General features: G+C 47.3%; 2 protein-coding genes across 4 annotated transcripts; both read left to right on the top strand.

The window, feature by feature from the left end:
* Positions 1–210,872: 210,872 nt before the first annotated feature.
* On the top strand, positions 210,873–805,650 carry PRPF6 (pre-mRNA processing factor 6). Its single transcript, XM_069243240.1, has 21 exons — positions 210,873–211,115; positions 263,806–263,971; positions 264,401–264,519; positions 265,833–265,911; positions 301,361–301,537; positions 301,626–301,781; positions 309,307–309,401; positions 437,226–437,382; positions 437,930–438,092; positions 542,440–542,558; positions 548,068–548,286; positions 548,726–548,848; positions 578,317–578,438; positions 659,002–659,140; positions 707,081–707,200; positions 716,513–716,689; positions 725,496–725,629; positions 742,732–742,823; positions 769,142–769,256; positions 800,055–800,181; positions 805,391–805,650. The coding sequence occupies exons 1-21, from the start codon at positions 210,937–210,939 to the stop codon at positions 805,541–805,543; spliced, it is 2,931 nt and encodes a 976-aa protein (XP_069099341.1). The 5' UTR covers positions 210,873–210,936; the 3' UTR covers positions 805,544–805,650.
* Positions 805,651–952,216: 146,566 nt separating this feature from the next.
* Positions 952,217–1,095,182, top strand: C7H20orf204 (chromosome 7 C20orf204 homolog). 3 transcript variants are annotated; one of them, XM_069243239.1, is made up of 5 exons: positions 952,217–952,996; positions 991,255–991,395; positions 1,057,683–1,057,760; positions 1,084,987–1,085,139; positions 1,093,747–1,095,182. In XM_069243239.1, exons 1-5 carry the CDS (start codon positions 952,994–952,996, stop codon positions 1,093,942–1,093,944), a joined length of 573 nt encoding a protein of 190 aa, XP_069099340.1. In that variant the 5' UTR covers positions 952,217–952,993; the 3' UTR covers positions 1,093,945–1,095,182. The 3 variants fall into 3 exon arrangements, with proteins under 3 accessions (XP_069099340.1, XP_069099339.1, XP_069099338.1); XM_069243238.1 differs by lacking the exon at positions 952,217–952,996 and adding an exon at positions 984,358–984,399; XM_069243237.1 differs by lacking the exon at positions 952,217–952,996 and adding an exon at positions 984,418–984,627.
* Positions 1,095,183–1,117,541: the final 22,359 nt, after the last annotated feature.

The raw sequence follows: 1,117,541 nt of genomic DNA, 5'->3' as shown, positions 1-1,117,541 counted from the left end.
CCGCCATTTTTCACACTTGGATTACATCTAGAATCCAGTCGGTAGGCGACTTGAGTCATAGAACGACAAATCCATATATGGACGGTAGGAAGAACAATAAGTAAACAAGCGCCTTGTTCAATCAATAGAAAACTCGAGCCACACATGGACGATTCAATCAAAGGAGCAATAAATTGATCTGTAGACGGATGGCTCCATCTGTTCATGGACAATTCCATAAACAAACCAGCATTGAAGCAATTTAAACTAAAAGATGAACAACTTGATGCAAAGATAGCTCAAACTGTTGAAAAACAAGCAAAACGCTTCCTAGCAAGTCGTCATACTTGGAAGAATTTTGCGTGTTCATGGGAATTTCGGTACCACGACAAGGCACCATATGTAGATGAAGCATTTGATCAACAAGCAGAAAGTTTGATGCATAGATGAATGATGACGCGATCCACAGATGGGTGTCTCAATCCACTGACTGATGTCTTGGTCCGTAGACGGGAGGATTTGAACCATGGATGGATAATTCCATAGACTGGAGGCACACTTCAAAAACAGAGGGTTTCATTTAAAGATGGATAGCTCAACTGGATGAAGTACTTCATCAATAGCCAGAAAACTTGATCACTGGAGGGAAGACGACTTGGTCCACAGAGAGGCAAGTTGATGCATAGAGAGATGATTAGACCCATAGAGGAACACTTTGCTCCATGGATAGGCAGCTCGGTCTATAAAAGAAGAACTTGGTCCATAGGCACAAAAAAAAATATCCAGAGAGACATGACTTGATCCATAGATGAGTGACTCATTCTATGTGCATGGATGTACAACTCATTAGACAGAAGACCCGATTCAAAAGCAAAAAACATCTTGATACAAAGTTGGATGGCTCGATCTATAAATGACACGCGATCCTTAGACTGAAATTTTATCCATTGAGTTATGATGCCAATACATAGAGCAGTGCTTAATTTGTAAATAAAAATGTGCCGGTGTCCAAAGCTCTCTTTTGAAACACGCGGCTGCTGCAAATAAATGTGCAAGCTCAGAATACTGAGGCAGCATAATCCTGAAGCCATCTCGGGACTTTTAGTCCATTTACAGCCACTCCCTGCCCCTTCAGCTCACTCTTGGAGGTTTCAGCTTTCTCGCTTTGTGTCGCTTTTTCGTTTTTCTCTGCCTCTGACTTTCCCATATGCACATTTTGCTAGCAGTAAATGCCTATTGCAGAAAAATAAGTGCCGGCCCCCAAAAATTAGTGATGCGCCGGCCACCGGAAACCACTGGCTCCAATTAAGCTCTGACATAGAGGCATGATGATACAGTTCATAAATAGGGTACTTAATTCATAGAGAACTTGCTCCATAGACAGGGATTCGGTCCATGGATGAGCAGCTGCATACATAGGCAACTCAACCCAAAATCAGACCTTTTGCCTCAAAGATGGGTAGCACAGCCTATAGGTGAACAACATAACCAATAGCTAGTGCTTAATTTGTGATTGTTGTTTCCGGTGTGGAACACCAGCACTTACTTTTCTGCCTCACGCATTTACTGCGAGCAAAAGACATATATGGGAAAGACAGAGGAAGATAAACGAAAAAACGCCACAGTGGAAGAAAGCAGAAAGCTGCAAGAGTGAGCTGAAGGGGTAGGGAGTGGCTTTAAATGGATTGAAGAGGCCGAGATGGCTTCAGGATTACGCTATCTCAGTATTCCGTGTTCGCACATTTAATTGCAGCAGCTGCATGTTTAAGAGGAGGGCTTTGGGCACCGGTACGTTTTTATTTACAAATTAAGCACTGCCGATAGCCAAATAAAGTTGGTTGATAGTGGGGCGATTCAACCCACAGATGGGTGACTAGATCAACAGATGGTGTTAATACAAACAAATGGGTACGTAGGTGGACAACTAAGTCCACATGTAACTCAATCCAAAAACAAAGATGGCTGCCACCATCAATAGAAGGATAACTTGAAGTGTGGACAAATAAACTTCACACTTGTATAGCGCACTACTCACCCGTTAGGGTCTCAAGGCACTGTATGCATACCACTGTGGAACACCTCCTGGCTTTTCCCTGTGAGGCGCCCACTCCTGTACAGCCCTAGGGTGAAGCCAGGCATCCAACCACTGTGAGGGTTGTTGGGGAGATTAAGCAAGCTATTGCCCAGAGTTAGGCCCATTAATTAGATTAGGCACCAAGGCGAGAATTATCTGGTCCAAGGGAATTGAGCCCAAGACCCACCAAGCTGGAATTGAACCCTGGTCACGGACCAGATCTTTACATCAGGGTCTGCTGCTCTAACCACTGTGCCACACTTCTCCACCATAGATGGATACTTTGCTCCTTAGATGGATTACTTGATATGTAGACACACAGCTTCACCTGTAGAGAAAATAGACTATTTATAGGCGGAATACATATGTAGTTTGATTCATTTTGCCATAAAGATAAGTTATTTTCAATAGCACTTATGTAGCGCAGATCTGTCATTTGTGTGCCATCGCAGTGCCGTACAATATAGCTCCAGGTCATCCAGATCCATGACAGTTTTTAGCCTGTTGACCTTATCTAAAGAGGGCCAACGTTGCCTATTAATGAGTGACAACGCAATTCAGAAAATAATGACCAAATGCATAGCCAGACAGATTAGTCTATAGATGGATGATTCACAGCCTAGCCGTGCAGTCTGATTCATAAGAACATGAGGAATGATCAGCCCGTGACTCAGTTCATGGAATGACAATGCCATACACAGACAGCAGAGATAGCAATCAATGGGTGTTAGACCTGGCAGCCTTAGGGTGGTCACCCCTAACTTTTAGCCTGCCTCCCTCCACTTTCTGGACACTGTTTTTGCTGGTTTTAAGACTCTGCGCACTTTACCACTGCTAACCAGTGCTAAAGTGCATATGCTCTCGCCCTTTAAACATGGTAACACTGGATCATACCCAATTGGACTATTTAATGTACTTATATGTCCCTAGTAGAGTGCACTATGTGTGCCCAGGGCCTGTAGATTAAATGCTACTAGTGGGCCTGCAGCACTGATTGTGCCACCCACCTAAGTAGCCCATGAACCTTGTCCCAGGCCTGCCATTGGAAGGCCTGTGTGTGCAGTTTCACTGCCAATTCGACTTGCCATTTAGAAGTACTTGCCAAGCCTAAAACTCCCCTTTTTCTACATACAAGACACCCCTAAGGTATGCCCTAGGTAACCCATAGGGCAGGGTGCTGTGTAGGCAAATGGCAAGACATGTACCTGTGTAGTTTACGTGTCCTGGTAGTGTAAAACTCCTAAATTTGTTTTTACACTGCTGTGAGGCCTGCTCCCTTCATAGGCTAACATTGGGGCTACCCACATACATTGTTTGAGAGGTAGCTGCTGATCTGAAAGAAGTAGGAAGGTCATATTTAGTATGGCCAGAATGGTGATATAAATCCTGCTGGCTGGTGAAGTTGGATTTAATATTACTATTTTAGAAATGACACTTTTAGAAAGTGAGCATTTCTCTGCACTTAAATCTTTCTGGGCCTTACAATCCATGTCTGGATGGGTTTAGTTGACAGCTCCTTGTGCATTCACTTAGACACACCCCAAACACAGGATACTCAACCTCACTTGCATACATCTGCATTTTCATGTCTTCCTGGGCTGGGAGGGTGGAACGCCTGCCCTTACACAAAGGACTGCCACACCACCCACTGGGACCCTGGAAGACAGGATTGAACTGAAAGGGGACCTGGTGCACTTCTAAGCCACTCTGTGGAGTCTCCCCCACTTCAAAGGCACATTTGGGTATATAAACAGGGCCTCTGCCCCTACCAACTCAGACACTTCCTGGAGAAAAAACTTGTAACCAGAACCTGCATCCTGCCAAGAAGAACTGCCTGGCTGCCCAAAGGACTCACCTGGCTGCTTTCTGTGAAGGACTGCTGCCTTGCTGTTGCCCTGCTGCCTTACTGCTCACTGGCTGTGGTGAAGAAGTGCTCTCCAAGGGCTTGGATAGAGCTTGCCTCCTGTTCCCTGAAGTCTCAGGACCAAAAAGACTTCATCTCTTCAAGAAGGACTCCTTGTGCGGCGAAATTAGATGCACAGCCTGCCAGAAACGACGCACAGCCTGCACTGCGGTGAAAATGTAACCGCACGCCGAACCGGAACGATGCAGCCCGACTTCGCAACAAGAAGATTGACACAGCACCAGCGTAGCGACCGGAAATTCGCCACACTGCCCATTGGATCGACGCACAGCCAACCTGGAACGACACAGCCCGACTTCCAGAGGGGAATCGACGCAGCGACTGCTGTGCAATAGAAGATTCGATGCAACGCCCATCGGATCGACGCAGCTCCTGTGACTTTGTCCTGCCAGCGCACGAAATCCACGCACCGTCCCCGGGGCGTCTGAAAACCCCGCAACTCAAAGAGGATCCACGACTGAGTGCCGGAAATTGACGCACAGCCGTCCCTGTGTGAAAACTAAACGACGCATAGCCCCTTTGTTTCCACGCATCACCTCCTCTGTGGTTCTTTGCGGAGATTTTTCACACGAACCAGGTTCTTTGTGCTTGAAACAGACTTTGTTTGCTTTTAAAGACTTAAGACACTTTATATCACTTTTCAGTGATATCTCAACATATACTTATTGCATTTTAATCGTTTTGACCTGCATCTTATCAGATTAATATTATATATTTTTCTAAACACTGTGTGGTGTATTTTTGTGGTGCTATATGGTGTTATTGCATGATTTATTGCACAAATACTTTACACATTGCCTTCTAAGTTAAGCCTGACTGCTCTGTACCAAGCTACCAGAGGGTGGGCACAGGATAATTTGTATTGTGTTTGACATACCCTGACTAGAGTGAGGGCCCTTGCTTGGACAGGGGGTAACCTGACTGCCAACCAAAGACCCCATTTCTAACAATAGGTAAATAACTAAAACCACAGAATGATCACTCACGCCAGAGATCGTCATCTCCAGTCACCAACAAATGGCTGCCCATAAACGACTGCTGATAGACGACTCTGTCTCTAGAAGAACGTCTCAAATCCTTCAGGTATGATTCCTACTATAAACATGACTTAATAGATGAACAACTTGATTTAAAGACTCCGACCCTCATCATCATTGGACATCGTTTTTTAGCCACAAGGAGTTGACTCTATCCTTTATCTACGGTTGGATGACTTGGTTTTTAGGAAGACAATTTGATTCATAGCTGGTCATATTGATCTACTAATGAACGACTTGATCTACAGACAAAGTACACAATTTATAGAGAGACGGCCTCATGACAGATGAGGAAGTGAGCCAAAGATGGCTGACCCAAGCCCTAGTTTGGGTGAGTTGGCAACAGACAGGAATGCATTCCAAAGATAGGTGACCTGATCTACACATGAATAATTCAATCTTTAGCTGAATGACAATCAACAGAAAAACTACATGCCTTAACAGCCGAATCTCTCAATATGTAAATAGTAATGTGAATAATGTAAAGATGATAACTCAATTTATAGATGGAATGCTCAATGCATTGACAGACAATTCAATCTTTGGATAGAATGACTAGATACATAGATTGTCTACTGAAGCCAAAGATGAGAGGGCCCATCGATAGCTTGATCCACAGAAGATATACCTGATCCGTAAACAGACAACTCAATTAATGGATGGTAGACTCAACTCGTAAGACAAATCAATAGATATGGAGAGGCTACTCAATACAGAGATGAAGGACTAAACTCGTTCTTTATATGGGAGGCTCAATTCATAGACATTTATCCCAATAATTACATGTTTAGATCATTTAATGGACGACTCAATCCCCAGATAATTCAATCTGGAGATAAAAGACATGATCCAAGGGCTGTCCACGCTGTCCATAGACAGACAACGTAATCTACAGGGGATAGATTCGCCCACCTGGGAGAAGTAATTCGTCAAAAGATGGATAATTCAATGGAAGATAAATGACGATGCACGGACAGAGATGGCTCATTATGTAGATAGACAACTCGATCTAAAATAAAACCAATTAGATCAAGTGAGAGCCAGGGGAGGATCTGCACAGCTCAGCTCTGTGCAGTCGGAGCTCTCACTGCTGCTCCAATTAGCATGAAATCCACATGATGGATGTGCACTATGTTTCTGTATAGGAAACAGGTGGCGGCCTTTATTTTGCGGTTGGTTCTCGTTTACCTTGTGCACGCCCCTCTCTCTGCACTCCTTTGGAGCTCTATCACACCGTTCCCAAAATCCACTATGCATGCCCCCAAGGAAGCTGAAGTCCCTTCTACCTCCCACAAGAACACTACTACGCTCATATCCGCTCCTGGTCTCCATCCAAAAGCTGCAGAGGGCCATCTCCAAGCCTGCTGCTTCCCGTCGTGCCCCCGAACCGACAAGTACCTAGATAGAGAGCCCTATGCCTCTCCCCACAAGCTGCAGCGGCTCTGTCCTGGGGCTCCTATCTGCATCCACAATCGGTCTGTGCTTCTCAGGCCAGCTTCTCCTCACCCCAAAGAGAAGCTACAAGTACCTAGAGACACAGCCCTAAATCTGCAGCCCCTCCTCGGCACTACTCGCCACACAAGCTGTGGGGATCCTGCCCCAGGGCTACGTATTTTTCCCAGACTCCTTCCTCGTGCACACAAACAACACACTCACAGGATGGAGGATGCTAACACCCAAAGCCACATTCACTGCAGAGTCCCCAACCTGCAGTGACGTAACAGACGTCTACGGCTCCTGACGACCTTGGGGAGCCGTCGCGCACGTGCCCATTTTAAGGGCATGCTTTATTCTTAGGACATTTTGCAATTTTGTTTTACACGCCTACGCAGGCACGCGCGCACTAGTCCACGCACACAATTGGGCCCTACCATCGAGGGTGCAGTTCAGTGCTTGAAAAATAGAAGTGCAGGTACTCTGTATTGGAGTACCAGCTTGCTTCTGAGAGGTGCCGGTACTCTTAAATTAAAAATATTACATTTTTCTTGAGATATACACGTACTCTCCCTCTCAAAATAAAAAAGTGCCGGTACTCAGTACCGGACAGTACCGGCCCATTTAAAGCACTGTCAGGACTGTGGCGCACTGGCAGAAGTCTGCTTTGGTCTCATTATTGGAACAGCCAGGGATGCTGCAGTTCAATATTGAGGTGCATTAGTAGAGATGTGCATGTGAGCACTCACTGGTACAGCATCCATTTTAGGACATCCTCATTCCTCACTCCTCCTCCCTACTTCTCATCCCTGCTTCTCATCCATCATCCCTACTTCTCATCCATCATCCCTACTTCTCTTCCATCATCCCTACTTCTCATCCATCACCCCTGCTTCTCATCCATCATCCCTACTCCTCATCCCTCATCCCTGCTTCTCATCCATCATACATCATCCCTACTTCTCATTCATCATCCCTGCTTCTCATCCATCATACATCATCCCTACTTCTCATTCATCATCCCTGCTTCTCATCCATCATCCATCATCCTTACTCCTCATCCCTCATCCCCGCTTCTCATCCATCATACATCATCCCTACTTCTCACTTCTCATCCATCATCCCTACTTCTCATCCATCATACATCATCCCTACTTCTCATCCATCATCCCTTCTTCTCATCCATCATCCATCATCCCTACTTCTCATTCATCATCCCTACTTCTCATCCATTTTGCATCCTCCCTACTTCTCATCCATCATCCCCGCTTCTTTTCCATCATCCATCATCCCTACTCCTCATTCATCATCCCTGCTTCTCATCCATCATCCCTGCTTCTCTTCCATCATCCCTACTCCTCATCCCTGCTTCTCATCCCTACTTCTCTTCCATCATCCCTACTTCTCATTCCTCATCCCTGCTTCTCATCCCTACTTCTCATCCATCATTCCTACTTCTTATGCCTCAGCTATCATCCCTACTCCTCATCCATCATCCCTACTCCTCATGCCTCATCCCTCAGTCATACCGACACATTTTCAGTTTTGTGAAACACAACTTCACACTGATTGGTTAGGAACTGCCAATCAGAGTTGTGAGAGAGAGCTGTATTCTTACAGCTCTGCTGGTTTGGGAAATACAAGGGGCCCACAGCTAGGGCCATAAATCAGCTCTTGGAGAAAGGGTTATACAGTTCATGGAACATCTTTCTGGTTTCAGAAAAGAAACAAAACAGCTCTCAGAGATAAAAGCAGCCTCAGATGTAAGCATATTATTTGTTACAAATAAAAAGCAGGCTCAGATTTAAACATTTTATTTGTTACAAATAAAAATGAAACCAGAAAAGGTGTGGATGAATTGGATTGCACTTTCACCAGAGTTGATTTTAAACATTTTCTTTCTACATATGAAACTGAAACCAGAAAGGTTTTCGGTTGAACTGTAGATGACCTGTATAACCCTTTCTCCAAGAGCTGATTTATGGCCCAAGCTGGGGCTCCTTGTATTTCCCAAACCAACAGAGCTTTCTGCAGAGGCCTGTGTAAACAGAAAAACACTTAGTTAAATAAAATGAAATGTTGTACAGCCTTGAATTCACTGGAAACAAACACACAGTTACATTTCTTCTCCTCCTTCTTTCACCCACCATGTGCAATGAGAAGGCTGTTTTTCATTGAAATAGAATGCAGCTTTCTATCATAACTCTGATTGGCTGTTCCCAACCAATAAGTGTAAAGGTGTGTTTCACAAAACTGAAAATGTGTTGGTATGACTGAGGGATGAGGAATGAGGAGTAGGGATGATGGATGAGGAGTAGGGATGAGAAGCAGGGATGAGGGATGAGAAGTAGGGATGATGGAAGAGAAGTAGGGATGAGAAGCAGGGATAATGAGTAGGGATGATGGAAGAGAAGCAGGGATGATGGATGAGAAGTAGGGATGATGGATGAGAAGTAGGGATGATGTATGATGGATAAGAAGCAGGGATGATGGATGAGAAGTAGGGATGATGGATGAGAAGTGAGAAGTAGGGATGATGGATGATGGATGAGAACCAGGGATGAGGGATGAGAAGCAGGAATGATGGATGAGAAGTAGGGATGATGGATGAGAAGTAGGGATGATGTATGATGGATGAGAAGTAGGGATGATGGATGAGAAGTAGGGATGATGTATGATGGATAAGAAGCAGGGATGAGGGATGAGGAGTAGGGATGATGGATGAAAAGCAGGGATGATGGATGAGAAGTAGGGATGATGTAAGAGAAGCAGGGATGATGGATGAGAAGTAGGGGTGATGGATGAGAAGTAGGGATGATGAATGGTGGGTGAGAAGTAGGGATGATGGATGAGAAGTAGGGATGCTATATGATGGATGAGAAGTAGGGATGATGGATGAGAAGTAGGGATGATGCAAGAGCAATATGGATGATGGATGAGAAATAGGGATGATGGATGAGAAGCAGGGATGAGGGATGAGAAGCAGGGATGAGGGATGAGAAGTAGGGATGATGGAAGAGAAGTAGGGATGAGAAGCAGGGATGAGGAGTAGTGGTGATGGAAGAGACGCAGGGACGATGGATGAGAAGTAGGGATGATAGATGAGAAGTAGGGATGATGGATGATGGATGAGAAGTAGGGATGATGGATGAGAAGTAGGGATGATGTATGATGGATGAGAAGTAGGGATGATGGATGAGAAGTGAGAAGTAGGGATGATGTATGATGGATGAGAAGCAGGGATGAGGAGTAGGGATGATGGATGAAAAGCAGGGATGATGGATGAGAAGTAGGGATGATGGCATAGAAGCAGGGATGATGGATGAGAAGTAGGGGTGATGGATGAGAAGTAGGGATGATGTATGGTGGATGAGAAGTAGGGATGATGCAAGAGCAATATGGATGATGTATGAGAAGTAGGGATGATGGATGAGAAGTAGGGATGATGGAAGAGAAGAAGGGATGATGCATGAGAAGTAGGGATGATGGATGAGAAGCAGGGATGAGAAGTAGGGATGAGGAGAGAGGAATGAGGATGTCCTAAAATGGATGCTGTACACTGGAACTGCATGGGCTGCTGTAACAAAACGGGATCCGCGTGCACCCAGTGACGTGAAGTATACTGGGATGCTGCTGGTGATCAATACTGAGGGGCATTGGCAGAGCAGTCACCAGACCCCATCTCTGAAATGGCACTAGGAGCTGCTGGGCAGCCTAGATGCGCAACAATAGTAAAATGATCTGCATTAATGAAGCGTCTGACTGGAATCACATGAGGTGTCCGCGCCCCTCCCCACCACTCTCTTACTAGCCCTACAAATAAACCGCTGTCGAGAAAAGCCTTACTTTCCTGTTCATCTCTAAAAGTTAGAAATCCTTCCGAATAAATCAAGGGGCGGAAGCTGGCGACCAGTGAGTGAGTACGCAATGGTGGCATGGAAGCAGTGCTAAGGATGGCGTAGGTAGACGTGAACTATCCTATAGGTAAGAAGGGCAAATTGATGACATGCCTGGGCTCTGGGCTGCTTCTAGTGGTAGGATAAGACATGTCGTGTAAGTGACCCTGCCAAGTTCTACTGTTCTTTCATGAGCACGTGCAAAAGGCTTCTCTAATGTTCCATATGCAGAACCTGGAGACGTGTAAGAATCACATTAAGGCTGGTTAGAGCACGAGTGTTGCTATCATTAGTCCAGCAGGTTCAGTGGCACCTGGGACAACAGGTGTGAAGGACCCACTGCACGCCAATTGTAACCACCGTTTACTATCCAACTGGTGCAGCATCAAAATTCACATTATTCCTCATCATCAGAGCGAAACTCATAATTGGGTGTGGTTTATCGAACCAATGAATTGTACCGGAGGTGTCGGATTTAATCGGGTGTGACAAATATTGGCCTAACCAATGGGCCATTTGTAATGAGGGCCTATGTCTATTACTAGTAACCAGTAATGCACACCTGTTGCATTAGTAACAATTTATAGTGATCTTGGGAAAATTACGCCTCTTCTGTTTTATTACTTCTAGTCTGTACAGTCCATTCCATCTAAACACAAAGTTTCAGTTCAATATGCTGATATTTGCAAGGTAGTCATCCTCAGTGCAAAGGTGTCGGGTTGTACCCATCTAAGATGGCTTATCAGTAGATCACAAAGAGAGTGACCAAATTACTGAATTTCTAGCTTACAAATACAGTATTCACATGAACCTGAAGCCATTCCAAACATATGATGCTTAGATTATGGTATTTTGATTGGGACTGTGCACTAAGTTTCCTAGACGGTTGCAAGTGGAAATCAGCCACGTGATATACAAGACCCTTAAGTGTTCAATTTCTACACAATTCTGTTACAAAGAGCTCCAAACAGTATGATTTATTTTGAAAATGTTGAGGCAAAGGTTTTTATCATTCATGTAATAAGGTAAGCCGTATAGGATGTAGCAAGCAGTGAACCTGAAAACAAACGAATCGTTTATTGGACAGTTATTGAAAAACACAGCATATTCGGTATCTATGTAAATGTAGTTTCATGCATGCCTGGGATCCCTGCTCAACAGGAAGGATGCCTGGGACTGTCACACTCAGGCCCACATCTTTCCTTAGAGGGTTTTGCCACTGTGTAATGGCTGGATTACTGTGGTTCACCAAGAATCACTCATTTGTCTCCTGCCCTAGCACCTGTCCCTCCATCCTGCCCAAAGAAGACATTGTTTGTAGCTGGCTTGAAGACGCAGTCTACAACCAGCCCCATATCAATGTAATTCTAGTACCGCTGCTCAGGAAAATAGACTTGCAAATTCATCTCTGTCCTAGTAGGGCTGACTGGCCAGCCTATATCCAATGCCTTGCATAGGATTGGGACTGGAATCCTGTCCAGCTCCCTAGAGCTGGATTTATATTGGGCCCCGTGGTCCAGTGAGTTAGATATATTTCATGTCAAACGTGGCCTGCTAGATTTATTGGAGTACTTTCAGTACACAGTGCTGTTTGTGGTCCATCTATTGGAGTACTTTCAGTACGCAGTACTGTTTGTGGTCCATCTCCGTCAAGCTGGTAACAAGCTGAGAAGATGTTTTGCACAAGGGGATTCTTCTGAAATGCTAACTGGATGATCAGGAGCACTTTCACCCAAAGCAGCGAATGCATTTTCCAGGATTGTCTGCACACTCTGCCCCAGAAGCCGTGGATACGGCGTGAGAGATAGAAATGCCATGTCACGACTGTCCTGTTTCAGGCTACTAGCCCTGTTATCTCCATTGTAGCCTCATTTGTTAATAGAGAGCCAAGTGAGACTTTGTGACTCCTTTCCCTGTACACGCAGTCCAAAAAGCCACAATCGACTCTCTAACTGTGCTGTCCCGAGGTGGTGAACTCCCTAGGATCTTCGGCCTCAACACACCCCTGAGCTGTCCTGGAAAGTGTAAGACTCTTGTGATAGACCTGGCAGACTTTGTATCACCCCATAGCTGCACCCCACAGAACGTGGAGCAATCTGGAGGCCTGAGCCTTTCCTAGGCACTTGAAGTTAACTTCCATAAACTCAACTTGTAGCGTTTTGGGGCAGTACCGCAGCAAGGATGCCATTGTCCCTGGTGCAAGCAAGGAAATGGCACCTTTGGCCGCCGTTGGGGTAGTAAAATTCAGCAGTTCCAGTGTTCAAAAAGTCCATCCGGGCTCAGGGCCCCAGTGCCGCTGCACCTGCTGCACCAAGCCTCGGTTTTTTGGGGCGGGCGGGTCATACCTCAGCAACTACGTGTGTTTCTTCTGCCTTTCACTATGGTGCTCTGTTTTTGCTGATTAACTTTTCTAGTAGCGTCTTAAAGAAATATGCATTTTCAAAGTAGTTCCTCCGGTTTAGTAAAGATCTGTATTATAAAAAAAGGTATGGGTATAACTGACCCCCTGCGTGAGGACAAATATATACTTCTTGAAAATGTATTCAGAAGGACGTCAGGCCCAATAAAATGCTTTGGACTTTGTTATGCTGACAGAATAGAAAAACTTTAGTAAAATAATATCCCGGCAAACTTGAAGAACCCTTTAAAGTTCTCTGTAGGTGGAGCAAATTGGCGATATAGCGGCTAAGGAAATTGATTAGCATTATAATGAACTTATTGCCTATTTTATTATATGTTGCCTAGACACTATTATTAAAATTACCTAAAATAAAAATCAGGATACAAAAAACTGGTGACATCTGTATGGAGCAACACATTCCACAGAATATAGAAACCTACCTTTTTAAAATCAATAAATGAAGGAGGTTAAGTTTTGCCTGACCTTGGCCAATACTGACTTCACTCATGGCGTAAGACATCAATAGAGCATGATCCTGGATTGAAACCAGACATATATGACCGAGGGTTCAACTGCTGGAACTAAAGCAAACCACCTAGAAGTGGGGGACTCTTTGAGAGTGCTGAATTACTAAGTAAAGAAACGAGTATTGAAAAATGTCATAACACAATAGAAGACAGTTATAAATAGACCCAATGATCACCTTGGTTAAAGACAAGTGAGATACGAGCAGCTTCAAATAAGCACATGACTCCAATAGAACAAATATTCTATCACGAACAATAGAAAAATCAGACTGTGAGCCTTTACCAGTCATAGCAGACTCTAAGATCCATCCATAAGCACATGCTTATGGAGGTGTGGCGAAGAAAATCAGTTAAGAACATACCAGAAGGCATTTGGTATAACATGGTTAAGGGCAGTAAAATCGTCCATTTGTACACAGCAGAAGGAAAATGGCAATAAAATCTTGACCCGGTGATACCTCACTCCCGTGAGGTTGAATACCATCTTTGGTAGCTCAGACCAGTGCTTGCATGGTTGTTATAACACACAGACTATGGTGGTTGTGTAATGGACATGTGATCACATTTGAATTTACTAGAAGAAAATACTAACTAGAATAAAAAAAGATAACACTGTCAAAAGATCCTACCATTGTTTTATTTGAGACATCAGACGAAGACCATCCGTAAGCTATGACTACTGTTTTGGGCAAACTAATAACCCATCTAGCAGCTGATTTAATATAACCCAATTTTGGAAACATCACAATGTACCACCACACGCCCAATGGTGGGTGAAAATATGGATCATGTGCCCATGCAGAAGCTCACAGCTATAGTACATGACAGATCTCACAAATTTGAATGAGTATGGCAACTTTTTAGTATTTGTATGAAACAAGAAGAAGCACACAAAGATGGTGTCAATTATATGCCAAAACTAGTGAATCTCTTCTACCAGGATGACACATCATTTACAGAAGCTCAACTAATGCAAGATGTGGGAACATGATTAGGCAATGGGCCAGTAAATCTACACACATGGTTATATGATATAGGTTGGCTTTTTATTAGAACAATGCACTTCTCGTTTGCTTGTAATTCTTGATAAAATATTTCTGTAAAGTATTAGGTCTCTAGAAGCAAATAATTAAAGAAAGATTGTATTAAGTTTACTTTAAACTAAAGTCTTAACTATATTTGAGTAAGGCTTCCCCGCTTGAACACAGCTACCACTAGAGAGTAAAGAGAGCTGTGAGTCACGAGTAAGCTTTACACGCAGCAGTGTCCATGGCCATGGCACACTGGGGGAGACAACTATATCAAGTGGCACTGCCCTATAGTCTCCTTGTGGTACACAGTAGGGGAAAAGGCCAGCCATATCAAAATAAAAACATAGGCAGAAAAGCATACACAGTCTCATGTACACTGCGATTTCTCTCCATTCTTGCGCAGCTTTTGCCACACAATTATGGGAGGATCAATAAAGAGGGGCTTTGGCTCCGCCCGCACATTGAGCAAGGAGTACTTGTTTTGATTGGTCAGAGGTTGCGTGCTTCCACAAAAAAGTGCTTGCTCTCCACAGTACTGTGATCATTTAGCTTATTTATCCAGCCGCCTCAGCTTAAACTTCAAGGGCACTCACACCACTTTGTAAAGCTAGTAAAGTGTCTTAGATATACAGATAATTTATGTTTCTTTTGTCTGGCAGCAGCACAGATGAGAGGAGGGAAGTAATTAACCTACATGGACGTGTAGGTCTAGCTTGAAAGTGCAACTGTCCCCTGACCTTTTAACCTTACCAATATTATTCTACAGTGCTTCGTTTCCACATAAATGCAAATCTGTTCCCAGGGTATTTACTTTTAATGATTCACATTGCCATGCAGCATTCCTTTAAAGTCAGACCTACTGTCTTTGAATCTGCTTGTTCTCTAAACTGTTCTCTTGCTGAGTGTTACATGAAGAATAAAGGATGTAGCTTATGAGAGTTAACAGAGCCATCGATTCATGATAGTGCAGACATAAGAGGAAACCTGTGGATGGTTGTGACCAGTGCACTGTGTGATCATGATGGGCCGAAAGTGAAGTAGACCCTGGGCCGTCCTATGGTGAGAAAATGGCATTGGAAAAGCTATCTAATCATGCTTCCAATAATAAAAAGCCAAAACTGCTGCAGGTGTTACGCATCACAAGGGGCCAGTTGGTAGTTATGCAGATTGGCACGCAAAGGAATCTTGGGTACAGCTTCCCCCTGGAAGAGCAGATAGTACTGCTGGTGCTGAGCCTGGGATGGGGAGGTTATCTGCCTTCAAATCCTTTGTACCCTTCGGCAATCCTAAAACCCAGATTTACAGCTGTTTCCTTAATCCTCAGGCCTGGATTATGGCACCCAGGTGTGCGTGTCTACCCACCACCTCTTTATCAAAGGTTTTTATCCTTCAGTCTCCCTTTGGTTAACAAAGTCTTGCTTTAAATTACATAGTTTTGTAAAGAGCCTTAGTATGGAATTTTTCTAGGCGCTGCAGACATAGGAGGGACTCGGCAGAGGGTTCTCAGCAGAGGGTTCTCAGGGGGAGGGAAGATGCATAAAAATAGGGACACTGTTCTTAAGTTATTAGGTCCTATGATTTAAGTGCACTAAATCCATCCCCTATGCAGTGTATTAATGATCAATATTGTGGCCCATGTGTGAGTGTTGCCCTGGGATCACTGCACACACGTGACAGGGTTCAGTGCACGTATAATCAAAATCTTAGCAGGCCCGCAGTCAAGTGTTTGCTTGTCGCATGCAGCCAGTCCTTGCTTTTTTTTAGCTAACAGCCCACTGCATTGTGGGACTTGTAGTCTCACAATGCAGGTTGTAAATGAGTGAATGGGGTCTATGGGTAGAGGCGAGTCTCTTCGTGGAAGCCCTCGGTGGTAAATGAGGGAATCGTGCACATGGCTTCAGCGAGGGTGTCGATGTGTGGCAGGTTGGAGCCTCCAATGCCGAATGATCGAATAGAGGAGAGTTATAGTCAGTGCATGGAAGTGAGCACAAGAGTCTCAGCCTCCTCTGGCAAATCAACAAATGATGCCTAAGTATGGAGATGACGTCATGTTTGGGAACCCCCAGTGGTGAAGGAGGGAATAGTGGTGAGTAGTTGGGCCGTTCCACTGAAGACTGTCACGAAATTCTGTGTTCTCCCAAATTTGAAGAGGCTCAGCTAGCAGAATGTCTTCAAAAAAGTGTCTGCAATGGAGGCCAAGACAACATTAATGCAAAAAGAACAGATGATGGACGGAATGCTGAACAATGCAAACGTTCACCCGAGTCACAAATATCTGGCCCTAAATCCAACGTTTTTTTGCCACCCATGCCATTCCAGTTTGGACCCAGCCACATGCAAATCAGTCTTGACCCTGTTCCTCATGGGAACAGTCCAGCCAGAACTGCCAAGCCAGGTCCTCTCTGGACCTGAAACAAGCATCCTAGGACCGGATTCCGGGTACCACCCTTCATCAGCCAGGCTAGCTTGAATCCAGTGGCGCAGTGAGCATGGGACGCACATCTGGGAATACTCTTCCCACTTGGGGGGACAAATGCAAAAAGAACAGATGATGGACTGAATGCTGAACAATGCAAACATTCACCCCCAGTCACAAGGGTCTGGGTTTAATCCATCATTTTTTTGCTCACCACGCCACCCCAGTTTGGACCCAGCCACATGCAAATCAGTCTTGACCCTGTTCCTCATGGGGACAGTCCAGTCCGAACTGCCAAACGAGGTCCTCCCTGGACCAGAAACAGGCATCCTGGGACCGGTTTCAGGGTATCACCCTTCATCAGCCAGGTTAGCTTGAATCCAGTGGCGCAGTGACCACAGGACAACATAAAAGCCCAAATTTAAGAGGGCCTCGTGCCATTTAACGACACATTAGCGTTTTTTTTTTTACGCTATTGTGGCGTTAGATGGCCAAAAACACCGATCCATATTTACAAAGTGGCGCAGTGCATGCATTGTGCCACTTTGCAACCCCTTGCACTACATTATGCATGCACCAGGCAGAATGTATGCAAGGGAGGCTTTGGGGGCAGAAAAATGGCACAAAGAAATCAATTTCTTTGCGTCATATTTCGAGCCATTTTTAACGCCTGCTCAGATTTCAAGATTGGCGGCAACATTTAGCTGCTATCCCGAAATAGTACATCAATAGCATCATCAATACAGACGCTATTCGCCCCTACCCTGCGTCATGGTGCACTGTATTTTAAATATAGCGCCACATGGAGGTAGGGGGTGCTAAGGGGCGCAAGGAGAGAGGCACTGCACCCAGTGCAACGCCACTTTTCTTAAATATGCCCCTTAGTCTGAAGCAGGAGTTTGTCTCTGGTTGAGGTGTAGATCACATTTTGTCTACATGGAGGCTCACGTAGAATTGTGTCGCGATGGAGGGCCCTAATGCATTTTTTGTGCAAGGAAGGACTTAGCAAGAATGTGTCTGAACACAAGTCGAGATATGGCTGCGCGTGCTGGTGGTCCAGAAAGCATGTTGGCTTCAGAGAAGACAAAGTCAAGACCCTGACTTGAGTTGAGGCCCAGAGTGTGCCTTCATGTGGTAGCAGATTCCTGTGTTTGCAGGCTAGGCTCAGCTCAGGTACGATAATACAGAGATCTCAAGTGTTGCGTGCTCTCTGATTTTCTTTGCCTTTGGGATTTGTAACCCGTGATTTAAAATAAAAAAGCGCCCAATGTGAGGCCCCAGCACAGGGGGGTCTCTGCAGGGATGGGCACTTAAGACCGTGTTTGCAGCGGACGATGTCCTGTTAGGGGTCTCTCTGAAGTTAAAGTCTTCAGATAGCCGCCACGCGGTCCCTTCTCACGTCGGACACCTTCAGCCAGTCCTGGCCGTTTATCCGGAGGAAGTTTGCATGCTGCGGTTTGCAAATCTCTACTTGGAATGGCAAAAACAACACTACAGTTCCCAGAGTGCAGCGGGCTGCTTAGCTAAAAAGCCAGGACTGGCTGAATGCGATATGCGAGCACCTGGCAGCGACCCCGATGAGATAGTGATAAATTGTGCATTGAGCCCTGACACACCTGTGTGCAGTGATCCCAAGCCAACACTCACATCATGCACGTGGCCGATAATATTGATCATTTATACGCTGCTCACGTGATAGCTTCAAGTGCACGTAAGTATTAGGATCTATTAACCTGAGAACACTGCCCCTATTTGTATGCATCTTCTCTCCCCCTGGGAACCCTCTGCCGAGACCCTCCTCCGGCTACAGCGCCTAAAAAAACACAGATTAAGGCACTTTACAAATCTATGTAATTTAAAGCAAGACTTTGTTAACCAAAGACGGTCTGAGGCTTAAGAACCTTTGATAAAGAGATGGTGGGAGGGAGGGAGACACGCACATTTGGATGCCATAATCCATGTTTGAGGATTAAGGAAACAGTTTTAAATCCTGGTTTTAAGATTGCCGAAGGGTACGAAGGATTTGAAGGCAGATAACCTTCTCGTCCGAGGCTCAGCACCGTCACTGCTATCTGCCCTTCCAGGGGCAGCTGTACCCAAGTTTCCTTTGTGTGCCCAATCTGCACAACTTCCAACTGGGCCCGTGTGATGTGTGACACCTGCCGCAATTTTGGCTTTTTATCATTGGAAGCATGAGCTCCAAAGATGCAAACAAACAAAGCGTTTTGTGCTAAAAAAAGACAGAACTGGTTGAAGGCGTCACGCATGAAACGGGCCTACTGGGTTTAAACAGTGATGTCACAAAGTATAAACACGGACTCTGCTGCATTCTGGGATGGAGCAGGCCAGTGGTATTCAGAGGGAACATTTTAAATAAACATTAGCAAAAATCAATGCAATGTAAATTGAGTATTGCCCTGGGTACCTACCGGTAATCTTCATTATTAGTAAGTAACTGAGCTATTTTCTCCAAGTCCCTCTCCTCGTCTGAGTTATTCATTTTGAGGAAACTTAAACTGGCATTCAAGCAAGAAATAAATACAAAAATGACAAAAGCAAACACGAAGCAAATACCGACCATGCGGCTCAGAATTTAATTAGTGTACTCAAAAAGTCTGTATAGCTAAAAGAGAAGACAAAACACCGTGCTCGAAAGAAACTCCTTGTAAACCAGCCCCTTTTATTGGTAGTGCTGAAAGAATGTGTGGGGTAGCCCAGGAATCTCCTCTACAAATCTGTCAATGAAACTCCCTGCATTTCATCCCCAAATACTTGGCAAATGACGTGCCATGGCAATAGTTGAAAGAATCATTTTACTGATAGAAACATTAGATGTTTTACCCCTTGACTAGAACATCTGAAAGTTATAAACAAATGGTCTGAGTTCTTAAAAGATCTAGATCGACCTAAGTAGACTGAGACTGTCCTTTTTAGGTCTCGCCTGAGAAAGTGCATGTGCTGTCTCTTGCAAGATGTATTGTTTTTTTAACAGTGTCTTGAAGGCCGCCCATTGCTTGGCTTCTGTGTCGCAGTCATTTGCTTGTTTCTGATTGGTCCGCTGCCATAGGCTTTCTTCCTTTTTATGTATATTTGTTCATCCTCTAGAACACGGACGCATTACTTGTATCCTTTCACTGCTCATTTTTTTAGGACCTACTGTTTCTTTGTGTTTAAGCGCTTTACGAAAGTGCATGTTTCTCAGATATTTCCCTTCTGTGTTTCTCCTGCTCTCCCTCCTTCGGTTGTCCGTGTTGCTTGCCTCCACCAGCCATCTTTTCTTCCATTGTCTATTTTGCTTTGCCTGACCAGCCTTCCCTTTATGCATTATCCAAGTTGCTTGCTAGCACCCGCCCTTCCTTCTTTCATTGTCCATGTCACACCTTCGGTTGTCCGTGTTGTTGCCCCACCCGTTCCTCATCCCTCCTTTGTACGTGTTACCCCTCACTTCCTCTGTTATCCATATTGCCAACAAATAAAAACGTTTTGATGCGGCTCGCGCTATGATGCAGCCAGTATTATAGCCTTTTATTTCCCACACCCCCCATCTTCAGTGTTGTCAATGCTTTTTTCATCAAGCAAATGCCACAAGTCGTCTTCACCAGATACAGGAGTAGCCAAGAATACAGGAAAAATAATCTCCGGATCTCTTTGATACTTGTCAGTCACTTTAAGAATGAAAGGAGGATTAAATTTCAACATAATTCCATTATCTAAAACTCTAAAGAAAATCGAGTTTATAGAAGTGTTCCAAGTTTTCCAGTCCTCCTAGCCAACATGATTGCCACTAAAAAGGCCACATTCATAGTCATGTACTGAAACCGTGCAGAGTTCGGAGGTTCATAAGGAACCCCTAGAAGAGCTTTCAAGACTAAAGGAAACTCCCAAGGAGGTAAATAAAGATGGCCACACCACAGGTCTTGATTCTGAAAATCCTTTCAAAAGTTAAAAGACAAGATCTCTCCATCCTGCTTGTAGCAACCCAGTGCTCCAGAAAAGCTCTGATAACTAAATACAGTGCCTTAAGAGTAGCCATGGACAAATTCTTCTCAAAGCCTTCATGCGGAAAATGCAGAATGGAAAAGCTACCGCAGTGAATTGCACAGAAAGATTTAATTGCAAACCAGTGCTTAACATTCCTACAGTGTTTATACTAAGTTTGCAAAGGTAAGTTTAGCTCTCTGGATAGCTTCTGATAAGTGGGCAGGATTCCCTTTGATATGAAGCCTGAACCTGCAGACCGACAGAAATAGCCATGATAGTGGAAGACACCCAAGTGCTTGTTAAGAAAAACGTGACAGGGAACCCTCCAAGGGAGGAAATGAACCATGGAGTTCTGGGGTGGAAACCATGTTCTACAAGGCCATAAAAGATGAACCATTACCACCTATGTTGCGTCCTCCTGAATCTTTAAAGACCATCAAGGAATACGTGGAATTGGTGTAAGGCTGATGAGGCTCTGATGTAGATGGTGCATTCATTCCCGAAGTTCCCGGACCAGGAAACCATGATCAAGTCTGGAAAGGCGAGTGTTCGCAGGAGAAGTAACAAGGTCTAGAAAGTGTGTAGTGAATCCTAGTTTGTTTTAATGGGATGCAGGAGTTAGCTTAGCCTTTGGCTTGCAGACTCATGCCCTCGTCACCTAGTGACTTTTACCCTACTTAGCTTGCTCTGTTTTAGTTCATTTATTTAGTTAAATCTTTTAAGATGGCTGCCTTGTTTTTAGTTAGGCCCATGTTTTAGTTTGCGTTATCAGTGCCACTGTGCTAAGGCGTCAATATCAAGCGACAGAAAGATGAACAAACTGTAGGTGTTCACTTTAGGTACTTTCCCTCTTCATGCTTTCGAGAGAATTGTCTATATTAATTACCATCCCAAGCACACCTTGTTATCTATTGTTTGGGAACAAATCTACATCAGGGGTCCAAGTAGATCTGTATAAATATTCCTCACTTAAACAGATAGTCAGAGGGATTCTGACCAGATGCCATCGCTGCTATCAATGCTGCACGCCGCCTTGACGCAGACCCAGTCTTTGTGCTCCTACGGAGTCTGAGCTAGAGACCTCATTCCAAAGTAAGGAGGGTTGGGGGCTCTTCTCATGGACATGGCATTGGCAGATTAGGTTTAACACGCCTAGCTCTCTTTTAGGTCAGAGATTAGGTACATGACATTAGGGTATTAGGACATATTTCACACTTCATGTAATCTCATGTGATTGCAAGATGGTGGGGGTCTTTGTATTAATGACTCTTGTCTTTACCATTCTGTTTCTTGCACTGTTCATTATCCTAATCATTGCAGCCCATGCAACTTATCGGAGAATGCAGTTTTGCTAAATAAAACCTATTGAAACTTTACTGCATCTTCTTTATTGCCTGTGTTTGAATAAGACATGTTGTTAATATGAGAAAGGGGTAATCTCCATTTAACCACGACACTCCCTGAGATGTCACACTCTTGAGTCCATGCGTAAAAGCTGCCACAAATCACTGTTCACTGTTTCGGGTTTTGGTGAGGTGCTGCTTGTGAGCCGGATGGTTTGGGACGTCAGTTGCGACTTGTTGTAGGATTGGCATAGTCGCCTACACACTAAGTACTGTCATCCTGAAACCAGCAGTCTTGCATAGAGCAAGGGTCCATCTACGACAAGTCTTTCCTAGATTTCCGATTTGTGATAGATAACACCCTTGGAGAAAAGGTCAGATCTTATGGGGATAAAAAACACCGCTCAGACTGTCTGCTCCTACATTGTCATTCCCACAATGCAGACTGCTTTCAGAGATAGGTCATGTCCTGCCCAAGTTCCAATCCTTAAGACCACTGCATTGAGCGACATCAATCTGGACCATATTTGTCTGATTATGTAAGAGATTGCTACCATGGTGCCTATTCGTACTGCTACATGTTGACATAATAGCAAATATTAACAAGCATTTGCAATGGGTCTTGCATTTGCTCAAGTTAGAGCTGATAGCATTGTAAACTCCTCACTGGACTTTTCCTTCCACATACACTGATAGGACTCGGAGGCCGCCATAGGGCCTTACCCCAACACCGGTCATACACCAACCGACAAGACAGTTTTGTTTGATGGAAGAAGTATTTATTTTTAAATATACTTTCATAAAAATTCATAAACACAATTTATGCAAGTCATCATATGCACATTACTCAACTAAAACATTTCACTGCAAACTTTAATATATATATACTGTTATAGACGCTACTTTGTAACCATAGATTATTTTGACAGGATCCCTTCCTGTCCTGAACCTCCTTTGGACCACACTGGGACTGGTCGTCACCTGTATCCCGTGGGGGGGCGGTATCCCTGCTTCCTCTGTTCCTTGCCCCCATGTTCAGGGTTCCGCCCCCTCTCCAAACACCAATCAACCAAGGGGTGTACCAGGGCGGCCCAGGGCATGAGCCCTGTGACCACCCCAGTGATCTGGGCTCCCTACCCCCAAACAGGTGTGTCCATCCGCAGGTTGGTCCATGACTTCAGGATCCTATCTCTGTTGTTATACCGGGGCCCCACCCTTAGGGTCCCCTCTGTTGCTTCCGGTTACTTTATTCTCTCTTTCTGCGCCCTTCCTCCAAGCCTAACAATAAGGAGAGGGTGGGTGGGAATCGCCGACAGGTCTGTCCGCCCAGGGCCGCCGCGCACGAAGTAAGAAGGCCGAGCCTTCTGGGGGGGGCGCTTTTATGCCCCCCCACCAGTGCGCGGCGGCCCAAACCGGCCTAGCACTGCCCCCGTCCACCGACGTTCTCCAAGCGTTGGACTTCCGCTCGCGCGTCTCGCGAGACGCGCGAGCGGAAGCCCATGGCCAGCCTGCGCACAACTAGTGCGAGGTTCGGCCCCAGCGTCCCCGATCCCTAAGGGTCCGCGCTCCCCCCATGTTGGGGGGCGCTCTTACATAGGACTCGGAGGCCGCCATAGGGACCTTACCCCAACACCGGTCATACACCAACCGACAAGACAGTTTTGTTTGATGGAAGAAGTATTTATTTTTAAATATACTTTCATAAAAATTCATAAACACAATTTATGCAAGTCATCATATGCACATTACTCAACTAAAACATTTCACTGCAAACTTTAATATATATATACTGTTATAGACGCTACTTTGTAACCATAGATTATTTTGACAGGATCCCTTCCTGTCCTGAACCTCCTTTGGACCACACAGGGACTGGTCGTCACCTGTATCCTTAGGGGGGCCGGTATCCCTGCTTCCTCTGTACATTGCCCCCATGTTCAGGGTTCCGCCCCCTCTCCAAACACCAATCAACCAAGGGGTGTACCAGGGCGGCCCAGGGCATGAGCCCCGTGACCACCCCAGTGATCTGGGCTCCCTACCCCCAAACAGGTGTGTCCATCCGCAGGTTGGTCCAGGACTTCAGGATCCTATCTCTGTTGTTATACCGGGGCCCCACCCTTGGGGTCCCCTCTGTTGCTTCCGGTTACTTTATTCTCTCTTCCTGCGCCACGAGGGCGACCAGGGCCCCAGGGTCCTACGCCCTCCCCACCAGAAAATAAACACTTCGCGAAAAACCACATGTCTGCCATGAATTGGTCAGTACCTGCATCGGATAAATGAACCAAATCCCTATGAAACATTTCAGGTCCTTTCAATTGTCTATGTGGGATGTTCCACAAACGGCCTGGACCAGGGCAAAGCTTTGACATCTCCGCGTTAAGCCGCCTAACTGACACATTGATTGTTCTTGGTTTGATTCCTGGGCCCCATCTTTTCTGTGGCACCATGTGAGACCAGGCGATGGCCGCATTAGGAAATTGCTTAGCAAGCTTTGTTATTTCTAAGAATATTGCCTCTCTGAGGGCTTTACGACCCAGATGTACCAGGTCATTGCCCCCAAGGTGAATGATGATGAGGTCCGGGGATTGGAGCCCTGCACATCCGCGAGCCAAATCAACCAGCTGCTGTAGCTGTTTAATTCCTTTGCCGCCAACCCCGAACCACCTGAAGGCCACGTCTAAGCTTGTCGCCGGATTCGGTTTACGGAGCTGCTGCAACCGGTACGCCGCCCGACGAACGAATGAATGCCCCAGTACCCAAACCACACGCGGAGCCATCTACTGCAATAAAGGGAAAATTGTGTGAGGAATGATACAGAATGTTAAGATACACACAAAATCCAAATTAGACCAGCTCTGGCCTAACGTAACGCTTATAACAGTTAGACGACCATCTGCCAATGGCCTTAACTTCAGAGATGGGCAAGCCTGCCCCCGCAGCTAACGTAGCCGCGCCAATCCTGAACGAGTGAGGGGAGTAACCTAGAGGCTCTATGCCTGCTGCCTTTAATGATATTTTCATTACCTCTGTAAATTGGTAGCGCGACAGACAGTCCCCATTTGAGTGTATGAATAACGCCGTTGATTTTTCTAAAGGGCGCACCTTTAGGTAAGCATCTAGGTTGGCAACCGGACAGATAAGAGACCCCTGCGCTGCCCGAAGAGCAATCCTCGCCCCTTTTCCTAACTGATCAGTCTTTGATTTGCGCAGCAGTATGGTGGCGGAGTTATTATTGATTATTACATCTGGCCACTGGAGACCCCCTGCATGGTCGTTCTTGGAAGTACCTATCATTTCCCCAATACGGAAGGCCCCATAGAAGGCCACCGAAAAAGCTGATGTGAATAAGGCAGTCTCAAACGGGGAGGAAGAAACTACAGCAACTGAACCCAGCAATTTCTCTAATACCTGGGGGGTTATAGGCCGCCTGGAGTCTACTTTGGGGCCCTCCGCTCTTGACCACCCCACCAGTGCCTGTTTAATAATAAAGGCATTGAGTTTAGAGTCTTGCCCTCTTAGCTTGGCGAAAAAACGGATGGCTGCCAAGTTGGCCTTGGCGCACGAGACAGGTTTACCATTGCTTTTTAAATGTTGCAAAAAGGCACAGATTGCTTCGGATGAAAACCAATCTGAGGAGTTCACTGATTTCAAAAACAGTCTGTAATGCAAGAAGGCCCTTTCGTATGCCCCCTTTGTTCGTGTCGCCAAAGAAGCCCCTACTAGGGCTGACAGCGCGGGACACCAATCTTCCACAGTGATGTTGGAAAGTCTGTCATCCTCTCCGACGCCTGTGGGTGGAACCTCTGAAAATCCTGCATTAATGATCGAGACAAGGCATCAGCTGCATTGTTATTTACCCCAGGAACATGTTTCGCCCGGAATGTGATGTTGAGTTTCAAACATTGCAGCACCAGATACTTAAGTAGTCTCAGCACCCATCTGCAGTTAGCTTTTTGTCTATTGATTGACTCCAAGACTGCCATGTTGTCTGACCAAAATACTACTGTCTTGTTTCTCAATGTGTCCTCCCAAACAGAAACCGCTACGATGATGGGAAATAATTCCAAGAATGCTATATTTTTGGTGAGCCCCAACTCTACCCAACCAGTTGGCCAATCTGCCCGGCACCATGCAGAACCAAGTATAGCCCCAAAGCCCACACTGCCTGCAGCGTCCGTAAATAGGCCAAGAGAAGGGCTGTCGGCAGGGGGATAAGGCCAGATCACCGCCCCGTTAAAGTCTTGTAGGAATGCTTCCCACACTCTCAAATCATCCCTTACTTCAGCAGACAGCCTGGTGTGATGGTGTTTCTCGGTCAACCCTGCCATAGACCTAGCTATGGATCTGGAAAAGGGGCGGGCCATGGGAATGATCCTCAGGGCGAAATTCAATTGACCCACCAGGACTTGCAATTGGTGCAGGGTGACCTTGGTATGGGATAAGACAGTTCTGATGGACCCCTTAAAAACTTGAAGCTTGTCCAGAGGAAGGCGACACTCCCCCGCTATGGTGTCAATTTCTATGCCCAGGAAAGTGATGCATGTGGAGGGGCCTTCTGTTTTTTCTTGGGCTATTGGGACCCCGAATTCCCCGAACATGGTTGTCAGAGACTGCAGGGCCCAAAGGCATTTGTTTGACTCAGGAGGGCCCAACACTAGGAAATCATCCAAATAATGTATTACATTCGCATGACTTGTACGCCTGGTGAAAATCCATTGCAAAGCAGAACTGAACTGTTCGAAATAACTGCAGGACACACTGCATCCCATGGGCATACATTTGTCATAAAAATACTCCCCATTAAATTGGAATCCCAAAAAATGGTAATCTTCAGGGTGAACTGGCAAAAGCCGGAAAGCTGCTTCGATATCTGTTTTTGCTAAGAGCGCACCCCGCCCCAGACTCCTCAGCAACACTAGTGCCTGGTCTACGGTAGCATAACGCACTGAACATAAAGTCGGGTCTATCGCCTCATTCACTGAGGCGCCGCGTGGGGCTGATAGATTATGGATCAATCTGAACTGCCCCGGCTCTTTTTTGGGTACTACTCCTAATGGGGAACAGACAAAATTAGCTGTGGGTGGGGAAGTGAAGGGGCCAGCCAGTCTCCCTAGAGCGCATTCTTTTGCAATTTTCCTAGCCACCACGCCGGGGTTTTTCACGGCAGACATAAGATTTCTGCAGTGACCTAAGGGGGGGATCTGGGATGCTGGAATTCTAAAACCCTGTGAAAAACCTTTAATCAGTAGTTCAGCTGAAGCCTTGACTGGGTAAACCTTCAGCCAAGGCAACAAAACCTCTAAGTGAATGGGAGAAGGCAAGGAAGAACTAGGTACTGGATTTACTCCCTTCCTTAGCTCTGTCCTTTGCTTTTTTAAGGCATTTAAATTCGGGGTGAGAGGGGTGCCCACAAAATGCACAGGAGTGCCTGAATTTGCACGTCCCAGGGGGGCGTGAACATACTTTTTTGTTAAACGCCCAGCAAGACCCTTTTTTGTCGCTTGTATACTGTGCTTGAAAGGGCTGCTTGCTGGGTCATTTGTTGTTCACGCACTCCAGCCAAACATTTACTTCAGTTTGGTCCCAACCAATTGCTGGATCCTCTACCTTTGCCCACCTGAAATCACGGTCATACTCCAGCCAAGCGTTCCCACCGTACATATGGTGAGCTTTTAAAATTTTGTTTGCATAAAATATCATTGACAGACCAATTTCAGGCTTCTTTTCCAGCATGACCGACATAAACACATTAAAACCGAATAACCAATTTGTAATATTCTCTTCTATCTTTGGTTTTTTATCTGTATATGATGAAGCTTTAGTATCTTTATCCTTTGATTCTATTTCCCTTCTCTTAGCCCTTACCAGGCTAAAAATGTCCACAAAATCCCCTTTCCATATTTTCTCTTTGATTTCAGAAGCCACATGTGCAGCTAACTTCCCTGGCCTAGATAGCAATGTGTCTGCACCCGTGACTTCAGCTGGAGCCGGTGTTACTATGGTGTTAACACCCTGTTCTATGACCTTACCATGTTCTTTTCCACCTGGAGGAGTCTGAGACAGCGGGCCCGGTGCCTGGCTGACACATGGGCCTGAGGTCGCCACCTGCAATGAAGGAACATTACGCTCTGCTACCTATGCCTCCACCTGGCGCTTAAGTTCAAGTACCGTGTTCTGCAATGGGTCACTAGCCCATGGGGTGGTGGGGGGTGGTGTTGGCACTGGCACAGTGAGATTGGCCAACATCTGTGATACTGACACCAATGTTTGAGTTGTCAGGTCCTGGGATGCCCCTGGATGGGCCCTAGCCGCCTGCCCCTGCTCTGTGACTGCGCTAGCTCCTGGTGCCACTCCCTGCGCAATGGGTAATGCTTGTGTGGGTACATCATTGGCTGGTGCTGCTAATGCTGCTACAGAACGCCGTATGTCCGCCAGCATAGCTTCCACACCTCCCGCCGGACCCGTGCTAGGCGACCCTACCCCTGCGTGATGCCCAGCAATTTCTTCAGAAGGCGCAGCCGCTGCAATACTGGGGGCCACCACTGTGACTAACTCAATCACAGGGGGAGGGGGGGCCAGAACTGCATGAGGCGTAGGTTGTTGGACTACCGTCCCCCCAGTCTGTTTTTTATTCCTACGCTTAACTGGAGGAAAAGCTGCAGGTGGTGCTACGTTCGCACGGCGCGGGCGGGAAGCGCCTACCTCACCGTCATCTCCATCTGAAGGAGCAGCCTCCCCTTCTGAATCCACGCCCCCTAACTTAGCTAGGACCAATTTTAATAGTTGGGCAAGATCAGGATCTGTGCCCTTCCTCTTACCTCCTCTCACCCTATTAGCTGCCATAATGCCAATATTAGGTAAACAAGTTGTAAGCAGTGGTAAGAAAACTTTCTAAATTAATTAACCTAAAAGGAATAATCTGTTAGCCCAATGCCAACAGCACTTTTTGCAAAATACAGTGGATAACAGTCCTCAGACACTGTCACGCAATGCACAATTAAACACGTTCAAATTAGTGACAAAATTACCAACCTACCAATACCACAATTATACCTGCAAATAAGCACCTTCAACAATTGATATATGACACCCTTTCGCTTTACCACAAAGTTGAAGAGAATTGGGAGGAGAACAAATATCTGTTGTCACAAACACTTTAGCCCTAGCGCCACAGCCCTCTCCCACGTGGCACCCAAAATTTTAAACCATTAAAAACAGGGAGAAACCCTTTAACTAATTGACCTGGGGTGAAACCCCTAGCAGGTGAGAGCGCGCACAGAACAACCTCCTAACAACGGAGTTAGCCTCCGTGCGCTCACTCACTCACCTCGCTTTCCTTTAATTGCCCACACGAATGATTGACGAGGTCGCTCCCCTGCGCCTGTAACTACGCGTCCGTGGTAATGCTGCTTCCCTTCTCACAAGGTCGCTCCCCTGCTTCTCATCCAAGACGCTCTAATCGCCGACAGGTCCGTCCTCAGGCACCTCCGGGCATGGGCTGGATTCGAACCCCTGAACAAGGATAGCCTGCTGCCTCAAAGGCACTTGACCTCGCCACCGCGCTACAACTCCCTGATCCTCTGAAAATCGCTGACAGGACTGTCCGCCCAGGGCCGCCGCGCACGAAGTAAGAAGGCCGAGCCTTCTGGGGGGGCCAAACCGGCCCAGCACTGCCACCGACGCTCTCCAAGCGTCGGACTTCCGCTCGCGCGTCTCGTGAGACGCGCGAGCGGAAGCCCATGGCCAGCCTGCGCACAACTAGTGCGAGGTTCGGCCCCAGCGTCCCCGATCCCTAAGGGTCCGCGCTCCCCCCATGTTGGGGGGGCGCTCTTCCAAAATGAAAAGTAAAACAGTTTCACATAAGCGAGCGGGCGGCTGCCATGAGTGTGAAGAAGGCACACAAAAGGAAACAGAAGTTCACTCGCAGTCAAACGTATAGGCAAAGGTGCAATTATCCATGTAACCGGCAAAAGTGCAATTATCCATGTAACAGGGTCGATGTCATGCAAGGCGCTCGACTACTGACCAGCGAGATCGCGATGCGTAGGAAATAAAAATAAAAAGTAGTCCAGAACCCAGGCAGAAAACATGGAGCCTTGTATGTTTTCAGTAATTGGCCTGTGCGCTGGAAGAAGGCTAAACACAGGAAAAGGCATGACGTATGTTTGCCTTTCACAAATGAAATGAAGCGATTTTAAAGGCATGGGTGTGGTAAAAGCCCACAGAGACATTACAACATGGGCCAGAGCGCTTGCACGTTCGACCCTACAAAATAAATCAATGCTCGTTGTACTGCTGACAATTCTCTCTAACTCAAGAAATTCTCCTTTTTCTTGTTCAATCATCTCTTCTGAATTGATATATTCATCAATGTTACTCACCATGCCTGCACAGGCATCCATCACTTTTACTCATGGTGGCCCAGGATGTAGAGTAAATTCTCTATTCAGATTTAAAACTCAAACACTACTGAAGGGACTTCGAGTTTTGAGATGTCACCAAAATTACTTTCTTGAGACTCACAGAAGCTGGTTTCCAATACTTCAATAGACGTATTAGAAGAAGTCAGAGATGAAGAATTGCACTGGGCTCTAGGAACACACAATGTCAAGTGCAGTGTACCTTTACCCGATAATTGCACCTTGTTGGTCATCATGTACAACATGGAAAACCTTCCACATAGAATCAAAACAAAGAAAGCATACCTCTAACCACACACCCTATACAGTTTAGCACGCTACCATGTAGGCAAGCACTTCAGTACCCACATAGGATAAGTAAGGTGCGTCAGATGTCTCATGCCGGCGGTCATTTTACGAAGAAACTGATTTGATATACAAGTCTCATAATAGCTCCTGGGATCTATGTGCATTTACCATGTATTATACAGATTACGTAAAAGCCCTGATCACAAATGGCCCGTGGACAGTGTGATATATATTGCACTCTTTAAAATCTGATGCCACCGGATTCAGAAAGTAATGTGTGCTATAAATGTTATATAGTAAGAGTTTTGACATTCAGAGGCCCTAATTCCAAGATGGCTAGCTAATTCTGACCTCAGCACGAACCGGTTACTCAGGGGTCGAAATTATGCATTGGATGGAGTTTATTCCAGATGCAACAAAATCTACTTCTATGCAATCAGAAAGTAATGGGTGCTATAAATCTAACATACTAAGAGTTTTGCCCTTCAGAAGCCCTAATTACAATATGGCGGTCTAAATCTGTCCAATAGAGCGCTGTGTTTGTCTGCTCCAGCCAATCCTAGCACTGCTCTTATGCTGTTTACCATTGTAACCAGCAAGAGACCAGTGCTTAGATTGGCTTGGATGACACGGTCAGGAAAGCAGCCCGAGGCAGGAGAAACGTCAGGTGTACATGTGCCAAACAAGGTAAGTGTACTTTTATGCTTAATGTCATTTTTTATGTGTCCCGCCACTTTTAAAACGTAGCAGCCGCCACTTTGCACAATTTTACCAAGATAGACACTGGCAGGTTAAACCTGCCTATGTGTGGGGGGGATACCACCTAAATAAATTGGGTTATGCCGATTTTAGTGCTTTCTGCACCAAATGCGGGTTTTGGTGCTGTCTGTGCCAACATTCCATGCACCAGTATTTACAGGGCTTTTTCCCCTGGTATATTTTGGCAGGCCTGACCTGCCAATATTCACCTGGGAAAAATTGCAGAGGTGCAGATTTTATCACTTCTTGGTAATTACCAGGCGTGGTAATCTCCACACCTCTCATATTTCCAACTGCTGCACATTCAGGAGTTTGAACAGGAGTCAGGGTTGGAGTCACGCTGTCAATCAAGATGACCGAGCGGCAGTAAAGCTGTGGAGCCGCCTCCCTAGCAAACATGGTGCCTCTATCTAAAATGAGCTTCAGCACTCCCCCAATATGATAGGGTGACCAGATTTTGAAAGGAAAAACAACGGGACAGGTTAGACATAAAAGTAGGACTAAAGCCTTTAGTTTCACATTTATATCTGAGAGAGAGAGAGATTACTTCTTCAATTATTTAAGACTTAAGAGGTAATGTGAAAGGAGAGCATACTTTTCACTTCTGATTTTCAGGTTGCCCTGACCATTTTCCCAAAAATCTTGATTGTACCCCCTCGGGCCCTGTGCGTGCACAAATGTAAAGGCTTTTGTTGTTCATATGCAATAAAATAGCAAATAAAGTTTTAAAAAAAGTGTTACCTTCACGGACGTCCTTTAGGGGTTGACCCCTGGGTTGCCCTTTGCTACCCTTGGCACTGCCTTTGCGACCCCTGGCCTCAGAAGTGGCAAACTCAGTGCCAGGACCACAGTGGCAGCTCCTCCTTCAGTTGGGGGTCCACACTATTTGTTTCCTGACATTTTTTATTACACTAAGAGTGAATAATAGCATATTATTCACTCTTAGTGTAATAAAAAATGGACTACAATTAGCTGGAACATGCCCTTCCATGGCAGCTGACGTAACTAAAAAAATGCTTTTAAATGTATGTTGTGCGCGTGCTTGAGGGTGAGTGTGCCTTTATGTGAGAGAGAGTGCATGTAATTGTGAATTTGTGTGTATGTGTAAGTATGTGTGTGTGTGTGAGTGAAAGTTGAGGTCAAAGGGCATGTGATGTCACTTCCGCTAGCATTTCGGTGATTGACATCCATGGGTAGCACAGGAGTCGGGTTTTTCCTGCCCACCTGTAATCAGGGCCTGGGACGCAGTTCAGCTGCAGTGTGCTTAATACTCGTAGCACAACTTACACGTGAGCTGTCACCGAGGCCAGAGTCCTGGGCGTGAATCGTGTCAGCACAGCTCCAACCCGCGCCCTTAAAGCTGGGCTGCGAAAAAGAGCAGTTTGGGGCGACCTGGACATTGGAGTCAGGCCTTTATATTGAAGGGTTTCTGTAATCACTGACAGCAGCTTGTTGTGCCGCTGATTAATATTCATGAATATGAAAGTGAAAACATCATTCACAATGCACTGTATCTGACAGCTGTTGGCGCCATGCCAGGGAAATGTGTAGCGGGTCTGTAGGGGATGCCAGCTTACAAAATCAAAGGACCACGAACCAATGCTACACACTCCCACAGGATACCTCCCAGCACCAACACCCCAAACAAACGCACTAGGCACTGCACTGGAGACAAAAGACTCAAAGCACCAGGCCCTAATTATACAGACTAACAAAGGAAACCTTCCGGCACTAACAGCGAAGACTGAAAAAAACAAAAAAAATGCACCAGGAACAAATCCTACCGACAGCCAGGAAACCACAAGGAACTAACACAGCAGACTGAAAAACAAAGCGCCAAGTGCTAATATTACAGACCATGAAAAGAAACCACCAGGTGCTAATGCCGAAGACTGAAAAACTAAAGCACCAGGTGCTAATAATACAGACTATGAAAAGAAACCACTAGGCGCTAATGCAGGAGACTGAAAAACGAAAGCACCAGGTGCTAACACTACAGACTAACAAAGAAAACCACCAGGCACTTCTGAAGACTGATAACCAAAGCACCAAGTGCTAATATTACAGACCATGAAAAGAAACCACCAGGTGCTAATGCCGAAGACTGAAAAACTAAAGCACCAGGTGCTAAGACTACAGACTACCAAAGGAAACCTCCAGGCATTAACACCGAAGACTAAAAAAAACAAAGGCCGAAGCAACAAATAGTACAGACTGCTAGTAAAAACCATCAAGTACTAACAGCGAAGGCTGAAAAACAAAAGCACCAGGTTCTAATACTACAGACTGTGAAAGCAAACCACTAGGCGCTAATGCAGGAGACTGAAAAACAAAAGCACCAGGTGCTAACACTACAGACTAACAAAGGAAACCACCAGACACTAGTACTGAAGACTGAAAAACAAAAACACCAGGCGCTAATACTGAAGACTAAATAACAAAAGCACCGGGTACAAATACTATAGACTACCGGGAAAACACCAGGCACTAACAGCGAAGACTGAAAAACAATACAAAAGCACCAGGAACAAATACTACCGACTGCCAGGAAACCACCAGGCACTAACACAGCATAATGAAAAACAAGAGCACCAAGTGCTAACATTACAGACTATGAAAGGAAACCGCCAAGTGCTAAGGCCGAAGACTGAAAAACTAAAGCACCAGGTGCTAATACTGCAGACTACCAAAGGAAACCTCCAGGCACTAACAGTGACGACAAAAAAAAAAAAAAAGAGACACAGGAACAAATACTACAGACTGCCAGGAAACCACTGGGTACTAACAGCGAAAGCTGAAAAACAAAAGCACCAGGTGTTAATACTACAGACTATGAAAGGAGACCACTAGGCGCTAAAGCAGGAGACTGAAAAACAAAAGCAACAGGTGCTAACACTACAGACTAACAAAGGAAACCACCAGGCACTAGTATTGAAGACTGACAAACAAAAACACCAGGTGCTAATACCGAAGACTAAAAAACAAAAGCACTAGGTATATATACTATAGACTACCAGAAAACCACCAGGCACTAACAGCGAAAGCTGAAAAACAAAAACACCAGGTGCTAATACTACAGACCATGAAAGGAAACCCCTAGGCGCTAATGCAGCAGACTGAAAAACAAAAACACAAAAGCACAAAATACTACAGACTACCAAAGGAAACACCAGGCGATAGTTTTGGAGTCTGAAAAACATAAGCACTACATGCTAATACTACACACTAACAGAGGAAATCCCCAGGCACTGATACTGAATACTAAAAAAGAGAAGCACCAGGCATTAATACTGAAGATTGAAAAACAAAAGCAACAGTAACAAATACTACAGACTACCAAGAAATCACAAGGCACTAACACAGAAGACTGAAAAAACAAAACCACCAGGCACTAAAACTGAAGACTGAAAGACAAAAGCAAGAGTTGCTAAAACTACAGACTACCAAAGGAAACCACCAGGCGCTAATACTGAAAACTAAAAAAACATAAGCACTAGGTGCTAACATTACACACTATGAAAGGAAATCCCCAGGTACTGATACTGAAGACAAAAAAAATAAGCACTAATTATTACTTTGGAGACTGAAAACAAAAAGCTCCAGTCACTAATACTACAATACTAGTACTAATAAACACTGGGCATTTATATGGCAGGCTGAAAAACCAAAGCACCAAGCACTAACACGGAAGACTGAAAAACAAACCTCTAAGCATTTATACAGCATGCTAAAACCCAAAGCCCCTGGCACTAATATTACAGCTTACCAATGGAAACGACCCGGCATTGGTGCTGCCAACTGAAAACCCACAGGACCAGACGACAATACTACAGATTGCCAACGGAAACCAGGACTGGAGAAATTCCAGTTCAGGGTGAAAACGTATTTATGAAATGAGATGTGAATCACAGAAAAATGGAGCAGCAGGATCTCCAGTATCTGCTGAGGTGCTTCCTTCCCTCCAACGAGATGAAGAACGCAAACCCTATTTGCATAGGTTTCTAGAATTGTTTAACTATCTAAGTGGTTTCCCCACTATAGCAAGAGGAGCAGAGATGAGCTTATGAGAATAGAGTAAATGCGTTTTAAAAGTATCAACACGTGCTTTCTACAGAAGCAGCTCTGTGTGAACAAGCACTGGCAAAGCCGGTAGGTTCAGCCTAAGCAAGAGCTATTGGCTTTGTCATGTTTTTGTAACCATGTTGTACAGCAGCACAGCTGAAAGCAGAAGAAAAAGTACTATATTGCGGTCAGTGCTGGCTGAGTCATAGGGGCACATGTACGAAGATCCGGTTTTGCAACTCGCAAACTACGAGCCACAAAACCGGATATACAACAATGTCAAGGACACTGTCTGCGATTCGCAATGGGGTCGCAAATTACCTACCACATGAATACTCATGACGTAGGTTGCAATTTGCGACCCCATTGGGAATGGCGGCACTCACAGGGATTGGTGGTGTGCTGGGGTCAGCAGACCACCATGTCTGTGACTGCTTTTAAATAAAGCAGTATTTTTTTTAAAAATGCAGCCCGTTTTCCTTAGAGGAAAACGGTATGCATTTCGAAAAGAAAAATGAAAAGTTTTCTTTTCATTTTTTAGAGCAGGCAGTGGTCCGTGGGACCACTGTATGCTCTGAAAAAATGTTTTCGCTACCATTCACAATGTGGAAGAGGTCCCAGGGAGACCCGTCCCTTTTGCGAATGGGTTAGCACCAATTAGAAATTGGTGCTAACTGTGATTGTTTTGCGACTGCATTCGCGGTCACAAAACAATCATACATTCAATTTAGATTCGGTATTAGGAAGGGACGGCCTTGACACGCCCCTTCCTAATACCAAATCGCAAAACCCAACTGCGATTCGGTAACAAGTTACTGAATCGCAGTTTGGGCTTTGTACATCCCAAAAAGCATTTTTCTAGTCACAGACGGGCCGATTTTGTGAATAGCCCCTTTGCGACTAGAAAAATGCTTCGTGCATCTGGCCCCTAGTGACTTTTTTGAAAAAAACTTTCCACAATGCTACACAGTACATGCTGCTGTATAAAATGGCTTAAAAACACATTTACAAAAAATAGCTCTCGCATAGGCAAGACCTATCAGCTTTGCCAATGCTTTTGTGGAGTGGAGGAAGGGGGATCAAGCAATAACCATGGTAAGGGTAAGGCGGGGGCAAGCAACAATGCAGAAGTGGGATTGGACAAGCAAGAACAATAGGGCAAGCAACAACGAGGGTGGGACGCAACAAACGATGGGGCAAGCAACAAACAAACATATGAAGGGGCAAGCAACAAATGACAGGGCATTCGCAAAATAATAGGTCAAACAACAAATTACAGGGCAAGTAACCATGTGGAGCAGGATGGGTGGGGAGACTGCATGTTAATACATGCATTGGTGCAACAAAAAAAGCACTTTGAAAGTCTGACGAGCAGTGGAAGCACACACACTGGGCAAGGAAGTAGTACTTGGGCCATGATCCAGGGAGGGAGTAAACACAGGGAGAAGAAGTGAAGCCCTCACGCACTGACCAAAGAGAAGTATAGAAATGAGAGTGATGATAAAGCCAATACTGGAAGGCAATGGGTGGGTTCTAGGCCCCCAGTAAGTAAACGAAATGCCTCAAAAGCAACAACACATGAGCTGTTTCAGATAAGACCTAAAAATGCACCTTTGATGCCAGGGCCACCCAGTGTTTCAGCCTGGAGATGGGAAATTGCCCTTAACAGGGCTTAGAGTGAGGAGGAAAGCATGGCTGTTAAGGGTTACAGTAATCACATGTTCACATAAGACAATTGATCTTCATTGGACATCCAGTGGAAACCTCCAGGCACTTATACGGCAGACTGGTACAGCATTAATACTACAGACTACCAGTGGAAATCACAAATAACATACTGCAGACTGAAAAACCGAAGCACCAGGCACTAGTATTAGAGACTACCAAAGGAAACCGCCAGGAGCTAAAACTGCAGGCTGAAAAACTAAAGCACCAGGCATTAACACTGCAGGCTATAAACACCAGGCACAACCACTGCAGACAGATAAATAAAGCACCAGTCACTAATACTACAAACTACAAAAGGAAACCACCAGCCACTAATACTGTGGGCAGAAGTCCCCAAAGCATAAGGCATTGATGTGGTAGACTGAATACCAAAGCACCAGATGCTAATTTTGCAGAGTAGCAATGGAAATCAGCAGTCATTAATACTGCAGACTCAAAAAACAAAGGCCCAGGCACTAATTATGGGAGAAAGCTCAGGCTTCAAGTTGCAGTTCAGTCTTGAAATGTAGCCTTAAAATCAGTAAAAGAGATGTGAATCAAAGAAAAATTGAGCAATGGGCTGCCTACCATCTGCTAAGGAGACAAAGTCCCCAGGGAAGGGCAGCACACCTATATATCCTAATACACACGTTTGTACAATCAGTAAATAATTGAGAGGTTTGGATAGTAAAGCAAACAAGTGCATAGATTGCCTCATGAGACGAGGAGAAGGCAACCTTTGAAAGCATCAGCCTACAATCAGAACTTCTACAGAAGCAGCACGTCATGAAAATCACCACATGGATACCAGGCAGTAGCGGCTGCTGCCAGGAAGGGGTCGGGGGCCAGGGAGCAACACGCGGAGTGGGGGGTGATGAAGGGGACCAATAATAACAAAAAAAAATACCTGACGCCTCGGTGTTCTGCTGCTCCCGCCGTCTTGATTCTTCTTGTGTTCTTCTTCCGCTCCCCACCGTTCCACTCAGGTAGGGAGTGGGAGCCTGCGCTTGGTCTCCACCAGGCTGTGCAACACATCCGAGTGGAGAGTTATAGGTGCGCATGTCAGTTTGGCCGGCCTCTGACTTAGAAGCGCACATACCATTCCTCCTCCCTGGTGACACGGGGTGGCTGGCCCCGCCCTCACTAAGCGGAAAAATAAAGTGATTATAAAATACTTTTATTATCACTGCGTTCAGCAGTGGGGCAACGCTCCTTCGCCATAGAGCAGGGGCCGCCCCTGATGCCAGGGCCACTCTGTGAATGGGAGAGGGCTGGTACGTCTGTTACGGGTTATAATAAAGAAGTGTTCTACAGACTATGAAAATAAACCACCAGGCACTAATAATGCAGGCTGAGAAAACAAAGTAATGTACACCTAAACTTCAGACTTAAAAATCAAAACACCGGGTACTAATATTACACACTTCGATTGGAAACTACCAGGTTCAAACATTGCACACTTAAAAGCCAAAGAACCACGTATTAATATTACACACTACTAGTGGAAACCACCAGAAACAAACTACTAATGCAGCCTGGAAAACGAAAGCACTAGACACTAATACTACAGACTACAAAAATAAATCACCAGTCACTCATACTGCAGGCTGAAAGACTAAAGCTCTGTGCACTTGTGCTGCAGACTGAGAACCAAGCACTCGGCACTAAAATAGCACAACCTAGCACAGTAAACCGCCAGACACTAGTACTGTAGGATGAAAACCCAAAATGACCTGGCACAAATACTACAAACTATGAAAGGAAACCGCCGAGCACTAATAGGGCAATGTGAAGAACCATGCACCAGGTGCTAATAAAATATACAGACAATGGAAACCTCAAAGCACGAACGTGGCAGAGTGAAATAACCAGGCGTTAATACAGCAAACTACAGTTGGAAACCACCGGACACTAATACAGCAGACTATAGACTACCAATGGAAATCACCGGGCACTAATGTGGCAGACTATGGACTACCAATGGAAACCACCAGGCACTAGTACAGCAGACTATAGATTACCAATGGAAACCATTGGACACTAATACAGCAGGCTATAGACTACCAATGGAAATCACTGGACACTAATGTGGCAGACTATGCACTACCAATGGAAACCACCAGGCCCTAATACAGCAGGCTACAGACAACTGATCGAAACCACTGGGCACTAATACAGCAGGCTACGGACTACTGATGGAAACCACTGGACACTAATACAGCAGGCTACAGACTACCAATGGAAACCACAAGGCACTAATACAGCAGACTATAGATTACCAATGGAAACCATTGGACACTAATACAGCAGGCTATAGACTACCAATGGAAATCACTGGACACTAATGTGGCAGACTATGCACTACCAATGGAAACCACCAGGCCCTAATACAGCAGGCTACAGACAACTGATCGAAACCACCAGGCCCTAATACAGCAGGCTACAGACAACTGATCGAAACCACTGGGCACTAATACAGCAGGCTACGGACTACTGATGGAAACCACTGGACACTAATACAGCAGGCTACAGACTACCAATGGAAACCACAAGGCACTAATACAGCAGGCTACAGACCACCGATGGAAACCACTGGGCACTAATACAGCAGGCTACAGACTACTGATGAAAACCACTGGGCACTAATACAGCAGGCTACAGACTACCGATGGAAACCACTGGGCACTAATACAACAGGCTACAGACTACCGATGGAAACCACAAGGCTCTAATACAGCAGGCTATAGACCACCGATGGAAACCACTGGGCACTAATACAGCAGGCTACAGACTACTGATGAAAACCACTGGGCACTAATACAGCAGGCTACAGACTACCGATGGAAACCACTGGGCACTAATACAACAGGCTACAGACTACCGATGGAAACCACAAGGCTCTAATACAGCAGGCTATAGACTACCGATGGAAACCACTGGGCACTAATACAGCAGGCTACAGACTACCGATGGAAACCACAAGGCACTAATACAGCAGGTTGTAGACTACTGTTGGAAAGCACCGGGCACTAATACAGCACACTACAGGCTATTGAAGGAAACCACTGGGCACTAATACAGTAGACTATGGACTGCCAATTGAAACCACCAGGCACTAATGCAGCAAACTATAGCCTACTAATGAAAACCAAGGGGCGCTAATACAGCAGGCTATTAACCATCATGAGAAATCAGTGGGCACTAATTCAGGAGGCTATAGACTACCAATGGAAACCACCAGCATTAATACAGAAGGCTATAGACTGCCAATGGAAACCACCAGCACTAATACAGAAGACAACAGACTACCATTGGAAACCACGAGGCACTAATTCAGAAAACTATAGACCACCAATGGAAACCACTGGGCACTAATACAGCAGGCTATGGACTGCCATTGAAAACCACCAGGCACTAATACAGCAGGCTATGGACTACCAATAGAAACCAGAAAGCACTAATACAGGAGGCTATAGACTGCCAATAGAAACCAGAGGGCACAAATACATCAGGCTATAAGCTGCCAATGGAAACTACTGGGCACTAATACATCAGGGTATAGCCTGCCATTTGAAACCACTGGGCACTAACACAGCAGAAAACAGACTACCAATTGTAACCACAAGGCATTAATACAGCAGGCTATAGACTACCAGTAGAAATCAGAGGAAACTAATACAGCAGGCCATGGACTACAAACAGATACCAGAGGGCACTAATACAGCATGCTATGAACTACAAATAGAAACCAGAGGGCACTAAACAAACAGGCTATAGACTACTAGTAGAAACCAGAGGGCACTAATACTGCAGGCTATGGACTACAAATAGAAACCAGAGGGAACTAATGCAGCAGGCTATAGACTACCAATAGAAACCAGAGGGCACTAATACAGCAAACTATAGACTACCAATGGAAACCACTGGATGCTAATACAGCAAACTGTAGATTGCTTGGAAACCACCAGTACCAATACAGCATGCTACAGACTACCACTGGATACCACCAGACACTAATACAGCAGGCTGTAGACTACCAATGGAAAACACCAGACACTAATACAGCAGGCTAAATACTACCTATGGAAACCACTGGGTAATAATACACAAGGCTGTAGACTACCATGGAAACCACAAGGCACTAATACAGCAGGCTATAGACTACCAAATGGAAACCACCAGGCAATAATACAGCAGGCTACAGACTACCAATGGAAACCACTTGGCAATAATACATCAGGCTATAGACCACAAATAGAAAGCAGAGGGCACTAATACAACAGGCAATGGACTACTGATAGAAACCAGAGGGCACTAATACAGCAGGCTATAGACTACAAATGTAAATCACTGTGCATTAATACATCAGATTGAAAAACCAAAGCACCCTGCTTTAATACTAGAGAATGCTAGAGGAAATTTGCCAGGGAATGACATTGCCCATGTCCAAAAATAAAGCTCCAGGCACCAACACTTCATACCACGGAGGGAGATTGCCACGCACCAGTACTGCAGTCTCTCAAATCAAAACTCCAGCCACTAATACTGCAGGCTACCAAATTAAATAGTAGATTACGTTACAAATGTGGAAAATCTATATTTATGTGAAAAACGCTGTAACCGCACAACCGCATAATTCCAATGCCCTGCTAATACTACAGACAGCAAAAGTCTGCAGCTTGACGAACAAGAGAATACCTTAAGATGCATTAGTCAAAGCAAAACTCCAGGGCCTACTACTCAAACAGAAACTCTTTCTCTTCTTTTAATCGGTGACTGAGGGCAAAGTGTCTCTCCTGGAGTTGTGAGGGGAGGCACAGCTAAATAGGGTGAGCGGGCAACCACTACAAGGAAGCAACAAGCAAGATCTGGACTGACCACTTCAATAATACCACATATGTCTTGTGAAATATAAAGCCCAAGAATAAATAATACCCAAAATGCAGCACACGGGCGTCATACTAAAGTCCAGTAATGTATACTGGAAGGTTAGTTCAAGTGGGAATTGTGAAAATCAGGAAAAAGCTCAAAAAGTAAAACAAAAAACAAAAAAAAACATTTCACTCTAAGTATCCTTAGGAACATGTACTAAATATGTGCTTGTGAAATAACCTATCAGAGGCTTTTAGAAGTTCAGTGGAAAACCTGTAGTCAGGTGATATGAAAGAGGATTTCATAGCCAGACCGAAAGTCTGTCATTCAGTTATTTAGGACAATACAATACCGCTAAGGTGAATAAGCTAATCTGAAAGAGAAATGGGCCCAATAGTTGGGTCAAGAACTAGGTCAAGACCCTACAGACAAGGAATGATGAGTGGTGTATAGTAGCCAAGGGTCAGGAAATGTAAGATATAAGATGCAGCAGTATTGTTACCTGCAAAGAGTATCCCTGATGCCTGGAAGAGTTACAAAAATACACCCAAATGTAGGGTACAACTATAATGGATGGAAATACTGACAATACAGGTTTCGGGGAGCATTGCCAAACTAAGATGGCGCTGGACATGAGCCTCTGAAGCTCTGCGATCTGGGCTCCCCTGGTGGCAATAATCCTGCAGAGAGGGGGCTCCCGGAAACTGAACACTGGTCTCCGGAGTGTCCCGTGGACCCACAGAGCTGAGCAGGACTAAGCGGGCACGATGACAAATGCCACCTTATATCGCCATGGGCTGCATGTGAAACGCAGCCCGACCGTGGGGTGACAACTGCCAGCGGTGGACACCGGGGGTAAGAACGCTCCCACCCTGACAAGGCTTGAAGAAAAGAAGCAGAGTATCATGCTGAGGTACATGCTATGGGGGGCAACCCCCTTTATGCTGCTTCCATAGCCCAAGAATCAAACCTACACCAATGCCTGATCTCAAAATGGCGGCGATCCATGTAGGCTGATGGAGGAGCTGCACTAAAAGCCTGGGGGCGGAGAAACCGAATATGAGGAGGTAGGCAGCCTGGTTAACCGCCCAGGGGACTACAATCTTGGCGAGCATTGAGAGGATGGGGGACCAGATCTGATAGAAAGAAGTACCTCGTCTGGTGAAACCAAGGGAACTTGCACAGGGGCCTGAGGCCTGAGGGACCCACCGAGCTGCTAGACACATGACCACTGAGGAGCCTGCAGGTTGTCTGAGGACCAGACAGTCCTGTGCAATCTGGAGTCCATACCTGGCCCTACTCACCCCCCCCCCCCATCGCTTTGCCCTGAGTGCTGGGAGAGATAACTCTATGACCAGCACCCGAGGACTGGAGCAATAATAGGTTTATAGGTAAAAGAGAAACAACTCCAGCAAATGGCAGAACACTGACCGCTTGACAGCGGGTGTGGACGAGATCTAAGGTGAGCCAAGGGCTCTCGTGCCAGCTGAGGGTTGAGGTGGGGCCCTCTGCAGGGTGTCAGGTTGGAACTGTGGTTGGGCAATTTTTTTGTTTTTCCCCCCTACTTCAGGCTGGGGAGCTGGCCTGTTGATGTGGGACCCTCAGACCCTGGTGCAAGGTGGTGCCTGTACCCTTCGCGCTCAAAAGTGACGACCTGAGGTGGGACACACCCTGACCCAGTGGTGCGCACCAAGCATATACGCCCAGATCCGCTGCCAGATGAGCGAAAAGACGACTGCACCAAGCATTATCGGATCGTCTGGGACCAGCCAATGATCTGGAAGCCCACACTGCAGCTATAGGAGACACTAAGGCAGCACTGGAAGGGAAGATAGATGCAGTGGCAGTGGGCCTCATCCTCTTGAGAGCGGATCTTCCTAACCTGGCTAATAAGGTGAAGGAAACTGATTGTCAGGCCTACCTTTTCACAGAAGTGAAATGGACACGCTGTAGTCTCCTACTTTCCCATGAATCAAGCAGACCACTAAGATGGTCAAGCCTGACCCACCGGGACAAAGGGACAAGGCATGCTCAGGAAGTCTCCAGCCTCCCCCTGGTGATAGCTCAGCTGTATCCAGCGTCTAGAAAAACAAATAACATAACCTTAATGGATAGAATGCTGTAAATACCACTGACCCCTTTACCAAGGGATTAGATTAAGAACTAGCAACTCCTACACCCAAGAATGCTTGCAACTCTATTCGTCTGCTAGGATATAACTATTCATCAGTTTAATGCATTGTGCATTTATATACGTGTCATTTGTAGTGCATGCCCCTGTTCATTAGTCCTTCAATTAATTATATGCATGCACATCGTTAACAGAGAATATCATTGTTCCTCAATTTATTGTGTTATATTATATATATATATTTCATGGAAAAAATAATGATGTCACTTGTAGTATCACAGGTCATCAAAATAAAGTTTCTTTCTTTCCTTAGATCAGGGATCCGAGAAATGGTTACTTCACCAGTTACTCAACAAATAATAAGATAAGTCTCTTCATTAGCATTTCTTTATTGCGTTAATGTTAGCACATTGAAGAGACTGACACTTGAACTGCTGTCTGTTTCTTTTGCAGGTCACTGAGACATGAAACAAGAAAAACAGGAGCAGAAATTGAGTCAGCTGAGCCAGGCGCCCAAGGAGTGCTCCATCCTTTATAGGGACTGTTCTGCTGGGTGGCCACATTGGCAGTAACCTGACACTGATATGGAGATGCAACGGATGCAACCCATAGTGACAGACCACAATCAACAACTGTGAAAAGTATGGAAAGCGGTTGAGTTGCTGCAGGACAAGGCAGAAGATGCGGAGGGCTGCTCCTGCTGCAAGAACCTGCAGCTAGTGGGTCTCATACAGCAAGATACAAAGCATGGAACTCTACATGGAACAATGGCTCCTTCAAGAGTTCATGGGTGGTAAGGCATCTAAATTCTTCACAATAAAAAGAGCCTACACGGTGCAGGACGGTCCACCAAAACCGGGTGCGCCTCCCTGTTCTCTCGTTGTCCACCTCCTGAACTACCAAGACCAAGATGATATCCTACAACGTGCTTGTGCACACATCCTTGGACGATTGAAGGAAGTCTGGTGAATATATATCCAGACTACACCCAAGCAGTCCATCGCCACAGAGAATCTTTTTTGGCCGTGAAACAGCAGTTGCGAACCCTAGGCTTAAAATATGTGCTCTTATTCTCGTCCAGGCTTAGAGTGGTGGACCAGGAGTGCACCCTCTTCTTCATGACTGCAGGGGGGTCGTGGAAGTGGCTAGAGAGTAAAGGCTACACCTACACTTCTAAACATGAATTACTGTTTATTTACCCTAATGGGGCGACAGGCATCTCGAGCATCGGGGTGGTGGGTAGTTCTAAACCCACAGCATGAGGTAATTGGGAGGGGTAGTTGGGGGCGAGGGCTTTTAGTCATCAAGAGCATGGGCAAAAACACAAGAAACCAAGGAGACTTGGGCACAGCGATGCTGCGGGATATTTAAGATCCAATGGGGGATGAGATCAATAGAGACCAAGGCCGAACTCTGACTCTGAAAATCCTTTCATGGAACGTTAAGGGTCTGGGGGACAAACTCAAACGAGGAGTGGTGACGAAATATCTACTGAGGCAGGATCCAGCTATTGTCTTACTACAAGAGACACACCCCTTACACAATAATTGTGGCTTCCTGGGGAGAGACAAATGCAAGCTACTAAAATTCTCAGGCTTTACAAGAGGGTCCAGAGGGGTGGGACTCTTGATCCGACGTAACTTACCTCTCGAGGTAATCCACACTTGGGCAGATGATAGTGGTTGTCAGGCAGCGATCCATGGCAGATGCTATGGTAAGGATGCAGTTATAGGGTCATGGTACTTTCCCCTGGGCTTACAGGCCAAGGAACTAGAACTTATGGGTAAGTTGCTGACACAGTCCCTGGAGGCACTGACAGTTGTCGGAGCGGACCTCACCCCAACATTACAGGGAGACATTGACGGGATATCAAAATCAGGAGACCGAGTCTGATTAGACACTAGACTGGTCACATTTGCAGAAAATATGGGATTAACAGATTTGTGGAGGGCACACAACCCAGGAGCATGTCAATGCTCATACGCTGCCACAATACAAGGTGCCATGTCCTGACTGGATTATTTCCTGATACCAACGCATCAGCTAGGTAGCTATACAGGCACCATCTTCTGTCCCCGAGTTATCTCGGATCATTAGCCGTTGCTGAGGTTCATATGGGCATACAGGGCAAGATAACCCCATGGAGGCTAGACGCCTGGGAACTCCAAGATAGGGAAACAAAAAAGCTGGTGGCTACAGCCGCAGTCAATTACTTTACTGAGAATGAGGGGTTCAATCCAAGGTCACCATGTGGGATGCGGGGACAATTGATAGGATGACAGGTGGGCCTCAGGAGAAACAGGGAACAGGAATGTTAGTTGATCGCAGTACCTCTGATGCAACTGGAGGTGGAATATGTAGCTGCCCGACTAAACAGTGGGACCTTCAACTGGAAGAGGTCAGATGAGAATATAACACACTGGCAAGACAAGAGGCAAGAGCACAGTTTTGGATCACCCAGAGTAAACTCTATGAAGTGGGAAACAAGGCTGGCAAGCTTCTTGCCTTGCTGGCTAAAAAGTAAGAGGGACAGCAATGGGTCAGTGGGATCCTCTCAGAGGACCTACAATGGAAAGAGACACCCCAAGCTATTACATGGGAATTTGAACAATACCTGGACCAGCTGTACCAAAGCACCACTAACCGGGCAGACATAGAGGCCTTCATGGGTGATCTTCTGATCCCCCACCTAGATCTGGACGGATTGAGACACTAGAGGACAAATTTACAGAAGCGGAAGTGACCACTGTAATCTCCCAGTTGAACAGTGAGAAAACCATGGGCCCCAATGGGTTCCTGGAATAATTTTTTTAAAGTATAACATCAAAAGTTGCAAGTGAATGCTTGCAATGTTTAACACAGCCATAGAAAAGAGGGTGATACGGCCGAATCTCTGGGATGCAACAATTGTCCTAATCCATAAAGAGGGTAAACCGGCAGAAGACTGCGCCTCATATAGGCCAACATCCTTGATTAACACTGAAATGAAGATCCTAGCCAAGATCCTAGCCAACTGCCTAACACAAGTACTTTACACTTTGATTAATCCTGATCAATCTGGCTTCATGCCCTATGGAGCAACACAGCATAATCTAAAGGAGGTTGATGGGCACCTTGGCACGTAGTGAAAAATTACAAGAATCCAGGGTCCTTCTGGCATTAGATGCCAAGAAGGCCTTTGACTCCCTGGAATGGCCTTACATGATGGCGGGCCTCCAAAAAAATGGGCTTTAGTCCATATTTCGTGTCCCATATTAGATTTCTCTATAGAGAACTGATAGCAAGAGTCCAGGTTAATGGAACTCTGCTAGGTTTGGTTTGGCTCAAGGCACTAGGCAGGGTTGGCCACTCACGCCTTTGCTCCTTGCCATTGCTCTCGAGCCACTGGCATCCTGGATTAGGGTAGACACACAGGTCAGGGGCCTTCACTGGCACATAGACTGTGATAATGTAATTTCACTATATGCAGATGAAATCCTCCTCTATCTGGCAGACCTCCCTTGCTTGATGCAGAGAATATTAGAGATCTTATCAGAGTTTCGCTCATACATAGGGTTTTGCATAAACTGGAATAAGTCAGTGGCCTTCCGGCTGGGAATGCTTACTCAGCCACCATCAGGGGATAGTCCCTTCCGATCGGTGTCTATTTCTGAGATCTACTATTTATACAAGAAAATCTAGAAAAGGTCCTGAAAACTTACTGTGATGCTGTCAACAGATGGAGAAAGCTTCCACTCTCCCTTCTAGGTCGAGCAGTGCTATATACAATTATTTATCTACCTAAATTCTTATATGTACTACAGAACACTCCATACCCAATTCCAGATGCATTCTTCTGCAAGGTGGATAGTATGACACGACTACTGATCTGGGTCAGGGAGAGTCCCAGAATCGCCCTTTCCTTGCTGGCAAGACGACAAACGGATGGAGGCATTGCTCTCCCAAATCTCCGACTCTACTACCATGCCTCAGAGCTATTGACAGGCAATGAGGGCCATTTTGCCACAGCGGGAACCCACACTAAATGCGAATCGCTTTGCCATGACCCCAGAGGGATACCAATGCCAACTCTATGGGGAAAAGGACTCACCACCCCGTCCCCCCACTCCCGACAAAAACAGTAATCACAATATGGAACAGAGTGACACAAGTGCTGGGTTGTTGGGTTAGAATGACACTACGGACCTTCCCAACTTGAGGGGTATTGAAGGTCATCGGAAGTGGGAACTTTTGGGAATCTCCCAATTAGAGGATGTCTGGAGTGAGGGATAGAAATAATGTATTTCACAGACATGCAACTGGAATATGACCTGTCCGGGAGCCCATTGCTCCGATATGAAAAACTGTGTTATTTACTCACGGAAAGCTGAGTTATTCAGGGTGAGATTAAGGATGAGTCTCCACTGGAGTATAGAGTGTTGGATTCCCCCCTGACGAGTCACGCAATATCCCACATATGATCCACACCATTGCAAAATAGTCTCCTCTAGATGGACCTGTTGCGGGAATAATGAGAGGGGGACTTGGGCAGAATGGAGGATGATGACTGGTCCCAGGCATGCGGGTACCCTAGAGACGTTGCGATTCGAGCAGTGCATGGGTGCGGAAAAACTGGTGTATCAGGCAAGGAGCTGCCTGCGTAAATTCCAAAAAATATGGGGCCCATGGAAAGAGTGGAGGGTAGAAGCGGAGGGATGAAGGACTAAATAGCCCTATTGGACAGAACAGGGACCAGATGACCGCGCTCTGTGAAAGAGACAGACTCTTGGGCCTCCGGGTCTGATAACAGGGGCATAACAATGTCTGAACAGCTGATGCTCAGCCTGGACGGGGTCCATATGATGGGAATAATGTTAATAAATGTGTGTTTGGCCTACATGCCCTTGAATAATGGGGGGGTTCTATAATGTTTTAACTGTTTCAAAATCAAGAAAGAGAATTTAAAAAAATGCTGATTTCTTTAACATGATGTGGGCCTGCTCGGTAGTAGCAGACCATTGTGAACATGTAGGCACAGCACTTGAGCGGGACACAGGGTGATTAAATTTACTGAACCCTAGAAGTTGCCTACTGGATTTCAGATTCCGATGACCTTGAAAGAAAAGACTGCGGAGCACATTGTTGAATCTCAAACTGCTTTCATCTACAAGATGTATAGCACTAAAGTGGAGCTCGATGTCTGGGTCCTGGGATAAGCAATGGAGTAAAATTGTGCTATCTTGAGGGAGAGAACTGTAGGGACCAAGGTAAGATGGAGTTTACCCAAGGGTCCTAAGAGGTGATGCAATGCTTCAAGGAGGAAACACACCCTATAAGCAACCCTGACCCAGGAACGGAGGCCCTAAGTTAGATATGAAAATCAAAAAGGGTTTTCCCTAGGGTTAAACTTCACACAAACATTCCTATTGGAATTTGTGGGTATCAAAGTTAATGAAATAATTGACAACACTGAACTTCTTGCAGACTGGGTTAGGTTCTAGCCACCCACATTTGTCTAGAGCCCTGATCTCACATAGATGAGGGGCTGGATCTACTGACCCAGGACACTCTATCGGCTTCTGATGTACCAATGGGCTTTCTGTCTCCCAAGGTCACTCACAGACCTTTTTGTGCATTGAACCATGTTTTTCAATGGTTAGAGACAAAAAAACAAGTCATCAGAGTTGAAAACAGCCTGCAAAGTGCTATAAAGTGATACTAAGTGTAGGGTGATGAACGAAAGAGGCATTAGGTACCAGGAATCATCACTATGAAATGTTGGTGTTCGGCTATTCCTGCATTCAACAGCACTGGTGGTGAGCTACTAAGAAAACATTTCGGCCCTTGTGCTCAATTTTTTTAAACAAATTAAGCATTAGTTAATGGATGTTTCTTAGGCACTCATCAACTCAACCTGATACACATTTTTCTACACCAGGGTCCTACCCAGTGTTTATCCATCTCTGGTCTACAAGACAGTGTCTGTGAAAAGGTACAAACAAATAACACAATTCGAAAAATAAATGCATATTAGAACCTAAGTCCTTATTTTGCTAATGTAGTGAATTCTTGGAGCTACTTACCAACCTACAGAGGACTGGGCCGGAGAAAATATGTGCCATGTAAAAAGCCACAAAAGTATTAACTCTAAATAAAAACAAAATATGTATTATGTTCAACAATATGCATGTTTTTTTTAAAAAATTATGTGGGCAAACAAATTAATATTTAACAAGTGAAAAGAGTAAGGAAAAATAATTCTAGTTTATATCAAGAAAGAAACACTCCCCTTGAGTCATCAGAAATGTTCAGTTTAGAGTCAAAGTCAGGCGCAGTGGGTGTGAATATATAGAAATCCTCTGCAGAACATCCGCTTTGTACTTCAGTTACCCAGAGAAGGATAATGCGTCGAGAACATCTTCCTTTCTCCGGCAAGAACATGTTGGACGTGGCACCTCTATGCATTGTTCTTGGCCCCGCCTCTTAGCTGCGGAAGTAAAAGAGTGGGCGTGTCTCTGAGGGTTTACATACCCACAACTTCTGCTGCCTCACAGATTCTGAGAAGGGAACTTCTAATAAAAGACCCCGGGTGGGGCATTTAGGAGATTACTATGTAGGTTATGTCACGAACAGACAAAAAGAGTCAGAGATATAAGTAACCTTCTTGTTCATTAAAGGCGATGTTAGAAGAGAAAAGGTTCTATAAAAACATGTATGTGAAGATGAGTAATAATTATAACATGCCTTTACCAAGCTAACTCTGGGATGTCCCTGAAAGGGTTCGGAAGCCTAGATGTGGCTTTCTGCTTTCATGAGAAGCGGAATTTGTTGGTCTAACAGTATCCAAATCAGGTTCTGTAAACTCTCCCACCCTTCGTTTTTTTGTTCTTTTCAGTCGTTTTTCATGTTTGTGCCTTTTTCCTTACATTTGATCCTGTTATGTGTCCTTTAGAGCAATACCTAGTAAGTGTACGATGTCCTATTATAGAAGAATGCAGCTGTAATATACCATATGTGACAGAGTCTTTCTCACTCTGGGACTATTCTTAAATGTTCCACACCATGGAAAACTAAACACACCTCAACCGCTTTCTTAGGGGTGGGTGTGATTCAGTGTAGCGTAATCACGCAGAATCATCCGAAAACTCATCAAGATTACGTGGAATTCCATGAGAAGAGCAAATGTGCATTTCATGCTATTTTCTTAGAGCAAAACTGGCCTCTCATCAAAAATAGATGCAAGGATGTATTTTGCACTAAAAAATAGTGCTAAGTGCAGCAGAACATAAACAGCAGTGGGAGCAGCTGCTCACACTTGCAAAATGTGCACTTGGGGTAGGATTTTCCCCCAAATTACTTCCACCACTTAGCACTAGTTTCTTCGAGCAAAATGCACACTTGCGTCCAAAATGGACTTGAGGATGTATTTTGCTCCAAGATAATAGAGCTAAATGCAGTAGAAAATAAACAGCTCGCTAAAGGTACTCTTGCAATAGGATTTTTGAACTACACAAGCAGGTGTAACTGTGTTATTATCAGTAGTTCTGCATCAAAGAGTAACGCGGAATTACTAAAATTACTCTTATTACTCCAGTGTAATTGAAATTCCAGCCTGCCTACTTACCCGTTCTCATGAGTGTCTTCAGGGTGTCACTGAGATGCTGCAGATAGAGTTGTCTTCTGCAGGCAGGCTAGTAGCGTACATCCGAAGGATAAGAAGCCAACTACCCCTTGCCACATATCTCTACCCCCACCCAAGTATCCTGGGGGTCCCACACTCTAATTCCCTATCCAAAATAACATCAAGGACAGCAGCACAAGAAGAGAGGGGTCAATATATAAGGGAGAAGGCGTCAAAAGGAAGGTGGAAGTAAACTTGTCCATTAGGGGTTCATATAGGAAAGAAAACACCAATGATATAACACAGTAGGAGGATGAGTTAGGGCATGACTCCACCCTAAGCTCAGGCTATATAAAGGAAGGGTGTGCAAAACTTGTATAATTTGTTATAGCTTAATTATGCATAATAAATCTTGCAGTAAAAAAATGACCTGAGTAGTCCATTGGGTAAAAATGTAACTTGAAAAAGTAGTTTTGTGTTGATTTCCGGTCTCTTGCATTACAAATATTGCAGCTCGTGTTGGAATTTGTAGTTTTACACTCAACAAAATTACCTGGACTACCTGAAATTCTGCTTGTGTTAAAAAAAGTACCCAAGTGGTAAGTCTTGATTTAAAAATTACTCCTCAAAATGACATAATGAGGGTAATGGTGGAATCTTGGTAACTTTGCCTAAGTTTTGATTACCAACGTTGCTTCAATTACGCCAGCGTAATTAAAATTTCCCACAGGAATAATATAAAGGACAGGAAGTTGAGGGAATGCAATGTGGTCCTGGATGGAGAGTTGAATGCTTCCATCTCTCTTCTTCATGCAGTTGAAGAAAACCCATAAATAGACTCAGAATATTGTAGACTTTGACTATTCGGACCTTCCAAACAGAGGGATGTTTTCAGAATTGATGTAAGATCTCTTATCTTTTTTCATAAGATGTGAAGGAATATTTTATGGGAAATTTGCATCTGGCATATTTGACCCACAGTCGGTAAAAATATATAAGCTCACCGCTAATCTCCTTCTAGACAGTGACGAGCGTCTGACTGTATTGTTTATACGTTCAGGAATCTACAGATGGTGGAAAAACCAATGAAATGCCACAGGAAGATTTTGTTTACACCCAGGATAGACAAACACGAAACAAAGTGTGTCCACGGCAACGAAAATCTGTGCTACAAATACCCACTCATTGTGTGCCTTGAGATGTGTTGCTTTACTCTCTAAGTAAGGGATCATGGTCTCAACTTCTTGACAGGGAAATCCAAAGCATTTCACAAAGGTGGACATGAGAAGCATAAAGATTTTATACCAGGTCAAAGTGAGACTCTCTTGTTAGGAAGGAAGTTCTGGCGTGCCTCTCATTCATAGAGCTGAAATGGTCTTCATTGATGGTACATCCTCATTTTGCCCTCACATTCACTTAACAAGCATTGGCAATGCTAGTAGATCATGCTTATGAATATACTGCCAAGCCAGACCTAAAAATCCATGTATGTTAATGGCTGCCTCCTCCCATCCATCCTGCTGCCAAGAAAATAGGGCCATACATTGTGTAGTTATCTAAGACACTTTTTAACGTATTACAGTGGCAAGTGTGTGCCCTTGAAAGTCCATGCTGAGGCAGCTGGATTAAATAAACAATATGATTACAGCTGTGTGGAGGTTAAGCACTTTTTTGTGGAAGCACACAACTTCTGCCCAATCAAACATGTACTCTCAGCTCTGAACATACGGACGGAGCCAAAACGCCTCTCCTGGTGGTTCTCAGCTGCACTGTCAAGCCAGACCATAGAAGTGACAGCTTCTTTTTCAACATTTAACCTTCTAGGTCAGTCGTTCCCAACCTTTTGACTTCTGTGGACCCCCACTTTATCAGTACTGGAACCCAGGGACCCCACTGAATCATTAATGGAATATCGGGACTCCCAAATAAGTAATTACTGATAACTGGGTACCTAATCTGTTAATATTCTAAAATGTTCTAAGCAGTCATGGACCCCACCTGAGAAGGATAGCTGGAACCTCATGGGTCCCCAGACCACAGGCTGGAACCACTGTTCTAGGTCATCGCTTTTTAATGGAAATTGCGAGTTTAGATGTCATTTCAGTTTGAGCACTCACAAAATTGACAGGAGTACTAATGCTGCAAACAACTCTGCTACTGACTGTAGTTTTGTGGTGAAGCACCCTGGACACCAGCACTGAGCTGCCCCCACCTTCATCCCGCAGCCTGACATCACTGCTATACTGTGTCACCTCTGTGGCTATGCCCTTCAGGGGCCCACTGGGAACAGTTCTGTGCTGTCAGACAGTGGACCATGGTCAGCTGCCAAGATCTCAAGTCTGCCTTGATGCACGCACACTGCATGCAATCATGCACCTTCGTTCTGCACCTGCCTGCTTGTCTGTCTGACCTAACACCTGCCTGCTTGTCTGACCTAAAACCTGCCTGCTTGTCTCTCTGACCTAATACCTGCCCGCTAGACAGTGCAAGCCCAACACTCTACACATGCACCATCGGCCACTGCTAAGAGGGTACTCAGGGCCCTTATCCGTACCTGCCAGGGGTCCTGCATGCTGGTCGCCATGGAACCCAGCGCCCCCCTCAGCAACCACGGAGACACTACTCGGCACCACACATTTTTCATATTTCTTTTGTGCAAATTAGTTACCATTGCGTTTACATCGGTAAAGGTAATGATTTAAAAGAAAAGTTAGAAAGCAGCATGTTCAATATCAAAGTAGGTGTATTTAACAACCTCACAAGCAGTAAACTGGTAGAAAATAAAGGAAGTGTGGGGGGGCACAGTGGTCACCAATGAAGAGGTGTCAACGGGATAACAATGGCACAAAGAACATCTACTTGATCTTGTAATCCAAAAATCATCCATCAACCAGTATAAGTACATGAAATATTTTTTATTAACCTGAAGTTATCAGCTGTTGACGTGTCATCCAGTGTTCACCACTAGGATGTGGTCATTATCAGGACAGGATATATGCCATGGTTGGTATCCACCAATCGTTATGATCCTAGCAAGTGGTATCAATGACGAGAGAGAGAGAGGGAGAGAGGAGAGAGAGAGAGATGGAGAGAGAGAGAGAGACTGGTTTGCATAATAACACAACAAAGTGTACCACCTACATCGGATGAGTGCGCCAACATGATCCGCGCTAACTGAATAGTGTTTCAGCTTCATTCCGGCCGGTTTATCCCTTAGTGTCATTGTTGCATTGCTTTCCTTCCCTTGTAGATAATAGCACTTGCTACAATCTTGACAATTCATAGCATCCAACTGTGAAATAAGTCACAACCATGAACAGTCTCCTTTTTTCATTAATTACCTTTAGTGATATATGCACCTGTATAACTATTTCAGAATGGAAAGTTGCCTATTATTGTGTATACCAGGTTACTACGGAATACAGAATTGTCCTGTCTATATAAAGAGCCTGCCCTACTTGGCACTGGATGCTTATGGCCGTAGTGGACCTGCCAGAAGTGACATTCAACGCAATCGTCAATGGCTGAAATCTAGCAAGCTACTTTCCACCTCAAACAAATCCAGAATAGGAACATTTCATGTTCATCAACACTCAATGAAGCCCAACAGATTGAATGAGCAACTTTCTTGTGTGGCTGCCCAACCTTGCATCATCATTTCAAAACCTTCCTCTGGGGATTCGAGAGCAAATCACCCAAGGATGCCACCTCCTCCACCAGAATGGAAACATGCTTGGCTGCTCAAAACTGCCCTATATGCCCATGATAAAGTCTCCACCGGGAACAGGCAGAAATTCAAGCAACAAGCCGCGTAACAAGATTCAATTACCTTACGATGAAGCCCAAATCACGGATCCAAGGCACCTTGACACAGAAGTGTATCCATGTGCTTTCCCAGCCAGAGGATTGTCGGACTGTGGATTTTCTGCTGATATAAGGTGAGACCACGCATGGGGTTCTGATCCATAATTAGGGAAACGGTCAACACACAAACTATGTGAAAAGGATCCATTTTGAAATGATTTGGTTATCTTGGCATAATTTCAAAACCGCCAACCACAAAACAACTGCAATGTGGAATAAAATGATCTTAGATGACGTGCCCCACAGACAGAAACCAATTCTTGGAGAATGGTGATACCAGGACTTTTTTTAACCTCTCTCAATGCAGCAGCTGCACACAAACACTCACATCGATGGACAACACTTCGAAGTGCTTATCGACAAGAGGCTCACGCCTGGTATTGTCCCTTTGTACTCTACGTGACCAGGCCTCACCCTTACACCATGGACCGTCCTCTACAGGTAAGCAAGGAAGGCTGAACTTTCTATGCACAGATTATTAACAGCCAAAAGCTCCATTGCCACCAGATTGGCAGCTTTCACCTTTTACATTTTAGGGGATGTCATCATAAGGTAGTCACAGAGTGGACCTGAGTCCTGCACCGATTTATAGCCCCAAGTCCTATGACCTTATAGCAGCAGTGATTGCATGGTTCCCAAACATCTTGAAGGGATTGTGAAATCCTAATTCTAACAAATGAATCTGTATTTTGATGAAATAGGCTACATTCGACATTGGTTGACATTAATGCCACACAGACAAATTACCTTTCTAAAGTAAGAGGAGAAACTCAAAAAACCAAATGATGGACCTATTCAAGGAAGTTTCAAGGCAGATGTTGTGGATGTCCCTGATCCTTGTCACCATCTAACCCAAGAGATGGGAAGAAATTAGGCTGTTCAGCGGCATGCATCAGCCAAAAAAATAATCAAACAGGAGAGGCACATTGTATCAGTGGTTAATTACATTCCAACAGTTATCAATAGAGCACAAGTTTTCTTGAGAAAAGCACTGATTGTCAAGCAACAACTCAACTTCTTCACACAGCACATGCACCATGCTCCCTGAAGCTTGTGACTCTTCTTCAAATTCTACAAGAATACGCTTGAGATTATTGCAATCAGATAGCCAAATACAATGATCCTCCAAGGTCTGTCACTAATCAGTCACATGTTCAAGGACACACTGGAGGGCATTCTGTTCAAAGGGACAAAGATTGGCACAGACACCTGAATCAATTTGGTGGCATTTGGTGGGCACGGCACAAGAAAGGCATGACCAGTAGGTGAAAGCAAATGCACTACTGAGACAGGCCACTGGGTTACTAAAACTAAAGAATTAGGTGGAACAAGTTTTCAGCCAGTGTATACTATGCCAAAGCGCTATGTGTCACCTTACGCCTGCCATCACAACTGTGACATGTGCAGCTCCCTTACAAAGCATGAGCATCAACGTCTGTGGACCCAGAGAAGGTGAACAGATCATCATTATAATGGAGGCACTCTCGAATTAACCATCTGCAGAAGTTCTGCCCTCATCCCCCACTAAACCGATGAAACCTACGCCTGACATGTTATTTCTGTAGTGGACAAACTGATGATGCTCATATCTGATACTTGACATCCATTTCAAGCCTAATCGCTTCCCCTCCATACAGAACCACGAAGTTTTGACACCAGTGCATTACACCATACTGGTGTCAGGCCAATGGATAGGCTGCATGATTTATGAAAACATTAAAGAAGATGAATCACTAAATAACTCTTTCCACTTACAACTAGAAAAAAAGGACTGTGGTGCATGCATGAAAAGAACAAATAAACATGCCGAGATGCTGCAAGATTAGAAGCCTCTCATATGTGGTATAATCTATGACTTCATACGCACAGGCGTGCGCAGATAAATGAAGTTAGATACATGCGGTGGACAGTGCCCTCAACTTTTGAGAATCTGTAGGTATCAGAACTTATTACAATGTCTGATGGCATCGTAGGAAGTTGTGTCCTACACACTTTCTTATGGAAAAGACAAAATAACACAAATAATAAAAACAAATGAATACAACGACAGCAAAGCTTCACTAACATATATTCATTGCTTCCTAAAGTAGTGGAGCAGCCCTCTGATGTGCCCAAAGATGCTTCGAGGAGCTGCTCTGTATTCAGAGTTCCACTTCCAGGTCTGCATGCCAGTTGTGACATTTTGCTCGTTGTGAAAGAGGGCACCACAACCTCTAAATGAGTGAGACTCACTCGAAATGTGTGAGACTTAAGGTCTCTCAAACGGCCAGCTGGAGGTCTTTTTCTTTCACCATTATGTGGCGGATGTGTCCTGTACTGAACTGCTAAGCACACGTAACAGCCTCCATTGTGTTGCTTCTGCATCCAGGAGTTACTCTGCCACGTTACTGAACTTTCCTAAGATAACGCAGTAAATATAAATTGTGACTGAAAGGGTGTAGCTAGCACTTTTACGCCATTGCTTCTTACCCAGACACCCCATTCCTGTTTGACCCCTTTGTCTCTTTAATACTCCCACCCACTGGCCATCCCTACCCACCTCCTGACTACTTGGCCCTGCTGTCTTCTCCATAGGGCATGAGTAAAACCCCTTCGCTAGTTATCACTGTGTCACGCAGTGATTTCCCGCCCATCACACACCTATCAATTGCCATGCGAGTGCCTCCCTTCTCAAGGGCGTCCTCAATTAAAGCTCCCAGAAGGCTGGAACGACACAAGTATAATTCTAAATTGAGTGCTAAAGAGGTAAATTTACACCCTGGTCACGGTCCTGTCTGAGCCAGGAGGTCAGAAGCACACGCGCCTTCTGCACAGGCCATTTTTGACATCTCCCAAAGTTAAGGCCCCGGTATTTGCATAATAGGAGATAAAATGGGGCATTTCACACCGCCCGGTTCAGTCTGCCAGTAATAGCAATATGAATGGCACATCCTGCCCGCTATGCCCAGCTGCATTCGCCCTGCGCGGAGGCGCACACAGAATGCAGCATTGTGCGGCGGTAAATGAATTAATGACATTCCCAAAATAAGAAATAAGAAACAAAGCAGCAGCCCCTATACCCCTCCCTTCTCCTCAACTCTCTTCTAGACATAAAAGTGAATGGCGCTTCAGTCTCCAGTGTAGGCCCTTCCTCGGGCTCTACTGGCAGTAAAGAAGCAGCCGCCCCGGGCTTGTGTTTGTTACATTTTTAATGCTAGGAACGGAAGAGGAATCAAAACACATCTGTTGTGCTGGCTGCAAACCGGAACATAATGAGGGGGAAAAAACCTGCTGCGTCACGTGCTCAGGTGCGGTAGGTACAGGGAAAGAGACAATATGGCGCCTGCCCCTACGCACCATAGGCGGGCTGTAGAGTGAGCAGATATAAAAAAACAAAAACTGGGACTTTTCACTAAAATAGAAGGGCTACAGTTTTTAATCAGCCAAGGGGCACAGAACGGCAACGCGCGTCAGCCTAGAAAAACAGACTGGGCACAGAGGAAATAAATAAAGTGCAATTTTAAAACCCACTATCACACCTGTTAATTAAATTGCTTTCTGGGACCAGCTGCTAACTAGTCCTCCTTTGTAACATATAAAAACGTGCTTCCCTCGGGTTTCAGTCAGCCCTCACTGAAACTGAGAGAAGCCACATTTGCAGAAATCTGCTGGGACAGCTGCTGAAAAAACGGGATTGTCCCAGCAAATCCGGGAGGCTTGGTTAACCTAGTTGGCTGGCACTTATGCACAAGAAGAGACATAAACCCCACTCACTAAAAGACTTGTGCCCAGGATCTGGTATCCTCCCAACTAAAGTTGCCACCTTGCCAGTTTTATAACTGCATGGCCGATATTTTAATGTCCCTGCTGGTACAACAATTAGGTAAATGACGTCAGGGCCTTTGCAGAAACTTAAAACGTGAACAGATGGTCTTATTTTGCTCAGTGAAAAGGGGCAATCATAAACCCAACCAATCATGTATTCCAACATGGAAGTGATTTGGCTAACAGATGCTCTTTTAACTGTGGCGCACAAACCCCTTTATACCTAACACTCCTTGCAGCGGAGAATGGAGATATGTAATAAACAATAAAATACATATTTTCCAATTAGCCACTCCCCCCCTGACTGCAAGTGGGAAACAGCCATTCACCTTAACCCCGGCCAGCTGGAGGATCCTCAGCGGTGAGACACGGTCAGGACTCAGGCACGAGATATGTTTTATGAGCCTCACCCACACAGGATGGTGGTGTTGGGTAGAACACTCATTTCAGGCAAATTAAGTTAAATATTAAATAAATGAAATATGTTGTGTTATTCTTTTAGAAGAAGATATACAATGTTTATTTACACGAGTATGCTCATTAACATTGATACGTTTTATTTCATTTACAATTCTCCTGCATAATGTTGTGAGTTACCCTGTGATTCGCCTGTGCCAAGCAGATGGGGCAAGCACCCATGAAATCAGGAATACAGTCACGGTTGTAGTTATTGCCAAGCACAGGCTCGGCTTGTGTACCCGGCTGCATTGCTTCGGTCTGACTCAGTACTGCTAAGAGAACCCCTGGCAGTACATGTCACACCTGTAGTTCAGATTCTGTCAGTGCAAGGCAGATTCTCAGCACTACACGAAGTCTGCCCCCTTCTTTAGCATGCCTAAACAACATAGGTGTTGCCCTCAGAGCTCTGGGTGAGGCTTTATTAGTTAGAAGTTTGCATCCGCAATTTCTTCAAATAAAAGTGGCCAGCGTATCACAGGCCCTGGGACAATCAAAGTTAGCGCTAAACTTTACAGTGGAGCCAATCTGGAAAAGGTACTTTCTTCAGGTATACCAACCCTCGATGACAATGGTGCAAAGGGGAGTTGGCACTGTCAGATTGTAGGTTCCTACCAGGCAACATCTACGGCCAGCCAGGTGGTACGGCATGGAGCATCACCCTGAGCACAGGACGTAGGGGGTTTGTCAGGTAGCCCATGTCTTTTTTTTAATAAAATATACAGCCTTACACCAATAACCAGTGATAGGAAAGAGCAGCCATTCACAACCACAGGCAACCATGGACAGCTAGAGACAGTAATAGACAGTCATAGGCCTTCATGGATACTCACAGAGAGCTACAAACACTCATATGCAACCAAAGACACACTTGCAAGCATTCACCAACACACAAAGACACCTCTAGATTCCCAGAGAGTCTAGTAAAACCACAGAACCCTCTGACATCAATAAACAACAGCAGAAACCTGTAGCCACCCATAGGCACCAAAGACACTTTTTTACCAACAAACATTTGCGTACAGCCTCATATCTACATCGATTACACAGGCATTCAAAGACAGTAACATACACCAACAATAACAGACGTCCACGGAGACCCATAGACATCAAAACCCCTGTTATACACTTAGACACTGTTAGAAATGGGGTCTCTAGTTGGCAGTCGGTTTGCACCCTGTCCAAGTAGGGACCCTCACTCTAGTCAGGGTAAGGGAGATACCCGCTCAGATAACCCCTGCTCACCCCCTTGGTAGCTTGGCACGAGCAGTCAGACTTATCTCAGAAGCAATGTGTAAAGCATTTGCACATAACACACAGTAGTACAGTGAAAACACTACAAAAGGACACCACACCCGTTTTAGAAAAATAGCCAATATTTATCTATTTAAAACAAGACCAAATACAATAAAAATCCAACACACAGTTATAAAAATATGAATTCTGCAAGATTTACTCAAAAACACAGTTCCTTGAAGTCAATAGCTCTGCCTGGGGCTATCACGGCGGCTTGATCAACAAAACCAGCAGTTCCGGCCGGCTGCGGCGTCGCGGGCCAGCTACGGTGTTCGGAAGAACCTCAAAGAGTACCTTGGATTTGTAGGGCATCTTGATCCTCGCAGTGAGATCCGGAGAGCGGCGTCACTGATGTTGTGGTGTCGGTTCCAGAGTCGGTGCAGGAGTCGTCGGGCACTTGAAGTCACACGCGTTGCAGATCGAACTCCGGGATGAGGAAGTTAAGAGCGCTGGTATTGATGGCGTCGGGGCTGCGGTGCGATGCGGGACGATGCGACGTGTGGTGCCCACAGGTCACGGTGCAGGCAGCGGCTTGGTCACAGCATCCAGCGGCACAGTGAAAACTGAATTTGGCAGTCCTGGTCTCACTAATGCATGTGACCATGGCTGAGGTGTGAAGCGGGGCGGTGGAACGTGCGGTGTCCACAGGTCATGGCGCAGGCAGCGCTGTCATCGGTAGGCCTAAGCCAGCAGTGCAGGATGGGACGGTGCTTCCTGACCCTCACTAGCGGTGTCCACAGGCCACGGTGCAGGCAGGGATACCTGGTGACGACACTGGAGTTGATGGTGCTGGAGTCGGTGAACCAGGGCTGCGGTGCGGGACGGGACGGTGCTTCGTGCTCCCCATGAGCGGTGTCCACAGGCCACGGTGCAAGCGGCGGCGCCGGTGTCAGCAGCAGCTGCCTCATCGAGGAGGCCCAGGCTGCAGTGTGAGCAGGCGATGCCGGAGTGTGGAGCCCACAGGTCGCGGTGCTAGCAGCGGCTCTGTGAAGCTGTCTGATGACGGTATCGGTGAGACCAGGGTTGTGGTGTGAAGCGGGGCAATGTGCCTCCGTGTGGTGTCAGCAGGTCATGGTGCAGGGCAGCAGCTTCGTTGGCGGCGTCGCAGTGGTTTTTCCTCTTGAACAGCACAAAACACACAGTTCCCAGTGCTGCAGGTCGAGAAAACTGAAGTGTTTGGTGTCCCTGCGACTTCCAACAGGAGGCAAGCTCTACTCCAAGCCCTTGGAGAACTTTCTCAAGCAGGATACACAGCAAAGTTCACCTTTTGCACTCTTTTCTGGCAGAAGCAGCAACTGCAGGCCAGTCCAGCAAAGCAACACAGCAAAGGGACAGTACTCATCCTACAGCTCTTCAGCTCTGTTCCTCTCGATTCCAGAAAGATTCTAAAAGTCTGGGGTTTTGGGTCTTCCTCTTATACCCCTTTCTGTCTTTGAAGTTGGCAAACTTCAAAGCAAAGTCTCAAGCGTTTGCCAGATCCTTCCTTTCCAGGCCAGGCCCCAGACACACATCACAGGTTGGAGACTGCATTGTGTGAGGGCAGGCACAGTCCTTTCAGGTGTGAACGACCAATCCTCCCTCCCATCTAGCTCAGATGGCTCATCAGGATATGCAGGCTACACCCCTTCCCCCTTTTGTGTCACTGTCTAGAGAGGTGCAAAACAGCCCAACTGTCAAACTGACCCAGACAAACAATCCACAAACAGGCAGAGTCACAGAATAGTTTAAGCAAGAAAATGCCTACTTTCTAAAAGTGGCATTTTCAAACAGACAATTTAAAAAACAACTTCACTAAAAATGTATTTTTAAATTGTGAGTTTAGAGACCCCAAACTCCACATTTTCAGCTGCTTTCAAAAGGAATCTGTGCTTTAAGGATATTTAACGGCAGCCCCCATGTTAACCTATGAGAGAGATAGGCCTTGCACAGTGAAAACCGAATTTGGCAGTATTTCACTGTTAGGATATATGAAACACACTAGTATATGCCCTACCATATACATACACTGCACCCTGCTCATGGGGCTACCTAGGGCCTACTTTAGGAGTGCCTGACATGTAGGAAAAGGGGATGGTTTAGGCCTGGCAAGTGGGTACACTTGCCAAGTCGAATTGGCAGTTTAAAACTGCACACAGACAGTGTAGTGGCAGGTCTGAGCCATGGTTATAGGGTTACTAATGTGGGTGGCACAACCAGTGCTGCAGGACCACTAGCAGCATTTGATTTACAGGCCCTAGCACCTCTAGGGCACTTTACTAGGGACTTACCAGTACATCAGATATGCCAATCATGGATAAACCAATCAACAGTACAACTTCAATAGGGAGCACTTGCACTTTAGCACTGATTAGCAGTGGTAAAGTGCGCAGAGACAATAAACCAGCAAAAACAGAGTCCAGTACACCAAAAAACCAGGTGGTCAGAAGCCAAAAAGACAGGGAAGACATGCCAAAAATCTACCAGGTCTAACAGACACCTACAAACAATTGCATAAACCTAAATATACACAAGGATCACATTAGATACTCAAAGAGACTTGTATACACTCACAAACACCTACAGACGCACACACCTAAATATACTTATGGATTTTCACAGACTCTCAAAGACAGTAAAATACACCAACAGGCAGACTTAGACTCCCACAGACATCCATATACACCAAATACACTCTTATATACTTACAGACACGTACAGACATTTGCAAACACCTATATGCACGTTTAAATTACCACAGACTCTTAAAGACAGTAACATACACTAACAGGAACAAATTGAGTCACACAGACGCCAGAGACCCCAAATAGACTAATATACAGTCACAAACACCTATAGACACTTGCATACACCAATATACTCATAGATTGCCACAGACTCTCAAAGACAGCAACATACACAAGAGGGCACACAGGCTTCCACAGACACTAGAGACACATGTATGCACTCACAGACACCTATAGACACTTTCATACACCCACATGCACTTAGAAATTACCACAGACTCTTAAAGACAGTAACATACACTAACAGGAACAAACAGAGTCCTACAGATGCCCAGAGACACCAAATAGACTTATATACAGTCACAAACACCTATAGACACTTGCATACACCCATATACTCATAGATTGCCACAGACTCTCAAGACAGTAACATACACTAGAGGGCACACATAGACTTCCACAGACACCATAGACACTAGAGACACATGTATGCACTCACAGACACCTGCCGACACCTGCATACACCCACATATACTCATAGATTGCCACAGACTCTTAAAGACAGTAACATACACAAGATGGCACACATAGACTTCCACAGACACCCACAGACACTAGAGACACGTGCATGCACTCAAAGACACACAGAGACACTTGCATACACCCACATGTGTACGTAGAAATTGACACAGACTCTTAAAGACAGTAACATAGCTAACAGGAACAACTAGACTCCTATAGACAACCATATCTGACACCAACTAGACCTCTATACACTAACAAACACCCACCAACACTTACATACAGCCATATAGTCATAGATTGCCACGGTCTCTCAGAGACAGTAACACACACCGACAGACACACACATATTCCTAAAGGCATCCACAGGCATGCTGATACACTCACAGCCACCTATAGACACTTGCATACACTCACACATGCTTACAGATTGTCACTGATACTCAAAGACAGTCACACACACTGGCAGACACAAAAGAGTCCTAGGGTCACCCAGAGACATGCTGGTAAACTCACAGACACCTACTGACTGGCCCACATATACCCACAGATTGCCACTGTCTCTCAGAGACAGTAACACACACCGACAGACACACACAGAGTCCTAAAGGCATCCACAGGCATGCTGGTACACTCAGCCACCTATAGACACTTGCATACACTCACACATGCTTACAGATTGTCACTGATACTCAAAGACAGTCACACACACTGGCAGACACAAAAGAGTCCTAGGGTCACCCAGAGACATGCTGGTAAACTCACAGACACCCACGAACACTTGCATACACCCATATATAGTCATAGAGTGCCACGGAGTCTCAAAGACAGTAACATACACCAGAGGACACACATAGACTTCCACAGACACCAAAGACGCGAGTATGCACTCACAGACACCTACACACACTTGCATACACCAACATGTGTACGTATAAATTGCCGCAGACTCTTAAAAACAGTAATAATCACACTACCAAGAACAACTAGACCCCCATAGACGCCCATATCTGACACCAACTAGACCTCTATACACTAACACCCGCAGACACTTACATACAGCCATATACTCATAGATTACCACAGACTCTCAAAGACAGTTACATACACCAGAGGGCACACATAGACTTCCACAGACACCCATAGACAATAGAGACACGTGTATGCACTCACAGACACCTACTGACTGGCCCACATATACCCACAGATTGCCACTGTCTCTCAGAGACAGTAACACACACCGACAGACACACACACATAGGGCCTCATTATGACCCTGGCGGGCGGCGGAGGCCGCCCGCCAGGATCGCGCCCTCCAAATTACCGCGCCGCGGTCAAAAGACCGCGGCGGGTATTACGAGTTTTCCCCTGGGCTGGCGGGCGGTTCCAGTTAAACCGCCCGCCAGCCCAGGGGAAAACGACCTTCCCACGAGGATGCCGGCTCGTAATCGAGCCGGCGGAGTGGGAAGGTGCGACGGGTGCTACTGCACCCGTCGCGTATTTCACTGTCTGCAAGGCAGACAGTGAAATACATTTTGGGGCCCTCTTACGGGGGCCCCTGCCGTGCTCATGCCATTGGCATGGGCACGGCAGGGGCCCCCAGGGGCCCCGCGACCCCCCCTACCGCCATCCTGTTCATGGCGGCTTTCCCGCCATGAACTGGATGGCGGTAGGGGGGGTCAGAATCCTCATGGCTGCGGAGCGCGCTCCGCAGCCATGGAGGATTCCAATGAGCAGCGGAAAGTCAGCGGGAGACCGCTGACTTTCCGCTTCTGACCGCGGCTGAACCGCCGCGGTCAGAATGCTCATTGGAGCACCGCCAGCCTGTCGGCGGTGCTCCCGTGGTCGGTGGCCCTGGCGGCCACCGGCCGCCAGGGTCAGAATGACCCTCATAGTCCTAAAGGCATCCACAGACATGCTGGTACACTCAGCCACCTATAGACACTTGCATACACTCACACATGCTTACAGATTGTCACTGATACTCAAAGACAGTCACACACACTGGCAGACACAAAAGAAACCTACGGGCACCCACAGACACGCTGGTAAACTCACAGACACCCACAGACACTTGCATACAGCCATATCTAGCCATAGACTGTCACTGACTCTCAGAGACAGTAACACACACCGACAGACACACACAGAGTCCCAAGGACACCCACAGCCAGCAAGGGCAGAGTTCAGGTACCGAGACGAAGAGGGCGGAGACTCATCATTAATGCACGGAGCCAGACGTGCAGTGAAACAAGGAACAGGATTTAACGCTGCAATAAACCCGGAATCAATATGCAGCCGATCCAAAGCGCGCCTGTTTATCATTCCTAGAGCACGCGTGCTGACTTCCAGGAAAGACACGTCTGGCTTCGCGTTGGGAAAATGCCAAACTGAAGGTCTCGGAGTCCTCACCCTTCAGTAATGCCCACCTCACATTTCAATTAGGGCCCCGACGCCTGGAGAGGCAGCCTAGCCGTGCGGGGGGCGGGCAATGATTCAACCTTTCAAAGTACTGCTGCATTACTCGATTACCACATCCTGCGTAACCGTGCCCCTTACCTGCGCCATTCCCGCCCGCATCCCATACATACTCACGACATACTCCAGTATGCCCTCACTGTGCAGGGCTGCCCCTGTACCAAGTCACTGCCTCACCTCCAGTAACTCACCTCCGACATTTTAATGGTTATCACTGTTTACTCCAGTACCCGATCACCGGCGTACACCCGCGCCATCACCCCGAGTTCTCCATCAACGTTACACCGGTCCCACAACACTGTGTTATTCCAATACTCCATCTCTCGAATACTCTAGTATCGAATCAGTGCATTGCAGTAATACCCTAACACTACACTAACCAAGTACCTAATCACTGCATTGCTCATGTACCCAGTCACTGCACTATTCCTGTCCCTAATCACTGCACTGCTCATGTACCCCATCGCTGCGCAATTCCTGTACCTAATGACTGCACTGATCATGTACCCCGTCAATGCACTATTCCTGTACCTAATCATTGCACTGCTCATGTACCCCATCGCTGCGTAATTCATGTACCTAATCACTGCACTGCTCATGTACCCCGTCACTGCACTATTCCTGTACCTAATCACTCCATTGCACATGTACCCCATCACTGCGCTATTCATGTACCTAGTCACTGCACTGCTCATGTACCCCATCGCTGCGCAATTCCTGTACCTAATGACTGCACTGATCATGTACCCCATCAATGCACTATTCCTGTACCTAATCACTGCACTGCTCATGTATCTCATCGCAGAGCAATTCATGTCCCTAATCACTGCACTGATCATGTACCCTGTCGCTGCACTATTCCTGTACCTAATCACTCCATTACACATGTACCCCGTCACTGCGCTATTCATGTACCTAGTCACTGCACTGCTCATGTACCCGTCACTGCACTATTCCTGTACCTAATCACTCCATTACACATATACCAATCACTGCGCTATTCATGTACCTAATCACTGCACTGCTCATGTACCCCGTCTCTGCGCTATTCCTGCACCTAATCACTGCACTGCTCATGTACCCCATCACTGCGCAATTCATGTACCTAATCACTGCACTGCTCATGTACCCAGTCACTGCACTGTTCCTGTACCTAATCACTCCATTACACATGTACCCCAACACTGCGCTATTCATGTACCTAGTCACTGCACTGCTCATGTACCCCGTCGCTGCGCTATTCCTGCACCTAATCACTGCACTGCTCATGTACCCAGTCACTGCACTGTTCCTGTACCTAATCACTGCACTGATCATGTACCCCATCGCTGAGCAATTCATGTCCCTAATCACTGCACTGATCATGTACCCCGTCACAGCACTATTCCTGTACCTAATCTCTCCATTACACATGTACCCCAACACTGCGCTATTCATGTACCTAGTCACTGCACTGCTGATGTACCCCGTCACTGCACTATTCCTGTACCTAATCATTCCATTACACATATACCAATCATTGCGCTATTCATGTACCTAGTCACTGCACTGCTCATGTACCCCGTCTCTGCGCTATTCCTGCACCTAATCACTGCACTGCTCATGTACCTTATCACTGCGCAATTCATGTACCTAATCACTGCACTGCTCATGTACCCCATAGCTGTGCAATTCATGTACCTAATCACTGCACTGCTCATGTACCCAGTCACTGCGCTATTCATGTACCTAGTCACTGCACTGCTCATGTACCCCGTCACTGCACTATTCCTGTACCTAATCATTCCATTACACATATACCAATCACTGTGCAATTCATGTACCTAATCACTGCACTGCTCATGTACCTCATCACTGCGCTATTGCTGTACCTAATCACTGCACTGCTCATGTACTCCGTCACTGCACTATTCCTGTACGTAATCACTCCATTACACATGTACTCCATCTCTGCGCTATTCATGTACCTAGTCACTGCACTGCTCATGTACCCCGTCACTGCGCTATTCCTGTACCTAATCACTGCACTGCTCATGTACCCCGTCACTGCACTATTCCTGTACCTAATCACTGCACTGCTCATGTACCTCATCGCAGTGCAATTCCTGTACCTAATCACTGCACTGATCATGTACTCCATCGCTGCACAATTCATGTCCCTAATCACTCCATTACACATGCACCTCATTGCTGCTCAATTTCTGTACCTAATCACTCCATTACACATGTACCTTATCACTGCGCTATTCCTGTACCTAATCACTCCATTACACATGTAACCCCGTCACTGCGCTATTCATGTACCTAATCACTGCACTGCTTATGTACCCCGTCACTGCACTATTCCTGTACCTAATCACTGCACTGCGTCACTGCACTATTCCTGTACCAAATCACTCCATTACACATGTACCCCATCACTACGCTATTCATGTACCTAATCACTGCACTGCTCATGTACCCCATCACGGCACTATTCCTGTACCTAATCACTCCATTACGCATGCACCTCATCACTGCGCTATTCCTGTACCTAATCACTCCATTACACATGCACCCCCGTCACTGCGCTATTCATGTACCTAATCACTGCACTGCTCATGTACCCCGTCACTGCACTATTCCTGTACCTAATCACTACACTGATCATGTGCACTATCTCTACGCTATTCCTGTACCTAATCACTCTATTACACATGTACCTCATTGCTGCGCAATTCATGTACCTAATCACTGCACTGCTCATGTACCCCATCGTTGCGCAATTCCTGTACCTAATCACTCCATTACACATGTACCCCATCACTGCGCTATTCATGTACCTAATCACTCCATTACACATGTACCCCATCACTGCGCTATTCCTGTACCTAATCACTCCATTACACATGTACCTCATCGCTGCGCAATTCCTGTACCTAATCACTGCACTGATCATGTACCTCATTACTGCCTAATTCCTGTACCTAATCACTCCATTACTCATGAACCCCATCACTGCGCTATTCATGTTTTAATCACTGCACTGATCATGTACCCTATCACTGCGCTATTCCTGCACCTATACACTCCATTACTCATGTACCCCATCTCTGCGCTATTCATGTACCTATTCACTGCACTGATCAAGTACCCTATCACTGCGCTATTCATGTACCTAATCACTGCACTGCTCATGTACCCCATCACTCCACAATCACCAGTGAGGGCCAGTCAGGGAATGTATACTAATTTGGAACCAATTGCAGAGGGCACAGGTTACAACCTAGGTAGTGTTTCTTGTCAATTTTGAGTATTATCTTTATGTTACTTTTATAACATCACCAAAAGTATTATGTCCAGAGCCGCAACCTTTGCGTGTGCATCCTATGGGCAGGTATCTGCAGTCATATCAGTAATAGCGATTGTGGGAAAGGCGCGTACTGAGCTTCAGCCTTACAGTGTAGAGTACCCGTGTGCTTCACCCCGCATTCCCCTTATTGTTAATGTTGTTATATACATGTTGTGCACCACCAAGGAGTTAGTCATTCTGAATTCTAATGGCCTCTTGAGCGCCTACTCTTTCTGAGCTTTGACTGCTTGCTAACTTATTTAGAGCGTTCTCATCAGATCCCTACTACTACTGACTGACTCCCTGTGTGATTTTGGGCAGCTCTGTACTCAATATTCTGTTTACTTTCCCCGCCACCTGTCCAGCCAGAGGTCCTGACAATGACCCCATAGAGAGGACTGCAAGGAATGCCCTAGACACCGTTGTCTTTGGCTGGTGGCATCCTTTGAGGGTTCTCCAGTTCCCTCAATTGCTTCTGGAGGCTTCCTGTGCTCAGTGTGCAGAGCTTAACTGGATTCCAGCCTCCAGCAAGGAATCCATGCTGAATGCTTCCTCTAGTCCCACCAGGGCTTGCATATTTTTGCCATCTCTCCATAGCTCAATATTGGTGACTGAACACCTAAAACCCTTACCAGTTGTGGTTACCTGGTGGCTCTAGGAGTTATGTTAGATACATCTATTGATCATGAGACAAGCTCCAGTGTGTCACATGCTGGTCAGCATAGTGCCATCTACCAAAATGGCCTTCAGGTAATCCTGGGTGTTGGGAGGGGTTTGAGGTTTGATATCCTGCCTCCCCTCCTAGCCATCCACAGATATTGAGACGTTCACCGGGGCCCCTGGGGTATCCTTTACCCAAACTGAGAGTCGATTAGTGCCCCATCATTGTAAATTCCTGCTCTAAATATGATCTGGGTGCCTTTTAGCTACTTCCACCATTTCCATTTGTGCGACCTTTCCAGAAGGATGGATCAATTTTCCTTGGACTTTTGTCATCATGGAGGCACTTGAGAAATAACGTGACCATTTTCAACGTTTGGGCCTACTATAAGGTATTCTTGTATTTTGCCAGTAAACTGTCCAATGTCAGCACACACCTAAGGCTCCATGAGCAATCTCCAAGTCAGCCAAGTACTCGCGAAGCTCCGCTAAGCAAGAATTCAACATTGCTCCAGCAACAGAAGATTAAATAGACCATCAAGGTTGCTAATTTCTTCCCCTTCTTTTACATGCTCAGACCTTTATGAATGCTAAATACAGATATCTCCCAATTCGCAATGCACACTTTCTCCACATTCTTAAAGTGTTTGTGGAAACTAGGCAAGGGCCAATCCAACATAAACCACCCTTCATCTTTCTGTCATTACGATTCAACTCCATAGTGGGTGGGCCATTGGAATTATGTGATCCTGCGGCTGTGACGTTTTCTGCATAATTGTGGATTAGCCGCATTTGCCACAAAATCCATCACCCGCTGTACAATCAGCGGATTTTTTTGGAGCCAAGATGGATCAAAAGTTACTAAACAAGTAAACACACATTTTACCGCACATGAAGGCCCTTTGCAAAGGTTGATTGGTCATCTCTCAATTGCTTACAGCTATATTTGGGTGTTAAACTGGTAGTAGCAATGTTAGATCGGTGCCCTGACTGTGTTACTATGTGTAAAAATGTCAAAACAATGAAGTCATATTTCCATGACTTATAACACATTATGCTGCATAATTTGCCTTTTCTTGCAGCATAATTTAGTCATCCATGCCATCTCCTCCCCGGCTCTATAATTTCAGTGACCCTGTCCATAGTAGCTTTATTACTGGCCAGGGAATGTGTGCCCAGCAAAGCAGCTGGCATCTCTTCCTCACATGCCAGTTCAAAGCCATTAACCTATTAAATCACATCAGTTCCAAGAGTGCAGTGGAGATTCAATCTTGTGGAATAAGAGGGAGCGGGGGAATACAGCTCTGGGGCGCAGTGCCTGATACTAATGCAATCCCTGCTTTTGCAGTCTCTGGCTCAAGCTTTCACAGCCCCTGATGTTAGCAGATTTCTTCACTTTTAAGTCCCTTTCTCTTCCTGCCTTAATTCTTACACTCATCTCCCTCTCTGACTTGTTCCATTCTGACAAGTCTGAGCTCTTAAAGCTTGGGTTTGTCTGCGAAGCACTCTATCCTCCAAAGCCTTCTGCCCCTCCATTTCTTGTTTGCCTTCTAAAAGCCAGAGTAATGCTGCCTATAGACACAGCGTTCAATGCAGGATCAGAGATGTGGCTTGTGTAGGAAAAACAGGACTCGAAGAGTAGAAGCCGGGACAACAAGGCACAATCATAGAATTTGTTTCTGAAGGGACTTCACTCACTTCAGTCTCCGCAAGGTGGCACAGCCAGTGTGTTATGGGTCCTAGTGCAAGGAAAGAAATGGGCCCCTTGGCTGCTGCTTGAATTGTAAAATGGGTCAAGGGGCCCCTCAGGACCTCAGTGCCACTGCACCTGCTGCACTAATGGAAGCAATGCCCCTGTTTCTGCACTGGTCACAGGGTGGGCTTCTCACCATCCAGTCAGGCCTGCCTTTAACTCTGCTTTATGTATTCTTGCATATGTGGCATGGATGACTCTGCACACGGCTCCTGTCTCATCAGTGGTCTGAGCTTCCCACTCAGTTTCCTCATAGCTCAGACTATTCTCCATTTTATTGAACATTTGGCACTTAGAAATGAATATACAGAACATTATCATTTGTCACCTAAATTCCACCTAGATCTAGACTCTTCATCGGCCATCCCTACCAGGCCAATCCTCCAGGGTCTTTGCAACATGGGGCAACTAGGCAATCTTTGTTACAAATGTTGTCTGTTGTCCTTGGAACCCCAAGAACCAGATACTACTGTGATCTCACTTAAGCTCCACACACCTCCTCAATGGGTTTGACTTTCAAGGACTAATAAGGTGGAAGAGCCAAGACTTATCCTTGGATGGTGATCTGGGCAGTAGCGTTAGACACATTTTACCACAAGGATAATGCAGAATACTTTGCCTGATAAACCGTACATTTTTTATGGAAAGAAATAGGAATTTTGGAATTTTAACCGAGTTAAGTTCAATTGCTCAGTAATGCTTTCTAAAAGCCAGACAGCATCATTACATCTTTTTTGTAACTGAATAAGGTACAGGGAGCAATTTGAAAAGCCTTTCTTTGCATTGAATCAGTTACACTGGTTGATGGGGTTAACATGAACTGAATCTTAGATAAGAAGCAGCAACAATCAGATACATGGATAGATAGATAGATAGATAGATAGATAGATAGATAGATAGATAGATAGATAGATAGATAGATAGATAGAAGAGCAACAATCAGATAGCTCAGTTTGATAGTTTTGCTCAGTTCTTTTGCGCTTGCTGGTGCCCTAGTGGCGTTGAGCAATGGACTCCACATCACCACCACGCGCGAAGTCAAAAGCAGTGGAAATTGCATGCAGCACTTTGCAGCGAAGGTTTGGGCTGTGAATAGATGGGTTGCACCTAACTTGAACTCTCATGGTTGGCAATGGGTAGTACACAAGGTGCCCACAGTAGCACAAAGGGGGAGTTGTGGTTTGGCCATGAGAGGAGAATGCAAAAAGCTGGCTTAGCAGTTCGGGCTGGACTGTTCCCATAAGGAACAGGGTCAAGACTGATTTGCATATGGCTGGGTCCAAACTGGGGTGGCATGGTGAGCAGAAGAACGATGGATTAAACCCAGATCTGTGACTGGGGGTGAGTGTTTGCATTCTCCAGCAGTCTGTCCATCATCCTTTTGTTTTGCATGAGAGGAGAATAGCCATTGATGTTGGTGGTAGGGGGAAAGAAATGCAGGTGGACCACACCATGGGGCACACACCGTACTGGGAAATAGCAGCTGGAGGAAGGAGGGGAAACAGTCTTGGGGATTCTGCATCCCGGCAGTTGTTGAATTCTTTGACTTCTTGACCTTTCCCTTTTTTTCTGCTGGTGACAACACTGGGTTCGGGGACATCTTAAGGATTTCGAAGTCCCTAGGCCAAAAGTATTATGGGGTCCCCATTTTGGAGCAGCTTTGAATTTATGATCCAGTTTCAGCTCTTTCATGTCGTTTTCGACCGGGACACTGACAGTGCACAGGCACACTAGTCCCAATTTAAAATGTTTTTACATCTAATATTCAGGGACAGTGACGTGTGTTTTCAATATTATAACACAGCAGCAGCTCACTAATATCACTGCAAATAATCTCTGTGACATCCTCCTGTTTCTCATGTGCAAGGCCATGTTTTGATCTGAAAGATTTTTTTGGGGGGGGGGATTTTACATGAAACATAAACGCAACATTACATTGCAAAATGTCTTTAACAGGAAAACGGTATTTAAAACAATCCCTTTAAGAAGTGTTCAGGGTCATCAGGGCAAGACTCTGTAGAACAGAACAGTCTCTATCAGGAGCCCTCTGAAAGGCTGGGGCCTTGGGCCAGAGCCCACTTTACCCCTGCCTTACTACATCTCTGACTGGGTTCAGCCATCTTCTGGTGAGACATCAAAATGATACAGAGAGATCTGATCTTGGTAACAGTGAAGTTGAGTTTGACTGTATATGTGCAACAGGTCTCAGATTTCTTCCAAGCTTTGCAAACAAAGGTTATCAGAGCAGCCTGTGGTTCTGAACTGAATAAGGTGGGCTCTCACTAGGTAGTCTGACCTTTCTGGAAGGTGCTTTGTAGGAGTCTGACATATATGTGGTGGCCTTATTTTGGATGCCTTGGACTCCTGTTAGATGGCCATCAGGAAGGCCATATGGAAGGGGCGCTTGCTCCGCTATCCACATGACCCTGCCGATTGATGTAGTTCTTCACTGTAAAAGCAGGAACGGGCAAGAGTTCACGGCTTACTCCGGTGGGGGGATGTGGAGTAAGAGACTCAGAACTCAACAAATAGTAACATTACAAGTCAATAACATAATTTCCAACAAGTGCTTAGTCTTTGAAAAAGAAAAAGTAATTTACTCAATCACACACAATGTAATGCTATACATAGTATCTCCGAAAGCATAAAATTATGCTGGGTATTATTAATAAACGTCAGTGGCTTCTGAGGGGGAAGACTAGGCTGTTTCTGTGGGACAACCTCTCAGGATACTCCTCGGGCAATAGTTCTGGGTTTCCTGCTGCATGGGACATAGAATACTGTAAGCCTGTGAAGGAGGCAGACTCAGTTGTGGCCCAGCTCTTGCTGCTAAGTCCTCAATGTTAATATGACTTTGTACTCTTCGTTTCACGGTTACCTGGTTGCACCCTTTTGTTGTCTGTTCGTGAGCAGCATCTACAGCACTGACGAGGTGCTACAGGTAAGTTAAAACAGCTCCAGCTCCAGTCAGGGAGGCTGCTATAGAGTCGTCTTACTCATGGCTTGGTGGATCTTGCAGCATTGGGCACAGGGTCTGATCCTACGGCTGACTACTGCTGGGCATTACCAAATGTAGAGTATCGATACCCCTGAATCTTGTCATCACTGATATCAACAGTTATGTCATGATGTTATTTTAGATGTCATCAGTGTTGCCATCAATAATGTCATTTAACATGTCATGAGTGATACCATATGTAAGGTAATAAGCCGTGCATCTGTTAAGGTTAAATTTACCTAACCATACCGCACATTTCATAACTGCACCTTACCTTTTTGCAGTGAAAAACACACAGTTTATTTTTAGTTATGAAGAAAGCTCTGATATTCGCCAGTGATGCCCATTAGGGATATTTCCATTATTTTGTACGTACGAGGGAGTGGGGGTATGTCCATTCTGACCCTAATGACACCTGCCAGGGCCATGGTGTGCTTTGGAGTATTCCATGCGAAATATCTCCCGTAAACTGCTCCTGTGATGTTTGCAATTCTTATATTCAATAGAGTGATGAACCGATATAGGGCAGGGTCCAATTGTCTGGATTTGTGCCAGAATTTAACCAACAAATTAACGCTCTCACTTAGGACCCTGGAGTGTGGCGAAATAGTATGATAATTGATTTAATAGACATTTCCTCCTTCTTCACATTTATATGTTGCCATTAATTACTGTGAAATCACAGGACAAATGTCAGCAATGTTTCCTGTCAGCTAAATTCTGATTCAAAACATCCTTGGGGATGGTGTAATGAACTGTGGTGATCATATTACCACAAGTTATTCCCCCATCTACAAGGAACACATTTTGAGCATGGCAGTGACGCTCTGCGGAAAAAGTATTACCGTCCCCGCTCACTACTGCAGTATTTATAAGCATGCTGCCTGTAAGGCAAGGGTTCTTAACATTTTGGCTTCTGTGAACCTCGTCGAAACACTACTGGAAGCTGGGGACCCCCATCTAAGTAATCTCTTTGACCTGATCCTCAAAACCATACCTAAACACCCAGAAACAAGAATACATCAAACAAATACACAAATTGTGAGAATTATTTTATTTAATTCACAAATAAAAAATATGCAAAAAATCCAAAGCTGAATTTTACTGAGGCTGGAGCTTTTCAAAATTTAAATTTCATTTTTAAAAGATAAAGCATATTACTTTATTCTTTTTGTTCCTAATGCATGCCCTTTTTCGGTGTACACCAGCACTTCAGTTGAGGCCGCCAGTCGTCCATACTACAGTCTATTTGCTGTACTCATGCTGCCTCCACAATTCAAGATAAAGATAAAAAGGTCCACATTTATGGGACTGTGGCTCAGCAAGTCTCCTTGCTGCGCTGCGCCACAGGAAAAGGGCAGAAATGCACCGTATTCTTACCTTTGTCCCTGCGCTGGTGCCATTTTAGCAGCCTAGTGCCAACACAGCAGTGCTTAATTTGTGCTTGTTGTTTCCGGTGCGGCGCACCAGTACTTATTTTTGAGGGCCGGAGCTTAGTTTTCGGCATCAGGCATTTACTGCAAGCAAAAGACACGTATGGGAAAGGCCGAGGAAGAGAAAATTCGAAAAAGTGTTCATAGGGAGATAGCAGAAGGCTGCAAGAGTGAGCTGAAGAGGCAGGGAGTGGCTGTGAATGGATTAAAGAGGCCAGAGAAGGCTTTATGATTACTCTGCCTGGTTGTTCTGTGTGTGCATATTTAATTGCAGCAGCCGTGTGTTTCACAGGAGAGCTTCGGGCACCGGCATGTTTTTATTTACAAATTAAGCACTGCAACACAGGCAGGTGCCTGCGTTGTGACGAGGATTGCTTTTTGCAGCATGAAGGGCACTTTCCTGCACAAAAACAATCCCCTGAGACATATTCTCTTTCTATGTGTGCAGCAGGATGCAGCACATATAGAAAGAGGAAGTAACGTGGAGAAATAAAGGTATTTCTCCTCGTTCTGCCTCGCCTGGGAAGGCATAGCATTTTGGGACACTTGTAGGTCTACCACTTCTGGTATATCTGGGAATGCACCAAAAACCATGGATGTTGCTTGGAACACCCATGGAACGCCTGCCGACGACAGAGTAACACAATGAAGCGAATTGCGCTGTGTTGCTTCTCTCCAGATTTATGAAGGCACTCACAGCCATGCAAGCTGGCCTTGCGTGGCTTCATAAATCTCATTCTTGAGTTGTGTCGCGCATGCACCACGTTGCGTAGTGCAAGTGTGATGCAACTGGGGTCATAAGTATGGCCCCAAATGTTTAGCCTTCACTTTCAAATTCCTTCACATTTAAAGAAATTTTTAAATGTTAAATGTAACATTTTTCTTTTTATGTATACACACAATATTAATGTGCCAGTGTTAATAAATGTTCTAGAGATGTGAATGCCCACTAACTAGGCATCATGGCCCACCAGGTGTCAGCAGACCCCCAGGTTAAGAATACCTGCTTAAGTCATCATCAGCAATTTATTTAGCGCTTCAAACTCAACCAGCAATCCAGCTGATTAATGGAGAGAACCAAGGATGCGACAATCAAACCAGACGAGTTTCAGCATGTCTCTGAACAGCATCATCCTCTTGTGCGCTGAAGCAATTTGCTAAATAGTTCTTGTACTTTGATGACTTGAGTGAAAAAATCACTCCTTCCATCAGCATCCCTCTTAACTTTAGACAGCCCAAGAAAACACTTTTTGGTTTGACGTATATAGTAATTGCGTCATTCAAGGCGACCTTGTTGTATTTTATGCTTATCTTAACAGGCTTTGAATCAATTTCCTTCTGAAATTCCTTCTTTTCTATGAAACTTCAGCCACTGGCTTGGGACAGAGCCAATCACATCTTGAATCAACCCACAGAAAATACTTTTGCCTTAACTTTTTTACATTGTTTTTTGGGTGCTTCTTTCCACCTCAATGCATACGGGACTATTTTACATCAGCATTCGGTCAGCGAGCTGCCTAGCTAGTAAGTGAGTTCTGAGAAAAGCACATGAAAAATAGATTAACACGTATCCAGTTGAATGTTGCTGCTATTATGTTTTGCTGCTAGTCTAAATTTTAGTTTCTTTATGGGTCATACCTTTTTATTAGCAAGCATTGGCAAAACCAATAGGTCTCGCCTTTGAAATCTAGAGGCTTTCACAGCCCTTTTTGAGGATGCTGAACTACATCAGCAAAAAGCAATTTTTTTGTTAGAGCTGTTCAGTATGGCAAAAACAAAAAGCACTATAATGCAGTTGTTGTTGGCGTCTTTCCGTAGGCCCATGAATGCACCATTTGATGTGTGTGTTGTGTATACTGAATGGCACAGGCACGATTTTTTTTGTGACCGATTTAAGACGATGGGTGCCACTTAGATAAAAAAAAAAAAAGAAATTGCATACGCGCAAAAGTGCTTTAGTGGGGGCCCAGCAGCATTTTGTTACCTGGCCCTCCAAAAAATATATCTTTTAAAATACAACATAAGAAGGAGTGGGGAGTGGGCAGGGAGCATAAAGGGAAGAGCAACGCGGGGGATTGTGGGAGAAGAACATTAAGGAGACAGCAACATGCCGGGCATAGGGAAAACCACACAAGGGAGGAAGCAACACGAAACGCAGAGAGGCACAGGGGAGAAGTACACAGGAGAGAGAGCAAGCAGCCATAAGAGAGTGACAGCACACACAGAGAATGTCTATGTGAACATTTTGTAACCTGCTGCAGTGTCATACATCGCTGGAAAATTGTTTTCCATGCCAAGCTGACTTGCCACCCCGGTCGCTTTGCGGTAGTGATCAAAGCCATGACATTTGGCTGTGGCACTCTTTCAAACATGTTCCCAGTATCAACAACTTGGTAGGAAAAAGTGTCAAATTAGACGTGCTCTCACACACTTCATATAATAAAAATAAAAAACACATAGGCCCTCATTACAACCCTGGCGGTAAATCCCACTTACCGCCGTGCTGAAGGCCGCCAACATACCGTGGCAGCAGCAGAAAGACCCACATCTCGTAATCCGCCACAATACAGACACCCACATAAGTACGCCACACCAAAGGTCAGTGATAAACTGGCGATACCAAAACCCACTCAGTCAAGCCAACAAGAATACGCCCACACTATCACGACCCACAAATCAAAGCGGCGGTCTTTCAACTGCGGTAATCCATTGGCGGTACACACCGCCGCGCTCAAACTACACACACCTGATCCACAACCCCTTACAACAACATTTTTGGAAGAAGCAGAGAGAGAGAATAGCAAACACAACACTAGCATCCACAGGCACACAACACCATCACTCATACAACATCCACGCACCTCAAACAACACACACCAACATAACACATCACACAGCACAACAAACATAGCCTCACACAGTACCCACACCACATCATGGCACCTCAAAGACACCCCAGGTTTTCTGAGGAGGAGCTCAGGGTCATGGTGGAGGAAATCATCATGGTAGAGCCACAGCTATTCGGATCACAGGTGCAGCACACCTCCATTGCTAGGAAGATGGAGCTATGGCAGAGAATTGTTGACAGGGTCAACGCATTGGGACAGCATCCAAGAACACGGGATGACATCAGGAAGAGGTGGAACGACCTACGGGGGAAGGTGCGTTCAGTGGTATCCAGACACCAGATAGCAGTTCAGAGGACTGGCGGTGGACCCCCACCTCCTCCGCACAACTAACAACATAGGAGGAGCAAGTCTTGGCAATTCTGCATCCTGAGGGCCTCGCATGAGTAGCAGGAGGACTAGGCTCTGGTAATTCATATCTTTACTACTATATCCCCACCCCACCTGCATGCCATCACATACCCCCACCCTCACCCCCATCACTCTAACACCTCACATATGCCCCACCATCACAACCCACCCATCCCAATCCCAAGCCCTCCATGCAACACCCCTGCGTAGACACCCATCACAAAAGCATGTCCAGTACAGATACTTACCCAGGCCCCAAAATCAGTAATCACACAAGGGCCAACACAACAATGCAAGCACAGGAGTAGAGGGTAACTCACCCATTGCACAAGATGGCACACACAGATACAATAACTATGCATTTACACCCCAACAGGACCCATTCCCAACATCACCCGATGGGAGGTGCCAGACATATCCAGTCCCCCCACAGAAGAGACCCACAGTGACGACAGCAGCTCTGCACGCCTGGATCAAGAGGTCGAGCCCGGCCCATCAGGGACCTCTGGACAGTCGGTTCCCCTGCCACTGTCATAAACCACCACAGACCCTCCCCCCTCAGGGAACACCAGCACAGCACCCACCCAGCGGGCCCATCCCTCTGTCCCCAGGACACGTCAATCAGCAGTGTGTCCACCACTACAGGGACCCCAGGCAAACCCACCAACCCAAGACAATCAGGGACCTGGGGTCAGTGGCAGTGGGCACACAGTTCAGGGGACAGAGGCACAGGATGACAGGGAAACTAGGAGGACTGCTGTGCGACAGGGGGAGGACAGGCCCAGGGAACCCACTCTCTACAAGGCACTCTCCAACATCATGGGAGCATACCATCATTCCCAGGAGACCATGGGCACGGTACTGGCCAAGTTTCAGGAGACCCAGCGGATGCAGGAGGAACACTACCTAGGGATCAGGGAGGACTTGAAGTCCATCAACACCACCCTGGTCACCATTGCAGGGGTGCTGGTAGACCTGGCCAACACCATGAAGGACACAGTGGCACACAAACGGGCCCCTGACATTAGCCTGGATGATGAACAGCCCTCCACCTCCGCCGGCGCTAGTAAACAGGAGGTCCTGCCACAGGAACAACAGGCCACCAGCACCCCACCCCCTGCAGAAGGAGAACCACCCGGCAAACGGTACCTGAGATCCAGGAACAAGACAGAGAACATTGCCAAGACCCCCGCCACGAAATAACACTCTCCTGATTGTCACCCTTTTGTCCCACTTTGTCAACCTGACAACTTTGAACTGCCATTACTCCACTTACTTTGCCCCCTTGGACAATGCACCTGTGAGACCAATAGACTGGACTCTACCATGGACATTCCTCCACCATCACCCCAGCCCATTGAACAGCCCCCTCCACTTATTTGCTCAGAAATAAACACCTTTGAATCACAAATCAATCTGGAGTCAGTCTGTACTTTAACAAATGTGTAATTGCAACCTCTCAGAAATATAGCAATGTCAATGTTCATGTTCGCATACCAATGTTAGACATTTGTTGGGCAGCAGTAAACATAGCAGAAGGCAGAAAGTGGGACCCAGATCTGTGAAATGGAAAGCCAAAGTGACATGTCAGGGTCCATACACAGAGGTAAAAAAGCAGATTGATGCTAGGTCCTACAGTAGTATGATATGAGAGAAGCAGTGCCATCCTCTTACCTGTGTCTCACTGGAAGTATTGCATGATGATGTTGTTTCGGTTGTCTATATCTTCTTCTTCTGCCTCGTCTTCTTCACTGTCCACAGGCTACACAGCTGCCACAAGACCATCATCAGGCCCATCCTTCTGCAGAAAAGGCACCTGGCGTCGTAAAGCCAGGTTGTGCAACATACAGCATGCCACGATGATCTGGCACACCTTCTTCGGTGAGTAGTATAGGGAGCCACCTGTCAGATGGAGGCACCGGAATCTGGCCTTCAGGAGGCCGAAAGTGTGCTCTATTATCCTCCTAGTTCGCCCATGTGCCTCATTATAGCATTCCTCTGCCCTTGTCCTGGGATTCCTCACTGGGGTCAGTAGCCATGACAGGTTGGGGTAACCAGAGTCACCTGCAAATATCGAGGGACAACTGTTAGACATCCTCCAACCCTTAGGGACTCTCCATACCCAGACACCTATATCAACTGTGTTGGGACCTTGGGCCCACCTACTAGCCACACAGGGTGCCTCTGGAGTTGGCCCATCATATAAGGGATGCTGCTATTCCTCAAAATGTAAGCGTCATGCACTGAGCCAGGACACTTGGCATTCACATGGGAGATGTACTGGTCTGCCAAACACACCATCTGCACATTCATAGAATGGTAGCTTTTGCAGTTTCTGTACACCTGTTCATTCCTGCGGGGGGGACAAATGCCACATGTGTACCATCAATGACACCAATGATGTTGGGGATATGTGACCGCCATTTTCTATCTGTTCACTCACTTGATACCTGACCGTCAACAGGAGAGAACCTACACTGCAAGTGCTGCTGTGACCTGAGTCTGGAAGCGACAATGGCTACAGTGTCGGGGGTAAGGTCCCCTGCCTTCACTGCGGAGGAGTTGGAGAAACTGGTGGATGGGGTCCTCCCCCAGTACACGCTACTCTACGGTCCTCCAGACAAACAGGTGAGTACACTGTGAGCACGATGCATGGCACATGACTGTATGGAGTGTTGTGGATGGAAGAGACAGGGGGGCAGAGGCCAGCATGTGAGGATGGTGAGTGTATGTTTTTCTGGGCCAGGGTGGGAGGTTTGGGGCCAATGAGTAAGAAGAACCGGACGGGGGAGTAACATCCATTCTTACTTCACTATTCCTCTAGGTCAGCACCCACCAGAAGAAGGGTATTTGGTGTGCCATCACCAAGGAAGTGTGGACCCTGGGGTTCTACCATAGACGGAGCACCCACTGCCGCAAAAGATGGGAGGAAGAAGGCGGCGGAGGCCCAGCTGGGGATGGGCTCCCAACGTGGAAGGGGTGCCTGTCGTACCATGACCCCCCTGATGTACCCGATCCTGGCGGTGCCATTTTAGAGTTGGATGGGCGCTTGAGGGCATCACAGCAGCCACAAGGGGGTGAGTACAGTCTCATTCAGCTGACTCTGCACGCTGTATGAGGTTTCTCAGTGGGGGAAGTGGGCTGTGGGTTCCCCTAGGCCAGGGCAGATGCGCCTAGGTAGATCCATTGTTTTGCAGGCTCAGTGCGAATCCAACCCCAAAGGTGGTAGTGGCCCTCTACACCTAGTCTGGCTCTGGTGGGTTCCAGGTGTGCATCAAATGGGTCTAGGCAGAGTCCCCCATGGGCATGTGCTTTCCCCCTGAACTGTTAGTGCATGGGCTAGTGCATAGGGCTGCTCCCTGTGTGTTGTGTCCGCCAACGGTAGTGGTGTTGCTTGTATTGACCATGTGTCTCTTCTGTCTCACCCCCCTTTTTGTTCTGTCACCCTGTTCTTGTGTGCATTAGCATCATCTGGCGGAGGAGCATTGGCACCGGAGCAGAAGGGAGCTGCAACCCACATGGTCCTGGAGGGTGAATTAACGGAGTCTGAAGGCACCAGTGGGACAGATGGTGAGGGGAGCTCCACGGTGGGGACAGGAGGAGACACCAGCGACAGCGACTCCTCCTCTGATGGAAGCTCCCTTGCGGTGGCGGGCACCTCTGTACCCACCGCATCAACAGGTACAGCCGCCACCCCCCCCCCCACCAGCACCGCCCTCCCAGCAGCCCCTCAGCGTGTTTCCCGTGCCCGCTCACCCAGGAGGGTGGGCATCTCCTTCGCCCCAGGCACCTCAGGCCCTGCCCCAGTCAGCCCTGCTGCCCTCAGTGAGGAGGCTATTGACCTCCTGAGATCCCTCACTGTTGGGCAATCAACCATTTTGAATGCCATCCAGGGTGTCGAGAGGCATTTGCAACAAACAAATGCATACCTGGAGGGCATTCATTCTCGCGTGGCAGCCCAACAGAGACCATTTCAGGCTCTGGCCTCAGCACTGATGGCAGCCATTGTCCCTGTGTCCAGCCTCCCCCCTCCAACTTCCACTCCCCAGACCCAATCCCCTGTACCTCAGCCTATCCCAAGCACACCATCAGACCAGCATGCACACTCATCAACACATCAAGAGTGGACATGTCAAACATAAGCACCACACATCCCACAGGCACTCACACAAGCACCATCCCCACGCAGACACAGCAACATCCACTGCCTCCACTGTGTCCCCCTCCTCCACGTCCTCCTCCTCCATCCCAGTCTCGTCTCCACTCACATCTGCATGCACTACATCCTCAGCCACTACCTCCATCACCAGCACGCCCATCACCACACACCGCTCACGTGCAATCACCACCCCCACTACCATTCACACATCCCCTGTGTCCTCTCCCAGTGTGTCAGTGAGCCCTCCTCCTAAAGTACACAAACGCAGGCACACACCCACTCAACAGCCATCCACCTCACAACAGCTTCCAGCCCATGCCCTTCGGCCCAAACTCAGCAGACGTACACCTCCTACAACCACTACCTTTTCCTCCACTCCCAAATCCCCTCCATCTTCCCGTCCCAGTGTGTCTAAAAACGTTTCCTGGCTAACATTGACCTCTTCCCTATACCTCTCCCCTGCGTCCTTCCCCTAGGGCCAGGATGTCCAGAACCCAGCCCAGCACCTCAGCCACTAAATCCTCCAGCACTGTGGTCCTTGCAAGTGCAGGAACATCGAAGGCGGCACCCATCAGGGCTGCCAGTGTGCCACCTAGCGAGGCCAAGGATCAGCCCATTCCGCCACCTGCCAAGGTGAAGAAGGTGCCCACATGCTGTAGGGAAAAGCCGCACCAACCACCCAGCAAGCCCTCCTCCAAGCCAAAAGGGGACAGTGCCAAGGTCCCAGCAGCCACTTCCAAGGTGGGGAAGGGACACAAAGCTAAGGGGAAGTCAGCACAGGGCACTGAGCCTCCGGCTGAGGGACTGGTGTCACCCCTTCTGGCAAACAGAGCAGCAACCTGTACGACGGTGGACACCGCCACCTGCACCACCACCTGCACCACCACCTGCACGTCTGCTTCCTCAGCAACAGTCCCAAGCATCATCCCCAGTGGGCAGCCATCCGAGGCTGCAGGAGACGTCCTGCTGTCTCCCTCCACAGGTGCTGACACATGCACCACCGGCAGCAACTCCGCCACAGACACCGCCGCTGCCACCGCCACCAGCCCTGCGACGTGCATAGACAGTGCCACCACAGCCGACATGGACAACATTCCCAGTGGACAGCCATCCGAGGCTGCAGGAGACATCCTGGACCCTGCACAGCGTACGTGAGGCACCATAATCAGCACTGCTAGTACCAGAAGTTGGCAGGGAAAGTCGCAGCAGGGTGGAGTGTGTCTCTGACTCCATGGAGTATCATGCTACCTGTTCCCAGGCAATCTCGTGGTATACACACCCAGGTGAGGGAATGGGACTTGCCACACAGCATGTGCAGCACTCTGGGCACAAAGCCCCCTCCAGAACCAGCGGAGAGATACATCCACTACCCCAGTCCTTGGCAGGATTAGGCACTCTGGGCACTAAGCCCCCTCCAGAACCAGTGGAGAGATACATCTACTACCCCAGTCCTTGGCAGGATGAAGCACTCTGGGCACTAAGCCTCCTCCAGAACCAGTGGAATATGTCACACACTTGAGAGACTGTGGCTTTGCACTCCCCAGTACCAATCAGTAGGAAAACCACCCACTTGAGAGACTTGAGAGACTGTGGCTTTGCACTCCCCAGGACCTAGCAGTCGGCAAACCACCCACTTGAGAGACTTGAGAGACAGTGGCTTTGCACTCCCCAGGATAAAGAGGTGGGCAAACCACCTACTTGAGAGACTTGAGAGACTGTGGCTTTGCACTCCCCAGGACCTAGCAGTCGGCAAACCACCTACTTGAGAGACTTGAGAGACTGTGGCTTTGCACTCCCCGGGACCTAGCAGTGGGCAAACCACCCGCTTGAGAGACTTGAGAGACTGTGGCTTTGCACTCCCTAGGATAAAGCAGTAGGCAAACCACCCACTTGAGAGACTTTAGAGACTGTGGCCTTGCACTCCCCAGGACGTAGCAGTGGGCAAACCACCCACTTGAGAGACTTTAGAGACTCTGGCTTTGCACTCACCAGGGCTTAGCAGTGGGCAAACCACCCACTTGAAAGACTTGAGAGACTGTGGCTTTGGACTCCCCAGGATAAAGCAGTGGGCATGGAGCCCCCTCATGGAGCAGTGGCGTCGCCCCTTCATCTGACTGAGGTGCCCCACCTCCCCTTACCCCTGAGGTGCCTGTTTATTTTCAACCTGATGCCCCAGCAGTGTTCTCTCCGTTTACAGTCAGGTATCATGTGTGGGCTTCGCCCATGGATTTTGGGACCACTGGTCCACGGACGATGATTGGAACACTATCCGGACTTGTGTAGTTGCTGTACATATTTTTATATACTGATCTGTTGCAGACCTGTTTCCATATCTGAATTATTGATGATTACACTCGTTACAATCATTTCCTTTTGTCCTTGCATTCTTCCAGGGGGTTACGGGGTCTATATGTAATGTTGCGGCATGTATTTGTGTGTATGGTGTTGTCGGTGAGGGTGGGGGTGGGGGTGTTGCGTGTGTGTGTCACTCTCTTTTTCCTCCCCCCTCCCCTGTGTGCTAGGTGCAGTACTCACTGTGGTCGTCACCGCTGTTGTAGCTGCTCCTGGTAGAAGAGAAGGTAAACCAACATTGGTAGCACCTGAAGTTCCGGCTCCATGGCGTCCTGGTTCCTCGTAGGGTGTCGAGAGGTGAGTGGTTTCCGTTCCTAAGACTGTTTCTGCTGTGCTTTTGATGGTTTTGGTACCGCCCCGGAAAAGGTGGCGGATTGGTGTCTTGTAATACAGTGGGCGGTACATTGTGTTCCGCCTGTCTGTTGGTGGTTACCACCGCGGTGTTTGTTTCTACCGCCATGGCGGTCGGAGTGTTAAAGTGGCTGTCTATGCTGGCAGTTTCCGCCATGGTCGTGTTTCCATTTGTTTTACCGGCGCTTTAACACTGACCACTAGGGTTGTAATGAGGGCCATAATGTCCTTTTTATGCAATGTTAAAACCTTTCTGTAAAGGGTTGTATTGAGAGTGCAACGATACTCATTTCATCATCTTCAGTATGATGAAACGCCGAGTCAGCCCAGCCACGGCTCAAACATGTCAACAATCTTACTAGATGTAATGTGACATAAATAAAAGCGGTTTTTATCACCCAGGGCAATGGGACTCAAATGAAATGACTTTAAACGAATGAAAGGTTGAAGCAGCCCTGTTGGGATTTGAACCTGTCATCTGATCGTTGACAAAAAAGATCCTATCAGTGGCCGCTTAAATAACAAATCTGGGTACCCAGTAGATCAACATGAAGGTAAGGTATCGCTGTAGCAGTTGTATTCACCCACTATTTCATCAAGTTAACCCAACAATGCAAACAATTGTATATCATTAGACGATGTGCGAAAGCTTCAAATTTGTGCAAAATACTTGATCACAATCTGCCATTAAAGCACACCATGGTATAGTAACATCTGCCAGATGCTCACCCTATTCTCGTTGTAGCTGAAGAGGTTGTTGCCTGACACACAGGCGATCAGTGAGCTGAAGCTATAGTTAAAAGTTTCTGAAATGCATCCTCAGTAGCCTATGACTAACAGAACGATCCACAGAGAGCGGCAAGTTCAGAGGTGCAGGAGCAGCGCTTTCTGCAGTGTGAGCTTATAAAGGAGGCAATCTGACCCCTCCCAAAAACAGACACCTAAATGAGCAAACAAAAAAATCTAGCAGCAATTTTGGCATACAGTTGATATTAAAACAAGTTTGGGTTTAAAACGCAAAGTAGCATCGTTTTAAAAAAAACACGCTTGGCTCATTGAGCCGCTGCTCTGGTCTGTTTCAACCACTGGAAGCTGGAAGATTAAGATACTCCTATCAGTGAGGGGGGCTTGGAAAGATTTTTGCAGACATAGTAGTACTGAGGTTGGCATTGCCGATAGTGAGAAAGGAAGCCTAAAAATAGCCGAAGGGCAGAGGTTTAACAAACCTGACAGGATACCAAATATTACACAACACCTCCACTTCATGTCACTGGCGTAACTGCAGCTGAACCACAAAACGAAATGTTGCTCCGTTAGTGAAGTGCTATGTGTTTCAAACACAACACACATTCCAAGGTCCTGAAAATTACAGCACCACACCCTGACGTTTGTGGAACAGGGCAATGGTAAGATCATCTGGTTGTTTTAAAAAGAGGGTCTATGGTGATTCCTCCTTCAGTGTTTTAATGTCTAGGCAGAAATAAAAGCATGCACCAAGTGGATAAAAATTAGGGTTGTGGTCGCCATGATGAAACATGGAGCACAGTATGCAATTCGATCACACATACACACTCTGCCTTCTCTTTATTAAAAACGTAATTTTAAAAAGGGCTCAGAAGCACACGCTCACATTAGAACTTTGCCTTTAGGCTGCCACAAGCAGGAAACAAAGAAAACAAGTAGCTAGTGCTGTATCTGTACTGCCAGCCGTACTTTCAAATAGGAGGTCTTTGTGCAGACTAACCCAGAAGATATGAAGCGACGGGGCAGGTGGGGGAGTGAGATGAAGCCAGGCGAGATAATGCTGGGGGATTTAAAATCGGCAACATGGAAGGCTGCTAACGAGCTAGTCAGCACATTTGCCAGCAGATCTACATGAATAAGCAGGATGGGGGAGAAAACAAGCACTCCTCTGAAATGCATTTTCACAGTAAAAAAAGTCCCTGAAGCAGAGACTAAAACAGGACAAGTGGAAGACGAAGAGTACTGGGGCGCTGCTCTGAAGGCATTTACGAACAACAAAAGGGAGGGACAAAAAACAAACATTAACCACTTGGAAGCAAGGATTTTTAAAGGACACATGAACAAACAAATAAAAAACGAGAGGCGGGCTATAAGCCCACAAAGCACATACAACATGTTTCAAAGAGAGGCTTGACCTAACAATTAGTTACACAAACAGAGGGGGTGGGGTTTAAAAGGTCTTAACTGTGTGTAATGTGTATTTTTCTGTACAGTTCTTTGTTGGTGCTTATGCTTTTTGTTTGTTTAATTTATTACTGTACTTTGGGTTTTTAGTATGCTAAACCATATCCACAGCGAGCACAACAGTTTATTTTTTAGTTTTACAATCACAGCTTTCTTGACTGAAGTTGCTTGCACTTTGTGGTCAGCAAACCAGTTCTCATATGTTGGGCAGAAGTGGCATTTAAAGTGGGCTGGTGCACATTCCTGCAGTGAGCGGCCACTGCCACTTCAAAGGCAAGCCCATAACCTGACCGTGCACGAATGCTACCCGCTGCATGCCAAGCTGCCTATCGGATCCAACCTCTTTTTCGAAGACTCGAGTAAGACAATCATGCAATATACAAGTCTCAAGCTTCGCTCTATGTGGCCTAAAGATTCTGTTCTAAGTCAGAGCATTTTAACTGTTCTTAAACATAATTCCAGCTTTCCAAACCAGGGTTTTGAAGTACCCAAACCATGTATTTCTCTACTAATGATTGTGAGTAAACGTCCTCATTCTCAGATTAAATAACAAAATATCACCTTTAAAGTAATGATGTGCTTTGTCCACTCTGCCAATTCCCACCATACTTAAACATATTCTCTCTTTGAGCAAATGAGGTTAGATTTATTGTTATTGTTTTAAAGGGCACCTAGCTCCACAAACTAACTTCATACTGGACAAATTAGTACCACTGAGATATAAAATTCTTCACATGGATCGCAGACTAAAGAGAGGTGGTGACTGAAGCGTCCTCCACAGTCCTGAAGCATGCACAGAGCACGCTACACATGGAACTCTTGATTAGACATCTTTATTCCCCAGCATACAATCACACACTAAATAACTGATTATGTCATAACTATTAATAACCACACCTTCACACCTCCCAACAGACTACGCTGTGTCCTAGCCTACCTAGTCTCACAACACTACATCTCCCCCCTTGTTAAACAAAAAGTACGAACAATAGTTATATCAGATCTCTTTGATAAGGCATCGAGGCACTCCGACACTAATCGGCCAGATCGAGTGGTATGAGGTAATTAAGACACACTCTGGTCGTGCACCGATGGCATGGGTTCTGATGCTTGATCCGGACTGTCAGGCAGAATCCCCTCATCAAAGATTGAAGGGTCTAACAAACTTCAAGGTAGGTGCTTGAAATGTGAAGAGTCCCATCTGATGGACTTTCCGGGATGATAAGCTGTCACCATGTGTCCTTTGCACATCACCACTCTCAGAGGTTCGACATCAAATGATCCGCTTTTGTTTCTGTTTGACCAGGACCCAGTCACCTTAATCGAAGACTGTTTCCTGAGCTCGCCAACGCCAATTGGCATATGTCTTCATCTTGAATTTTCGAGAAGTGTCCAGGGCATGAACCTTATCAGCATTCAATGTTCAATCTACTGTGGAAATTTGGTTCGAATAGCTCTCCCAAACAGCAAGTTGGCAGGAGTTGTGGAGTGAGCTGAGCGATAAGCACGGAGGGTTTGGCACAGGGCTTGCTTCAGTTTGATTCCCTCCATCAATGCCCGCTGAATTACTTTCTTGAGGGTGGACATGAATCGTTCAACAACACCAGTGACTTGAGGCCACAGCGGTGTGCTCTTTTGATGCTTGACATTCAGTTTGACTAGAAACTCCTTTAACTCCTGACTGTTAAATGGCAGGCCATTGTCAGATTTGAGAATGACCGGGATACCCCATGCTGCAAAGATGACGTCCAGCCACTAAATGACCTTGTCATGGGTATCTGATGACATTTCCTCGACTAGAGGAAAGCATGAGTATTCCTCAATGAGAATATCCTATATCCTGTGGAACTTTTAACACAGTGGACGGGATATCCATCATATTTGGGATGGAATAATCCCCTCCGCCAAGGTCGTAATCAGACCCAGAGTTTGGACCAAAGTGGATGGTCCACACATCCAGCGGTTGGTGGGGGGAGGGTCCAGCACCTACAAGGTAAGCCTGCCTACAGTCTCAAAACCCACAATCCTTCACAAAGCCTGAAGGGCCTTGCCTCATGGGTGCTATCTCTGATCCAGGAGCTCCACATTTGTCTCCAGTGTAGAGTAGATAGGCTTTCCGCAGATATCCTCTCAAACTCTGCAGAGCCTTTACTGCTGGGAGTGTTTTCCACAGTTCCTCCGAAGTTAAGGATCCTAACTGAAGAGTGACAATTGGCACCCATGAAGTAAATTGCTCAGGAACCGTTCGGGTGCCAGGGGCTCTAGGCTTCCCCAGCTCACATTTGTCTCCCGGGAGCCAGGTTCAGCAGCGGTATCACAGATGGGAAGCTGCCTCCCAGCTCACGCCAACTTTGAGTTTCTGTACATGAGCTGCAACGTAGGCAATCATGCAGCTGATTAGCACTCCACTGCTTTCTTCTCTATGCCTGGTTTATGATCCTTGACACCCTTTGGCTAGTTTTACTTGAGGTGTATTCAGATGACAGCGGTTTCTCTGTGAATTATACAGGATTGTTGTCTGGACAGGAAGAGCAATACCTTTATGCGACTACTTAACCATGTTTTTGGCTACACCTTCTTAATCATCACAGGTACTCTCATATTATGGTATAAGAATGAAAGAATCTGACATAAGATTTAAGTTGAAAGAAAAAAGTGGAGGTGTTTGTGACTTTGGTGCCTATGTCAAGATAAGATTCATAATAGATTCTCAGATAACGCATAGTATGGACTCGCAGGGGGTTGACAAATACCTGGATGCCAGAGTAGATCAATTACGTTGATTTCAGAGGAAGTTAGCTTCCAAACTATGCCAAACTATGCCAGATAGGAAAGAGGAAGCGTCAACTTTGAACCCCTGATTGGGAGACACACCAAAAATATACATGGACAATTTTGTTCCTTGTAGATATAATAAAAGCACAAGATGAAAAATATAAATATTAAATAGGACCACAGAGAGAACAGATCCCTGTGGTACACCAGAAAGTAAATCCCTGGAAAAAAGGGGTTGGAGACACTTCATGTTTTATGTCGGCTAAGAAGTATTCCACCCAGACCAGAGCAGAACCCTTAATGCCTTTATCATTCAATCTTGTTAGTAGGATAGCAGGATGTATAGTATTAAAACCTGCAGAGTGGTCCAGGAGCACCTAGGCTCCTGGCCCTCTGGCATCAATCATCCTCCAGAGGTCACCCAGGACTGAAACAACATCAAATTGTATGCTTCGTCCTGGGCAAAACCTGAGTTGTTGGCAGTCTAGGAAAGTGTTGGCCTCCACATAGTGCTGAATAAAAAACTGCCTGTCAAAACCCCAAACTCTTTTTTGAAGACTCGACCACATTGAACTGCCTCCATATGGATCGGAATATGTCGATTTTGGCAAATATTTTGGACATGTGACGTTTTTGCCAGATACTGTCTAGAAGTTCCAAATTTAACTCCCATTACAACTAGAGAAAACTTGATGAGTGCGGACTGTTGTCCGATAGGGCTTTTTGTTCTCCCCCATAACAATAAAGCGACTGCTAGATTTCTGAATCTAGCATTACTAGCGTCAAATGAATGATAACCATGGTGTGAAATTCCACAGCATAGTCCCATTAATTAGAAAATGGCAACGGGAACTAAAAAAATGGTCAGAAGCAGATTCATTATTGCTCCACAGGGAGGAGGTGAAACGCGTGAGGGAAGCGCCACTCTCAATGCGATGGGATGCAAAGCCTGAGCAGGATACTTATCTCATCGAATGATGACAACCCCCCCACCCCAGCAACTCTCACCAGGTTTAGAATCTTAGGGGCATATTTACAAGCAGCTAGTGCCACCTTGCACCACCATAGTGTAATTTATTTTACACTAAGGCGGCGTTAAGGAGGCCGTTTTCCTGCTCCATATTTACAAAGTGGCGCAATGCTTGCATTGCGCCACTTTGTAATCCTTTGCACCACATTATGCCTGCACAAGGCATAATATGCACGGGGAGCGTTCTGATGCAGGGAGGCCCAAAAAAACGGAGCAGTGAAATTTACATTTCACTGAGCCATTTGCACCTATTTTAATCAATGGGCCTCCCTGTGCTTTGCTGCACTGGTGTCAAAATGGTTGACGCTAGTGCAGCAAAGTGCAACAGAAGCATCAAATGATTTGACGCTATTGCCCTAATGACCGCCATTGTGCGCCATATTGTAAATACAGCGCAACCATGGTGTTGATAGGTGGGGCAGGGGCGACGCAAGAAAAGTGGCGCATTGGGACCAATACGTCACTTTTTTGTATTTATGCCCATCAATATCATGGTTACAATTATATGGATCACATACCCAACTAGACACTAGGACGAGAGTAGCAAAGTGAACACATAGTGGACATAGGATGTTGATATACTAGTTTGGCTTTGCGGTATTACTAGTGATACAGTACATGAAGTTATGGCACAAGGCATCTCCTATTTTTATTCAGAGCACGTGAAGCTAGGCTAAAGTTGGATCATGATTTTGATTTGCTCTAATATTCTTTTGAATATGCATTAACTAATCATATATAGCAGAATATTATCCTTTTGCAGTGTGATACACAATTGTGGTGGTTATCACTGATCTAAGAATGGTACTTATATAGACTGTGTGTTAATGTATGCAAACATATTAATATATGCACAATACAATATTAGACAGATCAATTACTTACGGTTTATCAAGTGCAACACATATTTTGCTTACCTAATTATATTTGTAAAAAAAATCAGAGTACCCTTAGTTAACACTATTATATAATTGAAAGTTGACTGTGGGAATCCTAGACTTTTGACTGCCCCAAAAATCACTTTGCCTATCTTCAAATGGTTTAGACCACAGCCGCCCACCTGCTTTGTGGCTTAAAAAAATCAGACCTATTCACAGGAGCAAAAACGAGGCTCCTTTGGATTCCAGTACGTGGTTGAGTTCTGTTGGTAACAATAGTACATAAAGTGATCAATTTTCAAGCTTTAGACTTCACAGCAAATACATTTCACTAGAGTAACTCAGGCTTAAATCTTAGATCTGATCATCTATTGCTACTTCAGACTCCCAGTACCCACATCTGCCTATGGTGACAAGGCTTTCTTGGTGGCCGCTGCAAAAGCTTGGAAGGCATTCCCTGTAATCCTTTGCAAACAAGCTTTCCTTACTGGTTTTAGAGAGGCCTCAAAAACCTGTGGAGTGGAATCTCCACCCCTAGTGCGGACGTAAAGACACTACTTGCAAATGCCCTTTGTGAATATTGAAAGTGGTACACTTAGAATTTTGGTCTAAGTTTAGACCAATGTCTAAGCTTACTATTGTAAATCGGTCCAATATTTTTAGCTTCAATATGGTATCAAACAATCAGATCAGATAATTCTTTATTTAGGCAGCACAAAACAGCCATAGAAGCCCAATACAGACATTAAAACAAGGTTTGTCTTTCTATTCCGACTCGTGCTGAAAAACAAGTCAAACACAAGACATAGGTTTCGCCTTTGTGTTTTTTCTTCTGCATTCTATTTTACAATCTAACTGGATTATAAATATTACAAAAATGTTATAATAATTTTGTTTTAAATTTTATAATTTGTTAATAGTTGTTTATGTTGTGAGGTATGTAGAATTAATAAACAACATAAACAACTATTAAAAGTTTATCAAATTTAAAACAAATATTATTATAACATTTTTCAAATATTTATAATCCACTTAGATTGTAAAATAGAATGCAAAAGAAAAAACAAAGTCGAAAGATTTTGGCTTTGCCAATGCTTGTTTCTGAACGGAGTTGCATGAAATCCCATATGTGTCAAGAGGAGTGCTCTTTCACTGTGCACTAACCACTAGTCTTATTACCCACAATACTGCACCAGGTGACACTGTGGTGCTGTTCTCCTTGTGCAATAGATCCTCTTCTCAGTCACAGAATGGGGCTTTTTACAACCTGGACCTATGGGTAATATAGTTATGATATATGAAGCAACATTATTGTTTATTAAAGCACATATAATTGAGCTTTCTACAAAGAGTGCAGCCTAACCTGAATTACTTTAAAGTGCTGTCAAATCTGACGTTCATGGAAAATGGGGCATTGTGAAGTAAACTGCTTTGGCTAGGGTCACACAATTTGATCTAGTGGGGAAGCTGGGATAGCAGCCCAAATCTCTTGGTGACAGGTGCATTTCAGCAACTGGGTGAATAATATCTTCTCTATGCAGCTTAAACTAAGGTTCATGCATTAAATAAGTACACCCAGCTGGTGACCCCTCTCTGCTCCAGTTTGTCTCAACACATGTTAAACTATGTCCGTGCGGCTGATACTTTTACTACAGCTCGCAGGAGGTGCCTTCTAGGGTACCCGCTGACCCTGCCTTGGTGCAGGTGCCTCACCACCCTATGTGTAATATCCTTCCTTCCACTCACGGAGATCTGTACAGATAGCACCTCCTGCCCGAAGAAGCACCTACCAGTCCATCGGCCAGACATTGTATATACTCCAAAAATGTCATAGGAAAAAATACCCACCACCAAGATATTTCTGTGGTAAGTCTATATAAGTAAGTGTAGCTTTATTGTCCCTAGCACTTCCTGCCTGAAGAAGCGCCTACCAGATCATGGGATAGCAGACATTGACCATCTGTAGTGCTTTCCTCTTATCTAGTTTCTAAGCACTAACATAACACAACAGAAATGCACTTCTGAGGTCAAAGAAGACTTTTATTGTTGTTAATTCTTCCCCAACCACAATATTTATGAATGACGAATTAGTAGCTTTCAAGTCCGCGTTAATCAAACAAAATATATCAGTTTGCAATATACACAGCAGGTTATATTTATAAGATATTGAATGCAAAGCAAAACAAATACTTCACCGTGTGGGAACTATTCACAGCTTCATCTTTCTAAGGTCTGCAAGCTGATGACCCCTGTCAGCCGCGAGAAAGAGATTCATCTACCCACACGGGATTGCTGGCAGCTGGCGCCAAGCTCCAGCACGAGGTCCGGCAGATTCGAATTTGACCCTCTGCAGCCTGTTACATTCGTTACAAAGGTGTGCCCCCTCCTCTCAGACCTGGGAAACTGAGCAAGCCTTTTGGAGACTGGCCAGGTCTCCAAGACTACTCCTGTTCCCAAGCTCAAGCGAAGAAAAAACAACACCCATGTACTCTCTCTTATCATGTCTAGTCTACTGTGAGAACAAAACATCTTGGTTCTCTGGTGCAAAAACACAGCTTGGAAAAATACAGCTTGGATTCTCAACTGCAATGTCTAACTCCACGTTAAAGGCAATAGGCAGCTAACCTAGATATCAAATGCAATGTCATGTTCAAGGCAATAGGCAGCTAACCTAAATATCAAATGCAATGTCTAGTGTCATGTCAAAGCCAATAGGCAGAATACAGAATGTAATGACTAATGCAATGTCAAAGCCCATAGGCGGCTTAACTGAATACAGAAAGCAATGGCTAATGCCATGTCAATGCCCATAGGCGGCTAAACTGAATACAGAAAGTAATGGCTAATGCCATGTCAAAGCCCATAGGCGGCTAAACTGAATACAGAAAGTAATGGCTAATGCCATGTCAAAGCCAATAGGCAGAATACAGAATGTAATGACTAATGCAATGTCAAAGCCCATAGGCGGCTAAACTGAACAAAACATACCATGTGCTACTGGTGAACATTGAGCAACTAATATGCGCAGTGGTGAAACACAAAGTCATTGGTCAAAACAAAATTTAACAAATGGCAGTACACCATCTCAGTATAGTGCTTCCTGACGGGTGTTGATGCCGGAAACCTGCCTTTCCGTATGCGAAGGGGTGGAAACATGTTGATGGCTTCCGTGGGTTGGGTCACTGTCAGGTCTTCAGGAAATGAATGATAACAATAGCTTACAAATGTATATTCTACTCCAGGACGCTAGCTTAGTGAGTTAAGCGCTTGCCACTGGCACCAGCACATTCATTCGATCCCAAGAACAAGCCAACTCACTCTGCATCCTTCTGAGGAAAGTAAATTGGATTCTGTAAATATAACAGCCATTTTTATGGCACTTGGACGTGGCAGACGTGCAATAGGAAACTCAATATACAAAACCTATTCTTAGCCTTTCATTGTCTGCCTCCTGTCCAGTGCCCAGAAGTCCTTCTCTTTCTCTGCAGCGCTTGGAACGGGGGAGCTCTGCGGTTCACCCAGGTAACCATTCCCCATCACTACAGTGCTTACCCTGTCCAAGTTAGATATTGACACAGACAGTGGGCAGGCCACGAAGTGAACATCTTCAGCAGGGTCACTGAACCCCGGGCCTCTCTAAAAGAATCCCCTGACCAGTAGTCCTTTAGGTGTCAGTGCTGACCTGTGATCTCTCAGCTACGTCCAGTTGCCCAAGCCTCAGCAATACAGCAGCACCAACACGGTCACGCACAGAACAAATGGCCGCAAATGTTAGAAGCCGCCGGGAGACCTATTCTCTGGGCGTGTTCTGACTTCCTCATAACTCTGTAGGCACGAAGAATCAAGCTTCTACAGTTCTGGTTTGTGTTCTTAAGGACAGCAGAGCAGCGAAGAAAGAAGAAGGTGAAGAAAGAAGATGGTGAAGAAAGAAAGACAGCGAAGAAAGAAGAGGGCATGCCGAAAGGAAAAAGAAGTACCTTCAGTGTCGCAGCCAGAGGAAGGACACTGGCCAGTGTCCAATGGCAAGTGACTGGAAGGAGTACTTGGTCCAGAGGCAACCCGATGGCATGAACAGTGAAAAAGACAACAGCAAGTAAAGCAGGACGACGTGCAGACAGCGTGCTGATCAATCAGAAGCATGTAAATCAGAGCAACATTGGACTAAGCCAATGGTAAGTTCAAGTAAGTAAGGGGCTGGTTCTAAGCCCCGTTTAAGTTTTTTTAAATTCACAATAAGATTTTGCAAGCAGCACACAAGCACATGTGCAGGCGAAACCTAAAATAAAGGCACTTGGCGCTACATTGAGCCTGCAAACCTGTTCCTGATAGGGCCGCAAGGAGCCCAATCTTTGCCGTGTGCATTTCTTTTTTCCAGCTAAAGCGCTTCCATTACGGGTCTGATTACAAGAAGGCAGAAAATTATGGAATTTGATAAAAGTCTGACACTGAGGTATTACGAATTTATAAGGTGCAAAAATGACTGTTTTTTATTACTTTTGGGGAGGATAATATGCAGATTTTGTCACCTACTTCACCACATTACCTCATGTGTTGATAAATACCAGGCCTTTTCCACTTGTTAAATTCCTGCAGATTTCACCTACCGAAATTTAAGTTGCGATCTACGACAGCCGGTAATTACTAGGTGATAAACACTGCACCACTTGCAATTGCAATCAGGATCGCACTTTAACCGCCCAAACACCAAGAAGCAATTTCCACTAAATTGTTCACAAAAAAGTTGGTGCTTGGTTTGCTATTTTGTGTTCACCTTTACAAAAGGCCCTTGTGTTGTTGGTGGCAATAGCGTAGCAAGGATGCCATGGGCCCTGGTGCAAGCACATTTAAAAAAAAGGCCCATATGGGTGCTGTTCGGGTAGAAAAAGACAGGAACTATCAAGCTTCACTAGACACCTCAGGGCTCCGGGCCCCGGTGCACTGCACCTGCTGCACCAATGGTAGTACTCCCCTGGTCGGTAGCCGTCAACGGTGAGGGGATGTTGTACTGCGCCTGCTGACGGCCCCGTTCTTCCTCCTGCCTCAGTTATTTTAAGCTCTCCTCACGAGTCAGTCCATCCTCCTGTTGCTGCCAGTACAATCTACAGAAGGTCCATTATCACTTCGCCGACCGTCCCTGGCTGGCAGATCGAGGTTACGCTGAGACTTTCCGAAGGCAGCGCTCCGGGGACCGAGCTGTGAGGGGAGGAAATGGATGCGCTGCAGAGACGCATACGTAATACCTGCCTGACCCCGGGCTCCCCCATCCATCCTCTCACAGCCCGGGCTCTTCCCAGAATCCATCAGCCCTGCAGCGGCCCCGGCTCGACATACAGACGGCGAAGAAAGTGTGAGCACTTCTCTCCCTCACGGTCGAGTTTTCTTTCTCTCACTCTCTTTCATCCACTCCCCTTCTTCCCTCTCGTTTAACTGTTTCCATTTTCTCTCAGTTTTAGCGCTCTTTCCATTTGTCTTTCACTCTCACACTCTTCCTTCTAACTCCCCGTTTCACTATGTTGTTGTCTCTTTTTTCCTACTTGTATCTCTCTTTTACTGTTTCATTTCTCTTAGTCGATGCTTTTCTGGCACGCTCTCTCGTTTAGAAGTCTTTTTATCTCTCTTGAATCTTCATTTCTCTCTCGTAGTCTTTTCCTATTTCACTCTTTTATTTCACTTTCTTTTTGTTTCTGTCACTTATTTTATTTATGTTGTCTTTCAATATCTCGCTCACTCTCTCCTTTTCTCTTTCGTTCTCTCTGTTTTCTGTTTCATTCTCTGTCTCTCATTCTTTATTTATTTTCTGTATTTTTTTTTCTATATCTCTATGACAAACAATTTCGACTTATTGACCTCTTTAGAGTCCTGTCCTGTGGAAAACACAGAAGCAATGCCCAAGTATGGTGAAATGTTATCACACAGACAAAGTGTAATAAGGCCGGACACAGCAGGCTTCTTGAACAAGTTTATTTATTCCATCAGGAGAAAACCCCTTTACACCATTCCAAGCCAGGAAAGGCCAACAACTGTCTTGGCCTTCTTCAAAACTGACACAAAACCCAATGATGTTATAAAGGCTCAACAGAGAAAACATTCTAACAGCCCAGGGTTGAGCTGCAGAGCTCAGAACATTATATGAGCAATGCAGAGCTCACATCATAACACATCCCCTTCCCTTCACCGAACAACAATATAACACATCCAAAAAATAACCACAAGACACAATACAATTCACACTCCCAAAAATAGCAAACCAGAGACTACAAACACCAACAAAGAAACCAGACAACACTCACAGACACAAGACATAAGAACTAACCCCCAACACAAAATCTCAAGAACCAACACTACGACCCTTAAGGTAAAGTTCATCCACAGAGATGATTGCCCAGTTAACCAGGTGGTCTCGATGACCGCATCATCCTAACAACTGACATCCCCAACATCCACTCCCACATGAATCAGTTCACTGTTATCCTCACCTCTCTCAAACTCTCAATCCCTCTTAAGTAACCATCCAGAACATTGGTCCTCTACTCCAGGGGGTACCTTCAGAGTACCACCCTTCTGATACAATGCAGCCCTTCTCAAGTTCCAGGCTTGACCACGCTCCAACCTGACCCAATTACTTCCCACCCCCACCACCTTAAACGTGCCACGAAATCGGGACAGACCTCCGCTGACACTTTCAGGTTTTGACTGCTGGGTTTGACCTGTGACACCCACGCAGCCAACTTGTTGTTACTGACCACCTGCATCCAAGGGGGAACCAACTTTGTACCAGGCTGTCTTCCTCCTTCATTTTAAAAGGAGTTCTGTCCGTGCTAGCATTGGCCGAGGTGCAATAAGCCCACAGCATATCTTTAATGGCATTCTAAATTGGCAATCTTGCACTGCAAGCCATTTCCATAGTTCCCTTCACCAATCTGTTGATCCTTTCCATCAAACCATTCCTTTAGGGATTGTACAAGGACATACACACAAGCTTAACACCTAGTTTGTCAAGGAATAACCTCATCTTCAAGGAGGTGAGCTGGGCACCATTGTCTGTAAGTAAGTCTGAAGGGATGCCTTACCTTCTGAAGACTTCACTTAAGACAGCTATTGTGGATCTAGTGCTGATGGACTTCATGAAGACTACCTTAACCCATCTGGGTTTGTCCTCCACCATGACTGCAGCAAACTTTTCCTGATCAGGTAAGAAAACAGACTAATGAAATCCAACCAGACTTTCTCCCAGGCCTCACTCGCTTCAGTTAGATGCTGTTCCTCAGCTGAGACTGTAGTCGAATTTTCAGGACTAATGAAGTGACACAACTCTGGTAGTAATGTAGTATATGTTTATCAAAGAGTAATACCGCCGGGAGCACAGCTCAGTTCTGTAACTGAACCCACACTCAACTCAGCTTTTACAAACAGCGTCTTTTATAGGCTTAATTCGTATATGCTGTCTTATCATATTTCCGATTAACACAGTAGCTCAATATAATGTTATCTACCTTCATTCTTGGCACAAGCAATAATTCTCCAAAAACGCATCTGACTACTTGTCACTAAAAGTGCAGCTGTAGCGCATATAATATATGTATGCATCCTCTAACGAGCACGGTTTCTTTTGATCTCACCCTTGGAATTCTATCTGTGTTTCCTCCCTACACTGCTCTCATACTCTGAAGTTTTATGGCCTGTCCTCCTCCCTCTACCAACCTTGACGCTCACAAGAATCCTGTGTCTTCCTTTCAGGTCAGCCATGATGTACCCCTCCTCCTAACACTGGTATCAGGAAGTGGCTCAGGCTCTCGTTTGTGCGGCCTTCTAAATTATCTGTGGTATGCGAGAACGGCTGCAACTGCTTTGCCCTGCACCTGGCCTGTTCCTCCATTTTCCTTTCTGCCCCTGTACTCCATTTTAACATGGTACCCTGGTTTGGGCCTGTATTTGTCCCGCATTGTGTGTGCTTCTGCACGTTTCCCTCTTACGCCATGTGTTGACCGGAGTGGGCCTTCTTTCTTTCTCTTGAGGCCTATTACAAGACTTCTAAACCCACTCTCAAACATTCTCTTCTTCCTTACACACTCCACAGTCCTGCACCCACCCTTTCACTTCAGCATCCATTAGCAGCCACCAAATGTGCATTCATTCCATCAGGAGAAAATCCCTTTGCACCACCCCAAGCCAGGCACAGCCACCAACTGCCTTGGCTCATTTCAAAACCTACAAAGAAGACCATGATGTCATAATGGCTCCACAGAGAAAACATTTTAACAGCACAGGGTGGAGCTATGCGCAGCTCAGAACATTATATGAGCTACACAGAGCTCAGAACATGATAACACAAAGCTTAATAAACCTATCCCCTGTGTGAGCAAGCGATAGGTTTGTGAAATTTGCGCTCTTTGCTTCATGTAATTATGTGAAATTGCTGCAAAATTATTTGAAATTACACCTAGTTATGCAGAATGCAAATCCAGAATTCTGCATTATATTTTTGTGTAAAATGTGTCTTGCGCAATTTTTGTTTAAGGGTGCATTTAAACAAAAACACCACAAGCAACAGCATTTCGCGTTCTGTTGTTCCCCTACGTTTGTGGTACATTTTTAAAGCAAATGGCACGTAACTGTAATTGGCATAATTTGGGGTATTTTGTGTAACAAATGCAACGCAAAATTCCCGACATAGCACAAATTTCTCCAGCGTGGAATTCACCCAGGCCTACCAAGTATGTATCCTGTCAGGTCCACACCTGCACACCACCCAATCACACAACGAAACACAGCTCTTAAGTGGAAAGACATTCCCCAACTCAGACACACAACCCTCTGCAAACAAATCCATTATATAACTTTACATTGTGATAGAGCTTTTGCATAGCACTTCATATCCCTGTAGAATTTCATAGCGCCTAGTACTCCTGCCAAGGCATAGACGCCCTTCTGTGATATCAAGTAAGAAAGTACAGTGCTCGTTGTGGTCGGTTGAAAGAGTGTGCGAGGGTTTTTAATGTGGCCTGTGTCCAAAAAGTGTTGGTACCTTGCGTGAAGGCCAGAGGGGTCCAGGCTGTTAGAAGTGCAGGTGCGCTCCCTTACAAATGAAAAAAGTGCAGGCACTGAATACCTGTGAGCACCCGCCCATTCAAAGCGCTGCAGGTTATTCATTCATGGTTTGAGTTTTCCCAGCAGCCTGTGGAGCGAAAGTGGTGATGTGCGTGAGGCCTGGAAAGGCGCGCAACACGTGCGTCGGCGAACAAACATCTCTGCCATTCCTCCCTTGCATTGACACACAACATACACAACACAAAGACGTGCAAGCACACACAACACACATTGCTGCATATAAGCGGTGTGTTCTGACACACCTAACCTTCGTCTTTGTACAAGTACCTGCAGACATAGCAAACACACAGATGCACTGTGCCCTGGATGCACGCACACACAGATCCATGGATCCGAGACAGTGTCTGGGGACAGCGCTTTGAGCCCGTGTTATTTTTAGGCTCCTAGAGACAGTCCGTGGCCTGGTGCTCCGTGCAACAGATCAATCTCAGCTCTCCAGACGGACGTGCGTAGTCTGCTGTGACCTGGAAGAGGGTGGGGAGGGGCAAGAATAGGGGAGATGGATGGAAGGAGAAGGGGAGGATCGTCAGAGGAGAGGCGGGGGAGGAGTAGAGGGAGGGGGAGTGACAAGAGAGGTGGCGGGTGAGCGTGAGGGAGACGAAAAGGACGAGAGAGAGAGAGACTCGTAAGGGCTAGAGAGGTAAACAAGCGCTAGGAAGGACCCAGAGAGATACAACAAGGATGAGCATGGACAAGGAATAGAGAAGCCTTGAGAGGGAGAGAGAATAAAGGGAAAGTGAGATCGAGGAGCAAAGGCAGAGAAGGAAAAAGAATGGGAAACATGGGAGTAGGAGGGACGAGAAAGAAGATAAAGTGGGAAACAAAGCATGAGAGGAGAGAGAGAGGCCAGCAGAAGTGGAAAATGGATAAGTTGTGAAAATGTGTGAGGGTGAGAGTGGGAGTCCAAGCATGAGAGTGGGGGAGGGATCAGTGCCATCTCAAGGATCTGTGGGGCCCTGACCAAGACATAGTTGGTGACTATTCAGAACAACTACATGTATTACTAATTTTCAGCTAATCTTTTTCTCTTGGTCCGCCTGGTCCCTCTCGTCCTGTTTTATATCTAAACTGTACTGGATGGACATTAAGAGGCCGGGGGGGGGGGGGGGGGCAGAAGCACGGGGAGGTAAAGGAAATGGGATGGCAAGAGAGGAGAAGCAAAGGCACAAGGCATTTAGAGGCAGAGGTGAGACAGAGAGCGAAAGGTGAGTTAAAGAGAGATTCAAGGTAAACAGTGAAAAGTGAGGTAGTCAGAAGAAAGACACTGAGAGGTTGGAGAGAAAGAGAGACAGAACAGTAAGGGTTTACCAAGAGATAGAGGTAGTGAGAAGGAAAGAGGCGTAAAGAGAGAGGTGAGGTAAAAAGAGATGTGAGTTAGGGAGAGGTAAGAGTAATGCAAAGTAGAGAACTCTAAAACTTAGAGAGACAGGGTGGAGAGAACAACAAATTGAGAAGTGAAGTACAGCAAGAAAGGGCATACAAAGGGAGTAATGAGGGACAGAGAATGGAGGCGAGGGGCGAAGGATGGCAAGAGAAATAAGACACAGCAAGAAACCACAATAGGTCTTTGACAACAGACAGCTAAAGATATCTGTAGGTTGAGACCTAAAATATCTGCTAACCTGAGAAAGAACATTGCAAAATTGCTTGTTGTTTCTTTTTTTTTTAAAGCATGGGTACAATCAGGTAAAGCTGTAATCATCAATACATTCAGTCACACAGTACAAGCCAAACCGTCACAAACTCCACTAAAATCATACAAGGGAGACATATTTCACACTGAAAAAAAGGGGTGGAAGATGATCACACAGGGCTTGATTACGACCTTGGCGGATGGGATACTCTGTCACAAACATGAAGGATATCCCGCCCGCCGTTTTACAAGTTCCATAGGATATAATGTAACTTGTAATACGGCGGGCGGGATATCCGTCACGTTTGTGACAGAGTCTCTCATCCGTTAAGGTTGTAATCAGGCCCACAGTCTTCATCAACACACCTGGGAGCCTAGGACCTGTGAAGATAAGCACCTTTGTCTCAATATACCTACTTAGGACATCAAAAACTATAATTCAGAAACCAAAAATCATACAAGTAAACCTTCTCACAACCACAGTCAGATCCTCAAAGATGAAAAATTGTTAACCACACAAAATACACATTTAAGAACACACCTACTAAAAAATAAACACACGCAATTACATTGAAAGAACAGTCACTAAAGCATGTGCAAATTAAAGCTTTTATTCACAGCAAGGCAAGTGAAAAATGTAACATAAGGCAGAAATGTGCATTGCAAAAGGTGCCAAACACTTACCAACGGAACAGTATGTGGATACACCTGCAACATCACACCAGTCGCCAAGGAAGCCACTGATCCATGCACACTTCCACAGGCACCTGCAGACACCATTGAAGCACAGACCTCAGCATTACCCTCCTGTGCCAATGCTTACATGAATGGCAACCTTATTGATGCGACTCATGATGACAACCTGAAAGAAGGGCACACCTATCCAACATGCAACTCCTAAAAGGCACACATCCTCTTGGAAGACATCAGAAAAAGAATAGCAGAAAAAGACATTTCATGCAAAGGGCAAAACTCTGTGATTCCACCAACCAGAAATGTCTAAAGTGGTTCAGACTAACCATGAACATCATCTATGACTCGCAAACCTGGTTACTCTCCACACCAAAACTACACACCACATGCCACAACAGCCAAGCTTAAGTTCACAACCTAGAGCTGTCCCACCCATTCATTCGGGAGAGTCATCGGAGACAACATAGGCAAACCAGAGCACATCACATTCGTCTGTTTGCAAGGCATGGCAGCAAAACCTGGATCTCCTTGCAGTCCCTGTGGTGCAGCCTATCACCTTAGCTCTGGAGCAACTGTAGATATAACACATACAGCGTGGATTCTATGACATCTGTGGCTTCCAAAATGCTGCGGTGTCATCAACTGAACACCAGCGGCTTCAAAAAGCCTCATACATAAACCTTTGTCTACTACATCTTTAAAGTATACAACAACCCAGCATGCAGTGTGTATGTGATGCTTGACTGGATACTCCAGATGCTTTGAGGGCTCTTGACATGACAGTGATCCTGGGCACATATGATCTAAATTTACTAATTTTCTCTCAAACCTGGTGACAATCCAACCAGGAATTCCCCGAGGCTCTATTCTCTCCCATATCCATTTCATTACCAGTAGGTTTCATTTCTATCTGAAACTCTCCTCTCTGAAACAGGTCTGAACACATGGCCAAATCTCAAAGGACATCCAAACCTGGATGTTACATCCAGACCTACAGGCAACCTGACGAAAACAGAAGCCATGCAGGTATTCCCGTCTAGTTGCATAAACTGGATCGTGACATGGCTTAACTCACTTACAGTGTTAAATGGTTTCTTTGTATTGTGGAGTTGTCTGACAAAACTCACAGCTTTCACTAAAATAAAAAATACAACCTCCAAACACATATCAACAGTACGGCTAAGGCTGCACAATTTCAACTCAGACTATCCAGAAGAGGCACATCCTTCATATTGTATACAGAATTTAAGATGGTCGCTTAATCCCTAGTCTTAGCATGACTGGACTTTGGAGACACCCTACTCAAAGGAGTCCCCAGAGTTCATCTAGCTACCCTAAAGCAGCTCTTTAGGCAGGCAGCAAACTGGCTAATGGAGCAAAAATGTTTGCCCACATCTCCCCAATTTTGGTCTCTCTGAAATGGCTCTACATTGATGCAAGGATCCCATCTAGTCTAGCCTGCATAACATATATATATATATATATATATATATATATATATATATATATATATATATATATATATTGCCTTTAGGAACTGCCAGCTATCTTGACCAGAAAATAAACCATCTCAGGAGGACAATGCAGAGTGGGAAGCAAGGACAATATATTATTTGAACTTTTGGCATTTAAGAAGAAAAACTTCCAAATGATCAATCTCTAGAAGTTCTCCTAGTGTGTGTAACTCTGTTCCACTGGCCATTAGGACAATGGCATGCTGCACCTTTAAGAACTATCTGAAAAACTTACTCTGTCACTTCCAAATATAAAGGCCCTCCTTCTCTCCGATGCTCAATTAGGAAAGTGTACTCAATCTGTAATGTGTTCTTTTAAACTCATTCTACTGTGACTATTCCATTCACTCATAGTAATAGCCTATACCAACAGTTCTTAATCTTTTCACTTCTGTAGACCCTCACTTCATCATTACTGGAACCTGGGGACCCAGAGTGAATGGTTAACTGAATCTGAGGAACCCCGGTGAGTCATTACTGGAAGCCGGGGAACCTGGCCCTAGCATTCTCAATGGCTTGAACCACAAAACAAAACACAATAAGTACAGAAACAAGCATCCATCAGACAAGTGCAAAAATTATGTTTTTTTAATTTAATCCACAATTAAAAAAAAAAATCTAAACTTTAATGGGAAGGTTGGAGCTTTTCTAAATTCACTTAAGGCCACTCTTGTGCCATACTGTATTCTGTTTGATGAACTTGCCCTTCCCCCATGAATCTATTTGAGGATACTAAATTAATTTTTAGCCTCCAATTTCAAATTCCTTTACATATACAGAACGTCTTAAAATGTTCAATCTTATATGTGCTTCTTTATTTATATACACTTTATTAATCTGTTAATATTATTTAGTTTTCTGGGAAGGCTTTGAGGACCACCTGGGGTTAAGAATCACTGGCCTATAGCATTATATGACATACTTTGTGTTTTTTATTTAATTATCCTACACTGTTTTACTTCATGTCACTATTTAAGCTGTTTGTACGAAACTGCTCCTGTGTAAAGTACCCTGCCACTCATTGGGCCTTGTCTTTGCTATTAAAAATGCCAAGGACTGGAAGGATGAAAGCTCTCTCTTGTCTTTATGAGTGCCTGAAAAAGTGACTCCTTAGCCTCGGGTTCACCCTGCAGTTTGTCAGTAGCCACAGGTTCACTCTGCATTTAATATAACCATGAAAGGTGTCACGTGTCTCTTGAAGACGGTGGCATTTTGGAGGAAAAAGTCACAAAGTGCAGAAAATAACTCCTAGGCAAGATGATTAATTCTTGAAGATGAAGGACTTCCCTGGAGTTTGGAAGCCAGGCACCAAAACTACCCTGAGACACAGCGGAGAAAGAGTCTGGCACAAGAAACTGAAGAGGAAAAACAGCTGCAGAAAAAAACCCCAAACCAGGGACAAAAAGTGGACAATAAACGCAATAACAAACAGGGGAATTGAAAGTATTGAGCCTCATCAGATCCGAGCTCCCTTGTATATTAGCAGAACAGGAAATGACTTGTCAGGAAAATGGCAAAAAAAATCTGGAACAGCAAGTTCTGGGAGCACTAAGGGCGGAAGACAACTGTCTTGGGAGGGAATTAATATAGTCCTAATAACACCGACTATCACCAGAAAATGGCATTGCGTTGTATGGTAGGCTCAACAAGAGATATTAAATGCTTGGTTTCCTGGCCTTCATCCACCTGCATCTCTAATCTTAGGTACCCTCATGCTTCTTCCTACAAACTGTCAGCCGAAAACCTCGGACCATGAGCTTAGCAGCTTACTGCTAGTGGAAACCCTTCAGCACTACAGCTGCCGTGGGTGCAGCACAGGGTCCAGGCTGAAGGAGACAGGGAACCTTTACTGCACTCCAAGCATGCCATCTCTGCTGATGCTGGCCCAGATGAGCATGCCACCTCTGCTGACCCAGATGAACATGCCACCTCTGCTGATGCTGGCCCAGATGAGCATGCCACCTCTGCTGACCCAGATGAGCATGCCACCTCTGCTGATGCTGGCCCAGATGAGCATGCCACCTCTGCTGACCCAGATGCACATGCCACCTCTGCTGATGCTGGCCCAGATGAGCATGCCAACTCTGCTGACCCAGATGAACATGCCACCTCTCCTGTCGCTGATCCAGATGAACATGCCACCTCTGCTGTCGCTGATCCAGATGAACATGCCACCTCTGCTGACCCAGATGCACATGCCACCTCTGCTGATGCTGGCCCAGATGAACATGCCACCTCTGCTGATCCTGGCCCAGATGAACATGCCACCTCTGCTGATCCTGGCCCAGATGAGCATGCCACCTCTGCTGATGCTGGCCCAGATGAGCATGCCACCTCTGCTGATCCAGATGAACATGCCACCTCTGCTGACCCAGATGCACATGCCACCTCTGCTGATGCTGGCCCAGATGAGCATGCCAACTCTGCTGATCCTGGCCCAGATGAACATGCCACCTCTGCTGATCCTGGCCCAGATGAACATGCCACCTCTGCTGATCCTGGCCCAGATGAACATGCCACCTCTGCTGACCCTGGCCCAGATGAGCATGCCACCTCTGCTGACTGATCCAGATGAACATGCCACCTCTGCTGTCGCTGATCCAGATGAACATGCCACCACTGCTGACCCAGATGAACATGCCACAGTTGCTGATGCTGACCCAGATGAACATGCCACCTCTGCTGACCCTGATCCAGAGGAACATGCCACCTCTGCTGTCGCTGATCCAGATGAACATGCCACCACTGCTGACCCAGATGAACATGCCACAGTTGCTGATGCTGACCCAGATGAACATGCCACCTCTGCTGACCCTGATCCAGAGGAACATGCCACCTCTGCTGATCCAGAAGGAGGTGCCACTTCTGATGACCCAGATGTACATGCCACCTCTGCTGATGCTGACCCAGGTGAGCATGCCACCTCTGCTGATCCTGGCCCAGATGAACATGCCACCTCTGCTGATCCTGGCCCAGATGAACATGCCACCTCTGCTGATCCTGGCCCAGATGAACATGCCACCTCTGCTGACCCTGGCCCAGATGAGCATGCCACCTCTGCTGACTGATCCAGATGAACATGCCACCTCTGCTGTCGCTGATCCAGATGAACATGCCACCACTGCTGACCCAGATGAACATGCCACAGTTGCTGATGCTGACCCAGATGAACATGCCACCTCTGCTGACCCTGATCCAGAGGAACATGCCACCTCTGCTGATCCAGAAGGAGATGCCACTTCTGATGACCCAGATGTACATGCCACCTCTGCTGATGCTGACCCAGGTGAACATGCCACCTCTGCTGATGCTGACCCAGGTGAACATAAAACCTTTGCTGACCCAGATGCACATGCCACATCTGCGGAGGCTGACCCAGATGAACATGCCACCTTCCTCTGCTGATGCTGATCCAGATGAACATGCCACCTCTGCTGATGCTGACCCAGGTGAACATGCCACCTTCCTCTGCTGATGCTGATCCAGATGAACATGCCACCTCTGCTGATGCTAACCCAGGTGAACATGCCACCTCTGCTGATGCTGACCCAGGTGAACATGCCACCTCTGCTGATGCTGACCCAGGTGAACATGCCACCCCCTTTGCAGAACCAGGGCCAGTCTCCAGGGAGTTGGGCCTGCAGATGTAAGACTGAGTTACACGCGGCACTGCCTTCCTGCACTTACCTCCACCACACATAAATATACACCATCCCCCACACGTGACAGCATCTACCTCTGGAAGGCATGTAGTGAGAAGACAGCAACATGTAGGTAGAGAGACCAGCAGTATGCAAATATTCCAGCAGCAGTCATATGCAGGCAGCCTGAAAACAGCTACACACAGGGAGCCAGAATCAGGGGCGGACGTTTACCCGGTGGGCTAGCAGGGTGGGGGCCGGTTTCAATCCTGTGGAGGACGGTCTTGTTAGTGGAGTTGGCCGGCCCCGTTTCAGCATAGTTTTACCTGTAGGGTCCCCGCCAGCACTGAACTTCAGGGCTTGGGAGCGAGGTGAGGGGCCTGCTGTTGCTTGGCTGAGAGAGTCAAGTACATACTTAATAAAGGCTCTTCAAAATATAAAGCAATGTTTGTCTTTTCAAAGTGATCTTTGCAATGCATTTTAGCTTAGTATATCAAATGTACCATTGCAACGTGAATGACCAATTCTAATCTTGAACGTAGAATTATTCATGCCCTCACCACCACCCTGACCACAATGCTACTAGTGAACCAAGAGGAAGTCTGTCTTTTGTCTTCTATACAAGGCCTAGGGTGGTACTACAGATGTAGTAACATTGTAGTATTTTGCTTTTGTGCATGGCCCACTCCGAACTGGTGTTTTTTAAGGCGCTCTCGTGTGACGATGAAGGAAAAGGAGGCAGAGAGAAAAAAGTAATTGCTTAGGATGACACAATGTGGCCAAGTGGAAGCTGGGATTGATGCAAGGTTTTTGTGCAATTTAGCCATCTCATTATCTCTCACATTTTTGATGAAAGCTTAATTGTTGTGTTCAATCCTTTGAGGCGCTAAATTAGTGCACTGAGCTAAATATATCAGGGCTATACATGTTTCTTAAGGATTCATTGTAGTAGTGTTTGGGGAGGGTGATGTTATAACGCAGAAGCTAGAACGAAAACCAGTGCACCTACCCTTGGTCAAGTCATTGAGACCATTTGTTCCACATAGCTAAAAGTCTTTACTCACTGTCATCCATTCTTGAATTAATTCATCCACACACTATTCACCATCCAGCTATTCATTCACTGAGCCATGCATCCCTGTCTCCAGTTTCTATCCATCCATTCAATGATTGGACAAGGTTCAATAATGAGAAATGTTTTGTAAAATGCTCTGTATTTGCATTTTTTTAATAAAAAAACAATTCTAGGGGGTGAGAAACTTCCCAAACCGATCTTGCAGTAGCCGGGTGCTCTGGCTGAGCTTGTGTGCTACATGCAGTGAGGGGCTGCTCTGAAAATATTTGTCAGGGATGGTTTTGGTTCCGAGTCCGGCCCTGGTCCGAATGCATCTAAACACAGGCAGAGGGAGAAGGCAAGCACAGCCAATCAGAGAGCTGTACACAAGTGGTGAAGCCAGTGTATCACGGGCCCACTACAAGGAAACAGAGGGGTGCCATGGCTCCTGTCTGAAATACAAAGTACAACAGTCGGGGGCCACTGGGCCCCTGGGCCTCGGTGCCACTGCACCTGTTGCACCGATGCACACTTGCAGTCACAGAGCAAATGCACACAGCCAAAGTGGAGATTTTCAGGCACTTGGGGAGCTGTCCCGCAGGGGTGCTCAGACAGAAGCACACAGAGCAGCTGCCCCACAGTCCCAGGGCAGACACACAGGCCGTCGGAGACAGGGAGCACACACAACAGTCAGTCCTCACAGACACCCAGCGAGCAGCTGGACACTGGCAGTCACGGTGCACACAGGCAGCCCGTGGCGGACCCCAGTGCGCACAGACAGCGGTGAAGCGGCTTTGCTTTAATAATGAACTCAAAGTGAGGCATCAATTTTCCAAAACGACTTTCCCAGTGTGAGTCTCAAGGACATCTCTGCAGTGAACGTGACGTTTTTGCTCTGCCAATTTTCAATCCCGCAGTGAGCAGGATTAAGCGTTTTTAACCACCAGTGTTTCAGCGGAACAACGTTCTTCAATTCTCAGCCTTCTGGCACCAATTCGGAGCACTAATCTGGCGTCTGGGAGCTGGTGCCGGCAGCCCCCACCGCCTCCCTCGGGCTGCTGCAGCTGTTGGGTCTTGATAAACATACAATGCTCCTCTGGGCTGTAAGTGGCGGTGCTTTCATCGGGACTTCTGCTTCTTTCAGCAGCACATCGTCTGTTATTGATTGGGCGTCGCTGTGACCAAGTGCTTCTCCCTGCCTCTCACCAAGGGGAGGCTGCTGGGGCTTTAATTACACTTTAACCTGCTCCCACACGCTACTAAGCTAACATCCACCTACTAACCCCTGCCACCATCCAACTCTGGGGTCACTCACTGGCCCTGCTCCAGCCATCTCACCCTACAGCCAATACTGACCACAATTCACTCGCTACCGCTGCTCCCCAATGATTGATGGGCTTCTACCCCCAAACCCTGCTCTCGCATGGTACCCTGCTAGCACCCTCGTGCCCTGCCCCACACAGTAGTACCCCACATTCACCCTGTAACTCCTTCCACCCATCCAACTCTGGGGTCACTCACTAGCCCTGCTCCAGCTATCTCACTCTCCAGCCAAATACTGACCACAATTCACTCGCTACCGCTGCTCCCCAATGATTGATGGGCTTCTACCCCAATCCCTGCACCCACATGGTACACTGCTTGCAGCCTCGTGCCCTGCCCCACACAGTAGTACCCCACATTCACCCTGTAACTCCTTCCACCCATCCAACTCTGGGGTCATTCAAGAGCCCTGCTCCAGCCATATCACCCTCCAGCCAAATACTGACCACAGTTCACTCGCTGCCGCTGCTCACCAATGATTGATGAGCTTCTACCCCCAAATCCTGCTCCTACATGCTACCCTCCTACACCCTTGTGCCATGCCCCACATACTGACCTCAAGTCCACACGTAGATCTTCTCCCACCCTCCAACCCATCGGCTCTTCCTCTGCAGTCGCACTCCTACAAACAACCCTGCTCCAACCATCTGACCCGCTCCACATACCAGCGCCGCTATCACTACTGACCCAGCATACACCCTAGACTCCTGCCCCTACATATCCGCTGCCCAGTATTGACATCTTAGTGCCCCCTTTCTACCCTCTACACCTTGTCCCCCTCAAACCATGCTATCGAAAACAGGGCTGCTTCAGCCACAAATCGTTCTTCAGCATGAACACCCAATTCTAGCATCTAGTATGCTCCTACAGTCTACCAGCCTTGTGACTCTCCTTAGCCTCTTTTTGGGGGTAATCTTGCACCCACCCAACCATGTGTTTAAAAAAAATGAAAACAGCCACCTGGGAGATTTTGAATGTGATAGTAGAATTTTCTGTAATCTCCAAATGATGGACTATGTCCCATTCTTAGGACCCTTTCCAAAATCGAGGCCTTTTAGGCTTCTGCCTTGCTCAGTCTGCCCTGGGCTGGTCTGAGGTGTTTTGAAAAAAGGCCTCATTCACTCACAGGTACTGGCAGATTAGTGATGGACCGCACCACTGGATGCCTCCCCAGGATGTGACTCCATTAAGTGTGCACCCCCAAGAGTTACCTATAGTATGGCTAATAGTAACTCTAGATTGGTGGATTTAATGGGGGCTCCAAGGTAGACGTGAGGTTCCCCCAAGAAATGAAGACGTACAGAGGAAATCATTAAATCTGGGTCCAATCCATTCCTTACTTTCCAATTCTCCACTTGATGAGAAATGTACTGGGTTCACATATTTTCCTGTTGCGTACCCCGTGATATTGGCACCGATCCTGCTATCTTTGCATTGATTAAATCCCTTGCTTTGGTCTTAAAGTATAGGGCACGCAGGGTCTGAATATACTTCCCTGGGAATCTAAGGGCCAGATGTATCAAAGCTTTTTGCATTCGCTAACGGTGCGTACGGCCGTCTGCGAATGCAAAAATTCCTTTCAGTATGTAGGAAAGGCATTCGCTATACAATTTTAAGAAATCGCTAAAATAGCGATTCCTTAAAATTGCGACCCCGTTTAGAGAATTGCAAATTGCGATTTTCTAAATAAGAAATACGCAAATAAGGAATCCTTATTTGCGATTTCTTAAGCACATGTATCAAGCTTTTCCTTAATGCGAATTGGGCATTAAGGAATCTCAATTACCACCAAATACAATTTGGTGGTAACCATGTGCAAATTTAAAAAATGCATTTTTAAAATTGACATGTAACGCACACATGCCCCTTTGGCATGTGTGCGCCTTACATGTCCTAAAATAAATTTTGGGGGTGCAGCAGAGGGGGCCTTAGGCCCCCAGAACCCTGGGGTTTGCATTTCCCAAATTGCGAATTCCAGTTAGGAATTCGCAATTTGGGAAATGCAAAAAATTTGCAAATATGGGCCTACAGGCCCACAGGTGCGAATGGGGTCAGAATCGCTATTTGCGATTCAGTAATAGCATTTGCGATTTTTAAGAAATTGCTATTACCGAATCGCAAATATGTGATACATACCATTTTGCGACTCTGAAATAGCGATTTATTAAAAACCGCTATTTGAGAATCGCAAAATGGATTCTTGATACATCTGGCCCTAAATCTTTCCAAAATCGTAAACAGGACCGCCCATTGGACCAAGTCAAATGCCTTCTCTGTGTCAAGCATTATAATTGCTGAAAGATATTTATTGAGTGAAAGATCGATTATCTAAACCAAACAATTAGTATTTGTAGAAAACAACCTGCCAGGAAGAAAACCACACTGGTCCTTGTGAATACGTTCGTGAACTGCCTGTGTTGTTCGGACTTCAAAGATTTTAGTAAATAGTTTATAATCCTGATTCAAAAGACTGATCGGGCGATACGAGCCTGGATTCTCAGGTGGCTTATCCTTTTTCAAAAAACTAACAACTGTGGCCTTTGTGAAAAAGGGTGGGACTTCCACTCCTTCAAGTATTTCATGAAATAGATTGACCAAGGTTTTGGCTACTTGGCTCAGCAATATTTTATATATTTCAGCTGGAAGACCATCTTCTCTGGAGGCGTTTCTGCTCTTTGCTTCTTTTATTGCCTCTGTAACTTCTGAGTAAGTACTAGGAGCAGATAACAGAGCTTGCACCACTCTATCTAGCCCTAGTAGCTCCAGTGAATTTAGATAATACATAGGCCCTCATTCTGACCCTGGCGGTCAAAGACCGCCAGGGCGGAGGACCGCGGGAGCACCGCCGACAGGCCAGCGGTGCTCCAATGGGGATTCCGACCGCGGCGGTAAAGCCGCGGTCGGACCGGCACCACTGGCGGGCTCCCGCCAGTGTACCGCCGCCCCATTGAATCCTCCACGGCGGCGCAGCTTGCTGCACCGCCGCGGGGATTCCGACCCCCCCTACCGCCATCCAGATCCCGGCGGTCCGACCGCCGGGATCCGGATTGCGGTAGGGGGGGTCGCGGGGCCCCTGGGGAGACAGTGAAATACGCGACGGGTGCAACTGCACCCGTCGCACAGCTTCCACTCCGCCGGCTCGATTCCGAGCCGGCTTCATCGTGGAAGCCTCTTTCCCGCTGGGCTGGCGGGCGGTCTGAAGGCGACCGCCCGCCAGCCCAGCGGGAAAGTCAGAATTACCGCCGCGGTCTTTCGACCGCGGAACGGTAACCTGACGGCGGGACTTTGGCGGGCGGCCTCCGCCGCCCGCCAAGGTCAGAATGAGGGCCATAGTCTGAGATGAATTAACTTGCGCTGTGGCAGTATAGAGATTTGTGTAATGGGAGAGGAAAACCTTCTCTATGTCTTTAGGCTGGTGCATGATTACTCCTTGATCACCGTCAAATAGAGCATTAATCAAATTAGAATTAGACTCTCTTTGCAGACCAGGCCAAAAATTTCCCTATATGCTCATTCTTCTCGTACTGCCTCTGTATGAAGATTAAGGGCCTGATTCTAACTTTGGAGGACAGTGTTAAACCGTCCCAAAAGTGGCGGATATACCACCTACCGTATTACGAGTTCCATAGGATATAATGGACTCGTAATACGGTAGGTGGTATATCCGCCACTTTTGGGACGGTTTAACACCGTCCTCCAAAGTTAGAATCAGGCCCTAAGTATTTTCTGCGATATAAAAAAGTTTCTCAGAATGTTCTGCACCCTTTTAAGTTTTGGAGCTGGCTCTTGACTGTGTTGTGTTTGATAACTTCAAGATGCTTGATCCAATTTGTGTTGTAATTTAAGCTTTTTTTCTCTAGCTGCTTTATCCCTATGAGCTTTGTAAGAGATCGCTTCACCTCGTATGTGGACTTTGGTGGCTGCCCAGATGTTAAAAAGAGTAGCTGAGCTTTTGTTAATATTCAAAAATATTCAAAAATTTGGTAACTGATTCTTTTAAGGTTGCAACCCAGCCTTCGTCTACTAAAAGGGACTTATCAAAACTCCAACGTGGCCGACTCGTCTGATTATCGCTCATGATAAAACTAGCCCAGGGGACAGAGTGATCCGAAAACAGATTAGCAAGAATACCTGACCCCTGTCTTACCAAACCAAATAAGACTAAAATAAAATCAACCCTTGAAGCTGTATTAAACCTTTTGGAAAAGCAGGTAAACTCTCTTGTCTGGGGATGGTCAGCCCTCCACACATCTACCAGTGCTAGGTCCGACACTATCTTAGCAAGCAACCGAGATGCTCTTGATTTATTTTGCTTTTGATTCCTGCGTGATGTATCGATCTGCATGTTAGGTATAATATTAAATTCCCCTCCTATAATATAAAAACCAGAGAGTGCAGACAGTTGATCGTACAAAGCTTTTAAAGAAGTTGTATAGTCTTCAATAGGGCCGTAAAAGCCGACAAAATGAGTGTCCTTGTCTGCTACTGATGAGCTAATTGTAAGGTAATTGTAATCTATCTTGCCTGTGGCCCTAGATACCTGATTGGCTTCCCCAGGAAAGTCCTGTGTGATTAAAATGGCTACTCCCCGAACTGCTGCTTTAGCTGATGCAAATAATTATTGGGTAATGAAATTGGGGAGTTTGGGCAGCTTCCCTTGGAGTTTTAGATGAGTTTCCTGAAAGAAAACTACCTGAGCTTGCGATACCTTTAACCAATTGAGTATTGTTTGAAATTTCACATTATCATTGGCCCCATTCACATTACATGGTACTATTTTTAGATTATTCACTATCATTCCTTTTGTTTAAGCCTAAGGGGAGTGAATCCAGACTAATATAGGCCTGCAACCTTGCTTCTAGAGCCCTTTTTTGTCTCACCTCCATAGCTCTAGACCAGTTCTTATATGAAGCTACACGAATATCACCTGCTTTTTTCCCCTACCCAGTGAAGAAAGACCCTCACCACACAGTGCTCTCCCACACCAGCCCAATGAGGCCAAACCCGTCATGACCTTGCATCCTCGTGACCCCCCTCTCGTCCCTGTGACCCACCTTCCCCCCACCTCATCCCGCCTATGTAGGAGTGCTCTCACATGGCACTCGAGAGTCGCTATTCGGATGGAGTAAGATGCAACCAGACTGCTCGCGCTCTACTTATATCTCCTGGGGATCACATACGTCACACCAATACACATTAAAAAAAACATATCTTTCACAAGAGCTTATTTTCTAAGTATCTCCAAGTAGTCCCTTGCCTGCTAGACATTCTGAAAAATATGAGCACGACCGTTGTGAAAAATCTTTAGTTTGGCGAGCTGCACAATGCCTTCTGGAGCCCCATATTTCTTGAACTCATCAATGAGACTAATGAATTCGCGCCGTCGACATACTGCCGTGGCGGACATATCGGAGAAGGCACGGAAACTAAAATTGTCGGTAGTATTGAACACTTTGGCTCTGATTGCTTGCAATAAGACCTGGTCTTTAATCCTGTAGTCCCCGGAGTTAACCAGAATAGTTTGCGGATATTTTGCCGATGGAATTCTCGTCACGGAAACCCTGTGTGCCCGCATGATGGATAAAACCACATTAGCTGTAATACCTGTAGCTTTCTCAGGGAGAACACATTTATAAATAAGGTCTGATATCACTTTGGTTACAGAAGAAGTTGCTTCTAACTCTTCGGGGATCCCGATGAATCTGAGATTCGAGCGTCTTGACCTGTTTTCATAATCACCAAGCTTTCGCTGTAGCTCTTGAAGTTCAGCCTGCATTTTGTCCATTGTTGTGCTATAGAGAGTCTGAACATCCTCCAGATCAGAAACCCTCTGCTCCACCTGAGCAACACATGCAGAAAGAAGGGTCAAGTTAGAATTTAGCTGGCCCAGTTGTTGATTAGTTTCCTAATGGGCCTCCTCTTGTGAGACTTTCATAGCACGTAGTTCTCTGAGGATCTGGTCAAGCATTGTTTCCACTGATGACTGTCCCAAAGGGGCTACAAGGCTGATATTAACTGGATTACTAAGCCCAGGCGGAATTCTGCAAGCTCTGCTACTGGATATTGTCTCGGTAGTCTCCCCCAAGACTGCTCCCACACCTATTTTGTCTAAAATCAGGGCTGATTGGCAGTTTGAAAGCGCAATGAGCACTGTCTTAGCTTTTTCTTTCACCTTATCACCCTCTTTGGTATTGCTTGATAATAACAGGGGATATGCAGGTTTCTCTAGGGAATTTTTAACTGAGTCCGTAATATCCATGGAGCCGAGGACGGCAGGGAGAGTAGTAACTGTTAAGAAAGAGATTTTCGCTACAAGATATTGAGGGTCTTGGCAAGTTGGCTGGAGGGCTATGGGACGAGGGATGAGAGAAACATGTACTGCTGCAGGAATTTGACAGTAATTGATCAGAGTGCCAAGTAAAGAGACGGGCAAACAGAATTTAATAGAGGCCTAATAGTGGAAGGAGACCAAGGCAAAGCAAACAAGTGTCAGCAAGTAATTAAGGGCAAACCACCATAAAAGGGGGACTTTTGTTAGTTTTTTGCCGAATTTGAAACTGCCCTGATAATAACAATCAGCACTACGTACAAAGGCGGGGTTTATGTAATGGTAGAAGCAGTTTGGGAGCTGCAGGTGCGGTTCTTCTTCGTTCTTCCTCATAGCTGTAAGCATCATGAAACGCATGGCTCGAGATACTATTTCAAAGACACGCTTCGTTAATAGAGCTCCCAAAGTCAACAAGACACAATTTACACCCCCGGGGATGCGGAAACAAAGATGAAGGACAGGGTCTAGGAGACAGGACCATCTAGAGCTCCCTCTAGGAGACTCCTTGGAGGAGCGTGAATCTATTAATGCCCCTAGGCTCTCTTACTCCCCAACATCCGCCACAGCCAGGTCCACAAATACAACACCTAAATCACAGTTATGGCAAGATGTGGACCAGGGTAATATGACCCTACAGCAGAGCTTGGAGACTGCATTATTATCTTCCACGTCAGGGGAGATTCACTCTAGTCCAGTCGAAGTCACAAGTCCTTCTTCAGGTCTCAACACTGACATCTCTCCACCTCCTTGTCCTCCACTCTCTTCTGGGTTCACATATTTACTGTGGACTTTCTAACTCCGATGGGGCTGTTATCTGGAATTATCAGCGCCAAAGGAATTAAAAGGAGACTCATGATCAAGGCCTAAATATGCATAAGTGATAACTATGGTAAATGTCCCAAATGTTGCATCACCGTATCAAACGGGATCCATTGAATGGGTACCATTGTTCAATTTATAAGCATTAGCTATTCAGTGAGAACCAATGTTTTGATTTAATCTTCCTTTCAATATCTTTAGAAAGCTGGCCCTTTATGTGGTGTGTGAATACAGTCTAAAAGGTCCAGTGATTACCCAGTGAATGGACAGAGCTTGCTATGCAATCCCAAAGTGCTCTATTAAGGAGTAGTGTGATCAGGCTTAACACAGAAGAGTGCAAGATATCTACTAATACACACAATAGTTAATAAATGAGACACACAACTCAAGAATGAGGTCCACACCAATTTATAAAAATAGCATGCATCTTTATATATGTTTAGGCATCGGGGAAAAATCGTTCAGGTAAGTACATTTTAAATAGGAATTCTTTTCACTTCAAACAGTGGACACTGCAATTTCTGAGCTCTGTAATGTTATCATATGGGAGGAAAAACAAGTTCTGCAAACGAGCACAGCCACTTACAAGACCAATCTCCTAAAGTTAAGGTGAGTAGTAGGTCCAAGGCAGCACCCACAGTACACCCTCAGTGGCATGGGGCGGCTGGGTGCAGAGTGCAAAACAGCGTCGGGTGCCCAAAGCGTTCCTATGGAGATCAGTTATTGCGGAAAGAGACTGCAGGCTCTGCCAGGAGGCCAGTCAGACTGAACCAACAACGGGGCTCAGGCCTCACATATGGTCTTCTCCATGGCTCAAGGGCGACGGTTGCAGAGGTGTCCTTAGGTGTTGAGTTTTCTTTCCCAGAGCAGTTGCGGTGGAGGGGATTGCATGCCGAGGATGCAGGCATCGTCGGGGAGTCCAGGTGGGGCGAAACCGTGATGGACTTGGACTCTGGAGGGATGGGGAATCTTGCTGGCATCAGAGGTCCACTTCAACTCGGGTCTGAGATGGCGGGTGCAATGGTGACTTCAGGTGTTGGGTTTTGGTGGTTCCAGAAGGTTCAGAGTCCTTCTTTTGGAGTTTGCTGGAGAACAGGTCCGCTGTTCACGGAAGGTCTTGAGTCTTTATTGAAGGCAGGCAGTCCTCCCAGGTTTCTGGACTCACAGCTGCCGGATGAGCCAACTTCGGTGCAGATTTCGACGAGGGATGCAAACAGGCTGATGGAGTTGGTACCAGTCAACAGCTTATTTTCTCCTCTTCTGCATTTGCAGCTCTTCGGCGTCCCTGGTCTTTTTAGGTCGCCAGTCTCTGTTTCTCTGGTGCCAGTGGTTCCCCTAAATATTGAATTTAAGGGCATTAGAGGTGTGTGGGGTAGTAGCCAACGGGCTACTGATCCTTGGGGTGGCTACACCACCTATATGACCACTTCCTTTGGGAAGTGGGCATAACCCCATCCCTGAATTCATAGGTATGCCACCTCAAAGATGGCTACCTCTGAAAAATTATGTCCACCTAGCAGTAGCCCATCCTAGGGGTGGTACTAGCCCTGGAGAAGACACACCTACCTTTCTTTCCTGTCCAGGTGCCAAGTGGACTATGGACAGGAGGTGTGGCTTCCTCTCCTGTGAAGGGAGCCAGATTCACATTTCAAAGGCGGCAGCCCTTTGAGATTGAGACTTGCTGCCTTAGGAACACTGATCAGCAGGTCATCCTGTGGGAGGGGGTGTTACACCCTCTTCCCAGACAGGCGTTTGTTCTGCACCTCCTGATCTAGGGGTCCAGAATGGTGTCTCAGGTGGCAGGCTGGTAGAAACCAGTCAGTGAGTACACTAGAGGCTGGTAGGGTTTCAGGGGGCCTGGGTGCATGTATTGGTACATCCAACACTGGCATCAGTGTGGATGCACCAATACGAGATGTTTGATACCAAGCATCCATATCTTCAGTGAACCCATCATGTAGTTCGAGAACCCGTATTAACCAGTGGCCAGCATATGCATTTAAAATGGTTTCTCTGATCACTTACTATGTCTGAGAATTGACAAAGTATAGCAGGGGCATATCTGCTTGTGCTGATATGCCCGCACATGTCATATAATGCACCCTGCCTTAGGACTGTAAGGGGTGACTTACATATATTGCATGCAGTGTTAGGGGACAATGCACACACTCTGTGTGCCATCCGGTGTTTTTACTTTTGTCTGCTCCAAGCCATGCAGCCTGCAATGGCAGCCTGTCATGTGCTTGGTGAGGGGCCCTTTAGAAAAGTACCCCAGGCTGTATGTACCAGGGGTGCCATTTACTTGGGACTTATAGAGGGTGCTAAAGGTTTTGCCAATTGGATAATCAACTGTGCAGTTTTGGGAAAGAGCTCTGGCACTGGAGACCTGGTTAGCAGGAGCCCAGTTCACTTTCCGTCGAAATCACATCATGTACAAGGCAAAAAGTGGGGGTAACCATGTCAAAAAGAGGCACTTTCCTACACTATCAATTTGACACAATGTACAATGCGTTTCTGAAATAAGTCTGGGTAAGACATAAGTGGAGGTGATTTCTTCCCTGTGAGGAAAAAGGCTTTACTCCCTAGTGGTAATAAGTAAAATTAGTGTAGACAGTTCATGGGTGAGTGTCAACTATATCTTAGTATCATATCTGGTTGTGGAGAAGTCTTTATGTAAAAGAGTCAATGGGGGCCAAAACCATGTTTATGTTCAGTGTTTGATGTAACCAGTTAAAAATGCTCCAGAGATACAGCAGATGGCTGAAACAATGCATTCCCACATACAGCTATTAATGATATAACAAGGGCATACCAGCAGCTCTAACCACTAAGGTATATGTGCATCGTAGTGACAAAAAAGAACTCAATTCAAAACATCACACATGCTTTCAACACAGCTCAAACAAACCTTACACATGGCAATATAATGCTCACACCATCACTAACTGCTTGACATCTCATCTGTTACTAAGCTAAGAGCTAAAGGGAGCAATCAATAGAACCCCTCAAGTGTGACCTTTCTGATATTGATTTCATACATCTGCTTCTCCTAAAATGTTACTCAGCCATTCAGAAGGAATGCAAATAGTCATTTTGCATATGACTCCAATGTCCAGTAAAACCCCAGACAGACTACACTATGTGGCCCTAGATTGAGCAGATAGTAGGTCTGAAACATAAAAGTACCAATCTATGCAGGCTTCGATCAGCAAAGGAAACTGAAGAGTTGTGTGGAGGGATACTCCTGAACCACCGACAGTGCTCATCTAACGGCAGGCTGTGCGCTATAAAGTATCCTCTTTTTAGGTTGAACATAGCAGCGCACAAGCGCTGCTTTTCCGATGTGTTGATATGCATCTGGGCTTTCAATCATGCCCTCCGCACGCCCATCACTATCACTCGTTCATGGGCTTGCCCTTAAAAAATCCTTTATTTTCGTTGGTAAATGCTTTATGCTTGTCCCTCCTTGGGGCGTATTAGTTACCGCCTTGGCCATCGCCCCTGTTACATGGCTAATTGCACTTTTGCCGATGCATTTGACTGTGAGCAAACTTATTTTTCCTTTTGTGTGCTGCTTCACGCTGATGCCGCAGTGCTTTGAATCGGCTCCCTTATGTGAAACTGTATTACTTTTCATTTTCAATTTATGTGGCAAGAAAAGTCCGGTTAGGAGTTTACAACGCTAACAGCTCTAACTCGAGCAAATGCGAGACCCATTGCATTGCAAATGCTTGTTTACTAATAAGATCTGACATGGGTAGGCCATTCAGTTGACCCATTCTGTCCAAGCTTTCTGAGGGTGTACATGTGGTTTGGCAGAAATGGAATTTCATATCTTTATCATTCGGCAGCACAGGGAAGCTTTGTATTTATATTTCTAACTTATTGTTTTCTGGCTTTCTGTGCCTTATTGTTGTAATATCCTGTTTGTTGGTGATATTTCTGGTATAAACTCTGATATACATTTTACCGCAAAGTGGAGTAACAAATATACTACTCATGTGTATATCCTGAAGCAAATGTCTAATTTACGCGCTGAGTATCAGTCGTCACCATGCTTTACATGCGCACATATATACAGATACACACACACACACACATTTATATATGTATATATACATAAATACATATATAAATCCATATTTACACCAGCTAAAAGTGACACACACACACACACACACATAGTTTTAGTGTCATGCTTCATCAATGGCCCGCCACATTCGTCAGAAATGCTTCTAATGAGGTATGCGCTCCTTGTGTTTTACAGGAGTACTTTGTTTAAGGAAAGGTGGTCGGGACACACAGAGTAGGTTTGAAGAATCTTGCCTTTCCCGAGCTTTCTCCTTTTATTGTTTGAGGACCAGCAAGATTATTAAAAATACAAGATGATGCCTGGGAGAGAGTATTACTCCCGCAAGTCAACCGCTCCCAGGCACCATTTTGCTGGCCCTCCCTTCAATAAAAGGAGAAGCCTATAGAACTTGAACACAACATTTGGGTAAACACAACGAGCTTCTTAATGAGCCTTTCTAGGAAAAACAAACTACAACAAATAGGAAGAGAGCTAGAAAGGACACATATAGCCTGACCTCGGGTCGGTCCCCACGCAGCACGGCTCCTCCTGGGTGCCCGTGTCTCACTCCCGCTGCTGCCGAGTGTTCGCCGCCCCTGGTGACTGTTGGTTGTACTGCTAATCTTTTTTTTCTCCCCAATTGTCTTGTAACTTGTTGTTTATATTTTGGCATTCTACTTTTTGCTTTTTGTCTCTCATTTTTGTCTCTCTGCTAGGCGCTCCCTTTTGCGCCACTGCCCTCTGTGCCCCCCGACTTCCCACTTCCCGCCGCTGCTCCCCTGCGGCCCCCCCTTTTACCTTCTGTCTCCCGTGCCCCATTGGCCGCCCCGCTCCCACCTCCCAGCTGCTCCTCCCTCCCACTTCGCCTCTTATGGAGGTCGCCGCGCGGCAGTGAGTGTGACCTGACCTCGGGTCGCTCCCCACGCCGCACGGCTCCTCCTGGGTGCCCGTGTCTCACTCCCGCTGCTGCTGAGGGTTCGCCGCCCCTGGTGACTGTTGGTTGTACTGCTAATCTTTTTTTTCTCCCAAATTGTCTTGTAACTTGTTGTTTATATTTTGGCATTCTGCTTTTTGCTTTTTGTCTCTCATTTTTGTCTCTCTGCTAGGCGCTCCCTTTTGCGCCACTGCCCTCTGTGCCCCCCACTTCCCGCCGCTGCTCCCCAGCTGCCCCGCCCCCTTTTACCTTCTGTCTCCCGTGCCCTCGCCCGTTGTCCACCCCGCTCCCGCCTACCAGCTGCTCCTCCCTCCCACTTTGCCTCTTATGGAGGTCGCCGCGCGGAAGCGCCACTGGCGCACCGAAGGCAAGCCAAAGGCAAGCCCGACTGCGCCCGTCCGTGCCTGGACCGCGCTCAGTGCCAGGACCCCTGGACCCCGCACCCCCTGCACCCCCCACAACACCAGACTGCACTACGACGCCAGCACCCTCCACGCACTGAACACTGGACGAGACCACCCCTGCTACCGGGCCACCCCGAAGCTCACCCAAGGGCCCTTCGCCTGCCGGAACTGCAGATTCACCAGCATCCAGCCCACCAAACCACCAACCAGAGAACCCAACCACCTCCACTGCATCCTCCTCAACACCTGCTCCGCTCGTAAGCACGCCATCGAACTCTGGGACCTCCTAGACACAACCACCCCGACGTCGCCTTCCTGACGGAGACCTGGCTAAACGCCACCTCAGCACCAGACATCGCCATAGCCGTCCCACAGGGCTACAAGATCTCCCGCAGAGACCGCACCAACGGAGTGGGAGGGGGAATCGCCATCATCCACATGGACACCCTCCGAATCTCGACCAACACCGACGACACCCTCACCACCGCCGAGCACATGCACTTCCAGATCCACACCAACCCCAACACCACCCTCAGAGGAACACTTGTCTACAGACCACCCGGACCACGACCACAGTTCAGCGACACCATCGCCGACCTCATCAGCACCCACGCCTCCACGGACTACATCCTCCTCGGGGACCTGAACTTCCACCTCAAGAACAACAACGATGCCAACTCCACCGCCCTGATCGCCAACCTCGCCAGCCTCAGACTCAAACAGCTTGTGACAACACCCACCCACGCCGCTGGACACACGCTGGACCCCATCTTCTCCACAAGCCCCCATGTGTCCTTCAGCCACACCACCGAACCCCACTGGACCGACCACAGATGCGTCCACTTCTCCTTCAGGAAACCCACCACACACCACCGCACCCAACAGCTACCACGCCGCTGCTGGGGCAAGGTCGCCAAAGACCAACTGACTACCACCCTCGCCCTGAGACCACCCGCCGACCCCACCGACCCAGACACCGCCGCGACTAACCTCAAACAGTGAATCAACGACTGCACCAACACCCTCGCCCCTCTCAAGACCTCCACAACCAACCACACCAACAAGAAAGCTGCCTGGTTCACCGAAGACCTCCGGATCTCCAAGGGCACCTGTCGGAAACTGGAGAAGAAATGGCTCCACGACCGAACACCAGACAGCCACACAGCCCACAAGAGCGCCACCCGCAGACATCACCAACTCATCAGGACCGCCAAGGGGGCCGCCTTCAAGGACCGCTTAGACAACAACGCACACAACACCAAAGAGCTCTTCAGCATTGTGAAAGAAATCTCCAACCCCAGCTCCAGCACCAACGACATCCCACCATCACAAGACATGTGCGACTCCCTGGCCACCTTCTTTCACCGCAAGATCACCAACATCCACGACAGCTTCAACTCCGACACCCCCGCACCCACCACCGAGACCACCACCCCTGCGACCACCACCCGCACCAGCCGCCTGACCGCCTGGTACTACGTCAGCGATGAAGACAACATCAAAACCATGAACTCCATCCACTCCGGATCCCCATCCGACCCCTGCCCTCACCACGTCTTCAACAAAGCCAGCACAACCATTGCGCCCCACCTCCGGAAAACAATCAACAGTTCCTTCGAGACAGCAACCTTCCCGGAAAGCTGGAAGCACGCCGAGATCAACACCCTTCTGAAGAAGCCCAAGGCGGACCCCAAAGACCTCAAGAACTTCCGGCCCATCTCCCTGCTCCCGTTCCCGGCAAAAGTGACAGAGAAGATTGTCAACAAATAGCTAACCCGCTACCTCGAAGACAACAACATCCTGGACCCTTCCCAATCCGGCTTTCGCAGCAACCACAGCACCGAGACCGCCCTCAACGCCGCCACTGACGACATCAGGATCCTGATGGACAAAGGAGTAACAGCCGCCCTCATCCTCCTGGACCTATCAGCAGCCTTTGACACAGTCTGCCACCGCACCCTATCAGCACGCGTCCATGACGCCGGAATTCAAGAGAAGGCCCTGGCCTGGACCACATCCTTCCTCTCTGGCAGAACCCAGAGCGTCCGCCTCCCACCCTTCCGCTCAAAAACCACCAAGATCATCTGCGGTGTCCCACAGGGATCCTCCCTCAGCCCGACGCTGTTCAATATCTACATGGCACCGCTCGCCCACGTCGCACGACAACATAACCTCAACATCATCTCCTATGCCGACGACACCCAACTGATCATATTCCTCACCGAAGACCCCACACCGCCAAAGCCAACCTCCACAGAGGAATGAAGGCCGTAGCCGACTGGATGAAGGACAGCAGACTGAAGCTGAACTCAGACAAAACGGAGGTCTCATTCTCGGACCCACCCCATCAGCCTGGGACGACTCTTGGTGGCCCACATCGCTAGGCACAGCCCTGGAACCCACAGACCACGCTCACAACCTGGGGGTCATCCTCGACTCCACCCTCTCCATGACCAGGCAAGTCAACGCCGTCTCCACGTCCTGCTTCAACACCCTGCGGATGCTCAGCAGGATCTTCAAATGGATTCCCCCTGACACGAGGAAAACGTCACCCAGGCCCTCATCACCAGCAGACTCGACTACGGGAACGCCCTCTACTCAGGAACAACAAACAGGCTCCTGAGACGACTACAACGAATCCAGAACGCCTCGGCACGACTAATCCTCGACGTCCCCCGACGCAGCCACATCACACCCCACCTAAGAGGCCTGCACTGGCTCCCTGTCGACAAGAGGATCACCTTCAAACTCCTCACCCACGCACACAAAGCACTACACAACACTGGACCTACATACCTCAACAACCGACTCAGCTTCCACACCCCCACCCGAAGCCTCCACTCAGCCAACCTCGCCCTCGCCACAATTCCCCGTATCCGGAAAACCACCACCGGCGGCAGATCCTTCTCCTACCTCGCCGCCAAGACCTGGAACACTCTCCCTACCAACCTATGACAGACTCAGGACCTGCTGGCCTTCAGAAGACTTCTCAAGACCTGGCTCTTCGATCAGTAGCGCCCCCCCCCCCAGCGCCTTGAGACCCTCACAGGTATGTAGCGCGCTTTAGAAATGCAGTGATTGATTGATTGATTGATATAACGCAAACCCTTGTGGGAAGAGGCAAGAAGGGCCAACGAGAAGATCAATAATGGATAACAAAACAGTGAATGAAACAGTACTTTAACTTTTTGAGAGAATTTTGAGAGAGGATGAACTAACTGCCCTTAGTTGTGGTCTTTCATTTTGCCCTACATTCAGATTTGACTTTGTTGAGATGTATATTGATATCTTTCAGCTTGTCAGGAAATTCAAACTTGAAAAATGGAATTGGTTAACACCTGTGGTACACAATACCAGACCGGAAAGAGCAGGCTTGATGGGCTCCAACAATCTCACTCTTGGGGATGTTGGTCATGTTACATGAACTGGAACAGGAAGCCCCACAAGGTAACTCCATTACTTATATTGGAGGGTTTCTGAACAGTCTTGCTTATGATTGTGCTGCCCCGAGTAACTTCCAACATAAATCAAACTTTATGCCTCAAATGACTTTTAATTGATGTTTTCTATGATAGTGTGACATGTGATCTTAAGAAGCTTAGGAATTCTAATTCTAACAAGTTTCGTAGTTTGTCTAGAGATTAAATGAAAGTGGTGTATGACCTTGCCGGAGACTCTAGAATAGTTATCCATCCTGCTGACAAGGGAGGTAATGTTGTTATTATGTCACAGGAGATATACATTGATGAAGCCAATAGGCAATTAATTATACCAACTACTATGAAAAGATTGATAGAGAACCTACACACAAACAGTTATTGACTATTGGGCACGGTTAGAAAAATGGAGAGACTCTGGGGTCCTAGAACTGGAAGAGTATCTCTAACTTACCAGTGCATAGCCATGATTACCGGTGTCTTATCTCCTGCCCAAGAATCATAAAAATAAGAACAATGCCCCTTGGAGGCCTATTGTCTCATCCAGGGCTAGTGTGTTAGAGAATACATCTAACTAAATTGATTTTTTTCTTGCGAGATCTTGTCACTAGCCTGCCTTCTTACCTACATGGAACCAAAATATGTTTTGGGTAAACATGAGGGGAAAGAATACACCAGTGATTACCTTTTGATGACCCTCGACGTCTGCTTCCTATATAATCAGCATTGACCTTGATCAGGGTATTGAAGCCTGCAGATATTTTCTGAGGGCTAGACCAATATATCCTCTTTCACACACCAGTATCCTTGCTGACATGATTATAATGTGCCTTCAGAATAACATTTTCTTTTTTAATGGGGAGCTATTCAGACAGAAGTCTGGGCCTGTGATGGGAACCGGCTTTGCCCCCAGCTTTGCAAATCTTTTTATGGCCTGCTGGGAAGAGCAGGTGTCCACCGCACCCAGCACTGATGAGGGCATACAGTAAGCCATTTTGCGGCTGTACTAGATTGCTAACTTGTTCATAGTTTGGAAATGCACTGAGAGACCTGCCAGAGTGGTTGTTTGCAAACCTAAGAATAGTATACTTAATCCTGACATCACCTATAGCATCAGCAATAACAAACTGGAATATTTAGATACTTTAGTTGAGATTAAAGAGAGTATGCTTCAAACCCACGACTGGAGACAGCATTCTCCATGCCCTCAGCAGCACCCTGAGACCGTGAAGTGGAATATACCCTATGGGCCATTGCTGACGGGCAAAAGAAATTGCAGCAGTGATGGTGCCTACCCGAAAGAAAAGAACATCTTGATAAGGAGATTCAAGGAAAGAGGGTACGTGGAAGGGGTCCTTGATGAAGCTAAATTAGAACATTGGAATGTTGGCATGTCCATTGAAGACAATGGACTGCTGCGGGCTTTTACTGGCCGGTAAAAGCCCGCAGCGCCAACATTCCAATGTTCGCTTTGTTCACAGCAACAGCTGTGAACAAAGCGTCACGGAGCCCGAGGGGATTTAAATCCCCTCGGGCTCCGTGAACATTTTTTTTTTTTGATAGAACATTCTGCCCTGAGTGGCAGAATGTTCTAATAGCCTTAGAACCCGCCGTAGCGGGCTCTACCGGCTATTAAAGTCCCTCTCCCTTGTTAAATGCCCTCGCCTTCGGCTCGGGCATTTAACGCGGGGAGCGGGCCTTTAATAGCCGGTAGAGCCCGCTACGGCGGGTTCTAAGGCTATAATATGGACTTGAAGGATTTCCAGGGATACTATTGTCTTCCTGATTACTCCCAGCTCCACTCCTCAGAAGAATGTTACCTTGAGACTCCTTACTACTTTTAATAATAAAACCAAAGATGTTGCCAGGACAATGAAAAGAAATTGGGGCATTCTTAGGAGTGATCATACTATTGGTCCCCTTTTGAATGACAAGCCCAGTTTCTCCTACAGAAAATGCAAGGACCTCTGATACCTACTAGTTAGTAGTGACATTATGGTGACTAATATCTCCAATAGTAACCTTAAGGGATTTCATCCATGTAAGAACTGAAAGGCATGCACATAAAGTACTACTAGGAAGACCTTTACTGTACCATATGGTATCAAATCAATCAACAAATTCTTAACGTGTAACTCCCCTTATGTAGTTTACGTCCTTGAATGTCAATGGGGCAAGAGATATGTGGGAAGTACGATACATCCAGTCAAAAGGAGAACCTTTGAACATATGGGAGTGATTGATAATTGTGACACACAGTACCCCATGGCCAAGCACTTTCAGGATAGCCACAATAGTGAGAGAAGCAAACTGTCATATTTTGCCATAGAGCAAATCCCACACCAATATACAAGGTGGGAATAGGGAATTGATGTTGAGACAAAAAGAATCTAGATACATAATTGAGCTAGATACAAATATTCCAGGTGGGTGGAACACTGAAGAGGAACTCAAAGCACACCTAGGGAGGGGAGGGCTAAAAAATCAGACATACTTTTGATGAGTGTGCTCCTAGTTAGCATTTGGTCTTAGAAGCTTTTTGATGTTTTCTCACATGGTTTTAATTCCCAGTTTTAACTTGTTTTCTTCTTCTTTTTCTTATTTCACAGGAGAAAAGGTAGGGAATCTCTTCTGAGATGTGGTGTTGCCCACTGGGAAGAAGCCCCGTATTCGTTCTTCACTCTGGTGGAGCACTTTCCTACAGATAAGATGCTTTTGCTGTTGGGTTTGACATGAATATATTGTTTTTATAATCTGATGCAATTGATCTTGGTAGGGAGGAATTTGTCACCCCCTTTTTGATTTTCCTATGTTAGGGTACTGGAGTGCGGAACCTGATTATGCAGTCCTTTGGTATTAGAGGCTGGACCTTTCTGTATTAGGCATATGTGTATGTTGTATACCTGCCATGTGATTTGTGTTTGCAGTCCAGGCAGGAGTACTTTTCTCCTCTTTCTCTGTAACTATATGTACCTTTTTTCATTATTTGCACTTTGTTCGCTACACCATTTGTCTCAATGTTTAGCCAACTTGGGCGTTATGGTAAGATGAGGAGACTGTGTGTATTTTATATGTAATGACACATGGATACGTTCCAACTGGGACTATATCACATAACTTATTGTATTTGTGTGTCCATAATTTATGCTACTGTCTGCTCCTTGATGGGTCATGTTCATGAGATATTTATATAACTGTTGCCCTTAGGATGCTCAAGTCCTTGCTATCTCAATAATGTATGCCTTTTGTCTCCCCATATTTATTATTTGGACCCCACTTGTTGGTTGATTTGTCTTTATTACTTGCTTTGGTGCTCGATATATGATCATACATGTTTTGTTTATTTACCTTTTTCCTCTTCAAGATGGTGCCCATTGATTCCATTTGCTCATGTCTTTTGACTATATTTAGCACGTTTGGGAGGTTAGGTGGCAGGGATGTGGTACTGCGGGTCATGTGATGAAGGCCGCGAGGCTGAAACACATCATGAGTTGTGTGCTGGAATAAACTTGTGTTTTTTGCACCCACCTACCTTGTGTGAATGGCATTTATTTCCATTCTGGCGACTGAGCCTGTTTGCCGAGTTGGTCCTTTGGCTGATGTCTCACCTCACACGGGACTGGGGTTTCCTACTTTGGAGCAATGGACTATGTTCAGGGCCACTGGAATTATGCAACAGGGGAGGGCCAATTTATGCAGTAGGGGTGAGTAAATTATGCAAAAAGAAAAGGCAAATAATGTGGCATGATGCAGCACATTTGGTGAAAGTATTACTTCACTATTTTGACATTTTTCCACTTGTTAACACTGTCAAGGCAATAGTTGCACCATGTTGGTATGACTGTAATACCAAAATATCGAAATAAGCAACAGAAAGATGACCAGTCAAGCTTTGCAAAGGGGCTTCCACTGCACAGCAACATGTGTCACTGTGTTTTTAGTAACATTTGAACCATTTGAGCTAGAAATTTTTTTTTGTTAAAATCTGCATATTATGCAGCAGATGATGGATTATGTGGGAAAATGTGGCGAATCTAAAAATATGTGAAAAATGCCACAGCTGCACATTTGCATAATTCCAGTGGCCCTGACTATATATATATATATATATATATATATATATATATATATATATATACATTTATTCACTTAAAAAACTAAGGTTGTAGGGGCGTTATGGTTAGGCTCACATTTTAAATGTACAAAACCATAGCAATCACCTGTTATAGTTAGAGTTATCTCAAGTAACTATAACTCTTGCCCTAACGTAAGTATAACTCGCGCCCCACCATGCACTGCTAATTACCCCACAAATTACGGCACTCAGGACATCTTTGATAACATCATCAATAATGTCACTATAACATCTGCAGTAAAATTATTGATCATATAACTGTGCATGGCGGGGAGTGCGAGTTATAATTACCTTATGGCATGAATTATAGTTACTTGAGATAACTATGACTATAACAGGTGAATCTATAATGTCCCTGTAACTTTTGTTTTTTTCAGTGAATTTCTATGTTTTTTTAAAACCTAAAGTAATTTTCATTGCTACACATTAATCCAGCACTGCTGGGCCCGGCTGGCAATGGTTGGCGGCAGGGCCTAGCCTGTGGCCAGGCCTGGCTCCCAACTCCTATAACAACCCAACCCCACGCTGCGCACGAACTTAAGCGGTGCACAACAGGAATTGGCTGCAGGACCTCTCCTGTGGCCAGGCCAGTGCGGCCAACCTCTATAACCACCCACCCCCGCCCTGTGCACGGCCTTTGGTCATGCGCAGCGAGATTGGCTGCCAGGTCTGGCCTATAGCCAGGGATGGTGGCTAATGCTCCTGCATGCCCCCAAACCTAAGCTGCGCACTGCCTTCAGCCATGCACAGCATTACCTTGGATGCATTAGGTGTTTTTTTACATTTTTTTTCTTGATCTGCAGATCTACCCATGGATTCGTGGATGCACGTATCCAGCAGTTGATCCGTCGATTGGGTGAAAAAAAATAGTTTGGCAAATTTTTGCCCACGATGGGTCCCCAAAGAACCCCCCTCTATGTGTCCTATGGGGTCAGGATACCTGTATCCCAACCCCTATGTGTTTTTTCACTGGTCATTTCTCACCCCCAAGCTAATGTGACAAAAGAAAATGGTGGCCGCAACTTTTCTGTCAGGTTGCGGCAAGCCAATCAGGGCCTTGCTTTTACCCTAATCCGCAAATCCAAATCCGTGGCCCTATATATCTATATCTTTTAAACGATAATATCTCAGAAACTACTAAACTTATTTACACCGACTCACAAACAGTGTGCTTTTGAGACCCAGATCCAGCTTTCTGCCAAATTTGGTGTAATTCCGTTCAGCGGTTCGGGCTGTATTTGTGTTCAAAAGTTTGAAAAGTCCTATTGACATAGAATGGGGAAAAAGTGTCTTGGGTCTGCCCCTTTTTCTCAGCCTCTGCTTGACAGATCACCCCAAAACTTCTTAGAAAGCAGTGGAACAGACCAAAGTATATGTTTTGAAAATGTTGTGACGATTCAACAAAAAAACGATCCATCTATGGTAAAAAATGGTCCTAACTACAACTACATAGTGGCAATCCCCACTAGGTAATATCTATCTATCTATCTATCTATCTATCTATCTATCTATCTATCTATCTATCTATCTATCTATCTATCTATCTATCTATCTATCTATCTATCTATCTATCTATCCATCTATCCTCATACCTGACAGCCGCAAGGAACAAAGGAGCACTCTGCTGGTTCACACAAATCCAATTTATTCATAGCAGATGCGTTTCGACACACCAGTGTCTTTCTCAATACCATTGTATACAAGTGGGCTGTGATTTTATATGTCCATTCCCACTCCCTTTGGGTAATTTAGATGTTACAATTACCAACAGGTTCCCGTTCTTCCACCAGCAATTATGATGTCAGTGAGCTCCATGAGTCTTGAGTATATGATCAAGTCTCAATAGGCAGAAGTCCCACAAAGCACTATTCCTGCTCTTGTACTAGTTTCAATGTAATTTAACTGCCTCTGTTTAACACTGCATTGAAACCAGCATTTACAAGAGCAGGAATAGTGTATTGTCTGACTTGTGCCTATTGAGGAATTTGCTACTGCCAAGGCTTGTTGGTGGCCAGTTGGGCTACCACTGTCTTTGTTCGATGCTCTGCTGTGCGGGAATCCTGCAGCACCTCCAACCCGCCACCTCAATGGCCCAGTTGTCGAGATCAGCAGCTCAGCCCAAACCAGCAAAACCAGCACCCGCGACTCCTGCGTTCAGCACCAAGGCCAGCCAGGACAACACTGCACACAGCCCTATGAGCCTGGAAAAGTCCAACTGACTGTTGGATCTAGGTCCTAGGAGCTGCATCACCTTGCAACCCAGTGGTTTCCACTGAACTCAACCTGAAAGTGTCTGAGTGTCCACTAGTGTGTTTTTCCATTAACTGCAATGATGTTGTTTTGTAAGAGTGAAATGCACTGATTTATTTTTCCTTTAAAAAATCCCTAACTCCAGTCATACTCATTTGATTGTTTTTGTTTTGATGTTTAAAATTATATAAAAATATGCTTTATTTTTATAAATTGGAGTTGGGCTTCTTTTGAGTCATGCCATTTACTTATTGTCCTTGCTGTCACTCTGAAATGCATGACATACGTTCCTCTAGTAAAGCCTGACTGCTCTGTGCCACACTACCAGGACTGATCTAGGGATTTACTAGTGTGAATCCAAAGAACCTATTTGGGGTAACATGAAGGTATTACACAGTGAAGCCTAACCAGCCTCACTACTTATTACCCCACTTCTCTACAGCATTGTTATGGGAACAGGAGTCACACAGGTTAAAAAAGTTTTCTTTGGGTGAACCCCCCCATCTATAGCATAGGTAAATATTCTGTTGCCAAGCAACTTTGAAAAAAACATGTAGAGCATCAGGTACATGTGCAATCAGCCTCCTGATGCAAGGAATGATGCTGGGGCCAAGGGAGGACAGTGTACCTTCAAGATACGACAACAGTGTGCCGGCAGTGCCTTTATTACAAGTGTACAGTTTAGGAGTGAGGTACACAGGCAGAGCTGAGTGCATACAGGTTATGGTGTGAGGTCAACACAGTTGCCAGGCTGGAGGGAGCCTGCACAGGCTCCCACTCTGCCTGGGAGCGCCTTGGCTGGGCGCTCCCAACCAACCTTGACGCTGCTTTGAGCAACGTCAGGATTGGCGCAGTGCAGGCTGGAAGCCTGTGCCTGCAGGCAATCGGAAGAGGAGAGGAGAAATGTGGTTGTGAAGGCAGCAGTGGCACAGGTAATTGTTTTTTTTTTATTATTATTTTGAATTTAATCCTCCCCCTCCCTCCCCTTGCGCACCACCCCCACTTCAGCGTCGCGTGAGCCACAACAGCATATGGAAACACAGAGGAAGAGACAAACGAAAAAAGCGTCACAAAGGGAGAAAGCAGAAAGCTGCGAAAGTGAGCTGAAGGGGCAGGGAGTGGCAGTAATGGATTAAAGAGGCCCGAGATGGCTTCAAGATTAGGTTGCCTCAGTATTCTGTGCTTGTACACTTAAATACAGCAGCCGCGTGTTTCAGAGGAGAGCTTTGGGCACCAGCACGTGTTTATTTACAAATTAAACACTGATTATGATTGAAATCCAGGGATAAAGAAAACACAAACCCAGCTTTCCACCCTTTGAGATGGCCCTCTCTGCAAATTCAGGGCTCGGATGGAGTTCATCTCTTGGTCATTCCGTGGGCCTCTTGACCTAAGGGGGTCTAAAAACTTCATGTGCCACACCACATGCCCCCCGCTCCGACTGTACTAGGGAATATCGAGGCTAGGAATATTGAGGTACAATAATATCGTGAATAGAATATTGAGTGCTAAAGTATTGAAAGGTAAGTGTATATAGAGGAAGTAAAGTATATATTTATTATTGTTAAGTCTAAATCTATGCAGCTTGAAAAATAAATAAATAAATATATATCTATATATATATCTTCAATATACATATTTGGGGACTTATGTAAAGAATATATATGCTTATATTTTGCTCTTTTGTCTTTCAATACTGCATCCACGACATTTAGTGTAATGGAGATTCATGCGCATAGGGCAACTTTAGCCATCTAAAATGTGCCCCAACATAGTGGTTAATTAGAGCCGGTGGTTGCAGGGGTGGCCCATGCAGACGCAGTTTTGGTGAACAGCATTTTTTTTTTCTCAGCCCACTTTGACCCAAAGCAGGAGAGAGAAAAGTACTTGGTTGGGGGGATGCAGGGGGCGAATGATGGGAAAAAAACAGTGACAAAGAGGGTAAGATGGATTAGAAAGGAACCTGCAATGGTGAGATAATGAAGCATGGAGTATCTGGGGATAGATTAAAGAGGCCTGTGGTGGAATCAGGACTACGCAGCCTTGGTATTTGGCACCGATTTTTCATAGCACCAGCTGTGGGCTTCTTGGCAACAATTTGGACACTGGAACTTAATCCTTTTACAAATTGAGTGCTGGGCTCACCTGCTAGACAAAGCCACAGGCACATCAGCCAATGACACATGGCCGGCTTTAGGGTGGTGTGAGCGGTGCGGCCGCACCGGGTGCTGACCTGGATTGAGGGACATTGACCTCGGGGGGCTGTGTTAAACAATGACTTTCGAAATTTGCGATTTAAAAGCACTGCTTAAAAGTTCTTTGTGTGTCCAGCTTTCAGGAAACAATTAAAATGTCAGGATACCTCTTGTAATTAGGTTCCTGCTAGGGAGAGAGACTGGAGTTTTGTCTAGCGGCATCTTTGACTCGTCATAAAGTAGCAGAGAGGGTTAATATGCCTGCTGCAAAGAACGTAACTATATTTTATGAGTATAGTTGAGTGGATTAGTAAAGCCAGCCTTTACAAGCGCTTTGTAACAAATAAATGTATGTGTAAGGGGGCTATGGAGAGATGAGGGGCACATTTTCCAGGTGGTAATGAGTGAATCCGAGGAGGTGGTCATGGGATGGGGGTGCCAAAATAAGACTGCCGCACAGGGTGCCATCAGCGCTAAAGCCGGCCCTGCGATGACGATTCCCTACCTCGCCTATCTCAACTCGGTAATAGACCTAGGGCCTAATTTAGATCTCGGCGGATGGACTATTCCATCACATAGGTGAAGGATATCCTGTCTGCCGTATTATTATGTTCTCCATGGGATATAATAGGATCGTAGTATGGCAGACGGGATATCCATTATATCTGTGACACTCAGGCCCAAAGTCTCAAACCAGTGGCTAAAAGAGACTGATGTAAAGCTGGGGGTGGGGGGTAATCCAAAGGCCACTCGCTTCAGGTATTAAAGGTAAAAATAGAAATACAGACAAAAAAAAACACATTTGGGGCCTTATGCTGTAAATTTGATCTGCCGCTGGGTGGCAGCACAAGTCTGCTGGGTTACCTCACTTAATATCTACGCAGACTGTCGCGGTTACATTGGTTACCTTGTATAATGCAACACACAGGTCATAGTATGAGTTTGCAGAATCTCTATTCGGCACAGTAGACATATACCATGCCGCTGTCGACGCAGGTTTGGAAGGAAAGAGATTTGTTCATTGTTGCAGGTGGAAATAACATTTTGAGAAAACAACGCTGCAGCGTGAAGAAGGCTCTCACCAGCGACGCTAGTTGGAGTATCTTTTAATATTTTTATAACCAGGTTGAAAGATCATATTTGTTGACAGGGACTTTATATCCGTTTCAATTTTTCGGAACAAATTCGGCAGAAATTGGAATTGGATTTTCCTTTCCTTACAATGGGTAGATTTGACAGTAAGCGTCAAACGACTGACAATTGGCGGTAACTTTCCCTCCGACATAGTAACAGGGACGGGCCAGGCAGCCTCAAACTATTTCCGACATTCGCAATCAGTGCTGCTCCCAGCGCCTGACCCCTCGGATGCACTTAATGTTCAGAGCCCGTTCCAGAGACTGCGGCTTCCATTTATCCAAATCTCTCCCAAGGCCGAGCACAAATTGGCTTCTGGACAGCTCTGAGGGGCTCTGGCAGGGACCGGCTTCTTGGAGGGCAAACACAGATCAGACAACACATCCTCCTCCCCTACAGGCGCGCGCAGCCCGCAAAAACCGGGGAGATTAGGAATGATCCACATTCTGCAAAATATGTTAGAGCAGAAACCGTTCCTCCGGAGGGAATATGGTACAGTCCAGTCTCTGCAAGGGTGGGGCAGAACAAACCGCACACAGTGTGTATATGAATTTACACCTTAGGTAAAAATAAACTTGCCTGGCAGGGCGCTGTTGGTAAGTGTTTGAGAGGGGAGGAGGTAGGGTGGCCAGTTTCCCATTATCACTTCCCAGGAAACTTTGCATCTGTGTTTACACTTCGGGGCATATTTACAAGCCCCTGCGCCTCCTTGCGCAGCCCTTACGCTAAGGAGGTGTTATGGAGGCCCCCACGTGCACCATATTTACAAAGAGGCGCAATGCATGCACTGCACCACCTTGTAATCCCTTGCGCCGCATTATACTTGCGCCATGTAAAATGTATGCGAGGTGGGCGTTCTCACGCAGGGAGGCCCAAAAAAAATGGTGCAGTGAAATTTGCAAGATTTCACTACACCATTTTTTTAAATATTTTTTTTTCTTAATTGACGCTGCTATTATACTCTAGGGGCCTCCCTGACCTTTGCTGGGCTAGTGTCAACATTTTTTACTCTAGTCCAGCAAAGAGGCACAATAGCATAAAAAATGTTGATGCTATTGTCCTAACGTGCGCCATGGTCCACTGTATAGTAAATACAGTGCTACCATGGTGACATTAGGGGGCGCAGTGCTACGCAAGAAAAGTGGTGCATCAAAGCTGATGTTCCACTTTTTTTAAATATGCCCCTTTGTATGCACGTGGGAGACATTTTTGTATGCATGTGGGGGACATTTTGCACACAGGGACACCTCAAACGATGTGTTGGGCAGCGGGATTATGAGACGCAGATTTAATTCCCTACCTCTAAATAAGACTCTTTGAGAAGATATCACTCAGCCGCCATTGAGCTTTACAAGGCTGATTACTGTGTCATATTGTGTGCCAGTCTCAACCCGACTTCCACCATCAGGAGTGAGCCTTGGCTGCTCACTTTTGGTCCTGCTCGAAGCACAAGTTTACTAAAGTAAGAACTCAGTAACCCTAATGGAATAAAATAGTCTTTAGACTTGAAACAGCAATTATAAACAACAATATTCACTATGGGTATTACCCATTAACCACTTCCTGCCACAGGACCGGAAGAAGAGGTCTTGAAATTGACTTCTGCTTTTGTGCCATTATATGTAGATGTTGATTGGCAGTGGGTTTTAGAAATAGGCATGTTACAGGTAGCATGTGATATAACAAAGACATTTTACAGGACCCCACACATGGTGGGCAGTTCATGGGGTGGATAGGCACAACCACTAGATTTAACATCTAATCCTGACTTTACCACTTTACCTAAAGATGTTAGAAATAATTACTGAATTATAGGGAGGGCCCACAACACCATGACAATTCCCTGGGATGGTAACCCCTTGAGCTTTCCATTTTTTTGGGAATATAAAGGAGACAGTAGGGTTTTGAAATATCTAAATCGCTTACGTGACACAATCACTTTAAAAGTACAGGATGTAGCACTTTGCCTGTATATCACTTAGTTTGGACACATTCAGGAAATTGCATGTATTACTATATATCATCAGTATACTTTGATTGATTAAAACCCTAATCTCCCGGTTTCGTTACATCATGGTTACCTATCTTGCTGGAGACATCGTAACCTTACGAATTTGGGGCATATAATGGGGAGGCGGCGTATCCATCCATTTGAACATCTGTGTTGTGAGAAAGGGCTACTCAGCAAGCTTTCCTTCAATATCTTAAACATAGTAATTTTCTTACTACTATTAGCTGAGACGAAATAGATCTAGAGAGGAGCACATTTCTTGACTTTTTTATGAAGATGCCTAGGCTTGGATTCATAAGGGCTGCGTACGGCATCTTAATTCTGCAGCGGGTGACTCGTTTTGATATATTAGCTGAGAAATGGAGCAGCTATCCATCCCAGCATTGTGACACCCAAGACATAGCTAAATGCAACAGGCTGATTCAGACAGTTTTTTACGTCTCATGTGTAAAGGTGCACTGGTTCAAGGTCCTTAATGATCTTTATCATACACGCCTCTGATCATATAAGTGGCTGTAAGAGAGGATTCCTTGTGTTTTCGGTGTGTGGATGCAGGTACATATACCATTCATATCTTTATAACTTGTTCTGTTATCAAAAGCTATTGGAATTGTGTAATTGTGAAGATTAATCGATTAACCGCAAACTAGGTGGAATAGGATCCTATGTTGATAATCTTAGGCCACTCCAGAAATATTCCCACACGGCTGGTTGGTATTTATTTTATGGCAATTTCACTGGCCAGATTGGGGCTGGTGTAACATTGGTTACAGAAAGAACCACCCCACCCTTTATCTTGGTGGTCAGAGTTTATTACTGTGCGTAGTACGGTAAGCTCAGTATTACAAAACTATAATTGTAGGTCAAGATTCTTCACATTTGGGATCCCATAAAAGCTTAACTCAACAAATTATCCTCTGGATACGATCCAATTAACAGAGTGAAGCTGATTCAGCTTTGTACTATACAGCTTTATATTATTATATTATATTATTATGCTCTTGGATACCAGTTGTAATATATGCTTATCTTTCTTAGGGGATGATCATTTGCCGCATGTAAATTCTTTGATCTGACAGTTGAAGTATTTCTGTATACAAATTCACTAATCAATTGTTTATTTACCGTGCATTTATATGTGCTTGATTTTATTTTAAAAATAAAAAAGACATTTCTATCTGAATCACTCGCACCTAAGTTGTGGTCTGGTGGAATAGTTGCAAACTATGGTACCAGGAGTCAGGAATCAGACTTCTACTTGCGGGTCTCTGATTGTGGGTTGATGGAGAACTTCGGGTATTGGCTGCTCTGGTCTGCCAAAGGTAAGGTCAACCCTTCCAGTAGCCACGTTGCTGCTGATGCTGGGTAGTAAAGTGCCTCAGAGAAGGAATCCCAACGGAGAAAGCAAAAGGGGACAGAAACCTCCAAAAGGCAGTTGGAGTGCAAATAGGAAAAGTCAGGAAAAAAACAACTGGGAGGAACTAAACTGAAAGCAGGGCTGGAACACGGCAGGGCAACAAGAAAGAGGACAAAAATGCTGACTGGGCAAATCCAATCGAACCAGGAGTGATGAACGCTAAGGCAGGAGCACGAAGTGATGCGACTCAAGAACAAAGCTGGACTGACCTCCTTATATTGGGCAGGAAACTCGGGAAGTTGTTAGCCAGCCATCTTAGATTGGAATAAGATAATGGAGGATTAGTCTGAGGCGGCCATTTAGGTGTGGGCTGTATTAGATTCCAGGATCCTACTCATGGAATTCCAGGAAGAAGAAAGCATGAATGACTGGAGGTGCAGATGACGTCCTTCATCAGTAATTTGGGCCATGGAGACAGGGGCACAACAGCGGCAGAGGGTCAGCCGCTGCAAGGTAAGTGTTGGCACGTGGTGCGCGACCCGCATGTGAGCCGCTTGGGCTACCAACCAGCCTCCAGCAGAGTGTCTCGCCCACCGAACAAGATTTTGGCATTCGGCGGGATGCCAGTGGCAATGCCACACGAGGAGACATTGGGGCATATTTATACTCTGTTTGCACCGCATTTGCGTCAGCAAATGCGGTGCAAACCTAACACCATATTTATATTTTGACGGCCGACCCCGCAAACTTAAAAATTCAGCAGTGTACGTAATTTTTTGGATGCGTGAAACCGCTCTGCGTTAATGACATGCAAGGTAGCCATTCCCGTCCAAAAAATGACTTTAAGGCATGTGCGCCTTATTTATACTCCTGCGTCATTTTGACGCACAGGAGGGGGCGGGCCTTAAAAAATGGCCAGAAGTCCCCTGGGCATGGCCATTGGGCAGGGGGGCATGACTCCTGTCTTTCCTAAGACAGAAGTCATTTCAATGGGGGTTGTGCGTCAAAAAATGGCACAAGTCCGGTTAGAGCCATGATTTTGTACTCTAACCTGACTTGCACCATTTTTTGACGCACAACCCCCATTCTTCCCTACGCCTGCGCTGCCCGGTTAGAGTCATTTTTTTTACTCTAACCAGCCCGCAGCGCCGGCTAATGTTGATCCATAAATAAGGCACCCACCTGGCGCGTTGCAATGGCATTAGCTGGCGGTAAATTCTTTGACACAAACCAGCGCCGGCACTGGTTTGTGTCAAAAAGTATAAATATGGGCATTCTTTTTAATCCTGGCCTTCAAACTGGAAAACATTGTGTGCTCCTCAGCCTTCACCTTTGGATCCTATTTCTTTGTTCCATTTTCTGTCCAAGATTGGGAGTATTTAGAATCAACCTAAAAGCTGTTAGTAAATTTGTGGCACTAAAAACTCAGGATTGGATATTGCGTTGGGGGAGGGTGGGTAGACAGTGTTCACTGTCATGGACTCACCAAAATGTAATATGTTGGTAAGGTTATAGCCTTTAGAGCAAGCACTACTGCATTACAATCTAAGGCGGATAGGCGTCTTGACTAGTGGAGAAATGAATTTAAAGAGTAGTACTTCCAGGAAAGTGTTCTCTGGGTTTGTGCAGGGTCCCCAACTTAGTCTTGGATGTGTGAGGAGAGAGAGCTTCACCACTAAAGATAATATTCTTAAGGGTAGAGGGAATAGCTGCAACAAGATGAATAAGCAGATAACTCACTGGAAACGCAAGAAATCACAACACACTGGTACCACAAACCCACAGACCAAGGCATATGAGACAAACCAATTAGAGAAAGCATTCAAGTAAGAGGGAACCAGGATTCCTTGTCTCCAGCTGTGGGGTGTGAGTGGTGCAAAAGTGCCGTGAACTATATAAAATGTCACCACAGGACCCCCAGTATTCAGTTCCTTCCTAGGTTTCAGCACGTTGGTACTCACAGTTGGATCCTTTATAAAAAAAAATGTCCAGAGTCTCTGAGGTACCAGGTATGTCTGAGGCAGGATGGGGTGTGTGGGGCCACCAGCAATGATGAGTCTACAGAAAGCTCCAGGGTGAAATTGGTGTGGCCTGGCCCCCCACACAGCAAGGAGGAAGTAGCCAGTGGGGCAAACGTGTTGCAGCAAGAGCAGGGAAGCCCCCACAAAGAAATGGTTCCCCCCAGGAGCTGGCGAAGGTCCAGGGAAGTGGCAGGGGGAGACATAGAACAGCTTTAGCAGTCCAGTGGGAACACAGTGTGGTAGGGAGTCACTGGTTCCCATCACTGATAGGCAAAGTTTTACAGGGAAATGCACTGCCCTGAGAGGGTCCGCCCTGCTGGGTGTACCTCTTAATTGCCTATTGGTTGCTGGAGGTGGTTAGGGGAGGCCATGGATGTCAAACAGGGTGGCCAAGGATAGCATCTGCTCCTCTTTGCTTGCCCCGTGGGGCCCCTGTCGCTGCCCCAGAGCAGAAAGTAAACAGGGCTCTTTGTTTTCAGTAGGTTGTACACTTAGTCCTTCCCCGCCTACATCACAGCAAAGCAAATGGAAGGCCATTGAGGTGAAAAGGGTCTATCGGGAGGTCAAACCTTTAATGTCAATGAGTATGTCAAAGGTACATGATACCACTTCCGCTGCTGCTGGTATTAGAGTGGATTGGTGCACATTGGGCTAGAATTAACTCAATGTGAAGCAGCTTCTTTTCATTCTTCACTATAAAGGTAAAATAGGGTGGGGGGGGGCCTGTCCCCAAGGATAAAGGTCAGCAGAAGCACCTATTGCCGGTTAATATAGCCTTCTCAGTCCAGTGTGAGGCTGAGCACTGCACTCAGCGCACTGCTCCTTCCAGTAGATCACCTCACCCCTCCATGTCCCGGAGGTATGCTGAGGGCCAGGGTCCCACACCACCCCAGACAGTGATCCAGATCAAGCAGCCAATCCTTCTCCTCCTTGCACAGAGGCCTCGTCCAGCATCAATGAAAAGGTGGGGGAAGGAGGGCGCACACACATTCATAAATCGTGCATCGATTCACCAGTCCCTTCCTGGGAAGTTGTTTATTTTTGTAAAATGCCCACTATAAGACGTGGTGAACCCTCTCTGTAGCAGCTCCAGCTAGGGGGTCATTCTTCATGGGCTTCTTCTGTGTGCAACACCAAAGGCTCAAATAACGAGAAATGTAAGTGAGTGAAAGGATGGATGGCTGGGTGGATGAATGGATGGATGGATGTGGATGGATGGGCGAGTGAAAGGGTACATGGGTAGATTGATGGATGAATGGGTAGAATGATGGTTGTTAGGATGGATGATTGAAAGAATGGATGATTGAGTGAAAGAGAGGGTGGATGAGTGAATTGATAAAAGAGTGGATGGATGGATAAGTGAAAGAATGGATTGATGGATGGATGGATGGCTGGATGGAAGGAAGGGGGGATGGATGAATGAGTGAATGGGTGAAAGGTTGATAAGAGAAAGTATGGATGTCTGAATAAATGAAAGTATGGAAGGCTTAAGTGAAAGGTTGGATGAACGAATGGGTGAAATTAAAGGGCGAATGGATAGATGAAGTGAAAGACTGGATAGATGGATGCGTGAATGGGTGGATGTTGGGGCATCATGAACCCTAACTTTAGCAGCTTTAGTGGGGTGAGGTTTTTGATTGTCCCTTGCGTCTGCAACTTGGCAGACAAAGGCGAGTGAATGAAAGGATGGGTGAATGGGTATGATTGAAAGGGTAGACGGTTGGATGGAATTGTGGATGATGATGATGGATGAGTGCAGGGACGGGTGGATGATGATGATGATAGAAAGGATAGATGACCGATAGATGAGTGAGTGAAATGATGGATGGATAAGATGAATGAAGGGCAGTATGGACAGATGGATGGAGTGAAAGGTTGGATGGATGGAGTGAAAGCTGGATGGATGAGTGTAAAGAAATGGCTCCCTGTTGCAGTTACCCCCCACTTTTTGCCTGATACTGATGCTGACTTGACTGAGAAGTGTGCTGGGACCCTGCTAACCAGGCCCCAGCACCAGTGTTCCTTCACCTAAAATGTACCATTGTATCCACAATTGGCACACCCTGGCATTCAGATAAGTCCCTTGTAACTGGTACTTCTAGTACCAAGGGCCCTGATGCCAAGGAAGGTCTCTAAGGGCTGCAGCATGTCTTGTGCCACCCTGGAGACCTCTCACTCAGCACAGACACACTGCTTGCCAGCTTGTGTGTGCTAGTGAGGACAAAACGAGTAAGTCGACATGGCACTCCCCTCAGGGTGCCATGCCAGCCTCTCACTGCCTATGCAGTATAGGTAAGACACCCCTCTAGCAGGCCTTACAGCCCTAAGGCAGGGTGCACTATACCATAGGTGAGGGTACCAGTGCATGAGCATGGTACCCCTACAGTGTCTAAATAAAACCTTAGACATTGTAAGTGCAGGGTAGCCATAAGAGTATATGGTCTGGGAGTCTGTCAAACACGAACTCCACAGCACCATAAAGGCTACACTAAAAACTGGGAAGTTTGGTATCAAACTTCTCAGCACAATAAATGCACACTGATGCCAGTGTACATTTTATTGTAAAATACCCCACAGAGGGCACCTTAGAGGTGCCCCCTGAAACTTAACCGACTATCTGTGTAGGCTGACTAGTTTTAGCAGCCTGCCACACCAGAGACATGTTGCTGGCCCCATGGGGAGAGTGCCTTTGTCACTCTGAGGCCAGTAACAAAGCCTGCACTGGGTGGAGATGCTAACACCTCCCCCAGGCAGGAGCTGTAACACCTGGCGGTGAGCCTCAAAGGCTCACCCCTTTGTCACAGCACCGCAGGACACTCCAGCTAGTGGAGTTGCCCGCCCCCTCCGGCCAGGCCCCACTTTTGGCGGCAAGGCCGGAGAAAATAATGAGAAAAACAAGGAGGAGTCCCTGACCAGTCAGGACAGCCCCTAAGGTGTCCTGAGCTGAAGTGACTCTAACTTTTAGAAATCCCCCATCTTGCAGATGGAGGATTCCCCCAATAGGGTTAGGATTGTGACCCCCTCCCCTTGGGAGGAGGCACAAAGAGGGTGTACCCACCCTCAGGGCTAGTAGCCATTGGCTACTAACCCCCCAGACCTAAACACGCCCTTAAATTTAGTATTTAAGGGCTACCCTGAACCCTAGAAAATTAGATTCCTGCAACTACAAGAAGAAGGACTGCCTAGCTGAAAAACCCCTGCAGAGGAAGACCAGAAGACGACAACTGCCTTGGCTCCAGAAACTCACCGGCCTGTCTCCTGCCTTCCAAAGATCCTGCTCCAGCGACGCCTTCCAAAGGGACCAGCGACCTCGACATCCTCTGAGGACTGCCCCTGCTTCGAAAAGACAAGAAACTCCCGAGGACAGCGGACCTGCTCCAAAGAAAAGCTGCAACTTTGTTTCCAGCAGCTTTAAAGAACCCTGCAAGCTCCCCGCAAAAGGCGTGAGACTTGCAACACTGCACCCGGCGACCCCGACTCGGTTGGTGGCGATCCAACCCCTCAGGAGGGACCCCCGGACTACTCTAAGACTGTGAGTACAAAAACCTGTCCCCCCTGAGTCCCCACAGCGCCGCCTGCAGAGGGAATCCCGAGGCTTCCCCTGACCGCGACTCTTTGAAACCAAAGTCCCGACACCTGGGAGAGACCCTGCACCCGCAGCCCCCAGGACCTGAAGGACCGGACTTTCACTGGAGGAGTGACCCCCAGGAGTCCCTCTCCCTTGCCCAAGTGGAGGTTTCCCCGAGGAACCCCCCCCTTGCCTGCCTGCAGCGCTGAAGAGATCCCTAGATCTCGCATTGACTTCCATTACAAACCCGACGCTTGTTTCTACACTGCACCCGGCCGCCCCCGCGCTGCTGAGGGTGAAATTTCTGTGTGGGCTTGTGTCCCCCCCGGTGCCCTACAAAACCCCCCTGGTCTGCCCTCCGAAGACGCGGGTACTTACCTGCAAGCAGACCGGAACCGGGGCACCCCCTTCTCTCCATTCTAGCCTATGTGTTTTGGGCACCACTTTGAACTCTGCACCTGACCGGCCCTGAGCTGCTGGTGTGGTGACTTTGGGGTTGCTCTGAACCCCCAACGGTGGGCTACCTTGGACCAAGAACTGAACCCTGTAAGTGTCTTACTTACCTGGTAAAACTAACAAATACTTACCTCCCCTAGGAACTGTGAAAATTGCACTAAGTGTCCACTTTTAAAACAGCTATTTGTGAATAACTTGAAAAGTATACATGCAATTTTGATGATTTGAAGTTCCTAAAGTACTTACCTGCAATACCTTTCGAATGAGATATTACATGTAGAATTTGAACCTGTGGTTCTTAAAATAAACTAAGAAAAGATATTTTTCTATATAAAAACCTATTGGCTGGATTTGTCTCTGAGTGTGTGTACCTCATTTATTGTCTATGTGTATGTACAACAAATGCTTAACACTACTCCTTGGATAAGCCTACTGCTCGACCACACTACCACAAAATAGAGCATTAGTATTATCTATTTTTACCACTATTTTACCTCTAAGGGGAACCCTTGGACTCTGTGCATGCTATTCCTTACTTTGAAATAGCACATACAGAGCCAACTTCCTACATTGGTGGATCAGCGGTGGGGTACAAGACTTTGCATTTGCTGGACTACTCAGCCAATACCTGATCACACGACAAATTCCAAAATTGTCATTAGAAATTGATTTTTGCAATTGGAAAAGTTTTCTAAATTCTTAAAAGACCTGCTAGGGCCTTGTGTTAGATCCTGTTTAGCATTTCTTTTAGAGTTTAAAAGTTTGTAAAAGTTTGAATTAGATTCTAGAACCAGTTTTAGTTTCTTAAAAAGTATTCCAACTTTTAGAAGCATAATGTCTAGCACAGATGTGAATGTGGTGGAACTCGACACCACACCTTACCTCCATCTTAAGATGAGAGAGCTAAGGTCACTCTGTAAAATAAAGAAAATAACAATGGGCCCCAAACCTACCAAAATACAGCTCCAGGAGCTTTTGGCAGAGTTTGAAAAGGCCAACCCCTCTGAGGGTGGCAACTCAGAGGAAGAGGATAGTGACTTGGAGGACAATTCCCCCCTACCAGTCCTATCTAGGGAGAACAGGGTCCCTCAAACCCTGACTCCAAAAATAATAGTCAGAGATGCTGGTTCCCTCACAGGAGAGACCAACACCTCTGAAATCACTGAGGATAACCCCAGTGAAGAGGACATCCAGTTAGCCAGGATGGCCAAAAGATTGGCTTTGGAAAAGCAGCTCCTAGCCATAGAAAGGGAAAGAAAAGAGATGGGCCTAGGTCCCATCAATGGTGGCAGCAACTTAAATAGGGTCAGAGATTCTCCTGACATCCTAAAAATCCCCAAAGGGATTGTAACAAAATATGAAGATGGTGATGACATCACCAAATGGTTCACAGCTTTTGAGAGGGCTTGTGTAACCAGAAAAGTAAACAGATCTCACTGGGGTGCTCTCCTTTGGGAAATGTTCACTGGAAAGTGTAGGGATAGACTCCTCACACTCTCTGGAAAAGATGCAGAATCTTATGACCTCATGAAGGGTACCCTGATTGAGGGCTTTGGATTCTCCACTGAGGAGTATAGAATTAGATTCAGGGGGGCTCAAAAATCCTCGAGCCAGACCTGGGTTGATTTTGTAGACTACTCAGTCAAAACACTGGATGGTTGGTTAACTGGAAATGAAGTGTGTAACTATGTTGGGCTTTATAATTTGTTTATGAAAGAACACATTTTAAGTAACTGCTTCAATGAAAAGTTGCATCAGTATCTGGTAGACCTAGGTCCAATTTCTCCCCAAGAATTGGGAAAGAAGGCAGACCACTGGGTCAAGACTAGGGTAACCAAAACTTCCACTGGGGGTGACCAAAAGAAAGGGGTTACAAAAACTCCCCAGGAGAAAGTGGGTGACACTAGAAACAAAGAAAAAGAGTCCTCTGTAGGCCCCCAAAAACCAGAACAGGTGGGTGGGCCCCAAGACACAACCCAAAACAAAGGTGGGTACCAGGGTAAGAACTGGGATGCCACTAAGGCATGGTGCCACAACTGTAAACAGTCTGGGCACCACACCAAGGACGCTTCTTGTCCCAAAAACAAACCCCAGAACAAGATTCCAGGGGTAACCAGTGTAGCCATGGGAGACGACTCCTCAGATGAGGAGGTCTTCATAGCCTTCAACTGGAAACAGGGCCCAACAGGTGAGTTGGAGATTCCAGAGGGAAGTAGACACTTCCACCACCTACTGGTGAATGGAATCCCAACCACTGCCCTGAGAGACACTTGTGCCAGTCACACTATTGTGCATGACAGGCTGGTGCTCTCAAACCAGTACATCCCAGGTGAGACTGCCAGGGTAAGAGTTAGCCTAGACAGGGTCACTAAGAGACCTGTGGCTTTAGTGCCCATAGAAGTGGGTGGCACTCTTAGCTGGAGAAGGGTAGTAGTCAGTACAGACCTCCCCCTTGATTGTCTCCTTGGAAATGACTACCCAGAGGTTAGTCAGAGCCCAAGAGAGGAACTGGTCCAGTGCCAGTCCTCTCCCAAGGATTCTGGAAGTCCTGCCTCTGCAGTAAATGCAAGCAGACCCCAGAAGAAGAAGAAAAGAAAACAGAGTAGGAAGGGTGGACAACCTTTAGCCAAGGTTACAGCAAGCCAAGGAGATTCTGCTCCAGTAGGGGAGAACTCCAAAAATGGCCCTGATAAAGTCCAACCTGACCCACAAGAAGTCCTGGCTAGTCAGGCAACTGTTAAACCTGAGTGGGTGGCTCCTCAGCTAACAGAAGAAAGAGTGGAAGAAGGGTGTTTACTACAAGATGTGGTAACCCCCCACTCTAATACAGCAGACAGGCAACCTGAACCCAAAGAAGCCTGTAACTTAGCCCCTTCCCTTTTAGGTGAAGAGCTAAAGGTGTGGTTCTGGGCACTGACAGCTGTCAGTGGCCTCTGCTGGGTGTTAGCCTTTATGGCTGCACTATCCTTGGCATGGTGGTCTGACCCCATGCCAAATAACAAGTTAGGCCCCCTGACCCTGTTGGTCATGGTGGGGTTACTCCAGCTCTGGGTAACCTCTTTGGGTAAGCTAGGGGTGACCCTGGCTAAGATAAGATTAGCAGAGGTGGATACCTCTGACCTCAAAATAGAGAGAATGGGTGAAGACATAAAAAGCACAGACAAGAGGCAGTTCAGACTAGGTCCTATCACTGTGGAAGTGGGTCAGTTCCCCAGAGGGAATGACCTGAACAGGAGGATGTAAGGCAGAGTAGGCCCTGCAACAAACCAGCCATTTCCTCTACTCTTCCTCGCCTGACAGACTAGGAAGACTCTTCCAGCGTTGGCTGAGTCTCCTGGCCTGTGGGCTGGGGGGGGCTTGTGTAAAGAAATGGCTCCCTGTTGCAGTTACCCCCCACTTTTTGCCTGATACTGATGCTGACTTGACTGAGAAGTGTGCTGGGACCCTGCTAACCAGGCCCCAGCACCAGTGTTCCTTCACCTAAAATGTACCATTGTATCCACAATTGGCACACCCTGGCATTCAGATAAGTCCCTTGTAACTGGTACTTCTAGTACCAAGGGCCCTGATGCCAAGGAAGGTCTCTAAGGGCTGCAGCATGTCTTGTGCCACCCTGGAGACCTCTCACTCAGCACAGACACACTGCTTGCCAGCTTGTGTGTGCTAGTGAGGACAAAACGAGTAAGTCGACATGGCACTCCCCTCAGGGTGCCATGCCAGCCTCTCACTGCCTATGCAGTATAGGTAAGACACCCCTCTAGCAGGCCTTACAGCCCTAAGGCAGGGTGCACTATACCATAGGTGAGGGTACCAGTGCATGAGCATGGTACCCCTACAGTGTCTAAATAAAACCTTAGACATTGTAAGTGCAGGGTAGCCATAAGAGTATATGGTCTGGGAGTCTGTCAAACACGAACTCCACAGCACCATAAAGGCTACACTAAAAACTGGGAAGTTTGGTATCAAACTTCTCAGCACAATAAATGCACACTGATGCCAGTGTACATTTTATTGTAAAATACCCCACAGAGGGCACCTTAGAGGTGCCCCCTGAAACTTAACCGACTATCTGTGTAGGCTGACTAGTTTTAGCAGCCTGCCACACCAGAGACATGTTGCTGGCCCCATGGGGAGAGTGCCTTTGTCACTCTGAGGCCAGTAACAAAGCCTGCACTGGGTGGAGATGCTAACACCTCCCCCAGGCAGGAGCTGTAACACCTGGCGGTGAGCCTCAAAGGCTCACCCCTTTGTCACAGCACCGCAGGACACTCCAGCTAGTGGAGTTGCCCGCCCCCTCCGGCCAGGCCCCACTTTTGGCGGCAAGGCCGGAGAAAATAATGAGAAAAACAAGGAGGAGTCCCTGACCAGTCGGGACAGCCCCTAAGGTGTCCTGAGCTGAAGTGACTCTAACTTTTAGAAATCCCCCATCTTGCAGATGGAGGATTCCCCCAATAGGGTTAGGATTGTGACCCCCTCCCCTTGGGAGGAGGCACAAAGAGGGTGTACCCACCCTCAGGGCTAGTAGCCATTGGCTACTAACCCCCCAGACCTAAACACGCCCTTAAATTTAGTATTTAAGGGCTACCCTGAACCCTAGAAAATTAGATTCCTGCAACTACAAGAAGAAGGACTGCCTAGCTGAAAAACCCCTGCAGAGGAAGACCAGAAGACGACAACTGCCTTGGCTCCAGAAACTCACCGGCCTGTCTCCTGCCTTCCAAAGATCCTGCTCCAGCGACGCCTTCCAAAGGGACCAGCGACCTCGACATCCTCTGAGGACTGCCCCTGCTTCGAAAAGACAAGAAACTCCCGAGGACAGCGGACCTGCTCCAAAGAAAAGCTGCAACTTTGTTTCCAGCAGCTTTAAAGAACCCTGCAAGCTCCCCGCAAAAGGCGTGAGACTTGCAACACTGCACCCGGCGACCCCGACTCGGTTGGTGGCGATCCAACCCCTCAGGAGGGACCCCCGGACTACTCTAAGACTGTGAGTACAAAAACCTGTCCCCCCTGAGTCCCCACAGCGCCGCCTGCAGAGGGAATCCCGAGGCTTCCCCTGACCGCGACTCTTTGAAACCAAAGTCCCGACACCTGGGAGAGACCCTGCACCCGCAGCCCCCAGGACCTGAAGGACCGGACTTTCACTGGAGGAGTGACCCCCAGGAGTCCCTCTCCCTTGCCCAAGTGGAGGTTTCCCCGAGGAACCCCCCCCTTGCCTGCCTGCAGCGCTGAAGAGATCCCTAGATCTCGCATTGACTTCCATTACAAACCCGACGCTTGTTTCTACACTGCACCCGGCCGCCCCCGCGCTGCTGAGGGTGAAATTTCTGTGTGGGCTTGTGTCCCCCCCGGTGCCCTACAAAACCCCCCTGGTCTGCCCTCCGAAGACGCGGGTACTTACCTGCAAGCAGACCGGAACCGGGGCACCCCCTTCTCTCCATTCTAGCCTATGTGTTTTGGGCACCACTTTGAACTCTGCACCTGACCGGCCCTGAGCTGCTGGTGTGGTGACTTTGGGGTTGCTCTGAACCCCCAACGGTGGGCTACCTTGGACCAAGAACTGAACCCTGTAAGTGTCTTACTTACCTGGTAAAACTAACAAATACTTACCTCCCCTAGGAACTGTGAAAATTGCACTGTGTCCACTTTTAAAACAGCTATTTGTGAATAACTTGAAAAGTATACATGCAATTTTGATGATTTGAAGTTCCTAAAGTACTTACCTGCAATACCTTTCGAATGAGATATTACATGTAGAATTTGAACCTGTGGTTCTTAAAATAAACTAAGAAAAGATATTTTTCTATATAAAAACCTATTGGCTGGATTTGTCTCTGAGTGTGTGTACCTCATTTATTGTCTATGTGTATGTACAACAAATGCTTAACACTACTCCTTGGATAAGCCTACTGCTCGACCACACTACCACAAAATAGAGCATTAGTATTATCTATTTTTACCACTATTTTACCTCTAAGGGGAACCCTTGGACTCTGTGCATGCTATTCCTTACTTTGAAATAGCACATACAGAGCCAACTTCCTACAATGAGTGAAAGGATGGATGGATGAGAGAAAGAATGGATTAGTGAAAGAATTGATGGATAAGTGAGAGGGAGGGTGGGTGGAAGGATAGAGATAAGGGTAGATGGGTGAGAGAATGAACGGATGAGTACAAGGGTGGATGGAAGGATGAGTGAAAGAATGGATGGATGGATGAATGAATGAAAGGTAGGGTGAATAGATGGATAGATGAGTGTAAGCGTGGATGGCTGAGTGAGTGAAAGGATGAGTGAAAAGGCAAATGGATGGATGGATTGATAAGTGGGTGAATTAGTGTAAGGGTGGATGACCGAGTGAAACAGTGGATGGATGAATGAGTGAAAGGGAGGATGGATGGATGGAGTGAGATGATGTACAGATGGATCAGCATAGGGATGGTTGGATGAATGACTGAAAGGATGAATGAGTGAAAGGGTGAATAGCGAAATGGTTGAGTGAAAGAGTGGATGGATAGATAGGTTTAATGGACCAGTTTGGAGATGGATCTACAGGCTTGGATATGGATCAGCGGATGAATGGAATGGTGAATTACTGATCAAAGAAAGAATTAATAAATGACAGAATATAAATGTTAAATGGTAGATAGCAGTAGGATGGAAGGATGAAAGGATGAATGGATAGATGCTTGGAAGGAAGAGACATAAGAGCTCTTCTGGGGAGGGTTGTGAGGGTTTGAAGCGTGTGCTTGGTGCCTTAGGACCATATGAGCTTTGGTTCGAAGTGTGGGTATTTTAATTTTCTGCCTACGTCCTTGATTAAGCTCAGTGTTCAAATCTAATTAATGTATTTGCCTCAAGCGTTTGATGTACAATGTAGGAATGAAAGAGCCCCCAGCCTCCTTTGTTGATCTTAGACGCTGATGAAGCAATAGTTTCATGAAACACTTGTTGGCTGGTGCAGATATCTAAAACATATGATGAGATATAGTTTAAAGTCGATGATTTGCCAAATAATTTGATAAGAAAATTAAGCGGTGCCTTTACAGTGTGTTGGACATAAATGTTATGGTATGCAGTTCTTGTGGCTGGGTTGGCAAGTATCCTTCTTTGCTGTAGAATTTTGTACCATGGAATTTTTCTCTAGTTTCACAGAAGCATCATTGTTTTTTTATCACATTCTACAGGCACTAGTGCACACCCGGTTCACGAAATAACAAGCATCCTTAAGGAGAACTCTGGCCTATCAGAAGCCATTGCTCCTGAGAATACAGTCTTCAAACTTAGGGTCCAAGATACAATTGCAAGATTCAGAAAATACGGATGCATAAAGTAACATAATGTACCAGCAGAGTTTGAAAACTGATAAGAACACCTTACTAGGTAACTCTGAGATTAAACCGACGGGTCAAAAACTTTGATTTAGCACTTTTTCTCCCAAGCCCACAGGGAGCTCAAATGTATCCTTAACCACAATTGGCATTTTCGCAGCTCTGATACCACACTGCACAATGGCCTTGATGACATTTTCCATGACCTTTCACCAAGCTTACCAGAAGCTTTTGTGGGGCCTTGGCCTCTAAAGTCATGTGAGGACATTACTGGGTCCAACTCTGGTGCATGAGGGCCTCATTCAAAGGGAAACAATACCTTGGACGTATGGTGCCATCTAGTGGCAGCTGGCATTACATGCCTCATCATGAATATATCACAAAAGCCTGTTTTGAAAAAAATTAAATTGTAGGGGGCTTGAGAAATAGTGGGCCTTTGGCAAACAGCCATGGCGGCTACCCCTTAGTGATGGCCTTGCCTTTCCTAAATCAAGGAATTTGAAAGAAGAACTGAACTCAAACCCTTGAGACATGAAGAACTGAGGCCAACAACATTTAACGTAACTACAGCAACATGTTTCTTGTTAGGGTCGAGCCTGCGAGTGCATGTGCTAGCGCATGCGTCTCACTAGCGAGACTCTGCTGTGTTCAGTACAGGGCTTGGAGCCCGTCTGTTGCTCACCATTTGTTGGTTTGGGTGGCGCTCTTCTTTATAGCCTCGTAATTCGTCAAGGCACGCCTGACATCACTTCCGTTTCTCTGTGTGGAGCAGGGATCAAGCACTAATTGATGCAACTTAATTAGTGTCCCTCCACTGCTCCCAGTGTGATCAAAGGTACTATTTGTTGTTGTTAACTTTGAGTGCCCTGCAAACAGAAGGCTTGCGACTGACAAAAATCTGCTCAGCAGGCACAAAATTGCAAAGTTTTATTTTTTAAATCTAACTTTATTTCGTCTTTTCTCAGTTTATTCTCATGTTTTCTTTTGTTTTTGCTCGTGGGCGTCGTTGTCAATTTCAAAAGAAAGGGGAGTGAGAGGGAGAGAGAGAGAGACTGTAAACCTAGGAGTATCCTAAGCCTGTAAATTTAGGGAGGAACGATTCAGTCAAGATGGAGAATTACATAATTTCATTGGTTGTTCATGACGTGGGAGAAAAAATAATTTAAGAGCAGTTGTACTGGAGAAACTTTCACTGAAAGGAAGAAATCCCCAGGATGTTGAATACATCTTGGTGAACACCCTTCATGTTAAAATAAAATTCCTATCCCTTCCTCTTATGCCTGATTCTTCCTCAACTGTTTATTCTTTCTCCCAGTCCTCCACTCCGGCCTATGCTCCTGAAACATGAGTACTAAATATACTCAGCTCTAGGTTTTCTATTGCCTGCTTATACCATTGAGCCTCCATCACTAGTTCACCCACCTGTCTTAACCCTACCATACTGTATCCTACTATAGCAAAGAACATAGTGCCTTATATATATGGCATATAACCCTACCTATCGTTCTACTGCTGCAATTACCGGTACCATAGACCTCAACTCCTACCCTATTCATTCTTTAGTACCTCTTGCTGCACCTATACCCTAGTTTATCTTCCCCTCCACTTCCCCTTATAACTATAACTTATTGCCCCTACCTATGCTCCTGTATCTCCACAATTACCCATGCCCAAGATTGTCTACACTGACCATACCCTTCTACCTCTATGCCCTTCATGGCACCCCTAATACTAACCTTACCATAGTACCACTACCACAGATGTACCCTAGTTCATGTGTCACTACCTCTAAACTAATACTCTTAGTACTACCTGCACTCTTTTCCTGATACTCCTTCCTACACTCCTACAGCACTACCCCGACTAGCCCCTGGGAACTCTACTACTATCCATAACCTATAACCCAGTACCTTGCATTAACCTATACCCTAATGCCCTCATACTTTGCCTTCTACATTTTTCCATGGGATATTTACCCTTGCCCATTGATTACTGGAATTCTCCAAAAAAAAGGAGTTACACCAGCTCGGGTTAGCCGGATTAATATTCTTCAATTTGGATTTTCTCTGAAATGAGGTAGAGCCACAGGACAAAATCTGATTAACCAAAGTACAGAATATCAACCAGAGAGAGAAATGGATGTCTTACACTTCAATATGTATATGCTGTCCTTTCACTGTATCATTTTCTAATTTTATTATGCTTTGAAGTGACCTTTAAATTAATTAAACTTTACCAGACATTGTCTCTGCACTCAGCATTCAATCACTATCAAGTTTCCTGACGTAAATTTAGTGAGATGTGCTAACAAAAGAAATATACTCCTAGCATGACAAATATACCCCTTCTACTGTCTGAGGGATTCAATCGTAACTATACATTTCATAATTCTAACCATAACTTTTCTTATTTAAGGATTTCCTCGGCAACCTCTCTGACTCTTGAAAGATTCCATTGTGGTGTATAAGGCACAGTATCACTTTGAGAACAAGCCCTGTGAAGAGTTACCACAATCTGGAATATGCCACAACCATTCTATTCCAAGGATAATTAACTTCATTTTCTGATGCTACGTCCAATATGGCTTCCCTAATTGCCCTACATAACAACACATTTGTGCCACTCATATCGCTCCTCCCTTCGACACTCATGTCCTTTTTGTAGGCCTCTTCTAAGATGGCGGACGTCTGCATATAACTTGTGTGATCAAGATCATGCTTGCAATATACTGAAACCACTCCTAACAAGTTGATGCCAACAAACTGGCTAATTAGTACAAATATTTAAAAGCAGCACAGACCCTTTGATGATCTGAAGGCAGAGATTAGATTCCTTTCTTTGCTTTTATACAGAAATGATTGGCTCTTTCCTGCTATGAATGTGAAAGCATATTTAATCAATTTCACTTTCTTGCATTAGCATTAAAAGCTTTCTTGAGCCCAATGTATATTTTCTTTGACTGTTGTTATATTTTACCCTGGACGCATTATCGAGACACGATTGACAGGAATCCAGAATTTTTATTCCTTTGATTTCTTCCTTTATAGAAGGTATTCCAATCACTACAATCAACATTCATCTACAACATTATACCTCCCATGACAGTGCTTACCAGCATAATTCTGTGTTACCAATAATATACCACTGGACTGCTTTCATATTCATTAAAATGCTGTCCTTTAACATTGAAAGTGCAGAAGAGTATGCCAAATGCAAACACTCTCACCGACTCACTCCCTTTCAGCCATATAACTTTTTTTGCCAATCAGATGTATTTCAGATTATTCAGAGAACCAACTAGCTTAACATTTCCACTTAAACATTTATTTTTTTGTGCCATAGTTTTAGCCACACGTGTCACGAGTATATTCGCCAAAGAACTATAGTAGTGTTCCCTGAAAGAGGTAGTCACATGTGTATGTGATTTTATGTTTTGCTTGTCCTTTTGTTAGTTTTGTTTTCTGTCAACAGCCTTGAAAAAGTTCAAATGGCAAGTGGAGGCAGATCGAAACACGTGTCAGAAGATTACATCCATGTTCATCTTTTTGCGTAGGGCACAGGTTAGTTCACATTAAAACAAAAAAAAAAAATCTTTCTCACTAAATACCTGAATCTGGATTCTTACCTTTGAGATAGAATTGGGATGTACTAAGTGTATGTCCTAGTCTACTACAGCACATAATCTGCCAAGGAAGGGCAGTCACCCCCACACGTCAATAACATCACCTGAGCATTCAGTTCCACACTAAACACATTGGCAGCTGTGGCTGAGGCTGTCCAGACGGGATTAGCAAGAAATTATAAATACCCGCCACTAGGACCTATATCCAGCCTGACTCTGTAAAGGCTAATCTCCCCCTCCCATTTTCTGTTTTCTCTCCCATCTTGTACCTCTCCTTCACTCTAATCCCTCTTTTATCTATTCTCCTCTTTTCTGTGTCTCTCTTCTCCTTTTGTCTCTCTCCTCTTGTCACACTCCTTCCTGTTTTTGTCTTTTTCTAATCTTTTTTCCTTTTTTGTCTCCTTCCTCCTATTGTCCCATTAGCTACCTTCCCCTCTTCCTTGTCCCCCCCTGACTCATTGTCCCATCCTCTCTTCTCCAGTCGCACTGTTCATCTGTGCCTAGCTCTGCACCCTCATTTCTCTCCATATTTCATTTGTCTCTCCTTCTCTTTTCTTCCCTCGAGCTCCTATGCCTACTTGTCTCTTTCTCTCCCTCGTATCCCTCCTGTTGTCCCCGTTGTTCCCTCCCACTCCTCTCCATTTTTAGGGGCGAGTGCAAAGCGCTCCCTCCCCTGTAGTAATCTCTCTTTGGGCTTCCAACCACGCTCATGTCACGTCAGTCACTTTCATTGGTTCGTGGGTTTGCCTTTTAAAATCCGCTTATTTTCATTTGTGAAAAGCATGCATACGTCATGCTTTTTCCGGTGTTTAGCCCACCTACACAGCACCGGTAAGGTACAAGGCTCGATGTTTTCAGCATGGTTTCTGGACTACTTTATCTGTTTATTTTCCACGCAGCGCGATTGCGCTGGGGTTTACATAGCGCGATCGCGCTCGGTTTTTCAGTTTTTAATTTCAGCACGATCGCACTGCATTTTACATAGTGCGATCGTGCTGCGTTTTTTTTTCTTTTAATTTGTGTAGCAAGAAAAGTCCGGTTAGGAGTTTACAACGCTAATAGCTCTAACTCGAGCAAATGCGAGACCGTTGCATTGAAAATGCTTGTTTCTTTTGTTCTCTCCCTGTTTCACCCCCTCTCACACCTCCTTTCTCTCTCCTGGACGTTGACACACCAAGAGGAATTATTTTTCGGTCAGAATGTTACAAGGTTAGACAAACACAATAATTTGTGTCACTATTATTACAAAAAGGGGACAAACATTAATGCATTTAATAAAATAAAGCTATCAGTTAGACAAACGGCTCCACACTTGAAAAGTTTTCTATCTTCATTGTACACGGATGTTTGGTGTTTTTTTCTTTCATAAAGGCCAGGACGAGTATGAAAATGATATGATTGAAAAATTAGATTTGGCAGATAGAAATGCTGTTTCAACGCTTCCTACAAAATACATTCTGGTTTGTAAAAAAAAGATTATTTTCCGCAGTCTTTAGCCTCTGAAAAGGAAACAGTTTTCGTTTTCTCATTTTCATCACTTACTTTTCATTTACAGTAGGACACTGTTAATTTGGGACATAGGTTTTGCCAAGATGTAGGGAAGGCAGGTTTGGCCGCCTCCCAAGACAGATGAGGCATCATATTGAAGAAGTGTGGGGAGAGAAAGGCATTCGAGGGCTTGCTCTCCTAAACCAACTTTTGTCCAGACAGAAAACGGACATCTTACCAGCCATGGAAGCAGAGCCGGCCTTTGCTAAGATAGCGCCTTGGGCCTGGGCGGAAAGAAATGTGGCGCCCTTGCTGATGGTAGTCAATTAAAGAAGGCAGCGGGGGTTCCTTTGGTGTTCACTGGTCAGTACCTGGATGAGCAGATCTGGCCCCTGAACACAAACATCCCTGGACCTCCCCCAGCTCACCTAGATCACCCATAGCTCAGCTGCCTCACGCAGATGACGTTTTGTTGATGTGTGTCAGCAGGGGTCAGAGGGTGAAGGGAGGCCAAGGAGTGGGGTCTAAAGGGGTGTTAAAAACATCACCTGCGGTATGAGAGTGAAGGACTAAAACCACTTTAAACTTGCAAATCAGACAGAAAAGACCAGGCAGCGACGAGAACAAAGCTGGAGCAAGATGGGCGAAGCTGTTGGCAGAACCTTAATGCACACAGCTCCATGCGCCCCTCAGAATATTGGTGCCCTGGGTCTTGGCCGGCCCATCCATGCTAAAGGCCAGCCCTGCCTGGAAGCTAAGAAGTGGCTCCGAAGGCACGACTCAGATTCCCAGTCACTGTCTCGCGCAGGACTTGAAAAAGTCAGTGGAGGCCTTCTGGGAGTTGTAGTTCTACATAGGCAGGCCATCAGCAAGAGAAATAGGCCTGTGGACTACAACCCCTATGAAGATCTGTCACTTTAACAAGCGAACCGAGCTGGTGTGGTTTTACACAGCGATAAGCTTCAGTTAGTTCCTCACACAGTGTTCTGGGACCTAGTAACACCTTCACGTCCCTCCAGCCGCCGCTTAAGCTTCCTGAGTGTGGGGTTCGCAATGGCACTGACCACAGATGCTAGAAGATCTCAACCTACAACAGAGTTGAGTTTTGGCTCAACCTCCACATTCCCCCAATCATCATGCAATGAGCACACATAACTGGCGCTGGCCTCCAGCCTTCGCTACATCAAGCCGAGCTAATGAATGAACCTGAGAAATTAACTCCATTATGAGGCCCCACCCATCACCTCAGTGACCTTCACCGCATGTGCAAATTTGACATAATTGAGGGATCAGACTTAATACAACATCCAGATGCTGACTGGTCTTAGTTAGGCAGTGCCCCAATGCACTCATCAATCCACAGCCCCACCACTTCATCAGCATGCCACAGACTGGACTAGGAAACACAGCCTTCCACTGCACTACTAGAAATGACTGCTATGGTACTTTTCTTATTGATTTGAGCTGAATGCAACACATTGCCCCTGCTATCTCCATATTTTCCTGCAAAGACTAATAGTAAGGAGAGGTTCACTGCATAGATGATCACTGTGAACCCACTACCCCAAATAGACCATCTTACTAAGTGCCTTACAATGAGGATGGACCCAAATTTTGGTTACGGGGGATGGAGATGGCTGTGCCATGGGTAGGGACACAGGATGGAGGAAATAGAGTGATCAGTGACGTAATGCATAATGATGGAGGCCCTATGCAGAATGTGATAAGGGGCCTCTGAGTCACCAATATTTCAAAATATTCATAGGCTTTGGGCTGAATGGACCCCCCCCAGAAGAGTTGGGCCCCCCTGAATTGTTGGGGGCTGATCTGCATCGCAGGGGCTGCAGGTGGTTGTGTTACTCCCCTAAAAGCGGTCCTTTGGTAGACTGTTCATTGTGATACAGCTCTCTGGGGTTGCAGTTATGTCCTCTGTGCTGAAGACTCTGGGCCAAATTTACAAGTCCCTAGTACCACCGGAGCGTCACTTTCAGTGACTCTCTGGTGGCACTTTTCACTACACCGTATTTACAAGGAGACGTTAAGCCACTTTTAGTTGCTTAATGCCTCCTTTAACTCTGCGTCAGAGGGGCGTGCAATGGGTGTTGCAGTGGGCATTCCACTGTAATACCCATTGCTTTTGACACTGCCCCAGATTAACAAGAAGGCATAAATCTGAGGAGTCACCAAAAAATAACGGCACCCAAGGGGTGGCATTAGCATGCCACAACGAGGAGGAATACTATTATTCCTCCTTGTTTTTTGCTCTTTCTATGTGTGCTGCATTCTGCTGCACACATAGAAAGAGCAAAAGGCCATGAATGATTATTTATGTGCAGGAAGGTGTACCTTCCTGCACATAAACAATAATTTCTAAATTACGCTTTGGTACTTCTATGTGTGCTGCATTTTGCAGCTCATAGAAGTGCGAAATCACTGTTGTAGATTGTTTATGTGCAGGAAGGGATACCCTCCTGCACATAAACATTGTGTCCCCTCAATGCAGACACCCTTGCACTATGGTGCAAGGATGCCTGCGTTGGCGCAATCATCTTAATTTAGTGCTGGCACGGGGGAAACACAGGGGTGCGCCGTATTCCTGTAAATACGGCATATCACTGTGTTTCAAAATGGCACAACTCTGCTATTTTTTGCGCAGCATTGCGCTGCGCCACTTTTTCATAAATCTGGGCCTCTGTGCCTGGAGAGGCTGCAACATGTCCTATCCAACATGGCAGGATGGACTTCAACTGACCAAAATGCCAGGAACATGTGGAACGTTTATGAGGGTTAAAGGTCAAAATTCCCCTTTCCCTCTTTCTTTTCCTGGTTGAGTGAGGGAACATTATTTCCTTGGTCACTCCCTTTATTTTTAATCTTGACCTAGACCCTTCAGGGACAATACACTCATTTTAGGGCCAAGACTCAAGTTGAACACACTACCTCCAGTTCTTCACGTCCCTATGTAGGTTTGAATCTACTCCTACTATTGACAACGGCACCTATCAAAAGATTTCTGGACAAGAGCCCCCTTGCGGGGCCCGTCGTGCACTGCAGCACCAGCCCGATGCGGAGCAGGCCCAATGATGAAGCATGACACTCATTGGGGTATGTGAGGGCTCATACTTCTATTTACAGAAGTGCTTAGTTGACCTGTGGTAATTACCAGGGCACTATTGAGTTCCCTCAGAACAGTGTACCTATTTGTTTTGTATTTGTGTGTGTGTGTGCATACTTAAAGCCACCCTAAAAAATAAAATGTTATAAGAGGCACTGGTAGCTGTCCACAGCTAGAGAAATACGACCTTTAATGGTATATCATCGGGGTGACAAACATACTAGAAGGCCATGTGACACTAAATTGTTGAATGTAGCGCATCGAGAAATAAGCTCTAATCTCTATATGACCACATTCTGCGGCTCTAGGCAAATGACTTTATCTCCCTGTGCCTTGTTCCATTACCTGCGAACAACTGTGCAGGGGAGGCTCCTTCGCAACGGCGAAGGAGCATCGCCCCACTGGCTGAGCCAGCAGCTGAAAAATAAAACAATATTTTTCTATTGTTTTATTTTTCAGGTGCTGGCTCAGCCAGCAGGTGCAAGTAGGGAGGGGCAGGGCTGGGCCATGGGAGGGTGCAGAGGGGAGGGAGAGTGGAGTGCACCTCCGGCCAAACTGACATGCGCACTTAGGTTTCTCCATCCTGGCTGTGTTGCACAACTGGGTTGGAGAAGCCGCACAGACTTCCATTCATTATCTGAGTGGCAGACCAAGCCACTGAGACCAATCCTGATGCATCTCTCATGCTAGGTATAGCAAGAGAGCAGCACCAGGATTGTGTGGGAGAGCCTTTGCTGGTGTCCCAGGGACTACTGAGACACCATCATCATCGAAGGAAGAGGAGCAAGGCGGCAGCAGCATCAAAGGTACTTTTAAAAAATATTATTTTATTCCACCCCCGTTCCCACCCGCCTCTCCCCTTGAGATTTACAGTGGCCGCCGCTGCAACTGTGAACCCCTGGAAAAGAGTTATATGCTGGTCTGAAGCACGAGCCAGGGGTGTAGCTCAGCAGCGGTGTTTGGGATGTTACACCCCCCAATAAATGTCTTTTCTTGTAAATAGTTGGGTACAGGTGCTTTCAGTCGGGTATTGTGAGATATCAGTTAAGTTTCAGAAGGTATTTTTGCATACACACAGACACAAAACGCACTCACACTCTGTATGAAAAGGCAAAAAATGATTGGTTATTTTACAGAATATTGAGTTTTCCCTCCTAGTACTCTACCAAACCGCATTCCTCTCCCTTTCCACAGCCCCTTAGACCCTACTCATGCACCTTGCTTGTACTATAATGTATTTAAAATTATATGCCAGCCTGATCGTCCGTAAATCCGAAGCTCCCCCCGCACCCCCCTCAGTCTTATTGACCAAGCTACGCCCCTGGCACGAGCCTTAAATTAACACTTGCCATTCCATTGCATTTCCACAACTCACACCCTGGCTAGGGACCTCTAGGTAAACAAGGTGGTATGATCTGCTGGGAACCGAAGAAACCTACTGGAAGGAGATCGTCCTTGGCATTAAAATCGTTATAAAACCCCTTTCTACCCAAGGTACAGCTTGACAGATCAGGGGGCGTTAATGATGATGAGTCCTCCTGACACAATTCCCATATAAACCTGGTATTGATCTCTGCGAGAACAACTACGGCATCCTCATGGGGACAAAAGTCATAAGCTCCATATCTGCCTATGGTATCAGGATGTCAATAGTGGAGCAACTGACAGCGCTTAGACAAAAGATGCCTAAATAGATGTGTGCTGGAAATAGATGTGTGCTGGAAATAGATGTGTGCTGGAAATAGATGTGTGCTGGAAATAGATGTGTGCTGGAAATAGATGTGTGCTGGCGCAGTGGTAAACAGCAATAAGACAAATTGAAACTGCTTCACACCCCAATTCTCTCTGCAAAAGGCACCTCATTTCCAATATTCACACCCCAATTCCCTCTGCAAAAGGCACCTCATTTCCAATATTCACACCCCAATTCCCTCCGCAAAAGGCACCTCATTTCCAATATTTCGAAGTGCCTTTGGGGCAGCGTAGGTAACATATTAAACCATAAAACAAGTGTAGAGCAGCAATGTTTATATCACGTTGGAGAGCAAAATAAAAATATACTCGGACCATTGTATTCCACATCGTAATATGTTCAACATGAGGAGACTTGGATGGGAAGTTTTGGGATTTTGAGCACACGCGAAGGCAGTGTGACTGCTGCTCCTGATTGGAAATGCGATTTCAGGCTATTGTGTTTTTTCCCAATAAAGTGCTCTGCCAGCTACTTCCAAAGCTCTTGTTTTTAGTTTTCATGGTGGAGGTGCTATATTGTTTATGGACCTCGCAGATGACTTTCAAGGGCTATTTAACTTGGCTTTGGACATCTGGTATGCGCTGTGAGTAGTGTCATCTCTTGGCTTCCTTGATGGTTGTTCTATATATTCTGCACTGTCTCTGTAATTTTCTCCACAATTGCTTCTTGTAGTATTTTTGTGTGTTTCTCCTTTGTCTATCCGAGGTCTTTTTATTTTCTTAGCAACTTTAAATTTGCATTGAGCCACCTCCTCTTCTGAAACTGGGGAACCACTCTGTCAAAGGTGTAGAGAGCCATTAGTGAAATTGATTTACAGCCATTACAGGGTCCAATGGTTGTTTAGTTATGTTGAAAATGTGGCCAAGCTCAGTTTTTTCCTAGATCTGACAAGTGTAATCATGGAGAAAGTTGGTGGGGATGAGAATACGATAGTAAGGTCAAGTTCGCAGTTGATGATGTGATGAGGTCTCCAGATGGTGGGGTATTTCCTATTCCTGAGATCAGTCTTTTAGGGACTAAGATTGCACCAACCATGTGGTCTCCAGTTTGAATTGTTCCAGAGGGTATTTGGTGGAGGCCATCAGCTTCAAGGTTAGAGATGGGCAATTAGTTATTATGCAGTTCTCGTTTGTCAGACCAGGATATGAGGGGACCCAAGATGCGTAGGTTTTGGCCGTCACTTATAATGTCTGAGACAGAGTGTTTGAGGGCATCATTCAAAGACATTGTGAGGAGTAGTTGGTTAATGAGCAGTAAGAAGCCAGTAAAAGCTGGATTGGTTGCACCAATATAAGCTCACACTTATGTGTGGTCTTTGATGATGAAGGCTAATTAAATGTTTTATGAATCACAGCTATTCCTTTATACATTTTCTTGTTTTTTCTATTTTTGTACACGGTTAGTTATCCCTTAGAGATGGCCTCATGTTAGGGCATCGTCACCCAGTCAATTTTCTGTGATGAGGAATAGTTGGATTTGGAGTCTGCAAGCAAGCCATAGATTTAGGCGCCGTTTTCTAGTGCCTTCAGACGTAGCAGAACAGTGCTTTGCAGGGATTGATAACCCCCAGACATGATCTGCTTCTTGGTCAAATGCTGTAGGGACTTAAATTGGAGCATTTTTTGCATCTGACAGTGAGTTTAGTGCTGCATTTGGTATCTAAGTGAAGCCATCATTGGGCATTGAGAACTTGTGGTTTAAATAACACATACCTGAAGGCAAACCTGCCGCTGCATGTAATGGGAAATGAAAATGAAGAATGTGAGGATCAAACAATAAAGTCAGTATTGCTGCAAAACAAAATTAATGTATTTGCATAACAACCTATGTTTAAAACCTAGTTTAAATTACCAATCACCCCACATCTAAGTTTGAACATTTGTATGTGTTTACTAGAAACTGTACATATTAAAGAGTGCATCTATCACATTTTGTGCATCATTGTATGATTCATCAAAAAAGATAACAAGAAACTACTACATTCACAAAGTACAGACAAAAAATATAAACATAAACACATTAAAAAATCAGACATCAACAAATGTGCAAAATATACTAATATACGGTCATTTATTGCCTAGACTGACCATTCTTGATTACATGACAGGTGATGTATATATCTCTTTTCAGTCCATCATTCACCTTGTGATAGCCAAAGGAGGGATAGGTCTGAGACAATTTGTTCGATCTTTCCGACATATTCCACACAAATATTTTGGATAAAGTCCATCTTTTATTGGCTCCCCTAATGAAACACAAGTCAACACGTTTCGGCGTATTTCCCTTTTCAGGCCTCTCCAGGACCAGAAGTAGACAAGCAACTCCTTTACCACTTTGTGCAAACCCAGAGGACATCCAAACAGTAAATCACGGAGGAAATCAGGTGAAACACTGGAAATGCCCTAGTTACATTTTGTTGTGTGGGAATGTAAACCTCTTGCCTGAAAGCCATCCACTCTGGAACCCAAAAAATATTCAAAAGCGCTTTGTCACAATCCTTTGTGCTGCATGCGCCAAAAACATCCCAGCAACTCACCAGTGACTCCAGATCTCTCCATGCATCCATGATGCTGCATGTAAGGGAGGCGTGATGGGGGTTAGTTGAATGAGAAGGCACAGTCGAGATTAAACATCACTGGTGAGTTTAGAGGGTTAATGTAGTAGTAATCAAATGAGTTGGACAATGAAACACAACCTCAGCCTGGAGGTTAGTAAGGCTTAATTCCCTGGATGCCTTTGAGTCAGATATCAGCACAACAAACTCTCAGGTAGGATGATACTGCTGGCATACAGACAGGTGTCTGACTCATCATCATAAGGGTGGTGGGCCTGTCCCCAATCCTTGCTGATATTTTTGGAATTTATATTTATTAAAAGTCAAAAGTATTTCTAGCATAAATGCTGAACACCAAAGTGGAAACAGCTGAAAATGAGAACACTGTGTTTGACTGGAAACATTCAAGGTGTAAATAGAAAGCATGGGAGCGCGGTTATAGGAAGAAACAGTGAGATTATAGCATAGAATACATACATATGTTACACTATGCATTATGGCACTGATCAGTGCAGGTAAAAGAGGTGGCTATACCCGGATGCAGCAGCTATTATTTTAACCAGATCAGGGACAGCCCCAGTGAATCATATGCTGAATTTGTTCCACTGTAATTTGCTGACACCAGGACACATTCAGAAGTGCCTGCATGTTGTCTGCTTTCAGTTCACAGCAGCAACCTGCAGAGGGTGAGGGGGTTTTCATTTTCACTTCTAGCTGTGCCCAACACAAAGGCCTCTTTTGTTGGAGTTTCATCTTTGCTGATAGTTAAGTCGAGCCGAACTCACACAGGAGCAATGGGTAAAACAAAGGCAGTCTGCTTGTTACCACTTCACAGGTGCGTAAGAGAACCTATGGTTTGGAAGCAGGTGTTTAGCTTTATTTAACCCCTGCATGTAGGAGATATGCATGCAGTGTAAGAAGGTCAGATGTACCTGTCTAGGTGAATATTCACACTGACAACGATTAGAATAGCACTTTTTGCCTTTGTAACACTACCCTTCCCAATGAAGGCGTCAGAGGGCTTTGCTTTACACATAGATTGTCCAGAGACTATGACTCATACAAGTGTGTGCATCTATGTATAGGAAATAGTATGTTACATAAGACAATGACAATTACCAGATGTGGGAGTCAAAAATCCTCATAGCATTACTCACCCCAATGTAGGGAGCTATGAGTACTTTGCCTGACACACACATATTATACAGAGACAATGAATCATACAAGTGTGTGCATCTATGTACAGGAAATAGTATGTTACATAAGACAATGACAATTACCAGATGTGGGAGTCAAAAATCCTCATAGCATTACTAACCCCAATGTAGGGAACTATGAGTACCTTGCCTGACACACACATATTATACAGAGACAATGAATCATACAAGTGTGTACATGGATGTACAGAAAATGTTACACAATACAATGAGATTTACAAGCAGATATTCATACTGGTAAGCATTAGATGTTAAGAGTGCTTGGTGTGGTGAAACAGTTTAGAAGTCACTGCGCTGTATCAGGATTGAAAGTTATGAACTGCAACTAAATGATCTCTGTGACAAAAGCAGTAATCTACTGAGCTATCCGCCTAAACCACTGTTATGTTATTTGCAAGATACATGATATTTACAGCCGGCACATTCACCCTCTGCGCTACCTTATGATGTTAAAACTGCCACTAGACAAAACTCTGATCTCTCTCCAGCAGGAACATTAATCATCTGAGTTATCTAGACATTTTATTATTGCTTGAAAACTGCTGGACACAGAAGGAACTCTGCAGCAGGTGATTTTCAAACCCATAGGTTATTTATGTTACTTCTAAAAAGTACCCCTCTTCCCCCCGGTGCTCAGCACCCACTGTGACTGCACCAGTCAGACCACCCTGACGCTGGTCCTGACTATACAAAACACAGATATTTCCATTAAAATGTTCAAGAACCACAAGAGTTAGCTTGCCCTGATTATTATCACTTGAAAATTGCAGAGCACACAAAAATTGCAAGGTACTTTAGAATATATCCTGTTTATGATCAATTAAGCAAGCCAAAACAGATGTATTGCCACATTTGCCCCTGTGGCTTATTTCACTGTAGGATACTTTGTATTTTAATTTTTAAAAAATTTATAAGTTGACTGTCAGAACCTACTTTTCATGACTCCGCCCCCGTGACCACCCACTTTTGGCCTCCCAAGCTTGACATCCAATTTATGGGTACCCAGAGTATTTTGCCACATTTCCAGCTCTCTCTCTGATCTGTAAGTGAAAAAGGCAGGGCAGATATGGGTATGGGGGTGTCAATAGTTTTGAGGGTGGAACATAAAAGGTCAGCTGCTCCTCTGTTTGAAGTTGGAAGTGGTGGATTATAAAGCTGTGGTCTTGAACACTGGGAGCGGGGTGAGTGTTCATGCGCCATTGAGGACTGATTTTCAGAGTTCCTGAAGCTCAAAGGAGTTCGCAGAGTTTTGCCCACTCCGAGCACCATTTGGAGCTCGGAGTTATGGAAAAACTCTGCCAACCACCGCATGGCAGAGTTTTTGCTTGCATGTGGATCGCCAACGTTAAGTTGGCCATCATGTAGGAAAAAATGTACCACTAGATTGCCTCCTGGTGAGATTTCTCAACGCAGACGGTTGCAGCAGGTCACTACCGCTTGCGTTGTGAAAGCTGTGCTCAAGTCTACTCGAGCGGCGGAAGTAGTGCCATCTGGGGCGTTGCGTGGTGCCGTTTGCGGTGATTTTACAGGATGGAACAAGCTCCTGGTGGTAAAAATCAGCGCGATCAGAGCAACGTACTGGAATTCCACCGCTCTTGGAATTCCACGGAATCTCGCAGAGTTTTATGTAACTTTGCGGAATTCCACAGGGTGAAACTTTGTGAGTTCCACCCAGGCTTGATCTCGATGTGGCACAGAGTGCTTTAGTGGATGTGGCCAAGGCGGAAGGTGAGTCTCAAAAGAGCCTGGGGTGTCAGACAGGTGGCTGGCCTTAGCGGGGTTCTCCAGTTCAGTGAATGGCTCCGAGGCAGGGGTGGACTACGGTTTAAAAACAGGCCTGGGAGCAATAGTTAAATCAGGCCTGCTCCCTTCCTCTCTTTCTATTCGCTCGTTCCCTCTCATTCTCTTCTCCCACCTTATCTCTTTCGCATCGCCCCTGTCTTCAAGCCCCCTGTGCTTGCTGCAGTTAATCTCGGTGAGCTGTGGAAGTGACCGGCCTTGAGCTTTCCAAACCAGCATTTTATGGCTCCACCCCACTGGGGAAATGCCCGGTGGAATAAAAAGTCGGACCAACCCTGTGGCTACAGATTAGACGTCTGGCTCGAAACCCCTGCGTCAAATAGAGCTGGTGTGCTTGCCCGAAGCAGCGTGGTGATGCCGGGACCCGCGCTCGGGTGCAATATTTACGAGCAGGTACATCAGTTTATATGCTGGCTGTATTTTTTTTATTTGTTCAGGAAATATTTTTCATACACATATTTGACGCACACAGGCCCTTTATTTCAACAATGAAACACCAAGGAATAGCCTATAAAATCTGTAAAATCGACGGTGCAACAGTAAACCACAAGAGAATCACATTTTGACCTTGAGGCGAGGACATCGAAAACTGCATTTAATGACCGAAGCAGCAGAAATGACGCTTTGCTGCCCTCTACTGATAAACGTGAGTATCACTATGGCAGTGTACAAGATAGCAAATTGCCTCTTGACAATAGTCTGTGAGCGATATTTCCGTTTTATGTGACAGCGTTTTCAGTGGATCAATAGTTAGTGCTATACTGGGAACCAGAAGAAGCCCTGGCCAAAAATGTTTAAACCAGCCACGCTTAGCGCCAAACCAATGAGCGGAGGAAGAGAATTCCAGTGTTTCTCTTCCAGTAGCATGGCTTCCTATTCTCTCCTCCACTTCGGTCCCTCTCTCTTCCCATCCTTCCTCTGTATCTCTCCTTCTCTCTACACACTCTTTTCTTCCTATTAGATTTCTTTCCATCTCCCCCCCCATGTTGCTCTCTTCCTAAAATCTACCTTTCTTTTCCTCCTCTCCAGTGCTTAAGTAGAGCCAGTGGTTACCAGTGCGAGGCACCAGCACTTATTTCTGTGGACTGGCACTTATTTTTCTGCCTCAAGCATTTACTGTGAGAAAAAGACACATATAAGAAAGACATAGAAAGAGAAAAAAATGAAAAAGTGTCTCAAAGGGAGAAAGAAGAAAGCTGCAAGAGTGAGCTGAAGGGGCAGGGAGTGGCTGTAAATGGATTAAAGAGGCCCGAGAAGGCTTCAGGTTTTCGCTGCCTCAGTATTCACACATATAATTGCAGCAGCCACGTGTTTTAGAGGAGAGGTTTGGTCACCAGCACGTTTTTATTTACAAATTAAGCACTGCTTCTCTCTTTCCATGGACCCTGCCCTGCCCCCCCCCCCCCCAGCCCATTGTCTTCTTCAATAATCCTAGTAGCCAGGTGGAGAGCATAAACATAGCCCAAAAATAGCCCAGTTACAAAAATGAGGTTTAACAACATGTAATTTCTATTGGCACACCCTAAATCCTTGCTTCCGTTCTTGTTCCATTGTCAGGCATGCCTCTTCAGCGAGAGGGTAAAAGGGAGCATTATAGCAACCAGGAAACAAGCATTTGCAATGCAATAGGTCTCACATTTTCTTGTATTAGAGCTATTTGCATTGTACATTCATAACTGGGCTTTTCTTGCCACATAAATTGGTCAGCCCTGCCTCATAATGTTGTCTTTTCCTGCCATATAATTCCAGTCACCCAGCATTTAACTAAAGCACTTCCATTTCCCTTCTTCCTCTACCTTAAAACATAAACAATTATCATATAAACCTTTATCAGAAATAAACTTTTGGCATTAGAGTGTAATGCTCAAAACCCTATAACAAAAATATCATTTGGGACGGATTGGAGGGTGAAAGGAAAGAGGGAGTCAGGAATAAAGATGGAGAGGACAAGTGGCGTAGTAAAGGTTCCATGGGCCCTGGATTAAGAAAGGAAAATGGTTGACTGGAATTTTGGTAGAAAAATACAGCAGTAATTTGAATTGAGTGAGGTCCGTAGGTCTCTGGGCCCAAGTGCCACTGCACCTGTTGCTTTATTGATAACTAGGCCTCAGGAGAGAAAGTGTATGGGGCAGAAAAAGAGGGGCAAAAGGAATACAACACTCAAACGGAAGAAAGAAAAGGGGTCGCAAAGAAATAAAAGAAAGGAGGGAAAGAAAGAACGAGAAAATTAAAACACAACTAAGAGAAGAAATAAAGCAAACATGTGAGACAAATGAAAAAAGTTAAGGTAGCTAGAGTCCGAAAGATAAAGAGGAAAAAAATATTGAAAGAAGTGTGAAGAGAAAAATTAACATTAAAGAAAAAAGAGAGATGGAGAGAGAAACAAGTAGCAAATGATCCAGGGCATGTATGTACTAACACATTTCCCACAGAATGGGAAAACCACTTTGACATTTTGGGTCCCGATAAGTAACACAAACAGACGGGAAAAAGAGGAATTTATAGTAAAACGTGAATTGACAAATAAAGATAAGAGAAACACCAGAGAAAGGAGGGAAGAAAGATCTTTAAAAAAGTGAAAGGACGCATACCAAGTCAAAGGAAAGAGCAAATAAGAAAGACAAAAAAAGAATGAAGGGAAGAGAAAATTGTAGTGAAAGAATGAACGCCGGATGAAGAAAAAAGAGAGGGAAAGAAATAACAAAGTTTTTGCAAGTTTGAAGAGGAGGCAGCAAGAGGAAGAGGGAAATAAAACAAAAAGAGCAAAGAGTAGAAATAAACAGTTGAAAGAAAGAGCAAATGTTACTTTTAAGAGCTGGAAACAGGAAAGTGGGGGAGAAAGAAAACATTGAGAGTAAACAGAGTAAAGGCAAAAACTGAGTGAGATAGGTAAAACAGACCCTCACAAATAAAGATGGCAGCTAAGAATAGATTAAATTGTCTCCCCGTCCTCAAACAGAAGTCAGACTGTGGAACAGCAGGGTGCACTGCAGAACAGCAGGAGTTTCATTAGCAGTGTTGTATGTGAACCCCAATACAGCAATATTGGGGTGCCACAGATCAGGATTGGGGGTATAGACAGAGCTGTGTCCCGGCCCAGTGCTGGACTATCAGAAAGGCAGCAGGTGAGGAATGAGAAATTGAGAGCATGTAATTCCTGGTACTAGAATAATGGGGCGCTGCACTTTAGGGTTGAGGTGCGCTCACAGGGTTGTATGTGGGCTGCAGTACTGGAACAGTAAAGGGAACACAAGGTCAGAAATGAGATATGGTAATGGAGCTATGTATGGAACCTAGCATTGGCGTGCCAGTGTTGCCGAGTGTAAGCCTGGAGGTGTCCTGGTTAAGTTCTTAGTGGGGCCCAGCATGAGCGTGGCATTGCCTTTGAACCACAGAAGGGAGGAGTCCTGAAGGGCTTGTGTGAGAGCCTTAGTACTGAGAAAAATGTGCCTTGAATGTTAAAATTGATGTATTCTGGCGGAGCTGTGATGGGTCCCATCAAAAGTGGCGTTGGATGTTAGACTTGAGGTGCACTATCTGAGCTGTGTTTTGCTCTTTTTGGTCCAGTATTGGCTTGGCAGTGGGACTGAATATTAGAATTGAGCTGCTGTAATGGAACTGTATGTAAGTGGGCATCCCCAGTATACAGTGGCGGCCGGCAGCTTTAGGAGGGAGGGGGGCAGGTGGGACACACACACACACTCATTCTTTCACACACAGACACGCACGCACGCACATCCATTAACAACACTCATACCATTCAAACATGCACGCACGCACCAAACATTCATTTTAAAAGATCGCACAAACTCATTCTTTCACACACACGCACACACACGCACGCACATCCATTAACAACACTCATAACACTCAAACATGCACACGCGCACCAAACATTCAATTTAAAACATCACAAACATACACACACACACACACACACACACTTACTTTCAGCTTCCAGGTCTCAGGAGGGTTGGGACTGCTGCCTTCCCTCATTGGCTGACCTTAGGTCCCAGCCTCGTCACAGAGTGGGATGGGTTCAGTGAGACTGCTGACCCCACCCCACTCTAGGACGAAGAGTCACTGATTGACACTCACCCTGGGCACTTCAGGGCTTAAACTGAAGCACCCAGGGAGAGTGTCAATTGGTGTTGCTTTCCTCTTCACCCAGGGGAGGGCCTCGAGGCACCTTTGCTGAGCCATGGAGGTCAGGCCCATAGGAGCTGTGACCTCCTTAGCCCAGCAAAGTTCAGCTCAGGCAGTCAGGAGTGTGCGCAAATCGTGCATGTCTGCTCCTGGCTGCCTGAGCTGAACATGGAGAGTGTCTGTCAGGCTGACCTTTGTTCAGCCTGACAGACACACTTCATGAGGGGCAAAAGGTGGGGGGTGTGGCCCCTCCGCCCTAAAGGATGGGCCGCCACTGCCAGTATAGGAAAGAAAGTGACATTGCCAGGGTAGAACTGAGGTGCACTGATGGAGCTAGTCCCAGTGCTGGAACAGCAGAGTGTACTGACTGTAAGAACTGAGGTGCTCTGGCAGACATCGTGTGTGGGGTTCTGGCACGGACATGGCTGAGGGGCTTGGAGTGTGTGAACTGGGGTGCACTGATGGAGCTGCACCCAGGGTCCCTGTACTGGAACAGCAGTGTGTACTGACTGTAAGACCTGAGGTGCTCTGGCAGACAGCATGTGTGGGGTTCTGGCACCGGAACGGGTGAGGTGCTTGGAGTGTGTGAACTGAGGGGCACTGATAGAGCGGCACCTGAGGTCCCAGTACTGGAGCAGCAGAGTGTACTGACTAGGACTGAGGTCCTCTGGCAGACAGCATGTGTGGGGTTCCTGGCACTGCTGAGGGCTCGGAGTGTGTGAACTGACATGCACTGATGGAGCTGCGCCCGAGGTCTAAGTCGTGGAGCAGCAGAGTGTACTGACTGCAAGAACTGAGGTGCTCTGACAGACAACATGTGTAGGGTTCTGGCACGGCTGAGGGGCTTAGACGATGTGAACTGGGGTGCACTGATGGAGCTGCACCCTAGCTCCCAGTACTGGAACAGCAGTGTGTACTGACTGTAAGAACTGAGGTGCTCTGGCAGACACTGTGTGTGAGGTTCTGGCACTGGAACGGCTGAGGTGCTTGGAGTGTGTGAACTGAGATGCACTGATGGTGCGGCGTCCGAGGTCCCAGTATTGTAGCAGCAGAGTGTACTGACTGGAAGAACTGAGGTGCTCTGGCAGGCAGCACATATGGGGTTACTGGCACTGGCACAGCTGAAGGCCCGGACTGTGTGAACTGAGGTGCACTGATGGAGCTGCTCCCGATGTCCCAGTACTGGAGCGACAGAGAGTAATGACTGGAAGAACTGAGGCGCTCTGGCAGACAGCACATGTGGGGTTCCTGGCACTGGCACGGCTGTGGGCTTGCAGTGTGTGAACTGAGGTGCACTGATGGAGCTGCGATTGGGATCCCAGTAGGGAGGAGAAATGGGCACTGTCATAAGGATTGCAGAGCCCTGGTAGAGCTGGGGTCCTAGGCTATAAGCAACAGGCAGGCACACTTGGTAAAGAAAATCCAAGCCAAGGAAGGGTGTGAGCCAGGCAGCTGAGAGAGGGAGCAGACAGACCACAAAGATTAAATGTGACCAAGATAACAGCCTGATTTATAGCCTTGTTTACAGCTAAGCTCAGAGCAAGAATGCTTTGCAAATGAAAGGGGAAGCTTCCCTGGACAGGAGCAGGAAACAAAGTGAAATAAAATGTCCCCTACATACCAGATAAACAGGACAAATTGTAATTATACAGTGTTTGATCCCTGCTCCCATACAGAGGAGGGAGGGGCAAAGAGGCCTGACTAACCACTAACAAGCAAGGATTTTTAAATGACACTGAATTTAACAAATGAAATAGCTGGAAGCCCACAGAAGAAGTATACTTAAAAGTATACAAGAGGTCGTACCCTTAAACTCGACCTAAACAGGGCAATGTCTTCTTATAGACAAGGAACGTGATGTAAAAAAATTGCAAGCCTTCCACAAGACCAGTGGTTGAAGTGCATTAAAATAAAAGTATGGGATCTGTGATGCGGCATGCAGTAGGGGCAGGGGCAGTGAGTGGTGGGGGGCGGGGTTAGAGGTGTGGCTAAAAAAAGAAAATATTCTATATTTTTTTTGGTCTTTAACTGTCAGGTAGCAAATATAAAATAACATGCAGCTTAAATGAAAAATGAATAAAAAAGTTGTTACACCATTGGGAAGTGCACTATAGTACATAATACACAGTATAAGATAGACTGCTACAAAATGTGCAAAATGTTTAAGATAGAATAGTGCTTCCAAAATATAGATTTTAGTAATACTCAGATTGTATGAAATGCACATTTTTTACATTAATGTTCCTACAACACCTCCACGTGTAATAAGCATGATATATCTACGCCTGTTCAGGGGTAGTAAGCACTATATAAAAATACAATTACAAATAAAAGCGCATACTTCACAGCCCAGTTGTTAACTCTTTGTATCAACACTCCAAAAAAATAAATCTTTGTCAACGCAAGGCTTCGAGTGATTAGGTCAATTAAAGCGAGTACTGGCTCTAAAGCATCCTTTACATTTGCAGATTAACTCGTAGCGCACATTTGCATTTCTTTCAGGCAAGTAGGCACCCTGGCAAGAAGGCTTCTTTACCATCTGCCTGGCTTCAGTTTCATTGCACAGGAGACTCACTTAATGACACTTCAGCTGATGCATTTAAATGGTCGGAAATAACCATCCTGTCACAGTTGTGTTTCATAGATCATAAAAGTATGGGCACTTGGTGCCCCTCTGATCCTTCTCGCTTCGACCACTGCACAAGAATAGGGAAATCTGGAAAGATCAGCCTGGAGAGGCTCTTCACCTGAATGTGACGTGGATAGTGCACGCGGTTCACCCATTCCCACATGATGTAACTCCTCAGAGATAGTACCCTGTCCCTATTCAAGGGAAGAAGAATCGGGTTAATGGCTGGACAAGGTGAATTCTTCTGGGGCTGGTCCTCGGCTTGCCCTAGGAAAGAGCAGCTCCTTCTGGTAGTCACTGTATGTGTCTATAAAGAAGCTCTACTTAAAAAGTAGGAAAAATCTCTGTGGTATAAAAAACATCCAAAAAGGGCTTGAATTCTAGCATGAGCATAAAACACAGACAGAGCTGACGGTCACCCTCTGGGGCAACAAGAAAGAGCATCCAAAGCTTACTCCAAGAGAACAAGCACTGGCAAGCCAGTGCCTTTGGGAGCTATTAGCTTTGCCAGTGATTTTGGGCGATGCTGTGCAGCATGGCTAAAGAGGAAACCCCAAAAAAGGTGCAAAAACAGAGCTGCAGTGACTGTGTCATTTCGCAGGTGAGTAACCACACATGCATGTGCCTACAAGATGCATGTGCTTTTTCATTTACTATATACTGATCCAAGTTGGATTGGTAAATAGAAAAAAGGGAGTGCCAAAGGGAGTGGGAGCGGGGAAGCAACAAGGATAGCGGGTGTAGAAGCAACAGAAACAGAGTGAGTGAGGGGCGTGGTATGAGTACACAACACAGGCAAGAGAGGGAGAAATGGTGTATTGGGAAACAGAAACATATGGGTAAGAGCGAGTACAGCATAAAATGCGGAGAAGCACACAGGTGAGGAAGCAATGCAGGGGAGAAGAACACAAAGGCAAGCATAACATGGAGAGGCAAGAGAGAGGAGCACACAGGCGAGAGCAACATGATGCGTAGTGGGCAGGCAAAGAGAAGTACAAAAGGGAGACAGCTGGAACGCACATGCACTCTTTTAGAGTGCTTAACCAAAAAGAAAAAAAGGAGTGTCTGAAAAGTAAGCAGTGGAAGGACACAATATTGAAGCCAAGTTCCAGAAAAGGGACAAAAAGAAGAGGAAGGCAAGCCCACACAACCAGTCTTCCAAGCATGATTGACCACATTTGTAGGTTGCTGGATTAAAAGCATGCCACGTAATGCAATGAATACTACATTTTCTTATTCCCACTGCACAGCAATTAAAATGTACAAGGCAATCAAATAAGCAGTTTATGCAAACATGTTTCTTAATCTTTGATATGACTTACCTTTACTAGATACCTAGATGCTTAGATTTAGGTGAGAACAAGTTACTCGGCAGTAAACAACGTGAAAGTAGGCCCCATTAGTCCATGAGAACAACAATTAAGTAATGAGTTGAAAATGATTGTTAAACTGAAGTGCTTCTACAGGAATTGCCAGCAATATTAAGTGAAAGGGGTGGTGGTTAGGGTAGGGAGGTTAGGGTGGTGGTGGTGAGAGTGGTGATGAGGGTGAGAGTGATGGTGGTGGTGAGGTGGTCGTGATAAGGATGGTGATGATGGTGGTTGTACCAGTGGTTGTGGTGAGGTGATGGCAAGATTAGTGGTAGGATGGTGGTGGTTTTTAGGGAGACAGTGATTAGGGTGGTAAGGTAGAGGGTGGTAGGAGGGTGAGGGGGTGTTTGTGAGGGTGATGGTGGTTGGGGTGGTGCTGGTGAAGGTGGTCGTGGGTGGTGGTAGTGTGGTGATTAAAAGGTGGTGGTAGTGAGGGTGGTGGTGATGGTGGTTGTGGTCATGCTGGTGGTGGTGGAAGGGTAGAGGTTGTGGTGTGTGATAAAGTTGGTGATGTTTATGGTGGGTGGTGAGGATGGCAGTGGTGGTAGTAGGGTAGAGTGGTGCTGATTAGGGTGGTGGTGGTTATGGTAGGGTGGTAGTGATGGTGGTGGTTAGGGTAGGATGGTGGTGGTTAGAGTGGTGGTGCTGTTGGCAAGGGTGGTAGTGGTGATTGTTAGGCAGGTGGTTAGGATTTTGGTGGTGTTGAAGGGTGAGGGGAAGTGGTGTGGTCAAGGGATTGAGGTGGTGATGGTAACGTGGTTGTGGTGGTAGGGTTGTATTGGAGGAAGGGTGGTGGCAGTAGAGTAGTGGTGGTAGGGTGGAGTTCTGGTGTTGGTGTTGTGATGGTGGTGGTGGTAGGTTGGTGGTAGTTTTTTTTTGGGTGGTGGTAGGGTGGTAATGGTAGGTTGTTGGTACACATACTGATGCACGAGGGCAGCATAGGTAAACAAGCAACACCAAGGATGATGGGGAAGAAGAAGGAAACAAGTACCCCATGAGACTGCGAGCAGTGGGAGGACATTAATGAAGAGGTGGCATTCAGTACTTTGTCCATGCTCCACAGAAGGGAGAAATTAACAAAGAGAAAGTAAAACTAGCACACGTTGACTAATCAAAAGCCAGAAACTAAGAGTGACAATGAAGCCAATGAATGGTAAGTAATGGGCAGGCTCCAATCCTGTTTTTTTTCTTACAAAATATTTTCCAGCAACAGCACATTTGCTGTCTCAGGTGAGATGTAAAAATGGGATGTGACAAAGGCCCTCAGGTCTCTGACCGCCTGGGCGGAGGGCAGCGGAAGCACCGCCAACAGGCTGGCGGTGCTTCCATGGCTATTCTGACGCCGCGGTCAGAAAAGGGGAACCGGCGGTTTCCCGCCGGTTTTCAGCAGCGCCGCCATGGGGATTCCGACCCCAGGATGGCGGGAACGGGTGTCGTGGGGCCCCTGGGGGCCCCAGCACTGCCCATGCCACTGGCATGGGCAGTGCAGGGGCCCCCTAACAGGGCCCCATAAAGATTTTCACTGTCTGCTTTGCAGACAGTGAAAATCGCGACGGGTGCCACTGCACCCGTCGCACCCCTGCAACTCCGCCGGCTCCATTCGGAGCCGGCTTCCTTGTTGCAGGGTCTTTCCCGCTGGGCCGGCGGGCGCCCTTTTGGTGGTCGCCCGCCGGCCCAGCGGGAAAGTCGAAATGACCCCCGCGGTCTTTCGACGGGGGAACTTTGGCAGGCGGCCTCTGCCGCCCGCCAAAGTTGGAATGACCCCCAAAATATGGGAACTGAGGGCAATGAAATTGTCAAAAAACTACTGAGTTTGAATGCAGTACAGCGTAGTGGAGCTGGACTGGTCTCCTTGTGTAGGTCCATACACAGAATAGGAGGAGAAAGCTTCCATCCTGAATCTTTCTCTTACTTTCTGAAATAACAGGAACTACCCATGATAGAATATTCTCTTGAAAAAGAGGAAAAATTGAAATGATACAAAATTCCGATATAATTCTATCTTGGCAAAGAGTTTTTACAGATGAAGGAGATCATTCACATTTTCCCAGATGTCACATGCACACATCGAGGAATCATCATTAAAAGCCACACACCAGCAGTGAGAGCAAACCTGCTTCAACGGCAGGGAAAGAGCAAAGATGTTGCATACTCAAGGCAACATCTGCCACTTGTTCTTTACCATGAAACACAGTGTGTCTTCTACCAGTACAGCCAGTAAATTAGCAGGAACTGCAAGTCCCTGCCATCCATGCAACCAGCATAAAGGCATAATACATAGAACCCCTTTCCAGGGGGGAAGCCACACATGAGCAGCCTATTATGGGTCATTAGATATAGACCTAGCATTGACACTAGATGAATGCACCATAGGAACAGTGGAAATGGAAAAAACTCATTAGCCTGCCTACTGAAGGACCTCTACCAGGTAACTAACAGAACAGACATAATATAGGTGAGAAACTTGTGCTTAAGCTATATTTCAGGCACAGCCCCCACAAAACGTCATAAGGCAAAGATCTCATATTATAGCAAAAAACTTTAAGTAAACCTTGCACACCTGTAGGGGTTCTTTGGCCTTATCATCTCATTGAAAAGATATCAGGGACTCAAGACATGGGAATCATATAAGGGCTAGCAAAACGGGCAGAGTGTAGCGTGCAAGCCCTTATCCATTAAGAGAAAAACTTGAGGAGTTATGCTTGAGGAGGACATTCAATTAAGATTTTGTATAATAAATACATATATCAATAGACTGCTTAGATTCCAGCACAATATTGTTTGATTAATGATAGCCTAGCTCTAAATTATAGCTTCTTGAGCCGATAAACAGATATCAAATAGGATGGTCGATATTAACTTAACATACGTTTCAATCTGTGCACTATTCGTAGAACGGCAAACAACCTGACCAAGTGAATCAAAAAAGGATCAGCTCCTTCTGTGATATGGAAAGGGAAGGGAAAATATCAGAACTGGATGAATTTAGGCCCTCTTGGCTCTTGCAGCCCCGCACTGGAAAAAAAGTACGTTGAACCATCTGCTCTAAATAGTCCCGACTGTCTAAGGTACTTAGAACAATGGCGCGGACTCCTTCAGGATGACGGCTGAAGGTTTCTGCCATCGAGAGGGATGGTCTGCTTAACTTTAAATTGAGTGGGCGGACTGTCAGTTTCGTGGACAGGGTACTGCATCACTTTCATCTTTGTTTTGCCTTTCAAACTCTAAATAAGCCCCTGAGTATCGCATGTTGATATTGTCTGTAATTACAGTAATTTTTTTAATCTCTTGCCTATCACCCTCTAATCCTGTCATCCATATCAGAAATATTCTCTATTTCAGAATCCGAAGTTTATGATTTAATTACCACAGTGCAAGAGGGGTACACATGCATGCTAGTCTTTTTTTCATCAAGCTAAAATGGATGACAAAAGAAATATGTAGAAACTTTCCACAAAAACATACATAAGTAACAAGACATGATTGATTGAAAGTAAACAAAAGAAACAAGTAAAACATTGGTGAGAAAACACTCTGGCCCTCATTTGGACCTCAGCGGTCTTTTTTCAAGACTGCCGAGGTTCCGCCGGGCTGAAGACCGCCAGTGCTTGCGGTCTCCCGCCCAGCGTATTATGACTGCAAGCAGCCCTCTCCCCTTTTTCGGACAGAGAGGCTGCTCCACCTCCACTGCCACGTCATCAGAACACTGTCCACCAAATCACAACCCAAGATTCGGCGTGGCGGTTTTCTGGTGACGGGGTTCTGTCGGCGGAGTAGCCCCCATGGATCCCGTTCCCTCCCTGAGGATCACCGGACCCGGTAAGGTGTTCGTCTGTTGGGGAGGTGGGGGGTGTTGTGTGCGTGCATGGGGGTGTGCATGTGAGTGTGTAGAGGGGTTGTGTGAGTGCGTGTATGCATGCGGTGGGTGTATGGGAAATATGACGAATGTCTGTGTGCATGTATGTGTGCTTTCATGTGTGCATGTATGTGTATGAGTAGTGTGAGCGTGCCCGTGGGGGGGGGTGTGTGTGTGTGTATCTGGGGGGTGTGGGAGGGTCCTACCACCTTTGCGGGGTGGTAGGGTGGTCGTGGGTGTTGGGGGAGGGCTCTGGGGAAGGGGAGGGGGAGACCCCAATCAGTGCCTACCACCATGGATTTCGTGGTGGTACAATACCCCACGAAATCCATGGCGGTATGCGGGGTCCTGATACCGCCGGTATAGTGACGGCCACTGGGCTGGAGACCGAAGTCTCCAGCCCAGAAGTCGTTACCACCCTGGCAGTTGGAGTGTAGAAGTGGCGGTTTGCCATGGCACTAACCGCCATGGCCGTAATTCCATTTTTCTTTTGCCAGCCTGTTGGCGGTATTACCACCACTTTTACTCCGACCGCCAGGGTTGTAATGAGGGCCTCTGTCATAGTAAATTCAAGTTAATTGTGTAGAGGAATACGAATTTCTGAATGACATTAACGATCGAAGGACACGTTTACATAGAGTTTTTGCTTTAGTAAAAGACAGTATTATGCCCTCCAAGATAGAAAGTAAAATAGGTTAGCACTGACTAAAAGTTTGAGTAACTGACACAAATTTATTTTTAACAGTTTTAAGATACTTTGTGACAATGGTGTGCATTTTCTTATTGGAACCCATCACTAAGTACTCAAGGACACCACTCGTGGTATATCTTACAGGCAACAAAATGCAGTACCAGAGAGGACGCCTTTGGCTCGTGTTCTTGAGAGGAAGGGCAAAAGTTCTGGTGCCAGCATGACCAATTGCCCCTTTGACAGATCTAGGGGTAATAATATACAGCATTAGCCAGGGTTCAATGGGCACTTCAGGGACGTTGGGCCCCTGTGCCCCTGTGCTTGTTACACCAAGTGTAACTAATATCCTCCTCTCGCTAGCCTTTGTCAACAGCTTGTTGCTCGTCATCTCTCCAGTGCAGCCAGCAAAGGCTGTGGCTGGTGGTGTAGAAGGGCAGCGCTGGTGCTTTCAATTGAGAGCGCCAGGATCACAGGGCCAGGGGGCCTACAACTCGCAGGTGACAGTGTGGCAGGAGGGCCGCCCACGACCAGCGACTGCTCCCGGGAGGCGCATACATCTACTCTTCTGGTCCCGCTGCACGGGACGCGCAATCACAGGGCCGGAGGGGCTGGGGGCCTACAACTCCCAGGTGACTGTGTGGCAGGAGGGCTGCCCACAACGAGCGTCTATGCCTGGAGGCGCATAAATCGACTCTTCTGGTCCTGCTGCGCGGGACACACCCGGGCGAAGACCAGGCCAAGAGCGGCCCCGTCCACACCCATCCGCGGCCCGCACTTTTGGCACGCAGTTAATTTTACCATAGAGGTTTAGTCAGCAGGCTCACCGGCACTCTGTAAGGTTGTTGGTTGGTAAACTAAAAATCAACTAATATGGGCAAACGTAAGACTACAGTGGTGACTAAAGATGCTAGTACTGCCAACAGAATGCTGGATTGCTTTTTTACAAAGAGCCGTCGGCGTCCTTACTAAGGAAAATTAATTGGCTGAGAGGAGATTATCTTTATCCTCATCCCTGCCTTCTGTATCATCCCTAGCCCTGTCTTTGTTGCAGGGGTTGGGGACGGAGAGTTTGGAGAGAGGCATCTCTCAAGTAGCTCAGTCTACTCAGTCCCTAGTCCCACTTTCCCCCATTGTGGTATGTGAGGATCATTCTACAGACTGCACTACCCCTGTGTTAACATCTTCTCTCCTTAGAAGAGAGGGAGTGACCTCCAAATCTCATACTGGGAAAAGAAAAAGGGGTGACATCATCACAAGATCTAAGAGACAAAGGTACTCCTCTTCTATGAATAATGCTCCCAGCCAAAACAAGGAGGTAGCTGTAGAAGAGACGGAGTCGGACGGGGCCCGGTATTCCCCCAAGCAAGGGGATTTCTTATCAATTATTGGGAAACTTATTACTGATGCCTTAGACCCTATATTGAATCCCTTGAGGAAGATTGATCATCTTGAGTTGCTAGTAAATTCCCCCAACAGAGGATATTTCCCAGGATTAACTAAGGGATGTGCCCAGGCCTCTAATCAACCTCAGGTTCCATTAGCTGCTGGATGTGACAATATGGCTCTACTGCTAGCTTATCTATCATCACTGAATGAATTGTGTATAGTAAGGAAGAATAATTCCCAGAAGGATTGTAGTGAACTATACAGGGCAGCATTTTTATTATTGTGGGCCCATCTTAATCGTTTTGAGACTTTCAGGTTTATCTGATAATGACTGACAATCTGCCCAGCCGCTGTCACAGGAGAGGGGGTTCTGGTAGCTCAGGTGGAAAATCCTCCCATTGACCCCTCCCATCAAGTTTCCTGCAGCGCGCCCCCCATGGCACTCAAGATGTGAAGGATGCAGATTGTGGGCAGTGTCTACAAGTTCTATCATGAAACATTTGTGGGATTTGTGATAAATTGCTCAATGAGGATTGGCTGAACTACATCCTTAAATACAATATAAGTTGTTGTCAAGAAACATGGGCTCTAAATTATGTTTTTTTAAATGAGTATATGGCCTATTGCTCAGCCGCCATACCATCTGTAGCTTGGAAAGGGAAGGGGGTTGGCAGTTTTTGTCACTTGTTCATGGAGTAATTATAAGGTGGAGGTTGTAGCAGCCACCCCCTATTACCAAATCTTCTATTTACGAATCGATAATGAGTTGAATCTGATCTTAATTAATTTTGACTTTATCATTTTGCAACACACACAGCTGAGGTAGTCGTGGATCTGGGGAAGTCGCTTATTGCATTTCATAAAAGGCTGAAGAATGTCTTGCCTTCCATTAGCTGGGCAGGCGATTTTAATATCACTAAATGCCAGTTCAGTGCTGAACTTATATGTGGGTTCTCGGACGGGGAGAGGCCTATTAGAGGACACTTCTCATACACTCGTCACGGGTAAGCTGTAAATAAACTAATTCTGTCTTGTGACCTGGTTAATGGAGCAGACATTTTGGGGAAAAATAATATTGCTCCCCCTAAATTTGTAGGAAGGGAAAAGGGCAGTACTATTGATTGCTTGCTTTTAGCTTCTGATCTGCCAAACTGTCTGGGTTCCATTAGAGTAGATCCCCTACCTTTCATTGATCACAATCCTTTTCATGCTTCTTTTATCATCCACCACTACGAGGAAAACAAGGTGGCAAATAACTTTCCTATAGAGCATAGGGTTAATGGTAGCGTCTGAGTTAAATTAATCCTCAAGATTTTACTAACAACTTAATTAACACAATATCTGATGATTTCATTTGCTGCTTGTCAACGGATAGGACGCCCCGGAGAGATCCTGGAAAGTTTTAATAATATTTGCTCTACTGTTGCATGTAATTTAACCTCAAATAAACCGGTAATGAAGCGTCCAATGAAATCTTGGTGTAGCCATGAGTGCACAACAGCGCTTAAGGCATTAAAAAAGACCACTTCCTATACTCCACGCAACTCTGCAGCTATAAGAAGGGCTAGAGAAGTTTACAAGCAAGCCCTATTAAAAAAGAAACAAGAATTGTGGATTAAAGCCTAGGAAGACTTAGAAAAACCGGCAGCCTTAAGGGATAGTAAATCCTTTGGGAGGTTGTTAATCAAACCCTTTTTACCAATGATTTCTTCTCTGGAATTGAGTGTCACATTAGTGCCCAGGACTGGATGGATCATTTGACAGCTATTTTTACCTCTGAGGAAGTTTTAGTAACTCAAAGAGATGTTTCAGGTTCTGCCTCTCCTGTGGATAGGGAAGATTGGCTAGCTGACCTTGTGGACTACGCAGCAGTTGTTAAAGCAATTCAGGCACAGCCAATGACAAAGCCCCAGGTCCAGATGGGGTACCCATTTACCTGTTTAAACACAATATTGATTTCTGGACCCCGATGCTAAAAGAAAATCTAAAGGATTCATGGAAAGAGGCCATCGTAGTCCAAATCTTTTAAAAAGGAGACCGAAGTATGCCCTACGGTTATCGCTCAATTTCTCCTTTGGACTCTACAGTAACATTTCTGGGAAGGGCTATTTTAGACAAACTAGAGTCCTGAGCTGAGTCATCATTCTTTTTTCCCCACTACAATATGGGTTTTGACCCAGTTTGGGGACGGTCAAGCAGGCCTTAAACCTGACTCTTATTTGGGGTAAATATGTCAAGACCGGGACAGGTGCCCTTCACATGGCTTTTATGGAGCTCTCCTGTGCTTTTGACTTAGTGGACTTTGGAATATAGTGGGACTTAATGGGCCAGGCAGGAATTGATCCCACACTGGTGATGTTGGTACAGCGCCTGTAGGAGGCTGGCCTGGTTTGTCGTGGGTACCTAAGGTACTTACACCTTATTCCAGGTCCACTTATTCCTTATAAGTGGAATGTAGGCAGTGTTCTAGCAGTCTAGGCTGTCTAGAGGTAGCTGTAGCAGAGCAACTTAGGCTGAACTAGGAGGCATGCAAAGCTCCTGCAATACCACTATAGTTACACAGTACTTATAAACAATAAAAGACAATATTCAGTGTTACCAAAAATAAAGGTACTTTATTTCAGTGACATGAGGCCAAAAATAGCTTAGAGGCAATACTCCTTCTGGAGGTAAGTATTATACACAATATATACACTAGTAACCAAAATCAGGTACGTAAACAGTCATAGAATAGTGCAAACAGTAGAAAACACAATAGATTGCAATGGGCCCAGGGGCAAAACAAACCATATACTAAAATAGTGGAATGCAAATGTCGAATTCCCCCCTAGGCAAGTGTAGTGTGTAGAGGGGTGCTGGGAGTGTAGGAAAACACCAAAGGTGAGTAAAGTACCCCAACCCAGAGCCCAGGAAAACAGGAGTAGAGTACAGCAAGTTTCCTCAGGACACACTACAAGTCGTGATAAAGGATTTTGCAAGAACCAAGCAAGACTGCAAGCAAAAAAACGATGGATTTCTGGACCTGAAGATTTGTGGAGAGAGGAAACCAAGTCCAGAAGTCGAAGAAGAGTCCAGGAAGGACAGGAGCCCCTGCCAACCTAGAAGAAGGTGCAAAAGTGGAATCTTCGGTCAGAAGAAAAGTACAGAAGAGCACCAAAGAAATTGGCTGCGGGTTCCTGCTTGGTGCAGGAGATGTCCCACGTCGAGTTGTTGGATGCAGGCTGTTTGTGTCGCTGGATTCCACCAACATGCCTTGGTTCAAGGAAGTATGCGGTTTGGGTCAAAAAGGAGCTGCCTGGACCCAGGAGGGACCTGGGAGTCTCAACTCGGACTGAGGAGACAGAGGGGGCTCTCAGCACTTCAGAGAGCCCTCAGAAGACCAGGCAGCCCCCACGGGAGTCTCAGAACACAGGGACAAAGAAGATGCAAAGTGCAGTCGTCGTAGCACAACACTGGAAGGTCCCACGCTGCCGGAGAACGACTCAGGGAGCTGTGCGTCGCAGGATGGAATGCTGGGTACCTGGGCTAGGCTGTGCATGAAGGATTCTTGGAAGAAGTGCATAGAAGCCCAAGGAGCTGCAGAAGACAAGGTGCACATGGGTACTGTCACAGCATGGGGAGGCAAGCTTTTACCTCCACCAAATTTGGACAGCTGGACCTTTGGACAGTCTGGGTCACTTTGGTCCAACACCTGAGCTCCAGGGCGCATGCTCGTCATCAGGAGAGGAGTCCCAGAGTACCGGCTGTCGTCGCAAAAGGGTGCCTGCAGAAGCAGGTAAGTGACTCCGTCACTACACAGAAGATTCTTTCGGTTCTTCTGGTGCAGGGTGAAGACAGACAGTCCTCAGAGTGTGCACACCTTGGAAACTGCTGCAAATGCTGGCTGGAGCTGAAGTTGCAGGTCACAGGAGTCGTCCCAGATACTTCGTTGCAGTTACAGTGGTTCCTGGAGCAGTCTGCAGTTGATCCGATGGCCAGAAGCTGAAGCAGAGGATGCAGAGGAATCCTGGAGGAACCTTGCGAACCGAATCTGAGTAAACACCCAGAGGAGAGACCTAAATAGCCCTGAGAGGGGGATTGGCTTCCTACCCAGGTATGCACCTATCAGGAGGGGTCTCTGACGTCACCTGCTGGCACTGGCCACTCAGAGGTCTCCAGAGGATCCCTACACCTTGGAATCCAAGATGGCTAACGCCAGGGACACTCTGGAGGAGCTCTGGGCACCACCCCTGGGGTGGTGATGGACAGGGGAGTTGCCACTCCACTTCCCTTTGTCCAGTTTTGTGCCAGAGCAGGGACTAGGAGTCCCTGAACCAGTGTAGACTGGATTATGCAAGGAGGGCACCGTTTGTGCCCTTCAAAGCATTTCCAGAGGCTCTGGGAGGCTACCCCTTCCAGGCCTGTAACACCTATTTTCAAAGGGAGAGGGTGCAACATCCTCCTCCCAAAGGAAATGGATTGTTTTGCCTTCCTGGGATTGGGCTGCTCAGTCTCAAGGAGGGCAGAAACCTGTCTGTGAGGTGGCAGCAGCTGGGGCTGCAGTGGAAACCTCAGAGAGCTGGTTTGGCAGTACTGTGGGACCATGGTGGAGACCCAAGGTGCATGGGATTGGCCCCCCAATACCAGATTTGGATTGGGGGGACAATTCCATGATCTTAGACACCTCACATGGCCATATTCGGAGTTACCATTGTGAAGCTACATGTATGTATTGACATACATGTAGTGCATGCTTATAATGGTATCCCCGCACTCACGAAGTCCGTGGTATTGGCCCTGGACAACATGGGGGCACCTTTGCTAGTGCAAGGGTGCCCTCACACACAGTAGCTTTGGACCTAGCTTTCAGTAAATGAAGGTTAGACATATAGGTGACTTCTAAGTTACTTAGTGTGGTGTAAAATGGCTGTGAAATAGTGTGTGAACTATTTCACTCAGGCTGCAGTGGAAGTCCTGAAGAAAGGTTTGTATGAGCTCCTTGTGGGTGGCAAAAGAAATGCTGCAGCCCATAAGGATCTCCTGACAACACACACAGGCCACAAACTATGAGCACTGGGGTCTTGGCTTGCAGGATCACAGCGAAACAGGCAAAACACACTGACAAATAGGGTTTTAAACTATGAGCACTGGGGTCCTGGCTAGCAGGATCCCAGTGAGACAGTAAAAACACACTGACAAACACTCACAAACAGTCCAAAAATAGGGGTAACCATGCTATTAAGAGGCTACTTTCTCACAGCGCCTACATAAAAATACATCTACCAAGGTGCGTTACACTCTTGCTGGAGAGTGTACTAAACCTATTGGGGTATTAAGAGGCATCAGACGAGGGGTGTATCTTAGCTCCGTTCCTGTTTTATTATATATCAACTCTTCAGGTACCTTTCTAGAATCCTATAGTAAAGAGTTTCTACAAGCTGGTGCGCATGCAGTACCAGTCCTTCTCTATGCAGATGACACCGTCCTGCTGGCACTAACGGCTAAAGGTCTTCAAAATCTTTTAACCAGTTTTAATGATTTTAGGAGTAAATTTAACCTTAAGGTTAATCATCAGAAATCATTTGTTCTAACCTGTGGCCCTAAATCAACTGAGACCAAAAATTTTCACGTAGGAGGAATCCGTGTTTTGAAAGTTCCCTTTTTTTTTAGCTATTTAGGTATTCTATTTGATGCATGTGGTTCATGGGAGAGGGTAATTGCTCAAAGAGCACTAAAAATGGGGGCAGCCTGTGATGCGCTGTTTGCAAATCGGCTGGGCTGTAAACCGATTAAGGAATTGATCCAGTTGTATAAAAGCAAATGCTTTTCATTGGGTGTATGGAGCAGGTGTATGAGGCTGTGTTATGCTAGGTAAACTGCAAGTAATTGAGTAGTCACCTTTTAGCAATACCACAAAGTACGGTGAGCTTTATTTCTCACTTGGAACTCAGTTTGGATTATTTGGAAGATTTTGTGGGTATGGTACCTCTATTGCTCTTGGCCAAAATTTGGAGTACTCCTAAGGCTGCATTCTCTCAGAAGGTAATCGCGGATTGCCTGAATTTGGACAATTGGCACACTATCCTGTAGCTAGCCTACGTTAAAAGCAATTTGTGCGCCCTTGGGATGAAGCAACTTTTTTAGCTCCCCTAAGGGACACGGCCTCAAATTAAGGGAATTGTTTAAAAAATGTATCTGTCCCACAAAGATGAGTACTTCAGATTTGTCATCATTAAATTTGAGTTTGGATTGAATCATCCAGTCGCTGATGTCCCTCATACAGCTGGCTAGGTTGACGGAGGGAGAGTTCCCAGTACTAGAAAGGGAGACCACTAATTGAGTATCATCAGCGTAGGTGACCAATAAAAGATTGTAGGGAGTGACTACTTTAGCCAAGGAGGATAAATAAATATTAAAGAGAGTTGGACTTAAGGAGGAACCCTGAGGGACTCCACAAGTTAGGGGAACGATATCCGAGAGAAAAGAACAGTCCAGAACTTGGAAGGTTCTTCCTATGAGAAAGGAAGATAGCCAGGGGAGTGCAAGGCCTCCCACGCCTGCCTTGGAGAGTCTGTCGCAAATAAGAGAGTGGTTAACCGTATCAAAGGCTGTGCTAAGATCAAGAAGAATGATGGCTGCATGTCCTCCCTGGTCTAATAGTTGACGGGCAGACTCAGTCACCGTTAGGAGCGCAGACTCAGTGCTGTGTTGTGCTCTAAAGCCCATTTGAGTGGGGTGAAGGAGCGCATTACTCTCAAGATAGCTCATCAGTTGCAAATCTACATGTTTCTCCAATATCTTAGCTAAGATGGGCAGAAGAGCAATGGGTCTATAGTTATCCATGACGGCGGGGTCAAGTTTTGGATTTTTAAGAAGGGGTTTTACGATGGCATGTTTAAGAGATTGGGGGAGAATGCCAGAGGTAAGAGAGCTGTTAAGTATTCTTGTCAATGGAGAAATAATAATGTATGCAGCCTTTGCCAGAATAGCCGGAGGGGCAGGATCCAAAGGGGAACCTGATTTAATATTAGCGAGTAATTTAAGAGTTTGCACATCTGCGAGCGGTAGAAACATAGTTAGTGAGGACCCAGCCGGTAGGGAGTTCACCACCTGCTTATCAGATGACTTCTGGGGAGGGGCCAAAGAAAATCCAGTATATATCTTCATAACCTTGTCCTGAAAATGAGCTGCTAGAGAGTTACTATATATAGTGGAAGCTTCTATCGGAGAAGCCAGCATATGAATAATAGTAAGCTCTTTGAAAATCTGAAATATTTCCTTCTGGGAATTGGAGGGGATCTCTATTCTCTTGCTATAGTAGATGGTTTGAGCTGCCTTGATGTTCTGATGATAAGTTCTGATGGCTTGCTTGTAATTTTCTTTAGCTAAAGAGCTATAGTCCTTTCTCCAAGTCCTTTCTAGTTTTTTGCAGTTTTTCCTGAGTTCTAATAATGAGGACGAATACCACGGCTTAGATTTGTGGTAGGGTTTTTTTATTCTTAGTTTGGTGGGCTTACTAGATCTAAAGTTGTAGAGATCTAGCTAACGAACCGATCCGGAGTGTTCGAGGGGGGATCGTCATTAATCATGGTAGAAGCACAAAGTGCAGTATGCCAAAGACTTGGTAGCAACTTTGACCAGATGTGACCCGCGGTGGTTAGCCTGGGTTGAGGGTCTCTGGGGACATCATAGGGGAAATTAAATGAAAGTAGGGAACGATCTGTCCATAATAAAGGTAGTGAGGATGAGATAAGATCAGGGATATTGCTGAATAACAGATCTAGGGTGTGGCCTTTCACATGAGTAGGGCCCATGACAGATTGGGTCATATCTAGCGCAGTAAAGGAGGCTAACAGGGATTTTGCCGAAGGGCAGTCTGGATTGTCAAGATGGATATTAAAATCCCTGAGGACGGTTAGATTCGGAGCCTTACCTATAAGACTAGCCACAGCCTCGGGTAGGGCTTCTAAAAAGCAGGCACAAGGGCCAGGTGGGTGATAGAGAAGAATTCCCGAGAAGGTAAAAGTGGCTGATAGATATAGGGAAAAGTTGATTCCTTCACAATCTGGAATCCTAAGTGTCAGTGTCAGACACTTAATGGTGTTTTTGTAGATAATTGCTATACCCCCACCTCTATTCTGCGGTCTGTCTATATGGGTTATAGAGTAGGAGGGGGTAGGGACTTACATATATCGACTGAAGAATCTTCATTGAGCCAGGTTTCTGTCAGGAACAGGGCATCAGGCGCCAATTCTTCCAGAAGTGTATAAATATATAGAGAATGTGCTGATAAGGAGCGACAGTTGAGCAGCAGCATGCTGCCCAACTGTTGGGGAGGAGAATTAGTCAGAGGGGCAGTAGAAGGTGTCCAGGAACAATTAGGACAAGAAAAGCAGGTAAAGGGATGATGCATGCTTGCCCTGACAGGACATGACAGGTTACCTCTAAGGGCATGCAATTGAGAAGAAGAGTTAACTAACAGCATGGGCATTCATGGGTACCTGACATAGTTTACTAACCCTCAACATAGATTTTACCTCACAAGGCTAAGGTTGGACTTAATACATAATTTAGTTGCCTTCCTGTGAGTGGGCACGAGAGTAGCCTTTTTTCACGCTATCCATGTGATGGGGGAGCAACAGAGTCAAATTTATGCTTTTTTGTAAACTGAATTCAATGTCCTGGGCTGATTTTCTTTGCCCTATATTTAAGCACACACACTTTAAACTTCACAAAGATTATTTAAGGTATTTGCAATCTGCTGCTGTTCCAGAAATCTGTTTTTCCGTTGTGAGTTACATTAGGGCTGCCATTAAACATAGGAAAACATATGGGACCTAGATCTGTATTTTTAAGGATGTTTTGCTTGAAATGATTTTTACATGTCATATTTTTAAAAGGTTTATTCATTGGTGTTTAATGTTAGTGCAGTAAGGATTGTTGTATTTTATGTGTTTTATGGCCACATGATTTTTATGGCCACATGATGGACCAAATAAAGTTTTATGAACTGAACTGAACCGATTTCGTCTGAATTTGGTCATTAATTACAGCCGCTCCTTCAAAAGACTATTAGAAAATCGTAAACTCCTTTTCCCATTCACCAAACATATCTGAGACTTGCCCTGTCTTCCTATTTTATTGCTTATTGCGACCTTGCATAGAAATGTTACCTGCTTCCCACCAGCTTCACCAGGAGCCTGAAAATCCCCTTGTACAACAACAACTGTTTTGCTTGCCCTTGACCTTCCTCTCCAAAATATCATAATTGCCTGCAGCTTTTGGAAATCCCAAGATCTATAGCTATACAACATCGTTGATATATGTCTTAAAGGCATCCAGCAGTATTAAAACCATGACATGCTCAATGCTACTATCAGAGGCTTCAGTTATTCTTTGCAATTTCTCTAATGAACATTAACTCATATATAGGTTTATCTTCTAAAGATCAATGCTAAATTGTTTCACTTATCTGTGTGGGACTGTTCTGGCAAAGTACCTGAAAACAAGTTACATTCATCAATCCAGATGTTTGCCTCTGCAGATAGTATAGCATAATCACTCTTAGCTTTCTAGTTAATTCACAGAGGAAAGAATTAACATTCTCGCCTACTTCCTCATATGCCACAGCAGGAAAGTAATGAGGTGCCACTCCTGTCTGAGGGTCTGTGGGAAGAACCCCCCACTCCAACTCCTTTTGGAAAATACTCTTGCTACTATATGTATGTGGTATTTCTGTTATGTAAAGCTAATCAAAAAAGCTGTGGAGACCAGCACAGGATGAAAGTCAAGTATAACTCCAACAAATGCTAGGAGAGGTGGCTGTATAATGAAGCATAATTGTACTGATACTGCACTGTGATGTGGTGCTCTTTATAGAACTGAATCTTCAATGTTTTCCTAAACTGGAACAGGGGAGTGGTGGTCTGGATGGATAAGGGGATGTTATTCCAGATACATGGTTCACAGATGGAAAAGACCTGCTGCCTTGGATTTCCTTTTTCTCAGTCTCACTCTGACGGTGTCCTAGCTGCGGGTGTGGCAAGTCACCGGAGGTAGTGAGCTTACCTGCGAGATAAGCAGGGGAGCTGGCTGTGGTGGCTTTGTAAATGATACAGCTAGTTTTGAAGATGTACAGGCCAACAAGGGGAGCCATTGGCGTTCCCTTAGGATGGAAGTAATGGAATCATATTTCTTCTGGCCTTAGATGAGGCATGCTGCGGTGTGTAGGATGCTTTTATAGGGGCCAGCAGGGAGTCTGAGAGATCATGGAGCAGGACCTTTCCAGCATCAAACTACACAAGTATGAAGAGCTTTGAACAGCAGCTTTCAAGTTGTTTTCTGCAAGAAACTGTTTTACTTTCTTTAGAAGAGAGAGAGCTAATACTAGGCAGGATTTGTTTTTTTGCCAATGTGTTTAGTTAGTGTAAGTAGATATAAAGGGTGAATCTAAGTGACATTATTTGCCAGTAAAAGTTGGGGCTCAAATTTGCCAAGGCCCATGTGATTGAGTCAGGTGTGTAGTATTTGTTACTTGTAGTTCTGGGCAAACAACAAGATTTTTGCTTTGATGCAGTTTATCTTCAGGTAGGTGCTTGACATCCAGGTCTGCATGCGGTGCAGGCAGTGTTTGAGGCATTGATTGCTGGAGCAGAAGAGACTTTCAAATAGAGTTGTGTATAGTTAGCATATTGGTGGGTTTTGGTGCTGTAGAGTTCCATAGACTCCTTATAGAGCAGAGGCCCTCAAACTGTTTTGTTGGAGCACCCGTGAGAAAAATATTTTCAAGTCGGGCCCACCTCCAAAACTTTATGGCATTACTTGGGGCAGCAGAAGGGTCAGGGCAGAATGCAGGGGTGGGCTTATCATTTTGGGGTATGTTTTCCTGTAGTTCTTAATCCACACTAAATATGAGACTTAAAAGAGCAGTTATATCAGCTGCTTCACATAATTGGGGTGTTGTGAGCCCCTCACACTCCTAGCACCCAATACAACTGCACTTGTTGCACTAATGATAGCTGCATCTCTGAGTAGCAGACTGTGATCACTGCTGCTTTCATCCCTTCCCCACCAGGCATGGCCTCACTCTAATCTTCGATAAGATTTTCTGTCAAACTCAGAATAAACTGAGCTTCTGCATGTTGCCCACCTCTTTGCAGCAATGGCAGCCTCCGCCTTAATGCTAGCAAGAAAAATTAGGCTCCAATCCTCTTTTATAGAATAAGGCAGTGATAATTGTGATGCAGTGGGCTTCTTACCCCTGAGCCCCAGTGCCATTGCACCCACTTCAATAATGAGATTGACTGCCTTGTGAAGCAGCAGTCTTCTCTGCTCCTTGTTGAAAAGATAGGCCTTCATCTTGCCCCACTGCCCACTCTTTCATCTCTCAGACGCCTAAGCTAAGTGTCTCCCTTGCTTCAATATTCCCCTCTATTGGGCAAGTGGTCCGGGGCCAAAAGCAACACTAGCACAACAATGGTGCACAAGGCCATAATGCTAGCTGAGCCCCTGTGCCACTGCCTTTGTGGCACAAATTACACCTACTACTCTACCCACTTCAGTGGCCCAATACTCCTAGATCTGAGGCCCAAAACAGGATGCCTGCCCCTTTGTGTAAAAAACAAAGGGAGAAAAACCCACATCTTACCACCTGATGCTTTGGACCTGTTCCCTGCGTAGTAAGGGTGACCTGGGCCCTAATGCTAACAAGGACAAAAAGGTCGCCACCCACTTTTTGCTAGTAACACAGACATATTTGGGATGCAATGGTCCTTCATGACATTACTCCAGTGCCACTGCTCCTGTAGCATTAATTGTAATGACGGTCATTTATAAACAAATCTCCCCCTTGCCATCTGAAAGAAATGTAAATGTGTGCCATTGGTTGATCGCCAAATGCAAATGATGTGTTTGGAACAGAGTATAGGCTTTTATTTATGGAGTCACTAAAGCTTCAGAGTAACAATGATGTATTCTTTTTGAGAGGTGATCTAAGGATGTTAGGTTTTGGAAAGAGACTTTTAATGGACTTATAAAAATGTTTGCACTAGGTACAGTGTAATCACCAATTAGAAAATGTATTCTTTGAAAGCACTTGTTTTATCTTAATCACTAAACCATTTTGTGGCACCCTATTTTATACTCACAACCCTTGAAACTATGCAATTTTGCAGCTGCATCATTTTTCACATAATTATGGATTTGTTGCATTTGCCACATAATCCACCATCTGCTGCGTGATCTGTAGATTTTAACCAATAAAATGTATTGCTTATACCGTGTGCAACACAATTTTTTTATAAATAGTTGCATAGTCTCATTGATTTGAATTGCAGGCAGGGGCTTCATAGCATTATAAATACACAAGTCACTATTGCGCACTGCGCCAATCACAATTTAATTGTGTGACTGTCTGGTCTCACAAACAGACATCTGCAGTGATCTCATTAACAAATTGATGTTTCATGACATAAAAGAAAGCGCTACCAATGATCAGTGTAATTTGCATTTATTTTTCATTTACGATGTGCATCATTTTATATACAGTTGGCTAAAGGTGAAAAAAACAACAGCATACCTACAATTCTTTTTTTTTTTGCCACTTAGTCATGTTTTTGATTCCGCCACCATGGCACCAAAATCACAGTGGCCATAATTTTTATGCACTTTAACTGCTGGATGTAAATAAAGACAGCCTGGAAATGCAATAAATAAAGAAAGTCGTGCTTCCAGGCCATCTTCATTTACAAGTATTTACAAAGGCATTTGCGCCCCTTTGGACCATGGCCACAGACCCCCAGGTAGGCACGTCCCACTGTTAGAAGACCTCTGGTGTAGAGGCTGAAGATGACAGGAGGCAATATGGAGCCCTGAGTTGATAAGGAACTTTTGGGACCTGGAGAAGCCCATGTGAATGAAGTGGTGTCAGCTGGAAAGGCAGGAATAGAACCAGTGAAGACAATTGTCACTTAATCCCATTCAAGACTCCAATGTATGGATGAAAGTTGGATGGTTGACTGTGTCAAAGGCAGCTAAGAGGTGCAGCAGTATCAGGAGGCCAGCTGCATCTTCATCTGTGGGGAGGAAGGTGTTGTCTACGATGTGTAAGGAAGAGGTGTCAGTACCGTAGTTTTATCTTAAGCCATACAGTGGCCCTATAACACATACGGCTCATTTTCCTTGTTTGCTCCTGGCGCAATGTTTAAAAGGTTGGATGTATGTGTTGTAAGGCTGTTATGTATTCGTGTTGTCAAGGGTGTGATTGTGTGGATGACAGTATGAGGTGCTGCATGAGGCACATTACTATCGTACCTTGTAGGTTTTACTGAAACAGGGTGTTAGACCTGGCAGCTTTTTGGCGTGTCTCCTCTGTCTTTTTGCCTTCTGACCTCCTGGTTTTTGCTGGTTTACTCTCTCTGTACACTTCACCACTGCAATTCAGTGCTAAAGTGCAAGTGCTCCCCATGTAAATTGTACTGTGGACTGGTTTATCCATAATTGGCATATTTGATTTACTAGTAAGTCCCTAGTAAAGTGCACTAGAGGTGCCCAGGGCCTATAAATCAAATGCTACTAGTGGGCCTGCAGCACTGGTTGTGCCATCCACATAAGTAGCTCTATAATCATGTCTCAGACCTGCCACTGCAGTGTCTGTGTGTGCAGTTTTGACTGTAACTTCGACTTGGCAAGTGTACCCACTTGCCAGGCCTAAACCTTCCCTTTTCTTACATGTAAGACACCCCTAAGGTAGGTCCTAGGTAGCCCCCAGGGCAGGGTGCAGTGTATGGTTAAGGTAGGACATTTAGGGGATCATTACTACCCTGGTGGTCTGAGACCGCCAGGGCTAAAGTGGCACCCGTACCGCCAACGGGCTGGCGGTACGGAGACCCGTGTTTCGACCGCGGCGGTAGCGCCGAGGTCGCACCGCCGGGGCCGGCGGTTTCCCGCCGTTTTAGCTCTGGCGGTTTCCCGCCGTTTTAGCTCCGGCGGTGATAATCCGCCAGGGCAGCGCTGCAAGCAGCGCTGCCCTGGGGATTATGACTTCCGTACCGCCAGCCTGTTTCTGGCGGTTTGCACCGCCAGGAAGAGGCTGGCGGTAAGGGGAGTCCTGGGGCCCCCTAACAGCTTTTGCCAGGCCTAAACCTTCTGCATAGCAGACAGTGAAAAGCACGACGGGTGCAACGGCACCCGTCGCACGGCCACAACACCGCCGGCTCCATTAGGAGCCGGCTCCTATGTTGTGGCCGCATCCCCGCTGGGCCGGCGGGCGTAAACTAGGTGTGCGCCGGCCGGCCCAGCGGGGATGTTGTGATGGGCACTGCGGGAGTGCGGCCGCATTGGCGGCCGCATGGCGATTACAGCTTGGCGGGCGGCGGAAGCCGGCCACCAATGTTGTAATGACCCCCATAGTAATGTGTTTTATATGTCCTAACAGTGAAATATTGCTAAATTCGTTTTTCACTGTTGCAAGGCCTGTCCCTCTCATAGGTTAACATGGGGGCTACCTTTAAATCTGATTAAAGTGTAGATTCCCTTTGGGAGCGGATGGACATGTGGAGTTTGGGGTCTCTGAGCTCACAATTTAAAAATACATCTTTCAGTAAAGTTGATTTTAAGATTGTGCTTTTGAAAATGCTGCTTTTAGAAAGTAGGCATTTTCTTGCTTAATCCATTCTGTGACTCTGCATGTTTGTGTATTCCCTGTCTGGGTCAGTTTTACAGTTGGGCTGTTCACACCTCTCCTCTAGACAGTGACACAAAGGGGGCTGGGGTGTAGCCTGCATATCTTGATTAGCCATCTGTGCTGGAGGGGAGGGGAGGAGTGGTCACTCACACCTGAAAGGACTAGGCCTGCCCTCACACAATGCCGTCTCCGACCCCCTGGTGAGTGTCAGGGGCCTGGCCTGGACAAGGAAGGATCTTGCAAACACTTGAGACTTTGCTTTGAAGTTTGCAAACTTCAAAGGCAGAACTGGGTATAAGAAGCAGACCCAAAACCCCAGACTTTTAGAATCTTTCTGGATTCAAGAGGAACCTCTGCCAAGGAGAAGAGCTGAAGAGCTGGAGGAGGAGTACTGTCCCTTTGCTGTGTTGCTTTGCTGGACTGGCCTGCAGTTGCTGCTTCTGCCTTAAAAGAGTGCAAAGGGTGAACTTTGCTGTGTGTCCTGCTTGAGAGAGTTCTCCAAGGGCTTGGAGTAGAGCTTGCCTCCTGTTGGAAGTCTCAGTGACACCAAAGACTTCTGCTTCCTCGACCTGCAGCACTGGGAACTGTGCGTTTTGTGCTGTTCATGAGGAGAAACCACTACAGCGCCCCCAACGACGCCGCTGGTCTGCACCGTGACCTGCCGACGCTGCACGGATTCGCATTGCCCCCTTTGCACTGCGACCCTGGTCTCACCGACGCCGTCATCGGACGACTTCACCGAGCCGCTGCTCGCACCGGGACCTGTGGGCCCCGCATTCCGGTGTCACCTGCTCACACCGCAGCCTGGGCATCCCCGACGACGTCGCTCTTGCTGTCACCGGCGCCGCAGCCTGCACCGTGGCCTGTGGACACCGCTCGTGAGGTACACGAAGCACCGTCCCATCCCGCACCGCAGCCCCGGTCCATCGACGCCAGCACCATCGACTCCTGTGTTGTCCCCAGGCATCCTGCCTGCACCGTGGCCTGTGGACACAGCTCGTGAAGGTCACGAAGCACCGTCCCGTCCTGCACCGCTGGCTTGGGCCTACCGACGACAGCGCTTCAGCAACAATGACGCCACTGCCTGCACCGTGACCTGTGGACACCGCACGTCGCATCGCCTCGCTTCACACCGCAGCCCCGGTCTCACCGACGCCGCTGGACGCGTCACTGAGCCGCTGCCTGCACCGTGACCTGTGGGCACCGCATGTCCCATTGTCCCACTTTACATCGCGGCCCCGACGCCATCCACGCTGGCGCACCTGACTTCATCAGCCTGGAGTTCGATCTGCAACTCGTGTGACCTCAAGGGCCCGACGACTCCTGCACTGACTCCGGACCCGACACCGCAACGTCAGTGATGCTGCCTTCCGGAGCTCACCGCGAGGATCACAACGCCCTGTAAATCCAAGGTACTGTTTGCGGGTCTTCCCGACACCGTAGCTGGCCAGCAACGCCGCGGCTGACCTGAACTGTTGGTTTTGTTGATCACGACGCCATGAAAGCCCCAAGTGGAGCTATTGACTTCAAGGAACTGTAGTTTTGAGTAAATCTTGCATAATTCATATTTGTCTTACTGTATGTTGGATTCTTATCGTATTTGCCCTTGTTTTATATAGATAAATATTGGCTATTTTTCTAAAACTGGTGTGGTGTCCTTTTGTAGTGTTTTCACTTATTACTGTGTGTTATGTGCAAATGCTTTACACATTGCTTCTGAGATAAGCCTGACTGCTCGTGCCAAGCTACCAAGGGGGTGAGCAGGGGTTATCTGAGCAGGTATCTCCCTTATCCTGACTAGAGGGAGGGTCCCTACTTGGACAGGGTGCAAACCAACTGCCATCTAGAGACCCCATTTCTAACACAGGGGTTCTAGCCTGAGGCCCTTCCAGGCCTTATCAAGCCTGAAAAGGTTGTAAGACGAATGCCCCAGCAAAGTGCAGGCAGCAACCACCATCCCACTGATGGTTGGAAACAGCCTAAATTAACTGCACATATGCATTATCCTGCTCTTGTGAGTTCCCATCAAGGCTTTTAGGAAATAGAAGGGATTTTTCAAGGCTCTGACAAAAAATAAAGCATTGCATTGTGACAGTCAAGTATCTGGGTATCTCTGTACCTGCGGCCACATACCATCAGCAAAACACAAGTCTTCCCAACAGTATCATAATCTGCCTACTTTCAGTCATCCTGTGTTCTCACTTATAAGTACAGTCAGACTAAGATTGTGGGGCCACAACACACTCCAATCACTGCATTGTTAATGTAACTATGGTTGTTAGAGTAAGAAGAATGACGAATGACTAATCGAGTGAGGCTAAGTACGGTACCACAATAGAGACAGCTGCCATGGAGAGCTATGTTTCTTGTCCTATCATCTTCATTGTCCTTATCCTCCTACTTTCTGAGCAAAAACACCTCTGGGGGCTTTCTGAGGGCCTTGGCACCCCCGCTTCTTGTGCTGAACACATCCTGTTCTAAAGGCGAGGGATACTTGAGCTACTGCTGCCTACGATACATCTGTTTTGACCATGAGTAGTGCCTGCAATACTACTGTCTGCTTTAATGCTATTCTGAGTCAGGGACACTGGGTTTCATGCTTCTGGTACTGAACTTCTTGTAAGGTGAGGGACACCTGGACCACAGCTACCTGTGCTTATGGTGAAGAAGGGGCCTTGCCCTAATACTATCAATGCTCTTCTGTTCTACGGGTCTGTGATAAGCCCACTCTGAGGGACCCTTGCACTACAGCCGCCTCTGCTGAACACGTTCAAAGAATGGTGGACACCTGCACTTCTTCTCTGTTTGCTAAATCTTTTCTGATGGTGAAAGGCATTTGCACTACAGCTACCTGTGCTTAACTTGTTCGAAGGGCGGGGAACGCTTGCACCACTCTTCTATGCAGGGAACAGTTCTAATATGAGGAAGCACATGCACTACTGATCCTGCCTGTGCCAAACCTATTCTGAAGTTGCAAGATTCCTGCACTACTATTGTCCATACTAAATCTATTCTGAGGTTGAAACACACTTCTACTGCTTCCTTTTATTAGCCTGAAAATGTGACACTAGCACTTCTGCAGGGTGTGCTGAATCTATTGTGAAGCTGATGAGCACATGCACTAGTACAGTCTGTGCTGAAGCTGGTGTGTGATGGGCATCTTTGTCAAATAGTAGTTGCTCTTCAAATTAGGTGGCCACAGTTCACCTTTGGTAGCTATCCCTGACACACAGTGGCCATTGTAGGCACACAGGGAGCATCCCTGGATTCTTGTAGCTAAACCTGGTGGCCAATTCTGGATGGTGGTTTGTCATCCAGGTTTCAGGTTAGCACTATGGCATATAGTAGGCACTTCTGATATCAGGAGGCCTGTCCTGGCATAGGGACAACAACTATGGGTGCCATGCCTTGGTGCCTGGTGTCTTAAGGGCCAGGGAGTAGTGTTGCACCAGCACTGGATGTGCATCAAATTGCTTAAGGTGGGCATCCATACCACAGGTTGCCATTTGTGGCATAAAATGGGTCAACTGTGATATCTAAGAGATATCTGATGCTGGCATCATGTAGGCATTCCTGCCACGTGATGGTGCCTTAAGGGGCCTTTGCCCATACAGGGAAGTAGTAAATGTGAAAATTGACGAAAAAGGCAAGCTGGAATTTTGGGGGCAATCTACTGCACTTACTAAAAATTAAACGCTGATATTTAGAGAAAAGCAAATGTACTTGCAGGCAGAATTTTCTTTTTTTGGGGGGGAGGGGAGGAATACATTTATTCACCAGAAATAAAGGAAAGCACTGAAGCTGAAAATTAGCTCATTTTCAAGAAATTACAAGTTTATGTTAAGTTAAATTGGAAAATTGCTTTATTTAACAAAATAATAAGTTTAGTATTCAATAACAAAATCTATTTTCAGAAAGGCACGCTGAGATTAGAAGGTTTGAGGAAAAAGTAGTAGTTGCAAAAATTGGAATCGAATATCTTTCAAAGAGGCACAAAACAAGAGGAGTAGCCTTTGCTTCTGTCTCAGAATTATTTACTTATTTAATGGTGTTTGCAACATGTCGCAGTGAAGCCACTTTAGAGCGCTAGATGATGCTATAGGAACAATGAGGCAGCTCGATACAGGAGATCCAAGCGGACAGGATACTCCTTACCCATCCTGCAAGGTGTCTCTGTGATGATAGGTCCTGTAAGATTTCTCTAGGTTTGTGAAGCACCATCCCGGGGTGGGGGAGTTGGTGGTCCCGTCCCGGTCAGGCATGAAAAGTGCTAATGTGTGTATAGAGGAGAAGGTTTTCAAGACTTTTCTTAATTTAAAGTTCTTAAGCTGAGTTTGCAAAGCTCCATCTCATTCCCAAGGTGTGCTCCATGACCTTGAAAGAATGTCCTTCATGTTTCAATACTCTTGGGTAGTTAAGGTAAATACAGGCTGCATTCTTCGACCTCCAGTCTCTCGTGGGCTGGCAGTGTATGATCAGCTTTTGCGGATAGAGGGGCTTCTGCCACGGAATGCTGTATGCATGAGACTCACTTTGTGAATTGCATTGTTTTTTGCACAGAGAGCCGGTGGAGGGGCATCATTTCTGTGGTAATGGAGACCTGTGTGTTTTATATTCGTGATTTATCTGGCTACTTGGTTCTTTATCCTTTGTAATTTACAAATGTGTGATTTTTGTTAGGGACATATAGACAGAAGGATGGGATTGGAGCCTGGATAGCCCAAAAGCCCTTTTGATCTGGTAAAATGGCTAGACTGCAAGAGCAGATGGACATTGCCTTGATGTGGCTAGTTGAAAGTTAGTACTCTTTACCACATCATTAAGCTGAGAGGGGATTGACATTTCTTGATAACCATGATAACGAAGGGCCAAATGTACGAAAGTCCTTAGTACTGAATCTCAATTTCCGATCGTTTCCGATTCGCAATTTCGGATTCAGAATTTGGCATGCATCATACATGGACCTCAGCGATTTGCGATTTAGTAATAGTTGCATTCGCAATTTTGAAATTCTCTAATACTGAATCGTTAAATTGTGAATGCTATTTCAGAATCACAAATTGTGTAAATCGCATTTTAGAGTGGATTCATGACATCACAATGAGAAAGTGAATGAAATAACGCTCAGTGCAGGCCTCAGTAACACTGAGGACGTCACGCATAGTTTTCAGAACTTACTTTGCTTGAGTGATTTTAGTGTTTGAAGCCTTCTAGTACCAATGGTACAGGAAGAAATCTGATCAAAATGGGACAGAGTGCACATGAAACCTCAGATTTTACGAGCAGGAGATTGAGGTGCTTACTAATGAATGTGAGGAATGTAATGAATACTGGTGAGCTATTTGGGAAAAGCTAATTCGATGTCCCTGACACCTAGAAAACAAATCAGGAGAGGTATTCAGCAAAATGAATGATGAATGAGTGAATGGGATTTATAAAGCGCACTAGTTACTTCAAAGAAGTGTCCCGGTGCTACAAAGTCAGAAACTCTCAAGAAGAGCACAGAAAACAAGATGACAGCCTATGTAAAAAGCCATGCTTCAGATGTTTCTGGAACACAGCCTCTGTCTCAAATGCCTAAAAATAATCAACTAGGTTAGAGTCACCCAGGGTCCATAGAGGACATCCACAAAAGGTGGTGCAACCTGAGATCCCGGACCAAGCACAAGGTTGCCTCCTGACCCTGAAGCACGTAGAACAGATGGCGGATCATTCACGCAGCTACCTCCACCTCCTATGGAACGTCTTATCGAGTCCACCCTCCATCCGGAGACCATTATAAAAGTTACCGACATGTTTTACTACAAACCCACTCAGTACATCTAAAAGTAAGTCTGAATGTTGTACTCTGAAGTTTGCATGTATAAGGGATAATTGCAGAAATGACAAAAAAATGAATATACTGATTGTACTTCCTGGTGCATTATGGGAGATGTAGTACTAAAACTTTACTGTCCTAGAACCAATAAATTATCTTTCATATTAGGAAGTAAAAGACATTTGAACGTACAAATAATCAATTTCAAAGCTTTTACATTCAGAACAGAAACATCTATTTGATATGTTGTAATTTAAATAAAAAGAGGCTTGCCAGTTCATCATAGTAACATAGGTATTTGTAAATCACAGATGTATCATCACAGATAAAGCTGTAAACAGACCAAGGGCGCCCCACGATACTCCCTCTGACTTTGAAGCTACTGATCACCAGCCACACCAACTGTACCAGCACGGTACCCATGTAGACCTGCTGTTTCACTGCTTGATTTCCCTGATGTCTCTGGGGAGACAAGCACAGCCATTGACACACAACAGTCAGCTGTCAGGAACCACCAGATGCACAGGAGACTTCAGCAACATCGACACAGTTCCACAACGGCAAGAAATGAAGGACTTGTAACACCTGAAGATGACGGTGAAACATCCTCCGTGTTTGGTGGCTTAGAGTCCTCTATATTGATGGTGAGGCATCTGCAGGATAAAAATGTCAATAGACAGTGACAATTAATGCAAACATGGCACATATGATTGATGGGCAGGACATGTTGAGAAACTTCAAGGAGGGACAAAGATTTCTAGGTGAGAATGTGATAATCTCACAGATGCAGTAAAAATCATTGTGCACTGTCTTACAGAAAGACAATATTAACCAGAGGAGCGGACATCACCAGCATATTTCTTGAATGCATGGCTTTGGCAGGTAATTAAGCTCTCTGGCCTATTCTACTACAGCATTATCTTGATGAACAGTAAATATTCAGGTGGAGATGGGGAACTATAGCAGGGATGTGGTACATGAGCTTGCGTAAGCCACAAGTGCCTTGAAGATACAAACTATCCAAATCTCCAGAAATGGTGATGTAAGTGTGTGTGGTAGGGGGAGGGGTAAGGAAGGTTCAAGCCTCAGTAATTTCTCTGTCACTGATGCCATTAATGTGCGGCACACACTCAGTAAACAAGTTTATTTGCATAGTTAATTAAAACCATTGCAATAAAATTACTCTTAGTACGATAACATTCATCATATACAGCACTAAAAATATGATTTCCAAACATTTGTCCATTCCCAGTTGAAACTTCCATTAGCAAGCAACATGCCAATCTACAGATAGGAGTTCGAGAATTATACAGAAAATGGCCCGAATCGCTGCACACACCAGTCTGATTGTCTGTCTATAGCTTGAGTGCGGGGAGGAGTGAAGGGGGACTACTAAATATATACAAATGTGGTCTTTGACATAATGGGCAAAACAGCTGACATTGTCTCCTAATAAAAAGACATACTGTGCAATATCTACCAATAAAAAAGACATAGGGGGTTATTACAACTTTGGAGGAGGTGTTAATCCGTCCCAAAAGTGACGGTAAAGTGACGGATATACCACCATCCGTATTACGAGTTCCATAGGATATAATGGACTCGTAATACGGCTGGTGGTATATCCGTCACTTTACCGTCACGTTTGGGACGGATTAACACCTCTTCCAAAGTTGTAATAACCCCCATACTGTGCAAAAAGATCTATATAAGGTACCTTGGTGTCGATCAGCTAAAGGAGTTTCCGTTCTTATGCCTTAGATTCTATCGATCTCTTAGCTGCTGAGATGTCAATTAGCAATCTCAGTGCCATGGCGCCGATGTGCCTGAGCTTTGTAAAGGTCCTGCATATCATCCCTTTAGCTGAAACAGTAATGCCCCCTGTCAAGACCACACCCAGGACCTTTTTCTCCAGTATCCTCAGGAATTTTACTAGTGCACAATCTGGTCTTAGATTCATAGGATGATTCAAACATGAAACAACTGCCTGTCTGGGGGATCTGGTCCATCTCTTAATGAATTCTTTGTGTAAAATATTTTGGCCCTCTTTCAGTGTAGCTTCCAAAGACACAGTACGTGAATGATATCCTCTGGAGTTTGTCCACAGTGCCTAAAGAGTTCCCCACTATCCTTTCTTCTCCAAGGCGGATGAAGTTTTAGTACTGGCAGTATCCTCAATTTTAAAAATTGCTCCTTGTAATAGTTGCTATAAGATGCTGCTAAATACTCCTGAGGAGACTCACACTCAAACATCAGGGACTAGTGTGCCTGCTACTTCTACAGCCCCTAGCACTGAAGAAGGAAGAGCCAGTGGAGGCCGAAGGCAAAATGAAGGAATTATTTCGTCATTTTGCATTGTTTTGTCGTCAAACTTTCAAAAGAAGATTTTGTTGTTTTCAAAAAGTTTTTCTCGTGTTTGTTGAGGTAAAGAAACATACTACACTTAATGTAAATCTTATTAAAAGGTACATTTTGTTTCATGGCATGGCAACACTGTTGTCTTGTGTTTCATTAGAAATGTTTGATCTTTGCTTGCTTAAATGTAAAGTGTAGTTATGTCTGAATGACGTGCTCTGCCTTCATCAGCATGAAAGGCGTTTTTGGGTAGCTGGATTATAAATTCCACTGTGGTGGAACATGTAAGAGTTGTGTGTCCTTTCTGGACAATGTGCTACAAAGTCTGTTATAACACAGGAGACATCACACAAACCCTGTATATTAAGGGAGTGTGTATTTTTATGATTGTGGTATAACAACTCATTTGTAGATGGTAGAACATTACAATATGAGTACCATCAAGACAATCTATAGCATGGGGGAATTGTGCAACATGTTAAGAAAAGTTTACTTTAATGTACGACCTCTTGTGAGCTCAAATATATAATTATTGTTTTTAACATAACATTAAAACAATCCATAAAAAAGTAATAAGGCAAGTTGTGAAAGTCCCTGTGCTGCCGCATTACTCCCTGGTAAATTTCGGATTCCAGGAATGGTAGGTAACAGCTGTTAAAGGATGGGAGGCTCAAAGGCAAATGGAGCCGGATGAGGTGGGTGTAGCTTTTATTCAGAGATGCACCAAAGATATCAGCGGGTCTCGTGAGAGGAGCGGTCTTGCTGTATTTGGGATTGGTACTCCTATGGCTTCTATCCGCTGCAGTAACACCCAATGCCACCTCTTCAGATGCTGAAGTAGGGATACAAGGAAGAGTGGAGTTGGCACCTTGGGCATGGATTTAGGAGCATGACAGCGGGTTGGACACAGCAATGCTGACAAGTGACACAAGCATTTACAATGCATCGGGTCTCGCGTTTGCTCGTGTTAGAGCCGATCGCGTTGTAAACTCCTAACCCGACTTTTCACCTATCGGGCAAAAGTGCATTTATGCACGTAACCCGAAAAAGTGAAATCAAGTAGGTAAAGCGCTCGACTTCTGCCAAGCGAGATCGGGCTCGTAAATTAGTTGAAAAAAAAGTCCACGAGCCGGATGGAAAACAGTGAGCCTCGCATGTTTTCTGTACTTGGTCGCTGCGCTCGAGGAGGGCTAGCCACCGGAAAAGGCATGACATATGCGTGCCTTCGACTAATGAAAGCAAGCCGATTTAATTAGGGAAGCCCACGAACCAATAAAAAGCACTGACGTGAAGTTGAAAGGGCTCGGAGCCCTTTTATAAATACATAAGAGTCTCCCTGCTATACGCATGCGCGAGCGCGAGCGCATGCAAAGCAGGCTCGACCCTAAAAAGGAACAGGAGTATGGCCAGTTCTGATGGCAAAATGTGCATGTTTTCAGAAAAAAATGAAAAACTAGTATTGTAACACAATATGTGGCTGTCCTCAGAAAATGGCAAGCTGGTGATTGAGAAAAAACACAAAACCCAATATTTGAGCGCAAAGTGTGAGCATTTTCATAAAATAGTTACATGGTATTTTGGGAAAAAATATCTTTACAAAAAAGAATGCCTAGTGCCTGATCTAAAATCCTCCTTTCCCTCACGATCTTCAACTGTCTTTAAAATCCTCTTTCTTTCTCACGTGCTCTTCAATTCTCTCTCCTGCTCTAGATCGTTCGGATACGCATTTCAGGGATAGCTGTGCTCCCAAAGCTTCCAAGTAACAGTATTGCATTACATTGTAGCATTTGTGTATCGCAAAAAACACCCCTGGATTTCCTAATATCTCCAGTTAGCATAAGACTGTGCTAATGCAACAAAAAGAGGGGAGTGGGATGGAGGGCTGCTAGGGGATTGAAGTTACCACTGCTGTCATCTGCGTGTAATAAGCATGTGGTAAACTTTAATGTCAACATGGCTTACTCAGCTTCTCATCCTTCTGGAATCAAAACACTGTGAACATTATCTATAGTAGTAGCCTCTAGTAACAGTTAATATTTCAACCGTTTTTAAAGGTTCACACACGTCACTTTATATGTGAACGTTATTTTCATATTTACACTGGTTAAAAAAAATGCACTTCACAATGAAACAATATCGACCACAGGCTCTTCCGAGGAAGTCTGTAGTGTAAATCATGTACAAGACTGTACACTCCAAACAATGCAATGATTATTTCAAGATGAAACACGATCGTTGCATTGTTAACAAGTGCGTATAAACATCTGAGTCAATTAAAAAAACTCACAGACTTTCTGTTGATTCTTTAGTTTTCCACACATTAAAGTCGTTGCTTTAAATGGGCAGTCATTGATTGGCAGAGTCCCCAGGCTTGCAGCAGCGTTCAGCAAAGTGCAATGCTTTTAATGGGATATTATAACTGTAAACAGGAGCTATGGGATACAGAGTACCAAAAATTCTAAATTTCCATTTAAAACACCGTGAAGAGCGTTGCTTATTTAGCTGTAAACCGATCATATAGCAAAATCTTCGAAAATGCTTTCCTCACATTTTCATTCACGCTGTGGAATTCCAGACTTGGTGCTGTAGCCTTTTAAAGGGTTTAAAGCTGCCACTCACTGTGTGGCCACTTCATAAAGTGGCAGCTTCCACTTGACTCCTTTTGATATACTCAGTCTTTTACTTACTGTAAATTCTGGGGTTTTGATTGGCAGTTCCCATGGAAACAGACACGCTTCATTTTTCCTGTACAGCCAGTCACCGGAAATACGTCACAGATGTTGACCCAGACAGTTCCGCTCGCAAAGCATGCCTATGTGAAAACAATCGCGCAGTTCCGGAGTTCGGCAGAATGGCCTCTATGTCTTCCTCTAGCGGTGGCCCGGTGGCCCCGGGCCCCGGGAATCCGGGCGTGGCCGCCGGGGGAGCCTCCGGGTTGACTGCCTCCCTTACCGGCACCATGAACAAAAAGAAGAAGCCCTTTCTCGGCATGGCAGCGCCGCTCGGATACGTGCCTGGCCTGGGGAGAGGGTAAGAGGGGGCGGGGCATATGCATGGAGTAATTATCTGGAGGGTAAGCATGGCACCCCAGTTTAGGTGGTGGGCCAGTGCAGATGGGTAACGGGAAGGGGTGCCTGATACTGAGCACATGATCGCGATTCTTAAGTTAGTATCGTGCCACTGAGGGCAATGCCCAGGGATTCGATAGCATGCAACACTGTCCCAGTGAGGATAAGCTATGATTTCAGGGCTGGCCCTTAGCATGTGCGAGCTGGGCCCACGCCCAGAAGGGCGCTGGAACTTCCTGCACCAGTCTCTTTACAACGTTTGTACAAAATAAAATGCCTTTAAACACTTTTTCTGACAGCTGCTGGCACCCTTGCCCACCTCGCATTCCTCCTACTCATCCCAGATGTTCAGTACGCATAAGGGGGCGCCATATTTGGTTTCGCCTAGGGCACTTTCTTGGCACGGACCAGACTGTATAACTTTGTTTTTCCCGGTCTCAAGCTGTCCTTTAATAAACCATAATAATATGTGTTGGTTCAACAACCAAACCAAGATCGCACGCTCAGAATGCAGTAGCTTGTTAAATGAAATCTCAGACCTGGTGACATAGTTGTCTGACCATTTTGTAAACAGGTGATTATTGTTAGCTCACCCGATGGTACTCAATTTACTGACCTCGTAAGGATGGAACTCTTATTGGGCATGCCATGATTTGCACCTCTGTTCATGAGATCAAACACATAATTCTGGAGTGCATGCTTTTGCCCACAGTCCGGGCTACCCCGACTCAGCGATATGCAAGCGAATCTCATTTGTGGTTTGTTGTTCCTGTGGGAGCCAAACCTCAATATTCCAATGCACCCGAGAATTTACCTCTGGGGGTCTGCACAAACACCATTGATCTTGTGATAAGTCACTACCATCCTCGACATCCAACCTAGCAAAATTAGCAGAGTAAATAGTTACAGGGACCACTTAATAACTGAGTTCTAGATCAGGGAAAAGTTAAAGAGTTTTATTATAAAATATCAAAATAAAAAAACACAGAAATATTTTGAAAGGCCATGAAGGCATATATACAGGTAACATTATCAGAAACCAAAATTATTCTACGCTCCACGTCAACAGCAAAATCCAAAGCGAAACATCATGTCTAGAGGAAAATCTAAAATCTATTTGTCTGATTTATAAGTAACACTGACAGTATTTCTAGTAGAGAAAGTAAAGTCTCTGAACAAATGAGCAGAGTCTTGGGAGGAAAAGGAAATGTCTCTAGTAAATCACAATCCCTGAAGGAACTCTGAAAGTCACTGGCTGTCATTTAAAACCAGGGTTTTTTCTAACATTTCTAGCATTAATAATGAGCAAAAACTGTAAATTCACGGTGGCATGACTAGTAGATTCTAAACAAATCAGAAAATCACATGTCAATATAATGCACATTATAACAAACCCACCTTTATAGAAGTCTCTAGCAGCTTCTACACCGTTGCCAGAGTTTCACAACATGTATTACATTGGTTAGACAATAGCTTATACACCATTATTTTCAACCAGGCCCTAATGAAGAAGCTATATTGGAAGGACCTTGAAGTTGTTACCTACAAAATATGCAAAGAAAGTTGTATTTACAATATGTGCGCTCTAAGTAAAATAACTAGTTATGTCACAGCGTTCTGCACTCTGCAAAGATTGCATAATTTATAATTGGAGAAATCATGCAGGGGGGCAGTGATTGGGCGGGGGAATGATCAGGGCCAATTTGAATAGTTCATCAGAAACATCATCCAGTTTAATAAAAAAGGTGTCTCAATAAAATTGTGACGTAACTAAAAACACATTAATAAACACACTTGTAAATGTCTGAGTAAAATTCTTTAAAGTACAATATTAGTTCACTGGTTACCACTAGAAATCATCATAATAATTTGCCATCCAAAATTACACATTTAAGAAACACTTCAACTTTTCAGTCCTCTTACAGAACAGTAGCTTTCTTGTTTACATCCTAGTGCATACTGCATAGAAAGTCTGTGAAAGTACTGGTGAGGGATTACATCAGGTTTGAAAAGAATATGGCTAAATCCATGTTTATCATCAAAGCAAGTAGTTTCTGTTGATTAGGTGGTGGAAGGTTGGTAGCCTTAGTAATAACGTATTGGCTTTTGGGAAAAGCTTACCATGTTTAAGTCCAACATTTATTTATGTAGTAGTTTCGTTTAGTGCGGGTTCATCTTATTTTATACAATGGCAAAAACGTACAGACTTATTCTTCAGTTTGCAGTCAGGTCTTCACTCCAGAGTTAAAGCATGTAAATTTGAAACCATTTTTTACGCACACAAACTATATTTTCTTTTGGCTGGTTACCACAGAAAGAGATAAGCACCCTTATCAGTGCCAGCTATGCATACTTAAGAGTTACTGTTGTTTAAAACTAAAACTCCTCTTTATGACTCCATGAGAATTCCAAAAGACTGCACTTCATTGTTAATGAAAGGTTCTCCTCCAGGGTTTGCAGGAATGCACCTAGGTCACCTTGCTGTCTTATATATATTTTTTATGTTGCTGCAGTACAGAGTGAACTATGCTCAAACTGGTCATAAGTATTTTTTTCCTTTAATTATTTGCTCCTCTTCCAACAATTAACAGTGTCTGCTTTTCACCAGTGCACGTTTTGTACTGGTGCTTTCTCAAGTCTAGAAAGTGAATTCTTCAAAACACGCACCTTTGCACTGCTTGGGCAATCTCTAAATCAGTGGTCTTAAAACTTTCTGTTGTCATACCCGCTAAGTCAAATAAAATTGGCAGCCACCGCACTCTTCTGCCCCCTCCCAAAATAGCTTAAACTTAATGTTTGCTGTTGAATGCTGAATACTTCCTGCCTAGCATTAGAAGTTAAATTAAATACTAAGAAATCTAAATATATGAAGGTGCTGCATGCCCTCACTTATTCCTCTAAATATTCCATGTAAAGTGTGCCCAGCATGGTAGCAATTAAAGCTTCTCACATACATACTAACTGACAAGGTACAGCACAGACTGTGCAAACTTCTCGTGCACACACTGAACTGAGATTACTGTAACAGTGCTCAGATGCACTCTGTCAAAGCCCATTCTGTTATACCTCCTATACTCAGGGGTGTGGAATTTATTAAAATATCTACTTGTCCAGGGGACAGGTTGCTTCTCAAATCTACTTGTCCTGTTAAAAGATCTACTTGTCCCTTTGGTGCCATGTAGTGTGGCGCCAAATTATGGCAGCAATCTCATTATGTAAGAGCTCTGATAATAGCCTCTCTGATTATGCCAGGGCTACTACCACAGTAGGGCTTGAATACTTGCAGTTTCAATCCCTACTGTAGCAATTTCCTTATTTTGCCACCTTTCTGCAGATCTGCATACTGGGGCTGGAGGAAGCAGTAAGCAATAGTTCCAGGGCTGGAATGCCTTTGAGTCTGCAAACCTACTAACCTGCATGTTTTAAAGATTTTCACCAGCTTCTCTCTAATATTTTCCCATAATAAGAAAGGTTGGACATTTACTCCTGACAATGGCAGAATTAGAACTTCTTCCAGGGTTGGGAAGAAAGTGGCTGTAGGGAAAATGAACTTGCAAATGCTCATTAGATTTTCACATGAGCAAATCTACACATGCGTATTTACCCATGCTAAAATACAGTTCACAAATATTTTATAGGGGTACGACATATACCATGAGTGCACTTGTGTGACTTTCTTTAAGAATTTGGGGCCACATGTAGGTAGGTTCAGATTTGCGACCCGCAAAGTCAGAGCGACTCACAATTTGCGAGTCGCAAATCCGAATGTAGGATGGTGTCCCTGACACCATCTGTGATTCGCAAGGGCTTCGCAAATGCCCACCTCATGAATAATCATGAGGTGGGTCGCAATTTGCGACCCCCTTGTGAATGGCAGTCCTCACAGGGATGGTGGCCCGCTGGAGACAGCAGACCACCATGTCTGTGACTGCTTTTCAATGAAGCAGTTTTTTAGTTTTTTTTGGTAATGCAGCCCGTTTTCCTTAAAGGAAAACGAGATGCATTACAAAAACGAAAAATTAAACGTTTTTGTTTCATTTTTTCAGAGCAGGCAGTGGTCCGTAGGACCACTGCCTGCTCTGAATTTTTTTTTACAGTGACATTCACAGTGGGGAAGGGGTCCCATGGGGAACCCTTCCCTTTTGCGAAAGTGTTAGCACCCATTTGAAATGGGTGGAAACTGCGATTGGTTTGCGCCCGCGTTCGCAAAACAATCCTACATTGCACTGTGAGTCGCAATTAGGAAGGGAACACCCCTTCCTAATTGCGAGTCGCAAACCCGTTTTGCGATTCGGTAACTGGGTTTGTGCATCGCAATGTGCTTTTTGCACGTCGCAAACAGCGAAAGACGGCTTTACTGTGAGTGATCGCATTCTGCTCTTCCACAAGGAGCATATTTGCACACAAAGTAGTTTTGTTCAGTGTCAGGAACTACAGTGGCAATCAGTGACGTAACGAAACTGGAGGGTGCCCCTTTGCAAAGAACATGGATGAGCCCCCTCTCCAGACTCACTCAGGGCAGGTGCTGTGCTGAAGGGGCCCCCTGGAGGGCGGCTGCGGGGCCTTTGTTATGCCACTGGTGGCAACATGTGCTTTTAGAGTTCAAAAACGTTTTGGGGGTGTTTTGCCAGTGTTTGTTACAATGTTGAGGGCCTGCTAGCTCCCACAACAATAAATTATTACAAAAGCCATGTCAAAACAAGACACGCATTGATGAAACTAAAAGACTTATAAAAATATGTCAGATCAGTTGGCTTTGTCAGTGTTTTGTTTATTTTCATGCTTCCCATAATCGTGTTGAAAATGGTTACACTGATTTTCCATTAGAAATATTTTTGGGAAATACTAGCATGCATCAAAACATTTGACTAAATTACACTTCATTTGCATCTAATCAGAGAGCATTCTGGGAGCATTATACTTAGCCTCATAGCCTAAACTTTTCAAACGTGTAGACACGTTTTTGTTTTTTGTACTGAAACCAACGTCAGTAGTGAAGTGTGACCTTTAAAACATTTATTTACAGCACTCACCCTAATAATGAAGGCTTTCAAATAATGAACCATAAATACAAGTTCGAACAGCATTCTCTTTTGGAAACACATTACCTCAACTGCAGAGAGTTCCACTCTCTGTAAACAGGCAGCCAAAGGGTTTGTGCTGCAGAGGGTTGGGCCTACTTGTCCCAAGGACAAAGTAAACATAAAAACTTGTTGCCCTTGACCCCAAACTAGATGTCCCGGGCGTTGGGCGATAGGAATTCCACATCCCTGTATACTGGTTACCTCGCCTTTCCGTAGATAACCACAACCTACTTTCAGTTTACCACTAGGATCTGGCTAAGGGCATAGAAGCAGAACTTTACAAGAGCAGGCAGCTAGGCCTCCACTACACAGGCCTTGAGAAATCTACTTGCCCACTCGCTATGGTGAGTCACATTTTATGGGGGGTAAGCTATTTTGCGGGCCTACTGACTCGGTCTGAAGCTGACAAAGAACAGGTGTTTGGTTCATTCAGAAAGTGAATGAACAATAAAGCTGCATTTAAATCTGGCACATTTGCTGTGCGTTCAAAGACAGAGGTCAAATGTCCGTTTATGTCTTCAAACAAACTGCAGCTTACTTTATCCTTGAGATTGCAGTCAGCTAAAGAAAAGTAAACACCAAAGTTAGAGGATTTTGTAAACTGACAACTGCTAGGCACACAATTTTTAAATAGCTTGTAAATGAACAGTACTAATATTTCAAAATCTATTTCAGTAGTTAGAAAAACACTTTATTGTAATTCTGACGCGAGATGGAAACAAAGATTTTAATAGGATCAAAACAAATCTTTACTTGGTGATACTTTACTTGATGATGTGCAAATGAGAAATATTTGCTGACACCCTAATTCCTCACATTTGAACACTATATAGCTTTATCAGTAAAACTGCATGACAATGGGAAAGTTTGTCACCATTTCAATGGAAAATATCTGTCTGTAAATGACAGTGCCCTACCACCTCATGCTTTTGTAATAGATTTATTAAAAGTGAGAGATTTTGATTATGAAGTAAAACACGTTCCTGCTCTGACAGCAATGCTCCTAGTGAACTAGGAAAGTGGTTCCCAACCTTTTGACTTCTCTAGACCCCCACTTTATCATTATTGGAACCCGGGGACCCCCCCACTAAATAATTATTGAAATCTGGTGACCCCCTTCTGAGTCATTACTGAAAACCAGTGACCTAATTTGTTAATACTATTTAATTTTCTGAGCAGTCACAGATCCCCAGGGGTCCCCGGACCACAGGTTAGGAACCACTGAACTAGGAGACAAGTCAGGGTTCATGTGTTCCCCTCATGTGGGCTAACATTTTTGTATTATAATTGGAGCAAAAGTTTAGTCTGTTTAATTAAACAAGTTTTACGTACAACAGACTCGATGAAATGCTGGAATGACCTATTTAAAGTTGCTCTCATATGTAATAATGAAAAAAAAAAGGCGACTGGGTGAAATAAAACATTTGCCTAGGATCACTCAGTTTGAGATGAGTTTATGGGTCAAGCACATTACAGTTAGGTCGATTAGATTATTCAAGTCACTAGTTCTACAGGTCCAGTAAAGTGTTTAAAAAAAAAAAAAATTATACTCTTTCACAGTACATACAGAAATGGTTTTCTACCCAGTTTATTTACTTTTGTATAAGCAGTTGAATCTTATTGGATGAACAATGACATAAAGGCTTACCCTCTTGTTCTGTGTAAATCACTTCTTGATGTGACATTTTTATGATATTTAATTATTTATAAAGCCTCAAAACTAATATTTCTTGGTCAACTAAAGATAAATCTTTGTTTCCCTATAACTATTAACTCAGTCTTTTGGACAGTTGAAAAGGAACATTTCATACTAAAGGAAAGTACAGTCACTGGTTAACTCTGTTGTGTTACATCACGGACCACAGCCCTTTAAAGCAGCAGGGAGCTGCTTGAAGCAAAATGTTTAGGTCTTACATGCAACAGCGAATACGCTTCATGCGCTCTCACAAGTAATATTGTTTAGACCAAGGGGCTTGCAGCCTACCCATTACTTAACATTTGTTGGGTTCACTGACACTCTTACTTGCTGCCTTCTAATTGGCCAGCACATGCTGGCTTCACTTCCTCTTCCTTCGGCTGGAGCATGGACCAAGTACTGTTTGCTTCAGCTTGATTGCTGTTCCTCCGTTAATCGATGTGTGATTGAGGTACTACTTTTATTTTTCCTTCTTCCCTGTCGACCTTGTTGAACCTTTTTCCTCTTTTAGATATGTTTTACTGTTGGAAATTGCCCTTTCTCCAGGGTTATCCCTACAATTTTTGCCTTTCTATTCCATTTTTTCTGGCCCTCTTTTTTTGGCTTTAGAACTCTCGGCACTTCACCACTGTTGTTCAGTGGTAGAGTGCATGTGCTGTCTCCCCTACAACTTAGTATAAGTGGCTTGCACCTGTTTGGCTTATTTAGTTTACTTGAAAGTCCCTTGTAAAGTGATATACATATACCCTGGGCCTGTAAATTAAATGCTACTGGTGGGCCTGCAGTGCAGATTGCGCCACCCACAGAAGTAGCCTTTCAAATTTGCCCCTGGCCTGCCACTGCAGGGCCTGTGTGCACAGTTTTCTGCCACATTGATTTGGCAAGTCAAGCTACTTGCCAAGGCCTAAACTCATTTTTTTCCTTACACCTAATTCACCCCTAGGGTTGGCCCTAGATAGCCCTCTGGGCAGGGTGCTGTGTATAGAAACTGTAGGACATATGTCCCTATGTACTACATGTCCTAGTAGTGACAAACAGCCTATTTAGTTTCTCACTACTGTGAGTGCTGGTCCTCTCATAGGATTGCATTGGAAATACCCTGACATATGTCTAAGTGGTATCTTCTGATCTATGAGGAATAGCGTGGGCATGTTTAGTATGTTTGGAATGGTAGTGAGAATTCCTGCTTGTTGGTGTAGGTGGATTTTGTATTACCATTGTAGAGATGCCACTTTTAGAAAGTGGGCATTTCTCTGTGCTTAAAACTCTACTGCTTTTGCAGCCTGACTCCAATCCACGTCCGGGGCAGAGGGACAGCTCCACTTGGTGCATACTTTCCAGAAAGCCATAACACAGAAGGGGTTGTGTGATAGAAGAGGCATCTGCATTCTGATAATCTTCCTGGGCTGGGGAGAGGGAGGGTCGTTCATACCTTACATGCAAATAAATGCGTCCTGGCCTCACACAATGGACTGATTAACCTTGACTGATGTCTGGAGACAGGGCTGGGTTGAAAGGATGTTGTCCTTGACTTTAAAGTACTCCTTTGAAGTTACCCCCTGAACAAAGGCATTTTTGAGTATAAGTAGAAGGGCTCTGGCCCCCTGATAGGAGAACACTTGTGGAACGGATGTAGGAGGAATACTGGGGACGCTCAGGGCTTGGTTCTGTGGTTGGGGATCATGGCTGATAGAAGTGCTGGTAATAGGGATAGTGGCACTCATAGCTCTGTGTGCTGATAAGAGTTTGTTTCTCCTTCATGTCAGTCCTAATAAAGAATTCCTGCAGCAAGGCTACTGCACATCACTGCCAACTAGAAAGAGAAGACAACGCCAGGAGTGGCGACACCACAGAAATGGCACCCCTTCATCACAATCAAATCAGTCCACTCTACTCAATCCACCCCACTCCAATTCCCCAACCAATTCACCCCACTCTAGTTCAATCCAGTCCAATCCTCTCCAATCCACCTCACCACAACCCACTCCAGTCCACCCTACTCCACCCCAATTCAGTCCACCCCACTCAGTCCAATACAACCCACTACCTCATTCCCCTCAAACCCTCTCCACTCTATTCCACCCCACTCCTGTCTGCGCCACTCCACAACACTGCAGTCTACGACACTCTCTGCTACTAAACCACTGAGCTTTACTTCCCTCTACTCAGTTCTGACACTCTACGCCCCCCCTACCCCCCCACCCCACTCCATCCTATGACTCTACACCAGGAGTCTTCAAACGAAGGGGCGCCAGGCCCCAGCCAAGAAAAGCAACGGGGCTTTGTTGTAAGCTGAAAAAAGTGAGCAGCAGTGAACCGCTCTGTGATGGGCCCTCACTAACACGTTTTGTCATTTATATCCAAGCTAGGAGTATGTGTCGAGAGGGAAGAGAGTGCAAAATACTGTTCAAAACTCCCACTCCATCCCACTTTTAATAATCACACTGTGGATACTTTCAGACATTAGTCCTTTAGGCCTTCCTGACCAGAATAGTCTGTTTGGCATCATGTATTTAATTGCCGTTTTAAAACGGTAACAGAAATTAACTGTAATGTTTCAGTAAGTGTAGACCTATTTAAATACTGCCTGTGTAATAGAATAATTATGAAAAATTCAGAGGGGGCCCGATCATTTTTAAGTTTCCCGAAGTCATTACAGGACATGGTATGGGCAGTTTTGCTTTTGCTTCCCACATCTTCAGTCGGTCTGATGGACATTCTATCCTATTCCCTCTTTAGAAGAAGGGGGCGCTTATTGTTTTTAGCTGTGGCTGCACCTGCTGCTGTACTGTGTTGCCAGCGACCTCTTAAAACCCAAGTTGCAGCATGTATGAAATATATTTTTCATACACCTTTTCCTCTCTTCTAATGGTAGTATCTCCAGTGATTGCCATGACTGTGGAATTGGATGAGTAATAAAAAGAAAGCTGGAGGTGTCAGGGCCTCAGACTCTACAGAGAATCAGCAGCGCATCTTATTTTTACATTCAATCCTAATGTGATTCTGATTTCTGATCACCACTTTCAAATAAGAAATGCAGAAACTTCACCCCTCTGACGCAGTGGATCATGAAAAAACCCTAGTGTGAAGCATTGTACACAGAACTAGATAGGAGGAAGAGAGAGGGCTTCCCATGGCAAGGCAAGTACAGTGTTGTTATTGCTGCCCGGGCATGCTTGTAAGTCTGGCTGACCGGGCATGTTATGGAAGGCAGTTTTGGAACCAGTATGTAAGGACTCCCAGGAAGTGAATAACGCTTTTCTCCATCAACATGCTTTGCTGTCTGCACACTGATGTCATTAAATTGAGGAACGTTCAGTGATGTAGAGTGGCAACTGAGCACAAGAATATTTATTTATGGCCGAATAACCCTTTAGCTACACTATACATATAAAAAAGGGTTTTTAGAGATGAATTAATTCTAAAGTACATGGTATCAACAGTATAGACAATAGTAATTACAAGAGTGCTTTAATGTTCACAGCTATTTTCCGTCCAAGACTGACTATCATATCTCAGCCTATGTTCACAGCTTTAACTAAGTTCCAAAATGTTTACCAGCTTCACATTTTTTTTCTGGGGGTGGATGTCACAGCTTTTTTAAAATACAAAATATACACAATATAGGTTTATAACAGCAGGGTTGCTAGTAGTAGGCAGCAAACACACAGCCAAGATGTGTTTCGCTCTATGAGGGCCGAAAAACCTATGTCTTTCTCAGGCTACTTAGTACATATAGGTTTCATCACACTGAAATCATTGGAAAATTGGGTACCAGAGAAAGATCAGTCCTCCGCCTTAAAGAAATACACAGTTTTCCTAAAGATGGTAAAACCACACACCTCATGGGACTAAACTTATTCTTTGCCAATACTTTGTAGATACGCTTCGCACCTGGTTGGTACTTACAGTGATGGTGTCATGATAGTTTCAGTGTGATAGAATCTGACCATATTAAGTGGCTGTGAGCGGACTTCACAGTCCCTGTATCCTGTTACCGAAGAGAACTACGTGGAAAAGATTAGACATTCAGCAGCAGCTGCTGCAGGCAGAGGAAACATTTGCGCCACTGCAGAGGCAGAGCTGGTCTTCCTGTGAAGGATGCATCTCCGAGGCACACACTCTTTCTGATCAAGTGTCCCATCGGGGGTGCAGATGCCTTTCTGTCGGACCCGTCTTTATTCAGCCAGTGGAGGGCTGCAACCACTGAAGCCTCTATGGCTGCTCCAACAGGATCCGCATGGCTACATTCACCTGGCAAGTCTGTTCTAAAGGGAGGGTGTTGCACCTAATGAAGATGCAGGCAGTGCCCTTCTTTTCCTTCACAGCTGCAGCAGAAACAACAAGCAAATAATATGGGCTGAAAACATGAGCACAAGATATTGACAGTTTTCTGCCTGCATCAACAAGAAGGGTAAGAAGTCACAAGCAAATGTGATTGTGTTCCTGAACCTTGGAGGAGGTTCACCATAGAGTAATCTGTCCCTGTGCCTAATTCATGACTCTGCCACAGAACACTGGGAGCTGTAATTGATGGGCTTCCCGGGCAGGAGAGTGTACTTGACAGGGAAAAGGGGAGGGTGCCTCCCACAGGAGATTGTAACTAGGGTTACCACTCTGTATTCACTTATTGGAATCTGCTGTGTAGTATTTAGTTAAAGACAAGCACTGAGCAGGACATTACTATATTGTCTGTTGGTTGGACGTTGAGTTTCAAGCTCTTGTCCCCTGCATTGCCTTTCTGGAAAAAACAGTGACTGCTTGTCCTTGCCAAGGTGGAAGCAGTTGTACTTGACCTAGTTTTCAGTGCTGTGCCATGGTATAATGGGCCCAAGGACTGTGGCAAATGACATCAACCACCAAATTGATTTTGGATACGCCAATTCACTTCTCTGAAAGAGAATCTTGTAAACATTTTCGTGTAGCAATTATTTTATTGGCATAAACTACGTACCAAAAAATAACAGTGAATACAATGACATGCAAATCCAGAATAACCCCATTTTAAGATACAAATGCTGTTTGCAATACATGCACCAATATCAGGCAATACTAAAATATAAAAAGCACTGGCAAAGCTAATTGGTCTCTGCAGTCCGAGATGTTGGCTACTGAAAATCGTAAAATGGGTTTGGACCAGGGTGGATCACCAATTCTAATTCTTCTTGATTTAAGTGCGGCTTCCAATATGGTTTCTTATTATATTCTTGTCTGCTGTTTGGAAGAAGCAGGCATAACAGTAAGTGCCCTAAATTGGCTTAGGTAATTTCTGGAGAACCAGGGCTTTCAGGTCGTGGAGGAACCTTGCCTCTCTGCAAGTCATTCTTGGAAATACTAGGTTCCTCAGGACTCTTCCTTGTGCCCTTTGTTCAATTTGTACATCCACCCTTTAGCTGATATTATCTTCTCATTTGGTTTACCATGGTCTCTTATTCAGACGATACTCAGATCATTATCTCTCTATCCGCAGATGTAGGATCCACCTCTCTAAAACTAAAAAATTGTCTTGACAAGGTGTCCAATTGGATGGCAGCCAGTTATTAAACTAAATGGGAATAAAACAAAGGTCCTGGTAGTTGGTAATAACCCAACACTTTGGGAGCAAATCAGTTGGCCTCCGTCTCTAGAGGGGCGTCCTTCCCCTAATTAGGAAGTTAAGAGCCTGGGGATAATGTTGGGTAGCCATCTTTCTGTGACATCCCAGGTGAAGAAGGTAGCTGATAGTTGCTTCGGCCTCCTCAGAGTTTTAAGGAAGATTCTGAACTGACTGATTATGGAGGTCCACAGTTCAGTGATTCAAGAGCTCATTCTGCCTCACCTTGATTACGGCAACTCACTTTACCTAGGTAGCCCAACATTAGTCGTTAAAATACTTCAGATCATCAAGAATGCTGCGGCTCGATTACTGGTGGATATTTCGAAAACACCATCAGCTAGTGCTTTGCTTCAAACTCTTCACAGGTTGCCAATTAATTGCACAATACAATTCAAGGCCCTGTGTACGAAAACATTGTGCAAAAATGGTGAGAAAGAATAGGAAAGCAACAATAGAGCCAGCAAGAGGGAAGCCTATGGGTTGGCTGAAGCCTACAAAGTATATACAACATGTCTCGAAGAGCCTGCACTAGTGCTGTCTAGCCAAGACCTAAAATGGAGAAAAAAGATGGAGAGGCATGAGAAGATAAGTTATAGCTGGAGTAAAGGAGTACATCTCTACAAGCCATTCATCATGTGACTGCAGTTGTGGAGAACCCAAGTGTTGTAGAATATAGATCTTAGCAACTGCAAGGGAAGTGACGAGCAGGCGATGAGCGTAGCGGGTCAGGTCTGAAAGGTCCAATAAGTCATGGAGGAGTATTAGGAGATCCAGAAGTGGTGAGGGCAACTCCATGGATTCTCAGAGTGTAGACCCCACTGCTGTCCAGAAGGGATGAATGACAGTACAATCCAGTAATATATGAACTATGTCACATGTGCATGATTGAATTGCCAGCAGGCAGAGTGAGGGAGCAACCCTCAACCTGAAGTTGTGCCAATGTCCAGTGCCAGCCCTGAAGAATCTCAAATAGACTGAGCTTCATCTGGGCTTCTCCGACTCCCCAATCCAGAGCTTCCAAGAGTTTTACCCAATCCTCCTCCTCATATTTCACCTGCAGGCGAGCCTGTCAGGTTGTCCCGAGGCTAGCCGATTCAGGGGTGTGGAATTTATTAAAATATCTACTTGTCCAGGGGACAGGTTGCTTCTCAAATCTACTTGTCCTGTAAAAAGATCTACTTGTCCCGTAAAAAGATCTACTTGTCCCTTTGGTGCCATGTAGTGTGGCGACAAATTATGGCAGCAATCCCATTATGTAAGAGCTCTGATAATAGCCTCTCTGATTATGCCAGGGCTATTACCATAGTAGGGCTTGAATACTTGCAGTTTCAATCCCTACTGTAGCAATTTTCTTATTTTGCCACCTTTCTGCAGATCTGCATACTGGGGCTGGAGGAAGCAGTAAGCAATAGTTCCAGGGCTGGAATGCCTTTGAGTCTGCAAACCTACTAACCTGCATGTTTTAAAGATTTTCACCAGCTTCTCTCTAATATTTCCCCGTAATAAAAAAGGTTGGACATTTACTCCTGACAATGGCAGAATTAGAACTTCTTCCTGGGTTGGGAAGAAAGTGGCCGAAGGGAAAATTAACTTGCAAATGCTCAATAGATTTTCACATGAGCAAAGCTACACATGAGTATTTACCCATGCTAAAATACAGTTCACAAATATTTTATAGGGGTATGATATATACCATGGGTGCACTTTTGGGACTTTCTTTAAGAATTTGGGGCCACATGTAGGTAGGTTCAGATTTGCGACCCGCAAATTGCGAGTCAGAGCGACTCGCAATTTGCGAGTCGCAAATCCGAATGTAGGATGGTGTCCCTGACACCATCTGTGATTCGCAAGGGCTTCGCAAATGCCCACCTAGTGAATAATCATGAGGTGGGTGGCAATTTGCGAGCCCCTTGCGAATAGCGGCCCTCACAGGGATGGTGGCCTACTGGAGACAGCAGACCACCATGTCTGTGACTGCTTCCTTAAAGGAGAACGAGATGCATTACAAAAACGAAAAATTAAACTTTTTCGTTTCATTTTTTCAGAGCAGGCAGTGGTCCACAGGACCACTGCCTGCTCTGAAAAAATGTTTACAGTGACATTCACAATGGGGAAGGGGTCCCCTGGGGACCCCTTCCCTTTTGCGAAAGTGTTAGCACCCATTTGAAATGGGTGCAAACTGCGATTGGTTTGCGCCCGCGTTCGCGGTCACAAAACAATCCTACATTGCACTGCGAGTCGCAATTAGGAAGGGAACACCCCTTCGTAATTGCGAGTCGGCGTCCCGTTTTGCGATTCGGTAACCAGGTTACTGAATCGCAAAACTGGGTTTGTGAATCGCAATGTGCTTTTTTGCGACATGCAAAAAGCTACCTACATGTGGGTCTTAGTCCCTAATTAGGTTTGGTGTTAACAAAGACACTTTGTTTTTATTAAACTTCTATTTCTCTCTCTTTCGACTGGCTTTACTGTGAGTGATCGCATTCTGCTCTTCCACAAGGAGCATATTGGCACACAAAGTAGTTTTGTTCAGTATCAGGAACTACAGTGGCAATCAGTGACGTAACGAAACTGGAGGGTGCCCCTTTGCAAAGAACATGGAGGAGCCCCCTCCCCAGACTCCCTCAGTGCAGGTGCTGTGCTGAAGGAGCCCCCTGGAGGGCGGCTGCGGGGCCTTTGTTATGCCACTGGTGGCAACGTGTGCTTTTAGAGTTCAAAAACTTTTTGGGTTTTTTTTGCCAGTGTTTGTTACAATGTTGAGGGCCTGGTAGCTCCCACAACAATAAAGTGTTACAAAAGCCATGTCAAAACAAGACACACATTGATGAAACTAAAAGACTGATAAAAATATGTCAGACCAGTTGGCTTTGTCAGTGTTTGTTTATTTTCATGCTTCCCATATTCGTTTTGAAAATGGTTACACTGATTTTCCATTATAAATATTTTTGGGAAATACTAGCATGCATCAACACATTTTACTAAATTACACTTCATTTGCATCTAATCAGAGAGCATTCTGGGAGCATTATACTTAGCCTCATAGCCTAAACTTTTCAAACATGTGTATACACGTTTTTTTTTTTTTTGTACTGGAACCAACGTCATTAGTGAAGTGTGACCATAAAACATTTATTTACAGCACTCACCCTAATAATGAAGGCTTTCAAATAATGAACCATAAATACAAGTTCGAACAGCATTATCTTTCGGAAACACATTACCTCAACTGCAGAGAGTTCCACTCTCTGTAAACAGGCAGCCAAAGGATTTGTGCTGCAGAGGGTTGGACCTACAACAAACATAAAAAACTTGTTGCCCTTGACCCCAAACAAGATGTCCCGGATCGGGCGATAGGAATTCCACATCCCTGCGATTGCGGCTGAGAGTAGAGGTGGCGAATCAGAAGACTGTAGAACTCGCACTTCACACCTTTTAAACTGACCCGAAGTGTTAAGGTAAGAGAGCACCAGTAAACAGGGGATGGTCCAGAGTTGAGGGCCCAGTTTGCTCAGGAGACAATGATGTAGTTGTATGTAGCACCATTGTTTGGTATTCAGCAGGCCAAATTCACCCTGTAGCATCTCAGAGGACTTGAGTTTGCTGCCAGAAATCTGGTGTGTGAGGGTTAAAATCCTAGCTCTGCGCCAGGGGCCGCAGTCAAGCATGTCCCCCTCAATGCAAATACCAGTATTATTCCAGAGGGGAGCTTTGTTATGGAAAAGCGTATCAACAGAAAAGAGCTTGTGAGCCTATATCTAGGTGGCATATGTGGCTTCCAGCATAGGGTTAGTGGACCTGGATGTGGCGGGGACAGTCAGATAGGCCAGTAGTCCCAACGAGGCCTTCTGGAATCTGTTTGATTGTGACCCATAACAGGGGGTCTTGGACCCGGGGGTGCCTGAATGCCATTTGTGCCAAATGCTAGACTAGACAATAGTGCTCCATATAGGACAGACCAGTTCCCCTGCTGATCTATGGGCAGTAAGCTTCCGAATTGCCAGATGAGGTCTCACCGAACTCAAGATGAAGGCCTTAATGGTCTTGTCTGTCTCACGAAGGGTTGAGTGGGGTATTAATCGGGGAAGCATGCCCAACACTTATGTGATTCGGGGAGGGTAACCAATTTTTACTGCTTGAGTCCGTCCCCAGAGAGAGAGAGAGATTCAGGTGGGACCACTTCATGAAGTCCAGTCGCATTTGCTTCATAAGCAGGTTGTTAACTAACATGCCTAAATATCTGAGGCAGGAATTCTTCTACTGGAATGGATAACCAGCTATGGCAGCACATGTGGTCATTTGCGACAGTGGCAAAGCATTGCTCTTTCCCCAGTTTACCTTGTAGCTGGATACTGCAGCAAAAGCGCCAATGATCTCTAGCACTACGTGGATGGAGGAGGGTGTGGCCGACAGGGTGAGTAAGATGTCTGCGTATAAATACAGTATAGAGGAGCCTCCGGGCGCAGGGATACCTATGATCTGGTCTGATTGGTGCAGGTACGCCTCTAACAGCTCTATTGCAAGGAGAAATAGTAGGAGGGAGAGTGGGCAACCATGAAGGATACGCCTATAGATTGGGAAGGGGTCAGAAAGATAACCCCCGCAATTGACCTGTGCGAGGAGGAGCTGTCAAGCTATCTTACTCTGGAGATGACATCACCAAAGCCAAACTTCCAAAGCGTGGCAAACAGTGATTCCTATTCTGTTCTATCAAAGGCCTTCTCGGCGTCCAGTAACAGTGCTTAGGCCTCATCGGGAAAGACTGGTGCTAACCAAACTGCATAAGCTAACGTGCAGAGATAGTTGCAAGATGAGAAGCCTGGGACATACCCTAGTTGCACATGGTGAATAAGAGAAGGTAGGACTCACTTGAGGTGGGCAGCTAAAATACTGGCAGTATATTGACATCCTCATTAAGCAGGGATATGAAGCGATAACTGCAGCAGAGGAGAGGATCCTTTCCTGGTTTGGGAAGGACCGAAATCAGTGCTCTTTGATAGTAAACCCTAGAAGCCTGAGCGATCTTCCTCAGCGAAGGACTTGTGAAGAAGATCCACCACCTCTGATGTGGTCCACTTGTAGAACTCTGCCGGGAATCCCTCCGCACCCAGGGCTTTGTGATAGGGTAAATCAAAAATGGCATGCTCAGTTTCTTCCTTAGTGATCTGGCCCTGAAGCAGCTGCCTGCTGTCCTGTGATAGGTATGGTACGTTAATACCATCCAAGAAGGCATTCACCTCTATTGATCCCCTGACAGTTTCCGGGGAGCAGAGGGCCCTATAGTAGGATGCAAAGCCATCTGCAATTTCCTGTACCTTGGTGGGGCCAGTTCCCCTGACTCAGTGATGCTAGCAGGAATGACCATGCCCGCCTCCCTCTGCCTCAACTGCGCCACCAGTAGCTCTCCTGCTTTCTCTCCCTTTTCATGGTGCCGGTATTTCAACCTCTGTAGAGCATACTCGGCTTTGGAGATAAAGAGTATTGAAGTCCATGAATGCCTTCTCAAGGCTGTGCCTGGTAATAGCAGAAGGACGGTCTATGTAAGTATGCATGCGGTGGATATATCGGCTTCCAGTGCCTTCTGACACGCCTCCCTCTGCTTGTTGGAGAGGCTGCATCCCTCATCAGCAGACCCCTGATGGTCGCCATCGTCCATATTGTCAGGGCAGAGTCAATCGAACCATCATTGTTCTCCCAGTAAGTATGCGCATGGGGTTTGAGCTGGTTCTTGCCCACCGGGTGGTTGTAGCGAGACAAGTTCAGATGGCAGAGCTTAGGAATTGGCTGTGAGAAGCCCAGATCAGCCTGCAGGGCAATAGGGGAGTGGCCCGAAAGTGTGACCTCTAATATTAAAGTCTTGCAGAGAACATTAAGCAAGGTGTGAGCCAGCATGAAAAAAATCTAACTGTGACTGCGCGCCATGAACTGGGGAAAAGTATGTGTATTTCCATTCCGTCGGATGCAAGAGATGCCATACATCGCAAAGGCCATTTTCAAACCTTTTCTTGCCCAAATGCCAGTTTTTCATTTGGAGTAAATCCCTAAGTTTGGTACCTAGATACAGCAGAGGTGTGGAATTCTTATAGCCTGACACACATAACATATTGTTTGCGGTCAGTGGTTGCAAGATTTTATTTACATTTTGTCCATTGGACAAGTGTGCCCAACTCCTTGCTACACACACTGTTTGACTGCTAGTTTACAGTACCACAGTATGAATTTGTGAAGGAGGATTGTCTGCCACTAAAGTAATGTTTTAATACTTATATATAAGCTGTTCAGTTGCGAATACATAATTCTATACTTCAGAGCCTTTACTATTAGGGCAAACTCTTTAAGGATATGCAGTAGCTGTTGAACCCACCTCGCATTACTGATGTTTTTTTCAGTTGAAAAAAATGTGTTAATAGGTTCTTTACAGTGCTCCAAGATTGTGTGCAAATGCGCACACGCATGATAGCAGCATTGCAAGTAAAAAAAAAAAAAAAAAAATGTTTTTGCATACATACCCTTTCTCTGTGGTTTCATTACTAAAAGTTTTGCTGGATGCCCATACTGAAGAAAAAAAATGTAGAGACCATGCAAGATGATCATCAGAAACATGAAAATAAATTAGGACACTTAGGTTTATGAAAGGCACAACAGTGTGCCTGCAGTTGTTTTTACTTTCGTACAGTTTTATGATTTTCAGGAACTGACAAGATTTTCCAGCAGTAGAAGAAAAGACTTTGTTGTGGCCTTTTTCAAGAGAAACTGCTGTCCTTTTTCAGCTCCTGTACATAGATTTGCACGAAGGTGTTTGTAGGAAGTTGGCTCTGTATGTACTATTTTAAAGTAGGAAATAGCATGCAGAGTCCAAGGGTTACCCTTAGAGGTAAGATAGTGGCAAGAAGAGATAATTCTAATGCTCTATTTTGTGGTAGTGTGGTCGAGCAATATGCTTATCAGAGGGTAGTGTTAAGCATTTGTTGTACACACACAGGCAATAAATGAGGTACACACACTCAAAGACAATTCCAGGCCAATGGGTTTTTATATAGAAAAATATATTTTCTTAGTTTATTTTAAGAACCACAGGTTCAAGATTTACAAAGAATACTTTAAATGAAAGGTATTTCACTCAGGTATCTTAGGAACTTTGAGTAATCACAATAGCATGTACAGTTTTGGCAAAAATGGCTATAAGCTATTTTAAAAGTGGACCCTTAGTGCAAAAATCAACAGTTCCTGGGGGAGGTAAGTAAATGATAAGTTCACAGGTAAGTAAAACACTTACAGGGTTCAAAGTTGGGTCCAAGGTAGCCCACAGTTTGGGTTCAAGGCAACCCCAAAGTTACCACACCAGCAGCTCAGGGCCGGTCAGGTGCAGAGGTCAAAGTGGTGGCCAAAACACATGGGCTTCAATGGAAATAGGGCTGCCCCGGTTCCAGTCTGCCAGCAGGTAAGTACCCGTGACTGCGGATGGCAGACCAGGGGGGTTTTGTAGGGCACCGGGGGGGGGGGGGGGGTGGCGACACAAGCAGGCACAGAAAGTACACCCTCAGCCGCACAGGGGCGGCCGGTTGCTGAGTGCAAACAGACATCAGGTTTTCAATAGAGATCAATGGGGAGACTCAGGGGGCTCGGGGGGCTCCTCGGGGTAGCCACCACCTGGGCTAGGCAGAGGGTCACCTGGGGGTCGCTTCTGCACTGGAGTTCGGTTCCTTCAGGTCCTGGGGGCTTCGGGTACAGTGGGGTTTCCATGCATTGGGTTCCTTGAAGCAGGCAGTCGCGGTCAGGGGGAGCCATCTCGTTTTCCTCTGCAGGCGTCGCTGTGGGGGCTCGGGGGGGTCATCTCTGGCTACTCACGGGCTCGCAGTCGCCGGGGGAGTCCTTCCTGTAGTGTTGGTTTTCCGCAGGTTGAGCCGGGGGCGTCGGGTGCAGAGTGGAAAGTCTCACACTTCCGGCGGGAAACGTGTGGTCTTTAAAAGTTGCTTCTTTGTTGCAAAGTTGCAGTTTTGTTGAACAGGGCCGCTGTTCTCGGGAGCTTCTTGGTCCTTTTAGATGCAGGGCAGTCCTCTGAGGCTTCAGAGGTCACTGGTCCCTGTTGGATGCGTCGCTGTTGCAGTTTTTCTTGAAGTGGGGAGACAGGCCGGTAGGGCTGGGGCCAAAGGAGTCGTCGTCTCAGTCTTCTCTGCAGGGCTTTAGGTCAGCAGTCCTTCTTCGTCTTCAGGTTGCAGGAATCTATCTTCCTTGGTTCTGGGAGCCCCTAAATACTCAATTTAGGGGTGTGTTTAGGTCTGGGAGGGCAGTAGCCAATGGCTACTGGCCCTGAGGGTGGCGACACCCTCTTTGTGCCTCCTCCTTGTGGGGGGGGGGGCAATCCCTAATCCTATTGGGGGAATCCTCCATCTGCAAGATGGAGGATTTCTAAAAGTAAGAGTCACCTCAGCTCAGGACACCTTAGGGGCAGTACTGACTGGGGAGTGACTCCTCCTTGTTTTTCTCATCATCTCCTCCAGCCTTGCCACCAAAAGCCTTAGAGACCTTCCCTGGCATCAGCCCCTTGGTACCAGGGGTACCAGCTACAAGGGACTTACCTGGGTGCCAGGGTTGTGCCAGTTGTGGAGACAAAGGTACAGTTTAGGGAAAGAACACTGGTGCTGGGGCCTGGTTAGCAGGGTCCCAGCACACTTTAAAATCATAACTTGGCTTTAGCAAAGGCAAAATGTCAGGGGGGAAACATGCCAAGGAGGCATTTCCTTACAGTGTTAATATAAAAGCCTTGCTTAATTCCAATCCCAGATACCATCTAAGCCCCAACATTATCAGAGAGCTAATATCCGAGCTATGATATAATTACAGTGCAACCATAGTGTGTCACCTCACTCCATTGCATCTAAATGGATAATTGGATTCTTAATATATATTTTTTAAGAGTTCATACTCCATGACATTAAATGATATACAACCAACATGAAACAATATTACACATAGTCCACAATCTGAAATAACATTCCTGTCGCCACTATGCAACACCCCCTTCCCTGCCCCCTCCCCCACCCCCCATTCATGCATGCACACACCACACACACTCAGACATCCACGCACATGTACATGCGTCCACGACACTCCCCCGCCGACACGCATTCACACAAACACCCTCCCTCCCATTCTCACACACACCCCCATTCACGCACACAACACTCAACCCCCCGCCCCCCCATCGGATGATCACCTTACCTACTCACATTGGTCATCCAGGAGGGAACAGGGTCCATGAGGCCTGCTCCGCTGGCACCGCCCCATCACCACAACACTGCCATGCCAATTACAAAGTTGTTATACGGCGGGCAGTGTTGTGATGATGTGGCGGTGCCAGCGGAGCAACCTCTACTAGACCGCCGACCGCCAGTATGGCTGCTGGTGACTCTCCGCCCAATTTGTGGTGGATAGCTGCCATGAGTCATAATAGACCGCCAACACTGGCAATCATATGGTGGGCGTGATTTCGCCGAAATCATAATAAGGCCTATATATTGCTTAAAAAATTTCATTAATCTGAGCAGGCTCTACAATACAAGTTTTAGTTTTATCATCAGAAAGAGAAGTGACCCTATTTTGAATTTGGCGTTCTCGCATCTGCCATGCCAAAAAAATTACCTGCATACTCACTCTCCTCATAAACCCTTTGGAGCTAGATAATATTAACAATATACCCATGTGCATAGCAGTAGTCTTGCATACTCTTTCTCGCCTGATTGAGCGCCAATTTACTATGAGTAGTCTTGTTGCGAGAATATGCCAAACTTGCTTAGTAAAGAGCAGATTCCAGACCTGCCTGGCGAGTGGAGAGCTCCTTTCTATGCTCATATCTGCAAGAGGTTATTCAACCTCGAATGGTTCCTTTAAATGCGTCCCAGATACAGTTTACGCTGGAGAGCTCCTTTCTGTGCTCAATGCTGCAAGAGGTTTTTCGACCTCAAATTTTTGCTTTAAATGCATCCCAGATACAGTCTACGCTAGCTATTTAATGCTTTACACCATTCTTCATTTTCGAGGTTTACCTTATCAAAGCACCACCTCAGAGCTGGTCTCTGTACCTTGTTCTCACCAATGTCCATCTCCAATAAAGAGTAATCTGAAAATGTACTTGGAATATGCGTATAACTGCTTAATTTCAACTCACGGAAAGATAGGAAATAATCCAGTCTAGCGGCTGAGTTGTATTAACCCGAGGCACACGAATACTCCTATTTAGTAGCATACTTTTCTCACCACAAATCAACTAGGCCTAAGGTTTCCATACAATCAGACATGACTTTTGCTACCTGTGGTTTATTCTGTTTGCATGTCTAAGAGGTAGAATCTAAATCTAAAGCTGGATTTAAAAGAAAATGACCCCTCCCCCCTCAAATGGTCAACTGGTCCAGGGACGGTTGAAGAGTCTGTGTTATTCTGGGGACTAGGCGTAGGATCATCAGGGATGAGGGCATAAAGTGTGGCTATGGCCACTCTACAATTATTAAGCAATCCACTAATAAGAGTCAATCTGCCATCCTTGTCTATTTGGGAAAAATTGACCTGTAGCAGAAAATGCCAGTTCACATATATTGCCACTCCCCATGCACAGCATACGCGGACAATACACATTGATAGGCTGCCCAGTGTTTCAACATTTTATATTGTGACTCCTTTTTTATCTTGAAAATGCGTCTCCTGAATGAGGACTAGATTCGGCAAATGCCTTTTATCCAATCTTCAATTGCTCGGGCTTTACGCTTATTGTTTAAGCCTTTAGCATTTACCATAACGATACAGATCCTTTGTTTTTACAAAATTGTCACAGTGCTTTCTGCTGTGCCGTACAAGAGAGGCAGATGGACAATTAGTGATTGCCGGGGTAGAGCGGAAAGAAGTACATGTGCACAAATACTATACTTTGTAGTAAGAAGCATCATAGACGAACGTCAATGTTCTGCTTGACCCATTAAAATAGAGCATAACTTGTGTGTACAGCTAACTAAGCAAAAACAGTGCTTTCCAAGCATCTAAAAAGCTTCCTCATTCTACCTTTTGACAAGGAAGTGCATTGTGCTGTGGTTGTGCAATGTAATGTACTGTCTACTGTTTCCCCCCCGAAGGTATCCTTGAAAATGAGAAATGCAGCACAAGCAAAAACACCCTAAAGCTAAAGAGCTACATACTATCCCACCTTTTGTTGACCGCAAATGGGCTCACGTTAAATCCTAACTGGGTCATCACCCTTCTACCCCATTGACACTGATGCATCCCTACCTCTGAAGCAATTCCAAATGCTCCAAGCTCTCCCATCTCTGTTGCCCCCACCTCCATAGGCCACATCCTGCTCAAATTCAATGGTGTAGGAAGTTGGCTCTGTATGTGCTATTTCAAAGTAAGGAATAGCATGCACAGAGTCCAAGGGTTCCCCTTAGAGGTAAAATAGTGGTAAAAATAGATAATACTAATGCTCTATTTTGTGGTAGTGTGGTCGAGCAGTAGGCTTATCCAAGGAGTAGTGTTAAGCATTTGTTGTACATACACATAGACAATAAATGAGGTACACACACTCAGAGACAAATCCAGCCAATAGGTTTTGTTATAGAAAAATATCTTTTCTTAGTTTATTTTAAGAACCACAGGTTCAAATTTAACATGTAATATCTTGTTTGAAAGGTATTGCAGGTAAGTACATTAGGAACTTTGAATCATTTCAATTGCAGGTATACTTTTCAAGTTATTGACAAATAGCTACTTTAAAAGTGGACACTTAGTGCAATTTTCACAGTTCCTGGGGGAGGTAAGTTTTTGTTAGTTTTACCAGGTAAGTAAGACACTTACAGAGTTCAGTTCTTGGTCCAAGGTAGCCCACCGTTGGGGGTTCAGAGCAACCCCAAAGTCACCACACCAGCAGCTCAGGGCCGGTCAGGTGCAGAGTTCAAAGTGGTGCCCAAAACGCATAGGCTAGAATGGAGAGAAGGGGGTGCCCCGGTTCCGGTCTGCTTGCAGGTAAGTACCCGCGTCTTCGGAGGGTAGACCAGGGGGGTTTTGTAGGGCACCGGGGGGGACACAAGCCCACACAGAAATTTCACCCTCAGCAGCGCGGGGGCGGCCGGGTGCAGTGTAGAAACAAGCGTTGGGTTTGCAATGTTAGTCTATGAGAGATCAACGGATCTCTTCAGCGCTGCAGGCAGGCAAGGGGGGGCTTCCTCGGGGAAACCTCCACTTGGACAAGGGAGAGGGACTCCTGGGGGTCACTTCTGCAGTGAAAGTCCGGTCCTTCAGGTCCTGGGGGCTGCGGGTGCAGAGTCTTTTCCAGGCGTCGGGACTTAGGTTTCAGAGAGTCGCGGTCAGGGGAAGCCTCGGGATTCCCTCTGCAGGCGGCGCTGTGGGGGCTCAGGGGGGACAGGTTTTGGTACTCACAGTCGTAGAGTAGTCCGGGGGTCCTCCCTGAGGTGTTGGTTCTCCACCAGCCGAGTCGGGGTCGCCGGGTGCAGTGTTGCAAGTCTCACGCTTATTGCGGGGAGTTGTAGGGGTCTTTAAAGCTGCTCCTTGAAACAAAGTTGCAGTCTTTTTGGAGCAGGTCCGCTGTCCTCGGGAGTTTCTTGTCTTTTTCGAAGCAGGGCAGTCCTCAGAGGATTCAGAGGTCGCTGGTCCCTGGGAAGGCGTCGCTGGAGCAGAGTTCTTTGGAAGGCAGGAGACAGGCCGGTGAGTTTCTGGAGCCAAGGCAGTTGTCGTCTTCTGGTCTTCCTCTGCAGGGGTTTTCAGCTAGGCAGTCCTTCTTCTTGTAGTTTGCAGGAATCTAATTTTCTAGGGTTCAGGGTAGCCCTTAAATACTAAATTTAAGGGCGTGTTTAGGTCTGGGGGGTTAGTAGCCAATGGCTACTAGCCCTGAGGGTGGGTACACCCTCTTTGTGCCTCCTCCCAAGGGGAGGGGGTCACAATCCTAACCCTATTGGGGGAATCCTCCATCTGCAAGATGGAGGATTTCTAAAAGTTAGAGTCACCTCAGCTCAGGACACCTTAGGGGCTGTCCTGACTGGCCAGTGCCTCCTCCTTGTTGCTTTCTTTGTTCCCTCCAGCCTTGCCGCCAAAAGTGGGGGCCGTGGCCGGAGGGGGCGGGCAACTCCACTAAGCTGGAGTGCCCTGCTGGGCTGTGACAAAGGGGTGAGCCTTTGAGGCTCACCGCCAGGTGTTACAGCTCCTGCCTGGGGGAGGTGTTAGCATCTCCACCCAGTGCAGGCTTTGTTACTGGCCTCAGAGTGACAAAGGCACTCTCCCCATGGGGCCAGCAACATGTCTCTAGTGTGGCAGGCTGCTGGAACTAGTCAGCCTACACAGACAGTCGGTTAAATTTCAGGGGGCACCTCTAAGGTGCCCTCTGGGGTGTATTTTGCAATAAAATGTACACTGGCATCAGTGTGCATTTATTGTGCTGAGAAGTTTGATACCAAACTTCCCAGTTTTCAGTGTAGCCATTATGGTGCTGTGGAGTTCGTGTTTGACAGACTCCCAGACCATATACTCTTATGGCTACCCTGCACTTACAATGTCTAAGGTTTTGTTTAGACACTGTAGGGGTACCATGCTCATGCACTGGTACCCTCACCTATGGTATAGTGCACCCTGCCTTAGGGCTGTAAGGCCTGCTAGAGGGGTGTCTTACCTATACTGCATAGGCAGTGAGAGGCTGGCATGGCACCCTGAGGGGAGTGCCATGTCGACTTACTCGTTTTGTCCTCACTAGCACACACAAGCTGGCAAGCAGAGTGTCTGTGCTGAGTGAGAGGTCTCCAGGGTGGCATAAGACATGCTGCAGCCCTTAGAGACCTTCCTTGGCATCAGGGCCCTTGGTACTAGAAGTACTAGTTACAAGGGACTTATCTGGATGCCAGGGTCTGCCAATTGTGGGTACAAAAGTACAGGTTAGGGAAAGAAAACTGGTGCTGGGGCCTGGTTAGCAGGCCTCAGCACACTTTCAATTGTAAACATAGCATCAGCAAAGGCAAAAAGTCAGGGGGCAACCATGCTGTAAGGAAATGCCTCCTTGGCATGGTTGCCCCCTGACTTTTTGCCTTTGCTGATGCTATGTTTACAATTGAAAGTGTGCTGAGGCCTGCTAACCAGGCCCCAGCACCAGTGTTCTTTCCCTAACCTGTACTTTTGTATCCACAATTGGCAGACCCTGGCATCCAGATAAGTCCCTTGTAACTGGTACTTCTAGTACCAAGGGCCCTGATGCCAAGGAAGGTCTCTAAGGGCTGCAGCATGTCTTATGCCACCCTGGAGACCTCTCACTCAGCACAGACACACTGCTTGCCAGCTTGTGTGTGCTAGTGAGGACAAAACGAGTAAGTCGACATGGCACTCCCCTCAGGGTGCCATGCCAGCCGCTCACTGCCTATGCAGTATAGGTAAGACACCCCTCTAGCAGGCCTTACAGCCCTAAGGCAGGGTGCACTATACCATAGGTGAGGGTACCAGTGCATGAGCATGGTACCCCTACAGTGTCTAAACAAAACCTTAGACATTGTAAGTGCAGGGTAGCCATAAGAGTATATGGTCTGGGAGTTTGTCAAACACGAACTCCACAGCACCATAATGGCTACACTGAAAACTGGGAAGTTTGGTATCAAACTTCTCAGCACAATAAATGCACACTGATGCCAGTGTACATTTTATTGCAAAATACACCCCAGAGGGCACCTTAGAGGTGCCCCCTGAAACTTAACCGACTATCTGTGTAGGCTGACTAGTTCCAGCAGCCTGCCACACTAGAGACATGTTGCTGGCCCCATGGGGAGAGTGCCTTTGTCACTCTGAGGCCAGTAACAAAGCCTGCACTGGGTGGAGATGCTAACACCTCCCCCAGGCAGGAGCTGTAACACCTGGCAGTGAGCCTCAAAGGCTCACCCCTTTGTCACAGCACCGCAGGACACTCCAGCTAGTGGAGTTGCCCGCCCCCTCCGGCCCGGCCCCCACTTTTGGCGGCAAGGCCGGAGAAAATAATGAGAATAACAAGGAGGAGTCACTGGCCAGTCAGGACAGCCCCTAAGGTGTCCTGAGCTGAGGTGACTCTAACTTTTAGAAATCCTCCATCTTGCAGATGGAGGATTCCCCCAATAGGGTTAGGATTGTGACCCCCTCCCCTTGGGAGGAGGCACAAAGAGGGTGTACCCATCCTCAGGGCTAGTAGCCATTGGCTACTAACCCCCCAGACCTAAACACGCCCTTAAATTTAGTATTTAAGGGCTACCCTGAACCCTAGAAAATTAGATTCCTGCGACAACAAGAAGAAGGACTGCCCAGCTGAAAACCCCTGCAGAGGAAGACCAGAAGACGACAACTGCCTTGGCTCCAGAAACTCACCGGCCTGTCTCCTGCCTTCCAAAGAACTCTGCTCCAGCGACGCCTTCCAAAGGGACCAGCGACCTCTGAATCCTCTGAGGACTGCCCTGCTTCGACGATGACCAGAAACTCCCGAGGACAGCGGACCTGCTCCAAAAAGACTGCAACTTTGTTTCAAGGAGCAGCTTTAAAGACCCTGCAATCTCCCCGCAAGAAGCGTGAGACTTGCAACACTGCACCCGGCGACCCCGACTCGGCTGGTGGAGAACCAACACCTCAGGGAGGACCCCCGGACTACTCTACGACTGTGAGTACCAAAACCTGTCCCCCCTGAGCCCCCACAGCGCCGCCTGCAGAGGGAATCCCGAGGCTTCCCCTGACCGCGACTCTCTGAAACCTAAGTCCCGACGCCTGGAAAAGACCCTGCACCCGCAGCCCCCAGGACCTGAAGGACCGGACTTTCACTGGAGAAGTGACCCCCAGGAGTCCCTCTCCCTTGCCCAAGTGGAGGTTTCCCCGAGGAAGCCCCCCCTTGCCTGCCTGCAGCGCTGAAGAGATCCGTTGATCTCTCATAGACTAACATTGCGAACCCGACGCTTGTTTCTACACTGCACCCGGCCGCCCCCGCGCTGCTGAGGGTGAAATTTCTGTGTGGGCTTGTGTCCCCCCCCGGTGCCCTACAAAACCCCCCTGGTCTGCCCTCCGAAGACGCGGGTACTTACCTGCAAGCAGACCGGAACCGGGGCACCCCCTTCTCTCCATTCTAGCCTATGCGTTTTGGGCACCACTTTGAACTCTGCACCTGACCGGCCCTGAGCTGCTGGTGTGGTGACTTTGGGGTTGCTCTGAACCCCCAACGGTGGGCTACCTTGGACCAAGAACTGAACCCTGTAAGTGTCTTACTTACCTGGTAAAACTAACAAAAACTTACCTCCCCCAGGAACTGTGAAAATTGCACTGTGTCCACTTTTAAAGTAGCTATTTGTCAATAACTTGAAAAGTATACATGCAATTGAAATGATTCAAAGTTCCTAATGTACTTACCTGCAATACCTTTCCAACAAGATATTACATATTAAATTTGAACCTGTGGTTCTTAAAATAAACTAAGAAAATATATTTTTCTATAACAAAACCTATTGGCTGGATTTGTCTCTGAGTGTGTGTACCTCATTTATTGTCTGTGTGTATGTACAACAAATGCTTAACACTACTCCTTGGATAAGCCTACTGCTCGACCACACTACCACAAAATAGAGCATTAGTATTATCTATTTTTACCACTATTTTACCTCTAAGGGGAACCCTTGGACTCTGTGCATGCTATTCCTTACTTTGAAATAGCACATACAGAGCCAACTTCCTACATTGGTGGATCAGCGGTGGGATACAAGACTTTGCATTTGCTGGACTACTCAGCCAATACCTGATCACACGACAAATTCCAAAATTGTCATTAGAAATTGATTTTTGCAATTTGAAAAGTTTTCTAAATTCTTAAAAGACCTGCTAGGGCCTTGTGTTAGATCCTGTTTAGCATTTCTTTTAGAGTTTAAAAGTTTGTAAAAGTTTGAATTAGATTCTAGAACCAGTTGTAGATTCTTAAAAAGTATTCCAACTTTTAGAAGCAAAATGTCTAGCACAGATGTGACTGTGGTGGAACTCGACACCACACCTTACCTCCATCTTAAGATGAGGGAGCTAAGGTCACTCTGTAAAATAAAGAAAATAACAATGGGCCCCAAACCTACCAAAATACAGCTCCAGGAGCTTCTGGCAGAGTTTGAAAAGGCCAACCCCTCTGAGGATGGCAACTCAGAGGAAGAGGATAGTGACTTGGAGGAAAATTCCCCCCTACCAGTCCTATCTAGGGAGAACAGGGTCTCTCAAACCCTGACTCCAAAAATAATAGTCAGAGATGCTGGTTCCCTCACAGGAGAGACCAACACCTCTGAAATCACTGAGGATAACTCCAGTGAAGAGGACATCCAGTTAGCCAGGATGGCCAAAAGATTGGCTTTGGAAAGACAGATCCTAGCCATAGAGAGGGAAAGACAAGAGATGGGCCTAGGACCCATCAATGGTGGCAGCAACATAAATAGGGTCAGAGATTCTCCTGACATGTTGAAAATCCCTAAAGGGATTGTAACTAAATATGAAGATGGTGATGACATCACCAAATGGTTCACAGCTTTTGAGAGGGCTTGTGTAACCAGAAAAGTGAACAGATCTCACTGGGGTGCTCTCCTTTGGGAAATGTTCACAGGAAAGTGTAGGGATAGACTCCTCACACTCTCTGGACAAGATGCAGAATCTTATGACCTCATGAAGGGTACCCTGATTGAGGGCTTTGGATTCTCCACTGAGGAGTATAGGATTAGATTCAGGGGGGCTCAAAAATCCTCGAGCCAGACCTGGGTTGACTTTGTAGACTACTCAGTAAAAACACTAGATGGTTGGATTCAAGGCAGTGGTGTAAGTAATTATGATGGGCTGTACAATTTATTTGTGAAAGAACACCTGTTAAGTAATTGTTTCAATGATAAACTGCATCAGCATCTGGTAGACCTAGGACCAATTTCTCCCCAAGAATTGGGAAAGAAGGCGGACCATTGGGTCAAGACTAGGGTGTCCAAAACTTCCACAGGGGGTGACCAAAAGAAAGGGGTCACAAAACCTCCCCAGGGGAAAGGTGGTGAGACAGCCAAAAATAAAAATAGTCAAGAGTCTTCTAAAGGCCCCCAAAAACCTGCACAGGAGGGTGGGCCCAGAGCCTCTTCACAAAACAATCCTGGGTACAAGGGTAAAAACTTTGATCCCAAAAAGGCCTGGTGTCGAAACTGTAGTCAGTCTGGACACCAAACTGGAGACAAGGCCTGTCCCAAGAAAGGTTCCACTCCAAACTCCAATCCAGGTAACACTGGAATGGCTAGTCTCCAAGTGGGATCAACAGTGTGCCCAGAGCAAATCAGGGTCCACACTGAAGCTACTCTAGTCTCTGAGGGTGGGGTGGATTTAGCCACACTAGCTGCCTGGCCCCCTAACATGCAAAAATACAGGCAGCAGCTCTTTATTAATGGGACAAGTGTCGAGGGCCTGAGGGATACAGGTGCCAGTGTCACCATGGTGACAGAGAAACTGGTTTCCCCTGGCCAATACCTGACTGGAAAAACTTATACAGTCACCACTGCTGACAATCAAACTAAAGCACATCCCATGGCAATGGTAACTTTAGAATGGGGAGGGGTCAATGGCCTGAAACAGGTGGTGGTCTCCTCAAACATCCCAGTAGACTGTCTGCTTGGAAATGACCTGGAGTCCTCAGCATGGGCTGAGGTAGAACTAAAAACCCATGCAGCCATGCTGGGTATCCCTGAACTGGTGTGTGTAAAAACAAGAGCACAATGCAAGGCACAGGGTGAAAAAGTAGAGCTGGAGTCTGGAAAAATGGCCCAGCCTACCAAGAGAAAAGGAAAGTCAGTTGGGAAACCAACTGCAACACAGTCAGAAAAAGAGAACCTCTCTTCTCAGGAAGAAGTTCTGCCCTCTGAGGGAACTGAGCCTTTGGAGCTTGAACCTTATCAGGTTGAGCTCTTAGGCCCAGGGGGACCCTCAAGGGAGGAGCTGTGTAAGGGACAAGAAACCTGTCCCTCTCTTGAAGGCCTTAGGCAGCAAGCTGCTGAAGAGTCCAAGGGCAAGAAAAATGGAACACATAGGGTCTATTGGGAAGATGGACTCCTGTACACTGAGGCCAGAGACCCCAAACCTGGTGCCACTAGGAGAGTGGTAGTGCCTCAGTCGTTCAGAGAGTTTATTCTGACCTTAGCCCATGATATTCCCCTTGCTGGGCATTTGGGACAAACCAAGACGTGGGAGAGGTTAGTCAACCACTTCTACTGGCCCAATATGTCCCAGAAGGTTAAGGAGTTTTGCCTCTCCTGCCCCACCTGTCAATCCAGTGGTAAGACAGGTGGGCACCCAAAGGCCCCCCTCATTCCACTTCCAGTGGTGGGGGTCCCCTTTGAAAGAGTGGGTGTGGACATAGTTGGTCCACTGGAACCTCCCACAGCCTCTGGAAATATGTACATCCTAGTAGTAGTGGATCATGCTACTAGGTATCCTGAAGCTATTCCCCTTAGGTCGACTACTGCCCCTGCAGTAGCCAAGGCCCTCATTGGTATCTTTACCAGAGTGGGTTTCCCTAAGGAGGTGGTGTCTGACAGAGGTACCAACTTCATGTCAGCATACCTAAAACACATGTGGAATGAGTGTGGAGTGACTTACAAATTCACTACACCATACCATCCACAAACTAATGGCTTAGTTGAGAGATTCAACAAGACATTAAAAGGCATGATCATGGGGCTCCCAGAAAAACTCAAAAGGAGATGGGATGTCCTCTTGCCATGTCTGCTTTTCGCTTACAGAGAGGTGCCACAGAAGGGAGTAGGATTCTCACCCTTTGAACTTCTGTTTGGTCACCCTGTAAGGGGACCACTTGCTCTTGTTAAAGAAGGCTGGGAGAGACCTCTTCATGAGCCTAAACAAGACATAGTGGACTATGTACTTGGCCTTCGCTCTAGAATGGCAGAGTACATGGAAAAGGCAACCAAAAACCTTGAGGCCAGCCAACAGCTCCAGAAGTTTTGGTATGACCAAAAGGCTGCACTGGTTGAGTTCCAACCAGGACAGAAAGTCTGGGTTCTGGAGCCTGTGGCTCCCAGGGCACTCCAGGACAAATGGAGTGGCCCTTACCCAGTGCTAGAAAGGAAGAGTCAGGTCACCTACCTGGTGGACCTGGGCACAAGCAGGAGCCCCAAGAGGGTGATCCATGTGAACCGCCTTAAGCTCTTCCATGACAGGGCTGATGTGAATCTGTTGATGGTAACAGATGAGGATCAGGAGGCAGAGAGTGAACCTCCCTGATCTTCTGTCATCAGACCCAAAAGATGGCTCAGTAGATGGAGTGATCTACTCAGACACCCTCTCTGGCCAACAGCAAGCTGATTGTAGGAGAGTCCTACAACAGTTTCCTGAACTCTTCTCCTTAACCCCTGGTCAGACACCCCTGTGTACCCATGATGTGGACACAGGAGACAGCATGCCTGTCAAAAACAAAATCTTTAGACAGTCTGACCATGTTAAGGAAAGCATCAAGGTGGAAGTCCACAAGATGCTGGAATTGGGAGTAATTGAGCGCTCTGACAGCCCCTGGGCTAGCCCAGTGGTCTTAGTCCCCAAACCTCACACCAAAGATGGAAAGAAAGAGATGAGGTTTTGTGTGGATTACAGAGGGCTCAATTCTGTCACCAAGACAGATGCTCATCCAATTCCTAGAGCTGACGAGCTCATAGATAAATTAGGTGCTGCCAAATTCTTAAGTACCTTTGACTTGACAGCAGGGTACTGGCAAATAAAAATGGCACCTGGAGCAAAAGAGAAAACAGCATTCTCCACACCTGATGGGCATTATCAGTTTACTGTTATGCCCTTTGGTTTAAAGAATGCCCCTGCCACCTTCCAAAGGTTGGTGAATCAAGTCCTTGCTGGCTTGGAGTCCTTTAGCACAGCTTATCTTGATGATATTGCTGTCTTTAGCTCCACCTGGCAGGATCACCTGGTCCACCTGAAGAAGGTTTTGAAGGCTCTGCAATCTGCAGGCCTCTCTATCAAGGCATCCAAATGCCAGATAGGGCAGGGAACTGTGGTTTACTTGGGACACCTTGTAGGTGGAGGCCAAGTTCAGCCACTCCAACCCAAGATCCAGACTATTCTGGACTGGGTAGCTCCAAAAACCCAGACTCAAGTCAGGGCATTCCTTGGCTTGACTGGGTATTACAGGAGGTTTGTGAAGGGATATGGATCCATTGTGACAGCCCTCACTGAACTCACCTCCAAGAAAATGCCCAAGAAAGTGAACTGGACTGCGGAATGCCAACAGGCCTTTGACACCCTGAAACAAGCAATGTGCTCAGCACCAGTTCTAAAAGCTCCAGATTATTCTAAGCAGTTCATTGTGCAGACAGATGCCTCTGAACATGGGATAGGGGCAGTTTTGTCCCAAACAAATGATGATGGCCTTGACCAGCCTGTTGCTTTCATTAGCAGGAGGTTACTCCCCAGGGAGCAGCGTTGGAGTGCCATTGAGAGGGAGGCCTTTGCTGTGGTTTGGTCCCTGAAGAAGCTGAGACCATACCTCTTTGGGACTCACTTCCTAGTTCAAACTGACCACAGACCTCTCAAATGGCTGATGCAAATGAAAGGTGAAAATCCTAAACTGTTGAGGTGGTCCATCTCCCTACAGGGAATAGACTTTATAGTGGAACACAGACCTGGGACTGCCCATGCCAATGCAGATGGCCTTTCCAGGTTCTTCCACTTAGAAAATGAAGACTCTCTTGGGAAAGGTTAGTCTCATCCTCTTTCGTTTGGGGGGGGTTGTGTAAGGAAATGCCTCCTTGGCATGGTTGCCCCCTGACTTTTTGCCTTTGCTGATGCTATGTTTACAATTGAAAGTGTGCTGAGGCCTGCTAACCAGGCCCCAGCACCAGTGTTCTTTCCCTAACCTGTACTTTTGTATCCACAATTGGCAGACCCTGGCATCCAGATAAGTCCCTTGTAACTGGTACTTCTAGTACCAAGGGCCCTGATGCCAAGGAAGGTCTCTAAGGGCTGCAGCATGTCTTATGCCACCCTGGAGACCTCTCACTCAGCACAGACACACTGCTTGCCAGCTTGTGTGTGCTAGTGAGGACAAAACGAGTAAGTCGACATGGCACTCCCCTCAGGGTGCCATGCCAGCCTCTCACTGCCTATGCAGTATAGGTAAGACACCCCTCTAGCAGGCCTTACAGCCCTAAGGCAGGGTGCACTATACCATAGGTGAGGGTACCAGTGCATGAGCATGGTACCCCTACAGTGTCTAAACAAAACCTTAGACATTGTAAGTGCAGGGTAGCCATAAGAGTATATGGTCTGGGAGTTTGTCAAACACGAACTCCACAGCACCATAATGGCTACACTGAAAACTGGGAAGTTTGGTATCAAACTTCTCAGCACAATAAATGCACACTGATGCCAGTGTACATTTTATTGCAAAATACACCCCAGAGGGCACCTTAGAGGTGCCCCCTGAAACTTAACCGACTATCTGTGTAGGCTGACTAGTTCCAGCAGCCTGCCACACTAGAGACATGTTGCTGGCCCCATGGGGAGAGTGCCTTTGTCACTCTGAGGCCAGTAACAAATCCTGCACTGGGTGGAGATGCTAACACCTCCCCCAGGCAGGAGCTGTAACACCTGGCGGTGAGCCTCAAAGGCTCACCCCTTTGTCACAGCACCGCAGGACACTCCAGCTAGTGGAGTTGCCCGCCCCCTCCGGCCCGGCCCCCACTTTTGGCGGCAAGGCCGGAGAAAATAATGAGAATAACAAGGAGGAGTCACTGGCCAGTCAGGACAGCCCCTAAGGTGTCCTGAGCTGAGGTGACTCTAACTTTTAGAAATCCTCCATCTTGCAGATGGAGGATTCCCCCAATAGGGTTAGGATTGTGACCCCCTCCCCTTGGGAGGAGGCACAAAGAGGGTGTACCCACCCTCAGGGCTAGTAGCCATTGGCTACTAACCCCCCAGACCTAAACACGCCCTTAAATTTAGTATTTAAGGGCTACCCTGAACCCTAGAAAATTAGATTCCTGCGACAACAAGAAGAAGGACTGCCCAGCTGAAAACCCCTGCAGAGGAAGACCAGAAGACGACAACTGCCTTGGCTCTAGAAACTCACCGGCCTGTCTCCTGCCTTCCAAAGAACTCTGCTCCAGCGACGCCTTCCAAAGGGACCAGCGACCTCTGAATCCTCTGAGGACTGCCCTGCTTCGACGACGACCAGAAACTCCCGAGGACAGCGGACCTGCTCCAAAAAGACTGCAACTTTGTTTCAAGGAGCAGCTTTAAAGACCCTGCAATCTCCCCGCAAGAAGCGTGAGACTTGCAACACTGCACCCGGCGACCCCGACTCGGCTGGTGGAGAACCAACACCTCAGGGAGGACCCCCGGACTACTCTACGACTGTGAGTACCAAAACCTGTCCCCCCTGAGCCCCCACAGCGCCGCCTGCAGAGGGAATCCCGAGGCTTCCCCTGACGGCGACTCTCTGAAACCTAAGTCCCGACGCCTGGAAAAGACCCTGCACCCGCAGCCCCCAGGACCTGAAGGACCGGACTTTCACTGGAGAAGTGACCCCCAGGAGTCCCTCTCCCTTGCCCAAGTGGAGGTTTCCCCGAGGAAGCCCCCCCTTGCCTGCCTGCAGCGCTGAAGAGATCCGTTGATCTCTCATAGACTAACATTGCGAACCCGACGCTTGTTTCTACACTGCACCCGGCCGCCCCCGCGCTGCTGAGGGTGAAATTTCTGTGTGGGCTTGTGTCCCCCCCCGGTGCCCTACAAAACCCCCCTGGTCTGCCCTCCGAAGACGCGGGTACTTACCTGCAAGCAGACCGGAACCGGGGCACCCCCTTCTCTCCATTCTAGCCTATGCGTTTTGGGCACCACTTTGAACTCTGCACCTGACCGGCCCTGAGCTGCTGGTGTGGTGACTTTGGGGTTGCTCTGAACCCCCAACGGTGGGCTACCTTGGACCAAGAACTGAACCCTGTAAGTGTCTTACTTACCTGGTAAAACTAACAAAAACTTACCTCCCCCAGGAAGTGTGAAAATTGCACTAAGTGTCCACTTTTAAAGTAGCTATTTGTCAATAACTTGAAAAGTATACATGCAATTGAAATGATTCAAAGTTCCTAATGTACTTACCTGCAATACCTTTCCAACAAGATATTACATGTTAAATTTGAACCTGTGGTTCTTAAAATAAACTAAGAAAAGATATTTTTCTATAACAAAACTTATTGGCTGGATTTGTCTCTGAGTGTGTGTACCTCATTTATTGTCTGTGTGTATGTACAACAAATGCTTAACACTACTCCTTGGATAAGCCTACTGCTCGACCACACTACCACAAAATAGAGCATTAGTATTATCTATTTTTACCACTATTTTACCTCTAAGGGGAACCCTTGGACTCTGTGCATGCTATTCCTTACTTTGAAATAGCACATACAGAGCCAACTTCCTACACATGCCAAGGAGGCATTTCCTTACAAATGGCGATATCAGATACTGCGTTAGCAACTCAGAAACTCTTCCTTTTTTCCCCATTGCAAAAAGCCCAAAACACCACCTTCTGCACCCAGACCACCAACCCTCACACCCACCCATGCACCCTTAGGGAAGAGTGTAATAACCTACACCTCTTCCCTCTCCTTCCAAATTACTCTGGGTGCCAAGACGCTGCACCCCAGTGCACTCAAAAAGACCCCAGCGTTCGCGTGGGGCCCCCATCCCCACCACCTGAACTGTGGATGTAGGCAGGTCTCCGCCAATGTGCACATTTCAATCCCTTTTCCAGCTCTGCTCTCTATATCTTGCACAAATACCATTCCTGCAGTTAAAACAGAGACGTCACAGATTTTGATATAAAACCGCTAACCCCACAAAAGAAGCAAATTCCGATTAACTGACTAAAGAGCAGCCTAACTAGATAGATTCTGCAGAAGGGCCTGGGCCTCTCCAGTGTCTGAGAAATGATAGAACTGGCCCTTCACCAGGACTTTGAGCTTAGCCTGCTGGAAGATTGATGCTTGAGCGCCTTTGGCTTTAAACGAGTCAGTCATTTTGCCAAAATGTCTCTCTCCGTCTCTGTGCTGCAAGTGCTGAAATGTCAGAGAAAATCTTGAACTGGGATGCCTCAGGGGTAGAGAGTGTTCTCTTTTCTATAGCATGGAGCAGGATGCGCTCTTTGACTCGAACGTTGGCAACGTTTACCAAAATTGTCTGCGGGTACTTAGCATTTGAAAGTCATTGAATGACTGTCCATTTCACTACTAGCTCTGGTATAGCCTTTTTCAATTTAGTGTCCACCCATTCAGGCACCAGCATTTGAAAGTCATTGAATGACTGTCCAATCCACTACTAGCTCTGGTATAGCCTTTTTCAATTTAGTGTCCACCCATTCAGGCACCTGTTGACCTTCAACTCCTTCCGGCCCACCTATAATTATGAGATGTGATCATCTGTTATAATTCTCTAAACCCTGCAACTTGTCCTCCAATAGACATCCACTCTTTCTCAGCTGGGTAACTTTTTGTTGCATAGACACCACCTTATCCTCCACGTCTGGGATTTGGACTTCTGTTTCCTTCAACCTGTCTGGAACCTGGACCATAATTTCCTCGATCTTTGCCAAATGCTCATGGAGAGCTGCAATTTCCTGCTCTTGTGTGGCTTTCAGCACTCTACTTTCAGCTAAGATAGATTCAAACATTTTTCTTTTGGACCGTTCCACATCATCCCTGGAATCCCCGATACTTGCTGCAGATGACAAATTGTTTAACGGAGTCCCCAATCCTGGTCCTGGTTGTGTTCTTGCAGCGTTAGAGTTCATGCTTTGAAATGGTGTCTGAAATGTTGTTGCCACCAGGGAAACACTCTAAGGAGGAGGAGGAGTTGGTTGACTATTACTCCCCACAGCTACAAGGAAGGTGGGGTTTCCCACCTGTGTAGGCCCCTTTATTTGTTTGGAGATTAGAGGGTATTGCTTAGATTGAGCTGCTATGATTGAACCACCCCCTGCTGTTGTAGCAGCGGGCCCATCTCCCGCTGCTTCAACAACTGTAGTGTCTAAACCTGTGAGTGAGTTGTCTGTTAATCTGAAGTCCGAGATATCCTACCCACATTCACTATACAACCCCCTCTCATTCCCCACTTGGTTGCTGACTACTCCATTCTTCTCCCCTTCAAGGAGCTCTATGACTCCAAACTCCATCATGTGTTGTGTGTTGCGACTCATCTGAGTGTTAGCTGTTTTTAATTGACCCCCTTTGTGTTTTAGTTTCTGGGATGGAGTGGGTTGATTTCCCCACTGCAGCATTGGAACTCGCTACTTTCCGCTGAAATGTTCACATGATCAATGAGCTGATTCACCCAGCTAAGTTTAGCTGGGTCAAAGCCCGAAGTGATTTCCTCAGTTCTCCTAGTCTTGTTCGAATGTAGGTAGAATTTACCCGAAAATGGGGTAACTTGACAAGAAAGAAAGAAGCCCCCCAAAGCTAATCATGGCCTTGTGGAGACACTCGGGGCTACTGCCTGGTTATCCCTCTTAAAGCGCTGCTTATACATGGGATAACCAGGAAGTAGCCCTAAGTCGGATGTGGTGGTTGTTGTTGTTGGAAATTGGCGCAGCCGCCAAAAATGGCAAAAGTGCTGTTTCTTCCAATTGCTGCTTGTTTTGCAGTCCAGAAGATAAATCCTTAGTGAATTGCAATCCACCCCGACCCCTCGCTGCGACCCATACTCACCTCAGTTCAGTCCTGGGCCTAGCGAAATTACTACCACTTCTGTGTCTGATCTCCTAGAGAGCTGTTCAGCATGTGGGAGAGGCTGCCAAGATCCGTCCCTCCAAGTCTTCTTCATCTACAGCTGCTTCCTGGCTGGGTAAAGCAGAGCTCTGCGGCATCCTCTGCGGTTTCCATTAGCGTGCACAGTTACACCACTTGTACTTCCGGGGGAAGGGCTGAGTAAGCACGCTAGCGACAGAACGCACAGGTTGCATCTGACGCTATCCCTTGCACTGCCGGAAGAGATTCCTGGATACAAACTTGTAATTTTCTGCAAGTACTTGTGTTTTACTGACCCACAAGGAGAGATTCCACCTCAGATGCTCATGTATCACAGTCCAGGATGATCAAAAGAAGTTGTGAGTGTTCAAAGATGTTTACCACTATCTTTGGGATGGGCACCATACGATTAAGGATGCTGATACTATGTTGAAATAGCCAGCTTTATGACAAAGGTGTTTACCTCGATGCCTCGGATGCTCACAATAGGGAAATGAGGGTCTCTATAATGCCCAGAAAGGGCGTAATATACCAAGGTGGGTAGCATTATGTCAGTGAATTAACATCTTTTCCCATAATTCTTTATCTTTATTTATTTCCCCTTTTGCCAGCTCTTCATTTTTGTGTTTTTTTCTGTTTTGTTTTATTCTTTGTTACCATCTTCTTATTCTTTTTTGCTTTATCTTAGTTTTTCTAGTTTTATCTTAAGTTCGCTTTCTGTTTTCTTTCACTCTCCCAAAACTTTATTTCTAGCTTGCTGTTTTTTCTTGCTTGCATTTTCCTTTTTCTTTTGTTCTACCTCATAATGTTTCTAGTTGCTTCCTTTTTTTTTTGCTGGGAACCAGGTACCCAATTGTAGCACTTGACTTTCTCAGAGTTGGGAAGCACAGTAGTCCAAGGCCAACTGGAGGGAAGTGGTGTGGGCTAGTAACTATTTCACTGGTACGCAAAAACAACACTTGATAAATTAATGTTGAGTCACTGACTTTTCCTTTAAAAAGGAAAAGTACTTTATTAAACCCACTAAATACTATACATTGAATTTCAAATATGTACAGTCTGTTAGATGAATGCAGCTTTAGTGACACACTCATAGCAGGTAACACCCCTCGTGTCCTGCATCCTATAATCACAATACTCTCTACTTATACTAGACACAATATAATATGTGGGGATGTTTTTATCAATAAGGCAGACCTATTGGCTTTTCACAATGTCACCACATTAGTAAAAGTAGAAAACTGGTAATAATCCATCACTGCAACTCTATGGAAATTGCCTTAGAGTTTTAAGTCTAATAACAAAATATGTTCAGACTAGATGATGCGTGATATATGCATGAGTTTTGTGATTGAAGGATTTGGAGAAATCAGATGCAGATTGGCTAAATGGTGGTGGTCTCAGGTTTGGAGAGACATGTGCTTTGGAGTGGCCAATGATAGTGGGTTCCTAGATAATAGTATATGGGCTGAACGAGTTGTGTTTGACCAAAAGGTCATAAAGACATGTTGTTTCTAGTGCTATTTACCTCTAAATCATTGGGGAGACCCCAAAATATGTCTATGGTTAGAGTCCAAAAATCCTTAAGATGGTTCTGCCATGTGCACTGTCCAGGTTCAAGTGTTTTGACAAACTCAGTAGTAGGCTGAGTGCTTTCCTAAAAAATATTGGTATAGAAGGACTTGGACTTGCCATCTTCATCTCCAACAAATACATATATAGTGCAACAAACCCCATATTTGAATACTTCAAAAGCTGCTGAGTGGTATTCGATTGGGGGTCAACAGAGTTTGAAGGCCTTTATACACAAGGTGTATGGCTATCTGATGAAAACCCTCCCTAAAGTGGATAGGTGATTTGAAAATATGTTGTCACAGTTTATAGGGATCCTAGCAATGTGGGAATATTATCGCCATGGGAATTTTTTAGATATTCAGAAAGGGTAAAACTTGTGTGTGTGTGCCGCGCGCGCGCCTTGAAAAATCATAAAAGTGTTACTAGACCTGCAGGTCGAGTAGCTTGAATAATCTACTTGCCCTAACTGTAATGAACTTGACCTGGAAACGGGTCTCAAATTGTGTGATCCTAGGCAAATATTGTATTTTACAGTCAGCTTTTTCTTCATCATTACATGTGAGTGTACCTTCAAATATATGAATTCAGCATTTCTGCTGTAAAAATAACCTCTTTTGTGTGATTAAATACACTAAACGTTTGCTCCATGTATAATAAATCTAGCCCACATATAGGGTACACATGATCCATTCATGACTTGCCTCTTAGTTTACTAATAGCTATGCCATCAAGCAGGATTGTTTCTCAATGTGTTTAAACATTCACTTTTAATCAATATATTACTAAAGCATGATGTTTTAGCGCACCGTCATTTACAGACAGTAAATTTCCAAGAAATATCCAAAAACCTTCCCACTAACATGCAGCTTTACTGATAAACTATATAGTGTATTTACAATAATCTGTGAACATTGGGTTTCAGAAAACATTTATAATTTGCACATCACCAAGTAAAGTGTTCTGACTTTTTTTTCATCCTATTAAAATATTTTATATCACACAGAAGTACAAAAAATGGTCTTTCACAACTACTGAAATATATTTTGAAATGTTTGTAAAGTTGACTTAGTTATATAAACCAAGGAAAAACCTGATACCAACAGCCTTTCATTTCACATAGGTCAGACAGTTCACCTTACAAAATCTCGGACCTCTGCAGTCACAAGGAAAATTATTTGCACTGCAAGAGAACAAACTGAGTTTTGACCTCTGTCTCTGAACACAGAGCATATGTGACAAGAATAATATTTAAATGCAGCTTAATTGCTAATCCAGTTTCTGACTGAACAGAACACCTATTCTTTTTCCACAAGCCAGAAGGGTCAAGTGGAGTCTAAAAATAGCTTGACCTCCTAAAATAAAACTTGCCATATTAGGGAGTGGTCCAGTAGATTTTTCGAGCCCTGTGTGGTGGGTGGTCCGTCTGATATCTTCTGTTGGGTGTTAGTGCAAGATGTATAATGGCAACACACGTTTCTACCTAGTATGTAAATTAATTAACTATTTAGTTGTGTGGGAGTGAGATTTCAGGCACACCCCAGCCAAATGTTTTTCCAGAAAAACATGCTTAATTAGGCAAAATGTACTTATAATAAAAAATATTGCAATAGTTTGATACAAAATCACATTTGGCTTAAATAGTACATACTATTACACAGTAAAAAACAAAAAGCAGGAAATGGTGTCGTAATGATTAACTAAGCAGGGCTGCCCTAGCTCATCATGGGGAAACAGGGAGACAGGCAGTTATTGTTTTTTCAGCCCTGTGATAAAAATCATAAATACTTTCTATCTTTTTTCACTGTTATTTTTGGCCAGGAACACCAGTTATGGTTGGAGTGGGTCTCGGCTATCATTCGACGACTTTAACCGTTGCTTTCCTTTTGTTTCCATTTTCATCCGGAATCCTAGCAGTTTTTGCTGCTTTTCCCATAAATTATCCCCCCTTCATGTCTTTCGACTGCTGTGCTTGCGATTATCCATAAAGGTCCAGCTTGCCGTTTGAATTGTCTGCAAAAACAACTTAGATTTGTGTGTGGTATGTCTTCCTGACACTAGTTCCAACAAAGGGTGCAACATTTGATGAAAACTAATACAGGTGGTTGCAGCACAGCGGGTTGGGTTCAGTTTTGGGCAAGAAGAGGCATAATTGGGAAGAGGACTTCTGTAGCATCCCCATCTGCATTTGAGGTGACAAAAACTGTACCCCCCCCCCCCCCCCCCCCCCCATCAATATCTTGTGACACCTCTGCTAAGATGCTTGATGTCAAGGCAGCCTAAGGTTTCAATGTTGAGAACTTCTGAATATTCTGTTTTTATAAAGTATTTCCCATTGTCGAGAGATGGACCAACAATGGAAGGTTTTCTGTAAGAGGTTTGCACCTTCTATGAAAGCTGGATTGATATTAGCTCATAACACAGGGAATAATTCTGCTACCTCCAGATTATCCACAACCTGAGAGGGATAGGGCAGTTGATACCAAATCTGACCTTAAGGAAAGTGCAGTGCAACCTCCTGCAGCAGTTGCAGCGATGCAAAGGGCTCATTCTTGCCATTCACCTGCTGTACCAAACCTAAACATACTTCTTCCTTTGGCTCCTAGAGCACCTAAAACAGTACAATACAAGCTCTAACTATGATCACAAAGTCCAAAGATATTTTTAATATAACTCATGTTTCAGTCTGCTTTCCAAGCAGAGGTGAGTTGCCTGTAAGGTTGCACAAAAGACACAGATGAGGACTCTGATCTCTTTGTGGATCCTTCCAACACCACAAGTGAGTCTCCTTATCCAAAAAAAGAGTCCGAAGGCACAGGCATAACAATACTGACTTAGTTTCTGGCTCTATCTCCCCTGCAGATTGTAATGCTTTTTTCTTTTTACCAATGTCTGAATCTGCTCCATTGAATATTCACCCATAGACAATCTCATCTCTTCGTAACCCGTCCAATAGAGCAGCAAGGAAGTTTAAGATTGAATCTTTTAACAGCCGAGATGCAAATCTCAGCTGTTTTTGAAACTATTCAAAAAAGTGGTAAGCTTGCTCTATAGTTCCTCTACTACCTGCACTTATGGAACCGATGGTGGACACCTTTGTTAACACCTGCTCACTTCGTCCAGTAAAAGATGGTTGAAAATGAAAATTTGCCCATAGACATTGATCAAATATTCTACTATACTGTGGCACACTCTTTGGTGATTGCAGCTGTGAATAAAATATTGAATATGTTGGCCAGTCCCCCAGAGAAAAAAAAGAGTAGGGAATTTGTATTGGGCAGAGGGAGTTGCAGACATCTACTGCGATTGTCAGGGATACAGGTTCTTCTGCCCTCATTGGTCTGTATGATCGATCCTTGTGAGGTTTGTTCGACCAGTTCATGGTGCATCTTCCAGGATACAAAAGAGAAGACTTTCAGGAAATTATTAAATATGGCATGCCCTTTTCTGACAGACTTATCGATGTGGTGAAGGATATATCCAACCTTGCCACCGCTGACATCAACCATGAAAAATCCATCAGACACCTTTGATGTCTGACGCAATCCTCTGACACCTCAAGCAAAGCAGAAGATGTTGGAGGTTTCATTTAATAGATCTTCATTGTTTGGGCCACAAGCTGATGAAGAAATTTAAAAAATGAAAACTGAAGCACAAACCCTAAGTGCAGTTTGGTTGGAAAAGAAGGAAGAGTTTTCTGAATGTTCAGCTTTCAGGCTATGGCATGACCAAGTAATGTTTAATATATCCTGTTATAGAAATGACAGCTACAGGAGCAGAAACAACAGCAAACTCAGTCGGTTCCACATCAGAAGTCTTCCTGAGGCAGAAGGAATGATCAGAAGCCTTTATCTGCCACAGTGAAAACATCCATGAAACAGTGACTCCATTTGTTACCCCACCGTTTCAGACCTCAGTGGGTGGGGGTAACCTACTGTCACACTGCATGGTAAAAGGTTATAAAGGATGCACAGCTGCTAGATGGCGGCAGAGAGTGTGTATTGTGTCTTTATTTCCTACCGCTCTGTTTGGGTGCTAAAAAGTAGCCCGTTCTGTTTCTCACATTGGCCTAATCCAGTGGCATGTAAAGTTACTCTGTGTATGGAAACCAAAGTAAAAAGAACAGATGATGGACTTAATGCGGAACAAATCAAACATTTACCCCCAGTCACAGATCTGGGTTTACTCCATCTGTGATTCTGCTCACCATGCCACCCAAGTTTGGACCCAGCCCATATGCAAATCAGTCTTGACCCTGCTCCCCCTGGGAGCAGTCCAGCCCGCACTGCAAAGCCATGTCCTCCCTGGCCGGAAACAAGCATCCTAGGACCGGTTTCACGGTATCAACCCTCCTCAGGCAGGCTAGCTTGAATCTAGTGGCACAGTGAGCACAGGACCCATGTCTGGGCATACCCTTCCCTCTTAGGGAAACAAGAGCAAAAAGAACAGATGATGGATGGAATGCAGAACAAATCAAACATTCACCCCTAGTCACAGATCTAAGTTTGAGCCATCAGTTGTTTTGCTCACAACATCACCCAAGTTTAGACCCAGCCATATGCAAATCATTCTTGACACTGTGACCCATGGGAACAGTCCAGCCCGAACTGCCAGGCCAGGTCCTCCCTGGACTGGAAACACGAATCATGGGACTGGGTTCCAGGTATTGCCCCTCCTCAGCTAGGCTAACTTGAATCCAGTGGCGCAGTAAGCACAGGACTCACTTCTTTGCATACCCTTCCCACTTAGGGTGACAAAAGCCAATAAAAAAAAAAAAAACAGATGATAGATGGATGTGGAACAAATCAAACATTCACCCCCAGTCACAGATCATTGTTTAATCCATTATTTTTTTGTTGCTCACCACACCACCCCAATTTGCGCACAGCCATGTGCAAATCAGTCATGACCCATCTCTCTATGGGAACAGTCCAGCCCGAACTGTCAGGCCAGGCCCTCCCTGGACCAGAAACAAGCATCCTGGGACTAGTTTCGGGGTATCCTCCCCTCATCAGCCAGGCTAGCTTGAATCCAGTGGCACGGTGAGCATAGGACCCACATTTGGGCACACCCTTCCCACTTAGGTCGACAAAAGCAAAAAGAACAGATGGTGTGATTGTCCGATTCAGGCACATCAACTCCAAGATGATTTTGATTGTTCTAGTTTGACTGCGGCAGTGATGGTATCCAGCCTTTTTCCCATTGCTTCTGCTTCCACATAAGAACTTTCTGATCAAACTAGATCTGCTCTCCAGGGGGAAACTGCCATAACCACACGTCTGTAACTACGCAGAGCCTGAACCACGCATGTGTTACAATGCATACACCTTTACCACGCATAGCCTTAACCACGTATTTATTTTCGAATGATATGCCTTAACCAAGCATGCCTTTACAATGAATTAAGTTGTAAAGGCACGCATGGTAAGGGCATATGCGTGGTTGTGGTGATTAGGACAAATGTGTGGTAAAGGCACGGAAAAGGATGTCAGCGTTGTTAGAGGAAACAGAACAACCTCTCCGTGTCCTCTTTATAACCTGCCTGGAGAGCTGCCTCGTGGTGGGGAGAATGAGATAAGGGGATTGGGGGGTTTAGGTTTAAGGGGGGGTTAGGCTTTAGTATAGGGCACGGGGAGTCATGGGGCGAAGGTGTTTGGGCTGGGGTCCTGTTTTAGGGCTTGGGGGTTATAGGTTTAGTGTCGGGGTGGGCGATGTTAGGACTTGGGGGCGAGTATTTGTTTTTTTAAAAAGGGTTGGGGTCGGGGGCTTTGGGGGGTGGCTTTAGGGACTGGTAGGTGTATGGCTTTAAGGTTGGGGAAGGGGGTCGCTCTGGGGTCAGGTTTTAGGGCTTGGGGGTTCAACTTTAGGATTTAGGGGGGGCAGCTTTAGGGTCCAGGGCAGGGGTTGCTATTTTTTTTTTTAAAGGGCTGTGGGTGGGGGAGGGGGCATTGAGGTCCATTTTTAGTGTCCAGAGCATGAGCCAGGGAAATCGTTAACCACGTATATGCATTTACCATACATTCTTTTACAACGAAATGCTTTGTAAAAGCGTGTGAGGTAAATGCATATTCATTGTTAGATATGCTTGGTTAAGGTAATGCAGGGTAATGGCATTCGCGGTGTAACACGTGTGGTAAAAGTATGTGTTGCAACAGAATTTATTGTTCTGTCATACAGCCCTCTTCCGGATGTTAACAAGATTCTTCACCCCAGCCTTCAGTCACTGAACTTTGCAGCTTGGCTCCAGAGGTCTTGCAATATAGACACATGAAGCTACACAATGATTTCATGGTTATCCTAAAGGTAGCAAAACGCCCTCCGATGATGTCTTCATACACATTCAAGGCTCTGCTTATTGTGCATCAGAAGAAAGGTAGACCTGAGAATACACCAGAATGAAAAAGTATTACATTCATTTCCTAGATAAATTTTCTGTATCTGAGGTCATTTGGCTGCCTTCACTCCTTACCATACGTCTCTATCTGGGACCTCATTCTTCACAATCCAAGTGATTAAGGATTTCTTAGAAGGCTTGAGGAAAGTATTTCCCTCAGTTAGGAAACAATCTCCTCCTTAGAGTTCAATATGCTTTCAAATTAAGAGGGGCCACTGCACAGGGCTCAGTTGTATTATTATTTTCTTTGCACGTTTGTTTACTTATAGCCACTACTTTCTCAAGAAGCATGAGCGAGCTTTAAGCTCTCCATACTGAAGAGCCTTGCATGGTTGTCAGTCAAAATAAAGTTTTGTTACATACTCTCCCGTCTTGTCTTTCTAAAGTAGTTTCAGATTTTCTTATAAACTAAGCCTTTCTTTTGCGGCCTTTTGTCATAAATCGCTCAGCTCTGTCAGAGTTCATTGCACAGTCTTTATGGTCTGAGGGTTTTACATAATTTTTTAGAAAGAACTAAATATATTCCTGAAGCTAAAATGTTTTTTTGTAAATTATGGGGCTGTGCGGAGCAGACTACTGCTAGATGGATTGTCTCCTGTATAGTTACTTGTAAGAGGAAAGCTTATAGACCACTACCTGGTACACCTAACACACGTTCTTCAGGGGAAAAGGCAGCCACTGATGTTAAAATGCCCCATTCCTGACATTTTTAGGGCTGCTAGTAGAAGGCCAGCTGTTTGCAAAGTCAGGTTTTGGACTCTCACTCAAAGCCAGGCACTCTATTATGTCTGGTTTCTCTTCGTAGCTTGTTTCATTAGGTGTTAAATCCTGATTCTGCTTGGTGTTGGGTTAATTATGAACATTGAGGAAAATCCCATGGTCAAGAAGGAAAGTAGTTTAGTCCTTTACCACAAGTATTCTCTTTATTAATTATTAAAAGCATCACCTTTGTCACCACTTTCCGGAGCCACAGGTTTGAATTTGGGCACCCTGTTGCAGTTTTCTCTGCGCTTCAGAAATGGACTGCCTCTCTCTGGGCATGATGGGATAGTGTGGCCTTCTGGAATTCTTAAAGTGGCAGGGACACATTTTTCCAGCACTACTAAGTATTAGGACTTCATTTCTTGCATTTTGTTTTTTAGTATGTAATGCTGTTTTTATCAAAATGTGATTCTGTTTCAGTTTGGTAAATTGTATATTGAAAAACGGTAAACGTTGTCTTAACTGGACATGTTTTTCTGGAAAACATTGTTTGTTGAAATGCGTAATGGGATCTCATTGTAGTGTGGATATAATTCTACCTTTATGAATTCAGAGGGAACAGCCATGGAGAAAAAGTAGTTCTATAAGTAAAAACCTTTACCCTTTAAGCCTGGTGATGTCATGAATTATCCACAAAGCCTGGTTGTAAACAGCAGAGTTGATTAGGTGGGGCATCATGAGGGAGTAAACATTTGCGGTTTATGGATATGGTATCACATTCGTGTAACTTTTGTTTTTGACACCTCTTCTATTTTGTGTCCATTTGGTGTGAAGTGGTGGTCCTCCAGATGTTACTGTCTGTGTGTTGATATTATCTGTGTTCTAATTTTTTTCATGTAGTTCTAGAATTATTGCATCCCATTGCATGTCCCTTAGATGGCTACTGTCCAGTTTTGTGGGTTATGGACATTATCCATTTCCATTTGCAAATTTATTTGTTAATCTGTGATGTTCAGTCACATGGAGAAATAAACTTGTTGTCTCTGAGGAACAGACAAACCTAAGAGGAGTGTGGGTTTTATTACCCTCTATAGTGAATTTTCAAAGCTACCCCATCATAATGTTCATGTAAACAGTGCGGTTGCCAGAGAATATTAGGAGGTATTGGTAACACCTTATGCTATAATAACATCTAGGGATACCCTAGTTGCTAATGCATTCCACTTGGCAATTTATTTACCTTGTATGTGTATTTGTGTTAATGAAGTCAGATTCCTCATCACTAGTATGTTTCTTGGACATCTTAGACCACGAGAGTCAATCCCACAACACCATACTGAACCAAAGATTTTTTTTCTTCAATTGTTTTGTGTATGTGCATGGCCATGTATGCCTACATGTGTCTTTCCTTCCATGTATTAATTTGTTTTTCTTAGACACAAGTCAGTTTTGTTACAGCGTTACTTTAGACCAGCATCTCCCAAACTGTGGGTCATGAGCTGGTTTTTGCTGGGTCACAAAAGTCTAAATGTTAGTAATATTTTAAATGATTAGTCCTGCTTGTATACTAGTGCAAATATGGTGAAGAATGCCCCTAAGTACAGTTTTTTTAACAAACGCTTGCACGTATTCCCAAGCAAGACTCTAAGTGAACCTTCCAGTATTTGTTACTGCTGTTTTTGTAGTTCACAAAGCTATTACAACAAAGAATGCGCTCATTGTACATGATCACACACACAACCATACCACTTGTGATTGACTTTAACACTTAAATTCTGAAATATGGATGTGGTTTGTTCAAGAGCTGCTGAATTTAGATTTGGGGAACCGGGTTCGAGGGCTGCCGTTGCACACCGTTCTATGATTATGGGCTAATCACTTATATTCTTGTGCTGAGAATAAAAAGAACCTGACCCTGTGGAATGTAATCTGGTGCTCATGTAAAGTGCTCCAGTGCCCTCGGGCTGTGCTTGTACTAATACACACATGGGTTATCATTTTAACGCAAAAATGTATATGGGCCATTAGCCCATACTCTGCTACTGAATGGGTTTATCAAATTAGCTAAAATCACTGGTACCAACACCAAGGCTTTTTAGAAGCCTTGTGATTTTAGTGACCAGATGCCACATGCCAGCGCCCCACTCTGAAATGTATTCCAGTTCCAGACTTCAGCGCAGCCACTTTTATTTGCAGATCAATATCTTGGTCACAGTCCAATATCGACAGTATGGTCAAGTTTGTGACACTTACAAACAATTGCTGTTTGCCTCATGTCTATTAAATCTAAGTGGGGTGCGAATGTTTGTTACTTCAAAAATTGGGTATTGGTTCGAAAATGTTTAGGAATCGCTAATGCACACTACAGTTCCTCTCGTACGAATGCACTTCTAAGCATATTTGTCTGCATCTGTTCTTTTCTTAAATATAAACTTATTTTGTCTGCATGAATATAGTGTCCTCCAATTGGATTTAAGCTGTTTGTTCATTGAGATTCGAGCTAGTCTGTCTGAATTTGAAATCTTATTAACTCAACCAGTCACATTTTCAAATAAACTAAAGAGCCACCATGCCCTTTTCCTGCAAAGTATCAACAACCCACCTTCACTTTCCTGAACTATGATTTCATTTAAACGTTCTGTGTACTAGGAGTAAAGAGATATTTGGGAAGGACTTCGCCTGTTTTTCTGTTGAACACAAGAATATGTGTTCTGCGCTAAGGCTTCGGCTCTAAGACCTGTTATGAGGCAATTTACTGATTCTTTCTAATTTCAGCTCGATTTAGGGCCACAAAATGCAGCTCAATTAAAAAATATATATATATATATATTTTTTTAACAATTACATTTGAACCTTTTACATCCTTGGATCTTTCCTTTCATCATTGTAATGTAAGTTGCTTTGATGTAAATCTGCTTTGTGGGTTATGGATCTGAGTAAGGTGAGGATAACATGCATGTTTCAGAATGTTTTTCAGCTTTTGGGTGTTTTTTCAGTGGAGGAATAAACAACTGCTTTAGATTTACTACAAGGAGGCAAGGCTGGCAATTGCGGTTTTTGTTGTAACAGTAATTGAGCGGCCAACCTTGGAGTCAATTTATAGGAGAGATTAGTCAGAAAATGTAAATGTGAAGTTTAAAAAGAAATATTGTACTTGACTTGGCCTGCCTGGGGGCAAATTGCTGCATAGCAGAAAAGAGATAAGAGTTGCTCTGTGGACAGAAAGCTAAATATGGATGCCAACTGTGAATATGGTAGAGTGGGGAAGCAACAGGAATCATAGACATTGAACACAAAAAAAATCCTTTTTGTTCATTGAATTTTGGAAAACGAAAGGTCAGTACAGTCGGTGTTGTAACACAAGGGGAATGGCTGGATTTTGAGGAAGTAAACAAGGTTGAAAAACACAACATTTTTGCCTACAAGGTGCGGCATAGATAGGATAATCCACTCCACTAGGAGGACCTCTCCAGAAAAGCACCTGGCAGTGGTTAGGTGCAGATTGCAGTTGGTTTGAGTGTGATGTTAAAGCAACACAGGTACCAATAGTAAGCCGTTTCTAATATGCAGAGTTTAGAACACGTTACCAGGATCTCAAGATGATTTTCGATAGCAGACTGATGAGGATTGTTTTTTAAAGTTAGTGACAGTTGATTTTCCAATGTTATTTATTTTAATATTTGTACATTATAGTAGCAGAGTTTGATTTTTTTTTTCTGGATGCTTGGTCTTCTTTTGTGTTTGATTATTTTAGAAATGGGTGCTGTTGTGTTTTTTGTTAGTTAGACCTATTAGACAGCGCACGTGCTACCTGGTGCGAGATGTATTAGTAGTTTACAGTGAGTTTAGAGCTTTCCCATTGCTTGCTTTTTTTGGCTCCATTATCAGCCTCATTTGCTTGCTTCTTATTTGTTGGCGTGTGTGGGTTTTCTATCCTCTTTTTGAGTTGGTCTTTCCCCTTGAACATAGATGCATTACTTGTGTCCTTCCATGGCTTCTCTTGCACACTCTCACTTTCTCTTTTTGTTTAAGCATGCAGCAAAAGCGCCTGTGTTTCCCACCTATTGCCCTTATCTTCTTCTCCTCCGCTGAGCTTGCTTGTGCTCCTGATTTCCCGCTCATGTGTTTCTCCCCCACCCTCCTCCGTATTGCCCTTGTGTAGTTTTCCCAGTGCATCATCCATTTGAGAGAGAGAGAGAAAGAGACACATACACCCCCACACACACACACACACACACTCTGTTAGAATCTCCCACTTGTGTCCTATGTTTTGGTTCCCTAACCTTCCTTGATTCTGCATACCCCCACACTGCTTTTTTTCCTTTTTGTGTATCGATCCAATGCAAATCAACAAAAAACATTAAAAAAGTACTTGTGTCTTTTGTAGGCATGTCCAAGTGCCTACAATATGATGCAGCTGGCCACATAGGCTTTTTTTTCTTTTCATTTTTAAAGACATTGCTGCACAGCATCAGGGATGCTTCCTGGCATAGTTAAAACCATTGCTGAATCCAGTAGATCCCAAAAGTGAGACCTCTTGGCTTTACCAATGCATCGTATGACTCTGAAACCAGTTAATGCATGTAAGAGTTTATGAAGTGGGGAGAAGGGTCACCAAAGGCACATCTGATCTACAAAAAAAATTCCATTGTGCAGGAGTGCTCCAGAAGTGGTTCCACAGGCACGCCGTACGGAAGCAGTCTGCTCTGAGTCTGAAGCATCTGTGCCATAAAATGCCTCCTTTCTTTGTAAGTCCTCAAAGGAACTATATCCCTGCAACACAAATAGTAATCCTTCTTTCCATCTTGACTTTCAGTGCGACTGGCTTTACCACACGGTCTGATATTGGTCCTGCTCGAGATGCTAATGACCCTGTGGATGATCGCCATGCTCCACCCGGGAAGAGGACTGTTGGTGACCAGATGAAGAAAAACCAGGCAGACGATGATGATGAAGATCTCAATGACACTAATTATGATGAGGTAACTCTGAAACGATGTGTAATGTAACTGGCACTTAAAAGCTTCTTTGGGAGGAAAATGCTTGAAGTTCCTCCTTTCCCTGATTTATGTCCCTTTCTGATAGGGAAAACTCTTCAATAGTTTGCTTAATACCGCTAGCCGTACACAAAGTGATGTAGCTTCTTTTACGTTTCTTTTACATGTGAAATAGGAAATATTGACAAGGTATTAGGCTTCTGGCTACAGGGTGGTTCTTACAGTGTGAACGCTTATCACTCAGTGTTTCCTTAGAGAAGTAAGAAGAGCAAAGCTCACCAATGACTATAGGTGTGCATAAATAACTGTTTTCCATGGTTAGTGGTCAGAGTGGTTTCGACATTTTATAAAGACTTGAGGACTATTTGTGACTGTGGGACCTAAGCTCAATTCATGGTTATGGTTTCTTCTCAGTTTAATGGCTATGCCGGCAGTCTGTTCTCGAGTGGACCGTATGAAAAGGATGACGAAGAAGCAGATGCGATATACGCAGCCCTGGACAAGCGAATGGATGAAAGAAGAAAGGAGCGAAGGTTTGATAATTTACAAATCCTGTTCCAAGGTTTCCATCAACATTCATTTCAGCTACATCTTAGATCACTCTGAGATTGTAACAGGTGGTTAGATTGTTTGTGGTAACAGAATATAGCTTCCTTAAGTTGGTGAACTGAAAAGCTAACATAATGATGCAGCTAAACTAAGCTGTGTTTGAGAACGACACACGTTTTAAATGTGCCTCCATTTGTAACTTTATGGCTTAGAAACACCATTGCTTTCCTGTTAAATGTCATAAACTTAACATTGCTTAAAGTGCTCTGGTAGTTGTTGGGTTACAGGAAGGTTTGGGAACTTGAGTTCTCTTATATTACTGCCTTGTTGCTTTCTGCAGCGTCCAGTTGTCTTTCAGTGGAATGTAATAGCTTGTCACAGAAGCATGCAAGTGAAACTGTGGAGAGAGCCAGTGACGCCTTGGCTAGTATGGGTCAGTGTCTAACAAATAAATCTCACCTACTTGGGAACTAAAACTCACTGGAAAGTAAAGAATAGATGTTCTGCTTACCCATGTTGAAAGATATATATTTAGTCAAATACAAACCATTTCAGTTAATTCAAAAGAATTTGATGGGGGAAATATCGAATCACAGAAAGCGTGGTGAAACGGCATCCTCACTTTCAATGCCTTGTCTTCCAAAGGAGTTGCAAAGTCCTGCGGAATAACCTACATCAGTGATTCTAAACCTTTTGACTTGTGTGGACCTCCACTTAATCATTACTAGAATCCGGGAACTCTCACTGAGTCATTATTGGAATCCAGGAACCTTCAATGATTTGAACCGTGAAACAATTCACAAAATCATGGAAACAAGCATTCATCAAACAAATACACAAATTATGAAATATTTTATTTAAAAACACACACACACACCTCCCCCCACAATAATAATGGAAAAGTTGGAACTTTTCTAAATTCAATTGAGGTCACCCATCATCTATATTATATTCTGTTTGAAGCACTTGGACTGGCCCCGTCAATCAATCTTAGGATACCAACATTCATTTTTAGCCCCCAGTTCCAATTTTGTTCACATTAAAAAAAAATATATATGATTTTACTTATTGAGGCTTTATTTATATGCACTTGAGTCATTTGTTAATTTAATTTAATTTTCTAAGAAGTCGCGGGCCGTCTCATATGTGTTGCAGACCACAAGGGTCCTGGTACATAGTTTAAGAAGCTGTGCTAGGTGCAAATTACAAAAGTGTGCAGTGTTCTTTCTGTCCAGGTGGTTCCCTTGTGCAGATCACATTCTGCTTTGAGAAACATGACCATTCCATTTTCTTTTAGAGAGCAGAGGGAGAAAGAGGAGATTGAGAAATACCGTATGGAACGACCGAAAATCCAGCAGCAGTTTTCGGATTTAAAGGTAAGGAGTGAGTGATTGTGCACAACCCGTGCCTTCAGTACTGCACACTTCAATCTTCAGAACTCTGTCTATCTGATCAACAATCGTTTAGTCATGTCCACTCCCTGCAGCCTCCACTGGCTTGACATGATCTCTTGCAATTTCTCTACATCATATTCTAGGTTAACTCTTGCCAGACATTTTTCTGACCAGTTCATCTGGGCAGGTTTGCTTTTGCCCTCTACTATTGTGATTTCCTATGTAGGAGTTATATCTGAGAAGCTGGAATGCTAGGTAAGGTACCTTCCCCACAGACTTAATGCAAGGTGTGAATATTTAGCATGCAGTTTGTCTCAAAGCTTCCTTTTTGAATTATCATGAAGCATGTGCCAGAGTACAAGACTGGCAGGGAATGGCTCTGGTCATGGTGACTTTTGCATGCAAATATCTCCGCTCTGGAGCCAAAGTAATACCTACCAATAGGTTGAGAGAACAGAGCATCTCCAGCCAAAAAAAATGACCATTTCCATTAACAGGTGCCCCCATTGCCTTGATCCTCTCTCTGCTTCTCTCTCATGCTACCCTTTTAATTTTTGCTCACATCTCTACTTCCTTGTTCTTCTTTATCTATCTGCTTCCTTCAGATGATTGCCCCTATATTCAAATAACTTTTCTCTTAGTATTTACCGTACCTCTCCTCTTTCTCTCTCATGCTGAAATCTAAACTTTTAAACTTAAATATGTGGCTTTTCCTTAAACATCTAGCCACTCTCTATTTTTATGGATTTTTCTTATGGTTACACATAAGTATTTCTGGTAAAAAAAATAAAAAAAGCTGCAAATTATCAAAATGTGCCTTGCTCACAAAATTAAGCATAATCAATACATTCCTTAACCTCTTTCTTGTCTTGGATTGTTTGTGTGAATGTTCTATTTTGTCAATTTACTGAACTATACAATTTCCAAATTTGCATTGTCACAAGTAAAACAAATACATCTAGACACCTAGCTTTACATTATAGAACCCTGTATAAAAGTGGAATTCCTTGCTTTGTGTCCTTTAGAAAGGGTAATATAAAGGGAAAGAAAGGTGATTATGAGCAGTACATTATTATAGTATTATAACAAATTCCTTCAAAGATAATTCCCACAGGTCTTCCCGGGAGCAAGCCTGGTTCAAAGTATGTGACCTTAACACCCTCCATAGCCCACTACCATTTGAATTATGGTGTGATGAGGGAGTTGCAACTATAGCTTTTACTATCATCTATAGCAGAGGTCTTCAAACGTTTTGATGCCGGGACCCGCTCTCAAAACATTTTAGGTATAAGGACCCCCCTCCTGACAAAAAGTTTTAGAACCTGGTACTCCTCATCATCGACAATCATAAACATCCCGAATTCCCCCTGCAAATCATTTTTACGTTGAGGAAATAATATGAAACCGTGTTTAGCAAACCAGAGGTCAGTGAGTGTTGGGACGTGGTCAAGGGTGTGGCTAAAAACAAAGGTCCTCATTTATGAGGAATTAGCGTGGGGTAGTGCCACAAGTCTTCTTGCTACACTGCCCTATCCAAATGTAAAAGGGTAAGAATGCACTGTGTTTAGGAAATACAGTGCAATCCTGTCCGTACCCCCTGCGCTGGCGCACAAATTGCGACCTTGCGCTAACGTGGTCAGGATTGTTTTTGTGCAGGAAGGGGCATCCTGAGAGGTGTTTTCCTCTTCCCATGTGTGCTCGAGAGTGCAACACCCATGGAAAGAGGAAAAAAGTAGGAGAAAGAAAGACATTTCTCCTCATTATGTCTGTGTAAGGTTTTGGCACTGCTCCAGTTTACGTTGTTTTGTAAAACCTGGACAGCGGCAAAATCCATGGGTGTTGCATAGGAACTCCCACAGCAACACCCATGGAACGCCTCCTTGACACAGAGTAAGGCAACACAGCGGCTTGCGCTGCTGTGACTTACTCCAAATCTATGAGGCCATGCAAAGCCACTTAGGGTGGCTGTGCGTCACCTCATAGGTATGACTGAGAGGCTTGTTGTGACGGAGCGCCAATAAAAGTGATTTTAGTGCCACAAGGTCACAGCCTGTGACAGAAAGCACTGTGAAAATGTAAGTCATTATTTTATATTTGCATTACACACTGTATAAGATAGGCCACTACAAAATGCACAACAAAGGTTTAAGATAAATATGTGTTTCCAAAATGTAGATTTTTTTAATAGCTGTCCCGTCAGCACCCCCTCAGGGGAATTAAGAACTATGTATATACAATTACAATTAAAAGCACACACTTCACAGCCCAGTTGTTAACTCTTTGCCCTTTGCACTCAAAAAGAACAAATCTTTGTTTTGTCATCACAAAGTTTTGAGTGATAGAATCATTTTGTATATTTTAACATTTGCTCACATTTGCATCTCATTCAGGAAGCAGGCGCCCTGGCAGAAAGGATTCTTTAGCTATCTGTCCAGCTTCATGTCACAGCACAGGAGACTCAATCAATAAAAGTTTAGCTGAAGCATTTTACGATTGGCTGGGGGAAGGCGCGACCCCCTTTCCGGGAGTCCACGGCCCCTCTGGGGGTCGTGACCCACAGATTGAAGATCTCTGATCTATAGAAACCTGGGCATCCTTGTCACTCATTGTTAATGGGGCCTATATGTCTTTGGGTCTGAACATGTGCAGTTGTATGGAGAAATATTTCTCCATCTTGTCACTAAATGTAAAGAAATGGCTCCCTGTTGCAATTACCCCCCATTTTTTGCCTGATACTGATGTTGACTTGACTGAGAAGTGCGTTGGGACCCTGCTAACCAGGCCCCAGCACCACTGTTCTTTCACCTAAAATGTACCATTGTCTCCACAATTGGCACAACCCTGGCATCCAGGTAAGTCCCTTGTAACTGGTACCCCTGGTACTAAGGGCCCTGATGCCAAGGAAGGTCTCTAAGGGCTGCAGCATGTCTTATGCCACCCTAGGGACCCCTCACTCAGCACAGACACACTGCTTGCCAGCTTGTGTGTGCTGGTGGGGAGAAAAGGACTAAGTCGACATGGCACTCCCCTCAGGGTGCCATGCCAACCTCACACTGCCTATGGCATAGGTAAGTCTGACTGGTCTGTGCCAGCCTGCTGCTGAGAGACGAGTTTCTGACCCCATGTGGTGAGGGCCTTTGTGCTCTCGGAGGACAGAAACAAAAGCCTGCTCTCGGTGGAGTTGCTTCACACCTCCCCCCTGCAGGAACTGTAACACTTAGCATTGAGCCTCAAAGGCTCAGGCTTAGTGTTACAATGCCCCAGGGCACTCCAACTAGTGGAGCTGCCCGCCCCTGGACAAAGCCCCCACTTTTGGCAGCAAGTCCAGGAGAGATAATGAGAAAAACAAGGAGGAGTCACTGGCCAGTCAGAACAGCCCCTAAGGTGCCCTGAGCTGAAGTGATTCTGACTTTTAGAAATCCTCCATCTTGCAGATGGAGGATTCCCCCAATATGGATAGGAATGTGCCCCCCTCCCCTCAGGGAGGAGGCACAAAGAGGGTGTAGCCACCCTCAAGGACAGTAGCCATTGGCTACTGCCCTCCCAAACCTAAACACACCCCTAAATTCAGTATTTAGGGGCTTCCCAGAACCTAGGAAACTAGATTCCTGCAACCTAAGAAGAAGAGGACTGCTAAGCTGAAAAACCCTGCAGAGAAGACGGAGACACCAACTGCTTTGGCCCCAGCTCTACCCGCCTGTCTCCCCACCCCCCCTTCTAAAGACACTGCTCCAGCGACGCTATCCCCAGGGACCAGCGACCTCTGAATCCTCAGAGGACTGCCCTGCTCTAGAAGGACCAAGAACTCCCGAGGACAGCGGCCCTGTTCACCAAAGACTGCAACTTTGAAACAAAGAAGCAACTTTGAAACAACTTGCGTTTCCCGCCGGAAGCGTGAGACTTGACACTCTGCACCCGACGCCCCCGGCTCGACTTGTGGAGAACAATCACTTCAGGGAGGACTCCCCAGCGACTGTGAGACCGTGAGTAGCCAGAGTTGCCCCCCTGAGCCCCCACAGCGACGCCTGCAGAGGGAATCCCGAGGCTCCCCCTGATCGTGACTGCCTGCTCCTCAGATCCCGACGCCTGGTAAAGACTCTGCACCCGCAGCTCCCAGGACCTGAAGGATCCAAACTCCAGTGCAGGAGTGACCCCCAGGAGGCCCCCTCTCTTGCCCAGGTGGTGGCTACTCCAAGGAGCCCCCCCCCCTTGCCTGCCTGCATCGCTGAAGAGAACCCTTGGTCTCCCATTGAAACCTATTGAAAACCCGACGCGTGTATGCACACTGCACCCGGCCGCCCCCGTGCTGCGGAGGGTGTACTTTCTGTGTGGACTTGTGTCCCCCCCCCCCCCCCCCCCCCCCTCCCCTCCCCTAGTGCCCTACAAAACCCCCCTGGTCTGCCCTCCGAAGACGCAGGTACTTACCTGCTGGCAGACTGAAACCGGGGCACCCCCTTCTCCATTGAAGCCTATGTGTTTTGGGCACCACTTTGAACTCTGCACCTGACCGGCCCTGAGCTGCTGGTGTGGTAACTTTGGGGTTGCTTTGAACCCCCAACGGTGGGCTACCTTGGACCCAAACTTGAACCCCGTAGGTGGTTTACTTACCTGCAAAAACTAACAAACTCTTACTCCCCCCAGGAACTGTTGAAAATTGCACTGTCTAGTTTTAAAATAGCTATATGTGATTTATGTGAAAAGTGTATATGCTATTTTGCTAATTCAAAGTTCCTAAAGCACCTACCTGCAATACCTTTTACGTGTAAATCTTGAACCTGTGGTTCTTAAAATAAACTAAGAAAATATATTTTTCTATACAAAAACCTATTGGCCTGGAATTGTCTTTGAGTGGGTGTTCCTCATTTATTGCTGGTGTATGTACAACAAATGCTTAACACTACTCCTTTGATAAGCCTACTGCTCGACCACACTACCACAAAATAGAGCATTAGTATTATCTCTTTTTGCCACTATCTTACCTCTAAGGGGAACCCTTGGACTCTCTGCATACTATTCCTTACTTTGAAATAATGCATACAGAGCCAACTTCCTACACTTAACATGATCATTTTCTTAACTCTGTCCTCTTGGGTGTAGTGCCTCTGCACCAACCCATGGCGATTCTGTGGTTTGCAAATAATAACATCTTTGCTACAAATCTTGTGACCCCATTCGGGATCTATTTAACATACCCCAGTGGGGTGCAACAATGATAATTTTGCTGCACGGAGGGACTGTCGTTCCAAGCAGCATCGAGGCAGGAGGAGGACCTGTGCATCGTAGTCAGTCTGCAACCTTGGGTCCCTTAAGCACCATAAAGGCGCTGTTCACGTCCCACAGCGTGGGATCAGCAGTGGTAATTTTGCCGCACGGAGGGACTACCAGTCTCAAGCAACATCAGGGCAGGAGGAGGAGCCCTGCATTGTGATCAACCCCCACCTAGGGGCCCTTTAGCACCATAAAGGTGCCCTTCATGTCCTGCGGTGCAGGACATGTGTGGGCCGTGCCCAGGCAAAACCCAGGCAAAGGGCGGGCCCATCTGCAGCTGTTCAAACAACAGCGTGAGCGAGCATCACTTTTCATTATTTTCTCGCTGATCAGTTGCTTATATCAGTGACGGGTGGCTTATGCAGCATGCTGACTGAAGTAACTTTGTAGCATTACAGCATATTTCCTCTGGTACTCCTCAGAGGACTGCCTCTAACTCTGAAAATTGAACACAAACAGCCAAGTTTGCAACCTCGGTGCAAGACAAGGGAGTCTTGTGCCAGGTGGCCAAGCCCGAGTCACAAGCCTGACCATCAACCTACCACCTGTGTTCTGCCCATATGTAACAATTATATCAGGAGTTTCAGAACTGCAGGAGGGTCAGAGAGAAATGCACAATGAATTGGTTAACAAATGCTTGAACTGGCTAGTGAGAAACAAGAACTTTCCGATTTCTCTGGCACACAACATTCTTTTCACCCTTTCAGTTGGGTGGATTGGGCAAGGCCGGGTGGGGACCGTCCAGGGGATTATGTAATTATTAATTTTAGAGACCCAACCTAGTGCGAAGATTGTTATTTGAGGATGCCTACAGACAGGACGGGGTGTTGGACATTGTTCTTTTGCCACTGGGGTACTTTTACAAACCTAGATCCCCTAACAGCAGTGAAAAATTACCATCCACCACGCCATCATGAGCCCTGTAAAAATACAGTCACCAATGCAGGGGTGTGGAATTTATTAAAATATCTACTTGTCCACGGGACAGGTTGCTTCTCAAATCTACTTGTCCTGTAAAAAGATCTACTTGTCCCTTTGGTGCCATGTAGTGTGGCGCCAAATTATGGCAGCAATCTCATTATGTAAGAGCTCTGATAATAGCCTCTCTGATTATGCCAGGGCTACTACCATAGTAGGGCTTGAATACTTGCAGTTTCAATCCCTATTGTAGCAATTTCCTTATTTTTCCACCTTTCTGCAGATCTGCATACTGGGGCTGGAGGAAGCAGTAAGCAATAGTTCCAGGGCTGGAATGCCTTTGAGTCTGCAAACCTACTAACCTGCATGTTTTAAAGATTTTCACCAGCTTCTCTCTAATATTTTCCCATAATAAGAAAGGTTGGACATTTACTCCTGACAATGGCAGAATTAGAACTTCTTCCAGGGTTGGGAAGAAAGTGGCTGGAGGGAAAATGAACTTGCAAATGCTCAATAGATTTTCATATGAGCAAATCTACACATGCGTATTTACCCATGCTAAAATACAGTTCACAAATATTTTATAGGGGTACGACATATACCATGGGTGCACTTTTGTGACTTTCTTTAAGAATTTGGGGCCACATGTAGGTAGGTTCAGATTTGCGACCCGCAAATTGCGAGTCGCAAATCCGAATGTAGGATGGTGTCCCTGACACCATCTGTGATTCGCAAGGGCTTCGCAAATGCACACCTCATGAATAATCATGAGGTGGGTCACAATTTGCGACCCCCTTGCGAATGGCGGCCTCACAGGGATGGTGGCCTGCTGGAGACAGCAGACCACCATGTCTGTGACTGCTTTTCAATAAAGCAATTTTTTTTTTTTTTTTTGTAATGCAGCCCGTTTTCCTTAAAGGAAAACGAGATGCATTACAAAAACAAAAAATGAAACGTTTTTGTTTCATTTTTTCAGAGCAGGCAGTAGTCCGCAGGACCACTGCCTGCTCTGAAAAAATGTTTACAGTGTCATTCACAATGGGGAAAGGGTCCCAGGGGGACCCCTTCCCTTTTGTGAAAGTGTTAGCACCCATTTGAAATGGGTGCAAACTGCGATTGGTTTGCGCCCGCGTTCGCAAAACAATCCTACATTGCACTGCGAGTCGCAATTAGGAAGGGAACACCCCTTCCTAATTGCGAGTCGCAAACCCGTTTTGCGATTCGGTAACCAGGTTACCGAATCGCAAAACTGGGTTTGTGCATCGCAATGTGCTTTTTGCACGTCGCAAACAGCGAAAGTCGCTGTTTGCGACATGCAACAAGCTTACCTACATGTGGGTCTTGGTCCCTAATTAGGTCTGGTGTTAACAAAGACATTTTGTTTTTATTAAGCTTCTATTTCTCTCTCTTTCGGCTGGCTTTACTGTGAGTGATCGCATTCTTCTCTTCCACAAGGAGCATATTGGCACACAAAGTTTTGTTCAGTGTCAGGAACTACAGTGGCAATCAGTGACGTAACGAAACTGGAGGGTGCCCCTTTGCAAAGAACATGGAGGAGCCCCCTCTCCAGACTCACTCAGGGCAGGTGCTGTGCTGAAGGGGCCCCCTGGAGGACGGCTGCGGGGCCTTTGTTATGCCACTGGTGGCAACGTGTGCTTTTAGAGTTCAAAAAAGTTTGGTTTTTTTTTTGCCAGTGTTTGTTACAATGTTGAGGGCCTGGTAGCTCCCACAACAATAAAGTGTTACAAAAGCCATGTCAAAACAAGACACGCATTGATGAAACTAAAAGACTTATACAAATTTGTCAGATCAGTTGGCTTTGTCAGTGTTTATTTATTTTCATGCTTCCCATAATCGTGTTGAAAATGGTTACACTGATTTTCCATTAGAAATATTTTTGGGAAATACTAGCATGCATCAAAACATTTTACTAAATGACACTTCATTTGCATCTAATCAGAGAGCATTCTGGGAGCATTATACTTAGCCTCATAGCCTAAACTTTTCAAACATGTGTATACACGTTTTGTTTTTTTTGTACTGGAACCAACGTCAGTCGTGAAGTGTGACCTTAAAACATTTATTTACAGCACTCACCCTAATAATGAAGATTTTCAAATAATGAACCATAAATACAAGTTCGAACAGCATTATCTTAATGGAAACACATTACCTCAACTGCAGAGGGTTTGTGCTGCAGAGGGTTGGGCCTACTTGTCCCAAGGACAAAGTAAACATAAAAACTTGTTGTCCTTGACCCCAAACAAGATGTCCCGGGCGTCGGGCGATAGGAATTCCACATCCCTGCAATGGTAAGTGTCATGATAGGATGTATGGTATCCCTATCACTAATCGATTTGATGCACTGGAGAGCATTGATTGACTTACTGATGAAGAGGGCCCCCCATAAGGGAGTTGGGAGGAGGGTGCCTTTCAGCCACCAACTGGCTGAAGAACGGCCCCCAAATCAACCAACACTGTGTGCCACCTGGTTTTCTCTCTGATGGCCTAAACCCAACAACGCAGGTAGGCTCTTTCGCTCAGACTTTGCACTACCTACAAGCTACCCATCTAATCCCTTGGCAAGTGGTCTTGATCCCATAGTTGATGATCCCCCTCCTTCCCCACCCCCCAGCAACCAGGGAACCTATAGTTTTAGTAGAGAAAACAGCACTGGTTTGTCCAATGTCAGGGCCTCCCACTTAGACCCAATCAATCCAGGAGAGCTGCAAATACCAGGAGCGACTAAGGAGACCTCACTAGCTGTACAATTTGGTCACTCAGTAAGGGTACTTTAGTGGAACGTTGCTGGGCTAGGCACTATAATTGATTGGACTAGTGGCTGCTTCATCGATCAATTTGATGTCTGCCTCTTCCAAGAAACTTGGCTAACAGTGAAAGCCCAATGATCAGGTTTTGTCTTCTTTAGCAAAAATGCGATAGCACGTAGGAGGGGCAGCGGCAGACCTTCAGGGAGGACTATCCACCTTGGTAGCCACACATCTAGGGTGCTCGTTGGAGGTGGTAGAAACAGCTTCAGATGACATCCTCTGCATTAATCTCTCTTTTCCATCCAAAGTTGAAGTTTTCATTTATAATATCTACTCAAGACCCACGGTAAATGGTAAGGAATCCCAAACCCTGGGAATGCTTGCAGCACATTAGGTTGCCTTTCTGGGGAAAGTTTTTTAAATAATTGGAGGTGACTTCAGTTGTCAATTTGAGCCCCTGGATGTTAGTATCAATGACTTATCACAGGTGGAGGATACTGCTTGGGCTGACCCAGATTTAGTGTTACCATCCATCAAGCAATGATCTCCCTTAGCCGGCCAAATAAGTGCCCTAACCTTAAATCTGTTTGTCCATGCTTGCAACGGAAGAATCTTGTCTGAACGAGAAGGGAGGCACACATTTAATCGAATCAGGTGCACTAGCCTAATAGACTATATATTAGTCGATGTTAGACTCTGGCCCTATGTCATTGATATGAAAATAGTTCAGAGACATGACAGTGATCATTAAGCTCAGGCACTTCACATAAATCTCCCAGTAATCCAAGGTAACAGCTACCCAGGCACATTGCTTTGATGGAATGCATCAATTCACAAGAAACAGACACAGAATTAAATGGAGTGTATTACTGCGAACTCAGGAAACAGAAAACGTTGTCCACCATATGCTTGAAGGGAGCCTAGTAGATCTATGTAATTTAGTTACCTTTTTGGGCAACTCAGATACAATTTCGAGGATTGGTGAGATCCATTCCTAACTATTTGAGGGCCTAAAATACTTCTTTTATGTGGAAGCCAAACATGTGGGAGCTAGAAGAATCCCTCCAACATAGTTCAACAACCATTGCAGATTGGTCAAAGGTGCACTAATAAATGCAATCAAGTCTCGGGGTAGAAGGCAAATTCAAGCCACTAGAGCCACTTATAAAACAACTATTAAAAATGCAAGAAGGAGTGGGATCAAGGCAGATGGGGGTCCTTAATCACTGCCGTCAAAGGTAATGACTATACCACCTTATTATATATAGTAGCCACAGGGAAAAGCGAAGGCATTAGTACCATAGAAAGCAACATAGCTGCACATATCTCTAAAGCACACTATTTGAGCCTGTGCTCGGAATGCCCAGAAGGTTTATTGTTGCTCCCATGGCTGAAAGACAACCAAAGGCAGGCACAGGGGTGGTGTGTGCTAACGAGGGGTACCCACTTATTACGAACAACAAAGTCATCTTGGCTATTAACAAGATTGTTCCCCACAAACTCCTGGCATCAATAAAATACCTGATGTTCTATTCCTGACAGATTGATATGTGGGGACCTAATGTCGAGCTACTCTTAATGCCATTCTAGATGGATTGGCCATTCCTCATTCCTGGGCTCGGACTGAAATAATACCATATATACAGAAGGCTTCCCCCGTTGCCAACTAATTATAGACCCATTAGTCTTATTGACTCTGTGCAAAAACTATTCTGTAGAGTGATCTTGGCTAGATTACAAGAGTGGATGGAAGCCAATAAGAACTTAAGCCCCCTACAAGCAGGTTTTCGTAATTGCACCTCCACTGTAGATCCAGTTGTTAAGTTGCATTTACTCTACTGGAAAACAGTAATCTTTGAGGGGGTTAGCTCCATATGTTATTTGTAGACCTGTGATCGTCCTTTGATTTGGTCCCCAGACAACCTATATGGCACATTTTGGCTGAGTGTTCCACCTATCTTTCCCTCATTATTGAAAGACTAAAAGATCGGAACTACATTCAGGCTGGCTGTGGTAGATTGGGGGACGTAACTGAGCCATTCCCGGTGAACAGAGGAGTAAGATATGGATGTGTGCTTGTACCAACACTCTTCACTCTTGTTTGTAAACCACCTGAATCTGTGCGATAATGATGCCTCAAGATTAGATAACATGAAGGTGCCAGCTCTAACGTTTGCGGACGACACTCCACTTCTTTCTAAGTCGCCCATGGTCATTCAGAAGATCTTAAATGTATTTAGTAGCTTTTGTGCAAAGACAGGTTTTGGAAATTAATGTGGCCAAAATGAAATCTATGTTATTTAACAAATGCCGCTCAACATGACCCAATCCAATCATAAAGGAAACCCCGCTTCAGCGGGTTCACACCTTTGTGTACCTGGGGTTTACCAAAACTGAACATATGGAAAGGATAGCCCATATTTCCAAACAAAGACTTAAACTAGAACAAAACAGTGATGGGCTGCTGATGGTCTTTCGGGGGGTCCCTTCGCAAACCTGGGGGTTTCTCTTGTTATGCAGATTTACAGACTTAAAGCGTTGGGTTCCACAATTTATGGCGCTGATCTCTGGGGCCACAAGGCCGTCAATGTCTTGGTACTTGTAGAGAATAGATTTCCGAGGCAGCTCCTGTACCTCCCAATTAGTACTCCACTGATTCCATTAAGATTGGGCTTGGGGGTCAGACTAATTTCTGAAGGGATTGCCATTAGGCCCATATTGTATTGGAGAATCCCACTATTGGCAGGGGATCTCCCTTGGATCAAAAATGTTAGGGATACTTTGCGAAATATGGGGAAAGACCGACTTTGGGACAATCCTGGGGATGCCTGTAGCCAAATGTCTATATTAGAACTCAAAGCGAGCTACAGGAATTATAAACTAGGTAATCTCTTAACGAGTCCAACTCTGGGTGAAGTGGCCAACAACTTTATACAACTTAAGGATTGTTTTGTAGCTGAAGAGTTTCTTGACGAAGTCGGACCAAGCCTGGCCAGAAAACTCTATGTCCAGTTTAGACAAGGGCAATCCCCCTGCGCACATCTACCCACAGATAGGCTCATACTGATAATACATATGAGAAGGTTTGCGACTGACTGATGAAACTATGGGGCATGCCATTTTTTCTGCCCAGAGTGTAGGTTGGTAAGTGCAAAATGGCTAATCCCCCATCTGTACCGACCATCATGTCTAGGCGTACAGGATTCTCAAAACAGACACCAGACAAAATATTCTATTTACAATTTCAAAGTGTTTATGTGCCGTGTGGCGCATTGGGCATACACACATCTCGCTGCCAGCTACAGATGACATCCTATAGTTCTGTGTACTGCACTATGGCAATGAAATATAATGTTCGATGGCATCTGTCGCTGTAGATACGCATGTTTTGCATAGCTCGCCATCTGGTGTTGGGTCGGAGTGTTACAAGTTGTTTTTCTTCGAAGAAGTCTTTCGAGTCACGGGACCGAGTGACTCCTCCTTTTGTCTCCATTGCGCATGGGCGTCGACTCCATCTTCGATTGTTTTTTTTCCGCCATCGGGTTCGGACGTGTTCCTGCCGCTCTGAGTTTCGGAACGGAAAGATAGCTAATTTCGGAAGATTTTCGTCGGTATTGTTGCGTTCGGGATCGGCGTAGTTAGATTCAACACCGCATCGAAGATCGAAGAGCTCCGGTGCCCTTCGGGGTAGTTTTTCAATCCCCCGTCGGGGCCTGGTCGGCCCGACCGCGTGCAGAAGAACGCCGATGGAACGGACCCCATTCCGTTTCTGTCCCAAATGCCACAACAAATACCCCTATACAGACCAACACTTGGTCTGTAACCTGTGCCTGTCACCTGAGCACAGTGAAGACACTTGCGAGGCCTGTCGTGCGTTCCGGTCCCGAAAAACACTCCGAGACCGTCGAGCCAGAAGACTTCAAATGGCGTCCGCGCCGACAGCCCACCGAGAGTTCGAGGAACAAGAAGAGGAAGAAACCTTTTCGATCCACGAATCGGACTCCGAGGAATTCGATAATCCACGAACCGTGAGTAAGACGTCGAAAACCACTCATAAGAAGATTGACAAGGCCCAGGGGACGCCACTGCCACCAGGCCATGGCTCGACCCATAAATTCGGTGACCGACCGTCGGCACCGAAAAAGGCCCAAACAGTGCCGAGACCGTCCGACTCCGGTCGAGACACCGGCACGCAGCCTTCTCGGGACCGAGAATGTGCTGGAGACAAGCATCGACACCGAGATAGCGGTGTAGACATGGCTCGACGCCGAGACAGCGGCACCGACGAGGATCGACGCCGAGAGGTTTCGGCCCCGAAAGAGAAAAAAGTCACCTCGGAGCCGAAAAAAGATGCAGACAGGGTTTCGGTGCCAAAACAACCTGCAACCGACCCAGTTTCAGGCTCTTATACAGAGGAGCAATCACTGACCTCCCAAATGCGAAAGCATAGGTTTGAGGAAGAGCTGCAATCAACCGATGTAGACCATACGCAAAAGCGTATTTTTATACAGCAGGGGACAGGAAAAATAAGCACCCTTCCCCCTATTAGGAGAAAGAGAAGACTGGAGTTCCAAACTGAACAAACACCACAAACAAAAGTGGTGAAAAAGGTTACTCCACCACCCTCTCCTCCACCTGTAATTAACGTCTCACCAGCACAAACTCCATCACATTCCCCGGCTCACACCACCATGAGCCAAGGTGACCAGGATCAGGACGCGTGGGACTTATACGACGCCCCAGTGTCAGATAACAGTCCGGAGGCATACCCTACGAAGCCATCTCCACCAGAAGACAGCACTGCGTATTCTCAAGTGGTGGCTAGAGCAGCACAATTCCACAATGTAAGCCTCCACTCAGAACAAGTCGAGGATGACTTTTTATTCAACACCCTCTCCTCCACCCACAGCTCCTACCAAAGCCTGCCTATGCTCCCCGGTATGCTCCGGCACGCAAAAGAAATCTTTAAGGAGCCGGTCAAAAGTAGGGCAATCACACCAAGAGTGGAAAAGAAGTATAAAGCGCCTCCTACAGACCCTGTTTTCATCACTACACAGCTGCCACCAGATTCCGTCGTTGTAGGAGCAGCTAGGAAAAGGGCCAACTAAGGAAAGCCGCAAGTTCGATGCAGCTGGAAAGAGAGTCGCAGCACAGGCTGCAAACCAGTGGCACATCGCTAACTCTCAAGCACTACTTGCGCGCTATGACAGAGCCCATTGGGATGAGATGCAACACCTCATTGAACATCTACCCAAAGACCTACAAAAGAGGGCAAAGCAAGTGGTTGAGGAAGGTCAGAACATTTCAAACAACCAGATACGCTCCTCCATGGACGCAGCAGACACAGCTGCAAGAACAATTAATACATCTGTGACCATCAGAAGGCATGCATGGCTACGAACGTCTGGGTTTAAACCAGAGATACAGCAGGCAGTTCTCAATATGCCATTCAATGAAAAAGAACTGTTCGGTCCAGAAGTGGACACGGCGATAGAAAAACTTAAAAAGGACATGGACACTGCTAAAGCCATGGGCGCACTCTACTCCCCGCAGAGCAGAGGAAATTACAGCACCTTCCGCAAACACCCTTTAGAGGGGGGTTTCGGGGTCAGGCCACACAAGCCAGCACCTCACAGGCAACACCGTCCAGTTACCAGGGACAGTACAGGGGAGGCTTTCGGGGCCAATACAGAGGAGGGCAATTCCCTAGGAATAGGGGAAAATTTCAAAGCCCCAAAACCCCTACAACTAAGCAGTGACTCACATGTCACTCATCCCCTCCACACAACACCAGTGGGGGGAAGAATAGGTCATTATTACAAAGCATGGCAGGAAATCACTACAGACACTTGGGTTCTAGCAATTATCCAACATGGTTATTGCATAGAATTTCTACAATTCCCTCCAAACATACCACCAAGAGCACAAAATTTATCAAAACATCATTCCGAGCTCCTGGAGACAGAAGTTCAAGCACTATTGCAAAAGAATGCAATATAATTAGTACCAAACACACAAATAAACACAGGAGTTTATTCACTGTACTTCTTAATACCAAAGAAGGACAAAACGCTAAGACCAATCCTAGACCTCAGAATAGTAAACACATACATCAAATCAGACCACTTTCACATGGTCACACTACAAGAAGTGTTACCATTGCTGAAACTACACGACTACATGACAACCTTAGACCTCAAAGACGCGTATTTCCATATACCAATACATCCATCGCACAGGAAATACCTAAGGTTTGTATTCAAGGGAATACATTACCAATTCAAAGTATTGCCTTTCGGTTTAACAACAGCACCAAGAGTCTTTACAAAATGTCTAGCAGTAGTCGCTGCACACATCAGAAGACAGCAAATACATGTATTCCCGTATCTAGACGACTGGCTAATCAAGACCCATTCGTTAGCAAAGTGCTCACACCACACAAATCAAATCATACAAACCCTCTACAAACTAGGGTTCACCGTCAACTTCGCAAAATCCAACATTCTGCCGTGCAAGGTACAACAGTACCTAGGAGCCATAATAAACACAACAAAAGGAGTAGCCACTCCAAGTCCACAAAGAATTCAAAATTTCAACAACATCATGCAACGCATGTATCCAACACAAAAGATACAAGCAAAGATGATATTACAACTCCTAGGCATGATGTCTTCATGCATAGCCATTGTCCCGAACGCAAGACTGCGCATGAGGCCCTTACAACAGTGCCTAGCATCACAGTGGTCACAAGCACAGGGTCACTGTAAAGAAATGGCTCCCTGTTGCAGTTACCCCCCCACTTTTTGCCTGATAGTGATGCTGACTTGACTGAGAAGTGTGCTGGGACCCTGCTAACCAGGCCCCAGCACCAGTGTTCTTTCACCTAAAATGTACCATTGTTTCCACAATTGGCACACCCTGGCATCCAGATAAGTCCCTTGTAACTGGTACCTCTGGTACCAAGGGCCCTGATGCCAGGGAAGGTCTCTAAGGGCTGCAGCATGTATTATGCCACCCTAGAGACCCCTCACTCAGCACAGACACCCTGCTTACAAGCCTGTGTGTGCTAGTGAGAACAAAATGAGTAAGTCGACATGGCACTCCCCTCAGGGTGCCCTGCCAGCCTCTCACTGCCTATGCAGTATAGGTAAGACACCCCTCTAGCAGGCCTTACAGCCCCAAGGCAGGGTGCACTATACCATAGGTGAGGGTACCAGTGCATGAGCACTGTACCCCTACAGTGTCTAAGCAAAACCTTAGACATTGTAAGTGCAGGGTAGCCATAAGAGTATATGGTCTGGGAGTCTGTTTTACACAAACTCCACAGCACCATAATGGCTACACTGAAAACTGGGAAGTTTGGTATCAAACTTCTCAGCACAATAAATGCACACTGATGCCAGTGCACATTTTATTGTAAAATACACCACAGAGGGCACCTTAGAGGTGCCCCCTGAAACTTAACCGACTATCTGTGTAGGCTGACTGGTTCCAGCAGCCTGCCACACTAGAGACATGTTGCTGGCCCCATGGGGAGAGTGCCTTTGTAACTCTGAGGCCAGTAACAAAGCCTGCACTGGGTGGAGATGCTAACACCTCCTCCAGGCAGGAGCTGTAACACCTGGCGGTGAGCCTCAAAGGCTCACCCCTTTGTCACAGCCCAGCAGGGCACTCCAGCTTAGTGGAGTTGCCCGCCCCCTCCGGCCACGGCCCCCACTTTTGGCGGCAAGGCTGGAGGGAACAAAGAAAGCAACAAGGAGGAGTCACTGGCCAGTCAGGACAGCCCCTAAGGTGTCCTGAGCTGAGGTGACTTCAACTTTTAGAAATCCTCCATCTTGCAGATGGAGGATTCCCCCAATAGGGTTAGGATTGTGACCCCCTCCCCTTGGGAGGAGGCACAAAGAGGGTGTACCCACCCTCAGGGCTAGTAGCCATTGGCTACTAACCCCCCAGACCTAAACACGCCCTTAAATTTAGTATTTAAGGGCTACCCTGAACCCTAGAAGATTAGATTCCTGCAACAAGAAGAAGAAGGACTGCCTAGCTGAAAACCCCTGCAGAGGAAGACCAGAAGACAACAACTGCCTTGGCTCCAGAAACTCACCGGCCTGTCTCCTGCCTTCCAAAGAACTCTGCTCCAGCGACGCCTTCCAAAGGGACCAGCGACCTCTGAATCCTCTGAGGACTGCCCTGCTTCGACGACGACAAGAAACTCCCGAGGACAGCGGACCTGCTCCAAAAAGACTGCAGCTTTATCCAAAGGAGCAGCTTTAAAGACCCTGCAATCTCCCCGCAAGAAGCGTGAGACTTGCAACACTGCACCCGGCGACCCCGACTCGGCTGGTGGAGAACCAACACCTCGGGAGGACCCCCGGACTACTCTACGACTGTGAGTACCAAAACCTGTCCCCTCTGAGCCCCCACAGCGCCGCCTGCAGAGGGAATCCCGAGGCTTCCCCTGACCGCGACTCTCTGAAACCTAAGTCCCGACGCCTGGAAAAGACCCTGCACCCGCAGCCCCCAGGACCTGAAGGACCGGACTTTCACTGCAGAAGTGACCCCCAGGAGTCCCTCTCCCTTGCCCAAGTGGAGGTTTCCCCGAGGAAGCCCCCCCCGTGCCTGCCTGCAGCGCTGAAGAGATCCCTTGATCTCTCATTGACTTACATTGCGAACCCGACGCTTGTTCTAACACTGCACCCGGCCGCCCCCGCGCCGCTGAGGGTGAAATTTCTGTGTGGGATTGTGTCCCCCCCGGTGCCCTACAAAACCCTCCTGGTCTGCCCTCCGAAGACGCGGGTACTTACCTGCTGGCAGACTGGAACCGGGGCACCCCCTTCTCTCCATTGAAGCCTATGCGTTTTGGGCACCACTTTGAACTCTGCACCTGACCGGCCCTGAGCTGCTGGTGTGGTAACTTTGGGGTTGCTCTGAACCCCCAACGGTGGGCTACCTTGGACCAAGAACTGAACCCTGTAAGTGTCTTACTTACCTGGTAAAACTAACAAAAACTTACCTCCCCCAGGAACTGTGAAAATTGCACTGTGTCCACTTTTGAAATAGCTATTTGTGAATAACTTGAAAAGTATACATGCAATTGAAATGATTCCAAGTTCCTAATGTACTTACCTGCAATACCTTTCAAACAAGATATTACATGTTAAATTTGAACCTGTGGTTCTTAAAATAAAGTAAGAAAAGATATTTTTCTATACAAAACCTATTGGCTGGATTTGTCTCTGAGTGTGTGTACCTCATTTATTGTCTATGTGTATGTACAACAAATGCTTAACACTACTCCTTGGATAAGCCTACTGCTCGACCACACTACCACAAAATAGAGCATTAGTATTATCTATTTTTACCACTATTTTACCTCTAAGGGGAACCCTTGGACTCTGTGCATGCTATTCCTTACTTTGAAATAGCACATACAGAGCCAACTTCCTACAGTCACCTTCTAGATCTGGTGTTAATAGACCGCCAAACTTACCTCTCGCTTCTATGGTGGGACAATATAAATTTAAACAAGGGGCGGCCTTTCCAAGACCCAGTGCCACAATACGTAATAACAACAGATGCTTCCATGACAGGGTGGGGAGCACACCTCGATCAACACAGCATACAAGGACAATGGAACGTACATCAAACAAAACTGCATATAAATCACCTAGAACTGCTAGCACTTTTTCAAGCACTAAAGGCTTTCTAACCAATAATAGTTCACAAATACATTCTCGTCAAAACAGACAACATGACAACAATGTATTATCTAAACAAGCAAGGGGGGACACACTCAACGCAGTTGAGCCTGCTGGCACAAAAAATATGGCGTTGGGCAATTCACAACCAAATTCGCCTAATAGCACAGTTTATCCCAGGGATTCAGAATCAACTCGCAGACAATCTCTCTCGAGATCACCAAAAGGTCCACGAATGGGAAATTCACCCCCAAACTCTGAACACTTACTTCAAGCTCTGGGGAACACCTCAAATAGACTTGTTTGCAACAAAAGAGAACGCAAAATGCCAAAACTTCGCATCCAGATACCCACACAGGCAGTCCCAGGGCAATGCCCTATGGATGAACTGGTCAGGGATATTTGCCTACGCTTTTCCTCCTCTCCCTCTCCTTCCTTATCTGGTAAACAAACTCAGTCAAAACAAACTCAAACTCATATTAATAGCACCAACTTGGGCAAGGCAACCCTGGTACACAATGCTGCTAGACCTATCAGTAGTACCCCACATCAAACTGCCCAACAGGCCGGATTTGCTAACACAACACAACCAACCGATCAGGCACCCAGATTCAGCATCGCTGAATCTAGCAATCTGGCTCCTGAAATCCTAGAATTCGGACACTTACAACTTACCCAAGAATGTATGGAAGTCATAAAGCAAGCTAGAAGGCCATCCACCAGGCACTGCTATGCAAGTAAATGGAAGAGGTTTGTTTGCTACTGCCATATTAATCAAATCCAACCATTACACGCAACTCCAAAAGATGTAGTGGGTTACTTGCTTCACTTACAAAAATCTAACCTAGCTTTCTCTTCCATTAAAATACACCTTGCAGCAATATCTGCATACCTGCAGACTACCTATTCAACTTCCCTATATAGGATACCAGTCATTAAAGCATTCATGGAGGGCCTTAAAAGAATTATTCCACCAAGAACACCACCTGTTCCTTCATGGAACCTAAATGTTGTCTTAACTAGACTTATGGGTCCACCTTTTGAACCCATGCACTCCTGCGAAATACAGTTCCTAACCTGGAAGGTTGCATTTCTCATCGCCATTACTTCTCTAAGAAGAGTGAGCGAAATTCAGGCGTTTACAATACAAAAACCTTTTATACAACTACACAAAAATAAGGTCGTCCTAAGGACTAATCCTAAATTTTTACCAAAGGTTATTTCACCGTTCCATCTAAATCAAACAGTGGAACTCCCAGTGTTCTTCCCACAGCCAGATTCCGTAGCTGAGAGGGCACTACATACATTAGATGTCAAAAGAGCATTAATGTATTACATTGACAGAACAAAGAACATCAGGAAAACTAAACAGCTATTTATTGCATTCCAAAAACCTCATGCAGGAAACCCAATATCAAAACAAGGTATAGCCAGATGGATAGTTAAATGCATCCAAATCTGCTACCTTAAAGCTAAACGACAGCTGCCCATTACACCAAGGGCACACTCAACCAGAAAGAAAGGTGCTACCATGGCCTTTCTAGGAAACATCCCAATGCAAGAAATATGTAAGGCAGCCACATGGTCTACGCCTCACTCATTTACCAAGCCCTACTGTGTAGACGTGTTATCCGCACAACAAGCCACAGTAGGTCAAGCCGTATTAAGAACATTGTTTCAGACTACTCCCACTCCTACAGGCTGAGCCACCGCTTTTGGGGAGATAACTGCTTACTAGTCTATGCAAAACATGCGTATCTACAGCGACAGATGCCATCGAACTGAAAATGTCACTTACCCAGTGTACATCTGTTCGTGGCATCAGTTGCTGTAGATTCGCATGTGCCCACCCGCCTCCCCGGGAGCCTGTAGCAGTTCGGAAGTTACCTTCAACTATTTGTATATATATTATTTTAACCTTAAATAGGTACACACTTAGTCACTCCATTGCATGGGCACTATTACTACAATACAACTCCTACCTCACCCTCTGCGGGGAAAAACAATCGAAGATGGAGTCGACGCCCATGCGCAATGGAGACAAAAGGAGGAGTCACTCGGTCCCGTGACTCGAAAGACTTCTTCGAAGAAAAACAACTTGTAACACTCCGACCCAACACCAGATGGCGAGCTATGCAAAACATGCGAATCTACAGCGACTGATGCCACGAACAGATGTACACTGGGTAAGTGACATTTTCAATATTGATGTATGTATGCACTGAGACATACTTTCTTTTTTTTTTTAATAGACCATCTTTTATTAATTGGTGTAAAGCCATTATTAACTCCCACCTTTCATGATTTTAAACTAATTAACATACTCTTATTATTATTTGTATTGTTTTTTGTTTTAAGCGTGCATTAAAATGTTTTTTATGGTGAAATGCCGAAATAAAGAACTTAAATACAATACATACCCCAGTAGTGTTGTAAGGAGCTTCAATTCAGCATCCTAACATGATTAAAATAGTGTGAGCACACCAAGTCCAGTATGTTAATTTAGGGGACAGTACCTTGCACGGTTCAAACCCCCTTATGGGCTGCTCCACAAAGTGGGCTGGTATGAGATCTGGTGGTATCTATTCTGTGTTACTTCTCTAGGATAAAATATGCTCTGTGCAACAGCTGAAAGTGGAGCAGTTTATGTCTAAGATTGATGGAGACACTCCTTATTCGTTTACAGCAAAGTTGCTATTTTGTCTCAGTCAAGGCCTCGCCGATCTCAGATTTCCACTCTGTCTTTGTTTATCTTTGAAGCAGAGATGAGTTTGTAAAATACAGCGTGGATAGCCATCTCGTTACGTGAACCGATCTAATCAGCTTGGTTAACAGCTCAAATCCAGGTGGTTCCACTGGGAACGTGGGTATTTTCTCCCACACCATATTTCTCAGGTATAAATATGTCTAATGGGGTTTGGGTCCACCCACTTTTAAATTGCTCCATTGTGAGAAATGACCCTCCAGGGTCGAGGTGTCCCAGGTATGCCAATCCTGCCCTCTCTAGTGTCTGTGTTTACTTGTGTGGTGTGGGACGTTGCAGTAGTAGATTGTGGGCCAAAGGGATCACCAGCTAGTTTAACAAGCATTTACAATGCAACTGGTCTCGCGTTTGCTCATGTTAGAGCTGATCGCGTTGTAAACTCCTAACCCGACTTTTCACCTATCGGGCAAAAGTGCATTTATGTACATAACCCGAAAAAGTGAAATCAAGTATGTAAAGCGCTCGACTTCTGCCAAGCGAGATCGCGCTCGTAAATTAGAGAAAAAGTAGTCCACGAGCCCGATGGAAAACCGCGAGCCTCGCATGTTTTCTGTACTTGGTCGCTGCGCTCGAAGAGGGCTAGCCACCGGAAAAGGCATGACCTATGCTTGCCTTCCACTGATGAAAGCAAGCAGATTTTAATAGGCAAGCCCACTAACCAATAAAAAACACTGACGTGACGTTGACAGGGCTTCGAGCCCTTTTCTAAATACAAAAGAGTCTTGCTGCGATACGCGTGCGCGAGCGCATGCAACGCAGGCTCAACCCTAAAAAGCAGGATTCCTGATAGTAAAGCAAAGGTTTTCCAAGCCCAGCATGTAGCAGACACCATTGTAACCTCCCTCTGGGCCAAAGTTACATGGTGTGGCCACTTGAAAAGACCATTTCTGGGAGTCAAATGCCCTTTTTACATTAGTAAAAATTGCTGCTGCCTTTAGCTTAGGTTTTAGTTGTTTCAGGATCAAAATACTTTACACAAATAACTAATGTAAACCTATGTGGCACAACGCCTGATTGGACCAAGGAGTCCGTGTGTTAGTAGTGAGCTGAGAGGGATGTTATTGATCTGCACTCTCTCCAAAATAGAATATGGGAGATGTCTATCTGGGTATTCGCAATATCTATAACAGTGACTCTGAGTTATCAAGTTAGTAACATTCCAAATCAGGCTCCTCAAACTCCCCGATGCCCCATATGGCGTTGTTTGATAAGTTCCCATCTTATCTCTGGCTTCTTATCTGCCCCCCTAGTTTCACCAACGAAGTGTAACCCTCCCAGACAGTTTCAGCTAGATCCTAATATGGCTTTTATGCCATTCAACTTTGGGGTCGTAATTTAGTGATACAAGGGTTCTGTACCTCTGCAGTAGTGGTGAGATGTTAATCCATGGTTTACTCACAATGCACAGTGATCCCACAGATAGAGCTGCTCTTTTTCGAAAAATTAAATTAAGAACAACTGTGGAAGAAAATCAAGGATTCCAAATCCCACTGTATCACTGCACCCAAGAATATGACTAAATTTTCAACCCATTTAACCAAGTACTCCAGTGTAGTTTGTTTTGTTGATTCTGTCCGAGGACACAGCTCGGTTTTGCTCCAGTTAATCGAGATTTTTAAAAAGCCAGTGAATTTGATCACGTCTCTTATCAAGGAGGAGAAGATAATCTGTTGGTTTTTGGACAAACACAAATTATTGTCAGCACCCAATGGAAACATGGAGACTAGGGGCACTTGGAAAGAAACAGCTTGCAGGAAGGTACACACAACTTCAGGGCACAGACCTGAGGGGTTTAGATCAGCACTGGGGGACCACAGGTCAGCACCACACACACACTCTCAGCGGCATGGGAGGGTGGATGTAGGGTGCAAACATAGCTTTGGGTGCCCAATGCTTTTCAATGGAGGAACCCAGGGGGATGGAGGGGAAGAGGTTGGGGGGGGGGGCGGGGTTTTGATCCCTCCTGACCGACACAATGATGCCTTCAGCCTAAATCGAGAGGACCCCCTCTGACCGCAACCGGCTCCGGTGAAGATTTCCAGATACCTAAGGGTACCCCTGCACCCACAGCCCCCTGGCCTTGGGGAACTCAATCGATGGTCCAACAATGTCCAGTGGGCTCGCTACTTACCTGTCCAGCCATTGGTCCTCTTCAGCCGAATTCCTGGACCGGGGGTGGGGTCACAAAGAGGCTGAAGGCTTGGTCTAGGAAGTCGACTGGAAAAAGACCAATGGCTGAACAGGTAAGTAGAGAGCCCACTGGACATTGCTGTACCGTTGGTTGGGTTCCCCAAGGCCAGGTGGCTGCGGATGCAGGGGTACCTTTAGGCCTCTGGAAATCTTCACTGGAGCCGGTCGCGGTCAGAGGGGGTCCTCTGGATTTAGGCTGCAGGCATTGTCGTGTTGGTCAGGAGGGATCAACCCAGGGTGGACTCAAGGTTGAAATTGGCTGCTGACCTTCTCTAGACTGGTGGGCCACCAGGACTCTGGCCATGGGTGTCTGGTGCAAAGTTGGCAGGACTCATAGATCTAGGAGGGTCTGGAGTCCTTCTTGGAGGGTTCTTTGTGGACAGGGCCGCTGTCCTCAGGAGATCTTGGTCGTTGGGTAGGCAGGCAGTCTTCTGGGGGTTTGTAGAGGTCGCTGGTCCTGCAGGATGAGTCGTCTTCTTATAGCAGGAATCTTGAAGCTGCAGACAGGCCAGTAAGACTGCGGCCAAGTCAGTTGTCGTCTGAAGTCTTCTATACTGGTGCAGCTCTTCAGTCCTTCTTCTTCTTCTTCTTCTTGTTAGGTCCCCAGGAATCTGGTGAACTAGGTTCAGGGATGCCCTTAAATCCTAGATTTAGGGGTGTTACAGGGGTCAGAGGGCAATAGCCAATGGCGACTGATCCTGAGGGTGGCTACACCCTTCCTGTGCCCACTCCCTTTGGAGAGGGGGACACACTCCTAACCCTATTGGCTAACACCCTCTAAAACAAGATGGAGGATTCTGTCAGGAGGGGTTCACCTCAGCTCTGGGCACCCTAGGAGTGGCCCCAGCTGGGGTGGACACTCCTCCTGGTGTTTACTAATTTTCCCGTTGTATCTGCTGCCAAAAGTAGGGTCTGGTCCAGGGGGCAGCCACTAGCTGGAGTGCCCTGAGGCAGCAAAACAAAACAAAACGCAGGAGCCTTTGAGGTTCACAACCAAGTGGGGTAAGAAACTCTTCTGGTAGTGGCAGGCTGGCTTATACCGGTCAGCCACACACTAAGGATTTGGGTGAGTTTCAGTGGGCATCTCCAAGATGCCATCTGTGTGCATTTTACAATAAATCCAACACTGGCACGAGTGTGGATTTATTGAGCTGGGAAGTTTTATACCAAAATTTCCAGCATTCAGTGAAGCGATCATGGAGTGATCAGGTTCATAATGACAGACTTCCAGCCCATGTACTTAATATGGCCACACTGCACTTACAGGGTCTAAGAATGGACTTAGACACTGCAGGGGCATATTGCTCATGCAACTATGCCCTCACTTGGGGTATAGGGCACTCTGCCCTAGGGCTGTAAAGCCTTCTAGAGGGGTGACTTACCTATGTCACAGGCAGACGTTTGTGGGCATGGCACCCGGAGTGGGATGCCATGTCAACCTTTTTCTTCCCACCAACACACACAATCTGCAATGGCAGTGTGCATGTGTTTGGTGAGGGGTCCCTTAGGGTGGCACAATACATGCTGCAGCCCTTAGAGACCCTTCCTGGCCACAGGGCCCTTAGTACCACTGGTACCTTTTACAAGGAACTTAGCTGTGTGCCAATTGTGGAAGCAATGGCACATTTTTGGGAAAGAACACAGATGCTGAGGCCTGGTTAGCAGGATCCCAGAACACACTGAGTCAAGTTAGCATCGCATATCAGGCAAAAAGTGTGTGTGTGTGTGTGTGTGTGTGTGTGTGTGTGTGTGTGGTGGGGGGGTAACCATGCTAAAAGGGGCACTTTCCTACACTCTTCACTAGTTATTAAGTGTTCCACATCCCTCTCTCAACCTTCATTTCATGGTTATGACACCCATCCCTCTTCAACAACCAGGCCATTGTTTTGGCAGGAGGTTTGCCCTCTCCGTATTGTCAAGCTCATGCACATCTTCCCTTGTAGGCAGCTTCTCTATCAGCCTGTGCCCTGCATATATGTAGAAGTGTGTTTGTCTTTCAAAACGATGGATTTAGGCTCAGATCGCTCTACTGGGGGTGAATGTTTGACGTTGTTCAGCATTCCGTCCATCACTTGTTCTTTTTGCATTTGTTGCCCCAAGTGGGAAGGGTATGCCCAGACGTGGATCCCTTGCTCCCCATGCCACTGGAGTCGAGCTAGCATGGCTGATAAAGGGTGATACCCTGAAACGGGTCCTAGGATGCTTGTTTCCAGGACAGGGAGGACCTGGCTTGGCAGTTTGGGCTGGACTGTTCCCATGGGTAACAGGGTCAAGACTGATTTGCATATGGCTGAGTCCAAACTGGGTGGCAAAAAAACGATGGATTTAGGCCCAGATCTCTGTACTGGGGGTGAATGTTTGACATTGTTCAGCATTCCTTCCATCACTTGTTCTTTTTGTATCTTCCCTTGTAGACAGCTTCTCTATCAGCCTGTGCCCTGCATATATGTAGAATGGTGTTTGTCTTTCAGGTATGTGGTGTGACTCATCACTCAGACCTTGTCTTCCAGCTCTTGTATTTCATGTTCCGTCATGACTAGTTATGTATGTATAGCCTCAAAATGCCAGTATGCTTAGTAATTACTACCATCTTACGTAGGTTTTGAAAGTCTCTCATTGTGGCATATTTTACCACAGATCCTAGGTTCTGTTGAATGTGTTCTGTAATCGCATCGCATAACTCACCACAAAACAAAGTCTAGCTGTGAATCCACAGGGAATCTCCAGCTTGGATGAGTCAATCCAGAACAAAGCATTTTCACAATGCAGTGGCTCTCACCCAGCAGCGATCGGAAAGGTTGCAGGGCATGTAAGTGATTTGTGAAACCCAAGGGACTATCTCTTGTTGTCATGATAGTATATTTGTGACGATGTATAGTGAGGAGAGGAATAAAAAGAATAACCCCGCTCATCTCCATGGTGCTGCTTCCACACATCGATCAAGCCATATGGATTCATAATGTCTTGAACCGCATCTACTGCTCGGGTGTTGTATGAGCTTCTGTAATGGGATCTGTCTAAATCCAGGTTCAGTACCTGATTAAAGTCTGCACCCCATATTACTGTCTTGATTTCAGTATATAATCAGTGTCAGTATGTTATTGAAGAACATGTTCAGATGTTCATCTGTTTCGAGGCACATATATTAACTACACTACGGTTCGTCTGTTCAGTGAGCTTATGAGTACAGTGTACCAGCTGTTCAGGTCTTCTATCTTCTGGCTAAGTGTGAGGTCCAGTTAGCTAGGCATTAAAATGCACATCTCTCTCAAGTAAGTACCATAAAAAGAGAAGAATTGGTGTTGGCCCTATTGCTTTGAGTAAACTGCAGGGTTTCTAAGGTTTAATTGTTTTTCTTAGAATCATGGTAATGTCCACCTTGTGCCTATCCAAGTATGCCAGTACTCCCTTTTTGATGAGTATTTTAGCCAGATAAATTCTGGGATCGGAAAGTTAGTGTTACATGGTAAGAATTTTAATTTGCCATATCTGTGAAGTTCGGTCATAGTTTTAGCCATGTAATCAGCTGTTTGACAATATGTTCGTTCGCGAGTATCAAATATCACAGCTACCCTCTCCCCCCCCACCCACCCACCCACCCACCCACCCACCCACAGTAATCTCTCCTGCTGTCAGCATCATCAATCCCATCACAAAATCATAACCCATCATAAAAAAAGAGTTCGATGGCATCTGTCGCTGTAGATACACATGGTCTGCATAGCTCGCCATCTGGTGTTGGGTCGGAGTGTTACAAGTGGTTTTTCTTCGAAGAAGTGTTTTCGAGTCACTGGACCGAGTGACTCCTCCTTCTGTGCTCATTGCGCATGGGCGTCGACTCCATCTTCGATTGTTTTCTTTCCGCCATCGGGTTCGGACGTGTTCCTGTCGCTCCGAGTTTCGGAACGGAAAGATAGCTGAAAACTGAAGATTTTCGACGGTATCGTTGCGATCCGGTTCGAGATAAACACATACGACAACGCATTGAACATCGAAGCGCTTCGGTGCCCTTCGGGGTAGATTTCGGCACACCGTCGGGGCCTAGTCGGCCCGACCGCGTGGAGAACAACGCCGATGGAACGGACCCCGTTTCGATTCTGCCCTGAATGCCACAACAAATATCCCTATACGGACCAACACTCGGTCTGTAACCTGTGCCTGTCACCCGAGCACAGCGAAGAATCCTGTGAGGCCTGTCGGGCGTTCCGGTCCCGAAAAACTCTGCGCGACCGTCGAGCGAGAAGACTGCAGATGGCGTCCACGCCAAAGGAGCATCGACAGTTCGAGACAGAAGAGGAACAGGAGGAATCCTTTTCCATCCAGGATTCAGACTCCGACGAACTCGACAATACAAAAACTGTGAGTAAGACGTCGAGATCAGAAATTAAAAAAGGCAAAAAGGCCCAGGGGACGCCACTGCCAACCGGCCATGGCTCAACCCAAATTCACGGTGACCAACAATCGGCACCGAAAAAGGCCCATTCAGTGTCGAGATCGTCCGACTCCGGTCGAGACACCGGCACGCAGCCTCCTCGGGACCGAGAGAGTGCTAAAGAGAAGCATCGACACCGAGAGTTCGGTGTCGACACGGATCGACGCCGAGACAGTGGCGCCGAAGACCATAGAGGCCAAGATTTTTCGGCACAAAAGAAGAGGAAGGTTACCTCGGAGCCGAAAAAACAAACAACAGGGTTTTCGGAGCCGAAAAAAGCACCAACAGACCCAGTTTCAGGCTCCTATACTGAAGAACTTTCTATGTCTTCACAAATGAAAAGACACAGATTCGAACAGGAACTGCAATCCACTGAAGTGGATCACACGCAAAAGCGTATCTTTATTCAGCAGGGGACAGGGAAGATCAGTACCCTTCCACCTGTCAAAAGAAAGAGAACACTTCAGTTTGTAGCACGAGAGGCTCCTCAGCAACAAACAGCAAAGACGGTAACACCTCCTCCCTCGCCTCCACCTGTAACTCCGGCTTCGCCAACTTACACCCCTTCACATTCGCCAGCTCACACCGCCATGAGCCACGACGACCAAGATCAAGACGCGTGGGACTTGTACGATGCACCAGTGTCTGATAACAGCCCAGACACATACCCAACTAGGCCATCACCACCTGAGGACAGCACAGCCTATTCACAAGTGGTGGCTAGAGCAGCTCAGTTCCATAATGTGGAACTACACTCTGAACCAGTAGAGGATGACTTTTTATTTAACACCCTCTCCTCCACCCACAGCTCCTACCAAAGCCTGCCTATGCTCCCAGGCATGCTACGCCATGCAAAGGAGATCTTCAAGGAGCCAGTTAAAAGTAGGGCAGTAACGCCTAGAGTGGACAAAAAGTATAAGGCGCCTCCTACGGACCCTGTATTCATCACCTCTCAGCTGCCACCAGATTCTGTGGTGGTAGGGGCTGCCAGAAAACGGGCAAATTCACACACTTCTGGGGATGCACCTCCCCCAGATAAAGAAAGCAGAAAGTTCGATGCAGCCGGGAAGAGGGTCGCTGTCCAGGCAGCAAACCAGTGGCGCATCGCAAACTCACAAGCGCTGCTAGCGCGATACGACAGAGCCCACTGGGATGAGATGCAGCATCTCATTGAACATCTCCCAAAAGATTTACAAAAAAGAGCAAAACAGGTTGTTGAAGAGGGTCAAAACATTTCCAACAATCAAATACGCTCCTCTATGGATGCAGCAGACACAGCCGCAAGGACCATTAATACGTCGGTTACCATCCGTAGGCACGCATGGCTCAGAACGTCTGGATTCAAGCCAGAAATTCAGCAGGCAGTACTTAACATGCCAGTAAACGAAAAACTTCTGTTCGGTCCGGAGGTCGACACAGCCATAGAAAAGCTCAAAAAGGACACTGACACTGCCAAGGCCATGGGCGCACTCTACTCCCCGCAGAGCAGAGGATCTTATACCACTTTCCGCAAAACACCTTTTAGAGGAGGGTTTCGGGGTCAGGCCACACAAGCCAGTACCTCACAGTCCGCACCGTCCACCTACCAGGGACAGTACAGGGGAGGCATTCGGGGCCAGTATAGAGGAGGGCAATTCCCTAGGAATAGAGGAAGATTTCAAAGCCCCAAAACCACTACCAACAAGCAGTGACTCACACGTCACTCACCCCTCCCACACAACACCAGTGGGGGGAAGGATAGGTCAATATTACGAAGCATGGGAGGAAATAACTACAGACACATGGGTCCTAGCAATTATCCAACATGGTTATTGCATAGAATTCCTGCAATTCCCTCCAGACATACCACCAAAATCACAAAATTTATCAAAACACCATTCACAGCTTCTAGAGATAGAAGTTCAAGCACTACTGCAAAAAAATGCAATAGAATTAGTACCAAGCACACAAATAAACACAGGAGTTTATTCACTGTACTTCTTGATACCAAAAAAGGACAAAACACTGAGACAAATTCTAGACCTCAGAGTAGTAAACACATTCATCAAATCAGACCACTTTCACATGGTCACACTACAAGAAGTGTTACCATTGCTCAAAAAACACAACTACATGACAACCCTAGACCTCAAAGACGCATATTTCCATATACCAATACATCAATCACACAGAAAATATCTAAGGTTTGTATTCAAAGGAATACATTACCAATTCAAAGTATTGCCTTTCGGTTTAACAACCGCTCCAAGGGTATTCACAAAATGCCTAGCAGTAGTCGCTGCACACATCAGAAGGCAGCAAATACATGTATTCCCGTATCTAGACGACTGGCTAATCAAAACCAGTTCGCTCACACAATGCTCAAACCACACAAATCAAGTCATACAAACCCTCTACAAACTAGGGTTCACCGTCAACTTTGCAAAATCCAACATTCAGCCAAGCAAAGTACAGCAATATCTAGGAGCCATAATAGACACGACAAAAGGAGTAGCAACACCAACTCCACAAAGAATTCACAATTTCAACAGAGTCATTCAACACATGTCTCCAAATCAAACAATACAAGCAAGAACAATACTACAGCTCCTAGGCATGATGTCCTCATGCATAGCCATTGTCCCAAACGCAAGACTGCACATGAGGCCCTTACAACAGTGCCTAGCCTCACAGTGGTCTCAAGCACAGGGTCACCTTCTAGATCTGGTGTTAATAGACCGCCAAACTTACCTCTCGCTTCTATGGTGGAACAGTATAAATTTAAACAAAGGGCGGCCTTTCCAAGACCCAGTGCCACAGTACGTAATAACAACAGATGCTTCCATGACAGGGTGGGGAGCACATCTCAATCAACACAACATAAGAGGACAATGGAACATACATCAAACAAAACTGCATATAAATCATCTAGAATTATTAGCAGTTTTTCAAGCACTAAAAGCTTTCCAACCAATCATAACCCACAAATACATCCTTGTCAAAACAGACAACATGACAACGATGTATTATCTAAACAAACAAGGAGGAACACATTCAACGCAGTTAAGCTTATTAGCTCAAAACATATGGAAGTGGGCAATCCACCATCAAATTCGCCTCATAGCACAGTTTATTCCAGGGATCCAGAATCAACTGGCAGACAATCTCTCTCGAGATCACCAGCAAGTCCACGAATGGGAAATCCACCCACAAATTCTGAACACCTACTTCACGCTCTGGGGAACACCTCAAATAGACTTATTTGCAACAAAAGAGAACGCAAAATGCCAAAACTTCGCGTCCAGATACCCACTCAAGCAATCCCAAGGCAATGCCCTATGGATGAACTGGTCAGGAATATTTGCTTACGCTTTTCCTCCTCTCCCTCTCCTCCCTTATCTAGTAAACAAATTGAGTCAAAACAAACTCAAACTCATTTTAATAGCACCAACGTGGGCAAGACAACCCTGGTACACAACACTGCTAGATCTTTCTGTAGTACCCCACATCAAACTGCCGAACAAACCAGATCTGTTAACGCAACACAACCAACAGATCAGACACCCAGATCCAGCATCGCTGAATCTAGCAATCTGGCTCCTGAAATCCTAGAATTCGGACACTTACAACTTAGCCACGAGTGTATGGAGGTCATAAAGCAGGCCAGAAGGCCATCCACTAGACACTGCTACGCAAGTAAGTGGAAAAGATTTGTTTGTTACTGCCATCATAATCAGATACAACCACTAGACGCAACTCCAAAACATATAGTAAATTACTTGCTCCATTTACAAAAAGCAAAGCTAGCCTTCTCTTCTATTAAAATACACCTTGCAGCAATATCTGCATACCTGCAGACTACCTATTCAACTTCCTTGTATAGGATACCAGTCATCAAAGCATTCATAGAAGGTCTTAAAAGAATTATACCACCAAGAACACCACCTGTTCCTTCATGGAACCTAAACGTGGTCCTAACAAGACTCATGGGCCCACCTTTCGAACCCATGCACTCTTGCGGAATACAATTCCTAACCTGGAAAGTTGCCTTTCTCATCGCCATTACATCTCTGAGAAGAGTAAGTGAAATTCAAGCGTTCACAACACAGGAACCTTTTATACAAATACATAAAAATAAGGTCGTCCTACGACCTAATCCAAAATTTTTACCAAAAGTTATTTCACCGTTCCATCTAAATCAAACAGTAGAACTACCAGTTTTTTTCCCACAGCCAGATTCTGTGGCTGAAAGAGCACTACATACATTAGATGTCAAAAGAGCATTAATGTACTACATTGACAGAACAAAGAACATCAGAAAGACTAAACAGCTATTTATTGCATTCCAAAAACCTCATGCAGGTAACCCAATATCAAAACAAGGTATAGCCAGATGGATTGTTAAATGCATCCAAATCTGCTACCTTAAAGCAAAAAGACAACTGCCCATTACTCCCAGGGCACATTCAACAAGGAAAAAAGGTGCTTCAATGGCCTTTTTAGGAAACATCCCAATGCATGAAATATGTAAGGCAGCCACATGGTCTACGCCTCACACATTCACCAAACACTACTGTATAGATGTGCTATCCGCACAACAAGCTGCAGTAGGTCAAGCTGTATTAAGAACTCTATTTCAGACAACTTCTACTCCTACAGGCTAAACCACCGCTTATGGGGAAATAACTGCTTACTAGTCTATGCAGACCATGTGTATCTACAGCGACAGATGCCATCGAACTGAAAATGTCACTTACCCAGTGTACATCTGTTCGTGGCATCAGTCGCTGAGATTCACATGGGCCCACCCACCTCCCCGGAAGCCTGTAGCAGTTCAGAAGTTACCTTCAATTTTGTACATTTGTATATATATTATTTAAACCTTTAATAGGTACATACTTACACATTTCATTGCGCGGGCACTATTACTATAGTACAACTCCTACCTCACCCTCTGCGGGGAAAACAATCGAAGATGGAGTCGACGCCCATGCGCAATGAGCACAGAAGGAGGAGTCACTCGGTCCAGTGACTCGAAAACACTTCTTCGAAGAAAAACAACTTGTAACACTCCGACCCAACACCAGATGGCGAGCTATGCAGACCATGTGAATCTCAGCGACTGATGCCACGAACAGATGTACACTGGGTAAGTGACATTTTCATTAAAAGTCATACATGCCAGAGGGGGTGGTATGTCAGCAAAGACCTGCACTTTCTGAAAAGGATGCCTGAAGAATCTCTGATCAGAGTGGCAAGTATCACAACAATGTGTTTGAATTATGGAAACATCCTGTGATACCTGTCAGTTGAAAGATTTCCCAGTGCTGCATTGGTACCCGGCATTATTCAAGTTAGTCCTACTGACTGCAAGAGAACATTGTTAGTAAAAGGGCTTCATGTGGCGTGGACAGTGTACGCTGTCTGGCCTCCTCTTCTTTCTGTATTGTGGGGGGGAAGAGGGGGGAGTCACTTGTTTCTCCAGTGGTGACTGCGGTCTGTATGCTAGTTGTCGGCTCTGTGTAGTGATCGATTTATTTCAGAATGTATGAGCAGTTGTGATATCTGCAAAGCCTTGAGTTTTTCCTTCAAGAGCTGCCTTTAGACTGGCTGGGTATAGCGTTACATGTGTGATGCCTTTTGATTGTAATATGCACACTTCATCACCTGGAATTCCCGCCTGGCTTCCTGTATAGCCAAAGTGAAATCTGGATATATAGACAAAGTGGCGCCCTGGTACTGAAATGGGCAGCTCTTTCACCAGTCAGAACTGCATCAGGGTGTCTGAAATTAAGTAATTTTGTTACAAGTGTTCAAGGGGGGTGTTTTAGGCAGTCACCTAAAGCACAGTGATTGGTGCATCTGTTCCACCATGAGAGTTTTTGAGAAACTGGACCTACAGAGCAATTCCGTTAATAAGTTTTCTACAAAGGTATCTTTTTCACTCATGTTTGTCTACTCCGCAATCCTTATGAGTCGTATATTATTCTGCTATGATCATGTTTCCAGATCTTCCTTTTAGGCTGCGATTTAAGTAATCTATTCTAGGTCATCATTTCATTAGCTACAATGTGTTGAATCTTACGCTCAGCCCAATCCAGCCTGATGTTTTGGTGATCCAGCATTGCGATGGGGTGATCACATCCTGATGTCATTACGTCTTTCTTGCTCTCTGTAGAGCAAAGGCTGGCTTTGAGGTCCACGAGCGGTGTTCTTGTGCATTCATGGGTGTCCAGCCGACTCAAGCCCTCCACTTCAGCCATAGGTTCAGATACTGTTGTTGCATGTTTTCAAGTTTTCTCTTGTTCAAGAACCCGCTTACTGTTTCTGGTTGTTTAACCCCATGCCGATCTCTCTGTTGAGGTTTGTGTGGTATAAAAGTGTGTGCATATTCAGTTTTCCTGTCTGCACCCCACACCTATTTGGCGGTAATCAGGGCACTTTCCAAAAGGTAAGTTACGAGTAGTATCTTTACGTCTGCACTCAGGGCTGAATCTTCACACTCAGGGTGGAATCTCCGCCCGAGTGCAGAGATTCCACTCTGCACCTGGAATGTACTCTCTGCACCCGGAGTGGAACATCCGCACTCGGGCAGATCTCCGTCCCGAGTGCGGAGATTCCGCCCCAGGTCCTGACGCAAAGATACTAATCATAACTTACCTTTGTGACTCCCAAAAAGTTGTAACCTTAGACTTTTGGTCTAAACTTAGACAAGAAGTGTATGTTTACCTCTGTGAATCAGGCCCAATATTTGTAGTGAGTAAGTATGAAACCAGAGGGAGTGGGTGACACTCCACAAGATCCAAACAGCAGTGAGAAGTGTGACGGTCCAAGGCCACAATCTCCCAGCCAGTGCCAGCCCATCTTTTCGTGCTGTTTACTGGTGTACACCCAGGGTTGCCACACAGTGGTGACAAATATCTGCTTGCAGGCAATTCAGGAGGGGTAGGCGCAATGTCCTGGGTGGAGACAGTGCAAAGCTCTCTTGACAAGACGATCATAGGCATGGTGGCCTCAGGCTCACCAGCTACCCCTCTTGCAGACCGGTCTCCAAGGCTTCCAGTGCTGACAGGCCTCTGGGCAGTTATCCTCATCCTCGCCCCTAATGTTAAGTTATGAGCCCCCCGCCCCCAGGCTGTCGGTACTCTGCGCCCCCTTTACCTCCTTCTGTGTGCAGAAATCATCGCATCAGTGCCGAGCCTCTCCGGGCGGAAGTGTGAGGAGCTCGAATGTGGAGCTTTTCTGTTATGCTTCCATGTTAGAGGTCCCATTGCCATTGTAAATGTTGTGTAATTTTACAATTTAACTTTTTTAATCTGGTTCTGAACCTTTTGGCATTGGGGGACTAGGAGGTCATTAATGTGCTTGGATATTCACTTTTCTATTTTTCTGGTTCTACTGTCCTTTTTAGAGGAAGCTGGCTGAGGTGACTGAAGAAGAGTGGATGAGTATCCCAGAGGTCGGTGATGCCAGGAATAAGCGACAGCGAAACCCACGATATGAAAAACTGACGCCCATCCCTGACAGCTTCTTTGCAAAGGCCTTACAGACTGGAGAGAACCACACGTCTGTGGACCCCCGACAGTCGGTTAGTTTTAAAGGGCTGTGGTCCAAGGTGTGGGTTTCAGGTGGCAGTGCGTGGTTGCCTACTCTCTTTTTGTCATTATTTGTTCCAGCAATTCAGTGGGCTGAACAGTCCATTTCCAGGGGGCCTGAACTCACCGTATCCTGGGGGTATGACTCCAGGGCTGATGACGCCGGGCTCAGGCGAGCTTGACATGAGGAAGATTGGGCAAGCCAGGAACACCCTAATGGATATGAGGCTGAGTCAGGTAAGGCAGTGCCTCTTCCTTATGGCAGGCCTGGTATCCAGTATATTAGAGCCATTGTATTTTTGAGATCGAGTCAGAGTACAAAATGCTTTACAGATGGCATACGTCTAAATCCAGGAAGTGTCTTAATCTCTACTGCTGTCCAGTTGTTTAAGAAGTGGTGGCTCACGAGCTAATCTAATGATGAGTGAATTACTGGGCTCATCAATCACTTTAAAGTGGGATGAGGTAAGCCTCCTTTAAGACTGACTGTTCTCACTTAGGCAAACATCAATGATCGAACGAGGCATGTATTACTCCAGGACTGTGAGCATTCATACTGACGGAAAGTGTCCTTAATAGGATGCACGTGTCCAGACAGAAGTAAGCATAGGGCCAGCAGAACTCAATAGCTGAGAGCTTTACATCTGTGACAAGAAGGTCTTGTAGGCTGCAAGCACCAAGAGATACGCAGGCTTTATGTTGGGGCTTTGAATGTCCAGACTGAGTGAAGCATCACTACAAGGGTGTCCCTTCCACACTCAAGCAATGATCCACCAAGACTGTGAGTTCTCAGAGTATATATGTTCAGTCCTTAGACAGAGAGCTTTTAAATTCAGACCGTAAGCCACTTTGAAGCTGACGTTGAAAACAGCGACTGATCAGTTACTTATGCAAGCTTCCAGTGAGTTCTCCTTACCCTAGGTTATGACTCTAAATTGAAAGAGTGATGAAAATTCAGATTAAAGATATGATTTTCCAAGCTGAAACTAAGCTGTCCTAGGAATGCACCTTAAAGGTGTGATTTTTTTAAATTTATTTTGGACTGAATCTGAGATAGTTTCCACTAAGAAACTGGTCAGTTTGTGGACTTCCTCATTGAGGTGTCTGCCTTTCAAAATGAGCGACTAATTTGAGCTCACCTTATTGTAGGACCTTTCATGTTTAAGGAGTCATGGCCCAACATCCAGAGGTTCCAGAAGGAAATACTGTGTTCGATGGCATCTGTCGCTGTAGATACACATGGTATGCATGAGCTCGCCATCTGGTGTTGGGTCGGAGTGTTACAAGTTGTTTTTCTTCGAAGAAGTGTTTTCGAGTCACGGGACCGAGTGACTCCACCTTCTGTGCTCATTGCGCATGGGCGTCGACTCCATCTTCGATTGTTTTCTTTCCGCCATCGGGTTCGGACGTGTTCATGTCGCTCCGAGTTTCGGAACGGAAAGATAGCTGAAGACGGAAGATTTTCGACGGTATCGTTGCGATCCGGTTACAGATAGACACATACGACGACGCGTTGAACATCGAAGCGCTTCGGTGCCCTTCGGGGTAGATTTCGGCACCCCGTCGGGGCCTAGTCGGCCCGACCGCGTGGAGGACAACGCCGATGGATCGGACCCCGTTTCGATTCTGCCCCGAATGCCACAACAAATATCCTTATACGGACCTGCACTCGGTCTGTAATCTGTGCCTGTCACCCGAGCACAGTGAAGAATCCTGCGAGGCCTGTCGGGCGTTCCGGTCCCGAAAAACTCTGCGCGACCGTCGAGCGAGAAGACTGCAGATGGCGTCCACGCCAAAAGAGCGTCGACAGTTCGAGACAGAAGAAGAACAGGAGGAATCCTTTTCCATCCAGGATTCAGACTCCGACGAGCTACACTCTACAAGAACTGTGAGTAAGACGTCGAGATCAAACCCTAAAAAAGGAAAGAAGGCCCAGGGGACGCCACTGCCAACCGGCCATGGCTCCACCCAAATTCTCGGTGACCAACAATCGGCACCGAAAAAGGCCCATTCAGTGTCGAGATCGTCCGACTTCGGTCGAGACACCGGCACGCAGCCTCCTCGGGACCGAGAGAGTGCTAAACAGAAGCATCGACACCGAGAGTTCGGTGTCGACACCGATCGACGCCGAGACAGTGGCGCCGAAGACCATAGAGGCCAAGAATTTTCGGCACAGAAAAAGAGGAAGGTTACCTCGGAGCCGAAAAAACAATCGACAGGGCTTTCGGAGCCGAAAAAAGCGACATCAGACCCTGTTTCTGGCTCCTATACCGAAGAGCATTCTATGTCTTCTCAAATGAAGAAACATAGATTTGAACAAGAACTGCAATCCACTGACGTGGACCACACGCAAAAGCGTATCTTTATTCAGCAGGGGACTGGGAAGATCAGTACCCTTCCACCTGTCAAACGAAAGAGAACGCTTCAGTTTACTCCTCAGCAACAAACAACACAAAAGGTAACACCTCCTCCCTCGCCTCCACCTGTAACTCCGGCTTCGCCAACTTACACCCCGTCACATTCGCCAGCTCACACCGCCATGAGCCACGACGACCAAGATCAGGATGCGTGGGACTTGTACGACGCACCAGTGTCTGATAACAGCCCAGACACATACCCAACTAGGCCATCACCACCGGAAGACAGCACAGCCTACTCACAAGTGGTGGCTAGAGCAGCTCTATTCCATAATGTGGAACTACACTCGGAACAAGTAGAGGATGATTTTTTATTTAACACCCTCTCCTCAACCCACAGCTCCTACCAAAGCCTGCCGATGCTCCCAGGCATGCTACGCCATGCAAAGGACATTTTCAAGGAGCCAGTTAAAAGTAGGGCAGTGACGCCTAGGGTGGACAAAAAGTATAAGGCGCCTCCTACGGACCCTGTCTTCATCACCTCTCAGCTGCCACCAGACTCTGTGGTGGTAGGGGCTGCCAGAAAACGGGCAAACTCACACACTTCTGGGGATGCACCTCCCCCAGATAAAGAAAGTAGGAAGTTCGATGCAGCCGGGAAGAGGGTTGCTGTCCAAGCAGCAAACCAGTGGTGCATCGCAAATTCACAAGCGCTGCTAGCGCGATACGACAGAGCCCACTGGGATGAGATGCAGCATCTCATTGAACATCTCCCAAAAGATCTGCAAAAAAGAGCAAAACAGGTTGTTGAGGAGGGTCAAAACATTTCCAACAATCAAATACGCTCCTCCATGGATGCAGCAGACACGGCCGCAAGAACCATTAATACGTCGGTTACCATCCGTAGGCACGCATGGCTCAGAACGTCTGGATTCAAGCCAGAAATTCAGCAGGCAGTGCTTAACATGCCAGTAAACGAGAAACTTCTGTTCGGTCCGGAGGTCGACACAGCTATAGAAAAGCTCAAGAAGGACACTGACACTGCCAAGGCCATGGGCGCACTCTACTCCCCGCAGAGCAGAGGATCTTATAACACCTTCCGCAAAACACCTTTTAGAGGAGGGTTTCGGGGTCAGGCCACACAAGCTAGCACCTCACAGTCCGCACCGCCCACCTACCAGGGACAGTACAGAGGAGGTTTTCGGGGCCAGTATAGAGGGGGGCAATTTCCTAGGAATAGAGGAAGATTTCAAAGCCCCAAAACCACTACCAACAAGCAGTGACTCACACGTCACTCACCCCTCCCACACAACACCAGTGGGGGGGAGGATACATCAATATTACGAAGCATGGGACAAAATAACTACAGATACATGGGTCCTAGCAATTATCCAACATGGTTATTGCATAGAATTCATGCAATTCCCTCCAGACATACCACCAAAATCACAAAATTTATCAAAATACCATTCACAACTTCTAGAGATAGAAGTTCAAGCACTACTGCAAAAAAATGCAATAGAATTAGTACCAAGCACACAAATAAACACAGGAGTTTATTCACTGTACTTCTTGATACCAAAAAAGGACGAAACACTGAGACCAATTCTAGACCTCAGGGTAGTAAACACATTCATCAAATCAGACCACTTTCACATGGTCACACTACAAGAAGTGTTACCATTGCTCAGAAAACACGACTACATGACAACCCTAGACCTCAAGGACGCATATTTCCATATACCAATCCATCAATCACACAGGAAATATCTAAGGTTTGTATTCAAAGGAATACATTACCAATTCAAAGTATTGCCTTTTGGTTTAACAACCGCTCCAAGAGTATTCACAAAGTGCCTAGCAGTAGTCGCTGCACACATCAGAAGGCAGCAAATACATGTGTTCCCGTATCTAGACGACTGGCTAATCAAAACCAGTTCGCTCACACAATGCTCACACCACACAAATCAAGTCATACAAACCCTCTACAATTTAGGGTTCACCGTCAACTTTGCAAAATCAAACATTCTGCCAAGCAAAGTACAGCAATATCTAGGAGCCATAATAAACACGACAAAAGGAGTAGCAACGCCAACTCCACAAAGGATCCACAATTTCAACAGGGTCATTCAACACATGTCTCCAAACCAAACAATACAAGCAAGAACAATACTACAGCTCCTAGGCATGATGTCCTCATGCATAGCCATTGTCCCAAACGCAAGACTGCACATGAGGCCCTTACAACAGTGCCTAGCCTCACAGTGGTCTCAAGCACAGGGTCACCTTCTAGATCTGGTGTTGCTAGACCGCCAAACTTACCTATCGCTTCTATGGTGGAACAGTATAAATTTAAACATAGGGCGGCCTTTCCAAGACCCAGTGCCACAGTACGTAATAACAACAGATGCTTCCATGACAGGGTGGGGAGCACATCTCAATCAACACAACATAAGAGGACAATGGAACATACATCAAACAAAACTGCATATAAATCATCTAGAATTATTAGCAGTTTTTCAAGCACTAAAAGCTTTCCAACCAATCATAACCCACAAATACATCCTTGTCAAAACAGACAACATGACAACGATGTATTATCTAAACAAACAAGGAGGAACACATTCAACGCAGTTAAGCTTGTTAGCTCAAAAAATATGGAAGTGGGCAATCCACCATCAAATTGGTCTAATAGCACAGTTTATTCCGGGGATCCAGAATCAGCTGGCAGACAATCTCTCTCGAGATCACCAGCAAGTCCACGAATGGGAAATCCACCCACAAATTCTGAACACCTACTTCACACTCTGGGGAACACCACAAATAGACTTATTTGCAACAAAAGAGAACGCAAAATGCCAAAACTTCGCGTCCAGATACCCACACAAGCAATCCCAAGGCAATGCCCTATGGATGAACTGGTCAGGAATATTTGCTTACGCTTTTCCTCCTCTCCCTCTCCTTCCTTACCTAGTAAACAAATTGAGTCAAAACAAACTCAAACTCATTTTAATAGCACCAACGTGGGCAAGACAACCCTGGTACACAACACTGCTAGATCTGTCTGTAGTACCACACATCAAACTGCCCAACAAACCAGATCTGTTAACGCAACACAACCAACAGATCAGACACCCGGACCCAGCATCGCTGAATCTAGCAATCTGGCTCCTGAAATCCTAGAATTCGGACACTTACAACTTAGCCAAGAGTGTATGGAAGTCATAAAGCAGGCCAGAAGGCCATCCACTAGACACTGCTACGCAAGTAAGTGGAAAAGATTTGTTTGTTACTGCCATCATAATCAGATACAACCACTAGAGGCAACTCCAAAACATATAGTAGATTACTTGCTCCATTTACAAAAAGCAAAGCTAGCCTTCTCTTCTATTAAAATACACCTTGCAGCAATATCTGCATACCTGCAAACTACATATTCAACTTCCTTGTATAGGATACCAGTTATCAAAGCATTCATAGAAGGGCTTAAAAGAATTATACCACCAAGAACACCACCTGTTCCTTCATGGAACCTAAACGTGGTTCTAACAAGACTCATGGGCCCACCCTTCGAACCCATGCACTCTTGCGGAATACAATTCCTCACCTGGAAAGTTGCCTTTCTCATCGCCATTACATCTCTAAGAAGAGTAAGTGAAATTCAAGCGTTCACAACACAAGAGCCTTTTATACAAATACATAAAAATAAGGTCGTCCTACGACCTAATCCAAAATTTTTACCAAAAGTTATTTCTCCATTCCATCTAAATCAAACGGTAGAATTACCAGTATTCTTCCCACAGCCAGATTCTGTGGCTGAAAGAGCACTACATACATTAGATGTCAAAAGAGCATTAATGTACTACATTGACAGAACGAAGAACATCAGAAAAACTAAACAGCTATTTATTGCATTCCAAAAACCTCATGCAGGTAACCCAATATCAAAACAAGGTATAGCCAGATGGATAGTTAAATGCATCCAAATCTGCTACCTTAAAGCAAAAAGACAACTGCCCATTACTCCCAGGGCACATTCAACAAGGAAAAAAGGTGCTTCAATGGCCTTTTTAGGAAACATCCCAATGCAAGAAATATGTAAGGCAGCCACTTGGTCTACGCCTCACACATTCACCAAACACTACTGTATAGATGTGCTATCCGCACAACAAGCTACAGTAGGTCAAGCTGTATTAAGAACTCTATTTCAGACAACTTCTACTCCTACAGGCTAAACCACCGCTTATGGGGAACTAACTGCTTACTAGTCTATGCATACCATGTGTATCTACAGCGACAGATGCCATCGAACTGAAAATGTCACTTACCCAGTGTACATCTGTTCGTGGCATCAGTCGCTGAGATTCACATGGACCCACCCACCTCCCCGGAAGCCTGTAGCAGTTCAGAAGTTACCTTCAATTTTGTACATTTGTATATATATTACTTAATCCTTTAATAGGTACATACTTACATTTTTCATTGCGCGGGCACTATTACTATAGTACAACTCCTACCTCACCCTCTGCGGGGAAAACAATCGAAGATGGAGTCGACGCCCATGCGCAATGAGCACAGAAGGTGGAGTCACTCGGTCCCGTGACTCGAAAACACTTCTTCGAAGAAAAACAACTTGTAACACTCCGACCCAACACCAGATGGCGAGCTCATGCATACCATGTGAATCTCAGCGACTGATGCCACGAACAGATGTACACTGGGTAAGTGACATTTTCATTCTCTCTGGGTGTGTCTTGCATCTTGAGGGGATATGAGGGTGAGGAGCCATGTGAGTCATTACTACTGGCATTGGGAATGAGGAGTGCCTGGGATCTTGGTAGCTTCAAGGAGAGAGGAGGACACACGTTGGTTTTTAGGTGTAGGCTGAGAGTGCCCTCCCCAATGAAGAATTACTGTGGGGGGAAATCAGTAACCTCTCACCTGATTTCTCTCGTTATTCCCCCATTTTCTCATTATTATCACCTGGAGATCACAGCTGCATTCAGCTAACGGAGTCCCTGAATGAAAGACTCTCAGTTCCCTGTAAATCCAAATATTTAGTCATTTCAGTGGGCCCGGAAACACATATAACTTGTCCCATGGGATTTACAGGGCACTGTTAACAAGACCCTTGGTCCTTAACATACACCTGAAGCATTGTCAAAGATACAAGTGTTTCTCGTCATAAAAACAGAGCTGGTAACGTTCAATATGTGACTTAAGGTTTCTCCCACAGTTTAATTTTCATTGGGGAAGTCATTGTGTTTTTCTGAGGATCGGGATGCAGCCTTCATTGATATCAAGATTATTGGTTCCTGTCTGTGGCCAGCTGCTAATGAAATGTAAATGCTTCTAACGATTTGGTGAGTGGCTTCCCACCCTTTTCACACATTGCTTTATCACAGGTTTCTGATTCTGTGAGCGGCCAGACCGTGGTGGACCCCAAAGGGTATCTTACCGACTTAAATTCAATGATCCCCACACATGGAGGAGACATCAAGTAAGTGAAGCAATTGTGGGTTGATTAATAAATCACCTCAGAACAGGGGTGTGCTTTTACTTAACCTCTGTTGATCTTAAGTGATTAGGCTATTTAATTCATGCTTGTTGGTTCTACAAGGCCGGTGTCAAGGGAAAGGTCATTGAGGAGTCGTAAGCTAAGCTTGCTTCAAAGGGTAAATAAGAATGTCATTATAATACACATTTTTATGTAGCCCTTCTAAAATTCTCAAGAGCTTGTAATGGATTTTACCATTACCCAGTTTATGGTATTCATTTTACACACCTAAGGAGGGTGGAAAGCAGAGTCTACATAGCGCAGTGGTACAAAGATTCAGGTTTGAGGTTGTGGGAAAGGAATTACAATTGGAAATTTGACCTACATCTGTGAGTAAATCCCATGGCATTTCACAAACTTTCCAGTGTTATAAACTTAATAGCCTGACTTGTGATAACATGGACTTGCCTCTTTGGAGTTCAGTTGTTTTACAAGGGGAAAACTGTTGTTGGTAACATGCATGTGTTATGCTGAACTAATGTTCTGGGTGTGGTGTTCTTCTTGACAGTACTTGAGCTACACAGTGCTAGCAAAATCCATGCTTTTGGGTGTAAATCATTCTCAAATTGTTGTCCTGAAAAATTGACATAGCTACAGCCCATGGGGATTAACGATGGACACACTTGTTTAAACTTCTGTTTTGAAATTAGGTGGGATGGCAGGGCAATTGGTATATTTTGGACTGGAGGTGCATGGTACCAGGTATGTTTTGAAAGGTGGAAGGAATGGAACAGCAGAAATATTATCTATTGGTGGTGAAAGGTATGGGACGGGACACCAAATGCAAGTTCTGGACATGTGAAGCACATGAAACCACAGTTAAACTGAGTGGGAGTAGGAACGAGTAAAAGGGGGTCGTAGAAGGTGCCAAGAGCCTAGAGGATTGCTCTAAGTTGCTGTCCTGGCATATATGTTGAACAGGGAGCAAAGAATATATGTGATTGTTTCTGAATTGTGATACATAACCATTCTTTTTCATGACCCCTTATCTGAAATGTGCCCCTAAAATTTGTAATTGATGCTACCTGTAGGAAGTTGGCTCTGTATATACTATTTCAAAGTAAGAAGTAGTGTGCACAGAGACCAAGGGATCCCCTTAGAGGTAACATAGTGGCAAAAGTAGATAATTTGAATGCTCTATTTTGTGGTAGTGTGGTCGAGCGGTAGGCTTATCAGAGGGTAGTGTTAAGCATTTGTTGTACACACATGGGCAATAAATGAGGAACACGCATTCAAAGACTTACTCCAGGCCAATAGGTTTTTATATAGAAAAATATATTTTCTTAGTTTATTTTAAGAACCACAGGTTCAAGATTTGCATTAAACACTTTAAATGCAAGGTACTTCACTTAGATACTTTAGGAACTTTGAATAAAAGCAATATCATATACAGTCTTTGTAAAAAATGGCAATAAGCTATTTTCAAAGTGGACACTTAGTGCAAAAATCAACAGTTCCTGGAGGAACTAAGTAAAGGTTAGATTAGGAGGCAAGTAAAACACTTACAAGTCTCAGTTCTGGGGCACAGGCAGCCGGGTGCAGTGTGCAAAGCAGGCGTCGGATTTTAGATAGGAAACAGTGGAGGGACCCGGGGGTCACTCTAGCGGTGCAGGCAGGCACAGGGGGGGCTTCTCGGGACAGCCACCACCTGGGCTAGGCAGAGGGTCGCCTGGGGGGGCACTCCTGCGCTGAGGTTCGGTTCTTTCAGGTCCTGGGGGCTGTGGGTGCAGTGCTGGTTCCAGGCGTCGAGTCCTTTGTTACAGGCAGTCGCGGTCAGGGGGAGCCTCTGGATTCTCTCTGCAGGCGTCGCTGTGGGGGCTCGGGGGGGGGGGGGTCGTCTCTTGTTACTCACGGGCTCGCAGTCCCAGGGGAGTCCTCCCTGAGGTGTTGGTTCTCTGAATCTCGAGACGGGGGCGTCGGGTGCAGAGTGAGAAGTCTCGCTCTTCCGGCAAGAAACATGCAGTCTTTGGAAGTTGCTTCTTTGTTGCAAAGAAGTAGCTGGTTTTGAGCAGGGCCGCTGTTCACTGGAGTTTCTTGGTCCTTTAGTCCAGGGCAGTCCTCTGAGGCTTCAGAGGTCGCTGGTCCCTGTCGGATGCGTCGCTGTGCAGGTTTTCGAAGTTGGAGACAGGCCGGTAGGGCTGGGGCCAAAGCAGTTGTCGTCTTCCTCCTTCTCTGCAGGCTTGTAGGCCAGTAGCCCTTCATGTTTCTTCAGGTTGCAGGAATCTAGTTTCCTAGGTTCTGGGGAGCCCCTAAATACTGAATTTAGAGGTGTGTTTAGGTCTGGGAGGGCAGTAGCCAATGGCTACTGTCCTTGAGGGTGGCTACACCCTCTTTGTGCCTCCTCCCTCTGTGGAGGGGGGCACATCCCTAATCCTATTCGGGGGAATCCTCCAAACTCAAGATGGAGGATTTCTCAAGGCAGGGGTCACCTCAGCTCAGGACACCTTAGGGGCTGTCCTGACCGGTGGGTGACTCCTCCTTGTTTTTCTCATGATCTCTTCCAGCCTTGCCGCCAAAAGTGGAGGCAGTGGCTGGAGGGGCGGGCATCTCCACTAGCTGGGATGCCCTGCGGCGCTGTAACAAAAGGGGTGAGCCTTTGAGGCTCACCGTCGGTGTTACAGTTCCTGCAGGTGGAGGTGAGAAGCACCTCCCGTTCCTGGCCACAGAGTGACAAAGGCACACTCCTCATGTGGCCAGCAACATGTTTGGTGTGTGGCAGGCTGGCAGAAACTGGACAGCCTACACTAAAAGTCGAATTGGTATTCATGGGGCATCTCTAAGATGCCCTCTGGGTGTATGTTACAATAAATTGCACACTGGCATCAGTGTGCATTTATTGTGCTGAGAAGTTTGATACCAAACTTCCCAGTTTTCAGTGTAGCCATTATGGAACTGTGGAGTTTGTGTTTGACAAACTCCCAGACCATATACTCTTACGGCTACCGTGCACTTACAATGTCTAAGGTTTTACTTAGACACTGTAGCGGCATATTGCTCATGCAGCTATGCCCTCACCTGTGGTATAGTGCACTCTGCCTTAGGGCTGTAAGGCCTGCTAGAGGAGTGACTTACCTATGCCACAGGCAGTGTGAGGTTGGCATGCCACTCTGAGGGGAGTGCCATGTCGACTTAGTGATTTTCTCCCCACCAGCACACACAACCTGTGAGGCAGTGTGCATGTGCTGAGTGAGGGGTCCCCAGGGTGGCATAAGACATGATTCAGCCCTTAGAGACCTTCCCTGGCATCAGGGCCCTTGGTACCAGGGGTATCAGTTACAAGGAACTTACCTGAGTGCCAGGGTTGTGCCAATTGTGGAGACAAAGGTACAGTTTAGGGTAAAAACACTGGGGCTGGGGCCTGGTTAGCAGGGTCCCAGCACACTTTCAAATCAAAACTTAGTATCAGCGATGGCAAAAAGTTAGGGGGTAACCATGCCAAGGAGGCATTTCCATACACTACCTTTCTTGGCTTCTGGGTCCCTTGCTTTCCTTTATTTTAGGGGCATGTGGATGGCATTTGCATTCATGTTTTGCAGTAACATTATTTGGACATCCAGGGACCTCTGAGCAACAGCCCAGGGCAAGTGTAATACCAGGACCTGAACATATTGTGTGTTGCAGCTCTGCTCGGGTAGGGAGTAAAGTCTGGATTCTCAAAAAAAATCGTGCACCGTTTATCTGTGCACAGAAGCAGAACTGAACTACCTCTATGGAGAAAAACGTAATCCTGGTAAAATCTTCACAAGACCCTGCTGACTGGAGAATCGGGCTTCAGGACCAGTTGAGGAGCCGTTTGAATCCTGGAGTCCAGCTGGCCTAGTGACACAGGCAAATAATCAACAGGTCATGGAGTGTACAAAGATACGTTTTACAAGTGAAATAATTAACCTGCACTATCTTTGGTGCCCTCCATATCTGCAAGTAAACTGTATCACTCTTTTCCCTAGTCCCAGATTGACTAGGACGTCTTTACACACCATACATTGTGCCCAGTATCTCGCTGGAGGATGTAATGCTAATTAGGAACATCTTGAAATCTTTCTCTAGCCGTTCATTTTCAAGGCATCGTTTCTAGTCACGTGGATCCTTATCCACAGAGTCCATTTGACAGTTGGAACTGGTGAATTAAGTTTTTGGGGCCACTAGGGGCCCACAACTGCATGATTATTTCAGTTACAACTTCTAAAATCTGAGCTTCAGGCCGTTAAAGATGGGTAACCTTCCCAGGGACTTCACAGTTGGTACTGAAACACTTTTACATTTGTCCCTTTAAAGACTGAAAACCAGTAAGGATCTGAACGGTTTTAGAAGATCTTGTACTGTGTCCTGATTTGACACCTGTAACTAGTCTTGTGTTCACCATTGACTTGGGCCCCAAGACACTGAAGGAACCCAGAACTACGCCACTAACTGCAATGAGGAATTATGTTTGGGTGGTGGGTTTTGAGTTTAGGGACGTTTTCTGTCTTGTCTAGAGACACCTGTAGGACGTTGGCTCTGTATGTGCTATTTCAAAGTAAGGAATAGCATGCACAGAGTCCAAGGGTTCCCCTTAGAGGTAAAATAGTGGTAAAAATAGATAATACTAATGCTCTATTTTGTGGTAGTGTGGTCGAGCAGTAGGCTTATCCAAGGAGTAGTGTTAAGCATTTGTTGTACATACACATAGACAATAAATGAGGTACACACACTCAGAGACAAATCCAGCCAATAGGTTTTTATATAGAAAAATATCTTTTCTTAGTTTATTTTAAGAACCACAGGTTCAAATTCTACATGTAATATCTCATTCGAAAGGTATTGCAGGTAAGTACTTTAGGAACTTCAAATCATCAAAATTGCATGTATACTTTTCAAGTTGTTGACAAATAGCTGTTTTAAAAGTGGACACTTAGTGCAATTTTCACAGTTCCTAGGGGAGGTAAGTTTTGATTAGTTTTACCAGGTAAGTAAGACACTTACAGGGTTCAGTTCTTGGTCCAAGGTAGCCCACCGTTGGGGGTTCAGAGCAACCCCAAAGTCACCACACCAGCAGCTCAGGGCCGGTCAGGTGCAGAGTTCAAAGTGGTGCCCAAAACACATAGGCTAGAATGGAGAGAAGGGGGTGCCCCGGTTCCGGTCTGCTTGCAGGTAAGTACCCGCGTCTTCGGAGGGCAGACCAGGGGGGTTTTGTAGGGCACCGGGGGGGACACAAGCCCACACAGAAATTTCACCCTCAGCGGCGCGGGGGCGGCCGGGTGCAGTGTAGAAACAAGCGTCGGGTTCGCAATGTTAGTCTATGAGAGATCTCGGGATCTCTTCAGCGCCGCAGGCAGGCAAGGGGGGGATTCCTCGGGGAAACCTCCTCTTGGGCAAGGGAGAGGGACTCCTGGGGGTCACTTCTCCAGTGAAAGTCCGGTCCTTCAGGTCCTGGGGGCTGCGGGTGCAGGGTCTCTCCCAGGCGTCGGGACTTTAGGTTCAAAGAGTCGCGGTCAGGGGAAGCCTCGGGATTCCCTCTGCAGGCGGCGCTGTGGGGGCTCAGGGGGGACAGGTTTTGGTACTCACAGTATCAGAGTAGTCCTGGGGTCCCTCCTGAGGTGTCGGGTCTCCACCAGCCGAGTCGGGGTCGCCGGGTGCAGTGTTGCAAGTCTCACGCTTCTTGCGGGGAGCTGGCAGGGTTCTTTAAAGCTGCTGGAAACAAAGTTGCAGCTTTTCTTGGAGCAGGTCCGCTGTCCTCGGGAGTTTCTTGTCTTTTCGAAGCAGGGGCAGTCCTCAGAGGATGTCGAGGTCGCTGGTCCCTTCGGAAGGCGTCGCTGGAGCAGGATCTTTGGAAGGCAGGAGACAGGCCGGTGAGTTTCTGGAGCCAAGGCAGTTGTCGTCTTCTGGTCTTCCGCTGCAGGGGTTTTCAGCTGGGCAGTCCTTCTTCTTGTTGCAGGAATCTAAAATCTTAGGTTCAGGGAAGCCCTTAAATACTACATTTAAGGGCGTGTTTAGGTCTGGGGGGTTAGTAGCCAATGGCTACTAGCCCTGAGGGTGGGTACACCCTCTTTGTGCCCCCTCCCAAGGGGAGGGGGTCACATCCCTAATCCTATTGGGGGAATCCTCCATCTGCAAGATGGAGGATTTCTAAAAGTTAGAGTCACCTCAGCTCAGGACACCTTAGGGGCTGTCCTGACTGGCCAGTGACTCCTCCTTGTTATTCTCATTATTTTCTCCGGCCTTGCCGCCAAAAGTGGGGCCTGGCCGGAGGGGGCGGGCAACTCCACTAGCTGGAGTGTCCTGCTGGGTTGGCACAAAGGAGGTGAGCCTTTGAGGCTCACCGCCAGGTGTGACAATTCCTGCCTGGGGGAGGTGTTAGCATCTCCACCCAGTGCAGGCTTTGTTACTGGCCTCAGAGTGACAAAGGCACTCTCCCCATGGGGCCAGCAACATGTCTCGGTTTGTGGCAGGCTGCTAAAACTAGTCAGCCTACACAGATAGTCGGTTAAGTTTCAGGGGGCACCTCTAAGGTGCCCTCTGGGGTGTATTTTACAATAAAATGTACACTGGCATCAGTGTGCATTTATTGTGCTGAGAAGTTTGATACCAAACTTCCCAGTTTTCAGTGTAGCCATTATGGTGCTGTGGAGTTCGTGTTTGACAGACTCCCAGACCATATACTCTTATGGCTACCCTGCACTTACAATGCCTAAGGTTTTGTTTAGACACTGTAGGGGTACCATGCTCATGCACTGGTACCCTCACCTATGGTATAGTGCACCCTGCCTTAGGGCTGTAAGGCCTGCTAGAGGGGTGTCTTATCTATACTGCATAGGCAGTGAGGGGCTGGCATGGCACCCTGAGGGGAGTGCCATGTCGACTTACTCGTTTTGTCCTCACTAGCACACACAAGCTGGTAGGCAGTGTGTCTGTGCTGAGTGAGAGGTCTCCAGGGTGGCATAAGACATGCTGCAGCCCTTAGAGACCTTCCTTGGCATCAGGGCCCTTGGTACTAGAAGTACCAGTTACAAGGGACTTATCTGGATGCCAGGGTCTGCCAATTGTGGATACAAAAGTACAGGTTAGGGAAAGAACACTGGTGCTGGGGCCTGGTTAGCAGGCCTCAGCACACTTTCAATTGTAAACATAGCATCAGCAAAGGCAAAAAGTCAGGGGGCAACCATGCCAAGGAGGCATTTCCTTACACAACCCCCCCCCAAACGAAAGAGGATGAGACTAACCTTTCCCAAGAGAGTCTTCATTTTCTAAGTGGAAGAACCTGGAAAGGCCATCTGCATTGGCATGGGCAGTCCCAGGTCTGTGTTCCACTATAAAGTCCATTCCCTGTAGGGAGATGGACCACCTCAACAGTTTAGGATTTTCACCTTTCATTTGCATCAGCCATTTGAGAGGTCTGTGGTCAGTTTGAACTAGGAAGTGAGTCCCAAAGAGGTATGGTCTCAGCTTCTTCAGGGACCAAACCACAGCAAAGGCCTCCCTCTCAATGGCACTCCAACGCTGCTCCCTGGGGAGTAACCTCCTGCTAATGAAAGCAACAGGCTGGTCAAGGCCATCATCATTTGTTTGGGACAAAACTGCCCCTATCCCATGTTCAGAGGCATCAGTCTGCACAATGAACTGCTTAGAATAATCTGGAGCTTTGAGAACTGGTGCTGAGCACATTGCCTGTTTCAGGGTGTCAAAGGCCTGTTGGCAGTCCACAGTCCAGTTCACTTTCTTGGGCATTTTCTTGGAGGTGAGCTCAGTGAGGGCTGTCACAATGGATCCATATCCCTTCACAAACCTCCTGTAGTACCCAGTCAAGCCAAGGAATGCCCTGACTTGAGTCTGGGTTTTTGGAGCTACCCAGTCCAGAATAGTCTGGATCTTGGGTTGGAGTGGCTGAACTTGGCCTCCACCTACAAGGTGTCCCAAGTAAACCACAGTTCCCTGCCCTATCTGGCATTTGGATGCCTTGATAGAGAGGCCTGCAGATTGCAGAGCCTTCAAAACCTTCCTCAGGTGGACCAGGTGATCCTGCCAGGTGGAGCTAAAGACAGCAATATCATCAAGATAAGCTGTGCTAAAGGACTCCAAGCCAGCAAGGACTTGATTCACCAACCTTTGGAAGGTGGCAGGGGCATTCTTTAAACCAAAGGGCATAACAGTAAACTGATAATGCCCATCAGGTGTGGAGAATGCTGTCTTTTCTTTTGCTCCAGGTGCCATTTTTATTTGCCAGTACCCTGCTGTCAAGTCAAAGGTACTTAGAAATTTGGCAGCACCTAATTTATCAATGAGCTCATCAGCTCTTGGAATTGGATGAGCATCTGTCTTGGTGACAGAATTGAGCCCTCTGTAGTCCACACAAAACCTCATCTCTTTCTTTCCATCTGTGGTGTGAGGTTTGGGGACTAAGACCACTGGGCTAGCCCAGGGGCTGTCAGAGCGCTCAATGACTCCCAATTCCAGCATCTTGTGGACTTCCACCTTGATGCTTTCCTTAACATGGTCAGACTGTCTAAAGATTTTGTTCTTGACAGGCATGCTGTCTCCTGTGTCCACATCATGGGTACACAGGTGTGTCTGACCAGGGGTTAAGGAGAAGAGTTCAGGAAACTGTTGTAGGACTCTCCTACAATCAGCTTGCTGTTGGTCAGAGAGGGTGTCTGAGTAGATCACTCCATCTACTGTACCATCTTTTGGGTCTGATGACAGAAGATCAGGGAGAGGTTCACTCTCTGCCTCCTGATCCTCATCTGTTACCATCAACAGATTGACATCAGCCCTGTCGTGGAAGAGCTTAAGGCGGTTTACATGGATCACCCTTTTGGGGCTCCTGCTTGTGCCCAGGTCCACCAAGTAGGTGACCTGACTCTTCCTCTCTAGTACTGGGTAAGGGCCACTCCACTTGTCCTGGAGTGCCCTGGGAGCCACAGGCTCCAGAACCCAGACTTTCTGCCCTGGTTGGAACTCAACCAGTGCAGCCTTTTGGTCATACCAAAACTTCTGGAGTTGTTGGCTGGCCTCAAGGTTTTTGGTTGCCTTTTCCATGTACTCTGCCATTCTAGAGCGAAGGCCAAGTACATAGTCCACTATGTCCTGTTTAGGCTCATGGAGAGGTCTCTCCCAGCCTTCTTTAACAAGGGCAAGTGGTCCCCTTACAGGATGACCAAACAGAAGTTCAAAGGGTGAGAACCCTACTCCCTTCTGTGGTACCTCCCTGTAAGCGAAAAGCAGACATGGCAGGAGGACATCCCATCTCCTTTTGAGTTTTTCTGGGAGCCCCATGATCATGCCCTTTAATGTCTTGTTGAATCTCTCAACCAAGCCATTAGTTTGTGGATGGTATGGTGTAGTGAATTTATAAGTCACTCCACACTCATTCCACATGTGCTTTAGGTATGCTGACATGAAGTTGGTACCTCTGTCAGACACCACCTCCTTAGGGAAACCCACTCTGGTAAAGATACCAATGAGGGCCTTGGCTACTGCAGGGGCAGTAGTCGACCTAAGGGGAATAGCTTCAGGATACCTGGTAGCATGATCCACTACTACCAGGATATACATATTTCCTGAGGCTGTGGGAGGTTCCAGTGGACCAACTATGTCCACACCCACTCTTTCAAAGGGCACCCCCACCACTGGAAGTGGAATGAGGGGGGCCTTTGGATGCCCACCTGTCTTACCACTGGCTTGACAGGTGGGGCAGGAGAGGCAAAACTCCTTAACCATGTTGGACATATTGGGCCAGTAGAAGTGGTTGACTAACCTCTCCCACGTCTTGGTTTGTCCCAAATGTCCAGCAAGGGGAATGTCATGGGCCAATGTTAGGATGAACTCTCTGAACAGCTGAGGCACTACCACTCTCCTAGTGGCACCAGGTTTGGGGTCTCTGGCCTCAGTGTACAGGAGCCCATCTTCCCAATAGACCCTATGCGTTCCATTTTTCTTGCCTTTGGACTCTTCAGCAGCTTGCTGCCTAAGGCCTTCAAGAGAGGGACAGGTTTCTTGTCCCTTACACAGCTCTTCCCTTGAGGGTCCCCCTGGGCCTAAGAGCTCAACCTGATAAGGTTCAAGCTCCAAAGGCTCAGTTCCCTCAGAGGGCAGAACTTCTTCCTGAGAAGAGAGGTTCCCTTTCTTTTGCTGAGTTGCAGTTGGTTTCCCAACTGACTTTCCTGTTCTCTTGGTAGGCTGGGCCATTTTTCCAGACTCCAGCTCTACTTGTTCACCCTGTGCCTTGCACTGTGCTCTTGTTTTCACACACACCAGTTCAGGGATACCCAGCATTGCTGCATGGGTTTTTAGCTCTACCTCAGCCCATGCTGAGGACTCCAGGTCATTTCCAAGCAGACAGTCCACTGGGATATTTGAGGAGACCACCACCTGTTTCAGGCCATTGACCCCTCCCCATTCTAAAGTAACCATTGCCATGGGATGTACTTTTCTCTGATTGTCAGCGTTGGTGACTGTGTAAGTTTTTCCAGTCAGGTATTGGCCAGGGGAAACCAGTTTCTCTGTCACCATGGTGACACTGGCACCTGTATCCCTCAGGCCCTCTATTCTAGTCCCATTAATTAAGAGTTGCTGTCTGTATTTTTGCATGTTAGGCGGCCAGACAGCTAGTGTGGCTAAATCCCCCCCACCCTCAGAAACTAGAGTAGCTTCAGTGTGGACCCTGATTTGCTCTGGGCACACTGTTGATCCCACTTGGAGACTAGCCATACCAGTGTTACCTGGATGGGAGTTTGGAGTGGAACCTTTCTTGGGACAGGCCTTGTCTCCAGTTTGGTGTCCATGCTGTTTACAGCTATGACACCAGGCCTTTTTGGGATCAAAGTTTTTACCCTTGTACCCATTGTTTTGTGAAGAGGCTCTGGGCCCACCCTCCTGTGCAGGTTTTTGGGGGCCTGTAGAAGACTCTTTACTATTTTTAGTTTTGGTTGTCTCATCACCCTTCTGCTGGGGAGTCTTTGTGACCCCTTTCTTTTGGTCACCCCCTGTTGAAGTCTTGGACACCCTTGTCTTGACCCAATGGTCCGCCTTCTTTCCCAATTCTTGGGGAGAAATTGGTCCTAGGTCTACCAGATGCTGATGCAGTTTATCATTGAAACAATTACTTAACAGGTGTTCTTTCACAAATAAATTGTACAGCCCATCATAATTACTTACACCACTGCCTTGAATCCAACCATCTAGTGTTTTCACTGAGTAGTCAACAAAGTCAACCCAGGTCTGGCTCGAGGATTTTTGAGCCCCCCTGAACCTAATCCTGTACTCCTCAGTGGAGAATCCAAAGCCCTCAATCAGGGTACCCTTCATGAGGTCATAAGATTCTGCATCTTGTCCAGAGAGTGTGAGGAGTCTATCCCTACACTTTCCTGTGAACATTTCCCAAAGGAGAGCACCCCAGTGAGATCTGTTCACTTTTCTGGTTACACAAGCCCTCTCAAAAGCTGTGAACCATTTGGTGATGTCATCACCATCTTCATATTTAGTTACAATCCCTTTGGGGATTTTCAACATGTCAGGAGAATCTCTGACCCTATTTATGTTGCTGCCACCATTGATGGGTCCTAGGCCCATCTCTTGTCTTTCCCTCTCTATGGCTAGGATCTGTCTTTCCAAAGCCAATCTTTTGGCCATCCTGGCTAACTGGATGTCCTCTTCACTGGAGTTATCCTCAGTGATTTCAGAGTTGTTGGTCCCTCCTGTGAGGGAACCAGCATCTCTGACTATTATTTGTGGAGTCAGGGCTTGAGAAGCCCTGCTCTCCCTAAGTAGGACTGGAGGGGGGGAATTTCCCTCCAAGTCACTATCTTCATCCTCTGAGTTGCCATCCTCAGAGGGGTTGGCTTTTTCAAACTCTGCCAAAAGCTCCTGGAGCTGTACTTTGGTAGGTTTGGGGCCCATTGCTATTTTCTTTAGTTTACAGAGTGACCTTAGCTCTCTCATCTGTAGATGGAGGTAAGGTGTGGTGTCGAGTTCCACCACATTCACATCTGTGCTAGACATTATGCTTCTAAAAGTTGGAATACTTTTTAAGAAACTAAAACTGGTTCTAGAATCTAGTTCAAACTTTTACAAACTTTTAAACTCTAAAAGAAATGCTAAACAGGATCTAACACAAGGCCCTAGCAGGTCTTTTAAGAATTTAGAAAACTTTTCAAATTTCAAAAATCAATTTCTAATGACAATTTTGGAATTTGTCGTGTGATCAGGTATTGGCTGAGTAGTCCAGCAAATGCAAAGTCTTGTACCCCACCGCTGATCCACCAATGTAGGACGTTGGCTCTGTATGTGCTATTTCAAAGTAAGGAATAGCATGCACAGAGTCCAAGGGTTCCCCTTAGAGGTAAAATAGTGGTAAAAATAGATAATACTAATGCTCTATTTTGTGGTAGTGTGGTCGAGCAGTAGGCTTATCCAAGGAGTAGTGTTAAGCATTTGTTGTACATACACATAGACAATAAATGAGGTACACACACTCAGAGACAAATCCAGCCAATAGGTTTTTATATAGAAAAATATCTTTTCTTAGTTTATTTTAAGAACCACAGGTTCAAATTCTACATGTAATATCTCATTCGAAAGGTATTGCAGGTAAGTACTTTAGGAACTTCAAATCATCAAAATTGCATGTATACTTTTCAAGTTGTTGACAAATAGCTGTTTTAAAAGTGGACACTTAGTGCAATTTTCACAGTTCCTAGGGGAGGTAAGTTTTGATTAGTTTTACCAGGTAAGTAAGACACTTACAGGGTTCAGTTCTTGGTCCAAGGTAGCCCACCGTTGGGGGTTCAGAGCAACCCCAAAGTCACCACACCAGCAGCTCAGGGCCGGTCAGGTGCAGAGTTCAAAGTGGTGCCCAAAACACATAGGCTAGAATGGAGAGAAGGGGGTGCCCCGGTTCCGGTCTGCTTGCAGGTAAGTACCCGCGTCTTCGGAGGGCAGACCAGGGGGGTTTTGTAGGGCACCGGGGGGGACACAAGCCCACACAGAAATTTCACCCTCAGCGGCGCGGGGGCGGCCGGGTGCAGTGTAGAAACAAGCGTCGGGTTCGCAATGTTAGTCTATGAGAGATCTCGGGATCTCTTCAGCGCCGCAGGCAGGCAAGGGGGGGATTCCTCGGGGAAACCTCCTCTTGGGCAAGGGAGAGGGACTCCTGGGGGTCACTTCTCCAGTGAAAGTCCGGTCCTTCAGGTCCTGGGGGCTGCGGGTGCAGGGTCTCTCCCAGGCGTCGGGACTTTAGGTTCAAAGAGTCGCGGTCAGGGGAAGCCTCGGGATTCCCTCTGCAGGCGGCGCTGTGGGGGCTCAGGGGGGACAGGTTTTGGTACTCACAGTATCAGAGTAGTCCTGGGGTCCCTCCTGAGGTGTCGGGTCTCCACCAGCCGAGTCGGGGTCGCCGGGTGCAGTGTTGCAAGTCTCACGCTTCTTGCGGGGAGCTGGCAGGGTTCTTTAAAGCTGCTGGAAACAAAGTTGCAGCTTTTCTTGGAGCAGGTCCGCTGTCCTCGGGAGTTTCTTGTCTTTTCGAAGCAGGGGCAGTCCTCAGAGGATGTCGAGGTCGCTGGTCCCTTCGGAAGGCGTCGCTGGAGCAGGATCTTTGGAAGGCAGGAGACAGGCCGGTGAGTTTCTGGAGCCAAGGCAGTTGTCGTCTTCTGGTCTTCCGCTGCAGGGGTTTTCAGCTGGGCAGTCCTTCTTCTTGTTGCAGGAATCTAAAATCTTAGGTTCAGGGAAGCCCTTAAATACTACATTTAAGGGCGTGTTTAGGTCTGGGGGGTTAGTAGCCAATGGCTACTAGCCCTGAGGGTGGGTACACCCTCTTTGTGCCCCCTCCCAAGGGGAGGGGGTCACATCCCTAATCCTATTGGGGGAATCCTCCATCTGCAAGATGGAGGATTTCTAAAAGTTAGAGTCACCTCAGCTCAGGACACCTTAGGGGCTGTCCTGACTGGCCAGTGACTCCTCCTTGTTATTCTCATTATTTTCTCCGGCCTTGCCGCCAAAAGTGGGGCCTGGCCGGAGGGGGCGGGCAACTCCACTAGCTGGAGTGTCCTGCTGGGTTGGCACAAAGGAGGTGAGCCTTTGAGGCTCACCGCCAGGTGTGACAATTCCTGCCTGGGGGAGGTGTTAGCATCTCCACCCAGTGCAGGCTTTGTTACTGGCCTCAGAGTGACAAAGGCACTCTCCCCATGGGGCCAGCAACATGTCTCGGTTTGTGGCAGGCTGCTAAAACTAGTCAGCCTACACAGATAGTCGGTTAAGTTTCAGGGGGCACCTCTAAGGTGCCCTCTGGGGTGTATTTTACAATAAAATGTACACTGGCATCAGTGTGCATTTATTGTGCTGAGAAGTTTGATACCAAACTTCCCAGTTTTCAGTGTAGCCATTATGGTGCTGTGGAGTTCGTGTTTGACAGACTCCCAGACCATATACTCTTATGACTACCCTGCACTTACAATGCCTAAGGTTTTGTTTAGACACTGTAGGGGTACCATGCTCATGCACTGGTACCCTCACCTATGGTATAGTGCACCCTGCCTTAGGGCTGTAAGGCCTGCTAGAGGGGTGTCTTATCTATACTGCATAGGCAGTGAGGGGCTGGCATGGCACCCTGAGGGGAGTGCCATGTCGACTTACTCGTTTTGTCCTCACTAGCACACACAAGCTGGTAGGCAGTGTGTCTGTGCTGAGTGAGAGGTCTCCAGGGTGGCATAAGACATGCTGCAGCCCTTAGAGACCTTCCTTGGCATCAGGGCCCTTGGTACTAGAAGTACCAGTTACAAGGGACTTATCTGGATGCCAGGGTCTGCCAATTGTGGATACAAAAGTACAGGTTAGGGAAAGAACACTGGTGCTGGGGCCTGGTTAGCAGGCCTCAGCACACTTTCAATTGTAAACATAGCATCAGCAAAGGCAAAAAGTCAGGGGGCAACCATGCCAAGGAGGCATTTCCTTACAACACCCTTCAGCTGTCTGTTTTTGAAAGATCCCATGCTGACCATACCGTAATTTTCAGTGGGCTTATTGCCAGTCCGTTGCTTATTATTGGTTGGCTTTTTGTCATTCTGATTTGCTTACCTCTTACTGGATGGCGTCCTCTCCTTCCTCTTCTTGTATTTATCCCTCTCAAGGAGCGCAGCTCCCTGACCATCTTTTAGTTTGAATAGCATATCCTTCCACTTCTCACATTCAGGGAACTATGTATTTCTTTTTAGTGCAGCACTCCGTCAGAACGCTTGTGTTTTATTGCTCTGTCTCCTGTGTGCTGGTTTTCCCTATCAAATACCGTATCCGCCCAGTGCTCTCTATTTTACTCTCTCCGGCCCTCACTGAAGTACCCCGTCCCCACCACATCCAGTGGTTCCCCTTCCCCTGCCTTTTTTCCTTTTTTTTGTTTTGTTGTTTTGTTTTTGTTTCATGCGTCCCCCAAACCAAACCGCGGCTCCTTAGTTGCTCTCCAATGGTACCTTCTCCCCAGCACCGACTCCTCTATTGAACTCCCCACTCCTCCCTTAAGGGTCTGTGCTAGTGTCACATGCGGGGCTCTGACTATATATACACAACTTGACCTGAAAAAAAGTATGTTTTGTATGGATGTGGGAACACAGTGCACCAGATATGTTTTCTTTTGATGCATCTTATTTATCAGATGGGGTAGAGCACAAGGTTTATTTTGGATGTGGGTGAAATGGCCACGACAATGTGTATATTTTGGATGGGGTCGTAGGACACTAATTGTAAAGTACTCAGTACCCTGGACTCCTCTATCTAATACGGATATGCAGTTCTCCTTATATGTCTACGACATCAGACTCTCCGTCTTCAGCTTGCACATAGTAGAAAAATATCCTAATGTTTGACCTTAAAAATGAAGATTAGAATTCACTTTTTAAATATAGTTCAAGCTACCGCCTACTAATGCCATCTAGTGTTGAGTCCTGGCATTGCAAGTTGTTCTTTGAAGAATAATTTGCATTTTAAATATATTTCAAGCTTTTACGATCTTCATACCTAGTGAGAATTGTTTTGTTTGATTGAAACTTTAAGTCACCCATATGGCATGATTTCTCTTAGTCCACAATGTGCAGGGGTACAGACTTCACCATTGTTGTATTTTTTTTTCTACTTTACTTTTTGACACCGTTGTTCATAGCGCCTTTGGGCCCTGTTTCAGTTTCTCAATTCCGGCAAAAGACAACGATCACTTTTGCTATCTAAACTTCGATTTCATACTTTGGAATCGATTACTGGTTACAGGGTGCCAAGGCCTACATTCTTACGATTTCTGAAGACTTAGCCTTAGAGAATGTGTGCAGATAGAGTGGACTACTTTTCCATTCTGCTTGCACTGTAATGCAAAATACCCTTGGACCTACTTCCACAGGGTCTGTAACTTCTGTCTTTCGCCTAGCACGAGGAGTCAATGTGCAATTTCTTTCTCGCCTTCTGGTTCAAGAAGACATTGTGCTACTGGAGATAAAGACACGGGGCACACCTGAAAATGTAGCCTGGGTCGTTGTCAGACTGTCAAGCAGTCCTTGGGGGAAGATGACTGTAAGGAAATGCCTCCTTGGCATGGTTACCCCCTGACTTTTTGCCTTTGCTGATGCTATGTTTTGAATTGAAAGTGTGCTGAGGCCTGCTAACCAGGCCCCAGCACCAGTGTTCTTTCCCTAACCTGTACTTTTGTATCCACAATTGGCACACCCTGACATCCAGATAAGTCCCTTGTAACTGGTACCCCTGGTACCAAGGGCCCTGATGCCAGGGAAGGTCTCTAAGGGCTGCAGCATGTCTTATGCCACCCTAGAGACCCCTCACTCAGCACAGACACACTGCTTACCAGCTTGTGTGTGCTAGTGAGAACAAAATGAGTAAGTCGACATGGCACTCCCCTAAGGGTGCCATGCCAGCCTCTCACTGCCTATGCAGTATAGGTAAGACACCCCTCTAGCAGGCCTTACAGCCCTAAGGCAGGGTGCACTATACCATAGTTGAGGGCACCAGTGCATGAGCACTGTGCCCCTACAGTGTCTAAGCCAAACCTCAGACATTGTATGTGCAGGGTAGCCATAAGAGTATATGGTCAGGGAGTCTGTCAAACACGAACTCCACAGCACCATAATGGCTACACTGAAAACTGGGAAGTTTGGTATCAAACTTCTCAGCACAATAAATGCACACTAATGCCAGTCTACATTTTATTGTAAAACACACCCCAGAGGGCACCTTAGAGGTGCCCCCTGAAACTTAACCGACTATCTGTGTAGGCTGACTGGTTCCAGCAGCCTGCCACACTAGAGACATGTTGCTGGCCCCATGGGGAGAGTTCCTTTGTCACTCTGAGGCCAGTAACAAAGCCTGCACTGGGTGGAGATGCTAACACCTCCCCCAGGCAGGAGCTGTAACACCTGGCGGTGAGCCTCAAAGGCTCACCCCTTTGTCACAGCACCGCAGGACACTCCAGCTAGTGGAGTTGCCCGCCCCCTCCGGCCACGGCCCCCACTTTTGGTGGCAAGGCCGGAGGAAACAAAGAAAACAACAAGGAGGAGTCACTGGCCAGTCAGGACAGCCCCAAAGGTGTCCTGAGCTGAAGTGACTCTAACTTTTAGAAATCCTCCATCTTGCAGATGGAGGATTGGATTCCCCCAATAGGATTAGGGATGTGACCCCCTCCCCTTGGGAGGAGGCACAAAGAGGGTGTACTCACCCTCAGGGCTAGTAGCCATTGGCTACTAACCCCCCAGACCTAAACACGCCCTTAAATTTAGTATTTAAGGGCTCCCCTGAACCTAAGAATTTAGATTCCTGCAACTTACCTGAAGAAGAAGACTGCTGAGCTGAAAAACCCCTGCAGAGGAAGAACAGAAGACACCAACTGCCTTGGCCCCAGACTTACCGGCCTGTCTCCTGTCTTCCAAAAGAAACCTGCTCCAGAGACGCTTTCCAAGGGACCAGCGACCTCTGAATCCTCTGAGGACTGCCCTGCTTCCAGAAAGACAAGAAACTCCCGAGGACAGCGGCACTGCTCCAAAAGAACTGCAACTTTGTTACAGAGGAGCAGATTTAAAGACCCCTGCAAATCCCCGCAAGAAGCGTGAGACTTGCAACACTGCACCCAGCGACCCCGACTCGACTGGTGGAGAAACAACAACTCAGGGAGGACCCTCCGGCGACTCCGAGACCGTGAGTAACCAAAGTTGTCCCCCCTGAGCCCCCACAGCGACGCCTGCAGAGGGAATCCCGAGGCTCCCCCTGACCGTGACTGCCTGAAACTCCATTTCCCGACGGCTGGAAAAGACCCTGCACCCGCAGCCCCCAGCACCTCAAGGAACGGAACTCCTGTGCAGGAGTGACCCCCAGGACGCCCTCTCCCTTGCCCAGGTGGTGGCTACCCCGAGGAGCCCCCCCCTTGCCTGCCTGCATCGCTGAAGAGACCTCTTGGTCTCCCATTGAAATCTACAGAAAACCCGACGCTTGTTTGCACACTGCACCCGGCCGCCCCCGCGCTGCTGAGGGTGTACTTTTTGTGTGGACTTGTGTCCCCCACGGTGCCCTACAAAACCCCCCTGGTCTGCCCTCCGAAGACGCGGGTACTTACCTGCTGGCAGACTGGAACCGGGGCACCCCCTTCTCTCCATTGAAGCCTATGTGTTTTGGGCACCTCTTTGACCTCTGCACCTGACCGGCCCTGAGCTGCTGGTGTGGTGACTTTGGGGTTGCTCTGAACCCCCAACGGTGGGCTACCTTGGACCAAAAACCGAAACCTGTAAGTGACTTACTTACCTGTGAAAACTAACAATACTTTACCTCCCCCAGGAACTGTGAAAATTGCACTGTGTCCACTTTTAAAACAGCTATTTGTGTTTTATGTAAAAAGTATACATGCTAAAGTAATGATTCAAAGTTCCTAGAGTACTTACCTGCAATACCTTTCAAATGAGATATTACATGTAAAATCTGGACCTGTGGTTCTTAAAATAAACTAAGAAAATATATTTTTCTATAACAAAACCTATTGGCTGGATTTGTCTCTGAGTGTGTGTTCCTCATTTATTGCCTGTGTGTATGTACAACAAATGCTTAACACTACTCCTTTGATAAGCTGTAAGGAAATGCCTCCTTGGCATGGTTGCCCCCTGACTTTTTGCCTTTGCTGATGCTATGTTTACAATTGAAAGTGTGCTGAGGCCTGCTAACCAGGCCCCAGCCCCAGTGTTCTTTCCCTAACCTGTACTTTTGTATCCACAATTGGCAGACCCTGGCATCCAGATAAGTCCCTTGTAACTGGTACTTCTAGTACCAAGGGCCCTGATGCCAAGGAAGGTCTCTAAGGGCTGCAGCATGTCTTATGCCACCCTGGAGACCTCTCACTCAGCACAGACACACTGCTTACCAGCTTGTGTGTGCTAGTGAGGACAAAACGAGTAAGTCGACATGGCACTCCCCTCAGGGTGCCATGCCAGCCTCTCACTGCCTATGCAGTATAGGTAAGACACCCCTCTAGCAGGCCTTACAGCCCTAAGGCAGGGTGCACTATACCATAGGTGAGGGTACCAGTGCATGAGCATGGTACCCCTACAGTGTCTAAACAAAACCTTAGACATTGTAAGTGCAGGGTAGCCATAAGAGTATATGGTCTGGGAGTCTGTCAAACACGAACTCCACAGCACCATAATGGCTACACTGAAAACTGGGAAGTTTGGTATCAAACTTCTCAGCACAATAAATGCACACTGATGCCAGTGTACATTTTATTGTAAAATACACCCCAGAGGGCACCTTAGAGGTGCCCCCTGAAACTTAACCGACTATCTGTGTAGGCTGACTAGTTTTAGCAGCCTGCCACAAACCGAGACATGTTGCTGGCCCCATGGGGAGAGTGCCTTTGTCACTCTGAGGCCAGTAACAAAGCCTGCACTGGGTGGAGATGCTAACACCTCTCCCAGGCAGGAATTGTCACACCTGGCGGTGAGCCTCAAAGGCTCACCTCCTTTGTGCCAACCCAGCAGGACACTCCAGCTAGTGGAGTTGCCCGCCCCCTCCGGCCAGGCCCCACTTTTGGCGGCAAGGCCGGAGAAAATAATGAGAATAACAAGGAGGAGTCACTGGCCAGTCAGGACAACCCCTAAGGTGTCCTGAGCTGAGGTGACTCTAACTTTTAGAAATCCTCCATCTTGCAGATGGAGGATTCCCCCAATAGGGTTAGGATTGTGACCCCCTCCCCTTGGGAGGAGGCACAAAGAGGGTGTACCCACCCTCAGGGCTAGTAGCCATTGGCTACTAACCCCCCAGACCTAAACACGCCCTTAAATTTAGTATTTAAGGGCTACCCTGAACCCTAGAAAATTAGATTCCTGCAACAAGAAGAAGGACTGCCCAGCTGAAAACCCCTGCAGCGGAAGACCAGAAGACGACAACTGCCTTGGCTCCAGAAACTCACCGGCCTGTCTCCTGCCTTCCAAAGATCCTGCTCCAGCGACGCCTTCCGAAGGGACCAGCGACCTCGACATCCTCTGAGGACTGCCCCTGCTTCGAAAAGACAAGAAACTCCCGAGGACAGCGGACCTGCTCCAAGAAAAGCTGCAACTTTGTTTCCAGCAGCTTTAAAGAACCCTGCAAGCTCCCCGCAAGAAGCGTGAGACTTGCAACACTGCACCCGGCGACCCCGACTCGGCTGGTGGCGATCCAACACCTCAGGAGGGACCCCAGGACTACTCTGATACTGTGAGTACCAAAACCTGTCCCCCCTGAGCCCCCACAGCGCCGCCTGCAGAGGGAATCCCGAGGCTTCCCCTGACCGCGACTCTTTGAACCTAAAGTCCCGACGCCTGGGAGAGACCCTGCACCCGCAGCCCCCAGGACCTGAAGGACCGGACTTTCACTGGAGAAGTGACCCCCAGGAGTCCCTCTCCCTTGCCCAAGTGGAGGTTTCCCCGAGGAATCCCCCCCTTGCCTGCCTGCAGCGCTGAAGAGATCCCGAGATCTCTCATAGACTAACATTGCGAACCCGACGCCTGTTCCTACACTGCACCCGGCCGCCCCCGCGCTGCTGAGGGTGAAATTTCTGTGTGGACTTGTGTCCCCCCCGGTGCCCTACAAAACCCCCCTGGTCTGCCCTCCGAAGACGCGGGTACTTACCTGCAAGCAGACCGGAACCAGGGCACCCCCTTCTCTCCATTCTAGCCTATGTGTTTTGGGCACCACTTTGAACTCTGCACCTGACCGGCCCTGAGCTGCTGGTGTGGTGACTTTGGGGTTGCTCTGAACCCCCAACGGTGGGCTACCTTGGACCAAGAACTGAACCCTGTAAGTGTCTTACTTACCTGGTAAAACTAACAAATACTTACCTCCCCTAGGAACTGTGAAAATTGCACTAAGTGTCCACTTTTAAAACAGCTATTTGTCAATAACTTGAAAAGTATACATGCAATTTTGATGATTTGAAGTTCCTAAAGTACTTACCTGCAATACCTCTCGAATGAGATATTACATGTAGAATTTGAACCTGTGGTTCTTAAAATAAACTAAGAAAAGATATTTTTCTATATAAAAACCTATTGGCTGGATTTGTCTCTGAGTGTGTGTACCTCATTTATTGTCTATGTGTATGTACAACAAATGCTTAACACTACTCCTTGGATAAGCCTACTGCTCGACCACACTACCACAAAATAGAGCATTAGTATTATCTATTTTTACCACTATTTTACCTCTAAGGGGAACCCTTGGATTCTGTGCATGCTATTCCTTACTTTGAAATAGCACATACAGAGCCAACTTCCTACATTGGTGGATCAGCGGTGGGGTACAAGACTTTGCATTTGCTGGACTACTCAGCCAATACCTGATCACACGACAAATTCCAAAATTGTCATTAGAAATTGATTTTTGCAATTTGAAAAGTTTTCTAAATTCTTAAAAGACCTGCTAGGGCCTTGTGTTAGATCCTGTTTAGCATTTCTTTTAGAGTTTAAAAGTTTGTAAAAGTTTGAATTAGATTCTAGAACCAGTTTTAGTTTCTTAAAAAGTATTCCAACTTTTAGAAGCATAATGTCTAGCACAGATGTGAATGTGGTGGAACTCGACACCACACCTTACCTCCATCTACAGATGAGAGAGCTAAGATCACTCTGTAAACTAAAGAAAATAGCAATGGGCCCCAAACCTACCAAAGTACAGCTCCAGGAGCTTTTGGCAGAGTTTGAAAAGGCCAACCCCTCTGAGGATGGCAACTCAGAGGATGAAGATAGTGACTTGGAGGGAAATTCCCCCCCTCCAGTCCTACTTAGGGAGAGCAGGGCTTCTCAAGCCCTGACTCCACAAATAATAGCCAGAGATGCTGGTTCCCTCACAGGAGGGACCAACAACTCTGAAATCACTGAGGATAACTCCAGTGAAGAGGACATCCAGTTAGCCAGGATGGCCAAAAGATTGGCTTTGGAAAGACAGATCCTAGCCATAGAGAGGGAAAGACAAGAGATGGGCCTAGGACCCATCAATGGTGGCAGCAACATAAATAGGGTCAGAGATTCTCCTGACATGTTGAAAATCCCCAAAGGGATTGTAACTAAATATGAAGATGGTGATGACATCACCAAATGGTTCACAGCTTTTGAGAGGGCTTGTGTAACCAGAAAAGTGAACAGATCTCACTGGGGTGCTCTCCTTTGGGAAATGTTCACAGGAAAGTGTAGGGATAGACTCCTCACACTCTCTGGACAAGATGCAGAATCTTATGACCTCATGAAGGGTACCCTGATTGAGGGCTTTGGATTCTCCACTGAGGAGTACAGGATTAGGTTCGGGGGGGCTCAAAAATCCTCGAGCCAGACCTGGGTTGACTTTGTTGACTACTCAGTGAAAACACTAGATGGTTGGATTCAAGGCAGTGGTGTAAGTAATTATGATGGGCTGTACAATTTATTTGTGAAAGAACACCTGTTAAGTAATTGTTTCAATGATAAACTGCATCAGCATCTGGTAGACCTAGGACCAATTTCTCCCCAAGAATTGGGAAAGAAGGCGGACCATTGGGTCAAGACAAGGGTGTCCAAGACTTCAACAGGGGGTGACCAAAAGAAAGGGGTCACAAAGACTCCCCAGCAGAAGGGTGATGAGACAACCAAAACTAAAAATAGTAAAGAGTCTTCTACAGGCCCCCAAAAACCTGCACAGGAGGGTGGGCCCAGAGCCTCTTCACAAAACAATGGGTACAAGGGTAAAAACTTTGATCCCAAAAAGGCCTGGTGTCATAGCTGTAAACAGCATGGACACCAAACTGGAGACAAGGCCTGTCCCAAGAAAGGTTCCACTCCAAACTCCCATCCAGGTAACACTGGTATGGCTAGTCTCCAAGTGGGATCAACAGTGTGCCCAGAGCAAATCAGGGTCCACACTGAAGCTACTCTAGTTTCTGAGGGTGGGGTGGATTTAGCCACACTAGCTGTCTGGCCGCCTAACATGCAAAAATACAGACAGCAACTCTTAATTAATGGGACTAGAATAGAGGGCCTGAGGGATACAGGTGCCAGTGTCACCATGGTGACAGAGAAACTGGTTTCCCCTGGCCAATACCTGACTGGAAAAACTTACACAGTCACCAACGCTGACAATCAGAGAAAAGTACATCCCATGGCAATGGTTACTTTAGAATGGGGAGGGGTCAATGGCCTGAAACAGGTGGTGGTCTCCTCAAATATCCCAGTGGACTGTCTGCTTGGAAATGACCTGGAGTCCTCAGCATGGGCTGAGGTAGAGCTAAAAACCCATGCAGCAATGCTGGGTATCCCTGAACTGGTGTGTGTGAAAACAAGAGCACAATGCAAGGCACAGGGTGAAAAAGTAGAGCTGGAGTCTGGAAAAAAGGCCCAGCCTACCAAGAGAACAGGAAAGTCAGTTGGGAAACCAACTGCAACACAGCAAAAGAAAGGGAACCTCTCTTCTCAGGAAGAAGTTCTGCCCTCTGAGGGAACTGAGCCTTTGGAGCTTGAACCTTACCAGGTTGAGCTCTTAGGCCCAGGGGGACCCTCCAGGGAGGAGCTGTGTAAGGGACAAGAAACCTGTCCCTCTCTTGAAGGCCTTAGGCAGCAAGCTGCTGAAGAGTCCAAAGGCAAGAAAAATGGAACCCATAGGGTCTATTGGGAGGATGGACTCCTGTACACTGAGGCCAGAGACCCCAAACCTGGTGCCACTAGGAGAGTGGTAGTGCCTCAGCTGTTCAGAGAGTTCATCCTAACATTGGCCCATGACATTCCCCTTGCTGGACATTTGGGACAAACCAAGACGTGGGAGAGGTTAGTCAACCACTTCTACTGGCCCAATATGTCCAACATGGTTAAGGAGTTTTGCCTCTCCTGCCCCACCTGTCAAGCCAGTGGTAAGACAGGTGGGCATCCAAAGGCCCCCCTCATTCCACTTCCAGTGGTGGGGGTTCCCTTTGAAAGAGTGGGTGTGGACATAGTTGGTCCACTGGAACCTCCCACAGCCTCAGGAAATATGTATATCCTGGTAGTAGTGGATCATGCTACCAGGTATCCTGAAGCTATTCCCCTTAGGTCGACTACTGCCCCTGCAGTAGCCAAGGCCCTCATTGGTATCTTTACCAGAGTGGGTTTCCCTAAGGAGGTGGTGTCTGACAGAGGTACCAACTTCATGTCAGCATACCTAAAGCACATGTGGAATGAGTGTGGAGTGACTTATAAATTCACTACACCATACCATCCACAAACTAATGGCTTGGTTGAGAGATTCAACAAGACATTAAAAGGCATGATCATGGGGCTCCCAGAAAAGCTCAAAAGGAGATGGGATGTCCTCTTGCCATGTCTGCTTTTTGCTTACAGAGAGGTGCCACAGAAGGGAGTAGGATTCTCACCCTTTGAACTTCTGTTTGGTCATCCTGTAAGGGGACCACTTGCCCTTGTTAAAGAAGGCTGGGAGAGACCTCTCCACGAGCCTAAACAGGACATAGTGGACTATGTACTTGGCCTTCGCTCTAGAATGGCAGAGTACATGGAAAAGGCAACCAAAAACCTTGAGGCCAGCCAACAGCTCCAGAAGTTTTGGTATGACCAAAAGGCTGCACTGGTTGAGTTCCAACCAGGGCAGAAAGTCTGGGTTCTGGAGCCTGTGGCTCCCAGGGCACTCCAGGACAAATGGAGTGGCCCTTACCCAGTACTAGAAAGGAAGAGTCAGGTCACCTACCTGGTGGACCTGGGCACAAGCAGGAGCCCCAAGAGGGTGATCCATGTGAACCGCCTTAAGCTCTTCCATGACAGGGCTGATGTGAATCTGTTGATGGTAACAGATGAGGATCAGGAGGCAGAGAGTGAACCTCTCCCTGATCTTTTGTCATCAGACCCAAAAGATGGTACAGTAGATGGAGTGATCTACTCAGACACCCTCTCTGGCCAACAGCAAGCTGATTGTAGGAGAGTCCTACAACAGTTTCCTGAACTCTTCTCCTTAACCCCTGGTCAGACACACCTGTGTACCCATGATGTGGACACAGGAGACAGCATGCCTGTCAAGAACAAAATCTTTAGACAATCTGACCATGTTAAAGAAAGCATCAAGGTGGAAGTCCACAAGATGCTGGAATTGGGAGTAATTGAGCGCTCTGACAGCCCCTGGGCTAGCCCAGTGGTCTTAGTCCCCAAACCTCACACCAAAGATGGAAAGAAAGAGATGAGGTTTTGTGTGGACTACAGAGGGCTCAATTCTGTCACCAAAACAGATGCCCATCCAATTCCAAGAGCTGATGAGCTCATTGATAAATTAGGTGCTGCCAAATTTCTAAGTACCTTTGACTTGACAGCAGGGTACTGGCAAATAAAAATGGCACCTGGAGCAAAAGAAAAGACAGCATTCTCCACACCTGATGGGCATTATCAGTTTACTGTTATGCCCTTTGGTTTAAAGAATGCCCCTGCCACCTTCCAAAGGTTGGTGAATCAAGTCCTTGCTGGCTTGGAGTCCTTTAGCACAGCTTATCTTGATGATATTGCTGTCTTTAGCTCCACCTGGCAGGATCACCTGGTCCACCTGAGGAAGGTTTTGAAGGCTCTGCAATCTGCAGGCCTCTCTATCAAGGCATCCAAATGCCAGATAGGGCAGGGAACTGTGGTTTACTTGGGACACCTTGTAGGTGGAGGCCAAGTTCAGCCACTCCAACCCAAGATCCAGACTATTCTGGACTGGGTAGCTCCAAAAACCCAGACTCAAGTCAGGGCATTCCTTGGCTTGACTGGGTACTACAGGAGGTTTGTGAAGGGATATGGATCCATTGTGACAGCCCTCACTGAGCTCACCTCCAAGAAAATGCCCAAGAAAGTGAACTGGACTGTGGACTGCCAACAGGCCTTTGACACCCTGAAACAAGCAATGTGCTCAGCACCAGTTCTCAAAGCTCCAGATTATTCTAAGCAGTTCATTGTGCAGACTGATGCCTCTGAACATGGGATAGGGGCAGTTTTGTCCCAAACAAATGATGATGGCCTTGACCAGCCTGTTGCTTTCATTAGCAGGAGGTTACTCCCCAGGGAGCAGCGTTGGAGTGCCATTGAGAGGGAGGCCTTTGCTGTGGTTTGGTCCCTGAAGAAGCTGAGACCATACCTCTTTGGGACTCACTTCCTAGTTCAAACTGACCACAGACCTCTCAAATGGCTGATGCAAATGAAAGGTGAAAATCCTAAACTGTTGAGGTGGTCCATCTCCCTACAGGGAATGGACTTTATAGTGGAACACAGACCTGGGACTGCCCATGCCAATGCAGATGGCCTTTCCAGGTTCTTCCACTTAGAAAATGAAGACTCTCTTGGGAAAGGTTAGTCTCATCCTCTTTCGTTTGGGGGGGGGTTGTGTAAGGAAATGCCTCCTTGGCATGGTTGCCCCCTGACTTTTTGCCTTTGCTGATGCTATGTTTACAATTGAAAGTGTGCTGAGGCCTGCTAACCAGGCCCCAGCCCCAGTGTTCTTTCCCTAACCTGTACTTTTGTATCCACAATTGGCAGACCCTGGCATCCAGATAAGTCCCTTGTAACTGGTACTTCTAGTACCAAGGGCCCTGATGCCAAGGAAGGTCTCTAAGGGCTGCAGCATGTCTTATGCCACCCTGGAGACCTCTCACTCAGCACAGACACACTGCTTACCAGCTTGTGTGTGCTAGTGAGGACAAAACGAGTAAGTCGACATGGCACTCCCCTCAGGGTGCCATGCCAGCCTCTCACTGCCTATGCAGTATAGGTAAGACACCCCTCTAGCAGGCCTTACAGCCCTAAGGCAGGGTGCACTATACCATAGGTGAGGGTACCAGTGCATGAGCATGGTACCCCTACAGTGTCTAAACAAAACCTTAGACATTGTAAGTGCAGGGTAGCCATAAGAGTATATGGTCTGGGAGTCTGTCAAACACGAACTCCACAGCACCATAATGGCTACACTGAAAACTGGGAAGTTTGGTATCAAACTTCTCAGCACAATAAATGCACACTGATGCCAGTGTACATTTTATTGTAAAATACACCCCAGAGGGCACCTTAGAGGTGCCCCCTGAAACTTAACCGACTATCTGTGTAGGCTGACTAGTTTTAGCAGCCTGCCACAAACCGAGACATGTTGCTGGCCCCATGGGGAGAGTGCCTTTGTCACTCTGAGGCCAGTAACAAAGCCTGCACTGGGTGGAGATGCTAACACCTCTCCCAGGCAGGAATTGTCACACCTGGCGGTGAGCCTCAAAGGCTCACCTCCTTTGTGCCAACCCAGCAGGACACTCCAGCTAGTGGAGTTGCCCGCCCCCTCCGGCCAGGCCCCACTTTTGGCGGCAAGGCCGGAGAAAATAATGAGAATAACAAGGAGGAGTCACTGGCCAGTCAGGACAACCCCTAAGGTGTCCTGAGCTGAGGTGACTCTAACTTTTAGAAATCCTCCATCTTGCAGATGGAGGATTCCCCCAATAGGGTTAGGATTGTGACCCCCTCCCCTTGGGAGGAGGCACAAAGAGGGTGTACCCACCCTCAGGGCTAGTAGCCATTGGCTACTAACCCCCCAGACCTAAACACGCCCTTAAATTTAGTATTTAAGGGCTACCCTGAACCCTAGAAAATTAGATTCCTGCAACAAGAAGAAGGACTGCCCAGCTGAAAACCCCTGCAGCGGAAGACCAGAAGACGACAACTGCCTTGGCTCCAGAAACTCACCGGCCTGTCTCCTGCCTTCCAAAGATCCTGCTCCAGCGACGCCTTCCGAAGGGACCAGCGACCTCGACATCCTCTGAGGACTGCCCCTGCTTCGAAAAGACAAGAAACTCCCGAGGACAGCGGACCTGCTCCAAGAAAAGCTGCAACTTTGTTTCCAGCAGCTTTAAAGAACCCTGCAAGCTCCCCGCAAGAAGCGTGAGACTTGCAACACTGCACCCGGCGACCCCGACTCGGCTGGTGGCGATCCAACACCTCAGGAGGGACCCCAGGACTACTCTGATACTGTGAGTACCAAAACCTGTCCCCCCTGAGCCCCCACAGCGCCGCCTGCAGAGGGAATCCCGAGGCTTCCCCTGACCGCGACTCTTTGAACCTAAAGTCCCGACGCCTGGGAGAGACCCTGCACCCGCAGCCCCCAGGACCTGAAGGACCGGACTTTCACTGGAGAAGTGACCCCCAGGAGTCCCTCTCCCTTGCCCAAGTGGAGGTTTCCCCGAGGAATCCCCCCCTTGCCTGCCTGCAGCGCTGAAGAGATCCCGAGATCTCTCATAGACTAACATTGCGAACCCGACGCCTGTTCCTACACTGCACCCGGCCGCCCCCGCGCTGCTGAGGGTGAAATTTCTGTGTGGACTTGTGTCCCCCCCGGTGCCCTACAAAACCCCCCTGGTCTGCCCTCCGAAGACGCGGGTACTTACCTGCAAGCAGACCGGAACCAGGGCACCCCCTTCTCTCCATTCTAGCCTATGTGTTTTGGGCACCACTTTGAACTCTGCACCTGACCGGCCCTGAGCTGCTGGTGTGGTGACTTTGGGGTTGCTCTGAACCCCCAACGGTGGGCTACCTTGGACCAAGAACTGAACCCTGTAAGTGTCTTACTTACCTGGTAAAACTAACAAATACTTACCTCCCCTAGGAACTGTGAAAATTGCACTAAGTGTCCACTTTTAAAACAGCTATTTGTCAATAACTTGAAAAGTATACATGCAATTTTGATGATTTGAAGTTCCTAAAGTACTTACCTGCAATACCTCTCGAATGAGATATTACATGTAGAATTTGAACCTGTGGTTCTTAAAATAAACTAAGAAAATATATTTTTCTATATAAAAACCTATTGGCTGGATTTGTCTCTGAGTGTGTGTACCTCATTTATTGTCTATGTGTATGTACAACAAATGCTTAACACTACTCCTTGGATAAGCCTACTGCTCGACCACACTACCACAAAATAGAGCATTAGTATTATCTATTTTTACCACTATTTTACCTCTAAGGGGAACCCTTGGATTCTGTGCATGCTATTCCTTACTTTGAAATAGCACATACAGAGCCAACTTCCTACATAAGCCTACTGCTCGACCACACTACCACAAAATAGAGCATTAGTATTATCTCTTTTGCCACTATCTTATCTCTAAGGGGAACCCTTGGACTCTGTGCATACTATTCCTTACTTTGAATTAGTGCATACAGAGCCAACTTCCTACAATGACCCACTAAATGTTGAGGAAAAGGAGGCAGGACTGTATGTTGCACTAGCAGCTAAACACACACTTAGGCCCTCATTATGTCCCTGGCGGACGGCGGTATTTTGGAGAAAGGTACTGCCAACAGGCTGGCGGTACCTTTTCCCAGAATATGACATTGGCGGTTTGTCTCAAGCCAAACCGCCAATGTACCACCCCGCAACAGCTGCCGGGGTGGAGACTTCTGTCTCCAGCCATGCGGCCATCACTGTCCCACCCGCGGGATTATGACCCCACCTACCGCCATGGTTTTCATGGCAATCTTACTGCCACGAAAACCATGGCGGTAGGCACCATCAGTGCCAGGGAATTCCTTCCCTGACACTGATAGGGGTTTCCCCCACCCCCTTCCCAGATCCCTCCCCCACCCTCCCCTCCTTACTCCCCGACATACACGCACATTCACGCACCAATACACACACTCATACCCACTTTCCCCCACTCTTGCACACATTTATTCACAGACAGCAACACACACTGACATACATTCTGGCACACACGCATTCACGCCACACAACATACACGTAACACTCACACCCATTCATGCACACACGCATACCACACGCCACATGTAGGAAGTTGGCTCTGTATGTGCTATTTCAAAGTAAGGAATAGCATGTACAGAGTCCAAGGGTTCCCCTTAGAGGTAAAATAGTGGTAAAAAGAGATAATACTAATGCTCTATTTTGTGGTAGTGTGGTCGAGCAGTAGGCTTATCCAAGGATTAGTGTTAAGCATTTGTTGTACATACACATAGACAATAAATGAGGTACACACACTCAGAGACAAATCCAGTCAATAGGTTTTGTTATAGAAAAATATCTTTTCTTAGTTTATTTTAAGAACCACAGGTTCAAATTTTACATGTAATATCTCATTTGAAAGGTATTGCAGGTAAGTACTCTAGGAACTTTGAATCATTACTTTAGCATGTATACTTTTTACATAAAACACAATAAGCTGTTTTAAAAGTGGACACAGTGCAATTTTCACAGTTCCTGGGGGAGGTAAGATATTGTTAGTTTTAACAGGTAAGTAAGTTACTTACAGGTTTCAGTTTTTGGTCCAAGGTAGCCCACCGTTGGGGGTTCAGAGCAACCCCAAAGTTATCACACCAGCAGCTCAGGGCCGGTCAGGTGCAAAGGTCAAAGAGGTGCCCAAAACACATAGGCTTCAATGGAGAGAAGGGGGTGCCCCGGTTCCAGTCTGCCTGCAGGTAAGTACCCGCGTCTTCGGAGGGCAGACCAGGGGGGTTTTGTAGGGCACCGGGGGGGACACAAGTTAGCACAGAAAGTACACCCTCAGCAGCGCGGGGGCAGCCGGGTGCAGTGTGGGAACAAGCGTCGGGTTTCCTTCAGTTTTCAATGGGAGACCAAGAGGTCTCTTCAGCGATGCAGGCAGGCAAGGGGGGGGCTCCTCGGGGTAGCCACCACCTGGGCAAGGGAGAGGGCCTCCTGGGGGTCACTCCTGCACAGAAGTTCCGGTCCTTTAGGCGCTGGGGGCTGCGGGTGCAGGGTCTTTTCCAGCCGTCGGGAAATGGAGTTAAGACAGTCGCGGTCAGGGGGAGCCTGGGGATTCCCTCTGCAGGCGTCGCTGTGGGGGCTCAGGGGGGACAACTTTGGTTACTCACAGTCGTAGAGTCGCCGGAGGGTCCTCCCTGAGCTGTTTGTTCTCCACCAGTCGAGTCGGGGTCGCCGGGTGCAGTGTTGCAAGTCTCCCGCTTCTTGCGGGGAGTTGCAGGGGTCTTTAAATCTGCTCCTTGTAACAAAGTTGCAGTTCTTTTGGAGCAGTGCCGCTGTCCTCGGGAGTTTCTTGTCTTCTTCGAAGTGGGGCAGTCCTCAGAGGATTCAGAGGTCGCTGGTCCCTTGGAAAGCGTCGCTGGAGCAGGGTTCTTTGGAAGGCAGGAGACAGGCCGGTGAGTCTGGGGCCAAGGCAGTTGGTGTCTTCTGGTCTTCCTCTGCAGGGGTTTTCAGCTTTGCAGTCCTTCTTCTTGTAGTTGCAGGAATCTGATTTCTAGGTTCAGGGAAAGCCCTTAAATACTAAATTTAAGGGCGTGTTTAGGTCTGGGGGGTTTAGTAGCCAATGGCTACTAGCCCTGAGGGTGAGTACACCCTCTTTGTGCCTCCTCCCAAGGGGAGGGGGTCACATCCCTAATCCTATTGGGGGAATCCTCCATCTGCAAGATGGAGGATTTCTAAAAGTTAGAGTCACTTCAGCTCAGGACACCTTAGGGGCTGTCCTGACTGGCCAGTGACTCCTCCTTGTTGTTTTCTTTGTTTCCTCCGGCCTTGCCGCCAAAAGTGGGGGCCGTGGCCGGAGGGGGCGGGCAACTCCACTTGCTGGAGTGTCCTGCTGGGCTGTGACAAAGGGGTGAGCCTTTGAGGCTCACCGCCAGGTGTTACAGCTCCTGCCTTGGGGAGGTGTTAGCATCTCCACCCAGTGCAGGCTTTGTTACTGGCCTCAGAGTGACAAAGGCACTCTCCTCATGGGGCCGGCAACATGTCTCTAGTGTGGCAGGCTGCTGGAACCAGTCAGCCTACACAGATAGTCGGTTAAGTTTCAGGGGGCACCTCTAAGGTGCCCTCTGGGGTGTATTTTACAATAAAATGTACACTGGCATCAGTGTGCATTTATTGTGCTGAGAAGTTTGATACCAAACTTCCCAGTTTTCAGTGTAGCCATTATGGTGCTGTGGAGTTCGTGTAAAACAGACTCCCAGACCATATACTCTTATGGCTACCCTGCACTTACAATGCCTAAGGTTTTGCTTAGACACTGTAGGGGTATAGTGCTCATGCACTGGTACCCTCACCTATGGTATAGTGCACCCTGCCTTAGGGCTGTAAGGCCTGCTAGAGGGGTGTCTTACCTATACTGCATAGGCAGTGAGAGGCTGGCATGGCACCCTGAGGGGAGTGCCATGTCGACTTACTCATTTTGTTCTCACTAGCACACACAAGCTTGTAAGCAGTTTGTCTGTGCTGAGTGAGGGGTCTCCAGGGTGGCATAATACATGCTGCAGCCCTTAGAGACCTTCCCTGGCATCAGGGCCCTTGGTACCAGAGGTACCAGTTACAAGGGACTTATCTGGATGCCAGGGTGTGCCAATTGTGGAATCAAAAGTACAGGTTAGGGAAAGAACACTGGTGCTGGGGCCTGGTTAGCAGGCCTCAGCACACTTTCAATTCAAAAACATAGCATCAGCATAGGCAAAAAGTCAGGGGGTAACCATGCCAAGGAGGCATTTCCTTACACCACACACCCGCATGCACGCACACAGTCACACACACACACACACACACACACACACACACACACACACACACAACAACCCCCACCCTCCTCCCCTGTCATAGTACCTGGGTGCTCCGGCAGGAGACGGGACGCAGCGCTGCTGCCAGCAGAACACCACCAGGCCGTGTCATAATACGGTCTGCGGCGGTCTACTGCTGTGGCGCTTCTGCTGGCAGCAGCGCCCCCTTACCACCGTCCGCTGCCATGACCGTAGCGGGAATTCCGCCAGCCTTCTGGTGGAATTCTGGCTACGGTCACAATATGGCGGACGGTAGGTAGCCGCCGCGGCGGTGTTTTGGCAGCTGTCGCCACGTGGTAGGTGGTCATTACCGCCAATGTCAAAATGAGGGCCTTAGTCCCGAGACGTGCCTTTGAACATTTCCATGGAAGATGCGGTTCACTGTTTGGTGTCACGCTGGTGGAACCACACACAAAGAAACTCCTGGGTCCGCCCTCAGTAAGTAGTTAAAAACGCTATCTCAAATAAAGCCATACATCGGGACAAAGCACTGCTTCCAAAGGAGTCTGACTTTGAGCCCTGAACCGGCTAACAAGGTCTCCAGTCTGCCTTGTGACTCCTGTCAGGTCTAAGACAAAGCTTCAGAGTGAAGCCACCATCTACACCCTACCTCAGCGCCTTCTCTTGCGAAGGCACTGAGCCTCTGCCTTAGGAGCAGAGAGTAAGTCATCCAAGGTTGGAGCCAACTGCAGCCCCTCCGTGGTCCCATCCTCGAAAGACTGTCAGAGGAACGCAACACCAGATAGAAGAGTCTGTTTATTCTTCCTGAAATGGACAGGATTTCGGCGAAGCCTCCTCTGCCAAGGCTAGTTTCCATGCTGGCTATCACCTCAAAGAAGAGGAGGATAACTTTTGAAGAGCTATTTGGTTATGAAACACGCATTAGCCGTTACTGAAGAAACTCGGATAACACTTATCAAGTCTTCCACTACCACCCATGTAGGCACCATCTGGTCCGTAGCTACCAAACACACCCATACCCTCTGCCAGTCCCACCGCTACCTCCACCACCAAGGCCAGTCTCGCCAACATCCCCACCTCGACCTCAGAAAGGGTCTTTCCCTATTTATCGTATCCAGGCAGAAGGTGATACCTATGGTCAGCCCGCGGGTGCAGAGTGTAGGGATGATCGATGGGATGGCTTTAATGTCAGAATCCCCCTCTCCATCACACGCTCCCTACCCCCGGAATCAAGATCTGAAGCCATACCCTGTTAAACCCTCTCCGCTGGATGATACTGGGGCATAGCATGCTGTTATACAAAGAACGACTCAACACTATAAGGTCCCCATGCACGTCGTAGAGGACGACAACTTAAAAGTGGAGACCCTCTTCAAAACAGAACATAGTGTCCACATTCTACCAATGCTAACAGGTTTGCTGATTTCTGCCCCTAAAGCTTTTAAAGACCCAATTGGGGTCAAGGTGGTCAGGAAAGGTATCGAGAAGAAATATAAATCTTTCCCCAAAGGCCCACTCAATATCAGAGGCCAAGTGGCCGCTTACTCTCAGTCTCGGGTACTTCACACTGCCATGAAGAGAGCATCAGCCCAGCTCACAAGAGATGCAAGCAAGCTCAGCAATGCTGCTGGTCAGCGTGTAGCAGTAGGTACTACTGTGCAATTGCATGTTCTGTTTCATTACTGTCCGATTACAACAGGTTTCATTGGGAGTAGATTGAGACACGTATGCAGCACCCCCTGGTGTCTGTAGGAATAGGGGTGAGGATTTGGTTGCAGAGGAGACCATCTTCGACTTAAATATACTCTGTGCCTTAGATGCCACAGACACTTCCTACCACAGCGTTAACACAAATGTCTTACTTCTCAGACACGCTGGACCTCGCATCTGAAGATTTAAACAGGAGGTTCAACAACACCTCCTCAACATCCCTTTAGATGGGCAACATCTAGGTGGATGAAGTGTTGGAGAAGATGTCAGGGTGTTTGTGAAGGTCCTTAAAAGGGTGATACCCCCAAGAACACCTATAGAACCTTTATGAAATCATAAACCAGAGAAGAACAATGTATAACGACCTTTTAAATTTCTCCATGCTTGTGAATTTCACTTCCCTTCGTGGAAGATGGCTTTTCTTATAGCTGTTACTTCACTCGGGTGCATTAGTGAGTTGCAAGCATTAACTGTTCAGGAAACAATCATTCATGTACTTAGAGACAGGGTAGTCCTTCGTACCAGTCAAAATCTTTATCTTGAAACTTTGCACATAGAAAGGGTACGCAAAACATGAGAAACTACAGGCTACACTTTACAACTAGAAGCTCTGCGATCGGTGTAAATGTGGAGTTGTTGTGAGTGACAGCATTACCATGCTCCCAGTGCAAGTATGAGTGCATCTTGTTGGCACTCTTTCCTTTCATTGCCACTTGCACATGTCCCATTCTTCCCCTTGTGTCCTCCCTCTGATACTCTTTGCCAGTCCGGATCCCTGCCCCAGACATGAACTCTGCCCTTCCTTACTTACCCCTGTTTCCTGCCCTAGGCTGCTCCTTTCTTTCTTCAGCCCCACCAGGCTTTTCACAGTCTCCTACTGCATTGTTGGTCCATGTACTCTGTTTCACTTCCCCTTTGAACCTTGCACTGCAAACATGACTGTTTTTGTTTCCTACTGTTCCTCTCGGATCCCAAGCAGTCCTGTTCTTAGTCCCCACTCTGGGCTTCCACCCGCAATGGTGGCAGTCATTCTGGCCTATGTGTGATATAAAATGTTCACAAGTTTCACTACCATGCAGTACCGTTGCCAAATTGGGTGCAGCCGTACAAGCTTCTACTGCTACTCATGTTGTAGCTCTTCTCTGGATTAGTCAAGCTCACGAACATCTTGTTAACGCTGTGAAAGCCAAAACAATTGGCTTTATCAGTTTTGTTAACGAAAGGGCTTTCCTAATGCTTGCTGGGCTGTTGCCTGCTCGCTAGACCCGAGTTCTGTTATTGCATTTGCACGTTAACTGGGAGGATGCTGTTAGTATTATACAGGGAGTGCAGAATTATTAGGCAAATGAGTATTTTGACCACATCATCCTCTTTATGCATGTTGTCTTACTCCAAGCTGTATAGGCTCGAAAGCCTACTACCAATTAAGCATATTAGGTGATGTGCATCTCTGTAATGAGAAGGGGTGTGGTCTAATGACATCAACACCCTATATCAGGTGTGCATAATTATTAGGCAACTTCCTTTCCTTTGGCAAAATGGGTCAAAAGAACGACTTGACAGGCTCAGAAAAGTCAAAAATAGTGAGATATCTTGCAGAGGGATGCAGCACTCTTAAAATTGCAAAGCTTCTGAAGCGTGATCATCGAACAATCAAGCGTTTCATTCAAAATAGTCAACAGGGTCGCAAGAAGCGTGTGGAAAAACCAAGGCGCAAAATAACTGCCCATGAACTGAGAAAAGTCAAGCGTGCAGCTGCCACGATGCCACTTGCCACCAGTTTGGCCATATGTCAGAGCTGCAACATCACTGGAGTGCCCAAAAGCACAAGGTGTGCAATACTCAGAGACATGGCCAAGGTAAGAAAGGCTGAAAGACGACCACCACTGAACAAGACACACAAGCTGAAACGTCAAGACTGGGCCAAGAAATATCTCAAGACTGATTTTTATAAGGTTTTATGGACTGATGAAATGAGAGTGAGTCTTGATGGGCCAGATGGATGGGCCCGTGGCTGGATTGGTAATGGGCAGAGAGCTCCAGTCCGACTCAGACGCCAGCAAGGTGGAGGTGGAGTACTGGTTTGGGCTGGTATCATCAAAGATGAGCTTGTGGGGCCTTTTCGGGTTGAGGATGGAGTCAAGCTCAACTCCCAGTCCTACTGCCAGTTCCTGGAAGACACCTTCTTCAAGCAGTAGTACAGGAAGAAGTCTGCATCCTTCAAGAAAAACATGATTTTCATGCAGGACAATGCTCCATCACACGCGTCCAAGTACTCCACAGCGTGGCTGGCAAGAAAGGGTATAAAAGAAGGAAATCTAATGACATGGCCTCCTTGTTCACCTGATCTGAACCCCGTTGAGAACCTGTGGTCCATCATCAAATGTGAGATTTACAAGGAGGGAAAACAGTACACCTCTCTGAACAGTGTCTGGGAGGCTGTGGTTGCTGCTGCACGCAATGTTGATGGTGAACAGATCAAAACACTGACAGAATCCATGGATGGCAGGCTTTTGAGTGTCCTTGCAAAGAAAGGTGGCTATATTGGTCACTGATTTGTTCTTGTTTTGTTTTTGAATGTCAGAAATTTATATTTGTGAATGTTGAGATGTTATATTGGTTTCACTGGTAATAATAAATAATTGAAATGGGTATATATATTTTTTTGTTAAGTTGCCTAATAATTATGCACAGTAATAGTCACCTGCACACACAGATATCCCCCTAACATAGCTAAAACTAAAAACAAACTAAAAACTACTTCCAAAAATATTCAGCTTTGATATTAATGAGTTTTTTGGGTTCATTGAGAACATGGTTGTTGTTCAATAATAAAATTAATCCTCAAAAATACAACTTGCCTAATAATTCTGCACTCCCTGTAGTTTCTGCTTCAAGGCACGGGGCCTGCCAGCATAACTTGTGCTGATAGAGGAACAAATGTTTTTCATATTCAGAGAGATGTGATGGCCGAACGTCTGAGGGTCGTCCGACAGATGGTTCCTGGAAACAAATAGAGAGTGGGCAGAATACTTGTCTGCAGATTTTTCTGCTTTGGGACTGCAGCCTACATTTATCCCTTTTAATTCCAAGGTGTTTGTGGATTCTGTTAACAGTGTATTAAGCCTGTTTCCTTTTATTGCCTTGTCAGTAGTCTGACTTTTTGTGCCAAGATGCCATCTGAGGTGCACACCCACGCTCTGTAAATGTATTCTGTTTTATTCTCATATTCTAGGCACTGCTTTTGTGTTTTTATATTCGCCCTGTTCAACCAGTTTAGTTAATTTATCTTGTAATGCCCAGAGGCAAATTACCATTTATCTAGCAAGGCTGTTTTTCCAAGAATGACCAGTGTAACTAGGCAAACAAATGATATGTGAAGATATTTTTAACCACGTTACACAAAGTACGTTGTTTTTCAAGGAAGACAAAATGAATCATGGAAATCATGGTAGAGCTATGCAGGAAGTATTCCTCCAGAGTTGCAAAATAATAAATAAAAAATGGCTGCTGTGAACATTTCGCCTCGAGGCTGCAAGGAAACCCAATTTAACACTCAAGTGAGAGTCTCTTGTTCTGAAGTGCAGGTTAGCTAAAGCCCTACCCACTTTCTGGGGCACCGCCGAATCGCTAGAGTTGTCCTCACGCTTCTCCAGACCACCCTAATCCTCTTCATGGTTGTATTAAACTCCCTGTTTTCATTTTGGGGGAAAGGAGTAGCTTACACCGCACACTCTTACTTTTGCTCTCCACTCACCCGCTTTGCGAAAACCAAGGGTGGTGTCAGTGTCCATGCGCCTTGTGGACTAAGGGAGAAATCACCCTATATCCCATGACCCACTGCTTCTTCATAAAAAAACAACTTGTAACGCCTGAGCCCACCACAAAATGGTAGGAGTATGCGAAATGTGAATCTAGAGCACTACACCTTTCGAACAGATGCTTTCAGGGTACGTAACATTTTCTTTTTTATTTATTTGTTTTTACTTTTATAATTTGCGGGAGTAGCAAGCTGTTGGAGGTGTATTGTTCCAAGAAGTGGACCACCTTCAGGAAGTATCTGGTGTATTGCCTGCCTGTATTCCTTAGAACCCACTGCATATCTCTCGCTGGCCGAGAGTGCCAATGGGAACCGGAATGCCCACAGACTTCAGTGGAGGCATATCAGACCCAGTTCGAGGGGACACAGGGCAAGCAGGGGCTACTGAAACTCAACCATGGTGTTTAAGATCGTTTGTCTGTAACTGACTGCGGTCCGTCATATCATGGCGCTGCATACTGGACAAAGTAAAAACCCAACATCCATGTTTCTCGGATAGTGTTGGCAGGGGTGTGGAATTTATTAAAATATCTACTTGTCCAGGGGACAGGTTGCTTCTCAAATCTACTTGTCCTGTAAAAAGATCTACTTGTCCCTTTGGTGCCATGTAGTGTGGCGCCAAATTATGGCAGCAATCTCATTATGTAAGAGCTCTGATAATAGCCTCTCTGATTATGCCAGGGCTATTCCCCTAGTAGGGCTTGAATACTTGCAGTTTCAATCCCTACTGTAGCAATTTCCTTATTTTGCCACCTTTCTGCAGATTTGCATACTGGGGCTGGAGGAAGCAGTAAGCAATAGTTCCAGGGCTGGAATGCCTATGAGCCTGATTTCACCAGCTTCTCTCTAATATTTTCCCATAATAAGAAAGGTTGGACATTTACTCCTGACAATGGCAGAATTAGAACTTCTTCCAGGGTTGGGAAGAAAGTGGCTGGAGGGAAAATGAACTTGCAAATGGTCAATAGATTTTCACATGAGCAAATCTACACATGCGTATTTACCCATGCTAAAATACAGTTCACAAATATTTTATAGGGGTACGACATGTTCGATGGCATGTGTAGCTGCAGATACACATGCTTTGCACATCCCGCCATCTAGTGTTGGGCTCGGAGTGTTACAAGTTGTTTTTCTTCGAAGAAGTCTTTTCGAGTCACGAGATCGAGGGACTACTCCCCTTTCGGCTCCATTGCGCATGGGCGTCGACTCCATCTTAGATTGTTTTTTTTCCGCCATCGGGTTCGGACGTGTTCCTTTTTTTCACTCCGTGTTTCAGAACGGAAAGTTAGTTAGAATCTCGGAATAAACGACGGTATTGTTTGCGTTCGGTATCGGGTTAGTTACTACAGATCGACACTGACTTTTGAAGAGCTCCGGTGGCCCTTCAGGGTTTTTTAGATCCCTCGTCGGGACCTGGTCGGCCCGGCCACGTGTCTCTTCAAGGCTGATGGAACGGACCCCATTCCGCTTCTGCCCAAAATGTCATAACAAGTATCCATATACAGATCAGCACCTGGTCTGTAACTTGTGTTTGTCTCCAGAACACAGAGAAGATACTTGTGAAGCCTGTCGAGCGTTTCGGTCGAGGAAGACATTAAGAGACCGAAGAGCGAGAAGACTGCAAATGGCGTCGGCGCCGACAGGACAAAGACATTTGGAGGAGGAAGAAGAAACCTTCTCCATCCAGGAGTCGGACTCTGACGAGCTCGATCCCGAAGAAACGCCTAAAACCGTGAGTAAGACGTCGAAACACAAAACTCACGAGAAGACCACAAAAGCTCAGGGGACGCCACCGCCAACAGGCCATGGCTTAACCCGAAAAATAGGTGACCGATCATCGGCACCGAAAAAGGGCACGCTTGTGTCGAAGTCATCCGACTCCGGTCGAGATACCGGCACAGCGGCTCCGAGCAAGTTCGGCACCGAGACAGCGGTACCGAAATGAGTCGACACCGAGAGACCACGACGCCGAAAATAAAGAAAGTGTCGCCTGAGCCGAAAAAGGCTACCGAAAAGGTTTCCATTCCGAAACATCCAGCCTCGGAACCGAAATCAGGTTCCTACACAGAGGAACAAGGATTGTCCTCCCAAATGCAAGGACATAAGTTCGGACAAGAACTAGAATTAATGGAGCCAGACTACACTCAAAGGAGGCTCACAGGGAAGATAAGAACTCTTCCCCCAATTAAAATGAAAAGAAGACTTGCCTTTCAAGAAAAGGACAAGCAGCCACAGGCAAAGGTGGCAAGACAAACAACTCTGCCACCATCTCCACCACCATCAATGCACACATCACCGGTAGTCACTCCACCACTGATGCAATCCCAACTCATACTGCAATGAGTCAGGATGATCCCGACGCATGGGACCTTTATGATGCGCCGGTATCGAATAACAGCCCAGACTGTTACCCAGCGAGACCGTCGCCACCTGAGGACAGTACATCCTACACGCAGGTGGTCTCAAGAGCAGCAGCATTTCATAATGTCACCTTGCATGCAGAACCGGTTGAGGATGACTTTTTGTTTAATACATTATCCTCCACTCATAGCCAATACCAGAGCTTACCTATGCTACCTGGAATGCTAAAACACTCCAAACAAGTGTTTCAGGAGCCTGTGAAGGGCAGGGCCATAACTCCAAGGGTGGAGAAAAAGTACAAGCCACCGCCTACAGACCTTGTCTATATCACGCAGCAATTAACACCAGACTCTGTGGTAGTAGGGGTAGCTTGCAAGAGAGCAAACTCTCACACCTCGGGAGACGCACCACCCCCAGACAAGGAGAGTCGCAAATTTGACGCTGCAAGGAAAAGGGTTGCAGCACAAGCAGCAAACCAATGGCGCATTGCCGACTCACAAGCACTTCTGGCAAGATATGATAGGGCTCATTGGGAAGAAATGCAGCATTTCATAGAACACTTACCCAAAGAGTTCCAAAAAAGGGCACAATAGGTGGTGGAGGAAGGACAAAGTAGCTCAAATAATCAGATGCGGTCAGCAATGGATGCAGCAGATACAGCTGCAGGGACAGTAAATACTGCGGTAACAATAAGGAGACACGCATGGTGTCGGAAATACAACAAGCCGTGCTGAATATGCCTTTTAATGGACAGCAGTTGTTTGGGCCGGAGGTGGACACTGCTATCGAAAAACTTAAAAAAGACACTGATACGGCCAAAGCCATGGGCACACTCTACTCCCCACAGAGCAGAGGCACATTTCGCAAGACACAGTTTAGAGGGGGGTTTCGAGGACAAGCTACAGAACCCTCAACCTCACAAACAAGGCCCACTTATCAAAGCCAATATCAGCGGGGACGTTTTCGGGGGCAATATAGAGGGGGACAATTCCAAAAGAATAGAGGGAAGTTCCAAAGCCCCAAAACTCCTCAAAACAAGCAGTGACTTCCAAGTCACAAATCCCCAACACATAACACCTGTGGAGGGGAGACTAAGCAATTTTTACAAACATTGGGAGGATATAACAACAGACACTTGGGTACTGGCAATTATCCAGCATGGTTATTGCATAGAATTTCTCAAATTCCCTCCAAACGTCCCACCGAAAACACACAATATGTCAAAACAACACATGGATCTTCTAGGACTAGAGGTCCGGGCATTGCTACACAAAGGAGCAATATAATTAGTACCAATTCAACAGAAAGGAAAAGGAGTTTACTCTCTGTACTTTCTCATACCCAAAAAGGACAAAACACTGAGACCTATATTAGATCTCAGAACATTAAACACCTACATCAAATCAGACCACTTTCACATGGTGACATTACAGGACGTAATCCCACTGCTCAAACAACAAGACTACATGACAACACTAGACCTAAAGGATGCATATTTCCATATATCAATACATCCATCACACAGAAAGTACCTAAGATTTGTTTTCCAGGGGGTACATTACCAATTCAAGGTGTTGCCATTCGGAATAACAACTGCGCCAAGAGTTTTTACAAAATGCCTGGCAGTAGTAGCAGCACATATCAGAAGGCAGCAAATAAATGTGTTCCCGTCCCTGGACGATTGGTTAATCAAAACCAACACACTAGAACGGTGTTCACAACACACAAAGTACGTCATAGAAACCCTACACAAACTAGGTTTCTCAATCAACTACACAAAGTCACACCTTCAGCTGTGTCAGACACAGCAATACTTGGGGGCAACAATCGACACAGCAAGAGCGATTGCCACTCCAAGTCCACAAAGAGTACTAGCATTTCACAATGTAATACAGGTCATGTATCCAAACCAAAGAATACAAGTCAAAATAGTTATGAAACTCCTAGGCATGATGTCCTCATGCATAGCCATTGTCCCAAACGCAAGATTGCACATGCGGCCCTTACAACAGTGCCTAGCATCACAATGGTCACAGGCACAGGGTCAACTTCTAGATCTAGTGTTGATAGACCGCCAAACATACACCTCGCTTCAATGGTGGAACAATATAAATTTAAACCAAGGGCGGCCTTTTCAAGACCCAGTGCCTCAATACGTGATAACTACAGATGCCTCCATGATAGAGTGAGGAGCACACCTCAATCAACACAGCATTCAGGGACAATGGGACTCTCGGCAAAAACAGTTCCACATAAATCACTTGGAACTATTGGCAGTATTTCTAGCGTTAAAAGCATTTCAACCAATAATAAGCCACAAACACATTCTTGTCAAAACAGACAACATAACAACTATGTATTACCTAAACAAACAGGGAGGGACACACTCCACACAGTTGTGTCTCCTGACACAGAAAATATGGCATTGGGCGATACACAACCACATTCGCCTAATAGCACAGTTCATTCCAGGGATTCAGAATCAGTTAGCAGACAATCTCTCTCGGGATCACCAACAGATCCACGAATGGGAGATTCGCCCCCAAGTACTACACACTTACTTCCAAAATTGGGGAACACCACAAATAGACCTGTTTGCAACAAAGGAAAAAGCAAAATGCCAAAGCTTCGCATCCAGGTACCCACAAGATCAATCTCTGGGCAATGCGTTATGGATGAGTTGGTCAGGGATATTTGCATACGCTTTTCCCCCTCTCCCACTCCTTCCATATCTAGTAAACAAGTTGAGTCAAAACAAACTCAAACTGATACTCATAGCACCAACTTGGGCAAGACAACCTTGGTACGCAACACTACTAGACCTCTCAGTAGTGCCTCATATCAAACTACCAAACAGACCAGATCTGTTAACTCAACACAATCAACAGATCAGACACCCCAATCCAGCATCGCTGAATCTAGCAATTTGGCTCCTGAAGTCTTAGAGTTCCGACACTTAGACCTTACACAGGAATGTATGGAAGTCATAAAACAAGCTAGAAAACCAACCACTAGACATTGCTGTAGGAAGTTGGCTCTGTATGTGCTATTTCAAAGTAAGGAATAGCATGCACAGAGTCCAAGGGTTCCCCTTAGAGGTAAAATAGTGGTAAAAATAGATAATACTAATGCTCTATTTTGTGGTAGTGTGGTCGAGCAGTAGGCTTATCCAAGGAGTAGTGTTAAGCATTTGTTGTACATACACATAGACAATAAATGAGGTACACACACTCAGAGACAAATCCAGCCAATAGGTTTTTGTATAGAAAAATATCTTTTCTTAGTTTATTTTAAGAACCACAGGTTCAAATTCTACATGTAATAGCTCATTCGAAAGGTATTGCAGGTAAGTACTTTAGGAACTTCAAATCATCAAAATTGCATGTATACTTTTCAAGTTATTGACAAATAGCTGTTTTAAAAGTGGACACTTAGTGCAATTTTCACAGTTCCTGGGGGAGGTAAGTTTTTGTTAGTTTTACCGGGTAAGTAGGACACTTACAGGGTTCAGTTCTTGGTCCAAGGTAGCCCACCGTTGGGGGTTCAGAGCAACCCCAAAGTCACCACACCAGCAGCTCAGGGCCGGTCAGGTGCAGAGTTCAAAGTGGTGCCCAAAACACATAGGCTAGAATGGAGAGAAGGGGGTGCCCCGGTTCCGGTCTGCTTGCAGGTAAGTACCCGCGTCTTCGGAGGGCAGACCAGGGGGGTTTTGTAGGACACCGGGGGGGACACAAGTCCACACAGAAATTCCACCCTCAGCAGCGCGGGGGCGGCCGGGTGCAGTGTAGAAACAAGCGTCGGGTTTGTAATGGAAGTCAATGGGAGATCTCGGGATCTCTTCAGCGCTGCAGGCAGGCAAGGGGGGAATTCCTCGGGGAAACCTCCACTTGGGCAAGGGAGAGGGACTCCTGGGGGTCACTTCTCCAGTGAAAGTCCGGTCCTTCAGGTCCTGGGGGCTGCGGGTGCAGGGTCTCTCCCAGGCGTCGGGACTTTAGGTTCAAAGGGTCGCGGTCAGGGGAAGCCTCGGGATTCCCTCTGCAGGCGGCGCTGTGGGGGCTCAGGGGGGACAGGTTTTGGTACTCACAGTATCAGAGTAGTCCTGGGGTCCCTCCTGAGGCGTCGGATCTCCACCAGTCGAGTCGGGGTCGCCGGGTGCAGTGTTGCAAGTCTCACGCTTCTTGCGGGGAGCTTGCAGGGTTCTTTAAAGCTGCTGGAAACAAAGTTGCAGCTTTTCTTGGAGCAGGTCCGCTGTCCTCGGGAGTTTCTTGTCTTTTCGAAGTAGGGGCAGTCCTCAGAGGATGTCGAGGTCGCTGGTCCCTTCGGAAGGCGTCGCTGGAGCAGGATCTTTGGAAGGCAGGAGACAGGCCGGTGAGTTTCTGGAGCCAAGGCAGTTGTCGTCTTCTGGTCTTCCTCTGCAGGGGTTTTCAGCTAGGCAGTCCTTCTTCTTGTAGTTGCAGGAATCTAATTTTCTAGGGTTCAGGGTAGCCCTTAAATACTAAATTTAAGGGCGTGTTTAGGTCTGGGGGGTTAGTAGCCAATGGCTACTAGCCCTGAGGGTGGGTACACCCTCTTTGTGCCTCCTCCCAAGGGGAGGGGGTCACAATCCTAACCCTATTGGGGGAATCCTCCATCTGCAAGATGGAGGATTTCTAAAAGTTAGAGTCACCTCAGCTCAGGACACCTTAGGGGCTGTCCTGACTGGCCAGTGACTCCTCCTTGTTATTCTCATTATTTTCTCCGGCCTTGCCGCCAAAAGTGGGGCCGGGCCGGAGGGGGCGGGCAACTCCACTAGCTGGAGTGTCCTGCTGGGTTGGCACAAAGGAGGTGAGCCTTTGAGGCTCACCGCCAGGTGTGACAATTCCTGCCTGGGAGAGGTGTTAGCATCTCCACCCAGTGCAGGCTTTGTTACTGGCCTCAGAGTGACAAAGGCACTCTCCCCATGGGGCCAGCAACATGTCTCGGTTTGTGGCAGGCTGCTAAAACTAGTCAGCCTACACAGATAGTCGGTTAAGTTTCAGGGGGCACCTCTAAGGTGCCCTCTGTGGTGTATTTTACAATAAAATGTACACTGGCATCAGTGTGCATTTATTGTGCTGAGAAGTTTGATACCAAACTTCCCAGTTTTCAGTGTAGCCATTATGGTGCTGTGGAGTTCGTGTTTGACAGACTCCCAGACCATATACTCTTATGGCTACCCTGCACTTACAATGTCTAAGGTTTTATTTAGACACTGTAGGGGTACCATGCTCATGCACTGGTACCCTCACCTATGGTATAGTGCACCCTGCCTTAGGGCTGTAAGGCCTGCTAGAGGGGTGTCTTACCTATACTGCATAGGCAGTGAGAGGCTGGCATGGCACCCTGAGGGGAGTGCCATGTCGACTTGCTCGTTTTGTCCTCACTAGCACACACAAGCTGGCAAGCAGTGTGTCTGTGCTGAGTGAGAGGTCTCCAGGGTGGCATAAGACATGCTGCAGCCCTTAGAGACCTTCCTTGGCATCAGGGCCCTTGGTACTAGAAGTACCAGTTACAAGGGACTTATCTGGATGCCAGGGTCTGCCAATTGTGGATACAAAAGTACAGGTTAGGGAAAGAACACTGGTGCTGGGGCCTGGTTAGCAGGCCTCAGCACACTTTCAATTGTAAACATAGCATCAGCAAAGGCAAAAAGTCAGGGGGCAACCATGCCAAGGAGGCATTTCCTTACACAACCCCCCCCCAAACGAAAGAGGATGAGACTAACCTTTCCCAAGAGAGTCTTCATTTTCTAAGTGGAAGAACCTGGAAAGGCCATCTGCATTGGCATGGGCAGTCCCAGGTCTGTGTTCCACTATAAAGTCCATTCCCTGTAGGGAGATGGACCACCTCAACAGTTTAGGATTTTCACCTTTCATTTGCATCAGCCATTTGAGAGGTCTGTGGTCAGTTTGAACTAGGAAGTGAGTCCCAAAGAGGTATGGTCTCAGCTTCTTCAGGGACCAGACCACAGCAAAGGCCTCCCTCTCAATGGCACTCCAACGCTGCTCCCTGGGGAGTAACCTCCTGCTAATGAAAGCAACAGGCTGGTCAAGGCCATCATCATTTGTTTGGGACAAAACTGCCCCTATCCCATGTTCAGAGGCATCAGTCTGCACAATGAACTGCTTAGAATAATCTGGAGCTTTGAGAACTGGTGCTGAGCACATTGCTTGTTTCAGGGTGTCAAAGGCCTGTTGGCAGTCCACAGTCCAGTTCACTTTCTTGGGCATTTTCTTGGAGGTGAGCTCAGTGAGGGCTGTCACAATGGATCCATATCCCTTCACAAACCTCCTGTAGTACCCAGTCAAGCCAAGGAATGCCCTGACTTGAGTCTGGGTTTTTGGAGCTACCCAGTCCAGAATAGTCTGGATCTTGGGTTGGAGTGGCTGAACTTGGCCTCCACCTACAAGGTGTCCCAAGTAAACCACAGTTCCCTGCCCTATCTGGCATTTGGATGCCTTGATAGAGAGGCCTGCAGATTGCAGAGCCTTCAAAACCTTCCTCAGGTGGACCAGGTGATCCTGCCAGGTGGAGCTAAAGACAGCAATATCATCAAGATAAGCTGTGCTAAAGGACTCCAAGCCAGCAAGGACTTGATTCACCAACCTTTGGAAGGTGGCAGGGGCATTCTTTAAACCAAAGGGCATAACAGTAAACTGATAATGCCCATCAGGTGTGGAGAATGCTGTCTTTTCTTTTGCTCCAGGTGCCATTTTTATTTGCCAGTACCCTGCTGTCAAGTCAAAGGTACTTAGAAATTTGGCAGCACCTAATTTATCAATGAGCTCATCAGCTCTTGGAATTGGATGAGCATCTGTCTTGGTGACAGAATTGAGCCCTCTGTAGTCCACACAAAACCTCATCTCTTTCTTTCCATCTGTGGTGTGAGGTTTGGGGACCAAGACCACTGGGCTAGCCCAGGGGCTGTCAGAGCGCTCAATGACTCCCAATTCCAGCATCTTGTGGACTTCCACCTTGATGCTTTCCTTAACATGGTCAGACTGTCTAAAGATTTTGTTCTTGACAGGCATGCTGTCTCCTGTGTCCACATCATGGGTACACAGGTGTGTCTGACCAGGGGTTAAGGAGAAGAGTTCAGGAAACTGTTGTAGGACTCTCCTACAATCAGCTTGCTGTTGGCCAGAGAGGGTGTCTGAGTAGATCACTCCATCTACTGTACCATCTTTTGGGTCTGATGACAGAAGATCAGGGAGAGGTTCACTCTCTGCCTCCTGATCCTCATCTGTTACCATCAACAGATTGACATCAGCCCTGTCGTGGAAGAGCTTAAGGCGGTTTACATGGATCACCCTCTTGGGGCTCCTGCTTGTGCCCAGGTCCACCAGGTAGGTGACCTGACTCTTCCTCTCTAGCACTGGGTAAGGGCCACTCCATTTGTCCTGGAGTGCCCTGGGAGCCACAGGCTCCAGAACCCAGACTTTCTGCCCTGGTTGGAACTCAACCAGTGCAGCCTTTTGGTCATACCAAAACTTCTGGAGTTGTTGGCTTGCCTCAAGGTTTTTGGTTGCCTTTTCCATGTACTCTGCCATTCTAGAGCGAAGGCCAAGTACATAGTCCACTATGTCCTGTTTAGGCTCATGGAGAGGTCTCTCCCAGCCTTCTTTAACAAGGGCAAGTGGTCCCCTTACAGGATGACCAAACAGAAGTTCAAAGGGTGAGAACCCTACTCCCTTCTGTGGTACCTCCCTGTAAGCGAAAAGCAGACATGGCAGGAGGACATCCCATCTCCTTTTGAGTTTTTCTGGGAGCCCCATGATCATGCCCTTTAATGTCTTGTTGAATCTCTCAACTAAGCCATTAGTTTGTGGATGGTAAGGTGTAGTGAATTTATAAGTCACTCCACACTCATTCCACATGTGCTTTAGGTATGCTGACATGAAGTTGGTACCTCTGTCAGACACCACCTCCTTAGGGAAACCCACTCTGGTAAAGATACCAATGAGGGCCTTGGCTACTGCAGGGGCAGTAGTCGACCTAAGGGGAATAGCTTCAGGATACCTGGTAGCATGATCCACTACTACCAGGATATACATATTTCCTGAGGCTGTGGGAGGTTCTAGTGGACCAACTATGTCCACACCCACTCTTTCAAAGGGCACCCCCACCACTGGAAGTGGAATGAGGGGGGCCTTTGGGTGCCCACCTGTCTTACCACTGGCTTGACAGGTGGGGCAGGAGAGGCAAAACTCCTTAACCATGGTGGACATATTGGGCCAGTAGAAGTGGTTGACTAACCTCTCCCACGTCTTGGTTTGTCCCAAATGTCCAGCAAGGGGAATGTCATGGGCCAATGTTAGGATGAACTCTCTGAACAGCTGAGGCACTACCACTCTCCTAGTGGCACCAGGTTTGGGGTCTCTGGCCTCAGTGTACAGGAGCCCATCTTCCCAATAGACCCTATGTGTTCCATTTTTCTTGCCTTTGGACTCTTCAGCAGCTTGCTGCCTAAGGCCTTCAAGAGAGGGACAGGTTTCTTGTCCCTTACACAGCTCTTCCCTTGAGGGTCCCCCTGGGCCTAAGAGCTCAACCTGATAAGGTTCAAGCTCCAAAGGCTCAGTTCCCTCAGAGGGCAGAACTTCTTCCTGAGAAGAGAGGTTCCCTTTCTTTTGCTGTGTTGCAGTTGGTTTCCCAACTGACTTTCCTGTTCTCTTGGTAGGCTGGGGCATTTTTCCAGACTCCAGCTCTACTTTTTCACCCTGTGCCTTGCATTGTGCTCTTGTTTTCACACACACCAGTTCAGGGATACCCAGCATTGCTGCATGGGTTTTTAGCTCTACCTCAGCCCATGCTGAGGACTCCAGGTCATTTCCAAGCAGACAGTCCACTGGGATATTTGAGGAGACCACCACCTGCTTCAGGCCATTGACCCCTCCCCATTCTAAAGTAACCATTGCCATGGGATGTACTTTTCTCTGATTGTCAGCGTTGGTGACTGTGTAAGTTTTTCCAGTCAGGTATTGGCCAGGGGAAACCAGTTTCTCTGTCACCATGGTGACACTGGCACCTGTATCCCTCAGGCCCTCTACACTTGTCCCATTAATAAAGAGCTGCTGCCTGTATTTTTGCATGTTAGGCGGCCAGGCAGCTAGTGTGGCTAAATCCACCCCACCCTCAGAGACTAGAGTAGCTTCAGTGTGGACCCTGATTTGCTCTGGGCACACTGTTGATCCCACTTGGAGACTAGCCATTCCAGTGTTACCTGGATGGGAGTTTGGAGTGGAACTTTTCTTGGGACAGGCCTTGTCTCCAGTTTGGTGTCCATGCTGTTTACAGCTATGACACCAGGCCTTTTTGGGATCAAAGTTTTTACCCTTGTACCCATTGTTTTGTGAAGAGGCTCTGGGCCCACCCTCCTGTGCAGGTTTTTGGGGGCCTGTAGAAGACTCTTTACTATTTTTAGTTTTGGTTGTCTCATCACCCTTCTGCTGGGGAGTCTTTGTGACCCCTTTCTTTTGGTCACCCCCTGTTGAAGTCTTGGACACCCTTGTCTTGACCCAATGGTCCGCCTTCTTTCCCAATTCTTGGGGAGAAATTGGTCCTAGGTCTACCAGATGCTGATGCAGTTTATCATTGAAACAATTACTTAACAGGTGTTCTTTCACAAATAAATTGTACAGCCCATCATAATTATTTACACCACTGCCTTGAATCCAACCATCTAGTGTTTTCACTGAGTAGTCAACAAAGTCAACCCAGGTCTGGCTCGAGGATTTTTGAGCCCCCCTGAACCTAATCCTGTACTCCTCAGTGGAGAATCCAAAGCCCTCAATCAGGGTACCCTTCATAAGGTCATAAGATTCTGCATCTTGTCCAGAGAGTGTGAGGAGTCTATCCCTACACTTTCCTGTGAACATTTCCCAAAGGAGAGCACCCCAGTGAGATCTGTTCACTTTTCTGGTTACACAAGCCCTCTCAAAAGCTGTGAACCATTTGGTGATGTCATCACCATCTTCATATTTAGTTACAATCCCTTTGGGGATTTTCAACATGTCAGGAGAATCTCTGACCCTATTTATGTTGCTGCCACCATTGATGGGTCCTAGGCCCATCTCTTGTCTTTCCCTCTCTATGGCTAGGATCTGTCTTTCCAAAGCCAATCTTTTGGCCATCCTGGCTAACTGGATGTCCTCTTCACTGGAGTTATCCTCAGTGATTTCAGAGTTGTTGGTCCCTCCTGTGAGGGAACCAGCATCTCTGACTATTATTTGTGGAGTCAGGGCTTGAGAAGCCCTGCTCTCCCTAAGTAGGACTGGAGGGGGGGAATTTCCCTCCAAGTCACTATCTTCATCCTCTGAGTTGCCATCCTCAGAGGGGTTGGCCTTTTCAAACTCTGCCAAAAGCTCCTGGAGCTGTACTTTGGTAGGTTTGGGGCCCATTGCTATTTTCTTTAGTTTACAGAGTGACCTTAGCTCTCTCATCTGTAGATGGAGGTAAGGTGTGGTGTCGAGTTCCACCACATTCACATCTGTGCTAGACATTATGCTTCTAAAAGTTGGAATACTTTTTAAGAATCTACAACTGGTTCTAGAATCTAATTCAAACTTTTACAAACTTTTAAACTCTAAAAGAAATGCTAAACAGGATCTAACACAAGGCCCTAGCAGGTCTTTTAAGAATTTAGAAAACTTTTCAAATTGCAAAAATCAATTTCTAATGACAATTTTGGAATTTGTCGTGTGATCAGGTATTGGCTGAGTAGTCCAGCAAATGCAAAGTCTTGTACCCCACCGCTGATCCACCAATGTAGGAAGTTGGCTCTGTATGTGCTATTTCAAAGTAAGGAATAGCATGCACAGAGTCCAAGGGTTCCCCTTAGAGGTAAAATAGTGGTAAAAATAGATAATACTAATGCTCTATTTTGTGGTAGTGTGGTCGAGCAGTAGGCTTATCCAAGGAGTAGTGTTAAGCATTTGTTGTACATACACATAGACAATAAATGAGGTACACACACTCAGAGACAAATCCAGCCAATAGGTTTTTGTATAGAAAAATATCTTTTCTTAGTTTATTTTAAGAACCACAGGTTCAAATTCTACATGTAATAGCTCATTCGAAAGGTATTGCAGGTAAGTACTTTAGGAACTTCAAATCATCAAAATTGCATGTATACTTTTCAAGTTATTGACAAATAGCTGTTTTAAAAGTGGACACTTAGTGCAATTTTCACAGTTCCTGGGGGAGGTAAGTTTTTGTTAGTTTTACCGGGTAAGTAGGACACTTACAGGGTTCAGTTCTTGGTCCAAGGTAGCCCACCGTTGGGGGTTCAGAGCAACCCCAAAGTCACCACACCAGCAGCTCAGGGCCGGTCAGGTGCAGAGTTCAAAGTGGTGCCCAAAACACATAGGCTAGAATGGAGAGAAGGGGGTGCCCCGGTTCCGGTCTGCTTGCAGGTAAGTACCCGCGTCTTCGGAGGGCAGACCAGGGGGGTTTTGTAGGACACCGGGGGGGACACAAGTCCACACAGAAATTCCACCCTCAGCAGCGCGGGGGCGGCCGGGTGCAGTGTAGAAACAAGCGTCGGGTTTGTAATGGAAGTCAATGGGAGATCTCGGGATCTCTTCAGCGCTGCAGGCAGGCAAGGGGGGAATTCCTCGGGGAAACCTCCACTTGGGCAAGGGAGAGGGACTCCTGGGGGTCACTTCTCCAGTGAAAGTCCGGTCCTTCAGGTCCTGGGGGCTGCGGGTGCAGGGTCTCTCCCAGGCGTCGGGACTTTAGGTTCAAAGGGTCGCGGTCAGGGGAAGCCTCGGGATTCCCTCTGCAGGCGGCGCTGTGGGGGCTCAGGGGGGACAGGTTTTGGTACTCACAGTATCAGAGTAGTCCTGGGGTCCCTCCTGAGGCGTCGGATCTCCACCAGTCGAGTCGGGGTCGCCGGGTGCAGTGTTGCAAGTCTCACGCTTCTTGCGGGGAGCTTGCAGGGTTCTTTAAAGCTGCTGGAAACAAAGTTGCAGCTTTTCTTGGAGCAGGTCCGCTGTCCTCGGGAGTTTCTTGTCTTTTCGAAGTAGGGGCAGTCCTCAGAGGATGTCGAGGTCGCTGGTCCCTTCGGAAGGCGTCGCTGGAGCAGGATCTTTGGAAGGCAGGAGACAGGCCGGTGAGTTTCTGGAGCCAAGGCAGTTGTCGTCTTCTGGTCTTCCTCTGCAGGGGTTTTCAGCTAGGCAGTCCTTCTTCTTGTAGTTGCAGGAATCTAATTTTCTAGGGTTCAGGGTAGCCCTTAAATACTAAATTTAAGGGCGTGTTTAGGTCTGGGGGGTTAGTAGCCAATGGCTACTAGCCCTGAGGGTGGGTACACCCTCTTTGTGCCTCCTCCCAAGGGGAGGGGGTCACAATCCTAACCCTATTGGGGGAATCCTCCATCTGCAAGATGGAGGATTTCTAAAAGTTAGAGTCACCTCAGCTCAGGACACCTTAGGGGCTGTCCTGACTGGCCAGTGACTCCTCCTTGTTATTCTCATTATTTTCTCCGGCCTTGCCGCCAAAAGTGGGGCCGGGCCGGAGGGGGCGGGCAACTCCACTAGCTGGAGTGTCCTGCTGGGTTGGCACAAAGGAGGTGAGCCTTTGAGGCTCACCGCCAGGTGTGACAATTCCTGCCTGGGAGAGGTGTTAGCATCTCCACCCAGTGCAGGCTTTGTTACTGGCCTCAGAGTGACAAAGGCACTCTCCCCATGGGGCCAGCAACATGTCTCGGTTTGTGGCAGGCTGCTAAAACTAGTCAGCCTACACAGATAGTCGGTTAAGTTTCAGGGGGCACCTCTAAGGTGCCCTCTGTGGTGTATTTTACAATAAAATGTACACTGGCATCAGTGTGCATTTATTGTGCTGAGAAGTTTGATACCAAACTTCCCAGTTTTCAGTGTAGCCATTATGGTGCTGTGGAGTTCGTGTTTGACAGACTCCCAGACCATATACTCTTATGGCTACCCTGCACTTACAATGTCTAAGGTTTTATTTAGACACTGTAGGGGTACCATGCTCATGCACTGGTACCCTCACCTATGGTATAGTGCACCCTGCCTTAGGGCTGTAAGGCCTGCTAGAGGGGTGTCTTACCTATACTGCATAGGCAGTGAGAGGCTGGCATGGCACCCTGAGGGGAGTGCCATGTCGACTTGCTCGTTTTGTCCTCACTAGCACACACAAGCTGGCAAGCAGTGTGTCTGTGCTGAGTGAGAGGTCTCCAGGGTGGCATAAGACATGCTGCAGCCCTTAGAGACCTTCCTTGGCATCAGGGCCCTTGGTACTAGAAGTACCAGTTACAAGGGACTTATCTGGATGCCAGGGTCTGCCAATTGTGGATACAAAAGTACAGGTTAGGGAAAGAACACTGGTGCTGGGGCCTGGTTAGCAGGCCTCAGCACACTTTCAATTGTAAACATAGCATCAGCAAAGGCAAAAAGTCAGGGGGCAACCATGCCAAGGAGGCATTTCCTTACAATTGCTATGCAAATAAGTGGAAAAGGTTTGTTTATTATTGCCATAATAATCAAATTCAACCCTTACACACATCTGCTAAAGACGTCGTAAGCTACTTGCTACTTTTGCAAAAGTCAAAACTAGCTTTTTCATCCATTAAGATACATCTTACCGCAATTTCAGCTTACCTGCAAATTACCCACTCATCTTCACTATTTAGGATACCAGTCATAAAAGCCTTTCTGGAAGGCCTAAAAAGAATTATTCCACCAAGAACACCACCAGTTCCTGCATGGAAACTCAACATTGTCTTAACACGACTCATGGGGCCACCTTTTGACCCCATGCACTCATGTGAAATGCAATATTTAACATGGAAAGTTGCATTTCTAATTGCCATCACATCTCTAAGAAGAGTAAGTGAAATCCAAGCATTTACATACAAGAACCATTTATTCAAATACACAAGCATAAAGTAGTTCTACGGACAAATCCAAATTTTTTACCTAAAGTCAAATCACCGTTCCACTTGAATCAAACAGTAGAACTACCAGTGTTCTTCCCACAACCATATTCTGTAGCTGAGAGAGCACTACATACATTAGACATCAAAAGAGCGTTAATGTACTAAATTGACAGAACCAAACAAATTCGGGAAAAAAACAATTATTTGTTGCTTTCCAAAAACCTCATTCAGGAAATCCAATTTCAAAACAAGGCATTGCTAGATGGATAGTTAAATGCATTCAAACCCGTTATCTTAAAGCAAAGAGACAACTGCCTATTACACCAAAGGTACACTCAACTAGAAAGAAGGGTGCTACTATGGCCTTTCTAGGAAACATTCCAATGACTGAGATATGAAAGGCAGCCACATGGTCTACGCCTCATATGTTTACCAAGCACTATTGCGTGGATGTGTTAACAGCACAACAAGCCACAATAGGACAAGCAGTACTACGAACTTTGTTTCAAACAACTTCAACTCCTACAGGCTGAACCACCGCTTTTGGGGAGATAACTGCTTACTAGTCTATGCAAAGCATGTGTATCTGCAGCTACACATGCCATCGAACGGAAAATGTCACTTACCCAGTGTTCATCTGTTCGTGGCATGAGACGCTGCAGATTCACATGCGCCCTCCCACCTCCCCGGGTGCCTGTAGCCGTTTCGAAGTTGATCATAAACATTTGTAAATTTGTAAATATATCACTTTAAACTACATTATGTACATACTCATTTACTCCATTGCATGGGCACTATTACTGTAATACACAACTCCTACCTCACCCTCTGCGGGGAAAACAATCTAAGATGGAGTCGACGCCCATGCGCAATGGAGCCGAAAGGGGAGGAGTCCCTCGATCTCGTGACTCGAATAGACTTCTTAGAAGAAAAACAACTTGTAACACTCCGAGCCCAACACTAGATGGCGGGATGTGCAAAGCATGTGAATCTGCAGCGTCTCATGCCACGAACAGATGTACACTGTAAGTGACATTTTCCATACCATGGGTGCACTTTTGTGACTTTCTTTAAGAATTTGGGGCCACATGTAGGTAGGTTCAGATTTGCGACCCGCAAATTGCGAGTCGCAAATCCGAATGTAGGATGGTGTCCCTGACACCATCTGTGATTTGCAAGGGCTTCGCAAATGCCCACCTCATGAATAATCATGAGGTGGGTCGCAATTTGCAACCCCCTTGCGAATGGCGGCCCTCACAGGGATGGTGGCCTGCTGGAGACAGCAGACCACCATGTCTGTGACTGCTTTTCAATAAAGCAGTTTTTTTTTTTTGTAATGCACCCGGTTTTCCTTAAAGGAAAACGAGATGCATTACAAAAATGAAAAATGAAACGTTTTCGTTTTTAATTTTTTCAGAGCAGGCAGTGGTCCGCAGGACCACTGCATGCTCTGAAAAATGTTTACAGTGACATTCACAATGGGGAAGGGGTGCCATGGGGACCCATTCCCTTTTGCGAAAGTGTTAGCACCCATTTTAAATGGGTGCAAACTGCGATTGGTTTGCGCCCGCGTTCACAAAACAATCTTACATTGCACTGCGAGACGCAATTAGGAAGGGAACACCCCTTCCTAATTGCAAGTCGCAAACCTGTTTTGCGATTCGGTAACCAGGTTACCGAATCGCAAAACTGGGTTTGTGCATCGCAATGTGCCTTTTGCACGTCGCAAACAGCGAAAGTCGCTGTTTGCGACATGCAAAAAGCTACCTACATGTGGGTCTTGGTCCCTAATTAGGTCTGGTGTTAACAAAGACATTTTGTTTTTATTAAACTTCTATTTCTCTCTCTTTAGGCTGGCTTTACTGCGAGTGATCGCATTCTGCTCTTCCACAAGGAGCATATTGGCACACAAAGTACTTTTGTTCAGTGTCAGGAACTGCAACTGGCAATCAGTGACGTAACGAAACTGGAGGGTCCCCCTTTGCAAAGAACATGGCGGAGCCCCCTCTCCAGACTCACTCAGGGAAAGTGCTGTGCTGAAGGGCGGCTGCAGGGCCTTTGTTATGCCACTGGTGGCAACGTGTGTTTTTAGAGTTCAAAAACGTGTTTTTTTTTTTTTTTTTGCCAGTGTTTGTTACAATGTTGAGGGCCTGGTAGCTCCCACAACAATAAAGTGTTACAAAAGCCATGTCAAAACAAGACACACATTGATGAAACTAAAAGACTTATACAAATATGTCAGATCAGTTGGCTTTGTCAGTGTTTGTTTATTTTCATGCTTCCCATAATCGTGTTGAAAATGGTTACACTGATTTTCCATTAGAAATACTTTTGGGAAATACTAGCATGCATCAAAACATTTTACTAAATGACACTTCATTTGCATCTAATCAGAAAGCGTTCTGGGAGCATTATACTTAGCCTCAAAGCCTAAACTTTTCAAACATGTGAATACACGTTTTTTTTTTTTTTTTTTGTACTGGAACCAACGTCAGTAGTGAAGTGTGACCTTAAAACATTTATTTACAGCACTCACCCTAATAATGAAGGCTTTCAAATAATGAACCATAAATACAAGTTTGAACAGCATTATCTTTTGGAAACACATTACCTCAACTGCAGAGAGTTCCACTCTCTGTAAACAGGCAGCCAAAGGGTTTGTGCTGCAGAGGGTTGGGCCTACTTGTCCCAAGGACAAACTAAACATAAAAACTTGTTGCCCTTGACCCCAAACAAGATGTCCCCGGCGTCGGGAGATAGGAATTCCACATCCCTGTGTTGGGGTGCTCAGCCGACTTCAGCATACACATGTAAGGATAATAAATGAATGCCCAAACCCACTGATCGAGTTTCAGGAAGAAAAGTACTTTAATGCATTCTCAAACTAAATACTACACACTGGTGTGCATAAAAGGCAAGCTCAGTATCGCAGCGCTAGAGTACACTGGTACCTCTCCTCTCAGTGGCTCTATTTTCCCCTATATGACGGAGGTGAGTACCTGTCTTGGGCAGTGCACAGCCTTTAAGGTCCGAGGCAGATTACTCTTAACACTCTTGCAACAGCACTTGGACTAGTTTTCAAGTCTGTGGATCGGACTGGCATCTCAGTGGCCACCCTGCTCTTCTCTGCTTTGGTGGCCAGTTCTTCTCGGTCTCCTTCGCTGTCACGTCAACAGCTGCTTGGTGGAGTAATGGTTTATGGCTGTTTTTTTGGTACATGGTTTCAGCCCTGTCCGGGCTGTTCACGGCTGGATCTGCACAACGACACACAGGCCAGGTTCTTGCAGCACGAAAGGCAACAGGCACACATTACAAGGCGGGTGAGAGACAGCTCCTCAGGTCACGCTGCGGTCTTAGGTTGAGCAATGGTTTTGGTAATGTCACTGCTTCAGTAAACTGGCCCAGCAGCTCCGGAAAATCCACAGCGGTACACTTCCGGTGCAGCAGCTCAGGCCAAGCCATCTCGTCACGTTTCGAACACAGTGCCTCGGGTCCTGCCTCAGCGCGTGCTCCAGGGACAACAGCTTAGGAAACACTGTAGTCTCATGTTTTGGCAAAGTGGCTCATGAACCCCGACAGGGGAAGCAGTCTGGGGCCTGCGACACCAGGGTGCACACATTGTCATCTGTAGTCCTCAGTTTCTACAGACTCACCACACAGGTGCCACTCTGCTCCTTCTGAATAGTAACTGCCGGCTAGGTTGTCAGGCTTCTTCCCTCTCTCATTAGGCAGACTCATTCCCTCTCTCATCAGGCAGGCTGGCCTCTGTGCACTTCTGTGTGCTGCAGGACACGTTTTTATCTTGTGCAGCAAGGGATAGACTCAGACAGGGCTTCAGGATGACTAATCAGTCGCTCCATTGCACAGCAAAAGTCTAATTGAATTTCAAAAGGAGCATTGTCTACTCTTCCCCTCACTTCAGTGTCTAGGCTTTCCACACTCCACCTGTAGGAATGTCAACTATAAACTTCCTCTGTCTGTGAAATCAGTGTCCCCTCCATCCTGTGTAGTACGTCAGGCTTGGTTTAGGAAGCTGGCCTGATGTAAGGTGGGGACCTATGGTACCTATACCTTATACCAGGTCCAGGTATCCCCTCTTAGTGAAGTGTACGCAGTGTCTAGAAGCCAGGCTCTCTAGAGGTAGCTGTGGATGAGCAGCCAAGGCTTATCTAGGAGACCTGCAAAGCTCATGCAATACCACTACAATCACACAGCACTCACACACAAAAAAGAAAACACTTGGTTGTACAAAAATAAAGGTACTTTATTTTTGGCACAGTATCAGAAAATACTAGAGGCATCCCTCCAATAGGAGGTAAGTGAATACACTATATATATAGTGTAAAGAAATGCCTCCTTGGCATGGTTACCCCCTAACATTTTGCCTTTGATGATGCCAAGTTTTGATTGAAAGTGTGCTGGGACCCTGCTAACCGGCCCCCAGCACCAGTGTTCTTTCCCTAAACTGTACCTTTGCTTCCACAATTGGCACAGCCCGGGCACTCGGATAAGTCCCTTGTAACTGGTACCCCTGGTACCAAGGGCCCTGATACCAGGGAAGGTCTCTAAGGGCTGCAGCATGTCTTATGCCACCCTGGAGATCCCTCACCCAGCACATGCACACTGTCTCACAGCTTGTGTGTTCTGGTGGGGAGAAAAAGACTAAGTCGACATGGCACTACCTTCAGAGAGCCATGCCAACCTCTCACTGCCTGTGGCATAGGTAAGCCACCCCTCTAGCAGGCCTTACAGCCCTAAGGCAGGGTGCACTATACCACAGGTGAGGGCATATGTGCAAGAGCACTATGCCCCTACAGTGTCTAAGCAAAACCTTAGACATTGTAAGTGCATGGTAGCCATAAGAGTATATGGTCTGGGAGTTTGTCAAACACGAAATCCACGGTTCCATAATGGCTACACTGAAAACTATGAAGTTTGGTATCAAACTTCTCAGCACAATAAATGCACACTGATGCCAGTGTGCAATTGATTGTAACATACACCCAGAGGGCATCTTAGAGATGCCCCCTGAATACCAATCCGACTTCTAGTGTAGGCTGACCAGTTTCTGACAGCCTGCCACACACCAGACATGTTGCTGGCCACAATGGGAGAGTGCCTTTGTCACTCTGTGGCCAGGAACAAAGCCTGTACTGGGTGGAGGTGCTTCACACCTCCCCCTGCAGGAACTGTAACACCTGGCGGTTAGCCTCAAAGGCTCACCCCTTTTGTTACAGCGCCCCAGGTCATCCCAGCTAGTGGAGATCCCCACCACTCCGGCCACTGCCCCCACTTTTGGCGGCAAGGCTGGAGAAGATAATGAGAAAAACAAGGAGGAGTCACCCACCAGTCAGGACAGCCCCTAAGGTGACCTGAGATGAGATGACCCCTGCCTTTAGAAATCCTCTGTAGGAAGTTGGCTCTGTATGTGCTATTTCAAAGTAAGGAATAGCATGCACAGAGTCCAAGGGTTCCCCTTAGAGGTAAAATAGTGGTAAAAATAGATAATACTAATGCTCTATTTTGTGGTAGTGTGGTCGAGCAGTAGGCTTATCCAAGGAGTAGTGTTAAGCATTTGTTGTACATACACATAGACAATAAATGAGGTACACACACTCAGAGACAAATCCAGCCAATAGGTTTTTATATAGAAAAATATCTTTTCTTAGTTTATTTTAGGAACCACAGGTTCAAATTCTACATGTAATATCTCATTCGAAAGGTATTGCAGGTAAGTACTTTAGGAACTTCAAATCATCAAAATTGCATGTATACTTTTCAAGTTATTCGCAAATAGCTGTTTTAAAAGTGGACACTTAGTGCAATTTTCACAGTTCCTAGGGGAGGTAAGTATTTGTTAGATTAACCAGGTAAGTAAGACACTTACAGGGCTTAGTTCTTGGTCCAAGGTAGCCCACCGTTGGGGGTTCAGAGCAGCCCCAAAGTCACCACACCAGCAGCTCAGGGCCGGTCGGGTGCAGAGTTCAAAGTGGTGCCCAAAACACATAGGCTAGAATGGAGAGAAGGGGGTGCCCCGGTTCCGGTCTGCTTGCAGGTAAGTACCCGCGTCTTCGGAGGGCAGACCAGGGGGGTTTTGTAGGGCACCGGGGGGGACACAAGCCCACACAGAAATTTCACCCTCAGCAGCGCGGGGGCGGCCGGGTGCAGTGTAGAAACAAGCGTCGGGTTTGTAATGGAAGTCAATGGGAGATCTAGGGATCTCTTCAGCGCTGCAGGCAGGCAAGGGGGGGGTTCCTCGGGGAAACCTCCACTTGGTCAAGGGAGAGGGACTCCTGGGGGTCACTTCTCCAGTGAAAGTCCGGTCCTTCAGGTCCTGGGGGCTGCGGGTGCAGGGTCTCTCCCAGGTGTCGGGACTTAGGATTCAAAGAGTCGCGGTCAGGGGAAGCCTCGGGATTCCCTCTGCAGGCGGCGCTGTGGGGGCTCAGGGGGGACAGGTTTTGGTACTCACAGTATCAGAGTAGTCCTGGGGTCCCTCCTGAGGTGTCGGTTCTCCACCAGCCGAGTCGGGGTCGCCGGGTGCAGTGTTGCAAGTCTCACGCTTCTTGCGGGGAGCTTGCAGGGTTCTTTAAAGCTGCTGGAAACAAAGTTGCAGCTTTTCTTGGAGCAGGTCCGCTGTCCTCGGGAGTTTCTTGTCTTTTCGAAGCAGGGGCAGTCCTCGGAGGATGTCGAGGTCGCTGGTCCCTTTGGAAGGCGTCGCTGGAGCAGGATCTTTGGAAGGCAGGAGACAGGCCGGTGAGTTTCTGGAGCCAAGGCAGTTGTCGTCTTCTGGTCTTCCGCTGCAGGGGTTTTCAGCTAGGCAGTCCTTCTTCTTGTAGTTGCAGGAATCTAATCTTCTAGGGTTCAGGGTAGCCCTTAAATACTAAATTTAAGGGCGTGTTTAGGTCTGGGGGGTTAGTAGCCAATGGCTACTAGCCCTGAGGGTGGGTACACCCTCTTTGTGCCTCCTCCCAAGGGGAGGGGGTCACAATCCTAACCCTATTGGGGGAATCCTCCATCTGCAAGATGGAGGATTTCTAAAAGTTAGAGTCACTTCAGCTCAGGACACCTTAGGGGCTGTCCTGACTGGCCAGTGACTCCTCCTTGTTGCTTTCTTTGTTCCCTCCAGCCTTGCCGCCAAAAGTGGGGGCCGTGGCCGGAGGGGGCGGGCAACTCCACTAAGCTGGAGTGCCCTGCTGGGCTGTGACAAAGGGGTGAGCCTTTGAGGCTCACCGCCAGGTGTCACAGCTCCTGCCTGGGGGAGGTGTTAGCATCTCCACCCAGTGCAGGCTTTGTTACTGGCCTCAGAGTGACAAAGGCACTCTCCCCATGGGGCCAGCAACATGTCTCTAGTGTGGCAGGCTGCTGGAACCAGTCAGCCTACACAGCTAGTTGGTTAAGTTTCAGGGGGCACCTCTAAGGTGCCCTCTGGGGTGTATTTTGCAATAAAATGTACACTGGCATCAGTGTGCATTTATTGTGCTGAGAAGTTTGATACCAAACTTCCCAGTTTTCAGTGTAGCCATTATGGTGCTGTGGAGTTCGTGTAAAACAGACTCCCAGACCATATACTCTTATGGCTACCCTGCACTTACAATGTCTAAGGTTTTGCTTAGACACTGTAGGGGCACAGTGCTCATGCACTGGTACCCTCACCTATGGTATAGTGCACCCTGCCTTAGGGCTGTAAGGCCTGCTAGAGGGGTGTCTTACCTATACTGCATAGGCAGTGAGAGGCTGGCATGGCACCCTGAGGGGAGTGCCATGTCGACTTACTCATTTTGTTCTCACCAGCACACACAGGCTTGTAAGCAGTGTGTCTGTGCTGAGTGAGGGGTCTCTAGGGTGGCATAAGACATGCTGCAGCCCTTAGAGACCTTTCTTGGCATCAGGGCCCTTGGTACTAGAAGTACCAGTTACAAGGGACTTATCTGAATGCCAGGGTGTGCCAATTGTGGATACAATGGTACATTTTAGGTGAAGGAACACTGGTGCTGGGGCCTGGTTAGCAGGGTCCCAGCACACTTCTCAGTCATGTCAGCATCAGTATCAGGCAAAAAGTGGGGGGTAACTGCAACAGGGAGCCATTTCTTTACACAAGCCCCCCCCAGCCCACAGGCCAGGAGACTCAGCCAACGCTGGAAGAGTCTTCCTAGTCTGTCAGGCGAGGAAGAGTAGAGGAAATGGCTGGTTTGTTGCAGGGCCTACTCTGCCTTACATCCTCCTGTTCAGGTCATTCCCTCTGGGGAACTGACCCACTTCCACAGTGATAGGACCTAGTCTGAACTGCCTCTTGTCTGTGCTTTTTATGTCTTCACCCATTCTCTCTATTTTGAGGTCAGAGGTATCCACCTCTGCTAATCTTATCTTAGCCAAGGTCACCCCTAGCTTACCCAAAGAGGTTACCCAGAGCTGGAGTAACCCCACCATGACCAACAGGGTCAGGGGGCCTAACTTGTTATTTGGCATGGGGTCAGACCACCATGCCAAGGATAGTGCAGCCATAAAGGCTAACACCCAGCAGAGGCCACTGACAGCTGTCAGTGCCCAGAACCACACCTTTAGCTCTTCACCTAAAAGGGAAGGGGCTAAGTTACAGGCTTCTTTGGGTTCAGGTTGCCTGTCTGCTGTATTGGAGTGGGGGGTTACCACATCTTGTAGTGAACACCCTTCTTCCACTCTTTCTTCTGTTAGCTGAGGAGCCACCCACTCAGGTTTAACAGTTGCCTGACTAGCCAGGACTTCTTGTGGGTCAGGTTGGACTTTATCAGGGCCATTTTTGGAGTTCTCCCCTACTGGAGCAGAATCTCCCTGGCTTGCTGTAACCTTGGCTAAAGGTTGTCCACCCTTCCTACTCTGTTTTCTTTTCTTCTTCTTCTGGGGCCTGCTTGCATTTACTGCAGAGGCAGGACTTCCAGAAACCTTGGGAGAGGACTGGCACTGGACCAGTTCCTCTCTTGAGCTCTGACTAACCTCTGGGTAGTCATTTCCAAGGAGACAATCAAGGGGGAGGTCTGTACTGACTACTACCCTTCTCCAGCTAAGAGTGCCACCCACTTCTATGGGTACTAAAGCCACAGGCCTCTTAGTGACCCTGTCTAGGCTAACTCTTACCCTGGCAGTCTCACCTGGGATGTACTGGTTTGAGAGCACCAGCCTGTCATGCACAATAGTGTGACTGGCACAAGTGTCTCTCAGGGCAGTGGTTGGGATTCCATTCACCAGTAGGTGGTGGAAGTGTCTACTTCCCTCTGGAATCTCCAACTCACCTGTTGGGCCCTGTTTCCAGTTGAAGGCTATGAAGACCTCCTCATCTGAGGAGTCATCTCCCATGGCTACACTGGTTACCCCTGGAATTTTGTTCTGGGGTTTGTTTTTGGGACAAGAAGTGTCCTTGGTGTGGTGCCCAGACTGTTTACAGTTGTGGCACCATGCCTTAGTGGCATCCCAGTTCTTACCCTGGTACCCACCTTTGTTTTGGGTTGTGTCTTGGGGCCCACCCACCTGTTCTGGTTTTTGGGGGCCTACAGAGGACTCTTTTTCTTTGTTTCTAGTGTCACCCACTTTCTCCTGGGGAGTTTTTGTAACCCCTTTCTTTTGGTCACCCCCAGTGGAAGTTTTGGTTACCCTAGTCTTGACCCAGTGGTCTGCCTTCTTTCCCAATTCTTGGGGAGAAATTGGACCTAGGTCTACCAGATACTGATGCAACTTTTCATTGAAGCAGTTACTTAAAATGTGTTCTTTCATAAACAAATTATAAAGCCCAACATAGTCACACACTTCATTTCCAGTTAACCAACCATCTAGTGTTTTTACTGAGTAGTCTACAAAATCAACCCAGGTCTGGCTCGAGGATTTTTGAGCCCCCCTGAATCTAATTCTATACTCCTCAGTGGAGAATCCAAAGCCCTCAATCAGGGTACCCTTCATGAGGTCATAAGATTCTGCATCTTTTCCAGAGAGTGTGAGGAGTCTATCCCTACACTTTCCAGTGAACATTTCCCAAAGGAGAGCACCCCAGTGAGATCTGTTTACTTTTCTGGTTACACAAGCCCTCTCAAAAGCTGTGAACCATTTGGTGATGTCATCACCATCTTCATATTTTGTTACAATCCCTTTGGGGATTTTTAGGATGTCAGGAGAATCTCTGACCCTATTTAAGTTGCTGCCACCATCGATGGGACCTAGGCCCATCTCTTTTCTTTCCCTTTCTATGGCTAGGAGCTGCTTTTCCAAAGCCAATCTTTTGACCATCGTGGCTAACAGGGGGTCATCTTCACTGGAGTTATCCTCAGTGATTTCAGAGGTGTTGGTCTCTCCTGTGAGGGAACCAGCATCTCTGACTATTATTTTTGGAGTCAGGGTTTGAGGGACCCTGTTCTCCCTAGATAGGACTGGTAGGGGGGAATTTTCCTCCAAGTCACTATCCTCTTCCTCTGAGTTGCCACCCTCAGAGGGGTTGGCCTTTTCAAACTCTGCCAAAAGCTCCTGGAGCTGTATTTTGGTAGGTTTGGGGCCCATTGTTATTTTCTTTATTTTACAGAGTGACCTTAGCTCCCTCATCTTAAGATGGAGGTAAGGTGTGGTGTCGAGTTCCACCACAGTCACATCTGTGCTAGACATTTTGCTTCTAAAAGTTGGAATACTTTTTAAGAATCTACAACTGGTTCTAGAATCTAATTCAAACTTTTACAAACTTTTAAACTCTAAAAGAAATGCTAAACAGGATCTAACACAAGGCCCTAGCAGGTCTTTTAAGAATTTAGAAAACTTTTCAAATTGCAAAAATGAATTTCTAATGACAATTTTGGAATTTGTCGTGTGATCAGGTATTGGCTGAGTAGTCCAGCAAATGCAAAGTCTTGTACCCCACCGCTGATCCACCAATGTAGGAAGTTGGCTCTGTATGTGCTATTTCAAAGTAAGGAATAGCATGCACAGAGTCCAAGGGTTCCCCTTAGAGGTAAAATAGTGGTAAAAATAGATAATACTAATGCTCTATTTTGTGGTAGTGTGGTCGAGCAGTAGGCTTATCCAAGGAGTAGTGTTAAGCATTTGTTGTACATACACATAGACAATAAATGAGGTACACACACTCAGAGACAAATCCAGCCAATAGGTTTTTATATAGAAAAATATCTTTTCTTAGTTTATTTTAGGAACCACAGGTTCAAATTCTACATGTAATATCTCATTCGAAAGGTATTGCAGGTAAGTACTTTAGGAACTTCAAATCATCAAAATTGCATGTATACTTTTCAAGTTATTCGCAAATAGCTGTTTTAAAAGTGGACACTTAGTGCAATTTTCACAGTTCCTAGGGGAGGTAAGTATTTGTTAGATTAACCAGGTAAGTAAGACACTTACAGGGCTTAGTTCTTGGTCCAAGGTAGCCCACCGTTGGGGGTTCAGAGCAGCCCCAAAGTCACCACACCAGCAGCTCAGGGCCGGTCGGGTGCAGAGTTCAAAGTGGTGCCCAAAACACATAGGCTAGAATGGAGAGAAGGGGGTGCCCCGGTTCCGGTCTGCTTGCAGGTAAGTACCCGCGTCTTCGGAGGGCAGACCAGGGGGGTTTTGTAGGGCACCGGGGGGGACACAAGCCCACACAGAAATTTCACCCTCAGCAGCGCGGGGGCGGCCGGGTGCAGTGTAGAAACAAGCGTCGGGTTTGTAATGGAAGTCAATGGGAGATCTAGGGATCTCTTCAGCGCTGCAGGCAGGCAAGGGGGGGGTTCCTCGGGGAAACCTCCACTTGGTCAAGGGAGAGGGACTCCTGGGGGTCACTTCTCCAGTGAAAGTCCGGTCCTTCAGGTCCTGGGGGCTGCGGGTGCAGGGTCTCTCCCAGGTGTCGGGACTTAGGATTCAAAGAGTCGCGGTCAGGGGAAGCCTCGGGATTCCCTCTGCAGGCGGCGCTGTGGGGGCTCAGGGGGGACAGGTTTTGGTACTCACAGTATCAGAGTAGTCCTGGGGTCCCTCCTGAGGTGTCGGTTCTCCACCAGCCGAGTCGGGGTCGCCGGGTGCAGTGTTGCAAGTCTCACGCTTCTTGCGGGGAGCTTGCAGGGTTCTTTAAAGCTGCTGGAAACAAAGTTGCAGCTTTTCTTGGAGCAGGTCCGCTGTCCTCGGGAGTTTCTTGTCTTTTCGAAGCAGGGGCAGTCCTCAGAGGATGTCGAGGTCGCTGGTCCCTTTGGAAGGCGTCGCTGGAGCAGGATCTTTGGAAGGCAGGAGACAGGCCGGTGAGTTTCTGGAGCCAAGGCAGTTGTCGTCTTCTGGTCTTCCGCTGCAGGGGTTTTCAGCTAGGCAGTCCTTCTTCTTGTAGTTGCAGGAATCTAATCTTCTAGGGTTCAGGGTAGCCCTTAAATACTAAATTTAAGGGCGTGTTTAGGTCTGGGGGGTTAGTAGCCAATGGCTACTAGCCCTGAGGGTGGGTACACCCTCTTTGTGCCTCCTCCCAAGGGGAGGGGGTCACAATCCTAACCCTATTGGGGGAATCCTCCATCTGCAAGATGGAGGATTTCTAAAAGTTAGAGTCACTTCAGCTCAGGACACCTTAGGGGCTGTCCTGACTGGCCAGTGACTCCTCCTTGTTGCTTTCTTTGTTCCCTCCAGCCTTGCCGCCAAAAGTGGGGGCCGTGGCCGGAGGGGGCGGGCAACTCCACTAAGCTGGAGTGCCCTGCTGGGCTGTGACAAAGGGGTGAGCCTTTGAGGCTCACCGCCAGGTGTCACAGCTCCTGCCTGGGGGAGGTGTTAGCATCTCCACCCAGTGCAGGCTTTGTTACTGGCCTCAGAGTGACAAAGGCACTCTCCCCATGGGGCCAGCAACATGTCTCTAGTGTGGCAGGCTGCTGGAACCAGTCAGCCTACACAGCTAGTTGGTTAAGTTTCAGGGGGCACCTCTAAGGTGCCCTCTGGGGTGTATTTTGCAATAAAATGTACACTGGCATCAGTGTGCATTTATTGTGCTGAGAAGTTTGATACCAAACTTCCCAGTTTTCAGTGTAGCCATTATGGTGCTGTGGAGTTCGTGTAAAACAGACTCCCAGACCATATACTCTTATGGCTACCCTGCACTTACAATGTCTAAGGTTTTGCTTAGACACTGTAGGGGCACAGTGCTCATGCACTGGTACCCTCACCTATGGTATAGTGCACCCTGCCTTAGGGCTGTAAGGCCTGCTAGAGGGGTGTCTTACCTATACTGCATAGGCAGTGAGAGGCTGGCATGGCACCCTGAGGGGAGTGCCATGTCGACTTACTCATTTTGTTCTCACCAGCACACACAGGCTTGTAAGCAGTGTGTCTGTGCTGAGTGAGGGGTCTCTAGGGTGGCATAAGACATGCTGCAGCCCTTAGAGACCTTTCTTGGCATCAGGGCCCTTGGTACTAGAAGTACCAGTTACAAGGGACTTATCTGAATGCCAGGGTGTGCCAATTGTGGATACAATGGTACATTTTAGGTGAAGGAACACTGGTGCTGGGGCCTGGTTAGCAGGGTCCCAGCACACTTCTCAGTCAAGTCAGCATCAGTATCAGGCAAAAAGTGGGGGGTAACTGCAACAGGGAGCCATTTCTTTACATCCTCCTTCTGAGTTTTGGAGGATTCCCCCAATAGGTCTAGGGATGTTCTTCCCACTGGGAGGAGGCACAAAGAGGATGTAGCCAACCTCAAGGACAGTAGCCATTGGCTACTCCCCTCCCAGACCTAAACACACCCCATAATTCAGTATTTAGGAGCAGCCCAGATCCCAGTAAATCAGATTCCTGCAACCTGAAGAAACAAGGACTGCTGACCTAGAAGCTTGCAGAGAAGAAGGAATACGACAGCAGCTTTGGCCCCAGCCCTACCGGCCTGTCTCCAACTTCGAAAACCTGCAACCAGCAACGCATCCGACAAGGACCAGTGACCTCTAAAGCCTCAGAGGAGGTGGCTGTCCCGAGAAGCCCCCGTGCCTACCTGCACCGCTAGAGTGACCCCCGGGTCCCTCCATTGAAACCAATACAAAACCCGACGCCTGCTCTGCACACTGCACCCGGCCGCACCCTGTGCCGCTGAGTGTGTGTTTTGTGTGCCTGCTTGTGTCCCCTTCCCCGCCCCTCCGTGCTCTACAAAACCACCCTGGTCTGCCCCTCGAGGACGCAGGTACTTACCTGCTACCAGACTGGAACCGGAGTACCCCTGTATTCCATAGGCGCCTATGTTTTGGGCACCTCTTTGACCTCTGTACCTGACCGGCCCTGAGCTGCTGGTGTGGGAATTTTGGGGTTGCCTTGAACCCCCAACGGTGGGCTGCCTATGCCCCAGAACTGACACTTGTAAGTGTTTTACTTACCTCACAAACTAACCTTTACTTACCTCCCCGAGGACCTGTTGATTTTTGCACTGTGTTCACTTTGAAAATAGCTTATTGGCATTTTTACAAAGACTGTATATGATATTGCTTTTATTCAAAGTTCCTAAGGTACCTAAGTGAAGTACCTTGCATTTTATGTGTTTACTTCAAATCTTGAACCTGTGGTTCTTAAAATAAATTAAGAAAATATATTTTCTATAGAAAAACTATTTGCCTGGAGTTAAGTCTTTGAGTGTCTGTTCCTCATTTATTGCCTGTGTTTGTACAACAAATGCTTAACACTACCCTCTGAAAAGTCTATTGCTCGACCACACTACCATAAAATAGACCATTGGAATTATCTAATTTTGCCACTATCTTACCTCTAAGGGGAACCCTTGAACTCTGTGCACACTATCTCTCACTTTGAGATAGTATATACAGACCCAACTTCCTACATATAGATATACACAAATAAACAGTAAAACCCATAAAAAGGTTAGAAAACAGTGTAAAATAGCAAAAAACAATAGTGGCCCTAGGGAGAGCCCAAACCATATACTAAGAAAGTGAAATGAGAACAGAGGGCCCCCACCTAGGTAAGCAAATTTTGTAGAGGGGAGCTTGGAGTACTAGGAAACCACACAGGTAAGTAATGCAGTACACCCCAGCTACCAGGAATGCAGGAGTAAAACACTGGATTTCTCCAAAACTACACCAAAGGATGGAAAGAAGAAAAAGACCCCCAGAACAGACTGCAAGAAACCAGCAATGGATTACCGAAGAGGCAGACCTGTGGGGAGAGGGGGATCAAGTCCAGAAGTGTCTGTGGAGTACTACCAAACCCAGAGGTACTTATTGGAGTTGGTCGACGAAGAAGGAAGACAGGCCAGCACTGTGGACCAGAAGCCGAAGAAGAGTTCCTGATGAGTGCAAAAGGTGCCCCATGCTGGAAGCCGGATTGCAGATGGGTGTCAGTGAAGGATTTCCACCAACAAGCCTTGGCAAAGGCAAACTCTCGGTTGGAGGAAAAGAGGTGCTTCCGGGGACCAGTGAGGTCCAGTATGACTCTACCCAGGAGGGGTAGTCACAGGGGACCCTCCGTGTCACAGAAGGCCCACAGAAGAAGAGGCAGCACCCACAGGTCTCCCGCAGGACAGGGACACAGAAGTCGCTGAAGCAGCCCACGGACCACCACAGAAGTGTCTCCCACGTTGCCGGAGGACCACGTAGAAGCCCAGGAGTTGCAGGAGGGAGTGCTAGGGTCTGAAGCTACACGTTCCCTGAAGTTCCCCTTGGAGGTGAAGCAAACAAGCATTGGCAGCTGCATAGGACGCGGTGCACAGGGTGTACTGTCTTAAGTGGAGTGGAAAGGACTTAACACCACCAGAGTGCGACAGCTGGTAGGGAGGACCAAGGGACCACCTCAAACCACCACCTGTGATGCAGGATCCACTCCATTCAGGGTGAGGCGAGACCCATGCAGCCAGTCATCGTTGCAGCCAGGTGCCTGCGGATGCAGGGGAGTGATGCCTTCACCCCATGGAAGATTCCTTCTTCTTGTGCAGGCTGAAGAGTTGCAGTCTTTTGAGGATGCAAGGCCAGGTAAATGTTGCAAAGCTGGCAGGAACTCTGGATACAATGTTGCAGAAGAGTCTTGCTCGTGAATCTGCAGCTTGGTGGTTCATCGAGTGTCCAGTTGTGGTTTCAGAGGCCAGAAGCAGAGGTTGCAGAGGAGTCTTGCTGGAATCTTGCAAGCAGAATCTGAGGACCCACCCCAGTGGAAGACCCACCCCAGTGGAAGAGGGGGCTTGGTCACATAAACAGGTAACTACCTATCAGAGGGTGCCTCTGACGTCACCTGCCTGCCTGGCCACTCAGATGCTCCTAGAGTTCCCTGCCACCCTTCGAAACAAGATGGCAGAACCCAGGGACCCTCCGGAGGAGCTCTGGGCACTACCCCTGTGGTGGTGATGGACAGGGGAGTGGTCACTCCCCTTTCCATTGTCCAGTTTGGCACCACAGCAGGGGGTGGGGTGGGGTCCCCTGAATCAGTGTGGACTGGTTTATCCACGGAGGGCACCAAATGTGCCATTCAAAGCAAACCAGTGGCTTGGGGAGGCTATCCCTCCCAAGCCAGTCAACCTATTTCCAAAAGGAGAGGGTGTTACCTCCCTCTCCTAAAGGAAATCATTTGTTCTGCCTTCCTGGACTTGATCAGATCAACCACCAGGGAGGCAGAAATCTGTCTGAGGGCTGGCAGCAGCTGGGCTGCCCACAAAACCCTGTAAGACTGGTGGTAGCAATGCTGGGGGTCCCCTAAGGAGTCCCCCGAGTGCATGGAATCATACGTTTAATACTTGTAACAGTGTTAGGGTATGATTCCAACATGTTTGATACCAAACATGCCCAGGTTCGGTGTTACTATTATGTAGCTGGACATAGGTAGTTACCTATGTCCAGTACACATATAACATGGTGTAAGGAAATGCCTCCTTGGCATGGTTGCCCCCTGACTTTTTGCCTTTGCTGATGCTATGTTTACAATTGAAAGTGTGCTGAGGCCTGCTAACCAGGCCCCAGCACCAGTGTTCTTTCCCTAACCTGTACTTTTGTATCCACAATTGGCAGACCCTGGCATCCAGATAAGTCCCTTGTAACTGGTACTTCTAGTACCAAGGGCCCTGATGCCAAGGAAGGTCTCTAAGGGATGCAGCATGTCTTATGCCACCCTGGAGACCTCTCACTCAGCACAGACACACTGCTTGCCAGCTTGTGTGTGCTAGTGAGGACCAAACGAGTAAGTCGACATGGCACTCCCCTCAGGGTGCCATGCCAGCCTCTCACTGCCTATGCAGTATAGGTAAGACACCCCTCTAGCAGGCCTTACAGCCCTAAGGCAGGGTGCACTATACCATAGGTGAGGGTACCAGTGCATGAGCACGGTACCCCTACAGTGTCTAAACAAAACCTTAGACATTGTAAGTGCAGGGTAGCCATAAGAGTATATGGTCTGGGAGTCTGTCAAACACGAACTCCACAGCACCATAATGGCTACACTGAAAACTGGGAAGTTTGGTATCAAACTTCTCAGCACAATAAATGCACACTGATGCCAGTGTACATTTTATTGTAAAATCCACCACAGAGGGCACCTTAGAGGTGCCCCCTGAAACTTAACCGACTGTCTGTGTAGGCTGACTAGTTCCAGCAGCCTGCCACACCAGAGACATGTTGCTGGCCCCATGGGGAGAGTGCCTTTGTCACTCTGAGGCCAGTAACAAAGCCTGCACTGGGTGGAGATGCTAACACCTCCCCCAGACAGGAGCTGTGACACCTGGCGGTGAGCCTCAAAGGCTCACCCCTTTGTCACAGCCCAGCAGGGCACTCCAGCTTAGTGGAGTTGCCCGCCCCCTCCGGCCACGGCCCCCACTTTTGGCGGCAAGGCTGGAGGGAACAAAGAAAGCAACAAGGAGGAGTCACTGGCCAGTCAGGACAGCCCCTAAGGTGTCCTGAGCTGAGGTGACTCTGACTTTTAGAAATCCTCCATCTTGCAGATGGAGGATTCCCCCAATAGGGTTAGGATTGTGACCCCCTCCCCTTGGGAGGAGGCACAAAGAGGGTGTACCCACCCTCAGGGCTAGTAGCCATTGGCTACTAACCCCCCAGACCTAAACACGCCCTTAAATTTAGTATTTAAGGGCTACCCTGAACCCTAGAAGATTAGATTCCTGCAACTACAAGAAGAAGGACTGCCTAGCTGAAAAACCCCTGCAGAGGAAGACCAGAAGACGACAACTGCCTTGGCTCCAGAAACTCACCGGCCTGTCTCCTGCCTTCCAAAGATCCTGCTCCAGCGACGCCTTCCAAAGGGACCAGCGACCTCGACATCCTCTGAGGACTGCCCCTGCTTCGAAAAGACAAGAAACTCCCGAGGACAGCGGACCTGCTCCAAGAAAGGCTGCAACTTTGTTTCCAGCAGCTTTAAAGAACCCTGCAAGCTCCCCGCAAAAGGCGTGAGACTTGCAACACTGCACCCGGCGACCCCGACTCGGCTGGTGGCGATCCAACACCTCAGGAGGGACCCCAGGACTACTCTAAGACTGTGAGTACAAAAACCTGTCCCCCCTGAGCCCCCACAGCGCCGCCTGCAGAGGGAATCCCGAGGCTTCCCCTGACCGCGACTCTTTGAATCCTAAGTCCCGACACCTGGGAGAGACCCTGCACCCGCAGCCCCCAGGACCTGAAGGACCGGACTTTCACTGGAGGAGTGACCCCCAGGAGTCCCTCTCCCTTGCCCAAGTGGAGGTTTCCCCGAGGAACCCCCCCCTTGCCTGCCTGCAGCGCTGAAGAGATCCCTAGATCTCCCATTGACTTCCATTACAAACCCGACGCTTGTTTCTACACTGCACCCGGCCGCCCCCGCGCTGCTGAGGGTGAAATTTCTGTGTGGACTTGTGTCCCCCCCGGTGCCCTACAAAACCCCCCTGGTCTGCCCTCCGAAGACGCGGGTACTTACCTGCAAGCAGACCGGAATCGGGGCACCCCCTTCTCTCCATTCTAGCCTATGCGTTTTGGGCACCACTTTGAACTCTGCACCTGACCGGCCCTGAGCTGCTGGTGTGGTGACTTTGGGGTTGCTCTGAACCCCCAACGGTGGGCTACCTTGGACCAAGAACTGAACCCTGTAAGTGTCCTACTTACCTGGTAAAACTAACAAAAACTTACCTCCCCCAGGAACTGTGAAAATTGCACTAAGTGTCCACTTTTAAAACAGCTATTTGTGAATAACTTGAAAAGTATACATGCAATTTTGATGATTTGAAGTTCCTAAAGTACTTACCTGCAATACCTTTCGAATGAGCTATTACATGTAGAATTTGAACCTGTGGTTCTTAAAATAAACTAAGAAAAGATATTTTTCTATATAAAAACCTATTGGCTGGATTTGTCTCTGAGTGTGTGTACCTCAATTATTGTCTATGTGTGTGTACAACAAATGCTTAACACTACTCCTTGGATAAGCCTACTGCTCGACCACACTACCACAAAATAGAGCATTAGTATTATCTATTTTTACCACTATTTTACCTCTAAGGGGAACCCTTGGACTCTGTGCATGCTATTCCTTACTTTGAAATAGCACATACAGAGCCAACTTCCTACATTGGTGGATCAGCGGTGGGGTACAAGACTTTGCATTTGCTGGACTACTCAGCCAATACCTGATCACACGACAAATTCCAAAATTGTCATTAGAAATTGATTTTTGCAATTTGAAAAGTTTTCTAAATTCTTAAAAGACCTGCTAGGGCCTTGTGTTAGATCCTGTTTAGCATTTCTTTTAGAGTTTAAAAGTTTGTAAAAGTTTGAATTAGATTCTAGAACCAGTTTTAGTTTCTTAAAAAGTATTCCAACTTTTAGAAGCATAATGTCTAGCACAGATGTGAATGTGGTGGAACTCGACACCACACCTTACCTCCATCTACAGATGAGAGAGCTAAGGTCACTCTGTAAACTAAAGAAAATAGCAATGGGCCCCAAACCTACCAAAGTACAGCTCCAGGAGCTTTTGGCAGAGTTTGAAAAGGCCAACCCCTCTGAGGATGGCAACTCAGAGGATGAAGATAGTGACTTGGAGGGAAATTCCCCCCCTCCAGTCCTACTTAGGGAGAGCAGGGCTTCTCAAGCCCTGACTCCACAAATAATAGTCAGAGATGCTGGTTCCCTCACAGGAGGGACCAACAACTCTGAAATCACTGAGGATAACTCCAGTGAAGAGGACATCCAGTTAGCCAGGATGGCCAAAAGATTGGCTTTGGAAAGACAGATCCTAGCCATAGAGAGGGAAAGACAAGAGATGGGCCTAGGACCCATCAATGGTGGCAGCAACATAAATAGGGTCAGAGATTCTCCTGACATGTTGAAAATCCCCAAAGGGATTGTAACTAAATATGAAGATGGTGATGACATCACCAAATGGTTCACAGCTTTTGAGAGGGCTTGTGTAACCAGAAAAGTGAACAGATCTCACTGGGGTGCTCTCCTTTGGGAAATGTTCACAGGAAAGTGTAGGGATAGACTCCTCACACTCTCTGGACAAGATGCAGAATCTTATGACCTCATGAAGGGTACCCTGATTGAGGGCTTTGGATTCTCCACTGAGGAGTACAGGATTAGGTTCAGGGGGGCTCAAAAATCCTCGAGCCAGACCTGGGTTGACTTTGTTGACTACTCAGTGAAAACACTAGATGGTTGGATTCAAGGCAGTGGTGTAAGTAATTATGATGGGCTGTACAATTTATTTGTGAAGGAACACCTGTTAAGTAATTGTTTCAATGATAAACTGCATCAGCATCTGGTAGACCTAGGACCAATTTCTCCCCAAGAATTGGGAAAGAAGGCGGACCATTGGGTCAAGACAAGGGTGTCCAAGACTTCAACAGGGGGTGACCAAAAGAAAGGGGTCACAAAGACTCCCCAGCAGAAGGGTGATGAGACAACCAAAACTAAAAATAGTAAAGAGTCTTCTACAGGCCCCCAAAAACCTGCACAGGAGGGTGGGCCCAGAGCCTCTTCACAAAACAATGGGTACAAGGGTAAAAACTTTGATCCCAAAAAGGCCTGGTGTCATAGCTGTAAACAGCATGGACACCAAACTGGAGACAAGGCCTGTCCCAAGAAAGGTTCCACTCCAAACTCCCATCCAGGTAACACTGGTATGGCTAGTCTCCAAGTGGGATCAACAGTGTGCCCAGAGCAAATCAGGGTCCACACTGAAGCTACTCTAGTTTCTGAGGGTGGGGTGGATTTAGCCACACTAGCTGTCTGGCCGCCTAACATGCAAAAATACAGACAGCAACTCTTAATTAATGGGACTAGAATAGAGGGCCTGAGGGATACAGGTGCCAGTGTCACCATGGTGACAGAGAAACTGGTTTCCCCTGGCCAATACCTGACTGGAAAAACTTACACAGTCACCAACGCTGACAATCAGAGAAAAGTACATCCCATGGCAATGGTTACTTTAGAATGGGGAGGGGTCAATGGCCTGAAACAGGTGGTGGTCTCCTCAAATATCCCGGTGGACTGTCTGCTTGGAAATGACCTGGAGTCCTCAGCATGGGCTGAGGTAGAGCTAAAAACCCATGCAGCAATGCTGGGTATCCCTGAACTGGTATGTGTGAAAACGAGAGCACAATGCAAGGCACAGGGTGAAAAAGTAGAGCTGGAGTCTGGAAAAATGGCCCAGCCTACCAAGAGAACAGGAAAGTCAGTTGGGAAACCAACTGCAACACAGCAAAAGAAAGGGAACCTCTCTTCTCAGGAAGAAGTTCTGCCCTCTGAGGGAACTGAGCCTTTGGAACTTGAACCTTATCAGGTTGAGCTCTTAGGCCCAGGGGGACCCTCAAGGGAAGAGCTGTGTAAGGGACAAGAAACCTGTCCCTCTCTTGAAGGCCTTAGGCAGCAAGCTGCTGAAGAGTCCAAAGGCAAGAAAAATGGAACACATAGGGTCTATTGGGAAGATGGGCTCCTGTACACTGAGGCCAGAGACCCCAAACCTGGTGCCACTAGGAGAGTGGTAGTGCCTCAGCTGTTCAGAGAGTTCATCCTAACATTGGCCCATGACATTCCCCTTGCTGGACATTTGGGACAAACCAAGACGTGGGAGAGGTTAGTCAACCACTTCTACTGGCCCAATATGTCCAACATGGTTAAGGAGTTTTGCCTCTCCTGCCCCACCTGTCAAGCCAGTGGTAAGACAGGTGGGCACCCAAAGGCCCCCCTCATTCCACTTCCAGTGGTGGGGGTGCCCTTTGAAAGAGTGGGTGTGGACATAGTTGGTCCACTGGAACCTCCCACAGCCTCAGGAAATATGTATATCCTGGTAGTAGTGGATCATGCTACCAGGTATCCTGAAGCTATTCCCCTTAGGTCGACTACTGCCCCTGCAGTAGCCAAGGCCCTCATTGGTATCTTTACCAGAGTGGGTTTCCCTAAGGAGGTGGTGTCTGACAGAGGTACCAACTTCATGTCAGCATACCTAAAGCACATGTGGAATGAGTGTGGAGTGACTTATAAATTCACTACACCTTACCATCCACAAACTAATGGCTTAGTTGAGAGATTCAACAAGACATTAAAAGGCATGATCATGGGGCTCCCAGAAAAACTCAAAAGGAGATGGGATGTCCTCCTGCCATGTCTGCTTTTCGCTTACAGGGAGGTACCACAGAAGGGAGTAGGGTTCTCACCCTTTGAACTTCTGTTTGGTCATCCTGTAAGGGGACCACTTGCCCTTGTTAAAGAAGGCTGGGAGAGACCTCTCCATGAGCCTAAACAGGACATAGTGGACTATGTACTTGGCCTTCGCTCTAGAATGGCAGAGTACATGGAAAAGGCAACCAAAAACCTTGAGGCCAGCCAACAGCTCCAGAAGTTTTGGTATGACCAAAAGGCTGCACTGGTTGAGTTCCAACCAGGGCAGAAAGTCTGGGTTCTGGAGCCTGTGGCTCCCAGGGCACTCCAGGACAAATGGAGTGGCCCTTACCCAGTACTAGAGAGGAAGAGTCAGGTCACCTACTTGGTGGACCTGGGCACAAGCAGGAGCCCCAAAAGGGTGATCCATGTAAACCGCCTTAAGCTCTTCCACGACAGGGCTGATGTCAATCTGTTGATGGTAACAGATGAGGATCAGGAGGCAGAGAGTGAACCTCTCCCTGATCTTCTGTCATCAGACCCAAGAGATGGCACAGTAGATGGAGTGATCTACTCAGACACCCTCTCTGGCCAACAGCAGGCTGATTGTAGGAGAGTCCTACAACAGTTCCCTGAGCTTTTCTCCCTAACCCCTGGTCAGACACCCCTGTGTACCCATGATGTGGACACAGGAGACAGCATGCCTGTCAAAAACAAAATCTTCAGACAGTCTGACCATGTTAAGGAAAGCATCAAGGTGGAAGTCCACAAGATGCTGGAATTGGGAGTAATTGAGCGCTCTGACAGCCCCTGGGCTAGCCCAGTGGTCTTAGTCCCCAAACCTCACACCAAAGATGGAAAGAAAGAGATGAGGTTTTGTGTGGACTACAGAGGGCTCAATTCTGTCACCAAGACAGATGCTCATCCAATTCCAAGAGCTGATGAGCTCATTGATAAGTTAGGTGCTGCCAAATTTCTAAGTACCTTTGACTTGACAGCAGGGTACTGGCAAATAAAAATGGCGCCTGGAGCAAAAGAAAAGACAGCATTCTCCACACCTGATGGGCATTATCAGTTTACTGTTATGCCCTTTGGTTTAAAGAATGCCCCTGCCACCTTCCAAAGGTTGGTGAATCAAGTCCTTGCTGGCTTGGAGTCCTTTAGCACAGCTTATCTTGATGATATTGCTGTCTTTAGCTCCACCTGGCAGGATCACCTGGTCCACCTGAAGAAGGTTTTGAAGGCTCTGCAATCTGCAGGCCTCTCTATCAAGGCATCCAAATGCCAGATAGGGCAGGGAACTGTGGTTTACTTGGGCCACCTTGTAGGTGGAGGCCAAGTTCAGCCACTCCAACCCAAGATCCAGACCATTCTGGACTGGGTAGCTCCAAAAACCCAGACTCAAGTCAGGGCATTCCTTGGCTTGACTGGGTACTACAGGAGGTTTGTGAAGGGATATGGATCCATTGTGACAGCCCTCACTGAGCTCACCTCCAAGAAAATGCCCAAGAAAGTGAACTGGACTGTGGACTGCCAACAGGCCTTTGACACCCTGAAACAAGCAATGTGCTCAGCACCAGTTCTCAAAGCTCCAGATTATTCTAAGCAGTTCATTGTGCAGACTGATGCCTCTGAACATGGGATAGGGGCAGTTTTGTCCCAAACAAATGATGATGGCCTTGACCAGCCTGTTGCTTTCATTAGCAGGAGGTTACTCCCCAGGGAGCAGCGTTGGAGTGCCATTGAGAGGGAGGCCTTTGCTGTGGTTTGGTCCCTGAAGAAGCTGAGACCATACCTCTTTGGGACTCACTTCCTAGTTCAAACTGACCACAGACCTCTCAAATGGCTGATGCAAATGAAAGGTGAAAATCCTAAACTGTTGAGGTGGTCCATCTCCCTACAGGGAATGGACTTTATAGTGGAACACAGACCTGGGACTGCCCATGCCAATGCAGATGGCCTTTCCAGGTTCTTCCACTTAGAAAATGAAGACTCTCTTGGGAAAGGTTAGTCTCATCCTCTTTCGTTTGGGGGGGGGTTGTGTAAGGAAATGCCTCCTTGGCATGGTTGCCCCCTGACTTTTTGCCTTTGCTGATGCTATGTTTACAATTGAAAGTGTGCTGAGGCCTGCTAACCAGGCCCCAGCACCAGTGTTCTTTCCCTAACCTGTACTTTTGTATCCACAATTGGCAGACCCTGGCATCCAGATAAGTCCCTTGTAACTGGTACTTCTAGTACCAAGGGCCCTGATGCCAAGGAAGGTCTCTAAGGGATGCAGCATGTCTTATGCCACCCTGGAGACCTCTCACTCAGCACAGACACACTGCTTGCCAGCTTGTGTGTGCTAGTGAGGACCAAACGAGTAAGTCGACATGGCACTCCCCTCAGGGTGCCATGCCAGCCTCTCACTGCCTATGCAGTATAGGTAAGACACCCCTCTAGCAGGCCTTACAGCCCTAAGGCAGGGTGCACTATACCATAGGTGAGGGTACCAGTGCATGAGCACGGTACCCCTACAGTGTCTAAACAAAACCTTAGACATTGTAAGTGCAGGGTAGCCATAAGAGTATATGGTCTGGGAGTCTGTCAAACACGAACTCCACAGCACCATAATGGCTACACTGAAAACTGGGAAGTTTGGTATCAAACTTCTCAGCACAATAAATGCACACTGATGCCAGTGTACATTTTATTGTAAAATCCACCACAGAGGGCACCTTAGAGGTGCCCCCTGAAACTTAACCGACTGTCTGTGTAGGCTGACTAGTTCCAGCAGCCTGCCACACCAGAGACATGTTGCTGGCCCCATGGGGAGAGTGCCTTTGTCACTCTGAGGCCAGTAACAAAGCCTGCACTGGGTGGAGATGCTAACACCTCCCCCAGACAGGAGCTGTGACACCTGGCGGTGAGCCTCAAAGGCTCACCCCTTTGTCACAGCCCAGCAGGGCACTCCAGCTTAGTGGAGTTGCCCGCCCCCTCCGGCCACGGCCCCCACTTTTGGCGGCAAGGCTGGAGGGAACAAAGAAAGCAACAAGGAGGAGTCACTGGCCAGTCAGGACAGCCCCTAAGGTGTCCTGAGCTGAGGTGACTCTGACTTTTAGAAATCCTCCATCTTGCAGATGGAGGATTCCCCCAATAGGGTTAGGATTGTGACCCCCTCCCCTTGGGAGGAGGCACAAAGAGGGTGTACCCACCCTCAGGGCTAGTAGCCATTGGCTACTAACCCCCCAGACCTAAACACGCCCTTAAATTTAGTATTTAAGGGCTACCCTGAACCCTAGAAGATTAGATTCCTGCAACTACAAGAAGAAGGACTGCCTAGCTGAAAAACCCCTGCAGAGGAAGACCAGAAGACGACAACTGCCTTGGCTCCAGAAACTCACCGGCCTGTCTCCTGCCTTCCAAAGATCCTGCTCCAGCGACGCCTTCCAAAGGGACCAGCGACCTCGACATCCTCTGAGGACTGCCCCTGCTTCGAAAAGACAAGAAACTCCCGAGGACAGCGGACCTGCTCCAAGAAAGGCTGCAACTTTGTTTCCAGCAGCTTTAAAGAACCCTGCAAGCTCCCCGCAAAAGGCGTGAGACTTGCAACACTGCACCCGGCGACCCCGACTCGGCTGGTGGCGATCCAACACCTCAGGAGGGACCCCAGGACTACTCTAAGACTGTGAGTACAAAAACCTGTCCCCCCTGAGCCCCCACAGCGCCGCCTGCAGAGGGAATCCCGAGGCTTCCCCTGACCGCGACTCTTTGAATCCTAAGTCCCGACACCTGGGAGAGACCCTGCACCCGCAGCCCCCAGGACCTGAAGGACCGGACTTTCACTGGAGGAGTGACCCCCAGGAGTCCCTCTCCCTTGCCCAAGTGGAGGTTTCCCCGAGGAACCCCCCCCTTGCCTGCCTGCAGCGCTGAAGAGATCCCTAGATCTCCCATTGACTTCCATTACAAACCCGACGCTTGTTTCTACACTGCACCCGGCCGCCCCCGCGCTGCTGAGGGTGAAATTTCTGTGTGGACTTGTGTCCCCCCCGGTGCCCTACAAAACCCCCCTGGTCTGCCCTCCGAAGACGCGGGTACTTACCTGCAAGCAGACCGGAATCGGGGCACCCCCTTCTCTCCATTCTAGCCTATGCGTTTTGGGCACCACTTTGAACTCTGCACCTGACCGGCCCTGAGCTGCTGGTGTGGTGACTTTGGGGTTGCTCTGAACCCCCAACGGTGGGCTACCTTGGACCAAGAACTGAACCCTGTAAGTGTCCTACTTACCTGGTAAAACTAACAAAAACTTACCTCCCCCAGGAACTGTGAAAATTGCACTAAGTGTCCACTTTTAAAACAGCTATTTGTGAATAACTTGAAAAGTATACATGCAATTTTGATGATTTGAAGTTCCTAAAGTACTTACCTGCAATACCTTTCGAATGAGCTATTACATGTAGAATTTGAACCTGTGGTTCTTAAAATAAACTAAGAAAAGATATTTTTCTATATAAAAACCTATTGGCTGGATTTGTCTCTGAGTGTGTGTACCTCAATTATTGTCTATGTGTGTGTACAACAAATGCTTAACACTACTCCTTGGATAAGCCTACTGCTCGACCACACTACCACAAAATAGAGCATTAGTATTATCTATTTTTACCACTATTTTACCTCTAAGGGGAACCCTTGGACTCTGTGCATGCTATTCCTTACTTTGAAATAGCACATACAGAGCCAACTTCCTACACATGGCGTCCCCACACTCACAAAGTCCAGTAAAATGGGGCTGGAGTTTGAAAGGGGCACCCCTTCACTAGCACACACAGGTACCTGCACCCTGCCCTCTGGGTTGAGAGGGCCTACCATAGGGGTGACTTACAGTGACCTGGTGCAGTGACCTGTAGTGAAAACCAGTGCGTGCACCCGGTTCATGCAGACTGCAATGGCAGGCCTGCAGAACCCTTTGCATGGGCTGCCGATGGGTGGCAGAATAACTGCTGCAGCCCATGGGGATCCCCTGGAATCCCAATGCCCTGGGTACCTAGGTACCATGTAGTAGGGACATACAACCAAATTTCGAGGAGCTAGCATAATCACTGGGGTCTTGATTACCAGGATCCCAGTGAACACAGTCAAACACACTGTCAAACAGGCCAAAAGTGGGGGTAACCAAGCTAGAAAGAGGCTACTTTCCTACATTTGGGGCATCCAAAATGCAACCCATTGGCCTTCATTACTCTGGCTCTTTAATGCACACCATGCATGTACCATGCACAACATACGCTTGGGATGGTGATGTTAGAATCTAGGATATGGCACAGAGGTGGAACTGTATGTGTGCCCGCTCCAGTGGCACAGGTTAAAAGGTTTGGTCGTAACTATGGAGTCACAAAGCACAGCACACTGCATCCACAGCTTCATGTGCTAAACCCATGACAATCCATTGTAGGTTCAATGACAGGATGCTTGGTGGGTCAATGCACGTCAGAGTATAAGGTCTGAACCTCATTCATTACAAGAGACAGGCCTAGGTCTCTCTTATTACTCACTAGGTTTGTTTGAGGGTAGGGCCAAGATCAACCCCCAGGATATCAGATGCATGCTGTTGGACCCCATGCAGAGGAACATTCTCATCACAATAAGGTACATAGTTAACTTTCCTGCAGATTACTTTCTGTGTTTTGTAGTAGTCCTGGACCCTTTGCAAACGGTGTAAATGTGGAGTTACTGTGACTGGAATCTATGTTGTGAATGGCAGCATTATCATGCTCACAGTGCAAGTATGGATGACTCTTGCTGGCACACTTTTCTCTTTCACTACCAGTTGCCTGTGTGCCGTTCTTCCCCATGTGTCCTCCCTCTGATACTCTGCCTGTCCAGTTCCCTGTCACAAGCATGAACTCTGTCCCTCCTTGCCCCTATTGTCTGACCTCTGCTGCTCGTTGCTTTCTTCAACCCCTCCTCCCTCGTTCCTCCTAAAACGAATCTTCTGGTACCTTTTTCCCACTCCCTCACATAGGGGTGTATCCTTTGCTCCAGTGTCCGAGGGTGGGCTGGAATTCCTTGAGTGACCTGGAAGTGATGCCTTTGGTGGCTGGTCGGATGTCCAACATAGAGCTCTGCAAACGTTGACCATGAGCTTAGAATAACTGTCAGTGAGAGGGCAGCACTGGTTGACACTTGAGAACGAGTCTCTGTGGCACTTATCCACCATCCCTCTTTCCACTGCTTGGGTAATGTTATTATAAGGCCCCTCACTGCATTCTCCATACACAAGACAGTTGTGCTCCCTCTCTGCACTGTGCGTGTTGCTCCCTACACTCTCTTTTTGCTCATTCTGTTTTTGTTCTACCCCAGACAAGGACCTTTGCTGTCACCCCCACCGAACCCAACCCCACAAATTGACCTTTCGTGGCTAAGGACCATGCTCTCCACCCACTGGACTGTGGTCTGCTTCCTCTGGGTCATTTGCTCGTCCACCCAGCTCATCCAACTTCTGCCTTCCCCTTTTTTCCCTGTTTTCACAGGCCTCTACCGTATTATTGGTCAATGTACACCTTTTCCTTTTGTTTTTGAACCCTGCACTGCAAACCTGACTGTTTTTGTCACCTGCTGCCTTTGGATTCTAAGCAAGACCCCCTCTTGGACCACACTGTTCTTGCTGACAACAATCGCCCCTCATTGGTGACAGCCATTTTGGCCTACTTATGGTGAAAAGATGTTGGCCGGTTTCATTACCAAACACTACCGGTACCGAATTGGATACTTTTGTGTAAGCTTCACTGTGTGGGGAGCTACCGCCGGCAACCCGTGTTGTAGCTCTTCTCTGGATTACTCAAGCTCACGAACATCTTTTTAACGAGTAAAAGCCAAAACAATTGGCTTTATCATTTTTGTTTATGCTTGCTGGGCTGTTGCCTGCTCGCTAGACCCGAGTTCTGTTATTGCATTTGCACGTTAACAGGGATGAATACAGTGAGTATTGTAGTTTCTGCTTCAAGGCAAAGGGCCTGCCAGCATAACTGGTGCTGATAGAGGAACAATAGTGTTTCATATTCAGGGAGATGTGATGGCCGAATGGCTGAGGGTAATCGGACATATGTGTCCTGGAAACAGATGGAGAGTGGGCAGAATACTTGTCTGCAGATTAGTCTGCTTTGGGATTGCAATCTACATTTGCCCCTTTTAATGCCAAGGTGTTTGGATAGTCTGTTAACAGTGGTTTAAACCTTTTTTTTTCTTCTGTTGCCTTGTCAGTAGTTCGGCTTTTTTGTGCCAAGATGCCATCTGAGGTGAACGCTCACACTTCGCCTTTGTAAATGTCTTCCTTTCTATTCACACATTCTACGCAATGCTATTTCTGGTTTTTATATTCACCTTAGTGCATCTGTTTTTCCAAGCATGACAGGTGTAACCAGGCAAACATGAAATTATATGTGAAAATATTTGTGCCTACGTTGCACAAAGTATGAATCATGGAAATCGTGCCAGATCTATGCTAGGATATATTTCTCCAGAGTTGCACAATGGTAAATAGAAACTGGCTGTTGTCAACATTTCGCCTCAAGACTGTTAGGAAACCTAGTTAAACACTTAAGTGAGAGGATCTGGTGATTGTAACAGGAGTGCAAAGTCGCTAAGCCCTACTGACTTTTTGGGGGCACCGCCCAATAGGCAAACTCCTTGTAAGGAAATGCCTCCTTGGCATGGTTACCCCCTGACTTTTTGCCTTTGCTGATGCTATGTTTTGAATTGAAAGTGTGCTGAGGCCTGCTAACCAGGCCCCAGCACCAGTGTTCTTTCCCTAACCTGTACTTTTGATTCCACAATTGGAACACCCTGGCATCCAGATAAGTCCCTTGTAATTGGTACCTCTGGTACCAAGGGCCCTGATGCCAAGGAAGGTCTCTAAGGGCTGCAGCATGTCTTATGCCACCCTGGAGACCCCTCACTCAGCACAGAACCCTGGAGACCCCTCACTCAGCACAGACACACTGCTTGCCAGCTTGTGTGTGCTGGTGAGAACAAAACGAGTAAGTCGACATGGCACTCCCCTCAGGGTGCCATGCCAGCCTCTCACTGCCTATGCAGGTATAGATAAGTCACCCCTCTAGTAGGCCTTACAGCCCTAAGGCAGGGTGCACTATACCATAGGTGAGGGCACCAGTGCATGAGCACTGTGCCCCTACAGTGTCTAAGCAATACCTTAGACATTGTAAGTGCAGGGTAGCCATAAGAGTATATAGCCTGGGAGTCTGTTTTACACGAACTCCACAGCACCATAATGGCTACACTGAAAACTGGGAAGTTTGGTATCAAACTTCTCAGCACAATAAATGCACACTGATGCCAGTGTACATTTTATTGTAAAATACACCACAGAGGGCACCTTAGAGGTGCCCCCTGAAACCTTAACTATCTGTGTAGGCTGACTGGTTCCAGCAGCCTGCCACACTAGAGACATGTTGCTGGCCCTATGGGGAGAGTGCCTTTGTCACTCTGAGGCCAGTAACAAAGCCTGCACTGGGTGGAGATGCTAACACCTCCCCCAGGCAGGAGCTGTAACACCTGGCGGTGAGCCTCAAAGGCTCACCCCTTTGTTCCAGCACCGCAGGACACTCCAGCTAGTGGAGTTGCCAGCCCCCTCCGGCCACGGCCCCCACTTTTGGCGGCAAGGCCGGAGGAAATAATGAGAACAACAAGGAGGAGTCACTGGCCAGTCAGGACAGCCCCTAAGGTGTCCTGAGCTGAAGTGACTCTAACTTTTAGAAATCCTCCATCTTGCAGATGGAGGATTCCCCCAATAGGATTAAGGATGTGACCCCCTCCCCTTGGGAGGAGGCACAAAGAGGGTGTACTCACCCTCAGGGCTAGTAGCCATTGGCTACTAACCCCCCAGACCTAAACACGCCCTTAAATTTAGTATTTAAGGGCTTCCCTGGACCTAAAGATTTAGATTCCTGCAACTTACCTGAAGAAGAGGACTGCTGAGCTGAAAACCCTTGCAGAAGAAGAAAGAAGACACCAACTGCTTTGGCCCCAGTCCTACCGGCCTGTCTCCTGCCTTCCAAAGAAACCTGCTCCAGCGACGCTTTCCCAAGGACCAGCGACCCCTAAATCCTCAGAGGACTGCCCTGCTTCAAGAAAGACAAAAAACTCCTGAGGACAGCGGCACTGCTCCAAAAGAACTGCAACTTTGTTTCAAGAAGCAGATTTAAAGACCCCTGCAAATCCTCGCCAGAAGCGTGAGACTTGCAACACTGCACCCGGCGACCCCGACTCGACTGGTGGAGAACAAACAACTCAGGGAGGACCCTCCGGCGACTCCGAGACCGTGAGTAACCAAAGTTGTCCCCCCTTTGCCCCCACAGCGACGCCTGCAGAGGGAATCCCGAGGCTCCCCCTGACCGCAACTGCCTGATCCTAAAGTCCCGACGGCTGGAAAAGACCCTGCACCCGCAGCCCCCAGCACCTCAAGGAACGGAACTTCTGTGCAGGAGTGACCCCCAGGAGGCCCTCTCCCTTGCCCAGGTGGTGGCTACCCCGAGGAGCCCCCCCCCTTGCCTGCACCGCTGAAGAGACCCCTTGGTCTCCCATTGAAATCTACAGAGAACCCGACGCTTGTTTACACACTGCACCCGGCCGCCCCCGCGCTGCTGAGGGTGTACTTTTTGTGTGGACTTGTGTCCCCCACGGTGCCCTACAAAACCCCCCTGGTCTGCCCTCCGAAGACGCGGGTACTTACCTGCTGGCAGACTGGAACCGGGGCACCCCCTTCTCTCCATTGAAGCCTATGCGTTTTGGGCACCTCTTTAACCTTTGCACCTGACCGGCCCTGAGCTGCTGGTGTGATAACTTTGGGGTTGCTCTGAACCCCCAACGGTGTGCTACCTTGGACCCAAATCTCAAACCTGTAGGTGATTTACTTACCTGTTAAAAATAACAATACTTTACCTCCCCCAGGAACTGTGAAAATTGCACTGTGTCCACTTTTAAAACAGCTATTTGTGTTTTATGTAAAAAGTATAAGTGCTACTGTAATTATTCAAAGTTCCTAAAGTACTTACCTGCAATACCTTTCAAATGAGATATTACATGTAGAATTTGAACCTGTGGTTCTTAAAATAAACTAAGAAAATATATTTTTCTATAAGAAAGCCTATTGGCTGGATTTGTCCCTGAGTGTGTGTTCCTCATTTATTGCCTGTGTGTATGTACAACAAATGCTTAACACTACTCCTTGGATAAGCCTACTGCTCGATCACACTACCACAAAATAGAGCATTAGTATTATCTCTTTTTGCCACTATCTTACCTCTAAGGGGAACCCTTGGACTCTGTGCATGCTATTCCTTACTTCGAAATAGCTCATACAGAGCCAACTTCCTACATTGGTGGATCAGCGGTGGGGTACAAGACTTTCCATTTGCTGGACTACTAAGCCAATACCTGATCACACGACAAATTCCAAAAATTGTCATTAGAAATTGATTTTTGCAATTTGAAATTTTTCTAAATTCTTTAAAGTCCTGCTAGGGCCTTGTGTTAGCCCCTGTTAGCATTTCTTTTAGAGTTTAAAAGTTTTGTAAAAGTTTGAATTAGAACCTAGAACTAGTTTTAGATTCTAAAAAGTATTCCAACTTTTAGAAGCATAATGTCTAGTACAGATGTGAATGTGGTGGAACTCGACACCACACCTTACCTCCATCTTCAGATGAGGGAGCTAAGGTCACTCTGTAAACTAAAGAAAATAGCAATGGGCTCCAGACCTTCCAAACTACAGCTCCAGGAGCTGTTGGCAGAGTTTGAAAGAGCCAACCCCTCTGAGGATGGCAACACAGAGGATGATGATAGTGACTTGGAGGGTGATTCCCCCCCACCAGTCCTATCTAGGGAGAACAGGGCCCCTCAAGCCCTGACTCCAAGCATAATAGTCAGAGATGCTGGCTCCCTCACAGGAGGGACCAACCTCTCTGAAATCACTGAGGATAACCCCAGTGAAGAGGACATCCAGTTAGCCAGGATGACCAAAAGATTGGCTTTGGAAAGACAGATCCTAGCCATAGAAAGGGAAAGACAAGAGATGGGCCTAGGACCCATCAATGGTGGCAGCAACATAAATAGGGTCAGAGATTATCCTGACATGTTGAAAATCCCCAAAGGGATTGTAACTAAATATGAAGATGGTGATGACATCACCAAATGGTTCACAGCTTTTGAGAGGGCTTGTGTAACCAGAAAAGTGAACACATCTCACTGGGGTGCTCTCCTTTGGGAAATGTTCACAGGAAAGTGTAGGGATAGACTCCTCACACTCTCTGGAAAAGATGCAGAATCTTATGACCTCATGAAGGGAACCCTGATTGAGGGCTTTGGATTCTCCACTGAGGAGTATAGGATTAGATTCAGGGGGGGCTCAAAAATCCTCGAGCCAGACCTGGGTTGACTTTGTAGACTACTCAGTAAAAACACTAGATGGTTGGATTCAAGGCAGTGGTGTAAGTGATTATGATGGGCTGTACAATTTATTTGTGAAAGAACACCTGTTAAGTAATTGTTTCAATGATAAACTGCATCAGCATCTGGTGGACCTAGGACCAATTTCTCCCCAAGAATTGGGAAAGAAGGCGGACCATTGGGTCAAGACTAGGGTGTCCAAAACTTCCACAGGGGGTGACCAAAAGAAAGGGGTCACAAAACCTCCCCAGGGGAAGGGTGGTGAGACAGCCAAAAACAAAAATAGTAAAGAGTCTTTGTAAGGAAATGCCTCCTTGGCATGGTTGCCCCCTGACTTTTTGCCTTTGCTGATGCTATGTTTACAATTGAAAGTGTGCTGAGGCCTGCTAACCAGGCCCCAGCACCAGTGTTCTTTCCCTAACCTGTACTTTTGTATCCACAATTGGCAGACCCTGGCATCCAGATAAGTCCCTTGTAACTGGTACTTCTAGTACCAAGGGCCCTGATGCCAAGGAAGGTCTCTAAGGGCTGCAGCATGTCTTATGCCACCCTGGAGACCTCTCACTCAGCACAGACACACTGCTTGCCAGCTTGTGTGTGCTAGTGAGGACAAAACGAGTAAGTCGACATGGCACTCCCCTCAGGGTGCCATGCCAGCCTCTCACTGCCTATGCAGTATAGGTAAGACACCCCTCTAGCAGGCCTTACAGCCCTAAGGCAGGGTGCACTATACCATAGGTGAGGGTACCAGTGCATGAGCATGGTACCCCTACAGTGTCTAAACAAAACCTTAGACATTGTAAGTGCAGGGTAGCCATAAGAGTATATGGTCTGGGAGTTTGTCAAACACGAACTCCACAGCACCATAATGGCTACACTGAAAACTGGGAAGTTTGGTATCAAACTTCTCAGCACAATAAATGCACACTGATGCCAGTGTACATTTTATTGCAAAATACACCCCAGAGGGCACCTTAGAGGTGCCCCCTGAAACTTAACCGACTGTCTGTGTAGGCTGACTAGTTCCAGCAGCCTGCCACACTAGAGACATGTTGCTGGCCCCATGGGGAGAGTGCCTTTGTCACTCTGAGGCCAGTAACAAAGCCTGCACTGGGTGGAGATGCTAACACCTCCCCCAGGCAGGAGCTGTAACACCTGGCGGTGAGCCTCAAAGGCTCACCCCTTTGTCACAGCCCAGCAGGGCACTCCAGCTTAGTGGAGTTCCCCGCCCCCTCCGGCCACGGCCCCCACTTTTGGCGGCAAGGCTGGAGGGAACAAAGAAAGCAACAAGGAGGAGTCACTGACCAGTCAGGACAGCCCCTAAGGTGTCCTGAGCTGAGGTGACTCTGACTTTTAGAAATCCTCCATCTTGCAGATGGAGGATTCCCCCAATAGGGTTAGGATTGTGACCCCCTCCCCTTGGGAGGAGGCACAAAGAGGGTGTACCCACCCTCAGGGCTAGTAGCCATTGGCTACTAACCCCCCAGACCTAAACACGCCCTTAAATCTAGTATTTAAGGGCTACCCTGAACCCTAGAAAATTAGATTCCTGCAACTACAAGAAGAAGGACTGCCCAGCTGAAAACCCCTGCAGCGGAAGACCAGAAGACGACAACTGCCTTGGCTCCAGAAACTCACCGGCCTGTCTCCTGCCTTCCAAAGATCCTGCTCCAGCGACGCCTTCCAAAGGGACCAGCGACCTCGACATCCTCTGAGGACTGCCCCTGCTTCGAAAAGACAAGAAACTCCCGAGGACAGCGGACCTGCTCCAAGAAAAGCTGCAACTTTGTTTCCAGCAGCTTTAAAGAACCCTGCAAGCTCCCCGCAAGAAGCGTGAGACTTGCCACACTGCACCCGGCGACCCCGACTCGGCTGGTGGCGATCCAACACCTCAGGAGGGACCCCAGGACTACTCTGATACTGTGAGTACCAAAACCTGTCCCCCCTGAGCCCCCACAGCGCCGCCTGCAGAGGGAATCCCGAGGCTTCCCCTGACCGCGACTCTTTGAACCTAAAGTCCCGACGCCTGGGAGAGACCCTGCACCCGCAGCCCCCAGGACCTGAAGGACCGGACTTTCACTGGAGGAGTGACCCCCAGGAGTCCCTCGCCCAAGTGGAGGTTTCCCCGAGGAATCCCCCCCTTGCCTGCCTGCAGCGCTGAAGAGATCCCGAGATCTCTCATAGACTAACATTGAAAACCCGACGCTTGTTTCTACACTGCACCCGGCCGCCCCCGCGCTGCTGAGGGTGAAATCTCTGTGTGGACTTGTGTCCCCCCCGGTGCCCTACAAAACCCCCCTGGTCTGCCCTCCGAAGACGCGGGTACTTACCTGCAAGCAGACCGGAACCGGGGCACCCCCTTCTCTCCATTCTAGCCTATGTGTTTTGGGCACCACTTTGAACTCTGCACCTGACCGGCCCTGAGCCGCTGGTGTGGTGACTTTGGGGTTGCTCTGAACCCCCAACGGTGGGCTACCTTGGACCAAGAACTAAGCCCTGTAAGTGTCTTACTTACCTGGTTAACCTAACAAATACTTACCTCCCCTAGGAACTGTGAAAATTGCACTAAGTGTCCACTTTTAAAACAGCTATTTGTCAATAACTTGAAAAGTATACATGCAATTTTGATGATTTGAAGTTCCTAAAGTACTTACCTGCAATACCTTTCGAATGAGATATTACATGTAGAATTTGAACCTGTGGTTCTTAAAATAAACTAAGAAAAGATATTTTTCTATATAAAAACCTATTGGCTGGATTTGTCTCTGAGTGTGTGTACCTCATTTATTGTCTATGTGTATGTACAACAAATGCTTAACACTACTCCTTGGATAAGTCTACTGCTCGACCACACTACCACAAAATAGAGCATTAGTATTATCTATTTTCACCACTATTTTACCTCTAAGGGGAACCCTTGGACTCTGTGCATGCTATTCCTTACTTTGAAATAGCACATACAGAGCCAACTTCCTACATTGGTGGATCAGCGGTGGGGTACAAGACTTTGCATTTGCTGGACTACTCAGCCAATACCTGATCACACGACAAATTCCAAAATTGTCATTAGAAATTGATTTTTGCAATTTGAAAAGTTTTCTAAATTCTTAAAAGACCTGCTAGGGCCTTGTGTTAGATCCTGTTTAGCATTTCTTTTAGAGTTTAAAAGTTTGTAAAAGTTTGAATTAGATTCTAGAACCAGTTGTAGATTCTTAAAAAGTATTCCAACTTTTAGAAGCAAAATGTCTAGCACAGATGTGACTGTGGTGGAACTCGACACCACACCTTACCTCCATCTTAAGATGAGGGAGCTAAGGTCACTCTGTAAAATAAAGAAAATAACAATGGGCCCCAAACCTACCAAAATACAGCTCCAGGAGCTTTTGGCAGAGTTTGAAAAGGCCAACCCCTCTGAGGGTGGCAACTCAGAGGAAGAGGATAGTGACTTGGAGGAAAATTCCCCCCTACCAGTCCTATCTAGGGAGAACAGGGTCCCTCAAACCCTGACTCCAAAAATAATAGTCAGAGATGCTGGTTCCCTCACAGGAGAGACCAACACCTCTGAAATCACTGAGGATAGCCCCAGTGAAGAGGACATCCAGTTAGCCAGGATGGCCAAAAGATTGGCTTTGGAAAGACAGATCCTAGCCATAGAGAGGGAAAGACAAGAGATGGGCCTAGGACCCATCAATGGTGGCAGCAACATAAATAGGGTCAGAGATTCTCCTGACATGTTGAAAATCCCCAAAGGGATTGTAACTAAATATGAAGATGGTGATGACATCACCAAATGGTTCACAGCTTTTGAGAGGGCTTGTGTAACCAGAAAAGTGAACAGATCTTACTGGGGTGCTCTCCTTTGGGAAATGTTCACAGGAAAGTGTAGGGATAGACTCCTCACACTCTCTGGACAAGATGCAGAATCTTATGACCTCATGAAGGGTACCCTGATTGAGGGCTTTGGATTCTCCACTGAGGAGTACAGGATTAGGTTCAGGGGGGCTCAAAAATCCTCGAGCCAGACCTGGGTTGACTTTGTTGACTACTCAGTGAAAACACTAGATGGTTGGATTCAAGGCAGTGGTGTAAGTAATTATGATGGGCTGTACAATTTATTTGTGAAAGAACACCTGTTAAGTAATTGTTTCAATGATAAACTGCATCAGCATCTGGTAGACCTAGGACCAATTTCTCCCCAAGAATTGGGAAAGAAGGCGGACCATTGGGTCAAGACAAGGGTGTCCAAGACTTCAACAGGGGGTGACCAAAAGAAAGGGGTCACAAAGACTCCCCAGGGGAAGGATGATGAGACAACCAAAACTAAAAATAGTAAAGAGTCTTCTACAGGCCCCCAAAAACCTGCACAGGAGGGTGGGCCCAGAGCCTCTTCACAAAACAATGGGTACAAGGGTAAAAACTTTGATCCCAAAAAGGCCTGGTGTCATAGCTGTAAACAGCATGGACACCAAACTGGAGACAAGGCCTGTCCCAAGAAAGGTTCCACTCCAAACTCCCATCCAGGTAACACTGGTATGGCTAGTCTCCAAGTGGGATCAACAGTGTGCCCAGAGCAAATCAGGGTCCACACTGAAGCTACTCTAGTTTCTGAGGGTGGGGTGGATTTAGCCACACTAGCTGTCTGGCCGCCTAACATGCAAAAATACAGACAGCAACTCTTAATTAATGGGACTAGAATAGAGGGCCTGAGGGATACAGGTGCCAGTGTCACCATGGTGACAGAGAAACTGGTTTCCCCTGGCCAATACCTGACTGGAAAAACTTACACAGTCACCAACGCTGACAATCAGAGAAAAGTACATCCCATGGCAATGGTTACTTTAGAATGGGGAGGGGTCAATGGCCTGAAACAGGTGGTGGTCTCCTCAAATATCCCAGTGGACTGTCTGCTTGGAAATGACCTGGAGTCCTCAGCATGGGCTGAGGTAGAACTAAAAACCCATGCAGCAATGCTGGGTATCCCTGAACTGGTGTGTGTGAAAACAAGAGCACAGTGCAAGGCACAGGGTGAACAAGTAGAGCTGGAGTCTGGAAGAAGGGCCCAGCCTACCAAGAGAACAGGAAAGTCAGTTGGGAAACCAACTACAACACAGCAAAAGAAAGGGAACCTCTCTTCTCAGGAAGAAGTTCTGCCCTCTGAGGGAACTGAGCCTTTGGAGCTTGAACCTTATCAGGTTGAGCTCTTAGGCCCAGGGGGACCCTCAAGGGAGGAGCTGTGTAAGGGACAAGAAACCTGTCCCTCTCTTGAAGGCCTTAGGCAGCAAGCTGCTGAAGAGTCCAAAGGCAAGAAAAATGGAACGCATAGGGTCTATTGGGAAGATGGACTCCTGTACACTGAGGCCAGAGACCCCAAACCTGGTGCCACTAGGAGAGTGGTAGTGCCTCAGCTGTTCAGGAAGTTCATCCTAACATTGGCCCATGACATTCCCCTTGCTGGACATTTGGGACAAACCAAGACGTGGGAGAGGTTAGTCAACCACTTCTACTGGCCCAATATGTCCAACATGGTTAAGGAGTTTTGCCTCTCCTGCCCCACCTGTCAAGCCAGTGGTAAGACAGGTGGGCATCCAAAGGCCCCCCTCATTCCACTTCCAGTGGTGGGGGTTCCCTTTGAAAGAGTGGGTGTGGACATAGTTGGTCCACTAGAACCTCCCACAGCCTCAGGAAATATGTATATCCTGGTAGTAGTGGATCATGCTACCAGGTATCCTGAAGCTATTCCCCTTAGGTCGACTACTGCCCCTGCAGTAGCCAAGGCCCTCATTGGTATCTTTACCAGAGTGGGTTTCCCTAAGGAGGTGGTGTCTGACAGAGGTACCAACTTCATGTCAGCATACCTAAAACACATGTGGAATGAGTGTGGAGTGACTTATAAATTCACTACACCATACCATCCACAAACTAATGGCTTGGTTGAGAGATTCAACAAGACATTAAAAGGCATGATCATGGGGCTCCCAGAAAAACTCAAAAGGAGATGGGATGTCCTCTTGCCATGTCTGCTTTTCGCTTACAGAGAGGTGCCACAGAAGGGAGTAGGATTCTCACCCTTTGAACTTCTGTTTGGTCATCCTGTAAGGGGACCACTTGCCCTTGTTAAAGAAGGCTGGGAGAGACCTCTCCATGAGCCTAAACAGGACATAGTGGACTATGTACTTGGCCTTCGCTCTAGAATGGCAGAGTACATGGAAAAGGCAACCAAAAACCTTGAGGCCAGCCAACAGCTCCAGAAGTTTTGGTATGACCAAAAGGCTGCACTGGTTGAGTTCCAACCAGAGCAGAAAGTCTGGGTTCTGGAGCCTGTGGCTCCCAGGGCACTCCAGGACAAATGGAGTGGCCCTTACCCAGTGCTAGAAAGGAAGAGTCAGGTCACCTACCTGGTGGACCTGGGCACAAGCAGGAGCCCCAAGAGGGTGATCCATGTGAACCGCCTTAAGCTCTTCCATGACAGGGCTGATGTGAATCTGTTGATGGTAACAGATGAGGATCAGGAGGCAGAGAGTGAACCTCTCCCTGATCTTCTGTCATCAGACCCAAAAGATGGCACAGTAGATGGAGTGATCTACTCAGACACCCTCTCTGGCCAACAGCAAGCTGATTGTAGGAGAGTCCTACAACAGTTTCCTGAACTCTTCTCCTTAACCCCTGGTCAGACACACCTGTGTACCCATGATGTGGACACAGGAGACAGCATGCCTGTCAAAAACAAAATCTTTAGACAGTCTGACCATGTTAAGGAAAGCATCAAGGTGGAAGTCCACAAGATGCTGGAGTTGGGAGTAATTGAGCGCTCTGACAGCCCCTGGGCTAGCCCAGTGGTCTTAGTCCCCAAACCTCAGACCAAAGATGGAAAGAAAGAGATGAGGTTTTGTGTGGACTACAGAGGGCTCAATTCTGTCACCAAGACAGATGCTCATCCAATTCCAAGAGCTGATGAGCTCATAGATAAATTAGGTGCTGCCAAATTCTTAAGTACCTTTGACTTGACAGCAGGGTACTGGCAAATAAAAATGGCACCTGGAGCAAAAGAGAAAACAGCATTCTCCACACCTGATGGGCATTATCAGTTTACTGTTATGCCCTTTGGTTTAAAGAATGCCCCTGCCACCTTCCAAAGGTTGGTGAATCAAGTCCTTGCTGGCTTGGAGTCCTTTAGCACAGCTTATCTTGATGATATTGCTGTCTTTAGCTCCACCTGGCAGGATCACCTGGTCCACCTGAAGAAGGTTTTGAAGGCTCTGCAATCTGCAGGCCTCTCTATCAAGGCATCCAAATGCCAGATAGGGCAGGGAACTGTGGTTTACTTGGGCCACCTTGTAGGTGGAGGCCAAGTTCAGCCACTCCAACCCAAGATCCAGACTATTCTGGACTGGGTAGCTCCAAAAACCCAGACTCAAGTCAGGGCATTCCTTGGCTTGACTGGGTATTACAGGAGGTTTGTGAAGGGATATGGATCCATTGTGACAGCCCTCACTGAACTCACCTCCAAGAAAATGCCCAAGAAAGTAAACTGGACTGTGGAATGCCAACAGGCCTTTGACACCCTGAAACAGGCAATGTGCTCAGCACCAGTTCTAAAAGCTCCAGATTATTCTAAGCAGTTCATTGTGCAGACTGATGCCTCTGAACATGGGATAGGGGCAGTTTTGTCCCAAACAAATGATGATGGCCTTGACCAGCCTGTTGCTTTCATTAGCAGGAGGTTACTCCCCAGGGAGCAGCGTTGGAGTGCCATTGAGAGGGAGGCCTTTGCTGTGGTTTGGTCCCTGAAGAAGCTGAGACCATACCTCTTTGGGACTCACTTCCTAGTTCAAACTGACCACAGACCTCTCAAATGGCTGATGCAAATGAAAGGTGAAAATCCTAAACTGTTGAGGTGGTCCATCTCCCTACAGGGAATGGACTTTATAGTGGAACACAGACCTGGGACTGCCCATGCCAATGCAGATGGCCTTTCCAGGTTCTTCCACTTAGAAAATGAAGACTCTCTTGGGAAAGGTTAGTCTCATCCTCTTTCGTTTGGGGGGGGGTTGTGTAAGGAAATGCCTCCTTGGCATGGTTGCCCCCTGACTTTTTGCCTTTGCTGATGCTATGTTTACAATTGAAAGTGTGCTGAGGCCTGCTAACCAGGCCCCAGCACCAGTGTTCTTTCCCTAACCTGTACTTTTGTATCCACAATTGGCAGACCCTGGCATCCAGATAAGTCCCTTGTAACTGGTACTTCTAGTACCAAGGGCCCTGATGCCAAGGAAGGTCTCTAAGGGCTGCAGCATGTCTTATGCCACCCTGGAGACCTCTCACTCAGCACAGACACACTGCTTGCCAGCTTGTGTGTGCTAGTGAGGACAAAACGAGTAAGTCGACATGGCACTCCCCTCAGGGTGCCATGCCAGCCTCTCACTGCCTATGCAGTATAGGTAAGACACCCCTCTAGCAGGCCTTACAGCCCTAAGGCAGGGTGCACTATACCATAGGTGAGGGTACCAGTGCATGAGCATGGTACCCCTACAGTGTCTAAACAAAACCTTAGACATTGTAAGTGCAGGGTAGCCATAAGAGTATATGGTCTGGGAGTTTGTCAAACACGAACTCCACAGCACCATAATGGCTACACTGAAAACTGGGAAGTTTGGTATCAAACTTCTCAGCACAATAAATGCACACTGATGCCAGTGTACATTTTATTGCAAAATACACCCCAGAGGGCACCTTAGAGGTGCCCCCTGAAACTTAACCGACTGTCTGTGTAGGCTGACTAGTTCCAGCAGCCTGCCACACTAGAGACATGTTGCTGGCCCCATGGGGAGAGTGCCTTTGTCACTCTGAGGCCAGTAACAAAGCCTGCACTGGGTGGAGATGCTAACACCTCCCCCAGGCAGGAGCTGTAACACCTGGCGGTGAGCCTCAAAGGCTCACCCCTTTGTCACAGCCCAGCAGGGCACTCCAGCTTAGTGGAGTTGCCCGCCCCCTCCGGCCACGGCCCCCACTTTTGGCGGCAAGGCTGGAGGGAACAAAGAAAGCAACAAGGAGGAGTCACTGACCAGTCAGGACAGCCCCTAAGGTGTCCTGAGCTGAGGTGACTCTGACTTTTAGAAATCCTCCATCTTGCAGATGGAGGATTCCCCCAATAGGGTTAGGATTGTGACCCCCTCCCCTTGGGAGGAGGCACAAAGAGGGTGTACCCACCCTCAGGGCTAGTAGCCATTGGCTACTAACCCCCCAGACCTAAACACGCCCTTAAATCTAGTATTTAAGGGCTACCCTGAACCCTAGAAAATTAGATTCCTGCAACTACAAGAAGAAGGACTGCCCAGCTGAAAACCCCTGCAGCGGAAGACCAGAAGACGACAACTGCCTTGGCTCCAGAAACTCACCGGCCTGTCTCCTGCCTTCCAAAGATCCTGCTCCAGCGACGCCTTCCAAAGGGACCAGCGACCTCGACATCCTCTGAGGACTGCCCCTGCTTCGAAAAGACAAGAAACTCCCGAGGACAGCGGACCTGCTCCAAGAAAAGCTGCAACTTTATTTCCAGCAGCTTTAAAGAACCCTGCAAGCTCCCCGCAAGAAGCGTGAGACTTGCCACACTGCACCCGGCGACCCCGACTCGGCTGGTGGCGATCCAACACCTCAGGAGGGACCCCAGGACTACTCTGATACTGTGAGTACCAAAACCTGTCCCCCCTGAGCCCCCACAGCGCCGCCTGCAGAGGGAATCCCGAGGCTTCCCCTGACCGCGACTCTTTGAACCTAAAGTCCCGACGCCTGGGAGAGACCCTGCACCCGCAGCCCCCAGGACCTGAAGGACCGGACTTTCACTGGAGGAGTGACCCCCAGGAGTCCCTCTCCCTCGCCCAAGTGGAGGTTTCCCAGAGGAATCCCCCCCTTGCCTGCCTGCAGCGCTGAAGAGATCCCGAGATCTCTCATAGACTAACATTGAAAACCCGACGCTTGTTTCTACACTGCACCCGGCCGCCCCCGCGCTGCTGAGGGTGAAATCTCTGTGTGGACTTGTGTCCCCCCCGGTGCCCTACAAAACCCCCCTGGTCTGCCCTCCGAAGACGCGGGTACTTACCTGCAAGCAGACCGGAACCGGGGCACCCCCTTCTCTCCATTCTAGCCTATGTGTTTTGGGCACCACTTTGAACTCTGCACCTGACCGGCCCTGAGCTGCTGGTGTGGTGACTTTGGGGTTGCTCTGAACCCCCAACGGTGGGCTACCTTGGACCAAGAACTAAGCCCTGTAAGTGTCTTACTTACCTGGTTAACCTAACAAATACTTACCTCCCCTAGGAACTGTGAAAATTGCACTAAGTGTCCACTTTTAAAACAGCTATTTGTCAATAACTTGAAAAGTATACATGCAATTTTGATGATTTGAAGTTCCTAAAGTACTTACCTGCAATACCTTTCGAATGAGATATTACATGTAGAATTTGAACCTGTGGTTCTTAAAATAAACTAAGAAAAGATATTTTTCTATATAAAAACCTATTGGCTGGATTTGTCTCTGAGTGTGTGTACCTCATTTATTGTCTATGTGTATGTACAACAAATGCTTAACACTACTCCTTGGATAAGTCTACTGCTCGACCACACTACCACAAAATAGAGCATTAGTATTATCTATTTTCACCACTATTTTACCTCTAAGGGGAACCCTTGGACTCTGTGCATGCTATTCCTTATTTTGAAATAGCACATACAGAGCCAACTTCCTACAGTCTTCTACAGGCCCCCAAAAACCTGCACAGGAGGGTGGGCCCAGAGCCTCTTCACAAAACAATTCTGGGTACAAGGGTAAAAACTTTGATCCCAAAAGGGCCTGGTTTCGTAGCTGTAGTCAGTCTGGACACCAAACTGGAGACAAGGCTTGTCCCAAGAAAAATACCACTTCAAACTCCACTCCAGCTAACACTGGAATGGCTAGTCTCCAAGTGGGATCAACAGTGTGCCCAGAGCAAATCAGGTGTCACACTAAAGCTACATTAGTCTCTGAGGGTGGGGTGGATTTAGCCACACTGGCTGCCTGGCCCCCTAATATGCAAAAATACAGGCAGCAGCTCTTAATTAATGGGACAAGTGTAGAAGGCCTGAGGGATACAGGTGCCAGTGTCACTATGGTGACAGAGAAACTGGTTTCCCCTGCTCAATACCTGACTGGACAAACTTATCCAATCACCAATGCTGACAATCAAACTAAAGTACATCCCATGGCAATGGTAACTTTAGAGTGGGGAGGGGTCAATGGCCTGAAACAGGTGGTGGTCTCCTCGAATATCCCAGTAGACTGTTTGCTTGGAAATGACCTGGAGTCCTCAGCGTGGGCTGAGGTAGAACTGAAAACCCATGCAGCCATGCTGGGTATCCCTGAACTGGTGTGTGTCAAGACAAGGGCACAGTGCAAGGCACAGGGTGAACAAGTAGAGCTGGAGTCTGGAAGAAAGGCCCAGCCTACCAAGAGAAAAGGAAAGTCATCTGGGAAACCAGCTGCAACACAACACCAAAAAGAGAACCTCTCTTCTCAGGAAGAAGGTCTGCCCTCTGAGGGAACTGAGCCTATGGAGCTGGAACCTTATCAGGTTGAGCTCTTGGGCCCAGGGGGACCCTCAAGGGAAGAGGTGTGTAAGGGGCAAGAAACCTGTCCCTCTCTTGAAGGCCTTAGGCAGCAAGCTGCTGAAGAGTCCAAAGGCAAGAAAAATGGAACACATAGGGTCTATTGGGAAGATGGACTCCTGTACACTGAGGCAAGAGATCCCAAACCTGGTGCCACTAGAAGAGTGGTAGTGCCTCAGAGTTTCAGAGAGTTTATTCTGACCTTAGCCCATGATATTCCCCTTGCTGGGCATTTGGGACAAACCAAGACATGGGAGAGGTTAGTCATCCACTTCTACTGGCCTAATATGTCCCAGAAGGTCAAGGAGTTTTGCCTCTCCTGTCCCACCTGTCAAGCCAGTGGTAAGACAGGTGGACATCCAAAGGCCCCCCTCATTCCACTTCCAGTGGTGGGGGTCCCCTTTGAAAGAGTGGGTGTGGACATAGTGGGTCCACTAGAACCTCCCACAGCCTCAGGAAATATGTACATCCTAGTAGTAGTGGATCATGCTACTAGGTATCCTGAAGCTATTCCCCTTAGGTCGACTACTGCCCCTGCAGTAGCCAAGGCCCTCATTGGTATCTTTACCAGAGTGGGCTTCCCTACGGTGCCAACTTCATGTCAGCATACCTAAAACACATGTGGAATGAGTGTGGAGTGACTTATAAATTCACTACACCATATCATCCACAAACTAATGGCCTTGTTGAGAGATTCAACAAGACATTAAAGGGCATGATCATGGGGCTCCCAGAAAAACTCAAAAGGAGATGGGATGTCCTCCTGCCATGTCTGCTTTTCGCTTACAGAGAGGTGCCTCAGAAGGGAGTAGGGTTCTCACCCTTTGAACTTCTGTTTGGTCACCCTGTAAGGGGACCACTTGCTCTTGTTAAAGAAGGCTGGGAGAGACCTCTTCATGAGCCTAAACAAGACATAGTAGACTATGTACTTGGCCTTCGCTCAATAATGGCAGAGTACATGGAAAAGGCAAGCAAAAACCTTGAGGCCTGCCAACAGCTCCAGAAGTTTTGGTATGACCAAAAGGCTGCAATGGTTGAGTTCCAACCAGGGCAGAAAGTTTGGGTTTTGGAGCCTGTGGCTCCCAAGGCACTTCAGGACAGATGGAGTGGCCCTTACCCAATCCTGGAAAAGAAGAGTCAGGTCACCTACCTGGTGGACCTAGGCACAAGCAGGAGCCCCAAGAGGGTGATCCATGTAAACCGCCTAAAACTCTTCCATGATAGGGCTGATGTAAATCTGTTGATGGTAACAGATGAGGACCAGGAAGCTGAGAATGAACCTCTCCCTGATCTCCTCTCATCAAACCCTAAAGATGGCTCAGTAGATGGAGTGATCTATTCAGACACCCTCTCTGACCAACAGCAATCTGATTGTAGGAAGGTCCTGCAACAGTTTGCTGAGCTCTTCTCCTTAACCCCAGGTCAGACACACCTGTGTACCCATGATGTGGACACAGGAGACAGCATGCCTGTCAAAAACAAAATCTTCAGACAGTCTGATCAAGTTAAGGAAAGCATCAAGGTGGAAGTCCACAAGATGCTGGAGTTGGGAGTAATTGAGCACCCTGACAGCCCCTGGGCTAGCCCCGTGGTCTTAGTCCCCAAACCTCACACCAAAGATGGAAAGAGAGAGATGAGGTTTTGTGTGGACTACAGAGATCTCAATTCTGTCACCAAGACAGATGCCCATCCCATACCTAGAGCTGACGAGCTGATTGACAAATTAGGTGCTGCCAAATTCTTAAGTACCTTTGACTTAACAGCAGGGTACTGGCAAATCAAAATGGCACCTGGAGCAAAAGAGAAAACAGCATTCTCCACACCTGATGGGCATTATCAGTTCACTGTTATGCCCTTTGGTTTAAAGAATGCCCCTGCCACCTTCCAAAGGTTGGTGAATCAAGTCCTTGCTGGGTTGGAATCCTTTAGTGCAGCTTATCTTGATGATATTGCTGTCTTTAGCTCCACCTGGCAGGATCACCTGGTCCACCTGAAGAAGGTTTTGAAGGCTCTGCAATCTGCAGGCCTCTCTATCAAGGCATCCAAATGCCAGATAGGGCAGGGAACTGTGGTTTACTTGGGACACCTTGTAGGTGGAGGCCAAGTTCAGCCACTCCAGCCTAAGATCCAGACTATTCTGGACTGGGTAGCTCCAAAAACCCAGACTCAAGTCAGGGCATTCCTTGGCTTGACTGGGTACTATAGGAGGTTTGTGAAGGGATATGGATCAATAGTGACAGCCCTCACAGAATTGACCTCCAAGAAAATGCCCAAGAAAGTAAAATGGACTGTAGAATGCCAACAGGCCTTTGACACCCTGAAACAAGCTATGTGCACAGCACCAGTTCTAAAAGCTCCAGATTACTCCAAGCAATTCATTGTGCAAACAGATGCCTCTGAACATGGGATAGGGGCAGTTTTGTCCCCAACAAATGATGATGGCCTTGACCAGCCTGTTGCTTTCATTAGCAGGAGGTTACTCCCCAGGGAGCAGCGTTGGAGTGCCATTGAGAGGGAGGCCTTTGCTGTGGTTTGGTCCCTGAAAAAGCTGAGACCATACCTCTTTGGTACTCACTTTGTAGTTCAAACTGACCACAGACCTCTCAGATGGCTGATGCAAATGAAAGGTGAAAATCCAAAACTGTTGAGGTGGTCCATCTCCCTTCAGGGAATGGACTTTATAGTGGAACACAGACCTGGGACTGCCCATGCCAATGCAGATGGCCTTTCCAGGTTCTTCCACTTAGAAAATGAAGACTCTCTTGGGAAAGGTTAGTCTCATCCTCTTTCGTTTGGGGGGGGGTGTGTGTGTAAGGAAATGCCTCCTTGGCATGGTTACCCCCTGACTTTTTGCCTTTGCTGATGCTATGTTTTGAATTGAAAGTGTGCTGAGGCCTGCTAACCAGGCCCCAGCACCAGTGTTCTTTCCCTAACCTGTACTTTTGTATCCACAATTGGCACACCCTGGCATCCAGATAAGTCCCTTGTAACTGGTACCCCTGGTACCAAGGGCCCTGATGCCAGGGAAGGTCTCTAAGGGCTGCAGCATGTCTTATGCCACCCTGGAGACCCCTCACTCAGCACAGACACACTGCTTGCCAGCTTGTGTGTGCTGGTGAGAACAAAACGAGTAAGTCGACATGGCACTCCCCTCAGGGTGCCATGCCATGCCAGCCTCTCACTGCCTATGCAGTATAGGTAAGACACCCCTCTAGCAGGCCTTACAGCCCTAAGGCAGGGTGCACTATACCATAGGTGAGGGCACCAGTGCATGAGCACTGTGCCCCTACAGGGTCTAAGCCAAACCTTAGACATTGTAAGTGCAGGGTAGCCATAAGAGTATATGGTCTGGGAGTCTGTCAAACACGAACTCCACAGCACCATAATGGCTACACTGAAAACTGGGAAGTTTGGTATCAAACTTCTCAGCACAATAAATGCACACTGATGCCAGTGTACATTTTATTGTAAAACACACCCCAGAGGGCACCTTAGAGGTGCCCCCTGAAATTGTATCCAACTATCTGTGTAGGCTGACTGGTTCCAGCAGCCTGCCACACTAGAGACATGTTGCTGGCCCCATGGGGGAGAGTGCCTTTGTCACTCTGAGGCCAGTAACAAAGCCTGCACTGGGTGGAGATGCTGAGCTGTAACACCTGGCGGTGAGCCTCGAAGGCTCACCCCTTTGTTCCAGCACCGCAGGACACTCCAGCTAGTGGAGTTGCCCGCCCCCTCCGGCCACGGCCCCCACTTTTGGCGGCAAGGCCGGAGGAAATAATGAGAACAACAAGGAGTAGTCACTGGCCAGTCAGGACAGCCCCTAAGGTGTTCTGAGCTGAAGTGACTCTAACTTTTAGAAATCCTCCATCTTGCAGATGGAGGATTCCCCCAATAGGGATAGGATTGTGACCCCCCTTGGGAGGAAGCACAAAGAGGGTGTACTCACCCTCAGGGCTAGTAGCCATTGGCTACTAACCCCCCAGACCTAAACACGCCCTTAAATTTAGTATTTAAGGGCTTCCCTGAACCTAAAGATTTAGATTCCTGCAACTTACCTGAAGAAGAGGACTGCTGAGCTGAAAACCCCTGCAGAAGAAGAAAGAAGACACCAACTGCTTTGGCCCCAGTCCTACCGGCCTGTCTCCTGCCTTCCAAAGAAACCTGCTCCAGCGACGCTTTCCCAAGGACCAGCGACCCCTGAATCCTCAGAGGACTGCCCTGCTTCAAGAAAGACAAGAACCTCCCGAGGACAGCGGCACTGCTCCAAAAGAACTGCAACTTTGTTTCAAGAAGCAGATTTAAAGACCCCTGCAAATCCCCGCCAGAAGCGTGAGACTTGCAACACTGCACCCGGCGACCCCGACTCGACTGGTGGAGAACAAACAACTCAGGGAGGACCCTCCGGCGACTCCGAGACCGTGAGTAACCAAAGTGTTCCCCCCTGAGCCCCCACAGCGACGCCTGCAGAGGGAATCCCGAGGCTCCCCCTGACCGCGACTGCCTGATCCTAAAGTCCCGACGGCTGGAAAAGACCCTGCACCCGCAGCCCCCAGCACCTGAAGGAACGGAACTTCTGTGCAGGAGTGACCCCCAGGAGGCCCTCTCCCTTGCCCAGGTGGTGGCTACCCCGAAGAGCCCCCCCTTGCCTGCCTGCAGCGCTGAAGAGACCCCTTGGTCTCCCATTGAAATCTACAGAGAACCCGACGCTTGTTTACACACTGCACCCGGCCGCCCCCGCGCTGCTGAGGGTGTACTTTTTGTGTGGACTTGTGTCCCCCACGGTGCCCTACAAAACCCCCCTGGTCTGCCCTCCGAAGACGCGGGTACTTACCTGCTGGCAGACTGGAACCGGGGCACCCCCTTCTCTCCATTGAAGCCTATGCGTTTTGGGCACCTCTTTAACCTTTGCACCTGACCGGCCCTGAGCTGCTGGTGTGATAACTTTGGGGTTGCTCTGAACCCCCAACGGTGGGCTACCTTGGACCCAAATCTCAAACCTGAAGGTGATTTACTTACCTGTTAAAAATAACAATACTTTACCTCCCCCAGGAACTGTGAAAATTGCACTGTGTCCACTTTTAAAACAGCTATTTGTGTTTTATGTAAAAAGTATAAGTGCTACTGTAATTATTCAAAGTTCCTAAAGTACTTACCTGCAATACCTTTCAAATGAGATATTACATGTAGAATTTGAACCTGTGGTTCTTAAAATAAACTAAGAAAATATATTTTTCTATAACAAAACCTATTGGCTGGATTTGTCTCTGAGTGTGTGTTCCTCATTTATTGTCTGTGTGTATGTACAACAAATGCTTAACACTACTCCTTGGATAAACCTACTGCTCGACTACACTACCACAAAATAGAGCATTAGTATTATCTCTTTTTGCCACTATCTTACCTCTAAGGGGAACCCTTGGACTCTGTGCATGCTATTCCTTACTTTGAAATAGCACATACAGAGCCAACTTCCTACACTCCTCCTCAGGCTTCAGACCACCCTTACCCTCCTCAAAGTTGTATTAAAGTTCCCTGCGTTCCTTTTGAGGGAAAGGGGTAGTTTTACACCACAGTGCTCAAATACTTACTTTTACTCTTCACTCCGCTCTCACCTTTCACTCTCTGTGTGAAAAACAGTCTAAGGGTGTAGTTCGTGCCTGTGCGCATTGTGGACTAAGGGAGGAATCACTCCATATGCCTTGACTTACCTCTTTTTTCATACAAAAACAACTTGTTATTGTCAGAGCCAACACAAAATTGCAGGAGTATGAAAAACATAAGAATCTATAGCACTGCACTTCACATACAGATGCTTTCAGGGCAAGTAACATTTTCCCTTTCATTCTTTTGTTTTTACATTTATGATTTGTTAGAATAGCAAGCAACAGTCACCAGCAAACTGTTGCAGCTGTATTGTTTCAAGAAGTGGTTCAGTGGCAGGAAGTAACTGGTGGACTGCTCACCTGTATTCCTTACAGCCAACTGCATTTCCCATGATGTCCAAAGATAAATAGATTAATTGCATTGCTGGTAGATGGAGTGCCTACATACTTCAATGAAGGTTATCATACACAGGGCCTGATTACAACTTTGGAGGAGGTGTTAATCCGTCCCAAAAGTGACGGTAAAGTGACGTATATACCACCAGCCGTATTACGAGTTCCAAAGGATATAATGGACTCGTAATATGGCTGGTGTTATATCCGTCACTTTACCGTCACTTTTGGGACGAATTAACACCTCCTCCAAAGTTGTAATCAGGCCCACAGTTTGTGGGGCCACCAGTCAAGTACTGGCTACTGGACCTCCACTGTGGTGTTTGAGGTCATTTGTCTGTAACACTCTATGGCCCGTCCAGTTATGGTGCCGCATACTGGGCAAATTTCAACCCCATCAGTACTTGCAACGGCACTCAGTCTTTGGCCTAGCTACTGTTTCTCACTGAAGAAGTCTTAAAGTCGGTGGATCGGACTAGAATCTCTGTGGCTGCCCTGCTCTTGCCTTTTTGGGGGCTGAGTATGATCTGGCAGGTTCTCTCAGCCTCCTTCACTGGCATGTCAGCAGCTGCTTGGTGGAGTAATGGTTTGTGGCTGTTTCTTTACTTCACGGTGCAGGCCTGCGCGGGCTGTTCATGCATGAATCAGTGCGACCACACAAAGGACAGGTACTTGCGACATGTAAGGAATCAGGCACACCTTACAAGAAGAGTGGGAGGCAGTGGCTCAGGTCACGCTACAGTCTCAGGTTGGGCGATGTTTCTGGTAATTCTGCTGTTTCACTAATTTGGCACGGCGGCTTAGGGAATGCCACCGTTAAACACTTCAGATGCAGCAGCTCAGGCCATGCCGTCTTGTCTTAACTCGGACACAGTTGTGCTGCAGTTACACTATTAAGACGCAGCAGGTTCAGACCGAGCCTTGACTTCACAACTCTAGAGCTCAGGTTCAGGCCCATCACACCTTTACAACTCTGGCACAGCGACTCAGGTCCTGACACAAATTCACACTCCAGGTACAACGGCTTAGGACACGCTGGGGTCTCATTTTGACAAAGTGGCCCACAGTTCCTGACAGGGGCAAGAGAGTAGAACCTGCTGACACCAGGGCATGCATATCGTCGTCTGTAGTCCATAGTTTCCACTGACCCTCCAAACAGGTAGCTTATTTATCTTGGAATGCATAGAGGCAAAATGCCATGTGGTGCAGCTGCTTTTCCAAGCATGACAGGTGTAACCAAGCAAACAAGAAACAATATGTGAAAATATTTTGTACCCACATTGCATAAAGTATGTTGTTTTTCAAACAGACAAAGTAAATCGTGCTAGATCTATTGTATGATAGATTTCTCTCGAGTTACACAATGGTAAATAGCAACTGGCTGCGGTCAACTTCTTACCTCAAAACTGATGGAAGCCTAGTTAAACACTTAAGTGAGAGGGGCTGAACCTTGTGACTCTAACAGGAGTGCAGAATAGCTAAACCCTACTCACTTTCTGGGGCACCAACCAATAGGCAAACCTTTTCATACCACCCTTATCCTCCTCAAAGTTGTATTAAACCTCAATGCTTTCCTTTTGAGGGGAAAGCATTAGTTTACACAACATGAAGTAATTTCCATTTTCAAATAACTCAGCTTTAGGGGAAACAATTGAGAGTAGATTTTAAGAGGATAATTTACCACACCAGGATAATGTTCATCCTTACTCTATCGTAGGAGATTTCTACAAGTGGCAGTAGTACTAGAGCTGTCCTGATCTGACCAATATTCTGGCAAATTGTGCAAAACCTCTTAATGTCAGTGTCATGGTTTAGGAAGCTTGGTTCTGCTTGCAGTACCCCCCACCTTTTGCCTGGTTTTTGATGCAACTTTGACTGACGTGCACTGGGTTGCTGCTAACCAGGTCCAGGTGCCGGTGTTCCATCCCCAGAACAAGACACATGGTCACTTGATCCCCAACAGGCCCTTTCACACCTCTGTAAGTCACTATTAAATGGTACCCCTGGTACCTAGGGCATTATGTCTGAAGAGTGGCCATAAGAACTGTAGCACAACTTGTGCCGCTCTAAGGGACCCAGCATCAACCTCATGCAGACTGCCATTGCAGGCTGCGTGACAAGGTGTTCCCTAAAAGTGACATGGCGCACAGCCTGTGTGCCATTTCCACTAAACACAGCATGTAATGCTTTTAAGTCACTGTAGGAAGTTGGCTCTGTATGCACTATTTCAAAGTAAGGAATAGTATGCACAGAGTCCAAGGGTTCCCCTTAGAGGGAAGATAGTGGCAAAAAGAGATAATTCTAATGCTCTATTTTGCGGTAGTGTGGTCGAGCAGTAGGCTTATCAGAGGAGTAGTGTTAAGCATTTGTTGTACACACAGGCAATAAAAGAGGAACACACACTCGGAGACAATTCCAGGCCAATAGGTTTTTGTATAGAAAAATATATTTTCTTAGTTTATTTTAAGAACCACAGGTTCAAGATTTACAAGTAATACTTCAAATGAAAGGTATTTCATGTAGGAACTTTAGGAACTTTGAATTAGCAAAATAGCATATACAGTTTTCACAAAAATGGCAATAAGCTATTTTAAAACTAGACACAGTGCAATTTTCAACAGTTCCTGGGGGAGGTAAGTGTTTGTTAGTTTTTGCAGGTAAGTAAACCACCTACAAGGTTCAAGTTTGGGTCCAAGGTAGCCCACCGTTGGGGGTTCAGAGCAACCACAGTTACCACACCAGCAGCTCAGGGCCGGTCAGGTGCAGAGGTCAAAGTGGTGCCCAAAACGCATAGGCTTCAATGGAGAAGGGGGTGCCCCGGTTCCGGTCTGCCAGCAGGTAAGTACCCGCGTCTTCGGAGGGCAGACCAGGGGGGGTTTTGTAGGGCACTGGGGGGGACACTAGTCCACACAGAAAGTACACCCTCAGCAGCGCGGGGGCGGCCGGGTGCAGTGTGCAAACATGCGTCGGGTTTGTAATTGAAATCAATGGGAGACCAAGGGGTCCCTAGGGTGGCATAAGACATGCTGCAGCCCTTAGAGACCTTCCCTGGCATCAGGGCCCTTGGTACCAGGGGTACCAGTTACAAGGGACTTACCTGGGTGCCAGGGTTGTGCCAATTGTGGAAACAATGGTACATTTTAGGTGAGACAACACTGGTGCTGGGGCCTGGTTAGCAGGATCCCAGCACACTTCTCAGTCAAGTCAGCATCAGTATCAGGCAAAAAGTGGGGGGTAACTGCAACAGGGAGCCATTTCTTTACACAAGCCCCCCCCCCCCCAGCCCACAGGCCAGGAGACTCAGCCAAAGCTGGGAGAGTCTTCCTAGTCTGTCAGGCGAGGAAGAGTAGAGGAAATAGGCTGGTTTGTTGCAGGGCCTACTCTGCCTTGCATCCTCCTGTTCAGGTCATTCCCTCTTGGGAACTGACCCACTTCCACAGTGATAGGACCTAGTCTGAATTGCCTCTTGTCTGTGTCTTTAATGTCTCCACCCATTCTCTCTATTTTGGGGTTAGAGGTATCCACCTCTGCTAATCTTATCTTAGCCAGGGTCACCCCTAGCTTACCCAAAGAGGTTACCCAGAGCTGGAGTAACCCCACCATGACCAACAGGGTCAGGGGGCCTAACTTGCTATTTGACATGGGGTCAGACCACCATGCCAAGGATAGTGCAGCCATAAAGGCTAACACCCAGCAGAGGCCACTGACAGCTGTCAGTGCCCAGAACCACACCTTTAGCTCTTCACCTACAAGGGAAGGGGCTAAGTTACAGGCTTCTTTGGGTTCAGGGTGCCTGTCTGCTGTAACAGAGTGGGGGGTTACCACATCTTGTAGTAAACACCCTTCTTCCACTCTTTCTTCTGTTAGCTGAGGAGCCACCCACTCAGGCTTAACAGTTGCCTGACTAGCCAGGACGTCTTGTGGGTCAGGTTGGACGTTACCAATGCCACTTGTGGAGTTCTCCCCTACTGGAGCAGAATCTCCTTGGCTTGCTGGAACCTTGGCTAAAGGTTGTCCACCCTTCCTACACTGTTTTCTTTTCTTTTTCTTCTGGGGCCTACTTGCAGTTACTGCAGAGGTAGCACCTCCAGAATCCTTGGGAGAGGACTGGCACTGGACCAGTTCCTCTCTTGGGCTCTGACTAACCTCTGGGTAGTCATTTCCAAGGAGACAATCAAGGGGGAGGTCTGTACTGACTACCACCCTTCTCCAGCTAAAAGTCCCACCCACTTCTATGGGCACAAAAGCCACAGGCCTATCAGTGACCCTGTCTGGGCTAACTCTTACTCTGGCAGTCTCACCTGGGATGTACTGGTTTGAGAACACCAGCCTGTCATGCACAATAGTGTGACTGGCACAAGTGTCTCTCAGGGCAGTGGCTGGGATTCCATTCACCAATAGGTGGTGGAAGTGTCTACTTCCCTCTGGAATCTCCAACTCACCTGTTGGGCCCTTCTTCCAGTTGAAGGCTATGAAGAGAGGAGTCATCCCCAATGGCTACACTGGTCACCCCTGGGATTTTGCCCACCGTTGGGGGTTCAGAGCAACCCCAAAGTTACCACACCAGCAGTACAGGGGCGGTCAGGTGCAGAGGTCAAAGTGGTGCCCAAAACGCATAGGCTTCAATGGAGAAGGGGGTGCCCCGGTTCCAGTCTGCCAGCAGGTAAGTACCCGCGTCTTCAAAGGGCAGACCAGGGGGGTTTTGTAGGGCACCGGGGGGGGACACAAGTCCACACAAAGTACACCCTCAGCGGCACGGGGGCGGCCGGGTGCAGTGTGCAAACAAGCGTCGGGTTCGCAATAGGAATCAATGGGAGACCAAGGGGTCTCCTCAGCGATGCAGGCAAGGGGGGGCTCCTCGGGGTAGCCACCACCTGGGCAAGGGAGAGGGCCACCTGGGGGTCGCTCCTGCACTGGAGGTCGGATCCTTTAGGTCCTTGGGGCTGCAGATGCAGTGCCTTTACCAGGTGTCGGGTCTTTGAAGCAGGCAGTCGCGGTCAGGGGGAGCCTCGGGATTCCCTCTGCAGGCGTCGCTGTGCGGGCTCAGGGGGGTCAACTCTGGCTACTCACGGTCTCGTAGTCGCCTGTGAGTCCTCCCTGTGGTGTTTGTTCTCCACAAGTCGAGCCGGGGGCGTCGGGTGCAGAGTGCAAAGTCTCACACTTCCTGCGGGAAACGTGTGTTGTTTCAAAGTTGCTTCTTTGTTGCAAAGTTGCAGTCTTTAGGGAACAGAGCCGCTGTCCTCAGGCTGCAGATGCAGTGCCTTTACCAGGTATCGGGTCTTTGAAGCAGGCAGTCGCGGTCAGGGGGAGCCTCGGGATTCCCTCTGCAGGCGTCGCTGTGCGGGCTCAGGGGGGTCAACTCTGGCTACTCACGGTCTCGTAGTCGCCGGGGAGTCCTCCCTGTGGTGTTTGTTCTCCACAAGTCGAGCCGGGGGCGTCGGGTGCAGAGTGTCAAGTCTCACGCTTCCGGCGGGAAACACAAGTTGTTTCAAAGTTGCTTCTTTGTTTCAAAGTTCCAGTCTTTGATGAACAGGGCCGCTGTCCTCAGGAGTTCTTGGTCCTTCTAGATGCAGGGTAGTCCTCTGAGGCTTCAGAGGTTGCTGGACCCTGGGAACGCGTCGCTGGAGCAGTGTCTTTAGAAGTGGGGAGACAGGCCGGTAGAGCTGGGGCCAAAGCAGTTGGTGTCTCCGTCTTCTCTGCAGGTTTTTCAGTTCAGCAGTCCTCTTCTTCTTAGGTTGCAGGAATCTAGTTTCCTAGGTTCTGGGCAGCCCCTAAATACTGAATTTAGGGTTGTGTTTAGGTCTGGGAGGGCAGTAGCCAATGGCTACTGTCCTTGAGGGTGGCTACACCCTCTTTCTGCCTCCTCCCTGAGGGGAGGGGGGCACATCCCTAATCCTATTAGGATCTGCAAGATGGAGGATTTCTAAAAGTCAGAGTCACCTCAGCTCAGGACACCTTAGGGGTTGTCCTGACTGGCCAGTGACTCCTCCTTGTTTTTCTCATTATCTCCCCTGGACTTGCCGCCAAAAGTGGGGGCTGTGTCCAGGGGGCGGGCATCTCCACTAGCTGGAGTGCCCTGGGGCATTGTAACACGAAGCCTGAGCCTTTGAGGCTCACTGCTAGGTGTTACAGTTCCTGCAGGGGGAGGTGTTAAGCACCTCCACCCAGAGCAGGCTTTTGTTTCTGTCCTCAGAGAGCACAAAGGCCCTCACCACATGGGGTCAGAAACTCGTCTCTCAGCAGCAGGCTGGCACAGACCAGTCAGTCCTGCACTGAACAATTGGGTAAAATACAGGGGGTATCTCTAAGATGTCCTCTGTGTGCATTTTTAAATAAATCCAACACTGGCATCAGTGTGGGTTTATTATTCTGAGAAGTTTGATACCAAACTTCCCAGTATTCAGTGTAGCCATTATGGAGCTGTGGAGTTCGTTTTTGCCAGACTCCCAGACCATATACTCTTATGGCTACCCTGCACTTACAATGTCTAAGGTTTTGCTTAGACACTGTAGGGGCATAGTGCTCATGCACCTATGCCCTCACCTGTGGTATAGTGCACCCTGCCTTAGGGCTGTAAGGCCTGCTAGAGGGGTGACTTACCTATGCCATAGGCAGTGGGAGGTTGCCATGGCACCCTGAGGGGCGTGCCATGTCGACTTAGTCGTTTTCTCCCCACCAGCACACACAAGCTGGCAAGCAGTGTGTCTGTGCTGAGTGAGGGGTCCCTAGGGTGGCATAAGACATGCTGCAGCCCTTAGAGACCTTCCCTGGCATCAGGGCCCTTGGTACCAGTTACAAGGGTCTTACCTGGGTGCCAGGGTTGTGCCAATTGTGGAGACAATGGTACATTTTAGGTGAAAGAACAGTGGTGCTGGGGCCTGGTTAGCAGGGTCCCAGCACACTTCTCAGTCATGTCAGCATCAGTATCAGGCAAAAAGTGGGGGGTAACTGCAACAGGGAGCCACTTCTTTACAGTCACCCTTGCAGAAGGCCTTACAGCCCTAAGGCTGGGTGCATTATATTACATGTGTGGACATATGGGTAAGAGCAGATATGCTCCCGCTATGTCGTTGTCGATTCTCAGACATTGTGAGTGAACAGGGAAGCCATTTTAAGCATGTGTTAAACATTGGTCAGTATGAGTTTTCCAGCTACATGATGGCTTCACTGAAAATAGGTATGTTTGGTATTGAACATCTCATATTAACAAACCCTTACTGATTCCAGTGATGGATTTATCAATACATGCACCCAGAGAACACCTTGGAAGTGCCCTCTGAAAAGCTACCAGCTGCTGGTGAGCTCACGGACTAGTTCAAGCCAGTGTGCCACCAGAAGATGAGAATACGACCCCCAAGCGTGTGAGAGGCTTTGCTCTCTAGAGGTCAGAAACAAAGTCTGCTTGGCATGGGTGTTACACACCCCTCCCCACAGGATGACCTGCATTCCCAGGCAGGAGGCTAAAAAAAAGCCACCGCCTTTGGTATGTAGATCTGGCCTTCCTCAGAGTGAGATGTCGACCCCCTGCCCCAGTGCCCACCTGGAACCTGGACAGGTGGGAAAATTAGCTATGCAAGAGGCGAGTTGCCTTTTAAGGCTGGACACAGCCACCCTGAAATGCACACAGCCTTAAAAATTCTGCTGTCTTGTGTGTAGTGGAATTTAGGAACTCTGGAGAGTGTGATGCCCACACTCCAGAGGAAGTGGTCATCTAAGGGGTGTAGTGACCCCAAGGGCAAGTAGCCCATAGGCTACTACCCTTCACTCCCCTTAACGTCTCCTAAATTGAGTATTTAGGGGACCCCCTAATACCAGGACTTCAGATCTTCGCTGGACTCAAAAGGAGCAGTGGACAAGAAGCCTGCTGAACCCCACAACCGAGGAGCACAACAAACTTGATGCCAACCCTGCTAGCCTGCCTGCTGCACCTGACCCTCGAGGAGCAATTGACCTGCCCTGCTGCTGCAACCTTCAAGAAACGTTGATAGCTGCCAGTGCTTCGCCAAGAAGAACTCCCTTGAAGCAGAGGAGCTGTTTCCCTGCGTCTGCAGGCAACCCAAGAAAGAACTGCGAGGACCGGACCCACCAAAACCCGATGCCGGATAATACCACTGCACCTGAGCCACCTAGCTCGAGAGGGCAACAGGTGTCAATGTGGTCCCCAGACCCTCCAGAGACAAAGCCCACCTTGAGGTCGCCCACAGTGGACTTCACAACTGCGTCTGCAGCCTGTTTCTGCAGACCCCCCTGTAACCACAAGTGACCAGGAGACAGAAACCCGACGCCTCAAAACACATCTGCACCCGCCCGCCCCTGATCGAGGAGAAAAGAACCAAGGGTGTCCCCACGTCTCCCAGCCTCGTGAGACCTGAGCCCAATTGTTAACTTGGTTGGACTGGGCCCCCAGTCCACACCTGCAGACTGTTTCTGCAGACCCCCCCCTGCAACCGCGAGTAACTCCAGCATGGGCCAGAAGAAACCACTGCACCTGAGCCCCACAGCCTGAGTAGAAGTAGACCTACATTGTCCCCACATGCCGAGGACCTCGAGGGTCGAGCCCCCCCAGTGGGTTCCCCCTGACTGACCTTCCAGACCCCGCTTGCAGCAACTTCCCGACCGGACGGTTTCCCGTAGAAGGGAATGGGACATCCGACCCCTTAACCCACACCTGCACCTGGATTGCCCAAAGCCTCCTGAGGTGACCTGTTGGTCTGGCCTTGGACCCTGCCCCATACTCAACATTCCTGTAACTCGCTGTGCAATGTCCGAATGCAGTACATGTTTTTCCCCGATAGGATAACATTGCTGTACCCAAAAATCCCACTGTGTCCACTTTTAAAAACTGTAAAAAAAAAAAAAAAAATCCTATCTCAACAAGTACCCACCTCTTTCTGGTGATCTTGGTATCAAAGTTTATATCAAAGTACATGTTATTTTTAATAAATTGGTGTTGGATTTTTTTTTATAGAGCGTGTATATCACTTACTGTATGAGTTTTGCCTTGCATGCTTAGCACCACTGTAGGCAGCTGGCTCTTTGTGGTATATCAAATAACTAGATACACTGTGTAAAGAGTTATGGGGTTCCCCAATGAGTGGACGGGGCTTACTATGCAATCCCAAAGTGCTCTGTTTAGGTGTAGTGTGGTCGAGCAGCCTTAGGCTTAACACAGAGGAGTGCAAGACATCTACAAATACACACAATATTCAATAAATATGACGCACAACTCAAAAAGGAGTTCCACACTAATTCATAAGTAGTAAGTATCTTTATTTATGTTTAGGCATTAGAAAAAAATTGTTCAGGTAAGTATGTTTTAAATGGGAATTCTTTTCACTTTAAAAAGTGGGCAATTTCTGAGTTCTCTGATGTTATCCTAGAGGAGAAAAAACAAGTTCTGCAAACAGGTAGAGTACAGCCAATTACAAGACCAATCTCCAGGAGTTAAGGTGAGTGGTGGGCAAGGTCCAAGCCAGCACCAGCAGTACACCACCAGCAGCACAGGGACTGCCGAGTGCAGGGTGCAAAACAGCGTTGGGTGCCCAATGCGTTTCAATGAAGATCAGTCACTGTGAAAAGAGGCTGCAGGCTCTGGCCAGCAGGCCAATCTGGCTGAACCAACAGCAGGGCTCAGGCCTAGGTAGGCAGCTTTGTCCTCTTCTCCATTGCTCAGAGGCGACGGGTGCAGGGGTGTCTTCAGGTGGTGGATTTGTTTCTGACCGGAGTTGTCAATTTAGAGGGGGCTGCGTGCAGAGGCTGCAGGCATCGTCAGGGAGTCCAGGAGGGGTGAAACCATGATAGATTCGGACTCTGGAGGGCTAGGGAACCTTGTTGGCACGGGTGGTCCACTTCATCTCTGGTCGGTGACAGCGGGTACAGTGGTGACTTCAGGTGTGGGGTTTTGGCAGTCCTGGAGGCTTCTGAGTCCCTTCTTTGGGGTTTGCTGGAGAACAGGCTGCTGTTCACGGGAGGTCTTGCATCTTTTTCTAAGGCAGGCAGTCCTCCGAGGTTTCTGGAATTCAAGCTGCAGGATGAATCGGCTTTAGTGCAGATTTCAACGAGGAATGCAGATAGGCCGGCAGGGTTGGTATCAGGTCAGCTTCTTTTTTTCTCCTCTTCTGCTATCACAACTCTGTGATGTTTTTAGGCTTCTTAGGTCGTCAGGATCCGCTTCTCTGCTGCCAGGGACTCCCCTAAATACTGAATTTAGGAGAGTAATGGGGAGTGTAGGGTAGTAGCCAATGGGTTACTTACCCTTGGGGTCACTAAACCCCCCCCGTATGACCACTTCTCTGGGAAGTGGGCTTAACCCTGTCTGGGAATTCCTAAATCTGCCAACACCAATATGGCAGATTCTGAAATGTAGTGTCCACATCAGCTCACCTTAGGGGTGGGACTGACCGGAGGGTTGGGCAGAAGCAAGATCTGCATACCAAGGGTGGTGGGCTTCTTTGAAGCTTCCCGACCTTGGAATGTAGATTTGCAGCTCATCCTATTAGGTATGGGTACGGAGCTGACTTTGTAGCTGACCGCCAGACAGCAGAGGCTCTTACCCTAGGACGTCAGACTCGTGTGGTGGTGACAGGTTGGTTCAAATTAGTTAGCAAGCACTCCAGACGCCTGGAGGTTTTCAGGGGGCACCTCTAAGGTTCCTCTCTGGGTGTATGTATTGATAAATCCATCACCGGAATGAGCGTGGGCTTATCAATACGAGTTTGATACCAAACATCCCTATCTTCAGAGAAGCCATCATGTAGTTGGGGAACTCGTATTGTCCAGTGTCTAGCACATATATATTCAAAATGGCTTCTCTGTCCTCTTACCCTGACTATGTCTAAGAATCAACAAAGATATAACAAAGACATGTGTGCTCTTGCTGATATGCCCTCACATATAAAATAATGCACCCTGCCTTAAGGCTGTCAGGCCTGCTGTATGGGTGACTTACATATATTGCATGCAGTGTTAGGGGACATGGCACACATGCTGTGTGCTATATTGTGTTTGCACTTTTGTCTGCATCAAGACATGCAGTCTGCAGTGGCATCCTGTCATGTACTTGGTGAAGGGTCCTTTAGTGTGACACAATTCATGCTACAGCCCTTAGGGACCCTCTTTACTACCTCAGTTGGCCCTAGGTACCAGGGGTACCATTCACTAGGGACTTACAGAGGGACTTACAGAGGGTGCAAAAGGGTTTGCCAATTAAGGAAATGTAAGGAAATGCCTCCTTGGCATGGTTACCCCCTGGCTTTTTGCCTTTGCTGATGCTATGTTTTGAATTGAAAGTGTGCTGAGGCCTGCTAACCAGGCCCCAGCACCAGTGTTCTTTCCCTAACCTGTACTTTTGTATCCACAATTGGCACTCCCTGGCATCCAGATAAGTCCCTTGTAACTGGTACCCCTGGTACCAAGGGCCCTGATGCCAGGGAAGGTCTCTAAGGGCCGCAGCATGTCTTATGCCACCCTAGAGACCCCTCAGTCAGCACAGACACACTGCTTGCCAGCTTGTGTGTGCTAGTGAGAACAAAATGAGTAAGTCGACATGGCACTCCCCTAAGGGTGCCATGCCAGCCTCTCCCTGCCTATGCAGTATAGGTAAGACACCCCTCTAGCAGGCCTTACAGCCCTAAGGCAGGGTGCACTATACCATAGGTGAGGGCACCAGTGCATGAGCACTGTGCCCCTACAGTGTCTAAGCCAAACCTTAGACATTGTTAGTGCAGGGTAGCCATAAGAGTATATGGTCTGGGAGTCTGTCAAACACGAACTCCACAGCACCATAATGGCTACACTGAAAACTGGGAAGTTTGGTATCAAACTTCTCAGCACAATAAATGCACACTGATGCCATTGTACATTTTATTGTAAAATACACCCCAGAGGGCACCTTAGAGGTGCCCCCTGAAACTTAACCGACTATCTGTGTAGGCTGACTGGTTCCAGCAGCCTGCCACACTAGAGACATGTTGCTGGCCCCATGGGGAGAGTGCCTTTGTCACTCTGAGGCCAGTAACAAAGCCTGCACTGGTTGGAGATGCTAACACCTCCCCCAGGCAGGAGCTGTAACACCTGGCGGTGAGCCTCAAAGGCTCACCCCTTTGTCACAGCACCGCAGGACACTCCAGCTAGTGGAGTTGCCCGCCCCCTCCGGCCACGGCCCCCACTTTTGGCGGCAAGGCTGGAGGAAACAAAGAAAACAACAAGGAGGAGTCACTGGCCAGTCAGGACAGCCTCTAAGGTGTCCTGAGCTGAAGTGACTCTAACTTTTAGAAATCCTCCATCTTGCAGATGGAGGATTCCCCCAATAGGATTAGGGATGTGACCCCCTCCCCTTGGGAGGAGGCACAAAGAGGGTGTACTCACCCTCAGGGCTAGTAGCCATTGGCTACTAACCCCCCAGACCTAAAAACACGCCCTTAAATTTAGTATTTAAGGGCTCCCCTGAACCTAAGATTTAGATTCCTGCAACTACAAGAAGAAGGACTGCTAAGCTGAAAAACCCCTGCAGAGGAAGAACAGAAGACACCAACTGCCTTGGCCCCAGACTTACCGGCCTGTCTCCTGCCTTCCAAAGAAACCTGCTCCAGCGACGCTTTCCAAGGGACCAGCGACCTCTGAATCCTCTGAGGACTGCCCTGCTTCGAAAAAGACAAGAAACTCCCGAGGACAGCGGCACTGCTCCAAAAGAACTGCAACTTTGTTACAAGGAGCAGATTTAAAGACCCCTGCAACTCCCCGCAAGAAGTGTGAGACTTGCAACACTGCACCCGGCAACCCCGACTCGACTGGTGGAGAACCAACAACTCAGGGAGGACCCTCCGGCGACTCTACGACTGTGAGTAACCAAAGTTGTCCCCCCTGAGCCCCCACAGCGACGCCTGCAGAGGGAATCCCCAGGCTCCCCCTGACCGCGACTGTCTTAACTCCATTTCCCGACGGCTGGAAAAGACCCTGCACCCGCAGCCCCCAGCGCCTAAAGGAACTGAACTTCTGTGCAGGAGTGACCCCCAGGAGGCCCTCTCCCTTGCCCAGGTGGTGGCCACCCCGAGGAGCCCCCCCCTTGCCTGCCTGCATCGCTGAAGAGACCTCTTGGTCTCCCATTGAAAACTAAAGGAAACCCAACGCTTGTTTGCACACTGCACCCGGCCGCCCCCGCGCTGCTGAGGGTGTACTTTTTGTGTGGACTTGTGTCCCCCACGGTGCCCTACAAAACCCCCCTGGTCTGCCCTCCGAAGACGCGGATACTTACCTGCAGGCAGACTGGAACCGGGACACCCCCTTCTCTCCATTGAAGCCTATGTGTTTTGGGCACCTCTTTGACCTTTGCACCTGACCGGCCCTGAGCTGCTGGTGTGATAACTTTGGGGTTGCTCTGAACCCCCAACGGTGGGCTACCTTGGACCAAAAACTGAAACCTGTAAGTGACTTACTTACCTGTTAAAACTAACAATATCTTACCTCCCCCAGGAACTGTGAAAATTGCACCAAGTGTCCACTTTTAAAACAGCTTATTGTGTTTTATGTAAAAAGTATACATGCTAAAGTAATGATTCAAAGTTCCTAGAGTACTTACCTACAATACCTTTCAAATGAGATATTACATGTAAAATCTGAACCTGTGGTTCTTAAAATAAACTAAGAAAATATATTTTTCTATAACAAAACCTATTGGCTGGATTTGTCTCTGAGTGTGTGTACCTCATTTATTGTCTATGTGTATGTACAACAAATGCTTAACACTACTCCTTGGATAAGCCTACTGCTCGACCACACTACCACAAAATAGAGCATTAGTATTATCTCTTTTTACCACTATTTTACCTCTAAGGGGAACCCTTGGACTCTGTGCATGCTATTCCTTACTTTGAAATAGCACATACAGAGCCAACTTCCTACAGGAAACAACTGTGTAGTTTTGGGAAAGAGATCTGGCACTGGGGACCTGGTTAGCAGGAAAAAAAGTAGGGATAACCGTGTCAGAAGGAGGCACTTTCCTGCAGCTATCCTCTGATATGCCTAACTGCTCAACCACACTACCCAAACAGAGTATTTTGGGTGTCATTCGTACTGCTGTGATACCTCTGGGGTTTGTCTGGACTCTTCACACAGTGTACCTCATTTTGGTCCACTATATAAAGAGCATGCTTCCTACACTTGGCAATAGAACAAGGGGGCTACCTTGCCTTTTTTTTTTTTTTTGAAAGCCCTGGGGACCTGCCAAGGGTACCTACTGGACTAACTGCTTAAGGAAGTTCCTGCGCACCTGAAAGTGGGGGCAAAGAAAGTGTGTTGCTAGTTTCAAGCTTAAGACCAGACGGTTTACTGTACTGTAGATCATCATTTTAAACCGCTTTGAAGAGGTTTCCCAGCTTCTATCTGTTTGAGTCTGATTTGATGGCCTTAATCCTGAATGGGCAAAAACAGCCGCCAGAAATTCTTCGAAGTCTGTGAAGGTTCCACATGGAAAATGCTCTGACATATCTTGTCCGAATTAGACATTGCTAGCTAGGGGCTGGATCACTAAATGAGTCTTCATGGTTCTGGGGTTTTTGATTAGATAGCTCCTCTTCATAAGGCACATCCTTAGTGATTCCTTCCAGGTGGGCAGTCTGGGAATGATTCAAAACTGCATCCGCAATCGGCAACCTAATGAGGTTGTTTCCCTACAAACTATGTCAATGTTCCTTATGCCAACCAGCATCCTCTCTCATCATCCACCTGGAGCTGTACTTCTACCATGGGAGAACTTCCCTCGTTCATCTAATGCATCTTTGGCCATGCTTGCACAGGGTGTAGACTCTCGGAGAGCAGTGTTACCCTCTGTAGAGAGTGGTCAGATTCACCTTTCAACACATCCACAGGTTCACAAGGCTAGCTTTGCTAAGGTCTTAGGTGTGAAAGATTAGACTTGTAATCTGAGCAACTGGATTGACTTCCTTGATGGGGCAGTCTCTGTAGACATTTCTGTTAATTCCATACCTAAAGCAACCATCGTCCTTAGAAGGAGTCGTAGTGTGGTTGCCACCATTCCCCAGTGTCCCTGCTGAAGACCCATGCCACTTATTTTTCCTGTATGGCTGAGTGCCCTGGGAAATGAAAGTACAATTTCCTTAGGTTTTTGGCCATGCTTCTGAGAGTCTTTTCCCCAGTGGGCCTTTTTGATGCAAACTTTTGACGGTCCACTTGTCAGTAGCTATTGCTAGCTTCTTGGAATCCAGCTCCATGAAGGCAATGAAGTACTGCTTGAGTTTTGCTGAACCCTTGTCTCTAAGCCCTTCAGGTAACAATATGTTCTGTTGGATAGACAAGTTAATGTCTACATTCTATGTATCTGTTATTGAGGGAACTGTGTGTATGTAGGGGTTTCTTGGGGGTGTATGCGGCGGTTAAACCTGCTCGTGCTTTGGTCAGTTAAAGCTATCCATCTTGTCCATTTTTGGTTTTGCTTTTCTTTAATCTTTGATATAACTTTGATGTTATTTTGAAAAATAATGTTCGATGGCATCTGTCGCTGTAGATACGCATGTTTTGCATAGCTCGCCATCTGGTGTTGGGTCGGAGTGTTACAAGTTGTTTTTCTTCGAAGAAGTCTTTCGAGTCACGGGACCGAGTGACTCCTCCTTTTGTCTCCATTGCGCATGGGCGTCGACTCCATCTTCGATTGTTTTTTTTCCGCCATCGGGTTCGGACGTGCTCCTGTCGCTCCGAGTTTCGGAATGGAAAGATAGCTAAATTTCGGAAGATTTTCGTCGGTATTGTTGCGTTCGGGATCGGCGTAGTTAGATTCAACACCGCATCGAAGATCGAAGAGCTCCGGTGCCCTTCGGGGTAGTTTTCGATCCCCCATCGGGCCTGGTCGGCCCGACCGCGTGTAGAAGAACGCCGATGGAACGGACCCCGTTCCGTTTCTGTCCCAAATGCCACAACAAATACCCCTATACAGACCAACACTTGGTCTGTAACCTGTGCCTGTCACCTGAGCACAGTGAAGACACTTGCGAGGCCTGTCGTGCGTTCCGGTCCCGAAAAACACTCCGAGACCGTCGAGCCAGAAGACTTCAAATGGCGTCAACGCCGACAGCCCACCGAGAGTTCGAGGAACAAGAAGAGGAAGAAACCTTTTCGATCCATGAATTGGACTCCGAGGAATTCGACGATCCACGAACCGTGAGTAAGACGTCGAAAACCACTCATAAGAAGATTGACAAGGCCCAGGGGACGCCACTGCCACCAGGCCATGGCTCGACCCATAAATTCGGTGACCGACCGTCGGCACCGAAAAAGGCCCAAACAGTGCCGAGACCGTCCGACTCCGGTCGAGACACTGCCACGCAGCCTTCTCGGGACCGAGAAAGTGCTGGAGACAAGCATCGACACCGAGATATCGGTGTAGACACGGCTCAACGCCGAGACAGCGGCACTGACGAAGATCGACGCCGAGAGGTTTCTACTCCGAAAAAGAAAAAAGTCACCTCGGAGCCGAAAAAAGATGCAGACAGGGTTTCGGTGCCAAAACAACCTGCAACCGACCCAGTTTCAGGCTCTTATACAGAAGAGCAATCACTGACCTCCCAAATGCGAAAGCATAGGTTTGAGGAAGAGCTGCAATCCACCGATGTAGACCATACGCAGAAACGTATTTTTATACAGCAGGGGACAGGAAAGATAAGCACCCTTCCCCCTATTAGGAGAAAGAGAAGACTGGAATTTCAAACTGACCAAACACCACAAACAAAAATGGTGAAAAAGGTTACTCCGCCACCCTCTCCTCCACCTGTAATTAACGTCTCACCAGCACAAACTCCATCACATTCCCCGGCTCACACCACCATGAGCCAAGGTGACCAGGATCAGGACGCATGGGACTTATACGACGCCCCTGTGTCAGATAACAGTCCGGAGGCATACCCTACAAAGCCATCACCACCAGAAGACAGCACTGCATATTCTCAGGTGGTGGCTAGAGCAGCACAATTCCACAATGTAAGCCTCCACTCAGAACAAGTCGAGGATGACTTTCTATTCAACACCCTCTCCTCCACCCACAGCTCCTACCAAAGCCTGCCTATGCTCCCTGGTATGCTTCGGCACGCAAAAGAAATCTTTAAGGAGCCGGTCAAAAGTAGGGCAATCACACCAAGGGTGGAAAAAAAGTATAAGGAGCCTCCTACAGACCCTGTTTTCATCACTACACAGCTGCCACCAGATTCTGTCGTTGTAGGAGCAGCTAGGAAAAGGGCCAACTCCCACACATCAGGGGATGCACCACCCCCAGATAAGGAAAGCCGCAAGTTCGATGCAGCTGGAAAGAGAGTCGCAGCACAAGCTGCAAACCAGTGGCGCATCGCTAACTCTCAGGCACTACTTGCGCGCTATGACAGAGCCCATTGGGATGAGATGCAACACCTCATTGAACATCTACCCAAAGAACTACAAAAGAGGGCAAAGCAAGTGGTTGAGGAAGGACAGAACATTTCAAACAACCAGATACGCTCCTCCATGGACACAGCAGACACAGCTGCAAGGACAATTAATACATCTGTGACCATCAGAAGGCACGCATGGCTACGAACGTCTGGGTTTAAGCCAGAGATACAGCAGGCAGTTCTCAATATGCCATTCAACGAAAAAGAACTGTTCGGTCCAGAAGTGGACACGGCGATTGAGAAACTTAAAAAAGACACGGACACTGCTAAAGCCATGGGCGCACTCTACTCCCCGCAGAGCAGAGGAAATTACAGCACCTTCCGCAAAACACCCTTTAGAGGGGGGTTTCGGGGTCAGGCCACTCAAGCCAGCACCTCACAGGCAACACCGTCCAGTTACCAGGGACAGTACAGGGGAGGCTTTCGGGGCCAATACAGAGGAGGGCAATTCCCTAGGAATAGGGGAAAATTTCAAAGCCCCAAAACCCCTACAACTAAGCAGTGACTCACATGTCACTCATCCCCTCCACACAACACCAGTGGGGGGAAGAATAGGTCATTATTACAAAGCATGGGAGGAAATCACTACAGACACTTGGGTTCTAGCAATTATCCAACATGGTTATTGCATAGAATTTCTACAATTCCCTCCAAACATACCACCAAGAGCACAACATTTATCAAAACATCACTCCGAGCTCCTGGAGATAGAAGTTCAAGCCCTATTGCAAAAGAATGCAATCGAATTAGTACCAAACACACAAATAAACACAGGAGTTTATTCACTGTACTTCTTAATACCAAAGAAGGACAAAACGCTGAGACCAATCCTAGACCTCAGAATACTAAACACATACATCAAATCAGACCACTTTCACATGGTCACACTACAAGAAGTGTTACCATTGCTGAAACTACACGACTACATGACAACCTTAGACCTCAAAGACGCGTATTTCCATATACCAATACATCCATCGCACAGGAAATACCTAAGGTTTGTATTCAAAGGAATACATTACCAATTCAAAGTATTGCCTTTCGGTTTAACAACAGCACCAAGAGTCTTTACAAAATGTCTAGCAGTAGTCGCTGCACACATCAGAAGGCAGCAAATACATGTATTCCCGTATCTAGACGACTGGCTAATCAAGACCCATTCGTTAACAAAGTGCTCACACCACACAAATCAAATCATACAAACCCTCTACAAACTAGGGTTCACCGTCAACTTCGCAAAATCCAACATTCTGCCGTGCAAGGTACAACAATACCTAGGAGGCATAATAAACACAACAAAAGGAGTAGCCACTCCAAGACCACAAAGAATTCAAAATTTGAACAACATCATACAACGCATGTATCCAACACAAAAAATACAAGCAAAGATGATATTACAACTCCTAGGCATGATGTCTTCATGCATAGCCATTGTCCCGAACGCAAGACTGCACATGAGGCCCTTACAACAGTGCCTAGCATCACAGTGGTCACAAGCACGGGGTCACCTTCTAGATCCTGTGTTAATAGACCGCCAAACTTACCTCTCGCTTCTATGGTGGAACAATATAAATTTAAACAAAGGGCGGCCTTTCCAAGACCCAGTGCCACAATACGTAATAACAACAGATGCTTCCATGACAGGGTGGGGAGCACACCTCGATCAACACAGCATACAAGGACAATGGAACGTACATCAAACAAAACTGCATATAAATCACCTAGAACTGCTAGCAGTTTTTCAAGCACTATAGGCTTTCCAACCAATAATAGTTCACAAATACATTCTCGTCAAAACAGACAACATGACAACAATGTATTATCTAAACAAGCACGGGGGGACACACTCAACGCAGTTGAGCCTGCTGGCACAAGAGATATGGCGTTGGGCAATTCACAACCAAATTCGCCTAAAAGCACAGTTTATCCCAGGGATTCAGAATCAACTCGCAGACAATCTCTCTCGAGATCACCAACAGGTTCACGAATGGGAAATTCACCCCCAAACTCTGAACACTTACTTCAAGATCTGGGGAACACCTCAAATAGACTTGTTTGCGACAAAAGAGAACGCAAAATGCCAAAACTTCGCATCCAGATACCCACACAGGCAGTCCCAGGGCAATGCCCTATGGATGAACTGGTCAGGGATATTTGCCTACGCTTTTCCTCCTCTCCCTCTCCTTCCTTATCTGGTAAACAAACTCAGTCAAAACAAACTCAAACTCATATTAATAGCACCAACTTGGGCAAGGCAACCCTGGTACACAACGCTGCTAGACCTATCAGTAGTACCCCACATCAAATTGCCCAACAGGCCGGATCTGTTAACACAACACAACCAACAGATCAGACACCCAGATCCAGCATCGCTGAATCTAGCAATCTGGCTCCTGAAATCCTAGAATTCGGACACTTACAACTTACCCAAGAGTGTATGGAAGTCATAAAGCAAGCCAGAAGGCCATCCACCAGGCACTGCTATGCAAGTAAATGGAAGAGGTTTGTTTGCTACTGCCATATTAATCAAATCCAACCACTACAAGCAACTCCAAAGGATGTAGTGGGTTACTTGCTTCACTTACAAATATCTAACCTAGCTTTCTCTTCCATTAAAATACACCTTGCAGCAATATCTGCATACCTGCAGACTACCTATTCAACTTCCCTATATAGGATACCAGTCATTAAAGCATTCATGGAGGGCCTTAAAAGAATTATACCACCAAGAACACCACCTGTTCCTTCATGGAACCTAAATGTTGTCTTAACTAGACTTATGGGTCCACCTTTTGAACCCATGCACTCCTGCGAAATACAGTTCCTAACCTGGAAGGTTGCATTTCTCATCGCCATTACTTCTCTAAGAAGAGTAAGCGAGATTCAGGCGTTTACAATACAAGAACCTTTTATACAACTACACAAAAATAAGGTCGTCCTAAGGACTAATCCTAAATTTTTACCAAAGGTTATTTCACCGTTCCATCTAAATCAAACAGTGGAACTTCCAGTGTTCTTCCCACAGCCAGATTCCGTAGCTGAGAGGGCACTACATACATTAGATGTCAAAAGAGCATTAATGTATTACATTGACAGAACAAAGAACATCAGAAAGACTAAACAACTATTTATTGCATTCCAAAAACCTCATGCAGGAAACCCAATATCAAAACAAGGTATAGCCAGATGGATAGTTAAATGCATCCAAATCTGCTACCTTAAAGCTAAACGACAGCTGACCATTACACCAAGGGCACACTCAACCAGAAAGAAAGGTGCTACCATGGCCTTTCTAGGAAACATCCCAATGCAAAAAATATGTAAGGCAGCCACATGGTCTACGCCTCACACATTCACCAAGCACTACTGTGTAGACGTGTTATCCGCACAACAAGCCACAGTAGGTCAAGCCGTATTAAGAACATTGTTTCAGACTACTTCCACTCCTACAGGCTGAGCCACCGCTTTTGGGGAGATAACTGCTTACTAGTCTACGCAAAACATGCGTATCTACAGCGACAGATGCCATCGAACTGAAAATGTCACTTACCCAGTGTACATCTGTTCGTGGCATCAGTCGCTGTAGATTCGCATGTGCCCACCCGCCTCCCCGGGAGCCTGTAGCAGTTCGGAAGTTACCTTCAACTATTTGTATATATATCATTTTTAACCTTAAATAGGTACATACTTAGTCACTCCATTGCATGGGCACTATTACTACAATACAACTCCTACCTCACCCTCTGCGGGGAAAAACAATCGAAGATGGAGTCGACGCCCATGCGCAGTGGAGGCAAAAGGAGGAGTCACTCGGTCCCGTGACTCAAAAGACTTCTTCAAAGAAAAACAACTTGTAACACTCCGACCCAACACCAGATGGCGAGCTATGCAAAACATGCGAATCTACAGCGACTGATGCCACGAACAGATGTACACTGGGTAAGTGACATTTTCATTATCTTTTCCTTTACCTCCGACAGTGACATTAAAAAAGCCCGCTTGCTGCTCAAGTCAGTACGTGAAACAAACCCTCATCATCCTCCAGCTTGGATTGCCTCCGCTCGTTTAGAGGAAGTCACTGGAAAACTTCAAGTAGCCAGAAACCTAATCATGAAGGGAACAGAGATGTGTCCCAAGGTATGTCTCCTTCCCATGTCGGCCCTCTGTTATGAGGGAGAGAACAGTATCTCTCTCCACTGTTGGTGTTTGATTAATCAGTCGGTGGTTAGTCCTTAAAGGATTCTGCAAACCACAGTTGGCAAGCGTGTGCTGGGTAAGTCTCTGCCAGACTGACATCCTAGTGTCTGATGACTTGGTGCCTACTGATCTCAGAGGATAGGGCATTGGAAGACTGTATTCGATCTTCAAACAATCCTTAGGGTTAAATATATCCTCGAATGAATGTTTCATCGTTCACTAGGCTCAACCATTTCACTCTTTTTGGGGAGAAACCTTCTACTATAATGTTGAATAGAAAATAATTATCTCGGACCCAGTTCACAGAACGCATGGCCCAAGAATTTCACCCTGGATTTAAGGCACAAGTAAAAGGCATATACTACTTCTAGCTCTGGTGGTTCATGGGATAGTTAAGAATAAAATACTGAACCACTGAGGGCTGAATGATGGCGGTAGCACACTAATCTTGCCTTAACATGGTTGATGGTTATTGTTTGCGGTGCAGAGTGAAGATGTGTGGCTTGAAGCTGCCCGACTGCAACCCGGTGACACAGCGAAAGCGGTGGTGGCTCAAGCGGTCCGTCACTTACCACAGTCTGTCCGGATCTACATTCGAGCAGCAGAGCTGGAGACTGACATCAGGGCCAAAAAGCGGGTGCTCCGGAAAGGTAAGCACCTCTTTGGAGGCTAGTATTTGTGATTGTACCTGAAAGCAATATGTTACCCATTTGTGAGGAGAAATAACACCTGCAAGTGTGTAATCAATTTAGAGCTCTTAGTATGTGTTTGTTATTGCAGAGTAGGAAGTTTGAGCAAATATCCTACATGTTGAACAAACATAGCGCCTAGATGCTTTTAATACCACAAGAGAGGGGATTCCAGGAAACAATATGTATATTTTTGAGTGTAGCGAGTCCAGTGTTTTGAGACTGTTAGTTTCATATAAAAATGTAATGTTAAATGAAATGAAAAGGCTTGTGTGTATTTTTGGTATGCTTGATTGCAATCTGTATTCTTCTGAAGGCAGTGCTGGATTCTCAGTTCTGCCTGCATGTCCGTCCATCCTACTCTGTACGTAATACACGATTTCCTGCACTACCCGGCTGTATGCATTATTCCTGGCCTGCCTCTGCATTAATGTGACTCTAGAGGTATTGCAGTCTTCCTCACAATAAGTTATACAACATGTAAAGAAATGGCTCCCTGTTGCAGTTACCCCCCACTTTTTGCCTGATACTGACGCTGACTTGACTGAGAAGTGTGCTGGGACCCTGCTAACCAGGCCCCAGCACCAGTGTTCTTTCACCTAAAATGTTCCATTGTCTCCACAATTGGCACAACCCTGGCACTCAGGTAAGTCCCTTGTAACTGGTACCCCTGGTACCAAGGGCCCCGATGCCAGGGAAGGTCTCTAAGGGCTGCAGCATGTCTTATGCCACCCTAGAGACCCCTCACTCAGCACAGACACACTGCTTGCCAGCTTGTGTGTGCTGGTGGGGAGAAAATGACTAAGTCGACATGGCACTCCCCTCAGGGTGCCATGCCAACCTCACACTGCCTGTGGCATAGGTAAGTCACCCCTCTAGCAGGCCTTCCAGCCCTAAGGCAGGGTGCACTATACCACAGGTGAGGGCCTAGGTGCATGAGCACTATGCCCCTACTGTGTCTAAACAAAACCTTAGACATTGTAAGTGCAGGGTAGCCATAAGAGTATATGGTCTGGGAGTCTGTCAAAAACGAACTCCACAGCTCCATAATGGCTACACTGAATACTGGGAAGTTTGGTATCAAACTTCTCAGAATAATAAACCCACACTGATGCCAGTGTTGGATTTATTAAAAAATGCACACAGAGTGCATCTTAGAGATGCCCCCTGTATTTTACCCATTGGTTCAGTGCAGGACTGACTGGTCTGTGCTAGCCTGCTGCTGAGAGACGAGTTTCTGACCCCATGTGGTGAGGGCCTTTGTGCTCTCTGAGGACAGAAACAAAAGCCTGCTCTGGGTGGAGGTGCTTCATACCTCCCCCCTGCAGGAACTGTAGCACCTAGCAGTGAGCCTCAAAGGCTCAGGCTTCGTGTTACAATGCCCCAGGGCACCCCAGCTAGTGGAGATGCCCGCCCCCCTGGACACAGCCCCCACTTTTGGCGGCAAATCCAGGAGAGATAATGAGAAAAACAAGGAGTCGTCACTGGCCAGTCAGGACAGCCCATAACGTGTCCTGAGCTGAGGTGACTCTGACTTTTAGAAATCCTTCATCTTGCAGATGGAGGATTCCCCCAATAGGATTAGGGATGTGCCCCCCTCCCCTCAGGGAGGAGGCACAAAGAGGGTGTAGCCACCCTCAGGGATAGTTGCAATTGGCTACTGTAGGAAGTTGGCTCTGTATGTGCTATTTCAAAGTAAGGAATAGTATGCACAGAGTCCAAGGGTTCCCCTTAGAGGTAAAATAGTGGTAAAAAGAGATAATACTAATGCTCTATTTTGTGGTAGTGTGGTCGAGCAGTAGGCTTATCCAAGGAGTAGTGTTAAGCATTTGTTGTACATGCACATAGACAATAAATGAGGTACACACACTCAGAGACAAATCCAGCCAATAGGTTTTGTATAGAAAAATATCTTTTCTTAGTTTATTTTAAGAACCACAGGTTCAAATTTAACATGTAATATCTTGTTTGAAAGGTATTGCAGGTAAGTACATTAAGAACTTTGAATCATTTCAATTGCATGTATACTTTTCAAGTTATTCACAAATAGCTACTTTAAAAGTGGACACAGTGCAATTTTCACAGTTCCTGGGGGAGGTACGTTTTTGTTAGTTTTACCAGGTAAGTAAGACACTTACAGGGTTCAGTTCTTGGTCCAAGGTAGCCCACCGTTGGGGGTTCAGAACAACCCCAAAGTTACCACACCAGCAGCTCAGGGCCGGTCAGGTGCAGAGTTCAAAGTGGCGCCCAAAACGCATAGGCTTCAATGGAGAGAAGGGGGTGCCCCGGTTCCAGTCTGCCAGCAGGTAAGTACCCGCGTCTTCGGAGGGCAGACCAGGGGGGTTTTGTAGGGCACCGGGGGGGACACAAGCCCACACAGAAATTTCACCCTCAGCGGCGCGGGGGCGGCCGGGTGCAGTGTTAGAACAAGCGTCGGGTTCGCAATGGGAGTCGATGAGAGATCAAGGGATCTCTTCAGCGCTGCAGGCAGGCAAGGGGGGGCTTCCTCGGGGAAACCTCCACTTGGGCAAGGGAGAGGGACTCCTGGGGGTCACTTCTGCAGTGAAAGTCCGGTCCTTCAGGTCCTGGGGGCTGCGGGTGCAGGGTCTTTTCCAGGCGTCGGGACTTAGGTTTCAGAGAGTCGCGGTCAGGGGAAGCCTCGGGATTCCCTCTGCAGGCGGCGCTGTGGGGGCTCAGGGGGGACAGGTTTTGGTACTCACAGTCGTAGAGTAGTCCGGGGGTCCTCCCTGAGGTGTTGGTTCTCCACCAGCCGAGTCGGGGTCGCCGGGTGCAGTGTTGCAAGTCTCACGCTTCTTGCGGGGAGATTGCAGGGTTCTTTAAAGCTGCTCCTTTGGATAAGGTTGCAGTCTTTTTGGAGCAGGTCCGCTGTCCTCGGGAGTTCCTTGTCGTCGTCGAAGCAGGGCAGTCCTCAGAGGATTCAGAGGTCGCTGGAGCAGAGATCTTTGGAAGGCAGGAGACAGGCCGGTGAGTTTCTGGAGCCAAGGCAGTTGTTGTCTTCTGGTCTTCCTCTGCAGGGGTTTTCAGCTAGGCAGTCCTTCTTCTTGTTGTTGCAGGAATCTAATTTTCTAGGGTTCAGGGTAGCCCTTAAATACTAAATTTAAGGGCGTGTTTAGGTCTGGGGGGTTAGTAGCCAATGGCTACTAGCCCTGAGGGTGGGTACACCCTCTTTGTGCCTCCTCCCAAGGGGAGGGGGTCACAATCCTAACCCTATTGGGGGAATCCTCCATCTGCAAGATGGAGGATTTCTAAAAGTTAGAGTCACCTCAGCTCAGGACACCTTAGGGGTTGTCCTGACTGGCCAGTGACTCCTCCTTGTTGCTTTCTTTGTTCCCTCCAGCCTTGCCGCCAAAAGTGGGGGCCGTGGCCGGAGGGGGCGGGCAACTCCACTAAGCTGGAGTGCCCTGCTGGGCTGTGACAAAGGGGTGAGCCTTTGAGGCTCACCGCCAGGTGTTACAGCTCCTGCCTGGGGGAGGTGTTAGCATCTCCACCCAGTGCAGGCTTTGTTACTGGCCTCAGAGTGACAAAGGCACTCTCCCCATGGGGCCAGCAACATGTCTCTAGTGTGGCAGGCTGCTGGAACTAGTCAGCCTACACAGACAGTCGGTTAAGTTTCAGGGGGCACCTCTAAGGTGCCCTCTGGGGTGTATTTTACAATAAAATGTACACTGGCATCAGTGTGCATTTATTGTGCTGAGAAGTTTGATACCAAACTTCCCAGTTTTCAGTGTAGCCATTATGGTGCTGTGGAGTTCGTGTAAAACAGACTCCCAGACCATATACTCTTATGGCTACCCTGCACTTACAATGTCTAAGGTTTTGGTTAGACACTGTAGGGGTACCAGGCTCATACACTGGTACCCTCACCTATGGTATAGTGCACCCTGCCTTAGGGCTGTAAGGCCTGCTAGAGGGGTGACTGACCTATACTTGCATAGGCAGTGAGAGGCTGGCATGGCACCCTGAGGGGAGTGCCATGTCGACTTACTCGTTTTGTTCTCACTAGCACACACAAGCTGGCAAGCAGTGTGTCTGTGCTGAGTGAGGGGTCTCCAGGGTGGCATAAGACATGCTGCAGCCCTTAGAGACCTTCCTTGGCATCAGGGCCCTTGGTACTAGAAGTACCAGTTACAAGGGACTTATCTGGATGCCAGGGTCTGCCAATTGTGGATACAAAAGTACAGGTTAGGGAAAGAACACTGGTGCTGGGGCCTGGTTAGCAGGCCTCAGCACACTTTCAATTGTAAACATAGCATCAGCAAAGGCAAAAAGTCAGGGGGCAACCATGCCAAGGAGGCATTTCCTTACACAACCCCCCCCCCCCAAACGAAAGAGGATGAGACTAACCTTTCCCAAGAGAGTCTTCATTTTCTAAGTGGAAGAACCTGGAAAGGCCATCTGCATTGGCATGGGCAGTCCCAGGTCTGTGTTCCACTATAAAGTCCATTCCCTGTAGGGAGATGGACCACCTCAACAGTTTAGGATTTTCACCTTTCATTTGCATCAGCCATTTGAGAGGTCTGTGGTCAGTTTGAACTAGGAAGTGAGTCCCAAAGAGGTATGGTCTCAGCTTCTTCAGGGACCAAACCACAGCAAAGGCCTCCCTCTCAATGGCACTCCAACGCTGCTCCCTGGGGAGTAACCTCCTGCTAATGAAAGCAACAGGCTGGTCAAGGCCATCATCATTTGTTTGGGACAAAACTGCCCCTATCCCATGTTCAGAGGCATCTGTCTGCACAATGAACTGCTTAGAATAATCTGGAGCTTTAAGAACTGGTGCTGAGCACATTGCTTGTTTCAGGGTGTCAAAGGCCTGTTGGCATTCTACAGTCCAGTTCACTTTCTTGGGCATTTTCTTGGAGGTGAGTTCAGTGAGGGCTGTCACAATGGATCCATATCCCTTCACAAACCTCCTGTAGTACCCAGTCAAGCCAAGGAATGCCCTGACTTGAGTCTGGGTTTTTGGAGCTACCCAGTCCAGAATAGTCTGGATCTTGGGTTGGAGTGGCTGAACTTGGCCTCCACCTACAAGGTGGCCCAAGTAAACCACAGTTCCCTGCCCTATCTGGCATTTGGATGCCTTGATAGAGAGGCCTGCAGATTGCAGAGCCTTCAAAACCTTCTTCAGGTGGACCAGGTGATCCTGCCAGGTGGAGCTAAAGACAGCAATATCATCAAGATAAGCTGTGCTAAAGGACTCCAAACCAGCAAGGACTTGATTCACCAACCTTTGGAAGGTGGCAGGGGCATTCTTTAAACCAAAGGGCATAACAGTAAACTGATAATGCCCATCAGGTGTGGAGAATGCTGTTTTCTCTTTTGCTCCAGGTGCCATTTTTATTTGCCAGTACCCTGCTGTCAAGTCAAAGGTACTTAAGAATTTGGCAGCACCTAATTTGTCTATGAGCTCATCAGCTCTAGGAATTGGGTGGGCGTCTGTCTTGGTGACAGAGTTGAGCCCTCTGTAGTCCACACAAAACCATCTCTTTCTTTCCATGTTTGGTGTGAGGTTTGGGGACTAAGACCACTGGGCTAGCCCAGGGGCTGTCAGAGCGCTCAATTACTCCCAATTCCAGCATCTTGTGGACTTCCACCTTGATGCTTTCCTTAACATGGTCAGTGTAAAGAAATGGCTCCCTGTTGCAGTTACCCCCCACTTTTTGCCTGATACTGATGCTGACTTGACTGAGAAGTGTGCTGGGACCCTGCTAACCAGGCCCCAGCACCAGTGTTCCTTCACCTAAAATGTACCATTGTATCCACAATTGGCACACCCTGGCATTCAGATAAGTCCCTTGTAACTGGTACTTCTAGTACCAAGGGCCCTGATGCCAAGAAAGGTCTCTAAGGGCTGCAGCATGTCTTATGCCACCCTAGAGACCCCTCACTCAGCACAGACACACTGCTTACAAGCCTGTGTGTGCTGGTGAGAACAAAATGAGTAAGTCGACATGGCACTCCCCTCAGGGTGCCATGCCAGCCTCTCACTGCCTATGCAGTATAGGTAAGACACCCCTCTAGCAGGCCTTACAGCCCTAAGGCAGGGTGCACTATACCATAGGTGAGGGTACCAGTGCATGAGCACTGTGCCCCTACAGTGTCTAAGCAAAACCTTAGACATTGTAAGTGCAGGGTAGCCATAAGAGTATATGGTCTGGGAGTCTGTTTTACACGAACTCCACAGCACCATAATGGCTACACTGAAAACTGGGAAGTTTGGTATCAAACTTCTCAGCACAATAAATGCACACTGATGCCAGTGTACATTTTATTGCAAAATACACCCCAGAGGGCACCTTAGAGGTGCCCCCTGAAACTTAACCAACTAGCTGTGTAGGCTGACTGGTTCCAGCAGCCTGCCACACTAGAGACATGTTGCTGGCCCCATGGGGAGAGTGCCTTTGTCACTCTGAGGCCAGTAACAAAGCCTGCACTGGGTGGAGATGCTAACACCTCCCCCAGGCAGGAGCTGTGACACCTGGCGGTGAGCCTCAAAGGCTCACCCCTTTGTCACAGCCCAGCAGGGCACTCCAGCTTAGTGGAGTTGCCCGCCCCCTCCGGCCACGGCCCCCACTTTTGGCGGCAAGGCTGGAGGGAACAAAGAAAGCAACAAGGAGGAGTCACTGGCCAGTCAGGACAGCCCCTAAGGTGTCCTGAGCTGAAGTGACTCTAACTTTTAGAAATCCTCCATCTTGCAGATGGAGGATTCCCCCAATAGGGTTAGGATTGTGACCCCCTCCCCTTGGGAGGAGGCACAAAGAGGGTGTACCCACCCTCAGGGCTAGTAGCCATTGGCTACTAACCCCCCAGACCTAAACACGCCCTTAAATTTAGTATTTAAGGGCTACCCTGAACCCTAGAAGATTAGATTCCTGCAACTACAAGAAGAAGGACTGCCTAGCTGAAAAACCCCTGCAGAGGAAGACCAGAAGACGACAACTGCCTTGGCTCCAGAAACTCACCGGCCTGTCTCCTGCCTTCCAAAGATCCTGCTCCAGCGACGCCTTCCAAAGGGACCAGCGACCTCGACATCCTCTGAGGACTGCCCCTACTTCGAAAAGACAAGAAACTCCCGAGGACAGCGGACCTGCTCCAAGAAAGGCTGCAACTTTGTTTCCAGCAGCTTTAAAGAACCCTGCAAGCTCCCCGCAAGAAGCGTGAGACTTGCAACACTGCACCCGGCGACCCCGACTCGACTGGTGGAGATCCGACGCCTCAGGAGGGACCCCAGGACTACTCTGATACTGTGAGTACCAAAACCTGTCCCCCCTGAGCCCCCACAGCGCCGCCTGCAGAGGGAATCCCGAGGCTTCCCCTGACCGCGACTCTTTGAACCTAAAGTCCCGACGCCTGGGAGAGACCCTGCACCCGCAGCCCCCAGGACCTGAAGGACCGGACTTTCACTGGAGAAGTGACCCCCAGGAGTCCCTCTCCCTTGCCCAAGTGGAGGTTTCCCCGAGGAATTCCCCCCTTGCCTGCCTGCAGCGCTGAAGAGATCCCGAGATCTCCCATTGACTTCCATTACAAACCCGACGCTTGTTTCTACACTGCACCCGGCCGCCCCCGCGCTGCTGAGGGTGAAATTTCTGTGTGGACTTGTGTCCCCCCCGGTGCCCTACAAAACCCCCCTGGTCTGCCCTCCGAAGACGCGGGTACTTACCTGCAAGCAGACCGGAACCGGGGCACCCCCTTCTCTCCATTCTAGCCTATGTGTTTTGGGCACCACTTTGAACTCTGCACCTGACCGGCCCTGAGCTGCTGGTGTGGTGACTTTGGGGTTGCTCTGAACCCCCAACGGTGGGCTACCTTGGACCAAGAACTGAACCCTGTAAGTGTCTTACTTACCTGGTAAAACTAACAAATACTTACCTCTCCTAGGAACTGTGAAAATTGCACTAAGTGTCCACTTTTAAAACAGCTATTTGTCAATAACTTGAAAAGTATACATGCAATTTTGATGATTTGAAGTTCCTAAAGTACTTACCTGCAATACCTTTCGAATGAGCTATTACATGTAGAATTTGAACCTGTGGTTCTTAAAATAAACTAAGAAAAGATATTTTTCTATACAAAAACCTATTGGCTGGATTTGTCTCTGAGTGTGTGTACCTCATTTATTGTCTATGTGTATGTACAACAAATGCTTAACACTACTCCTTGGATAAGCCTACTGCTCGACCACACTACCACAAAATAGAGCATTAGTATTATCTATTTTTACCACTATTTTACCTCTAAGGGGAACCCTTGGACTCTGTGCATGCTATTCCTTACTTTGAAATAGCACATACAGAGCCAACTTCCTACATTGGTGGATCAGCGGTGGGGTACAAGACTTTGCATTTGCTGGACTACTCAGCCAATACCTGATCACACGACAAATTCCAAAATTGTCATTAGAAATTGATTTTTGCAATTTGAAAAGTTTTCTAAATTCTTAAAAGTCCTGCTAGGGCCTTGTGTGTTAAGTCCCTGTTTAGCATTTCTTTTAGAGTTTAAAAGTTTGTAAAAGTTTGAATTAGATTCTAGAACCAGTTGTAGATTCTTAAAAAGTATTCCAACTTTTAGAAACAAAATGTCTAGCACAGATGTGACTGTGGTGGAACTCGACACCACACCTTACCTCCATCTTAAGATGAGGGAGCTAAGGTCACTCTGTAAAATAAAGAAAATAACAATGGGCCCCAAACCTACCAAAATACAGCTCCAGGAGCTTTTGGCAGAGTTTGAAAAGGCCAACCCCTCTGAGGGTGGCAACTCAGAGGAAGAGGATAGTGACTTGGAGGACAATTCCCCCCTACCAGTCCTATCTAGGGAGAACAGGGTCCCTCAAACCCTGACTCCAAAAATAATAGTCAGAGATGCTGGTTCCCTCACAGGAGAGACCAACACCTCTGAAATCACTGAGGATAGCCCCAGTGAAGAGGACATCCAGTTAGCCAGGATGGCCAAAAGATTGGCTTTGGAAAGACAGATCCTAGCCATAGAGAGGGAAAGAAAAGAGATGGGCCTAGGTCCCATCGATGGTGGCAGCAACTTAAATAGGGTCAGAGATTCTCCTGACATCCTAAAAATCCCCAAAGGGATTGTAACAAAATATGAAGATGGTGATGACATCACCAAATGGTTCACAGCTTTTGAGAGGGCTTGTGTAACCAGAAAAGTAAACAGATCTCACTGGGGTGCTCTCCTTTGGGAAATGTTCACTGGAAAGTGTAGGGATAGACTCCTCACACTCTCTGGAAAAGATGCAGAATCTTATGACCTCATGAAGGGTACCCTGATTGAGGGCTTTGGATTCTCCACTGAGGAGTATAGAATTAGATTCAGGGGGGCTCAAAAATCCTCGAGTCAGACCTGGGTTGATTTTGTAGACTACTCAGTAAAAACACTAGATGGTTGGTTAACTGGAAATGAAGTGTGTAACTATGTTGGGCTTTATAATTTGTTTATGAAAGAACACATTCTAAGTAACTGCTTCAATGAAAAGTTGCATCAGTATCTGGTAGACCTAGGTCCAATTTCTCCCCAAGAATTGGGAAAGAAGGCAGACCACTGGGTCAAGACTAGGGTAACCAAAACTTCCACTGGGGGTGACCAAAAGAAAGGGGTTACAAAAACTCCCCAGGAGAAAGTGGGTGACACTAGAAACAAAGAAAAAGAGTCCTCTGTAGGCCCCCAAAAACCAGAACAGGTGGGTGGGCCCCAAGACACAACCCAAAACAAAGGTGGGTACCAGGGTAAGAACTGGGATGCCACTAAGGCATGGTGCCACAACTGTAAACAGTCTGGGCACCACACCAAGGACACTTCTTGTCCCAAAAACAAACCTCAGAACAAAATTCCAGGGGTAACCAGTATAGCCATGGGAGATGACTCTTCAGATGAGGAGGTCTTCATAGCCTTCAACTGGAAACAGGGCCCAACAGGTGAGTTGGAGATTCCAGAGGGAAGTAGACACTTCCACCACCTACTGGTGAATGGAATCCCAACCACTGCCCTGAGAGACACTTGTGCCAGTCACACTATTGTGCATGACAGGCTGGTGCTCTCAAACCAGTACATCCCAGGTGAGACTGCCAGGGTAAGAGTTAGCCTAGACAGGGTCACTAAGAGGCCTGTGGCTTTAGTACCCCTAGAAGTGGGTGGCACTCTTAGCTGGAGAAGGGTAGTAGTCAGTACAGACCTCCCCCTTGATTGTCTCCTTGGAAATGACTACCCAGAGGTTAGTCAGAGCTCAAGAGAGGAACTGGTCCAGTGCCAGTCCTCTCCCAAGGTTTCTGGAAGTCCTGCCTCTGCAGTAAATGCAAGCAGGCCCCAGAAGAAGAAGAAAAGAAAACAGAGTAGGAAGGGTGGACAACCTTTAGCCAAGGTTACAGCAAGCCAGGGAGATTCTGCTCCAGTAGGGGAGAACTCCAAAAATGGCCCTGATAAAGTCCAACCTGACCCACAAGAAGTCCTGGCTAGTCAGGCAACTGTTAAACCTGAGTGGGTGGCTCCTCAGCTAACAGAAGAAAGAGTGGAAGAAGGGTGTTCACTACAAGATGTGGTAACCCCCCACTCCAATACAGCAGACAGGCAACCTGAACCCAAAGAAGCCTGTAACTTAGCCCCTTCCCTTTTAGGTGAAGAGCTAAAGGTGTGGTTCTGGGCACTGACAGCTGTCAGTGGCCTCTGCTGGGTGTTAGCCTTTATGGCTGCACTATCCTTGGCATGGTGGTCTGACCCCATGCCAAATAACAAGTTAGGCCCCCTGACCCTGTTGGTCATGGTGGGGTTACTCCAGCTCTGGGTAACCTCTTTGGGTAAGCTAGGGGTGACCTTGGCTAAGATAAGATTAGCAGAGGTGGATACCTCTGACCTCAAAATAGAGAGAATGGGTGAAGACATAAAAAGCACAGACAAGAGGCAGTTCAGACTAGGTCCTATCACTGTGGAAGTGGGTCAGTTCCCCAGAGGGAATGACCTGAACAGGAGGATGTAAGGCAGAGTAGGCCCTGCAACAAACCAGCCATTTCCTCTACTCTTCCTCGCCTGACAGACTAGGAAGACTCTTCCAGCGTTGGCTGAGTCTCCTGGCCTGTGGGCTGGGGGGGGCTTGTGTAAAGAAATGGCTCCCTGTTGCAGTTACCCCCCACTTTTTGCCTGATACTGATGCTGACTTGACTGAGAAGTGTGCTGGGACCCTGCTAACCAGGCCCCAGCACCAGTGTTCCTTCACCTAAAATGTACCATTGTATCCACAATTGGCACACCCTGGCATTCAGATAAGTCCCTTGTAACTGGTACTTCTAGTACCAAGGGCCCTGATGCCAAGAAAGGTCTCTAAGGGCTGCAGCATGTCTTATGCCACCCTAGAGACCCCTCACTCAGCACAGACACACTGCTTACAAGCCTGTGTGTGCTGGTGAGAACAAAATGAGTAAGTCGACATGGCACTCCCCTCAGGGTGCCATGCCAGCCTCTCACTGCCTATGCAGTATAGGTAAGACACCCCTCTAGCAGGCCTTACAGCCCTAAGGCAGGGTGCACTATACCATAGGTGAGGGTACCAGTGCATGAGCACTGTGCCCCTACAGTGTCTAAGCAAAACCTTAGACATTGTAAGTGCAGGGTAGCCATAAGAGTATATGGTCTGGGAGTCTGTTTTACACGAACTCCACAGCACCATAATGGCTACACTGAAAACTGGGAAGTTTGGTATCAAACTTCTCAGCACAATAAATGCACACTGATGCCAGTGTACATTTTATTGCAAAATACACCCCAGAGGGCACCTTAGAGGTGCCCCCTGAAACTTAACCAACTAGCTGTGTAGGCTGACTGGTTCCAGCAGCCTGCCACACTAGAGACATGTTGCTGGCCCCATGGGGAGAGTGCCTTTGTCACTCTGAGGCCAGTAACAAAGCCTGCACTGGGTGGAGATGCTAACACCTCCCCCAGGCAGGAGCTGTGACACCTGGCGGTGAGCCTCAAAGGCTCACCCCTTTGTCACAGCCCAGCAGGGCACTCCAGCTTAGTGGAGTTGCCCGCCCCCTCCGGCCACGGCCCCCACTTTTGGCGGCAAGGCTGGAGGGAACAAAGAAAGCAACAAGGAGGAGTCACTGGCCAGTCAGGACAGCCCCTAAGGTGTCCTGAGCTGAAGTGACTCTAACTTTTAGAAATCCTCCATCTTGCAGATGGAGGATTCCCCCAATAGGGTTAGGATTGTGACCCCCTCCCCTTGGGAGGAGGCACAAAGAGGGTGTACCCACCCTCAGGGCTAGTAGCCATTGGCTACTAACCCCCCAGACCTAAACACGCCCTTAAATTTAGTATTTAAGGGCTACCCTGAACCCTAGAAGATTAGATTCCTGCAACTACAAGAAGAAGGACTGCCTAGCTGAAAAACCCCTGCAGAGGAAGACCAGAAGACGACAACTGCCTTGGCTCCAGAAACTCACCGGCCTGTCTCCTGCCTTCCAAAGATCCTGCTCCAGCGACGCCTTCCAAAGGGACCAGCGACCTCGACATCCTCTGAGGACTGCCCCTACTTCGAAAAGACAAGAAACTCCCGAGGACAGCGGACCTGCTCCAAGAAAGGCTGCAACTTTGTTTCCAGCAGCTTTAAAGAACCCTGCAAGCTCCCCGCAAGAAGCGTGAGACTTGCAACACTGCACCCGGCGACCCCGACTCGACTGGTGGAGATCCGACGCCTCAGGAGGGACCCCAGGACTACTCTGATACTGTGAGTACCAAAACCTGTCCCCCCTGAGCCCCCACAGCGCCGCCTGCAGAGGGAATCCCGAGGCTTCCCCTGACCGCGACTCTTTGAACCTAAAGTCCCGACGCCTGGGAGAGACCCTGCACCCGCAGCCCCCAGGACCTGAAGGACCGGACTTTCACTGGAGAAGTGACCCCCAGGAGTCCCTCTCCCTTGCCCAAGTGGAGGTTTCCCCGAGGAATTCCCCCCTTGCCTGCCTGCAGCGCTGAAGAGATCCCGAGATCTCCCATTGACTTCCATTACAAACCCGACGCTTGTTTCTACACTGCACCCGGCCGCCCCCGCGCTGCTGAGGGTGAAATTTCTGTGTGGACTTGTGTCCCCCCCGGTGCCCTACAAAACCCCCCTGGTCTGCCCTCCGAAGACGCGGGTACTTACCTGCAAGCAGACCGGAACCGGGGCACCCCCTTCTCTCCATTCTAGCCTATGTGTTTTGGGCACCACTTTGAACTCTGCACCTGACCGGCCCTGAGCTGCTGGTGTGGTGACTTTGGGGTTGCTCTGAACCCCCAACGGTGGGCTACCTTGGACCAAGAACTGAACCCTGTAAGTGTCTTACTTACCTGGTAAAACTAACAAATACTTACCTCTCCTAGGAACTGTGAAAATTGCACTAAGTGTCCACTTTTAAAACAGCTATTTGTCAATAACTTGAAAAGTATACATGCAATTTTGATGATTTGAAGTTCCTAAAGTACTTACCTGCAATACCTTTCGAATGAGCTATTACATGTAGAATTTGAACCTGTGGTTCTTAAAATAAACTAAGAAAAGATATTTTTCTATACAAAAACCTATTGGCTGGATTTGTCTCTGAGTGTGTGTACCTCATTTATTGTCTATGTGTATGTACAACAAATGCTTAACACTACTCCTTGGATAAGCCTACTGCTCGACCACACTACCACAAAATAGAGCATTAGTATTATCTATTTTTACCACTATTTTACCTCTAAGGGGAACCCTTGGACTCTGTGCATGCTATTCCTTACTTTGAAATAGCACATACAGAGCCAACTTCCTACAGTCAGACTGTCTAAAGATTTTGTTTTTGACAGGCATGCTGTCTCCTGTGTCCACATCATGGGTACACAGGTGTGTCTGACCAGGGGTTAGGGAGAAGAGTTCAGGAAACTGTTGTAGGACTCTCCTACAATCAGCTTGCTGTTGGCCAGAGAGGGTGTCTGAGTAGATCACTCCATCTACTGAGCCATCTTTTGGGTCTGCTGACAGAAGATCAGGGAGAGGTTCACTCTCTGCCTCCTGATCCTCATCTGTTACCATCAACAGATTTACATCAGCCCTGTCATGGAAGAGCTTAAGGCGGTTCACATGGATCACCCTCTTGGGGCTCCTGCTTGTGCCCAGGTCCACCAGGTAGGTGACCTGACTCTTCCTTTCTAGCACTGGGTAAGGGCCACTCCATTTGTCCTGAAGTGCCCTGGGAGCCACAGGCTCCAGAACCCAGACTTTCTGCCCTGGTTGGAACTCAACCATTGCAGCCTTTTGGTCATACCAAAACTTCTGGAGCTGTTGGCTGGCCTCAAGGTTTTTGCTTGCCTTTTCCATGTACTCTGCCATTCTAGAGCGAAGGCCAAGTACATGGTCCACTATGTCTTGTTTAGGCTCATGAAGAGGTCTCTCCCAGCCTTCTTTAACAAGAGCAAGTGGTCCCCTTACAGGGTGACCAAACAGAAGTTCAAAGGGTGAGAATCCTACTCCCTTCTGTGGCACCTCTCTGTAAGCGAAAAGCAGACATGGCAAGAGGACATCCCATCTCCTTTTGAGCTTTTCTGGGAGCCCCATGATCATGCCTTTTAATGTCTTGTTGAATCTCTCAACTAAGCCATTAGTTTGTGGATGGTATGGTGTAGTGAATTTGTAAGTCACCCCACACTCATTCCACATGTGTTTTAGGTATGCTGACATGAAGTTGGTACCTCTGTCAGACACCACCTCCTTAGGGAAACCCACTCTGGTAAAGATACCAATGAGGGCCTTGGCTACTGCAGGGGCAGTAGTTGACCTAAGGGGAATAGCTTCAGGATACCTAGTAGCATGATCCACTACTACTAGGATGTACATATTTCCTGAGGCTGTGGGAGGTTCTAGTGGACCAACTATGTCCACACCCACTCTTTCAAAGGGGACCCCCACCACTGGAAGTGGAATGAGGGGGGCCTTTGGGTGCCCACCTGTCTTACCACTGGATTGACAGGTGGGGCAGGAGAGGCAAAACTCCTTAACCTTGTGGGACATATTGGGCCAGTAGAAGTGGTTGACTAACCTCTCCCACGTCTTGGTTTGTCCCAAATGCCCAGCAAGGGGAATATCATGGGCTAAGGTCAGAATAAACTCTCTGAACGACTGAGGCACTACCACTCTCCTAGTGGCACCAGGTTTGGGGTCTCTGGCCTCAGTGTACAGGAGTCCATCTTCCCAATAGACCCTATGTGTTCCATTTTTCTTGCCCTTGGACTCTTCAGCAGCTTGCTGCCTAAGGCCTTCAAGAGAGGGACAGGTTTCTTGTCCCTTACACAGCTCCTCCCTTGAGGGTCCCCCTGGGCCTAAGAGCTCAACCTGATAAGGTTCAAGCTCCAAAGGCTCAGTTCCCTCAGAGGGCAGAACTTCTTCCTGAGAAGAGAGGTTCTCTTTTTCTGACTGTGTTGCAGTTGGTTTCCCAACTGACTTTCCTTTTCTCTTGGTAGGCTGGGCCATTTTTCCAGACTCCAGCTCTACTTTTTCACCCTGTGCCTTGCATTGTGCTCTTGTTTTTACACATACCAGTTCAGGGATACCCAGCATGGCTGCATGGGTTTTTAGTTCTACCTCAGCCCATGCTGAGGACTCCAGGTCATTTCCAAGCAGACAGTCTACTGGGATGTTTGAGGAGACCACCACCTGTTTCAGGCCATTGACCCCTCCCCATTCTAAAGTTACCATTGCCATGGGATGTGCTTTAGTCTGATTGTCAGCGTTGGTGACTGTATAGGTTTTTCCAGTCAGGTATTGGCCAGGGGAAACCAGTTTCTCTGTCACCATGGTGACACTGGCACCTGTATCCCTCAGGCCCTCTACACTTGTCCCATTAACAAAGAGCTGCTGCCTGTATTTTTGCATGTTAGGCGGCCAGGCAGCTAGTGTGGCTAAATCCACCCTACCCTCAGAGACTAGAGTAGCTTCAGTGTGGACCCTGATTTGCTCTGGGCACACTGTTGATCCCACTTGGAGACTAGCCATTCCAGTGTTACCTGGATTGGAGTTTGGAGTGGAACTTTTCTTGGGACAGGCCTTGTCTCCAGTTTGGTGTCCAGACTGACTACAGGTTCGACACCAGGCCTTTTTGGGATCAAAGTTTTTACCCTTGTACCCAGGATTGTTTTGTGAAGAGGCTCTGGGCCCACCCTCCTGTGCAGGTTTTTGGGGGCCTGTAGAAGACTCTTTACTATTTTTATTTTTGGCTGTCTCACCACCTTTCCCCTGGGGAGGTTTTGTGACCCCTTTCTTTTGGTCACCCCCTGTGGAAGTTTTGGACACCCTAGTCTTGACCCAATGGTCCGCCTTCTTTCCCAATTCTTGGGGAGAAATTGGTCCTAGGTCTACCAGATGCTGATGCAGTTTATCATTGAAACAATTACTTAACAGGTGTTCTTTCACAAATAAATTGTACAGCCCATCATAATTACTTACACCACTGCCTTGAATCCAACCATCTAGTGTTTTTACTGAGTAGTCTACAAAGTCAACCCAGGTCTGGCTCGAGGATTTTTGAGCCCCCCTGAATCTAATCCTATACTCCTCAGTGGAGAATCCAAAGCCCTCAATCAGGGTACCCTTCATGAGGTCATAAGATTCTGCATCTTTTCCAGAGAGTGTGAGGAGTCTATCCCTACACTTTCCTGTGAACATTTCCCAAAGGAGAGCACCCCAGTGAGATCTGTTCACTTTTCTGGTTACACAAGCCCTCTCAAAAGCTGTGAACCATTTGGTGATGTCATCACCATCTTCATATTTAGTTACAATCCCTTTAGGGATTTTCAACATGTCAGGAGAATCTCTGACCCTATTTATGTTGCTGCCACCATTGATGGGTCCTAGGCCCATCTCTTGTCTTTCCCTCTCTATGGCTAGGATCTGTCTTTCCAAAGCCAATCTTTTGGCCATCCTGGCTAACTGGATGTCCTCTTCACTGGAGTTATCCTCAGTGATTTCAGAGTTGTTGGTCCTCCTGTGAGGGAACCAGCATCTCTGACTATTATTTGTGGAGTCAGGGCTTGAGAAGCCCTGCTCTCCCTGAGTAGGACTGGAGGGGGGGAATTTCCCTCCAAGTCACTATCTTCATCCTCTGTGTTGCCATCCTCAGAGGGGTTGGCCTTTTCAAACTCTGCCAAAAGCTCCTGGAGCTGTACTTTGGTAGGTTTGGGGCCTATTGCTATTTTCTTTAGTTTACAGAGTGACCTTAGCTCTCTCATCTGTAGATGGAGGTAAGGTGTGGTGTCGATTTCCACCACATGCACATCTGTGCTAGACATTTTGCTTCTAAAAGTTGGAATACTTTTTAAGAATCTAAAACTGGTTCTAGAATCTAATTCAAACTTTTACAAACTTTTTAACTCTAAAAGCAATGCTAATAGGGACTAACACAAGGCCCTAGCAGGACTTTAAAGAATTTAGAAAACTTTTCAAATTGCAAAAATCAATTTCTAATGACAATTTTGGAATTTGTCGTGTGATCAGGTATTGGCTGAGTAGTCCAGCAAATGCAAAGTCTTGTACCCCACCGCTGATCCACCAATGTAGGAAGTTGGCTCTGTATGTGCTATTTCAAAGTAAGGAATAGCATGCACAGAGTCCAAGGGTTCCCCTTAGAGGTAAAATAGTGGTAAAAAGAGATAATACTAATGCTCTATTTTGTGGTAGTGTGGTCGAGCAGTAGGCTTATCCAAGGAGGAGTGTTAAGCATTTGTTGTACATACACATAGACAATAAATGAGGTACACACACTCAGAGACAAATCCAGCCAATAGGTTTTGTATAGAAAAATATCTTTTCTTAGTTAATTTTAAGAACCACAGGTTCAAATTTAACATGTAATATCTTGTTTGAAAGGTATTGCAGGTAAGTACATTAGGAACTTTGAATCATTTCAATTGCATGTATACTTTTCAAGTTATTCACAAATAGCTACTTTAAAAGTGGACACATTGCAATTTTCACAGTTCCTGGGGGAGGTAAGTTTTTGTTAGTTTTACCAGGTAAGTAAGACACTTACAGGGTTCAGTTCTTGGTCCAAGGTAGCCCACCGTTGGGGGTTCAGAACAACCCCAAAGTTACCACACCAGCAGCTCAGGGCCGGTCAGGTGCAGAGTTCAAAGTGGTGCCCAAAACGCATAGGCTTCAATGGAGAGAAGGGGGTGCCCCGGTTCCAGTCTGCCAGCAGGTAAGTACCCGCGTCTTCGGAGGGCAGACCAGGGGTGTTTTGTAGGGCACCGGGGGACACACAAGCCCACACAGAAATTTCACCCTCAGCGGCGCGGGGGCGGCCGGGTGCAGTGTTAGAACAAGCGTCGGGTTCGCAATGGGAGTCAATGAGAGATCAAGGGATCTCTTCAGCGCTGCAGGCAGGCAAGGGGGGGCTTCCTCGGGGAAACCTCCACTTGGGCAAGGGAGAGGGACTCCTGGGGGTCACTTCTGCAGTGAAAGTCCGGTCCTTCAGGTCCTGGGGGCTGCGGGTGCAGGGTCTTTTCCAGGCGTCTGGACTTAGGTTTCAGAGAGTCGCGGTCAGGGGAAGCCTCGGGATTCCCTCTGCAGGCGGCGCTGTGGGGGCTCAGGGGGGACAGGTTTTGGTACTCACAGTCGTAGAGTAGTCCGGGGGTCCTCCCTGAGGTGTTGGTCCTCCACCAGCCGAGTCGGGGTCGCCGGGCGCAGTGTTGCAAGTCTCACGCTTCTTGCGGGGAGATTGCAGGGTTCTTTAAAGCTGCTCCTTTGGATAAAGTTGCAGTCTTTTTGGAGCAGGTCCGCTGTCCTCGGGAGTTCCTTGTCGTCGTCGAAGCAGGGCAGTCCTCAGAGGATTCAGAGGTCGCTGGTCCCTTTGGAAGGCGTCGCTGGAGCAGAGTTCTTTGGAAGGCAGGAGACAGGCCGGTGAGTTTCTGGAGCCAAGGCAGTTGTTGTCTTCTGGTCTTTCTCTGCAGGGGTTTTCAGCTAGGCAGTCCTTCTTGTTGTTGTTGCAGGAATCTAATTTTCTAGGGTTCAGGGTAGCCCTTAAATACTAAATTTAAGGGCGTGTTTAGGTCTGGGGGGTTAGTAGCCAATGGCTACTAGCCCTGAGGGTGGGTACACCCTCTTTGTGCCTCCTCCCAAGGGGAGGGGGTCACAATCCTAACCCTATTGGGGGAATCCTCCATCTGCAAGATGGAGGATTTCTAAAAGTTAGAGTCACCTCAGCTCAGGACACCTTAGGGGTTGTCCTGACTGGCCAGTGACTCCTCCTTGTTGCTTTCTTTGTTCCCTCCAGCCTTGCCGCCAAAAGTGGGGGCCGTGGCCGGAGGGGGCGGGCAACTCCACTAAGCTGGAGTGCCCTGCTGGGCTGTGACAAAGGGGTGAGCCTTTGAGGCTCACCGCCAGGTGTTACAGCTCCTGCCTGGGGGAGGTGTTAGCATCTCCACCCAGTGCAGGCTTTGTTACTGGCCTCAGAGTGACAAAGGCACTCTCCCCATGGGGCCAGCAACATGTCTCTAGTGTGGCAGGCTGCTGGAACTAGTCAGCCTACACAGACAGTCGGTTAAGTTTCAGGGGGCACCTCTAAGGTGCCCTCTGGGGTGTATTTTACAATAAAATGTACACTGGCATCAGTGTGCATTTATTGTGCTGAGAAGTTTGATACCAAACTTCCCAGTTTTCAGTGTAGCCATGATGGTGCTGTGGAGTTCGTGCATGACAGACTCCCAGATCATATACTCTTATGGCTACCCTGCACTTACAATGTCTAAGGTTTTGGTTAGACACTGTAGGGGTACCAGGCTCATGCACTGGTACCCTCACCTATGGTATAGTGCACCCTGCCTTAGGGCTGTAAGGCCTGCTAGAGGGGTGACTGACCTATACTTGCATAGGCAGTGAGAGGCTGGCATGGCACCCTGAGGGGAGTGCCATGTCGACTTACTCGTTTTGTTCTCACTAGCACACACAAGCTGGCAAGCAGTGTGTCTGTGCTGAGTGAGGGGTCTCCAGGGTGGCATAAGACATGCTGCAGCCCTTAGAGACCTTCCTTGGCATCAGGGCCCTTGGTACTAGAAGTACCAGTTACAAGGGACTTATCTGGATGCCAGGGTCTGCCAATTGTGGATACAAAAGTACAGGTTAGGGAAAGAACACTGGTGCTGGGGCCTGGTTAGCAGGCCTCAGCACACTTTCAATTGTAAACATAGCATCAGCAAAGGCAAAAAGTCAGGGGGCAACCATGCCAAGGAGGCATTTCCTTACAGCTACTAACCCCCAGACCTAAACACACCCCTAAATTCAGTATTTAGGGGCTCCCCAGAACCTAGGAAACTAGATTCCTGCAACCTAAGAAGAAGAGGACTGCTAAGCTGAAAAACCCTGCAGAGAAGACGGAGACACCAACTGCTTTGGCCCCAGCTCTACCGGCCTGTCTCCCCACTTCTAAAGACACTGCTCCAGCGATGCTTTCCACAGGGACCAGCGACCTCTGAAGCCTCAGAGGACTGCCCTGCATCTAGAAGGACCAAGAACTCCTGAGGACAGCGGCTCTGTTCACCAAAGACTGCAACTTTGCAACAAAGAAGCAACTTTGAAACAACTTGTCTCACGCTTCCGGCGGGAAACACTTGACACTCTGCAGCCGACGCCCCCGGCTCGACTTGTGGAGAACAATCACTTCCGGGAGGACTCCCCGGCGACTGCGAGCCCGTGAGTAGCCAGAGTTGACCCCCCTGAGCCCCCACAGAGGGAATCCCGAGGCTCCCCCTGACCGCGACTGCCTGCTTCTAAGAACCCGACGCCTGGTAAAGACACTGCACCTGCAGCCCTCTGGACCTGAAGGATTCGACCTCCAGTGCAGGAGCGACCCCCAGGTGGCCCTCTCCCTTGCCCAGGTGGTGGCTACCCCGAGGAGCCCCCCCCTATGCCTGCCTGCATCGCTGAAGAGACCCCTTGGTCTCCCATTGCTTTCTATTGAAAACCCGACGCTTGTTTGCACACTGCATCCGGCCGCCCCCGTACCGCTGAGGGTGTACTTTCTGTGTGGACTTGTGTCCCCCCCCGGTGCCCTACAAAACCCCCCTGGTCTGCCCTCCGAAGACGCGGGTACTTACCTCCTGGCAGACTGGAACCGGGGCACCCCCTTCTCCATTGAAGCCTATGCGTATTTGGCACCACTTTGACCTCTGCACCTGACCGGCCCTGAGCTGCTGGTGTGGTAACTTTGGGGTTGCTCTGAACCCCCAACGGTGGGCTACCTTGGACCCAAACTTGAACCCCGTAGGTGGTTTACTTACCTGCAAAAACTAACAAACTCTTTCTCCCCCCAGGAACTGTTGAAAATTGCACTGTCTAGTTTTAAAATAGCTATATGTGATTTATGTGAAAACTGTATATGCTATTTTGCTAATTCAAAGTTCCTAAAGTACCTACCTGGAATACCTTTCATTTGAAGTATTACATGTAAATCTTGAACCTGTGGTTCTTAAAATAAACTAAGAAAATATATTTTTCTATACAAAAACCTATTGGCCTGGAATTGTCTCTGAGTGTGTGTTCCTCATTTATTGCCTGTGTGTGTACAACAAATGCTTAACACTACTCCTTTGATAAGCCTACTGCTCGACCACACTACCACAAAATAGAGCATTAGAATTATCTCTTTTTGCCACTATCTTACCTCTAAGGGGAACCCTTGGAATCTGTGCATACTATTCCTTACTTTGAAATAGTGCATACAGAGCCAACTTCCTACACAACAAAAAAGAGAGACATTTTTCAATTAAGTGCAAAAAAAATTTTGTTTAGATTTTGGTAGGCTACAAAAGCTTCCTCGTGCAGCTGGTAACTAAGGGGGTTATTACAACTTTGGAGGAGGTGTTAATCCGTCCCAAAAGTGACAGTAAAGTGACGGATATACCACTAGCCGTATTACGAGTTCCATAGGATATAATGGACTCGTAATACGGCTGGTGGTATATCCGTCACTTTACCGTCACTTTTGGGACGGATTAACACCTCCTCCAAAGTTGTAATAACCCCCTAAATCTTGATGTATAGGCAGTGCAAGGTTTCACCAAAATAAGTCTGCCTGGGTGTTAATCCTGCTCTGGAGACCCTACTCACATCCTGCTCTGGGGTTGCTGCAGCCTTCCCACAATGCCTTTGTGTATTATTTTGCCTATGTGTAAAGCTTATCACTGCCTGTATACATCAGTTGTGCTGCTTAGTAACTTTGTCTTGGCTCATTGCATACTTGTTGAAACTCTCTGCCAGGCCGTGGGCAACGCCATTCACCCTGCTCTGATTTCAGTATATGCCAGCGAATCTTAATCCTTCTCTTCAGGCAGTGCACGCTTTATCACACTGCTTGTGGGTATTAATCCTTACATGGGGGCACCTCCAGCTTACCCACACTGCCGGTGAGTATTAATCCTTCCACGCAGGTAACACAAGCTTGCCCACGCTGCCTGAGAGTATTAATCCTTCAGTGGAGGCCTCACAAGCTTTCCGATGCGGTGTATGAGTATTAATCCTTCCACGCAGGTAACAAAAGCTTCCCCACGCTGCTTGTGAGTATTAATCCTTCAATGGAGGCAGCACAAGCTTTCCGATGCGGTCTGTGAGTATTATTCCTTCCATGGAAGTAGCACAAGCTTCCCCACGCCACATGTATTAATCCTTCCATGGAGGCAGCACATGCTTCCCCATGCTGCTTGTGAGTATGAATACTTCTCTGGGGGCAGTGCAAGGTTCCCTGTTCTACCTGTGAGTATTAATCCTCTGGAGGCAGCACAAGCTTCCCAACACTGCCTGTGAGGTGTGTTAATCCTTCAATGGAGGCAGCACAAGTTTCTCCACACTGTCTGAGTATTAATCCTTCAATGGAGGAAGCACAAGCTTCTCTATGCTGCCTGTGAATATTAATCCTTCAATGGAGGCATCACAAGCTTTCCGACTCTGCCTGTGAGTACTAATACTTTCATGGAAGTAGCACAAGCTTCCCCACGCTGTGTGTGAGTACTAATCCTTCCATGGAGGTAGTACAAGCTTCCCCACACAGTGGGTATTATTCCTTCTCTGGGGGCAGCGCAAGGTTCCCCATGTTACCTGTGAGTATTAATCCTCTGGAGGCAGCACAAGCTTGCCCACGCTCTTTGTGAGTATTAATCCTTCCATAGAGGCAGCAGAAGCTCCCCCACGCGGCCTATGAGTATTAATCCTTCAACGGAGGCAGCACAAGCATGCCCACGCTGTCTGAGAGTATTAATCCTTCCATAGAGGCAGCAGAAACTCCCCCACGCTGCTTGTGAGTATTAATCCTTCCATAGAGGCAGCCCAAGCTTATCCACATTGCCTGTGAGTTTTAATCTTTCCATGGACACAGCACAAGCTGACCCACGCTGCCTGTGAGGGGTGAGTATTAATCCTTCCATGGTGGTAGCACGTGTCTGCACGCTGTCTGTGTATTAATCCTTCAGTGGAGGCAGCACAAGCTTTCTAACATTTCCTGTGCGTATTAATCATTCCATGGAAGGAGCACAAGCTTCCCCACTTTGCCTGTGTGTATTCATCCTTCCATGGAAGTAGTACAAGCTTCCCCATGCTGGCTGTGAGTATTAATTCTTCTGTGGAGGCAGTACAAGCTTCCATACGCTGCCTGTGAGTATTAATACTTACATGTACACAGTGAAAGGTTCCCTGCGCTACCTGTGAGGTTTAATCCTCTGGAGGCAGCACTAGGTTCCCAACGCTACCTGTGTGGTGTGAGTATTAATCCTTCATTGGAGCCAGGGCAAGCTTCTCCACACTGCCTTTAAGTACTACTTCTTCAGTGGAAGCAGCACAAGCTTCCCCACGCTGCCTGTGAGTATTAGTCCTTCTCAAGAGGCAGCACTAGCTTATCCATGCTGTCTGTGAGTATCAATCCTTCCTTGGAGGTAGCACAAGCTTCCCCACACTGCCTATGAGTATCAATCCTTTTCTAGGGACAGTGCTAGATTCCACGCACTACTTGTGAGTATTAATCTTTCTCTGGAAGCAGTGCAAAGTTGCCCAAATTGCTTGTGAGTATTAATTCTTCTGTGCAGGCAGCACACGCTTCCCGGGACTGCCTGTATTAATCAGTTTCTGGGGGCAGCGCAGGGTTCCCCTGCCTACCTGTGAGTATTGATCCATCTCTGGATGTAGCTCAAGCTTTCCCACGCTGCCTGTGAGTATTAATCTTTCTCTGGAGTACGCATTAGCTTCCTCTGTCTGAGAGTAGTAACCCTTTCCTGGAGGAAGTGCAAGGTTACCCACGCTGGTTGTGACTGTTAATCCGTCCCTGGGGGTAGCACACGTTTCCCCACGGTGACTGTGAGTATTAATCCGTCGCTGCAGGCAACGTACATTTATTTGCACTGCCAGTGAGTATTAATCTATTTCGAGGTCGCACACGCTTCCCCACGCTGGCTGTGAGTATTAATCCTTCTCTGGAGGCAGCACAAGCTTCCCCTCTCTGCAGGGCGTATTAACTCTTCTCTGGAGGCAGTACAGGGTTCCCCACGCTGGCTGAGAGTATTAATCATTCTCTGGAGGCAGCACAAGCTTCCACACTCTAGATCAGGACTGGTGTGCAGGTAGAGTCACTGCAGGGTTCCGCATGCTGCCTGTGAGCATTATTCCTTCCCTGGAGGGCAACACAGGCTTCCCCGCTCTGCAGGGAGTATTAACCCTTCTGTGGAGGCACTGCAAGTTTCCCCACGCTGGCTGTGACTATTAATCCTTCTCTGCAGATAGCACAAGCTTCCCCACGCTGGCTGTGAGTATTAATCCTTCTGTGGCCATGGCACAAGCTTCCCCATGCTGGCTGTGAGTATTAATCCTTCTGTGGAGGTAGCACAAGCGTCCCCATGCTGCCTGTGAGTATTAATCCTTCTGTGGAGGTAGCACAAGCTTCCACACTCTGCCTTCCCATCAGTCCTGCTCTAGAGTCACTTCAGGGTTCCGCACACTGCCTGTGAGTATTAATCCTTCTCTGGAGGCTGCACAAGCTTCCACACTCTGCCTTCCCATCAGTCCTGCTCTAGAGTCACTTCAGGGTTCCGCACGCTGCCTGGGAGTATTAATCCTTCTGTGGAGGTAGCACAAGCCTCCACACTCTGCCTGCACACCAGTCCTGCTCTAGAGTCACTTCAGGGTCCCGCATGCTGCTTGTGAGTATTAATCCTTCTGTGGAGGTAGTGCAAGCTTCTACACTCTGCCTGCACACCAGTCCTGCTCTAGAGTCACTGCAGAGTTCCGCACGCTGCCTGTGAGTATTAATCCTTCTCTGGAGGGCAACACAGGCTTCCCCGCTCTGCAGGGAGTATTAACCCTTCTGTGGAGGCACTGCAAGTTTCCCCACGCTGGCTGTGAGTATTAATCCTTCTGTGCAGATAGCACAAGCTTCCCCACGCTGGCTGTGAGTATTAATCCTTCTGTGGCCATGGCACAAGCTTCCCCATGCTGGCTGTGAGTATTAATCCTTCTGTGGAGGTAGCACAAGCGTCCCCATGCTGCCTGTGAGTATTAATCCTTCTGTGGAGGTAGCACAAGCTTCCACACTCTGCCTTCCCATCAGTCCTGCTCTAGAGTCACTTCAGGGTTCCGCACACTGCCTGTGAGTATTAATCCTTCTCTGGAGGCTGCACAAGCTTCCACACTCTGCCTTCCCATCAGTCCTGCTCTAGAGTCACTTCAGGGTTCCGCACGCTGCCTGGGAGTATTAATCCTTCTGTGGAGGTAGCACAAGCTTCCACACTCTGCCTGCACACCAGTCCTGCTCTAGAGTCACTGCAGAGTTCCGCACGCTGCCTGTGAGTATTAATCCTTCTCTGGAGGGCAACACAGGCTTCCCCACTTTGCAGGATTAACCGTTCTGTGGAGGCAGTGCAAGCTTCCTAATGCTGGCTGTGAGTATTAATACTTCTGTGGAGGTCAACACAGGCTTCCTCACTCTGCAGGGAGTATTACCCCTTCTGTGGCGGCAGTGTAAGCTTCCCCATGTTGGCTGTGAGTATTAATCCTTCTATGGAGGTAGCAGAAGCTTCCACACTCTGCCTGCACACCAGTCCTGCCCTAGAGTATTAATCCTTCTGTGGAGGGCATCACAGGCTTCCCCGCTCTGCAGGGAGTATTAACCCTTCTGTGGAGAGAGCGCAAGCTTCCCCACGCTGGGCTGTGAGTACTAATCCTTCCATGGAAGTAGCACAAGCTTCCCCATGCTGGCTGTGAGTATTACTCCTTCTGTGGAGGCAGCACAAGCTTCCCCACGCTGCCTGTGAGTATTAATCCTTCTATGGAAGTAGCATAAGCTTCCCCATGCTGGCTGTGAGTATCAATCCTTCTGTGGAGGTACACAAGCTTCCACACGCTGCCTGCACACCAGTCCTGCTCTAGAGTCACTGCAGGGTTCCGCACTCTGCCTGCAAATATTAATCCTTCTGTGGAGGTAGCACAAGCTTCCACACTCTGCCTGCACACCAGTCCTGTTCTAGAGTCACTGCAGGGTTCCGCATGCTGCCTGTGAGTATTAATCCTTCTGTGGAGGGCAACACAGGCTTCCCCACTCTGCAGGGAGTATTAACCATTCTGTGGAGGCAGTGCAAGCTTCCCCACTCTGGCTGTGAGAATTAATCCTTCTGTGGAGGTAGCACAAGCTTCCCCATGCTGGCTGTGAGTGTTAATCCTTCTGTGGAGGTAGCACAAGCTTCCCCACGCTGCCTGTGAGTATTAATCCTTCCATGGAAGTAGCATAAGCTTCCCCATGGTGGCTGTGAGTATAAATCCTTTTGTGGAGGTAGCACAAGCTTCCCCACTCTGGCTGTGAGGATTAATCCTTCTGTGGAGGTAGCACAAGCTTCCCCATGCTGGCTGTGAGTATTAATCCTTCTGTGGAGGTAGCACAAGCTTCCCCACGCTGCATGTGAGTATTAATCCTACCATGCAAGTAGCACAAGCTTCCTCATGCTGGCTGTGAGTATTAATACTTCTGTGGAGGTAGCACAAGCTTCCACACGCTGCCTGCACACCAGTCCTGCTCTAGAGTCACTGGAGGGTTCCCCACACTGGCTGTGGGTATTCATCCTTCTCTGGAGGCAACACAAGCTTCCACACTCTGCCTGCACATCAGTCTTGCTCTAGAGTCACTGCAGAGTTCCCCATGCTGGCTGTGAGTATTAATCCTTCCGTGGAGGTAGCACAAGCTTCCACACTCTGCCTGCACACCAGTCCTGCCCTAGAATCACTGCAGGGTTCCGCACACTGTCTGTGAGTATTAATCCTTCTGTGGAGGTAGCACAAGCTTCCCCACGCTGCATGTGAGTATTAATCCTACCATGGAAGTAGCACAAGCTTCCTCATGCTGGCTGTGAGTATTAATACTTCTGTGGAGGTAGCACAAGCTTCCACACGCTGCCTGCACACCAGTCCTGCTCTAGAGTCACTGGAGGGTTCCCCACACTGGCTGTGGGTATTAATCCTTCTCTGGAGGCAACACAAGCTTCCACACTCTGCCTGCACATCAGTCTTGCTCTAGAGTCACTGCAGAGTTCCCCATGCTGGCTGTGAGTATTAATCCTTCCGTGGAGGTAGCACAAGCTTCCACACTCTGCCTGCACACCAGTCCTGCCCTAGAATCACTGCAGGGTGTTCCGCACACTGTCTGTGAGTATTTATCCTTCTCTGGAGGCAGTGCAAGCTCCCCCATGCTGGCTGTGAGTATTAATACTTCTGTGGAGGTAGCACAAGCTTCCTGCCCTAGAGTCGCTGCAAGGTTCTGCACGCTACCTGTGAGTATTAATCCTTCTGTGGAGGTAGCACAAGCTTCCACACGCTGCCTGCACCCCAGTCCTGCCCTAGAGTCACTGCAGGGTTCCGCACGCTGCATGTGAGTATTAATCCTTCTGTGGAGGTAGCACAAGCTTCCACACTCTGCCTGCACATCAGTCCTCCTCTAGTGACACTGCAGGGTCCCGCCCGCTGCTTCTGAGTATTAATCCTTCTCTGGAATCAGCACAAGCGTCCACACTCTGCCTGCACCCCAGTCCTGCCCTAGAGTCACTGCAGGGTTCCGCACGCTGGCTGTGAGTATTTATCCTTCTCTGGAGGCAGTGCAAGCTCCCCCACGCTGGCTGTGAGTATTAATGCTTCTGTGGAGGTAGCACAAGCTTCCCCACACTGGCTGTGAGTATTAATGCTTCTGTGGAGGTAGCACAAGCATCTCCACACTGGCCGTGAGTATTAATCCTTCTCTGGAGGCTGCACAAGCCTCCACGCTCTGCCTGCACCCCAGTCCTGCCCTAGAGTCGCTGCAAGGTTCCGCACGCTACCTGTGAGTATTAATCCTTCTGTGGAGGTAGCACAAGCTTCCACACGCTGCCTGCACCCCAGTCCTGCCCTAGAGTCACTGCAGGGTTGCGCACGCTGCATGTGAGTATTAATCCTTCTGTGGAGGTAGCACAAGCTTCCACACTCTGCCTGCACATCAGTCCTGCTCTAGAGTCACTGCAGGGTTCCGACCGCTGGCTGTGAGTATTAATCCTTCTGTGGAGGTAGCACCAGCTTCCACACTCTGCCTGCACCCCAGTCCTGCTCCAGAGACACTGCAGGGTCCCGCACGCTGCCTCTGAGTATTAATCTTTCTCTGGAAGCAGCACAAGCCTCCACGCTCTGCCTGCACCCCAGTCCTGCCCTAGAGTCACTGCAAGGTTTCGCACTCTCGTGCGCATCATTCTGTTCTAGAGACAGACCACGCTGGCATTAATGCAGCCCTGTAGGGTCATTGGATCTATGGCTTGCCTGCTGGCACTGGCAGTAGTGATGGCTGGAACTGGGAGTACTTACGATGGGCACCTGTTTTCTGAAAGCAGCACCCACCGGCTCATCCTCACAACCCCCAGAGAGATCTGTGGCGTTGGGAACGCAATCCTCAAACAAACCAGTCAGATCGAAACTGCGGTTGGGTTACAGCGGTGGTCATGGTCTGCGCACAGTCAATGCGGCTCTGTTAGTCTTGGCACCGGGGCTTGTTTCCAAAGCTGCGGCCTCCATCCTGGCGTGACGCTGAGTGATTAAGATTCACACTGAGGTGTCCGCTCCCTGCGAGGCCCTGATGGGCGCACTGCAGGTTGGAGGGCAGTCTTGCCTCGTCTGCACTTTTCCACAGAGGCCATTGCCATGGTGGAGATGGAGGGGGGCAAAGTGCGCTGTCCCATTGAATTTAAAAAAGTAATAAACTGGTTGGAAAAACGCGGGTCTGACTGCACGTTTCATATTTTGCGGATGTCATTGAGTGCTTTTTTCCAGTTTAAGAGGTGTGTGAGGATTCTCAGATGGTAATCCTTAACGCGCCTCCCTGCTTGAATCAAGGATGACAAGTGCGCCTCGCGGCTCTATTTTACACCAGTGCCAGGCCTGCAAATTGGTTAAATCTCCGTGATAGCATTTCCCTTGGCCCCACCGTGTCAGACTAAAGTCCCAAAGTGACAAAAGGGCTGGGCACTATTGGGACTGATAATCTGCCGGTACTCGCTGCACTGCATGTGATCACTCCAAGGCCTAACTTCACTGAGGTTAAATCCTTCCTCCGCCTAAGGACTGAAAATCACTCCACATGCCGGCAGCTATCCTGGATCCTGCCTGGCTTGAATTAAGAAGAGAACATTCAGATTCCATTATAAAAGAGAATTATCTGTCGTGACCACATGCAATGAAATTATGTCACCTGTTGGACTAAATCAGCGTTGAGGTCTGCAGCACTACTTCTGAATGCAACAGCTTCACTAGAGATATAAAATGCCTTTTGCGAAATACTTTTATAAGTCAAGAATAATACTGCTTTCCATTGAGGTCAGCAGATTGGCAAAATCCACCAATTAATGCTTCCTCCCAAAGATCTCCTAGATCTGTTGTTGTCTGAAAGCAGCCAGTGATGACTGCAAGGCTGTAGGCTTGTCATGTACTTCCCTCTGTAACTCGCGTGCAGTGGTGCCAAAGCGTCCCGGATTCCCTGTGTCCATGTATGACCTGTGCATCGGTGCTGTGCACGGATTCTTGTGGATCGGTTCTTGGGGAAACCGCCAATGAACAACAAATAACCCTTGAATACCAGCAATATACTGAATTAAAAAAAGAAAACAACAAAAGGGAGCAGTGGTGGAAAGGAGGCACGTGCATTTTATAGCTCAGCATTATAATCTGCCATAATAAGTTGGAATCTAATTTTAATAAAAAGAAAACTAATGACTAATAAAGATCGTTATTGGTTGAATGTAAGGTGACCAGGATAGCTGACTGGCAATGCAAGGCGTGATCACAGTGACTCAAGGAACTACATAAATTGATGAAAAATAACAAAGAATGAACTGGTGACAGTGATGCTAAAATAAATAAACTATCTCCTGTGTCGTTGGCAGGGAATTATCTTAGTGTAAGCATTACAAGTAATAACTGCCGAACCCCGGTAAATAAAATTTTTGCTTAGTCCCAAAAAACTACATTTCGCCTAGTTGCGTGTTGTTTGGCTGTGCCTTCCTCCTCAGAGGGATGTACCGCACCGACGTCTTAATTTGTGCATTCATTGTGTATTTTGGTGCTAAGACACCAAGCATCTGTGAGGCACAGTTGCTTAGTGTTTTAGCACTACATCATCGGTGACAGTGTAAACCAGAATAACTTGTTTGCCATTACTTTGGTAGTCCCTCCAGGTGAAAGTTTTTTGAGCCAAAATATTCTCTCTCTGCATCAGGCACACCCAGTAGCGAAATGTCTGAGTTTCACCACATAGGCCCTTCATTATGAGATTGGCGGCAAATGCCGCCTACGCCATGGACCGCCAACATCCCGTCGCTGTGGCTGCCTACCGTCCATGCCATTATGACCGTAGCCCGAATTCTGCCAGAAGGCTGGCGGAATTCCAGCGGTGGGCATGGCGGCGGACGGTGGTACGCCAGCAAAACACTGCCTACCGTATCATGTTCCATGATACGGCCTGGCGCTGTTTTGCTGGCGGACGCTGCTGCTGGCAGCAGCGCCGCATCCCATCTCCTGCCGGAGGACCTCCTGCAAGCAGGTAAGTCGGGTTCTCCGAAAGGAGAGGGGGGTGGGGGGTGTTTGACTGTGTTTGAATGCGTGCATGTGTGTGTATGTGTGAACATGCATGTTGTATTGTGTGCTTGCGTGTGTGCCTGGATATATGTTTGTGAGTTTTGCAGTAAGTATGTATGTATGTATGTATGCATGCATGGGTGAATGTGTGTATGCGTGTGTTTTCCCGTGTGTGTATGTGTGTTTATGTTGGGGGGGTGGGAGGGGGAGGGTGGGGGAGGACTCTCGGGAGGGGTGCGGGGGAGACCCCTATCAGTGCCAGGGAAGGAATTCCCTGGCACTGATAGTGCCTACCTCCATAGTTTCCGTGGCAGTACAGAAACCATGGAAACCATGGCGGTGGGCGGGGTCAAAATGCCATGGGCGGCATAGTGACTGAAGTCTCCAGCCCGGCCATCATTACCGCCATGGCGGTCGGTGTGTTGACTTGGCGGTTTGGCTTTGGCCAAACCACCAATGTCATAATAGTGGAGGTAGGTACCGCCAGCCTGTTGATGGTAATACCTTGTTAGAAATGGGGTTTTTGGTTGGCAGTCAGGTTACCCCCTGTCCAAGCAAAAGCCCTCACTCTAGTCAGGGTAAGTCACACACAATCCAAGATTATCCTGTGCCCACCCTCTGGTAGCTTGGCATGAGCAGTCAGGCTTAACTTAGAAGGCAATGTGTAAAGTATTTGTGCAATAAATCATACAATACCACCATATAGCACCACAAAAATACACCACACAGTGTTTAGAAAAATATATAGTTCGATGGCATCTGTCGCTGTAGATACACATGGTATGCATGAGCTCGCCATCTGGTGTTGGGTCGGAGTGTTACAAGTTGTTTTTCTTCGAAGAAGTGTTTTCGAGTCACGGGACCGAGTGACTCCACCTTCTGTGCTCATTGCGCATGGGCGTCGACTCCATCTTCGATTGTTTTCTTTCCGCCATCGGGTTCGGACGTGTTCATGTCGCTCCGAGTTTCGGAACGGAAAGATAGCTGAAGACGGAAGATTTTCGACGGTATCGTTGCGATCCGGTTAGAGATAGACACATACGACGACGCGTTGAACATCGAAGCGCTTCGGTGCCCTTCGGGGTAGATTTCGGCACCCCGTCGGGGCCTAGTCGGCCCGACCGCGTGGAGGACAACGCCGATGGATCGGACCCCGTTTCGATTCTGCCCCGAATGCCACAACAAATATCCTTATACGGACCTGCACTCGGTCTGTAATCTGTGCCTGTCACCCGAGCACAGTGAAGAATCCTGCGAGGCCTGTCGGGCGTTCCGGTCCCGAAAAACTCTGCGCGACCGTCGAGCGAGAAGACTGCAGATGGCGTCCACGCCAAAAGAGCGTCGACAGTTCGAGACAGAAGAAGAACAGGAGGAATCCTTTTCCATCCAGGATTCAGACTCCGACGAGCTACACTCTACAAGAACTGTGAGTAAGACGTCGAGATCAAACCTTAAAAAAGGAAAGAAGGCCCAGGGGACGCCACTGCCAACCGGCCATGGCTCCACCCAAATTCTCGGTGACCAACAATCGGCACCGAAAAAGGCCCATTCAGTGTCGAGATCGTCCGACTTCGGTCGAGACACCGGCACGCAGCCTCCTCGGGACCGAGAGAGTGCTAAACAGAAGCATCGACACCGAGAGTTCGGTGTCGACACCGATCGACGCCGAGACAGTGGCGCCGAAGACCATAGAGGCCAAGAATTTTCGGCACAGAAAAAGAGGAAGGTTACCTCGGAGCCGAAAAAACAATCGACAGGGCTTTCGGAGCCGAAAAAAGCGACATCAGACCCTGTTTCTGGCTCCTATACCGAAGAGCATTCTATGTCTTCTCAACTGAAGAAACATAGATTTGAACAAGAACTGCAATCCACTGACGTGGATCACACGCAAAAGCGTATCTTTATTCAGCAGGGGACTGGGAAGATCAGTACCCTTCCACCTGTCAAACGAAAGAGAACGCTTCAGTTTACTCCTCAGCAAGAAACAACACAAAAGGTAACACCTCCTCCCTCGCCTCCACCTGTAACTCCGGCTTCGCCAACTTACACCCCGTCACATTCGCCAGCTCACACCGCCATGAGCCACGACGACCAACATCAGGATGCGTGGGACTTGTACGACGCACCAGTGTCTGATAACAGCCCAGACACATACCCAACTAGGCCATCACCACCGGAAGACAGCACAGCCTACTCACAAGTGGTGGCTAGAGCAGCTCTATTCCATAATGTGGAACTACACTCGGAACAAGTAGAGGATGATTTTTTATTTAACACCCTCTCCTCAACCCACAGCTCCTACCAAAGCCTGCCGATGCTCCCAGGCATGCTACGCCATGCAAAGGACATTTTCAAGGAGCCAGTTAAAAGTAGGGCAGTGACGCCTAGGGTGGACAAAAAGTATAAGGCGCCTCCTACGGACCCTGTCTTCATCACCTCTCAGCTGCCACCAGACTCTGTGGTGGTAGGGGCTGCCAGAAAACGGGCAAACTCACACACTTCTGGGGATGCACCTCCCCCAGATAAAGAAAGTAGGAAGTTCGATGCAGCCGGGAAGAGGGTTGCTGTCCAAGCAGCAAACCAGTGGCGCATCGCAAATTCACAAGCGCTGCTAGCGCGATACGACAGAGCCCACTGGGATGAGATGCAGCATCTCATTGAACATCTCCCAAAAGATCTGCAAAAAAGAGCAAAACAGGTTGTTGAGGAGGGTCAAAACATTTCCAACAATCAAATACGCTCCTCCATGGATGCAGCAGACACGGCCGCAAGAACCATTAATACGTCGGTTACCATCCGTAGGCACGCATGGCTCAGAACGTCTGGATTCAAGCCAGAAATTCAGCAGGCAGTGCTTAACATGCCAGTAAACGAGAAACTTCTGTTCGGTCCGGAGGTCGACACAGCTATAGAAAAGCTCAAGAAGGACACTGACACTGCCAAGGCCATGGGCGCACTCTACTCCCCGCAGAGCAGAGGATCTTATAACACCTCCCGCAAAACACCTTTTAGAGGAGGGTTTCGGGGTCAGGCCACACAAGCTAGCACCTCACAGTCCGCACCGCCCACCTACCAGGGACAGTACAGGGGAGGTTTTCGGGGCCAGTATAGAGGGGGGCAATTTCCTAGGAATAGAGGAAGATTTCAAAGCCCCAAAAACACTACCAACAAGCAGTGACTCACACGTCACTCACCCCTCCCACACAACACCAGTGGGGGGGAGGATACATCAATATTACGAAGCATGGGACAAAATAACTACAGATACATGGGTCCTAGCAATTATCCAACATGGTTATTGCATAGAATTCATGCAATTCCCTCCAGACATACCACCAAAATCACAAAATTTATCAAAATACCATTCACAACTTCTAGAGATAGAAGTTCAAGCACTACTGCAGAAAAATGCAATAGAATTAGTACCAAGCACACAAATAAACACAGGAGTTTATTCACTGTACTTCTTGATACCAAAAAAGGACGAAACACTGAGACCAATTCTAGACCTCAGGGTAGTAAACACATTCATCAAATCAGACCACTTTCACATGGTCACACTACAAGAAGTGTTACCATTGCTCAGAAAACACGACTACATGACAACCCTAGACCTCAAGGACGCATATTTCCATATACCAATCCATCAATCACACAGGAAATATCTAAGGTTTGTATTCAAAGGAATACATTACCAATTCAAAGTATTGCCTTTTGGTTTAACAACCGCTCCAAGAGTATTCACAAAGTGCCTAGCAGTAGTCGCTGCACACATCAGAAGGCAGCAAATACATGTGTTCCCGTATCTAGACGACTGGCTAATCAAAACCAGTTCGCTCACACAATGCTCAAACCACACAAATCAAGTCATACAAACCCTCTACAATTTAGGGTTCACCGTCAACTTTGCAAAATCAAACATTCTGCCAAGCAAAGTACAGCAATATCTAGGAGCCATAATAGACACAACAAAAGGAGTAGCAACGCCAACTCCACAAAGGATCCACAATTTCAACAGGGTCATTCAACACATGTCTCCAAACCAAACAATACAAGCAAGAACAATACTACAGCTCCTAGGCATGATGTCCTCATGCATAGCCATTGTCCCAAACGCAAGACTGCACATGAGGCCCTTACAACAGTGCCTAGCCTCACAGTGGTCTCAAGCACAGGGTCACCTTCTAGATCTGGTGTTGCTAGACCGCCAAACTTACCTATCGCTTCTATGGTGGAACAGTATAAATTTAAACATAGGGCGGCCTTTCCAAGACCCAGTGCCACAGTACGTAATAACAACAGATGCTTCCATGACAGGGTGGGGAGCACATCTCAATCAACACAACATAAGAGGACAATGGAACATACATCAAACAAAACTGCATATAAATCATCTAGAATTATTAGCAGTTTTTCAAGCACTAAAAGCTTTCCAACCAATCATAACCCACAAATACATCCTTGTCAAAACAGACAACATGACAACGATGTATTATCTAAACAAACAAGGAGGAACACATTCAACGCAGTTAAGCTTGTTAGCTCAAAAAATATGGAAGTGGGCAATCCAACATCAAATTGGTCTAATAGCACAGTTTATTCCGGGGATCCAGAATCAGCTGGCAGACAATCTCTCTCGAGATCACCAGCAAGTCCACGAATGGGAAATCCACCCACAAATTCTGAACACCTACTTCACACTCTGGGGAACACCACAAATAGACTTATTTGCAACAAAAGAGAACGCAAAATGCCAAAACTTCGCGTCCAGATACCCACACAAGCAATCCCAAGGCAATGCCCTATGGATGAACTGGTCAGGAATATTTGCTTACGCTTTTCCTCCTCTCCCTCTCCTTCCTTACCTAGTAAACAAATTGAGTCAAAACAAACTCAAACTCATTTTAATAGCACCAACGTGGGCAAGACAACCCTGGTACACAACACTGCTAGATCTGTCTGTAGTACCACACATCAAACTGCCCAACAAACCAGATCTGTTAACGCAACACAACCAACAGATCAGACACCCGGACCCAGCATCGCTGAATCTAGCAATCTGGCTCCTGAAATCCTAGAATTCGGACACTTACAACTTAGCCAAGAGTGTATGGAAGTCATAAAGCAGGCCAGAAGGCCATCCACTAGACACTGCTACGCAAGTAAGTGGAAAAGATTTGTTTGGTACTGCCATCATAATCAGATACAACCACTAAAGGCAACTCCAAAACATATAGTAAATTACTTGCTCCATTTACAAAAAGCAAAGCTAGCCTTCTCTTCTATTAAAATACACCTTGCAGCAATATCTGCATACCTGCAAACTACATATTCAACTTCCTTGTATAGGATACCAGTTATCAAAGCATTCATAGAAGGGCTTAAAAGAATTATACCACCAAGAACACCACCTGTTCCTTCATGGAACCTAAACGTGGTTCTAACAAGACTCATGGGCCCACCCTTCGAACCCATGCACTCTTGCGGAATACAATTCCTCACCTGGAAAGTTGCCTTTCTCATCGCCATTACATCTCTAAGAAGAGTAAGTGAAATTCAAGCGTTCACAACACAAGAGCCTTTTATACAAATACATAAAAATAAGGTCGTCCTACGACCTAATCCAAAATTTTTACCAAAAGTTATTTCTCCATTCCATCTAAATCAAACGGTAGAATTACCAGTATTCTTCCCACAGCCAGATTCTGTGGCTGAAAGAGCACTACATACATTAGATGTCAAAAGAGCATTAATGTACTACATTGACAGAACGAAGAACATCAGAAAAACTAAACAGCTATTTATTGCATTCCAAAAGCCTCATGCAGGTAACCCAATATCAAAACAAGGTATAGCCAGATGGATAGTTAAATGCATCCAAATCTGCTACCTTAAAGCAAAAAGACAACTGCCCATTACTCCCAGGGCACATTCAACAAGGAAAAAAGGTGCTTCAATGGCCTTTTTAGGAAACATCCCAATGCAAGAAATATGTAAGGCAGCCACTTGGTCTACGCCTCACACATTCACCAAACACTACTGTATAGATGTGCTATCCGCACAACAAGCTACAGTAGGTCAAGCTGTATTAAGAACTCTATTTCAGACAACTTCTACTCCTACAGGCTAAACCACCGCTTATGGGGAACTAACTGCTTACTAGTCTATGCATACCATGTGTATCTACAGCGACAGATGCCATCGAACTGAAAATGTCACTTACCCAGTGTACATCTGTTCGTGGCATCAGTCGCTGAGATTCACATGGACCCACCCACCTCCCCGGAAGCCTGTAGCAGTTCAGAAGTTACCTTCAATTTTGTACATTTGTATATATATTACTTAATCCTTTAATAGGTACATACTTACATTTTTCATTGCGCGGGCACTATTACTATAGTACAACTCCTACCTCACCCTCTGCGGGGAAAACAATCGAAGATGGAGTCGACGCCCATGCGCAATGAGCACAGAAGGTGGAGTCACTCGGTCCCGTGACTCGAAAACACTTCTTCGAAGAAAAACAACTTGTAACACTCCGACCCAACACCAGATGGCGAGCTCATGCATACCATGTGAATCTCAGCGACTGATGCCACGAACAGATGTACACTGGGTAAGTGACATTTTCAATATTTATCAGGATAATTGTAGGTCAAAAAGAATAAGGTTGCAATGGAAACTTGTAGAAATATCACGGAAAAGTGATATAAAATGTCTTAAGTCTTTAGAATATAAACAAAGTCTCTTTCAAGCACAAAGTACCTGGTTTCTGGTGGAAAATCTCCTCAGAGGGCCACAGGAGAAGAGGTGCGTGGAAAACTGGTGTGTGCGTCGATTTCTCCTCAGCACACACGGACTTGCGTCGTTATTTTTCACGCGGGGAAGTCGGCGTCGTTTTCCGGCGCGTGGACAGTCTCTTTCTGTGGATCGCGGGGATTACCAGATGTCCCGGGTCTGTGCGTGGATTTTCCTGCTTGTTCTCCGGCTGCGCGTCGAAATTACGATCTCACGGCAGGCGTCGTGTCGATTTCTCCTCTAGACTTCGATCTGCGGGGCTGCGCGTTGAAATTACGATCTCACGGCAGGCGTCGCGTCGATTTCTCCTCTAGAGGTCGGGCGGCGTTGTCCTTGCGAGGCCGTGCGTCGGATCTTCGATCGTCCCAAGAGCGTCGCGTCGATCAGCGTCGGAGTGCGGCGTTTTTCTCGCCGCGAAACAAGCTGTGCGTCGAAATTTTCGGCGCACGGAGCGTCCAAGTAAAAGAGAGAAGTATTTTTGGCCCTGAGACTTCAAGGAACAGGAGGCAAGCTCTATCCAAGCCCTTGGAGAGCACTTTCACAGCCAGACAAGAGTTCAGCAAGGCAGCAGGGCAACAGCAAGGCAGCAGTCCTTTGTAGAAAGCAGACAGGTGAGTCCTTTGAGAAGCCAGGCAGTTCTTCTTGGCAGGATGTAGTTTCTGGTTCAGGTTTCTTCTCCAGCAAGTGTCTGATGAGGTAGGGCAGAGGCCCTGTTTTATACCCAAATGTGCCTTTGAAGTGGGGGAGACTTCAAAGAGTGGCTAAGAAGTGCACCAGGTCCCCTTTCAGTTCAATCCTGTCTGCCAGGGTCCCAGTAGGGGGTGTGGCAGTCCTTTGTGTGAGAGCAGGCCCTCCACCCTCCCAGCCCAGGAAGACCCATTCAAAATGCAGATGTATGCAAGTGAGGCTGAGTACGCTGTGTTTGGGGTGTGTCTGAGTGAATGCACAAGGAGCTGTCAACCAAGCCCAGCCAGACGTGGATTGTAAGGCACAGAAAGATTTAAATGCAAAGAAATGCTCACTTTCTAAAAGTGGCATTTCTAGAATAGTAATATTAAATCCGACTTCACCAGTCAGCAGGATTTTGTATTACCATTCTGGCCATACTAAATATGACCTTCCTGCTCCTTTCTGATCAGCAGCTGCCACTTCAACAGTGTATGAGGGCAGCCCCAATGTTAGCCTATGAAGGGAGCAGGTCTCACAGTAGTGTAAAAACGAATTTAGGAGTTTTACACTACCAGGACATATAACTACACAAGTACATGTCCTGCCTTTTACCTTCACAGCACCCTGCCCTAGGGGTTACCTAGGGCCCACATTAAGGGTGACTTATATGTAGAAAAAGGGGAGTTCTAGGCTTGGCAAGTACTTTTAAATGGCAAGTCGAGGTGGCAGTGAAACTGCACACACAGGCCTTGCAATGGCAAGCCTGAGACAAGGTTAAGGGGGCTACTTAAGTGGGTGGCACAACCAGTGCTGCAGGTCCACTAGTAGCATTTAATCTACAGGCCCTAGGCACATGTAGTGCACATTACTAGGGACTTATAAGTAGATTAAATAGTCCAATCAGGTATGAGCCAGGGTTACCGTGTTTAAAAAGGAAGAGAGCATATGCACTTTAGCACTGGTTAGCAGTGGTAAAGTGCGCAGAGTCTAAAAGCCAGCAAAACAGGGTCCAAAAAGTGGAGGGAGGCAGGCAAAAAGTTAGGGGTGACCACCCTAAGGCATGTCAGGTCTAACATACCTCCACTATAGCACCGACCTCCGTGGTCGTAATGACCCCCATAGTGTTTTATGACTGAAGCTTTCCAGGGAACAGCCACCAAAAAGATGTCTGCAGATACCACCCGAGGACTCACTGTAGAACACCTTCAGAGCACCAGGGCCATATCTGGGTGGAAGTCTGAGGCAAATGTTGCTGTCTGAGTGATGGCAGATGCCACCTCCCCATTGTATGAAGGCCAGCATCATACTCTACAGTATACTATAATACCCTGTTGAAATATGCCTGACAACCAAGCAAACCACAAATTGCCAGTCCACTACTGCGTTTATTGCGGCAGTACTCAGTGGGAACAGTTATTCCATATAAAAGAATTACAATTTTCAGATACTTTTAAAATCAGGAAATTACGTTTCAAACATTCTCCATCACAAAACTGGAGGGTAAGAATTTAAGCATTTCATACTTTGCATCATTTGCTGAAAGAAATCAAATAGATGCTCTTCCCAGCCATAGAAGCCTATATACACTCGAACATCTTGGCCGTGGCCTTCACTGCCTGCCGTTGAGAAATAACATAGAAGCACAGCTATAATTAAAACAAAGAAAACAAGCAAACATATGTAAGATATGAACTCCCAGGTGTTGCTCTTCTTTACTCATCCACCTTACTCTTGCTTTGTTACAGTACAAGAATTCTGACAAACAGAATTACATTACAGTTGAACATCGTCACTATCATTTTTGCTATGTGTTGAATTATCTCTAACAGCAATACTGCACTGCGGTTATTACCACTCTGTGTTACACTTCAGTAGCTGTCCTTTTCAAGACTCAGCATAATAAAGTACTGTGACTAGAATAGCTGACTGTGCCACTTTGTTACAAGTGTTCAGAGTCTTCTCCATTCCATATTTGAGTGCATAAAAGCTTGCATCCAGGTTCCTGTTCTTTTTTTGATAACATTAGCTCTTTGTAGGAAAGTGCCTCTTTTTTACATGGTTATCCCACACTTCTTGTTGACACATGATTTTGACTGAAAGTGCATTGGGTTCCTGCTAACCAGGTCCCAAGTGCCAGGGCTCGTTCTGAAAACTGCACATTTGTTTCCCCAATTGGCAAAACGTTTAGCACCCCCTGTAAGTCCCTAGTAAATGGTACCCCTTGTACCCCGGGCACTAAAGAGTGTCCCTAAGGGCTGCAACACCAATTGTGCCATTTTAAGGGACCCCTCACCAAGCACATGACATGCTTCCATCGCAGGCAGTGTGTCTTAGTGCAGACAAAAATGAAAACACGACATGGCACGCAGTCTGTGTGCCAAATCCCCTAACACTGCATCCACTTTAGTTAAGTCATCCCTCTAGCAGGCCTTACACCCCTATGGCCGGGTGCATTATATTACATGTGAGGTGTAGGAAGTTGGATCTGTATGCACTATTTCAAAGTAAGGAATAGTATGCACAGAGTCCAAGGGTTCCCCTTAGAGGTAAGATAGTGGCAAAAAGAGATAATTCTAATGCTCTGTTTTGTGGTAGTGTGGTCGAGCAGTAGGCTTATCAGAGGGTAGTGTTAAGCATTTGTTGTACACACACAGGCAATAAATGAGGAACACACACTCAGAGACAATTCCAGGCCAATAGGTTTTTGTATAGAAAAATATATTTTCTTAGTTTATTTTAAGAACCACTGGTTCAAGATTTACAAGTATTTCAGGTAGGTACTTTAGGAACTTTGAATTAGCAAAATAGCCTATACAGTTTTCACATAAATGACATATAGCTATTTTAAAACTAGACAGTGCAATTTTCAACAGTTCCTGGGGGAGGTAAGTGTTTGTTAGTTTTTGCAGGTAAGTAAACCACCTACGGGGTTCAAGTTTGGGTCCAAGGTAGCCCACAGTTGGGGGTTCAGAGCAACCCCAAAAGTTACCACACCAGCAGCTCAGGGCCGGTCAGGTGCAGAGGTCAAAGTGGTGCCCAAAACGCATAGGCTTCAATGGAGAAGGGGGTGCCCCGGTTCCAGTCTGCCAGCAGGTAAGTACCCACGTCTTCGGAGGGCAGACCAGGGGGGTTTTGTAGGGCACCGGTGGGGGGGGACACAAGTTAGCACAGAAAGTACACCCTCAGCAGCACGGGGGCAGCCGGGTGCAGTGTGCAAACACGCGTCGGGTTTCCAATGGAAATCAATGGGAGACCAAGGGGTCTCTTCAGCGATGCAGGCAAGGGGGGGGGGGGGGCTCCTCGGGGTAGCCACCACCTGGGCAAGGGAGAGGGCCTCCTGGGGGGTTACTCCTGCACTGGAGTTCCAATCCTTCAGGTCCTGGGGGCTGCGGGTGCAGTGTCTTTACCAGGTGTCGGGATCTGGGAGACAGGCAGTCGCGGGAGCCTCGGGATTCCCTCTGCAGGCGTCGCTGTGGGGGCTCAGGGGGGACAACTCTGGCTACTCACGGACTCGCAGTCGCCGGGGAGTCCTCCCTGAAGCGTTGTTTCTCCACAAGTCGAGCCGGGGGCGTCGGGTGCAGAGTAACAAGTCTCACGCTTCCGGCGGGAAACGCAGTTGTTTTAAAGTTGCTCCTTTTGAAACAAAATGCAGTCTTGGGTGAACAGAGCCGCTGTCCTTGGGAGTTTCTTGGTCCTTCTAGAGCAGGGCAGTCCTCTGAGGATTCAAAGGTCGCTGGTCCCTGGGGAGAGCGTCGCTGGAGCAGTGTCTTTAGAAGTGGGGAGACAGGCCGGTAGAGCTGGGGCCAAAGCAGTTGGTGTCTCCGTCTTCTCTGCAGGGTTTTTCAGCTTAGCAGTCCTTTTCTTCTTAGGTTGCAGGAATCTGAGTTCCTAGGTTCTGGGTAGCTCCTAAATACAGAATTTAGGGGTTTGTAGTTCTGGGAGGGCAGTAGCCAATGGCTACTAGCCCTGAGGGTGGCTACACCCTCTTTGTGCCTCCTCCCAAGGGGAGGGGGGGTCACATTCCTATCCCTATTGGGGGGATCCTCCATCTGCAAGATGCAGGATTTCTAAAAGTCAGAGTCACCTCAGCTCAGGTTGCCTTAGGGGCTGTCCCTGACTGGCCAGTGACGACTCCTTGTTTTTCTCATTATCTCCTCTGGCCTTGCCGCCAAAAGTGGGGCCGTGGCCGGAGGGGGCGGGCAACTCCACTAGCTGGAATGCCCTGGGGTGCTGTAACAAAGGGGGTGAGCCTTTGAGGCTCACCGCCAGGTGTTACAGTTCCTGCAAGGGGGAGGTGATAAGCATCTCCACCCAGTACAGGCTTTACTAGCCACAGAGTGACAAAGGCACTCTCCCCATGTGGCCAGCAACATGTCTCGAGTGTGGCAGGCTGCAAAAACCAGTCAGCCTACACGGGTAGTTGGTTAAGGTTTCAGGGGGCACCTCTAAGGTGCCCTCTGGGGTGTATGTTACAATAAAATGTACACTGGCATCAGTGTGCATTTATTGTGCTGAGAAGTTTGATACCAAACTTCACAGTTTTCAGTGTAGCCATTATGGTGCTGTGGAGTTCGTGCATGACAGACTCCCAGACCATATACTCTTATGGCTACCCTGCACTTACAATGTCTAAGGTTTGGCTTAGACACTGTAGGGGCACAGTGCTCATGCACTGGTGCCCTCACCTATTGTATAGTGCACCCTGCCTTAGGGCTGTAAGGCCTGCTAGAGGGGTGACTTATCTATACTGCATAGGCAGTGTGAGGTTGGCATGGCACCCTGAGGGGAGTGCCATGTCGACTTACTCGTTTTTGTCCCCACCAGCACACACAAGCTGGCAAGCAGTGTGTCTGTGCTGAGTGAGGGGTCCCCAGGGTGGCATAAGACATGCTGCATCCCTTAGAGACCTTCCCTGGCATCAGGGCCCTTGGTACCAGAGTACCAGTTACAAGGGACTTGGATGCCAGGGTGTGCCAATTGTGGAAACAAAAGTACAGGTTACGGAAAGAACACTGGTGCTGGGGCCTGGTTAGCAGGCCTCAGCACACTTCCAAATCAAAACTTAGCATCAGCAAAGGCAAAAAGTCAGGGGTAACCATGCCAAGGAGGCATTTCCTTACATGAGGGCATATGTGTACGAGCAGATATGCCCCCGCTATGACTTTGTCAGTACTAATACATAGTAAGTGACCAGGGAAGCCATTTTAATGCATGTGCTGGACAGTGATCAATATGAGTTCCCCAGCTGCATGATGGCTTCACTGAAGATAGGAATGTTTGATATCAAACATCTCGGATTTGTGAATCTACACTGATTCCGTGTTTGACTTACCATAACATGCACCAAGAGGGCACCTTAGAGGTGCTCCTGTAAACCTGTCAGCCTTTGGTGTGCTCACAGACTGGTTTCTGCCAGCCTACCACCCGAGACACCGTTCTGCCCCCCTAGGGTGAGAGCCTTCTGCTCTCAGGAGGCCCAGAACAAAAGCCTGTCTAGGAAGAGGATGTAACACTCCCTCCCACAGGATGACCTGCTGATCAGCCTTCCTAAGGTGGCAAGCCTCAAAGTGCTGCTGCCTTTGAAATGCAAATCTGGCTTCCCTCACAGGGGAAGAAGCCACCTCCCCCCATCCAGACCCCATTTGGCACCTGGAAATGCGGGAAAATTAGCTAGTCAGGCAGGCGTGCCACTTCCAGGCTAGTACCACCCCTAAGGCGGGCTACTGCAAGGAGGACACAATTTTTCAGAGGTAGCCATCTCTGAGATGGCATACCTAGGAATTCTGAGACAGGGTAATGCCCCCTTCCCACGTGAAATGGTCATAGAATGGGCGTAGTTACCCCAAGGTTCACTAGTCTATTGGCTACTACCCTGCACGTCCCGAACACCCCTAAATTCAGTATTTAGGGGAGGTCCTGGCACTATAGAGGCAGATCCTGATGACCAAAGAAGAGCCGCGAAAACAGAAGAGGAGAAAAGAAGGAGCTAACCTGGTACCAACCCTGCCAGCTTGTCTGCATCCCTTGTTGAAATCTGCACCAGAGACGAGACATCCTGCAGCTGAGTCCAGAAACCCGGGAGTGTATAAAGTTTAAACGGACATAGCCAACAACATTCATAATACACTAATCATCCATTTCGATCAGGGTTGGGAAGGTAGTGTCTGTAGGGTCTGTGTCGGGAGTAAACTATCTCAGCTGAACATGGTTGTGCTCTTGATGGTGAAAGGAAGAGTCAGCCAGCGGGGATTGGTTATGGCAGTGTCGACTCGTGGTGTTTAAAATTCGAACAGATGAAACACCCTCGTTTTTGTCGAGCATGTTGCTAGTTTTAGCCCTCTAGAGAGTTAGGAGACTAGCGGGCCCCAAGAAAATTCAAAATTCTTGTAACTGTCAGAGAATATGTTTCCCATCCTCTCCATATGAGGGCTCGCCACAGCTGAGCATACCATTGAGTGATCGCTGGCTCTTCAGGCTTTTTTCCACACCGCTGCAATAGCCATTTTAGCCGCTCACAGACAAAGCCACAGTATAGCTTTATTGCAATTCGTCTAGCGTTTGAGCGAGACATTGCGTAATCCAAATAAGGCAAAGTCAATTGTGTTGGGGGTATTGGGTATCACAGTATTTATTTAACTTGTGTAAGGATTTTGTTCCAAAAGGGACGAATGGAGTGGCAGTACCACCAAAAGTGACGAAAATCACCTAAGAGGCTGCAACCTCTCCAGCATCTGGCAGGGGTGTTTTGGGAGATTTTGTGTAATTTAGCAGGATAGAGGTACCAGTCATATGGGATCTTTAAGTGGGCCTCCTTGAGACCAAGGGAACGATTTAAGTTTGATATATCCTTCCACAGTCTATGCCTCTCTCCTCCGATATCTCGTCTCCCAGGAGATTCTCCCAGAAGGCCATATGTCAAGGCTTAGGGGACTTCAATGTAGTGAGCAGCAGAGAGTAAAGGAAGGAGATAGTGCCTCTTGTCACATTCGCTCGCCAAACCACCCCCCCAATGATTTTTAAATCTCTCATGACAGCTAAGCAGGCTGTAGGCTGGAGTGCCCAGTGTTGCAATTGAGTGTCGTGAAAGTGTTCTGTGTCGGGGAGCTGGAATTCCCGTTGACAGTGTTCGAAGATCAACTTCCCAGTTGTGTAAGAGGTCAGCTAGCATAAGACATCTCCCCGCTCTCCATGTATCAAAAGGTCCAGGGTGTAGGGCTGGAAGAAATTCTGGATTGTAATGGTTCGTTTGTAGACTGAGAGGAAGGTGGTCCAGTGTGCACGCCAGACAACCTTATCCCAAGTTTGAAGAGTTGTTCTAATCGGGGTGCTTAGATATGCGTTCTGGGGGAGAAACCTTCCGGGTTTCCACAGGATGACCCAGATTATCCTTCCCACCACTGCCCTATACATGTGAAGCCAGTGCTTGCCTGAATCGAGGAGTGAGCATTCGGATATAACCCTCAGCTGAGCAACCTGATAGTAGGGGTGGGTGTCTGGCAGGCCCAGACCTCCCTGATCCCTCTAGAGTCGTAAAACCTTCAAGTGTTGTCGGGCCCTACCGTTTTGCCAGATGAAACGGGTAAACAGCATCCATAAATTACGGAAGAATTCTCTGTCCATGTCAATGGGTAGGTTTTGAAAAAGATAAAGTAGTTTGGGGAACACTGTCATTTTTATGGCGTGTATTCATCCCAGCCAAGAGAGGTAGAGCGGGTCCATCTCTTCAAGTCAGTTTTTAATTGTGTAGTTGGGGGGGGGAATTAGCTTTATAGCGGTTTGTGACACGTGGTGTTAATCTGATCCCCAGATAGGTAATCTCTCTCTTGGCCCATTGAAAGGTGGTTGTTGCTGTTAGTGTCTCCATGACAGCTGCTGGTAACATCAAGATAAGTATGCAGGATTTTGCTAGATTAACTTTGAACCCCGCTGTAAAGAAATGTCTCCCTGTTGCAGTTACCCCCCACTTTTTGCCTGATAGTGATGCTGACTTGACTGAGAAGTGTGCTGGGACCCTGCTAACCAGGCCCCAGCACCAGTGTTCCTTCACCTAAAATGTACCATTGTATCCACAATTGGCACACCCTGGCATTCAGATAAGTCCCTTGTAACTGGTACTTCTAGTACCCAGGGCCCTGATGCCAAGGAAGGTCTCTAAGGGCTGCAGCATGTCTTATGCCACCCTAGAGACCCCTCACTCAGCACAGACACACTGCTTACAAGCCTGTGTGTGCTAGTGAGAACAAAATGAGTAAGTCGACATGGCACTCCCCTCAGGGTGCCATGCCAGCCTCTCACTGCCTATGCAGTATAGGTAAGACACCCCTCTAGCAGGCCTTACAGCCCTAAGGCAGGGTGCACTATACCATAGGTGAGGGTACCAGTGCATGAGCATGGTACCCCTACAGTGTCTAAACAAAACCTTAGACATTGTAAGTGCAGGGTAGCCATAAGAGTATATGGTCTGGGAGTCTGTCAAACACGAACTCCACAGCACCATAATGGCTACACTGAAAACTGGGAAGTTTGGTATCAAACTTCTCAGCACAATAAATGCACACTGATGCCAGTGTACATTTTATTGTAAAATACACCACAGAGGGCACCTTAGAGGTGCCCCCTGAAACTTAACCAACTATCTGTGTAGGCTGACTGGTTCCAGCAGCCTGCCACACTAGAGACATGTTGCTGGCCCCATGGGGAGAGTGCCTTTGTCACTCTGAGGCCAGTAACAAAGCCTGCACTGGGTGGAGATGCTAACACCTCCCCCAGGCAGGAACTGTGACACCTGGCGGTGAGCCTCAAAGGCTCACCCCTTTGTCACAGCCCAGCAGGGCACTCCAGCTTAGTGGAGTTGCCCGCCCCCTCCGGCCACGGCCCCCACTTTTGGCGGCAAGGCTGGAGGGAACAAAGAAAGCAACAAGGAGGAGTCACTGGCCAGTCAGGACAGCCCCTAAGGTGTCCTGAGCTGAAGTGACTCTAACTTTTAGAAATCCTCCATCTTGCAGATGGAGGATTCCCCCAATAGGGTTAGGATTGTGACCCCCTCCCCTTGGGAGGAGGCACAAAGAGGGTGTACCCACCCTCAGGGCTAGTAGCCATTGGCTACTAACCCCCCAGACCTAAACACGCCCTTAAATTTAGTATTTAAGGGCTACCCTGAACCCTAGAAAATTAGATTCCTGCAACTACAAGAAGAAGGACTGCCTAGCTGAAAAACCCCTGCAGAGGAAGACCAGAAGACGACAACTGCCTTGGCTCCAGAAACTCACCGGCCTGTCTCCTGCCTTCCAAAGATCCTGCTCCAGCGACACCTTCCAAAGGGACCAGCGACCTCGACATCCTCTGAGGACTGCCCCTGCTTCGAAAAGACAAGAAACTCCTGAGGACAGCGGACCTGCTCCAAGAAAAGCTGCAACTTTGTTTCCAGCAGCTTTAAAGAACCCTGCAAGCTCCCCGCAAGAAGCGTGAGACTTGCAACACTGCACCCGGCGACCCCGACTCGGCTGGTGGCGATCCAACACTTCAGGAGGGACCCCAGGACTACTCTAAGACTGTGAGTACAAAAACCTGTCCCCCCTGAGCCCCCACAGCGCCGCCTGCAGAGGGAATCCCGAGGCTTCCCCTGACCGCGACTCTTTGAATCCTAAGTCCCGACGCCTGGGAGAGACCCTGCACCCGCAGCCCCCAGGACCTGAAGGACCGGACTTTCACTGGAGGAGTGACCCCCAGGAGTCCCTCTCCCTCGACCAAGTGGAGGTTTCCCCGAGGAACCCCCCCCTTGCCTGCCTGCAGCGCTGAAGAGATCCCTAGATCTCCCATTGACTTCCATTACAAACCCGACGCTTGTTTCTACACTGCACCCGGCCGCCCCCGCGCTGCTGAGGGTGAAATTTCTGTGTGGGCTTGTGTCCCCCCCGGTGCCCTACAAAACCCCCCTGGTCTGCCCTCCGAAGACGCGGGTACTTACCTGCAAGCAGACCGGAACCGGGGCACCCCCTTCTCTCCATTCTAGCCTATGTGTTTTGGGCACCACTTTGAACTCTGCACCTGACCGGCCCTGAGCTGCTGGTGTGGTAACTTTGGGGTTGCTCTGAACCCCCAACGGTGGGCTACCTTGGACCAAGAACTAAGCCCTGTAAGTGTCTTACTTACCTGGTTAACCTAACAAATACTTACCTCCCCTAGGAACTGTGAAAATTGCACTAAGTGTCCACTTTTAAAACAGCTATTTGTGAATAACTTGAAAAGTATACATGCAATTTTGATGATTTGAAGTTCCTAAAGTACTTACCTGCAATACCTTTCGAATGAGATATTACATGTAGAATTTGAACCTGTGGTTCTTAAAATAAACTAAGAAAAGATATTTTTCTATATAAAAACCTATTGGCTGGATTTGTCTCTGAGTGTGTGTACCTCATTTATTGTCTATGTGTATGTACAACAAATGCTTAACACTACTCCTTGGATAAGCCTACTGCTCGACCACACTACCACAAAATAGAGCATTAGTATTATCTATTTTTACCACTATTTTACCTCTAAGGGGAACCCTTGGACTCTGTGCATGCTATTCCTTACTTTGAAATAGCACATACAGAGCCAACTTCCTACATTGGTGGATCAGCGGTGGGATACAAGACTTTGCATTTGCTGGACTACTCAGCCAATACCTGATCACACGACAAATTCCAAAATTGTCATTAGAAATTCATTTTTGCAATTTGAAATTTTTCTAAATTCTTAAAAGTCCTGCTAGGGCCTTGTGTGTTAAGTCCCTGTTTAGTATTGTCTTTTAGAGTTTAAAAGTTTGTTAAAAGTTTGAAATTACATTCTAGAAACAGTTTTAGATTCTTTAAAAAGCCTTCCAACTTTTAGCAAAATAATGTCTGATACAGAGATGAATGTGGTGGAACTCGACACCACACCTTACCTCCATCTTAAGATGAGGGAGCTAAGGTCTCTCTGTAATATAAAGAAAATAACCATTGGCTCCAGACCTACCAAAATTCAGCTCCAGGAGCTGTTGGCAGAGTTTGAAAAAGCCAACCCCTCTGAGGATGACTTCACAGAGGAAGAAATTAGTGACTTGGAGGGCAATTCCCCCCTTCCAGTCCTAAATAGGGAGACCAGGGCCTCTCAAGCCCTGTCTCCAAAAATGATAGTCAGAAATGTTGCTTCCCTCACAGGAGGGTCCAGCATTTCTGAAATCACTGAGGATGCTCTCAGTGAAGATGACCCCCTGTTAGCCAGGATGGTCAAAAGATTGGCTTTGGAAAAGCAGCTCCTAGCCATAGAAAGGGAAAGAAAAGAGATGGGCCTAGGTCCCATCAATGGTGGCAGCAACTTAAATAGGGTCAGAGATTCTCCTGACATCCTAAAAATCCCCAAAGGGATTGTAACAAAATATGAAGATGGTGATGACATCACCAAATGGTTCACAGCTTTTGAGAGGGCTTGTGTAACCAGAAAAGTGAACAGATCTCACTGGGGTGCTCTCCTTTGGGAAATGTTCACTGGAAAGTGTAGGGATAGACTCCTCACACTCTCTGGAAAAGATGCAGAATCTTATGACCTCATGAAGGGTACCCTGATTGAGGGCTTTGGATTCTCCACTGAGGAGTATAGAATTAGATTCAGGGGGGCTCAAAAATCCTCGAGCCAGACCTGGGTTGATTTTGTAGACTACTCAGTAAAAACACTAGATGGTTGGTTAATTGGAAATGAAGTGTGTGACTATGTTGGGCTTTATAATTTGTTTATGAAAGAACACATTTTAAGTAACTGCTTCAATGAAAAGTTGCATCAGTATCTGGTAGACCTAGGTCCAATTTCTCCCCAAGAATTGGGAAAGAAGGCAGAACACTGGGTCAAGACTAGGGTAACCAAAACTTCCACTGGGCGTGACCAAAAGAAAGGGGTTACAAAAACTCCCCAGGAGAAAGTGGGTAACACTAGAAACAAAGAAAAAGAGTCCTCTGTAGGCCCCCAAAAACCAGAACAGGTGGGTGGGCCCCAAGACACAACCCAAAACAAAGGTGGGTACCAGGGTAAGAACTGGGATGCCACTAAGGCATGGTGCCACAACTGTAAACAGTCTGGGCACCACACCAAGGACACTTCTTGTCCCAAAAACAAACCCCAGAACAAAATTCCTGGGGTAACCAGTGTAGCCATGGGAGATGACTCCTCAGATGAGGAGGTCTTCCTAGCCTTCAACTGGAAACAGGGCCCAACAGGTGAGTTGGAGATTCCAGAGGGAAGTAGACACTTCCACCACCTACTGGTGAATGGAATCCCAACCACTGCCCTGAGAGACACTTGTGCCAGTCACACTATTGTGCATGACAGGCTGGTGCTCTCAAACCAGTACATCCCAGGTGAGACTGCCAGGGTAAGAGTTAGCCTAGACAGGGTCACTAAGAGGCCTGTGGCTTTAGTGCCCATAGAAGTGGGTGGCACTCTTAGCTGGAGAAGGGTAGTAGTCAGTACAGACCTCCCCCTTGATTGTCTCCTTGGAAATGACTACCCAGAGGTTAGTCAGAGCTCAAGAGAGGAACTGGTCCAGTGCCAGTCCTCTCCCAAGGATTCTGGAAGTCCTACCTCTGCAGTAAATGCAAGCAGGCCCCAGAAGAAGAAGAAAAGAAAACAGAGTAGGAGGGGTGGACAACCTTTAGCCAAGGTTACAGCAAGCCAAGGAGATTCTGCTCCAGTAGGGGAGAACTCCAAAAATGGCCCTGATAAAGTCCAACCTGACCCACAAGAAGTCCTGGCTAGTCAGGCAACTGTTAAACCTGAGTGGGTGGCTCCTCAGCTAACAGAAGAAAGAGTGGAAGAAGGGTGTTTACTACAAGATGTGGTAACCCCCCACTCCAATACAGCAGACAGGCAACCTGAACCCAAAGAAGCCTGTAACTTAGCCCCTTCCCTTTTAGGTGAAGAGCTAAAGGTGTGGTTCTGGGCACTGACAGCTGTCAGTGGCCTCTGCTGGGTGTTAGCCTTTATGGCTGCACTATCCTTAGCATGGTGGTCTGACCCCATGCCAAATAGCAAGTTAGGCCCCCTGACCCTATTGGTCATGGTGGGGTTACTCCAGCTCTGGGTAACCTCTCTCGGTAAGCTAGGGGTAACCCTGGCCAAGATAAGATTAGCAGAGGTGGATACCTCTAAACCCAAAATAAAAAGAATGGGTGGAGACATTGAAGAGGCAGACAAGAGGCAATTCAGACTAGGTCCTATCACTGTGGAAGTGGGTCAGTTCCCCAAAGGGAATGACCTGAACAGAAGGATGTAAGGCAGAGTAGGCCCTGCAACTAACCAGCCTATTTCTCCTACTCTTCCTCGCCTGACAGACTAGGAAGACTCTCCCAGCTTGGGCTGAGTCTCCTGGCCTGTGGGCTGGGGGGGGCTTGTGTAAAGAAATGGCTCCCTGTTGCAGTTACCCCCCACTTATTGCCTGATACTGATGCTGACTTGACTGAGAAGTGTGCTGGGACCCTGCTAACCAGGCCCCAGCACCAGTGTTCCTTCACCTAAAATGTACCATTGTATCCACAATTGGCACACCCTGGCATTCAGATAAGTCCCTTGTAACTGGTACTTCTAGTACCCAGGGCCCTGATGCCAAGGAAGGTCTCTAAGGGCTGCAGCATGTCTTATGCCACCCTAGAGACCCCTCACTCAGCACAGACACACTGCTTACAAGCCTGTGTGTGCTAGTGAGAACAAAATGAGTAAGTCGACATGGCACTCCCCTCAGGGTGCCATGCCAGCCTCTCACTGCCTATGCAGTATAGGTAAGACACCCCTCTAGCAGGCCTTGCAGCCCTAAGGCAGGGTGCACTATACCATAGGTGAGGGTACCAGTGCATGAGCATGGTACCCCTACAGTGTCTAAACAAAACCTTAGACATTGTAAGTGCAGGGTAGCCATAAGAGTATATGGTCTGGGAGTCTGTCAAACACGAACTCCACAGCACCATAATGGCTACATTGAAAACTGGGAAGTTTGGTATCAAACTTCTCAGCACAATAAATGCACACTGATGCCAGTGTACATTTTATTGTAAAATACACCACAGAGGGCACCTTAGAGGTGCCCCCTGAAACTTAACCAACTATCTGTGTAGGCTGACTGGTTCCAGCAGCCTGCCACACTAGAGACATGTTGCTGGCCCCATGGGGAGAGTGCCTTTGTCACTCTGAGGCCAGTAACAAAGCCTGCACTGGGTGGAGATGCTAACACCTCCCCCAGGCAGGAACTGTGACACCTGGCGGTGAGCCTCAAAGGCTCACCCCTTTGTCACAGCCCAGCAGGGCACTCCAGCTTAGTGGAGTTGCCCGCCCCCTCCGGCCACGGCCCCCACTTTTGGCGGCAAGGCTGGAGGGAACAAAGAAAGCAACAAGGAGGAGTCACTGGCCAGTCAGGACAGCCCCTAAGGTGTCCTGAGCTGAAGTGACTCTAACTTTTAGAAATCCTCCATCTTGCAGATGGAGGATTCCCCCAATAGGGTTAGGATTGTGACCCCCTCCCCTTGGGAGGAGGCACAAAGAGGGTGTACCCACCCTCAGGGCTAGTAGCCATTGGCTACTAACCCCCCAGACCTAAACACGCCCTTAAATTTAGTATTTAAGGGCTACCCTGAACCCTAGAAAATTAGATTCCTGCAACTACAAGAAGAAGGACTGCCTAGCTGAAAAACCCCTGCAGAGGAAGACCAGAAGACGACAACTGCCTTGGCTCCAGAAACTCACCGGCCTGTCTCCTGCCTTCCAAAGATCCTGCTCCAGCGACGCCTTCCAAAGGGACCAGCGACCTCGACATCCTCTGAGGACTGCCCCTGCTTCGAAAAGACAAGAAACTCCCGAGGACAGCGGACCTGCTCCAAGAAAAGCTGCAACTTTGTTTCCAGCAGCTTTAAAGAACCCTGCAAGCTCCCCGCAAGAAGCGTGAGACTTGCAACACTGCACCCGGCGACCCCGACTCGGCTGGTGGCGATCCAACACTTCAGGAGGGACCCCAGGACTACTCTAAGACTGTGAGTACAAAAACCTGTCCCCCCTGAGCCCCCACAGCGCCGCCTGCAGAGGGAATCCTGAGGCTTCCCCTGACCGCGACTCTTTGAATCCTAAGTCCCGACGCCTGGGAGAGACCCTGCACCCGCAGCCCCCAGGACCTGAAGGACCGGACTTTCACTGGAGGAGTGACCCCAGGAGTCCCTCTCCCTCGACCAAGTGGAGGTTTCCCCGAGGAACCCCCCCCTTGCCTGCCTGCAGCGCTGAAGAGATCCCTAGATCTCCCATTGACTTCCATTACAAACCCGACGCTTGTTTCTACACTGCACCCGGCCGCCCCCGCGCTGCTGAGGGTGAAATTTCTGTGTGGGCTTGTGTCCCCCCCGGTGCCCTACAAAACCCCCCTGGTCTGCCCTCCGAAGACGCGGGTACTTACCTGCAAGCAGACCGGAACCGGGGCACCCCCTTCTCTCCATTCTAGCCTATGTGTTTTGGGCACCACTTTGAACTCTGCACCTGACCGGCCCTGAGCTGCTGGTGTGGTAACTTTGGGGTTGCTCTGAACCCCCAACGGTGGGCTACCTTGGACCAAGAACTAAGCCCTCTAAGTGTCTTACTTACCTGGTTAACCTAACAAATACTTACCTCCCCTAGGAACTGTGAAAATTGCACTAAGTGTCCACTTTTAAAACAGCTATTTGTGAATAACTTGAAAAGTATACATGCAATTTTGATGATTTGAAGTTCCTAAAGTACTTACCTGCAATACCTTTCGAATGAGATATTACATGTAGAATTTGAACCTGTGGTTCTTAAAATAAACTAAGAAAAGATATTTTTCTATATAAAAACCTATTGGCTGGATTTGTCTCTGAGTGTGTGTACCTCATTTATTGTCTATGTGTATGTACAACAAATGCTTAACACTACTCCTTGGATAAGCCTACTGCTCGACCACACTACCACAAAATAGAGCATTAGTATTATCTATTTTTACCACTATTTTACCTCTAAGGGGAACCCTTGGACTCTGTGCATGCTATTCCTTACTTTGAAATAGCACATACAGAGCCAACTTCCTACACCCGCTACCTATTCTAAAGCTGTTAGCTTGTCCTACTAGAGGCCAGCTAGTGAGGTTGTTGGGTTTGTGAGTGTCGATAGGACGTCATCAGCAAAGAAGGAGATCTTATGCTCCATGGAGCCAAATTGTACCCCTTAAATTCCTTGTGCAGTTAGTATTCACGCTGCCAAAGGTTCTATACTAAGCGCGATTAGCACCAGAGACAAGGGGCATCCTTGTCAAGTCCCTTGTCCTAAGTGGAAAAGTTTAGAACGTGTCCCGTTTACCCATACTCACGATGTAGCTGACGTATAATCGGCTCTATTCATTCTTATGAATCGGTCGCAGAAGCCATAGCACTTAAGAACAAGGAACAAGAAGGGCCAATCCACTTGATTAATGACTTTCTTGGCATTGTGGCTTAGTAGGATTGCTGGTAATCTTTTTTTGTGTACTTTCTACATCAAATGGACCACCCTCCTCAACTTGTGTTTAGCGTTCTTTAAAAAAAAGTCAGACTCGTCTGGGTGTATTGAATTGGGCATCAGGTCGTCCAGTTGTGCTGCCAATACACAGGGGTACAGTTTAGGGCCCAGGTTCAGAAGAGCTCTGGGTCTGTAGGAGCCACATAACTGCAGATCTTCCCCCGGTTTTGTAATTAACGAGAGTAGGACTTCATTCATTGAAGGTGTAGTAACCCCCTCAGAAGCTATATGGTTGAAGGGGAATGTCAGATGGCGATCAGGTCGGAGCCGAAAGTTCTAGAAAATTGATCTGTAAGGCCGTTTGGTCCTGGCACGGTATGCAGCTTGAGGTTATTTAATGCTTAACTGTACCTCATCGTCGGTGATGGATTCGCCTAGTATTTCATTTTGTGCCGTGGTCACCTGGGTAAGATGCATCTCGTCCAGGTAGTTGGCCTGGGTTTGGCCCAGTATATGTGTTGTGGCGTACAGAGTCTTATAGAAGTCTCCAAACACCTGTGCTTTCTCAAAGTCTGAACTGACAAGTGTAGTGGGATTGCTTCTGTTATCTCCTATATATATTCCTTTTCCCTTTTGACCCCAAGTTTCCTCGCCCAGTGAGATTCTATCTTATTGCCCTGCTCATAGGCGCATTAGGGCGGGTTCAGCTCTATTGGTATAAATTGCATTGAGCTTACCCCATATGGAGCTGTAGGGTCCAGAGGTCCTTGTGCGCTTGTTCCTGGGTGCGCAGTTCGGATTTGAGAGTTTCCCATTCCTTAGCTTTTTGTTTATTAAGGGCAGACATCAATGCTAAACATTTACAACACAGGAACGCTTTATAAGCGTTTATGGCCGGTGAAGTGTATATGGAGGTGTTTAATTGAAAGTATTCTCTGATTGCCTTCCATAGTTCATCAGACAATGTTTGGTCTTGTGTGAGGGAAGTACCATCGGCAGCAGCGGGTGTGTGCTGTCCTCAGGTCTAGAGTGAGCAACATTGGGGCATGATCTGAAATAGTTATTGGGTGTATACTCTGCTCCTATAAGTTTTGCACCGGGGTTGGCTGATAAAGGCATAGTCTATTCAAGAGTAGGTGCGAGGAGTGTGGGAGAAGAAGGTATAATCGCAGGAATTTGGGTGTATCGTTCTCCGTGCGTCTACTAGCCCCAGAACTTGAATAGTATGTTTTAATGATCTAGAGAAAATGCCTGACGTTGACCTGTGAGGGTGTGTAAGGTATACTGCTGCATGCTAGAAGTCTCCCAGTAAAATAATCTCCCTTCTGCAAAGCCTCCAAGTAGGTCTAAAGTGGATTGTAGGAATTGATCTTGATTACTATTGGGGGCATAAATAGAAGAAAACGTTATCAACTTATCATTCATTGTGCCTTTACCAATTATAATTCTCCTTTCTTTGTCTGTCTTGTGCCCCGTGGTGTGAATGGCCAGAGACATGTTAAATAGGAGTGTACACTCTTATGCTTTGAAGTGGCGGATAATTTAGATATTTGGGAATATGCCCTGTATTTTAGTCTGTGGTCCTCTACCCTCCTAAGGTGAGTTTTTTGTAAGGCCACAAGGTCATAGCCCTGGTCTAATGAGTATTTCCAGAGTTTGTGGCGTTTGGCGGGGGAGTTGCCACGTTTGAGGTTCTATGTGAGTGAGACTAGTACCATGTTAAGGATCTAGATGCTGAAGTGCTTAAGTTCTGTCTCACTATGGCACAATTAAGTCTTCTCTCCCTGTTAGTCGGTTTAGTCCACACATCCCACATCCCCCCCCCCCCACGTTCTGTAGCCACCCGGTAAACAGCTGCACCATAATAATACATCCGCCTCGCAGTGTCCCTAGACCCTGGTATCCCAAAGGCAAATTAGAATGAAACAGTGGGGCAACAGGCCCCAGAATCCAGCAAAACTGCAAAGGCATTGCATTCTATATTGGTAGATGGTCTAATGCCACTTAGCTACATGTAGATTGGTAAATGAAAGTAAGGTTTAACAAATATTCAATTGGTGTCACTGGATTCAAGATTGACCTGAGGCCCAAACCATAGTGTCTATGTTGATTTGGAAAAGCGTGGCTATAGGAAAGTACCCTCTTTTTGGGATGGTTACCCCCACTTTTTGCCTGCTGTCCGTGTGTTTTGACTGTGTTCACTGGGATCCTGCTTACCAGGACCCCAGTGACTGTGCTCTCTCCCTCTAAATTTGGCTGCTTAGGACTAAGCACATCCCACAATTGGCATACTGGTGCCCCCCCATATAAGTCCCTCATGTATGGTACTTCGGCAACCAGGGCATTGGGGCACCAGGGGTTCCACACAGGCTGCAGCATGTATTGTGCCACCCACGGGAATCCATGCAAAATGTATCTGCAGGCCTGCCTTTGCAGCCTGTGTGAAAAGGTGCGTGCACCCTTTCACTACAGGTCACTGCACCAGGTCACTGTAAGTCACCCCTATGGCATGCCCTCATAGTCCAGAAGGGAGGGTGCTGGTACCTGTGTGTGCAGGCACCCCTGCATGAGCAGAGGTGCCCCTACGAACTCCAGCTCCATTTCCCTGGACTTCGTACGTGCGGAGAAGCCATTTTACCCTTGTACTGGACACAGGTCACTGTGTCCAGCTACATAATAGTAACTCCGAACCTGGGCATGTTTGGTATCAAACATGTTGGAATCATGCCCCAATACTGTTGCCAGTATTGGTTGTGTGATTCCATGCACTTTGGAGGCTCCTTAGAGGATCCCCAGCATTGCTCCTATCAGTCTTATGGGGTTTTCTGGGCAGCACCCCCTACCTACCCCTCCGACAGGTTTTTGCCCTCCTGCTACTCGACAAGCTCAAGCAGAGGAAGGTATTACAAAGGATTTCTTTGGCAGAGGGAGGCAACACCCTCTCCCTTTGGAAATAGGTGTTACATGGCTTGGGAGGGGTAGCCTCCCCAAGCCACGAGTATGCTTTGAAGGGCACATTTGATGCCCTCCTTGCATAAACCGATTTGCACCAGTACAGGGACACCTGGTCCCTGCTCTGTCACGAAAATGGACAATGGAAATGGGAGTCGCAACCCCCTTGTCCATCACCACCCCAGGGCTGGTGCCCAGAGCTCCTTCTGGTGCCCACTAGATTCTGCCATCTTTAATCCAAGGTTGGCAGAGGCCCCTGGGAGGATCTGAGTGGCCAGGTCAGGCAGATGACATCACAGCCCCCTTTTGATAGGTGGTCACCCTACTAGGGACAAATCCCTCTTCCTGGGCAATTTAGGGTCACTCTCCTAAGTGGGTCCTCATATTCGACGTGCAAGATTCCAGCAGGACTCCTATGCATCATTTACTTCATCTTTTGGCCACCAGCATTGCAACTGAACCCTCCAGGAACTGACCATCTTCAACCCCAGTAACGACTGAGCTCTGCAACACTGTTTCTCTGGCTCCTCCCAGCAACTGCAACATTTCCCTGGTTGTGCATCTTCTGAGGGCGACGAGTCTTCAATCTGCACAAGAAGTATGAAAGAGTCTCCTTTGGAGAAAAGGAGTCACTCCCTTGCATCCGCAGGCACCCACTGCAACAACGACCGGCCGCATGGATCCTCTCTCCTTCGGAACTGCATAGATCCTGCATCCACAGTTGGTGGTCTGGAGTGGTCCCCTTGCTCTTCCCTATCAGCTGTCCAACTTGGGAGACCGTAAGCCCTTGCCTTTTCTTGCAGGACAGTACTCCTGTGCACTGCAACTCTTGCAGCTACCAAGGCTTGTTTGTTCTTCCTCCAAGGGATCTTCTGGCTCCATGTAGCCCCAACCTCCAGCACTTTTCCTTTCAAAGCACAGTCTCACGCCTGCTGCTCCTGCAACGTGGGACTCCTCTTCAGGTGAGCTGAGTGGGCCTTTCTGCAACTCCTGGGCGTGCTGCCTGTGGGTGTCCTGTGGGGGCTGCCTCCACTTCTTGTGAGTCTCCCAGCTGTTGAGGGTCACCTCGGACTCCGCTCTTTGGGTCGAGAGCCCCGGGCCTTGCTCGTCCTCTTCATCCTTGCAAAACCTTCTTCTCCGACTTGCATTTGCCAAGGCTTGGTGGTTTTTCAACACCACTGACTGACTGACTGCATCACGACCGCAGACATGGGACATCACTTGCATCACTTCTGGAACTTCTCTTCTGCTCTTGTGCTGCACTGCTGACTTTTTTCATCCACTGTCAACCTGGTCCTGCATCCACAGAAGGGTGGGTAGTGGCTCCTGCCACAGTTGGACACTCCAACTCAAACTGAACTCGGTCCCCTTCTTTTGCAGGCCCTCTTTGGTTGGGATCCAACTTTGGTGTCTTCCAGACTTGTGTGGGTCTTGCACAGTCCTTTTCCAAAATTCTTCTGTCGGTTTGGGCAAAAACCAAGTACTTAACTCTTCTCTCCTGGTCACTGTGAGGCACCCTGGTACTTACCTTTTGGGGTTCCTAATTCATCCAGCTCCCCTCTATTGATTCCACTTCCTTGGAGGGGAGACTGCCTTTGACATTCTTCTTAGTTTATGGTTTGGTCTCCCCCATTGCCTTCACTATTTTCTATTGTTTTTACTATTTGCCATTGCGTTCCTATGCTAATCACTGACTTCTAATGTGTACATATTAGTGTGTTTACTTGCCTCTGAGTGGAGTATTGCATATACAGTTTTTCGTATTTGTGTTACTATAATAAAGTACCTTTATTGTTGTAACACTGTGTGGTTCTTTAATGTGTGTAAGTGCTGTGTGACTGTGATGGTATTGCATAAGCTTTGCATATCTCCTAGATAAGTCTTGGCTCCTCATCCACAGCTACCTCTAGAGAGCCCTGGCTTCCTAGATACTGTCTACATCTCACTAATAGGGGATACCTAGACCATAGGTGCTCACCACATACCAGGTCAGCTTCCTACAATGGCATCCACTGTCATTGGTGTTAGCTCATTGACATTTCTTCATCCCTCCATGTTGATATCCAGTCCACCTGGCATTGTAGTCCCAGCGGCCTCCTCGATGCCATACTAGATTAGAATCAGCGCTTTTAGGTAGACATGGTTTGTGTTGGGATAGCCAGTTAGAGGAGTTGGCGGGGTGAGGAACATCTCCCCATGCGCTATCTCCTCGGGCCTGATCTTAGGCCCTTGGAGACCTAGCGGGGTCATGGCCTCCGGCAAGGGTTTGTTCTGAAATTCGAACGCAAGCCCAAATGGATGTGTCCAGCAATTCCTGATGCGATCTCGACGTAGTTTATCTGTTATTGGTTGTAATTGCTTGCTGCATTCGAGGGAGCGTCCGGTAGCTAGGTCTTGGTATAGTGGACATGTTGCGCCTTAAAAGGAAACTGCCTCCCTCGTTCGCGCCGCTCGAAGAATAGTGTCTTTGGTCTTGAAAGAGTGAAGGTTCACAAGGACATCTCATGGGCGACCTGTGTCGTTTGATGGTTGCGAGCCAACTTGGTGTCCCCTATCTATTTCAACATTCCCAAGCAGTTCCAAAAAGAGGCCTGTGACAAATACCTCCAAGTCAGGGCCCTCCGATCCTTCTCCGAGACCTCGAATTCTGTTGTTGTTTCGATGGGACCTGTTTTCCAAGTCTTTGATTTTTTTTAAGAGTGAGGCCTGCAGTTGCATTTTTAGTGTTTTTGTGAGTTCTTCTAGGTGACTAGTGCAAGGTGCCAGGTCAGCGGCCCTAGCCTCCAGGTCCATTTCTCTAGTCCCCACCGAGTCCACATCTTGTTGAAGAGCTGATAGCATAACATTAAGGTCTGCTCGCAAAGTCTCTAGGGACGAGGTTAAGTAAGATTTCAATTCTTCATGTAATTCTTTCTTAAACTCTCTGAGAGACGAGAGAGGCGCTTCCCTTGTGAGGGCCATAGTACAGTCCGCAGAGTCATCAGATATCCGTGTTCTAGTTTCCGCTGGCGTAAAGTAACTGGAGACCCTATTAGTTTGGTGTTTCTTGGGCGACATAGAGACGACGATCCTTGTGGCAGTGGTGTCTAGAGTCACCAAAAGTGTTGCTTTGGGGAGATATTATTTGTTGGATGCTGCCGCTGGTAGTACTGTTTTGGGAGCACCAAGATCTTATCAGCTGTCTCTCTTTGCACGTATCCTAATGTTCGATGGCATGTGTAGCTGCAGATACACATGCTGTGCATATCCCGCCATCTAGTGTTGGGCTCGGAGTGTTACAAGTTGTTTTACTTTGAAGAAGTCTTTTCGAGTCACGAGATCGAGAGACTCCTCCCCTTTCGGCTCCATTGCGCATGGGCGTCGACTCCATCTTAGATTGTTTTCTTTCTGCCATCGGGTTCGGACGTGTTCCTCTTCACTCCGTGTTTCGGATAGGAAAGTTAGTTAAATCTCAGAAAATTCGCCGGTATTGTTCGTGTTCGGTATCGGGTTAATTAACGCAGATCAACACCGAATCAAGAAGAGCTCCGGTAGCCCTTCGGACTTCGATTCCCCAACGGGGCCTGGTCGGCCCGACCGCATGCGTCTTCAAGGCTAATGGAATGGACCCCATTCCGCTTCTGCTCCGAATGCCACAACAAGTATCCTTACACAGATCAACATCTGGTCTGTAATTTGTGTTTGTCCCCGAACACAAAGAGGATACCTGCGAGGCCTGTCGGGCGTTTCGGTCGAAGAAAACGCTACGGGATCGGAGAGCACGAAGGCTTCAAATGGCATCGGCGCCGTCAGGACACCGCGATGTCGAGGAAGAAGAAACTTTCTCCATCGCTGACTCGGACTAGCCCGAAACAGAGCAGGCGCCGAAAACCGTGAGTAAACCTAACCCGGCCAAAACTCACACTAAAATCATGAAGGCCCAGGGGACGCCACCGCCAACAGGCCATGGCTTAACCCGTACAATTGGTGACCAACCATCGGCACCGAAAAAGGGCACGCACGTGTTGAAGTCTTCCGACTCCGGTCGAGATCCCGGCACGCAGCATACTCGACACCGAGAACCTGGCTCAGACCAGACTCGCCACCGGGACACCTGCTCCGAAATAAGTCGGCACTGAGATATCGGAACACCGAAACCTAAAAAAGTGGCTTCGGAGCCGAAAAAAACTGTAGAAAAAGTTTCGGTACCGAAACACCCATCTTCGGAGCCGAAAACAAGCTCATACTCCGAAGAGCAAGGCCTTTCAGAACAACTACAAGGCCATAGATTTGGACAAGAGTTAGAAGCAGGGGAGCCAGATTATACGCAAAGAAGGCTCCATATTCAAAAGGAAACAGGGAAAATAAGAACTCTCCCTCCTATAAGGATGAAAAGGAAACTTGCTTTCCAAAACACTGAAAAACAACCGAAAGCAAAGGTGGCAAAACAAGTAACTCCACCACGGATTTCGCCACAACCATCACCACACCACTCACCGCAACCATCACCAATTGCTACCCCACCTATGATGCAGTCTCCAACGCACACAGGGATGAGCCAGGATGACCCAGATGCATGGGACCTCTATGATGCGCCTGTATCAGACAATAATCCAGACTGCTACCCAGCGAGGCCATCACCACCTCAAGATAGTACTGCTTACACGCAGGTGGTGTCCAGAGCAGCTCCTTTTCACAATGTGACATTGCACGCTGAACCGATTGAGGATGACTTTTTATTTAATACTTTATCGTCAACACACGGTCAGTACCAGAGTCTTCCAATGTTACCAGGAATGTTGAAACATGCGAAGCAAGTATTTCAAGAGCCTGTCAAAGGCAGGGCCATCACACCTAGGGTGGAGAAAAAGTACAAGCCTCCCCCTACTAACCCTGTGTACATCATGCAACAACTGACACCTGACTCAGTAGTAGTAGGCACAGCACGTAAAAGGGCTAATTCACACACCTCTGGAGATGCACCACCACCCGACAAAGAAAGTCGAAAGTTTGATGCAGCGGGGAAAAGAGTTGCAGCACAAGCAGCCAATCAATTTCGCATTGCCAATTCCCAGGCTTTGATGTCAAGATATGACAGAGCTCATTGGGATCAAATGCAGCACTTTATAGAACATCTGCCCAAAGAGTTCCAAAAGCGCGCGCAACAAGTGGGGCCAAAGTATCTTGAATAACCAGATACGATCGGCAATGGATGCAGCAGACACAGCCGCAAGAACTGTGAATACAGCGGTCACTATTCGGAGGCACGCATGGCTACGCACCTCTGGATTTAAGCCTGAAATCCAACTGGCTGTGCTTAATATGCCTTTTAATGGACAGCAGTTGTTTGGGACGGAGGTGGACACAGCTATAGAGAAGCTGAAAAAGGATACAGATACGGCCAAGGCCATGGGCGCGCTCTACTCCCCACAGAGCAGAGGCACATTTAGGAAGACACAGTTTAGAGGGGGGTTTCGGGCCCAAAGCACAGAACCCTCAACCTCACAAACCAGACCCACATACCAGAGCCAGTATCAAAGAGGAGGCTTTCGGGGACAATACAGAGGTGGACAGTTCCCTAAAACTAGAGGAAAGTTCCAAAGACCCCTCAAAATAAACAGTGACTTCAGTGTCACAAATCCCCAACACATAACACCAGTGGGAGGGGGGGGGAGACTTACAGATTTTTACCAAAACTGGGAAGAAATAATGTAAGGAAATGCCTCCTTGGCATGGTTACCCCCTGACTTTTTGCCTTTGCTGATGCTATGTTTTGAATTGAAAGTGTGCTGAGGCCTGCTAACCAGGCCCCAGCACCAGTGTTCTTTCCCTAACCTGTACTTTTGTATCCACAATTGGCACACCCTGCCATCCAGATAAGTCCCTTGTAAGTGGTACCCCTGGTACCAAGGGCCCTGATGCCAAGGAAGGTCTCTAAGGGCTGCAGCATGTCTTATGCCACCCTGGCGACCCCTCACTCAGCACAGACACACTGCTTGCCAGCTTGTGTGTGCTGGTGAGAACAAAATGAGTAAGTCGACATGGCACTCCCCTCAGGGTGCCATGCCAGCCTCTCACTGCCTATGCAAGTATAGATAAGTCACCCCTCTAGCAGGCCTTACAGCCCTAAGGCAGGGTGCACTATACCATAGGTGAGGGCACCAGTGCATGAGCACTGTGCCCCTACAGTGTCTAAGCAAAACCTTAGACATTGTAAGTGCAGGGTAGCCATAAGAGTATATGGTCTGGGAGTTTGTCAAACACGAACTCCACAGCACCATAATGGCTACACTGAAAACTGGGAAGTTTGGTGTAGGAAGTTGGCTCTGTATGTGCTATTTCAAAGTAAGGAATAGCATGCACAGAGTCCAAGGGTTCCCCTTAGAGGTAAAATAGTGGTAAAAATAGATAATACTAATGCTCTATTTTGTGGTAGTGTGGTCGAGCAGTAGGCTTATCCAAGGAGTAGTGTTAAGCATTTGTTGTACATACACATAGACAATAAATGAGGTACACACACTCAGAGACAAATCCAGCCAATAGGTTTTGTATAGAAAAATATCTTTTCTTAGTTTATTTTAAGAACCACAGGTTCAAATTTAACATGTAATATAGGGTTCAGTTCTTGGTCCAAGGTAGCCCACCGTTGGGGGTTCAGAGCAACCCCAAAGTTACCACACCAGCAGCTCAGGGCCGGTCAGGTGCAGAGTTCAAAGTGGTGCCCAAAACGCATAGGCTAGAATGGAGAGAAGGGGGTGCCCCGGTTCCGGTCTGCTTGCAGGTAAGTACCCGCGTCTTCGGAGGGCAGACCAGGGGGGTTTTGTAGGGCACCGGGGGGGACACAAGCCCACACAGAAATTTCACCCTCAGCGGCGCGGGGGCGGCCGGGTGCAGTGTAGAAACAAGCGTCGGGTTTTCAATGTTAGTCTATGAGAGATCAAGGGATCTCTTCAGCGGTGCAGGCAGGCAAGGGGGGGCTTCCTCGGGGAAACCTCCACTTGGGCAAGGGAGAGGGACTCCTGGGGGTCACTTCTGCAGTGAAAGTCCGGTCCTTCAGGTCCTGGGGGCTGCGGGTGCAGGGTCTTTTCCAGGCGTCGGGACTTAGGTTTCAGAGAGTCGCGGTCAGGGGAAGCCTCGGGATTCCCTCTGCAGGCGGCGCTGTGGGGGCTCAGGGGGGACAGGTTTTGGTACTCACAGTCGTAGAGTAGTCCGGGGGTCCTCCCTGAGGTGTTGGTTCTCCACCAGCCGAGTCGGGGTCGCCGGGTGCAGTGTTGCAAGTCTCACGCTTCTTGCGGGGAGTTGCAGGGTTCTTTAAAGCTGCTTCTTGAAACAAAGTTGCAGTCTTTTTGGAGCAGGTCCGCTGTCCTCTGGAGTTTCTTGTCGTCGTCGAAGCAGGGCAGTCCTCAGAGGATTCAGAGGTCGCTGGTCCCTTTGGAAGGCGTCGCTGGAGCAGAGTTCCTTGGAAGGCAGGAGACAGGCCGGTGAGTTTCTGGAGCCAAGGCAGTTGTTGTCTTCTGGTCTTCCTCTGCAGGGGTTTTCAGCTGGGCAGTCCTTCTTCTTGTTGTTGCAGGAATCTAAGTTTCTAGGGTTCAGGGTAGCCCTTAAATACTAAATTTAAGGGCGTGTTTAGGTCTGGGGGGTTAGTAGCCAATGGCTACTAGCCCTGAGGGTGGGTACACCCTCTTTGTGCCTCCTCCCAAGGGGAGGGGGTCACAATCCTAACCCTATTGGGGGAATCCTCCATCTGCAAGATGGAGGATTTCTAAAAGTTAGAGTCACCTCAGCTCAGGACACCTTAGGGGCTGTCCTGACTGGCCAGTGACTCCTCCTTGTTGCTTTCTTTGTTCCCTCCAGCCTTGCTGCCAAAAGTGGGGGCCGTGGCCGGAGGGGGCGGGCAACTCCACTAAGCTGGAGTGCCCTGCTGGGCTGTGACAAAGGGGTGAGCCTTTGAGGCTCACCGCCAGGTGTTACAGCTCCTGCCTGGGGGAGGTGTTAGCATCTCCACCCAGTGCAGGCTTTGTTACTGGCCTCAGAGTGACAAAGGCACTCTCCCCATGGGGCCAGCAACATGTCTCTAGTGTGGCAGGCTGATGGAACCAGTCAGCCTACACAGATAGTTGGTTAAGTTTCAGGGGGCACCTCTAAGGTGCCCTCTGTGGTGTATTTTGCAATAAAATGTACACTGGCATCAGTGTGCATTTATTGTGCTGAGAAGTTTGATACCAAACTTCCCAGTTTTCAATGTAGCCATTATGGTGCTGTGGAGTCCGTGTTTGACAAACTCCCAGACCATATACTCTTATGGCTACCCTGCACTTACAATGTCTAAGGTTTTGTTTAGACACTGTAGGGGTACCATGCTCATGCACTGGTACCCTCACCTATGGTATAGTGCACCCTGCCTTAGGGCTGTAAGGCCTGCTAGAGGGGTGACTGACCTATACTTGCATAGGCAGTGAGAGGCTGGCATGGCACCCTGAGGGGAGTGCCATGTCGACTTACTCATTTTGTTCTCACTAGCACACACAGGCTTGTAAGCAGTGTGTCTGTGCTGAGTGAGGGGTCTCTAGGGTGGCATAATACATGCTGCAGCCCTTAGAGACCTTCCCTGGCATCAGGGCCCTTGGTACCAGAGGTACCAGTTACAAGGGACTTATCTGGATGCCAGGGTGTGCCAATTGTGGAAACAATGGTACATTTTAGGTGAAAGAACACTGGTGCTGGGGCCTGGTTAGCAGGGTCCCAGCACACTTCTCAGTCAAGTCAGCATCAGTATCAGGCAAAAAGTGGGGGGTAACTGCAACAGGGAGCCATTTCTTTACATTTGGTATCAAACTTCTCAGCACAATAAATGCACACTGATGCCAGTGTACATTTTATTGTAAAATACACCACAGAGGGCACCTTAGAGATGCCCCCTGAAACCTTAACCGACTATCTGTGTAGGCTGACTGGTTTCAGCAGCCTGCCACAACCGAGACATGTTGCTGGCCCCATGTGCCTTTGTCACTCTGAGGCCAGTAACAAAGCCTGCACTGGGTGGAGATGCTAACACCTCCCCCATGCAGGAGCTGTCACACCTGGCGGTGAGCCTCAAAGGCTCACCCCTTTGTGCCAGCACCGCAGGACACTCCAGCTAGTGGAGTTGCCCGCCCCCTCCGGCCACGGCCCCCACTTTTGGCGGCAGGGCCGGAGAAAATAAGGAGAAAAACAAGGAGGAGTCACTGACCAGTCAGGACAGCCCCTAAGGTGTCCTGAGCTGAAGTGACTCTAACTTTTAGAAATCCTCCATCTTGCAGATGGAGGATTCCCCCAATAGGATTAGGGATGTGACCCCCCTCCCCTTGGGAGGAGGCACAAGAGGGTGTACTCACCCTCAGGGCTAGTAGCCATTGGCTACTAACCCCCCCAGACCTAAACACGCCCTTAAATTTAGTATTTAAGGGCTTCCCTGAACCTAAGAATTTAGATTCCTGAAACTACAAGAAGAAGAGGACTGCTGAGCTGAAAAACCCCTGCAGAGGAAGAACAGAAGACACCAACTGCTTTGGCCCCAGACTTACCGGCCTGTCTCCTGCCTTCCAAAGAAACCTGCTTCAGCGACGCTTTCCAAGGGACCAGCGACCTCTGAATCCTCTGAGGACTGCCCTGCTTCAAGAAAGACAAGAAACTCCAGAGGACAGCGGCACTGCTCCAAAAGAACTGCAACTTTGTTTCAAGGAGCAGATTTAAAGACCCCTGCAACTCCCCGCAAGAAGCGTGAGACTTGCAACACTGCACCCTGCGACCCCGACTCGACTGGTGGAGAACCAACACCTCGGGGAGGACCCTCCGGCGACTCCAAGACTGTGAGTAACCAAAGTTGTCCCCCCTGAGCCCCCACAGCGACGCCTGCAGAGGGAATCCCGAGGCTCCCCCTGACGCGACTGCCTGAACTCCATTTCCCGACGGCTGGAAAAGACCCTGCACCTGAAGGAACGGAACTCCGGTGCAGGAGTGACCCCCAGGAGGCCCTCTCCCTTGCCCAGGTGGTGGCTACCCCGAGGAGCCCCCCCCTTGCCTGCCTGCAACACTGAAGAGATCCCTTGGTCTATCATTGAAAACCATTGTAAACCCGACAAGTGTTTGCACACTGCACCCGGCCGCCCCCGCGCTGCTGAGGGTGTACTTTTTGTGCTGACTTGTGTCCCCCCCGGTGCCCTACAAAACCCCCCTGGTCTGCCCTCCGAAGACGCGGGTACTTACCTGCTGGCAGACTGGAACCGGGGCACCCCCTTCTCTCCATTGAAGCCTATGTGTTTTGGGCACCTCTTTGACCTCTGCACCTGACCGGCCCTGAGCTGCTGGTGTGGTGACTTTGGGGTTGCTCTAAACCCCCAACGGTGGGCTACCTTGGACCAAGAACTGAAACCTTTAAGTGACTTACTTACCTGTGAAACCTAACAATACTTTACCTCCCCCAGGAACTGTGAAAATTACACTGTGTCCACTTTTAAAACAGCTTATTGTGTTTTATGTAAAAAGTATACATGCTAATGTAATGATTCAAAGTTCCCAAAGTACTTACCTGCAATACCTTTCAAATGAGATATTACATGTAGAATTTGAACCTGTGGTTCTTAAAATAAACTAAGAAAATATATTTTTCTATAACAAAACCTATTGGCTGGATTTGTCTCTGAGTGTGTGTTCCTCATTTATTGCCTGTGTGTATGTACAACAAATGCTTAACACTACTCCTTTGATAAGCCTACTGCTCGACCACACTACCACAAAATAGAGCATTAGTATTATCTCTTTTTGCCACTATCTTACCTCTAAGGGGAACCCTTGGACTCTGTGCATGCTATTCCTTACTTTGAGATAGCACATACAGAGCCAACTTCCTACAAATAACAACAGACTCGTGGGTCCTAGCCATTATCCAACATGGTTATTGCATAGAATTCCTACAATTACCACCAAATGTGCCTCCAAGAACACACAACATTTCCAAACAACACATGGATCTATTACAGTTAGAAGTCCAAACGTTGTTGCAAAAAGACGCTATAGAACTAGTACCCAATCATCAGAAAGGAACAGGTGTTTACTCCCTGTATTTTCTAATACCCAAAAAGGACAAAACTCTAAGACCCATCTTAGATCTCAGAACACTAAATCTTTACATCAAATCAGATCACTTTCACATGGTGACACTTCAAGACGTAATCCCCTTGCTCAAACAACAAGACTACATGTCAACATTAGATCTCAAGGATGCGTACTTCCATATACCCATACACCCTTCGCACAGGAAATACTTAAGGTTTGTAATCCAAAGGGTACCTTACCAATTCAAAGTGTTACCATTCGGGATAACAACAGCACCAAGGGTATTTACAAAATGCCTTGCAGTGGTAGCAGCCCATATCAGAAGACAGCACATACATGTATTCCTGTATCTAGACGATTGGTTAATCAAGACCAATACGCAGGAACGGTGTCTTCAACACACAAAATACGTCATAGAAACCCTTCACAAACTAGGGTTCTCACTGAACTACCAAAAATCACACTTACAGCTGTGTCAAATACAACAATACTTAGGAGCAACAATCAACACTAAAAAGGGATTGCCACTCCAAGTCCACAAAGGGTACAAGCATTCCAAAACGTAATACAAAGCATGCACCCAAACCAAAGGTTCCAGGTAAAATTTGTGATGAAACTACTAGGCATGATGTCCTCATGCATAGCCATTGTCCCAAACGCAAGATTACACATGCGGCCCTTGCAACAGTGCCTAGCAACACAATGGTCACAAGCACAGGGTCAACTTCAGGATCTAGTGTTGATAGACCGCCAAACATACACCTCGCTTCAATGGTGGAATCCTATAAATTTAAACCAAGGGCGGCCCTTCCAAGACCCAGTGCCTCAATACGTGATCACAACAGATGCTTCCATGGTAGGGTGGGGAGCACACCTCAACCAACACAGCATCCAGGGACAATGGGACACTCAACAGAAACAACTTCATGTAAATCAGTTAGAATTACTAGCAGTGTTTCTAGCGTTGAAAGCATTTCAACCACTAATAGCCCACAAACACATTCTTGTCAAAACAGACAACATGACAACAATGTATTACCTAAACAAACAGGGAGGGACACACTCAACACAGTTGTGTCTCTTAGCACAAAAGATTTGGCATTGGGCGATTCACAATCACATTCGCCTAATAGCGCAATACATACCAGGAATTCAAAACCAGGTAGCCGACAATCTCAGTCGGGATCACCAACAGATCCACGAATGGGAAATTCATCCCCAGATACTACAAACTTACTTCCAAAGCTGGGGAACACCGCAAATAGACTTATTCGCAACCAAAGAAAACGCAAAATGCCAAAACTTCGCATCCAGGGACCTACAGCCTCACTCCAAGGGCAATGCGTTATGGATGAGTTGGTCAGGGATATTTGCTTACGCTTTTCCCCCTCTCCTACTCCTTCCGTATCTCGTAAACAAATTGAGTCAAAACAAACTCAAACTAATACTAATAGCACCAACTTGGGCACGACAATCTTGGTACACAACACTACTAGACCTGTCAGTAGTGCCTCATATCAAACTACCAAACAGACCAGATCTGTTAACTCAACACAAACAACAGATCAGACACCCAAATCCAGCATCGCTCAATCTAGCAATCTGGCTCCTGAAGTCTTAGAATTCGGACATCTAGACCTTACACAAGAATGCATGGAGGTCATCAAACAGGCTAGAAAACCTACTACAAGACATTGCTACGCAAATAAGTGGAAAAGATTTGTTTATTACTGTCATAATAATCAAATACAACCATTACACGCATCTGCAAAAAACATTGTAAGCTACCTACTACACTTACAAAAGTCTAAGTTAGCTTTTTCATCTATTAAAATACATCTCACAGCAATTTCAGCCTATCTGCAAATTACACATTCAACTTGCTATTCAGGATCCCAGTCATAAAAGCATTTATGGAGGGTCTAAAAAGATTATTCCACCAAGAACACCACCAGTTCCTTCGTGGAACCTCAATATTGTATTAACACCAATCATGGGTCCACCATTTGAACCCATGCACTCTTGTCAGATACAATACATAACCTGGAAAGTAGCCTTCCTTATAGCTATCACATCTCTCAGAAGAGTAAGTGAAATACAAGCCTTTACCATACAAGAACCCTTTATACAAATACACAAACATAAAGTAGTTCTACGCACAAATCCCACATTTTTGCCAAAAGTCATATCACCGTTCCACTTAAATCAAACAGTGGAACTCCCAGTGTTCTTTCCAGAACCAGATTCTGTAGCTGAAAGAGCATTACATACATTAGACATAAAAAGAGCGCGAATGTACTACATTGATAGAACCAAACAAATTCGCAAAACAAAACAATTGTTTGTAGCTTTCCAAAAACCTCATGCAGGGAATCCAATATTGTAGGAAGTTGGCTCTGTATGTGCTATTTCAAAGTAAGGAATAGCATGCACAGAGTCCAAGGGTTCCCCTTAGAGGTAAAATAGTGGTAAAAAGAGATAATACTAATGCTCTATTTTGTGGTAGTGTGGTCGAGCAGTAGGCTTATCCAAGGAGTAGTGTTAAGCATTTGTTGTACGTACACATAGACAATAAATGAGGTACACACACTCAGAGACAAATCCAGCCAATAGGTTTTGTATAGAAAAATATATTTTCTTAGTTTATTTTAAGAACCACAGGTTCAAATTTAACATGTAATGTCTTGTTTGAAAGGTATTGCAGGTAAGTACATTAGGAACTTTGAATTATTTCAATTGCATGTATACTTTTCAAGTTATTCACAAATAGCTATTTTTAAAAGTGGACACAGTGCAATTTTCACAGTTCCTGGGGGAGGTAAGTATTTGTTAGTTTTACCAGGTAAGTAAGACACTTACAGGGTTCAGTTCTTGGTCCAAGGTAGCCCACCGTTGGGGGTTCAGAGCAACCCCAAAGTTACCACACCAGCAGCTCAGGGCCGGTCAGGTGCAGAGTTCAAAGTGGTGCCCAAAACGCATAGGCTTCAATGGAGAGAAGGGGGTGCCCCGGTTCCAGTCTGCCAGCAGGTAAGTACCCGCGTCTTCGGAGGGCAGACCAGGGGGGTTTTGTAGGGCACCGGGGGGGACACAAGCCCACACAGAAATTTCACCCTCAGCGGCGCGGGGGCGGCCGGGTGCAGTGTTAGAACAAGCGTCGGGTTCGCAATGGAAGTCAATGAGAGATCAAGGGATCTCTTCAGCGCTGCAGGCAGGCAAGGGGGGGCTTCCTCGGGGAAACCTCCACTTGGGCAAGGGAGAGGGACTCCTGGGGGTCACTTCTGCAGTGAAAGTCCGGTCCTTCAGGTCCTGGGGGCTGCGGGTGCAGTTCTTTTCCAGGCGTCGGGACTTAGGTTTCAGAGAGTCGCGGTCAGGGGAAGCCTCGGGATTCCCTCTGCAGGCGGCGCTGTGGGGGCTCAGGGGGGACAGGTTTTGGTACTCACAGTCGTAGAGTAGTCCGGGGGTCCTCCCTGAGGTGTTGGTTCTCCACCAGCCGAGTCGGGGTCGCCGGGTGCAGTGTTGCAAGTCTCACGCTTCTTGCGGGGAGATTGCAGGGTTCTTTAAAGCTGCTCCTTTGGATAAAGTTGCAGTCTTTTTGGAGCAGGTCCGCTGTCCTCGGGAGTTTCTTGTCGTCGTCGAAGCAGGGCAGTCCTCAGAGGATTCAGAGGTCGCTGGTCCCTTTGGAAGGCGTCGCTGGAGCAGAGTTCTTTGGAAGGCAGGAGACAGGCCGGTGAGTTTCTGGAGCCAAGGCAGTGGTTGTCTTCTGGTCTTCCTCTGCAGGGGTTTTCAGCTAGGCAGTCCTTCTTCTTGTTGTTGCAGGAATCTAAATCTTTAGGTTCAGGGAAGCCCTTAAATACTAAATTTAAGGGCGTGTTTAGGTCTGGGGGTTAGTAGCCAATGGCTACTAGCCCTGAGGGTGGGTACACCCTCTTTGTGCCTCCTCCCAAGGGGAGGGGGTCACATTCCTATCCCTATTGGGGGAATCCTCCTTCTACAAGATGGAGGATTTCTAAAAGTCAGAGTCACCTCAGCTCAGGACACCTTAGGGGCTGTCCTGACTGGCCAGTGACTCCTCCTTGTTTTTCTCATTATCTCTCCTGGACTTGCCGCCAAAAGTGGGTGGCTGGGTCCAGGAGGCGGGCATCTCCACTAGCTGGAGTGCCCTGGGGCATTGTAACACGAAGCTTGAGCCTTTGAAGCTCACTGCTAGGTGTTACAGTTCCTGCAGGGGGGATGTGTGAAGCACCTCCACCCAGAGCAGGCTTTGTTTCTGTCCTCAGAGAGCACAAAGGCTCTCACCGCATGAGGTCAGACACTCGTCTCTCAGCAGCAGGCTGGCACAGACCAGTCAGTCCTGCACTGAACAATTGGGTAAAATACAGGGGGTATCTCTAAGATGCCCTCTGTGTGCATTTTTTAATAAATCCAACACTGGCATCAGTGTGGGTTTATTATTCTGAGAAGTTTGATACTAAACTTCCCAGTATTCAGTGTAGCCATTATGGAGCTGTGGAGTTCGTTTTTGACAGACTCCCAGCCCATATACTCTTATGGCTACCCTGTACTTACAATGTCTAAGGTTTTGCTTAGACACTGTAGGGGCATAGTGCTCATGCACATATGCCCTCACCTGTGGTATAGTGCACCTTGCCTTAGGGCTGTAAGGCCTACTAGAGGGGTGACTTACCTATGCCACAGGCAGTGGGAGGTTGGCATGGCACCCTGAGGGGAGTGCCATGTCGACTTAGTCATTTTCTCCCATCAGCACACACAAGCTGGCAAGCAGTGTGTCTGTGCTGAGTGAGGGGTCCCTAGGGTGGCATAAGACATGCTGCAGCCCTTAGAGATCTTCCCTGGCATCAGGGCCCTTGGTACCAGAGGTACCAGTTACAAGGGACTTACCTAGGTGCCAGGGTTGTGCCAGTTGTGGAAACAATGGTACATTTTAGGTGAAAGAACACTGGTGCTGGGGCCTGGTTAGCAGGGTCCCAGCACACTTCTCAGTCAAGTCAGCATCAGTATCAGGCAAAAAGTGGGGGGTAACTGCAACAGGGAGCCATTTCTTTACACAAGCCCCCCCCAGCCCACAGGCCAGGAGACTCAGCCAAAGCTGGGAGAGTCTTCCTAGTCTGTCAGGCGAGGAAGAGTAGAGGAAATAGGCTGGTTTGTTGCAGGGCCTACTCTGCCTTACATCCTCCTGTTCAGGTCATTCCCTCTGGGGAACTGACCCACTTCCACAGTGATAGGACCTAATCTGAACTGCCTCTTGTCTGTGCTTTTAATGTCTTCACCCATTCTCTCTATTTTGGGGTTAGAGGTATCCACCTCTGCTAATCTTATCTTAGCCAGGGTCACCCCTAACTTACCCAAAGAGGTTACCCAGAGCTGAAGTAACCCCACCATGACCAACAGGGTCAGGGGGCCTAACTTGCTATTTGGCATGGGGTCTGACCACCATGCCAAGGATAGGGCAGCCATAAAGGCTAACACCCAGCAGAGGCCACTGGCAGCTGTCAGTGCCCAGAACCACACCTTTAGCTCTTCACCTCCAAGGGAAGGGGCTAAGTTACAGGCTTCTTTGGGTTCAAGGTGCCTGTCTGCTGTATTAGAGTGGGGGGTTACCACATCTTGTAGTAAACACCCTTCTTCCACTCTTTCTTCTGTTAGCTGAGGAGCCACCCACTCAGGCTTAACAGTTGCCTGACTAGCCAGGACTTCTTGTGGGTTAGGTTGGACTTTACCAGTGCCACTTTTGGAGTTCTCCCCTACTGGAGCAGAATCTCCTTGGCTTGCTGGAACCTTGGCTAAAGGTTGTCCACCCTTCCTACACTGTTTTCTTTTCTTTTTCTTCTGGGGCCTACTTGCATTTACTGCAGAGGCAGGAACTCCAGAATCCTTGGGAGAGGACTGGCACTGGACCAGTTCCTCTCTTGGGCTCTGACTAACCTCTGGGTAGTCATTTCCAAGGAGACAATCAAGGGGGAGGTCTGTACTGACTACCACCCTTCTCCAGCTAAAAGTCCCACCCACTTCTATGGGCACAAAAGCCACAGGCCTATCTGTGACCCTGTCTGGGCTAACTCTTACTCTGGCCATCTCACCTGGGATATACTGGTTTGAGAACACCAGCCTGTCATGCACAATAGTGTGACTGGCACAAGTGTCTCTCAGGGCAGTGGCTGGGATTCCATTCACCAGTAGGTGGTGGAAGTGTCTACTTCCCTCTGGAATCTCCAACTCACCTGTTGGGCCCTTTTTCCAGTTGAAGGCTATGAAGACCTCCTCATCTGAGGAGTCATCTCCCATGGCTACACTGGTTACCCCTGGAATTTTGTTCTGGGGTTTGTTTTTGGGACAAGAAGTGTCCTTGGTGTGGTGCCCTGTCTGTTTACAGTTATGGCACCAGGCCTTAGTGGCATCCCAGCTCTTACCCTGGTACCCACCTTTGTTTTGGGTTGTGTAAGGAAATGCCTCCTTGGCATGGTTGCCCCCTGACTTTTTGCCTTTGCTGATGCTATGTTTACAATTGAAAGTGTGCTGAGGCCTGCTAACCAGGCCCCAGCACCAGTGTTCTTTCCCTAACCTGTACTTTTGTATCCACAATTGGCAGACCCTGGCATCCAGATAAGTCCCTTGTAACTGGTACTTCTGGTACCAAGGGCCCTGATGCCAAGGAAGGTCTCTAAGGGCTGCAGCATGTCTTATGCCACCCTGGAGACCTCTCACTCAGCACAGACACACTGCTTGCCAGCTTGTGTGTGCTAGTGAGGACAAAACGAGTAAGTCGACATGGCACTCCCCTCAGGGTGCCATGCCAGCCTCTCACTGCCTATGCAGTATAGGTAAGACACCCCTCTAGCAGGCCTTACAGCCCTAAGGCAGGGTGCACTATACCATAGGTGAGGGTACCAGTGCATGAGCATGGTACCCCTACAGTGTCTAAACAAAACCTTAGACATTGTAAGTGCAGGGTAGCCATAAGAGTATATGGTCTGGGAGTTTGTCAAACACGAACTCCACAGCACCATAATGACTACACTGAAAACTGGGAAGTTTGGTATCAAACTTCTCAGCACAATAAATGCACACTGATGCCAGTGTACATTTTATTGTAAAATACACCACAGAGGGCACCTTAGAGGTGCCCCCTGAAACTTAACCGACTGTCTGTGTAGGCTGACTACTTCCAGCAGCCTGCCACACCAGAGACATGTTGCTGGCCCCATGGGGAGAGTGCCTTTGTCACTCTGAGGCCAGTAACAAAGCCTGCACTGGGTGGAGATGCTAACACCTCCCCCAGGCAGGAGCTGTGACACCTGGCGGTGAGCCTCAAAGGCTCACCCCTTTGTCACAGCCCAGCAGGGCACTCCAGCTTAGTGGAGTTGCCCGCCCCCTCCGGCCACGGCCCCCACTTTTGGCGGCAAGGCTGGAGGGAACAAAGAAAGCAACAAGGAGGAGTCACTGGCCAGTCAGGACAGCCCCTAAGGTGTCCTGAGCCGAAGTGACTCTAACTTTTAGAAATCCTCCATCTTGCAGATGGAGGATTCCCCCAATAGGGTTAGGATTGTGACCCCCTCCCCTTGGGAGGAGGCACAAAGAGGGTGTACCCACCCTCAGGGCTAGTAGCCATTGGCTACTACCCCCCCAGACCTAAAACACGCCCTTAAATTTAGTATTTAAGGGCTACCCTGAACCCTAGAAAATTAGATTCCTGCAACTACAAGAAGAAGGACTGCCTAGCTGAAAAACCCCTGCAGAGGAAGACCAGAAGACGACAACTGCCTTGGCTCCAGAAACTCACCGGCCTGTCTCCTGCCTTCCAAAGATCCTGCTCCAGCGACGCCTTCCAAAGGGACCAGCGACCTCGACATCCTCTGAGGACTGCCCCTGCTTCGAAAAGACAAGAAACTCCCGAGGACAGCGGACCTGCTCCAAGAAAGGCTGCAACTTTGTTTCCAGCAGCTTTGAAAGAACCCTGCAAGCTCCCCGCAAGAAGCGTGAGACTTGCAACACTGCACCCGGCGACCCCGACTCGGCTGGTGGAGATCCAACACCTCAGGAGGGACCCCAGGACTACTCTGATACTGTGAGTACCAAAACCTGTCCCCCCTGAGCCCCCACAGCGCCGCCTGCAGAGGGAATCCCGAGGCTTCCCCTGACCGCGACTCTTTGAATCCTAAGTCCCGACGCCTGGGAGAGACCCTGCACCCGCAGCCCCCAGGACCTGAAGGACCGGACTTTCACTGGAGAAGTGACCCCCAGGAGTCCCTCTCCCTTGCCCAAGTGGAGGTTTCCCCGAGGAATCCCCCCCTTGCCTGCCTGCAGCGCTGAAGAGATCCCGAGATCTCTCATAGACTAACATTGCGAACCCGACGCTGGTTTCTACACTGCACCCGGCCGCCCCCGCGCTGCTGAGGGTGAAATTTCTGTGTGGGCTTGTGTCCCCCCCGGTGCCCTACAAAACCCCCCTGGTCTGCCCTCCGAAGACGTGGGTACTTACCTGCAAGCAGACCGGAACCGGGGCACCCCCTTCTCTCCATTCTAGCCTATGTGTTTTGGGCACCACTTTGAACTCTGCACCTGACCGGCCCTGAGCTGCTGGTGTGGTGACTTTGGGGTTGCTCTGAACCCCCAACGGTGGGCTACCTTGGACCAAGAACTGAACCCTGTAAGTGTCTTACTTACCTGGTAAAACTAACAAATACTTACCTCCCCTAGGAACTGTGAAAATTGCACTAAGTGTCCACTTTTAAAACAGCTATTTGTCAATAACTTGAAAAGTATACATGCAATTTTTATGATTTAAAGTTCCTAAAGTACTTACCTGCAATACCTTTCGAATGAGATATTACATGTAGAATTTGAACCTGTGGTTCTTAAAATAAACTAAGAAAAGATATTTTTCTATAACAAAACCTATTGGCTGGATTTGTCTCTGAGTGTGTGTACCTCATTTATTGTCTATGTGTATGTACAACAAATGCTTAACACTACTCCTTGGATAAGCCTACTGCTCGACCACACTACCACAAAATAGAGCATTAGTATTATCTATTTTTACCACTATTTTACCTCTAAGGGGAACCCTTGGACTCTGTGCATGCTATTCCTTACTTTGAAATAGCACATACAGAGCCAACTTCCTACAGGTTGTGTCTCTCGGCCCACCCACCTGGTCTGGTTTTTGGGGGCCTACAGGGGACTCTTTTTCTTTGTTTCTAGTGTCACCCACTTTCTCCTGGGGAGGCTTTGTAACCCCTTTCTTTTGGTCACCCCCAGTGGAAGTTTTGGTTACCCTAGTCTTGACCCAGTGGTCTGCCTTCTTTCCCAATTCTTGGGGAGAAATTGGACCTAGGTCTACCAGATACTGATGCAACTTTTCATTGAAGCAGTTACTTAAAATGTGTTCTTTCATAAACAAATTATAAAGCCCAACATAGTCATACACTTCATTTCCAGTTACCCAACCATCCAGTGTTTTCACTGAGTAGTCAACATAATCAACCCAGGTCTGGCTTGAGGATTTTTGAGCCCCCCTGAATCTAATCCTATACTCCTCAGTGGAGAATCCAAAGCCCTCAATCAGGGTACCCTTCATGAGGTCATAAGATTCTGCATCTTTTTTAGAGAGTGTGAGGAGTCTATCCCTACACTTTCCTGTGAACATTTCCCAAAGGAGAGCACCCCAGCGAGATTTGTTCACTTTTCTGGTTTCACAAGCCCTCTCAAAAGCTGTGAACCATTTGGTGATGTCATCACCATCTTCATATTTTGTTACAATCCCTTTGGGGATTTTCAACATGTCAGGAGAATCTCTGACCCTATTTATGTTGCTGCCACCATTGATGGGTCCTAGGCCCATCTCTTGTCTTTCCCTTTCTATGGCTAGTGTAAGGAAATGCCTCCTTCGCATGGTTGCCCCCTGACTTTTTGCCTTTGCTGATGCTATGTTTACAATTGAAAGTGTGCTGAGGCCTGCTAACCAGGCCCCAGCACCAGTGTTCTTTCCCTAACCTGTACTTTTGTATCCACAATTGGCAGACCCTGGCATCCAGATAAGTCCCTTGTAACTGGTACTTCTAGTACCAAGGGCCCTGATGCCAAGGAAGGTCTCTAAGGGCTGCAGCATGTCTTATGCCACCCTGGAGACCTCTCACTCAGCACAGACACACTGCTTGCCAGCTTGTGTGTGCTAGTGAGGACAAAACGAGTAAGTCGACATGGCACTCCCCTCAGGGTGCCATGCCAGCCTCTCACTGCCTATGCAGTATAGGTAAGACACCCCTCTAGCAGGCCTTACAGCCCTAAGGCAGGGTGCTCTATACCATAGGTGAGGGTACCAGTGCATGAGCATGGTACCCCTACAGTGTCTAAACAAAACCTTAGACATTGTAAGTGCAGGGTAGCCATAAGAGTATATGGTCTGGGAGTTTGTCAAACACGAACTCCACAGCACCATAATGGCTACACTGAAAACTGGGAAGTTTGGTATCAAACTTCTCAGCACAATAAATGCACACTGATGCCAGTGTACATTTTATTGCAAAATACACCCCAGAGGGCACCTTAGAGGTGCCCCCTGAAACTTAACCGACTGTCTGTGTAGGCTGACTAGTTCCAGCAGCCTGCCACACTAGAGACATGTTGCTGGCCCCATGGGGAGAGTGCCTTTGTCACTCTGAGGCCAGTAACAAAGCCTGCACTGGGTGGAGATGCTAACACCTCCCCCAGGCAGGAGCTGTGACACCTGGCGGTGAGCCTCAAAGGCTCACCCCTTTGTCACAGCCCAACAGGGCACTCCAGCTTAGTGGAGTTGCCCGCCCCCTCCGGCCACGGCCCCCACTTTTGGCGGCAAGGCTGGAGGGAACAAAGAAAGCAACAAGGAGGAGTCACTGGCCAGTCAGGACAGCCCCTAAGGTGTCCTGAGCTGAAGTGACTCTAACTTTTAGAAATCCTCCATCTTGCAGATGGAGGATTCCCCCAATAGGGTTAGGATTGTGACCCCCTCCCCTTGGGAGGAGGCACAAAGAGGGTGTACCCACCCTCAGGGCTAGTAGCCATTGGCTACTAACCCCCCAGACCTAAACACGCCCTTAAATTTAGTATTTAAGGGCTACCCTGAACCCTAGAAAATTAGATTCCTGCAACAACAAGAAGAAGGACTGCCTAGCTGAAAACCCCTGCAGAGGAAGACCAGAAGACAACAACTGCCTTGGCTCCAGAAACTCACCGGCCTGTCTCCTGCCTTCCAAAGAACTCTGCTCCAGCGACGCCTTCCAAAGGGACCAGCGACCTCTGAATCCTCTGAGGACTGCCCTGCTTCGAAAAAGACAAGAAACTCCTGAGGACAGCGGACCTGCTCCAAAAAGACTGCAACTTTGTTTCAAGAAGCAGCTTTAAAGAACCCTGCAACTCCCCGCAAGAAGCGTGAGACTTGCAACACTGCACCCGGCGACCCCGACTCGGCTGGTGGAGAACCAACACCTCAGGGAGGACCCCCGGACTACTCTACGACTGTGAGTACCAAAACCTGTCCCCCCTGAGCCCCCACAGCGCCGCCTGCAGAGGGAATCCCGAGGCTTTCCCTGACCGCGACTCTCTTAAACCTAAGTCCCGACGCCTTGAAAAGACCCTGCACCCGCAGCCCCCAGGACCTGAAGGACCGGACTTTCACTGCAGAAGTGACCCCCAGGAGTCCCTCTCTCTTGCCCAAGTGGAGGTTTCCCCGAGGAAGCCCCCCCTTGCCTGCCTGCAGCGCTGAAGAGATCCCTCGATCTCTCATTGACTTACATTGCGAACCCGACGCTTGTTCTAACACTGCACCCGGCCGCCCCCGCGCCGCTAAGGGTGAAATTTCTGTGTGGGCTTGTGTCCCCCCCGGTGCCCTACAAAACCCCCCTGGTCTGCCCTCCGAAGACGCGGGTACTTACCTGCAAGCAGACCGGAACCGGGGCACCCCCTTCTCTCCATTATAGCCTATGCGTTTTGGGCACCACTTTGAACTCTGCACCTGACCGTCCCTGAGCTGCTGGTGTGGTAACTTTGGGGTTGCTCTGAACCCCCAACGGTGGGCTACCTTGGACCAAGGACTGAACCCTGTAAGTGTCCTACTTACCTGGTAAAACTAACAAAAACTTACCTCCCCCAGGAACTGTGAAAATTGCACTAAGTGTCCACTTTTAAAGTAGCTGTTTGTGAATAACTTGAAAAGTATACATGCAATTGAAATAATTCAAAGTTCCTAATGTACTTACCTGCAATACCTTTCAAACAAGATATTACATGTTAAATTTGAACCTGTGGTTCTTAAAATAAACTAAGAAAAGATATTTTTCTATAACAAAACCTATTGGCTGGATTTGTCTCTGAGTGTGTGTACCTCATTTATTGTCTATGTGTATGTACAACAAATGCTTAACACTACTCCTTGGATAAGCCTACTGCTCGACCACACTACCACAAAATAGAGCATTAGTATTATCTATTTTTACCACTATTTTACCTCTAAGGGGAACCCTTGGACTCTGTGGATGCTATTCCTTACTTTGAAATAGCACATACAGAGCCAACTTCCTACATTGGTGGATCAGCGGTGGGGTACAAGACTTTGCATTTGCTGGACTACTCAGCCAATACCTGATCACACGACAAATTCCAAAATTGTCATTAGAAATTGATTTTTGCAATTTGAAAAGTTTTCTAAATTCTTAAAAGACCTGCTAGGGCCTTGTGTTAGATCCTGTTTAGCATTTCTTTTAGAGTTTAAAAGTTTGTAAAAGTTTGAATTAGATTCTAGAACCAGTTTTAGATTCTTAAAAAGTATTCCAACTTTTAGAAGCAAAATGTCTAGCACAGATGTGACTGTGGTGGAACTCGACACCACACCTTACCTCCATCTACAGATGAGAGAGCTAAGGTCACTCTGTAAACTAAAGAAAATAGCAATGGGCCCCAAACCTACCAAAGTACAGCTCCAGGAGCTTTTGGCAGAGTTTGAAAAGGCCAACCCCTCTGAGGATGGCAACTCAGAGGATGAAGATAGTGACTTGGAGGGAAATTCCCCCCCTCCAGTCCTACTTAGGGAGAGCAGGGCTTCTCAAGCCCTGACTCCACAAATAATAGTCAGAGATGCTGGGTCCCTCACAGGAGGGACCAACAACTCTGAAATCACTGAGGATAACCCCAGTGAAGAGGACATCCAGTTATCCAGGATGGCCAAAAGATTGGCTTTGGAAAGACAGATCCTAGCCATAGAGAGGGAAAGACAAGAGATGGGCCTAGGACCCATCAATGGTGGCAGCAACATAAATAGGGTCAGAGATTCTCCTGACATGTTGAAAATCCCTAAAGGGATTGTAACTAAATATGAAGATGGTGATGACATCACCAAATGGTTCACAGCTTTTGAGAGGGCTTGTGTAACCAGAAAAGTGAACAGATCTCACTGGGGTGCTCTCCTTTGGGAAATGTTCACAGGAAAGTGTAGGGATAGACTCCTCACACTCTCTGGAAAAGATGCAGAATCTTATGACCTCATGAAGGGTACCCTGATTGAGGGCTTTGGATTCTCCACTGAGGAGTATAGGATTAGATTCAGGGGGGCTCAAAAATCCTCGAGCCAGACCTGGGTTGACTTTGTAGACTACTCAGTAAAAACACTAGATGGTTGGATTCAAGGCAGTGGTGTAAGTAATTATGATGGGCTGTACAATTTATTTGTGAAAGAACACCTGTTAAGTAATTGTTTCAATGATAAACTGCATCAGCATCTGGTGGACCTAGGACCAATTTCTCCCCAAGAATTGGGAAAGAAGGCGGACCATTGGGTCAAGACTAGGGTGTCCAAAACTTCCACAGGGGGTGACCAAAAGAAAGGGGTCACAAAACCTCCCCAGGGGAAAGGTGGTGAGACAGCCAAAAATAAAAATAGTAAAGAGTCTTCTACAGGCCCCCAAAAACCTGCACAGGAGGGTGGGCCCAGAGCCTCTTCACAAAACAATCCTGGGTACAAGGGTAAAAACTTTGATCCCAAAAAGGCCTGGTGTCGAAACTGTAGTCAGTCTGGACACCAAACTGGAGACAAGGCCTGTCCCAAGAAAAGTTCCACTCCAAACTCCAATCCAGGTAACACTGGAATGGCTAGTCTCCAAGTGGGATCAACAGTGTGCCCAGAGCAAATCAGGGTCCACACTGAAGCTACTCTAGTCTCTGAGGGTGGGGTGGATTTAGCCACACTAGCTGCCTGGCCTCCTAACATGCAAAAATACAGGCAGCAGCTCTTTATTAATGGGACAAGTGTAGAGGGCCTGAGGGATACAGGTGCCAGTGTCACCATGGTGACAGAGAAACTGGTTTCCCCTGGCCAATACCTGACTGGAAAAACCTATACAGTCACCAATGCTGACAATCAGACTAAAGCACATCCCATGGCAATGGTAACTTTAGAATGGGGAGGGGTCAATGGCCTGAAACAAGTGGTGGTCTCCTCAAACATCCCAGTAGACTGTCTGCTTGGAAATGACCTGGAGTCCTCAGCATGGGCTGAGGTAGAACTAAAAACCCATGCAGCCATGCTGGGTATCCCTGAACTGGTGTGTGTAAAAACAAGAGCACAATGCAAGGCACAGGGTGAAAAAGTAGAGCTGGAGTCTGGAAAAATGGCCCAGCCTACCAAGAGAAAAGGAAAGTCAGTTGGGAAACCAACTGCAACACAGTCAGAAAAAGAGAACCTCTCTTCTCAGGAAGAAGTTCTGCCCTCTGAGGGAACTGAGTGTAAGGAAATGCCTCCTTGGCATGGTTGCCCCCTGACTTTTTGCCTTTGCTGATGCTATGTTTACGATTGAAAGTGTGCTGAGGCCTGCTAACCAGGCCCCAGCACCAGTGTTCTTTCCCTAACCTGTACTTTTGTATCCACAATTGGCAGACCCTGGCATCCAGATAAGTCCCTTGTAACTGGTACTTCTAGTACCAAGGGCCCTGATGCCAAGGAAGGTCTCTAAGGGCTGCAGCATGTCTTATGCCACCCTGGAGACCTCTCACTCAGCACAGACACACTGCTTGCCAGCTTGTGTGTGCTAGTGAGAACAAAACGAGTAAGTCGACATGGCACTCCCCTCAGGGTGCCATGCCAGCCTCTCACTGCCTATGCAGTATAGGTAAGACACCCCTCTAGCAGGCCTTACAGCCCTAAGGCAGGGTGCACTATACCATAGGTGAGGGTACCAGTGCATGAGCATGGTACCCCTACAGTGTCTAAACAAAACCTTAGACATTGTAAGTGCAGGGTAGCCATAAGAGTATATGGTCTGAGAGTCTGTCAAACACGAACTCCACAGCACCCTAATGGCTACACTGAAAACTGGGAAGTTTGGTATCAAACTTCTCAGCACAATAAATGCACACTGATGCCAGTGTACATTTTATTGTAAAATACACCACAGAGGGCACCTTAGAGGTGCCCCCTGAAACTTAACCGACTATCTGTGTAGGCTGACTAGTTTTAGCAGCCTGCCACAAACCGAGACATGTTGCTGGCCCCATGGGGAGAGTGCCTTTGTCACTCTGAGGCCAGTAACAAAGCCTGCACTGGGTGGAGATGCTAACACCTCTCCCAGGCAGGAATTGTCACACCTGGCGGTGAGCCTCAAAGGCTCACCTCCTTTGTGCCAACCCAGCAGGACACTCCAGCTAGTGGAGTTGCCCGCCCCCTCCGGCCAGGCCCCACTTTTGGCGGCAAGGCCGGAGAAAATAATGAGAAAAACAAGGAGGAGTCACTGGCCAGTCAGGACAGCCCCTAAGGTGTCCTGAGCTGAAGTGACTCTAACTTTTAGAAATCCTCCATCTTGCAGATGGAGGATTCCCCCAATAGGGTTAGGATTGTGACCCCCTCCCCTTGGGAGGAGGCACAAAGAGGGTGTACTCACCCTCAGGGCTAGTAGCCATTGGCTACTAACCCCCCAGACCTAAACACGCCCTTAAATTTAGTATTTAAGGGCTACCCTGAACCCTAGAAAATTAGATTCCTGCAACTACAAGAAGAAGGACTGCCTAGCTGAAAACCCCTGCAGCGGAAGACCAGAAGACGACAACTGCCTTGGCTCCAGAAACTCACCGGCCTGTCTCCTGCCTTCCAAAGATCCTGCTCCAGCGACGCCTTCCAAAGGGACCAGCGACCTCGACATCCTCGGAGGACTGCCCCTGCTTCGAAAAGACAAGAAACTCCCGAGGACAGCGGACCTGCTCCAAGAAAAGCTGCAACTTTGTTTCCAGCAGCTTTAAAGAACCCTGCAAGCTCCCCGCAAGAAGCGTGAGACTTGCAACACTGCACCCGGCGACCCCGACTCGGCTGGTGGCGATCCAACACCTCAGGAGGGACCCCAGGACTACTCTGATACTGTGAGTACCAAAACCTGTCCCCCCTGAGCCCCCACAGCGCCGCCTGCAGAGGGAATCCCGAGGCTTCCCCTGACCGCGACTCTTTGAACCTAAAGTCCCGACGCCTGGGAGAGACCCTGCACCCGCAGCCCCCAGGACCTGAAGGACCGGACTTTCACTGGAGAAGTGACCCCCAGGAGTCCCTCTCCCTTGCCCAAGTGGAGGTTTCCCCGAGGAATCCCCCCCTTGCCTGCCTGCAGCGCTGAAGAGATCCCGAGATCTCTCATAGACTAACATTGAAAACCCGACGCTTGTTTCTACACTGCACCCGGCCGCCCCCGCGCTGCTGAGGGTGAAATTTCTGTGTGGACTTGTGTCCCCCCCGGTGCCCTACAAAACCCCCCTGGTCTGCCCTCCGAAGACGCGGGTACTTACCTGCAAGCAGACCGGAACCGGGGCACCCCCTTCTCTCCATTCTAGCCTATGTGTTTTGGGCACCACTTTGAACTCTGCACCTGACCGGCCCTGAGCTGCTGGTGTGGTGACTTTGGGGTTGCTCTGAACCCCCAACGGTGGGCTACCTTGGACCAAGAACTAAGCCCTGTAAGTGTCTTACTTACCTGGTTAACCTAACAAATACTTACCTCCCCTAGGAACTGTGAAAATTGCACTAAGTGTCCACTTTTAAAACAGCTATTTGTGAATAACTTGAAAAGTATACATGCAATTTTGATGATTTGAAGTTCCTAAAGTACTTACCTGCAATACCTTTCGAATGAGATATTACATGTAGAATTTGAACCTGTGGTTCTTAAAATAAACTAAGAAAAGATATTTTTCTATACAAAACCTATTGGCTGGATTTGTCTCTGAGTGTGTGTACCTCATTTATTGTCTATGTGTATGTACAACAAATGCTTAACACTACTCCTTGGATAAGCCTACTGCTCGACCACACTACCACAAAATAGAGCATTAGTATTATCTCTTTTTACCACTATTTTACCTCTAAGGGGAACCCTTGGACTCTGTGCATGCTATTCCTTACTTTGAAATAGCACATACAGAGCCAACTTCCTACATTGGTGGATCAGCGGTGGGGTACAAGACTTTGCATTTGCTGGACTACTCAGCCAATACCTGATCACACGACAAATTCCAAAATTGTCATTAGAAATTGATTTTTGCAATTTGAAAAGTTTTCTAAATTCTTAAAAGACCTGCTAGGGCCTTGTGTTAGATCCTGTTTAGCATTTCTTTTACAGTTTAAAAGTTTGTAAAAGTTTGAATTAGATTCTAGAACCAGTTGTAGATTCTTAAAAAGTATTCCAACTTTTAGAAGCAAAATGTCTAGCACAGATGTGACTGTGGTGGAACTCGACACCTCACCTTACCTCCATCTTAAGATGAGGGAGCTAAGGTCACTCTGTAAAATAAAGAAAATAACAATGGGCCCCAAACCTACCAAAATACAGCTCCAGGAGCTTTTGGCAGAGTTTGAAAAGGCCAACCCCTCTGAGGGTGGCAACTCAGAGGAAGAGGATAGTGACTTAGAGGACAATTCCCCCCTACCAGTCCTATCTAGGGAGAACAGGGTCCCTCAAACCCTGACTCCTAAAATAATAGTCAGAGATGCTGGTTCCCTCACAGGAGAGACCAACACCTCTGAAATCACTGAGGATAGCCCCAGTGAAGAGGACATCCAGTTAGCCAGGATGGCCAAAAGATTGGCTTTGGAAAGACAGATCCTAGCCATAGAGAGGGAAAGACAAGAGATGGGCCTAGGACCCATCAATGGTGGCAGCAACATAAATAGGGTCAGAGATTCTCCTGACATGTTGAAAATCCCTAAAGGGATTGTAACTAAATATGAAGATGGTGATGACATCACCAAATGGTTCACCGCTTTTGAGAGGGCTTGTGTAACCAGAAAAGTGAACAGATCTCACTGGGGTGCTCTCCTTTGGGAAATGTTCACAGGAAAGTGTAGGGATAGACTCCTCACACTCTCTGGACAAGATGCAGAATCTTATGACCTCATGAAGGGTACCCTGATTGAGGGCTTTGGATTCTCCACTGAGGAGTACAGGATTAGGTTCAGGGGGGCTCAAAAATCCTCGAGCCAGACCTGGGTTGACTTTGTTGACTACTCAGTGAAAACACTAGATGGTTGGATTCAAGGCAGTGGTGTAAGTAATTATGATGGGCTGTACAATTTATTTGTGAAAGAACACCTGTTAAGTAATTGTTTCAATGATAAACTGCATCAGCATCTGGTAGACCTAGGACCAATTTCTCCCCAAGAATTGGGAAAGAAGGCGGACCATTGGGTCAAGACAAGGGTGTCCAAGACTTCAACAGGGGGTGACCAAAAGAAAGGGGTCACAAAGACTCCCCAGGGGAAGGGTGATGAGACAACCAAAACTAAAAATAGTAAAGAGTCTTCTACAGGCCCCCAAAAACCTGCACAGGAGGGTGGGCCCAGAGCCTCTTCACAAAACAATGGGTACAAGGGTAAAAACTTTGATCCCAAAAAGGCCTGGTGTCATAGCTGTAAACAGCATGGACACCAAACTGGAGACAAGGCCTGTCCCAAGAAAGGTTCCACTCCAAACTCCCATCCAGGTAACACTGGTATGGCTAGTCTCCAAGTGGGATCAACAGTGTGCCCAGAGCAAATCAGGGTCCACACTGAAGCTACTCTAGTTTCTGAGGGTGGGGTGGATTTAGCCACACTAGCTGTCTGGCCGCCTAACATGCAAAAATACAGACAGCAACTCTTAATTAATGGGACTAGAATAGAGGGCCTGAGGGATACAGGTGCCAGTGTCACCATGGTGACAGAGAAACTGGTTTCCCCTGGCCAATACCTGACTGGAAAAACTTACACAGTCACCAACGCTGACAATCAGAGAAAAGTACATCCCATGGCAATGGTTACTTTAGAATGGGGAGGGGTCAATGGCCTGAAACAGGTGGTGGTCTCCTCAAATATCCCAGTGGACTGTCTGCTTGGAAATGACCTGGAGTCCTCAGCATGGGCTGAGGTAGAGCTAAAAACCCATGCAGCAATGCTGGGTATCCCTGAACTGGTGTGTGTGAAAACAAGAGCACAATGCAAGGCACAGGGTGAACAAGTAGAGCTGGAGTCTGGAAGAATGGCCCAGCCTACCAAGAGAACAGGAAAGTCAGTTGGGAAACCAACTGCAACACAGCAAAAGAAAGGGAACCTCTCTTCTCAGGAAGAAGTTCTGCCCTCTGAGGGAACTGAGCCTTTGGAGCTTGAACCTTATCAGGTTGAGCTCTTAGGCCCAGGGGGACCCTCAAGGGAGGAGCTGTGTAAGGGACAAGAAACCTGTCCCTCTCTTGAAGGCCTTAGGCAGCAAGCTGCTGAAGAGTCCAAAGGCAAGAAAAATGGAACGCATAGGGTCTATTGGGAAGATGGACTCCTGTACACTGAGGCCAGAGACCCCAAACCTGGCGCCACTAGGAGAGTGGTAGTGCCTCAGCTGTTCAGGAAGTTCATCCTAACATTGGCCCATGACATTCCCCTTGCTGGACATTTGGGACAAACCAAGACGTGGGAGAGGTTAGTCAACCACTTCTACTGGCCCAATATGTCCAACATGGTTAAGGAGTTTTGCCTCTCCTGCCCCACCTGTCAAGCCAGTGGTAAGACAGGTGGGCATCCAAAGGCCCCCCTCATTCCACTTCCAGTGGTGGGGGTTCCCTTTGAAAGAGTGGGTGTGGACATAGTTGGTCCACTAGAACCTCCCACAGCCTCAGGAAATATGTATATCCTGGTAGTAGTGGATCATGCTACCAGGTATCCTGAAGCTATTCCCCTTAGGTCGACTACTGCCCCTGCAGTAGCCAAGGCCCTCATTGGTATCTTTACCAGAGTGGGTTTCCCTAAGGAGGTGGTGTCTGACAGAGGTACCAACTTCATGTCAGCATACCTAAAGCACATGTGGAATGAGTGTGGGGTGACTTATAAATTCACTACACCATACCATCCACAAACTAATGGCTTAGTTGAGAGATTCAACAAGACATTAAAGGGCATGATCATGGGGCTCCCAGAAAAACTCAAAAGGAGATGGGATGTCCTCTTGCCATGCCTGCTTTTCGCTTACAGAGAGGTGCCACAGAAGGGAGTAGGATTCTCACCCTTTGAACTTCTGTTTGGTCATCCTGTAAGGGGACCACTTGCCCTTGTTAAAGAAGGCTGGGAGAGACCTCTCCATGAGCCAAAACAAGACATAGTGGACTATGTACTTGGCCTTCGCTCTAGAATGGCAGAGTACATGGAAAAGGCAACCAAAAACCTTGAGGCCAGCCAACAGCTCCAGAAGTTTTGGTATGACCAAAAGGCTGCACTGGTTGAGTTCCAACCAGGGCAGAAAGTCTGGGTTCTGGAGCCTGTGGCTCCCAGGGCACTCCAGGACAAATGGAGTGGCCCTTACCCAGTACTAGAGAGGAAGAGTCAGGTCACCTACTTGGTGGACCTGGGCACAAGCAGGAGCCCCAAGAGGGTGATCCATGTAAACCGCCTTAAGCTCTTCCACGACAGGGCTGATGTCAATCTGTTGATGGTAACAGATGAGGATCAGGAGGCAGAGAGTGAACCTCTCCCTGATCTTCTGTCATCAGACCCAAAAGATGGCACAGTAGATGGAGTGATCTACTCAGACACCCTCTCTGGCCAACAGCAAGCTGATTGTAGGAGAGTCCTACAACAGTTTCCTGAACTCTTCTCCTTAACCCCTGGTCAGACACACCTGTGTACCCATGATGTGGACACAGGAGACAGCATGCCTGTCAAGAACAAAATCTTTAGACAATCTGACCATGTTAAGGAAAGCATCAAGGTGGAAGTCCACAAGATGCTGGAATTGGGAGTAATTGAGCGCTCTGACAGCCCCTGGGCTAGCCCAGTGGTCTTAGTCCCCAAACCTCACACCAAAGATGGAAAGAAAGAGATGAGGTTTTGTGTGGACTACAGAGGGCTCAATTCTGTCACCAAGACAGATGCCCATCCAATTCCAAGAGCTGATGAGCTCATTGATAAATTAGGTGCTGCCAAATTTCTCAGTACCTTTGACTTGACAGCAGGGTACTGGCAAATAAAAATGGCACCTGGAGCAAAAGAAAAGACAGCATTCTCCACACCTGATGGGCATTATCAGTTTACTGTTATGCCCTTTGGTTTAAAGAATGCCCCTGCCACCTTCCAAAGGTTGGTGAATCAAGTCCTTGCTGGCTTGGAGTCCTTTAGCACAGCTTATCTTGATGATATTGCTGTCTTTAGCTCCACCTGGCAGGATCACCTGGTCCACCTGAGGAAGGTTTTGAAGGCTCTGCAATCTGCAGGCCTCTCTATCAAGGCATCCAAATGCCAGATAGGGCAGGGAACTGTGGTTTACTTGGGCCACCTTGTAGGTGGAGGCCAAGTTCAGCCACTCCAACCCAAGATCCAGACTATTCTGGACTGGGTAGCTCCAAAAACCCAGACTCAAGTCAGGGCATTCCTTGGCTTGACTGGGTATTACAGGAGGTTTGTGAAGGGATATGGATCCATTGTGACAGCCCTCACTGAACTCACCTCCAAGAAAATGCCCAAGAAAGTAAACTGGACTGTGGAATGCCAACAGGCCTTTGACACCCTGAAACAGGCAATGTGCTCAGCACCAGTTCTCAAAGCTCCAGATTATTCTAAGCAGTTCATTGTGCAGACTGATGCCTCTGAACATGGGATAGGGGCAGTTTTGTCCCAAACAAATGATGATGGCCTTGACCAGCCTGTTGCTTTCATTAGCAGGAGGTTACTCCCCAGGGAGCAGCGTTGGAGTGCCATTGAGAGGGAGGCCTTTGCTGTGGTTTGGTCCCTGAAGAAGCTGAGACCATACCTCTTTGGGACTCACTTCCTAGTTCAAACTGACCACAGACCTCTCAAATGGCTGATGCAAATGAAAGGTGAAAATCCTAAACTGTTGAGGTGGTCCATCTCCCTACAGGGAATGGACTTTATAGTGGAACACCGACCTGGGACTGCCCATGCCAATGCAGATGGCCTTTCCAGGTTCTTCCACTTAGAAAATGAAGACTCTCTTGGGAAAGGTTAGTCTCATCCTCTTTCGTTTGGGGGGGGGTTGTGTAAGGAAATGCCTCCTTGGCATGGTTGCCCCCTGACTTTTTGCCTTTGCTGATGCTATGTTTACGATTGAAAGTGTGCTGAGGCCTGCTAACCAGGCCCCAGCACCAGTGTTCTTTCCCTAACCTGTACTTTTGTATCCACAATTGGCAGACCCTGGCATCCAGATAAGTCCCTTGTAACTGGTACTTCTAGTACCAAGGGCCCTGATGCCAAGGAAGGTCTCTAAGGGCTGCAGCATGTCTTATGCCACCCTGGAGACCTCTCACTCAGCACAGACACACTGCTTGCCAGCTTGTGTGTGCTAGTGAGAACAAAACGAGTAAGTCGACATGGCACTCCCCTCAGGGTGCCATGCCAGCCTCTCACTGCCTATGCAGTATAGGTAAGACACCCCTCTAGCAGGCCTTACAGCCCTAAGGCAGGGTGCACTATACCATAGGTGAGGGTACCAGTGCATGAGCATGGTACCCCTACAGTGTCTAAACAAAACCTTAGACATTGTAAGTGCAGGGTAGCCATAAGAGTATATGGTCTGAGAGTCTGTCAAACACGAACTCCACAGCACCCTAATGGCTACACTGAAAACTGGGAAGTTTGGTATCAAACTTCTCAGCACAATAAATGCACACTGATGCCAGTGTACATTTTATTGTAAAATACACCACAGAGGGCACCTTAGAGGTGCCCCCTGAAACTTAACCGACTATCTGTGTAGGCTGACTAGTTTTAGCAGCCTGCCACAAACCGAGACATGTTGCTGGCCCCATGGGGAGAGTGCCTTTGTCACTCTGAGGCCAGTAACAAAGCCTGCACTGGGTGGAGATGCTAACACCTCTCCCAGGCAGGCATTGTCACACCTGGCGGTGAGCCTCAAAGGCTCACCTCCTTTGTGCCAACCCAGCAGGACACTCCAGCTAGTGGAGTTGCCCGCCCCCTCCGGCCAGGCCCCACTTTTGGCGGCAAGGCCGGAGAAAATAATGAGAAAAACAAGGAGGAGTCACTGGCCAGTCAGGACAGCCCCTAAGGTGTCCTGAGCTGAAGTGACTCTAACTTTTAGAAATCCTCCATCTTGCAGATGGAGGATTCCCCCAATAGGGTTAGGATTGTGACCCCCTCCCCTTGGGAGGAGGCACAAAGAGGGTGTACTCACCCTCAGGGCTAGTAGCCATTGGCTACTAACCCCCCAGACCTAAACACGCCCTTAAATTTAGTATTTAAGGGCTACCCTGAACCCTAGAAAATTAGATTCCTGCAACTACAAGAAGGACTGCCTAGCTGAAAACCCCTGCAGCGGAAGACCAGAAGACGACAACTGCCTTGGCTCCAGAAACTCACCGGCCTGTCTCCTGCCTTCCAAAGATCCTGCTCCAGCGACGCCTTCCAAAGGGACCAGCGACCTCGACATCCTCGGAGGACTGCCCCTGCTTCGAAAAGACAAGAAACTCCCGAGGACAGCGGACCTGCTCCAAGAAAAGCTGCAACTTTGTTTCCAGCAGCTTTAAAGAACCCTGCAAGCTCCCCGCAAGAAGCGTGAGACTTGCAACACTGCACCCGGCGACCCCGACTCGGCTGGTGGCGATCCAACACCTCAGGAGGGACCCCAGGACTACTCTGATACTGTGAGTACCAAAACCTGTCCCCCCTGAGCCCCCACAGCGCCGCCTGCAGAGGGAATCCCGAGGCTTCCCCTGACCGCGACTCTTTGAACCTAAAGTCCCGACGCCTGGGAGAGACCCTGCACCCGCAGCCCCCAGGACCTGAAGGACCGGACTTTCACTGGAGAAGTGACCCCCAGGAGTCCCTCTCCCTTGCCCAAGTGGAGGTTTCCCCGAGGAATCCCCCCCTTGCCTGCCTGCAGCGCTGAAGAGATCCCGAGATCTCTCATAGACTAACATTGAAAACCCGACGCTTGTTTCTACACTGCACCCGGCCGCCCCCGCGCTGCTGAGGGTGAAATTTCTGTGTGGACTTGTGTCCCCCCCGGTGCCCTACAAAACCCCCCTGGTCTGCCCTCCGAAGACGCGGGTACTTACCTGCAAGCAGACCGGAACCGGGGCACCCCCTTCTCTCCATTCTAGCCTATGTGTTTTGGGCACCACTTTGAACTCTGCACCTGACCGGCCCTGAGCTGCTGGTGTGGTGACTTTGGGGTTGCTCTGAACCCCCAACGGTGGGCTACCTTGGACCAAGAACTAAGCCCTGTAAGTGTCTTACTTACCTGGTTAACCTAACAAATACTTACCTCCCCTAGGAACTGTGAAAATTGCACTAAGTGTCCACTTTTAAAACAGCTATTTGTGAATAACTTGAAAAGTATACATGCAATTTTGATGATTTGAAGTTCCTAAAGTACTTACCTGCAATACCTTTCGAATGAGATATTACATGTAGAATTTGAACCTGTGGTTCTTAAAATAAACTAAGAAAAGATATTTTTCTATACAAAACCTATTGGCTGGATTTGTCTCTGAGTGTGTGTACCTCATTTATTGTCTATGTGTATGTACAACAAATGCTTAACACTACTCCTTGGATAAGCCTACTGCTCGACCACACTACCACAAAATAGAGCATTAGTATTATCTCTTTTTACCACTATTTTACCTCTAAGGGGAACCCTTGGACTCTGTGCATGCTATTCCTTACTTTGAAATAGCACATACAGAGCCAACTTCCTACACTGAGCCTTTGGAGCTTGAACCTTATCAGGTTGAGCTCTTAGGCCCAGGGGGACCCTCAAGGGAGGAGCTGTGTAAGGGACAAGAAACCTGTCCCTCTCTTGAAGGCCTTAGGCAGCAAGCTGCTGAAGAGTCCAAGGGCAAGAAAAATGGAACACATAGGGTCTATTGGGAAGATGGACTCCTGTACACTGAGGCCAGAGACCCCAAACCTGGTGCCACTAGGAGAGTGGTAGTGCCTCAGTCGTTCAGAGAGTTTATTCTGACCTTAGCCCATGATATTCCCCTTGCTGGGCATTTGGGACAAACCAAGACGTGGGAGAGGTTAGTCAACCACTTCTACTGGCCCAATATGTCCCAGAAGGTTAAGGAGTTTTGCCTCTCCTGCCCCACCTGTCAATCCAGTGGTAAGACAGGTGGGCACCCAAAGGCCCCCCTCATTCCACTTCCAGTGGTGGGGGTCCCCTTTGAAAGAGTGGGTGTGGACATAGTTGGTCCACTGGAACCTCCCACAGCCTCAGGAAATATGTACATCCTAGTAGTAGTGGATCATGCTACTAGGTATCCTGAAGCTATTCCCCTTAGGTCGACTACTGCCCCTGCAGTAGCCAAGGCCCTCATTGGTATCTTTACCAGAGTGGGTTTCCCTAAGGAGGTGGTGTCTGACAGAGGTACCAACTTCATGTCAGCATACCTAAAACACATGTGGAATGAGTGTGGAGTGACTTACAAATTCACTACACCATACCATCCACAAACTAATGGCTTAGTTGAGAGATTCAACAAGACATTAAAAGGCATGATCATGGGGCTCCCAGAAAAACTCAAAAGGAGATGGGATGTCCTCTTGCCATGTCTGCTTTTTGCTTACAGAGAGGTGCCACAGAAGGGAGTAGGATTCTCACCCTTTGAACTTCTGTTTGGTCACCCTGTAAGGGGACCACTTGCTCTTGTTAAAGAAGGCTGGGAGAGAACCCTTCATGAGCCTAAACAAGACATAGTGGACTATGTACTTGGCCTTCGCTCTAGAATGGCAGAGTACATGGAAAAGGCAACCAAAAACCTTGAGGCCAGCCAACAGCTCCAGAAGTTTTGGTATGACCAAAAGGCTGCACTGGTTGAGTTCCAACCAGGGCAGAAAGTCTGGGTTCTGGAGCCTGTGGCTCCCAGGGCACTTCAGGACAAATGGAGTGGCCCTTACCCAGTGCTAGAAAGGAAGAGTCAGGTCACCTACCTGGTGGACCTGGGCACAAGCAGGAGCCCCAAGAGGGTGATCCATGTGAACCGCCTTAAGCTCTTCCATGACAGGGCTGATGTAAATCTGTTGATGGTAACAGATGAGGATCAGGAGGCAGAGAGTGAACCTCTCCCTGATCTTCTGTCATCAGACCCAAAAGATGGCTCAGTAGATGGAGTGATCTACTCGGACACCCTCTCTGGCCAACAGCAAGCTGATTGTAGGAGAGTCCTACAACAGTTTCCTGAACTCTTCTCCCTAACCCCTGGTCAGACACACCTGTGTACCCATGATGTGGACACAGGAGACAGCATGCCTGTCAAAAACAAAATCTTTAGACAGTCTGACCATGTTAAGGAAAGCATCAAGGTGGAAGTCCACAAGATGCTGGAATTGGGAGTAATTGAGCGCTCTGACAGCCCCTGGGCTAGCCCAGTGGTCTTAGTCCCCAAACCTCACACCAAAGATGGAAAGAAAGAGATGAGGTTTTGTGTGGACTACAGAGGGCTCAACTCTGTCACCAAGACAGATGCTCATCCAATTCCTAGAGCTGATGAGCTCATAGACAAATTAGGTGCTGCCAAATTCTTAAGTACCTTTGACTTGACAGCAGGGTACTGGCAAATAAAAATGGCACCTGGAGCAAAAGAGAAAACAGGATTCTCCACACCTGATGGGCATTATCAGTTTACTGTTATGCCCTTTGGTTTAAAGAATGCCCCTGCCACCTTCCAAAGGTTGGTGAATCAAGTCCTTGCTGGCTTGGAGTCCTTTAACACAGCTTATCTTGATGATATTGCTGTCTTTAGCTCCACCTGGCAGGATCACCTGGTCCACCTGAAGAAGGTCTTGAAGGCTCTGCAATCTGCAGGCCTCTCTATCAAGGCATCCAAATGCCAGATAGGGCAGGGAACTGTGGTTTACTTGGGCCACCTTGTAGGTGGAGGCCAAGTTCAGCCACTCCAACCCAAGATCCAGACTATTCTGGACTGGGTAGCTCCAAAAACCCAGACTCAAGTCAGGGCATTCCTTGGCTTGACTGGGTATTACAGGAGGTTTGTGAAGGGATATGGATCCATTGTGACAGCCCTCACTGAACTCACCTCCAAGAAAATGCCCAAGAAAGTGAACTGGACTGTGGAATGCCAACAGGCCTTTGACACCCTGAAACAAGCAATGTGCTCAGCACCAGTTCTAAAAGCTCCAGATTATTCTAAGCAGTTCATTGTGCAGACAGATGCCTCTGAACATGGGATAGGGGCAGTTTTGTCCCAAACAAATGATGATGGCCTTGACCAGCCTGTTGCTTTCATTAGCAGGAGGTTACTCCCCAGGGAGCAGCGTTGGAGTGCCATTGAGAGGGAGGCCTTTGCTGTGGTTTGGTCCCTGAAGAAGCTGAGACCATACCTCTTTGGGACTCACTTCCTAGTTCAAACTGACCACAGACCTCTCAAATGGCTGATGCAAATGAAAGGTGAAAATCCTAAACTGTTGAGGTGGTCCATCTCCCTACAGGGAATGGACTTTATAGTGGAACACAGACCTGGGACTGCCCATGCCAATGCAGATGGCCTTTCCAGGTTCTTCCACTTAGAAAATGAAGACTCTCTTGGGAAAGGTTAGTCTCATCCTCTTTCGTTTGGGGGGGGGGTTGTGTAAGGAAATGCCTCCTTGGCATGGTTGCCCCCTGACTTTTTGCCTTTGCTGATGCTATGTTTACAATTGAAAGTGTGCTGAGGCCTGCTAACCAGGCCCCAGCACCAGTGTTCTTTCCCTAACCTGTACTTTTGTATCCACAATTGGCAGACCCTGGCATCCAGATAAGTCCCTTGTAACTGGTACTTCTAGTACCAAGGGCCCTGATGCCAAGGAAGGTCTCTAAGGGCTGCAGCATGTCTTATGCCACCCTGGAGACCTCTCACTCAGCACAGACACACTGCTTGCCAGCTTGTGTGTGCTAGTGAGGACAAAACGAGTAAGTCGACATGGCACTCCCCTCAGGGTGCCATGCCAGCCTCTCACTGCCTAAGGCAGGGTGCACTATACCATAGGTGAGGGTACCAGTGCATGAGCATGGTACCCCTAAAGTGTCTAAACAAAACCTTAGACATTGTAAGTGCAGGGTAGCCATAAGAGTATATGGTCTGGGAGTTTGTCAAACACGAACTCCACAGCACCATAATGGCTACACTGAAAACTGGGAAGTTTGGTATCAAACTTCTCAGCACAATAAATGCACACTGATGCCAGTGTACATTTTATTGCAAAATACACCCCAGAGGGCACCTTAGAGGTGCCCCCTGAAACTTAACCGACTGTCTGTGTAGGCTGACTAGTTCCAGCAGCCTGCCACACTAGAGACATGTTGCTGGCCCCATGGGGAGAGTGCCTTTGTCACTCTGAGGCCAGTAACAAAGCCTGCACTGGGTGGAGATGCTAACACCTCCCCCAGGCAGGAGCTGTGACACCTGGCGGTGAGCCTCAAAGGCTCACCCCTTTGTCACAGCCCAACAGGGCACTCCAGCTTAGTGGAGTTGCCCGCCCCCTCCGGCCACGGCCCCCACTTTTGGCGGCAAGGCTGGAGGGAACAAAGAAAGCAACAAGGAGGAGTCACTGGCCAGTCAGGACAGCCCCTAAGGTGTCACGAGCTGAGGTGACTCTAACTTTTAGAAATCCTCCATCTTGCAGATGGAGGATTCCCCCAATAGGGTTAGGATTGTGACCCCCCTCCCCTTGGGAGGAGGCACAAAGAGGGTGTACCCACCCTCAGGGCTAGTAGCCATTGGCTACTAACCCCCCAGACCTAAACACGCCCTTAAATTTAGTATTTAAGGGCTACCCTGAACCCTAGAAAATTAGATTCCTGCAACAACAAGAAGAAGGACTGCCTAGCTGAAAACCCCTGCAGAGGAAGACCAGAAGACAACAACTGCCTTGGCTCCAGAAACTCACCGGCCTGTCTCCTGCCTTCCAAAGAACTCTGCTCCAGCGACGCCTTCCAAAGGGACCAGCGTCCTCTGAGGACTGCCCTGCTTCGAAAAAGACAAGAAACTCCCGAGGACAGCGGACCTGCTCCAAAAAGACTGCAACTTTGTTTCAAGAAGCAGCTTTAAAGAACCCTGCAACTCCCCGCAAGAAGCGTGAGACTTGCAACACTGCACCCGGCGACCCCGACTCGGCTGGTGGAGAACCAACACCTCAGGGAGGACCCCCGGACTACTCTACGACTGTGAGTACCAAAACCTGTCCCCCCTGAGCCCCCACAGCGCCGCCTGCAGAGGGAATCCCGAGGCTTCCCCTGACCGCGACTCTCTGAAACCTAAGTCCCGACGCCTGGAAAAGACCCTGCACCCGCAGCCCCCAGGACCTGAAGGACCGGACTTTCACTGCAGAAGTGACCCCCAGGAGTCCCTCTCTCTTGCCCAAGTGGAGGTTTCCCCGAGGAAGCCCCCCCTTGCCTGCCTGCAGCGCTGAAGAGATCCCTCGATCTCTCATTGACTTACATTGCGAACCCGACGCTTGTTCTAACACTGCACCCGGCCGCCCCCGCGCCGCTTAGGGTGAAATTTCTGTGTGGGCTTGTGTCCCCCCCGGTGCCCTACAAAACCCCCCTGGTCTGCCCTCCGAAGACGCGGTTACTTACCTGCAAGCAGACCGGAACCGGGGCACCCCCTTCTCTCCATTATAGCCTATGCGTTTTGGGCACCACTTTGAACTCTGCACCTGACCGGCCCTGAGCTGCTGGTGTGGTAACTTTGGGGTTGCTCTGAACTCCCAACGGTGGGCTACCTTGGACCAAGAACTGAACCCTGTAAGTGTCCTACTTACCTGGTAAAACTAACAAAAACTTACCTCCCCCAGGAACTGTGAAAATTGCACCAAGTGTCCACTTTTAAAGTAGCTATTTGTGAATAACTTGAACTGAGGATAACTCCAGTGAAGAGGACATCCAGTTAGCCAGGATGGCCAAAAGATTGGCTTTGGAAAAACAGATCCTAGCTGTAGGAAGTTGGCTCTGTATGTGCTATTTCAAAGTAAGGAATAGCATGCACAGAGTCCAAGGGTTCCCCTTAGAGGTAAAATAGTGGTAAAAAGAGATAATACTAATGCTCTATTTTGTGGTAGTGTGGTCGAGCAGTAGGCTTATCCAAGGAGTAGTGTTAAGCATTTGTTGTACATACACATAGACAATAAATGAGGTACACACACTCAGAGACAAATCCAGCCAATAGGTTTTGTATAGAAAAATATATTTTCTTAGTTTATTTTAAGAACCACAGGTTCAAATTTAACATGTAATATCTTGTTTGAAAGGTATTGCAGGTAAGTACATTTGGAACTTTGAATTATTTCAATTGCATGTATACTTTTCAAGTTATTCACAAATAGCTATTTTTAAAAGTGGACACAGTGCAATTTTCACAGTTCCTGGGGGAGGTAAGTATTTGTTAGTTTTACCAGGTAAGTAAGACACTTACAGGGTTCAGTTCTTGGTCCAAGGTAGCCCACCGTTGGAGGTTCAGAGCAACCCCAAAGTTACCACACCAGCAGCTCAGGGCCGGTCAGGTGCAGAGTTCAAAGTGGTGCCCAAAACGCATAGGCTTCAATGGAGAGAAGGGGGGGCCCCGGTTCCAGTCTGCCAGCAGGTAAGTACCCGCGTCTTCGGAGGGCAGACCAGGGGGGTTTTGTAGGGCACCGGGGGACACACAAGCCCACACAGACATTTCACCCTCAGCGGCGCGGGGGCGGCCGGGTGCAGTGTTAGAACAAGCGTCGGGTTCGCAATGGAAGTCAATGAGAGATCAAGGGATCTCTTCAGCGCTGCAGGCAGGCAAGGGGGGGCTTCCTCGGGGAAACCTCCACTTGGGCAAGGGAGAGGGACTCCTGGGGGTCACTTCTGCAGTGAAAGTCCGGTCCTTCAGGTCCTGGGGGCTGCGGGTGCAGGGTCTTTTCCAGGCGTCGGGACTTAGGTTTCAGAGAGTCGCGGTCAGGGGAAGCCTCGGGATTCCCTCTGCATGCGGCGCTGTGGGGGCTCAGGGGGGACAGGTTTTGGTACTCACAGTCGTAGAGTAGTCCGGGGGTCCTCCCTGAGGTGTTGGTTCTCCACCAGCCGAGTCGGGGTCGCCGGTTGCAGTGTTGCAAGTCTCACGCTTCTTGCGGGGAGATTGCAGGGTTCTTTAAAGCTGCTCCTTTGGATAAAGTTGCAGTCTTTTTGGAGCAGGTCCGCTGTCCTCGGGAGTTTCTTGTCGTCGTCGAAGCAGGGCAGTCCTCGGAGGATTCAGAGGTCGCTGGTCCCTTTGGAAGGCGTCGCTGGAGCAGAGTTCTTTGGAAGGCAGGAGACAGGCCGGTGAGTTTCTGGAGCCAAGGCAGTGGTTGTCTTCTGGTCTTCCTCTGCAGGGGTTTTCAGCTAGGCAGTCCTTCTTCTTGTTGTTGCAGGAATCTAAATCTTTAGGTTCAGGGAAGCCCTTAAATACTAAATTTAAGGGTGTGTTTAGGTCTGGGGGGTTAGTAGCCAATAGCTACTAGCCCTGAGGGTGGGTACACCCTCTTTGTGCCTCCTCCCAAGGGGAGGGGGTCACATTCCTATCCCTATTGGGGGAATCCTCCTTCTACAAGATGGAGGATTTCTAAAAGTCAGAGTCACCTCAGCTCAGGACACCTTAGGGGCTGTCCTGACTGGCCAGTGACTCCTCCTTGTTTTTCTCATTATCTCTCCTGGACTTGCCGCCAAAAGTGGGGGCTGGGTCCAGGAGGCGGGCATCTCCACTAGCTGGAGTGCCCTGGGGCATTGTAACACGAAGCTTGAGCCTTTGAAGCTCACTGCTAGGTGTTACAGTTCCTGCAGGGGGGAGGTGTGAAGCACCTCCACCCAGAGCAGGCTTTGTTTCTGTCCTCAGAGAGCACAAAGGCTCTCACCGCATGAGGTCAGACACTCGTCTCTCAGCAGCAGGCTGGCACAGACCAGTCAGTCCTGCACTGAACAATTGGGTAAAATACAGGGGGTATCTCTTTTTTAATAAATCCAACACTGGCATCAGTGTGGGTTTATTATTCTGAGAAGTTTGATACTAAACTTCCCAGTATTCAGTGTAGCCATTATGGAGCTGTGGAGTTCGTTTTTGACAGACTCCCAGCCCATATACTCTTATGGCTACCCTGTACTTACAATGTCTAAGGTTTTGCTTAGACACTGTAGGGGCATAGTGCTCATGCACATATGCCCTCACCTGTGGTATAGTGCACCCTGCCTTAGGGCTGTAAGGCCTACTAGAGGGGTGACTTACCTATGCCACAGGCAGTGGGAGGTTGGCATGGCACCCTGAGGGGAGTGCCATGTCGACTTAGTCATTTTCTCCCATCAGCACACACAAGCTGGCAAGCAGTGTGTCTGTGCTGAGTGAGGGGTCCCTAGGGTGGCATAAGACATGCTGCAGCCCTTAGAGATCTTCCCTGGCATCAGGGCCCTTGGTACCAGAGGTACCAGTTACAAGGGACTTACCTAGGTGCCAGGGTTGTGCCAATTGTGGAAACAATGGTACATTTTAGGTGAAAGAACACTGGTGCTGGGGCCTGGTTAGCAGGGTCCCAGCACACTTCTCAGTCAAGTCAGCATCAGTATCAGGCAAAAAGTGGGGGGTAACTGCAACAGGGAGCCATTTCTTTACAAATATCCAAACAAGGCATTGCCAGGTGGATAGTTAAATGTATTCAAACCTGTTACATTAAGGCAAAGAGAGAACTGCCTATTACACCAAAGGCACACTCCACTAGAAAGAAAGGTGCCACCATGGCCTTTCTAGGAAATATACCAATGACAGAAATCTGCAAGGCAGCCACATGGTCTATGCCTCATACATTTACTAAACATTACTGCGTGGATGTGTTAACAACACAAGCCACAGTAGGACAAGCAGTATTAAGAACATTATTTCAAACAACTTCAACTCCTAAAGGCTAAACCACCGCTTTTGGGGAGATAACTGCTTACTAGTCTATGCACAGCATGTGTATCTGCAGCTACACATGCCATCGAACGGAAAATGTCACTTACCCAGTGTACATCTGTTTGTGGCATGAGACGCTGCAGATTCACATGCGCCCTCCCACCTCCCCGGGAGCCTGTAGCCGTTATAAGTTGATAAAAAATTGAACTTGTACATTTGTAAATATATCACTTTTAGTCACATTATGTACATACATACTTACTCCATTGCTTGGGCACTATTACTATATATACAACTCCTACCTCACCCTCTGCGGGGAAAACAATCTAAGATGGAGTCGACGCCCATGCACAATGGAGCCGAAAGGGGAGGAGTCCCTCGATCTCGTGACTCGAAAAGACTTCTTTGAAGAAAAACAACATGTAACACTCCGAGCCCAACACTAGATGGCGGGATATGCACAGCATGTGAATCTGCAGCGTCTCATGCCACGAACAGATGTACACTGGGTAAGTGACATTTTCCATATTGTGCGACTGAAAGAGGTCTTGCAGTTCATTAATCAAGTCCTTGGGGGGGTTAGTGTGGTGGTTGTTAGTGCCATCACAGTTATTCAGCCCCTCCGAGTCCAAGGGTTCATCGCAGGTCGGAATCTTAGTGTGGACTGGGTGAGCGTCGGTCTTAAGAGGTCATGATGCTGACCTGTTTGGTTCCTCGCCATCTTAGTCAGACAGGAGGTTTTAGGAGTAGGCGTTGCATCCCACTCCACTGAAATGGCTCTTGAGGTTCTGGGGCAAGCCATGCATATAGCGATTGCTTTGTCTGAGCTCCATACAGGGACGTAAAACTCTCACAGGCCGTTCTCCGATGTTCAGAGGCTTCTATTTGGCAGACGCCACCTTGGAGTCGGCAGGACTGTGGGGGTCTCGGGTTGGGGTGAAGGGTCGGGGAGCCTCACCTGGGTTCTCTCTGGAGGGCTTCCTGGTGGCTGTGCGGTGAGTCTACATCCTCTTAGGGTAGCTGGGAGGTTGTTGATCCTTAGTCCCCATGGGGTTCGATCGTGGGGCATTTAGGCCGCAAGCATGGGCATCCAACTCCAGGCGCTGCAGAAGGGAGGTTGTTGGGTATTATCTTTCGGTCACCAGCCTTCATAGCATGATTTTCTGCCTCCGTTACTTCCAATCCTCTGGCACCTAATTAGGAGCATTGTTCATTCCTATAACCTTATCTTTGCTGCTGTCTGCAGCAGAGCAAAGATGATCAGGTCCGCCCAGCCATCTTGGCAGACCACATGCCCCACCCCCCGTGTCTACTTTTAAAGTGAAAAGAATTACTATTTTAAAACATAGTAACCTGTACGATTTTCCCCTGATGCCTAAACATATTTAAAGACATTCGCTGTTTTTATAAATTGGTGTGGATCTGCTTCTTGAGTTGGCTCGCGTTTATTGACTATGATGTTTATTTGTAGATGTTGTGCACTCCTCTGTGTTAAGCCTAAGGCTGCTCGACCACACTACTCCTAAATAGAGCACTTTGGTATTGCATAGCAACCCCTGTCCACTCACTGGGGAACCCCTGGACCCTTTACCCGGTATTCACATACTACATAAAGGGTCAGCTTCCTGCACTCCTCCATCACAAAACTATCTCGCACAGTTCTGTAGAGCTTTGCTTCTTCCAGTGGATCTGATTGCTGTTCTCTGCTGGATGTTTTCATAACTGCAGACAATATTTATTGCTGTTAAAGCGTGGCTGTGTTTTAAGGATACCTTCCTCCCTTCTTCCCTCTGCTAGCTCTGGAGCATGTGCCAAATTCTGTGCGACTTTGGAAGGCTGCTGTGGAGCTTGAGGAGCCTGAAGATGCCCGGATCATGCTGAGCAGAGCAGTAGAGTGCTGTCCCACCAGTGTGGAGGTGAGTGCTGGTGCTACTTCAGTGTGCATTGTTCGTGCAATGTTTTGTATGGTGTTTTTTAAAGAACCATGATGTATCCAGAATGAACTGTCTCAGTCTGCTCGGTGTAACCTGCTCCAAATGTAACCATATTGACCTTTGCTGCTCTTCATCACAGGCCTGAATGCACATTCCAGTTGTCATTTGTATTTTCTGCTCACATTAGCTAGCCGCTTTATTGCTGATCAACTGCTTTCTTAGAAAGGTGAGAGTGGTCCATCTAGATGCGTTTTTATCAGTAAAGTTTATAACGGAAAAAAGTAAAACTGCAGGCCCCACAAAGCAGAGTAACACTTTTTATCATGGCTGATGCACTTATAAAAACAATAGGTGCCTGCAGTGCTGTTGTCTCATCTCCTTGCAGACCCTCCGCTCCATGACGGGAGGCCCGCTTGATAGATATTGCTTCCTACAGCAGGTGGGACTCACACACAGGTGGATTTTGTTTTTGTCAGGGGGCCTCCCATGAAGGGGAAGCTTCAGGATTGATATTAGGAGGATGTTGAAAGGCAAGGTGGTAAAAGCATAAAACTACCTTTTAGCAGACGAGCTAGGAGCAAGATCAAAAGAGAATACAAAATATTTGTATTCTTTAAATGTGCAAGGCCCTTGCCCCAATACACAGAACCCATACTCCATATTATGCTACAAAACGTATGGAAAAGTACAAGTATTTTCAGAAAAGTGAGCAACTTAATGCAGCTAATTGAATTTTCAACATAAATCTATAGGCAGAAGAAACTTTTCCTTTAAACTTCAGGAGTAGAATGTGTGGAAGAGGTATAGGAGGTGATGGTCTGTTCCTATGTTTAAGAGTTAAAGGAACAGAGGGCTGAACAGAACAGGGTCAGAAGGTGAGTGACCTAAACAAAGCACTGAACAGTGGATAGGACTTTGTGGTACTTACAGTAGTATGTAGGGCAAAAGAAAAGGTGGTGATAGGCTGTGAACAATTTCAGTCACAAGATAAAATGAAAGCAGCATGAAAATGAAAAGATATTCCAGAATTAATGAGAAGACGTATAGAAATACTAAACTCAATTGTAGAGCAGCAAGAGCGTAACCAGGAAGGCCCATAGGTAGAGCACAGCAAGTAGACCCTGTATGTATATGTGTATATATATATATATATATATATATATATATATATATATATATATGTGTGTGTGTTTTTGTGTTAGAAAACAGACCTGAACTATATAATGGAATACATTTTCTAATATTTGTGATTAAATGGAATGTGTGTTATATGTTGTGGCTGTGCGACCTCACGGTGTAATACATTTACCAACCCCTTTAGCACTAATAGGTTTAATCTGTCAAACCCTCAGTTCAATCCGGGGTAGCTTTGGCACTGAGCTGCAAGGCGTACACAAATGAACTAGTGTAAAACATTTAAACAACACTAAAACAATTGAAGAAGAAATGGACACAACACCCCAGAAATCCGCCAAATTCTAAAAATATACTATATTTTAATTTAAATTTAGACAACAGAATACAAAAGATCCACCGTAGCGTCCCGTAGATATAGATTTTATAAGTATTAATAAACCAAGACAATTCACTTAAATGTGAACAAGCTTTGGCAAATTCAACGAATTTTACACGTAGCACATCTTTTTACTGAAAAAGTTTTTACGTGTAATGCAGTTACTTGGAGTTATTTTAGGCAACCAACTCCAGTCTGAAGCCAGTTAGGGGGACCAACTAGGTCTTCAAGAACAGTTACTTCAACAGCGAAAGCACTCCCCAGTCAAGTGCAGACTTTTCCAATGGAATGGAATAGTCCTGGTGCAAAGGGATGACAGATGCAGAAGATGTCCAACAGATGCTCACAAAGATGGTAAGGGGGTCCTGATTACAGGGTCTACGTCCCACAAAGTCCTCTCCGGTCTGAACAAAGTCCAGTCGCCACTGGACTACCAGTCATCCAGTGTCACAGTCACAGGCCAATCATTTCTAGGTTGATAGCTTGACCTCTGACAGTCCTAGCAGCTCTCTGACAGCATTCCCGGGCTCGGCAAACTCAGAAGCAGCTCTGGGCGTCAGGTCTTGGTCCGTGGTGCTGCACGGCAGTGGTGGTAGCGTCATGAAGATGCTGCGCTACCAACTAGCCCCAGCAGGCTGTAATGTCTCTGTGAACAGGAGGCCAGTCAGCTGGCTCTTGGAGTCGCTTGTCTTTGCTGGGCTCTGGAGACAGATTCTTCTTGAGCAGGACATGGCAGGCACATTCCCTTCCTTCGCTAGCCACCTGGTGCAGCAGGTGCAGTCCTCGTTGATGTAGCCCTCTCCTTGCCAGTCCCTTGATGCAGCAGAGCAGTCTTCTTTCATTCCATCTTCCAGTAAGTAGAAATCCAAGGTCTGGGTGCCAGGGATGCCCTCTTTATGCTTAAAAAAATGCCCTTGGAGCAGGATGCGGTTGGTAGCCATTGGGCTACCAGGTTTCCTCCCGCCTAGTAACCACTTCCTGGAGACAGTGGCATCTGGCTATCCCAGGATGCACGATTTTGCCCACTCTGAAAATGGCAGGACTCTTCTCTTCCAGCTGGTCAGACCTCCACTAGCACACCCCATGGGTGTGGCTACTTCAGGGCTCCTTGATAAACTGGTTTGGCAACTGGGTTCTCTCTGTTCTTCGTGCCAGCCTGTTGGCTTAAGCAATGGGTCAGCCCTACTCCCTAGTGTTAACATCTGCCCTTCAAAGCATCTTGGGGCTAAAACCCAAGTGGCTGCCTGCAGGAAAGAGGTAACACCTCTTTGACCTTCGATTCCTCGTTGTTCTCCTTCCTGAGGTTTGTTGCAGATCTTTGCAGGAGGGTACAGAACTGTTGCGTGGAGCAGGCTCCAGGCACAGGAGTTTTAAAGGCAAGAAAGTGACAAGTTTGTAAAATATGCACCTTGCAACAAATTACATTAAATTCCACTTGAGATACAATGTAACAACCTATTTGATACCTTGGTTTGGCCAATTTGGTCACACTGTTCAGGAGTTCTCACAGCTGAGGCGTCGGCGTGTAATTCTGTACTCGCCAATTGGGCGACCAGGTCTTTCCACAGAAGAAAAAAGTAGTTTCCCTTGTTTATTGTCAGGACATGTAAAATACATGTCCTACCTGTGTCATATTTTGGGCCCTGCCTTAGGATAAGGCCCGCCAGCTGGGTCACTTACATAGATGTATAGGGTACATAGTGGCATCTCCACTGCTTTCAGTGGCAGAGTCGGGCTAGCAGTATTCGACTGCGGAGGTGGACTGGGTGACTCGTTTTACTTGGGGAACCTCCAAGGTTGTACCACCAATGCTGCAAGCCCTGGGGTACCCCTTCAACTAAAATGCCCTTGGTACCAGGATATCGTATACTAGGGATAAACAGGTAACTTAGCCATTTCCAATTACGTACAGCCAGTACAACATACTCTTTAGGGTCTGCGCACTGCCGCTGACACTGAGGTCTGGTTAGCAGGCCTCAGTGCCCTCTAAGAGTCAAAAACCCAGCAGCGTCGGTTGAAAAACCTGATGGTGACCGTACAAAAAGAGGCATTTTCTTACCATGTTAACATGACAGGAGGCAGAAATATGAGATAAAAGACATGTGTTGTGAGAGAGAATGAGATAAAAATGCTCCATATTTTTTCAAAGAGCGAGATATGGGAAGGTGTGAAGGTAGAGTGGGAGAGTAGATGGGAAGCTGGATTAAGAGAATCTCTTTGTGAAACAGATTAAAATGTAAAGAAAGGTGAAACAGCTGGTACTAGTTGTGAGACAATTAGTGCCCTGGGAGAAGGAATGATTTGAGAGGGCACACTCACACTAACTCTGCTACTTGAGTGAGTTAAGAATTTGGAGATGAGTGTTTAGGGTTACAGCGAGCGCATCAGTCATTAGAGCCCATGATAGCTCAACATTAAACTAGAGTACCTATCAGAGCTGGGCTCTGATATTGAGAGGCACATGTGGTGCATCCCTCTTTGCAGAGACAACTACCCGTACCCACCCGCGTAGGAGAGCTCCTACCGGCTCTCTTTATATAAAGCCCACGCAATCTACCATAGTAGGGTTCTTTACCACCTTGATTTTTTAGGAGTTGCGTGAAGGACGCTTACATGTACATATGTGGTTTCACATGTGTGCCTGAGCCATAGGACTCTACAAGTGTGTGCTACACAAGATGGTGGTCGCTGAATGAAATTTCACGTGTGTAGCGCCCATTCACTCCATGGTAGACTTTATAGGACTGGATGTCATGTGCACTGTCCACTCGGATGGCTGAGAGTGAGCATTCTCCTGCATCAGTGCTTCTCAAAGTGCACGTGTCTTTATTCTGTCAGCTAAAACCAGCAATTCCCTTGTCGAGGTTGCACTCCTTTTGCTAGTCCTCAATTACATTTCAAAGTTGTCTGTGTGGGCAATTCATTCTATTTTCACTCGTACTTTGGTTCTTCTTTGTGATTTTTAGGAGGCCCCTCACACTTGGGGGTAGCCCAGTCTCACCTTCTCCTGGCTGGCAAAGCCCTGGTTGCAGGCATGAAGTCTCATGATATGCTTCAAGTTGTCTCATGTTTCGGTTTGAGAGGAGAAGAGATCTTTGTGTCTTCATTGTCTGTATTCCCCGCACACCCCTGTGCACTGACTGCATCCTCAAGCAACTGGTGCAGCAAAGTAAAAATACATATTTTTCAGTGAATTTGGCGTATACATGAATAACATAAATGCTTCCTACCATGAAGTGCCTTTGTCCAAATGCATTTCCTGTGATTTCACTTTATTCTGTTCCCAATGAGTCCTTTAATAAGGGAATGCACTCTGCACATGCACAGATTCTGAGAATGCACATTCACATAGCAGAAAACTCACAATTTCACTTCAGAGTTTTTTAAGTGGGGCTCGGAATGTCACAACGTGAAGCCAATAACATGTCACATATGTCTTTGGCACAGGTAGGTATCTTTAAAGGATAATATAATTCTGCCATCACACTGACTCCCTTTCGCTCCATGCCAGACGCCCTCCTCCCCCCTCAAATGAGTAAAACGTGTCTCTTGTTTTTCAGCCTCTTTAATAAATGCTTGTTCTTAACTGATGTTTATCTTTAAAATGACGCAGTCCTTAAGTTGTGAGCTTAGTCTTTCTTTTGTTTGGAATCATTGAAGCGTAAAGAACTTTCCTGCCCAGTGTTTCTGCTTGCGCCTTGATTTTGCGCTGAAATTCACAATTAAGAGAATGAAGGTGGCTGTGTGGAGTTTACATGATCATGGACAATGCAGTTTTCGTACTACAGCAAAGAAGAAGGTTGAAAGTTTAATAGCAGGGTGGATGAGCATTAATGGTTTCAGAACCAAGCTCGTAGTGTTCTTTCACTGGCTTCCATCCAGTGTCAAAGGGACTCTACATTGGTTATTACTGCTGTGTTTGCTGCCCATCATTGGGAGCCCCTCCTGTCGTGTTAACATTGCTCAATTGCCTTATAGCTGTGGCTTGCCCTTGCTCGCCTGGAGACCTATGAAAACGCACGCAAAGTGCTGAACAAAGCCCGTGAGAACATTCCCACGGACCGGCACATTTGGATCACTGCTGCCAAGCTTGAGGAAGCCAACGGAAACACTCAGATGGTGGAGAAGATCATTGACAGAGCGATCACGTCCCTGCGCGCCAACGGAGTGGAGATAAACCGTGAACAGTGGATACAGGTATGAAAAAGTTTTAAGTGTTGTTCTTGAAACCTGAACCCTGCTTCGAAAGACTGATATTTTATTCTGAGGCCCCTGAACATCTTTACCATTTTGATAACTACTGAATTCCAATACCATCTCTGATGCCTGACCCTCCTTGGGCGCCTATCCGCTGCTTTGTGCTGTTGCTGGAGCACTGATCTCCTCATATGCTGTCTCTGAGGCGAATCCATTATTTCCTGTCCTTTCTGGAGCTTCTGATCCCTGTACTGCACCCTCAGGGAAGGGGGGGGGGCTCTGAGTAGATTGAATTGTGTCTGTATGGGACGGTTGGTAGTGATTTGATACCCACTCTAGACTATTAGATCACGGGGCTTACAAGATTCCCCTGGCTTCTCAGAGTCGAGTTGCAGCCTGGTGGATTTTGTTGACTGTCATTTTTGTGCCCCATTTTCAGGACGCCGAGGAGTGCGACAAAGCTGGCAGTGTAGTGACGTGTCAGGCTGTTATCCGAGACGTCATCGGCATTGGGATTGAGGAGGAGGATCGGAAGCACACCTGGATGGAAGACGCAGACAGCGTAAGTCCCGGATGAAGGCTGGCTCGAAGTGAAACTGTTCGTGGTGTTCGATGGTCTTGCAGAAGGCCTTTAATTCAAATGAGCAGGATTCCTGTAAAACGTGGTTTGCCAAACTGAGTTCAAGGCAATGTTCCAGTCTTTTCAAAAGACTGGGGACCTGCAGATCTTGTACAAAATATATATTTTTATTTTTTACATTTGCCCTCTTGATAAAGTTGTTTTAGACCGGGACTCCACTTCTTTACGAGCTGCTGACACATGATCAAGGGTCTCTTTTTGACGGCATTTACTGCAGGGTCTGCATATCAAGACTAAACACTAAGAAATCAATTCTGGTAATTGAAGGTTTAAATGCGATGAAAGGAGCTACATTCCAGGATTTGAAGCACCGGCAAGTCTTCAGACTAGAGTAGAAAACACATAACTATGTAAATAATCCCTGAAGTGAAAAAAAGTGTAATGTATGTGGTGAAGGGAGTGATAGATGGAAGTTGCTGGAACTTAATTATGCCCTGTTACTTTGTGAATTCTCTGCTTCCCTGCTCTGTATGTTTAAAAAAAAAAAAAAAAAATGTGAGTTTTTTTTTTTTTTTTTTTTTTTTTTGGCCTGCTCTGTGCATTTTCGCTATGTGAGCTCAGCAATCATTAGAGCCTATTGTAGGTACTCTTGTTTAATGTGGAGCTATCGGAGGTGGGTTCTGATATTGAGAGGCACCAATAGTGCATCCTTCTATGAAGAGACAACTACCTGCACAACTATGTAGGAAAAACCTACTGGCTCTCCTTGTGCAAAGCCCAAACAATCTACCATCATTGAGTTCTTTACCTCCTTGATTTTTGTGGAGTTGTGTGGAGAACGCTTGCATGTACGTATGTGGTTTCACATGTGTGCCTGAGCCATTGGACTCCACAAGTATGTGCTTTATAAGATGGTGGTTGCTGGGTGAAATTTCATCTTGCATAACACATGTGTAGCGTATATTCACTCCATGAAGCATCCTAGCATGGAATAACCCCATGATTATTGTTGCTTACCCATTGGGACTCCTGTTTTTTTTTTTTTACTTCAGAAGAATGAAAGGCTTTGTGTACTCACCAAGATTTAAGCCTGTGATCATGACATGAAATGGAGATTTCTCTTGTGTATGCATGAGTGTTTCCCTGGGCCACAAGACCTGGCATGTGAGATTGTAGGCCCTTGATATTGCCACATCTTCCAGAGCAGACCTCCCTCTGCTTTTGGAAATTTGCCTTTCTTTAACAATAGCCCCCGTTTCGGGCTTGTCCAGCCAGCTTGAACCTGTTTCAGAACAGGCAGCAGGGCTGCATGACCTGAACATTAGGGATTAGAGAGGGAACCATCCTTTACTGTGTCTGACCTAGAGCACTCGGTCTATAGCATACAGGTAAGTACCACACAGGTGAATATATTTAACCTTTACCTCATCATAAAGGTAAAGGGAGGTAAGGGTGATTTTAGGTTTTACAGATGGGTAGAGGTTTAATAGATGTAAAGGGAGGTAAGGGTAATTTGAGGGTATAGTGGTCGATAAAGTGAGGTACGGGTTATTTTGGGGTTGAGGGGTGGGTACAGGTGAAGTTAGGTAAATGTTATTGGGGTAAAGGGAGGCAAGGGTGGGTTCTGGTGTGGGTAGAGTTAAAGGCAGGTAAGGAGATTTTATAGGGTTTAAGGATGGGTAAAGGGAGGTAAGTTTAATTTTGGGGTTTTGGGGAGGGTAGAGGTAAAGGGAGCTAAGGGTGATTTATGGGTTTATGTTCTGGGTACAGAGAATGTGAGGTAAGTGCAATTTTTGTGTTTAGGAGTAAGTAGAGGTAAAGGGAAGTTAGGTTAATTTTAGGGTTCACGGGCGGTTGAGATAAAAAGAGCTAAGAGTGATTATAGGGTGTAGGGGAAGGTAGAGGTAAAAGGAGTTAAAGGTAATATCTGATAAACTTCTAACTGTATCCGGACATTTTTCGTGAGCAGTATCCCTTTGCGCCAGTAAGTGGTGTTGATAGGCTCCGTGGGGTATTGTCCGTGCTGGATGTTGTGTGCGGTGCCTTTATAGGCACCACCCAAGCACGCTGACATCAGTTATTCTCTTTCCACACCAGCGAGCGAAGATTTGGAGGGAGCTACCCCTTCAGGCACTTTTTGTCCTTGATTATTTATTTTTTTCCACTTTTTATTGAAGTTTTTTCAAGAGTGCTTTGTCTGGTGTGACAGAGATGTCGACTAGGAAGACCAACTTCAAGCCCTGCCGCGCCTGGCAATGAGAGATGTTGGTGACATACTAGCACCTTATCTGCCTCTGGAGCGTAGAACGTGGTCATGACGCAAAGACCTGTGCTAATTGCCATGCCATGCACCCAAGGTCTTGAGGAAGCGATCCTCAAACTCTTTTGAGTGACGCCTCACCACTCTTGATCTCGTTCAACAGGAAGGTTCCAGGATTGGTTGCGGAGTCCACAATCCTCGACACATTCCAAGTCGACAGGCCACTCGGGTAAGTCCTGCAAAAAGAAAAAGAGTAAGAAGTCAAAGAGGTCTTTGCCCTCACCCCATCCATCAGCCGAGGAGGCGTCAACATTCAAGACCTGGCTCTGCAGTTGAGCCAGCGCCTGTGTTGGCTCCATGCTTCCCCTAGTTTCCGGGAACTGGAGCGACCCCCACCTCCCAACTCCAAAGTTTTGAGATCATGCACCTCATATTTGAGCGATCCATTCCCACAGGAGGGTCTTTGGGCCCTGCGGAGTAAGGAAGGGCCCCTTCTGGCTCCACCCCTCCGGCATTAGTTGGGCCCATTGGATCCACAGATGGATCTGAACCTGTCGTATCACCTTGATCTACCTCTGCGCTGGTCACGATTCTCCAGGTGCACCTGTTGCCACCTGGCAGTGGCATTCCCGACTCCGTCACAGAGCCGTAGGGGCGTTGACCGATGCGGACTGGAGCCATGCCTTCTAGACCAGAGTATGAGCCATATTCCTATGGGCTAGGACTCAAAGAGGATTGAAAGGCATCACTGATATCAGGAATACCAACCTTCAGACCCAAACATGGACTGGTGTGAGGACTTGGCGGAGGCCGGTTGACTGGACACTCTGTCAGATTCTGGTATGCTTTCTTCCCCTACCATGGCTATGGGAGAGAGAGCATCCTTTGCAATGGTGGTAAGGAGGGGGGCCGAGGTCCTGGACCGTAGCCTGCCCTCTTTGGATTCAAGATGATTATCTTGATGGAAATGCTTCAGCCTTTAGTAACCCTCTCAGAACTGCTTCCCCCTTTCAAAAAAGACATTACTGACATCCTGCTTGGGACCTACTCCAAGTTCTACACAGGGACTCCTGTAAACAAGATGATTTCCCGCTACCACTGTCCCACCCTAGGGGACCCCGATTTCTCACACAACACCTTACCCCGGAGACTTTGGTGGTCCAAGCCTCTACCTCCCACATACATCTTGGTGCATTCCCTACTGCACCACAGATTTGGAATCCAATAGGTTGGACACATTGAGGAAGAAGATGTTTTCTTCCACTCACCTGGCACTGTGGTCCATGAACATTGTATGCATTTTAGGCCGCTACTCCCACGTTCTTTGGGTTACAGTTGTGCATGTGCTGCCAGCATTTCTGAAGACGCCTGGGCTGTACTCTTCCAGGCTGTTAGTGACTGCAGCGATGCACCTAAGTTTAACATCAGATTTGGACTGGATACCACCAACTCGTTGGGCAGAGAAGTTTTATCAACAGTGGCCTTATGGCATCATGCCTGGCTTAGGACGACTGCCTTTTCTGGGGATGTCAAAACATTGCTTATAGACATGCCATTTGATGGCTCCCATCTCTTTGGAGACGAGGCGGATTCAGTGCTGGATCTCTTTAAGGACAGCAGGGCTATGGCCTGGTTCTTGGGTATTTCCATGGCCACTCACACCCTCAGTCCACCTTTCATGGCCATGGATGGGGCTTCCAGCCATGTCTCTACCTTCCCTGCCACCTCGGCGGGCAAGCTTCCCGTCTGTGCATGGCTGAGGACGCAGCACCCGCATGGGTTGGGAGGCCAGAGGTCAGGCCTATCCACCACTCCCCTGGCAACAGCAGCCTCCAAACCCTTATAGTCTGCCCTCTTACCATCATGTGCACCTAGTGGGAGGCAGGATATGTGTAAGGAAATGCCTCCTTGGCATGGTTACCCCCTGACTTTTTGCCTTTGCTGATGCTATGTTTTGAATTGAAAGTGTGCTGAGGCCTGCTAACCAGGCCCCAGCACCAGTGTTCTTTCCCTAACCTGTACTTTTGATTCCAGAATTGGCACACCCTGGCATCCAGATAAGTCCCTTGTAACTGGTACCTCTGGTACCAAGGGCCCTGATGCCAGGGAAGGTCTCTAAGGGCTGCAGCATGTATTATGCCACCCTGGAGACCCCTCACTCAGCACAGACACACTGCTTACCAGCTTGTGTGTGCTAGTGAGAACAAAATGAGTAAGTCGACATGGCACTCCCCTCAGGGTGCCATGCCAGCCTCTCACTGCCTATGCAGTATAGGTAAGACACCCCTCTAGCAGGCCTTACAGCCCTAATGCAGGGTGCACTATACCATAGGTGAGGGTACCAGTGCATGAGCACTGTGCCCCTACAGTGTCTAAGCAAAACCTTAGACATTGTAAGTGCAGGGTAGCCATAAGAGTATATGGTCTGGGAGTCTGTTTTACACGAACTCCACAGCACCATAATGGCTACACTGAAAACTGGGAAGTTTGGTATCAAACTTCTCAGCACAATAAATGCACACTGATGCCAGTGTACATTTTATTGTAAAATACACCACAGAGGGCACCTTAGAGGTGCCCCCTGAAACTTAACCGACTATCTGTGTAGGCTGACTGGTTCCAGCAGCCTGCCACACTAGAGACATGTTGCTGGCCCCATGGGGAGAGTGCCTTTGTCACTCAGAGGCCAGTAACAAAGCCTGCACTGGGTGGAGATGCTAACACCTCCCCCAGGCAGGAGCTGTAACACCTGGCGGTGAGCCTCAAAGGCTCACCCCTTTGTCACAGCACCGCAGGACACTCCAGCTTAGTGGAGTTGCCCGCCCCCTCCGGCCACGGCCCCCACTTTTGGCGGCAAGGCTGGAGGAAACAAAGAAAACAACAAGGAGGAGTCACTGGCCAGTCAGGACAGCCCCTAAGGTGTCCTGAGCTGAAGTGACTCTAACTTTTAGAAATCCTCCATCTTGCAGATGGAGGATTCCCCCAATAGGATTAGGGATGTGACCCCCTCCCCTTGGGAGGAGGCACAAAGAGGGTGTACTCACCCTCAGGGCTAGTAGCCATTGGCTACTAACCCCCCAGACCTAAACACGCCCTTAAATTTAGTATTTAAGGGCTTCCCTGAACCTAGAAAAACAGATTCCTGCAACTACAAGAAGAAGGACTACTGAGCTGAAAAACCCCTGCAGAGGAAGAACAGAAGACACCAACTGCCTTGGCCCCAGACTTACCGGCCTGTCTCCTGCCTTCCAAAGAAACCTGCTCCAGCGACGCTTTCCAAGGGACCAGCGACCTCTGAATCCTCTGAGGACTGCCCTGCTTCGAAAAAGACAAGAAACTCCCGAGGACAGCGGCACTGCTCCAAAAGAACTGCAACTTTGTTACAAGGAGCAGATTTAAAGACCCCTGCAACTCCCCGCAAGAAGCGTGAGACTTGCAACACTGCACCCGGCGACCCCGACTCGACTAGTGGAGAACAACCAACTCAGGGAGGACCCTCCGGCGACTCTACGACTGTGAGTAACCAAAGTTGTCCCCCCTGAACCCCCACAGCGACGCCTGCAGAGGGAATCCCCAGGCTCCCCCTGACCGCGACTGTCTGAACTCCATTTCCCGACGGCTGGAAAAGACCCTGCACCCGCAGCCCCCAGCCCCTAAAGAAACTGAACTTCTGTGCAGGAGTGACCCCCAGGAGGCCCTCTCCCTTGCCCAGGTGGTGGCTACCCCGAGGAGCCCCCCCCTTGCCTGCCTGCGACGCTGAAGAGATCCCTTGATCTCTCATTGACTTCCATTGAAAACCCGACGCGTGTTTGCACACTGCACCCGGCCGCCCCCGCGCTGCTGAGGGTGTACTTTCTGTGCTGACTTGTGTCCCCCCCGGTGCCCTACAAAACCCCCCTGGTCTGCCCTCCGAAGACGCGGGTACTTACCTGCTGGCAGACTGGAACCGGGGCACCCCCTTCTCTCCATTGAAGCCTATGTGTTTTGGGAACCTCTTTGACCTTTGCACCTGACCGGCCCTGAGCTGCTGGTGTGATAACTTTGGGGTTGCTCTGAACCCCCAACGGTGGGCTACCTTGGACCAAAAACTGAAACCTGTAAGTGACTTACTTACCTGTTAAAACTAACAATAACTTACCTCCCCCAGGAACTGTGAAAATTGCACAGTGTCCACTTTTAAAACAGCTTATTGTGTTTTATGTAAAAAGTATACATGCTAAAGTAATGATTCAAAGTTCCTAGAGTACTTACCTGAAATACCTTTCAAATGAGATATTACATGTAAAATTTGAACCTGTGGTTCTTAAAATAAACTAAGAAAAGATATTTTTCTATAACAAAACCTATTGGCTGGATTTGTCTCTGAGTGTGTGTACCTCATTTATTGTCTATGTGTATGTACAACAAATGCTTAACACTACTCCTTGGATAAGCCTACTGCTCGACCACACTACCACAAAATAGAGCATTAGTATTATCTCTTTTTACCACTATTTTACCTCTAAGGGGAACCCTTGGACTCTGTGCATGCTATTCCTTACTTTGAAATAGCACATACAGAGCCAACTTCCTACACTATGCCATCACCTGCTACACTGGCGGTCTGTCACATTGAACTAATGGGTTCTACAAATTGTCCAGAGGAGATACTCCCTCCCCTTTGTGTCTAGCTCCCTCCGCTGCCACCCTTGCATGACAGGCTGCCAGAGGACCATCTATCGCTTCTCAGCCATGAAGTCACTGCTCTCGTGGCAAAGGGATCCTTTGAGGGGGTGCGGATGCCAGAAGTAGGTTGTGGTTGCTATTCCCGCTACTTTCTGGTACCCAAGAAGGACCGAGGCCATCTTCTTTTCCTTGACATGTACCTTCTCAATTTCTTCCTCAAAAAGAAGTTAAAAATGCTCAGGCTCACTCCAGTCCTGTCTGCCGTGACCTGGGAGACTGGATGGTAGCATTGGACTTGCAAGGCACATATTTCCACGGGCATTACCTACGGTTCATGTTAGGTAGCAAGCACTTTCAGTTCGCCATGCTCCCCTCTGGCCTTAACAATGCCCCTCGGGAGTTCACGAAGATGATGGCGGTGGTTGCAGCACATCTGCAGAAATCACGGGCACCAATCTTCCCCTATCTTGACGACTGGCAGTTGAAGATGTATTTGCTCCAAGCTGTCGTTACACACCGCCAGACTATGACAGACCTCCTGTACTTGCTGAGGTTCACTACCAGCGATCAGAAGTCACACCTGACTCACTCCTGGAGAAAGGGAGCTGTTCTGGATAGAGTGCAGTTTCAGGCCTAACCCGCCCCCCCCCCCCCCCCAAACGGCCAGTCTGGGATATTCAGGCTATAATACTGATGTTTCAGCCTATATCCTGGATCTCGGTGAGACTGACTCTGAGGGGACTGGACCTCATGGCCTCCTGCTTGTGACTCATGCCTCTGGCAAATGCGGACTTTGCATTGGGACCAGAAGTTCAAGTGAGCGCAGCATCAGGGGAATCTCTCCGACATGTTCCAGATCACAAAGGAAAATACAAAATACCTGCAGTGGTGGCTGCAAGTGGGTCAGCGGCAGAACCCTCTCCCTTCCCAAACCAGATCTGACAGTAGTGACAGATGCGTCACTCATGGAATAGGGTGCCTATCTGGGAGTGGTGGAGATCAGAGGCCTGTGGTCTCTGACAGAACCCAGACTCCACAATAACCTGTTGGAGCTCCAAGCTATCCCACTGTCAGTGAAAGCTTTTCTACCCTCCATCAAGGGAAGGATAGTGCAGGTGTTCACGGATACCACCACTGCCATATGGTGCTAAAATACGTAGGGTGGGGTGGAGTTGTGGGCCTTTTGTCAAGAGGCCCTGCATCTCTGGACATTGCTGGAATGTCGCAGAATGTCCCTGGTTGTATAACACCTGGTGGCCTCTTTGAACTCCAGGATAGATGAACTCAGCCTAAAATGCCTAGCGGATCACGAATGGCATTGCCACCCAGATGTGGTGCACAGTCTCTGTCAGGTTAAATCTGTTCACCGCAGCTGGGAATGCGCAATGCCAACAGTTCTGCTTGCTGGATTTTCCAAGGGGGCTCTCACTTGGAGACGCTTTTCGTTTTGAGTGGAGCTCCGGCCTTTCTGCCCATATCACTCCTTCCCAGAGTTCTTAAGAAGATCAGGAACAACCAGGCCCAAATTATTATTGTGGCTCTGGATTGGCCACGGAGAGTTTAACACCCGAGTTATTAAGTATGTTCATCGGTCCTCCTATCAGACTGCCCCTTCGGGAGAATCTTCTGTCGCAGCAGCAGGGGAGAGCTCTCCACCAAACCTGTCAACATTCCACCTTCTTGTGTAGAGGGTGAGTGGCGGCAGTTGACAGCTTTCAACCTTCCACCCGAAGTCTTCGGTGTTATCTTTGCAACCAGTCATCCCTCTGCCAAGACCGTGTACGCCTTCCATTGGAGCAAGTTAATGGCGTTGTGTGTAGAGAACAGGTTGACCCTCTCTCCTCCAATTTCTGAGCTTCTCCTTTTTATTCTTGTCTTTGCCCAGCACACCTTTCTGCTGTATCTGCTTTTTTGCAGTTGCCTGCCCAGCTAACCCTTTTCAAATCCCCTATTGCACATAGGTTCTTGAAAGGTTTGCAACATATGTGTAGGAAGCCGGCCTTTTATGTGGTATGTGAATACCGTGTAAATGGTCCAGGGGTTCCCCAGTGAGTGGATAGGGCTTGCTATGCAATCCCAAGGTGCTCTATTTGGGGGTAGCAGCTTTAGGCTTAACACAGAGAAGTGCAAGACATCTATAGATACACACAGTAGTTAATAAATGAGACTCACAACTCAAGAATGAAAACCACACCAATTTATCAAAAATAATAAGTAACTTTATGTTTAGGCATCAGAGAAAAACCATTCAGGTTAGTACGTTTTTAAATAGGAATTCTTTTCACTTTAAAAAGTTGACACAGTGCAATTTCTTAGTTCTGCAGTGTACTCCTATGGGAAGAAAAACAAGTTCTGCAATCAGGTACCGTTTGACAACTTACAGAACCAACCTCCAAGACTTTAGGTGAGTTTTGGGCAAGGGTCGAGGCCAAACCAACAGGTCACTCCAGGCAGCACTCTGACGGCCGAATGCAGAGGTGTAGTAGGGTGTCGGGTGCCCAGTGTATTTCAGTGGGGATTGGTCGGAAGGCTGCAGGCTCTCATTAGGAGGTCAGTCAAGGACCACCAACAGGTAGGTTACAAACATGGAGTACTCTGGGACATAGGTGCAACTTTGGTCCTCTTCTCACCAGCTCAGGGGAGACGGGTGCAGAGGTGTCATTTGGTGTTGGGTTTCTGTGCCCGGGAGCAGTTGCGGTTGAGGGGTCCTGTGGTTTGAGGCTGCAGGTTTTGTTGGGGAGTCCAGGAGGTGTGGAACCACATTGGGCACAGTCTCAAGAGAGCTGGGTGACTTGGTTTACACCAAGAGCCTACTTCAACTCAGACCAGAGGTGAAGGGAGTGGTTGTTTTAGGTGTCAGGTGTCTATTTCCAGAGAGGCTGCAGGAGAGTGGTCCTGCAGGCAGCGGCTGCAGGTGACTTTGAGGAGTCTAGGAGGGGTGACCCGGACCCGGACTGTGGGGAGCTTGGGCACCTTGTTGGCACCGGTTGTCTACGTTACCTTGGGTCAGAGACTGCAGGTGCAGTGGTGACTTTAAGTTTTGGATTTTGGCAGTTCCAGAGGCTTCAGAGTCCCTTCTTTGGAGAACAGGCCTGCTGTTCACAGGAGGTCAAGTCTTTATTAAAGCCAGGCAGTCCTCATGGGTTTCTGTGGAGTCACAACTGTAGGACGAGTCGACTTTGGGTTGCAGACAGGCTCACGGGTTCTCTTTTCCTCTTCTGCTGTCACGGCTCTTCTGTGTCTATTGTCTTCTTAGGTTGTCAGGATCTCCTTCTCTGGTGTCAGGGGCTCCCCCAAATACTGAACTTAGAAGAGTTAGGTGTGTGTAGTGTAGTAGCCAATGGGCTACTGACCCTTGAGGTCACTGCGCCCCCTATGTGACCACTCCCTGTGAGAAGTGGGCTTAACCCTTGCCCAGAATTTCTAAGTATGTCATCTCCAAGATGGCTACTTCAGAAAAATCGTGTCCACCTTTCTGTAGCCCACCTTAGGGGGTACGAGCCTGGGGGTGGCATGCCTTCCTGACTAGCTAATTTTCCCACCTGTCCTGTTGCCAAATGGGCTCTGGACCAGTGGGGTGACTTCCCCTCCTGTTAGGGGAGCCAGATTTGCATTTCAGTGGCGGCAGTCCTTTGAGGCTAGCCGCCTAATGAAGGCTAATCAGCAGGTCATTCTGTTAGAGGTGGTGCTACACCCTCTTCCCGGACAGGCTTTTGTTCTGGACCTCCTTAGAGCAGAAGGCTCTCACCTTAAGGGTCCAGAATGGTGTCTTGGGTGGCAGGCTGGCAGAAACTTCTCAGCGAGAACACAAGAGGCTGGAAGGTTTCAGGGGAGCACCTCTAAGATGCCCTGTGGGTGCATGTATTGGTAAATCCAACACTGGCATCAGTGTGGGTTCCCCAATACAAGATGTTTGATACCAATTGCCACAATTCGTGCTGCAGCCCTTAATTGCCCCTCTTTAGTACCCCAGGCACAAGGGGTACCATTTGACAAGGACTTACGGGGTGTTAACGTTTTTGCCAATTGGTGAAACAACTTTGCAGTTTTGGGAAAGAGATCTGGCAGGAACCCAGTGGACTTTCAGTCGAAATCACATCAGATACCAGGCAAAAAGTGGGGGGAGTAACCAAGCCAAAAGAGGCACTATCCTACAATATGTTTCCTTCTTCTCCTTTTATCATTCCTCAGTGGAATCTTAATCTAGTCCTGATGTCCTGATGTGTGCTCCCTTTGAGCCCTTGCACAATTCTCCTCACAGGCGTCTTACCATCCAGACAGCCTTTCTGGTCGCAGTAACACCTGCCCAGAAGCCCAGTGAGCTTCAGGCTTTGTTATTCAAGCATCCATACCTGAACATCTACTTAAATAAGCTGGTTCTGTGAACTAAAGCTTCCTTTCTGCAGAAAGTTTTACTTCCTTTCATGTAGGCCAGTCCATCACCCTGCCTACTTTTTTCTCCATCACATCCTTCTAAAGGAGAAGAACGACTACACTGTCTGGACCCAAAAAGAGCATTGTCGTTCTATCTTGACAGAACAAAAGAGCTCCGGGTGGACGACCAACCCTTTGTGAGGTATGTCTGACCAAAGAAGGGAAAAGCTGTGCAGAAGTGGACCATCTCCTGATTGATTGTGCTCTGTGTTACAGTCAGTTACGCACTGGCCAAGAAGCAGCCAACCTGATGGTTTGCATGCTCATTCCAGTAGAGCCTGAGCCAAGGCTGCAACCACTGCATTGACAAGCAGAGATCTGGCCCTGGACAGCTGTCAGGCAGTAACGTGGGCATCCCTGCACACTTTTACCAAGCACTGCTGCCTGGACAGTCAGTTCCATAGAGATGGACATTTTGCCCGTTCAGACCTGCAGGACTTATCGGTTTGAATTAGAGTTAAGAACTAATTAAGAATTGGAATGGTATTGACCTGAGGATGTAACCTGCTTCATAGAGCAATCAAAAGCCAGCTGCTGAAAGAGCCTCTATGGGACAGTCTTGACTGATTGAAACTGTCCCTGAGATATGTAATCACCTCATCAGCTGCACAGGAGAAGCAAAACAGAGCACAAGGACATCTCAGAGCAGAAGAGAAGTTATCACCTTCCAGACATTGAGAAAGATGATCCTTTACCCCCATTGCCCCTTTATGTGCCCTTGGGTGCCTGCACCTCCCTCTCATATCGACCTTTGGAAGTCCTGAAGAATATGTATGTCCACCCATGTAGTAAAACCCCACACCACTCTCTGAAAGAAGTTGTTATGATTTCTAAAACTTTTGGAATTCTGCCATTGCCCTTAAAACTCTGGAATAATTGCTAGTTAAAGCTATTGTTCATTTGTCCAATAGCTTTTGGACTCCCAAGTGCCAGTGGACATGCCCCATCAATGGAAAATCTCTACTGTGACCACTGGAGTTTGAGAATACAGATCACTGGCTGTACATTCACCTTCAGGATATTTAACATGTACTGGCACCTTAACTGTCCATTGTCTCGACCAAGTAGTCTTGTGGCTGCTGAACATTGATCTTATAGCATGTGGATTGCTGGGCATCACTAGCCGGACACTAAGCCAACCTCTCTTGAAACTAGAAAGACGTTTACTTACCAGGAGGAGAGAGTTATTCAATGTTTTGGGTAGTGAGTCCATGAGGGCATCGTTTTTTGCTGTCTAGCAGGCGCACTGGGTGCATTCTGGAGCACTTTCCTGAGTGTCATTGAAATCTCATCACTTCATTTGGCTTTGGGTTTAGCCTTTGAAGTGACCCTGAAAAGGCTTTTAAAAAAATACTTTAGCTTCCTTGTAGGATAATATGGGCTGTAGGGCTGAATGCTAACAGATTATCTCTAGTTGGGGGTTTAGCAATGCACTTACCTTTGACCAAAGTAATTAGCTTTGTGAAATTAACAACTGTCTGGACTGTAAAGTTATTAATAGTTACAGTAACTGTCGCTGTCTGGCACTAAAAGAAAATACTTCATAAAAGGGAAGTTCAAGGACAATTCAAGCACTGCTCACAACAAAGTGGACAGATAATGTCCCAAAGATAAAATAACACACTGGAGTGAGGTGCAGCGAGACAATGAGAGTTGTGCAGTGCTTACAGAGAAATACGGAAGTGGTGTTAAATGTTGGAACTTAGGATGGAGAAAAGCTGGGAGAGAGAGAAAGAATTTCTAGCAAAGATGGTGCTACCAGACGTGCCGAAGTGGAAGTTAACTGTAGGGAATCTGACATGCTTGTAGGAAAGCAGATAGGTGTGCTACTGGACCAAGAAGGGCACAGCGCAAGTATACAATTATGGTGGTCTCTGACAGATTTGCTTGAAGGAAAATAGTAATGGTAATATTGGAGGAGTGATGTAAGGAAATGCCTCCTTGGCATGGTTACCCCCTAATGTTTTGCATTTGCTGATGCGAAGTTTTGAATGAAAGTGTGCTGGGACCCTGCTAACCAGGCCCCAGCACCAGTGTTCTTTTCCTAAATTGTACCTTTGTCTCCACAATTGGCACAACCCTGGCACTCAGATAAGTCCCTTGTAACTGGTACCCCTAGTACCAAGGGCCCTGATGCCAGTGAGGGTCTCTAAGGGCTGCAGCATGTCCAATGCCACCCTGGGGACCCCTCACTCAGCACATGCACACTGCCTCACAGCTTTTGTGTGCTGGTGGGGAGAAAATGACTAAGTCGACATGGCACTCCCCTCAGGGTGCCATGCCAACCTCACACTGCCTATGGCATATATAAGTCACCCCTCTAGCAGGCCTTACAGCCCTAAGGCAGGGTGCACTATACCGTAGGTGAGGGCATAGGTGCTTGAGCACTATGCCCCTACAGTGTCTAAGCAAAACCTTAGACATTGTAAGTGCAGGGTAGCCATAAGAGTATATGGTCTGGGAGTCTGTCATACACGAACACCACAGCACCATAATGGCTACACTGAAAACTGGTAAGTTTGGTATCAAACTTCTCAGCACAATAAATGCCCACTGATGCCAGTGTACATGTTATTGTAACATACACCCCAGAGGGCATCTTAGAGATGCCCCCTGAAAACATACCCGACTTCCAGTGTGGGCTGACTAGTTTTACCAGCCTGCCATACACCAGACATGTTGCTGGCCACATGGGGAGAGTGCCTTTGTCACTCTGTGGCTAGTAACAAAGCCTGTACTGGATGGAGGTGCTTCTCACCTCCCCCGGCAGGAACTGTAACACCTGGCGGTGAGCCTCAAAGGCTCACCCCCTTTGTTACAGCACCCCAGGGCACTCCAGCTAGTGGAGATGCCCGCGCCCTCCGGCCACGGCCCCACTTTTGGCGGCAAGGCCAGAGGAGATAATGAGAAAAACAAGGAGGAATCACTGGCCAGTCAGGACAACCCCTAAGGTGTCCAGAGCTGAGGTGACTCTGACTTTTAGAAATCCTCCATCTTGGAGATGGAGGATTCCCCCAATAGGATTAGGGATGTGCCCCCCTCCCCTCAGGGAGGAGGCACAAAGAGGGTGTAGCCACCCTCAGGGCTAGTAGCCACTGGCTACTAACCCCCCAGACCTAAACCCACCCCTAAATTGATTATTTAGGGGCTCCCAGAACCTAGCAAGATAGATTCCTGCAACCTAAGACGAAGAAGGACTGCTGACCTGAAGCCCTGCAGAGAAGACGGAGACACCAACTGCTTTGGCCCCAGCCCTACCGGCCTGTCTCCCCACTTTGAGAAAAACTGCAACAGCGACGCGCTCCCCAGGGTCCAGCGACCTCTGAAGCCTCAGAGGACTACCCTGCATGTAAAAGGACCAAGAACTCCAGAGGACAGCGGCCCTGTTCCAAAGAAACTGCGACTTTGCAACAAAGAAGCAACTTTTAAAGACCACACTTTTCCCGCCGGAAGCGTGAGACTTTCCACTCTGCACCCAATGATCCCCCCCCCCCCCCACCCCACCCCGCAGCCCCCCCCCCCACCCCACCCCGCAGCCCCCAGGACCTGAAGGATCCGACCTCCAGTGCAGAAGCGACCCCCCAGGTGGCCCTCTCCCTTGCCCAGGTGGTGGCTACCCCGAGGACCCCCCCCCCCCCTTGCCTGCCTGCTTCGCTGAAGAGACCACTGAGTCTCCGATTGAAACCTATTGCGAACCCGACGCCTGTTTGCACACTGCACCCATCCGCCCCGTGCCGCTGAGGGTGTAATTTCTGTGCTGATTTGTGTCCCCCCGGTGCCCTAAAAAAAAAACCTGGTCTGTCCTCCGAAGTCGCGGGTACTTACCTGCTGGCAGACTGGAACTGGGGCACCCCCTTCTCCATTGAAGCCTATGCGTTTTGGGCACCACTTTGAACTCTGCACCTGACCGGCCCTGAGCTGCTGGTGTGGTAACTTTGGGGTTGCTCTGAACCCCCAACGGTGGGCTACCTTGGACCCGACTTTGAACCCTGTAGGTGGTTTACTTACCTGCAAAACTAACCAAAACTTACCTCCCCAGGAACTGTTGAAAATTGCACTGTCTAGTTTTAAAATAGCTTATTGCCATTTTTGCTAAAACTGTACATGATATTGTGTATGATTCAAAGTTCCTAAGATACCTGAGTGAAATACCTTTCATTTAAAGTATTGTGTGTAAATCTTGAACCTGTGGTTCTTAAAATAAACTAAGAAAATATATTTTTCTATACAAAAACCTATTGGCCTGGAATTGTCTTTGAGTGTGTGTTCCTCATTTATTGCCTGTGTGTATGTACAACAAATGCTTAACACTACCCTCTGATAAGCCTACTGCTCGACCACACTACCACAAAACAGAGCATTAGATTATCTCTTTTTGCCACTATCTTACCTCTAAGGGGAACCCTTGGACTCTGTGCACACTATTTCTTACTTTGAAATAGTACATACAGAGCCAACTTCCTACAAGCACTATGCCCCTACAGTGTCTAAGCAAAACCTTAGACATTGTAAGTGCAGGGTAGCCATAAGAGTATATGGTCTGGGAGGTTGTCTAATACGAACTCCACAGTTCCATAATGGTTACACTGAAATCTGGGAAGTTTGGTATCAAACTTCTCAGCACAACAAATGCACACTGATGCCAGTGTGCAATTTATTGTAACAAACACCCAGAGGGCATCTTAGAGATGCCCCCTGAATACCAATCCAACTTCTTGTGTAGGCTGACCAGTTTCTGCCAGCCTGCCACACACCAGACATGTTGCTGGCCACATAGGAAGAGTGCCTTTGTCACTCTGTGACCAGGAACAAAGCCTGTACTGGGTGGAGGTGCTTCTCACGTCCCCCTGCAGGAACTGTAACACCTGGCGGTGAGCCTCAAAGGCTCACCCCTTTTGTTACAGCGCCCCAGGGCATCCCAGCTAATGGAGATGCCTGCCCCTCCGGCCACTGCCCCCACTTTTGGCGGCAATGCTGGAAGAGATAATGAGAAAAACAAGGAGGAGTCACCCACCAGTCAGGACCGCCTCTATGGTGTCCTGAGCTGAGGTGACCCCTGCCTTGATAAATCCTCCATCTTGAGTTTGGAGGATTGCCCCAATAGGATTAGGGATGTGCTTCCATCCTCCCCCCCACTGCCCCCCCACCACCCCTCCACCCATCGGGAGGAGGCACAAAGAGGGTGTAGCCACCCTCAAGGACAGTAGCCATTGGCTGCTGCCCTCCCAGGCCTAAACACACCCATAAATTCAGTATTTAGGGGCTCCCCAGATCCCAGGAAATCAGATTCCTGCAACCTGAAGAAAGAAGGACTGCTGACCTACAGGCCTGCAGAGAAGAAGGAAGACGACAACTGCTTTGGCCCCAGCCCTACCGGCCTGTCTCCAACTTCGAAAACCTGCTCCAGCGACGCATCTGACAGAGACCAGCGACCTCTGAAGCCTCAGAGGACTGCCCTGGACTAAAGGACCAAGAAACTCCCGTGAACAGCGGCCCTGTCCAAAACCATCTACTTCTTTGCAACAAAGAAGCAACTTTCAAAGACTGCACATTTCCAGCCGGAAGCGTGAGACTTCACACTCTGCACCCGACGCCCCCAGCTTGAGATCCAGAGAACAAACACCTCAGGGAGGACTCCCCGGCGACTGTGAGCCCGTGAGTAACCAGAGACAACCCCCTTGAGCCCCCACAGCGATGCCTGCAGAGAGAATCCAGAGGCTCCCTGTAAGGAAATGCCTCCTTGGCATGGTTACCCCCTGACTTTTTGCCTTTGCTGATGCTATGTTTTGAATTGAAAGTGTGCTGAGGCCTGCTAACCAGGCCCCAGCACCAGTGTTCTTTCCCTAACCTGTACTTTTGATTCCACAATTGGCACACCCTGGCATCCAGATAAGTCCCTTGTAACTGGTACCTCTGGTACCAAGGGCCCTGATGCCAGGGAAGGTCTCTAAGGGCTGCAGCATGTATTATGCCACCCTAAGAGACCCCTCACTCAGCACAGACACACTGCTTACCAGCTTGTGTGTGCTAGTGAGAACAAAATGAGTAAGTCGACATGGCACTCCCCTCAGGGTGCCATGCCAGCCTCTCACTGCCTATGCAGTATAGGTAAGACACCCCTCTAGCAGGCCTTACAGCCCTAAGGCAGGGTGCACTATACCATAGGTGAGGGTACCAGTGCATGAGCACTGTGCCCCTACAGTGCCTAAGCAAAACCTTAGACATTGTAAGTGCAGGGTAGCCATAAGAGTATATGGTCTGGGAGTCTGTTTTACACGAACTCCACAGCACCATAATGGCTACACTGAAAACTGGGAAGTTTGGTATCAAACTTCTCAGCACAATAAATGCACACTGATGCCAGTGTACATTTTATTGTAAAATACACCACAGAGGGCACCTTAGAGGTGCCCCCTGAAACTTAACCGACTATCTGTGTAGGCTGACTGGTTCCAGCAGCCTGCCACACTAGAGACATGTTGCTGGCCCCATGGGGAGAGTGCCTTTGTCACTCTGAGGCCAGTAACAAAGCCTGCACTGGGTGGATATGCTAACACCTCCCCCAGGCAGGAGCTGTAACACCTGGCGGTGAGCCTCAAAGGCTCACCCCTTTGTCACAGCCCCGCAGGACACTCCAGCTAGTGGAGTTGCCCGCCCCCTCCGGCCCCGGCCCCCACTTTTGGCGGCAAGGCCGGAGAAAATAATGAGAATAACAAGGAGTCGTCACTGGCCAGTCAGGACAGCCCCTAAGGTGTCCTGAGCTGAGGTGACTCTAACTTTTAGAAATCCTCCATCTTGCAGATGGAGGATTCCCCCAATAGGGTTAGGATTGTGACCCCCTCCCCTTGGGAGGAGGCACAAAGAGGGTGTACCCACCCTCAGGGCTAGTGGCCATTGGCTACTAACCCCCCAGACCTAAACACGCCCTTAAATTTAGTATTTAAGGGCTACCCTGAACCCTAGAAAATTAGATTCCTGCAACTACAAGAAGAAGGACTGCCTAGCTGAAAACCCCTGCAGAGGAAGACCAGAAGACGACAACTGCCTTGGCTCCAGAAACTCACCGGCCTGTCTCCTGCCTTCCAAAGATCCTGCTCCAGCGACGCCTTCCAAAGGGACCAGCGACCTCGACATCCTCTGAGGACTGCCCCTGCTTCGAAAAGACAAGAAACTCCCGAGGACAGCGGACCTGCTCCAAGAAAGGCTGCAACTTTGTTTCCAGCAGCCTTGAAAGAACCCTGCAAGCTCCCCGCAAGAAGCGTGAGACTTGCAACACTGCACCCGGCGACCCCGACTCGGCTGGTGGAGATCCAACACCTCAGGAGGGACCCCAGGACTACTCTGATACTGTGAGTACCAAAACCTGTCCCCCCTGAGTCCCCACAGCGCCGCCTGCAGAGGGAATCCCGAGGCTTCCCCTGACCGCGACTCTTTGAATCCAAAGTCCCGACGCCTGGGAGAGACCCTGCACCCGCAGCCCCCAGGACCTGAAGGACCGGACTTTCACTGGAGAAGTGACCCCCAGGAGTCCCTCTCCCTTGCCCAAGTGGAGGTTTCCCCGAGGAATCCCCCCCTTGCCTGCCTGCAGCGCTGAAGAGATCCCGAGATCTCTCATAGACTAACATTGCGAACCCGACGCCTGTTTCTACACTGCACCCGGCCGCCCCCGCGCTGCTGAGGGTGAAATTTCTGTGTGGGCTTGTGTCCCCCCCGGTGCCCTACAAAACCCCCCTGGTCTGCCCTCCGAAGACGCGGGTACTTACCTGCAAGCAGACCGGAACCGGGGCACCCCCTTCTCTCCATTCTAGCCTATGTGTTTTGGGCACCACTTTGAACTCTGCACCTGACCGGCCCTGAGCTGCTGGTGTGGTGACTTTGGGGTTGCTCTGAACCCCCAACGGTGGGCTACCTTGGACCAAGAACTGAACCCTGTAAGTGTCTTACTTACCTGGTAAAACTAACAAAAACTTACCTCCCCTAGGAACTGTGAAAATTGCACTAAGTGTCCACTTTTAAAACAGCTATTTGTCAATAACTTGTAAAGTATACATGCAATTTTTATGATTTAAAGTTCCTAAAGTACTTACCTGCAATACCTTTCGAATGAGATATTACATGTAGAATTTGAACCTGTGGTTCTTAAAATAAACTAAGAAAATATATTTTTCTATACAAAAACCTATTGGCTGGATTTGTCTCTGAGTGTGTGTACCTCATTTATTGTCTATGTGTATGTACAACAAATGCTTAACACTACTCCTTGGATAAGCCTACTGCTCGACCACACTACCACAAAATAGAGCATTAGTATTATCTATTTTTACCACTATTTTACCTCTAAGGGGAACCCTTGGACTCTGTGCATGCTATTCCTTACTTTGAAATAGCACATACAGAGCCAACTTCCTACATTGGTGGATCAGCGGTGGGGTACAAGACTTTGCATTTGCTGGACTACTCAGCCAATACCTGATCACACGACAAATTCCAAAATTGTCATTAGAAATTGATTTTTGCAATTTGAAAAGTTTTCTAAATTCTTAAAAGACCTGCTAGGGCCGTGTGTTAGATCCTGTTTAGCATTTCTTTTAGAGTTTAAAAGTTTGTAAAAGTTTGAATTAGAACCTAGAACTAGTTGTAGATTCTTAAAAAGTATTCCAACTTTTAGAAGCAAAATGTCTAGCACAGATGTGAATGTGGTGGAACTCGACACCACACCTTACCTCCATCTACAGATGAGAGAGCTAAGGTCACTCTGTAAACTAAAGAAAATAATAATGGGCTCCAAACCTACCAAAGTACAGCTCCAGGAGCTTTTGGCAGAGTTTGAAAAAGCCAACCCCTCTGAGGATGGCAACTCAGAGGAAGAGGATAGTGACTTGGAGGAAAATTCCCCCCTACCAGTCCTATCTAGGGAGAACAGGGTCCCTCAAACCCTGACTCCAAAAATAATAGTCAGAGATGCTGGTTCCCTCACAGGAGAGACCAACACCTCTGAAATCACTGAGGATAACTCCAGTGAAGATGACCCCCTGTTAGCCAGGATGGTCAAAAGATTGGCTTTGGAAAAGCAGCTCCTAGCCATAGAAAGGGAAAGAAAAGAGATGGGCCTAGGTCCCATCGATGGTGGCAGCAACTTAAATAGGGTCAGAGATTCTCCTGACACCCTAAAAATCCCCAAAGGGATTATAACAAAATATGAAGATGGTGATGACATCACCAAATGGTTCACAGCTTTTGAGAGGGCTTGTGTAACCAGAAAAGTAAACAGATCTCACTGGGGTGCTCTCCTTTGGGAAATGTTCACTGGAAAGTGTAGGGATAGACTCCTCACACTCTCTGGAAAAGATGCAGAATCTTATGACCTCATGAAGGGTACCCTGATTGAGGGCTTTGGATTCTCCACTGAGGAGTATAGAATTAGATTCAGGGGGGCTCAAAAATCCTCGAGCCAGACCTGGGTTGATTTTGTAGACTACTCAGTAAAAACACTAGATGGTTGGTTAACTGGAAATGAAGTGTGTGACTATGTTGGGCTTTATAATTTGTTTATGAAAGAACACATTTTAAGTAACTGCTTCAATGAAAAGTTGCATCAGTATCTGGTAGACCTAGGTCCAATTTCTCCCCAAGAATTGGGAAAGAAGGCAGACCACTGGGTCAAGACTAGGGTAACCAAAACTTCCACTGGGGGTGACCAAAAGAAAGGGGTTACAAAAACTCCCCAGGAGAAAGTGGGTGACACTAGAAACAAAGAAAAAGAGTCCTCTGTAGGCCCCCAAAAACCAGAACAGGTGGGTGGGCCCCAAGACACAACCCAAAACAAAGGTGGGTACCAGGGTAAGCACTGGGATGCCACTAAGGCATGGTGCCACAACTGTAAACAGTCTGGGCACCACACCAAGGACACTTCTTGTCCCAAAAACAAACCCCAGAACAAAATTCCAGGGGTAACCAGTGTAGCCATGGGAGATGACTCCTCAGATGAGGAGGTCTTCATAGCCTTCAACTGGAAACAGGGCCCAACAGGTGAGTTGGAGATTCCAGAGGGAAGTAGACACTTCCACCACCTACTGGTGAATGGAATCCCAACCACTGCCCTGAGAGACACTTGTGCCAGTCACACTATTGTGCATGACAGGCTGGTGCTCTCAAACCAGTACATCCCAGGTGAGACTGCCAGGGTAAGAGTTAGCCTAGACAGGGTCACTAAGAGGCCTGTGGCTTTAGTGCCCATAGAAGTGGGTGGCACTCTTAGCTGGAGAAGGGTAGTAGTCAGTACAGACCTCCCCCTTGATTGTCTCCTTGGAAATGACTACCCAGAGGTTAGTCAGAGCCCAAGAGAGGAACTGGTCCAGTGCCAGTCCTCTCCCAAGGATTCTGGAAGTCCTGCCTCTGCAGTAAATGCAAGCAGGCCCCAGAAGAAGAAGAAAAGAAAACAGAGTAGGAAGGGTGGACAACCTTTAGCCAAGGTTACAGCAAGCCAAGGAGATTCTGCTCCAGTAGGGGAGAACTCCAAAAATGGCCCTGATAAAGTCCAACCTGACCCACAAGAAGTCCTGGCTAGTCAGGCAACTGTTAAACCTGAGTGGGTGGCTCCTCAGCTAACAGAAGAAAGAGTGGAAGAAGGGTGTTTACTACAAGATGTGGTAACCCCCCACTCTAATACAGCAGACAGGCAACCTGAACCCAAAGAGGCCTATAACTTAGCCCCTTCCCTTTTAGGTGAAGAGCTAAAGGTGTGGTTCTGGGCACTGACAGCTGTCAGTGGCCTCTGCTGGGTGTTAGCCTTTATGGCTGCACTATCCTTAGCATGGTGGTCTGACCCCATGCCAAATAGCAAGTTAGGCCCCCTGACCCTATTGGTCATGGTGGGGTTACTCCAGCTCTGGGTAACCTCTCTGGGTAAGCTAGGGGTAACCCTGGCCAAGATAAGGTTAGCAGAGGTGGATACCTCTAAGACCAAAATAGAAAGAATGGGTGGAGACATTGAAGAGGCAGACAAGAGGCAATTCAGACTAGGTCCTATCACTGTGGAAGTAGGTCAGTTCCCCAAAGGGAATGACCTGAACAGAAGGATGTAAGGCAGAGTAGGCCCTGCAACTAACCAGCCTATTTCTCCTACTCTTCCTCGCCTGACAGACTAGGAAGACTCTCCCAGCTTGGGCTGAGTCTCCTGGCCTGTGGGCTGGGGGGTCTTGTGTAAAGAAATGGCTCCCTGTTGCAGTTACCCCCCACTTTTTGCCTGATACTGATGCTGACTTGACTGAGAAGTGTGCTGGGACCCTGCTAACCAGGCCCCAGCACCAGTGTTCCTTCACCTAAAATGTACCATTGTATCCACAATTGGCACACCCTGACATTCAGATAAGTCCCTTGTAACTGGTACTTCTAGTACCAAGGGCCCTGATGCCAAGGAAGGTCTCTAAGGGCTGCAGCATGTCTTATGCCACCCTGGAGACCTCTCACTCAGCACAGACACACTGCTTGCCAGCTTGTGTGTGCTAGTGAGGACAAAACGAGTAAGTCGACATGGCACTCCCCTCAGGGTGCCATGCCAGCCTCTCACTGCCTATGCAGTATAGGTAAGACACCCCTCTAGCAGGCCTTACAGCCCTAAGGCAGGGTGCACTATACCATAGGTGAGGGTACCAGTGCATGAGCATGGTACCCCTACAGTGTCTAAACAAAACCTTAGACATTGTAAGTGCAGGGTAGCCATAAGAGTATATGGTCTGGGAGTCTGTCAAACACGAACTCCACAGCACCATAATGGCTACACTGAAAACTGGGAAGTTTGGTATCAAACTTCTCAGCACAATAAATGCACACTGATGCCAGTGTACATTTTATTGCAAAATACACCCCAGAGGGCACCTTAGAGGTGCCCCCTGAAACTTAACCGACTGTCTGTGTAGGCTGACTAGTTCCAGCAGCCTGCCACACCAGAGACATGTTGCTGGCCCCATGGGGAGAGTGCCTTTGTCACTCTGAGGCCAGTAACAAAGCCTGCACTGGGTGGAGATGCTAACACCTCCCCCAGGCAGGAGCTGTAACACCTGGCGGTGAGCCTCAAAGGCTCACCCCTTTGTCACAGCCCAGCAGGGCACTCCAGCTTAGTGGAGTTGCCCGCCCCCTCCGGCCACGGCCCCCACTTTTGGCGGCAAGGCTGGAGGGAACAAAGAAAGCAACAAGGAGGAGTCACTGGCCAGTCAGGACAGCCCCTAAGGTGTCCTGAGCTGAGGTGACTCTAACTTTTAGAAATCCTCCATCTTGCAGATGGAGGATTCCCCCAATAGGGTTAGGATTGTGACCCCCTCCCCTTGGGAGGAGGCACAAAGAGGGTGTACCCACCCTCAGGGCTAGTGGCCATTGGCTACTAACCCCCCAGACCTAAACACGCCCTTAAATTTAGTATTTAAGGGCTACCCTGAACCCTAGAAAATTAGAGTTCGATGGCATCTGTCGCTGTAGATACGCATGTTCTGCAATAGCTCGCCATCTGGTAGATTCCTGCAACTACAAGAAGAAGGACTGCCTAGCTGAAAACCCCTGCAGAGGAAGACCAGAAGACGACAACTACCTTGGCTCCAGAAACTCACCGGCCTGTCTCCTGCCTTCCAAAGATCCTGCTCCAGCGACGCCTTCCAAAGGGACCAGCGACCTCGACATCCTCTGAGGACTGCCCCTGCTTCGAAAAGACAAGAAACTCCCGAGGACAGCGGACCTGCTCCAAGAAAGGCTGCAACTTTGTTTCCAGCAGCCTTGAAAGAACCCTGCAAGCTCCCCGCAAGAAGCGTGAGACTTGCAACACTGCACCCGGCGACCCCGACTCGGCTGGTGGAGATCCAACACCTCAGGAGGGACCCCAGGACTACTCTGATACTGTGAGTACCAAAACCTGTCCCCCCTGAGCCCCCACAGCGCCGCCTGCAGAGGGAATCCCGAGGCTTCCCCTGACCGCGACTCTTTGAATCCTAAGTCCCGACGCCTGGGAGAGACCCTGCACCCGCAGCCCCCAGGACCTGAAGGACCGGACTTTCACTGGAGAAGTGACCCCCAGGAGTCCCTCTCCCTTGCCCAAGTGGAGGTTTCCCCGAGGAATCCCCCCCTTGCCTGCCTGCAGCGCTGAAGAGATCCCGAGATCTCTCATAGACTAACATTGCGAACCCGACGCCTGTTTCTACACTGCACCCGGCCGCCCCCGCGCTGCTGAGGGTGAAATTTCTGTGTGGGCTTGTGTCCCCCCCGGTGCCCTACAAAACCCCCCTGGTCTGCCCTCCGAAGACGCGGGTACTTACCTGCAAGCAGACCGGAACCGGGGCACCCCCTTCTCTCTATTCTAGCCTATGTGTTTTGGGCACCACTTTGAACTCTGCACCTGACCGGCCCTGAGCTGCTGGTGTGGTGACTTTGGGGTTGCTCTGAACCCCCAACGGTGGGCTACCTTGGACCAAGAACTGAACCCTGTAAGTGTCTTACTTACCTGGTAAAACTAACAAAAACTTACCTCCCCTAGGAACTGTGAAAATTGCACTAAGTGTCCACTTTTAAAACAGCTATTTGTCAATAACTTGTAAAGTATACATGCAATTTTTATGATTTAAAGTTCCTAAAGTACTTACCTGCAATACCTTTCGAATGAGATATTACATGTAGAATTTGAACCTGTGGTTCTTAAAATAAACTAAGAAAGATATTTTTCTATACAAAAACCTATTGGCTGGATTTGTCTCTGAGTGTGTGTACCTCATTTATTGTCTATGTGTATGTACAACAAATGCTTAACACTACTCCTTGGATAAGTCTACTGCTCGACCACACTACCACAAAATAGAGCATTAGTATTATCTATTTTTACCACTATTTTACCTCTAAGGGGAACCCTTGGACTCTGTGCATGCTATTCCTTACTTTGAAATAGCACATACAGAGCCAACTTCCTACAGTGCTCTTTCACAAATAAATTGTACAGCCCATCATAATTACTTACACCACTGCCTTGAATCCAACCATCTAGTGTTCATAAACAAATTATAAAGCCCAACATAGTCACACACTTCATTTCCAGTTAACCAACCATCTAGTGTTTTTACTGAGTAGTCTACAAAGTCAACCCAGGTCTGGCTCGAGGATTTTTGAGCCCCCCTGAATCTAATCCTATACTCCTCAGTGGAGAATCCAAAGCCCTCAATCAGGGTACCCTTCATGAGGTCATAAGATTCTGCATCTTGTCCAGAGAGTGTGAGGAGTCTATCCCTACACTTTCCTGTGAACATTTCCCAAAGGAGAGCACCCCAGTGAGATCTGTTCACTTTTCTGGTTACACAAGCCCTCTCAAAAGCTGTGAACCATTTGGTGATGTCATCACCATCTTCATATTTAGTTACAATCCCTTTAGGGATTTTCAACATGTCAGGAGAATCTCTGACCCTATTTATGTTGCTGCCACCATTGATGGGTCCTAGGCCCATCTCTTGTCTTTCCCTCTCTATGGCTAGGATCTGTCTTTCCAAAGCCAATCTTTTGGCCATCCTGGCTAACTGGATGTCCTCTTCACTGGGGTTATCCTCAGTGATTTCAGAGGTGTTGGTCTCTCCTGTGAGGGAACCAGCATCTCTGACTATTATTTTTGGAGTCAGGGTTTGAGGGACCCTGTTCTCCCTAGATAGGACTGGTAGGGGGGAATTTTCCTCCAAGTCACTATCTTCTTCCTCTGAGTTGCCACCCTCAGAGGGGTTGGCCTTTTCAAACTCTGCCAAAAGCTCCTGGAGCTGTATTTTGGTAGGTTTGGGGCCCATTGTTATTTTCTTTATTTTACAGATTGACCTTAGCTCCCTCATCTTAAGATGGAGGTAAGGTGTGGTGTCGAGTTCCACCACAGTCACATCTGTGCTAGACATTTTGCTTCTAAAAGTTGGAATACTTTTTAAGAATCTACAACTGGTTCTAGAATCTAATTCAAACTTTTACAAACTTTTAAACTCTAAAAGAAATGCTAAACAGGATCTAACACAAGGCCCTAGCAGGTCTTTTAAGAATTTAGAAAACTTTTCAAATTGCAAAAATCAATTTCTAATGACAATTTTGGAATTTGTCGTGTGATCAGGTATTGGCTGAGTAGTCCAGCAAATGCAAAGTCTTGTACCCCACCGCTGATCCACCAATGTAGTAAGTTGGCTCTGTATGTGCTATTTCAAAGTAAGGAATAGCATGCACAGAGTCCAAGGTTTCCCCTTAGAGGTAAAATAGTGGTAAAAATAGATAATACTAATGCTCTATTTTGTGGTAGTGTGGTCGAGCAGTAGGCTTATCCAAGGAGTAGTGTTAAGCATTTGTTGTACATACACATAGACAATAAATGAGGTACACACACTCAGAGACAAATCCAGCCAATAGGTTTTTGTATAGAAAAATATCTTTTCTTAGTTTATTTTAAGAACCACAGGTTCAAATTCTACATGTAATATCTCATTCGAAAGGTATTGCAGGTAAGTACTTTAGGAACTTTAAATCATAAAAATTGCATGTATACTTTACAAGTTATTGACAAATAGCTGTTTTAAAAGTGGACACTTAGTGCAATTTTCACAGTTCCTGGGGGAGGTAAGTTTTTGTTAGCTTTACCAGGTAAGTAAGACACTTACAGGGTTCAGTTCTTGGTCCAAGGTAGCCCACCGTTGGGGGTTCAGAGCAACCCCAAAGTCACCACACCAGCAGCTCAGGGCCGGTCAGGTGCAGAGTTCAAAGTGGTGCCCAAAACACATAGGCTAGAATGGAGAGAAGGGGGTGCCCCGGTTCCGGTCTGCTTGCAGGTAAGTACCCGCGTCTTCGGAGGGCAGACCAGGGGGGTTTTGTAGGGCACCGGGGGGGACACAAGCCCACACAGAAATTTCACCCTCAGCAGCGCGGGGGCGGCCGGGTGCAGTGTAGAAACAAGCGTCGGGTTCGCAATGTTAGTCTATGAGAGATCTCGGGATCTCTTCAGCGCTGCAGGCAGGCAAGGGGGGGGTTCCTCGGGGAAACCTCCACTTGGGCAAGGGAGAGGGACTCCTGGGGGTCACTTCTCCAGTGAAAGTCCGGTCCTTCAGGTCCTGGGGGCTGCGGGTGCAGGGTCTCTCCCAGGCGTCGGGACTTAGGATTCAAAGAGTCGCGGTCAGGGGAAGCCTCGGGATTCCCTCTGCAGGCGGCGCTGTGGGGGCTCAGGGGGGACAGGTTTTGGTACTCACAGTATCAGAGTAGTCCTGGGGTCCCTCCTGAGGTGTTGGATCTCCACCAGCCGAGTCGGGGTCGCCGGGTGCAGTGTTGCAAGTCTCACGCTTCTTGCGGGGAGCTTGCAGGATTCTTTCAAGGCTGCTGGAAACAAAGTTGCAGCCTTTCTTGGAGCAGGTCCGCTGTCCTCGGGAGTTTCTTGTCTTTTCGAAGCAGGGGCAGTCCTCAGAGGATGTTGAGGTCGCTGGTCCCTTTGGAAGGCGTCGCTGGAGCAGGATCTTTGGAAGGCAGGAGACAGGCCGGTGAGTTTCTGGAGCCAAGGCAGTTGTCGTCTTCTGGTCTTCCTCTGCAGGGGTTTTCAGCTAGGCAGTCCTTCTTCTTGTAGTTGCAGGAATCTAATTTTCTAGGGTTCAGGGTAGCCCTTAAATACTAAATTTAAGGGCGTGTTTAGGTCTGGGGGGTTAGTAGCCAATGGCTACTAGCCCTGAGGGTGGGTACACCCTCTTTGTGCCTCCTCCCAAGGGGAGGGGGTCACAATCCTAACCCTATTGGGGGAATCCTCCATCTGCAAGATGGAGGATTTCTAAAAGTTAGAGTCACTTCAGCTCAGGACACCTTAGGGGCTGTCCTGACTGGCCAGTGACTCCTCCTTGTTGCTTTCTTTGTTCCCTCCAGCCTTGCCGCCAAAAGTGGGGGCCGTGGCCGGAGGGGGCGGGCAACTCCACTAAGCTGGAGTGCCCTGCTGGGCTGTGACAAAGGGGTGAGCCTTTGAGGCTCACCGCCAGGTGTCACAGCTCCTGCCTGGGGGAGGTGTTAGCATCTCCACCCAGTGCAGGCTTTGTTACTGGCCTCAGAGTGACAAAGGCACTCTCCCCATGGGGCCAGCAACATGTCTCTAGTGTGGCAGGCTGCTGGAACTAGTCAGCCTACACAGACAGTCGGTTAAGTTTCAGGGGGCACCTCTAAGGTGCCCTCTGGGGTGTATTTTGCAATAAAATGTACACTGGCATCAGTGTGCATTTATTGTGCTGAGAAGTTTGATACCAAACTTCCCAGTTTTCAGTGTAGCCATTATGGTGCTGTGGAGTTCGTGTTTGACAGACTCCCAGACCATATATTCTTATGGCTACCCTGCACTTACAATGTCTAAGGTTTTGTTTAGACACTGTAGGGGTACCATGCTCATGCACTGGTACCCTCACCTATGGTATAGTGCACCCTGCCTTAGGGCTGTAAGGCCTGCTAGAGGGGTGTCTTACCTATACTGCATAGGCAGTGAGAGGCTGGCATGGCACCCTGAGGGGAGTGCCATGTCGACTTACTCGTTTTGTCCTCACTAGCACACACAAGCTGGCAAGCAGTGTGTCTGTGCTGAGTGAGAGGTCTCCAGGGTGGCATAAGACATGCTGCAGCCCTTAGAGACCTTCCTTGGCATCAGGGCCCTTGGTACTAGAAGTACCAGTTACAAGGGACTTATCTGGATGCCAGGGTCTGCCAATTGTGGATACAAAAGTACAGGTTAGGGAAAGAACACTGGTGCTGGGGCCTGGTTAGCAGGCCTCAGCACACTTTCAATTGTAAACATAGCATCAGCAAAGGCAAAAAGTCAGGGAGCAACCATGCCAAGGAGGCATTTCCTTACATGGATGAAATATTCTTTGCAGTTAGGAAAATATGAGACTTGAGGTGAAAACAAGTATGTATAAATCAATATTGACACAGTAAGGATAACCCAACGCCCGTTGAATATTTTGTGTGAACACTATTAAATATACCTGCTCCGGTCTGACCATATTCCTAATCTTGCAGTGAACACTTGGATAATCAGATGAGACCTGCTCCACATTGAGTTTTAACACTTCCCTTTGTACTTTTGCAGTGCGTTTCCCACAGTGCCCTTGAGTGTGCTCGAGCCATCTATGCCCATTCCCTGCAAGTTTTTCCAAGCAAGAAAAGTGTGTGGCTGAGAGCAGCATACTTTGAGAAGAACCATGGCACCAGGTACGTTTGTCAAACACTGTGTATTGGGCTTTCTGTCGCACTGCACTGCTTTGGGATTCCTCGTCAGTATATACACATATTGCGAACTGACTTGCAAACTGGAATAAAGGTTTCTGTGGACTTTAGAGAAATTCATTTAGCAACTTAAGGTGATTTGAGGTAGTAGAGGGGTATATTTAGCGCTTAAAAAAAAAAAAAAAAAAGAAGCTATTTTCAAATATATTCAATTTCATAATCTTGAAGGCCGAAATAGTACAGTCGTGCATTTTATTGAAATAGAGTTAAGTGGATGCATAGAATGGTTCAGAAGAAGTGTCTATCCTGCCTATCAGGTCTGTGCATGGTTTGTGAAGACTTTCTATACATTCTCCAGATTTTTCTTCAGTTCATTTTTGTCTGCCCCTGCACCTTAAAAAGGGTGTTTTTTTCCTCATTCCATCTTTTGCTAAGTTAGTAAAAGAACTTTAAAATCTCCACTATGGATATCTGAGCAAGGCTCTTTTCATCCATCAGAATACATTACACAGGACCTAGACGAGAGGAATAAGAAGGATGTAAGGAGAACATATTGCGGTTCAGCATAAGTACTGTTGTAGTCAACTTCACATATGATACTCGAGGTTGAGTTTCAGCCCTTCCATCAAACTCTTGATAACTGAGTCACTAAGTACACCTTTACATGGCGTTTTACATTGAGCAATTTTTTTTTTGTTTCCTAAGGAATAAATCACAACTTATTGAGGGTTCTCTAAAACTCCACAATGTCTTTTTACCAAGCGATTTACATTCTCCTTTATACTCATGTATTCCTTTACCTTCACAGTCAATCTTGTTTCCAGTATGCAAGTGTGATGGCCTTCAATGTACACTATGTACATAACTGTAAACATTGGCTAGGCTTTTCTCTATTTAGCAGTATTAATAATAGACTCAATCCCCAATCTTGGATTAGAGGTTAAGCTAGAGAATCATTAGATTTTGGTTCCAACATGGCTGGAAGTATAACTGACTCGATCTTGAAATCTTACCTGTATCATTTCTGGCCATTTAGCCAAATACCTAAAGACAATAAACTCCCCAGCCTTACACTCCTATTACTCCAGAATTACCCTATCACCTTGTGGTCCACCACTGTGTAAACCACATAAGAAAATCTAAAATGGCTGCAAATTCTGGCACTGGAGTGCAGCTTGAGCACACCAGCTACACACATTTAAAGATTTGATGTCATACTGAAGGTGGAGCACATTTTAATTTGAATGACTTTCTCTGAGTTTTCTAACTTGTCCCAATCAGATTTTAGAGATAATTGGTATAGTAGAGCCATGGAATATTGAACTAATATTCTCTGCATGGACCTGCTCGCTTTCAGAAGTGGCAGTATTAAACGCATTATATTCCAGGTTTTGCACTTCAAAGACATTTTGCCCTCCTTGGGAAACCTCCTGGCTCGAGCATCTCCTGTTACAGCACCTTAAGCGAAAGGGAACGATCCAGCATTTCCTTCAGTTTTTCATAAAGACACTTGCTCCTTGGAGGGCAAAGGAAAGAAGAGCTATCAAAATATCTTTCCCTGTAACTAATAAATTCTGCACTGGTTATGTTCTGCTGTAATCTTCAAAATTGCTTAAGGCAGCTAAAGAATAGCTATTCTGTGCCACAAATGCCAACGAAGAAACCTTATAGCAGTTACTAATGTTGTATTATTAAACAATAAATAAAACATACCAATTTCACTTTGTCATTGTTTATTAAACAAAATAAAATAGGGCAACATTCAGAAGTTGTGCATGAAAATGTAAATTCACCTCTACTGCTTTTTATATCAGTTAAGAAGATAATTAGAATTGGGTGCTTCTGAACAAGTGCACATGTACCGGTCTACGAAATTAGAATCTTTAGGGGAACAGAGGTAACAGGCAGGCAAGATGGCTTCATCCTTTCTTGACCCTCACTGAAGGATGTTTTCGTATCCTGCTGGCAGCCAGATCACAATCTCAAGGGACATGGCAGCCAGATCCCAAACTCAGGGGGGCATATCCCCAATGTGCAGTTTATGTAGTTGCAATTAGTCTTGCTGTTTTGTTTGAATAGGCCCCGTAAGGTACTGAGAGTGCAAGATTTCCCTTGCTTGAGTTATGGCGTATCCATGTAGAAGCTGGCCTCGCAGTGCTTTGTTGACTTTTTCTGAAGCGCACTATGGGAAGTGCATTGCTTTGTAAGAGGATATTTGTAGTAGGAGTGGCGCCTTGTTTTCTTGTCCTCTCTTTTGTCCCCAAATGAGAATTCCACGTGGGCCTCAAACAGCAGTGTATAAATGTGCTGGAAAGGTGTTCTTCAAGCCTGGTGACCCAGGGTCTTGTAAAGGACCCAAATGTAGGAAGCTGGCTCTTTGCATGGTATATCTCATTTTGATATACCACATAAACAGTCCAGGGGTTCCCTTACCAGTGGACAGGGCTTGCTCCAGCAATTCCAGGGGGCTTTTTTAGGGGAGGGTGTGGTCAAGCATCTTTAGACTTATTAGAGAGGAGTGTTAGACATCTGCAAATACACACACAGTCAATAAATGAGACACACAATTCACTAATAAGATCCACACCAATTTACAAACATAAATATCTTTATATATGTTTTCGTACAAGAATCAATATGATCAGGTAAGTACGTTTTGCAAGATAAAGCTTTACAGTTTAGAAAAGACGACACAGTGCAATTCTTGACAGCTGTAATGGAATTCTATAGAGGAAAAGAAATACGGCAAACAGGTATGGTACAGTGACTTTTGGGGTCATTCTACTGTATTTAAGGTGAGTATTGGGCAAGGGTCAGGGCCACACCAACTGGTCACACCGGGTGGCACTGGGGCGACCGGGTACAGAGGTGTAGTCCGGCATCAGGTTCCCAGTGCTGGCCCGTGGGGATTGGCTCAGTTGGAAAGAGGTTACAGGTTAGGACTGGGAGGACAGTCAGGGTGAGCAACCAAGTGGACTCAGGTCTTGCGATGCTGGGGAACCAGTTTAGGTGAACCAGCAAGTGGGTTCAAGTCTCAGGAGCCTGGGAGACTCAAAGACATGAGTGGTCCTCTTCTTCTCGGTATAGGGTGTCCAGGTGCAGTGGTGCAGTGGACCATCTGGTTGCCGTCACCAGAGATGGTCACCATTGAGGGGAGCCTGCACAAAGAGGCTGCAGGCATTGGTGTGAAAGTCGCAGTGGGGAAGCCCCCAATGGACTTTGTCTCTGGAGAGGTTGGGGGAGCAGGCTGGCACTGTTGTCCGACTTTAACTTGGGCTGGGAAACTCGGTGCAGTGGTGCTGTTCGGTGTCAGATTTTGGGGGTCAGGAGTCCTCTGCAGCGGTTGTTGGGTGGCTGCAAGGATGCAGAGGAGCAGCTCTGTTACTCCACGGAGTTCCCTTGTGCTGGGGTGAAGGCTGGTAGTCTTCCCGTGCTTTTGGAAGTTTCAGCAGCTAGAGGACGAGGCAACTACTTTGGCATGATTGTCGAAGTGAGCTGGTAGGTTGGCGCCTAGTCTGTCACTGGTTTTCAGTTCTCGCTTTTGTGTCTTTGAAGTGTCCTTCAGGTATGATTTCTTGATGCCAGGTGCTCCCCTAAATACTGAATTTAGGGGCATTTCGGGGAGTGTAGGGTAGTTGCCAGTGGGCTACTTACCCCTTGGGTCAACTACACCCCCCTATATGACCACTGTTTTTGGGAAGTGGACATAACCCTGCCCCAGAGTTCCTACTTCTGAAATCACAAAGATGGCAGACTTTCAAAAGTTGTGTCCACATCAGGCAGCTCACCTTAGGGGTGGGACTGACCTGCATGGTGGGCACACCTCTTTGACCACTATTTTTCCACCTGTCCAGGTGCCAAATGGGCCCTGGGGAAAGGGGGTCAATATCCTCTCCTTTGACGAAAGTCAGATCTGCATATCAAGGGCAGTGGGCTTCTCTGAAGCTCCCTGCCTCGGAATACAGATTCAAAGGTCATCCTGTTGGGAGCGGTGGGCTAACATCTCTGCCAGAGCAGGCTTTGTTTCTGTCCACCTGAGAGTAAAGGCTCTCACTTTTTGGGGTCCGAAACGTGTCTGGTGGTGACAGACTAGTTAGAACTAGTCAGCCAGCACATGGGTAGTTGGAAGGGTTTCAGTGGGCACCTCTAAGGTGCCATCTGGGTGCATGTATTACTAAGTCCTTCACTGGAATTAGTGAGGGTTTATTAGTATGAGATGTTAGATACCAAACATCCCTATTTTCGGTGAAACCATGTAGCTGGGGAACTCGTACTGATCAGTGTCTAGCACATGTGCTTAAAATGGCTTCCCTGTTCACTCACAATGTCTGAGAATCGACAAAGACATAGCAGGAGCATATCTGCTCTTGCAGATATGTCCTCACATGTAATATAATGTTCGATGGCATGTGTAGCTGCAGATACACATGCTGTGCACAGTCCGCCGTCTGGTGTTGGGCTCGGAGTGTTATAAGTTGTTTTTTTTCGAAGAAGTCTTTTCGAGTCACGAGACCGAGGGACTCCTCCCACTTCGGTTCCATTGCGCATGGGCATCGACTCCATCTTAGATTGTTTTTTTTCCTCCATCGGGTTCGGACGTGTTCCTTTTCGCTCTGTGTTTCGGGTCGGAAAGTTAGTTAGAATCTCGGAAAAATCGTCGGTATTGTTTGCGTTCGGTATCGGGTTAGTTACAACAGATCGACACCGAATTGAGAAGAGCTCAGGTGGCCCTTCGGGGTTTTTTCGATTCCCGTCGGGGGCCTGTTCGGCCCGGCCACGTGTCTCTTCAAGGCTGATGGAACGGACCCCATTCCGCTTCTGTCCAAAATGCCATAGCAAGTATCCATATACAGATCAACACCTGGTCTGTAACTTGTGTTTGTCACCGGAACACAGGAAGGATACTTGTGAGGCCTGTCGAGCGTTTCGGTCGAGGAAGACACTCAGGGACCGAAGAGCAAGAAGACTGCAAATGGCGTCAGCGCCGACAGGACAAGGGTGTTTCGAGGAGGAGAAGGAAACATTCTCCATCCAGGATTCGGACTCGGAGGAGGCCGATCCCGAAGAAACGCGGAAAACCGTGAGTAAGACGTCAAAACAAAAAACTCACGAAAAGACTGACAAAGCCCAGGGGACGCCACCGCCAACAGGCCATGGCTTAACCCGAAAAGTAGGTGAGCGTCCATCGGCACCGAAAAAGGGCGAGCTGGTGTCGAAGTCATCCGACTCCGGTCGAGATACAGGCACGCAGCAATCTCGGGCCCGAGAGAGTGGCGCAGAAAAGATTCGGCACCGAGAGGGCACGACGCCGAAAAGAAAAAAGATTTTGTCGGAGCCGAAAAAAGCAGCAGAAAAGGTTTCGGTGCCGAAACATCCGGCATCCGAACCGAAAATGAGTTCCTATTCAGAGGAACAAGGACTGTCCTCTCAAATGAAGACACACAGATTTGAAGAGGAATTACAAACAATAGAGCCAGATCACACGCAAAGGCGGCTCTTTATTCAAAAAGATACAGGGAAGATCAGCACTCTTCCCCCAATCAGAATGAAACGAAAACTTGCCTTCCAAAACAAGGACAAGGACAAACAGCCACAAGCAAAAGTGGCTAAACAAATAACACCACCACCATCCCCACATCACTCTCCACAACTATCACCGGTAGCCACTCCACCAATGATGCAATCCCCAACACATACGGGGATGAGTCAAGACGACCCTGACGCATGGGACCTTTACGACGCACCAGTGTCAGACAATAGTCCTCAGTGCTATCCAGCAAAACCCTCGCCACCTGAGGATAGTACAGGCTACATTCAAGTGGTATCAAGGGCAGCAGCATTTCACAATGTCAGCCTTCACTCAGAACCCATTGAAGATGACTTCCTTTTTAATACACTGTCGTCTAGGCACAGCCAATATCAAAGTCTGCCAATGCTGCCCGGAATGCTAAAACACTCCAAACAGGTGTTTGAAGAGCCTGTCAAAGGGAGAGCCATTACTCCAAGAGTAGATACAAAATATAACCCGCCACCAACAGACCCAGTGTACATCACACAACAGCTATCACCAGACTCTGTTGTAGTTGGAGCAGCGCGCAAAAGAGCCAACTCGCATACTTCAGGAGACGCGCCACCTCCAGATCAAGAGAGTAGAAAATTCGACGCGGCAGGCAAAAGGGTGGCGGCACAGGCAGCAAACCAGTGGCGTATTGCAAATTCGCAAGCTTTGCTAGCCAGATATGATAGGGCCCATTGGGACGAGATGCAACACCTTATTGAACACCTGCCAAAGGAGTTTCAAAAAAGAGCGCAGCAAGTGGTCGAAGAGGGACAAAATATCTCCAATAATCAAATTCGATCAGCAATGGATGCTGCAGACACAGCTGCTAGAACTGTCAACACAGCAGTAACGATAAGGAGGCATGCATGGCTGCGTACATCAGGATTTAAACCAGAGATACAGCAAGCTGTGCTGAATATGCCATTCAACGGACAGCAGTTGTTTGGGCCGGAGGTGGACACCGCAATTGAAAAACTTAAAAAAGACACCGACACGGCCAAAGCCATGGGCGCGCTCTACTCCCCGCAGAGCAGAGGCACATTTCGAAAAACACAATTTCGAGGGGGGTTTCGAGGGCAAACCACAGAAGCCACAACCTCACAGACAAAGCCCACTTACCAGAGCCAGTATCAGCGGGGAGGTTTTCGGGGACAATATAGAGGTGGACAGTTTCAAAGAAGCAGAGGAAAGTTCCAAAGTCCCAAAACTCCTCAAAACAAACAGTGACTTCAAGGTAACAAATCCCCAACACATAACACCTGTGGGGGGGAGACTAAACAAGTTTTACACACAATGGGAGGAAATAACAACAGACACTTGGGTCTTAGCAATTATCCAGCATGGTTATTGCATAGAATTTCTCAAATTCCCTCCAAACGTCCCACCGAAAACACACAATATGTCAAAACAACATATAGATCTTCTAGGACTAGAAGTTCAGGCATTGCTACAGAAAGAAGCAATAGAATTAGTACCAAAAGATCAATTAAACACAGGAGTTTACTCACTGTACTTCCTGATACCCAAAAAGGACAAAAGCCTGAGACCGATACTAGATCTCAGAACATTAAATACCTACATCAAATCAGACCATTTTCACATGGTTACTGTAGGAAGTTGGCTCTGTATGTGCTATTTCAAAGTAAGGAATAGCATGCACAGAGTCCAAGGGTTCCCCTTAGAGGTAAAATAGTGGTAAAAATAGATAATACTAATGCTCTATTTTGTGGTAGTGTGGTCGAGCAGTAGGCTTATCCAAGGAGTAGTGTTAAGCATTTGTTGTACATACACATAGACAATAAATGAGGTACACACACTCAGAGACAAATCCAGCCAATAGGTTTTTATATAGAAAAATATCTTTTCTTAGTTTATTTTAAGAACCACAGGTTCAAATTCTACATGTAATATCTCATTCGAAAGGTATTGCAGGTAAGTACTTTAGGAACTTCAAATCATCAAAATTGCATGTATACTTTTCAAGTTGTTGACAAATAGCTGTTTTAAAAGTGGACACTTAGTGCAATTTTCACAGTTCCTAGGGGAGGTAAGTTTTGATTAGTTTTACCAGGTAAGTAAGACACTTACAGGGTTCAGTTCTTGGTCCAAGGTAGCCCACCGTTGGGGGTTCAGAGCAACCCCAAAGTCACCACACCAGCAGCTCAGGGCCGGTCAGGTGCAGAGTTCAAAGTGGTGCCCAAAACACATAGGCTAGAATGGAGAGAAGGGGGTGCCCCGGTTCCGGTCTGCTTGCAGGTAAGTACCCGCGTCTTCGGAGGGCAGACCAGGGGGGTTTTGTAGGGCACCGGGGGGGACACAAGCCCACACAGAAATTTCACCCTCAGCGGCGCGGGGGCGGCCGGGTGCAGTGTAGAAACAAGCGTCGGGTTCGCAATGTTAGTCTATGAGAGATCTCGGGATCTCTTCAGCGCTGCAGGCAGGCAAGGGGGGGATTCCTCGGGGAAACCTCCTCTTGGGCAAGGGAGAGGGACTCCTGGGGGTCACTTCTCCAGTGAAAGTCCGGTCCTTCAGGTCCTGGGGGCTGCGGGTGCAGGGTCTCTCCCAGGCGTCGGGACTTTAGGTTCAAAGAGTCGCGGTCAGGGGAAGCCTCGGGATTCCCTCTGCAGGCGGCGCTGTGGGGGCTCAGGGGGGACAGGTTTTGGTACTCACAGTATCAGAGTAGTCCTGGGGTCCCTCCTGAGGTGTCGGGTCTCCACCAGCCGAGTCGGGGTCGCCGGGTGCAGTGTTGCAAGTCTCACGCTTCTTGCGGGGAGCTGGCAGGGTTCTTTAAAGCTGCTGGAAACAAAGTTGCAGCTTTTCTTGGAGCAGGTCCGCTGTCCTCGGGAGTTTCTTGTCTTTTCGAAGCAGGGGCAGTCCTCAGAGGATGTCGAGGTCGCTGGTCCCTTCGGAAGGCGTCGCTGGAGCAGGATCTTTGGAAGGCAGGAGACAGGCCGGTGAGTTTCTGGAGCCAAGGCAGTTGTCGTCTTCTGGTCTTCCGCTGCAGGGGTTTTCAGCTGGGCAGTCCTTCTTCTTGTTGCAGGAATCTCAAATCTTAGGTTCAGGGAAGCCCTTAAATACTACATTTAAGGGCGTGTTTAGGTCTGGGGGGTTAGTAGCCAATGGCTACTAGCCCTGAGGGTGGGTACACCCTCTTTGTGCCCCCTCCCAAGGGGAGGGGGTCACATCCCTAATCCTATTGGGGGAATCCTCCATCTGCAAGATGGAGGATTTCTAAAAGTTAGAGTCACCTCAGCTCAGGACACCTTAGGGGCTGTCCTGACTGGCCAGTGACTCCTCCTTGTTATTCTCATTATTTTCTCCGGCCTTGCCGCCAAAAGTGGGGCCTGGCCGGAGGGGGCGGGCAACTCCACTAGCTGGAGTGTCCTGCTGGGTTGGCACAAAGGAGGTGAGCCTTTGAGGCTCACCGCCAGGTGTGACAATTCCTGCCTGGGGGAGGTGTTAGCATCTCCACCCAGTGCAGGCTTTGTTACTGGCCTCAGAGTGACAAAGGCACTCTCCCCATGGGGCCAGCAACATGTCTCGGTTTGTGGCAGGCTGCTAAAACTAGTCAGCCTACACAGATAGTCGGTTAAGTTTCAGGGGGCACCTCTAAGGTGCCCTCTGGGGTGTATTTTACAATAAAATGTACACTGGCATCAGTGTGCATTTATTGTGCTGAGAAGTTTGATACCAAACTTCCCAGTTTTCAGTGTAGCCATTATGGTGCTGTGGAGTTCGTGTTTGACAGACTCCCAGACCATATACTCTTATGGCTACCCTGCACTTACAATGCCTAAGGTTTTGTTTAGACACTGTAGGGGTACCATGCTCATGCACTGGTACCCTCACCTATGGTATAGTGCACCCTGCCTTAGGGCTGTAAGGCCTGCTAGAGGGGTGTCTTATCTATACTGCATAGGCAGTGAGGGGCTGGCATGGCACCCTGAGGGGAGTGCCATGTCGACTTACTCGTTTTGTCCTCACTAGCACACACAAGCTGGTAGGCAGTGTGTCTGTGCTGAGTGAGAGGTCTCCAGGGTGGCATAAGACATGCTGCAGCCCTTAGAGACCTTCCTTGGCATCAGGGCCCTTGGTACTAGAAGTACCAGTTACAAGGGACTTATCTGGATGCCAGGGTCTGCCAATTGTGGATACAAAAGTACAGGTTAGGGAAAGAACACTGGTGCTGGGGCCTGGTTAGCAGGCCTCAGCACACTTTCAATTGTAAACATAGCATCAGCAAAGGCAAAAAGTCAGGGGGCAACCATGCCAAGGAGGCATTTCCTTACACAACCCCCCCCCAAACGAAAGAGGATGAGACTAACCTTTCCCAAGAGAGTCTTCATTTTCTAAGTGGAAGAACCTGGAAAGGCCATCTGCATTGGCATGGGCAGTCCCAGGTCTGTGTTCCACTATAAAGTCCATTCCCTGTAGGGAGATGGACCACCTCAACAGTTTAGGATTTTCACCTTTCATTTGCATCAGCCATTTGAGAGGTCTGTGGTCAGTTTGAACTAGGAAGTGAGTCCCAAAGAGGTATGGTCTCAGCTTCTTCAGGGACCAAACCACAGCAAAGGCCTCCCTCTCAATGGCACTCCAACGCTGCTCCCTGGGGAGTAACCTCCTGCTAATGAAAGCAACAGGCTGGTCAAGGCCATCATCATTTGTTTGGGACAAAACTGCCCCTATCCCATGTTCAGAGGCATCAGTCTGCACAATGAACTGCTTAGAATAATCTGGAGCTTTGAGAACTGGTGCTGAGCACATTGCCTGTTTCAGGGTGTCAAAGGCCTGTTGGCAGTCCACAGTCCAGTTCACTTTCTTGGGCATTTTCTTGGAGGTGAGCTCAGTGAGGGCTGTCACAATGGATCCATATCCCTTCACAAACCTCCTGTAGTACCCAGTCAAGCCAAGGAATGCCCTGACTTGAGTCTGGGTTTTTGGAGCTACCCAGTCCAGAATAGTCTGGATCTTGGGTTGGAGTGGCTGAACTTGGCCTCCACCTACAAGGTGTCCCAAGTAAACCACAGTTCCCTGCCCTATCTGGCATTTGGATGCCTTGATAGAGAGGCCTGCAGATTGCAGAGCCTTCAAAACCTTCCTCAGGTGGACCAGGTGATCCTGCCAGGTGGAGCTAAAGACAGCAATATCATCAAGATAAGCTGTGCTAAAGGACTCCAAGCCAGCAAGGACTTGATTCACCAACCTTTGGAAGGTGGCAGGGGCATTCTTTAAACCAAAGGGCATAACAGTAAACTGATAATGCCCATCAGGTGTGGAGAATGCTGTCTTTTCTTTTGCTCCAGGTGCCATTTTTATTTGCCAGTACCCTGCTGTCAAGTCAAAGGTACTTAGAAATTTGGCAGCACCTAATTTATCAATGAGCTCATCAGCTCTTGGAATTGGATGAGCATCTGTCTTGGTGACAGAATTGAGCCCTCTGTAGTCCACACAAAACCTCATCTCTTTCTTTCCATCTGTGGTGTGAGGTTTGGGGACTAAGACCACTGGGCTAGCCCAGGGGCTGTCAGAGCGCTCAATGACTCCCAATTCCAGCATCTTGTGGACTTCCACCTTGATGCTTTCCTTAACATGGTCAGACTGTCTAAAGATTTTGTTCTTGACAGGCATGCTGTCTCCTGTGTCCACATCATGGGTACACAGGTGTGTCTGACCAGGGGTTAAGGAGAAGAGTTCAGGAAACTGTTGTAGGACTCTCCTACAATCAGCTTGCTGTTGGTCAGAGAGGGTGTCTGAGTAGATCACTCCATCTACTGTACCATCTTTTGGGTCTGATGACAGAAGATCAGGGAGAGGTTCACTCTCTGCCTCCTGATCCTCATCTGTTACCATCAACAGATTGACATCAGCCCTGTCGTGGAAGAGCTTAAGGCGGTTTACATGGATCACCCTTTTGGGGCTCCTGCTTGTGCCCAGGTCCACCAAGTAGGTGACCTGACTCTTCCTCTCTAGTACTGGGTAAGGGCCACTCCACTTGTCCTGGAGTGCCCTGGGAGCCACAGGCTCCAGAACCCAGACTTTCTGCCCTGGTTGGAACTCAACCAGTGCAGCCTTTTGGTCATACCAAAACTTCTGGAGTTGTTGGCTGGCCTCAAGGTTTTTGGTTGCCTTTTCCATGTACTCTGCCATTCTAGAGCGAAGGCCAAGTACATAGTCCACTATGTCCTGTTTAGGCTCATGGAGAGGTCTCTCCCAGCCTTCTTTAACAAGGGCAAGTGGTCCCCTTACAGGATGACCAAACAGAAGTTCAAAGGGTGAGAACCCTACTCCCTTCTGTGGTACCTCCCTGTAAGCGAAAAGCAGACATGGCAGGAGGACATCCCATCTCCTTTTGAGTTTTTCTGGGAGCCCCATGATCATGCCCTTTAATGTCTTGTTGAATCTCTCAACCAAGCCATTAGTTTGTGGATGGTATGGTGTAGTGAATTTATAAGTCACTCCACACTCATTCCACATGTGCTTTAGGTATGCTGACATGAAGTTGGTACCTCTGTCAGACACCACCTCCTTAGGGAAACCCACTCTGGTAAAGATACCAATGAGGGCCTTGGCTACTGCAGGGGCAGTAGTCGACCTAAGGGGAATAGCTTCAGGATACCTGGTAGCATGATCCACTACTACCAGGATATACATATTTCCTGAGGCTGTGGGAGGTTCCAGTGGACCAACTATGTCCACACCCACTCTTTCAAAGGGCACCCCCACCACTGGAAGTGGAATGAGGGGGGCCTTTGGATGCCCACCTGTCTTACCACTGGCTTGACAGGTGGGGCAGGAGAGGCAAAACTCCTTAACCATGTTGGACATATTGGGCCAGTAGAAGTGGTTGACTAACCTCTCCCACGTCTTGGTTTGTCCCAAATGTCCAGCAAGGGGAATGTCATGGGCCAATGTTAGGATGAACTCTCTGAACAGCTGAGGCACTACCACTCTCCTAGTGGCACCAGGTTTGGGGTCTCTGGCCTCAGTGTACAGGAGCCCATCTTCCCAATAGACCCTATGCGTTCCATTTTTCTTGCCTTTGGACTCTTCAGCAGCTTGCTGCCTAAGGCCTTCAAGAGAGGGACAGGTTTCTTGTCCCTTACACAGCTCTTCCCTTGAGGGTCCCCCTGGGCCTAAGAGCTCAACCTGATAAGGTTCAAGCTCCAAAGGCTCAGTTCCCTCAGAGGGCAGAACTTCTTCCTGAGAAGAGAGGTTCCCTTTCTTTTGCTGAGTTGCAGTTGGTTTCCCAACTGACTTTCCTGTTCTCTTGGTAGGCTGGGCCATTTTTCCAGACTCCAGCTCTACTTGTTCACCCTGTGCCTTGCACTGTGCTCTTGTTTTCACACACACCAGTTCAGGGATACCCAGCATTGCTGCATGGGTTTTTAGCTCTACCTCAGCCCATGCTGAGGACTCCAGGTCATTTCCAAGCAGACAGTCCACTGGGATATTTGAGGAGACCACCACCTGTTTCAGGCCATTGACCCCTCCCCATTCTAAAGTAACCATTGCCATGGGATGTACTTTTCTCTGATTGTCAGCGTTGGTGACTGTGTAAGTTTTTCCAGTCAGGTATTGGCCAGGGGAAACCAGTTTCTCTGTCACCATGGTGACACTGGCACCTGTATCCCTCAGGCCCTCTATTCTAGTCCCATTAATTAAGAGTTGCTGTCTGTATTTTTGCATGTTAGGCGGCCAGACAGCTAGTGTGGCTAAATCCCCCCCACCCTCAGAAACTAGAGTAGCTTCAGTGTGGACCCTGATTTGCTCTGGGCACACTGTTGATCCCACTTGGAGACTAGCCATACCAGTGTTACCTGGATGGGAGTTTGGAGTGGAACCTTTCTTGGGACAGGCCTTGTCTCCAGTTTGGTGTCCATGCTGTTTACAGCTATGACACCAGGCCTTTTTGGGATCAAAGTTTTTACCCTTGTACCCATTGTTTTGTGAAGAGGCTCTGGGCCCACCCTCCTGTGCAGGTTTTTGGGGGCCTGTAGAAGACTCTTTACTATTTTTAGTTTTGGTTGTCTCATCACCCTTCTGCTGGGGAGTCTTTGTGACCCCTTTCTTTTGGTCACCCCCTGTTGAAGTCTTGGACACCCTTGTCTTGACCCAATGGTCCGCCTTCTTTCCCAATTCTTGGGGAGAAATTGGTCCTAGGTCTACCAGATGCTGATGCAGTTTATCATTGAAACAATTACTTAACAGGTGTTCTTTCACAAATAAATTGTACAGCCCATCATAATTACTTACACCACTGCCTTGAATCCAACCATCTAGTGTTTTCACTGAGTAGTCAACAAAGTCAACCCAGGTCTGGCTCGAGGATTTTTGAGCCCCCCTGAACCTAATCCTGTACTCCTCAGTGGAGAATCCAAAGCCCTCAATCAGGGTACCCTTCATGAGGTCATAAGATTCTGCATCTTGTCCAGAGAGTGTGAGGAGTCTATCCCTACACTTTCCTGTGAACATTTCCCAAAGGAGAGCACCCCAGTGAGATCTGTTCACTTTTCTGGTTACACAAGCCCTCTCAAAAGCTGTGAACCATTTGGTGATGTCATCACCATCTTCATATTTAGTTACAATCCCTTTGGGGATTTTCAACATGTCAGGAGAATCTCTGACCCTATTTATGTTGCTGCCACCATTGATGGGTCCTAGGCCCATCTCTTGTCTTTCCCTCTCTATGGCTAGGATCTGTCTTTCCAAAGCCAATCTTTTGGCCATCCTGGCTAACTGGATGTCCTCTTCACTGGAGTTATCCTCAGTGATTTCAGAGTTGTTGGTCCCTCCTGTGAGGGAACCAGCATCTCTGACTATTATTTGTGGAGTCAGGGCTTGAGAAGCCCTGCTCTCCCTAAGTAGGACTGGAGGGGGGGAATTTCCCTCCAAGTCACTATCTTCATCCTCTGAGTTGCCATCCTCAGAGGGGTTGGCTTTTTCAAACTCTGCCAAAAGCTCCTGGAGCTGTACTTTGGTAGGTTTGGGGCCCATTGCTATTTTCTTTAGTTTACAGAGTGACCTTAGCTCTCTCATCTGTAGATGGAGGTAAGGTGTGGTGTCGAGTTCCACCACATTCACATCTGTGCTAGACATTATGCTTCTAAAAGTTGGAATACTTTTTAAGAAACTAAAACTGGTTCTAGAATCTAGTTCAAACTTTTACAAACTTTTAAACTCTAAAAGAAATGCTAAACAGGATCTAACACAAGGCCCTAGCAGGTCTTTTAAGAATTTAGAAAACTTTTCAAATTTCCAAAATCAATTTCTAATGACAATTTTGGAATTTGTCGTGTGATCAGGTATTGGCTGAGTAGTCCAGCAAATGCAAAGTCTTGTACCCCACCGCTGATCCACCAATGTAGGAAGTTGGCTCTGTATGTGCTATTTCAAAGTAAGGAATAGCATGCACAGAGTCCAAGGGTTCCCCTTAGAGGTAAAATAGTGGTAAAAATAGATAATACTAATGCTCTATTTTGTGGTAGTGTGGTCGAGCAGTAGGCTTATCCAAGGAGTAGTGTTAAGCATTTGTTGTACATACACATAGACAATAAATGAGGTACACACACTCAGAGACAAATCCAGCCAATAGGTTTTTATATAGAAAAATATCTTTTCTTAGTTTATTTTAAGAACCACAGGTTCAAATTCTACATGTAATATCTCATTCGAAAGGTATTGCAGGTAAGTACTTTAGGAACTTCAAATCATCAAAATTGCATGTATACTTTTCAAGTTGTTGACAAATAGCTGTTTTAAAAGTGGACACTTAGTGCAATTTTCACAGTTCCTAGGGGAGGTAAGTTTTGATTAGTTTTACCAGGTAAGTAAGACACTTACAGGGTTCAGTTCTTGGTCCAAGGTAGCCCACCGTTGGGGGTTCAGAGCAACCCCAAAGTCACCACACCAGCAGCTCAGGGCCGGTCAGGTGCAGAGTTCAAAGTGGTGCCCAAAACACATAGGCTAGAATGGAGAGAAGGGGGTGCCCCGGTTCCGGTCTGCTTGCAGGTAAGTACCCGCGTCTTCGGAGGGCAGACCAGGGGGGTTTTGTAGGGCACCGGGGGGGACACAAGCCCACACAGAAATTTCACCCTCAGCGGCGCGGGGGCGGCCGGGTGCAGTGTAGAAACAAGCGTCGGGTTCGCAATGTTAGTCTATGAGAGATCTCGGGATCTCTTCAGCGCTGCAGGCAGGCAAGGGGGGGATTCCTCGGGGAAACCTCCTCTTGGGCAAGGGAGAGGGACTCCTGGGGGTCACTTCTCCAGTGAAAGTCCGGTCCTTCAGGTCCTGGGGGCTGCGGGTGCAGGGTCTCTCCCAGGCGTCGGGACTTTAGGTTCAAAGAGTCGCGGTCAGGGGAAGCCTCGGGATTCCCTCTGCAGGCGGCGCTGTGGGGGCTCAGGGGGGACAGGTTTTGGTACTCACAGTATCAGAGTAGTCCTGGGGTCCCTCCTGAGGTGTCGGGTCTCCACCAGCCGAGTCGGGGTCGCCGGGTGCAGTGTTGCAAGTCTCACGCTTCTTGCGGGGAGCTGGCAGGGTTCTTTAAAGCTGCTGGAAACAAAGTTGCAGCTTTTCTTGGAGCAGGTCCGCTGTCCTCGGGAGTTTCTTGTCTTTTCGAAGCAGGGGCAGTCCTCAGAGGATGTCGAGGTCGCTGGTCCCTTCGGAAGGCGTCGCTGGAGCAGGATCTTTGGAAGGCAGGAGACAGGCCGGTGAGTTTCTGGAGCCAAGGCAGTTGTCGTCTTCTGGTCTTCCGCTGCAGGGGTTTTCAGCTGGGCAGTCCTTCTTCTTGTTGCAGGAATCTCAAATCTTAGGTTCAGGGAAGCCCTTAAATACTACATTTAAGGGCGTGTTTAGGTCTGGGGGGTTAGTAGCCAATGGCTACTAGCCCTGAGGGTGGGTACACCCTCTTTGTGCCCCCTCCCAAGGGGAGGGGGTCACATCCCTAATCCTATTGGGGGAATCCTCCATCTGCAAGATGGAGGATTTCTAAAAGTTAGAGTCACCTCAGCTCAGGACACCTTAGGGGCTGTCCTGACTGGCCAGTGACTCCTCCTTGTTATTCTCATTATTTTCTCCGGCCTTGCCGCCAAAAGTGGGGCCTGGCCGGAGGGGGCGGGCAACTCCACTAGCTGGAGTGTCCTGCTGGGTTGGCACAAAGGAGGTGAGCCTTTGAGGCTCACCGCCAGGTGTGACAATTCCTGCCTGGGGGAGGTGTTAGCATCTCCACCCAGTGCAGGCTTTGTTACTGGCCTCAGAGTGACAAAGGCACTCTCCCCATGGGGCCAGCAACATGTCTCGGTTTGTGGCAGGCTGCTAAAACTAGTCAGCCTACACAGATAGTCGGTTAAGTTTCAGGGGGCACCTCTAAGGTGCCCTCTGGGGTGTATTTTACAATAAAATGTACACTGGCATCAGTGTGCATTTATTGTGCTGAGAAGTTTGATACCAAACTTCCCAGTTTTCAGTGTAGCCATTATGGTGCTGTGGAGTTCGTGTTTGACAGACTCCCAGACCATATACTCTTATGGCTACCCTGCACTTACAATGCCTAAGGTTTTGTTTAGACACTGTAGGGGTACCATGCTCATGCACTGGTACCCTCACCTATGGTATAGTGCACCCTGCCTTAGGGCTGTAAGGCCTGCTAGAGGGGTGTCTTATCTATACTGCATAGGCAGTGAGGGGCTGGCATGGCACCCTGAGGGGAGTGCCATGTCGACTTACTCGTTTTGTCCTCACTAGCACACACAAGCTGGTAGGCAGTGTGTCTGTGCTGAGTGAGAGGTCTCCAGGGTGGCATAAGACATGCTGCAGCCCTTAGAGACCTTCCTTGGCATCAGGGCCCTTGGTACTAGAAGTACCAGTTACAAGGGACTTATCTGGATGCCAGGGTCTGCCAATTGTGGATACAAAAGTACAGGTTAGGGAAAGAACACTGGTGCTGGGGCCTGGTTAGCAGGCCTCAGCACACTTTCAATTGTAAACATAGCATCAGCAAAGGCAAAAAGTCAGGGGGCAACCATGCCAAGGAGGCATTTCCTTACAGTTACTCTACAAGACGTAATCCCACTGCTCAAACAACAAGACTACATGACAACACTAGACCTAAAGGATGCATATTTCCATATACCAATACATCCTTGTAAGGAAATGCCTCCTTGGCATGGTTGCCCCCTGACTTTTTGCCTTTGCTGATGCTATGTTTACAATTGAAAGTGTGCTGAGGCCTGCTAACCAGGCCCCAGCACCAGTGTTCTTTCCCTAACCTGTACTTTTGTATCCACAATTGGCAGACCCTGGCATCCAGATAAGTCCCTTGTAACTGGTACTTCTAGTACCAAGGGCCCTGATGCCAAGGAAGGTCTCTAAGGGCTGCAGCATGTCTTATGCCACCCTGGAGACCTCTCACTCAGCACAGACACACTGCTTACCAGCTTGTGTGTGCTAGTGAGGACAAAACGAGTAAGTCGACATGGCACTCCCCTCAGGGTGCCATGCCAGCCTCTCACTGCCTATGCAATATAGGTAAGACACCCCTCTAGCAGGCCTTACAGCCCTAAGGCAGGGTGCACTATACCATAGGTGAGGGTACCAGTGCATGAGCATGGTACCCCTACAGTGTCTAAACAAAACCTTAGACATTGTAAGTGCAGGGTAGCCATAAGAGTATATGGTCTGGGAGTCTGTCAAACACGAACTCCACAGCACCATAATGGCTACACTGAAAACTGGGAAGTTTGGTATCAAACTTCTCAGCACAATAAATGCACACTGATGCCAGTGTACATTTTATTGTAAAATACACCACAGAGGGCACCTTAGAGGTGCCCCCTGAAACTTAACCGACTATCTGTGTAGGCTGACTAGTTCTAGCAGCCTGCCACAAACCGAGACATGTTGCTGGCCCCATGGGGAGAGTGCCTTTGTCACTCTGAGGCCAGTAACAAAGCCTGCACTGGGTGGAGATGCTAACACCTCTCCCAGGCAGGAATTGTCACACCTGGCGGTGAGCCTCAAAGGCTCACCTCCTTTGTGCCAACCCAGCAGGACACTCCAGCTAGTGGAGTTGCCCGCCCCCTCCGGCCAGGCCCCACTTTTGGCGGCAAGGCCGGAGAAAATAATGAGAATAACAAGGAGGAGTCACTGGCCAGTCAGGACAGCCCCTAAGGTGTCCTGAGCTGAGGTGACTCTAACTTTTAGAAATCCTCCATCTTGCAGATGGAGGATTCCCCCAATAGGGTTAGGATTGTGACCCCCTCCCCTTGGGAGGAGGCACAAAGAGGGTGTACCCACCCTCAGGGCTAGTGGCCATTGGCTACTAACCCCCCAGACCTAAACACGCCCTTAAATTTAGTATTTAAGGGCTACCCTGAACCCTAGAAAATTAGATTCCTGCAACTACAAGAAGAAGGACTGCCTAGCTGAAAACCCCTGCAGCGGAAGACCAGAAGACGACAACTGCCTTGGCTCCAGAAACTCACCGGCCTGTCTCCTGCCTTCCAAAGATCCTGCTCCAGCGACGCCTTCCGAAGGGACCAGCGACCTCGACATCCTCTGAGGACTGCCCCTGCTTCGAAAAGACAAGAAACTCCCGAGGACAGCGGACCTGCTCCAAGAAAAGCTGCAACTTTGTTTCCAGCAACTTTAAAGAACCCTGCAAGCTCCCCGCAAGAAGCGTGAGACTTGCAACACTGCACCCGGCGACCCCGACTCGGCTGGTGGCGATCCGACACCTCAGGAGGGACCCCAGGACTACTCTGATTCTGTGAGTACCAAAACCTGTCCCCCCTGAGCCCCCACAGCGCCGCCTGCAGAGGGAATCCCGAGGCTTCCCCTGACCGCGACTCTTTGAACCTAAAGTCCCGACGCCTGGGAGAGACCCTGCACCCGCAGCCCCCAGGACCTGAAGGACCGGACTTTCACTGGAGAAGTGACCCCCAGGAGTCCCTCTCCCTTGCCCAAGTGGAGGTTTCCCCGAGGAACCCCCCCCTTGCCTGCCTGCAGCGCTGAAGAGATCCCGAGATCTCTCGTAGACTAACATTGCGAACCCGACGCTTGTTTCTACACTGCACCCGGCCGCCCCCGCGCCGCTGAGGGTGAAATTTCTGTGTGGACTCGTGTCCCCCCCGGTGCCCTACAAAACCCCCCTGGTCTGCCCTCCGAAGACGCGGGTACTTACCTGCAAGCAGACCGGAACCGGGGCACCCCCTTCTCTCCATTCTAGCCTATGTGTTTTGGGCACCACTTTGAACTCTGCACCTGACCGGCCCTGAGCTGCTGGTGTGGTGACTTTGGGGTTGCTCTGAACCCCCAACGGTGGGCTACCTTGGACCAAGAACTGAACCCTGTAAGTGTCTTACTTACCTGGTAAAACTAATCAAAACTTACCTCCCCTAGGAACTGTGAAAATTGCACTAAGTGTCCACTTTTAAAACAGCTATTTGTCAATAACTTGAAAAGTATACATGCAATTTTGATGATTTGAAGTTCCTAAAGTACTTACCTGCAATACCTTTCGAATGAGATATTACATGTAGAAGTTGAACCTGTGGTTCTTAAAATAAACTAAGAAAAGATATTTTTCTATATAAAAACCTATTGGCTGGATTTGTCTCTGAGTGTGTGTACCTCATTTATTGTCTATGTGTATGTACAACAAATGCTTAACACTACTCCTTGGATAAGCCTACTGCTCGACCACACTACCACAAAATAGAGCATTAGTATTATCTATTTTTACCACTATTTTACCTCTAAGGGGAACCCTTGGACTCTGTGCATGCTATTCCTTACTTTGAAATAGCACATACAGAGCCAACTTCCTACATTGGTGGATCAGCGGTGGGGTACAAGACTTTGCATTTGCTGGACTACTCAGCCAATACCTGATCACACGACAAATTCCAAAATTGTCATTAGAAATTCATTTTTGCAATTTGAAAAGTTTTCTAAATTCTTAAAAGTCCTGCTAGGGCCTTGTGTGTTAAGTCCCTGTTTAGCATTGTCTTTTGGAGTTTAAAAAGTTGTTAAAAGTTTGAATTAGATTCTAGAACCAGTTTTAGTTTCTTAAAAAGTATTCCAACTTTTAGAAGCATAATGTCTAGCACAGATGTGAATGTGGTGGAACTCGACACCACACCTTACCTCCATCTACAGATGAGAGAACTAAGGTCACTCTGTAAACTAAAGAAAATAGCAATGGGCCCCAAACCTACCAAAGTACAGCTCCAGGAGCTTTTGGCAGAGTTTGAAAAGGCCAACCCCTCTGAGGATGGCAACTCAGAGGATGAAGATAGTGACTTGGAGGGAAATTCCCCCCCTCCAGTCCTACTTAGGGAGAGCAGGGCTTCTCAAGCCCTGACTCCACAAATAATAGTCAGAGATGCTGGTTCCCTCACAGGAGGGACCAACAACTCTGAAATCACTGAGGATAGCCCCAGTGAAGAGGACATCCAGTTAGCCAGGATGGCCAAAAGATTGGCTTTGGAAAGACAGATCCTAGCCATAGAGAGGGAAAGACAAGAGATGGGCCTAGGACCCATCAATGGTGGCAGCAACATAAATAGGGTCAGAGATTCTCCTGACATGTTGAAAATCCCCAAAGGGATTGTAACTAAATATGAAGATGGTGATGACATCACCAAATGGTTCACAGCTTTTGAGAGGGCTTGTGTAACCAGAAAAGTGAACAGATCTCACTGGGGTGCTCTCCTTTGGGAAATGTTCACAGGAAAGTGTAGGGATAGACTCCTCACACTCTCTGGACAAGATGCAGAATCTTATGACCTCATGAAGGGTACCCTGATTGAGGGCTTTGGATTCTCCACTGAGGAGTACAGGATTAGGTTCAGGGGGGCTCAAAAATCCTCGAGCCAGACCTGGGTTGACTTTGTTGACTACTCAGTGAAAACACTAGATGGTTGGATTCAAGGCAGTGGTGTAAGTAATTATGATGGGCTGTACAATTTATTTGTGAAAGAACACCTGTTAAGTAATTGTTTCAATGATAAACTGCATCAGCATCTGGTAGACCTAGGACCAATTTCTCCCCAAGAATTGGGAAAGAAGGCGGACCATTGGGTCAAGACAAGGGTGTCCAAGACTTCAACAGGGGGTGACCAAAAGAAAGGGGTCACAAAGACTCCCCAGCAGAAGGGTGATGAGACAACCAAAGCTAAAAATAGTAAAGAGTCTTCTACAGGCCCCCAAAAACCTGCACAGGAGGGTGGGCCCAGAGCCTCTTCACAAAACAATGGGTACAAGGGTAAAAACTTTGATCCCAAAAAGGCCTGGTGTCATAGCTGTAAACAGCATGGACACCAAACTGGAGACAAGGCCTGTCCCAAGAAAGGTTCCACTCCAAACTCCCATCCAGGTAACACTGGTATGGCTAGTCTCCAAGTGGGATCAACAGTGTGCCCAGAGCAAATCAGGGTCCACACTGAAGCTACTCTAGTTTCTGAGGGTGGGGTGGATTTAGCCACACTAGCTGTCTGGCCGCCTAACATGCAAAAATACAGACAGCAACTCTTAATTAATGGGACTAGAATAGAGGGCCTGAGGGATACAGGTGCCAGTGTCACCATGGTGACAGAGAAACTGGTTTCCCCTGGCCAATACCTGACTGGAAAAACTTACACAGTCACCAACGCTGACAATCAGAGAAAAGTACATCCCATGGCAATGGTTACTTTAGAATGGGGAGGGGTCAATGGCCTGAAACAGGTGGTGGTCTCCTCAAATATCCCAGTGGACTGTCTGCTTGGAAATGACCTGGAGTCCTCAGCATGGGCTGAGGTAGAGCTAAAAACCCATGCAGCAATGCTGGGTATCCCTGAACTGGTGTGTGTGAAAACAAGAGCACAGTGCAAGGCACAGGGTGAAAAAGTAGAGCTGGAGTCTGGAAAAATGGCCCAGCCTACCAAGAGAAAAGGAAAGTCAGTTGGGAAACCAACTGCAACACAGTCAGAAAAAGAGAACCTCTCTTCTCAGGAAGAAGTTCTGCCCTCTGAGGGAACTGAGCCTTTGGAGCTTGAACCTTATCAGGTTGAACTCTTAGGCCCAGGGGGACCCTCAAGGGAGGAGCTGTGTAAGGGACAAGAAACCTGTCCCTCTCTTGAAGGCCTTAGGCAGCAAGCTGCTGAAGAGTCCAAAGGCAAGAAAAATGGAACACATAGGGTCTATTGGGAAGATGGGCTCCTGTACACTGAGGCCAGAGACCCCAAACCTGGTGCCACTAGGAGAGTGGTAGTGCCTCAGCTGTTCAGAGAGTTCATCCTAACATTGGCCCATGACATTCCCCTTGCTGGACATTTGGGACAAACCAAGACGTGGGAGAGGTTAGTCAACCACTTCTACTGGCCCAATATGTCCAACATGGTTAAGGAGTTTTGCCTCTCCTGCCCCACCTGTCAAGCCAGTGGTAAGACAGGTGGGCATCCAAAGGCCCCCCTCATTCCACTTCCAGTGGTGGGGGTGCCCTTTGAAAGAGTGGGTGTGGACATAGTTGGTCCACTGGAACCTCCCACAGCCTCAGGAAATATGTATATCCTGGTAGTAGTGGATCATGCTACCAGGTATCCTGAAGCTATTCCCCTTAGGTCGACTACTGCCCCTGCAGTAGCCAAGGCCCTCATTGGTATCTTTACCAGAGTGGGTTTCCCTAAGGAGGTGGTATCTGACAGAGGTACCAACTTCATGTCAGCATACCTAAAACACATGTGGAATGAGTGTGGAGTGACTTATAAATTCACTACACCATACCATCCACAAACTAATGGCTTAGTTGAGAGATTCAACAAGACATTAAAGGGCATGATCATGGGGCTCCCAGAAAAACTCAAAAGGAGATGGGATGTCCTCCTGCCATGTCTGCTTTTCGCTTACAGGGAGGTACCACAGAAGGGAGTAGGGTTCTCACCCTTTGAACTTCTGTTTGGTCATCCTGTAAGGGGACCACTTGCCCTTGTTAAAGAAGGCTGGGAGAGACCTCTCCATGAGCCTAAACAGGACATAGTGGACTATGTACTTGGCCTTCGCTCTAGAATGGCAGAGTACATGGAAAAGGCAACCAAAAACCTTGAGGCCAGCCAACAGCTCCAGAAGTTTTGGTATGACCAAAAGGCTGCACTGGTTGAGTTCCAACCAGGGCAGAAAGTCTGGGTTCTGGAGCCTGTGGCTCCCAGGGCACTCCAGGACAAATGGAGTGGCCCTTACCCAGTACTAGAGAAGAAGAGTCAGGTCACCTACTTGGTGGACCTGGGCACAAGCAGGAGCCCCAAAAGGGTGATCCATGTAAACCGCCTTAAGCTCTTCCACGACAGGGCTGATGTCAATCTGTTGATGGTAACCGATGAGGATCAGGAGGCAGAGAGTGAACCTCTCCCTGATCTTCGGTCATCAGACCCAAAAGATGGTACAGTAGATGGAGTGATCTACTCAGACACCCTCTCTGGCCAACAGCAAGCTGATTGTAGGAGAGTCCTACAACAGTTTCCTGAACTCTTCTCCTTAACCCCTGGTCAGACACACCTGTGTACCCATGATGTGGACACAGGAGACAGCATGCCTGTCAAGAACAAAATCTTTAGACAGTCTGACCATGTTAAGGAAAGCATCAAGGTGGAAGTCCACAAGATGCTGGAATTGGGAGTCATTGAGCGCTCTGACAGCCCCTGGGCTAGCCCAGTGGTCTTAGTCCCCAAACCTCACACCACAGATGGAAAGAAAGAGATGAGGTTTTGTGTGGACTACAGAGGGCTCAATTCTGTCACCAAGACAGATGCTCATCCAATTCCAAGAGCTGATGAGCTCATTGATAAATTAGGTGCTGCCAAATTTCTAAGTACCTTTGACTTAACAGCAGGGTACTGGCAAATAAAAATGGCACCTGGAGCAAAAGAAAAGACAGCATTCTCCACACCTGATGGGCATTATCAGTTTACTGTTATGCCCTTTGGTTTAAAGAATGCCCCTGCCACCTTCCAAAGGTTGGTGAATCAAGTCCTTGCTGGCTTGGAGTCCTTTAGCACAGCTTATCTTGATGATATTGCTGTCTTTAGCTCCACCTGGCAGGATCACCTGGTCCACCTGAGGAAGGTTTTGAAGGCTCTGCAATCTGCAGGCCTCTCTATCAAGGCATCCAAATGCCAGATAGGGCAGGGAACTGTGGTTTACTTGGGACACCTTGTAGGTGGAGGCCAAGTTCAGCCACTCCAACCCAAGATCCAGACTATTCTGGACTGGGTAGCTCCAAAAACCCAGACTCAAGTCAGGGCATTCCTTGGCTTGACTGGGTACTACCGGAGGTTTGTGAAGGGATATGGATCCATTGTGACAGCCCTCACTGAGCTCACCTCCAAGAAAATGCCCAAGAAAGTGAACTGGACTGTGGACTGCCAACAGGCCTTTGACACCCTGAAACAGGCAATGTGCTCAGCACCAGTTCTCAAAGCTCCAGATTATTCTAAGCAGTTCATTGTGCAGACTGATGCCTCTGAACATGGGATAGGGGCAGTTTTGTCCCAAACAAATGATGATGGCCTTGACCAGCCTGTTGCTTTCATTAGCAGGAGGTTACTCCCCAGGGAGCAGCGTTGGAGTGCCATTGAGAGGGAGGCCTTTGCTGTGGTCTGGTCCCTGAAGAAGCTGAGACCATACCTCTTTGGGACTCACTTCCTAGTTCAAACTGACCACAGACCTCTCAAATGGCTGATGCAAATGAAAGGTGAAAATCCTAAACTGTTGAGGTGGTCCATCTCCCTACAGGGAATGGACTTTATAGTGGAACACAGACCTGGGACTGCCCATGCCAATGCAGATGGCCTTTCCAGGTTCTTCCACTTAGAAAATGAAGACTCTCTTGGGAAAGGTTAGTCTCATCCTCTTTCGTTTGGGGGGGGGTTGTGTAAGGAAATGCCTCCTTGGCATGGTTGCCCCCTGACTTTTTGCCTTTGCTGATGCTATGTTTACAATTGAAAGTGTGCTGAGGCCTGCTAACCAGGCCCCAGCACCAGTGTTCTTTCCCTAACCTGTACTTTTGTATCCACAATTGGCAGACCCTGGCATCCAGATAAGTCCCTTGTAACTGGTACTTCTAGTACCAAGGGCCCTGATGCCAAGGAAGGTCTCTAAGGGCTGCAGCATGTCTTATGCCACCCTGGAGACCTCTCACTCAGCACAGACACACTGCTTACCAGCTTGTGTGTGCTAGTGAGGACAAAACGAGTAAGTCGACATGGCACTCCCCTCAGGGTGCCATGCCAGCCTCTCACTGCCTATGCAATATAGGTAAGACACCCCTCTAGCAGGCCTTACAGCCCTAAGGCAGGGTGCACTATACCATAGGTGAGGGTACCAGTGCATGAGCATGGTACCCCTACAGTGTCTAAACAAAACCTTAGACATTGTAAGTGCAGGGTAGCCATAAGAGTATATGGTCTGGGAGTCTGTCAAACACGAACTCCACAGCACCATAATGGCTACACTGAAAACTGGGAAGTTTGGTATCAAACTTCTCAGCACAATAAATGCACACTGATGCCAGTGTACATTTTATTGTAAAATACACCACAGAGGGCACCTTAGAGGTGCCCCCTGAAACTTAACCGACTATCTGTGTAGGCTGACTAGTTCTAGCAGCCTGCCACAAACCGAGACATGTTGCTGGCCCCATGGGGAGAGTGCCTTTGTCACTCTGAGGCCAGTAACAAAGCCTGCACTGGGTGGAGATGCTAACACCTCTCCCAGGCAGGAATTGTCACACCTGGCGGTGAGCCTCAAAGGCTCACCTCCTTTGTGCCAACCCAGCAGGACACTCCAGCTAGTGGAGTTGCCCGCCCCCTCCGGCCAGGCCCCACTTTTGGCGGCAAGGCCGGAGAAAATAATGAGAATAACAAGGAGGAGTCACTGGCCAGTCAGGACAGCCCCTAAGGTGTCCTGAGCTGAGGTGACTCTAACTTTTAGAAATCCTCCATCTTGCAGATGGAGGATTCCCCCAATAGGGTTAGGATTGTGACCCCCTCCCCTTGGGAGGAGGCACAAAGAGGGTGTACCCACCCTCAGGGCTAGTGGCCATTGGCTACTAACCCCCCAGACCTAAACACGCCCTTAAATTTAGTATTTAAGGGCTACCCTGAACCCTAGAAAATTAGATTCCTGCAACTACAAGAAGAAGGACTGCCTAGCTGAAAACCCCTGCAGCGGAAGACCAGAAGACGACAACTGCCTTGGCTCCAGAAACTCACCGGCCTGTCTCCTGCCTTCCAAAGATCCTGCTCCAGCGACGCCTTCCGAAGGGACCAGCGACCTCGACATCCTCTGAGGACTGCCCCTGCTTCGAAAAGACAAGAAACTCCCGAGGACAGCGGACCTGCTCCAAGAAAAGCTGCAACTTTGTTTCCAGCAACTTTAAAGAACCCTGCAAGCTCCCCGCAAGAAGCGTGAGACTTGCAACACTGCACCCGGCGACCCCGACTCGGCTGGTGGCGATCCGACACCTCAGGAGGGACCCCAGGACTACTCTGATTCTGTGAGTACCAAAACCTGTCCCCCCTGAGCCCCCACAGCGCCGCCTGCAGAGGGAATCCCGAGGCTTCCCCTGACCGCGACTCTTTGAACCTAAAGTCCCGACGCCTGGGAGAGACCCTGCACCCGCAGCCCCCAGGACCTGAAGGACCGGACTTTCACTGGAGAAGTGACCCCCAGGAGTCCCTCTCCCTTGCCCAAGTGGAGGTTTCCCCGAGGAACCCCCCCCTTGCCTGCCTGCAGCGCTGAAGAGATCCCGAGATCTCTCGTAGACTAACATTGCGAACCCGACGCTTGTTTCTACACTGCACCCGGCCGCCCCCGCGCCGCTGAGGGTGAAATTTCTGTGTGGACTCGTGTCCCCCCCGGTGCCCTACAAAACCCCCCTGGTCTGCCCTCCGAAGACGCGGGTACTTACCTGCAAGCAGACCGGAACCGGGGCACCCCCTTCTCTCCATTCTAGCCTATGTGTTTTGGGCACCACTTTGAACTCTGCACCTGACCGGCCCTGAGCTGCTGGTGTGGTGACTTTGGGGTTGCTCTGAACCCCCAACGGTGGGCTACCTTGGACCAAGAACTGAACCCTGTAAGTGTCTTACTTACCTGGTAAAACTAATCAAAACTTACCTCCCCTAGGAACTGTGAAAATTGCACTAAGTGTCCACTTTTAAAACAGCTATTTGTCAATAACTTGAAATGTATACATGCAATTTTGATGATTTGAAGTTCCTAAAGTACTTACCTGCAATACCTTTCGAATGAGATATTACATGTAGAAGTTGAACCTGTGGTTCTTAAAATAAACTAAGAAAAGATATTTTTCTATATAAAAACCTATTGGCTGGATTTGTCTCTGAGTGTGTGTACCTCATTTATTGTCTATGTGTATGTACAACAAATGCTTAACACTACTCCTTGGATAAGCCTACTGCTCGACCACACTACCACAAAATAGAGCATTAGTATTATCTATTTTTACCACTATTTTACCTCTAAGGGGAACCCTTGGACTCTGTGCATGCTATTCCTTACTTTGAAATAGCACATACAGAGCCAACTTCCTACAATCCTTCACACAGAAAGTACCTAAGGTTTGTATTCCAAGGGATACATTACCAATTCAAAGTGTTGCCATTCGGAATAACAACTGCGCCAAGGGTTTTTACAAAATGCCTGGCAGTAGTAGCTGCACATATCAGAAGGCAGCAAATACATGTGTTCCCATACCTAGACGATTGGTTAATCAAAACCAATACGCTAAAACGGTGTTCACAACACACAAAATATGTCATAGAAACCCTACACAAACTAGGTTTCTCAATCAACTACGCAAAGTCACACCTGCAGCCGTGCCAAACACAGCAATACTTGGGAGCAACAATCAACACAGCAAAAGGGATTGCTACTCCAAGTCCACAAAGAGTACAAACATTTCACAATGTAATACAAACCTTGTATCCAAAACAAAAAGTACAAGTCAAAATAATACTGAAACTACTAGGCATGATGTCCTCATGCATAGCCATTGTCCCAAATGCAAGGTTACACATGCGGCCCTTACAACAGTGCCTAGCATCACAATGGTCACAAGCACAGGGTCAGCTTCTAGATCTGGTGTTGGTAGACCGGCAAACATACATCTCGCTTCAATGGTGGAACAGTATAAATTTAAACCAAGGGCTACCTTTCCAAGACCCAGTGCCACAATACATGATAACAACAGATGCTTCCATGACAGGGTGGGGAGCACACCTCAATCAACACAGCATCCAAGGACAATGGAACATGCAGCAAAAACAGTTACACATTGTAAGGAAATGCCTCCTTGGCATGGTTACCCCCTGACTTTTTGCCTTTGCTGATGCTATGTTTTGAATTGAAAGTGTGCTGAGGCCTGCTAACCAGGCCCCAGCACCAGTGTTCTTTCCCTAACCTGTACTTTTGATTCCACAATTGGCACACCCTGGCATCCAGATAAGTCCCTTGTAAGTGGTACCCCTGGTACCAAGGGCCCTGATGCCAAGGAAGGTCTCTAAGGGCTGCAGCATGTCTTATGCCACCCTGGAGACCCCTCACTCAGCACAGACACACTGCTTGCCAGCTTGTGTGTGCTGGTGAGAACAAAACGAGTAAGTCGACATGGCACTCCCCTCAGGGTGCCATGCCAGCCTCTCACTGCCTATGCAGGTATAGATAAGTCACCCCTCTAGTAGGCCTTACAGCCCTAAGGCAGGGTGCACTATACCATAGGTGAGGGCACCAGTGCATGAGCACTGTGCCCCTACAGTGTCTAAGCAATACCTTAGACATTGTAAGTGCAGGGTAGCCATAAGAGTATATAGTCTGGGAGTCTGTTTTACACGAACTCCACAGCACCATAATGGCTACACTGAAAACTGGGAAGTTTGGTATCAAACTTCTCAGCACAATAAATGCACACTGATGCCAGTGTACATTTTATTGTAAAATACACCACAGAGGGCACCTTAGAGGTGCCCCCTGAAACCTTAACTAACTATCTGTGTAGGCTGACTGGTTCCAGCAGCCTGCCACACTAGAGACATGTTGCTGGCCCCATGGGGAGAGTGCCTTTGTCACTCTGAGGCCAGTAACAAAGCCTGCACTGGGTGGAGATGCTAACACCTCCCCCAGGCAGGAGCTGTAACACCTGGTGGTGAGCCTCAAAGGCTCACCCCTTTGTCACAGCACCGCAGGACACTCCAGCTAGTGGAGTTGCCCGCCCCCTCCGGCCACGGCCCCCACTTTTGGCGGCAAGGCCGGAGGAAACAAAGAAAACAACAAGGAGGAGTCACTGGCCAGTCAGGACAGCCGCTAAGGTGTCCTGAGCTGAAGTGACTCTAACTTTTAGAAATCCTCCATCTTGCAGATGGAGGATTCCCCCAATAGGATTAGGGATGTGACCCCCTCCCCTTGGGAGGAGGCACAAAGAGGGTGTACTCACCCTCAGGGCTAGTAGCCCTTGGCTACTAACCCCCCAGACCTAAACACGCCCTTAAATTTAGTATTTAAGGGCTCCCCTGAACCTAAGAATTTAGATTCCTGCAACTTACCTGAAGAAGAAGGACTGCTGAGCTGAAAAACCCCTGCAGAGGAAGAACAGAAGACACCAACTGCTTTGGCTCCAGACTTACCGGCCTGTCTCCTGCCTTCCAAAGAAACCTGCTCCAGCGACGCTTTCCAAGGGACCAGCGACCTCTGAATCCTCTGAGGACTGCCCCGCTTCAAGAAAGACTAGAAACTCCCGAGGACAGCGGCACTGCTCCAAAAGAACTGCAACTTTGTATCAAGGAGCAGATTTAAAGACCCCTGCAACTCCCCGCAAGAAGCGTGAGACTTGCAACACTGCACCCGGCGACCCCGACTCGACTGGTGGAGAAACAACGCTTCAGGGAGGACCCTCCGGCGACTCTACGACTGTGAGTAACCAAAGTTGTCCCCCCTGAGCCCCCACAGCGACGCCTGCAGAGGGAATCCCGAGGCTCCCCCTGACCGCGACTGCCTGAACTCCATTTCCCGACAGCTGGAAAAGACCCTGCACCCGCAGCCCCCAGCGCCTAAAGAAACGGAACTCCTGTGCAGGAGTGACACCCAGGAGGCCCTCTCCCTTGCCTAGGTGGTGGCTACCCCGAGGAGCCCCCCCCCCTTGCCTGCCTGCAACGCTGAAGAGATCCCTTGATCTCTCATAGGAAACCATTGAAAACCCGACGCTTGTTTGCACACTGCACCCGGCCGCCCCCGCGCTGCTGAGGGTGTACTTTTTGTGCTGACTTGTGTCCCCCCCGGTGCCCTACAAAACCCCCCTGGTCTGCCCTCCGAAGACGCAGGTACTTACCTGCTGGCAGACTGGAACCGGGGCACCCCCTTCTCTCCATTGAAGCCTATGTGTTTTGGGCACCTCTTTGACCTTTGCACCTGACCGGCCCTGAGCTGCTGGTGTGATAACTTTGGGGTTGCTCTGAACCCCCAACGGTGGGCTACCTTGGACCAAAAACTGAAACCTGTAAGTGCCTTACTTACCTGTTAAAAATAACCATACTTTACCTCCCCCAGGAACTGTGAAAATTGCACTAAGTGTCCACTTTTAAAACAGCTTATTGTGTTTTATGTAAAAAGTATACATGCTAATGAAATGATTCAAAGTTCCTAAAGTACTTACCTGCAATACCTTTCAAATGAGATATTACATGTAGAATTTGAACCTGTGGTTCTTAAAATAAACTAAGAAAAGATATTTTTCTATAACAAAACATATTGGCTGGATTTGTCTCTGAGTGTGTGTTCCTCATTTATTGCCTGTGTGTATGTACAACAAATGCTTAACACCACTCCTTTGATAAGCCTACTGCTCGACCACACTACCACAAAATAGAGCATTAGTATTATCTCTTTTTGCCACTATCTTACCTCTAAGGGGAACCCTGGGACTCTGTGCATGCTATTCCTTACTTTGAAATAGCACATACAGAGCCAACTTCCTACACACATAAATCACCTAGAACTGTTAGCGGTATTTCTAGCGCTGAAAGCATTTCAACCCATGATAACCCACAAATACATTCTTGTCAAAACAGACAACATGACAACAATGTACTACCTAAACAAACAAGGAGGAACACACTCAACACAGTTGTGTCTCCTAACACAGAAAATATGGCATTGGGCGATTCACAACCACATTCGCCTAATAGCACAATTTATTCCAGGAATTCAGAATCAGTTAGCAGACAATCTCTCACGGGATCACCAACAGATCCACAAATGGGAGATTCACCCCCAAATACTGAACACTTACTTCCAAATTTGGGGAACACCACAAATAGATCTGTTTGCAATGAAGGAAAACTCAAAATGCCAAAACTTTGCATCCAGGTACCCACAACATCAGTCTCAGGGCAATGCGCTATGGATGAACTGGTCAGGGATATTTGCTTACGCTTTTCCCCCTCTCCCACTCCTTCCATATCTAGTAAACAAGTTGAGTCAAAACAAACTCAAACTCATACTAATAGCACCAACATGGGCAAGGCAACCTTGGTACACCACACTACTAGACCTGTCAGTAGTACCTCATGTCAAACTACCAAAAAGACCAGATCTGTTAACACAACACAAACAACAGATCAGGCATCCAAATCCAGCATCGCTGAATCTAGCAATCTGGCTCCTGAAATCCTAGAATTCGGACACTTACACCTCACACAAGAATGTATGGAGGTCCTAAAACAGGCTAGAAAGCCTGCCACTAGACACTGCTATGCAAATAAATGGAAAAGATTTGTCTATTACTGCCATAATAATCAAATTCAACCCTTACACGCATCTACAAAAGATATAGTAGGATACTTACTACATCTGCAAAAAGGAAAACTAGCTTTCTCTTCCATAAAAATACATCTTGCTGCAATTTCAGCTTACCTGCAAATTACGCACTCAACTTCATTATTTAGGATACCAGTCATAAAAGCGTTTATGGAAGGCCTAAAAAGAATTATACCACCAACAACGCCACCAGTTCCTTCATGGAACCTCAACATTGTCTTAACACGACTCATGGGCCCACCTTTTGAGCCCATGCACTCTTGTGAAATGTAATACTTAACGTGGAAAGTTGCATTTTTAATTACCATCACATCTCTAAGAAGAGTGAGTGAAATTCAAGCGTTTACCATTCAAGAACCATTTATTCAAATACACAAAAATAAAGTTGTTCTACGAACAAATCCAAAATTTTTACCAAAAGTAATCTCACCGTTCCACTTGAATCAAACGGTAGAATTACCAGTGTTCTTCCCACAACCAGATTCTGTAGCAGAAAGAGCACTACATACATTAGGCATCAAAAGAGCACTAATGTACTACATTGACAGAACAAAACTAATCAGAAAGACAAAACAACTATTTATTGCCTTTCAAAAACCTCATACAGGAAATCCAATTTCAAAACAAGGCATTGCTAGATGGATAGTTAGGTGCATTCAAACCTGCTATCTTAAAGCTAAAAGAGAACTGCCTATTACACCAAAGGCACACTCAACCAGAAAGAAAGGTGCTACCATGGCCTTTCTAGGAAATATTCCAATGAACGAAATATGTAAGGCAGCGACATGGTCTACGCCTCATACATTTACCAAGCACTACTGTGTAGATGTGCTGACTGCACAACAAGCAACAGTAGGTCAAGCTGAACTAAGAACATTATTCCAAACTACTTCAACTCCTACAGGCTGAACCACCGCTTTTGGGGAGATAACTGCTTACTAGTCTATGCACAGCATGTGTATCTGCAGCTACACATGCCATCGAACGGAAAATGTCACTTACCCAGTGTACATCTGTTCGTGGCATTAGTCGCTGCAGATTCACATGCGCCCACCCGCCTCCCCGGGAGCGTGTAGCCGTTTAGAAGTAGATCATAAACATTTGTAAATATATTACTTTAACTTTTATTATGTACATACGTATTCATTCCATTGCATGGGCACTATTGCTAACATACACAACTCCTACCTCACCCTCTGCGGGGAAAACAATCTAAGATGGAGTCGACGCCCATGCGCAATGGAACCGAAGTGGGAGGAGTCCCTCGGTCTCGTGACTCGAAAAGACTTCTTCGAAGAAAAACAACTTGTAACACTCCGAGCCCAACACCAGACGGCGGACTGTGCACAGCATGTGAATCTGCAGCGACTAATGCCACGAACAGATGTACACTGGGTAAGTGACATTTTCCTTATTGCCTGTGTGTATGTACAACAAATGCTTAGCACTACTTCTTTGATAAGCCTACTGCTCGACCACACTACCACAAAATAGAGCATTAGTATTATCTCTTTTTGCCCCTATCTTACCTCTAAGGGGAACCCTTGGACTCTGTGCATACTATTCCTTACTTTGAAATAGTGCATACAGAGCCAACTTCCTACATTGGTGGATCAGCGGTGGGGTACAAGACTTTGCATTTGCTGGACTACTCAGCCAATACCTGATCACACGACAAATTCCAAAAATTGTCATTAGAAATTGATTTTTGCAATTTGAACAATTTTTCTAAATTCTTAAAAGTCCTGCTAGGGCCTTGTGTTAGTCCCTGTTAGCATTTTTGTTAGAGTTTAAAAGTTTTGTGAAAGTTTGAATTAGATTCTAGAACTAGTTTTAGATTCTTAAAAAGTATTCCAACTTTTAGAAACATAATGCCTGGTGCAGATGTGAATGTGGAGGAACTCGACCTCACACCTTACCTCCATCTTAAGACGAGGGAGCTAAGGTCACTCTGCAAAATAAAGAACATCACAATTGGCTTAAGACCCTCCAAACAACAGCTCCAGGAGCTTTTGGCAGAGTTTGAAAAAGCCAACCCAGAGGAGGATGACAACCCAGAGGAGGATGTTAGTGACTTGGAGGAGAATTCCCCCCTTCCAGTCCTAACTAGGGAACCCAGGGAACCCTCAATCACTGATTCCAACTGTGATAGTCAGAGATGCTGCTTCCCTCACAGGAGGGGCCAGTACCTCTGAAATCACCGAGGATAGCCTCAGTGAAGAGGACATCCAGTTAGCCAGGATGGCCAAAAGATTGGCTTTGGAAAGACAGATCCTAGCCATAGAAAGGGAAAGACAAGAGATGGGCCTAGGTCCCATCAATGGTGGCAGCAACATAACTAGGGTCAGAGATTCTCCTGACATGTTAAAAATCCCCAAAGGGATTGTGACTAAATATGAAGATGGTGATGACATCACCAAATGGTTCACAGCTTTTGAGAGGGCTTGTGTAAACAGAAAAGTGACCAGATCTCACTGGGGTGCTCTCCTTTGGGAAATGTTCACTGGGAAGTGTAGGGATAGACTCCTCACACTCTCTGGAAAAGATATAGAATCTTATGACCTCATGAAGGGTACCCTGATTGAGGGCTTTGGATTCTCCACTGAGGAGTATAGAATTAGATTCAGGGGGGCTCAAAAATCCTCAAGCCAGACCTGGGTTGATTTTGTAGACTACTCAGTGAAAACACTGGATGGTTGGGTAACTGGAAATGAAGTGCATGACTATGTTGGGCTTTATAATTTGTTTATGAAAGAACACATTTTAAGTAACTGCTTCAATGAAAAGTTGCATCAGTATCTGGTAGACCGAGGACCAATTTCTCCCCAAGAATTGGGAAAGAAGGCGGACCATTGGGTCAAGACTAGGGTAACCAAAACTTCCACTGGGGGTGACCAAAAGAAAGGGGTTACAAAGCCTCCCCAGGAGAAAGTGGGTGACACTAGAAACAAAGAAAAAGAGTCCTCTGTAGGCCCCCAAAAACCAGACCAGGTGGTTGGGCCCCGAGACACAACCCAAAACAAAGGTGGGTACCAGGGTAAGAACTGGGATGCCACTAAGGCATGGTGCCATAACTGTAGACAGACAGGGCACCACACCAAGGACACTTCTTGTCCCAAAAACAAACCCCCTAGCAAAATCCCAGGGGTGACCAGTGTAGCCATTGGGGATGACTCCTCAGATGAGGAGGTCTTCATAGCCTTCAACTGGAAAAAGGGCCCAACAGGTGAGTTGGAGATTCCAGAGGGAAGTAGACACTTCCACCACCTACTGGTGAATGGAATCCCAGCCACTGCCCTGAGAGACACTTGTGCCAGTCACACTATTGTGCATGACAGGTTGGTGTTCTCAAACCAGTACATCCCAGGTGAGATGGCCAGAGTAAGAGTTAGCCCAGACAGGGTCACTGATAGGCCTGTGGCTTGTGTGCCCATAGAAGTGGGTGGGACTTTTAGCTGGAGAAGGGTGGTAGTCAGTACAGCCCTCCCCTTGATTGTCTCCTTGGAAATGACTACCCAGAGGTTAGTCAGAGCCTAAGAGAGGAACTGGTCCAGTGCCAGTCCTCTCCCAAGGATTCTGAAGGTGCTACCCCTGCAGTAACTGCAAGTAGGCCCCAGAAGAAAAAGAAAAGAAAAAAGAGTAGGAAAGGTGGACAACCTTTAGCCAAGGTTCCAGCAAGCCAAGGAGATTCTGCTCCAGTAGGGGAGAACTCCAAAAGTGGCACTGGTACAGTCCAACCTGACCCACAAGAAGTCCTGGCTAGTCAGGCAACTGTTAAGCCTGAGTGGGTGGCTCCTCAGCTAACAGAAGAAAGAGTGGAAGAAGGGTGTTTACTACAAGATGTGGTAACCCCCCACTCTAATACAGCAGACAGGCACCCTGAACCCAAAGAAGCCTGTAACTTAGCCCCTTCCCTTGTAGGTGAAGAGCTAAAGGTGTGGTTCTGGGCACTGACAGCTGTCAGTGGCCTCTGCTGGGTGTTAGCCTTTATGGCTGCACTATCCTTGGCATGGTGGTCTGACCCCATGCCAAATAGCAAGTTAGGCCCCATGACCCTGTTGGTCATGGTGGGGTTACTCCAGCTCTGGGTAACCTCTTTGGGTAAGCTAGGGGTGACCCTGGCTAAGATAAGATTAGCAGAGGTGGATACCTCTAACCCCAAAATAGAGAGAATGGGTGGAGACATTCAAGACACAGGCAAGAGGCAATTCAGACTAGGTCCTATCACTGTGGAAGTGGGTCAGTTCCCCAGAGGGAATGACCTGAACAGGAGGATGTAAGGTAGAGTAGGCCCTGCAACAAACCAGCCTATTTCCTCTACTCTTCCTCGCCTGACAGACTAGGAAGACTCTCCCAGCTTTGGCTGAGTCTCCTGGCCTGTGGGCTGGGAGGGGGGGGCTTGTGTAAAGAAATGGCTCCCTGTTGCAGTTACCCCCCACTTTTTGCCTGATACTGATGCTGACTTGACTGAGAAGTGTGCTGGGACCCTGCTAACCAGGCCCCAGCACCAGTGTTCTTTCACCTAAAATGTACCATTGTTTCCACAATTGGCACAACCCTGGCACCCAGGTAAGTCCCTTGTAACTGGTACCCCTGCTACAAGGGCCCTGATGCCAGGGAAGGTCTCTAAGGGCTGCAGCATGTCTTATGCCACCCTAGGGACCCCTCACCCAGCACAGACACACTGCTTGCCAGCTTGTGTGTGCTGGTGGGGAGAAAATGACTAAGTCGACATGGCACTCCCCTCAGGGTGCCATGCCAACCTCACACTGCCTGTGGCATAGGTAAGTCACCCTTCTAGCAGGCCTTGCAGCCCTAAGGCAGGGTGCACTATACCACAGGTGAGGGCATAGGTCCATGAGCACTATGCCCCTACAGTGTCTAAGCAAAACCTTAGACATTGTAAGTGCAGGGTAGCCATAAGAGTATATAGCCTGGGAGTCTGTCAAAAACGAACTCCACAGCTCCATAATGGCTACACTGAATACTGGGAAGTTTAGTATCAAACTTCTCAGAATAATAAACCCACACTGATGCCAGTGTTGGATTTATAAAAAAATGCACACAGAGGGCATCTTAGAGATGCCCCCTGTATTTTACCCAATTGTTCAGTGCAGGACTGACTGGTCTGTGCCAGCCTGCTGCTGAGAGACGAGTTTCTAACCCCATGCGGTGAGAGCCTTTGTGCTCTCTGAGGACAGAAACAAAGCCTGCTCTGGGTTGAGGTGCTTCACACCTCCCCCCTGCAGGAACTGTAACACTTAGCAGTGAGCTTCAAAGGCTCAAGCTTCATGTTACAATGCCCCAGGGCACTCCAGCTAGTGGAGATGCCCACCCCCCTGGACCTAGCCCCCACTTTTGGCGGCAAGTCCAGGAGAGATAATGAGAAAAACAAGGAGTCGTCACTGGCCAGTCAGGACAGCCCCTAAGGTGTCCTGAGCTGAGGTGACTCTGACTTTTAGAAATCCTCCATCTTGTAGAAGGAGGATTCCCCCAATAGGATTAGGGATGTGCCCCCCTCCCCTCAGGGAGGAGGCACAAAGAGGGTGTACCCACCCTCAGGGCTAGTAGCCATTGGCTACTAACCCCCCAGACCTAAACACGCCCTTAAATTTAGTATTTAAGGGCTCCCCTGAACCTAGGAAATTAGATTCCTGAAACTACAAGAAGAAGAGGACTGCTGAGCTGAAAGACCCCCTGCAGAAGAAGAAAAGAAGACACCAACTGCTTTGGCCCCAGACCTACCGGCCTGTCTCCTGCCTTCTAAAGAAACCTGCTCCAGCGACGCTTTCCCCAGGACCAGCGACCTCTGAATCCTCAGAGGACTGCCCTGCTTCAAGAAAGACAAGAAACTCCAGAGGACAGCGGCCCTGCTCCAAAAAGACTGCAACTTTGTTACAGAGGAGCAGATTTAAAGTCCCCTGCAAATCCCCGCAAGAAGCGTGAGACTTGCAACACTGCACCCGGCGACCCCGACTGGACTGGTGGAGAAACAACGCTTCAGGGAGGACCCTCCGGCGACTCCAAGACTGTGAGTAACCAAAGTTGTCCCCCCTGAGCCCCCACAGCGACGCCTGCAGAGGGAATCCCGAGGCTCCCCCTGACCGCTACTGCCTGACTGTAAAATCCCGACGGCTGGAAAAGACCCTGCACCCGCAGCCCCCAGCACCTGAAGGACCGGAACTCCAGTGCAGTAGTGACCCCCAGGAGGCCCTCTCCCTTGCCCAGGTGGTGGCTACCCCGAGGAGCCCCCCCCCTTGCCTGCCTGCACCGCTGAAGAGACCCCTTGGTCTCTCATTGAAAACCATTGAAAACCCGACGCGTGTTTGCACACTGCACCCGGCCGCCCCCGCGCTGCTGAGGCTGTACTTTTTGTGCTGACTTGTGTCCCCCCCGGTGCCCTACAAAACCCCCCTGGTCTGCCCTCCGAAGACGCGGGTACTTACCTGCTGGCAGACCGGAACCGGGGCACCCCCTTCTCTCCATTGAAGCCTATGTGTTTTGGGCACCTCTTTGACCTCTGCACCTGACCGGCCCTGAGCTGCTGGTGTGGTAACTTTGGGGTTGCTCTGAACCCCCAACGGTGGGCTACCTTGGATCCAAAACTGAACCCTGTAGGTGGGTTACTTACCTGCAAAAACTAACAATACTTTACCTCCCCCAGGAACTGTGAAAATTGCACTGTGTCCACTTTTAAAACAGCTATTTGTGTTTTATGTGAAAAGTATATATGCTACTGTAATTATTCAAAGTTCCTAAAGTACTTACCTGCAATACCTTTCAAATGAGATATTACATGTAGAATTTGAACCTGTGGTTCGTAAACTAAACTAAGAAAATATATTTTTCTATAACAAAACCTATTGGCTGGATTTGTCTCTGAGTGTGTGTTCCTCATTTATTGCCTGTGTGTATGTACAACAAATGGTTAAAACTACTCCTTTGATAAGCCTACTGCTTGACCACACTACCACAAAATAGAGCATTAGTATTATCTCTTTTTGCCACTATCTTACCTCTAAGGGGAACCCTTGGACTCTGTGCATACTATTCCTTACTTTGAAATAGTGCATACAGAGCCAACTTCATACACTTACTTACTAATTAACTGTGCTAACACTCTGCCCAGACTCTATTGACTGCTATGAAAAATTGCGCAAGTGTTAATGTTTGAAATTGAGAATTGTTACTTACTTGTAAACTGCTTTATCTGCAAAAAAAAAAAAAAAAAAGTTCATTTAAATCATGTGCTTGATATCTATGTACAACTGTACTAACCTGCAATAAAGATTGTAGGAAGTTGGCTCTGTATGCACTATTTCAAAGTAAGGAATAGCATGCAGAGTCCAAGAGTTCCCCTTAGAGGTTAGATAGTGGCAAAAAGAGATAATTCTAATGCTCTATTTTGTGGTAGTGTGGTCGAGCTGTAGGCTTATCAAAGGAGTAGTGTTAAGCATTTGTTGTACATACACAGGCAATAAATGAGGAACACACACTCAGAGACAATTCCAGGCCAATAGGTTTTTGTATAGAAAAATATATTTTCTTAGTTTAAGAACCACAGGTTCAAGATTTACATGTAATACTTCAAATGAAAGGTATTGCAGGTAGGTACTTTAGGAACTTTGAATTAGCAAAATAGCATATACAGTTTTCACATAAATCACATATAGCTATTTTAAAACTAGGCACTTAGTGCAATTTTCAACAGTTCCTGGGGGGAGTAAGAGTTTGTTCGTTTTTGCAGGTACGTAAACCACCTACGGGGTTCAAGTTTGGGTCCAAGGTAGCCCACTGTTGGGGGTTCAGAGGAACTCCAAAGTTACCACACCAGCAGCTCAAGGCCGGTCAGGTGCAGAGGTCAAAGTGGTCCCCAAAACGCATAGGCTTCAATGGAGAAGGGGGTGCCCCGGTTCCAGTCTGCCAGCAGGTAAGTACCCGCGTCTTCGGAGGGCAGACCAGGGGGGTTTTGTAGGGCACTGGGGCGGGGGGGGGGGGGTGTCACAAGTCCACACAGAAAGTACACCCTCAGCCACACGGGGGCGGCCGGGTGCAGTGTGGAAACACGCGTTGGGTTTTCAATAGGTTTCAATGGGAGACCAAGGGGTCTCTTCAGCGATGCAGGCAAGGGGCGGGGGGGGGGGGCTCCTCGGGGTAGCCACCACCTGGGCAAGGGAGAGGGCCTCCTGGGGGTCACTCCTGCACTGGAGTTCGGATCCTTCAGGTCTTGGGGGCTGCGGGTGCAGACTCTTCACCAGGCGTCGGATCTTAGAAGCAGGCAGTCGCGGTCAGGGGGAGCCTCGGGATTCCCTCTGCAGGAGTCGCTGTGGGGGCTCAGGGGGGGCAACTCTGGCTACTCACGGTCTCATAGTCGCCGGGGAGTCCTCCCTGAAGTGATTGTTCTCCACAAGTCGAGCCGGGGGCGTCGGGTGCAGAGTGTCCAGTCTCACGCTTCCGGCGGGAAACGCAAGTTGTTTCAAAGTTGCTTCTTTGTTTCAAAGTTGCAGTCTTTGATGAACAGGGCCGCTGTCCTCGGGAGTTCTTGGTCCTTCTAGATACAGGGCAGTCTTCTGAGGCTTCAGAGGTCGCTGGTCCCTGGGGAGAGCGTCGCTGGAGCAGTGTCTTTAGAAGTGGGGAGACAGGCCGGTAGAGCTGGGGCCAAAGCAGTTGGTGTCTCCGTCTTCTCTGCAGGGTTTTTCAGCTTAGCAGTCCTCTTCTTCTTAGGTTGCAGGAATCTGAGTTCCTAGGTTCTGGGGAGCCCTTAAATACTAAATTTAAGGGCGTGTTTAGGTCTGGGGGGTTAGTAGGCAATGGCTACTAGCCCTGAGGGTGAGTACACCCTCTTTGTGCCTCCTCCCGAGGGGAGAGGGGCACATTCCTATCCCTATTGGGGGAATCCTCCATCAGCAAGATGGAGGATTTCTAAAAGTCAGAGTCACCTCAGCTCAGGACACCTTAGGGGCTGTCCTGACTGGCCAGTGACTCCTCCTTGTTTTTCCTCATTATCTCCTCCGGCCTTGCTGCCAAAAGTGGGTCCGTGGCTGGAGGGGGCGGGCAAATCCACTAGCTGGAGTGCCCTGTGGTGCTGTAACAAAGAGGGTGAGCCTTTGAGGCTCACCGCCAGGTGTTACAGTTCCTGCAGAGGGAGGTGTGAACTACCTCTACCCAGTACAGGCTTTGTTACTAGCCACAGAGTGACAAAGGCACTCTCCCCATGTGGCCAGCAACATGTCTGGTGTGTGGCAGGCTGCTAGAACTAGTCAGCCTACATGGATCCTTGGTTAAGGTTTCAGGGGGCACCTCTAAGGTGCCCTCTGGGGTGTATGTTACAATAAAATGTACACTGGCATCAGTGTGCATTTATTGTGCTGAGAAGTTTGATACCAAAACTTCACAGTTTTCAGTGTAGCCATTATGGTGCTGTGGAGTTCGTGCATGACAGACTCCCAGACCATATACTCTTATGGCTACCCTGCACTTACAAGATCTAAGGTTTTGCTTAGACACTGTAGGGGCATAGTGCTCATGCACTTATGCCCTCACCTATGGTATAGGGCACCCTGCCTTAGGGCTGTAAGGCCTGCTAGAGGGGTGACTTATCTATACTGCATAGGCAGTGTGAGGTTGGCATGGCACCCTGAGGGGAGTGCCATGTCGACATACTCATTTTGTCCTCACTAGCACACACAAGCTGGCAAGCAGTGTGTCTGTGCTGAGTGAGGGGTCCCCAGGGTGGCATAGGCCATGCTGCATCCCTTAGAGACCTTCCCTGGCATCAGGGCCCTTGGTACCAGGGGTACCAGTTACAAGGGACTTACCTGGATGCCAGGGTGTGACAATTGTGGGAACAAAAGTATATGTTAGGGAAAGAACACTGGTGCTGAGGCCTGGTTAGCAGGCCTCATCACACTTTCAAATCAAAACTTAGCATCAGTGTAGGAAGTTGGCTCTGTATGTGCTATTTCAAAGTAAGGAATAGCATGCACAGAGTCCAAGGGTTCCCCTTAGAGGTAAGATAGTGGCAAAAAGAGATAATACTAATGCTCTATTTTGTGGTAGTGTGGTCGAGCAGTAGGCTTGTTGTACATACACACAGGCAATAAATGAGGAACACACACTCAGAGACAAATCCAGCCAATAGGTTTTGTTATAGAAAAATATATTTTCTTAGTTTATTTTAAGAACTACAGGTTCAAATTCTACATGTAATATCTCATTTGAAAGGAATTGCAGGTAAGTACTTTAGGAACTTTGAATCATTACATTAGCATGTATACTTTTTACATAAAACACAATAAGCTGTTTTAAAAGTGGACACTTAGTGCAATTTTCACAGTTCCTGGGGGAGGTAAAGTAATGTTAGTTTTAACAGGTAAGTAAGTCACTTACAGGTTTCAGTTTTTGGTCCAAGGTAGCCCACCGTTGGGGGTTCAGAGCAACCCCAAAGATATCACACCAGCAGCTCAGGGCCGGTCAGGTGCAAAGGTCAAAGAGGTGCCCAAAACACATAGGCTTCAATGGAGAGAAGGGGGTGCCCCGGTTCCAGTCTGCCAGCAGGTAAGTACCCGCGTCTTCGGAGGGCAGACCAGGGGGGTTTTGTAGGGCACCGGGGGGGACACAAGTCAGCACAAAAAGTACACCCTCAGCAGCGCGGGGCGGCCGGGTGCAGTGTGCAAACACGTGTCGGGTTTTCAATGGTTTCCTATGAGAGATCAAGGGATCTCTTCAGCGTTGCAGGCAGGCAAGGGGGGGGGGGGGGCTCCTCGGGGTAGCCACCACCTGGGCAAGGGAGAGGGCCTCCTGGGGGTCACTCCTGCACAGGAGTTCCGTTCCTTTAGGTGCTGGGGGCTGCGGTTCCAGGGTCTTTTCCAGCCGTCGGGAAATGGAGTTCAGGCAGTCGCGGTCAGGGGGAGCCTCGGGATTCCCTCTGCAGGCGTCGCTGTGGGGGCTCAGGGGGGACAACTTTGGTTACTCACAGTCGTAGAGTCGCCGGAGGGTCCTCCCTGAAGCGTTGTTTCTCCACCAGTCGAGTCGGGGTCGCCGGGTGCAGTGTTGCAAGGGTCTTTAAATCTGCTACTTGAAACAAAGTTGCAGTTCTTTTGGAGCAGGGCCGCCGTCCTCGGGAGTTTCTTGTCTTTCTCGAAGCAGGGCAGTCCTCAGAGGATTCAGAGGTCGCTGGTCCCTTGGAAAGCGTCGCTGGAGCAGGTTTCTTTGGAAGGCAGGAGACAGGCCGGTAAATCTGGAGCCAAAGCAGTTGGTGTCTTCTGTTCTTCCTCTGCAGGGGTTTTTCAGCTCAGCAGTCCTTCTTCTTCTTGTAGTTTCAGGAATCTAAATTCTTAGGTTCAGGGAAGCCCTTAAATACTATATTTAAGGGCGTGTTTAGGTCTGAGGGGTTAGTAGCCAATGGCTACTAGCCCTGAGGGTGAGTACACCCTCTTTGTGCCTCCTCCCAAGGGGAGGGGGTCACATCCCTAATCCTATTGGGGGAATCCTCCATGTGCAAGATGGAGGATTTCTAAAAGTTAGAGTCACCTCAGCTCAGGACACCTTAGGGGCTGTCCTGACTGGCCAGTGACTCCTCCTTGTTGTTTTCTTTGTTTCCTCCGGCCTTGCCGCCAAAAGTGGGGGCCGTGGCCGGAGGGGGCGAGCAACTCCACTAGCTGGAGTGTCCTGCGGTGCTGTGACAAAGGGGTGAGCCTTTGAGGCTCACCGCCAGGTGTTACAGCTCCTGCCTGGGGGAGGTGTTGGCATCTCTACCCAGTGCAGGCTTTGTTACTGGCCTCAGAGTGACAAAGGCACTCTCCCCATGGGGCCAGCAACATGTCTCTAGTGTGGCAGGCTGCTGGAACCCGTCAGCCTACACAGATAGTCGGTTAAGGTTTCAGGGGGCACCTCTAAGGTGCCCTCTGGGGTGTAGTTTACAATAAAATGTACACTGGCATCAGTGTGCATTTATTGTGCTGAGAAGTTTGATACCAAACTTCCCAGTTTTCAGTGTAGCCATTATGGTGCTGTGGAGGTAAAACAGACTCCCAGACCATATACTCTTATGGCTACCCTGCACTTACAATGTCTAAGGTATTGTTTAGACATTGTAGGGGCACAGTGCTCATGCACTGGTGCCCTCACCTATGGTATAGTGCACCCTGCCTTAGGGCTGTAAGGCCTACTAGAGGGGTGACTTATCTACACCTGCATAGGCAGTGAGAGGCTGGCATGGCACCCTGAGGGGAGTGCCATGTCGACTTACTCGTTTTGTTCTCACCAGCACACACAAGCTGGCAAGCAGTGTGTCTGTGCTGAGTGAGGGGTCTCCAGGGTGGCATAATACATGCTGCAGCCCTTAGAGACCTTCCTTGGCATCAGAGCCCTTGGTACCAGGGGTACCACTTACAAGGGACTTATCCGGATGCCAGGGTGTGCCAATTGTGGAATCAAAAGTACAGGTTAGGGAAAGACCACTGGTGCTGGGGCCTGGTTAGCAGGCCTCAGCACACTTTCAATTCAAAACATAGCATCAGCAAAGGCAAAAAGTCAGGGGGTAACCATGCCAAGGAGGCATTTCCTTACAAAGATCTTCTGGTTCTAGTAATAAAGTAACAAATTCCATTTTTGCTATATAAAAACAATTGGCCTGGAGTTAGTCATTGAGTGTGGGCCTCATTTCTTGACTGTGTGTCTACAACAAATGCTTTGCACCACCCTCTGATACGCCTAACTGCCTGACCACACTACGACAAAAGAGAGCATTAGTATTATCCACTTTAGCCACTGTTAAGCCTCGAACACCTGGACTCTGTGCAGGCTATACCTCATTTTGCCATAGTGTATAGACGCCTGCTTCCAACATGTACTCCCTCTAATTTTTCATTCCCAGGAAGGACTGGTCGCTCAGGCCTATCCTGAACCTAAGGCCCCTCAATGAATACATCCAGTCAGAACATTTCCACATTGTCACACTACAGGATGGCATTCCACTACTGCAACAATGCAACTTAATGACTACCCTCAATCTCATAGACACCTACTTCCACGTCCCAATTCATCCAGCACACCGTTGCTACCTCTGGTTTGTAGTTAGTGGCAAACACTATCAGGTCAAGGTCCTGCCATTTGGTGTTATCACCGCCCCCAGGATGTTTACAAAGTGTTTAGCCATGGTAGCTGCATACTAATGGCAACAGGGTACTCATGTGTTCCCTTACCTGGACTATTGACTGATCTAGAGCGCAACCCAGCAGCAGTGTCTCAGGCCACTACAAACCCTTTACATGACTGGGGCTTACCATCAAAGCCACCATGTCTCATCTCCAGTCCGTTCAGGTCCAATCCTATCTAGGGGTGGTCCTCAACTCCGTGTCAGGCAAGGCCTATCCCAGCCCTGCAAGAATACAGTCCTTTGAAACGTTGCTTCCTCTTTTTCAGCCATATCAACAGGTCACATTCAAAACAGTGGTGCACCTTCTTGGCATGATGGCCTCCTGCATTGCCATAGTCTCCCATACCCTGTTTCACATGCACCCTTTGCAAGCATGTTTAGGCAACAATGATTCCTTCTCCCTGATCCATCTTCTCCGCCTCCTCCACTCCCTGCTTCTCCTCCACCACCCTCACCTCCTCATTCACCTCCTTCACCTACTGCAGAAGATCTGACACCTCATGGTTCCCATGCTTATACTGGGGAAGCTTTGGGCGGGACACAGCAGGACCCAGATCCATAGGAGACACATGACCCTGATCAGATCTGCTGTCCCAGATTTGTACCCTCACCACCAGGGATATTACATCCTACCATCAAGTAGTAGCTCAGGCAGCCGCCTTCCATAATATTGAGCTGCACAGGGACCCCATCGAGCAGGAATTCCTGTTTGATACCCTTGCATCCACACATAGGGATATCCAGTTTCTACCCATGCTCCCTGCCATGCTTCGCATGCAGACAAATTTTTTAAAGAACCTGTCTGCTCACTAGGGTTATTACCTCTAGAGTAGATAAGAAATATAAGCCTGCTCCCTCTGACCAACTATACATTAGCTCCCTCCAGATTCTATAGAGGCTACCACTGCATGGAAACGGGCCATTAGTCAGGCCACAAGGGACTCTCCTCCTCCAGACAAGGAGAGTAAAAAACCTGATGCTGCCAGCAAAAAGGTGGCAGCACAGGCAGCCAATCGCTGGTGTATGAAAACCTCACAGACCTTGCTAGCCTGGTAAGACCGGACTCACTGGGATGAAATGGAGGAGCTCCTCCAATGTCTCCTAGGTCTCCTAGAGAAGTAACGCAAACTAGGGCAGCAGATTGTTGCAGAGGGTCAAACAATCATAAACAACTCAATCTACTGTGCTCTAGATGATGTAGACACAGCTGCACGGGGTATCAACACTAGTGTTTCAATAAGGGGGCACATGTTTCTTCGATGCTCTAGGTTTAAACCAGAGGTCCAGCAAGCAGTGCTCAATATGCCCTTTGACAAGGATCACCTTTTTGTCCCTCAAGTGGACTTCACCCTTGAGAAGCTGAAAAAAGATACGGACGCCACAGAAGCCATGCGGTCTCTTCAGTCCCCCTCACAAAGGGGCACTTTTTTGTTGCCCCACATCCAGAGGTGGTTACAAATCTGCAATGCCAGAGGCATCTACCTCCCACCGCAGACACCCTTCAACCTCATATTCCAGGGGTTTCTTCTGGGGAGCCTACAGAACCCACCCAACACCTGCCAAGGGACGACTTTTAAATTTTCATCCAGAATGGGTCAACCTTACCATCGACCGTTGTGTTCTTTCCATTATCCAACATGGTTACTGTCTGAAGCATATTACCACTCCTCCAAAGATTCCCTCTCACATTTACAGACTCTCCCACGAACACCTCACACTTCTCAAACAAGAGGTTCAGTCCTTCTTCTCAAAGGGGCCATTGAGCTTGTCCCCGTACAACAACTGGGATCAGGAGTATACTCCCTTTACTTTTCATTCTCTCAGAACACTTTCATATGGTTACTCTTCAAGATGTGATTCCGCTTCTACAACAAGGCGACTTTGACGGCCATAGATCTAAAAGATGCCTACTGCTCCCCCAAATTCAAGGAAATCGCACTTACACATTCAGGACTATAATGCGATTGTTAGGGATGAAGGTACCCTTCATTGGCATCATTCCCCATTCCAGACTCCAACTGAGGTCCCCTACAGCAGTGTCTGTCTCATCAGTGTTCTCAGTCACAGAGTCACCTGGAAGATCTAGTGGTGTCAGACCGCCATACTCACTGCAATGGTGGAACACCACCAACCTGCTGAAAGGGCAGCTTTTTTTAGACCTTGTGCCTCAGGTCATTCTGACCACAGATGCATCCTTGACAGGCTGGGGCGCTCACCTTCAAAACTTCGCAGTTCAAGGCCTCTGGGATCTGAGTCACCAATCCCTTCATACGTTACCTCAAGATTCAGGCAGTATTTCAGTTCCTGAAAGCATTTCTTTGTCACCTATCTCACAAGGTTGTCTTAGTCTGCACGGACAGCCATATCTTACCTACAGAAACATGGGGAGACACTGTTGTTCCAATTGCCAGAACTCTCTGAGATAATATGAAAATGGGCTCTCCATCACCACATTCACCTGGCAGCAGAGAATCTCCCAGGAACAGACAACTTTGCAGACCTGCTCATCAGGATGTAACAAGTAGTCCACTAATGGGAACTCCACCCACAAGTCATTCAAAAATACTTCCTAAAGTGGGGAACTCCTCTGATAGATGTTTTTCGCCACAGCAGAAAATGCAAAATGCCCAAGCTTTGCCTCCAGGTACCCCCACCCTCTATCCAGGAGCAACGCTCTATGGATAAACTGGCCAGAGATATTTGCTTACGCTTTTCCACCTCTTCCTCTCGTTCCATTTTTGGTACGGAGGATCTGGCAAACATCTCTCACCATGATCCTTATAGCTCTCACCTCAGCATGTTAGTCATGGTTCACCACGCTTCTGGACATTTCAGTAGTTCCCCACGAGAAGCTCCCCAACAGGCCAGACCTTCTCACTCAAAATCAAGGACAGATCAGACATCCAGACCCCAAGTCACTCAGTCTTGCAATATTGCTCCTGAAGTCATAGAGGTTGGTTACCTAGGATTGCCCGTGGAATGTGTTAACATTGTCAGGGAAGCTCTTAGACCTACAACAAGAGTATGTTATGCTGCAAAACGGAAATGTTTTGAATGCTACTGCCAACCCAAATGTATTAGTCCTATTAAAGCTACTGTCCAGGACATCGTTTATTTGCTTCATTTACAGAAAGCACATTTAGCTTACACTTCTATTTGTTTACATCTCAGGGCTATTGCTGCATATCTCCAAAACAGACACCATACTTCCTTGTTCAAAATCCCAGTCATCAAAACTTCCATGAAAGGCCTTAAAAGGACTATTGCACACAGAATGACTCCTGCACCATCCTGGAACCTCAATATTGTGCTTTCAGTCTCATGGGCCCTCCTTTTGAACCACTTCATTCATGTAATCTTCAGTATCTTTCTTGGAAAGTGGCGTTCTTAGTCACCATCTCATCACTCATATGTGTTAGTGAGCTCCAGGGCCTAACCTTGGAAGAACCTTTCTTTCAGATATACACAAGGTGGTCCTTCGCACAAACCCTAAGTTCCTTCCCAAAGTGGTTTCCTAAATCCATATCAACCAACCCATTAAACGACCAGTTTTCTTTCCGCAGCCTGACTTAGTTGCAGAAAGAGCTTTATACACTCTAGATGTCAAATGAGCACTTATGTTTTACATTGACAGAACCAAAGACTTTAGGAAAACCAAATAGCTTTTCCACTACCTCGCAAAGGCAGTCCAGTATCCAAACCCAGCATAGCTAGATGGATCGTAAAGTGTATACAAATGTGTTATGCTAAAGCAAAGAGCCAGTTACCTGTTATACCTAGAGCACACTCTACTAGGAAAAAAGGAGCCATTATAGCTTTCCTTGGAAACCTACCTATAGCTAACATTGTAAGGCAGCTACATGGCCTATACATTTTTAAAGCATTACTGTGTGGATGTACAAGCACATCAGCAAACCAATGTAGGTCAAGCTGTACTATAAACAATTTTCCAGTCAACTGCATCGCCCACAGGCTAACCACCGCCTGACTTAAGGTCTATGCAGAGCATGTGTATCTACAACCACACATGCCATCAGACGGACAATGTTACTTACCCAGTAAGCATCTGCTGGTGGCATGTAGTGCTGTAGGTTCACATGTGCCCTCCCTCCTCCCCGAACACCTATGGCCGCTCCAGTTACTTTATATTTGTATATACTTGTACATGTGTGTAAGGAAATGCCTCCTTGGCATGGTTGCCCCCTGACTTTTTGCCTTTGCTGATGCTATATTTACAATTGAAAGTGTGCTGAGGCCTGCTAACCAGGCCCCAGCACCAGTGTTCTTTCCCTAACCTGTACTTTTGTATCCACAATTGGCAGACCCTGACATCCAGATAAGTCCCTTGTAACTGGTACTTCTAGTACCAAGGGCCCTGATGCCAAGGAAGGTCTCTAAGGGCTGCAGCATGTCTTATGCCACCCTGGAGACCTCTCACTCAGCACAGACACACTGCTTGCCAGCTTGTGTGTGCTAGTGAGAACAAAACGAGTAAGTCGACATGGCACTCCCCTCAGGGTGCCATGCCAGCCTCTCACTGCCTATGCAAGTATAGGTCAGTCACCCCTCTAGCAGGCCTTACAGCCCTAAGGCAGGGTGCACTATACCATAGGTGAGGGTACCAGTGCATGAGCATGGTACCCCTACAGTGTCTAAACAAAACCTTAGACATTGTAAGTGCAGGGTAGCCATAAGAGTATATGGTCTGGGAGTTTGTCAAACACGAACTCCACAGCACCATAATGGCTACACTGAAAACTGGGAAGTTTGGTATCAAACTTCTCAGCACAATAAATGCACACTGATGCCAGTGTACATTTTATTGCAAAATACACCCCAGAGGGCACCTTAGAGGTGCCCCCTGAAACTTAACCGACTGTCTGTGTAGGCTGACTAGTTCCAGCAGCCTGCCACACTAGAGACATGTTGCTGGTCCCATGGGGAGAGTGCCTTTGTCACTCTGAGGCCAGTAACAAAGCCTGCACTGGGTGGAGATGCTAACACCTCCCCCAGGCAGGAACTGTAACACCTGGCGGTGAGCCTCAAAGGCTCACCCCTTTGTCACAGCCCAGCAGGGCACTCCAGCTTAGTGGAGTTGCCCGCCCCCTCCGGCCACGGCCCCCACTTTTGGCGGCAAGGCTGGAGGGAACAAAGAAAGCAACAAGGAGGAGTCACTGGCCAGTCAGGACAGCCCCTAAGGTGTCCTGAGCTGAGGTGACTCTAACTTTTAGAAATCCTCCATCTTGCAGATGGAGGATTCCCCCAATAGGGTTAGGATTGTGACCCCATCCCCTTGGGAGGAGGCACAAAGAGGGTGTACCCACCCTCAGGGCTAGTAGCCATTGGCTACTAACCCCCCAGACCTAAACACGCCCTTAAATTTAGTATTTAAGGGCTACCCTGAACCCTAGAAAAATTAGATTCCTGCAACAACAACAAGAAGGACTTGTAGGAAGTTGGCTCTGTATGCACTATTTCAAAGTAAGGAATAGTATGCACAGAGTCCAAGGGTTCCCCTTAGAGGTAAGATAGTGGCAAAAATAGATAATACTAATGCTCTATTTTGTGGTAGTGTGGTCGAGCAGTAGGCTTATCCAAGGAGTAGTGTTAAGCATTTGTTGTACATACACATAGACAATAAATGAGGTACACACACTCAGAGACAAATCCAGCCAATAGGTTTTTATATAGAAAAATATCTTTTCTTAGTTTATTTTAAGAACCACAGGTTCAAATTCTACATGTAATATCTCATTCGAAAGGTATTGCAGGTAAGTACTTTAGGAACTTCAAATCATCAAAATTGCATGTATACTTTTCAAGTTATTCACAAATAGCTGTTTTAAAAGTGGACACTTAGTGCAATTTTCACAGTTCCTAGGGGAGGTAAGTATTTGTTAGGTTAACCAGGTAAGTAAGACACTTACAGGGCTTAGTTCTTGGTCCAAGGTAGCCCACCGTTGGGGGTTCAGAGCAACCCCAAAGTCACCACACCAGCAGCTCAGGGCCGGTCAGGTGCAGAGTTCAAAGTGGTGCCCAAAACGCATAGGCTAGAATGGAGAGAAGGGGGTGCCCCGGTTCCGGTCTGCTTGCAGGTAAGTACCCGCGTCTTCGGAGGGCAGACCAGGGGGGTTTTGTAGGGCACCGGGGGGGACACAAGCCCACACAGAAATTTCACCCTCAGCAGCGCGGGGGCGGCCGGGTGCAGTGTAGAAACAAGCGTCGGGTTTGTAATGGAAGTCAATGGGAGATCTAGGGATCTCTTCAGCGCTGCAGGCAGGCAAGGGGGGGGTTCCTCGGGGAAACCTCCACTTGGTCAAGGGAGAGGGACTCCTGGGGGTCACTCCTCCAGCGAAAGTCCGGTCCTTCAGGTCCTGGGGGCTGCGGGTGCAGGGTCTCTCCCAGGTGTCGGGACTTAGGATTCAAAGAGTCGCGGTCAGGGGAAGCCTCGGGATTCCCTCTGCAGGCGGCGCTGTGGGGGCTCAGGGGGGACAGGTTTTTGTACTCACAGTCTTAGAGTAGTCCTGGGGTCCCTCCTGAGGTGTTGGATCGCCACCAGCCGAGTCGGGGTCGCCGGGTGCAGTGTTGCAAGTCTCACGCTTCTTGCGGGGAGCTTGCAGGGTTCTTTAAAGCTGCTGGAAACAAAGTTGCAGCTTTTCTTGGAGCAGGTCCGCTGTCCTCGGGAGTTTCTTGTCTTTTCGAAGCAGGGGCAGTCCTCAGAGGATGTCGAGGTCGCTGGTCCCTTTGGAAGGCGTCGCTGGAGCAGGATCTTTGGAAGGCAGGAGAAAGGCCGGTGAGTTTCTGGAGCCAAGGCAGTTGTCGTCTTCTGGTCTTCCGCTGCAGGGGTTTTCAGCTGGGCAGTCCTTCTTCTTGTAGTTGCAGGAATCTAAATCTTTAGGTTCAGGGTAGCCCTTAAATACTAAATTTAAGGGCGTATTTAGGTCTGGGGGGTTAGTAGCCAATGGCTACTAGCCCTGAGGGTGGGTACACCCTCTTTGTGCCTCCTCCCAAGGGGAGGAGGCCACAATCCTAACCCTATTGGGGGAATCCTCCATCTGCAAGATGGAGGATTTCTAAAAGTCAGAGTCACCTCAGCTCAGGACACCTTAGGGGCTGTCCTGACTGGCCAGTGACTCCTCCTTGTTGCTTTCTTTGTTCCCTCCAGCCTTGCCGCCAAAAGTGGGGGCCGTGGCCGGAGGGGGCGGGCAACTCCACTAAGCTGGAGTGCCCTGCTGGGCTGTGACAAAGGGGTGAGCCTTTGAGGCTCACCGCCAGGTGTCACAGCTCCTGCCTGGGGGAGGTGTTAGCATCTCCACCCAGTGCAGGCTTTGTTACTGGCCTCAGAGTGACAAAGGCACTCTCCCCATGGGGCCAGCAACATGTCTCTAGTGTGGCAGGCTGCTGGAACCAGTCAGCCTACACAGCTAGTTGGTTAAGTTTCAGGGGGCACCTCTAAGGTGCCCTCTGTGGTGTATTTTACAATAAAATGTACACTGGCATCAGTGTGCATTTATTGTGCTGAGAAGTTTGATACCAAACTTCCCAGTTTTCAGTGTAGCCATTATGGTGCTGTGGAGTTCGTGTTTGACAGACTCCCAGACCATATACTCTTATGGCTACCCTGCACTTACAATGTCTAAGGTTTTGTTTAGACACTGTAGGGGTACCATGCTCATGCACTGGTACCCTCACCTATGGTATAGTGCACCCTGCCTTAGGGCTGTAAGGTCTGCTAGAGGGGTGTCTTACCTATACTGCATAGGCAGTGAGAGGCTGGCATGGCACCCTGAGGGGAGTGCCATGTCGACTTACTCGTTTTGTCCTCACTAGCACACACAAGCTGGCAAGCAGTGTGTCTGTGCTGAGTGAGAGGTCTCCAGGGTGGCATAAGACATGCTGCAGCCCTTAGAGACCTTCCTTGGCATCAGGGCCCTTGGTACTAGAAGTACCAGTTACAAGGGACTTATCTGAATGCCAGGGTGTGCCAATTGTGGATACAATGGTACATTTTAGGTGAAGGAACACTGGTGCTGGGGCCTGGTTAGCAGGGTCCCAGCACACTTCTCAGTCAAGTCAGCATCAGTATCAGGCAAAAAGTGGGGGGTAACTGCAACAGGGAGCCATTTCTTTACACAAGCCCCCCCCAGCCTACAGGCCAGGAGACTCAGCCCAAGCTGGGAGAGTCTTCCTAGTCTGTCAGGCGAGGAAGAGTAGGAGAAATAGGCTGGTTAGTTGCAGGGCCTACTCTGCCTTACATCCTTCTGTTCAGGTCATTCCCTTTGGGGAACTGACCCACTTCCACAGTGATAGGACCTAGTCTGAATTGCCTCTTGTCTGCCTCTTCAATGTCTCCACCCATTCTTTCTATTTTGGTCTTAGAGGTATCCACCTCTGCTAACCTTATCTTGGCCAGGGTTACCCCTAGCTTACCCAAAGAGGTTACCCAGAGCTGGAGTAACCCCACCATGACCAATAGGGTCAGGGGGCCTAACTTGCTATTTGGCATGGGGTCAGACCACCATGCTAAGGATAGTGCAGCCATAAAGGCTAACACCCAGCAGAGGCCACTGACAGCTGTCAGTGCCCAGAACCACACCTTTAGCTCTTCACCTAAAAGGGAAGGGGCTAAGTTACAGGCTTCTTTGGGTTCAGGTTGCCTGTCTGCTGTATTAGAGTGGGGGGTTACCACATCTTGTAGTAAACACCCTTCTTCCACTCTTTCTTCTGTTAGCTGAGGAGCCACCCACTCAGGTTTAACAGTTGCCTGACTAGCCAGGACTTCTTGTGGGTCAGGTTGGACTTTATCAGGGCCATTTTTGGAGTTCTCCCCTACTGGAGCAGAATCTCCTTGGCTTGCTGTAACCTTGGCTAAAGGTTGTCCACCCTTCCTACTCTGTTTTCTTTTCTTCTTCTTCTGGGGCCTGCTTGCATTTACTGCAGAGGCAGGACTTCCAGAATCCTTGGGAGAGGACTGGCACTGGACCAGTTCCTCTCTTGGGCTCTGACTAACCTCTGGGTAGTCATTTCCAAGGAGACAATCAAGGGGGAGGTCTGTACTGACTACTACCCTTCTCCAGCTAAGAGTGCCACCCACTTCTATGGGCACTAAAGCCACAGGCCTCTTAGTGACCCTGTCTAGGCTAACTCTTACCCTGGCAGTCTCACCTGGGATGTACTGGTTTGAGAGCACCAGCCTGTCATGCACAATAGTGTGACTGGCACAAGTGTCTCTCAGGGCAGTGGTTGGGATTCCATTCACCAGTAGGTGGTGGAAGTGTCTACTTCCCTCTGGAATCTCCAACTCACCTGTTGGGCCCTGTTTCCAGTTGAAGGCTAGGAAGACCTCCTCATCTGAGGAGTCATCTCCCATGGCTACACTGGTTACCCCTGGAATTTTGTTCTGGGGTTTGTTTTTGGGACAAGAAGTGTCCTTGGTGTGGTGCCCAGACTGTTTACAGTTGTGGCACCATGCCTTAGTGGCATCCCAGTTCTTACCCTGGTACCCACCTTTGTTTTGGGTTGTGTCTTGGGGCCCACCCACCTGTTCTGGTTTTTGGGGGCCTACAGAGGACTCTGTTTCTTTGTTTCTAGTGTCACCCACTTTCTCCTGGGGAGTTTTTGTAACCCCTTTCTTTTGGTCACCCCCAGTGGAAGTTTTGGTTACCCTAGTCTTGACCCAGTGGTCTGCCTTCTTTCCCAATTCTTGGGGAGAAATTGGACCTAGGTCTACCAGATACTGATGCAACTTTTCATTGAAGCAGTTACTTAAAATGTGTTCTTTCATAAACAAATTATAAAGCCCAACATAGTCACACACTTCATTTCCAGTTAACCAACTGTAGGAAGTTGGCTCTGTATGTGCTATTTCAAAGTAAGGAATAGCATGCACAGAGTCCAAGGGTTCCCCTTAGAGGTAAAATAGTGGTAAAAATAGATAATACTAATGCTCTATTTTGTGGTAGTGTGGTCGAGCAGTAGGCTTATCCAAGGAGTAGTGTTAAGCATTTGTTGTACATACACATAGACAATAAATGAGGTACACACACTCAGAGACAAATCCAGCCAATAGGTTTTTATATAGAAAAATATCTTTTCTTAGTTTATTTTAAGAACCACAGGTTCAAATTCTACATGTAATATCTCATTCGAAAGGTATTGCAGGTAAGTACTTTAGGAACTTCAAATCATCAAAATTGCATGTATACTTTTCAAGTTGTTGACAAATAGCTGTTTTAAAAGTGGACACTTAGTGCAATTTTCACAGTTCCTAGGGGAGGTAAGTTTTGATTAGTTTTACCAGGTAAGTAAGACACTTACAGGGTTCAGTTCTTGGTCCAAGGTAGCCCACCGTTGGGGGTTCAGAGCAACCCCAAAGTCACCACACCAGCAGCTCAGGGCCGGTCAGGTGCAGAGTTCAAAGTGGTGCCCAAAACACATAGGCTAGAATGGAGAGAAGGGGGTGCCCCGGTTCCGGTCTGCTTGCAGGTAAGTACCCGCGTCTTCGGAGGGCAGACCAGGGGGGTTTTGTAGGGCACCGGGGGGGACACAAGCCCACACAGAAATTTCACCCTCAGCGGCGCGGGGGCGGCCGGGTGCAGTGTAGAAACAAGCGTCGGGTTCGCAATGTTAGTCTATGAGAGATCTCGGGATCTCTTCAGCGCTGCAGGCAGGCAAGGGGGGGATTCCTCGGGGAAACCTCCTCTTGGGCAAGGGAGAGGGACTCCTGGGGGTCACTTCTCCAGTGAAAGTCCGGTCCTTCAGGTCCTGGGGGCTGCGGGTGCAGGGTCTCTCCCAGGCGTCGGGACTTTAGGTTCAAAGAGTCGCGGTCAGGGGAAGCCTCGGGATTCCCTCTGCAGGCGGCGCTGTGGGGGCTCAGGGGGGACAGGTTTTGGTACTCACAGTATCAGAGTAGTCCTGGGGTCCCTCCTGAGGTGTCGGGTCTCCACCAGCCGAGTCGGGGTCGCCGGGTGCAGTGTTGCAAGTCTCACGCTTCTTGCGGGGAGCTGGCAGGGTTCTTTAAAGCTGCTGGAAACAAAGTTGCAGCTTTTCTTGGAGCAGGTCCGCTGTCCTCGGGAGTTTCTTGTCTTTTCGAAGCAGGGGCAGTCCTCAGAGGATGTCGAGGTCGCTGGTCCCTTCGGAAGGCGTCGCTGGAGCAGGATCTTTGGAAGGCAGGAGACAGGCCGGTGAGTTTCTGGAGCCAAGGCAGTTGTCGTCTTCTGGTCTTCCGCTGCAGGGGTTTTCAGCTGGGCAGTCCTTCTTCTTGTTGCAGGAATCTAAAATCTTAGGTTCAGGGAAGCCCTTAAATACTACATTTAAGGGCGTGTTTAGGTCTGGGGGGTTAGTAGCCAATGGCTACTAGCCCTGAGGGTGGGTACACCCTCTTTGTGCCCCCTCCCAAGGGGAGGGGGTCACATCCCTAATCCTATTGGGGGAATCCTCCATCTGCAAGATGGAGGATTTCTAAAAGTTAGAGTCACCTCAGCTCAGGACACCTTAGGGGCTGTCCTGACTGGCCAGTGACTCCTCCTTGTTATTCTCATTATTTTCTCCGGCCTTGCCGCCAAAAGTGGGGCCTGGCCGGAGGGGGCGGGCAACTCCACTAGCTGGAGTGTCCTGCTGGGTTGGCACAAAGGAGGTGAGCCTTTGAGGCTCACCGCCAGGTGTGACAATTCCTGCCTGGGGGAGGTGTTAGCATCTCCACCCAGTGCAGGCTTTGTTACTGGCCTCAGAGTGACAAAGGCACTCTCCCCATGGGGCCAGCAACATGTCTCGGTTTGTGGCAGGCTGCTAAAACTAGTCAGCCTACACAGATAGTCGGTTAAGTTTCAGGGGGCACCTCTAAGGTGCCCTCTGGGGTGTATTTTACAATAAAAATGTACACTGGCATCAGTGTGCATTTATTGTGCTGAGAAGTTTGATACCAAACTTCCCAGTTTTCAGTGTAGCCATTATGGTGCTGTGGAGTTCGTGTTTGACAGACTCCCAGACCATATACTCTTATGGCTACCCTGCACTTACAATGCCTAAGGTTTTGTTTAGACACTGTAGGGGTACCATGCTCATGCACTGGTACCCTCACCTATGGTATAGTGCACCCTGCCTTAGGGCTGTAAGGCCTGCTAGAGGGGTGTCTTATCTATACTGCATAGGCAGTGAGGGGCTGGCATGGCACCCTGAGGGGAGTGCCATGTCGACTTACTCGTTTTGTCCTCACTAGCACACACAAGCTGGTAGGCAGTGTGTCTGTGCTGAGTGAGAGGTCTCCAGGGTGGCATAAGACATGCTGCAGCCCTTAGAGACCTTCCTTGGCATCAGGGCCCTTGGTACTAGAAGTACCAGTTACAAGGGACTTATCTGGATGCCAGGGTCTGCCAATTGTGGATACAAAAGTACAGGTTAGGGAAAGAACACTGGTGCTGGGGCCTGGTTAGCAGGCCTCAGCACACTTTCAATTGTAAACATAGCATCAGCAAAGGCAAAAAGTCAGGGGGCAACCATGCCAAGGAGGCATTTCCTTACACAACCCCCCCCCAAACGAAAGAGGATGAGACTAACCTTTCCCAAGAGAGTCTTCATTTTCTAAGTGGAAGAACCTGGAAAGGCCATCTGCATTGGCATGGGCAGTCCCAGGTCTGTGTTCCACTATAAAGTCCATTCCCTGTAGGGAGATGGACCACCTCAACAGTTTAGGATTTTCACCTTTCATTTGCATCAGCCATTTGAGAGGTCTGTGGTCAGTTTGAACTAGGAAGTGAGTCCCAAAGAGGTATGGTCTCAGCTTCTTCAGGGACCAAACCACAGCAAAGGCCTCCCTCTCAATGGCACTCCAACGCTGCTCCCTGGGGAGTAACCTCCTGCTAATGAAAGCAACAGGCTGGTCAAGGCCATCATCATTTGTTTGGGACAAAACTGCCCCTATCCCATGTTCAGAGGCATCAGTCTGCACAATGAACTGCTTAGAATAATCTGGAGCTTTGAGAACTGGTGCTGAGCACATTGCCTGTTTCAGGGTGTCAAAGGCCTGTTGGCAGTCCACAGTCCAGTTCACTTTCTTGGGCATTTTCTTGGAGGTGAGCTCAGTGAGGGCTGTCACAATGGATCCATATCCCTTCACAAACCTCCTGTAGTACCCAGTCAAGCCAAGGAATGCCCTGACTTGAGTCTGGGTTTTTGGAGCTACCCAGTCCAGAATAGTCTGGATCTTGGGTTGGAGTGGCTGAACTTGGCCTCCACCTACAAGGTGTCCCAAGTAAACCACAGTTCCCTGCCCTATCTGGCATTTGGATGCCTTGATAGAGAGGCCTGCAGATTGCAGAGCCTTCAAAACCTTCCTCAGGTGGACCAGGTGATCCTGCCAGGTGGAGCTAAAGACAGCAATATCATCAAGATAAGCTGTGCTAAAGGACTCCAAGCCAGCAAGGACTTGATTCACCAACCTTTGGAAGGTGGCAGGGGCATTCTTTAAACCAAAGGGCATAACAGTAAACTGATAATGCCCATCAGGTGTGGAGAATGCTGTCTTTTCTTTTGCTCCAGGTGCCATTTTTATTTGCCAGTACCCTGCTGTCAAGTCAAAGGTACTTAGAAATTTGGCAGCACCTAATTTATCAATGAGCTCATCAGCTCTTGGAATTGGATGAGCATCTGTCTTGGTGACAGAATTGAGCCCTCTGTAGTCCACACAAAACCTCATCTCTTTCTTTCCATCTGTGGTGTGAGGTTTGGGGACTAAGACCACTGGGCTAGCCCAGGGGCTGTCAGAGCGCTCAATGACTCCCAATTCCAGCATCTTGTGGACTTCCACCTTGATGCTTTCCTTAACATGGTCAGACTGTCTAAAGATTTTGTTCTTGACAGGCATGCTGTCTCCTGTGTCCACATCATGGGTACACAGGTGTGTCTGACCAGGGGTTAAGGAGAAGAGTTCAGGAAACTGTTGTAGGACTCTCCTACAATCAGCTTGCTGTTGGTCAGAGAGGGTGTCTGAGTAGATCACTCCATCTACTGTACCATCTTTTGGGTCTGATGACAGAAGATCAGGGAGAGGTTCACTCTCTGCCTCCTGATCCTCATCTGTTACCATCAACAGATTGACATCAGCCCTGTCGTGGAAGAGCTTAAGGCGGTTTACATGGATCACCCTTTTGGGGCTCCTGCTTGTGCCCAGGTCCACCAAGTAGGTGACCTGACTCTTCCTCTCTAGTACTGGGTAAGGGCCACTCCACTTGTCCTGGAGTGCCCTGGGAGCCACAGGCTCCAGAACCCAGACTTTCTGCCCTGGTTGGAACTCAACCAGTGCAGCCTTTTGGTCATACCAAAACTTCTGGAGTTGTTGGCTGGCCTCAAGGTTTTTGGTTGCCTTTTCCATGTACTCTGCCATTCTAGAGCGAAGGCCAAGTACATAGTCCACTATGTCCTGTTTAGGCTCATGGAGAGGTCTCTCCCAGCCTTCTTTAACAAGGGCAAGTGGTCCCCTTACAGGATGACCAAACAGAAGTTCAAAGGGTGAGAACCCTACTCCCTTCTGTGGTACCTCCCTGTAAGCGAAAAGCAGACATGGCAGGAGGACATCCCATCTCCTTTTGAGTTTTTCTGGGAGCCCCATGATCATGCCCTTTAATGTCTTGTTGAATCTCTCAACCAAGCCATTAGTTTGTGGATGGTATGGTGTAGTGAATTTATAAGTCACTCCACACTCATTCCACATGTGCTTTAGGTATGCTGACATGAAGTTGGTACCTCTGTCAGACACCACCTCCTTAGGGAAACCCACTCTGGTAAAGATACCAATGAGGGCCTTGGCTACTGCAGGGGCAGTAGTCGACCTAAGGGGAATAGCTTCAGGATACCTGGTAGCATGATCCACTACTACCAGGATATACATATTTCCTGAGGCTGTGGGAGGTTCCAGTGGACCAACTATGTCCACACCCACTCTTTCAAAGGGCACCCCCACCACTGGAAGTGGAATGAGGGGGGCCTTTGGATGCCCACCTGTCTTACCACTGGCTTGACAGGTGGGGCAGGAGAGGCAAAACTCCTTAACCATGTTGGACATATTGGGCCAGTAGAAGTGGTTGACTAACCTCTCCCACGTCTTGGTTTGTCCCAAATGTCCAGCAAGGGGAATGTCATGGGCCAATGTTAGGATGAACTCTCTGAACAGCTGAGGCACTACCACTCTCCTAGTGGCACCAGGTTTGGGGTCTCTGGCCTCAGTGTACAGGAGCCCATCTTCCCAATAGACCCTATGCGTTCCATTTTTCTTGCCTTTGGACTCTTCAGCAGCTTGCTGCCTAAGGCCTTCAAGAGAGGGACAGGTTTCTTGTCCCTTACACAGCTCTTCCCTTGAGGGTCCCCCTGGGCCTAAGAGCTCAACCTGATAAGGTTCAAGCTCCAAAGGCTCAGTTCCCTCAGAGGGCAGAACTTCTTCCTGAGAAGAGAGGTTCCCTTTCTTTTGCTGAGTTGCAGTTGGTTTCCCAACTGACTTTCCTGTTCTCTTGGTAGGCTGGGCCATTTTTCCAGACTCCAGCTCTACTTGTTCACCCTGTGCCTTGCACTGTGCTCTTGTTTTCACACACACCAGTTCAGGGATACCCAGCATTGCTGCATGGGTTTTTAGCTCTACCTCAGCCCATGCTGAGGACTCCAGGTCATTTCCAAGCAGACAGTCCACTGGGATATTTGAGGAGACCACCACCTGTTTCAGGCCATTGACCCCTCCCCATTCTAAAGTAACCATTGCCATGGGATGTACTTTTCTCTGATTGTCAGCGTTGGTGACTGTGTAAGTTTTTCCAGTCAGGTATTGGCCAGGGGAAACCAGTTTCTCTGTCACCATGGTGACACTGGCACCTGTATCCCTCAGGCCCTCTATTCTAGTCCCATTAATTAAGAGTTGCTGTCTGTATTTTTGCATGTTAGGCGGCCAGACAGCTAGTGTGGCTAAATCCCCCCCACCCTCAGAAACTAGAGTAGCTTCAGTGTGGACCCTGATTTGCTCTGGGCACACTGTTGATCCCACTTGGAGACTAGCCATACCAGTGTTACCTGGATGGGAGTTTGGAGTGGAACCTTTCTTGGGACAGGCCTTGTCTCCAGTTTGGTGTCCATGCTGTTTACAGCTATGACACCAGGCCTTTTTGGGATCAAAGTTTTTACCCTTGTACCCATTGTTTTGTGAAGAGGCTCTGGGCCCACCCTCCTGTGCAGGTTTTTGGGGGCCTGTAGAAGACTCTTTACTATTTTTAGTTTTGGTTGTCTCATCACCCTTCTGCTGGGGAGTCTTTGTGACCCCTTTCTTTTGGTCACCCCCTGTTGAAGTCTTGGACACCCTTGTCTTGACCCAATGGTCCGCCTTCTTTCCCAATTCTTGGGGAGAAATTGGTCCTAGGTCTACCAGATGCTGATGCAGTTTATCATTGAAACAATTACTTAACAGGTGTTCTTTCACAAATAAATTGTACAGCCCATCATAATTACTTACACCACTGCCTTGAATCCAACCATCTAGTGTTTTCACTGAGTAGTCAACAAAGTCAACCCAGGTCTGGCTCGAGGATTTTTGAGCCCCCCTGAACCTAATCCTGTACTCCTCAGTGGAGAATCCAAAGCCCTCAATCAGGGTACCCTTCATGAGGTCATAAGATTCTGCATCTTGTCCAGAGAGTGTGAGGAGTCTATCCCTACACTTTCCTGTGAACATTTCCCAAAGGAGAGCACCCCAGTGAGATCTGTTCACTTTTCTGGTTACACAAGCCCTCTCAAAAGCTGTGAACCATTTGGTGATGTCATCACCATCTTCATATTTAGTTACAATCCCTTTGGGGATTTTCAACATGTCAGGAGAATCTCTGACCCTATTTATGTTGCTGCCACCATTGATGGGTCCTAGGCCCATCTCTTGTCTTTCCCTCTCTATGGCTAGGATCTGTCTTTCCAAAGCCAATCTTTTGGCCATCCTGGCTAACTGGATGTCCTCTTCACTGGAGTTATCCTCAGTGATTTCAGAGTTGTTGGTCCCTCCTGTGAGGGAACCAGCATCTCTGACTATTATTTGTGGAGTCAGGGCTTGAGAAGCCCTGCTCTCCCTAAGTAGGACTGGAGGGGGGGAATTTCCCTCCAAGTCACTATCTTCATCCTCTGAGTTGCCATCCTCAGAGGGGTTGGCTTTTTCAAACTCTGCCAAAAGCTCCTGGAGCTGTACTTTGGTAGGTTTGGGGCCCATTGCTATTTTCTTTAGTTTACAGAGTGACCTTAGCTCTCTCATCTGTAGATGGAGGTAAGGTGTGGTGTCGAGTTCCACCACATTCACATCTGTGCTAGACATTATGCTTCTAAAAGTTGGAATACTTTTTAAGAAACTAAAACTGGTTCTAGAATCTAGTTCAAACTTTTACAAACTTTTAAACTCTAAAAGAAATGCTAAACAGGATCTAACACAAGGCCCTAGCAGGTCTTTTAAGAATTTAGAAAACTTTTCAAATTGCAAAAATCAATTTCTAATGACAATTTTGGAATTTGTCGTGTGATCAGGTATTGGCTGAGTAGTCCAGCAAATGCAAAGTCTTGTACCCCACCGCTGATCCACCAATGTAGGAAGTTGGCTCTGTATGTGCTATTTCAAAGTAAGGAATAGCATGCACAGAGTCCAAGGGTTCCCCTTAGAGGTAAAATAGTGGTAAAAATAGATAATACTAATGCTCTATTTTGTGGTAGTGTGGTCGAGCAGTAGGCTTATCCAAGGAGTAGTGTTAAGCATTTGTTGTACATACACATAGACAATAAATGAGGTACACACACTCAGAGACAAATCCAGCCAATAGGTTTTTATATAGAAAAATATCTTTTCTTAGTTTATTTTAAGAACCACAGGTTCAAATTCTACATGTAATATCTCATTCGAAAGGTATTGCAGGTAAGTACTTTAGGAACTTCAAATCATCAAAATTGCATGTATACTTTTCAAGTTGTTGACAAATAGCTGTTTTAAAAGTGGACACTTAGTGCAATTTTCACAGTTCCTAGGGGAGGTAAGTTTTGATTAGTTTTACCAGGTAAGTAAGACACTTACAGGGTTCAGTTCTTGGTCCAAGGTAGCCCACCGTTGGGGGTTCAGAGCAACCCCAAAGTCACCACACCAGCAGCTCAGGGCCGGTCAGGTGCAGAGTTCAAAGTGGTGCCCAAAACACATAGGCTAGAATGGAGAGAAGGGGGTGCCCCGGTTCCGGTCTGCTTGCAGGTAAGTACCCGCGTCTTCGGAGGGCAGACCAGGGGGGTTTTGTAGGGCACCGGGGGGGACACAAGCCCACACAGAAATTTCACCCTCAGCGGCGCGGGGGCGGCCGGGTGCAGTGTAGAAACAAGCGTCGGGTTCGCAATGTTAGTCTATGAGAGATCTCGGGATCTCTTCAGCGCTGCAGGCAGGCAAGGGGGGGATTCCTCGGGGAAACCTCCTCTTGGGCAAGGGAGAGGGACTCCTGGGGGTCACTTCTCCAGTGAAAGTCCGGTCCTTCAGGTCCTGGGGGCTGCGGGTGCAGGGTCTCTCCCAGGCGTCGGGACTTTAGGTTCAAAGAGTCGCGGTCAGGGGAAGCCTCGGGATTCCCTCTGCAGGCGGCGCTGTGGGGGCTCAGGGGGGACAGGTTTTGGTACTCACAGTATCAGAGTAGTCCTGGGGTCCCTCCTGAGGTGTCGGGTCTCCACCAGCCGAGTCGGGGTCGCCGGGTGCAGTGTTGCAAGTCTCACGCTTCTTGCGGGGAGCTGGCAGGGTTCTTTAAAGCTGCTGGAAACAAAGTTGCAGCTTTTCTTGGAGCAGGTCCGCTGTCCTCGGGAGTTTCTTGTCTTTTCGAAGCAGGGGCAGTCCTCAGAGGATGTCGAGGTCGCTGGTCCCTTCGGAAGGCGTCGCTGGAGCAGGATCTTTGGAAGGCAGGAGACAGGCCGGTGAGTTTCTGGAGCCAAGGCAGTTGTCGTCTTCTGGTCTTCCGCTGCAGGGGTTTTCAGCTGGGCAGTCCTTCTTCTTGTTGCAGGAATCTAAAATCTTAGGTTCAGGGAAGCCCTTAAATACTACATTTAAGGGCGTGTTTAGGTCTGGGGGGTTAGTAGCCAATGGCTACTAGCCCTGAGGGTGGGTACACCCTCTTTGTGCCCCCTCCCAAGGGGAGGGGGTCACATCCCTAATCCTATTGGGGGAATCCTCCATCTGCAAGATGGAGGATTTCTAAAAGTTAGAGTCACCTCAGCTCAGGACACCTTAGGGGCTGTCCTGACTGGCCAGTGACTCCTCCTTGTTATTCTCATTATTTTCTCCGGCCTTGCCGCCAAAAGTGGGGCCTGGCCGGAGGGGGCGGGCAACTCCACTAGCTGGAGTGTCCTGCTGGGTTGGCACAAAGGAGGTGAGCCTTTGAGGCTCACCGCCAGGTGTGACAATTCCTGCCTGGGGGAGGTGTTAGCATCTCCACCCAGTGCAGGCTTTGTTACTGGCCTCAGAGTGACAAAGGCACTCTCCCCATGGGGCCAGCAACATGTCTCGGTTTGTGGCAGGCTGCTAAAACTAGTCAGCCTACACAGATAGTCGGTTAAGTTTCAGGGGGCACCTCTAAGGTGCCCTCTGGGGTGTATTTTACAATAAAAATGTACACTGGCATCAGTGTGCATTTATTGTGCTGAGAAGTTTGATACCAAACTTCCCAGTTTTCAGTGTAGCCATTATGGTGCTGTGGAGTTCGTGTTTGACAGACTCCCAGACCATATACTCTTATGGCTACCCTGCACTTACAATGCCTAAGGTTTTGTTTAGACACTGTAGGGGTACCATGCTCATGCACTGGTACCCTCACCTATGGTATAGTGCACCCTGCCTTAGGGCTGTAAGGCCTGCTAGAGGGGTGTCTTATCTATACTGCATAGGCAGTGAGGGGCTGGCATGGCACCCTGAGGGGAGTGCCATGTCGACTTACTCGTTTTGTCCTCACTAGCACACACAAGCTGGTAGGCAGTGTGTCTGTGCTGAGTGAGAGGTCTCCAGGGTGGCATAAGACATGCTGCAGCCCTTAGAGACCTTCCTTGGCATCAGGGCCCTTGGTACTAGAAGTACCAGTTACAAGGGACTTATCTGGATGCCAGGGTCTGCCAATTGTGGATACAAAAGTACAGGTTAGGGAAAGAACACTGGTGCTGGGGCCTGGTTAGCAGGCCTCAGCACACTTTCAATTGTAAACATAGCATCAGCAAAGGCAAAAAGTCAGGGGGCAACCATGCCAAGGAGGCATTTCCTTACACCAACCATCTAGTGTTTTTACTGAGTAGTCTACAAAATCAACCCAGGTCTGGCTCGAGGATTTTTGAGCCCCCCTGAACCTAATCCTGTACTCCTCAGTGGAGAATCCAAAGCCCTCAATCAGGGTACCCTTCATGAGGTCATAAGATTCTGCATCTTTTCCAGAGAGTGTGAGGAGTCTATCCCTACACTTTCCAGTGAACATTTCCCAAAGGAGAGCACCCCAGTGAGATCTGTTCACTTTTCTGGTTACACAAGCCCTCTCAAAAGCTGTGAACCATTTGGTGATGTCATCACCATCTTCATATTTTGTCACAATCCCTTTGGGGATTTTTAACATGTCAGGAGAATCTCTGACCCTATTTATATTGCTGCCACCATTGATGGGTCCTAGGCCCATCTCTTGTCTTTCCCTTTCTATGGCTAGGAGCTGTCTCTCTAAAGCCAATCTTTTGGCCATCCTGGCTAACAGGAGGTCATCTTCACTGAGAGTATCCTCAGTGATTTCAGAAATGTGGGACCCTCCTGTGAGGGACTCACTATTTCTGACTAACACAGTTGGAGACAGGACTTGAGGGGTCCTGTTCTCCCTATTTAGGACTGGAGGAGGGACATTGGCCTCCAAGTCACTAATTTCTTCCTCTGTGAGGTCATCATCAGAGGGGTTGGCTTTTTCAAACTCTGCCAACAGCTCCTGGAGCTGAATTTTGGTAGGTCTGGAGCCAATGGTTATTTTCTTTATATTACAGAGAGACCTTAGCTCCCTCATCTTAAGATGGAGGTAAGGTGTGGTGTCGAGTTCCACCACCTGCATCTCTGTATCAGACATTATTCTGCTAAGAGTTGGAATACTTTTTAAAGAATCTAAAACTGTTTCTAGAATCTAATTTCAAACTTTTAACAAACTTTTAAACTCTAAAAGACAATGCTAAACAGGGACTTAACACACAAGGCCCTAGCAGGACTTTTAAGAATTTAGAAAACTTTCAAATTGCAAAAATGAATTTCTAATGACAATTTTGGAATTTGTCGTGTGATCAGGTATTGGCTGAGTAGTCCAGCAAATGCAAAGTCTTGTATCCCACCGCTGATCCACCAATGTAGGAAGTTGGCTCTGTATGCACTATTTCAAAGTAAGGAATAGTATGCACAGAGTCCAAGGGTTCCCCTTAGAGGTAAGATAGTGGCAAAAATAGATAATACTAATGCTCTATTTTGTGGTAGTGTGGTCGAGCAGTAGGCTTATCCAAGGAGTAGTGTTAAGCATTTGTTGTACATACACATAGACAATAAATGAGGTACACACACTCAGAGACAAATCCAGCCAATAGGTTTTTATATAGAAAAATATCTTTTCTTAGTTTATTTTAAGAACCACAGGTTCAAATTCTACATGTAATATCTCATTCGAAAGGTATTGCAGGTAAGTACTTTAGGAACTTCAAATCATCAAAATTGCATGTATACTTTTCAAGTTATTCACAAATAGCTGTTTTAAAAGTGGACACAGTGCAATTTTCACAGTTCCTAGGGGAGGTAAGTATTTGTTAGGTTAACCAGGTAAGTAAGACACTTACAGGGCTTAGTTCTTGGTCCAAGGTAGCCCACCGTTGGGGGTTCAGAGCAACCCCAAAGTCACCACACCAGCAGCTCAGGGCCGGTCAGGTGCAGAGTTCAAAGTGGTGCCCAAAACGCATAGGCTAGAATGGAGAGAAGGGGGTGCCCCGGTTCCGGTCTGCTTGCAGGTAAGTACCCGCGTCTTCGGAGGGCAGACCAGGGGGGTTTTGTAGGGCACCGGGGGGGACACAAGCCCACACAGAAATTTCACCCTCAGCAGCGCGGGGGCGGCCGGGTGCAGTGTAGAAACAAGCGTCGGTTTGTAATGGAAGTCAATGGGAGATCTAGGGATCTCTTCAGCGCTGCAGGCAGGCAAGGGGGGGGGTTCCTCGGGGAAACCTCCACTTGGTCAAGGGAGAGGGACTCCTGGGGGTCACTCCTCCAGCGAAAGTCCGGTCCTTCAGGTCCTGGGGGCTGCGGGTGCAGGGTCTCTCCCAGGTGTCGGGACTTAGGATTCAAAGAGTCGCGGTCAGGGGAAGCCTCGGGATTCCCTCTGCAGGCGGCGCTGTGGGGGCTCAGGGGGGACAGGTTTTTGTACTCACAGTCTTAGAGTAGTCCTGGGGTCCCTCCTGAGGTGTTGGATCGCCACCAGCCGAGTCGGGGTCGCCGGGTGCAGTGTTGCAAGTCTCACGCTTCTTGCGGGGAGCTTGCAGGGTTCTTTAAAGCTGCTGGAAACAAAGTTGCAGCTTTTCTTGGAGCAGGTCCGCTGTCCTCGGGAGTTTCTTGTCTTTTCGAAGCAGGGGCAGTCCTCAGAGGATGTCGAGGTCGCTGGTCCCTTTGGAAGGCGTCGCTGGAGCAGGATCTTTGGAAGGCAGGAGACAGGCCGGTGAGTTTCTGGAGCCAAGGCAGTTGTCGTCTTCTGGTCTTCCGCTGCAGGGGTTTTCAGCTGGGTAGTCCTTCTTCTTGTAGTTGCAGGAATCTAAATCTTTAGGTTCAGGGTAGCCCTTAAATACTAAATTTAAGGGCGTATTTAGGTCTGGGGGGTTAGTAGCCAATGGCTACTAGCCCTGAGGGTGGGTACACCCTCTTTGTGCCTCCTCCCAAGGGGAGGAGGCCACAATCCTAACCCTATTGGGGGAATCCTCCATCTGCAAGATGGAGGATTTCTAAAAGTCAGAGTCACCTCAGCTCAGGACACCTTAGGGGCTGTCCTGACTGGCCAGTGACTCCTCCTTGTTGCTTTCTTTGTTCCCTCCAGCCTTGCCGCCAAAAGTGGGGGCCGTGGCCGAAGGGGGCGGGCAACTCCACTAAGCTGGAGTGCCCTGCTGGGCTGTGACAAAGGGGTGAGCCTTTGAGGCTCACCGCCAGGTGTCACAGCTCCTGCCTGGGGGAGGTGTTAGCATCTCCACCCAGTGCAGGCTTTGTTACTGGCCTCAGAGTGACAAAGGCACTCTCCCCATGGGGCCAGCAACATGTCTCTAGTGTGGCAGGCTGCTGGAACCAGTCAGCCTACACAGCTAGTTGGTTAAGTTTCAGGGGGCACCTCTAAGGTGCCCTCTGTGGTGTATTTTACAATAAAATGTACACTGGCATCAGTGTGCATTTATTGTGCTGAGAAGTTTGATACCAAACTTCCCAGTTTTCAGTGTAGCCATTATGGTGCTGTGGAGTTCGTGTTTGACAGACTCCCAGACCATATACTCTTATGGCTACCCTGCACTTACAATGTCTAAGGTTTTGTTTAGACACTGTAGGGGTACCATGCTCATGCACTGGTACCCTCACCTATGGTATAGTGCACCCTGCCTTAGGGCTGTAAGGTCTGCTAGAGGGGTGTCTTACCTATACTGCATAGGCAGTGAGAGGCTGGCATGGCACCCTGAGGGGAGTGCCATGTCGACTTACTCGTTTTGTCCTCACTAGCACACACAAGCTGGCAAGCAGTGTGTCTGTGCTGAGTGAGAGGTCTCCAGGGTGGCATAAGACATGCTGCAGCCCTTAGAGACCTTCCTTGGCATCAGGGCCCTTGGTACTAGAAGTACCAGTTACAAGGGACTTATCTGAATGCCAGGGTGTGCCAATTGTGGATACAATGGTACATTTTAGGTGAAGGAACACTGGTGCTGGGGCCTGGTTAGCAGGGTCCCAGCACACTTCTCAGTCAAGTCAGCATCAGTATCAGGCAAAAAGTGGGGGGTAACTGCAACAGGGAGCCATTTCTTTACAGGACTGCCTAGCTGAAAACCCCTGCAGAGGAAGACCAGAAGACAACAACTGCCTTGGCTCCAGAAACTCACCGGCCTGTCTCCTGCCTTCCAAAGAACTCTGCTCCAGCGACGCCTTCCAAAGGGACCAGCGACCTCTGCATCCTCTGAGGACTGTCCTGCTTCGACGACGACAAGAAACTCCCGAGGACAGCGGACCTGCTCCAAAAAGACTGCAACTTTGTTTCAAGAAGCAGCTTTAAAGAACCTGCAACTCCCCGCAAGAAGCGTGAGACTTGCAACACTGCACCCGGCGACCCCGACTCGGCTGGTGGAGAACCAACACCTCAGGGAGGACCCCCGGACTACTCTACGACTGTGAGTACCAAAACCTGTCCCCCCTGAGCCCCCACAGCGCCGCCTGCAGAGGGAATCCCGAGGCTTCCCCTGACCGCGACTCTCTGAAACCTAAGTCCCGACGCCTGGAAAAGACCCTGCACCCGCAGCCCCCAGGACCTGAAGGACCGGCCTTTCACTGCAGAAGTGACCCCCAGGAGTCCCTCTCCCTTGCCCAAGTGGAGGTTTCCCCGAGGAAGCCCCCCCTTGCCTGCCTGCAGCGCTGAAGAGATCCCTTGATCTCTCATTGACTTCCATTGCGAACCCGACGCTTGTTCTAACACTGCACCCGGCCGCCCCCGCGCCGCTGAGGGTGAAATTTCTGTGTGGGCTTGTGTCCCCCCCGGTGCCCTACAAAACCCCCCTGGTCTGCCCTCCGAAGACGCGGGTACTTACCTGCTGGCAGACTGGAACCAGGGCACCCCCTTCTCTCCATTGAAGCCTATGCGTTTTGGGCACCACTTTGAACTCTGCACCTGACCGGCCCTGAGCTGCTGGTGTGGTAACTTTGGGGTTGCTCTGAACCCCTAACGGTGGGCTACCTTGGACCAAGAACTGAACCCTGTAAGTGTCTTACTTACCTGGTAAAACTAACAAATACTTACCTCCCCCAGGAACTGTGAAAATTGCACTGTGTCCACTTTTAAAATAGCTATTTGTGAATAACTTGAAAAGTATACATGCAATTGAAATGATTCAAAGTTCCTAATGTACTTACCTGCAATACCTTTCAAACAAGATATTACATGTTAAATTTGAACCTGTGGTTCTTAAAATAAACTAAGAAAAGATATTTTTCTATAACAAAACCTATTGGCTGGATTTGTCTCTGAGTGTGTGTACCTCATTTATTGTCTATGTGTATGTACAACAAATGCTTAACACTACTCCTTGGATAAGCCTACTGCTCGACCACACTACCACAAAATAGAGCATTAGTATTATCTCTTTTTACCACTATTTTACCTCTAAGGGGAACCCTTGGACTCTGTGCATGCTATTCCTTACTTTGAAATAGCACATACAGAGCCAACTTCCTACAATGTGTCTTTACATTTGCATGGACATCTTTCTCTTTACTTCCTCTACACTCTTTTTCTCACACGCCTGCGGGACAACAATCTAACAATGGAGTCTATGCCCATGCGCAGTATCACCGAGAAGGAGGAGTCACTCGATCCCTTGACTTGGAAAAATGCTTCTTAGTAGAAAAACAACTTGCAGCGCTCAGAACCAAATACTAGATGACAGGAGTATGCAGAGCACGTGAGGCTGCAGCACTATATGCCACCAACAGATGCTTAATGGGTAAATAACATTCTCCTTCAGTTTTCACAGAGATAGGGTTGCCCCATGTACTAATCCTAAATTCCTTCCTAGGGTGGTTTTTCCCTTCCACCTTAACCAGTCCATAGAGCACCCAGTTTTCTTTTCCTAACCAGGCGGTTGCAAACAGGCTTTCCATACTCTAGATGTTAAGCGAATCCTAATGTAGTGTGTATACAGAAGAAAACCTTTTCACATACACTCAACAACTCTTTGTTGCTTTCTCAAAACCGCACCAGGGTGGGCTCCTTCTAAATCAGGCATGGCCAGATGTATAGTGAAATGTATTCAAAGCTCACTCTACCCTTAATAATGGGGCCTTCTTTGGGGCGTAATGCCTTCTTAGGGAACAATCCCAATACTGACATCTGTAGAGCAGCTCCCTTGTCTACACCACATGCTTTCACAACACCTGTGTGGATGTATTGGCTCATCAACAAGTATGGCTTTGCAACCAGGCTTTACTCTGTACATTTTTTCAATCCTCCGCAACATCCTCATGCTAGCCACCACTTAGGAAGAGGACTGCTTTACAGTCTGTGAACATCGTGTATATTTACAGCCACACATGCCTCGAACTGATGCCCCTCAAATACATCAGTGTTTCTCTTTTGAGAGAGGACTACTATAAAGCCCCAACATCCCTCCATCCGAGCTGGCCTTGGATTCCAGACCACAGACTGGCATTGGAGTCATGGAGCTACATGGATGCTTTACTGTTACAACACGGTTGAGTCTGCATCATCCTGCCTCTTCCCATATCTTCCATCTTCTATTTTAAAAAGTTCTGGAGCTGTAGCATCTTCTCATCTTTAGCAGCCCGTCTAGTCTAATTAGCTGAGTCAGCATCTTGATTATTCAGTCACTTAAGCCATCTTTCTAGCTCGTAATGTTTCATAGATATGATAGTTCAAAGACAGTGTTGACCCCCCACCCCCAAACACGCTCCCATCCCCTGAAGTCCAGTTCCTAATTTGGAGTTTAACTCTGGCATGAATTGGGGGACCCCTGTTTCCTTAGGGGGTCACCTCTACAAGAAAGTGTTCATTGTGACTTGCCATTTTTGAGATGCATGCCCCTGAAGGTTAGTACTCCTGGGCCATGTCCTCATGGATACTGTCAGAGCTGTGACCCAACTGTATTGTAGTTATTGCATCCCTGTTAGCTGGACACTGAGGCACTTAGCACCCCAAATCCTCACCATCGATTTTGCATGAGTTTGACCCTTGAAGTTTGGGTGATGAGTTGTTGGTTGAGGGTGTTTTCCCTTCTTTATTAGATAGTTAGCAGTTCGGTTGTCTGCCCACTGTGTTGTCCAGTGTTGTACTCAAAATTGAGACCATTGAGCCAGAGTTGCAGACATTGAATTGAATGCGACTTTGTTTATCAAGTTGAAGGTAAATCCAAAGATGCGCAAGCCCTTCAAGTTCATCCAAGCCAACCCCATAAGGATAACATTGTGCCAGTCTCATACAAAATCTAGCTTCTTACTGCATACATTTTACTAATGCATACAGGGTGTTGTTTTGCCTCCGAAGGTGCTGAGACCTTCTGGTTTTCTTCCTGTACTTTGATTTGAACTGTTGAGCCAATTTAACTTGTAAATGAAAGTGCTCTTTTTAGCAGCTACAGCATTGGCAGGGCATGCAGTTTATGGAATGTAAATTAGTTTGTCATGACATATCTGTGTGCTAGAGCAGTGCTTCCGAAATATTTTAGAACCAACACCCATTTATGAGAACGACAAACTTTCACAACCCACCAAGCTTTGATGGACATTAGGCTGGTGATTTTTATTACGTAACTAAAGCATCATATGGCATTGTCATTTACAGACAGCAGATTTTCCATTGAAATGGCCACTAACTGCGTTCAGACATACAATTTTACTGATAAAACTCTATTGTACACAAATGATAATGTGTGGTAATCAGGTTTCAGTGAATATTTGTCTTTGTGCATCACCAAGTAAAGTATCTTGATTTGTTTTGGTCCTATTTAAAACTGCTTCCATCAGTCTTCAGAATTAAAAAAAAGTGCTTCATTTGGTGTTTTTTGCTTTCTTAACTGCTGAATGTGTATAGTTAATTTACAGGTATTCATATTTTGTTAAATGTTACAAAAATGACATCCCACGGCCTCTCCTTTCTCACTCTCTTTACCCCAGAATGATTGTCACATAATTCACTTTACTTTTCTTTTTCCAACTGCAAAATGACGATTTTGTAAACACCAATCCCTTTGTTAAAAAATAAGCAAATTGTCAGAAGAAATAGCCTGACATTTGAGCTCTGTCTCTGAAGCGCAGCAAATGTAACCAAATAAATACATAATTTAAAGGCCTGTTTATTTACTGCTTCACCTTTCACGACCCACAAAAAATCGACTCAGGTCGCGACCCAAGGTTTGGGAAACACTACTAGAATAAGCCTTAAATGCTCAACTTTGCTGTCACCTCACAGTCAGATGTTGAAATGAAGTAATTTGGTTATTCAGTTGGAGTGCAGCAGTATTGGCTGACATCATTGGTAAACAACAGTACTTTTACAGGATCCAGCCCAACAGCCCGATGTCCCTGGGAAAAGACAATGCCCGTCCGTTGCAGATTTGGGTGCATTCATCTGCACAAGTTCACTATAGCAGAATGCAATTATGCCTAGTTGAAGTAGTATATGTTCCATCGACCTTCTTTGTTCACCACTCTTAATTGGGTAGCTCCAAAGGAGCATGGGGCTTCTCTAGTGATATAAGGTATTAGTCAAGAAGTGACTTGGATTGTGATGTCTCCTTTGGCACAGCATGCTTAACACTGTTTCGGCCACACTCATGTAAGCACTGTATAGTGCCAGAGGCATGATAACAACGGCATTGGTTTTCTGTGCGCACTACCACAATCTAATAACAACAAAGAATGCTAATCTCTAAATTGAGCTAAGCAGGGTGCTGATATCTATTTACTTGTTGCGGCCTCGTCAATTTCTTAGTCCATTACCTTCAATGAAAATGTTATTTTGCTAAACCATGTCAGTGGTGAATTGCGATCCAGTGAAATATTGCACTGTTTCTATTTTTATCTCTATTTTTTTACAGTCTTCAAGTTATCAACACCACATAAACAGCTACTAGAGTTGACAGTTTATAGCGTCCCACAAGTCCGGCTGTGAAGTTATTGCTCAAGGCACTAGGGCTCATATTGATTTAGTTACTGCAAAATCTTCCAGTAGGAATGAGTTGAAGCGGTCCTCGGACCTCTGATCAGAACCCCTGAGTTCCCTTCTCCCTTGCTGCTTCCAGTAGTATTAGCCACTGTTTCTCCAGGCTACATCTTGTGGTCCTGTCCCCCTTATGCTCTGGATGCAGATGCCTGGAAGGCCTTTCTTGTGTGCAAGAGTGTAGGAAGGGGGGAAAGCAGTATTGTCACCCTTGCCGACCACCCCGCCCACACACACCTTTAGTGGCAATTAGAGGTTTGCTGTACTATCCTGACTTCTTTAACATGTAAGCTATTATTCCTTCGTTTTTTTGCCCAAATTAATGCTACAAGAGATGAGTCTGTTTTAGCAGTACTGATGCAAGAGTGAAACAGGTAAATTGTTGGGCCATATATTATTTTGACAGACCGTCACAGATCTAGGGGACTGAGGGCCAGATGTACCAAAGGATTCTACCCATTCTGTGTCTATGGGAAAAAGCTTCGTACATATGGCCCTAAATGTTTAGTGAAGGTCAGTAGCTTCGGATTTGGTGACTGCAACTGACTGGTGAGGTTTTAGCATTTCTTTTAATTTGTAAAGGTGGAAGTCAATACCTCTCTTTTTGAGTTTTCCTCGATTTTGGACTGGGGCTCTAGGGAGGGTAAATGGGATCTCTGGGTTCTGTTGTTATTCCAATACTAAAATCTTGTAGTTATAAGATGTGTCTCCAGAATGTGGAATAGCCACACAGACCTAGGGCCCACAAGTCCTTTTCTGGTGTTTTTTCCACACATCCAGGGACATTTCTACCTGCTTGGAATTAATGCTATGGCAGGGATACAACAACTCCTAAAGAAATCTTAAATATTCTGCTTAGGCTAGTGCATTACTTTATTTTGTAGGTGTTGTGGGAAAGTAACCTTTCAAAAGTACCGATTTACAGAAAGAGGGGGAGTCTGAAAGTGAAGTGAAAATATGTCTGTTCTGTCACAACAAAGGATGGGTGTGAGCAAGGGAGTACTCTTGGCTCTCTCTGACTGACCTAAATGCCACTTAGAAAAACGTATTGTGTTATGGAGTGGAGATCCTGTCCCACCATCCTCCAGTGGCTCTTCTCCTTCAATAGTACTCAGACACTCACCGCCCGAAGCCACCATCTTCCCTAAATTGAGAGGGAGAGAAAAGTTGGAGTTGCTGGGGTCTGCCTTGCAGTGAAGGCCTTCTTCCCTTTCACCTTAGGAAGCGAGATTCAGATTCTTCCTGAAAACACCACCAGCACACTGTCCACTGTGCCAAACTACAAGGCGGTGTCTGGTTGTGGGCATGTGTCGGGAAACGATTAACCTCTGGTGGTGTGGTCAGCATTTGGTGATTTTTCTAGTGGTGGCGCAGCTTTCGGAGTTGCTCAGTGTGAGGAAGCATGCTCTGTGTCATCTGTATTTGTAGGACTACAAGTGAAAATGTCATCCTGAAGGGAATGGCATGATCTTCTCCAGATTGAGATGTCCACATATGGATGTCCTTGCCTTGGCACATAACAGGTGTCCTCCATGTTGTGCCACACTCTCCCCTCTGAATGTAAGTGATAATCCCATCAGCTCATTTGTCCATTCTAATGCTTTGAAATAATGTTCTCTCTGTAGTTTTGGGTGGTGAAAAGGTGTGTTTGTGTGTTTGTGAGGAGTGGGCCATCCGACTGCATTGGAAACATAGGACTGAAGATAGGAATGCTTAATATTAAAGTATCACAAGTTCTGCTATTCTGGCAAATACCCATAGGGTACAATTCCTATTTAGATATTTATTATTAGAATGTATTATTCTTTTGTAGTGCACAAACATAGACAGTCGAACAGCCAGCAGTGTTTCGTCCCGTCTTAGCACATAGGCCTTGGGCTTTTTCAAGGCTTGCTGTTATTCCAACCATGTCTACGACCTCCTTTAGGGCATATGTAGGAAGTTGGCTCTGTATGCACTATTTCAAAGTAAGGAATAGTATGCACAGAGTCCAAGGGTTCCCCTTAGAGGTAAGATAGTGGCAAAAGAGATAATACTAATGCTCTATTTTGTGGTAGTGTGGTCGAGCAGTAGGCTTATCAAAGGAGTAGTGTTAAGCATTTGTTGTACATACACACAGGCAATAAATGAGGAACACACACTCAGAGACAAATCCAGCCAATAGGTTTTGTTATAGAAAAATATCTTTTCTTAGTTTATTTTAAGAACCACAGGTTCAAATTCTACATGTAATATCTCATTTGAAAGGTATTGCAGGTAAGTACTTTAGGAACTTTGAATCATTACATTAGCATGTATACTTTTTACATAAAACACAATAAGCTGTTTTAAAAGTGGACACAGTGCAATTTTCACAGTTCCTGGGGGAGGTAAAGTATGGTTATTTTTAACAGGTAAGTAAGGCACTTACAGGTTTCAATTTTTGGTCCAAGGTAGCCCACCGTTGGGGGTTCAGAGCAACCCCAAAGTTATCACACCAGCAGCTCAGGGCCGGTCAGGTGCAAAGGTCAAAGAGGTGCCCAAAACACATAGGCTTCAATGGAGAGAAGGGGGTGCCCCGGTTCCAGTCTGCCAGCAGGTAAGTACCCGCGTCTTCGGAGGGCAGACCAGGGGGGTTTTGTAGGGCACCAGGGGGGACACAAGTCAGCACAAAAAGTACACCCTCAGCAGCGCGGGGGCGGCCGGGTGCAGTGTGCAAACACGCGTCGGGTTTTCAATGGTTTCCTATGAGAGATCAAGGGATCTCTTCAGCGTTGCAGGCAGGCAAGGGGGGGGCTCCTCGGGGTAGCCACCACCTAGGCAAGGGAGAGGGCCTCCTGGGGGTCACTCCTGCACAGGAGTTCCGTTTCTTTAGGCGCTGGGGGCTGCGGGTGCAGTGTCTTTTCCAGCCGTCGGGAAATGGAGTTCAGGCAGTCGCGGTCCGGGGGAGCCTCGGGATTCCCTCTGCAGGCGTCGCTGTGGGGGCACAGGGGGGACAACTTTGGTTACTCACAGTCGTAGAGTCGCCGGAGGGTCCTCCCTGAAGCGTTGTTTCTCCACCAGTCGAGTCGGGGTCGCCGGGTGCAGTGTTGCAAGTCTCACGCTTCTTGCGGGGAGTTGCAGGGGTCTTTAAATCTGCTCCTTGAAACAAAGTTGCAGTTCTTTTGGAGCAGTGCCGCTGTCCTCGGGAGTTTCTTGTCTTTCTTGAAGCAGGGCAGTCCTCAGAGGATTCAGAGGTCGCTGGTCCCTTGGAAAGCGTCGCTGGAGCAGGTTTCTTTTGGAAGGCAGGAGACAGGCCGGTAGGACTGGGGCCAAAGCAGTTGGTGTCTTCTGTTCTTCCTCTGCAGGGGTTTTTCAGCTCAGCAGTCTTCTCCTTCAGGTAAGTTGCAGGAATCTAAATTCTTAGGCTCAGGGAAGCCCTTAAATACTAAATTTAAGGGCGTGTTTAGGTCTGGGGGTTAGTAGCCAATGGCTACTAGCCCTGAGGGTGAGTACACCCTCTTTGTGCCTCCTCCCAAGGGGAGGGGGTCACATCCCTAATCCTATTGGGGGAATCCTCCATCTGCAAGATGGAGGATTTCTAAAAGTTAGTCACTTCAGCTCAGGACACCTTAGGGGCTGTCCTGACTGGCCAGTGACTCCTCCTTGTTGTTTTCTTTGTTTCCTCCAGCCTTGCCGCCAAAAGTGGGGGCCGTGGCCGGAGGGGGCGGGCAACTCTACTAAGCTGGAGTGTCCTGCGGTGCTGTGACAAAGGGGTGAGCCTTTGAGGCTCACCGCCAGGTGTTACAGCCCCTGCCTGGGGGAGGTGTTAGCATCTCCACCCAGTGCAGGCTTTGTTACTGGCCTCAGAGTGACAAAGGCACTCTCCCCATGGGGCCAGCAACATGTCTCTAGTGTGGCAGGCTGCTGGAACCAGTCAGCCTACACAGATAGTCGGTTAGGTTTCAGGGGGCACCTCTAAGGTGCCCTCTGGGGTGTATGTTACAATAAAATGTACACTGGCATCAGTGTGCATTTATTGTGCTGAGAAGTTTGATACCAAACTTCCAGTTTTCAGTGTAGCCATTATGGTGCTGTGGAGTTCGTGTAAAACAGACTCCCAGACCATATACTCTTATGGCTACCCTGCACTTACAATGTCTAAGGTATTGCTTAGACACTGTGGGGGCACAGTGCTCATGCACTGGTGCCCTCACCTATGGTATAGTGCACCCTGCCTTAGGGCTGTAAGGCCTACTGGAGGGGTGACTTATCTATACCTGCATAGGCAGTGAGAGGCTGGCATGGCACCCTGAGGGGAGTGCCATGTCGACTTACTCGTTTTGTTCTCACCAGCACACACAAGCTGGCAAGCAGTGTGTCTGTGCTGAGTGAGGGGTCTCCAGGGGGGCATAATACATGATGCAGCCCTTAGAGACCTTCCTTGGCATCGGGGCCCTTGGTACCAGGGGTACCACTTACAAGGGACTTATCTGGATGCCAGGGTGGGCCAATTGTGGAATCAAAAGTACAGGTTAGGGAAAGAACACTGGTGCTGGGGCGTGGTTAGCAGGCCTCAGCACACTTTCAATTCAAAACATAGCGTCAGGGGGCAACCATGCCAAGGAGGCATTTCCTTACACAACCCCCCCCCCCCCCCCAAACGAAAGAGGATGAGACTAACCTTTCTCAAGAGAGTCTTCATTTTCTAAGTGGAAGAACCTGGAAAGGCCATCTGCATTGGCATGGGCAGTCCCAGGTCTGTGTTCCACTATAAAGCCCATTCCCTGTAGGGAGATGGACCACCTCAACAGTTTTGGATTTTCACCTTTCATTTGCATCAGCCATCTGAGAGGTCTGTGGTCAGTTTGAACTAGGAAGTGAGTACCAAAAAGGTATGGTCTCAACTTCTTCAGGGACCAAACCACAGCAAAGGCCGCCCTTAGAGACCTTCCTTGGCATCAGGGCCCTTGGTACCAGGGGTACCACTTACAAGGGACTTATCTGGATGCCAGGGTGTGCCAATTGTGGAATCAAAAGTACAGGTTAGGGAAAGAACACTGGTGCTGGGGCCTGGTTAGCAGGCCTCAGCACACTTTCAATTCAAAACATAGCATCAGCAAAGGCAAAAAGTCAGGGGGTAACCATGCCAAGGAGGCATTTCCTTACAGCATACAACAGGATACCCGCTGTCAGGTCACAAAAGATTTGATCTTTTTCACAGAGACTACCTCTGTACAAACAAACAAGCCTTGAAAAAGACCCAGAGCTGCGAACCAAAACGGACAAAACACTTGCTGGCTGTCTGGATATCTGATTGTGCACCACAAAAGATTCCTGAGGGATTGTGTACTATTTTGCATACTTCATTTTATAAAGTAGGACTCTGAATCATACATTTGATAGTACATGAATAAGGACTTTATGGCATGACAGAGATTCATACTCTTACCTCCTTCCTCAATACCTGTCCTCAAGAGCTATAGATTTACGCTCTGGGACAATACACCTTCCTCAAGTGTACATTTTGACTCCCTGGTGCATTCATTATACCTGTTGTGAGTACTTACCAGTTCCTGGGACAACCCATGCTCTCTGTGTACCTTCTAGTTTCTGACATAACACATGTATCTATCATAAGTACTTGTGTACATTTCAACTATTGCCACGATGCAAGCAATAACATTCATAACTTTTCCACATAATTTTCTCATGTGCATTCTAACTTCTGGCACAGAGAGTACTCATTGTGTATATTGAGAACTACTGGCATCCTACTGGGTTTAGATTTTAACTTGTTCCACAAAATGACTGTTTGTGTGTGTGTATTCTAGGTCATGGCACAATGAAAATGTTCATTAAGAAAACACTCATGAGTAAAACATATATTAGCTTAGTCAAAGCTGTACATGAGACTGTGAAATGTTAATTGAAGTCTGTGCTCATAAACAAGAAATAAATTGCTGTCCAAGAAAGGAACCTGGTAAGAGTGAAAGAACCAGAATACACTTACTAACTTTGATTGTCTTGTTTTAGGGAATCCCTGGAGGCTCTTCTGCAGAGAGCTGTGGCTCACTGCCCCAAAGCAGAGGTCTTGTGGTTGATGGGAGCCAAGTCGAAATGGTTGGCTGGAGATGTGCCTGCCGCCAGAAGCATTCTAGCTCTGGCCTTTCAGGTCTGTTTTAATTTCCATTCCAGAGCTCTGAAATGAGAAGGGGAATGAAACAACACATCATTGTTGATTTATTAAAAAAAGGGCAGTGGTAGCTGTTTTTTTTTATTTGTACTATTCTGACTCTTAGCATGATACCTTGGTTAAATATTACGAGGAGGGCATGCAGACATTGATGTACATAGAGAATTTGTATATGATTGTTCTACTGCATGGCATGTCATAGACAGAGGTGAGATGTAGGAAAGTGCCTCTTTTTTGTCATGTCACCCCCCTTTTTGCCACTGGTACTGATGTTTTTCGACTGATTTCCAGTGGGTCCTTGCTAACCAGCCCCAGTGCTCTTTCCCTAAAAACAAGGTAGAATGGTCTAATTGTCACACAATTGGCATACACTTAGGCACCCCTTTAAGTCCCTACTAGGTGGTACTGCTGTTACCTAGGGAATGGATATCAAAGAGAGTCCCTGAGGGCTGCAGTAGGTATTATACGACCCTACGGGACCACCATACAAATTGCATTTAGCCTGCCTGTAAGGAAATGCCTCCTTGGCATGGTTGCCCCCTGACTTTTTTCCTTTGCTGATGCTATGTTTACAATTGAAAGTGTGCTGAGGCCTGCTAACCAGGCCCCAGCACCAGTGTTCTTTCCCTAACCTGTACTTTTGTATCCACAATTGGCAGACCCTGGCATCCAGATAAGTCCCTTGTAACTGGTACTTCTAGTACCAAGGGCCCTGATGCCAAGGAAGGTCTCTAAGGGCTGCAGCATGTCTTATGCCACCCTGGAGACCTCTCACTCAGCACAGACACACTGCTTGCCAGCTTGTGTGTGCTAGTGAGAACAAAACGAGTAAGTCGACATGGCACTCCCCTCAGGGTGCCATGCCAGCCTCTCACTGCCTATGCAGTATAGGTAAGACACCCCTCTAGCAGGCCTTACAGCCCTAAGGCAGGGTGCACTATACCATAGGTGAGGGTACCAGTGCATGAGCATGGTACCCCTACAGTGTCTAAACAAAACCTTAGACATTGTAAGTGCAGGGTAGCCATAAGAGTATATGGTCTGGGAGTCTGTCAAACACGAACTCCACAGCACCATAATGGCTACATTGAAAACTGGGAAGTTTGGTATCAAACTTCTCAGCACAATAAATGCACACTGATGCCAGTGTACATTTTATTGTAAAATACACCCCAGAGGGCACCTTAGAGGTGCCCCCTGAAACTTAACCGACTATCTGTGTAGGCTGACTAGTTTTAGCAGCCTGCCACAAACCGAGACATGTTGCTGGCCCCATGGGGAGAGTGCCTTTGTCACTCTGAGGCCAGTAACAAAGCCTGCACTGGGTGGAGATGCTAACACCTCCCCCAGGCAGGAATTGTCACACCTGGCGGTGAGCCTCAAAGGCTCACCTCCTTTGTGCCAACCCAGCAGGACACTCCAGCTAGTGGAGTTGCCCGCCCCCTCCGGCCAGGCCCCACTTTTGGCGGCAAGGCCGGAGAAAATAATGAGAAAAACAAGGAGGAGTCACTGGCCAGTCAGGACAGCCCCTAAGGTGTCCTGAGCTGAGGTGACTCTGACTTTTAGAAATCCTCCATCTTGCAGATGGAGGATTCCCCCAATAGGGTTAGGATTGTGACCCCCTCCCCTTGGGAGGAGGCACAAAGAGGGTGTACCCACCCTCAGGGCTAGTAGCCATTGGCTACTAACCCCCCAGACCTAAACACGCCCTTAAATTTAGTATTTAAGGGCTACCCTGAACCCTAGAAAATTAGATTACTGCAACTACAAGAAGAAGGACTGCCTAGCTGAAAACCCCTGCAGAGGAAGACCAGAAGACGACAACTGCCTTGGCTCCAGAAACTCACCGGCCTGTCTCCTGCTTTCCAAAGATCCTGCTCCAGCGACGCCTTCCAAAGGGACCAGCGACCTCGACATCCTCTGAGGACTGCCCCTGCTTCGAAAAGACAAGAAACTCCCGAGGACAGCGGACCTGCTCCAAGAAAAGCTGCAACTTTGTTTCCAGCAGCTTTAAAGAACCCTGCAAGCTCCTCGCAAGAAGCGTGAGACTTGCAACACTGCACCCGGCGACCCCGACTCGGCTGGTGGCGATCCAACACCTCAGGAGGGACCCCAGGACTACTCTAAGACTGTGAGTACAAAAACCTGTCCCCCCTGAGCCCCCACAGCGCCGCCTGCAGAGGGAATCCCGAGGCTTCCCCTGACCGCGACTCTTTGAATCCTAAGTCCCGACACCTGGGAGAGACCCTGCACCCGCAGCCCCCAGGACCTGAAGGACCGGACTTTCACTGGAGAAGTGACCCCCAGGAGTCCCTCTCCCTTGCCCAAGTGGAGGTTTCCCCGAGGAACCCCCCCCTTGCCTGTCTGCAGCGCTGAAGAGATCCCTAGATCTCCCATTGACTTCCATTACAAACCCAACGCTTGTTTCTACACTGCACCCGGCCGCCCCCGCGCTGCTGAGGGTGAAATTTCTGTGTGGGCTTGTGTCCCCCCCGGTGCCCTACAAAACCCCCCTGGTCTGCCCTCCGAAGACGCGGGTACTTACCTGCAAGCAGACCGGAACCGGGGCACCCCCTTCTCTCCATTCTAGCCTATGTGTTTTTGGGCACCACTTTGAACTCTGCACCTGACCGGCCCTGAGCTGCTGGTGTGGTGACTTTGGGGTTGCTCTGAACCCCCAACGGTGGGCTACCTTGGACCAAGAACTAAGCCCTGTAAGTGTCTTACTTACCTGGTTAACCTAACAAATACTTACCTCCCCTAGGAACTGTGAAAATTGCACTAAGTGTCCACTTTTAAAACAGCTATTTGTGAATAACTTGAAAAGTATACATGCAATTTTGATGATTTGAAGTTCCTAAAGTACTTACCTGCAATACCTTTCGAATGAGATATTACATGTAGAATTTGAACCTGTGGTTCTTAAAATAAACTAAGAAAAGATATTTTTCTATACAAAAACCTATTGGCTGGATTTGTCTCTGAGTGTGTGTACCTCATTTATTGTCTATGTGTATGTACAACAAATGCTTAACACTACTCCTTGGATAAGCCTACTGCTCGACCACACTACCACAAAATAGAGCATTAGTATTATCTCTTTTTGCCACTATCTTACCTCTAAGGGGAACCCTTGGACTCTATGCATGCTATTCCTTACTTTGAAATAGCACATACAGAGCCAACTTCCTACATTGGTGGATCAGCGGTGGGGTACAAGACTTTGCATTTGCTGGACTACTCAGCCAATACCTGATCACACGACAAATTCCAAAATTGTCATTAGAAATTCATTTTTGCAATTTGAAATTTTTCTAAATTCTTAAAAGTCCTGCTAGGGCCTTGTGTGTTAAGTCCCTGTTTAGCATTGTCTTTTAGAGTTTAAAAGTTTGTTAAAAGTTTGAAATTAGATTCTAGAAACAGTTTTAGATTCTTTAAAAAGTATTCCAACTCTTAGCAGAATAATGTCTGATACAGAGATGCAGGTGGTGGAACTCGACACCACACCTTACCTCCATCTTAAGATGAGGGAGCTAAGGTCTCTCTGTAATATCAAAAAAATAACCATTGGCTCCAGACCTACCAAAATTCAGCTCCAGGAGCTGTTGGCAGAGTTTGAAAAAGCCAACCCCTCTGATGATGACCTCACAGAGGAAGAAATTAGTGACTTGGAGGCCAATGTCCCTCCTCCAGTCCTAAATAGGGAGAACAGGACCCCTCAAGTCCTGTCTCCAACTGTGTTAGTCAGAAATAGTGAGTCCCTCACAGGAGGGTCCCACATTTCTGAAATCACTGAGGATGCTCTCAGTGAAGATGACCTCCTGTTAGCCAGGATGGCCAAAAGATTGGCTTTAGAGAGACAGCTCCTAGCCATAGAAAGGGAAAGACAAGAGATGGGCCTAGGACCCATCAATGGTGGCAGCAATATAAATAGGGTCAGAGATTCTCCTGACATGTTAAAAATCCCCAAAGGGATTGTGACAAAATATGAAGATGGTGATGACATCACCAAGTGGTTCACAGCTTTTGAGAGGGCTTGTGTAACCAGAAAAGTGAACAGATCTCACTGGGGTGCTCTCCTTTGGGAAATGTTCACTGGAAAGTGTAGGGATAGACTCCTCACACTCTCTGGAAAAGATGCAGAATCTTATGACCTCATGAAGGGTACCCTGATTGAGGGCTTTGGATTCTCCACTGAGGAGTACAGGATTAGGTTCAGGGGGGCTCAAAAATCCTCGAGCCAGACCTGGGTTGACTTTGTTGACTACTCAGTGAAAACACTAGATGGTTGGATTCAAGGCAGTGGTGTAAGTAATTATGATGGGCTGTACAATTTATTTGTGAAAGAACACCTATTGAGTAATTGTTTCAATGATAAACTGCATCAGCATCTGGTAGACCTAGGACCAATTTCTCCCCAAGAATTGGGAAAGAAGGCGGACCATTGGGTCAAGACAAGGGTGTCCAAGACTTCAACAGGGGGTGACCAAAAGAAAGGGGTCACAAAGACTCCCCAGGGGAAGGGTGATGAGACAACCAAAACTAAAAATAGTAAAGAGTCTTCTACAGGCCCCCAAAAACCTGCACAGGAGGGTGGGCCCAGAGCCTCTTCACAAAACAATGGGTACAAGGGTAAAAACTTTGATCCCAAAAAGGCCTGGTGTCATAGCTGTAAACAGCATGGACACCAAACTGGAGACAAGGCCTGTCCCAAGAAAGGTCCCACTCCAAACTCCCATCCAGGTAACACTGGTATGGCTAGTCTCCAAGTGGGATCAACAGTGTGCCCAGAGCAAATCAGGGTCCACACTGAAGCTACTCTAGTTTCTGAGGGTGGGGTGGATTTAGCCACACTAGCTGTCTGGCCGCCTAACATGCAAAAATACAGACAGCAACTCTTAATTAATGGGACTAGAATAGAGGGCCTGAGGGATACAGGTGCCAGTGTCACCATGGTGACAGAGAAACTGGTTTCCCCTGGCCAATACCTGACTGGAAAAACTTACACAGTCACCAACGCTGACAATCAGAGAAAAGTACATCCCATGGCAATGGTTACTTTAGAATGGGGAGGGGTCAATGGCCTGAAACAGGTGGTGGTCTCCTCAAATATCCCAGTGGACTGTCTGCTTGGAAATGACCTGGAGTCCTCAGCATGGGCTGAGGTAGAACTAAAAACCCATGCAGCAATGCTGGGTATCCCTGAACTGGTGTGTGTGAAAACAAGAGCACAGTGCAAGGCACAGGGTGAAAAAGTAGAGCTGGAGTCTGGAAAAATGGCCCAGCCTACCAAGAGAACAGGAAAGTCAGTTGGGAAACCAACTGCAACACAGCAAAAGAAAGGGAACCTCTCTTCTCAGGAAGAAGTTCTGCCCTCTGAGGGAACTGAGCCTTTGGAGCTTGAACCTTACCAGGTTGAGCTCTTAGGCCCAGGGGGACCCTCAAGGGAGGAGCTGTGTAAGGGACAAGAAACCTGTCCCTCTCTTGAAGGCCTTAGGCAGCAAGCTGCTGAAGAGTCCAAAGGCAAGAAAAATGGAACACATAGGGTCTATTGGGAAGATGGACTCCTGTACACTGAGGCCAGAGATCCCAAACCTGGTGCCACTAGGAGAGTGGTAGTGCCTCAGCTGTTCAGGAAGTTCATCCTAACATTGGCCCATGACATTCCCCTTGCTGGACATTTGGGACAAACCAAGACGTGGGAGAGGTTAGTCAACCACTTCTACTGGCCCAATATGTCCAACATGGTTAAGGAGTTTTGCCTCTCCTGCCCCACCTGTCAAGCCAGTGGTAAGACAGGTGGGCACCCAAAGGCCCCCCTCATTCCACTTCCAGTGGTGGGGGTTCCCTTTGAAAGAGTGGGTGTGGACATAGTTGGTCCACTAGAACCTCCCACAGCCTCAGGAAATATGTATATCCTGGTAGTAGTGGATCATGCTACCAGGTATCCTGAAGCTATTCCCCTTAGGTCGACTACTGCCCCTGCAGTAGCCAAGGCCCTCATTGGTATCTTTACCAGAGTGGGTTTCCCTAAGGAGGTGGTGTCTGACAGAGGTACCAACTTCATGTCAGCATACCTAAAGCACATGTGGAATGAGTGTGGGGTGACTTATAAATTCACTACACCATACCATCCACAAACTAATGGCTTAGTTGAGAGATTCAACAAGACATTAAAGGGCATGATCATGGGGCTCCCAGAAAAACTCAAAAGGAGATGGGATGTCCTCTTGCCATGTCTGCTTTTCGCTTACAGAGAGGTGCCACAGAAGGGAGTAGGATTCTCACCCTTTGAACTTCTGTTTGGTCATCCTGTAAGAGGACCACTTGCTCTTGTTAAAGAAGGCTGGGAGAGACCTCTCCATGAGCCTAAACAAGACATAGTGGACTATGTACTTGGCCTTCGCTCTAGAATGGCAGAATACATGGAAAAGGCAACCAAAAACCTTGAGGCCAGCCAACAGCTCCAGAAGTTTTGGTATGACCAAAAGGCTGCACTGGTTGAGTTCCAACCAGGGCAGAAAGTCTGGGTTCTGGAGCCTGTGGCTCCCAGGGCACTCCAGGACAAATGGAGTGGCCCTTACCCAGTACTAGAAAGGAAGAGTCAGGTCACCTACTTGGTGGACCTGGGCACAAGCAGGAGCCCCAAGAGGGTGATCCATGTGAACCGCCTTAAGCTCTTCCATGACAGGGCTGATGTGAATCTGTTGATGGTAACAGATGAGGATCAGGAGGCAGAGAGTGAACCTCTCCCTGATCTTCTGTCATCAGACCCAAAAGATGGCACAGTAGATGGAGTGATCTACTCAGACACCCTCTCTGGCCAACAGCAAGCTGATTGTAGGAGAGTCCTACAACAGTTTCCTGAACTCTTCTCCTTAACCCCTGGTCAGACACACCTGTGTACCCATGATGTGGACACAGGAGACAGCATGCCTGTCAAGAACAAAATCTTTAGACAGTCTGACCATGTTAAGGAAAGCATCAAGGTGGAAGTCCACAAGATGCTGGAATTGGGAGTGATTGAGCGCTCTGACAGCCCCTGGGCTAGCCCAGTGGTCTTAGTCCCCAAACCTCACACCAAAGATGGAAAGAAAGAGATGAGGTTTTGTGTGGACTACAGAGGGCTCAATTCTGTCACCAAGACAGATGCTCATCCAATTCCAAGAGCTGATGAGCTCATAGACAAATTAGGTGCTGCCAAATTCCTAAGTACCTTTGACTTGACAGCAGGGTACTGGCAAATAAAAATGGCACCTGGAGCAAAAGAGAAAACAGCATTCTCCACACCTGATGGGCATTATCAGTTTACTGTTATGCCCTTTGGTTTAAAGAATGCCCCTGCCACCTTCCAAAGGTTGGTGAATCAAGTCCTTGCTGGCTTGGAGTCCTTTAGCACAGCTTATCTTGATGATATTGCTGTCTTTAGCTCCACCTGGCAGGATCACCTGGTCCACCTGAGGAAGGTTTTGAAGGCTCTGCAATCTGCAGGCCTCTCTATCAAGGCATCCAAATGCCAGATAGGGCAGGGAACTGTGGTTTACTTGGGACACCTTGTAGGTGGAGGCCAAGTTCAGCCACTCCAACCCAAGATCCAGACTATTCTGGACTGGGTAGCTCCAAAAACCCAGACTCAAGTCAGGGCATTCCTTGGCTTGACTGGGTATTACAGGAGGTTTGTGAAGGGATATGGATCCATTGTGACAGCCCTCACTGAACTCACCTCCAAGAAAATGCCCAAGAAAGTGAACTGGACTGTGGAATGCCAACAGGCCTTTGACACCCTGAAACAAGCAATGTGCTCAGCACCAGTTCTAAAAGCTCCAGATTATTCTAAGCAGTTCATTGTGCAGACTGATGCCTCTGAACATGGGATAGGGGCAGTTTTGTCCCAAACAAATGATGATGGCCTTGACCAGCCTGTTGCTTTCATTAGCAGGAGGTTACTCCCCAGGGAGCAGCGTTGGAGTGCCATTGAGAGGGAGGCCTTTGCTGTGGTTTGGTCCCTGAAGAAGCTGAGACCATACCTCTTTGGGACTCACTTCCTAGTTCAAACTGACCACAGACCTCTCAAATGGCTGATGCAAATGAAAGGTGAAAATCCTAAACTGTTGAGGTGGTCCATCTCCCTACAGGGAATGGACTTTATAGTGGAACACAGACCTGGGACTGCCCATGCCAATGCAGATGGCCTTTCCAGGTTCTTCCACTTAGAAAATGAAGACTCTCTTGGGAAAGGTTAGTCTCATCCTCTTTCGTTTGGGGGGGGGTTGTGTAAGGAAATGCCTCCTTGGCATGGTTGCCCCCTGACTTTTTTCCTTTGCTGATGCTATGTTTACAATTGAAAGTGTGCTGAGGCCTGCTAACCAGGCCCCAGCACCAGTGTTCTTTCCCTAACCTGTACTTTTGTATCCACAATTGGCAGACCCTGGCATCCAGATAAGTCCCTTGTAACTGGTACTTCTAGTACCAAGGGCCCTGATGCCAAGGAAGGTCTCTAAGGGCTGCAGCATGTCTTATGCCACCCTGGAGACCTCTCACTCAGCACAGACACACTGCTTGCCAGCTTGTGTGTGCTAGTGAGAACAAAACGAGTAAGTCGACATGGCACTCCCCTCAGGGTGCCATGCCAGCCTCTCACTGCCTATGCAGTATAGGTAAGACACCCCTCTAGCAGGCCTTACAGCCCTAAGGCAGGGTGCACTATACCATAGGTGAGGGTACCAGTGCATGAGCATGGTACCCCTACAGTGTCTAAACAAAACCTTAGACATTGTAAGTGCAGGGTAGCCATAAGAGTATATGGTCTGGGAGTCTGTCAAACACGAACTCCACAGCACCATAATGGCTACACTGAAAACTGGGAAGTTTGGTATCAAACTTCTCAGCACAATAAATGCACACTGATGCCAGTGTACATTTTATTGTAAAATACACCCCAGAGGGCACCTTAGAGGTGCCCCCTGAAACTTAACCGACTATCTGTGTAGGCTGACTAGTTTTAGCAGCCTGCCACAAACCGAGACATGTTGCTGGCCCCATGGGGAGAGTGCCTTTGTCACTCTGAGGCCAGTAACAAAGCCTGCACTGGGTGGAGATGCTAACACCTCCCCCAGGCAGGAATTGTCACACCTGGCGGTGAGCCTCAAAGGCTCACCTCCTTTGTGCCAACCCAGCAGGACACTCCAGCTAGTGGAGTTGCCCGCCCCCTCCGGCCAGGCCCCACTTTTGGCGGCAAGGCCGGAGAAAATAATGAGAAAAACAAGGAGGAGTCACTGGCCAGTCAGGACAGCCCCTAAGGTGTCCTGAGCTGAGGTGACTCTGACTTTTAGAAATCCTCCATCTTGCAGATGGAGGATTCCCCCAATAGGGTTAGGATTGTGACCCCCTCCCCTTGGGAGGAGGCACAAAGAGGGTGTACCCACCCTCAGGGCTAGTAGCCATTGGCTACTAACCCCCCAGACCTAAACACGCCCTTAAATTTAGTATTTAAGGGCTACCCTGAACCCTAGAAAATTAGATTCCTGCAACTACAAGAAGAAGGACTGCCTAGCTGAAAACCCCTGCAGAGGAAGACCAGAAGACGACAACTGCCTTGGCTCCAGAAACTCACCGGCCTGTCTCCTGCTTTCCAAAGATCCTGCTCCAGCGACGCCTTCCAAAGGGACCAGCGACCTCGACATCCTCTGAGGACTGCCCCTGCTTCGAAAAGACAAGAAACTCCCGAGGACAGCGGACCTGCTCCAAGAAAAGCTGCAACTTTGTTTCCAGCAGCTTTAAAGAACCCTGCAAGCTCCCCGCAAGAAGCGTGAGACTTGCAACACTGCACCCGGCGACCCCGACTCGGCTGGTGGCGATCCAACACCTCAGGAGGGACCCCAGGACTACTCTAAGACTGTGAGTACAAAAACCTGTCCCCCCTGAGCCCCCACAGCGCCGCCTGCAGAGGGTATCCCGAGGCTTCCCCTGACCGCGACTCTTTGAATCCCGACACCTGGGAGAGACCCTGCACCCGCAGCCCCCAGGACCTGAAGGACCGGACTTTCACTGGAGAAGTGACCCCCAGGAGTCCCTCTCCCTTGCCCAAGTGGAGGTTTCCCCGAGGAACCCCCCCCCTTGCCTGCCTGCAGCGCTGAAGAGATCCCTAGATCTCCCATTGACTTCCATTACAAACCCGACGCTTGTTTCTACACTGCACCCGGCCGCCCCCGCGCTACTGAGGGTGAAATTTCTGTGTGGGCTTGTGTCCCCCCCGGTGCCCTACAAAACCCCCCTGGTCTGCCCTCCGAAGACGCGGGTACTTACCTGCAAGCAGACCGGAACCGGGGCACCCCCTTCTCTCCATTCTAGCCTATGTGTTTTTGGGCACCACTTTGAACTCTGCACCTGACCGGCCCTGAGCTGCTGGTGTGGTGACTTTGGGGTTGCTCTGAACCCCCAACGGTGGGCTACCTTGGACCAAGAACTAAGCCCTGTAAGTGTCTTACTGTAAAGAAATGGCTCCCTGTTGCAGTTACCCCCCACTTTTTGCCTGATACCGATGCTGACTTGACTGAGAAGTGTGCTGGGACCCTGCTAACCAGGCCCCAGCACCAGTGTTCCTTCACCTAAAATGTACCATTGTATCCACAATTGGCACACCCTGGCATTCAGATAAGTCCCTTGTAACTGGTACTTCTAGTACCAAGGGCCCTGATGCCAAGAAAGGTCTCTAAGGGCTGCAGCATGTCTTATGCCACCCTAGAGACCCCTCACTCAGCACAGACACACTGCTTACAAGCCTGTGTGTGCTAGTGAGAACAAAATGAGTAAGTCGACATGGCACTCCCCTCAGGGTGCCATGCCAGCCTCTCACTGCCTATGCAGTATAGGTAAGACACCCCTCTAGCAGGCCTTACAGCCCTAAGGCAGGGTGCACTATACCATAGGTGAGGGTACCAGTGCATGAGCACTGTGCCCCTACAGTGTCTAAGCAAAACCTTAGACATTGTAAGTGCAGGGTAGCCATAAGAGTATATGGTCTGGGAGTCTGTTTTACACGAACTCCACAGCACCATAATGGCTACACTGAAAACTGGGAAGTTTGGTATCAAACTTCTCAGCACAATAAATGCACACTGATGCCAGTGTACATTTTATTGTAAAATACACCACAGAGGGCACCTTAGAGGTGCCCCCTGAAACTTAACCGACTGTCTGTGTAGGCTGACTAGTTCCAGCAGCCTGCCACACCAGAGACATGTTGCTGGCCCCATGGGGAGAGTGCCTTTGTCACTCTGAGGCCAGTAACAAAGCCTGCACTGGGTGGAGATGCTAACACCTCCCCCAGGCAGGAGCTGTGACACCTGGCGGTGAGCCTCAAAGGCTCACCCCTTTGTCACAGCCCAGCAGGACACTCCAGCTAGTGGAGTTGCCCGCCCCCTCCGGCCAGGCCCCACTTTTGGCGGCAAGGCCGGAGAAAATAATGAGAAAAACAAGGAGGAGTCACTGGCCAGTCAGGACAGCCCCTAAGGTGTCCTGAGCTGAAGTGACTCTAACTTTTAGAAATCCTCCATCTTGCAGATGGAGGATTCCCCCAATAGGGTTAGGATTGTGACCCCCTCCCCTTGGGAGGAGGCACAAAGAGGGTGTACCCACCCTCAGGGCTAGTGGCCATTGGCTACTAACCCCCCAGACCTAAACACGCCCTTAAATTTAGTATTTAAGGGCTACCCTGAACCCTAGAAAATTAGATTCCTGCAACTACAAGAAGAAGGACTGCCCAGCTGAAAACCCCTGCAGCGGAAGACCAGAAGACGACAACTGCCTTGGCTCCAGAAACTCACCGGCCTGTCTCCTGCCTTCCAAAGATCCTGCTCCAGCGACGCCTTCCAAAGGGACCAGCGACCTCGACATCCTCTGAGGACTGCCCCTGCTTCGAAAAGACAAGAAACTCCCGATGACAGCGGACCTGCTCCAAGAAAAGCTGCAACTTTGTTTCCAGCAGCTTTAAAGAACCCTGCAAGCTCCCCGCAAGAAGCGTGAGACTTGCAACACTGCACCCGGCGACCCCGACTCGGCTGGTGGAGATCCGACGCCTCAGGAGGGACCCCAGGACTACTCTGATACTGTGAGTACCAAAACCTGTCCCCCCTGAGCCCCAACAGCGCCGCCTGCAGAGGGAATCCCGAGGCTTCCCCTGACCGCGACTCTTTGAACCTAAAGTCCCGACGCCTGGGAGAGACCCTGCACCCGCAGCCCCCAGGACCTGAAGGACCGGACTTTCACTGGAGAAGCGACCCCCAGGAGTCCCTCTCCCTCGCCCAAGTGGAGGTTTCCCCGAGGAATCCCCCCCTTGCCTGCCTGCAGCGCTGAAGAGATCCCGAGATCTCTCATAGACTAACATTGCGAACCCGACGCTTGTTTCTACACTGCACCCGGCCGCCCCCGCGCTGCTGAGGGTAAAATTTCTGTGTGGACTTGTGTCCCCCCCGGTGCCCTACAAAACCCCCCTGGTCTGCCCTCCGAAGACGCGGGTACTTACCTGCAAGCAGACCGGAACCGGGGCACCCCCTTCTCTCCATTCTAGCCTATGTGTTTTGGGCACCACTTTGAACTCTGCACCTGACCGGCCCTGAGCTGCTGGTGTGGTGACTTTGGGGTTGCTCTGAACCCCCAACGGTGGGCTATCTTGGACCAAGAACTGAACCCTGTAAGTGTCTTACTTACCTGGTAAAACTAACAAATACTTACCTCCCCTAGGAACTGTGAAAATTGCACTAAGTGTCCACTTTTAAAACAGCTATTTGTGAATAACTTGAAAAGTATACATGCAATTTTGATGATTTGAGGTTCCTAAAGTACTTACCTGCAATACCTTTCGAATGAGCTATTACATGTAGAATTTGAACCGGTGGTTCTTAAAATAAACTAAGAAAAGATATTTTTCTATATAAAAACCTATTGGCTGGATTTGTCTCTGAGTGTGTGTACCTCATTTATTGTCTATGTGTATGTACAACAAATGCTTAACACTACTCCTTGGATAAGCCTACTGCTCGACCACACTACCACAAAATAGAGCATTAGTATTATCTATTTTTACCACTATTTTACCTCTAAGGGGAACCCTTGGACTCTGTGCATGCTATTCCTTACTTTGAAATAGCACATACAGAGCCAACTTCCTACACTTACTTACCTGGTTAACCTAACAAATACTTACCTCCCCTAGGAACTGTGAAAATTGCACTAAGTGTCCACTTTTAAAACAGCTATTTGTGAATAACTTGAAAAGTATACATGCAATTTTGATGATTTGAAGTTCCTAAAGTACTTACCTGCAATACCTTTCGAATGAGATATTACATGTAGAATTTGAACCTGTGGTTCTTAAAATAAACTAAGAAAAGATATTTTTCTATACAAAAACCTATTGGCTGGATTTGTCTCTGAGTGTGTGTACCTCATTTATTGTCTATGTGTATGTACAACAAATGCTTAACACTACTCCTTGGATAAGCCTACTGCTCGACCACACTACCACAAAATAGAGCATTAGTATTATCTCTTTTTGCCACTATCTTACCTCTAAGGGGAACCCTTGGACTCTGTGCATGCTATTCCTTACTTTGAAATAGCACATACAGAGCCAACTTCCTACACTGCCTTTGCAGACTTTGTGACATGGTGCAAAGCATGAGTGAAAACACAATGGCACACTCACTGTGTGCCATGCCAAAGTCACTGCACATAATATATGTAAGTCACCCCTATAGCAGGCCTTGAAGCCGTAAGGCAGGGTGCATTATATTTTATGTGAGGACACAATGTCTAGTTCCTTTACTAGATGTTTATTGCAAGTGACCGGCAGTCATCTTAAGGACGTTCACTGGGCACTGGTCATCATGAGTGCCACAGCTACATGATGGCTGCATAGAAAATAATGGTGTTTGGTATCATAAGCCTCATCTCAAGAAATCCATATTGATGCCAGTATCAGATTTATTGTAACATACACCTAGGCAGCACCTTAGAGATGCCCCCTGAAAACCTACTAGTCCTCTAGTGTGCTGGCTAGCTATTATCGATCAATATGCAACCACAGACGAGTTCACTCCATGAAAGGTTTAGCCCAAGCTCTCTGAGGCCAGAAACAATGCCTGCTCCAGTAGGATAGCTAGTGAATCTGCATACCAAGGCCAGTGACTTCAAAGTCCCTGCTGCCTTTGGCCTGCGACCCTGGCTTCCCACAGACCTCGGAGATGCCACCCCTGAGGCCCATTTGACACCAGGATAGGCAGGAAATTAGCTATGCAAGTAGGTATATTGCTGTACCAGGCTAGTCACACCCCTAAGCTGGGCTGCCTGGTATGGTTCTCGAAGGAAGGGTTCCACCATTTTGTTTTTGGATGAATTAGGAACTTTGAGACAGAGTCGCACAGAATCTCCACAGGAAGTGGTCATATAAGGGGTGAGTAGCCAATTGGCTTCAACCCTACACTCCCATAAAAGCCCCTAAATTGAGTATTTAGGTAACCCCCTTGACAACTGGAACTTAGATTTTTCTGACTACAAGAAGAAGGACAAAGAAGTACGAACCAGCCAAAGAACTGTGGACTAGCTGTGGTCTTTAACACCAAACCGTACCTACCTGCTTCTTTCCCGACAATTGCAAAGGCCTGACTCGTTCTGGAGCTGTGCATTATTGAAAAACTTCTGAGGCCTTCCAGCATTTGATCAACCAGCCAGATTTTAACTTGGAGTGGAGGAGCCACTTCCCTACACCTGCCGGCACCAACCACGAATGTCCGGTTCTCTGTCTTGCTGAGTGTCTGATCCACCAAGGGAGCAACTCTCCAGGAAGAGGATCCTGAGTATCTAGGAGTGCAGCCCCGTCGACCTTTCCTGTCTTCAAGATACTGAGCCTGCCTGGAGCCTCCCTAAACCAATACCCGGAGAACCACTGCCAGTTGCAAGCACCAAGGCTTGTTTGTGTTCAGCCACACCACCACCACTGCCGCCACAACGTACCTGCACATCGAGGGACTTCCCCAGAGGCCAGCTGCACAACAGCTTCCCCATCTTGCTTTGTCTCTTTCCACTCTCCTGCAGGTACACCAAGAACCTTTAGAGCCTCTAACTCACTGACCCTCATCAGACAAAACACCTCTGCACCTGGGCTCATAAGACTTGACAGTGTCTCTGCGTCCGTTTGGGTTCTGTATGACTGGTCCCCCAGTCCCTGCTTGCAGCCTCTTTTCCACACATAATTTTCCCCATTGGCTTATGCGGGTAGCTTTGGAGGCTACCACCGCTGGAAGCACTTCTGAACCCGGACACACCAGGGCAGGTTAATCTGAACTATTAGTGCTTTCTTGGGACCTTGGCCCCTACTTACCTCAAGTCCAGAAGAACAGTCCTGTAAGTCGCCTGCAAGTAGCCCTATGCAGTGTTTGTTCTCCCAATAGGATAACATTACCACGTTTGAGGCTTATTCCTTAGATTTCACAGCTGGTATTTCCCATACTTTGAAAAATCACTAACTCAAAAAGTACTTACCTGAGCCTGAAGATTTTAGTGTCTAAAATAAAATCAAAATCTCTTATTTTATAAAGATTTGTGTTGGATTCTCTTAATGAGTGTGTGTCTCATTTATTGACTTTGTGAGTGCAACAAATGCCCAGCCCTCCCCTCTGATAAGCCTAAGGATGCTCGAACACACTACCACAAGAAAGAGCACCTTGGACTTGTTAATGCAAGCCCCTATTCACTGATAAGGGATACCTGGACTCTGCACAGAATACCTCATTTTGGTATACTATATAGAGAGACAGCTTTCTGCAAGTGATAATTTCAAGGAAATATATTGTGATTGTGTGCTGCATTATACATTTTGTCCTTGAATTTAATATGGATCTGTAGGAAGTTGGCTCTGTATGTGCTATTTCAAAGTAAGGAATAGCATGCACAGAGTCCAAGGGTTCCCCTTAGAGGTAAAATAGTGGTAAAAATAGATAATACTAATGCTCTATTTTGTGGTAGTGTGGTCGAGCAGTAGGCTTATCCAAGGAGTAGTGTTAAGCATTTGTTGTACATACACATAGACAATAAATGAGGTACACACACTCAGAGACAAATCCAGCCAATAGGTTTTTATATAGAAAAATATCTTTTCTTAGTTTATTTTAAGAACCACAGGTTCAAATTCTACATGTAATAGCTCCTTCGAAAGGTATTGCAGGTAAGTACTTTAGGAACTTCAAATCATAAAAATTGCATGTATACTTTTCAAGTTATTGACAAATAGCTGTTTTAAAAGTGGACACTTAGTGCAATTTTCACAGTTCCTAGGGGAGGTAAGTATTTGTTAGGTTAACCAGGTAAGTAAGACACTTACAGGGCTTAGTTCTTGGTCCAAGGTAGCCCACCGTTGGGGGTTCAGAGCAACCCCAAAGTCACCACACCAGCAGCTCAGGGCCGGTCAGGTGCAGAGTTCAAAGTGGTGCCCAAAACACATAGGCTAGAATGGAGAGAAGGGGGTGCCCCGGTTCCGGTCTGCTTGCAGGTAAGTACCCGCGTCTTCGGAGGGCAGACCAGGGGGGTTTTGTAGGGCACCGGGGGGGACACAAGTCCACACAGAAATTTCACCCTCAGCGGCGCGGGGGCGGCCGGGTGCAGTGTAGAAACAAGCGTCGGGTTCGCAATGTTAGTCTATGAGAGATCTCGGGATCTCTTCAGCGCTGCAGGCAGGCAAGGGGGGGGTTCCTCGGGGAAACCTCCACTTGGGCAAGGGAGAGGGACTCCTGGGGGTCACTCCTCCAGTGAAAGTCCGGTCCTTCAGGTCCTGGGGGCTGCGGGTGCAGGGTCTCTCCCAGGTGTCGGGACTTAGGTTTCAGAGAGTCGCGGTCAGGGGAAGCCTCGGGATTCCCTCTGCAGGCGGCGCTGTGGGGGCTCAGGGGGGACAGGGTTTGGTACTCACAGTATCAGAGTAGTCCTGGGGTCCCTCCTGAGGTGTCGGATCTCCACCAGCCGAGTCGGGGTCGCCGGGTGCAGTGTTGCAAGTCTCACGCTTCTTGCGGGGAGCTTGCAGGGTTCTTTAAAGCTGCTGGAAACAAAGTTGCAGCTTTTCTTGGAGCAGGTCCGCTGTCCTCGGGAGTTTCTTGTCTTTTCGAAGCAGGGGCAGTCCTCAGAGGATGTCGAGGTCGCTGGTCCCTTCGGAAGGCGTCGCTGGAGCAGGATCTTTGGAAGGCAGGAGACAGGCCGGTGAGTTTCTGGAGCCAAGGCAGTTGTCGTCTTCTGGTCTTCCGCTGCAGGGGTTTTCAGCTGGGCAGTCCTTCTTCTTGTTGCAGGAATCTAATTTTCTAGGGTTCAGGGTAGCCCTTAAATACTAAATTTAAGGGCGTGTTTAGGTCTGGGGGGTTAGTAGCCAATGGCTACTAGCCCTGAGGGTGGGTACACCCTCTTTGTGCCTCCTCCCAAGGGGAGGGGGACACAATCCTAACCCTATTGGGGGAATCCTCCATCTGCAAGATGGAGGATTTCTAAAAGTTAGAGTCACCTCAGCTCAGGACACCTTAGGGGCTGTCCTGACTGGCCAGTGACTCCTCCTTGTTTTTCTCATTATCTTCTCCGGCCTTGCCGCCAAAAGTGGGGGCCGGGCCGGAGGGGGCGGGCAACTCCACTAGCTGGAGTGTCCTGCTGGGTTGGCACAAAGGAGGTGAGCCTTTGAGGCTCACCGCCAGGTGTGACAATTCCTGCCTGGGGGAGGTGTTAGCATCTCCACCCAGTGCAGGCTTTGTTACTGGCCTCAGAGTGACAAAGGCACTCTCCCCATGGGGCCAGCAACATGTCTCGGTTTGTGGCAGGCTGCTAGAACTAGTCAGCCTACACAGACAGTCGGTTAAGTTTCAGGGGGCACCTCTAAGGTGCCCTCTGTGGTGTATTTTACAATAAAATGTACACTGGCATCAGTGTGCATTTATTGTGCTGAGAAGTTTGATACCAAACTTCCCAGTTTTCAGTGTAGCCATTATGGTGCTGTGGAGTTCGTGTAAAACAGACTCCCAGACCATATACTCTTATGGCTACCCTGCACTTACAATGTCTAAGGTTTTGCTTAGACACTGTAGGGGCACAGTGCTCATGCACTGGTACCCTCACCTATGGTATAGTGCACCCTGCCTTAGGGCTGTAAGGCCTGCTAGAGGGGTGTCTTACCTATACTGCATAGGCAGTGAGAGGCTGGCATGGCACCCTGAGGGGAGTGCCATGTCGACTTACTCATTTTGTTCTCACTAGCACACACAGGCTTGTAAGCAGTGTGTCTGTGCTGAGTGAGGGGTCTCTAGGGTGGCATAAGACATGCTGCAGCCCTTAGAGACCTTTCTTGGCATCAGGGCCCTTGGTACTAGAAGTACCAGTTACAAGGGACTTATCTGAATGCCAGGGTGTGCCAATTGTGGATACAATGGTACATTTTAGGGGAAGGAACACTGGTGCTGGGGCCTGGTTAGCAGGGTCCCAGCACACTTCTCAGTCAAGTCAGCATCAGTATCAGGCAAAAAGTGGGGGGTAACTGCAACAGGGAGCCATTTCTTTACACAAGCCCCCCCCAGCCCACAGGCCAGGAGACTCAGCCAACGCTGGAAGAGTCTTCCTAGTCTGTCAGGCGAGGAAGAGTAGAGGAAATGGCTGGTTTGTTGCAGGGCCTACTCTGCCTTACATCCTCCTGTTCAGGTCATTCCCTCTGGGGAACTGACCCACTTCCACAGTGATAGGACCTAGTCTGAACTGCCTCTTGTCTGTGCTTTTTATGTCTTCACCCATTCTCTCTATTTTGAGGTCAGAGGTATCCACCTCTGCTAATTTTATCTTAGCCAGGGTCACCCCTAGCTTACCCAAAGAGGTTACCCAGAGCTGGAGTAACCCCACCATGACCAACAGGGTCAGGGGGCCTAACTTGTTATTTGGCAGGGGGTCAGACCACCATGCCAAGGATAGTGCAGCCATAAAGGCTAACACCCAGCAGAGGCCACTGACAGCTGTCAGTGCCCAGAACCACACCCTTAGCTCTTCACCTACAAGGGAAGGGGCTAAGTTACAGACTTCTTTGGGTTCAGGGTGCCTGTCTGCTGTATTAGAGTGGGGGGTTACCACATCTTGTAGTAAACACCCTTCTTCCACTCTTTCTTCTGTTAGCTGAGGAGCCACCCACTCAGGCTTAACAGTTGCCTGACTAGCCAGGACTTCTTGTGGGTCAGGTTGGACTTTATCAGAGCCATTTGTGGAGTTCTCCCCTACTGGAGCAGAATCTCCTTGGCTTGCTGTAACCTTGGCTAAAGGTTGTCCACCCTTCCTACTCTGTTTTCTTTTTTTCTTCTTCTGGGGCCTGCTTGCATTTACTGCAGAGGCAGGACTTCCAGAATCCTTGAGAGAGGACTGGCACTGGACCAGTTCCTCTCTTGGGCTCTGACTAACCTCTGGGTAGTCATTTCCAAGGAGACAATCAAGGGGGAGGTCTGTACTGACTACTACCCTTCTCCAGCTAAGAGTGCCACCCACTTCTATGGGTACTAAAGCCACAGGCCTCTTAGTGACCCTGTCTAGGCTAACTCTTACCCTGGCAGTCTCACCTGGGATGTACTGGTTTGAGAGCACCAGCCTGTCATGCACAATAGTGTGACTGGCACAAGTGTCTCTCAGGGCAGTGGTTGGGATTCCATTCACCAGTAGGTGGTGGAAGTGTCTACTTCCCTCTGGAATCTCCAACTCACCTGTTGGGCCCTGTTTCCAGTTGAAGGCTATGAAGACCTCCTCATCTGAGGAGTCATCTCCCATGGCTACACTGGTTACCCCTGGAATCTTGTTCTGGGGTTTGTTTTTGGGACAAGAAGTGTCCTTGGTGTGGTGCCCAGACTGTTTACAGTTGTGGCACCATGCCTTAGTGGCATCCCAGTTCTTACCCTGGTACCCACCTTTGTTTTGGGTTGTGTCTTGGGGCCCACCCACCTGTTCTGGTTTTTGGGGGCCTACAGAGGACTCTTTTTCTTTGTTTCTAGTGTCACCCACTTTCTCCTGGGGAGTTTTTGTAACCCCTTTCTTTTGGTCACCCCCAGTGGAAGTTTTGGTTACTCTAGTCTTGACCCAGTGGTCTGCCTTCTTTCCCAATTCTTGGGGAGAAATTGGACCTAGGTCTACCAGATACTGATGCAACTTTTCATTGAAGCAGTTACTTAAAATGTGTTCTTTCATAAACAAATTATAAAGCCCAACATAGTTACACACTTCATTTCCAGTTAACCAACCATCCAGTGTTTTGACTGAGTAGTCTACAAAATCAACCCAGGTCTGGCTCGAGGATTTTTGAGCCCCCCTGAATCTAATTCTATACTCCTCAGTGGAGAATCCAAAGCCCTCAATCAGGGTACCCTTCATGAGGTCATAAGATTCTGCATCTTTTCCAGAGAGTGTGAGGAGTCTATCCCTACACTTTCCAGTGAACATTTCCCAAAGGAGAGCACCCCAGTGAGATCTGTTTACTTTTCTGGTTACACAAGCCCTCTCAAAAGCTGTGAACCATTTGGTGATGTCATCACCATCTTCATATTTTGTTACAATCCCTTTGGGGATTTTTAGGATGTCAGGAGAATCTCTGACCCTATTTAAGTTGCTGCCACCATTGATGGGACCTAGGCCCATCTCTTTTCTTTCCCTTTCTATGGCTAGGAGCTGCTTTTCCAAAGCCAATCTTTTGGCCATCCTGGCTAACTGGATGTCCTCTTCACTGGGGTTATCCTCAGTGATTTCAGAGGTGTTGGTCTCTCCTGTGAGGGAACCAGCATCTCTGACTATTATTTTTGGAGTCAGGGTTTGAGGGACCCTGTTCTCCCTAGATAGGACTGGTAGGGGGGAATTGTCCTCCAAGTCACTATCCTCTTCCTCTGAGTTGCCACCCTCAGAGGGGTTGGCCTTTTCAAACTCTGCCAAAAGCTCCTGGAGCTGTATTTTGGTAGGTTTGGGGCCCATTGTTATTTTCTTTATTTTACAGAGTGACCTTAGCTCCCTCATCTTAAGATGGAGGTAAGGTGTGGTGTCGAGTTCCACCACAGTCACATCTGTGCTAGACATTTTGCTTCTAAAAGTTGGAATACTTTTTAAGAAACTAAAACTGGTTCTAGAATCTAATTCAAACTTTTACAAACTTTTAAACTCTAAAAGAAATGCTAAACAGGGACTTAACACACAAGGCCCTAGCAGGACTTTTAAGAATTTAGAAAACTTTTCAAATTGCAAAAATCAATTTCTAATGACAATTTTGGAATTTGTCGTGTGATCAGGTATTGGCTGAGTAGTCCAGCAAATGCAAAGTCTTGTATCCCACCGCTGATCCACCAATGTAGGAAGTTGGCTCTGTATGTGCTATTTCAAAGTAAGGAATAGCATGCACAGAGTCCAAGGGTTCCCCTTAGAGGTAAAATAGTGGTAAAAATAGATAATACTAATGCTCTATTTTGTGGTAGTGTGGTCGAGCAGTAGGCTTATCCAAGGAGTAGTGTTAAGCATTTGTTGTACATACACATAGACAATAAATGAGGTACACACACTCAGAGACAAATCCAGCCAATAGGTTTTTATATAGAAAAATATCTTTTCTTAGTTTATTTTAAGAACCACAGGTTCAAATTCTACATGTAATAGCTCCTTCGAAAGGTATTGCAGGTAAGTACTTTAGGAACTTCAAATCATAAAAATTGCATGTATACTTTTCAAGTTATTGACAAATAGCTGTTTTAAAAGTGGACACTTAGTGCAATTTTCACAGTTCCTAGGGGAGGTAAGTATTTGTTAGGTTAACCAGGTAAGTAAGACACTTACAGGGCTTAGTTCTTGGTCCAAGGTAGCCCACCGTTGGGGGTTCAGAGCAACCCCAAAGTCACCACACCAGCAGCTCAGGGCCGGTCAGGTGCAGAGTTCAAAGTGGTGCCCAAAACACATAGGCTAGAATGGAGAGAAGGGGGTGCCCCGGTTCCGGTCTGCTTGCAGGTAAGTACCCGCGTCTTCGGAGGGCAGACCAGGGGGGTTTTGTAGGGCACCGGGGGGGACACAAGTCCACACAGAAATTTCACCCTCAGCGGCGCGGGGGCGGCCGGGTGCAGTGTAGAAACAAGCGTCGGGTTCGCAATGTTAGTCTATGAGAGATCTCGGGATCTCTTCAGCGCTGCAGGCAGGCAAGGGGGGGGTTCCTCGGGGAAACCTCCACTTGGGCAAGGGAGAGGGACTCCTGGGGGTCACTCCTCCAGTGAAAGTCCGGTCCTTCAGGTCCTGGGGGCTGCGGGTGCAGGGTCTCTCCCAGGTGTCGGGACTTAGGTTTCAGAGAGTCGCGGTCAGGGGAAGCCTCGGGATTCCCTCTGCAGGCGGCGCTGTGGGGGCTCAGGGGGGACAGGGTTTGGTACTCACAGTATCAGAGTAGTCCTGGGGTCCCTCCTGAGGTGTCGGATCTCCACCAGCCGAGTCGGGGTCGCCGGGTGCAGTGTTGCAAGTCTCACGCTTCTTGCGGGGAGCTTGCAGGGTTCTTTAAAGCTGCTGGAAACAAAGTTGCAGCTTTTCTTGGAGCAGGTCCGCTGTCCTCGGGAGTTTCTTGTCTTTTCGAAGCAGGGGCAGTCCTCAGAGGATGTCGAGGTCGCTGGTCCCTTCGGAAGGCGTCGCTGGAGCAGGATCTTTGGAAGGCAGGAGACAGGCCGGTGAGTTTCTGGAGCCAAGGCAGTTGTCGTCTTCTGGTCTTCCGCTGCAGGGGTTTTCAGCTGGGCAGTCCTTCTTCTTGTTGCAGGAATCTAATTTTCTAGGGTTCAGGGTAGCCCTTAAATACTAAATTTAAGGGCGTGTTTAGGTCTGGGGGGTTAGTAGCCAATGGCTACTAGCCCTGAGGGTGGGTACACCCTCTTTGTGCCTCCTCCCAAGGGCAGGGGGACACAATCCTAACCCTATTGGGGGAATCCTCCATCTGCAAGATGGAGGATTTCTAAAAGTTAGAGTCACCTCAGCTCAGGACACCTTAGGGGCTGTCCTGACTGGCCAGTGACTCCTCCTTGTTTTTCTCATTATCTTCTCCGGCCTTGCCGCCAAAAGTGGGGGCCGGGCCGGAGGGGGCGGGCAACTCCACTAGCTGGAGTGTCCTGCTGGGTTGGCACAAAGGAGGTGAGCCTTTGAGGCTCACCGCCAGGTGTGACAATTCCTGCCTGGGGGAGGTGTTAGCATCTCCACCCAGTGCAGGCTTTGTTACTGGCCTCAGAGTGACAAAGGCACTCTCCCCATGGGGCCAGCAACATGTCTCGGTTTGTGGCAGGCTGCTAGAACTAGTCAGCCTACACAGACAGTCGGTTAAGTTTCAGGGGGCACCTCTAAGGTGCCCTCTGTGGTGTATTTTACAATAAAATGTACACTGGCATCAGTGTGCATTTATTGTGCTGAGAAGTTTGATACCAAACTTCCCAGTTTTCAGTGTAGCCATTATGGTGCTGTGGAGTTCGTGTAAAACAGACTCCCAGACCATATACTCTTATGGCTACCCTGCACTTACAATGTCTAAGGTTTTGCTTAGACACTGTAGGGGCACAGTGCTCATGCACTGGTACCCTCACCTATGGTATAGTGCACCCTGCCTTAGGGCTGTAAGGCCTGCTAGAGGGGTGTCTTACCTATACTGCATAGGCAGTGAGAGGCTGGCATGGCACCCTGAGGGGAGTGCCATGTCGACTTACTCATTTTGTTCTCACTAGCACACACAGGCTTGTAAGCAGTGTGTCTGTGCTGAGTGAGGGGTCTCTAGGGTGGCATAAGACATGCTGCAGCCCTTAGAGACCTTTCTTGGCATCAGGGCCCTTGGTACTAGAAGTACCAGTTACAAGGGACTTATCTGAATGCCAGGGTGTGCCAATTGTGGATACAATGGTACATTTTAGGGGAAGGAACACTGGTGCTGGGGCCTGGTTAGCAGGGTCCCAGCACACTTCTCAGTCAAGTCAGCATCAGTATCAGGCAAAAAGTGGGGGGTAACTGCAACAGGGAGCCATTTCTTTACAGGATCTGTGTCTGGATATATGCATAATGTAAAATTTCCTAGGTAACTTGAAGGAAAGTGTCAATTCTATTAAGGACACGGTGGTGAAGATTATGCATTTATCTTTCTCAATTTTTTTGCTTAGCAGCCCAACATCAACAGCCTAATCAACATTAAAGACTACGAATCCCATGAGTCTTTGATTTGAACTTCACTCCAACCATGGAGTCCACCATATAAAAGATCCATAAAAGAAAAGCACTTCCTCTTTCTTCGTGCAATAGGCCTTCTTTCATCAAATCCATTCAAACGTCTTGCTTCTGATCTGCTCATACCATAAAAAAAGGAATAGATGAACATTCCAAACTCCTCACTGTCATCCAACATTCTAAAAGAACACCTTCAAACTCAGTAATAGCTCATAACGGTATGACTCAATAGCATGACAAAGTAAAGCTATTAGAAAGGTATTCATCCTCAAGTCTGTAACTTTCCCAGGTGAAGAACGGGTCGTTGAATGAGCATGAACAACAGAGAAGTATAATCCTCTCTTCCATGTCCCTAATTGAATTTAAGTTTCCTTCTTATTAGCTAGGAAATTTTACATACTATGTCAGAATAAGAGGCCAGGATTATGCAAGTTTAAAGCTGGTTGACTACCAGTGAGGGCCATACCAGGGATTGGTTTAAAGTTACATGCCTAGAACATCGGATCGAAGGACCAATCAGCCTCCCTGAGGATGCCTTCCAATACCCCCACTCCCCACAAAGCAAAAGCTTTTGAAGCCTTCACTCCTCTATCCAAATGTGCTCTAAAAGAGGAGGTACAGATACCCGCCTCCCCTAGAATCCACTTCACTCGTCAGGCAATAGTCAGCACTGAACTTGAACAGTTTCTTGAGAGCTTTAAGAGAGGTTGTTTTGTCCCCAGAGGGCAGTATTCTTCAGTCATGGCCTTGTGTGGCCGAAGGCACCTAATCACACAGAATTTGGGATGTGAAGGAAAAGCCAGGTAAAGGACCACCCTGGCATTAGTTTTGGTTCTTCAAATATAGAAAATGAGTTCCCATCTGGGGTAAATATGCGCACCGAGATATCCACCGTTCACACATCACAAACCCTTCCGCAGGAGATCAAACATAAAAGCATTGCCAACTTCCCCGACAACTTCCTTGGTGACAGATATTCGTTATCTTACCATGATAACAAAAGGCGCATTACCAAATTCACATACCTTAAGTAAGAATAATGTGGTCCCAGGGAAGTAGATAACCAAATTCCTCTCAATCTGCATACAAGCCGGAATCTCATGAAAGAGTAAATGACCTGCTGAAATGGTAGATCTGCAAGCATTAATCATGCAGTACGCTAAAACTACATCTGCCAATTCTAACAGAAAATTCACAATGTGAAAAACATCTGTCCCCATGGGATAGAGATCCCATTGCAAACACCCCGAGGGGCCATCTACGCCAAGCTGAACCATATTGCTTGATGGTAGAATCCACCCCAGCTCTCTTGATGAGAAGCGAAGCCTGTAATGAAAGGCCTAAGACATTCCAACGTCCCCAGTAATATCCCACACTGTCAAATGGAGGCTGCCGTCCTGAACCAACTGTTGCAAGTTGCTGTGATTGTCCATCTGGAGATGAGGAGTCTGGGAAGTGGGATTTGAAAAATCCATAGAATGTTCCAGAAGAACTGAATACCACACTTGCGACTTCCACAGAGGTGTTACCAGGATCACATCTGCCCTCTGGCACCTGACCAATGCTGTGAGCCTGAGAATCGTTGAAAACGGCAGGAATGTATACCCCTGAAACTGGCTCCAGTCTTGCAGGAAGGCATCTGTTGCTTCCACTAATAGATCCAGACCCTAATTGAAGAAACGGGGCAGCTGATGATTGAGTCTGGAAGCAAATAGGTCCACTTGACATAGACATAATTTGAGCATGATCGCCTTAAGGAGAACCGGGTCCAACTTCCAGACACTGGAAACACTCAGATTTTGAGATTGCCAGTCTGTCATCTGATTCAGATAACACAGAAGATACTCTGGTGAACAAGATCTCTGTCACAGCAGACAGTGGTTCAGAAAATCCCTCACCAAATCCACCAGCACCTTAGAGAGAGTGCATCCCATGCGATTTATGTACTGCACTGCCGACACATTGTCCATCTTCAAGAGGATGGAGCAAACAGCTCTGTTCCCTGTCAGACTTTGGATCATGAACGATCCTGGGAGAAGTTCGAGGCAATTGATGTGTAAAGTCTCTTCGTTGCTTGACGAAAGACCTCCGGTGGAGACATCCCCACACCGGGCTCCCCAGCCCTGCCGGTTCGCATTGGACTCTATTGGCCAGATCTACGACCAGATCTGGTTTCGTGTCGAAGATGGCTTTGCCATTCCAGGCCTGCATGTGGTCCAGCCATCGACACATCTCCATCTGTGCTTCTGGCGAGAGACTGACCTTCTGGGCATAGATGAGACACCTCTATTGCTTCAACTGCTGAAGTGCTCTGTAGTGAAGCAGTCCCAGAAAAATTTCCTGATTCAACGAAGAGAGGACAGCGACAATCCTGACTAGATGTCGAAGGGTTCCTTTTTCTAGTATCCTGTATAGTTCCCTGCGGATGAGCAGCATTTTCTTGTGGGGTAATCTGAGGAGCTGAGCTGCCGTATCCATCTCTGAGCCCAGAAAAAGCAACCATTGTGAAGGTGAAGCAAAGATATCACCAATTGCAGCTATGTTTCCTACTTACTTCGGTCTTTATGCATCAACAGAATGTCGCCAAAACAGACGACAGACTGACTCCTCTCGCTCGCAGCCATTCTATGGTGGGATGAAGCACTTTCGTGAAACACCAAAGACTGGAAGAGGGACCTAAAGGAAGAAATGTGAAATCAAAGACTTGTTCTTTCCAAAGGAACTGCAGAAAAGATTAGAATAGTGAAATAGGCATCCTTTAGGTCCAATCTGACCAGCCAGTTGTTCGGAAAAAGGATGTCCCAAAGGAGATAAATCCCTTCCATTTTGAAGTGGCGGTAAACCACCTAGCTGTTGAACTACCCTAAATTGATAACAGGGCAGAATCATTTCTCTTTCTTTTCCACTAGAAAGATGTTGCTGAGGAAACCCCTGAGATGACGAGTTGTGGGAACAATCGATCCTTTTCATAACAAATCCTGGACCTCTTGGTCAACTCCCTTCATACCTTCTTGTGAGAAGGCTGGAGGCAAAGGGGCCCTTGCTTGAGGGGGGTACCAGTGGGGGGTCCATAGAACTCTTTATGGAAACTTTCCACTGTTTGCAATGTCCATGCATCCATTGTGAGTGATGCCCAAGTTCAAGCGAACCATCGTACCCTGCTTCACACCTCTGGTAGGGAAGAAAGGATATTGCACCCCCAGGGGCGTTGTTGGCTTCTCGGAAGGTACCTCGACCGCCAAAGCCTCATGCATTGTCCCACATGGGGTAGAAGCCTCAAAACTTCTTCTGGTCCTGCCATTGCAGGGATCTTCTGCTCTGTATGGGCCTTGTCCAGAGAGGAAAAAGTTGTAACTTACTTTGTAAGTACTTTAATGAAGGGATCCCCAAAGGGGACCCTCATCTTCCACTGCTCCGGCCTCCGTGGTGTCCAGCCTCCCCTGGCTTAGGGTTGATTTTAATCTGTAAGGAGCAACAGCGCTCAGGAGATAGCACACAATTGGCATTCCCCAGGAAGCATATAGCTCACTGGGACCAGCCAGAAAGGATGACCGGGTCATTCAACTCTCCCGATTCACGAGCTGCTTCTTTTAATTCGAACATTTTGGTGAGAGGCCCAGGACATCCATGACCTTGCCCTTGCAGGATCTCCAAGATCTTTCCAGACCCTTTTTGTGATCTTTGATAAACTTGGTGACAAATGTCACCATATTACTGTTGATTTCTGTGGTACAGGCCACTTTTCCAGGCAGGGAAGGCCTAGGGCATTCCACCCTCAATCATCCCCTGACCTCCTTGTCCGTTGGCTTGCGAATGCCAGAAGCCACATATGCCACCACATTAACACCAGGAACCAAGTGTGCCGACAGGGGATGGTAAATATCGTCAGGATCAAGCAGATCCTGTATTCTCACGGACTCTTGCAGGGTAGAAGCACCCAAATCCTCCAGCCTGGAATGTTTGGCGCCTCCTTTCAGTCGCCATTGTCTACTGGGACCTGGTTCATCACCAGAGTCCTCATCAGGGATTTCTGAATTTTCCCCAGCATCATTATCTATGCCCTGCGGAGAGTAGGCATCACCCTCTTTGAGGGTAACCGTAGGCTGGGAATCTGAGTCCGGTACCTCCATTGCTGCAAGCTGCTCGCTCAGAAAGGTGGCGCAGAGCCCTTCCAAGGCATCCGTTGGAGGAACAACAGCCGTGGCCTTACGGCAAGATTTTGATGCCCTTTTTCCCTGACAGGCACCCTCAGTATCTTGCAGGGCCACAAACCCTACCCCTTCCCCTTCCCCTTGCGAGGGCATCACACTGCATAGGGCTGTAAGCTGGACAATCTGCCTACTCAAGGGTTGTAAGGCTGATGAGATTGTTCTCTGGAGTGTGAAGTCAGTGGTGTCTACGAGCCCCACTGGATGGGGAGGAGAGACTTTCCTTGTCATCAGCCCCCACGACTCTGGATTGGAACCTGCCATGGTTATCAGATTCTGAAGGATGCCTAACAGGGAAGGCGGGGATTAGGTTGGGAAGAACTCAGAGTACCTTAGAAGCAGCTGTCCAGCTGTATAAACCAGGAAATCCTACTAAAGTAGTTGCAGTGGCCAATGCCTAGTGGCAGAATGTAGGAAGTTGGCTCTGTATGCACTATTTCAAAGTAAGGAATAGTATGCACAGAGTCCAAGTGATCCCCTTAGAGGTAAGATAGTGGCAAAAAGAGATAATTCTAATGCTCTATTTTGTGGTAGTGTGGTCGAGCAGTAGGCTTATCAGAGGAGTAGTGTTAGGCATTTGTTGTACATACACAAGCAATAAATGAGGAACACACACTCAGAGACAATTCCAGGCCAATAGGTTTTTGTATATAAAAATATATTTTCTTAGTTTATTTTAAGAACCACAGGTTCAAGATTTACAAGTAATATTTCAAATGAAAGTTACTTCATGTAGGAACTTTAGGAACTTTGAATTAGCGAAATACCATATACAGTTTTCACATAAATGACATATAGCTATTTTAAAACTAGACACTGCAATTTTCAACAGTTCCTAGGGGAGGTAAGTGTTTGTTAGTTTTTGCAGGTAAGTAAACCACCTACAAGGTTCAAGTTTGGGTCCAAGGTAGCCCACCGTTGGGGGTTCAGAGCAACCCCAAAGTTACCACACCAGCAGCTCAGGGCCGGTCAGGTGCAGAGGTCAAAGTGGTGCCCAAAACGCATAGGCTTCAATGGAGAAGGGGGTGCCCCGGTTCCAGTCTGCCAGCAGGTAAGTACCCGCGTCTTCGGAGGGCAGACCAGGGGGGTTTTGTAGGGCACCGGGGGGGAAACAAGTCCACACAGAAAGTACACCCTCAGCGGCACGGGGCCGGCCGGGTGCAGGGTGCAAACAAGCGTCGGGTTCGCAATAGGTTTCAATGGGAGACCAAGGGGTCTCTTCAGCGATGCAGGCAAGGGGGGGGCTCGGGGCTCCTCAGAGTAGCCACCACCTGGGCAAGGGAGAGGGCCACCTGGGGGTCGCTCCTGCACTGGAGGTCAGACCCTTCAGGTCCTGGGGGCTGCGGGTGCAGTGTCTTTAACAGGCGTCGGGTCTTTGGAGCAGGCAGTCGCGGTCAGGGGGAGCCTCGGGTTTCCCTCTGCAGGCGTCGCTGTGGGGGTTCAGGGGGGTCAACTCTGGCTACTCACGGTCTCGTAGTCGCCGGGGAGTCCTCCCTGTGGTGTTTGTTCTCCACAAGTCGAGCCGGGGGCGTCGGGTGCAGAGTGCAAAGTCTCACGCTTCCGGCGGGAAACATGTGTTGGTTCAAAGTTGCTTCTTTGTTGCAAAGTTGCAGTCTTTGTGGAACAGAGCCGCTGTCCTCAGGAGTTCTTGGTCCTTCTAGATGCAGGGCAGTCCTCTGAGGCTTCAGAGGTCGCTGGTCCCTGTGGAACGCGTCGCTGGAGCAGTGTCTTTAGAAGTGGGGAGACAGGCCGGTAGAGCTGGGGCCAAGGCAGTTGGTGTCTCCATCTTCTCTGCAGGTTTTTCAGCTCAGCAGTCCTCTTCTTCTTAGGTTGCAGGAATCTAGTTTCCTAGGTTCTGGGGTGCCCCTAAATACTGAATTTAGGGGTGTGTTTAGGTCTAGGAGGGCAGTAGCCAATGGCTACTGTCCTTGAGGGTGGCTACACCCTCTTTGTGCCCCCTCCCTGAGGGGAGGGGGGCACATCCCTAATCCTATTTGGGGAATCCTCCATCTGCAAGATGGAGGATTTCTAAAAGTCAGAGTCACCTCAGCTCAGGACACCTTAGGGGCTGTCCTGACTGGCCAGTGACTCCTCCTTGTTTTTCTCATTATCTCTCCTGGACTTGCCGCCAAAAGTGGGGCTGTGTCCAGGGGGCGGGCATCTCCACTAGCTGGAGTGCCCTGGGGCATTGTAACACGAAGCCTGAGCCTTTGAGGCTCACTGCTAGGTGTTACAGTTCCTGCAGGGGGGAGGTGTGAAGCACCTCCACCCAGGGCAGGCTTTTGTTTCTGTCCTCAGAGAGCACAAAGGCCCTCACCACATGGGGTAAGAAACTCCTCTCTTAGCAGCAGGCTGGCACAGACCAGTCAGTCCTGCACTGAACAATTGGGTAAAATACAGTGGGCATCTCTAAGATGCCCTCTGTGTGCATTTTTTAATAAATCCAACACTGGTATCAGTGTGGGTTTATTATTCTGAAAAGTTTGGTACCAAACTTCCCAGTATTCAGTGTAGCCATTATGGAGCTGTGGAGTTCGTTTTTGACAGACTCCCAGACCATATACTCTTATGGCTACCCTGCACTTACAATGTCTAAGGTTTTGCTTAGACACTGTAGGGGCATAGTGCTCATGCACCTATGCCCTCACCTGTGGTATAGTGCACCCTGCCTTAGGGCTGTAAGGCCTGCTAGAGGGGTGACTTACCTATGCCACAGGCAGTGTGAGGTTAGCATGGCACCCTGAGGGGAGTGCAATGTCGACTTAGTCATTTTGTCAAGCAGTGTGTCTGTGCTGAGTGAGGGGTCCCTAGGGTGGCATAAGACATGCTGCAGCCCTTAGAGACCTTCCCTGGCATCAGGGCCCTTGGTACCAGGGGTACCAGTTACTCCTGTGCAGGAGTGACCCCCAGGAGGCCCTCTCCCTTGCCTAGGTGGTGGCTACCCCGAGGAGCCCCCCCTTGCCTGCCTGCAACGCTGAAGAGATCCCTTGATCTCTCATAGGAAACCATTGAAAACCCGACGCGTGTTTGCACACTGCACCCGGACGCCCCCGCGCTGCTGAGGGTGTACTTTTTGTGCTGACTTGTGTCCCCCCCGGTGCCCTACAAAACCCCCCTGGTCTGCCCTCCGAAGACGCGGGTACTTACCTGCTAGCAGACTGGAACCGGGGCACCCCCTTCTCTCCATTGAAGCCTATGTGTTTTGGGCACGTCTTTGACCTTTGCACCTGACCGGCCCTGAGCTGCTGGTGTGATAACTTTGGGGTTGCTCTGAACCCCCAACGGTGGGCTACCTTGGACCAAAAACTGAAACCTGTAAGTGCCTTAGTTACCTGTTAAAAATAACCATACTTTATCTCCCCCAGGAACTGTGAAAATTGCACTAAGTGTCCACTTTTAAAACAGCTTATTGTGTTTTATGTAAAAAGTATACATGCTAATGAAATGATTCAAAGTTCCTAAAGTACTTACCTGCAATACCTTTCAAATGAGATATTACATGTAGAATTTGAACCTGTGGTTCTTAAAATAAACTAAGAAAATATATTTTTCTATAACAAAACCTATTGGCTGGTGTGTTCCTCATTTATTGCCTGTGTGTATGTACAACAAATGCTTAACACTACTCCTTTGATAAGCCTACTGCTCGACCACACTACCACAAAATAGAGCATTAGTATTATCTCTTTTTGCCACTATCTTACCTCTAAGGGGAACACTTGGACTCTGTGCATGCTATTCCTTACTTTGAAATAGCACATACAGAGCCAACTTCCTACATTGGTGGATCAGCGGTGGGGTACAAGACTTTGCATTTGCTGGACTACTCAGCCAATACCTGATCACACGACAAATTCCAAAAATTGTCATTAGAAATTGATTTTTGCAATTTGAAATTTTTCTAAATTCTTTAAAGTCCTCCTAGGGCCTTGTGTTAGTCCCTGTTAGCATTTCTTTTAGAGTTTAAAAGTTTGGTAAAAGTTTGAATTAGATTCTAGAACTAGTTTTAGTTTCTTAAAAAGTATTCCAACTTTTAGAAGCATAATGTCTAGTGCAGAGAGGAATGTGGTGGAACTCGACACTACACCTTACCTCCATCTTAAGATGAGGGAGCTAAGGTCACTCTGTAAAATAAAGAAAATAGCAATGGGCTCCAGACCTTCCAAACTACAGCTCCAGGAGCTGTTGGCAGAGTTTGAAAGAGCCAACCCCTCTGAGGATGGCAACTCAGAGGAAGATGATAGTGACTTGGAGGGTGATTCCCCCCTACCAGTCCTATCTAGGGAAGACAGGGCCTCTCAAGCCCTGACTCCACAAATACTAGTCAGAGATGCTGGTTCCCTCACAGGAGGGACCAACCTCTCTGAAATCACTGAGGATAACTCCAGTGAAGAGGACATCCAGTTAGCCAGGATGGCCAAAAGATTGGCTTTGGAAAGACAGATCCTAGCCATAGAAAGGGAAAGACAAGAGATGGGCCTAGGACCCATCAATGGTGGCAGCAACATAAATAGGGTCAGAGATTCTCCTGACATGTTGAAAATCCCAAAAGGGATTGTAACTAAATATGAAGATGGTGATGACATCACCAAATGGTTCACAGCTTTTGAGATGGCTTGTGTAACCAGAAAAGTGAACAAATATCACTGGGGTGCTCTCCTTTGGGAAATGTTCACAGGAAAGTGTAGGGATAGACTCCTCACACTCTCTGGAAAAGATGCAGAATCTTATGACCTCATGAAGGGTACCCTGATTGAGGGCTTTGGATTCTCCACTGAGGAGTATAGGATTAGATTCAGGGGGGCTCAAAAATCCTCGAGCCAGACCTGGGTTGACTTTGTAGACTACTCAGTAAAAACACTAGTTGGTTGGATTCAAGGCAGTGGTGTAAGTAATTATGATGGGCTGTACAATTTATTTGTGAAAGAACACCTGTTAAGTAATTGTTTCAATGATAAACTGCATCAGCATCTGGTAGACCTAGGACTAATTTCTCCCCAAGAATTGGGAAAGAAGGCAGACCATTGGGTCAAGACTAGGGTGTCCAAAACTTCCACAGGGGGTGACCAAAAGAAAGGGGTCACAAAACCTCCCCAGGGGAAGGGTGGTGAGACAGCCAAAAACAAAAATAGTAAAGAGTCTTCTACAGGCCCCCAAAAACCTGCACAGGAGGGTGGGCCCAGAGCCTCTTCACAAAACAATTCTGGGTACAAGGGTAAAAACTTTGATCCCAAAAAGGCCTTGTGTCGTAGCTGTAGTCAGTCTGGACACCAAACTGGAGACAAGGCCTGTCCCAAGAAGGATACCACTTCTAACTCCCATCCAGCTAAAACTGGAATAGCCAGTCTCCAAGTGGGATCAACAGTGTGCCCAGAGCAAATCAGGTGTCGCACTGAAGCTACATTAGTCTCTGAGGGTGGGGTGGATTTAGCCACACTGGCTGCCTGGCCCCCTAACATGCAAAAATACAGGCAGTAGCTCTTAATTAATGGGACAAGTGTAGAAGGCCTGAGGGATACAGGTGCCATTGTCACCATGGTGACAGAGAAACTGGTTTCCCCTGGCCAATACCTGGCTGGACAAACTTATCCAGTCACCAACGCTGACAATCAGACTAAAGTACATCCCATTGCTATGGTAACTTTAGAGTGGGGAGGGGTCAATGGCCTGAAACAGTTGGTGGTCTCCTCAAATATCCCAGTAGACTGTTTGCTTGGAAATGACCTGGAGTCCTCAGCATGGGCTGAGGTAGAACTGAAAACCCATGCAGCCATGCTGGGTATCCCTGAACTGGTGTGTGTCAAGACAAGGGCACAGTGCAAGGCTCAGGGTGAAAAAGTAGAGCTGGAGTCTGGAAATAGGGCCCAGCCTACCAAGAGGAAAGGAAAGTCAGCTGGGAAACCAACTGCAACACAGCAAGAAAAAGAGAACCTCTCTTCTCAGGAAGAAGTTCTGCCCTCTGAGGGAACTGAGCCCATGGAGCTGGAACCTTATCAGGTTGAGCTCTTGGGCCCAGGGGGACCCTCAAGGGAAGAGTTGTGTAAGGGACAAGAAACCTGTCCCTCTCTTGAAGGCCTTAGGCAGCAAGCTGCTGAAGAGTCCAAAGGCAAGAAAAATGGAACACATAGGGTCTATTGGGAAGATGGACTCCTGTACACTGAGGCAAGAGATCCCAAACCTGGTGCCACTAGGAGAGTGGTAGTGCCTCAGGGTTTCAGAGAGTTTATTCCGACCTTAGCCCATGATATTCCCCTTGCTGGGCATTTGGGACAAACCAAGACGTGGGAGAGGTTAGTCAACCACTTCTACTGGCCCAATATGTCCCAGAAGGTTAAGGAGTTTTGCCTCTCCTGCCCCACCTGTCAAGCCAGTGGTAAGACAGGTGGGCATCCAAAGGCCCCCCTCATTCCACTTCCAGTGGTGGGGGTCCCCTTTGAAAGAGTGGGTGTGGACATAGTTGGTCCACTAGAACCTCCCACAGCCTCAGGAAATATGTACATCCTAGTAGTAGTGGATCATGCTACTAGGTATCCTGAAGCTATTCCCCTTAGGTCGACTACTGCCCCTGCAGTAGCCAAGGCCCTCATTGGTATCTTTACCAGAGTGGGCTTCCCTAAGGAGGTGGTGTCTGACAGAGGTACCAACTTCATGTCAGCATACCTAAAACACATGTGGAATGAGTGTGGGGTGACTTATAAATTCACTACACCATATCATCCACAAACTAATGGCCTTGTTGAGAGATTCAACAAGACATTAAAGGGCATGATCATGGGGCTCCCAGAAAAACTCAAAAGGAGATGGGATGTCCTCCTGCCATGTCTGCTCTTCGCTTACAGAGAGGTGCCTCAGAAGGGAGTAGGGTTCTCACCCTTTGAACTTCTGTTTGGCCACCCTGTAATGGGACCACTTGCTCTTGTTAAAGAAGGCTGGGAGAGACCTCTTCATGAGCCTAAACAAGACATAGTGGACTATGTACTTGGCCTTCGCTCAAGGATGGCAGAGTACATGGAAAAGGCAAGTAAAAACCTTGAGGCCAGCCAACAACTCCAGAAGTTGTGGTATGACCAAAAGGCTGCACTGGTTGAATTTCAACCAGGGCAGAAAGTCTGGGTTCTGGAGCCTGTGGCTCCCAGGGCACTTCAGGACAAATGGAGTGGCCCTTACCCAGTACTAGAGAGGAAGAGTCAGGTCACCTACCTGGTGGACCTGGGCACAAGCAGGAGCCCCAAGAGGGTGATCCATGTGAACCGCCTTAAGCTCTTCTGTAAAGAAATGGCTCCCTGTTGCAGTTACCCCCCACTTTTTGCCTGATACTGATGCTGACTTGACTGAGAAGTGTGCTGGGACCCTGCTAATCAGGCCCCAGCACCAGTGTTCTTTCACCTAAAATGTACCATTGATTCCACAATTGGCACACCCTGGCCTCCAGATAAGTCCCTTGTAACTGGTACCTCTGGTACCAAGGGCCCTGATGCCAGGGAAGGTCTCTAAGGGCTGCAGCATGTATTATGCCACCCTAGAGACCCCTCACTCAGCACAGACACACTGCTTACCAGCTTGTGTGTGCTAGTGAGAACAAACTGAGTAAGTCGACATGGCATTCCCCTCAGGGTGCCATGCCAGCCTCTCACTGCCTATGCAGTATAGGTAAGACACCCCTCTAGCAGGCCTTACAGCCCTAAGGCAGGGTGCACTATACCATAGGTGAGGGCACCAGTGCATGAGCACTGTGCCCCTACAGTGTCTAAGCAAAACCTTAGACATTGTAAGTGCAGGGTAGCCATAAGAGTATATGGTCTGGGAGTCTGTTTTACACGAACTCCACAGCACCATAATGGCTACACTGAAAACTGGGAAGTTTGGTATCAAACTTCTCAGCACAATAAATGCACACTGATGCCAGTGTACATTTTATTGTAAAATACACCACAGAGGGCACCTTAGAGGTGCCCCCTGAAACTTAACCGACTATCTGTGTAGGCTGACTGGTTCCAGCAGCCTGCCACACTAGAGACATGTTGCTGGCCCCATGGGGGGAGAGTGCCTTTGTCACTCTGAGGCCAGTAACAAAGCCTGCACTGGTTGGAGATGCTAACACCTCCCCCAGGCAGGAGCTGTAACACCTGGCGGTGAGCCTCAAAGGCTCACCCCTTTGTCACAGCACCGCAGGACACTCCAGCTAGTGGAGTTGCCCGCCCCCTCCGGCCCCGGCCCCCACTTTTGGCGGCAAGGCCGGAGAAAATAATGAGAATAACAAGGAGGAGTCACTGGCCAGTCAGGACAGCCCCTAAGGTGTCCTGAGCTGAGGTGACTCTAACTTTTAGAAATCCTCCATCTTGCAGATGGAGGATTCCCCCAATAGGATTAGGGATGTGACCCCCTCCCCTTGGGAGGAGGCACAAAGAGGGTGTACCCACCCTCAGGGCTAGTAGCCATTGGCTACTAACCCCCCAGACCTAAACACGCCCTTAAATTTAGTATTTAAGGGCTTCCCTGAACCTAAAGAATTAGATTCCTGCAACTACAAGAAGAAGGACTGCCGAGCTGACAAACCCCTGCAGAGGAAGACAAGAAGACACCAACTGCCTTGGCCCCAGACTTACCGGCCTGTCTCCTGCCTTCCAAAGAACCTGCTCCAGCTACGCTTTCCAAGGGACCAGCGACCTCTGAATCCTCTGAGGACTGCCCTGCTTCGAAAAAGACAAGAAACTCCAGAGGACAGCGGCACTGCTCCAAAAGAACTGCAACTTTGTTACAAGGAGCAGATTTAAAGACCCCTGCAATTCCCCGCAAGAAGCGTGAGACTTGCAACACTGCACCCGGCGACCCCGACTCGACTGGTGGAGAACAACCAACTCAGGGAGGACCCTCCGGCGACTCTACGACTGTGAGTAACCAAAGTTGTCCCCCCTGAGCCCCCACAGCGACGCCTGCAGAGGGAATCCCCAGGCTCCCCCTGACCGCGACTGTCTGAACTCCATTTCCCGACGGCTGGAAAAGACCCTGCACCCGCAGCCCCCAGCCCCTAAAGAAACAGAACTTCTGTGCAGGAGTGACCCCCAGGAGGCCCTCTCCCTTGCCCAGGTGGTGGCTACCCCGAGGAGCCCCCCCCTTGCCTGCCTGCATCGCTGAAGAGACCCCTTGGTCTCCCATTGAAACCTGAAGGAAACCCGACGCGTGTTTGCACACTGCACCCGGCCGCCCCCGCGCTGCTGAGGGTGTACTTTCTGTGCTACTTTGTGTCCCCCCCGGTGCCCTACAAAACCCCCCTGGTCTGCCCTCCGAAGACGGGGGTACTTACCTACTGGCAGACTGGAACCGGGGCACCCCCTTCTCTCCATTATAGCCTATGTGTTTTGGGCACCTCTTTGACCTTTGCACCTGACCGGCCCTGAGCTGCTGGTGTGATAACTTTGGGGTTGCTCTGAACCCCCAACGGTGGGCTACCTTGGACCAAAAACTGAGAACTGTAAGTGACTTACTTACCTGTGAAAACTAACAATAACTTACCTCCCCCAGGAACTGTGAAAATTGCACTGTGTCCACTTTTAAAACAGCTTATTGCGTTTTATGTGAAAAGTATACATGCTAAAGTAATGATTCAAAGTTCTTAGAGTACTTACCTGCAATACCTTTCAAACAAGATATTACATGTAAAATTTGAACCTGTGGTTCTTAAAATAAACTAAGAAAAGATATTTTTCTATAACAAAACCTATTGGCTGGATTTGTCTCTGAGTGTGTGTACCTCATTTATTGTCTGTGTGTATGTACAACAAATGCTTAACACTACTCCTTGGATAAGCCTACTGCTCGACCACACTACCACAAAATAGAGCATTAGTATTATCTCTTTTTACCACTATTTTACCTCTAAGGGGAACCCTTGGACTCTGTGCATGCTATTCCTTACTTTGAAATAGCACATACAGAGCCAACTTCCTACATTGGTGGATCAGCGGTGGGGTACAAGACTTTGCATTTGCTGGACTACTCAGCCAATACCTGATCACACGACAAATTCCAAAATTGTCATTAGAAATTGATTTTTGCAATTTGAAAAGTTTTCTAAATTCTTTAAAGTCCTGCTAGGGCCTTGTGTTAGTCCCTGTTAGCATTTCTTTTAGAGTTTAAAAGTTTGTAAAAGTTTGAATTAGACTCTAGAACTAGTTTTAGATTCTTAAAAGCATTCCAACTTTTAGAAGAATAATGTTTAGTACAGAGATGAATGTGGTGGAACTCGACACCACACCTTACCTCCATCTCCAGATGAAAGAGCTAAGGTCACTCTGTAACATAAGAAAAATAACAATGGGCTCCAGACCTACCAAAGTACAGCTCCAGGAGCTGTTGGCAGAGTATGATAGAGCCAACCCCTCTGTGGATAACACAGAGGAGGATGATAGTGAACTGGAGGAAGAATCCCCTCCACCAGTCCTATTTAGGGAGAACAGGGCTTCTCAAGCCCTGACTCCAAAAATAATAGTCAGAGATGCTGGCTCCCTCACAGGAGGGTCCAGCCTCTCTGAAATCACTGAGGATAACTCCAGTGAAGAGGACATCCAGTTAGCCAGGATGGCGAAAAGATTGGCTTTGGAAAAACAGATCCTAGCCATAGAAAGGGAAAGACAAGAGATGGGCCTAGGACCCATCAATGGTGGCAGCAACATAACTAGGGTCAGAGATTCTCCTGACATGTTGAAAATCCCCAAAGGGATTGTAACTAAATATGAAGATGGTGATGACATCACCAAATGGTTCACAGCTTTTGAGAGGGCTTGTGAAACCAGAAAAGTGAACAAATCTCACTGGGGTGCTCTCCTTTGGGAAATGTTCACAGGAAAGTGTAGGGATAGACTCCTCACACTCTCTAAAAAAGATGCAGAATCTTATGACCTCATGAAGGGTACCCTGATTGAGGGCTTTGGATTCTCCACTGAGGAGTATAGGATTAGATTCAGGGGGGCTCAAAAATCCTCGAGCCAGACCTGGGTTGATTATGTTGACTACTCAGTGAAAACACTGGATGGTTGGGTAACTGGAAATGAAGTGTATGACTATGTTGGGCTTTATAATTTGTTTATGAAAGAACACATTTTAAGTAACTGCTTCAATGAAAAGTTGCATCAGTATCTGGTAGACCTAGGTCCAATTTCTCCCCAAGAATTGGGAAAGAAGGCAGACCACTGGGTCAAGACTAGGGTAACCAAAACTTCCACTGGGGGTGACCAAAAGAAAGGGGTTACAAAGCCTCCCCAGGAGAAAGTGGGTGACACTAGAAACAAAGAAAAAGAGTCCCCTGTAGGCCCCCAAGAACCAGACCAGGTGGGTGGGCCCAGAGACACAACCCAAAACAAAGGTGAGTACCAGGGTAAGAGCTGGGATGCCACTAAGGCATGGTGCCATAACTGTAAACAGACAGGGCACCACACCAAGGACACTTCTTGTCCCAAAAACAAACCCCCTAGCAAAATCCCAGGGGTAACCAGTGTAGCCATTGGAGATGACTCCTCAGATGAGGAGGTCTTCATAGCCTTCAACTGGAAAAAGGGCCCAACAGGTGAGTTGGAGATTCCAGAGGGAAGTAGACACTTCCACCACCTACAGGTGAATGGAATCCCAGCCACTGCCCTGAGAGACACTTGTGCCAGTCACACTATTGTGCATGACAGGCTGGTGTTCTCAAACCAGTACATCCCAGGTGAGATGGCCAGAGTAAGAGTTAGCCCAGACAGGGTCACTGATAGGCCTGTGGCTTTTGTGCCCATAGAAGTGGGTGGGACTTTTAGCTGGAGAAGGGTGGTAGTCAGTACAGACCTCCCCCTTGATTGTCTCCTTGGAAATGACTACCCAGAGGTTAGTCAGAGCCCAAGAGAGGAACTGGTCCAGTGCCAGTCCTCTCCCAAGGATTCTGGAGTGCCTGCCTCTGCAGTAAATGCAAGTAGGCCCCAGAAGAAAAAGAAAAGGAAACAGAGTAGGAAAGGTGGACAACCTCTAGCCAAGGTTCCAGCCAGCCAAGGATATTCTGCTCCAGTAGGGGAGAACCCCAAAAGTGGCTCTGATAAAGTCCAACCTGACCCACAAGAAGTCCTGGCTAGTCAGGCAACTGTTAAGCCTGAGTGGGTGGCCCCTCAGCTAACAGAAGAAAGAGTGGAAGAAGGGTGTTTACTACAAGATGTGGTAACCCCCCACTCCAATACAGCAGACAGGCACCCTGAACCCAAAGAAGCCTGTAACTTAGTCCCTTCCCTTGTAGGTGAAGAGCTAAAGGTGTGGTTCTGGGCACTGACAGCTGTCAGTGGCCTCTGCTGGGTGTTAGCCTTTATGGCTGCACTATCCTTGGCATGGTGGTCAGACCCCATGCCAAATAGCAAGTTAGGCACCCTGACCCTGTTGGTCATGGTGGGGTTACTCCAGCTCTGGGTAACCTCTTTGGGTAAGCTAGGGGTGACCCTGGCTAAAATAAGACTAGCAGAGGTGGATACCTCTAACCCCAAAATAGAGAGAATGGGTGGAGACATTAAAGACACAGACAAGAGGCAATTCAGACTAGGTCCTATCACTGTGGAAGTGGGTCAGTTCCCCAGAGGAAATGACCTGAGCAGGAGGATGCAAGGCAGAGTAGGCCCTGCAACAAACCAGCCTATTTCCTCTACTCTTCCTCGCCTCCCAGACTAGGAAGACTCTCCCAGCTTTGGCTGAGTCTCCTGGCCTGTGGGCTGGGGGGGGGGGGGGGGGCTTGTGTAAAGAAATGGCTCCCTGTTGCAGTTACCCCCCACTTTTTGCCTGATACTGATGCTGACTTGACTGAGAAGTGTGCTGGGACCCTGCTAACCAGGCCCCAGCACCAGTGTTCTTTCACCTAAAATGTACCATTGATTCCACAATTGGCACACCCTGGCCTCCAGATAAGTCCCTTGTAACTGGTACCTCTGGTACCAAGGGCCCTGATGCCAGGGAAGGTCTCTAAGGGCTGCAGCATGTATTATGCCACCCTAGAGACCCCTCACTCAGCACAGACACACTGCTTACCAGCTTGTGTGTGCTAGTGAGAACAAACTGAGTAAGTCGACATGGCACTCCCCTCAGGGTGCCATGCCAGCCTCTCACTGCCTATGCAGTATAGGTAAGACACCCCTCTAGCAGGCCTTACAGCCCTAAGGCAGGGTGCACTATACCATAGGTGAGGGCACCAGTGCATGAGCACTGTGCCCCTACAGTGTCTAAGCAAAACCTTAGACATTGTAAGTGCAGGGTAGCCATAAGAGTATATGGTCTGGGAGTCTGTCAAACACGAACTCCACAGCACCATAATGGCTACACTGAAAACTGGGAAGTTTGGTATCAAACTTCTCAGCACAATAAATGCACACTGATGCCAGTGTACATTTTATTGTAAAATACACCACAGAGGGCACCTTAGAGGTGCCCCCTGAAACTTAACCGACTATCTGTGTAGGCTGACTGGTTCCAGCAGCCTGCCACACTAGAGACATGTTGCTGGCCCCATGGGGGGAGAGTGCCTTTGTCACTCTGAGGCCAGTAACAAAGCCTGCACTGGTTGGAGATGCTAACACCTCCCCCAGGCAGGAGCTGTAACACCTGGCAGTGAGCCTCAAAGGCTCACCCCTTTGTCACAGCACCGCAGGACTCTCCAGCTAGTGGAGTTGCCCGCCCCCTCCGGCCCGGCCCCCACTTTTGGCGGCAAGGCCAGAGAAAATAATGAGAATAACAAGGAGGAGTCACTGGCCAGTCAGGACAGCCCCTAAGGTGTCCTGAGCTGAGGTGACTCTAACTTTTAGAAATCCTCCATCTTGCAGATGGAGGATTCCCCCAATAGGATTAGGGATGTGATCCCCTCCCCTTGGGAGGAGGCACAAAGAGGGTGTACCCACCCTCAGGGCTAGTAGCCATTGGCTACTAACCCCCCAGACCTAAACACGCCCTTAAATTTAGTATTTAAGGGCTTCCCTGAACCTAAAGAATTAGATTCCTGCAACTACAAGAAGAAGGACTGCCGAGCTGACAAACCCCTGCAGAGGAAGACCAGAAGACACCAACTTCCTTGGCCCCAGACTTACTGGCCTGTCTCCTGCCTTCCAAAGAACCTGCTCCAGCGACGCTTTCCAAGGGACCAGCGACCTCTGAATCCTCTGAGGACTGCCCTGCTTCGAAAAAGACAAGAAACTCCAGAGGACAGCGGCACTGCTCCAAAAGAACTGCAACTTTGTTTCAAGGAGCAGATTTAAAGACCCCTGCAACTCCCCGCAAGAAGCGTGAGACTTGCAACACTGCACCCGGCGACCCCGACTCGACTGGTGGAGAAACAACGCTTCAGGGAGGACCCTCCGGCGACTCTACGACTGAGAGTAACCAAAGTTGTCCCCCCTGAGCCCCCACAGCGACGCCTGCAGAGGGAATCCCGAGGCTCCCCCTGACCGCGACTGCCTGAACTCCATTTCCCGACGGGTGGAAAAGACCCTGCACCCGCAGCCCCCAGCGCCTAAAGAAACTGAACTCCTGTGCAGGAGTGACCCCCAGGAGGCCCTCTTCCTTGCCTAGGTGGTGGCTACCCCGAGGAGCCCCCCCCTTGCCTGCCTGCCTGCAACGCTGAAGAGATACCTTGATCTCTCATAGGAAACCATTGAAAACCCGACGCGTGTTTGCACACTGCACCCGGCCGCCCCCGCACTCCTGAGGGTGTACTTTTTGTGCTGACTTGTGTCCCCCCCGGTGCCCTACAAAACCCCCCTGGTCTGCCCTCCGAAGACGCGGGTACTTACCTGCTGGCAGACTGGAACCGGTGCACCCCCTTCTCTCCATTGAAGCCTATGTGTTTTGGGCACCTCTTTGACCTTTGCACCTGACCGGCCCTGAGCTGCTGGTGTGATAACTTTGGGGTTGCTCTGAACCCCCAACGGTGGGCTACCTTGGACCAAAAACTGAAACCTGTAAGTGCCTTACTTACCTGTTAAAAATAACCATACTTTACCTCCCCCAGGAACTGTGAAAATTGCACTAAGTGTCCACTTTTAAAACAGCTTATTGTGTTTTATGTAAAAAGTATACATGCTAATGAAATGATTCAAAGTTCCTAAAGTACTTACCTGCAATACCTTTCAAATGAGATATTACATGTAGAATGTAAACCTGTGGTTCTTAAAATAAACTAAGAAAATATATTTTTCTATAACAAAACCTATTGGCTGGATTTGTCTCTGAGTGTGTGTTCCTCATTTATTGCCTGTGTGTATGTACAACAAATGCTTAACACTACTCCTTTGATAAGCCTACTGCTCGACCACACTACCACAAAATAGAGCATTAGAATTATCTCTTTTTGCCACTATCTTACCTCTAAGGGGAACCCTTGGACTCTGTGCATGCTATTCCTTACTTTGAAATAGCACATACAGAGCCAACTTCCTACACCAATGCTACACAGCAAAAGCGCTGAAGCTGGAGCAGAAAGAAACTGACAAGTAATCTCCAGACTCACTCCTACATCGCCCTCCATGTGTGCTCGCATACAAAACGGCTTAGATTCCCTTCTGTGGGAAGTGGCCAACAAGCAGTGCCAGAGGCGAATGGCAAGTGTACGGAAATGCCTCCTTGACATGGTTACTTCCTGACTTTTTGCCTTTTGCTGATGCCAAGTTATGATTGCAAGGGTGCTGGAACTCTGCTAACCAGGCCCCACCATCAGTGTTATTTCCGTAACTGTACCTTTGCTTCCACAATTGGCACAGCCCTGGAACCCAGATAAGTCCCTTGTAAATGGTACCCCTGGTACCAAGGGCCCTGATACCAGGGAAGGTCTTTAAGGGCTGCAGCATGTCTTATTCTACCCTGGGGACCCCTCACTCAGCACATTCACACTGCCTCACAGCTTGTGTGTGCTGGTAGGGAGAAAATGACTAAGTCGACATTGGACTCCCCTCAGAGTGCCATGCCAACCTCACACTGCCTGTGGCATAAGTAAGCCATCCCTCTAGCAGGCCTTACAGCCCTCAGGCAGGGTGCACTATGCCACAGGTGAGGGCATATGTGCATGAGCACTATGCCCCTACAGTGTCTAAGCAAAACCTTAGACATTGTAAGTGCACGGTAGCCATAAGAGAGTATATGGTCTGGGAGTTTGTCAAACACGAACTCCACAGTTCCATAATGGCTACACTGAAATCTGTGAAGTTTGGTATCAAACTTCTCAGCACAATAAATGCACACTGATGCCAGTGTGCAATTTATTGTAAAATGCACCCAGAGGGCATCTTAGAGATGCCCCCTGAATACCAATCGACTTCTAGTGTTAGGCTGACCAGTTTCTGCAGGCCTGCCACAACCAGACGAGTTGCTGGCCACATGGGGAGAGTGCCTTTGTCACTCTGTGGCCAGGAACAAAGCCTGTACTGGGTGGAGGTGCTTCTCACCTCCCCCTCCAGAAACTGTAACACCTGGCGGTGAGCCTCAAAGGCTCACCCCTTCTGTTACAGTGCCACAGGGCATCCCAGCTAGTGTAGATGCCCGCCCCTCTGACCACTGCCCCCACTTTTGGCAGTGAGGCTGGAGGAGATAATTAGAAAAACAAGGAGGAGTCACCCACCAGTCAGGACAGCCCCTAAGGTGTCCTGAGCTGAGGTGACCCCTGCCTTTAGAAATCCTCCATCTTATGTTTGGAGGATTCCTCCAATGGGATTAGGGATGTGCCCCCCTCCCCTCAGAGAGGAGGCACAAAGGGGGTGTAGCCACCCTCCAGGACAGTAGCCATTGGCTACTGCCCCCCAGACCTTTACACACCCCTAGATTTAGTATTTAGGGGCACCCAAGAAACCAGGAAATCAGATTCCTGAAACCTGAAACCTGAAACTAGAAGGAGGACTGCTGACCCGAAAGCCCTGCAGAGCCGACGGAAGACGACAGCTGCTTTGGCCCCAGCCCTACCGGCCTGACTCGAAAAACTGCAACAGCGACGCATCCAACAGGGACCAGTGACCTCTGAAGCCTCAGAGGACTGCCCTGAACCTAAGGACCAAGAAACTCCAGTGAGCAGCGGCTCTGCTCAACAACAAGCAACACCTTTGCAACTTTTAAAGACTTCACTCTTCCTGCCGGAAGCGTGAGACTTCCCCTTCAGCACCTGACGCCCCTGGCTCGAGCTCCAGAGAACCCACACCACAAGGAGGACTCCTAGGTGACTGCGACCTTTTGAGTAGCCGTTACGACCCCCCTGTACCACCACAGCGACGCATGCAGTGAGAATCCAGAGGCTCTCCCTGACCGCGACTGCCTGTAACAAGGAACCCGACGCCTGGACCAAGCACTGCACCCACAGCTCCCAGGACCAGAAGGAACCAAACCTCAGTGCAGGAGTGACCCCCAGGCGACCCTCTGCCTTGCCCAGTCGGTGGCTGGCCCAAGAAGCCCCCCTGTGTCCTGCCCGCACCGCTAGAGTGACCCCTGGGTCCCTCTATTGAACCTAATACAAAACCAGATGCCTGCTTTGCACACTGCACCCGGCCGCCCCTGTGCCACTGAGGGTGTGTTTTGTGTGCCTACTTGTGTCCCCCCAAGTACTCTACAAATCCCCCCTGGTCTGCTCTCCGAAGACGCAGGTACTTACCTGTAGGCAGGCTGGAACCGGAGCACCCCTGTTCTTCATAGGCACCTATGTGTTTTGGGCACCTCTTTGACCTCTGCACCTGACCGGCTCTGAGCTGCTGGTGTGGTAACTTTGGGGTTGCCTTGAACCCCCAATGGTGGGCTGCCTGTGTCCAGGAACTGAGACTTGTAAGTGTTTTACTTACCTGACAAACTAACCATTACTTACCTCCCCCAGGAACTGTTGATTTTTACACAGTGTCCACTTTTTAAATAGTTTATTGCCATTTTAACAAAAACTGTATATGTTATTTCTCTAATTCAAAGTTCCTAACTTACCTGTGTGGAGTACCTTGCATTTTATGTATTTACTTCAAATCTTGAACTTGTGGTTCTAAAAATAAGTTAAGAAAATATATTTTTCTATATAAAAACTATTGGCCTGAAGTTAAGTCTTTGAGTGTGTGTTCCTCATTTATTGCCTGTGTGTGTACAACAAATGCTTAACACTACCCTCTGATAAGCCTATTGCTCGACCACACTACCACAAAATAGAGCATTAGAATTATCTAATTTTGCCACTATCTTACCTCTAAGGGGACCCCTGGGACTCTGTGCACACTATCTCTCACTTTGAGATAGTATATACAGAGGCAACTTCCTACAGCAAGAATAAATGTAATATGAGGAATGCGCTCCTTCAGAGCATCTCATGCTCCCTGGAGGGGCGACCTATAATGACCAGCCTCACACCTTCTAGCGGTGAAGGCCAGCCACCAGACATAGTGGAACTGACAAACAAAGCCTGCGCCCGGAGCAACGCCAGAGCTTGCCGCTGTAAGAAAGCACTCACACCACACACTCACCACCAAACAGAGCAAACAAGAGAATAATACAATTAGCAATACAGCATTCACAGCTAATTATTAGAAAACATCAGCATGTAGAATAGACATCAATGAGAACCACTTATCTCGCTGTTGAGCAGCGAAGAAAGAGGAAGTGCTTTTCCTTCGTGGATTGTTTATATGGTGTACACTATGGCTGGAGTGAAGTTCAGATCAAAGGCTCCGGATTTATAGTCTTTAATTTTGTTTATGTTGTTGACGTTGGGCTGCTGAGCAACAAAATGGGTAAAGATAATACATAATCTGAGCCTCTGGTCCTGACATAGAATCATTTTATGCATATACTTTTTACCTGAGTAATTTGTTGCTTGGGAGCTTAATCATTGTTTGGCACACCAACACAAGATGACATCATGTGCTTTTGCTTTCTTTCTCAGACATCCGAATATTTTTGTTTGCCTTTACCCTTCAGATTGACAATGATGCAACTTGTCCCATTAGACAGCTACACCAATGTATTTGTTTCACACGCCATGTTTATGACCAAGTGAGTGTCATTTCTAATGCCATCCAGGAGTGCTCAATCTTTTTCGGATGATCTCCATCCATGTTCAAAGGTAGTAATGGTTCATAGCAGGATGTAGTCCTGATCTTCTGCTGATCTTGTTTAAGAAATTGGGAGCTGGAACGTAATTTTTTTCCTGGTGTGCTCTTTCACTACCATTGCTGAGCTATTAAGAATGCAAACTATATATAAAAACTGATGATTCTAACAGTGTCAGTGGTGGGCTAAGAGGATTGGAAAAACAAGAGCAAAGGTTGGGTTTTCCAGGTTGCACATTAAGTAAAACATGACCGTCGCATTTTAGGGACCATCAACACATCCATATGGCCATAGGCAACAGCAGATACAGATGCCAGAGGGATATATTTATTGCCCTGTTGACTGTGTGAAGGCAAGTGTTAAAATTGTTCATGATTTATAATGTATGTCACTTTTGAACATATTCCCACAGGCAAACCCGAACAGTGAGGAGATTTGGCTGGCTGCCGTGAAACTGGAGTCTGAGAACAATGAATATGAGAGAGCCAGGAGGCTGCTGGCCAAAGCTCGGAGCAGTGCACCAACAGCCAGGGTAAGGACGTGCAAAAGCGATAAAGTGCATTAGGGGTGGCTGCTATGCATCAAGGTGGAATATATAATTAAACTGTTGGCCTCGGCTCAGAGGAGTGCATCTACTTGGGAAAGGTATGAAGTACTTCTATGTTTTATGGAGGCGATTGGGGTGTGAGAGATTTAGGAGCCAAGATTAGAAGCAGTTTGTTGACAGTCAGGTCCAAGGCCCCTAGAGCAGGTGAGATGTGCTCTGCATAACGGTTACGTGGCGCATATAACTGTGGAAGAGTGCGGAGGCCGCTGCCCAAAGTTCTGGAGTGGTCCACCAAGGTGCAATAAGTACACTGGATTACTAGAAAGGGAAGTGTGCTTTGAGTGTAAGTGGCACTTCTAAAGAGGATGAGCACTGTATCAGATGTGAGTAATTAAGCATTTAAGGCTGCTGGTTACAATATTTAGAATATGAGGCTTTGTAAAAGACTCTGCAATAGTTCTTGACCCGGTATTTAACAGACCGTTGAACACCATTAGAAATAAGATATGTTTCCCAATCTTTTAGCAAGCCCTCTATACATCATGCCTGCTTCATTTTATAGAGTAATCCGAGTTCCTCTGATTAGTTGTGTGATGGAATAAATTGCATTTTTTCATGGGTGTTCAGTGGTATACATGACCTCTATGTTTGGATGCTATTTGCAGAGTACTAATAGATTGCTCCTCCTACCAGTTCATTTTGTTGGTGTGAAGTACAAATGTAGGAAAGTGCCTCTCTTTGACATGGCTACCCCCCACTTTTTGCCTGGTACATGATGTGAATTTGACTGAAAATGCACTGGGTTCCTGCTAACCAGGTCCCCAGTGCAAGAGCTCTTTCCCAAAACAGCACAGCTGTTTCCCTAATTGGCAAAACCTTTAGCACCCTCTGTAAGCCCCTTTATAAGTTACTGCTGATTCATAGGGCCTGGGGTACTAAAGAGGGTCCTTAATGGCTTAAGCACAAATGGTGCCACCCTAAGGGATCCCTCACCAAGCACATGACGGGCTGCCATTGCAGGCTGCGTGTCTTGGAGCAGACAAAAGTGAAAACATGACATGACACACAGCCTGTGTGCCAAGTCCCCTAACACTGCATGCATATATGTATGTCACCCCTCTAGCAGGCCTTTCAGTCCTAAGACAGAGTACATTATATTACATTTGGGGACATATCTGCCTAAGCAGATATATCCCTGATATGTCTTTGTCAATTCTCAGACATAGTAAGTGATCAGAGAAGACATTTTAAGTACACGTGCTGGACACTGGTCCATACGAGTGCCCCAGCTACATGATGGCTTCACTGAAGATAGGGGTGTTTAGTATCAAGTATCTCGTAGTGGTGAACCCACACTGATGCCATTGTTGGATTTACCAATTCATGCACCCAGAGGTGCCCCCTGAAACCCTACCAACCTCTGGTGTGCTCACAGACTGGTTTCTACCAGCCTGCCACCCGAGACGCAGTTCTGGCCCCTTAGTGTGAGAGCCTTCTGTTCTGAGGAGGCCCAGAACAAAAACCTGTCCGGGAAGAGGGTGTAACACCCCCTCCCACAGGATGACTTGCTGATAAGCCTTACCAAGGTGGCAAGCCTCAAAGGGCTGCCTCCTTTGAAATGAAAATCTGGCTCCCCTCACAGGAAAGGAAGCCACCCACCCTATCCAGAGCCAATTTGGCACCTGGACAGATGGGAAAATTCACTAGTCAGGTAGGTGTGTCACCCCCAGGCTAGTACCACCCCTAAGATGGGCTAGTGCATGGTGGACATGAGTTTTCAGAGGTAGCTGTCTTTGAGATGGCATACCTAGGAATTCTGGGACAGGATTATGCCTACTTCTAGCAGGAAGTGGTCATATAGGGGACATAGTGACCCCAAGGGTTAGTAGCCCATTGGCTACTACCCTACACTCCCCTAGCGCCCCTAAATTCAGTATTTAGGGGAGCCCCTAGCACCAGAGTGGAAGATCCCCCTGACCTAAAGAAGGACAGACGCAAAAGCGAGAACTGAAGACAAGTGATGGACTCTGCACCAAACCGTGTCAGCCTGCCTTCCAACTTCGACAATCACCCAAAGCCGCCTTGTCTGGCAGCTGCTGAAAGACTGCCAACCTTCACCCCAGCACCAGGGAACTCCTGTGGAGTAGCAGAACTGCTCCCCTGCATCCTTGCAAGCACCCAAGAACCACTGAAGAGGGCCCCGGACCGCCAAAACCACCGCTAGCCAGCACCGCCAAACAGCACCACTGCACCAGAACCTCCTAGCCCGTGTTGAAGTGGGCCAACGATGCCAACTTGGTCCCATCCTCTCCAGAAACAAGGTCCATCGTGGGTTTGCCTACTGGGACATTCACTCTGATGCCTGCAGCCTCTTTCTGCAGGCCCCCCATAACCTCGACCACCTCCGGTGACTCCAACCCTGACGGTCCACTGCACCTAGACACCAGAGACTGAGAAGAAGAGGACCGCTGGTGTCTCTGTGTCTACCAGGCGCGTGAGACTTGAGTCCACTTGTTTCTTCACCCAAACTGGTTTCTTTGGGCTCCCCTCCATCGCACCTGCCACCAGTGACGGACATCCGACGGTCCAAGAACCCAGCCACCCCGGACTGAGGAGAAAAGTACCACTGATGTCCCTCCATCCCTGAACATCGCAGGTTTTGAACACACTCAGTGGTTCAACCCAACTCGCCGGCCAGAGCCAGCAGCCTCATTCCACAGTGACTGATCTCCATAGGAACTTGTTGCAGAACTTGTTTTTTCACCTTTAGGATAACATTGATCAGAACTCAGAAATTGCACTGTCTACTTTGTAAAGTGAAAAGAATTCCTATTTAAAAACATATTTAACTGAACGATTTTTCTCTGATGCCTACACATACATAGAGATACTTGCTATTTTTATAAATTGGTGTGGATCTCCTTCTCGAGTTATGTCTGAATTATTGACTATTGTGTGCATTTGTAGATGTCTTGCACTCCTCTGTGTTAACCCCAAGGCTGCTCGGCCACACTACCCCTAAATAGAGCATTTTGGGATTGCATTGAAAGCCATGTCCACTCACTGGAGAACCCTTGGACCCTTTACACGGTATTCACATACTACATAAAGGACAGGGTTTCTACAACATGTTTGTGCACTTGGCAGTAAAAATAAAGATTTACAAATATTGATGGGACCACTTTTTAGTAAATAATTTTGTGTAGGGAGTTCACTGCCTGTTCAACATAACCTCTTCCCCAATTTCTCATTGGCCTTTGAAAGGGAGATATTTCATCCCTGTGCATGATGGTTGCTGAAATCCCACTACCCATTTGTCTCCAGAAACATTTCCACTGATCTTAAAGGAGATATGGGCTCCTGCAGCTCAGCACGCTGTTCCTCTCTCAAACTCTGTTGGAAGGAAGATGGATTTTGAGTCTGTACAGGTGCAGGTGGGAGGTAACTATTTGCTCATTTCTTAGAGCTCTGCTGCTGCCTGAAGTGGTAGGTTTCAACTTCAGCTGTGGGTTAGGTGAAGGACAGCTTCCTTACCTCGCCAGACTTCTTCACAGCTTTGAAGGGAAAGATTTGGGTGCAGCATTGTGACTGCTTCACCTTTTAAAGCCTTCTGCTCTCTACTTGTTATGCCAAGGTTGTAGCATGTTCCTGACAGCTTTTAGATTGAGGAGCTTATCACAGTGATAGATGTTAATGATGCATTCAGTGTTGCTAATGGTGCAGCAGAGGCGGGCCCCACTCCCTTTGTTTCTGAAACAAAAATCAAAAGCTTGAAATGTATGCACTACATAATTTAGTAAACGCATGCTTCTGAAAACAAATTGCGCTTTGTGGACAGTGTCAAGCTTACTGCAGCAGGTCAGGGGTTAAAATCTATCACAAAGCTTACTTGTTGCTGCAGGATTTTTGCTGCACCCTTGATGGTCTTGCCTTCTTTTGCTGTGACCAGTAATTCTAAATTCATACTCACCATGATGTATAAAAAAAGAAATGAATGTAACGTATGCAATTGAACACCCCACAGATGACGAATGTGTATCTCCAACAGGAGTTTTAAACTCAAATATGTCTGTCAGGATTTATTGGCTGGTAGACTGAATAGATTCCAGCGATGTTCATGGTGAATTCATCATGCTGGAATTAAGCAACTAGATCATCCCTCATTTAGTGCTATATTTTATCACATAATGAGTCATTATGTCAGTTTTTGACACAAAGACATATTTAGTGCATAAAAATAGCTCCAAAACCCACATTTGCTGCAAAAACAAGCATGTAGGGAACTGGACATCTTTGCAGCTGTCCTCCCATTTGTTGCCCTTTTAGAACTACTAGATGCTGGTTTTCGACCTGCTAACCATACCTCAGTGTCAGTGTTCTTTCCTTTAAAGCAAGGTGTGTCTGATCATTATACAATGAGCACAGGACTTCAGCACCCCTATACGTTCCTAGCAAATGGTACCCCTAGTACCTAGGACACGGCTACCATGTCCCCTTAAGGGACAGAAACACAAATTGCACACAGCCTGCCATAGCAGACTGTATGTCGGAGTGCAAGCCCTGAGTGAAAACACGACATGGCACACTCATTGTATGCAATGCCAAAGTCACTCCATCATTTGTAAGTCACCAGTACAGCAGGCCTTAAGAACCCTTAGGCAAGGTGCCTTACAATACATCTGAGGGCAGGTCTGCATGTGTAGACATGCCCCTCTAATGTCTAGTTCTATTGCTAGATGTTGCAAGCAAACAGGGAAGACATCTTAAGGTGTGTAACGTTCACTCGTCATTATCAGTTACCCAGCTACAAAACGGCGTCACTGATACCTGTGGTGTTTGGTATCAATCACCTTGTCTTAATAAATCAATACTGATGCCAGTATTGTATTTAAAATGATGACATGCACCCAGAGCGCACCTTAGAGATGGCCCCTGAAACCTACTAGTCCTCTAGTCTGCTGGCTGTCTGGTATCGACCAGCCTGCCACCACAGATGAGTTTCTGACCCCCTGGAGGTGGGAGCCCCCACTCCCAGAGGTCAAAAACAATGCCTGCTCTGGCAGGAGGTATTATCGCCTACTCCAGCGGATGGCTAGTAAATCTGCATACCAAGCCATGGACTTCAGAGTCCCTGCACCTTTGAGATGCAACACCAGTTTTTCCCAGACCTGGGAGAGGCATCCCTCTGCTGTCAGGCCCATTTGGCACCAGGACATACAGGAAATTAGATATTCAGGTAGGTATGGCACATTGTCAGGCTAGTCACACCCCTAGGGTGGGCTACCTGAAGTGAACACGAAAAGGAAAATTCCACCACCTTGTGTGTGGTGGAATTAGGAACTCTGGGACAGGGTGATGCCCATTCTCCACAGAAAGTGGTCATCTTGGGAAGCATAGTGACCCCAAGGGTAAGTAGCCCATTGGCTACTCCCCTTAACGCCCCTAAATGGAATATTTAGGTGGCCCCGACACCAGGAAATCACATTAGGCTGCCTGGAGAAGAAAGGAGGACAAAGAAGAGCCCATGACGCGAGAGCTGAGGATCAGGAACTGACTTGGCGCAAAGCCTGCCTGCTGTCTCAGGTAACTGCACAGACCTGGCTGGTCCAGAAAACGGTGTCATCTCCAAAGGCAGTGGAGGAGTGACCTACAACTTCAGCTGGTCAGCAGCATCTCCCTTGGAGCAGAGGAGCTACTTCCCTGCATGTTTGCAGGCACCAAAACGAGAGCCTCTGTCAACACAACCCCGCCGGACAATACCTCACTGCACACAAGCCCCTGAGCCCAAGTTACCGTAAATCGATGGTGCCCTTGAGGCTCAGGGACCCTCAAAAGCTGAGCCGTATCTTGGGTTTAGCCAGACAGGCCCTCCCAATCCCCACCCGCAGCCTTTGTCTGCAGAAAAGTAGGGACGGCACCGTGACCTGACGCCTGAAAGTACAACTGCACCCATGACCCTTATCCTAAGGAGAAGTGGACCAATGGTGCCCAGGGTCCTGAGACACTCCACAGCTGAGCCCCTCTTTAAGTTTCACCGGATTGGTCCCCCAGACCACACCTGCAGTCTGTTTTCATAGGCTACTACAAACCACGAGTGCTTCCCTTAGTGTGACCCTGCCAGAGAAATTATCACTGCAGATTGCGCCCCCAACCAGGGTTCCAGTGGGCCAGCTGTGTCCCAACATGCCTGAGCATCTCAAGGACTGAGCCCCTCTGTGGGTTCGCCCAGACTGGCCCCCAGGCCCTGCTTGCAGCCTCTTTGTCACAAGACCATTCTCTCATTAAACTCAACAGGGCACCTGATGCCGAATAGAACCTCTGCACCCGGAGGCCCCCACTCCCCCATCCTAAAGAAGGACAGACGCAAAAGCGAGAACTGACGACCAGTAATGGACTCTGCACCAAACCGTGTCAGCCTGCCTGCCAACTTCGACAATCACCCAAAGCCGCCTTGTCTGCCAGCTGCTGAAAGACTGCCAACCTTCACCCCAGCACCAGGGAACTCCTGTGGAGTAGCAGAACTGCTCCCCTGCATCCTTGCAAGCACCCAAGAACCACTGAAGAGGGCCCCGGACCGCCAAAACCACCGCTAGCCAGCACCGCCAAACAGCACCACTGCACCAGAACCTCCTAGCCCGTGTTGAAGTGGGCCAACGGTGCCAACTTGGTCCCATCCTCTCCAGAAACAAGGTCCATCGTGGGTTTGCCTACTGGGACATTCACTTTGATGCCTGCAGCCTCTTTCTGCAGGCCCCCCTCAAACGCGACCACCTCCGGTGACTGCAACCCTGACTGTCCACTGCACCTGGACACCAGAGACTGAGAAGAAGAGGGCCGCTGGAGTCTCAGTGTCTACCAGGCGCGTGAGACTTGAGTCCAATTGTTTGTTCACCCAGGCTGGATTCTTTGGGCTCCCCTCCATCGCACCTGCCACCAGTGACGGACATCCCATGGTCCAAGAACTCTGTTCACCCAGCCACCCCGGACTGAGGAGAAAAGTACCACTGATGTCCCTCCATCCCTGAACATCGCAGGTTTTGAACACACTCAGTGGTTCAACCCAACTCGCCGGCCAGAGCCAGCAGCCTCATTCCACAGTGACTGATCTCCATAGGAACTTGTTGCAGAACTTGTTTTTTCACCTTTAGGATAACATTGATCAGAACTCAGAAATTGCACTGTCTACTTTGTAAAGTGAAAAGAATTCCTATTTAAAAACATATTTAACTGAACGATTTTTCTCTGATGCCTACACATACATAGAGATACTTGCTATTTTTATAAATTGGTGTGGATCTCCTTCTCGAGTTATGTCTGAATTATTGACTATTGTGTGTATTTGTAGATGTCTTGCACTCCTCTGTGTTAACCTTAAGGCTGCTCGGCCACACTACCCCTAAATAGAGCATTTTGGGATTGCATTGAAAGCCCTGTCCACTCACTGGAGAACCCTTGGACCCTTTACAAGGTATTCACATACCACATAAAGGACTGGGTTTCTACAACATGTTTGTGCACTTGCCAGTAAAAATAAAGATTTACAAATATTGATGGATCACCACTTTTTAGTAAATAATTGTGTGTAGGGAGTTCACTGCCTGTTCAACATAACCTCTTCCCCAATTTCTCATTGGCCATTGAAAGGGAGATATTTCATCCCTGTGCATGATGGGCCCACTGGAACCGAACCAGGGTTCCAGTGGGCCAGCCGTGTCCCTACATGCCTGAGCATCTCAAGGACTGAGCCCCTCTGTGGGTTCGCCCAGACTGGCCCCCAGGCCCTGCTTGCAGCCTCTTTGTCACAAGACAATTCTCCCTTTAACCTCAACAGGGCACCTGATGCCGAAAAGAACCTCTGCACCCGGAGGCCCCACTGCCCCGAGGTGACTTGTTGGTGCTGCCTTGGACCTTGCCCCATAATTACCTTAACTCCAGAAGATTGGTCCTGTAAATTGCTGCTAATTACCCGAATGCAGTATATATGCTTTTTGCCATTGGATAAAATTACCGCATTAGCCAATACAAGTGTATTTTCTGTACTCTTCAAACCTGCTAACTTAATAAGTACTTACCCAATAATTAAGTTTTGGTGTCAAAATATAAAAAGTTATTTTTCTAAATTGGTCTTGAGTTTCTTCTTGAGTGTGTGTCCCTTTTATTGACTCTGTGTGTGTTCAACAAGTGCTTAACACTACCCACTGATAATCCTAAACTGTTCGTCTACACTATCAAAATAAAAGAGCATTTAGGGTTATTATTTTTAGCTTCTATCTACCAACAAGTGTCGTCTGTAATCTCTGCACACTGCATAGATAGCCAGCTTCCTACAAACATGACCAAGAAATTACTAAAATCTAACTGGGATAAATAAGTAGAAAAAAAATTACCAAAATCATGCACGTTATGCTGCTGTAATTTAACTTTCTCTTAGGTCTAGAACACAGCAGCCTTCTGCATTTTGATCTACAATGATCAACAAAGAAAAACACCAAATGTTTTAGTGCTGATTTTATGGAATCCTCCCTTCCTTTCCTACTCAGTCCCCTGATCCACACCAGACAGCAACTTTTACCGAGTCCCCTGCTCTACACCGGACAGCAACTTTTAACTTCATCATGAACACTTCGAAACAAAGCAGTGTACAGTGCAAAATAGCTCAACAAAAAAAGCAGAGAGTATTCCACTTTCTTAGGAAAACAATGACTTTGGCTGCTCCTATTCATAAAAAAATGTAGGAGAGAAACTCAGTGGAACATTTTGCCCTTTTCTGATATGTTTTTATTTTTGTTTTAGATGAAGGCCCAGCACTTTCACGAACAATAAAGTTTTTCAAAAACCCTGACTAAACAAGATTTGCCAAAGGCTTTGCCAATGCTTGTTTAGCATGGTGATGGGTCTTAACAAACTCCTTACTTTGCAGTCAGGGAAAGAAAAGTAAAGTGACTTATGTAACAACCTTTCTTGGGCACAGGAAATGTTAAAAGAAAGATTGTAGGATATAATTTCTTTGTAGCACACAGCAAAATGCAAATACCTGAAAATTATTTGAACACATTCAGCAGTTAGAAACTAGTTAGGCTAGTTAGACTTACACACCTGAAATCAGTATTTTGTAGGTGAGAAGTTTAGAACCTGAGACAGTGGTGGTGCTGACCTGGAGTTAGGTGGTCACACTTGGAGGAACATATCCATTGTTGTTAAAAGCTGTGTATAGTTGTTTCCTTTGCATTTTGGAGAGATGAGATGTTTGATCATAGATTTCTCTACTAGACACAATCTATACTTTGTTTTCTGCAGGTTTTTATGAAGTCAGTGAAGTTGGAGTGGGTGCTGGGGAATATTGATGCTGCTCAGGATCTATGCGAGGAAGCGTTGAAGCACTATGAGGACTTCCCCAAGCTCTGGATGATGAAGGGGCAGATTGAAGAGCAGGGCCAACAGATGGAGAAGGCTCGTGAGGCCTACAACCAAGGGGTATGTGAACAAAGTGTTAAGAGTATCTCTTTTCTGGAGGTTTGTTTGAAAGTAGCAAAGCAAAATCTACCCATGGTTTTGACTGATAGTCATCCATTGCAGTATTCGAGATTTTGGTTCGTGGTAGAGTGCAAATGTCTCTCTGGAATCAACCATTGTACCCTCTTTATGATATCATCTTAATGAAGACAAACATGTTGCTGTCAAATTCTTCATCATAGGATTTTCACTGGTATGCATGGCACTCAATAGCTATAAAGCTTGAAATCACACTGTGCTAGTACACATGCAGGTATTTAAACTCACTTTCAAACTGCATGTAGAGTCCAAAACAAGCCAAGGCACCTTTCACTAGATCATCTTATACATTCAGGGATTTTGCAGCTCGAAAGAAACCTATTTGCCGCTTGGTGTGAAGAATCGGTACTGTACTGTCTTCTGTATTTGGCAATGTCTGATTTACACTTCTCTTCCATTGAGACCCGGTTAGGAGCTATTACTACCTGTAAAGAGAGCCGTTGTTGAACTTTTTTCACCACGTCAGGAAGTCCAAATTTTGTGAAAGTCTTTTTAATAGATTTTCCCCTGATCAAATAACCTACTTCTCTTGGAAGGTAAACACTGCATTACTGTTTGATCTTCTGTTTGAACCCATGCATAAAGCCAGTTTGCAGCATTTTGTTTGCAAATTTACCTTTATAGTTGGCATTGTCATTTTTGCATTGTTCTTATGAGCCCTATACACTATTCAATAAGAGTAAGGTTGTTTTATGAACTCACCAGAATTTCTTCTTCCTAAAATCTCCGATTTCGATGTAACGTGGAGTATAAGAGGTTATTTCTCTTTCCTTTCTTCCTAGCCTCAACCGTATTTTTGGGTGTATACCATGCATTGACCATGACATCAGATTCAAATTATGTGCAATTTGTGATGACAAATTACTTAAACAACATCTGCAAACTGCACTGGCAAAGCCAATAGTTCCAAAAAAGAGATGTCTGTTGTCTTTTTGAAAGCTTTATTTCTTGCTTGTCCCCTTTACCTTTTCAGTTCATACAAAGAATATAATCAAAATGCGAAGGTTCCACCTCTCCAGTGTTGTTTTTTATGTTGCAGTTGCTTCATTAAAAAGAGAAGAATAGCTGCTTTTAAATAAATATTTGTTTTTTTTAAACGTATTGTCTTGTAAAGTGTTCTAGGATCCTGTACATAGGTGAAGTTGCTCTGTGCTCATTAATGTAGTGGAGTCACATGATGAAGAAGTAAGCTCACAAGTAACTTTTCCATTAACTCTTTGGTGCTCAGTCCTTTAACCTGTTTCTAAATGCTGATATTGACAGTTGAGTGATGTGTTTTCACATGGAAGGAAAGTGCCCAGCTGTATGTAAATTGACAAATTGAGCATGCCAGGTTTAGAACGCTGGTCTTTGAGTTGGCAATGTTACTGTTAGACTGCCTCTCCCCCAAATGAATGCTAGAGAGCCCACAAATGCTTGGGGTTATCACATCACTCAAAGTAAGTGAGAAATGAACTTATGTGGGCTGAATTAAAGGCACACAAGTATATGATTCATACTCTTTCGGGTACATCTTTATTGATCATGAGCATGTTTTTCTATCAGAGTCTCAGACTAGACTTCAGTGGCCAATGCTGCAGGCTACATATTAAGTTGCTTGGGTCACAGTCTGCACAAGTTCCGTGAAATGAGAGTACATAGTTTAACATTTCTTTGGTCTCTCAGTGCAATGATGGCTAATAATTGAGAGCTTTCAGATACAGTATACTCAATGAAGAATTAAGAAGCACTAAACTTTTAGTTATTTTCTCAACTACTTAAGGTATCCAAATTCGCATCATTTGGATCCCCAACTGAAAAAACGTAATCCCCCTGAAAAGAAAGTGTCAGAACCAGATGGCCTTTCTGAAGATTTACAATCCCCAAAAAATCACATATAAAAACCCAAAAATGGTTCTGTGATGGTATTTGCATACTAAAATGAACTTGAAGAGTGCTTGAATGCTGCTGCATCAATTCCAATTTCAAGAAGATCTCACAGCCTGTATAACACCACCCATGTAGTGAGCTACAAGGTACAATCCTTAGCGCTTAAGAAACGGTTCTTCCTGACTTGGTAAGGAAATTCAGAAAACACCTCAAAATATTTTTTTGCTCTACAAGGAGCAGAGATCAAAAGATCTTTCTCCATGTCGTCCACCCTTCACAGAGCTTTATGACAACCTGATGTCTCTCTAGAAATCTAAACTAAAACCTTTAGCCCTAGCATTGGGTCAAAGAGCAAATCAGCTCTTCAAATGTCTATATCAAACACACAATTCACTTTCATTCTTTACAATTCGCCTACCCATATGTTTATATCAAACACACAATTCACTTTCATTCTTCACAATTCGTCCACCCATATGTGAGAGTGAGATTTTTAAAACCCTATCATTGTGCAAGGAAACTAGACACTCTGAAGATAATTGGAAAGGCAAAACTAGTCTACCTAGGCCTACCTGCATTAGCATCAGTAGTCCTCATGAACACCTCACTCACGCTGTCGCTGAAGAAGTGAAACATGGGACCCGAACTTATTGTCACAAAAAAAAAAAAAAAAGAGAGGCTAACCGAGAAATCACCTCTAATTATATACCTGTCTTTGGCGTACCCTGATAAGGCCCTATAAATAATTACCTTCAAACTGTGACTGTGCTCCTTGAAAACAATGCCTACTGAACGATTTCCACTGTTGCTACTACTCTCACTGTGTATCTGAAACCATCCTTCTCAAACACAGAAGTAAACTCCTTGCTGCTTAAGACACCTGTCACGCCTGTGCTAGTCTAATACTATTGGACATGTCTGTAACATCTGACTCCATTGATCAAGGAATGCTACTTGCTCAATTGATTTTGCCAGAATAAATGGAACCATAATTACTGGATCCATCAATTCAACATGGGCTCATTGTTCTCTGATATTAAGTCCATATCTTGTGACTTTTCACTGAGTCACTGTAGGAGGCTGGACTGGCTTGTAGTGAGTACCAAGGGGTACTTGCACCTTGCACCAGGCCCAGTTATCCCTTATTAGTGTATAGGGTGTCTAGCAGCTTAGGCTGATAGATAATGGTAGCTTAGCAGAGCAGCTTAGGCTGAACTAGGAGACGTGTGAAGCTACTACAGTACCACAAGTGTCACTTGCACAATATCATAAGAAAACACAATACACTGTTATACTAAAAATAAAGGTACTTTATTTTTATGACAATATGCCAAAGTATCTTAGAGTGTACCCTCAGTGAGAGGATAGGAAATATACACAAGATATATATACACAATAGCAAAAATATGCAGTATAGTCTTAGAAAACAGTGCAAACAATGTATAGTTACAATAGGATGCAACGGGGACACATAGGGATAGGGGCAACACAAACCATATACTCCAAAAGTGGAATGCGAACCACGAATGGACCCCAAACCTATGTGACCTTGTAGAGGGTCGCTGGGACTATTAGAAAATAGTGAGAGTTAGAAAATTGGCCCTCCCCAAGACCCTGAAAAGTGAGTGCAAAGTGCACTAAAGTTCCCCTAAGGACAAAGAAGTCGTGTAAGAGGAATAATGCAGGAAAGACACAAACCAACAATGCAACAACGATGAATTTCCAATCTAGGGTACCTGTGGAACAAGGGGACCAAGTCCAAAAGTCACAAGCAAGTCGGAGATGGGCATATGCCCAGGAAATGCCAGCTGTGGGTGCAAAGAAGCTTCTACTGGACAGAAGAAGCTGAGGTTTCTGCAGGAACGAAAAGGGCTAGAGACTTCCCCTTTGGTGGACGGATCCCTCTCGCCGTGGAGAGTCGTGCAGAAGTGTTTTCCCGCCGAAAGAACGCCAACAAGCCTTGCTAGCTGCAAATCGTGCGGTTAGCGTTTTTGGACGCTGCTGCGGCCCTGGAGGGACCAGGAGGTCGCAAATTGGACCAGGAGAGAGAGGGGACGTCGAGCAAGACAAGGAGCCCTCTCAGCAGCAGGTAGCACCCGGAGAAGTGCCAGAAACAGGCACTACGAGGATGCGTGAAACGGTGCTCACCCGAAGTTACACAAAGGAGTCCCACGTCGCCGGAGACCAACTTAGAAAGTCGTGCAATGCAGGTTAGAGTGCTGTGGACCCAGGCTTGGCTGTGCACGAAGGATTTCCGCCGGAAGTGCACAGGGACCGGAGTAGCTGCAAAAGTCGCGGTTCCCAGCAATGCAGCCCAGCGAGGTGAGGCAAGGACTTACCTCCACCAAACTTGGACTGAAGAGTCACTGGACTGTGGGAGTCACTTGGACAGAGTTGCTGGATTCGAGGGACCTCGCTCGTCGTGCTGAGGAGACCCAAGGGACCGGTAATGCAGCTTTTTGGTGCCTGCGGTTGCAGGGGGAAGATTCCGTCGACCCACAGGAGATTTCTTCGGAGCTTCTAGTGCAGAGAGGAGGCAGACTACCCCCACAGCATGCACCACCAGGAAAACAGTCGAGAAGGCGGCAGGATCAGCGTTACAGATTTGCAGTAGTCGTCTTTGCTACTTTGTTGCAGTGTTGCAGGCTTCCAGCGCGGTCAGCAGTCGATTCCTTGGCAGAAGGTGAAAAGAGAGATGCAGAGGAACTCGGATGAGCTCTTGCATTCGTTATCTAAAGTTTCCCCAGAGACAGAGACCCTAAATAGCCAGAAAAGAGGGTTTGGCTACTTAGGAGAGAGGATAGGCTAGCAACACCTGAAGGAGCCTATCACAAGGAGTCTCTGACGTCACCTGGTGGCACTGGCCACTCAGAGCAGTCCAGTGTGCCAGCAGCACCTCTGTTTTCAAGATGGCAGAGGTCTGGAGCACACTGGAGGAGCTCTGGACACCTCCCAGGGGAGGTGCAGGTCAGGGGAGTGGTCACTCCCCTTTCCTTTGTCCAGTTTCGCGCCAGAGCAGGGCTAAGGGGTCCCCTGAACCGGTGTAGACTGGCTTATGCAGAATTGGGCACATCTGTGCCCAAGAAAGCATTTCCAGAGGCTGGGGGAGGCTACTCCTCCCCTGCCTTCACACCATTTTCCAAAGGGAGAGGGTGTAACACCCTCTCTCAGAGGAAGTCCTTTGTTCTGCCATCCTGGGACAAGCCTGGCTTGACCCCAGGGGGGCAGAAACCTGTCTGAGGGGTTGGCAGCAGCAGCAGCTGCAGTGAAACCCCAGGAAAGGAAGTTTGGCAGTACCAGGGTCTGTGCCACAGACCACTGGGATCATGGGATTGTGCCAACTATGCCAGGATGGCATAGAGGGGGCAATTCCATGATCATAGACATGTTACATGGCCATATTCGGAGTTACCATTGTGAAGCTACATATAGGTAGTGACCTATATGTAGTGCAGGCGTGTAATGGTGTCCCCGCACTCACAAAGTCCGGGGAATTGGCCCTGAACAATGTGGGGGCACCTTGGCTAGTGCCAGGGTGCCCTCACACTAAGTAACTTTGCACCTAACCTTTACCAGGTAAAGGTTAGACATATAGGTGACTTATAAGTTACTTAAGTGCAGTGTAAAATGGCTGTGAAATAACGTGGACGTTATTTCACTCAGGCTGCAGTGGCAGGCCTGTGTAAGAATTGTCAGAGCTCCCTATGGGTGGCAAAAGAAATGCTGCAGCCCATAGGGATCTCCTGGAACCCCAATACCCTGGGTACCTCAGTACCATATACAAGGGAATTATAAGGGTGTTCCAGTAAGCCAATGTAAATTGGTAAAATTGGTCACTAGCCTGTTACCCTGACATACACTCACAAACAGGCCAAAAGTGGGGGTAACAAGGCTAGAAAGAGGCTACTTTCTCACAGTCACTTCAGTATCATTATGATGCCTCGAATACTCACTATGCTCACAGTTTTGTTTATCACACGTGCGGACAGCACACAGTTACACTTTAAAGTGGAAGATAAGGCTGTTTGGCAAATATTACATACCCCATGGCAAGTTTAGATTTGGATGCAACAGAACTTCAGTTGTCTGGACAGCCAAAAATCTGTGACCATCCTTCTAGATTGTATAAACCCATCCTCTCTCTCCTTTGTGTAGCGAGGCTCTATGTGTGGCCAGACTACCCCAAATACCAAGGTCCTGAATCTAGCTACCTTTTTTGGCATTGATCTCTCTCCCTCCCTGACAAAGTGACTGCAGTCACCAGAAGTGCATTTGATTACCTTACTCTTCTTTGTAGAGTGTAATCCATTTTATATGTGTCCCATGAGAATTGCTTTTTCTTACATTGATAATCTTTTTTTCTGCTTGGATGTTTGCAATCACATGTTCAGTGGCCAGACACAGAATGCTTTGACTAAACTATAGAGTCCAGAATTTTGCAGCTTGACTCCTACTCAGGGTAAAACATAATCACCATATTTTTCCTGTTCTCAAGCTAAAAGATAATCACCAAATTGTTCCTGTTCTCGATTCAATCAGTTGGCCCCTGGTTCAGGATAGGAGAAAGAACACAATTGCAAAATGCTTAGTCCACACAACTCTCTCTGGTCATGTGTCAATCAAACCTGAAGAGTACTTTATCCATACCAGTTTCATAGGTGTTTGGGATAAACCTCCACTTAGCTATTATGACTTCGATCATCTAAGCTCAAAAATGTGGTGAAATAATCTTTCATGTACAAGGCTCAAAACCCTGTAATCCCTTTTTTCTCCTTAAACTTGAAACTAATTTCCTAAAACTCAAATCTGAAAACCCATCTTTTTTGGTCAGCCTACGGCTAGTTGAATCTGGACTTGGCACCAATCCACCCATCATTTCCTTGTGTGGAAAGATGAAGAAGATACACCAACTCCACTAGACTATGATTCCATCTAACAGACAACTGCAAGAAGCACCGGGTGACATGGGAATATCATTAGCAGAGTCCCCATGCAGCAGACCTGTGAACTATTTTCAGTAATTACCATTCGACATACAGCATGTGGGCTCAGCACATATGGCTTCTACCTTGCCACTCTTCCCCAAGACGTTCTATGGCAGCAGTTATGTGGTGCCCAGCACATTACAAAAACCCATAAATAAATACATAAATAGATGATCCAGACGAGCATTTGTAACGTGGTTTCCCAAAATACAAAATCACTGTGCCCTCCTTTCTCCAATAAGATGATAGTATTCAAAAGGGAAACCATTTAAATTAATTATACTGCTTTGGAGCAACTTCGTTTTGAGAACACCACAAAGCATGTCCAATACATGCTAAAGAATATTCTGTGTTGCTGATAGGCTTATTAATCATCTAGAAGTTTGATATTGTATATCGACCGTAGTATGTAGTGGCAAAACAACTTAAAACTCAATTAAAAAGGGCAGGCGGTAGAGTGCACTGTGGTGCGTGGTGTCCGTAATGTATACAAATAAAAACAAAATAGATTTTGTAGTAGCATAGAAACCAACAATATTATATGGATCAAGTTCATAGATTTTAGCAAGCATACAATCTGTGTCCAACATTTGCCCACAACAGTCAGAATTAGACATGGTCCCTTTCAGGAGAAGAGATACTTAAGGTTGCCATCTTTCACAGTTTGAGGTGATGTCAAAAGAGTGTAGGTTACACTTGAGAGCTTGGATCATAATTAAGACAGAACCAAAGCTTGAGAACCCACTGGTGCTAAGAATGAGGAGACATGAGGTTGCTCTTTAGTGTTCTCAGACACACCAATCATATAAAATAAGAAATGCTTTACATGGTTTCTATGAGGAACACAGTGGTCTTTTCAGATATACCCAAGTCCCACATGGATTATTGGGTCAACCTCTCTTTTTTAAATATTTATTTTTATCATGGCATGAGCAGCATTTATACTGGCTGCATTTTAGCCCAGTTACTGAAGCAGCGTATTTTCACTGTGCACGTATTCGTTAGGAACTTTCTCATTAGCCAGTTGTATGGATCAGTCTTAAGAGTGCTTTGGTATCAAAATGAAGATTATGTTGTCAGTTGAATCCAGGCCCTGCTGTGGTTATGGGTTCTGCACCTGAAGTAGGTCCTTCATGTTAGACCATTGCTTGAAGAGGACCTATTTAGGCAGTATAGGGTGCGTAGGCAGTGTACAGTACACTGAATTCCCAGGGCTTACATCCTGGAAAAAAGTGATACTGGGCAAACTAGTACAATGTGTATACTTGTCTGTTCCAATCTCCATATTGCCTAATTGGCTACAAGGGCCCAAACATCCTACAGAAACTTGGCCAACATAGAAATCTAGAGCTGTATGCAAATCAGGCAGGGAATGCATACACATTGAAATAACCCTTCAGTCTTTCTTTAAACAAATCTCAAAAAACCAAGATCTACTTTTTTTTCGAGAACAACTCATTGTGACTTTTCAATTTTGGTACCACTATGATACAGACGTGTACCTGAAGTTTTTAAATTAACAGCAGAGGATTTTTGCTTAACCCTAAAATGTTTATTTATGTTATAAACAAAATACCAAAATAAAAAACTATGCTTTTTAAATTCCTGTAACATTAACAATAGGTTACTGTGGGTGCTTATTAATACTCTTGGAATTCAAGTCGGGTCTCAGTTGTAGTTTCAACATTGTTGTGAGCTGTGCTGTTTCAGTACAAGGGGTACTTCGTGTTGCCAGCTTTATCCTACATCACCATACCTTCTAGGAGACAGAGGGAATGGGCTATGAAGAACATGTTGACTTGGTACTAGGTATTCTGGTGTGAGTCCTGAACAGGTTCAATATATATTCTGACTTGATCTACATTTTCCTGCAGCTGAAGAAGTGCCCTAACTCCACCCCTCTGTGGCTGCTACTGTCTAGGTTGGAGGAGAAGGTTGGCCAGCTGACGAGGGCTAGAGCCATCTTGGAGAAGTCTCGGCTAAAGAACCCAAAAAATGCAGAACTCTGGTGAGTCCATATGACTGGCTTGGAAACCTAGAGCCCAACAATCATTGAGGTGACCTTTTACAGTGCATGCTTTGTGTCCATGTCCATGTGGTAAATACCAAAAGACCAACCCTCAGGGTAGTTTGTAGCCCTTGTACTAGTCTGTGTTGAAGAGACACTCTGCATCTTGGGGCCTTTTGCCATGGTTAGTAAATTGGTAGCTCTCCAGCAGTGTACCTGCCACATGATTGAATCGATGACATCTGTGACCCAGTCGGCAAGTTAAGAGTCCCCATATAATATTATGTACAACAGTCATCTGCACTAGCATGTCTATAGCCAAACAATACTGTGTTAGAGTCCTTATTGTAAACTTTCCAAACATAACCAGGTAGGTGAATGTGCTCTGTACTCCATTCACTACAGTGGCCCACAGTCCTGATTTCTGTTGCATTCGTGTTTTGGTTAACAGAACATCTAAATTTGTTGATGGTGAACCAGCTAAAAAGAAGAAATATCCCTTGTTATCTTTTGCAAATGATCCCCATGAAGAATACTTGTGCTGACTTTACCCACATCACATGGACAAAGGAATGTAAAATAGGCCACACTGTTTCTGCCAAAACCTTTAGAGCTAGAAAGAGAAGGCTACTCTATGTTCTTTGGAAATAAAGGGTGAGTTAACTATTCAGGCAATGGTCGAAACAAGCAACCTTTTCCTTTCCTTCTGTTTTTGTGCCCAAACATGGAGCGGAATTGGGACTGGCCAACTTTTCCATGGGAATAAAAAAAAAAATACTAGTAGCACTGTTGGTTTTTAGAAGCGCGATAAGGAGTAAAGCAGTGTAACTGCATGTACTTAATGGCACAAGAATTTGCCATTCCGAGCAGAAGGAATTCTAATTTCTAATTCTGCAGGACATTTCTCCTTCATTCTGCATTTTTTTGCAATCTGGGACAGGGGGATGCAAAACCAGTGGAAATGCCTGCAGTTTTGCATGTACTTACTATGGATATATATATTATTTTTAATTATTTTACCTGCCACCATTGGGAAATCTCCGGTAAAGGTGCTCCTTCTTCAGCAGATGATTCTGTGGGGAGCACCTTTTCAAAACGTGCAAAAGCCGAAACACACAAAATTTCCAAATTTGGATATAGTAAAATGAAAGGTGCCTACTAAAACAGCTTCTTCAGAAGAATTTGCTTCCATCTCTCAAGCTCTTCCTCAGACAGGATTCAGCAAAGTCCCCCTCATTGCCTACTCTTTCAAGTGTGCAGCTTTATTTCTGCCAGAAATATAGTGTTCAATGGAATGTGTAGCTGTAGATACACATGCTTTGTATAAGTCCACCATCTAGTGTTGGGCTCGAAGTGTTACAAGTTGTTTTTCTTCAAAAAAGGTTTTTGAGTCACGAGATTGAGTGACTCCTCCTCTCGGTAATACTGTGCATGGGCATTGAGTCCTTTGTTAGATTGTTTTCTTTCCGCCGTCGGTTTGAAATGTGTTTCCTCTCGTTCTGGTGGATCTCGGTTCGGGCCTTCGGAACTTTTTCTATCTTTCTATAATACAGTCATTATTGTTTCGATTGTGTTTCTGTCTATAATTGATCCGATTAAAACTGTCGGGTCGATATTTTTCTTCTTTTTTTCTTCCCGCTCACCCTTAAAAGGGGCCTAGCCCTTTTAGGGCCCTCTTCATTATCTGGCTGATGGGACAGACTCCGTTTCGATTCTATCCTCGGTGTCATGCCAAGTTCCTCTACACCAACCAGCATTTGGTGTGCAAACTCTGCTTATCTCCTGACCATGGAAAGAAGACTTGCAACTCCTGGAGGTCGTTTAAATCAAAGAAGACTCTCCTGGACCGAAGAGCTCGTTGACTGGAAATGGCATCCAAGTCTACAAAGTACATGTAAGGAAATGCCTCCTTGGCATGGTTACCCCCTGACTTTTTGCCTTTGCTGATGCTATGTTTTGAATTGAAAGTGTGCTGAGGCCTGCCAACCAGGCCCCAGCACCAGTGTTCTTTCCCTAACCTGTACTTTTGTATCCACAATTGGCACACCCTGGCATCCCGGTAAGTCCCTTGTAACTGGTACCCCTGGTACCAAGGGCCCTGATGCCAGGGAAGGTTTCTAAGGGCTGCAGCATATCTTATGCCACCCTGGGGACCCCTCACTCAGCACAGACACACTGCTTGCCAGCTTGTGTGTGCTGGTGAGGACAAAACGAGTTAGTCGACATGGCACTCCCCTCAGGGTGCCATGCCAACCTCACACTGCCTATGCAGTATAGATAAGTCACCCCTCTAGCAGGCCTTACAGCCCTAAGGCAGGGTGCACTATACCATAGGTGAGGGCACCAGTGCATGAGCACTGTGCCCCTACAGTGTCTAAGCAAAACCTTAGACATTGTAAGTGCAGGGTAGCCATAAGAGTATATGGTCTGGGAGTCTGTCAAACACAAACTCCACAGCACCATAATGGCTACACTGAAAACTGGGAAGTTTGGTATCAAACTTCTCAGCACAATAAATGCACACTGATGCCAGTGTACATTTTATTGTAAAACACACCCCAGAGGGCACCTTAGAGGTGCCCCCTGAAACTTTAACCAACTACCTGTGTAGGCTGACTGGTTCTAGCAGCCTGCCACACTCGAGACATGTTGCTGGCCCCATGGGGAGAGTGCCTTTGTCACTCTGAGGCCAGTAACAAAGCCTGCACTGGGTGGAGATGCTAACACCTCCCCCCAGGCAGGAGCTGTAACACCTGGCGGTGAGCCTCAAAGGCTCACCCCCTTTGTTCCAGCACTGCAGGGCACTCCAGCTAGTGGAGTTGCCCGCCCCCTCCGGCCACGGCCCCACTTTTGGCGGCAAGGCCGGAGGAAATAATGAGAATAACAAGAAGGAGTCACTGGCCAGTCAGGACAGCCCCTAAGGTGTCCTGAGCTGAAGTGACTCTAACTTTTAGAAATCCTCCATCTTGCCAATGGAGGATTCCCCCAATAGGGATAGGATTGTGACCCCCTCCCCTTGGGAGGAGGCACAAAGAGGGTGTACCCACCCTCAGGGCTAGTAGCCATTGGCTACTAACTCCCCTGACCTAAACACGCCCTTAAATTTAGTATTTAAGGGCTCCCCTGAACCTAAGAATTTAGATTCCTGCAACTTACAAGAAGAAGAGGACTGCTGAGCTGAAAACCCCTGCAGAAGAAGAAAGAAGACACCAACTGCTTTGGCCCCAGTTCTACCGGCCTGTCTCCTGCCTTCCAAAGAAACCTGCTCCAGCGACGCTTTCCCCAGGACCAGCGACCTCTGAATCCTCAGAGGACTGCCCTGCTTCAAGAAAGACTAGAAACTCCCGAGGACAGCGGCCCTGTTCCAAAAAGACTGCAACTTTGTTACAGAGGAGCAGATTTAAAGACCCCTTCAATCCCCGCAAGAAGCGTGAGACTTGCAACACTGCACCCGTCGACCCCGACTTGACTGGTGGAGAACCAACACCTCAGGGAGGATCCTCCGGCGACTCCAAGACTGTGAGTAACCAAAGTTGTCCCCCCTGAGCCCCCACAGCGACGCCTGCAGAGGGAATCCCGAGGCTCCCCCTGACCGCGACTGCCTGATTCTGAAATCCCGACGGCTGGAAAAGACCCTGCACCCGCAGCCCCCAGCACCTGAAGGATCAGAACTCCAGTGCAGGAGTGACCCCCAGGAGGCCCTCTCCCTTGCCCAGGTGGTGGCTACCCCGAGGAGCCCACCCCCCCTTGCCTGCCTGCACCGCTGAAGAGACCCCTTGGTCTCCCATTGACTCCCATTGGAAACCCGACGCTTGTTTGCACACTGCACCCGGCCGCCCCCGCGCTGCTGAGGGTGTACTTTTTGTGTGGACTTGTGTCCCCCCCGGTGCCCTACAAAACCCCCCTGGTCTGCCCTCCGAAGACGCGGGTACTTACCTGCTGGCAGACCGGAACCGGGGCACCCCCTTCTCTCCATTGAAGCCTATGCGTTTTGGGCACCACTTTGAACTCTGCACCTGACCAGCCCTGAGCTGCTGGTGTGGTGACTTTGGGGTTGCTCTGAACCCCCAACGGTGGGCTACCTTGGACCCCAATCTGAACCCCGTAGGTGGTTTACTTACCTGCAAAAACTAACATTACTTTACCTCCCCCAGGAACTGTGAAAATTGCACTGTGTCCACTTTTAAAACAGCTAAATGTGTTTTATGTAAAAAGTATACATGCTATTGTAATTATTCAAAGTTCCTAGAGTATTTACCTGCAATACCTTTCAAATGAGATATTACATGTAGAATTTGAACCTGTGGTTCTTAAAATAAACTAAGAAAATATATTTTTCTATATCAAAAACCTATTGGCTTGGAATTGTCTCTGAGTGTGTGTTCCTCATTTATTGCCTGTGTGCATGTACAACAAATGCTTAACACTACTCCTCTGATAAGCCTACTGCTCGACCACACTACCACAAAATAGAGCATTAGTATTATCTCTTTTTGCCACTATCTTACCGCTAAGGGGAACCCTTGGACCTTGTGCATGCTATTCCTTACTTTGAAATAGCACATACAGAGCCAACTTCCTACAGGACACACCAGACATTTTCTGTGAGGAACACGTGCAAGAGGAGGAAGAACATAATACGCCGCTTTCCATTAGAGACTCTTTAGGAATGTGCCCTGTTTCTTGGCTTGCTTACTTACCCCCATTTTTCTGCCTGTTGTCAGTGTGTTTGACTGTGTTCACTGGGATCCTGCTAACCTGTACACCGTGATTATGCTGTCTCCCTTCTAGCTTGGTAACTACCTTTTTCCTCCCACAATTGGCATACTGGCCCCCCCATGAAAGTCCCTAGTATATGGTACCTAATTACCCAGGGCATTGTGGTACCAGGGGATCGCTTTGGGCTGCAGAAGTTAGTCTGCCACCCATAGAGAGCCCATGCAAAGGATTCTGCAGGCCTGCCATTGCAGTCTGTTTGAAACTGGTGCATGCACCCGTTTTCACTATAGGTCACCCCTATGGTAGGCCCTCTTAGCCCAGAGGGCTGGGTGCAAGTTCCTGTGCGTGAGGGCACCCCTGCACTCACAGAGGTGCCCCCACAAACTCCAGGCCCATTTTCCTGTGAGTGCGGGCGCGATTTTACGCATGTACTGGACATAGGTCACTACCTATGTCCAGCGACATAATGGTAACTCCGAACCTGGGCATGTTTGGTATCAAACATGTCGGAATCATACCCCAATACTGTTGCAAGTATTGGAAGTATGATTCCATGTACTCTGGGGGCTCCTTAGAGGACCCCCAGCATTGCTACCTCCAGTCTTACAGGGTTTTCTGGTCAGCCCAAACTGCTGCCACCCCTCAGACAGGTTTCTGCCCTCCTGTCATCTGATCAAGCCCAGGAAGGCAGAACAAAGGATTTCCTTTGGGAGAGGGAGGTAACACCCTCTCTCTTTGAAAAGGGCTTGGGAGGGGTAGCCTTCTCAAGCCACTGATATGCTTGGAAGGGCACATTCAGTTCCCTCCGTGCATAAACCAGTCCACACTAGTTCAGGGGCCCACAGCCCCTGCTCTGGTGCGAAACTGGACAATGGGAAGGGGAGTGACCACTCCCAGGTCCATCACCTACCTAGGGGTGGTGCTCAGAACTCCTCCAGATGGTTCCTGGGTTCTGCCATCTTGTTTTCAAGGTTGGCAGGGAACTCTGGGAGCATCTGAGTGGCCAGACCTGGCACGTGATGTCAGAGCCCCCTCCTGATAGGTGCCTAGGTGACCAATCCCCCTTTCAGGGCTATTTAGGGTCTCTCTCTTGGGTGGGTCCTCAGATTTGGCTTGCAAGATTCCAGCAGGACTCCTCTGCAACCGCCCCTTTGACTTCTGGCCTCTGAACTGCGTCTGGAACCTCCAGGACCCGACAAAGTTCCTCCAAGAAGAACTCTTCTGCAACATTGTTTCCAGAGCTCCTGTCAGCAATTGCAACATTTCCACTGGCTGTGCATCCACTGAGGGCAGCGGGTCTTCAGTCTGCACTAGAAGAAAGAAGGAATCTCCCTTGGAGTGAGGCGGCACTCCCCTGCATCGACAACCGGCTGCGTGGATCTCCTCTCATCCTGAGCAGCATGGGTCCTGCATCACGGGTCGTGGTCCGGAGTAGTTCTCTTGGCCCTCTATACCAGCTGGCCAACTTTGGTGGAGGTAAGCCCTTGCCTTCCCACGCAGGACAGTACCCCCGTGCACCGTGTCTCTTGCAGCTGCCAAGGCTTGTTTGCATCTCCTCCAAGGGATCTTCAGGTGATGTGTAGCTCCAGTCCCCAGCACTCCATCCTGCGACGCACAGCCCTCTGCGTGGTTCTCCTGCGGCGTGGGTTCCTTCTGCGACTCCTGTGTCCCCATCGTGTGGGACTCTTGTGGGTGCGCCCTTCGCTCCTGTGGGTCCTCTGTGTCGCTGAGGGTAACCTGTGACTCCCCCTCCTGGGTTGAATCTTCCTGGGCCTTACTGGTCCCCGGCAGCTCCACTTTTCCACTAACTGTGAATTTGCCTTTGCCAAGGCTTGTTGGTGAATTCCTGTACCGACACCCATCTGCAATCTTCACTCCAGTTTCGGACATCTTCATCCATCAGGAACTCTTCTCTGGCTTCAGGTCTGCAGTGCTGACCTGTTCTTCCTCACCATCGACTAACCCCTGCAAGTACAGCTGGGTGGATAATTCCTCCTGGACTGCACTGTGACTCTTTGACTTGGTCCCCTCTCCACAGGTCGTCTTCTCCAGGAATCCACCACTGGTCTCTTGCAGTCTTTTCTGTGTGTCTTCTTCCCCTCTACACATTCCACTTATCTAGGTGGGGGTCCTATGTTTGTATTCCATTTTGTTAGTAAATGTTTTGGGCTCCCCCTAGGGTCACTGTTGGTTATCTACATTCCGACTGTTTTCTAACCTTTTCTATGCCTATTACTGTTTGCTAGTGTAAATAATTAGTGTATTACCTCCTATTAACAGTGGTTTTGTATGAGTTTTGCATGTCTTCTAGATAAGCCTTGGCTGCTCATCCACACCTACCTCTAGAGAGCCTGGCTTCTAGACACTGCCTACACTTCACTAAGATGGAACACCTTTACCTGGTTTAAGTACCTCAAGGCCCACCACACACCAGGTCAGCTTCCTACTTTGGTGGTACAGCAGTGGGATAAATACTTGCAATTGCCTTAGCACTCTGTCACTTGGAACTTTCCACAGGAAAGACCACTTACTAGCTAGGGAATTACACTATACCTAGTTTCATGAAACAGTCTCTTGGGTTTGACTGAGAGAAGGGTCTACGCATAAACCTTACTCCAAACTTCTTTTTGGGGACTTGGAGTAGTTAGGGATCCTACACCACTCTAGGTAACTGACATGTATCCAGCAGAACACACAGCTCAGGTCATGGAGTCTTTCTATGAGGAAATTACCTTCCAAGAGCTTACTGAGCTGTGTGCAGAGAGAAAGCTGAAGGCTGGGAGGAATCCCAACAAGACTTTACTTCTGGGCCTGCTCCTCCAGGGTGACCAGGAACATTCTGGTAGCCAGGAGGAGGAGGATAAAGTAGATGCTGACCCCCCCAGTGCTAGAAGAAGAGAATGTATCTACTGAGGTGGGTCAGGACACACCCAGGGAGGATAAGACAAAACCTAGGTGCACCAACTGTCCTACTAGGAGCACTATCAGTAGTGTAAAGGGAGGCCATAACAGTAGGCCCACCTTTGTCCCTAGAGGGTTGGCTCAGAGGGTGCCCCAGAATAGGAATAGTTCCTCCTTTGCTAACTCACACATCTCCTCAGTATCTGAGAGGACCCACCGCACAAATCCAGGGGAAGATTCTGTAGATAAGGAACTCAGACAACTGAGACTGGAGGAGGCCAAGCTGAGGCAGCAACAGCTATCCCTAGACAGGGAGGCCTTGGCAGTGGAGATAGAAAGGCAGGAGTTGGGGTTAGCACGCCATGGTGGCAGCAGCAACTTGAGTTTCGGGGAGCCTAGCGTCAGGGAGGACTCTTTTGATTCGAGAAACCTTAATAAAGTTGTTCCCACTTACAAGGTGGGGGATGACATCTACAAGTGGTTCTCTGCTCTGGAGAGAGCCTGTAAAGTACATAGGGCCCTCCAGAAACAGTGGGCTGCTATCCTGTGGCTCTCCTTCTCTGATAAGGGTAGGGATAAACTCTGTGCTGTCAGAGAGGAAGGTGCTGATAATTACACTGTGTTGAAGTGTGCTCTATGGGTTGGTTTTTCTTTTACCACTGGACAATACAGGATAAAGTTCAGGGAGACCAGGAAATAATCTTCCCAGGATTGCTTTCTGAAGGCTTTGGAAGCCTGGTTACTTGGTAGCAAAGTCAGTGACTATGAGGGCTTATACAATCTTATTCTGAGAGAGCATATACTTAGCAATTGTGTGTCTGATTTGTTGCACCAGTACTTGGTAGACTCAGATCTATTCTCTCCCCAAGAATTGAAAAAGAAAGCAGACAAATGGGTCAGAACAAGTGTGAGCAGAAATGGTCACGCAGGGGGTGAGAAAGACAAGAAAAAGAAAGGAGTTAAGTCTCAGGACAAGGATGGGGACAAAACAAATCTAAAGAGTCTTCACCAGGACCACAGAATTCCTCTGGGGGTGGGTCCAAAACCTCTTCCTCTTCCCATAACAAGAAGCCTTGGTGCTATGCTTGTACAAACAAATGCCATAGGCCAGGAGACAGCTCCTGTCCTACGAAAAGCACCAAACCACCCACCACTACAGCCTCCACCTCTACCACTAGTGTCCCTAGTAACAGCAGTAGTGGTAGGTCAGGTAACAATAGCCAATCCCAGGGTATAGCTGGGCTCACTTTAGGAGGTGTGGTGGGGGCTGGCTTAGTTAGAGAGACTACTGAGGCTGTTTTAGTCTCAGATGGGGGGGGCATTGATCTTGCCACCTTGCTGCCTGTCACCTTATCATGGGTAAGTACAGGCAGCTGCCCTTAATAAATGGTGGTCAGGCAGAGGCTTATAGGGACACTGGTGCCAGTGTCACTATGGTGACTTAAAAACTGGTGACCCTTGAGCAACCTCTACTTGGTCATCAGTACCAAATGACTGATGTCCACAACAACACTGTGTGCCACCTCATGGCAGTTGTTGATTTCAGCTAGAGGGGAAGGGTACTGGCCCTAAGAAAGTTGTAGTGTCCACAGGACCTACCTGTAGAGTGTCTACTATGGAACGGCTTAGAGACTTCAGCTTGTGCTGAAGTGGAGTTGGAGGCCCATGCAGCCATGCTGGGCATCCCAGGGCCTATGTTTGCTTTAAGTAGGGCACAGGCCAAAAAGGAAACTTGGAGCCTGAAATAATGACCCAAGATGCTCCTAAAGCCAAGGGTAGAAAGTGCAAAAAGTTGACCCCTACCCCACACTCCAGTGGGGATTCCGCCTTTGAGGAGGAGGAATCCACTCCCTTGGTATAACCTACACCTGAAGAGTTGAAAGCTGACACAGCTGAACTTGAAGGTGCAGGGGGGCCTGCCAGTGAGGAGTTCAGAATGGCTCCGAAAACCTGTCCCACACTGGAAGGGTTAAGACGGCAAGCTGTCATTTGGGACACCTGTGATGTCAGTGGCACCACCAAGGTGTATTGGGAAGAGAACCTGTTATACTCCGAACCAAGGGAACCCAAAGCTGATGCCACCAGGAGGTCGGTAGTACCTCTACAGTATAGAGAATGTTTGTTGACCCTTGCTCATGACATACCACTGGAAGGTCACTTGGGGCAAAGCAAGTCTTCGGACAGACTTGTCCCACACTTTCACTGGTCCCATATGTCTGAAGATACCAAGGAGGTTTGTCGCTCCTGTGTCACCTGTCAAGCCAGGAGCAAGACAGGTGGTACCCCAAAGGTCCCCTTAATTCTACTGCCAGTGGTTGGGGTTCCCTTTGAGACTATTGGGGTGAATATTGTTGGACCCCTAGACCTGCCCACTGCCTCTGGAGACAGATTTATAGTGGTGGTGATTGACCATGCCACCAGGTTGCCAGAGGCTGTACCTCTAAGGACCACTACAACTCCTGCAGTGGCAAAAGCCCTCCTGGGAATCATTTCCCGAGTGGTCTTCCTAAAAGACGTGGTATCAGACAGAGGTACAAACTTTGTCTGCATACCTGAAGAGCATGTGGAAGGAATGTGGTGTAACTTATAATGGTTTGGTAGAGAGGTTTAAGAAAACTGTCAAGGGCAAGATCATGGGAACCTCTGAAAAACTCAGAAGGAGATGGAAGTCCTACTGCCATGCCTCTTTTTTGCCTACAGGGAGGTTCCTCACAAGTGAGTTGGCTGCAGCCCCTTTGAACTTGTGTTTGGACACCTTGTTAGGGATCCACTTGCTCTTGTAAGGGAGGGCTGGGAGCAACCTCTCAAGCCCCCTAAACAAGACATTGTGGATTATGTACTTGCCCTCAGATCCAGGATAGCTGAGTACATGAAAAAGGCCATTTACAGTCTATGCAAAGCATGTGTATCTACAGCTACACATGTGTAGGAAGTTGGCTCTGTATGTGCTATTTCAAAGTAAGGAATAGCATGCACAGAGTCCAAGGGTTCCCCTTAGAGGTAAGATAGTGGCAAAAAGAGATAATTCCAATGCTCTATTTTGTGGTAGTGTGGTCGAGCAGTAGGCTTTTCAGAGGAGTAGTGTTAAGCATTTGTTGTACATACACACAGGCAATAAATGAGGAACACACACTCAGAGACAATTCCAAGCCAATAGGTTTTTGTTATAGAAAAATATATTTTCTTAGTTTATTTTAAGAACCACAGGTTCAAATTCTACATGTAATATCTCATTTGAAAGGTATTGCAGGTAAGTACTTTAGGAACTTTGAATAATTACAATAGCACATATACTTTTTGCATAAAACACATTTAGCTGTTTTAAAAGTGGACACTGCAATTTTCACAGTTCCTGGGGGAGGTAAAGTAATGTTAGTTCTTGCAGGTAAGTAAACCACCTACGGGGTTCAGATTGGGGTCCAAGGTAGCCCACCGCTGGGGGTTCAGAGCAACCCCAAAGTCACCACACCAGCAGCTCAGGGCCGGTCAGGTGCAGAGTTCAAAGTGGTGCCCAAAACGCATAGGCTTCAAAGGAGAGAAGGGGGTGCCCCGGTTCCGGTCTGCCAGCAGGTAAGTACCCGCGTCTTCGGAGGGCAGACCAGGGGGGTTTTGTAGGGCACCGGGGGGGACACAAGTCCACACAAAAAGTACACCCTCAGCAGCGCAGGGGCGGCCGGGTGCAGTGTGCAAACAAGCGTCGGGTTTCCAATGGGAGTCAATGGGAGACCAAGGGGTCTCTTCAGCGGTGCAGGCAGGCAGGGGGGGGGGGCTCCTCGGGGTAGCCACCACCTGGGCAAGGGAGAGGGTCTCCTGGGGGTCACCCCTGCACTGGAGTTCCGATCCTTCAGGTCCTGGGGGCTGCGGGTGCAGGGTCTTTTCCAGGTGTCGGGATTTCAGAGTCAGGCAGTCGCGGTCAGGGGGAGCCTCGGGATTCCCTCTGCAGGCGTCGCTGTGGGGGCTCAGGGGGGACAACTTTGGTTACTCACAGTCTCGGAGTCGCCGGAGGGTCCTCCCTGAGGTGTTGTTTCTTCACCAGTCGAGTCGGGGTCGCCGGGTGCAGTGTTGCAAGTCTCACGCTTCTTGCGGGGATTGCAGGGGTCTTTAAATCTGCTCCTCAGGATACAAAGTTGCAGTCTTTGTTGAACAGAGCTGCTGTTCTCGGGAGTTTCTTGGTCTCTTGGAAGCAGGGCAGTCCTCTGAGGATTCAGAGGTCGCTGGTCCTGGGGAAAGCGTCGCTGGAGCAGTTTTCTTCTGAAGGCAGGAGACAGGCCGGTAGGACTGGGGCCAAAGCAGTTGGTGTCTTCTTTCTTCTTCTGCAGGGGTTTTTCAGCTCAGCAGTCCTCTTCTTCTGTAAGTTGCAGGAATCTAAGTTCCTAGGTTCAGGGGAGCCCCTAAATACTGAATTTAGGGGTGTGTTTAGGTCTGGGAGGGCAGTAGCCAATGGCTACTGTCCTTGAGGGTGGGTACACCCTCTTTGTGCCTCCTCCCTGAGGGGAGGGAGGCACATCCCTATTCCTATTGGGGAAATCCTCCTTCTACAAGATGGAGGATTTCTAAAAGTCAGAGTCACCTCAACTCAGGACACCTTAGGGGCTGTCCTGACTGGCCAGTGACTCCTCCTTGTTTTTCTCATTATCTCTCCTGGACTTGCCGCCGAAAGTGGGGGCTGGGTCCAGGGTGCGGGCATCTCCACTAGCTGGAGTGCCCTGGGGCATTGTAACACGAAGCTTGAGCCTTTGAAGCTCACTGCTAGGTGTTACAGTTCCTGCAGGGGGGAGGTGTGAAGCACCTCCACCCAGAGCAGGCTTTGTTTCTGTCCTCAGAGAGCACAAAGGCTCTCACCGCATGGGGTCAGAAACTCGTCTCTCAGCAGCAGGCTGGCACAGACCAGTCAGTCCTGCACTGAACAATTGGGTAAAATACAGGGGGCATCTCTAAGTGCCCTCTGTGTGCATTTATTAATAAATCCAACACTGGCATCAGTGTGGGTCTATTATTCTGAGAAGTTTGGTACCAAACTTCCCAGTATTCAGTGTAGCCATTATGGAGCTGTGGAGTTCGTTTTTGACAGACTCCCAGACCATATACTCTTATGGGTACCCTGCACTTACAATGTCTAAGGTTTTGCTTAGACACTGTAGGGGCATAGTGCTCATGCACCTATGCCCTCACCTGTGGTATAGTGCACCCTGCCTTAGGGCTGTAAGGCCTGCAAGAGGGGTGAATTAACTATGCCACAGGCAGTGTGAGGCTGGCATGGCACCCTGAGGGGAGTGCCATGTCGACTTAGTCATTTTCTCCCCACCAGCACACACAAGCTGGCAAGCAGTGTGTCTGTGCTGAGCGAGGGGTCCCCAGGGTGGCATAAGACATGCTGCAGCCTTTAGAGACCTTCCCTGGCCTCAGGGCCCTTAGTACCAGGGGTACCAGTTACAAGGGACTTACCTGGGTGCCAGGGTTGTGCCAATTGTGGAGACAATGGTACATTTTAGATGAAAGAACACTGGTGCTGGGGCCTGGTTAGCAGGGTCCCAGCACACTTCTCAGTCAAGTCAGCATCAGTATCAGGCAAAAAGTGGGGGGTAACTGCAACAGGGAGCCATTTCTTTACAACATGCCATTGAATGAAAAATGTGACTTACCCAGTAGACATCTGCTCGTGGCATGTAGGGCTGTAGATTCACATGTGCCCTCCCTCCTCCCCGGGAGCCTGTAGCCGTTGTAGTACCACATATTGTAAATGTGTATATACACTGCATAAACATCTCATTTCTTATATCTATCTATGTGCACATGTACACACTTTTTACGTCACCTGCCTGCGGGGAACAACTCTAACAAAGGACTCGATGCCCATGCGCAGTATTAACGAAAGGAGGAGTCACTCAATCTTGTGACTCGAAAACCTTCTTCGAAGAAAAACAACTTGTAACACTCCGAGCCCAACACTAGATGGCAGACTTATGCAAAGCATGTGAATCTGCAGCACCACATGCCACAAACAGATCCCTGCTGGGTAAGTAACATTTTCCCTACAACTGGTCTACCGTTGACCACCAAACCAAATATGACAATGTCATCTTTGATCAGTTCTTTGTCACTGCTACCCTTAACTACTGTTATAATAAAAAAGGGCAACACATTTATCCATACCAGAACCAGTGGTAATAGTCTGTAAGGTCAACAGCAGTACAATCTGGGCCACTTCTTATAAACCCACAGTTTACGGTGAAGGTTCCTCAGACTTCCATGTTAGTAGACCTATCACATTACAATTGTTCTTCCTGAATCCTATTAGACGAGAAGAAAGGACTGTTCATTCCTTATGTGTCTGATGCTGCCTCAAATTTTACCCATTGTTTGAAATAAGGACTCTCTAAACTCTCATATAAGCTTCACGTTTCCTTTAATCACCCAGGGATAGGATATTGTCTTTCCAAACAGCAAATCTCAAAATGACTCTTCAACTGTATCATGTACTGTCATGTGAAAGCTAATTGGCCATTGAAGGTAAGAGTCATGAGCTTTTCCACACAGAACGATTTTGTAGGCAGAAGACCCTCTTCATTATTTATGCTGAGCTCTCATCTGGAAGGCTCCACATCTGTTTATTAAGGTCTACTGCTTAGATATGAATTTGTGTTAAGAAACCACAGTAACTTAGCACTAAACATTAAAACGATGAAAAATAAGCAGGCAAGCTTTTATTTAAAGGCTAATTGCTGCTTGTAAAATAATTTAAAAAAATAAAAAAAAGAATTGCCTATAGAGCCCTGCACCACTTAACTTTAGAAACTGTATGAAAGCGCCACTTTTGGACATAGTTTTTCGATGGAGGTGCACTGGCTTCCTGCTAAACAGGTCCCCAGTGCACGTGCTCTTTCTCTAAAACAAAGTCAATTGTATACAATTGGCACACACTACAGTACCTCTGTAAGCCCCTAGTAAATGGTACACCTGGTACCTAGGGCCTGGGAACTAGAGAAGAACCCTAAGGGCTGCAGCATGTATTGCGCTACCTTAAAGGGACCCCCCCCCTAAAAATTATACACTGCCTGCTGTTGCAGACTACGTGTCATGGTGCAAGACATGAAAGAAAACACAACACAGGACACTCATTGGGTGTCAATCCCCAATCACTGCATCTTAGTATGTGTAAGTCACCCCTATAACAGTGTTTGGAGCCCTAAGGCGCAGGGTGCATTATACTTCATGTGTGGACGTATCTGCACTAGCAGTTATGCCCTTGTAATGTCTAGTTCAATTACTAAATGTTGCAAGTGAACAGGGAAGCCATCTTAAGGTATGTACTGGACCCTGGTCATTACGAGCTGCCCAGCCACATAATGGCTTCATCGAAACCTATGGTGTTTGGTATCAAACACCTCATCATAATAAATCCAAACTGATGCCAGTCTTGGATCTATTATAACATGCACCCAGAGGGCACCCTAGAGGAACCCTCTTAAACCTACCAGACCCTTAGTGCACTGACTGCCTGGTATCAACCTGTCTATCACCACAGACTTGTTTCTGACCCCCTGGAGTTGAGAGCCGCACTCTGAGACCAGAAACAAAGCCTCCTCCCCGGGAAGGTGCTATCACCCGATCCAGCAGGATGGCTAGTGAATCTGCATACCAAGGCCAGGGACTTCAAAGTCCCTGCCGCCTTTGATATGCGACCCAGGCTTCCTCCAGACCCGAGAGTTGCCACCTCCTACCCTGAGGCCGATTTAGCACTATGCAGGTAGGTGTGGTGCACTACCAGGCTAGTATCACCCCTAAGGTAGGCAGCCTGATGTGATCCACGAAAGAAGGGTTCTACCATCTTCTTTTTGATGGAACTAGGAATTCTGGGAGAAGGTAATGCCCACAGACAGTGGTCATATAGGGGTGTAGTCACCCCCAAGAGTAAGTAGCCTATTGGCTACTACTCTGCACTCCCCTAAACGCCCCTAAATTGAGTATTTTGGTACCCCCCTACACCAACAGATTTGTCTGACAAAAGAAGTAGTACCAAGAAGAGCTGAAGAAGCAATAACTGGAGAACGCTGGTGGACTTTGGCTCGAAACCCTGCCTGCCTGCCTACCTACTCTTAGTCCGACAATCGTGATAACCCAACTTGCCCTGCAGCTGTGCATTCTCCAAAAGTCTTAGAGCGCATCCAGCACTTTACCAAGCCGTCAGCATCTCCCTTGAAGTGGAGGAGCCACTTCCCTGAACCCTACAGGCACCAACCACATCGTCCAGCTCACCATTCTACTGACCACCGGGTCCACGATGCAGCAGCCGCCCAGCAGGAGGTCACCATGCTCCAGGAGGTCAGATCTGTTTCCCCACCAAGTGAGAAGATGCCAGGACCCACCAGAGCCGTCTGCACTGATATCAGGGGTACTGAACGCTTTCCAGCAACCAATGCTTGTTTGAAGTCCAATTCAGACTCCATCGCTGAAACCGGAGGCTACCTGTCGAAGGACGTCAGCATTGTACAGGCCATCATTGAGAGTGGTCCAGCTGCCCTTTTTTATCCCCTTCTTGCAGGTCCACCCATAAACTGTGGGCACCTTGACGCAGGAGCACCTAACAACCAATACCTGATGCACCTGGGCTCCACGGCCCGGGTCCATGACAACCAACAGTGTCCCCCTGCTCCCAGGACCCCAACCGAGCGAGCCCCCTGTTGGGTGCTCCCAGACTTGTCTCACAGTCCCACTCTCTAGCTTGTTTCCAGGTGGCCACGCTCTTTGCCAATGGTGCATTCCGCATGGCACCCGAACCATCCAGCACCTCTGCACCCAGACACCCCAGGGCAGGTAAAACTGTACTTCTGGTGTTTTTAGTGATCTTGTCCCGCTAGCACCCCTCAATCTGCAGGGGACCCCCCCTAAAACCGACTTCAGGTCTGCATATATATGAAAATGAAGAAAAAGGAGGGAAATTGAAATGAAACAATTGCATAGTCACAGAATTTGGTAAAGTGAGGAAGTCGGTCTTTATCCCTGGGTTTCTGGTTTCCCATTGTGCAATTCAGCCACTAGAAGTATATGCTTCACTTCCCCTACATTCACATCCCCCATCAGACTGCTAATGCTGGCATAATAGTGGCCCTCGTTCACATCACAGACCAAAGTTTTTGGCCCCTGGTAACATTTTAGTGAGTATCCATGGTATAAGGGAATGCTCCCACCTCCCCACATTTGCCATATAGGTGCACTGATTTGCATAGGTGATGAACCAATAACTTGCTGGGGGTGTACTGCTTTCCCCAACTCTGCAACATGGTACATTTCATGGTGGTTTTATTTGTTTAGGGAAGTAGAAGGCAGCAGCAGAGGCAGCCCTTCAAAAGTAGAAACAATCATTTGAAAGATGAAGGTGAAGAAGTTGTTGAAAGTGTGACACCATGCCAGTTTCAATTATTGATAAGAGGAATTGGAGCTTTGATGATGGAGTAGTACTAACGTCTTCCATCTGTTTACAGGCTGGAGTCTGTGCGACTGGAGTACAGGGCTGGCCTGAAGAACATTGCTAATACTCTGATGGCCAAAGCTCTCCAGGAATGTCCTAATTCAGGTCAGTAGATGCTTGTACACTTTCTTACACCAAGCCTAGAAATTCATAATTGGAAAATACGCATCTAAGGAAAAGCTATGTGTTAGAACATGTGAACTTTCATTTTCAAAAAAGTGTTCTGCGTTTACCTTGTGTATGGAATACTTTTTCCTTGTCTTAACTACTCATATCTGAATCATAGTTTTCTAGTCTTCTTTCTCTCCCTTCTCCTGCAGGAGCCTCCTCTATTGGTTCCCTATTTATCCTCAACTCTCATTTGCTTCTTTACCTGTGCCACACTGCATTCCTTAAGGAACACTGATAAATTGGGAATACAATAAACACCTTTTCTCTTTTTGCACCTTTAACAATCTTGAGAGACATGACTCGCTCATTGAAAATGTGATCTCATCTGAGAACCTGTTAATATCATAATCTGGAAAACTGCTTAGTTATGCAGGAAGTATTTTCCAGACTGGAATTGTCAGTGGCCTGTACTTATTTCACAACAGTTTTCTGGAACTGCAATGGCTCTTCGGGTGCCATTCAAGTGATAGACAAGCATGCTTTGCTCCAGACAAGTGTAATGACAATCTCAGTCCTATACCTCTTTGGCTATCCCCATCCTCATGTGGGACATCTTCCCAGCTTGTGGAAGGTGCTAAAAGTAACTGCCTTAGCAGTGCTAAATTTGAGTGCTAAAGATGAGTAATTGTGCAGTACTCACCTTTTGCCAAATCCCTCACACCACCCTTGCATACTTGATCTTGCCCTAAGCCAATTTGGCATGCTGTCAGATTGTTTTGTTTTTTTGCGGTACCTAAATCCAAATCTTAAAGTACAGTGTGACCTCAATGACATCTGTCTTTGACTAAAACAAAATGCTAACACACTACTGAACCAAATTCACTCAATCCCAAACCGCTGTTGTGGCAGATGTCTAGATCAGTTTCATATTCACTGTCTCACTCTCTTCTTCCATTACTACTTACCTTGACATCATTATGGAGGACACATCTGTAAGCAGCCCTGCCCCCAATATACTAATAGTCTCATCTCCGAAAACAAAATAACTGTATTTCAACCTGTCGTGAGTGAATCCACAGTGACCTTGCTCCTCTCCTCTGCTCCATATTCTTCAGAAACTTCAATAAGAATGTACAATGCCCTTGACTCCCACTACTCTATTAACAACTTCACCTGTACCATCCAGGACTGGGTCTTTTATACATTCAGATGCTTAAATCATTCCCTGTCATTGAGGTGGGAGACCCATGGTATCTTTACACCAGCAATACAGAGCACAACATACCTGAAAGGACTTAAAACAGGGTAACGTTACTAGCAATCTCATATAATTGGAAAATATGCGATATTCAGCCGATGAGGTAGAATGCCGGGAGCCAAGCCTCTTCCAGAGGGCATCTCCGTTAAGATTTCTACCCTGTCATATGGAAACAGAGTCCGAGCTTTGTTCTCTCTTCAGACGGATAAGTCTAAATTTCACTTTAAAAAATCTGGAATTTAGACTTCAGTTGTGTGTATTGAGGTTTTCCACCACTTACTTAGGATAAGTAATTTAAGTAATTCTGACATAATGAAAACCTTCTAAATTGAGCCTCTTCAAAACGTGTGACCTAAGTGGCAGGATGATAGTCTTTATTGCTATCCAGCTCTGGAAATGTATTAGCAGGTCTTTGGTTTGTAATCCAGATGAAAGCAACAAAGTCTGGAGCAAAATTTCAGCGAAAACCGTGAGGGAAGACGTACGTAGTTGCACAAGTATATAATACTGCTAAAACCCCAACTTCTGGTGTTAGATCTGTGTCATGCACCTGCCTCACTTAGGAAAACAAAGCACATAAGCAAACCTTGAAGACCTCAAAAACTCCAAAAAAGGCACCTTCACCTCCACTCATATGATCCTCAGAGCAAATTATCAAAAATAATCAGAACAAATCTGTCAGACCTGCTTCATCTTTGCCTGAGGGTGAAAAAACAGAAATAAATGTTCGCCTTCTATGCCACATCCTGCATCTCTTGAGGTAAATGAAAGTAAAATTGACCCCATCATCAACATCACCACACTCTAGCCTTTCATCACTGATGAAGTATAAGCAATTCTCACCATCGTCAGCCTCTGTCAACGACAACATGAGATTCTACTAGCCCATCCTCAAAGATAATTCTGACGATGATGGATATTTCAGTGGTACTTCCATTGATGGAAGGCCCGCCGGTCACCCTGTTGACAAGGGATCCCAAACGAATATAAGGTCACCAATTGTTTGCAGTTTTGCTAGAGCAAACTTCTAGTAAAATTCTATGTAAACCACCTGACATGTTCCTGGCAAAAGGAGGATAGAAAATATTGGATCTTTATGACCTCTATGGTACAGGATATTGAAGACTGATTTACAGTTTGGCGGAGGGGTTACACTGTCACAAAAACAACGGATATGCCGTCCACCATATTACAAGTGTTTATAGGCTATATGTAATTGTAGTACGACAGATGGGATATCCATCACATTTGTGCCAGAGTAACCCCCTCCCCCAAACTCTAAGTCAGGCCGATAGACTGGACAAAATAACTATAAAATATGAGAAAACGTAAGAGGAGTGTCTGTGGCACTACAATTGAAAGGGTCGAGAACTGGTTTATCACCAGAGCTACCCAAGGTTTCGTGAGTAAGACTGTGTGGAAGATTGTGCTTATTATGATAGCCATTACTATCCTTATGAGGCAGACTATGTGGAATATCATTACAACCCATGGTGCAAGGTCTGACGTGCCTTATTAAGAACCACTGTTTCATGTTGCTGAAGTATTACACCTGTTTACCTACAAAGCCACCCTCTCAGCATGCACACCAACCATTCCAAGAAGTTCTTGGGCCAAGGCCAGGGGCACTACTTCAAGCTGATGAAGCACTACCTGCAGCTCTAATGCTACTTCCCCAGAATCCACCACACCTAAGCAACTAGCGTTAACTATGCAAGTAGGCACATCAGATGATGACCAGTACTCTGATATTGCGGAAGGAACACTTTCAAATTATTCTTTATTGCGAGAGTGGGGTGGCAACATCATCCCGATAGTGGATGTGCCCACACCTCCTCTAATAGACTGTCCACCCTATGACTTTGCCAGGGTTCATGTCTGTATTGAGAATACGTCCAAAAGATTTCACTTCCCAGTAACACGCAGGGAAACATTCTGCTTTTAGAATGACTATATGAGAGCTAGCCAGGTAATTGGTCAAGGCAATACCAATGATAGACCAACCCTGCAAAGAGGGATTGAAATTAATGGAGGTACAGTGATAACCAGACTGGATTAAAAAAAATACAAGGTTCTTGACAGCATAGCAGCCTTGTTGGCCACCCAGGGCAAACTCTATAGTAAAACAAAAAGCCCTGAGAGGATCTAGAAATCCTGGACAACCATGTACTCCTGCACCTGACAGGGAAGGTCTATTGATGTCTTTGGAAAGAGGATTACTTCTATAGCAGCCACATCAAGCAGAGCAGCTAGCACCATGGCAATACTTGCCAAAAACTGTTCCCATATCTGTCAGATATAGTGCCTTACCTGGACCTATTAGCTGAAACAAAAACAGGAAGTTAAGGAAATACTTAATGAAGAGGAAAAAACGTATGCTGCAATTATCGATTCTGCTACAAATGTCACTAATCTTGTATCCCACCAACTGGCAAGCACAGTAGGCTTAGGAAGGCAAGATTGGCTGCCAGCAAGCTGTTTTGGACCTAATAGCAGGATGTGTCCTTCAATAGGGAATCCTTGTTTGGGAAACACATTAATGATGTGTTGAGGACCATAAAGGCTGGTGTAGACAGTAATAGCAGCTTCATTTTTGAAGTGCTAGATGCAGGAGGCAAATATATTAAAGCGGGAACCAGAGCGGTATCCATGTTACCATCCACAGTCGCAATAGCACCAGTATTGCGGACCGCAGCAGCTGCAGTCATGTAGACCATCACCCTCTCTTATCAATCCTGATTTATTTGAAGACTTCCACTGGATTCCCAGCATAAGGTGGGCTCAAAACCTTTTTGTTAACCCTTTGAGCCCAGCTGGGTGATCACAGATGGATTTGCTTGTCACAAATGTCTCCCTAGCCAGCAGGCCAGGGTATTCCAGTGCTGTGCCGCACAGCAGATGAATCTTCCCCATAAAGACAAACACTGAGGTTCAGATCAGGTTTTGTGAGAGCATAACAAGCAGTGGGACCATGGACAACTATCCCCATTGCACATGCACTAGCTTTTCCAATCATGTGAAAGACCACTCCATAACATTTTACCCTCTCTTTTGCTCTGGGTTTCTACTTGACCATCCCGTAACATTGTACCCTCTCTTCTGCTCTGGATATCTGCTTAATGAGCTTCTCCTATTTCTGGGATGTGTGGAGCAGAAATGTCAACTTATAAGCAAGTGCGTTTAATTTCCAGTAACTAATTACAGGAGGTCCATAATTGTATCCGTTTTGTCCTTCAGTCTCCCCAGCCACACTGTCTGTTTGTCAACATAGTATATGCAGACTGTTTTCATGTTTGATTTACTGCTCCAGGTTAAGGGAATGGGAATGCTTATGCAGACTGGTTTCTTATCAGGTGCAGCTAACACCTGACAAGCTGACCTTTGCAGCACTGGGAAAAGTAAGAATATGTTTGTTTGAGCCGGTGCTTATGCAGAGATGCATCATGTGGGGTTGCGATTAAAGCAATTGACACTCAGAATGAAAATACCAATATAAAAATAGCAATGCACACAGACGTGGATCTCATGTCCTTTGCACATAATAGAGTCCATACCATTTTTAACAATGTGTTGCATCAGTTGCATCCCATCGTCAATGTTTAGATCTTCATGTGTCTCCTTATCTTGCCTCGTTAATGATAGGCCATTACATACAATCCACAAATACATCAATCATAGTTTGCAATTGCCTATTCAACACTCTAGGACTCTTGCTGAACAAGGACAAATAATCCCTAGAACCATTGCACAAGATTCGTTTTCTGGGTGTGCTAGCAGGCACTGAGGATTTGAGGGTGTACCTGTAAGGAAATGCCTCCTTGGCATGGTTACCCTCTGACTTTTTGCCTTTGCTGATGCTATGTTTTGAATTGAAAGTGTGCTGAGGCCTGCTAACCAGGCCCCAGCACCAGTGTTCTTTCCCTAACCTGTACTTTTGATTCCACAATTGGCACACCCTGGCATCCAGATAAGTCCCTTGTAAGTGGTACCCCTGGTACCAAGGGCCCTGATGCCAGGGAAGGTCTCTAAGGGCTGCAGCATGTCTTATGCCACCCTGGAGACCCCTCACTCAGCACAGACACACTGCTTGCCAGCTTGTGTGTGCTGGTGAGAACAAAACGAGTAAGTCGACATGGCACTCCCCTCAGGGTGCCATGCCAGCCTCTCACTGCCTATGCAGGTATAGATAAGTCACCCCTCTAGTAGGCCTTACAGCCCTAAGGCAGGGTGCACTATACCATAGGTGAGGGCACCAGTGCATGAGCACTGTGCCCCTACAGTGTCTAAGCAATACCTTAGACATTGTAAGTGCAGGGTAGCCATAAGAGTATATGGTCTGGGAGTCTGTTTTACACGAACTCCACAGCACCATAATGGCTACACTGAAAACTGGGAAGTTTGGTATCAAACTTCTCAGCACAATAAATGCACACTGATGCCAGTGTACATTTTATTGTAAACTACACCCCAGAGGGCACCTTAGAGGTGCCCCCTGAAACCTTAACCGACTATCTGTGTAGGCTGACTGGTTCCAGCAGCCTGCCACACTAGAGACATGTTGCTGGCCCCATGGGGAGAGTGCCTTTGTCACTCTGAGGCCAGTAACAAAGCCTGCACTGGGTGGAGATGCTAACACCTCCCCCAGGCAGGAGCTGTAACACCTGGCGGTGAGCCTCAAAGGCTCTCCCCTTTGTCACAGCTCCGCAGGACACTCTAGCTTAGTGGAGTTGCCCGCCCCCTCCGGCCACGGCCCCCACTTTTGGCGGCAAGGCCAGAGGAAACAAAGAAAACAACAAGGAGGAGTCACTGGCCAGTCAGGACAGCCCCTAAGGTGTCCTGAGCTGAGGTGACTCTAACTTTTAGAAATCCTCCATCTTGCAGATGAAGGATTCCCCCAATAGGATTAGGGATGTGACCCCCTCCCCTTGGGAGGAGGCACAAAGAGGGTGTACTCACCCTCAGGGCTAGTAGCCATTGGCTACTAACCCCCCAGACCTAAACACGCCCTTAAATTTAGTATTTAAGGGCTTCCCTGAACCTAGGAAAACAGATTCCTGCAACTTACCTGAAGAAGAAGGACTGCTGAGCTGAAAAACCCCTGCAGAGGAAGAACAGAAGACACCAACTGCTTTGGCTCCAGACTTACCGGCCTGTCTCCTGCCTTCCAAAGAAACCTGCTCCAGCGACGCTTTCCAAGGGACCAGCGACCTCTGAATCCTCTGAGGACTTCCCTGCTTCAAGAAAAGACAAGAAACTCCCGAGGACAGCGGCACTGCTCCAAAAGAACTGCAACTTTGTTTCAAGGAGCAGATTTAAAGACCCCTGCAACTCCCCGCAAGAAGCGTGAGACTTGCAACACTGCACCCGGCGACCCCGACTCGACTGGTGGAGAACCAACACCTCAGGGAGGACCCTCCGGCGACTCTACGTCTGTGAGTAACCAAAGTTGTCCCCCCTGAGCCCCCACAGCGACGCCTGCAGAGGGAATCCCGAGGCTCCCCCTGACCGCGACTGCCTGAACTCCATTTCCCGACGGCTGGAAAAGACCCTGCACCCGCAGCCCCCAGCGCCTAAAGAAACGGAACTCCTGTGCAGGAGTGACCCCCAGGAGGCCCTCTCCCTTGCCTAGGTGGTGGCTACCCCGAGGAGCCCCCCCCTTGCCTGCCTGCAACGCTGAGGAGATCCCTTGATCTCTCATAGGAAACCATTACAAACCCGACGCGTGTTTGCACACTGCACCCAGCCGCCCCCGCGCTGCTGAGGGTGTACTTTTTGTGCTGACCTGTGTCCCCCCCGGTGCCCTACAAAACCCCCCTGGTCTGCCCTCCGAAGACGCGGGTACTTACCTGCTGGCAGACTGGAACCGGGGCACCCCCTTCTCTCCATTGAAGCCTATGTGTTTTGAGCACCTCTTTGACCTTTGCACCTGACCGGCCCTGAGCTGCTGGTGTGATAACTTTGGGGTTGCTCTGAACCCCCAACGGTGGGCTACCTTGGACCAAGAACTAAAAGCTGTAAGTGACTTACTTACCTGTTAAAACTAACATTACTTCACCTCCCCCAGGAACTGTGAAAATTGCAGTGTGTCCACTTTTAAAACAGCTTATTGTGTTTTATGAAAAAAGTATACATGCTAATGTAATGATTTAAAGTTCCTAAAGTACTTACCTGCAATACCTTTCAAACGAGATATTACATGTAAAATTTGAACCTGTGGTTCTTAAAATAAACTAAGAAAATATATTTTTCTATAACAAAACCTATTGGCTGGATTTGTCTCTGAGTGTGTGTTCCTCATTTATTGCCTGTGTGTATGTACAACAAATGCTTAACACTACTCCTTTGATAAGCCTACTGCTCGACCACACTACCACAAAATAGAGCATTAGTATTATCTCTTTTTGCCACTATCTTACCTCTAAGGGGAACCCTTGGACTCTGTGCATGCTATTCCTTACTTTGAAATAGCACATACAGAGCCAACTTTCTACATTGGTGGATCAGCGGTGGGGTACAAGACTTTGCATTTGCTGGACTACTCAGCCAATACCTGATCACACGACAAATTCCAAAAAATTGTCATTAGAACTTGATTTTTTGCAATTTGAAATTTTTCTAAATTCTTTAAAGTCCTGCTAGGGCCTTGTGTTAGTCCCTGTTAGCATTTCTTTTAGAGTTTAAAAGTTTGGTAAAAGTTTGAATTAGATTCTAGAACTAGTCTTTAGATTCTTAAAAAGTATTCCAACTTTTAGAAGCATAATGTCTAATACAGATGTGAATGTGGTGGAACTCGACACCACACCTTACCTCCATCTACAGATGAGAGAGCTAAGGTCACTCTGTAAACTAAAGAAAATAGCAATGGGCTCCAGACCTTCCAAACTACAGCTCCAGGAGCTGTTGGCAGAGTTTGAAAGAGCCAACCCCTCTGAGGATGGCAACTCAGGGGATGAGTATAGTGACTTGGAGGGTGATTCCCTCCTACCAGTCCTATCTAGGGAGGACAGGTCCTCTCAAGCCCTGACTCCAAAAATAATAGTCAGAGATGCTGGTTCCCTCACAGGAGGGACCAACACCTCTGAAATCACTGTGGATAACTCCAGTGAAGAGGACATCCAGTTAGCCAGGATGGCCAAAAGATTGGCTTTGGAAAAACAGATCCTAGCCACAGAAAGGGAAAGACAAGAGATGGGCCTAGGACCCATCAATGGTGGCAGCAACATAAATAGGGTCAGAGATTCTCCTGACATGTTGAAAATCCCTAAAGGGATTGTAACTAAATATGAAGATGGTGATGACATCACCAAATGGTTCACAGCTTTTGAGAGGGCTTGTGTAACCAGAAAAGTGAACAAATCTCACTGGGGTGCTCTCCTTTGGGAAATGTTCACAGGAAAGTGTAGGGATAGACTCCTCACACTCTCTGGAAAAGATGCAGAATCTTATGACCTCATGAAGGGTACCCTGATTGAGGGCTTTGGATTCTCCACTGAGGAGTATAGGATTAGATTCAGGGGGGCTCAAAAATCCTCGAGCCAGACCTGGGTTGACTTTGTAGACTACTCAGTAAAAACACTAGATGGTTGGATTCAAGGCAGTGGTGTAAGTAATTATAATGGGCTGTACAATTTATTTGTGAAAGAACACCTATTAAGTAATTGTTTCAATGATAAACTGCATCAGCATCTGGTAGACCTAGGACCAATTTCTCCCCAAGAATTGGGAAAGAAGGCGGACCATTGGGTCAAGACTAGGGTATCCAAAACTTCCACAGGGGGTGACCAAAAGAAAGGGGTCACAAAACCTCCCCAGGGGAAAGGTGGTGAGACAGCCAAAAACAAAAATAGTAAAGAGTCTTCTACAGGCCCCCAAAAACCTGCACAGGAGGGTGGGCCCAGAGCCTCTTCACAAAACAATTCTGGGTACAAGGGTAAAAACTTTGATCCCAAAAAGGCCTGGTGTCGTAGCTGTAGTCAGTCTGGACACCAAACTGGAGACAAGGCCTGTCCCAAGAAAGATACCACTTCTAACTCCCATCCAGCTAAAACTGGAATGGCCAGTCTCCAAGTGGGATCAACAGTGTGCCCAGAGCAAATCAGGTGTCACACTGAAGCTACATTAGTTTCTGAGGGTGGGGTGGATTTAGCCACACTGGCTGCCTGGCCCCCTAACATGCAAAAATACAGGCAGCAGCTCTTAATTAATGGGACAAGTGTAGAGGGCCTGAGGGATACAGGTGCCAGTGTCACTATGGTGACAGAGAAACTGGTTTCCCCTGGCCAATACCTGGCTGGACAAACTTATCCAGTCACCCACGCTGACAATCAGACTAAAGTACATCCCATGGCTATGGTAACTTTAGAGTGGGGAGGGGTCAATGGCCTGAAACAGGTGGTGGTCTCCTCAAATATCCCAGTAGACTGTTTGCTTGGAAATGACCTGGAGTCCTCAGCATGGGCTGAGGTAGAACTGAAAACCCATGCAGCCATGCTGGGTATCCCTGAACTGGTGTGTGTCAAGACAAGGGCACAGTGCAAGGCACAGGGTGAAAACGTAGAGCTGGAGTCTGGAAGAAAGGCCCAGCCTACCAAGAGAAAAGGAAAGTCAGCTGGGAAACCAGCTGCAACACAACAAGAAAAAGAGAACCTCTCTTCTCAGGAAGAAGTTGTGCCCTCTGAGGGAACTGAGCCTATGGAGCTGGAACCTTATCCCCTCTCTTGAAGGCCTTAGGCAGCAAGCTGCTGAAGAGTCCTATGGCAAGAAAAATGGAACACATAGGGTCTATTGGGAAGATGGACTCCTGTACACTGAGGCAAGAGATCCCAAACCTGGTGCCACTAGGAGAGTGGTAGTGCCTCAGAGTTTCAGAGAGTTTATTCTGACCTTAGCCCATGATATTCCCCTTGCTGGGCATTTGGGACAAACCAAGACGTGGGAGAGGTTAGTCAACCACTTATACTGGCCCAATATGTCCCAGAAGGTTAAGGAGTTTTGCCTCTCCTGCCCCACCTGTCAAGCCAGTGGTAAGACAGGTGGGCATCCAAAGGCCCCCCTCATTCCACTTCCAGTGGTGGGGGTCCCCTTTGGAAGAGTGGGTGTGGACATAGTTGGTCCACTAGAACCTCCCACAGCCTCAGGAAATATGTACATCCTAGTAGTAGTGGATCATGCTACTAGGTATCCTGAAGCTATTCCCCTTAGGTCGACTACTGCCCCTGCAGTAGCCAAGGCCCTCATTGGTATCTTTACCAGAGTGGGTTTCCCTAAGGAGGTGGTGTCTGACAGAGGTACCAACTTCATGTCAGCATACCTAAAACACATGTGGAATGAGTGTGGAGTGACTTATAAATTCACTACACCATATCATCCACAAACTAATGGCCTTGTTGAGAGATTCAACAAGACATTGGGGCATGATCATGGGGCTCCCAGAAAAACTCAAAAGGAGATGGGATGTCCTCCTGCTATGTCTGCTTTTCGCTTACAGAGAGGTGCCTCAGAAGGGAGTAGGATTCTCACCCTTTGAACTTCTGTTTGGCCACCCTGTAAGGGGACCACTTGCTCTTGTTAAAGAAGGCTGGGAGAGACCTCTTCATGAGCCTAAACAAGACATAGTGGACTATGTACTTGGCCTTCGCTCAAGGATGGCAGAGTACATGGAAAAGGCAAGTAAAAACCTTGAGGCCAGCCAACAACTCCAGAAGTTGTGGTATGACCAAAAGGCTGCACTCTGGAGCCTGTGGCTCCCAGGGCACTTCAGGACAAATGGAGTGGCCCTTACCCAGTACTAGAGAGGAAGAGTCAGGTCACCTACCTGGTGGACCTGGGCACAAGCAGGAGCCCCAAGAGGGTGATCCATGTGAACCGCCTTAAGCTCTTCCATGACAGGGCTGATGTAAATCTGTTGATGGTAACAGATGAGGACCAGGAAGCTGAGAGTGAACCTCTCCCTGATCTCCTCTCATCAGACCCTAAAGATGGCTCAGTGGATGGAGTGATCTACTCAGACACCCTCTCTAGCCAACAGCAGTCTGACTGTAGGAAGGTCCTGCAGCAGTTTGCTGAACTCTTTTCCCTAACCCCTGGTCAGACACACCTGTGTACCCATGATGTGGACACAGGAGACAGCATGCCTGTCAAAAACAAAATATTTAGACAGTCTGACCAAGTTAAGGAAAGCATCAAGGTGGAAGTCCACAAGATGCTGGAATTGGGAGTAATTGAGTACTCTGACAGCCCCTGGGCTAGCCCAGTGGTCTTAGTCCCCAAACCTCACACCAAAGAAGGAAAGAGAGAGATGAGGTTTTGTGTGGACTACAGAGGTCTCAACTCTGTCACCAAGACAGATGCTCATCCCATTCCTAGAGCTGATGAGCTAATAGACAAATTAGGGGCTGCCAAATTCTTAAGTACCTTTGACTTAACAGCAGGGTACTGGCAAATCAAAATGGCCCCTGGAGCAAAAGAAAAGACAGCATTCTCCACACCTGATGGGCATTATCAGTTCACTGTTATGCCCTTTGGTTTAAAGAATGCCCCTGCCACCTTCCAAAGGTTGGTGACTCAAGTCCTTGCTGGGTTGGAATCCTTTAGTGCAGCTTATCTTGATGATATTGCTGTCTTCAGCTCCACCTGGCAGGATCACCTGGTCCACCTGAAGAAGGTTTTGAAGCCTCTGCAATCTGCAGGCCTCTCTATCAAGGCATCCAAATGCCAGATAGGGCAGGGAACTGTGGTTTACTTGGGACACCTTGTAGGTGGAGGCCAAGTTCAGCCACTCCAGCCTAAGATCCAGACTATTCTGGACTGGGCAGCTCCAAAACCCAGACTCAAGTCAGGGCATTCCTTGGCTTGACTGGGTACTATAGGAGGTTTGTGAAGGGATATGGATCCATTGTGACAGCCCTCACAGAACTCACCTCCAAGAAAATGCCCAAGAAAGTAAACTGGACTGTTGAATGCCAACAGGCCTTTGACACCCTGAAGCAAGCTATGTGCACAGCACCAGTTCTAAAAGCTCCAGATTACTCCAAGCAGTTCATTGTGCAAACAGATGCCTCTGAACATGGGATAGGGGCAGTTTTGTCCCAAACAAATGATGATGGCTTTGACCAGCCTGTTGCTTTCATTAGCAGGAGGTTACTCCCCAGGGAGCAGCGTTGGAGTGCCATTGAGAGGGAGGCCTTTGCTGTGGTTTGGTCCCTGAAGAAGTTGAGACCATACCTTTTTGGTACTCACTTCCTAGTTCAAACTGACCACAGACCTCTCAGATGGCTGATGCAAATGAAAGGTGAAAATCCAAAACTGTTGAGGTGGTCCATCTCCCTACAGGGAATGGACTTTATAGTGGAACACAGACCTGGGACTGCCCATGCCAATGCAGATGGCCTTTCCAGGTTCTTCCACTTAGAAAATGAAGACTCTCTTGGGAAAGGTTAGTCTCATCCTCTTTCGTTTGGGGTTGGGGTTGTGTAAGGAAATGCCTCCTTGGCATGGTTACCCCCTGACTTTTTGCCTTTGCTGATGCTATGTTTTGAATTGAAAGTGTGCTGAGGCCTGCTAACCAGGCCCCAGCACCAGTGTTCTTTCCCTAACCTGTACTTTTGATTCCACAATTGGCACACCCTGGCATCCAGATAAGTCCCTTGTAAGTGGTACCCCTGGTACCAAGGGCCCTGATGCCAGGGAAGGTCTCTAAGGGCTGCAGCATGTCTTATGCCACCCTGGAGACCCCTCACTCAGCACAGACACACTGCTTGCCAGCTTGTGTGTGCTGGTGAGAACAAAACGAGTAAGTCGACATGGCACTCCCCTCAGGGTGCCATGCCAGCCTCTCACTGCCTATGCAGGTATAGATAAGTCACCCCTCTAGTAGGCCTTACAGCCCTAAGGCAGGGTGCACTATACCATAGGTGAGGGCACCAGTGCATGAGCACTGTGCCCCTACAGTGTCTAAGCAATACCTTAGACATTGTAAGTGCAGGGTAGCCATAAGAGTATATGGTCTGGGAGTCTGTTTTACACGAACTCCACAGCACCATAATGGCTACACTGAAAACTGGGAAGTTTGGTATCAAACTTCTCAGCACAATAAATGCACACTGATGCCAGTGTACATTTTATTGTAAACTACACCCCAGAGGGCACCTTAGAGGTGCCCCCTGAAACCTTAACCGACTATCTGTGTAGGCTGACTGGTTCCAGCAGCCTGCCACACTAGAGACATGTTGCTGGCCCCATGGGGAGAGTGCCTTTGTCACTCTGAGGCCAGTAACAAAGCCTGCACTGGGTGGAGATGCTAACACCTCCCCCAGGCAGGAGCTGTAACACCTGGTGGTGAGCCTCAAAGGCTCACCCCTTTGTCACAGCACCGCAGGACACTCCAGCTTAGTGGAGTTCCCCGCCCCCTCCGGCCACGGCCCCCACTTTTGGCGGCAAGGCCGGAGGAAACAAAGAAAACAACAAGGAGGAGTCACTGGCCAGTCAGGACAGCCCCTAAGGTGTCCTGAGCTGAGGTGACTCTAACTTTTAGAAATCCTCCATCTTGCAGATGGAGGATTCCCCCAATAGGATTAGGGATGTGGCCCCCTCCTCTTGGGAGGAGGCACAAAGAGGGTGTACTCACCCTCAGGGCTAGTAGCCATTGGCTACTAACCCCCCAGACCTAAACACGCCCTTAAATTTAGTATTTAAGGGCTTCCCTGAACCTAGGAAAACAGATTCCTGCAACTTACCTGAAGAAGGACTGCTGAGCTGAAAAACCCCTGCAGAGGAAGAACAGAAGACACCAACTGCTTTGGCTCCAGACTTACCGGCCTGTCTCCTTCCTTCCAAAGAAACCTGCTCCAGCGACGCTTTCCAAGGGACCAGCGACCTCTGAATCCTCTGAGGACTGCCCTGCTTCAAGAAAAGACAAGAAACTCCTGAGGACAGCGGCACTGCTCCAAAAGAACTGCAACTTTGTTTCAAGGAGCAGATTTAAAGACCCCTGCAACTCCCCGCAAGAAGCGTGAGACTTGCAACACTGCACCCGGCGACCCCGACTCGACTGGTGGAGAACCAACACCTCAGGGAGGACCCTCCGGCGACTCTACGACTGTGAGTAACCAAAGTTGTCCCTCCTGAGCCCCCACAGCGACGCCTGCAGAGGGAATCCTGAGGCTCCCCCTGACCGCGACTGCCTGAACTCCATTTCCCGACGGCTGGAAAAGACCCTGCACCCGCAGCCCCCAGCGCCTAAAGAAACGGAACTCCTGTGCAGGAGTGACCCCCAGGAGGCCCTCTCCCTTGCCTAGGTGGTGGCTACCCCGAGGAGCCCCCCCCTTGCCTGCCTGCAACGCTGAGGAGATCCCTTGATCTCTCATAGGAAACCATTACAAACCCGACGCGTGTTTGCACACTGCACACTGCACCCAGCCGCCCCCGCGCTGCTGAGGGTGTACTTTTTGTGCTGACCTGTGTCCCCCCCGGTGCCCTACAAAACCCCCCTGGTCTGCCCTCCGAAGACGCGGGTACTTACCTGCTGGCAGACTGGAACCGGGGCACCCCCTTCTTTCCATTGAAGCCTATGTGTTTTGGGCACCTCTTTGACCTTTGCACCTGACCGGCCCTGAGCTGCTGGTGTGATAACTTTGGGGTTGCTCTGAACCCCTAACGGTGGGCTACCTTGGACCAAGAACTAAAAGCTGTAAGTGACTTACTTACCTGTTAAAACTAACATTACTTCACCTCCCCCAGGAACTGTGAAAATTGCACTGTGTCCACTTTTAAAACAGCTTATTGTGTTTTATGAAAAAAGTATACATGCTAATGTAATGATTTAAAGTTCCTAAAGTACTTACCTGCAATACCTTTCAAATGAGATATTACATGTAAAATTTGAACCTGTGGTTCTTAAAATAAACTAAGAAAATATATTTTTCTATAACAAAACTTATTGGCTGGATTTGTCTCTGAGTGTGTGTTCCTCATTTATTGCCTGTGTGTATGTACAACAAATGCTTAACACTACTCCTTTGATAAGCCTACTGCTCGACCACACTACCACAAAATAGAGCATTAGTATTATCTCTTTTTGCCACTATCTTACCTCTAAGGGGAACCCTTGGACTCTGTGCATGCTATTCCTTACTTTGAAATAGCACATACAGAGCCAACTTCCTACAGTACCCTTCTCAAGAAAGACAAGCGACTGGCAAGCCAACAGCAAAATAATCCAAAGGCAATGTGTGTCTACTGAAGAGCCTGTTAGCCATGATGTCATCCTGTGTATGCCTCACACATTCTAAAGGGGCAAGAGTGTCCCTGATGTAGGAGTAACTAGACAAGCAGTGGACTCTGATATCTGTATTCCTCAGCCACCAATACATATCACAAAATGAAAGGGAATAAATAAGTCTCTGGTCAAAATGACAAGATTCGAGCTGTTCCTACTGGAAGAATGAGATTTCTGTCATGGACCCTGAGAATGTGTGTCTCTGTTGCCTGGATTCTGGCCACAACTCGAAAACCTGTGAAAAGTGTACCCTAATGCACCCAAAGGCAGCTGGAGAATGGGAAGCAAAGTTGCACAAGAAGAGGTCTCTTTTGAAGCACCTCCATGTCATAGGGTCGCTGTCGCTCCAGATTGCGGCACTGCTGTTATGCCAAATCTCGATCCTGCTCAAAGTCAACATTTAAGTCCTACTCCAAAGCCCAGTCTTGAGCACAGAAAGTGGGAATTGGCATTCAGCGCTCCAAGTGTCCTTCTCCCCTGGCATTATCCAACTCTGAGCCCATTCCGAGTCTGGTCCAGTCATGCCAGAGTTTCTTGGGCCCAGTGCACATAAAACCCCCCCACTAGCTATCAATCAATTAATTACAATCAAATACACACAAACAGCACTTTAATCCTGTTTGTAATGGTATATTTTTTCACATTTCATTACTGAGTTTTTGTCATCTTCATAATTGCATAGAATGTCTTCGTCTTTCATTAAATAGCAATTTGTGAGAACCACATCATAATCCTTTGTACAAAAACAAATTCCAAAACACTAAATCATTGTGTTTCCCTATACCCAAAGACAAGAGATAAGACAACAAAAATGAAAACAAGGGGGATTGTTTATATTCCAAGTGTCCAGAGTCCAATACTACGTTAAACTGTTGTAGGACAGTTCCCTTTTTGACATGGTCACCCCCTCATTTTACATTATGCAATTTTGACTGAAAGTGTACTTGGTTCTTGCTATCCAGGTCCCCAGTCCCAGATCTCTTTCCCTAAAACTGTGCATTTGTTTCCCCAATTGGCAATGCCTTTGCCTCCTCCCCCACCCCCAAAAGCCCCTAATAAATGTACGCCCGGTAACTGGGTCATGGGTACTGTAGGAAGCTGGCCTGGTGTGTGGTGGATATCTATTGTACTTACACCTTATACCAGGTCCAGGTATCCCCTCTTAGTGAAGTGTAGGCAGTGTCTAGAAACCAAGCTCTCTAGAGGTAGCTGTGGATGAGCAGCCAAGGCGTATCTAGAAGACATGCAAAGCTCATGCAATACCACTGTAGTCACACAGCACTTACACACATGAAAGAAAACACTCAGTTGTACAATAATAAAGGTACTTTATTTTTGGAACAAATCACCACAAAAATACTAGACAGGTAACCCAACCTTAGGAGTTAATTAATACACTAAATATATACACTATTAAACAGAAACAGGCACAGAAAAGGTTAGAAAACAGTGCAAATAGCAATAACCAATAGTGATCCTAGGGGTAGCACAAACCATATACTAAAAGAATGGAATGGAAACAGGGTACCCCCACCTAGATAAGTAAAATGTGTAGCGGGGAGCCAGAGGTATCAAAGGACCACAAGGGTAAGTAACACAGAATCTCCCAGCAACCAGGAATGCAGCAGTAAAGCACTGGATTTTCCCCAAACCACCCAAAAGGAGGAAAAGGAGACACCCAGAGAAGACTGCAAGAAAACCAGCGGTGGATTCCTGAAGAAAGAAGGCCTATGGAGAGAGGGGACTAAGTCCAACAGTCACTGTGTAGTCCAGGAGGAGTAGGAGCTACTACCCACCCCGCTGTGGATGCAGGAGTTGGTCGACGGTGATGAAGGCCAGCAACCAGGAATGCAGCAGTAAAACACTGGATTTTCCCCAAACCACCCAAAAGGAGGAAAAGGGGGCACCCAGAGAAGACTGCAAGAAAACCAGCGGTGGATTCCTGAAGAAAGAAGACCTATGGAGAGAGGGGACCAAGTCCAAGAGTCACTGTGGAGTCCAGGAGGAGTAGGAGCTACTACCCACCCCGCTGTGGATGCAGGAGTTGGTCGACGGTGATGAAGAACAGGTCAGCACTGCAGCCCTGGAGCTGGAGAAGGTTCCTGATGGATGCAGCTGAAGCCCCACGCTGGAAGGAAGATTGCAGATGAGTGTCCGAGCAGGAATTCCACCAACAAGCCTTGGCAAAGTCACACTCACAGTTAGTGGAAAGGAGGTGCTGCCAGGGACCAGCAACGTCCAGGAGGACTCAACCCAGGAGGGTGATTCACAGGGGACACTCAGTGTTGCAAAGAGTCCACAGGAGCAGAGGCAGCACCCACAGGAGTCCCACAAGATGGGGACACAGAAGGAGCCCACACAGGACTACAAAAGTGAATCGCACACCACAGGAGAACCACGCAGGAGACTGTGGTTTGCAGGATGGATTGCTGGGGGCTGGAGCTACACGTCACCTGAAGATCCCTTGGAGTAGATGCAAACAAGGCTTGGCAGCTGCAAGGGATACGATGCACAAGGGTGCTGTCCTCTCTGGGAAGGCAAAGGCTTACCTCCACCAAAGTTAGACAGCTGGCAGAGAGGACCAAGAGGACTACTCCAGACCACCGGCCGTGGTGCAGAATCAATGCAGCTCAGCAGGAGATGGGATCCATGGAGCCGGTCGTCTCTTCTTATAGATGCCTGCGGTTGCAGGGAAGTGACTCCCTCAATCCAACAGAGAGTCCTCCTTCTTCTTGTGCAGGCTGAAGAGTTGCAGTCTTCTGAGGATGCACAGCGAGGACATTTTTGCAGAGCTGGCATGAGCCCTGGAAACAATGTTGCTGAAGAGTCCTTTCTTCCAGGAAGCAGCTTGTCTGGTCCTGGAGGTTCCAGTCGCAGTTCCCAAGGCCAGAAGTCGAAGCAGAGGTTGCAGAGGAGTCCTGCTGGAATATTGCAAGCCGAATCTGAGGACCCACCCAAGAGAGAGACCCTAAATAGCCGTGAAAGGGGGATTGGTCACCTAACCAGGTAAGCACCTATAAGGAGGGTGCTCTGACGTCACCTGCCTGGCCACTCCAATGCTCCCAGAGTTCCTTACCAACATTGGAAACAAGATGGCAGAACCCAGGAGCCTTCTGGAGGAGCACCACCCCTGGGGTGGTGATGACAAGGGAGTGGTCACTCCCCTTTCCATAGTCCAGTTTCGCGCCAGAGCAGGGACTGGGGGTCCTTGAACTGGTATGGACTGGTTTATGCACGGAGATGTGCCCTTCAAAGCAAACCAGTGGCTTGGGGAGGCTACCCCTACCAAGCCAGTCAAAGCTATTTCCAAAGGGAGAGGTTGTTACCTCCCTCTCCCAAAGGAAATTCTTTGTTCTGCCTTCCTGGGCTTGACCAGATCAAGCAGGAGGAGGGCAGAAACCTGTCTGAGGGATGGCAGCAGCTGGGCTGCCCGGAAAACCTTGTAAGACTTGTGGTAGCAATGCTGGGGGTCCTCTAAGGAGCCCCCAGCATGCCTAGAATCATACTTGCATCTGTATTGGGGTATGATTCCAACATGTTTGATACCAAACATATCCAGGTTCGGAGTTACCATTATGTAGGTGGACCTATGTCCAGTACACATGTAAAATGGCATCCCTGCACTCACAAAGTCCAGGAAAATGGATCTGGAGTTTGTTGGGTCACCTCTGCTAGTACTGGGGTTCCCTCACACTCAGGCACCTGTTCCCTGCCCTCTGGGCTGAGAGGGCCTACCATAGGGGTGACTTGGTGCAGTGACCTGTAGTGAAAACGGATGCATGCACCCGTTTCACACAGGCTGCAATGGCAGAGCTGCAGAACCCTTTGCATGGGCCCCCTATAGGATGCATAATACATGCTGGAGCCCATAGAGATCACCTAGTATCTCAATGCCCTGGGTACCTATGTACCAATGACTAGGGACTTACATGGGGGTACCAGTATGCCAAATGTGGGGTGAAAAAGGTTCCAACAACCAAGTTTAAAGGAGAGAGCATAATCACTGGTGTCCTGGTTAGCAGGATCCCAGTGAGCACAGTCAAACATACTGACAAACAGACCAAAACTTGGGTGCAACCATGCTAGAAAGAGGCTAGTTTCCTACATCCCTTGAATGCGTATATTATTTTGGTGGCTTTGATTTTTGAAATCTTCCTGTTTAGATTGTAGTTCAATGTGTTGCTGTTTTAGGAGGACTACGCATCACCATAACATCTCTTGATCCTCAGAGCTAGCGTCCATGGTACGTTCTAGGTCATCTACATGTTCTCCATTTTTTGTTACTTCTTGTCAGACCTCCTTAATGCAGGATTTGAGGTCAATTTTTAAAGAGCCTATCTCCTAGCGGATTTCTTGAAGGAAGTGGGAGAGGAAGTCTTGTGTAATTAGCGGCTGGGGGTGGAATGTCTTCAGGCGTATCCAAGGGCCTATCAGACTTTTCCAGATCAGTTGCTGGGGATTTGCCCCAGAGGGAGGTGATGTGGGTCTCTTTGGGTCCCATGTTGCGTGGCATCTTGGAGACAGAGCAGATGGAGAGTTTACCAGGTAGGAGGTCAAGAAGCCCGCCCGTTGGTACTGGCCTCACTCCCACTGTGTCGCTGCTCCTCTGTGGGATCAGTGGCAAAAGTGAAGGAAGGCTAGGGTGGTATGTCGCCAGTGTGCCCTAGCGCACCAGTGTGGAGATGGCCCCTGCTGAAGGCCTCCCATTGAAAGGATCCGAGCTCCCGGTGGGCCGCAATGGGCACAGTCTCAACGCACTCCGGTATAAATACACCACTCTCGTATCAGACAGGGTCAGACCCAAGTTGTGGTCTTCAGTGATAGGGGGTCCCAAGTTGAGTAGGCAGCTGAGGATTTCTAGAGGTCACCAGGTGGGGTGGGGTGGAGTGGTGCAGGAATGGCACAAACGTGCCCATCATGCGGCTGGTTTCTAGCCTTTGAGCCATATCATCAGATCCAGGTCATTGAGCTCAGGCTGGTAGGTGCAGGCCACTGGAGAATAACTGGTGTCCCCAGGCTTGTAGCAATGAAAGATGCTTCCCGGGCTCCTGGTGGTTCTTGTGTCTGCGTGGCCTGCAGTCCCGTAGAAATCCCGCTGGTAGGGGCACTTGTGTCTGTCCCTGTTGCCCCAGCGGGGACCATCGCAGCACGTTGAGTCTAGGGTGCGGGCGTGCAACAGATCTCCCTATGCTAGGCCTCACAGCAAGGCTTGGCCTCCCTCTCTGCAGGGTGTAGCTCCGGCAATGTATGCTTCACCACCAGGAGGTCTCTCATTCTCCTGCAGCAGAAGGCCTTAGAGGCTGAAGGACATGGGAGGCGGAGTGCTGGGCCTTTCATAATTCACAAGTATAGAATAGAGATAGCAGAACAGGGTATGACCGCAAGAAGAGCAGAGTTCCATAAGATATCAGCAAAAGAAGCCACTAGATCGACATCCGTCATGGATCTTTGTCATAACTACATGACACATAACGAAGAACTAACGCTAAACAGTACTACAGCGGTGCCCACCACACAAGACCTCAATGTCAAGGTCATGTGGGGAGGTGGGCGGGGAATGTTAATGGTTATTAGAGGAAACGTAAGCAGTTATTGAAGTTGTGCATGTTATGGATAAATGATTAACCTGTGTGATAGATCGAAACAGACCACACAAATATATGATGTATGATGATAAAGCCGAGCAGATATATACAATAACTGTACTTTACCTTGTTAGAGATCCATCACAGAAGATACGCTATCCTGTAACGTGTAACATGTGAATTGTTATATCGACTGTGACGAAAAACTATAAAAATGTGTTTAAAAAAATGTGGTAGACAGCAGGGGTTTTTGGTGCTGCTCCTGGAGAAAATTTGTATTTATTACATGTCTTTGTTATTGCTGTAAATAACCCCTTTTGCTGTACATCTGCTTTGCATCATTTACTCATTGTAGTCCCCACCCATTTCCTAAAACAGCTCTAGCCATTGAAACGCTTTAATTAAATTTTAAATGATAACATACTGCTAATAATTTCGTAAAGTATAAACCTAAAAAATATACCTGTAAAATAGGATAAAAAGCGATGTGTTATTAATTAAATTATATATTTTAAGGCATAAAATCAAATTCGACAAACTCACAACAGACATGAGGACAGGATCACCGCAGCATTGACATTATTTAGAAAGTATTTGTTACTTAATTATTTTTTGGGCATAATACAATGAAGCAATTATTCAGAAAAAGTGGTATTGTGAGTGTTTGCTTTTATGATAGAAAAGAAATCATTGTTTTGATCTAAAATGGCATACAGACATGAACATAAAGTTGCATGTAAACGAAAAATGTAGATTAATTTCACATTAGGTGAGGTTCCCGAAGATAATGTGATTACATAATGTAAACGCTTTAAATTAATACTATAACAGAAGGTAACGGAAGCTGTGGTACAAAAGGAAACAGCATCAAAGTGTAGAACACACCTGTGCTTGCGTTTCAACAAAAGAGGTGCTTTAACACTTCTGGGAGAACAGAAACAGGAAAGATGTTTTTAAAACATGAGCGCATGTATGTTGTTAATAAAGATATCTTTTGGACGCTGCTTAAGTTATGTTTATATTTTAAAACAAATAAAATCTTTTTGATGATTACACATTGTAACAGAGATCCAGACACTCAGGAAGAAAGGAAACACCGATACAGTTCAAAATATTGAGCATATGTGTGTTTTTTTAAGACAGGAGCCGGAGGCAAAATACCTATGTATTAGATTTAACTCATACAAAAATGAAGTGTTATTAACAGCAAGTGTTAAGCATTCACACCTCTTTGTTAAAAATATGGAGCTGCTCTGTAGGACGGAGACATGCCTGCTGTGCTAAGCCAGAGGATTTAAAGACTGTGTCTGGTTTGCAGGCTGCTTTGTATCCAAACCAGTAATTAATCTTGTATCCAGTGTTGAGTTGTAAAAGTTGGCAGCAAGTAAGACAAGCATTTGCAATGCAACAGGTCGCGCATTTCTCCGAGTTGGAGCTATTAGCAGTTGTAAACTCCCAACCGGACTTTTCTTGTCTCGTTAAATGGAAAAAAGAGCGATATCACGCAGCGAAAAAAGAGAAAAAGTAGTGCACAAACCGCACGGAAAACAGCAAGCCTCGTATGTTTTCAGTACTTGGTCGCTGCGCTCGAGAAGGGCTAACCACCGGAAAAGGCATGACGTATGCATGCCTTCCACTAATGAAAGCAAGCAGATTTTAAAAGGCAAGCCCATGAACCAATGAAAGACACTGATGTGACATGGATGGGGCTCCGAGCCCTTTTCTAACTACTACAGCATCTCGCAAGCGATACGCAGGCTCAGCCTTAATAAATATCACTGCAGTAAACATGTGTTTGAGAAGTAAAACCTTTGTCTTCGTTTGAAATGCCTGAGAACTACTGGGATGTGTTTTTATACCAAAAAAAAGAACAGCCCTGCACCAAAGGCACCAAAGGCATTTGTCATTTACGTTATAGTTAATTTTACATTTAAGATACCATGATTGCATGCAGTTCAAAAAGGAACCAGTGATTGGAAAAAAAAACAGCAAAGTCTACAAACATAAGCGCTAATGGTTTTCACTGTTTTTTTAAATGTGTGTGAAAAAAAGAAACCGCAACAGACTATTATGGGCACGTGTGTTATTGACAAAGAATATTAAAAGTAGCTTACAGTGAGAGTTACCAGGAATCTAGTGGAAAAAAACAACACTAACAAAGTGTAAAAACACATACATTTGTGTGTTTACATGAAGAACCAGCACTGTAACAAAAAGAGCCGAGGCTCGGGGAACAAATCGAGACAGCAACAGAGTGTAAATAAAAAGGAAACCTGCAAAACGAAAACATTTTGTAAAGCTTACTTCAGATGAGGTCCCTTAGGATACCATGATTACAAGAAGATGGTCATATTTACAAAAATAAAATAGCATCAGAGTATACGAACAGGAGCTTTTTAAACGAGCGTGGGAACAAAGCAAATAGCAACATAGTATTATGTATGCGTGTGTTTTCTTAAACGGTATTTGTTACAGCTTCAATCATTTTAAAGTTTGTACAATAAAAACTCCCTTTGCAGATTATGCACTGTAATGAATGGCAACGTACACTTGAGTTTAATAAACCGTTTTCTGGTTTTGCGTGGATTCTGTAGATTTATCTGCAAACAATATTAAAAGAAGTTCACGCCGAGTATTACTAGGTTAGTGGAAAAAAACAACATAGTGTAAAAACACAAACATTTGTGTGCTTTCGAAAAAAAGAACCAGCATTGTAATGAAGGTAGCCAGAGGCTCTCTGAACGAACTGATGCTGCAACAGAATTTAATTAAAAGCGAAACACACAAAATGAAAACATTTCATAAAACTTACATGGGTTGAGTTTCCCTAGAATCCCGTGGTTGCATGCTATAGCAAAAGGAGCCTGTTGTTTGTGAAAATAAAAAATTGCATTGAAGTATACAGACGTGTGCTGATGTATTTCCAAAAGTTATTGTTTTTCACAGTTGTGAGGCAAAAAAGAAACAATAGCTTTGTATTAAACTAAACCTCACGTATGTTTTCTAAAGAGATATTTGTTAGAGTTGTGTTGATTTAATGATTTTTAAAAAAACAAAATACATTTGATTATGCACTGAAACGTAGGGAGCCATATGCTTGTGTAAAATTAAACCCTTTGCTTGGTCCTCACGGCAGTTGTAGTTTTATTAACAAACAAGAATAAAATAAGATTACGACGTGTTCCCTGGAGGATAGTGGGGGAAAGCAAACACCAACAGAGTGCAAAAAAACACAAACTAATGTGTGTTTTTCCAAAATGCAACTGTATCACGTTGACCAAAATGATGCAGCAACAAAGTATTAAAAAATGTATGAAAAACACACTCGACAAATGTTTAATTTTAAGACAGAAAGCAAGCCAGAGTAAATATTAACTCTACAAAGGAAGAAAAGTCAACAATTTAAAAAGAAGCTCACACACACGAACAGACATTATAAAAAAAGGAGAATGTTACAGTAATAGGTTGCTGCTCCATGGGAGGGAGCAAAACACACAAAGGAGGGACCAACAACATAGATTAGCCAAAGAGAATAAAGCTTTTACAAAATGCACAGGTAGGATGGAATCAAAAGTGATGAGTGGTATTAAAGCCCTCATAGTAGATACAGCATGTCTTGAACGAGACAGTGCATGCGCTGCCTAGGCAAGACTTTAGAAAGAGAGAAGAAACATGATTCTAGACCCAACCACTAGATGGCAGAATAGATGCACAGCATGAGAATCCAGAAAACTACTCATATTGTTAAGTAACCAGTTTGTTCCTGCCCACCTATAAATTGACAGCAGAACGACACAGACTTGCTTTGAGCGAACCTTCTTTTTTGACATACCCCCATTCTCCGAGAGCCTGGTGGTTCAGGTTTTGACAAGCAGAATCAATCCAAACTTTTCCTACAACCCCTTTGCATCAGTGGTTCCCATCCTGTGATCCAGGGACCCCTGGGGGTCCGCAAAGCCTCCTCAGGGGGTCTGCAACTGCTTAGAAAATTAAATAATATTAACAGATTTGGTCCCCAGTTTTCACTAATGACTCATTAGGGGGTTGGGGGGGGGTCTCCAGATTCCAGTAATGATTCAGTGAGAGTCCCCAGATTCCAGTAATGATAAAGTGGGGGTCCACAGAAGTCAAAAGGTTGGGACCACTGCTCTAGATAGTAAGTCGAAGAGACTTGAGGCATTCAAGAAGGTAGTGTTCTCTTTAACCATGCCCTTCTGTCAGTCAGCTCCAGCAGTTTGCTGGGTAGGTACTCCCATACATTGTGGGACTCAGTCACAGAGATATTGCCAACAGTCACAGAGAAATTCCGCGCCCACATGGTATAGACCATACAGGATGGCCATTACACGGTAGTAGTTGTGACTAGCGTGGTGCTTCAATCTTGCACTAAAGAACTTTAAAGAAAGTAGGGCTATAGCAAGCTCCTTCAGTCTCCCCATGCCTGCAAGGCAGTATCCCAGCAATTTTGTCCCTTTCAAGTCATCGACAGGCACTTCACTGATAAGCAACGTCAAAGCCCAACACCCCAACAAAAGGCCAGTCCTGTTGCAGTGCGGGTAGACGATCCAACAAACAGGGTCTAGGCCTGTAGGTGTAGCAAACCTCCCAGTCAACTGATGACCCAGCAGTAGCTTTGAAGCTTCTTTAGTTTACCCTTAGCAGCACACGGGTTGGCAGGCCTAACATCCAACAAGTGGATCTTGCAGATATTTAAACTGGACTACGCCCTGCCATTCCCTTCTTTTACCCAACCTCTTCTACCTACATCAGAGCAGCTCTTTGAGGATCACTTGTCCATTTTGCTGCAAGAAGTTCAGACTCTTATGGCGAAAGAAGAGCATTCCGGTCTCAGAAATCATATCCAAATAAATTTCTTGAAATGAAAAAAACAGTAATCTGATTTATTTCCTCCCTAGTTTGAATATGTTTAGTTATTGGTGCGATCTTTTGGAGTTTGGGTTGTCTACCTGTAGGTGTGTGGATTCTTATCAGGGGTTGTTTTAATGAAAGCTGACTGGTTTTTCTTGGTATTGCTTCCTTATATGGAAATAAAATGTGTCTCCCACGTCTAAGAGAATGGAGCTGAAGTGACCTGTATGTGTTTGCCTTTCATGTACATAATGAATCAGAACAAAACATGTTTATAAGTGAAGAACTTGGTGTGTTAAAAGTGGTTCGATTCTTTTTCACACAGGGATTTTGTGGTCTGAAGCTGTTTTTCTGGAGGCACGGCCACAAAGAAAAACAAAGAGCGTGGATGCTTTGAAGAAGTGCGAGCACGATCCCCATGTTCTGCTGGCCGTTGCCAAGTAAGTATACTTTTTGTGTTTTTTTTTAATAAATAATTAATGATTTTAGTTGTAGTACTAGTTTTCATCTGCAATGTATTGCTTTACAAAAATATAAAGTAAAAAATAGAATATTTCAAAATTATTTGAAATACATAAAATTAACAAAGAAGTACACATGACAACTTCAAACATATGAGAATAACTTGATGAGGGGTGGAATGTTAAGAGTACAGATCTCTCGTGAATCTATCTGGATTCCCCACTTTGGATGAGCCTACAACCTGTGCTTTAACTCTCGGAATCCACCAGGCAGATGATGGTTGGCTTTTCCTCTTGCAGAGGTCTCCCTTGTCAGGAGTCCCAAGCCACATGATTCTCTTCTGCACAGCAAACGCCTCTTCCCAATAATAGACCAAACACTCTCAGAGTGGAGAAGTGTGGCACAATGGTTAGAGCGGCAGACCCTGATGCAGAGATCTGGCCCAGGACCAGGGTTCAATTCCCACCTTGGCGGGTCTTGGGCTCAATTCCCTTGGACCAGATAATTCTCGCCTCGGTGCCTCATCAAATTAATGGGTCCCACTGTGTAACTCTGGGCAATAGCTTGCTTAATCTCCACAATCACAGCGCTTGGATGCCTGGCTTCGCCCTGGGGCTGTCCAGGAGTGGGTGCCTCGCAGGGAAAAGCCAGGAGGGGTTCCATAGCGGTATGTGTACAGTGCCTTGAGACCCTAACGGGTGAGTAGTGCGCTATACAAGTGCGAAGTTTACAGAGTTTCAGAGTATACAAATCAGGGTTCATGTGAGCATAACAAGCCGAGGGGGGCAGTTTCAAGACTCCCCACATCCGTGTTCAAACACCAGTTTTATTTATATTCATGTGAAGGGCAGCCTGTTTGAACTTCCATCTCCCTTCTGCTTCAGGTTTCTGCCTAATGTCTGTCCCTATTTATGACATTAAGTAGAGCAGAAATTTCAAACCAGATAGGAAATGCCTTAAATCTGAAAAAACCTGCAGTGCCATATTACAGTTGTGTCCTAGGGCAAATATGCTTTAGCATATGTTATTGTCAGATTTAGTGCTCCAGGTTAATAAAGGCTAGTGCTTGCAGACACTGGGTCTTGATCAAGTAGAGCTGACATTTGCCTTGGTGACATCTGAATAGAAGCAGAAAATAGAGATAGCCCGGTACCCGGAATGAATGCTAGCCAGTGTTTCTTGTTGAAATTATATGGCCTTTGCAGATGCTGAAGTCCATTTAAAATGTATATCCACAAATGTAAAGATAGATAAAAGGGAGAAGAAGAAAGAAAAAAGGTATTCGTATTAATAATGTTTTTTAAAGGGTAAACTGTATGTAAATAGCAACAGCACAGTATCTATTATAAACCAAGCATAATTGTAAATATTTTAGAAAAAAGTATTATGAAGTAGGTTTGTAACTTCTTCATTGTAAGTATTATAATTTGCATTGTAAGTAGAACAAGCAGATAGATAATTTATCAATGGTGACCATACGTTTTAGTTTTTAAAGGAGAGTTATTCATCATATCCAATTTATGGTTAAAGGCCATTTTGTTTCATCAAGCATCTTAAAAATAATTTGGGTCATCCTTTCTGTTAGAGGATACTGCTATTGCTACTAACAAGTCAATTAGTTTATCCTTCTTGGGTAAAACGTGCCTGTCTTTTTATATGGTACCCAGCATAATATTATGTAGCTAAAAATGAAATTCATTCTTTAAAAGACCATTAATCTTTCTCCAAACCAATTCCAAAATTAGTTTATAATCGAGCATGCAAACAACATACGCTTTACAGTACTAGGATGTGAATGACAAGACCAACACTGTTCAGACTTATCAAATTTATGTAACAAACTAGGGCTAAAAAAATAGCCTATTGAAAATAAAATACATAGTGTGGATATTATTTGCAGCCCAAACTACTGAGCCAGAGTTTAGAACTCAACTTGTTTCCATTTTCGAAGAGGCCTCTGAAACTCTATCCCGTTTAATTTCAATATCAGGTTTATTGTATTTCAATTCCACAACATTCAAAAGTGAATTATTAAAATACTTTTTTTTAGATAGATAATGTGTGTTTTAATCTATGACAATTATTTTTTAGGTTTGGTTCTCCATTTTTTTTAAGGATGCTGTTAATTTTAATTTATAATAGAAAGAACAGATTACATTAAATTGGTGATTTCACCTACTACCTTTTATTTAATATCTGATAGTGACTATTTACCGCAGAATTATCTCCAGCGGTCAGACTGGATCCAGAAATTTTGTGAGCAGTACCCCTGAGTGCTGCGTTGCGTCATCCACGCCGGAAGTGATATGCACAGTGCATACATGGAAGCCACCCCAGCGCCATAATGTCAGTTCTTTTTCTTTCCGCGCCAGTCAGCGCAGAGTGGGAGAAGAGCTATCCCTAGTCAATTTTTGACTTAACGTTTTTCAATGTTTTGTCGAGCTCTTTTTGAGGTTTCCTGCTGGTGTGGCAGGATGTCTTTGAAGGAGGAGGAACCAAGCCCTGTGACCCCTGTTGTAAGGAAATGCCTCCTTGGCATGGTTACCCCCTGACTTTTTGCCTTTGCTGATGCTAAGTTTTGATTTGAAAGTATGCTGAGGCCTGCTAACCAGGCCCCAGCACCAGTGTTCTTTCCCTAACCTGTACTTTTGTTTTCACAATTGGCACACCCTGGCATCCAGGCAAGTCCCTTGTAACTGGTACCCCTGGTACCAAGGGCCCTGATGCCAGGGAAGGTCTCTAAGGGCTGCAGCATGTCTTATGCCACACTGGGGACCCCTCACTCAGCACAGACACACTGCTTGCCAGCTTGTGTGTGCTGGTGAGGACAAAACGAGTAAGTCGACATGGCACTCCCCTCAGGGTGCCATGCCAACCTCACACTGCCTATGCAGTATAGATAAGTCACCCCTCTAGCAGGCCTTACAGCCCTAAGGCAGGGTGCACTATACCATAGGTGAGGGCACCAGTGCATGAGCACTGTGCCCCTACAGTGTCTAAGCAAAACCTTAGACATTGTAAGTGCAGGGTTGCCATAAAAGTATATGGTCTGGGAGTCTGTCAAACACGAACTCCACAGCACCATAATGGCTACACTGAAAACTGGGAAGTTTGGTATCAAAATTCTCAGCACAATAAATGCACACTGATGCCAGTGTGCATTTTATTGTAACATACACCCCAGAGGGCACCTTAGAGGTGCCCCCTGAGACCTTAACCAACTACCCGTGTAGGCTGACTGGTTTTAGCAGCCTGCCACACTCGAGACATGTTGCTGGCCACATGGGGACAGTGCCTTTGTCACTCTGTGGCTAGTAACAAAGCCTGTACTGGGTGGAGGTGCTTCACACCTCCCCCTGCAGGAACTGTAACACCTGGCGGTGAGCCTCAAAGGCTCACCCCCTTTGTTACAGCACCACAGGGCACTCCAGCTAGTGGAGTTGCCCGCCCCCTCCGGCCACGGCCCCACTTTTGGCAGCAAGGCCGGAGGAGATAATGAGAAAAACAAGGAGTCGTCACTGGCCAGTCAGGACAGCCCCTAAGGTGTCCTGAGCTGAGGTGACCGACTTTGGAGGATTTCCCCAATAGGGATAGCAATGTGACCCCCTCCCCTTGGGAGGAGGCACAAGGAGGGTGTACCCACCCTTAGGGCTAGTAGCCATTGGCTACTAACCCCCCAGACCTAAACACGCCCTTAAATTTAGTATTTAAGGGCTCCCCAGAACCTAGGAACTCAGATTCCTGCAACCTAAGAAGAAGAGGACTGCTAAGCTGAAAAACCCAGAGTAGACGGAGATACCAACTGCTTTGGCCCCAGCTCTACCGGCCTGTCTCCCCCCCTTCGGAAGACACTGCTCCAGCGACGCTTTCCCCAGGGACCAGCGACCTCTGAATCCTCAGAGGACTGCCCTGCTCTAAAAGGACCAAGAACTCCCGAGGACAGCGGCTCTGTTCACCCAAGACTGCAACTTTGTTTCAAAAGGAGCAACTTTAAAACAACTGCGTTTCCCGCCGGAAGCGTGAGACTTGCTACTCTGCACCCGACGCCCCCGGCTCGACTTGTGGAGAACAAACACTTCAGGGAGGACTCCTCGGTGACTGCGAGACCGTGAGTAGCCAGAGTTGCCCTCCCTGAGCCCCCACAGCGACGCCTGCAGAGGGAATCCCGAGGCTCCCCCTGACCGCGACTGCCTGCTCCTCAGATCCCGACGCCTGGAAAAAACTCTGCACCCGCAGCCCCCAGGACCTGAAGGATCCGAACTCCAGTGCAGGAGTGATCCCCAGGAGGCCCTTGCCTTCCTGCATCGCTGAAGAGACCCCTTGGTCTCCCATTGAGTTCAACGACAAACCCCGACGCGTGTTTGCACACTGCACCCGGCCACCCCCGTGCTGCTGAGGGTGTACTTTCTGTGCTAACTTGTGTCCCCCCCAGTGCCCTACAAAACCCCCCTGGTCTGCCCTCCGAAGACGCGGGTACTTACCTGCTGGCAGACTGGAACCGGGGCACCCCCTTCTCCATTGAAGCCTATGCGTTTTGGGCACCACTTTGACCTCTGCACCTGACCGGCCCTGAGCTGCTGGTGTGGTAACTTTGGGGTTGCTCTGAACCCCCAACGGTGGGCTACCTTGGACCCAAACTTGAACCCCGTAGGTGGTTTACTTACCTGCAAAAACGAACTAACTCTTACTCCCCCCAGGAACTGTTGAAAATTGCACTGTCTAGTTTTAAAATAGCTATATGTGATTTATTTGAAAACTGTGTATGCTATTTTGATTATTCAAAGTTCCTAAAGTACCTACCTGCAATACCTTTAATTTGAAGTATTACATGTAAAATTTGAACCTGTGGTTCTTAAAATAAACTAAGAAAATATATTTTTCTATACAAAAACCTATTGGCCTGGAATTGTCTTTGAGTGTGTTTTCCTCATGTTCGATGGCATATGTTGCTGCAGATACACATGTTTTGCACAGTCCGCTGCCTGGTGTTGGGCTCGGAGTATTACAAGTTGTTTTTCTTCGAAGAAGTCTTTTTTGGTCACGGGACCGAAGGACTCCTCCCTCTTCGGCTCCATTGCGCATGGGCGTCGACTCCATCTTAGATTGTTTTTTTCCGCTGTCGGGTTCGGACGTATTCCTTTTCGCTCCGTGTTTCGGTTCGGAAAGTTAGTCAGAATCTCGGAAGAAAGCGTCGGTATTGTTCCGTTCGGTATCGGGATAGTTAGGTACATCAACACCGATCATCGGAAGACTTTGGGGTAGCTTCGATTCCCCCATCGGGGCCTGGTCGGCCCGACCGCGTGCGACATCGAAGCCGATGGAACGGACCCCGTTTCGTTTCTGCCCAAAATGTCACAGTAAGTATCCTTATACAGATCAGCATTTGGTCTGTAACTTGTGCTTGTCCCCCGAGCACAAGGAGGATACCTGTGAGGCCTGTCGAGCCTTCCGGTCCAGAAAAACACTCCGGGACCGAAGAGCCAGGCGGCTACAAATGGCGTCCACGCCAACAAAACAACGTTTCGACGACAAAGAGGAAACATTCTCGGTTCCGGAATCAGAATCCGGAGACTCCGACGTCGAACAACAGCAACAAACAGTGAGTAAGACGTCGAAAATTAAAACCATCGAGAAGACAAAAGCCCAGGGGACTCCACTGCCAACAGGCCATGGCTCGACCCATAAAACCGGCGACCCGTCGAAGGCGCCGAAAAAGGGCACGCCCATAGTGAAGACACCCGACTCCGGTCGAGGGACCGCCATGGAGCAACCTCGGGGCCGAGATAGCGGCTCCGAGAGGCAAAAACAAGATGCCGGCACTGAAAAACATCGGCACCGAGACACACTGCCGAAAGCCACAAAAATTCTGTCGGTGCCGAAGCCGAAAAAAGATTCTCTCTCGGCGCCGAAAAGTTCCACACCTTCATCCTACACAGAGGAACAAGGAATAAGTGGCCAGATGCACAAATTTGGACAAGAGCTCCAAAGTGTAGAATCAGACTACACACAAAAGAGACTGTACATCCAGCAAGACACAGGGAAGATATCAACCCTTCCCCCAATAATGAGGAAAAGAAGGATCGGACTTCCCAAGGATGACGCACAACCACAAGCCAAAGTGGTTAAAAAAGTCACGCCTCCGCCCTCTCCACCACAACAGGCGTCGCCGGCACAAACACCGCCACAAATGCACTCACCAGCGCAAACTACCATAAGTCAAGATAATCAGGATCAAGACGCTTGGGACCTATATGACACCCCAGTGCCGGACAATGATCCCGATTCATACCCCACAAAGCCGTCACCGCCAGAGGACAGTACCTCATACTCGCAACTGGTGGCTAGGGCTGCAGAATTCCACAATGTCCAACTGCATTCAGATCCTATAGAGGATGATTTTTTATTTAACACCCTCTCGGCTACACATAGCCAATATCAATGTCTCCCAATGCTACCAGGGATGTTACGGCACGCAAAACAAATTTTTGAAGAGCCCGTAAAATCAAGAGCCATCACCCCAAGGGTGGATAAAAAATACAAACCACCACCCACAGACCCAGTGTTTATTACTTCGCAGTTACCACCTGACTCCGTAGTAGTAGGGGCAGCTCGCAAGAGAGCAAATTCCCATACATCTGGCGACGCCCCACCTCCGGACAAAGAAAGCAGAAAATTTGATGCGGCAGGAAAAAGAGTAGCATCACAGGCAGCCAACCAGTGGCGCATCGCAAATTCTCAAGCGCTGCTGGCCAGATATGACCGCGCACACTGGGATGAGATGCAACTTCTCGTAGACCATCTTCCCCAGGAATACCAAAAAAGGGCGCAGCAAATAGTTGAAGAGGGACAAACGATCTCAAACAATCAAATCCGCTCTTCACTGGACGCAGCTGATACTGCAGCGAGAACAGTCAACACTGCTGTCACCATAAGGAGACACGCTTGGCTCCGCACTTCAGGCTTCAAACCTGAAATCCAGCAGGCTGTCCTTAATATGCCCTTCAACGAGAAACAACTTTTTGGCCCTGAAGTGGACACAGCCATTGAAAAACTTAAAAAGGACACAGACACGGCCAAAGCCATGGGCACACTCTACTCCCCGCAGAGCAGAGGCTCTTTTAGAAAAACTCCATTTAGAGGGGGGTTTCGTGGCCAACCCACAGACACCACCAGCCAACAAACAAGAACCACACCATATCAGGGTTCATTCCAAAGGGGAGGTTTCAGGGGATTTAGAGGGGGTCAATTCCCAAGGAGTAGGGGAAGATTCCAGACTCCAAAAACACCTCCACCTAAACAGTGACTTTCAAGTCACACAACCCCTTCACTCAACACCAGTGGGGGAAAGACTAAGCCAATTCTACCAATCTTGGCAGCAGATTACAACAGACAATTGGGTATTAGCAATAATCCAACATGGCTATTGCATAGAATTCCACAAATTCCCACCAAACATCCCTCCAAAAACACGCAAAATGTCACCACAACATTTAGAACTTTTAGGACTAGAAGTTCAAGCACTACTTCAAAAGGATGCAATAGAGTTAGTACCAGTACAACAAAAAAACACAGGAGTTTACTCCCTGTACTTTCTAATTCCAAAAAAAGACAAAACATTAAGACCTATATTAGATCTCAGGACACTAAATACCTACATCATATCGGACCACTTTCACATGGTCACACTACAAGACATCATTCCACTGCTCAAACAGCAAGATTACATGACCACATTAGACCTAAAAGATGCGTACTTTCATATACCGATACACCCTTCTCACAGAAAGTACCTAAGGTTCGTATTCAAAGGAATACATTACCAATTCAAAGTGTTGCCATTCGGAATAACAACTGCACCAAGAGTGTTCACAAAATGTCTAGCAGTAGTAGCAGCACATATCAGGAGACAACAAATACATGTGTTTCCTTACCTGGACGATTGGCTAATCAAGACCAACACAGTAAAAAAGTGCGCAAACGACACCACATATGTCATACAAACCCTTCACAAACTGGGTTTCTCCATCAACTATACAAAATCACACCTCGAACCGTGTCAGACACAACAATATCTAGGAGCAACCATCAACACATCAAAGGGAATTGCCACTCCAAGTCCACAAAGAGTGCAAGCATTCCACAAGGTTATAAGTGCTATGTTTCCAAACCAAAAGATACAAGCAAAATTTGTGCTAAAACTTCTAGGCATGATGTCATCATGCATAGCCATTGTCCCAAACGCAAGACTACACATGCGACCCTTACAACAGTGCCTAGCATCACAATGGTCACAGGCACAGGGTCAACTTCAAGATCTGGTGTTGGTAGACCGCCAAACATACCTCTCGCTTCTATGGTGGAACAGCAACAATTTAAACAAAGGGCGGACATTTCAGGACCCAGTGCCTCAATACGTTATAACAACAGATGCTTCCATGACAGGGTGGGGAGCACACCTCAATCACCACAGCATTCAAGGACAATGGGATGTACACCAAACAAAATTTCATATCAATTACCTAGAACTGTTAGCAGTATTTCTAGCGTTAAAAGCCTTTCAACCCATAATAACACACAAATACATTCTTGTCAAAACAGACAACATGACAACAATGTATTATTTAAACAAACAAGGAGGAACACACTCAACACAATTGTGCCTCCTAACACAAAAGATATGGCAGTGGGCGATTCACAACAACATTCGCCTAATAGCACAATTTATTCCAGGGATCCAAAACCAACTAGCAGACAACCTTTCGCGAGACCACCAACAAGTCCACGAATGGGAAATTCACCCCCAAGTTCTGAACAAGTACTTTCAAATTTGGGGAATACCCCAGATAGATTTGTTCGCAACAAAAGAAAACGCAAAATGCCAAAACTTCGCATCCAGGTACCCACACCGCGAATCACAAGGCAATGCTCTATGGATGAGTTGGTCAGGGATATTTGCATACGCTTTTCCCCCTCTCCCTCTCCTTCCATATCTAGTAAACAAGTTGAGTCAAAACCAACTCAAACTCATACTGATAGCTCCCACATGGGCAAGACAACCTTGGTATACAACTCTACTAGACCTTTCACTAGTACCGCATGTCAAACTACCCAACAGACCAGATCTGTTAACACAACACAAACAACAGATCAGTCATCCAAACCCAGCATCATTGAATCTGGCAATTTGGCTCCTGAAATCCTAGAATTCGGACACTTAGACCTCACACAAGAATGCATGGAGGTCATAAAACAAGCTAGAAAAGCTTCCATTAGACACTGCTATGCATCTAAGTGGAAAAGATTTGTTTGCTACTGCCACACCAATCAAATCCAACCATTGCATGCCTCTACAAAGGACATAGTGGGATACTTACTACATTTTCAAAAAGCGAATCTCGCTTTTTCATCTATAAAAATACACCTCGCAGCAATATCTGCTTACCTACAAACTACTCATTCATTGTCTCTATTTAAAATACCAGTTATTAAAGCATTCATGGAAGGGCTAAAAAGAATTATACCACCAAGAACACCACCAGTTCCTTCATGGAACCTTAACATCGTCTTAACAAGACTCATGGGTCCACCTTTCGAACCCATGCATTCCTGTGAAATGCAATATCTAACCTGGAAAGTCGCATTTCTCATTGCAATCACATCCCTCAGAAGAGTAAGTGAAATACAGGCATTTACCATACAAGAACCATTTATTCAAATACACAAAAATAAAATAGTTCTAAGAACAAATCCAAAATTTCTACCAAAAGTAATCTCACCATTCCATTTAAATCAAACAGTAGAATTGCCAGTGTTCTTCCCACAACCAGATTCCGTGGCTGAGAGGGCACTACATACATTAGACATCAAAAGAGCACTAATGTACTACATTGACAGAACAAAGCTAATCAGGAAAACAAAACAACTGTTCATAGCTTTTCAAAAACCACACATAGGAAATCCAATCTCTAAACAAGGCATTGCTAGATGGATAGTCAGATGTATTCAAACATGCTATCTTAAAGCCAAAAGAGAATTGCCTATTACACCAAAGGCACACTCAACCAGAAAGAAAGGTGCTACAATGGCCTTTCTAGGAAACATTCCTATGAGCGAAATATGTAAGGCTGCAACCTGGTCTACGCCTCATACATTTACTAAACACTACTGTGTAGACGTACTAAATGCACAGCAAGCTACAGTGTGCCAAGCTGTACTAAGAACATTATTCCAAACTACTTCAACTCCTACAGGCTAAACCACCGCTTTTAGGGGAGGTAACTGCTTTATAGTCTATGCAAAACATGTGTATCTGCAGCAACATATGCCATCGAACTGAAAATGTCACTTACCCAGTGTACATCTGTTCGTGGCATTAGTCGCTGCAGATTCACATGTGCCCTCCCGCCTCCCCGGGAAGCCTGTAGCCGTTTAGAAGTAGATCTTAAATCTTAAACATTTGTACATTTGTAAATAATTATTATAAACTTTTTATGTACATACGTATTCACTCCATTGCATGGGCACTATTTATAGCAAACAACTCCATCCTCACCCTCTGCGGGGAAAACAATCTAAGATGGAGTCGACGCCCATGCGCAATGGAGCCGAAGAGGGAGGAGTCCTTCGGTCCCGTGACCAAAAAAGACTTCTTCGAAGAAAAACAACTTGTAATACTCCGAGCCCAACACCAGGCAGCGGACTGTGCAAAACATGTGAATCTGCAGCGACTAATGCCACGAACAGATGTACACTGGGTAAGTGACATTTTCATTATTGCTTGTGTATGTAAAACAAATGCTTAACACTACTCCTTTGATAAGCCTTCTGCTCGACCACACTACCACAAAATAGAGCATTAGTATTATCTCTTTTTGCCACTATCTTACCTCTAAGGGGAACCCTTGGACTCTGTGCATACTATTCCTTACTTTGAAATAGTGCATACAGAGCCAACTTCCTACACCTGTCATCTATCAATGTCTGTGACGGACCCACAACTTGTATGCCTCTGTTGCCTTGAGCACGTCCACAACCTGAAGGCCTGCACCCATTGGAGCACTATGAACCTGAAGGCCTTGAGAGAGCGCTCGTCAAGTTTATGGTGGCTCAACTAGTGGCGCCACGTCAACAGATGTCCCGGTCAAGAGGAAAGTCCCTGGAGAAGTCTCAAGAGTCCAAGATCCTTGTCACACTCCCAAGTCATTGGGTTACTCGGGTATGTCCCGCCACAAGAAGTTGTTGAAGAGGTCATCTGACAAGAAGAGGGACTGTTCACATTTGAGGCCTCGCTCTGTGGTAGAGCCTGCATCTGGGCTGTCTCCACACCTCCCCGATTTTCAAGGAGCTGTTGTGATCACCACCTAACTGAATGAATTCTGTGAGGCCATGCACCTTATTTTTGGGTGGCACGTTCCATCTGGTGCACCTTTGGTCCCTGAGGGGTTGGCATGGGCCCTTCTGGTTCCACACCAGCTGTTCCAGCCCAGGTGCCAGGGGGGCCCCCTTGGATCCATTCCTGGATCCAGACCGACACCAGTCGTGCAATCTCAACCTTCCCTGGCACTGATCCAAATAAGCAAAAAAGTGTTCAAACTACACCCATGCTCATATTCTATGGCATGCCAACTAGTTAAAAAGAAGACAATAGGAAAGGTAATATAAGCATCCAGTGGGTCCAAGATGAGAACTGGCATTAATATGACTGATACTGTGACCAGTTCTCATCTTTGACCCACTGGATGCTTTTCCTTACATGGAAGTCGTTATTTTTTACACTCCATTTTTACTAACTTATTCTACCCTTTTATAGGTTAGTTTCAATATATTTTCTACTTTTGAGTCTTCTTTTTTCTCATTGTTGCGATTTTTCATATTTTCCGTATGGACATTTTAGGTAACTTATCAGTGCACTTTTTGTACTCTGGGTCTTTTACTTGGTTAATGGATCTTTACTGCTCAGTATTGGGATCTAGTTCATCTCCCATCTTACCACACGATTTTGGTTTTCCATCTTAGATATAGGGAGTTTCTTACACCTCTCTTCCTTTTTTCTTTTTTGCTTTTACTTAATCAGTTTCTCTCTTTTTCCCCTTCTTGTTATTGAGTAGTCTGACTGATTAAATACTTTTGTATACTTTCACGTTCTTGAAAAAGTCACTCTGTGACAAAACACGTGTCAGCCGTTGCTCAATCTTGAATGTACTGAAGACTACAGAGTTAATCTCTTCTCAATAACCCATTCAACCGTTCCATCCAATATCTATGGACATTTACTTTTGTTTGGACACTCTACTGAGTGCTGGGGTACCTCATTTGTTGATTGCCCTCGTACCATCATGGGCACCCAGTTGGTGGCAGGATATGTCTCCACTTGTCTTACTGGCGGTCCATAACATTGGACAGGTGAGTTTTCCAGATTGTCTGAAGGGGCTACTGCCTCCCCTTCAAGGCTCCCCCCCCTCCACCATGCCACCCTCTTGCAACAAGATGACAGATCTCCGCCAGGAAGTGAAGGCTCTCTTGGCCAAAGGAGCCATGGAAGGGGGGTGCTGACACCAGAAGTAGGTCTTGGTTGCTATTCCCTCTACTTTATGGTGCCCAGAAACCACAGAGGCCTTCGTCCTATCGTCAACCTGCACCCTCAAGAAGGAGAAGTTCAGAATGCTCACTCTCCCTCAGGTCCTGTCTGCCCTGGACCTCGGAGACTAGATAACAGCATTTGACTTGCAGGACGTGTATTTTCACAACCCCATCCTGCGTGCCCACAGACATTACCTGTGGTTCACGGTACATCACAAGCACTTTCTGTTCACTGTGCTCCTGTTCGGCCTTACTAGAGCCCCTCTGGTGTTCACCAAGGTGATGGTGGTGGGTGCAGCTCATCTGTATAGATTAGAAGTTTCAGTCTTCTCCTATCTCTACTGGCTTTTGAAAGTGGGCTCACCACAGGCTGTTGTCTCCGCCCTCCAGACTACGGTGGACCATGGGCATTCGCTGGGCTTAACTATTAACATGCCGAAGTCACACCTGACTCCTTCTCAGACGCTCCCCTTCTTTGGAGCTGTTCTGGACAATGTGCAGTTTTAGGCTTATCCTTTCAAATGGCGAGTCCAAGATATTCAGGCTTCAGCAGAGGGGACTACAAACAACTTGCAGTGGTGGCTAATGAACTGCGATTGGGTCAGCGGCAGACCTCTCTCCCTTACTCAACTAGTTCTGACAGTAGTGACAGATGTGTCACTCCTGGGATGATGCAGCCATCTATCTGGGAGAGGTGGAGATCAGAGGACTGTGGTCTCCGGCGGAATCCAGACTCCACGACAACCTGTTGGAGCTCCGAGCGATCCACTTGGCGTTGAAATCCTTTCTACCCTCCATCAAGGAAAGGATAGAGCAGGTGTTTAAGGACAACACCACCACCATGTGGTACTGCCACAAACCAGGCAGGGTGGAGTCATGGACCTTTCGGCAAGAGGCCCGGCATCTCTGGGCATGGCTGGAATGTCGGGGCATATCCCTGGTGGTTTAACATCTGGTGGGCTCTCTGAATGCCAGAGCAGACAAACTCACTGGAAGATGCCTAGCGGATCACTGTTGCATCTCCATGCGGAGGTAGTGCAGGGTCTCATTCAGCAGTTGGGAGAGCCTTGTTTGATCTATAGAGCACAGCTGGGAACATGCAGTGTCAGCAGTTCTGCACTCTGGAGTTTCCAAAACAGCTCGTTTCATCTTGAGTGGAGCTTAGGCCTCCTGTACACCTTTCTGCCCATACCACTCCTGCCTAGAGTTCTCAAGAAGATCAGGAACGACCAGGCCAAGTCATTTTTGTGGCTCCGCACTGGATACCAGGGAGTCTGCTATCCCGGGCTGTTGAGCATGGCCATTGGTCCTCCAATTAGGCCGCCCCTTCGGTAGGATCTTCTGTCCTCCACCCAAATCTGTTAACTCTTTACCTTCTTGCCTGGAGAGTGAGCTTTAGGAGTTAACAGTTTTCAACCTTCCCCCCGAAGTCTGTGATGCTATCTTGGCAGCGTGGCATCCCTCCACCAAGATGGTATTTACCTACAGTTTGTGGCATGGTGCACAGAAAGACAGATCGGTCCCCTTTTGCCCCCACAAGTTCTTTTTCTTTTTTCACTTGCCCAGCAGGGCTCTGCTCTGGGCTCTCTCAAGGGCTACCTTTCTGCTATTTCTGAGGTTGCCTGACCAGACATCCCTTTTTTATCTCCTACTGTAAATAGGTTCTTGAAAGGTTTGCACCATTTTCCACCTTCTACTTTCATTATACCCCAGTGGGACCTAAATCTCGTCCTCACTTTGCTTATGTATGTCCTATTTGAGGCTTTGCACAATTGTCCACCCAGGCTCCTCACCATCAAGACGGCCTTCCTCCTGGCTATAACATCTGCTAGGAGGATCAGAGAGCTTCAGGTTTTATCATCCAAGTACCCTTATTTAAACATATACCCAGACAAGCTGGTGCTTCAAACGAGAGCTTCCTTTCTTCCAAAAGTGATCACTCCCTTTCATGTAGGGCAATACATCACTCTGTCTACTTTTTACGCTCCGTCACATTCTTCCATTTAAGAGGAGTGACTTGACCATCTGGACCCGAAAAGAGTGTTGTCTTCACTGTATGGCAGAGAAGGTGCCCCCCCCCACTACATAAAATGTATGTCAAGGCATATAGCGATGGGGTTCTGCCTAAAGACTTGAGGACAGCAATAGTAATCCCAGTCCTGAAGCCTGGGAAATGGAACTCATGTAGACCACTGTCGATGTTGAAAGTAGAGGTGAAGATTTTAGCTAAAGCCCAACAAACTTCATCCGAGGCGTGACAACCGAGTTGATACACCCGGACCAAAATGGCTTTATGTCACACCGCTCCACTCTCATTTGACTCAGTGGAATGGCCCTACCTGTTCGCGATGTTAGCAAAGATGAGATTTGGTCGCAGCTTCTTAAAATTGGTCCAGCTACTGTACACAAATCCATGGGTGAGGGTGAAGGTAAACATGGTGCTGTCTCAGGTCTTCCCGATAGGGAGAGGAACGCGACAGAGCTGCCCCCTGTCGTCGCTGCTCTTTGCTTTAGTCATGGAGCTGCTGGCTGAATGGATACACATAGATGCACAGTCAGAAGGTTGGAGGTGGGGTACAGCATGGGAAGAACAAATTTCATTGTATGCGGATGAGATACTGTTATACCTGGCAGACCCAGATAAATACCTTGATCGAATCAGAGAGATATTTGAGATACATAGGGAATATACTGGACTTAAAATTAACTGAAATAAATCACCGATTTTCTCAGTGGGTAACTGGAAAGCGGGAACTACCACTTAGGATTGAAAAAACCCACTTCAAATACTTAGGTCTCTGGATCTCCACATCCTCTGCCATGTATTTTGAAGACAATATAACACTGCTAGTGTGACGTTTTGGATGTCAAACACTGGGAGAATCTACCATTATCACTGCCGGGAAAAGCGTCTGTTTTTAAAATGGTGACACTCCCATAGTTCCTTTATATACTACAGAACACGCCATATAGGATGTCTAATATATTCTTTAAGAATGTGGATGCACTGCTTCGAGTGCTTCTTTGGCAGGGTTGTGCACCGCGAAGAGCACTCCCCCCACCTTCAGAGATCTGTACGCAGGAGGGATAGCACTACCCAACCTGCGCAGATACGAGGCAGCACACCCCTCCATAATTAATGAATGGACATTTGCACCGCAGACACATCTTGCACTTTAAATGGATAGGGAGATGATGGGGACTAAAGTCTACTTACATATCCTCTATGAAGGGAAATTAAGGAAGGATGCTTGCTTCCCCCCCACCCCCCAGCCACTAGATCAACGGTGGAGTTATGGTATCAACTACATAGAGCTATGGGGAATGGAAGGGTAGACTGTCACTAGGCACACCCCTGTGGATGGGAAACAGACTGCCAGGAGTAAAAACACTGGAGGGCTTTAGACAATGGGACCACATAAGGATTAGCAAATTGGCGAAAATGGGGGATACCAGTGGCATGACCCCATTCACCCACTTTCAAACAGAATATGACATGCATCCCTCTCAACAATACAGGTATTATTAAGTTTTGTATGTTTTTACAAAATCAATAAATTACTATTAAAAAAACAAAACAAAAAAAGAGTGTTGTCATTCTGCCCTGATACGGGTGGAAGACCAAATCTTTGTGGGGTATGTCGGAGCGAAGAAAGACCAGGCAGTGCAGAAGCGGAACATCTCCAGATGGATTTTCATCAAGATCTGTAATGTACTGGCCGGGAAGAAACTCCCTGAGGGTTTGCGTACTCATTCCACCTGAGCCATTGCTGTGGCTTCTGCATTAGCATGTGGAGTTCCATTCTTGGACATCTGTCAGGCAGCAACATGGGCTTCTCTGCACACGTTCACAAAACACTAATGCCTGGACATTCAGGTTTGTCGGGGTGGGCATTTTGCCCGTTCGGTCCTGCATAACTTCCTTGTGTGAAATTGGTCCACAGACCCACCTCCAGGGAGGTATTGCTGGGGTATCTATTTTAAGGTAAGGAATTGGCGGCTAGAAGTCTCTATCAAATGAACAAGTTACTTACCTCAGGTACCACCTTATGTGTTAAGGGGATGTATCTAGCTGCAGATTCCTTACCGACCCACCCATCCTTCCTGCTCTGTGAACGGATTTCTACGAACAGGGCTATATCTTTCAGGGCCCTAGTTTTCTACACCAGTGGTCAGTTTTCTTTGTGGCTCTGAGCTTTCCATGTGGAAAGTTGCGAAAAGAAACTGACGTCAGTACATGGGATGGCGCCTGTACAGACACTTCACATGTCACTTCTGATGGGGACGCCGATGCCACGCAGAGCCGAACAACGCCACCTACTTACCGGCACATAGGAGTGCTGCGCATGAAAACAAATCCTAATCTACTCTGATGCCTGGGGATAATCTTAAGGTAAGGAACCTGCAGCTAGATACATTTTTTACCAGATAAGGCGTTAACCAGAATGTTGCAGACAATTACTAACCTGTGGTATATTTTAAATGGAAGTGTATTTATTTGTTTTGACCACATTCTACTGCTTGTGTGCTTTTTTGTTTTCATGCGACATGATGGAAACCTGTCAGGGCAGACCCACGTTCTAACGCTAGGCATTTTTTCCCTTTAAGCGTTAAATTAGTGTCAGTGTACCTTTTCCCTTGTCAAAAAATCCTGGAGTCTTTGAAATTAGGTGGTTTCTTAACTAAAACTGTGCAGAACCCCATTTCTAATTATGTAAGCTACAAAACCACAGGTTATGGTGCAGGCAGTAGGACTTGCTGGTGGAGACTGATGACTATCACAAACTGTCTGATTGACTGTCAGCAGAAGGATGATTTGCAGCACAAGCCTGTTCTAACTTTTCATAGAAATGTATAAAGCAATGGAAGTAATGCTTGGAATACTCTCAGCACCATTTTCGAGATTCTTCACACACGTGGCACAGTCAACGTCTTTTTGCACAGAGAAATATCAATATACTCTCTATTTTCCCACGATATAATAGAACTTCATTGAAAAAAACGGAGTCTACTCATATGGTGCACAGAAGAACTCACTTTTAAGATGATCACAAAATGCACTATGAGCTGGATACAAGCCCTGTTTAACAAGACGCCATGCTGTATGAATCCAACGATTATGCGTGATATATGGCTTGATTAGTACAAGGAAGTGGAATAACTCTGGGATGATGTCAAGATAGACTTCATGTTGTATGTCTTTGAGTTGTACCTTCAATGCCTTTCACAGCTGAATGAGGTTGGCTCTTGTATGAGGTTTTAAAAACAGCTGTGCACAGTTACACTGTCTGGCGGTAGAATTAAGAGAATTTCTCCTTCCTGATAAAAGCACTAACATTGCTGCAGTATAAGAATGGATACCTTCCATGGCTGCCATGGTTCCTATAGCCAGAATCAGATTTTCAAAACCCTGGCCATGTCAAAATCACTGACTCTAAGTTCTATCCAGTCCTATACCCAGGGATCCCAAGGGCATTCATTTATATTAGGTGCTGGGCTCGGTCATCTTTACCAAAGCAAGAAAGCAATGAGTCAGTCCAGAGGCTAGTACTCTCCCTCCACCTGACAGAGTTTAAAAATACTGGATGCAGTGGGTTAGAAAGTTGGGGCATCAACAGTCACACAGTGGTTCATTGACAATTTGGGCACTCTTCAGTAGATATGGTCACTAGCAATGAGGGGAAAGTGAGGAACCTCTCCAACACTTGGCTAACAACCATTAACCAGCAATTTTACAAGGGGGCACGCTCATAGCGAGCATTTGGTCCAAAGCTTCTCTGGACCATTGTACACAAACAGCAGACACCTAATTACTGGCTTACTCCTCGCAGACAGTGAAGGCTTCACATTCCTGGTTAAAGCATGCAGGCCAAGAGCCACATTTTTTATATGTCCTTTATTGGGATCCCCTATCTAGGGAAGACCTGGGCAGTATTTTGAAGAGTATTAAGTAGTATATTGCTATACATGTTGTAGGAAGTTGGCTCTGTATGTGCTATTTCAAAGTAAGGAATAGCATGCACAGAGTCCAAGGGTTCCCCTTAGAGGTAAGATAGTGGCAAAAAGAGATAATACTAATGCTCTATTTTGTGGTAGTGTGGTCGAGCAGTAGGCTTATCAAAGGAGTAGTGCTAAGCATTTGTTGTACATACACACAGGCAATAAATGAGGAACACACACTCAGAGACAAATCCAGCCAATAGGTTTTGTTATAGAAAAATATCTTTTCTTAGTTCATTTTAAGAACCACAGGTTCAAATTCTACATGTAATATCTCATTTGAAAGGTATTGCAGGTAAGTACTTTAGGAACTTTGAATCATTACATTAGCATGTATACTTTTTACATAAAACACACTAAGCTGTTTTAAAAGTGGACACTTAGTGCAATTTTCACAGTTCCTGGGGGAGGTAAAGTATTGTTAGGTTTCACAGGTAAGTAAGTCACTTACAGGTTTCAGTTCTTGGTCCAAGGTAGCCCACCGTTGGGGGTTCAGAGCAACCCCAAAGTCACCACACCAGCAGCTCAGGGCCGGTCAGGTGCAGAGGTCAAAGAGGTGCCCAAAACACATAGGCTTCAATGGAGAGAAGGGGGTGCCCCGGTTCCAGTCTGCCAGCAGGTAAGTACCCGCGTCTTCGGAGGGCAGACCAGGGGGGTTTTGTAGGGCACTGGGGGGGGACACAAGTCAGCACAAAAAGTACACCCTCAGCAGCGCGGGGGCGGCCGGGTGCAGTGTGCAAACACGCGTCGGGTTTACAATGGTTTTCAATGAGAGATCAAGGGATCTCTTCAGCGTTGGAGGCAGGCAAGGGGGGCACTCCTCGGGGTAGCCACCACCTGGGCAAGGGAGAGGGCCTCCTGGGGGTCACTCCTGCACCGGAGTTCCGTTCCTTCAGGTGCTGGGGGCTGCGGGTGCAGGGTCTTTTCCAGCCGTCGGGAAATGGAGTTCAGGCAGTCGCGGTCAGGGGGAGCCTCGGGATTCCCTCTGCAGGCGTCGCTGTGGGGGCTCAGGGGGGACAACTTTGGTTACTCACAGTCTTGGAGTCGCCGGAGGGTCCTCCCTGAGGTGTTGGTTCTCCACCAGTCGAGTCGGGGTCGCCGGGTGCAGTGTTGCAAGTCTCACGCTTCTTGCGGGGAGTTGCAGGGGTCTTTAAATCTGCTCCTTGAAACAAAGTGGCAGTTCTTTTGGAGCAGTGCCGCTGTCCTCGGGAGTTTCTTGTCTTTCTTGAAGCAGGGCAGTCCTCAGAGGATTCAGAGGTCGCTGGTCCCTTGGAAAGCGTCGCTGGAGCAGGTTTCTTTGGAAGGCAGGAGACAGGCCGGTAAGTCTGGGGCCAAGGCAGTTGGTGTCTTCTGTTCTTCCTCTGCAGGGGTTTTTCAGCTCAGCAGTCCTCTTCTTCTTGTAGTTTCAGGAATCTAAAGTTTTAGGTTCAGGGAAGCCCTTAAATACTAAATTTAAGGGCGTGTTTAGGTCTGGGGGGTTAGTAGCCAATGGCTACTAGCCCTGAGGGTGGGTACACCCTCTTTGTGCCTCCTCCCAAGGGGAGGGGGTCACATCCCTAATCCTATTGGGGAATCCTCCATCTGCAAGATGGAGGATTTCTAAAAGTTAGTGTCACTTCAGCTCAGGACACCTTAGGGGCTGTCCTGACTGGGCAGTGACTCCTCCTTGTTGTTCTCATTATTTTCTCCGGCCTTGCCGCCAAAAGTGGGGGCCGTGGCCGGAGGGGGCGGGCAACTCCACTAGCGGGAGTGTCCTGCGGTGCTGGCACAAAGGGGTGAGCCTTTGAGGCTCACCGCCAGGTGTGACAGCTCCTGCCTGGGGGAGGTGTTAGCATCTCCACCCAGTGCAGGCTTTGTTACTGGCCTCAGAGTGACAAAGGCACTCTCCCCATGGGGCCAGCAACATGTCTCGGTTGTGGCAGGCTGCTGGAACCAGTCAGCCTACACAGATAGTCGGTTAAGGTTTCAGGGGGCACCTCTAAGGTGCCCTCTGGGGTGTATTTTACAATAAAATGTACACTGGCATCAGTGTGCATTTATTGTGCTGAGAAGTTTGATACCAAACTTCCCAGTTTTCAGTGTAGCCATTATGGTGCTGTGGAGTTCGTGTTTGACAGACTCCCAGACCATATACTCTTATGGCCACCCTGCACTTACAATGTCTAAGGTTTTGCTTAGACACTGTAGGGGCATAGTGCTCATGCACTAGTGCCCTCACCTATGGTATAGTGCACCCTGCCTTAGGGCTGTAAGGCCTACTTGAGGGGTGACTTATCTATACCTGCATAGGCAGTGAGAGGCTGGCATGGCACCCTGAGGGGAGTGCCATGTCGACTTACTCGTTTTGTTTTCACCAGCACACACAAGCTGGTAAGCAGTGTGTCTGTGCTGAGTGAGGGGTCTCCAGGGTGGCATAAGACATGCTGCAGCCCTTAGAGACCTTCCTTGGCATCAGGGCCCTTGGTACCAGGGGTACCATTTACAAGGGACTTATCTGGATGCCTGGGTGTGCCAATTGTGGATACAAAAGTAAAGGTTTAGAGAAAGAACACTGGTGCTGGGTCCTGGTTAGCAGGCCTCCGCACACTTTCAATTCAAAACATAGCATCAGCAAAGGCAAAAAGTCAGGGGGTAACCATGCCAAGGAGGCATTTCCTTACACATGTGATGAAGGTTGTGTGAACACCATATCAGTACCATCCTTTTAGAAGCATGTGTAGGAACCCAGGCTTTTTGCAGGTCCCACTCCCCATTTGACCTACTAGATTCTGGTTTTCGAATCTTACATGCACTCAAGCCTGCTTACCAGGCTCCAGTGCCACTGTTCTTTCTCCAAAAATGAAATATCTGACTGTGTACAATTTGCACACAGTTTAGCACCCCTGTAAGTCCCCAGTAATGGTACCCTAGTACCTAGGGCATGGACACTAAAGAGTTTCCCTAAGGGCTGTAGCATGTATTATGCCACCTTAAAGAACCCCCTTATAAATTACATGCAGACTGATACTGCAGGCTGTGTCATGGTACAAACTATGAGTGAGAACACGACATGGCACACTCATTGTGTGCCATGCCAAAGTCATGGCATATAATAGATGTAAGTCACCCCTACAGCAGGCCTTGAAGCCCTAAGGCAGAGTACATTATATTTTATGTGAGGGCATACCTGCATGAACAGATATGCCCATGAGATGTCTAGTTCTATTACTAGATATTACAAGTGAACAGGGAAGCCATCTTAAGGTTTCTACTGGGCACTGGTCATTATGAGTTTCCCAGCTGCATAATGGCTTCACTGAAACCTAAGGTGTTTGGTATCAAAAACTTCATTGTAATAAATCCATACTGATGCCACTATTGGATTTTTTATAACTTAGACCCAGAGGGCACCTTAGAAGTGCTCCCTAATTAACCTACTAGTCCTCTAGGGCGCTGGCTGACTGGTATCGACCAGCCTGCCACCACAGACGAGTTTCAGACCCCATGAAGGTGAGAGTCTGGCACTCAGAGGTCAGAAACAATGCCTGCTCCAGAGGAAGGTGTTATCACCTCCTCCAGCAGAAGGCTAGTAAATCGTCATACCAAGAACAGGGACTTACAAGTCCCTGCCACTTTTGATATGTGATTCCGACTTACCCAGGTTGTGGGGGATGTCACCCCCTCTCCTGAGGCCCATTTGGCACCAAGATGAGGCAAAGATGCAAGAACTGTGGACTGCCCCGCCACCCCCCCCCCCCCCCCATACTTACCCGCTCACAAATGTCAGTAGCCACTTCCCTGCACTAGAAGGCACCAACTGTGAATATCTGGTTCTCCGTTTTGCTGACCATTGGTCCACTGAGGGAGTGCAGCCCCATCAACCTAGTCTGTCTTCGAGGCGCTGAGCCTGCCCGGAGCCTCCCTGCACCAATACCCAGAGCACCCCAGCCAGCTGCATGCACCAAGGCTTGTTTAGTGTCCAGGCCAGACACCAATACATCAAGACAGACCTGCTGATGGGGGACGTCCACATCACCAAGGCCAGCACAGAGAATGGCCCTGCTGTCCTGTTTTCCACATCACCAAGTCGAGCCCAAGAAGTGAGAGCCTTTAACACCAGTGACCCGCCAGACATAACACCTCTGCACCGAAGCCCTACATCCTGAGTCCGAGCCAACCAACGGTGCCCCTGGCTCCAGAGACCCTCAAGAACCGAGCCCTTCTTTGGGTCCAGCTGGACTTGTCACTCAGTCTGAACTTGCACCACCGCTAGGAACACTTCAGCACCCGGACACACCAGGGCAGGTAACTCAAAACTGCTAGTGATTCTAAGGACCTTGACCCCCTACTTACCTTAAGTCCTGAACAGTCCTGTAAGTTGTTGACAAGGGATCCTATGCAGTGTATGTTCTCCCCATAGGATAACATTACAGCATTCGAGGCTCATGCCTCAAATTAGACAGCTGTATTTTCTAAGTGTTGAAATATCGCTAACTCAAAATTTTGATCTCTAAATGAAGATAAAAATCTACATTATTTTTCTAAATTGGTCTTGAGTTTCTTCTTGAGTGTGTGTCTCATTGATTGACTCTGTGTTCAACAAATGCTTAGCACTACCCTCTGATAAACCTAAACTGCTCACCCTTACTACCACAAAAGAGAGCACTTAGGGTTATTACTTTAACCTGTCAATCAATAAGGGTCGCCTCTACTACCTGCATAGTGTACCCGTACATTGGTACACTGCATAGATAGCCAACTTCCTACAGCATCCATTTGTGTCTGGAAAATCTCCTGGTGAGGGTTATTGTGCCCATGGGTTCCATCGTCCTATCTCCACGGAGTATGGTCAGCAACCTTTGCTGTCTTGGCATCATCAAACAGGTTTCAGCACCAAACCTTGCTTGGGAAAAGAGGTAAGTAAAACAATGGACAAAAGAAGTCCAGCCATGCCAGCAAATGACTTTACCAGAGTTTATAACTGGTGTAGTGGTAAGGATCAGATCTTTTCATTGTTAATACACAACATAACCTCTAACCAATTGGTGCTAAATTTGCTCTGGTACAGTTGCCAGTTAGAATTAATCACCAAACCAAAAAGCCACAAGCCCTGCTAAACCTTCATGAAGGCCAGTCCTCAACCCTCGCCTTCAAGAGTGTGACAAGCAATATGTAGGAAGCTGACTCTTTATGTGATGTAGCCATAACTAGCTATACATTGTAAAGAGTCCAGGGATTCCCTCGCGAGTGGATAGGAGCTTGCTATGCAATCCCAAAGTGCTTTATTAGGAGGTAGTGTGGTGGAGCAGCCTTAGGCTTAACACAAAGGAGTGCAAGACATTTACAAATACACCCAATAGTCAATAAATGAGACGCACGACTAAAGAAGGAGATCCACACCAATCTATACAAATAGCAAGTATCCTAATATATGTTTAGGTATCAGAGAAAAATCATTCTGGTAAGTATGTTTTTAAATATACATTCTTTTCACTTTAGAAAGTGGGCACTTGGTGCAATTTCTGTGTTCTGCAATGTTATCCTATGGAATAAAGGACAAGTGCTGCAAACAGGTATAGTACAACGACTTACAGGGCCAATCTCCAGGTGTTAAGGTGGGTGGTGGGCAAGGTTCAAGGTAGCATCAGCAGTCCACCACCAATGGCACAAGGGCCGCCGGGGGCAGGGTGCAAAATAGCGTTGGGTGCCCATGGCGTTTCAATAGCGATCGGTCTCTGCTGGAAAAAACTGCAGGCTATGGCTAGGAAGCCAGTCGGACTTAGCCAGGAAAAGGACTTGGGCCTTACAATGCTCGGGTACAGGGGACACACCTTTGGTCTTCCTCTTCACTGCCTAGGGGCGATGGGTGTTGAGGAGTCTTCAGGTGTTGCATTCTTCTTACCGGAACGGTCGCGGTGGAGGGGGCCTGTGTGCAGAGGCTGCAGGTGTCATCGAAGAGTCCAAGTGGTCAAACCATGGTGGTCTCGAACTCTGGAAGGCTGGGGACCTTGTTGGCACCGGTGGCCCACTTCAACTCGGACCAGAGGCGGCATGTGCAGTGGTGGCTTCTGGTGTCGGGTTTTGGCGGTTCCGGAGGCCTGAGAGTCCCTTCTTTGGAGTTTGTGGGAGAACAGGTCCCCTTGTCACTGGAGGTCTTTGGTCTTTGTCGAAGGCAGGGAATCCTTCTGGGTTTCTGGAGTCAGGAGTTGCAGGACAGGTAGACTTCAACAACATTGATGCAGGCAGGCCGTCAGATTTGGTACTAGGTCAGCTACTTCTTCTCTCCTCTCTACTTTGGCAGCTTTTCAGTGTGCTTGGTCTTCTTAGGTTGTCAGGATGGCTTCTCTGGTGCCAAGGCTCCCCTTAATACTGAATTGAGGGGTGTTAGGGGAGTGTAGGGTTTTAACCAATGAGCTACTGACGTTTGGGGTCACTACCCCCCCTATATGACCACTTCCTGTGGGAAGTGGGCATAACCTTTGTCCCAGAATTCCTAGATATGCCGTCACAAAAATGGCTACATCTGAAAAATCACATTCACCTTGTATTAGCCCACCTTAGCAGGTGGTACTAGACTGAGGGTGGCACGCCTACCTGACTAGCTAATTTATCTGCCTGTCCAGGTGCCAAAGAGGCTGTGGACAAAGGGGTCGGCTTCTTTCCTGTGAGGGGGAGTCAAATTTGCATTTCAAAGGTGGCAGCCCTTTGAGGCTTGCTGCCGTAGGAAGGCTATTCAGCAGGTCATTCTGTGGAAGGGGGTTATACCCTCTTCCCGGATGGGCCTTTGTTCTGGGCCTCCTGAGAACAGAAGGCCCTCGCCCTAGGAGGTCATAACAGTGTCTCGGTGGCAGGCTGTCAGAAACTAGTCAGCAAATACACCAGAGGCTGGTAGATTTTCAGTGGGCACCTTTAAGGTACCCTCTGGGTGCATGTATTGATAAATCCATCACTGGAATCAGTGTAGGTTTATCCATACAAGATGTTTGACACCAAACGTCCCTATTTTCAGTGAAGCCATCATGTAGCTGGGGAACTCGTTTTTACCAGTGTGATTGTTTAAAATGGCTTCCCTGGTCACTTTCACTGGCAGTAATAGAACTGACCAGCACAGGGGCATATCCGTTAATGCAGTTATGCCCTCCCATGTAAGCTAAATCTCCCTGCTTTGGGACTGTCAGGCCTGCTGTAGGGGTGACTTACAAATATTACAAACAATTTTAGGTGACATGGCACACAGGGATGTGTGACATGTCATGTTTTCACCTTTGTCTGCACCAAGACACGCAGCCTGCTACGCAGCCAGGCATGTGCTTGCTGAGGGGGAAAGGGATCCATTAGGGTGGCACAATTTGTGCTGCAGCCCTTAGGGGACCCTCTTTAGTACCTCAGGCCCCCAGGTACCAGGGGTATAATTTACTAGGGACTTACAGAGAATTTGACAGTTGGGGAAACAATTGTTCAGATTTGGGAGAGACATCTGGCCCTGGGGACCTAGTTAACAGGAATCCAGTGCACTTTCAGTCGAAATCTCATCATGTAGCAGTCAAAAAGTTGGGACAAAAGAGCCACTTTCCGACACAGTACAGCTAGGAGTTTGGGTAATAGAAAGTGTGGTAGCAAATGTGATTTGAAGATTATGAACTGTGAAATTGATGTATTGGAACATTCTTCCTTTGATTGACTGGAAAGTGTACTTTTAACCTGTGTTGTGCAGTATACGTTTTGATCTTGTATAAAATTTTATTTCAATAGAAAAATGACTTATGCATTGCTTTTGTCTGAGTTATTAAATCAAAATCTGATAATCTTTTGGACCCACTGTAAAGGAAAAATGATTGATGCGGTCTGCTGAGCATTGTCAGCGCAGCTCTTCCAGGAGCCTTTGATGTATAGCATGTGATTAATTAGGATATTTCATCCATGACTAAGGAAATAATGTGTCCCTATCAGAGCTTCTACGTGGCCTCACTCTGAGGCTTTCACCATTTTGAATCCAAGTGCCTTATTTATTTGCGTGCAGCTAAAAATCTGTGCAATAAAAACGGCTCAATATTCTTCTCTGAGACACAGCAGTGATGTTTGCTAGTCTTTGTGTTTCATTGGTTTAACTAAGGTTATGTTTATTTTAAATCTAAACCATAAAACACCGCACACAGGGACCGATCTTAAGTGGTGACTTGTAGCATACTTATAGCCACCTAGTGAAAGAAGTGTTTGAGATACTTAAATGGTTGCAAACAATATTCCGTTGACCATTTGGTAGAAGTTGTTAGTGGATTGGAGGAAGGAACTTTGATTACTGGTAGTAGGGGTCATAGGGAGATTTACAGAAACCAGCACAGAGTTTGGCATTACTGTGAAATGAATTCTGAAGTAATGAATCTCTAAAAGATCCATTGAAGAGAAGGAAAAGCTGTTTCCATGTACTGGTATTTGTCAAATAGGTAATCCCACCCAGATTCTTAACATTCTATCCTTGCTTTTACCCGGGACCATTGTGTCATCACAAAGGTTGTGAGAAAGTAGCCTCTTTCTAGCCTTGTTACCCCCACTTTTGGCCTGTTTGTGAGTGTATGTCAGGGTGTTTTCACTGTCTCACTGGGATCCTGCTAGCCAGGGCCCAGTGCTCATAGTGAAAACCCTATGTTTTCAGTATGTTTGTTATGTGTCACTGGGACCCTGCTAGTCAGGACCCCAGTGCTCAAAAGTTTGTGGCCTATATGTATGTGTTCCCTGTGTGGTGCCATTTCCTTACACTGAGGCTCTGCTAACCAGAACCTCAGTGGTTATGCTCTCTCATTTCTTTCAAATTGTCACTAACAGTCTAGTGACCAATTTTACCAATTTACATTGGCTTACTGGAACACCATTATAATTCCCTAGTATATGGTACTGAGGTACCCAGGGTATTGGGGTTCCAGGAGATCCCTATGGGCTGCAGCATTTCTTTTGCCACTCATAGGGAGCTCTGACAATTCTTACACAGGCCTGCCACTGCAGCCTGAGTGAAATAACGTCCACGTTATTTCACAGCCATTTTACACTGCACTTAAGTACCTTATAAGTCACCTATATGTCTAACCTTTACCTGGTAAAGGTTAGGTGCAAAGTTACTTAGTGTGAGGGCACCCTGGCACTAGCCAAAGTGCCCCCACATTGTTCAGGGCCAATTCCCTGAACTTTGTGAGTGCGGGGACACCATTACACGCGTGCACTACATATAGGTCAATACCTATATGTAGCTTCACAATGGTAACTCCGAATATGGCCATGTAACATGTCTAAGATCATGGAATTGCCCCCTCTATGCCATCCTGGCATTGTTGGCACAATTCCATGATCCCAGTGGTCTGTACCACAGACCCTGGTACTGCCAAACTGCCTTTCCTGGGGTTTCACTGCAGCTGCTGCTGCTGCCAACCCCTCAGACAGGTTTCTGCCCCCCTGGGGTCAAGCCAGGCTTGTCCCAGGATGGCAGAACAAAGGACTTCCTCTGAGAGAGGGTGTTACACCCTCTCCCTTTGGAAAATGGTGTGAAGGCAGGGGAGGTGTAGCCTCCCCCAGCCTCTGGAAATGCTTTCTTGGGCACAGATGTGCCCAATTCTGCATTAGCCAGTCTACACCGGTTCAGGGACCCCTTAGCCCCTGCTCTGGCGCGAAACTGGACAAAGGAAAGGGGAGTGACCACTCCCCTGACCTGCACCTCCCCTGGGAGGTGTCCAGAGCTCCTCCAGTGTGCTCCAGACCTCTGCCATCTTGGAAACAGAGGTGCTGCTGGCACACTGGACTGCTCTGAGTGGCCAGTGCCACCAGGTGACGTCAGAGACTCCTTGTGATAGGCTCCTTCAGGTGTTGCTAGCCTATCCTCTCTCCTAAGTAGCCAAACCCTCTTTTCTGGCTATTTAGGGTCTCTGTCTCTGGGGAAACTTTAGATAACGAATGCAAGAGCTCAGCCGAGTTCCTCTGCATCTCTCTCTTCACCTTCTGATAAGGAATCGACTGCTGACCGCGCTGGAAGCCTGCAAAACTGCAACAAAGTAGCTAAGACGACTACTGCAACTCTGTAACGCTGATCCTGCCGCCTTCTCGACTGTTTTCCTGTTTGTGCATGCTGTGGGGGTAGTCTGCCTCCTCTCTGCACCAGAAGATCCGAAGAAATCTCCCGTGGGTCGACGGAATCTTCCCCCTGCAACCGCAGGCACCAAAAAGCTGCATTACCGGTCCCTTGGGTCTCCTCTCAGCACGACGAGCGAGGTCCCTCGAATCCAGCAACTCTGTCCAAGTGACTCCCACAGTCCAGTGACTCTTCAGTCCAAGTTTGGTGGAGGTAAGTCCTTGCCTCACCTCGCTAGACTGCATTGCTGGGAACCGCGACTTTTGCAGCTACTCCGGCCTACGTGCACTTCCGGTGGAAATCCTTTGTGCACAGTCCAGCCTGGGTCCACGGCACTCTAACCTGCATTGCACGACCTCCTAAGTTGTTCTCCGGCGACGTGGGACTTCTTTGTGCAACTTCGGGTGAGCACCGTTTCACGCATCCTCGTAGTGCCTGTTTCTGGCACTTCTCCGGGTGCTACCTGCTGCTGAGAGGGCTCCTTGTCTTGCTCGACGTCCCCTCTCTCTCCTGGTCCAATTTGCGACCTCCTGGTCCCTCCAGGGCCACAGCAGCGTCCAAAAACGCTAACTGCACGATTTGCAGCTAGCAAGGCTTGTTGGCGTTCTTTCGGCGGGAAAACACTTCTGCACGACTCTCGACGGCGAGAGGGATCCGTCCACCAAAGGGGAAGTCTCTAGCCCTTTTCGTTCCTGCAGAAACCTCAGCTTCTTCTGTCCAGTCGAAGCTTCTTTGCACCCACAGCTGGCATTTCCTGGGCATATGCCCATCTCCGACTTGCTTGTGACTTTTGGACTTGGTCCCCTTGTTCCACAGGTACCCTAGATTGGAAATCCACAGTTGTTGCATTGTTGGTTTGTGTCTTTCCTGCATTATTCCTCTAACACGACTTCCTTGTCCTAGGGGAACTTTAGTGCACTTTGCACTCACTTTTCAGGGTCTTGGGGAGGGCTAATTTTCTAACTCTCACTATTTTCTAATAGTCCCAGCGACCCTCTACAAGGTCACATAGGTTTGGGGTCCATTCGTGGTTCGCATTCCACTTTTGGAGTATATGGTTTGTGTTGCCCCTATCCTTATGTGTCCCCATTGCATCCTATTGTAACTATACATTGTTTGCACTGTTTTCTAAGACTATACTGCATATTTTTGCTATTGTGTATATATATCTTGTGTATATTTCCTATCCTCTCACTGAGGGTACACTCTAAGATACTTTGGCATATTGTCATAAAAATAAAGTACCTTTATTTTTAGTATAACTGTATATTGTGTTTTCTTATGATATTGTGCAAGTGACACTTGTGGTACTGTAGTAGCTTCACACGTCTCCTAGTTCAGCCTAAGCTGCTCTGCTAAGCTACCATTATCTATCAGCCTAAGCTGCTAGACACCCTATACACTAATAAGGGATAACTGGGCCTGGTGCAAGGTGCAAGTACCCCTTGGTACTCACTACAAGCCAGTCCAGACTCCTACAAAGGTGTGTCTGCATGTTTGCTCTTGAAAAAAAGTAAAAATGGCTACTTCAGGTAGATCCTCAGCTCCCAAAGTATGCCCAACTCACTAGAAATGTCTTAAGGGCTCAAGCACTCGCTTTGAAACTGATGTAGTTCTGAGCTTGGTGGTTTTCATTTTGACTGAAATTTTAAATAACATTTTGTACAAGTAGAAGGTAGAAAAACATATAAGTTTGAAAAAATATTGTTAAAAGTTGGTGTTGCAGAGCCTCAAGCAGACAACAGGAAATGGTTGTAAGGTATGAATATGGGGGAGGATCCCTTACTGGCGAGCTATTGTCACTGGTAAATTACTTTCCCTTTCTTGTTCATATCACTGGGCGGGTTTATGTTTAAGTACAAATAAAAATTCTTTGGAATTTCATCTCCAAATTAAACAATTTTAGATAATTATTTGAGTGACACCCTACTAGACGCTGTTTAGAATTTACGTAAAGGAGCCCCTATATGGTGGTTCTGCAGAGGGACATTTTTTCCTGTTGAGCCAAGTAGTTATTGAACAAAGGGCAACACAACACCAGTTATAGAGACAACCTTTGTAGAGTATCAAAGCTTTAACTTACTTTATTTGTCACCCTCCATAGGCTTTTCTGGAGTGAACGGAAGATCACTAAGGCTCGGGAATGGTTTCATCGCACAGTGAAGATCGATTCAGACCTAGGTGATGCCTGGGCCTTCTTCTACAAGTTCGAGCTGCAGCATGGCACAGAGGTGAGATGTGGTTTATTAGGGCAACCTGGAAGCAGCTGCCTACTTAGGGAACACTCTTCTCTTATTGTCCCCCACAGCCACGCACTGTTCCCGCTCTAGTCTGATTCTGTCTGTACTGGATAATTAAAAGCATGTGTTTAGAATATACATTTGAAGAAATAAAATATCCAAGCAGAGTCCTTCTGGGACTCGTCATTCACTGTAGGCATAGACCTTCTGTTACAAATGAATCAATAGGAGGTTTGGATTTTTTTTGTATCTCCAAATAATTCTCAAATTTCTCCAAAGCACTTTAATCAGTAGTGGTTCAATTTAATTACTGAAATCAACTGGAAATATGACCCTGCGTCGTCGTTATGGCACAGCCTATCCTTTCAAAGAAACAGCTTTGCAGTGAATTTTGTAGTTGTCAAAAACATTCTTAATAACATATCCATTGTCCTCTTGAGCAGTTAGCAGGCATTTTATAACGGTACTCTAACCAATGATGGAGCTAGTGGTTGAACAAAAGGAAAGTCTTGTTCGTTTACGTTTCAAGCCCTTTGTTTCCTGCCGATAAAATACAGCAGTGATATACGCTTAGATTGTGCAAGGTTTGAGCAGTTGGTTTGCTTATGTAAATTGATATGCTTGCGTATAGAGCTTAAGACATTACTATCTTGAAGGCCCTAGCTAATATTTAGAAAATGTTGTTTAAAAATTGTTTTCCTTTGTTCCTTAAAGCTGTGTGACTTATTGTATTGCAGAATATATGTGGCACTTTATACCGCTAGCAAGGACACAAAGTGCTTAAATTCTGATTGGGTTCTTTGCGTCCTTTCAGAGTGCATGGATTTTAGGGTGCGGGGTTATAATTTGGCCCATATGAATGGATTGGGTGAGATGTATCATTGTTGCAGATTTGCTCCAGTCATGGTTCAACAAACTGATAGTGGTGTTTAAACAAGAAGTGTTACAGGAAAGTGTGAGAATAGAAGCATCACATATTTATACCATGTTTTTAGGAGCTGTCTGGAACATACATTTATGTGAATGAATAGAGCTGGGTTTTAAACTTAGCTTCAAAAAGTTCAAGATACTGCCCGCAAGGGTCTACTTGACATGGAATTGGTGTTTGAGAAAAGCGATCTCTGGCTCAACAGTTACATTATGTGCCTATTCATTGTAGGGACCTGCGTGAAGCTTCTTGTTTTTGGGGAAATGTTGGGGGTAATCATTGAATGTCGCCCCTCTTGCACGATCTTGAGAAGAGAATAATAAAATTCTTATCTTTAGAAAATGTACCAAAGGTAGCCATCCTGAATGCCTATAGACTAGCATCAGATCTCAACTAAATTACCTGCATTGATCCCAGAAAGGAATGGGCCAGTTGTCTTCTGGTCTGTAGAAAATGTAATCGGACTCTGCTAGCTATGGCTTTTAATTCTGTCCTTTTAAACATACGCTTAGTACAGGTTTCCAGTGGTACTATAGAACACTGCCACCACTGCTGTGTGTTAACCCTACTACATACACAATAGTCCCTACTTATGAAGGCACATGTGGTGCACCCCTCTAGGTCTCAGCACAAGTGCATGGCCTTACTCTGTGCATATAAAAGATTAGTGATACTCTAGTGCCAAAACAAGAAACCAGGCAGGATGCATGCGAGCTGACACTTGGGTCGGGGGCATTCCTGCCCCAGCCCCTCCCAGGATAAAACTTAAGCACAGATCAGATATCTGTTCAGGCGCCCATATTTTCGAATTCACTGGCTCTTGCATTAAAGAAAACTGCATCCTTGACTGCCTTTGAGAAAGGACTAAAATTCTAGATGACTGGCACCAAGAGACCCCTTGTTTGGTGTGTGCAGAAAAATGTTATAATTTTTCTATTCATTATAGTTACTCACACCTCTTGTTTATGTACCTCCTACTTTTTCTTACCTTGATTTCTGGTCTGCTAGGATTGTTGGCCTATAATCCTCCGATCTTCCTCCACTTCGCTCTGGGCATCCAGAAGTTTGATGTTTGTCGTCTCTTCTGACTTCTGTTCTGTTTACTACCAGTCCTGTACTAATGCCCTTCTGTTACGACTGTTTCTTTATATCAGGTTTTGCGGCCTCCTGAAACCTTTCTCTGCTTTGCACTTACTCCATATCCCTGCTCGCTTTCAGCTTATACATGTATCTCGTCCTCCCATAGAACCCTAGCTACATTTCCCTTCTTACACTCCATTGAAATTACGTTTACCTTAATTACCACAAACTCACAAGAACTTCTGATATTCACTAGGCATTGAGTCTGCACATTTTGCCCTTTGTACCCTTCCCATCTACCTACCATTCTTTGGAAATAGATTTCAGTATACAGCCGTGCATATGCCTGGAGCTCTGGCAGAGATTGCCATTTAGATATTTTAGCACATCCGGAGTGTTTTTCATAATGACCAAATTGAAAGCGGTCACAGAGTGGATATTATGAAGCTCTTGATAACGGTAGATATTGCTTTGAAGCTAATGGTTGGTGCAGGCCCTCTCTGTGCTTATTGGAAAACTCATTCCTGGAAATACCCAAACGATTGCTACTCTCTGCGAACCCCTCTTCATTTTTTCTCTTTTTTTATTTTATCTTTGTTGACTTTCATTACTAAAATATACAACCATGTAAAACATGGCTTTGCAAGACCATTCAAAATATATTTTGAAAACAAAGCATGATTTAATTCTTTTCTTGGATATATTTAGGGAGGAGAGGTATATTAAGACACAATTTGGAACATTCTAATTTCCATATAACAAATGAAATTTGGCTCGCCCACATCAATGACCCTTATGCGGCCCCCTGTCTGCTCAAAAGAGAAGCATATTTTACACAGGCTGCAGTGTTGCAAGTGCCCCAGTCTTCCGTCAGGGGAGGAAGAGAAACAAAAAAGCTACAGGGTGGGGGAATGGTGAGTACAAAGTTGTGTGGTGCATAAAGTGGAAGTATAAGCAAGTTTAATAGAGTGCGGAAGGAAGGCATAGGATGGGGTGTGTTCATCTGCTCTTGGTTGTGGGTAGCCTACCAAGGGATGAGGAGAAGAGAAATAAGAACTGTTTGATTGACAAGGTGGGGGTTGAGGAACATGGCAGAATGGAAGAAGAGGTTGGAGGTGGCTTCCAGTGTTGGGCTGGCATTTCACGCTAACAGCTCTGCCACATGGATCAGCTTGAAAGGGCCAGTGTGGTCTTTTAAAAAAATTACTATTCTTAATCTTTTTTTTTTTGGTCCTATTATGGCCCACAAGATAAAAATAAAATTGCATTAAGGCCCTTTTTAGAGTCCCCAAAAGGCAACACTGCACACGATGGGGGACCACTTCAAACCTCCATCTTCAAACATCAACAATTTAAATGTCTGTAAATGAACTATGTAGATATTTCAGAATATATCTGAATTAGAAAAGCACAAATGAATCACATTGTTTGGTAATTCTGAAGTGCAGGGGAAACAAATATTTTAATACAAATAAAACAAATCGATACACCCGATGATAATATTTCCACATGTCATTGTCTGTGCGCTGCATACGTTTATCAGTAAAACTGTGTGTCTGTACAAATGTAATGGTCATTTCATATGAAGATGTGTTGTCTGTAATGGCAGTGTGTTACCACACCATGCATTTTCAACTCTACGCCACTCCATTCCACACTGCGCCACTGCATTCTACTCTTCATCACTCCACTCTACGCCACTTCACTATATGCCTCTCTACACCACTGTATGCCAATGCATGCTATGCCACGCTACTCCACTATGCACCACTCCACGGTACACAACTCCCCTCTGCAACACTGCACTGTATGCCAGTGCATTCTATTCTGTACCGCTCACCTCTGCACCAGTAAACTCTATGCTAATCTACTTTAATCTACTGTGCACTCTTCGCCACTGTGCTCCACTCTGCTTCACTCTACAGCACTGCACTGTATGCCGATAAACGCTACTCTGCAGCACCTTCCGCCACTGCACTTGAGCCATTGAACTCTACATCACTGTACTCTGAGCCACTGCACTCCACCCTGCACTGCTCCACTCTATGCCATTACACTCTACTCTGCACCATTCTACTCTGTGCCACTGCACTCTACATCACTGCACTGTACACCACTTTACTAAAAACCAGTGCACTCCACACTAGTCCACTTTGTGTCATGTAGTTTATGCCACTTCACTTGAGGCCACTCAGTTCCACTCTACGACACTCCACTCTGATGCTCTGCTTTATTAAACTCTACTCCAGTCTGTTTCATTCCACTCTACAACACTCTACTCCACCCTATGCCACTGTACAATACTATATCACTCTACGCTACTCCCTCTGTGCCACTTTACTCCACTCTATTCTACTACACACTACGTATGCCACTCCACGCCACTCCACCCTGACACTCCACACCACTCTTCTCTAAATCACTCTACTGCACTCTACCATTTTACTCTTCCAAACTACTCAAGTCTGTGCCTCTCCACTCTACGACAATCTACTCCACTCTGTCATACTTCTCAACACCATCTATGCCACTTCACTTTGCTCTACACCACGACACTCTATGCTATTCTACACCACTCAACTCTATGACAGTCTACTTCCTCCAGGCCACACCACTTGACTCCACTCAACTCTACTCCACTCTACACTCACGTAACACTCTACTCCACGCCACGCCACTCTCCCTTACCCAGCTAACATTTACCATTGCTGAATAGCACCCATGCTGGTGTATAGCATGAGTAAAACATATTGACAAACCATGCACTGGCGCAACCTATTGGCTTTGCCAACACTCGTTTATTATTTTGTTTTGGAGGCCCAGGAAAGATGTAAATAATTAAGCAGAAAGTAAAAGACTTAGGAGTGGAGGCAGCAGCTATTCGTCAGAGGGGGGGCTCCTCTGACTGGTTCCTCTGTGACCTTTGTGAAGCAGAATTCAAGTAAAGCAGGGCAGCAACCAGTAGTGTCACTTATTCATAGCCTTCTGTGCCTAATAGCGGTTGCCAAGAGACACTATTTGCTAGTGGCTTGAAAGTTATTTACGTCCTTCTTTACAGTAAGGTTTGAAAAAAGGCCCAGGTTTTGTTTTATTTATTTACTTTCACGGGGGTGAGCATGGTACACACACTCAGGATTCTTGAATGCTTTGTGGTGCTCTGTTCTCATTTTGGGCGCCTTTACTCTTCTCCAGGAGCAGCAGGAGGACGTGCGAAAGCGATGTGAGAATGTGGAGCCCCGCCACGGTGAGCTGTGGTGTGCCGTCTCCAAAGACATCGAAAACTGGCAGCGGAAGATTGGCGAAATCCTCATCCTTGTGGCCAGCAAGATCAAAAACACCTTCTGAAGAAACCTGTCCCCCTGTAAATTATTCTATTCCTATGTACAATAAATGTCCACCTGTTTGAAAAATAAAACGTTGGTGTCCTGTAAATGACACTAATGTGAAAATGACTTGCAGGTTGTGAGAGTTTATTGGCGTTATAAATGTGCTAGAGTACCGAAGCTGAGGAAAGAAGCTGTTGGTAAATGTTCATTTGTCCTTTCTTCATCTCTCCCAATTCTGACTGTATTATTTTGTAAGCGGGAGACGTTAACAGATATTTCAGTTGTATTCTAACTAGCTTAGATCACTGCTTAAACCAGGACACAGGTTTCCAAAAATCCTTCTACTGATGTCTTGGAATTGTGCCATACAGTATAGGAATCCATCATAACTAGCCACAAGAGTCATATTTTTGACTGTCCTCAGCATAGCCAAGGTAGAGCCATACATCTTACTTGAGTAGCCAAGGTCTTGTTTCAGTGGGGACTAGACACGAGGAATGTTATGTTACGGTTGATTTTATAACGCACTAATCACCCATGAGGGTATCCAGGTGCTCCGTGGCAGGTGTGAGGCCAGCCCTGGGGGCTTACTAGAAAAGGCAGGCATTCAGCCTCTTGTGAAAGTCAGGAAGAGAGGAGGCAGCCCTGGTGTGTTGTGGGAATGGGCATGAGAAGGCGCCTAAACCCCACAACCCTTTCTGCCCTTGGAGGGGGGGTTCTAGAGGGAGACCGGCAGAGCAGAGATGTCTGCATAGTTGGCGGAAGTCAATGCAGTTGTTCGGGTAGGTGCAGGGCAAATGCTGTGGAGGGCTTTGTGGGTGAGAAGTTGGGATGTATTATTTGAACGAACAAGGAGGCACGATATGCAGAGTACTATCTCAAAACAGGCACTCTGGGAATAGTTCATAGTTAGGAATGTGCAGATCACTGCAGGGCGCTTCCTAGGTGTTCAGAATATGAAGGCAGGCTACCTCAGCAGAACTAATCATGGAAACCATAAATTGGTCCTAAACGACAAGGTGATAAATTGAATGTTCTTCACCTGGGAGTTTCAACAATTATATCCCTTTGTAGCCACAAAAATGCCTACACATTACTTTCACGCATTACCAGCAAGGATGAAACTGGAATGCCCGCCCTTTTCCTCACCCAATCGGGAAAAGTACTGTATTTACTTTCTCCTGCTATCATGAGTATCAAGCTGAGTTATTCCAAGACAATGATGCTCTGTAAGTTCCATGGTGACCATGCCAGTTGGGGTTCTTCAATCTCTTTCATCTTTTGAAACAACCACAAAGAAAGGTTACTGAAAAAAAAAGAATTCTAGGACTTTCTAGAGGGAATTAAAATGGTGTTTCCTTCAGTAAGGAGACCCCACCCTCAGGAGTTAAATGTAATCCTCCTTAAGCAGATGGATCCTCCCTTTGAGCCCATTTGCAAAGCATTTGTACAGCCTTTAAGGTGGAAAACCACTTTTCTAGTAGCGATCACCTCATTGTGCAGGTTTAGTGAAATCTTATACCGGTGTGGATACTATAAAGTGTTCCACAAGACAAAGTGAATATAAAGACACGTCTTTGTTTTCTCCCAAAAGGTGGTGTCAAATTTCCATGTTTATCAGACTATTTCTTTGCTTACATTAATTGGTTCTAACAAGCAATCCACTGTTCTCCACAGGGGAGATAAAGAGGAACTCCTTTCTTTCTATCCAAGACCCCAAGTATGCATAAAATATAACTGACCTACGTGTAACTGATTGAGAATGATGGGGCGTGGGGGGAATATGCTTCTTTCAAGGAGCCGTGCCAGTTTTCCCACCTCTGAAGGACTCTGCTTGGATACTCGCATCTTGCTACTTCCTTTCATTTTTCCTTCAAAAAGTGTTTTTCCTTAAGGTTATAGCGGTCTTTGTTTACTAAAAGAAAAAAACAGCTGTAATCATCAAATGTCAATACCAAGAGCACAGTTTGGTAGTCAAAACATGTACATGTATTTTCCAGGAGCTCCTTTATATTCCATTGAGTCACAAACCTGCAGATATCATCCACCCTGCAAAATGTTCACGTTGGGAGATACAGTACTCCCCATCCACGAGCTTCAGGTTTAGCACAATAAAATCTTCCCTAACCTCTATCACGTTTGGGAACATTAATCCTACAGAATGGTATGTGATTTTAATGACACATGCCCCTAGATATCTTGGGACTTATCCATTTCACTTCAGATAAGTACTATTTTACATCTGCTCAACCTCCTTTGACTCAGGCCACATGTAGGGTTCCGGTTTGTCCAAGTTGACCTTGAAGCCAGATGCGTTCAGAAATTTGGCAACACCGTCTCTTGAAAGAATTACAATTTATGCCTCTACTACTTGGTTTATTCCTGTTACCTTGTGCAGTCAGCTCTATGGCAAAAAATAATGTTAAAAGGCAGCTATGTGTAGTGTCCCTCATTAGAAATCTATCATTCAGCAGGTATCTCTTTACTCTGTCTGGCCCTGGCTCCATGGGAAACACGTTTCAAAAATTGGTCTATAGTCAAACCTTAAAAATTGTCATTGATATAGCATGGGCATCCGAAGACGTTGGGGAAATAAGTCAATCTGAGAAGTGTTGAAGCTGTTCCATGGAATTCTAGGCCAGTCAGTGGTTATTGGGCAGTATCTTGTCTAGACATTCACATTTACCTCTGTCTGGACAACCAATACTACAAGATTACAGTGGGGGTTGCCTGAAGCTTTCTTAGACGCTCCAGGCAACCAACATCCTGAAGGACCGTCCAGTTCTCATTTGCACACACTTTTCTCCCGACAGTTTTGCTTATCTCTGGCCATCACTGAGAGTAGTCCTGCTAGCCTTAGAATGCCTTTTAACTGCAGGTGTTGGGCACGTCTGTCTGTTAGACCCTCACCTGGTGACTTTCTCTAGTGCTGCTGCTGAATAGTTGCTCTTTTTCCCCTCGACTACTAGACCACTTCATCTGTGTCTGCTGCTTTTGATTTCCTGGGTACCTGTCATGAATGCGAGGTATCAAGGATGACAAAGACTGACCACCTCCCTTTGTAGCCTGTGACCCAAAGTTCTCTGCAAATCTAAAGAAACACGCTTTGGCAAAGCCTGTTGGTCTTGCCTACTAGAGCTACTGGCTTTGGCAATGATTTGTAACCATGCTGTAAAGCAGTGTGGCTAAAAAACTTTTTTTTTTTTTTTACGTGAATTGACTTTGTTTCAAGTGCATTAGCGCTGGATGCATAGTCTTTTTTTCTATTATTTTTAGCCATGCTGCACAGCAGACACACAGCTGTACAGCATGGCTAGAAATCATTGCCAAAGTTAGCAATGTCCATGCTAATCACCATGAACAAAAGGCAGTTGCAGAGCCAATAGTCTCAAAAGCGAGACCTATTGGCTCTGCCAATGCTTGTTATGACTTGGCACAGCACCCATACGATTTCTGAGCAAATCATTTGCGTGAAAAATGTAAAACAATTAACAAATGGCAGAAAAATCAGATCACATAAAACATTCATTAGCACAGCCAATATGTCTCGTCTCTGCGAAATCTAATGGTTTTATCAATGTCTTTTTAGAGACATGGCTTAAAGTAAAACGTTTTTTTTTTTTTTTTTTTTTAAAGCGACATGACCAGCCGTCGTTGACCTCTGGGTGTGGAGACCTTACAATGCCATGCACTCTTATAGAGTGCTTGGTCAAACCTAAAAAATATAGTACCTTCGGTAGATTGCTGCCAGTAAAAGGACTCTGGCTCCAGACAGGAAGCCGTGCTAGGTCCATGCTTCACAGCATGAACAGAAGCCCTGAGAAGACCGCAGGAGGAGGTTAGCAGCTGGTAGGGAAACACGAGTATGGCCAATAACAAGCAAGGACCAATGGTAAGTAATGGGCAGGGCTCTAAGCCCGTTTTGAAGCTTTTTTTAATTTTTTTTCTAATAATAGCTTTAGGCAAACCCTAAAAATCAATTCCGCCCATGTCCATCCATGTCTTAGTGAAAATACATCTAGAAACAGATAACATTTATTTTCAAAGTATAAGCAGATAGCATCTGTTGTCACAATAACCGCAATCAAGCCGAAGCAATCAGTACTTGTCTGTGCTCCTGTCGAAAGAGAGGAAGTGCAGCCAGCATACGCTGGCCAATTAAACACCAGCAACTAACTAAAAATGAAGCCAATGAATGTTAAGCAATGGGCGGGCTGAAAGCTCCCTGTTGTATCAAATTTCTTTCCTAAGCCAGACCGCTTGCAAGGCAAGAGTTAAAAAGCCCATGAACGAGCGATAGTGATGGGAGTGGTTAAAAGCCCACAGATAGATTACAACACGTCAGAGCGCTTGTGCGCTCGACCGAAGAAACGGTGTGACAGACTCGAACTGAGAGGGATAATTTGGAAATAGGACAATGAAGGAAAACAGCAGATCAATCCTTAGAGAGGTAAACTTGAGGTTTGTATGAATAACAAGACAAAAAAATACAAAAGCAGCAAAGCAACCAGCAAGTTTTCATGAAAGGAGGATCCCAAAAGGGAAAATAGCAAAAACAAAAACTATTCAGATAGGGAAAGCCAGGCGAATACTCACGACATTGGGGCAACCCCACCACAGTGAGATTTTGGCAGGAACTCTGTTTATAGGCTGGTGTGCTTATATACTGATTCTGCCTCAAGTGCCCCAGAAGATGAAGAGTATCTGACCTTAGGTGCCGCACTATCTTGGATATGGAATGAGATTTTGTTGGTCTATGGAAACACCAGCTAAAGTAACATTAGTATTGGAACCACACTGTTTCTTGAATGCACCCATTTGATTCCACTGGTTTCCCACCACCAGGCCTCCAACCTTCCGCCTGCCACAGTCCCGTCATTTGTGAGCACTACACACCCATTGACTCTCAAGGAGTCCCCTCTCATACTCCGAACCAAGTGATGCCCTAATTGAGTTGAGACAATGCCAGTGAGAAATGTTGGCCATCTTTAAAGAAGGTCTCCCTAATGCAGTGATTAGCTCATACACTGCATTTCTTTGGGGCAGTGCTTTACTGCTTGTAAGGAAATGCCTCCTTGGCATGGTTGCCCCCTGACTTTTTGCCTTTGCTGATGCTATGTTTACAATTGAAAGTGGGCTGAGGCCTGCTAACCAGGCCCCAGCACCAGTGTTCTTTCCCTAACCTGTACTTTTGTATCCACAATTGGCAGACCCTGGCATCCAGATAAGTCCCTTGTAACTGGTACTTCTAGTACCAAGGGCCCTGATGCCAAGGAAGGTCTCTAAGGGCTGCAGCATGTCTTATGCCACCCTGGAGACCTCTCACTCAGCACAGACACACTGCTTGCAAGCTTGTGTGTGCTAGTGAGAACAAAACGAGTAAGTCGACATGGCACTCCCCTCAGGGTGCCATGCCAGCCTCTCACTGCCTATGCAAGTATAGGTCAGTCACCCCTCTAGCAGGCCTTAGAGCCCTAAGGCAGGGTGCACTATACCATAGGTGAGGGTACCAGTGCATGAGCATGGTACCCCTACAGTGTCTAAACAAAACCTTAGACATTGTAAGTGCAGGGTAGCCATAAGAGTATATGGTCTGGGAGTTTGTCAAACACAAACTCCACAGCACCATAATGGCTACACTGAAAACTGGGAAGTTTGGTATCAAACTTCTCAGCACAATAAATGCACACTGATGCCAGTGTACATTTTATTGCAAAATACACCCCAGAGGGCACCTTAGAGGTGCCCCCTGAAACTTAACCGACTGTCTGTGTAGGCTGACTAGTTCCAGCAGCCTGCCACACTAGAGACATGTTGCTGGCCCCATGGGGAGAGTGCCTTTGTCACTCTGAGGCCAGTAACAAAGCCTGCACTGGGTGGAGATGCTAACACCTCCCCCAGGCAGGAGCTGTAACACCTGGCGGTGAGCCTCAAAGGCTCACCCCTTTGTCACAGCCCAGCAGGGCACTCCAGCTTAGTGGAGTTGCCCGCCCCCTCCGGCCACGGCCCCCACTTTTGGCGGCAAGGTTGGAGGGAACAAAGAAAGCAACAAGGAGGAGTCACTGGCCAGTCAGGACAGCCCCTAAGGTGTCCTGAGCTGAGGTGACTCTAACTTTTAGAAATCCTCCATCTTGCAGATGGAGGATTCCCCCAATAGGGTTAGGATTGTGACCCCCTCCCCTTGGGAGGAGGCACAAAGAGGGTGTACCCACCCTCAGGGCTAGTAGCCATTGGCTACTAACCCCCCAGACCTAAACACGCCCTTAAATTTAGTATTTAAGGGCTACCCTGAACCCTAGAAGATTAGATTCCTGCAACAACAAGAAGAAGGACTGCCTAGCTGAAAACCCCTGTAGAGGAAGACCAGAAGACAACAACTGCCTCGGCTCCAGAAACTCACCGGCCTGTCTCCTGCCTTCCAAAGAACTCTGCTCCAGCGACGCCTTCCAAAGGCACCAGCGACCTCTGCATCCTCTGAGGACTGCCCTGCTTCGACGACGACAAGAAACTCCCGAGGACAGCGGACCTGCTCCAAAAAGACTGCAACTTTGTTTCAAGAAGCAGCTTTAAAGAACCCTGCAACTCCCCGCAAGAAGCGTGAGACTTGCAACACTGCACCCGGCGACCCCGACTCGGCTGGTGGAGAACCAACCCCTCAGGGAGGACCCCCGGACTACTCTACGACTGTGAGTACCAAAACCTGTCCCCCCTGAGCCCCCACAGCGCCGCCTGCAGAGGGAATCCCGAGGCTTCCCCTGACCGCGACTCTCTGAAACCTAAGTCCCGACGCCTGGAAAAGACCCTGCACCCGCAGCCCCCAGGACCTGAAGGACCGGACTTTCACTGCAGAAGTGACCCCCAGGAGTCCCTCTCCCTTGCCCAAGTGGAGGTTTCCCCGAGGAAGCCCCCCCTTGCCTGCCTGCAGCGCTGAAGAGATCCCTTGATCTCTCATTGACTTTCATTGCGAACCCGACGCTTGTTCTAACACTGCACCCGGCCGCCCCCGCGCCGCTGAGGGTGAAATTTCTGTGTGGGCTTGTGTCCCCCCCGGTGCCCTACAAAACCCCCCTGGTCTGCCCTCCGAAGACGCGGGTACTTACCTGCAAGCAGACCGGAACCGGGGCACCCCCTTCTCTCCATTGAAGCCTATGCGTTTTGGGCACCACTTTGAACTCTGCACCTGACCGGCCCTGAGCTGCTGGTGTGGTGACTTTGGGGTTGCTCTGAACCCCCAACGGTGGGCTACCTTGGACCAAGAACTGAACCCTGTAAGTGTCTTACTTACCTGGTAAAACTAACAAAAACTTACCTCCCCCAGGAACTGTGAAAATTGCACTAAGTGTCCACTTTTGAAATAGCTATTTGTGAATAACTTGAAAAGTATACCTGCAATTGAAATGATTCAAAGTTCCTAATGTACTTACCTGCAATACCTTTCAAACAAGATATTACATGTTAAAATTGAACCTGTGGTTCTTAAAATAAACTAAGAAAAGATATTTTTCTATAACAAAACCTATTGGCTGGATTTGTCTCTGAGTGTGTGTACCTCATTTATTGTCTATGTGTATGTACAACAAATGCTTAACACTACTCCTTGGATAAGCCTACTGCTCGACCACACTACCACAAAATAGAGCATTAGTATTATCTATTTTTACCACTATTTTACCTCTAAGGGGAACCCTTGGACTCTGTGCATGCTATTCCTTACTTTGAAATAGCACATACAGAGCCAACTTCCTACATTGGTGGATCAGCGGTGGGGTACAAGACTTTGCATTTGCTGGACTACTCAGCCAATACCTGATCACACGACAAATTCCAAAATTGTCATTAGAAATTGATTTTTGCAATTTGAAAAGTTTTCTAAATTCTTAAAAGACCTGCTAGGGCCTTGTGTTAGATCCTGTTTAGCATTTCTTTTAGAGTTTAAAAGTTTGTAAAAGTTTGAATTAGATTCTAGAACCAGTCTTAGATTCTTAAAAAGTATTCCAACTTTTAGAAGCAAAAGGTCTAGCACAGATGTGACTGTGGTGGAACTCGACACCACACCTTACCTCCATCTACAGATGAGAGAGCTAAGGTCACTCTGTAAACTAAAGAAAATAGCAATGGGCCCCAAACCTACCAAAGTACAGCTCCAGGAGCTTTTGGCAGAGTTTGAAAAGGCCAACCCCTCTGAGGATGGCAACTCAGAGGATGAAGATAGTGACTTGGAGGGAAATTCCCCCCCTCCAGTCCTACTTAGGGAGAGCAGGGCTTCTCAAGCCCTGACTCCACAAATAATAGTCAGAGATGCTGGTTCTCTCACAGGAGGGACCAACAACTCTGAAATCACTGAGGATAACTCCAGTGAAGAGGACATCCAGTTAGCCAGGATGGCCAAAAGATTGGCTTTGGAAAGACAGATCCTAGCCATAGAGAGGGAAAGACAAGAGATGGGCCTAGGACCCATCAATGGTGGCAGCAACATAAATAGGGTCAGAGATTCTCCTGACATGTTGAAAATCCCTAAAGGGATTGTAACTAAATATGAAGATGGTGATGACATCACCAAATGGTTCACAGCTTTTGAGAGGGCTTGTGTAACCAGAAAAGTGAACAGATCTCACTGGGGTGCTCTCCTTTGGGAAATGTTCACAGGAAAGTGTAGGGATAGACTCCTCACACTCTCTGGAAAAGATGCAGAATCTTATGACCTCATGAAGGGTACCCTGATTGAGGGCTTTGGATTCTCCACTGAGGAGTATAGGATTAGATTCAGGGGGGCTCAAAAATCCTCGAGCCAGACCTGGGTTGACTTTGTAGACTACTCAGTAAAAACACTAGATGGTTGGATTCAAGGCAGTGGTGTAAGTAATTATGATGGGCTGTACAATTTATTTGTGAAAGAACACCTGTTAAGTAATTGTTTCAATGACAAACTGCATCAGCATCTGGTAGACCTAGGACCAATTTCTCCCCAAGAATTGGGAAAGAAGGCGGACCATTGGGTCAAGACTAGGGTGTCCAAAACTTCCACAGGGGGTGACCAAAAGAAAGGGGTCACAAAACCTCCCCAGGGGAAAGGTGGTGAGACAGCCAAAAATAAAAATAGTAAAGAGTCTTCTACAGGCCCCCAAAAACCTGCACAGGAGGGTGGGCCCAGAGCCTCTTCACAAAACAATCCTGGGTACAAGGGTAAAAACTTTGATCCCAAAAAGGCCTGGTGTCGAAACTGTAGTCAGTCTGGACACCAAACTGGAGACAAGGCCTGTCCCAAGAAAAGTTCCACTCCAAACTCCAATCCAGGTAACACTGGAATGGCTAGTCTCCAAGTGGGATCAACAGTGTGCCCAGTGCAAATCAGGGTCCACACTGAAGCTACTCTAGTCTCTGAGGGTGGGGTGGATTTAGCCACACTAGCTGCCTGGCCGCCTAACATGCAAAAATACAGGCAGCAGCTCTTTATTAATGGGACAAGTGTAGAGGGCCTGAGGGATACAGGTGCCAGTGTCACCATGGTGACAGAGAAACTGGTTTCCCCTGGCCAATACCTGACTGGAAAAACTTATACAGTCACCAACGCTGACAATCAGACTAAAGCACATCCCATGGCAATGGTAACTTTAGAATGGGGAGGGGTCAATGGCCTGAAACAGGTGGTGGTCTCCTCAAACATCCCAGTAGACTGTCTGCTTGGAAATGACCTGGAGTCCTCAGCATGGGCTGAGGTAGAACTAAAAACCCATGCAGCCATGCTGGGTATCCCTGAACTGGTGTGTATAAAAACAAGAGCACAATGCAAGGCACAGGGTGAAAAAGTAGAGCTGGAGTCTGGAAAAATGGCCCAGCCTACCAAGAGAAAAGGAAAGTCAGTTGGGAAACCAACTGCAACACAGTCAGAAAAAGAGAACCTCTCTTCTCAGGAAGAAGTTCTGCCCTCTGGGGGAACTGAGCCTTTGGAACTTGAACCTTATCAGGTTGAGCTCTTAGGCCCAGGGGGACCCTCAAGGGAAGAGCTGTGTAAGGGACAAGAAACCTGTCCCTCTCTTGAAGGCCTTAGGCAGCAAGCTGCTGAAGAGTCCAAGGGCAAGAAAAATGGAACACATAGGGTCTATTGGGAAGATGGACTCCTGTACACTGAGGCCAGAGACCCCAAACCTGGTGCCACTAGGAGAGTGGTAGTACCTCAGTCGTTCAGAGAGTTTATTCTGACCTTAGCCCATGATATTCCCCTTGCTGGGCATTTGAGACAAACCAAGACGTGGGAGAGGTTAGTCAACCACTTCTACTGGCTCAATATGTCCCAGAAGGTTAAGGAGTTTTGCCTCTCCTGCCCCACCTGTCAATCCAGTGGTAAGACAGGTGGGCACCCAAAGGCCCCCCTCATTCCACTTCCAGTGGTGGGGGTCCCCTTTGAAAGAGTGGGTGTGGACATAGTTGGTCCACTGGAACCTCCCACAGCCTCAGGAAATATGTACATCCTAGTAGTAGTGGATCATGCTACTAGGTATCCTGAAGCTATTCCCCTTAGGTCGACTACTGCCCCTGCAGTAGCCAAGGCCCTCATTGGTATCTTTACCAGAGTGGGTTTCCCTAAGGAGGTGGTGTCTGACAGAGGTACCAACTTCATGTCAGCATACCTAAAACACATGTGGAATGAGTGTGGAGTGACTTACAAATTCACTACACCATACCATCCGCAAACAAATGGCTTAGTTGAGAGATTCAACAAGACATTAAAAGGCATGATCATGGGGCTCCCAGAAAAACTCAAAAGGAGATGGGATGTCCTCTTGCCATGTCTGCTTTTTGCTTACAGAGAGGTGCCACAGAAGGGAGTAGGATTCTCACCCTTTGAACTTCTGTTTGGTCACCCTGTAAGGGGACCACTTGCTCTTGTTAAAGAAGGCTGGGAGAGACCTCTTCATGAGCCTAAACAAGACATAGTGGACTATGTACTTGGCCTTCGCTCTAGAATGGCAGAGTACATGGAAAAGGCAACCAAAAACCTTGAGGCCAGCCAACAGCTCCAGAAGTTTTGGTATGACCAAAAGGCTGCAATGGTTGAGTTCCAACCAGGGCAGAAAGTCTGGGTTCTGGAGCCTGTGGCTCCCAGGGCACTCCAGGACAAATGGAGTGGCCCTTACCCAGTGCTAGAAAGGAAGAGTCAGGTCACCTACCTGGTGGACCTGGGCACAAGCAGGAGCCCCAAGAGGGTGATCCATGTGAACCGCCTTAAGCTCTTCCATGACAGGGCTGATGTAAATCTGTTGATGGTAACAGATGAGGATCAGGAGGCAGAGAGTGAACCTCTCCCTGATCTTCTGTCATCAGACCCAAAAGATGGCTCAGTAGATGGAGTGATCTACTCAGACACCCTCTCTGGCCAACAGCAAGCTGATTGTAGGAGAGTCCTACAACAGTTTCCTGAACTCTTCTCCCTAACCCCTGGTCAGACACACCTGTGTACCCATGATGTGGACACAGGAGACAGCATGCCTGTCAAAAACAACATTTTTAGACAGTCTGACCATGTTAAGGAAAGCATCAAGGTGGAAGTCCACAAGATGCTGGAATTGGGAGTAATTGAGCGCTCTGACAGCCCCTGGGCTAGCCCAGTGGTCTTAGTCCCCAAACCTCACACCAAAGATGGAAAGAAAGAGATGAGGTTTTGTGTGGACTACAGAGGGCTCAACTCTGTCACCAAGACAGACGCCCATCCAATTCCTAGAGCTGATGAGCTCATAGACAAATTAGGTGCTGCCAAATTCTTAAGTACCTTTGACTTGACAGCAGGGTACTGGCAAATAAAAATGGCACCTGGAGCAAAAGAGAAAACAGCATTCTCCACACCTGATGGGCATTATCAGTTCACTGTTATGCCCTTTGGTTTAAAGAATGCCCCTGCCACCTTCCAAAGGTTGGTGAATCAAGTCCTTGCTGGCTTGGAGTCCTTTAGCACAGCTTATCTTGATGATATTGCTGTCTTTAGCTCCACCTGGCAGGATCACCTGGTCCACCTGAAGAAGGTTTTGAAGGCTCTGCAATCTGCAGGCCTCTCTATCAAGGCATCCAAATGCCAGATAGGGCAGGGAACTGTGGTTTACTTGGGACACCTTGTAGGTGGAGGCCAAGTTCAGCCACTCCAACCCAAGATCCAGACTGTTCTGGACTGGGTAGCTCCAAAAACCCAGACTCAAGTCAGGGCATTCCTTGGCTTGACTGGGTATTACAGGAGGTTTGTGAAGGGATATGGATCCATTGTGACAGCCCTCACTGAACTCACCTCCAAGAAAATGCCCAAGAAAGTGAACTGGACTGTGGAATGCCAACAGGCCTTTGACACCCTGAAACAAGCAATGTGCTCAGCACCAGTTCTAAAAGCTCCAGATTATTCTAAGCAGTTCATTGTGCAGACAGATGCCTCTGAACATGGGATAGGGGCAGTTTTGTCCCAAACAAATGATGATGGCCTTGACCAGCCTGTTGCTTTCATTAGCAAGAGGTTACTCCCCAGGGAGCAGCGTTGGAGTGCCATTGAGAGGGAGGCCTTTGCTGTGGTTTGGTCCCTGAAGAAGCTGAGACCATACCTCTTTGGGACTCACTTCCTAGTTCAAACTGACCACAGACCTCTCAAATGGCTGATGCAAATGAAAGGTGAAAATCCTAAACTGTTGAGGTGGTCCATCTCCCTACAGGGAATGGACTTTATAGTGGAACACAGACCTGGGACTGCCCATGCCAATGCAGATGGCCTTTCCAGGTTCTTCCACTTAGAAAATGAAGACTCTCTTGGGAAAGGTTAGTCTCATCCTCTTTCGTTTGGGGGGGGGTTGTGTAAGGAAATGCCTCCTTGGCATGGTTGCCCCCTGACTTTTTGCCTTTGCTGATGCTATGTTTACAATTGAAAGTGGGCTGAGGCCTGCTAACCAGGCCCCAGCACCAGTGTTCTTTCCCTAACCTGTACTTTTGTATCCACAATTGGCAGACCCTGGCATCCAGATAAGTCCCTTGTAACTGGTACTTCTAGTACCAAGGGCCCTGATGCCAAGGAAGGTCTCTAAGGGCTGCAGCATGTCTTATGCCACCCTGGAGACCTCTCACTCAGCACAGACACACTGCTTGCAAGCTTGTGTGTGCTAGTGAGAACAAAACGAGTAAGTCGACATGGCACTCCCCTCAGGGTGCCATGCCAGCCTCTCACTGCCTATGCAAGTATAGGTCAGTCACCCCTCTAGCAGGCCTTAGAGCCCTAAGGCAGGGTGCACTATACCATAGGTGAGGGTACCAGTGCATGAGCATGGTACCCCTACAGTGTCTAAACAAAACCTTAGACATTGTAAGTGCAGGGTAGCCATAAGAGTATATGGTCTGGGAGTTTGTCAAACACGAACTCCACAGCACCATAATGGCTACACTGAAAACTGGGAAGTTTGGTATCAAACTTCTCAGCACAATAAATGCACACTGATGCCAGTGTACATTTTATTGCAAAATACACCCCAGAGGGCACCTTAGAGGTGCCCCCTGAAACTTAACCGACTGTCTGTGTAGGCTGACTAGTTCCAGCAGCCTGCCACACTAGAGACATGTTGCTGGCCCCATGGGGAGAGTGCCTTTGTCACTCTGAGGCCAGTAACAAAGCCTGCACTGGGTGGAGATGCTAACACCTCCCCCAGGCAGGAGCTGTAACACCTGGCGGTGAGCCTCAAAGGCTCACCCCTTTGTCACAGCCCAGCAGGGCACTCCAGCTTAGTGGAGTTGCCCGCCCCCACCGGCCACGGCCCCCACTTTTGGCGGCAAGGTTGGAGGGAACAAAGAAAGCAACAAGGAGGAGTCACTGGCCAGTCAGGACAGCCCCTAAGGTGTCCTGAGCTGAGGTGACTCTAACTTTTAGAAATCCTCCATCTTGCAGATGGAGGATTCCCCCAATAGGGTTAGGATTGTGACCCCCTCCCCTTGGGAGGAGGCACAAAGAGGGTGTACCCACCCTCAGGGCTAGTAGCCATTGGCTACTAACCCCCCAGACCTAAACACGCCCTTAAATTTAGTATTTAAGGGCTACCCTGAACCCTAGAAGATTAGATTCCTGCAACAACAAGAAGAAGGACTGCCTAGCTGAAAACCCCTGCAGAGGAAGACCAGAAGACAACAACTGCCTCGGCTCCAGAAACTCACCGGCCTGTCTCCTGCCTTCCAAAGAACTCTGCTCCAGCGACGCCTTCCAAAGGCACCAGCGACCTCTGCATCCTCTGAGGACTGCCCTGCTTCGACGACGACAAGAAACTCCCGAGGACAGCGGACCTGCTCCAAAAAGACTGCAACTTTGTTTCAAGAAGCAGCTTTAAAGAACCCTGCAACTCCCCGCAAGAAGCGTGAGACTTGCAACACTGCACCCGGCGACCCCGACTCGGCTGGTGGAGAACCAACCCCTCAGGGAGGACCCCCGGACTACTCTACGACTGTGAGTACCAAAACCTGTCCCCCCTGAGCCCCCACAGCGCCGCCTGCAGAGGGAATCCCGAGGCTTCCCCTGACCGCGACTCTCTGAAACCTAAGTCCCGACGCCTGGAAAAGACCCTGCACCCGCAGCCCCCAGGACCTGAAGGACCGGACTTTCACTGCAGAAGTGACCCCCAGGAGTCCCTCTCCCTTGCCCAAGTGGAGGTTTCCCCGAGGAAGCCCCCCCTTGCCTGCCTGCAGCGCTGAAGAGATCCCTTGATCTCTCATTGACTTTCATTGCGAACCCGACGCTTGTTCTAACACTGCACCCGGCCGCCCCCGCGCCGCTGAGGGTGAAATTTCTGTGTGGGCTTGTGTCCCCCCCGGTGCCCTACAAAACCCCCCTGGTCTGCCCTCCGAAGACGCGGGTACTTACCTGCAAGCAGACCGGAACCGGGGCACCCCCTTCTCTCCATTGAAGCCTATGCGTTTTGGGCACCACTTTGAACTCTGCACCTGACCGGCCCTGAGCTGCTGGTGTGGTGACTTTGGGGTTGCTCTGAACCCCCAACGGTGGGCTACCTTGGACCAAGAACTGAACCCTGTAAGTGTCTTACTTACCTGGTAAAACTAACAAAAACTTACCTCCCCCAGGAACTGTGAAAATTGCACTAAGTGTCCACTTTTGAAATAGCTATTTGTGAATAACTTGAAAAGTATACCTGCAATTGAAATGATTCAAAGTTCCTAATGTACTTACCTGCAATACCTTTCAAACAAGATATTACATGTTAAAATTGAACCTGTGGTTCTTAAAATAAACTAAGAAAAGATATTTTTCTATAACAAAACCTATTGGCTGGATTTGTCTCTGAGTGTGTGTACCTCATTTATTGTCTATGTGTATGTACAACAAATGCTTAACACTACTCCTTGGATAAGCCTACTGCTCGACCACACTACCACAAAATAGAGCATTAGTATTATCTATTTTTACCACTATTTTACCTCTAAGGGGAACCCTTGGACTCTGTGCATGCTATTCCTTACTTTGAAATAGCACATACAGAGCCAACTTCCTACATTGGTGGATCAGCGGTGGGGTACAAGACTTTGCATTTGCTGGACTACTCAGCCAATACCTGATCACACGACAAATTCCAAAATTGTCATTAGAAATTGATTTTTGCAATTTGAAAAGTTTTCTAAATTCTTAAAAGACCTGCTAGGGCCTTGTGTTAGATCCTGTTTAGCATTTCTTTTAGAGTTTAAAAGTTTGTAAAAGTTTGAATTAGATTCTAGAACCAGTCTTAGATTCTTAAAAAGTATTCCAACTTTTAGAAGCAAAAGGTCTAGCACAGATGTGACTGTGGTGGAACTCGACACCACACCTTACCTCCATCTACAGATGAGAGAGCTAAGGTCACTCTGTAAACTAAAGAAAATAGCAATGGGCCCCAAACCTACCAAAGTACAGCTCCAGGAGCTTTTGGCAGAGTTTGAAAAGGCCAACCCCTCTGAGGATGGCAACTCAGAGGATGAAGATAGTGACTTGGAGGGAAATTCCCCCCCTCCAGTCCTACTTAGGGAGAGCAGGGCTTCTCAAGCCCTGACTCCACAAATAATAGTCAGAGATGCTGGTTCTCTCACAGGAGGGACCAACAACTCTGAAATCACTGAGGATAACTCCAGTGAAGAGGACATCCAGTTAGCCAGGATGGCCAAAAGATTGGCTTTGGAAAGACAGATCCTAGCCATAGAGAGGGAAAGACAAGAGATGGGCCTAGGACCCATCAATGGTGGCAGCAACATAAATAGGGTCAGAGATTCTCCTGACATGTTGAAAATCCCTAAAGGGATTGTAACTAAATATGAAGATGGTGATGACATCACCAAATGGTTCACAGCTTTTGAGAGGGCTTGTGTAACCAGAAAAGTGAACAGATCTCACTGGGGTGCTCTCCTTTGGGAAATGTTCACAGGAAAGTGTAGGGATAGACTCCTCACACTCTCTGGAAAAGATGCAGAATCTTATGACCTCATGAAGGGTACCCTGATTGAGGGCTTTGGATTCTCCACTGAGGAGTATAGGATTAGATTCAGGGGGGCTCAAAAATCCTCGAGCCAGACCTGGGTTGACTTTGTAGACTACTCAGTAAAAACACTAGATGGTTGGATTCAAGGCAGTGGTGTAAGTAATTATGATGGGCTGTACAATTTATTTGTGAAAGAACACCTGTTAAGTAATTGTTTCAATGACAAACTGCATCAGCATCTGGTAGACCTAGGACCAATTTCTCCCCAAGAATTGGGAAAGAAGGCGGACCATTGGGTCAAGACTAGGGTGTCCAAAACTTCCACAGGGGGTGACCAAAAGAAAGGGGTCACAAAACCTCCCCAGGGGAAAGGTGGTGAGACAGCCAAAAATAAAAATAGTAAAGAGTCTTCTACAGGCCCCCAAAAACCTGCACAGGAGGGTGGGCCCAGAGCCTCTTCACAAAACAATCCTGGGTACAAGGGTAAAAACTTTGATCCCAAAAAGGCCTGGTGTCGAAACTGTAGTCAGTCTGGACACCAAACTGGAGACAAGGCCTGTCCCAAGAAAAGTTCCACTCCAAACTCCAATCCAGGTAACACTGGAATGGCTAGTCTCCAAGTGGGATCAACAGTGTGCCCAGAGCAAATCAGGGTCCACACTGAAGCTACTCTAGTCTCTGAGGGTGGGGTGGATTTAGCCACACTAGCTGCCTGGCCGCCTAACATGCAAAAATACAGGCAGCAGCTCTTTATTAATGGGACAAGTGTAGAGGGCCTGAGGGATACAGGTGCCAGTGTCACCATGGTGACAGAGAAACTGGTTTCCCCTGGCCAATACCTGACTGGAAAAACTTATACAGTCACCAACGCTGACAATCAGACTAAAGCACATCCCATGGCAATGGTAACTTTAGAATGGGGAGGGGTCAATGGCCTGAAACAGGTGGTGGTCTCCTCAAACATCCCAGTAGACTGTCTGCTTGGAAATGACCTGGAGTCCTCAGCATGGGCTGAGGTAGAACTAAAAACCCATGCAGCCATGCTGGGTATCCCTGAACTGGTGTGTATAAAAACAAGAGCACAATGCAAGGCACAGGGTGAAAAAGTAGAGCTGGAGTCTGGAAAAATGGCCCAGCCTACCAAGAGAAAAGGAAAGTCAGTTGGGAAACCAACTGCAACACAGTCAGAAAAAGAGAACCTCTCTTCTCAGGAAGAAGTTCTGCCCTCTGAGGGAACTGAGCCTTTGGAACTTGAACCTTATCAGGTTGAGCTCTTAGGCCCAGGGGGACCCTCAAGGGAAGAGCTGTGTAAGGGACAAGAAACCTGTCCCTCTCTTGAAGGCCTTAGGCAGCAAGCTGCTGAAGAGTCCAAGGGCAAGAAAAATGGAACACATAGGGTCTATTGGGAAGATGGACTCCTGTACACTGAGGCCAGAGACCCCAAACCTGGTGCCACTAGGAGAGTGGTAGTGCCTCAGTCGTTCAGAGAGTTTATTCTGACCTTAGCCCATGATATTCCCCTTGCTGGGCATTTGAGACAAACCAAGACGTGGGAGAGGTTAGTCAACCACTTCTACTGGCTCAATATGTCCCAGAAGGTTAAGGAGTTTTGCCTCTCCTGCCCCACCTGTCAATCCAGTGGTAAGACAGGTGGGCACCCAAAGGCCCCCCTCATTCCACTTCCAGTGGTGGGGGTCCCCTTTGAAAGAGTGGGTGTGGACATAGTTGGTCCACTGGAACCTCCCACAGCCTCAGGAAATATGTACATCCTAGTAGTAGTGGATCATGCTACTAGGTATCCTGAAGCTATTCCCCTTAGGTCGACTACTGCCCCTGCAGTAGCCAAGGCCCTCATTGGTATCTTTACCAGAGTGGGTTTCCCTAAGGAGGTGGTGTCTGACAGAGGTACCAACTTCATGTCAGCATACCTAAAACACATGTGGAATGAGTGTGGAGTGACTTACAAATTCACTACACCATACCATCCACAAACGAATGGCTTAGTTGAGAGATTCAACAAGACATTAAAAGGCATGATCATGGGGCTCCCAGAAAAACTCAAAAGGAGATGGGATGTCCTCTTGCCATGTCTGCTTTTTGCTTACAGAGAGGTGCCACAGAAGGGAGTAGGATTCTCACCCTTTGAACTTCTGTTTGGTCACCCTGTAAGGGGACCACTTGCTCTTGTTAAAGAAGGCTGGGAGAGACCTCTTCATGAGCCTAAACAAGACATAGTGGACTATGTACTTGGCCTTCGCTCTAGAATGGCAGAGTACATGGAAAAGGCAACCAAAAGCCTTGAGGCCAGCCAACAGCTCCAGAAGTTTTGGTATGACCAAAAGGCTGCAATGGTTGAGTTCCAACCAGGGCAGAAAGTCTGGGTTCTGGAGCCTGTGGCTCCCAGGGCACTCCAGGACAAATGGAGTGGCCCTTACCCAGTGCTAGAAAGGAAGAGTCAGGTCACCTACCTGGTGGACCTGGGCACAAGCAGGAGCCCCAAGAGGGTGATCCATGTGAACCGCCTTAAGCTCTTCCATGACAGGGCTGATGTAAATCTGTTGATGGTAACAGATGAGGATCAGGAGGCAGAGAGTGAACCTCTCCCTGATCTTCTGTCATCAGACCCAAAAGATGGCTCAGTAGATGGAGTGATCTACTCAGACACCCTCTCTGGCCAACAGCAAGCTGATTGTAGGAGAGTCCTACAACAGTTTCCTGAACTCTTCTCCCTAACCCCTGGTCAGACACACCTGTGTACCCATGATGTGGACACAGGAGACAGCATGCCTGTCAAAAACAACATTTTTAGACAGTCTGACCATGTTAAGGAAAGCATCAAGGTGGAAGTCCACAAGATGCTGGAATTGGGAGTAATTGAGTGCTCTGACAGCCCCTGGGCTAGCCCAGTGGTCTTAGTCCCCAAACCTCACACCAAAGATGGAAAGAAAGAGATGAGGTTTTGTGTGGACTACAGAGGGCTCAACTCTGTCACCAAGACAGACGCCCATCCAATTCCTAGAGCTGATGAGCTCATAGACAAATTAGGTGCTGCCAAATTCTTAAGTACCTTTGACTTGACAGCAGGGTACTGGCAAATAAAAATGGCACCTGGAGCAAAAGAGAAAACAGCATTCTCCACACCTGATGGGCATTATCAGTTCACTGTTATGCCCTTTGGTTTAAAGAATGCCCCTGCCACCTTCCAAAGGTTGGTGAATCAAGTCCTTGCTGGCTTGGAGTCCTTTAGCACAGCTTATCTTGATGATATTGCTGTCTTTAGCTCCACCTGGCAGGATCACCTGGTCCACCTGAAGAAGGTTTTGAAGGCTCTGCAATCTGCAGGCCTCTCTATCAAGGCATCCAAATGCCAGATAGGGCAGGGAACTGTGGTTTACTTGGGACACCTTGTAGGTGGAGGCCAAGTTCAGCCACTCCAACCCAAGATCCAGACTATTCTGGACTGGGTAGCTCCAAAAACCCAGACTCAAGTCAGGGCATTCCTTGGCTTGACTGGGTATTACAGGAGGTTTGTGAAGGGATATGGATCCATTGTGACAGCCCTCACTGAACTCACCTCCAAGAAAATGCCCAAGAAAGTGAACTGGACTGTGGAATGCCAACGGGCCTTTGACACCCTGAAACAAGCAATGTGCTCAGCACCAGTTCTAAAAGCTCCAGATTATTCTAAGCAGTTCATTGTGCAGACAGATGCCTCTGAACATGGGATAGGGGCAGTTTTGTCCCAAACAAATGATGATGGCCTTGACCAGCCTGTTGCTTTCATTAGCAGGAGGTTACTCCCCAGGGAGCAGCGTTGGAGTGCCATTGAGAGGGAGGCCTTTGCTGTGGTTTGGTCCCTGAAGAAGCTGAGACCATACCTCTTTGGGACTCACTTCCTAGTTCAAACTGACCACAGACCTCTCAAATGGCTGATGCAAATGAAAGGTGAAAATCCTAAACTGTTGAGGTGGTCCATCTCCCTACAGGGAATGGACTTTATAGTGGAACACAGACCTGGGACTGCCCATGCCAATGCAGATGGCCTTTCCAGGTTCTTCCACTTAGAAAATGAAGACTCTCTTGGGAAAGGTTAGTCTCATCCTCTTTCGTTTGGGGGGGGGTTGTGTAAGGAAATGCCTCCTTGGCATGGTTGCCCCCTGACTTTTTGCCTTTGCTGATGCTATGTTTACAATTGAAAGTGGGCTGAGGCCTGCTAACCAGGCCCCAGCACCAGTGTTCTTTCCCTAACCTGTACTTTTGTATCCACAATTGGCAGACCCTGGCATCCAGATAAGTCCCTTGTAACTGGTACTTCTAGTACCAAGGGCCCTGATGCCAAGGAAGGTCTCTAAGGGCTGCAGCATGTCTTATGCCACCCTGGAGACCTCTCACTCAGCACAGACACACTGCTTGCAAGCTTGTGTGTGCTAGTGAGAACAAAACGAGTAAGTCGACATGGCACTCCCCTCAGGGTGCCATGCCAGCCTCTCACTGCCTATGCAAGTATAGGTCAGTCACCCCTCTAGCAGGCCTTAGAGCCCTAAGGCAGGGTGCACTATACCATAGGTGAGGGTACCAGTGCATGAGCATGGTACCCCTACAGTGTCTAAACAAAACCTTAGACATTGTAAGTGCAGGGTAGCCATAAGAGTATATGGTCTGGGAGTTTGTCAAACACGAACTCCACAGCACCATAATGGCTACACTGAAAACTGGGAAGTTTGGTATCAAACTTCTCAGCACAATAAATGCACACTGATGCCAGTGTACATTTTATTGCAAAATACACCCCAGAGGGCACCTTAGAGGTGCCCCCTGAAACTTAACCGACTGTCTGTGTAGGCTGACTAGTTCCAGCAGCCTGCCACACTAGAGACATGTTGCTGGCCCCATGGGGAGAGTGCCTTTGTCACTCTGAGGCCAGTAACAAAGCCTGCACTGGGTGGAGATGCTAACACCTCCCCCAGGCAGGAGCTGTAACACCTGGCGGTGAGCCTCAAAGGCTCACCCCTTTGTCACAGCCCAGCAGGGCACTCCAGCTTAGTGGAGTTGCCCGCCCCCTCCGGCCACGGCCCCCACTTTTGGCGGCAAGGTTGGAGGGAACAAAGAAAGCAACAAGGAGGAGTCACTGGCCAGTCAGGACAGCCCCTAAGGTGTCCTGAGCTGAGGTGACTCTAACTTTTAGAAATCCTCCATCTTGCAGATGGAGGATTCCCCCAATAGGGTTAGGATTGTGACCCCCTCCCCTTGGGAGGAGGCACAAAGAGGGTGTACCCACCCTCAGGGCTAGTAGCCATTGGCTACTAACCCCCCAGACCTAAACACGCCCTTAAATTTAGTATTTAAGGGCTACCCTGAACCCTAGAAGATTAGATTCCTGCAACAACAAGAAGAAGGACTGCCTAGCTGAAAACCCCTGCAGAGGAAGACCAGAAGACAACAACTGCCTCGGCTCCAGAAACTCACCGGCCTGTCTCCTGCCTTCCAAAGAACTCTGCTCCAGCGACGCCTTCCAAAGGCACCAGCGACCTCTGCATCCTCTGAGGACTGCCCTGCTTCGACGACGACAAGAAACTCCCGAGGACAGCGGACCTGCTCCAAAAAGACTGCAACTTTGTTTCAAGAAGCAGCTTTAAAGAACCCTGCAACTCCCCGCAAGAAGCGTGAGACTTGCAACACTGCACCCGGCGACCCCGACTCGGCTGGTGGAGAACCAACCCCTCAGGGAGGACCCCCGGACTACTCTACGACTGTGAGTACCAAAACCTGTCCCCCCTGAGCCCCCACAGCGCCGCCTGCAGAGGGAATCCCGAGGCTTCCCCTGACCGCGACTCTCTGAAACCTAAGTCCCGACGCCTGGAAAAGACCCTGCACCCGCAGCCCCCAGGACCTGAAGGACCGGACTTTCACTGCAGAAGTGACCCCCAGGAGTCCCTCTCCCTTGCCCAAGTGGAGGTTTCCCCGAGGAAGCCCCCCCTTGCCTGCCTGCAGCGCTGAAGAGATCCCTTGATCTCTCATTGACTTTCATTGCGAGCCCGACGCTTGTTCTAACACTGCACCCGGCCGCCCCCGCGCCGCTGAGGGTGAAATTTCTGTGTGGGCTTGTGTCCCCCCCGGTGCCCTACAAAACCCCCCTGGTCTGCCCTCCGAAGACGCGGGTACTTACCTGCAAGCAGACCGGAACCGGGGCACCCCCTTCTCTCCATTGAAGCCTATGCGTTTTGGGCACCACTTTGAACTCTGCACCTGACCGGCCCTGAGCTGCTGGTGTGGTGACTTTGGGGTTGCTCTGAACCCCCAACGGTGGGCTACCTTGGACCAAGAACTGAACCCTGTAAGTGTCTTACTTACCTGGTAAAACTAACAAAAACTTACCTCCCCCAGGAACTGTGAAAATTGCACTAAGTGTCCACTTTTGAAATAGCTATTTGTGAATAACTTGAAAAGTATACCTGCAATTGAAATGATTCAAAGTTCCTAATGTACTTACCTGCAATACCTTTCAAACAAGATATTACATGTTAAAATTGAACCTGTGGTTCTTAAAATAAACTAAGAAAAGATATTTTTCTATAACAAAACCTATTGGCTGGATTTGTCTCTGAGTGTGTGTACCTCATTTATTGTCTATGTGTATGTACAACAAATGCTTAACACTACTCCTTGGATAAGCCTACTGCTCGACCACACTACCACAAAATAGAGCATTAGTATTATCTATTTTTACCACTATTTTACCTCTAAGGGGAACCCTTGGACTCTGTGCATGCTATTCCTTACTTTGAAATAGCACATACAGAGCCAACTTCCTACATTGGTGGATCAGCGGTGGGGTACAAGACTTTGCATTTGCTGGACTACTCAGCCAATACCTGATCACACGACAAATTCCAAAATTGTCATTAGAAATTGATTTTTGCAATTTGAAAAGTTTTCTAAATTCTTAAAAGACCTGCTAGGGCCTTGTGTTAGATCCTGTTTAGCATTTCTTTTAGAGTTTAAAAGTTTGTAAAAGTTTGAATTAGATTCTAGAACCAGTCTTAGATTCTTAAAAAGTATTCCAACTTTTAGAAGCAAAATGTCTAGCACAGATGTGACTGTGGTGGAACTCGACACCACACCTTACCTCCATCTACAGATGAGAGAGCTAAGGTCACTCTGTAAACTAAAGAAAATAGCAATGGGCCCCAAACCTACCAAAGTACAGCTCCAGGAGCTTTTGGCAGAGTTTGAAAAGGCCAACCCCTCTGAGGATGGCAACTCAGAGGATGAAGATAGTGACTTGGAGGGAAATTCCCCCCCTCCAGTCCTACTTAGGGAGAGCAGGGCTTCTCAAGCCCTGACTCCACAAATAATAGTCAGAGATGCTGGTTCTCTCACAGGAGGGACCAACAACTCTGAAATCACTGAGGATAACTCCAGTGAAGAGGACATCCAGTTAGCCAGGATGGCCAAAAGATTGGCTTTGGAAAGACAGATCCTAGCCATAGAGAGGGAAAGACAAGAGATGGGCCTAGGACCCATCAATGGTGGCAGCAACATAAATAGGGTCAGAGATTCTCCTGACATGTTGAAAATCCCTAAAGGGATTGTAACTAAATATGAAGATGGTGATGACATCACCAAATGGTTCACAGCTTTTGAGAGGGCTTGTGTAACCAGAAAAGTGAACAGATCTCACTGGGGTGCTCTCCTTTGGGAAATGTTCACAGGAAAGTGTAGGGATAGACTCCTCACACTCTCTGGAAAAGATGCAGAATCTTATGACCTCATGAAGGGTACCCTGATTGAGGGCTTTGGATTCTCCACTGAGGAGTATAGGATTAGATTCAGGGGGGCTCAAAAATCCTCGAGCCAGACCTGGGTTGACTTTGTAGACTACTCAGTAAAAACACTAGATGGTTGGATTCAAGGCAGTGGTGTAAGTAATTATGATGGGCTGTACAATTTATTTGTGAAAGAACACCTGTTAAGTAATTGTTTCAATGACAAACTGCATCAGCATCTGGTAGACCTAGGACCAATTTCTCCCCAAGAATTGGGAAAGAAGGCGGACCATTGGGTCAAGACTAGGGTGTCCAAAACTTCCACAGGGGGTGACCAAAAGAAAGGGGTCACAAAACCTCCCCAGGGGAAAGGTGGTGAGACAGCCAAAAATAAAAATAGTAAAGAGTCTTCTACAGGCCCCCAAAAACCTGCACAGGAGGGTGGGCCCAGAGCCTCTTCACAAAACAATCCTGGGTACAAGGGTAAAAACTTTGATCCCAAAAAGGCCTGGTGTCGAAACTGTAGTCAGTCTGGACACCAAACTGGAGACAAGGCCTGTCCCAAGAAAAGTTCCACTCCAAACTCCAATCCAGGTAACACTGGAATGGCTAGTCTCCAAGTGGGATCAACAGTGTGCCCAGAGCAAATCAGGGTCCACACTGAAGCTACTCTAGTCTCTGAGGGTGGGGTGGATTTAGCCACACTAGCTGCCTGGCCGCCTAACATGCAAAAATACAGGCAGCAGCTCTTTATTAATGGGACAAGTGTAGAGGGCCTGAGGGATACAGGTGCCAGTGTCACCATGGTGACAGAGAAACTGGTTTCCCCTGGCCAATACCTGACTGGAAAAACTTATACAGTCACCAACGCTGACAATCAGACTAAAGCACATCCCATGGCAATGGTAACTTTAGAATGGGGAGGGGTCAATGGCCTGAAACAGGTGGTGGTCTCCTCAAACATCCCAGTAGACTGTCTGCTTGGAAATGACCTGGAGTCCTCAGCATGGGCTGAGGTAGAACTAAAAACCCATGCAGCCATGCTGGGTATCCCTGAACTGGTGTGTATAAAAACAAGAGCACAATGCAAGGCACAGGGTGAAAAAGTAGAGCTGGAGTCTGGAAAAATGGCCCAGCCTACCAAGAGAAAAGGAAAGTCAGTTGGGAAACCAACTGCAACACAGTCAGAAAAAGAGAACCTCTCTTCTCAGGAAGAAGTTCTGCCCTCTGAGGGAACTGAGCCTTTGGAACTTGAACCTTATCAGGTTGAGCTCTTAGGCCCAGGGGGACCCTCAAGGGAAGAGCTGTGTAAGGGACAAGAAACCTGTCCCTCTCTTGAAGGCCTTAGGCAGCAAGCTGCTGAAGAGTCCAAGGGCAAGAAAAATGGAACACATAGGGTCTATTGGGAAGATGGACTCCTGTACACTGAGGCCAGAGACCCCAAACCTGGTGCCACTAGGAGAGTGGTAGTGCCTCAGTCGTTCAGAGAGTTTATTCTGACCTTAGCCCATGATATTCCCCTTGCTGGGCATTTGAGACAAACCAAGACGTGGGAGAGGTTAGTCAACCACTTCTACTGGCTCAATATGTCCCAGAAGGTTAAGGAGTTTTGCCTCTCCTGCCCCACCTGTCAATCCAGTGGTAAGACAGGTGGGCACCCAAAGGCCCCCCTCATTCCACTTCCAGTGGTGGGGGTCCCCTTTGAAAGAGTGGGTGTGGACATAGTTGGTCCACTGGAACCTCCCACAGCCTCAGGAAATATGTACATCCTAGTAGTAGTGGATCATGCTACTAGGTATCCTGAAGCTATTCCCCTTAGGTCGACTACTGCCCCTGCAGTAGCCAAGGCCCTCATTGGTATCTTTACCAGAGTGGGTTTCCCTAAGGAGGTGGTGTCTGACAGAGGTACCAACTTCATGTCAGCATACCTAAAACACATGTGGAATGAGTGTGGAGTGACTTACAAATTCACTACACCATACCATCCACAAACGAATGGCTTAGTTGAGAGATTCAACAAGACATTAAAAGGCATGATCATGGGGCTCCCAGAAAAACTCAAAAGGAGATGGGATGTCCTCTTGCCATGTCTGCTTTTTGCTTACAGAGAGGTGCCACAGAAGGGAGTAGGATTCTCACCCTTTGAACTTCTGTTTGGTCACCCTGTAAGGGGACCACTTGCTCTTGTTAAAGAAGGCTGGGAGAGACCTCTTCATGAGCCTAAACAAGACATAGTGGACTATGTACTTGGCCTTCGCTCTAGAATGGCAGAGTACATGGAAAAGGCAACCAAAAACCTTGAGGCCACCCAACAGCTCCAGAAGTTTTGGTATGACCAAAAGGCTGCAATGGTTGAGTTCCAACCAGGGCAGAAAGTCTGGGTTCTGGAGCCTGTGGCTCCCAGGGCACTCCAGGACAAATGGAGTGGCCCTTACCCAGTGCTAGAAAGGAAGAGTCAGGTCACCTACCTGGTGGACCTGGGCACAAGCAGGAGCCCCAAGAGGGTGATCCATGTGAACCGCCTTAAGCTCTTCCATGACAGGGCTGATGTAAATCTGTTGATGGTAACAGATGAGGATCAGGAGGCAGAGAGTGAACCTCTCCCTGATCTTCTGTCATCAGACCCAAAAGATGGCTCAGTAGATGGAGTGATCTACTCAGACACCCTCTCTGGCCAACAGCAAGCTGATTGTAGGAGAGTCCTACAACAGTTTCCTGAACTCTTCTCCCTAACCCCTGGTCAGACACACCTGTGTACCCATGATGTGGACACAGGAGACAGCATGCCTGTCAAAAACAACATTTTTAGACAGTCTGACCATGTTAAGGAAAGCATCAAGGTGGAAGTCCACAAGATGCTGGAATTGGGAGTAATTGAGCGCTCTGACAGCCCCTGGGCTAGCCCAGTGGTCTTAGTCCCCAAACCTCACACCAAAGATGGAAAGAAAGAGATGAGGTTTTGTGTGGACTACAGAGGGCTCAACTCTGTCACCAAGACAGACGCCCATCCAATTCCTAGAGCTGATGAGCTCATAGACAAATTAGGTGCTGCCAAATTCTTAAGTACCTTTGACTTGACAGCAGGGTACTGGCAAATAAAAATGGCACCTGGAGCAAAAGAGAAAACCGCATTCTCCACACCTGATGGGCATTATCAGTTCACTGTTATGCCCTTTGGTTTAAAGAATGCCCCTGCCACCTTCCAAAGGTTGGTGAATCAAGTCCTTGCTGGCTTGGAGTCCTTTAGCACAGCTTATCTTGATGATATTGCTGTCTTTAGCTCCACCTGGCAGGATCACCTGGTCCACCTGAAGAAGGTTTTGAAGGCTCTGCAATCTGCAGGCCTCTCTATCAAGGCATCCAAATGCCAGATAGGGCAGGGAACTGTGGTTTACTTGGGACACCTTGTAGGTGGAGGCCAAGTTCAGCCACTCCAACCCAAGATCCAGACTATTCTGGACTGGGTAGCTCCAAAAACCCAGACTCAAGTCAGGGCATTCCTTGGCTTGACTGGGTATTACAGGAGGTTTGTGAAGGGATATGGATCCATTGTGACAGCCCTCACTGAACTCACCTCCAAGAAAATGCCCAAGAAAGTGAACTGGACTGTGGAATGCCAACAGGCCTTTGACACCCTGAAACAAGCAATGTGCTCAGCACCAGTTCTAAAAGCTCCAGATTATTCTAAGCAGTTCATTGTGCAGACAGATGCCTCTGAACATGGGATAGGGGCAGTTTTGTCCCAAACAAATGATGATGGCCTTGACCAGCCTGTTGCTTTCATTAGCAGGAGGTTACTCCCCAGGGAGCAGCGTTGGAGTGCCATTGAGAGGGAGGCCTTTGCTGTGGTTTGGTCCCTGAAGAAGCTGAGACCATACCTCTTTGGGACTCACTTCCTAGTTCAAACTGACCACAGACCTCTCAAATGGCTGATGCAAATGAAAGGTGAAAATCCTAAACTGTTGAGGTGGTCCATCTCCCTACAGGGAATGGACTTTATAGTGGAACACAGACCTGGGACTGCCCATGCCAATGCAGATGGCCTTTCCAGGTTCTTCCACTTAGAAAATGAAGACTCTCTTGGGAAAGGTTAGTCTCATCCTCTTTCGTTTGGGGGGGGGTTGTGTAAGGAAATGCCTCCTTGGCATGGTTGCCCCCTGACTTTTTGCCTTTGCTGATGCTATGTTTACAATTGAAAGTGGGCTGAGGCCTGCTAACCAGGCCCCAGCACCAGTGTTCTTTCCCTAACCTGTACTTTTGTATCCACAATTGGCAGACCCTGGCATCCAGATAAGTCCCTTGTAACTGGTACTTCTAGTACCAAGGGCCCTGATGCCAAGGAAGGTCTCTAAGGGCTGCAGCATGTCTTATGCCACCCTGGAGACCTCTCACTCAGCACAGACACACTGCTTGCAAGCTTGTGTGTGCTAGTGAGAACAAAACGAGTAAGTCGACATGGCACTCCCCTCAGGGTGCCATGCCAGCCTCTCACTGCCTATGCAAGTATAGGTCAGTCACCCCTCTAGCAGGCCTTAGAGCCCTAAGGCAGGGTGCACTATACCATAGGTGAGGGTACCAGTGCATGAGCATGGTACCCCTACAGTGTCTAAACAAAACCTTAGACATTGTAAGTGCAGGGTAGCCATAAGAGTATATGGTCTGGGAGTTTGTCAAACACGAACTCCACAGCACCATAATGGCTACACTGAAAACTGGGAAGTTTGGTATCAAACTTCTCAGCACAATAAATGCACACTGATGCCAGTGTACATTTTATTGCAAAATACACCCCAGAGGGCACCTTAGAGGTGCCCCCTGAAACTTAACCGACTGTCTGTGTAGGCTGACTAGTTCCAGCAGCCTGCCACACTAGAGACATGTTGCTGGCCCCATGGGGAGAGTGCCTTTGTCACTCTGAGGCCAGTAACAAAGCCTGCACTGGGTGGAGATGCTAACACCTCCCCCAGGCAGGAGCTGTAACACCTGGCGGTGAGCCTCAAAGGCTCACCCCTTTGTCACAGCCCAGCAGGGCACTCCAGCTTAGTGGAGTTGCCCGCCCCCTCCGGCCACGGCCCCCACTTTTGGCGGCAAGGTTGGAGGGAACAAAGAAAGCAACAAGGAGGAGTCACTGGCCAGTCAGGACAGCCCCTAAGGTGTCCTGAGCTGAGGTGACTCTAACTTTTAGAAATCCTCCATCTTGCAGATGGAGGATTCCCCCAATAGGGTTAGGATTGTGACCCCCTCCCCTTGGGAGGAGGCACAAAGAGGGTGTACCCACCCTCAGGGCTAGTAGCCATTGGCTACTAACCCCCCAGACCTAAACACGCCCTTAAATTTAGTATTTAAGGGCTACCCTGAACCCTAGAAGATTAGATTCCTGCAACAACAAGAAGAAGGACTGCCTAGCTGAAAACCCCTGCAGAGGAAGACCAGAAGACAACAACTGCCTCGGCTCCAGAAACTCACCGGCCTGTCTCCTGCCTTCCAAAGAACTCTGCTCCAGCGACGCCTTCCAAAGGCACCAGCGACCTCTGCATCCTCTGAGGACTGCCCTGCTTCGACGACGACAAGAAACTCCCGAGGACAGCGGACCTGCTCCAAAAAGACTGCAACTTTGTTTCAAGAAGCAGCTTTAAAGAACCCTGCAACTCCCCGCAAGAAGCGTGAGACTTGCAACACTGCACCCGGCGACCCCGACTCGGCTGGTGGAGAACCAACCCCTCAGGGAGGACCCCCGGACTACTCTACGACTGTGAGTACCAAAACCTGTCCCCCCTGAGCCCCCACAGCGCCGCCTGCAGAGGGAATCCCGAGGCTTCCCCTGACCGCGACTCTCTGAAACCTAAGTCCCGACGCCTGGAAAAGACCCTGCACCCGCAGCCCCCAGGACCTGAAGGACCGGACTTTCACTGCAGAAGTGACCCCCAGGAGTCCCTCTCCCTTGCCCAAGTGGAGGTTTCCCCGAGGAAGCCCCCCCTTGCCTGCCTGCAGCGCTGAAGAGATCCCTTGATCTCTCATTGACTTTCATTGCGAGCCCGACGCTTGTTCTAACACTGCACCCGGCCGCCCCCGCGCCGCTGAGGGTGAAATTTCTGTGTGGGCTTGTGTCCCCCCCGGTGCCCTACAAAACCCCCCTGGTCTGCCCTCCGAAGACGCGGGTACTTACCTGCAAGCAGACCGGAACCGGGGCACCCCCTTCTCTCCATTGAAGCCTATGCGTTTTGGGCACCACTTTGAACTCTGCACCTGACCGGCCCTGAGCTGCTGGTGTGGTGACTTTGGGGTTGCTCTGAACCCCCAACGGTGGGCTACCTTGGACCAAGAACTGAACCCTGTAAGTGTCTTACTTACCTGGTAAAACTAACAAAAACTTACCTCCCCCAGGAACTGTGAAAATTGCACTAAGTGTCCACTTTTGAAATAGCTATTTGTGAATAACTTGAAAAGTATACCTGCAATTGAAATGATTCAAAGTTCCTAATGTACTTACCTGCAATACCTTTCAAACAAGATATTACATGTTAAAATTGAACCTGTGGTTCTTAAAATAAACTAAGAAAAGATATTTTTCTATAACAAAACCTATTGGCTGGATTTGTCTCTGAGTGTGTGTACCTCATTTATTGTCTATGTGTATGTACAACAAATGCTTAACACTACTCCTTGGATAAGCCTACTGCTCGACCACACTACCACAAAATAGAGCATTAGTATTATCTATTTTTACCACTATTTTACCTCTAAGGGGAACCCTTGGACTCTGTGCATGCTATTCCTTACTTTGAAATAGCACATACAGAGCCAACTTCCTACATTGGTGGATCAGCGGTGGGGTACAAGACTTTGCATTTGCTGGACTACTCAGCCAATACCTGATCACACGACAAATTCCAAAATTGTCATTAGAAATTGATTTTTGCAATTTGAAAAGTTTTCTAAATTCTTAAAAGACCTGCTAGGGCCTTGTGTTAGATCCTGTTTAGCATTTCTTTTAGAGTTTAAAAGTTTGTAAAAGTTTGAATTAGATTCTAGAACCAGTCTTAGATTCTTAAAAAGTATTCCAACTTTTAGAAGCAAAATGTCTAGCACAGATGTGACTGTGGTGGAACTCGACACCACACCTTACCTCCATCTACAGATGAGAGAGCTAAGGTCACTCTGTAAACTAAAGAAAATAGCAATGGGCCCCAAACCTACCAAAGTACAGCTCCAGGAGCTTTTGGCAGAGTTTGAAAAGGCCAACCCCTCTGAGGATGGCAACTCAGAGGATGAAGATAGTGACTTGGAGGGAAATTCCCCCCCTCCAGTCCTACTTAGGGAGAGCAGGGCTTCTCAAGCCCTGACTCCACAAATAATAGTCAGAGATGCTGGTTCTCTCACAGGAGGGACCAACAACTCTGAAATCACTGAGGATAACTCCAGTGAAGAGGACATCCAGTTAGCCAGGATGGCCAAAAGATTGGCTTTGGAAAGACAGATCCTAGCCATAGAGAGGGAAAGACAAGAGATGGGCCTAGGACCCATCAATGGTGGCAGCAACATAAATAGGGTCAGAGATTCTCCTGACATGTTGAAAATCCCTAAAGGGATTGTAACTAAATATGAAGATGGTGATGACATCACCAAATGGTTCACAGCTTTTGAGAGGGCTTGTGTAACCAGAAAAGTGAACAGATCTCACTGGGGTGCTCTCCTTTGGGAAATGTTCACAGGAAAGTGTAGGGATAGACTCCTCACACTCTCTGGAAAAGATGCAGAATCTTATGACCTCATGAAGGGTACCCTGATTGAGGGCTTTGGATTCTCCACTGAGGAGTATAGGATTAGATTCAGGGGGGCTCAAAAATCCTCGAGCCAGACCTGGGTTGACTTTGTAGACTACTCAGTAAAAACACTAGATGGTTGGATTCAAGGCAGTGGTGTAAGTAATTATGATGGGCTGTACAATTTATTTGTGAAAGAACACCTGTTAAGTAATTGTTTCAATGACAAACTGCATCAGCATCTGGTAGACCTAGGACCAATTTCTCCCCAAGAATTGGGAAAGAAGGCGGACCATTGGGTCAAGACTAGGGTGTCCAAAACTTCCACAGGGGGTGACCAAAAGAAAGGGGTCACAAAACCTCCCCAGGGGAAAGGTGGTGAGACAGCCAAAAATAAAAATAGTAAAGAGTCTTCTACAGGCCCCCAAAAACCTGCACAGGAGGGTGGGCCCAGAGCCTCTTCACAAAACAATCCTGGGTACAAGGGTAAAAACTTTGATCCCAAAAAGGCCTGGTGTCGAAACTGTAGTCAGTCTGGACACCAAACTGGAGACAAGGCCTGTCCCAAGAAAAGTTCCACTCCAAACTCCAATCCAGGTAACACTGGAATGGCTAGTCTCCAAGTGGGATCAACAGTGTGCCCAGAGCAAATCAGGGTCCACACTGAAGCTACTCTAGTCTCTGAGGGTGGGGTGGATTTAGCCACACTAGCTGCCTGGCCGCCTAACATGCAAAAATACAGGCAGCAGCTCTTTATTAATGGGACAAGTGTAGAGGGCCTGAGGGATACAGGTGCCAGTGTCACCATGGTGACAGAGAAACTGGTTTCCCCTGGCCAATACCTGACTGGAAAAACTTATACAGTCACCAACGCTGACAATCAGACTAAAGCACATCCCATGGCAATGGTAACTTTAGAATGGGGAGGGGTCAATGGCCTGAAACAGGTGGTGGTCTCCTCAAACATCCCAGTAGACTGTCTGCTTGGAAATGACCTGGAGTCCTCAGCATGGGCTGAGGTAGAACTAAAAACCCATGCAGCCATGCTGGGTATCCCTGAACTGGTGTGTATAAAAACAAGAGCACAATGCAAGGCACAGGGTGAAAAAGTAGAGCTGGAGTCTGGAAAAATGGCCCAGCCTACCAAGAGAAAAGGAAAGTCAGTTGGGAAACCAACTGCAACACAGTCAGAAAAAGAGAACCTCTCTTCTCAGGAAGAAGTTCTGCCCTCTGAGGGAACTGAGCCTTTGGAACTTGAACCTTATCAGGTTGAGCTCTTAGGCCCAGGGGGACCCTCAAGGGAAGAGCTGTGTAAGGGACAAGAAACCTGTCCCTCTCTTGAAGGCCTTAGGCAGCAAGCTGCTGAAGAGTCCAAGGGCAAGAAAAATGGAACACATAGGGTCTATTGGGAAGATGGACTCCTGTACACTGAGGCCAGAGACCCCAAACCTGGTGCCACTAGGAGAGTGGTAGTGCCTCAGTCGTTCAGAGAGTTTATTCTGACCTTAGCCCATGATATTCCCCTTGCTGGGCATTTGAGACAAACCAAGACGTGGGAGAGGTTAGTCAACCACTTCTACTGGCTCAATATGTCCCAGAAGGTTAAGGAGTTTTGCCTCTCCTGCCCCACCTGTCAATCCAGTGGTAAGACAGGTGGGCACCCAAAGGCCCCCCTCATTCCACTTCCAGTGGTGGGGGTCCCCTTTGAAAGAGTGGGTGTGGACATAGTTGGTCCACTGGAACCTCCCACAGCCTCAGGAAATATGTACATCCTAGTAGTAGTGGATCATGCTACTAGGTATCCTGAAGCTATTCCCCTTAGGTCGACTACTGCCCCTGCAGTAGCCAAGGCCCTCATTGGTATCTTTACCAGAGTGGGTTTCCCTAAGGAGGTGGTGTCTGACAGAGGTACCAACTTCATGTCAGCATACCTAAAACACATGTGGAATGAGTGTGGAGTGACTTACAAATTCACTACACCATACCATCCACAAACGAATGGCTTAGTTGAGAGATTCAACAAGACATTAAAAGGCATGATCATGGGGCTCCCAGAAAAACTCAAAAGGAGATGGGATGTCCTCTTGCCATGTCTGCTTTTTGCTTACAGAGAGGTGCCACAGAAGGGAGTAGGATTCTCACCCTTTGAACTTCTGTTTGGTCACCCTGTAAGGGGACCACTTGCTCTTGTTAAAGAAGGCTGGGAGAGACCTCTTCATGAGCCTAAACAAGACATAGTGGACTATGTACTTGGCCTTCGCTCTAGAATGGCAGAGTACATGGAAAAGGCAACCAAAAGCCTTGAGGCCAGCCAACAGCTCCAGAAGTTTTGGTATGACCAAAAGGCTGCAATGGTTGAGTTCCAACCAGGGCAGAAAGTCTGGGTTCTGGAGCCTGTGGCTCCCAGGGCACTCCAGGACAAATGGAGTGGCCCTTACCCAGTGCTAGAAAGGAAGAGTCAGGTCACCTACCTGGTGGACCTGGGCACAAGCAGGAGCCCCAAGAGGGTGATCCATGTGAACCGCCTTAAGCTCTTCCATGACAGGGCTGATGTAAATCTGTTGATGGTAACAGATGAGGATCAGGAGGCAGAGAGTGAACCTCTCCCTGATCTTCTGTCATCAGACCCAAAAGATGGCTCAGTAGATGGAGTGATCTACTCAGACACCCTCTCTGGCCAACAGCAAGCTGATTGTAGGAGAGTCCTACAACAGTTTCCTGAACTCTTCTCCCTAACCCCTGGTCAGACACACCTGTGTACCCATGATGTGGACACAGGAGACAGCATGCCTGTCAAAAACAACATTTTTAGACAGTCTGACCATGTTAAGGAAAGCATCAAGGTGGAAGTCCACAAGATGCTGGAATTGGGAGTAATTGAGTGCTCTGACAGCCCCTGGGCTAGCCCAGTGGTCTTAGTCCCCAAACCTCACACCAAAGATGGAAAGAAAGAGATGAGGTTTTGTGTGGACTACAGAGGGCTCAACTCTGTCACCAAGACAGACGCCCATCCAATTCCTAGAGCTGATGAGCTCATAGACAAATTAGGTGCTGCCAAATTCTTAAGTACCTTTGACTTGACAGCAGGGTACTGGCAAATAAAAATGGCACCTGGAGCAAAAGAGAAAACAGCATTCTCCACACCTGATGGGCATTATCAGTTCACTGTTATGCCCTTTGGTTTAAAGAATGCCCCTGCCACCTTCCAAAGGTTGGTGAATCAAGTCCTTGCTGGCTTGGAGTCCTTTAGCACAGCTTATCTTGATGATATTGCTGTCTTTAGCTCCACCTGGCAGGATCACCTGGTCCACCTGAAGAAGGTTTTGAAGGCTCTGCAATCTGCAGGCCTCTCTATCAAGGCATCCAAATGCCAGATAGGGCAGGGAACTGTGGTTTACTTGGGACACCTTGTAGGTGGAGGCCAAGTTCAGCCACTCCAACCCAAGATCCAGACTATTCTGGACTGGGTAGCTCCAAAAACCCAGACTCAAGTCAGGGCATTCCTTGGCTTGACTGGGTATTACAGGAGGTTTGTGAAGGGATATGGATCCATTGTGACAGCCCTCACTGAACTCACCTCCAAGAAAATGCCCAAGAAAGTGAACTGGACTGTGGAATGCCAACAGGCCTTTGACACCCTGAAACAAGCAATGTGCTCAGCACCAGTTCTAAAAGCTCCAGATTATTCTAAGCAGTTCATTGTGCAGACAGATGCCTCTGAACATGGGATAGGGGCAGTTTTGTCCCAAACAAATGATGATGGCCTTGACCAGCCTGTTGCTTTCATTAGCAGGAGGTTACTCCCCAGGGAGCAGCGTTGGAGTGCCATTGAGAGGGAGGCCTTTGCTGTGGTTTGGTCCCTGAAGAAGCTGAGACCATACCTCTTTGGGACTCACTTCCTAGTTCAAACTGACCACAGACCTCTCAAATGGCTGATGCAAATGAAAGGTGAAAATCCTAAACTGTTGAGGTGGTCCATCTCCCTACAGGGAATGGACTTTATAGTGGAACACAGACCTGGGACTGCCCATGCCAATGCAGATGGCCTTTCCAGGTTCTTCCACTTAGAAAATGAAGACTCTCTTGGGAAAGGTTAGTCTCATCCTCTTTCGTTTGGGGGGGGGGTTGTGTAAGGAAATGCCTCCTTGGCATGGTTGCCCCCTGACTTTTTGCCTTTGCTGATGCTATGTTTACAATTGAAAGTGGGCTGAGGCCTGCTAACCAGGCCCCAGCACCAGTGTTCTTTCCCTAACCTGTACTTTTGTATCCACAATTGGCAGACCCTGGCATCCAGATAAGTCCCTTGTAACTGGTACTTCTAGTACCAAGGGCCCTGATGCCAAGGAAGGTCTCTAAGGGCTGCAGCATGTCTTATGCCACCCTGGAGACCTCTCACTCAGCACAGACACACTGCTTGCAAGCTTGTGTGTGCTAGTGAGAACAAAACGAGTAAGTCGACATGGCACTCCCCTCAGGGTGCCATGCCAGCCTCTCACTGCCTATGCAAGTATAGGTCAGTCACCCCTCTAGCAGGCCTTAGAGCCCTAAGGCAGGGTGCACTATACCATAGGTGAGGGTACCAGTGCATGAGCATGGTACCCCTACAGTGTCTAAACAAAACCTTAGACATTGTAAGTGCAGGGTAGCCATAAGAGTATATGGTCTGGGAGTTTGTCAAACACGAACTCCACAGCACCATAATGGCTACACTGAAAACTGGGAAGTTTGGTATCAAACTTCTCAGCACAATAAATGCACACTGATGCCAGTGTACATTTTATTGCAAAATACACCCCAGAGGGCACCTTAGAGGTGCCCCCTGAAACTTAACCGACTGTCTGTGTAGGCTGACTAGTTCCAGCAGCCTGCCACACTAGAGACATGTTGCTGGCCCCATGGGGAGAGTGCCTTTGTCACTCTGAGGCCAGTAACAAAGCCTGCACTGGGTGGAGATGCTAACACCTCCCCCAGGCAGGAGCTGTAACACCTGGCGGTGAGCCTCAAAGGCTCACCCCTTTGTCACAGCCCAGCAGGGCACTCCAGCTTAGTGGAGTTGCCCGCCCCCTCCGGCCACGGCCCCCACTTTTGGCGGCAAGGTTGGAGGGAACAAAGAAAGCAACAAGGAGGAGTCACTGGCCAGTCAGGACAGCCCCTAAGGTGTCCTGAGCTGAGGTGACTCTAACTTTTAGAAATCCTCCATCTTGCAGATGGAGGATTCCCCCAATAGGGTTAGGATTGTGACCCCCTCCCCTTGGGAGGAGGCACAAAGAGGGTGTACCCACCCTCAGGGCTAGTAGCCATTGGCTACTAACCCCCCAGACCTAAACACGCCCTTAAATTTAGTATTTAAGGGCTACCCTGAACCCTAGAAGATTAGATTCCTGCAACAACAAGAAGAAGGACTGCCTAGCTGAAAACCCCTGCAGAGGAAGACCAGAAGACAACAACTGCCTCGGCTCCAGAAACTCACCGGCCTGTCTCCTGCCTTCCAAAGAACTCTGCTCCAGCGACGCCTTCCAAAGGCACCAGCGACCTCTGCATCCTCTGAGGACTGCCCTGCTTCGACGACGACAAGAAACTCCCGAGGACAGCGGACCTGCTCCAAAAAGACTGCAACTTTGTTTCAAGAAGCAGCTTTAAAGAACCCTGCAACTCCCCGCAAGAAGCGTGAGACTTGCAACACTGCACCCGGCGACCCCGACTCGGCTGGTGGAGAACCAACCCCTCAGGGAGGACCCCCGGACTACTCTACGACTGTGAGTACCAAAACCTGTCCCCCCTGAGCCCCCACAGCGCCGCCTGCAGAGGGAATCCCGAGGCTTCCCCTGACCGCGACTCTCTGAAACCTAAGTCCCGACGCCTGGAAAAGACCCTGCACCCGCAGCCCCCAGGACCTGAAGGACCGGACTTTCACTGCAGAAGTGACCCCCAGGAGTCCCTCTCCCTTGCCCAAGTGGAGGTTTCCCCGAGGAAGCCCCCCCTTGCCTGCCTGCAGCGCTGAAGAGATCCCTTGATCTCTCATTGACTTTCATTGCGAGCCCGACGCTTGTTCTAACACTGCACCCGGCCGCCCCCGCGCCGCTGAGGGTGAAATTTCTGTGTGGGCTTGTGTCCCCCCCGGTGCCCTACAAAACCCCCCTGGTCTGCCCTCCGAAGACGCGGGTACTTACCTGCAAGCAGACCGGAACCGGGGCACCCCCTTCTCTCCATTGAAGCCTATGCGTTTTGGGCACCACTTTGAACTCTGCACCTGACCGGCCCTGAGCTGCTGGTGTGGTGACTTTGGGGTTGCTCTGAACCCCCAACGGTGGGCTACCTTGGACCAAGAACTGAACCCTGTAAGTGTCTTACTTACCTGGTAAAACTAACAAAAACTTACCTCCCCCAGGAACTGTGAAAATTGCACTAAGTGTCCACTTTTGAAATAGCTATTTGTGAATAACTTGAAAAGTATACCTGCAATTGAAATGATTCAAAGTTCCTAATGTACTTACCTGCAATACCTTTCAAACAAGATATTACATGTTAAAATTGAACCTGTGGTTCTTAAAATAAACTAAGAAAATATATTTTTCTATAACAAAACCTATTGGCTGGATTTGTCTCTGAGTGTGTGTACCTCATTTATTGTCTATGTGTATGTACAACAAATGCTTAACACTACTCCTTGGATAAGCCTACTGCTCGACCACACTACCACAAAATAGAGCATTAGTATTATCTATTTTTACCACTATTTTACCTCTAAGGGGAACCCTTGGACTCTGTGCATGCTATTCCTTACTTTGAAATAGCACATACAGAGCCAACTTCCTACATTGGTGGATCAGCGGTGGGGTACAAGACTTTGCATTTGCTGGACTACTCAGCCAATACCTGATCACACGACAAATTCCAAAATTGTCATTAGAAATTGATTTTTGCAATTTGAAAAGTTTTCTAAATTCTTAAAAGACCTGCTAGGGCCTTGTGTTAGATCCTGTTTAGCATTTCTTTTAGAGTTTAAAAGTTTGTAAAAGTTTGAATTAGATTCTAGAACCAGTCTTAGATTCTTAAAAAGTATTCCAACTTTTAGAAGCAAAATGTCTAGCACAGATGTGACTGTGGTGGAACTCGACACCACACCTTACCTCCATCTACAGATGAGAGAGCTAAGGTCACTCTGTAAACTAAAGAAAATAGCAATGGGCCCCAAACCTACCAAAGTACAGCTCCAGGAGCTTTTGGCAGAGTTTGAAAAGGCCAACCCCTCTGAGGATGGCAACTCAGAGGATGAAGATAGTGACTTGGAGGGAAATTCCCCCCCTCCAGTCCTACTTAGGGAGAGCAGGGCTTCTCAAGCCCTGACTCCACAAATAATAGTCAGAGATGCTGGTTCTCTCACAGGAGGGACCAACAACTCTGAAATCACTGAGGATAACTCCAGTGAAGAGGACATCCAGTTAGCCAGGATGGCCAAAAGATTGGCTTTGGAAAGACAGATCCTAGCCATAGAGAGGGAAAGACAAGAGATGGGCCTAGGACCCATCAATGGTGGCAGCAACATAAATAGGGTCAGAGATTCTCCTGACATGTTGAAAATCCCTAAAGGGATTGTAACTAAATATGAAGATGGTGATGACATCACCAAATGGTTCACAGCTTTTGAGAGGGCTTGTGTAACCAGAAAAGTGAACAGATCTCACTGGGGTGCTCTCCTTTGGGAAATGTTCACAGGAAAGTGTAGGGATAGACTCCTCACACTCTCTGGAAAAGATGCAGAATCTTATGACCTCATGAAGGGTACCCTGATTGAGGGCTTTGGATTCTCCACTGAGGAGTATAGGATTAGATTCAGGGGGGCTCAAAAATCCTCGAGCCAGACCTGGGTTGACTTTGTAGACTACTCAGTAAAAACACTAGATGGTTGGATTCAAGGCAGTGGTGTAAGTAATTATGATGGGCTGTACAATTTATTTGTGAAAGAACACCTGTTAAGTAATTGTTTCAATGACAAACTGCATCAGCATCTGGTAGACCTAGGACCAATTTCTCCCCAAGAATTGGGAAAGAAGGCGGACCATTGGGTCAAGACTAGGGTGTCCAAAACTTCCACAGGGGGTGACCAAAAGAAAGGGGTCACAAAACCTCCCCAGGGGAAAGGTGGTGAGACAGCCAAAAATAAAAATAGTAAAGAGTCTTCTACAGGCCCCCAAAAACCTGCACAGGAGGGTGGGCCCAGAGCCTCTTCACAAAACAATCCTGGGTACAAGGGTAAAAACTTTGATCCCAAAAAGGCCTGGTGTCGAAACTGTAGTCAGTCTGGACACCAAACTGGAGACAAGGCCTGTCCCAAGAAAAGTTCCACTCCAAACTCCAATCCAGGTAACACTGGAATGGCTAGTCTCCAAGTGGGATCAACAGTGTGCCCAGAGCAAATCAGGGTCCACACTGAAGCTACTCTAGTCTCTGAGGGTGGGGTGGATTTAGCCACACTAGCTGCCTGGCCGCCTAACATGCAAAAATACAGGCAGCAGCTCTTTATTAATGGGACAAGTGTAGAGGGCCTGAGGGATACAGGTGCCAGTGTCACCATGGTGACAGAGAAACTGGTTTCCCCTGGCCAATACCTGACTGGAAAAACTTATACAGTCACCAACGCTGACAATCAGACTAAAGCACATCCCATGGCAATGGTAACTTTAGAATGGGGAGGGGTCAATGGCCTGAAACAGGTGGTGGTCTCCTCAAACATCCCAGTAGACTGTCTGCTTGGAAATGACCTGGAGTCCTCAGCATGGGCTGAGGTAGAACTAAAAACCCATGCAGCCATGCTGGGTATCCCTGAACTGGTGTGTATAAAAACAAGAGCACAATGCAAGGCACAGGGTGAAAAAGTAGAGCTGGAGTCTGGAAAAATGGCCCAGCCTACCAAGAGAAAAGGAAAGTCAGTTGGGAAACCAACTGCAACACAGTCAGAAAAAGAGAACCTCTCTTCTCAGGAAGAAGTTCTGCCCTCTGGGGGAACTGAGCCTTTGGAACTTGAACCTTATCAGGTTGAGCTCTTAGGCCCAGGGGGACCCTCAAGGGAAGAGCTGTGTAAGGGACAAGAAACCTGTCCCTCTCTTGAAGGCCTTAGGCAGCAAGCTGCTGAAGAGTCCAAGGGCAAGAAAAATGGAACACATAGGGTCTATTGGGAAGATGGACTCCTGTACACTGAGGCCAGAGACCCCAAACCTGGTGCCACTAGGAGAGTGGTAGTACCTCAGTCGTTCAGAGAGTTTATTCTGACCTTAGCCCATGATATTCCCCTTGCTGGGCATTTGAGACAAACCAAGACGTGGGAGAGGTTAGTCAACCACTTCTACTGGCTCAATATGTCCCAGAAGGTTAAGGAGTTTTGCCTCTCCTGCCCCACCTGTCAATCCAGTGGTAAGACAGGTGGGCACCCAAAGGCCCCCCTCATTCCACTTCCAGTGGTGGGGGTCCCCTTTGAAAGAGTGGGTGTGGACATAGTTGGTCCACTGGAACCTCCCACAGCCTCAGGAAATATGTACATCCTAGTAGTAGTGGATCATGCTACTAGGTATCCTGAAGCTATTCCCCTTAGGTCGACTACTGCCCCTGCAGTAGCCAAGGCCCTCATTGGTATCTTTACCAGAGTGGGTTTCCCTAAGGAGGTGGTGTCTGACAGAGGTACCAACTTCATGTCAGCATACCTAAAACACATGTGGAATGAGTGTGGAGTGACTTACAAATTCACTACACCATACCATCCACAAACGAATGGCTTAGTTGAGAGATTCAACAAGACATTAAAAGGCATGATCATGGGGCTCCCAGAAAAACTCAAAAGGAGATGGGATGTCCTCTTGCCATGTCTGCTTTTTGCTTACAGAGAGGTGCCACAGAAGGGAGTAGGATTCTCACCCTTTGAACTTCTGTTTGGTCACCCTGTAAGGGGACCACTTGCTCTTGTTAAAGAAGGCTGGGAGAGACCTCTTCATGAGCCTAAACAAGACATAGTGGACTATGTACTTGGCCTTCGCTCTAGAATGGCAGAGTACATGGAAAAGGCAACCAAAAACCTTGAGGCCAGCCAACAGCTCCAGAAGTTTTGGTATGACCAAAAGGCTGCAATGGTTGAGTTCCAACCAGGGCAGAAAGTCTGGGTTCTGGAGCCTGTGGCTCCCAGGGCACTCCAGGACAAATGGAGTGGCCCTTACCCAGTGCTAGAAAGGAAGAGTCAGGTCACCTACCTGGTGGACCTGGGCACAAGCAGGAGCCCCAAGAGGGTGATCCATGTGAACCGCCTTAAGCTCTTCCATGACAGGGCTGATGTAAATCTGTTGATGGTAACAGATGAGGATCAGGAGGCAGAGAGTGAACCTCTCCCTGATCTTCTGTCATCAGACCCAAAAGATGGCTCAGTAGATGGAGTGATCTACTCAGACACCCTCTCTGGCCAACAGCAAGCTGATTGTAGGAGAGTCCTACAACAGTTTCCTGAACTCTTCTCCCTAACCCCTGGTCAGACACACCTGTGTACCCATGATGTGGACACAGGAGACAGCATGCCTGTCAAAAACAACATTTTTAGACAGTCTGACCATGTTAAGGAAAGCATCAAGGTGGAAGTCCACAAGATGCTGGAATTGGGAGTAATTGAGCGCTCTGACAGCCCCTGGGCTAGCCCAGTGGTCTTAGTCCCCAAACCTCACACCAAAGATGGAAAGAAAGAGATGAGGTTTTGTGTGGACTACAGAGGGCTCAACTCTGTCACCAAGACAGACGCCCATCCAATTCCTAGAGCTGATGAGCTCATAGACAAATTAGGTGCTGCCAAATTCTTAAGTACCTTTGACTTGACAGCAGGGTACTGGCAAATAAAAATGGCACCTGGAGCAAAAGAGAAAACAGCATTCTCCACACCTGATGGGCATTATCAGTTCACTGTTATGCCCTTTGGTTTAAAGAATGCCCCTGCCACCTTCCAAAGGTTGGTGAATCAAGTCCTTGCTGGCTTGGAGTCCTTTAGCACAGCTTATCTTGATGATATTGCTGTCTTTAGCTCCACCTGGCAGGATCACCTGGTCCACCTGAAGAAGGTTTTGAAGGCTCTGCAATCTGCAGGCCTCTCTATCAAGGCATCCAAATGCCAGATAGGGCAGGGAACTGTGGTTTACTTGGGACACCTTGTAGGTGGAGGCCAAGTTCAGCCACTCCAACCCAAGATCCAGACTGTTCTGGACTGGGTAGCTCCAAAAACCCAGACTCAAGTCAGGGCATTCCTTGGCTTGACTGGGTATTACAGGAGGTTTGTGAAGGGATATGGATCCATTGTGACAGCCCTCACTGAACTCACCTCCAAGAAAATGCCCAAGAAAGTGAACTGGACTGTGGAATGCCAACAGGCCTTTGACACCCTGAAACAAGCAATGTGCTCAGCACCAGTTCTAAAAGCTCCAGATTATTCTAAGCAGTTCATTGTGCAGACAGATGCCTCTGAACATGGGATAGGGGCAGTTTTGTCCCAAACAAATGATGATGGCCTTGACCAGCCTGTTGCTTTCATTAGCAAGAGGTTACTCCCCAGGGAGCAGCGTTGGAGTGCCATTGAGAGGGAGGCCTTTGCTGTGGTTTGGTCCCTGAAGAAGCTGAGACCATACCTCTTTGGGACTCACTTCCTAGTTCAAACTGACCACAGACCTCTCAAATGGCTGATGCAAATGAAAGGTGAAAATCCTAAACTGTTGAGGTGGTCCATCTCCCTACAGGGAATGGACTTTATAGTGGAACACAGACCTGGGACTGCCCATGCCAATGCAGATGGCCTTTCCAGGTTCTTCCACTTAGAAAATGAAGACTCTCTTGGGAAAGGTTAGTCTCATCCTCTTTCGTTTGGGGGGGGGTTGTGTAAGGAAATGCCTCCTTGGCATGGTTGCCCCCTGACTTTTTGCCTTTGCTGATGCTATGTTTACAATTGAAAGTGGGCTGAGGCCTGCTAACCAGGCCCCAGCACCAGTGTTCTTTCCCTAACCTGTACTTTTGTATCCACAATTGGCAGACCCTGGCATCCAGATAAGTCCCTTGTAACTGGTACTTCTAGTACCAAGGGCCCTGATGCCAAGGAAGGTCTCTAAGGGCTGCAGCATGTCTTATGCCACCCTGGAGACCTCTCACTCAGCACAGACACACTGCTTGCAAGCTTGTGTGTGCTAGTGAGAACAAAACGAGTAAGTCGACATGGCACTCCCCTCAGGGTGCCATGCCAGCCTCTCACTGCCTATGCAAGTATAGGTCAGTCACCCCTCTAGCAGGCCTTAGAGCCCTAAGGCAGGGTGCACTATACCATAGGTGAGGGTACCAGTGCATGAGCATGGTACCCCTACAGTGTCTAAACAAAACCTTAGACATTGTAAGTGCAGGGTAGCCATAAGAGTATATGGTCTGGGAGTTTGTCAAACACGAACTCCACAGCACCATAATGGCTACACTGAAAACTGGGAAGTTTGGTATCAAACTTCTCAGCACAATAAATGCACACTGATGCCAGTGTACATTTTATTGCAAAATACACCCCAGAGGGCACCTTAGAGGTGCCCCCTGAAACTTAACCGACTGTCTGTGTAGGCTGACTAGTTCCAGCAGCCTGCCACACTAGAGACATGTTGCTGGCCCCATGGGGAGAGTGCCTTTGTCACTCTGAGGCCAGTAACAAAGCCTGCACTGGGTGGAGATGCTAACACCTCCCCCAGGCAGGAGCTGTAACACCTGGCGGTGAGCCTCAAAGGCTCACCCCTTTGTCACAGCCCAGCAGGGCACTCCAGCTTAGTGGAGTTGCCCGCCCCCTCCGGCCACGGCCCCCACTTTTGGCGGCAAGGTTGGAGGGAACAAAGAAAGCAACAAGGAGGAGTCACTGGCCAGTCAGGACAGCCCCTAAGGTGTCCTGAGCTGAGGTGACTCTAACTTTTAGAAATCCTCCATCTTGCAGATGGAGGATTCCCCCAATAGGGTTAGGATTGTGACCCCCTCCCCTTGGGAGGAGGCACAAAGAGGGTGTACCCACCCTCAGGGCTAGTAGCCATTGGCTACTAACCCCCCAGACCTAAACACGCCCTTAAATTTAGTATTTAAGGGCTACCCTGAACCCTAGAAGATTAGATTCCTGCAACAACAAGAAGAAGGACTGCCTAGCTGAAAACCCCTGCAGAGGAAGACCAGAAGACAACAACTGCCTCGGCTCCAGAAACTCACCGGCCTGTCTCCTGCCTTCCAAAGAACTCTGCTCCAGCGACGCCTTCCAAAGGCACCAGCGACCTCTGCATCCTCTGAGGACTGCCCTGCTTCGACGACGACAAGAAACTCCCGAGGACAGCGGACCTGCTCCAAAAAGACTGCAACTTTGTTTCAAGAAGCAGCTTTAAAGAACCCTGCAACTCCCCGCAAGAAGCGTGAGACTTGCAACACTGCACCCGGCGACCCCGACTCGGCTGGTGGAGAACCAACCCCTCAGGGAGGACCCCCGGACTACTCTACGACTGTGAGTACCAAAACCTGTCCCCCCTGAGCCCCCACAGCGCCGCCTGCAGAGGGAATCCCGAGGCTTCCCCTGACCGCGACTCTCTGAAACCTAAGTCCCGACGCCTGGAAAAGACCCTGCACCCGCAGCCCCCAGGACCTGAAGGACCGGACTTTCACTGCAGAAGTGACCCCCAGGAGTCCCTCTCCCTTGCCCAAGTGGAGGTTTCCCCGAGGAAGCCCCCCCTTGCCTGCCTGCAGCGCTGAAGAGATCCCTTGATCTCTCATTGACTTTCATTGCGAGCCCGACGCTTGTTCTAACACTGCACCCGGCCGCCCCCGCGCCGCTGAGGGTGAAATTTCTGTGTGGGCTTGTGTCCCCCCCGGTGCCCTACAAAACCCCCCTGGTCTGCCCTCCGAAGACGCGGGTACTTACCTGCAAGCAGACCGGAACCGGGGCACCCCCTTCTCTCCATTGAAGCCTATGCGTTTTGGGCACCACTTTGAACTCTGCACCTGACCGGCCCTGAGCTGCTGGTGTGGTGACTTTGGGGTTGCTCTGAACCCCCAACGGTGGGCTACCTTGGACCAAGAACTGAACCCTGTAAGTGTCTTACTTACCTGGTAAAACTAACAAAAACTTACCTCCCCCAGGAACTGTGAAAATTGCACTAAGTGTCCACTTTTGAAATAGCTATTTGTGAATAACTTGAAAAGTATACCTGCAATTGAAATGATTCAAAGTTCCTAATGTACTTACCTGCAATACCTTTCAAACAAGATATTACATGTTAAAATTGAACCTGTGGTTCTTAAAATAAACTAAGAAAAGATATTTTTCTATAACAAAACCTATTGGCTGGATTTGTCTCTGAGTGTGTGTACCTCATTTATTGTCTATGTGTATGTACAACAAATGCTTAACACTACTCCTTGGATAAGCCTACTGCTCGACCACACTACCACAAAATAGAGCATTAGTATTATCTATTTTTACCACTATTTTACCTCTAAGGGGAACCCTTGGACTCTGTGCATGCTATTCCTTACTTTGAAATAGCACATACAGAGCCAACTTCCTACATTGGTGGATCAGCGGTGGGGTACAAGACTTTGCATTTGCTGGACTACTCAGCCAATACCTGATCACACGACAAATTCCAAAATTGTCATTAGAAATTGATTTTTGCAATTTGAAAAGTTTTCTAAATTCTTAAAAGACCTGCTAGGGCCTTGTGTTAGATCCTGTTTAGCATTTCTTTTAGAGTTTAAAAGTTTGTAAAAGTTTGAATTAGATTCTAGAACCAGTCTTAGATTCTTAAAAAGTATTCCAACTTTTAGAAGCAAAATGTCTAGCACAGATGTGACTGTGGTGGAACTCGACACCACACCTTACCTCCATCTACAGATGAGAGAGCTAAGGTCACTCTGTAAACTAAAGAAAATAGCAATGGGCCCCAAACCTACCAAAGTACAGCTCCAGGAGCTTTTGGCAGAGTTTGAAAAGGCCAACCCCTCTGAGGATGGCAACTCAGAGGATGAAGATAGTGACTTGGAGGGAAATTCCCCCCCTCCAGTCCTACTTAGGGAGAGCAGGGCTTCTCAAGCCCTGACTCCACAAATAATAGTCAGAGATGCTGGTTCTCTCACAGGAGGGACCAACAACTCTGAAATCACTGAGGATAACTCCAGTGAAGAGGACATCCAGTTAGCCAGGATGGCCAAAAGATTGGCTTTGGAAAGACAGATCCTAGCCATAGAGAGGGAAAGACAAGAGATGGGCCTAGGACCCATCAATGGTGGCAGCAACATAAATAGGGTCAGAGATTCTCCTGACATGTTGAAAATCCCTAAAGGGATTGTAACTAAATATGAAGATGGTGATGACATCACCAAATGGTTCACAGCTTTTGAGAGGGCTTGTGTAACCAGAAAAGTGAACAGATCTCACTGGGGTGCTCTCCTTTGGGAAATGTTCACAGGAAAGTGTAGGGATAGACTCCTCACACTCTCTGGAAAAGATGCAGAATCTTATGACCTCATGAAGGGTACCCTGATTGAGGGCTTTGGATTCTCCACTGAGGAGTATAGGATTAGATTCAGGGGGGCTCAAAAATCCTCGAGCCAGACCTGGGTTGACTTTGTAGACTACTCAGTAAAAACACTAGATGGTTGGATTCAAGGCAGTGGTGTAAGTAATTATGATGGGCTGTACAATTTATTTGTGAAAGAACACCTGTTAAGTAATTGTTTCAATGACAAACTGCATCAGCATCTGGTAGACCTAGGACCAATTTCTCCCCAAGAATTGGGAAAGAAGGCGGACCATTGGGTCAAGACTAGGGTGTCCAAAACTTCCACAGGGGGTGACCAAAAGAAAGGGGTCACAAAACCTCCCCAGGGGAAAGGTGGTGAGACAGCCAAAAATAAAAATAGTAAAGAGTCTTCTACAGGCCCCCAAAAACCTGCACAGGAGGGTGGGCCCAGAGCCTCTTCACAAAACAATCCTGGGTACAAGGGTAAAAACTTTGATCCCAAAAAGGCCTGGTGTCGAAACTGTAGTCAGTCTGGACACCAAACTGGAGACAAGGCCTGTCCCAAGAAAAGTTCCACTCCAAACTCCAATCCAGGTAACACTGGAATGGCTAGTCTCCAAGTGGGATCAACAGTGTGCCCAGAGCAAATCAGGGTCCACACTGAAGCTACTCTAGTCTCTGAGGGTGGGGTGGATTTAGCCACACTAGCTGCCTGGCCGCCTAACATGCAAAAATACAGGCAGCAGCTCTTTATTAATGGGACAAGTGTAGAGGGCCTGAGGGATACAGGTGCCAGTGTCACCATGGTGACAGAGAAACTGGTTTCCCCTGGCCAATACCTGACTGGAAAAACTTATACAGTCACCAACGCTGACAATCAGACTAAAGCACATCCCATGGCAATGGTAACTTTAGAATGGGGAGGGGTCAATGGCCTGAAACAGGTGGTGGTCTCCTCAAACATCCCAGTAGACTGTCTGCTTGGAAATGACCTGGAGTCCTCAGCATGGGCTGAGGTAGAACTAAAAACCCATGCAGCCATGCTGGGTATCCCTGAACTGGTGTGTATAAAAACAAGAGCACAATGCAAGGCACAGGGTGAAAAAGTAGAGCTGGAGTCTGGAAAAATGGCCCAGCCTACCAAGAGAAAAGGAAAGTCAGTTGGGAAACCAACTGCAACACAGTCAGAAAAAGAGAACCTCTCTTCTCAGGAAGAAGTTCTGCCCTCTGAGGGAACTGAGCCTTTGGAACTTGAACCTTATCAGGTTGAGCTCTTAGGCCCAGGGGGACCCTCAAGGGAAGAGCTGTGTAAGGGACAAGAAACCTGTCCCTCTCTTGAAGGCCTTAGGCAGCAAGCTGCTGAAGAGTCCAAGGGCAAGAAAAATGGAACACATAGGGTCTATTGGGAAGATGGACTCCTGTACACTGAGGCCAGAGACCCCAAACCTGGTGCCACTAGGAGAGTGGTAGTGCCTCAGTCGTTCAGAGAGTTTATTCTGACCTTAGCCCATGATATTCCCCTTGCTGGGCATTTGAGACAAACCAAGACGTGGGAGAGGTTAGTCAACCACTTCTACTGGCTCAATATGTCCCAGAAGGTTAAGGAGTTTTGCCTCTCCTGCCCCACCTGTCAATCCAGTGGTAAGACAGGTGGGCACCCAAAGGCCCCCCTCATTCCACTTCCAGTGGTGGGGGTCCCCTTTGAAAGAGTGGGTGTGGACATAGTTGGTCCACTGGAACCTCCCACAGCCTCAGGAAATATGTACATCCTAGTAGTAGTGGATCATGCTACTAGGTATCCTGAAGCTATTCCCCTTAGGTCGACTACTGCCCCTGCAGTAGCCAAGGCCCTCATTGGTATCTTTACCAGAGTGGGTTTCCCTAAGGAGGTGGTGTCTGACAGAGGTACCAACTTCATGTCAGCATACCTAAAACACATGTGGAATGAGTGTGGAGTGACTTACAAATTCACTACACCATACCATCCACAAACGAATGGCTTAGTTGAGAGATTCAACAAGACATTAAAAGGCATGATCATGGGGCTCCCAGAAAAACTCAAAAGGAGATGGGATGTCCTCTTGCCATGTCTGTTTTTTGCTTACAGAGAGGTGCCACAGAAGGGAGTAGGATTCTCACCCTTTGAACTTCTGTTTGGTCACCCTGTAAGGGGACCACTTGCTCTTGTTAAAGAAGGCTGGGAGAGACCTCTTCATGAGCCTAAACAAGACATAGTGGACTATGTACTTGGCCTTCGCTCTAGAATGGCAGAGTACATGGAAAAGGCAACCAAAAGCCTTGAGGCCAGCCAACAGCTCCAGAAGTTTTGGTATGACCAAAAGGCTGCAATGGTTGAGTTCCAACCAGGGCAGAAAGTCTGGGTTCTGGAGCCTGTGGCTCCCAGGGCACTCCAGGACAAATGGAGTGGCCCTTACCCAGTGCTAGAAAGGAAGAGTCAGGTCACCTACCTGGTGGACCTGGGCACAAGCAGGAGCCCCAAGAGGGTGATCCATGTGAACCGCCTTAAGCTCTTCCATGACAGGGCTGATGTAAATCTGTTGATGGTAACAGATGAGGATCAGGAGGCAGAGAGTGAACCTCTCCCTGATCTTCTGTCATCAGACCCAAAAGATGGCTCAGTAGATGGAGTGATCTACTCAGACACCCTCTCTGGCCAACAGCAAGCTGATTGTAGGAGAGTCCTACAACAGTTTCCTGAACTCTTCTCCCTAACCCCTGGTCAGACACACCTGTGTACCCATGATGTGGACACAGGAGACAGCATGCCTGTCAAAAACAACATTTTTAGACAGTCTGACCATGTTAAGGAAAGCATCAAGGTGGAAGTCCACAAGATGCTGGAATTGGGAGTAATTGAGTGCTCTGACAGCCCCTGGGCTAGCCCAGTGGTCTTAGTCCCCAAACCTCACACCAAAGATGGAAAGAAAGAGATGAGGTTTTGTGTGGACTACAGAGGGCTCAACTCTGTCACCAAGACAGACGCCCATCCAATTCCTAGAGCTGATGAGCTCATAGACAAATTAGGTGCTGCCAAATTCTTAAGTACCTTTGACTTGACAGCAGGGTACTGGCAAATAAAAATGGCACCTGGAGCAAAAGAGAAAACAGCATTCTCCACACCTGATGGGCATTATCAGTTCACTGTTATGCCCTTTGGTTTAAAGAATGCCCCTGCCACCTTCCAAAGGTTGGTGAATCAAGTCCTTGCTGGCTTGGAGTCCTTTAGCACAGCTTATCTTGATGATATTGCTGTCTTTAGCTCCACCTGGCAGGATCACCTGGTCCACCTGAAGAAGGTTTTGAAGGCTCTGCAATCTGCAGGCCTCTCTATCAAGGCATCCAAATGCCAGATAGGGCAGGGAACTGTGGTTTACTTGGGACACCTTGTAGGTGGAGGCCAAGTTCAGCCACTCCAACCCAAGATCCAGACTATTCTGGACTGGGTAGCTCCAAAAACCCAGACTCAAGTCAGGGCATTCCTTGGCTTGACTGGGTATTACAGGAGGTTTGTGAAGGGATATGGATCCATTGTGACAGCCCTCACTGAACTCACCTCCAAGAAAATGCCCAAGAAAGTGAACTGGACTGTGGAATGCCAACAGGCCTTTGACACCCTGAAACAAGCAATGTGCTCAGCACCAGTTCTAAAAGCTCCAGATTATTCTAAGCAGTTCATTGTGCAGACAGATGCCTCTGAACATGGGATAGGGGCAGTTTTGTCCCAAACAAATGATGATGGCCTTGACCAGCCTGTTGCTTTCATTAGCAGGAGGTTACTCCCCAGGGAGCAGCGTTGGAGTGCCATTGAGAGGGAGGCCTTTGCTGTGGTTTGGTCCCTGAAGAAGCTGAGACCATACCTCTTTGGGACTCACTTCCTAGTTCAAACTGACCACAGACCTCTCAAATGGCTGATGCAAATGAAAGGTGAAAATCCTAAACTGTTGAGGTGGTCCATCTCCCTACAGGGAATGGACTTTATAGTGGAACACAGACCTGGGACTGCCCATGCCAATGCAGATGGCCTTTCCAGGTTCTTCCACTTAGAAAATGAAGACTCTCTTGGGAAAGGTTAGTCTCATCCTCTTTCGTTTGGGGGGGGGTTGTGTAAGGAAATGCCTCCTTGGCATGGTTGCCCCCTGACTTTTTGCCTTTGCTGATGCTATGTTTACAATTGAAAGTGGGCTGAGGCCTGCTAACCAGGCCCCAGCACCAGTGTTCTTTCCCTAACCTGTACTTTTGTATCCACAATTGGCAGACCCTGGCATCCAGATAAGTCCCTTGTAACTGGTACTTCTAGTACCAAGGGCCCTGATGCCAAGGAAGGTCTCTAAGGGCTGCAGCATGTCTTATGCCACCCTGGAGACCTCTCACTCAGCACAGACACACTGCTTGCAAGCTTGTGTGTGCTAGTGAGAACAAAACGAGTAAGTCGACATGGCACTCCCCTCAGGGTGCCATGCCAGCCTCTCACTGCCTATGCAAGTATAGGTCAGTCACCCCTCTAGCAGGCCTTAGAGCCCTAAGGCAGGGTGCACTATACCATAGGTGAGGGTACCAGTGCATGAGCATGGTACCCCTACAGTGTCTAAACAAAACCTTAGACATTGTAAGTGCAGGGTAGCCATAAGAGTATATGGTCTGGGAGTTTGTCAAACACGAACTCCACAGCACCATAATGGCTACACTGAAAACTGGGAAGTTTGGTATCAAACTTCTCAGCACAATAAATGCACACTGATGCCAGTGTACATTTTATTGCAAAATACACCCCAGAGGGCACCTTAGAGGTGCCCCCTGAAACTTAACCGACTGTCTGTGTAGGCTGACTAGTTCCAGCAGCCTGCCACACTAGAGACATGTTGCTGGCCCCATGGGGAGAGTGCCTTTGTCACTCTGAGGCCAGTAACAAAGCCTGCACTGGGTGGAGATGCTAACACCTCCCCCAGGCAGGAGCTGTAACACCTGGCGGTGAGCCTCAAAGGCTCACCCCTTTGTCACAGCCCAGCAGGGCACTCCAGCTTAGTGGAGTTGCCCGCCCCCTCCGGCCACGGCCCCCACTTTTGGCGGCAAGGTTGGAGGGAACAAAGAAAGCAACAAGGAGGAGTCACTGGCCAGTCAGGACAGCCCCTAAGGTGTCCTGAGCTGAGGTGACTCTAACTTTTAGAAATCCTCCATCTTGCAGATGGAGGATTCCCCCAATAGGGTTAGGATTGTGACCCCCTCCCCTTGGGAGGAGGCACAAAGAGGGTGTACCCACCCTCAGGGCTAGTAGCCATTGGCTACTAACCCCCCAGACCTAAACACGCCCTTAAATTTAGTATTTAAGGGCTACCCTGAACCCTAGAAGATTAGATTCCTGCAACAACAAGAAGAAGGACTGCCTAGCTGAAAACCCCTGCAGAGGAAGACCAGAAGACAACAACTGCCTCGGCTCCAGAAACTCACCGGCCTGTCTCCTGCCTTCCAAAGAACTCTGCTCCAGCGACGCCTTCCAAAGGCACCAGCGACCTCTGCATCCTCTGAGGACTGCCCTGCTTCGACGACGACAAGAAACTCCCGAGGACAGCGGACCTGCTCCAAAAAGACTGCAACTTTGTTTCAAGAAGCAGCTTTAAAGAACCCTGCAACTCCCCGCAAGAAGCGTGAGACTTGCAACACTGCACCCGGCGACCCCGACTCGGCTGGTGGAGAACCAACCCCTCAGGGAGGACCCCCGGACTACTCTACGACTGTGAGTACCAAAACCTGTCCCCCCTGAGCCCCCACAGCGCCGCCTGCAGAGGGAATCCCGAGGCTTCCCCTGACCGCGACTCTCTGAAACCTAAGTCCCGACGCCTGGAAAAGACCCTGCACCCGCAGCCCCCAGGACCTGAAGGACCGGACTTTCACTGCAGAAGTGACCCCCAGGAGTCCCTCTCCCTTGCCCAAGTGGAGGTTTCCCCGAGGAAGCCCCCCCTTGCCTGCCTGCAGCGCTGAAGAGATCCCTTGATCTCTCATTGACTTTCATTGCGAGCCCGACGCTTGTTCTAACACTGCACCCGGCCGCCCCCGCGCCGCTGAGGGTGAAATTTCTGTGTGGGCTTGTGTCCCCCCCGGTGCCCTACAAAACCCCCCTGGTCTGCCCTCCGAAGACGCGGGTACTTACCTGCAAGCAGACCGGAACCGGGGCACCCCCTTCTCTCCATTGAAGCCTATGCGTTTTGGGCACCACTTTGAACTCTGCACCTGACCGGCCCTGAGCTGCTGGTGTGGTGACTTTGGGGTTGCTCTGAACCCCCAACGGTGGGCTACCTTGGACCAAGAACTGAACCCTGTAAGTGTCTTACTTACCTGGTAAAACTAACAAAAACTTACCTCCCCCAGGAACTGTGAAAATTGCACTAAGTGTCCACTTTTGAAATAGCTATTTGTGAATAACTTGAAAAGTATACCTGCAATTGAAATGATTCAAAGTTCCTAATGTACTTACCTGCAATACCTTTCAAACAAGATATTACATGTTAAAATTGAACCTGTGGTTCTTAAAATAAACTAAGAAAAGATATTTTTCTATAACAAAACCTATTGGCTGGATTTGTCTCTGAGTGTGTGTACCTCATTTATTGTCTATGTGTATGTACAACAAATGCTTAACACTACTCCTTGGATAAGCCTACTGCTCGACCACACTACCACAAAATAGAGCATTAGTATTATCTATTTTTACCACTATTTTACCTCTAAGGGGAACCCTTGGACTCTGTGCATGCTATTCCTTACTTTGAAATAGCACATACAGAGCCAACTTCCTACATTGGTGGATCAGCGGTGGGGTACAAGACTTTGCATTTGCTGGACTACTCAGCCAATACCTGATCACACGACAAATTCCAAAATTGTCATTAGAAATTGATTTTTGCAATTTGAAAAGTTTTCTAAATTCTTAAAAGACCTGCTAGGGCCTTGTGTTAGATCCTGTTTAGCATTTCTTTTAGAGTTTAAAAGTTTGTAAAAGTTTGAATTAGATTCTAGAACCAGTCTTAGATTCTTAAAAAGTATTCCAACTTTTAGAAGCAAAATGTCTAGCACAGATGTGACTGTGGTGGAACTCGACACCACACCTTACCTCCATCTACAGATGAGAGAGCTAAGGTCACTCTGTAAACTAAAGAAAATAGCAATGGGCCCCAAACCTACCAAAGTACAGCTCCAGGAGCTTTTGGCAGAGTTTGAAAAGGCCAACCCCTCTGAGGATGGCAACTCAGAGGATGAAGATAGTGACTTGGAGGGAAATTCCCCCCCTCCAGTCCTACTTAGGGAGAGCAGGGCTTCTCAAGCCCTGACTCCACAAATAATAGTCAGAGATGCTGGTTCTCTCACAGGAGGGACCAACAACTCTGAAATCACTGAGGATAACTCCAGTGAAGAGGACATCCAGTTAGCCAGGATGGCCAAAAGATTGGCTTTGGAAAGACAGATCCTAGCCATAGAGAGGGAAAGACAAGAGATGGGCCTAGGACCCATCAATGGTGGCAGCAACATAAATAGGGTCAGAGATTCTCCTGACATGTTGAAAATCCCTAAAGGGATTGTAACTAAATATGAAGATGGTGATGACATCACCAAATGGTTCACAGCTTTTGAGAGGGCTTGTGTAACCAGAAAAGTGAACAGATCTCACTGGGGTGCTCTCCTTTGGGAAATGTTCACAGGAAAGTGTAGGGATAGACTCCTCACACTCTCTGGAAAAGATGCAGAATCTTATGACCTCATGAAGGGTACCCTGATTGAGGGCTTTGGATTCTCCACTGAGGAGTATAGGATTAGATTCAGGGGGGCTCAAAAATCCTCGAGCCAGACCTGGGTTGACTTTGTAGACTACTCAGTAAAAACACTAGATGGTTGGATTCAAGGCAGTGGTGTAAGTAATTATGATGGGCTGTACAATTTATTTGTGAAAGAACACCTGTTAAGTAATTGTTTCAATGACAAACTGCATCAGCATCTGGTAGACCTAGGACCAATTTCTCCCCAAGAATTGGGAAAGAAGGCGGACCATTGGGTCAAGACTAGGGTGTCCAAAACTTCCACAGGGGGTGACCAAAAGAAAGGGGTCACAAAACCTCCCCAGGGGAAAGGTGGTGAGACAGCCAAAAATAAAAATAGTAAAGAGTCTTCTACAGGCCCCCAAAAACCTGCACAGGAGGGTGGGCCCAGAGCCTCTTCACAAAACAATCCTGGGTACAAGGGTAAAAACTTTGATCCCAAAAAGGCCTGGTGTCGAAACTGTAGTCAGTCTGGACACCAAACTGGAGACAAGGCCTGTCCCAAGAAAAGTTCCACTCCAAACTCCAATCCAGGTAACACTGGAATGGCTAGTCTCCAAGTGGGATCAACAGTGTGCCCAGAGCAAATCAGGGTCCACACTGAAGCTACTCTAGTCTCTGAGGGTGGGGTGGATTTAGCCACACTAGCTGCCTGGCCGCCTAACATGCAAAAATACAGGCAGCAGCTCTTTATTAATGGGACAAGTGTAGAGGGCCTGAGGGATACAGGTGCCAGTGTCACCATGGTGACAGAGAAACTGGTTTCCCCTGGCCAATACCTGACTGGAAAAACTTATACAGTCACCAACGCTGACAATCAGACTAAAGCACATCCCATGGCAATGGTAACTTTAGAATGGGGAGGGGTCAATGGCCTGAAACAGGTGGTGGTCTCCTCAAACATCCCAGTAGACTGTCTGCTTGGAAATGACCTGGAGTCCTCAGCATGGGCTGAGGTAGAACTAAAAACCCATGCAGCCATGCTGGGTATCCCTGAACTGGTGTGTATAAAAACAAGAGCACAATGCAAGGCACAGGGTGAAAAAGTAGAGCTGGAGTCTGGAAAAATGGCCCAGCCTACCAAGAGAAAAGGAAAGTCAGTTGGGAAACCAACTGCAACACAGTCAGAAAAAGAGAACCTCTCTTCTCAGGAAGAAGTTCTGCCCTCTGGGGGAACTGAGCCTTTGGAACTTGAACCTTATCAGGTTGAGCTCTTAGGCCCAGGGGGACCCTCAAGGGAAGAGCTGTGTAAGGGACAAGAAACCTGTCCCTCTCTTGAAGGCCTTAGGCAGCAAGCTGCTGAAGAGTCCAAGGGCAAGAAAAATGGAACACATAGGGTCTATTGGGAAGATGGACTCCTGTACACTGAGGCCAGAGACCCCAAACCTGGTGCCACTAGGAGAGTGGTAGTACCTCAGTCGTTCAGAGAGTTTATTCTGACCTTAGCCCATGATATTCCCCTTGCTGGGCATTTGAGACAAACCAAGACGTGGGAGAGGTTAGTCAACCACTTCTACTGGCTCAATATGTCCCAGAAGGTTAAGGAGTTTTGCCTCTCCTGCCCCACCTGTCAATCCAGTGGTAAGACAGGTGGGCACCCAAAGGCCCCCCTCATTCCACTTCCAGTGGTGGGGGTCCCCTTTGAAAGAGTGGGTGTGGACATAGTTGGTCCACTGGAACCTCCCACAGCCTCAGGAAATATGTACATCCTAGTAGTAGTGGATCATGCTACTAGGTATCCTGAAGCTATTCCCCTTAGGTCGACTACTGCCCCTGCAGTAGCCAAGGCCCTCATTGGTATCTTTACCAGAGTGGGTTTCCCTAAGGAGGTGGTGTCTGACAGAGGTACCAACTTCATGTCAGCATACCTAAAACACATGTGGAATGAGTGTGGAGTGACTTACAAATTCACTACACCATACCATCCACAAACGAATGGCTTAGTTGAGAGATTCAACAAGACATTAAAAGGCATGATCATGGGGCTCCCAGAAAAACTCAAAAGGAGATGGGATGTCCTCTTGCCATGTCTGCTTTTTGCTTACAGAGAGGTGCCACAGAAGGGAGTAGGATTCTCACCCTTTGAACTTCTGTTTGGTCACCCTGTAAGGGGACCACTTGCTCTTGTTAAAGAAGGCTGGGAGAGACCTCTTCATGAGCCTAAACAAGACATAGTGGACTATGTACTTGGCCTTCGCTCTAGAATGGCAGAGTACATGGAAAAGGCAACCAAAAACCTTGAGGCCAGCCAACAGCTCCAGAAGTTTTGGTATGACCAAAAGGCTGCAATGGTTGAGTTCCAACCAGGGCAGAAAGTCTGGGTTCTGGAGCCTGTGGCTCCCAGGGCACTCCAGGACAAATGGAGTGGCCCTTACCCAGTGCTAGAAAGGAAGAGTCAGGTCACCTACCTGGTGGACCTGGGCACAAGCAGGAGCCCCAAGAGGGTGATCCATGTGAACCGCCTTAAGCTCTTCCATGACAGGGCTGATGTAAATCTGTTGATGGTAACAGATGAGGATCAGGAGGCAGAGAGTGAACCTCTCCCTGATCTTCTGTCATCAGACCCAAAAGATGGCTCAGTAGATGGAGTGATCTACTCAGACACCCTCTCTGGCCAACAGCAAGCTGATTGTAGGAGAGTCCTACAACAGTTTCCTGAACTCTTCTCCCTAACCCCTGGTCAGACACACCTGTGTACCCATGATGTGGACACAGGAGACAGCATGCCTGTCAAAAACAACATTTTTAGACAGTCTGACCATGTTAAGGAAAGCATCAAGGTGGAAGTCCACAAGATGCTGGAATTGGGAGTAATTGAGCGCTCTGACAGCCCCTGGGCTAGCCCAGTGGTCTTAGTCCCCAAACCTCACACCAAAGATGGAAAGAAAGAGATGAGGTTTTGTGTGGACTACAGAGGGCTCAACTCTGTCACCAAGACAGACGCCCATCCAATTCCTAGAGCTGATGAGCTCATAGACAAATTAGGTGCTGCCAAATTCTTAAGTACCTTTGACTTGACAGCAGGGTACTGGCAAATAAAAATGGCACCTGGAGCAAAAGAGAAAACAGCATTCTCCACACCTGATGGGCATTATCAGTTCACTGTTATGCCCTTTGGTTTAAAGAATGCCCCTGCCACCTTCCAAAGGTTGGTGAATCAAGTCCTTGCTGGCTTGGAGTCCTTTAGCACAGCTTATCTTGATGATATTGCTGTCTTTAGCTCCACCTGGCAGGATCACCTGGTCCACCTGAAGAAGGTTTTGAAGGCTCTGCAATCTGCAGGCCTCTCTATCAAGGCATCCAAATGCCAGATAGGGCAGGGAACTGTGGTTTACTTGGGACACCTTGTAGGTGGAGGCCAAGTTCAGCCACTCCAACCCAAGATCCAGACTGTTCTGGACTGGGTAGCTCCAAAAACCCAGACTCAAGTCAGGGCATTCCTTGGCTTGACTGGGTATTACAGGAGGTTTGTGAAGGGATATGGATCCATTGTGACAGCCCTCACTGAACTCACCTCCAAGAAAATGCCCAAGAAAGTGAACTGGACTGTGGAATGCCAACAGGCCTTTGACACCCTGAAACAAGCAATGTGCTCAGCACCAGTTCTAAAAGCTCCAGATTATTCTAAGCAGTTCATTGTGCAGACAGATGCCTCTGAACATGGGATAGGGGCAGTTTTGTCCCAAACAAATGATGATGGCCTTGACCAGCCTGTTGCTTTCATTAGCAAGAGGTTACTCCCCAGGGAGCAGCGTTGGAGTGCCATTGAGAGGGAGGCCTTTGCTGTGGTTTGGTCCCTGAAGAAGCTGAGACCATACCTCTTTGGGACTCACTTCCTAGTTCAAACTGACCACAGACCTCTCAAATGGCTGATGCAAATGAAAGGTGAAAATCCTAAACTGTTGAGGTGGTCCATCTCCCTACAGGGAATGGACTTTATAGTGGAACACAGACCTGGGACTGCCCATGCCAATGCAGATGGCCTTTCCAGGTTCTTCCACTTAGAAAATGAAGACTCTCTTGGGAAAGGTTAGTCTCATCCTCTTTCGTTTGGGGGGGGGTTGTGTAAGGAAATGCCTCCTTGGCATGGTTGCCCCCTGACTTTTTGCCTTTGCTGATGCTATGTTTACAATTGAAAGTGGGCTGAGGCCTGCTAACCAGGCCCCAGCACCAGTGTTCTTTCCCTAACCTGTACTTTTGTATCCACAATTGGCAGACCCTGGCATCCAGATAAGTCCCTTGTAACTGGTACTTCTAGTACCAAGGGCCCTGATGCCAAGGAAGGTCTCTAAGGGCTGCAGCATGTCTTATGCCACCCTGGAGACCTCTCACTCAGCACAGACACACTGCTTGCAAGCTTGTGTGTGCTAGTGAGAACAAAACGAGTAAGTCGACATGGCACTCCCCTCAGGGTGCCATGCCAGCCTCTCACTGCCTATGCAAGTATAGGTCAGTCACCCCTCTAGCAGGCCTTAGAGCCCTAAGGCAGGGTGCACTATACCATAGGTGAGGGTACCAGTGCATGAGCATGGTACCCCTACAGTGTCTAAACAAAACCTTAGACATTGTAAGTGCAGGGTAGCCATAAGAGTATATGGTCTGGGAGTTTGTCAAACACGAACTCCACAGCACCATAATGGCTACACTGAAAACTGGGAAGTTTGGTATCAAACTTCTCAGCACAATAAATGCACACTGATGCCAGTGTACATTTTATTGCAAAATACACCCCAGAGGGCACCTTAGAGGTGCCCCCTGAAACTTAACCGACTGTCTGTGTAGGCTGACTAGTTCCAGCAGCCTGCCACACTAGAGACATGTTGCTGGCCCCATGGGGAGAGTGCCTTTGTCACTCTGAGGCCAGTAACAAAGCCTGCACTGGGTGGAGATGCTAACACCTCCCCCAGGCAGGAGCTGTAACACCTGGCGGTGAGCCTCAAAGGCTCACCCCTTTGTCACAGCCCAGCAGGGCACTCCAGCTTAGTGGAGTTGCCCGCCCCCACCGGCCACGGCCCCCACTTTTGGCGGCAAGGTTGGAGGGAACAAAGAAAGCAACAAGGAGGAGTCACTGGCCAGTCAGGACAGCCCCTAAGGTGTCCTGAGCTGAGGTGACTCTAACTTTTAGAAATCCTCCATCTTGCAGATGGAGGATTCCCCCAATAGGGTTAGGATTGTGACCCCCTCCCCTTGGGAGGAGGCACAAAGAGGGTGTACCCACCCTCAGGGCTAGTAGCCATTGGCTACTAACCCCCCAGACCTAAACACGCCCTTAAATTTAGTATTTAAGGGCTACCCTGAACCCTAGAAGATTAGATTCCTGCAACAACAAGAAGAAGGACTGCCTAGCTGAAAACCCCTGCAGAGGAAGACCAGAAGACAACAACTGCCTCGGCTCCAGAAACTCACCGGCCTGTCTCCTGCCTTCCAAAGAACTCTGCTCCAGCGACGCCTTCCAAAGGCACCAGCGACCTCTGCATCCTCTGAGGACTGCCCTGCTTCGACGACGACAAGAAACTCCCGAGGACAGCGGACCTGCTCCAAAAAGACTGCAACTTTGTTTCAAGAAGCAGCTTTAAAGAACCCTGCAACTCCCCGCAAGAAGCGTGAGACTTGCAACACTGCACCCGGCGACCCCGACTCGGCTGGTGGAGAACCAACCCCTCAGGGAGGACCCCCGGACTACTCTACGACTGTGAGTACCAAAACCTGTCCCCCCTGAGACCCACAGCGCCGCCTGCAGAGGGAATCCCGAGGCTTCCCCTGACCGCGACTCTCTGAAACCTAAGTCCCGACGCCTGGAAAAGACCCTGCACCCGCAGCCCCCAGGACCTGAAGGACCGGACTTTCACTGCAGAAGTGACCCCCAGGAGTCCCTCTCCCTTGCCCAAGTGGAGGTTTCCCCGAGGAAGCCCCCCCTTGCCTGCCTGCAGCGCTGAAGAGATCCCTTGATCTCTCATTGACTTTCATTGCGAGCCCGACGCTTGTTCTAACACTGCACCCGGCCGCCCCCGCGCCGCTGAGGGTGAAATTTCTGTGTGGGCTTGTGTCCCCCCCGGTGCCCTACAAAACCCCCCTGGTCTGCCCTCCGAAGACGCGGGTACTTACCTGCAAGCAGACCGGAACCGGGGCACCCCCTTCTCTCCATTGAAGCCTATGCGTTTTGGGCACCACTTTGAACTCTGCACCTGACCGGCCCTGAGCTGCTGGTGTGGTGACTTTGGGGTTGCTCTGAACCCCCAACGGTGGGCTACCTTGGACCAAGAACTGAACCCTGTAAGTGTCTTACTTACCTGGTAAAACTAACAAAAACTTACCTCCCCCAGGAACTGTGAAAATTGCACTAAGTGTCCACTTTTGAAATAGCTATTTGTGAATAACTTGAAAAGTATACCTGCAATTGAAATGATTCAAAGTTCCTAATGTACTTACCTGCAATACCTTTCAAACAAGATATTACATGTTAAAATTGAACCTGTGGTTCTTAAAATAAACTAAGAAAAGATATTTTTCTATAACAAAACCTATTGGCTGGATTTGTCTCTGAGTGTGTGTACCTCATTTATTGTCTATGTGTATGTACAACAAATGCTTAACACTACTCCTTGGATAAGCCTACTGCTCGACCACACTACCACAAAATAGAGCATTAGTATTATCTATTTTTACCACTATTTTACCTCTAAGGGGAACCCTTGGACTCTGTGCATGCTATTCCTTACTTTGAAATAGCACATACAGAGCCAACTTCCTACATTGGTGGATCAGCGGTGGGGTACAAGACTTTGCATTTGCTGGACTACTCAGCCAATACCTGATCACACGACAAATTCCAAAATTGTCATTAGAAATTGATTTTTGCAATTTGAAAAGTTTTCTAAATTCTTAAAAGACCTGCTAGGGCCTTGTGTTAGATCCTGTTTAGCATTTCTTTTAGAGTTTAAAAGTTTGTAAAAGTTTGAATTAGATTCTAGAACCAGTCTTAGATTCTTAAAAAGTATTCCAACTTTTAGAAGCAAAATGTCTAGCACAGATGTGACTGTGGTGGAACTCGACACCACACCTTACCTCCATCTACAGATGAGAGAGCTAAGGTCACTCTGTAAACTAAAGAAAATAGCAATGGGCCCCAAACCTACCAAAGTACAGCTCCAGGAGCTTTTGGCAGAGTTTGAAAAGGCCAACCCCTCTGAGGATGGCAACTCAGAGGATGAAGATAGTGACTTGGAGGGAAATTCCCCCCCTCCAGTCCTACTTAGGGAGAGCAGGGCTTCTCAAGCCCTGACTCCACAAATAATAGTCAGAGATGCTGGTTCTCTCACAGGAGGGACCAACAACTCTGAAATCACTGAGGATAACTCCAGTGAAGAGGACATCCAGTTAGCCAGGATGGCCAAAAGATTGGCTTTGGAAAGACAGATCCTAGCCATAGAGAGGGAAAGACAAGAGATGGGCCTAGGACCCATCAATGGTGGCAGCAACATAAATAGGGTCAGAGATTCTCCTGACATGTTGAAAATCCCTAAAGGGATTGTAACTAAATATGAAGATGGTGATGACATCACCAAATGGTTCACAGCTTTTGAGAGGGCTTGTGTAACCAGAAAAGTGAACAGATCTCACTGGGGTGCTCTCCTTTGGGAAATGTTCACAGGAAAGTGTAGGGATAGACTCCTCACACTCTCTGGAAAAGATGCAGAATCTTATGACCTCATGAAGGGTACCCTGATTGAGGGCTTTGGATTCTCCACTGAGGAGTATAGGATTAGATTCAGGGGGGCTCAAAAATCCTCGAGCCAGACCTGGGTTGACTTTGTAGACTACTCAGTAAAAACACTAGATGGTTGGATTCAAGGCAGTGGTGTAAGTAATTATGATGGGCTGTACAATTTATTTGTGAAAGAACACCTGTTAAGTAATTGTTTCAATGACAAACTGCATCAGCATCTGGTAGACCTAGGACCAATTTCTCCCCAAGAATTGGGAAAGAAGGCGGACCATTGGGTCAAGACTAGGGTGTCCAAAACTTCCACAGGGGGTGACCAAAAGAAAGGGGTCACAAAACCTCCCCAGGGGAAAGGTGGTGAGACAGCCAAAAATAAAAATAGTAAAGAGTCTTCTACAGGCCCCCAAAAACCTGCACAGGAGGGTGGGCCCAGAGCCTCTTCACAAAACAATCCTGGGTACAAGGGTAAAAACTTTGATCCCAAAAAGGCCTGGTGTCGAAACTGTAGTCAGTCTGGACACCAAACTGGAGACAAGGCCTGTCCCAAGAAAAGTTCCACTCCAAACTCCAATCCAGGTAACACTGGAATGGCTAGTCTCCAAGTGGGATCAACAGTGTGCCCAGAGCAAATCAGGGTCCACACTGAAGCTACTCTAGTCTCTGAGGGTGGGGTGGATTTAGCCACACTAGCTGCCTGGCCGCCTAACATGCAAAAATACAGGCAGCAGCTCTTTATTAATGGGACAAGTGTAGAGGGCCTGAGGGATACAGGTGCCAGTGTCACCATGGTGACAGAGAAACTGGTTTCCCCTGGCCAATACCTGACTGGAAAAACTTATACAGTCACCAACGCTGACAATCAGACTAAAGCACATCCCATGGCAATGGTAACTTTAGAATGGGGAGGGGTCAATGGCCTGAAACAGGTGGTGGTCTCCTCAAACATCCCAGTAGACTGTCTGCTTGGAAATGACCTGGAGTCCTCAGCATGGGCTGAGGTAGAACTAAAAACCCATGCAGCCATGCTGGGTATCCCTGAACTGGTGTGTATAAAAACAAGAGCACAATGCAAGGCACAGGGTGAAAAAGTAGAGCTGGAGTCTGGAAAAATGGCCCAGCCTACCAAGAGAAAAGGAAAGTCAGTTGGGAAACCAACTGCAACACAGTCAGAAAAAGAGAACCTCTCTTCTCAGGAAGAAGTTCTGCCCTCTGGGGGAACTGAGCCTTTGGAACTTGAACCTTATCAGGTTGAGCTCTTAGGCCCAGGGGGACCCTCAAGGGAAGAGCTGTGTAAGGGACAAGAAACCTGTCCCTCTCTTGAAGGCCTTAGGCAGCAAGCTGCTGAAGAGTCCAAGGGCAAGAAAAATGGAACACATAGGGTCTATTGGGAAGATGGACTCCTGTACACTGAGGCCAGAGACCCCAAACCTGGTGCCACTAGGAGAGTGGTAGTACCTCAGTCGTTCAGAGAGTTTATTCTGACCTTAGCCCATGATATTCCCCTTGCTGGGCATTTGAGACAAACCAAGACGTGGGAGAGGTTAGTCAACCACTTCTACTGGCTCAATATGTCCCAGAAGGTTAAGGAGTTTTGCCTCTCCTGCCCCACCTGTCAATCCAGTGGTAAGACAGGTGGGCACCCAAAGGCCCCCCTCATTCCACTTCCAGTGGTGGGGGTCCCCTTTGAAAGAGTGGGTGTGGACATAGTTGGTCCACTGGAACCTCCCACAGCCTCAGGAAATATGTACATCCTAGTAGTAGTGGATCATGCTACTAGGTATCCTGAAGCTATTCCCCTTAGGTCGACTACTGCCCCTGCAGTAGCCAAGGCCCTCATTGGTATCTTTACCAGAGTGGGTTTCCCTAAGGAGGTGGTGTCTGACAGAGGTACCAACTTCATGTCAGCATACCTAAAACACATGTGGAATGAGTGTGGAGTGACTTACAAATTCACTACACCATACCATCCACAAACGAATGGCTTAGTTGAGAGATTCAACAAGACATTAAAAGGCATGATCATGGGGCTCCCAGAAAAACTCAAAAGGAGATGGGATGTCCTCTTGCCATGTCTGCTTTTTGCTTACAGAGAGGTGCCACAGAAGGGAGTAGGATTCTCACCCTTTGAACTTCTGTTTGGTCACCCTGTAAGGGGACCACTTGCTCTTGTTAAAGAAGGCTGGGAGAGACCTCTTCATGAGCCTAAACAAGACATAGTGGACTATGTACTTGGCCTTCGCTCTAGAATGGCAGAGTACATGGAAAAGGCAACCAAAAACCTTGAGGCCAGCCAACAGCTCCAGAAGTTTTGGTATGACCAAAAGGCTGCAATGGTTGAGTTCCAACCAGGGCAGAAAGTCTGGGTTCTGGAGCCTGTGGCTCCCAGGGCACTCCAGGACAAATGGAGTGGCCCTTACCCAGTGCTAGAAAGGAAGAGTCAGGTCACCTACCTGGTGGACCTGGGCACAAGCAGGAGCCCCAAGAGGGTGATCCATGTGAACCGCCTTAAGCTCTTCCATGACAGGGCTGATGTAAATCTGTTGATGGTAACAGATGAGGATCAGGAGGCAGAGAGTGAACCTCTCCCTGATCTTCTGTCATCAGACCCAAAAGATGGCTCAGTAGATGGAGTGATCTACTCAGACACCCTCTCTGGCCAACAGCAAGCTGATTGTAGGAGAGTCCTACAACAGTTTCCTGAACTCTTCTCCCTAACCCCTGGTCAGACACACCTGTGTACCCATGATGTGGACACAGGAGACAGCATGCCTGTCAAAAACAACATTTTTAGACAGTCTGACCATGTTAAGGAAAGCATCAAGGTGGAAGTCCACAAGATGCTGGAATTGGGAGTAATTGAGCGCTCTGACAGCCCCTGGGCTAGCCCAGTGGTCTTAGTCCCCAAACCTCACACCAAAGATGGAAAGAAAGAGATGAGGTTTTGTGTGGACTACAGAGGGCTCAACTCTGTCACCAAGACAGACGCCCATCCAATTCCTAGAGCTGATGAGCTCATAGACAAATTAGGTGCTGCCAAATTCTTAAGTACCTTTGACTTGACAGCAGGGTACTGGCAAATAAAAATGGCACCTGGAGCAAAAGAGAAAACAGCATTCTCCACACCTGATGGGCATTATCAGTTCACTGTTATGCCCTTTGGTTTAAAGAATGCCCCTGCCACCTTCCAAAGGTTGGTGAATCAAGTCCTTGCTGGCTTGGAGTCCTTTAGCACAGCTTATCTTGATGATATTGCTGTCTTTAGCTCCACCTGGCAGGATCACCTGGTCCACCTGAAGAAGGTTTTGAAGGCTCTGCAATCTGCAGGCCTCTCTATCAAGGCATCCAAATGCCAGATAGGGCAGGGAACTGTGGTTTACTTGGGACACCTTGTAGGTGGAGGCCAAGTTCAGCCACTCCAACCCAAGATCCAGACTGTTCTGGACTGGGTAGCTCCAAAAACCCAGACTCAAGTCAGGGCATTCCTTGGCTTGACTGGGTATTACAGGAGGTTTGTGAAGGGATATGGATCCATTGTGACAGCCCTCACTGAACTCACCTCCAAGAAAATGCCCAAGAAAGTGAACTGGACTGTGGAATGCCAACAGGCCTTTGACACCCTGAAACAAGCAATGTGCTCAGCACCAGTTCTAAAAGCTCCAGATTATTCTAAGCAGTTCATTGTGCAGACAGATGCCTCTGAACATGGGATAGGGGCAGTTTTGTCCCAAACAAATGATGATGGCCTTGACCAGCCTGTTGCTTTCATTAGCAAGAGGTTACTCCCCAGGGAGCAGCGTTGGAGTGCCATTGAGAGGGAGGCCTTTGCTGTGGTTTGGTCCCTGAAGAAGCTGAGACCATACCTCTTTGGGACTCACTTCCTAGTTCAAACTGACCACAGACCTCTCAAATGGCTGATGCAAATGAAAGGTGAAAATCCTAAACTGTTGAGGTGGTCCATCTCCCTACAGGGAATGGACTTTATAGTGGAACACAGACCTGGGACTGCCCATGCCAATGCAGATGGCCTTTCCAGGTTCTTCCACTTAGAAAATGAAGACTCTCTTGGGAAAGGTTAGTCTCATCCTCTTTCGTTTGGGGGGGGGTTGTGTAAGGAAATGCCTCCTTGGCATGGTTGCCCCCTGACTTTTTGCCTTTGCTGATGCTATGTTTACAATTGAAAGTGGGCTGAGGCCTGCTAACCAGGCCCCAGCACCAGTGTTCTTTCCCTAACCTGTACTTTTGTATCCACAATTGGCAGACCCTGGCATCCAGATAAGTCCCTTGTAACTGGTACTTCTAGTACCAAGGGCCCTGATGCCAAGGAAGGTCTCTAAGGGCTGCAGCATGTCTTATGCCACCCTGGAGACCTCTCACTCAGCACAGACACACTGCTTGCAAGCTTGTGTGTGCTAGTGAGAACAAAACGAGTAAGTCGACATGGCACTCCCCTCAGGGTGCCATGCCAGCCTCTCACTGCCTATGCAAGTATAGGTCAGTCACCCCTCTAGCAGGCCTTAGAGCCCTAAGGCAGGGTGCACTATACCATAGGTGAGGGTACCAGTGCATGAGCATGGTACCCCTACAGTGTCTAAACAAAACCTTAGACATTGTAAGTGCAGGGTAGCCATAAGAGTATATGGTCTGGGAGTTTGTCAAACACGAACTCCACAGCACCATAATGGCTACACTGAAAACTGGGAAGTTTGGTATCAAACTTCTCAGCACAATAAATGCACACTGATGCCAGTGTACATTTTATTGCAAAATACACCCCAGAGGGCACCTTAGAGGTGCCCCCTGAAACTTAACCGACTGTCTGTGTAGGCTGACTAGTTCCAGCAGCCTGCCACACTAGAGACATGTTGCTGGCCCCATGGGGAGAGTGCCTTTGTCACTCTGAGGCCAGTAACAAAGCCTGCACTGGGTGGAGATGCTAACACCTCCCCCAGGCAGGAGCTGTAACACCTGGCGGTGAGCCTCAAAGGCTCACCCCTTTGTCACAGCCCAGCAGGGCACTCCAGCTTAGTGGAGTTGCCCGCCCCCACCGGCCACGGCCCCCACTTTTGGCGGCAAGGTTGGAGGGAACAAAGAAAGCAACAAGGAGGAGTCACTGGCCAGTCAGGACAGCCCCTAAGGTGTCCTGAGCTGAGGTGACTCTAACTTTTAGAAATCCTCCATCTTGCAGATGGAGGATTCCCCCAATAGGGTTAGGATTGTGACCCCCTCCCCTTGGGAGGAGGCACAAAGAGGGTGTACCCACCCTCAGGGCTAGTAGCCATTGGCTACTAACCCCCCAGACCTAAACACGCCCTTAAATTTAGTATTTAAGGGCTACCCTGAACCCTAGAAGATTAGATTCCTGCAACAACAAGAAGAAGGACTGCCTAGCTGAAAACCCCTGCAGAGGAAGACCAGAAGACAACAACTGCCTCGGCTCCAGAAACTCACCGGCCTGTCTCCTGCCTTCCAAAGAACTCTGCTCCAGCGACGCCTTCCAAAGGCACCAGCGACCTCTGCATCCTCTGAGGACTGCCCTGCTTCGACGACGACAAGAAACTCCCGAGGACAGCGGACCTGCTCCAAAAAGACTGCAACTTTGTTTCAAGAAGCAGCTTTAAAGAACCCTGCAACTCCCCGCAAGAAGCGTGAGACTTGCAACACTGCACCCGGCGACCCCGACTCGGCTGGTGGAGAACCAACCCCTCAGGGAGGACCCCCGGACTACTCTACGACTGTGAGTACCAAAACCTGTCCCCCCTGAGACCCACAGCGCCGCCTGCAGAGGGAATCCCGAGGCTTCCCCTGACCGCGACTCTCTGAAACCTAAGTCCCGACGCCTGGAAAAGACCCTGCACCCGCAGCCCCCAGGACCTGAAGGACCGGACTTTCACTGCAGAAGTGACCCCCAGGAGTCCCTCTCCCTTGCCCAAGTGGAGGTTTCCCCGAGGAAGCCCCCCCTTGCCTGCCTGCAGCGCTGAAGAGATCCCTTGATCTCTCATTGACTTTCATTGCGAGCCCGACGCTTGTTCTAACACTGCACCCGGCCGCCCCCGCGCCGCTGAGGGTGAAATTTCTGTGTGGGCTTGTGTCCCCCCCGGTGCCCTACAAAACCCCCCTGGTCTGCCCTCCGAAGACGCGGGTACTTACCTGCAAGCAGACCGGAACCGGGGCACCCCCTTCTCTCCATTGAAGCCTATGCGTTTTGGGCACCACTTTGAACTCTGCACCTGACCGGCCCTGAGCTGCTGGTGTGGTGACTTTGGGGTTGCTCTGAACCCCCAACGGTGGGCTACCTTGGACCAAGAACTGAACCCTGTAAGTGTCTTACTTACCTGGTAAAACTAACAAAAACTTACCTCCCCCAGGAACTGTGAAAATTGCACTAAGTGTCCACTTTTGAAATAGCTATTTGTGAATAACTTGAAAAGTATACCTGCAATTGAAATGATTCAAAGTTCCTAATGTACTTACCTGCAATACCTTTCAAACAAGATATTACATGTTAAAATTGAACCTGTGGTTCTTAAAATAAACTAAGAAAAGATATTTTTCTATAACAAAACCTATTGGCTGGATTTGTCTCTGAGTGTGTGTACCTCATTTATTGTCTATGTGTATGTACAACAAATGCTTAACACTACTCCTTGGATAAGCCTACTGCTCGACCACACTACCACAAAATAGAGCATTAGTATTATCTATTTTTACCACTATTTTACCTCTAAGGGGAACCCTTGGACTCTGTGCATGCTATTCCTTACTTTGAAATAGCACATACAGAGCCAACTTCCTACATTGGTGGATCAGCGGTGGGGTACAAGACTTTGCATTTGCTGGACTACTCAGCCAATACCTGATCACACGACAAATTCCAAAATTGTCATTAGAAATTGATTTTTGCAATTTGAAAAGTTTTCTAAATTCTTAAAAGACCTGCTAGGGCCTTGTGTTAGATCCTGTTTAGCATTTCTTTTAGAGTTTAAAAGTTTGTAAAAGTTTGAATTAGATTCTAGAACCAGTCTTAGATTCTTAAAAAGTATTCCAACTTTTAGAAGCAAAATGTCTAGCACAGATGTGACTGTGGTGGAACTCGACACCACACCTTACCTCCATCTACAGATGAGAGAGCTAAGGTCACTCTGTAAACTAAAGAAAATAGCAATGGGCCCCAAACCTACCAAAGTACAGCTCCAGGAGCTTTTGGCAGAGTTTGAAAAGGCCAACCCCTCTGAGGATGGCAACTCAGAGGATGAAGATAGTGACTTGGAGGGAAATTCCCCCCCTCCAGTCCTACTTAGGGAGAGCAGGGCTTCTCAAGCCCTGACTCCACAAATAATAGTCAGAGATGCTGGTTCTCTCACAGGAGGGACCAACAACTCTGAAATCACTGAGGATAACTCCAGTGAAGAGGACATCCAGTTAGCCAGGATGGCCAAAAGATTGGCTTTGGAAAGACAGATCCTAGCCATAGAGAGGGAAAGACAAGAGATGGGCCTAGGACCCATCAATGGTGGCAGCAACATAAATAGGGTCAGAGATTCTCCTGACATGTTGAAAATCCCTAAAGGGATTGTAACTAAATATGAAGATGGTGATGACATCACCAAATGGTTCACAGCTTTTGAGAGGGCTTGTGTAACCAGAAAAGTGAACAGATCTCACTGGGGTGCTCTCCTTTGGGAAATGTTCACAGGAAAGTGTAGGGATAGACTCCTCACACTCTCTGGAAAAGATGCAGAATCTTATGACCTCATGAAGGGTACCCTGATTGAGGGCTTTGGATTCTCCACTGAGGAGTATAGGATTAGATTCAGGGGGGCTCAAAAATCCTCGAGCCAGACCTGGGTTGACTTTGTAGACTACTCAGTAAAAACACTAGATGGTTGGATTCAAGGCAGTGGTGTAAGTAATTATGATGGGCTGTACAATTTATTTGTGAAAGAACACCTGTTAAGTAATTGTTTCAATGACAAACTGCATCAGCATCTGGTAGACCTAGGACCAATTTCTCCCCAAGAATTGGGAAAGAAGGCGGACCATTGGGTCAAGACTAGGGTGTCCAAAACTTCCACAGGGGGTGACCAAAAGAAAGGGGTCACAAAACCTCCCCAGGGGAAAGGTGGTGAGACAGCCAAAAATAAAAATAGTAAAGAGTCTTCTACAGGCCCCCAAAAACCTGCACAGGAGGGTGGGCCCAGAGCCTCTTCACAAAACAATCCTGGGTACAAGGGTAAAAACTTTGATCCCAAAAAGGCCTGGTGTCGAAACTGTAGTCAGTCTGGACACCAAACTGGAGACAAGGCCTGTCCCAAGAAAAGTTCCACTCCAAACTCCAATCCAGGTAACACTGGAATGGCTAGTCTCCAAGTGGGATCAACAGTGTGCCCAGAGCAAATCAGGGTCCACACTGAAGCTACTCTAGTCTCTGAGGGTGGGGTGGATTTAGCCACACTAGCTGCCTGGCCGCCTAACATGCAAAAATACAGGCAGCAGCTCTTTATTAATGGGACAAGTGTAGAGGGCCTGAGGGATACAGGTGCCAGTGTCACCATGGTGACAGAGAAACTGGTTTCCCCTGGCCAATACCTGACTGGAAAAACTTATACAGTCACCAACGCTGACAATCAGACTAAAGCACATCCCATGGCAATGGTAACTTTAGAATGGGGAGGGGTCAATGGCCTGAAACAGGTGGTGGTCTCCTCAAACATCCCAGTAGACTGTCTGCTTGGAAATGACCTGGAGTCCTCAGCATGGGCTGAGGTAGAACTAAAAACCCATGCAGCCATGCTGGGTATCCCTGAACTGGTGTGTATAAAAACAAGAGCACAATGCAAGGCACAGGGTGAAAAAGTAGAGCTGGAGTCTGGAAAAATGGCCCAGCCTACCAAGAGAAAAGGAAAGTCAGTTGGGAAACCAACTGCAACACAGTCAGAAAAAGAGAACCTCTCTTCTCAGGAAGAAGTTCTGCCCTCTGAGGGAACTGAGCCTTTGGAACTTGAACCTTATCAGGTTGAGCTCTTAGGCCCAGGGGGACCCTCAAGGGAAGAGCTGTGTAAGGGACAAGAAACCTGTCCCTCTCTTGAAGGCCTTAGGCAGCAAGCTGCTGAAGAGTCCAAGGGCAAGAAAAATGGAACACATAGGGTCTATTGGGAAGATGGACTCCTGTACACTGAGGCCAGAGACCCCAAACCTGGTGCCACTAGGAGAGTGGTAGTGCCTCAGTCGTTCAGAGAGTTTATTCTGACCTTAGCCCATGATATTCCCCTTGCTGGGCATTTGAGACAAACCAAGACGTGGGAGAGGTTAGTCAACCACTTCTACTGGCTCAATATGTCCCAGAAGGTTAAGGAGTTTTGCCTCTCCTGCCCCACCTGTCAATCCAGTGGTAAGAAAGGTGGGCACCCAAAGGCCCCCCTCATTCCACTTCCAGTGGTGGGGGTCCCCTTTGAAAGAGTGGGTGTGGACATAGTTGGTCCACTGGAACCTCCCACAGCCTCAGGAAATATGTACATCCTAGTAGTAGTGGATCATGCTACTAGGTATCCTGAAGCTATTCCCCTTAGGTCGACTACTGCCCCTGCAGTAGCCAAGGCCCTCATTGGTATCTTTACCAGAGTGGGTTTCCCTAAGGAGGTGGTGTCTGACAGAGGTACCAACTTCATGTCAGCATACCTAAAACACATGTGGAATGAGTGTGGAGTGACTTACAAATTCACTACACCATACCATCCACAAACGAATGGCTTAGTTGAGAGATTCAACAAGACATTAAAAGGCATGATCATGGGGCTCCCAGAAAAACTCAAAAGGAGATGGGATGTCCTCTTGCCATGTCTGCTTTTTGCTTACAGAGAGGTGCCACAGAAGGGAGTAGGATTCTCACCCTTTGAACTTCTGTTTGGTCACCCTGTAAGGGGACCACTTGCTCTTGTTAAAGAAGGCTGGGAGAGACCTCTTCATGAGCCTAAACAAGACATAGTGGACTATGTACTTGGCCTTCGCTCTAGAATGGCAGAGTACATGGAAAAGGCAACCAAAAGCCTTGAGGCCAGCCAACAGCTCCAGAAGTTTTGGTATGACCAAAAGGCTGCAATGGTTGAGTTCCAACCAGGGCAGAAAGTCTGGGTTCTGGAGCCTGTGGCTCCCAGGGCACTCCAGGACAAATGGAGTGGCCCTTACCCAGTGCTAGAAAGGAAGAGTCAGGTCACCTACCTGGTGGACCTGGGCACAAGCAGGAGCCCCAAGAGGGTGATCCATGTGAACCGCCTTAAGCTCTTCCATGACAGGGCTGATGTAAATCTGTTGATGGTAACAGATGAGGATCAGGAGGCAGAGAGTGAACCTCTCCCTGATCTTCTGTCATCAGACCCAAAAGATGGCTCAGTAGATGGAGTGATCTACTCAGACACCCTCTCTGGCCAACAGCAAGCTGATTGTAGGAGAGTCCTACAACAGTTTCCTGAACTCTTCTCCCTAACCCCTGGTCAGACACACCTGTGTACCCATGATGTGGACACAGGAGACAGCATGCCTGTCAAAAACAACATTTTTAGACAGTCTGACCATGTTAAGGAAAGCATCAAGGTGGAAGTCCACAAGATGCTGGAATTGGGAGTAATTGAGCGCTCTGACAGCCCCTGGGCTAGCCCAGTGGTCTTAGTCCCCAAACCTCACACCAAAGATGGAAAGAAAGAGATGAGGTTTTGTGTGGACTACAGAGGGCTCAACTCTGTCACCAAGACAGACGCCCATCCAATTCCTAGAGCTGATGAGCTCATAGACAAATTAGGTGCTGCCAAATTCTTAAGTACCTTTGACTTGACAGCAGGGTACTGGCAAATAAAAATGGCACCTGGAGCAAAAGAGAAAACAGCATTCTCCACACCTGATGGGCATTATCAGTTCACTGTTATGCCCTTTGGTTTAAAGAATGCCCCTGCCACCTTCCAAAGGTTGGTGAATCAAGTCCTTGCTGGCTTGGAGTCCTTTAGCACAGCTTATCTTGATGATATTGCTGTCTTTAGCTCCACCTGGCAGGATCACCTGGTCCACCTGAAGAAGGTTTTGAAGGCTCTGCAATCTGCAGGCCTCTCTATCAAGGCATCCAAATGCCAGATAGGGCAGGGAACTGTGGTTTACTTGGGACACCTTGTAGGTGGAGGCCAAGTTCAGCCACTCCAACCCAAGATCCAGACTATTCTGGACTGGGTAGCTCCAAAAACCCAGACTCAAGTCAGGGCATTCCTTGGCTTGACTGGGTATTACAGGAGGTTTGTGAAGGGATATGGATCCATTGTGACAGCCCTCACTGAACTCACCTCCAAGAAAATGCCCAAGAAAGTGAACTGGACTGTGGAATGCCAACAGGCCTTTGACACCCTGAAACAAGCAATGTGCTCAGCACCAGTTCTAAAAGCTCCAGATTATTCTAAGCAGTTCATTGTGCAGACAGATGCCTCTGAACATGGGATAGGGGCAGTTTTGTCCCAAACAAATGATGATGGCCTTGACCAGCCTGTTGCTTTCATTAGCAGGAGGTTACTCCCCAGGGAGCAGCGTTGGAGTGCCATTGAGAGGGAGGCCTTTGCTGTGGTTTGGTCCCTGAAGAAGCTGAGACCATACCTCTTTGGGACTCACTTCCTAGTTCAAACTGACCACAGACCTCTCAAATGGCTGATGCAAATGAAAGGTGAAAATCCTAAACTGTTGAGGTGGTCCATCTCCCTACAGGGAATGGACTTTATAGTGGAACACAGACCTGGGACTGCCCATGCCAATGCAGATGGCCTTTCCAGGTTCTTCCACTTAGAAAATGAAGACTCTCTTGGGAAAGGTTAGTCTCATCCTCTTTCGTTTGGGGGGGGGTTGTGTAAGGAAATGCCTCCTTGGCATGGTTGCCCCCTGACTTTTTGCCTTTGCTGATGCTATGTTTACAATTGAAAGTGGGCTGAGGCCTGCTAACCAGGCCCCAGCACCAGTGTTCTTTCCCTAACCTGTACTTTTGTATCCACAATTGGCAGACCCTGGCATCCAGATAAGTCCCTTGTAACTGGTACTTCTAGTACCAAGGGCCCTGATGCCAAGGAAGGTCTCTAAGGGCTGCAGCATGTCTTATGCCACCCTGGAGACCTCTCACTCAGCACAGACACACTGCTTGCAAGCTTGTGTGTGCTAGTGAGAACAAAACGAGTAAGTCGACATGGCACTCCCCTCAGGGTGCCATGCCAGCCTCTCACTGCCTATGCAAGTATAGGTCAGTCACCCCTCTAGCAGGCCTTAGAGCCCTAAGGCAGGGTGCACTATACCATAGGTGAGGGTACCAGTGCATGAGCATGGTACCCCTACAGTGTCTAAACAAAACCTTAGACATTGTAAGTGCAGGGTAGCCATAAGAGTATATGGTCTGGGAGTTTGTCAAACACGAACTCCACAGCACCATAATGGCTACACTGAAAACTGGGAAGTTTGGTATCAAACTTCTCAGCACAATAAATGCACACTGATGCCAGTGTACATTTTATTGCAAAATACACCCCAGAGGGCACCTTAGAGGTGCCCCCTGAAACTTAACCGACTGTCTGTGTAGGCTGACTAGTTCCAGCAGCCTGCCACACTAGAGACATGTTGCTGGCCCCATGGGGAGAGTGCCTTTGTCACTCTGAGGCCAGTAACAAAGCCTGCACTGGGTGGAGATGCTAACACCTCCCCCAGGCAGGAGCTGTAACACCTGGCGGTGAGCCTCAAAGGCTCACCCCTTTGTCACAGCCCAGCAGGGCACTCCAGCTTAGTGGAGTTGCCCGCCCCCTCCGGCCACGGCCCCCACTTTTGGCGGCAAGGTTGGAGGGAACAAAGAAAGCAACAAGGAGGAGTCACTGGCCAGTCAGGACAGCCCCTAAGGTGTCCTGAGCTGAGGTGACTCTAACTTTTAGAAATCCTCCATCTTGCAGATGGAGGATTCCCCCAATAGGGTTAGGATTGTGACCCCCTCCCCTTGGGAGGAGGCACAAAGAGGGTGTACCCACCCTCAGGGCTAGTAGCCATTGGCTACTAACCCCCCAGACCTAAACACGCCCTTAAATTTAGTATTTAAGGGCTACCCTGAACCCTAGAAGATTAGATTCCTGCAACAACAAGAAGAAGGACTGCCTAGCTGAAAACCCCTGCAGAGGAAGACCAGAAGACAACAACTGCCTCGGCTCCAGAAACTCACCGGCCTGTCTCCTGCCTTCCAAAGAACTCTGCTCCAGCGACGCCTTCCAAAGGCACCAGCGACCTCTGCATCCTCTGAGGACTGCCCTGCTTCGACGACGACAAGAAACTCCCGAGGACAGCGGACCTGCTCCAAAAAGACTGCAACTTTGTTTCAAGAAGCAGCTTTAAAGAACCCTGCAACTCCCCGCAAGAAGCGTGAGACTTGCAACACTGCACCCGGCGACCCCGACTCGGCTGGTGGAGAACCAACCCCTCAGGGAGGACCCCCGGACTACTCTACGACTGTGAGTACCAAAACCTGTCCCCCCTGAGCCCCCACAGCGCCGCCTGCAGAGGGAATCCCGAGGCTTCCCCTGACCGCGACTCTCTGAAACCTAAGTCCCGACGCCTGGAAAAGACCCTGCACCCGCAGCCCCCAGGACCTGAAGGACCGGACTTTCACTGCAGAAGTGACCCCCAGGAGTCCCTCTCCCTTGCCCAAGTGGAGGTTTCCCCGAGGAAGCCCCCCCTTGCCTGCCTGCAGCGCTGAAGAGATCCCTTGATCTCTCATTGACTTTCATTGCGAGCCCGACGCTTGTTCTAACACTGCACCCGGCCGCCCCCGCGCCGCTGAGGGTGAAATTTCTGTGTGGGCTTGTGTCCCCCCCGGTGCCCTACAAAACCCCCCTGGTCTGCCCTCCGAAGACGCGGGTACTTACCTGCAAGCAGACCGGAACCGGGGCACCCCCTTCTCTCCATTGAAGCCTATGCGTTTTGGGCACCACTTTGAACTCTGCACCTGACCGGCCCTGAGCTGCTGGTGTGGTGACTTTGGGGTTGCTCTGAACCCCCAACGGTGGGCTACCTTGGACCAAGAACTGAACCCTGTAAGTGTCTTACTTACCTGGTAAAACTAACAAAAACTTACCTCCCCCAGGAACTGTGAAAATTGCACTAAGTGTCCACTTTTGAAATAGCTATTTGTGAATAACTTGAAAAGTATACCTGCAATTGAAATGATTCAAAGTTCCTAATGTACTTACCTGCAATACCTTTCAAACAAGATATTACATGTTAAAATTGAACCTGTGGTTCTTAAAATAAACTAAGAAAAGATATTTTTCTATAACAAAACCTATTGGCTGGATTTGTCTCTGAGTGTGTGTACCTCATTTATTGTCTATGTGTATGTACAACAAATGCTTAACACTACTCCTTGGATAAGCCTACTGCTCGACCACACTACCACAAAATAGAGCATTAGTATTATCTATTTTTACCACTATTTTACCTCTAAGGGGAACCCTTGGACTCTGTGCATGCTATTCCTTACTTTGAAATAGCACATACAGAGCCAACTTCCTACATTGGTGGATCAGCGGTGGGGTACAAGACTTTGCATTTGCTGGACTACTCAGCCAATACCTGATCACACGACAAATTCCAAAATTGTCATTAGAAATTGATTTTTGCAATTTGAAAAGTTTTCTAAATTCTTAAAAGACCTGCTAGGGCCTTGTGTTAGATCCTGTTTAGCATTTCTTTTAGAGTTTAAAAGTTTGTAAAAGTTTGAATTAGATTCTAGAACCAGTCTTAGATTCTTAAAAAGTATTCCAACTTTTAGAAGCAAAATGTCTAGCACAGATGTGACTGTGGTGGAACTCGACACCACACCTTACCTCCATCTACAGATGAGAGAGCTAAGGTCACTCTGTAAACTAAAGAAAATAGCAATGGGCCCCAAACCTACCAAAGTACAGCTCCAGGAGCTTTTGGCAGAGTTTGAAAAGGCCAACCCCTCTGAGGATGGCAACTCAGAGGATGAAGATAGTGACTTGGAGGGAAATTCCCCCCCTCCAGTCCTACTTAGGGAGAGCAGGGCTTCTCAAGCCCTGACTCCACAAATAATAGTCAGAGATGCTGGTTCTCTCACAGGAGGGACCAACAACTCTGAAATCACTGAGGATAACTCCAGTGAAGAGGACATCCAGTTAGCCAGGATGGCCAAAAGATTGGCTTTGGAAAGACAGATCCTAGCCATAGAGAGGGAAAGACAAGAGATGGGCCTAGGACCCATCAATGGTGGCAGCAACATAAATAGGGTCAGAGATTCTCCTGACATGTTGAAAATCCCTAAAGGGATTGTAACTAAATATGAAGATGGTGATGACATCACCAAATGGTTCACAGCTTTTGAGAGGGCTTGTGTAACCAGAAAAGTGAACAGATCTCACTGGGGTGCTCTCCTTTGGGAAATGTTCACAGGAAAGTGTAGGGATAGACTCCTCACACTCTCTGGAAAAGATGCAGAATCTTATGACCTCATGAAGGGTACCCTGATTGAGGGCTTTGGATTCTCCACTGAGGAGTATAGGATTAGATTCAGGGGGGCTCAAAAATCCTCGAGCCAGACCTGGGTTGACTTTGTAGACTACTCAGTAAAAACACTAGATGGTTGGATTCAAGGCAGTGGTGTAAGTAATTATGATGGGCTGTACAATTTATTTGTGAAAGAACACCTGTTAAGTAATTGTTTCAATGACAAACTGCATCAGCATCTGGTAGACCTAGGACCAATTTCTCCCCAAGAATTGGGAAAGAAGGCGGACCATTGGGTCAAGACTAGGGTGTCCAAAACTTCCACAGGGGGTGACCAAAAGAAAGGGGTCACAAAACCTCCCCAGGGGAAAGGTGGTGAGACAGCCAAAAATAAAAATAGTAAAGAGTCTTCTACAGGCCCCCAAAAACCTGCACAGGAGGGTGGGCCCAGAGCCTCTTCACAAAACAATCCTGGGTACAAGGGTAAAAACTTTGATCCCAAAAAGGCCTGGTGTCGAAACTGTAGTCAGTCTGGACACCAAACTGGAGACAAGGCCTGTCCCAAGAAAAGTTCCACTCCAAACTCCAATCCAGGTAACACTGGAATGGCTAGTCTCCAAGTGGGATCAACAGTGTGCCCAGAGCAAATCAGGGTCCACACTGAAGCTACTCTAGTCTCTGAGGGTGGGGTGGATTTAGCCACACTAGCTGCCTGGCCGCCTAACATGCAAAAATACAGGCAGCAGCTCTTTATTAATGGGACAAGTGTAGAGGGCCTGAGGGATACAGGTGCCAGTGTCACCATGGTGACAGAGAAACTGGTTTCCCCTGGCCAATACCTGACTGGAAAAACTTATACAGTCACCAACGCTGACAATCAGACTAAAGCACATCCCATGGCAATGGTAACTTTAGAATGGGGAGGGGTCAATGGCCTGAAACAGGTGGTGGTCTCCTCAAACATCCCAGTAGACTGTCTGCTTGGAAATGACCTGGAGTCCTCAGCATGGGCTGAGGTAGAACTAAAAACCCATGCAGCCATGCTGGGTATCCCTGAACTGGTGTGTATAAAAACAAGAGCACAATGCAAGGCACAGGGTGAAAAAGTAGAGCTGGAGTCTGGAAAAATGGCCCAGCCTACCAAGAGAAAAGGAAAGTCAGTTGGGAAACCAACTGCAACACAGTCAGAAAAAGAGAACCTCTCTTCTCAGGAAGAAGTTCTGCCCTCTGAGGGAACTGAGCCTTTGGAACTTGAACCTTATCAGGTTGAGCTCTTAGGCCCAGGGGGACCCTCAAGGGAAGAGCTGTGTAAGGGACAAGAAACCTGTCCCTCTCTTGAAGGCCTTAGGCAGCAAGCTGCTGAAGAGTCCAAGGGCAAGAAAAATGGAACACATAGGGTCTATTGGGAAGATGGACTCCTGTACACTGAGGCCAGAGACCCCAAACCTGGTGCCACTAGGAGAGTGGTAGTGCCTCAGTCGTTCAGAGAGTTTATTCTGACCTTAGCCCATGATATTCCCCTTGCTGGGCATTTGAGACAAACCAAGACGTGGGAGAGGTTAGTCAACCACTTCTACTGGCTCAATATGTCCCAGAAGGTTAAGGAGTTTTGCCTCTCCTGCCCCACCTGTCAATCCAGTGGTAAGACAGGTGGGCACCCAAAGGCCCCCCTCATTCCACTTCCAGTGGTGGGGGTCCCCTTTGAAAGAGTGGGTGTGGACATAGTTGGTCCACTGGAACCTCCCACAGCCTCAGGAAATATGTACATCCTAGTAGTAGTGGATCATGCTACTAGGTATCCTGAAGCTATTCCCCTTAGGTCGACTACTGCCCCTGCAGTAGCCAAGGCCCTCATTGGTATCTTTACCAGAGTGGGTTTCCCTAAGGAGGTGGTGTCTGACAGAGGTACCAACTTCATGTCAGCATACCTAAAACACATGTGGAATGAGTGTGGAGTGACTTACAAATTCACTACACCATACCATCCACAAACGAATGGCTTAGTTGAGAGATTCAACAAGACATTAAAAGGCATGATCATGGGGCTCCCAGAAAAACTCAAAAGGAGATGGGATGTCCTCTTGCCATGTCTGCTTTTTGCTTACAGAGAGGTGCCACAGAAGGGAGTAGGATTCTCACCCTTTGAACTTCTGTTTGGTCACCCTGTAAGGGGACCACTTGCTCTTGTTAAAGAAGGCTGGGAGAGACCTCTTCATGAGCCTAAACAAGACATAGTGGACTATGTACTTGGCCTTCGCTCTAGAATGGCAGAGTACATGGAAAAGGCAACCAAAAACCTTGAGGCCACCCAACAGCTCCAGAAGTTTTGGTATGACCAAAAGGCTGCAATGGTTGAGTTCCAACCAGGGCAGAAAGTCTGGGTTCTGGAGCCTGTGGCTCCCAGGGCACTCCAGGACAAATGGAGTGGCCCTTACCCAGTGCTAGAAAGGAAGAGTCAGGTCACCTACCTGGTGGACCTGGGCACAAGCAGGAGCCCCAAGAGGGTGATCCATGTGAACCGCCTTAAGCTCTTCCATGACAGGGCTGATGTAAATCTGTTGATGGTAACAGATGAGGATCAGGAGGCAGAGAGTGAACCTCTCCCTGATCTTCTGTCATCAGACCCAAAAGATGGCTCAGTAGATGGAGTGATCTACTCAGACACCCTCTCTGGCCAACAGCAAGCTGATTGTAGGAGAGTCCTACAACAGTTTCCTGAACTCTTCTCCCTAACCCCTGGTCAGACACACCTGTGTACCCATGATGTGGACACAGGAGACAGCATGCCTGTCAAAAACAACATTTTTAGACAGTCTGACCATGTTAAGGAAAGCATCAAGGTGGAAGTCCACAAGATGCTGGAATTGGGAGTAATTGAGCGCTCTGACAGCCCCTGGGCTAGCCCAGTGGTCTTAGTCCCCAAACCTCACACCAAAGATGGAAAGAAAGAGATGAGGTTTTGTGTGGACTACAGAGGGCTCAACTCTGTCACCAAGACAGACGCCCATCCAATTCCTAGAGCTGATGAGCTCATAGACAAATTAGGTGCTGCCAAATTCTTAAGTACCTTTGACTTGACAGCAGGGTACTGGCAAATAAAAATGGCACCTGGAGCAAAAGAGAAAACCGCATTCTCCACACCTGATGGGCATTATCAGTTCACTGTTATGCCCTTTGGTTTAAAGAATGCCCCTGCCACCTTCCAAAGGTTGGTGAATCAAGTCCTTGCTGGCTTGGAGTCCTTTAGCACAGCTTATCTTGATGATATTGCTGTCTTTAGCTCCACCTGGCAGGATCACCTGGTCCACCTGAAGAAGGTTTTGAAGGCTCTGCAATCTGCAGGCCTCTCTATCAAGGCATCCAAATGCCAGATAGGGCAGGGAACTGTGGTTTACTTGGGACACCTTGTAGGTGGAGGCCAAGTTCAGCCACTCCAACCCAAGATCCAGACTATTCTGGACTGGGTAGCTCCAAAAACCCAGACTCAAGTCAGGGCATTCCTTGGCTTGACTGGGTATTACAGGAGGTTTGTGAAGGGATATGGATCCATTGTGACAGCCCTCACTGAACTCACCTCCAAGAAAATGCCCAAGAAAGTGAACTGGACTGTGGAATGCCAACAGGCCTTTGACACCCTGAAACAAGCAATGTGCTCAGCACCAGTTCTAAAAGCTCCAGATTATTCTAAGCAGTTCATTGTGCAGACAGATGCCTCTGAACATGGGATAGGGGCAGTTTTGTCCCAAACAAATGATGATGGCCTTGACCAGCCTGTTGCTTTCATTAGCAGGAGGTTACTCCCCAGGGAGCAGCGTTGGAGTGCCATTGAGAGGGAGGCCTTTGCTGTGGTTTGGTCCCTGAAGAAGCTGAGACCATACCTCTTTGGGACTCACTTCCTAGTTCAAACTGACCACAGACCTCTCAAATGGCTGATGCAAATGAAAGGTGAAAATCCTAAACTGTTGAGGTGGTCCATCTCCCTACAGGGAATGGACTTTATAGTGGAACACAGACCTGGGACTGCCCATGCCAATGCAGATGGCCTTTCCAGGTTCTTCCACTTAGAAAATGAAGACTCTCTTGGGAAAGGTTAGTCTCATCCTCTTTCGTTTGGGGGGGGGTTGTGTAAGGAAATGCCTCCTTGGCATGGTTGCCCCCTGACTTTTTGCCTTTGCTGATGCTATGTTTACAATTGAAAGTGGGCTGAGGCCTGCTAACCAGGCCCCAGCACCAGTGTTCTTTCCCTAACCTGTACTTTTGTATCCACAATTGGCAGACCCTGGCATCCAGATAAGTCCCTTGTAACTGGTACTTCTAGTACCAAGGGCCCTGATGCCAAGGAAGGTCTCTAAGGGCTGCAGCATGTCTTATGCCACCCTGGAGACCTCTCACTCAGCACAGACACACTGCTTGCAAGCTTGTGTGTGCTAGTGAGAACAAAACGAGTAAGTCGACATGGCACTCCCCTCAGGGTGCCATGCCAGCCTCTCACTGCCTATGCAAGTATAGGTCAGTCACCCCTCTAGCAGGCCTTAGAGCCCTAAGGCAGGGTGCACTATACCATAGGTGAGGGTACCAGTGCATGAGCATGGTACCCCTACAGTGTCTAAACAAAACCTTAGACATTGTAAGTGCAGGGTAGCCATAAGAGTATATGGTCTGGGAGTTTGTCAAACACGAACTCCACAGCACCATAATGGCTACACTGAAAACTGGGAAGTTTGGTATCAAACTTCTCAGCACAATAAATGCACACTGATGCCAGTGTACATTTTATTGCAAAATACACCCCAGAGGGCACCTTAGAGGTGCCCCCTGAAACTTAACCGACTGTCTGTGTAGGCTGACTAGTTCCAGCAGCCTGCCACACTAGAGACATGTTGCTGGCCCCATGGGGAGAGTGCCTTTGTCACTCTGAGGCCAGTAACAAAGCCTGCACTGGGTGGAGATGCTAACACCTCCCCCAGGCAGGAGCTGTAACACCTGGCGGTGAGCCTCAAAGGCTCACCCCTTTGTCACAGCCCAGCAGGGCACTCCAGCTTAGTGGAGTTGCCCGCCCCCTCCGGCCACGGCCCCCACTTTTGGCGGCAAGGTTGGAGGGAACAAAGAAAGCAACAAGGAGGAGTCACTGGCCAGTCAGGACAGCCCCTAAGGTGTCCTGAGCTGAGGTGACTCTAACTTTTAGAAATCCTCCATCTTGCAGATGGAGGATTCCCCCAATAGGGTTAGGATTGTGACCCCCTCCCCTTGGGAGGAGGCACAAAGAGGGTGTACCCACCCTCAGGGCTAGTAGCCATTGGCTACTAACCCCCCAGACCTAAACACGCCCTTAAATTTAGTATTTAAGGGCTACCCTGAACCCTAGAAGATTAGATTCCTGCAACAACAAGAAGAAGGACTGCCTAGCTGAAAACCCCTGCAGAGGAAGACCAGAAGACAACAACTGCCTCGGCTCCAGAAACTCACCGGCCTGTCTCCTGCCTTCCAAAGAACTCTGCTCCAGCGACGCCTTCCAAAGGCACCAGCGACCTCTGCATCCTCTGAGGACTGCCCTGCTTCGACGACGACAAGAAACTCCCGAGGACAGCGGACCTGCTCCAAAAAGACTGCAACTTTGTTTCAAGAAGCAGCTTTAAAGAACCCTGCAACTCCCCGCAAGAAGCGTGAGACTTGCAACACTGCACCCGGCGACCCCGACTCGGCTGGTGGAGAACCAACCCCTCAGGGAGGACCCCCGGACTACTCTACGACTGTGAGTACCAAAACCTGTCCCCCCTGAGCCCCCACAGCGCCGCCTGCAGAGGGAATCCCGAGGCTTCCCCTGACCGCGACTCTCTGAAACCTAAGTCCCGACGCCTGGAAAAGACCCTGCACCCGCAGCCCCCAGGACCTGAAGGACCGGACTTTCACTGCAGAAGTGACCCCCAGGAGTCCCTCTCCCTTGCCCAAGTGGAGGTTTCCCCGAGGAAGCCCCCCCTTGCCTGCCTGCAGCGCTGAAGAGATCCCTTGATCTCTCATTGACTTTCATTGCGAGCCCGACGCTTGTTCTAACACTGCACCCGGCCGCCCCCGCGCCGCTGAGGGTGAAATTTCTGTGTGGGCTTGTGTCCCCCCCGGTGCCCTACAAAACCCCCCTGGTCTGCCCTCCGAAGACGCGGGTACTTACCTGCAAGCAGACCGGAACCGGGGCACCCCCTTCTCTCCATTGAAGCCTATGCGTTTTGGGCACCACTTTGAACTCTGCACCTGACCGGCCCTGAGCTGCTGGTGTGGTGACTTTGGGGTTGCTCTGAACCCCCAACGGTGGGCTACCTTGGACCAAGAACTGAACCCTGTAAGTGTCTTACTTACCTGGTAAAACTAACAAAAACTTACCTCCCCCAGGAACTGTGAAAATTGCACTAAGTGTCCACTTTTGAAATAGCTATTTGTGAATAACTTGAAAAGTATACCTGCAATTGAAATGATTCAAAGTTCCTAATGTACTTACCTGCAATACCTTTCAAACAAGATATTACATGTTAAAATTGAACCTGTGGTTCTTAAAATAAACTAAGAAAAGATATTTTTCTATAACAAAACCTATTGGCTGGATTTGTCTCTGAGTGTGTGTACCTCATTTATTGTCTATGTGTATGTACAACAAATGCTTAACACTACTCCTTGGATAAGCCTACTGCTCGACCACACTACCACAAAATAGAGCATTAGTATTATCTATTTTTACCACTATTTTACCTCTAAGGGGAACCCTTGGACTCTGTGCATGCTATTCCTTACTTTGAAATAGCACATACAGAGCCAACTTCCTACATTGGTGGATCAGCGGTGGGGTACAAGACTTTGCATTTGCTGGACTACTCAGCCAATACCTGATCACACGACAAATTCCAAAATTGTCATTAGAAATTGATTTTTGCAATTTGAAAAGTTTTCTAAATTCTTAAAAGACCTGCTAGGGCCTTGTGTTAGATCCTGTTTAGCATTTCTTTTAGAGTTTAAAAGTTTGTAAAAGTTTGAATTAGATTCTAGAACCAGTCTTAGATTCTTAAAAAGTATTCCAACTTTTAGAAGCAAAATGTCTAGCACAGATGTGACTGTGGTGGAACTCGACACCACACCTTACCTCCATCTACAGATGAGAGAGCTAAGGTCACTCTGTAAACTAAAGAAAATAGCAATGGGCCCCAAACCTACCAAAGTACAGCTCCAGGAGCTTTTGGCAGAGTTTGAAAAGGCCAACCCCTCTGAGGATGGCAACTCAGAGGATGAAGATAGTGACTTGGAGGGAAATTCCCCCCCTCCAGTCCTACTTAGGGAGAGCAGGGCTTCTCAAGCCCTGACTCCACAAATAATAGTCAGAGATGCTGGTTCTCTCACAGGAGGGACCAACAACTCTGAAATCACTGAGGATAACTCCAGTGAAGAGGACATCCAGTTAGCCAGGATGGCCAAAAGATTGGCTTTGGAAAGACAGATCCTAGCCATAGAGAGGGAAAGACAAGAGATGGGCCTAGGACCCATCAATGGTGGCAGCAACATAAATAGGGTCAGAGATTCTCCTGACATGTTGAAAATCCCTAAAGGGATTGTAACTAAATATGAAGATGGTGATGACATCACCAAATGGTTCACAGCTTTTGAGAGGGCTTGTGTAACCAGAAAAGTGAACAGATCTCACTGGGGTGCTCTCCTTTGGGAAATGTTCACAGGAAAGTGTAGGGATAGACTCCTCACACTCTCTGGAAAAGATGCAGAATCTTATGACCTCATGAAGGGTACCCTGATTGAGGGCTTTGGATTCTCCACTGAGGAGTATAGGATTAGATTCAGGGGGGCTCAAAAATCCTCGAGCCAGACCTGGGTTGACTTTGTAGACTACTCAGTAAAAACACTAGATGGTTGGATTCAAGGCAGTGGTGTAAGTAATTATGATGGGCTGTACAATTTATTTGTGAAAGAACACCTGTTAAGTAATTGTTTCAATGACAAACTGCATCAGCATCTGGTAGACCTAGGACCAATTTCTCCCCAAGAATTGGGAAAGAAGGCGGACCATTGGGTCAAGACTAGGGTGTCCAAAACTTCCACAGGGGGTGACCAAAAGAAAGGGGTCACAAAACCTCCCCAGGGGAAAGGTGGTGAGACAGCCAAAAATAAAAATAGTAAAGAGTCTTCTACAGGCCCCCAAAAACCTGCACAGGAGGGTGGGCCCAGAGCCTCTTCACAAAACAATCCTGGGTACAAGGGTAAAAACTTTGATCCCAAAAAGGCCTGGTGTCGAAACTGTAGTCAGTCTGGACACCAAACTGGAGACAAGGCCTGTCCCAAGAAAAGTTCCACTCCAAACTCCAATCCAGGTAACACTGGAATGGCTAGTCTCCAAGTGGGATCAACAGTGTGCCCAGAGCAAATCAGGGTCCACACTGAAGCTACTCTAGTCTCTGAGGGTGGGGTGGATTTAGCCACACTAGCTGCCTGGCCGCCTAACATGCAAAAATACAGGCAGCAGCTCTTTATTAATGGGACAAGTGTAGAGGGCCTGAGGGATACAGGTGCCAGTGTCACCATGGTGACAGAGAAACTGGTTTCCCCTGGCCAATACCTGACTGGAAAAACTTATACAGTCACCAACGCTGACAATCAGACTAAAGCACATCCCATGGCAATGGTAACTTTAGAATGGGGAGGGGTCAATGGCCTGAAACAGGTGGTGGTCTCCTCAAACATCCCAGTAGACTGTCTGCTTGGAAATGACCTGGAGTCCTCAGCATGGGCTGAGGTAGAACTAAAAACCCATGCAGCCATGCTGGGTATCCCTGAACTGGTGTGTATAAAAACAAGAGCACAATGCAAGGCACAGGGTGAAAAAGTAGAGCTGGAGTCTGGAAAAATGGCCCAGCCTACCAAGAGAAAAGGAAAGTCAGTTGGGAAACCAACTGCAACACAGTCAGAAAAAGAGAACCTCTCTTCTCAGGAAGAAGTTCTGCCCTCTGGGGGAACTGAGCCTTTGGAACTTGAACCTTATCAGGTTGAGCTCTTAGGCCCAGGGGGACCCTCAAGGGAAGAGCTGTGTAAGGGACAAGAAACCTGTCCCTCTCTTGAAGGCCTTAGGCAGCAAGCTGCTGAAGAGTCCAAGGGCAAGAAAAATGGAACACATAGGGTCTATTGGGAAGATGGACTCCTGTACACTGAGGCCAGAGACCCCAAACCTGGTGCCACTAGGAGAGTGGTAGTACCTCAGTCGTTCAGAGAGTTTATTCTGACCTTAGCCCATGATATTCCCCTTGCTGGGCATTTGAGACAAACCAAGACGTGGGAGAGGTTAGTCAACCACTTCTACTGGCTCAATATGTCCCAGAAGGTTAAGGAGTTTTGCCTCTCCTGCCCCACCTGTCAATCCAGTGGTAAGACAGGTGGGCACCCAAAGGCCCCCCTCATTCCACTTCCAGTGGTGGGGGTCCCCTTTGAAAGAGTGGGTGTGGACATAGTTGGTCCACTGGAACCTCCCACAGCCTCAGGAAATATGTACATCCTAGTAGTAGTGGATCATGCTACTAGGTATCCTGAAGCTATTCCCCTTAGGTCGACTACTGCCCCTGCAGTAGCCAAGGCCCTCATTGGTATCTTTACCAGAGTGGGTTTCCCTAAGGAGGTGGTGTCTGACAGAGGTACCAACTTCATGTCAGCATACCTAAAACACATGTGGAATGAGTGTGGAGTGACTTACAAATTCACTACACCATACCATCCACAAACGAATGGCTTAGTTGAGAGATTCAACAAGACATTAAAAGGCATGATCATGGGGCTCCCAGAAAAACTCAAAAGGAGATGGGATGTCCTCTTGCCATGTCTGCTTTTTGCTTACAGAGAGGTGCCACAGAAGGGAGTAGGATTCTCACCCTTTGAACTTCTGTTTGGTCACCCTGTAAGGGGACCACTTGCTCTTGTTAAAGAAGGCTGGGAGAGACCTCTTCATGAGCCTAAACAAGACATAGTGGACTATGTACTTGGCCTTCGCTCTAGAATGGCAGAGTACATGGAAAAGGCAACCAAAAACCTTGAGGCCAGCCAACAGCTCCAGAAGTTTTGGTATGACCAAAAGGCTGCAATGGTTGAGTTCCAACCAGGGCAGAAAGTCTGGGTTCTGGAGCCTGTGGCTCCCAGGGCACTCCAGGACAAATGGAGTGGCCCTTACCCAGTGCTAGAAAGGAAGAGTCAGGTCACCTACCTGGTGGACCTGGGCACAAGCAGGAGCCCCAAGAGGGTGATCCATGTGAACCGCCTTAAGCTCTTCCATGACAGGGCTGATGTAAATCTGTTGATGGTAACAGATGAGGATCAGGAGGCAGAGAGTGAACCTCTCCCTGATCTTCTGTCATCAGACCCAAAAGATGGCTCAGTAGATGGAGTGATCTACTCAGACACCCTCTCTGGCCAACAGCAAGCTGATTGTAGGAGAGTCCTACAACAGTTTCCTGAACTCTTCTCCCTAACCCCTGGTCAGACACACCTGTGTACCCATGATGTGGACACAGGAGACAGCATGCCTGTCAAAAACAACATTTTTAGACAGTCTGACCATGTTAAGGAAAGCATCAAGGTGGAAGTCCACAAGATGCTGGAATTGGGAGTAATTGAGCGCTCTGACAGCCCCTGGGCTAGCCCAGTGGTCTTAGTCCCCAAACCTCACACCAAAGATGGAAAGAAAGAGATGAGGTTTTGTGTGGACTACAGAGGGCTCAACTCTGTCACCAAGACAGACGCCCATCCAATTCCTAGAGCTGATGAGCTCATAGACAAATTAGGTGCTGCCAAATTCTTAAGTACCTTTGACTTGACAGCAGGGTACTGGCAAATAAAAATGGCACCTGGAGCAAAAGAGAAAACAGCATTCTCCACACCTGATGGGCATTATCAGTTCACTGTTATGCCCTTTGGTTTAAAGAATGCCCCTGCCACCTTCCAAAGGTTGGTGAATCAAGTCCTTGCTGGCTTGGAGTCCTTTAGCACAGCTTATCTTGATGATATTGCTGTCTTTAGCTCCACCTGGCAGGATCACCTGGTCCACCTGAAGAAGGTTTTGAAGGCTCTGCAATCTGCAGGCCTCTCTATCAAGGCATCCAAATGCCAGATAGGGCAGGGAACTGTGGTTTACTTGGGACACCTTGTAGGTGGAGGCCAAGTTCAGCCACTCCAACCCAAGATCCAGACTGTTCTGGACTGGGTAGCTCCAAAAACCCAGACTCAAGTCAGGGCATTCCTTGGCTTGACTGGGTATTACAGGAGGTTTGTGAAGGGATATGGATCCATTGTGACAGCCCTCACTGAACTCACCTCCAAGAAAATGCCCAAGAAAGTGAACTGGACTGTGGAATGCCAACAGGCCTTTGACACCCTGAAACAAGCAATGTGCTCAGCACCAGTTCTAAAAGCTCCAGATTATTCTAAGCAGTTCATTGTGCAGACAGATGCCTCTGAACATGGGATAGGGGCAGTTTTGTCCCAAACAAATGATGATGGCCTTGACCAGCCTGTTGCTTTCATTAGCAAGAGGTTACTCCCCAGGGAGCAGCGTTGGAGTGCCATTGAGAGGGAGGCCTTTGCTGTGGTTTGGTCCCTGAAGAAGCTGAGACCATACCTCTTTGGGACTCACTTCCTAGTTCAAACTGACCACAGACCTCTCAAATGGCTGATGCAAATGAAAGGTGAAAATCCTAAACTGTTGAGGTGGTCCATCTCCCTACAGGGAATGGACTTTATAGTGGAACACAGACCTGGGACTGCCCATGCCAATGCAGATGGCCTTTCCAGGTTCTTCCACTTAGAAAATGAAGACTCTCTTGGGAAAGGTTAGTCTCATCCTCTTTCGTTTGGGGGGGGGTTGTGTAAGGAAATGCCTCCTTGGCATGGTTGCCCCCTGACTTTTTGCCTTTGCTGATGCTATGTTTACAATTGAAAGTGGGCTGAGGCCTGCTAACCAGGCCCCAGCACCAGTGTTCTTTCCCTAACCTGTACTTTTGTATCCACAATTGGCAGACCCTGGCATCCAGATAAGTCCCTTGTAACTGGTACTTCTAGTACCAAGGGCCCTGATGCCAAGGAAGGTCTCTAAGGGCTGCAGCATGTCTTATGCCACCCTGGAGACCTCTCACTCAGCACAGACACACTGCTTGCAAGCTTGTGTGTGCTAGTGAGAACAAAACGAGTAAGTCGACATGGCACTCCCCTCAGGGTGCCATGCCAGCCTCTCACTGCCTATGCAAGTATAGGTCAGTCACCCCTCTAGCAGGCCTTAGAGCCCTAAGGCAGGGTGCACTATACCATAGGTGAGGGTACCAGTGCATGAGCATGGTACCCCTACAGTGTCTAAACAAAACCTTAGACATTGTAAGTGCAGGGTAGCCATAAGAGTATATGGTCTGGGAGTTTGTCAAACACGAACTCCACAGCACCATAATGGCTACACTGAAAACTGGGAAGTTTGGTATCAAACTTCTCAGCACAATAAATGCACACTGATGCCAGTGTACATTTTATTGCAAAATACACCCCAGAGGGCACCTTAGAGGTGCCCCCTGAAACTTAACCGACTGTCTGTGTAGGCTGACTAGTTCCAGCAGCCTGCCACACTAGAGACATGTTGCTGGCCCCATGGGGAGAGTGCCTTTGTCACTCTGAGGCCAGTAACAAAGCCTGCACTGGGTGGAGATGCTAACACCTCCCCCAGGCAGGAGCTGTAACACCTGGCGGTAAGCCTCAAAGGCTCACCCCTTTGTCACAGCCCAGCAGGGCACTCCAGCTTAGTGGAGTTGCCCGCCCCCACCGGCCACGGCCCCCACTTTTGGCGGCAAGGTTGGAGGGAACAAAGAAAGCAACAAGGAGGAGTCACTGGCCAGTCAGGACAGCCCCTAAGGTGTCCTGAGCTGAGGTGACTCTAACTTTTAGAAATCCTCCATCTTGCAGATGGAGGATTCCCCCAATAGGGTTAGGATTGTGACCCCCTCCCCTTGGGAGGAGGCACAAAGAGGGTGTACCCACCCTCAGGGCTAGTAGCCATTGGCTACTAACCCCCCAGACCTAAACACGCCCTTAAATTTAGTATTTAAGGGCTACCCTGAACCCTAGAAGATTAGATTCCTGCAACAACAAGAAGAAGGACTGCCTAGCTGAAAACCCCTGCAGAGGAAGACCAGAAGACAACAACTGCCTCGGCTCCAGAAACTCACCGGCCTGTCTCCTGCCTTCCAAAGAACTCTGCTCCAGCGACGCCTTCCAAAGGCACCAGCGACCTCTGCATCCTCTGAGGACTGCCCTGCTTCGACGACGACAAGAAACTCCCGAGGACAGCGGACCTGCTCCAAAAAGACTGCAACTTTGTTTCAAGAAGCAGCTTTAAAGAACCCTGCAACTCCCCGCAAGAAGCGTGAGACTTGCAACACTGCACCCGGCGACCCCGACTCGGCTGGTGGAGAACCAACCCCTCAGGGAGGACCCCCGGACTACTCTACGACTGTGAGTACCAAAACCTGTCCCCCCTGAGACCCACAGCGCCGCCTGCAGAGGGAATCCCGAGGCTTCCCCTGACCGCGACTCTCTGAAACCTAAGTCCCGACGCCTGGAAAAGACCCTGCACCCGCAGCCCCCAGGACCTGAAGGACCGGACTTTCACTGCAGAAGTGACCCCCAGGAGTCCCTCTCCCTTGCCCAAGTGGAGGTTTCCCCGAGGAAGCCCCCCCTTGCCTGCCTGCAGCGCTGAAGAGATCCCTTGATCTCTCATTGACTTTCATTGCGAGCCCGACGCTTGTTCTAACACTGCACCCGGCCGCCCCCGCGCCGCTGAGGGTGAAATTTCTGTGTGGGCTTGTGTCCCCCCCGGTGCCCTACAAAACCCCCCTGGTCTGCCCTCCGAAGACGCGGGTACTTACCTGCAAGCAGACCGGAACCGGGGCACCCCCTTCTCTCCATTGAAGCCTATGCGTTTTGGGCACCACTTTGAACTCTGCACCTGACCGGCCCTGAGCTGCTGGTGTGGTGACTTTGGGGTTGCTCTGAACCCCCAACGGTGGGCTACCTTGGACCAAGAACTGAACCCTGTAAGTGTCTTACTTACCTGGTAAAACTAACAAAAACTTACCTCCCCCAGGAACTGTGAAAATTGCACTAAGTGTCCACTTTTGAAATAGCTATTTGTGAATAACTTGAAAAGTATACCTGCAATTGAAATGATTCAAAGTTCCTAATGTACTTACCTGCAATACCTTTCAAACAAGATATTACATGTTAAAATTGAACCTGTGGTTCTTAAAATAAACTAAGAAAAGATATTTTTCTATAACAAAACCTATTGGCTGGATTTGTCTCTGAGTGTGTGTACCTCATTTATTGTCTATGTGTATGTACAACAAATGCTTAACACTACTCCTTGGATAAGCCTACTGCTCGACCACACTACCACAAAATAGAGCATTAGTATTATCTATTTTTACCACTATTTTACCTCTAAGGGGAACCCTTGGACTCTGTGCATGCTATTCCTTACTTTGAAATAGCACATACAGAGCCAACTTCCTACATTGGTGGATCAGCGGTGGGGTACAAGACTTTGCATTTGCTGGACTACTCAGCCAATACCTGATCACACGACAAATTCCAAAATTGTCATTAGAAATTGATTTTTGCAATTTGAAAAGTTTTCTAAATTCTTAAAAGACCTGCTAGGGCCTTGTGTTAGATCCTGTTTAGCATTTCTTTTAGAGTTTAAAAGTTTGTAAAAGTTTGAATTAGATTCTAGAACCAGTCTTAGATTCTTAAAAAGTATTCCAACTTTTAGAAGCAAAATGTCTAGCACAGATGTGACTGTGGTGGAACTCGACACCACACCTTACCTCCATCTACAGATGAGAGAGCTAAGGTCACTCTGTAAACTAAAGAAAATAGCAATGGGCCCCAAACCTACCAAAGTACAGCTCCAGGAGCTTTTGGCAGAGTTTGAAAAGGCCAACCCCTCTGAGGATGGCAACTCAGAGGATGAAGATAGTGACTTGGAGGGAAATTCCCCCCCTCCAGTCCTACTTAGGGAGAGCAGGGCTTCTCAAGCCCTGACTCCACAAATAATAGTCAGAGATGCTGGTTCTCTCACAGGAGGGACCAACAACTCTGAAATCACTGAGGATAACTCCAGTGAAGAGGACATCCAGTTAGCCAGGATGGCCAAAAGATTGGCTTTGGAAAGACAGATCCTAGCCATAGAGAGGGAAAGACAAGAGATGGGCCTAGGACCCATCAATGGTGGCAGCAACATAAATAGGGTCAGAGATTCTCCTGACATGTTGAAAATCCCTAAAGGGATTGTAACTAAATATGAAGATGGTGATGACATCACCAAATGGTTCACAGCTTTTGAGAGGGCTTGTGTAACCAGAAAAGTGAACAGATCTCACTGGGGTGCTCTCCTTTGGGAAATGTTCACAGGAAAGTGTAGGGATAGACTCCTCACACTCTCTGGAAAAGATGCAGAATCTTATGACCTCATGAAGGGTACCCTGATTGAGGGCTTTGGATTCTCCACTGAGGAGTATAGGATTAGATTCAGGGGGGCTCAAAAATCCTCGAGCCAGACCTGGGTTGACTTTGTAGACTACTCAGTAAAAACACTAGATGGTTGGATTCAAGGCAGTGGTGTAAGTAATTATGATGGGCTGTACAATTTATTTGTGAAAGAACACCTGTTAAGTAATTGTTTCAATGACAAACTGCATCAGCATCTGGTAGACCTAGGACCAATTTCTCCCCAAGAATTGGGAAAGAAGGCGGACCATTGGGTCAAGACTAGGGTGTCCAAAACTTCCACAGGGGGTGACCAAAAGAAAGGGGTCACAAAACCTCCCCAGGGGAAAGGTGGTGAGACAGCCAAAAATAAAAATAGTAAAGAGTCTTCTACAGGCCCCCAAAAACCTGCACAGGAGGGTGGGCCCAGAGCCTCTTCACAAAACAATCCTGGGTACAAGGGTAAAAACTTTGATCCCAAAAAGGCCTGGTGTCGAAACTGTAGTCAGTCTGGACACCAAACTGGAGACAAGGCCTGTCCCAAGAAAAGTTCCACTCCAAACTCCAATCCAGGTAACACTGGAATGGCTAGTCTCCAAGTGGGATCAACAGTGTGCCCAGAGCAAATCAGGGTCCACACTGAAGCTACTCTAGTCTCTGAGGGTGGGGTGGATTTAGCCACACTAGCTGCCTGGCCGCCTAACATGCAAAAATACAGGCAGCAGCTCTTTATTAATGGGACAAGTGTAGAGGGCCTGAGGGATACAGGTGCCAGTGTCACCATGGTGACAGAGAAACTGGTTTCCCCTGGCCAATACCTGACTGGAAAAACTTATACAGTCACCAACGCTGACAATCAGACTAAAGCACATCCCATGGCAATGGTAACTTTAGAATGGGGAGGGGTCAATGGCCTGAAACAGGTGGTGGTCTCCTCAAACATCCCAGTAGACTGTCTGCTTGGAAATGACCTGGAGTCCTCAGCATGGGCTGAGGTAGAACTAAAAACCCATGCAGCCATGCTGGGTATCCCTGAACTGGTGTGTATAAAAACAAGAGCACAATGCAAGGCACAGGGTGAAAAAGTAGAGCTGGAGTCTGGAAAAATGGCCCAGCCTACCAAGAGAAAAGGAAAGTCAGTTGGGAAACCAACTGCAACACAGTCAGAAAAAGAGAACCTCTCTTCTCAGGAAGAAGTTCTGCCCTCTGAGGGAACTGAGCCTTTGGAACTTGAACCTTATCAGGTTGAGCTCTTAGGCCCAGGGGGACCCTCAAGGGAAGAGCTGTGTAAGGGACAAGAAACCTGTCCCTCTCTTGAAGGCCTTAGGCAGCAAGCTGCTGAAGAGTCCAAGGGCAAGAAAAATGGAACACATAGGGTCTATTGGGAAGATGGACTCCTGTACACTGAGGCCAGAGACCCCAAACCTGGTGCCACTAGGAGAGTGGTAGTGCCTCAGTCGTTCAGAGAGTTTATTCTGACCTTAGCCCATGATATTCCCCTTGCTGGGCATTTGAGACAAACCAAGACGTGGGAGAGGTTAGTCAACCACTTCTACTGGCTCAATATGTCCCAGAAGGTTAAGGAGTTTTGCCTCTCCTGCCCCACCTGTCAATCCAGTGGTAAGAAAGGTGGGCACCCAAAGGCCCCCCTCATTCCACTTCCAGTGGTGGGGGTCCCCTTTGAAAGAGTGGGTGTGGACATAGTTGGTCCACTGGAACCTCCCACAGCCTCAGGAAATATGTACATCCTAGTAGTAGTGGATCATGCTACTAGGTATCCTGAAGCTATTCCCCTTAGGTCGACTACTGCCCCTGCAGTAGCCAAGGCCCTCATTGGTATCTTTACCAGAGTGGGTTTCCCTAAGGAGGTGGTGTCTGACAGAGGTACCAACTTCATGTCAGCATACCTAAAACACATGTGGAATGAGTGTGGAGTGACTTACAAATTCACTACACCATACCATCCACAAACGAATGGCTTAGTTGAGAGATTCAACAAGACATTAAAAGGCATGATCATGGGGCTCCCAGAAAAACTCAAAAGGAGATGGGATGTCCTCTTGCCATGTCTGCTTTTTGCTTACAGAGAGGTGCCACAGAAGGGAGTAGGATTCTCACCCTTTGAACTTCTGTTTGGTCACCCTGTAAGGGGACCACTTGCTCTTGTTAAAGAAGGCTGGGAGAGACCTCTTCATGAGCCTAAACAAGACATAGTGGACTATGTACTTGGCCTTCGCTCTAGAATGGCAGAGTACATGGAAAAGGCAACCAAAAGCCTTGAGGCCAGCCAACAGCTCCAGAAGTTTTGGTATGACCAAAAGGCTGCAATGGTTGAGTTCCAACCAGGGCAGAAAGTCTGGGTTCTGGAGCCTGTGGCTCCCAGGGCACTCCAGGACAAATGGAGTGGCCCTTACCCAGTGCTAGAAAGGAAGAGTCAGGTCACCTACCTGGTGGACCTGGGCACAAGCAGGAGCCCCAAGAGGGTGATCCATGTGAACCGCCTTAAGCTCTTCCATGACAGGGCTGATGTAAATCTGTTGATGGTAACAGATGAGGATCAGGAGGCAGAGAGTGAACCTCTCCCTGATCTTCTGTCATCAGACCCAAAAGATGGCTCAGTAGATGGAGTGATCTACTCAGACACCCTCTCTGGCCAACAGCAAGCTGATTGTAGGAGAGTCCTACAACAGTTTCCTGAACTCTTCTCCCTAACCCCTGGTCAGACACACCTGTGTACCCATGATGTGGACACAGGAGACAGCATGCCTGTCAAAAACAACATTTTTAGACAGTCTGACCATGTTAAGGAAAGCATCAAGGTGGAAGTCCACAAGATGCTGGAATTGGGAGTAATTGAGCGCTCTGACAGCCCCTGGGCTAGCCCAGTGGTCTTAGTCCCCAAACCTCACACCAAAGATGGAAAGAAAGAGATGAGGTTTTGTGTGGACTACAGAGGGCTCAACTCTGTCACCAAGACAGACGCCCATCCAATTCCTAGAGCTGATGAGCTCATAGACAAATTAGGTGCTGCCAAATTCTTAAGTACCTTTGACTTGACAGCAGGGTACTGGCAAATAAAAATGGCACCTGGAGCAAAAGAGAAAACAGCATTCTCCACACCTGATGGGCATTATCAGTTCACTGTTATGCCCTTTGGTTTAAAGAATGCCCCTGCCACCTTCCAAAGGTTGGTGAATCAAGTCCTTGCTGGCTTGGAGTCCTTTAGCACAGCTTATCTTGATGATATTGCTGTCTTTAGCTCCACCTGGCAGGATCACCTGGTCCACCTGAAGAAGGTTTTGAAGGCTCTGCAATCTGCAGGCCTCTCTATCAAGGCATCCAAATGCCAGATAGGGCAGGGAACTGTGGTTTACTTGGGACACCTTGTAGGTGGAGGCCAAGTTCAGCCACTCCAACCCAAGATCCAGACTATTCTGGACTGGGTAGCTCCAAAAACCCAGACTCAAGTCAGGGCATTCCTTGGCTTGACTGGGTATTACAGGAGGTTTGTGAAGGGATATGGATCCATTGTGACAGCCCTCACTGAACTCACCTCCAAGAAAATGCCCAAGAAAGTGAACTGGACTGTGGAATGCCAACAGGCCTTTGACACCCTGAAACAAGCAATGTGCTCAGCACCAGTTCTAAAAGCTCCAGATTATTCTAAGCAGTTCATTGTGCAGACAGATGCCTCTGAACATGGGATAGGGGCAGTTTTGTCCCAAACAAATGATGATGGCCTTGACCAGCCTGTTGCTTTCATTAGCAGGAGGTTACTCCCCAGGGAGCAGCGTTGGAGTGCCATTGAGAGGGAGGCCTTTGCTGTGGTTTGGTCCCTGAAGAAGCTGAGACCATACCTCTTTGGGACTCACTTCCTAGTTCAAACTGACCACAGACCTCTCAAATGGCTGATGCAAATGAAAGGTGAAAATCCTAAACTGTTGAGGTGGTCCATCTCCCTACAGGGAATGGACTTTATAGTGGAACACAGACCTGGGACTGCCCATGCCAATGCAGATGGCCTTTCCAGGTTCTTCCACTTAGAAAATGAAGACTCTCTTGGGAAAGGTTAGTCTCATCCTCTTTCGTTTGGGGGGGGGTTGTGTAAGGAAATGCCTCCTTGGCATGGTTGCCCCCTGACTTTTTGCCTTTGCTGATGCTATGTTTACAATTGAAAGTGGGCTGAGGCCTGCTAACCAGGCCCCAGCACCAGTGTTCTTTCCCTAACCTGTACTTTTGTATCCACAATTGGCAGACCCTGGCATCCAGATAAGTCCCTTGTAACTGGTACTTCTAGTACCAAGGGCCCTGATGCCAAGGAAGGTCTCTAAGGGCTGCAGCATGTCTTATGCCACCCTGGAGACCTCTCACTCAGCACAGACACACTGCTTGCAAGCTTGTGTGTGCTAGTGAGAACAAAACGAGTAAGTCGACATGGCACTCCCCTCAGGGTGCCATGCCAGCCTCTCACTGCCTATGCAAGTATAGGTCAGTCACCCCTCTAGCAGGCCTTAGAGCCCTAAGGCAGGGTGCACTATACCATAGGTGAGGGTACCAGTGCATGAGCATGGTACCCCTACAGTGTCTAAACAAAACCTTAGACATTGTAAGTGCAGGGTAGCCATAAGAGTATATGGTCTGGGAGTTTGTCAAACACGAACTCCACAGCACCATAATGGCTACACTGAAAACTGGGAAGTTTGGTATCAAACTTCTCAGCACAATAAATGCACACTGATGCCAGTGTACATTTTATTGCAAAATACACCCCAGAGGGCACCTTAGAGGTGCCCCCTGAAACTTAACCGACTGTCTGTGTAGGCTGACTAGTTCCAGCAGCCTGCCACACTAGAGACATGTTGCTGGCCCCATGGGGAGAGTGCCTTTGTCACTCTGAGGCCAGTAACAAAGCCTGCACTGGGTGGAGATGCTAACACCTCCCCCAGGCAGGAGCTGTAACACCTGGCGGTGAGCCTCAAAGGCTCACCCCTTTGTCACAGCCCAGCAGGGCACTCCAGCTTAGTGAAGTTGCCCGCCCCCTCCGGCCACGGCCCCCACTTTTGGCGGCAAGGTTGGAGGGAACAAAGAAAGCAACAAGGAGGAGTCACTGGCCAGTCAGGACAGCCCCTAAGGTGTCCTGAGCTGAGGTGACTCTAACTTTTAGAAATCCTCCATCTTGCAGATGGAGGATTCCCCCAATAGGGTTAGGATTGTGACCCCCTCCCCTTGGGAGGAGGCACAAAGAGGGTGTACCCACCCTCAGGGCTAGTAGCCATTGGCTACTAACCCCCCAGACCTAAACACGCCCTTAAATTTAGTATTTAAGGGCTACCCTGAACCCTAGAAGATTAGATTCCTGCAACAACAAGAAGAAGGACTGCCTAGCTGAAAACCCCTGCAGAGGAAGACCAGAAGACAACAACTGCCTCGGCTCCAGAAACTCACCGGCCTGTCTCCTGCCTTCCAAAGAACTCTGCTCCAGCGACGCCTTCCAAAGGCACCAGCGACCTCTGCATCCTCTGAGGACTGCCCTGCTTCGACGACGACAAGAAACTCCCGAGGACAGCGGACCTGCTCCAAAAAGACTGCAACTTTGTTTCAAGAAGCAGCTTTAAAGAACCCTGCAACTCCCCGCAAGAAGCGTGAGACTTGCAACACTGCACCCGGCGACCCCGACTCGGCTGGTGGAGAACCAACCCCTCAGGGAGGACCCCCGGACTACTCTACGACTGTGAGTACCAAAACCTGTCCCCCCTGAGCCCCCACAGCGCCGCCTGCAGAGGGAATCCCGAGGCTTCCCCTGACCGCGACTCTCTGAAACCTAAGTCCCGACGCCTGGAAAAGACCCTGCACCCGCAGCCCCCAGGACCTGAAGGACCGGACTTTCACTGCAGAAGTGACCCCCAGGAGTCCCTCTCCCTTGCCCAAGTGGAGGTTTCCCCGAGGAAGCCCCCCCTTGCCTGCCTGCAGCGCTGAAGAGATCCCTTGATCTCTCATTGACTTTCATTGCGAGCCCGACGCTTGTTCTAACACTGCACCCGGCCGCCCCCGCGCCGCTGAGGGTGAAATTTCTGTGTGGGCTTGTGTCCCCCCCGGTGCCCTACAAAACCCCCCTGGTCTGCCCTCCGAAGACGCGGGTACTTACCTGCAAGCAGACCGGAACCGGGGCACCCCCTTCTCTCCATTGAAGCCTATGCGTTTTGGGCACCACTTTGAACTCTGCACCTGACCGGCCCTGAGCTGCTGGTGTGGTGACTTTGGGGTTGCTCTGAACCCCCAACGGTGGGCTACCTTGGACCAAGAACTGAACCCTGTAAGTGTCTTACTTACCTGGTAAAACTAACAAAAACTTACCTCCCCCAGGAACTGTGAAAATTGCACTAAGTGTCCACTTTTGAAATAGCTATTTGTGAATAACTTGAAAAGTATACCTGCAATTGAAATGATTCAAAGTTCCTAATGTACTTACCTGCAATACCTTTCAAACAAGATATTACATGTTAAAATTGAACCTGTGGTTCTTAAAATAAACTAAGAAAAGATATTTTTCTATAACAAAACCTATTGGCTGGATTTGTCTCTGAGTGTGTGTACCTCATTTATTGTCTATGTGTATGTACAACAAATGCTTAACACTACTCCTTGGATAAGCCTACTGCTCGACCACACTACCACAAAATAGAGCATTAGTATTATCTATTTTTACCACTATTTTACCTCTAAGGGGAACCCTTGGACTCTGTGCATGCTATTCCTTACTTTGAAATAGCACATACAGAGCCAACTTCCTACATTGGTGGATCAGCGGTGGGGTACAAGACTTTGCATTTGCTGGACTACTCAGCCAATACCTGATCACACGACAAATTCCAAAATTGTCATTAGAAATTGATTTTTGCAATTTGAAAAGTTTTCTAAATTCTTAAAAGACCTGCTAGGGCCTTGTGTTAGATCCTGTTTAGCATTTCTTTTAGAGTTTAAAAGTTTGTAAAAGTTTGAATTAGATTCTAGAACCAGTCTTAGATTCTTAAAAAGTATTCCAACTTTTAGAAGCAAAATGTCTAGCACAGATGTGACTGTGGTGGAACTCGACACCACACCTTACCTCCATCTACAGATGAGAGAGCTAAGGTCACTCTGTAAACTAAAGAAAATAGCAATGGGCCCCAAACCTACCAAAGTACAGCTCCAGGAGCTTTTGGCAGAGTTTGAAAAGGCCAACCCCTCTGAGGATGGCAACTCAGAGGATGAAGATAGTGACTTGGAGGGAAATTCCCCCCCTCCAGTCCTACTTAGGGAGAGCAGGGCTTCTCAAGCCCTGACTCCACAAATAATAGTCAGAGATGCTGGTTCTCTCACAGGAGGGACCAACAACTCTGAAATCACTGAGGATAACTCCAGTGAAGAGGACATCCAGTTAGCCAGGATGGCCAAAAGATTGGCTTTGGAAAGACAGATCCTAGCCATAGAGAGGGAAAGACAAGAGATGGGCCTAGGACCCATCAATGGTGGCAGCAACATAAATAGGGTCAGAGATTCTCCTGACATGTTGAAAATCCCTAAAGGGATTGTAACTAAATATGAAGATGGTGATGACATCACCAAATGGTTCACAGCTTTTGAGAGGGCTTGTGTAACCAGAAAAGTGAACAGATCTCACTGGGGTGCTCTCCTTTGGGAAATGTTCACAGGAAAGTGTAGGGATAGACTCCTCACACTCTCTGGAAAAGATGCAGAATCTTATGACCTCATGAAGGGTACCCTGATTGAGGGCTTTGGATTCTCCACTGAGGAGTATAGGATTAGATTCAGGGGGGCTCAAAAATCCTCGAGCCAGACCTGGGTTGACTTTGTAGACTACTCAGTAAAAACACTAGATGGTTGGATTCAAGGCAGTGGTGTAAGTAATTATGATGGGCTGTACAATTTATTTGTGAAAGAACACCTGTTAAGTAATTGTTTCAATGACAAACTGCATCAGCATCTGGTAGACCTAGGACCAATTTCTCCCCAAGAATTGGGAAAGAAGGCGGACCATTGGGTCAAGACTAGGGTGTCCAAAACTTCCACAGGGGGTGACCAAAAGAAAGGGGTCACAAAACCTCCCCAGGGGAAAGGTGGTGAGACAGCCAAAAATAAAAATAGTAAAGAGTCTTCTACAGGCCCCCAAAAACCTGCACAGGAGGGTGGGCCCAGAGCCTCTTCACAAAACAATCCTGGGTACAAGGGTAAAAACTTTGATCCCAAAAAGGCCTGGTGTCGAAACTGTAGTCAGTCTGGACACCAAACTGGAGACAAGGCCTGTCCCAAGAAAAGTTCCACTCCAAACTCCAATCCAGGTAACACTGGAATGGCTAGTCTCCAAGTGGGATCAACAGTGTGCCCAGAGCAAATCAGGGTCCACACTGAAGCTACTCTAGTCTCTGAGGGTGGGGTGGATTTAGCCACACTAGCTGCCTGGCCGCCTAACATGCAAAAATACAGGCAGCAGCTCTTTATTAATGGGACAAGTGTAGAGGGCCTGAGGGATACAGGTGCCAGTGTCACCATGGTGACAGAGAAACTGGTTTCCCCTGGCCAATACCTGACTGGAAAAACTTATACAGTCACCAACGCTGACAATCAGACTAAAGCACATCCCATGGCAATGGTAACTTTAGAATGGGGAGGGGTCAATGGCCTGAAACAGGTGGTGGTCTCCTCAAACATCCCAGTAGACTGTCTGCTTGGAAATGACCTGGAGTCCTCAGCATGGGCTGAGGTAGAACTAAAAACCCATGCAGCCATGCTGGGTATCCCTGAACTGGTGTGTATAAAAACAAGAGCACAATGCAAGGCACAGGGTGAAAAAGTAGAGCTGGAGTCTGGAAAAATGGCCCAGCCTACCAAGAGAAAAGGAAAGTCAGTTGGGAAACCAACTGCAACACAGTCAGAAAAAGAGAACCTCTCTTCTCAGGAAGAAGTTCTGCCCTCTGAGGGAACTGAGCCTTTGGAACTTGAACCTTATCAGGTTGAGCTCTTAGGCCCAGGGGGACCCTCAAGGGAAGAGCTGTGTAAGGGACAAGAAACCTGTCCCTCTCTTGAAGGCCTTAGGCAGCAAGCTGCTGAAGAGTCCAAGGGCAAGAAAAATGGAACACATAGGGTCTATTGGGAAGATGGACTCCTGTACACTGAGGCCAGAGACCCCAAACCTGGTGCCACTAGGAGAGTGGTAGTGCCTCAGTCGTTCAGAGAGTTTATTCTGACCTTAGCCCATGATATTCCCCTTGCTGGGCATTTGAGACAAACCAAGACGTGGGAGAGGTTAGTCAACCACTTCTACTGGCTCAATATGTCCCAGAAGGTTAAGGAGTTTTGCCTCTCCTGCCCCACCTGTCAATCCAGTGGTAAGACAGGTGGGCACCCAAAGGCCCCCCTCATTCCACTTCCAGTGGTGGGGGTCCCCTTTGAAAGAGTGGGTGTGGACATAGTTGGTCCACTGGAACCTCCCACAGCCTCAGGAAATATGTACATCCTAGTAGTAGTGGATCATGCTACTAGGTATCCTGAAGCTATTCCCCTTAGGTCGACTACTGCCCCTGCAGTAGCCAAGGCCCTCATTGGTATCTTTACCAGAGTGGGTTTCCCTAAGGAGGTGGTGTCTGACAGAGGTACCAACTTCATGTCAGCATACCTAAAACACATGTGGAATGAGTGTGGAGTGACTTACAAATTCACTACACCATACCATCCACAAACGAATGGCTTAGTTGAGAGATTCAACAAGACATTAAAAGGCATGATCATGGGGCTCCCAGAAAAACTCAAAAGGAGATGGGATGTCCTCTTGCCATGTCTGCTTTTTGCTTACAGAGAGGTGCCACAGAAGGGAGTAGGATTCTCACCCTTTGAACTTCTGTTTGGTCACCCTGTAAGGGGACCACTTGCTCTTGTTAAAGAAGGCTGGGAGAGACCTCTTCATGAGCCTAAACAAGACATAGTGGACTATGTACTTGGCCTTCGCTCTAGAATGGCAGAGTACATGGAAAAGGCAACCAAAAACCTTGAGGCCACCCAACAGCTCCAGAAGTTTTGGTATGACCAAAAGGCTGCAATGGTTGAGTTCCAACCAGGGCAGAAAGTCTGGGTTCTGGAGCCTGTGGCTCCCAGGGCACTCCAGGACAAATGGAGTGGCCCTTACCCAGTGCTAGAAAGGAAGAGTCAGGTCACCTACCTGGTGGACCTGGGCACAAGCAGGAGCCCCAAGAGGGTGATCCATGTGAACCGCCTTAAGCTCTTCCATGACAGGGCTGATGTAAATCTGTTGATGGTAACAGATGAGGATCAGGAGGCAGAGAGTGAACCTCTCCCTGATCTTCTGTCATCAGACCCAAAAGATGGCTCAGTAGATGGAGTGATCTACTCAGACACCCTCTCTGGCCAACAGCAAGCTGATTGTAGGAGAGTCCTACAACAGTTTCCTGAACTCTTCTCCCTAACCCCTGGTCAGACACACCTGTGTACCCATGATGTGGACACAGGAGACAGCATGCCTGTCAAAAACAACATTTTTAGACAGTCTGACCATGTTAAGGAAAGCATCAAGGTGGAAGTCCACAAGATGCTGGAATTGGGAGTAATTGAGCGCTCTGACAGCCCCTGGGCTAGCCCAGTGGTCTTAGTCCCCAAACCTCACACCAAAGATGGAAAGAAAGAGATGAGGTTTTGTGTGGACTACAGAGGGCTCAACTCTGTCACCAAGACAGACGCCCATCCAATTCCTAGAGCTGATGAGCTCATAGACAAATTAGGTGCTGCCAAATTCTTAAGTACCTTTGACTTGACAGCAGGGTACTGGCAAATAAAAATGGCACCTGGAGCAAAAGAGAAAACCGCATTCTCCACACCTGATGGGCATTATCAGTTCACTGTTATGCCCTTTGGTTTAAAGAATGCCCCTGCCACCTTCCAAAGGTTGGTGAATCAAGTCCTTGCTGGCTTGGAGTCCTTTAGCACAGCTTATCTTGATGATATTGCTGTCTTTAGCTCCACCTGGCAGGATCACCTGGTCCACCTGAAGAAGGTTTTGAAGGCTCTGCAATCTGCAGGCCTCTCTATCAAGGCATCCAAATGCCAGATAGGGCAGGGAACTGTGGTTTACTTGGGACACCTTGTAGGTGGAGGCCAAGTTCAGCCACTCCAACCCAAGATCCAGACTATTCTGGACTGGGTAGCTCCAAAAACCCAGACTCAAGTCAGGGCATTCCTTGGCTTGACTGGGTATTACAGGAGGTTTGTGAAGGGATATGGATCCATTGTGACAGCCCTCACTGAACTCACCTCCAAGAAAATGCCCAAGAAAGTGAACTGGACTGTGGAATGCCAACAGGCCTTTGACACCCTGAAACAAGCAATGTGCTCAGCACCAGTTCTAAAAGCTCCAGATTATTCTAAGCAGTTCATTGTGCAGACAGATGCCTCTGAACATGGGATAGGGGCAGTTTTGTCCCAAACAAATGATGATGGCCTTGACCAGCCTGTTGCTTTCATTAGCAGGAGGTTACTCCCCAGGGAGCAGCGTTGGAGTGCCATTGAGAGGGAGGCCTTTGCTGTGGTTTGGTCCCTGAAGAAGCTGAGACCATACCTCTTTGGGACTCACTTCCTAGTTCAAACTGACCACAGACCTCTCAAATGGCTGATGCAAATGAAAGGTGAAAATCCTAAACTGTTGAGGTGGTCCATCTCCCTACAGGGAATGGACTTTATAGTGGAACACAGACCTGGGACTGCCCATGCCAATGCAGATGGCCTTTCCAGGTTCTTCCACTTAGAAAATGAAGACTCTCTTGGGAAAGGTTAGTCTCATCCTCTTTCGTTTGGGGGGGGGTTGTGTAAGGAAATGCCTCCTTGGCATGGTTGCCCCCTGACTTTTTGCCTTTGCTGATGCTATGTTTACAATTGAAAGTGGGCTGAGGCCTGCTAACCAGGCCCCAGCACCAGTGTTCTTTCCCTAACCTGTACTTTTGTATCCACAATTGGCAGACCCTGGCATCCAGATAAGTCCCTTGTAACTGGTACTTCTAGTACCAAGGGCCCTGATGCCAAGGAAGGTCTCTAAGGGCTGCAGCATGTCTTATGCCACCCTGGAGACCTCTCACTCAGCACAGACACACTGCTTGCAAGCTTGTGTGTGCTAGTGAGAACAAAACGAGTAAGTCGACATGGCACTCCCCTCAGGGTGCCATGCCAGCCTCTCACTGCCTATGCAAGTATAGGTCAGTCACCCCTCTAGCAGGCCTTAGAGCCCTAAGGCAGGGTGCACTATACCATAGGTGAGGGTACCAGTGCATGAGCATGGTACCCCTACAGTGTCTAAACAAAACCTTAGACATTGTAAGTGCAGGGTAGCCATAAGAGTATATGGTCTGGGAGTTTGTCAAACACGAACTCCACAGCACCATAATGGCTACACTGAAAACTGGGAAGTTTGGTATCAAACTTCTCAGCACAATAAATGCACACTGATGCCAGTGTACATTTTATTGCAAAATACACCCCAGAGGGCACCTTAGAGGTGCCCCCTGAAACTTAACCGACTGTCTGTGTAGGCTGACTAGTTCCAGCAGCCTGCCACACTAGAGACATGTTGCTGGCCCCATGGGGAGAGTGCCTTTGTCACTCTGAGGCCAGTAACAAAGCCTGCACTGGGTGGAGATGCTAACACCTCCCCCAGGCAGGAGCTGTAACACCTGGCGGTGAGCCTCAAAGGCTCACCCCTTTGTCACAGCCCAGCAGGGCACTCCAGCTTAGTGGAGTTGCCCGCCCCCTCCGGCCACGGCCCCCACTTTTGGCGGCAAGGTTGGAGGGAACAAAGAAAGCAACAAGGAGGAGTCACTGGCCAGTCAGGACAGCCCCTAAGGTGTCCTGAGCTGAGGTGACTCTAACTTTTAGAAATCCTCCATCTTGCAGATGGAGGATTCCCCCAATAGGGTTAGGATTGTGACCCCCTCCCCTTGGGAGGAGGCACAAAGAGGGTGTACCCACCCTCAGGGCTAGTAGCCATTGGCTACTAACCCCCCAGACCTAAACACGCCCTTAAATTTAGTATTTAAGGGCTACCCTGAACCCTAGAAGATTAGATTCCTGCAACAACAAGAAGAAGGACTGCCTAGCTGAAAACCCCTGCAGAGGAAGACCAGAAGACAACAACTGCCTCGGCTCCAGAAACTCACCGGCCTGTCTCCTGCCTTCCAAAGAACTCTGCTCCAGCGACGCCTTCCAAAGGCACCAGCGACCTCTGCATCCTCTGAGGACTGCCCTGCTTCGACGACGACAAGAAACTCCCGAGGACAGCGGACCTGCTCCAAAAAGACTGCAACTTTGTTTCAAGAAGCAGCTTTAAAGAACCCTGCAACTCCCCGCAAGAAGCGTGAGACTTGCAACACTGCACCCGGCGACCCCGACTCGGCTGGTGGAGAACCAACCCCTCAGGGAGGACCCCCGGACTACTCTACGACTGTGAGTACCAAAACCTGTCCCCCCTGAGCCCCCACAGCGCCGCCTGCAGAGGGAATCCCGAGGCTTCCCCTGACCGCGACTCTCTGAAACCTAAGTCCCGACGCCTGGAAAAGACCCTGCACCCGCAGCCCCCAGGACCTGAAGGACCGGACTTTCACTGCAGAAGTGACCCCCAGGAGTCCCTCTCCCTTGCCCAAGTGGAGGTTTCCCCGAGGAAGCCCCCCCTTGCCTGCCTGCAGCGCTGAAGAGATCCCTTGATCTCTCATTGACTTTCATTGCGAGCCCGACGCTTGTTCTAACACTGCACCCGGCCGCCCCCGCGCCGCTGAGGGTGAAATTTCTGTGTGGGCTTGTGTCCCCCCCGGTGCCCTACAAAACCCCCCTGGTCTGCCCTCCGAAGACGCGGGTACTTACCTGCAAGCAGACCGGAACCGGGGCACCCCCTTCTCTCCATTGAAGCCTATGCGTTTTGGGCACCACTTTGAACTCTGCACCTGACCGGCCCTGAGCTGCTGGTGTGGTGACTTTGGGGTTGCTCTGAACCCCCAACGGTGGGCTACCTTGGACCAAGAACTGAACCCTGTAAGTGTCTTACTTACCTGGTAAAACTAACAAAAACTTACCTCCCCCAGGAACTGTGAAAATTGCACTAAGTGTCCACTTTTGAAATAGCTATTTGTGAATAACTTGAAAAGTATACCTGCAATTGAAATGATTCAAAGTTCCTAATGTACTTACCTGCAATACCTTTCAAACAAGATATTACATGTTAAAATTGAACCTGTGGTTCTTAAAATAAACTAAGAAAAGATATTTTTCTATAACAAAACCTATTGGCTGGATTTGTCTCTGAGTGTGTGTACCTCATTTATTGTCTATGTGTATGTACAACAAATGCTTAACACTACTCCTTGGATAAGCCTACTGCTCGACCACACTACCACAAAATAGAGCATTAGTATTATCTATTTTTACCACTATTTTACCTCTAAGGGGAACCCTTGGACTCTGTGCATGCTATTCCTTACTTTGAAATAGCACATACAGAGCCAACTTCCTACATTGGTGGATCAGCGGTGGGGTACAAGACTTTGCATTTGCTGGACTACTCAGCCAATACCTGATCACACGACAAATTCCAAAATTGTCATTAGAAATTGATTTTTGCAATTTGAAAAGTTTTCTAAATTCTTAAAAGACCTGCTAGGGCCTTGTGTTAGATCCTGTTTAGCATTTCTTTTAGAGTTTAAAAGTTTGTAAAAGTTTGAATTAGATTCTAGAACCAGTCTTAGATTCTTAAAAAGTATTCCAACTTTTAGAAGCAAAATGTCTAGCACAGATGTGACTGTGGTGGAACTCGACACCACACCTTACCTCCATCTACAGATGAGAGAGCTAAGGTCACTCTGTAAACTAAAGAAAATAGCAATGGGCCCCAAACCTATCAAAGTACAGCTCCAGGAGCTTTTGGCAGAGTTTGAAAAGGCCAACCCCTCTGAGGATGGCAACTCAGAGGATGAAGATAGTGACTTGGAGGGAAATTCCCCCCCTCCAGTCCTACTTAGGGAGAGCAGGGCTTCTCAAGCCCTGACTCCACAAATAATAGTCAGAGATGCTGGTTCTCTCACAGGAGGGACCAACAACTCTGAAATCACTGAGGATAACTCCAGTGAAGAGGACATCCAGTTAGCCAGGATGGCCAAAAGATTGGCTTTGGAAAGACAGATCCTAGCCATAGAGAGGGAAAGACAAGAGATGGGCCTAGGACCCATCAATGGTGGCAGCAACATAAATAGGGTCAGAGATTCTCCTGACATGTTGAAAATCCCTAAAGGGATTGTAACTAAATATGAAGATGGTGATGACATCACCAAATGGTTCACAGCTTTTGAGAGGGCTTGTGTAACCAGAAAAGTGAACAGATCTCACTGGGGTGCTCTCCTTTGGGAAATGTTCACAGGAAAGTGTAGGGATAGACTCCTCACACTCTCTGGAAAAGATGCAGAATCTTATGACCTCATGAAGGGTACCCTGATTGAGGGCTTTGGATTCTCCACTGAGGAGTATAGGATTAGATTCAGGGGGGCTCAAAAATCCTCGAGCCAGACCTGGGTTGACTTTGTAGACTACTCAGTAAAAACACTAGATGGTTGGATTCAAGGCAGTGGTGTAAGTAATTATGATGGGCTGTACAATTTATTTGTGAAAGAACACCTGTTAAGTAATTGTTTCAATGACAAACTGCATCAGCATCTGGTAGACCTAGGACCAATTTCTCCCCAAGAATTGGGAAAGAAGGCGGACCATTGGGTCAAGACTAGGGTGTCCAAAACTTCCACAGGGGGTGACCAAAAGAAAGGGGTCACAAAACCTCCCCAGGGGAAAGGTGGTGAGACAGCCAAAAATAAAAATAGTAAAGAGTCTTCTACAGGCCCCCAAAAACCTGCACAGGAGGGTGGGCCCAGAGCCTCTTCACAAAACAATCCTGGGTACAAGGGTAAAAACTTTGATCCCAAAAAGGCCTGGTGTCGAAACTGTAGTCAGTCTGGACACCAAACTGGAGACAAGGCCTGTCCCAAGAAAAGTTCCACTCCAAACTCCAATCCAGGTAACACTGGAATGGCTAGTCTCCAAGTGGGATCAACAGTGTGCCCAGAGCAAATCAGGGTCCACACTGAAGCTACTCTAGTCTCTGAGGGTGGGGTGGATTTAGCCACACTAGCTGCCTGGCCGCCTAACATGCAAAAATACAGGCAGCAGCTCTTTATTAATGGGACAAGTGTAGAGGGCCTGAGGGATACAGGTGCCAGTGTCACCATGGTGACAGAGAAACTGGTTTCCCCTGGCCAATACCTGACTGGAAAAACTTATACAGTCACCAACGCTGACAATCAGACTAAAGCACATCCCATGGCAATGGTAACTTTAGAATGGGGAGGGGTCAATGGCCTGAAACAGGTGGTGGTCTCCTCAAACATCCCAGTAGACTGTCTGCTTGGAAATGACCTGGAGTCCTCAGCATGGGCTGAGGTAGAACTAAAAACCCATGCAGCCATGCTGGGTATCCCTGAACTGGTGTGTATAAAAACAAGAGCACAATGCAAGGCACAGGGTGAAAAAGTAGAGCTGGAGTCTGGAAAAATGGCCCAGCCTACCAAGAGAAAAGGAAAGTCAGTTGGGAAACCAACTGCAACACAGTCAGAAAAAGAGAACCTCTCTTCTCAGGAAGAAGTTCTGCCCTCTGGGGGAACTGAGCCTTTGGAACTTGAACCTTATCAGGTTGAGCTCTTAGGCCCAGGGGGACCCTCAAGGGAAGAGCTGTGTAAGGGACAAGAAACCTGTCCCTCTCTTGAAGGCCTTAGGCAGCAAGCTGCTGAAGAGTCCAAGGGCAAGAAAAATGGAACACATAGGGTCTATTGGGAAGATGGACTCCTGTACACTGAGGCCAGAGACCCCAAACCTGGTGCCACTAGGAGAGTGGTAGTACCTCAGTCGTTCAGAGAGTTTATTCTGACCTTAGCCCATGATATTCCCCTTGCTGGGCATTTGAGACAAACCAAGACGTGGGAGAGGTTAGTCAACCACTTCTACTGGCTCAATATGTCCCAGAAGGTTAAGGAGTTTTGCCTCTCCTGCCCCACCTGTCAATCCAGTGGTAAGACAGGTGGGCACCCAAAGGCCCCCCTCATTCCACTTCCAGTGGTGGGGGTCCCCTTTGAAAGAGTGGGTGTGGACATAGTTGGTCCACTGGAACCTCCCACAGCCTCAGGAAATATGTACATCCTAGTAGTAGTGGATCATGCTACTAGGTATCCTGAAGCTATTCCCCTTAGGTCGACTACTGCCCCTGCAGTAGCCAAGGCCCTCATTGGTATCTTTACCAGAGTGGGTTTCCCTAAGGAGGTGGTGTCTGACAGAGGTACCAACTTCATGTCAGCATACCTAAAACACATGTGGAATGAGTGTGGAGTGACTTACAAATTCACTACACCATACCATCCACAAACGAATGGCTTAGTTGAGAGATTCAACAAGACATTAAAAGGCATGATCATGGGGCTCCCAGAAAAACTCAAAAGGAGATGGGATGTCCTCTTGCCATGTCTGCTTTTTGCTTACAGAGAGGTGCCACAGAAGGGAGTAGGATTCTCACCCTTTGAACTTCTGTTTGGTCACCCTGTAAGGGGACCACTTGCTCTTGTTAAAGAAGGCTGGGAGAGACCTCTTCATGAGCCTAAACAAGACATAGTGGACTATGTACTTGGCCTTCGCTCTAGAATGGCAGAGTACATGGAAAAGGCAACCAAAAACCTTGAGGCCAGCCAACAGCTCCAGAAGTTTTGGTATGACCAAAAGGCTGCAATGGTTGAGTTCCAACCAGGGCAGAAAGTCTGGGTTCTGGAGCCTGTGGCTCCCAGGGCACTCCAGGACAAATGGAGTGGCCCTTACCCAGTGCTAGAAAGGAAGAGTCAGGTCACCTACCTGGTGGACCTGGGCACAAGCAGGAGCCCCAAGAGGGTGATCCATGTGAACCGCCTTAAGCTCTTCCATGACAGGGCTGATGTAAATCTGTTGATGGTAACAGATGAGGATCAGGAGGCAGAGAGTGAACCTCTCCCTGATCTTCTGTCATCAGACCCAAAAGATGGCTCAGTAGATGGAGTGATCTACTCAGACACCCTCTCTGGCCAACAGCAAGCTGATTGTAGGAGAGTCCTACAACAGTTTCCTGAACTCTTCTCCCTAACCCCTGGTCAGACACACCTGTGTACCCATGATGTGGACACAGGAGACAGCATGCCTGTCAAAAACAACATTTTTAGACAGTCTGACCATGTTAAGGAAAGCATCAAGGTGGAAGTCCACAAGATGCTGGAATTGGGAGTAATTGAGCGCTCTGACAGCCCCTGGGCTAGCCCAGTGGTCTTAGTCCCCAAACCTCACACCAAAGATGGAAAGAAAGAGATGAGGTTTTGTGTGGACTACAGAGGGCTCAACTCTGTCACCAAGACAGACGCCCATCCAATTCCTAGAGCTGATGAGCTCATAGACAAATTAGGTGCTGCCAAATTCTTAAGTACCTTTGACTTGACAGCAGGGTACTGGCAAATAAAAATGGCACCTGGAGCAAAAGAGAAAACAGCATTCTCCACACCTGATGGGCATTATCAGTTCACTGTTATGCCCTTTGGTTTAAAGAATGCCCCTGCCACCTTCCAAAGGTTGGTGAATCAAGTCCTTGCTGGCTTGGAGTCCTTTAGCACAGCTTATCTTGATGATATTGCTGTCTTTAGCTCCACCTGGCAGGATCACCTGGTCCACCTGAAGAAGGTTTTGAAGGCTCTGCAATCTGCAGGCCTCTCTATCAAGGCATCCAAATGCCAGATAGGGCAGGGAACTGTGGTTTACTTGGGACACCTTGTAGGTGGAGGCCAAGTTCAGCCACTCCAACCCAAGATCCAGACTGTTCTGGACTGGGTAGCTCCAAAAACCCAGACTCAAGTCAGGGCATTCCTTGGCTTGACTGGGTATTACAGGAGGTTTGTGAAGGGATATGGATCCATTGTGACAGCCCTCACTGAACTCACCTCCAAGAAAATGCCCAAGAAAGTGAACTGGACTGTGGAATGCCAACAGGCCTTTGACACCCTGAAACAAGCAATGTGCTCAGCACCAGTTCTAAAAGCTCCAGATTATTCTAAGCAGTTCATTGTGCAGACAGATGCCTCTGAACATGGGATAGGGGCAGTTTTGTCCCAAACAAATGATGATGGCCTTGACCAGCCTGTTGCTTTCATTAGCAAGAGGTTACTCCCCAGGGAGCAGCGTTGGAGTGCCATTGAGAGGGAGGCCTTTGCTGTGGTTTGGTCCCTGAAGAAGCTGAGACCATACCTCTTTGGGACTCACTTCCTAGTTCAAACTGACCACAGACCTCTCAAATGGCTGATGCAAATGAAAGGTGAAAATCCTAAACTGTTGAGGTGGTCCATCTCCCTACAGGGAATGGACTTTATAGTGGAACACAGACCTGGGACTGCCCATGCCAATGCAGATGGCCTTTCCAGGTTCTTCCACTTAGAAAATGAAGACTCTCTTGGGAAAGGTTAGTCTCATCCTCTTTCGTTTGGGGGGGGGTTGTGTAAGGAAATGCCTCCTTGGCATGGTTGCCCCCTGACTTTTTGCCTTTGCTGATGCTATGTTTACAATTGAAAGTGGGCTGAGGCCTGCTAACCAGGCCCCAGCACCAGTGTTCTTTCCCTAACCTGTACTTTTGTATCCACAATTGGCAGACCCTGGCATCCAGATAAGTCCCTTGTAACTGGTACTTCTAGTACCAAGGGCCCTGATGCCAAGGAAGGTCTCTAAGGGCTGCAGCATGTCTTATGCCACCCTGGAGACCTCTCACTCAGCACAGACACACTTCTTGCAAGCTTGTGTGTGCTAGTGAGAACAAAACGAGTAAGTCGACATGGCACTCCCCTCAGGGTGCCATGCCAGCCTCTCACTGCCTATGCAAGTATAGGTCAGTCACCCCTCTAGCAGGCCTTAGAGCCCTAAGGCAGGGTGCACTATACCATAGGTGAGGGTACCAGTGCATGAGCATGGTACCCCTACAGTGTCTAAACAAAACCTTAGACATTGTAAGTGCAGGGTAGCCATAAGAGTATATGGTCTGGGAGTTTGTCAAACACGAACTCCACAGCACCATAATGGCTACACTGAAAACTGGGAAGTTTGGTATCAAACTTCTCAGCACAATAAATGCACACTGATGCCAGTGTACATTTTATTGCAAAATACACCCCAGAGGGCACCTTAGAGGTGCCCCCTGAAACTTAACCGACTGTGTGTGTAGGCTGACTAGTTCCAGCAGCCTGCCACACTAGAGACATGTTGCTGGCCCCATGGGGAGAGTGCCTTTGTCACTCTGAGGCCAGTAACAAAGCCTGCACTGGGTGGAGATGCTAACACCTCCCCCAGGCAGGAGCTGTAACACCTGGCGGTGAGCCTCAAAGGCTCACCCCTTTGTCACAGCCCAGCAGGGCACTCCAGCTTAGTGGAGTTGCCCGCCCCCACCGGCCACGGCCCCCACTTTTGGCGGCAAGGTTGGAGGGAACAAAGAAAGCAACAAGGAGGAGTCACTGGCCAGTCAGGACAGCCCCTAAGGTGTCCTGAGCTGAGGTGACTCTAACTTTTAGAAATCCTCCATCTTGCAGATGGAGGATTCCCCCAATAGGGTTAGGATTGTGACCCCCTCCCCTTGGGAGGAGGCACAAAGAGGGTGTACCCACCCTCAGGGCTAGTAGCCATTGGCTACTAACCCCCCAGACCTAAACACGCCCTTAAATTTAGTATTTAAGGGCTACCCTGAACCCTAGAAGATTAGATTCCTGCAACAACAAGAAGAAGGACTGCCTAGCTGAAAACCCCTGCAGAGGAAGACCAGAAGACAACAACTGCCTCGGCTCCAGAAACTCACCGGCCTGTCTCCTGCCTTCCAAAGAACTCTGCTCCAGCGACGCCTTCCAAAGGCACCAGCGACCTCTGCATCCTCTGAGGACTGCCCTGCTTCGACGACGACAAGAAACTCCCGAGGACAGCGGACCTGCTCCAAAAAGACTGCAACTTTGTTTCAAGAAGCAGCTTTAAAGAACCCTGCAACTCCCCGCAAGAAGCGTGAGACTTGCAACACTGCACCCGGCGACCCCGACTCGGCTGGTGGAGAACCAACCCCTCAGGGAGGACCCCCGGACTACTCTACGACTGTGAGTACCAAAACCTGTCCCCCCTGAGCCCCCACAGCGCCGCCTGCAGAGGGAATCCCGAGGCTTCCCCTGACCGCGACTCTCTGAAACCTAAGTCCCGACGCCTGGAAAAGACCCTGCACCCGCAGCCCCCAGGACCTGAAGGACCGGACTTTCACTGCAGAAGTGACCCCCAGGAGTCCCTCTCCCTTGCCCAAGTGGAGGTTTCCCCGAGGAAGCCCCCCCTTGCCTGCCTGCAGCGCTGAAGAGATCCCTTGATCTCTCATTGACTTTCATTGCGAACCCGACGCTTGTTCTAACACTGCACCCGGCCGCCCCCGCGCCGCTGAGGGTGAAATTTCTGTGTGGGCTTGTGTCCCCCCCGGTGCCCTACAAAACCCCCCTGGTCTGCCCTCCGAAGACGCGGGTACTTACCTGCAAGCAGACCGGAACCGGGGCACCCCCTTCTCTCCATTGAAGCCTATGCGTTTTGGGCACCACTTTGAACTCTGCACCTGACCGGCCCTGAGCTGCTGGTGTGGTGACTTTGGGGTTGCTCTGAACCCCCAACGGTGGGCTACCTTGGACCAAGAACTGAACCCTGTAAGTGTCTTACTTACCTGGTAAAACTAACAAAAACTTACCTCCCCCAGGAACTGTGAAAATTGCACTAAGTGTCCACTTTTGAAATAGCTATTTGTGAATAACTTGAAAAGTATACCTGCAATTGAAATGATTCAAAGTTCCTAATGTACTTACCTGCAATACCTTTCAAACAAGATATTACATGTTAAAATTGAACCTGTGGTTCTTAAAATAAACTAAGAAAATATATTTTTCTATAACAAAACCTATTGGCTGGATTTGTCTCTGAGTGTGTGTACCTCATTTATTGTCTATGTGTATGTACAACAAATGCTTAACACTACTCCTTGGATAAGCCTACTGCTCGACCACACTACCACAAAATAGAGCATTAGTATTATCTATTTTTACCACTATTTTACCTCTAAGGGGAACCCTTGGACTCTGTGCATGCTATTCCTTACTTTGAAATAGCACATACAGAGCCAACTTCCTACATTGGTGGATCAGCGGTGGGGTACAAGACTTTGCATTTGCTGGACTACTCAGCCAATACCTGATCACACGACAAATTCCAAAATTGTCATTAGAAATTGATTTTTGCAATTTGAAAAGTTTTCTAAATTCTTAAAAGACCTGCTAGGGCCTTGTGTTAGATCCTGTTTAGCATTTCTTTTAGAGTTTAAAAGTTTGTAAAAGTTTGAATTAGATTCTAGAACCAGTCTTAGATTCTTAAAAAGTATTCCAACTTTTAGAAGCAAAATGTCTAGCACAGATGTGACTGTGGTGGAACTCGACACCACACCTTACCTCCATCTACAGATGAGAGAGCTAAGGTCACTCTGTAAACTAAAGAAAATAGCAATGGGCCCCAAACCTACCAAAGTACAGCTCCAGGAGCTTTTGGCAGAGTTTGAAAAGGCCAACCCCTCTGAGGATGGCAACTCAGAGGATGAAGATAGTGACTTGGAGGGAAATTCCCCCCCTCCAGTCCTACTTAGGGAGAGCAGGGCTTCTCAAGCCCTGACTCCACAAATAATAGTCAGAGATGCTGGTTCTCTCACAGGAGGGACCAACAACTCTGAAATCACTGAGGATAACTCCAGTGAAGAGGACATCCAGTTAGCCAGGATGGCCAAAAGATTGGCTTTGGAAAGACAGATCCTAGCCATAGAGAGGGAAAGACAAGAGATGGGCCTAGGACCCATCAATGGTGGCAGCAACATAAATAGGGTCAGAGATTCTCCTGACATGTTGAAAATCCCTAAAGGGATTGTAACTAAATATGAAGATGGTGATGACATCACCAAATGGTTCACAGCTTTTGAGAGGGCTTGTGTAACCAGAAAAGTGAACAGATCTCACTGGGGTGCTCTCCTTTGGGAAATGTTCACAGGAAAGTGTAGGGATAGACTCCTCACACTCTCTGGAAAAGATGCAGAATCTTATGACCTCATGAAGGGTACCCTGATTGAGGGCTTTGGATTCTCCACTGAGGAGTATAGGATTAGATTCAGGGGGGCTCAAAAATCCTCGAGCCAGACCTGGGTTGACTTTGTAGACTACTCAGTAAAAACACTAGATGGTTGGATTCAAGGCAGTGGTGTAAGTAGTTATGATGGGCTGTACAATTTATTTGTGAAAGAACACCTGTTAAGTAATTGTTTCAATGACAAACTGCATCAGCATCTGGTAGACCTAGGACCAATTTCTCCCCAAGAATTGGGAAAGAAGGCGGACCATTGGGTCAAGACTAGGGTGTCCAAAACTTCCACAGGGGGTGACCAAAAGAAAGGGGTCACAAAACCTCCCCAGGGGAAAGGTGGTGAGACAGCCAAAAATAAAAATAGTAAAGAGTCTTCTACAGGCCCCCAAAAACCTGCACAGGAGGGTGGGCCCAGAGCCTCTTCACAAAACAATCCTGGGTACAAGGGTAAAAACTTTGATCCCAAAAAGGCCTGGTGTCGAAACTGTAGTCAGTCTGGACACCAAACTGGAGACAAGGCCTGTCCCAAGAAAAGTTCCACTCCAAACTCCAATCCAGGTAACACTGGAATGGCTAGTCTCCAAGTGGGATCAACAGTGTGCCCAGAGCAAATCAGGGTCCACACTGAAGCTACTCTAGTCTCTGAGGGTGGGGTGGATTTAGCCACACTAGCTGCCTGGCCGCCTAACATGCAAAAATACAGGCAGCAGCTCTTTATTAATGGGACAAGTGTAGAGGGCCTGAGGGATACAGGTGCCAGTGTCACCATGGTGACAGAGAAACTGGTTTCCCCTGGCCAATACCTGACTGGAAAAACTTATACAGTCACCAACGCTGACAATCAGACTAAAGCACATCCCATGGCAATGGTAACTTTAGAATGGGGAGGGGTCAATGGCCTGAAACAGGTGGTGGTCTCCTCAAACATCCCAGTAGACTGTCTGCTTGGAAATGACCTGGAGTCCTCAGCATGGGCTGAGGTAGAACTAAAAACCCATGCAGCCATGCTGGGTATCCCTGAACTGGTGTGTATAAAAACAAGAGCACAATGCAAGGCACAGGGTGAAAAAGTAGAGCTGGAGTCTGGAAAAATGGCCCAGCCTACCAAGAGAAAAGGAAAGTCAGTTGGGAAACCAACTGCAACACAGTCAGAAAAAGAGAACCTCTCTTCTCAGGAAGAAGTTCTGCCCTCTGGGGGAACTGAGCCTTTGGAACTTGAACCTTATCAGGTTGAGCTCTTAGGCCCAGGGGGACCCTCAAGGGAAGAGCTGTGTAAGGGACAAGAAACCTGTCCCTCTCTTGAAGGCCTTAGGCAGCAAGCTGCTGAAGAGTCCAAGGGCAAGAAAAATGGAACACATAGGGTCTATTGGGAAGATGGACTCCTGTACACTGAGGCCAGAGACCCCAAACCTGGTGCCACTAGGAGAGTGGTAGTACCTCAGTCGTTCAGAGAGTTTATTCTGACCTTAGCCCATGATATTCCCCTTGCTGGGCATTTGAGACAAACCAAGACGTGGGAGAGGTTAGTCAACCACTTCTACTGGCTCAATATGTCCCAGAAGGTTAAGGAGTTTTGCCTCTCCTGCCCCACCTGTCAATCCAGTGGTAAGACAGGTGGGCACCCAAAGGCCCCCCTCATTCCACTTCCAGTGGTGGGGGTCCCCTTTGAAAGAGTGGGTGTGGACATAGTTGGTCCACTGGAACCTCCCACAGCCTCAGGAAATATGTACATCCTAGTAGTAGTGGATCATGCTACTAGGTATCCTGAAGCTATTCCCCTTAGGTCGACTACTGCCCCTGCAGTAGCCAAGGCCCTCATTGGTATCTTTACCAGAGTGGGTTTCCCTAAGGAGGTGGTGTCTGACAGAGGTACCAACTTCATGTCAGCATACCTAAAACACATGTGGAATGAGTGTGGAGTGACTTACAAATTCACTACACCATACCATCCACAAACGAATGGCTTAGTTGAGAGATTCAACAAGACATTAAAAGGCATGATCATGGGGCTCCCAGAAAAACTCAAAAGGAGATGGGATGTCCTCTTGCCATGTCTGCTTTTTGCTTACAGAGAGGTGCCACAGAAGGGAGTAGGATTCTCACCCTTTGAACTTCTGTTTGGTCACCCTGTAAGGGGACCACTTGCTCTTGTTAAAGAAGGCTGGGAGAGACCTCTTCATGAGCCTAAACAAGACATAGTGGACTATGTACTTGGCCTTCGCTCTAGAATGGCAGAGTACATGGAAAAGGCAACCAAAAACCTTGAGGCCAGCCAACAGCTCCAGAAGTTTTGGTATGACCAAAAGGCTGCAATGGTTGAGTTCCAACCAGGGCAGAAAGTCTGGGTTCTGGAGCCTGTGGCTCCCAGGGCACTCCAGGACAAATGGAGTGGCCCTTACCCAGTGCTAGAAAGGAAGAGTCAGGTCACCTACCTGGTGGACCTGGGCACAAGCAGGAGCCCCAAGAGGGTGATCCATGTGAACCGCCTTAAGCTCTTCCATGACAGGGCTGATGTAAATCTGTTGATGGTAACAGATGAGGATCAGGAGGCAGAGAGTGAACCTCTCCCTGATCTTCTGTCATCAGACCCAAAAGATGGCTCAGTAGATGGAGTGATCTACTCAGACACCCTCTCTGGCCAACAGCAAGCTGATTGTAGGAGAGTCCTACAACAGTTTCCTGAACTCTTCTCCCTAACCCCTGGTCAGACACACCTGTGTACCCATGATGTGGACACAGGAGACAGCATGCCTGTCAAAAACAACATTTTTAGACAGTCTGACCATGTTAAGGAAAGCATCAAGGTGGAAGTCCACAAGATGCTGGAATTGGGAGTAATTGAGCGCTCTGACAGCCCCTGGGCTAGCCCAGTGGTCTTAGTCCCCAAACCTCACACCAAAGATGGAAAGAAAGAGATGAGGTTTTGTGTGGACTACAGAGGGCTCAACTCTGTCACCAAGACAGACGCCCATCCAATTCCTAGAGCTGATGAGCTCATAGACAAATTAGGTGCTGCCAAATTCTTAAGTACCTTTGACTTGACAGCAGGGTACTGGCAAATAAAAATGGCACCTGGAGCAAAAGAGAAAACAGCATTCTCCACACCTGATGGGCATTATCAGTTCACTGTTATGCCCTTTGGTTTAAAGAATGCCCCTGCCACCTTCCAAAGGTTGGTGAATCAAGTCCTTGCTGGCTTGGAGTCCTTTAGCACAGCTTATCTTGATGATATTGCTGTCTTTAGCTCCACCTGGCAGGATCACCTGGTCCACCTGAAGAAGGTTTTGAAGGCTCTGCAATCTGCAGGCCTCTCTATCAAGGCATCCAAATGCCAGATAGGGCAGGGAACTGTGGTTTACTTGGGACACCTTGTAGGTGGAGGCCAAGTTCAGCCACTCCAACCCAAGATCCAGACTGTTCTGGACTGGGTAGCTCCAAAAACCCAGACTCAAGTCAGGGCATTCCTTGGCTTGACTGGGTATTACAGGAGGTTTGTGAAGGGATATGGATCCATTGTGACAGCCCTCACTGAACTCACCTCCAAGAAAATGCCCAAGAAAGTGAACTGGACTGTGGAATGCCAACAGGCCTTTGACACCCTGAAACAAGCAATGTGCTCAGCACCAGTTCTAAAAGCTCCAGATTATTCTAAGCAGTTCATTGTGCAGACAGATGCCTCTGAACATGGGATAGGGGCAGTTTTGTCCCAAACAAATGATGATGGCCTTGACCAGCCTGTTGCTTTCATTAGCAAGAGGTTACTCCCCAGGGAGCAGCGTTGGAGTGCCATTGAGAGGGAGGCCTTTGCTGTGGTTTGGTCCCTGAAGAAGCTGAGACCATACCTCTTTGGGACTCACTTCCTAGTTCAAACTGACCACAGACCTCTCAAATGGCTGATGCAAATGAAAGGTGAAAATCCTAAACTGTTGAGGTGGTCCATCTCCCTACAGGGAATGGACTTTATAGTGGAACACAGACCTGGGACTGCCCATGCCAATGCAGATGGCCTTTCCAGGTTCTTCCACTTAGAAAATGAAGACTCTCTTGGGAAAGGTTAGTCTCATCCTCTTTCGTTTGGGGGGGGGTTGTGTAAGGAAATGCCTCCTTGGCATGGTTGCCCCCTGACTTTTTGCCTTTGCTGATGCTATGTTTACAATTGAAAGTGGGCTGAGGCCTGCTAACCAGGCCCCAGCACCAGTGTTCTTTCCCTAACCTGTACTTTTGTATCCACAATTGGCAGACCCTGGCATCCAGATAAGTTCCTTGTAACTGGTACTTCTAGTACCAAGGGCCCTGATGCCAAGGAAGGTCTCTAAGGGCTGCAGCATGTCTTATGCCACCCTGGAGACCTCTCACTCAGCACAGACACACTGCTTGCAAGCTTGTGTGTGCTAGTGAGAACAAAACGAGTAAGTCGACATGGCACTCCCCTCAGGGTGCCATGCCAGCCTCTCACTGCCTATGCAAGTATAGGTCAGTCACCCCTCTAGCAGGCCTTAGAGCCCTAAGGCAGGGTGCACTATACCATAGGTGAGGGTACCAGTGCATGAGCATGGTACCCCTACAGTGTCTAAACAAAACCTTAGACATTGTAAGTGCAGGGTAGCCATAAGAGTATATGGTCTGGGAGTTTGTCAAACACGAACTCCACAGCACCATAATGGCTACACTGAAAACTGGGAAGTTTGGTATCAAACTTCTCAGCACAATAAATGCACACTGATGCCAGTGTACATTTTATTGCAAAATACACCCCAGAGGGCACCTTAGAGGTGCCCCCTGAAACTTAACCGACTGTCTGTGTAGGCTGACTAGTTCCAGCAGCCTGCCACACTAGAGACATGTTGCTGGCCCCATGGGGAGAGTGCCTTTGTCACTCTGAGGCCAGTAACAAAGCCTGCACTGGGTGGAGATGCTAACACCTCCCCCAGGCAGGAGCTGTAACACCTGGCGGTGAGCCTCAAAGGCTCACCCCTTTGTCACAGCCCAGCAGGGCACTCCAGCTTAGTGGAGTTGCCCGCCCCCACCGGCCACGGCCCCCACTTTTGGCGGCAAGGTTGGAGGGAACAAAGAAAGCAACAAGGAGGAGTCACTGGCCAGTCAGGACAGCCCCTAAGGTGTCCTGAGCTGAGGTGACTCTAACTTTTAGAAATCCTCCATCTTGCAGATGGAGGATTCCCCCAATAGGGTTAGGATTGTGACCCCCTCCCCTTGGGAGGAGGCACAAAGAGGGTGTACCCACCCTCAGGGCTAGTAGCCATTGGCTACTAACCCCCCAGACCTAAACACGCCCTTAAATTTAGTATTTAAGGGCTACCCTGAACCCTAGAAGATTAGATTCCTGCAACAACAAGAAGAAGGACTGCCTAGCTGAAAACCCCTGCAGAGGAAGACCAGAAGACAACAACTGCCTCGGCTCCAGAAACTCACCGGCCTGTCTCCTGCCTTCCAAAGAACTCTGCTCCAGCGACGCCTTCCAAAGGCACCAGCGACCTCTGCATCCTCTGAGGACTGCCCTGCTTCGACGACGACAAGAAACTCCCGAGGACAGCGGACCTGCTCCAAAAAGACTGCAACTTTGTTTCAAGAAGCAGCTTTAAAGAACCCTGCAACTCCCCGCAAGAAGCGTGAGACTTGCAACACTGCACCCGGCGACCCCGACTCGGCTGGTGGAGAACCAACCCCTCAGGGAGGACCCCCGGACTACTCTACGACTGTGAGTACCAAAACCTGTCCCCCCTGAGCCCCCACAGCGCCGCCTGCAGAGGGAATCCCGAGGCTTCCCCTGACCGCGACTCTCTGAAACCTAAGTCCCGACGCCTGGAAAAGACCCTGCACCCGCAGCCCCCAGGACCTGAAGGACCGGACTTTCACTGCAGAAGTGACCCCCAGGAGTCCCTCTCCCTTGCCCAAGTGGAGGTTTCCCCGAGGAAGCCCCCCCTTGCCTGCCTGCAGCGCTGAAGAGATCCCTTGATCTCTCATTGACTTTCATTGCGAACCCGACGCTTGTTCTAACACTGCACCCGGCCGCCCCCGCGCCGCTGAGGGTGAAATTTCTGTGTGGGCTTGTGTCCCCCCCGGTGCCCTACAAAACCCCCCTGGTCTGCCCTCCGAAGATGCGGGTACTTACCTGCAAGCAGACCGGAACCGGGGCACCCCCTTCTCTCCATTGAAGCCTATGCGTTTTGGGCACCACTTTGAACTCTGCACCTGACCGGCCCTGAGCTGCTGGTGTGGTGACTTTGGGGTTGCTCTGAACCCCCAACGGTGGGCTACCTTGGACCAAGAACTGAACCCTGTAAGTGTCTTACTTACCTGGTAAAACTAACAAAAACTTACCTCCCCCAGGAACTGTGAAAATTGCACTAAGTGTCCACTTTTGAAATAGCTATTTGTGAATAACTTGAAAAGTATACCTGCAATTGAAATGATTCAAAGTTCCTAATGTACTTACCTGCAATACCTTTCAAACAAGATATTACATGTTAAAATTGAACCTGTGGTTCTTAAAATAAACTAAGAAAAGATATTTTTCTATAACAAAACCTATTGGCTGGATTTGTCTCTGAGTGTGTGTACCTCATTTATTGTCTATGTGTATGTACAACAAATGCTTAACACTACTCCTTGGATAAGCCTACTGCTCGACCACACTACCACAAAATAGAGCATTAGTATTATCTATTTTTACCACTATTTTACCTCTAAGGGGAACCCTTGGACTCTGTGCATGCTATTCCTTACTTTGAAATAGCACATACAGAGCCAACTTCCTACACTGCTTCTAACAAGGATTTGCCTGGGGGTGGATTATAGTGTTCCCACGTTCATCTATCCTATTGCAGTATTTACCTGGGACAAGGCTTGGTTGATTACTGGATTTGTCTCGAACGAGGCAGGATTGCTTCTCCCCAGATTAGCTTGGGCCTAAGCATGAATGATTCCAATTCCCTACATCCATCCTTTCTCTTGTAATGGCAACAACTTTTGCGGTATAAAACATGGAAGTGATCAGATGACATTGCTTACCCAAACTTCCTCAATCATTTAAGACATAATTACCTTGGCTTACCTGTAAACGAGCAAGAAGATATTCAACTCTAATTTACCCATAAAAAAATCCTGAGCTGACACCTTCCTCAATCTTTCAAAAAGCGACACTCCTTGAATATTTCAGCCACAGAAAAGGCTTTTTATAAGACTGTTCGCACACACACCCCACCCCACACACACCCTAAACGTGTAGTCTTGCTTAATACACCCCATTCCCTTGCCACAATTAATATCGATTGTAAACTAATTAGCTCGCATTAAACTCTAGAGTTCAAAACAATGCTGTTTGCCTCTTGTTTGTTCGGAAATGGCTAAAACCATATTTCCACTGCCCTCAAATTCCTTCATTGCCTCCCAGTAAGGGAAAGCATAACTGCTTATTTGCCCTAATGTCCGCACTTGGGTTTTGTCCCTACCAACTGACCAGACGAAATGCCTCTCGGGCAGTCCATCGTTTTTTGTTTTTGTTTTTGGTGCAGTCTGGGGGTTGTTGGGATCAGGGGGAAGAAATGCCTTTCATGCAGTTCTCGGCCTAAACTTCCGCCCGCAAGGTGATTTTTATTTTTAGGTCTGATAGGCTTTTCGACTTAAAAAAATATATATGTATGACACACTTATGTAAAGAAGATTTCTGCCAGTTGTCTGCATCCCTTGGTCTAGTGGTGCGTTATTCACATTTTTGCTTCTGCCCATTACAGCATACAGCAAGCGACAGGGGTCAGCCCACTTAAGCCACTGGATAACTTTTCTTTGAGTGACTGCACTTTGCTCTTTAACAAGGAACACATCCGCTCACAACATAGTTCTCTTCACTGCACATTTTTGTTTTTTGCCTTCTTGCTTCGGTGTTATATTTGTGTTTAGAGTCTGAAGTAATAGCAATACACTTCCTACCAGCTCTTGCAACACAGGCACATTCCAGGTTTATCACATCCTATCTCCTTCTAATGGAGGATGTAAATTCCTTTTGGAGTGTTGTTAGGTCGCAGCTTACCAGACAGTGCAGCTGCCTGGTTTGCTAAAGGTATCTTGGGACATTCAGAAACCTGACCTAGGAATGCATTCTGTCCATTGCTTGCCATTGGTTTTGTGTTTTGTAACTCACATTTTCTTGCTTTCCCTTTGCTGGCTTCATTTGTTTTAGGCTGTCCAGCTTGCGTTCGTACCTTCTCTTGCCCAAAATGTATTTGCAGTATTCTTTTGAATGCTCCCTCTCTGTAAACAGGATTTAAATCGTGTTTTTTTTCTCATCACATTTGCTGCATTCAAAGACCGAGGTTAAATGTGAGGCACTGACTTCCAAGGACCTACTTTTCTTTCTCTGACTTCAAAGTGAGAGGATTTATGTGACAATATTGTTGGATACTGGGGGTAGGAAAGAGTTTTTTATACCACACAACATTTAAATGAACTAAGTAAGCATTTCAGAATATATCAGAATTAGGAACACAGTTAAACACATTTTTTTATTTCTGAAGTGTGTTGGAAACAAATACTTTAATATGATGAAAGATGTAATTGCAGTAGGTGAAGCAATTTCCATACATTTTCGTCTGTGCACTGTATAGGTTCATCTGATAGACAACTAGCAGCAGATTCCTTATCTTAGCATTCTCCTCCAGGCGTCAGACTGGATCCAGAAAACTTTTCTTCAGCAGTACCTCCGCGCATCGGTAGAAGACATCATGCAACTCCATAGCGATGTCGTCCCTGGACATGACATCGACGGAGTCCATATAGTCTCTCCCCCGCTGCGTTGACATCAATTTCTTCTTTTCCACACAGCAATATGGACCTAGAGAAGCAGTTTCCTCTGCCCATTGTTGGCCTTCCCTTTCAATGTTTTTTTTCATCCTGGAACAGTGTATATGCCTACTGGCTTTAAGACTCCTGGGTCCTGTGCTCGACAGATGTCGGTTACGGACCCTCACTCGGTTTGCATGTCTTTGTCACCCACCATGACACTGACGACTTTGACGCCTGTGAACAGATGAGGCCTAAGATGTTGCGAGACCGGCGGATAAAGCGCCTGGCGGCGCAGGTGTTGCAATCTTCGCAGGACTCTTTAAGGCATTGTAGTCCTTCATCTTCCACTTCTCATTTCTGGTCACCTTTTGGAGCGTTTTATCTCCCACAGACACAGGTTAGCCTGGAGGATCCATCATGCCTTCACCGGCACTCAACTACTCAAAGTTTTGTGGTGCAAACTGCTTTGGCTGCACACAGTCTTCTGCAGATTCCTCCTGTTCCGCCAGAACAAGAAGCCAGGTGAGCTGGACACTTCCGGTAGGAGGATTTTCACCTCATCTACTTCGGCCTTGCGTTCTACTAATACTTCTTGTGTCCTTGCTCGCTTCTCCTATCTCCTCTGGGACTCAGTGGAGCGTACTTTGCCTTCTCTGCCTGATGAGGCTAGAACTGCTCTCACACCCTTTCTACGGAATGGTCAGCAGGCTGCCAAGCTTAGTGTTCGATGTGGTATGGATACCACCAATTTTTGTGGGCCGATTATGGCTTTTTCAGTAGCACTACGGCGAGGGGCATAGCTACTTTCCTCCAATTTGTCAGAACCTGTACAAGATTCGTTGCTTGATATGCCCTTTGATGGCACGTCCCGTTTTAGTGTACATGCCGATTCGGCCTTACGCCGCTTCATAGATACTCATGGTGGGACTTAGTGTCAGGTCCTCTTCCTACTCCACGATTACAATTTTTTGTACTGCTATTCTGATTGTCAGTTGACAACCAGTGTGAAGTTCCTGCTCCTTGATGATTCATTTGTTCCTGCCATGTTCTGATACAGTGATAATCCTAATACGGCCCAGGGGCCACATGCGGCCCTCCTGACCTTTACATTCGGCCCAGCAGCACTGGGCTGCTCTTAGCTAGACTCCACACTAACATTTAAAAAATGTAAATAAACAGGCAAGCATTTATTTAAGGTGAGTTGAAGGTTAAGAAAAGACATGAGTGGGGTTCTGTACAATGTAACATCAGAAACACCTTCATTTTTAAAGACATATTTGAAGCAAAAATGTAAAAGCACGATCAAGTCTGCTCAAAATTCAAATAGTGTCTTTCGTTAACACGCAGAAACTTCACCTTAGTTCACCAGATTATATCAGTGCATTGAAGAAATATATTTTTTCAAAGTGATAATTTTCTAACCAGAATTTAGAAACATTCATCCCCCATCTCCCACCACGATAACAATGCCTTTGGTGAGCTGAGAGGCAAGTCAGCTATGTGCACTCTTTCGGTGGCCTAGGTTTCAATTATACAAAAACATTATAGTTTATTAAATCAAACACATAAAGGTTTTGTGCAGCACACATCCTAAAGTTATGCGAGGTCCTCATATGTGATAATGAACAAAAAGGAGGGAAAGTGAAATAAAACATTTGCTTAGGATCACACAATTTGGTTAAGTGGAGAAGCCGTGATTATTCCCAAGTTTATGGTTCCACGTTGTGCTATTCAGACACTAGAAGTACAGCTTTGCGTCCCTTACACCCACTTTACTACCAACCCCCGACTGCCACCCTGCTGCCATCAGTGCGGCCCTCGGTCACATCAAAGACCAAACTCTGCGGCCCCCGTGAAAATGTTTGCGAGTACCCATTTTCCAATACATCATGAAGATATTGCTTAGTGGCACGCTTACGTGCCCCTGCTGGAGCAGACCACTCTTGTTCAATGGTGTCAATTCCACCACTGTCCTTTAAGTTTAATATACGCTGTTATTCCACCTATGGTGGTCAGTTTGTTATTATTTTGGACCAGATCTGAGTCTCATTCTGCTACATGGAGTGCTTCTGTTGTATTCTGCTTAAAGGCAGGTTGCCTACAATCTCTGTGCCCTCTACGGAGGTTCATGTTCTGCCCCAGCTCTTCGGAGCAATTGGTGAAAGCTTTTAGCTTCTTTCTCCTGTTTATTTATTCCCTATTGGGAACTTGTGTGGTGCTACTATGGGAGCAGTTTGGTTCCTTAAGTCACTAGGGTTATTACTGTTGTTTTTGCATGTCTCCTTTTCCATTGGTACTGTGGGATGGGTTTTTTCTGCCCATTTTCCATGGTCTACTTAAATTGGACATGTGGGTACTATTTATACTCCAGATCTTCTTCTCTGGTTGTTTTTCCTCCCAGTCAGGGGCACCATCTGTTGCCTCTTGAGAGCTCTACTTTCACTCGACTTTTGACCTTTTAGGGTGGTCACCAAGGTAGCCCCTTTTTTGTTAGTTTTTCTGCGTGTAGGTATCTTTTATTTATCTATTTTTCCACTTGAGCGTGTCCCTTTTATCCTTCGGGTATGGAGCTCCTATTCAGTGGACATTTTCCCTTATCAGTCCACTGTGGGCAGGGTGATGACTGTATCCTATCATTGGTTCATGAAGTGGATCCTGCCTTTAGTTCCATTCCTTGCATAAGGGCTGCGTATAGCACGCCCATGGGATGTTGTTGAAACCTATTTTTTCATACAGGTTTTGTGCCTGTTATTGTCGTCCCCACCCTACTCTGGTAAGTTGGGGCTTCATCACTTGTGTATGGATTCCTGTCTTTCAGTTCCTGTCTAATTGGGGAGTTTATTTCCCCTCCTGTCTATATCTTCTTAGTCATCTTTTGTCGCCTAATGCGGGCATTTTCCCTGCAGGTTTCTACCCCTAGCATTGCTTCTTCATTGCTAGTTCAGAGGTGTGAGCATTTTCCTCTTTTTTTTCACGTTATTTGTGTGTTCGATCTGTTTCTACGGATCGGGTTATTCCCCTTTGGCCTTGCAGGCTTCTAAGGTCTGGTGTCCAGATTCCATCCTGGGGATCGATGCTTATATACTCTTTTTCACAGTATTCATTGTTGATTCACAATTGAATTGCTTTCTTCTACACTGGTTGTCCCTTCATGATTTACCACTTTTACTTCCGTTCTTCCTTCAATGGATCTCTCCTGTTTGTTGCTCATGCACTTTTTGTGTTTGAACTCTCCTCAAGGGGTGTCTCTCTCTACATTGTGTTCTGTTTTCCTGTACCACACAGTTTCTGCCAGTTCCTCTCAGCAGGTGTTTCTACCAACCTCTACTTCCTTTGGTGCATTGGCCTTGATTTTCATCTTTGTTTGATTTTTGAGGGTTGTTCTCTCTTTCCCCTCTTTCTTTTCCTCCTGTGTTGTTGCTCTTCTGAAGCCCTTACCACTTATCTTGGAACGGGACCAAAGCTCAAGGTTCAGGTCTTGAGCATTTGGTGTTACTGCCACCTACAGATCAAGGGTTCCCATCCGATCCCTCCTATGGTGTACTAGTGCCTTAGGTTATGATATCTGTGTTGTCATTGTCCTATGCATGTCTCTGGACAAATTCTGTTTGGACATATCCATGTCTCTACATGCCTATCCCTCTGTATGGGTCCCTCAGCTGGAATTTCCAATCCTCCAACTTACCAATCAATAATGTGCCATTAGCAAACCTTTTGTGTCTTCTGTCGACTGACTCTTTGTGCCCCATAGTTCTGTTTTGGTCTACGCATATTTCCCCTTGGGTGTTCCTGGACACATACAATCTGCTGTCCAGTTTATCTCCCTTCTAGCGTGAAGCTTACTGCTTCTTGCAGATTTTCAATAGGCATCTTGGTGCAAGCAGCATATATGCGCAGCTTCCCTTCTTTCTAACACTGTGGGGTTTTTCCCTTGATAGGTGTTACGTTCCTATCTCTCGGAGTCCCTATTAGGAAGCTTTTGCGCCTCATTCATTTGGCTCTTTCTTCGGAGCACTTACCTGTTGTGGTACTCTACCACCAAATTCATCCTCATAGACATCTAGGTGGACACCCATGACTTATCAAATCTTCTTGTGATATTCAGTGGGTCATCCACTCTTTTTGAGTGAGCTACATACTTCCTCTATCCCTTGTCTATCTCAGGTCTGGTCTACTACTCCTTTAGTTGACTGAATGTTTATTGCGAGACTTGGGTGGAATGTAGTTGCAGCCGCCCTTATGGGTTAATATTGCTTTGGTATCTAATTCTAAGATAAGGAATGTGTGGCTAGTTGTCTCTATCAGATGAACAAGTTACTTACCTTCGATACTGCCTTATCTGGTAGAGACACAGACTAGCCGTAGATTCCTTATCAACTCACCCACCCTCCCCGCTTTACAAACTGTTATCTGGCTTCAGTCTCGCTTCAGGGCATTCTTCTGCTATGCCTTTTATTTTAGTGGTTATAACATCATATTTATATCCACCTCTTTGGTGTATACACTGTTCCACTGCCAGTTTCTGTGTGGCTCCGCGTTCTGCAAATTCCAGTTACAGAAGAAACTGACGTCAGCATCCACCTACATAATGGTAACTCCGACCTTGGCCATGTTTGGTATCAAAAATGTCGGAATCATACCCCAATACTGTTGCCAGTATTGGTTGTATGATTCCAGGCACTTTGGGGGCTCCTTAGAGGACCCTAAATATTGCTCCTACCAGTCTTCTGGGGTTTTCTGGGCAGCTCGCGCTGCTGCCACCTGTCACACAGGTTTTTGTCCTCCTGCTGCTTGACCAGCTCAGGCAGAAGAAGGCAGGACAAAGGATTTCCTGTAGGAGAGGGAGGTAACACCCTCTCCCTTGGAAATAGGTGTTACAAGGCTTGGGAGGGGTAGCCTTCCCAAGCCGCCGGTTTGCTTTAAAGGGCACATTCACTTGCATAAAACAGCTTGCACCATCCAGGAACCCCCAGTCCCTGTTTTGGCGCGAAACTCGACAAAGGGAAGGGGAGTGCCCACTCCCCTGTTCATCACCATCCCAGTGGTGGTGCCCAGAGCTCCTCCAGGTGGCCACTTGACTCTGCCATCTTGAATCCAAGATGTGTGAGGCCCCTGGGAGCATCCGAGTGGCCAGGTCGGGCAGGTGATGTCACGGCCCCCTCTTGATAGGTGGTCTTTTAGGGCTATTTAGGGTCTCCCTCTTGGGTGGGTCCTCTGATTCGATGTGCAAGATTCCACCAGGACTCCTCTTCATCGTTTACTTCATCTTATGGCCACTGGAATCGCAACTGGACTCTTCAGGAACCTACAATCTGAAACTTCAGTGATGACTCCGCTGAGCAACAATGTTTCTTCAGCTCCTTCCAGCAACTGCAACATTTCCCCAGCTGTGCATTCTATGAGGTCGGGCAGACATTAGCGTGCACCAAGAAGTAAGAAGGAATCTCCCTTGGAGTGAAGGAGTCACTCCCCTGCATTTGCAGGCACCAACTGCAACGACAACCGGCTGTGTGGATCTGCTCTCCTCTGGAATTGCGTGGATCCTGCATCACAGGTGGTGGTCTGAGGTGGTCCCCTTGGTCCTCTCCACCAGCTGTCCAACCTGGGAGACGGTAAGCCCTTGCCTGTCCTTGCAGGACAGTATCCCTGTGCACTGCGAGTCTTGAAGCTACCAAGGCTTGTTTGCTCCTGCTCCAAGGGATCTCCAGGCTCTGTGTAGCCCCGACCTCCAGCACTTCTTCCTGCTAAGCACAGTCTCCTCTCTGCTGCTCCAGTGACGTGGGACTCCTCTTGAAGTGTGCTGACTGGGCCTCACTGTGACTTGCTGTGTCTGCTGCCTGTGGGGGCTGCACCTGCTTCTGGTGACTCTACCAACTGCTGAGGGTCACCTCAACTCCCCTCCAAGGGTTGAGTCCAGTGGACCTTGCTGGTCCTCTTCAGCCTTGCAACTCTCCTTTTTCTTCTTTTGCATTTTCTAAGGCTTTATGGTAGTTCGCCGGCCCCACTCACCCTCTACAACCCGACAACTGACGGGGAACTCCGTCTGCATCACTTCAGGGACTCCTCTTCATCTCTTGCGCTGCACAGCTGGTCTTCTTCCCCCACCTACCTGGTCCTGTATCCGCAGAAGAGGGAGTAATGGCTCCTGTCACAACTGGACACTCCATCATGAACTGGTATTGGTCCCCTTCCATTGCAGGTCCTCTTCTGCCAGAATCCACCGTTGGGTTCTTCCGGTCAGGTCTGGGTCTTGCACAATCCTTTTCCTAAGTACTCCTGTGAGTTTGGGGGAAAATCAGGTACTTACTTACCTCTGCTCTCCTGGTTGCTGGGGGTCACTCTGGTACTCACCTCTTGGGGACCCTTTCCTCCAGCTCCCCTTTAACGACTCCACATCCTTGGGTGGGGGATTGTAACTCGCATTCCATTTCTTAGTATATGGTCTGACCCTCCCCTAGGGCCCTCACTATTTTCTAATACTTTTGCCAATGCTTCTTGTTTTTATGCTCCTTACCGATTGCTATTGTGTATACAATTAGTGTGTTTCCTTACCTCCAGTTGAGGGCACTGCCTATTAGTATTTTAGTATTTGTGTTACCATAATAAAGTACCTTTATTTTTGTAACACTGTGTGGTCCTTTCATGTATGATAGCGCTGTGTGACTATAGTGGTATTTCATAAGCTTTGCATGTCTCCTAGATAAGCCTTGGCTGCTTATCCACAGCTACTTCAAGAGATCCCTAGCTTCCTGGACCCTGCCTACACTTCACTGAAAGGGGATACCTGGACCTGGTATAAGGTGATAACACCATAGGTGCTCACCACACCAGGTCAGCTTCCTACAGTGCCCATTTGAAACTGTTCTTCATGTAGTTGCAAGAAATTAAGTAGATTTTAACTGCACTCCTGTATGCCAGGCTGGTATGTATTTTAATTGAGGACTGCAGTTATATGTGTAAATCAATGTAGTCTGTATGCCCTGCTTGTACGGCTTTCCAGTGTGCTTTTGGTGCTCTCATATGTGGTGCTCATATACATATCTGTTATGTTACTAATTGTAGCATTACTTGTCTGTCCCTATCGCTCTCTCTACCTATCTGTACAGCCTTCTCTTTCTTTCTGTCTCTAAAACTGTCTCTTTCTTTCTGTCTATAAAACCATCTCTATCTTTCTAGGTGACTATACATCCATTTGTATCTATCTGTGCAACAATATCTATCTTTGCAACACTGTCTATACAATCTCTGTATCTGTCTTTGCAACATAATCTATACAACCCTTTCTATCTAAATATCTTTGCAACACTATCTTTATACAACTACCTCTATCTCTTTTTGCAACACTAGCTGACCATACAACTGCCTTTGCATGTATATATATATATATATATATATATATATATATATATATATATATATATACATACGCAACACTATCTATACAGCCCTGCCTGTATAGTTTTGCAGCATTCTTTCTCTATAAATCTATCTGCAGTTGCAACACTATCTTTGCAAGACTGTCTTCTGTTGCAACACTTTCTATCTTTGAAAAGACTCTCAATTAGTAAGAGATTTACAAAAATATTACAAAAAGCACTAGCAAATTCAAGAGGCTGGCAGCCAAGGCCAAACCGATTGTCTTCTGTAGGCCTGGTGTTAGCCAAGACCTTTGATTTTGCCACAATTACTTGTATAACATAGTTCCATATAGAGGTTTGTTTTTTACCCCGGCTCCATCCATGGTGTGTTGTTGTGTCATTCACATTTTCTTCCAGCCTCTGCAGCATATATCATGGGGCAGTGGGTTAGCCTACTTCAGCCACTGGCTGATTTCATTGAGTTACAGCATACTGCCCTTTCACAAGGAGCAATCTACCCAAAGGATCTCAGGACTACTATGGTAATGTGTTTTTTTTAACTCAAAAAATATTTGGCTTTAGCTATTTTTTTGATTTACGATGGCTTGGCTGCCTCTCCAACAATAAGATTTTGCATAAACTGTGGAAGAACAAAAAAGCATTGCTAAATCCAAAAGGCTGGCATCGAAGGCGAGACCTATTGGCTTTGCCAATACTTGTATTTTTTTTTAAGTTAAGAGGTCTGGATTCATATTTACAGCATACTCTAAAATGCTCCTCCGTGCTTTTAATATAGTCCACCTCGATATGATTTTCGTCATTCAAAGGACGGTGTTCCAAGCAATTCAGGCACGCGAAAGGCACCACCCCAGTCTATGGGGCAATTAGCCCTATGAGGGGGGGAAGCAAGTTGTGAACAAAGCAAAAACCCGGCGAGCGAAAATCACGAACCCAGAGTGCCCCCTTGTAGTCGTCGGGGTGCCGCTTTACATGGGAATCCATCTACATTCCTTGACGCTTGATAAATCAAAGCGTATTGGACAGCATTATACGGGGGATATGGCCGGGGATGCTTTTGTCTTTAAAAGCAAACGACAGCCCATTTACAGTGAAGAATTAGCTCGAAAATGAAGGCGGGGTGAAAGGGTGTATATACTACGGCCCCGGGCCGTGAGCTTGACAAGGCACACTTACTGTGGTTCCGGGACACGTGGACAGCCGCAGCTTCATTCCTACAAGCTATTTGACTTGGTGTGGGTTGGGGCTTGGGGGGCCTGAAGTTCCTACTTTATTCTACATGTATGTGTGCATGTGGCATTATTACAGGATCACCCTAGCCCTCAGGCGGCAGAGTGCATTACATAGAAAAAGACGCGGTCTTTGGAGGGGAGCTATTACGTCAAAGTGGGCGTTAATTGCATCGCGAGTGGCCTTTAAAGGGGGTGTCTCTTCAGCTCTTTCCTATATTGGAGCAGTTTTGGGGCGGTCCTGAGGGCTACTGGGGTGTTGTCAAAGATCCTGGTAAATAGATGGAGAAGGTGAGCTTGCACCAGCGGCTGCCGCAAATCTCAAGGGGAAGGGAGTGTTGTGGGGACAGGGAGAAAAAAAACCATTAAAAAAAAAAAAACATACCTTCACAGATGCCACCGGCTGCCTCGCAGTCCTCTCCTCTTCCGGTGTCCCAGCCTTCACTGAGACACCAGAACAGGCTCCCCAGTAATCCTGGCGCTGCTTTTATGCTAAACCCAGCATGAAAGCAGCGTCAGGATTGGTCTGAGCAGCTTTGACTGCCGTTCAGACACAACCCTGGGGTCTGTGCAGTTTCTCCAGCCTGGCTGTTCAACACATGTTGGAGAAACCGAAGGGTGCAAGTGTGTTTGGCTGGCCTAAGATGGCTGTCCAAACACACATGGGCACTTAGGTGCACTCTCTCCTCCTCCCCCTCCCTCTCCCGGCTCCCGTGGCCCAGCCTTGCCGCTCCCTGCAGGTGCTGCAGGCTGAGCCAACAGCTGTAAAATGAAATGATGATTAAATATAGTTTTATTGTACAGCTCCTGGCTCTTAGCCAGGAGGGCAACGCTCCTTTGCCATTGAGAAAGACCCGCCCCTGTGAGCTTGTCAGCCAGATGTGGGGGGATGCTGGTTGTGATGGTTTTGCAGATGATGCTGCAGGTTTGCAGTACGGTACAGCCTGCTTAGGAGAGACAGTGGCGTTCCATTAGGGCAGGATGAAGTCTTATTTCTTTAGGCCCTTGATGCGTGCTGCTGCATCTAGAATGCATTTAAGGTGGGCCGGTATGGAGCCTGACAACAACTGAATGCAAGAGTCTTGTGGCTTGTACAGCAGTTCTGAAGTCAGTTCTTGGAGGAGTGGTTTTACTTTCTTCAGTACATACCTGGCCATCTTCATTGTTCGGCCTTGTTCCTTCAAAGTGAGTTCTGTATCCAGGCTGAATCAGAGTGACATGGCAGTGGTTGAAAGTTGGATGTCGAATCTATCCATCCTGATGTTGCTGGCCCATCTTTAGACTGGTTAATATTGAGTTTACTATGTCTATATTTACTATTTGAGTTTGTATTGAGCTCAATTACATTACGGGGCTCCAGAGCACTCAAAGGGATAGACTACAACAGATGTGAAACTGCACAATCACTTAAACTACTGCATTTGCTTGGTTTTTCTGCAATGGACCATCCCTCGGCAAAGACTATAATTGCAAACTTGTTAGTTTTCCGGGTTGAGTATAGTCTGATGTCACTACCTCCCTCCATACAGTCCTGGCTGCTCCTGCATTCCCTAACCTCTGGAAATATGGCCCTCTTCACCAGATACAGCACTTGATCAAAAGAGCTGCTGACAGCTAGGGGGTACAGTTAGGGGAAGAGCAGATGGAATCATGTTTCCTACTTGAGACCCTTTTGTCCTCACAATGGAAAAATCAATTCTTACCAATGCTGACCAGTGTCTTAGGCCAAGGATGCTACGTTTGTAAGGAACCAGCAGCACCTAGGGCAGTAATACCAAGGGTTGAGGAAACAAAATGCAAACATTCTTCTAAAGGCAAAGTTTATATCGGGGGCGTCCATGGCCCATAAAAGAGCCAAGTATCCGCAGAAATGGAACCTCCACCAGACAGAGAGCAAAGGTGCAGACATGGTAGGGAGAAATATGGAGAGAACAGCCACCACACAATAGTGCATTGTCGGTTTGAACGTACAACAGATATGTCTGACATGGACTCATGCGGCATCTCCCAGAGTAGCACAAGAATAAGGCAAATAATATTATCTATGAAGGCAAAACGATTGCTAGTTTGTGTTTTGAAGTCTGCTTCAGATGTTACAGGCACAGCAAGAAGGCAACTCTGCTTGAAAGTCACCCTAATGAGACACACCTGGCGGAGGGTGTCTGGGTTCAAGCCAGAACTACAGGCGACAGTGGTCAGTATGTGGTTCAATGATGAAAGCCTCTTCAGAACTGCTGTAGATAATTCATAGCAAAGAATGAAAAAACAACACTACAAAGACAATGGGTGCACTGCAGTCTAAAGGACCATTCAGAGGAGGGTTTACCCCAAGAAGAAAATCCAAGGAAGACAGAGATCACAATCAGTTACCTCATGTCACCTTAATGCCGCTAGCTTACAAGGCGCCATGGCAATATTGAGGATCAACAAAGCAACAGCCCTTTTGAGGAAGGCCAGAGGAAGAAGCACCACCCCATGAGTGGCTGGACCTTTCAGGAAGTGACTTAACCAAAACCTTGCCCTTACTCGCAACCTGCAAGAATGGGGCACTATTACCTCCGACGAATGGAGATTGAACATTATCAAACACAGATACTGCGCAGAGCTCTACAAGGCCATAAAAGATCAGACCAAATCCAAAAACATGCCGAATGCAGAACAGCTACCTTTACAGCAAGAAGTCAATGATTTGCTGAAAAGGAAGGCACTAGACAAGGTTGCAAGAAAAGAAATACATTAAGGAGTATACTCAACCTATTTCTGGTGCCCAAACAGGATAATACACTCGATCCAATTCTAGATCTATGGAAGCTGAACAAATTCATAAAGAGACAAAAAACTGAATATCCATACTGCAGGAGGTCATCCCACAGCTGCAGAAAGGGGACTATATGGCTACTATGGACCTTAAAGACTCCAACTTGCACGTGCCCATAAATGCCGGACACAAGAATTTCCAAGGTTCATCGTAGAAAAGTTACATTATCAATTCAAAGTGCTTCCCATTGAGACAACATCTGCACCAAGGCCCGAATTTATACTTTTTTTAGCGCCGCATTTGCTCCGCTTTATGACACAAAAGCGGCACAAACTTGCAAAATTAGCGGCGCTAAAAAAGTACAAATAAGGGCCCAAGTGTTTTCACAAAGTGCCTAAGATAGTAGCAGCACACTTGAGGAGACAGGGCATCCATGTGTTCCCTTGACTAGGCGATTGGCTAGTAAAAGCGGGATCATTCAAACAGTGCAAAGGAAGCACAAACAGAATCCTGGAGATGCCCCACAGACTAGAGTTCTCTCTAAACATAGGAAATGTATCCTCAACTCTGGGAAGGGAAAGATTTTTCTGGGGGTGAGAATACATTTTAGGGGAAACCAGAGCTTGCCCAATAGCAAAATGAATCCTGGCAACATGAAAGTAGACTGACCCTTATCAGATGGGGCGAGCTCTGACAGTGGGGAGACCATGGGAAAACTACTGGGCGTGATGGTGTCTACTAATCTCCCATGCCACATTACACGAGGCTACTCCCGGATCACCACAATATCAATGGCCACGGATAACCGGGAACTGGGAGGATCCAGTGGTTGTCAGAAGAAAAAAAATGCAAAAGGAAATACGGTGGTGAGGCAAAGGGAATATTACTGTAGACAAACCGTTCAAACACCCAAATCCCTCTAACTATCACAACAGAAGAAACCCACACAGGGTGGGGAGATCACATAGCAAAACTGAATGTCAGACATTTATAGAGCCTGAAAGATGCATTACAGCTTAAAACCACATTGGAACTGAACACCGTCTTTTCAGCCTGAATGCATTCCAAGCATAAATAAGGGGAAAACAGACAACACAACCACGTGTTACCTCAACAAATAGGAGTGTAAAAATGATCAAATCCACTGTCCGAACTGGCCCAATAGATATGGAAATGGGTCACATGGAAAAAGATGATTAATGGCCACACACCTGCCAGGGATCAAAAACACACACATGCAGACAAGTTCCTCTCACAAGTGGGAGCTAAAGCAAAAGGCCGTAGAAACAAATGTCAAGCTATGGGGCAAACTATCAGGGGGTCTCTGTGCAATCCTGGAGACCACAAAATGTCAAAACTTCACATCCAGGTACCCGCACCACTGGCCACTAAGGGATGCCCTGTCAATAGATTGGTCATGGAAACTTGCATGCGCTTTTCCACCAACACCACGGATACCGGTAGTACTGTACAGGTGCAAACAAGCTCAGAGGCCACAAATTCTAATAGCCACTCAATGGGCCAGACAGACATGGTTTTTCAGAGCTAGTAGAAATAGCACAGGACTGAGTGATGAGACTACCAGCCACCAAGACCTGCTCATGAAACAAATGGAGTTTATCACCCAGAACCAGGTACTCACAGCCTAGGGGAATGGCTCCTCCAGACATGGAGTTTGGTCATCTAGGGATGCCACAAAAGTCTATGGAAATCCTTAAAGAAGCCAGAAGTGCTCCTACAAGAAGGTTTTACCACAGCCAAATGGAGCAGGTTCATTCACTGGTGCAAACAAAACAGACACAAAGATAGCTGGGTGCAGGAATCTACCATTGTCAAGTACCACACATACCTTCTAGATGGGGGACAGTCTTATGCCTCACTTAAAGATCATTTGTTGGGCATAGTGCCATATGCAAGAGGTGTTACAAAAAGAAGTTTCTTCAGTACACCAATAATCAAACGGTTCATGGAGTATCTAAAATAGCCCCTCCCAAGTTCAGCACCTACACATTTATGTAACTTAAATCTAGTAATACTTAGACAGTTGATGAAAATGCCCTTTGAACCAATGCACAAGACAGGACTGAAATACTGAATGCTAAAGATGCCTTTCCTCATAACCATCACATCCCTAAGAAGAGTGAACAAATTACAGGCCTTACTTACAAATACATAAGGCTTGAGTAGTGATGTGGTCAAATCCAAAATTTCTTCCCGAGGTCATTTCACATTTCAATATCAACCAAGTTATACAGCTACCCGAGTTTCTCCAAAAATCAAAATTGCAGGGCCCTTCACATAATGTGTGTTAGAAGAGAAAGTGATGTACTACTTACAAAAAAATAAAACAATACAGAAATTATTTCTTCATCTCCTTTGCTAGCAAAGATTTACTGGTACCCAAGGAAACTATTGCAAGGTGGATAGTTCAAATGATCCAGATATGCTATAAGAGAGCAAGGGTACATTAGAAGAGAAGCCAAGGGCCAGATTTATGAAAAGTGGTGCTGCACCTAGTGCAGTGCCACTTTTCTAGCGCCCCTTAGTGCCCATTAGCGCCCCCCTTAACACCACCATGGCACCACTGTATTTAAATACGGTGCACCATGGCGGTAGTTAGGGTGACTAGCATCATAATTTTTTACCCTAGTCTGGCGGTTTGCAGGATTAGCATAAAAAGTTCTGCCGCTAACTCTGAAAAGCACCCAGAGGCCCATTGTAATCGATGGGAGTCTCTTTTTTAATGCCTGCACTTATCAGGCGTTAAAAAATGCAGATAAAAATGGCGCACCAGTTTTATGCCCCCCAGCACCGGAATGCCTATATGCCTGGCGCAGGCATAATGTGGCGAAAGGGGTTGCAAAGTGGCACAATGCAAGCATCACACCACTTTGTAAATATGGCGCAGTGTTTTTCACCTTCCAACGCCACACTACTGTAAAAAAATTACGCTAATATGGCGTTGGAATGGCGCAAGGCCAGCATAAATCTGACCCTAAGAAGCACTCAACAAGGAAGAAAGGAGCAATTCTAGCTTCCATTATCAATGTGTTGGTTAATTATATTTGCAGGGCAGCTACATTTTCTTCCTTATGCTTGTGAACTAGGCACTAATTTGCAGATATTCAAGCTAACAAAGAAGTATATGTGGCACAAAAAGGCCCATATTTATACCTTTTTTGCCCCGCATTTGCGTCATTTGTTTTACGCAAAAGCAGGGCAATCTTCCAAAATACATATTTTTTCGAAAAAACGACGCAAATGCGGCACTAAAAAAAGTATAAACATGGGCCCAAGTATTTAAACATTTATTTGCAAATACACACTCATTTCAACCCAACCTCCTAAAGAAATCCAATACTGCTACAAATTCTGTGCACAACTTGTGAAAGCAGAAAAGGCTCATGCTGCAAACAAAATAGGAAGTTGCCTGCAGGAGTAGTTATTCATCTTGAAGAGTTTTCTGGATTAACATGCTACCATCGAACATGCCTGAGAAAGGAGGGGATTCAGAACATAAATGCAGGGAATAGAGACTGATTTCTAGGAAGCCAACACAAGGGAGTCACTGGGGAATAAGAATCTGAAGATGGTGGCCAGGCATAGGCGAGTCCAGTTGGTACATATGTATCATCACCGGAGGATGGACCTGGCACCAAATGGTGGTCGACATAGACAATGACCACAAACAAAAAAGAGAAAAACCATTCCAGACCCAACCACTAAACAGCGGAATCTGAAAATTCTTCATGCTGCAAAACTACTGCTACGGGTAAGCAAGCATTATCTTTATCTCTGAATCTCATATAGTTGGTTTAAACTTTGAGTGGGAGTAAACGTTGGTCCATAGCTGCATTCTGTGGGTTTTTTGTGTCTGCCCCTGTGTTTTATTTTTATTGATTTATTTTCTATTTGTCAAAGCATTACACGAATAGGTTGAACCACTGGGTCGTAGTCAGGACAAAAGGGAAAGGGCATCTGTAAAGGGAATTTGGACATTTGTGCTTGATGAACAGGCCTTTCGAGCCAGTTCTTTGCTGTGCTGCGTGCCAGTGAATAGGTTTCGGAATGGGCAGTTCATGGCCATGTTTATTTAGCTTTAAAATATAGTCCCAGGACTAGTGCTACACTGAGGGGAGTGCAGGCAGTGGCTTTAGGACACCACCACAACACACCACGAGAGGGCATCGAACTGCAACAAATGGACCTAAAATGTCTTCTTTGCTAGAGGAAGCGGCAGGGCCAAAATGGCTAAATGTCTTTGTGTCTTTGGCTCTAACAATCACTAACCAACAGCTTCATAGGTTTACTGTTTTGTGTCATTGGAGTTTTCAGATTTGCCTAATCAGTCTACCCAGAGACACAAAAGCGACCACAAGCCCCTGATTGCCACCTTTTCCTTGACGCATGATGTCGGTATAGTCCTAAACCCAGTGGGTACCGCGGACTGGGCCGAATCTTGTGGCGAGATTAAAATGATAAGAAGGTACAAATCATTTAACATGCGACTGAAACAATGGCATCCACCCGCGGCCTCTCCACTTTACACCCAGAGAAAAGGACGGGCATGATAGGTTGGTCTGACACCATAGAGCGGAAACACTAACAATTTGCAGGAAATCAATGGCCTACAGCCAGCACCCAGCAGTTCGGCTTCGAAATTAGGACTCGTGAACCATGGTAAAACGGCCTACTCAAAAGATGCAAACCCCATTTAAAGAAGGACAATAAAACGTATAGACATGACAATACAAACACAGAAGCAAAACAGAGGCGACTAGTAACCCGGACAACATACCGGAAATCCTCTTGAAGCAAAAAAGAAATACTATGAAGGGCAGTGGATCCGTCTGTTTGCACCAACAATCAGGCCAAACTTGTACAGTCTGTTTACACGAAACCACATACAGAAAGGTAAATTCTAGACTTCAAGAAACATGGGTTGTGCCCACATGAAATGACATGTGCAATGTACGAAACAGCCACTAAGGTCATAAGGTTTCCAGGCGAAACAGCTGGGACTACAATTCAAAGAGCAGGTGGCATCACCCAAAAACGTGTTAAAAAACCTCTAGGGGCGATCCGGGGGAAACGGCCTTCTTGGGGCTGTGTTCAAGTGTCAGGCAGATTTCTGGTCTCTACTTCTCACTCCACTGTATCAAGCGTCTTCCATGGACGCGAGGGTCCCACATTCATGGTGCGGACCCATTTTACACCCGATCCCTAAAAAGGGGGATACACATGATCTGTCAAATCACCGGGTGATAGCTCTTTTGGATCTGAAGGCCAAAACATTTGCAAAACGTCTTTCAAATGATTCAGAATACTTTAAAAAGTAGCACTCTATTCAGACCCCTGGGTACAAGTCAATCTGGGTCAGGGCAGTACAGTACCAGAAGAAATACACCCAAATGTAGGATTAAACAAGGTTGTGTACTGGAACCAATGCTGTTCAACTTCTACCCGCTGATTTGGGGACTGCAAAGGCAAATAATTTCCTGCAAGGATTGAGCAGCATAAAATTCCAATCTTGCAATATGCAGACGATCTGGCCATACCGGACCAAGCAAATATTGGGCTAAAAAGGTCTCTGAACGAACTACATAAATACAACCTGATCAACAAATTTGTTGCAAATGCTGGTGAAACTAAATTAACTGTATGCGGAAAATACAAGGGGGAAGCAGAAGAAAATTTGGAAACTGGGAGAAGGTGAGATTTGCTATTTCCCCAACAGAGAACCACCCAGGACTGTGGATATCGGACACGAGCGAAGCACCAAACCACATAAGACCCACAGAGACAAAAGCAGGAAACCTAATACTTTCACCATGCAGCTTAATTGCCAAGCAACTTAGCTCTTCAGCGAAACCTATTAGAAATGTAATAGAGGAAAAACTAATCCCTATGTTACTGTACGGTCTGCCTGCCTTTCCAGCAAAGATGGATTCCATTCTGACAAATGACAACATATCACCTACAGCCAACTTTTTTAACTTCTAGTGTACATGTGTCATCCTCAGATCCGTCTAGAGTTTGGATTGTCCAAACAAGACCTAGCATGTAAGTTCTAATTGCTGAAGTACGGCTACTAGATAAAGCATGCAGAGTCTCGACCATTAACAAAACTTGAAAATAACCATTAACACCTCGTTTTGAAACAGAAATTAACAATAACAAGTTTGCTGTCTGACACTCAAGCTGGGACAGAGTTGGCCAGGGCATACTTTGTAAGGACTATATGGCCAGAGGACATGTTTTTGTCTCTTTTTAAACTGTAGTAGACGTTTACTCGTTCATTTTGTAACAATTTTAATTAATCATATACAATTAATTATTCATTCATTCATTAATTATGAGAGCACGTTTGCACTGTGTGATAAGCAGCTTGCTTGGGGTGTTTTCAGTCCTATTTTTGACTGATAAAAAATACCAGATACAACATCTAAGTCTTGGAACTAGCGATGATTTCTGAATTTCACACATTCATTATTTGGGTCGGTGAAGCATGAAACTGCCCTGTTTGAACTTTACTGGGCTGCCTTCCCTGCTTGGATATGGCTATTGTGTTTTTTTTTACCCTCCAATTATTGTTACGGAAGATGATACACAGATGACAGGTCCACGTTCCAGGCTTTCTTTGGTTTATTTTACGTAACAAAATCGAAGAGCGTTTTATTACATAATAAATTAATTCTGACACTGCACTGGATTTTGGAATGCTGTGCATATAGGAGGAACAGATGTCTCATAGCAACACAGCAGTGGCTTCAACTTGAACAGACAAGCCGAATCTAAGGTGGTTTCAATTCCTGAGCTATTGTGACAACCTAATGCATTCTGGGTGTTGTAGTCTTGCTTTACGTTCATTGACGTAATTAAACCAATGGACCTGACAGCAATGATTTGTAGGTGAAAATCCCAAGATAGCAACAGTGATCGTAATCACATATAGTGAGATGACATTGCTGGCATAATCTCTTTCCAATTTACGTAATTCATAATGTGACAATACAGAACCCAGTTAAATGCTTGTTCTTGACTCCTGCATGATATAAAGTATTGAGCATCAGTCAAACCCTTGAGTCAATACTTAAGGCTAGTGCTTAATTTGTAAATAAAAAGGTGCCGTGCTCAAAGCCCTTCTCTTAAACATGCGGCTGCTACAATGAAATGTGCGAACACGGAATACTGAGACAGCTTAATCCCGAAGCCATCTCAGGCCTCTTTAATCCAAAACCACTCCCTGCCCCTTCAGCTCACACTTTCAGCTTTCTGCTTTCTCTCATTGTGAAGCTTTTTCGATGTTCTCTTCCTCCGTCTATCCCAAACGTGTCTTTTGCTCGCTGCAAATGCTTGAGGCAGAAGACTAAGCACCGGCCTTCAAAAATAGGTACCGGTGCTCAGCAGCGGAAACAACAAGCACAAATTAAGCACTGCTTAAGTCCCTCTGAACCTCTGAAGTGTTGCTTACGGACATGCACATGTGATGTTGAAGTGGACTGGCTGGCCCACCCAAGCTCACCACGTCACTTCCGGCTGAGCAGTATGCTTGGACTTCAGATGTGTCTCAATCAATTCTCACTCTTTGATGACTCACCTGAATTAGGCTTCTTTTAATTCTGCTTCCTTTAGCTGGGTCCACCCATTACTTTTTGTGAAGAATTTACTAATTTCACTTCTGAAGCTCCGCGAGAAATCATGTGAGTCCTTGTTCCAGAATCAGGCATTATCTGCTCAGCTCCTCTTCTATATTCGTGCCCTTTGGGTGTTTAATGTCTGTCTCCTAGAGGTCATGCAAGCAAGGCGTTAGCTGGAATACATTCTCAACTCTTCGGCTGTATTCCCATTGGGTGTTTCTCTTCTAGGAGTTGTGCAAACAATCATCAAAACCCTGCGGTCTCACTGTCTCTGACACCCCAGCATACATTCGGAGCCTAATGATTGCTAATCACCTCCTATCCATTATAATTGAAGACAATCAGTTATGATACAATCAACAGCTCAAAAGACACACTGAACCTACCCATATACATATCCTGGGACACTGGAATCCAGTATTTCTACGTCTGTTGTGTTGTCCACATATTTATGGATTTACTGCATTTGCCACATAATAAAGTGCTGCATAATTTGCAGATGTCTAACATTTTTTAAAATTTAAATGGATTGAAAGTTACAAAAAGGCGCTGTCTGGTGCACACAGAGGCAGACTCTTTTAACGGTGGTCTGGTCGCTTTTTTAATTGCTGGAGGTTGTGTCCAAGTGTTAAACTCGTACTCCTAACACAAAAACTTTGCTCAGACAGTATTAATGGATATTCCAAAAGAGTGAAATAATACTGCCAAAGAATGTGCAGAATTATGCTCCAGAATTTGCCTTTTGTGCCGCATAAGTTAGTGAACATTATTTGGTCGTCCACGGCTGCATAACTCCGGCGGCCCTACACCGAAAACACTACACAGATTATACTCATTTTACTTTCACATTAACCTACACAAATCACTTGCAAGCCCAAAGGCCCAGCAAGTCTCTGCTACCAAACCTCAACCAAATATCACCGAAAACACATTCACAAGTGGAATATTTCATTGGCACATTCATCACCTCTGCGCAGCGCTGCAGCGCCTGGTGTGTGTCCTACACCTTTTCTTGGCTGAGACTTCGCGAGGTTTCTGGGTCTGGGCTTGAATTAACTTGGCTGGGATCTGTTTTGTTGTTGGACACTTGTTTCATCGTAGGACTTTGACTGAGAGCTACAGAAATAAAGAAGGAAAAGGGGTAAACAAGGAGGAAGAGAAAGGCAGTAAAACAGTGACAAATGAGATACGAGGCAAGAGGTGTAGGGTCGTGTAAGAGGGAGACGGTGGAATAAAGCCTATGTAGCCTTGGTGATTGGAACATCTTTGAACCCCTGCACGAACATGTTTTATTAACAAATAAAGCACTGATGTCGTAGCCCTCTCCCTCCCTGGCCCTGGGGACACCGTGCGAGCAGAGGTGCCAGCACTCGGTACATCCAGGAAGAGAGAAAGCTGACCTGGGCCTGAAAGTGAAAGTGACTGGGCATGGTCCCCCTTGCAGGAGCAGGCTGGTGACAGGCGCGTGGGGAGGAGGGAGCGGTGCCCTCCACCCCGTTCACGGCAGGGAGAGGACCTAAGAGCGGCCGAGAGAGAGAGGGGTGCCGGGCCAGGGCTGCTGAGGGAGGGGAGATGACACACGGGCTCGGTGTGGCCCTCCCCCGCCCAGCATGTCCTGCAGATATAAGGGGCCGCTTCCAGTCTGAGACTAGTCCTCCCTGGGTTGGGTGGACCCCAAACGCGGCAGAACCCTCGGTTTCAGCAGGCTGTGGTGGAGGACCAGCGAGAGAGACCCTCTAGCACAAGCCCCCGGCCCAACCACATAAAGAAGGTGACCTACAGCGGGACCTTCACCCCCCGACCCCTACACATACAGACACCCCCAAAAACGGACTACAGGAGAGACAATCATCACTTACACCAACACCAGGCAGCACAACTTTCACCCCTCACCCCATCCGTCACTCACCCCTTCTTCAGCCCCCCCCCAACCCACCCAGAGTCATGCCCGCAGTCGTTCTCCATTTTAGTTTGGCTTTCAGCTAAAGCGCCTTGAAGGCTGTGAACACCGTACCAACCCTTCATTCCTCCGGGGACCCCACTCTCACTCTCCCAGGATGAAAAGTGACCAAGAGCAGAGCTACAGCGCCCTCTTGCAGACCTCCGAGGAACCTAACCGGCAGCCGGGATTCGCCTCTTGCCCCAGCAGCTGCCAAGATGGAAGCGAAGATGCGGAGGCCCTACTGCCGGAAGAGGCAGCCCACCGTCAATGGTAAGTGAGCCACCAGGCAGCAGTGCTTAATTTGTAAATAAAAACGTTCCGGTGCTCAAACACTCTTCGTAAACACGTGGCTGCTGCAATTAAATATGGGAACACTGAATAATGAGGCAGCGTAATCCTGAAGCCATATCGGGCCTCTTTAACTCATTTAAAGCCACTCCCTGCCCCTTCAGCTCACTCTTGCAGCTTTCTGCTTTCTCCCATTGTGACGCTTTTTCGTTTCTCTTCCTCCGTCTTTCCCATATGTGTCTTTTGCTCGCAGCAAATGCTTGGGCCAGAAGAATAAGCGCCGGCCCTCAAAAATAAGTGCGGGTGCTCAGCACCGGAAACAACAAGCACAAATTAAGCACTGCCAGGCAGGCTCCCTCCCAGCAGGTATACACTCCAAAGGGAACCCCCGAGCCGGGCACGTCATTTGTGTTACTTCATGTCCCTGACTGTCCCATGCATACAGCCACACACAGGTCGAGCCTGGCGTGCCCCATCCACATACGGATCCTTCAGAGATCTCGGCCTGACATGTGGCGCGCTCTGGCCCAGCCCTACAGGCTTTCGGAGGTGTGTGATCTGCGTATAACACTGCCCCAGCCCAACAGTCCTATCTCGTGTGTGCCTATCATGTCTCTGACTGCCCCACCCCTACCAGTTAAACAGAGCTCGAGCCTACGGATCTTTCCGAGCTGCCAGCCCTACAAGACTTTCAGAGGTGTCACTCGTACGACTGACTCAGCCCCAACTCCTCTGACCTTTCAGTGGTACCAGTACCAGCTTGAAATCGCTACAGAGTTGAGTGAGGTGTGCGACAACCGCACTTTTTAGGTTTAAACAGACCCAGTACAAGCTCCAAATAATGCAGCGTCATCAAGTCATCGTGCTTGTAGCGCTGTAAACTGATGTTATTCTGGGGTTTTGCTTGGAAATATCATAGTGGAAAGAGGGCTTCCTCGGGAAAAACAATGTGCATCTGTGCGTGCCTTGATCCTGGAGCGATTTTCCACAAAAGAGCAGGGACGCTGGAGTTATGCGGCAGTGGATGACCAAATTATGCTGCATGGTTGAATAAATTATGCGGCAAGGAAAGGCAAATAAGGCAGCATACTTTATAATGGCATTAGTACATTATTTTGTCACTTTACGTTTGTTAGCAGTCTGTGCATCGGTCTCACTCACCTCAGTTGTACCAGTCTAACGCGAAATATGGCACTGAGCAACAGAAAGGTGAACAATCGACCTCGCGAAGAGCCTTCCTTAGCGCAGCAAAAGGTTTTGCTGCGTTTTTATTACCCTTTGATCTGTTTGAGTTAGACCAATTGTTTGGGGTTAATACCTGCAGAGTATACATGCAGCAGATTATGACTCGTGACAAAAAAGGCAAATCGCAGCACCCGCAAAAAGGAATAATTCCAGTACCCCTGATTAAGAGGCGTGGGGGACAGTGCTTAATTTGTAAATAAGAAGGTGCCGGTGCCCAAAGCCCTCCTATTAAACACGCAGCTGCTGCAATTAAATGTGTGAACATGGAATACTGAGGCGACGTAATCTTGAAACCATCTCGGGCCTCTTCAATCCATATAATGCTACTCCCTACCCCTTCAGCTCACTCTTGCAGCTTTTTACTTTCTCCCTTTGTGACGCTTTTTCGTTTTTCCTTTCATCCGTCTTTGCCATATGTGTCTTTTGCTCACAGCAAATGCCTGGGGCAGGAGAACAAGCGCCGGCCCTAAAAAATAAGTGCCGGTGCTCAGCACCGGAAACAACAAGGACAAATTAAGCACTGGTGAGGGAGCCAAGTACTGTGTGAAGGAAGGATCAAGTGACATGTACCGTCCGTGTTCCCTTGTTTTTAATCACAATAATAGTGTAGGATTTTCATAAAACTTCACTTCCAGGAATCTTTCGATTACTTTACAACGATGATCTTCAAAGAAGGCAACCCTTGTCTGTGCTTGTTGTTCGTCTTTTAAGAATGCCCGTGCCTTCAGCTAAAAGACTTCTCTTCGAGTGACACCGACTTTCGTATTGTCTTGCTGGATTCATTGAAGAGCGGCTGTGCTGAGAGGCTGAATTCGTTCCCAACAGCGTCTTGCTGTGTGTGGTTTCTGCACTGTGAACACTTGTTAGAGGGGCAGAAAAGGGGGCCGTGTGGTGGGCACGCTTGCCATCTCACTCTGTGTTCGCAGGGTACCACTTGTTCAGTCTTGTTGCTTCCTTTCTTAGGTTGTATGCAGTGCTTGAAATGGAAAAAATAAAGTGCAGGTACTCTGTGCCAGAGTACCTGCTTGTTTCTGAGAAGTGCCGGTACTCTCTAATTAAAAGTATTACGTTTTTCTTGAGATGTGCCGGTACTCTCCCTCTCAAAATAAAAAAGTGTCGGTACTCAGTACCGGACAGTACCGGCCCATTTAAAGCACTGGTTGTATGTAGATATATTTTTTAAGATTGGGTTCATCTGAAGAATGCAAGGCTTGCAGCTCCCAGAATTCACGGATGTATACATTAACGTCATCAGTGGAGCAGCCCGACAGTCCTGATCAAGCAGAAATGGGAGTGGCAATGCGGGTCTCCCCAAGTGTACATTACTGTGGACATGCCCCCACTCCCTCAGGAAATGGACACTCGTGCCCGCCATTACGCTTGTTTGGTGGTAGCCACCGCGAAGATCACATAACGTTGAGACTTCCGAGTGAAACAAGTCTCCGCTGTTGAACTTCTTCCAGAGGTGTCTGTTTCTAGCCGATAAAGAGCGTCACGGGATGGTTTTCCAGGCGCGGGCATCCCTTTCACAAGTCTTTGTTTTCTTATGTTCAGCCAGGTGGTCATGACTACAACTTGCAGAATACACTTACTTTTTAAGTGAAAGTTCAGACCTGCAGATGGTCTGACAACAATGGGTCACCTGATAACCCTAATCGTAGGCACGTTCCACTCCCTTGGGATAGGTATGTTTAGCTGCAAGGAGAACTGTTGCTTTGAAGTCCTGATGGGACGTTGTCAACCACACAGAACAAGTCACCTGTGTGAGAACGACTAGTGTTGACCAGGTCTGGCCCCAGGTTTCTAGGCAAGCAAGAAGGAGCCCAGGGACTGGGTAAACATGAGTTCATTCTTCAAGGACATCTCCTGCTTTAGAATAAGAAAACCCATCAACTTCTGAGCATGTCTAAAATGTGAAATGTTGGAAGCATTGGTTCTCAAGGACACTGTTCGCTCATCTTTGAAATATCCCTGTCACCAGGCTGCAGTCTCTGAGCTTTCTTCACACTAGTCAAGTGATAAGAGGGTCTATGGGAACAGGCACCTGTCCAGGCCACAAACTCTCATGGCGTGATAAAGGTGGCTCAGAGCTCACTAGCTCCCCTGGTATGGTGGAGACGAGTAGTGGGCACATGATACAGCCAGTAGCCTCTGCTCTGTGCCAGTGGGTTCTGTGACATGGGGCACTGCCCACAGCCAAACCCAGAGGGGACCATAGTCATAGGTACAGGGCCAGGTAATGTCTGAAAAGATTTGGTAGTTAACTGGAAGAGATGTTGTATTGCAAAACTGTCCATAATTGGCTAAATTCAGTATTCCTCATGTTTTGTGTGGCAATACCTTCCAACTAAAGTGTTTTTTCAGGAAGTATATATTATATGCTTGTCTATAATAATTGCACAGATAGATCTTCTTTCAAACCCCATATGTTAAAGCAATTATGGAATGTCCATCAATTATCTATTTGCCATAATTTGTGGAAATTACTTTATTCCAGTGAATTACGATATTGAGCCAATTGTAATTTTTGTAATTAGTAAGGTACTCTGCACTATACAACCGCATTTTACTTGTATCATAGCAAACTTTCATGCCATCAGTGCACAACCATGAAATCTGTGAAAGGTTATTTTAAAAACTAATATAAATATTTTATAGGCCCAGATTTACAAGAATCTGGGGCATCAGTACTAATGTGCCAGATTTCTTGTGCTCCCGCACCGCCACCTAACGACACCATGGGTGCACTTTATTTACAATTTGGCGCTCGATGGCGCACGTTAGGCCAATAGCGTCAAAATCTTTGATGCTATTGTGTCGCTTTGCTCCACTAGCGTCAATAATTTTGACGCTAGTGGAGCAAAGTGCAAGGAGGCCTATTGATTTTAATGGGTGCGTCCTTTTAACGCCTCCTTTGAGCAGGCGTTAAAATAATGCCAAAAATGACGCAAAGAATTGTAAATTTCTTTGCGCCATTTTTGCGGGCCTCCTAACGCCGGAACACCCCCCCTTGCATACATTATGCCTGGTGCAGGCATAATGTGGCGCAAAAGGTCACAAAGTGGTGCAATGCCAGTTTGTAAATATGGTGCAGCGATTTTTGCCTTCTTGAGCCACATTAGCATAAATAAATGATGCTTATGTAGCGCAAGGAGGCACTAGGGCCTTGTTAATCTGGCCCATAGTATTTGCTACGGATCAGCATAGCAGCATTGAATACTTATCCAAATTACACCAATAGTATCACTTTTAAAATGATGCTAGTTTTAGCCAGTCCCTGAAGAGTCTAGTCTATTTAAGTGATTCTATTCGAATTTCATAATTACAAATCTAATCAACGGCGGCAAGTCCACTGTAGTCTACTCTTAGGGTATAGTGAAAGAAAATAGCCGACTACCATCTCACCAGCTTCATTGCTGTCAGCTGATTTACATTAGCTCAATTGCTGAGCATTCTAATCATATGTAAGCATGTATGTATGTATGTGGTAGTTTTATAGCATGACCCTAGCCAAAAGGCGGCAAAGCGCTGTACAGGATAAAAGACAAGTATAAATTCAAAGAGTGAAAAGAGAGGTAGCTGATTTGTTGACGCTTTGTGCATTGTGATGTAGTGTTCTTTAAAAGGGTGATGGTTCCATGATGGATAGCGTTTAGGCGTGGTAAAGGGTATTTAGGGTTCAGGAATGGGTGAAGTTTAAGGGTGGTGAAGGGTTTTAGTTGTCAGGGATGGCTGGACTTTATAGGCAGAAAGAGTGTTACGGCTCAGGAATGTGTGTAGTGTAGGGTGAGAAGGGGTTTCTAGTGTTCAGAGATAGGAGGAGCTTTGACATAGAGAGGGCTTTTAGGAAACTGGGATGGGTGGACTTTAGGGTTGATGAGGTATTTTTAGGAAGCTGGACAGGAAGGTGTATCGGAGTAGTAAGGAATTTTTAGGGAACATGCATGGGTGTTGGTTAGGGGCGAGAGAGTTTTGAGGGGTCATGGATGTGTGGGGTTTAGGCATAGGAAGGGGTTTCAAGAGTTCAGGAATAGGTGGAGGTTCGAGGTTGTGAGGGATTTTTAGGCTTCAGAGATTGGTGGAGTTTAGATGTAGAAAGGACTTTTTGGGTTCAGGGATGGATGCAGTGTAGGCTTGATGAAGGGTTTTTAGGGTACATGGATTAGTAGAGTTTAAGGGACACGGATGGGTGGAATTTAGACGTAGTTAGGGTATTTTAAGGGACAACAATGGATGTTTTTTAGGGGTTGTGAGGAGATCAGGGATGGGTAGTGTTTAGGATTGGTGAGAGGTCAGCAAATTAAAAGCAACCAAAGTAAATTTGTTTAACAATGTGAAATATATAAATCCAAAGTAATGTCCCTTGAAGCAAAGCAATAAATATCTACAACAAAAATGTTCCGAAAGTAAGACCTGCAACCATTGCATTCGCACCTTAAAAAATTTGAATGCAAAAGCCAATTTTGAAAAAGGACATTCTATGAATTGGTTTAAAAGAAATGGTAAAACCCAAAAAGTCATTCATCCAGCAAATATCTATTACACGGTTCAGGTGAAATGGGTTTCAGTAAATGTATTCTATGAAACAGTTCTTCAATGAAATCACATACAATCATATGCAGTGTAATCTATTGGGATAGTGGAGAAGTAGGAATGTAGAAAATGAATTGTACTGAAAGTCGGAACAGTCTAAATGTCGACCCTATGGAATGGGAGAGCAACGCTTCTGTAGAAATACTCAAAGTGAAGTATTGTAGAAAGGAGTGAAACATTGCTCTGTGATCAAGACATTTTTAAACCAGATTCCTTTGATGTATATATGTTTGAGGAACATATCAATAATTTGATTTGGTATGGAATTTTCATTTTTCAGAAGCAGATACCAAGCAGTAACCTCTATTAAAGGGTGAATGCTCAAAGATGGCCGCCATGATAGCATTATGCTATGAATGAATTGTGAGGGTGTGGAGTCTTTTTCGATTTTGACATTGAGACTAAGGGGCAGATTTAAGAGGCCACAGCACCTCCTTACACCTCATTAGCGTCATTCTTTTACGCTAATGTGGTCCAACAAGGCCAAAATCGCCGCACCAAATTTACAAAGTGGCGCAATGCATGTGTTGCGCCACTTTGCAACCCTCTGCGCTTGATTTTGCCTGCACAACCATAATGTATCTTACATATGGCGCACACATGGTGGCATTAAGGGGGGTTGCTAAGGGGCGCAAAAAAAAGTTTCTTAAATTAGGCCCTAAGTTTTGTATTTAATGCTATCTAAAAAAACATGGCAACCACTGTGAGCAAGGTTGTGGGCACAGCATAAATAAGTCATCTTGGCAGTATTGTGCATCACTGTTTGATGAATATATGAGTTATTTTTCTGACCTTTGGAGTGCTAGTCTGTTTTTTAGGTAGAATGTGCAAGCGCTTTGGCCTTTAGTAAGTACCGTGGGCTTTTAACCCCACCCATCTCATGCCCATTACTTTAATTTACTCCTGAGCTTGCTTTTAAAAAATCACTTGATTTCATTGGTAAATGCTTTACGTTTGTCGTGCCTTGAGGCTGTTTATGTCACGCCTTGCAGACTGCCCCTATTACCTGGATTATTGCACAATTGCTAATATACTTCAGCGTGGGTGAACTATTTTTTCCCTTTGTCTCTCCCCTGGCTATGGTGCTCACAGCGCCAACAGGCACAACAGGGTCACATTGTTCACAGTTACCTAATCAGAGTCATTTCTTGTGACTCTCCTCTTACAACACTTGAAATTGGTAAATGCTGTACTTAAAACAGAAATCCTCAAAGCAAAAGCAGCTCTCCTGGCACAGCCGATACTACAATATTCACTGCACTCCGGAAAACTGCCTGATAATGCTTTGTGGGGCATCACTTTTACAAAACATGTTTGCTCATAACTCAGTCTGTGGCGGTCCTAGGACAATGGGACCACCACTAAAATGTTCAACCTGATGCGCTCATTCTGTCTAGGTCATATTATGGTTCCCCACACTAGGTTAGTGGGGGATCCCCAAAATAATAACCCCTCCCACCATTCAATGTCTTTTTAAGTGTTCTCATTGTTGGAGCTTTTGTTTTACAGCTGGGAATAGCTTGTGCTTTAAGGGCCTTGTTTGTGATATTATTGCTATAGGCCTGTTACTCCTGAAAATGTGCAATGCACTATGCTCTGTAGGGGCTAAATATATTGTTACATTGCATTACTTATTGCGCTTTTTTGTGTGGTTATGTAGGGGCTAATAACATAGTTACATGACCATGTTTCTTACAAGTGCTATTTTCATTGAGGTGTCCTCTAGGGGTTGTTCTAAGCATTACAGTCATATCAACATAATAAAATAATCGTGACACGGAATCTGGTCCCATAATGCTTTGCAGGGCATTACTTGTACAAACATTTTTGCTCATAATTCAGCCTGTGGTGGTCCTATTACAATGAGACCACCCATAAAACATTCACTACTATGTGATTTTTCTGTCTACATCATCTCTGGGTCCACACACAATGTTAGTGGGGACTCCAAAATAATAACCCCTACCACCATTCATTATCCTTTTAAGTTTTCTTGTGGCTAGAACTTTTATTTTATAGCAGGGAGAAAATATGATTTATGGGTTTTGTTTGTAATACGTCTGTTATCTTTGAAAATGTGCAATGCACTACACTCTCTAAGGCTACATTTCTGGTTATACTGCATTATTTTCTCCCATTTTATTCATGTGATTATGATCTCTAAGGGCTGACTGTGTGGTTACATGATCATGTTTCTTCTGATTCTATTTTTAATGTGGTGTCCTCTAGGGGGCTGTTCTGAGCATTGCAGTCAACATACTATAATATTTGCAACACAAAGACTCACCCCATAATGTTATGCAGGGCATTACTTTTAGAAAACATTTTTGCTCTTAACTCCTGTGGTGGTCTTAGGACAATGGGGCCATCTTGAAAACACTCTCTGTCTACATCATGTCTGGGTCCTGTCACCAGGTTAGTGGGAACCCCAAAATAATAACCCCTCCCACCATTCAGTGTCTTTTAAGCTTTCTCATGGCCAGAACTTTTGTTTTACAGCTGGGAGAAGTTTTGTTTCGAAGAACTGGGCCCATATTTATACTTCTTTTGCGCCAAATTTGTGTCATTTTTATTTTTTACGCAAATTCAGCGCAAACTGAACTCCGTATTAAAATTTTGACGTTAGACACGTCTAACGTCAAAATACGGGGCTATCCCCATATTTATCCCCCTAGGCTAAAATGACGCACGGGTGGGAGGAGGGGCTAAATAATGGTGCTAAGCTTGCTTAGCACCATTATTTAACGCCTGGGTCAGACCAGGCGTTAGGGGACCTGTGGACCCATTTCTATGGTTAAACACCATGGAAATGGTGCCCTCCCCAAGTCCCAGGGACACTCCCACACCCACCAGAGGGACACAGGAGGATGACGGAACCCATCCTAGGTAATTCCAGGTAAGTATTTTTTAAATATGTATATTTTTTTGCCATAGGGGGCCCTAACTTGGGGGCCTCTGCATGGCACAGGGTGCAATGGCCATGCCCAGGGGACACTTGTCCCCTGTGCTGGCCATTGGGGTGGTGGGCATGACTCCTGTCTTTCCTAAGACAGGAGTCATGTTTTTGCTGGTTGTGCACCAGGAAATGGTACTAGTTTGGCTAGAGGCATTTTTATGTGTCAGAACCACCTCTTTCCCTACCACCACCCCTACCTGGCTAGCAGCTTTTTTAAAGATGCTAGCCCAAGTTTAGCGCCAGCTTGTGCCATTCCATTAATACGGCGCCCGGCTGCCATTGTAAAATGACGCAAGCCGGCACTATACTATTTTATAAAAGTATAAATTTGGGCCCTGGTTTGTAATATCATTGCAGTAGGCCTGCTAGCCCTAAAAACGCCCTCTAGGGGCTAAGTATATGATCACACTGCATTACTTTCTCCTGTTTTATTCATGGGGTGATGCCCCATAGGGGCTAACAATATTGTTACATGATGATGTTTCTTACAAATGATATTTTTGTTATGATGCTCTCTAGGAGCTGTTGAGCATTACAGTCTAATGCCAAAAGTTTATTTCTGATAAAGATTTATATGATAATTGTATATGTTTTAATAATCTCTCCTTAATACAATCTATGACCATGAGTCAGGCCAACTTAACGTCTTTATTACTCTAAGACTTTTTGAACACCTTTAATATGCTTGGGTGACCCTTCTAGTTTATTTCTCCTCTGTGGCTGTCTTGTGTCTTTTTTGGGGAACTGTGTTAGCCAGCCAGCAACTCTGATGGTGAAAGTGGTATTCTATTGAAATTAACGTGGCAGATTTAAATTAGGATGCTAAATGGCAACATTTAAATTTTTTTTTGCTGCAGATAGAGGAAGAGGGTAAATGGAAGTGCTTTAGTTATATGCAGGGCCACTGGAATTATATGGCAGGAAAAGATGAAATTATAAGGCAGGGTTGACCAATATATGTGGCAAGAAGAACGAGTTACTTACCTTCGGTAACGACTTTTCTGGTGGATACATTAGCTACCTGTGGATTCCTCACCTAATGAATACTCCCACTCGACGGAAATCTTCTTCCTAGCTTCTGCACGTCGACGAGGATGTCACAGTTGCCCACGCGACGCCGTCTGACGTCATACAGGCAATAAGAGGTCCTCGCCGACGTGCCGACATCAGTACCAACATTTTTTACGTGCCTGAGAATAATAGGCCATTGAGATGAAAGAACAATAGTAATATTTAATGACATTTCAAACAAACACATCATTCTGAGAATTCAACCTACCATTTTTTTTTTTTTTAAACAAGTAAATAAATATATGAACTATATACATATATACATATATACATAATATATACCAATCCTCAAAACCAAGAGGAGCACACTCAAGAATTACTTGGTTAGACCAAACAGGCAACTGGGAGGCAGGTGGGACCGTGAGGAATCCACATGTAGCTAATGTATCCACCAGAAAAGTCGTTACCGAAGGTAAGTAACTCGTTCTTCTGATGGATACAACTACCTGTGGATTCCTCACCTAATGAATAGAGTCCCAAGGCAGTACCGCACTCGGTGGTGGGTGCCTGAATGGTCAAACCAAGAAATCCTGCAGCACTGACTGTGCAAAATGGGCGTCCCTTCTGACCTCAGAGTCCAAGCAGTAATGCTTTGCAAAAGTGTGAAGGGACGACCAAGTTGCGGCCTTGCAGATGTCGACCACAGGAACACCCCTAGCCAAGGCCGAGGAGGCCGACTTAGCTCTGGTGGAATTAGCTCTTATACCATCAGGGGGATCCTTCTTTGCTAAAGAGTAACACATTTTAATGCAAAGAACAACCCACCTGGAGAGTGTTCTCTTGTGGACTGCCTTTCCTCTCCTCTTTCCCACGTATCCGATGAAAAGCTGATCCTCCAGCCTGAAATCCTTTGTCCTGTCTATATAAAAGCTTAACGCCCTCTTTGGGTCCAAGCGGTGTAGTCTCTCTTCTTCCTTTGACGGATGAGGCGGAGGATAAAACGTGGATAGAGTAACTGTCTGGGCCAAATGAAAGGGTGAAACAACCTTCGGAAGGAAAGCAGCCTTGGTCCTCAACACCACCTTATCCCCATAAAAAGATGTATAAGGGGGTTTTACCGACAGAGCCTGCAACTCACTCACTCTCCTTGCAGATGTAATAGCAACCAGGAAAACTGTTTTAAGAACTAACAATCTTATGGGGCAAGAATGCATAGGCTCAAAAGGGGACCCCATAAAGAAAGTTAGAACCAAGGACAAATCCCATTGTGGCATAACAAAAGGATTTGCAGGAAATTTATTCATAAGGCCCTTCAAGAATCTAAGTACTATTGGAGATTTAAATAAAGAAGGCTGGTCTGGAAGACAAAGAAAGGCTGACAAGGCAGACAAGTAACCCTTAACAGTAGCCTCTGCACAACCCCTCTGTGCTAAAGACAAAGCAAAAGATAAAACATCCGACAAATGAGCACGTAAGGGATCAATCTGCCTCTCTCCACACCATACCACAAATTTAGACCACCTATTAGCGTAGATAGATTTAGTGGAGTGTCGCCTGGCCGATAAGATAACATCCACTACCTCAGACGGGAGAGAAAAGGAACTCAGGTTGCCCCGTTCAATCTCCAGGCATGAAGGTGCAGGCTCTGGAGGTTGGGGTGTAAAACCTGCCCCTGCGACTGCGAGAGGAGGTCTGCCCTGAGAGGGAGACGGAGCGGAGGGCACAGTGAGAGTTGGAGAAGGTCGGAATACCACACCCTCCTTGGCCAATCCGGAGCAATTAAGATTACTTGGGCCCGGTCTTGGCGTATTTTCCTCAATACTCGAGGAATCAAGGGTATGGGTGGAAACGCGTAAAGCAACTGGTCGCACCAGGTCATCTGAAACGCGTCCCCCAACGCTCCTTGTACCGGATACTGGAGGCTGCAGAATAACGGGCAGTGCGAGTTCTCCCGGGTGGCAAACAGATCTATCCGAGGAAACCCCCACATCTGGAAGATTAGAAGGACTTGATCGGGATGGAGACGCCACTCGTGGTCGGCCGAGAAATGGCGACTGAGACTGTCCGCACGTATGTTCAAGACTCCGGCCAGATGATTTGCTACCAAGCAAATCTGATGGTCCTTTGCCCAGGACCATAGCCGAAGAGCTTCCCTGCAGAGAAGGTACAACCCTACCCCTCCCTGTTTGTTTATATACCACATCGCGGTAGTATTGTCCGTCAGGACCTGAACCGACTGACCGCGAAGGGATGGGAGGAAGGCCTTGAGAGCCAGAAGTACAGCCCGTAACTCCAACAGATTGATATGAAACATATGTTCCACTGGAGACCAAAGCCCTTTGATCTCCAGGTCCCCCAGATGAGCTCCCCACCCTAGAGTGGAAGCATCTGTTATTACCGTGGTCACTGGTGGAGGTTGCGTGAACGGCCTTCCTCGGGAAAAATTGTCGCCTGCAAGCCACCACTTCAAATCCGTGGCAGCATCTCTGGAGATCTTTACAGAACCTTCGAGACCCCCTTTGTGTTGAGACCACTGCCTCCGGAGACACCACTGAAGAGCCCCTCATGTGCCAGCGATCATGCGTGACCAACAGTATGCAGGAGGCAAACAGACCGAGCAGACGCAGGACCTTGAGGACTGGAATGACCGCTCCACTTTGAAACATTGGAACCAACGCCTGAATGTCTTGAATCCGCTGAGGCGGAGGAAAGGCTCGATTCATTGTTGTATCTAGTACTGCCCCTATGAACAGGAGGCGCTGAGAGGGCTCTAGGTGAGATTTGGGCACGTTCACCGAAAAGCCCAGGTCGAACAACAACTGGGTTGTCGACTGCAGATGATGCAACACGAGCTCCGGGGACTTGGCTTTGATCAACCAGTCATCCAGGTAAGGGAATACTGCTATCCCCTTCCTTCTGAGCTCTGCCGCAACCACCGACATCACCTTCGTGAAGACTCGAGGTGCTGAAGTAAGACCAAATGGGAGGACCGCAAACTGATAGTGCTGCGACCCCACCACAAACCGGAGATACTTCCTGTGCGACTTGAGTATCGGGATATGAAAGTAAGCATCCTGCAAGTCGACAGACACCATCCAATCTCCATTGTTCAACGCCAAAAGCACCTGAGCTAGGGTCAGCATCTTGAACTTTTCCTGTTTGAGGAACCAATTCAAGATCCTCAGGTCCAGGATTGGTCTCAACTGACCATCCTTCTTGGGAATCAGGAAGTACCTCGAGTAACAACCTTGACCCCTTTCCTGCTCTGGAACCAACTCCACCGCGCCCTTTGAAAGGAGGACTTGAACCTCCTGTTCTAACAACAGGAGGTGTTCTTCTGAACAATAAGATGGGCGGGGCGGGATGGGGGGCGGAAACTCCTGAAAGGGAAGGGTGTAGCCTTTTCTCACAATGCTCGTAATCCAGGAGTCTGATGTGATGACCTCCCACTTGTGGAGAAAATACAGTAACCTCCCCCCTACAGGAGAGGAGTGAGTGGGAATTGGTGGAAGCCTAAGGCTGCTTCCCCTGCTGCACCCCTCCAGAGGAAGAGGAAGATGCAGAGTGCTGCTGAGAGGCTCCCCTGGTACGGACCCTACCCCTCCCTCTAAAAGATCTATAGGAGAGAGCAGAGGTAGGCTCCTGGAATTTCCCTCGAAAGGAGGAGGAGGAGGAGCCACAACCAAATCCTCGAAACCTCCTAAAAAATCTGGAGGAGGCAGAAGAAGTGGCTTGCAAGCCCAGCGACTTGGCCGTGGCCCTGCTCTCCTTGAACCTCTCTAAGGCCGAATCCGCCTTGGCACCAAAGAGCTTGTCCCCATCAAAAGGAAGGTCCAGTAGGGTCGACTGTACATCCGAGGAAAATCCTGAGTTACGAAGCCAAGCCTGCCTCCTCGTAACTACAGCAGTGCCCATTGCTCTAGCCACAGAGTCAGTTGTATCCAACCCAGATTGGATAACCAGAGTTGCAGCTGCTTGAGCGTCCGATACCAGATTCAATAGCCCCTGAGGGACCTCCGTATGCGTAGATGCAATTTCGTCCATCAGAGCATAAATGTACCTTCCTAAAATACATGTAGCATTGATGGACTTTAATGCCATGCTACATGACGAGAACACCTTTTTGGATGCCATGTCCATCTTCTTGGAGTCTCTATCCGAGGGCACAGTTGGAAAAGAACCAGGAGCAGACCTTGCCGAGCAGGAAGCCTGGACCACCAAGCTTTCAGGTGTTGGATGTCTGGTAAAAAAACCAGGGTCAGCCGGTGCAGCCGATACCTCCTAGCCACAGATCTATTGACAGCTGAAGAAGACACCATCTTCTTCCAGACTTCCAAAACAGGTTCCAGCAGCACCTCATTGAACGGCAAAAGTGGTTCTGCCAATGTAGAGGCCGGGTGCAACACCTCTGTCAACAAATTCTGCTTGGCTTCAGTCACCGGCAAAGGAAGATCCAAGAAGTTAGCTGCCTTCCTGATAACAGCATGAAAAGTGGCCGCCTCTTCTGTAAACTCCCCAGGAGATGACAAGTCCCACTCGGGGGAAGTATCTAGGCCACTAGCAGCGTCCAGCCCATGGAGACCCTCATGAGAGTCCTCAATCTCTCCTTCCTCCAGGTTCTGTCTCTGGTACTCCTGTTCTTCAAGGAGGCGGAGAGCAAGCCTCCTCGAGTGCAGCGTCTCCTCAATCCTCGGCGTCGACATGGCATCAGCAGATGTCGAAGAACAACGCCGATCTCCGGATCTGTCCGACGCCGGGTCTACATGCGCCACAGGTACCTTCGGCGCCGAACCAGGAGTCGGATGGAGAGAAGACTGCTTCGGAGTCGTAGGAGGTCTAGACGGCGCCACTGGTTGAAACATCGAAGCAGCCGGAGCCGAAGGTGTCGAAGCCTCAGGAGCCACCGGAGCCGATTCCGACGCCGAGCCCACGTTCCCCAGGGGGAGAAAGGGCATAAAGGGTGCCGGTCGAAGGGGAGCCGAAGCACCCATGTTGAAAGCCAAAGGGCACGAAGGCCCAGCCGGTCCACCACCTGGAGCCATCTGCTGGAAGATGGAGAACATCGCATTGAAAAATGCGGTATTATCAGCTCCAGGGGCCGGGAAAGCCGGATACTGGGGTGCCTGGTTCGAAGGCGACACCGACGCCGGCCTCGTCGTCTGCAACGTCGGAGAAAACACTTGAGGCTGCGGAACCTCAAACACTGAAGGTGGTTGGCCCGATGACCCGGGCGAAGTCGGTGAGGCTGGAGAAGGCAACGGCGTCGACGGATGAGGAGTGACAGTGGGACTGACCTCCCAAGTCTTCCGACGCCAAGTTGGTGGTGACCTCGACCGAGACCTCTCTTTACTCGACCGGCGCCGTGATTCTCGATGACGCCGGGAGTCCCGATGACGCCGATGAGACTTCGGTGACGAGGATTTTCGATGGTGTCTCTTTTCCCTCTTTTTCGACTTTGCCAAAAAAAGCTTGGCCTCGTGCTCTTTCAGGGCTTTCGGATTCATATGCTGACAAGAATCACACTTGTCAACATCATGATCGGAACTAAGACACCACAAACAGTCAGAATGTGGGTCCGTCACTGACATTTTGCCCCCACACTCACGACAGGGCTTGAATCCTGACTTTCTCTGCGACATTGTAATCTCAGAGAAAAAATAGATCCAAAAACACACTGTAACTGTCGAACAGCAACAGTAGCTCCCTCGAAGTTAACCGTTTCGAATGGCACGGAAAAAAGGGAACTGACGTTGGCACGTCGGCGAGGACCTCTTATTGCCTGTATGACGTCAGACGGCGTCGCGTGGGCAACTGTGACGTCCTCGTCGACGTGCAGAAGCTAGGAAGAAGATTTCCGTCGAGTGCTGGCGCAATGGGAGTATTCATTAGGTGAGGAATCCACAGGTAGTTGTATCCATCAGAAAAGTCCAGTTATGAGTTTACGGTGCCAATAGCTCTAACTCAAGCAAATGTGAGACTTATTGCATTGCAAATGCTTGTTTCTTTGGTGAGCAGATTACTTCTATATGTCTTTTCCTGCAAGAAGGGCTTCATTCAAAATGTGCTAGGGATACAGCCATGGCCAAATAAATCACCAATGCTGCAAAAGTGCTGGTGCAGGTATTTTTTATGTGGTTTACGGAGGTGGACAGAGTTAAAAGTGGTAAGTGACAGGCTTTTCTGGCCTATCGTGTATCGTCGCCTATTGTGGCCCTAGAGTAACCACTGGAAGAGTTGAGTGTTCAATATATATTTAATCAAAAAATCAAAGATTTAAACCTACTTAGGAAAATGTAATTTATTATTTCTACACAAAATGAATTGAAGCTACTCAAAACTTAGAAATTGAAAAGTAATAGTTATAGCTTAGAGTTATAATTTGCACCCGGAGCAAAACGTACTATAGCTAGTGTATCTCTGTACACAGTGTTGTCAAACTGCTAGCCCGACTTAATCCTATGGGAGGAAAAACAAATTCTACAAGCAGGTAGAGTACAGTGACTTACAAGACCAGTCTCTAGGAGTTAAGGTAATTAGTGGGCAAGATCCAAGGCAGCGCCTACAGTACACCCTCAATGGCACAGGGGTGGCTGGGTGCAGAGTGCAAAACAGCGTCTGGTGCCCAATGCGTTTCTATGGAGATCAGTCAATGTGAAAAGAGGCTGCAGGCTCTGGCCTGGAGGCCAGCCGGGCTGAACCAACAGCAGAGCTCAGTCCTCACTATGTTCAAGAACGGGTAGTCACTTTTGGTCCTCTTCTCGACGGCTCAGGGGTGACAGGTGCAGATATGTCCTTAGGAGTTGTGTTTTCTTTACTGGAGTTGTCACGTTGGAGGGGAGGCTGCGTGCAAAGGTTGTCGGGGAGTCCAGGAGTGGTGAAACCACAATTGACTTGGACTATGGAGGGCTGGGGGACCTTGTAGGCACCGGGGGCCACTTCAACTCGGGTCAGAGACAGCAGGTGCAGTGGTGACTTCAGGTATCGGTTTTGGTTGTTCCAGAGGCTTCAGAGTCCCTTCTTTTGGAGTTTGCTGTAGAACAGGTCCGCTGTTCAGGGGAGGTCTTCAGTCTTTTTCGAAGGCAGGCAGTCCTCCATGGTTTCTGGAGTCACAGCTGCTGGAAGTGTATAAACTTTATCCCCACTGATGCCTCCAAAGGTGAAGGTCGGGCGCTTTGCAGGAGGGAACATTTTCTGTTCAGAAGCCACCCTAAAGGTTTTAGAGAACTGCAATGACTGAAGAGGAAGATCCTGCGCTGTCGCAAGAGGAGGAAAAAGAGGTGGTGTGGAGAAAGAAATAGAAGGACTTCATAATATGGGATTTTTTTTCTTTGCTACCTGGATGTAATACAGTTAATTATAAACTTGTTAGATGCAACCAAAGTAACAACGTTATTTCTTATGGGAACATTAAACAGTTCTCCTTAGGTATCATGTTAATGAGAAATCACCAGCAGGCAATTCATTCCACCAGGCTGGTGCATGAGGAAAGAAGAAAGGAGATACAGGAGGCAGAAGCAGGAACATCGGCAGCAGCAACTTCTTCTGTTACTTCAACACCTTCTATTGAGTCAGCACCTCTACCACTGCCTGCTTCATATTTCCCTCCAGTAGCACCTTCTACTTCTTCTGCTCCATCTGCCCTTCCACCAGTAGATGCTCCTGGTTCCGCAGTGCAATACACCCCTTGAGGCAGAACCATTAAATTGTGGAGCAATATGGCAGTATAGCAATATACTGTCTCCTATACCATACTGTCATTGTTTTGGGAGAGACCATTCATTGCGAGCTTGTCATGGTTCAGCAGTATGCTCCTCAAAAGCCATAGTTTTTTTAATTTGTTCTTCTCTTGTTTGCAGTTGAGACAACTGTTTTCGTTGGTCATGTTGACCTTGTAAAAAAAAAAAGAAAAAAATTCCAGAAAATAAAATAAAAAAAAGAAGTAAAAAAAGTCCTTTTCAGAACAAAGCAAGGGGCATATTTAAGAGCCCCTAGAGCCTCCTTGCGCCACATTTGCGTCATTTTCTAAACGCAAATGTGGCCCAATGAGGCCACAAACACCGCTCCATATAGTGCCACAATGCTTACATTGCGCCACCTTGTAACCCCTTGCGCCACATTATGCCTGCGCCAGGCATAATGTATGCAAGGGGGCGTTCCGGCACTAGTGGGGCCGTAAAAATGGTGCAAAGGAATCTATGTAATTTCTTTGCACCATTTTTAGCAGCTCCCATTGGTTACAACGGACCTGTGTGCTTTGCAGGATTAGCGTAATTCTTTTTGATGCTAATCCTGCAAAGCACCAGACTAGCGTAAAAAATTATGACGCTAGTCACCCTAACTACCGCCATGTTGTACCATATTTTAAATACGGCGCTACTATGGGGTCGTTAGGGGAGTGTTAAGGGGGGCAGGGAAAGTGGCTCTGCACTAGGTTCAGCGCCACTTTTCATAAATCTGCCCCCAAATGTCTCAAAAGTTCAAGGGCCAGATGTATCAAGCCTTTTTGCATTCGCAAACGGTGCGAATGCAAAAAGGCCTTTCAGAATGTATGAAAGGCATTCTGAACGCAATTTAAAGGAATCGCTAAAATAGCGATTCCTTAAAATTGCGAGCCCGTTTAGAGAATCGCAATTTGCGATTCTCTAAATAAGAAATCGCAAATAAGGAATCCTTATTTGCGATTTCTTAAGCACATGTATGAAGCAATTCCTTAATGTGAATTGGCCACTAAGGAATCGCTATTACCACCAAGTTGAACTTGGTGGTAACCATGTGCAAATTTTAAAAATGCATTAAAAATGCATTTTTTAAATTGACATGTAACGCACACATGCCCTTTTGGCATGTGTGCACCTTACATGTCTTCCAAAATTGTTTTGGGGTGCAGCAGAGGGGGCCTTAGGCCCCCAGCACCCTGGAGTTTGCATTTCCCAAATTGCGAATTCCAGTTAGGAATTTGCAATTTGGGAAATGCAAAAATTTCGCTAATATGGGTCGACAGGCCCATAGGTGCGAATGGGGGCTGTATCGCAATTTGCGATTCGGTAATAGCATGTGCGATTTTTAAGAAATCGCTCTTACCAAATCGCAAATATGATACATAGCATTTTGCGACTCAGAAATAGCGATTTCTTAAAAATCGCTATTTCCGAATCGCAAAAGGCTTTTTTGATACATCTGGCCCAAAAAGCTTCTGCCAATATTAACCATATTATTTCAGGTATCAGAAACGACTAAATTGTAATTAATACAGAGATAAATCATAAGAATAAGGTATGTTTAACATGCGCCTCACGGTGGCTTCATAGTACATTGTGGGTTAATAACAGACTACAGCTAGAGTGATATCTGATTGTATTTAATGAACATAACACAAAGTTAATCCATCATTGTTTTACTTTTTATGTGTTTTCAGACAAATTTACCATTTGTTACACTACTATGTTATCACTTAGAACACTTACAGTTCAAGATGATCATATAGTATTAGTCACCATGAACTTTTAATTTTTTAAGGACTCTACCATGTTCTTGGCATGTATCTTTATATAGTTTGACATATTCTACTTTGTTAACATGCTCCACAGGTAGTAAGAGTAGACAATGTAAGTTAACTCCTTTGATGTTATTTGCTGCTAAGCCAGTAGGAGCAGTAACTACACAAGATAAATAAGAGCTAGTAATGCACATAAACAGTAATTACTTTAAAAAGAAAGCTTTTCCCTTGCCTGCTTGTCTGTTTACATAGTGTAATGAAGGTTCATACGTTGTACATTCATATGTTCCATTTTCATGTTGAAATCCATGATCTACAGATTCTTTTATCTATTTGTAAATTTCAAGTTGTTCCCCTTTTAATTGAGATACTAATGGACTTATTATAATCTTGGCAGATGGGGTGTTACTCACGTCACAAACATGAAGGATATACTGTCCGCCGTATTATGATTCCATTATATACTATGGAGATCGTAATACGGCAGACAGAATATTCCTCATGTTTGTGACAGAATATTCCATCCACCAAGGTCTTAATCAGGCCATAAGTTATCCATGTCCTTTTTGACTTGGCCTCATTGCATTTGAACATCATTAATGGCAACCACAGCTTCAGTATCACTAACTGGTTTTCTGAGTTTAATCCATGTTTTTTTTGCCCACCACCCCACCCCAGGTTTGGACCCAGCCATATTCGAATCAGCCTTGACCTTGCTCCCCATGGGAACAGCCCAGCCTGAAATGCCAGGCCAGGTCCTCCCTGGACCAGAAACAAGCATCCTGGGACCTGTTTCATTGTATCACCCCTCATCAGCCAGGCTAGCTTGAATCCAGTGGCACAGTGAGCTGGAGACCCACGTCTGAGCGTAACCTTCCCAATTAGGGCGACACAAGTAAAAAAAGAACAGATGATGTGCGGAAGGCTGAACAATGCAAACATTTACCCCCAGTCACAAAGATCTGGGTTTAATCCATTGTTTTTTACTCGCCACCCCAGTTTGGACCCACCCATATGCAAATCACTCTTGACCCTGCTCTTTATGTGAACAGTCCAACCCCGAACTGCCCAGGGGACCGGTTTTGGGGTATCAGCCCTCATCAGCTAGTGAGGTCACAAGCAGTGCATGGCGAGGACACAAATTATAGTTAGCTCTGCTAACTATAACTGGTGAATTTCTGCATTTTTTTTTAGTTCTAAACGTTAATGTTGTCACTGAAAAATTCACCTAATTAGAATGTTACTTTAACCTTTGTTTTTTTTCAGTGAATATATATTTTCACAAAAAGGTGAAAGTATTTCTGAAACACACAAGCAGTAACACAGCAAAGACACCACAAAAACACTCCACAATAAGTTAGAAAAATAAAGTATATTTTATGAACAAAATTAGACCAAAATGACAAAAAATCTTATACATAGAAGTTGAGGTATGAATTTTTAAAGAATAAACAAATCTGTAGTGCTTACATGCAGAAACTGCCAACTGGGCTATCTGGTGTTGCCAAAGTCAAACATTCAGGCCGACTGCGATAGAGCATAGGCCGGCTACAAGACCCACGCAGGGCAGTTCCTTGGCCCTTGAGATGCATCAGCGTAACAATGTTGATGTGTTACTTCTGGGTCTGCGCTGAAAAGAGCAGTGAAGCAATGCTTTGGTGTTGATCCGAAGGATGAAGGTGATGCATTGATTCCAGGGCATGCAGAAGGGAACATGTACCATGGTCCGCAATGCGGTGCTCCGCCTTTCACAGCAGCAGCGTGTTGTCGACAGCGATGCGGTGTCATCAATCCATGGAACAGCGACGATGCAGTAGCAAAGCGTCGATGGTGAAGGCGATGCATCGGTTTCACAAGATGCAACAAGGTCGATGCATGGTTCTTTGCAGGAGCAGCCAGAAAAACCCACTTCCAAAGGCCCAGGACTGGGATGGCACCACTTGGCAGGGCAGAACACACAGCTGGCAGAGTCCACAAGCTACAGCAGGACTGTCAGAAGTATTTTGTACTTCTGAGACTTCAGAAAACAGGAGGCAAGCCAGCAAACCCTTAGAGTCACTCTGGGTTCAAGTGATGCAGGTCTAGTCCTCCTCATCCAAGCAGGGGAACATCCGGCAGCAGGGCAGCTTAGCAAAGCAAGATTCCAGCAGGGCAGTGATCCAGCAGAGTAGCAGTCCTTTAAGCACTACACCAGTTCTTCTTCCAGGTAGAGGCTACACAGATCCAGAAGTATACTGATTTGTTGAGGTCAGAGACCCTGTACTTTTACCCAGTTGTGCCTCTGAAGTGGGGGAGACTTCAAAGAAGGGTCTTTGAAGTGCACAGCTGTCCTTTCTTCACAGCCCTGGCTCTAGGCTATCAGTAGGAGGTAATCAGCCTTTTGTGGGGTGAGAGCACTGCCTATTCAGGTGTGTTAGCCCTTTCCTTCCTTCCTGCCCAGGAAGAGCCATCAGAATGAAGATGAGTGCTTAGACACACCTAACCTTCCTGTGTTTGTAGCTGTCTAGAGGGAATGCACAAAGTGTAGCTGTCACCTACCCCAGACGCGTATTGGAGACAGGCTGCAGGCACACAGAGCTGTAAGAGCAGAGAAATGTCCACTTTCTAGAGGTGGCCTTTCTAAAATAGTAATGTTGATTTCAACTTTACCAGTAAAGAGGATTTATCATTGCCATTCCAAGGATATGAAACATGACATAGCTACTCCTTCTCAATCAGGAATTACAACTTAAAAGAATAATAAGGAATTTCTAATGTTAACATATGAGATGGGTAGGCTTCACAGTAGTAAAAAACGATTTTTGGAGTTTTTTTCTCCCGGGACATGTAAAACTTAAAAGTATATGCCCTACCTTTTACTTACAGAGCACGCTGCCCTGGTGTTTCCTAGGGTCTACCTCAGGGGTATCGTATGTGTAATAAAAGGGGAGTTTAAGGCTTGACAAAGGGTTTCAAATGCCAAGTTGAAGGGGCAGTAAAACTGCACACATAAGTTCTCCAATAGCAGGCCTGAGCCATGGTTAGGGGGCTACTGGAGTGAGTGGCACAATGAGTGCCACTGGTAGCATTTATTCTACAGGCCCCGGGCACAAGCAGTGCACTTTACTTGGGACTTATAAGTAAATTAAATATTCCAAATGGGGCTAGGCCAATGTTACCATGATTTAAGGGAGAGAGCACAAGCACTTTAGCACTGGTTAGAAGTCGGAAAACCAGCAAAAACAAGGTCAGAAAATAGAGGGGGAAGGCAAAATGTTTGGAGGAAGACTACCCTAAGGCTGTGAGGTCTAACAGAGGATTATGAGGACTGACAAGATGCAAACATTTGTAATCTTGTACACAAACTTTTTTGCAGGCATATTGATACTGATTTGTACGTTGACAGCAATGAGGATGTGAATTGTATGCCAATTAACATGACTTGCTGAGGACAGAACTGATGGAGATATTTTTATTAATTAAAATGGGAAATCCATAATTTATTAATTGAACACATGATAACAATGATGATGTCCTGAAACTGGAATGAAATTGCAAGAATACAACCTTTTATAAGTAATAGCAATGATGGGTGTAACTCTCTTAATTAATGTTGTTGTTTCACATCTGGGACACATATTGTTCAATAAAAATGAATTCTGAATATTTTAAATATTAGTTCTATAAGGTGTCAGTTTTTAATTAAGATTATAATTTTCTTATCTGGAAATGTGTGCAGATAGGTTTGTCATGCATATCTGTCTATTAACTTGATGCGTGTTGGAAACTACATTTCCCACCATTCTGTAAACATGTGGTAAAACATGAAAGCGGACCCAACCAAACATAGAGGACCATAATCTTTATGTAAAAATGTAAACATGTACACTCAAGAATTAGCAAACACATATCTCTGTTTATTCTGGACAAAAGCACCAGCTCATGCAACACATTTCAGCTCTATGACCTTCATAACACATTCTTACTTCAAGCGTCTGATCCCTCTCTTTCTCTTTATATAGATATATGTATGTATGTATGTATGTATATATATATATATATATATATATATATATATATATATATAGATATAGATATAGATAGATAAAGTTATAGATAGATAAAGTTATAGATATATATATCTTTTACACCCTCTAACGGAAGGTTAAAGATGAACGGGCACACCTCGGTTTCAATTTCAACAAATATTATTAGCAGAACTCCATCCGTCCAGACGTAGTTCTGCTATTTAAAATTCGTGAAAATTGAAACCGAGGAGTGGCGTTCATCTTTAAACTTCGCTTAGAGGAAGTAGAAGATATTTGAGAAGGGGAGCTGCGCCCGTCATGGAACACACACACCCCAGGTGGAAGTAACCAATAACCAGCGGCAGACAATCAAAATATATATATATATATATATATATATATATATATATATATATATATATATATATATATATAAATATATATATATATATATATATATACACACACACACATACATATATATAGATATATATTCAATGAAAAAAACAAAGGTTACAGGGAAGTTATAGTTCGGAAATAGAATTTTAAAAAAACCTAGAAATTCACTGAAAAACCAAAGGTTACAGGGACATTTTAGTTAGGCTCACATTTTAAACGTACAAAAGCATAGAAATTCACTTGTTTTAGTTAGTGTTATCTCAAGTAACTATAACTCGTGCCCTAAGGTAACTAGAACTTGTGCCCTCACCATGCACAGTTTTTTCTTAAAATTCTTTGCAGCAAATATTACATTGATATTGTTATCAAAGATGGCATGAGTACTGTAATATGTGGGGTAATTAGCAGTGCTTGGCAAGGGCGCAAGTTTTATTTACTCTAGGGCACGAGTTATAATTACTTGAGATACCTCTAACCATAACCGGTGAATTTGTACGGTTTTGTAAGTTTTAAATGTGAGCCTAAAAATAATGTCCCTGTAACCTTTGATTTTTTTCCTGTGAATTTCTATGTTTTTCTTAACATATAGTCATTTTCATGACTATACATTAATCCAACCACCGCCGTGCATGGCATTCGACTGTGTGCGGAGGTGGTTGGCCACAGGGTTGTGAGTCTCTGTCTGGGTGGGACAGTGTGTGCATCAGTGTCTTACTGGGTATATCAGTGTCTGCACAGGTCTGTCAGTGGGTGCATGTGTGTCTGAATGGGGATGTGAGTGGGTGCACGAGGGTCTAAGTGGGTCTGCGTTGGGGTGCATAAGTGTCTGAGTGGGTCTGTGAGTGGGTATGTAAGGGTCTGAGAGGGTGTGTGAGTGGGAGAAAGATTTAAAGAGAGAGAGGTAGAAAGAGAGAGAAAGAGTGAGAGGGAGAGAGATAGAGTTTTTTTAGGCTTTGATGAATGATATACTTAGAATGAGATATTTCTGCACAAATTGAAAATAAAAATGTATTTGTCAATTAGAAAGAGTAAGATCAACTTCCTGTATGAGCTTTAAACATTTGTAGCTGAAAAGAAATTAAAGGAGGGAAATGACTACAGCTACACCTGGGGGCAAACCCTCAACTCTCAGTGTGAAGGTCTGTGACCTTCACAATTAGGCTATATATATTTGTTTCTCCATTTTTTCTTTTGCCCTCCACAGGCTATCTGAGACCATGGGGGATAGCCTTACGGCCTTCCCTGCGGACCCAGATGATTTTTTTTTTCTTCATTTTTTTACCCTTATGGGCTATATCTGGGACCACAGGGAGAACCTCAAGGCCTCCCCCGTGGTCTCAGCCGGCTTCGGCCTCCTGCCTGAGCTTGCATTGCTCCAGCAACCAGGGAACTGCTTTTAATAGCTGTAGGAGGCTGGCCTGGCTTATAGTGGGTACCTTGTGGTACTTAAACCTCGTGCCAGGTCCAGTTATCCCTTATTAGTAGAATAGAGGTAGCTATAGCAGAGCAGCTTAGGCTGAATTAGGAGACATGCAAAGCTCCTACTATACCACTTATATCATATAGCACTATATCACAAGAAAACACAATACTCAGAGTTACTAAAAATAAAGGTATTATATTTTTAGTGACAATATGCCAAAAGTATCTCAGAGGATATACTCCCTTAGGGGGTAAGTAATATACACAAATTATATGCACACAAACCAAAAATAGGTAAGTAACAGTTAGAAAAGTAGTACAAACAATGTAGGATCACAATAGAATTCAATAGGTAGAAATAGGTCTAGGGGCAACACAAACCATATACTCCAAAAGTGGAATGCGAACCACAAATGGACCCCAGACCTAGTGTAGGTTGTAGAGGGTCGCTGGGAGTGTCAGAAAACACTAAGGGTGTCCAAGATACCCCACCCCAAGACCCTGAAAAGTAGGAGTAAAGTTACCCTACTACCCCAGAAAGACAGTAAAGTCGAGATAGGGGATTCTGCAAACATGATGTAGGAGTCCAACTCAGCGAGTTGGGCAATGCAGGACGGAGTGCTGGGGACCTGGGCTAGGCTGTGCACGAAGGAAGTCTTGCAAAAGTGCCCAGAAGCCCGAGCAGCTGCAGTTCATGCAGTACACAGGATTACTGTCAGGCGTGGGGAGGCAAGGACTTACCTCCACCAAATTTGGACAGAAGGGCCACTGGACTGTTGAAGACACTTGGACCCAGCTCCTGTGTTCCAGGGACCATGCTCGTCAGGATGAGAGGGGACCCAGAGGACCGGTGATGCAGAAGTGTGGTGCCTGCGTTAGCAGGGGGAAGATTCCGTCGACCCACAGGAGATTTCTTCTTGGCTTCCAGTGCAGGGTGAAGGCAGACAGCCCTCAGAGCATGCACCACCAGGAAACAGTTGAGAAAGCCGGCAGGAAGAGGCGCTACAATGTTGCTGGTAGTCTTCTTGCTACTTTGTTGCGGTTTTGCAGGCGTCATGGAGCAGTCAGCGGTCGATCCTCCGCAGGGACTCATAGGGACTGTTTCTCAAATCACCCACTCGTTCTCTTAATTGCCTTGTGATGTGGGTTTGCAGCCTTACTTTAGTTTTAGTTTGGAGCGGTGGATGGCACACTGCGGTTCTTGTGGGCTGGGCTAGGGATGGGAAGAGCAGCTTTTATAACTGCCCTGCAGGATTTACACTTATTGCCAGAAATTACCAAGTAACCTAATTTGTTTACAGTTACCATCCAAATAAAGCATTTGGACAGAGAGATCAGAATGCAGGCCCAGGAAGACACAATCAAAAATGAGGTTTGGCCAGCTGTGAATGGTCAATGGGCAGGTCAGTGAAGTCTCAATGGGTAAGCGTGACCCACGCAGCCTACCTCCTGGAACTGGCCACCTGATGTTGAAAATCTCTGTAGCTGGATCCGAAAAGTGGGGGTTACAGGGTGATCAAGATCCATTAATGGTCTGCACACGTCCTCCCTTAATGTAACTAGAAATATGGATGCATGACCTTCCAAAGGTATATTCCTTACATTGGTCCTTCAGCCACAAGGGATGTACTTTTTAGGATGCAGAGACCCTCACCCACCGAGGTGTTGTGCTTCTTTGGGTCGTGCTCTGCGTTAGGTGGGTGGTGCAAAACACAACATGCCCTGCCACGGGGCACTATAATAGAGACTTTTTGCTAGTGTCTTGTGATCCGGCAGGGCTGCAGGTGCGTGCCCTTGATTTTTAGGACAGTTTGGTTAGTGGTAGATTGGGAACGATTTAAAATTGACGACGGATTCCCAGAATGTTATTTAATTAGACAGTTAACCGACTGTGGGTCTGGTTGCCCATAGGCTGCACCCAGATGTACCCCAAAGGCAGAAGAATGGGCCCGGTTCCAGGAATTTTCGATCTGGATGGGCCAAAAGTGTGTTCCGGGTCCATATTTGTCAATTCAGAATCCTACAAGCCCTAGATTTACATCATATCTTCTTCTGATGTAGAAAGTTATTTGAGAGTAAGAATTGATGTCTGTACTGTCACTCTCAACCCTCATATCTTGCAGGTCAGATTTTCACGCAAGCATGTAGATACCCAGCAGATCGTAATAGTAGTTCAAGCTATAGGAGGTCCTTGTCACCACACCCAACCCTTGACATCTTTTCACTAGGAAAACTGGCTATTTACTCCGTGTAATTTGCCTAACACCTATTTTTTGGCACACTGTGAACTTTGTAACTATTTATTTCCATGTATTTTTTTCTGCAGTGTTCTTTCATTGCTAAAAAGGTTAAAAAACACAATCCAAATAGAAAAAGAGAGCAGTATTCTTGACAGTTGTCTGATGTAAAACTGGTAACTGCATTCAAAGGTGTAACCTTCTCTGATTGTATTACACAGAATGCGCTGGGGAACAACAGGCACGTGCACCCACTTTGTCTGCCCCCAGAGCACTATGGTACTACAGAGGGGCTGCACATGTTTGTGCAGCCCCTTCTGTAATACTGACAGCACTGGCACATATGCCAAGCCAGTGCCATCTTGAGAGTACGTTCCTCCATTGAAATGAGGGCATCATTTTGCCCTTGTGTCCGCCCGTACGGATACTGGCACAGAGGCCAGCAGGCCCTTAGGAAAAGCACTGACAGTACGTCACAAAAAGGTGGCACGCTGTCAGTCTGCCTCCTTAAGCCAGCCCTCTGGAGGGAAGAAAAGGGGTCCTATGGACCCCTAGATATACCCCTGTAGGCAGGTGCATGGCACTCACTGCACCTGCCTGCAAGGGGATCTGTCTCTCCTCTTTACAGGACAGGCAGCATGCCACCTGCACTGTGAAACACTTTTATACTTGTAAACAGTTGCTCCATATTTCACTGAATGTGCTGGCCGTGGTGCAGGCGTGGTGCCCTAGGGGCAGCGCATTAATTTTAACAAGGCCCACTGTCCCTGTTTCGGCCACGGCACAAACAGGAGCAGTGCACCCTATCTGAAATGCGGTCCATCTTGTTCTTTGAAACCTCTTACAAAGTCACCATAGGTTTGCTATGAGCTTTTTTCTTATGTGCTAAATGACCCAATAACTTATTTGAGGCAAGCAGCAACATGTATTTTCTGAATGTGTATGTGATGCAGATATGGGTCCTGAAGGGCAAGGGACCACAAGCTCTAAAGTTTCTGTGCATGAATTATTAGCTGTGTGACGTCTCACTGTAATAGCGAGCCTTATCAACCTTAGGCCCACACTTTTACTTTTTTTGCGCCACATTTGCGCTGCTTTTTGACGCAAAAGCGGCAGAAACTTACAAAATACAATTGTATTTTGTAAGTTTGCGCCGCTTTTGCGTCACAAAATGACGCAAATGCGGCGCTAAAAAAGTATAAATATGGGCCTTAGTCCTATGCACTGAAATGAAAAAAAGTAAACAAATGCTATTTTGGAAATGTGTCCAAATAGAATAGATTACATTTTGCCTTCAAAAGTATACATATTCCGGTTTTAGAATAGCTGTATAAATTATATGCTATGTTATATGCAGAGACTCTCCATTTATCTGAAAAACATATTTTATTTGTGGCTAAACTTTAAAATGTCCATTTTAAAATATATTTGTGGAATGACTTATTTAGTTCTGAGGTAAACTTGGATAATTAGCATTACTAAATCTGTGTATCATGCCACATTGAGTAACCCGTAGTAGCCCTTTATGGAACTGAATTATGATGAGTCCCGTTGTGAGCAGATGTGATTAAACAAAGAATAAGATTATTATAACCAGAGCCACTGAAATTATTCAGCAGAGTTGACTAAATTATGCGGCAAGAAAAGCATATTGTGTGGCGTAATCTAATACATTTAGTGATACTATGACTTCATTATTTGTCTTTTATTTTTACACTTGTAGACACTGTTTGGGTATAGGTTGCACCTAATTAGTACAAGTTTAACACGCAAGTATTGCAATATGCAACAGAAAGTTAAGAAGTCAACCTTTGCAAAGGGCCTTTAACTGTGCGACAAACTGTGTTGCAGCATTTTTGGCGACTTTTGATCTGTTTGAGCTAGAAACATATTTTTTAAATCTGCAGATTATGCAGCAGATGATGGATCCTGTGGCAGATGTGGCTAATCCATAATTATACAGAATACAAAAACAACAGCTGGAAAACTACATAATCCCAGTGGCCCTGACTGCAACCTGGAAATGTGCACCAGACTGTAACAAGATATCAGAATATGAAATGTTCACATTTTTAATCTTGCCAAACTGGTGAGAATAAATTCAGCTAGCACAATATCTTACTTGAGATATCACTTTTGTTATTACTTTATCACAACATCTGGCAGATAACAGACATGCACACATACTTCAGTGAGCAATGTAATTCAACATTACATTTTAGGTAATGGGCAGGCATTTATGATTCCCTAATGGCTGCTCATCCAAACAGGTGCCACTCTCTAAATAGTGTAATGCATGCTCCATCCTACCCCATATTACTGCACACATCATTCATATGGTAACATACATAAACACTCTCAGAAATCCCTGTCGAAATTGAAGTGCAATGGCTGCTCATAGCCCTGGGCCCTGGAGGCACTGCACCTGCTGCCTTATTGGCAGGTAAACCCCTGTCCACACTCTGCCTACAAACATGCCTCAACTGCAGCTTGACTCAGGCACAATCTAGTGTTGACCCTGTCCCCCCCCCCCGCCACTCCCCCCCGCGTTTTTGTTTCTTTACCGGCAGGACCAGAATTTTAATGTCCCAGCCAGTACAAAAATAGGGAAATCACCTAAAGCAGGTACGTTTTCGCCTTAAGACTGTAATCAAGAAAATAATGCGCTTCAAAATGTGTTCTAGAGGGTCCTTAATGACCTCTGACTGATAATTAAAGTAAACAAATGGACAAACCATCACATCGTAGGGCTCTTAAGAGGTGCGTTCTGCATGCCCTCTTTCACCATGGCTGGGAGAGCTGAAGCTTCCATGCCAATAGCCCCGATTGATGCAGGAGACTCCTAATTTTCAGAGCCAAAAATGGCTTTATTTTGGTTGTCCCCAGCCTGCTTCAATAGAACTCAGTGGAGGAAATACATTCTTCTGATTCTTTTTTTAAAATCTCCGACTTGCCTCTTTGAAAATGTAGGCATGTATGCCAGTGGTCATGTTTGGGTGGGCTGGCCCACCAGGCCCCGCTGCTAATACCAGGCCTGTGTAGGGCTCACCTTGAAGCCCGCCAAGTAAGAAAGCGAAATGAAGAACACAAAGCCCAAATAACAATGACTGGCGCTCAGCACTTGAATAGGGAGTTTTTTAACAAGGGGACACATCAGTGGTGGGCAACATTGACCCACCCGCGCCTGAAAGGAAGAAACCAAGTTAAAAGTAAATTGGCGCATGAGCGGTAACCTCATGATCATGATAATGGCATCACCCCTTGAGTCAGGAAGACGGTCAGATGGACAAAGGTTATGGTTGGCAAAGGCAAGCCTAGGGATGTTAAATTGCAGGTCCAGACACCACTTGAAGCCCAAGGCCCTGGGGGTAGCCGCTACCAAACAAGTCAGGTAACGAGTTAAGCCTAACTTCTGGCACTGTAGTTACCCTAGAGACTGAACAATCCTCCAACTTCCTTATCCTTGATCAGTGCTTAATTAGAGCTGGTGGTTGCAGGCGGGGCCCACTGGCACTTATGCTTTGGCACTGGCACTTATTGTTCCTCATCAGACTTTGACCAGAACAAGAAAGAGAAAAAAATAAATGTGGGAAAGAAGGAGAAGAAAGTCAGAAAAACAGTGACAAATGCAGAAAGCAGGGATGAAAAAACGCAGAGGAGTGAGTTTGAGATGAGGGAGTGTCTGGTGATGAATTCAATGATTATGAAGGGAATCAGTACTCTCTAGCATTGGCACCACACACTTCACCAGCGCCGGTTGCAGCTTCTGAGCCAATGTTTGGGTCCCAGCACTTATAATTGTACACATTGTCCTGTACGATGTTCTGTTGCCACGTTTGCTCTACAAGTAGCATAAGAAATATTGAAATTGCTCAGCCCCACCTGTTGATGAGCTATGTAAATCAGCTACGAGCAGTGATTTCGTAATTTGTCAATGCATGCGGTTGGGGTTTCCGGCTGAGTGACACGGGAAGGAAGGAGGTCGAAAAGGAGCCTACAAGAGCAGGATGGAGAGACAGGTAGTGTGGAGTGCTAGGAAAAGGAGGCATGAGATGGAATCGAGGTTAAGCTTCCTTGTGACTGTGCAATCCTGAAACTCGACAGTGCCGGCGCTAGGACTCTGAGACAAGCTTTGGGCCCGCGGACTTGTTTTTCTTAGAAATGAATGTGGTCATTCCCGCAGAGCAGCGAGTTAGGCAGGGCCGGGCTGCAGGCCGATGGAAGTGGGAAGCCAGCCAGGCTGCAAGGTGAGTCTCTACGCATCATTGCTCGTCAGCTGCGTCCAGCTTTATCAGTCCATCGAAGGCGAGTTTGATCAGCTCGGTTTACAGGAGCTGACAGCATGTGGTTCGGCTGAGCTAACGTGTCGGCGCAGAGTGGCGGGAGGTTTTATGCACATCTAGTGCCCTGCCCAGAGTCTTGCACCGTGCTTTAGATTAAGCCTGTCATTAGCTCCACGTAGTTTCAAGTCCAGGGCTTTCATTTGAGCACCCAGTGCATTCTGGAAGTTGTATTCATAAGTTGCTTCAACTGAACCAATTAGGATGACAGTTAATGACAAAGAATAACAAAGGCCATGTTCAGGGCTGGAACCATGAGATGCTGACACTTGTCAAGTTGTCAATGAGACAGATCACCAGCATCTGCAGGTCTCTTGGAGGTCTCCTGGGCCCTTGTTCTGCAAAGATTGCAGTGACCTATGGAGGACTTCAGATTTGAGATTACACTCCACCTCGGGGCTCATGAAATGGTTTCAAGAGACATTTGTACCTTCACAATCCTCAAGGTGGAAGTACATGCTGGGAACCTGATTTTGGATTTGTTGCATTCTGCAGATTACGTGTTAAAGGAGGCCGGGGTAGACTGGGAGATCATGAACTGACCACTCGCTTGCTATAAATGTAATAAATTAACTTATTTTATATATTGTGTTTCATACCTCACTTATACCACTTCGATGCACTCTTCATTACATGTCACTGTTTCTCAACTTACTGGTTAGCTAAATATAGACCTTCTATTACCAGAAAGCAAATTTAATCTTGGTGGTATTATAACTAGGCCCAGGCAAAATGTAAATTATGCCAATGTAATTTAAGGAATTTCAGGTATGCTTATTAGGTGAAATTCCTGAAACTCTGCCATTATGCCACTTCGCGTAATTACACCATAGTTTCTGGCAAAAGTGTAGCATCAGAACAAAACGAAGAAGAAGAAGGCGAGCGGCTGCTGTTCGTGGCAATTGGCAGACATTCATCCTCACATAAGAAAACTGACGCAAGAATTAAAAATATTACACAAAATGATGGTTTGGAGTTCGCATAATTTTCCCGAAATTTCTCATAATTACGCAAAAGCAAATTACATGAATTTCACACAGCCCCAATTATAACTCATGATGTGCAAAGCCTAGCTGTCAACAGGTAACCTTTAATAACAATAATCAGATCCAGAGGCCCCTGGAAATGTCCTGGAAGATTTCAGTTTGTCTTGCCAAAGACCTCCAATCAACTGCGTAATGCTCCTTGCCCCACTGTTTCCCACAAGAACCACATTGTTTTTTACCTCTTTGAACGTATGTAGCAAAGAGAATGCAGAATTCTCTTTCTCTGCATGCCTTGAGCATTGCACCCCAAGCAGTCACCTAAATTCATCCCTTCTCTCTTGAAGATGCTGGTTTACTTCATACTCCTGCAGGTCATCCTTTCATTGATCAGAGGAGCAGTGGTTCATCTGTGAAAGGTATGTATCATGCCAGACACAAAAGGATGGGACAACTGAATTTGGATGCGAATAATGAATTGGAATCATTTTTATAAAATCAGTCATTAGTAGTGGTGTTGATTTTAACATATACTGTACACCAGTATCAGTAGTGAAACTGATGTTGAGTGATATCTGGGTTCCTGCTTACTCACTCTGTGCACCCTTTCCACCAACCTGTTAGTTGCTTCCTCTCACATAGGCTTGAAGGTTCAATGCAATCGATTCTGTTCCCTGCGGCGCGTTGTTGTAGTGCGGTCTATTGCTGTGTTTGCATTGCACAAGCAGTTTCCCAGCTTTCTGCGTCCTGTAGGATTCCTGACCAATAAAATTGCAGATTTTTCAATTGAATAGGTGGTTACGATGTCCTACAGATGTTTTCTTTTATGTTTGTTGAGGTAAGTGCTGTGTCTTTTGGTCTCGTACTGCAATGACCTTGTTTCTGCCCATGCATTGCACTTGGTTGGGCTCTGCCTTCCATATTTGGTACTTCTTAAACTCGTACATGCTCTTCAATTAAGAGCATCCAGACGCGGCAGCTGCTCCCCAGGGCTAGCACTATAGAGCACCATGTACACTTGGCTCTGTCCTTGCTACCCTGATCTAGGAGCCCTCAGGAGACCATAAACCGGGCCTTGAGAGTCCTACTTCCCTTTTTGCAGATTCCACTTCCTGAACTTCCATAAACCTTGCACTAACAAACAGGAGGCTGTTAAGGGGTGAAGGTTGGGATAACAGAAAATAATGTATTAAAGCAGTATTCAAGTAGCGATGGAAATGAAGCTCTGTCCTATAATTGGTCAGCGACTGCAGAAAAGTAGTTGGAGGTAGTGTAACCAAAGGTGTCAAGGCTCAGACTGAACAATGTCACCTTCCATAAGAACAAGTTATAGGAAGAGTTCCAGAAGCCTTATACTTCTCCAGATCCCAAAATGGTTCCCGCCAATTACCCGACCCACAAGTCCACACAGAGAGAGAGAATAAATGCAAAACTCCTGACATTACAGACAGAAGGAGCAAGAAAGAGAAGCACACCCATAATGACCCCTTCTCCATGTTGATGAACTGCACTTAAATGAGCCAACTGGTGAATGATGTCACAACAGGCCTGAAACCCATGCAGACATCATAAAAGAAGGTTCTGGAATGCCTATTGTTCGTGATTGTTAGCGATGCATAATTTGGTAAACAGAACTATTTTTTGCTGTACATTGGGTTTTCCCTTTCAGTGAGATGATCAAGGACAAAGGAAGCTTCATTCTAGCAAATATAGAAAAATATTTTGGTGTGAACGCAGAGAGACTCTCAAACTAAATCCTGGAATGGCTTCAATGCAAGGGTAGGTGAGATATGATTAGACCCAAAGTCAGTACACGATCAATCAATATAGATGACTGGTGCACCAACACTTCACTGGACTACTCATTGTGGACCAGAGAAAGACCACTTTTCCACTCTATCTGGTCATTAACTAAAATCTGTTAACTCTATAATAGTCTTTTATAATTTTGCTAGTCACAGATTAGGGGCCCTAATTTACAAATGTTGCAATAATTGTGAGAAAAAATGATAATTAGTTGGAGTGGTTGTGAGATATCACCAAGTAATCATTTCACTAATCTGTATCAGGTCTAGTTAGGTTTCTTTAAATAAAACCTCAGGCCAGTCCTTCGTATCTGTGGCACAGAGCAGCCAGACTTAACTCCAAGGAACACAAGTTTAAGGGATTTATCAGTACCAAAAACTGAACAAGTAAGACTCATGACTCAATAGAAATCCCACTCCAATTTATAAAAATAGAATATATTTTATCTTTAATTAGACACCAAAATGAAAAAAAATCAGATGAAGGGAACAGGAATTATGATTTTTGTGAGAGTTTCATAAATCACTGCTTTTCAATCCGAAATGTTTGGAAACGTTTTGAAAAGTTGGTAAATCACTGCGTTTTACTCTTAGTAGTAGTCTGTGAGCCTTGGATCACGAGGATTCAAGACAAAGCCAAAGTTTCAGGCTGAACTCCATGGAAGCTGGGGCTATATGCGGCTGCTGGGTTGGTCTCGGTCCAGATTTTAAATATGCACAAAGAAACAGTTCTGGTTCTGTTTCTTGTCAACATTGAGGTGGGCGGGGTACTCTGCAACTAAAGTCAAGTCTTATGGTCGATGTCAACCAGTCAGCGAAGTCCAGGGGTTTGGTGAAAGCCTTGGTTCTCAACAGTGTTTCAAGACTACCCACGAACGGGCAAGTAGCGGTAGTCTACGGGCCTTGGACTCAGTTAAAAAACTGTTGCTTTTGGTTTTGGCTCACAAGTTGGAGTTCTGTGGTGAGAAAGCATGCACCCTAGCACTAGCTAAGGGTCCAGGACATGTGAAGGACCTCTTGGAGGGTAAGACTAGATCTCTTGGCTACACTAGTGGAGTTCAGGGCAACCTGCTCAGCTGGGCTCCTTGCAGGTTTAGCTTTTGTGTCCCAGAAGCTTAAGAGGTGGCTAGCCAACTAGATGTTAGAGTCCACTCGCTGGTCGCAGAATCTTTGTTTCCTTCCTGAGAGCACTTCACACCTCTCAGCAGGAGTGGAGCAGGCTGTCATGGGTGACAACTGCTGCAGTTAACCAGAAGCGGCTACTAGATGTTTGGGGCAAGAAAGTGGTGACTTTCTGAAGTGACCTTGGTATTAAAAGTTACCTTAACACCGACCCACACTTAGTCGGGTTTAATGTAACAATTAATTTGATACCTTGGAGTACTAAGTTCGGTGGTCCTAAATGGGAGTTAGCACTTAGCGAGTGGGCTAGTGAAACTCAATGCTAGCCAATGAGGCCAGCAGGCTGGGTACAGTGAAAACAAAAATGTTATTGCGTTTTCACTGTCAGGACATGTACATTTTAAAATAAACGTACCTCTCTTTAATAATTAGCACCCTGCCTTGTGGGAAACTAAGGCCTTTCCTATTGGTGACTTATAAACATTAAAAAGAAAGTTTTTTAACTTAGCACATGGGTTTATTTTGCTGTGTCACATTGGCAGTTTAACAGAGGCCCGACTAAGCTGCAATGACAGCCTTAGAGCTATGTTTTGACCTTGTCACTGTGGTGGTGGCACAATAAGTGCTGCAGTTGACTAGTGACATTTAACATTCTCGCATGGGTACACTTTGTATTATATACTAAGGCAGTGTTTTTCAAACTGTGGGTTGCGACATACTGGTCGGCCGTGAGCTGATTTCTTGTGGGTCATGGACGGACAAGCAATAAATGAAGATGCATGTAAATTGTCACATTTGCTGTGCTTCAAAGACAGACGTAAAATGTCAGTCTATGTCTTCTGACAAATTGTTGCTAATTTTTTGATACATAGGAATTGGTGTTTACAAACTCCCCTTGCTTACCAGTCAGAGAAAAAGAAGTGCAGAGAATTATGTGACAAGCTTTCTGAGTACAGGGAGTGTGAATAGAAAGGCCGTAACACGCAACAACATGTAAATACCTGTAAATGAACTATATACATTCAGCAGTTAGGAAAACAAAAATGAAGCACATTTGTTTTGTAATTCTGAAGTGTGGTGTAAACAAAGATTTTAATAGGATCAAAACAAATCAAGACACTGTACTTGGTGAGACACGAATGATAAATATTCACTGAAACCTGATTTCCACAGATTATCTTTTGTGCCACTATACTTTTATCAGTAAAGACTCCATCTCTGTGCAAATTTAATGGCCATCTCAATGAAAAATATGCTGTCTGTAGGTGACAGTGCGCTACCGCATGATGCTTTAGTCACATTAAAAAACGCCCGCCTCATGTCCATTAAAACTAGGCAGCTACCAAAAGTTTATGGTTCTAAAATGTTTGGGAAGCACTGAACTAGAGGAGAACTGCTCATGGTTGAGTTGACTTGCTTTGTGCCTTCAGACACGAGTCATGAGCTGGGCTTACATACCAGCTTACATACTGGTAAAAATATCTAAACTATGATCATGATTATGATATGTTTAATAAATGACCAAAGGAGGTGGTCATGGATGAACTTGGGTGATTGGTCAGAAGGGAAAAAGGGGAAGGACAGGAGACAGGCTGTGGTAGGGTTTTTAGTGGATTGCGATACGAGTGCCCCTCTTAATTCCATGCTTTAGCAGGTAGAATAGCCTATTTTGAATTAGTTGATAGAAGCTGTCCCCCCCACACTCCAGAGTAGCACACTCTTCTATCTGAGAACTTCCATAACAGGCTATAAAAGACAAGGGAGAGAAAGGGCTCACAAGTCTTAAAAGGATGTAAAGAAGCGGAAGTTAAATGAACTTGCCTGGTACAAGAAAGGTTGTACTTTGCTTAGGAGCTATGTTTCGAAATCAGAGCTTTAATTCACTACGAAGCAGCCTAAACTACGTTATCCTAAAGAGGCATCCTATTTTTGAGTAGCAAATTATGGTAGTGTTCCTAACAGATTTGATTTGCAGCCATTTTCAAGGCTCTCTATTTTTTTACCACTTTGCTAGACCTAGTTTAATCTACAACCTCAATCCATGACACTTTGAAAGATATCCCTATATTTGGTATATAATGCATACTTTCAGACTATGGCATCTGTTTATGTTTATTAGCCTGCATACTTGTAGTGCCTAGCCAGAATTGAATTGAGTTTTGTTTACACAATCTACTGTCTGTTTTAGTATTTTTACAGACCACTTTTAGCAACCGTTCAAACTCTGTAAAGGTTCTTCACTTTCTTTGCTGCTGGAGGAAGGGAACAATCTCAATCCAGCAGTTACTGAAAATAAATTATACATTTAAGCTGAAAAGGGTTTGAAGGATCAGAAGGTAATACATTTGGGTCTGGATTTTAGCCTATCGATCATAAACTAGTAACTGTGCAACGTCCCCTAAAATGTGTAAGCAGAGAAAATGGTGATATGTTTCTGGAAGTGGGTGAAATTGTTGTTGGATAGGGAGTCCATTTATCCTATCTCAGGAGAGTCACTACCCATCAAGCAAGGGCAGATTAAAGGTTCCTAGCTAAGGGGTAGTCTCTTAGGCTTTATTAGAGAAGGATGAAGTCCCATGGCCTTTGCACAACATGCTTCAGTGGTTTCTGTTGTCTTCCTCCAGACTCTCCCCAGGGTCTTCTTGAGGGCGATCATGCTTGGGATGCTGGTGGTCTCGATGCTGAGCGAAAAGAAGAAAGGATGCAACATTTCCAGGATCTTGCAGCACTATAAGGAGGTGGTGTATGAGGAACTCCAGTATCTGGTAAGTGGTCAGGGAGGATCCTGTGGTGTGGGCCTGGTGGTAGAAGGGAACAGGCAGGGCCAGTTTATAAAGTTAGACATGAGAATGCAGGTGTGTTAAAAAACAACCCACAGAACAGAAGATTATGGAGAATCCAAACAGGAAAAAGGATATCTAATTGGTTAAAGGGGAACAAGAACTCCTCGTGGCATATATCTTGTGGTTTGAAAGGAGGACTTTAAGGTACTAACTTAATATTAATATTGTAAATAACTTTACTCTATCATAAAGGGTATGATTTAATGTCAAACAAACAGGTAATATTGTTTGTTTTAAGATACAAATCCAGGTATAATGCAATACTTTAGGATTAATATCTGCGTTCAGTGTTCTTCATGTTGGTTTTTAGTGCTTCTTTGATTTATTATTGTTTTTCAAGGCATTATTAAAGGTTAATAGGCCAGGAGATGTTGGGTAAGGCCAAGCTCCCCCTATACCAGATCATCCACCTCCTCTCAACTGAGCCTAATTCCTCCCCTTTCCTGATCCTTTTGTGTGAATAGCAAAGAATGGGGTGTGTCAGCATTCCTTCCTAATTCTGAATGGTCACTGGTCATCATGTGTTCCTCCTTGTCGAAGCCCTCTCCCAAAGAGAGCTTGGAAAGGTTGAGGCCCTGATCCTTCACACCTTCACTTGACATCCTCAATGAGGTTCCAAAGCTTCTGTAAGAACCACTCATGTCTTCCCGGACTCTCTCTAATCACTGTCCGGCTGCAGGCAGGATTCAGATCTGCAGCACTCATGTCTCCACAGTTCTTTTTAAACCCAGCACCACCGGTTTAAGGCGCTGGTCCTGGCTCTTCCCCTCCTCTACCTGGATCGTTCATTCCGTTACGCTTCTTCAGAATTAGTTTCTCCCTGCTACTGTGCCTTCAATTCCAACATTTCTGTATTAATGGGGAGCAGTGGAGACACAACTGCTGTGGATCCCTGATTGCAAAGACTGCTAAGCCTTTCGCGGTGATACATCTCATGCCACTCGAGTATTTGCTACTGAGCTGGTCTGAACTGGTCTCCATCTCAAGCCATGTTCTTCAATCATAGTCTCTGACTCAGATTTTTGTTTAAGCTCCATGATGCTCGTTGATCTGCTCCCTGATCTGATTCCCATTTTCCCTTTCCTGACTCTTCACATACAGCGCACAGAAACTCTAATTAACAAATACAACAAAATTAAATGGATAACCCACAACGAGAAGAAAAGAATACTACAAACCCAAAACAGGTTACATGGAAACTCAAAATAGCAAATAAAAATGTACGTGGTTCAACAAAAAATGTAAATGGGTATGTCACTTGGATAAAGGAGAAAAATTGGATCACTAACAGCAAAATATTGAATTTAAATGGGTAACAAATAAGCAGAAAATGGTATAAATACAAATGAGGAAATATATGATATAGGTTAAAGCAGAGCTTAATTTGTAAATAAAAACATGCCAGTGCCCAAAGCCCTGCTCTTAAACACGTGGCTGCTAAAATTTAATGCACGAACATGGAATACTGAGATAGCGTAATCATGAAGACATCTCGGGCCTCTTTAATCCATTTACTGCCACTCCCTGCCCCTTCACCTCACTCTTGCAGCTTTCTGCTTTCTCCCATTGTGACCCTTTTTCGTTATTCTCGTCCTCCGTCTTTCTCATATGTGTCTTTTCCTCACAGTAAATGCTTGAGGCAGAAAAGTAAGTGCCGGACCCCATAAATAATTGCGGGTGCCCCGTCCCGGAAACAGCAAGCACAAATTAAGCACTGGGTTAAAGAAAAAAATCGAATGAAAATTAATTACAAGAGATTCCATTATAGTAAATGAAATTACAAGGATAACCTACAACAAGCAGCAAAGAATAACACACGGGTAATTCAAAAGCAGAAAAAAAATCACATGGGTAGATATGCTCACAAGATTACTGGTAACTCAAACCAGTAAATAAGACAACATGGCAAACATAAACTAAAACAGCACAATTTAATTTTACATCGGTGACACAAAAAGAAGAAAAATTATAGTACATTGGTATCCCAAAAAAGGAAAAATATTCTCTGGGTGAAAATGATAAAACAATATTGAATGAGTCTCTCAAAAAAGTAAATAAAAGAAAATCTCAATTGGTAACCCACATCATAAAATAACCTGAAACAGCAAACAAAAGACATTCCTTGAATAACAATCAAAATGAACAACAAAAATATTTTATGGGTAACTCAAAACAGGGAGAAAATAAAACATTACCTGGGTAACCGAAAACGTAAAAGTAAACAATACTATATAACTCAAAACAGCAAAAGAAATACATTTTGCTGAGTAGCTCGAAACATAGTTAACGAATCACATGGGTAAAAGAGGAAAAAGAATATCACAGTGGTAAAAGAAAAAAGAAAGTAAAATAATAGCACAAGGATAATCCAATACAGCAAATAGAAGACAATGGGATGTCTGATCCATAACCAGCAAATTAATATGTGATGGCGGAAAAGACAATGGATGGTCTATAAGTAAAGGAGGATGAAAAAATTCATGTAGAGTAGATGGGTCTTATCTTGGGTAAAATTATATGTTTTATATTGGAGAGAGTCTAAGGACCATATTTATACTTTTTTAGCGCCGCATTTGCGTCGCTTTTTGGCGCAACAGCGGCGCAAACTTACAAAATACAGTTGTATTTTGTAAGTTTGCGCCGATTTTGCATCAGAAAGAGGCACAAATGGGGCGCTAAAAAAGTATAAATATGGGTCTAAAAGTCTTGCAAAGTTCAGGAGTTGGTTCATATCCTAGACTCTCCCTAGTTATGACTCTTAAAACCTCTTTTGCATATGCCCCCTTCCTAAAATGCCATCCATCTGATGTCCTAAAACGTGAAGTATTTTTCCCCTCAGTCTTCCCTGCTGAAGTCTCCAAATGGCGACACATCTGTTTGTGGAGATAGACCGGGAGATTTAATGAAGTTTGAAGAAGGATAGGGAAATTCGGTTGTTAATCTTGATATTTACATTTTGCATGGGACGAGAGCCTTGAGGCATGATGATTAAACCAGGAACCCATAGTAATATGTCCTTAGTAATATACCCTCTGGTTTTTCCACGGATGACTCCTTCAACTCTATATCCATGTAGCTATCCTCTCATGACTGATGGTTCCACCAAAAAAGACTATGGGGGTGATTCTAACCCTGGCGGTCGGTGTTAAAGTGGCGGCCAACCCGCCAACAGGCTGGCGGTCCAAAAAATGGAATTCTGACCCTGGCGGGAACCGCCAACACAGCCCGCCAACTTAACACTCCGACCGCCGCGGCGGTACAGACAAACAGCGCGGCGGTCACCGCCAACAGGCAGGCGGCAGACAATGTACCGCCCACACTATCATAACTCACCAATCCGCCACCTTTTCCGGGGCGGGAGCACCGCCGATAAAAACACGGCGGAAACAGACTACGAACGGGAAAACGCTCACCAAAACACACTCCACGAGTACGGAGGACAGCATGGAACCCGAATTAAACATCCTACCTGCTCTCGTCTACCTTCTCATCTACCACGAGTACGAAGTCCGGCGCAGACGACAACGGTGAGTACTGCACCTACGACACACGGGAGGGGGAGGACGAAAGGTTACGGGCACACACATATGCGACCCCCCCCCCCCCCCCCCCAATCATGTACTCACCAATGCAGAGCACCAAGTCACAGTGACACCACCCAAACACCCCTGAAAAATGCTAGGACATAATCATATTTGGAATAAATATTTATGTACCAAAAAGCTCCAGAAAATTAGCGTACAACCATGAAAGATATCCACAACAAAACAAATGACATACACATCAGTGTATAACTGAAGTACCAAGTCCTGCACATCCTACGAATTCAGCATGTCCGTGGGCCAAAGTCTTGAGAAACAAGGGCAAAGCCCACACAGGAGACCTGAGTCCTTTGGAGAGAACACTGCAGGGGCATCAGATGTAAAAACTACAGGCACCTCAGGGGGAAGGGAAGGGGGGGGCACCACAGCCACATGAGTCCACGACGCCAGATCCACGAGGAGCCACCATGCCCACGGGACCATCCTGGGGAGTGCAAAGCCACAGTCTCTCAAGTCTCTGCAGTGGGTGGATTGCCCACTGGACCATCCTGGGGAGTGCAAAGCCACAGTCTCTCAATGTCTCTACAGTGGGTGGGCTGCCCACTGGGCCATCCTGGGGAGTGCAAAGCCACAGTCTCTCAAGTCTCTGCAGTGGGTGGATTGCCCACTGGACCATCCTGGGGAGTGCAAAGCCACAGTCCATCAGGTGGATGACAGTCTCCACTGGTCAAGGAGGAGGCATGGTGGGCACAATGAACCATCAACGGTGCTTGAGACGGCGGTGCCCTGTTCAGCGGTGCTTGAGACGGCGGGGCCCAGCGGAGCGGTGCTTGAGAGGAAGGGCCCAGCGGAGCGGTGCTTGAGAGGAAGGGCCCAGCGGAGCGGTGCTTGAGACGGCGGGGCCCAGCGGAGCGGTGCGGTGCTTGAGAGGAAGGGCCCAGCGGAGCGGTGCTTGAGAGGAAGGGCCCAGCGGAGCGGTGCTTGAGACGGCGGGGCCCAGCGGAGCGGTGCTTGACAGGAAGGGCCCAGCGGAGCGGTGCTTGAGACGGCGGGGCCCAGCGGAGCGGTGCTTGACAGGAAGGGCCCAGCGGAGCGGTGCTTGAAATGAAGGGCCCAGCGGAGCGGTGCTTGAGACGGCGGGGCCCAGCGGAGCGGTGCTTGACAGGAAGGGCCCAGCTGAGCGGTGCTTGAGACGGCGGGGCCCAGCGGAGCGGTGCTTGACAGGAAGGGCCCAGCGGAGCGGTGCTTGAGACGGCGGGGCCCAGCGGAGTGGTGCTTGAGAGGAAGGGCCCAGCGGAGCGGTGCTTGAGACGGCGGGGCCCAGCGGAGCGGTGCTTGACAGGAAGGGCCCAGCGGAGCGGTGCTTGAAATGAAGGGCCCAGCGGAGCGGTGCTTGAGACGGCGGGGCCCAGCGGAGCGGTGCTTGACAGGAAGGGCCCAGCGGAGCGGTGCTTGAGACGGCGGGGCCCAGCGGAGCGGTGCTTGACAGGAAGGGCCCAGCGGAGCGGTGCTTGAAATGAAGGGCCCAGCGGAGCGGTGCTTGAAATGAAGGGCCCAGCGGAGCGGTGCTTGAGACGGCGGGGCCCAGCGGAGCGGTGCTTGACAGGAAGGGCCCAGCGGAGTGGTGCTTGAGACGGCGGGGCCCAGCGGAGCGGTGCTTGACAGGAAGGGCCCAGCGGAGCGGTGCTTGAGACGGCGGGGCCCAGCGGAGCGGTGCTTGACAGGAAGGGCCCAGCGGAGCGGTGCTTGAGACGGCGGGGCCCAGCGGAGCGGTGCTTGACAGGAAGGGCCCAGCGGAGCGGTGCTTGAAATGAAGGGCCCAGCGGAGCGGTGCTTGAGACGGCGGGGCCCAGCGGAGCGGTGCTTGACAGGAAGGGCCCAGCGGAGCGGTGCTTGAAATGAAGGGCCCAGCGGAGCGGTGCTTGAAATGAAGGGCCCAGCGGAGCGGTGCTTGAGACGGCGGGGCCCAGCGGAGCGGTGCTTGACAGGAAGGGCCCAGCGGAGCGGTGCTTGAGACGGCGGGGCCCAGCGGAGCGGTGCTTGACAGGAAGGGCCCAGCGGAGCGGTGCTTGAGACGGCGGGGCCCAGCGGAGCGGTGCTTGACAGGAAGGGCCCAGCGGAGCGGTGCTTGAGACGGCGGGGCCCAGCGGAGCGGTGCTTGACAGGAAGGGCCCAGCGGAGCGGTGCTTGAAATGAAGGGCCCAGCGGAGCGGTGCTTGAGACGGCGGGGCCCTGTTCAGCGGTGCTCTTCTGCACCGCGGGCCCTGTTCAGCGGTGCCTATCTCCATGGCGGGGCCCTGTTCAGCGGTGCTCTTCTGCACCGCGGGCCCTGTTCAGCGGTGCCTATCTCCACGGCGGGGCCCTGTTCAGCGGTGCTCTTCTGCACCGCGGGCCCTGTTCAGCGGTGCCTATCTCCACGGCGGGGCCCTGTTCAGCGGTGCTCTTCTGCACCGCGGGCCCTGTTCAGCGGTGCCTATCTCCACGGCGGGGCCCTGTTCAGCGGTGCTCTTCTGCACCGCGGGCCCTGTTCAGCGGTGCCTATCTCCACGGCGGGGCCCTGTTCAGCGGTGCTCTTCTGCCCCGCGGGCCCTGTTCAGCGGTGCCTATCTCCACGGCGGGGCCCTGTTCAGCGGTGCTCTTCTGCCCCGCGGGCCCTGTTCAGCGGTGCCTATCTCCACGGCGGGGCCCTGTTCAGCGGTGCTCTTCTGCACCGCGGGCCCTGTTCAGCGGTGCCTATCTCCACGGCGGGGCCCTGTTCAGCGGTGCTCTTCTGCACCGCGGGCCCTGTTCAGCGGTGCCTATCTCCACGGCGGGGCCCTGTTCAGCGGTGCTCTTCTGCACCGCGGGCCCTGTTCAGCGGTGCCCATCCAGCAGGTCAAGGGAGCCAGACCTGGCCTGGACTCCCTGTTCAGTCGCCCTCGGACCGTGACGTTTCTGGACCCTTCGGGGACGGACTCCTGGCCTCCTTAGTGTCCTCCTTCCCAGCTGGGATGTGGCAGGTGGGGTCCACCTTCTCCGCGCTCCTGCTGCCCTTCCGCTCCTTTGATGGGGCTCTCGGGCCCTTGCCTCCCCCAGATGGTGTGGGTGGTGAAGTGGCCGCACATTGCTCCTTGGGGGCAGCCCTGTCGGTCCTCGCACGGCGGTCCTTGGTTTTGCGGGTCCTCTTGCCGGGGGGGGGGCTGGACGTGTCCTTGCTGCTGATCGATGTGTCACTGCTGCCAAAGGGTGGGCTCCAGAACCCAGGCACAACAGTGACACCCGAAGCTGGGCTGGTGGTGGCTGCGGTGCTCTTGGGACTCTTTGAAGATGGATGGGGGAGGTCATCGGGGGGAAAGAGGTTAAGGTTAGCCAGGAAAAGTTTTTTAGGGCCAAGGTAAAGGGTAGGAGAAGTGGAGATGGAAGTGGAGGTAGAGGAGGTGGTTGTAGGAGAGTCAGGTGTGCTGTCATTGGGTGAAGGTGCTGGTGCTGTAGGCTGTCGTGAGGTGGATGGCTGTTGGGTGGGTGGCTGCCTGCGTTTGTGTGTCTTGGAAGAGGGGGTGACAGACACAGTGGGAGAGGACACAGGGGACGTGTACATGGCAGTGGGGGTGGTGACTGCACGAGTGTGGACTGTACTGGAGGGTGAGGTGGTGATGGAAGCACTGGCTGATGTTGGGGTGCATGCAGGTGTGAGTGTAGACGTCACAGGGAGGGAGGAGGGAGACGAGGAGGAGGGGGACACAGGGGTGGCAGTGGCTGTTGGCATGTCTGCATCTGGGTGTTGCTCGGGTGAGTGTTTGCGGGATCTGTGGTGCTTGTGTTTGGATGAGCTGCTCTTGGGTGTTGAGGTGTGTGCAGGCTGGTCTGATGGTGTGGATGGGATAGGCTGAGGAACAGGAGACAGAGACAGGCTGGAGGCAGTCAGAAGAGGGAGGCTGGAAACAGGGACAATGGCTGCCGTCAGTGCTGAGGCCAGAGCAGTGAACGCTCGTTGATGGGCAGCCTGACCCGAATGAATGCCCTCCAGGTACGCATTGCTCTGTTGCACCTCCCTTTGCACACCCTGGATGGCATTCAGATGGGTCGTCTGCCCAACAATGAGCGTCCTTACCAGGTCAATGAGCTCCGCACTGAGGGCAGCAGGGGCAACAGGGGCAGGGGCTGAGGTGCCTGGGGCGAAGGAGACGCGCGCCTTCCTGGGCGAAGCGGCACGGAGCGAAGACTGAGGGGCTGCTGGGAGGGCGGGGCTGGTGCGCTGGGTGGTGGCTGTACCTGTAGAGGCGGGGGGCACGGATGTTGCCGCCACCCCTAGGGAGCTCCCATCCGAGGACGTGTCGCTTTCGCTGCTCTCACCAGCGGTCCCCGTCGTGGTGCTCCCCTCGCCCTCCGGATCACTGGTGCCCTCGGTGTCTGTTCCTGGGCCCACCGGGGCCTTGTGTCCTGCAGCTCCCTCGTGCTCCGATGCCATATCTCCTCCGCCTGATGATGCTAATGCACACATGCACAAGAAGATGAAGAGAAAGGGTGGGGGGAGAAAAAAGAAGACCAGGTTGAGTGCATGCAATGTCAACACCGTTGGCGGAGAGGACAGACACAGGAGCCTAATGCACTAAGCCGCGCATTCGGGGTACACTACTCAGTACTACTGACTAGGACAACAGGCCAAGAGACGTCAAACGCGCACATGGGAGATGCTGGACCTTCAATGGCTGTACTTGTCACCCTACAGAGGTGGGGGCCGGGGGCACAGGGCCATGCCTAAGGGAGAGGACTACACTACAGAAAGCGCCCTGGCCTAATGTCACCCACAGCCCTCCTCCCCCACCCAGACGCCTCCACTGCGCAGAAAGATAGGAGAATGTGCTGATACTCACCCCCTTGTGTCTGCTGTGATGTCTTAAAGCGCCCATCCAATTCAGGGTAGGCCACCGCCAGGATCCGGGACATCAGGGGGGTCATGGTGCGACTGGCACCCCTCCTAGGTTGGGAGGCCATCCCCAGCAGTGTTTCTGCGGTCTTCCTTGTTCCGCGGCGGATGTCCTCCCACCTCTTGCGGCAGTGGGTGCCCCGTCTGTTGTGGACCCCCAAGGTCCGGACTTCCTTGGCGATGGCACGCCAAATCTCGATCTTCTGATGGGCGCTGACCTATTAGACATGTACAGGGTGGAAAGGAGGAAATCATCAATGGCCTGCATGTTAGATGTAATTGGCCCCCCCCCACCCACTTTGCCATATGGCACATGCTCTCATCTGTCGGGCGTTGCACTCCTCATTCGCCCCCCACCCCACCAACTTACATCCACCCCAATCCACACAGGCATAGCCCATTCCATTAGCACCCGGGGTACTCACTTGTTGGTCTGGAGGACCGTAGAGTAGCGCATACTGGGGGAGGACCCCATCCATGAGCTTGTCCAATTCTTCAGACGTGAAGGCAGGGGCCCTTTCCCCAGTCACAACAGCCATTGTATCTTCCAGACCGAGGTCACAGCAGCACTTGCAGTATAGGTCCTCTCCTGTGGATGATCAGGTCTCGAGTGATTAAGCAGATAGAAAATGGCGGTCACGTCCGTGGCGGTGCGTACCGCGGCGGTGCGTACCGCGACCGCCGGCGCACTTCGTTATTGGCTCCTGAAACCCATAGGCTTCAATGTTAACCAATGCGGCTTTGCGCCGCGGTCTTCGACCGCCTACCGCCACGGTGTGCCCCGCCAGCGCAGTGACCTCACATCCCATTGTCCCACTTCACAGGTCAGGCAGCCGCCATTTCAAGGGCCCACATGGCTTAATTTTGACTGCGACACACAGGCCTAGGCCTTGCATTGCCACACATACACGCCTTTCAACCCATTGCCATTCTTTAACTGTGCAAGCTGTCTGTCCGTACCTGTGGTTTGGCTGACTCTGTGCTCCATGTTGTCCTTCCTAGGCACCGTCCGCTGGGACTTGGGATGAGAAGGAGGAATCCTCGCGTGTACCGACCGCTGGTGGACCTGTCGACAATGGAAGAACGCCATATAATCCTTCGATACCGACTTGACCGTGCCACTATCCATGAACTGTGTGCCCAGCTGGAGCCAGCCCTGATGTCCCCCATCCGCAAACCCACAGGGATTCCCCCTCTGGTGCAGGTTTTGTCAGTCCTCCATTTTTTGGCCAGTGGGTCATTCCAGACCACAGTGGCCATGTCATCTGGAATGTCTCAGCCTATGTTTTCAAAGATTTTGAGCAGAGTGTTGTCTGCCCTGATGAAACTCATGCGGAGCTACATCATTTTCCCCGAGGAGGGTGACTTGCCCACAGTGAAGGGTGATTTCTATGCCCTTGGACATATCCCCAACATCATTGGTGCCATTGATGGGACCCATGTGGCTTTGGTACCCCCAAAAGACGATGAGCAGGTGTACCGAAACAGAAAGAATTATCATTCGATGAATGTCCAGGTGGTCTGTTTGGCTGACCAGTACATCTCCCATGTAAATGCCAAGTTCCCAGGGTCAGTGCATGACGCGTATGTGATGCGAAATAGCAGCATCCCCTATGTGATGGAGCAGCTACAGAGACAACGTGTGTGGCTAATAGGTGACTCTGGTTACCCCAACCTGCCGTGGCTACTGACCCCAGTAAGGAATCCCCGGACAAGGGCAGAGGAACGGTACAATGAGGCCCATGGGCGTACAAGGAGGGTGATTGAGCGAACCTTTGGCCTCCTGAAGGCCAGGTTTAGGTGCCTGCATATGACTGGTGGATCCCTAATGTACTCACCAAAGAAGGTGTGCCATATCATCGTGGCGTGCTGTATGCTTCACAACCTGGCTTTGCGACGCCAGGTGCCTTTCCTGCAGGAGGATGGTCCAGATGGTGGTGTTGTAGAAGCCGTGGAGCCTGTGGAGAGTGAAGAGGAGGAAGACTCTGAGGACGACACAGATAATAGGGACAGAGTGATACAACAGTATTTCCAGTAACACCCAGGTAAGAATCACCCACGCCATTTCACAATTGCTTCTAGCCTCCTGCATCTGTACTTTCTGTAGTTCCCCACAGATGTTTTTTATTAATTTATGCCTTTCCCTTCCCTTCTCAGTGCTGTCTGACTCAGTACCTGACTTCTGCTTGGTTCGCCCATGAAATACAGCGTATTGACATTGGTATGTTGTCATGACTAATTGACAGAACAGAAATTGAACAGTAATATGTTATCCCTTTGTTAATAATACAGCATGACTCAAAACAGGTTTGTGTGCAAAATGTGATTTATTTACAGTGCTAGATACCGGTACATGTGATTCTAAGGGTGATGGGTGGGGGTGGAGGAATATCCATGGCAGAGTCCAGTTCTCAGTCTCACAGGTGCATTGTTCTTTTGCCTGTGGAAGGATGGAGCATAGGCAGTTCATGGTTGGACAGGGTGGCAATGTGGGACAGTGGGAAGACTTGAGGGGGTATGTCCTGCTGGCGGGGGTCTTGACATCCTACTCTGTCTTTTTCTTTGGTCTCAGGCTCCTCTTACGGGGTGGTTGTTCTTCAGCAGGAGGTGGGGTTCTGGGGGGCTGTCGAGGTGTTGGGACCTCCTGTCCACTAGCGCCGGCGGAGGTGGTAGGCTGTTCCTGGTCCGGCCTAGTGACAGGGGCCCTGTGTGGTGCACCATGGTCCCGCAACGCGTCCTCTATCCTGTGGAGGGCCAGGACGATGGTCCCCATTGCGGTCCCGATGATTCTCAGCTCCTCCCTGAACCCCATGTAGCGTTCCTCCTGCTGTGCCTGGATCTCAGTGAACCTGGCCAGTACCGTCGCCATCGTTTCTTGGGAGTGGTGGTAGGCCCCCATGAGGGTGGTGAGGGCCTCTTGGAGAGTGGGTTCCCTGGGCCTCTCCTCCCCCCCCTGTCGCACAGCAGCCCTCCGAGCTGCCCGGTTTCCCCCGGCCTCTGTCCCCTGGCCGGTGTGCCCGCTCCCACTGCCCCCAGGTCCCTGTTGTTGTTGGGGTGTCGGGTTAGCCTGGGTGCCCTGTAGTGGCAGACACACCGCTGATTGAGCTGTCCTAGAGACAGAGGCATGGGCCCGCTGGGTGGGAGCTGTGCTGGTGTCGGCAGAGGGGGTCGGGTCTGGTGTGGCCTGTGTCTGGGTGAGGGGAACCGACTGCCCAGAGGTCCCCGATGGTCCGGGCTGGTCATCAGGTTCACTGTCGACAGAGCTGCTATCCTCAGTGTGGGCCTGTTCCGGTGGTGGGATGGACACTTCTGGACCCTCCTGCCTGGTGTTTTGTCGTTCGGGTCCTACATGGGGTAAGAGAGTTTGGTTATTGTTTCTGTGTGTGCAATAGCATGCGTGTTGTGGGTGCCCTTGTCCCCCAGTGCAGGCATTCCCTGGAGGGAGGTGTTGTGAGGGTATTTAGTGGGGGGGAGGGGTTAGTGCAGTGGTCATGCTTAGGTGATGGGTGCCCATGGTTTGTGTTGGCATGCAGGAGTTGGTGTTGGGATGGGTGGGTTGTGCTGGTGAGACATTGTCAGGAAGGATGTGTGCTGGGGGTTGGGGGTGAGGGTGGGGGTGTGGGTTGGCATGCTGGTGGGGTGTGGGGGATATAGTAGTTGAGATGGGACTTACCAGAGTCCATTCCTCCGGCTACTCCTGCGAGGCCCTGAGGATGCAGGATGGTCAAGACCTCTGGCTCCCACAATGTAAATTCGGGAGGGGTGGGTGGGGGTCCGCCGCCAGTCTTCTGGACCGCGATGTTGTGCCTGGAGACCATCGACCGGACCTTCCCCCGTAGGTCGTTCCATCTTTTGCGGATGTCCTCCCTATTCCTGGGATGCTGTCCCACCGCGTTGACCCTGTCCACGATCCGCTGCCATAGCTCCGCCTTCCTGGCTATACTGGTGTGCTGCACCTGCGAGCCGAAGAGCTGGGGTTCCACTCTTAGGATTTCCTCCACCATGACCCGGAGTTCTTGGTCCGAAAATCGTGGATGCCTTTGGGGTGCCATGGGGTGGTGTGGGTGAGGTGTGGGGTGGTGTATGTGATGAGGCGTGTGTTGGTGAGTGGTGCTTTGTGCTACTATGTGGTGTGTGTGATGGTGTAGTGTGCCTCAGTGTGTCTTGCTTTGGATTGTCTGCTGTGTCTCTCTCTCCTTCTCTCAGTAATTGGGGTCGCAGGGGTTTGTGGGTGATGTGGGTGTGTGTTTTATAGTTGGTTGATTGTGTGGGAGTGGTGTGTGTATGTGTATCAGGTGTGTGTTTTTCAAATTGTCCAATGTGGCTGTGTTTTGGTGATGTGTGTGTATTCTGACCGCGGCGGTGTGTAGCGCCAATGGAATACCGCGTTTGAATGACCGCCGTGTGGATTCGTGGGTCGTAATGGCATGGGCGTATTTCTGTTGGCGTGACGGTGGAGGTTTGGTCATCTCCAGTTTATCGCTGCCCGCCGATGTGGCGGGCTGCAGTGGAGGACGGATTTTTGGAGGTTTGGCCGTTGTGGGTCAGAATGACCGTGGCGGTTGACCGCGGCGGTGTTATGGCGGTCTTCTGACCGGCGGTAAGGGCATTTTACCGCCGAGGTCAGAATCACCCCCTATGTGGTATGGAAGTTTTCTCCAGTGTCAAAGTTCACCTTATGCATCTCTGGATCCCAGTTTATGACTCACCCCAAACCCTATCTGGGGAGTGCAGGATTCATATATATTCATGTTGGATCATTTTGCACATAAACTCACTAATGGAGACACACATTCCCGTTTTATTTCAGAAGCAATTGACATACAGTCTGAGAATTTTTGAAGTTTCCTGAAAACAAGACAGAGCTTGGAGAACGTGTCTTAAATGGCAAGCTAGGAATCATTGGCCGGTCTCGAAATCTATTTAGCTCCCTTTGGATCTGCCACCCTTCTTTTAAACTCCCTAAAGGGCGTGGCTTCCCTTAAAGCATTTTATAAGGGGGAAGAGTCCATCACCATAGCTTGCATGTTACCTGTGTATAGAACATAAAATGCCCTCTGGATGCCCATCACTCCGCTACCCTTTTCTGAGGTGCAGGTCTAACAGCGCAGACATGATGTATTGGGGGTATGGCACTCACAAAGCTTGGGCAAAATTGAATGACTGGCAGCTGCAAAAACCTATGATTCAATGCACAAAAGGTACATCACAAGCCGCAAATGTCTTTGTGACTTAAAATGTATACATTGTAACTCCTTTCCATTCGGAAGTAGAGGAGCAGGGGAAGGGAGCGTGCCCTCCTCACAAATCAAAAGAAAATGAATTAGTGATTTCCAATTGCAGTCAAAACCCATTGATGACATACAAATTCTGTCTGTGAGGGGCACATTCATCTTTGTGAATATGGCATTAGTACATCCGTAACTGAGCAAAAATATTTCCAGGCCACAAACCAGTCAGCAAAAAGAACAATAGTTTTGTGACTAGAATATGCTATTTCAGGTGTATGTGTTTGTAAATACTTCTAAAACCATTGTGTAGAGGGGATCCCAAGGGTTGCCACAGCGAATTATATTTCTAGACAGGAAAGAGGGTAGGGAGGGCATAGTTTATTTCATCACATCGTTATAGGGAGCAAAATGGAAGTGGCTAGTGGTGGAGACAGGCTCTATTTTAACTAAACCTTGCTAAAAAGATCTTCGAAATTATCAGAAGTTAATGTGCACTTACCAAATCTTCGAATCCAATTTGGTGAATGCCTTTTATTTCGAAATTCTATTCATCAAGTTGTTTTTCTACAAGCATCACACGGCTCCTCCTCTGCCCTGTAACAATTGTCTTCCTTGTTTCACTTTATCTTGGTTTCCTTTTTCTGGGGAGAAGAATCGCCCTACTACTCCCACTTTTTAAAAACTGTCTCTGCGTCCCTCAACTTATTTTATGTCCAGCGTAAGTGTGTTATCTACAAAACCTATTGTTTACAATACACATAGAGATTGGGGATTGGGCTTTGGGCTTCGAGACCCATCCAGCCATGAGCTTCTCTGAGTCAGATGTCTTCTGAGTCTGTCTGAGACATTGTTATTCACATCCTAAATCAGGCCCTTGTAGGCTACATCTCTCATCTAAAGCTACTCACTGTTGGTGCGTCATTCTGCCTCCTACGAAGTGGATCCAAAGAATACATGTGAGGATATTTTACATCTTAGAAGTACACTCACTCATTCCACGTTTTGTCATATTTTGATTATCTCACATATCATACATACATTATATAGCTAAATCAGTCCCTTTTTGTTTTTTTCTCATTGCAAGGCACATTGGTTAATTAATGTATTGCTGGAAGTCGAAGGTCAGGTACTGTAAAGATTACCATTAGAGGAACAACCCTTTGGCATATTTAACAACCTCACAGAGCCGCCAGGCTACTGATAGGGTTTAGTGCACTCAGCAGCTCTCCTCACCCAGCTACAAGTTCGCTGTGAAATACAAGTTCAGCTCACCCTGCAGCACTGACTAAGCCAGTAGCTTTGACTTAAAACTGAAAATGTCAGACCTACCTGCCTTGCCAATGCTTGTGTTATTTGTCATTTTCCAGCATTGGTATGTGGGCAAGGGTCCCAAAACTATCCAGCCCTAATGCACATCTGTGTTTTTCTTAATTTTCCATTTGCCTTTTACCTTTCTCTCGTGTTTTTTTTAATTTAAGGAGTACCCCTTGTCCCTACCTGGCCTTTTTTTGTTTTATCTTCGTGAATCCTTATCAAGCCACCCTTTTACAGTGCTCCAAACTCGTTTTCCTTTTTGATTTCCAAGGATCTTATTTTTTAGGTCTTGCTTGGGACCGCGGAGGCTCTTTCACTTGAGAGTGATTTTACTTACTAAAAGGAGCTTGGAGACTGCCCTTTATCTACCATTCGTTGGCTTCACTGTTGCTCTTATTTGCTGCCTCCTAATTGGCCAATGTGTGCTGGTTTCACTCTCCCTTTTTTGTCTGGAGCATGAGGCAAGAATTAGTTGCTTCATTTTCATTAATGTCCTTCCACGGCTTGCGCTGTGATAGAGGTGCTGTTTTCTTCTACTGTGGTCACTGGCCATGTTGCTTTCCTGTCTCCCATCCTTCAGTTCTTTGTTTGGCTTCTTCAATTACCCCCCCAGTTGTCCGTGTTGCTTCTTCCCTCCCAATTCCCACCCTCACATTGTCCCGGTTGCTTCTTCCCTACAACCCTTTGTTTATTCTGATTCTTTACTGCAATCTCCCACTATCCCACTGCCAGTGTTGCTCGTTCCTTTCCCCCCTTCTTGTTGTCTGTGTTGCCTCACCCCTCACACACCATACAAAAATAAGGTGCTATGATGCAGACAGCATTGGCCGCGTCATAGCTCTTTTTTCACTCTCCCATTGTCCCTGTTGATTCTTAACTCCCACCCTCCCTTTGTGTATGTTGCTTGTTCCCTCCCATTATCCAGGTGTGTTCCCTACCACCCATTATAAGGAAAAGAAGTGATATGACGTGCCAGAGCTGGCCATATCATAGAGGTCTTTTGCTAACTTTTATCCATGTTGAACTGGCACACTGCTGTACAACACGGCTAATAATTATGGTAAAAAACAATAGTTCTTACATAGAAGAGATCTATTATTTTTGCCAGTGCTTGTTATATAGTTTATGTCTGCACAATCATCTGAAACAATCTTTTTTATTTAGGAATGGTTGTTAGTCAGTGGGCAGTTTAACCTCTGCTGCTAGGTCTTTCTCCCCGCAGTGCTGAGCCCTTTTTTGGCTATTAGGGATAGTTCACTCTTAGGGCTCCAAATTCCAAGGGATCCTAAAGGTATTTGGGCCCATATTTATACTTTTTGACGCTAAACTGCGCTAACGCAGTTTAGCGTCAAAAAGTTTTGCGCCGGCTAACGCCATTCTGAAGCGCCATGCGGGCGCCGTATTTATTGAATGGCGTTAGCCGGCGCAAGCAGACCGGCGCTGCCTGGTGTGCGCGAGAAAAACCACGTACACCAGGCAGCGCCGGCGTAGGGGGAAAATGGCGCATGGGCGTCTTAAAATGGGGCAAGTCAGGTTACGTCGAAAAAATCGTCGTAACCCGACTTGCGCCATTTATTTTCGACGCCCATCCCCCATCAACATGACTCCTATCATTGTAAAGATAGGAGTCATGCCCCCTTGCCCAATGGCCATGCCCAGGGGACTTCTGTCCCCTGGGCATGGTCATTGGGCATAGTGGCATGTAGGGGGGCACAAATCAGGCCCCCCTATGCCAAAAAAAATTATTAAAAAAAAATAACAAAATACTTACCTTTTCTTCCCTGGGATGGGTCCCTCCAGCCTTGGGTGTCCTCCTGGGGTGGGCAAGGGTGGCAGGGGGGGTCCCTGGGGGCAGGGGAGGGCACTCTGGGCTCATTTTGAGCCCACTTGTCCCTTAACGCCATGCCTGACCCAGGCGTTAAAAAGCGGCGCAAATGCGCCGTTTTTAGCCACGCCCACTCCCGGGCGTCTCTTTTGCCCGGGAGTATAAATACCACGTAAAGGCCTGGGAGTCATTTTTTAGACGGGAACGCCTCCCTTGCATATCATTAACGCAAGGAAGGGGTTCACGCTAAAAAATGACGCACATTCCGGGAACTTTGGCGCTATTCGCCTCTAACGCCATAGTATAAATATGGCGTTAGTTGGCGTTAGTTTAGCGTCGAATTTGCGTCGAAAAAAACGACGCAAATTCGGCGCAAACGGAGTATAAATACGGCCCTTAGGGTTTGTTGACTCGCAAGTAGGGGACCGGGAAATTAGGCAAAATATAGCAAACTTTTGAGTTTTTAAAAAAAACAAATAGGGAAAAGTGCCCCAGATATAAGTGTCTATTTGTTTCTCTAAAAATGACATCCACAAATGGTTTACTGTACTGAAATCACCATGTTCTCAGCGTTAAAGAACATGCAGAGGTGAATCAAAAAACTAATTTTGTACAACAGTTTTGGCATTTTTCTAAGACGTAGCCTAGTTTCCAGATTTTATGTGCCCTCAACCTACTAGTTTGTGGTGGAAACCAGTGTGAAACCCATAGGTGATGCAGAAAATCTATACATTTCTAGAAAGTAGATAAAATCCCAAATTCAGCAAGGGGTCTTATGTGTAGATCCTTCAGGTTTCCTCAAGGAAAGTAACTGTTGAAATAAAGAAATATTGAAAATGAGAAGTAAAACAACTGACATTTGTGACAACAATTTCATATTGTAACTGCTTGTCACCGTGGCCAGCTGACAAAAACTATATATCATTACGTACGCTAGACCCTTCTTGCTGCAGGAATATATAGGGTTTGTAGGTTCTCCAAGAACCCAAGGTACCCAGAGCAAATAACTGAACTGCACCCTACAATGGTTTTTCATTGAGTATCAAGAAAACATATGTATTTCTGAAATTGCATCAAACATAGAGTTTAGGAGCAGTGACTATTTATACATTTCTGAATTTGTGGGTACACGTACTAGTGTATGATTTGGAGGGTATTTTTTAAAATATTATTTTTCTTATACACTGGCTTACATTTCAAAGGCACAAATGCAGCAAAATCCAATTGGTAATAACAAGTGTTCAACCATTCGATGTTCCCAGAAGTCTCTTGATAAAATGGTATCACACTTTTGTGGGTAGACCCTTGTGCCCGCAACAAGAAATTGCCCAAAACGCAACATGGAAGCTTTGTATTTTTCCACCAAAAACTGACCTTCTTGTCCCAGTGTGGGTAGCTCTAGATTTTGGACCCTATCTCAGCTGGCACCTAGGCAAACCTAGCCAACCAATACATTTTTGAAAACTAGACACCTGGGGGTATCCAGGGTGGGCTGACTTGCTTGTCTCTCATCATGTTTTTTTTACCCAGAATCCCTTGCAAACCTCAAACTTTGACTACAATAACACATTTTCCTCACATTTCTGTGAAGGAAAGTTCTAGAATCTGCCGGGAGGCAGAAACTTCCTTCCACCCAGCATTCTCCCACATTTCCTGATAAAAATGATACCACACTTGTGTGGTTAGACCTAGTGCCTGTGACAGGAAGCAGCCCACAACGTAACATGGACTCAGACCATTTTTCCACCGAAAACTGCCACTCTTTTTCCAATGTGGGCAGCTCTAGATTTTCAGACCCTGGCTCAACTGGCACCTACGGAAACCTAGCCCAGCTGTACAATTCTGACAACTAGTCACCTAGGGGTATCTGGAGTGGACTGACTTGCATGGCTTTCACCACGTTTTGTTACCCAGAAACCTCAAACTTTGACTAAATAAACACATTTTCATCACATTTCCATGATGGTAAGTTATAGAATCTGAGGCGACAAACAAACTTCCTTCCACCCGGCACTCCCCCAAGTCTCTCGATAAAAATGGTACCTCACTTGTTTGGCTTGGCCTAGTGCCTGCCCCAGAACAAATCAAGCCAAGGTCAGTGAGGATCTCTTTGCGAGGACTCTAATTGATGTTAGTTTGATCAGTTCCTGTCATGGGCACTACACCCAGCCACACAAGTGGGGCAGCATTTTTATTGGGGCAAGTGGGGAAACACTGGGTGGTGGGAATATTGTGGTTTCCTTCTGAATGTGGAAAAATATGGCACAGAAATGCAAGGAAAATGTGTGTTTTAGTCACATTTTGAGGTTTGCAGGACACTGCGGGTAAGAAAACTTGTAGGTATCCACAAGAGGCACACCACCCTATACTCCCTTCGGTGTCTAGTTTACAAAAATATCTAGAGTTTGTAGATTTTCCCTAGCGACAATGTACACCCTGGCAGAGAAAAACAGAAAAGCCAAATATTATTACACAACCATCTATTCCTCAGGTACACACAAATATTGATTGGATTTGGCACGAAGGCGAGTGAAAGGTTCAAAATGTTAATTTAACTAGCAAGAGATTACACAAAAATGAAACACACTGTTAATAATTGAAAGGTCAAAAAACTGAACCAATGAATCACAGATTGTGAGCTGTAAAGGGATGTCAAGGCACCAACTGCTTTCCAGGCCACTCACATACATTTCATGCGTGACACACACAAGACTATTCACATCACCAGCCACAGGCCTAGCACAATATAACATTCACATCAACAGAGCCATTTAAGGGCCTAGCACTTTTATACATCCACATGACAGACACAGCAATCACACCGGCTGGCGGCTGATGGAGTGTGTGTATTGGCTTTTGCAGGGCTCAAAAAATCTACTTGTAACTCGCTATGGCGAGTCATTTTTTTATCAGGTCAAGTTATTTTTATGACCTAATCACCTCTTCCTGCTAGTTGACAAAGATCTGATGTTCTGCTCAGTCAGAAAGTGAAAAAGAGGCCTTTAAATCATGTTTTTGTTGCATTTGCTCTGTGTTCAGAGTCATAGGTCAAAAGTCACTTTGTCTTTTTCCATTCTGACTGCAGAGTTCCAGGATTGTCTAAGGTGACCTGTCTGACCTGCTGTAAAAACTGTGAAATGAAAGGCTAGGTGGGTTTTTCCTAACACATAACATTTAAATAACTAAGTCAACTGTGCATTCATTTCAAAATACATGTCAGTAGCTATGAAAGACCATTTTTTTGTTCTTCACTGTGATGAAAACATATTTTAACAGGATGAAAACAAATAAGAACACTTTACTTGGTGTTGTGCAAATGATAATTATGTTTCCCGAAACCCAGTTCTCACAGATTATTAATACACTACATAGTTTTATCAGTAAAGTTGCAAGTTAGTGGGAAGCTTTGTGGACATTTTTTTAAAATTTAGGCCCATATTTATACTTTTTTAGCGCCGCGTTTGTGCCGCTTTTTGATGCAAAAACGGCGCAAACGTACAAAATACAATTGTATTTTGCAAGTTTGCGCCGCTTTTGCGTAAAAAAATGCCGCAAATGTGGCGCAAAAAAAGTATAAATATGGGCGTAAATGAGTGCGCTACTAAAATGTTTATTGAAAGTGATGTTTAAACATAAACTGGGAAATACTTCGGCACTGAAGGCAATGCTATTAGTAAACTAAGGCAAGTCACGGATCATGTATACCCTATATGTGGGCTTGATTCTTATTATACATGGAGCAAACATTTAGGGCCAGATTTAAAATGTTTTGGCGCAGGGCAGCGCCACAAGCCTTCTTGCTGCGCTGCCCTGTGTCAAAACAAAAGGGCAGGAATGTGTTGTATCTACGAGATACAGCGCATTCCTGTCCTTTTCCCCTATGCTGGCGCACAAATGGCTGCCGTGCGCCAACACAGGCATCCTAGCACCATGGTACAAGAGTGCCTGGGTTGCGGAAATGAATGTTTTTGTGGAGGAAGGGGCACCTTCTAGCTTAAAAACAATCCCAAGAGGAGTTTTCCTCTTTCTATGTGTGCTGCAAAATGCAGCACACATAGAAAGATGAGAAAATGGGGACAAATAAAGATATTTCTCCCGTTGCGTCACTTCTATGGCAGGGAAATGGAAATGGAAGGGTGAAACAACCTTCGGGAGGAAAGCAGCCTTGGTCCTCAACACCACCTTATCCCCATAAAAAGTTGTATAAGGGGGTTTTACCGATAAGGCCTGCAACTCACTCACTCTCCTTGCAAATGTTATAGCCACCAGGAAGACTGTTTTAATAACTAAGGGCCAGATGTAGGAAGAGAGCAATGTGCGACTTGCAGATTGCGAGTCCCTGCGACTCGCAATTTGCAAGTCGCAAATTGCTATGCAGTACGGTGTCTCAGACACCGTCTGCAACTCGCAATGGGGTCGCAATGACCCACCTCATGAATATTCATGAGGTGGGTCGCAAATTGCGGCCCCATTGCAAGTATAGGCACTCGCTAACATGGAGGCCTGCTGACGTCAGCAGGCCTCCATGTTAGCGACCTGCCTTTTCAATAAAGCATTTTTTTTTTTTTTCAATATAGCCCGTTTTCCCTAAGGGAAAACGAGCTGCATTTCAAAAAAATCCGAAACCTTTTGTTTCGGTTTTTTCAGGGCAGGGAGTGGTCCCTTGGACCACTCCCTGCCCTGAAAAAATGTTTTGGGGTCCAGTCTCAAACTGGAAGGGGTCCCATGGGGACCCCTTCCAATTTGCGAGTGGGTTACCATCCACTTGAAGTGGATGGTAACTGCGACTCCATTTGCGACCGCGTACGCGGTCGCAAATGGAGTTGCATACCACTGCGACTCGCAAATAGGAAGGGAACACCCCTTCCTATTTGCGATTCGGAAATGCATTTTGCGAGTCGGTAACGACTCGCAAAATGCATTTCTGCATAGGAAACACGCATTTGCGAGTCGCAAACGGCAGATTTTGCCGTTTGCGACTCGCAAAGTGTTTCCTACATCTGGCCCCAAGTACCTTAAGGGGCAAGAATGCATAGGCTCAAAAGGGGACCCCATAAGGAAAGTCAGGACCAAGGACAAATCCCATTGAGGCATAACAAATGGTTCTGGAGTATATTTATTTAGAAGACCTTTCAAGAATCTAAGAACAATAGGGGATTTAAATAACGATGGTTGGTCTGGAAGACAAATGAAGGCTGACAAGGCAGACAAGTAACCTTTAATAGTAGCCACTGCACAACCTTTCTGCGCTAGTGACAAAGCAAAAGACAAAACATCTGACAGATGAGCATGTAAGGGATCAATCTGTCTCTCTCCACACCACATAACAAATTTAGACCACCTATTAGCGTAGATAGATTTAGTGGAGTGTCGCCTGGCCGCTAATATAACATCCACTACATCAGGCGGGAGAGAGAAGGAACTCAGGTTGCCCCGTTCAATCTCCAGGCATGTAGGTGCAGACTCTGGAGGTTGGGGTGTAAAACCTGCCCCTGCGACTGCGAGAGGAGGTCTGCCCTGAGAGGGAGACGGAGCAGAGGGCACAGCGAGAGTTGGAGAAGGTCGGAGTACTACACCCTCCTTGGCCAATCCGGAGCTATTAAGATGACTTGGGCCCGGTCTTGCGAATCTTCCTCAACACTCGAGGAATCAAGGGTATGGGGGGAAACGTGTAAAGCAACTGGTCGCACCAGGTTATCTGAAACGCGTCCCCCAACGCTCCCTGCACTGGATACTGGAGGCTGCAGTATAACGGACAGTGCGTGTTCTCCAGAGTGGCAAACAGATCTATCCGAGGAAACCCCCACATCTGGAAGATTAAACAGACTTGATCTGGATGGAGACGCCACTCGTGGTCGGCCGAGAAATGGCGACTGAGACTGTCCGCACGTACATTCAAGACCCCGGCCAGATGATTTGCTACCAAGCAAATCTGATGGTCCTTTGCCCAGGACCATAGTCGAAGAGCTTCTCTGCAGAGAAGGTACGACCCTACTCCTCCCTGTTTGTTTATGTACCACATCGCGGTAGTATTGTCCGTCAGGACCTGTACCGACTGACCACGAAGGGAAGGGAGGAAGGCCTTGAGAGCCAGACGTACAGCCCGCAACTCCAACAGATTTATATGAAAAATCTGTTCCTCTGGAGACCAAAGCCCTTTGATCTCCAGATCCCCCAGATGAGCTCCCCACCCTAGAGTGGAAGCATCCGTTATGACCGTGGTCACTGGTGGTGACTGTGCGAACGGCTTTCCTTGTGAAAGATTGTTGCCCGCAATCCACCACTTCAAGTCCACAGCAGCATCTCTGGAGATCTTGACAGCACCTTCCAGATCTCCTTTGTGTTGAGACCACTGCCTTCGGAGGCACCACTGAAGAGCCCTCATGTGCCAGCGAGCATGCGTGACCAACAGTATGCAGGAGGCAAACAGACCGAGCAGACGAAGGACCTTGAGGACTGGAACTACCGCTCCATTTCGAAACATTGGAACCAACTCCTGAATATCTTGAATCCGCTGAGGCGGAGGAAAGGCTCGATTCAATGTTGTATCCAGTACTGCCCCTATGAACAGGAGGCGCTGAGAGGGCTCCAGGTGAGATTTGGGCACGTTCACCGAAAAGCCCAGGTCGAACAACAACTGGGTTGTTGACTGCAGATGATGCGACACAAGCTCCGGGGACTTGGCTTTGACCAACCAGTCGTCCAAGTAAGGGAATACTGCTATCCCCTTCCTTCTGAGCTCTGCCGCAACCACTGACATCACCTTTGTGAAGACTTGAGGTGCTGAAGTAAGACCAAACGGGAGGACCGCAAACTGATAGTGCTGCGACCCTACCACAAACCGGAGATACTTCCTGTGCGACTTGAGTATCGGGATATGAAAATAAGCATCCTGCAAGTCGACAGACACCTTCCAATCTTCCTTGTTCAATGCCAAAAGCACTTGAGCTAGGTTCAGCATCTTGAACTTTTCCTGTTTGAGGAACCAATTCAAGATCCTCAGGACCAGGATTGGTCTCAACCGACCATCCTTCTTGGGAATCAGGAAGTACCTTGAGTAACAACCTCGACCCCTTTCCTGCTCTGGGACCAACTCCACCGCGCCCTTTGAAAGGAGGACTTGAACCTCCTGTTCTAACAACAGGAGGTGTTCTTCTGAACAATAAGATGGGCGGGGCGGAATGGGGGGCGGAAACTCCCGAAAGGGAAGGGTGTAGCCTTTTCCCACAATGCTGATAACCCAAGTGTCCGATGTAATAGTCTCCCACTTGTGGAGAAAATGCCGTAACCTTCCCCCTACAGGAGAGGAGTGAGTGGGAAATGGTGGAAGCCTAAGGCTGCTTTCCCTGCTGCACCCCTCCAGAGGACGAGGAAGACGCAGAGTGCTGCTGAGAGGCTCCCCTAGTGCGGGCCCTACCCCTCCCTCTAAATGATCTATAGGAGAGGGAAGAGGTGGGTTGCTGGAATCTCCCCCGAAAGGAAGAGGAGGAAGAGCCACGCCCAAATCCACGAAACCTCCTGAAAAATCTGGAGGAGGCAGAAGAAGGGGCTTGCAGCCCTAATGATTTGGCTGTTGCCCTGCTTTCTTTAAATCTCTCCAAGGCCGAATCCGCTTTGGCTCCAAACAGTTTGTCCCCATCAAACGGGAGGTCCAACAGGGTCGACTGCACGTCCGCAGAGAACCCTGAGTTGCGGAGCCAGGCCTGTCTCCTTGCCACCACAGCCGTGCCCATCGCCCTAGCCACCGAGTCGGTCGTGTCCAGCCCAGACTGGATAATCTGGGTTGCGGCAGCCTGGGCATCCGAGACAACGTTCAAAAGACCCTGGGGAAGCTCCGTAAATGAAGATGATATATCGTCCATAAGAGCATGGATGTATCTCCCCAGAATGCAAGTCGCGTTGGTGGCCTTCAACGCCAAACTGCAAGAGGAAAATATCTTCTTGGATTGTGCGTCCAGCTTTTTGGAGTCCCTGTCTCCTGGTACCATCGGGAAAGATCCAGGCGCTGACCTAGAGGAACAGGAGGCTTGCACCACCAAGCTCTCCGGCGTAGGGTGTCTAGACAGAAAGCCAGGGTCAGATGGCGCCGCCCGATATCTCCTGGCCACAGCCCTATGAACAGCCGAGGAAGATACTGGCTTCTTCCACACCTCTAACACCGGATCAAGCAAAGCCTCATTGAATGGCAAGAGAGGCTCCGCTGCAGCAGAGGCCGGATGTAGTACCTCAGTCAGCAAATTCTGCTTCGCCTCTGCCACCGGCAAAGGGAGGTCCAGAAAGTTAGCTGCCTTTCTTACCACTGCGTGAAAGGTAGCAGCGTCCTCCGTATACTCCCCTGGAGATGATAGGTCCCACTCAGGGGAAGTATCCAGCCCACTGGCTGTATCTAGACCATGAAATCCATCACCAGAGTCCTCAACCTCTCCTTCCTCCAAGACTCGTTGGTATTCTTGCTCTTCCAAAAGACGGAGAGCACGCCTTCTCGAGTGCAGTCTCTCCTCGATACGCGGAGTCGACATGGCCTCCGCGGAAGTCGAGGATCGGCGCCGATCTCCGGAACCATCCGACGCCACAGGCAGCTTCGGCGCCGAGGTAGGAGCCGGACGAAGAAAGTCACGTCTTGGAGTCTCCAATGGACCCACCGGAATCACAGGACGAAATCCTGAAGTCGACGGGATGGAAACCTCCGGGGCCAAAACCTCTGGAGCCACCGGAGCGTCCACCGGCGCCGACACCGGCGCCGAGCCCACATTCCCTAAAGGGAGAAAGGGCATAAAGGGTGCCGGCCGTAGAGGCGCAGGATCACCCAAGGAAAAGGCCAAGGGCCCCGAAGGACCAGCCGGAGCACCTCCTGGAGCCATCGGCTGAAAGATGGTATACATCGCATTCAGAAATGCTGTATTATCGGCTCCAGGGGTGGGAAAAGCCGGATACTGGGGTGCCTGGATCGAAGGCGACCCCGACGCCAGCCTCGACGTCCGCGACGCCGGAGAAAACACATGAGGCTGCGTCACCTCAATCACAGACGCCTGTCCAGGCGAAGTCGGCGACGCCGGAGAGGGCAACGGCGTCGATGGATGCGGCGTGACCGTGGGACTGACCTCCCAAGTCTTCCGACGCCGACCTGAAGGCGACCTCGAACGAGACTCCTTGCTGGAATGGCGCCGCGAATCCCTACGGCGCCGGGAGTCTCGATGACGCCGATGAGACCTTGGCGAAGAAGACTTCTTATGATGTTTTTTCTCCTTTCTTTTCGACTTCGCCATGAACAGTTTAGCCTCACGTTCTTTCAGGGCCTTCGGATTCATGTGCTGACATTAATCACAAGTTGCGACGTCGTGGTCGGACCTTAAACACTATAAACAGTTGGAGTGAGGATCAGTAACGGACATCTTGCCGCCACACTCTCGACAGGGTTTGAAACCCGACTTCCTCTGAGACATTATCACCGCAGAGAGAAATCCACGCAGCAGAAAATACACTGTAACTATGAAAGTAACAGTAGCTCCCTCAAAGATAACCGTTTCGAATGCACGGAAATAAGGGAACTGACGTCGGCACGTCGGCGAGGACCTCTTATTGCCTGTATGACGTCAGACGGCGTCGCGTGGGCTAATGTGACGTCCTCGTCGACGTGCAGAAGCTAGGAAGAAGATTTCTGTTGAATGCTGGCACCATGGGAGTATTCATTAGGTGAGGAATCCACAGGTAGTTGTATCCATCAGAAAAAGAGTTTTTGTACAGCAGACATGCTGAACTCACATATTTGAAAGTGCACTCATATGTGAAAATGAAGGAAAAGCCGACACTGTAAAATAAAATATTTGCATAGGATCACCCAATTTGAGACCCATTTACGGATCAAGTCCATAATAGTTAAGTCAAGTAGATTATTCAGATTACTGGACCTGCAGGTCTCGTAACAATTTTATGATTTTTTGAGGCCTCTTTTGGCTAGCAGACTGTCTAGTGACCAGCAGCAAATCACTATTCACACACCACCAGCCAAATGCCAGCTCTCACACACCGCCAGCCAAATGCCAGTCCACTCACACCGCCAGCCAAGCGCCAGCTAACACACACCACCAGCCAAGCGCCAGTTCACGCACACTGCCAGCCAAGCACCAGTCCACGCATACCGCCAGCCAAGCGCCAGTCCACACACACTGCCAGCCAGTCCTCGCACACTGGCAACACATTTTTTTTAACAAAAAATACCAATGGGAAGTAGATACAAATCTCTAACTACAAACACAACAGCTCTAAGTACATCACACTGATTGCAACCGTGAAATCTGAACAAAAAATATAACAGAATTCAGACTAGTGATTTACGCTCACGGTTGCTCCCAGTAACTCCATTGCGTGTGGTACAATTTAAAACATGTGGGCACACATAGCCCAGTATTAGGACAATCAGAACAGCAGAATACATCTCCTATAGGGAAAGTTTTTTTGGGGTGTGGGAGAAATGTAATCAGGTAAGGTGCGATCTTTCAATCTAGCAATATCTTCCACCACTCCAACTCAAGGAACACTTGCCTATTCCACTACATCAAGGATGTCTATCACAAACTGCTGAAACTGAACAAATGTCATCTTTGAACCTGGAGAACAATCCTTGGATACAACAAATGCATTGAAGGTTGCTAAATGGAACAAATGAATATCCAACTTCTTATACCAAATGTAGGCCTTACGAACAGCAGTGTAAGGTTCCAACCTCTGATCTACTCTATCAACACCACCACCCATGTGCTTATTGTAGTCTAAAATACACACAGGTTTGCGCTTCAGCAACCTGACCCAAAACAGTCACTGGATGCTAATCAGCATGTGGACATCTCTTCTGTCTGAAAATTTCACAACTAGATGGCCATTACTATGAAAGACACTGCACTGTCCTCTCTCGCATATTTTTACAATTATGTTCTTTAGGGTACCCTTTACAAATAGAGTGGATTGTGCCATCAGCAACAGGGTTCACTTTGAACAATTCTCTTGCCTAAAAAACAAATAGCCCTTGAACTGGAAGACTCATCTAGAGCTATTTCTTTCCATGGAATATGGATCTCTGAAAATCTATCTACATTGTGATCAAGGACAGGCCAAATCTTAAAAAGGTGGTCACAATCAGGGTAATCTCGTCGCAATGCTGAAGAAATATCAACAAAATGCTCCATCCAATGCAGAAGCAAATACCCATCACGACTCATGGTTGCAGGAAATATAACCGTTGCCATCAAAGGACTATCAGACTAGCATAAAGACAGTGACAGCTCCCTTATCAAGCCCATCAACAAAGTCAAACCCAAGAACTTCTTCAACCCATCCAGATTTGTGGGGGCCCACCGGGTAGCTCTAGATCGTGGTTTAAGTCTGGCACTGTAGTCCCTCAAATACTGTTCAGCATACAAATGAGTTTGGTCAACAATCTAATCCAAAAATACATTGTCCATAAATAACTGAAAGAAATTTACAGGCAAAAAGTTTCCAGTAGTCGCTCTACACTCTGCGACATTAGTAAAGGCAGGCAACACCAGCTGCACCATGTCCGGGGCAACCCAGAGTTCAGCACTTCCAATGGGAAGCATTTCAGCCCCAGTCTGCAATCCAGATGTCTCTTGCTGCACTATTGGCACATCAGTGTCCTCCTCTAAAAGAGGCACTTCCTCTGCACTGAGAGTGACCTCATCATCAGATGATTCCTCTTGGATAGAAAATTCACTGCCATAATCTGGGACTTCCTCCTCTGCCTCAGATGCAATATTAGTCTCATAATCACAGCCAAAGGAAGATTCGAGAAGCATACCAACAGCCTTCTGAGCTGTAATTCTGTAGCTAGCCATAATCCTCACTAATAAAAGTAACACGTCAGATAAGTCAACAATAACCAATGTGTAGTGTTCTGGCTCGCGGCATCGGCGCGCGGTGTTTTCTTTGATCCGCGCGCCGCTCTCGCGAACCGGTTTGGCACGAGACGCGTTCTGTCAACGCTCCGTGCCGAACTAATTAGTTTTGAAAAATGTGAAGAGAGCGTCGGAAGAAGCTGGACAGAGGAGCTTCCCTGTTATATGTTGCTAGGGTGGTTTCTATAAATAAATAAATCTGGACGAAATCCACTTACGTTTGAGCGGCTTCATTACTACATTTGTGGCGACGAGGATGGGATTCCTTTTTGTTTTTTTGGAAAAAGAAAACCCATGTAGTGTTCTGGTTCGCGAGAGCGGCGCGCGGATCAAAGAAAACACCGCACGCCGATGCCGCGAGCCAGAACACTACATGGGTTTTCTTTTGTGGCGACGAGGAGAAAGAAACCACCCAACGAACCCACAAGTCAAGATTTGGAGGTGTTTTCCTTTCATCTTGAGCAGCGCTGTGAGTCTAAACCCCGCCCCTACAACTAGAAAGCTAACCTTAAGACTCAAATTCTGTTTTTTGTGTGGCCTCTCCAACAAAGCCTCATTTTACAACTAGAACGCTAACTTCTTTTTGTGAATTTGTTGTGGAACAGAACAAACGCCATTTTTTCTTTTACTAAAGATTTCTGAACATTTATTTTTAAAGCAGAAGACTTTTTAAATTGTTGATTGTTACCTACATAAAGTATTTTCTCTGGAATCAGTATGCAGGCTGTTACACCTCCACCACCTTTCTTAGAAACTCCTGGTGAACCACCTATCACATGGAAACATCGGTTTGATGCTTTTGAAACATATTTAGGAGCGTTAGGAGCTACTAGATTTAGACCAGAAAGAAAGAAATGTCTTTTATTACACTCGCTTGGCTTTGAAGGGAGATCTACGTTTAAACATCTACCAGATATAAAAACATAACAAGATGAAGAACTTGATGAATTCCAAGAAGCAGTTAAAAAACTGGAATTGAGGTTCAATGAGCCCCGAGTTTAGTCGTTTTAAGACATAAAGGCGGTCATTCTGACCGCGGCGGTCGCCGCCCGCCAAGCGGTTCTCGCCGAAAGACCGCTCTGCGGTCAAAAGACCACAGCGGCCATTCCGGCTTTCCCGCGGGGCCGGCGGGCGACTGCCAGAAGACCGCCGGCCGGCCCAGCGGAACAGCCCCTTCAACAATGAAGCCGGCTCGGAATGGAGCCGGCGGAGTTGAAGGGGTGCGACGGGTGCAGTGGCACCCGTCGCGATTTTCACTGTCTGCTAAGCAGACAGTGAAAATCTCTGTGGGGCCCTGTTAGGGGGCCCCTGCACTGCTCATGCCAGTGGCATGGGCAGTGCAGGGGCCCCCAGGGGCCCCACGGCACCCGTTCCCGCCATCCTGGTTCTGGCAGTGGACACCGCCAGAAACAGGCTGGCGGGAAGGGGGTCGGAATCCCCATGGCGGTGCTGCAAGCAGCGCCGCCATGGCGGGTTCCCTGGGCCAGCGGGAAACCAGCGGGAAACCGCCGGCTCCCCTTTTCCGACCGCGGCTTTACCGCCGCGGTCAGAATCGCCCAGGAAGCACCGCCAGCCTGTTGGCGGTGCTTCTGCCGCACTCCGCCATGGCGGTCATGGACCGCCAAGGTCAGAATGACCCCCAAATTCTTCAAACGAACACAGAAATCTAATGAAGACATTGATACGTACATATCAGCTTTAAGATCTTTGGTAGCTGAATGCGAATTTGATAATTTTAGTGATCAGCTTATAAGAGACCAATTTATTTGCCACTGTTTGGACAAAAATATTCGTCAGAAGCTCTTGACTTTGGGGAATCCAAGCCTTAATGAATGTATCAGAATTGCTAAAAGCATTGAAACTTCTGTACGATCAGTGAAGGAACTTGAAGACAAGCCTCGAGAACATGTCTGCCCTGTGTACAATAAAGAGACTTCAGTCTTTCAAAAAAAAGGAGATTCCTTGAGAAACACCAAATCTAAATCGTTTTTTTCACAATCCAACTTTTGTTTCAGATGTGGAAATAATTTTCACAAGAAAGGGAGTAAACCTTGTCCAGCAAAGTTTGTTACTTGCAGATTGTGCAACAAAGTGGGCCATTTTGCTAAGGTTTGTCAAAGCACCAATGGTAACAAAACTAATGTTGGTGCTATCAAAGATGAAGCTCAGGATTTTCAAGAAAGTGATCTCGTCTCTGATTTACAAGACATGGGGGGTCATTCTAAGTCTGGCAGGCGGCGGAGGCCGCCCGCCAGACTTCCCCCACCAAAATACCGCTCCGCGGTCGAAAGACCGCTGAGGGTATTTTGGGATTTGTCCTGGGCTGGCGGGCGACCGCCAAAAGGCCGCCCGCCAGCCCAGGGCAAATCATCCTTCCCACGAGGACGCCGGCTCAGAATTGAGCCGGCGGAGTGGGAAGGTGCGACGGGTGCAGTGGCACCCGTCGCGTATTTCAGTGTCTGCATAGCAGACACTGAAATACAAAGTGGGGCCCTCTTACGGGGGCCCCTGCAGTGCCCATGCCATTGGCCCCGCGGCACCCCCTACAGCCATCCTCCCGCCAGGAACAGGATGGCGGTAGGGGGTGTCAGAATCCCCATGGCGGCGGAGCGCGCTCCGCCGCCATGGAGGATTCACATGGGCAGCGGAAAACCGACGGGAGACCGCCGGGTTTCCGCATCTGACCGCGGCCGAACCGCCGTGGTCAGAATGCCCTGCGGGGCACCGCCGGCCTGTCGGCGGTGCTCCCGCCGGGGTCAGAATCACCCCCATGGTGTTAGTTGTTAATGATGATGTGGTCAAGTGGCGTGATCCTTCAGACTGTGTTGATCCGTATGTGGAATTGGGCATTGGAGACAAAGTAATTTGTCTGTTAGTTGATTCTGGTGCACGAATTACAATGATCACTAAAGAACTTTTTCAAGATACATGGAATTATAGAATTCTTCATCCTCCAGACAGATCTCCTGTGTCATATGAAGGACAGAAAATTGACTTGTTGGGATATTTTGAAGATGTTCTGAAATTCAAAGGGAGAGTTATCTATGGAAAAATGTATGTAGCTGTAAAGGGTCTTAATATCCTTGGTTGGTTTAATCAAGGACTGTTCGGTATGATATTAAGACCGGGTACACGCAAGCAAGTACTCGCCGTGAGGGATTCAGATATGGTGGAAGATTTATTAAATGATTTTCCCAAAGTCTTTTCTGGAGAACTAGGGAAAATTAAAGGTTTTAAGCACAGAATTAAAGTGAAAGAAGGTGCCCTGGCTATTAAACACAAGATGAGGGGAGTACCTTTTAGTGCACGGAATGATTTGGAAAAGGAATTGATTTCTTTAACCAAGTCAGGTATTATTGAACAAATTGAGTCTTCACATTGGCTTTCTCCTTTAGTCGTTGCTAAAAAAAAAAATGGAGAGCTTAGGGTATGCATAGACTTACGTGCTCTGAACAAAGAGATTTGGGTTGATTCTCATCCCTTACTGAAAATAAATGATTTGTTAGCTCTTGTCGCTGGTGCTAAGTTTTTTACTAAATTAGATTTAGCATCTGCCTACCACAAAATTGAATTGGAACCTGATTCCGGACATTTCACCGCTTTTGTTTCACTGTGGGGAACCTATCAGTATTGCAGGTTACCTTTCGGTTTAGCATCAGCTGCGTCTGTGTTCCAAAGAGTAATGGAAAGTTTACTCAAGGGCATTGATAGAGTAGCCATATTCCAAGACGATGTGTTGATTTTTGGGCCGGATCGTCAATCTCATGATGCCACACTCGGACAAGTTCTGTCTATTTTTCAACAACGAGGAGTTGTGTTAAAAAGGGAAAAGTGTGAATTCCTCAAAGAAGAGGTAGAATATCTGGGCCATGTGATTTCTAGTTCTGGTGTCAAACCAAAACCTGGGTTGGTTCAGAACATTCTCGATGCGGCTCCTCCCACTGATAAAACTGGTGTTAAAAGTTTTTTAGGCCTTTGTGAATTCTATTCTCGGTTTATAAAGAATTTTGCTTCCAGAGTCAGACATATCTCAAACTTACTGAAAGCGAAAGTAGATTTTAATTGGAATAGTGATTGCATTGAAGCATTTGAATGGATTAAACTTCAGCTTTCCAAATGTGTGGGACTGAAACCGTTTAATCCTGAGCTGAAGTCTGTACTCACTGTTGATGCCAGTAATGTGGGTTTAGGTGCAGTTCTTACGCAACAAACCCCTGATGGTGAAAACACTGTGGGTTTTGCTTCCAGAGTCCTAAGAGATTCAGAATGCCTGTATTCGGTTATTGAAAAGGAGCTCTTAGCCTGCTGGTGGGCGATAGAGAAATTCCGCACTTATCTCTGGGGTACTAAGTTTTTGCTCCAGACAGACCAGAAACCTCTCATTTTTATATTAAGTGGGAGGAATGTAAAAAATTGTTCGCCCAGGATTGCAAGGTTCTCAGCTCGTCTCCTTCAATTTCAATTTGATATTCAGCATATTTCTGGTGGAAAAAATGCACTAGCTGATTTTCTGTCTAGGTTCCCTGCGGTTTCCCCATCACAGGTCTTAAAAGATGAATGTGACGATGAGAGTTGCATAATAGCTTCTCTTGAATTGGATGATGCTGGTCCATTTTCTGAAGCAGAATGGATTTCGGCTACAGATAGTGATCCTGTCTTGAAAACCGTTTCTAAATTTATCAGTGAGGGGTGGCCTAAGGAGAAGTCTTTGGAACCGGGTATTCAGCCTTTTTTTTTAATTAATGAAGAATTATCATTGGAGGGCGGATTGGTTATGAGATCGGACAAGTTGATACCTCCTCATGTTTTCAAACAACAAATAATAACAAAAGCCCATGAGGGACACCTAGGTTCGACTTTCACTAAACGTAGGGTACGTTCATTTTTCTGGTGGCCCCAAATGGATACGGAAATAGATAATCTAGTCAAGGGTTGTGTTATTTGCGCATCTAGCGATAAAGTTCTTAAAACATCTGTACCACCCTTAATGCCCATTGAACTGCTGGAGAGACCCTGGGTGAAACTAGGTGTTGATTTGATTGGTCCTTTTTACACCCTGCCGTCAAATGCTAAATTTGTTTAGTCCTGTTAGATTATTACTCAAAATGGCCAGAAGTTAGATTTATTAGCGAACCAAATTCAAAAGCTGTGGTGAAATTTATTAGAGATGGGTGCATGAGGGAGGGTTTCCCCGAATACATTGTTTCTGATAACGGGGTGCAATTTGTTTCCAATGAAGTGGAACAGTTTTTCAGGAGTAGTTTTATTAAACACCTAAAAAGTTCTTTGTTTCACCCTCAAACTAATGGCCTGGTAGAACGCTTTAATCGGGTCCTGGGTGATTGTATTAAATGGGCCATACAGAACAAAGTTGACATTCACTCTGCTGCTCAATCAATGTTGTGGTTCTATAGGACTACACCCCAGTCTTCCACTTTGGTTTCTCCTTTCAAATTATTACGAGGTAGGAAACCAGCCACTGTGTTTAAGCCTGCGTGGATGTTCAAGTTATTGAAACAAGAGGTGTGTGTCCAAAGCTTAGATCATTTTGTGAGAAGGAATGTAGCAAGGGCTCCATTATGATGAAAGGAGGAAAGTGTCTGATTTGGAGGTGAATGCGGGAGATTTCGTGAAAATCAAATTTGGGGGTTTCATCAAGAAAGGTGACTCAAAGTTTTCGTCACCGGTTTTAGTCAACAAAGTATGTGGAAATGCTGTCAGGGTTGAGGGTGGTCATTGGTGGAACAAGTCTAAGGTTGTGAAAAGCCAACGCCATCATCACCCCCAAACTCCGCGAGATCATCAACCTCTCCTTCGACTCCGCCACCTTCCCAGACAGCTGGAAACACGCAGAAATCCAACCCCTCCTCAAGAAACCCAAGGCTGACCCCAACGACCTCAAAAACTTCCGACCGATCTCTCTCCTCCCTTTTCCAGCAAAAGTCATCGAGAAGATCGTCAACACACAGCTCGCCCACTTCCTCGAAGACAACTCCATCCTAGACCCCTCTCAATCCGGTTTCAGACGAAACCACAGCACCGAGACTGCTCTCCTCGCCGCCACAGATGACATCAGAACCCAAATGGACAACGGCGAAACCTCGGCCCTCATCCTCCTCGACCTATCAGCCGCTTTTGACACAGTCTGCCACCGCACCCTACTGACCCGCCTCCATGGAGCCGGCATCCAGGATAAAGCCCTCAACTGGATCTCATCCTTCCTCACCGACAGAACCCAGAGAGTCCGACTCTCCTCTTTCCGCTCCAAAGCCACCAACCTCATCTGCGGCGTCCCCCAAGGATCCTCCCTCAGCCCTACGTTGTTCAACGTCTACATGACCCCCCTCGCCAAACTGGCCCGCCAACATCACCTCAGCATCATCTCCTACGCCGACGACACCCAGCTCGTCCTCTCCCTGACCAAAGACCCACTCACCGCCAAAACCAACCTCCACGAGGGACTAAAAGCCATCGCCGAGTGGATGAACGACAGCCGCCTGAAGCTCAACTCCGACAAGACGGAAGTCCTCATCCTCGGGCGCACCCCTTCGGCCTGGAACGACTCCTGGTGGCCCACCGGTTTCGGACCCCCACCCACCCCAGCCAGCCACGCAAGAAACCTCGGCTTCATCCTGGACTCAGCCCTCACCATGTCCAAACAGGTCAGCGCCGTCTCCTCTTCCTGCTTCAACACCCTTCGAATGCTCCGCAGAATTTTCAAGTGGATCCCAACAGGAACCAGAAAGACGGTGACCCAAGCCCTCGTCAGTAGCAGACTTGACTACGGCAACGCACTCTACACAGGCATCCCAACAAAAGACATCAAACGACTCCAGCGTATCCAAAATGCATCCGCCCGCCTGATCCTTGACATACCCCGCTGATGCCACATCTCCCCTCACCTGAAGGACCTCCACTGGCTCCCCGTGGACAAGAGGATCACCTTTAAACTCCTCACCCACGCTCACAAGGCTCTACACAACACCGGACCTACCTACCTCAACTCCAGACTCAACTTTTATGCCCCCACTCGTCAACTCCGCTCTGCCAATCTCGCCCTCGCCATCGTCCCCAGGATCCAGCGCAAGACCGCCGGCGGCAGATCCTTCTCCTTCCTCGCCGCCAAGACCTGGAACTCTCTCCCCACCTCACTGCGCCAGACCCAGGACCTCCTCGCCTTCAGGAGACTCCTCAAGACCTGGCTCTTCGACCGCTAACAGCTCACCCCCCCTCCCCAGCGCCTCGAAACCCTGACGGGTACATAGTGCGCTTTACAAATGTTATGATTGATTGATTGATTGATTGATTGAAAGTTCTTTATCCAGCCAATATGAGCCTGTTAGTAGGTGAAGCTGAGAGTCATAAAAATTGTGATTTTCAGGATGATGGTTCGAATGAGCGTGAGGGTGCAGGCAAGGTTCGTGATGATTTCTCCATAGTACGCAGAAGTACTCGTATAAGACGTAAGCCTTACAGATTTAGATGAATATATGTATTGTTATTTTTTGTATTCCTTTGGAATATTGCTGTTATAAATTCAATTGTTCTTTGCCTCTCGTTGTTTTATGTTTTTTGTTGTTTTTTGTCAATACTTATATTCCATTGTAATTGTCTAAATAGAGTTGTTTAGTACAACTACAAGTTGTATTAGTGCTATATTCTGAGTGTAGTATGTATAGCTTTCCAATGTACGGTTATATGTTTTCTCTTCCTTTTTGTTTTTTTGGAAAAAGAAAACCCATGTAGTGTTCTGGCTCGCGGCATCGGCACGCGGTGTTTTCTTTGATCCGCGCGCCGCTCTCGCGAACCGGTACGGCACGAGACGCGTTCTGTCAACGCTCCGTGCCGAACAAATTAGTTTTGAAAAATGTGAAGAGAGCGTCGGAAGAAGCTGGACAAAGGAGCTTCCCTGTTATATGTTGCTAGGGTGGTTTCTATAAATAAATAAATCTGGACGAAATCCACTTACGTTTGAGCGGCTTAATTACTACACAATTCTGTGTAAAATAAGTAATTATCAAAGTGTTGCTTTATCAAAGAGAAAGTCAAACTACTGGTACATAGTGATCTGGAAGGAGACGTCAATCAATACAAAGCACACAAAAACCTGTATAGTCAAATACAATACCACTCCCTTACCAGAGACAGCTAGACTTAGAATCACCAGCATCTACTGTGCACAGACATAGCAAGCACAAATGATATCCCACTAGAAAGGAAAAAGAAAAGAACATTACACACAAGACAACACAATACACAACATGCACAACTCCAATGATAATTTCACATGCAATACAGGAGAAGTTAGAAATGCTGCCACTACTACACCATTTACAAAATACGCATTCAAGCAGGGCAGTGATAGTCATTTGGGGTAAACAGTACAAAAAGGTTTTGTTTATTTTTACACAAACTGCAGATCTACCAGTGCCAAAACTGCAAGCAGGAGTCACAGCAAAGGAAATCAAAAGTTTTGCCCTAGAATAAAAAGGAGAAATAAAACATTACGATCACAAATTCAAACTACAGATCTACCAGTGCCAAAACGGAAATTAGGAGTCACAGCAAAGGAGATCAAAGGCTTTGCCCTAGAATAAAAAGGAGAAATAAAACGTTACAATAACAAACGCAAAGAATGGCAAGAGCTAAAACAGTTAACATGATAAAAAACTATGAAGTCTGCCCATCAACATTAAAATGCCACCCACACACATCGCCAGCCAGAAGCTAGTCCACACAAAACGTCAGCCAGATGCCAGTCTGCTAATACTTCCAGGCAAGCACCAGTCTGTCTACACACATCGCCAGGCAAGCCCCATTCTACACACATCGCCAGCCAAGCACAAGTCCACACACACACTGCCAGCCAAATGCCAGTACACACACTGCCAGCCAAACAAAGAACACACAGACCATCAGCCGAACTCCAGTTCACACACACACACGCAGAACTTTTCCTGGGGTCTAGTGGTTTTCAGGCCCCCTTTGGGGCAGATGGTTCTACACATATGGCTGACCTGCCACAAGGGGGGGCAGAAACAGCCAAAATACATGCCCCAACAAAAGGGAGCGACCCTTGCCAAAGGGACTGCTCCCCAACATATAAATAAATAAAATCATTGGTATCTAGTGGCTTTCCGCACCCCAGTGACAGATAGGCATACAAATATGGCTGATCTATCCCCAAGGGTAGCACAAACGTCCACAATAAATGCCCTCAATAAAGGGGAGTGGCCCTTGCTAAGGAGGGCGCTTCATGGCATACAAATCAGTAATAAATCCTGGTGCCTAGTGGCTTGGGCCTAAACTATGGCTGAAACGGCCAAAATACATGCCCCCAGTAAAGGAGAGCGACTATTGCCAAAGGGGACGCTCCCCGACTTTCAAATAAGTAAAATCACTTGTGTCTAGTGGCTTTGTATATGGCCGATATGCCTCCAAGGGTGGGGGACAGAAACAGCCACAATACATGCCCCCAGTCAAGGGGAGCAACCCTTACCAAAGTGGGAGCTCCCCAACATTCAAATAAATAATATCCCTGATATCCAGTGGCTTTCTGCCCCCCTTTGGGGGCAGATGGACCTAAAAAGAAGGCTGATTTGTCCCCGGGGAGGCAGAAGCAGCTAAACTACCTGCCCCATTAAAGAGGAGCAACCCTTGCCAAAGGGGCTGCTCCCCGACATTCAAGGGATTGCTGTCTCTGGTGTCTAGTGGCTTTCTGCCCGCCTTGTGGCAAATCAGCCTAAAAATATGTCAAGTCTGCCCCCAAGAGGGGCACAAATGGCCAAAATGTATGACCCATAAAGGGGAACGAACTTTGCCCAAACTTGCCCAAGGGCTAGCTCCACAAATGACAAGTACACAAAAAAATCCCTGGTCATCCAGTGGGTGCAGTCCTGCTGTGCAATCGCGGCCTCAATTGGCAATCGTGCAGCAGTGCACTGCAAAGAGACATTGGAGAAAAGGATAAAGGACCTGATTTATACTTTTTAGTGCCGCATTCGCGTAATTTTTTTATGCAAAAGCGGCGCAAACATTGTGAGTTTGTGTTGCTTTTGCGACACAAAATAATGCAAAAGTGGCACTAAAAAGGTGTAAATAGCAGACCTAAAGTCTTCTCTGATGCCTCTTTGTCAGCCCCAAACTCTCCCCAGAGGAAAAAACCTTTCTTCCTACGATGTGCTGGAAACAAATGGCTTCCAGCGCGTTCTGGCAGCTTTTGATGATGTTAGCGTGTGGCGTGCATGCCAACATCATCACTTCCCCGAGGGGTAAGCAGGGGTGGCAGAGGAAGCGCTTCTGCTGCCATCCCTGAGGGGTGGTTTACAGGGGCAGCCCACGGGCAAGCACCAATGTCTCCCCATGGGTGGGTGCGGGAACAGCCTGAGCCGTCCTACGCACACGCCCACCTTGTGCGTGGATGGCTCCAGACAGAGTTAAATAAAACTCGATGAGCTTCTAAGCCTGTAATTTGATTTGGGCTTCATGACGATTTCTTCTTTTTCAAGGTTTTTTCCTATTCCTGAGCATCATTAAATATAGAAAACTATGTGGATCGTTTTCAGTATTTTGACAAAACAGTTTCTCTAAGAAGCGTTTTCACAGAAAGGTTGTTTTGTGTAGTAGCTTCTCTTTATTTATATTCTCATTTTTAGTTTTTGTTCATTTTACTTTGTGAGATAGCGATTTATTGAAGAGTAGCCTGAGGTTCCCATCACCCAGGCACGTATCCCCTTATGTGGCCCAAAAATTATCATGAGAGAGAAGATGCTCTGCTAAATTCTGTTGCATTCTCAGAAAGGTCTTATCTCTCACCACATTTGATGGAACCCCATATGTGACTCTAAATGTGTTGTGTCTTTTATAGGCATCACTTCTCCACAAATCCTGGTAGTTTGGCACAAACCAAATTTGGGGAGAAGCGGGGAGTCAAAGCTTGCAGTATTAAAATACACCCACAACTAATAGTTTCTTTACCTAAGTCCCCAATATTAGTAGGGCCAACTGCAGTTTTTGGTACAGTTAAATAAAAAGGTAATGATAAGCTCATTATTAATATAATGGAGTAATGTACCCCATACTATCAATTACAAAGGCATAACAAATCAACATGGGGTTTTGTGCCATATAAATAAAGGGTCCACATGCTTTTCACAGACATTGGGCTTCATTATACGTTCCTTGATGGCATTCAACACCTTGGATGTTAATGATATTGGTAACTCAGAGGTTGCAGAATTAACAGAGATTACAGGTTGAACCTACAAAATCCCCTAGAAACGAGACATTACCAAGAAATTGATAATTCTGAGTCCAAATCACTCATTAACTCCTCATTTCCCCCAGTAGTTCATTTTGAGTGGATGAATGACAGGTGCTAGGACATACAACTTACTGCATCTCACGACAGGTATGAGATCCATTATTTGGACATTATCATTGGAATAGAGGATGACAAATTGTACCCCACCTTGTTTCGCAAACCCACGGAGAGAAACACACTATTGAGATATACTAGACATCATCCGAGGAGTTTGCTGAATAATTTCTCTTTCAGGCAGTTCCTCAGGTTCAGGAAGAACTGTTCTCGTAAGGCAGATTATTCCAATGAACCAGATATTCTTATTCAGAGAGAAGCTACCTCAAAGCGCTACTCAGACGCTCACGCAAAAGACCTTGGTATTGTCCAAACAAGACCCTGTTAAAACCCAAGAGTAGAATAGAGAGCACCAACGAAGGACTGGAATGTGTTACCACTCAGATGAAACTCTTGTTTGCATTTAACAAAGGAAAAAGCATTAGACAGCATGTTGTTAGTGCCTTATTGAGATCTACGGAATCACCAGATTTGTTGTCCCAGTGGAATTTACCCCCTGTGTTTGGTCATTATAAGTGTTGCAAATGTACAGCATGTGATCTCACTATGAACATAAAGGATTTCTTACACAATTCTAAGAAATACATTCCTCGCTGCCATACCAACTGCAACAGCACTGATGTCTGTGTGATTTAGCTTACCTTGGACAGACTCACCAGAAGGTGAAGGTACGGATTTGACAACATTGTAGCCGGATACGCTGCAAGACCAAGGGGGGCTCCTCTGGTAGAACACTTTACACGGAGGGACCATTCCACTGACGATTTGACGAAATGGTGGGTTGTGGAGAAAATAACAAGAACCTCAGAGTGCGTCACATTGCAAGTGTCTGGACAAAGGAGAGTGTAAATGGATCCATATCTTGGGCATCTGTGGATAGAGGACTAAATGAGTTAGCGGGAATAACTAAACAAGCAGCTGTATTCAGTAGTGGATAGGCAGAGATGCTTGCTTGGAACTGGTTGCGCAATCTTGAAATCCTTAATATTCTACAGCAGCAGTCTTCATTCTTATATGTTTGATTGTTAACAGTTATTGTATTTGATCAATTGCTATGGGTTAGGAGAACAGTTTACATGTTTTACATGTATGTTTTATATGAATGTCACACAATGCAATGAATGTTGTCAGTAGTAAGATCAATGGACGTATACTCCTTGGGGCTTCAAGCAAACCACAACGATGACTATGAACTGATACCCTCTGGTTACTCTACCCTGGTATTTAATTGTGCCGGTTTTTCACCAAAACATGTCTTGCCTTGGCTTGATCATTTTTATCTTGACAAGTTTTTTACCTTTGACATGATTTGGGTTGGAACTACCTTGCCTGGGCAAGTCCCATGATGATGAATCTAGAGGTATTGTCCTAATTTAGTAGACTCTTATAGTGAACACGAGCGCTAAGAGAGATATTCTTTAGGTGTCTCCCTTCCAAGAAAGGCTTACACACCTGTGGATGTACATTAACACGTTGTGGGGATTACAGTGAATACAAAATGCCCTGAACACTATCTTTTGTATCTCTCTGTAAGGAAAGGCAGTATTAAACGGATTGCAGGTTCTGACAACGGCAGTCTGTGATTCAATCAGACCCTGTGCCACGGTTTTCCAAATCATCCAGTACACATATCATTGTAAATCTGGATACAGTTTATCTGTAGTCCTGAGGGGATTATGACACTAGAGCACGAGCCTGAAAGGCGCCACATTGAAATTTGATGTCTCTTTCGGGCCAGCGTGTCTGCACTCCTCGGTACGAAGCCCCTTCATTTTACACTACCTCCCTCATAGACAACCTCACCAACCTCGGACTCAAACAACTGGTCACCGCACCCACCCACTCAGCAGGACACGCGCTCAACGCAATTTTCACCTCAAGCCAACACATAGCCTACACCCACACCACCGAACTCCTCTGAACTGACCACCGCTGCGTCCACTTCTCCTTCACCAAACCCCCCACACACTACCATCAACACACCACACCCTACCGCATGTGGAACAAGATCCCCACAGAATGACTAAACTCCCAACTGGCCCATAACCCCCCCACACCAATGACCCCAACACAGGAGCACACAACCTCTACAAATGGATCACTACCTGCGCAGACACACTAGCCCCCCTCAGAAAACACATCGCAACCCGCAACATCAAGAACGCCCCATGGTTCACCCCTGAACTCCAAGACTCCAAGCGCAAATGCTGCCAAGCTGAGAAAATATGGAGACTAGAACCTTCCACAAAAAACTTCTCCACCCTCAAAACCACCATTCGCACCCATCACCAACTCATACGCACCGCCAAAAGAGATCACTACAAGACACGCCTTGACAACAACTATCAAAACAGCAAAGAATTCTTCACCATCATCAATGAACTTGCCAAACCCAAAGCCAGCAACATAGACCCCACACACACAGCCCCTATGTGACGCCCTTTCCAACTACTTCCTCCACAAAATCCTGGACATCCACAACAGCTTCATACCACACACACCCACCACACACACCCCTCACTCACCCAACCCAACCCCCACTCATGACCCCCCCACCACACTCTCCACATGGACCCCCACCACACACGAAGAAACCGAAAAAAACATGAACTCCATCCACTCCGGTTCCCTCTCCGACCCCTGTCCACACCGCATCTACAACAAAGCTAGCCCAACCATTGCCCCCATACTCTACAGCATAATCAACTCCTCTTTCGACTCCGCCACGTACCCAGACCCCTGAAAGCACGCGGAAATCACTGCTCTCCTAAAAAAAAACAAGCCGACCCGGAGATCCTCTCCAACTACCGCCCCATCTCCCTCCTCCCTTTCTCCGCCAAGGTTGCAGAGAAATTAGTCAACACCCGCCTATCCCACTTCCTCGAAGCAAACAACACTCTTGACCCCTCACAATCCGGGTTTCGCAAAAACCACAGCACGGAAACCGCCCTCATCGCATGCACTGACGATATCAGGACCAAAGTCGACAAAGGCGAGACCATTGCACTCATCCTCCTAGACCTCTCCGCAGCCTTTGACACCGTCTGCCACCACACACTCCGCACACACCTCCACAACATAGGAATTCGCCACAAAGCCTTAGACTGGCTCACCTCCTTCCTCAGTGACCGGACCCAGAGAGTCCGCCTTCCGCCCTTCCACTCCAACACTACCAAGATCACCTGCGGAGTCCCCCAAGGGTCCTCCCTCAGCCCCACACTCTTCAACATCTACATGATCCCCCTAGCCAACATCCTCCGAGCACACGGAATCACTATCCTCTCCTATGCAGATGACACCCAACTCATCCTCTCCCTCCCCCGCAACCCCACCACCGCCAAAACCAACCTACACACCACTGTCCTCGACACCGCCAACTGGATGACCACTAACCACCTCAAGCTCAACTCAAACAAAACCGGGATCATCATCTTCGGCCCCAACAAAACCACATGGGACGACTCCTGGTGGCCCACCGCCCTAGGCCCTGCACCCACCCCCGCAAACCACGCACGCAACCTCGGCATCATCCTCGACCCCTCCGTCTCCATGACACAGCAAATCAATGCTCTAACCTCCTTCTGCTTCCACGCACTACGCACTCTAAAAAAATCCTTCAAATGGATTCCCCCAGAAACCAGAAAGACAGTCACTCACGCACTCATCAGCAGCAGACTGGACTACGGTAACGCCCTCTACCCCGGCACCACACTCAAACGCAAACTCCAGAGAATCCAGAACACAGCCGCACGCCTCATTCTTGGCCTCCCCCGCCACGAACGAATCTCACCACACCTCAAATCCCTTCACTGGCTCCCCAGAGACAAGAGAATCACATTCAAGATCCTCATCCACGCACACAAATCCCTCCACAACACCGGCCCAACCTACCTCAATGAAAGAGTTAACTTCCACACTTCCACACGCAACCTCCGATCAGCCGACCTCGCCCTAGCCTTGCACTTCTCCCCACCAACATCTCAAGCAACTCTAAAACACCACATTCATCATTAGTGTCACATAACCAAGGACCGATGGGTCCTAGATATAATTCAATTTGGCCACATGCTAGAATTTACACAAATACCTCCACCCACCCGGCCTTCTTGAGTGCAACAAAAACACCTGCATCTACTGAACTAAGAAGTGCAGACCAGACCAGAACACAGCTGCACGCCTCGTCCTTGGCCTCCCCAGCCACGAACGAATCTCTCCACACCTCAAAACCCTTCACTGGCTCCCCATAGACAAGAGAATCACATTCAAGATCCTCATCCACGCACACAAATCCCTCCACAACACCGGCCCAATCTACCTCAACGAAAGAGTCAACTTCCACACTCCCACACACAACCTCCGATCAGCCGACCTCGCCCTAGCCACAGTCCCCCGCATCCAACGCACCACCACAGGAGGCAGGTCTTTCTCCTACCTCGCCCCCAAAACCTGGAACTTCCTCCCCACCGACCTTCGCAAAACCAAAGACCTACTGGTCTTCAGAAAGAACCTCAAGACATGGTTGTTCAATCAGTGACCCACCCTGCCTCCCCCTCCTGTTTCCCCTCCCCCAGCGCCTTGAGACCCTCACGGGTGAGTAGCGCGCTCTCCAAATTTTTTTGATTGATTGATTCATTCATTACCTGTCGGCTGCGAGCTGCTCAGCGGCCGCATCTGTTCTTTGCATGGAGCGGGTGCATGCTGTTCAGCTGCCAGAGCGTCATTTATTTGAGCCTTATATTCATGAAAACATTTTTAAATGGGTTTTATATTTTTACGTAGTTGAGCACGTTTGCAAGGTGATCAGGAATCCTGACACACAGATAGAGATATCAACTTGATCCATTTTGGAGGAGACCAGTTTGCCCCAATCATTTCACAACTGAACTTACTTTTTATGTTTTCTGACAGTAATTTTTTTGTCCAGTTATGTAGAAGTTTAACCTTAGCGGAGAGAGGTTGACATTTGGTGGCCCCCTCTTTTTCATCGGTTCCGCGTACCATAGACAAGCGTTTTTTTTACATTTGAGTGATCGATAGAGGTCAGTTGCTATTGGATTCGTTTCTGGCTTCAATAAAAAAAATTGTGCATGAGGCCTGATCCTATATATTTTTGTGTCAGGTGATCCTCACACCGTCCTGATGAAGACCCCTTAAATGAAAGGGAATCTCACGCCGTTTGAAGGGAGTCGAAATATCTACAATCAATATTTTTGCCTGCACTGTATTTTCCCCAAACGGGCAATAACAGACAATAGAAGACTAAGCCCTCAGAAGGGAGAATGTGAACCATCACATATTAGGCGGGCTTTTAACTTTACAACTCTCGTGGATCTTTGTGGTCACGTTTTGTAATGCACTGCATGAGCACTTCTTGCTGTATCACACATGGAGCATGACATGAATGATCTGCCATTATGCTAAAACAATACAGCAATTTTTTTTAATGTTTGCTGTGGTGACTTGTAAGCTTTTGAGAATTGACTACAGAAATATGAATGTTTTGATGTAATGCAATTTAAATCCAACAGGACCACTGTTTCATATATCGTAAAGTTTCCTGGTGAAACATGACTGTTACCAGCCCCTGTAAAAATTGCTGGGACCTCGTAATTAGGCCAACACACCTCTACCTTTAAGGTGACTAATGTCATTGAAATGAATTTGATGGGGATAAAGTATTCTGTAAAACCTGTGCTCTTCTTTTGAGACTGTCAAATGGTTATAAGAATTAAGAAAATAGTTGGAGCATGTAGAAATCGTTTGAACAAAAGTGCAGCTTCTCTGTTTCTTAGTAGGCAATCAGGTAATCTTCTAATGGCTGCAGCTAATTCCCCTGAGACTTATTTTTCTGGCAATTTGGGGGTTTCATCAAGAAAGGTGACTCAAAGTTTTCGTCACCGGTTTTAGTCAACAAAGTATGTGGAAATGCTGTCAGGGTTGAGGGTGGTCATTGGTGGAACAAGTCTAAGGTTGTGAAAAGCCAACGCCATCATCACCCCCAAACTCCGCGAGATCATCAACCTCTCCTTCGACTCCGCCACCTTCCCAGACAGCTGGAAACACGCAGAAATCCAACCCCTCCTCAAGAAACCCAAGGCTGACCCCAACGACCTCAAAAACTTCCGACCGATCTCTCTCCTCCCTTTTCCAGCAAAAGTCATCGAGAAGATCGTCAACACACAGCTCGCCCACTTCCTCGAAGACAACTCCATCCTAGACCCCTCTCAATCCGGTTTCAGACGAAACCACAGCACCGAGACTGCTCTCCTCGCCGCCACAGATGACATCAGAACCCAAATGGACAACGGCGAAACCTCGGCCCTCATCCTCCTCGACCTATCAGCCGCTTTTGACACAGTCTGCCACCGCACCCTACTGACCCGCCTCCATGGAGCCGGCATCCAGGATAAAGCCCTCAACTGGATCTCATCCTTCCTCACCGACAGAACCCAGAGAGTCCGACTCTCCTCTTTCCGCTCCAAAGCCACCAACCTCATCTGCGGCGTCCCCCAAGGATCCTCCCTCAGCCCTACGTTGTTCAACGTCTACATGACCCCCCTCGCCAAACTGGCCCGCCAACATCACCTCAGCATCATCTCCTACGCCGACGACACCCAGCTCGTCCTCTCCCTGACCAAAGACCCACTCACCGCCAAAACCAACCTCCACGAGGGACTAAAAGCCATCGCTGAGTGGATGAACGACAGCCGCCTGAAGCTCAACTCCGACAAGACGGAAGTCCTCATCCTCGGGCGCACCCCTTCGGCCTGGAACGACTCCTGGTGGCCCACCGGTTTCGGACCCCCACCCACCCCAGCCAGCCACGCAAGAAACCTCGGCTTCATCCTGGACTCAGCCCTCACCATGTCCAAACAGGTCAGCGCCGTCTCCTCTTCCTGCTTCAACACCCTTCGAATGCTCCGCAGAATTTTCAAGTGGATCCCAACAGGAACCAGAAAGACGGTGACCCAAGCCCTCGTCAGTAGCAGACTTGACTACGGCAACGCACTCTACACAGGCATCCCAACAAAAGACATCAAACGACTCCAGCGTATCCAAAATGCATCCGCCCGCCTGATCCTTGACATACCCCGCTGATGCCACATCTCCCCTCACCTGAAGGACCTCCACTGGCTCCCCGTGGACAAGAGGATCACCTTTAAACTCCTCACCCACGCTCACAAGGCTCTACACAACACCGGACCTACCTACCTCAACTCCAGACTCAACTTTTATGCCCCCACTCGTCAACTCCGCTCTGCCAATCTCGCCCTCGCCATCGTCCCCAGGATCCAGCGCAAGACCGCCGGCGGCAGATCCTTCTCCTTCCTCGCCGCCAAGACCTGGAACTCTCTCCCCACCTCACTGCGCCAGACCCAGGACCTCCTCGCCTTCAGGAGACTCCTCAAGACCTGGCTCTTCGACCGCTAACAGCTCACCCCCCCTCCCCAGCGCCTCGAAACCCTGACGGGTACATAGTGCGCTTTACAAATGTTATGATTGATTGATTGATTGATTGATTGAAAGTTCTTTATCCAGCCAATATGAGCCTGTTAGTAGGTGAAGCTGAGAGTCATAAAAATTGTGATTTTCAGGATGATGGTTCGAATGAGCGTGAGGGTGCAGGCAAGGTTCGTGATGATTTCTCCATAGTACGCAGAAGTACTCGTATAAGACGTAAGCCTTACAGATTTAGATGAATATATGTATTGTTATTTTTTGTATTCCTTTGGAATATTGCTGTTATAAATTCAATTGTTCTTTGCCTCTCGTTGTTTTATGTTTTTTGTTGTTTTTTGTCAATATTTATATTCCATTGTAATTGTCTAAATAGAGTTGTTTAGTACAACTACAAGTTGTATTAGTGCTATATTCTGAGTGTAGTATGTATAGTTTTCCAATGTACGGTTATATGTTTTCTCTTCCTTTTTGTTTTTTTGGAAAAAGAAAACCCATGTAGTGTTCTGGCTCGCGGCATCGGCACGCGGTGTTTTCTTTGATCCGCGCGCCGCTCTCGCGAACCGGTACGGCACGAGACGCGTTCTGTCAACGCTCCGTGCCGAACAAATTAGTTTTGAAAAATGTGAAGAGAGCGTCGGAAGAAGCTGGACAAAGGAGCTTCCCTGTTATATGTTGCTAGGGTGGTTTCTATAAATAAATAAATCTGGACGAAATCCACTTACGTTTGAGCGGCTTAATTACTACACAATTCTGTGTAAAATAAGTAATTATCAAAGTGTTGCTTTATCAAAGAGAAAGTCAAACTACTGGTACATAGTGATCTGGAAGGAGACGTCAATCAATACAAAGCACACAAAAACCTGTATAGTCAAATACAATACCACTCCCTTACCAGAGACAGCTAGACTTAGAATCACCAGCATCTACTGTGCACAGACATAGCAAGCACAAATGATATCCCACTAGAAAGGAAAAAGAAAAGAACATTACACACAAGACAACACAATACACAACATGCACAACTCCAATGATAATTTCACATGCAATACAGGAGAAGTTAGAAATGCTGCCACTACTACACCATTTACAAAATACGCATTCAAGCAGGGCAGTGATAGTCATTTGGGGTAAACAGTACAAAAAGGTTTTGTTTATTTTTACACAAACTGCAGATCTACCAGTGCCAAAACTGCAAGCAGGAGTCACAGCAAAGGAAATCAAAAGTTTTGCCCTAGAATAAAAAGGAGAAATAAAACATTACGATCACAAATTCAAACTACAGATCTACCAGTGCCAAAACGGAAATTAGGAGTCACAGCAAAGGAGATCAAAGGCTTTGCCCTAGAATAAAAAGGAGAAATAAAACGTTACAATAACAAACGCAAAGAATGGCAAGAGCTAAAACAGTTAACATGATAAAAAACTATGAAGTCTGCCCATCAACATTAAAATGCCACCCACACACATCGCCAGCCAGAAGCTAGTCCACACAAAACGTCAGCCAGATGCCAGTCTGCTAATACTTCCAGGCAAGCACCAGTCTGTCTACACACATCGCCAGGCAAGCCCCATTCTACACACATCGCCAGCCAAGCACAAGTCCACACACACACTGCCAGCCAAATGCCAGTACACACACTGCCAGCCAAACAAAGAACACACAGACCATCAGCCGAACTCCAGTTCACACACACACACGCAGAACTTTTCCTGGGGTCTAGTGGTTTTCAGGCCCCCTTTGGGGCAGATGGTTCTACACATATGGCTGACCTGCCACAAGGGGGGGCAGAAACAGCCAAAATACATGCCCCAACAAAAGGGAGCGACCCTTGCCAAAGGGACTGCTCCCCAACATATAAATAAATAAAATCATTGGTATCTAGTGGCTTTCCGCACCCCAGTGACAGATAGGCATACAAATATGGCTGATCTATCCCCAAGGGTAGCACAAACGTCCACAATAAATGCCCTCAATAAAGGGGAGTGGCCCTTGCTAAGGAGGGCGCTTCATGGCATACAAATCAGTAATAAATCCTGGTGCCTAGTGGCTTGGGCCTAAACTATGGCTGAAACGGCCAAAATACATGCCCCCAGTAAAGGAGAGCGACTATTGCCAAAGGGGACGCTCCCCGACTTTCAAATAAGTAAAATCACTTGTGTCTAGTGGCTTTGTATATGGCCGATATGCCTCCAAGGGTGGGGGACAGAAACAGCCACAATACATGCCCCCAGTCAAGGGGAGCAACCCTTACCAAAGTGGGAGCTCCCCAACATTCAAATAAATAATATCCCTGATATCCAGTGGCTTTCTGCCCCCCTTTGGGGGCAGATGGACCTAAAAAGAAGGCTGATTTGTCCCCGGGGAGGCAGAAGCAGCTAAACTACCTGCCCCATTAAAGAGGAGCAACCCTTGCCAAAGGGGCTGCTCCCCGACATTCAAGGGATTGCTGTCTCTGGTGTCTAGTGGCTTTCTGCCCGCCTTGTGGCAAATCAGCCTAAAAATATGTCAAGTCTGCCCCCAAGAGGGGCACAAATGGCCAAAATGTATGACCCATAAAGGGGAACGAACTTTGCCCAAACTTGCCCAAGGGCTAGCTCCACAAATGACAAGTACACAAAAAAATCCCTGGTCATCCAGTGGGTGCAGTCCTGCTGTGCAATCGCGGCCTCAATTGGCAATCGTGCAGCAGTGCACTGCAAAGAGACATTGGAGAAAAGGATAAAGGACCTGATTTATACTTTTTAGTGCCGCATTCGCGTAATTTTTTTATGCAAAAGCGGCGCAAACATTGTGAGTTTGTGTTGCTTTTGCGACACAAAATAATGCAAAAGTGGCACTAAAAAGGTGTAAATAGCAGACCTAAAGTCTTCTCTGATGCCTCTTTGTCAGCCCCAAACTCTCCCCAGAGGAAAAAACCTTTCTTCCTACGATGTGCTGGAAACAAATGGCTTCCAGCGCGTTCTGGCAGCTTTTGATGATGTTAGCGTGTGGCGTGCATGCCAACATCATCACTTCCCCGAGGGGTAAGCAGGGGTGGCAGAGGAAGCGCTTCTGCTGCCATCCCTGAGGGGTGGTTTACAGGGGCAGCCCACGGGCAAGCACCAATGTCTCCCCATGGGTGGGTGCGGGAACAGCCTGAGCCGTCCTACGCACACGCCCACCTTGTGCGTGGATGGCTCCAGACAGAGTTAAATAAAACTCGATGAGCTTCTAAGCCTGTAATTTGATTTGGGCTTCATGACGATTTCTTCTTTTTCAAGGTTTTTTCCTATTCCTGAGCATCATTAAATATAGAAAACTATGTGGATCGTTTTCAGTATTTTGACAAAACAGTTTCTCTAAGAAGCGTTTTCACAGAAAGGTTGTTTTGTGTAGTAGCTTCTCTTTATTTATATTCTCATTTTTAGTTTTTGTTCATTTTACTTTGTGAGATAGCGATTTATTGAAGAGTAGCCTGAGGTTCCCATCACCCAGGCACGTATCCCCTTATGTGGCCCAAAAATTATCATGAGAGAGAAGATGCTCTGCTAAATTCTGTTGCATTCTCAGAAAGGTCTTATCTCTCACCACATTTGATGGAACCCCATATGTGACTCTAAATGTGTTGTGTCTTTTATAGGCATCACTTCTCCACAAATCCTGGTAGTTTGGCACAAACCAAATTTGGGGAGAAGCGGGGAGTCAAAGCTTGCAGTATTAAAATACACCCACAACTAATAGTTTCTTTACCTAAGTCCCCAATATTAGTAGGGCCAACTGCAGTTTTTGGTACAGTTAAATAAAAAGGTAATGATAAGCTCATTATTAATATAATGGAGTAATGTACCCCATACTATCAATTACAAAGGCATAACAAATCAACATGGGGTTTTGTGCCATATAAATAAAGGGTCCACATGCTTTTCACAGACATTGGGCTTCATTATACGTTCCTTGATGGCATTCAACACCTTGGATGTTAATGATATTGGTAACTCAGAGGTTGCAGAATTAACAGAGATTACAGGTTGAACCTACAAAATCCCCTAGAAACGAGACATTACCAAGAAATTGATAATTCTGAGTCCAAATCACTCATTAACTCCTCATTTCCCCCAGTAGTTCATTTTGAGTGGATGAATGACAGGTGCTAGGACATACAACTTACTGCATCTCACGACAGGTATGAGATCCATTATTTGGACATTATCATTGGAATAGAGGATGACAAATTGTACCCCACCTTGTTTCGCAAACCCACGGAGAGAAACACACTATTGAGATATACTAGACATCATCCGAGGAGTTTGCTGAATAATTTCTCTTTCAGGCAGTTCCTCAGGTTCAGGAAGAACTGTTCTCGTAAGGCAGATTATTCCAATGAACCAGATATTCTTATTCAGAGAGAAGCTACCTCAAAGCGCTACTCAGACGCTCACGCAAAAGACCTTGGTATTGTCCAAACAAGACCCTGTTAAAACCCAAGAGTAGAATAGAGAGCACCAACGAAGGACTGGAATGTGTTACCACTCAGATGAAACTCTTGTTTGCATTTAACAAAGGAAAAAGCATTAGACAGCATGTTGTTAGTGCCTTATTGAGATCTACGGAATCACCAGATTTGTTGTCCCAGTGGAATTTACCCCCTGTGTTTGGTCATTATAAGTGTTGCAAATGTACAGCATGTGATCTCACTATGAACATAAAGGATTTCTTACACAATTCTAAGAAATACATTCCTCGCTGCCATACCAACTGCAACAGCACTGATGTCTGTGTGATTTAGCTTACCTTGGACAGACTCACCAGAAGGTGAAGGTACGGATTTGACAACATTGTAGCCGGATACGCTGCAAGACCAAGGGGGGCTCCTCTGGTAGAACACTTTACACGGAGGGACCATTCCACTGACGATTTGACGAAATGGTGGGTTGTGGAGAAAATAACAAGAACCTCAGAGTGCGTCACATTGCAAGTGTCTGGACAAAGGAGAGTGTAAATGGATCCATATCTTGGGCATCTGTGGATAGAGGACTAAATGAGTTAGCGGGAATAACTAAACAAGCAGCTGTATTCAGTAGTGGATAGGCAGAGATGCTTGCTTGGAACTGGTTGCGCAATCTTGAAATCCTTAATATTCTACAGCAGCAGTCTTCATTCTTATATGTTTGATTGTTAACAGTTATTGTATTTGATCAATTGCTATGGGTTAGGAGAACAGTTTACATGTTTTACATGTATGTTTTATATGAATGTCACACAATGCAATGAATGTTGTCAGTAGTAAGATCAATGGACGTATACTCCTTGGGGCTTCAAGCAAACCACAACGATGACTATGAACTGATACCCTCTGGTTACTCTACCCTGGTATTTAATTGTGCCGGTTTTTCACCAAAACATGTCTTGCCTTGGCTTGATCATTTTTATCTTGACAAGTTTTTTACCTTTGACATGATTTGGGTTGGAACTACCTTGCCTGGGCAAGTCCCATGATGATGAATCTAGAGGTATTGTCCTAATTTAGTAGACTCTTATAGTGAACACGAGCGCTAAGAGAGATATTCTTTAGGTGTCTCCCTTCCAAGAAAGGCTTACACACCTGTGGATGTACATTAACACGTTGTGGGGATTACAGTGAATACAAAATGCCCTGAACACTATCTTTTGTATCTCTCTGTAAGGAAAGGCAGTATTAAACGGATTGCAGGTTCTGACAACGGCAGTCTGTGATTCAATCAGACCCTGTGCCACGGTTTTCCAAATCATCCAGTACACATATCATTGTAAATCTGGATACAGTTTATCTGTAGTCCTGAGGGGATTATGACACTAGAGCACGAGCCTGAAAGGCGCCACATTGAAATTTGATGTCTCTTTCGGGGCCAGCGTGTCTGCACTCCTCGGTACGAAGCCCCTTCATTTTACACTACCTCCCTCATAGACAACCTCACCAACCTCGGACTCAAACAACTGGTCACCGCACCCACCCACTCAGCAGGACACGCGCTCAACGCAATTTTCACCTCAAGCCAACACATAGCCTACACCCACACCACCGAACTCCTCTGAACTGACCACCGCTGCGTCCACTTCTCCTTCACCAAACCCCCCACACACTACCATCAACACACCACACCCTACCGCATGTGGAACAAGATCCCCACAGAATGACTAAACTCCCAACTGGCCCATAACCCCCCCACACCAATGACCCCAACACAGGAGCACACAACCTCTACAAATGGATCACTACCTGCGCAGACACACTAGCCCCCCTCAGAAAACACATCGCAACCCGCAACATCAAGAACGCCCCATGGTTCACCCCTGAACTCCAAGACTCCAAGCGCAAATGCTGCCAAGCTGAGAAAATATGGAGACTAGAACCTTCCACAAAAAACTTCTCCACCCTCAAAACCACCATTCGCACCCATCACCAACTCATACGCACCGCCAAAAGAGATCACTACAAGACACGCCTTGACAACAACTATCAAAACAGCAAAGAATTCTTCACCATCATCAATGAACTTGCCAAACCCAAAGCCAGCAACATAGACCCCACACACACAGCCCCTATGTGACGCCCTTTCCAACTACTTCCTCCACAAAATCCTGGACATCCACAACAGCTTCATACCACACACACCCACCACACACACCCCTCACTCACCCAACCCAACCCCCACTCATGACCCCCCCACCACACTCTCCACATGGACCCCCACCACACACGAAGAAACCGAAAAAAACATGAACTCCATCCACTCCGGTTCCCTCTCCGACCCCTGTCCACACCGCATCTACAACAAAGCTAGCCCAACCATTGCCCCCATACTCTACAGCATAATCAACTCCTCTTTCGACTCCGCCACGTACCCAGACCCCTGAAAGCACGCGGAAATCACTGCTCTCCTAAAAAAAAACAAGCCGACCCGGAGATCCTCTCCAACTACCGCCCCATCTCCCTCCTCCCTTTCTCCGCCAAGGTTGCAGAGAAATTAGTCAACACCCGCCTATCCCACTTCCTCGAAGCAAACAACACTCTTGACCCCTCACAATCCGGGTTTCGCAAAAACCACAGCACGGAAACCGCCCTCATCGCATGCACTGACGATATCAGGACCAAAGTCGACAAAGGCGAGACCATTGCACTCATCCTCCTAGACCTCTCCGCAGCCTTTGACACCGTCTGCCACCACACACTCCGCACACACCTCCACAACATAGGAATTCGCCACAAAGCCTTAGACTGGCTCACCTCCTTCCTCAGTGACCGGACCCAGAGAGTCCGCCTTCCGCCCTTCCACTCCAACACTACCAAGATCACCTGCGGAGTCCCCCAAGGGTCCTCCCTCAGCCCCACACTCTTCAACATCTACATGATCCCCCTAGCCAACATCCTCCGAGCACACGGAATCACTATCCTCTCCTATGCAGATGACACCCAACTCATCCTCTCCCTCCCCCGCAACCCCACCACCGCCAAAACCAACCTACACACCACTGTCCTCGACACCGCCAACTGGATGACCACTAACCACCTCAAGCTCAACTCAAACAAAACCGGGATCATCATCTTCGGCCCCAACAAAACCACATGGGACGACTCCTGGTGGCCCACCGCCCTAGGCCCTGCACCCACCCCCGCAAACCACGCACGCAACCTCGGCATCATCCTCGACCCCTCCGTCTCCATGACACAGCAAATCAATGCTCTAACCTCTTTCTGCTTCCACGCACTACGCACTCTAAAAAAATCCTTCAAATGGATTCCCCCAGAAACCAGAAAGACAGTCACTCACGCACTCATCAGCAGCAGACTGGACTACGGTAACGCCCTCTACCCCGGCACCACACTCAAACTCAAACGCAAACTCCAGAGAATCCAGAACACAGCCGCACGCCTCATTCTTGGCCTCCCCCGCCACGAACGAATCTCACCACACCTCAAATCCCTTCACTGGCTCCCCAGAGACAAGAGAATCACATTCAAGATCCTCATCCACGCACACAAATCCCTCCACAACACCGGCCCAACCTACCTCAATGAAAGAGTTAACTTCCACACTTCCACACGCAACCTCCGATCAGCCGACCTCGCCCTAGCCTTGCACTTCTCCCCACCAACATCTCAAGCAACTCTAAAACACCACATTCATCATTAGTGTCACATAACCAAGGACCGATGGGTCCTAGATATAATTCAATTTGGCCACATGCTAGAATTTACACAAATACCTCCACCCACCCGGCCTTCTTGAGTGCAACAAAAACACCTGCATCTACTGAACTAAGAAGTGCAGACCAGACCAGAACACAGCTGCACGCCTCGTCCTTGGCCTCCCCAGCCACGAACGAATCTCTCCACACCTCAAAACCCTTCACTGGCTCCCCATAGACAAGAGAATCACATTCAAGATCCTCATCCACGCACACAAATCCCTCCACAACACCGGCCCAATCTACCTCAACGAAAGAGTCAACTTCCACACTCCCACACACAACCTCCGATCAGCCGACCTCGCCCTAGCCACAGTCCCCCGCATCCAACGCACCACCACAGGAGGCAGGTCTTTCTCCTACCTCGCCCCCAAAACCTGGAACTTCCTCCCCACCGACCTTCGCAAAACCAAAGACCTACTGGTCTTCAGAAAGAACCTCAAGACATGGTTGTTCAATCAGTGACCCACCCTGCCTCCCCCTCCTGTTTCCCCTCCCCCAGCGCCTTGAGACCCTCACGGGTGAGTAGCGCGCTCTCCAAATTTTTTTGATTGATTGATTCATTCATTACCTGTCGGCTGCGAGCTGCTCAGCGGCCGCATCTGTTCTTTGCATGGAGCGGGTGCATGCTGTTCAGCTGCCAGAGCGTCATTTATTTGAGCCTTATATTCATGAAAACATTTTTAAATGGGTTTTATATTTTTACGTAGTTGAGCACGTTTGCAAGGTGATCAGGAATCCTGACACACAGATAGAGATATCAACTTGATCCATTTTGGAGGAGACCAGTTTGCCCCAATCATTTCACAACTGAACTTACTTTTTATGTTTTCTGACAGTAATTTTTTTGTCCAGTTATGTAGAAGTTTAACCTTAGCGGAGAGAGGTTGACATTTGGTGGCCCCCTCTTTTTCATCGGTTCCGCGTACCATAGACAAGCGTTTTTTTTACATTTGAGTGATCGATAGAGGTCAGTTGCTATTGGATTCGTTTCTGGCTTCAATAAAAAAAATTGTGGATGAGGCCTGATCCTATATATTTTTGTGTCAGGTGATCCTCACACCTTCCTGATGAAGACCCCTTAAATGAAAGGGAATCTCACGCCGTTTGAAGGGAGTCGAAATATCTACAATCAATATTTTTGCCTGCACTGTATTTTCCCCAAACGGGCAATAACAGACAATAGAAGACTAAGCCCTCAGAAGGGAGAATGTGAACCATCACATATTAGGCGGGCTTTTAACTTTACAACTCTCGTGGATCTTTGTGGTCACGTTTTGTAATGCACTGTATGAGCACTTCTTGCTGTATCACACATGGAGCATGACATGAATGATCTGCCATTATGCTAAAACAATACAGCAATTTTTTTTAATGTTTGCTGTGGTGACTTGTAAGCTTTTGAGAATTGACTACAGAAATATGAATGTTTTGATGTAATGCAATTTAAATCCAACAGGACCACTGTTTCATATATCGTAAAGTTTCCTGGTGAAACATGACTGTTACCAGCCCCTGTAAAAATTGCTGGGACCTCGTAATTAGGCCAACACACCTCTACCTTTAAGGTGACTAATGTCATTGAAATGAATTTGATGGGGATAAAGTATTCTGTAAAACCTGTGCTCTTCTTTTGAGACTGTCAAATGGTTATAAGAATTAAGAAAATTGTTGGAGCATGTAGAAATCGTTTGAACAAAAGTGCAGCTTCTCTGTTTCTTAGTAGGCAATCAGGTAATCTTCTAATGGCTGCAGCTAATTCCCCTGAGACTTATTTTTCTGGCAGTAAGCGTTAACTTGTATTACGATTCTTAGATTAAGATACAAAAATGTGAGTTTTGATAGCAGGCCCTACCTACACTGATGAACAGGAACTGCAAAGTGCGTATTGGCTTGTCTGTATTCAAGGAGATTATAAACTGCAGAGCATTTCCCTCCTCACTGCACACCAGTTTTAATGATTAGCCAACAGCCACCTGAGAAAGCCTATGCACTCCCCTTACACATGGAACAGCCACTAAAGTTTGTGGAAGGAATCCCAAGGTAGCCACTACCACTTTTTAGACCCAGCTTCTGTGAGCCTTGAACAGACCAGAGAGCAAGGCCAAAGAAAAGGTGGTAAGCAAACACTTTGTGATGTTCAATTTTAAAACTACATTTTTTTTTTTTTTTTTTACTAAGGGCGATTTTTCAAATCTCTTTCATTGTTTTACATAAAACTGTACAAAGGCTACTAGAAGCCAAACCTCCTAACACCCCCTAACACCCCACGCAATATCTATTTTGTGCTTTAAATTGTGTTTGGTAGTGTATGTAGCAATCACGTTTGGCTGGTAAAACAAGTTTTTTTTAGGGCACAAAAGGCATTACTTAGTAGCTTTACATTTGGTCCTTACCTGCAGAGTTGAACAGGAACTGCAAAGTGTGTATTGGCCTTTCTGTATCCCAGGAGACTGCAAGCTGCAGAGCATGTCCCTTCCCTTCTGCACATCGGTTTCAGTGGCTGCTACTGTAAATAATAAGTGGTGTGGCGAGGGGGGGAGGTTTACTATTAAAAAAAGGACTTACCTGACTTCCACCAGCACAGGCTCCCAAAGTCCCCACCCAATCCAGACGCTGATCTTATGCTATTACCAAGCATGAGAGAAGTATCAGGATTGGCCTGAGCTGGCTGGTTTGACGCTCGCTCAGAAACAGGGAGTCTGTGCCTTTTCTTCAACCGGCTGTGCAACACAGCTGGTTTGGAGAAATTTAAGTGTGCATGTCTGTTTGGCCGGCCTAAAACAGATAGACTGACATGCGCAGTTACAAATGCCCCCCAATCATTCTCCCTCCCGCTGTCCAAGAGGACCGGGCCCCACACTAAACTTGCGTCGGCTGTCAGTTAAAAAATAAAATGTTAATAAAATTGTTTTATTATCATTTTATTTTTCATCTGCTGGCTTTGAGCATGGGGGCGACGCTCCTCCACCATTATGGAGGAGCCGCCACTGATCAGTTTCTGCATTACTGATTGGCCCTCAGCCGCCTGAGCAGGTCTCCAATCTCACCTTAAAGCAGGCAATGCCCCTTAAGTTTAAGTTTACGTGCTCTTTAAATAACTCAGTTCAGTGTTCTGATTGGTTCTTAGTGCTAGGGTTTGTATTGGACCTAGAGCCTAGGGTTTGTGTTCTGATTGGTTGATTGGGCTAGGGTCCTGATTGGTTTCTAGGACTAGGGTTTGTATTGAACCTTGTGTTTGGGTTCCGATTGGATGATAGGGCTAGGGCTGTGATTGGTTCCAAGGCCTAAGGTTCACATGGGCTCTGGGTTCTGACTGGCTAGGGCTACCATTGGCCCAAGTTCACCTGATCACTAGCGCTACTTAATCCTAAGGCTCATGGCATCTCAACCCAGTCGCTGCGGCTAAGGGTAGAGAGGAAAAGGGCAATTGCCTGTTTGGGCCTGCTCGGTCGGGCCTAAGGCCAGAGATGCTGCCAGTTTCACAATCCAAAACCACTCTCCAAGAAAGAGACACAAACACAGCAATGCACACAAACTCACAATAAATACACACCACTCTCTACAAACATACATTCTCAATCCACTCTCCTCTCACTCACCAAGCTCTACCCGGTGCTAGAATGCGCTCACACATACCTTATATCCTTACACCCACAAGCTCCTACACACTCCACTACTATGTACTACAATACAACCAAAAACACCTTTTACTTACCAATACAACTCCCACATATCATCACGCAAACTCCCACCCTTTCAACAACATAAAACCTTATGATACGCTCATCTCTACTAGCACTGCACTTGCCACCCCTCTGAACCCTTCCTTCAACCAACTTTCATACCATTTACCAACCAAGCAATCCATGTATTCTCACACACAACCTATGACAACATGCTATCAATACTCCCCTACAGAAATAAGACTCAATCACCCCCAGTCAGCATACACACATCTCACAAATCACATATTTTTGCTCTCTCACACTACACACAGACTATACTCACACACAACCCCATACATTTCCCCTTCAACATATACAACTCACCAGTCCTTCGCTCAAATCATACACCTCAAATCTCCACCAAAATACCATAAAATGCAAGCCCATAAAACTAAAACACACACACATAAATACATTATTAACACACTCTCAATCATCCAGCACCTCATCACCATCCAAAACATATATACACACATCTACTTTATCCCAAATACCAACATAAATAACTGACATTCAAGGCCATCTCAACTCACCCTTTCCATGCATGAAATACACCAATCGCTCAGTCCACAAACACACAACATGCAACCACATGTCTAACTTCTATTGCTCAATTCAGAGATATTCAACATAATGCTCATGCTCCACCACCATCCCTCCCCCACACACCTTCCACATTCAACATAAGCAAAAGAAGACCACTCCACAGCACTCTTCAGTACTGTGCATCCCCTTTTTGTACCAAACCAAACCTACCATTCACATACAACTCCACAGCCCAACCCTCCACTTCAGAAAGAGTAACCACCATTTACACTACCAGACCCAAAACTGTGTCTTTTCAGACTTTTTGAAGAAGACAATAATAAGAATAAACAGCACTTTCTTCATCCCCGACAGTTAACACACTAACAATAGCACAACACCCACAACTTCAGTGGACAATACTCACTCTCCAGCAGTACAAATTCTCTCCACCTCCAAATTAGATTCTTTACACCACCTACTGATAAATGTTTGTTCTGTGCCAAAAACAAGGACCACGTGTTCAAACTGTTGATAGACACACAGCCAGATTTACTTTTCATAACAGAATCATGGCTGGGAGAAGACATGGCACTGGTATTGCCTGAAGATGTTCCGCCAAGATATAAAACTGTTACACAGAATCACATAGGCAAAAAAGGAGGCAGCTTAGCCAGCATATTTGAACAAGCAACAAACCTCACTAAAGCTGAGGATGTTTCTTTATAAGGTTGTGAGACCACCCTTGTCAGATGCAACCCTACACCAAAATGTTCATGTTACTTTCTCCTTCTCTACAGACCACCTGATAATGATACGTTCCCAGACACATTGCTAGACACAATCTCTAACCTTCTTACAATATTCTCAAACCTGTGCATCCTTGGTGACCTCAACATATGTTTTGGCAAACCTAATATGCCACACCCCAGACCATCCTCATAAGTCTAGATACACACAACCTAAACCCACAGACATCACTGAAAATACATTAGATATCATTTGTGCCATCCCAAACCTAGTAACACTCCAACAAATTACTCCTCTTAGGTGGTCAGACCACTTCCTTGTTGCCTTCAAACACAAGACACCAAAACCCACCACAACTAAAACCTTCCTACCCCCAACCACATAGGAACAATGGAACAAGCTGAATTTGGAGGGACTAGAAAATGTGCTTACCTCCAACACAGATCTGGAACCATCAATTCTGTACATACACTCTATGGATGGCTCAAGAGAGCTTTAGATCTCTTAATTACTCTGAAGACATCAGAGCAATACAGAAGAAAACACTCCCTTGGACAAATGCTAAGCTGCAAAGCAACTGGCTCAAAACAAACAATCCTAAAAACAAGATATGCCAACACAGACACAGCAGAATATACAAGTCAACAAACAAAAAAGCAAAAAAAATATACTATTCAAACTGAATCCACAATGCAAAGTATGGCAATAAAGAACTCTATGAAATAATCACTGAATCCTTTAAGCCAAAATGCACAAAACTACCAATCACATTTCTCAAGATGTTTGAGGCAAACTAGCTAACCATTACATAGCTAAGGGATATATGTTGAATTCTTACTTAAACAACAACAACAAAACAACCACCCCAACCTGTTTTCCACAATACACAGCAACTAAGCTCCTTCAAAGAAATATCACCAACTTAATTTCCGGATCTTGTCAAAGTAAGCAAGTCAGCAGGCTCCCCTTTGACTTTTGTCCTCCTCAAATCTTCCAAAAACATCCTACTGTCAACTTCAGGGGCATCCCAGTAAGAGTTCTTGTATCAACTCCTTAACAACAGGGAGTTTTCCAAGAAGACCTTACAATGACATAAATGCGCCCCCACTCAAAAAAATGAATCTGGACAGTAAAGATCCCGACAACTACAGACCCATACAAACTGACCCTTTCTGGCAAACTTATAGAAAGCAGCTTTCACCCAGATGTCGCAGTTCATTGAAGAAATTTCATGCTTTCCAACTTCTAAACTGGATTCCATCCACATAGAAGCACTGAATCTGCCCTAATTCCTTTCTCGGGGACGCTTAAACCCGCAGTGAACCAGAACAGAGTTGTTTACGTTCTTCTCTTGGACCTTTCAGCAGCCTTAGTGACACAGTGCATCATTATACATTCATCCAAAAACACAAGAAAGCTGGATTAGAGAGCACAGCTCTCATTTGGGTCACATCCTATCTACACAAGAGAACAAATATTATACATACTCACCATTCTCTTTTAAACCATACATTAAAGCAGGAGTCCCTCAAGGCTCAAATATCTCGCCCATGCTCTACAACATCTACTTGACATCTATATCAGATCTGGTCAAGGAATTTTACATCACCTGCTATAACTACACAGATGACATGCAGATACTCATCAAATTGGAAAGTCCAAAGGACATTAACACATCAAAACTCTTCGATTGCTTTTAGGCTGTTGATGACATGGAGCAGTCTCAAACTGAAAGCCTTCAAAACTGATATACTTGCCTGCGGTGACTGGAAAACCTATTATCCTCTCAGCACCAGGCCCGATGATCTAGGACTACCTCCTAAAATATCCGAGGAGGTAAAAAACCTTGGAATGACCATGGACACCAAACTATCAATGAAACCACAAGTGGATAAGGTAGCCATATCAAGCTATCTCACAATGAAAACAATGTGACACATCTTCCCACCCCTAGGATTCTCTCACAAGGTTCAAGCATATGTCCTACCCAAACTGGACTATCCTAACAGTCTGCACCATGGCTCAATACTGTCAACTATGAGAAGACTAAATGTAAAGTCACGTGCACATATCTTCCCAGCTTTGAGGGCATTGCATTGGTTACCAGCTGCAAGAAGGTCATCCTTCAAGCTGCTTTGTATCACACACAAATCAATAAATGGCAAAGGACCACTCTTCATCAGAACAAAATCAACAAATACATACAGCAAAGGAACCTATGTTCAAGAAAGGCTCCCCCTCATACCTCCTACATATAAGAAAGAAAACATGGGAGGACAATCTTTCTCTGTTTAAGCAGCCAAACTATGGAATTCCCAACCCACAAACTTGAGATCACAGCCACCCATCTCTACTTTAAAAGATCAGTCAAAAGCTGTTTTTTCCCTACATGGAGACTATACCAGCAATTCAAAAATATACCACAACAGTATACTCAGACATGATAAACTATACTTCTGACAGTAAAGGAAAATAAATGTTGTTGTTATACAAGTATCTTGTACTTTGAACTATGCCTCCTATTATAAGTAAATATGTTTATATAAGGAGAGAGCTATATACCTACTGCTTTTATGTACATACAGATGCATATATAAGAGAGTTATACCTGCTACTAGCAACTACAATAAGTGATGTGTATTTATAAATATATGTGTGTGTGTGTGTGTGTGTGTGTGTGTGTGTGTGTGTGTGTGTGTGTGTGTGTGTGTGTTAATTACACTTATTTGAAACCATAGAAAATGAACCACATGATACATGTGGACAGGTAATCTTGTAAATATTCCCGCTTCAATGTACATACGGGTATTTATATAGAGGGGCTTAATTAAGCTTAACTTTACCAACCATTGTGTGAGTGTGTGTGTATATTGTGTGTGTTCATTCTCTCTCTCTCACACACACACACACACACACACACATACACATGGGTATTAATATAGATGGGTTTATTCAAGTTAAACTTTACCAATCATTGTGTGTGGGTGTGTGTGTACAGTATATAGTTCTCATCCCACCCCTCTTGCTCATCCAGAACCTTTCTGACAACTATGAACTCCCACAGATCCTTCTCAAACGTTCACCCCTCCTTTAGCCATCCAACCGTACTGTCAAGCACACACAGCCACTACTTACAAAATGCCAACTGGTTCCCTTTTACATATCCATTCCTACCATTCTATCCCTACTCCAAACAACCACTTTTCAGACCCATCCTTATTGTTCTACGCCTACTCCAAACTCTACTAAACACGCATGGAATCAAGAGTACAACCCTAACACAACCAATTCACAAGAACATTTTTTTTTAAAACGTTTTTTTACCAACCTACTAACTACCAATCTTGTGTTCCAGAGTACCGAAAAGGTGCTTCAATGCCTTGTCATGGTCATAAACGCAGTATGAATACATTTATGATTAAAATTACAATATTAATTCAGCCAACAAGCTGTTGATCATCATACCAAATCGACAAAAGGACACACTCATATCTATTCAAACATGAGTCTGATTTACAAAGGAATTTTTCTGACATACATGTTGTATGCATAGTTCACAAATGATTTTCAAAGCATGAAACAGGCACAGTTGCCAGAAGAAGATGAGAATTAGAGGCAGACATACAGAAATGGCAGAAGATAACATTTATACTGGGCTGGGTCCCAACCCTGGTCGGATAGTTGATACCGGAGGTGGGGACCTTTGTGAGCAGGATGATCTCAACTTAGCAAAAACAGGCAACACAAGAATACTTCAGATTTATTGAACCAGACCTGAATAGCTGAACCTGATTTTTCACTAGCACACTATATCCACCCTCATTGTTACACCGTATTCTGTAAGGTGCTTTGTTCAGGCAATAGACATTGCACTGGTTTTGATGTTTACTCTCAATCGTCTGCTGACATGCCCAGAGCGCTTGCCCTGCACAAAAACTTATAGTTGCCCACGCAAATACCACCATAGGCATCACCACCAAATCCAAGAACACAGAGCTCTCTCCCACAGCGACTGGTGCTGACAATACCTAATTACTCCCTCAATGAGTAAAATGACCACTTGCTATATTCTGACATGAAATGTCAGCGAAGATAGACTTTCAGTTTTACAAATACTACTCCATAGCAATTTGGCTCCTGCAGGAGACCCATCTCCCTAGAGCTAAATATAATTTTCTTGGTCAGTTGGTTACGACAGGGTGTCCCTGGGACTCCTGAGAAATCTGATGCACCTGGCTCTCCTCTTTAACTTCCTCCTTGTGGTTTGTCCAAATCCTCCCCCTCTTTCACTTACTTCTCATCATGTTGGTCTTGATCTTTTGGTTGGTTGTGGTCCCCGTCCTATGTGCCTTTCTTTGTTTGGTCTTTGTCGTGGTGGTGGTCGTGGTCATTCTGATGGTGCACCCCATCCTCTTCGTCTTTCTCTTCTCCATCTTCTCAATGGACCTCATTCCACTAATGAACACCGCTCAAGCTGCTTGAGCATGTCAATTCCTGTTTTTTGGGATTTGTTTCTTGTGCAGTAGGCAGAAATGAATTTTTGTGGAATTTTTTCAGAATTTTCTTCTTTATAACGCAATATAAAAAAAAATGTCCTGCAGTATTTAGGGCACCACTGCAGTATGTGAGGACTAATGAATTTGCAAGCAGCCATGAACACTTAACTGGTTTCAAGGAAACTCGAACGCCAATAGTTTCAGAGACAGGTAGACACTGCATCTCAGTTTGCTAGAGAGTTTACCCCAAACATGTGTACATCACCTTCACGTCTGGGTTCCACACCTTGTGCCAGGAGGCTGATCAAGAAGCAAAGACCCTTTAGTCCAAGCTTTGAGACCTGCAGGAACAATCCGTCAACACACAGTCAAAATGGGCAATTATGCTCCTGAGCCCCCAAATACCAAAAATAAACAGAGCAGTTGATGGACCCTAAAAGTGTCAACAGGAGAGTGATGAGAAGTTGAACATCAGAATTAAACCTGTGGCATATTAACATTACACTGGCATAATTAACATTATATTTTTTGGGAGCTTTGTATGTTGCTTGCTAAGCAAATTTCCCGACATTACACTATTATGCCATGTTGCATAATTATGTTCCATTCAGGATAAAAATGTATTGTTAGCAAATTAAGGACTGCTAGGCATTCCTATGATACAACATGACTCCAGAAGATTGTATAGACAAATATGGACCTATAAGAAATTTAAAAAACGATCCCTGCACTTATTGTTTTACTTATTTTTTATTTATTTTGTTTTTTAATTAAGCATTTGTGGTAGAGGGCCTATATTACGGATTATATTTTGTTTGTAAGAGTCAATGACGAGTCGAAGCAAAACAGAAACAGAAAGAACTGTGACAGCAAACTAAGTGGGAAAGAAGAATACAAATGGCACAGATTTCATATAAATGCAATTTGTTTTATTAACAGAAAAATCTGACTGGAGCTGTGAAAAGCAGAGGCCAATCAAGAAGAGAGAGAATTAGCCAACCCTGCTGGGCGCAGAAGGTACAGTGTCTCTTATGCAAACACATGCACTGGTGTCTCCTGGTGCAACAATCTTTCTCTGCTCCCACTACTGACCTCCTTCTCCATGGATTACCTTCCTACCACCAGCAGCGGCTGCCACAAATCTCAAGGGGAAGAGAGGAGGGGGGGGAAATAAAATAATAATTTTATGAAAACATACAGTTCTGACGACGCTGTCTGCTCTCCAGGCACAGGCTCCCCATGCAATCCTGGCACTGCTCACATGCTGTGCCTAGCATTAGAGCAACATCAGGGTTGGTCTGAACAGCTTGGTCTGCTGCTCAGACAGTGCACTGGGGTCTGCACAGTTTCTCCAAGCCGGCTGTGCACCACAGCCGGGTGGAGAAACCTAAGTGCGCATGTCCGTTTGGCCGGCCGTCTTCACTCCTTTTCCCCTCCTTCCAGCCCGCCCCTCCCTGCACATGTTGGCTGAACCAGCAGCTGAAAAATAAAACAATAGTAAAATATTGTTTTATTTTTCAGCTGCTGGCTCAGCCAGTGGGGCCAGGTTTCTTCACCATTGAGAAGGAGCCACACCTGACTACCGCCCTCCAGCTGTGCCCCTCATCTCTCCACAGCCCTCTGTCATTACAAGGTGTAGGAGTCACATGTCTTCCAAACTTGTAGGCAGTATATTTTAAGAGTGCTTGGTCTGTGAAAGCACAAACTCAAGATTTAAAACATAATACAACGGTTACAATACGGTTTACTAATAAGAATTTATTTCTACCCAAAGTAACCCTTCTAAGCATCCTTAGAATAATAAAACAGTGGGGAAAGAACATAAGTTTCTAACCTATGTCTTGCAGTTTGAATGTAGCTTGTTGATGCCAGTCCATAACTTTCTGTGCTGTATTAGGATAGTACCTTATGAAGTGCAAGTAATAAAGGGATGTCTGTGACAAAAGCTGTAACCCACTGAGCTATCTATATATATTACAGTTCTGTGATCTGCATGGTACATGTCATTTGCAGCAGGCATAGTAACACTCTACACATGGGGAGTCAAAACTTCTACTAGACAAAACTTTGATCTCTCTCCAGCAGGTGCATTAATCACTGACATCTGTATTATTACCGGTAAATTGCTGAGCGCACAACTCTGAGGTGCTTTTAAACCCATAATACATTTCAAGATGCAGCACCCCCCGCAGCTCTGCGCCTATTGATGTGGCGCCGTTCATCCAGCCCTAAAGCAGGTCCTGCTCACACACACGTGTGCACCTTGGCCAACAAGTAAAAGCCTGACTCTGAGAAATATAAGCATTTGATCACAACTAACCACCACACCCCAGATGACAAAAAGAGCATACCTGTCAACTCACCCACATTTGGTGGATGTTATTCTCCTTTAATAATATTCATCCTCCTAAAAATCAACATCTTTGAAAACTTGCGTCATACTCCAAATGTTGTTTTCTCATTATTTTAATGGGATCATACTGGCTTTACCCTCATTTGATTGCCAACTGATTGAGAGATTTGAAAAGGCCATTCCACCACCCTGCCTCACTAACACAATCAGGCTTACAAGGGGGCCTGCCTACACACCAGAACATTAAGTTTGCTTGCTTATCACCGATTCATGCTAATAACACCTGCCAATAGCTTTTAGACACACATACAATAAAATGTTTACAACAACACATGAACACCGTGTATTTGAAAAAATGCTTTGCCCATTTTGTGAACAACACTTATTTACATTTTTATCGTGAGACACACATAGGCGCACACACACACCACCAGTGTTACAACGTAAACAAGCATTTGCAATGCAATGGGTCTCACATATGCTTGAGTTAGAGCTACTGGTGTTGTAAATTCATAACTTGACTTTTCTTGCCACATAAATTGGTCAACCCTGCCTCATAATTTGGTCTTTTCCTGTGGCCCTGAATATGACTTAAGCACTTCAATTTACCTTCTTCCTCTATCTGCAGCCAAAAATGAAAATGTTGCCATTTAACATCCTAATTTAAATCTGCCATGCTAACTCCAATAGAATACAATTTTCACAACCCCACCATCAGAGTTGCTGGCTGGCTAACACAATTACCCCCCAAAAAAGACACAAGACAGCCATGGAGGAGTTACGAGAGAAAATATCTCAAGAGTATCAAGAGTGTTCAAATAGTCATAATGCAATAAGGATGTTAAGTTGGCCTGAATCATGGTCATAATTGCAACAAGGAGAGATAAAAAAAAATACAATTATCATAGAAACCCAATAAAAACCTTTATCAGAAATAAACTTTTGGCATTAGACTGTACGGCTCAGAATAGCCCCTAGAGAACACCACAATCAAAATAGCACCTGTAATAAGCATAGTCATGTAACCATATAGTTAGCCTCTTGAGAACATAATCCCATGAAAAGAAAATAACCAAAAGTAATGGATTGTAACCATACATTTAGCCCCAAAAGGGCACAGTGCATTATACATTTTCAGGGTTAGCAGACCTTCTTCAATAATATTACAAACAAGACCCTTATGACACAAATAACTCTTGGCTGTAAACCGAACGTTTCAGCCATAAGAGAGGTTAAAAGACACTGAATGGTGGGAGAGGTTATTATTTTGGGATCCCCACTAACCTAGTGTGAAGAACCAGGGATAATCTAGACAGAAAGAGCAAGTTGTGGCGAATGTTTTGAAGGTGGTCCCATTATCCTAGGACCACCACAGGCTGAGTTATGAGCAAACATATTTTGGAAAAGAATGCCCTGCAAAGCATTATGGGATGACCAAGTGCATTGAGTAGTGTAGGATGTTGACTATAATGCTCAGAACAGCCCCTAGAGAACAGCAAAATAAAACTATCATTTGTAAAAAAAACAACACGCTCAGGTCACCATATACTTAGCTCCTAGAACACATAACCACATGAAAACAGAACGGCAGGAAATAATGCAGTGCAAGATACTCTAGAGAGAGTAGTGCTTTACATATTTGCAGGCATAGCAGACCTACTACAATACTAAGCCCCTTAAAACACCAACTACTCCCAGCTGTAAAAACTAAAGTTCCAGCCATGAGAAAACTTCAAAAGGGACTGAATGGTGGGAGAGGTTATTTGTTGGGGTGCCCACTAACATAGTGTGGGGACCCAGAGATGAATGACCTAAACAGAAAGAGTGTGTCATGCTGTATGTTTTGGTGGTGGTCCTATTGTCCTAGGACCACCACAGGCTCAGTTATGGACAGGCAAATATAGTGTAAAAAAGAATGCTTGCAAAGCATTCTGGGTCGAGTTTCCCGAGTGCAGTGAATATTGTAGTATCAGCTCTCCTGCTGTGCCAGGAGAGGTCTTGTGGATTTCTATGTTTTTTTAGTAAAGCATTTATCAATTATAAGTGTTTTTGGGAAAGCTATGGAGTGCGAAGGAGAGAGCTAAAAATAAATAACTCTTATTAGGTAACAGTGTGAAGAATGTGACCAGCACTTCATTACCGCTGATGGAGTTTGTGCTTTTGGCTTTGTGAGCACTGTGAGGGCCATAGCTGCCATGGATCACGAAGGAGAGAGACAAAAGACAAAAGTAGTTCACCAATGCTGAAGTATATGGGCACTCTTACAATTATCAATATATCTGGGTCAGTCTGCGAGGCAGTAAAAAAACACGCCCCAAGGCGGGACAAACGTAAAGCATTTACAAATTACATCACAGGATTTTGGAAAGGCAAGCCCACATACGAGTGAAAGTGACAGGTGTGAGATGGGCGTGGTTAAAAGCCCACAGATAGATGACAACAGGTCAGATAGCGCTTGTGCGCCCGACATAAAAAGCAGGATGTAGAATCTTCTGGTACAAGTAGGGTTGACAACTTTCCCACAGACAAATACCAGTCATCTGTTCATGTTTTAAGATTCTGCAAATGCCGGGACCTAATTCTTAAGTAAACCTTCATATAAAATCATCTGTATTCATTTTAAACATAGCTTTTTTGTCATTGTTTAATTATCAGGACGGGGTCATTGAGGTAGCTTTAGAACACATTTTAAAGGTCTTTCTTTTTATATTTACTGTTTACAAAATGTACTGATAAAAGGAAAAAATACCGGTAACCAGCCAGGAGGCAACCCTAGGTAGAAGCAGTGGACTAAGGCTGTGGCTCAGACACCTCCATCAATTTCTCATGTGCGTCAACAGGGTTTCAAAGACAAAAAACAGAATCTTGCACAGCTGCACGGCAGCCAACCTGAGGGTCGCATAGCACCAGTGCAGAGTATGAAAAGTGAGATTAAGGGAAAAATGTATATTCTTCGACTGTTTCTCAGCCCCAGATTGCACCAACTGACATGCACAGCATGTGAGCCTCTACCCAAATCGCTCCATACGGGCAATGGGAGATTCTCCCCTACATAATAGCTTAAAAAAAAATGTAGCACAATGGTACATTTTCTCTAGACTTACCAAATATACAAGGTAAAAAGCAATGATTTAGTAGCTAGTTCGAAGGGTCACTCATAAAATAGCCTAGTCATGATATGGCATAGCAATATGATCCCCTTGAGGAGCACTAAGGATGAGGTGGGTTTCTTTGCCCCTAAGATCATCTGGTAAAAATGAAGGCAAAATTGTGAATTATTAGTCTAATATCCGGCAAAAAATCTATGGGTTTCACAGACAGGCCAAATAATCATATAAGCAATTTTACATAGCTACCTATATTATTTCAAAATAGACAGTGGAGCTATGATATATAGAATACAGATGTTACAGGCTCAGACTGATCTTACAAACTTTAGCCTTGGACAGAAGAATTGATGACAGTCTCTTAGGAAGCTTTATTAATATAGATGATGAAAAATGTCTCCATACTCCATCGCAGCTAGTGCTCTCTTACACAAAGGAAACAAACCCAACTAAGCAAGAATTATCACACAAATATCAGTTTTAAATATATTACCGAAAAGCACTTATTTGATCCCCCTGTGCCAGTTTGATGTTATCTGGAAATACATATATTTTGGTTAAAAATACCTCCTTTTCAATTTGTAAACCATCTCAATTTACCTAAACACACTTGTTATTTTACTAAATAACTTTTTCATCCCCTAAATAGGAGATTTTTATTTTGTAAATCTATAACTTTAACCCTCCGCTACCATCTTATAACTTTTGTTACATAGTTAGATGTACTACTGTTTCATAACGACAGAATTTTTCTCACATGACTATGTACCACAATCATGTATCAGTGTTGTCCATCATTTGCTATGGAAGTCACAAAATGTTAGCAATATCCACATTATTTCAAGATAGCCATCGGATGACCTGGCGGGCCGCTATTTGGTGGAGGGAGTTTAAAGCTCAGGGATAGAATATCCATATTACGCTAAGTGGGTCAGCATGACGCCTAAAATGGCACAAAATTCCAAGTGGAACTACCCTTCCAACGCCCCAGCCGGGCATCATATTTAATGAATGACGGTAGCCAGTGCTGCGGCCTGGTTAGCGTCAAAATAATTGACGCTAACCGGGCAGGGGAGGCGTAGAGAAGACTGGGGGTTGTGCGGCAAAGAATGGTGCAAGTCAGGTCAGCGTAATTTTTTAAAGCACAACCCCCATGGAAATGACTCCTGTCTTAGCAAAGACAGGAGTCATGCCCCCCTGCCCAATGGCCATGCCCAGGGGACTTCTGTCCCCTGGGCATGGCCATTGGGCACAGTGGCATGTAGGAGGGCCCAGGTTAGGCCCCCTATGCCACTTAAAATTTAAAAAAATAACTTACCTCTACTTACCTGTACTTACCGTAGATGGGTCCCCCCATCCATGGGTGTCCTCCAGGGGTGGGCGAGGGTGGCAGAGGGTGTCCCTGGGTGCAGGGAAGGGCACCTGTGGACTGCTTCCATGGTCGGATACCATGGAAATGAGCCCACAGATCCTCTAACGCCTGCTCTGAACCAGGTGTTAAAAAATGACTCTAAACAGTCTTAGATCCATTTTTTAAGGCCCTCCTCCTCCTCCCGTGTGTCATTTTTGCACGGGAGTATAAATAAGGCGCAAATGCCTTTGAGTCATCTTTTGCCCAGGAACGCCTACCTTGCATCTCATTGACTCAAGGTAGGTTTCCATGGTAACAGAATGACTCTAACTCCATAAATTTCAAAGTATAAATGTGGAGTTAGGTTTGCACCGGATTTACATCAAAAGAAATGACACAAATCCGGTGCAAACAGAGTATAAATATGGGACTAAGTGCGATGGAATGACCACCACCCGCATATCACACTCACAAGCACCTAGAATACAATTTTGCATGCATATATACAGAAATCATATACCCAAAGGCATGTACACATGTAAACATGCATGTACCCTCAACTCGCTGTCCTTACCCCTATCTGCAAACAAAAGAACATCAGGTTACTCACCCCATGGATACCACACCTCGTCCGCTGATCACTTATATCAGACTATCCACCTCCCACACATATTAGAACAATATATGATGCTTCTCTCATCTGCACAGTTCCCCTGTGCCACCACCGCAGGAATGAACAGGAACAGAGTAATGCAGGTATCTTCCCTTCACTAGCATAGGATGCCAGTGACTAAAAGCACGGAGCCTGCAATACATTGGCTAACTGCATTCAGCGTAATGGAAGCAGCGTGCCTTAATAAACCTCAAGAATGTATTAGGAAGCTTAATAACCATCATTTACGAACATTTGCAACTCATGGCTGGGGGCCTGCCTCCTAGATGTGTGGGATGTAAGAGGGATTGAATATTGAACATTGTATACCTCCATGACCCATTACAATTCTTATTTAAATGTCAAGCCTTGCAGTAGAGGTTCTATCTTGTACTACTGCTCCTTTGACTAAGGCAGGCTGTTTTCGTATTTGAACTTAAATTGTTTTTACCCCTGTAGAGTTTTAATTAATTGATTTTTTTTATGATACATAAAATTTTAGATTTTTCTACAGCTCTCTTATGAGGTCATGAACAAAGTAATCTAAACTGAACTGAAACTACTGACGCGTGAGCATGGTTCCAGAAGTGGTTACACTTGTACATATTTGACACACTTTGAGGGCACGCAGCCTCCACTCACATGCAACTATTCATGGGAGTTGCTGAGAAAGCAGTGTCCAAGCCCACGCATACCAGACTCCTGGTACCCAACACCACTGTTTATCAAATAGTGAGATGGGGTACCAAGGGCAGATTCGGGACTGACACAGAGAGAGTAAAAATGATGTATTATGTATGAAGAGCAAACGGGATGAAAACACATACCCCCAGGAAAGTCTAAAATGGCAACACATGGGATAGCATCATAAACTGCTGTGTCTTCGTTCTAGGAAGAAAGGTTACAGTATAGCTTCTCCTGGAACAACATATCCAGGAAACAACCAAAAAGAGGGAATCTGATTGGACTGCATAATATTTACACAGATGTCCAGCCTTCTTCAGAAGTTAGCACATCAACAATGTTTATAATTTGCGCCAGGTCACCTGGACAAGCTACAACAGCCAAGCTGCAACCCCCAAAATATCTCCCAACTGAACCATAAGTGCATGAGTCGGTGCCATGGGTGTTCTAGTTGAACAGTGAGCTGGGCATCCAGAGGCACATGGTGTCACGAGGGCAAAGCCAATCACAGCCAGAGACGTCTTACTGAAACTATTGCGCAGAGAACCTGACACAAGAGTGCATGAATTTGTGCACACCAGCAACCAGAGATCGACTGGCATAGAGGGGAACTGGAATATTAATTAACTATCCTCTAGATTCTTCTTCCACATAGCACATATATACAGCAAAAATATCAGTGCATGTAGTGCAAACAATCGCACAGTGGTGGATGAATGCACGGTCATAATCGTATAGTGGAACCACACTCATCAGTGTGTGTGTGACTAAAACAGGGTCCAGAAGGGCCAATTGGCTAAATCTAAAATAAAGATGCAGGGGACTTGGGCAAAAATATTACTCTCTAGACAACCTTCTAATAATTACATATCAACGAGCCACTGGTATACTAACAGTTTCTAAACTAGGTTTACCATAGGACCATCAAAGCCAAAAGAAAATAGCACAAAAGGTCTTCAAGCAACTTCACCTCACCACAGGCCACTTAAATGCACTACGCTGGCTTTTATAGCTGTTGTGGATGTGGGTGCACCCCGGCACATTAAAGGCCCTCTCCATCAACGGGTGCCATTACATCGATTTTACTACTACATTGAATTCAGGCACATTGCGTTTAATTAAATGTAATGCTACTTTAATTAATGAAGGGTATGGGTTAAATTAAATTTTTATAACTTAAAATGAAAAAGGGTTAGGGTTAGCTATTTAATTACAATTAATTAGGGATAAAAATAAGTACTTTGTTTAATTGCATTTGATTCAATTGACATTACAATACGTATTACCGCAAGGAACTTGGAAATTATTGATTTTAACTGTAGTTTATATCATTAAATGTAATTAATGGTTACAGCTAAATGCAATTTAGCTAAAACAAAGAAAGAATTAGGGTTCGCATTAGGCTTCAGATAAAATATTTAATTGAAAATACATTAAGGTATCGAGTTAATATTACAATTAAAGTAAAAATAAGTGAGGGTTAGAGCTCTGTACTTTTAGTTTACTTAGTTCAAATTAATGTTGGATCATGTTTTTAGTAGGCTTTAGGGTTTGGGAACGGTTACTTTTAATTAACATACATTTTAATCAGGGAAACTGTTTGTAGGAGGTTGGCTCTGTATGCACTATTTCAAAGTAAGGAATAGTATGCACAGAGTCCAAGGGTTCCCCTTAGAGGTAAGATAGTGGCAAAAAGAGATAATACTAATGCTCTATTTTGTGGGAGTGTGGTCGAGCAGTAGGCTTATCAAAGGAGTAGTGTTAAGCATTTGTTGTACATACACACAGGCAATAAATGAGAAACACACACTCAGAGACAAATCCAGCCAATAGGTTTTGTTATAGAAAAATATATTTTCTTAGTTTATTTTAAGAACCACAGGTTCAAATTCTACATGTAATATCTCATTTGAAAGGTATTGCAGGTAAGTACTTTAGGAACTTTGAATCATTTCATTAGCATGTATACTTTTTACATAAAACACAATAAGCTGTTTTAAAAGTGGACACAGTGCAATTTTCACAGTTCCTGGGGGAGGTAAAGTAATGTTAGTTTTAACCGGTAAGTAAGTCACTTACAGGTTTCAGTTTTGGGTCCAAGGTAGCCCACCGTTGGGGGTTCAGAGCAACCCCAAAGTTATCACACCAGCAGCTCAGGGCCGGTCAGGTGCAAAGGTCAAAGAGGTGCCCAAAACACATAGGCTTCAATGGAGAGAAGGGGGTGCCCCGGTTCCAGTCTGCCAGCAGGTAAGTACCCGCGTCTTCGGAGGGCAGACCAGGGGGGTTTTGTAGGGCACCGGGGGGGACACAAGTCAGCACAAAAAGTACACCCTCAGCAGCGCGGGGGCGGCCGGGTGCAGTGTGCAAACACGCGTCGGGTTTACAATGGTTTTCAATGAGAGATCAAGGGATCTCTTCAGCGTTACAGGCAGGCAAGGGGGGGGCTCCTCGGGGTAGCCACCACCTGGGCAAGGGAGAGGGCCTCCTGGGGGTCACTCCTGCACAGGAGTTCCGTTCCTTCAGGTGCTGGGGGCTGCGGGTGCAGGGTCTTTTCCAGCCGTCGGGAAATGGAGTTCAGGCAGTCGCGGTCAGAGGGAGCCTCGGGATTCCCTCTGCAGGCGTCGCTGTGGGGGCTCAGGGGGGACAACTTTGGTTACTCACAGTCTTGGAGTCGCCGGAGGGTCCTCCCTGAGGTGTTGGTTCTCCACCAGTCGAGTCGGGGTCGCCGGGTGCAGTGTTGCAAGTTTCACGCTTCTTGCGGGGAGTTGCAGGGGTCTTTAAATCTGCTACTTGAAACAAAGTTGCAGTTCTTTTGGAGCAGGGCCGCTGTCCTCTGGAGTTTCTTGTCTTTCTCGAAGCAGGGCAGTCCTCAGAGGATTCAGAGGTCGCTGGTCCCTTGTAAAGCGTCGCTGGAGCAGGTTTCTTTGGAAGGCAGGAGACAGGCCGGTGAGTCTGGGGCCAAAGCAGTTGGTGTCTTCTGTTCTTCCTCTGCAGGGGTTTTCAGCTCAGCAGTCTTCTTCTTCGGTAAGTTGCAGGAATCTGTTTTCCTAGGTTCAGGGAAGCTCTTAAATACTAAATTTAAGGGCGTGTTTAGGTCTGGGGGGTTAGTAGCCAATGGCTACTAGCCCTGAGGGTGAGTACACCCTCTTTGTGCCTCCTCCCAAGGGGAGGGGGTCACATCCCTAATCCTATTGGGGGAATCCTCCATCTGCAAGATGGAGGATTTCTAAAAGTTAGAGTCACTTCAGCTCAGGACACCTTAGGGGCTGTCCTGACTGGCCAGTGACTCCTCCTTGTTGTTCTCATTATTTTCTCCGGCCTTGCCGCCAAAAGTGGGGGCCGTGGCCGGAGGGGGCGGGCAACTCCACTAGCTGGAGTGTCCTGCGGTGCTGGCACAAAGGGGTGAGCCTTTGAGGCTCACCGCCAGGTGTGACAGCTCCTGCCTGGGGGAGGTGTTAGCATCTCCACCCAGTGCAGGCTTTGTTACTGGCCTCAGAGTGACAAAGGCACTCTCCCCATGGGGCCAGCAACATGTCTCTAGTGTGGCAGGCTGCTGGAACCAGTCAGCCTACACAGGTAGTTGGATACAGTTTCAGGGGGCACCTCTAAGGTGCCCTCTGGGGTGTGTTTCACAATAAAATGTACACTGGCATCAGTGTGCATTTATTGTGCTGAGAAGTTTGATATCAAACTTCCCAGTTTTCTGTGTAGCCATTATGGTGCTGTGGAGTTCGTGTTTGACAGACTCCCAGACCATATACTCTTATGGCTACCCTGCACTTACAATGCCTAAGGTTTGGCCTAGACACTGTAGGGGCACAGTGCTCATGCACTGGTGCCCTCACCTATGGGATAGTGCACCCTGCCTTAGGGCTGTAAGGCCTGCTAGAGGGGTGTCTTACCTATACTGCATAGGCAGTGAGAGGCTGGCATGGCACCCTGAGGGGAGTGCCATGTCGACTTACTCATTTTGTTCTCACTAGCACACACAAGCTGGTAAGCAGTGTGTCTGTGCTGAGTGAGGGGTCTCCAGGGTGGCATAAGACATGCTGCAGCCCTTAGAGACCTTCCCTGGCATCAGGGCCCTTGGTACCAGAGGTACCAGTTACAAGGGACTTACCTGGATGCCAGGGTGTGCCAATTGTGGATACAAAAGTACAGGTTAGGGAAAGAACACTGGTGCTGGGGCCTGGTTAGCAGGCCTCAGCACACTTTCAATTCAAAACATAGCATCAGCAAAGGCAAAAAGTCAGGGGGTAACCATGCCAAGGAGGCATTTCCTTACACTGTTTATTATTAATCTTTCGTTAAGGGTTATGAGTTAATTTACATTAATCAACAGTGTAACAGTAGGTATAAGGGTTGTGTAAAGGTCAGTAATTACACTTGGTTTAATTTAATCTGATTTAGGGTTACAATTCAGCTAAGGTGAAGGTTAATTAAATAAGAACAAAACACATTGAATTGATTTTGCTTTAAAAGTTCGATGTATTTTTGGGTCGGACTACTGGATTCCATTTAGTTGGAGAATACGTTGAAACCTTACTTCGCTCTCCCCCGGCCTACCGCACCATCAGGATATCCGTTGGCGTGCCTGCCACCACGTGCCGCAGTACGTTCGACGCAGCACGCAGACGTTTTACGTTTGTACGTACGTGCCTCACAGCACTGCAACAACTGTAAGGGTTTTCCTCATCGCCACTTGTTAATGCAAATAACACACCTTTTATGGAGGGAGAGCAAACTGGTTCCCTCGCGTTCGCAGCACGTAGACAACCTAGCAGTGCTCGGCGGTAGGGTGACCAGATTTTGAGGAGCAAAAACCAGGAACAGGTCAGACATAAAAGGACTAAAGACTTTACTCTCACTTTTATATCTGGCCTGTTGTGTGTTTTTTGCGTAGCTTTGTGAATGTGTGCCTATACACTTGTGATATATATATATATATATATACACACACACACACACACACACACACAAACTACCCCCACTAACCTCTCTGCTCCCCAGTCCATCTCACTGCTGGGAGCAGACAGGGGACTGTGTTTCCAGACAGTAACAGATAGATTACTTTAATTATTTCATACTTTGTAGGTGTCTTTTAACTTACGCTTCCCTAGATGATCTGACCTTTGTCCCAAAAACCAGGGCATTTATTTAATAAACTGACCTTTGTCCTCTAAAAACTGGGATTGTCTGGGGAAATCCAGGACGTCTGGTCACCCTAGTGGACGGGCTGGTCCGACGGGTCAGCATGTAGGCCGTTTTTTGGCTGCTGGCCGCCCTATTTGATGGTCTGGTGGGGCGCGCTTAACTGTGATTTCCCAGATGTCACCACAGACATTGCCTGCAGCAAACACATAAGGATTCTGGCTCGCATACCTTGCCAAACACTTATACACCCTCTATTTACAAGGTCAAATGCACATGATTTGCATTTACATGCCACTTTTTAGCTATCTGATTAGCTAATGGTGACACTTTTATTTTGGTGCACAGGCCTGTTTTCTGTCCCAGTGTGATCCTGGGCAGACAAGGGTGTAATGACCGACAAAGTGTCCAGCAGCATACATGCACACAAACACTGTGCTTTGCCTGATATAGTTGTTAAACTGTTGCCACAAAGTGAAGAGCACCATGCATGCCAAAATACCTAATTCAGACAGTAGACTCCATATTTTGAAGCCAAAAATTACTTTAGTTAGGTTGTCCCCCCCTTTGAAGTTTCCTCTGATTCAACAGAAGTCAATGAGGGAAATACATTCTCCCAATTATTTTTTCAAAATCTCTGACTTACTTCTAAAATGTTGGCACGTATGGCGCACTTTGCACATGGATATGATGATAGCCCCCCAGCTGCACAATAGCCCCCCAGCTGCACAATGTGCAGGTACCAAGGAATTTATTCTCTCGACACCACGCAGAAACGTATCAGCTGATTTCTTCGTGTTTTTTGGTCCCTCAGAGATCAGTGTGAGCTTTGTAAATAAACCAAGCAGTTTGCAAGGTCACAGCCCCTCATCAGAATAAAAAATGGATATGAAACATTTATGTGTACACCCAAGTGAACAAGAAAAAATGTCTGAACGTGCACTTACATAGGTACACTTACATAGTCAAGTTTTCATATTGTTTATGTGTGGCATTCTATGCTTTCGGTTGGCTTTTGACAAACAATCTAATGTCAACTATAATGCTTCGAGTAACACTTTAGCGCAACTATTTCAAAGTAAATGACCAGTATTTGAGAGAGAGTGTGGATTTTTCGTTGCTGCAGCCAGCCAAACCACACAATCAACCTACACTTAAAACAAGCCAGACCTATTGTTGGTGCCAATTCATATTAGCAGATCAGATCCAATGTTTTTTGTGGTCCAAAGCAAATGTCCATTACACGAGACACATCTGCGTAACTTGGGCCTGCTCATATTAAATGCCTGGTGCAGCACAGCAAGGATGCTGGCTGCGGAGCTTTTCTAATAATCCACGTGATGCGGGGATCTGTCAGGGCTGCACTTATACACACGTGTGCGCAGGCATATATGAATGCCCTAGTGCACAATCTCCCTCATGTGTGAGCATAGCACTGATATACAAAACATGGTGGATGGGTTTTCATCAGGAGGTTAAGCCTCCTGTGCCCTGAAGTGGAAATTAACTAATCAGAAGGGTTGAGGGGAAGCCTATTGGTGGGATTCTTGCAGCCACTCTCATTTTATACCTGGAAAGGGGAGAGGGGCCTGCTGACATGGCAAGGCAGCATTATGCTACTGCCTGCCCGCTATGTCTCCCCCATCTCATGTGAGACGCAGGCAGCCACATTAGTGCGCTTTGCAGTGGACCTCAGAAGGACGGGCTGATCGTTAACTTAGTTTAATGACAGTTTATGGTCAGGCCCTGCTACCAACCAGGAGCTTGCAGTCAACCCCCATTGCTGGGGGGGGGGGGTTGGGTGCAGAGCATGCTCTATTGCCGTGAACAACCTACCACAAATGCACAATGCCCACTGTGCACAACCTTAGCAGAGCTCAATAAGGGATGGAGAGTGCCTGTCATATGGCAGGCTCTACAACCAATCCCTACTGATCAGTCTTCTGCTGTGCACAGTGGGTGATTGTAGGAAAGTACCATCTTGCCTGGCATGTTACCCCCATTTGTTCACTGTATATATGTTGTTTTAGTTGTATGTGTCACTGGGACCCTGGTATCCAGGGCCCCAGTGCTCATAAGTGTGCCTGAATGTGTTACCTGTGTAGTGACTAACTGTCTCACAGAGGCTCTGCTAATCAGAACCTCAGTGGTTATGCTCTCTCATTTCTTTCAAATTGTCACTAACAGGCTAGTGACCAATTTTACCAATTTACATTGGCTTACTGGAACACCCTTATAATTCCCTAGTATATGGTACTGAGGTACCCAGGGTATTGGGGTTGCAGGAGATCCCTATGGGCTGCAGCATTTCTTTTGCCACCCATAGGGAGCTCTGACAATTCTTACACAGGCCTGCCACTGCAGCCTGAGTGAAATAACGTCCACGTTATTTCACAGCCATTTTACACTGCACTTAAGTAACTTATAAGTCACCTATATGTCTAACCTTTACCTGGTAAAGGTTAGGTGCAAAGTTACTTAGTGTGAGGGCACCCTGGCACTAGCCAAGGTGCCCCCACATTGTTCAGGGCCAATTCCCCGGACTTTGTGAGTGCGGGGACACCATTACACGCGTGCACTACATATAGGTCACTACCTATATGTAGCTTCACAATGATAACTCTGAATATGGCCATGTAACATGTCTATGATCATGGAATTGCCCCCTCTATGCCATCCTGGCATAGTTGGCACAATCCCATGATCCCAGTGGTCTGTAGCACAGACCCTGGTACTGCCAAACTGCCTTTCCTGGGGTTTCACTGCAGCTGCTGCTGCTGCCAACCCCTCAGACAGGTTTCTGCCCTCCTGGGGTCAAGCCAGGCTTGTCCCAGGATGGCAGAACAAAGGACTTCCTCTGAGAGAGGGTGTTACACCCTCTCCCTTTGGAAAATGGTGTGAAGGCAGGGGAGGAGTAGCCTCTCCCAGCCTCTGGAAATGCTTTCATGGGCACATTTGGTGCCCATTTCTGCATAAGCCAGTCTACACCGGTTCAGGGACCCCTTAGCCCTGCTCTGGCGCGAAACTGGACAAAGGAAAGGGGAGTGACCACTCCCCTGACCTGCACCTCCCCTGGGAGGTGTCCAGAGCTCCTCCAGTGTGCTCCAGACCTCTGCCATCTTGGAAACAGAGGTGCTGCTGGCACACTGGACTGCTCTGAGTGGCCAGTGCCACCAGGTGACGTCAGAGACTCCTTCTGATAGGCTCCTTCAGGTGTTGCTAGCCTATCCTCTCTCCTAGGTAGCCAAACCCTCTTTTCTGGCTATTTAGGGTCTCTGTCTCTGGGGAAACTTTAGATAACGAATGCAAGAGCTCATCCGAGTTCCTCTGCATCTCTCTCTTCACCTTCTGCCAAGGAATCGACTGCTGACCGCGCTGGAAGCCTGCAAAACTGCAACATAGTAGCAAAGACGACTACTGCAACTCTGTAACGCTGATCCTGCCGCCTTCTCGACTGTTTTCCTGGTGGTGCATGCTGTGGGGGTAGTCTGCCTCCTCTCTGCACTAGAAGCTCCGAAGAAATCTCCCGTGGGTCGACGGAATCGTCCCCCTGCAACCGCAGGCACCAAAGAACTGCATCACCGGTCCCTTGGGTCTCCTCTCAGCATGATGAGCGAGGTCCCTCGAATCCAGCAACTGTGTCCAAGTGACCCCCACAGTCCAGTGACTCTTCAGTCCAAGTTTGGTGGAGGTAAGTCCTTGCCTCCCCACGCCAGACTGCATTGCTGGGAACCGCGACTTTTGCAGCTACTCCGGCCTCTGTGCACTTCCGGCAGAAATCCTTTGTGCACAGCCAAGCCTGGGTCCACGGAACTCTAACCTGCATTGCACGACTTTCTAAGTTGGTCTCCGGCGACGTGGGACTCCTTTGTGTAACTTCGGGTGAGCACCGTTTCACACATCCTCGTAGTGCCTGTTTCTGGCACTTCTCCGAGTGCTACCTGCTGCTGAGAGGGCTCTTTATCTTGCTCGACGTCCCCTCTGTCTCCTGACGCAATTTGTGACATCCTGGTCCCTCCTAGGCCACAGCAGCATCCAAAAACGTTAACCGCATGATTTGCAGCTAGCAAGGCTTGTTGGCGGTCTTTCGCCGGGAAAACACTTCTGCACGACTCTCCACAGCGTGAGGGATCCGTCCTCCAAAGGGGAAGTCTCTAGCCCTTGTCGTTCCTGCAGAAACCTAAGCTTCTTCTGTCCAGTAGAAGCTTCTTTGCACCCACAGCTGGCATTTCCTGGGCATCTGCCCATCTCCGACTTGCTTGTGACTTTTGGACTTGGTCCCCTTGTTCCACAGGTACCCTCGACTGGAAATCCATCGTTGTTGCATTGCTGGTTTGTGTCTTTCCTGCAGAATTCCCCTATCACGACTTCTATGTCCTTTGGGGAACTTTAGTGCACTTTGCACTCACTTTTCAGGGTCTTGGGGTGGGGTATTTTTCTAACCCTTACTATTTTCTAATAGTCCCAGCGACCCTCTACAAGGTCACACAGGTTTGGGGTCCATTTGTGGTTCGCATTCCACTTTTGGAGTATATGGTTTGTGTTGCCCCTATCCCTATGTGCTTCCATTGCATCCTATTGTAACTATACATTGTTTGCACTGTTTTCTAAGGCTATACTGCATATTTTTGGTATTGTGTACATATATCTTGTGTATATTTGCTATCCTCATACTGAGGGTACACTCTGAGATACTTTGGCATATTGTCATAAAAATAAAGTACCTTTATTTTTAGTATATCTGTGTATTGTGTTTTCTTATGATATTGTGCAAGTGACACTAGTGGTACTGTAGGAGCTTCACTCGTCTCCTAGTTCAGCCTAAGCTGCTCTGCTAAGCTACCATTATCTATCAGCCAATGCTGCTAGACACCCTATACACTAATAAGGGATAACTGGGCCTGGTGCAAGGTGCAAGTACCCCTTGGTACTCACTACAAGCCAGTCCAGCCTCCTACATTGGTTGTGCAGCGGTGGGATAAGTGCTTTGAGACTACTTACCACTCTTGTCATTGTACTTTTCATAAGAGAAAAATATACAAAACAAGTTCAGTGTGTGTACACATAGCTAAAAAGTTTTGCACTTTCTCTTTTCACTCTTTTCTAAAGTGCTGAAAAGTACTTCTAAACTTTCTAAAAGTTCTTAAAAGTTTTAAAAGTTTTTTTTCTGTCTTTCTAAAAAGTTCTGAAAACTTTTTTCTCTTTTTCTATCACTTTAACTCTCTCTAAAAATGTCTGGCACAGGCCAAAATGTTGATCTGTCCAAAATTGCATATGATCACCTTAGCTGGAAAGGAGCAAGGAGTCTCTGCATAGAGAGAGGTTTGAGTGTAGGGAAGAATCCTTCCTTGGAATTGTTACTTAACATGCTTAGAGAACAAGATAAGGCTAAAAGTGCCCCATCTGTTGAAAAAGTAGCTAATGGTTCCCAATCTGATCCAGGGACTCCCCCAGGAAAAGATTCAGGAAAGAAACTTCTTAGCCTGCCCATTACTAGACAGTCTAGCATAGTTGGTACAGAAGATGGGTCACATCATACAGATGGTGTGCTCTCACATTATACTGTTAGCCAAGCTGTTAGGGTGCCCTCTGTAAGGGACAGGTCTCCTTCTGTTCATTCTCATCATACTTCTGTGTCTAGGAATGTCCCTCCCACCAACCCTGATGACAGATTGTTAGAAAGGGAACTCAATAAGTTGAGGGTGGAACAAACCAGACTGAAGCTTAAAAAGCAACAGCTGGATTTGGATAGACAGTCTTTAGAACTAGAGAGGGAAAGACAGAAGTTGGGTTTAGAAACCCATGGTGGCAGCAGCAGTATTCCCCATAGTCATCCTGCAAAAGAGCATGATTCCAGGAATCTGCATAAGATAGTTCCCCCTTATAAGGAGGGGGATGACATTAACAAGTGGTTTGCTGCACTTGAGAGGGCCTGTGTTGTACAGGATGTCCCTCAAAGGCAGTGGGCTGCTATCCTATGGCTATCATTTAGTGGAAAAGGTAGGGATAGGCTCCTTACTGTGAAAGAAAGTGATGCCAATAATTTTACAGTTCTTAAGAATGCACTCCTGGATGGTTATGGCTTAACCACTGAACAATACAGGATAAAGTTCAGAGAGACCAAAAAGGAGTCTTCACAAGACTGGGTTGATTTCATTGACCATTCAGTGAAGGCCTTGGAGGGGTGGTTACATGGCAGTAAAGTTACTGATTATGACAGCCTGTATAACTTGATCCTGAGAGAGCATATTCTTAATAATTGTGTGTCTGATTTGTTGCACCAGTACTTGGTGGACTCTGATCTGACCTCTCCCCAAGAATTGGGAAAGAAGGCAGACAAATGGGTCAGAACAAGGGTGAACAGAAAAGTTCATACAGGGGGAGACAAAGATGGCAAGAAGAAGGATGGTAAGTCTTCAGACAAGGGTGGGGACAAATCTAAAAATGAGTCTTCATCAGGCCCACAAAAACACTCTGGTGGGGGTGGTGGGCCCAAATCCTCTTCTAATCAAAACAAAGAAAAGAAACCATGGTGCTATTTATGTCAAATAAAAGGCCATTGGACAACAGATCCCAGTTGTCCAAAGAAAAGCACCAAGCCTCCTACCACTACAACCCCTACTGCTACACCTAGTGTCCCTGCTAATAGCAGTGGTGGTGGGAGCAAACCTACTAATAGCCAATCCAAGGGAGTAGCTGGGCTCACTTTTGGTAACTTAGTTGGGGTTGGTCTTGTTAGGGAGACCACAGAGGCTGTGTTAGTCTCTGAGGGGGCTATTGATTTAGCCACCTTAGTTGCTTGTCCCCTTAATATGGATAAGTACAAGCAGCTACCCCTAATAAATGGTGTTGAGGTTCAGGCCTACAGGGACACTGGTGCCAGTGTGACTATGGTCATAGAGAAACTAGTCCACCCTGAACAACACCTACTTGGTCACCAGTACCAAGTAACCGATGCTCACAACAACACACTTAGCCACCCCATGGCTGTTGTAAATCTCAACTTGGGGGGGGGGTACTGGTCCAAAGAAAGTTGTGGTAGCCACAGATTTACCTGTAGACTGTCTACTAGGAAATGATTTGGAGACATCAGCTTGGTCAGATGTGGAGTTGGAGGCCCATGCAGCAATGCTGGGCATCCCAGGGCATATTTTTGCTTTAACCAGGGCTCAGGCCAAAAAGCAAAAAGGACAGGGAAGCTTGGATCCTGGAACAATGGACCAAGTGCTCCCTAAAGCTAGGGCTAGTAGAAGTAAACCACTTCCTACTATCCCTCCCTCTACAGTGGATTCTACTTCTGAGGAAGAAGAATTCCCTCCCTGTGCAGAACCTACGCCAGAGGAGCTTGAAGCAGACACTGCTGAGCTTTTGGGTGAAGGGGGGCCTGCCAAGGAGGAGCTGAGTGTGGCACAGCAAACCTGTCCCACATTAGAGGGTCTAAGACAGCAAGCTGTCAAACATGCTAATGGGGATGTCAGTGACTCTCACAGAGTTTACTGGGAGGACAATCTCTTGTACACTGAGGCAAGGGATCCTAAACCTGGAGCTACCAGGAGATTAGTGATCCCTCAGGAGTACAGAAAGTTCCTCCTAACTCTTGCTCACGACATTCCCCTAGCAGGACATCTGGGACAAATGAAAACTTGGGACAGGCTTGTTCCCTTGTTTCATTGGCCTAGGATGTCTGAGGACACAAAAGAGTTTTGTAAGTCCTGTGAAACCTGTCAAGCCAGTGGCAAGACAGGTGGCACCCCAAAGGCACCCCTTATTCCACTGCCTGTGGTTGGGGTTCCCTTTGAAAGGGTAGGGGTTGACATAGTTGGCCCCCTTGACCCTCCTACTGCTTCAGGCAATAGGTTTATCTTGGTGGTAGTAGACCATGCCACAAGATATCCTGAAGCAATTCCTTTAAGGACCACTACAGCACCTGCAGTGGCAAAGGCCCTCCTGGGAATATTTTCCAGGGTGGGCTTCCCAAAGGAAGTAGTATCAGACAGGGGAAGCAATTTCATGTCTGCATACTTAAAGGCCATGTGGAAGGAGTGTGGTGTGACTTATAAGTTCACTACACCCTATCATCCACAAACAAATGGACTGGTGGAGAGATTTAACAAAACTCTCAAAGGCATGATTATGGGTCTCCCTGAAAAACTCAGCAGGAGATGGGATATCCTGTTACCATGCCTCCTTTTTGCCTACAGGGAGGTACCCCAGAAAGGAGAGGGCTTCAGCCCCTTTGAACTCCTCTTTGGACACCCTGTTAGGGGTCCACTAACACTTGTCAAGGAGGGTTGGGAACAACCTTTAAAAGCTCCAAAACAAGATATTGTGGATTATGTACTTGGCCTCAGATCAAGGATGGCTGAGTATATGAAAAAGGCCAGTAAGAACCTTCAGGCCAGCCAAGAGCTTCAGAAGCAATGGCATGATCAGAAGGCTGTTTTGGTTCAGTACCAACCAGGACAGAAAGTGTGGGTCTTGGAGCCTGTGGCCCCAAGAGCACTCCAAGATAAATGGAGTGGACCCCACACAATTGTTGAGAAAAAGGGTGAAGTCACCTATTTAGTTGACTTAGGCACTGCCAGGAGTCCCCTTAGGGTGCTCCATGTCAACCGCCTGAAACCCTACTATGACAGGGCTGATCTCACCCTGCTCATGGCAACTGATGAGGGACAGGAAGAAGACAGTGATCCTCTACCTGATCTCTTCTCTTCCACAGAACAAGATGCTCTAGTGGAAGGTGTAGTTTTGGCTGATTGTCTTACTGCTGAGCAGAAAGACCATTGCATAAATCTCCTGGGTCAGTTTTCTGAACTCTTCTCTACTGTGCCAGGTACCACTTCTTGGTATGAGCACACTATAGATACTGGAGACAGCTTGCCTGTCAAAAGTAAGATCTATAGGCAGCCTGACCATGTCAGAGACTGCATAAAGCAAGAGGTGCAGAAAATACTACAACTAGGAGTGGTTGAGCACTCTGAAAGTCCATGGGCTTCTCCTGTGGTACCTGTACCAAAACCCCATTCCAAAGATGGAAAGAAGGAAATGCATTTTTGTGTAGACTACAGAGGTCTCAACCAGGTAACCAAAACTGATGCTCACCCTGTACCCAGGACAGATGAGCTCATAGATACACTGGCATCTGCCAAGTATCTAAGCACTTTTGATTTGACTGCAGGGTATTGGCAGATCAAATTATCAGAAAATGCTAAACCTAAAACTGCATTTTCAACCATTGGAGGACATTACCAGTTCACAGTAATGCCGTTTGGATTGAAAAATGCACCTGCCACTTTTCAGAGGTTGGTGAACACAGTCCTGCAAGGGCTGGAAGCTTTCAGTGCAGCATATTTGGACGATATAGCTGTCTTTAGCTCCAGCTGGGATGATCACCTGGTCCACCTATGGAAAGTTTTGGAGGCCCTGCAAAAGGCAGGCCTCACTATCAAGGCTTCAAAGTGCCAGATAGGGCAGGGTAAGGTGGTTTATCTGGGACACCTTGTTGGTGGGGAACAGATTGCACCACTACAGGGGAAAATCCAAACAATTATTGATTGGGTTCCCCCTACTACTCAGACTCAGGTGAGAGCCTTCCTAGGCCTCACTGGGTATTACAGGAGGTTCATTAAGAACTATGGCTCCATTGCAGCCCCTCTTAATGACCTCACATCCAAGAAAATGCCTAAAAAGGTATTATGGACAGCAAACTGTCAGAAAGCTTTTGAGGAGCTGAAGCAGGCCATGTGCTCTGCACCTGTCCTGAAAAGCCCTTGTTACTCTAAAAAATTCTATGTCCAAACTGATGCATCTGAATTAGGAGTAGGGGCAGTCCTATCACAACTTAATTCTGAGGGCCAGGATCAACCTGTTGCTTTTATTAGTAGGAGGTTGACCCCTAGAGAAAAGCGTTGGTCTGCCATAGAGAGGGAGGCCTTTGCTGTGGTCTGGGCACTGAAGAAGTTGAGGCCATACCTGTTTGGCACTCACTTCATTGTTCAGACAGACCACAAACCTCTACTTTGGCTAAAACAAATGAAAGGTGAAAATCCTAAATTGTTGAGGTGGTCCATATCCCTACAGGGAATGGACTATACAGTGGAACATAGACCTGGGAGTAGCCACTCCAATGCAGATGGACTCTCCAGATATTTCCACTTAGACAATGAAGACTCATCAGGTCATGGCTAGTCTTATTGTCCTTCGTTTGGGGGGGGTTGTGTAGGAAAGTACCATCTTGCCTGGCATGTTACCCCCATTTTTTCACTGTATATATGTTGTTTTAGTTGTATGTGTCACTGGGACCCTGGTATCCAGGGCCCCAGTGCTCATAAGTGTGCCTGAATGTGTTACCTGTGTAGTGACTAACTGTCTCACTGAGGCTCTGCTAATCAGAACCTCAGTGGTTATGCTCTCTCATTTCTTTCAAATTGTCACTAACAGGCTAGTGACCAATTTTACCAATTTACATTGGCTTACTGGAACACCCTTATAATTCCCTAGTATATGGTACTGAGGTACCCAGGGTATCGGGGTTGCAGGAGATCCCTATGGGCTGCAGCATTTCTTTTGCCACCCATAGGGAGCTCTGACAATTCTTACACAGGCCTGCCACTGCAGCCTGAGTGAAATAACGTCCACGTTATTTCACAGCCATTTTACACTGCACTTAAGTAACTTATAAGTCACCTATATGTCTAACCTTTACCTGGTAAAGGTTAGGTGCAAAGTTACTTAGTGTGAGGGCACCCTGGCACTAGCCAAGGTGCCCCCACATTGTTCAGGGCCAATTCCCCGGACTTTGTGAGTGCGGGGACACCATTACACGCGTGCACTACATATAGGTCACTACCTATATGTAGCTTCACAATGATAACTCCGAATATGGCCATGTAACATGTCTATGATCATGGAATTGCCCCCTCTATGCCATCCTGGCATAGTTGGCACAATCCCATGATCCCAGTGGTCTGTAGCACAGACCCTGGTACTGCCAAACTGCCTTTCCTGGGGTTTCACTGCAGCTGCTGCTGCTGCCAACCCCTCAGACAGGTTTCTGCCCTCCTGGGGTCAAGCCAGGCTTGTCCCAGGATGGCAGAACAAAGGACTTCCTCTGAGAGAGGGTGTTACACCCTCTCCCTTTGGAAAATGGTGTGAAGGCAGGGGAGGAGTAGCCTCCCCCAGCCTCTGGAAATGCTTTCATGGGCACATTTGGTGCCCATTTCTGCATAAGCCAGTCTACACCGGTTCAGGGACCCCTTAGCCCTGCTCTGGCGCGAAACTGGACAAAGGAAAGGGGAGTGACCACTCCCCTGACCTGCACCTCCCCTGGGAGGTGTCCAGAGCTCCTCCAGTGTGCTCCAGACCTCTGCCATCTTGGAAACAGAGGTGCTGCTGGCACACTGGACTGCTCTGAGTGGCCAGTGCCACCAGGTGACGTCAGAGACTCCTTCTGATAGGCTCCTTCAGGTGTTGCTAGCCTATCCTCTCTCCTAGGTAGCCAAACCCTCTTTTCTGGCTATTTAGGGTCTCTGTCTCTAGGGAAACTTTAGATAACGAATGCAAGAGCTCATCCGAGTTCCTCTGCATCTCTCTCTTCACCTTCTGCCAAGGAATCGACTGCTGACCGCGCTGGAAGCCTGCAAAACTGCAACATAGTAGCAAAGACGACTACTGCAACTCTGTAACGCTGATCCTGCCCCCTTCTCGACTGTTTTCCTGGTGGTGCATGCTGTGGGGGTAGTCTGCCTCCTCTCTGCACTAGAAGCTCCGAAGAAATCTCCCGTGGGTCGACGGAATCGTCCCCCTGCAACCGCAGGCACCAAAGAACTGCATCACCGGTCCCTTGGGTCTCCTCTCAGCACGACGAGCGAGGTCCCTCGAATCCAGCTACTGTGTCCAAGTGACCCCCACAGTCCAGTGACTCTTCAGTCCAAGTTTGGTGGAGGTAAGTCCTTGCCTCCCCACACCAGACTGCATTGCTGGGAACCGCGACTTTTGCAGCTACTCCGGCCTCTGTGCACTTCCGGCGGAAATCCTTTGTGCACAGCCAAGCCTGGGTCCACGGCACTCTAACCTGCATTGCACGACTTTCTAAGTTGGTCTCCGGCGACGTGGGACTCCTTTGTGTAACTTCGGGTGAGCACCGTTTCACACATCCTCGTAGTGCCTGTTTCTGGCACTTCTCCGTGTGCTACCTGCTGCTGAGAGGGCTCCTTATCTTGCTCGACATCCCCTCTGTCTCCTGACGCAATTTGCGACATCCTGGTCCCTCCTGAGCCACAGCAGCATCCAAAAACGCTTACCGCACGATTTGCAGCTAGCAAGGCTTGTTGGCGGTCTTTCGGCGGGAAAACACTTCTGCACGACTCTCCACAGCGTGAGGGATCCGTCCTCCAAAGGGGAAGTCTCTAGCCCTTGTCGTTCCTGCAGAAACCTAAGCTTCTTCTGTCCAGTAGAAGCTTCTTTGCACCCACAGCTGGCATTTCCTGGGCATCTGCCCATCTCCGACTTGCTGGTGACTTTTGGACTTGGTCCCCTTGTTCCACAGGTACCCTCGACTGGAAATCCATTGTTGTTGCATTGCTGGTTTGTGTCTTTCCTGCAGAATTCCCCTATCACAACTTCTATGTCCTTTGGGGAACTTTAGTGCACTTTGCACTCACTTTTCAAGGTCTTGGGGTGGGGTATTTTTCTAACCCTTACTATTTTCTAATAGTCCCAGCGACCCTCTACAAGGTCACATAGGTTTGGGGTCCATTCGTGGTTCGCATTCCACTTTTGGAGTATATGGTTTGTGTTGCCCCTATCCCTATGTGCTTCCATTGCATCCTATTGTAACTATACATTGTTTGTACTGTTTTCTAAGGCTATACTGCATATTTTTGGTATTGTGTACATATATCTTGTGTATAATTGCTATCCTCATACTGAGGGTACACTCTGAGATACTTTGGCATATTGTCATAAAAATAAAGTACCTTTATTTTTAGTATATCTGTGTATTGTGTTTTCTTATGATATTGTGCAAGTGACACTAGTGGTACTGTAGGAGCTTCACTCGTCTCCTAATTCAGCCTAAGCTGCTCTGCTAAGCTACCATTATCTATCAGCCTATGCTGCTAGACACCCTATACACTAATAAGGGATAACTGGGCCTGGTGCAAGGTGCAAGTACCCCTTGGTACTCACTACAAGCCAGTCCAGCCTCCTACATTTGATGGGCCCACAAAGCCCGCTGTGCCATGCCTCATGCCATGCAATGAAAGGGGAGGGCACTGGGGGTGCTGCGTTTCCATGTCCTTTGGCCAGACCCTTTGCCAAAATATATTTCTTCCAGAATTGCGAATCATTTGTGAATCTGTTGCATGCATCACCCCCTAACGTTTTCAGAGATTTAGGAGTCACTCCTAATCCGCAAACACCTAAAATGCCAGCCGTGAACCTCAGTTCCAAAACTGGTGTCTACAGCTCACTAGGCAGGAGTGACTCGTAAATCCTGTGGCATGGATTCTTTTTTATAATTCACTCAAAAACGTGTGCCTTGGGGGACAAGGTCTGCCTGCCTTGTCCCCTTACTGGGCCTTTTTCTTGAGGGCAGTGGTTCCCAACCTGTGGCCTGGGGACCCCTAGAGGTCCGCTACTGCATAGAAAATTAAATCATATTAACAGATTAGGTCTCCAGCTTTCAGTGATGACTCAGTGTGGGGTCCCCGGATTCCAGTTAAGATTTAGTGGAGGTCCCTGGGCTCCAGCAATGATAAAGTGGGTGTCCACAGAAATCAAAAGGTTGGGACCCACTGCTTTAGGGGACACGGGAACTGTTCCCCTTGACCTGAAGTGGCTGCTGCAAGAGTACATTTTCTTTTGCAGCAGCCTTTCAAGACTCTTGGAGCCACAAATCCAGCTCTGGGTCCACAAATCCGAAGGGGACCATAGGAGCACAATGCTCCCACGTCTAATCAGATGCCCTTTTTAAATCGCCTGACCCACAAACTATTCATGAATTGCAAACGGTACAGATATACAAGAGTTAAGTTTTTAAAGCCCATTCAGTAACTTTTTTTAAACTCTGGAGTGGAGTCTGGAATAAAGCAGTTCGGGCTCCAGGTGACAGCAAGATTTCCTGTATGAGCTGAAATGGGAAAACACCTATTTTTTCATTGCTCTCTAACTTTTTTTCCCCACAGACAAATCTTCACAAAACCCGTAGCCAAAATATAACTGACTAAGTGAGTAGATGGCCAAGTTTCATGCAAATCGTCCAAGGGGCCAAAAGTTATAAGCAAATCAAAAATACCTTTTGAATAAGAACACCGAAACAAAACTACACAGTGGCTACTGCCATTGTGTAATAGCTGTATGTATGTTATTATGATTTGTTTAAAAAAATATTAGAGTGGACCTAAAATTGTGTTCCAAAGGATCCTGTGCAGGATGCCTTCTGAGCTGTGCCTTGTTCCTCCCAGTCACCCAGTAAACGAATGCTGGCCCGTCTTAGGGACTCTAGAAAAGATGAGGTTCACAGTGTCCAAGGGTAATCCGTGGTTACTCGAGGCCTCCCAGCCCTCCCCTGCACCTCCTGCTACACGCGGGCACAATAATGCCATGGAACTAAAGTGCCGAATGGCAGTGCCAGCATTAACTATCTGCTGATTAAACATTTTAAAATGAAAACTGCACTGATAACTCAGGTAACAAATAGACACACGGGACCACCATGTGGTGTAATCCCACCAATACATGCAAGTATTAAGAAGTAAGTACCATTGCTGAGTACTGGAAAACACCGGCTCAATTTAAGTACTGTACTGCGCTTTGCTGCTTCTTGGTTTGGTTTGCATTTTTACAACCATACATACCTACTTTATGAAATAGACATACATTTGAACACTGCCGAAAGCTGTACGCTCATTACCTCCATAGCTAATCTCCTGCCTCTCTTCTAGGAGCTCCGGATCTTGCACTCCATAAAGTCCCTGAGCAGCACCCTGGCCTGCGAGGTGACAGGCACCGGACCTCCCCGACTGGAAAGCGCAGTGCAGCAGGTGGCCACCAGCCTAGACTCCTTGCTCTTCCATAACTGCCAGAGGACAGAGCAGGTTAGGAAACCACTATTGTATTCACTGTAACACTCTAGCTGCAACGTGAGGCGCTATGTGAACCTCCAAAGGATAGAATGCTGGTTTATTTCTGCCAGGGCTAGTGCCTATGCTCAAATTAGCTAATTCTAGTCTAGTTGAGTGCCTGAAATTAGGTTGCTACACAAACAAGCTGGTGCCCCAGAATAGGGGGGGGGGGAGTGGAGTGTACTAAAGTGCGCATGCCTGTTTGGCCAGCCATTCTAGGCCGGCCAAACAGACATGGGCACTTAGGTTTCTCCAATCCAGCTGTATTTGACAGCTGGGTTGGAGATACAGTACAGACTCCCTGTGCCTGAGTGAGCAGTAAACCAGCCAGCTCAGGTCAATCCCCGCACTGCTCTCATGCTTGGTAATAGTATGAGAGCAGCATGAGATTGCACAGGGAGTCTCTCAAGCAGCTGAGACCAGGAAGAGGAGCCTGAGGCGGCTGGCATCACCAGGTACGTTAAAAAAAAAATGTTAAAACCCTCCCCTGCAAGCCCCCCGCGCTCCCTCTTTGTGCCCTCTCCACCCGCCCAACCACTTTTACATGTCATCCGCCCCTGGTAATCAGCCTCAAGAAGTAGCAACCATTGGCAAAGTCAGTAGGCCGAAAGCATACAGCTTCAGTATATTAGAACGAGGCACATAGGAGGGAGGCCGCGGGAGCAGACAAATTAAACTTTAGCTGTAAAGTAATCCATCATGCACTTCATGCAAGCTCTCAAGTTGAGGCAGAAGGATACACCCATATAGCCAATAGCATTGGGTCCGAGATGTTTACTGCACTGGGATGATTCAAGACTTGATTGACAAAATCTCTGGGCAAGGACTGAAAGAGGTCGGTAGAAGAAAGCTAGTGGTAGAAAGGGTGGTTGCTGGAAGAGAGGGATGCAAAACCCGTCCTGTTTCTGTTGCTATCGACAGGCCTGTTTGACACCTGTGCTGTCAAAATTCAGACTTAAAATCAAAATGGAGAGAACAACCGTTCTCCATTTTTCCCTACCAGTAAAATATGTATATGCATAATCCTGCATTTGGTTAGTCTCTGTAGGATGGACATTTGCTCCGAGTGGACTCCCAGCCCCACCCGGCCTCTTCGATCTACCTCACAGGAGCAGCGTGACTTGTTAGAAGTCACGATGCAAGTCTCAGTGCCAGGGAGCAAGGATGTCAGAACAACAAACTATCATGAGTACTGTAAGCTAAATAAAAAAACAATTTACCCTGAATGACATCACTGGATTTTTGTTTGTACCGCCCTCGGCCTCTCAACAGTCTCAAAATTTACTGAGGAGGTAAAGGAAGGGCAAAGACATATAGAAAGTAAACAAGGCTTAATAAAACCTGTTTCCTTTCTGTTCATCAGTGACACCACTGAGATAAAGTGGGAAAAGGGCACTGCCAGAGTGTCACATCTCCAGCATTCACGTCACGGCAAGGCACGACTACAGATCAGCATCACCTAACAACACTTACTGAAAACACCATAGTCAAAGCATGCACAGGTGAAGGAGCAATGCTCCAAAGTCAACCTCAGAACCACCATCCCCACTGTCCAGGAATGTCTGTTCTGCCTCCATTCGAGTGAAGACATTCATCTTGGTACCCTGAACCACCTATAACTTTGGTATGCTCCATAAAGTAGCCGAGCGCCCATAGACAGCAGCTCTTTTGTTATTCTCCGCATCAGTCTCCATCAGGATTCTGCCTCAACGCTAAAGTAAGTTGTTGCAGATGTGTAAGTCATCCTTCAGTGTAGCTGCCTTCTGCAAGATTGTCACTTCATTCAGGATCACCTGACATCACCCTTGTAGTTTCACCATCGCAAGGGTGGGTGGAGTCAGGCTATCTGCCAAGGAGGCTAAACTACCTTGTGAGAAGTGTAAAAAAACAGAATATATAAAGGGTTATGCATATCTAACCCCACGACTCCAGGGCACGAACAGTACCAGGCTAAAAAATGGAGTCCTGGGGGATTAATGAAACTATCTTGTACGCACAATGAAACTGTTAATTTTCAGACATGGGAATTGTAATCACAATCTTATCCCATTCGTTATGAATGGGTCTGTGAAAACAAAATTGGAAAGAGAAACCATTGAATACATACCACACACCATATAAACAATCTCAATGTGATGTGACACCCTACTGGGGTAAATATGACTCAATGTCCATCTCCTTCTGTTGGTTGGTTATACGGTACATAAAAAGTTCAATCCACCCGGAGGTAGTTGTATCGTCTCAAGAGTCCTGGGAAAACAACTCCCCTTTTTATTTGTTCCCTAGACTGGACAGTGGTGTAGCGCAACATAAGCACCCCCCTCCCCCAGCAAAGTACATGGAGGGGTCCCCCTCCGACTTAATCAGGAGCTCTCAGGCCTGGGTACTGTGCTGAGTTGGACCCCTGGCGCCCAGGGCCCCACCCGCACTGCGTGGGCCATTGTTACGCCCGTGGAACTGGATTAATCCCATGTCATTAGAAATGATAACACTCCTCCTGAACAAGGTCGATGCGTTTCGGACATATTTATCCACAGCCTCCTCAGGACTGCGTGAGATGTGAAACCACAAGTCAAATAGTATTCAAAGCAACCTAATCAATGGGAATTTTAATCACTCATACAATTTGTTATATTCATTATATACAGCCTGCCTGTGTAGTTGCAAGCAATCCTACCCCAATCGTTATGCAAGGGTCTCTGAAAACAAAATTGAAAAGAAAAACTATGAAAAACATACTCCATACCATAAAAACAATCTCAATGTACTGTGACACCCTACTGAAGTAAATAAGACTCAATGTCCATCTCCTTCTGTTGGATGGTTATACAGCAGTGGTTCACCACCTTTTGACTTCTATGGACCTCCACTTTATCATTACTGGAACCTGGGGACCCCCACTAAATGGTTATTAGAATCCGAGGAACCCCCACTGAGTAATTACTGGAAGCGGAGGACCCCATCCTATACACTGTCGATGATTTGAACCGCAATGCACAAAAAATACAAAAACAAGCATCCCATCAAACATATACACAAATGATAACGCATTGTATTTAATTTGCAAACAAATAAAGTAAAAAAGATTTTAAAATATTATTTTAATAGGAAGGTTGGAGCTTTTCTAAATTCAGTTGAAGCCACACATCGTCCACACTATATTCTGGATGATGCGCATGCCCTGCTCCCACGAATCAATTTGAGGATTTTAATTTTTTGCCTCCGATTTCAAATTCCTTGAAATTTACAGTACGTTTTAAATATTTCAATTGTATATCTAACCACTTTATTTATATGCACTTTATTAATCTGTTAATAATAGTTAATTTTTTAAGGAGTCACTGACCCCCGAATGAGGCTTCACGGACACCCAGGGGTGGGAATCACTGTTATACAGTATATAAAAAGTTCAATCCGCCCGTAGGTAGTCGTATTCTCTCAAGAGTCCTGGGAAAACAACTCCCCTTTTTATTTGCTCCCTGAACTGGATTAATCCTACGCCTTTAGAAATTATAACACTCCTCCTGAACAAAGGTGATGCATTTTGGCCATATTTATTCATGGCTTTCTCAGGACTGGGGAGATGTGAAAACACAAGTCGAATACAGTTGTGGCTCGCCGCCCTCACGCGGGGCGGGTGCGGCGCGCAGGAGTGGAGGGGCGCGATAGGGGGTAAAATGTAATTTTAAAAAATAAATAAATAAAAATGTATTTGCACCGCACAGCTCTGCTCCCCATCTCCTCTGGCTGTAGGCAGGCACAGGCTCCCAGCCTGCCCTGCGGCCAATCCTGACACTGCTCAGCGCAGCATCAGGATTGGCTGGGAGCCCCCAGCCAGAGCATTCCCAGGCAGACTGGGAGCGTGGGCCTGCTCTCTCCAGCCCAGCAACTGTGTTGCCGGGCTGGAGAGAGCTTACTGCGCATGTGTGTTTGGCCGACCCGAGACAGCCGGCCAAACATATATGCGCACTGAGGGGAGTGAACAGTGCACTCCCCTCATATCCTCTTCATCCCCAATGCCCCACCCCTTTAACAAACAAAACAATAATAAACATTTATTATTGTTTCGTTTGTTAAAGAATTTGCAGCAGCTACTGCTGGCTGGCGGGGGACGCCTAATGGGAGCCGCCGCTGGTCTAATAGTATTCAAAGCAACCTAATCAAATCAAGCTGCTAATCCAGGGTGGCCTCAAAGTGAATCTCAAATCTCCTCAGAGAAGCAGTTATCTTAACTGCAGAGTAGTTAAGAAAGAGGGAGTCAATATGGTGTTTCACTGTTTTGTATGTTATGTCCACATACTATTGGTGGGCTGTAACTGAGGCATCATAGTCTTGTGAGATATGTAGTGTTTGTTTATATATTTTACTGTTTTTGATTGGCTGCTGTTTTTTGGAGTAGTAAACATAGAGAAAGCATAATCAGCACCTCCAGTCCTGCCATAGAATCTCAAATCTCCTTGAGACCTTGACTTTGTTGTTTTTAAATTAGGTTCTTCTTGTGAGCTGACAGCGGTGACGGTGTGTGGCTTGGGCGGGAATTCCTCTGTGCCCGCCGCCAAGATAAGGCCAGAGTGACCCGGGGCTAAGATATTCAGCAAAAAAGGCTATCAACACCTTAGTTGATTCCAGAAGGAAATCTCAAGGGCCTCACATTGGTTCTCCTCTTTGATTTCTCCCACTACAAATCTGCACCCTGCATCCGGGATGCCATGCCAGTCACCACAGCTCTATTCTTGACATCCTTCATTCCATCTTTTCAATACGCGACTCCATGGCAATGGTCATTTCGCTACTTTATCCAACTTTTTAACAAACATGTGAAAGAGAAGCCATCATTTCCCTCTGAACTCCTACTGCTGGTCTGAAGTCACCTATCGTATATCCTGTCAGTGTACCTTTCTTCTTCCTGGTGTGGGGCTGAAGAAAGTCTTGCTTCTACTGTTCCGTTATCTCTGCACAGCCTCACTGGCAGAGCAACCGTCAGCCATGGCTGAGGTGAAAAGGATACTCTGAATGCCACCCCATGCCGGTTGGGATTCTCTGGCAGTCCCTGCCCCACCAAGAGAGGATGTCAACCAGTGCCCGCCCTCGTTTAGCTATTGTCAACCTCATTGTCGTGAGCCGGCTGTCTGCTTTTCCAACAGATTACGGACTATGTGTCAGCCTCACGATTACCCCAACAAACTCTTCCCAGTTCATTCTTGACTGTATGATTGAGACAACAATCCTCACTTTAGTGTGATAAACCAATCCAATTTTCAATTTAAGTCTGGAAATTAATTATCCAGATTTTTGGATCGTAGGTCTGTGATTCAAAATGAAAGTAGAATTCCAAACATTTGCAAAATAAATTTTATTTGACAAAAATGCGTACAATAATCTGCCGTTATTCCAAACCGTCACCACCAGCATTTTAGAAGCTAGTTCTTACCCAAACCCCACGTGTGGCATAAAAATTAAAGTGGCTACAGTCAGTGTGGGTTAACAAGTCACTGTCGCATGATTGAGATGTCAAATTATCTGGACAATGCCACGAAACCTTTCACCTCAACCGAAGTCAGACCCCAAAATAAGTAAACTCAACATAGTTTGTATTAATTTTGGTTGCAATGTGTCAATGAGGGAAACTGCTATATGTGTGATTCATGGTCTTCTTCTAATATTTGTGGACACAGTAATAATATTTAGAATGATCCTTTTCAAATATCTGTGGACGGAGTAAAAATATCCTAAATGTTACCATTATTAATAACTCTTGTTTATCTCATCTAACTGCATAGTCTCGTTATGTTGCGTCGCCCAAAGTATTTAATCAGGATGTGATGATGTGTACAGTAACTCCTGACAAACAAATCTGGCAGTTATCTAAACAGAGCATCACTCGTCACTTGATGAAATATACCCTCCCTATAAATGTTGCCAAGCGACTTACACCGTAATTCCTTAAACTGCCTATTCATTGTTAGTTTATTGTGTTTGATGGTTTAACAAGATTTCATATTCCTGGGAAACACCCATAAAAACAATAAATGGTAAAACTTGTCCTACAGGAAGTTTGAAAAAGTAACTGATCTAGGCTTCGACACATGAGTCTTCAACTAATCCTGTACGGGGACAGGAAAAGTCCCTTGAACATGACTACAAGGAAACTAAGGCCCAGATTTAAGAGGGCCTAGCACCATCTAATGACACATCCGTGTATTTTTTTTTTTTATGCTAATGTGGCGTTAGATGACCAAAAACGCTGCAACAGATTTACAAAGTGTCACAATGCTTGCATTGTGCTACTTTGTAACCCCTTGCTTTGCCTGCACCAGGCATAATGTATGCAAAGGGGGCATTCCCCCGTTAGGGGGCCCCAAAAAAATGGCACAAAGAAATCTAAGAGATTTCTTTGCCTCATCTTTTCCGGCATTTTTAACATCTGCTCAGAACAGGCGTTAAAAGGAAGCTACCATTGATTTCAATTGGCCTCTGACTGCTTTGCAGGATTAGCGCAATTGTTTTTACGCTAATCCTACAAGGTGCTGAACTAGCGTAAAAAATTCTGACGATAGTTCCCTAACTACCGCCATGGTGCGCCGTATATTAAATACGGTGCACACATGGTGGCGTTAGTGGGGGGCACTAAGGGGAGCAATAAAAGTGGCGCTGTACTAGTTGCAGCACCACTTTTCATAAATCTGCCCCAAATGTCCTTAATTTTTGAGGAGCACAAAATTCTTGATGTCAATTTGAGAGCATTCAAGTACAGACAACATGCAGACAGTGCTGATTGATATATGTAATAACATTCAATATATTTATCAATTAGTTTGTGATTAGTCTCACAAATATATCTGTTCCTTGATTTTCAGAAAGGTTTTTACTATGATAGATTGGCAACCCATACTTCTTGATGTAAAATTGTATCTCTAATTCGAAAAACATATTTAATTTAAATTCACATAGATATTCACCGGTTCGCTCTATGTAGTTCTTAGGTTGAAGAATTATATTTTTGCAACATCCACTCTGGGGCCATCCGGTGAAAGCTGTCACAATAGATCTCAAAACAATAGCCATCCATAAAACAAATAACCATTCTGGAATGCAGACTGGGAGTGATTGTTGGAAAAGCAGGACTGGGCAAAGAAAAACGTTTTTTTTCTTTACACTGAATAACCCCCTTCAAATCAAAACTGGTTCTTTTTTGTTAGTGTTTCTTGGAGTTTCTAAAATTCCTTTCTCACTTGAAATTCTCAAAATGATGGTATCCTGCCTCGATTCATTGTAAGATCAGTGTAAAGAATTTTGATCAGGCAAGTCAGTATACGCAGAGGGTTACTCAACAATGGTGTAAGTATTGCTATTGCCTAATAACTTTGAAATGTTTCTAATGTGGAACCATTCTTAAAGTTGGCATGGGTTGAGGTTGTCTCAAATGCATTTTAAAAGGGAATCTGGATCCACGCATAATCTCCTTTTAAATAAAAGCTGAGGCCCAAATCATTAAAGGTCGTGGACTGACTGTGCTCACCTTGGAAAAGGACAGTACATTTACCTGTTATTTGAAAAGTCTTTCGGCTCCCCAGGCAGCACTCCATGGGTACATCTTTTTTCAGACTTCTAAGAAAAAGTAGGCCACAGTCTGTGCCCGCCTCCCTCTGTGGGATACATATTGAAACCCATGCTTCGGTGATGAGGAACAGTATTAGATGCTGAGCTTATGACATGAAACATCAGATAGGAAAGCTGATGTTCATCCCTGGATCCGATCAACCACCCTTCAGTTTCCCTGATAATCTTCCAATGATCTAGAAGTGGTCCTTGACTTGTTATTTGTGGACCTCTGGGGGTCCGTGACGCCTACTCAAAGGTTTCATGATTGTTTGGAAGATTGAAAAAGTATTAACAGATTAATAAAGCGTATAGAAATAATGAATCAACATGTAAAATTGAACTTTTTAAAATGTTCTGTAAGATGTAAAGGAATTTAAAACTGGGGGCTAAGAATTCAGTCTCCATTCTCTGATTGTTTTGAGGGAGCAGTGCACGTACATCAAACAAAATATAACAAAATATATGGTTTGGATGATGGGTGCCTCAATTGAATTTAGAATAGGTACACCTTTCCCCTTTAAAATTAATATATATATATATATATATATATATATATTCATGAATTAAATAAAATATATCATCATCTGCCTATTTGTATGTTGATTGATTGTTTCTGCATTTTTGTTTATTGCTATTAGGTTCAAATCATCAAACATTCTTAAGACAGAGTTCCTGGCTTGCAGTTGTGTATCGGTTGGTTGTCCGAGAATTACAGTTATGATTCAGTGGGCTTCCCCGGATTCCAATAATGATCAAATGGGTATCCACAGAAGTCCAAGGGTTTACGAACTTCTGATCTAGAAAAGAGATCTTGATGACAAAAATTCTGCAAGATATTTTTGTGGGAGGGTTAAAAGCAGATTGAACTAGTGGGATAATTATAAAGTTGAGTGGTTTGGATGCACATCAAAAAATTGACATTTGTTTCATTTATCAAAACACTCCTCTTCACACTGTGTTTGTTGTATTTTTTTGCAGCCACACAGGAAAGAAAAAACATCAGGGTGTAAAACAAGTGACAAAGAATCAAGCGCATCGATGGCGGCCACATACTCTAGGAGGAAGAGTAGGAAACGACAGCAGAGGAGGGTCGCACAGATAGTTGAGAACATTACAGACTGCTGGGAAAAGCTTTTCTTCCTGTATTGTACGGACTGCAAAAAGCAGAGCTCCTAGTGGCGTTGCCCCTGTCCTTCCTGCTCAGAAGCCCTCCGCTCAGCGCTCCGGCCCCTTATACAAAGTAGCCCCAGATTCATCCGAGTATGTCTGTACCGAAGCTATCTCAGACTCAATTGAGTGGACCTCTGTGACTCTCACCCTGGTGTGCCTCCATGTATATTTATGGATGAGTAACCATGGATTCACCCAAGAATCCCTCCGCCTATGTCTATGCAAAATGATTCTGCAGAACTGGTCATGTACTCATATCCACAAGTAACACAATATTCACCCAAGTGTGCCTGCAACATCTTGGGCTCATCCAAGTACCTATCTGCACAGGTAACCCCAGACTCTACCGATTGTGCCTCTGTGTATGGTCATGCATAAGTAACCCCTGACTCACCCATGTGTATCCCTGTATATGCTAATGCGTAAGCAAACCCAAACTTACCCAACTATGACTTACGGTATGCACATACATAAACAACTCTGGACTCACCAAGCACGTCTCCATTCATATCTTTGCATTAATACTTAACGTTCACCCAAGTGTGACTCCATGCACGTCCATACATGAGTTAACCCAGACTCGCCTAAGTGTGTCTGCTTTTTGTGCCTAGCACAAATTAGCCTGAGCTTTCCAAAGTGTGTCTCTGTGCATGTCTATGCATAAGTAACTCCCCACTCACCAGAGTATTCCTTAATGTAGGTCTGCGTAAGATGGCCCTCCACATACCCCATGTATCCAGCTATTTTTCCTTGATGTCCGTACGTGTATTATCCTGGATTCACCAGAGTAGGCTTCCATGTATGCCTTTACATAATTAATCCAGAGCTCACCCGTGTGTGCCACTGACCATACACACCGTCTATGCCCACCTAGGTATCTCCGGACACATCCAATTGTGACTCTGTGTACTTCTATCCATACATTTTACCACATCTCCTCAAATTTGTCTCAAGGTATGTCTATGCAATTATTATCCCAGACTCATCAAAGTCTGCACCTGTCTCTCTATGCAGAAGTAACTTCACATCCATGCAAGTATGTGTTTGTGTATCTCTTTGTATCTATACCTATGTATAAGGAACTCCCTCACTTGCGTATGCTTCTCTGTACATCTATTTATAAGCAACCCCAGACTCACCCAATTGTGTCTCTGCGTAGGCCAGTCCTTTATTCATGTGACTGAGCCTCCATGTAAGTCTATACATACGTAACCCGAGCCTCATCTGAATGTCATGTATAAATAACCCCAAAACAAGTGATGTCGCCTTTGTGTATATCTATGCCAAGATAACCCAAGGCTCATGCAAGTGACGTTTTTCAATGCCTATGCCTTAGTAACCCCAGTCTCAGCTAACTCCATGTGTCAATGTCTATCCGACCAGAGCCCAACATTATCTACATTCAGGCATTATAGACTTTGTGGGGTGATTGTCTGAGCACCAGCTAATTCTGCATTGCCCCACTGGCCCTGCCATGTTTTTTATACCACAACCGGCCTTATTATTACAGCACCAGCTTGGTATTGTATCCACTGCTTTGTTCATTTTTAGAGGACAATAGATAGCTGACTGTAAGCGAGACTGATGGGGGAATACTGTTGTGCTATGAGGGCTACATATTCAGCAACAACTATTCATGGCTTTTGAGTTTGTTAAAGAGCAACATGCCCCTACAGCCCATATATGGATTGGTCTCATTTAGGGCCTGATTCACAAAGCTAAACTTGTGGCATCTGCATTCTCGTGGCGAAGGCTCCGCACATAAAAAGATAGGAATGCTCTCTCTTTTTATGTGCGGGGTCACCACCATGAGTGCAGTCACCGCAGTTGTAAAGTTTCTACTCGTAACATAGCTTTGTGAATGCGAAAACATCATAAGCTTATACAAAGGTGTAGGTTTACCATAGTGTAGCTTGGTCCTCTCAAATACTGAAGGCCTGATTCACAATAGGTATGTGATATTTGGACTGCAAATGCAAGGGAACATCGATCTCCCAGGGGGACACTCACCAGCAGTTAGGTCAGCATGGTGTATACAGAGTAAAGAGAGTATTTAGAGTTTTGACAGACAGCATACTGGAGTACTGTCTCAGCCAAACTGACCATCTTCCAGCTCTGTTTAGAGTTGGAAGGACCGCCATGTTTCCGCCAGCAGTGGCCCCACTGGCTCTGTCAGGGAAACTATACACCAATTACCTGATGGGTTTGGGCTGTTATCGTAAGTATACATCACACCGTCTGCATTATTTAGAGCAGATAGCCAGATGCTTTTTTCCTGTTTGGGACCCCCAGTGAAAGCCTGACGGTCCCTAGGAGGAAAAAATGGGAACTGACCCCCCCATACCATGGGAGAAAACTCCCAGGGTGTTTAGGTCATTAGTGTTTATTCTTCAGAAACAAAGTCCCACTATGGATGATTTTTTGTAAGACAAAAAGGTTTTCTGAGCAGCCACCTAAAACTTGGCGGTTTCTCACCAAACTTTCAGGGGCTTCAGAGGAGCAGTCGTGGTGGTGATTCCTCTGAAGGCACACAGACCTCCACCAGGCTGGCAGGCGGCAGTCCACCAGAGTCCACCTGGAAGACATCACGACCAACTCTTAATGAGGTCGCACGTTAGCCAGCAGCCGTACAGTTGGGTTTTAGCTGTCTGACAGGCAGTGCTTAATTTGTGCTTGTTGTTTCCGGTGCTGAGCACCAGCACTTATTTTTGAGGGCCGGGGCTTATTCTTCTGTCTCAAGCCATTTGCTGCGAGCAAAAGACATATCGGAAAGACGGAGGAAGGGAAAAACAAAAAAGCGTCACAAAGGGAGAAAGTATAAAGCTGCAAGAGTGAGCCGAAGGGGCAGGGAGTGGCTTTAAATGGGTTCAAGAGGCCCTAGATGGCTTCAGGATTATGCCGCCTCGGTATTCCGTGCTCGCACCTTTAATTGCACCAGCCACGAGTTTCAGGTGAGGGCTTTGGGCACTGGCACGTTTTTATTTACAAATTAAGCACTGCTGACAGGTCAGTTGAGATTCAAGGGAAGCATTACTCTAGGCCTGTGGCTGCGTCTTACGACTGGTTTCAAAGGCCCTCATGAGCCATTGCAGTGTTGGATGACAGCATGTGCAGGAGAACTCCGTTGGGTTTCACAACGCTTAGAATGTTTGACGTTATCACTCAGAATCCATGAGACTAAAGGTGATGTGAAGGAGGTCTGCAGATTTTAATGCAGTGTCCGGAGGGTGATGTGTTCAACGGGCACTGGGGCATGTACATGTAGTTGGAGTGTTTTCTCTTTGCATCTGGTCCCCTTGTCTGCAGTCACTGTCCTACATAACCCATTGGGCCTGCCTGCTGGAAGTCAGTATTTGCCTATCGGCAACTATAGATTGCACAGAGCGGTATGGTAAGGTTGCCATGGACTATACTGCAAGCTTAGGAAAGCTCCACATATTCAGCTGTTTGCTAATACAAATCCATTAATGTAGTGCCAGGGCCATTCACAGCTCTGGAAGTAGTATGATTGCACCTACCTCACCATTAATACAAACCTGCATCTCATCCTTCCGTCTCACTAAAAAGAGACAGTTGTCTCATTAAAAGGAGACAGTTATCTAGGAAACGTTGTCAGGTTTTCCTTCCAGGAAAGAAGGGCCGCCATGACAGGTCAATGGGGTATGTAAGCACCTCGAGGACTTGTGAAACATTGAAACACAATCACTCTGTGGAACGTAAAACCAAAAAGTATGCTTCAAACAGGCCAGGTGGGAAGAAAATATGTGCAAAGATTCATTGGTTCGTGTTATTTCACGTAGAAGACGGAAGAATGAGGTTGAAATTATGCTGCAGTTTGGGTTATTGCTGTAAAAGAACATTTCTGCTGCTGTGTGATCGTTTGCTTCACGCAAATGTTTATTTCCTTCGGTACCCCTGGCTGTTGATGCAAATCCTTATTTTCAATAATTTTATGATTTAAAGGAAAAGTATTAGGAAAGGAACATTTTTGAAGGATGAATAAAAGGGTGGTGGGCGCAGAGATCAACCTAGTTCAAAAGAGGCAACATCAGTTCTGAGCTTGCAGTAGGCAAAGAGACCATCCTGGGTAATCAATTTCTTTCAAACTGCCCCCACCCACCACTCTTTCCTGTTGACAGTCTGGTTTCTAAAGCAAGAGCCAAATAATTTATTGGAACAAAGAAGACTGGTGATCTGCAGTTGCCAAACAGGACTGTGGCATAAAGATGTTTCCTTGGAGGCTTTCTGACAATAGGGGCTTTCTTTAAGCTGTATTGCTCACTGCTTAGGGTGTTAGTAGCAGGTGAGGCCTTGTGCAGATGAACCGCCCACCACATAGTTATGTGCTTGAGTCAATATTGATGGTGCTTAATGAAGGGAAGGACAATTGACAGTCCAGCAGCCACTCTCAGTATTCCATCCAGGGCACTAATAAACTTTATTAGGTTTTACATTTAGATAATGTTCCTAGTGTGCGTAGTATTGCGCTATAGAGGCACAGTTATATCATAATAGCCCTCAATATCAAGGACACCTTTTTACATCAGGAAAATGCCATAGCATCCACCTTGCCTTCTGAGCCACAAGAATCCTTTACTCACCACCTGCTCAAGTAGGTAACTTTTATAGGGCAGTCTGGCATTTCTTTGCTTTACCCGTGTGGCTAACCCATTGGTGCTACAAATGTTTCCCAAAGACGATTGCATTTAGCAATATTATTGATTTAAGCCAGCGAGCTACTCTAAATCCCCTGGAGAACCACATTTACGGACCCCTGGATTTAGTATTCTTGAGACCAGAATGCATGACAATTAAAATGTTTTCCAGGGCAAGCCAAAAGCTATTACTCACTGTCAGATCAATATTAATCAGACAGTTCATAGGCTCAAAATACAGAGAAATGTCACCTATTTCAGGGATAGATTAGGGAGAGATTAGGAGATTCAATAAGGTAGTCTAAAATGTAGGCAACAGTTTCATTATTTCTCTGGAATCAAAATCACAAAAATAGGAGGAGACCATGGACTTCAAGCGGGGTAAATCACACAGAGCTCTACAGGTTACTGTACCTCTAGACTGGAAGGCCAGGCTGGTGATTTCATTATGACATTTGAGAAATCTCAGTTTCTATTAGAACATTTGAGTGCTGAGAGCTCCACTGAAGACAAAGGAGTTGTGGAGGGCCAGTAATGGCTGGTATAGGCATTCTGCATCAACATTCCAATGTTTGTCTTACTTTCTCTCCCTTTTTAATTTAAAACATCGTACCCTAAGTGAATGAAATGTTCTAATAGCCTTATAGCCCCTGTGCCTTGAGATATACTAGTTGTTAAAGGTCCTCTACCTCGTAATGGGCTCTCAACTGTGGCTTCGGCATATAACTCAGGTGCAGGGCCTTTGACATCGGTATAGCCTTGGGTAGCGCACTAACATGCTATATTAAGGGCCTCAATTAAGTGCCCAAAACCTGACTGCCCTGGTTTGACAATGGACATGTCCCAGTGCCCTTTTCTCTAGGGACAACCTTTACTTTTACAAGAGTCCTGCTTGTGTTGTCCTAGTACACCAGGCCTAAGACTCAGTTCTCATTCGTTCTTATTTCTGTTAGCACACAACATTGCCATGTTAATCCTGTTGTGTGCAACAACACGATGCAGTCAATTTCCACTGTTAAATGGTCGGGGTAAGTACCTTATGGGTTAGTGGGCATATCTCTGGTTATCTAGAAGGGCCTAGTCCTTGTGGTTTCCAACTAACTGGAGCATTAAGATTTTGATAGCATGTCACCTGCATAACACTAAAGGGTTGTGAGGAGCCAGAAGTGCTATAGCTGGTATCTGCTGAGTGCAAGCACTAGCAAGATTACCCAAATATTACTGAAAAGTGCCATTAGTTTCCAGGTAAAGTACATCATATTCACCAATAATTGTCTTTGGGCACTCAAATAATAAGTAAAATCTGTAAAACCATTGCAACAACTCTATAATGGACCCAGTGGCGTAGCGTGGGGGGTGCAGGGGGTCCGGCCGCACCGGGCGCAACATCTGGGGGGGGGGCGCGCTCGCACTCCCGAGTGCTAAAATCCACGGGTTAGGGGGCGCAAATGACTTGCCTTGCCCCGGGTGCTGACAACCCACGCTACGCCACTGAATGGACCTAGTAATATTTTCAATGTATTTGTTGTGTCATTGTTGGAAATCAGGTTCCACCACCTTTTGATTTCAAGGTTAGCATAAGGGAACCTGCAATGTCATGAATTATTCGCTGCATTGACCTATCTAGTTGCTCCTCAGATTTAATGCAAGATGGAGGTTCAGCGAACAGTTTCATTCTCGGAGAACATGGCGGCTGCAGGGACGGCAACGCGCTTAGACGCTCACCTGGGTCCTTTTCCTTTACAGGCGTTTATGTCAAAAATGACATCGCCCACATTGACTAGATGTGTGTAGATCCCCTGAGGCTCGCGGGCCTACACTCAGGTCCCCGATGGGCCTCTCAGGGGCATCGGCTGGGCGCGGGCAGGTTTGGAGCTCAGACGCTCCTGATGAGTTGTAGCCCGGGTTTCCCTCCAAGTGCTGACATGCTGCACTCTACTCGAGGAGATTGAGAGACGCCGGGACGACAGAAAAGAAGGAGGGAGCACGCACGAAGATATCAAGGGAAAGGGGATGTGGGTTGCCACCCCCCCCCCCCCCCCCCCCCCGCAGGAAAGAAGTTGATCAGCGTAACGAGGTTAGGAGTTATTTTGGGGGAGAGACAGGAGGAAATCGATTGGGGCAAAGGTGACTGCATGAGGCAAAGCAGGGAACATGTGAGGCATACCTTGCCTGAAAATGAAAAGGAGAATGATAAGAGTAACTATAAAAGTACTAAGGCTAGAGAAAAAACTCCGGTTGTTAAATTAAACTAAAAAATCACCCCTTCTTTGAAGTCTTACCTTAAGGTAAAGTCCCCAATAAGGCATTTGAGTGAGCAAGGAACAGTGGTATGTAGCTCATTAGGACCTCCTGGCATGGAGGGAGCAGGAGACCACTACATAGCGAATCACTCATTGGTGCAGGGTCAACCGTGGCTGCCTCTGGCCGCACCCCAGGCAGCACTTGGTTTTCCCAAGGAAAGTAGGGAGAACATAGAGACCTTCTGTTTCTCACTGTATGGGTTCAGAAACTAGATTGGAACCACTAGATATATCGGATCCTTCGGTACCTGCACATGCGGTAGAGTAAAGTAATGATCTAGTTGGTTCTCACGCTCCTACCCCCCTGTCTCCAACTCCTACCCCAGTTTCAGTTTCAGCCTCAAACATCTCAGACTGCTCAATTGAGAAGGTGTTCTTGGCCCCGTCGAAGGACATTAAAAGGGGCTTTGCGATTTCGGAGACAAACCAAGGGGAGATAAGGGGGGCTCATGGAGCCTTTGAAAAGAAACTGGATCTTCTGATGGTAAGAACCCAGGCGTAAGAGTCAGTGAGAGTAATGAAGGAGCAAATGAGGGCATATAAGGAAGAAATACAATTACTGAAGGAAAACGGGCAAGACCTACAAAATAAGTTGGAGCAGTTATAAAATAGCTCCAGGAGGAATCATTTGAGAGTTCTAAATGTCCCGGAAGGAGGGTAAGGAGAAAATCTCAAGTTGTATCTCAGCTCTCTTTTTTACTCCTCGCTTTCATTGGAGGAAAGCATGGAAGAAATAGCGAGTGATATCCAGAGAATTCACAGCAAGCCTTGGAAGATTTTGATGAATTTTCAAACTTATACGCTGAAGCAAAAGATACTGACCATGGCGTTTAGGCAAAAGATTTTAAAAGGAGAATTTTCATTTGAGATTAGGTCAGATCTATCTAGGGTAACCATAAAAAGCAGTGGGAGCTAGGGAGACGGATGGCCAAATTTAAAAAGTATGGTGCATCAGTGCAGCTTAAATTCCTGGCCGCCCTCAGAGTTATGTATAGCAACAAAATGTATAATATAAGGGAGGTTAAAACAGCCGATGAGCTGTTGGAGGTCATCGACGTTGGAGCATCGAGAGGAGCTAGAGGGTGAGAGTGATATGCCCGTATTGAAAAAAAAAAGGACCCAAAGCGTTTTAGATTTGGACTACCACCAGTCCACTATGAAGGGTTGGTTCTCCATGGGAAGGGTTGGGGGTCCTGGTGGTGGTGGGGAGAGGGTGGGGTACTGGGTGGGGAGCATGTGGGAGAAAATAGGAAAAAAAGAGCCTCATGCACACTTGGAATTATTAAATCAACCATAATAGATGGCTAATGTTGGGGTGGGCCAGGGGGCCAGTGGTAAAACAGATATTCAGATACTGTCATGGAACGTGAATGGCCTGAGTATGAGAGGCAGAAGCGAGAGAATTTTACAATATCTGAGAGACTCCCCTGCCCAAGTGTTAATCCTGCAGAAAATGCGCCGAACCAGAGACGAATGCAAGGAGATATTTAAGGCTCAAAGGTGGGTCCAACATTGTCTCTGTACTGAACATGATTTTAACACTAAGGGTATGATTATTTTGTTCAAACATCAGGTTAACGCAGCGATACTAAGGGTAACCGCAGATATAGTGGGTAGGTGGATAATAGTGAAAGCATAGATATTGGGAAGGAATATTACATTGGTGGGGTATTATGGCCCCAATTGCGACAATATAGAGCCACTCAGGAAGATGTTTGCCCAGCTTCTGGATTTCCCAGATCCAATTATAATGGCAGGAGATTTCAATGTGGTTTTAGATAGTAAACTGGATAGATCAACAAAGAGTAGATCAGTAGTAAACCCAAAATCTCAGCAATATTTGAAAGGGGTGATGAGGGACTGGGCTTTGTGCCATTTGTGGAGGCAGAGAGCAGGTATGAAGCAGATCTTTTCATATAATAATAAAAAGTATAGACACTCTTCACGTATTGATTATTTTTTAGTGGATCAGCTGTGGTGTGACTCAGTATAGGATATAGTATACCTGGCTGCTCACTTGTCAGACCATGGGGTGGTAGTATTAAAAATAAAGCTATTAAAGGATATAGAGAACAGGAGGTGGACATTAGATCGTATTTTGTTGTTGGATGAGGGAATTACAGCTCAGTTGTGTGTAGAGGTAGTGGAGTTCTTTAAGGCGAATTTGGGTTCAGCCCCACTCATCGTGGTATGGGACACTTTTAAAGCAGTTATACGTGGGAAAATCATGAGTCTAGTTAGCTTTAAGAATAATTAGTATAGGGTTGCAATAGGTGCCTTAGAAACAGAGATGGGAAAGTGTAGGGATCAGTTAACAAATAGCGTTAAGGAGAACGAGAAGATAAAACTGCTTAAAAAGTGGGATGCTCTAAAACTGCAAATTCAGGCTCTTCTACATTCCAGAGTTATAAACAGATGGGAGGAGAGCAAGCTGGCCCACTTTGGATATTGAGAAAGTCCAGGGAAGCTATTAGCTTGGAAGGTTAAAAAGGACCAAGGGAGGAATTATATTAAGGAAATTGAGCTAGATCAGTCAGGGGAAAGGACCACAGATAGAGAGAGAATAGATAGCGCTTTCCTGAAGTTCTTTTCACAGCTTTATACAGAAGAAGTAAAAGTGGGGGAGGAAGAGGTTCGAATTTGGCTAGGGAAGGACATACTCCCTAGTCTATCACAGGAAGAGCAGCTTTGGTTGAATATACCAATTACGTTAGGGGAAATAACAGCAGCCTTAAAGGAGGTAAAGGAGGGAAAACAGGAGGTCCAGGCGGTCTTCCAGTGGAATTGTACAAAGCTTTGGGCGATGTACTAGCACCTTTTTTGTTAGAATTATCTACTGAGATATTTGGGAATGGCTCTCCTATACCAGTCTCTTGGAACAAGACAATCATTTCTTTGTTTTGAAACCAGGCAAAGACCCAGCTAGGTGTGAGTCATATATGCCTATATCTTTGATGAACTGTGATTATAATTTATAGGCAAAAATATTAGCAGAGAGGCTGAATAAAGTAGTGAAAGGTCTGATTCGTGAAGATCAGAAAGGCTTTATTAGGGGCAGTTATCTACATGAGCTTACCTTTAATCTGGTTGGGGCAATAGACTTGGTGACTACCTATAAGACACCTCTAAGTATTATAACTTTGGGTGCCATGAAGGCCTTTGATAGGGTCAATTGGGAGTACTTAATTTTGGTCTTGAGACATTATAATTTAGGTGACAAATTTTGTAGGGCCATTAGGCAGATTTATCACGTCCCGTCAGCAAGAGTTTTAGTAAATGGGAAACCTTCAGAGTCCTTGTGGATATCCAGGGGTACCAGACAGTAGAGAAAAGTAGCAATGTATGCAGATGACTTAATGGTGTATACTACAGACTTGTCAGCTGCATTCCCAATGCTGTTGAGATTAGCTGAGGATTTTGGTACAGTCTCTGGATATCATGTGAACTCGGGGAAGATGGTAATAATGTCTTGGAATCAGGACTGTGATTCATGGAAAGGGAAGTCGGAAATGAGGTATCTAGGACTAATGATAACTCGGGACATTGAACAACTTGTAGTGAGGAATCAGAAAAAGATCTTAGAAGATTGCAGCAAATTAATGAGGGGATGGGCTCATCTCCCTTTGATGATATTGGGCAGAAATAGCCTGGTTAAGATGATAATTTTGCCCAGGATAAATTTCATTTCTAACTCTATCCCACTTCAAATGGATGAAAGATATCTTAACAAGATTCAACAAGCTATAAACTCATTCATCTGGGCCTTTAAGGGTGTTAGGATTCCGTGGAAAAAATTGTGAAGAAGGAGAGAGAAGGGAGGTTTAGCCTTGCTGGATTTACAACTTTATGCACGGGCATTTCAACTGAGGAAGTCGAAGATGCTGTTTGCTTTACCGGATGCCACAGCAATTGGCGTAAAGTTTGGGGTCATGACAGAAACCGTGCTGGGAGCAGCCAATCACTTTCTGTTTAAATTTGGTGACCCAAAGTTCTTCAAGAAAGTGAAACTAAAGGTCTTGCTAGGTTTGGTGAAAAGTTGGTATCAGTTAAGCACAGTAACACAAATAGCCTATTACAGTCAGAATGCCCCAATCTGGGACTCTCCGGGTACACTGGAATGTTTAAAAGACATGCTAGCTAATCCTTTTAGGGAAGTGGGTATTTAGTTCTGGGGTGAGTTCCTTAGGGAAGGAGTACTACTCTCCTGGGAGGAGCTAAAGGATAAGTCTGGGGGCACTTTATCTAGATTCAAATACATTCAGCTGAAAGGTTGGTCACAGAATAATCGAGTGAGCTTTGGGGGGATAACCCTCAAGCGGAGAATTTGTTTTGCTGCTCCTCTAGTACTAATAAGGTGTCAGTCTGGTATTAGGAAATCTTTGAGTTAGTAGATGGCGAGTTTAAATTGCCTGAGTATCTTTGGGGAGAAAACGTGCCTAGGGGACAGATACATGCGTGGTGGCAAGAATCAATAAAAATCTTGTTTGATGTAGTAAAATCTGCTGCTTTAAGGACAAATCACTTGTACTCAATGCACAGAGCTTATATCTCCCCGGCAAAGCTTACCAAAATTAAGAAAGGGAGAGTGGTAAATTGTGTTAAATGTGGAGCGTCAAGTGCAACAGACTATTGATTCCTTCTGCGTAGAGGTGGGTGAAACGCTTTCAGAGATACTGGGAAGGGAGATTTAGGTAATTTTCCCCCTTAATATTTTTGGGAACCCGCAAACCCTTGAGGGTTGGAGTAAAGAAGAGACGAGCTTGTTGTTTTATTCTATCCTTCTGGCAAGAAGGGAGATCTGTTTACATTGGGTGGCAGCATCCCCTCCTAGATATAGGAATTGGCTTAATGCGCTTTTCTATACAGCCAAAATGGATACAAGGGCGGGTGGCCCTGAGCAGAAGAAAAAAAGGGAGAAGCTATGGGCCCCCTTACTGGAATGGGGGGACAACTGAGCATCCAGAGATCTCAGAGTGCTTGGTAAAGATCGGAGCGGCTGAAAGTTGAAGATGAAGTCCAATGATTAAAACATCTGTCTTTTCACTCTCCAACCTCGCAGGGTGTCACTAGAGAAGGCTGAGTGAGTGAGATTCGGTTTCCTCTGGCTTAGGTGGTCTCCATATTTTATCGAGAAGTGAGAAGGTTGTGCTATGGAGTTACGATTTGTGGTTCAAGGTGCATGAGGACATAACATTTTTTTTTTTTTAAAGATGGATGTTCAGCAAAACTTATGAGAGTAGAGTGGAGGCCTGACATCACTGCCAAGGTAACTGCCTATTCTCTACTGTTATTCTTATAGGCATGTTGGAGATGGCAGAGTGAAGCCTCTTAAAAAATGTAACTGGACCCGAATAATCTAGAAATTGTTCATGCTAATCCCTGTTATTCCTATCAAAATAAAGCTTTTTGAAGGTACCATAACCATGTACAGATACAAACTAAGTCAAACAACCCATTGCTAGAATGGTATCAGAAGTAAACAGCACTAAATCGGTTGACGGTCGGGTTGTAGACGACTTGAGGTGTCAGTGGTTTTATGCCACTCAATACTGGCAGCACTCAATGCAGTCACATCACCTCCTTCTTGATTACGAATTTCACTCACTAAAACATGGTGAAATTGGCTTACACCCATTTGGTACATTTAATTTACTTATAAGTCCTTAGTAAAGTGGTACTGCATGTACTTTTTACTTTTACCTGTCCTAGCAGTGAAACATTCTTAAATTCATTTTTCACTACTGCAAGGTCTACCTCTTCTGTAGGATACCATTGGGTTATCTTATATAGCCTTAGAACCCGCCGTAGCGGGCTCTACCGGCTATTAAAGGCCCGCTCCCGCGTTAAATTCCCGAGCCGAAGGCGAGGGCATTTAACAAGGGAAAGGGCCTTTAATAGCCGGTAGAGCCCGCTACGGCGGGTTCTAAGGCTGTTAGAACATTCTGCCACTCAGGGCAGAATGTTCTATTAAAAAAAACAAATTGCTCACGGAGCCCGAGGGGATTAAAATCCCCTCGGGCTCAGTGAGGCTTTGTTCACAGCTGCTGCTGTGAACAAAGCGAACATTGGAATGTTGGCGCTGCGGGCTTTTATCGGCCAGTAAAAGCCTGCAGCACTCCATTGTTTTCAATGGAGCTGCCAACTTCCAATGTTCTAATTACATTTAATAATGGCTAACTTTCAATTGGGAGCAGTTAAGACTGTCGAGTTTGGTGTCTAAAGAATTGTAATTTAAACCCCTCTTTAATGGTAAAGTTGAATTTTAAGTCACATTTGTGAAAATGCCACTTTTAGAAAGTTGACATTTTCTTGTCCTAACCATTTGGTGCCTGCAGCCTGTATCCTGGGTCACATATCTAAGTGTATCTGGCAATTGGGCTTTCTGTATTGCTCCCACACAGTGAGACAAAGGGGGAATAGGTGTTGGCAGGGTGGGCCTTCTATGGCTTGATGAGGAGAAGCTGAAAAGGACGGGACCTCCATCTGGAACACAGGACCACCAGAGTGACTCCAAGGGCTAGTTGGTTGGCCTCCAGTCTAGAGCCTCAGAGACAGAAAAGGCTCCATCCACTTTCAACCCAGCATCTGGACTCTGTCTGCTGTGAGGCCTACCCGCAGGTGGTGCCACTCCAGTCCTGGACCCTTGGAAGGGAGCCTGAAGGTGCTCTGCCAGCCCAGCTGTGGTCTTGAGGGCAAAACCGATGCAGCGTGACGCATCTCCTCGTGGCTCCACTGGACCTCTTATTACAGCCTACAGTCTCCTCGGACTGCTGCTGTGCAACACATCCTCTCCTTAATGCAGGCCTTCGCATCACAAGCCCTTTGTCGACTGCAAGTTCAACAACGGTGCAGCACTTTGCAAGCTTCTTCAGAACCGCCACTGCACGATGCATTCTCGACGCTGGACTTTGCATTGCAAGCCCTTTGACAATCACATTTTCAACGATGACACAGAACTCTCCATCAAAGCATCATAGCTCCACGGAACTGGATCTCACAATGCACTCCAACCAGGCTTTAAGGTACATTTTTCAGCAAGCCTCACTTGGTCCCTCTATCCAGCACGCGCTCCATTGCTGTCAACCCAGACTTGTAACTTTATCCCAGTCTGGCACAACCATATATCCACAGCTGGATTTTTGTGCTTCTAGGCACAATTTTCACTTAAATCTTTACAGTTGCATATCGCTGGTTCTACTGATTGGATTTTTGTTATTTTGGTCTCTAATAATGTATTCAAATTTACTCTGTTTGTCTAACTTGGTCTGGGATTTTTCTTGTGTTGTGGTTTCACTTTCTTACTGTTTGAAATGCTGCATAAATACTTTACATATTGCCTCTAAGTTAAGCCTGACCGCATTTGTGGCAAGCTACCAGAGGGTTTAGCACAGGTTAACTTGGGCTTTGCTTGAGTTTCACTGTGACAAGAATTGTGGTTACTTCTAGAGTAGGGTTTTACCCCTCTCAACCAGTAAACCAATTTCCTAGAGAAAAGCACCCAGAAGCAATCAAACTTCAAGGACTGATCGCCTCCATTCCCAAATGCAGGCACTTGCAAATCGATGGAAGATCATTTCAGATACAGGAGTTAAGAATCAGAGTACCACCTCATGAGCTATGAAAAGAGGAGGTGATTATTTCAAGGTTTAAAAATGTTGACTGCATGCTCAGTAGTCTGAGTTCTCATTCATTAGCAATATTCCCTTCAAGACCTTACCACCCGGAACAGTTTTCTGGAATGTATGAAATGCAGGCTGTTTGCTGTGTGTAGAGGAATTTGTTGTGGGCAGTGGTTACTTTCAGTATTATAACATCAAGAAACTGCAGTATACTTCAATGGTATATGTCATCAATCTAATTAACATAAGAACACAATCATTCAATTAATCCTGTTTATTTTATTAGCCAGAAATGATGCATTTTGAGGGTCCACTGCTTGGACTCAGACATGTGACTCGTACTTCATGCGCAAGTCTCCATAGTGGGCTCTTAACCCACTGAGCTAGACTGGATCACTGATGATGAAGAATATGAAAATGATAATGAAGGTCACTTCTAACACGCAACAGTCACCAGAGAGCTACCCTGGTGTTAAACTTAATACGGAAGATACATTAATAGTACACAACCAGGTCATGAGTTCTTTCCAGAAGGTAAGAAAGTTCTGTTTGTAATGTATAATGAGTGGGAGATTATTCTATGATTTAGGTCTATGGTTTGAGAGGTCCTTGTGTCCCATGTGTTACTGCCATATTGCTGATAGGGTTAGGAAATGTCAGAAGCTGATTGAAGACAGCGAGTTTAAGTATGCCACTTAAAGCGAACTTGCAGAGATGACTGGCCAGAATTGTGAGAGGCCCTGCGTCAAACTCAGAGATATTTGAACTAGACTCCTTTAGATACCAAAAGTCAGTGCAAGCAACAAGTAGACTAGAACATAGGGCCTGATTACGACTTCGGCGGAGGGGATTAGTCCGTCCCAAATGTGCCGGATATCCCGCCTGCTGAATTACGAGTCCATTATATTGTATGGAACTCGTAATACGGCAGGCGGGATATCCGTCACATTTGGGACGAAGTAATCCCTTCCACTGAAGTCGTAATCAGGCCCTTAGTCTCTATGCGTTAGAACCAGAATAAGTCTGTCTATCGTGTTCTGGATCAATTGAAGGCTGGGAAAAAAGGATTTTGCCCAAAGTATTGAGGCATCAGAAGCAGAAAGGCTTGAGTTTATTCATCAGTGGCTTCAGCGATGAAACCCACATTGCACATTCCTGAGGCAGGTTCAGTGGTGCAGCCAATCTCAGCTGGCCACTAAGTGCCAGACGACACAGTAGTTTGGACCACAAAGTGGAGACTCCAATGCAAGCAGGTCCCGCAGTACTGCAGACCCGCCCCTCTCCAGCCCTCAGTCCAATCGCCATTTCATTAAAGGCAGGGGATCTCTGAATCAGGCATACATTTTCTACGGAACAGAATTCAAGCAAACGTCTCAGTGTAAGAACAGAATACATAGCGAATCACATCCCCAGCCATATCTCTTTGTATAGATATTAAGCATACCTTTAAATTGCTATTAAATCTTGGATCACATCTGCACTGGTACACTATGGAGATATAATACACCTTTTCATAAGTACAACATAACTCAATACAGAAAATCTGATCCATAATTCATACTGATTTCCTGGAATTCTATTTTGGCAGAACATCACAAGATGGCCTTGAGCAACACTCTTAACAGAAATATGGAGTAGAACCGCGTCCTCTGCACACCTGGTGAGATAATTTACTCTACAGTCCCACAAAAAGCTGCCTAGCTATGGCTGAAGAATCCTTGAGGCTCAAGGAATCAATCCAATAATTCTATTTTAAAAAAATAGCCGTCCACCACCTAACTTCCATATGATAATCAGTCCAGTGTTAACTCGGCTTTCTCATGGTACTTTGCATTTCCCTGTGTGCTATATTGCCTCATAGTTATTCCTCATGTAGTAATAATAGGTCCCACCATAAGAGCCACGTAGTTCCAAATTCCTGTTTCAGTCAGAGTCAGCTGCACAAGTCCTGCGACTGGTAAGACAGTTGCCGCTCTGCATCTCCTCTGTCATCTTTAGAGTTTTCCTTTCAGATATGTAGTGGTACCCAGCAACAGTAAAACACCAAACATCCTTCTACTCCTGCCTCTCGCTGTGGAGTACAGTCTTAATGCAGTGATACAGCACTGTGCTCAGAGAGCCAGGGGCTTTGGCTGGCAGGGAGGCAGCTGATGAACTAGCACAGCCGACGTTCTCCTGTATCTATAGTTTAATATAACTTGCTTTCTTGTCCATTATACCAGTTTTACAAGGATTTCCTGAAAGGCTTCCACTATGGTGAAACCCTATTCTCCTGCCATAAAAATAGAATACATATTTTGGTCACAAGCCCATTTCTTCAATATGATTTTTTAAGGTCCATTGTCTATTTGGCAGGTTGTATCTTTTTTGGAAGATAATTAGCTATAAAACTGGCTTCTGACATCTGCAGTGATCTGCAGATCACAAATTGGAAACCTGCATGGACAACTCAGTCTCTCATCTTTAGGTTTCGTCTGCAAGCACGCTTGTGCCCTGCTTGCGAAATGTATTGTTACTAAAATTAAGATTTTTTTTTAAAAAGGGCATAAACCCAGACCCTTACTTACCTTAACTTACCATTCGCTTAGCCCAATGGCGCTCTGATTTATGTGTTTCTGATTGGCCAGCACGTCGTCCTGCTTCACTTCCTGTTGTCTTTCCCATCTTCTTTGCCATTCTTGCTCCCGGGTTGCCTATGGACCAAGTACTCCTTCTGGTTACTTCCCATTGGACACTGCCCAGTATCCTTCCTCTCAGGCTAGACGCTGAAAGTACTTCTTTATTTTCTGCATGCCGTCTTCTTTCTTCCCTGACATCTTCTTTCTTTGCTGCTGCCTTCTTTCTCCTTCGCCGCATGCCATCTTCTCTGTCTTCTTTCTTCGATGCCGTCTTCTCTGACTTCTTTTTCCTTGTTGCTGTCTTCATTCTTCCGCTGACTTCCTGGCTGCATCGTCACTCGCCCGGCTCCAGAGGCGTGCTGCGTTGCATGGCTGGGGGTGTGCACGCCCCGCCTCTGCAGCCAAGGGGTCCCATTATGGAGGGCGTCCTGAACCCCACTAGCTCCGGAGGCAGACGCCACACCCTTATCGCTTTACTGAGCCTGTCGAACACAAGTGCTACACTGAGGTTGTTGGCTTAGCAGTGGCACGTGGAACTTCTTGGCGCCTGGTAATAAGCAGCATATGCTGAGCGGCTTACAGAGTCAGCACCTGGAGTTTTCACCAAAGGCAAGAAATTACAACTGTAATTACAGTTTTCATGGGGGAAGGCAGTGAAGAAGAAGGGGGCCTGGATTGATTGCTTTGCTGGAACAGCAGGTAATTTATCCAGTGCTAGTTGTCACACCTCCCTGCTCTCCATGCGGGACTGAGGAAGGGGGTGGAGCACCCAAGCCACTGTCTCCTGTGCTTCGCTATGTGATGTGAGGAAGGAGCAGCATCCAAGGTCGTTTCAAGGGGAAGGAACAGGGGGTTATTCCTGAGGCCCGCAGTCCAGCTGCAAATGGATTTATAGAATTAGAAACAGAACCTGCCCCTTTTGTTAACGGAGGCAGCTAACGTGCCCATGCTACTAGATGTCGACAGATGCGGAAGCTGTTGCGTCTCCATTTCCCTTGAAGACATTTTTTAATATTTAAAGTCTGATGCTTGTGCCTCCTGGCATAAACGAAGAGCACCCAGTGGGGCCCTCGCTTGCTTGATGTTCTTGACCTAGGCCGCACAAAAAGTCTGACAAGCCTGTCAGTATTTCCTCCTGTTCAATCCCTTACTATGGTGGTCATTACAACCCTAGCGGTCGGTGTTAAAGCGGCGGTAAAACCACCAACAGGCCGGCGGTAAAAAAAATGGAATCACGACCATGGCGGAAACCGCCAACAAAGACAGCCACTTTAACACTCTGACCGCCACAGCGGTACAAACAAACACCGCTGCGGTAACCGCCAACAGACAGGCGGAAGACAATGTACCGCCCACAGTATTACAACAGGCCAATCTGCCACCTTTTCCAGGGCGGATTCACCGCGAACAAAAACACGGCGGAAATAGGACTTGGAAGGGAAAACACTCACCTCTACACACCCCACGAGGAACCAGGACGTCATGGAGCCGGAACTCCAAATACTCCCTGCCTTTGTCTTCCTGCTCCTCTACCAGGAGCACGAACGCCGGCGGCGAAGACCACGGTGAGTACTGCACCTATGACACAGGGCAGGGGGGAGGGAAAAGAGAGTGACACACACACGCAACACCCCCACCCCCACCCACTACAACACACACACTAATACATGTTGATACATTACAGTTACAGCCCCCCAAACCCCCCGGAAGAATGTAAAGACAAAAGGAAATGATTGTAACCATTGTAATCTAATAAAATCCAGTACTCAAAAATATATATACACTATAAACAAATATATACACCAAGAATACAAGTCCAGGTATTGCACCATTTAAGTCCGTGGACCACTTGGCCCAAAATGCATGGGCGAGGCCCACACTTAATACCCGATCAAAACGGAGAGAACACTGCAGGGGCATCAGATAGAAATACAACAGGCACCTCAGGGGGAAGGGAAGGGGGGGCACCTCAGCCGGATGAGTGCACGACGCCAGATCCACGAGGGAGCTCCATGCCCACTGCGGTATCCTGGGGAGTGCAAAGCCACAGTCTCTCAAGTCTTTCCAGTGGGTGGTTTACCCACTGCTTTATCCTGGGGAGTGCAAAGCCACAGTCTCGCAAGTCTTTCCAGTGGGTGGTTTGCCCACTGCTTTATCCTGGGGAGTGCAAAGCCACAGTCTCTCAAGTCTTTCCAGTGGGTGGGTTGCCCACTGCTGTATCCTGGGGAGTGCCAAGCAACAGTCTCTCAAGTCTTTCCAGTGGGTGGTTTGCCCACTGCTTTATCCTTGGGTGTGCAAAGCCACAGTCTATCAAGTCTTTCCAGTGGGTGGTTTGCCCACTGCTTTATCCTGGGGAGTGCAAAGCCACAGTCTCTCAAGTGGATAACAGTCTTCACTGGTTCTGGAGGGGGCTTTGTGCCCAGAGTGCTTCATCCTGCCAAGGACTGAGTTAGTGGATGTGAATCTCCACTGGTTCTGGAGGGGGCTTTGTGGCCAGAGTGCTTCATCCTGCCAAGGACTGAGGTAGTGGATGTGAATCTCCACTGGTTCTGGAGGGGGCTTTGTGCCCAGAGTGCTTCATCCTGCTCATGGCGGCCTCAGTAGCGGCGGTGCTTGCGGCGCTCATGGGCCTGCGGTGCTGGTGGGTGGCTCAGTGAGCGGGCTGCTGGCGGCAATGTCCTTGGCAGCGGTGCTGGTGGCGGCGGTGTCGTGGGCAGCGGTGCTGGTGGCGGCGGTGTCCTGGGCAGTGGTGCTGCTGGCGGCGGTGTCCTTGGCAGCGGTGCTGGTGGCGGCGGTGTCCTTGGCAGCGGTGTTGGTAGCGGTCTTGTACGCCTTGCAGGTTGGCGGCTACTTCCCTTTCTTTCTGTGCCCCTTCCCCATCTTGGGTGGTGGTGCAGCTTTCTTCCCAGTCCCAACTGTAGTCCTGGGAGGGCCCTTAGTGGCAGATGTTTTACCCTTCTCCCTCCGAACAGTGGCCAACTTCTTATGCTTCTGAGGTGGGGGACTGTCCGTGGTCTGGCTCCTTGGCACACTGGCTGCCCTGCTGCTTGGCGCACTCCAGAAGACGGTTACTGCTGGCACCACTGTTCCCCTTGATGTGGTGGCTGAAGTGCTGGGTTTGGACCTGGAAAGGCGTGCCCTAGGGGACTGAAGGGGTGGGGGAGGTGAGGGGAAGAGGTCAAGGTTCGACAGGAAAAGTTTTTTAGACACACTGGGACGGGTAGATGGAGGGGGTTTGGGAGTGGAGGAAGAGGTAGTGGTTGTAGGAGGTGTACGTTTGCTGACTTTGGGAGAAGGTGCATGGGCTGGAGGCTGTCGTGAGGTGGATGGCTGTTGGGTGGATGTGTGGCTGCGTTTGTGTACCTTGGGAGGTGGGCTCACAGACACACTGGGAGAGGACACAGGGGATGTGTGAATGGTAGTGGGTGTGGTGAGTGTATTTGAGCGGGGTGTGGTGATGGGCGTGCTGGTGATGGAGGTAGTGGCTGAGGATGTAGTGCATGCAGGTGTGAGTGGAGACGAGACAGAGAGAGAGGAGGAGGACTTGGAGGAGGGGGACACAGTGGAGGCAGAGGCTGTTGGTATGTCTGCATGGGTATGATGCTTGTGTGAGTGCCTGTGGGATGTGTGGTGCTTATGCTTGCCAGAGCTTCCCTTGTATGTTGAGGTGTGTGCTCTGGTCTGATGGTGTGCTTGGGATAGGCTGAGGTACAGGGGTTTGGGTCTTGGTAGAGGAAGTTGGAGGGGGAGGCTGGACACAGGGACAATGGCTGCCATCAGTGCTGAGGCCAGAGTTTGAAAAGCTCGCTGTTGGGCTGCCTGACCAGAATGAATGCCCTCCAGGTATGCATTGGTCTGTTGCAACTGCCTCTCTACACCCTGGATGGCATTCAGAATGGTAGACTGCCCAACAGTGAGGGATCTGAGGAGGTCAAAGGCCTCCTCACTGAGGGCAGCAGGGCTGACAGGGGCAGGGGCTGAGGTGCCTGGGGCGAAGGAGATGCCCACCCTCCTGGGTGAGCGGCCACGGGGCACACGCTGAGGGGCTGCTGGGAGGGCGGTGCTGGTAGGGGGGGTGGCGGCTGTACCTGTAGATGTGGGTGGCACAGAGGGGCCCACCACCGCAAGGGAGCTCACATCAGAGGAGGAGTCAGTGTCGCTGGTCTCAGCTCCTGTCCTCACCGTGGAGCTCCCCTCGCCTTCCGTCCCACTGGTGGCTTCAGACTCCGTTGTCTCGCCCTCCAGGGCCATGTGGGATGCAGCTCCCTCCTGCTCCAGTGCCACTGCTCCTCCGCCTGATGATGCTATTGCACACAAGAACAGGGAGACCAAAAAAATAGGGGGGGGGGGAGACAGAAGAAAGACATGTTGAGTGCATGCAATACCGCTACAGTTGGCGGACACTACAGACACAGAAGACCTCTGCACTACGCCGTGCACTTAGAGTTCCCTAATTATTCACAGGGACATGGGGTACAAAGCCTATGCCCGATTGATGCACACATGGATGTCAGACGAGCCTGACTAGGTGTAGTTTCCTCTGAACACTGGTGGGGTGGGGTGCCACATGGCCTGCCTTACGTAGGGACCTTGCCTACTAAACTCGCCCTGGCCTAGGGGAACCCACAGCCCACCTCCCCCACCCAGACATCTCGTAATGCGCACAGATTCAGCTGAATGAGAGTGTACTCACCTCACCCCCTTGTGGCTGCTGTGATGCTCTCAAGCGCCCATCCAACTCCGGATACGCCACCACCAGGATCCGGAACATCAGGGGGGTCATGGTGCGACGGGCACCCCTCCCACGTTGGGAGGCCATCCCCAGCTGGGCCTCGGCCGTCTTCTTGCTCCAGTGGCGAATGTTCTCCCATCTTTTCTGGCAGTGGGTGCTCCGTCTGTGGTGGACCCCCAGAGTCCGGACTCCCTTGGCGATGGCACGCCAAATATCCTTCTTCTGGTGGGCGCTGACCTACAGGAATGGTACAGGGGAAAAGGAGGAGCTATAACCGTCCGGACCGTCACAGTCATTGGCACACGTTCCCACCCTTGCTCTGACGCACATGCACTCACCGTCATTTCATGCACGCCTCATCCCCCCCCTATCTTCCATCCACACCACTCCACACAGCATGCTCACAGTGTACTTACCTGTTTGTCTGGAGGACCGAAGAGTAGCGTGTACTGGGGGTGGACCCATCCACTAGTTTCTCCAACTCCTCCGTGGTGAAGGCAGGGGCCCTTTCCCCAGACACATGAGCCATTGTCTCTTCCAGACTGAGGTCACAGCAGCACTTCCAGTGTAGGTCCTCTCCTGTCGAAGATCAGGTATCAAGTGAGTGAACAGACAGAAAATGGCGGTCACGTCTGCGGCGGTGCGTACCGTCACCGCCGGCGTGCATCGTCATTGGCTCCTGGAACCCATAGGGTCCAATGTTAACCAATGCAGGATTACGCCGCGGTCTTTGAACGCCTACCGCGACGGTTTACTACGCCAGCGCAGTTACCTCATATCCCCTTGTCCCACATTACAGGTCAGGCAGCCGCCATTTCAGGGGGCCACATGGCATTATTTTTATATGCGTCACACATATCTAGGCCTTGCATACACATTACGACAGGGACATAGCGGATTGAAAAATGTGTATAATAAAGATGGGTTTTCGTACCTCAGTGTTGACTGACCCTCTGCTCACTGTTCTCGTCCATAGGGCATGTCCGCTGGGGCAGGTGAGGAGATGGCGGTATCCTCCGTGTACAGACCGCTGGTGGACCTGTCGACAATGGAAGAGCAACATATAATTGTCACCTACAGATTGGACCGTGGCGCAATCCTGGAACTGTGTGCCCAGTTGGATCCGAACCTGATGTCAGCTATCCGCCATCCCACAGGAATCCCCCTCTAGTACAGGTCCTGTCAGTACTCCATTTCCTGGCAAGTGGGTCTTTTCAAACAACAGTGGCCATTGCATCATGGATGTCCCAGCCTATGTTCTCCAACGTGTTGTCCAGAGTGTTGTCTGCCGTGCTGAAACACATGCGCAGCTACATCGTTTTCCCTCAGGTGGAGGATTTGCCTAGAGTGAAAGGTGACTTCTATGCCCTGGGACGTATCCCCAACATCATAGGTGCCATTGATGGTACACATGTGGCCTTGGTCCCCCCGCAGGAGTGAACAGGTGTACAGAAACCGGAAGAGTTACCATTCAATGAATGTGCAGATGGTGTGTTTGGCCGACCAGTACATCTCCCATGTGAACACCAAGTTTCCTGGCTCAGTGCATGACGCTTACCATCTGAGGAATAGCAGCATCCCTTATGTGATGGGGCAACTCCAGAGGCACCGTGTGTGGCTATTAGGTGAGGACATGGACCCTATACAGTGTGAATAGTAGTCTGGGTCTGGGGTTG

This window comes from Pleurodeles waltl, chromosome 7, assembly GCF_031143425.1.
Source record: "Pleurodeles waltl isolate 20211129_DDA chromosome 7, aPleWal1.hap1.20221129, whole genome shotgun sequence".
Taxonomy (NCBI): domain Eukaryota; kingdom Metazoa; phylum Chordata; class Amphibia; order Caudata; family Salamandridae; genus Pleurodeles; species Pleurodeles waltl.
Note: the sequence above shows the minus strand (reverse complement) of the source record. Positions and strands in the feature narration are given on the sequence as shown.

Excerpts from the sequence above, each read along its gene's own strand:
- PRPF6 (XM_069243240.1), top strand. The coding sequence starts at position 210,937 with ATGGCCTCTATGTCTTCCTCTAGCGGTGGCCCGGTGGCCCCGGGCCCC. Across the intron at positions 211,116-263,805 it reads GTGCCTGGCCTGGGGAGAGG|TGCGACTGGCTTTACCACAC; the intron begins GTAAGAGGGGGC and ends CTTGACTTTCAG. Across the intron at positions 800,182-805,390 it reads AGCTGCAGCATGGCACAGAG|GAGCAGCAGGAGGACGTGCG; the intron begins GTGAGATGTGGT and ends ACTCTTCTCCAG.
- C7H20orf204 (XM_069243237.1), top strand. The coding sequence starts at position 984,598 with ATGGAAGTGGGAAGCCAGCCAGGCTGCAAG. Across the intron at positions 984,628-991,254 it reads GAAGCCAGCCAGGCTGCAAG|ACTCTCCCCAGGGTCTTCTT; the intron begins GTGAGTCTCTAC and ends GTCTTCCTCCAG. Across the intron at positions 1,057,761-1,084,986 it reads AACCCTGCTGGGCGCAGAAG|GAGCTCCGGATCTTGCACTC; the intron begins GTACAGTGTCTC and ends CCTCTCTTCTAG.